This window comes from Hesperophylax consimilis, chromosome 13 (assembly GCF_061612785.1).
Source record: "Hesperophylax consimilis isolate HC1 chromosome 13, BYU_Hcon_1.0, whole genome shotgun sequence".
Lineage (NCBI taxonomy): Eukaryota > Metazoa > Arthropoda > Insecta > Trichoptera > Limnephilidae > Hesperophylax > Hesperophylax consimilis.
This window is the reverse complement of record NC_142848.1, coordinates 16,354,024-17,401,828: the sequence shown is the minus strand read 5'-3', so window position 1 is coordinate 17,401,828 and position 1,047,805 is coordinate 16,354,024. Positions and strand designations below refer to the sequence as shown.

Here is a 1,047,805-nt window from a genome sequence, read left to right as displayed (position 1 = left end):
ATGCCGATTAAAAGTTCACGCCGTTAACTATAGGGGAAACTTTATACATACGTTTGTCGACAGAGGACAAAACAGGGATGCAATGTTGTGGTCTTGTAGAAGACAATATATTTGTATAATATATGATGCAACAAAAAATGTGAATAAATTAAATAGAGTCAACGTCAACATTCCAACGGGATTGTTGAACCTTTTTGAACATCCTTTCATACCAAAAAGGTGATTCAAATAATAATTCAGGGTTTTAAATTTGAATGTGAAATATTGCGTATTAAGAGTGAAGCGGAATAAGAGAAAAATAATGGTTTTTTATTTGAAGATAGCCTAATCCAACCTTACCTAACCTATCCTATAATAATCCAACCTAACCTAACCTAATCTATAATGACCTAACCTAACCTAATCTAACATATATATTAATCCAACCTAACCTAACATATAATAATCCAACCTAATCTAACCTAACCTATCCTAATCTAACATATAATAATCCAACCTAACCTAACCTATTCTAATCTAACATATAATAATCCAACATAACCTAATCTAACCTATAATAACCCAACCTTAACTAAAATGAAAACGTTTTATTTAAAAAAAATCGTAGTAAACCTTTAAATATTAAGAAACCAAATTCATCTGATGTTTGGTATCAAAGTTGTCTAGTGTATAGCGATCTCGAAAAATTGTCTATTATCCTGATTATGCCTTTCATGCATACTTTCATGTTTCCTACACTGCCACTACACAAACAAACGCGAACTATGCGAGAACTCGGTTTGTGTCGAGAGTGGTTTATTTATGCCCCATATTATGCCCCGGGTGCCCCGGAGAGTGGTTTATTTATGATGCCCCTGTCGGTTTGTCAAAATGGTGTGTCAAAATTTTCTCGTAAATTATTATTTACGTAAATAATATTAAATATCAATATTTTTCAAAATCCTAAATGCAAAAAGTTGTTGTTTATTGTCATTAAGATGAATCAAATGATTGTTTATTTCTAAATGCGTGTTAAAAACGGTAGTCGTAGGTAAATAATTACTAAAGGGTGAAATGAAAACAACATCGTGGACCTCTGTTGGCTTTAAAGTGGTGCGATAAAAGAGAAGTTCACATGGTAACAACCTTACATGACGACTCCATGAACATGACGGGAAAAGTTGATTGGAAAACTCGTCAACCAATTATGAAACCCAAGTGCGTTCTAGACTATAATAAGTGTATGGGTTCTGTTGACAAAGTGGATTTGATGTTAAGTAGTATTAATTGCCTGCGAATAACAATTAAGTGGTATAAAAAGTGGCCTTCCATATTATTGATCTATATTTATTGAACTCTCATATAGCTTTTAAATCAATTACAAATAAAAATATTAGTTTAGCAGATTTCCAACTAGCCGTAATACGACAATTGTTGCAAAAATATCGTCACCTTAAAGCAATAGTGGGATATCTTGAAAAATGCTGTTCTGAGATAATAGGACTTTTAGGTTTGCGTGAGCTCTAGCAGCATCAAATTAACTAATCTTGCAGATTAATGATTTAGTATAAGAGAGGTAAATTATTTAACATCAACACAAAATTGTAATAATAGAAAAATAATTAATTTTTTCATACTAATTTTGACAAAGTATACGTGAATCTGGAAATATCTCACTGTTGCGTGGAGTGTTTGGTAATCATCTCAAATTATCTCAGTGTAGCATAGTAATAATATTACGAGTTTAGATGGATAAATGAATTCATAATTGTTCCTCGGGAGATTTTTTCAATGTGTACGACTGTTTCAGGCTAATAATTGCTTTAAATAATTAATAATTGCTTAAAATAATTAATAATTGCTTAAAATAATGAATAATTCTTATTTCTGCATGTTTTTCCATGATGTTTATAATCATAAATACATTTTCAACAGTACACACCCACTCACTCAAAAATAACAGAAAACCTTTAGAATAAAAAGTATGTAATTTTTTTTACAGAAAACTTTAAGAACAAAAAAATAAAACAAATATGTGTTGATTCCCTGGAAACCTACAATGAACCTTCATCGTTATTTTCTTCTTGTACATCGCAGTCTGTATTAGCAGTAATAATTAATTCAAAACAAATTATGAGGTTTTTTTGGTATAACACCACTTTGGCAAACAAATAAGAAATCACGATTTTTATTCGGTGGAATTGTAGGTGGAACTGTATAGTGTATAAGCTGGTCCTAGAATTATACTATTCTCATTCCGAACATTCTTTAGTCGCTCTCTCACATTAATGCTCTGATTAAATGGATCCTCGGTGTAGGTGCTTTTGTATTTGATAACTAACGATTCGTCTTTAGTGATCTGTAAAATCTTAACTTTATTCCAAATACATTTATTTTTGTCCATGTTTACTGAGAAATTTTTTCCAGTCTTCTCACATACCTTCTTCCAGTCAATGAAGTCCGTTGTTTCCATTACTGTTAACTTATAACGAGGTTCATTCTTCTTGGAACACTTTATGATCATCGCTAACTCCGTTGGAATAAATATTAGGCCTTGTTTTAAAACCCTGACCTTTTCTCTGTCGATGCAATAATGAATGGAGTCTCCTTTGTTCTCTGAGTGCCCAACAATTAGGTATATATGGGTAATGATTTGAATATCAAGTGTTCATAGTGCATGCATGTACATAGAAAATAAATATGCCACACAGTTATCAGCCTGTGCCACACAGTTATCAGAATAAAAGATCACTTCCCGTTTCCCTTGGCAAAGGTCTTTTAAAAATGTGTACACGCAGGTAGATATTTCAATTGTGCATCTTTTAGCTACACCCTCATGCCGCATGTAACAATGGCCCTGTCGTGTTTGGTATTGTAAATACAGAAGTTATAACGTTTAACTTGCTCTTATAAAAAAATAAATATATTGCCATTTGGCAACGGCATAACAGCTTGAAAGTCATAAATGGCAACTACAGTATCATCAGTGGTCTTGGTAATGTTTTTATCTTTTTCTTGTCGAGATAGCTTTACATTCTGAATGTGTTCAGAGTATTATTATTTTTTCTAATATCTCATTTGCAGTACTATAATTGTATTATACACAAAATCCACAAAGGTTTTTTTTTGGTTAAAAAAAATATATATTGAATTTGGTATTGAATTGTATGTAGAGTGTGTAACATAGAGATTACATACCGAGACACACTTCTATTTGTACAAATTGTACATCTTATGGATATTTGGAGATCCGAGATGATCCTGCACGATAATAGTGCGATTCCACTCTACTAAAGCTGTTGATGTGATTCATAACACCATCAACTAAATCATCCTTTTGCAGGAAGCTGTCTGTTTTATTTTTTAATGCAGTGCTTATGGTATTATTGCTTATATAAAAGGTTGCCATAAAAAAATCTTACACATACGTATGTTATGTCCATCTCTCTCAAAATAATAACCACTGTTAGCTAGCATTCATGGAATCATAAATATTAAAATATTTTAATCGATCAACTTCCAAAACAGATTCAGAACATTTGTATTTACAATTAGTACACAGTACAGGCTTAATTTGTTTTGCTCTGCGTATTTTCCTGACTTTGCTACATACTCTTGACCAGTATTCACCTTCAGATTATTTATGTTTCTCTTCCAAGATCACCCAACTTGTTGAAAACTATAGAGCTACAATGAGACAATAAATTTATTTCAGTATTTTAAACGACCTTTTGAAAGCAACAGTGGGACAACATCAATATCTCAGTGTTTCTCTGAGTGACCGAACATTTCAATACTGAGATTTTACTTGTAACACTGGCAATTTTTTTTTTACAAAATATCCCAGTAATGCATCATGTAGAGCTCAAAATTTTACATCGAACTGCATACTTATCTCAAAAGTGTATTTTTGGAAGATATCCCACTATTGCTTTAAGGTGACGATATCATGAAACTTCCCGATCTGAGCCTCATTCTCGCTCTTCACACGATTTACCTCTGAGACTAACTGCTAAGGCATTAGCAAAACATATGCCCCACCCAATAAAGGGAAATAATTCTCAAAAACTTCACAGAGCCTGCCGAGTATGCGCCATTTCTAATAAAAGGAAAATGTCCCAGTATAAATGCCCAGAGTGTGATGTGATCACAGACATAGGAATTAAGATGTGATGTTATTTTTACCATATACCTTACTTTTAATTTGATGTAATTTTACACAAAGGAATCAATATTTTTTTCTCTTTTCTTTTCTTTGTTGTACCTACTAGTATAACCAAAGATATTTTGAGTATTACATTGATTATATTTGTTCCCGTCTTGTTTTTAATATTCTATTTTTCTATAGTGTCAATATGGATAAATTGAATTGCATATCCCATTGATGTAACTGGGAATTAAATAATAATAATAATGTTAATTAATGCCCTAATGTAATTTATTGAGGTTTGTTTTATGTAAAAGTCAGGACATCAAATAAATGTCAGGCTTTATTACTTTTCTTACCTTGTTTTCTTTACAACACCTACTCCAAATTTAATATTACTCAGATTATTGGTGGCACCAAACTGTGTAGGGCCATAGTGGATGCAGTCATAATATTTATTACTCTTGTATAAGTAATTGGTATTTCTATTTTTAGGAAAAAAGACAATTATACAGCCTAAAACCTAACAAATTAAAACAGAGATGTTGTTTTTCGTCCACCTGTGTGGAAGGAAGACGGCATAACATTTCCCTCATAAAATTTGCTTCTGGAAAAAACAATTTTTTAAATTATTTATTGTTTTGGTGTTTAATTCGTAGAACTCCATTTAATTTTTTAAATAAATTTAAAATAAATCAAATGTGATAATGTAACTGTGACAGTTTGATAATGGCCTCAAAAGCCGAAACAACTGTCACATTTAAAACTGTAAAAATAACAGAAATACTTGCAGAACTTAATAATTATTATAACATTATTAAATTTGATTTATTTTAAATTTATTAAATTTTTTTTTAAATTATTGAAAGGGGAAGACAAGACGACCTTTCAACCGGAATCCAACATGGGATCTAGGGAATTTTTGGGGTAGTAAAACTCAATTAAGGATTGATGCAGTAACAGCTTGACAAGGATAATTTTGAAGGCAACAAAAGGAGGATCTAACGATTAAATGCATAGATTTTTTGTATCCACAGAATCTACACTAGCAACACCACCAACTGCAAAGTTATCAATGTCAAGCTGTAGGTACTTGTATTTTGCATTTTATTATTTTTAAACTTTTATGATTCAACCATCATATTATATTATATTACATTGTGGTTATGGCTTATCATCAATCATACTAATTTCGGTTGTGGGTCAGTCCGTGAGTTCTCTGAACTCTGGTTCAATGAACTCGGATTTGTTTTGAATTTAAGTATCATTTTTTAAATTCAAACTGATTGTGTTAAGAATTCAGAAAAGCGATAAAGTACCTACCTATAATAAAAAATTTTAATAGAAAATTATTTTAATTGTCATTTTCAATGGATTAAAATTTTTTTATCAGAAAATTATTTTAATTCTTTATTTGAAATGTGTTCTTCTTTTTTTTAAATTTCTTAGGGTTTCTGATTTTTTAGCTAACATGCACTAATTATCAATCCAACAATAAATTGTGATGTTTGATGATTTTTCAGAGGTCTGCGCTAGTACCTAGATAAAAATGGTTTTATTTCGAAGAAATTAAATATGTACCTACAAAAGAATTAAAAAAAAAGTAGTGGTTGATAATTACAAAACAGGTTGCCTTAGAAATTTAAAGTTTACAAAATGGAGGTTATTAAATATCCTGGAGAATTGGTTTCTGGCTTAAGAATTTAGTCCAAATTTTCTTATTCTTGAAGTATGGGCTTGATCTCCCGGCCACAAGAGCTAAGTGAAAGGTCTCCCTGTACAACTGCGGGAGTTCCTTGTTAGAGCGACTATGGTGGAGCCATTCTAGTATCTGGAATTAAAAAAAAAAAAAACAAAACATAACATAAGAGGCCATAAAACAAAATTAAAATTTATGAAGTAAAGTGGGACTGCAATGAAAGAGGTACCCATAAATGAACCACTCACTAGATCAATATCTTCGGGTTTTTAGTACTGAGCCCATGGGTTTGTTTGCCATAGATAAAAGTCTGTAACTGAAAAATATACGTCACTACTACACATACTCACCATCGACTAGGATAGAAACTATAAAAAAGGCGTAACCATGGACATTATAATTCTCATTCGAAGCCAATCCCATTCACTAGCCTAAAATTTTGTTCTGAGATGAACAATCAACCTGTCGTAAAAATAAACTAAAATGACTTAAAATCCTTTAAATAAAGGAAGAACATTTATAAGATTATCAAATTTGAAATGTTTTTTTACGACAGTAACGAATTTTGATATTTCTCTGCTTTTAACAGAAAAATGAAAAACACAGAAGATTTTTGTATTTCGTAATAAATTCTAATCTATCAATCCGTATTGACCATTTGCGAAAAAGACTAGGGTACTCCTTAAAACTCGGAAACCGGTGTCGAATCGATGTATTGTCCGTACATCCTTTCACATCGCACTTAACATTTTTTGACATTTTCATGTTTTGACAGCGGCCTATAAACATGCATGAAGTTCGCACTGGTTTGTGGAAAATATACGTCACAGATACACAGCCATAGAGATTTACCGTGTCTTTTTTTCTGACCCACTCTTTTCTCGGAGTTATACCCCCCTGGAGGTACCGGTAAACAAGTTGGATTCCACTACATGCAAAGGCTCTTTAAAAAAAAACACTCTTTAGTTTGGGTTACTTTAATAATTTATGCGGATTTCCTAACCTTCAAACATAACTTTGATTAAGAAAAAATGGAACTTGCATCTTTTATTTCCCCCCCCAAAAAAGAAGTTATTTCTGTAGTAATTAAGTTGAAACCAAGTGCTATTTATAATTTATTTGCATACTAAGCTTGCAGCGGAATTCGACAAGTTTGGCGGCTTAAAGAATTTAAAAATGTATTTTATGACAGAGCTGAGGTTATGGTATTCAATTTATAAAACAACTACACAAGATAAATAATACAGATATTTTAAAAATATCGACAGTACAATTATTGAGCATGTACGCTTTCATATTGACAGAATAACATAATTTCATACAATATTTTAATCCAAACCTACATTTTTTGTACTGGTTTGAGATAAAATGATGAATATATTTTCTATGATTATAAATGTGCCATTTTTGATTTTCCGCCAAAATTACATGTTCGTTTTTGTTTGTGAATATGGCGTTGTTGACGTCACACCGGCCAACGTCGCTGACAGCCATCTCACCAGTAGCGTTTTTTACATTATAATGACGTTATAGCATGCTTGAAGTGAAACAGCAAAAAACTGTGCTATACAAGTGTTATCAAAAAAATAATAATTAAATCTTTCGTACACTTTTAATGGTATTCATAGTTTGTGAAAATACCCCATTATTTTAAATAAATTAAAGATAATCTGCATACCTGACCACCGACATTGGCCCATTGCTTGTGTTTGGAGTTGACAAATAGGAAACACAGGGCCTGTGGGAACATGCTGAGTCTCATAGCCCTCGAGGTCACAAGCGCCCTGGTGTCCCTCCAGCCAAACACATAGTAGCTGGAAAACAAGACCACACTGAGGATCACCGCATCGCAGAGGAAGGTCACTGATGATTCCGTAGATGATTGACTAAAAAAATAAATAAAGTTGTTAACATTACTGAAAATGAATTATTACAATTGCTATCTACGTAGTAGATACGTGGTCCATTTGAGATCCATAGTGGTAAATTGTCTATGGGTCCTTAGGGGTAAAATAACTAAATATGTTTGCAAGTCACCAAATGAATAAATGCTCATTTTTTTAAATATCATAGTTTTTAGTTGTTTTCAAAATATCTACAGTGAAATCGTTCTCATCTGCAAAATGAAGTGTCTATCTGTACTTTTTAAGTGAAAAGCCCCATATTATGCTACGTATCCATACGCGAACCGAACTGCCAAACTGAACCTCAACTTATGGTAAAGGAAATAAGAAGGAACCGCAAATAGCGTGAAACGCCGCTTGCTGTTGTTTCGTTCCTTTCCCATAATTCGTGGATCGGTTCGCAAATGTAGATAATATCTTTTGTTAAAATATTCTTCTTTTCACGGGGCATGCACAGCTTTATAGACTCTGTTACCTGTACAGCTCAGGTAATAAAGATGTTTATTATTAACCTCTTCCCGCAAAATGTCAGAATTATATTTTGACTACTGCTCCTTATTTTTCGCCGAAAAAAAAAGATCTTAAAAGTCTCAAGCAATCCTTCACAATTTTTGGATTTGATGTCGAAAACAGTAAATCCAATTTATAAAACCATGCATATTTAGATGCATGCTGTTTTGCTAAATGAATAAATTAAAATTTTCAATGAAAAACACTGTTATTATAAATTTTTTCAAACACTTATGAGACTTTTGTTATTTTATTTTAAATGTTTTTTTAATGACATTAATAACATTTTGCATAAGGTTCGAAACACGAGGCATCACATGATGTCTTTATGCATCTTAAGAAAGTCAATGACGACTCTCATGGGACTGATTGATCAAAAATGATTGTTAATTAGTGATTATACTTGTTGATAGAAAGTATTGATCTTACTCAGCCATGTGCACTTGTGTTCTAGCCATGAGTTGTAAAAGCCAGTCCTTGACAGAAGATTCGTCACATTTTGCCTTCATCAGGGCTGGACAAATGTTTTGTAAAATGTAAACATGCTCCCTAGAACAAATAATATAATATGTGTACAATAGGGAATTCTCGTGCATTTTGTAAATAATTTATTTCAATAAAGATAATTATTTTATTATGTGCCTCTTTTTTTTCTTTTTTTTTTAAATGCATTTTCAATTTTTTGTAGTAGTTTTAAAAATTGCGTGCTATTTCGGCTCTGAAAACGGTCATGCGCCATTTTGACCGCTACGTCACAAGTGCTAGGTCACACCTTTGCCGCTGCCGCCGCCATCAGTTTGCAGGATCTACTCGGGCCGGTCAACAGTGATGTCATCGTTCGTCCTTGAACGCTTGATCAATCACCGGGCGTTTTTAGCTGCATTGAAATATTTCGTTCGCGCCTGTTTTTAAAGTCATTATAACTTTAATAAATGATTTTTGAAAATTATAAAAACTATGTATTCTTGTGTCTGAAGTGTTTCTACATGTGAATAATTAATAATAAGTGATTTTTTGGTGTGAAGAAATTCACTATTTTTAACAAACAGAGAAAAGAAAATTGTGATTGATTTGGGCCTTTTCTGCTCATGTATAATAGTTGCTGGATTTACCTCTGAAATGCTGTGCGTAATCAGATGAGTTACGATAAATAAATAAAAAATATTTTGTAATATAAAATTCATTAAATTTAATAGAAAATAAATAAAACACAGTTTGTCATACCTTGGCAGGTTGATGCTCGCATCAATAATTTCATTTAGCCAAACAATGGGACACTCCTGGCTACTAGTACAAGCCATATGCACCCTTACGCAGCAGGCCTTACGGAGCAATTCCCCGGGCACTTCCCACCAGCTACTGGGTGAAGTCAGCCTCTCCAGGTACTCTGAAGAGAGTTCTCCACACACCTCCACTAGAGCTGGCCAATACTGGGAGACAAAAAAGTGTAGGTGTTATTATTGATGATTGTCTATGGATATAGGTGCCTACTTACTACTTCCCGAGTTGAAATAATTTTTCGTACCAAATTGTATGTACATAAATAATTAGGTACAGTGGTGCCTCACACAACGAACTTAATTCGTTCCAGGAGCAAGTTCGTTATGCGAAAAGTTCGTTATGTGAAACGCGTTTTCCCATAACAATACATGTTAAAAAAAATAATTCGTTCTGTAGCATAAAATATGGTAAGATGACATAAAAAAAAGATAAATTTTTTGTTATTATTTTTATTTAGATACATCTAAAAACATAATGAAAAAAACACACATTTTTTAATTTTAAGAAATAATCGAATCTTGCACATCTTCATCCATTTTCCGCCGATGGTGCAGTGAAAAACCTGTCCAAAGTCGTTTGTTTCTCTCTTTTCTTCAACATCTGCCGGAAATAACGGACAAGAGTATCGGAGTACAGGTCGTTGATCCTGTTTGCTTCAGCGGAATCCGGATAGTGGGCATTGGTAAACTCCTGAACTGCTTTCCATTTGACCAGGATGTTCTTGATGTCAGCAGTTGGAATTGGTTGATTGTTTGATTGTTGCTCCTCGTTATCAGATGACGCTTCCCTTTGAGCATTGTCCTGTTGTTGGGCCAGAAGTGTTTGGAGCTCTTCAGTTGTCAGCTCTTCTTTGTGTTCCTAAATAAGCTCCTCTACATCCTCTTCCTCTACCTCTAATTCCAACCTTTGGGCCACTGTGATGATGTCCTTCACCACTTCTGTGTCATCAACTACTGCTTCTTCCTGAATCCACGAAGGCACAAGCATCTTCCAAGCAGAAATGAGGGTCCTTTGTGACACTTCTTCCCAGGCCTTCTGTATAAGTCGTATTGCCAAAAGGATATCAAATTTCTCCTTCCAAAACATTCGGATAGTCATATTGTCTCCACCAAACTCGCATTCTTCAAACACCTTATTAAAGAGGGCTCTAGTGTAGAGTTTTTTAAAGTTCGCAATAACTTGCTGATCCATTGGCTGGAGAATGGATGTGGTGTTTGGTGGCAAATACTGCACCTTGATAAAAGGATAATTTTCCTGCAATATTTCTTCTAGGTCTTTTGGGTGAGAAGGGGCATTGTCAAGTATCAGAAGGGCTTTGAGCGGCAGTTCTTTTTCCAACAAGAATTTCTTCACGGCAGGAGCAAAGGTTTCCAGAATCCATTCGTTGAAGATAACTTGGGTCACCCAGGCTTTTTGATTGGACTTCCAATGGACGGGCAATTTGGACTTAATAACGTTATTTTTCTTAAAAATTCTTGGATTTTCAGAGTGATAAACCAATAGAGGTTTGATCTTGAGGTCTCCGCTGGCATTAGACGAAATCATAAGGGTAAGTCTGTCCTTCATGGCTTTGTGTCCTGGCAATTTCTTCTCTTCTTTTGTAATGAATGTTCTGCTCGGCATTCTTTTCCAGAAAAGACCCGTTTCATCGGCATTGAACACTTGTTGTGGGCAGTATCCTTCATCCATAATAAATTTTTGAAAATTAATAGAGAACTTTTCTGCTTCTTTTTTATCAGCACTGCCAGCCTCACCATGCATATTAACGCTGTGGATTCCATACCTTTTCTTAAATCTAAAAAACCACCCCCTGCTGGCTTTGAAATCTTCTTTATTATCTTGATTGCTGCTACTTCCAGGGATGTTTTTCTTTAGATCTTCATAAATTATCTTGGCCTTGTAACAGATAATATCTTGGGTTGTTACGTCACCTTTCACCTGCCTGTCCTTAATCCAAATCGCTAATAGCCTCTCCATTTCCTCGTGGATTGAAGATCTATGTTTTTCATTAAATAGTTTTGATACTCCTTTGGCTACTTTGGCTGATTTTATTGCATCCTTGTTTTTCAAAATGGTGAAAATGGTGGTCTTGTTGAGGCCAAACTCTTTGACGAGGTCACACTGTTTTACCCCACATTCACTCCTTCTAATTATTTCCTGTTTCATTTCAAGAGAAATCACCTTCCTGCTTTTTTTAGAACCCATCATATAAAAAAAATGTTGAGTTTATCTTAAAAGGACGACTGCCGTGATACGTGTGCGATTTAATTCGTAATGAAGAACGATTGCTGCGATACGTGCGTAAGTTAAGCGTACTTGCAGTGACTAGCGAGTCTAACGACTGCCTGCGCGGGAGGATGCAATTAATCGGCAGTGATCGTAGAAGGTCGGGCGACTTCGTTGTGTGAAGCGAAGTTCGTTGTATGAATCGTGAAATGAACGAAAAGGAAGTTCGTTGTGTGCAGCATTCGCTGTGCGAGGCGTTCGTTGTGTGAGGCACCACTGTATTTTAAAATTATTATTTTGAGAAAGGAAAGAGCAAGAAACAATTATTACAAATAAATTATTTAATTAATAACTAACCTTATGTTCGCTATCCAGTTTTTCAAAATAACTTTCAATTAAACCGGATAACATATTTCTATTGTCTTCAGTAATACTGTCTGTTTTGAGGCAATCCTTTATGGATAACAGCAATGAGTTCATGTCAAATTTTATTTCACCTTCGTCCTCTGAATCCTCTCGCTGGAAGGTGTATTCCAGCATCTTCCACAAAGTGTCTCGGAGGAAGTTGCTTTGAACATTCTTACATAGTACCGGGAGGGCTTCCATTACTTTGCATAGCTCTTCTTCCTGCAAAATAAGAGAGAACAAACTGTGATCATATGGACCTACAATTTTTTTTGTACAACATATACCACTGCCAGTGTAAATTGAAAGTCATAAATTAATAAAAGTATTTCAATACAACGTCAATACAAGAAAATGTAGAAAATAAATAAAATCTTGAAATAATTTTTTTACCTACAATGGCAACACCGAGTAACATCGGCTCTGTTAAACGAGTAAATTTTTAGTTATTTTATTCATTTCAGTTTTGTCCGGCAAGATTCTTTTGTATTGATTATTTTTTCAATATATTTAATCTATTTCCTCATCGCTTTGTTATATAATATGTATGTCTTATAATAAAACATTTTATAATATCCCGTGATTTTTCACGGGTCTGTGCTAGTGTTACAGTAAAATTAATGCTAAATTTCTGTACTGTTTGTGTTTACTGATACAATAATTTCAAGGACGTTTTACATTTGTTATTGTAGGGGTTAAGATCACAAACTTCGTTTGCTATAAATTTTTGAAACGGCGTAAATATTTACATTTGCGACACTACTGTAAAACATTTCATTGTTATTAAGCTGCTATCATTAAAATTAGAAAAAAAAAGATTTATGTTAATATGTAAACCTGTTTTTGTTATTATTAAAACATGCAATTGGTTTTATTGGTTTTAGGGGATAATAAAAAAAAATGTAATGTTTATAGCGGCATCTACAAAAGAATCTCCAACCGCTTGTTTATAAATTTGACAATCATAAATTTTTTTAGATGTAATATTTGATGTCAAGAAGTATGTACATTGTACAAGCTAATCCTGCAATTGCAGGGCTTAATACCGTAGGCACGATTCTTCAACCCTGCTTATTTCTGTTTAAAAAAAGGTGCAATCATAATCAATGACATTACAAACTATAGACATCTCAAAAGTGGCAAGCGAAAGAAATGCTAATAGGGAATTCTCGTGCATTTTGTAAATAATTTATTTCAATAAAGATAATTATTTTATTATGTGCCTCTTTTCTCCACTCCTCCTCGGTTCCCTGTAGGCCCCACGACGGAGGAATCTACTCCTCCTAGGTTCCCTGAAGGCCCCATGTCGGAAGAGTCTACTCCCCCTCGGTTTCCTGAAGGCCCCACGAGGGGAGAGGGTCTCGTCGCTCTTCTCCACTCCTCCTTGGTTCCCTGAAGGCCCCACGAGAGAAGAGGGAGTTTTTGAATGGTCCAATTTTCGTCCCACAGGTATCCAGGGAAATAGAAAATCTACTCCAGCAGAGCCCCGAGTGCTGGGGTAAGGTCTAAATATTCCGAAATGCGACCCTGTTTCTCGGAGGCACCGTTCGTGACACTGTTCCCCAGGTCATTCAGCCTGAGCACGGTAGCTCACACTTTAGCTTGGGATGCATATCGTGTTTCCACTCCCTGAGCGATGGGTTCGCCACACTCCCGACGCTTGTGTATTATCTTTAATTAAATTGCATAAAAAGTGCCAAAATGCCCTTTGCTGCGATGAGAAAGTGTTTGCATTACACGGCAAAGACTAGAAAAAGCCAAAGAATAGTATTTCATTTGTAAATGCGTGCAAATAAAAACTATTATTATAAAAAATACAATTATTTCAATTGTTTCCCGCCAAGATTTTCAGCGCCATTAGAGAAAGGGAGATAGCAAACATAGCAACACATAAGTATAAGAAGGACAGCCTATTAGCAATAGATCGTCTCATACAGCGATCTATATTCGTCTTAGAATTGTGGAAGCAAGTAAACATAACTTATGATCGGTGACCAGATAACTTATAAAAATGACCCTTAAAAAGTGAAAAACTAGCTTAAATAAGTTAGGTTTATAGGTTACGTTTTTCATTTTTTATATGTCAGGTTTTTTTCTTTTAATTAATTTATATCACTTTTAACCCTTACCACTCATTTGTCGGGTGCCAGCCGACATCACTATTTGTACGCTACAACTCAGTTGTCGGCTGGCGGCCAACAAGATAAGACGTGCGCGCGCGGTGTGTTTTTGTGCGCAAAATTTGACTAGTGACGTTGTTTCTTGTGGTTATTCGATAAAAAAACATTTAAATTCAAGTTTTCATAAGATTTTGACTGTTTTCCGTTTTTATTTTACTATAAAATAACCTTTGCAAATTGACATAACCTAAAATGGCAGGAACTTGGCGTGATATGGCATCTGAATACCAAGTGTTTTCGGAAGATAAATCTTATGAAAGTGACAGTGAGTACGAGCCTGTTGCTAGTGATTTTGAAGATCCTGATGATGATAGTGTTAACAGCACAGAAAATAACAATGATAATGATGACAGTATGTACAACAAATGTCGAAAGTCATATTGAGCAAAATATTTGGAATGAAATGACTGAAACTTTCATGATTCCCGAGTTTCCATATTCTCCTACGACTTCCGGAATTAGAATTCCAGACTCTTAGATATTTGTGTAATAAACAGTTTCATTATATACAACCGAGACCGCGTGACAAAATAGTTGCAGCCAATTTCACACAAAAGGTTTAGAAAAGAGCTTATTACTCAATTAGTAGGAGATAAAAGGGTTGGTTGGGAATCCAGAAAAAGGGGACGCCCAAGTACGTTAGATGCAGAGGAGCGATTAGAAAACAAGCAACACTTCATTGCCAAACCGGACAAAGGTTCTAAAGGCTGTACTGTGTGCAGTAACAGAAAGATTCCAGGGGGAAGACGCGAAACAGTGTGGTTTTGTGAGACCTGTTCCAGAAAACCAGGTCTCCATCCTGGAGAATGTTTTAAAAAGTACCATACTATGCAAAAATATAAGTAGTCCATAATGTTTTTATTTTATTTCTTTTTATTTAGGAAGCAAACAGTCGTACGGTAAAAAAATTATAACAATAAGCATTCATATGTTCTAGACCAATTAAGTTCCATTGAGTTAAATGTTGATTTAGTATTTTTTACCTATACAACATATTAAATGGCAAAAAATAAACATAATAAAGAAATACATAAAATTAAAAACAAAAAGAAAAAATACAACTTTTCGCATAGCTATACTATTCACTACGGGTGATAATAATGTAATTTTCACAACAAAAAACTCGAATAAAATAAAAGTATTTTAATTTATTAATTTATTAAGCTGAATTTTATATGATATCAAGTTATGGTTGAAAATGTCTACATCTCTAGAGGCATTGTGAGTTTCACAGATACGTACTATTACAGAGTTTTGCGCGTATTTGGATTTACAATGTGGTATTCTAAATAAATCGTTCGATCTATTTAGAATTTTCTGTAAACTGTTTTTTATTTGAAGAATAACGATTCATAACGAATGAATTTTTAACGATTTTTTTTGTAACTGCCTATCAATAAATTAATATTTTGCCATTATGTATTTAAATTAGAGTTGGCTGACAAAAAATATTAAAAAATAGTGATAGAGTGGTAAGGGTTAAAGGTGTGTTGAGTTATCATGGAAACCTTGTGATCACACCCTAGATGTAGAATGTAGTATTCGCCACAACTTTGAAGTATGTAATTGCTGCCTGTTATTTTCAATTCAAACACACATATTCTTTTGAACAACGTTAGAATTAAACTGGAAACACAAGAGTATTTCTTACTTGCCATATTTTGTCTTAATTTTGTGAGACAATAACCTATCTAGTTGTATTGTAATGTCATTGAGTTTAATACACAAAATCTCACCTTTGATTTGATGACCAGCAGCGCAGGTATATAGTTCTGCAGAAAGCGCAGCGAGGTGCCGGAGATGGCAGCTTGGCGGGCGGCGAGGGCCAGGGCGGCACTGCAGAAGTGCTGGCCCCGGCCCACCAACTCTGGCAGGAAGTTCCACTGCAGCGGGGGCAGCGGGCGCGCCAGGGGCCGGCCCAGGCACATCAGGCAGTCCAAAAACGAAGTTGGGGGGCAGTCGAAGGTGGGGTTGATTGACTGGAAACACCACACAAACATCTCATCTCACAAGTTTATTTAATTTGACAGACAGTCCCGATACAAACCAGAACATAACAACACAAAAAAAAACCTATCCTAATCAATATTAATTTTATCATGTTTTGTTTTGTTAGTGGTCTGTTTTATCTGGTTACCTTGACATATACTACCTTGGAAAGTCAGATTGAAAGTATTACTTTAAAAACTTATAAAAAAAAACTATTGCTGACTGAGTTTGGGTGTTTCAAATCACATCACAATTGAGCCGTTATGCGGAAAAACAGTGTTTTCGAAATAACGCTGTTTTTGTACAGATTCATTAAAATTACGCGCCATATGTCCAACTATATTTATTGCAAAAAAATTTTCAAATCTCAACCACACATGAAATTACAAATAATGTACCTACCAATGTAATCAAGCACATACAGATTTCCATAATAAAAATAATCCTTTCTTATTTTCTATTTGCCATATGTTAATGTAGAAAATCGACCACCATAACACGGGCATGTGCCTAGCATGGTGGTCGAAAAATCCTTGATGCATGTAACAAATAATTTCAATGAATAAAGAAACTTAAAAAAAAAAAAAAAATGGTGACAGCCGGTGCACTTTCGATACTAGTCGATCATTACGTAATTGAAACTGATGGTTTGTGCGATCAGACTTGACACATTTGTCATTATTATTGTTATAAAGTTTTATTTCTGCATTGCGTTTGTTAATATGTAAAATCTCTGAAAATCAAACTTTTAAAATTTTATGGAAATTTTTATTAGTAAAATGAAAAAATATTAATTTGTGGAAAAAAAGGTGTAATTTTTTTTTGAAGACAAAATAGTCGAGGTTACCCCACTATTTTCGCAACGGCGTTTTAAGGAAACATTGTTTATCCCAACTCTACTTTTTTAAAAAGACCTCAACTGTTCCTGCATAGCAGTCACTTAGAGTGTTAGTAACAGTTGCTTTCAGGTTGGATTAGTACCAACACAATAAAAAATGAGAGAGGCCACTGTTATTTATTGCACCACTTCTTCTTCTTCTTATAATCATAATAATTACAATTTTTCTATTTGGGGGTTGGCGATCCATATCATATGATGGTAATATGGAGAAACCAAACCCAAAGTACAGGAGTAACCAACTGAAAGATAAAGAAAAATAATAAATAGTATCCAGGATAGAAACAGCCATCCTATCGCAAGGCAGTCTCATCTTGGCGGGATGGTGCGTGGTTTCCAGCATCCGACACTCTTCCAGAGGAAAAGGTGCACTGAAAGCCCGGATTTTTCCTAAAAGAATTATGTAACTGGGAAAAGGGAGAGAAAATTTTACAGAAGACGCTAGGGATGAGAAAGAATTCCAGGGCCCTCAGAAGTAGTCTGCCCCGGTCAAGGAGACGGTAAAGCAAGTCGCCAGAGCCCGCCCCTCCATCTAGGGAGGCACAGGACAGATGGATATTCTGGGTGGTTGTCATAAATCTCATATTACACAATACTTTAACAAGCATTTGGTGGTTAAACAGATTTTGACAAACCTCCTTTCTGACGAACTCTAGCAGGCCCCTGACGACGCTGGCTGGGGGCAGGTAGGTGGCGCTCTGGGGCTCGCTGCGCACACCCTGTCCGTCTGTGGTGGAGTACACGCTGCTGCGGTATTCTCGTACCTCACGATCCATCAGCGCCCAGCACAGGTCCGACACGCCTTCCAGGGCTGACACATTGCTGTAGCGGAACAGATTGCTCCAGCATTCACCTAATGGGAGATGATTGTTTTATTTTTTATAATATAAATATCTGACCTATACAACCTGATTTAACCTACACAAAAAAAACCAAATAATTCTGTAAAATTAACATTTAAATAACCTTGGAATTTAACATTTACATGGAAGACCACCCATGTTATTTATTATCATTATAAACAACTTTTATAGATCTTTTAAAGATGATGATTTTACTTATCCCTTCATAATCGAGATATATGAGTGTGTTTAAAAAATTCTGACAGAAAATAAATCTGGGATAAAACTGGGAATTTACTTTCACCAAGTTTTGTTAACGAATACAATGGTAACTTTAAAAATTCCCACGGCAACAGCACAGTGACGGCACCAAAAATAGCATACAGACGTACATTCTTTATCACAACATTGCTGCAGCATTTTCTTACACACTAATAATAGAGAGACAAATGAAGTACATGATATATAAAGATGTTGAAACTTTTGCTGAGATTACTTCAAACTTTAAAATTCGAAATGATCATTACATACTTGGAATGTAGTCGAGAACATCTTCTGGCCGCCTGGCGGCATCTGAAGGAGTTTTGCAATAAGCCGGAGGAAGCTGTATTCCCCTCCTGTAGATCTCGGGGATTTGTCTGAGTGTCATGCTCTCCGTCTTGAAGTGGGACAGCGCCCGCAGCGCCGCGATACTGACCTCGGGGTAATGCGAGTCCACCACGTAGCTCCACAGTTTAATGATCACATCAGACATGAACACCTCATACTCGGGCGTCTCGTTGTTCAGCTCGGGCACCTGGGAGAGGAGCTTGCATACACTGGAAGTAAATAATATTTAAGAAATGTAGTTAAAGGGATACAAAGTGTAGAGCTTACATTATGGCATCTAAGGAATGTGTATAGTAAAAAGATTTACCCTAATATAGTAGATGGTTTATTATAGGTACGAGTGTATACTTAATATAAATTAAATTTAACAATTAAGGTCAAGATAATAGGTTCAAACTTGGGTGGAAGGATGATGCTGAGATCAACACCGCGTATTTGGGTAAAAATGAATTGGAGAGAGATAGCAGAAGACTGGCAGGATTGGATAAGAGGTGGCCAGGAATCCTAAATAGTTATAGCACCGTTGATGATTATGAGGCCTCACAGATATTTTAGAGATAGTAAAAAATAAATTATTGAATATCTACAATGAAACCCTCTTATGAAGTTCCTGCTTAAGAAGTTTTCATGCTTAAGATGTTTTTTCTGGTCTCTTCAAAAACTATATGTGAGTTTCACTGTACCTTTCTTGAACGGCCGGCCTCTTATCCTTCCCGATTCTGGGGGCCAAGGCCCTCCATGTACTGGCAGGAGCTACAACGCGGGCCTGCCACAGTGCTGCTAGGGCTTCCAGTGCCAGGCAGTAGGCCCCCGAGGAGCTAGTGTCGGTGCAGCGATTCAGGAGATTAGATATTATGGGAACCATTTCTGCACCGTAGTTTGCAGCCCTGATGAAAAAAAATTTATATAACAACAATTTTCGAATTGAAAATAAATGTTTGGTTCATACCGTCATGTTATTTATTCACAGTAAGTACCTACCTTCCTTACTATCACTTACATAAAAAAGAAGAAAATAAAAAATCGACTTCTATTGTTTTGGGACAGAAAAAAGAAAAGGAATGTTTTGGAAGCTGGTTGATTTTTCACTATGAAGAAAATGTAGTTAAATTTAGTGCTCTGAATTATTGTTGGACTTGTAAAGTATTAAAAACAGTTAATGATAAAAGTGTATTGTAGTAGTGTTTTGCATGCCTGAATTCCTCCATAAGATATTCACGTGGTAAGCGTTTTGGTTATCCTTTTCCTCTCATTCCTTTTTTGTATACTACATTCACTTTCACTCAATTAGATCACAAATTAATGTAATAAATTATTATTAGAGTCCATTTTAAATTCATCAGAAGCTAAATTTTTGATGTTTTGCATGCATTTTCGGATCTAAGAATAATATCATAAATCGAAAAAAAAATAGCAAAACTATGAATAGTGACAGTTGATCATCAATTTTAAATTTGGTAAGTATATATGTATGTAAATAAACTGACCTCTCTTTACAAATGAGTTTAACTGCTGCAGATTTAGCGGTAAGTACCTCCCATTCTGAATCATTGTTGGAAGATTTGCTGTCTACTAACAGTTCTTGCAGATAGGGATAACACCTGGTCTGGTTCTCAACCAGCAGTGAGTATAAATCAATTAGTATTGATTTCGGGAACACCTTTTCGTTATTGAATGCCACCAATATCTGGATTATTACCGGTACATTTTCCTTAAACAAAAGTATAAAGTATTAGTTTTACAACTGAATAATAAAATCTTTCTGTAAGATGCAAGAGATTTAAGTATAAGAATTGAAATATTAAAGATTTGTAAAATTAATAATTATGTTTTTTTTACTTCCCCAATGAAAGCTATAATAATTATAATAGTGAAATTCTTTTATAAGGTTTTTGAAAGGACTGAAAATAAAAATTTTGTTAAAAAAATCCATATGTGGGTTTCAAATTAGCTTAGGCTACTTAAAAATTCAAAATTTGAAGAGACCGAAAACCAAACTTTTCACCTTTCACTGTTTTTAATCTAGTAATAAAGTGCAGTGAAATAATATTTAATATTTGGCTAATTTATATAGCGCCGTTTTCGTGAGAAATCACCTCAAAACCCACATAATATAAACTTATATAATAAATTTTAAACATCAGAACCTTTCATGCTAGAAGTTTTGTTTTTTTGGTCCATTGAAGACTGACATAAAAGAATTATCTCATGATTTTACCACACAAGAATTTTTTTTTCCTATCCTTTGGCAGAAAACCTTATAAGAGAGTTTTACTGTGGTAAAAAGTTTTCAGTGAAATTATTGAGACAACACTTTTTATATCATATTAAAATTAGTCATACCTTGGTTATTGAGAGATGAATAATCTCTCGAAGGAATTCAACTATTTCCCCAGGATCTTTTAAATGTTTAAAACTGTGCAAGACGACAGGGAGCATCCCAGCTGCAATTTCTTTTTTAAATTCTACAACTTCTCTCAACGCTTTGAGGATTTCCAGCTTATTTGTGTAGTTATCCTTAGAAAAATTCTTTTGTGAAAGAAGTGCAAACAAATAGAAGACCGTTTGGCATTTCATTTCCACGTTTGAACTTTCATTCAACTGTTTGATCCATGTTTGAAATATTTCTCTGTCAGACACCAACTTGCTGTGACTCGTCACTAGTTCAGCGGCTTTATAAATTCTACCGTGTGTTGCTTTCACAAAATTGAAAACATTGCTTAAATTTAATTTTAGCGTATAATTAGATGGAGGGGTCATCGATGGTCTTATAAAAATAGAGTCTAGCACTTCTTTGGCAATGTCGGTCGAGCTGCAGGCCAATGTGGTCGGGTAGTAGAGCCATTGCAATACCGCCGAAGAAAATATGTATTCTGATATTGAAGGTCCACTAAGTTTCTGCACGCTTCTGCCTAAAATTAATAATAAGCAACATCCATTAGTATACCGACATCTACAGACCTGTGTGCGAGACATTGCGCAGCATTACATGCAATTTTGCTGCACCCTGTTTATATCAATTAGAATCTGGTTACACATTCCTTTCTTCGAGATGTGTGCAGAAGATGGAAACATGTCTGCGAACAATAGCGGTCGTACATCCGCACACTTTAGATGCCACATATCGGATGCCATAATGTTAGTTAAAAAATTTCAATCAAATCCCACAGGCAAAACCGGGTCGATACTTAGCTACAAAATAATTATAATAAGTATTTTACTCCAGGATAGATAATAATGATAACTTTACTAAACTTACATAAAATAAAAAGTTCAGTCAGGTACGCAATAGGGCAAACCAAAATGGCCTCCGACAGAACAGTGAGTAAAACTTCAGAGCAAATTTCAGCTCCGGGATAACAAAGCGCTTTCTGAATGACACCGAAACAGGGCCTTGGGTCTTCCCCGGAGAGGATTATGTCAATGGCGATGCTTCCCAGGACCAGTACAACTGAGCAAACAAAATCGTGTTTTTTGTTGGATATAGCCCAGTCTAGAATTGAGGTATATAAGCAGTATGTTCGTTTCGACCAGCAGTTTGTCTGTAAGTATATACAATCAATCAAATATTAAATATAATTGATGAAAATTCATTTTATATAACAACTTTATGCTCAGTTAAAATACTAATTGCTATAAATTAATAATGCGTTGAATAATATTTTTACTAATTCATATAATATCATATTTCAAATGAATAAAATTCATGATGAAATAATTTAAAAATATTATTAGTTTATTATTGGAGCTGGCTGTGACTCAGTCTGTCTGTGCAGATAGAGAAACAATAGCGGTTGTGCTTTTATGTCCAACAGATGGCACTGTTTAAAAAAAAAACATGTTTTTAACTGTCACAGGTAACATCTATATAATATAGGTATAAAAAAACACACGCGCATTTGATTGCAACGTGAAGAACTTTTGGAGATTTAAGATTTTGAAGAAATGAACATTTAAATTTTTATTTATATAGATAAATAGATTATCTGCAGAAATCAACTGAAATATAAAGGACTGCCTTTAAAATTATATGCCTCACACTTTGACAGACAGAAATAGATTTGATATTGAGTACAAATTAGAAAAAAATTAGTTAGGGTAAACTGGAAATCTGGTGATTCATACCTGCTGCCAACCTAAGCACTCCAATATCAACGATACTTGTCCAGAACTGGTCTCCAGACCGAGGAGAATGTTGATGGCCCTATGGTAGGTTTGCATGGTCTGATTTTCATTTGGATCACAGATAATCCACAGGAAAACTGGTCTCATCAACTCTATACTGTGTGATGACAACCTGAAATCAATTTTAATAAAAGCTCTTGATTATTAGATTTAGGACTTGATTTTTGGAATCCGTATTATATTTGAAATAGTTCACAATATGACGATCAGAATGACCCCTGTCAACCACCAACATCAGAGCTCATGTCAGTGTTTGATAAGATTTATTTTATTTTATTTTTTTATTTATTTAGTTAGTTCAATTAACTAATTATAAACAAGATAATATTTCATTTTGTAACATAAAATTTCTTTTTAAATACATTAATTCTTCCTTCATTCTTCAGACTTTCAGGCATTTCATCATACATCTTTATTCCTTTGTACATTAGGCAGTTCTGTGATTTAGATTTCTTCATATGTGGCAATATAATTCTATTTACATTTCTGGTTTCGTAATTATGAACAGATCTATTTAAAACAGTTTCATCCTTAAAATATTTTGGCATTTGGTTGTTCATGACTTTATGCACAAAAATTAACATATTAAATAACAGTCTCTTTTTTATTGGAATCCAATTTAGCTGCTCTCTCATTTGATTAATGCTTGCGTATTTGCCTTTTCCCAGTATACATCTCATAGCTCTATTCTGTATAAAATCTAGTTTGTTCAAATTTCCTTCATTGGCCAAATATAACATAGTAGAATAATAATCTAAATGTGGAGCAACTATAGTTTTATAAATGAGCTCTGTGGTGTTTCCATTTAGTTTATTTCTTATGCACAAGATGCACAAAAGTGTCGCTAAAATTGTTCAACCATATTATGTACTGCAAATTGCATCAACGCACAGTGGTGCCCCGCTTTTGTTTCCTCCTACACACCAAACTTCTATTGGCCTCGCCACTTTGATAGCTAGTGAATGCAGTTTGGTTGCAGCTCGGCGACAGTCGGCACTCTTCCATGCCATATCTCCATTTGTTTCTATTATTTATTACAAACACTTAAAGACTGCTCTCCAGAAGTATCTATACGTAACCCAAGTGTACTGAAAAATATTAAGTATGTTAATAGATAATTATTTTACTTGGCATTGTAAAGGCAAATAGATTCCACTTCGCTGAGGATATTGTCTATGGCCACCGGGTGCTGCTGCAGAACCATCACTAGGGGGTGTTGTGGAGATACGAGGGACCAGTGACACACATAGTCTGATTCTGCAGATATCTTCTGTTCTGCTATGAGCGCCAAGATTCCTGATATTATTGAGGTGATAGCCGAATAATTCCTAGAAAATAATTCCATTTCTAGAAATTTGAACATAAGCACCCCTGAGGTGATAACTCACAAAAGTGGGGCTATGAAAATTGACCAATATTATTATTATTATTATATGCAAGACATCACATGTAACATTAACAAGAAAATTACTCCATAACTTGGAATTTAACTTTAAAATTAAAATATGGTACAGGGAAACACCATTAACAATGCATTGTAATTCTTACCAAAAAAGCTAATTAGATAAATTGTCTTTTATAACACATGCACGGCGGGCGAAAAACACACCAAAAATGAAGTAAAGATTTTGTAAAAAAATCATTGGATGAGAACAAATATTTTAATTGGCTTCGCTGACCCAGCGGCCTTCAACCTATGCTCATTATTTGCAGTCAAACATTTAAACTTAAAAATAAGTGCATATAAAGTACTCTCTTAGTAATCAGCCGTTATATTTACTACTTCAATAAAAATCCATTGTAACAAATTTGGCCAATATTTGTATTTCAAATTCAGTAGTACTCCTCGTGCCTATACTGGACGAATTGGGTTATCTAAAGCTGCGTACTCACCTGCGAGCTGTACCCATAACCGTTTTTTTTTTTTTATAGTGAATACCTCACAAGAGTCCCAACTGCTCCCGTCTGGAGCCAGTGAGACTATGGCATCCCCAATTGGGGGATGTTGTGAGGCTGAAGGTAAGTGGGGAAGGGAAAGAGGAAGGTGGGGAAGTACCTGGCTATTCAGATCTAGTCACTAAACACGGCTAAAGCCATTTGGAGCAACGTTTCAATTCTGAATGGTGGTCTTACACCAGGGCGATACTGGTAGTATCTTCCACTCTGGAACGTGCCGGTAAATGGTTGAACCACGCTTTTTGGTAACAGTTACAGTTCGCAGATGAGTACACGGTTTTAATCTTACACCCTCAATTACTATATGTACATACTGCCATCTAGCTTCCTAAAGCTGACTATTTTACCAGGCCCTAGGCTCCAATATTGTTGTTTTTGGACGTTTCGGTTAGTCCATAGTTAGTCTTCTGTGTATTCTAGCAACTGTCGCATGTGTTTCTGTTCTGCCATGTTTTTTGTTTGAATAAGATTACAAAATGGAGTTTTTTTACAAGCATAAATATGACAACTTAAGTGTAAACCAAATATGGAAAATTTACGAAAGATCGATAGTGGTGTTTTTTGTTTTTAGCATATTTTGTATGTAAGTACTAATATAATTCGCAGCTTTTACTAATTGGACACTTGCTCGGTTTTTGGGAGAGAGTGGTGCATTGTTTAATGTAATAAGGGTTAATTAATTGATAGCATCAAATAGAAGCTTACTTGGCGGATGGTAGCATGGACATGGCAACAGACATGGCTGGAGAGGCATCCAGAATACCTCCCGCGATGAGGCTGAGGAAACCCTTGCTGGCCGTCAGACTCACGACGGGGTCTTCTGAAGTGCACTTATCCTTGAGGAATGTCAATGGATAGACTGTCTCTTCCATCTCCAGGCTGTCTCCAGATGCTTGTATTATCAAGTCGATTAATCTCTCAACCGCCTCCGTCACAAGAATGACATTCCTCGACTTGAGCTTGTATTCTATTTCTTCCATTGCAAATCTTTTATTTTATTTTTCGTAGAACAATTGAATTGTACAAACAAAAAGGGAGCTGGATTCAATATAAGTCAACTAACCTCACAATTGATCTAGATGGTATAAAACATTGTATTATTCAACTGACACATAGAAAATAACCTAATAATATTATTTATTTATTGTGATAGAGTAAACGTATTGGTTTTATTAATAAATGCAAAATGCAATATATTTATCGATATGCACCAACCGGTGACATATGAAAGTGACAGCTGACAGCTGTAGTGATGGTCGATATTCATGTCACGTTGTCCCGGCGACTTGGCGGCATCTTGGCGGTAACTGGATTTTTTAATATTTTTTTGAGGAACCGGTTCCTCATCAAACTGGGTTGCAACGCTGCGTGTGTTTCTAAAGCATCTATTTCCATAAAAAATGTATGGATTGAAATTATTCCAGATACGATATCTGCGTTGCTTATGTAGCGTCGACCCAATATTAACCTACCTTTAAACTATTGTTAAAAATGTTCACCATAATATGGGCCAACGCCTTCTTTCATATTTCGAAAACATTGATATATTAAAACTACGAAAAAATGAATAAAATAATAAAATGCTTTGAAATTATGAAAGTGTGAAATTATATCATTGACAAAATTTCGAAAGGAATTTTTTTAAAGCCGCTCTCTCACGGATCGGTAAAGTAACATAAACCGGTCAATAAATAAATAAATAATTAAATTAATAAATAATAGTCAACATAAACCGTGTGCAGTAAGAATGCGTGATACCGAGAGCACTTCGTTCCATGTATTTGTTTTATATTTTTTTAAATTAAAAAACGCCATAATATTCTTACGAATTTATTTAGGCACCAAGAAGCATTGTGAATAAATAATGTAAAATTGACGACATGCTTCGATGACAACATTCAGTGATGTATGCGGGACGGTAAAACAGAAGTCATCCATACTGACAGTTTACTGGCTACATTGACATCTGCAGACCCGCCTCATCGTGTAACAGGCGATGTTGATTTCATACCGACCCGTGATTGATAAAAGCGTGATTTTTTTACATTAGCTCCACACAGGAGGCCATCAGGAAGATAATTTCCCTTAGAGCCTGTCATCTTTGGAAATGCTGTGTGGAGGTTTTTTTTATAAGGAAGGGAAGGAGAAGAAGATCTGGGAGGGAAAAAGATATGACCGGTGTGTATCAGTATCTGGGAGTAACGGACGTTTTGATTTTGGCGCTCTGATAAAAAATTGTAATAATTGTATTTCCTGTAATTAAAATAAATTACTAATGAGTGTTGTGGTAAAACGGAAAGGCAACCCCGGGAAAGTATTATAAGTTGAGAAGTAGGGAATTATTCGTATGTAGGTATGAATATAGATTTATATTCATACAAAATTCTGGGGTTTTAAATTTGACCAGGCGCTTCGAATGTCGAATGCATTAGAGACGGCTAATAACTGCAATAATATGCAATGATGGTGTCATACAATTAATTCGATCAAAAATGTTTGATGCTACCTACCAAAGCCGAAAAAAGTGTTTGTCATTTCCTGCCGAAATTATCGCCATCAAAAGTTATATACAGTTCGAAGTAGTGATGGTAATTTTCGAAACAATTTTAAAACCGATGAAATGTTTCGGTATATTTATATATATATATATATATATATTCAAACGAAACATTTCTATATATTATATATTTACACATCTAAAATATCGGAGTATAAATATACTGGGTTGTCCCAAAAATAGTGTCAAGCGGAAGTCCAGAGGTAGAGCACCCCTGGGGATACCCAAATTACCCCCATGTATGTTCCACATTTTTTTTGTAGTTTTCGTGAAACCTTGACTTATTCACATTTGGTCACAGAGACATGAATTATTAGGATAAATGCTTTATTTTTTTTGTAATTAGTTGAATAGTATGTCTTGTAGACACTAAATAATTATGGGCAGATCTGATACCATTGCACCATAAAAAATGTGGTTTCCTAAAGGTAGTTGAAATTCTAAACATTTAATATTTTCGAGGACGATTTAAAAGATCACTAAAACAATTCCGCCAAAATCTTTATTAAATACTTGTCGATTTCATCATCTTCCTGTAAATTTAAGTGAGCTCTACGGCGTCATACTAAAAAATTGTACGAGAGCATAATAAGTAAAAACAAAATTTAAAAGGTTGAGCTAAATAAAACTAAACAATAATTGTCATTATTTTTTTATTATTGAATCGCAAAAAGTTTTCAAAATGTAGACCTTCATTCTCAATACAAACCCTACATCTTCTTGTTTCACTCGCATGAACGTCACCCTGTTGGTGTTTATTGTTTCTTCTTCCTGACTCAATTTTGTTCGTAATTTTGCTAAGTTACTAATTTATTTGGTGTAAACTAACTGTTTGTAATAACCCCAGACGAAAAAAATGCCCCCACGCCCCGCATAGCTTTGTGCTCCGATTTGTTCAAAAGCATAATACGTCCAAAAAACACTGTAAAGGGTGAGCTAAACAAGCTTATTTGCTTCGAAAAACTTGCGTCATTGGTTTTTTCGTGTCACAGATGTACACCCGGGAGATACGGCAAATGCCAAACTCATGCTCGACATTTGTACCAATTTGTACGTAGTTGATATTATGAGAACGGATCGTTTTTACGGCTCGTTCTCGTGTTAAAATCTTTCGTTGCAAGACGAAAACTTCAATCGATTATTAAAATTTTATTTAAGCGATTGATCATTTCGAAATGTTTAGTCGACTATACCCATCATTAATGTATAGTATTTTGTAGTCATAAAAGCACATAACCTCGGCTATTCAGCACTGTTTAACCTCGCGGTTATGCCCTTGATATTTTGTGGTTGTCGCATCTGTCATCTGTCAAATAGCAGACCATAGATTCAGTAGACCATGAGGTGCCTTCCTGCCGAAACCAGGGTTCAACCATAGAAATGGACCAGCCAGGGTTCCGAATTCAAATTAGTTCGGGGAATGACACCACTGAACTCTAGCAATTGGACCATGGGAATTCGCGTTTTCCAAATTAATAAAGACAATGCCAATTTATGTAGAACAATGTGCCATTTCACATAAATCATTAAATCTCATCATTGACACTAGCTTCTTTGTTGATTTTTTAATGTTGAGTGCGTATGTCAGTCACGCGAACAACTTTATTAGGTACTCAGAGGAAAATGAACCAATTTTGAGGACATTGGTAGTGCCAGATAATTTCAGTATCGCTGTGGTGAAAGACCATAAATCAGAATCTAATCGTTGCTTGAAATGGATTTTGCCGGGTTTGACGACCAGATTTGAATGTATAGGAATATCCCAACCTTCCTCTACCACATTTCCTTCTCCTCTCTAGTTCCTTCTTCTTCACAGCATATAATCTCACTGGCTAGGGAGGGTTGGGAGCAGATGTGACTCCTGATGTATTTCTCTGAATGACAGAGGTTTTAAAGTGGTATAATATTATTTTTTATTTTGCTGTTGTTAATTACGAGTTTTTATGTCTTTTACATCTTAAAGTTATGTTAAAAAAATTGGATGACGACAATTTGGTATTTTTTCTGTTTTGCGGGATAGCCTTTACCGCCTTTATTCCCTTTAAAGACTTTATGAAAGTCGTACAGCCACATAAGTCAAAAACTGTAAAACAATGGTCTTCAGGGTGTAAATAGTAAGTGGAGAGTTACGGGAAAACTAGAAGAAATATTCCCCAAAAATTCACAAAAACATATCTAATTCAGACATAAAAATATATGCCTGCCTATTAAAAATATATACCTACCTATTACAAATATACACCTACCTATTATAAATATATACCTACCTGTTACAAATAGAATTTTTGGCAAATTTCTGTCAAGAGTTTTTATAATGCATTATTTGAATACATTTTAATGAGTTTTACCCATTTATTTAAATTTATTAATTATTGGAATAAATTTGTATGATGATTTTAAAACATTTAATTACCGAATAAAAAGGTTCGACTTCGTAGCTTCACGGCCATGGTTTGTTTGACGAGTCAGTTACCTTTTTGCCCTCCTGGCCTCCTGCGACATACCGATGGTCGGGCTGACCAATGTGGTCGGCGTGAGAAAATTATGGAAATTTTTGAGGCTTTTTGAGGTTATCCACCAAAACTTTTTTGTCAGTGGAGTACCAGAAATTTTGTCGTAAATAAGGAAAACGTAATTTAATTGTTCATTGCAATGTTCTTAAGGCGACATACGACTCTAATATCGGGGGTTTGCTCGACGCTCACGTTCTAATTATTTCGGATGAACGTGTTACTAAAATCTCAAATGTTTGTAGACGGATCCCTACGGATGTAAGTTATTTATATTCAAGATTCATAAAAACGGGATCTTACTGTTAAAATATTTTATTTAAAATGGTTTGAAAATTTTATTAAACGTTCTCAACTATAAAATTAGCGGTAAGCACCAGATTTTATTTTTCTAGACGATGAATTAGTAACTTCCCGAGGGATCTCTCTACAAACATTTCACATTTTAGTAAAACGTTCATCAGAAATAATTTAAATAAACTCCACGGAAAGATCGGGTTTCTAAGCCTGCTAGGGCAAATGCGATCGTAGGTCCGTCCATTGTCGTCCGTCATATGTCGTTAAGATTCCTACTTTATTTTAGAGATTTGATAGGGCAAATTCAACCGCAGATCTGTCTAATACACCAAGGACGCGCGTCGCATATTTTACCCCAAAGCTGCTTCACTTACGTCGTTAAGATTCTGGCTTTATTTTAGGGTATTATCGTATTATCTCATCTTAACCCTAGAAGGGTACTAATGAGTAAAATTTACTCACATATTTAAATAAGATGCGGGTGCAGCCACGCCACACAGTGGGCTGAAAATCGCCTTTCATAGACATAGAGACTTGAATTTTCAAGGGTATTTTTTTTGGCTAGAAATGGATTCTGCTGATCATTACTATTAAATTGTTGATTAAACTGTTTTGACTTGCAGTGTAAATAAAATATTGTAAACTAGAAAGAATACTCATATGTAAAGCATTTAAGCATGAAAATTAATGATCAACATAAAAAGTCTTTTTTTCAACTTTGAGGATTTAAAAAAAATCGCAAGTTGCGCCACAATACGAAGTATGTCAAAAAATACAAATAAATAGTAGTATATCTGTGAGTAAGGATATAATGGCCAATCTTATGATTCCAGAGATAGCCTCACTTATAATGTCAGTGCCATACAATTTTTTCTTAAAAAAATGAATTCTCCTTAATTTGTACACTCAATTGCTTCATATGAAATTTTATAGCATAGTAATGAACAGCAGAATCCATTTCTAGCCAGAAAAAGACCCTTGAAAATTCATGTCTCTAGGTCTATGATAGGATATTTTCAGCCCACTGTGCGCCACCCCCATTCGTGCTGTTTCCTTTACACGGTTGTGACCTAACCAATGGCAGACAGATTAACATCTTGCTTGAAGACCGCTGAACAGTATCAGGGTGACTCGCAAAACTCTATGGGCATTTCTTACTCACTAAAACCTTTGAACTTATACAAATACTAATTCAAAACGATGGTACAGCACACCTACTTTAGAAAATGCAATAAATCTATTTGTGGGGAAAATTGCAATGACTGTGATAAACTGTAAGTCAATAATGCTATTTTATGTATCTTTTATCAGGAGATTTTTCAATGTAGATGAGTGTTTCAGGCTAATAATTATGGCTTATAAAATAATTGTTACCCTTTGTGCTATGCATAAAAAATCTTGTCTTAAAAACATTAGTTTACCAAAAATATTAATAATTATTATTTGACAAGTTCTAGTATCTTCACCAAAAATGTAGACAATTTGTCTTGACGCCATCTAGTGAGAGAGTTAGCACTTACAATGCCTTTCTCATATAAAATAAAGTTGGTTGTTTCAGGTGAAAAAATGTAACAAGCAGTAATTGTTGAATGAAACACTAGTATATATTGAATTATTTCGCGGATAAGAGATAAGCTGCCATAGCTCAGTGGTCAGAGCTGTCGACCGGAAATCGAAAGGACACGGGTTCACGTCCCGTTGGCGTCATGTATGTTTTATCAGGAGATTTTTCAATGTGGATGAGTGTTTCAGGCTAATAATTATTGCTTATAAAATAATTGTTACCCTTTGTGCTATGCATAAAAAATCTTGTCTTAAAAACATTAGTTTACCAAAAAAATAATAATAAATATATAATTGTTCTTCTTCTTCTTAAAAAGGGTTTAGTAAATTCTTTAGTAAAAAAGTTTTTTTCCGTATTCGTTTAAAAAACACTGCAATGTTAGTAAAATTTACTCATACCACCTTTCACTTACCTGCGAGAAGATAATACTCTTCAAGGGAATACTCTCAAAACCCTGGGATAACTATGACCCTAACCGAATTAAAAAAATTTTATACTGCTTTCAATAAATTTCGTCGAAAATATATACCATCAAGTTTGCTGCATTGCTCAACATTCACCATATTATTATTTAAAAGTGCTCGAAAAAATGGCGTCCAATTACTTTATTTAAATATTATTTAATCGTAATACGACCAGTAAGATGATAAATAAAAAGGACATGAAACAAATCGATTGTGCTTTATGTTATTCACGTATTGAATATGGAATTATAGGACGGGGATCTGCTGTATCTAAGTATAATATACACAACCTGAACTCAATTCAAAAAGGAATCATAAAAACATAATGAAAGTACCCATAAGAACGTTTTTGACTGAAATTTTCAATAGTTTTGATGTACCAAAAACAACAAATATATGTTTTCAAATATAATATTGAAACTATTCAATAATACTGAATCCTCTCCGATACATAAAAAATATTCCAGTTAATAAAACCACATTCGAGCAAAGAAATTACATTTATTTTGCCACAAAACTCCACAACATCCTTCCCCCAGATATAAAGCGAATAGAAAATTTGAATGGTTACAAATCAATAGTAAAAATTTGGCCGAAAGAGATTAATGACAAATCTCAGAAAAAAACATAAAAAACTTTTTATTCCCTTAACCTAGCACCTTCAGATTATTATCTCTTTACCTTCCTGAAGCTGTACATGGGTGGAAAAAGGTTTTTAACCGACGAGGAGGTAAAGGAGGAGGTGGAAAAGTGGACGAAGGTGTTGGCGGGAAACTACTTCGAGGAAGGCATCAAAAAGTTGATCCCCCTCTTCACCACCTGCATTGAGAGGAATGGCGACTATGTCGAAAAATAGCTTACATATGTACTACGGTAACCATGTAATTTTTTTGTTTCAACAAAAAGATTTGTAACCTACAAAAATTCAGTACACTTACTTTCTGGATACGCCTCGTAGATCTTATTAAAAATCCATCACCCACTTACAACTTGTGAAGATGAGAAAAACTCAAAACTAATGTTAATTTATTAATCTTAAAAAAAACTTCAACTTGTATTTACATATTTACAGATGTCCCGGTCAGTGAAGTTGTACAAACTATACCAGTGATAATGAACCTTTTTAGCCGTAGGAGCAATTTATCCATTTTTAAAATGTTCACGGGCCGCAGGAGGCATGGTACATACATCTTGAAATGGTTAACTTAGCAGTTGGTTGTGCCTTAACCCGTTTTTATATTGTAATTTTTTTTAATAAAGCATTGGTTTTAATTGCATTTTTTTGCCAGGTTCAAGATCAAACAAATTTTTATTGTTCCGAAAGTTATCCAAAATATTATCAAGAATAATTTTCGTATTTTATAAAACGGAAACCATGCAGAAACCACAAAAAGCTCGCTGTTGCGAAGGCGAAAATTTTTCTATAATCAGGATCAAACCAGGAAATTCTGAATTTTTTAGAAAATGAAAAAAACTTATTATACCGTTGATTCAAAATATTCAAGAGAGACTAAAATTTTTCGTTAAACTACTTTGGAAAACAGAACAGAAACCGGAAATATTTCTAACCGCAATTTTTGAAGCATTTTATTTAGCCGACCGTACGAAAAGGTTCGCGGCCCGTATTAAATGGGCTCGCGGGCCACGTGTTGCTCATCACTACACTATGCAGAAGGCAAAGTAATCAAAACGTACTACAGTCCAGATCATTAAACTTATGGGTCTCTAAATTATTATTTATTTTTTAATAATAAACAAACATAAAACCAACAATAAAATAACAACATCATTTGTGACAATTTTGATATCATTTTTTTTTAAATACCCAAAGATAATTTTTTTATTCATCTCTGAAAATAAAATAAAATCGTAAAAATATTTACCGATTGCAAATAAATCGTGACCACTGACCACCACTGCTTTCCCTTCGATGGACGTGTTTTAGATGGTGACAGATAAGAGATGCGACACATGCTCGGCGCAGTCACCGTGACAGTCGAGCCGCAAGGGTAGGTAGGGGAATAGGAGTTAGAAAACAGTGCTTATTTTGATAGACCAATAAACTCCATGTATACAAAAGTACCTACTTACTAAATTGTTTCATTATGACCCGTGTAATGTACCTATCTATATAATTTGGGTAGGCACCCTAGCTCAATATATAAACCACTTGTTGAATTTGATACAGTTCCAAACGTGTTTTGCCAATGATTGGCACTATGGTAGCTAAACAACAAAGGAACCAGAATAAGAATAATGTATCGCGTTTGATGTTTTCGGGGCATGGTCTTATAGTATTGAGGAATGGAGGCTCTTTTTATGTGTACAAACTGCTCCTAACCGCCTGTTGCCAGTGGGGCTATGGTAACCCCGATTGGGGCACGCTATGAGGCTAAAGGTAGTGGCGGGAGAAAGGAGATGAAGAGAGGAAGGTGGATAAGAACCTGGATTTTCAGATCTGGTCACCAATACAACATAAGCTATTTCAAGCAACATTTCAATTCTGAATTGTGGACTTCGACTATGGCGATCCTGAGAGTAATTACTACTCTGGAACTTGCCGCAAATATGTTGTCGATTATTTAAAATGAGAAAATTGTGAAATAATACAAATCAGTCAAATACAATTTACTTGCGCACGCTGTCCGTGACTTCCAAATTCGTAGCGAAGGATCGTAACTACACAATCACTTAGGAAGTCAAAACATGTTATTAAATGTATAATCATTAATTTGTGAAAATACAGAGTCAAAACATATACAGAGGTAAAGTGCACTAACTTCGTGGGGTGATTCTACATGATTTTAGAAGTAGAAAAGATGAATAACTTTTTTAGAAATTCCAACGTTTTAAGGTAATTTCTAGGTTAAAAAGTTGAATTGTTTGTTTGGGAAAATAAATATTCTTCTATGGAAAAATATTTTAGTATGGCAAAAAAAGTTAAAATTTCGAAATAAGTTATTTTTCTTTTTTACTTCTACATTTAAGTAGAATCACCTCCCGAAGTTAGAGCACTTTACCCCCGGACACCCTGTATATATTTTGGGAATACCTGATATTTTGATTTTAAGGATAGTGATGCGGCTATAAGGTTACGGGGATTAAAAATATCGGGTAGTTAGTCAAGCGTCGAACGGTTCAAGTTTTCATTCCAATATTTTCCTTATGATGGTAGTGGGAGAATTAAAAAATAAGTAATTTATGAAGTTATTTGTACATGTACATGTAACCTGGATTCGTTATTTTTCTTTTAAAAAGCCAGGTAAGTTGCTATCATGAGTCATGGGTCACAGGGGAACTAATGTGTCAGCGCTTGCATATAGCAATAATTATAGTATCTGCGGGCATTGTGCATTTTGCCTAACCGAGCAATTTGGTATCTTGAATCCAGACGAAAAAAAATCGGATAACACGCCACCAATACAACGTAATCGAAAATCCACTCTTCTTCAGTCGTTGTTTCATTATTGAGAATCGTGACATCCAATCCGATTTCCCTGATGAAAAAGTCTCCTCCACTCACGGAGATTTAAGAACAATGACGTTAAAACAGTAATAAAATTGTGATCACTCCAACGAATATCCAACCAATAACCAACATCTCTGTCATAGATCACCCCAAGTGTTACGTTACGTAATTACGCTACGTTTGGTAAATTAGCAGGTGGGGTGCCCGAGTTCAGTCAAGTTCTTGTCCAGGACTTGGCGGTGGATGCGTCTACACGGATCGGGTGAGGCTAGTTGAGGGAGGCCTTATGACCTCTCCAGCTAGTCACCACTCGAACCAACCACAACCGAAGTGGTAGAGATGGATGGACACATGTTGTTTCCTGGCCAGAACATCCTCTCCTTCTTTCCAGAGAACAACTTCAAGGATGACAAGGCCCTAAGAAAAATTATTTTTCTCTAAGCCTCCTGTGTGAAGTAAATGTAAAAAAAGTTAAAAGTTTTTTTACTAAAATTTAATCTATTTTCATTAATAGAGTAGAAAATTAAATATTTTTGGTTTGACTGAGGACTGAACTGTCCTCCCAAGGACTGGGGTTAACCGCGCTAACAATTGAGCCAAATACCAATTGGATAGGACCGACATTTATTTCGTATATGTCTGTAATGTCATCCAATTTCAGAAAAATGCATATATGTTCACGTGCGTATTTGTGATTGCTGGCAAAAATTGATAGATTGAATTGTCATAGACAACGAGTCTATCTACCAAGTTTAAGCTGGATCGGAGTTTGGCAAGTGAGTTCATTTAATCTTCCAAGATTCCATTTCATTAATACATCCTTTCAAGAAAACAACAGCGAAAATCAAATCGATGTAACATTTTTTAGCATATGCTTTAGGTAGATAATTGATAACCTTTTGTGGATGCCTACTTATTTCTTCCAGAATGGATATATTGGTGCGCCTGGCTATCAATGGAAGTCATGCATCCTATAAAACGTCATTTCCCACAGATCGCATTATGGACGTGTCATGGGAAGTAAGAGCGGGGTTTATGATCGCTCCGTCCTATTCGGCTCAGTGCCACTGCCCAGTGCCAGTGCTCAGTGCCACTGTCCAGTGCTAGTGCCCGTGCCCAGTGACCCTTGGCGGAACCGCGTCCACAGTAATCATATCCATTCTTCTACGGCAGGTATTATTCTATATCTATAGCATGCACTAATTATAACATATTCGTTGAGGATACAGCTAGTTTGAACATTATTTTAAATATAGATAAACGTTCCTGGGTATCTAAGAACCTGACAACATTTAAAGATATATAAACGTTCCCGGGTATCTAATAACCTGACAATATTTAAAGATAAATAAACGTTCCCATGTATCTCCAATAATCTGACAATATTTAAAAAAAAATCGACTACCATCATCATAGGCAGAAGATGATTCTTTTACGCAATGACTTAGCTAGCAGGGGAATTGAACCCACAACGCCTGGGTGGGAACCCGATGCATTATCAACTTAGTTATTAACTGGTCAAATCGGTGTCCCGTTTAAGACGTTTTTAATTTGTTCAGAGAAATAATAAATTGTCGATACAATATTGACATTTTAAAAATATTTTTTCCTTTAATTACCAACAAGACTCGGGCGTTTTCAGCAATTTGGGCTCCTTTGCGTTATTTTTTTTATTTTTATTTTTTTTTATAATTTTTTATTTTTATTTTTATTTTATTATTTTTTTGTTTGTTATAAGTGAACTTACGGGATACAGTAGTAAGCATTCAGATTCATATGTCAGGTTCAGGTAACATCACTTTGTAGCCTGCTTACTCAATAAATGCTACAAATGATGTATTATTTATTTATTAATTAACGCCCTTTTTAGGGTCTTTTAAAAGTGAGTATTAATACAGTACATATTTATTATACATAAATAAACTGCCTGAGTAACAATCTTTTGTATTTGTTAAGTGATAAATTAAAGATGTCCACTGACATTTTATACATTATAAAATTGTAAATTCTATACGGGTAGCTAGGAAGACGTGTAAGGTTTCCAGCGACAAAAATTCTCAAACTGTAATCTTTTAAATTCTACGAAATACATATCTGTTAGAGGTGCAGTTTGAAAAGCAGCGAACGTTTTACATAAAATTCATTTTAAAAGCTTAAAGTCTAAGAACTTTTTTTTACTGTAAATCTTAATTATACGTTTTCCTAACTACCCGTATAGAATTTCTAGATAAATTTGCAGCGGTTGACTGAAGACCTGCTGGTGGGGGTGCAATTGGAGTGGTCCGCTCCTGTCAAGGGGGCACGTAACCAAGAAGCCAAGGCGCTGATAACACGTAACTTGGACCAAACAACAAGGCCTTGGTGTTTCCTACGAAACTTTCACTACGAAGTGTGAAATTTTGAGTGCAGACCGTTAAACGATAAAAACAATAAAAAACAACGTAACCTCAATATTTGTATAGTCATTAGTAAGTGGGTGGGCACGTACCCAATACCGACAGGTATGCACTTGCCCATGCTTCACATATTTTAAACCTGAGTACCTACCCAGGACCCTCCCTCCCCAGTCCTCTGTTTCCCCTTTCCACCCTGTCCACGGTCCCGCGCAGCGTCCATATCGTACCTCCGAGCCGGTAGCCTCCGGTGCAGGCGGAGAGGGGGGATAGCTTCCGGTCTGGGGAGACCACGCTTCCGGACACTTCCGCGGGACTGCCGGTGACCGTTAGGGCGAAACCGGTCATTGACACGAGAAAAAAAATGACAGGCCATGGAGGACTAGAATACGAGTTTTTTCATAAAAAAAATCTCGTTTTATATTTAGATTATTAACGATATTGGGAGCTTGAGTATTTTTTTTAAAGTTGCGTTGACCGAGACAAAACAGAAAAAAACTGCGCAGATTTCTTTAGGAGTTTTGACTGCCTCAAACATCTGACCAACAAATGAATTTTCTCCTTGATAGTTTCGATTTGCAGATAAGCAGGTAAAGAGTAAAAATGGTACCTTATGTACATCATAAATTAAAATGACAGGGAGTAACAAAAACAAGAAAAACAGATACAAAATAATAACAGTTACCAATATATTTAAAGTGGAAAAACTTATCTAGTAAAAGCTCAAATTGTGATATTTTATCATCGAAGTTATGGTTAAAAACTCTCAAACGAAAAATGTGGAACAGAAAAATCGAAAAAAACATTTGGTCGCATCTAGGAACTGAACCCAGGACCTCAGCCTTGCCGGGCTTAGATCAATTTTCTTGTTTAAAATTTTTCGCTTGACATTTGTTAATATTATCTTCTATAATTAAATAATAATTATATTGATGTTATGTTGAATTGAGTAAAACACTGTGGACGAATTGTTGTTTTTTTCGAAAGTGGTTAAAATTTTAAATTGCTGTGTGTTTGAATACATAGAAATTGAAATTCAGATCTGTAGTAGCTACCTAGAACAGATGTTTGGAACAGATATCTCAAAAATTCTTTTTGGCATACGGCATGGAAGAAAGTACAAATGCGAAATACTAGAGAACAGGTATTTGTAATTAGCCTTTATTCTCACTTGTACCAGTTGTTCCAAATATCAAGACTAGCTAATACCTCTACTACCTACCACCATTCTTCAGTCCATTTAGTGGTTACTTTCAATCGAAGATAATGAATAAAAAAATATATATATTTAAATGTAGAAACAAAGTATAAAGAATCAATTGTACATTCTGTGGTGGTAGGTAGGTACTATTACAATGTCAGTTTTGGGAAATGTCGTGCCATAAGATTGTTGAGGGGTATATTTGAATTTGGAAGGCAGGTATTATGGGTACCGCCGCCCAGGGAAATATTTGTAAGATACAAACCATTTGCCAAAACTTCCCCTCCTTTCTTAACTTAGAGAAACTCTCCACACAGCATCCCCAAATAAATTACTTTCCTCACTGCCTCAAGTGTGAAGTTGATGAAAAAAAAGTGGTTCAGTGGTCCAAAGCGACGGGTTCAAACACAGGCGTTTCGGTTTCAATCTTGTGATAGCAGCATCATTTCAGCTTTTAATGATTGCAGTAGCAGTATAATATCAGATTATTAATGACCTGAGATTTTTTAAAATGTGTTTTCATCTTCATTTTAGATTTTTTTTAAACATTTATTAACCCGATAAAGTTATAACATTCCACGATGAATATAAAATAATAATTTTTTTTTTGAATTACTTTACTGAGTAAAACCTCAAATTGTAATATTTATTTATTGAAGACAATATTATCGATATCTAGACGAATATCTGAAATAGAAAAATCAGGCATACATAAAGATAGTTTGACGCTGTCTAGATTGCATTTAGTTCGGGTTGAATCTTGCGATCATACATGAAGATAGTTGCCAGTAAAAATGTGCGATGAAAAAATGAAGACAATACTTCTTATTCGAAGTATGATACAGTTAAATATGACCGAAGGAGATAGGGTCCCATTAGCTCAGTGGTAGAGCAGTGCCCCGGCAAGGCAAGGGTTCTGGGCTCGAGTCCTAGATGTAACCGAATCCTTTTCTGATTTTTATGTTTCAGACATTTGTTTAGATATCGCTAATATTGTGTTCAATAAATAAATAATATAAATAAAGTGTCGATACACTTTTAATGGCCGGCATAGTCCAGTGGTAACGCATTGGACTGCCATTCTGAAGGTCGAGGGTTCGAACCCGGCGTGCGCAAATAAATTTTATTTGATTAATTTGTGTTATTTCACAATTAATTAATTAAAATAATATATAGTATATTTGCGGCACGTTCCAGAGTGGAAGATACTACCAGTATCGCCCTGGTGTAAGACCACCATTCAGAATTGAAACGTTGCTCCAAATGGCTTTAGCCGTGTTTAGTGACTAGATCTGAATAGCCAGGTACTTCCCCACCTTCCTCTTTCCCTTCCCCACTTACCTTCAGCCTCACAACATCCCCCAATTGGGGATGCCATAGTCTCACTGGCTCCAGACGGGAGCAGTTGGGACTCTTGTGAGGTATTCACTATAAAAAAAAATATTCATTCAAAACTGAATTAGCATCCATTCAGGTAGGATTCTCTAATTACTTTCTTATTTATTTTAATTTTTCAGTTAAGTACTTGATTTTACCAATGTGATGTGACCTGTTATAACTAAAACCGGAAAATGTAATTTAAGGTGATGCTACTGATAGATGACCTTTGAAATGTTGTATAAGATGGGATTAAGAAATGAATACTGCTGGAAACTTAAAAAAGCTCGAAGCTTGCATCGTTTGGTTACGATAAGTACCTCGCGTCTGTTCATAGCCGTTTGATATTTGTTCATTTTGTAGTTTATTTTATTGTTTTAAATAGTATAACTATACCAAAACTGTATTTCTTTACTTGCTTATAATATTATGTATTTCTTTTTAATATATCTTTATTTGTCATTTGTAGTGTATTGTGAATTGTGAAGGTACAAATACTAAACAATGAAACTTCATTGGTCTAGAATATGCGAATGTTTATTGTTTACACTTTAATGCACAACTGTTTTTTTTTAAATAAATAAATATGATTCTAAGGAAAGTATATAACTAGAACCTGGCTTTTTCATCATTGAAATATCTAGAAAAGGTTAATAGCCGGAAATCAGTTTACATATAACCAACTGTCCAAAATAATAACATGTATTTCATAAGAATCAATCACTTTTTTAATTAATACTCTGGCGACAATTTTACGGTTTGTTGAATTATACAAAATAAAAAATGCGGGTTCATATATGGTCACACTGTCGCGTCTGTAATTAATTGTTGACCGGACAGGAGGCGAATCTGTGATGGGAAATGTATTTCAGAATATCAGTCAGTTCACGGATTCACCTCGAATGTGGTAGCCGTTTTAACGTAGATTTATTACCGATCGTGTGACAGTTCTGTTGTTTCCCGCCTCTGTGAAGTTTGAATTCAGAACAGTGGATCGTTCGCTTTCCATCGGAGTTGCAACCGTGTTGGATTGAGCTTTTAAGTAAGAACTTATTGTGTTACTTTATACCTTTATTTTATGTTGTATCTGCTTGCAATGGTTTTTTAATAAATGTAATTTTATTTTAAATACATTGTACCTAATAAATATTTCTCATTCCTATTTTTTTAAACTTATACTGATTTGCAGGTATGTAGCATCAAAGTTTTTTTTGTTATGGGATGGTATTTTTATACACTAGGTAAATCATGTTAAAGAGATCATGAACATTACTTAAGTTATTAATAATTTAGTTTTTGTTAGGATGCTGAGGAAAAAAACAATAAAGCAAATAAAAATAACAAATTTAAAATAAAAATTCATCTTCTCTCTCTTCATAATTTGAAATGATTACCTAGATTACAATTGAAAGGTAAAAGTCAAAATATAAAAAAAAAACACAATAATACATTAATAAACATCACTACGCATATTTGAGCATTTTTGGGGTAAGAGGGGACTACTGGTGGGTGATTCAAACGTGTTCTTTTTAAAATTATTTTCCTGTGTTATCAGGTAAAAAAGGGCAATGTCATCTTTGGGGATGCTGTGTGGTGGGTCTTTTTAGGGAAAAAAAAGGTCATCTTCAACCAGTCTCTTCCGATCTGGCCCGCTACGCATTAGGCGGGAAAATACATCCGCCGCCAAGACCTAGATAAACCTCCACCCATGAATCCGGGCAACCCTGCTTTGGGTGACTTATGGCAGAGGTGTTGGTTATCCAATAAATATTTCCCTGGACGGCGGTACCCATACTTGAGTATTTAATTAGTAGATTACCCAGTCCAGAGTATAGAAAAACTATATGGCTTGACTATGGTAACTTTGAAGCGCGGTCGCGGTATGGGGTTGCCAGTTCTTAATATATCCCCAGATGCAAGATTCATTTGGCATAATTAATTATTGAATATTCATATTAAGTAATAAAAATAATTAATAGAATAAATAGATCTTTATCTCTAATAAAAAACATAGAATAAATAGATCAAATCTTAATCTCTAGTAACAAATGAATAGAATAAATAGATTAAAACTTAATATTTGATAACAAATTAATATAATAAATAGATAAAATCTTAATCTCTAATAACAACATTCATTGGATAAGTATCGTGGACAAAAAATACAATAACCAATTAAAAATACCCGAAAGCTAAAATAGGATTTTTTTTTCACAAATTTCTGGTTTGAGGATATATGTGAACTTTGTCCACATGTGGTACTAATTCGTCGTAGTACTGGAATTATCGAGAGTTTAAATGTTTTCAAAGTTAGTTCACAAAAATGTTTCCTACATTAATTTTCTAAAAATTTTCCTGCTTTTGTCGCTTTGAATTTTTTTTATACTATAAAACAAAATAAAAACTTTAAAGAAACCAAATCGAAAAAAACATTGACCATCGAATAAATAAAACATGTTCTCTTTGGTATATCTTTTGTCCGTCTGCAAAGGCGTCGCTCTAAAACCATATAAGAAAATAGTTTTCTTAAAATTCTTGCCAAATCATGAGAATTTACTAGTAGTAGGTTATCTAGCCCCCCGGAAAGACAAATTATATAATGTCATCAAATATCAACGTTCAATTAAAAATAAATTCGCTGTTTTTGAACGTATTACTAAAAGAATTACTGATTTTTAACATACCACGAAAAGAAATACTGTTTTTGAAAGTAGATGAATGGCTTTTTCAGATTTTGATTTAAAATCGGACTTTTTTATGCAATAAAAAACATTAAAATAGCAGTAGTATTTAAAATTGCTTACCAATGTGTTTTTTTTTGAGGGGGGGAAGATAGTTTTCTTAAAATTCTTGCGAAATCATGAGTATTTACTAGTAGTATCTAGCCCCTCGGACAGACAAATTATATGATGTCATCAAATATCCACGTTCATTTAAAATAAATTCTCTGTTTTTGAACGTATCACTAAAAGAAATACTGTTTTTGAACATATAACAAATTATACGGTACCGTGCGAGGTAATCTTTTAAACACCCGTACAGTGAGAAATCTGGGTGTTATCTCTTTTTAAATCTGTTTATATTATGATATGTCTGATGGTAATAGAAAATGAGACAGTTTTATGAAGACGGGTAATTTAGTGACTATGTGACCCGAGTGGCTACTTAGAAAATGTGAAAAAATGTTTCCAAAGATAAAAAATAAACATTTGAACTTCGTAAAAAATACAACTGCATGCACGGAGAGACATCTAAATTTACCCTGACGGTAAATTAACAAGACTTATTAATAAAACATCAATTTAAGAATATTTTATCGATTTGCCTTGATAATAAAGATATCATGACGATACAAAGAATTTTCGTTGTAATGCAAAAGTTTTCATGAACACGTGTTCCTACATCACCTATTCGTACATCACTAAAATTTAATGTAAGCTCGTTAATTTATTCATAAGACCTAAAATTCCACTTATAACTGAAGTAACCAATAATTTGAAGAGATTTTTAATAAATTAGTAATATTAATTTGTCTCCGTGCGGTTATGTAGTTATAATAAAGATGGATAGTTATAGAGTTATGTAAAAAATTAGATGTAGGCCAAAATAAGAAAGAAATAAATTACATCCAAGAATATACAATACATTCTAATTTTTTAATTTTAGTGATTGTATCGAAACAGAATATGGGACCCAAACATTGAATTTATTATAATTTTCAAATTATTCAAAGTTTTGTTTTCTTTCGTTGATGTCTCAAAACGCTTTCACCACATTTTTCTTGCATAAAAATGATGTAGTCTAAAATGTGTTTGTTTAAATTGAATACACTTTTTTGTGCAAATTTATCAAATCATAGTTGTGTTAATAGTTGTGAAAGATAAATCACTTTTGAAAGCATTGAAACGAAAGTAATAATAATCAAAAAGTAGCACTTTGCACAAATGTGCATTTTAGACGAATTTTCATTAAAAAAATATATAGAAAAACACATTTTAAGAGCATATTTATAGTGTTCATATTTGAGGAAGAGTAATTAATTTTACTGAAACATAAATAAAATATATTATTTGAGGAAGAGTAATTAATTTTACTTAAACATACATAAAATATATTATTTGAGGAAGAGTAATTAATTTTACTCAAACATAAATAAAATATATTATTATGTACTTGCATCTGTATTTAAAAAACCCGCCTATTGAATTATTATTATATACCCCTTAAGAAAATCGGCGGCGATGCCTTTTTTGTTACAAACTTAAATTTATATTGGAGGTCAAAGTACACAATTAAACTACAAAATTATATTTTTAATCAAAAGGTATAGCAAATTTGTACCGATATGTGCAACTTTATTTAGTTGTGTTTTAAAATTAAAAATATAGGCCATTAAAGAATTAAAAATTTTCATGATTTTAGGGGCAACTTTGGCAATTATTTATGAGTAAATGATAATTATTAAAGAAAATAACTTATAACCTGATATGAAAATATGATGAAATATAAAATAAATGATTTAAAAAAGCATTGTGATGGGCGTAAATTCAAATTACAAAGGACCGATTTACATCGGAACAAAACAAAATACGTATATAAAATAAAATTTCTACACAAGAAACATTTTTTTCATCATGTTTTATTATTTATTTTATTTTTCATTGTGTTTATAATATAGGTAGGTCAAAATAATTTGTTTTTTAATAATTACAATTAACTCACAATAAATGTCTCTAAAATCATGCAAAATTTAATTTTTTCATGGTTTTTATGTATCATAATTCCGCGCTAGACATTTGCTGTAACTTTTGGCTACAAAATAATTACGTTAGTTGGTTAGGTATTTTGGCCTCAAATCTAAATTTAAATTTTGTATAGAAAAGGCCATCTTCTTACGAAAAGACAAACATTCCCAGTAATGTAGAGCCTGATAATATTAAAAAAATATTTTTTTCACCGACTTTCCACCGACCTGTTATTTTTAAAATGTATAAATAATTTATCTCTCAACATTTGTATATAATGTCGAAGACTTAAAATACAATTTCTTATTAAATACTCTAAAAATACATACATTAGAAGATAGACGTGAAATAAACAATTTAACGTTCTTATTCAAAACTCTAAATTCGACTGTTGTGAACTCCTGCAACTTATAAACATACATACACCCACAGTAACAACACGACAAAATACAATATTCTACAGCAGCACACATAAGCGTAACTACATTGCCCACTCTCCGATACAACGACTTCACACCATGGAAAATCATTACTTGGGTGATGTTGACATATACAATACCAACTTGGCAAGCTTTGTGGATCATTTAAAACATTTATTTCAACAATACTCCTAAATACATCATGTAAACCTACAAATAGCTGTAATTTTCTGTTTTTGTTTCTTGTGTTTGTATGACTTGTTGCATAGCTTTTATCAAATGTAATTTTATTCTTATTTTTTATATTTCAAAGTATCTGTCAAATTAAAATTATACTACCAACCATGTAAAAGCCCACTGGGCGTTAAATAAAAAAATAAAAAAAAAAACGATCAAATTTAAAATGTGTAACGAAACACGTGAGCTGTAAGTAATGTAAATGTATGTTCGACTAGCAATCTGGAGGTAATGGATTCAAATGTCGACGTGCGCACGTAAATTTGAATGACTTAATTTGTGTATTTCACATTTTACTCATTTGAAAAAATATAGTGTATACTTGCTTAACGTCCCAGAGTAGAAGATAATCTCAGTATCGCCCTGGTGTAAGACCACCATTGAGAATTGAAACGTTGCCTGAAATAGCTTTGGCCATGTTTGGTGACCAGATCTGAAAGCCAGGTACCCCATCTACTTCCTCTCCCTGCTACCCTTCAGCCTCACAACATACCCCACTTGAGGAATCCATAGTCTCACTGGCTCCAGACGGTTCGGAGCAGTTGAGACTTTTCCATACCTTACATGATATGTTAGATAACTAAAAAAATTATTAAAATGTCTATTCAATAATTTTAGGAGAATACTTTGCAATTTTTTTTTCTATCGAGGGAATTTTATATAATTACCGTGTCGGCTCCAAAAATGTATAGATAGTATATTAAAAAACAACATATATTTAAAGAAATATGATGTACATCGGTGTTTAAGTGTCATTTTCAAAATTGAATCTGATTTTTCAGACAAGTGATAAAGTATGTATACTATCGGTGACCGGATAAATCATCAAAGTGATAATTCATCACATCTTTAAAAAGTTATATCATCGTTTTTGATGACTTTATATCACTTTTTAAAGGTGTGTTGAAAAGTCACTGTGTTGAGTTAGCACGGAATCATATAATCATATCTCCCTATTATCAGAAAATTATCATTTTTATTATTAGTAATTCCATAATTGAATATGTATATATTTTTTATTAATAATTCCATAATAAAATTTATTTATTTATTAATACTTCCATAATTGAATTTGTTTAATGGCGTTCGTAATTTTTTCAGTTTACTGACGAAATTTATTCGAAAAGGTAATTTACGAAAGTCTCTCTATTTTTGTCTTAAAATTATTTTAAAATTAAAAATAACAACAAAAAATTATACGATTTTCCGTGGTATTTTGTAGGTTACAAACCAATTTCACTAGAAGTTTTGATTCCATTTAAAAAGTTAGATGCTAAAAATATGGTAAGCAAGATGATATTATTGATTCTGAATTTGAAATATGATATCGACAAATATAACGCTTAATAAATAGGTCATAATGGTCGAGTGGTTTAAGACGCTTGTCCCGGTAAGACAAGAGATTCTGGGTTCGATTCCTATCTTTTTATTTTTTTGTGTCTTGTTCTGTTTCATGTTTCGTTTAGATTTATTAGTATTATCTTGTTCTTCAATAACAATATGTATTTGTTTTTGAAAAATAATGATTCTGACTTGAACATTTTATATATACTTTCAGCTTCACAAATCGTACGATTATATAATACCGTGATTTTTCACGGGTCTGATTATTATTATAATCATTTAAAAAGTACGACTTATTGTCATAGTACATCAGTGTAAACGAAATCATTCTACTAATCCGTTAGCTCCCTGTTAAGAAATGCCCCAAGACGGTGCTGTTGTATTTGCCTACAATTAGGAGCCAAGAATATGAGAACGCCAGAACTTGAGTTATTTATTTATTAATGAATTTACGGACAACAGCCATTAACATATAATATTTTTACACGAACAAGAAAAAAAGATGGCAGTGAAAGGAGAACATATACAAATGATACATTTAATACAAACAAAGTACAGATGGAAGACAATTACACGTGTTACAAGACAATTACAACTGAGGGAGGTTAAAGGGATTTTAAAAATTACACATTACGTATCGATTGTCGAAATTCATTCAGGCTTACACCAAAAAATTCAATGCTTTGACTTGACGTTGAGTTGATAAGTCTCGCTACTCTGGAAATAGGAGAATGGAAACCATAATTATTGGAATGCTGATTGAGGAACAAAAAAATGTGTATGTAAGATATCTTAATTTACAGACGGTATAATTAATTTGTGACTGCCAATTTAATTTTGAATCAATAATAATACCTAAATATTTGATCTTTTCAAAATTTTTGATTTCAAAGCAAGATGAGCATATTTCTTGATTACAGTTAGCATTATGTATTCTAATTTTAAGGTTATTGGGGGGTTTATTTTTACTATTTTTATAAAAGGTTAGGTAAAATGTTTTATTATAGGTACTAGTAGTTACAGAAGATTCTATTACTTTTTAGCCATAATGAGACATAATACATTTTGTTGTCTTCAAAAAAGTTTCAGGCCAGGATTTTCCATTCACTATTATTGCTGTATCATCAGCGTAAGTTACAATTTTACCAGGGATCATAACATCACATAAATCCTTTATGTATATTAGAGATAGAATTGGGCCAAGTACTGGCCAAGTACTTGGCGCAGTACTGGCCAAGTACTTGGCCCTGTGGTACTCCATTTTTTATTCCTGTTTCAGTACTATAAAAATTCCCTATTTTTGATCTTTGTTTTCTGTCTTTGAGATAGCTAGTACGAATTTTTAGTGTATCATTTATGTTAAATTGCCACTGTTCAGAGTTGCCCAGTTCCATATCTATCAAGTATAATACTGATTACAGCGTCATTAAATTTTAATATAATTTTATTTTTTTGGATAAAACATGCTTTTCCTACGAGTTGTATTTTGGGATTTTTCTCGTGTAGTGATTTTATCCAACCAACTCAAATACAATTTTTTTCTGCATTCCGCCTTTAAGTTGATAAGGGAAAGGATTAGCAAAGGGAAGGGATTAACTAAAGAAAGTATAACTAATTTAGTACTGGAATAAATGAATAGTAGAGATTTAATGATATTCTCTTATTCACCACATAGGGGAATAGAGAACAGTTATGATCTGACCAATTTTATCTTCAGATAGATTGAATTAGATTGTAACGTCATCCATTTTAATAATTCCTCTATGAAAACAAGGATAAAAAATAATAATTTTTTTGACTGGAGTTCTCATTTGGACTGATTATTTGCTGTTAATCCCTCAGACTAATTTGTTCGCTTTTGGGAAAAGCCCATTTGGTCTCGTAGAAAACATTGTGTCTCCCTTACTAAAATTGTAAAAAATATGAACTAAATGGTGTTAGAAAGGGAAAACACCACGCTTTATATTCAAATCCAGAAGTTAACCTCAGAATAATTAAAATTTACACTTACATGAAACCAAAGCTTCCAACCGCAATTGAGGAAGAAAAAGAATCCAAGAAGAATCAAAAGAAGAAAAGTGTATTTATTACTAATTATTTTTTTATGAATCGACAAAAAGTGACGACGCAGCAATGTTTATATTACAATTGTCTAAAAAAACAGTAATTTTATTTCAGTAAAACGTGAGGTGGGCCATTTAAAAAAAAATTTTGCTTTAAAAATGATTATTTTGAATGATTAACTAATTAAATAAACTAAATTCATTGCTTATTATATATATATTAGTATTTTTTGATTGAGGTACTAGTACATACTGAATTATTTGGCGGGTTGGAAATAAGCCGACATAGCTCAGTGGTTCAGAGCACCTGACAGGACATCAGAAGGTACGGGTTCAATTCCCGTTGGCGACATTTTTTTTTACTCGGGAGATATTTTCAATTGATATTTCACTCGACTAATTATTGCTTATAATTATTTTTTGAAAATTATTATATTTTTATTTCTAGTAATACAATTTGAAAGTGATTTAATTGAAAAAAAGAAATACTCGACATATACCAGAGTACACATTTGTCAGTCAGTCATAAATTCAATTTTGTATCATTTTAATCGGTGGTATATTTTTAACATTTCATATTTTCAGCATACACGTAATAAATATTTGGACGCAACTCTATTAGATTCAGGCAGAGAGGATGTTGAACGGGAACAACACTATTACATATTATGTGGCAATGCTCCGAAATGAAAATGCAATATCAAAATGGTTAATAATGGTTTAACTAATTATTTAACCATAGGCTCGCTATGGCCGAAATGCGCCCACAATGGCCGTGGGACAACCCACTTTTATTTAGAGATTCTTCGGTGGACCGCGACTGTTTTGTCATTCATGTGTGACGCTTTGTTTTCTTTTCTATTGGTGCGACATTTTTTTGTTTTGATAAATAACCTCTCCTTTAAGCATTTCTAAACAGGTAAGTATTTACTTTAGAATATTCTACCGTGAGAACTAAAACATGTCAAATGATGGAAGCAGGTAATTTTAAATTCAAACACTAATCAATATTAGTTGCATTAAAATGCATTTGCCATCTAAGACGGGAATGCCCCGACAGAGGCACTTCCAATTCTTCCTCTTCCCTATCTCTTTTCTCTTTCCAATCATTTTTTTTAATATGACAATAAAACATATGGCATCCCATTACATACATAATATAAGGTGGGGATTGGGAAGGAGATGGGAAAGATGAAGGTGGGGATTTTTTTGTTTTGTTTTTAAATTTATTTTATAACATACAATACAATTATTTAAATTTACATAATAAGAACATATTTCCAATTATAATTTAACATATTTACCTTTACGATAGTCTAACACTCCTATGTTAGTATCTCGTAAAAGTACATGGCTATTCTCAGGAACGTGCCGAAAATATACTTTAATTAATTGATTAAATTGTGAATTAACACGAATCAACAGAATAAAATTTGATTATTTAAGATAATATTAGCAATTCTTAAACGAATATTTGAAACAGAAAAAGGTACGGTCATATCTAGGACTCGAACCCATGACCCTTGCCTTGCCGGAGCACCATTCTACCAACTGAGTTAATGGGACCCTATCTCCTTCGGTCATATTTAACTGTATCACACATCGAATAAGAACTACCAACATTGCCTTCATTTTTCATCTTCTTTTTATTGGCTGCTATCGGCCTTGAGGGAATAAATTTCTCTGTCGTCTTTTGAAATGCCGTGTGGAAGGTTATATTGAGGAAATGAAGGATTGAAGCTTAGTCTTTGAGAAAATCATGTTGTAAGAGTAAGAAAACACAGAATCGGGCAAATCATTTCACATCCGAGATGTTCAACTTAATCGTAAAAATTACTCGTTTTCATATGGAAAATATCAAACTTGTTTTAATTTTGGATGAACATTTGTCGAGTTTCTTTATGTGTTACTCAAAGAGAAATGTGTAGACTAGACTTTGACGGTTTAGATTTTGAACTATGCTACGGAACGAGTGACTGTTGAAGAGTGAAGTGATGGCAATAGCGAGCTCTTCGGCGCATCTCCTTTTCAGGGAGTTTAATTTCCGGCTATCTCGGAAAGCCGAATAAATTAAGGTGTTCATTATAAGGTATTTATCGAAAATAAATAAGATAATAAAAATGGGAATCGATAGATGACTTTTACAAGCATTTTTTGGTCGCGCCGCTAGTGAAATGGGCTCATAACGGCTGCTGTATCCATTTTTTCCTTAGCGGTGGCTAAGTTAGGTAAAATATGGCATCTGCAGTGAAGTGGCATAATATTTATTATTATTTTTTACTAACTAATTAATCTTTTTAACATTTGAAGATACGTGAGATACAAATATTAAAACAGATACAGAATATTTTCTTAGTCCATCTCACTGTGTTGAGGCGATGTAAGTTTTGTATAGAGACTTTTCAGCAACTTCTATGGTTTAACTACAAGGTTTGGTTAGATGTTTTTTCAATATTAGTCACTTTATTTTCCGATAATTCCCGAAGCCACGATTTGTTGTTATACATTTATTAAAATTGTTTGATTCTAGGTGAGAGTTTATAAAGTTTTCAAAATTTTCAGCTATAAATACAGAACTTCTATGTCCAAAGTTAGTGTTGTACTTAAGTTTATTTAGCTTGTCTAATTGTTTTGCTTTAATTTTATGATTGTGTTAGGTATTTAACTTTTTTAATATTATGAAACAGAATATTTTTGGCATATGTTTTTTGAACTGTTTAAAGATTTCTTTTGTTGACGTCGGGGACCTTTAAAACGGTCTACAATAATATATAATGCATCATTTCTGAGTTACATTTCGTGATTTCTTTTCTCTGATTTTAACATTCTATTTTCCGACTATTCCATTTTACAAATGAAAATAGCATAAAGCATAAAAATCAATAATTAAATGAGATTAGATTACCCCCTGAATAAAAAAAAGAATATCTGGACTCCATTGAAGAATCTTATAACATCTTGTTCTGTTAGTCAAGTTTAATAAAATGTTAAAAATTAAATAATTCACTAGATTGTACAAAAATAATATCGATTGGAGGGAAACTTAGTTGGTTTTCACATGCAGAGCGGGTGGTTTTTGAAAGGAGTGTCTGAAAAATGTATAGTGAAAGTTATCACAAGAAGATATAAGGGACTGCCGAGGGAGATTCGTGGAACATGTCAAAAGTTAATAACATTCATTTGAATAATTCAAAGAAAAATTATATAATCATTTAGGAGACATAAAAACGACCAATTGTTCATAGTTACAGGCAAATCATTTTAACGAGAACTCGTTTGAATGAGTTGGTGCAAGCCGTTAATATCAAAAATTTCAGAAAATTTTTCTAAGTTACGCCCGTCCTCGCCGATGTCCAAAGATACTGGGTGCATCGACATTGACAAATTTCGTTTAAATTTAAGCTCCCGAATCAATTTTGAAAATTTTATATTTATATTTTTTGTTTGTTTCATTCTTCAGTTTCCTCACAAAACCAAATTATTATTCAATTAGGGTCTCTTGAAATGATTTATATGTACATTTGTAATTGCACATGTTTGCCGTATCTGACAAATATTCTTTTGTCAATGTTCGATCCATTTTCACACACCATTTTGGTTGCCATGCTAAAAACATTGATGTGTTATATTTAGATGAGACATGAAGCGAAAAAATGGTTTTCCATTTTTTTACCTCCAACTGACCTCCAACTCTCCCAATGCACTAACTAAAACTACCTAATGCGGTCTACGCGCACCGCTTATTGCGTTCTAATAGTGGAACGTGTCGATAAGATATTAGTGCGCAGTAGCGCCTCTAAATTGTTGCTCTAGGACAAATAAAAGTTTTATCAAATAAACACGGTAGAACTGTTGCATTCCATTCCACTTGGTGCACTGTTTTCTGTCATTGTTTCCCGCGCTTTCCCTCCTCCCTCCCCTACCGGCATCAGTCACAAACTAACTAAAATGGCGAACATACCTACAGTTTACAGTTCAAAACTAGGCCTGAATTTTCTCACACATAACGGTTGAAAAGCTAACACAATCGATTACGACGAATCAATCGACATTTAGGGATGGTTCGTTTCACAGTTATGTCGATTGTTCAACGATACAACGGTTTATTTTCCCACACGCATGAAAAGAATTTTCCTAGACCCGGACATCACCAAAACAAAATGGCTGACATTTGCGTGTAACCCTGTATAAAATATTGATCATAACACGATATGCATTCAATAGATATAATTGCATTATCACAATATAACGGTGTGAATGTTGAGTAAGCTTCGTCATTAATATTTTTTATTACGACCAATAATTCATTTTGCAGTTGTGAAGCTCACAATTGTCAAGCTAAAGTTCAAACTGTAACAAATCCCGTTTAACAGCAATAAAAGGCCAATGCACTTTGTCAGTTATTAGTTATTATAATGTGCATTAGGTATGTGTAACAATATTCATTGTAACAATAGCGTAACCATAACTTTATTGTTATTGAACGACCTTATTTTAATAGACTCTTGTAGGTATGCATTAACCTATTTGATAGTTATTTCAATTGATACAGAAGAATAATTATTCATCACAAGATCGATCCTTTTTAGGACTACTCATTTCTCATATTAAGATATCAACATTAGCTTTTTTTATTAGGCAGAAGACACTACGGTGATCAATCCAATATTGTGTTTGCATGCTTTTCTTGAAAGAATTGAGTTTGTATACAGACAAAACCATTATTCATATACATATTACGTAAGTACGGACGCAAATAAATAATTTATCTTCATATTTTAAAGCAGAGGTTCCCAAACTTTTTGCCCCGTAGACCACTTGCCAATTTTTTTTCCGTAGACTCCCTGCCTGCCGAATATTGAATTTTCCTAAAACTATTAACGTCCCATGTGATAATCGTTTATTTTTGTAGTAAAAAGATTCCCTTCCCTTGCCTGCCCAACAACCGTGTGGCGGTATAGTTGCTCTATCTTTTCATTGTGAGGACAGGGGCACCCTTGTGAGGTATTGAACCAAATGAAAATGAAGCAGGATAAGCAACGGGAATTTCTTTCTGTAGTTAGCCCTACAGAACTGCCCATTAAGTTCTTTGTCAGTGCTTATTCCAGTCACTTCTTCTTGTCACATGTTTTCCAATTCTTTAACGTTCCATTTCGATAGTCAAAATGTCCTTAAATTTAGTTTTGAAGTCTGTGTAAAGTACATTTAAATGTTGAACTTCATTACCTATTACCCTGGAAGTTTTTCAAAAACAAGTTGGGGAACTAGGAAAATTCACGGCTTCCAATTTGCAATGTTTAGCTTGAATATATTAATTCTGACGAGAAAAGGAACGTAGACTCTATTTATATACCTCAATTAACATATTTACGAAATATAAAAATGTAAATATCAAATAAGTAATTTCTCAGTCTATTATATTTGTGTATTATTTTGTGTCTATTGTGTCATTTACTGAACTTCTAAATGTTGACTTGAGGTTAATGGGGGTCCGCTCGTATGTACCCTTATTTGAATCTCGTTAACCTCCAAATTTTTTTCTCCCTGACATAGACCCCCAGCAAGCTGATATGGACCCCTGGGGGTCCATATAGACCACTTTGGGAACCTCTTTTTTAAAGCATAACCAAAAAGTATTATTTCATAAAATAATTAAATTGCTGTCATCTATGAAAGAGCAAATTATGAATTCCTTTTAGTATACCCTTAAGCCTTAATTTCAGTCTGTGATACTGATTTGTCAATTTAAAGTATTTATTTTATCGTTAAGTCTGTGAAATCGACTTGGCTCCTAAACATATGCAATATTCATAGCACCGCCTCGTATCATTTTCTTAAAATATTTATGTTTCATTCGCCTCTACCGAAATATTAGTAATGTACACACTCTACGGAATTTTCCCTTCAAAATGAATGTAGGTTTTTCTTCAGACTTATAATTTTTTACCAGATGATATTAAAAAAAGGATCAAATAATAATATGGTGTCTAGTATTTTTAAATTACTTGCTTTCAGATGAAAAAAAACTGAGCGCTTGACTTTTGTATCTTCAGAAAACAGCCGTTTGCTTGTAACAATAATTTTTATTCCAGGATGTGCGGAGGTAAATGCATTCCTACATGTCTCATATAGATGTACATAGTGATTGTATAATATATATATGTGAATATAACGATATAATTTATTGAAATGCATGTAAGTTTGAAAAGTCAATCAATAGCCTTATGTGAATATAGCAATTTTTTAAGACATATTACTTTAAAAGATACAAGAAAATCAATCATAATAAGTAACCAAGGATAACTATGCAGTGCGTGGTCTTGAGTGAGCTTGCGCCCAGCGCTCACTCAGGAGTAGCGCTTGGTGCTGGTAGGCTTCGGTCATCACCGTGATGCCGGATGCCATTCGCCGCATCCTGGCTCCAGTGACCGGGTGTCTCATCAGGCCGGCAAATTCATTCAGTCCTAGGTCTGTGAACATTGTCGATGCGCTGCTGTATCTTCTGTCTCCAAAAATGATTCTGCAGGCGTCATTATAATATAAAATGCGGCTAACAATATTTTTGTAATAGCGTAATTGTTTTTTTGCAAAATAATGTTTGCGTAATTTTTACCGTGTTACCCGATAACGTGTTTATATTTTTATAAAAAAGTTATATACGAATTCAATGCAATTTTCTCAGGGTAAATACTTATATTTAGAGAAAAAAAGTATTCCTCTAATATAAAAAAAGAAACACAAAAAAGACAAACGAAATTATTCTTGAGTTTGTTATATTTTACATCAAAATAAACGGTCTTCCTGTAAATAAAAAAAAAAAATTAACTAACTAACCAAAGCACCGTTTTCCCTCAGGGGTAAGAAGAGAGGACGGACCGCCAAACAACTCGGTCTTGGCACACACTTCTTACCTCATTCACATTCATACATTGTCTCATACAAACACTTCTATTATTCTGACTCTTGACATGGCCCGTCTCAAGTATCTGATTCACATTAATGCTATGTCTTCCTTGGGCGTCCCATACTTCTGCTACCATTCGCATTTGCATCATAATATATTCTCCGTATAACAATACTTTGATTTTTGAAAATCGGAATTATGACATTCGACATGGATTTTTGCCAGCTTTTTCGAAAATATAATAAACATGTTTGCAAGTGACGAAACGGCAAGCTAGAATATTTTTAAGATACACTGTTTCCTTTCCAAGCGAATGAAATATATCTTAATATGCTATGAGCATTTTTTAAGGTTCAAAATTCCATAAAATCGAGGCAAGCGCGGTGAGCTACCAGCATATCCACGATTGATTTCTTGGTACACCAGGGGTTATATACAAGTATTATATCTGTTTATAGTTTAAGGTTTTTAGGAATGAAAATGAGGGATTTTTTTATTTTTTTTATTGTTATTAAGTTTAATTTGTAGAACTCCATTTTATTTTTTTATTTTTTATATATTCAATAATATTGTTATTGGGTTTATAAAAACAGTTTACTTTTTAAACAAGTTCTGTTGTGTAATTATTATTACGCGTGACAGCTGTTTAAATTGTTGTTGTTTCAATATTATTGAATATATTAAAAAAAAAAAGAAAAAAAGAAAAAAAAAAAAAAAAAAAAAAAAAATGAGGGATTTTTTCAAAAATTGTATCATTACACCGTGCTACTCATTTTCTACCATCATTGCGTTTTAACACATGTTGGAACTTGTAACATATCACGCACCAAACTGAGAACTCTAACTTGGGGAAACTCATGTTGGTGCGTTGAAATGGTCAAATATCACAGGCATCCGTAACGTCTTATCGTCAGTAATGAGAAAATGATTAATAAGACAGTGAGGAAAGGAAGAAGAAGAATAAAGGAGAAGAGAACTTTGAAGTTGCCGTTGGTCACAGAAATTAATTTTGCAATTATATAATTTAAACTTATTTATACTTGGGTATGATTTGAGATTTTCACGGCCAAAAGTATTATAGTGATTTGTTTTTGGGGTATTATACCGTGTTGCGCTACCTCCTTCTTTAGCCAACGTTTTAGACAGCATTGCAGTGTCCATCATCTGGGCAAATGTGTAATTTCAAAAATTAAACAAATCACTATAATTATTTATACTTTTCTGTGGAGGAAAAATATATTTTTACTGTCTCATGCACCTTACAATAATCATTTTCGGGGACGTCCGAGGAAGACGAGAGTGAATCAACAATCTAAATAACCTAAAAGTCAAACAAAATGCCGTGGAAATAAGATCCCCGAGGCGAATATTTCTTAAAACCATATGATAGTGTGAGAAATGTTTAGTTTTCCAAATAATGCAAGGCAAATGAGTAAGGTTACGAAAGGACGCTGCTGTAGATGGTTTGGGCATATAAAGCGAATGAACGAAGTAAGAAGAATATAAGATGCGAATGTGGATGGTGGAAGAAGTCAGGAATGACCGAGGAAGACATACGATGAAGTGAACCAATTGCTTGAGTCGGACGAAAAATCACGGGATGGTCTGAATGAAGCCATCTCGTATTTTTTGTTGATAAAAATGTATTATGTTTAAAAAGAAGTTAAATTGGTTTTTTGATATCTCAAAAAATGACCAAGTTTTGCATTGTTTCATATTGCTTTCACTCAATGAAGTTTCGATTTCCGTCTAAACTTTAGTTTCGAGCTTTCAAAGATAACTTGGTTAAAAACGAAGTATGAAGAATGTCACTAAAAGTGTCATCCATACAAATTTCAGTGTAAACAAATGTTATATTTAGCCCAATAGCCCAGCGCTATGTCGCATTTACACTCGCCCAACCCATTTTAATTTCGTAAACACAGTTTTGCATTCGAAATATAAGTTTCCATTAGGCAAATATTTGGAACACGAGACATGCCCAAAAATGGGTCCATAATACAGGTTCTCAAACTTATTCCGACCACCACCCACTTAAATAGGATAGATAGGGTGTCCCATATCTATCCCATATATAATGTGTCAATGAGAGGAAATAAACCCATACTTTATCATATTTACAACTATTATTATTTACATTAAAAGAAGGTTTTGAATTTAAAACTTCTCGAATTTAATGCTATTCGAGGAGTTTTTTTAATATCCGGCTCGAATCCACTTAAAATCAGCCTAAGTAGCCGCATTCAGTAACTTGAAGCCAATTTCACTATTACAGAAAATTAGTTGTAAATATCCGATACAGTTTTCCTTACAAACTTTGAGGAACCAATGGCGGTGATAGAAAAGATATAATTCCATTATTGGTGTTTTCCTTAATTTAAAAACTAACTAACAAATTGGCGAATACCCAGTTTTGTTATAATGAAGTAAAACAAACTATTATTATTTAATTCAGTGAGATTCCGTAGGTCTTTTATAATAATAATTTGTCTGCCATCGCTAACTTTCCTTTATGCCCCCCTGAAAGCCACTTGAGAAATAATGGTCTAAATGAATTTGATAACCGGAATTTGTGATTTTTCTTAAAGCAACTCTTTTGGATAACAAAACATCTTTTGCGTTTACAGAATTAACCCAAATTATGATTTCTTATTTTTGAATAAATGTTTCTATAATATGCAGAGATTATTGAATCCAAATTTATGATTTTTCTAGGTGTACCAAGAACAAAAGAGAAGCTACTGATTTTTGTCACTATTTTTGAGATATGTTCTTTCCAGCTTACATTTGCATCTTGTTATATTCTTAGCAGTTAAAGTTTAAATTTATGTTTATAGGTGTAGCTTGTACTGGACATAATTTAAGACATTGTGTTTTGTTTGTCTTGAGTGATAGATTTTGTGATAACAGCCAGTTTTCTATTGATTGACATGTCTAGTATTAGTCGTCAACGTCTCCAGTACTTTCAAATAACAAAACTGTAATCAGCAAACATTATGTGTTAGCAATAATCGGAACCTATGTATTTATAGGTCACTGACTTCAAACGAAAATTTTTAGAGATTATGTACGGCAGCTGTTAATAATTATTTAATATGTAGGAACGTAATACCCTCATAATACCCACAAACATTTGCAATGATTTTCCTACTGTGCGGTGTAATTTCAAATCAAAGCCCCATCATTACTAAAAAATACAGGCGATACAAATAATTATTGCACAGTTTGCCGTTACAATAATGGCGCGAATGAACTAGATAAAATAATTCTTTTATCATTTTTACAATCTCTAGTCTAGTGGCGCAGCGAGAAATATTCTAAACCTAGGCAATTATTTAAAACAGCATTCACGATGGTTACTATGTTCCTTTTTTCAAATCACTTCTAGAAAAAAATGAGGATTCTTTTCTTGGATCAAGAAATATTTTTGCAAAAAAAGTCAAACTTATTGATTTCGAAAGATCCTCCAAGATTTTATTTATTTATTCACGCCATGAAGGCTATTACATGAATACGTTGAGGTAAGTTGTTCAGGAGTACAATAATAAGTGTATATTACATAACATAATAAGCCAAGTATGAACAATATAAGCAGGTACAATACAAGTTATCAGACTGACGGAACCTAAGCGCAAGCCAAATACTAAGATTGGCGATCGCGCTTTCGGAGCATCTGCGCCGAAGGTTTGGAATAAATTCCCTCCGGAATTAAAACAAGTCCAACAGAATTTAGGTCTAAACTAAAAACTTACCTTTTTAAGCTGTCCCTTAAATTTAATATACCATTCCTGAGAGAAAGTCAGGTTACATCCAATTTTCGAATTATGTCCTAAATCCTGTATCTAAATTTGGCTAACAAACGATTAGTTAATTTTAATTAAGTGTTAATCTCAAGTGACCTAATAGATAAGTATTGTACTGTATATTATCTCCATATACAGTTAGTAATAACATAGATCATCCAAATATTATTATTATTATTTTACCAAAGAAAGCTCTATTAACAAAGGAGTTACCATTATGGTTATTATTATGAAATAAATGAATTAATTTTAAAATATTATGTGGTTATGTATTTAAAAGGTTTAATTAGATAATGATATAAATATAAAAAAATTGCAATGAAAAATTTGAAATTAAAACAAAATGATTTTTTTAAAACTATGTACACAAAGTAAAACATCATCTTAGTTGCTGAAAACGTATACTAACATATATAGTCCCCCTCAGCACAGGATCTCCTAGTGAGGAGGACTTCAATGATCTGTTTTAATTTTATATATATATTTTATTTCATGTGCCATACAAAAATGTACCTAATTATTTTAAAAAGTAACTAAATAAAAAAAAAGTAGTTATACAAATGAGTTATACTTTTAAAATATTCAGAAAAAAAAATCTGCGAAAAAATCGCGATTTTGAAAATGATATATTAAATATATTTATTGTTAATATATTCTTTGCAAAATTAGTAACTAACATTTTAATCTAAACGCTCCGGACGGCATGTGACGTCAAAATGACAACCCTGGGCGTCATGGACTGACGATGCGTCATGTATTGGCGATTTGTGATGATATGCAATGTCATGTAACGCTTAACTCCTATGCATCATTTACCACCTCGAATTGGGCCGTTTGATTGTATTTAAAAATTGTAACGAGAGACATTTTTATACGTGCAAGCCGTGTCTTCCACCATTGCAATTTTTCCGCTTATAATTAAGAAAGTATGAGGAATTTAAATATTGTTAAGTTGTTCTTAACTTGCTTATCCTTTTGAAGATGTTTGTCTTAAAATAATTATGAAATTCAAAAAAATAACTGCTGTTTGGACATTCGCAGGCATTGCCAATCAGTTTTCAAGTCACTGACAGACGATCTATTTGTATTACCTATAATGCGAAGATTAAAAAAACATTTTTATATCTTCTTCCATTATTTACATTTTCGATTAAATTGTCGGATAACGGTTTATCGTTTGGGGGCCTGAACCAAAATTGATACGCCACTGGTATTTACACTTGCGAATCCGATGTTTTGGTTGCACGATAGAAAAATAGAAAAAATCTCACAGGCCGCGTGGAAGCTTGTTTCAACTTTTTAGCGTGGCGCTAGCATCGTTGGTGTCGTTTCCTCCCACCGGAAATGCCACTTCCGCTTTATTGTCCCGCGCAAATTATTCATGGCCTGGCCGCTTTTGAATATGGAATACCGTCGACGACCGACCATTTTTAGAACACGAAATCGATTTATTTATTTCACTATTTCATTGTCTATGATGCGCGGCGATTCGCGCATGCGCGGCGGCTGCCCATGTTGTGCGCGAGGCTATCATTTATCGATGAGGTTGTTGAACTAAACTTTTCTTATATGAGTTGCGTGCATCGTGCGCACTGTATAATAGGATCAGAAAATGCATTCTTTTTTATAGCTGCATATATTATGATATATACCTACAAGGTGTCCAGGGGTAAAGTGCACTAATTTAGGGAGGTGATTCTTCATGTTGGTATAAGTAAAAAAGATTGATAAAAACATTTTTTCGTAGCGAATCTTTTTACCTGAAAGCTACCCTAAAATGTTGGAGTTTCGAAAAAAATTAACAATCTTTTTTACTAATACTATCATATAGAATCACCACCCGTAGTTAGTGCACTTTATCCCGGGAAAACTTGTATACCGCACAAGGCGGCCTGCGCGGTAGAGTGGTTACAATCCATCGCTACGAATTAGCAGTTTGCAGGTACAAATCCCGTCATGTGCAAGTAAATTTTATTTGAATAGTTCGTTTTATTTCTCAATTTATTATTTTCAAACATTATAATATATAATATTCGGCACGTTCCAGAGTGGCTAATACCACTATGAAGAATAAAAATTCGCTCTAAATGGCTTAAGCCGTGTTTGGTGACCAGATATGAATAGCTAGGTACTTCCTTACCATCATCTACCCCATCTCCTTCGCCATTTCCAAAGTTATTTCAAGCAATGTTTCAATTCTTAATTGTGTTTTTACATCAGGGCCAAAGATATTAGAAGAACGAGATGTGCTATGAGCAGTTCAAACTGTGTGGAAATGTTTTGCCCAGTGTCGCCGGTTTTGTTCACCAATACTACTGCACACCTTCGCTTACGCTAAGGTATCCGCACTAATACATAGAACAGATTTCTGTGCGTACCGTACACGTCCCGATAGTATTCAAAGTACCCTAATTAGGTAGTACTCCGCCTACGGTCCGGCGGCCAACATAGCATATCTCGTTCTTCTAATATCTTTGATCAGGGCGGTACTGAGAGTATCACTAAGGAACGTGCCGCAAATAAATAAGTAAATTGTGAAATAATACAAATGAATGAAATAAATTTTACATGCGCATACCGGGATTTGAACCAGTGACCTCCCGCTTGCTAGTTGAGAGCCTTACCCCTAGACCACGGAGTCTAGACTTAATTAATTTTCATAATTAGTTTTTTATAATTTTAAAATTAAAGAACAAAGCTCTCGTATACTCCAGGACTTCAAGCCACTTTTCTTCTTCTTGAAAAGAGTTGGTATTGCCGAAGATGCAGATGGGATTTTGTTTCACACATTTCTCGCGTTACCTCAATAAAAAAAAAATTCTTTGTTGATAATCGTGCAGGCATTCCGCCATTACGATACATCGGTTCAGCATCTTCAATGATTGCATCACTCTGAGTAATAATAATAATCATTGTGTAGGTTCGTAGGTATATTTATGTAACAATATGTTGCATCCGTAATTTATTTGATGTTTTTAAATTAATTTTAACGGAAGACCTGTTTACCTTTCGTTCCAGTCTCGAAAATGTTTGCTGTGGTGTTATTTTGAATACACCATTTACCTACGTATCAGCGCAATATCCGGACAGTGTAGTACAGGTATATCGTTGATGGCTCCATTATAAATCTATCTTCTTTCTTAATGGCGATGCATGTAACATTTGTTAAAAAGAGGTCACGGCAGAGCTCTCAGCGGTAAAACCATAAACCATATTAACGAGTCACCCGAATGCATTTTTAAATTACTTTGATGTAAATACATATTTTGTTACTAAAAAAATATGTTTTTGTCATTGGCGTTGGGTCGGCTTTTGAAATCTAAGCATTTTATTTATTTATACACCAGCACCAGTGTATGAAAATAGAGCGGAATGGCAATATACGAAGTTAGGAAAGTGCAATAGAGACAAAGCAAATGCTAAATGGGCTAGAACCAAAAGGCATTAAGTCAGTGGCATATTTGTTTCCATTCAAATCGATTTGGAATACATTTCTTGTATTATTCTTTTAAGGGAGTGAATGGACCCTGACCCTGCAATCAGTCAGGCTGAGCCAATCGGGAATAGTCACCCCAAAACCCACTGGAACATCCCTAACTTTAAATTTATGAGCGTGCGTGAAGTATGCTAGCACAAGTCTAATGCTCACTTCTAGTAAATAGAGAATCACTATATTCCTTAGTCTTCAGGAGTTTCTCTCCCCTTCTTCAATTCAGATTTTTTTATGAAAACTTTCAATGAATTGGTTTTAGGGGGTAAACGTTTGATTTTTTTGCCACCAGGACAATTATAACGCCCTGTGATAGATAGTGAGTTGAAATATTATTTTCAACTTTAAAATTTCTTGTTTCTCTTTATTTTTTAAATATGTATCCTAACAAAAGCTTTATGCAGGAACACTGGAGGGTTTAAAGTCATTAAAAATTAAAAGTACCTACGTTTTATTAAAAAAAAATAAGATAGCGAAATGGCGTGTGACGAAGAAGGTAAACAATCAGTGTACTTGTACCATCGTTGGGAAAGCGGTGGGACTATCGATATATGACCACAATAGATTAGCCCTTTCATACATAATTTTAATCTAAAAATAAATCTATCTAGAAATAATTGCATGATACAACTCCATGATGCCTCGCTTCGAAAGCCTAGATATAAATGCAAGCTCCCTATAATATAAAACAGCACTATCGCTAAAATCCCAAGATGAAATTTGTCCATTTTTCGGCGAATAGCAAGCCTGAAAAGTATCGCGACACAAGATACAGAGATGAATTCATAAACCCAACAAGATGTAAACTTTTGGTACAAGCACAGATACGTTCGTTTTGTGGCAAAAATGTTGTGGTAATTTGTTGCGTGACGTAATTCTTTAGCTAGAAAGAAAAGTAATTTTTTAATTCATTTTTACTTTTATCGACACAAAGCTATCTGTAAGGAATATATTATATTTGAATTATTAACATACCTGATAAAATTGTTAAAGTTAAAGTCCGTGACAGCTCTTAGCAAAAATATTACTAACTGCTTCAAATTCGTGCTTGATAAATGTTTCCTTAAAGCAATATTTTTTGTATTGGTAATTTTAAGATTCATATCCCTGTCTAGATGCGTCTCTGTCCCGGTGACCGGATAAATCATCACAATGATAATTCATCACATCTTTAAAAAGTTATATAATGTCATGGAAAGTGATGAAACAAAAACTTTATTAACTGGGTTAAGTAGGTTAGGTTAGGTTAATTTATTTTTCATCGTTTCCAATGACTTTATATCACTTTTAAAAAGTGCGCTGAATTGTCACTGTTATCATGGAACCCTCTGTCCCTATTGGTCGATAGGTGGGAGGGCCAACGTTCTTCTTTATTCTGTGGCTCCGGTCTATATGGTCCATGGACAGGAGACTGTCTTCAAAACACTATTAAAAAGTTTAAAAATTGCTGACTACATTAGAAACCCTACTTGAACGAATAAAATAAATTTGCTCATTGAAATTAACCCACGACCTTTAATAGCGTGAAATTCCATCAGCATTTGTTTTTTTAATCGTCATTTTGTTACACGTAAAACATCCTTTGTCCCATGTCTGATGACTGCCGCTAGCTAATGGACTCCGGCCTATGTGGTCCATGGTCAGATGCGGCAGTGGACTGGTACACTCCTCGGAGCATAGGCACAAATGACCGGAAGCTATCAGAGAGCACGTATGATTATCATCGCTGGTTATTATTATTATTGGTTTAAACGCTGGGGTTATTGCTACATAATATACGAGACTGATTGCGGGATCTGTATTTGATGTAATGCATTTAATGACTACTATGCGACATCAAAATTGGAAATATGCAAATATAACAGGAGTAAAACACTAGGTTTAGCCAAGGTGTATACTCCAACAAGTAGAACTCAAATCGATTTGCATAAACATATAAAAAAATGGTACATCTAACGCACATCATAAGATATTAACATAATCCCCTAGTGATTCTTACTTCAAATTTGGGTTTCCTCGAAATGATAGTGGTTTATTAGAGATACGATTGGGGAGGGGACTGCGGGCGGTCATTCTTCTTACCCCTCTAAAATAATTACAGATATCTTACCGCTCGGCAATAATAAAACACTCGCTATTTTTCAGCCACATATCGATTTCTTACTTCTCAATATTTATTACCGCTCTGCAATATTTAAACACTTGCCATTTTTCGGCCACATACCGATTTCTTACTGCTCTGCACTAATTAAACACTGGTTATTTTTCAGCCACATACCGATTTCTTACTATTGATTGCTCTGCAATAATTAAACACTTACTCCTCTTTAGCTACATACCGATTTCATACCGCTATGCAATAATTAAACACCCGCTTTTCTTCAGCCACACACCGAAATCTCACCGCTCTGCACAATTAAACACTTGTTCTTCTTCAGCCACATACCGATTTCCTACTATTGATTGCTCTGCAATAATTAAACACCCACTCCTCTTTAGCTACATACCGATTTCTTACCGCTATGCAATAATTAAACACCCGCTTTTCTTCAGCCACACACCGATATCTCACCGCTCTGCATAATTAAACACTTGCTCTTCTTCAGCTACATACCGATATCTCACTGCTCTGCAATAATGAAACATCTGCTCTTCTTCAGGTATAGAATAAAATATAGTAGAATAGTCTTATACGAGTACTTGAAAATTTAAAGAGAATTTTTAAGAGAATTATTATTTCCGACAGCAAATATCAAAATAACTGCTTTATGTTATTTTTTTTAGTAAATATTTATTTATTTTTTATTATATAAGTACATTTTTGTTTATTTGTTACAATATATGATCAAATATTTCAAGACCCCTCTTCCATAGAAGCATTAGCTTGTGGCTGGAAGAGGAGTGTATATTGTTTTATTACAGTAAGTAAGTAATTAAAAATAAAATGATTTTAAACTTATTTGAATAATGGAATGTTACTTAAGTAAACTAATTGGGATGAGTTATTCTTAAGATTAATTCAATTGGAAACATTTTTATTTTTTATAAGTTTGTCTTTAAAATATTTTTTCACAGTGTTTATTATTTGGATGTTATCATTAATGTTTCTAATTTCTTCAGGTAGTCGATTGAAAAAAAATCTTGCCCGGTGAGTGTAATAATTTTAATACATAACTTAAAAAACCGGAAATAAAGAAATTAAATTTTTTTTTTTTTGGTTTGTTACGTATTTTTTCGAACCAGTGATATAAATTGTCACTTATATAAAACATACTCTTTAACTGTACATAATTATACAAAAAAACTTCTAAACGTTGCAATACTAAAAAAAAACTGATTTACCTTCAGAATGAGATAGGCATGCAAATAGGACAAAATTATTTTTGTCACGAAGCAGAACAGATTGGGTTTTATTGTAGCTCCTAATTGTTTACTTAATTACAACTTCATTCCATAGAAGTAGCTAATTTGCCACTTTTCACACAATTATTTTGCACATACGATTTATTAACCCATTGTTGTACCTGTTTTTAATTGAAATTTTCACGCAGTGGATTCTGGGGTCGCACTGGACAAATCCCCAAACTATAACTACTAACCACGATGACGTGCTGATTCTTGTTCTGATTATGAATGCGATTTTCTAAAGTAAAAAAAGTTTTTTTTAAATAATTTAATTCCTGATTATCCTACTAGGCGTTATAATACTTGGAGAGTCGTGTCCTCCTCTAGGAAACCTCTCGACAGCTGCCAGTCTCCTGCTATCTCCTGTAACTTTTTATTTAGTTTTTATTATAAAATACAAAGACTTCCTGTTTATTTGTTCTGTTTATTGTTGAGATACTCTTCACTAGAGATTATTGTTCCGAGGCGAACTGTTGGTTGTTGTGTTGGTATCATATCTACTATATCCTCATCTTCATGTTTACTTAGGACCAGTTGTTTCAATGAATTTGATCAATTCATCAAATACGAAAGTTAATTTTCTAGTTTTGTGAAGGTTCGATGCATTTTTTATTATCATATTATTATTCTCCAGTTATTTCACATTGAAATTAATTTTAACTTTGAAAATGTATGAATTATTCAATTTATTAAGCTACACTTAAATGTTGTTATTTAAAATTGTTTCATCTTCATGGTATTTTTGTACATATCCTGTCTTCATAACTTTCATAATTTCTCTATTTTCATGTTTACTTACCCATATTTTAATTTTGTTTTTAAAATCTTCATGGTATTTTTAATTTCATTTGAAAGGGCCTATTATAGTTTTGTTGTTTCTGGCCAAAAGATGTATTTCTTTTTTGTTTTTGTCCTTGTAATATAGGTGCGTTGTTCAGTAAGATATTTGATATTTTTCCTTTGAAGTTGATTAGAGCATTTTTTATTAGAATTTTATGGTGCCTTCTCAGTTTCTCTGCTAGCAACTTGATATTTTATTAATTTTCTTCGACTTAACCTAATTTCTTTTCCTGGCACTAGAAAACGTGTATTCATAGACGGGTAACTGGGATATTTAAAATATCTCAACTCAAAGTTCCTCCACTTCTTCTCTTCTGGTCGGGGATCCATCGCTTCGTCAAGGGGCCCCTTTCCAGCGCTACTTCAGCGTCCTCTGCAGCATTCATTTCAGCCTCTCCTCCGCGTACTCTGGAGTTACACGAAGAAAAATGAGTATTGCTAATTTATCAAGAATCTCTTCCAATTGTTGATAATCCAGTTAAAAACGGAATTGCAGGTCGTTTCCTGATAAACTCTTAGTAAATTCGTAATAATATCGGAACACGTGTTCATGCACATGCGTTTGTCTTCTCAATTCTCAATTAATTAGCAACATATTTGGTACATAAAATTACTAAATAATCAATTGGAGTGGAAGACAGAAGTAGCAGAGGAAAATGACTGAAGAATTGGGCTGATCAAATATCACAAGCTTTCGTGTCTGCAGCTCTCTATGCTTCCGTGTCTTCAGCTCTCCATGCTTCTGTGTCTGCAGCTCTCTATGCTTCCGTGTCTGCAGCTCTCCATGCTTCTGTGTCTGCAGCTCTCTATGCTCCCGTGTCTGCAGCTCTCCATGCAGTGGAGAAGCCTTGTCCACGTGGAAATTGAAGTGCGAGTCACGATACTTAGCAACGAGGAAGTGACGTAAGAAGTATTAGTTCTAATGAGAGTATTTGTTAATGTTTAGGAAAGAAATGCTGCAGCAGTTATAGCGCCCATCCCGAGTATTGATAAGGATCCCTCCGCCTGCTAAGATGAAACGAAGACGGCAGCTCCTGTCTGCAGTCATGCAGGCCTTCAGCGTTCTCACAGTCCTCAATATAGCCAATGGTCAGTCACCATTATACTTCATTCAATAATTATAATTTTGGTGGTGTTTCTCTGTGTATGTATCTGTAACTCTGGTTCAATGAACCCTAGAACTTGAATTTGCTTTGTTTATCAACATTGGAACTGATTATGGGAACAATTCAGACAAACAATAAAGTAGGTACCAAAATAATTTTATTTTATATTTTGGTAGAAAGCACTCACTTTGTGGTTTGACATATTAATGGAAATGAAATAATAACTTTGTTTGTAACCACGATTTTTTTTTGTTAATACCGACCGGTTTCGCTTTACACAAGCATCTTCAGGGTATAAAATTAAAAACTGAGTTTTGTAAAATAAAAATTAAAATTTATAAATCGTGGTTACAAACAAAGTTATTATTTTATTTTAATTAATGAATTTAAAATTCCGTATTTAAAATATGTATTAATTATAACTCTGTCACATTGCCATCTACCATCACGCCATAGCAGTCATATTGTCAATCGCAATTTGATCAAAAACATGCAGAGAATCTGCATTTATCGGGGATAATTCAAAATGGCACTGATCGTCTATTTGATGGTCAAAGAATAATATAACAGAGTTTCAAACACCTCGACCTAGAAGGTCTATGGAATTTGAACCGCCCGAAAACAGAAATATCTACTGTTTTGTTATTTTTTATGCACATAAATGTTCACTTAGAAAATATTATTTTACAATATTGCCTACTTTAGAAGTTCACCTATTTTATGGAGGGTATAGGTACTTATTCGTAGTATGTAAAATAAAACTTAATTATGTGGAATATTGAGGCACATTGGATTCTTGAAAGAAATCTTGTAAAGTATTGACTATTTTGACTGAGCATATATTTTTGGAGATATATTATAGCATGCCGTTTAATTTTCAATTACATAAGTTGACATTACGATAACGCAGACATATACTATTAGTTTTCCTAAAGTTTAAATAAAAACAGAGTTACTCAATGAATCTAGTAAAAACAGTATTTTTTTACAGGACAAACAACGTGCAATCAAGGATCAGGAAGAGTAATGTATGAAAGACTTCCCAATCAGCAACTACAAGGATTTGATGATGATGTGGTAAGTTTAATTTCTTTAAAAAACACATATGAAAAAGTGAAAAATCACTTTTTAATATTTCTATTTTTAACACTTAAAATTCTTGGTGGAATTCCATTATTATGATATAATTATTAAAAAAAAGCTTTTTTAATAATTATATTATTTTATTATTTTCTTATTTTATTTTTATCTTCAGACTGTTTAACCATAGACAATTGTTTCAATATTTTATCGAAAATTACTGTTCAAATACCACACGCAAAACAATTGTGCTAATCTAAACCTTATTATTCACAATTTCCTACTAATAATAAAAAAATCCTGACTAACCGATGATTGGATAACAACTGTAGATATATGTTTTCTACAAAACATTAATACTCTTTAAAATAACTTCCAATCCCTTGAATGAAGCAAGGAATTCTTTAGGAATTTGAAGTTAACCTTGTAGTACCTATTAAATACAACGTACTACGAGTATCTTCGGAACTCTTTAACACCCCTTGTAATGAATTCAATAATACCTACCCCACATATTTGAAATTAGCTCTCCGTACCAAATATGCGATATCATAATTAACTTCCTTTGGATTTCCTTCTCATTCTAATTAAAAATAATTAAAGAGAAAAATACCCAAAGTATTTGAGTTCAAATTTACTGTGTAATCTTACTTTCAAAACAAAACATCTTACTTCCAGGTGAGAGATACAGCACCTCCATTCCGGGTGCTCGAAAAATGCCAAGACTTGTGTTTGAGAGATCGCACTGCCACCAACAATTTGGTGAGGGCCTGCTCCTCATTCGACTTCCAGCCAGGGTCCAGGATAGCTTCCTTCTCAGGAGCTCCAGAGTACGAGGAGTCTACCTGTTACTTGACAAGGGAACAGGCGGCTCCAGAGGGAATTGGTAGTCTCATGCTGGTGCCGAACAGTGTACATTTCTCGGAGATTTGCTTGAAGTGTAAGAATTGGTTTTTGGTTTTTTTATGCAGTTATAGTACCCAATTACACCAATAGTAATATCTAATAGTGGCGTTACTAAGTTCTCAAACAGTTAGATCTAAATATATCATTATTCTACTTCTTCGTAGGACTTCTGATTCTCCAGCTTTTGTCGAAATTTGTCCTACAATCCGATGAGATTTGGTATCATTCTGCTACATGCCTAGCAAAAGCCTAGCATAAGCGTAGCATGGACCCCTAGGTGGAAAATTTTGACGGTTCCTAATCCAAGTTGATTAATGAGTCTTTCTATCTTGCAAGGAGATATGGCAGCACGGTGCCGTTGAGTGAGTGTTGTTGTTACAGCGGTCTGGCAAAAGTTCATGAATGCGTTTCAAATGGTAAAATCAATTTATTGAATATACGATATTCTGTTTTTGAGGAACCTGTTTTTTGTTGTTGTTTTTAACATCACCAGAGCCCCCTGTTCGTACTGCAAGCATATTACAAGCAGGAGAACTAGACACCCCACACTATTAGGTGAATTTTTGTTTTGAGGTGGGCTTAAGTAGGGACTATTGCATTGACATATTAATGAATTATATGATAAGATTTTCGGGTCTTGAAAAGACACAGTTCCAAATAAGAGAAATGATTATCAAAGGGACTATTGATGCATAAAAACTACTTGACCAACAGATAAATAGGCCTGTCAAAGACAAGCAGGTAAATAAAGAAAATTGAAAAATGTGGTCTTACAACTTACTTTTTCACTGTATTCTAGCGGACCGTCCAGAGCGCCAGTGCCCCAGCCGGCGCTATGTCTTCGAGCGCCACCCGCGGAAGAAGTTGAAGCTGCCTTCGTCAGACCTGAAGGAGATGGTGGCGGCCAACCGGAGCGACTGCCAGGACAAGTGCCTCGAGGAGTTCAGCTTCGTGTGCCGGTCAGCCTCGTACGATTCCTCGCTGAGGTCCTGCTCGCTCAGCAGGTTCACGAGGAGGACGCACCCCGAGCTGTTGATGGACGAACCGAATTCGGATTACTTGGAGAATACATGTTTGACAGGTAATTAATCCAATATTTAAAGGGGCCCAGCATGGCCATATCGACAATTAAGCAGACTCAAACCGACAAACTAAGCCGTAGTGCATTCGCAAATTGCAAATGTGCTAGCGGTAGTCGATTACTTATACCTACTGTTGTTAAAAGGCCATTTTCCTATCGATGCTGACAATTTTAAGGCGTTCACGTTATGCCCCCAGTCGAGGTCGGTTCTTACAAGCATTTAAAAGCACTATTTATCTACCGCCTTCGATAAACGCTGTCTTTTACGGGAATTACCAATCTATTTTATTCATTTGCACATTTTTAGAAATTTTTCATTCCAGAACTTAATTTCATAGTTTTGTAGTACTATTTCAAGACAGCAATATTTTTTCGTAATCTTCTTCTAAAATTGTTGTGTTTGTAGAAAATAGGTTAATTTTATATTAAAATTATCTCTATATTGATTAACAACACAGCCTATTATAAATTAGTTTAAAGAATTTTGGTAAATTTCACATACAATTTCAATTTCACGCAATCATCACAATAAGTGACGATTGCTCAAACCGTGTATTAAATACCTTTCTAAAACAGACAATAACCTACCCTTCCTTTCGATCATTTTCAAATGTGCTTGCCTAAAGTTCAAAAGCTCACCGCCTAAATTTCTCGGCCGCCTAACCGCCTAATTGATTTTAGGAATTTTTTTAAAGAATTTGTCTTTTTAAAGTTTATAAATACACGAAATTCCCACGATATTGCAAGCAGTGTGTTATATCGGTGATGAAAATTTACACCAGGATAACTAACTTCCGGTCCGTGTATGCTGGACCATTACAGATTTGGCCTCGCTTTGTTCAGTGGAAGGTTATTTGACTTTGTGATGAGTTGCTATACCATGAATCGCGATTGTTCTATGTTCATTTTGGGTGAACTATGGTTTAAAGTGAAACAAAAAATGGATAATTAAAATTTTGACTTACCAAAATCGCAAAAAAATAATCTATTTAAATGGTTTTTCCTTAGTACATTTTGACCATAAATAAACCACTCATTAAATCTATATCTTCGGGATTTTTGTATGAAACAAATTGGTACTAAAAAACTATAGATATGCCAATATATAGACATTACAATTCTTATTCGTAGCCTACTTATCATACTATACACCAATGAAAAACTTTTATTCCACAGATTTTCAGAGTTTTTCATTGGTAGATATAGTTAGGCAACAATATGACTTCACTATATTCACGGTTCCAATTTTCGAACGGAGTTATACTCCCTGATTCTGACCTGAATTACTCGAGTTTCCTGAATTTACTCTCCTGTCATTGCCACCTTCAGCTGTCTGGTCTTTCGCAAACGGTTCCATGATAACTCAACACACTTTTATATAGTGATACAAAGTCATTAAAAGCAGCTAAAAAAACAAACCTATAAACCTAACATAACCTAGTTTTTGTTTCACCACTTTTCTTGACTTTATATCACCTGTTAAAGGTGTGTTGTACTGTCATTTTGATGAATTATTCGGTCACCTTCGCAAAAGTTCTTCTTGGGCTCTCAAACTCATTCACCATCCCTACAGATTCACTGCTCACAATAAGGAAGTTGAGTGAAAAATATTTTGACTTATAAAAAATGTGTTCATGTAGATCAAAAAATATCGATTCTAAATATATAAATATATTTCTATATTATTATTCTTAGCATTAGTTAAACGTTCTTGAAAAAGCATTCAATAGCAATATACTGTATACGCTCCACGATTGGTCGAAAGAATTCTGACGTCACATGTGTCGTGACTTGTACGTACAACGGATCACCTATGGTGCATCTCTTTCTATTACATGAGAGATGGTCGGTTTAGATGAGAGAGGTGTATAGGCCATACGTTTATTTGGGTTTGTCAAATATATGTACGTATTTGTTGTTATTATTATATGAAATGGATTTCTAAAGATACATATTCGTATAGTGCTTTATAATAATATGTTGTTTATTGCATAACTTAGAAGTTTTTATTATTATACATGTCACATAACATGTGATCCACTTCAGGCCGCCGGCCGCCCAGAAAAGTCTCACAGTGAACTGGGCTGTAAACCGTTATTTTACTTTTGGTCTTTACTTTTCTGCGCGGTGGTCCTGAATTCGCGCGGGGCACGTCAACAAATATCGACGGCAATACCGTACAAGTACCGTACCGGGCGGGAAAAGCAAATATTCTAACTTAAAATATTAATTTAACTATGAAATCTTAATAAATTTTCTTTTTTTAATAACATCAATTCTAATAGACGGTTAACATTGGTAAAAAAATTACTGGAATTCCTTGTTGAAGAATTAAATTTTTTTCCATACAAAATGCTTAAGCGACGTGGTTTTCACAGTTAGAATGACGTCACACCCACACCCCGCCTCTTACCGCTCGGATTCCGCTCGTTTTGGCGGGCTTAGTAAAATTTAAACTTTGAGAATTAATTTAATTATGAAAACAAACTTAAAAAAAAAAAAATACCAGTATTTAAGTTTGAATGCGAACATTGATAAAAAAAAATTAAAAAAATGGACTCAACTTCCTTATTATATTATTCGATGTTTTTGTGTCATATCTTCCAAATACCATTACTTTTGTTTTACTCTCTTCGTCCTAGAAACGAGATCTTAAGAATAAAATCAATTCTTTTGTAGAAGCTTTTTAACAGGTTTGAAATATTATTAATATGTTACTAATTCATGAATTTTGTCAATATAGCTGAGAGGAGATGTGACGGTCTGGCTGTTTTCGTGAAGGAAGAGAATAAGCGGCTTGGTGGACCATTCGAAGTAGACATCTTTTCCAATCTTACCCTAGAGGAATGTCAAGACATGTGTCTGCGAGCTGAAAAGTAAGCTATTTTTTTAAATTGTATCATAGTCAGCGGCATTTATATTTTCTTGGAAGATTTTTTCATTTTATATGGGTGTTTTAAATGTTTTAATTAAGATAAATGGTGTACATTTTTGCGTTTTTAAGTATTCTGGCATATTCAGCAGAGTCACAGTAAAACTCGTATACCGTTTTGTTACGAAAGTCCTAAAAATATTATGTTAATACTTGTAAAGATCAGTCTGCCATTTAACTTGCACATTTGCAAGACTTTAAATCGAGTCACATTAACAGTTAATGTGATTTTGTTTATTTTTTTAGATATTTCTGTCGTTCTGTGGAGTTTGATGAGGCAAGCCGAATGTGCATCCTTTCCGAAGAAGATTCCGTCTCTCAAAAGGATGACATCACCGTCAGTAGCAGCCCGACCCATCATTTCTATGATCTTGTCTGTCTGGATAATCGTAAGGAATAGAAATACTTTATTATATAATTACTAATCAACACAAAACAAACAAACCAACCATCAATCCGCTTTCCCACATGGATGAACAAAAAGAATAAAACCACACTATGATTTGTCCTGGTTACTGAACAGAAAAAACCCATTCTGGTTCAAAAACCTTGTTTTTTCCATGTTCATAATTCTCCTTCAATACGGGTTTCAGCTCAATCAACTAGATAAGGTTTATTTATTAAAGAAGATATTTAATTTATATGGGGATGTTTAGCATGACTTCCATTAGTACTCAGATCAGAGATATAAATTGTGCTTCGATGTTTCATCTCATTACCTCGACATTAACCCATTCGCTTTACCTAACAAAGTTTGTTAGGGTCGTTTTTGGGTGTTAAACGATGTCTCTTGATCTTAAAATGTGACCAGGGCTATGTGAGTCATCTTACCATTAAAGCAATGAATGGCAGCTTAGATGAACTGGTGTTCCTTCACATTTCTTACAGCTATTGGTGTTCTCCACTTCCCTCATCCACACATATCTCCGATCCTAGTAATAACAGTCATATTATCCTCGTCAGTGGATTTCGATCCATATTGAGTAGTTGACTGTAAACACAAAATATATTTTAAACTAGATACAGAAGTATTCATTGAACAATTTGGCCTAAGATAGCTCGGTCTTCATTGTCTACGGGCATTTGATTGAAAACATTTGAAATTCTGATATTCTCTGTCATTCTGATATTTTTTGTTTTCATGCAAGTTATGGGGTGAGGGTTTGTCTAGATCTTGGCGATGGATGCGTCTGCCCACGTATTGCGTAGTGGGCAGGATCGGGAGATACTGACCTCTCCAACAGGACTATATTGACCCACCGCCTTCCACCGCAGTAGGAGAAATAGATTCATACGTTCGTCACTCCTGGACACACTAACCCCAAGATTCCTACCCACCCATCATACGTCGTTTCCTTACCAGAACTTCCTCTCCCATATTTCCCGAAAAATACCCTGTATACAGCTTCCCCAAAGATGACACGGGCCATAATTTTTCTTAGGGCATACTGTGTGGTGTCGTGCAACAAGGAGGAAACATATTAAAGAATCCAAGAAATACTCGACGATCCTCTGCTGGTGTTGACTACAACCAATTTAATTTTATTCTAGCCCGAGGTTCAGAATACCCTGACAACTCCGTAACATCTCACCTATTCTCCAATGGCCGCCGGCCTGACACGGCCTTCCAGCGCTACCGCAACAGCCGGCTGGGCGGCGAGTTCCACTCGGAGATCACCGGGCGCTCCCTGAGCGAGTGCCTGGACGAGTGTCTGCGGCAAACCAGCTTCCAGTGCCGCTCGGCCGTCTACAGCGACCGCTTCCGCACCTGCCGACTCAGTCGATACAACCAGAGGGACGGCATGAGGATCATCTATGATGCCGACTATGATTATTATGAGAACTTGATGCGTAAGTACTGACACTATCGGAGAGCGATTAAAGACGCTCAGGATGTTTTAAACTCAATCAATTTGGCGGTCAGCTCCATTTCGATTTTTTAGCATTTGAATTGTAGTTTTAGAACTATTCTCCATTTCAGCGTTAGATGAAATTGCCACAAGCTGACAATCATCACAGTTGAGTTTCTATACTGATAGATCATCAACAAAAAACATCGTGATTTTTAAATCAATTAAAATATTTTTTTAAATAATGGAGAGTATGTTTTTTATGAAAGATAGAAGTAAAGTAAGGTAAATGGAAAATTATGTAAACGTCTTTTTAATCATTCTGACAGAAATCATTATTTTTTCATGTTATGCATGTGGCAAACCATGACTAATCATTTGGTTTTCAACAATCAGCTAATACTCTCATTCCATTGGTCATTCCATGAAGGGTACATAATACAATACTAACGCTGTTATCATTAATGATTATTATTGTCACCTTCATTGGCTTATTCAGTTTTTGTCATAATCAGAATGTATCTAATCCTAAACAATCATGTTTTTGGTTTGAATGGTGAGCGTTAGTGTGTCCAAAAAAATACCCGTACAAGGTGCATGAGGACGTACCTGATGGTAGGCGGTTTCTCGGATTTTTTTGTTGTTGTCACTGATGTCAAAATGTCACCGGACACAAAACATTACATCCACATTTACTTCAAGTAAGCTCTGGATTCGCTGGTCAATGTTTATCGGGTACGTCCTGATATATCTTGTTCATTCCAGTATTTGCAACATGAAACTGGGTCTTTCGTAAAAGCGATTGCTTATTTTGGACACGCTAGAGCCTGATTTCTGCACCTCGTGTTCATCGCTAGTGTGTATCAGCACTTTCCTCATAGCCGGCTGTGCCCTTTACTAGATCATATGCTGATGGGCGGGGAGGGCGAGCAGCCAGGGGGACCAGGGGGCGGGGGCCGCCCGGACATGGGCGGAAACAACGGTGACTGGGGAAGACCTGGAGGTAGGCGGGGATCTAGCCCACTTTACACCATACTCCATGACATGTAGCTTGTATCATGTCACCGTGTCTGACATGGCCATGATTGATCTTGTCACATCATCTAATATGATCTTGGTTGACCATTTTACCTCATCTGACATGGTCATGATTGACAGTGCAACCTAATCTAAGATGGTGGTGATTGGTTGTGTCCCAAAATATAATCATATCATATTAATCTTGTCGTCTTTTCAAACATGATCGTGATTGATCAATGACCATGTCATCTAATCTAACGAGATAATTATTAATTTTGGCAGTCGACCGATTATGATTATTACTGACCGTGTCACATTATCAATCATGATAGTGTTTGAAAAAAATCACTTAACCTAACACTAACCTAAACTAATATGGTCAGGTTTGATCATGTTACCTTTTCTAATTTGATCAATATTGACCTTCTCGCTTCATTTAACAAAATCTTCTTTGATCATGTCACCTCTAACATGACGGTGCAACCTAATCTAGGATGGTGATGATTGACCGTGTTGACTAATACAGCATGGCCATTATTGAATATGTCACCAGAGCAGAACATTTTAATAATGTGTGTCAATGATGAGTTCAAATTATAACAAGAATTTTCAAACATTTTTAAAAGCGCACTTTTAAGCATTTTGATGAAGATAAGAAAAACTGTCATACATTTGAGCGTTTTGCAATGATTTGAACTCAATTATCGACATTTTTTTTTTTTTTTTAAAAGAAAGACAAACATTCCCGGGTTACGAATAACCTGACAATATTTGAAAATCTCCTACTACCATCTCAGTAAGCTGAAAATGTTGCTTGTGTTGTGTGATGGAGGACTTAGCCAGCCGAGGAATTGACCACACTACGCCCGAGTGGGACCCAAGCGCGATGTCAACTCGGCCACCGACCTTCATCATCTTGTCATCTTAGCTTGCATAACGTTTACACTTAATATTATTTAACCACCATTTCACTTTATTTAACACGATCAACGACCATTTCACTCAAAGCTTAACCTAACCCCATTCATGTAAATATTAAAATAGTATTTTAATTCATATTCTTAGCGTTGTTTTGTTGGTACCAAACCACCAACATTTTTGTGACACTCAACTTATAAAAAATAGTAAAAGGTAAGTTTAAACTGCAACGTCAAATAAAATATAACAAACACCAAACGGTTATAAATTAATATCTAATAGCACATTCTTATTAAATCACCGCTTTTCTTTTAGCACCTAGATGTTAATTAAGTGACTTTTAACATCTAAAATTGGAAATTTGACAATCCAATGACTCTAATAGCACTTTTTTATGATTTGTAAGGCAACGGCGGCGGAGGATACGATGACAGATATCCAGGAGGAGGAGACAGAGATAGAGACAGGGATCGGTATCCTGGAGGCAATGGAGATAACGATAGAGATAAATACCCTGGGGGAAGTGGCGACAGGTATCCTGGCGGAGACGATAAATATCCAGATGATAGGAATCCAGGAGCGGACAGAGACAGGCCAGGCCCAGGAAGTAATGATAGGTACCCTGGAGGTAATGATGACAGGTATCCAGGAGGTGATAGAGATAAGTACCCTGACGGTGACAGATACCCCGGAGGTGGTGACAGAGATAGATATCCTGGAGGCGATAGATATCCTGGAGGTGGAGATAGGTACCCAGCAGGAGGAGATGACAGATACCCTGGAGGTGACAGATATCCAATCGGAGACAGATATCCAATAGATGGAGACAGATATCCTGGAGGTAGATTCCCACCAAGAGACAGATACCCAGGAGGCGACAGAGACAGATACCCTGATGATCGTTACCCTGTAAGACCACCTCTTGTACCTTTTGATAGATACCCGCCGGGGGGAGACCGCTATCCCATTGACAGACCTGATCCATATCCAGACCCATACGCAAATGAAATTGATAGATACCCTATTGGGCCCGATAAAGGAAAGTATCCACCAAGATATCCCCCCAGTGACAGGGATAGAATTCCAATCTATGGAGATAGGCAACCAATCGATAGATATCCGATAGGAAATAGGGACAGATATCCAATCGACAGAGAAAGATATCCAATTGACAGAGAAAGATATCCAATTGACAGAGAAAGATATCCAATTGACAGAGAAAGGTATCCTGCTGATAGAGAAAGGTATCCTATTAATAGAGAAAGATATCCAATCGACAGAGAGAGATATCCAATGAACAGGGAGAGATACCCAAATGACAGAAACCCAGGTTACGATAGGTACCCCAATGGTGACAGGCATCAAATTGGAAGTGGAGGTGTTGGAAGATATCCGTACGATAGGCCACCAGGTATGTTACGGTTATATTATTTGCTTCTAACGGGCTCGGTGTACATGAGTGTTTAAAATAACAAATATAATATGATCTGCTTTATGTGGTTCGAAAAATCTGAATGAATTTTTACTGTGTATGTTTTAGGAACGCCGGGAGGAAGCTACTGGGGAACTGATCGTTACGGAGGAGATAGATACGGAGGAGGCAGTCAGTATGACAGAGATAGGGATCGCTTTGGAGATAGAGACAGCTTTGGAATTGGAGGGTGAGTTGAGCACGGTCTGAACGAAGTCTGAAATACCCAAATGTGTTAAACAGAAATATTATTGACATGGTTCCTTTCTATTTTTCACATCGTAACATATAACTTATTACAAATTACGATAATAGGGTGTGAACACATCATTTTAACATAGAAATTCGAAAATCTCAATAAAAAAATATTTACACGCTTATCTCAAACTCCGCAAAAATGCAAACGACTATTTTCTCTTCTATTGTTTTGTAGAAAGCTGTGTTGAATGTTTTTAGAATATTATATTATTATCTTCGGCAAAGATTCTTACAGTGAAACGTTGACGAAACATAATTAATTTAATCATTGAAGAAGAAGATAATACTAATACATCCAAATAGAACATGAAACAGAACACGACACAGAAAATAAAAACGTAACGGTCGCGACTAGGAATAGAACTCAGGATCTATGTCTTACCTTGACAATGCCTCTAACCACTCGGTATTGTGACCCAACTTTTTAAAATAATTTTTGTCGATTTCCTATTTTAACCCCAGAATCAATTTTGGTATTATCTATTTTTTTATCCCCGACTAGTTAACACAACTCAGCGTATATATAAATAATTAATTACGTTTACACGCTTAACTCAAACTCCGTAACATAAATGTATAAATTAATTCTAGGTACGGAGGCGAGAGACCTGGAGGCGACCGATATGGTGGAGGCGATCGCTATGGAGGCGATAGATTCGCAGGCAGTGGCGGTGGATATGGGGGAGGCACTGGCGGAGGGTACGGTGGTACCAGCGGAGTGTACGGCGGTAGCAGCGGAGGGTACGGTGGTTCAAGCGGAGGGTACAGCGGTTCCAGCGGAGGGTATGGCGGTTCCAGCGGAGGGTACGGAGGAAGCGGCGGAGGATATGGAGGAGTTGGAAGACCAGCTTATGGCGGAAGCAGGAGACCTGCAGGACCAGGAGGATATAGGGGAAGTTATGGCGGGACAGAACCTGGATATAGACCATCAGGTATGTCAACGTTATGATCACATGTCATTTCTAGAAATTGAAAACTTTACATAATTGGATTACTCACGGTGGTAAAAGCTGTTAAAATTAATTTAACCCGAAGAATTAAAGAGTAGCAAAAAATGTCCTGTTTCTTTAGTCAGGAAAATATTTGCAGAAATTTTCATTACAGAGAAGATACCCATATTGGAAAGCAGTCCAGAATCAATTAGTGGATTGAAAAGTTTGTTTTAGTCGGAATTTCTATTTGGACACAATTCTGTTCAGCAATTTATTTACAATAGGTATATTCGATGCAAGAAATACCACATTGCTGTGGCTATAATCAATATATAAAATCCATTTCTTGAATGAGGGTTAATATTTATTTATACTGAGTTACAGATGATCTCACTTAGGTGAGAACAATCCAGTTATAAAACCCAGTTAATAGATTTATAAAATTATGTAAAAAGCTCACACAAATGACGAATAGTACAAAGACAGGAAGGAGACATAAGAGACACAAATTGAGACACAAGAGACATAAATAGCTATGATAGTAACATATAATTGTTTTGTCGTTTTGTTACATTCAATTTTAATTTGGGAGGCGGGTTTGGGTACCGCCGCCTCGGCAGCCATTTATTGGATAACCAACACCTCTGTTCGCTAGGTTTGGGGATTTAGTAGTGGTGCTCGGGTTCTTCGTGTGAGGTGTGTTCAGGATCCGCCTGCCCACTAACTGCGTAGCATACCAGATCGAGAGAGGCTGGTTTGAGGAGAGCCTTTGTCCCCTCCAAATGGTCTCTCGGCCCATCGGCTTGCACCACACTGGGAGGAATATATTCATATGTCCGTCACTTCTATGCACACTGATCAAAATTTTCTACCCAACCCTCATACCATTTACCTTCTCATAACTTCCTTTCCTAACAAAAAACCCTCCATCAGGTGTGTCCAGGATGCTGTATCCTAAAAGATGACATAGATAGTGGGGTTACTAAAAAAAAAATAAGTTTGTGATTACTGATGGTGGGTAACAAGTTTTCTTGCTACCAGATAAATCGTGTATTATGTTAAATATAATTGAAATTTTGAATAGTAATTTTAGAAAATTTGCCTGAATTCTGTGTTTTAATCAAGTTCCGCTACTAATACAACTGACCCAGAGGTCGGAGTCAGTTGTACCAGTAGTTTAGAAGTTTAGTTTAGTAGTTTCCCCGAACTGTTTACGCTCTTATATTTAGAATAATAATATGACAAGAATTTGGTAAACAACTAAATTATCTATCTTTGAGCGTGAATATTTTTTTCATAAACCTTATACCTAAGACGTAGAAAATAGTAAAAGTCAATTTGGTACAGCTGTCCCCGGTCTCGCATATATCATTTCGATTGTCTTCTAGGTGCAGGCCCGGGTTACGACCCCAGCGCTCCAAGCTACGTAGGCGGTGTAGGCGGCGTGGGAGGCGGGGGTTCGGGATACGGTTCAATCTCCCCAATAGGCCCGGATAGCCCACCCAGCGGCGGAGGGGGACCTTCAGGTCCTGGAGGCCTCCTGAGGCCCGGCGGATCTCGCTGTGATAGTGCGGACTCTTACAGACAGGTGGGGGCCCGCCAGCGCATGCGGAGGCAGTACATCAGGCGCTTCATCACCGTACATTCTCTATTACAGTGCCAGAGAGAGTGTGCAGAGGCAAGAGACTTCATTTGCAGATCTTTTAACTACCGGTAAGATATTATGGTTTTGATCTTTTAAGAATTTCAAGACCAGAATAAACAATTTGTTCTGTATTTAGGATCTACTTTTATGAGGGAAATTAAAAAATATATATTTATGTAAAGCCAGGGGTTCAAATGACCAAGTACATATTTCCAACATTGTCAATCCACTTGGTCCCGCGGTCCACAAGTTTGTGTATTCCCTCCGAGAATAAGGCTTTCGGTTGGTCGCACAATCACTTTTGTAAGCCTCAAACTGTCGGAAATCGAACGGATGAAAGTCGGAAGGAGCAAGATCTGGAATGTAGGGAGGGTGTTCCAGTACCTCAAAATTCAATTTGTTGTTCAAAGAAAACGTCACCTAACCGATGGTAACTCGCGGATTCGATAGAAACATTAGACTTAGTAGGTATTTAAGAATGTTTTCAATATTTCTGCATTATAAACTCAAAAATGCAAATTTGGTATTCTGAGATAATTAGATTCAAAATTTCAATTCTGTAAAAGGCATCAAATAATATGAGACGTGATAGTTTTTTACAAAGTTTTAAATAAATATTTCTATATTATTAACTAAAAATGCAATTTTTTTATCGTGTAAGACTAGGGGTGCGACATGTCCAATTGTCCAATATAGATCTGCAACGCTCCCATAAAGTAGCAGGGTTTGATGTCAAGCGCCTCTCGGATCGTCAAGCTTCTCACTCGATCTCATATTGTAACTTCTCTCAAAAATCTAATTTTGGCAGTTTGGACCATATTTTTGTGTTTCAAAAATGATAGACCATCAATCAATTCATTGGGTAACTAATATCCCCTCGTATTTTTCGCTGTGCAACTATCCGGTGTGATTTCATGCTAAAACCTATCAATTTGTACTTGTTTAGCGATAAACTGGTATCCAATGGAGGTGGAGAGAGAGACAACTGTGAACTGAGTGACAGAGACACGAGAGACATGGACGTTGCAGATCCAGCTTACTTTGATACCACAGGAAACTATGACTTCTATGAGAGGTCCACATCGGCAAGTGGCGAGGAATGTCTTGATGGTAAGCCATAATACCAGTATTTTACCAAGATCGATGTAATGAACGAAAGAGATCAACAAGAAACTGTAAACGGAGTTTAGTTTTCCACATTCAATTTTATCCTCTGCACAAATTTTAATTACAGCATTAACGAACCTTATCATTTTTTTTAGTGAGCCAAGTGTGTAACGAAGACGGGATGGAGTTCACGTTACGGACTCCCGAAGGATTCATAGGACGAATTTACACGTACGGATTCTACGACCGCTGCTTCTTCAGAGGAAGTGGGGGAACAGCCAATGTTTTGAGGATCAGTGGAGCTCATGGCTATCCAGAATGCGGAACGCAGCGGGTAAGCTAGATTTTTTTGCAAATGAAGCATTTATAAAAAAAGAATAACGCCTGTCTTAGTTACTCCTAGGGGCGCAGATACTGCCGCCTTTGTACAAAATCAGAAAAAAACAGATCGTGTCGTATCATCTGACAATTAAATTTTGCAGCAACTTTGGGCTCGAGTCCCAAAATACTAGTATGTAGCTTTTTTATGTGAATACCACACAAGAGGCTCAACTCCTCCCAACCAAGCGCCTGGAGCCAGTAGGATTATGGCATTCCCAGTTGGGATATGAAGTGAGACTGAACGTTCTGGGGATGTGAATCGCGTGTTGATGAAAATGATTATTTGGTCCTAGTACGGTGACACCATGACCAACATCGTGGTGGTCCAGTTCAGCGACAACGTGCAGACCGGCAAGGATAAGCGCTTCAACCTGACCTGCCTGTTCCGCGGGCCCGGAGAGGCGGTGGTCACTTCTAACTACATCGGAGCAGGGTAAGAGCGAACCTGCAGTGCCTGGTGCTATGCGGCGATAACTTATTAACAGCGTACAGCATGCGAATTAGCATGCCAGCGAATCTGAAGACTCCTGTCTATTATTTAGTTGAAAATCAAACCTTTGAAGTAGAAGTGTTTGGAGACGCGGAGTGTGCTAAAAGATTCCTAGCTTCGTGATGAATAATAGGGGCTATATAATCAATATATTATAATATATGGATTAAAACCATGTTCAGTATGCGAATAAGCACAGCAGTGAATCGGTTTGTAATTACTTCCGTTCAAAATTGGTGGTAAATTTGACATTTGAGATAGTAGTAGATAAAAGATGCTAAAGTTATGAATACACTGTAATATTGCATACGAAACGGAAGATAATTACCGCTGTTTAATATTTGGTGGTAAATTAAGAGGGAACATTTCGAATTCTTTCAAGAAGGAAAATTCCGAGCTGTCATGTATAAAGACAAGATATTAATGTAGTTTACTATAATTTTTACTATTTTTCTTTCATATATTCTATGAATTATATGGAACTCGTGGAATTGCACCTCCCTTTCCCACATGAAAAAAAATTTAACATTGCTGTGTAATTAGAAAGAGATGCCATGTATTAATGTAATGAAGAAAAGCACATCCCTCAAATTAATTTACGCGTTAAGCAATCAACATTTTTATGGTTTCTATTCTTCTGTAGCTTTAATTTTTTTGTTCAACTCAATATTTTACAATAAATCAGAGAAGGTATGAAAAAAGTCAATTCGAAACAATTTCAATCGTGATAAATGGAACAAAATTTACAATTTTTAATATCTATTGCACGTTTAAAAAGGCAGATGAGGCAAATTTGGTGAAGCACGTTTCAAAATTAGTGGAATGCATGAATTTCTCTACGATTGTAGATTTTTTTTTGCATGCCATGCATTTTATATTCCATTTGATAATAGGTAGTACGTACATAAGAGCATGTCAAAATTTTTAATAAATTAATTGAGATTATAATAATTCTAGACACATTTGAAATAGTTTTGTTTTCTTTGTAAAAATATGTTCTCTTTCTGTAGATGTTAGCAATCATATATTAATTTGTTTTACTATATATACATTTGTGAGTTTGATAATCATTCTTAGTTTATGTAATTATTTACAATCTAATAGAATGTGATATCCGCATGTGTTGAACTAATGAGAATACTAACGATCAACTTCAAATATTGTCGTGACTTTAAACTTTCGAAATTTCAGTAATTAAAACATAAATATAAAACAATAAAACATTTTGGGAGGCGGGTGTGGGTACCGCCACCCGGAAACCATTCACTGTATAACCAAAACCTCTGCCACAGGTCACCTTAAGTAATTGTGACTTATCAAGGGTTCCCGGGTTCAAGCGTTGAGGATTATCCAGGTGTTGGTGGCGGATGCATTTGCCTACCAACAACGTGGCGGACCAACTGAGCTAATGGAAAAAAATAGTAAAAAACCCAGGCGGTTTCGCGATAGTGTGGTATAAATATAAAAAAATATTGCAAGAGCAGCGTAAAAACGGCCCCGGAACTTCTTTTTCTAATCTTTTTCCATAATTGTTTAAGATTCTATGAAGTTACTCAAATGCAGAGATGTGCTTTATTTCAAATAAATCCATTTCAAATAGAAATGCAAAATGGGTATTTTCCATTTTGCATTTTAAATGCTTTTCTCAATGCATTTTCCATTTTAAATGCTTTTTTGCAACATTCTTCCTACTATCTCCACTCATCTTTTTTTCATAAGCCCCAAATATCAGTCGGTCCTCAACCTCGCTATGAGAGATAATTTACATTTGTCAAGTTGCTCCCTGGTAGAAGCCCTGGCAATTGAGTGATACCATTACAAAAAATACTGAACATGGGGCCATGACGCTGTAATATTAAATGTTAGATAGCAGTTTCTATGTTTTTACGTTGGCAACATTAGTCCCGCGCAATTTTTTTGTGGTTTCATAATCTGTAGTTGTGGTGTTTTTGGATTTACCATCATATAATATGTTTGTTCTACATTGATGTCCATTATTAAATGACAAAATTGTTTAAAAATTCTATAATTATTTTGATTGTTTGACCTGAGAAACCATTTTGCATTTTCAATGCATTTTGAAAATAGGTATTTTGAATTTTGCATTTGAAATGCTTTTCTAAAAACCATTTTGCATTTTGCATTTTCAAATGGAAAAGTTTTGACGAATTTACATTTTGCATTTCAAATGGTTTTGGGTACCCATTTTGCACATCTCTGCTCAAATGCTTACATAGATTTAAAAGATCAAACATTCTGTTTTTTAATATCACGACCGTATTTGAAGTACCATCGTTCCTCATAGAACTCGACCCTAGTGATTAACCCAGTTGGGAATGGGGCGATTCCTTCGACAGGTCCGGCAGTCCCATCCCCATAGAGTACCTGCCAGCCGAGAATTCCCTCAGCTCGAGGGTTCGTCTCATGATCCTGTACCAGGGCAGACCCACCACTACCATCGCAGTTGGAGACCCGCTCACCTTCAGGCTGGAATCTCAGGACGGATACAACTATGTAACGGATATCTTTGCCACGAACGTCATCGCGAGAGACCCGTACTCTGGAAGATCTGTGCAGCTTATTGACAGATACGGGTAAGAATTTTGTAAATTAGTTCTTTCGTCATCGACTCGGTCAGATCGTTAATCCGGAACTTGATCCTGTACCAGGACAGACCGACTAGCACCATCGCAGCCGAGAAGCCACTTCCCTTCAGGCAAGTCTCAGGATGGATACAACTATATCTGATATCTTTGCACGAACATTATCGCAAGATATCCAAATCAAAGAAGATCAGTGCAACTTATTGACTATCTAATATTGATAGACAAGGGTAAAGGCTTGTACATCTTTCATTATCTGCTCCGTTCCTACACCGCGAAGCATGTGATCTAGACGAGTGCCAAGTGCCAAGCAGTAGTGCGAAGGAACCATTTAACATTTTGAAAGTTGTACGATAAATCCATGTTTTTAATTAAATAAGAAGAAATATAGTTTACGTAATGGGTCCAATAAGTTTAGTACTGAAGTGTTCATTAGTGCCTCACCCGTCTGGTAATAGTCTCCTTAGTTTACGCGTTTGACTTTTCAATTTTGCTTTCTCCTTCTTCACAATTTCCACGAAGTCAACGAATTTGACTTGCGGTGCAAAACAGTATACGCTCTATTTGTTACAGTAAAATAATGCAACTAATGATGTTTTCAGATGTCCTGTGGACAGTTACGTCTTCCCAGAATTGGACAAAGGCCGAAGCGGGGACAGCTTGGAGGCTCGATTCAATGCTTTCAAAATACCAGAATCTAACTTCTTAGTTTTTGAAGCAACCGTCAGAACTTGTCGAGAAGGCTGTCATCCAGTAAGTGAAGAATCTAATAATACAGCATTGGAACTGATATGACAACATTTCTATTTAAAACAATTTATTAAAAAGATGAATAATAGTAAAATTGCCTAATCTAATTAATGTTAATTTGATGCATTTCAGGCGATCTGTACACATGGCTCAGGAAGATCTGAGCCATCGTTTGGTAGAAGAAGAAGGAGAGACCTGAATGGAACAGTCATAGAGACTGAACTGATAAATGGAACGTCATTGGCTATCAATACCAATGGCACAGATTATGGAGAAGACGATTCTGAAACGGGCACTGAAGGACCACCCGAATTGCCGGAGCATGTCAGGGAGATGATTGAGGTAAATAACCAAAACGTTTATTTTAAATGTAAAGCAGAAATTTTCATGTAAATGAACCTCTTGTCAAAATGAGATTATTTGAATGAAAACTGTACCAACGTAGGATGAAATATTTACAAAAACTAATAACATTCCTACGATCATTGTGGTATAGGTGTTCGAGTCCCGTGACGAGATGTTCCAGGGGCTGCGCCACGTGGGCCCCGCGCCCCCCTCCGTGTGTCTGAGTCCCGGGGAGTACCACTCACTGCTTACGGCCGTGGTGCTGCTGGTCTGCCTGCTCTTCACTGTCATTCTCATCGTCATGTTTGCGTACAGGTCTGAAACCGATTCCATTAAATACTACTAGTTTTTCTTTACATCGTTCTGATAATTGATAATTTCTTTTTTTAATTTAATTAATCAATTTTTTGTTTTTTTTTAATGAGTTTTATTATTCACAATGTACATTTGTTACTTATAAATTTTATTAATTAGCGACCGGTTTCGACACGTTCGTGTATTTTTTTTTATTATTATTATTTTTTTTTTTTTCGTTTCCTTCTCAACCCCCTCCCCCTCCCTCAAATCTCCTCCCACCAAAGAATCAAACTAAATAAAACCCCATATATCTGCACTTAAAAATTTAGTTTTAAAATAGCTAGTTAATGACACGAACTTGTCGAAACCGGTCGCTAATTAATAAAATTTATAAGTAACAAATGTACATTGTGAATAATAAAACTCATTAAAAAAACAAAAAATGTCTAGAAATTGTTACATAGTGAATGCCAAAGAAATACAAAAAATTAATTAATCTACGCAATTTTCTCAGTCACAGAGTTACCATTATTAAAAAAAAACTTTTCCGGTGTCCCACAAGGTTTCGAACCGGTTCTTTAATATATTAATTTATTTTTTATGGTAACAGGAGATACTGGGGGGTGATGCGTAAGAATCAAACCGTGGATAGAGAACGCCCACCTTCGTCCGTCAGCCGACCTCCTTCATCTCGCCCCACGAATTCAAGAGCATCTCTGTTCGGAGCTGGACTCCATAAGCCTTTCGCGACTGGGTAAGTTCAATATTTATAGACAAAAATGAGGGAACTGGAAGCGGATTCGCCGGCAGAATCGTAAACGTAAGAATCCCTTACCTCCAAATAAAGGAAACATGGATCATTATCAATCCTCGCACCTAGAAAATAGACCAATTCTTAGTATACATTTATTAATTATATTCTTCTTGAGACGTTGTTTCATTGCTGAAGATCATGATTTCCTCTTCAATTGCCCCCGATGAACCAGCCTCCTCCACCTTATCCCTGCGCTGATCTTACCCTGTTTTCTTTGTCTTCCACTGTGCCAGTAACAGTAACTTCTCCAGTAACAATAAGTTCGAAAGTTTCATAAATGAAAGAGAAGTTGATGAGTTGGATCGAAAGACGTAAGATACGGCCATCGGTAGGTTTCTCGATATTTTTTAGATACTCCTTAAATACAAGTTAAGGATTAATGAAGAAGAGGTTAATGGATAGAATAGATATGATTAGAAAAATATATATTTTATAGTTATACTTATGCTTTCAGAAATCTCGCGCGTGTTTGTGACTTCGGTATCCCAACCCGCAGCCCTTTTGAAGACCCCAGTGAGCCCATATACACGGACCCTTCCCTTTTCGAGAGGTCCCGCTCTCTACGCTCTCTGGACCTCAAGCAACAGCAACAACAACAACAACAGCAGGGTCTGGGACACCGCCATCACCGCCAGGGGGTCGACGCCTGATGTGGTAGCCACGAACAATAGACAATAGACCGGGTTGCCATGGGGGCTAAGTGTCGATTCTTTCTGATGGATTTCAGTTGTCTTTGTGGTTTTAATATTAGCTATAAATATTACAGCTTATTTAGGTTAGGTCAGAGTTGGACGATGGGTTACAATAGTTTGTCTTAGTAGTTAAATGTTAGCTAGGATTAAAAGAGTTTAGTTAGGTTAGGATAAAATATCATTTTCAATATTAATTCAGTGAAATTATTATTACGCGTGACAGCTGTTTCGCCTTCTGAAGGCATTATCAAACTGTGGGTAGCCCACTTACAGACGATAAATTTATATTATTTCTAGGTAGGTATTTTAATTTCATTTACTGATTGATGACACAGCAGAACTTGTTTAAAAATAAACTGTTTTTATAAACCCAATAATAATATTATTGTATATATAAAAAATAAAAAAAATAAAATGGAGTTCTACAAATTAAACTTAATAACAATAAATTAATTCAGTGAACTTAACATGATTTTTTCAAGTAGTCATAACATCGACAATCTTTTCATACTTGTAAGAGCTCTTTCACAGGAAAGTTTTAAAAAATAGCAATACCATCTTGTCGGAAATATATTTCTCTAGGGTTGTGGTCTTGAAAATAAATCCGCTGTAATCAAGAAAAATATAGAAAGATCTTATTTGAACAGTCCATAGGAATGATTATTACGTTTGTTTATTGATCTGGAAAACGTTTAATGTTTGTTGAAATGAGTTTCGGTCCATTAATGAAAATTTTAGCAGACTAAATTTAATAAAATAAATTTGCTCTGAGCCTTCTACTGTTGCCCCTGAAGTCCCCACTGCCTACTTGATGTCTGTATCGCCCCCAGGCGGGGTTATCGCCACTTTGGCAATCACTGGGTTGGCTATATAGTCAAGTAAGTTGGATGTCTTAAAACCAATTCATAATGGAAAATTTTACTTGAAAGACGTCTTTTCACATCTCTTTTTTGTGATAACCAGTACATTAAAAAATATGCAGGAAAATCAAAAAGGCAAGTAAGTTTCATTGACAGAAGAATATTATTAACATTTTAGTTCTAGCATACCTATATAATATATAAGTATATTTTAAAATTATTTAACACTTATGTTATTTTTAAGTACCTAAGTATAAAAGGGCTCGTAAAGATATTTGTGATTTTTTCTGCACCTTGATCTCTGCGCCTCGCATTCACTTATCTTTTATGTTTGCTGCTATTTTTTGTTGCCGTCTTAAGCAAAACGCTCTTTTGTTTCGCTTGGAATATAAAAACAAGCATTTTTATCATCCTTTCAGAAAATGAAGTGGATTTTTCATTAGCCGGGGTCAAAACACAAACAAAAAAAAGAAATTTCTTGTGCTTTTAAGAATTTTTTTAAACAAATAATAATTCACAACATCTGTAACAGATCATTCAAACAAAACGATAAGTGACATGCGAAGGTCTTATTTTTGATGGATTCAAATAAACCAACAAACCTAAAAATGCCTAACTCCAATTTGAAAACAAAAAACATGAATAACAATTTTTCCTTTAAACCCCAAAATAATGTTATGAACACAATTTTCTGCAAGGATGATAATATATTTTAATACGGGGTTATGGTAACGGGTAATTTTTAGAAATATTTTATTGATTATATACTTTCATCTTTTGTGATATACATAGGTATATTATAAATGTTTTCTTTTCATTTCCTCGCCCAAGAAAACTGGTCAAAAGTGTGTGGCAATCTGTTATTTTGTATATTTTCTCAATGTTTGTCTAAAATTTAAATATTTTAAATATTAGTTAGGTTATTGTGAATTTATATTTTAAGTTTTCATAAGCATGATTTTTATAATATTAAAAATCATTTTATATTAGTAATTTTATGTAAAAATTTAAAACAATTATGTGGCGCTAAAGGCGTTTCTAAACAAACATATTGTAATTGATTTTATTTGCTTTATTATCCTTTTGAATGTCTTTATATCATAATATTATTTGTTTAATTTGTTCGGATACCATTGCAATAATTTCGATAATAATAGTATGTAATTTTTTATTATTACTTATAATATCTTTTTGATAGGAACATTTAGTAATTCCCTGGCTAATATATTTTTATATACCAATATTGTACTAATCAATACTTATATAAATAAATAAAATATTATATTATTACTTTTTTTATTATAAAAAAAATTGTAATAAATTAGTCACTCCATGACAATGTATGACCTGATTTATGAGATAAGCGGACAGCTTGTAGCTTCGTCGTTCCTTTTTTCAGTTTCTCATCGCGAAAGAGCTCTCAGTGGCAGGACCACTATCGACTACTTGGTGGGAAACAGTGAAAAAATTATGACCGGTCATTGGCCGAATAGGGATCGCGTTTGGGTCCCAACCAGGCATAGTGTGTTCAATTCCTCGGCTGGCTAAGTCATCTATCACAACACAAGGAGATCATCAAATATTGTCAGGTTATTCGTAACCCGGGAATGTTTTGTCTTTCTTAAAAAAAATATGTATTCATTTTTTCGTTGCTTCTGTACCTCTCGGGAAGCGGATTTGGGTGCCGCCGAAACGAGAAACAATTTATTGGATAACCAACACCTCTGCCATAGGTTGGTGGTTCAATACTTTTGGTGATCAGGTTTGATCAGAATGCGCCTGCCCACCAACTGCGTGGTGTGCCAGATCGAGAGAGACTGGTTTGAGGATACCCTTTGACCTCTCCAAATGGTCTATCGGCCCATCGCCTTGCGCCACACTGCAGTGTACTGGGGAGATATATTCATATGTCCGTCACTCCTGGACACACTGATCCCTGTTTTCCTACCCAACCCACATACCTTTTACCTTCCCAGAACTTCCTCTCCTTCCTTTCCTTAAAAAGAATCTCCAGACAGCATCCTAAAAGGTAACATATGCCCTGAGGGAAATAATTTTTCTCAGAGTGGGTGTGATTTTTTTTTATTCATAACAAGTGCAAAACATACAAGCACCGAAATTCCCAATCATTTCGATCTCTCAATTGATCTGATCCTTGGTCCATAGATAGTCTACACCCAAAAACAGAGCTAGGAATAAATTCAATTTCTTCAGTTTGGTAAACTCCCATCGAACAGCAAGAACCTTTCAATTAAACATAGAGGAGGAAAAGCCGAGGGCGGAAGACACCTACGCAGCCAACCACGCATACAAAACCTTTCTTAAAAGTTTATGAAAAAATTGGAAGCACGCAGCATTACAGTAAATATTATGCGCAAGATTACGAAAAAAAATCCACCGTAAATTACTAAATTACAAACATAAAATATTATTTAAAAAACACGACGCACGCACACACACATTTCCGCATTCCCTATGCTATCGGTTACGCATTATAGCATGTATTGACATAATAGTTGCCAAATCATCGCAGAAAAGCACGTCCTAAGATAGATTACAAGTTATAATCGAAAATACGTGAAATGTTCCGAGACAAAATGGCATGTAAATGTGGTTTTTGCCATTATTTTGTTTGATATACCTAATCAGTTAACTGGTGATGGTGAAATGGTGGAGGTCTAGTTTGAAATAGCGCTGATAGTCAGTCGACACCATGAGACCAAAGCTGATGTGTTTTGTGGTCATTTTTTTTGGAGTGACAGCCTCGTGTGAAAATATTGAAGCAATCGAAAATACTGTAAGCGCCCATTTAATTTTCACATTTTTACATGGTCCTTTTTTAATTATCATGTTACATTGATTGTCCTTAATCTTTGTCCCCAACTCCATCTACGTCCTACTGTTCCTTTTTCCCTTTATTTATATTTACCTTCCTTCCAACAACTTCCCTCCTTCGTCCCTTTAAAAAGACCCTTCGCACAGCATCCCCAAAGATGACATAGGCCTGAGAGAAATTATTTACCCCAGGGCTTCCTGTGTGGAGTCTCTCCTGTATTGGTCTGCCGGCCAATATTATTTGTTCAATTTCATCTGCCATAACACAGGAACATCTCTAGCAACGCGCGTCAAATATACCCCAAAAATGTACTTCGGCAATCTAAGTTTTCTATTAAAAAGTGTTCTTCTGCAATCTCATATCCGGGATCGGACTGATTCCATTCTACATCTTCAAGCGTGATGGTTGGATGGACCATGTATTAAAACAAAGTGTTGAACCGTCCACTGAAACCATCCACGGAATAATTTTTTTTTTTTGCTCCAGAATCCTTCCCCATCATTCAGACAAAAGAGACAATGCTGCAGATACGGTCCGGAGACCATCTCATCCCCTTGTTCTCGGGAGTTCCACACGAGACCCGGCAGAAACTTCAGGAGCTTCGAAAGATGCATCAAGGTCAACGGAACCCTCCAAGCAAAAGCCTTTAACTGTCCCTGCGGTCACTACTTCGACAGCAAACTGAGCAAGTGTGTAGCCATCCCAGGAGGAGGGGAAGTAGTCCACGTAGACTATCAAGGACAATGCAAGGACAACTACGAAGGAATCCTCAGTCACCCGACACAGAAACAGTTCTACTACATTTGTAAAGACTGCGCGGTCCTCGTTGTAAAATGCCCAAGATTAAAAATCTACGATCCAGTGTTAAAATACTGCGTCGACGTACAAAACCAATGCTCGATTACAATTTACGATGAATCCAATGGAGAAGTCGAAGCGCCGAGATGCAAAGGGCCAGGAAGATACGCTGTGCCAGAAAACCCAGAGTTTTATTTCATGTGCACAGAGGACGGTGATAAGTTCTACAGGTCGATTTTCAAATGCCCATTAGGAATGCAGTATGATACAAAAATTCAAAGCTGTTCGGAGTTTTACGATGCTTCAACGCCTAGAAGCGTGACGATGGGCTGGTATTTGGAGAGTGATCCATATCCCCCTTGCGTTCGAGCTGGAAGGTTCAGGAGCAATAGGAATTGTTCCATGTATTACGTGTGCAGTGCCAAGACTGACGGCTGCTTCTACCAACACAGATTCTGCTGTCCTTCTGGACATTTATTCTGTACGGAGACCCTCAAGTGTCGACCAGCCGCTGAGGTCGACTGCCACATTGAGAATAACTGTACCGGAGTGACCAATAGATGCAGGTGCCAAGATGTGACGGAGGGTAAGAAAGCAATACTTAGAATTATATAGATACCTAGATAGTTTACCAGAGACGCATACGCACAGTCCACAGATACAGTAAAGCTATGCGTACGTCGATGTATTACTTAGTTAAGATCCGCCGTAATATATCATAACAAAATAAATAAGAGTAAAAGAAAACAAATATTAGTTTATAAAAATCGTAAATAGTATCAAACCAATTACAAATGTTCGCACATCGCCATCTGCACCTTCACCAGCTAGACAATTCACGTAAATAGTATCAAACCAATTACAAATCTCCGCAAATCGGCTTTCCGCACCAGCTAGACAATTCACTTAAATTGAACCAAACCAGTTACAAATCTTCGCATATCAGCCCTCTACACAAGCTAGACAAATCACGTAAATAGCAAACCAAATAATTATAAGCAATAATTAGTCTCCTGAAATATCAATACAAATTGAAAATATCTCCCGAGTAAAAATAAATGCCGCCAACGGGAATTGAACCCGTGCCTTCTGATGTCCGGTCAGGTGCTCTGAAACCACTGAGCTATGTCCGCTTATTTCCAACCCGCCAAATGATTCAATATGTACTAGTACCTCAATCAACAATTACTGCTAATTATATTTTTTCCATCTGTAAACAGCCAACTTTATTTTAGTAGGAAAGGCTTTGTTAGTGTTAAATTTCTCACTAGATGGCGTCGAGACATATAGTATCTTCATTTATTGGTGAAATACTTTTGACTTGCCAAATATTATTATTATTATTATTATTTTTTAATGATAAACTAATGTTTCTTAGACAATAATTGTAAGCAATAATTAGTATCCTAAAATAATTATTTGTAATCCTTTATGCTATGGATAAAACCTTGTCTTATAAACATTAGTTTATCAAAAATAAGAATCAAACCAATTAAAAATCTTCGCGAATCGGCCCTCTATACCAGCTAGACAAATCACGTAAATTTATTTATTATTTTTTTCTTTAAAAAGAAATACAAACATTTCCGGGTTACGAATAACCTGACAATATTTGAAAATCTCCTACTACCACCACAGTAAGCTGAAAATGTTGCTTGTGTTGTGATGGAGGACTTAGCCAGCCGAGGAATTGAACACACTACGTCTGGGTGGGACCCAAGCGCGATGTCAACTCGGCCACCGACCGGTCAAACAGAATCAAACCAATTACAAATCTTCGCAAATTGGCCCTCTCTTTACACCAGCTAGACAAATCGCGTAAAAAGTATTAACTAACTACCTTTTGCGAAATCCATGTGCCTATCGTCTTCATTATTTTGAAGAAATAATGTCGAAGTTTGAAAATGTTTTAATTCGTGTCATCGGAAGTAAGTTACAATTGACCTTACTTGGGACACTTCCATGTCCCCAGTGATTGCAAGGTATTTGGCACATATACATCGGTAGAAAATTTGACGAAGTATAGCTATTAAAAGCATCATCGTTTGAGTCACAGATTTCAGAAAACTGGGAAAATTTGGTCGCTAGTGCCTTACACCAAAAACTTCCTAGATCACAAGGCCGGGAAACTGAATCGAATCAGCCTCCTAAGGTTATTGAGTGTCCCGGCCTTGTGATATCGGTGGTTTTGCTTCCACTCAGCGATGGCTACCCAAATTTAGGTAGGTGAATTTTATAGAATGAATTATAAATTTAACGATTAATGAAAATATAACAATACATAAACCATAAGAATATGGGAAGAGGGCAAAATCTAGGTGGATTCATTTTTCTTTAAGCCGCAGTAAGCAGTTCATGTGTTTCCGTATTTATATTTAGAGATATGATATTAATTAAATCGAATGGCTAAATCGAAAACCGAACACCATCGTGGCGAAATAGGAATGTAGGCAGGCAAACGATGTAGATTATTTTTCCAAATAATAAGTAATAAGTGATAGGTTAGGTACAGAAAGCTTATACACGCAGGTTGTGCAATTTTAATGAGAGACAATTTTGAAACATACGAAAGAAATAGTAAAAATAAAATTGCATTAAAAATACATGCCAGAAGCAAAAATAATAAAAAAAAAAACAAGAAAAAGAACAAGAACATAAATTAAAAAATACAGCGATTTGACTGGTTTAAAAAGGTACAACTTCTATTTAGGAATAGTGTTGGAATAAATCTTTTACGTGATCCACAAAATTCGCAAAGTTAATATTAAATATGTCACCTAAGTATTGGTTTCCCATAGGGAAACCCAATATAACCCGATTGCGCTTATGTGTGCTGCAGTGCAATAGTGTATTTTGTCGTGTTGTTATTGCAGGTATTTGTAAGAAGTAATCCATTATTGTTATTAATATTAATCGTATCATTGAGATTCATTATTACCTATAAATAAAAACAAAACCCGTTGCGGAAAGTAATTATTAATACTTGAAATGGATTTAGACGTGCTTGGTGTAGCGATGGGTCATGATTCATTTTATTAAGAGCGGAGCCACGGTACCAGCTAAATATTTTCGTACGGCTTAAAGAGTCGACTCTATTGAACGACGGCTCAATCGAACGGGAGCCATGAGCTCATAGCGTATGAGCAATGAGAATGCTGTTGTGAAAAAAACCAAAGTAGTTAATGATAATAATAATATTGTTTATATGCGTGAGGATGCGTCATATGGGTGTATGTATACATGTGCTGTTATATGTATATAGGTATGTCTGCTGCTATATACACATGTGTGCTTGCATGCACACATTTTAAAAATTATATATATAATTATGTACATTTTTACAATCTAATGCTAATTTACTTCTTTCTCCTTTCTAATTTCTATCTTCTACTTTTGATTACAATTTTTCCAAAATTGTAGCTTCATCTATAGTTACTAATTTCATATGTTTACACTAGATTTCATATTTCATACAAATTAATTACACTCAATTGGTCACCATGAAACAGGCAGCCGCCTAGTATGGTGATTCATTATATCTACTTTATGTAAATTTCATAATAATGTAACATGTATTAAATAAATAAATAATAATAACCCAAGAACAACAAAAAAGGTAATTCTCGTGTAAGTTTTAGTTAGCATTACGTCAATATCCATAACCCCAATAGGGATAAATGTAACAACAACTAATGTTTATGTTATAGAGACCACGGAGCCATTCGCATCAAATGTAACAGAAAGTATTATAAATGCAAACACAAGTGAACATGATGGGCCGACCTCTGAAGATACGCTACCCACGACCAAAGCTTCTGAGAAAGAAACCACTACTATAAATTTGTTAAATGCGTCGACCACTGAAAGACCAGGATGGGCCGCAACCCAAATAAATGTGAACGTGACCCAACTTCCTGAGAATGAAACTACTAATATGTTAAACGAGTCCACCACTGAAGATTCCATAGCCACAACTCTAATAAATGTGAACGTGACCCAACCTCCTCAGAATGAAACCACCGAGAATGCGGCCACCACTGAAGAGTCAATAACCGCAACTCTAATAAATGTGAACGTGACTCAACTTCCTGAGAATGAAAGTACTAATATATCAAACGAGTCCACTACTGAAAATTCCATGGCAACAACTCTAATAAATGAGACAGTGACCCAACCTCCTGATAATGAAACCACCGAAAATGCGTCCACCACTGAAGAGTCAATAGCAGCAACTCTAATAAATGTAAACGTGACCCAACCTCCTGAGAATGAATTTACTAATATGTCAAACGAGTCCACCACTGAAGATTTCATAGCATCAACTCTACTAAATGTGACAGTGACCCAACCTCCTGATAATGAAACCACCGAGAATGCGTCCACCACTGAAGAGTCAATAGCCGCAACTCTAATAAATGTGAACGTGACCCAACTTCCTGAGAATGAAACTACTAAAATGTTCAACGAGTTCACCACTGAAGATTCCATAGCAACAACTCCAAAAAATGTGACAGTGACCCAACTTCCTGAGAACGAAATTACTAATATGTCAAACGAGTCCACCACTGAAGATTCCATAGCAACAACTCTAACTAATGTGACAGTGACCCAACCTCCTGAGAATGAAACCACCGAGAATGCGTCCACCACTGAAGAGTCAATAGCCGCAACTGTAATAAATGTGAATGTGACCCAACTTCCTGAGAATGAAACTACTAATATGTCAAACGAGTCCACTACTGAAAATTCCATGGCAGCAACTCTACAAAATGTGACAGTGACCCAACCTCCTGAGAATGAAACCACCGAGAATGCGTTCACCACTGAAGAGTCAATAGCCACAACTCTAATAAATGTGAATGTGACCCAACTTCCTGAGAATGAAACTACTAATATGTCAAACGAGTCCACTACTGAAAATTCCATGGCAGCAACTCTACAAAATGTGACAGTGACCCAACCTCCTGAGAATGAAACCACCGAGAATGCGTTCACCACTGAAGAGTCAATAGCCACAACTCTAATAAATGTGAATGTGACCCAACTTCCTGAGAATGAAACTACTAATATGTCAAACGAGTCCACCACTGAAGATTCCATAGCAACAACTCTAATAAATGTGACAGTGACCCAACCTCCTGATAATGAAACCACCGAAAATGCGTCCACCACTGAAGAGTCAATAGCAGCAACTCTAATAAATGTAAACGTGACCCAACCTCCTGAGAATGAATCTACTAATATGTCAAACGAGTCCACCACTGAAGATTCCATAGCAACAACTCTAACTAATGTGACAGTGACCCAACCTCCTGAGAATGAAACCACCGAGAATGCGTCCACCACTGAAGAGTCAATAGCTGCAACTCTAATAAATGTGAACGTGACCCAACTTCCTGAGAGTGAAACTACAAATATGTTCAACGAGTTCACCACTGAAGATTCCATAGCCACAACTCTAATAAATGTGAACGTGACCCAACCTCCTGATAATGAAACCACCGAAAATGCGTCCACCACTGAAGAGTCAATAGCAGCAACTCTAATAAATGTAAACGTGACCCAACCTCCTGAGAATGAATCTACTAATATGTCAAACGAGTCCACCACTGAAGATTCCATAGCAACAACTCTAACTAATGTGACAGTGACCCAACCTCCTGAGAATGAAACCACCGAGAATGCGTCCACCACTGAAGAGTCAATAGCTGCAACTCTAATAAATGTGAACGTGACCCAACTTCCTGAGAGTGAAACTACAAATATGTTCAACGAGTTCACCACTGAAGATTCCATAGCCACAACTCTAATAAATGTGAACGTGACCCAACTTCCTGAGAATGAAACTACTAATATGTCAAATGAGTCCACCACTGAAGATTCCATAGCAACAACTCTAACTAATGTGACAGTGACCCAACCTCCTGAGAATGAAACCACCGAGAATGCGTCCACCACTGAAGAGTCAATAGCTGCAACTCTAATAAATGTGAACGTGACCCAACTTCCTGAGAGTGAACCTACAAATATGTTCAACGAGTTCACCACTGAAGATTATATAGCCACAACTCTAATAAATGTGAACGTGACCCAACTTCCTGAGAATGAAACTACTAATATGTCAAACGAGTCCACCACTGAAGATTCCATGGCAACAACTCTACTAAATGTGACAGTGACCCAACCTCCTGAGAATGAAACCACCGAGAATGCGTCCACCACTGAAGAGTCAATAGCCGCAACTGTAATAAATGTGAATATGACCCAACTTCCTGAGAATGAAACTACTAATATGTCAAACGAGTCCACCACTGAAGATTCCATAGCAACAACTCTAACTAATGTGACAGTGACCCAACCTCCTGAGAATGAAACCACCGAGAATGCGTCCACCACTGAAGAGTCAATAGCCGCAACTCTAATAAATGTGAACGTGACCCAACTTCCTGAGAATGAAACTACTAATATGTTCAACGAGTTCACCACTGAAGATTCCATAGCCACAACTCTAATAATTGTGAACGTGACCCAACTTCCTGAGAATGAAACTACTTATATGTTCAACGAGTTCACCACTGAAGATTCCATAGCCACAACTCTAATAAATGTGAACGTGACCCAACTTCCTGAGAATGAAACTACTAATATGTTCAACGAGTTCACCACTGAAGATTCCATAGCCACAACTCTAATAAATGTGAACGTGACCCAACTTCCTGAGAATGAAACTACTAATATGTCAAACGAGTCCACCACTGAAGATTCCATGGCAATAACTCTGCTAAATGTGACAGTGACCCAACCTCCTGAGAATGAAACCACCGAGAATGCGTCCACCACTGAAGACTCAATAGCCGCAACTCTAATAAATGTAAACGTCACTCAACTTCCTGAGAATGAAACTACTAATATGTTCAACGAGTTCACCACTGAAGATTCCATAGCCGCAACTCTAATAAATGTGAACGTGACCCAACTTCCTGAGAATGAAACTACTAATATGTCAAACGAGTCCACCACTGAAGATTCCATGGCAATAACTCTACTAAATGTGACAGTGACCCAACCTCCTGAGAATGAAACCACCGAGAATGCGTCCACCACTGAAGAGTCAATAGCTGCAACTCTAATAAATGTGAACGTGACCCAACTTCCTGAGAATGAAACTACTAATATGTCAAACGAGTCCACCACTGAAGATTCCATAGCAACAACTCTAACTAATGTGACAGTGACCCAACCTCCTGAGAATGAAACCACCGAGAAGGCGTCCACCACTGAAGAGTCAATAGCTGCAACTCTAATAAATTTGAATGTGACCCAACTTCCTGAGAATGAAACTACTAATATGTCAAACGAGTCCACCACTGAAGATTCCATAGCAATAACTCTAATAAATGTGACAGTGACCACTGAAGACTCAATTGTAACAAATTCAATCAATGGGTCGACTACTGAAAAATTAAATTCAGAAACCAATACTAATGACTCAAACACTGAAAATACAAAAGCCACAATTCCAATCCATGGTAATGTCACCAAAGCTCCAAAAGATTTTGAAACAACCTATAAGTTTGAGGAGTCAACAACGGAAGATCCGTCTGCCACTACAGAAATGAAGCCGAATGAAATCAAAGTTTCTGAGAATGAAACCACAAATATCTTTAACGACTCAACTACTGAAGATTTAATTGTTTCTACAAATAACAATCCTTCAACCATTAAAGGTACGAAAACCACGACTGCAATCGATGGAAATGTAACCAAAGCTCCGGAAGATGAAACCACTGAATACCCAATAGCCACAACTCCGGTGAATGTAGAATTTACCAAAACCACTGAGATTGAAATCACTAATGCGTACAATGAGGATAAAAGAATTACTGAAAATCAAACTGTTGATGTGAACAGTATTATGGCAACTGACTCAAGTAATCTAGACGAGTTCCGATTTGTAGATGAAATATTCACTACACCAGCTATAATAACAGCAACTACTGTTTCATCTAATGCCACAAAACAAACAACTGAAAATATTATTTCAAACAATTCTTCGTACAATATGATAGCTGAATCATTGGCGCAATTAGAATTCATTAATGACAAAAATGATCTTTCAATAACTGAATTGACAATTGGAACATCACGAGATCCAATAGACATTTTGCTAGAAAAAATTGATTTGTGGGACTCGTACACCAACACACCCTCATCAACCACAGAAGTATTAGAATTTCTCCAGAATGTGACAGAGCTCACAAACAATATGACAGACAAAACAACTCTCGCTTATGGTGAGTAAATTTTTTAAACATAGGAATTAATACAACTTTTATGTTCAATATCAAGATTAATGAAAATAATTTTATTTTCAGATCTTTCCACAATGGAATGTACAACAATGCCACCAATTTCTGCAGATAATCGTGAGTGTACTACGTTTATGTGCAGTTTAAAATAGATTACCATTATGCAATGTAGAATCTATCATTGTTTTTTAATAATAGCCATGTAATTTCCACCTTTTCCCAATCCCTCCCCCCTCATACATCTGGTTTGAGATACATCATATCGTTTGAGGATACCAGAGCTACTGATACTGGCTCCGAGCAGTTGGGACTTGCATGCAGTATTAGAAAAATAATAATCTTAAAATGTTGCATTTGACTAGTACCTAAAATTATTAAAGCAAAGGTATGATTAAAAAGTTGCTGATTAATAAAGATCGTTGTCCCATGGTCTGGTAAGAAATTGACATACACCAAGAGCTGTAGAACCTTCGCAGAAACGAAAAGTTCGCTACAGTTTGCAGCGCAGCCATTGTGCAAATTTTCTGCACAGGTTCTTTATTTGTTCTTATGTTTATGTCAATTCCTTACCTTTTCCTTACCCTTACCGACCCGATAGGACGACGGGCTTAGTCAAATGCGATTTAATTTTTATTTTTCAGTGCCAAAATGTACTCAACAAGGTGCCTTCAGTGTCAACGGTTCGTGCCACCAGTATTATGAATGTGTATTAAAAGAAAATGGAGAATTCGAGCAGATTCTTTTGGAGTGCCCGAAATGTTTGAGATTCAATGAAGAAACTGGAATTTGTGACCTGCCACAAAATGTTCCAAGATGTTCACCATTCCATCAAACTGAAGGAGCCAAATGTGAGCTGGAAGGCTTATTCCCAATCAGAGGGGAGTGTCGCAAATACAAAGAGTGCATTTTGAAGAGTGATGGCACATTCAAAATGACAATTCGTACTTGCCCTGAAGGTCAAAACTTCAATAATAAAACTTCGATGTGCGACAGTTCGGTGATTTGTGAATCAAGACCAGGTCCAATCTGTAGTAAACCTGGCTTATTTCCCGATGATGAGGAATGCGAAATGTACTATTCTTGTGTACAAGTCAAGAGTAATTCTTCTAAACCAGCATTCAAACACGAGACATTGAGATGTCCGTCAGGATTGGTGTTTAATGAAAAGATTGGAGCTTGCGACTTGCCTAAAAAAGTCCCTGGATGTGCCAATATTTACAAGTGATCAATCATTTTTTGAATTTCACTAATAAAATGTATAACATGTAAATTAAAATGTGTATAATATCTAGTGACTAGTATATTGTATTTATTATTTAAATTCCTGTTGAATATTTGTTGAGAATTAAAATTGGCTTACTAAATCCATTAGTTGTTTATCTACCATTTTAACAACAAAACCAGCAACACATGTCAGTAAATGCCAGAGTAAATATAACCTTACAGGTCAAATCAACTCATTGGAAGTTGGAAGGCTTTCCACCAACGCCATCTTTCTTTCACAAGTCCCACAGCGCAGATCGACATTACGCGGGAAGCGTAGGATTGGGTTGGATGTGACAAGTATGTTTCTGAAGTATCCATTTCATAGAAATATGTGGATTGTAAGTTGTCCAGATATCTTAATATGTTGTGCACATGGGCCTCATGTGTCCTTACCTTTAGTAACAGAGCAAGGCCCCATGACCAAACCTAAAACTTTACAGCTTCTATGCTATGGAAAATTACCAGTATAGCCGAAAAGGTATAAGAACCAGCAAATGGCCATGCGAGTTACAAGAACAAGGGTTAATAATTATTCAATAGTAATAAATAAGAAAATTTCATGTAGGTACTTCATTCTGTAAATGTATTTCATTTACAATATTATCTTTGCATTACTTATTATGTATAATATATTAAGAATAATTAACAATGGATATAAAACAGAGTTAAATGTGATAAGGCGCGGGGGTGGGAACGCTCATGAGGGGAGATTCCAAATAATCCATGTCGATGGGAACTTGCGGAATTTCTTGCTGGGTACCAATCTTCTCTTGCAATTCTTCATACAGCTTATGGACCGGTTCTTTGTGCTGCGTACCTGGCTGTAGAACCTTGATCAGAGTCTGGACTCTCTGAAGGGGAAGCTTCGGATGAATATACCAGAGAAGTTTAAGCAAGTGCTTAGTTACATTGTCTCTTGTAAGACCGGCGAAGAAGAATTCATCGAATAGCACAGTGCAAAAGTCTTCACCTTGGAACTCGTCAGGGATTTGTATGAGTAAGGCGATAAGAGAATGTAGGAAGGGATCCTCATAGGCTCGGCCGTCCTTGCAACTTCCCAGGATGGAGAGGACTCGTAGTAGAGCAGTGCGGTCTCTCGTCCGTGCAGCGTGTAGAGTGTAGTACATAGCCAGCACTCCGCACACCGAACTGTCCCTCATGTAGGCTTCACACGCATCTGGAGGTGGACCAGAATGCTCGATAGTTGTGATGGCGGCCTCGCGCTCATCGGGAGGTAGTTTATTGTGCAGTTGGCGCACTTGGTCATCCACCATTAACGACATCAGTGCAGGAAGATACTTGGTAACCACCTGGCTGTCCAGCTTGGGTTCCTTGAACTCCTGAGTCTCGATCATGACCCAGGCACTGAGTCCTAGAGCCAACATTCGCAACAGGAGAATAAGGATTGTGTTGTCACGAGGCATTGCCTCGGTGTTAATGAGATGCTGAAGAATTTTAACAGCCGAGGTAGCTAGAAAGTTTATGGCATAAGGATCGCACAGAGTCATGGAAAGATCTCCTAGTACCTGTTCTTGTCCCCTCTTAATACTATCTAAGAAGCCTTGCAGTTCTCTCGATCTCTTGATGTCTACATTCTTCTCCCTGATGCAAGCGTCCAGGCACCAAGTGAACTTGTGGCAGGGGTCTACGGAGATGATGTCTTGCACTTCCAGGTCGTGCAGAGCCATGAGAAGCTCTGCCCTAAGGGTGCAGTAATGTATGTTCTTCGTTCTAAGGAAAAGTGTCCTCAGGAACTGTAGCACCATGTCGTATAATCTGATGCTGGAGCCGATCATGTGCGCCAGCTTCTGTACTACGGCTCCTTGCCTTCGTACTTTTGGAGAAGGCGAGAAGAAAAGATTAGTCAAGTTGAGATGGTCATAAATAATATTTTCTTTTTCTTTGATATACTGAGTCAGGAGTGGAGATACTTCGTCTCCAAAAAGAGATTGATTATCTTGCCATATTTGTCTTTTCACCTCGGTATCCGTGTCATTATAAAGTTCTCGGTCTCTAACTAAAACTTTTAAATACTTATCGTCAATATGGGGAGTATTCCTCAAGATGCACATGACAACGGGCCTCAGGGCTTTGACCCTCACAACGGGAAAACTTTTCGATAAGAGCTCTTTTAATTTTTTGTCTCGATCTCTTCCTTCTTTCGCGCCTATTTCGTTGATGTGAGCGATCAGTTTTTCTCGCAATTCTTCTAGCACCGATGTGTGGAAATCTAATCTTCTAACTCCGTGAAGATCGAGCAAGGGAAGCATAGGCCTCAGAGAAGGAAGTAATACGCCGTTAGCTAGTTGGAACTCTTCAATAGCTTTCAAAGGATCTGTGCAACTGGTGAGAGCATCCCGAAGGTAAGTTTGTCCAGGGACGCCTACGTCTTCTAGGCCCGTTCCCGGTAGTTTACCTCCAGTGGCCATTGTATTAGATTTATTAAGGGTTTAAATATGCTCAACGTCGTTAAAAAATACCTTGTTATAATCTCATTTTAGATTATATTGGAAGCGGAAGATTCAAACAATCTGACAACACAAACACTTCTTTTGACATACGCGAAAACCATAGAAACAATTAAACAATAAACCATAAATATACCACTCTCAATAATAGTGCTGCCACACGCAAAGCTCACATCAAAAGTTAATGTACAGCGCATCATCTTTTCTACCGACACACGACGCTATCAAATATTTCTTCCTATGGTAGGAGAGGGGGTCAGTTGAATTCGAGAGCGGCCGAGGAATATAATTTCATCTGTCAAAGTGACAACTTTACTTACTGACAGCTTGAGCACGTTTTCGAAATGGATGATACTTGTCGCCTATTGCTGGATCTGTTGGACAGCTCATCCTCAGATGATGATGCCGCCAACTATATAATTATAAATGCTATTTATAAACTGTTTAGATTTTAAACAATCTGCGCGTAAATAGCGCATTTTCACATAACCTGACATAACCTCTCCGTCGAATCAGGAAATTCGCAGTTCGCATGCCGATCGACGAAAGCGACATATAATAAATTATTGTAAAATAAGCTCACGTCGATTTCTAAAAATGTCGAAGGCAAAGGCGGCAAGGACCAACACCAGGGCAGGGAACGAGAAGAGAGCACGAGAGCTGACGAGAGCAAACCAGATTACCCAGTAAAACAATTGAAAACAATCAACAAACGAACAAACTAGAAGCTTCTCTATGTAGGTATCGGGCCGTCTAACTTTATCAAAAAACCGAATGATATTACCAAATAAACATACTGAGTTAAAAATATGATTAATTTTGAAAGGGCGAAAATTTGTTTACTTCAAATTCAAATATTGATTATATTTATATTTTAAATATATGTTAAGTATGTTTGCCAAATAAAGTTTTTTTAAGTTTCTAAATTTACTAGCACACATGACGATATGAGCTAACATAATAAATAAGAAATGCATTATTAGGCTGCTTATGTCATGGCTGTCAAAGGGAACACGGAACTTAGTTGGTAGCTCCGCAATTAAAATGACCCCCTCTCCTTTTTACGGCGGAGAGGGGGACGCATAACTTTTCAAATATCGCGTCGGGAGCGGTTACGTAAAATAAATTCGGTTAGCGAAGTTCAGAACCACACTTATAGCGCGTTATCTTTTTACGTGTGTCGGGTCTATATGGGATTGTATGGCGAGCGCTATTGTGCTTTATATTATCTGTTGATGTGAGCTTTGCGTGTGGCTGCACCATAAACAATAATTCCCAGAGTCGTCGCATAACGAACCTAAAAGGCCCGCAGAGAGTGCAGAGGCGCAAACGAAAAATAGATGTGTGCGCGACCATAAATAATAAAATAACATTGTAGCAAAAAATTGAACTGTCAGAATCACTAACCTCCAATTTGTAAACAATCAGTAAAAATGGTATTTTGAGTTGTTTTGTGTTTTTCTATTTTAAAATGTCGGATAAACAAAAACTGTAAGTTTTTAGTGGTTTTAAATAAGATGCCTCCGTTGAAAAACATGGTACAGCTTTGTTTAATAATAATATTTTTTGTAGGTTAGTTGTTGGAGATGTTGATGGAAAATTTAATAGCCTCTTCTCCAAAGTCAATTCAATAAACCAAAAATCGGGCCCTTTTGATTTGTTGTTATGTGTTGGATCATTTTATGGCAATTCAAATGTGGAATTGGAGGCATACAAAAATCGCGGTAAAACAGGTAAACAATAAAAACAACTACAAATTATTCTAGTTATTCTAATCGCATTTCATACTATCGCTTTCTCATTTAGGGAGCAGCGGAATGTGTATGTAATAAATTTCACCATCATTTTTTAATCTCAAAATATTATTTATGTTAATTTTAGATTATCTCTTTTTTTTTTTTATCAAATTATAAACCATTGTAAATGTCGTTGTAAAAAGTTCTGTTATTATTTCAGTTCTGTGAAATAACTGGCCCATAATGTAATAATAACAGAACTTGAATAGAACTTTCAAAGAACTTGAAAATTAACTATAAAATTTTATGAATCGTTTAAATTTTGTGAAACAACTGGCCCTAACACTTGTATAAAAAATTGTAACCATTTCATGTGTAACCAATTTAAAATCCTTATGGGCATATAAAATAAAATAATCCAAATTAAAAAAAAAAATGTTTTTTTTTTAGTTACTGTACCTACATATATTTTGGGTCCTTGTAAAGATGAACACCAACTTCTTTATCCTGATGAAGGAGCTGAAATATGTCCAAACGTTACTTATTTGGGTAAGCTTAAAATATTTTTATTACAATGAATATACTATATTATATCCAGAGGTTTAGCATTGGTTTGTGCATTTGTGCATTGCATCTGTGCCCTGGCATCGATATACGAAAGTACGCTCCAGTCATTCCCGCCAGGTTATTATTTAAGCTGTCCTCTAGAACAAGACTCCCGCCCAAGCACAAACGAATTGTGCATATTTCGTAGGTCACTAAACTTTGTTTTACTGTACTACACAGGGACATCATCGGGCAGTATAGAGAAAGCTCGGTCCACCGAAACGGTGACACGAGCGATTCAGATTACGCTCATAATGCCAAATCAAGTGTTGGAACAGTGCAGATGTGTCATCAGAAATACTCATCCCATGCGCACAGCGCCCTTGAGGTTATTATTATTAATATTGATGCATGCGTAAAACGCCTTCAAGGAAACTGAATTTTGCATCACTTTGATCATGCCTTATCCTATACGTCTGGAAAGAATTCGTTTAGGAATACTAATTTACAATGTTAGCACTATAAAATTCACACACTGGCACTCGTACGCTGTGAATTTTAACGGTTCGCTAGATTTTCTGTGATGAATTGCGTAGCTGTATTATTTATTCAATTATTTTACAAATATAACCCAGTGGAGCGAATGAATTGCAGTAATTCGTTAATTAATTAATTTGCTACATCCATATCAGTTGGCAATTTCAGTTACAAGCCGCCTCTGATTATATATTCTTTTGTATATAATGTCACGGGACATTTCTACCTCATCCTGTATTAACTGTGGGTAGAAAAGCTTAAGTGAGAGGATCTTTATTTTCTACCTGTCTGTTGCTCAATGACATTACATTACAAATACACACATTATTGTCTTACAAAATTAATCCAAAATGTGTCCCAAAAATAGCAGTAAAGTTCCTGTAAATTCTTAATTCAAATGTTGTTCATGTGTGAAAAATACTCCATTGGAGAATATGTGTGTATGAACGAAATTGACATAGCAATGTTTACGTGCTTAAAAGTTGCAGCGAATACTATATTCTACGTCACAGGTGTGACTGAGATACCAAGATGCGCTTACTCGCTATAATAACACACTTCGGCCGGGAAAGGTTGTTCTACCCTATTCGGTCGATTGATGCTTGATGGCGGAAAGGGTAATTCTACCTTTTGCACCGGCCTCATTTCAATGGCAGAAAAGACGTCATTATTCAATGTTTTTATATGAATATTAAATACCATCTCTTTGAATGCAAGTCTTCTTTTTATATTTATCTTCGTGCCTTTCTTTTACATCGGTATTTAAATAAAAGGTTATTATATTATTTCTTATTGTAATAATTTAATTCCTGGAATGAGGGTTTTTATGACCGTGAAACCCGATTCGAATCTCTATATCTGTTACGCCCCACTCAACTCCTATGTGCAAGCGAGCGAGAGATGTCGGGCCTATTTAAAGAAAGCAGGTATGGGCAAAAACCGATAGATGGACCGTAATAAACATATTACAAGTTTAATTGAGTTGCATTTCAAATAATATTCGATTTTTGTTTAGTACTTTTATAGCTTGGGTATGCTGAGTTACTGCATAGAAATTTTTATTATTTTCAAAGAAAAAAAAAATTTAAAAAATTCACGCGGGACCTTTATTTTTACCCGAAGACAGCGTAGCGCCAGTGCAAAAAATACCTGCCAGAAATGTGTTAAGACGAATGCGGAACGCTGTATGAGATGACCTACCGCCATTATGTTGTCCTTCTTATACATATGTTGCTATATATTCGCTATCTCACTTTATTTTATTTTGAAATTTACCATTTTCGGGTAGCTAAGCCTTGTGAATAATCATTTTTATTGAAACAGTTATTATTATAATATTAATTTTCAAGTTCTGTGAAAGTCCTATTCAATTTCTGTTATTATATCATTACTGGCCAGTTGCTTCACATAACTGAAATAAGACCAGAACTTTCACAGAACTTGTTAATTAACGTTGAAATTTGATGAATTGTTCAATTTCTCTGTCACAATCTGTCCTAAGTGACTTGTATATATTTCTGAATTTAAATAATCTCCATGAGGTCTGGTTTTTGCTCACCAATGATTTTTGCACCTCTCAAAAGCATAGGTTGGCATTTTTGCCCAAAAAAAAAGCCTAGGACGACATGTTTGTCGCAGCTTGTGACGGCTTGTCTGATGAACAAAGTTATTTGCGATACTAAATGGAGTAAATCTCAAAAACGTCCACTGGACCTAGTTTAGTGAAACCACGCGCGTTGTCTCTATAACCTATCTTCACTTTTTAATTCACCTAAACTATTGCTGCTACAATCTTTGGAAACTTTTGTGATGGTTTGATGGTTGGTTACTTAGTTTTATGTAAATTTTGTTATCATTCCAGGAAAGCGAGGAGTGTACACCACCAGCAGTGGGCTGAAGATTGGCTACCTCAGTGGCCATGAGACCCCGGAGGGTGGGGCTTCTGAGTCCATGTCCAGCTTCTGTGCCGCAGACTGCTCAGCCGTGCGGGACGCCTGTCTCCGGGGGCAGCCCGAGTACCGGGGCCTGGATATCCTCATCACCACGCAGTGGCCTAATGATGTGCAGAACTTGGACGAGAAAAAGGTCTTAATAAATAAAATAGAATTTCCCTACAACTGCATGACCATGACTGTGGTACATCTTTTTTCTCAAGTCATTTCTTGGATATTGATGGCCTCCGTGATCGAGTATGAACTCAGAAGTTACGGGTTTAAATCCCGGCGCATGCATATCACAATTAATCAATTTTAGGTGAAACGGAAGTGACAATTCTCATACAATCTGTTTGCATGCCCCACTTGAAAAAAAACAGTATTATTTTATTTATTTTGGTACTGAAAAATAATGCTAAAAATGAGACTGGTCCAAATACTTAATTCATTGTTGTGATGTCTGTACAAATGTGGATGAGTGCAAGCGAGATGGAATGCTTGCAAGATCTTATAAAAGGCAATGCACGTTAGTTGTGTGCCTCTTTTGTTACAAGCAGCTCCACAATAAATATCAGTACAAGATCAAGTATCATTATTGAGTACGACCTTCACCTTCTACAATAATACTCAGCCTCTACACCACATTGGCACCAGCTACATTTGGCATACATTACAATTGTTGTATCACTTATGATAAATAATCAACATTAGCAAAAGTATTTATTTTTCATCCCATTTATGTAGGTGTTAGTGATACTAGTAGCTGAAATATGCACACTACAATATATATATATATATACCCTGCTTAGACACGAGCTATTATTTCTGTATCTGTTTAGACCATGGAACTAGGATCAATGGAAGCGGCATAATTTGTCGAGATGTATTAAATAATGCGCAAAACCAATGAAGCTCCCATAATTGTTAACGCCCTTGTGGGGGGGGATAGAGACGGGGAAGAGCGGTAAGCGAGCGCGGAGGGGGCCGTTAAAAAAACAGTTAAAAAAACATCCTTAATTTTTTATCACATTTTGGGCATACAGCGCATTACGCATTATTTGCCAAACAAAGAATGGTGGTAAAAATAAAAATTAACTAGTGCAGAAAGGGAAGTAAAAAAGACATACATATTGTTTATTTATTTATTGTACCATACATGTTATTATTAATTACCTAAATCTGATTTCACGTAACTCTTTTTTTGCCAAATCAAGATTATGATCGAATCGTGTAGTGCGCGTCCAAATAAATCGGTATCAATCTTCAGGGAATGTATAGCAAGTGCAATTGGGTGAAAAACTAATGTTATGAACTTGCTGAAACTCGCAGCGCCATTCCTTGGTGCTAATATTGCGCAATTCATCAGTTTGAATAGATTTTTTTTTTGTATTAGGTAGAATTATTTTAAATAATCAACAGATTTGCAGAGTACAATTTTGTGCATTATTATATTCTTTTCTAATGTAAACTGGTGCTTGACTTTTAGGAAAGGAGTTGTCGTTAATACTATAAGAAAAAACTTAAAACTTATCCATCACACTAGACGAATCAAAAAGACAGAAAACATTGCAAGTTATAAACCCATATTGCGATGAAGAAACTTAATTTATTTTGTAACAAAAATTGACAACATACTTCCTCTAGATAAAAAAAAAATATTGGAAAAGTTTCATGAATACAAATCAAAAATAAAAATCTGGCTGAAAGAGTTCGATGAAAAAACTCTAATAAAAACACTAAAAACGACATAAAAGTCAAATTAAATAACTTTACAGTGTTACAGTGTATCAACTATATATACTAGCTGACCCGGAGGGACACATAATCACCTATTGGTAAGAAATATACTTTACGACCTATTCTCATACCTAAAAAATATACATACAAAATTTCATAAAAATCGGTCGAGCCGTTTCGGAGGAGTGCGACCACAAACACCATGACACGAGATTTCTTATATATTCATATATAAAGATTTATTTTCAAAGAAAGACAAAAATTTCCGGATTACGAATAACTTGATAATATAGAGTTAGGTAGTATTATTTTATTTAATCAACAGATTTGCATAGTACAATTTTGTGCATTATTATTTCCCTATTGAAGCTGGTGCTTGACTTTAAGAAAAGGAGTGGTCGTAAATAATATAAGAAAAAAACTCTACAGGTTTACAGTGATAACAAAAAAAAGAAGAAAAAAATCAAATTAAAGATAAGTACAGGAGACATGAATAACAATTTTAAATAATTAATAAAATATTAGGTTATAAACACAATTTATAGGCATGATACAAAATGAATAAATATAAACATCAAGCCATGGTTCCAAAAATACGATAAAAAAACACGGAATATCTTAGAATATTTATCTACACCGGAAAAAAATAAAATGCGATACAAGTGAACTTTTAAGAGTTATTTATCGAAAACCTAAAATAGTGACACACATCTCGTCGTACCGACGCGCGCACATGCGCGATTGTTCACAAAACTAGGATTTAAAGTACGACCTAGGTATATATATATATTCAGACGGTTTCCTGATCAACACATCGACAATTCAACACACATTTTAAAAGTACATTATAAAGTCATTAAAAACGAAGGAAAAAAAACCTAACCTAACCTACTTAACCCAGTTAATAAAGTTTTTGTTTCATCACTTTCCATGACTTTATACCACTTTTAAAATTCGTGTTGAATCGTCGATGTGTTGATTTATCAGGTCACCATACAAGACAAATCATTATAAACGTGTGTTATAATTAATAAAAAATAAAGGTTTGTTGGTAATTTTTAATTATTATAAAATAAGTTGACTGATTAGGCCCATTGACATTCGTCCGCCGCGTGATTCCGAGATGGCGTGCTGGCGGTTGAAATGAACTCGTCAAAAAATTAACTATAAAATGTCTAATTGAGCGGTGTTTAAATACTTATATGTGAAAGGTAAGGCCGTCTTTCTTCTTAATTTTCTTCACAGAATTGCTTTTACACAATTTTACGGCGCAGTTGACCATTTTTCTATGTTTTATCAACGTTTTACTAGGAGCTCGATACGCGACCGAGGTGTAAAAGCTAATGTCAGCCGTCTCCGTAAAATTCCACAAAATTCACACTTGGAGCGCGCGGGCACACTTCACATGCTGTCTCTCTAGTATCCATACTCTTTGGTTTAGACAGACTGAGCCACAGCCTTGGTAATAAATTATTATTATATAATTTTTTAAATAATTAGCACTCGTGTTTTGAAAATATATTATACATCCGCAAATATAGAGGTAGGTAGGATGATTCAAAAAATGCCCTTTTTCTGATGTAACGAGTAATGGCTATGAGAAGCAAATTTAGTAGGTTCTGTTGTGCTCTTTATAACCAAGTTTGACTGTATAATTTAGCTATATTTATCATTTGCTTGATTATCTTTCTAGTTGGACCTGGAAGTGAGCACTAGCTCCCTCCTAGTGGCTTGGCTGGCCATGCATGTACGACCCAGATACCATTTCGTCACATCGCCTAAACTTTATTACGAGAGACCTCCTTACAGGTAAATTCTCTTAAATCACACACGAAGCACTTCCTGTCGTAGGTAACAGACAGGACAAAGTTGTATGATGTTCCATCATCTCTGCCTATCCCTGTGATTATTGGTGTGTTGGTTAGTCATTTAACCCAACTGGCTCATGGAAGCATTGCCCTATATAAAAGCGGTAAACTGGTGAATCTACATCACATTTGGAGTAGATTTTGTGGCATAACTTTTTTGATTTGAGAATTTGTTTTCGAGTAAATCAAGTTCAAAGTTGGAATTTTAGAGAGTAATTTGAAAAAAAAATCGGTAATGTACCAGAGGTTTGATTAATTAGCCAAAAAATGGATAAGAGTAAAAAAAAAATTGAAATACTCAGATCGAAAGAAAAAGTTTTTTGGGATCTCTATGTGATGTAAATTCATTAGTTTCCCGATAAGGTTTGTACTACGAGTCTCCGGACACCATGTATACTGAAACTATCTTATTGAGTTTTTTTTTCAATTTGGCAGGCGGGTTTGTGTACCGCCGTCCTGGGAACCATTTTTTGAATAACCTACATTTGGTGATTTAGCAGAGGTGCCCGGGTTCATCGGGGATGTGTGTTCAGGATGTGCCTGCCCACCACCTGCGTGGCGTGCCAGATCGGGAGAGGCTGGTTCGGGGAAACCCTTCAACTGGTCTCTCGACCCATCGCTTTGTGGCGCAGCGGTTGGGATATATTTAACTCTCCTGGACACACTGATCCCTAGATTCCTAATCATCCTTCATACCTTTTTCCTTCCCAAAACTTCCTAACCTTCCTCTCCTTCTTCTCCTTAAAAATACCCTCCACGCAGCATCCTCAAAGATGACAATGGAAAATAATTTCTCTCAGGGCCTCCTGGGAAAAATACTGTTTATGTGGAAAAACCTTACATTGTCAATTTACAATGAAAAGAATGCAAGGCTGATGTAAGTGTAATGAGTAAAATTAAGAAATGGACGCTTTGATGATTTGGGCATGTAGAGCTAATGGTAGAAAAGTCAGGGACGCCCGATGAAGACATGGCACGGTCTACTTGAGTCAAGCCATTGGTCAGAATAACAGAAGGGTTTGTATGAGAAGATGTATGAATGTTTCACTGTTTTCATTAAGAAATATTTTCTGTCCAACAGAAACATCAACACGTACCACAACAGTCGCGAGTTGGCCACCAGGTTCATAGCCCTGGCTCCCGTGGCCAACACCACCAAGCAGAAGTGGCTGTACGCCTGTTCGCTGCAGCCCATACAGAAGATGCGCATGATGGAGCTGCTGCAGGGCACTACTGACGAAACCCCCTGCCCTTATCCCGAGGAACTTCTGCAGCAGAATAAGCCCGGTCTTCTGGAAAAGGTCTGTTTATTCTATCCAACAGAAACATCAATGCTACCACTAGGTTATTTTTCCATACAGTCACACATCTTTTTTACTTGTACTTATAGTTTGTGCACTTTACCCTCTAACACCTTGTATATTCTGTAATATGGGGTGACTTTTGAATCGGAGGGAGACTTTCATCATAGTGGATGTCTGCATAATTCTCACTACCACTCAGAAATTTCTCTCTTCTTTTTAATGATATTTTTTCGGGCAACATGGATTGCAATGAAATTTCAAAAATAAGTATCAAATTTGTTGGTTTCTAGTTATTTATAAATTCTAGTATATTCAAACTCATTAGATATTTCAGACAGAAAAACGTTAGTACATTTTATAAATTCCTAAACAATTATTTTGTGTCATTGTAAAGTATATCAATATTATCGATATTAAATATAAGTATGTACTTGAATATTCGAACTCGTATTTTTGTTTTTACAATTTTTTTTGGGATTTGTGTATCATGTATTGTGATCATATAAAAAATGATGTATCAAAGTCTATGTTTTAAAATTATTTTTTGACTCCCCAACTACAATTATTTTAACACATATTTCGATAGTTTTAAACATGCGCAAAAAATATGACATAATATCACAAATGATTTTATGTAGAAGTTATTTAATTTCAATGTTGAAAATTGATCAAAATCACCCCATTTTATGGTATTTTTTGATTTTTTTTTCAGTACAGCGGCAATGGACAGTATTTCTACGATATGGACTCGCAAGACCAGGGCCATGGGTACAAGAGAAAACACAAGGGAGATCAGAAGGAAAGGAAGAAGCCGGAGTTTGACCAAGGTAAATTATAAACCGCTGAACAGAATTCAATGAGATTTTATTAATTGTGTGCTCAAATATCTGAAGTGCCACCCTGTCTAACCAAAACCTCCTAGATCATAAGTCATACTGAATCAAATCAGTATGACTTATGTGAGAACTTGTGTGAGAACCCCAAAAAAACATATTTTTATTTATTTTTTAAAATTGACTAAAACATTTCAAGATGGTGACCAGGTATATCATCAAAAGCTAAAAAACGGTTCCTTGATATTTCATCAAAATGAAAATTCAACACACCTTGTAGAGGTTTTCAAAGTAATACATACAGAGTCGTGAAAAGTGATGAAACAAAAACTAGGAAATAGGTTACATATCGTCGCATTAATTCGTAGACTGCGTAACTCCAAATTTTTCGAAAATACGTTTTTAATGCCATCTGGTGTTAAAATTAGACCCGCATCGACTAGTAAAACTCGAAAATTTAAAAAAAAATTATCCTTTTAGATAAACACAAATTAGGAAACTGCGTAAAATTATGGTGCCATTTTTACTCGCGAATACTTCGTAACTCCTTAATTCAGTATTGGCCGGTGAGCCGTGCACGCTTGTTGTGTTTTTGACTGAGGAAATTTATTTACGGTGTAATAGTTTTACCGTGAAATTAACTGAAATAAGTTGATTAATCAATTTTGAACATTTTATAACCTTAATTTTAATTGTGAAGTCACGAATAGTGTTTTGTATCTGTAGTCTAAACTGACGTCTTCTGCACCGTGTGACGCTCTGCCGTAGCTCTCTTGTTTTATGTGCCTCTGCGGTTTCGTAAATACCTAATAGGTCCTTGTTCTGTGATTATCTCTTCTTCAAGGTCACCATCTCTTTGCAAGTGGATCTCCTCCTGATGCATATCCGGATCCGGTTCTTCACTGTCCTCTTCAAACAAACCCAAAATATTGACGGTGGAACGTGCGGCAATTCCATCTCGTCTCTCCTCAGACACAGTCCGTTCTCTGTCAGGCATCTTCCGCGGGTCAAGCACTTGTCTTGGTATGCCATCTACTTCGATGTAGTTGACTGAAGTAAGTCCTGTCACCCTTCCATGCACGATGTGCATCTCCCATCTACTGGTTTAACCGCAAGAAGATCGCCCACTTAGAGCTCAGTCAATACTTCCTCTTCTATATTCACTTGCGCAGAAGGGTGTCTCCACGAGTGTGAAGTGTGAACTATACTAGACAGCGCAATACCTCGATCATCCTGACTTTTTGCAACCAAAGATTGTACCGAAACACTGCCTGCAGGGGATCGCTTCCACTTCTGGCTGCAGTTCTCTTTATTGTTTGATGATGTCGTTCAACTATACCGTTTCCAGCTGGTCGGTATGCATCGCAAAATCTTTGACGAACATTCCATCTCTTACACTTATCTGTAACACTGTAGGAACAAAATGCAGTACCATTGTCCATGAGAACTACTTTGGGCGGGCCTCTTTCCCGAAACACTTCTTCCAAATGTCTGATAATCGAAGCTGCATTATCTGACTCGATTTCCCGCCACACGGCAAATCTACTTGGACCGCAATCGATAAATGTGAGTAAACATTTCCTACCGAAATGAGTAACATCAACTGCCAAGCGACTCCAGGTTGTCACAACATTAAGATTACCCGCTTCATGGGATGATGGTGGAGGGTCAATTGTCCTGCATTGTACGCAGGAACGCACGCATCTATCGACGTCCTTTCTTCTCGCCTCGGGATCGACCAGCTGGGCAAGATGAAGCGTTCACTTTACTCCAAAGTGATGCTGAGCATGAAGAGTTTCTACGCTTAAAGCACATGTTTGCTCACCAGTTCCACTTTCAAGTCTCTCCCACCTATCTTCACACTCTGAGGAGTCTCTTTCACAACGTTTCCTGTCATGGCTACTCTTTGCCCGGGTCTTGCAAACCCTAGTAAGTACATCAGTTTTATTTCTACAGGACAACAAGGGTGATCGACAATGTCAGATCAAATTCTTCTACAATCTCCTTCATCAACTCCAAGCGTCACTTAACGATCATCTCTGACACGACTACTCCCGGTCAGTGTAGATCTCACCCAGCACAAAACCGTCGCCGAATCTGTAATGATTTCCAGAGTTTGAAGATTTCACTTGAGAGTCAGATTTAATCCCTTAAGGAAGGAAAAGTACCAGCATTTACAAGACTTAAAACAGACATTAGAAAAGGATTACCACTCCTTTAACGATAACCTTCCGTATCATTAAAATCATTAAAATGCATCTAAATAGACTGCCTCGACATACACATACATTGTTGTGTTTTATTTTGTAAATGTAAAATTCCTATCTCCCAAATTTTCCGCTAGGTTGTTCATAATAAAACTGTTTGCAGAAAAGTATGTATCTTTTGTAAAATGCGTATCTCCATTCTCGGTTTTTACGTAAACTTCCTAACTCCGATTTGAAATAGAAAGCCTTAACTTACAAAAGTTTAATGATTGAAAATAAATTTCCAAATATATTATATGTTCGAAACATAAATAAAAAGAATAAGCCGTCTTTCATTTTTTTTCACTACGAGGTTTTTTGTGCCTCCTGTAAAATTTTACATTTGGGAGTTACGCATTCTACGAATTAATGCGACGATATGTAACTATTAAGCCAAGTTTTTGGTTCATCATTTTTAATGACTCTGTATTACTTTGAAAACCTCTACAAGGTGTGTTGAATTTTCATTTTGATGAAATATCAAGGAACCGTTTTTTGTAAATAAGAATAAATTGAAAAAAAAAAGTAAAACAATTTTTTTTTTGTAAAATCCCATACATGTTAGGAGGCTGCTTTAAATGAGTGTCCCGGCCTTGTGATCTAGGAGGTTTTGGTCCAACCAGGAGACATGATGTAAATTATAAACAATTGATCAGATTCAATGAGATTTTGTTCATTGTGTGCTCAGATATGTGAGGAGCAATGCTGTCCTAATAATTTCTGATGTAAATTATAAACAATTGATCAGATTCAATGAGATTTTATTCATTGTGTGCTCAGATATGTGGGGAGCCTTCTTGTCCAACCAGGAGACGTTATGTAAATTATAAACAACTGATCAGAATTAGAGCTGGGTCAATCAATCTTTTTACACAATCCGGGTCTCCTCAAAATTGTAATGTATTGTTTTAACTTTGCAGGCACTTGCTGGTTCTGCCTCTCTTCGCCGACGGTGGAGAAGCACCTGGTGATCAGTGTGGGAGACAGCTGCTATCTGGCGCTGGCCAAGGGTCCCCTCGGCCCTTACCACTGCCTCATACTGCCCGTGGCGCATCACCAGTCTACTAGTCAGGTAAACAAATACACTAATTTAATAATGAATAATAACTACATACCTGTGTTTTCGTGTAAAGGTTAAAGTTAGTAAGGGTAAGAAGATAGTCTCCGCCAGCCCAATTGTACTTAATATAAAACAGAAAATCTGAATTAAATGGCTTCATGACATATGCACTGCTTTTACTACATGCTGCATTTGATTCATTGTAATTGTTGAGTAACATTTCTGTGATGAAATATCTAAAATAAGGGAAGACGCCACTTTGTTTTGTGTACAGTACTTTCAATAATCCGCTGTTCGATTCTCCAACAACTATTATGTATCTAGTATTTAACACATGTGTAGCAAATTAATTAATGGGGGTACCTCAATTAATTTATTCCACTTATACGGGGATCACATGAGGATAGTAGGACTTGCCTTGTCCCCGCTCCGGACCCATTGTCCTAGTGTGAACAATAGTGTGGTGGGCATGACAATGAATCAAGAAATTGTCCCAGAGATAGACAGGCAAGCTATCTCTGCAGGATAGTGTCTTATCCCCACCACCGTACCCTATCACCTTGTCTGCATGTAAACACGTATCTTGGCTCTTGGCACTCGAATCTCTTATTTCGGCTTAAAAATGTCGAGTAAATGAAACATTAAAATACATCTTGGTATAAAAGACCAAATATTTTTCACAAACTCGCTCGTAACCAGCATCCCACATTTGAACTATGGTTGAGTTGTTGTATTGATCCTTGTTAAGTCTGTTCACAGAGTAGGGACAGGACAATATTCTATTAGTCTAAGATCCCTTAAAGAACGACCGTCACCGAGATGTTTATTTGATGAAACGTATTTTATATTTAATTTAATATGTCAATAAATATATTGCATATCGGTTGCCTAGCAAATTTTAGTCCAGGGTATGATTAATTAATAATTAAAAAAAAAAAAATTTTTAAACATTTCACCGGTTTGATTATTATGTATACAAATTCTATACCAATCGAAAGTATGAAACCCATAGAATATGCAAACGTTAGGTTGCCTACTCTTTTCTGGTCACAACTCTCAGGTTGCCATGTATAAACAGGTAAATCGAAAAAGCATTTTGCACCGGTCTGATTATTGAATAAAAATTATATGAAATTAAAGATTATTTCATTATGAACACAATGGTATAAGGTTGCCTGCTAAAAATCAGTCCCGAATTCCGGTTGTCGAATTTTGAAAACTAAAACTTTTTCAAAACTTGCCGCGAATTCTCGTGTGCGACGGAGAGGTCCCAACCAACCATCCCATGCGATAGAAGAGGACAAAGCATAGCAGCTGTCCGTCTTATTTTAGGGGATTTAGGGGATCTTACCGCACAGTCGGTCGCGGAGGTAATAATAATTTATCAAACAAGTTTGATCGAAATCTGATGAGAATCATAAAATCATAAGCTCCTTCTGCAATAGGTAATGTTTCTATCTAAATTTACCCCATTTAAAACATTTCATGTTCAAATCTTACTCAAGGGTACCATCTAGTCTGCTCGTGCACAGAGTGCATGAGCAGATATATATCTGAACTGCGGTGATTTGCCATTGTAAGTGTAATCTGTCTCGCTCGTGTCACCGTTTCGGCAGCTGTCTCGATACCGCCTGATGCGGTTCCCGCAGTTTGGTAAAACAAAGTTTTGTGTTATGAAATATGCAAGACTCGTTTGCGCTAGGGCAAGAGTATAAAATTGTGACCTGGCGGGAATTATGACTGGAGCGTACTTTCAAATATTGATGAGTGGGGTACAGATATCATTGTAAGTTATGTGAAGCCTGAAGACAAGCAGTGCAATGTAAAACCTAGGAACCGCCTCTGATTATACCCATCTTCTGCCTATCCAATTTTTCTATATATCTTGTTTTACGTAATAGACGTGTTGTTCTGTTTCTCCAGGCACCAGAAGAAGTGAACAAAGAAATAAAGCGCTTTAAGGAGGCCTTGGTGGAGTTATTTAAGTCGACCAACCAACTTGCCGTGTTCTTTGAGAGGAACTTCAAGACCTCGCATCTCCAGGTGCAGTGTGTTCCGGTGCCCACGGACTGTGAATCTCAGCTCGTAGAGGTCTTTCATGTGAGCGAAATGCAACGATAATATATTTAAACATATTAAACACAAATTTTACCCAGTGTTTCTGAGGGACCGCCGCAGTAAATAAATATTTTCCCCAGAAAAATAAACATGAGCATGAAAGAAAACAATACTCAATTCTGCTTTAAAATTTCTGGTCCATCTATGGAAACCTTTTGCTTTGGAGTTGTTAAACCACCGATATTTATACTTCTATATCTATACTATATCTTATACCTAATTCCAATCTAAAAATAACACCACCTAAGAGTAATTTCATAATACAACTCTCTATCAAATTCTGATGCCTCACTTCAAAAGCCTAGATATAAATGCAAGTTTCATCCTATGTAAAACAGAGCACAAAGTTACTGTTCATTTTCATGTTGTAATTTGTTAATTTTATTGGTCAACAGCGGGCCTGAAAGGCATCGCGTCACAAGAAATAGAAATGAACTTAAGAACCCAACTTGATGTAAACTTGTTGTAAAGATCGCTTTCATTTTGTGGCAAAAGTGGTGTAATTTGTTGCACAACATAGTTATTTTGCTACAAAGAAAGGTACTAAGGTTTTTTATCAATTGTTTCTTTAAACAATACGCCGACTCGAAGCTATCTATAAGGTATATATTTTTTTAAATATTCAAATAGCTGATTAAATTGTTAATGATAAAGTCTGCGAGAGCACCCACCTAAAATATTGCTAACTGCCTCAAATACGTGTTTGAAAAATGATCTTCACAACTTTCATGGAACAAACTTGCCGGTAGACAAATTGCTCCGTGCAGACCAACAAAAGGTTAAAAGCTATCCTTCCGATCTTCCGATTGCGAGATAATGCATTTTTTTCTTATGAATGTTTTCTTGAACCAATATTTTTGGTTTCGCTGTCAATTTTAATGTTCTAAACTCATGTCAGATGTGGAATTGCAAAACCTGATCTGCAATTTTTGTAAATCTGGAGATAAGAAAGCCTTGACTAAAAAAGAATTAACATTTCTAAATGTATAATTTTAGATTTAAAGTGTACTTAATCGATACTAACAAACATAAAAATATCCAATTTTTTCAGTTTTGATTTATTAAATAAGAGAAAATTTATAAGAAACCTATTTTTTTGTAAGTGAGGTCTACTTTACACAGAACTTCTAGTTATTCCTTAACAATTCCAGGACGAGGCCGGTATCCAGGGTTTTCAGCTGGAGCCGATTCCCCCCCGGACAGAGCTGAAGCAGGTGGCGCACCCCGGCACCCCCTACTTCCACCTCCAGCTGCCCAACGGAGACCAGTTCTACACCAGGACTAAACACAACTTTCCTCTGCAGTTTGGAAGGTGAAATCTACTTGCTTAGAATAATCGTATTTACCATTTTACTGTAATATCATAGAATCCCGTTAATTAAAAATCCACGTGATATCAAAACCCAAATTTCAAATTAACCAATTCCCACATAATTTGAAATTTTGAGAAAAAAATAAAAACGAAGATAGAGTTCCTCAGCCACCCCTTAAAATTGGGATACGTTCTTCAGAGTAAATTCGTAATAGTATGATTTATTCCCGTTTAAATCGAATTTTGGTGGCCGATTTACGTTGCCGCTGGCCCTTCAAATTTAGATATTCGAAAAAATACGACGTATTCCAGTGTAAATCCATGCAGATTTACAATATAAAAATACGAATTAGTAAGATGTATACCCGCTTAGATCGACTTTTTACGGCGTTTTACCGCCACGACTGTCCGTCAAATTCAGATTTCCGAGATTATATGAAATATTTTTGAAAAAATCAAATTTTATTAATTACACTAACAAATTTTTGTGCGCGGAAATATATTTTTTTGGTTATTTGTGTACCTGAGATTTGTGTACCAATGCATACTCTCCCGAGGCAAAAATCGTCAGTCTTTAGTTTGTTTGCTCTACCCCGCTCCCTTATGAGCCAGTAAGGAATCCACATAAACCAAAATAAATAAATTATATATTATATGACAGTAGCTACCAAACTGATACCAATGTATCACCAATTGTTAACCTATTGGACTCCACAATAATGAAAATTGTCGAGTAAGAAAATAGTTTTTTAAAACCTACATATTTAAAAAATGTAATTTATTATTTTGTGATGCATTAACTTGATTGCTTAATTTTATCAACGCATGAATATGCACACTCTCCTCTTTCTTCCCATATATCTTGCACAGATAAGTAAATAATATAATTATAAGCACACAAAGTAAAAATTACAGGGAACATACTGACGTAAAAATGTAAGCAAAAAACGATTGACATGATGGTATTTATAAATACCATCAAGATCAGTCTGCCTGAAAATAATTTCTTTCAGGGCCAATGTCATCTTTGAAGATTCTGCGTGGAGGGTCTTTTTTAGGAGAGGAAGTTCTGGGAAGGAAAAAGGTATGAGGGATGGGTAGGAATCTACGGAGAGTGTGTCCAGGAGTGACTTATAAATATATCCCTCCCGCTGCGGCGGAAGGCGATGGGTCGGGAGTCCAGTTGTAGAGGTCAAAGGGTCTCCCCAAACCAGCCTCTCCCGATCTGGCACGCCATGCAGGTGGTGGGCAGGCACTTCCTGAACACACCTCACCCTATGAACCCGGGCACCTCTGCTAACTCACCAAACGTAGAGAACCACTTGCGGTGACCTATGTCAGAGGTGTTGGTTATCTAATAAATGCTTCCCGGGGTGGCGGTAGCCAAACGTACGTTAAACCCGCCTCCCAAATCGATAGTCTTAATAGTTGATTTTTTTTCTTTGTCATGACAGGGATGTATTGGCCAGCTCCCCCATCTTGAACTGTGAAGACAAAGCCGACTGGCGAGCCTGCCAGTTGTCCAAGGAAGAGGAAATAGAATACGTCTCCCAGTTCCGGAAAAAGTTTGAGCCTTTTGACTTCACCGTGGAGGCAGAGGAAGATTGAAGAAAAGCAATGAGGGTTTTCACCAACTTTCCTTGAGTAAAAAAATGACTGAGGGAATGTTGGTGAAAACTGCTCTGAGTGGATGAGATCATGTCAATAAGTGATGCATGTATGTACATAAATAAATGTTAACATAATGTTGATCAAATGAATTGTGTAAAAATAAATGTTTTTTTAAACAAATTTCCTTGTAATTATTTCATATGATGCAGTGACGTGTCGATTTTTCATTATAAAGCAAATTTTATTAGTATGTGAGTTTTATGGACAATTTTAATATAAAAATATTTCTATGGTCACATCTTAAGAAGCGACAAATATTGCTATGGTCATATCTTAATGAGCGACAAATGCAATAAATATTGCTATGGTCATATCTTAATGAGCGACAAATGCAATAAATATTGCTATGGTCACATCTTAAGGAGCGACAAATGCAACAAATATTGCTATGGTCACATCTTAAGGAGCGACAAATGCAACAAATATTGCTATGGTCACATCTTAAGAAGCGACAAATGCAATAAATATTGCTATGGTCATATCTTAATGAGCGACAAATGCAATAAATATTGCTATGGTCACATCTTAAGGAGCGACAAATGCAACAAATATTGCTATGGTCACATCTTAAGGAGCGACAAATGCAACAAATATTGCTATGGTCACATCTTAAGAAGCGACAAATGCAATAAATATTGCTATGGTCATATCTTAATGAGCGACAAATGCAATAAATTTGCTATGGTCACATCTTAAGGAGCGACAAATGCAACAAATATTGCTATGGTCACATCTTAAGAAGCGACAAATGCAACAAATATTGCTGTGGTCATATCTTAAGGAGTTACAAATGCAACAAATATTGCCATGGTCACATCTTAAGGAGCGACAAATACAAAAAATATTGCTATTGTCACAACTTAAGTAGCCACAAATGCAACAAATGTTTCTATGGTCACATCTTAAGGAGCGACAAATGCAACAAATATTGCTATGGTCACATCTTAAGGAGTGACAAATGCAATAAATGATAATCTTGATAGCTTTGAAATTTATGTCACTGTTACGAGTACAGTTCCGCTTAGTTGTTCTGGGCTGAAAACTAATACAGGGTGAAGATTGCCTTGATGGCAGTAACTTCTAAAATGATAGGGCACCGGAAGACTTAAACTCTAAACTATTCTTCCCTTCTTGTTCTCTTTTGGGAACAGTTATGGTCTCACTGAAATATTTGTCTCCCTTACTGTCATGGTGGGAAATATGATCTAAGCGGCATTAGAAATAGAAAACACCACACTTTATGTTCAAATTTATAAGTTAACCACAGAAGAATTAAATGTAGACCTTTGTGAAAGCAAGGTTCCAACCAAAATTTGAAAAAAAAAAGTGATATTTTGCGAATTTTTTATTATTTATTTTTATATGAAAAAAATGAGGTGAAAATAATGTTTATAATACTAAATTCTAAAAAAATGTCTGTTTTTCATTATATGAAATTTCAGTTCAATGTTTAGATGAAAAAACGTAAATTGAGCCATTTTTAAAGCAACTATGTTTGCATTAAAAAAATTTATATTTAAAAAATTTTATGTTTATTTCAAATGATAAAATTTGAAAGCGTATTTCATCACCTTTTAAAAACAGCTTTTAGTTTTTGTTCACTCCGACCTTCTGACACAATATGCCAGAGACCCGAGGGGAAGGAAATATTGGTCCCATGGTATACAATTTTATGGGTCAAGGGGTAAGAAAAAAATGAAATATATTTTGTTATTTTTATTGTCAAGTAACAAATAATATTGTTATATAAGAACATTGTTTTATTTTTTCAAATTCTATCGATAACCATTTTTAAATATCAAATATTTTATATAAGCTTATTTTAGGCATCCATCCTTTGCATACCTTATAGAATAATAATATGATATTCGTACAGATTTTCAGTTTTAACTGATTTGGGTTCTTCAAACTAATTTTATTTTACACAGTTTTATTAAATTTTATAAAACATTATTTTCTGTAAAAAAATTAAAACATTCACTGCTAGATTTTTTTGTTTAATTTTCTATTTAATTTAAATAATATTAACAAGGAGCTATCATTGAGCGATTGAACATAATATTTTTTACATGATAACTTTGAAACAATTACCATAAAAATATTGCATTAAAATAAAAAATAAAAAAAACATTTTTAAAATGTGTAAAAGGATTGTTTTGAATCAAATTATAACCTTCATTTTATTGATAGTAACTGAGCAACTTATTCCTATTTTTATAAATTCATATCTTTGATTTGAGCAAATTCTTTAATTAATAATGCTAAATTAAAACTACTTGTAGTTTTTGATTGAAGCAAACTAATTAATAAAACTGATGTTACTGGTGCTATTATTTCAGGTAGTTTTAGGCATGTGACATGGAATTTATATTTTCGGTTTTTCAAATACAGCATAAAAAATGCATGTAAAATCCGATTTCATATGTCAATGCAGAACTGTAGCAATATCATTTCAGGAAGACGTACTGTTATGAAATAAGGAGCGATAAACACATGTATTACCTTATTAATCTGTATATATAAGTATATGGTTGATGTATTTATTCAGTGAATGTTTATAATGAAAAAAAATATAAACAAAAAATGTTTAGACAAATTTTAAAAAATATATCCAAATCAGTGTGAGATTCAAATGCTTTGCGTGGTATTATTTAATTTGTGACACTTATCATAAAACACTTATTAAAATATTATGTAAAAATATCCCCCAGACGCTTGCGATCTGAGAAAGTGTATTTCAATAAAATTTTATAACACTTCTTTAAAATTCACATTCGTCGTCAACATATAGTTTAATTTCTCTCAGTTTTGTATGATAATTCATTAAACGTGTATTGTCATTCTACTTTCCTTTCCACTTCGTCTCTAACATTGCTATATTCAATACGACCCATATATTATTACATTACGTATTTGAAATTCATACACACTTGGTTAAAATTCGCTTACATAAGATTATAACTATCATATTCATAACTTATAATATTAGAGCTTTAAGCTCTAACTGTCGAACATTGTAACAAACTAGATGTGTAGGTTGCTACAGGCAAATCATTTCAAAGAGCGCACATTTTAATGTAATTATGCACACTGTGGTTCTAACCGGTTGGAACACCCTCCTTCCCCTCTTACCCCGCAGTAGTCCTACTATACAGTACACTACTACAGAAGCAAGAATCTCTTTATTCCGATTTATCTGTACGTTCTCACCGACACCCTCATTAAAAAGTTTTAACAACAAGTAAACAGTCGCGTATCAAGTTGTTTATAAATCGAATCATCATTTTCACATTTAAATTAGATTAGTGATTAGAGCTTGATACAATTAAAACGGTTTTTACATTTTAAATATGTACATAATATATATATTACTATCCCTGTTCTGGCAGAATTATAGTTTTTATGCAGAATGTAAACTTGGTAGCATATAAAGACGATAAAATAACTTTCTGCCAAAACTAGGACAGTATGTATACATTTTCTTAAAACTTAAACAAGTGACTCTCGAAGCCCGTAATCTCATACATATACAATCATATTTTCCTAAGTTTTTTTGTTAGTATATTTAATTATTTACATATTTGATTTCATCAAGATATATTTGAAGAATAATAATATACACATTATTATGTTTATATTAGTAACAAGAGTCAGATTAAAATGACAATTACATTATTTATTTATAACAGCTTTAAAGTGTTCCAAGTCAGAAATGATTCTATTTTATTGATATTCAAATGCTATTGTGATACAAAAGTGTTCATTTACCTAACAGTCATTTAATATTGTCTAAAAAAGTAAAATACAAAAGTAGTTAAGTACATCAGTCATAGAATATGTCGTTTAATGAACTAAAACTAATGGTTTATATAAAGTTCAACTATGTTATAATTCGTTATGTCTTCCACTTCTGTGAAATAATCTTCATTCTTTGGGCGAAATTAACTAAAGTCTTAAATGGACAGTGGTTCCGCATATCAGTGTTGTGATGTTATTTCCTTTTTTGCATTGCTTTAACCAAAGAAAAAGCTTTGTTGTTGGTATTTTTAAGCTTAAAAAATAGTGTCAAATTATGTATTTTATTATGAAATAGCTATATCTATAGTGTACTTTCTAATCTTCTTCTTTCCTAAGATGTGATTCCCATTTCCATCGCTTCTGCCTTACAACATTCCTTAAATTAAGGATGGCATAGTTCCAGTGGTACCGGGATATTGGAACTTTACGGAGTGTACATAAAAAAGGTTTTACTAAAACCAACATAAAACTTTTTCTTCAAAAAAATCGCAACAATCAAGAAAAATTCAGCACCCCACAGTTTATTGTTTCTTTTTTACGTTAGAATTTTTAACATCACTAGGACAAGCCTGTACTTATGTCACAACATATTTATGTCACTTTTGTGACATAAGTATGTATGTAAATTTCTGTGTACAAATGTGAGCACTTGTTTTATCCTTTCATGCTTATGTAACATAGTTGAAGATAAACTTAATATAGTTTATAATTTAATTCATAGATGTCACAAGTGGGCAGATAAGACAGACGGACAGCCTTTGTATGGAAAACCATCCACTTAAGCTTTTTGTGCACTAAATATTTAAGATGACTGAGAATATAAGAACTACACATAATAATATAATATTACACAATTTTTGGTACATTTTTTGACAAAGTAACAACTGAAATTAAAATATGATTCTGATTATGATATTGTCTGATTCTTTCGACCGCCAAGGCACAAGATCATATTCATAGTTCAATAATCATTTATTACCCATTTCTAGATTAGAGACGATTGATAATATATACTTTCACATCATCGATTTATTTGAGTTTTTATAAACAATTTACCTAGATTTTATGATGGTTGATTAATACGCTATATAACAAAGAAAACACTATTATTCTATGAACAACCCCAAAAAAAAATCATATTTGAATACCGTCAAACTCTGACATTGTATTTTACAATCAGTCTGCGATGGAAATAATGATGGAACCATGAAAAAGAGATTACACAAAGACATATGCAGTTTTAATTTTTTTCCAATGTTATCAGAATTTTAATATTTGGTTGCTATAATACATATTATTATTAGTGATATACCAAATTTCCAAATGATACTCAAAGTAGCTGATTAACAGGGTTTGACTGTATCAATTATCCACTGTGCAACACTAGATATAGGCTTACTGCGGATAGTTATTACGTTGTAACCTTTCTCCTTTCCATAAACGAAGCGTACAACATAAAGAGAGATTAAAACATTGCTCGCAGTAGCATTGTTTTGAAAATTCCATCTGGTCAGTTAAAAAATTCTTTAATCAGGTTTAGGTAGAAGTTCACTCAGGGCACCTGGCACGGCCATATCGACAACTAAGCAGACTCGATATGACATACTAAGTTAACGACGCTAGTTTATCAATATCGCTAGTCCATTCAGCGCTCGATAATTTTATCATTGTCAAAAATTCACCATATGATGGCAACACTGACACATTATATCTGTGGCATAGTCAGTTGTTTGTCGTCTCGAAACCTCAAAGTCAAATGAGCTTGTTTTGAAAAACGGAATTTTATGAATTATTTATTATTCACCGTTGAAACTTCTTTTCCTCAAGTAATTTTTTTTTAAAACAAATGACATATCGACAGCTTTATCTAGGGTACGGAAAGCCTCGATAAACTAAGCAGCTTTTAGTCAATGTCAACTGTCAAACGACATTACCGACTGCGGGCGTACTATAGTCGACAAATCACCGATAATGTTGTTAAAAGCCTTTATCGTGATAATATTGACAATTTTAGGGCGGTCATACAGGATCGCGTTCAGACGTTGATTTGGAAGGTTTCTCGGGAAATCTTCCCGGGCAGGCCAGCCCGCTTGCGGCGCGGCTGACTGACGTTGGTTTCGCACTCCGTGTCGTCAGAGAACCGCGTGGGCGGGTGGATGTGCTCGTTGAAAGACGGGTAGTTGGAGATACTGCAACAACAGAACAATATCATACTTGTAACATGGTCGCCCTAAGCCATAATGTATTAATTAAATGTTTACCTACTGACCTATTTATTCGTGTGGGAAAAAATGTTTTCTCTGCTTGGTATTGTTTGAGTATGTCGCTAAAGGTCTCAACCTGCAAAGTTTGCGATGTTTTCATGGTTAAATAATTCTCATTGGAAGCGGAATCAGAAGAAGTGCGTAGCTGCATATCTCAAGAGACTCTAGTCAGTCACTATTTTCAATTTATAAACCAATGTGCTATACAGATAGTATGTCTTGTAAAACATATAATCACATACTTTAACAACAACAATATTAACCGCTGTTTAGAAAAATAGCGTAGCTACATTATTTAAGTTGGTGAATAATAAATATTTTGTGCCGGGTCTATAAGTGTTAAGAGTGTGAGTGCAGTGTGCAGTCCATTATTTTATATTTAGAATACTTTATAAATACAGTGCATTGTTATAATAATGATTCTAAACAAATTTAACTACGAATCTAAACCTAAAAATCTATTTTCTATGCAAAAATAATATAATTTTAAAAATAAAATTGCTAGGCAAAGCGGTGAGATTCAAAATTAAAATACATTAATCCCTTATTACCCACGAGATTACGGATAGCATTAGCGTAAATAGAATAAAATACATTAATCCCTTACTACCCACGAGATTACGGATAGCATTAGCGCAAATATAATAAAATACATTAATCCCTTATTGCCCAGCGAGATTACGGATAGCATGGTGTAAATAGAATAAAATATATTAATCCCTTATTGCCCACGAGATTCCGGATAGCATTAGCGCAAATAGAATAAAATACATTAATCCCTTATTACCCACGAGATTACGGATAGCATTAGCGCAAATAGAATAAAATACATTAATCCCTTATTACTCAGGAGATTACGGATAGCATTAGCGTAAATAGAATAAAATACATTAATCCCTTATTACCCACGAGATTACGGATAGCATTAGCGCAAATAGAATAAAATACATTAATCCCTTATTACCCACGAGATTACGGATAGCATTAGCGCAAATAGAATAAAATACATTAATCCCTTATTACCCACGAGATTGCGGATAGCATAAGCGCAAATAGAATAAAATACATTAATTCCTTATTACTCATGAGATTACGAATAGCATTAGTGTAAATAGAATAAAATACATTAATCCCTTATTACTCATGAGATTACGGATAGCATTAGCATAAATAGAATAAAATACATTAATCCCTTATTACCCACGAGATTACGGATAGCATTAGCGTAAATAGAATAAAATACATTAATCCCTTACTACCCACGAGATTACGGATAGCATTAGCGCAAATATAATAAAATACATTAATCCCTTATTGCCCAGCGAGATTACGGATAGCATGGTGTAAATAGAATAAAATATATTAATCCCTTATTGCCCACGAGATTCCGGATAGCATTAGCGCAAATAGAATAAAATACATTAATCCCTTATTACCCACGAGATTACGGATAGCATTAGCGCAAATAGAATAAAATACATTAATCCCTTATTACTCAGGAGATTACGGATAGCATTAGCGTAAATAGAATAAAATACATTAATCCCTTATTACCCACGAGATTACGGATAGCATTAGCGCAAATAGAATAAAATACATTAATCCCTTATTACCCACGAGATTACGGATAGCATTAGCGCAAATAGAATAAAATACATTAATCCCTTATTACCCACGAGATTGCGGATAGCATAAGCGCAAATAGAATAAAATACATTAATTCCTTATTACTCATGAGATTACGAATAGCATTAGTGTAAATAGAATAAAATACATTAATCCCTTATTACTCATGAGATTACGGATAGCATTAGCATAAATAGAATAAAATACATTAATCCCTTATTACCCACGAGATTACGGATAGCATTAGCGTAAATAGAATAAAATACATTAATCCCTTACTACCCACGAGATTACGGATAGCATTAGCGCAAATATAATAAAATACATTAATCCCTTATTGCCCAGCGAGATTACGGATAGCATGGTGTAAATAGAATAAAATATATTAATCCCTTATTGCCCACGAGATTCCGGATAGCATTAGCGCAAATAGAATAAAATACATTAATCCCTTATTACCCACGAGATTACGGATAGCATTAGCGCAAATAGAATAAAATACATTAATCCCTTATTACTCAGGAGATTACGGATAGCATTAGCGTAAATAGAATAAAATACATTAATCCCTTATTACCCACGAGATTACGGATAGCATTAGCGCAAATAGAATAAAATACATTAATCCCTTATTACCCACGAGATTGCGGATAGCATAAGCGCAAATAGAATAAAATACATTAATTCCTTATTACTCATGAGATTACGAATAGCATTAGTGTAAATAGAATAAAATACATTAATCCCTTATTACTCATGAGATTACGGATAGCATTAGCATAAATAGAATAAAATACATTAATCCCTTATTACCCACGAGATTACGGATAGCATTAGTGCAAATAGAATAAAATACATTAATCCCTTATTCCCCACGAGAATTTTAGTCAAATTTTATGCCTTTTACCTAAAAACCAATATTTTATTTTATTTACGGACCGACCCTTAAGGCTACAGTTCTGTCTGAGCCCGTCGACCAATCACAGGGCGTTCTCTCTTATGCATTTAATCGTTTTTATATATCGATTTATTAATTCTACGCATATTTATATTTAATCAAATTTATATATCGTGGTTGCGCTTGCAAGACCGGCTATGTGAGTTTTACCAAATTTTGAAGGGGAAGAAAAAGCTTTCAATTTTTTTATTCAAATGCGTCAACAAACAACGTTTGAATGAGTATTCTGCGATAACCCTTAAGCTTATGCACATAAGCATAACATAACATAGCCTAGATTTGGAGTGATTTCTTGTTTTTTTTTTAGAAATTTTTTAGTGTAAAACAACATTTTGCTGACATCTGGCACAAAGCCGATTTTTCAAGCGCAAAGACGATATCCCGAAACAGCATTTGTTGATCTATATCAGAGATCCCCAAACTTTTTTGCCCCGTATACCAAATACCGATGTTTTTCAGTTTTGTGAATGCCCAAAATTTTTATTTCCCTAAATTTCGGGTCAAAGAATAAGTTTGTATGAGGTATTCTCGATTGCTCAGTACTGGATTACCCACAATATTTTTTCGAATCCATTTGAGTGAGAAGAATAATTGCCCACAATATTTTTTCGAATCCATGTGGGTGAGAAGAATAAATCCCCACAATATTTTTTCGAATCCATGTGGGTGAGAAAAATAATTCCTTACAATATTTTGGTATCCTCTTAATGAATTTCGGGCAAAAATTTCCCAATGAAATTTCCTTATACATCACATCACAGTGTTTGTCTCTGACATTCATATTTATAAATACAGAATTATACAAGTCGTACACGTTTTGGTCAAACGTTCACATTGAGGGCATAGGGGCAACATGTTGCTATTGGTATTTAAATGTGCAAGTTCCACTCTCGTGGACCCCCATTTACATCTCACGCACCCCCAATTTTTTTTCAATGACATGAATCCCTCCCAGGTCGAAATCGACCACTTTGGGAATGATTGATGTATATGAATATATATATTTGTTAATGTGTAATAATTTTCAATGCAGTTCCTTTCTACACAATATTTAAAATTACTTATTATAAAGACAGGCAAACTTTGGATCCTTCTGTAATTCCTCTTTCAATGAGAGGGTATGTTAGTTAGCAGACTGCTGACTTGCCAAATAATGAGGGATTATTGTATCTATGTATATCCAAGCGCACACAAGCAACTTTAGTTGTGGGCAACAAAAATGTTGCTTTGGAGCATCAACACCCATTATGGAATACGGAAGTGCGCCCACGAGGCGACAGAGGCGATTGTTGAAATTGTTTTGATTTTCAGCCACCAACAACTGTCACTGCAACTAAAGTTACTTGTGTGTTCCTGGAAAAAAAATAAGAAATACGAAATACATGAAATCTTACTAGTACATACAATGACATACTTTTATAATGTGAACATAACACTTATTTTCTTATGTATGTATGTATGTTTTATAAATTATAAATATTATGAAACAACTTAGATATTTTCAGAAAGTTAAACATTTCTTTAACAGTTACTGATTGATTGAAAAAAAGAGCAATCGAGAAAGAGGAAAGAGCAATCGGAACAAATTTGATTTTAACACTTTGGATATCATGAAAACTTTAACTTAAACATGCAGAAACCTTGCTTAAGGCATACCGCTGATAGCTCCATTGTAACATTTTTCTCATGACGTAAAGCAGGTAACAAAAACCGTAACCGGATGAAACAGAAAATAATAAAATAATTGGTTGGGTTATGCAGGGCCGGCCCTATGTGGGTGCAATTGGAACAGTCCGCTCCGGGCGCCGATTTTCCTTAAACGCTGACAATACCTAATCCAACACATCGATTAGGTATTGTCAGCGTTTTGGGAAAATTGGCGCCCGGAGCGGACTGCTCCAATTGCACCCACATAGGGCCGGCCCTGCATAATCCAACCCATTATTTTATTATTTTCTGTTTCATCCTAATCCAACACATCGCCCCTAGGATTATTTTTCATGAAAACCGCGCTACACAAAAATACAAATAATCTAAATATTATTGATTACAGTAATCACCCCTACTACCTACTACCTAGGCCCTAAGCCCTAGGAGTCTACTGGTTTTGACAAGGTAAGCGCCGTTTGGCTCAGGGCCGGCCCTATGGTTAATATGTTCTGTTTTGTTTTTCCATGGAATCAATGCTTACAACGGAGCTCTCAGCGCCAGGAAAACATTGCAATTATACAAATTTTAACCAGTAGTAACTCACCTAAAAGTGGTTTCATCATTGTGGCTGCTGTAGCCGGAGCTGGAGCGCACGTGGCGCCGCGCTCCCCCGGGCCCCCCACTGCCCCCCGGAGCTCCCTTGGCTCCTCCCCCGCCCCGGCGCGAGGGAAAGCCCCGCCTTCCGCCGGCGCCACCGCCTGCACCTAGGGACGTCTCTGACGAACTGCTCGACACGTCAACGCTCGCCCCTATAACTGACATGCGTTAAATATCTCTTAAAGTGAGTTGAAATGAAAATGATGTTTGGTTGAAAGTTTTAAAATCGATGAAAAGTCTCCCTAATGTCACGTCTCTATGTGTGCACACCTCTATAATATACTGTAATGGATTTTGAAACATTGACAAAACTGTTGCCAGGATAAAAGTCAACCGTGCGCGCCTGTCCTAAGATTTGGGTGTTTCACAGAAATTCAAATGAAACATTGTCATCAAAATTGCCAATCAGTGCCATTTTGTACATTTAAAAAAGTTCCCTTTTTATAAAAAGAAGAAAATTGTGCTTTTCTGCGGTTCAAAAACTGAAACAGACCTTGAATATGGCTTAAATCGGTTTTATGGGGACCTTTCAAATGTCAAAAATGCCATTGGACGACAATGTTATATTTAAAATACACTTAATGAAGTTGAATTTAAAATAGGCTAGCTATGATGTCGTCCAATTTCCACAACAATTGATTTCCAGAATTACATTTAGGTACACTGATCACTTTAAAGCAACTAGTCAAAAATGAAAGCTTTTCAATCCCAAAACTCTTTATCATCCTCGAACATACATTCACAAATCTACACTGGCAAGATATGCTGTGGTGTCAGTCAATTTCATTCACACTGTAGTTATCAGACCTCAAACATGTCAACATCTATTGTGCATTTCAAAGTTAAATTTTAGAAAAACTCGAAACGGTTCTATCTTCTTAGTTAACAATGATACATTGCTTCCTTCCTCTTACAGTAAAATTAGTTTTTCGACATCTTAAAAAAATGACAAAGATATGAGAATTCAAAGTGAACATTGGTAGAATGTATGCAATTGTGTCTCGTGACATCACGCGCAGTACAATTATTCATAATTTGAACGGCAGAGCTCCAGTACTGCCGTACCGTGTACTGCATGTACCGTGATGTCATATACTTTTCCACGGCTTTTGACGGCTTATATCTTTAGTACTATTCGGTATTTTCCAATAATTAAATAATTCTTTCATCAGCATACTCCAATTAATATGATACATTTGAAAATAACATAAAATTTCGTTGTAGCGGACAACTTCATTATGTAATTCGACATTTGGAGTATTGAGCATTGCGTACTGTAAGTGCTTTAATTTTAAGGGGTAATTTTGCAGCAACAAAGTTTTCGGTTTTAAAATACTGTGTTATTGAAAGAGCAGAAAAAAATATCACTAATACAAGAGTGATAAACAAATCACAGGCGTCCGGAACATTGGTGGTCGTGGCTATCTGCGATAATTGAAGTAGCCTGATTCATCAGAGCAATTAGAGTGGGGGTCACGATTATCACCCATGAGGCAATGATTAATGAAGAATATATGGTCTTTGTATAATATATCCAAAATTTAAAAAAAATAAATTGGTAGAAACATTAAATATTTTTGTCTTGTATGCATAAATCTGTCGGTCCTCTGTTGCACAAATAGCTCAATGATAATGCTTGAAAACAAAGTGCGGCGTACAGTGTGAGGAGACGGAGGTGGCGTCCCCAGGGCGGCGTTGCCTGACCCGGCCCTGGTACCCGCTTTCGCCGGTGGCCGAGGCATCGCTGCCCTCCTCCTCAGACATGTCGTCGCCCTCGTCCCGCGTGTCGTACTCTGAAATGGGCAGGTGCAGAGTTAGAATCTTCTTCACCTCCGAGTCCGTGGAGCCGAGGTTGTCCGACTCTGCAAACAGAAAGCGACATGGCAGCAAGCGGTGATACGCAATAAGCGACATGATTGATGGTGTGACTGGACAACACAACAGGCTGAAAAGTTCTCAATAAGTACCTAAACATACACAACCTAGTTCAGTCAACTGGGTCTTTTGTAATTTTCGAAAACAAATTAAATTTCCCAACACACGCTTTGAGCTTTGAGATGCAAGACATCTATTGAGATTGTTAACACTCAAACACACGCTTTTTAGACGGATCTCTAGTAACTCCAACAGAGCGTTTTTGTGAAGGGTGGACACCAGACATGCTGTTATGCATTGAACATGGAACACAAACATTTTGATAAGTAGGTACCGGATTATTTATCGACGAAGTTTAAAAGAGACCCACTGCAGATGAAGAAATTTTGGAAAAATAAATTTTAATACCAACTTTAAATCAATAGATAGTTGTTTTCAATTTTCCGACGAATGAAACAATCCTACTCCAGTGCCTATAACGTATTTTGGACATGAAAATATAAATTTTCAAAACAAGTTTTGAAGTTTGGAAGAATTAATCTTATTTCATCACATTTCAAAGAAACATATCTCTTCCTAGAAAAAAATATTTATCTCTTCCACTATTCTTTGAGAATGTGATTTTTCCTGATCGAAAGACAGGTACAAAATTAATTACATAATTTTTAACTTGATGAAGATTGACTGCTGGTGACTTTTTCGCGCTAGAGATTGAAAATTCATAAATTATTATTATTGAAGCTGAAAAAACTATGTTTTGTGACACTTCAAGCTATTTGAATAGCTCCCTCAGAAAGATGAAAGATGTGAAAAAATATACCCAAAGTTTTTGTCTTGTCTTAAAAAAAGTCACCAGCTGCCTGTTTATTATGAATGCAACACATAGAAAACTGTGAAGCAACATAATTTACTAACTAAAAGCTGAAGCATGCAAGCAATGGGGGAGTTATATAACTGAATAGTCAAATTAAACTATCAGAGTTTCATTGTAAAATAATACACAAGGAATATTGATGGAGGCTTAAGAATTTTTTTTTGCTTTTTTCAGTTCTAAATTAACCACCTCACCATAGGGGTTAAGAATTTCTGCCTTTTGTAAGAATTTAAATTGTTATTTCTCTCTTGGTATCTAATGTTTACTTATATGTAGTTGTATTTACTTATATGTAGTTTTATTTACTTATGTGTAGTTGTATTTACTTATATGTAGTTGTATTTAATTACCTTGACTCTCAGAGTGTGGATCCCTTAGCTTGCTGCCTTTTCTTCTAACTTTGGTGTACTCGGGCTCTTTGCTCTGAAATAGTAAAAGCATTATTTTAATCTGAACAAAGAAAAGATTACTGGAACTACGCATTAGGATAGAAGGACTTACTACTCTAAAATAAATACAAGAATATTCTTATTATAAACAAGCTAACTAACCATCACACCGCCCATCAACTCAGTCTCAGCACACTCAACTTGTTCCATTCACATTAATACATTGTCTGATACATACCCTTCTGTTATTTTGACTCTTACCATGGCCCGACTCAATTATTTGATTCACTTGATTGCGGCATGTCTTCCTAGGGCATCGCCAACTTCTTTTGCCTTTACATTTGCCTCATACAATCTTTATCTTACTCATTACACTGACTTGCATTCTTTCTGGATCTCCACATTTTTTATAAGGTCAATGTCAAAAAATTAAATAATTAAGGTATGTAAAGAAAATAATTCATAGCTTCAACTTACATGTCCCATTTTGAATTTATCGCTCTGTCCTGGTTTGACATCGTGGTAGACAAAGGAGCCGCGCACTGAGTGATAGGGCCCGCTATATACATTCCCGCTATAGCTGCTCTCGCTGTATGCAGGCTTGTTCAGCTGGAAGGTGGCGTAAGGGCAGATGTCCTCCATGTATTCTGCAACCATTGTTATACAATGCAACATGAGAATATAGCTTACACCCAATGGGATAAGCTTGTCAGCGGATCCGCGGATTCGACACTTGCATCACTGTCAGTGTACTTTTAAATCATAATGTATTGTAATTACTCTTTCATATAACTGTAGCCATCCCTGGTCAGAGACAAAAACATCCAACAACTTAAAATACACTAGCTCCCTTTAACTCTCGGTGTGTTGCCGAAAAACTTTTGCCATGTTCCATCTGATTCTATTTTCAGCATAACTTACTTGTTTTTTGCAAATCTATGTTTTTGTAAATTGTACCGTCGTACCAGATAGTGTGTTTATATATTTACAAAGATAGTATAATAATCCACCATATATAGTTTCCCCAGAAAAGCTAGTTACCTATGTTCAGAGAAATGATTTTTAATGTTGTATCCTTAAGGATACGTTGGCGTTCAAGAGGTTGCTTCCTCATTACTTTCAATAAACATTGAAAAATTATTACCGATCAGTTTTTTAAAAGAAAGATCAACGAACATTTCCGCGTAATGAAAAATCTGACAATACTTGAATTCCTCCTACTATCATCATTAAATGCGTATGTTGCTAGTGTAATTTCATTGACTGGGACTAGGACTGAACCAACGATGCCAGGGTGGCAACACGACATATGTGTTCACTCAGCTATTAACCTGTCAAATATTAAATATACCGTCATTGGTATGGTATAAAATCAGAGTAAGACCTGTTTAATTATACCCAAGGCCATGGTAATAAGCCACACTATTCCGAACTTATGCCATGTTTAATGTTTACACCACATTTATAAGGGAAATGAGTTGTATGGCCTAACCAACTGTCAGACCTTGAATTGTCTGACATAAAAAAATATCCAATAGCTCCGCATTGGTTGCCAAATATAAATAATTTGAATAAGTATAGCTCACCATTCCCCTCCCCCTTGTAGTGCTGGGGTGGGGCTGGCTGCCTGCCTCTGTTGGCCACCCCTCCCACCACCACCCCCTGCTGCACCTCCCTGTTCTGCTTGTTCTGCAGGCGGGCCAGTGAGGGTGAGTCTCCAATGGCGGCCTGAGAGCCGCAGGAGCCACTGCTCAGTTCTTCTGGAAGTTGGGAGAATTATATCAAACAATGTGTTGCCAGTGGAAGCAAAAGAAGGCGCAGACGCAAGTCCCTTGCAATGTGCTGAATGGGCGTGATTTATGAGTAAATCTCTAGATTTCGTTGGTTGCTTGCCACGCCACACTCGTCTCGAAAAGAGAAAGTAAATAGGCACTTGGGGATTAGGTCATGAAATCCCACACAGACAAACAGTTACAATAAACCATCCTCATAAGATTTAAAGGTCTGGAAAAGAAAAAAACCTTATAAGTGCACATGTTTTTTTCTATATTTGTGTATTTTTATTAAGTGCAGCTTTACTATGAAAACCTAACTGATACAAGAGACAATGTATTGTGTGCCCACTTTCTAAAAAAGGGACATTTTGCTTCATAAAGCTTTCTGTTGGGACAACTGGACAGAGTTCCGTAAAACGGGACGGATTAATACATATGATCACATTATACATGCTCGTATTACAGCAGTTGAGTTGATTATATCGAGTTTCCACAATGTATTCATCAGCAATGTTTCCATTTGTATTGTTACGTGAACTTCAAATGCTTTAAAGTAGAACAGTCTTAGTCTTAGAGTAGTAAGTGAAATATAATGACTTACTGCTTCTCCGGATCAAGAGGACAAGCGCCACCAGAGCAGTCAGAACAAGGAGTGACAGTGTGACAGGGAGGATGACACGGAGGTTTGCGTAGAATGGTTTATCACTCGAGTGGGAGACAGGAGGCGCCAGGTTTGGTACTAAACCCACTAGAAAAAGAGTAAATAACATCCTTAACTCTTGGAGCACCGCTCCAAAATTGTCACTGTGTGCCATTTGATTCAATTTCCATCATAACTTGCTTGTTTTTTGTAAAACCATTTTTAGTATAAATAGTATATAATCTACCCTATGGTAGTTACCTTAGAATAGCTAGTTATATAAACAGAAATGATTTTTAAATATATATATATACATAATATGGATGTGCTGGTATTTAATAGGTCAGTAGTCAATAATATAGCTCTTGCTGTATGGTTGTTGAAATGGTTATTTAAAACTACAGTATGTGTACATAGTTGAAAATGACGGAGATTTAGAGCACTATGAGGACGATATAAAGTTGATTTTACCGCCAGCTGCACTGTGCGTGGTGAAATTGTAGAGTGCCACGGCAAAGCCGGCGTTGTTGTGAGCCGTTATCTTCAGGTGGTATTGTGTGGTAGGAGAAAGTCCGGGAACACTGAACACCCTCTCGGTTGCTTGGACCGTGTTAGACACCATGCGCCACTGGAAACAACAAACAACATACAGATGATTGACTGATGATATCTGCTGGCAAAAGATCACCGTCATTGGTGTGATTGATGTCATTGAGTCATTTTTTTATTTTTTTTATTTTTTATTTATTTATTAAATTTAATATAATTACATTTAATACAATATAAGATATGGGTAGTCCCACAAAGCTGTGACAATCAGCTTGTCTGTAGGTTCTACCATTTAATGTTATAACATAATACACATTAGCTTAAGTTTAAATATTAATACCAAATATAATGTTTAGGATAGGTAAACGTTTTGTTCATTTATTAACCACTTTTTTGTCAGTTTAGGGCAAGGTTCCTCATTATTTTTCAAGTTAAAGTTTTCGTTAAATTTGTTATAAATCACAGGTATCAAATAGTCAAGTGTTCTGCTACCATACTTATTTGATATTAGTGGAATTTTTAGGCCTTTTTTTTCAGTAAATCTTGTTTTGTGACTATGCACCAATGGCTTTTTGTACGCATTTTCTCCCGCATTATCCATAATTATAATAAACCAGAGAAGCCCTTTAATTGGGAGTAGGCCCTCAGAACCATACAGTAATTTTAAGTTGTTTCTTTGTTTGTAAATGCTAGGTTTAACAATTTTTTTAATTATAGCAGTTTGTAGATTTTGAATGTATTTAATATTAATATTACTCGAGTGTCCCCAAGTTCGAATTCCATATCTAAGTATTGATTCGACCATAGAATGATATATAAGTTTGAGAGTACATCGAGGCAATACAAATATTAATTTATAAAAATTACTCGCCAAACATCGGAGCTGGTTACAAATTTTGATCACACTTTTGTCCCATTTAAAGTTATTGTCTACGATTATGCCAAGGTAAGTATATTCGTTTGCAAAATCAATTTTTTCACAGCAGCAAATATTATCCATTTTTTTATGTATACAATCAAAATTATGTGCAGTTATTTTAGGTAAGTTCCATATTTTCAAGCTCGGTGATCTTATATACATGCATTTAGTTTTTTTGACATTAATAATTAATCCTACATCATGAGACCATTTAAGTAGCTCGTTAAAGTCAATTTGTAATTCTTGAATAGCTATTTCAGGGTTTTCATTAGAGACAACTAGTGCAGTATCATCAGCAAAAATAAATCTACGGGCTATTTTAAAAAGTTTAGACATGGCAATTACATATATAATGTATAATTTTGGTCCTAAAATTGACCCTTGTGGCACCCCTGATTTAATAAATCTAAAATTACTCATTACATTCAAAATCTTTACATACATTTTTCTATTTGTTAAATAGTTTTTTAATTGATGTCATTACCGATGTGACCTTTGCCTGATCTGGACTATATACTGCAGAAAGTCCACTTTAAGTTAACAATAATCAGAAACATAGCAAAAATCTAGGCCAATAAGAGAGCCACATAAAAAATCCGTCATGGCACCAAAGAAGCTTGGCTCTCCAACTCCATTCCTGGCTTGTGTACCAACAAAAGTGTTAAATGTAATCATTTTTAATTCTTGTGTAACTAACGATTATTGTAAGAACATATTATGTAGTTTACAAACAATTGTGGAAAGGATATAGAAATAATTAAAGTTTTGGAAAATATCCATATACGTTCTTCATCCTATGCACAAATTATAAAAAAACAACATTTGTATCAGTTAAATTACAACGAGGAATAACTATTTTAGTCACCGGAGAAGAAAAATAATGCCTTATAAAATATTTTGTTAAAATTCAAATTTGACAAATTCATTGTGTTCACTTTGCGGCCATCGTGAATATTCACAGAATATTATTACTATCGATGTGACATATGAAAATAGGTACTTAGGTTCTTAGTTTAGGTTTCATTAAAATTGAAAACAAATCTAGCCTAACTACCTATTTTCATATCTTACAAACATGGCGTGAACAAAAGATGTGAAGTTATCCGTACATTGATTTGGATGAAATAGCTTGATTAGATTTAAATTATTTATTTATCTTCTTCGGTGATTGAAATAGTGTTGTTCCTCGCTGTAATTAAACAGATACAAAGTGTTTTTAAAATAGTTTGTGCTCTTAAGAGCGTTTCTTGATATTTAATGTAATAAGTTTTTACCTGAGATTGAGAATGTTCCCGATATTCTATAACAAAATATAGTATACCACAGCCGCCGTCTCCCCAAGAATCGAGCCAGACCGTCACTACAGTAGCATTCACTGTTATCATCTGCGAGTGTTTCGGCTTCACTGGAACTGCAAAGAGAAATTATTAAACATTTACTATTGATTAATTATGAAATACATAGTTGAAACATTTAGTGCCAACCATTTAACAACAACTTCTTCGTTTTGTCTAAGGGGGTATTTCACTATCTCTGATTATGTTCTGACTAAGCACTAATCCGCGGATTAGTCATTTTTTCGTTTTCACTATATCTGAATAACGCTAACGCTCGGGTTAAAGTTCGATTTGACTAATCAGTGCTCGAACCTCACGTTAGGCGCTATTCCTCGAATCAAAGATGGCGTCAAAACATTCCGAGTTTGACAGCGGAGAAGTGAGTCGAATTTTGTAGAATGAATTTGAATGCTTGTATGATCCATCCTGAATTATTTGATTGTGTTCAAAATAAGAAACAATGTATTAATTCGACACGAATCTATCTAAAATGACCTGATAATCAACATAACATAACCAAAAAAATGCACACTTTGCGGTGTGCTGACTGTGACGCATGACAGCCGTGGCAGTAGATGGAGTAACTGCAAACATTTTGCGATGTTGCCAGACTATTTCGAGTGTTATCTATCCGGAAGCTCGGAAACAATGGTGAAACGGTCGCCGTTGAATAACGAAGTTATTCTGATCTTTAAAGCCAGCCAACGGATAACTAGTCAGATATTTAGCCCGACATAGTGAAATACCCCCTAATAATGCTAACTAATCCCCTCTAACCTCCCGTATACCGATTATCAACCAAATCGTTGGAGATCTCTAGAATTTCAAGAAGGGTGTCGAAAAATTTTGCATTTTCGCAGGTTCAAGTTCAGCTCCTCCTAACCTCCTCCCCCATATCAATTTACAACCAAATCTAAAATATTCAGATTTCACAGAGGAAAAACATGCCTACATGGACAGCAAAACTTAAACCGCTTTTATAAAAATTATAGATGGCAGCACTTCGTTTTGTAGCTAGCATGTGAAACATTAGCATATTGATATTATCGATTTTAACATTTTCTTACCAGTTCCTTTGGTGTAAGCATTGACAATGTCACACGGGAGGCCAGTGCCGATGATGTTATAAGCGGTGATGTAGAGTTGGTAACGGGTTCCACACCACAGTCCTCCCAGAACCCTCTCCGTAGTTCCAGCTTCCGTCTGCAGCTCCTCCCAGTCACCAGAATCACGTTTGTAATTGATAACATAACCTAAAACAGGAAAAACATATCATTTTTGTGAGTTCTTCACGAATACTGATAATCAAAGTGGTGTAAAATAAATACAAACGAAACCAACGATTAAATTGAAGGTTTAAGCTATACATTGCAAAAAAATCGACAATATGGCTCTGCAACACAAATATTGGGTTACCGTACCTAAGGTTGGCCGAATCTAGCTCCGTTTCAGCTTTCAAACAATTTTGATAGATAGAAAAGTACAAATGGCATGTTTTTGTGCTTGTCAACTGCTTACAATTTGATAGAAGGCTGAAACGGTCCATAATCGGCATTAAATGGGAATCTTACAAATGTCAAACAAATGACAATATTACATTTGAATTTCTTAACCTTATAACCCCAACCTAAGCGCGAAGATACATGCATACTAATTTTGCCAGTCGGTTTTCATCGGCCGGTGCTATTTGCATGGCAATATGCACGAGATAGCAAACAGACACCTGCCCCGGCCACGGCCCGGGACACTCCCAAACAAATTTGCAACGCGAATGAAAACTAGTACGCTAATACAAATACATTTTTCAATCGATTTCCATGTTTTAATTTCTAATTTATACTTGTTAAATACGATATGTATATTGAATGCAGGTACCTAAAACAGGGCTGCCACCATCCCCTTGATCAGCCCACTGCAGGTGGATTGAGTCAGCGTGAGAGTCCACCACGGTGAGCGTTGGGGGCTGTGGGGGAACCTTCACTTGCACTCTGTAGGTTATCTCATCCCTGCCGTGACTGTTTTCCACGGTACACGTGTAGTTGCCAGTGTCTGTGTGCTGAGTTACGCTGCAATCAAGAAAAAAAACAATATGAATATTATATATTTATTTATTTATTCAAACGCCATATAATGGCTTTTACAATACAGTGATAATCGAATTACAAGCATACAATGGTAAATAGGATGATAATAGCAATAAATTAAAGAACAATTAATGTGTAAACAAAAACACCATTGCAAGTGATGCAGTTATTAATATAAGTGCAGTAAGACAACGCATAATTCAAAAGAAATATATACCAGTGGAACAATAGTTGAACTACTTTATACTAGGTTTGTATAAGACCTCTCAAGTCGAAGCATGAGGTGTCTATGATAATAGTCAGTAGTGAGTTTATTGTTACGCACAAATTTAATTGTACTTGGAATAGCTGACTAGGCATCGCAACTTTGCATATATTTTTTTCTCCTGATAATAATGTCGCCTTGGTTGAATGGCCTCAAAAATCGGTAAAATTGGAGTAATGTTTGACTTAAGTATAATGTCAAAAATCTGGATACAAGAGAGCTCCATAAGAAGAGGTGGGTGGTGAGATATTTGCCAAAATTGCTCAAAGCCTGATTCGAGGAATGTTGTAAGACCGAACTAAATGTGGAGAGGAAGGAAATAAGCAAACAAAAACGGGCATTTTACCCGAGACACCAGCTGAATTTTCTATTTATTTTGGATTGAATTTTTGCTTACAAGCAAAACAATGGATGTGTCGCAATTTTTTTGATATGGCCTTACCTTATAATCAGTGTCCCATCAGCAGTGACATTTTTCCTTGTACTAGGTTCCATGGGGTTTCCCTGCTGCCTCCAAATTGTTGAAGGCTGTGGAATGCCCACCTTGTGACACGGCAAAGAAATGTTCTCTTTCCAAGGAGTTATCACTTTCCTCCCGAAGGATGTTATCTTTGCAGGAACTAGAAAAAAAGAAAAGTTGGGTAAATGATTTCCAAATGAGTGCTGTCATCAGAAACCCTGTTTGAATTCTGACAAATTCTTGTGAATGTACTACTTATTTTTATTAATAATTAGGTTTAATAGATGATCTAAGCTAGAACTGTTACATATACTAAAAAAAGTGGGTGTGTCAAGCCTACGCAAGACAGAAGTGAAACTTCTAGTTTCAGCTGATGCTTGGCGTGGCGCAGTTCGCTGGTGTCTGAGAGAGAGGAAAGAAGAGAAGAGAGAGAACGTTCGTGAGCGGCTCCCCCACCTCAACAAGGTTTCACTTCAAAAATGCCACAGCCGAGAATCGAACCTCGCTTAACTGATTGAAAGCCAACCACGCTGAGCACCAACTGTAAGCAAAGCCGCATAAATTGATTATATTATGTAGGTTCTGAAAATATGAGAGCTTGTTATGTTTTATAATGTTACCTACATCACACCCAAAATATAATATATTTTTAAAAATAATGTACAATGTACAGAAATAGAATCCCACACAAGATCGCGTAGTGCGCTCTAGCGAACGGATATTTTATCAGAGGGAGATAGTTTTAATTTTTTTTTCTGTAAATTATTACATATTATCAAAATAAATAAATTAATTAAATAAATGTAATACAATTATCATAATATACGGATTAGATAATAATTTTAATCCAACACAATAACGCAAAGCGCGCTCTAGCGGAGTAATGTTTTATCACAGTGAGATAAGTGTTTTTATTATTTTGCAATATTATTTTCTTTTAAAAAATGTTCTGACCTACTAAAAAATAAGATATTGAATGAAAAAGGCGTTAAAAACAAAAAAATAATGTGCGATGGCCGAGAATCGAACTCGGATCAACTGCTTGGAAGGCAACTATGCTGACCATTACACCACCAACGCCAGTTGTCGGGATGAGCTAAGAAGCATTTATATGTTACTTCAAAACTTTGACTAGATCAAATGAACTTTAATCGGTGGTGGGGGTACCCGCATTTTCGTTTCGGTCATGAGTCGGTTTTACTCCGGTCCTCGAAATTGCATGACGCGCGTAAAGAAGTTTCACTTCAATATTTTTCTATACATGTCCATATTTTCCATGCCTTAATTTCAATTTGTTAGACCTGTTGTAGGAGGGATGCAAATAAAGAGGCCGACAAATCGTTCCACACTCGCGCTCTTGAACTCAAGAACGAGGCAAAGAAACGTCTAGAAACGGTTGTTGTTATGCAGAAAAGACTCTCATGTGACAAATGTCAACTGTGTACAAATGTTGGGTGCGCTTTTGCCGTGTTTCGCAACTATGTACTGGTGATGAAGGGGACAATGGCATTAGTTCCTCGGAGCACTTTCCATTGAAATACCTGTAGAACAAGGACAGCGTGTCCACCTGAATTGCAAAATATTGCAATTGCCTGTTGCTCTTGAGGTAACCGTGGAAAATGAAATCAAAATGGAACTGATTGGCCATTTGACTACAATGTTACATTAAAACTTTTGTAAAATACCCTAACCTCATTCATTAAATGAAGTGTGATTTTACGAACCCTTTTCTCCTGGTAGAATGGTGACGACCCTCGTGCTCTCACCTTCCCCGACCTTGGTGGAGGCTGTCAACCAGAACTGGTGGGTGGCAGCTTCCTGAAGACGCACCGTCTCGTGGGCCTCCGTATTCGGTGATAATATTCGCTTGTGGGTTCCCTCCTTCAAACCAAAACGTTTATTAGTTATTTATGCATTAAAAATTCTCCCACAATCTAGAGTATATTATACATTGAATACGGCACCTTAGCTTTTCTTTTAAATGGTTCTTACACAACCATTTCAGTAAGTGCCAGAATTTTCTGGTCTTAACCTTAAAACCTTAGGTCTTCGATTTTTAGGACTTTTACAGTCACCTATATAATATTATTAAGTACGGAACTATCAAAATTTTTTGTAGGTTTAGGTCTAGGAAATATACATTAATATATTCTTATATTTATTTATTTATTTATTGTTTGTTTGTAAATATTACATAATACAATTAATGAACTTAAAATGTCCAACTAGGCGATTGCCCGTTTTAGGACATTCCAATATGATAATGTTTTTACATGTAAATTATGGTACATTATAGTGTTGACTATTCTGTTGTTAAAAAAAAATACATATGTATATTTATATTCTAGAATACTTCCAGTTATATCACGACATATTTTACTATTGTTTAGCTGACATAATAACTGAATTAACATAACATATGCTGAATTAATAGATAAAAACAAGAAAATGAATTTGAAAATGAAACTGAATTGAAGAAATTCTGTTGGTAAAGTAATACAAATGTATATTCATTTTTTTTTACTATTGTTTAGCTGATATAATAAACTAAAGAAATATTAATATATAAAACAAGGAAATGAAAAATAACAAAAAATAAAAAATGAAAGTAAAGAAGGAACTTTTCCTTTAAGGAAAAATATCACGAAGAATTGAACAATTTTCGAACTTTCTTTATGTAAAAATACAGTTCCTGTAATGCTAATATAATACCAATATAAGTTAAAATGTAAAGAAGAATGTAAAGAAAAACAAAATTTACAATTTAATTACTGTTTTTTAGCATATTCTCGCATTCAACTCTCCCCAAGACCAGAAGCCAATTGTTTACCTGCATACGCAGAATATTAGTACTCTTTGCCTTCCATGCATCAGGTATGAGATTGAGCAGTTTAGGGCCTAAGTATGAGAATTGTCTCTGTGCTAAAGATGAGGAAGTGGTGGGCGGAACTGTTTTATGACAGTGGTTTACGGAAGCTAAGTAGTGCCTCTGTTTTTGAGTATGTAAAATGATTTTCCTCATGTATAATTGTCTTACATCAAGAACACGAAACTCTGCGAACAATGAATCGCTGGGGTACCTGAAAGGTTTTTTCAGTATGACTCTTATAAGCGATTTCTGGGATTTAGCTAAGGGATCGAGTATGGTTTTAGCACAACCTCCCCAACCTAAGGAAGCATAGTCTAGTATGGAATTGCACATTGCAAAGTAAATTCGTTTCAAATCATTTAGACATAGAATATTTCTTATTGCTATAAACATATTATATATATTATAATATGTTTATAATATATATAATATGTATATTGTATAATTCTTCTAAAAAGAACTTGGTAGGATAGGGTTATCTATGATGCAGACAATCTCAGTGTAAAGTAGTAAAAACAATCAAACCGTGGGTTCTGAGGTCATGAAATTTGTAGTCAAAACACACATACAAATTTCTTACATATATTTCGATAGATTATGCATGTGCAGTAAAATTTAACTTTTTTTATGATTTTATAAAAAAAATTGTTTAGTTTCAAAGTTGAAAATTGATCATAGTAACCCCATTTTACGGTACTGTATTATCGCCTTTGACTTACCTCTCTCCCATCTTCTATGATGCTCATGTAGAAAGTATATCCGACTAGTATACCATTGGCATTAGAAGGAGGTAACCATGAGACCAGGATCTTGTTTGCTGAACTGACAACTGCTTTTATATCTGCCGGGGCCGATGGAACTGTAAACGAATAAAATCACTTGCATCTCATTAAGAAAATAGAATATTGAATTTGACAGCCACCTCTGGTCTGGAGCCCCAAAATAATATCTTAACCAACGGATAGTAATCTTTAGAGCACAGGCATCAGGTGGGAATGCTGTCCCTGTTCTACCAGTATTTTGTGTCGAAGTGTCGAAGAGATCAGTTACGTTCTTCGGAGCATCTTCAACTGAAATACCGGTAAAACAAGGACGGCATTCTTACCTGACTCCTGTGCTCGAAAGGTTGTAATCCCTTTGCTAAGGAAGGGTAATCTATAAAATGACTGCCTGTTGCTGCACAGAGTCAAGGGTTTTTTAAGAAGTATTTTGGGACTCCTGATCAGAAGTTTCTGCCAAATTCAACAGTGGGGCGCCTTTGCCATTTGTGCAAGGGTCAGCAGTTGTGTTCTATTGCTATTGCTTTTGGGAAGCATTTTGGGAAAATTGTCTTTTCAATAATGATAGGGAAATCTTACCGTCTTCTTGTGTATGACAGTACACCGGGTGACTCTTGGCTCCATCACCAGCTCCTGTGAAGCCAGCAACAGAGATAGAGTAGTTGGTGAACCGTTTCAGACCGTTCAAGGTGGTTCTTAACTGGGATGTCTGCTTTGTGGCGTGGTCTTCTTTATCTATAAAGAAAGTATACACATGTAGTTAGTATTAGGTTGGTGCAAAAGTTTGTATAAATTTTTAAAAACTATATCTGCACTTAGAGGCTTTCACGGGCCTAATAAACAAGGTTTATGTAGGCCACAAGAATATGAAGAAAAAAAAATGTTTGTGTGGGCCACAAGAATACAAAAAAAAAACAATAGGTTCACTTCAAAAAGTACAGTAACTCACAGTATAAAAGTTCAGTAGACTTTGACTAAAAAACCTGAGCTAATTCAGAGTAAAAAATGGAGTCATCATTTGATCTCTAGTGACGTTTAAAAAAAATTCAATTCGTCTCCGTAAATTTGTTTGTACGTCCCGTTTCCGTTTCAGATGGTGGCCATTTAACGGTTCAGTAAAGATTCTTTTTTTTCAAATGTTAAATCATTTTATTTATTGGACTTTCTCGTTCACATTTTTTCAATATTATGGTTCCTACTTTCCTGAAGAAAGTTTGGAATGAGAATTGTCATTGGATAGTGTTAGGAAGTAAGAGCTTCATAGATGCACGCACAGATGGCAGTGCATAGAGCTTGCGTGGAAGTCCGCAAGATGGAGCCAGTGGCCAGTAGTCGCCAGGGCCAGTGGTAAGGCTCTCATAGAAACTTATTGTTTCAGATTCCAATTAGTAAGCTTCTAGTTAGGTCGACTATCGAGTCACCATTATAATACGTGGAGTATTAATAAATCCCCGATTAATCTAAAAGAACCATTTAATTATAAACTCCTTCCAAGACGAGTTGGAGACCTGTTTGTACGAACACAATAGATAGTGTCGTTTTTTTGGAAAAATTATATAATTCCTTAACTTGTTAACCGGGGAATTCAGTTTTGAATTACACACCATATAATGGGCGCGAACTCTTTTACGAGGAAGTATCAGTACGTCACGCCCGAAGGACGTAATTTGATATTTTTTTATTTATGCATTATTAAAATGGAAACATTGAATTAAAAATTTTACAAACAATTATAGAGATTCCAAAAAATATAAAAAACGTAATAATTATAGAACAATAAACGAAAGCACACAAATAAAGTAGAAACATTGAGTTAAAAAAATAAAACATTTAAACATTCAAAACTCAATTTCCATGTGATATTTGACGTATTTATACGTCTCGCCCGGTTAACAGGTTAATTGAAATAAAAAATATATTACATAAAATTTTGGTTTTATAAAAGTAGATAGGCATTCATGTACCTACTTACAAATCTTATGAATTTCGTAGGAAATTTCGGTTTTGATTTATTAATAATAAATAAAATTAGAAAATACTTTTTTGGACCAGAGATCTACTGTTCGCAGAACTACTAACTTATTTCACATGTCTTTCTTTACCAGCTAGAACTTTAAGCCAGTTCGCTTATACGGTTCATGTGGTTCGCCCCATTGGGTGAATGGGCGGTTCTTAGTCTGAAGTAATGGGTTACAGTTAAAAGTGATACTTACCATACCATTCCTGGATAGGAGTGTAGAAGACTTTGTATCCCTGAATGATCCCATTTCTCCCGGAGAGTGGAGGGGCTTCCCAGTTGACCCGGATGCTCTGAGAGTTCTCCACGGCGCAATGAATGATATCTGGTGGAAGGCTTGGTACTAGAAATATAAAATTAGATAATTAGTTTAATCAAATTCGTAATTATTTCAGCCCATATAAGTTTCTACCCTTCAGGATTTAAACATCTCTCTACCAATGATTCATGTTTAATAAAATTAAAAAAGGGACGCTTAGATGGTTTGGGCATGTAGAGTGGATGAACGAAGAAAGGAGTGTTAAGAAAATGTATGAAGCGGAAGTTAATGAAAGGTAGAAGAAGTTGGGAACACCCGAGGAATATATGGCACGATCAAGTGAAGCAAATGCTTGAGACAGGGTCATGTCAAGAGTCAGAATAACAGAAGAGTGTGCATAAGACGATAAATGATTGTGAATGAAGCAAGGAGTGTGTGCTGAAACAGAGATGTACGACTGTCGATCCTCTCTGCTTATCCTTGCGGAAAACGGCGTGATGGTAAGTTCGTTGTTACTTTATTTTTTACATTACATGTCACAAGAGCGCTACTGTATGTACAGTGTAAAGACAGAGGAACTATATCGCCATCTATTTGGGCAGTGTAGTGAGGAGGGTTATGGTAGGGGCTGTGGGAAGGGATTTATTAATCCGGTCTTGAAGACGCCAGGATCATAATATGAAGGAGGAAAAACAGATGCCGGATGAGGTTAGCTTAGTCTGGCTTACCATCTTCCATAGTGACAGCGGTGACTGGATGCGACGCCGGGCCAGGGCCTCTGGTGTTGTAGGCCTGGACGATGATGGAGTAAGTGCTGAACCTCTCCAGCCCCACCAGGATAGTCTGCCCACCCCCGTGCTGGCCCATCTCCACGGTCTTGAAGTTGTACGCCTGCTGGGGGCTCATTGACACGGTGTTCGTTACGTTTGGGTCGACCTGGTCATATAAATATTTCATGTTACAGAAAGATAATTATTGCCCCACTTTGGGCGCCAATGTGAATTTTAGATTAAGTAAAAACAATTATTCTAAGGACCTTATAAATACTCGGTAAATACATATTTACAATATGATTTTAAAATATTAATATGGAAACATGTGAACACTGCTTATTGCGGTTTAAAGCCAATGTATAAATTAAAATGTATAAATTAAATAAATCCCATATTTTTAGGTTCTATAAATTTGCAATATTATAGCAAGTGATCGCTCAATACGTTTTTGTAAACTTGACATAATATGCCAAAAATTATAAGAAAGGAATTTAATATGTTTTTTAAATCTGTCAACAAGTTGTATCATCAGAGTTTTAAAAAATAAATTTTACAATTTGAGGACAGTGATGATAAAATAGCAAGTAAAGTATTTTATTTTCTGAGGGTTGGAAATAGCTGGAAATAATTCCACTTTAAATAAATTATACAGAAAAATAACGAAGAGCAGATACAGCAGATATTTTGTAACAACAGGATTTGAGCAATTTTTCAATGATAATAATCATTGCGAATCTTTCTCGCAGATTATATACATACATACATATAATATTATGGAAAGTGTCCCAAAAAAACAAAAATCAACTATAAAAAAAACAAAGTTCTTTTTACTACATCTTCTACATAATTTTTTTTTTTTGGTTTGACTGAGGATTTAACCTTCCTCTCCAGGGACTGGAGTCAAACGCGCTAACAACTGAACTAAATCCCATTTGGATAGGACTGACATTTATTTTGTACATTAACCGCTGTAATGTCATCCAAATTCAGAAAAATGCATATATGTACGCGTGATTGCCACCACAAATTGACAGAATGCATTATCATCGACAAGTCTATCTGCCAAATTTCAGGATGTCGGAAAGTGGGTTAATTTTCACTTCCAAGATTACATTTCATTAAAAGATTCATTCAAAATCTAAATTTAGATACATGTATTTAAAATGGATGATTAGATGTATTTAATAGATGTATTGACATTGTTGGTAATGAGCACTCTAACCCATTTGATATGAAATAGATCGTACCTGCTGATATCCAACATAGTACCCTAGAAGATTGCCATTCCACATGTCTCTCTGTGGAGGTTCCCAGGTCACCACCAGTTCTGTTGAACTTTTCGCTTCTGCTCTAATGTCCAGGGGAGCACCGCTGGGAACTAAATATAAAACATGGTTGGTGAAACTTTATAATTTCGAGACTTCATAAAATGAATGTGTCCATTTACTAAGTTAACCAATTACAGGACTTTGGAAATGTTATACTTTGTGGTCTTGAAGGGTTAAAATTCAACACTTATTTTGGTTCTCGAAGGATGTTACCATAAAATTTTAAAATGTGAGGTTTGAGAAGGTAAAACAAATCTGTGTAATACAGGGTTTTCCAATAAGAGGTGTTATTTTGAATAGTCCACTATTTCGGTAGATGTTACTTTAGAAGCTGTCATTTTTTGACATTTGACAAGTAGAAACTATGCCATTAATAAAAATGGAACGATACATGCTTCAACAACGCATTGAAATTATTAAAATTCACTTGAGTGAATCAAATGCAAATAATCTTGAGTGATGAGGCCCATTTCCAGCTCGGTGGCTTCGTCAACAAGCAAAATTGTCGCATCTGGAGCTCGGAAAACCCAAGAGTTATTATTGAAAAGCCTCTCTATCCTCAACGTGCGACTGTTTGGTGCGGTTTATGGTCCGGCGGAGTCATTGGACCTTACTTTTTCGAAAATGAGGCTGGAGCAACAGTTACGGTGAATGGGTTGCGCTATCGAGAGATGATTAATGATTTTTTATGGTTGGAATTGGATGGTATTAATCTGGACAACGTTTACTTTCAGCAAAATGGCGCTACGTGCCACACAAGCAACAAAACCATTGATCTTTTACGATTGAATATCAAAAAACACCTCTTATTGGAAAACCCTGTATTTATAATGAAATATTATAACTTCTGGTGTTAACGATAGGTAAAAAGAAACATCGTCAGTTTGAGAATCACCCAATAAAATCAATATAACTGCCCCCATAGAAAACAGGTAGGTAAAATAACACTGTAGAATGTACCTATGTAATGTATGGTCAAATACCTTCTTCCAGTGTGGTGACTTGAATGACTTGACTGGGCTCACTCATGCCGAGTCTATTCTCCCCGATGATCCTCAGGTGGTAGGACTTGGCCGGTCTCAGATTTTGAACAGTGGCTGTTGTAGAGCTTCCAGGGACCACTACCTTCTGCGGCTGAGAGAGCCAAGGATCTGGAAAAGGCATAAATTATATTGAATTCAATTTTTTCACCAGTTGTTCCACGCATGTATACGGTCTTAGCTTCTTGGCAGTTTCACAGATGCTCTCACGACAACCATCTTGTTATTAATTTATCAAAAGGATTGAGTGGTGGATAGACTGCGTGGAAAAGGATTGGAGCAAAACGGAAAGGACTGGAAGAACATTTGTGGAGGAGGAAAAATACCACCCTGTGATGCAGTGTAATGATGATGAAGCGAAAAGCTGAAAAATAATAACTAAAAATAAACATTGTTACCTGTTCCAGGCTTGTACTGCACCACATAGTTGATGATTGGACTATTGCCAGCATAAGGCTGACTCCAGGAGAGTTGAATACTTCTGGATTGCTGATCATTTATTCTTATATTCTTTGGCATCTCAGGGACCTGGAAAATTTATTTAAACAATTTTATAACAACAAAATATTGAAATCATAGCAACATATATGGGAACTGCAAACGAGCATAGTTCCTGTTTATTAAATTTTTATGCAAAGTAATAATATTTTTTTACTGATTTTTAATTTTACCTCTTGAACGATCAGTTGAATAATCATCTCATCCTGTCCGAAAGCATTGCTTGCAAAGCAGGTCAAAGTTCCCGTATCCTGGCGATAAGTGTGGAGGATGCCCAGTTCTGATACCATTCCGTCATCTAGGATTTGCTCACGGATGGAATATCTGGAAAGATTCAACGAAATATATAATATTCTACCATGTCCGCTCTCCTTTACCGATTATTTAATTCCCTCTATGTACCAAATGGTGTTGGTTTACCAATAATTGTGAGACCCTTATAACCCATTTCGATAAAGTCATAGAACGCAAAATACTTTTATGACAAAAAATGGATCCAACAGATTTAAAAATGAATGATGAACTTATAAACAAAATTGACAAATAACAACCATTGTAAGATTTTTACGTCACAAATATTGTGATGATCTGGAGATGGGTAAGAAATGCCAGATATTAAAACACTAAAAAACATAAAATCATGGTTTACTCGTTAGAAAAGACCGGAATTTTTTTTTCCATTAACTCCAAACAGGAGGCCCTAAGGAATATAATTTCCCTCAGAGCCTGTATCATCTTTGCGGATAGTGGGTTTTTGGAGGAAAGCCAGGAGTGAATCTAGGTCTTAAAGAGATTCATGAAATCTTTGCTCTGAGCAAACCGTTGGTTAAGATAGGAGAATTTATCAAACGGACCACCCTTTACTGGATACAGTCAAGGGACAGGCAGACCGAGGAAGAAGTGAACTGACTACACAAAACAACTTGAGAAATTGAGAAGAATGTCTAGGGGCGGGAGGGTGTAATCTTTGGGTGTACATGAGATAGCTCGGTTTTTGCCTACATTGAAATTATCCATGACTATGAGAAAGCCCCTAGTGAGACTTGATTTTATAGTAGGTTAGTTAACTCCCTTGTAGAAAGTGTAGTTTTTTCCTACTATGTTGATTAACTATTTGTTTTGCTTTTTGTGATCGCTTTTACAATGTTTTGGTTGGTTGTTAATAGTTTATGTAAAATAAATATCTTTGGTTTATTGGTCTACCTCTGGTCCACTTGGTGTGTGATGGTGTGGTGGTGTTGGTTCCTCCAGCTGATGTGCAGCGGGGTGTCCCCCATGGCGGTGCACTGCAGGTGGGCCTGCTCTCCAGCTACCACCTGCACCTGTTTGTTCTTGGAAGGGAAGTATGCCGGAGCTGTAACAGTCACAAAACCGACATGTTACCATCTAGAACAACAAAATCGCTTTGTAGAAATTCATTCTACCAAGGAAACTTGGTAGATAAGTTGATAACGGCCCACAAAACTACCTATAAGTTGTTTGTACCAAACAACTACAACCAGTAGAGGCACCACGAACTGCTAATCATATCACATGGCAGCGTGTTGGCTCAGTACATCGTGACAGGGCTATGGTGCTGCTAAATAACATCTTTCTTGATATTTTAAACATACATCTTAGATTTATTATCTTTTTCTTCAATGATAAATCTTAAAGGTTTATGTATGATTTGTGGCAGTTTTTAGAATATTTTGTTGGAATGGTAGTAAGATTGAAAGAAGGATTTTGTATTTATTTTTTTATTGAATATTTGATACATACGTACATAATGAACAGTTGTACTATGTAGTAATGCGTAGTGAAAAATCTTACGAAATGCAAAGCGTGAGCGTGGGTTTTATTGTCATTATTATCACAATACTAAGGCAAATGAATGTGTACATTTTCTTTGAAGATAAATAACATATGATTTGAATTTAACAGTGGAAGTTTTATAAATTTTGTGCAATCAGAAACATATTTTTCACTATTTTGTTCTTATTCCATTCACTATGTATTTTCGTAACAATATTATAACGTTTTTATACGTAACGTATTGTATACTTTTTCGGAAAAAAATTATCAATGAATTCAAAGAATGAATTAAAAAAACTTATCGATGTATGGGGATGGTAAGGTGATATGAATTAAAGGTGTGTATGTAGAATCACGGTGTATATTGAAGCCAGTCTTGTCGTATTGAAGACTCCGGACCGACGCGTGGAAGTGGCGAATTCCTCAGGCCGAATCTTGAGACCAGACTGTGTAGCCAAATTCATCACTGGTGGTGAAGACTATGGATCTTCCAGGTGCTCCAGTGCGAAGAAAGCCGAAGGTGTGATGGACCTGGTCTGCAGATGATGCGAGTGGAGAGCTCACAGGGCGGGCAACGCCGGGTACGCTCGTACGGCCCAGCCAAAGATATTAGAAGAACGAGATATGCTATGTTGTCCGCCGAACCGTAGGCGGAGTACTACCTAATTAGGATACTTTGAATACTATCGGGACGTGTACGCACAGAAATCTGTTCTATGTATTAGTGCGGATTCCTTAGCGGAAGCGAAGGTGTGCAGTAGTATTGGTGAACAAAACCGGCGACACTGGGCAAAACAATTCCACACAGTATGAACTGCTCGTAGCACATCTCGTTCTTCTAATATCTTTGGGCCCAGCACAGGAGCGGGGTGAACGGTGGCCAGTAACAGCTGGACGCTTGCAAGGGGCTAACCCAATGACTCTGTAGTTACCGCGATGAGGCAGCGTTTATGGTTCCATGATAAATCAACACAACGACAATTCAACACACCTTAAAAAGTGATATAAAGTCATTAGAAATGATGAAATTTTTTTAACCGAACCTAACCTACTTAACCCAATTAATAAAGTTTTTGTTTCATCACTTTCCATGACTTTATATAACTTTTTAAAGATGTGATGAATTATCATTTTGATGATTTATCCGGTCACCGATAAAATTACACTGATTATGGCAGAAGAAATTTTTATTTATTTAAATACAAACGGCACGACATGGGCCATTAACATAAATATAAAAATATAGGAAAAACTTACAAGGTATAAAGTATACTGCATGTAAGTATAATATACGGTGTAAAATGTAAGGTTAAATATAAAGTAAATTATAAAAAATAAATTATAAAAAAACAAGTACAAAAGGTAAAAAAATGAGTTAGTCTACTAATAATTTATCAGCGAGACTAATTCAATATCTATTTATCTATTGAGTTCAATATCATCGAACAATTAGATCATTTTTTTTCTACCCTTGAAATGCCAAGAAACTAAATCTAGTTGTTCGTGGCAGTGAACTCTTTAGAAATTCACTATTCAATTAATGGTCGCATAAAACCATCAATGTCAATTATGTATATCAGAAAATCCAAAAGCAACGAAAAGAAAATAACTTGTCAAGTTTATTTTTCTACAAAAGTTAGGCGCAAATAAGAACTAAGTATCACATGAAAATAAATCGTTGAATATCTCTCTTTCGAGCATTTCTGCTTGTAAGCACCCGCCGCCAGTGAATTTCAGGACATTTTGGGTCATTAAGACTGGTCGCAGGTGGGAACAACCCCTAACTTAACTCCACCCGCTTTCACAACCCCTAGAATCACAGACTTAACCTACCCCATTCTATACGGATATAGATCTGCTGAAATAACTAGAATACCACCAAAAGTAAGAGTTTTCCGAAACCTTGTGAACGTTTGGTTTCCTTTATTTAAGTTTTATAAACTTCGGCGTTCAAGACCTTTTATCAAACTATATGGTTTTGCTAAATTGAGACGACTTATTTTTAAGATTTTATTTGTATGATGTTTTCGGTAAAAAAAACAATTTACTGAATGAAAATAAATTGTTTGAGGCTCAAGATTAACTTTGCTCCCTTTATTGAATTTTATACAGAGTGTCCCAAAAATAGTGTCAAGTGGAAATCCAGGAGTAGAGCATCCCCAGGGCTACCCATACCACCCCCTGTATGTTCCGCGAATTTTTTGTAGTTTTCGAGTTATGATAACTTTTCTTAATATTTTTTTGATGACTTATAAGAGATTATTGGTCACAGAGAGATGAAATATCGAGATACATTCTTGATTTTTTTTCTTCTAATTAGTGAATAGTACGTCTTGTAGAAACAAACATAATTGTGGACAAATCTGATACCATTGCGCTATAAAAATATGTTGAATCCCAAAATTAGTTGATATTAAATTTTTTTGAGGAGGATTTAAATAAAGTCACTGAAAAACTTCCTCCCAAACCTTTTTTAAAAACTTGCAAATTTCATGATCTGTTTACCCTGTAAATATCATTGAACTATCTCTACGGCGTCACTTTTAAAATTTGTTCGAGAGCATAACAAGTCCTTAAAAACCTGTCGAAAATTATAAACTTAGTGAAATTACGAAATTGAGACAAGCAGAAGAAACAAGAATAAACCAAAAGGGCGTTGATGCGACTGAAACAAAACTTTTCTAGAAGATGTAGGATTTGTTTATATTTTGTGATTTAATAGTAAACAATTATTATTTACTTTTATTTAGCTCACCCATTTCCACAGGTTTTTTTTAAATCTATTTATCTAGGTGGAAAATAAAACGTTCTCGAACATTCCAGTTGCTACAGAAACAAATATTTAAAAAATAAAAGAAAATCCAAGAAGCTTGTTTGGAAACTTCTAGTTTTCACCTAAGACAACTCAAGTCTGTCCGAAGAAACCTTCCTTCAGAAGCAACAAAACTACTTATCAACTCTTACGTAGTCTCGCGTCTCGATTACTGCAACGGCATTTATGCCAGCCTTCCAAAATATCAAATTGACAAACTTCAATCAGTGTTTAATGCAGCAGCACGGCTCATAACCGGGGTTTCAAAATATTCGCACATTTCAGAACACCTTCGTAACCTTCACTGGCTCAAGTGCCCTGAAAGAATCCAGTACAAACTGTGCTGGATGGTGTTTAAATCCATCAATGAAATGGCCCCACCCTACATCTCTGAACTATGCTTCCCGGAAAACACTGGTCTGAGGCAGTCAACGCTTAGATCAGCAACATCAGCAGCTGTAGGCAGACTGATAGAACCTATGCGCAAGCCAAATACTAAGTTTGGTGATCGCGCTTTCGGAGTATCTGGGCCGAAGGCTTGGAATAAACTCCCTCCGGAACTAAGATCCATAACAAGTCCAACAGAATTCAGGTCTAAACTAAAAACTTACCTTTTTAAGTTGTCGTACCCTTAAATTAAATATACCAATCCTAAGAGAAAGTCCAGTTATATTAAATTTTTCAATTAAGTCCTAAACCCTGTATCTAAATTTCGCCAATAAACAATTAGATAATGTTAATTAAGTGTTAATCTCAAGTGACCTACCAGGTAAGTATTGTACTGTATATTTTCTCCATAAATAGTTAAGTAATAACACTGTAGAAATGTATTATAAGTTTGTACAGCGTCCTTGAGGTGTTTTTGCACAAAAACGGCGCTATAAAAGTCATCCAGGTATTATTATTATTTTATTATTAACGTTCGAGTCAAGTAGTGGCATACCACTACAGCCCTATGGGTGCTTTACATCTGTACATCAGTTTCACACTATTTTTTGGGATAGCCTGTATATTTTATTCAATTAATACATTTTTGATACACACCAACCTTCGTGAATTTATGGCAAGTTTGTCTTAATTGTTTTAAATTTTTGCATAGATAGACAATATTAATATACTTTTATAAAACTTTTTCTTTAAAAAAAACATTATTAAAAGTGTTTGGTTAATCTCCGAATTATTAAGGAAATATATAAGTAAATAGTGGAGACCTAGGCATATGGGGGGGGGGGTTCGAACCTACCCCATCGGCCTCAGTATTTCTTAGAAAAAAAGAGGATAGTACTCGTGGAACAATATTATTTGCACCATCTATTTTTCTAGTAAATCTTCCAACCTCTCCCCCTTCCCCCTAGCTCCGTAAGGTTTCAACCCCCCACCCTTAGGATGAAACCCCTCCCCTTATGAATGCTATAGCTAAGCCGCTGAGTAAAGAAGAAGAGGCTCTTGGTTGTGTTTTAAAACCATAGTTTTTTTGTATTGAAAACATCTACACCAGCGACACCACTGACTGAAAATTTATCGGTGTCATACTATAATTATGTAGTAAATACGTTAACTAATAAACCATACACTCCAATAAAAATTAACTAATTGCAAATACTGTTGAAAATTATCGTAAAGTGTGATTTTTCCACGAAATTTAAACCATGCAATAAATTTGGACTCACCCTCGAGAGTTTGGGCTGTTTGCCACCGGCAAACTAATAGCCCCGCTAATGAGTAATGCACGCATGACCACGTGTAGTTCACGTGTAATGGACACGGAGCACCCACCGTAACAAGCGGTAGGGAGAGAAGGGGGTAGAGGGAAATGGCCACGGGGCAGACTGGAAATCGGAATAAAACTAGTTTGTGAAAGCTGTTGCCCTGATGTGTGGCAGTGAGGCGTGAAACTGGGAGATGGAGGACAACTGTGTGGCAGAAGGACGATCTTTTCGGAGAATAATAGCAATTTTTACGAGTTTTACGAGTTCCAAGAGTTCCACGAGTTCCACGATTTCCACGAGTTCTTCGAGTTCTACGAGTTTCGCAAGAGTCTTAGCGATGGTCGTATTCCACTTCTCACTCAATAAAGTGATCCATCTCAATCTCCTAGCTTGATATAGGTGGTAGACGGTTAAAGGAGGGCTAGAATCACGCTCAAGTAGACGGAAAAGTCCACGAAATAAAAAGAATCGAATACTTAAAACAGGTCATGTCAAGAGCAAAATATATAACAGAAGAGCATCTAGTCGAGATGAGACGAGACGACGTGTATGATTTTGAAAGAGGTATTGGAAATGTTCCAAGACTTTGTGGTTTGGGTTAATATAGTAAAATAGAATAATTAAGAAATAGAAAATATACTGACACCAAATACCAACTGAAACCGAAATCAATCAACTATATTAAAAAAACACAAAGAAATAATTTATTAATATTTATAATTATTACTGAAAAAAATACTTCATATCATCCGTACTACTAAATTTTAATAATACAGGGTTTTACAATAAGAGGTGTTATTTTAATATTCATTCGTAAAAGATCAATGGTTTCGTTGCTTGTGTGGCACGTAGCGCCGTTTTGTTGAAAGTAAACGTTGTCCAGATCAATACCATCCAATTACGGCCACAAAAAATCCTTAATCATCTCTCTATAGCGCAATCTATTAACCGTAACTATTGCTCCAGCCTCATTTTCGAAAAAGTAAGGTCCAATGACTCCGCCGGACCATAAACTGCACCAAACAATCACAAATTAAGAATAGAGAGGCTTTTAAACAATAACTGTTGGGTTTTCCGAGCCACCGAGGTGGAAATGGGCCTCATCACTCAAGATGATTTGCATTTGATTCACTCAAGTGAATTTTAATAATTTCAATGCGTTGTTGAAGCGTGTATTGTTCCATTTTTAATAATGACGTTGTTTTTACTTGTCAAATGTTAAAAAATGACAGCTTCAAAGTAACATCTACCGAAATAACGGGCTTTTGAAAATAACACCTCTTATTGGAAAACCCTATATGTAAATGACATCCTAAGCACGGCAGATCCCAGTGAGGATATCATTATTACAGAGCCCTTGTGGTGATTTTGAACAAAAACGGCTCTATACAAATTATCCAAATATTATAATCTATTTGTAAAAAAGGAGAATAATAAAACATTTATTATTATTATTATTATGTCTCTCTTTCTGTCATCTTTTGGGGAGAAAATAGTTAGAGTTATATAGACGTAACCTTTCTTTGGCAAAATTGATCACGGTCAGAAAAAGGGGTCTGTTCCCTTCACACGGATTGTTAGCGTTTTGAAGGGGTATGGAAGGGTATCTCTGAAAGATATAGCAGATATAAAGAGCGTCAGTAATCACATTAGCGATAACACATTATTTGTCGTTACATCCACAATCACATGATTTGTCAGTTGATTAATTTAACTTAAAATTTAAATGTTGTAGTTCAATCGGGCAACAGTTAGACATACGACCAGCTAATTTATGGAACATGCCATACCTGACCAACGGTTGGGGCGGTCAACCGTATGATTTACAAAACTATCTATTTCTAGAGCTCCATCATTCCATACGAAGTTTCTTCTGAGACAACACGCCAGTACAGCTCGACACGGATACTTTTACTGGTGGCTAGAGGAGTAACTTAATAACTATTATTAGATAGCATATTTTATTTCGGCTGTCAAATTATTATCAAACTTTTTTAATTTAAAGTTTTATAATATAAAGCGATACATTTATTCACAAGGTTTTGGCATATATGAACTTTGAAAACGTATAAAAATCGCAATAATTCCAGCTGATACCTGTTTATGTTGTGATTTCGAGTATGCCAGATATTGACGGCCGGCATAGTCCAGTGGTAACGCATTGGACTGCCATTCCGAAGGTCGAGGGTTCGAACCCGGCGTGCGCAAATAAATTTTATTTGATTTATTTGTGTTATTTCACAATTAATTAATTAAAATAATATATAGTATATTTGCGGCACGTTCCAGAGTGGAAGATACTACCAGTATCGCCCTGGTGTAAGACCACCATTCAGAATTGAAACGTTGCTCCAAATGGCTTTAGCCGTGTTTAGTGACTAGATCTGAATAGCCAGGTACTTCCCCACCTTCCTTTTTCCCTTCCCCACTTACCTTCAGCCTGTAATGATCTGCCCTTTCTACTTCAAACTTTTCCTTCTCTTCTTTCTACGATAATTTTCCTTAAGTCCCGTAGGTAACTTTTCCATAAGGCTTTGGTTATATATATATCCGGGGAGGGAAGGTCCTCCCTGCCGTCTTTTCTTTATTACACACCCCTTCAAGAGTGTACATCCTAGTTTGTCTACTACGACCTTGAACGTACTCATTTCACGTGACGGTTCAGTATAAAAAGGCTTCACCGAACGTTGTGTTGGTTTTTTGTTTCTCGGTTTAGAAACCTAGTTATTTATGTATGTGTGGTATCCCTTGGTTCTTTTGAGATAGAGTGAGTTGAATCCATTACCGCTGTGTTTTAAAACCATTTCATAAACCTTATCTTCTAAGTCGCCTGCTCCCCCCCCCCCCACTAGCTACTCGATTCTATCTATCGTAGGGTAATGTGAATATAATAAAGTGTTAGATTTTATATATGTGATATACATACGATAAGTTTATGGTGTTAGTTGTCGGCGCCATCCATGTATATATTTTGGGAGGGGAAGGAGAGGAAAGGAAATGAATTTTTTTTCAAGCTAAGATTGACTCCTCCTCTTACCAAACAAAACTGATGGATGATAATTTGAGCAAGGCGATCGATATCTGCGTGTCTGGATATCACAACCGGCCGGGTCTCCCCTTGTTCCAAATCGGCAACCTTCACGCCAGAATAAAGAAAACCAGGTCTCATCACCAATTTCAGAATTGCCCCAATCTCAAACACCTCCAGGATAAACTACTTTACTGAGTGTAGAAGGGGAAAACCATAACATCCCTTTATCACGAATCTAGTCGCGAAAATGTGACACGTAAGGTCCTAAGTTACGTGCCACCTCTAGAAAACGTTGTAACTCCCACGTCGTCGGGGATTTACATCCCTTTCTAGGTCAATACATAGATAACACACGACGATCTTGTCGACATTTTGCCTGCTTATTAACGATAGGTTGTGTGCCTACCCATTCAGCCAATTATCATGTGAGATATATGTAAGGTCTACTCGATATGCCAAATTTAGGATGAGGACTGTCTGTATTTTAATATTCGGTTCTAGTAATTATTTTATGAGGTTACTAGCATCCTCGTGTATTAGGTATGGGTAACTCCTACTGAATACCTATCCTCTCAGGTAAGGTATAAACGGATAATTGGTTTGATTTTTGCATTTAATTTAAAGAGGCTGCCTACCTCTCGAAAGGTACCTGTTGAGAAAAGTTGTTCGGTTGGTAGTTTTATTTCGGAGATGACCATCTCCCTCTTTCGACTTTAGATTTGTTTTTGTGCATCCCAATTCGTAACTTAGAAAGTCAAACAATAGATGAAAAGTATTTAATTAGAAAGTCAAATAACAGAAGAAAAGTTTTCATTTTGTTCCGTCTGGTTGCATCCGATCGCTTTCAATTCGGGACGGCATACGCTAGCAAAACTTCCCCCTTTGACTGACTGTACCTGCGTCTTGTCCTATATATGAAAAGGTCGTTGACTCGTCTCTCGCTCACAGCTGATTGACGGTTCGCCTAGCACATCCCTGTTAATGATAACATTATTTGGGCGGCAGGTGTCGTAAACTTAGTTCCTGTACCTCGGTTGTATCCGTCTTTTAAAAAGGTCCTCTGAAATTTAATAAATAATCTAAAAACTCACCCAGTTAATCACCTCTCATTCTCAGCGTGGAGCTTACCTGGTTACACTATATAGCTAAATCACTTTAATTTTCGACCTCCTCCCTACGCTTATAAAAGGGTAATTAAATATTCCTGTAAATAAAATTGTACCTCCCTAATCTGTTAGGATTCGAACCCACAGTTAATAATCTATTTGATTCTCTGGTTTTCGGTCTCCGTGGATAGAATGCCATCTCGCCAAATCAATAACTTAGCCCGATTAAACACTTCCTGCCTTTAAGTACATTCACTCTGTTTTAAAAACGCGATCATTATTTTTATTATTTTCATGTTTTTAAGACAAGCAATCTAGTTCGAACTGTATACGAAATCACGTTTAAATCAACACAACTTTATAACACAATCGCGATTGCACAACACCTGGCGCCCCTGAGGTGGGTTTTTACAAAACGGCGCTCTACAAATTATCCAATTATTATTATTGTCATTATTATTAATTGTTTTCTCACTGAGTCGAACCACTTTCACTTCACACAAACACCGGATCAATAATCTTTCACTTTAATTCAATATTCCACAATATTCTCTAATACCATTTGAATTCAATAATTAACTGCAATTTCAAACAACACTTCTGATTTGTATCCATTTCTCGGGGCTGTCAATGCACCCAAGTTCAAGCCTCGACTGCCCGTCCCTGCGCCCTGTCCCGTGTGAATCTGTTTACTCAAGGCCTGTCTGTCAATAAATCTTCCGTCGTTGTCTAAACAAAAAAATTTTTTTGAGCACGTTCGTTTATTATTTATCGTTTATTTTTGTGGATATTCAAAACATCACAAGCCTCACAACATCCCCCAATTGGGGATGCCATAGTCTCACTGGCTCCAGACGGGAGCAGTTGGGACTCTTGTGAGGTATTCACTATAAAAAAAAAATTAAAAAAAAATGCAAAGAATCACTACCCATGGAACTGAACTTTTAAGATCTAGAACTCAAAGTGATACCTAATCGAGAAAGCGCTAGTGATTTTCCTTTTAAATTGGGATTTATCTTTTCTCAAAGAAATTTCTATTTTTAAAAACGTATATCTGGCAAGTAAGAGTTGATTTGTGGACATATTGGAACGATACGTTGACGGTCATTATGTATATTGGAACATATGTAAGTGCGATTGAGAGAGAATTATTTTTTTTATTTTTGAGATTAATTTTTTTCGTATTTAGGGATTTGTATATAATATAAAATCGTTTTTGTTAATTAACCCTTTAGGTGCGGTATGCTAATATATAGTTATGATACCTAGCCCCTTGAGTGCGACGTGCTGAAATATAGGCTGGGCCAAAGAAAACGTCTCGCATTATCTACTTATATGAAACTTGATTCCGGCATGTGGAACACGTGTATTGGAGACTATTTTATTTTTATTTATTTAGCATATTTTTGTAAAAAATTTCAGAAAAATAATATAATAAAATTTCAGAAAAAAATTTCCAACGAATATTGACACTTCTCACGGAACTAATTTCCCTAAAAAGTTAAAGCGTTTTTTACAGCCCACCAAAAATTCTCGTTAGCAGCAATTCGGGAATTCTAGATTCTAGAGAGCCCTCAAACAGTTCGTAGGCACTTTAGCATTAGCAAACTACTGGTTGGCGATCACTGGACTGTAGTATACATTGTATATATAGCATAAATGTGATAAAATTGACCGATTAGTCGTTCGAGTGGTCCAAAGCATCGGGCACCCGTCGCGAATCATTTGTAAGCTATCGTTGTAAGTATTTTTTGTTTGTTATATTGGTAAAAGGAGGAATTCAAAACTTTTTGGAATGAATCATCTTTTTAAAAAAAAAATTTACGTGATTCAAAATATCATTTTTGTATGACTGTGTATTGTGGTAAAGCAGTAATTTTTTGTAATCTAAACAATAAAAAAAATAAATATATATATATTTATAAAATTGTTAATGGTATTATAGACAGCCCTGATTTATTAAAATCTTTCTAATTACCTTCTATACACCTATAAAAACTAGTCGATCCAAAACTCTTTTTAATTGCAATAAAAATATCAGGACTGAGTCACATAGATACTCGCTTGTACCTAGATTGCATTCAATGTTTTCTCAGAAATTGTAAATGTGTTCAACTGCACGGAATATAGTTACAAGAAGGCTATAATAACATACCTCAGTAATAAAAACAATTAATTTTAGCATAATACCATTCTTCTGTGTGGGCTCTGTATAATTTTAAATGCAAATTTTAATGTTGATTACTGTTTCACTGAATTGTTATGTTCATATTATCAAATGTTTGTAAAAGCTCTTATGGGCGTATAATAAATAAATAAATATTTTTGGCTTGGTGACTGTTAAGGAACGTTCAGTGCATAGTACTGTGGAGGAGAGAATGGAATATGATGAAGGTCCTTAACTTATTGAAAAGCGAAAAAAAATACGAAACGTTTCTGAAAACTTCGCTGTAACAAGGTGTTATGAGAAAGCGATTCATTTAATCTAAAGAAATGTTTCTTTCTTGTATATTATCGCATGAGGTGTGAGATTGATGTGATGTAATATAACACGAATTTTGCCTCAATTTCATTAAACACACTTTCGTTTTACTGACACCGTAAAACCAAACGGAGGAATATTTTAACGCTTCAGCAAAAAAAATATAAATAATTCGAAGGTGTTCGTTAAATTGCCTATAATTAGGCGCCATAAGTCGTTAGGGTTTGGACTTTTATTGGCTCGCCCCCCGCGGAAAACACGTGACAATAAAAGCATCGTGGGTCCGCTCGGTTCCGCCGGGTTCCGCCGGGTTCCAACGGGTCCCGCTTAATTCCGCTCGAGAAGTGGCCATAAATGTGCCATAAAAACGGAACCCCGCTCCGGTGGCAGATGGCAAATACGGAATAGGACTCACCAAAGTGAACGGAATAATAGGTATGCCGTTTTGCCCATCATAGAATCAACCTTTTTTATTGCCTGAAATAATGGAAACTGTGTCAGCTGGGAAACGTATTATTTTAAATGCTGCAAAACATTTACATTCATACTTGTTCCAGTCCAACGTCATAAATATTCATCATGTTTTGAAGAACTCTAAAACAAGAGATACAAAAATATTAATTTGTCCATTTTCACAAACTATGAATACCGTTAAAAATATGTGGAAGATTTAAAATTTATTTTTCCGATTATGAATATCGCACTGAAAATATGTAATTTTTTTTATATTTTCATTCATAATTATTGATTTCAAAACGATCTAAAAACGCACATTCCTAAACGGTTCCAACTAGGAAATACCGATGACCTGACAATGTTTGAAAAACGTCCATCATTACGAGGGAAAGATAGTGCTTGTGCAATGATGGAGGACTTATCAAGCGGAGGGATTGAGCTCACGACATCTTAGCAGAATCCCTACGCATTTGTCAAATTAGCCACTAATTGGTCAACCAGTTTCATGTAATTACGTTTGGAGGCCGTGAGAAGAATATTTTCCCTCATGGCCTATGTCATCTTTGGGAGTGCTGTGTTGATGATCTATTGAAGGAAAGAAAGGAACTGTAGTTTTTGGAAGGAAAATGGAATGGGGCGTGAGTAGAAATCTAGGAGACAGTGTGTCCAGGAGTGACGGACGTAAGAATCATCCCTCCCACTGCGGTGCAAGGCGATACATCGAAAGAGTCCCTCAATGGGTCTCTCCCGATCCGGCCCGCCACGCAATTGGTGGACAGACGCATTTGTCGTCAACCTCTGAAGTCACAAAACACGGTCACCAATGGCAGAGGTGATGGTTATCCTATGAAAAGTTCCCATGAGTACAAATTTATAATTACTTCCTTAAAAGATACAAAGATTACGAAGGAAATTTTAAAACGTTCAATAAGACTCCTTACTGTTGTTTCGAAGAATTTGAACAATTCTTCAAATTCCGAAGTTAATTTTCAAGTTCTGCGAAAGATTTTTTTTAAGGTCTGTTATTATTTCAGTTCTGTCAAGCAACTAGTCTAGAATGTTATAATAACAGAACTTGCATTGGACTTTCACAGAACCCGAAAATGAACGTTGAAATTAGATGAATTGTTCAAATTCTCCAAAACAACCCGTCCTAAGATGAAACTGGGAATAAGAATGCTTATATTAATCAGCAGTTATTACTCGGTATAAAACTAAACGTTACATTTGAAAAATTTCTCCATTAGTAAAGTTTAGAAAGTGGCTTATAGTTCTGGGTGGGAATGTTTCATTTCAGTTATGAAAAGTGGTCCATGATTCTGTATTATTACTAGGGTGATCAATCTTTTCTTTGTCAGGAGCGAGATGAACACTGCTGAGAAAGGGAAAGATACATAAACAGAAAGGAGAGGAACTTGGAGAAAAGTTCACAAGTTTTTGGTAACTCAAAGTGATTATGATGAATGATGGTGCAAAAAGAAAAATAAACTGCTTAACAAGGTTTTACAAATTTTTATGTTCTTTAAAAAATTGGCATCTACGAATATTTCTTTAATAGCTTTATCTTATTCTTTTATTACGTGAAAACACGTGGTAGTAAGAATAAAACAAATTATACGGCATCATCGCATTACAGATACGAGTATATGGGCAACATTCAACAGAAAGTCAAATTTTTTAATTTATTTATTTATTGGAATAACTTAGTGAGTAAAACCTCAAATTGTAATATTTAATTATTGAAGACAATATGAGCGATTCTTAAACGAAAATTTGAAACAGAAAAATAATAAAAAAAATCATACATCGATCAGCGATCATACATAAAAAAAAGATAGTTGCCAATGAAAATGTGCGGTAAGAAAAATAAAGGCAATGTTGGTAGTTCTTATTCGAAGTATGATACAGTTAAATATGACCGAAGGAGATAGGGTCCCATTAGCACTGAGGTAGAGCAGTTCCTCGGCAAAGCAAGGGTCCTGGGTTTGAGTCCTAGATGTGACCGTATCTTTTTCTGATTTTTCCGTTTCAGATTTAAGAATCGCTTATATTGTCTTGAATAACTAAATTTTTCTGTTTACCTCGAGATAATTTGGGATAGGATTTAAGCGCTGGCTTAACTTATATTTTTTTAGGTAGGAATGTTCTCCTTGTTCTACTAGTATTTCAATGGAAGATGCTCCGATGAACAAGCGTCATTGATTCCTTCGGCACCGGTGCATAATCGGGAAAAACGCCAAACGAACGCCCAACATTTGTCCACGGTTGATATTTTTATTTGTGTTCTGAGAACGGGTCGTTATTGAGTTTAACAGATTTTCATATTCACTCCTTCTTCTACCGAAAAGACTGCCACACAGCATTCCCAAAGATGGTATAGGCCCATAGGGAAATTATTTTCCTCAAGGCGTCCTGAGTAGAGTTAATGTAAAAAAAACTCAATTATTTTGGTAGGTAGGTAGGAGCTTTCCTTCCATTTTAAATAAGCACTGTTATTTTATAACTCCTTTGTACCAATCCGTTGGCTTAAATGCTAACGTTTCCGTACAGTGCAGAAATAAAGGGAATATCGACTATTGACTCCTAGATAAGTTTCATATTTGCAGTTTTCGCTTTGCGCCTCCGGCCATTGTTCAACATTTATACCTATATTTTGCCCATAGTCATAGTCATACTATTCTGAAATTCTTCTTTCTGACTCTGCTCCGCAACCTCTTTTGTAACTTGCGCTTTAATAGAAAGTTTATAAGGTTTGAAACAACCAATTGTTGACAGCTAGGAACACAATGGTTGATATGTGAAATTTTCTTTACATGTTTTTGTGAATTATTGAAATAAGTTGGAGTCGTATAATCTGAACAGCACACGCACAAAAAGTATGGAAACAACACTGCATTTTCGACCAGGCATGGAGTTATCAAATTTGTATTTTAAGCCATCGATATCATTACAAATTCTAATTTCGGTTGTGTAACTGTAACTCAAGAGCAATGAACGCTATAAATTTTCATTTCCTTTTAAATATTGGAACAATTCAGACAAGCGTTAAAATAAGTACACTGGTTCCTACCAAAATGATTGATTTTGATTAATTAATTTAATTAAATTAAAATGTATTTTAAATGTGTGTTTTTTTTTGTTTAAATATTTGACAGATGTCATAATTTTTCAAATTTGCTTACGGTTCATTCAAAAGCTAAATTTCTGATAGCCTTTAAAATTGACAATATTTGTTTTTGAAATATAATAATAAATACATATATACATACCTATATGTGAAATGTATATGTATAGCATCTATATAAACTGCTTGTTTCAGATGTCCTATAGTGTTGGCTAACGGATGTATTATTTTAATGAAAAATGTTATTTTTAATTGTCAAGTCTCTGACAGCCCTGAATTGTTGAAGCTACTTTACCATACCCGCCGGCCATAGTGGCCAAGTGGAGATAAATTTGATTGTAACAATAAACTAACTACTATTTGCGCTATTATAATACTTTGCTAGATTATATCTGTTGGCAAGTCACCTTTTCTGTATATTTTATCCTGTTTAAATGAAGTGCTTTCTATTATTGTAGCATTCTATGCCTTAAGAAAATTTCAGCTGTATCACATTCAATGTCGTTTTGTATACATATTGTTGTGTTCTTAAATGTAATACTAATATTCGCCTATGTACCACTGTGAACTTATAATCTCATGTATCACATTATTGTAAAAGCCTTTTATGGCGTTTAATAAATAAATAAAAAAAGGTAATGATACAAAGGCAAATAGTTTCAGCTTCACAAATCCTACAATTGTAATTGTGGTTTTTCATTGTAATATACTGTGGTTGGTAAGCAGCAAATAAACTGTAGAACGGTAAGTTCTTGGCTTACGTAGTTTCAGTTTTCAAAACTTCACTGTCTGGAATACATAGCAAGTAATGGGAAATTCCTTCAGCTCTCTTTGTGATTTCCGTCATGAGCTATGGATTTCTCAAATATCCAATAAACAATAAAGTCTGTGACAGACCACGCTATAGACGCAGCGCGCAAGCCTGTGACAGAGCACGCTATAAATATAGCATATTTACGTGGCTTGGCCTATTTCAGCACTACCAATGGGAATGTATGGCGAACGATATGCTAAAATAGGCCAGATAAGAAAAGGCGCCATTTCGATAATTTTTGTCAAACAAGTAACGGAGGTGTACTTTTTCAGAAACTAATTTTGTCATAAGCTGGTGAAAAAAATCCTTACCTCTCTGTAGATTATGAAAAAAAACTACAAACAATGCTAAATAATAAGATTTATTTCAGGTGAAAAAAAGAAAAAAATATATAATAAGCAATAATTGTTGATTGAGGTACTAGTACATATTGAATTATTTGGCGGGTTGGAAATAGGCCGACATAGCTCAGTGGTTCAGAGCACCTGACCGGACATCAGAAGGCACGGGTTCAGTTCCCGTTGGCGGCATTTATTTTTACTAGGGAGATATTTTAATTTGTATTGATATTTCAGGCGACTAATTATTGCTTATAATTATTTATTTAATAAGATTTATATTATTCTGGCTACGTACCGTCTTAAGCGAGTGACACACGAGAAAAAAACGCAAGCCGAACCACGAAATACGGGAAAGGAACGAAACAAACGCCGCTTGCGGTTGCTTCGATCCTTGCCCATCATTCGTAGTTAACCCCGATTCAATGAACCCTAGAACTTTTGCTTTGAATTTAAGTGTAAATTTAAAAATTGGAAGTGTATGTTAGGAGAATTCAGGTATGCGATTAAGTATATACCAATATCATAATATTTTTAACAGAAAATTATTTTAATTGCTATTGCCACTGATTTTTTGAGAATTTCACGTTTCCCGTGATTTTTCGCGTCTAAATACCTTCAGCATTTAATATTTCAGCAGGAAAGAGAGCCCGAGGCGTCTTAGGGGCGTTAAAAATAGAACGCGTGACAAAAATAAGAATAAGAAATTATTCTGTAACAGGTTACCTTGCCCAATGGTTCAGGGTCCGCCAACTGGGCGCGATGAATAAGCAAGTGTTATAACGGGGTGATAAAGTCAACGTGGTAAATGTTTTATTGCCCATTGGTTGTCGATCATTTATGTGTTATTTTAAAATAATTTGAGAATATTAAATCGGTGATTGTGGTAAACAGGGTTAAAAACATCATTTGGCTTAATGTAGGTAGGCATATTTGTATTTTAGTGTATTAGCTGGAATGTATTGCACATTGGCTGTCGATCATTTACGTGCTATTTTAAAATCATTTGAGAGTATTGAATCGGTGATTGAGGTAAAAGGGTTAAAAACATCATTTGACTTAATGTAGGTAGGCATATTTGGTTTATTAGTGTATTCGCTGGAATTTCATGTTTCATCTAAATGTAATACACCAATGAGGATGTTTTCACAGAATTTGAACAATTCATAGAATTTCAAAGTTAAAATTCGAGCTCTGTGAAAGTTTTATTCAAGTTCTGTTATTATTTTATCACTGGCCCGTTGTTTCACAGTATTTGCATATAACATACCTTGGATGGGACTTTCACAGAACTTTAATTTTAACTTTGAAATTTGATGAATTTTTCAAATTCTATCAAAACCCCGTCCTAGTGTTATGAATATAAAATAAAAAATTCGTTAAATAAATCTCAACCGCCCGGATTTAGTAGGTACCTAACTGTTGGGAGCATGATACAGGTTCGAACCCGATGGTGAAAGTGGAAGGTAGAACAAGTACGTGTCACATGATTTAACATCGCCTACCAAGGTTTCCATTATAATTGAATGTCAGTGACATCTGTGGACCTTTGTTTGTACCTACGTGTGAAATAAATATCCCGAAACGCTTTACTGACAGAATTGTTTTCATCTCGAAAATATTTCGATTTAAACAGCGGAATTTTGAATGTGCGTATTCAAGGATCAAGGATATAAAAGATTTTAAACACTTTTCAAAATGGTTAATACTCGTAGTGACATTTATCCCGATTGGAATCCTAAGTTCATTTATCAAAAAGGTATCCTGAAATAAGATTATATAAATAAATATGATATAATTAAAATACAGTATACACCCCACAGTGATGGTAACTTTTTACAAGCTAGAGTTACTACGAATACTTGCAAGTTGCAAGCAGGGCTCCGTTCTAACGAGAGGCCTTAAAAACTGTTTATAATAATATTCAAGTTCCTTTTCTCTACACAGTTAGAAAAAAAAATCACCAAAAAAGTTTAAAAACAACGATGTGAGGATTACAACTTCATTACCTTTGGACATCATTTAGAAACATCATTAGATGGGTACATAACACTTCCATCCATGTAAAAACATAACTACATTACCTTTGGACGTCATTTAGAAACATCATTAGATGGGTACATAACACTTCCATCCATGTAAAAACATAACTACATCACCTTTGGACGTCATTTAGAAACATAATTAGATGGGTACATAACACTTTCATCCATGTAAAAACATAACTACATTTTATTTTATTTTTTTTTATTTTTTTTTTTTTTAAAGAAAGACAAACATTTCCAGGTTACGAATAACCCAACAATGTTTGAAAATCTCCTACTACCACCACAGAAAGCCGAAAATGTTGCTTGTGTTGTGATGGAGGACTTAGCCAGTCGAGGAATCAGGAAGGTCAAAACTATTTATTCAAATTTATATTGCTCGTCTTAATATTTTAAAGCGTAACCTGCAAAAGGTATATTTTAATAATATATTTAAATTAACGCCATCTATGAAAGCGTAGATTATAACGTACATTACGTTTACCCGGCCTAATAAGATATATTCATCAAGCGGTATTCTGCCGGGTATTTGTATGAGCTTTCGCGGCTAGCGCGAAACTAGAATCCCGTCAATTCCGCAATACCGCCCGATTAGGCGGATTATATTTTCGCTTGAGCGAAACAGACACTATCGCTATCGGTTCAATAATAAGATGCGTTTTTTCACTGGTCACGCACGATTGTGTATGTGTTTATTCACGTAAGGCACGAAAGTGATTGACTAGATAGGCGAAATAGACAACGTTTCGCTACACATAGAATAAACGAAATCCGCATAGATTTAAACACCGAGAATACCGCATAAATAGAAAAGACAGAAAAATATTCAAAATAAAAATAATGCCACCGTCAAAAATGACAGGAATTGATACGGTCGAATTAGCTCAATGGTCAGAGCAATACCTTAGCAAGGCAAAACTCTTAAACCCAGATCCTGGGTTTAATTCCGACATTCGACCGAAACTTTTTCTGTTAAATTTTATTTATTTGTTAAACAATTAATTCAATGGTAAGATTATAGTAATTTTTTATGGTTTGTAAAAATAGTTATAATGTTTTTGCATTGTTATAATTTTTATATTGAACAATTATATTTTTGACACAGGGAACATAATGGTAACATGGGAAGATGCAAAACTGAAGTGCCATAATTATAGTCTTGACGATTCATGTCCTAAATGATGCTTACGTAACGGTACGTGAAAAGCTGAAAAGCTCTATTAAGGTTCTGAAAATAACGAGGATGATCTGTTAGGCACCTGTTTTTCTTTTTGTTTTTATAGATTATTATTGTTTCCTAGCATTTCGTAATAGTCTAAATAATTTTATATGTCACCGTTTCTTGTATAACGCAGCTTGTTGAAAACGTGTATTTTTAGATGGTTCTTAAACGCTTGAATGACAATACTTTATATAGAGGGTTTTCCAATACGACGTGTTATTTTGAATAGCACGCTATTTTGGTAGATGTTACTTTTGAAGCTGTCATTTTTTGACATTTGACAAGTAGAAACTACGTAATTAAAAAAAATGGAACGATACACGCTTCAAAAACGCATTGAAATTATTAAAATTCACTGAGTGAATCAAATGCAAATCATCTTGAGTGATGAGGCCCATTTCCACCTCAGTGGCTTCGTCAACAAGCAAAATTGTCGCATCTGGGGCTCGGAAAACCCAAGAGTTATTATTGAAAAGCCTCTATATCTTCAACGTGTGACTGTTTGGTACGGTTTATGGTCTGGCGGAGTCATTGGACCTTACTTTTTCAAAAATGAGGCTGGAGCAACAAATACGGTCGAGAATAGGCAGTTTATGAATAATTTAAAGTTTACTACTAAGCGTTAATAATAACTCAGAAACGTTTAACTTTGCTTTATTAAGAGAAAGTGATCAAATCACGGCTCTCGTTGGTAAGTTTGTAGATTAATGAAAACCTCCAACCCTCTTAAAACCGCCCTTAGCTCAACCTCGGTGAAATGCAACCAGGTATTTGGTACCGGGGAGGTCTCATGGGGGCAGCGGGTAGAGGAGACAAGGGGATGAATTAAACATTACGCATAATCAGGCGGCGGAGCCTCTTACGGGAAAAAGGAATAAGATAAAATGGGGAATTGGGGAGAGGCTAAAACACGATAAAGGCGAAGTAATGTGTTGTGTAGGGGGGGAAAATACACGTGATTTTAAACTTGGTAACGTCACGATTATAAAACCTTTTTATACCATTATTTTGAATGATTCATTATTTTTTAGTATACAGTTGCTTGGTTATTGCTTCGTCTTCGCCTGAGATTTCAAAAATCTTTTTAAATACTAAGCAAATGATAAATAAAGAACAAATTTGTTATTTTATGACAGTAAAAAGCATAGCTTAGCATTGCGAGGGAGTAATTATTACAGGTCTCTTTTTTCTTCGTGAACATTTGACAATAGCGAAACCAAGAATAATATAACGAGTAGTTCTGTGAACAGTAGACCTCGCGTCCAAAAAGATATGTGTCCAATTTTCTTTTATATAATAAATTAAAACGAAAATATTTACTCTAAAATGATAAGATTTTTAAGCAGGTACTTAGGTTACCTATATATCATGTAACATTTTTTTCATTTCAAATAATGAATTATACAATTTGTCCAAAGAAATGTCACTATCTCGATGATAATTAGTTTTTCTTACTTTCTTCAGGCAGGTAGGTACTTAGCATAATACTGAAAAAATATGAATAAACGCAACGATTTCGTAGTTGGAAAATTAAACTTTAATGAACCATTAAACGAAAACGGAATGTAAATACAAATTTAGAGACAAGATGGAAAACGGTCGAGTTAAAACAGGACTTCAGCCAGTACCTAATGATGGCGTTTTTATTATTTTTGATAGATAGTTTATTTTTCATTATTTATAGTTAATAGTGGAAATTAAGTTTTGATCTGAACATAATGGCCCCGACCTACAAACTAACTAACAAACCATCACGCCGTTTCCCCGCAGGGGTAGGCAGAGATGACGGTCTCAAAACAACTCGGTCTTGACACACATTCCTTGCCTCATTCACATTCATACATCGTCTCATACATACTCTTCTATTATTCTGACTGTTGACATGGCCCGACTCAAGTATCTGATTTGTTCGTGCCATGTCTTCCTCGGGCGTCCCCGACTTCTGCTATCATTCACATTTGCAACAAACTATAAAGATTAAAAGTATGTAGAAATAAGACTTCATTTAATACTTTAATTTTCGAAGGTTCACGATTGTAGGTTCAAGTATGTAGGTAACATACCACATTCATGTACCTATATAGATTATTGCAATACGCCTTTAAGCCTTAGACACATTACGCTATTTTATGCGCGCATAATTTGAGTGTGGCATATACGTATTATATGTTGGAGTGACACACCGTAATCTTACTCAGGAGAGGCTGTCAGATCAATTGCGGAACTGCCGTCGAATATCATTTTTTTGTATGGGATCTGTCACTTTGACAGACGACAGTCGCGTAATTACGGCACTCCGTAATTGCTTTGACCCCTTCTCATGTCGTAGGTAGGAGCGGCAGGACAATAAATTGTATAATTTTATTTTATTTTTTAATTTGTTACAACATCTGTTTTTATTCACATTATTTGATAATTTGAGCCCCACATCCGTGCTGCGGGGATAGATTGAAAAATACGAATTCCAAAAGTGATTTTCAGACTAATTTGATTTTATAAATGAACACCTACGTCGCACGTCTGTTTCAACCATAGAAATCCAAATTGACTGACTTGCGATTTGGGTATCATTTCGACGAGCTAGACCACGTGACCATATTTTTGACACCATAACGGTTCGAGAATGTTTGAATAATCTACGACATCAGTCGTATATTGAAAGCTGAAGAGCGTACATTGAAATAAACAGAACCTGCACAGAAAAGTAAAATTCGCTAAAGTAAGGCAACGGTTTGCAGCGCAGTCCATTGTGGGACTTTTCAGCGCACGATCTTATATTTTCGCATTTCGTCATTGTATTTTATCAGGAAAAATGCAGCTGCATGAACACCTGTTCTGATATATTATGAATGAACTAAAAGTTTATTAGGAAACGGTCTCCGATCCCATTTCTAACACAATTTTTAAAAACCGGCAAATACTCATTTTTCACCGTGTAAAATGCGAGTTGCTTGTATACTATCAGATTCATGCATTGACAAATTACATAAAGGGAGACAATCACGCCTCCTCCGCGCTCCGCGCAACTAACTTTGTTCCATTTTTCCTGATGGGCTAGTTCATTCATTTAGATGTGTCCTAACAAGTAATGATAAAATAAGAGAAAAAAAATTGTGCTTCAACTTCCAGGAAAAGTTTTTCTGGAATTTTTCACGTTAAATAAAGTAAATTAAAAAGAACAACAAATACAATTTTGGAACGGCTTGATAAAAAGGCCGAGATATTTTATTTCTAAGAAACACTTATTTTTCAACCATGTAAACAGTGTCAGATGTTTTAATATATTTTCACACGTTTCCTATGAAACTCTAAAGAGAAAATAAAAAGAAAAATATTTTTATCATAAACCACGTCGATGCGTTAGTAAAGAACGGGCGTAAAGAAAAATATGCTACCACCTACTTGAATTCCACCCGAGAAATGCCATTTGTTTCACATAATTTTAACAATTCATCAAATTTTAAGTTATACACGGTGTCCGGAAACTCGTAGTACAAGCGGGAAACTGGAGAATCTACACCACATGCGGAACCCAAATAAACATAAAGTTTTTTGATTTGAGCATTTTCACAAAAAAAAAAAAAACCAAAAAAATATATTTTTCGGCTATTTTAGGGTTAAAGTTTTTTCTGGTGTTTAGGGTTGAACAACAGATGTTTTAACCCTGCAGAGCAGAAATATTTTATGATTACACCGGATTAAATGAAGGGTGATTTCAAAATAATGCTTCAAATCCGAGTTTCTTCATTTGTTTTACTTTCAAATAGTTTTAATTAGTTGGGTACTTTGATCTTCAGTAATAATTTATAAGAATTTGATTAAAAAAAAAAAAAAAAATCAACTTCTAACTCGATTTACTCGATAGCGAAAGCTCAAATAAAAAAAAAATATACTACAAAATTGACTCCAAATGTGATGTAGATTCACCAGTTTCTCGCTTGTACTACGAGTTTCCGGATACCCTGTATATAGGTTTTATTCAAGTTCTGTTATTATATCATCATAGGTCAGCTGTTTCACAAAACTGAAATGATTACAAAACTTTCACAGAACTTGAATTTCAACATTTAAATTTGATAAATTTTTCAAATTTTGTGTAACAACCCGTCCGAACGTGTCTTGTGAAAAAACTACAAATTTATAGGCGTCTACGAATTTGTTTGAATTCTAATTTTCAACAGACTACATACTGTTGCAGAAAAAAATCTATGATTATGAAAATATAATACAAATACATATAAAATATATTTTTGTAAGGAGGTACAATGTATTTTTATATGTACACGGTTTTCCAATAAGAGGTGTTATTTTGATATTCAATCGTAAAAGATCAATGGTATCGTTGCTTGTGTGGCACGTAGCGCCGTCTTGTTGAAAGTAAACGTTGTCCAGACCAATACCATTCAATTCCGGCCATAACAAATCATTAATCATCTCTCGATAGCGCAATCCATTCACCGTAACTGTTGCTCCAGCCTCATTTTCGAAAAATTAAGGTCCAATGACTCCGCCGGACCATAAACCGCACCAAACAGTCACAAGTTGAGGATAGAGAGGCTTTTCTTATTGGAAAACCCGGTACATTATGTATAATGTATCGAATGTTTTAATTGATGAATTTTTTATCTACAATGTATTTTTATATGTATAGTGAATTTTTATATGTTTAAATATAAAGATTATGTAGAAAAAAATTTCTGTTATTGCCGAATGTCACACATTACACAATTTTCGTCATTTTAAAGTTATTTTTGTATTCCAGCGAGTGTTCATATCCCCATTTTTTTAAAAAACAAACGATACAATAAAATTCAATTAATAAATTTTGTAAATCATCTTGAATTTTTTTTCTGCTATTTATAATTTATTTCATCACTATACAGGGATTCCGGGTGGTGCACTTTATATAAATATAATTTGCACGTATTATCAGGGCCGGCCTTGGGCCAAATGGCGCCTGGCGCGTGTAAAATTGATCAAAATCAGTACACGTCTATGTAGGTAATCACTTTAATCAATGTGACTCTAAATGATAGTAGAATTAAAGAAGATAAATATTTTTTTTTGAAATTCAACCTATTCTTTTCTATGCAAAAATATTTTTCCATAGGAGAATATTTATTTTCCAAAGGTAATGGTTAGAATTTCAAAAAAGTTATTTATCTTTTCTACTTCTAAAATCATGTAGTATCACCCCCCAAAGTAGGTGCACTTTACCCCCGGGCACCCTGTACATATTTCCTGAAAATATGATTTTTATGAAAAATTAAAGCAATTGGGATTTTTAAAATTATTTTTATTTTCATCTGAGCCCACAAATTAAATATAAAAAAAAACTTATTTTTTCAAATCTAAAGATTTGTGCGTTTGATAGTTTTAAAGAGACAATATTAATCATGCTCATTGTATTGCGCAAAAATACTTGTTATTATCGCATGTTTTCGCAACCAGGCATCAAATATTATATTGTAAATTTAAATTTATTCTGCTATAAATTTCTACACTATGGTTGCGTTGATTTGGCTCCCGTTAATTAAATTTATACATGTGGAAAAAGTGGGCGAGTTTTCTCAATTTTTTTTGTATAAACATGTGTAGTTTTTTATGGACAATCCCCCTAGTTTTTTCCCGGCATCTTACTGGTGTTCAATTTTTTTACACCATGGATATCATTGTCACTGACTGAGACAATTAAAAAAAGGACTCGTCCAATTGTTTTATTTGAATTCGAGATACAAAATTTACCAAACTGACTCAGGAGGAATTAAAAAATTCATAAAAATGGACTCGACCAAGCGTGTTTTCATTTGAGATGTCTACAAAATTCACCAAAATGATAATCCAGGGGAGGAATAATGGAAACATTATAAAATAAGCAGCTGACAAGAGACTGACATACAAGAGACCAGTGCATTACAGATAGACATTGTCCTGAAATTTAACTTAACTTACAAACAAAGTGATAATGTGATATGCTTATTAGCACAGAATGACTATTTTTTTGTTATTAAATGATTTTAAATAAAAGCAATAATTAAATAATGTTTAATACCACGATATTATGTAGATCAGCGTCACATATCAATGATATTTATAATTCAACAGGTATCTTTGTTTTTACGGGATATTCATATCTAATTTACTTTAATTCCCGGGCACTTTCAAGTTGGATTGTTTTTTGTATTTTTGGAAGTCATTTTCAAAATACATTGTCTTTTTTTATGGTAGAAATCTCTGAACTTGTTGAAAAATGCTGTTCATTAGAAAAAAAATCTTTCCACTCGTGAGTAATTATTAGAGACACCCATTCATAGCTTTAATTTTTCGTTTTCATAGCGTTTAAAGCTAAATAGGATAACGTCAAAGAATGGAAGTCGGCGAGAGGGGAAAAACAATTAAATTAGCAAAATCACTTGAAACATGTCAATTGTATTATTGATTGAAACTCAACATGGCAGATGTTTCTACGGTAGAGTGTGTCATGTTCGTTCTACGATCTGTCAATACAAAATTAAAGCGACTATTCACAGGGGCCCACACAGTCATCAGAGCTGCCTCAGAAAATTCTCTGTGAACAACAGAGCTTTACAGCTTAGAGTAGCTGAATTATTTCTACAGTGACTCCATCCCTCACTTGCTCTACAAGCTGTCTTTGAAAATAGCTTTTACCTTCCAGGAATTTACTGTCATCAACAGTGTTCCGTAACGCCGATAGCTTTTGACAGGCTGTGTAATGACCAATCATATTGTCAGAATTTAAACTGTATAGTTTAAGTTCGCACAAGTCAGCTAAAACGACGGATAGCCGTGAGCCGAGCCAGTTGCACAAAAACGGTTCGTCCTGTCAACTCTCGATCGCCGGTTGTCTAATCGGAATAATCATAAGACGTATTTTTATCGCAATTTAATCTAAAATAACGAGTGCTAACAACCACGCTAAACGTCCCAGTGCTGACAGATGATGCTCACTATGCAGATTTCACCATCTCCTCCCGGTAAGTTGATTGTGAATTAACGTTATGTATTGTGTTTTTGCATCGCCTGTCACAAGCCATATAATTCATTTATACTTTATCTGTGTGGAATAGCCCTTTAAAGTGCGGCTATTCCAACCCCTGTTCGTTCTTCGAACAAACAGATTTGAAAGTTGGTGCAAGCCTACTTTTACTTGCTAAAAGAATAGTGTCTGATCGCTGGACATTCTGAAACATTATACCTGCGTACTCAAAATATAGATTGGTGCTGTTGTCTTGACGGTTCAGCATAGAGGCCAGTTTCACAGAACTCTTCTGACAACTATCTTTTATTTGGGTTAACCTGGTTTTTTTACTTCCTGCACAGTCTTTAAGGTTAGCTAAAAACAACATTTATCGCTTTAATTCGCGAAAATATCGTAAATGCTATGAATGGGTGTCTCTAGAACCTAATTATTAATATTAACTACTCAAGCATCAATGGCAACTTTAAGCAGAGATTCTCAATATTTACTTAAGCTCTCACACCTCCAATTACACCAGAGTAAGGTTCATAATATAAATACGGCAATCGTTTTTTAATATTTAAAAAAAATACATATTTTTTAATTTTTTTTATTATGTTGTCGTATTAGAAGTACAGTCAAAAGAAGGATATGCATAATTTGTTTATTTTTTTGCAACACTACACATTTACAAACTGATAAAATATAAATTATCGATATCCCGGAAATAAATAAATGAAAAGTTAACTGTATATTAAACGTCTATTTCCCTAGAAAATTAATATCACTTTTTGATATACACAGCGTCCGGAAACTCGTAGTGCAAGCTGGAAATTGGTGAATCCACTTCACATATAATATATAACCTTTTTCGATAAGAGCAATTAAATTTTTTCTTACTTTTTTGGGTATTATTATAGGGCATTTATAGGGTTAAAAAATGGTAGATGGTAAGATTTATGGAGATGGTAAGCGTAAACACGCTTCGATGAATTTTAAAAATGTTAAACACCTGAAACTAACTTCCTAGCTTCAAATCCCGGTGTGCGCAAGTAAATTTTATTTATTCACATAAAACAATCTATACATATATATAGTGTATTTGCGGCACGTTCCAGAGTATCGCCGGTATCTCTCAGTATCTTAGTATACTCTCAGTATCGCCGTAGTGTAAGACCACCATTCAGAAACGAAACGTTACTTGAAATGGCCTTAGTCGTGTTTTGTGACTAGATATGAATAACCAGTTACTTCCCCACCTTCCTCTTCCCTATATACTTCCCCTCCCCAATATCCTCATTCTCACAACATACTCCAGTCGGGGATACCATAGTCTCACTGGCTCACTGAGTTGGGTCTCTTATGCGGTTTTTTCTTAGAAAAAGAAAACGAAAGCTCGAACCATAAAAAGTTATACCGAAAAATGTACCTCAAATGTGATTTAGATTAATCATATAGTATATAGTCTCCCGCTTATACTACGAGTTTCCAGAAATCATGTATATATTATTATTTCGAATATTTTAATAATAACGTAAATATCATTACCTATAATATTATCAAACCTTGCGTTTTGCTTTAGAATAACAGTTTGCGCAATTTTGGTGGTGTGGTTATTCATATTCTGTTCATAGCTGTGAGTAAATAGATCAGAATTAATAAATAGCACTACATTAATATACAAAATCTTAATTAAGCACTACACTATTCATTGGACCAAAAACTTTGTTGATAGGTACACCAAAAATAAATATATTTTAATGAATAAGCATTAGGAAAATTGCGGTAAAATTCGAAAACATTTGAAAAAATAATAAACTATTCAACTATGAGAAACACAGAAAATTATTTATTTACCTTTCCCGATCCACCGCCACTCTCGGTCAACCGACCTAGAGACGAAGCGATACCGAACACTGAATAATTCATACACTCCTAGTCTGTCTTTTTGAGGCAAGTACAAGTAGAAGCATTGCGACACTTTGTCAAAATGTGGATAACAATCCTATGGAGCAATTAACCTTTTTGCTAAGTCACCTGATCGTAAGCGGATGTAAAATAAAAAAGGGTTATTTTTTATGTGATACATCCTTTGGCCTATGTGGTTAAAATCAATACCACCAAGATTGAAAGGCTGGGATACTTTGTGAAATCGGCCTCCTAACTTGTGCATAACTGATTTTATTCAGTGTACCGGCCTTGTAATCTGGGTGGTTTTGTTAACACTGACTAACTACGGCGTGGCAAGCGTGGCCAGACGGAACGACGCTTCATTCAGCCAGCCTCGTGACTCTTCGGCTCTTTCCGCTTTGAACGGTATATTTGCTTCTATTCTCTCTAAATTGGCTATTTACATATTCTAAATAATGATGATTTTTTAATATATATACAGGGTGTATCAGTACGTACCCGACAAACTTTAACCAGCGATTCCTGTGCATATATGGAGTGAAAAATGTTATTACCACTTTGCTGTCTGGTGACTTTTTTATTTTCATATTTTCACCACATGTCACCACAGTTTTATCCTTTCTCAAAGTTTGAAAGCAACGTCGCATCGCAACTCAACACGCGTACGTACGTACCTACATTGGCGCGCTTTTACAATCAAAACGAAATGGCAAGGCATCGTTCGTCTCATTTTGAACTACTATTATTTAGTGTGTAGGAAAAAACGAAGACGCTTTTCGACACACTTGCTAATAACAGCTGTTGAACACGAGAAATAATGCCGACGGGCATTGGGTATATTGAACATAACACACTTCGCACGGGCAAACATAAGGGTCCCTTTCGAGAAAATGTTTTTTTTAACAGCTGTATCTTTGAAAATAATTGGAATGATGTTTTTTATACAGTATTCGCAAGGATTATTACTCATTCTACGGATTTGATTCTATCTAGTTTGATATTTGATTCGAGTTAGATTATTTTTGAAAAAATATTCTTTCACACAAAAAACAAGAATATAAAAAGATGGTTAAGACTTGAATAATAGTTTTTTTACACAATACACATTGGAGCCTTCCAAAGAGATGGATGTATACTATTCATATAAAATTATAGGATAGCAATGCCTTTCCCGCAATTCAATTAGGACCGGCGTAAAGGGTAGAAATACTCTTCACGCACAAAGTGTGATAATATCAATATTATGAGTAAATTGTGAGAATTTTACCAATAAATGATAAATGAAAATGCGGAAATGTAGGTTATGTGATAATGTTTTTTATTATAGCATTTGTTCGAAAAGACTGACATTTTTATCAATGCAAGCGTGTAGTCTTTTGAACGTTTAAGTTCGCTGCATTTGCTTTCATTACTACAGCAGCTCCCATCAGGCATGATGACAGGCGAACTGCCAAAACAACACTGACCACTGACACTAGACACGAGACTTGAGACAGAATATGTGTGAATGAGGTGACATTTGCGAGGAGGGGGTAGCGTTGTCGCTTATTTCACCCATTTACTGTGTACAGTTATGGAGTGTGGAATTTTTTTACCGGTACAGCAAAGTGCCAATAACATTTTTTACCCCAAATGTGCTAAGGAATAGCTGGTTAAAGTTTGTCGGGTACGTGCCGATACATCCTGTAAACTTAGTGTTTTCGGGTTGATTTTTCTATTAGTTACTATTTAAGTATAGTAGTTCATTCACAGTACTCCTCACTGAGGATTCCTGTTCGGAGGCAGACAGTAAGTAGTTGTGTTGGTGTTATATCGTGATTTCCTCACCTTCATGTTAGTTGACTTCTTCCTCTCTATGTTTGTTAATTTACTCAACTTCATGTTTGTTGACTTCACCATCTTTATGTTTGTAGATTTCCCCACCTACATGTTAGTTGACTTCTTCATCTTCATGTTTGTTAATTTCCCCATTTCCATGTTGGTTGACTTCTTGTTCTTCAAGTTTTTTGATTTCATCATCTCAATGAAAGTTTACATCTTCATCTTTCTTTTTCTCATTTCCTCGTCTTCATTTTAGTTGACTTCTTCATCTTCATGTTTGTCGATTTTCTCATCTTCATGTTAATTGACTTCTTCATCTTTATGTTTGTTGATTCTCTCATCTTCGCGTTTCTTGATTTCCATAACTTTATGTTTGATGTAGGTTGTGTTGGAGTAACTTCATTTTTTTTAGATTTTCTTATCTTCACGTTTACTCAACAACATTTTGGTGTCGTTTTAAAACTCGTTTATCTCCGTGGTATTTTTAATTAAATTTGAAAAGGAATATTATAGTTTTTGTTGCAAAAAAATGTATTTAATTTAAGTTATCATTCATCATTGAAATTTCTTCTTCGATCAACGGTTGACAAAAAAGCAAACGAGGCGAATAAAAAAATAGTCTCGGTCAACTAACCACTTCAACTATTTGTTTGTTAGAAAAAGATGAACCCAAGCGTCATATTACAAACCAAAAGTGTTAGTATCAACTTGAAAAATATTGACTGCTAAAAAGCGCCCAGCGTTTTGATTGGCCGAAAGCCAACTCCTTCGCCAAAAAGTTTAGCCTCCACAAAGAAGATTTTACATCTGAATGAACAGGACTTACACACAAGTTAGCAGTGTTTAAAGATACAATTACAGATTCATAGCCTTACTAAAAAAGTGGTCAAAATGTTATTCAATTGATAAATAATAACATGTGACACGGAAAGACAAAGGTCCTGGGTTCGGGTCCTAGATGTGACCGTATCCTTTTCTGATTTTTCTGTTTCAGATTTTCGTTTAGAATTCGCTTATATTGTCTTCAATAAATAAAATAATTTTCAATGAGATAGTGTAATTTTTTAGGCAAATTGCATAATTCATTTTTTTGACACATTTTTTTTCACATAAAATAATAAATGAAGTAGGTAGGAACTTAAGTACCTAACTCTTCAAATTTTTTATGATTTCATAGGAAATTTTGGTTTTGATTTATTAAATAAGAGAGAATTAACAACATATATAAGTTTAATATGCCCAAAAAGGGACTTACCATTAACTTTGAGGAAGATCAGCTTGCTGACCCCGCTACCGATGTTGTTCCTGGCCTCACAGAGGTAATGGCTCTCGCTGTCCTTACTGATCCTGGTGAACACCAGCGAGCCGTTGGGGTACAGCGACACGTTGGGCTCGAACAGGAACTCCTTGTATTCGCCGGGGGTGTCGCCTAAAGATGAAAGACATTGAATAAAGATATTACTTTTTTTATAACAATAGATAATGCTGGTATTTTTATTTGAAAATTCGACCCGTATATTTTTTAAAGCAGTGCTAATTTAAAATATTATTCTTCTATCCAATATTCATTAGTGAGTGATTTACATCAGAGTATTAAATTTGGGAGGCGGGTGTGGGTACCACCGAAGACTGATACTTGAAATTTGAATAAATAATATAAAAAATGATCTATATCTGGCATATACACATTTCTCTGAAATTGGATTATATTTATAGCAGTTAATATACGAAATAATGTTAAATAAATTAGCTGATTTGTTAGCGCATTTGTTGTCTCCGATCGTGTATTCTATACAGATATTTTAAAAGCTAACATCAGTTAATAGCCATTCTCTGGGGAGGAAGGTTCAATCCTCAAATTTTTTTTTAAAAATATACAAAAAAATATATGTATAGTAAAAAAACTTCGATTTTTACTGGTTGATTTAATTTTCAAATGTGTAATCGCCGTGTTTATTTGCAGTTTTGCCCACCTGAAGAAAGTTAGAAAATATAATTTTGAGTTAACGACGTTTCTTTGGATTTTTTTTGTGGGCATACACATATTTTTTTTTGTATTACAATGTATTTTTATATACTGTTCCAATATGTACGTATGTATCAAAACTTGTAATAAAAAAATAAATCTGCACGTTTTTTATAAATACGCATAATTCACCAATCTGAACATACGTTAGCTACACTCATCGCGTAACAGAGTTATAGGTTATGTATTATAAAAAAAGCGAAAATAGTTCTCGTATTGACGACCACAAATTATGATTTGTAAATACAGTCTTTAGAAATATACCCATGGTTAACATTCAAACAAATTACATATTGAGAATATACATTTATTTTATATTCAAATTTTTGACGTCATTATAGACCCGTCCGGCTAATGCTTAGCGCTAGGTCGATCGTGAATGACCCACTCATTGAAGACCGTTTACGAGCTACCAAAGAGCGAGTGGGTTATTTGTTTGTCAGCACCAGGGTCTCGAGACTCACTCTCGTGACCCACTATCGCGACCCATTCTCGCGACTCACTCTCGCGACCCACTCTCGCGATCTGGGTGCCGGGTGCCGGAGTAGCAAGGCACACATAGATTGTAAGCACCTGGGTTTCGTGAACCGTTCTCATGACCCGGGTGCCGGTTGCCGGTGTGGAGAGGCAAACGCCCTTATATTAACAGCACTCGGGTGTTGTGACCCACATTCGCAACCTGGGTGCCAGCTGCCAGCTACCGGTGTGGCGTGGCGAGCGACCATAGAAGATGAGTGAGTATACATTTTGTAGACCTGACATCACGTCTCGAATGACTTTCTCACAATAGGCAAAAAAATTATATTTAATAGAGATGGTAGATTAATGAAACCTAAAATAGGCTACCGGAGACAGAACACGGAACCGCTTCTTTTTCCAGATACTTTTGGAACCGGTTCCCTATGACGGAAATTTCAATCGGTAATAGATTTGATAAAAAAATTCACACTTTGAATGTGTTACCTACCGATCAAATAAAAGTGAAAGTTGCCGGGTGACGGGTAAGCGGGTTTCGGGTTTCGGGTTTCGGGTCGTGTATGACCTGGTACGGTAGCAAGGGGCGCACCCATAAAATCCGCTTTCTCAAACCAAGCTTTATCTTGGGGTTAAATCTGCACCTGTGGTCGAATAGACTCCATCCAGGGATGAATATTTTTTGTTTTTTCAGTATTATTCAAGGCTGTCGATATTTAATGAAAGAAATAGTTTGACCCCTATTGACGTTGTTTTTTAGGAGATTTTAACTGTTTGTCTCATTAAAAGAGATACTTTATGTAATCATTACTATCATTAATGCCGAGGTTCGACGATTTCAAAGGTGAATAATTACATAGAGTTAAGTAGAAACTTTCTCTTGTCGGACTCGAGCTTTCTCGTCTAAAGAAAACGGAGGACCGAATGGCTATAAATTGTCTCTAAGAAGTAAATGGTACTTATTCTGATAGATGGCTTCCGATTTAATTCGCTCCAGGAATACGTTACTTGATACCTCATTATTCAAAGTAAAATACAGATGCTACATGAATTGAATATTAATGCCTAATTTGACTAAATTAACGAATTTATTTGAATTTCGCGTAATATATTGCTGGTGTGGGAGAAAAAACGTAATAAATATAAAATTTCGACGTTTGAGTTATTGATACCATGATATTTTTTGCTTCTACAAAAAAGATAAGAATCTAGTTACGTTGCTGTTGGCAGAGAGTGTAGTTCTGTTTTGACGAGAATATTTGACTTTCATGTTAAGAATAACGTCACAACTTGCAACGGAATTAAAAAAAATACAAAAAACACCAATTTATATAAAATTATGACATTTTTATTTGCAAAAAAAAACTAACAAGTTAAAGTTTTCTCATTTATATGAGTTACTCACCATTTTTTTGCTAAAGTCAATGCATAAATGATCTTAAGAAATATTTTAATTTTTGATACTGACGATTCGTGGTGGAATTTCATTATAATCATTTATTAAAAACTGTAATCCACATTTATTTTTGACCGTTACCGGATTCAGCATATCGCTGCCATCTTCAAACTGGTTCAACTTTATAAAATCAGAATATGAAAATACTGATTACAATTTAAATAAGATCATTATTTACTACCCTTATGTTTACAAAAAACAAAAATGCATACATCCAACAGTTGGAAAAAATGTACCAGCCGGAAGATTTTTTTTTTTTTTTTTTGTTATTTGTTTTTGGGGTATTATGCCGTGTTGCGCTAACTCCTTCTTTAGCCAACGTTTCGGACAGCATTGCAGTGTCCATCATCAGGGCAGATGTCTTATTGATAAGACATCTCTTCTTCTCTTAATAAGACATCTGCCCTGATGATGGACACTGCAATGCTGTCCGAAACGTTGGCTAAAGAAGGAGTTAGCGCAACACGGCATAATACCCCAAAAACAAATAACAAAAATACTTTTGGCCGTGAAAATCTTAAATCATATCAGCCGGAAGATGGCCGTGATTGGCTGAAATTAGTAGCGGTCAAAAATAAAAAAAGTATAATATTTTAAAATCATTATCCGTAGTAGCTGAATTTCATTTTTTGTATTTAATTTCAATGCATGTTTTTATTAAATAATAACAAATCATAATGAAAAAAGAAAATAAATTCATACTGTTTCACAGAATTTTAGCAATTCATAAAACTTTAAGGTAATGTGAAAGTCCTATTTAATGGGACTATGATTTGCCTTATATTGTTTTAATTACTTCTGATGATCGTATTACTATAATCTCAAACGTTTCTAGAGGTATCCCCACAGATGTAAGTTATTTTTATTTTAGATTAATAAAAACAGGACCGTACCATTAAAATGCTTTATGTAAACCGGTTTGAAAGTTGTAAAAAATACTTTTAAAATTAGCGGTAAGCACCAGATTTTATTTTAGAAGGAACCCCATGGAAATGTCAATTTTCTAGGCCTGCTAGATCGGCCGAGCACCGTTTATTATTTTTACATGACTTTTATCACTTATGACTTTAAGATTCCAACTTTATTTTATGGATTTGATAGTCCAAATTCAACCGTCCAATACCGAGTCTGTCCAATACACCAGAGTTAATTAATTGTGCTAAATTTAAAGTAAGTGAGATGTCCATCTATCACAACATACCCACAGCCTTCCTCCAAGTGATGGTGGGTTCCGGGTGACCGCTGGCCCCGCAGTGAAGAGATAGATCCTGCCCTGCTGCAGCACTGGCGTCCGCTGGCTCCACCGTCCATTTTGGAGCAACTGGTAGAAGAAGAAATGAAAATATGATATTGCGGAATAACAATGTGAAGATCTCTGAAAATAGGTAACTTGACAAAACAGAACGTCGAAGAAAAGTGATGAAAAGTATTAATGAAAGAAAAAAAAAACAAACAAAAAATTTAACGTAACGTAAACTAACCAAACCTTTACCATATTCTGTTTGTTTCATTGAGTTGTATTTAGTCAATGGTTTGTTCAATATTTAGAATTACTTAGTTCCGAGGGCAAGGTAACGGGGATAAGACTGGGAAACTGGTCATTTTTTAATTTTTTAAATTTTTATTCCAGATCTCGGGGATGGTGGTGCAATCCCACGAGCTCCATATTATACATAGAATATATATAACATTTACTATTTACTTGCTGTTATAATATGTCAAATGGATATGGTTATATGTATTTTTACTGTTACTATTGTGAACTTACAATCTTCAGAATATTATTTTTTTATGAACTATGTATGTAAAAGCCCAATGGGCGTATAAATAAATAAATAAATATTATTTTGATGTTCTTCGTTTTTTTTATTAAATAATTATCTTATATTAAACAGAAAATATGAATGATTACTTTTTTGTGCGATGCAATACATCACTACACAAGCAAGATTTTTTAAAAATGATTATATTGTACTGCCTCTAATGCATTTTATATGGCACACTTTTGAAGGCTATTTTTAAGGCTGGAAATAGAGCGACGAGTACGTCATTCGCTTACAGCAATGCGTAGTGTAAATGAATGAAGAACAGTTGCGTACTGGAATAATCGGTCCAGCTCGTCACCGCCACGTCGTCGGTCGACTGATGGTACGCGTGGCACTATTTACAGCCTAAGAGTGGAATTAAGTAAGTCAAGTTACATTCCGTGTTTGTAAGAACTAGTAAAAATAATATTAATTTACCGTTAACGGTGAGCGGAACCGTGAACTTCTCCACTCCAGCTGCATTGCTAGCCACACATGTATAGTTCCCCGTATGGGAAGAAGTAATCAGCTCGATGACCAGCCTGGTGGAGAACTCGTCCAGGCGGTTGGCGATAGCCAGCGGTTGCTGCAAGGTCGAGACTGGATGCTGCGGGTTGTCCGTGTTGAGCGGGACTCCATCCTTCTCCCAGATGAAGGTCACAGGGAGGTCGCCCTCCAGGATCTGGCAGGAGATGGCAGCGCGCATGCCCTCGCGGAGGAGGTTAGTCATCGCTTGGATAGGCATTATTTTCGGCGGTACTGGAAAAAATGAAATTATTAACCTTAAGGTTAATTGGTAGGTTATTCGACTAAGAACTAAGTGGAGGTTAAATTTTCTGCGCAACGATCTACTAGTACCACCGTATTGGCAATATTTATATTTAGAAGTCTCTAGAAGAATCTATTTTATCAATATATTCAGGATTTATTAAGTTAGGTGGGTACAGTACTAGATTGCTAGAAAATCTTGATACAAAAACCTAAATTAAAAAAAAAAAACGTTTTCGACTTCGACAACATCAACAATAGAGATAGCAACAATATTCCCACCCACGCATCGTGAGTTCAATTCCTTGGGTTAAGCATCACTTTACAAGTAGCAATTCCGCTTACACGGAGAAAAATGATAATTTCTAATTTTTTAATCATAAAATTATTGCTAATCCTGTTAAAAACGGGATTTCGGGCCGTTTCCTAATATTTTTTAGTAAACTCGTTATATATCGAAACACGTTTTCATTCACCTGCATTTGTCCTGATAATATACAATGACTAAATGAGAAAATATTAGAATTTTTATGAACACGTTTCCGACATCGTGAAAACACATTCAATAGCAAACTTATCAATTAATTCGTTTAAGTCCTGCAATCCCGTTTTTAACCGGATTACGAAGAGATTCGTAATCAATTACCAATATTCGATTTCAGTAAGTTTTTTCCGTATGGGCGACTTCGTCATGGGCCGGTAAGGAATCGACATGTAAACTGAGTGCTGTACGACCAAATAGTTTACAATGGATTACACTGCAAACCGTTATCTTATTCAAGCGAATTTTATTTTTCTTTGCAGGATCTTAAAGAATTCGGTATAATATGTTGATTCCTTACCGGCCCATGGGGGAACCCCCTTAGTGTGACGCAGAAGGAGATTTTCAAATATTGGCAAGTTCGTCTCTTTTTAAAATGAATAAATGTAGAATGCAGAATAATTCATACTCTAAATAATATTTGTCTTAACTCTAACATTGACATTTTTTCGGATTCACTGCCCAAATTCAAACGTGGCATCATGTCAATAATTTAAACTATTCAATGCGCATACATACAGACACACACAAGCACTCACACATACATTACACAGTCACACACACACACCTATAAACTACACAAGTCACCTGGTAATCAAGGAATAAACATACCACTTAGCAGACATTACAAGGAAACATATCATAGGTACACAACATGAAGTATCTTACTCCTGTATATTGTTTCAACTCTGTAAATCATGTACTGTTTGTTTCTATAATATAAAAAAATAAAAATAATATCATCTCTCTAGTTATGTTACTCACCGATGACCTGTACTTCGATATCCCTCCTGGCAGACAACTTCTGCCTGCTAGTAGCTTGGCACGTGTAGGTCCCGGCGTCCTCAGCCCTCTGCGCTTGCTCCACTACCAAGGTACCATTCGGGTAAACCCTTTGTCGCCTGGTCAGGGGAAGTACTTGACCATCTGAGAAAGAACGAAGAAAGTATGTTAATTTTTATAATTGTCACAAATAGCTGAGAAGATAAATGCCTCGGGTTACCACCCAAGCGACGTCTTCCGCTACCAAAGTTTTACATCACTGCGCAACCAATAATTCACTACTATAATTATGGAATAAGGAGGAATTCAAATATTGTCAGGTTATTCGTAACTGGAAATATTTTAGTGAGACTATGGCATCCTCAATTGGGGTATGTTGTGAGGTTTAAGTAAATGTGGAGGGGAAGTAGTAGATGGGGAGGAGGAAGGGGTAAGTACCTGGCTATTCAGATCTGGTCACCGGCTACAGTCAATTGAGCAACGTTTCTAAATGGTCGTCTTACACCAGGGCTAAATTATTATTTTTAATAAGTTAATTGAGAAATGACACAAATTAATCAAATAAAATTAACTTGCGCACGCCTTGATTTAAACCCGCGACTCCCAGATAGATAGTCCACGTAAATACCCCTCGACCAAATAAATAAATTATTCGAATTAAGTTTTACAAGGTTATTTAAAAAAAAATGATTTAATAATTCAAAATCAAAATCATGTGTTTTTGGTTTGAAAATTTGGTCGCCTAGGAATGTTTCAGATGCTTTAATTAAATACTGCGAGTAGAACACATCTTGACCTTTAAAATAATCGAGTATTTTTTAGATTAGTTTTTTTATAAGCCCAGAAAAAAATAATGTATAAGGTCTATGAAAACTGCTTTAAAGTTCAAAATCTCCTACTTACGAAGCCATTTTAGGTTATGATTTTATTGTATAATGTGGCAAATTAAATTATTTATATAATGATCGGAAAAAATAAATTTTTATGCCTGAACATCCACAAAATAAAATAAAAGGCACTTTTTGTCTTTTTTCTTGCATAAATCAAAACAGGCGGATGGTGTTAAGCTGGAATTTAAACCTTATCGACATCTACGTAATTGATAGCGGCTCAATTTAAAATATTACACTACGTAGTGCATCGCCTTAACGGATTTTTTTTTTGAATTCGTTTAAGTAGTTTGAAACATGATGTATGCGAGCAATACATCTCAATTAAAACTGTTAACAACTAAACTCTGTTTGCTTATACCTATTTATGCTGTTGGATAAGCTTACAACATTTCTTCTACCCTCTTTTAGCGTCGGGAGGGTTTACAGTTGGCCATAAAACGAGCATAACAACAAAATTGTTTCCTGATCAGTGGAATGGCAGAAATAAGCCGGGGAGTATGAAATAAAAATCAGCTTCCGACTTCAGCTGCCTGCATCGCTTTGGTATCTTTTAAACCGACCCGAACGAGAGCTTGGATATCTTTTATTTGCCACTTCAAACTTAATTTAATGAGAAGGGGGTTAGAAGTTACAGTTATTCGCTAAATCGACTGGTTTCAGAGAGAAATATTTTTGACAGTGGCGTAGAGACCGCCTAGGGTTACTGACGGGGTACGACAGTGGTTGTTGGTTGTTCTCAACCCGTGAATTTTTCTTTCAAATTGAAAATAGTTGATATGAATCGAATTCAATCTAATCGAATCGAAACGAAACTATTTTTGTACAATCAAATAGAATTGAATCAATTAAAATGGAGTCGAATTGAATCAGATTAAGCATTCCGAATATCTACCGAAATAATGTTACATACTTCTTTTAAACTCAAAAAAAAATGTTATTTTTGAGATAATCTCGTTGGATTTGCCAAGTTGAAAAAGTAATTATCTATAATTCCCTCGATAGAAAAATCTCAAATTATGCTCAGAAAATTATAAAAACACATCTATCTGGTTCTTTTATTTGTCATGTTATGAAAATAATATGATATTTGTAGAGAGATTTTTGCTCTATTTTAAGAAAGTCATGATTTATTCAACATTTTCGCAAATGCTTATTCATTAAAGTCTGTAAATCTAATGATATCCTCTCAGCTAATCAATACGGCTTTAGAACCAAACTGTGCACCGATGACGCTATCTTTAGCTTAACCAAAAGCATATACTCTAACCTTGACTCTAACACTAAAACGCTAACCATTTTCTTGGATTTAAAGAAAGCGTTTGACACAGTCAACCACAAAATTTTATTAAAAAAAATCTCTAAAGTCGGTATTAAAAACAAAAGTTTCATGTTATTAAAAAGCTATATATTGAATCGCCAACAACGCACAAAAATAGGAACAAGCTTAAGTACCTATGACTTGACAAAACATGGTATTCCTCAAGGAACTGTCTTAGGGCCACTACTCTTTCTAATCTACATCAATGACCTATGCAATATTGCAATACCAGGTAAAATTCTCTCTTTTGCCGATGATACTGCAATAACAGTACAAGGTAAAACGTGGGAAGAAACAACCAGGAAAGCCAACAAATGTATTGCAACAGTCAAAGATTGGCTTGATAGAAATCTCCTCAGTCTAAATTTGAATAAAACTATCTTTATTCCCTTTTACAATTCCCAAAAGTCATCCCCTAAAAATAATCTTAATCTGAAGTTCCACAACCCTAATTGTAACTTTGCGACATGCTTAAACTGCGAAGACGTGAAATTCGGACAATATATCAAGTATTTAGGAGTTACTATAGACTGCCAACTCAAATGAACTTACCATATAGAAAAGACGGTCAATAAACTGAGATACCTAAGTTACATTTTCAAACGAATGAGCAACATTGTCAATATAAGAACCATGAAACTTGTTTATGACGCGTTAGTGCTTTCATCTATTTCCTATGGAATAATTGCCTGGGGAGGAACTTACAATAATCACGTAAAACCCTTAGAAATCGCTCAGAAATCCATCATTAAAATAATGTACCAAAGGACCAAGACATATCCCACCAACCAGTTATTTCAAGAAACAGAAATCATGGAACTAAGACGGATCTATTGTATTCAATGTCTCAAATTTATATTTACGCGTCCTATCAATTTCACCAAAAACACAAATCGCTCGAGCCAGAGACATACCACATGCGTGTTCACAGTCCCTCACTGCAAAACTAGGCTGGGCCAAAGGCACATCAACTATATTGCCCCAAAATTGTTCAATTCTTTACCCAATTCCATCAACATGTCTCAAAACCTGAACTTATATAAGAAAAATGTTAAAAGTTGGATAAGAAATAATTTCGAAGCGAGTAACTTTTTTCTATAATTTAAGCCATCTGTTTCTAAATAACTAAACTACCACATGTCTCTCTGTAAATTAAAGATTAATTTCTTTAAATCAAAGAAATATATACATGCATCTATGTTTTATGTGTGTGTGTGGGTGTGTGTGTGTGTGCGTGAGTGTGTGTGCGTGTGTCTGTGTGTGCGTGTATCTGTGTGTGTATGTGTGTGTGTGTGTGTGTGTGTGTGTGTGTGTGTGTATATGTTTGTAAATTAAAAAAAAAAAAAAGAAAAAATAGAAACTTCTCTAAAAAAAAAAACCAATCACATTGATCTCTATAGATACATTTAACAAGTTTAAAAAAAACTATATTTTAAACACCACTGTTTTATCCTTACACTATAATACCCACGCTCAGGCTTCGCCTTTGTGGGATTTTTTTGTTACTCTTTCATTCTATATCACTATGTATGTACCTGAATTGTATATGTATCAAAAATTTTGTTAATAAAAAAAAAAAAAAAAAAAAAAAAGTTGTTTTAGCATGCTCAATAGAACATTCGTTTTTAAATTTCTCCTTTCAAAACTTTTTCTTCTTTTTGAACGCTTAATATGAAGCCATAAATCAAAATTAATCAAATTGAACCGAATTAAAAACCAATACCATAAAATGGGCAGTAAAAATAAGTAATTGGTATAGATTTAAACATCGCAAGGATCCGATGTCAACACGCCCGCAGTGTTGTAGAAAAAAACGAGATGTATTTTAAAAGATCTCTGGATGCTGGTACACAATATCCGGATACAAATTGATATTTGTTCTTCCGTTTGTTCAAACCATTCCGATAAGACGGCAAACGCCGTCACTAGGCTTGTTTGTAAATACTTGAATACAAACGGTAAACACAGACACAGGTAAACAAACATTCCTGTGGGTGAACACACTAGATCTACTTATACATTCCGAAAGATTGGTACATGAATTTTTCATATTGTAAATTATTTTACTATAAAAAATATGGAATATGGAATCAATATTCAGCATTGCTTTTCGGTTTATTGTTTAATAAGATGTCTCGATCCATGATTGAAATGACGATGAATTTGAGGTGCTGGTCTGAAAAATCTGCGTAAATTTAACAACGGCAGAACACTCATTCCAGATTTATTGTTTCCAGAAAACAAAGATTTCTGTTAAGTGGTATGGTTTGTAGGTATAGGAAAATTAACTGAGATTTTTGATTTAAAAAAATGTTAAAATGCTTTATAAAGAAGGAAATAAATAATAAATATTAGCAAAAAAAAAACAGTGCCAATATTGTAAAGGTCTCATTCAATATTTTGGGAAGGTATCACAGTATAAATTCTGATGTTTTAAACGTAGGATGTTGTAGTTAGACTACTAATGTTGTTAGGAGTGATTTAACATGTTCGGAAAGTTGCTTAATGAAAATGCAAGGAGAAACAAAGAGAAGAAATGAAACAAAATGTTTTAAAAAAGATAATTTTTAATAAGATTTTAATGTCCTTTTGTAATTAAAACAAAAAAAATATTTGTTGTAGTATTAAATATTTATGGAAAACAATTTCATAAAGTAAAGTTAGGTAAGTAGGATTCAAGAAAAAAGGAAGCTTGAAATAAACATTGTTTTTAAATTTATTGATATCTACCTACCATCGCTACGTACGTACTGAAATTATTAATGAAACACTCGGATTTTATATCAATAAAACGAAAAGCTTTCATTTCGTCGACTTGATTTTCATGTTATTTTTTGGACAAGCATATTATTACGTCGTCAGCGTAATTGCAATGTTGGAGCCGTGTTATATTTTGGAATACGTTAGTCGTCATTTGTATTTTAATCATGTTTCGAGAAACATTTTTCTTGAATTTTTTCCCAATTTTTCAATACCCACTTTTTAATGGAATAAATCGTAAATAATAAATCGTAAATAATCGTCCCTTTAGTAAATGTTCAAATATAAATGTAGGTACCTACCTAAATACAAATTATGTAATGAATTAGGAAAGTTATATAGCACCTACCTAAATACACATTATGTAATGTATAAGGAAAGTTAATAGGTACCTACCTAAATACACATTACGTAATGAATAAGGAAAGTTACACAGTACCTTTGTAGGTAACTACCTAAATACACATTAGGTAATGAATAAGGAAAGTTACACAGTACCTATGTAGGTAACTACCTAAATACACATTATGTAATGAATAAGGAAAGTTACACAGTACCAATGTAGGTACCTACCAAAATACATATTATGTAATGAATAAGGAAAGTTACATAGTATCTATGTGGGTACCTACCTAAGTAATATTGATTATTTTATAAGACGGTAAAATTAACAGCTCCACGCAGTTAAAACAAAATACCCTCATTGATCTAAAAACATTAAAATATATTTTCTAGATTTAAATAGTATTTTTAAGTGTAAATTGGCATCGAAGAAAATACATGTTTAAAAATAATCGTGATTAATCGCCATTACAAGCATAAATTTATACCTATCTATATAATAAAAAAAATAGGACAATATCATTTCTTTATTTAGTTACACAAGACGTTCTTCATATATTGTTTATGGTATAGAAATCAAGAATTAGGGAGAGTGAGAGCGAACTAATACTTTCCCAAAGTTACTAAAATATAAAGTAATGATTAGTGCACACTACAGGCAATCAAACTTCTTACAACTCACAAATACTCCATTATATTAATAATACGTCCAACTCCAGTCAAATATTGGCAGTATCAACAACGCAAGAGGCGCTAATCTAGCAGATTGACGTCGACATTCCTTCCAATCAGTGTTGCCAAGTTAGCATATTATATTCTAAATTTGGCATAATTACTCCATGTTTAGCATAACTTTTATGCTTTTAGCATATAGCATATTTATTTGGCTTATTTTTACAGAAACATAAAAATAATAAAAACCAATTTTTTAACTAACAAAAATGATATCGATAACTTTGTCGGTCTCCCCACCTCACTTGCACTATGGACAAAACTTTTTCGGGCGATAAAGATAAAGATACTTTAAAGGTGAGAACCCCGAATGCCATTTTGTACGTGAGATTTGGCCTAAAGAGAGCAGGAAAGTGCTGTTATTCTTACACTGTTCTTGACGAAGTACTACGCTGCATTGGGACCAAAGAAAGTTACGACTCCGTCTCTCAGCCTTCCACATCAGCTGCTGTTAATGAAGAAGAAGAAGATGAAGATATTGATATTTTATTTCACTGATTTTATTTCTAGGTTAAATTTATGTTAGCTTTTTTTGGCATTTTTTAAGTAATTTAGCATTTTTCTGGCAAATTTTTCCCATCACTCTATTTCTCAATAAATACTGAGTTAAATTTATGTTGGCTTTTTTTTGGCATTTTTTAAGGGAATTTAGCATATTTCTGGCATATTTTTTCCATCACTCTAGCATACTTTGAAGTAGTTGAGTTGGCAACACTGCTTCCAATGGCGGAAAATTGAAATTATTTAGTACTCGGTGGCGGTGCTTCGAGCTTTCTAATTTGTAGTTTGATCAATTTGATTGAAAATATATAAAAAAATGTCCCTAAAAGTAGGTTCGACTCAAGTATCTGATTCACTTGGTCGTACCATATCTTCCTCGGGCGTCCCCGACTTCTGCTACCTTTCGCATTTGCATCATATATCCTCCTTACACTCCTTTCTTCGCTCATTTGCTCTACATGGCCAAATAATTTAAGCGTCCCTTTCTTAATCTTACTCATAACGCTTACATCAGCCTTGCACTATTTGCGGGACTCCACATTCCTCACATGATCATACATGGTTTTACCATACATAGGTCTCAGGGATCTCATTTCAACAGCATTCAATCTACTTTCATCCTTTCTCTGCCAGTTCCATGCCTCACTTCCATACATCAGGTTAGGTACCAGAACTCCATTGTGGACTGCTAAAATGTTAAAATGTTCTTAATTAGGTAAAGAGTGGATTATAATAATTACACTATGAAAAAATAATTCTTAAATTTATTAGGTTATTAATTCATTAATTGTAGTATATCATATAGGCGTTCATGCTCACCGGAGATAGCCGAGGGTTGTCGAACGTTTCCGACTCTGCTGGACAGCGGGCGGTCGGGCAACGCGGGAGCGCATTCTCGTAAATTCCTTCCTAGCAGTTAGACTGCACTGTACTTTATAAACAACTGAATTATTAATAAACTTAACGTCGTATAAAAGAAACTTATTTATTTTATACAGTAATGAACATTACATTAATGTAAAATAAAGAATCGATATTTTATACACATTCCGTTAAAATGTATGAAAAAAACAAGGCGCACAACTAATAAAGGCATTATTAATATTAAAGGGTCTCTAAGTAGTATAAAACAAAGTCGCTATCGGCGTCTGTCTGTTCGTGCGCATAATTCTTCTAAACTACGCAACGGATTTTGGTAGGGTTTTCAATATCATTTAGAGAATTTCTTTCGAAATTTTTATATTTATATATTACTTATAAAATTCGATGTTTTGTAATATTTTCAGGCGCTTACATTGCTAAGACTGGCTAACCATTTATAGTCTCTACTTTTATAAGTCCCCGAGCAGTACTAATATAAAATTATTATCTACATATTACAGACAATTTAATTGATATATGTAAGCGTATAATATTTGAGTGTAGATATGAAGAATTATTCTAAAACAAAACATATAACTTTACTTTTCAAGTAACCAAAAATTTACATTAATTTTATTTTTGTAATATGATACGATAGCAATAATTATAATAGTGCAATGGCATATTTTTTTAATTACTCGGCTATTTTAGATGTTTTCTTTTATCTATTTTTTTTATATCTTTTTTATTTTATTTTATTTGCCCTCTATTATTAATATTATTATCATTTCAAAACCCACATAGGCATCAACTTCTTATAAATTATACGAACATTTTTAAATGAAAATTATTCTGGACAATGAAAGAATTTTATTAAATTTGTCAAATATGATTTCCGTACTAAATATTTTTTTATGTATATAAGAAAAATTAAATTCCGAAAAAAAAAATTAATTTCTTAACAAAAATAAAAAAAAACTTTAAAATACTGTATTGCTGCATCAATATAAATAGGACGAAGAAATTATGTAAAAAAATAACGTAATATTAATTAAATTCCGTTAAAAAAATCAATTACGTCACAAAAATAAAAAGCTTTAAAAAATATAAAAAATAAATTAATAAGGCGGAGAAATTACAAAAAAAATATTATGAAGTGTTTCCGCCCGGGATCGAACCGGGGGCCTTGTGCGTGTGAAGCACACGTGATAACCGCTACACTACGGAAACTGTTGACCAAGGCGACAATAAGGAACTATATCTTAGCAAAGACTCTAATTAGACCGCTGCGTCGATTGATATATTATATTCAAAGATATCTACTAATATGATCAAATGAAAAATAGATATGATTTAAAAACAAATTTAATGCCGTAAATTGATATCACAAACGAACGATTTACGTTGGAACACACATTTCTTGGAAATAAATTTAAATTTCTACCCAAACAATTTTTTTTGTGTAATTATTAAATAAATCATTACATTAATTCTTTAAGTAGGATGAGATTATTAAATAATCACAAATAACTCTAAAGTTGTCTCTAAAATCACGCAAAATTGAATTCTTCAATGGAATTGCATGATTTATGAATTTCAATATTTAAATCACAAATAAATAAAATAGCACATATTCGTACTATTTTTTTGTTATTAAATGATAATTTTTTTGTTAGTAGAATATTACTGTTGCCAACTTTAAACGTACTGCTCAGCTGTAATAAATGTACTGTTTATAATTGTATTACTTTTGTAGGTATATATTTACAATATTATACTAAGTTCACATTTTTTTTATTATGAATTATAGTTGTGTTGCTGCATATCTCGACACAAGAATTCCCTAGTGAGATAAGTGACTTATTTACCATACGCATTGTCGTATAGTAAATAAGATTCGTGAAGAATTAACAAAATAAAATTCTCAACCACAAAATCTTAACTATATATTGTAAAATCTCTTAACTATATTGCCTACACACTCTATAACTCTCTTCCAGATATGTATAGCCAGCATAATCCAAAAATTCAAAGTAAGGCTTTAAAAGAATATTTTTTTTAAACTTTACTTTGTTTTATTTATTTCTCTCTCCTTTTCTATCCCATATGTAATTGAGCATAAACTATTTTTACCAATGTATTAGTGGGTAAGTAACTTCTAAATTCCTACCTTGGCTCTGTACTTTTGTGTATATCCCTGTCTGTTTCATTTATGGTTTCTTCTTGTTTGTTCTACCCAACCTCCCATTTTCCATTTGTGTACTTTTCTAATGCGACACTTATAATGGTGACATTTTTCTATTTATTTTACTGTTTCATATGTAAAACTTATAATTTTTATATCAAAATACTGATGTCAAATTGAACCTATTAACTCCCACATATGTATTGTAAGTTCCTGTCGTCCAAAAATGAGTTTTGTAACTCGTCAGGATTGCTCTAGCAAGAAATAAAAATAATATATTTTTTTAAATAATGCAAGAGCTACGGAACTCAAACTCAGTTCCAAATAAACGAAAAAATGCTCGAAAAAAGATATGCGTTTTATATTTTTAATGAAATGTTACATTTACGTAATTCATGTATCCATATTAAGATATTTATTTTTCTAGCTCTAAAGCCGGATTCAGACGGAAGAAAGAGATTTGGCGTCGAGACTTTGACATGTGAGTTGCCGCTCGTTTATTCAGATTAGCGCTCGGCGTTATTCGCTAAAAGTACTCTGTCAGTTTGACGTTTTCATTTTAGGATATACGTCGCTTACATTTTTATCATGGACTTTCAAGCAGACAGAAATAGACGGAGAGAGTGTCAAGATTATTGTACATCATAATTTTTTGTTTTCTTCCAAACATTAATACGTATAAAATTGACTTTCGATCACATTATATGAATATTTTAATAATGTCTGTAGCTCGCTTTAGTCCTAAACTTTTAGTATCCACCTATGTAAAAGACTTCGGCTCCTAAGAGGAAATACCCCTTTTTTATTTATATTAACTCCACACAGGAGGCCCTGAAGAAAATAATTTCACTCAGGGCCTATGTCATCTTTGGGGATGCTGTGTGGAGGGTCTTTTTGTGGAGAGGAAGGAGTGAACATGGGTCTTGAAGAGTCCCATGTTGTAGAAGGGAGGAAACACAGAGGCCGGCAGTTCGTTCCACAGCTGAGCTGTTGAACTTAAGAACGAATCGTAGAAGCGACCCGTTCTCATGTGACAAATTTCAACCGTGTAAAAATGTTGGGCGCGCGTTTGGCGTGTATCCCGACTACGCACCGGTGCCGAAGAGATCAATGACGCTAGTTCCTCAGAGCATCTTCCATTGTAATACCGATAGAACAAGGACAGCATACCTATCTGACGCCTGTGCTCTAAAGATTGCAGTCCGTTTGTTAAGATTGGGGAATCTATCAAACGGACCGCCCGTTTTTGCACAGAGTCAAGGGTTTTTTTCAGGTATTTAGGGGCTCCGGACCAGAGATGGCTGCCAAATTCGACAGTAGGGCGCTGAATGATACATACAAAATTTCAAAGTTCATAACATTTTGGCATTAGTTCATAATAATGTGTTGATGGTAAAGTAAAGTAATACAGTAATATCTACAACTTTTCAAATTCACCGGAGATTAAAATAAATATTACAATAATAAGTAAAATGAACGGCTTGAGGGTAAAGAAATTGAATGTTTTCATAATTTACAGTTTCTGCAGCGTGCCAAAATCTTCTAGCGCTGGGAAAAAAAGGTACGTACATGTTATATGCACATTTATTTTAATATCTAATAAAACCCTCTACAAGAAGTATGGGGAGGGATTTCCACGAAAATACTGAATTTACGGTCAATTCTCCAAACCATTCATGCGCTCCTCACGTCGTAACAAGACGCAATACTGTTTTCAGTGCCAAATTTGCATCATCGACTTCGAGACAATTCGAGGGGCTCAAATAGATTCGCGATTAGCTGCGGGCTATTATTTGAACGAATTTAGAATTGTAATGAAGATTTGAGGTGGGAGAAGTAGAACGGAAAGGGGAAGAAGAAGGAGGAAGAGGAAGAGGAAAGGATGTGATAAGGGGAGGATAAGCTTCCTGAAATATTCAACGTACCGGAAAGAAAAGATTTTAAGGGATTTGATTCAATTCAAATAAGGATTTTCGTGTTTACGGGTGTAAATCATGGAAACACTTTATTTTTATTTGCAGGGCATTTTATTACTAGGGGAAGTGAAACGATGTGAGTAATAGTTTTTTTTCGAAAACGCTCTAACTTATGTAGAGTTCTTATGGGTTTTATTTGCATTGGGGAGAGTGCAAATCGGTTATTTATAAAATGAAATAGGAAAAGTGGTGGTGAGCGAGATGAATTCTTTATTTTATTTTGTGAATACCAGAGGCGGTACGTGCAGTCCATAGAGGCCATAAAGCTATGCATGCCCCATAAAATAAGAAAATAATTTACATAAACATTAAAAAAAGATTTTCATTTGATGTTTAATGATTGTGAAAGTTCGTAATTTAATCACGATCCAATACTTCTTACATTATAACTTTGAATGAATTAGTACCTGCACTGATTGTCATTTTTTGTAGAACTTTGTATAGGGTTAGTAAAATTGCGGCGAGTTACCGACACTCATAGTAAGTCCCTGGTGTAAGACCACCATTCAGAACTGGGGATGCCATAGTCTCACTGGCTCCAGACGGTTAGGAGCAGTTGAGACTATTGTGTGGAATTCATAGTACTATTGACTCCGAGTAGTTGGCACTTTTGTGCAGTATTAAGGTTTAAAAGTGCTCTTTTTAGGGTAGGTATAAAGTATAAGCATAAGCATAAAGTATTAAGGCGATGCACTACGTCGTGTAATATTTTAAATTGAGCCGCTATCAATAACAACCCTTACGTAGATGGCGATAAGGTTTAAGTTCCGCTTAACAACATCCACCTGTTTTGATTTATGCAAGAAAAAAACATGGCCAAAAAGTGGCTTTTATTTTATTTTGTGGATGTTCAGGCATAAATATATTTTTTTTTTTCGATCATTTTATAAATAACTTATTTTGCCACATTATACAATAAAATCATAACCGAAAATGGGTTTGCAAGTAGGAGATTTTGAACTTTAAAGCAGTTTTCATAGGCTTTTACATTATTTTTTTCTGGGCTTATAAAAAGACTTATCTAAAAAATACTCGATTATTTCAAAGGCCAAGATGTATTCTACTCGCAGTATTTAATTAAAGCATCTGAAACATTTCTAGGCGACCAAATTTTCAAACCAAAAACACATGGTTTTGTATCACTACTTATGGCATCGCCTTAGGTATAATGTTTAAATTATAAAGTATTGGAATGGTTAGTATAAAGGTATTGAAAGGTTAATGTAAATATAAAGTTTAGTTAAGTTGTTACGGAATGCCGTTTTGCATGAATTTTCTTATTTGGTTCGTGAAACTATTTCAATTTGATATTGCATTCCGGTTGGTGGTTTTCGAAGACTAAATGTAAGTACATATTTAGTTTTAACGCAGTTTTGAATCGTGGTTTCGCGATATTCAATGGATTTCACGTTATTTAAATATTACACTTCGTAACGTCTTACGGAACCTATCCTTTGTTTACATCCCATTTTAAGAAGAAAACGAGCAAAGAATGTCAGTAAATGCCAAACACCAAAACAAACATAACCTTCACCGTCAAATCAATTCATTGGAAGGTCTTCCACGAACGCCATCTTTCTTTCACACGACCCACGACGATCTGTACACCGCAGAATAAATGGATAAGCACTGTCATTATTATTATTATTTTTTAAATTTAATTAAAATAAAATTTAATAATATAATTATTAGGTTTCTAATTGTAATTCTGCAAGTATTTTTTGGTTTTTGTTATTGTTACAGCTGTTTCGGTTTTCAAGGCCATTTTCAAACTGTGGTTTTAGCCACGTTTAGACGACTTATTTATATGAGTCTATTTTACCCCCTCCTAATTTAAAATGATTTATTGCCGGTTAAACCGATTTACTAATAAAATCATTGTCACAATAGATTTCATATTCTGTGGGGGTATTTTGAAGTCTGTTTACCCCACATAAATGTTATCTTAATTTTATAATAATGATGTGGTTGCTATTAAATTATTTAAATGTGTTATATTGTTTAGGTTTTGTGAACATACTTAGAAGTGGGGAATAAATATTTTTTCTTCCTTTATTAATTAATGTAATATTAGGGTCATTGTTTCTTTTATTGATATCTAATTGTTCAAGTAAATTTAATGAAAGGCCCTTTCTTTCTATATGTATGGGTTTAAGTTCATTGTTGTCAAACGGGACGTGATTATTCACGAGATTCAAGAGATTTTCCACTAATTTTCAAAAAGTGCGTTTTATTATTACAATATTATATTTTCTTTGTATCTAGTTTAGAAAGCCCCTCCTGTCTGTCCGATATAAGTACCCTGATTTTGTTAAGTATTTTGAGGATGATTATGGAGAACACGCTTGACTGTTATAATACGACTTTATTGATCAAGACGACATTTGACATGTTCCTTAGACAGATCACCGGACAATAATAACATCTTAGCTACCTACCACCCAGATTTATTTATGCTACCACCTACAGTAATAGTGATGTGACACACTTGGTGACAATGTTGATGTGAAGTCCCCCTTCTTAAGGTGACACAATACCCTGATAGCGATGATTGCCCCGATGCTCACATTTTAATTATTTCTGATGTACGTATTACTAAAATCTTAAATGTTTTTAGAGGGATTCCCAGAGATGCTAGTTATTTATATTTAACATTAATACAAATAGGACCTTACCATTAAATATCTCATGTAAAACGGTTTGCCAATTTTATAAGGAGTTTTTCAACGATAAGATGAGCGGGAAATACCAGATTTTATTTTTGTAGGCGATGAATTATTAACTTCGCGAGGAATCCCTCTAAAACAAATGAGATTCTATTAATGTATTCATAAAAATTAATTAAAATAACGCACGTAACTGTATTCGTGTGCAGGTGTTGAAGTACTTGCACCTTTATAGTTCAGTCACGGCCACAGCTTTAGCCGGAAAGGTCGTGTCTCTCCCGGCCCGACTGTACGGTGATTTCTTTTATGTATTTATTAATTTATTCAAACGATTACTTTACTTTACTATTAGTGAAATTTTCTTTTTTTTTTCTAATTTGACTTCTTCCACAATTAATTAAAAGTTTTTTTGTATGTTTCACCAATATAAAAGAATACATTATTTTTTAGAAATGATTAATACTTTAAATTTGTAGAGTGGTAAAGTTTCAGAGAAAATTGGACATTGATAAAAAAATATGAAAACAGTTTATTTTGTAGAAATTTTTAAATTCTTAAGTTTCTTTATTTCGATAGTTAAATATTAACTTAAATTTTATTTTCAATATAAAGTTTCGCTGTTATGTGTGATTGTTATTTGTAATTGTCATGCCTAAAAATGATTATAAAGTAGATTTTTTTCATATAAAAAGTATTTCAAATATAATTACTATAAATAATGTAAATATTTTCTTTTTACATAAAATTATACTATTTGGCTTTTAGTCATGCCAATTTTTGGGCACTGAGAAAGTGTAAGTGATTGTGAAGAATTCACACATGTCATAAATACACATCTATACCTGATATAATATTTTAACAAAAATATGCATTACTTAAAATTGCAAGCTGATTTTTTCAAGAATTAACAGGTTCTGCCCAAGTATAAGATATTACACAAGGTGATAGGAATAAAATTTTAGATATTCGAAAGTTTTTTTTCGTACATATAAGTACGTTTCAGTAAAATATGGGAAAGCAGAACACAAAAGGAGTTTTATCCCTGGCAAAATTAAGGCACCAAGGAAAATGCTTGACGGATCGGAGAAGGTACTACTGAAATACACACATTAAATTAGATTTTTGGAATAAGTTTTCTACAGTACATAATTGTACAATGTAAGTTTAAATAATTTTATATATTTACATATATATGTAGGTATATACATATATGCGCACTCGAAAATCTTGAATTGAGCAAATTGAATTTGGAGTATAAGAAGTAGATTAATTTTGATATCAAAATACCAATGTAAATTTTTACCTATTAACTTCCACCTATGTATTGTAAGTTCTTCCCTCCCCACAGTGAGTTTTGTAACTCATCGGGATTGCTTTAGGAAGAAAATAAATCATTAATAATTAAAAACATGAGATTTTTTTTTGAACTTTCATTGGCTCCTATCAAAAGTGAATCCTATCAAGTTGTATTTTAAAATTAATATACATTTATTAACCAAAAAAGGATTTGTTATTTAAGGTTATTTGGGATCTTTTACATATTTTTCCACTGTACGTAGACACCATGCAAATTATGCAATTCATTAACTAATGCTAACAATAATAATTATTATTATTATCGTACAGAAAAATATATTTTGAAACTTGTCCGTGTGAAATCAAACCATGTCTCACTGTGCAAAGCAACTGAAACTTGATACACAAAATACGAAATGCTTCGGTATCTAGCTCCGCCCACGCAAAGCGTGTTCACGCTCATAACTGATATATTTTTGGAGTCTTATTTCGCCTTAAGTGAAACACTATATATAATATAGATAAAAAATCTTATTATCTATCCGGTTGATATATAGAGTTACAATCATGTGGAACACTTTTTTAATGTTATATTATATTCAAAATAAAATTGCACCCTTTAAAAATAACAGAAATCTTAGACAAACGTCAATACTTCCTACTCCTAAATGTAAAAAAACAATAGGACAGTTCAACCATGAATATCTCGGAGTTAAATTTTTTAACTCATTACCAGAAAAAATTAGAAACATGAATGCAAATATAAACGAATTCAAAAGCCACCTTAAAAAGTATTCCGAACAGTTGAACTGAATCGTACCAAATATAAACAAATATAACAACACCCCCATACACACAAGCCCTGCTTATTTATGGGGGTACATCGAATACTTATATTATGTAATTAATAACCTACTATATTGTGTAATTATATTATGTAATTGTTATATTATGTAATTCGTGTATCTTTTTTTTACTAATAAAAAAAACTAAAAAAAAAAAAAAAAAAGTGTTTTAATAATAAGAAGTTATTTATTCGTTGGAAGACTTAAGGCAGTTTGACATTATAGAATGTTAGTGAAAAATAATTTTAAGTTAAATAACTAACTTGTAGATACATTTAAATAACATAAATATATCTTTAAAAAGTTGTATAAAGTCATGGAAAGTGATGAAACAAAAACTTTATTAACTGGGTTATGTAGGTTAGGTTAGGTTAACGTTTTTAATGACTTTATATCACTTTTTAAAAGTGTGTTGAATAGTCACTGTGTTGAGTTAGAATGGAACCAAATCGCAGTGACCAATACTCGCTTTATTATTAGATCCAAAACCTGAAGCTTTGACAAAATCTAAAAAAATATATATTTAATATACTTTTTAAAGTTTCAAAGAAAAATGACGATTATGTCTCCGGTATCCAAAATACAGTCTAATATTTTATTGTCAATTATAAAATGTAAGTGCCATGCTTGACTTGAAAAAAATGGTTCATTACAACATCCACTCCTGAAGTGATTAAAATAAATCGTATGTCACGGAAATAATTCCTACTGTGAAAAATAATTTTTTTCCTGAAAATTTTTTGGTGAATTTGGATTGGCACCGTTTCCGGCTAGAAAACGGCACTTCTTGGATGGACGCCGGAGAAAAAAACGACGTAGATTCGATTATGTCTGATTATCAAAGGGATTGGTCTGTGATTCGCTATTGACTACGGTTCGGCTTGTTGTTTATCATTACTCCGTATCGCTGTAAGTACGGAGTGCGTTTCCACGATAGTTTATGTGAACACTTCAAGAAGCAAGTAATGTTGTAATCATGTCAGATCAATCATACAATCCTTACTCCATTTTGAACTGGCCCATGGCTTCATTACTGCCGCCGAGGGATTGCTACACCCCATTCCGAGTGATGCCCGCTTCTCCGCACCACAGCATCCTGACGAACGTGACCGCTGACAAGGATAAATACCAAATTTCAATGGACATCCATCACCTCGCTTCTCACGAGGTCCCCTTCAAGACATTTGGGGATTGGATCATTGTTGAAAGGAAGTACGAAGAACGAAGAAAAGCAGGTTGTTAGTTTACCTCAAATTTCATAGGTCCACAGGTATGTTGTTTGCTTAACTTTTGTCTTGCAATTGTTACCTGCAAAGTCATGGTTTGTTTTTAATTAAATTTATTGTATGATTGCTTTTGGCCGATTTTTCATTTCACAGCAAAAAATGGAACCTTTGTTTTCTACAATGACGGCGCCAGCCTTGACCCACTATAACCTGGGAAGATCTCATATGCCCCGGCAATAGTTTTTTTACTTAAGATTTGATACCCCGTGTCTCATACGTTATACGTAATGAATGGTCAACTTTACCTATTTAAGTTTAGTAATTACTAATCACCTCGGGGTTGCTTAACATTTGTTATTAATTTCACTAACTAAACGCTGACCGGCAAAAGGCCGAGAATTTACATTTTATTAAATACAATTAACGTCTATAAACCCGTCCATCAAAAAACAAGTTTTTTTAAACTTTTTAATTCATATATTTCAAAATGTCTTTTACAATTAAAAAAAATATATTGGTTTGGCTGAGGATTGAACCTTCTTTCCTAACGATGCTAAATTGCTAGATGTCGATCGTTTAGGATCGACATTTATTTCTTATGATGATACACTAATATAATATATAATTGGAGGTAACTATGAAGAACTAATATATATTAAATAATGAACTAGATAATGTATCAAGATGTCTAAAAATAAATAATCTTAAATTAAATACAAAAAAAAAACCCAAAATGTATGATAATTGGATATAATAAGACATCCAGTGAAAGCAAAATTAAAATTGATGATGAAATTATTGAAAATGTTTAAAATACTTAAATTATTACTATCAAGATTCCAAACTCAACTTTAACAAACATGCTGAATATACCCAAAAGAAAATTAGAAAAAAGATTGAAAAAAAGTCTATTTTCCAAAAAAGGATACCTTTTTTGGAAAAATAGACGCCTCTGGTTGGTTCGCTCAGTGCTATCTTTTCTACCCAATACTCTGATCTTTTGGAATATCTATCTCTTGTATATATTTTATCTATCTCTTGTATATATTTTAACAATCTCTTATCTATCTCTTATATATCTCATATCTATTTCTTATCTCATGTTCTCTCTTCTCATAAATCGATTATCTTGTATATATTTTTAATCTATCTCTTGTATATTTTTTTACTATCTCTTATCTATGTCTAGTCTATCTCTTATTTAACGCTTATATTAATATCTAATTCAATCAATCCAATATGGTATATTAGGATGGAGGGAGCGCCTATAAAACTCACACACAACCTCTTTACATTGCGCAAAAACTAATAATTAAAATAATATTAAAGAACTCATTTTCAAAGAATTTAAAGTCAGAAAATTAAATACTCTTTTCCTGTCACTCAACAAAGATGATATCCTAAACAAAAACGTACCATTTTTGTTATTTGTTTTTGGGGTGTTATGCCGTGTTGCGCTACTCCTTTAGCCAACGTTTAGGACAGCATTGCAGTGTCCATCATCAGGGCAGATGTGTTATTTGAGGTTGTGGTGAAATGTGAGCTTATGTATGAGGTTGTGATACCGTGTTGCCAGCTCCAACCCTCTGAGCTAACATTAACGTTTCATTTTTTATTTTAAGTGGTTTTCTTCGTTTAGCTCTGGTGTATCCGTCAATTACCGGATACCAACTATTGAGCTTAGCTCCATCGTCTCTATTAATATTTACGGGATTTTTATGGATTTCAATGGCCTCCGTAATCAGCCGTGCTCTATAAGTTTTGGGTCTCCCAAGGAACAAATCCAAAGAAATGCCCGGTTTCAATCAAATGCTCGGCAATTGCCGAAAATCATACAAAACCGTACCATTCAGGCAGTTGCTGACGGTTTCACCTCATCCTCACACTCTGTAAATGCTGGCGTCCCACAGGGATCGGTTCTATCTCCGACTTTGTTTTTGTTGCACATCAATGACCTTTTGACATGTGTACCGATTCGTTGTTACGCGGATGACAGTACAGTTCATGATAGCTTTTTGTTTGACAAGCCCCCAAAGGGCACACAAACTCCAACGGCTCGGAGGGCTTTGAAGCAGAGAATGGACGGTTATCTCGAGAGTATTTCCTCCTGGGGTAAAAATAATCTCGTCGAATTTAATGTTTCAAAGACCCAATCCTGTCTGATTACGTCTAAAAAGGATCTAAATGATAATCTAGTCTCCTTCAACGGAAGCAATCTTCCGAACAGGCCTTCCATTGATATGCTTGGTGTAACTATAAGTGACCAGCTCAGGTATGTGGGCTCAATCGAAGCCAGAGTAAAGCTGGCCTCTCAGAAGCTGGGCGTACTGTACAGGGCCCGCAGATACTTTAATAGTACACAACTGCTGACACTGTACAAATCGCAAGTGCGCCCTACTGTCGAATTTGGCAGCCATCTCTGGTCCGGAGCCCCTAAATACCTGAAAAAAACCCTTGACTCTGTGCAAAAACGGGCGGTCCGTTTGATAGATTCCCCAATCTTAACAAACGGACTGCAATCTTTAGAGCACAGGCGTCAGATAGGTATGCTGTCCTTGTTCTATCGGTATTATAATGGAAGATGCTCTGAGGAACTAGCGTCATTGATCCCTTCGGCACCGGTGCGTAGTAGGGATACACGCCAAACGCGCGCCCAACATTTGTACACGGTTGACATTTGTCACATGAGAACGGGTCGCTTCTACGATTCGTTCTTAAGTTCAACAGCTCGGCTATGGAACGAACTGCCGGCCTCTGTGTTTCCTCCCTCCTACAACATGGGACTATTCAAGACCCATGTTCACACCTTCCTCTCCACAAAAAGACCCTCCACACAGAATCCCCAAAGATGAGCTAGGCCCTGAGGGATATTATTTTCTTCAGGGCCTCCTGTGTGGAGTTAATATAAAAAAAATTCATAAACAGCAAATCTTAGGCAAAAATACATGTTATCAATTCCGATTTGTAAAAAAACTTTCGGTCAGCAAAATTAAAAATACTTAGGAACAAATTTCCTCAATAAATTGCAAGAAAATATAATATCACTACATGATAGTTTCAAAGAATTTAAACCACAATTAAAAAAATTTACTGAAAACCTAAACTAAATTAAAAAAAAAAAAATAAAGAAAGAAAAAAAAAAAACAAAAAAAAAAATTTAAAAAATAAAATAAATCTAAGAAACTGAACAAATAAAACCTCATTCCATACACACAAGCAATTGCTTATTATGGGAGAACATAGAAAAATAATAAATATTAATCATATCATAATAACTTTTATCTTATTACTAGTGAAATATATATGTATATCACACATTGTAATTTTTTTTTCTTGAAAAAATGTAATTTGAAAAAAAAAAAATTCTCTTAACTATCTCATATTTATATTTTATCCATCTCTTATTTTTTTCATATCTGTCCCGGTATATATTTAATCTATCTCTTATCTATTATCTCTGTATATATTTTATCTATCTCTTATCTATCTCATATATCTCTTATTTATCCCTTATCTATATTTTATATATTGCTTATATATTTTTAACTTTCTCTTATAAATATCCTTTATAACTTATCTCTTATCTACCGCTTATCTATCTTTTATCTACCGCTTATCTGTCTCTTATCTATCCCGTGTCTATCTCTTATCTATCTCTTTCTAAATTTTATTTCTTATCTATCGCTCATTTATCAATTATCTATCTCATTTATCTCTCATCTATCCCTAATCTTTCTCTTAGCTATCTCTCATCTATCTCATTTATAACTTATCTATCTCTTATAAATCTCTTATATATCTCATTTATAATTTATCTTTCTCTTTTCTATCTCGTATCTTTATCTTATCTACCACTTATCTAGCGCTTATCTATCTCTTATATATTGCTTATCTATCTCTTATTTATCACTTATCTATCTCTTATCTACAGCTTATCTTTCCCGTATCTATCTTTTAAAAATCCCTTATCTATCGCTTATCTATCACTTATTTTAATCTTATCTTTCTCTTTATATATTTTTATAAATCTCATATACTCTTATCTATCTCTTATACAAATCTCTGTATATATTTTTATCTTTCTCTTATCAATATCATTTATAACTTATCTATATCTTATCTATCACTTATCTATCGCTTATCAATCTCATTTGTCTCTTATCTTTCACTTATCTATCTCTTATCTATATCTTATCTTTCTCATTTATCTCTTATGTATCCCATATCTATCTCTTATCTTTCCCTTATCTATCGCTTATCTTTCGCTTTTCTATCGCTTATCTATCTCATTTATCAATATCTATCACTTATATATCTTATATCTATCCCTTATAGATATCTTATCTATCTCCTATCTTCCGCTTATAATCTTAAAAATCGCTTCTGTGTCTTTTTCGCTTATCTTTCCCTTATGTTTCTCTTATCTATCTCTTTTATATCACTTATCTTTCTCATATCTATCCCTTATATATTTCTTATCTATCGCTTATCTATCTCTTATCTATCCCGTATCTATCTCTTATCTGTCACTTATCTATCTTTAATCTATAGCTTATCTATCTCTAATCCATCCCTTATCTAGCTTTTATCTATCACATATCTATCGCTTATCTATCTCTTATCTATCTCTTATCTATCCCGTATCTATATCTTATCTATCTCTTTTATATCCCTTATCTATATCTTTTATTTATAACTTATCCATCTCATATCAATCCCTCATCTATCTCTTATTTACTACTTATCTATCGTTTATCTATTTCATTTTCTCTTATCTATCTCATATTTATCTCTTATCTTTCCCATATCTTTATATTATTTATATCTTATCAATCTTTTATCAATCGCTTATTTATCGCTTATCTATCTCATTTCTCTCTTATCTATCACTTATCTATCCCTTATCTATATCTTATCTTTCTCTTATCTACCCCTTATCTTTAATTTAAATATCGCTTTTCTGTCTCTTTTTCGCTTATCTTTCCCTTATCTATCTCATATCTATCCCTTATCTATCTCTTATCTATCGCTTATCTATCCCGTATCTATATCTTATCTTTCCCGTATCTTTCTTATATATATCACTTATATAACGCTTTTCTATCTCATTTATCTCTTATCTTTCACTTATCTATCTCTTATCTATCCCTTATCTATTTCTTATCTTTTTCATTTATCTCTTATTTATCCCATATCTATCTTTTATCTTTCCCTTATCTTTCGCTTATTTATCGCTTATCTATCGCTTATCTATCCTTTGTCTATATCATTTATCTTTTATCTATCACTTATATATATCTCTTATCTATCCCGTATCTTTCTTTTATATATCACTTATATATCGCTTATCTATCTCATTTATCTCTTATATTTCTCATATCTATATTTAATCTATCCCTTATCTATCGCTTATCAATCTAATTTGTCTCTTATCTTTCACTTATCTATCTCTTATCTATCCCTTATCTATATCTTATCTTTCTTATTTATCTCTTATGTATCCCATATCTATCTCTTATCTTTCCCTTATCTTTCGATTATCTATCGCTTATCTATCGCTTATCTATCTCATTTATCTCTTATCTATCACTAATGTATCTCTTTTCTTTCCCTTATCTATATCTTATCTATCTCCTATCTTTAGCTTATCTTTATCTTAGATATCGCTTATCTGTCTCTTTTTCGCTTATTTTTCTCCTATCTATCTCTTATCTATCTCTTTTATATCCCTTATATATCTCTTATCTATCTCTTATCTATCGCTTATCTTTCTCTTATCTATCGCTTATCTATCTCTTATCTATCGCTTATCTATCTTTTATCTTATCACTACATATCTATCTCTTATCTTTCCCTTATCTTTATCTTATCTTTTTTATCTACCGCTTATCTTTATCTTAGATATCGCTTACCCGTCACTTTTCCCCTTATCTATCACTTATCTTTCTCATTTATCACTTATCTATCGCTTATATATCTTAAGCTATCTATGTTTTTATATATTTTTATTAACTCATTTATAACTTATCTATCCCTCATCTATCTCTTATCTTTCCCTTATCAATCGCTTATCTATCGCTTATCTATATCTTATCTCTCCCGGATCTATATCTTATCTATTGCTTATCTATCTCTTATCTATCCCGTATCTATCTTTTATCTATCACTTGTCTATCGCTTATCTGTTGCATTTATCTCTTATCTATCTTTATCTTATCTATCACTTATCTATCGCTTATCTATCTCTTATCTATCCCTTATATATATCTTTTTTTTATAACTTATGTATCTCATATTTTTCCCTTATCTATCTCTTATATATCGCTTATCTATCTCCTATCTATTCCGTATCTATCTCTTATCTATCACTTATCTATAGCTTATCTATCTCATTTATCTCTTATCTATCGCATATCTATATCTTATCCCTCACTTATCTATCGCTTATCTATCTCATTTATCTCTTATCAATCACTAAAAAAAATAATACTATCTCTTGTCCTTCTCTCATATATATCTTTTTTATCTCCAAGCTAACCCTTTTCTTTACATGACCTTTCTCCTATCTCATCTGTATCTTATCCATCTCATACCTCTTATATCTTACCTCTTATCTCTTACCTCTTACCTCTTATCTCTTACCTCTTATCTCTTATCTCTTACCTCTTATCTCTTACCTCTTATCTCTTACCTCTTATCTCTTACCTCTTACCTCTTATCTCTTACCTCTTATCTTTAGCTCTTATCTCTTACCTCTTATCTCTTACCTCTTACCTCTTATCTCTTACCTCTTATCTCTTTCCTCTTATCTCTTACCTCTTATCTCTTACCTCGTATCTATCTCTTATGTCAGGAAGTGGGTTTCCGCTTCCAAGATTTGCATTCATTCATTGTCGAAAACAAAATTAAAATTCATATAGATGTGTTTAGAAGAGCTACGCATTTTCAACTTCATAATTTTGACTGCGACCGTACTTTGTTGTACGTAGTTGACAGATAAAATAATAAAAAAACGGCAATATATTTTATTATAGGACAATCATATAAAGGTCCCATGACCAGTTCAGGCACGAAGGCTCCATCCAAGGCAGAGTCAAGTAAGCCTCTCAGAAGCTGAAATACTTATTAAATTATTCTGTCTGAAAATTTTAATTAGATTTTCTCTTAGATAAGCGTGTCGAGTATTATAAATCACTGCCTGATGTTTAAAGGTGTGAACGTGAAACACTGTGTACATAAATACATGTTTACGGCAGCTAAAGTGCTTATTCCGGCACTGGTATAGGTAGGTACCGTTAATGGCGTTTATCTAGACATCCCATATTAGGGTCGATCTTTCATGCACCCAGAATTGGGGCACCCAGTTGTGAGCGGGTAGCTGTTACACATTGCGTCACGTGCCACGTGAATAAACGCTGTGACGTTATACGTAATATTATCATTGAGACGAGAGAGTAATGAATATTCTCCGAAGAGAAAAGCAACTATTTCTATAATTTAGAAAATTGGGCGAAAAAAACAAAAATTAGGAAAATCAAAAATAGTTGTTAAAGGAAACGGCTGCGCATCCTTGTATTGTAACACTTGTATTTGAAATTGAGACCAAAATACTCAACCAAACTGAATAATAATTTTTTAACTAAAACGTGCAGTAAATATCGATACGTACAATTATAAAATCCGCAATGCTTCGCTTCGCAATTGCTATTGTCTTTTTTGGGCGTCTCTGACTTCTTCCACCATTCACTACTGTAAACTCAATGCTATTGTTAAAAAACTACATTACATCGACATCAATTCAACTCCGTATCTCATTCCGGTGCAGAGATATTGCGTTAAGTATTCATTGAGCGTCCCCGACTACTTTTACCATTAAAATCACTCTCTAAACACTGATGTTACTAATAAGAACAAAGTTTGAAATTTTCAGCGATATCGGTTGACTACTTTTCGAATATTTATATATTAATAGTGGACTGGGGCAGATGTTGTCCTGCCACAGACCGCCATCTTTTTTTTCTTTAGATCTCGACAACAGCGCCACCTATCGGGTCCAAAACTATCCTATATTTCAAGCTGGAACCAACCATACCACATTTACAAAATTTCATTGACATTAGTTGGGCAGTTTCGGAGATTAGCGTGTTTGAACACAGTGACACGTGATTTTTATATATTAAGATAGGCCATTAAAGAATTGATTTTTCATGATTTTAGATACAATTTCTGCAATTATTTGTGATGTAATAAAAATTACGTAAAATGGATCTACCCTATTGTTGTTTGTTTTTGGGGTGTTATGCCGTGTTGCGCTAACTCCTTCTTTAGCCGACATTTCGGCGTTGCAATGTCCATCATCAGGGCAGATCCGGTAGATCCGAAGATGTGTAATTGTTGGTTGTCGAGTTTGTGCTTATTTACTTGGAAGCGATACCGTGCCGCCAGCTTCAATCCACGACGAGCTTGTAGGTATTACAGTACAAGGGACAACACGGCATAACACCCCAAAAACAAACAACCATAATGCTTTTGGCCGTGAAAATCTAAAAACTTACAGGATCTACCCTATTTACTATAATAATATAATGAAATATAAAATTAAAAATTAAAATGATAAGTACAGTTTGATGGGCATAAATTTAAATTACAAATTTTGTAATATAGTTAAAATTACAACCCAAAACAAGATGTTTTATTTTATTTTTCATTGTGTTGATAACTTTAAAACAACATAAATGAATCACATAAATTTTTCTTGCGCTCGCCGGAATTTGAACCCGTTCACTTCAAGCTCGAAGAAAATGTTCTATTAATGATAAGTATACATAAATAAAGACGCTAAAATAATTCAAATTGTTTGACAAAAGTGTTCCGTCAAAGAAATCCCTCATTAAAACAATCTACATAAAGTTATTTTTTATTCATATTTCCTTGACTTTATTAACATCGAGTCTAACATATCATTGAAATCTTCGTCTTCATTAAAAAACATTTTTCTGAGCACAAAATATATTATTTGATTCAATTTAAGCAACGAATGAAATCTTTTGAAGGATGTAATTCCTTGATCTTCTTAATATGCCGGAAATACTACCTTCAGGATGTTTCGCTAATGATGTAAAAAAGTAGCAATTTGAATTTAGGGAAACGTGGTTCGTTTGTAATACAGTATCTACCCATTTATTTATTATTTCGTGATGTTCAACGTACCTATATTTTAGGGAAATGCGAATTAATGGGGATTTTTTAACCTATGTAGGTTATTTTTTTAAACACCCTGTTTATAATGTTTCCGATGATATAATGCGTATGCTTCAGAGACAGTTTATTTATTATTTTATTTTTATAACGTTTTTCTTTCATGTATTGAATAATATCAATTTAAAAAAAAATCTATTTAATAAAAATCTAATTAACAATTTCGCTGTACACGGAGAAAAATGATCCTGTCAAAAAAGTGATAGCATGCCTATTTGCATGAGAACACGTGATCTTTTGCTAAATATCATGACGGCATGCAACAATATTAGTATTTGTGTGAACACGTGTTCCGCCGCACAATGGGCTGAAAATCGCCTTTCATAGACATAGAGACTTGAATTTTCAAGGGTATATTTTTTGCTAGAAATGGATTCTGCCGATCATTACTATGCTATAAAATTTCGTACGAAGCAATTGCGTGTTGGAAGGAGTTATCATTTTTTTATGAAAAAATTGAATGGCACTGACATTAAAAATGAGGCTATCTCTGGAATCATAAGGTTGGCCATTCTATCCTTACACAGATATACTACTATTTATTTGTATTTTTTTGACATACTTCGTATTGTGGCGCAACTTGCGTTTTTTTTTAAATCCTCAAGTTGAAAAAAAAACTTTTTTATGTTGATGATTCATTTTAATGCTTAAATGCTTTACATATGAGTATGCTTTGTCTAGTTTACAATATTTTATTTACACTGCAAGCCTAAAAGCATTTAAGCATTAAAATGAATCATCAACATTAAAAAGTGTTTTTTTCAACTTTGAGGATATAAAAAAAAAATCGCAAGTTGCGCCACAATACGAAGTATGTCAAAAAATACAAATAAATAGTAGTATATCTGTGTGTAAGGATAGAATGGCCAACCTTATGATTCTAGAGATAGCCTCATTTTTAATGTCAGTGCCTTACAATTTTTTCTTTAAAAAATGATAACTCCTTCATTTGTACACGCAATTGCTTCGCACGAAATTTTATAGCATAGTAACGATCAGCAGAATCCATTTCTAGCCAAAAAAATACCCTTGAAAATTCAAGTCTCTATGTCTATGAAAGGCGATTTTCAGCCCACTGTGCGCCGCCCTCACAAAACACTTTATTTTAACTGATACTTTGTTGGAAACTCTGTCAATTCATTCGCAAAAGGCCTGCAGTCTCGTGTTTAACAGGACAACGAATAATTATACTAGATTTTTAATAAATTAACAGTATTTTATGTCACTAAGTTTTGTACGTGTAAACTTATTACCATGCGTGACGGCTGTATCGCCTTCTGATGGTTTTATTAAATTGACAGTTTGATAATGTTTGATAACGGTCAGTTTGATGTTTTTACAAGGCGAAACAGCTTTCAAGCGTAATAATAAGTACACAGCAGAATTTGTTTAAAAATAAACTGTTTTTTGAAAATTGAATAATAATATAAGAAATTAAAAATTAAAATGGAGTTCTACGAATTAAACTTGATAATGAAAATATCTGTTTTTTTTGGAAATCATCGTTTGATTTTAACATACTAACGTTCTGACGTAGATTGAAAAGTAATGCAGTACATCACAGATTTAGCTAATTATATGATAGTAATGCCGACGGAAGATTATTATAATAATAAACGTTTAATTATCTCCCGTTTTTGGTAATAAATAAAAAAATAATGATATCCTCACTGGGATCTCCCGTGCCGAGGATTTCATTTACATATTATTGAAATTCAATAGTACAAATATTATGAAGTAATTGTGAATATATTATGTAGTGCTTTTTCCTGAAATAATAATAAATACTTATTATGATGTTTTTAGTGCAGTTCAGTGGTTTTAGTCTGTATTTGGTGTCAGTATATTTTATATTTCTGATCTCCCTATGTTTTATATCCAGCTTTTATTTGAGTTCTTAATGTTATATATATATTGATGTTAGTTTTATTTTAGTGTATTGGGTACACAAATAGTTTTACAATTTTACATAAATAATTTAATTTTACATGTTGCATTTTAACCAGTGAAGTTTCCACATAAAATTAATTTTACATACAGAAAAAACATAAACAGAAAAACATAAAAACACCTTAGTGAAAATAACTGAGATATCTTAGATATCTTACACACAGCAGAAGGAGAGGGTACGTAATTAAAAAATTGATTTCATTTTCTCTAATATGAATTTAGTAAACTGAACTAAAGACAAATGGAAAATATCGGCGTCTCAAAATATATAATTGTATTTTATGCATGTCCTTCTGAAAAATGAATGTTTTGTGTAGTTAGTTTTTGAGAGTGGGGTAGTTTGTTTGATCGTTTGTTCCAACTGGACAGTGGAAATGAATATGAAAAAGAGTTGAATTTGGTTGTAGTGTTTTGTACCGTAGGATAGGAAGTCTTATTTTAAACTTTCATCTGTGCTACGATCTACGTGCCCAGTATAGTTACAAATGAGTGCGGAGAATGTGAAGATTTTTTTTAAAATACTTATGTGTTGTTTCTAATTCAGCTTGTCTTCTAGTTTTTGGTAAAACAAACTTACAATAACGTTATGGCTCTGCCGTAAAACTGTGTGTAAACCTTTTATATTACAATTTTGTTGATGTGAATAGTTTGTTTCGAATCATGAATAGGTAAGGGCAGAACGCATCTGATTCGAATAGAATACATGTGAATTGAAGTGGAGGGGCATCTTCAGGATTACTTGATGAAAGCCGTCCATCCAATAAGGTATTATCACATTTTTTTCTCGAAAAAATACGATAATAAGGGTATTTTGCATTTTATTTTTTTGTTGACAAATAAATTTTCTACAATGATTTACCGCCTAAAAGACGTGTTCGTTTTATATTCGTGAATTCTGCGGCGTTGACATCACACCGAGAGACGTTTGTGATATTTTTAGTACGATAATTAAAGTCAGAAAATTAATTATTTAATTAAATCTTCCACACGTTTTTAACGGTACTAAAAATTTGTGAAAATACCCTATTCTTTCGCTTTTTATAATTTGTCACGTGAAGAAAACTAATTTTTCCAAGAAATGTGTGATTTCCCCTCATTAATTGACGGGTATAATCAACAAGACAACTTTTCTTGCAAAATTTAACCAAGTGACCTGTAAGCAACTGTAGCCAAATTTCATTAGTATCATTTAGTTTCTGTTTTCTCCGAAAGCAAAAAAAGCTAGGTAAGTACTTAATCTAATAATCCGATTTTGCTCTCGCTTAAAATCAGGTAGGTACTCAGCAGTGGTTCGGAACTTGGCTAATTTAAATACTTGAGACTCCAATTATATTGTAGAATTAGGTGGAATGAAGCTCGTCATAAATATTCATTATTTTATTCCCGAGAGTTTATCCGCGGTAGGTACTTTGTCCCGGCTAATTCCGCCCCAAATAAAAGTCCCTGAAATTCGCCAAGATTTTGGGGTTACCACAACTTAAACACCACGGGAATACATAAATTATCCCGGTTATCTTGCTTAATAAACATATATTTAGAAGTGTTCGCAGAAGTTATTTCAAGATGGTGGCCCAACCAAAGTTAGTTAAACAACCTAAAAATCAGACTTTAGAAATCAACCGTAGCTTAAAATATACGTATACGAGTAAATGGAGCCATTATGCACCCGCAAGTACCTACCTCTGGTAAATCCATTATATCGCTGTACTATTGAGGATTGATTGATTGAAGAAAAAAAATGACGTAAAAATCAACACAAGTAATTTTCCGGAACATTTCTAGAATAATAGGATATTTTCAGTGTTTTTTTTAATTGTCTAAAAAACAAAGAAAAAAATTGCGATAATGACGGTATTTTTAAGTTGACGAATACATTTTGTATAGCAATTTAAAATGTGCCCTTATCCGTTTGCCTCCATGACGGAATGTTCGTTTTTAGTTTTGAATTCGGCGACACTGACGTCATGCAGTTGATGCTGGTGACAACCGGTGGCGGTTTTTATGTCATAATATACGGTTTTAGATTGTTTTTGATATCAAAATTATGAATGAAAATATCAAAATAATATATTCTTGGCACGATATCATAATCAAAAAATATTATTTATGTATTACATACATTTTAACACTATTCGTAATTTGTGCAAATACCCCATTATTAAGAAAGGTAATTTCACGCATCTTAAGTTAATCATAGTATAACTGAAATACCAATCAAAACCAAAAAAAATTTTATGACAGTTCAAAAATTCCTTTCGAAAAAGGGAGGCAAAACATCGTATCAGTTCTAGGAAATTGCTTTTCAGTGGAATATTGTATGTTCCCATAAGCTTTAGAGCTTTATGAAACAAAGTTTGGATCGACCGCATACAGCTTTTAGTAAAGCACTTTTAATGAACTGAGAAGCTTTTTGATTTATATTAGTGCAGCAGTTAGCAGCAACAATGCGTTGAAAAGCTGCTTTTAGATTCATTATATGAATGTTTCTGGATTAGTTACATTAAATATAAACTGATAGTAGAGTATTTAAATGCCCTTTATATCTCGAAATAGTATAAAATAAAGTCTAAATATTGAAGACAATATTAGTGATTTCTAAACGAAAATCTGAAACAGAAAAATCAGAAAAGGAAACGGTCACATCTGGGACTCGAACCCAGGAGACGCTGTCTGGATTGCATTTAGTTCGGGTTGAATCTTGCGATCATACATAAAGATAGTTGCCAATAAAAATGTGCGGTGAAAAAATGAAGACAATGTTGGTGGTTCTTATTCGAAGTTTGATACAGTTAAAAGTGACCGAGGGGAATAGGGTCCCATTAGCTCAGTCGGTAGAGCACTGTCCCGGAAAGACAAGGGTCCTGGGTTCGAGTCCCAGATGTGACCGTTTCCTTTTTTGATTTTTTGTTTCAGATTTTCGTTTAGAAATCACTAATATTGTCTTCAATATTTAAATATTACAATTTGAGGTTTTACTCAAAAAGTTATTCCGAAAAAAAAAAAAAAAAAATAAATAAAGTCGCTATCCACGTTTGTGCGCTTAGTTCTTCTAAACTACGCAACAGATTTTCATACGGTTTTCACTACAATTTACAGAATTTCTTCCGAAAGTATATATACACGCGAATTATATTTAAGAAAGTACAGAAAAGTCGAAGCTTATCCGAAAATGTTAAAACTTTACTTCAAATCAATAATTATAAATCAATCATAACCACAACCCTGTGCAACGCCGGGTACACGTCAGCTAGTATCCAACTACAAAGTAATATTTTTATTTATTTAAATAGCGCACAAGAGTCCCAGCTACTCTCAATCGCTTGGAGCCCGTGAGACTATGGCATTCCCGATTGAGGTATGTTGTAAGGCTGAAGGTAGTGCGGAGGGGATGGAGATGCGAAGAGGAAGGCGGGGGAGTACCTGGCTATTCAGATCTCGTCATTTCAAGCAAAGTTTCAATTCTGAATGATGGCATTACACCAGGGCGATACTGGGAGTATCTTCCACTCTGAAACGTGCTGCAAGTATACTGTTTATTATTTTTTATGAATAAATTGTGAAATAACATAAAATAATCAAATAAAATTTACTTGCCTACGCAGAGATTTGAACCTGCGACCTTTGGCTTGCTAGTCGAGAGTCCGTCTTAGTTCTTCTAAAGATTCTTTCTTTATGATGATTTAATCAATGAATAAAATAATTGACTCATTATGAAGAAAAGAAACACTGTTCTCGAAACATGTAGATTTTGTACCTAATAAAGTGGTGTAAAAAATATAAAGTTATGGTAAATTATTGGCACAAAACGAATAGGTATAATATACAAAGAAACTACCAAGTTTTAACAGTAGGTAAGCGCAATATACGAGTATCTTTTGCTTGTATCGGAGGCCTCTAAAAACAATTTTTTATACAAAATTTTACAGATCTCTATATTTTTGTCTCTACAAGTCTCAACCAACAGTGTACAAGGAATCAAATGAAAAAAATAAACAATGTGTGTATATGTTTGTAAATTTAAAAAAAAAGAAAAAAAATAGAAACTTCTCTAAAAAAAAAAAACAATCACATTGATCTCTATAGATACATTTAACAAGTTTAAAAAATATATATTTTAAACACCACTGTTTTATCCTTACACTATAATACCCACGCTCAGGCTTCGCCTTTGTGGGATTTTTTTGTTACTCTTTCATTCTATATTACTATGTATGTACCTGAATTGTATATGTATCAAAAATTTTGTTAATAAAAAAAAAATAAAAAATAAAAATCTTCTCTACCAATAATTGCCAACGAATTTCTTCCGACATGGAATCCTTAAATAATAAGAAATCAATAGATGTCGCACATTAAAATAAAATGGATATATTTATCCAAGACACTACCTAAATTGCATTTAGTTTTGGTAGAATCTCGCAATCGTAAATAAAGATAGCATCATAACAAAATGCGTTAAGAGAATGAAGATAATGTTGAAGTACAATACAGTTAATAATGACGTAAGTTGATATGGCTGAAAAAACTCAGTGGTCTGAGCACTTTTCCAGCAAGAAATAGATTCTGGGTTCAATTCCTTGACGCGAATCTTTTTCTGTTTCACATTTTTTATTTGAGAGACGTTAAAATTGTTTTCAATGATTAAAGAGAATATAATGGGTTAACTTTTGCACACATATCTAAGGGCCCGTTTCCACTTCCGTTTTCAAATCGGAGGCGGGTCCCGTTTTAAAATCGGATGTCCTATGGCCCTGTTCGAAAACGAAAAAAAAATTGTCGATTCAACCAAAACATTTTATTTGCTCATCTTCAGTAGACGAACGTCAATGGACGACGATTATACTCTTGTTGTCATGTGGTACTTATTAAAAAGAAGGAAAAAAGTGAAAAGAATATTTTGGGTTCACTCAATCATAGCTGAAAGATTTTCTGTCGGAACTTTCCAAGTGTTAATTGGTGAGTTGAGAAGTGATGAACTAAAGCTCTTTAATTATTTTAGAATGTCTATCACTTCCTTTAACCATCTACTGGAACGAGTTTCAGAGAGCTTAATATATTAAAATACAAAATTGAGGGAGTGCATTTGTCCTGCAGAAAGGCTATCGATATTTTTAAGGTAAGAAAACAACTCTAATATTTTTTATTATGTGTTTACTAAACTAATACGCTCTTCCGTGGATCGTGCATCTCATTTAAACGTTAAAAAATAAAAAAATATATATTTTGAAACAAACAAGTTGATAATTTATCAAAATATTTTCTTTGTTTTTCTTCTAATTTCTCAAAATCCGGCATGAATAAACAGCAAACTTCTCGCCAAGCCGATAATTTTAATGGATTATTTTTATACCCTTCTGTCGTTTTATCACACAGCACAACTCTTTCTTCGACCAATAGGATTAAATTTTCGGGATTTATTTCATTATCCATTATTATAGTTTTAATTTATTTACTTAACAAAATAACCAAATACAATCACGCAGCGTGCCTGCTTCCTTGCGACTGGGAGCGGGCGGGTAGGTGTCGGGGTGTGGCGGGGACTCTGCCGGAATGACTAGGCGGCAAGTGTGAACAGCTTCATACAAAACTATGAGCGAGCGAGTTCCAACACGATTTTAAAACGGACGCGCTGCGCTGGCGATCTATCCGACAAAAAAATGCCGGATCCGTTTTAAAATCGTGTCGGACAAGTGTGAACAGCTCCATACATCCACTACAGCCGCAAGGGCATACGATTTTAAAACGGGACCCACCTCCGTTTTTAAAACGGAAGTGGGAACGGGCCCTAAGGGTTTTTTGATGAACAAAACAAATTAAAAATTTCAAGATAAACTCTGCTATCGTAGGCATTGAACCAACCCAACCCAATTATTTGAATTGTTTTTATTACATTCAAAATGTCACTATTTGTCATAATTTGTACAAAATGCGAACATTTTTAACGTTTGCAAACCCAATATTCGACCAACACATGCCTTGATGATGGACGTTGCAAGACTGTCAAAAAACAGATTGCGTTTGAATAGTGGGCACGCTTTATTCGCTAGACTCACTCAAGTAAATATACTTAAAAAAAAATATTGGAGATAAAGGCAGTGGGTACCAATTTTTTTTTAAGCCCCGAACCGTTATTTAGAACCAGAAGGAAAAGTTGTGCGACTAAGAAAGGAGCACAAGTGCAATGCAAAAGAATTAAAACAATTTTTCGCCAATTTCTAGTATATTTTCTTGCAAAAATCTCAACACTTCTAAACGAGATAAACAAAAACGAAGCTGGTACGTACATATTACAGTTAAATGTGTTGGGCGTGATACGCCGTATCCGTACCAATCTTATGTATAAACTTAACATTCGAAGTTACATTTGGAGGTCTAGACGATTGATAAAGCCCTATATCAATACGATATTGACGAAATCCGTCATCTATGGTCAGATAGCAATATTTGCGAGCACGGTCAGAATATGATTCCGACAGTCGGTAGACGAAATCCGCTACTTTTTGAGTGGGGAGATCATCCAGAGTGTCGGATGAGCTCTAAATATGTACAGCTTTTTGGATATTGTCGTTTGTTATGCAAAATAACAGGCTTATCAATAAATGTGGTGGAACTCACTAAGCTCAAAAAGACTTCGTATACACGATCCATGGACTTTACACAACAAATCGCAAGTGCGCCCTACTGTCGAATTTGGCAGCCATCTCTGGTCCGGAGCCCCTAAATACCTGAAAAAAACCCTAGACTCTGTGCAAAAACGGGCGGTCCGTTTGATAGATTCCCCAATCTTAAAAACGGACTGCAATCTTTAGAGCACAGGCGTCAGGTAGGTATGCTGTCCTTGTTCTATCGGTATTACAATGGAAGATGCTCTGAGGAACTAGCGTCATTGATCCCTTCGGCACCGGTGCGTAGTCGGGATACACGCCAAACGCGCGCCCAACATTTGTACACAGTTGACACTTGTCACATGAGAACGGGTCGCTTCTACGATTCGTTCTTAAGTTCAACAGCTCGGCTGTGGAACGAACTGCCGGCCTCTGTGTTTCCTCCCTCCTACAACATGGGACTCTTCGAGACCCATGTTCACTCCTTCCTCTCCACAAAAAGACCCTCCACACAGCATCCCCAAAGATGACATAGGCCCTGAGGGAAATTATTTTCCTCAGGAGTGTGGAGTTAATATAAAAAAAAGTTAATTCATCTAAGACGCTATCTATTGATTCCACTCAAGCTTTGAGGAATTAAAGTTTTTTTTATTTAAAAATAAATAAAATAATGCTTAGCCTTTTAAGAGACTGCTGCCCGCCCCCCGGTCGCTGATCGCTAACCCCCGTCTCTATCCCCTCCACTCACCGGCTACTGGGGGTTAGGTTAGGTTAGGTTAGGTTAGGGTTACGGTAGTTTTTTTTTAGTTTTGTACGTACCGACATATGAACACCGTTTTCAACCAATCATAGATCTATGGTTGGAAGCAAAGCTGACAGCATCACCATATATAGGTATATGTTTTATGAAAAATGCTAGGAACGAAAAATGCAATATTATTCAATTGATAATTTACGGCAAGATGATAGTGGAAGTGTCAGAAAAAGACCTAAGAAGTAGCTTGCAGGGTGAATGGAGATTGAAGATATCCAACCTAAGATGGAAGAGGGCATCAGGATTAAGAAGAAAAAAAAGTGGGTGTGTCAAGCCTACGCAAGACAGAAGTGAAACTTCTAGTATTCCTCTCTCTCTATTTTCATTTCATCATCTCTATTTTCTCTCTTAGGTTAGTTTGAAAATTAGAGGTTAAATAATTCAACGACGAAGCATGGATTTGCTTTTTCTAATATTTTCTTATAGATGAATGACGTTCGATTAATGTATAGTTCCAAAAATTTTCAATTTATTCACAAGTATACAATATTACATAAATAACAATATTACAATTAAAAATTACAAAGAAATTACAATGACAATTTACCAATCATGTGCCATTTTCATTGTCAATTTCATGAATATCATTTCCTAATGTCGTGATAATTGGGTTATGGTAACTAAAGTGCGAGATATATACATGAGCACTTAAATCCTTAATGAATCGTGCAAAAACTGCATCGATTGTTGTCCCGTGTCGGGAGAGAACGTTCGTGAGCGGCTCCCCCACCTCAACAAGCGCATATGGTGAGAGAGGGACAGTGAACGGTGAGCGGTGGTGGGGGTACCCGCATTTTCGTGTCGATCCTGACTCGGTTTTACTCCGTCCCCGAATTACGCGCCTAAAGAAGTTTCACTTCAAAAAGCTCAAGATGTCCCTGGCGGTCGTGACTGTGCAAAATGATTGAGGAATCTTGCAAATCAGAAAGGTTTGTAATTCTCATTTCATGTTAATATTCATTGTGATCTTCCGGCAATAATGACTTCAAACATGAGAATCAGATACAATAGTTGTAATTTGGTGCAGTGTTTAGCTCACGATTTGCACAATGTGTCTCGCTTGCCTTATTAACTTAAGAATTAACGTCAAGTAGCATGGGATGTTTGCTTGCACTGCCGTATTGTAGCTTATATCAGGGTGCTAATATTAACCCCGGGAACACAAGCAATATCTCTGGGATTAGCACAGAATTCTCCATGTGGGGGTACCGCAGGATAATACGATAGTAGACTAATTACTAGAGCGAGGGTTGGGTTGGAAGTCCTGTTTGAACGCAATTAATTGTGATTATTGTTTATCAATTTAATGTTGATTTTGATTCGTAACACTCTACAGATGAATAAGTCTTCTGATTGCCGGTCAGGTGCTCTACCAATTGCGCTCAGTCTGATTAGGCCCTTTATATGTGATTAGGTACCTTACAAGAGTTCCAACTGCTTTCTACTAACCGGAGCCAGTGAGACTGAAGCGGAAAGAGAAAGGAGATCGAAAGAACCTGGAAAGAAAACTCGGAAAGAGCCTGGCTGTTCAGATCTGGTCACTAAATACACCTAGTGACATTTCAAGCAACTTTACTGGGGCTATTTTGCTAGTATTGTGTGTTTATCACATTGGAAACTGATATCTAATACTTACACACAATATATTATGTAGATACCTACGTAATAATGTATTCGGAAAAGAATTGATTAAAACGTAAACGAAGATGATAGAAATTTAGAACATTTTTAAACACAGTGAATCCTACTTGAAAGCCGTAGTGGGGTTACGTTTTAGTTCAAATCTCTCCTTTCTTTGGTCTGTGATTGTCCCTGACGGATATTTCTTACGAGATTAAATCTGAGAGAAAATAATATGTCTGTCTTTTGTTTGCGGAGGGGTAATAAAGTGGAAAAAATACCATGTGTGGTATTAATTTAAGACAACATAAGACTCTAATGACGGGGGTTTGCTCGACGCCCACATTTAAATTATTTCTGATGAACGTATTACTAAATTCTTAAATGTCTTTAGAGGAATCTCTACGGAAGTAAGTTATTTATATTTAAAATTAATAAAAACAGGACCTTACCTTTGAAATATTTTATGTAAAACGATTTGAAAATTTTATAAAACTTTTTTCGACTATAAAATTAACTAGACGATGAATTTGTAATTTTAAGAGGGGTCCCTTTAGAAACATTTGAGATTTTACGATGAAATACATTAGTCAAAAATAATTCAAATAAATACTTTAAAGGTCTGCCAGGGCAAAGTCGACCGTAGGTCCGTCCATTACGCCGGGCTACGTGCCAAATATTGTTTTTACACGACTTCGTAACTTATGTCGTTAAGATTCCTAATTTATTTTAGATTATTGTTAGGGAAAATTCAACCGCAGGTCAGTCAAATCAAGGGACGCTTGCCGCATATTTTTGTGCATGGCTGCTTCACTTACTCGTCTCGTCTTAATCATTATTTTTAAAGAGTACTCGAGTATACAGTAACAATAGAAAATGAATACCAGTGGCGTAATGGGAAACTCTTTGATATCGCCCTCTATCACTGAATATGGAAAAAATATTAAGGCGATGCACTACGTAGTAATGCAAAATCATGTGTTTTTGGTTTGAAAATTTGGTCGCCTAGAAATTTTTCAGATGCTTTAATTAAATACTGCGAGTAGAATACATCTTAGCCTTTGAAATAATCAAGTAATTTTTAGATAAATCTTTTTATAAGCCCAGAAAAAATAATGTATAAGCCCAATGAAAACTGTTTTAAAGTTCAAAATCTCTCACTTACGAACCCATTTTCGGTTATGATTTTATTGTATAATGTGGCAAATTAAGTTATTTATAAAATGATTGGAAAAAAAATATTTATGCCTGAACATCCACAAAATAAAATAAAAGGCACTTTTTGCCATATTTTTTTTCTTGCATAAATCAAAACAGGCGGATGGTGTTAAGCGGGAATTTAAACCTTATCGCTATCTACGTAAGGGGTGTTATTGATAACGGCTCAATTTAAAATATTACACGACGTAGTGCATCGTCTTAAGCTTATACATATACATACGCATGTTATTATTTATAATACCTATTAGCAAAAATTTGATGGTAACAACTAATTTGACAATATTTGAATTCACTCACTCTACTGCCATCGTTCTAAGCGACAAAAGTTTCTTGTGCAATGGCATAGGAAAGGCAGCGCCGACATTTTTATTTACAATTAAAATTGAATTTGAGGCCTAAATAACCAACCTAACTAAATAGTTATTTTTTTAATCAAAAGCTATAGCAAATATGGTATTAATTTGGTAAAGACCATTTGCTATTTCATTTACTTGTATTTAAAACTATGAAGTATAGGTAGAGATGGCAAAATTTAGCATCAATTTTCAGATTTTTTAGCATTAATAATTGGAAATTTAGCGTTTTATAGCATTTTGAGGCATAATTTAGCGTTTTGTAGCAAAATAGAAAAAAAATATATTTCCTGAATGTTTTTAGCGCATATTTTAAGTATTTTTGGTAAAATATATGTTTAACATTCATTTGCAAGTATTTCCATGTGAAAGATTATAAATAATTCATTTTAATATTAAATTAATAAGGAAGGAAACTCTATGTACGGGTCGAACACAAACACAACAAATGCAGATTGCGATTAACATCAATAGGCGTCATTTATTTCGCACAAATTTGTAATGTCAAAAAGCAATTTTAGCCTACAGTACAAAAATATTAAATATTTACACATAAAAAAGTAACAAAATTATAAAAAATCGTAATGTAAATATCGTTTTTTTGAAATTCTCACATATTATTTTAATACCCGGTATTTTCGGGAAATTCGCGCCTATTTTGCTAATTAGAATAATTTAGCTGAAATACGGCCAAAATCACGTTTTTTGCGTTAATTCGCGAAATAGAAATCACTGGAAACACTTTCAAATGCCTTGAAACGCAAAGAAAACTTATAAATGCCCTATTTTCGAACCATAAATATTTTTTCGCGTTTTTAGTTAAAACGAAATTTTGCCATCTCTAAGTATAGGCCATTAAAGAATTTGATTTTTCATAATTTTAAAGGTAACTTTGCCATTTTTTTTCGAAGTAAAGAAGTCTGCCCACATACCTGGGGCATACTATGACCGTGCTATGAACGTATCAGGCACACACAGAAGAAAAAAAACACTGCAAAAGATCGACAGCGTTCTATGCCCGTATGCATTAATGCACGGGGATTTGTTGACGGCCCGGTCATGGCACGCTACGGTGTTGGTCGGTGACAAAACGGTCTGGTGGATCATTCATAGAAATAATATTTTTTTGGATGTGTTGATACGGTTACGGTCATGGTATGATACGCGGCCTTTAATAATAAGTCGCGAGTCCTTAAATAATAATTACAAAAAAAACATTACAATCCACTATGTATAATGAGATATAAAAAAAATAAAAAAATAACGTATCATAAATCCGTACTAGATATTTCCTATACCTTTTGATTAAAATAATAATTTTTCGGTTTGGATGGGATTTTGTCGTCAAATCCTAAGTTTTAACTTATGAATAAGGCTGCGCAGACATTTCTCTTTGAAGTGATTGCATCACTAAACAGCGATATTTTATTTTGACCGTTTATTAATATTATTATTTTTGGCTAGCATAGGATTGAACCCGCGACGTCTGGGTGGAATCCTGACGATTTGGACCGGTCGACCAACTAACTGTCTTTAATTAATCATAATTGTATATATATTTTATGATTTTATTTTGTTCTTCATTTGCATGGATGTTGGTAATATTATACCATGTACACTGGATACATGAGATTAAACAAACCTCCCCACATCCTGAAATAAAAAAAATATTTTTATTAATAGCAACATTGCAAAATTTTAACTTATTTTCAGAGAATAACATTTCTTGGAAACAAAAAAGGTTATGCAACAACAACAGTCGATTATTATATTATTCCCTGTTCCAAACGTTGGACCCCTGAGCAGTAGATACGCCACTGTCCTCGTAAGCGGATTTACTACTAAGCTGACTGTATAGAAATATAGGACATAAAGATATTTTTAAAGCTCACCATTGTGAGCGTTATGAAACTACTTTATTACAAAATAAGCAAAGTTAAAAAAATTTATTCGCTACTGGCCTAAAATTCCTCTAATAAATTAACGAAAAAATTATTAGAAAGATTTCTCCGTGTGGTTGATCTACGTATTGGCACTATTAAAATTGGAGCTGGATCTATTCTAAGTTATGATGAATTTTTAATACAGGTAAAATAATTGTTTTATTACAAAAATATTTGTTTACTATAATTTACTCTTCCAAAAAAATCAATTTCGATGTTTCATATCTGCCAGGCGTCCAGTGACGACTAGGTTTTTTTAAACCTTTCGATTTTTAAGAAAATTATTTATAAAAAAATAAAAATTTAAAAAAAAAATTAAGCGAGCAAAATTAAAAATTTCAGCAAGGGAAACCCCTTGCTTATTTTTTTGCTTTTCAATAAAATTGTTTACAAAATAAATAAAAACTGCGTTTGCGCGTTTCTAGACTCCGTTTGCCAAGCGATTTTAATGCCTTTTACCTATATTCGTGACAATATAAGGTATTCCAAGAATTTACACATTTTTGGCATGTAACTTCCTCTTAATACCGAGTATGGAATGTATCGGGAGCATCTCCTTACCTTGCCCTATATACTTCTTCCTCCACCCTTTACCTATCAATTAGTTTTGACATGGTAAGGGCCTGTTCCCACTTCCGTTTTAAAAACGGAGACGGGTCCCGTTTTAGAAACGGATGCCCTAGTGGCTGTATGGAGCTGTTCACACTTGTCCGGCACGATTTGAAAACGGATCCGACATTTTTTGTCGGATGGATCGTCCGTCGTGTCGTCCGTTTTCAAATCGTGTCGGAACACGCTCGCTCAAAGTGTTGTATGGAACTGTTCACACTTGTCGTCCAGAGTCCCCGCCAAACCCCGACCCCTCCCCACCCGCTCCCTGTCGCAAGGAAGCAGGCACGCTGCGTACTTGTATTTGGTTATTTTGTTAAGTAAATAAATCAAAACTACAATAATGGATATGGAAATAAATCCCGAAAATTTAATACCACTGGTGGAAGAAAGAGTATGGTAATATTTTATCTTTAACTAAATAAAAACAAAACACTTGGTGTACACAACTTTTGTATATCTAAATTTTTATTTTTATTTTTTAAAGTTCATTTTTTTTTTTAAATTTTAAAGCTTTAAGTAGATGCACGGAAGAGCGTATTAGTTTAATAAACACATAATAAAAAATATTCGAGTTGTTATTGTTTTCTTACTTTAAAATATCGATAGCCTTTCTTCAGGACAAATGCACTTTCTCAATTTTGTATTTTGATATTTTAAGCTCTCTGAAACTCATTCCAGTAGATGGTTAAAGGAAGTGATAGACATTATCTTAAGCCATTAAGCGCCCTTGAGGTGTTTTTTCATGGTGAAAACGGCGCTATATAAATAATCCAATCATTATTATTCTAAAATAATTAAAGAACTTTAGTTCATCACTTCTCAACTCACCAATTAATACTTGGAAAATTCCTACAGAAAATCATTCGGCTATGATTGGGTGTACCCAAAATTTTCTTTTCACTTTTTTCCTTCTTTTTAATAAGTACAACATGACAACAAGAGCTTCATCGTCGTCCATTGCGCACCATTACTGAAAAATGAGCAAATAACATGTTTTTGTTGAATCGAAAATATTTTTTTTTCGTAGAGTATGGTCCGTTTTTAAAACGGATCCGTTTTTAAAACGGAAGTGTGAACAGGGCCATTGGCCATCCGTTTTTAAAACGGGACCCGCCTCCGATTTGAAAACGGAAGTGGGAACGGGCCCTAAATCTCCCTTCTCTAACCAACTTTAGCACAAGATTTTTTTTTGGTTTAACCTTAATTAACCTCATACCTTGTTACATAGAGGATTGGTAACATGGTGTTTGACGATATATACATATCTATTGTTTCGGTGTGTGGCACCTCCAGTACTTATTCATTTGACAATTGTGAATGTCCATATTGTCGACACTTGATTTTTAACACTCTGCGGTTGTCAAAACTGCGAACTATGAACCGGGGAAGGCGAATATTAGCTCTGAGGAAGAGCTCAGATTCGCGAGAGGTTTGGTCCAGCTCTGGACTGACGAACGACAAATCCGTAATTCGCAAATACCTCGCAAATAACGCCATCATTACCTGAATATTGGAGACTGGATTCTGGAGAAATTGTTATCGGAAATCATCTTCTTATCCTGGACACTCGCGGGATTTTTGGCATGTAGCCATGGATAAATTGGCCGCTCTCGAGCTGGATGTCACTCTCTCACTTGAAAAAATAAGCCGAATTTCAATGCTGCCTGCCATGCTACTAATCAACTATTCTTCAGCCGTTATCACACCCTAAATAAGCCCCTTTTGCTAGAAAGTTTAATCTTAGGATGCTTTTGATCTATTTCAATACATATATTTTCTAAAAACTTTCTGTTGTAAAAAAAACCCCATCCATTTTCAGATCACTAGTGAAGGATTTTTCATTTCATTATATTGTATTTGTTTCCAAACTAATCTCGTGGTAACAACCTATCTGTACTATATGAGCTGTTTGTTTCTTTATTATCCGCTTGTAATGATGGTTTTTCCACAAAAAGCTACTTTATGCATATTTTGTCATCGATTCCACTTCAGACTTCAAACCATAATTCTAAGTACGCATGTTCCGTCACGCCGATTGCTTTTGACAGGCCGTGTGCTAACCAATAGTATCGTTAGAATTTAAACTGTACAGTTTAAATTTCGCACACGTCAGCTATAACCACGGAGTGCCGTGAGCCGTTCAGTCGCACAAAAACCGTTCGTCCTGTCAAACACCATCGCCGGTTCTTTATCGGAATAATCACCTTACGTATTAGATCGCGATTTAATTTAAAATAACGAGTGCTAACAAACCACGCTAAACGTTCCAGTGCTGACAGATGAGTCTCACCATGCAGATTTCATTCGCCAATCGGTAAGTTGATTGTGAATTAACCTTACGAATTGTGTTTTCGCATTCGCCTGTCACAAGCCATAGACTTCATTTATGCTTTATCTGTGTGGAATAGCCCTTTAACGTACGGCTATTCCAACCCTTGTTCGTTCCTCGAACAACGTAAGTACATAAATTTCAGTTCGTTCGACGCCATAGAGCCCTAGAAAACGGCTTTCAAAGTTCAACTTGCATTGCATTTATGTTCGTTAAAATTATTATTTTTCAATAAATGTCAATTTACTGAGATTTTGTGATTAATTCCACTTCAGACCACAATTCTTAGTACGCATTTCAACATTTCAATCAGTTCTGCGCCATAGAGCCCGAAAAAACGATGGTTCGACCCGAAGCCTAGCATTTACGCCCGTAAGAATGATTTTGTCTGGCTATTCGTAATCTTGATTTTTTTTTAAAGATGCAATGAAACGGTTATTTGGTTTCAGTCCCCGACTATCTACAATTAGCAGGTGTTATTTATTGTGTTTACTCAACAATGTATTTTCAGAACATGTATATCAAAGGGAAGATTTCCTAAAAGAATGCCTCCGTATGTAGATCATACCTATTTTATATACTAAGTAAACGCTATAATTATTTTCTTTTACTTAAAATAAATCATACTAGGTACAATAATAGCATATTTGGATAATTTGTAAAGCGCTCTTGTTGTGAAAAATCTCCTCATGGTCGCTTGATTTGTTCAACTTTGATGTTCTTTTTAGGACAGTAAATAACTATTTTAATAATGCCTTCAGCTATTGTCAGCCAACAAGAGAAAAATAATCTAAGATATTGACTTTTTTTCTTTTTACAGTCATTGAAGGCAATATTTAGTCGTAAATATTGTCTTCAATGAATAAATATTACAATTTTAGATTTTGCTCACTATGTTATTCCACTATAAAAAATATTCATTTTAGAAAAGATTTATTATTAATATTTATTCAAGACACTATCTAGATTGCTTTTTGGTTCAGGCAGAAACTTGCAAGCATACATAAATATAGCAGCCAAAAATATGCGTTAAGGAAATGAAGAAAATAATAATAACATTTGAATGATTTGTATAGTGCCGTTTTGTGCAAAATCAACCTCAAGGGCGCTGTATAATAAACGATACATTTCTATAATTATCTAACTTGTTACCAACTATAGACTAGTAAAACTATTATCAATTTATGGATAACAGATACAATGCATTTGATAGTTTTTTTTTTTTTTCAAAAAGAAAGACAAACATTCCCGGGTTACGAATAACCTGACAATATTTGAAAATCTCCTACTACCACCACAGTAAGCTGATGTTGCTTGTGTTGTGATGGAGGACTTAGCCACACTACGCCTGGGTGGTACCCAAACGTGATGTCAACTCGGCCACCGACCGAGATGAACAATGAACGATGAACGTAATACTAGAATGTACATGTTATTATTATTATTTATTTACATTTTATATAGGCAGATAATATACAGTACCATATTTAACTGGTAGGTCACTTGAGATTAACACTGTTTATCGTTTATTAGAGAAATCTAGATAAGGTTCGAACGCAAAAGACATAATTAGAGAATTGGACTTTCCGGTATTTCGTATTAATAATATGTGTTCTTTAATGAGAGTGTTTAGGAAAGGAAAAGCAAATTTACGTAGTTCTCAACAAAGGTTGGTAGCTCTCAGTCGAAGAATGATACAGTTGTTAATTGATAATACGCGGTCGAATTAGCTCAGTGGTCAGAGAACTTTTCCGGCAAGGAAGGGGTTGTGGTTTCAGTTCCGACTTAATCTTTTTCTGTCTTTTCGTTAATACTATCTTCATTGAAAATTATTTTTATTTTTTCCCTCAAATTACTGCGTCACCAAAGTTGAAATAGGATGCCTTAAATAAGCATAATTAAAAAAATATTTATACTTATGTCTATGCAGATAATTTAAAATGTTATTTTTGCTACAAAAACTGTACCATATCGATGGTATTAATATAAACTTGTGACCATTGAATTTATAAGAATTTAGTTTTTTCCATCTCAAAGAATATCAATATTGTTTTGGCCGAACGAATTGGTTTTAAGAAGACTGTAATCCCCCCAAATACTATTTACAAACTTTTCGGAACATTAAATATACTAGGAAATAAATATTTGTCAAAGTAACAATTTAATCACAAATAAATAAGTCACTCTGCCATCAAAAATGAAATAGAAGTTACTACTAATATATCTCTCAGAATTCTTTGTGAATATTTTATATTTGTTGGCGATTTATAAATAATACCCAATCAATTACCTTTGACATGAAAAATTCATATTGAAAACAGAATGTTTTAAGATACATTTATTTTAATTTCACATTATTTTTCGTTAAATCTTGGAAGCAGAAATTAACCCACTTCCCGACAACCGATCAAGCTGAAACTTGGTAGATAGATTTGTTGTCGACGACAATGCATTCTAAAAAAATTCTAAAATTCTTTGGTGGTAATAAAGTTCACGCACGTGGATATCTACGCATTTTTCTAAAATCGGATTTATTTTTTATATTTTTTTATATTATCAATATAAAGTTTTTTTACAGGTTTTTTTTTCTATGTCTGTCTCACTAGGATAAACCTGTGTCGAGACAGACGTATTTGATACATAAATTATCGTTTACATATTTTTTGATACATTAAATATTTCATTACATTAAATTACATTGTGAAAAAGATAAAAATATAATAAATAATAATAATAAATGATAAATTTGTTAATCAGCATCTAGTTGGAGTATATACTTATGAAGGGATTTTCATAAAATTTTTGATCATGGATCTGTCTTGTCTGATGATCCAAGACTTGATGTCTTTTTTTATTTAAAAAAAAAATCGTTCAGTCTAATGGCTAGTGGGAGAGCATTATATAGCCTTGTTGCAAAATATCTAAAATTTCTCTGGCCAAAATTTGTTTTAGCGAAAGGGATTTGTAAGAAATTTTGTCCTTTGGTTCTAGTATCATGAGCAGTTTGGATATTGTCAAAAGTAGTTTTGTGTTTGAAGAGGTATGTTAGTTTTTGGCATAAAGTTGCCTAATGTCCATAACACAGATTTTCCTAAAGATTTCATCCGAACTGCTTGTGATTGGTAGTTTAGGTAGTTTAGATTACATTACAGTAGTTAATATACGAAATAAATGTCGGTCCTACCCGATCGGTATTTGGCGAGTTTGGTAGAGTTGTTTACTCCAGTTTCAAGGTAAAAAGGTTCATTGCTCAGTCAAACTAAACTTTTGTTTTTTAAGTTTTTTAAAGACATTTTAAAATAGATATACCATAGTAAAAGAAGTTTTTGTACTGGTTGGTTTTTTTCTAAATGATGTAGGTACACTGTAACTGAGTTTTCAATTTAACCCCCTAGAGCAGAGCAGAGAGAATATAACGAGGCGCGTAAATTCGGAATACTGGAAACTTGAATTATTATTACGGCGTGCGAATGGTAAAGTTATAACGGCATTAAACCAGGCTTATCGCTGGTTTTACAATACCAAAGTTGAACCGACGCACAATAACCTAATAAGTAAGACGTTGAACGGCGCACAATAGAAAAATATCGTTAGGTAATGCATTATCAATACAACCAAGAAGATTTTATGTCAGCAGGCGCACTTGAAGTATCTGTTATTGTAAAATAAAAATATACCTATAATTTGTGTTCCCAGGGGCTATATTGTAAAAATAATTTTCAAAATGCTGACACCGTTTTTTACACAGACACATTTTAAATTAGGGTAACACAAAGCGAAATTTTCAAAATCGTTTGTTTTCTGTTCGAATATTATTGATCGCGTAGATTAATATGTTTTCTTTAGATTTTTTAGGACAGGGTTTTCCAATAAGAGGTGTTATTTTGAATAGTCCGCTATTTCAGTAGATGTTACTTTTGAAGCTGTCATTTTCTAACATTTGACAAGTAGAAACTACGCCATTAATAAAAATGGAACGATACACGTTTCAACAACGAATTGAAATTATTAAAATTCACTTGAGTGAATCAAATGCAAATCATCTTGAGTGATGAGGCCCATTTCCACCTCGGTGGCTTCGTCAACAAGCAAAATTGTCGCATCTTGGGCTCGGAAAACCCAAGAGTTTATTGTTGTAAAGCTTCTCTATCCTCAACGTGTGACTGTTTGGTGCGGTTTATGGTCCGGCGGAGTCATTTGACCTTACTTTTTTGAAAATGAGGCTGGAGCAACAGTTACGGTGAATGAAGATTAATGATTTTTTATGGCCGGAATCGGATGGTATTGATCTGGACAACGTTTACTTTCAACAAGACGACGCTACGTGCCACACAGGCAACAAAACCATTGATCTTTTACGATTTAATATCAAAATAACACCTCTTATTGTATCTTTTAACTAAGTAAAAGTCAATACACTAAACATGAATTGTTTTTAATAAATATGCTTATTTCTGACTGTCCTAAAACAGGTAATCTCCTAGTTAGACAGCCAAAGATCACTGTAATATATAATAAGTCTTGTTTTTTTTAAAAATTAATAAATAAATAAAAAAAATAATAATAAATAAATATTGGAAAACCCTGTATAATCTTATTCTTCAATGACACATTAAATTGATATTATATAACCTTCAAAAGTTGTCCCAATAAAAATTGTACCTACATCTTATATCTTCATTTTATAATATTATCTAAGAATAATAGGTCAGTTAGATTGATTTAGGTCAGGTGAATTTGGCTTAGGAAAAATTAGGTTAGTTTTTTCTCTCTTTTTTGCATCACTTTTCATGACTTTATATAACTTTTCACTTTCAGTGTTCTGTTGTTTAACTGATGTGTTTTGACGCGGAACCTATAATATAGTACGTTTCAAGAGAATATACAGATCTGAATCCTGATGGCAATGAAATACCTATTAGCGTAGTGCGATGCTCCGGACTTATTGAGCGGAAATTCAATACGAAGTGCTTCGTTTCAATTAGCCTGGAATTTGGTTACACAGAGGCTGTAGTGTGATTGTGAGTAGCTACTAGCAGTCTCCTGGGAGGTTGCGAGACGCAATCTGAGCTTAGTGGTAATTTATTTCAGATTAAACACGCCGCTACATTCGTAAGCACGTTTCTGCAGATGCCTCCATATGATCTTATTATATGGGAAGCATCAAATTATAGGTACATAAATACATATTAGAATTCGGAGATCAGTTTTGTGAGTTTATTAAGTGTTGTAAGACTAATATGAAAATGCCTACTCTGATTTGTCAGAATTGTGAGCCATTGATATACCGTTTACACGAGGAGGTCGATAAATACCTACTCCGATTTGTGAGAATTGTGAGCCATTGAGATACCGTTTACACGAGGAGGTCAATAAATACCTACTCCGATTTGTGAGAATTGTGAGCCATTGATATACCGTTTACACGAGGAGGTCGATAAATACCTACTCCGATTTGTGAGAATTGTGAGCCATTGAGATACCGTTTACACGAGGAGGTCAATAAATACCTACTCCGATTTGTGAGAATTGTGAGCCATTGATATACCGTTTACACGAGGAGGTCGATAAATACCTACTCCGATTTGTGAGAATTGTTAGCCATTGAGAAACCGTTTCCACGAGGAGGTCAATAAATACCTACTCCGATTTGTGAGAATTGTTAGCCATTGAGATACCGTTTACACGAGGAGGTCAATAAATACCTACTCCGATTTGTGAGAATTGTTAGCCATTGAGATACCGTTTACACGAGGGGGTCAATAAATACCTACTCCGATTTGTGAGAATTGTGAGCCATTGAGATACCGTTTACACGAGGAGGTCAATAAATAGATTCTCTGATTTGTGAGAAATGTGAACCATTAAGATACCGTTTGCACGAGGAGGTCAATAAATATAACTCTGATTCATGAGAATTGTGAGACATTGAGATACCATTTACACGACGAGGTCAATAAATACTTAGCCTGATTTGTGAGAATTGTGGGCCATTGATATACCGTTTACACGAGGAGGTCAATAAATACTTAACCCGATTTGTGAAAATTGTTAGACATTGATATACCGTTTACACAAGGAAGTCAATAAAAACCTACCCTGATTTGTGAGAATTGTGAGCCATTAAGATACCGTTTACACGAGGAGGTCAATAAATATAACTCTGATTTGTGAGAATTGTGAGCCATTGAGATACCGTTTACACGAGGAGGTCAATAAATATATTCTCTGATTTGTGAGAAATTTGAACCATTGAGATACCGTTTACACGAGGAGGTCAATAAATATATTCTCTGATTTGTGAGAAATGTGAACCATTGAGATACCGTTTACACGAGAAGGTCAATAAATATATTTTTATTAGTTTTTTGTATACATACATATGTAACATAATCATGAGTAATTAAGCCTGCAACATTGATTAAAAAACTGTAAAAACATATATATGTGGGTCATTCCGCCGTTTCGTTCAAATCGCATGTTCTTGCAAAAAAGTCATATGAAAAATAATGTTTTTCAAGAAAGTTTTATTGGAAAATGTAGTTATTTAAAAAAGGAAAAAGTAGTATTTACCGGATTAGGCATTTGTTACTTAATAACTTTATGGTATACAAAAAACATGCTAAAATCTCATTACCTTCCCCGTGTAAATGAGGGACCGGTAAATTGATCAATAAATGAGAACATTTTACACTAGTAAAATCACTACATTCATTAATCGACCTGAATGTACAACTAATTTTGCATATTTATTGGTGTTTAATTTATTTTTAAAGTTACTGTATCATAGAAAGAATTGAGATTTTGTTTTTGTCCAGAAAAAATCGCTGTTGTCTTCCGCCAAAGCGGTAATTAAAATTGTGACCGTGTTTGTCACTGTTCGTCAGCTGTACCCCACCCCGCGCCTCCGTTACTAATCAGTGTACCGCTATATCTGGACGGGGGAGGACATGCGTCGCTGAATAAAGAAATATCTGCGATCTCCGTGCTCGAAAACGACTTTGTCACCGACCAGGCATCATTACCTTCCAGCATTTTTTAAAGTAAGTACATGTTTTAAAAATTCGAATCATGAACCTATAAACTATAATTAGTCGGACTATTTTTTATTGAAACATAAAGATTTGTAATGTCATTATTAAGCGAGTTATTAAGGAAAGATTGTCAAAACCTCATTACCCTCCGTCTCATTACCTTCCGTATCGTAAAATTTTTTGCCGGATGGTAATTTAGAGGTGTGGAGGGTAATGATAAATTTGTAAGGGTTATTTTTACGTGCATCTGGGACCATGTTTGGGGGTTCATAAAAGTTAATATTATCAATAAAAGCAGTTTCTTGCGTTCTAGCGTCGGACAATTTCAGTTTTGGTGAAATACATATTTTCGTTTTATCTATTTACTGATATGGAAAAACAATCTGTTAAAATTTACCCTGCGAATTTTTATTTGAAAATCGATTTTTTTATTCAATGATATAATTACGGAGAATTTAATAACAGCACAAACATTAACTACTATGAGTGGACAATAGAAAAACAAACCTACAGGGGAAAGGATGGAATCCAGAAAATGAAAACCATAACAACTAAAAAGAAGCTCGAGGACAACCCTCGTAAAATAATCGAAAAGTTAGATGCCACCATGGATGTTTTCTTAAAACACACACGAAACATCGTAATGCAGTACTCCGCTATCAAAGAATTGAAAGATAATCTGACAGACACGGAGGTTCTCATACATGTTGATTTTAGCGAGAACTATTGGTTGAAATACCATGAAGAAATTCAGTCCTTTCATTTTGGTGGCAGCCGAGGACAAGTCTCTCTTCATACAGGAGTACTTTACTATGTAGACAGCCAGACGGGTAGATGTCACAGTTGACATGAATATTGAAAACTTAAGCCTACAAATTGACTCGCCTACTATTTTCAATAATATTGATGACAATATGCTATTGAGCGAATTCGACGGCTCCATGTTTTTGGACGATACTATTGCTTCAACGCCAGAGCCTGCTAAAACTATAGAAAATAAATGTAAAGTGAAAATACTCTCAAACGTCCCGTTCGACTATCAGCATTATTCCATTTATAAAAATAGTACGCAAGAATTCAATCCTTTCGATCAATGTGAGTTCGAGAAGTTCATGCGATCCCTAAGAGTAGAATATCCTGATTTCGATGAATCAAAACAGCAGTCCCCCAAAACTGTGGAACTCCCACACATGGACATTGACGAGGAAACCAACAAAGAGGATAAGGAGGCGCCATTCAAATACTACTTAGATGACTGGATAATGGTTCAATATAAAATAACTAACACGACACATCATTTCATTGGGAAAATTATTGGAAAACATGAGTACACACTAGAGTACAAAGTAATTTTTTTGAAAAAAGCTCAAGGGAATTCCAAAAAAATTGTCTGGCCAACAATTAGTGTGGACGATTTCATTTTGGAATCACAAATTCTTCAGCGCTTGCAAGATCCAGATGAGAATGAAAGAGGACAATTCACTTTCAAAAATTTGCCGAACTTTGATTTGAAATAGTTTTCCAGCAAAAACTTTCACAAGAATGATCTCAAGTTCCTTAAATATTATGTTCCTATTTAGATGTTAGACCTTTATCTTGTACTTATTAGTTACATATGTTGTGTTTGTTTTAAGTATCTCTGATTTTATTTTAAACTGCATTTCAATTGACTTCTGATTTTTTCTTATTTTTAATTATTATTTTTATTATTTCTATTTTTCAAATATTACAATGTTTGCTTAGGAATGTGAAAATTTTGTATTTCTTGTGTACAAACCTACTTATAAAACGTAATTATAAAGAATTTGACTATTCCTTATAATTTCTGGGTAAGTAGTATAATAGGAAAATTTTAGTTGTGTTGGGTTTGATGTTCCAGCTGCCTTTTCTTAATTTGTATTTTGATATTTTTTTTCCATTATTTTTTAACAATTCATACACATATTGCAAAAGCATAAGTAAGCAGAACTGATTACGTATGAAAAAATGTATTTCTTGTCTCCAATGTTCAAAAGTCTGAATAAAGCATTTAGTTTTTCACTATAATAGGTTTTTCTTCTTTTTCCTAATCCGCTCACCACGTCAAATGATACTTAGCATGATTTGAAATCTATTTTATTATTCAATTTCTATTCAAATTTCATTATTCACAGACATTTTAAGAACCTTAAACATGTTCACTACCATCTATTAATATTTCATTACCAAACTTCATTACCATCCAAATTTTTAAATTACCATCCAACAGTTTTTCATTACCATCCACACCTTCATTACCTTCCATCAATTTTCTTCGAATCCAAGTGTCGCACAAAGGTGCCCTTTTCACTTTTATACATCTGATAGGTACGGGAACCCATTTCTATAAAAATATATAGTAAAAAGGCAAAAAAAAAAAAATCCGCGGAAACAGGCAAATTTGAACGAAACGGCGGAATGACCCATGTATACAATATATAACCTTTACGAGAGTTAAATTACTCGTGTGTAAAGGCGGGAACATAGAGAAGTTTATTAAAAATTAAAATTAAAAGTTAAAAAATTATAACACAATATATACGTGCATAGATAAAAAATAATAATATTTATAAATATATATAATAAAAAATATAACTCTGATTCATAAGAATTGTGAGACATTGAGATACCATTTACACGACGAGGTCAATAAATACTTAGCCTGATTTGTGAGAATTGTGGGCCATCGATATACCGTTTACACAAGGAAGTCAATAAAAACCTACCCTGATTTGTGAGAATTGTGAGCCATTAAGATACCGTTTACACGAGGAGGTCAATAAATATAACTCTGATTTGTGAGAATTATGAGCCATTGAGATACCATTTACACGACGAGGTCAATAAATACCTAGATTAATTTGTGAGAATTGTGGGCCATTGATATACCATTTACACGAGGAGGTCAATGAATGAGTATCAGTAAACATGCGCTAATGTTACACTTTTAAGTATCTATACCGAACACATCTAACTCATGAACCCAACGTCCAGTAATATGCTGATTTATAGAATTTACGGGTTACGACTGGTGATTGTCCATCATGTAGATGGAGGAATTTCCAAAATATGGCTGTCGAAGCAGTTGAGTTCAACAGAGAGCGATGGAGTTTGGACTACATTCTTTGACACACTATTGCAGTTCAACGGAAGACAAAACTCATCGGTATCTTAGTTCATGTAATTCAGTAGGTAAGTAGTTGATTTTATTCAATCTATAAATATCTAAATCGACGCGTTGTCATTTTTCTACGCTCTGTAAGGACTGACGCGGTAGCCAGGCGGTTAATGACGTCAGCATAATTCTTCAGTAAAGTTACGACCATAGTCTGCTTCTTACAACCTAAATCTCTTTATCTTAAGACGGGACAAAATAAAATTACTTAAAATTAAAGTCGGAATCTTAACGACGTAAGTGAAGAAGTCATGCACAAAAAAATGCGACGTGCGGCTCTAGTGTAAAGGACGGACTACGGTCGAATTTGCTTTAGCAAGCCTAGAAAATTCTAGGAATGTTTATATACGTCAATCAACAATGAAAAATGGCAAAACCAAGATACAGATATCCCATTACAATCCAATGATAATATACTATTTAGCTTGTTTTTTGTAAACCTGGAAGGAAATTTAAAGAAAATTGAGTTGAGAAAGACGTCGAGCTTAATGGCGTCAAATTAAAGTGACTGTACGAGTGCAGTTCCGCAAAATTATTCTGGGCTGCAGTCTGCAGATTGAAGATTTTCCCAATGATAGCTTAATTCCGATAGGTGAGGGTATCAAACACAGAAGAGGTTGTAATAATGTCAAGCTTCCAGGAACTTAGTGCAGTTTTAGAAACCATTCCAATGTTTTTCAGTCATTATGTAAGTCATTTAGTAACGTTTACACAAATTTAAACTTTAGGGCGCATAGCTTACAAACGCGCAGGGCGTGTTCCCTTCGCAGTGTCGGATCAACCCTAAGAATGATCACCTTACTAATTTTACAAAGAATTTCTGAAACCTCACTTTAATATTTTTAAATTACATGACACGTGTACACCGGAAGAATCAGTGAAGTTATTAAAATAAATAAATTTTAAATATTCCTTAAGATCTGAGACGTAAAATATACCACATTTGGAAAACCGGAAACCGAGATAGATAAATCAAATACATCGAATTGATTTACGATCCATACCTTTTTCATTGGCTAGCCTATCGATAAAGGTAAATAAACAGGAATATTGTCATCGCTCTACAGAAAAAAGCCAACCATTTCAAAATTCAAACAGAAATTATAAGATATATACCTAAACGAAAAATGTGAAACATTAAAAAATTCGTTGGCGGGAATTGAACTCATGTCCTCCGCCTTGCCTGGGCATTGAACTGAACACTGATCTAATTAGCTAGGGTTGAATTCCCAGATGCGACGGAATCTGTTTATGTCTTTTACTGTTTCATGTTTTCCGTTTGAAAGTGATAAATATTGTCCTCAATGTTTAAATAATAAAATATTAACATGCATGTGATCACTTTAGTATTAATGTTTCATAAATCTATCCAATACTTTGAAATGTCTTTTTCGATAATACGATAGTGTCGGCAGTCTAAAATGGCGCTAAACACCACTTAAATATTGTAAAAATAATTATTTACTTGTGAATTTATACGAGCATCTAGGAAAATGTATAAGATTTGCAGTAAATAAAAATTTGAACTGAATTCTTTTAGATTCTGTGAAATACATATTTCAAAACAAAAAATTAAAAATAAAATAAAAAATTGCTGTTACGATGGTGCAACGGCAGATCATCCGTCCGGCAAGGGGATGGTTCCAAACCGTAGAAATCCAAATTGACACACTTGCCCTAACAGGATTTTGTTTTTGTTTATTTCTTAACAGGTTCACTGCCAACTCCGCCATTTGGCGGGGTTCGAGTATCTCGAGAAACTCCGCACCCGCCAATTGGCCTGTGCGTCAATACAACTTTCAATGCTCAGCGTAGATCCGACAACTGTCGCGAAATATGGTTTTTATTCTGGCCCAGTGCTTATAAGAATAAACAAAAAATTTGCGAACGCGGTTTTTGATTACTTACTCAAGTTTTAAAGTTATAAAGTGTTGAATATGGGTGACAGAGCTTTCCAAGTTTACATGTCGAATTTTTCTAAGCCATCACTGTCTAATGCTGGCAGTGAACGTGTTAAAAGATGTACCTGTTTTCTTATATATTTGGAGTCGAACATGTGGAATGATTTTTTTTTATTTAAGTATTGTTTTCAAGTATATCAAGTCTAAATCAGGAATTTTTTAGGTCAAATTTAAAAAAAAAATTAACCCTCTAGTTTCCGAAAAAGGTGGACTTTTTTTTAAGTTCTCTATGTGATGGAGATTCACCGATTTCTCCCTTTTACTACGAATTTACGGAACTTTGTACCAATAAAATAAAATTTTAATGTAATATGAAAGACTTGCACCATTCTCCTAGTCATACTGAATTAAATAAATAAATAATTTTGAAAAAAAATAGTACTAACGATATTGTTTCAATCATAGAATAAAGAAGAAAACGTGCCGTACAAATAAATTGAATGGAAAAAGATGTGCCACCGACTTAACACCTTTTAGTTCTAGGCCATTTAGTTCACGGTCTGTCTCTCTTACACTTGCCCGATTGTATTTTGCCATCCCATTTAAATTTCGTAGTCATGAAATATACGCCCCGTTCATGCCTATAATTAGATCACAAAACACGTCCACAAGGCACTTCTTGTGTTATTCTTTATTCAACGGTTTCAATAAACAAAAAATACATTTTTATCATGTTGTTGACTGGTTTCATTCTGCAGAATAAAAGCAGACTCAATTTCAGGGGTTATATATTTGAGAATTGTACCTCGGAGATTTTTAGATTTATTTGCGAGTCCCAGAGGACGTATGTACACGAAGCGTGAAAAGCACTAACAGGAAAACCCAACTCTCCGTGAAGACCTGCAGAATATTTCAGGTTTCATTTGTATAATGAAGGTACACATTTACACATAACGAGTTTTTCCAGAAACAGTTGCAATTTCAAGTCGTCGTACTTTTTTATGTGAATACCGCAAAAGAGTCCCGACTGCCTTGAGCCAGTGAGACTATGGCATACCTAATTGGGGTATGTTGTCAGGCTGAAGGGTATTGGGGAGGGGAAAGAGATGGGTAGAAGGAATTATAAGGTCATTATAAACGATGAAAAAAAATAATTTAAACCTAACCTAATCTAACCTACTTAACCCAGTTAGTAAAGTTTTTGTTTCATCACTTTCCATGACTTTATATAACTTTTTAAAGATGTGATGATTTATCCGGTCACCAAAGCAAATACAGCATCTGATTTGCCAATTAACCGAGCTCTTCATACTCTAAATAATATTTGTCTTAACTCTAACATTGACATTTTTTCGGATTCACTGCCCAAATTCAAACGTAGCATCATATCAATAATTTAAACTGTTACTAACAATACGCATACATACAGACACACACAAACACACAAACACTCACACATACATTACACGCACACACACACCTATATACTACACACGTCACCTAGTAATCAAGGAATAAACATACCACTTAGCAGACATTACAAGGAAACATATCATAGGTACCCAACATGAAGTACCTTATTCCTGTATATTGTTTCATCTCATCATGTACTGTTTGTTTCTATAATATATATTAAAAAAATCTGTATTGGTGCTTGCGAACGGTGACAAATTACCGTCACTGTTTATAAATCCTTTATCGATTGACCACGCTGGAACCAGGTGGTTCAATTTGAAAGATGGGAAGTAAGGCTGGTATGATTTATAAAAAAAATATATTATAAATGAAAATTTGAACGAATTACTAACACGAGAAAGTAGTTTTTTAAACTTTTACTCGGTCAAATTAACTATTGTAAGTAGGTAGGTTCCCAATATCAATAAGTCTATTATTGATTCTGATATGTTAAGGTCACATACGAAATAAAGGACAAAAACCAACAAAGAAAATCTTCCGTCCCGTTTCGCCCGACTTGTGTCGTGTCAAACGGATTGCGTCAAGTAGGGTTATGGTTGAAAACGTGTTAAAAATAATGGGGGACAGTCTTATCTCGACTCACAGCTAGTAATTAAGAATTAGGAAATCCTTTAACAATCATTACGGTATATATTAACAGTAATGGATTAAAATTGACGCGTTGCCTATAGTATCTACCAACACGAAATTAAAACATTGTTTCTACCTTGCATCAAATGGGGTAGATCTGATTTTTGGCTATGTTGTACACGAAGAAAACTTACTGATATAAAATATTGCCAATTTATTAAAAATCATTCGTATTCCTGTTAAAAACGGGACTGCAGGCCATCGCCGAAAGAATTGACAGATTTCCTAATAAACTATCAGTAAAACACAAATGTGTTATAGGCACTCGTGTTCATAAAAATTTTAATATTGTCGCAATTCGTCATTATACAATAACAACAGGATAAATGTAGCTGTAAGGACACGTGTTCTGATATATTTTGAAAGCACTAATAGTTTATTAGGAAATGGCCTGCTATCATCTTTGTAACAGAATTTTAATAAATCTGAAAACTAATTTTTCTTCGTGTACATGACGGAGCCAAATGGAAACAAAAAAATTCTCGACCTCACGGACTCCCCGTTTTATTGGGGTTATGAGTTACTATCAGACTCCCCGGTAGGGCCTTCATCAAAGGCTAAGCTTCGGAGTCTACAGATCCAAAATAAGTTACACTATTGTCGTTTGTATCAAAAAGGAGGGAAGTCAAGTTACTAATTAATTATATTTTGGTACGTATATAAACTCACCCCTCTCCCAAGTGATGGTATCCAGCGGGTAGCCCGCCGCCGGGCACTTGACGACCAGGTCGGACCCCGCCACGGCGGTCAAGCGCGGCATCTCGCGTATGTAGGGCGGCCCGTAGATGTTGACGCGCGCACCGTGGCTGCTACGGCCGGCAGAGTTCTGCGCGGTGCACGCGTATTCGCCGCCATCCTGCTCGCTGGCGTGTGTGATGTTCACGTGCGAAACGACGTCGTCGTGAATCGTTACATACTGCCCGACGAGGAACCTGGAAAAATAAGGATTTTAGAATTTTGTTGTAGGTACCTCAATAGAACCCATACCGACTATACCTATTTTTCATATTAGAGTTTGGGGAACTTCAGAATACACTATTATAAACAGGAAACCCCCATTCATTTTAATGATTTTTTTATGCCACTCTCATTTTGAGTATGAAATAGCAGGATGTGAATCAGCAGCAACAAATTATGTAAACAGACTGAATATAACACGGAAATGCATCATAAAGATTATATTAAAGGTTCCCACAAGAACGTCAACCACAAAAATCTTTAAACGACGTTCTAAGAATACAAAAAATATAATATACCCAAAATATTCTACTCATCTTAGAAATGACAAAAAGGTAAGCACCTCACGTAATCATAAAACCAGCAAAGAAAATGGAGAAGCTAACTATACGCAAGGACAGTCTTTTCACAGAATTTTAACAATTAGGAACGGCGTTGAAAAATATGATTGCTTAAAAAAACATATAGATCAACAAACGTTGATTCTGAATATAAACGTTTTATTATACATCGTCATCCGGTCGGTGGCCGAGTTGACATCGCGCTTGGGTCCCACTCAGGCGTAGTGTGTTCAATTCCTCGGCTGGCTAAGTCCTCCATCACAACACAAGCAACATTTTCAGCTTACTGTGGTGGTAGTTGGACATTTTCAAATATTGTCAGGTTATTCGTAACCCGGGAATGTATGCCTTTCTTTTTAAAAAAAATTAAAATAATAATAAAACACCACGTCGTTAAAAAAACTGTTGGTATCAAAGATATTAGAAGAACGAGATATGCTATGTTGGCCGCCGGACCGTAGGCGGAGTACTACCTAATTAGGGTACTTTGAATACTATCGGGACGTGTACGCACAGAAATCTGTTCTATGTATTAGTGCGGATACCTTAGCGTAAGGGAAGGTGTGCAGTAGTATTGGTGAACAAAACCGGCGACACTGGGCAAAACAATTCCACACAGTATGAACTGCTCATAGCACATCTCGTTCTTCTAATATCTTTGGTTGGTACCATCTCCAGATTAATAATTATAACCAGTAATATATCTATGGTTTAAAACATCCACATCAGAGTTGCTACTTCATGGAGTATTCCCCAAATTGATGGTGATTTTGTGTGGAATTTGAAAATCTCTTCATATCTTGTGGGTATTTTAAAACATTATGCATTGACAAATATGATCTAAATTCACATTTGAAACGATGAAAATATGTAAATGCAGGTTTTTAAATACCGATAAATTGTTAAACGCACCGGTAAGGTGCGTTCATAGATACTTTTTTGCACTTCAATACGATAACATAAGTGATGAGATGTTTTCATTTACCTAGTGTTTTTCGATGTTAAAAGCGGGTAATCTTAAGAATATAAAACGTCTGACTCCCGTACAAAATACAGTGCCTGTTGAAAAAATAATGTAGAGTTTTTGATACGGGTGACAGATGACGTCACTGGTTACCTCCACAGATTAGAAATTATTTTAACTTTTAAAACTAACTATAACAATAAAAAATATACAGGTATTTATGTTAGAAAATATATACAGGGATTTATAAATAAAACGTACCTACGTTCCTCATTCTTTAAATTTTGAAGTTTAAATTTTAGTTCTGTGGAAGTTCTATTATTATTTCAACGTGGGCCGGTTGTGTCACAGTACTTGGAAAATAACTTGAGAATTTGTTCAAATTCTGTGAAACAGTCCGTCCTAAGTGTAATACCTACAACTTTCAAAGAAGCAAGAACAAAGAAGCTAAGACATTTAGGTTGTTAAGTTATATAACAAACTACCTCCCAGCATCAAACAAATTTAAACAAAAAATAACTAATTAGTCATAGACATATGAATATTTAAATGTCTATGTAATTAGTCTATCAAATTTTGGCTTAACGAATTATCGGAAATATCATTATGGAAGTTACTGATAAAACTCTACCCAAACCATGAAGTTGAACCGTAAAAGTAGCTTAAAGCCCTCTATCCAAAAACTATTTATTGTTAGCACAGGATTTCCTAGTGAGGAGGATTAAGATGATATTATGCATCTCTTTTATTTTTATATTTCATAAATAGGTATCTTTAAAATGTCAAAATTATAATGTAGCAAAAAAATTATATAAGTATGCCTAATTTAAATTTACTGTTAAGATTTAGCAGCAAAATATCATTTAAAACATAGTTTGTTAAACACCTGTTTGTTTGTGTAAAATACTCAATCAATGAATAAATATTACGTCAGTCCACTAATCTCTTAGCACTGAATATTTAAGTTAGATTGATCCTTTGTATCCTTTAGTTAGATTAAAATAGAACAAAAAGACCCGAGAATAGAGCGCTCCATCCCCACGACTATATTCTCATAATAAAAGGGAGCTGAAACCATCAACAACGGTAAATGAAATAAAGAAATGATTTAAACATATCAACAGGTAGTTCGAAACAATAAATAATCTGGATTAGGACAGTACTCAGCCGAGCTGTTAGTGATAAGACGATAATAAAACTAAGGATTCCGCAACAAAGCCAATAACAACAGCTTTTTGATATAGATGCTATCTCTTGTGAAACTTTTAAAGTATGTAGGTAAAAAGCTGATGTATTTAAATATTAATTAGATATAGGGATTGTAAATCTTAGGGAATTAAGTTGTCATCTTTAAAGTATGAATTTAACTATTCTGTGCATAGAATATGTACATACTAAGAAATTCGATGTGGGCGTGTTTCGTGATCTAAAAGCGTGATCATTCTTTGTTTAAATTTCAAATACTGAGCTGCGTTTCATCTTCATTATGAAATTTTCATGTGGATCGAATGGGATGGCGTTATGCGATGTCAGGCAATAATAACAATATTTGTCTGAAAATCACCTCAAGGGCGCTGTACGAATATATTTATTGAATAATAAATATAACTGGCTTACAATTAGGATTCATAATAATTAGTGACTGCAACTTAGATTTATATCTAGTGACTTACGACTAATGTTTATAACTACTGAATTAAAACTGGTGACTTATGTCTGTAAGATGTGCAAGTATAAGCTAGACAAAGCTCGTGGGGCCAAGGCCAGTCGTGGGAAGTCCGTCTATGGGGTATATGCGATGTGCGTCAGGTTTTAAAAGAAAATTAATCGATTTGTGATGGTGTGTGACATGACGATATACTAGATGGCTCTGTGCGCACCAACATTCTGGTAATCTTTTTATTTTCACGGTTTATTTATTTTTCATTTGATTTTTATCGGCGAAATAGTAAAATGGTACGTATTTGCTTGTTTTTGATAATATCGCGAAACTGTAAGAGCTGACATATAAAGTTCATCTCCATTTAACTTTTTTTAGTAAATTAATATAATTTCTGTGTTTATCATAAATATATATAACAGATTTCATGGGGTACTATTTTACCTGCGAGTGCTCTCATACTCAATAGTCATAAGGGAACAGATATTTAAAAATGTGTAAAATCGAAGAGAGGTTTTTTGTGAGTGAATTCTGCTGTCATTCATTTACACTGCCAAGAATATACGAGTAAAGTTTCACAAATGCACGAATTTTGTCATTTATTTTGTGCATTTTAGTACTGTTTTACCTGTATTATTTACGACGTGGTATAAGAATTTACCTGGTGTTTTCTGGTAGCGGGAAGCCGTCCAAGGCCCATGTGAACCGGGGCGGTGGACTGCCAGCCGCCACGCACTTCAGGGACACCGTGGGGCCTGGCTGCAGGGTCTGCTCCGAGAACCAATATAGCAGCTCTGGACTGGCATCTGGAACACAAATTATCTGGTTAGAACACATGTAATTGTCACGTACGTACCTTGCAAAAAAAAATTTCTAGAAGGCTAATTTTTAAGGCTCTTTTTTCCTCATGCGAACCGTTTCTACTACTTGTTCTTGTTTTCAGCAGCTTGGTTGTGAGGTGATTTAACGGCCTCTATGTTGCTTCTGTCCTGCAACTTGTATCTGGAAGATCCACCTTAAAAGGTGACATTGATGGTGAAGTTAACATATAAAAAAATTAATACAACAGTTAGAAATATACATCAACTATCTTGGGATACGTGTAATAGACAGAATAAAAAAAAACAATTTCGGTTGTGATTCTGTGTGAAACTCCGGTTCAATGAAGTCTAGAACTTTTGAATTAGATATAATCATTTTCATAAATTGGAACTGATAGTGGGAACAATTCAGACAAGTGATAAATTGGATAATAAAATTATTTTATTTATATTAATTAATTAATAATTTTATATTTGAATTGTGAATTTCTCTTGTTAATATTTTTGATAGATGTCGTAATTCTTCAAGTTTACTAACGGTGTTCATTTGAAAGGTAAATTTCTGATCGTCTCTAAAATCGTGAATGTTTTTTTTTGAAATCTGTAAGTAAATATTTTTTATGAATGCTTTTAGCTTCATAAATCCAACAATTATAATACACCGTCGTTTAGTATCCCCATAAACTCGAATACCTACCAATATTTAATTCACAAAAGGTCATTTTGTAAATAATGCAATAATCAATGAACTCCAATACTAAATCAATTCTTAATTATGTCTTTCATCAACATATATCACGATCACATTTGATCTGGCCAACAACAAAATCGGCTAAAGGCATTTCAAGGAACGTTGTCTTTTATTGATGACCTCTTGTTTAAAAGTCGAGAGACTTATCCTTCGACCACAGAGATCGTCTAAATATATTAAATGATGAAAGAAAATGTAACCTAGAAGGACATGAGCTCACTTTTTTCAATTTCCAGTGCTTTAGTTATTAAAAGGACATCGGATTGTAAATAATAAACCAAATTTAAAATGTACAATGTAAAACGGAAATGTCGTCACTAAAAGCAATTATTTTGGCTGAAATTGGAAGCTTGTTTTTTTTAGACGAAATACATACTTTTTATTTACTCAAAAGCCTTCTCCGTTTTATGAATAGCTGAATGGTCGTTACTAATAAGGCTTCCCTGAAAGGAAAATTTCGTTTTGTCCTCCAATAGCAAAGCATTATTTTTGTAGGCTTTTATTTCCAATCTTACTTTTTAAGAGTTGCCTTGACGTACGAATTCGAGAGAGGTCCTAAAAGTTCACTTTTATTAGAATAACTGAAATACTTTGTTCTTTTCAAAGTAACATCCTATAGAACTAACCAATCTACTCGAAGTATTTGGCAAAGCCCGTTAGTTAGTTTGTTTGTCTTGTTGCTTCGAAGGATATCTTTGCGGTAGTAAGAATATTTTTTAGCAGATGATTTTGTACTTTTTTATCATAGATTTTGTACTTTTTTATCATAGATTTTGTACTTTTTTAACATAGATTCGATTATTTTATTAGCTTGCATTTTCGATATATTTTGTTTGTTCCGTTATTACCATAGCTGAGTGATTAAGATCCTTGACTACGATTGCGGTGGACGTAATTTGTGTGTTATTTCAAATTATGCATGGTGTCCGTTAACTGGTAGTAAAACCTAAAATAACTTTTTTTTCGATTTGCACTTTTCTTGCTTTTTTTTTAAAGGGATTAAAAACTTTTGGAGCCGGGTCTATGCTTCGATGCATTTTAAAATACAATCAAACAGCTGATATTAACTCTTAACCTCGTCTTAGTGACCGATTATTTAAAATTCTAACTTCCGATACGATTTACTCAAAAACGAAATCATAAATCAAAAAAATTATACTACTCGAAAAGTATTCATAGAATCAAAATAATTAAGATTCAAATTCACCAGTTCTCGCTTGTATTACGAGTTTCCGCAAACCGTGTTATATTATGCTACGTATACGTACGCTAGACGAACTACCGAACGGAGCCTCAACTTATGGGAAAGGAACGAAGAGGTTGCTTCGTTCGTTTTCCGTAATTTGTGGCTAAAGTTCGCGTTTCGGTTCGCAAATGCATACGTACCATTACAAATCCTTACCTTGAAGTAGCTACCTATACATTTTTATTATTATCATTGTGTAAAGGTCCGTCTCTACGCTCAATCTTACTTGCACAACCTCTAATTTGTACAAATAAGCATATACGTTAAGGCGGAAGCTTAATGCTAAATCACTATTTTGATCAATCTTAATAACAAATTGGTATACATAATGAATACAAAAAAATATGTTTTGGATAAATTGAAGGTTTTCCACCCGTTTCCCTTTAGTAGAATACAAATAAATGAAAAAGTACTCAATAAAAAATATAAATGTAAACTACTACTAAAAATGTTTTTTCAATAGAAATGTATGAACGGGTAAAGGAAACAAATTAACAAAATACAGTATTATAGCTTAGATTATCTGTGTCAGTTTCACTTGATTAACTTTTTTGCTTTCTTATAAAATTATTTACGAAATCGAACGTTTGTCAAGCGATTTCAATGCCTATTTCCTACATTCGTGACAATAAGGTATACCAAGAATATACACATTTTTGGCTTGTAGCTTCCTCTTAAGATGTTGAATTAAAATTACGAGTAATTAGATCTGTAGCGTCGAGAAAAATCTATATTAACTAATTAATAATAAACCGCTCGACCTACTTAGTACCTACTCCCGAATTATGTACCTGCATCGCATCGTAAACAAAGCAACCTACGTACTTCAAGTACCTACCTGTCTATCGACGACAATAATACTGCAGTCCGTCTGGGATACTACGAGAACTCGCCAGAAGGTTCGAGTCTACGGCCTATGCATAATCGCCGCAATGTCGAAGGTTCCCGAAACACACAGTCCGAGCGAGTGGTCTCGATTTAATTGCAATTTACTACCTACTGTCGCCATCGGCCGTGTAGTATAAATAAGCCCGACGCAGCGAGTCAGTCAGTCAGTCATCATTTCGCCGTCAGTCTACAAGGATCAACGAGTGTTAACCCGCGCTACTCTAACTAGCGCAAAGGACGATATTCCCGGCTTCGCCCGTACCATCATGGACTCTATCGGGACATCATCTTAGTGCCTTGTCCAGATCGCCGTTCCTGGCAAGCACTACTCGGATTACAAGCGCCCTGGTTCCAGTGTCTCTGACCAGCGCTTCTTCCACGCTACCATGACCACCACGAGGACACGCAGCATCCTCACTGGTCTACATCGTTCCCGCTCAACCGCCTATAAGGTCCACTGCACCTTCGGCCGTCTCGTCAGCACTGGAGTGCCTGAAGACCTACGTTCTTCGCCAGTGCCTGACCTTCATCGAGTCCCGGTCACCAGCGCCCGGCGTCGACTCACTGACCCGCGCTTGACCTGCCATCACAGCCAGCATCCGGTGTATTCTTCTGTCCAGCGTCAACTCTCGTTACGGCTACACTGACTCACCAATAAACACATGTGACCTTCACAACTTTCTTTCATTTCGTGCCTCACCACTGATCACCAAAGATCTATTTGTATTCCTGTCTGAACGCAGCAATGTTTCTTTTCCTAGTCCACGGTAGCTAAACAAAGGGTCCACGGTGATTTTGAATCTCATCTAAATGCAGCTTGAGTATTTTTTCTATCACATTACGACTAATAAATTAATGTTACTCCAGTCTACTTTTCTTCGCAAGATAATCCATAAAGCCTATGACATTTCGCAATGTACTTCTCTTAGGAGAGCTACAGATTACAGATTCAGCAGAAAATATTTTCGCATTACATTTGATTCCAGATAAATTCTATGTTTTTTAAGGTATTTGAAAATAAAATATCGTTCTTAGATGAAAGACTCGACATAGGCAATTCAAAATATTAAAATGGTGAACGCAAACAAAAATAAAGTTTTTTAAGTAGGTTACGCATGATTTTTGTCCTGTTAACTAGGAATTAAAAATACATATTTAATAACGAAACAAAGAATTAATAAAAGTTATAGTCATTTGGCTTTTTTACATATAAAATTTTTTATTTTTATTTTCCAAATTATATATTTGTTAACTAGAATTATTTCAAAATTTTCTTAATGCAAACTTAAAGTTTGCATTACAATTTTTTTTTAATGCAAACTTTAACTGCGATATTCTCTCTTTCTAAAATTGTTTAAATAATATTTCTCAACGTAATACAAAATGATTTAGCATACCTTTTATGAGACCGTGTCAGGGTAGAAGATATATCTCCCAAAATACTCTACGGTTGTTTGTTGTCTTTGAAGTATATCTCCCAAAATTGGGATTAGACATGTCATTCAGAAACGCGTGAGCGGAGACGACAATGAGCTTATAAAGGATTACTAGCGGTTCATACCGCTTTGGAGGCATTAGCTACAAGAACTTTGCCCATGTTGGTGAGATGGTATTATGGATGATAATGATATACAGCTTTATAAAAAAGTGGTGCAAATATAACGCGGCGCGTAAGGTCAGAACAGTGAAAAACTTGACTCATAACCATAGCGTTTGTTTGGTTAAGATGGTCTTAAACCAGGCTCGAAGCCGGCTTTACCACACCAACGTTGAACGGGCGCGTAAGAATCTAATTAGTTAATCAGATTGTTTTTATTTTTTTTTTAAATTTTTCAGATATACGTTTTCATTTTCTAAATAGCTAACAATGCAAAATTAATTTATTTAAACCTCCACAAAATTTCTCCTTACCATTATTCGTAAGTCACTATTACGTTAATTATGGTTCCATGATAACTCAACACAGTGACAATTCAACACACTTTTAAAAAGTGATATAAAGTCTTTAGAAACGATGAAAAAACCTAAAAAAAAACGAAACCATGAAAAAAAATTTTTTTTAACCCAACCTAACCTAACCTACATAACCCAGTTAGTAAAATTTTTGTTTCATCACTTTCCATGATTTTTTAAAGATGTGATGATTTATCCGGTTACCGTTAATTATTATGTAAAATAATACTCTTAATCCTTGGAATCAGTGGCGACTCGTGAATTTGAATGAACTAGAGTGCTAATATACAAAAATGGCATAATTAATGTTGTTGTAGATGAAAACGATTTTTTATTTTCATAAAAAAAATTTTTTTTGCAAGAATATTTTCAGGAAATCCGTGCGGCGCTTAGCCAAACTGAAATATCCTGAAAATCTTCATAGAAAAAATCTAATTTTCGAAAAAAAATATCGTTTTCAGCTACAACAACACCAATAATGCCCGTTTTGTAATATTGGCACTCTAGTACACCCAAAAGTCACGAGCCGCCACTCGTTGGAATACCGGTTAAAATATCAATCGTTCGCGGTACGCCGGCTGACACTATTTTTATAATACTTAATTTTTTTTTGTAAAATAATTTTTTTGTTAATTGTGCTGAATTATTAGATAAACGTGTAAAAATTGAATCTTTAAAAAAATATATATATATATCTCTTCTTCAGTTTCTCCAGGATAGCTATGCACTTATAACTAACTAAGCATCAGGCCGTTTCCCCGCAGGGGTAGGCAAAGAGGACGGACCGCCAAACAACTCAGTCTTGGCACACACTTCTTGCCTCATTCACATTCATACATCGTATCTTACATACTCTTCTATTATTCCGACTCTTGACATGGCCCGACTTAAGTATCTGATTCACTTGATCGTGCCAGTTCGTCCTCGGGCGTCCCCAACATCTGCTAGATATTCTCCCTACACTCCTTTCTTCGCTTTACATGCCCAAACCATCGAATCGTACTTATATTTTTAGAGATATTTAGATTCTTATATTTTAAGATAAATGTTTTTTCTCTCTCTATTGTCATAAAAAAGTAAAATATAATAAAAAAATATTCTTGTGTTTTATTACATCTTTCAGATAAATATACGTTCTTCACAATAAAACAAGTTATTATTACTATGATAATAATTATAAAAATAGTAAGCGTTTTATTATCTCTTTTTTGTAACAAATGGATATAGTGATATTCTTACTGGGATCTCCCGTGTCGAGGATTTCATTTACACATGGTTAAAATTTAGTAGTATGGATAATTAATTATAAACATATTGAATAGTTTTTCAAAAATAATTATAAATATATAACAGCGCATTTTTATGTCTTTTATTTTTATTTTTTATTATTGATACATTATTTTACAGTATTTCATATCTTAATTCAGTAATGTTGGCCTCACTGGGTTATTTACCCGTGCTGAGGCCCCCATTTTAAAATATACAAATTTATACATTTAAACAAAAAACAAGTTTAGTTGAGTGGTTTCGGTTTCAGTCTGTATTTGGTGTCAGTTTAAAACATATGAAAACAAAAATACTTAATCTTGTCGGGTTGTATTTTGTTTTGTATCTTTTTCTCTCCTATCCTATCTCCTGTAATTGTAATCGAGCACAATCTATTTTTACCAATGTATTGGTGGGTACCTTTTTATAAATTCCTACCTTTGATTTGTGCTTATGTGTATATCCCAGTCTGTTTCCTTTTTTGTTTCTTCTTGTTTGTTCTAATTAACCTCCTTTTTTCTATTTTTGTACTGTTTCGTATGTGAAACTTATAATTTTTATATTAAAATACCAATGTAAAATTGTACCTTATTGTAAGTTCCTCTCGTCCTACAATGATTTTTGCAACTCATCGGGATTGCTCTGGCAAGAAATAAAATAATAATAATAATAAAATAATGTTATCTATTTCTGACATTCTTATGTTATCTATGGGTTTTGAATAGAGTGGGATTTTGTTAGTAGAGTTTAGTACCATAGTATGGAAAGCTTTTTCTCCCAAATGTTGTGTTTCTATTTGTTTCTGTTAGTATTTCTAGTATATATATATATATTTTTTTAATTTATTTATTTATTTATTCAAAAAAAAGTTTTTACATAAAAAACATACTCTGCACATCTCACTAGGGCATTCCTGTATCAAGATGTGCAGCTTTACAATAATATCATTTAAAAAAATACATATATGTAAACTTAAAATAATAACAACATTAAATTTAAACCAAAAAAAGAAAAGTTTATGACACGGTCGTTTCGAGACCGGTAGACAAATATAAACAAAAATTTAGTAAAAAATGTATGAAAAATAAAAACAAAAATGTCAACATAAGAAGCATTGGTGTGTTGGTTGTTATTTCTTGTGTTTAGTATCTAAGAATGTAAAGGAGTATTGTTTTAGAATAGAGTTGTTTAAGTGAAATGATGTTAAGTTTCTTGAAGATTTCGTCATTGATTGCTAGTTCTTTCAGAATAATTTTCATTATGACTTTTGACATGGAATTGTTCGACGCGCTTTTTCACTGATAAATTATATATATTTTTAAGAAACGAAACCACGAGCTAGAATAATATTAATTTACACTGATTCCTTGCCAAGCGAATAAAACATATTTTAGTATGCTAGAAGCATTTTTTAAGGTTCAAAATACGATAAAATAGATATATTTGCTAGGTGAACTACTAGCAAATCCACGGTGGATATTTTGGCACACCAGGGGTTAAGCTGGTCACGTACGAGAGATAGTATAACAGCAATATATATATATATATATATATATATATATATATATATATATATATATATATATATATATATATATATATATATATATATATATATATATATATATATATTGCTGTAAACTATATCGCTCGCCACATATTCCAAATGACTGTAGAACCATTTTTGATTGTTATTAAAAAGAAATTCGATTATTCCCGTGTTACGAATAACCTGAAAATCTCCTATTACCACCACAATAAGCGTAAAATGTTCCTTGTTTCGTGATTGACGACTTAGCCAGCTGAGGAACTGAACTCACGAAGCCTGGGCGGGAGTCAAACGCGATGCTGACTCAGCGACTAACCGGCTTCTGTTTTCTGTCCCTCCTACAATATGGGTCTTTTCTTCACGCCTTTTTCGACTCAAAAATACCCACTACACAGCATCCCCAAAGATGACATAAGAACTAAGAAAAAATAATGTATTTGTTAATAATGCAAAAAAGTCAAAAAGTCTGTCACTAGCTTTAACACTAATCACAAGTTGTGCAAAAATCCGGGTAGTGATCGTTTGAAAGATCACTTAATTCGATAATCACTAAAGCTCAAAGTCTGAAGTTCTGGGGTAGTTCGGGAAGGTTATATTTTCTTTTCGTGGGTGAACTAATCAAAGGAAGGGATCTTTCTCTAAAAGTGATGAACTCTTAAATAATTATGTTGCCTCGTGGAAAAAAATATTAAAGATTTCGTGTAATGATACTTTGTTAAATACTAGCGTATTCCTAGTTGAAACACCTTGTTATTTTTAAACTTTTGTACATTTTATTTAAGTTCTCTCGACTACATACTAGACGCATACCCGTATCGTAGTAGTCGTAAATCTATATAAATAAAAATGTAAATGCAACGTTGCATTCGAATACCCGTGTGTTTTTATGTACCTATATTATATAGATGTCACATGTGACAGGTAAAAAAAGATTTAAAAAAAAAACAGCGCCATCTGTTGGACGTAAAAGCAACACGCGCTATTGTTTATCTATCTGCACAGACAGAATGAGCCATAGCAACCCGTGGCGGGGTACAGATAGTAAGTTATAAATGCAAAACCTATAAGTGGAAAAATAAATAATTATTATAATAAAAATTAAACAGAGAATAATATAGTGAAATGAATTGAAAATAAATATTATGCAGAAAAAAATCAGGCCTACTAATAAAAGCAAAATAAGAAATTACTACGTATTGTGTAGATTTTTATGAAGAAAAAGGGAAATCGAACTAAATTGCAAAATAATAAAAACCGGTTAATCATGGCACTTACCTAAATATGTAAATTTGTAAACCTTTGAAGAGGGTCGAGCCTTATTGTGTTAAAAGGATAATAAAACGAGGAATGTCAAACATGTAGCCCATAATAATATTATCAAAAATAAAATACGCCAGTTAGGTTAGAAATCCAGTAATTTATAACCGGAAACAAACCATTAGAAAACATGCATCAGTAGGTATTCGTAGGTAATAAAAATAATTGCCCTCCTTTCTCAACAGTTCCGTGAAATATATACATACGTTTTTGAATATTATATTGTACCGAGTACAAATATACAGTGAAAATATATTGCATAGAATATAAAAAAAATTACAATGTTACCATAGACATCGAAATTAATAGGCTTGCCCTCATGTGAAATCTGGTATAATTGGGACGAGCTGGAGACAAACCACATGATCATATTTTCGGCACTAGGAGGGTTTCATGCTTTGAATAAACTATGATATCAGTCAAATTTTGACCGCCGAAAAGCGCACATTGAAATAACCAGACCATGCGCGGGAATGTAAAGTTCGCTAAAGTAATGCAAAAGTTTGCACTGCTGTCCATTGTGGAACTTAAGGCGATGCACTACGTCGTGTAATATTTTAAATCGAGCCGCTATCAATAACACCCCTTACGTAGATGGCGATAAGGTTTAAATTCCCGCTTAACACCATCCGCCTGTTTTGATTTATGCAAGAAAAAAACATGGCCAAAAAGCGCCTTTTATTTTATTTTGTGGATGTTCAGGCATAAATATTTTTTTTTCCGATCATTTTATAAATAAATTAATTTGCCACATTATACAATAAAATCATAACCGAAAATGGATTTGTAAGTAGAAGATTTTGAACTTTAAAGCAGTTTTCATAGGCCTTATACATTATTTCTGGGCTTATAAAAAGACTTATCTAAAAAATACTCGATTATTTCAAAGGCCAGGATGTATTCTACTCGCAATTTTTAATTAAAGTATCTGAAACATTTCTAGGCGACCAAATTTTCAAACCAAAAACACATTATTTTACATTACTATTTATGGCATCGCCTTAACTAAATAGTGTAAAAAATAATCGATTTTGGACACAATTCCGAAATTTTGTTTACTCAATGATGTGTAGTCAAGTTTTTTTACGCAGCCGGCAAATTTGCGCGCCATTGTGAAAAGGACCAGTAATTCGTAAGCAGATTTTATTTTCGAGGACCGAATTGTGATATTATAATCAGTGGCGGTTCGTGACTTTTGGGTTAATATGGTGCTAATATTACAAAAAATTACATAATTGATGTTGTTGTTTTTGGGTATGATAATTTCAATTATGCAATTTTTTGTAATGTTAGCACTCTAGTAAAACAAAAAGCACGAGTGGCCACTGATTACAATGCGAGTTGCCTGTATACTGTCAGAATCATTTATTGATAGATCACTGAAAATTGTACCTATTAACCAGCTATGTATTGTATGTTCCTCTCGTCCTACAATGAGTTTTCTCCTCATCTCATCGGGATTGCTCTAACAAGAAATAAACAATAATAATAATTAAAGTATATTATCTATTTCTGACCTACGTATGTTATGTATGGGTTTTGAATAAGAGTGGGATTTTGTTGTAGAGTTTAGTACCATAGCACGGGAAGCTTTTTCGAATGTTTTTCAACATTCCAAATGTTGTGTTTCTATTTGTTTCTGTTAGTATTTCTAATATATGTGTTGGTTGTTATTTCTTGTGTTTAGTATCTAAAAATGTAAAGGAGTCTTCTTTTAAAATAGAGTTGTTTAAGTGACATTATGTTAAGTTTGTTGAAGATTTTGTCATTGATTGCTAGTTCTTTCAGAATAATTTTCACTATGACTTTTGACTTGTTGAATTGTTCGACGCGCTTTTTCACAGATAAATTATATATATATTTTCAAATAACGAAACCACAAACCACGAATAATATTAATTTACACTAATTCCTTGCCAAGCAAATAAAATATATTTTAGTATGCTAGGAGCATTTTATAAGGTTCAAATTAAATAATTATGTTGTTGTTTTGTGTATGATAATTTCAATTATGATTTTTTTTGTAATATTAGCACTCTAGTAAAACAAAAGGCACGAGTGGCCACTGATTACAATGCGAGTTGCCTGTATACTGTCAGAATCATTTATTGATAAATCACCGAAAGAGGGACAGTAACGCCGCCGTCCACAGTCCGCGCAAGTTGGTTTGTTCCTACTAAATTATTTGAATGTCTATGTATGTCACTTATTTGTTTTGGGTATGATGGCCGACTATTCAATGTTGACTGCTTACACTAGAAACGTTCAATAAAAATAACAATGCGACGCTATAAAAATAAATACATACTTCACTCGTCGCTTATTGGTAAACATCTTATACCTGTAGATTCTCAGATTGGTGACAGTTAGAATAATTGAATTTAGTCCTTACATTGAGTCGTCAAAACGTTCCGTGGTTAAATTTTCAAACTATAATTTGAATATCATACTACTATCTACACCCTATCTTAGGGTAGAGGTGCCCATAAAGGACGTAATATTATTTACAGCCGTTAGCGTGTCATTTTGCCATAATGGCAGACACTTAAGTGCCGCAAACTGGCACTTTTCATCTTCGTAATGGGAACACTGATGGAGGAATACCCGAATTTTGCGAATGGTTTTATAATAAATAATAACCCCTTTTTTACAACAAAATATTTTTTTTCTATTTAGATAAGGATCTCTTACAAGATATCTTTGATTATGCTCTCAAGATATCTTTGATGCTAGAAACGTAACAGCTGGACCTACTCGGTTCTGAACATGGAAGGGCAAATATATGTACTACCGACATCTGTCGGATAAGTCCGTAACCTCTAAGATCTACCTACACCAGAGCCATCTATATCTTATAGCTTGAACTATCACACAAATCTTAAGAAAAGTAGAATGCTTTGAAAAGAGAAACTTTTAACGCTCTTATTAATGTTGAAATTAAGATTATAATATCATTTTTTATTGTTCTTCCCGCATCCCATAAAATAGAACGTCTTCTAAATTGCAAGCTTTAGCCCATGTTACACGTCTAATAATATGAACTAGTACATAAAAACGAGCTGTCGCGGTTTGAAAATTTCAACGGTTCTTTTTGAAAATAACAGAGGGCGCCACTTCCGTTTACAACAATCCTAAACTGTATAGTCATTAACATAATAATAATATCAGATTATACCCATTTTTTGATTTTCTAAGATATATAGTACCTATGCCATATAAGCCCTCATAGGTGGCTGGTTAGTATACTTTCCACTTTTCTACGAAATTTAGTTTAGTTAAGCGAATTACGATACATACTTTTACCAAATAAACGAGAACGCATTTATTCAATATTTAATCAAATTATTATTCCAATTTAAAAAAAGCAATTAAAATAATGTTCCGTTAAAACATTGTATTATGGGTAGTGATATTATTTTAAGGCTTGCTTCGATAAAATTATTCTCCACACAACTAACTAACTAACTAACTAACTAACCATCACGCCGTTTCCCCGCAGGGGTAGGCAGAGAGGACGGACCGCCAAACAACTCGGTCTTGGCACACACTCCTTGCCTCATTCACATTCATACATCGTCTCATACATACTCTTCTATTATTCTGACTCTTGACATGGCCCGACTCGAGTATCTGATTCACTTGATCGTGCCATGTCTTCCTCGGGCGTCCCCGACTTCTGCTACCATTCACATTTGCATCATATATCCTCCTTACACTCCTATCTTCGCTCATTCGCTCTACATGCCCAAACCATCTAAGCGTCCCTTTCTTAATCTGAAAATGACACTTAATTTAAAATGAACTTGAGTTAATTTCACACTAGCATGGCGTACACCACAGATAACCAAAATCAGTATGTTTTATGAATAATGATATCGTTCAAATTGTTAAAAAAGGAACCGTAATAAAATATTCGAAAAATGTTAAACTTTTGCCAATAAGGCGCCTGCATCTCCTCTGGTATTGCCAGCACAATAAATAATAATTTCCCAGCAAATAGTGTATTCCCCATAACTCAGTACAGTACCTACCTGCCTGCTTTCAGAATTCCCCATATCGGGATAAAGCGGTCGCGGGGCAATTTCGAGTCCATACGACACGGGAATGAGAACGAAAAATGGGAAATATACACACACGACTCGCAAGAATGAGATATTCTTCTCACGGCAGACTGTAGCCCGTAGGTAACTAACTGAATAATTGAGTGTCGGCGCTGCGGCTGCGAATGTACGGAGATCGTGACAATTTCAGCCGAGACGCCTAGAGCTTATTTTTATATGGCAACAATATAAAATTTATTGATGGATTAGGAACATAAACGCCGTTTCATTAATATATCAGCAAAACAACGGTGGTCGAATATCTCTTCGAAATGACAACTAGCACATCTTTAAAAAGTGGTATAAGGTCATAAACAGTGATGACACAAAAACTCAGTTACGTAGGTTAGTTTTTTTATCGCTTTTAATGACTTTGTGTCTCTTTTTAAGGCGATGCACTACATCGTGTAATATTTTAAATTGAGCCACTATCAATAACAACCCTTAGTAGATGGCGATAAAGTTTAAATTCCTGCTTAACACCATCTGCCTGTTTTGATTTATGCAAGAAAAAAACATGGCCAAAAAGTGCTTTTAATTTTATTTTGTGGATGTTCAGGCATAAATGTATATTTTTTTTCGATCATTTTATAAATAAATTAATTTGTCACATTATACAATCAATCAAAAACATAACCGAAAATGGGTTCGTAAGTAGGAGATTTTCAACTTTAAAGCAGTTTTCATTATTTTTTTGTGGCTTATAAAAAGACTTATTTAAAAAATACTCGATTATTGCAAAGGTCAAGATGTATTCTACTCGCAGTATTTAATTAAAGCATCTGAAAAATTTCTAGGCGACCAAATTTTCAAACCAAAAACACGTGATTTTGCATTACTACGTATGGCATCGTCTTAAATGTGTGTAGAATTTTCATTGTGTTGAGTCATAATAAATATTAATCATATCATAAAATCTAATCTTATTACTCGTGAAATATATATATATGTATATCACACATTGTAAATTTGTTTATTGAATAAATTAAATATGTTTTAAAAAAAAAAATAATAATAATGTAATCAAAAAACGTCTTCAAAATTATGCTGAAAAATAGTAATTCTAGAGTTCGTCAGGGTTTTTCTTTAATTGTATTTTATTTAGTTATAAATGTTATACCTTGTATACGTCTATTCTAAAACTACTATAGAACATTATACTAACTACGCACTAATATTTGGATTAGTAACCTATGAAAAACTGCAAGACTTTTGGCTTTCTGAACATTTAAAGGGAGTTCATTGAACATTTTGAAACCATTAAAATAAATATTGTTTTGTGTTGCCGATTAATTTGTCTTAGGAAGCTTTAAATCGTTGCAGCTTATCGTAGGATAGCAATGGACTGTACTATTAATACTAACACGTTTTATAATCTGGTAACATTTTATTTTTTAACTTGTATATAAATACTGGGAATACGACCAAACGTTGCCAAACACCAGAATATTGAGTTGGCGTTGCATTGTTTAGTGATCGTAATAATCGTCATATTTCCATTTATATTTAATTTACAGTCGACGATCACAGCTAATAGCAAAAGCCAAAAAATTACTTTTCTAAAACTTTAAAAATATCACGAAAATTTGACCCGTTTTTTAATGAACCAAAAACAAACTTGAAAGTTTATCATTTTTAGCCTTACTAAAAACATGGTGTAAATATTACATGGTGCGTATAGTCAGCACAGTGATAAACTTAACTTATTACCATGGCGTTTGTTTGTTTAAAACAGTCGCAAACCAGGCTCGAATGAATGTGTTTTATGTAAAGCTAGTTCCCTGAAAATCACTAAATATACAGGGTTTTCCAATAAGAGGTGTTATTTTGATATTCAATCGTAAAAAATCAATGATTTCGTTGCTTTTGTGGCACGTAGCGCCGTTTTGTTGAAAGTAAACGCTGTCCAGATCAATACCATCTAATTTCAGCCTTAAAAAATCATTAATCAACTCTTGATAGCGCAATCCATTCACCGTAACTGTTGCTCCAGCCTCATTTTCAAAAAAGTAAGGTCCAATGACTCCGCCGGACCACAAACCGCACCAAACAGTCACACATTGAGGATAAAAAGGCTTTTCAACAATAACTGTTGGGTTTTCCGAGCCCCAGATGCGACAATTTTGCTTGTAGACGAAGCCGCCGAGGTGGAAATGGGCCTCATCACTCAAGATGATTTGCATTTGATTCACTCAAGTGAATTTTAATAATTTGAATGCGTTGTCGAGGCGTGTATCGTTCCATTTTTATTAATAACGTAGTTTTTAATTGATAAATGTCAAAAAATGACAGCTTCAAAAGTAACATCTACCGAAATAGCGGGCTATTCAAAATAACACCTCTTATTGGAAAACGCTGTATAATTCCTAGATGTGTTTCTGTATCGATTTGAAAGAATACTTATAGAATACCTCAGGCCATAAAAATTGATTGTCTGGTAAAGAAAAATAATCGGCATTTGATAAGTTTGATCAGTTTCATCAGAAATATGTAAAGAATATTTTATTGTTTTTATGGTTGAATAATTTAATGAGTAAAACCTCAGAATGTAATGATTTATCATTGAAGAGAATATCAACGACTCTCAAATGAAAATGTTAAGGAGAAAAGATAGAATAAAATTTGGTCACATCTAGGAATTGAACCTTAGGCCGCTTCCTTGCCGTGCAAGTGCTCTGAACACTGAGCTAATTCGTCCATATAAACTTAAGTATTTTTTTACTATATTGTACATCGAATGAGAGCTACGAAAATTATCTTCATTTTCTTAGTTCGGTACCTCTAACGGCCGTTGTTTCCAACTTTTTGAATGATCAATCTCAGGCTCCAATGAGCCAAGTGTTTTTTTCAGTAACATTCGATTCGCCTGTTTCCAACTATCTTTACCGTTGATTAGCTTAAAATGACACTAAAGGAAAAACTTTCGATGTTTAATTAATATTGACGAAATAATTTTTGCACTTATTATTGATGATTTAATTTTTTTAATACTTTAATATATAGACCCGTATTTTATATATATATTTAAACAAACGTACGTAATATTTTAAAAATAAAGTGATAGCTTGACTTTAATGCCACCGTGTCTTGGCGTAGCGAATATTTTTCACTCTGTCAACCCTTTTTATAACTAGTAATTTACTGAGGCAAGCTTAATTCAGTAGTTTGGCTTCCTTATATTGGTTGATCTCTCAGTCGTTACCATTCCGTTGCAAATAGCGAAGTTGTGCGTTTGGGCAGGGTTGAGCCAAAATTTCGGCTCAACAGTTGATCAGTAAGATTGGGAACAACGGGCGTTAGTCGAATTAGCTCAGTGATCAGAGCACTGTTTTTCTGTTTAAAATGATCGTTTGAGAGTCTTTAATATTGACTTAAACGAATAAATATATATTTTTAATAATTTACTTCACATTAGAAGTGGCCACGGCACACTTCTATCGAGTTATATCTTCAGTGGTAATAATAAATAATATCTGACACTTTTCATCTCTGTCGCTTAATGTGGAGTATATAAACTTTTTTATGGTTTTGGAATAGATGCTTTTGTAATGTACCTTTTTACAGAAGTAGCGCTGAGGGAGTCATTTCGGTGAATATTATGTTAAACTGTTCTTGCATTGCTATTTCCTCTGCAGTAAAATACATTTTTTTAAAAGCATTTACCATAATATAATCCCAGTAAAAGTAGATTAATTACTTTCAAATTTAAATAAAATCCCTTAATTTCCACTCAAAACACTGTTACAACATTCGAAGTATGTACCAAACGTAGAAGATACGCAAAAACGTCATTGATTTACTATAATATAATAGCATTATTATTTTTTGTTTTTCTATGTTAATTAATAAAAATCAATTATATACACATCACCACAATAATGACTTATTTTACAATGATTTTATTTATTTCATGTAATTGGTTTTTATAATTTATTTTATTATTTTTTAGCAATTTTTACATTAATTACATACAATATTATATAAATCAATACGAATAATTGGAACCCACTAAGGCGCAGCTTGAGCGTGGGTAATATATATATATATATGGTATTATATTATTGTACCTAAACATAAACAAACTAATTAAACATAATTAATTAATCACAGCTCATTGTAGTGCTGTTGTCTATATGTATTTTTATGTTTATAATTATTTGCCTATTCTTAAAGTTATTAATTTTCATTATACGTTACATGTCGATCGTTTTGGTAAAATACTGGTATGTACAGAATTATTTATTTTCATTAAATTAAAATGACGCAAATCAAATTTTAACGAATATCTGAATATCTTATAAGTAGTAACAATATTATGTATATTTATAATTGGCAATAACTATGTATACATATTTACACTGTAATTAAACATGCACATACTGTTGAAAAACTGATAGTTGTAATTTAACGGGATAAAACTTAAGACGAAGCGTGCTATAGACGAAGTGCCATGTCACTATTTTGATTAATATTTATAACGAATCTGTGTACATTATGAATACCAAAAAATATGCTTGATAAATTGAAGGTTTTCCTATCGTTTCGCTTGAGTAGAATAAAAATAAAAAAAAATTACTCAGCAAAAAAATATAAATGTAAGCTGCTAAAAAAACATTTTTTCAATAGAAATGTATGAACGCTTAAATAAAACAACTTTAAAAAATACAGTATTATACCTAAAATTATCTGTGACAGTTTCATTTGATTAACATTTTTGCTTTCTTATAAAATTATTTACAAAATAAATAAAAACTAGTTTTTTGCTTGAAATCTCCAACATTGTAATCTCAGTCAGCTTGGTAACATAATTGGCGACTTTCTTCCCAAAAACCTTTGTTAAAACGTCACGAACAATTTAGGCTTCTCTGCGTCAAAAGTGAACGCACAGAGCTACAGAAGTAATAATTCAGATTAATATTTACGGTTCGGTACTAAAAGATGACCCTAAACATACTTTGTAATTTGCTAATACAAACAATACTATAAAATTCTTCACGGTTACTTAGAAAAATGTCTTACGGTTCCAGCGAAAAAAATCTGAAATTGTTATCTTTATCTTTCAAATACCATTAAATACATACATGGTAAAACGTCTGTATTAGTTAGTAGTTTTGCGAACAATTGAACCTGCTCCTAAAAAAGTATGATTCTAAGGACGGGTTGTTTCACAGAATTTGAACAATTCATCAAATTTTCAAGTTCTGTGGAGTTTAAATTCAAGTTCTGTTATTATTTCAGTTCTGCGAAACATCTGGCTAATAACAGAACTCGAATAGAACCATCACAGAACTTCAAAATCAGCTTTGAAATATGATGAATTGTTCAAATTCTGTGAAACAACCCGTCCCAATTTTATCTTATTTAATAAATGAAAAACAAAATTTCCTCTGAAATCATTTGTTACTAGGGACATAAATACCTACCTACTTAATTATAAGCCGTAAGTTTAAAACAATTTCAATTTAAGGTTTGATAAGTAATTTGTCCAAAAAAACGTTGCTATCTTGATGAAAATTCTTTTCTTTCTTCTGTTGAGTAGGTACCATAATATTTTAAAAAATGAGGCTAGCGAAGTACAAATAAACACAACGATTTCACTTTGAATAAATTATCTTTACTGAACTGTGGTCAAAATTAGCCATTTATTAAAGGAAATATCCTATAATAAATAATTTGTCCAACTCCAGTGAAGTAATGGCAATATCAACAACTCAAGCCGCTAGAGGCGCTAGTGTAGCATATTGAATTTGACATTCCTTTCAATGGCGGCAAAATAAATTTATTTATTACTTGGTGGCGGTGTTCTCGCATTCTAATTTGTATTTTGATCAAAATTGATAAAAGCATTTTTAAAAATGTCCCAAAAGTATGTTCTAAGTTTGCAGTATACGGATTTAATAATTACAAACAACAAAATTACTCCAAATTGTTTTCAGAAGGTCAAAAAAAGTTAGTTGGCGAAATACAGGGTTTTCCAATAAGAGGTGTTATTTTGAATATTAATTAAGGAATTAATGATTATGGCCGGAATTGGATGGTATTGATCTGGACAACGTTTACTTTTAACAAGACGGCGCTACGTGCCACACAAGTAACGAAACCATTGATCTTTTACGGGAAAAGTTTCCGGACCGTGTTATTTCTCGAAGAGGTGATCACAATTGGCCACCGAGATCTTGTGATTTAACACCTTGCAACTTCTTCCTTTGGGTCCACGTGAAAGAGAAGGTCTACGCCAACAGCCAAGCGTCGATTCAAGACCTCAAAGATGGAATTCGTGAGGCTATCGAGGACATAAGGCAGCCACTTTGCGATTTGGTCATGGAAAATTTCATGAAAAGGATATGGTCCCGTAGGCGTAGTCATGGTGGTCATTTGACTGATGTTATTTTTCACTAACGGCATACTTTCCTCTTTATAATGACATAAACATTCGATCATTTATATTAAAAAATGGCATTTTTCTTTGAATATCAAAGTAACACCTCTTATTGGAAAACCCTGTATAATATGAGTCCATTACATTCTAGCAAATAAAATTTTCTGTATTACGTAAAAAGTGAATAATACCATTAATAATGTAATTATAACAATCTTAAGCTTAATTCAGCAAAGCTGTGTTAGTTCCTCGTAGCATTCTGGGTTCATGTTAAAAATCAACGTCAATATTGATGTTCAAACACATCTCTGTAAGATGTGTGTTTGAAGTATTGAATAAATAAAATATATTGATACATAATATGTTTTTAGGTAATCATATTATTAAATACTATATTGTAAAATTTTAAAAATTTCTCACAATTATATAAGTATTTTATTATCAAATCATCAAAGACAGAGTTAATAGCCGCTTTAATATTTTTTATGTATGAGAAAAAAAGAAGTAAAGTCACATGTAGGTTACGAAATATTTTTTTTTTAGATTCCATTAATTTATTTATATAAATTTTACGTAAAATAAATAATATTATATTTCACATAAAATCCAAAGAACATCAAGGTGCAGAGCTCTTGCCGCTAGGAGGCGTTAGTGTAGCATGTTGACATCAGAATGTATAGAAAATGTCAGTAGTTGGAGGTATTATTAATATTATTGGGTATTTAATTAAAATAAATATTGCTTGAATAATTAGTGGGGGCAGCAGATTTTGGAACACATGATAGGAACGCACGACACAATTTACAGACAGACGAAATGCAAAATGGTCGTGGTAAAACAAATAGGTGTGGTCCAGTTTGAAAATCACTGAAGGTATTTTCGAACATTTTACCTAAAATTCCAGTGCGTATTTCATATTGAACTGAAAAGCTAAGGACGGGTTGTTTCGGAGAATTTGAACAATTCATCAAATTTCAACGTTCATTTCTGGGTACTGTAAAAGTCTTATTCAAGTTATGTTATTATATCATCATAGGCTAGTTGCATGACAGAACTGAAATAATAACAGAACATGAAAAAATCTTTCACAGAACTGGAAAATTAACTTCGAAATTTGAAGAATTGTTCAAATTCTCCGAAACAACCCGTCCTTAGTGTAATAACTTTTTTCACTGGAAGTCTTATACGTTATTTACATAACAACCCTTATAGAATTTAAAGATAAATCATTTGTAGTATATCTGTAAGTGACCGGATAAATCATCAAAATGATAATTCATCCCATCTTTAAAAAGTTATATAAAGTCATGGAAAGTGATGAAATAAAAACTTTATTAACTGGGTTAAGTAGGTTAGGTTAAGTTATAAAAATATTTTTTCATCTTTTTTAATGTCTTTATATCAATTTTAAAAGTGTGTTGAATAGTCACTGTGTTGAGTTAGCATGGAACCATATCTGTGTTAGCAGCCTACAAAGTGTGTATTCTTCAGAGCTAACCTTATGCCTCATAGTTCTCCCCGAGACGTGATTAAGTCGAAGTGCTTTTGCATATTAGAGATTCCGGTGTTGGTAGTTCCGGTGGGGCGCCCCGGGGTACTTCCGGTCATGATAAATCTAATAATTGCCCGTCACTTCCGGACATCTCCCGGAGATCGGTGAAGCGGGAAGCTGCGCGAGATAAATGTAGCGGACTTCTATTCATGCAACTTTTACAGGGTGTTAAAGAAAGATTAGACTATTTATTTATTTTATTTTACTGTCTATTGTTTTAAAATAATACATAAATAATTCAAAATTAATTAAAGGAATTTATTTTCTGATCTCTTCGACCAGAATATGTAAATATGGGCTATCCTCAGCTACGAATACAAAAGTATTTACACTAATCATTATTTTTAATTTTATTTTCTTAATCTATTTAAATAAAGAAAAGTGTTTGTAGCAGCCAGGCGGTAAGGCTTTGATTTCGGGATTTAAGTTCAGAACAAGAGAGAGGTCAATGACTTCATTAGATTTCGAAAAACCCTACGCAATGCCCGGGCGACGCCGGGAACTTCGGGTAGTAAATATAAAAAAGAACACAATATACTTTGCATTATTTAAATATTGAAGACAAGTCCCCCTCTTTTAGTCCCCCTCAGCACAGGATCTCCTAGTGAGGAGGACTTCAATGATCTGTTTTAATTTTATATATATATTTTATTTCATGTGCCATACAAAAATGTGCCTAATTATTTAATTTGGTAACTAAATAAAAAAAATATATATATATTAGCGATTCTCACAGGAAAATTTGAAACAAAAAAATCAGGAAAAGATACGGTCGCATCTAGGGACTGAACCCACCCAAGATTCATAGTTTTCTGATTTTTACTGTTCAAATTATAGTTGAGAGTAGCTTATATTGTCTTCAATGATTAAATACTTGTGGTACGTCCTAGACTGTTTGATACTCTCACTATCATTAAATACTGCAATCTATATTATTTGTTGTATGTTCTAGACTGTTTGATACTCTCACTATCATTAAATACTACAGTATATATTATTTGTTGTACGTTCTAGACTGTTTGGTACTCTCACTATCATTAAATACTACAATTTATATTATTTGTTGTACGTTCTAGACTGTTTAATACTCTCACTATCATTAAATACTACAATATATATTATTTGTTGTACGTTCCAGACTGTTTGATACTGTCATCACCACCCTTGTGAAATACAACCATTTAAAATCGAAAATTGCTTGAATAGCTTCAGCAGTTTTAAGAGACCAGGTCTGAATAGCCAGATACTCGTCAATCTTTCCCATCGCATTTTCCTCCTTTCAGCATCACAGCAATTGGAGATGCCAGGGACTGGCTTCGAGCAGCTGCGACTTTCATGCTGTTTTCACATAATGTAAAATGTAAATATACCTACCATTTATTAAAAGCATATTTAACGACGGGTTTTTTGCTGTCACCCTGTGAAATGGATATATATGAGTTGGGTACATGTCTTGAAATATACTATATTACATAAAATGTACTTTTATGGACCAAGTAAAAAGCGTGTCTTTTGATGACATTGAGTAATGATATAATATGGATTCAACGGTGAAAGTTGTCAAAACCAAGGTCCTTTTATATTTTCATAGATTTTATAAACTTTTGATATAAAAATATCGTCGGAATTTATTTATACTGGACACAAAATACAAAAGTTAGTCCATTGAAACGTGAACGTCCTGGCATACTTTAAAAGATTTTTATTTGTGTCGATATTTTCTTTACATACAATTTCAATATTCTTGTTTTGTATTATAGACAAGGTTGTTTCAAGCCAGAGAATCTATGGAAGAGGCCTTTATAAACGATTTTGGCCTAAAAAAAAGATACAGCGAATTTTTCGAGTATGTAGGGTACTACTTAACTCCCGTTTTAAACCAGAGTTTTTAGATCCGGTTAAAAACGGGATTGCAGGCCAATTCCTAATAAACTTTTACTAAATTCCTAATAATTGGAATACGTGTTCATTGGAGTGGACTGATTTTTTTTGACTATTTAGTTTGGTGCTAGTCATGAAAAGTTGTCCTTGTATCTGAATCATCAAAATAATACAGTTTAAAAAAAACAAAAAAATATTCTCAGGCCCCTAGAGGTGTCTGAAGTTTGAAAATTAATTAGTTAGTTAAAATTAATTAGTCATTTGAAAACTTAAATGTACAAATTACTAAAATAAAATTAATAAATAAATAAAACATATGCCAAATATTCGATGTTTTCAGCCTCTTTATAAAATATTCTGGTACAGTATATTTATGTTGATATATCAGCCTTTGTTCAAAAAAATCTATCGCTTTGATAGATACAACTACCATTTATTATTTTTGTGTTACTGTCAAATAAATATATGACACTAAAACACGTCCACCCACAGTCCAGAACCCCGACCTCGCCTTGGCCGCATGCCCTTATGTATTTGCGTTAATCGATAAGGTACTAAGACTATGTCTCTTGGACTATCAGCAAAAATTGAAAAACGAGTCTTTTGCAGTTCTCTTCAAGATCTGTGACAGGTATTGGGTCAAGCTTATGTAGCAATGTGCCAGATCTAAATGCATGAAATCAAAGACTTTGGATAAAGTAAGTGGATTATTTTTGATGGCCGATAGTACAAGACCATAGTTAATATAAAAAAGGACACAAATATTATAAGAGCACTATAGTTGAAGAACACGTATCGTTAATCATGGAACCAGGCTCTCATTTCTTGCCGCTTGTTACTCCTAGGTCCAAGCCCAAGTCCTAAGTCCATAACCAAGGTAATAATAAAATATTTTTCTTGTCTAAAGATTTCACTTGACCATTTCATTTGAGGCCCATTTTTAACGGGGGAGCAACTGGTGTTGTGGAGAAACACTTGAATCGCTCAGTACCCTGGCTAATTTGTCTTCTTCATTGCAACTAGCTGCTTCTAGGCCATTTGATTATGAAATTGGATGGTGCAACCACTGGACCTCGTGCTTATTCCATCCCCGTAGGTTCAACTCTTCATAATTGCCATAGTTTTCAGTTACAATCTTTTTAAAAATTGATCTGGAGTACTTGACCGACGTCGTGCATTCTGATCCAAGCGCCGATTAAAAATACTTGCTTGATATTTTCAAAACAGTATCCAGCGGACGTTGTTATCCTGATATTTCCAGAAAAAGGAAGGAGTGATGTCACAAGCACGGTGGCTTACTACAGCTAGTCTTATTCTACGTTTATGTATTGGAAGCGCAAGGACATCAGAAAATTTGTATCTGATAGTATTAATACGCTTGCGTCTGGACGATGTAGGCCCTCTGATTGGTCAAATTTAAATTGTTTGTTTCGGTTAAATTCCGCTAACTTGAAAATTAAGACACAATTTCATACTAAAATAGGATTGCCTCATAATAATACGAGATTTCTTCAAAACCATCGTTTCTGCTCATATAATTTTTGGATAATATCAAAGAAAATATGTTTTAGAAAGTTCATAATCCATTGGATTAATTACATTACAGTGAAAATTATCCACAGTTACGTGATTATGTTTGACGTTTATAAAAAAATTACGCGTTCCTTCGATACGCACGGCTATAGATTAGTTCGCCGACAGAGCGCACCTATGGCGGTCTAAAAACGAACCAAATGAATGCCGCGAATATTTAAATATGCAGCTCACAATATTTGACCTCTTACGATTAACAAGCGTTTAATAAGAAGATTTCTTCTAGACGCTTATCACTTTGTAATGGCATTTTTCATTATTATTTATATTTTTTTTGTTTATTAATTATATCTGATTTTATATTGACATGTTTTCTAATTTCTAAAATTTCAAAATTATTTATTTGCGATGCTTTATATCCTGAGTGAAGTATTTTAAGACCTGAATTTTTATTCGAAAGTGTGATCATTATTCAAAAGATGATTTGCAAACTCAGATTCACTATTTCCATTTGGAGCCCTGCGATATTCTTTAATTCTGACTTCAAAATTTCTATTGGTTCTACCTTTGTAAAATAAATTACAATCATCCCAGTTGAGTTTTTAAACTCCTGATTTCTTTATTATTAAGAATATATTTCTTCATTGTTATTAGTGTAAAACGCCAGTTGAATAGTATCAGGATTGTTTTATATATAATTTTAGAAGTATCGTTATCCACAAACAGAAATCTACGCCATTGTTTATTTCTATCTTTAAAAAGACCGTTTGAAGAGAATATGTTTAATTTTTTTATTTAGTATTTCAACTATCAATTTATTAGAATAACCGTTATTAAATGCTATTTGTCTTATGGATATATTGTTTTATGGTTGTATGCTATTTGTTTTTTTCAGGTCTTAAAATACTTCACTATAAATAATTTTGAAATTTAAGAAACGAGGAAACATTTTAATATAAAAGCAGATATAATTAACAAGAATTTTTTTATAAACTCTCTTTTAAATATTTTCCCACTCAACTGGTCTTTCCCGTCTAACGATATTGTAATTCCTAATTATTATAAACCCAGCCTACTCTTACCCCTCCCCCCTCCTTCCACTTCTTCTTTCCCAATTGCAATCTATATTTAATTTTTGACTTCGGTGTATACACAATAAAATGTAAACATTATATTTATTTATTTATTGGACAATTTGCATAGCGCCGCTTTTGTGAGATATCACCTCAGGGGCGCTATATTGTAATAATCTACCTTTATATACAGATTTTTACTCTCCTGATGATGTTGTATATATAATCTAACTTTAAACTTTATTAGATACAGTAACAGTTGTAGGTAAAGAATTACCACCAGTTGGAGTAAAATTAACACCTTTTAATTAAACCGACTGCTAATCTCATCGCACAATTACCCTCCTTTTATTCATAAACACGGGTACAATTAATCAATATGTAATAATCTATTATTTAAGTCAACTTTGTTATAACTATCTTTAATTGTGACAAACTAAACGATATTGATTCAACTTATAGACATTGACGGTTGTAACACATATTTAAGCACTGCAAGTCTCCTATGAGCTAATTATATTAGGTACCTAAGATAACAGTTAATATCAGTTGTAGACATGTAGTCAATAATAGTGTTTCATTTGAAATAATCCATCACAAATACGTAAAATTTCATTTATTCAAACAACTGTCATTCTTAAACCAGCCTCTCCCGATCTGGCACCCCACACAGCTAGTGGGCAGGCGCATCCTGAATACTCCTCACCCGATGAACCCGGGCACCCCTGCTAAATCAGCAAGCGTAGCGACCCACCTGGGGTGACCTACGGCAGAGGTGTTGGTGTTGGTTTCCAATAAACGGTTCCTGGGGCGGCGGTACCCAAACCCACCTCCCAAATGTTCAATGATAACCGATGAATCGTCTACCATCAAAGAACTTGAGTTAAGGCGTTTATTGAAAGCCAGATAGTTATCCCGCACAGAACACCAAACATTTTAAGAACCGATATTGAATTTTGATGAATAATTCTACATTTATTACATGTCTTGACAAGATACGCCAACCACATATCCTTCAATTTTGGAAGATATAACAAAAGAAGAACTAGAGAAATACCTCACATTAGATGTCGGTTCCATTTTCATCAAATTTGACGATTTCCCTGTCATACACAATCAGTAGAACGTTTTGTGAAGGTTGTGACTGAAGCGTCTTCGAAAGTGTGTGGTAAGAAGAACAAGAAAGGTTCTATTAATACCAGCATAAAAAAAGCCGAAAATTGAAACAAAACGTGATTTCACACCGGAATGAATGATCACATTTCTTTATTTATGATTTCTTTAATAATTATGAGTGTATTATTAATGATGTAAATTCTTTTACTTTCAATTGAACCGTTATACTACCGAATACTAAAAATTGTATTTGTAACTCTTTCCTCACATATAACTTTCATAAAATGACTTCAAAAATTCACAAAAATGGTTTTGTAACTTATTTTCAGATTGCGGGAACATAACCTTAACTCTTTTTTTAGTTAACATCAAACAAAAAGACAACTATTTATCAGTATTTCAATAAAACGTTCGTCATACTGTAGCGGCCCCCACTGGTGCATAAAATGACGAAATGCGAAAATATTATGTTTTTATGAACATGTGTTCCAACAACACGATAATACATTCCTCTTTTACTAATAGTTTAACAGCAAACCTATCAATTCACTCGTTAAGCATTTGAAGAGATTCTTAATAGTTAGCAGTATTTTACATCAGTAAGTATTCTCCGTGCAGAATTCCATACAGATGGGTAAATGCATATAACTAAGGATAGTGCCTGACGGAATAAAATATAGGGAGTATATAAACTACTTTTGTTATTCTCAATAATTAAACAGAGTGCAAAATCCCCTAGTCCCCACATTATTGAGCCACTTTGCTCCTCTGGAATTGTCATATGAATGATATGAATGTACTGAATGCAATCGAATGGAATTTTCCTGGGCCTATGTAGGTAAATACTGTAGGTATGTTGGTATGTTACCGAAATACTAATAAGTCATATTTTTAACAATATGCTAGTACCAAATAAAGAATTTATACTAATTAATTTTCCCAAACTATTGTTTATCTCAATTCACCTAAAATTTTAGGTGATGTTACCCACACGGAAAAAACTTACTGATATGAAAATTCTGGTCCAATTATTCGTTTTTCCCGTTAAAAACGGGACTAGCGGGACTGAAACGAAAAATTTGACAAGTTTCATAACAAACTCTCAGTTAAGTAAGCACGAATATGTTATGAGGAATTCGGAACACGTGTTCTTCAAAACAATAATATTTTCGAATCTGGTTCATTATATTTATTCCGACAAGGCCACCTGCGTTGAATACGTGTTCAGATATATTTTGAATGACTAATATTTTACTAGGAAATGGTCATGTAGTCACATTTTTAACAGTATCTTGATAAAAAAAGCCGTACTCATTTTTCTCCGTGCATGAACCTAAAAAGCCCCGGAGAGAGTATAAATACAAATTTGTGTGAATGACATTGAAGCCAAATCTATAGAGAGGGGAAATTGCCGGGCAGCCATCTTGCATGACAAACTTTTGAAATCAGTGTATGGAAACTGTTGTAAAATTAAAGATTTTTATTATATTTTTTTATTATTAATACGATTATAACGGATTATATTTTTTGTGGTTGAGGATGAGACAGGGAGTGGGAAATATCATTAAAAAAATGAAGTTTTAAATAATCAAGTTTTTCATGCATCTTCCCCTAGCCCCGAGGTTTCAAATTTTTCTCGAATATCTCTATCCCTGGCTTTTTAGGTTAATCTCATTACCATATTTTTGGTGCTTCTTTTTAACTTTACTACACTAATGCGAATACCGCTGTTACGAACATGTGACTGGTAATATTTTTTCGAAGGAATTTTCATACTTTCACGTACCTATTGAGGCATTGATATTAGTCGATGTACAGGGGGATTATTTTATTCAGAAATATATTGAAACACTAATGGAAAAACAAATGATGTGAATCTAATGAAATCCTTGCAACCTATTATGAAACACGAAACCTTTGAAACACCTAATAGTCAATACTACTGAATTCAATGAACTGACAACGCTGCACCAATCAAAGACATTGGCTACACGTTTAGTGTTTAAAAGTACCTATACTACTTTAGGTAAAGAAAGGTAAGTATTTTTGAGGTTTTTACAGATAACGGTTCATCTTCGTATTTTGTATGGGTAAAATCATTATGGCAGTCGTATCTTCAATACTTAAATAAAAAAATGATACTTATTTTTGAAAATTAGGTCACCTTACTAGAAGATTTGGAGGTGGCCGCAATTTGATATGATAATTTAGCAGTATATATATTTTGACATACCGCTAGAATGCCTTGGTTAGTATTTCCAGTAGAGATATTTGTATCCAGAAGGTAATTACATTTTTTTTTAAATACTGACTACTAATAAAAATGAAATTTTTTTATAGAAATAAATTGTGGCATCCCAAAAGAATCTAAAACCATGGAAATTATTTATATGACATAGAACCATATCAAATAATTATTACATTATTAAGAAAACCGATGTTCAAGATCACTACTTTATCCAAACCGCATATCCTCATTTTTGCTTAGAATAAGCGCCCTCTACTGACATACTCCCGAGTGTAATTTAATAATATGTTAAAATCGAAAGAATTTTATGTTGGATTCATTCCGGTGTGTCATTTACCCAAAGTGTTTAGTCCCTTTATGTTGTGGCCAGGTGGAATACAAAGTGTCTAGTCCCTTTATGTTGTGGCTAGGTGGAATACAAAGTGTTTAGTCCCTTTATGTTGTGGCCAGGTGGAATACAAAGTGTTTAGTCCCTTTATGTTGTGGCCAGGTGGAATACAAAGTATCTAGTCCCTTTATATTGTGGCCAGGTGGAATACAAAGTGTTTAGTCCCTTTATGTTGTGGCCAGGTGGAATACAAAGTATCTAGTCCCTTTATGTTGTGGCCAGGTGGAATACAAAGTGTTTTGTCCCTTTATGTAGTGGCCAGGTGGAATACAAAGTGTCTAGTCCCTTTATGTTGTGGCCAGGTGGAATACAAAGTGTCTAGTCCCTTTATGTTGTGGCCAGGTGGAATACAAAGTGTCTAGTCCCTTTATGTTGTGGCCAGGTGGAATACAAAGTGTCTAGTCCCTTTATGTTGTGGCCAGGTGGAATACAAAGTGTCTAGTCCCTTTATGTTGTGGCCAGGTGGAATACAAAGTGTCTAGTCCCTTCATGTTGTGGCCAGGTGGAATACAAAGTGTTTAGTCCCTTTATGTTGTGGCCAGGTGGAATACAAAGTATCTAGTCCCTTTATGTTGTGGCCAGGTGGAATACAAAGTGTTTTGTCCCTTTATGTAGTGGCCAGGTGGAATACAAAGTGTCTAGTCCCTTTATGTTGTGGCCAGGTGGAATACAAAGTGTCTAGTCCCTTTATGTTGTGGCCAGGTGGAATACAAAGTGTCTAGTCCCTTTATGTTGTGGCCAGGTGGAATACAAAGTGTCTAGTCCCTTTATGTTGTGGCCAGGTGGAATACAAAGTGTCTAGTCCCTTTATGTTGTGGCCAGGTGGAATACAAAGTGTCTAGTCCCTTCATGTTGTGGCCAGGTGGAATACAAAGTGTTTAGTCCCTTTATGTTGTGGCCAGGTGGAATGCAAAGTATTTAGTCCCTTTATGTTGTGGCCAAGTGGAATACAAAAAAAGAAAAGCATACTTGCTAAAAATTGTGCTTGTTTAAATATTTGGTATATTCTTCATATACAAATCTAATTGCATCCACACAGTCATCTTCATTATCGTTGCATCCAAACAGTAGCCTTCGTTATCCTTGCATCCAAACAGTCACTTTTGTTATCTTTGCATTCAAACAGTCACCTTCGTTATAGTTGCATACAAACAGTCACATTCATTATCGTTGCATCCAAACAGTAGCCTTCATTATCGTTGCATCCAAACAATAGCCTTCGTTATCGTTGCATCCAAACAGTAGCCTTTGTTATCGTTGCATCCAAACAGTCACCTTCGTTATCGTTGCATCCAAACAGTAGCCTTCGTTATCGTTGCATCCAAACAGTAGCCTTCGTTATCGTTGCATCCAAACAGTAGCCTTCGTTATCGTTGCATCCAAACAGTCACCTTCGTTATCGTTGCATCCAAACAGTAGCCTTCGTTATCGTTGCATCCAAACAGTCACCTTCGTTATCGTTGCATCCAAACAGTAGCTTTCGTTATCGTTGCATCCAAACAGTAGCCTTCGTTATCGTTGCATCCAAGCAGTCACCCTCGTTATCGTTGCATCAAAACAGTAGCCTTCGTTATCGTTTCATCTAAACAGTAGCCTTCGTTATCGTTTCATCCAAACAGTAGCTTTCGTTATCGTTGCATCCAAACACTCACCTCCGTTATCGTTGCATCCAAACACTCACCTTCGTTATCGTTGCATTCAAACACTCACTTTCGTTATCGTTGCATTCAAAAAGTAGCCTTCGTTATCGTTGCATCCAAAAAGTAGCCTTCGTTATCGTTGCATCCAAACAGTAGCCTTCGTTATCGTTGCATCCAAACAGTCACCTTCGTTATCGTTGCATCCAAGCAGTCATCCTCGTTATCGTTGCATCCAAACAGTAGCCTTCGTTATCGTTGCATCCAAACAGTCACCTTCGTTATCGTTGCATCCAAGCAGTCACCCTCGTTATCGTTGCATCCAAACAGTAGCCTTCGTTATCGTTTCATCTAAACAGTAGCCTTCGTTATCGTTTCATCCAAACAGTAGCCTTCGTTATCGTTGCATCCAAACACTCACCTCCGTTATCGTTGCATCCAAACACTCACCTTCGTTATCGTTGCATTCAAACAGTAGCCTTCGTTATCGTTGCATCCAAACACTCACCTTCGTTATCGTTGCATCCAAACACTCACTTTCGTTATCGTTGCATTCAAAAAGTAGCCTTCGTTATCGTTGCCTCCAAAAAGTAGCCTTCGTTATCGTTGCATCCAAACAGTAGCCTTCGTTATCGTTGCATCCAAACAGTCACCTTCGTTATCGTTGTAAGCACACCCACAGTCCATTTAAAGCCGTGTATTTCAGTGTTGGTCCACAGTACTTTTCTAGAGCAAATTTTTTATAAAATTTATGGAATATCGTACTTAAATTTTTACGTATCTAATAGAAACACAGACAATGGATCTAACCGCACGCCCCTGAAGTATTGTTAATGAAAAAATATAATATAGTGCAAGATGAGCAAAGAAACCCACGTTATAAAAGAGACACGAAAGTTATTGTTATTAATTTCGTTAGTTTTACAAGGTAGCAATTTTTTCCCCCGAAGCAATTTGAAATACAATACAAATTCGTTACAAGAGAGGCAGTCTAAGGTTAAAAATGTAAACATAAATTTAAAGAAGAAAAGTTAGTTGGAAAAAGCGTGTTGTTTTCTTAACTTTTAAAGTAGGGGAGAGGCTATCCTAAAGTAAGCAGGTCCAAAAGGGATGATTTATAAAGGGAACTTATTTAACAGTTCAGAAACAAACTAAGGGATGATGCGAGCCCCGTGGCCTAGGGGGACAAGTGATACCTAATACCTGCTCTCCTTTTCTAACTTTTGAACTGATGTGAATCATTTACTGCTATCTTTTTCAAGTTTTGTACTGATGTAATTAATAAACTGTTATCTTTTTAATTTTATTTTACTACTGTAATTTATTTACTACCATCTTTTCCAACTCTTTTGCTGACGTAATTCACTAACCGTCACCCTTTTTGTAACTTTTGTATTGATGTGATTAATTTACTACTATTCTTTTTTAACTTTTGTACTGATGTGATTCATTTACTGCTATCCTTTTTTAACTTTTGTACTGAAGTGATTAATTTATTGCTATCTTTTACCAACTTTTGTACTGAAGTGAATCATTTACTACTAATATATTTTAATTTTTTTTAAGAATGTCGCTGATAGAGGGGATTAATTATGAACAACCACATGTATTAATATTTAATATGACGATGTAATATATACATGTATTTAAAAATATAATATTTTAATTAACCGACTCAAAACAGTGGCCTCCGGCCTTCGTGCACGAGGGGTAAGGCTCTCAATTAACAAGCCAAAGGTTGCGGGTTTAAAACCTGATTAATTTGTTATTTTACAATTTATTAAAAATAATGGATAGTATACTTGTGACACGTTCCAAAGTGAAAGATACTCTAATTATCGCCCGCCCATACTCTGTATAAGACCACCATTCAGAGTTGAAACATTGTTTGAAATGGGTGACTAGATCTGAATAGCAAGGTAATCCCCCACCCTCCCCATCTTTAGCCCCTCCCTTCTACCGTCAGCCTCACAACATACCTCAATTGGGGATGCTATAGTCTCACTGGCTCGAGACGGTTGGGAGCAGTTGAAACTATTGTGCGGTATTCATTTAAAAAAAGGCAAGTGAGGCGGGTAAGGAAAACTATATAATAAAAAATTACAATAAAATAAACGCCCGGGTTGCCGGCACTAATACTGAAATGATTGATATGTGGTATTCCTTTTGATTGCTTCCAGAGACCCTCAATATAGACACTAATACAGTCTTCACGATTCCAGGTAATACATCAATTTTACTGTATATAAGTTATTTATTAATTTTTCAATACATTATACTTGAACTCGACCATTTTACATTTCATCTGTCTGTAAAATTACATTTCATCTGTCTGTTAAAAGAAATGATGGTCCAGTTGGTGATGGTCCAGTAAAGATTTGTTTTTCAAATGTGAAATCATCGTTTTTATTTGATCTTTCTTATTAGCATTTTGTCAATATTACCCGCGTGTAGAAAGATTTGCCAAAGAATTGTCATTGAAATAGTGACGTTTCATTGAACAAATTGTTTAAATCCTTATTTGAAATTTTTGAAAATATTACATTAAATGTACGGTATAAAATTAAACAGGTAGGTATTTTACCTGTTACCAAAGAATTTGAACAATTCATCAAGTTTAAACGTTCATTTTCGGATTTTGTGAAAGTCTTATGTAAGTTCTGTTATAATATCATTATGGGCTAGTTGGATTAAAAATTTGAAGAATTGTTCAAATTCTCTGAAACAACCCGTTCTTATTAAGAGAGAATTAAGATCTCGAATAAAGGTCGAGGCTGTTCACAGAATCGCTAGTAATATTTATTTATTAACGCCCTAATGGGCTTTTACAAAAATAGGTAACAAGTAATACAGTTACGTTAGGTACATAGTTTACAATAAGTAATGATTTATGATTAAATTAAGGTAAATTAAAATTAATAATGTGGATTATGGAAAGCAAAATAGGTATTAAGAAAAAGAGAAATTTAAAAATATAAATATATTCACTACGGAATCGAAATCTAAATCTAAATCTGAATCTACCATGTTCCTAAGTATATTCTGTCGGTATAGCTCTGATGAAAGTGTACCAAGTACAAGTACAAGTGTTCAAGTACATTTCTGGGTACCACACCAACGTTGAACGGGCGTGTAAGAATCAAATTAGTAAGATAGATAATGTTATAATTAGTATAATGAGGAAATGAAGTTAGTTAGTTTAGTAAATTGCACATTTTCCAAAAATAAATTAATAATAATTATCCCTTCAAGTTGGGATGCCATAAACCTACAGACTTAGAGTAGTTGTTCCGCGGAGTCATAGAGAGAACATGAGAAACACGAGACCGGATTTATGTGTAAATTCTTCCCTTCAGTGAAGTCAAAAGATTGGATTGCTGACCACCAACAATCCAGAACTATATTTATTGCGGTTCTTTAATGAAAACGCTGAAACTTTTCATATAAATAACATGGTTATTCAATTTTCAGGACAATCAAACTTTTGTTACGGCCAGCGTCCTGTCGCGAAACCTCCCCGTGGTTAATGTGTTTCTGTTTCGTTCTAAAACTTCTGTGGGTAATGAACCTACGTAGTTCGGTAACAGTCCGCAGTTACAATGGTTAACTACTACAGTTACTATGGAAGTAGTGTGGGATAGTGAGAACAGACACAGAATGTGTGTATTTTGTAGTTTATTGTGAGGTTGCTTACCGGGACCCAGGTGAGTACTAAATTCACTATCTGTACAGTTAAATGTGTCAGAGAGTCTATGCGGGATGCATTCAATTACTCTACTACTGGAATTCAAATAAATTGTGCGACACTCCGGATACATAATATGACCAGTTATGTATACAATTTGCACAACAAAATTTTTATGACTTTAATCTTCGCGCAATTAAACATGATATGAAACAATACGATTCCTATATGAATTATTGTACAACATTCTGCATACACATATACATAATATAACTTTCAGAAAATCATTTCGGTTTTCAAAGAGAAAGATAATATTGCTACTGCAGTTGAATTCTTAAGCTGCTAAGCAATTTATTGGAAGCACAATTACTGGAATTCGAATGCATTATGGAATAAAAATTATTTCTGTGTACATGATAACAATAATAATAATAACGGTCTTGTGATGGCAGCACTGCACTTCTGGCAGGGACCTATTTACAAGCGATGGAGCCAAATCCTGATGTCATAGATAAAAAAAAAAATATATATATTTATATATATAAATATATATATATATATATATATAAAAATATATATATATATATATTTTTTTTAAAAGATTTTTTCTTTTAAAAAAAAAAAAAACCTTTAATCTCATTATGTTTATTTTTTTTTGCATTATTATTATGGTCTTTTGTTTTCGTTTATTGTGTATGTATTATCTTACAATATTTATTTATATTTACTTTATATATATACTATGTATAATATGGAGCTCGTGGGATTGCACCACCCTCCCCGAGATCTGGAATAAAAATTTAAAAAAAAAATAAATAAATAAAGCGAATAAACGCGTGAAATAAAGAATATAAAATGAAGCTTGCGTAATAAATATTGGGCAATGTTGTGTACTTTGAAGCAAGCCTGTGAATAATTTAATAACATTTATGTGGTAATTTTATTTTTGACACACATTCTGTAAACTTAAAACTTTATTCACTATTATTCATATACAGAGTTTTCCAATAAGAGGTGTTATTTTAAATAGCCCGCTATTTCGGTAGATGTTACATTTAAAGATAACATTTTTTAACATTTGACAAGTAAAAACTACGTTTTTAATACAAATGGAACGATACACGCTTCAACAATGCAATAAAATTATTAAAATTGACTTGAGTGCATCAAATGCAAATCATCTTGAGTGATGAGGCCCATTTCCACCTCAGTGGCTTCGTCAACAAGCAAAATTGTCGCATCTGGGGCTCGGAAAACCCAAGAGTTATTGTTGAAAAGCCTCTCTATTCTCAACATGTCATTTTTTGGTGCGGTTTATGGTCCGGCGGAGTCATTGGACCTTACTTTTTTGAAAATGAGGCTGGAGCAACAGTAACGGTGAATGGATTGCGCTATCGAGAGATGATTAACGATTTTTTATGGCCGGAATTGGATGGTATTGATCTGAACAACGTTTAATTTCAACAAAACGGTGCTACGTGCCACACAAGCAACCAAACCATTGATATTTTACGATTGAATATCAAAATAACACCTCTTATTGGAAAACCCTGAACATTTCAGCTTATTTTAAGTTTATTTAGCTCCTTATAACAGCATGGATCAATAGTATGGAGTACATTGGGATGCGGGGCGTCTCTTCATCTGGGGTTATTACAAACAGTTAGCTTACGCCAAAGAAATCAGAAACTTAGCGCTTACGAACGAAATTGAGACAGGCAGAAGATACAATAAAAATTAACAGATTGGCGTTCACGCGATTGAAACTAAACATTTGAAGAAGATGTATTGTTTGTATCAAACACGAAGGATGATATTTTGAAAACTTTTTGTGATTCAATAATAAAAACAATTATTATTTAATTTTATTTAGCCCACCCCTTTCAACAGGTTTATTTGGACTTATTATGCTTTTGAACAAATTTTAAGTATGATGCCGTGGAGATAGGTCAATAAAATTTACAGGGTAAGCATATGAAAATATTGTTTTATCATTATCATTATATAAAAAGTTCATAAAAAAGGTTGGGGCGGAATATTTATGGTATTCGATAATTTAAAAGTTTAGAATTTGAACTAACTTCGGGTTCTAACCTTTTTTTATAGTGCAATGGTATCAGATCTGCCCACAATTGTTTTTGTGTCTATAAGACATACTAGTCACCCAATTACTGTGACCAATAACCTATTGTAAGTTATGGTTTCACAACAAAAATACGAAAAAAAATTAAAAAACTCGAAAATTACAAAAAATCGCGGAAGATGGGTGGGGGAGAGCCCTAGGGGTGCTGTACCTCTGGACTTCCACTTGACACTGTCTTTTGGGACACCCTGTATATGCTGTTTGTTTCTTACAAAAATAAATATGATATTTTCTTTTACCTAGGTAGATACTTACTATTACTATTGAATAAGAAAATATTACATTACTCATAAGTAACAATTTATTACTACTAAAAGAATGCATTAGCTCTAAGAGTGTGCTAAGTTTGCAATATACCTTAAAACTCTTTTTTCTTTTTCTTAGAAATAGTATTATTGAAATAACATTATAATAATTTTTACCAAACTTGGCGTTTTTGATGCAAATATATCAGTTCAATTGCCTTCTCAATCCTACCCGTACCCGACATTACGCTGACAAACATATACGGTAATGCCGCGCCAAAACAAGTCCAAACTTTTAAGTACTTCGTATAAAATATGTGTTTTGCAGTACAGATATTATACCAAGCTTTAAGCTAACAAATGGTACAACAACATCCGAGTGAAAGTTCATTTTGTAAATAAAACTTTTTTGCTTACTAAGCAGATGAATTCAAAAGGCTTACAACATTGAGATGCTATACCCTAGCCGGTGCATGAACCCATTTTTACATTATGTGACTTAGTTTTTTTAATCAAATTCAGCACTTTTTTCCGAAATCATTTTTATTACGATATAAAATTTCAAACAAACATTTATTATTGAAGAAGAAAATACTGTCTCGGATAAATATTTCAGATTTTTATTTACAAATACTTTTGATATTAGAAGAACGAGATGTGCTATGAACAGTTCATACTGTGTGGAATTGTTTTGCCCAGTGTCGCCGGTTTTGTTCACCAATACTACTGCACACCTTCCCTTACGCTAAGGTATCCGCACTAATACATAGAACAGATTTCTGTGCGTACACGTCCCGATAGTATTCAAAGTACCCTAATTAGGTAGTACTCCGCCTACGGTCCGGCGGCCAACATAGCATATCTCGTTCTTCTAATATCTTTGAAGTTACCAATCAATTCATTGGAAATTTGAAATGATTCATTTTCAAAAAAATTGGGAATAATAGTTGCAAGATAATATTGTTTATTCTGAATTTGAAATATAGAATCGACAAATATGATGATAAATAATTAGCTTCCAATGGTCGAGTGGTTAAGAAGCTGTCCTGGTAATAAAAGAGGTCCTGAGTTCGATTCCTAGTTGTGACTATAACTTTTTAATTTTCTGTGTATGGTTCTGTTTATGTTTTGTTTAGATTTGTTAGTATTATGTTTTTCTTAAAGAAAGCCGCAAGTCTTGGGACTTTTCGTAGAGTATGTGCTATATATGTAAGAAAAAGTTTATGATTATATCTGAAGGTATTTATTTTATTTTTTATCTTATTTTGTAAACCAATGTAATTCTTGAACTGTATATAATTTTTATTGTGTTTTTATATTTTTACTTGAATTTTATATATTTACCTACTAGTGTATGAAAAAATTTGCAGACATCTAAATAAATATTTAAAAAATATATATATAATGCACGCAGGTTGTCTGCTCTTTACAAAGTTAGGGTTTAGAATACATAACTATATGAATTAAAAATATATATACTGTATTAAATATATATTTTTCAATATATTCAGTAATAATATACTCTGGGCATCAACAGATGTGCACATTTCAAGGCGTCACTGTGTTTACTGCGTCAGAAAATATTTTCTGCTCTTTAGATTAAATTTGTAACTTTTGGCTGAAAAAAATTAAATTTACACCTATTTGTTTTATTTTTTCCGCAACCGTGCTAGCCTAAGAGTGATACCCGAACTAAATTACCACTAATGGCTTTTAAAATGTAGTGCTTTATTTTATCAAATTGATGATGCGACCTGACTTCCCACTAACTAGACTTTTCCGATTAAGAGCATTTTTGTATCGCAAAGTACAGTCTTGAGTGTACTAAAACTGTCACTTACAAATTTCTCACGTATGTAATGCATGAAATGCCGTAGGGTCCACTATTTAATACTTTGTTTTAAACGGAATGTTGAGTTCGAAAAGTTTTGAAAGCACAAAACAGGTCGTGCTTTTTCCACTGAAATTTACCCAAATGCAATATTTCACGTTACTTTGTTAACGTGTACAATTGTTATGAAAATTTTTTTTAACCACATGGGAAAGGAATTTTAAAAGCGGCAGCATAGTTCCAGGCCTTTAGGCAAACCAATACAACGATTTAGTCCACACGGAGAGACCCGGAGAGACCCGGAGAGACGCCGAGCGACCCAGAGAGACCCGGAGCGACCCGGAGAGACTTGGAGAGACTGCGACAGACTTGAAAAGACCAGGAGAAAAGGATTTATAAAAGTGGACTGCGATATATCACTTGAAGCAACATGGAATGGTAGAGAAGTTGGATCCATGAGATATATGATATGACATCTAACATCGACATTTTTTCGGATTCACTCCCCAAATTTAAATGTAGCGTCATGTCAATAATATTATAAACTATTCAATGCGCATACATATACACACATACACTCACACATACACACACACACCTATATACACTACATACTTAACCCAGTAATTGCTGAATTTACATTATACATACCAAATATGAGACTTTACAAGGAAACATATCACAGGTTGAAATATTTATTGTATGTAAATTGTTTCATCACTGCAACTAATGTACTTTTTCTTTCTACAATATAAAATATATAAATTAATAACCACAAGACGCAAGAAATTTAAAAAAATCAGTAACTTAATAAATTATAAGATTACGAATACTTGTGAAATCCAATCACATGAAATTGTAGAAATGTGAAAAAACCAATGGGGTATTTTCACTAACTATGAATACCGTTAAAAATGTGTGGAAGATTAAGGACGGGTTGTTTCACAGAATTTGAACAGTTTATCAAAATGCAATGCTGATTTTCATGTTTTGGAAGGTTTTATTAAAGTTCTGTTGTTATTATTGTTGGCGAATAATGATGTAAGAACGGAACTTGAATAAAACTGAAAAAAATTGTTCAAATTTGATGAATTGTTCAAATTCTGTGAAACAACTCTTGTACTTGAAGTTTATTTTTCTGTGTGATAAAATGTATAATATTAATACCTTATTTGTATTTTTTAATTTAAGAAAATCGCACATTCCGAAACGGTTACAAACTCTCTTAATGACATAGAAACCACCACTGGTTAGTAAGACTGTTAAAGACCACATTCACGAATAAAAAAGTGCAATCGTTTTAGCTGCAAACACGTAAATGGCACATTTTAAATCCTCATAGAAAATGTACAGCTGAAATAAAAATAAAATTAACTTAATTTTTGTATTTTTTTTGTTTTGAAAATAAAAAAAAAACAGTGAAAATTATAAAATTTGTGGAGTAACGACTCGAGCCGTGTATCGACTCTCCCATCTTTTTTAACTAGTACTTGGGGTGACAGGGCAGACGTAAGATCTAAAAACTCTCCTGATAATGGAACGTCCAAACCGCTCGATAAATCGCCTCAAGAAAGAAGAAACGAAACCCGGTTTATTAGATTACCACAAAAATCAATCAATATCCAGACGTGTGTTTCGTTTATACCGAGTGACCCAATTCTCTGGTCAGGTGTGTCGAGATATATTGCGAGATGCTGTAGGAGTGTACGGTGTACGTATCGAAAATGGTGAGAACACCTCAAAAGGGGGCAAAAAATGGCGGACTTCCGCCCAGAGCTAAGGACGGAAAGCTACCTGCGCGGCAAAAGTTGGAGGGAAATTTGAATATGGAATACATCACGGAATATGGAGTTTTGCTTTTGCCTATTTTTACGCGCGGGTTTACCGGGTACATTTTGCATAATGGAGGGCAAACTACGGCGGGAAGTTGGACTGGCGGGAAAAATACTTTATTTTTGTTGAATAACTAATGAAACGAACTCCGTGTGTTGTGGGCTACAATTGCTCGGCTCTGAAGATAAACTAAACTCGTAACAGTTTGTTAAGTTGCACATTTTCTTGATGGAAAACCCCAGCGGAATATGTACGCGCAACTTTTTAGATTATGGTGCTGTTATTATTTACGGGTGAATTATGTTAGTTTTTGATAGTTTGTTCGCAATGTTTGCTATTACTTACAAGTTAAAGTTGAGTTTGTTGCGTTTTAAGGCATATTATTTATGTAATTTGAAAGTAACATTCAACTAGCCTGAGCATAAAAATTATCGCGAACCGGTTCCCAGCGCAGGTCTTGTTTGTTCATGCAATTTCATGATTTTTTAAAACTTTTTACTCTCTCTAACTCTACCTCAACGTAGGCACGGTTGCACCGAAACGGGTTGGCGTGATCTAGGTTTCATAAAAATAAAATGTTTTTACAAAGAAACAGGGTATCATTGAAAGTATGCTCTGGTCAATGGTTGTCATGTCGCGGCGGCCGCTGAGGAATTATTTGTTTTTTTTTAACGAATGAATTGATAGATTTCATGATAAACTTTTAGTAAAATACCAATGAATTGTCACGATGTCAGAACACGTGTTAATGAAAATTCTTTGTTTGCGGTTAAAAAGATGATAAGTGTAGATAGATCATTGTAGGAATATATTTTATATTTGTATAGCGCCCTTGGAGTGATTTAAAAAAAAACGGTGCTATACAAATCATCCAAATATTATTATTAATATAAAAAATCCTTATATATAATGGAAGTAGTGTGTAATAAACAGTACCTGTATGTCAATTGTAAAGTAATAATGTTTTGTTAATAACTCACTGGGATAACCATTGCTGAGGTTTTCGCAATCGGGGCCTGTTAAAACTGTAGGAACTGAAGTAATACGAGGAACAATTTTTTTTTAATGTAATTGTCTTAATTTATTCTTTCTCGAAGTTAAAGTTACAAGCATAGTTAGAACGTTAGAAAAAAATGGTAGTGGAGTGTAATAATCAGTAACTGTATATCAATTGTAAAGTAATACAATTTTGTATTACTCACCTCACTGGGATAACCTGTATGGGTAATGGGTATGTTTGTATAAATTACATATTATACGAGTTCAATGCTACCAGGAGTACAGAAAAGAGAAACAAGTAAGGTTAAATAATAACTGTACCGTAATTTGCAGCCGCGGGATAAGAGATGATGTGGCATTGGTGGTGAAAAAGCAGTGCATTATTTCATCAAGAATTACCATGTCAGAACTTTATTATCTTTTTCGCCGTGTGGAGACTAATTTATGTGCAAAAGTGATATATATAAATATATATCCTTTTTTATTTCTCGAGTAACGAATTCACTAGACCGCAGTTGAGGAAGAATTCCATTTGTGAAAGTCAGCGTGGTATGGGAGGAATGTTAAGGAAAATGGAAAATTTGAGCCACCTGGGAAATGTGTCTTTTTTATTCTAAGCATTTCCACCGGGTCTGATCAAAGGTTTTTTCTCGGCATAACAGCAGAAAAATCTTTTTGTCGAAGTCGTTATTAAGGTTTTTAAAAGAGAAGCTTTGATATAGACATGATCTGGCAGATGAAATATTAAAGTAAACCTGTTGTTTTTTGAATGATTTGATTAAAAAATTATGCAAGGCCAAGGAAAACGTAATAGGTAAAGATTAAGGTGACACAATAATTTAATAAAGTGGGTTTTTTTGACACTTAATTAATTACCATGAATTCGTACCTATAATGTCTTTTTTCCCCAAGATATCCACGGATGTATTATATTACTTATTAATGAAAACAGTACCTGACCATCAAGATATTAAAACTTCATTTCCAATGAACTTTAGCATAAGAAACTTCTGTAGCTTGACTTCAGTTAACTTGTATATTAGGTAAAAGCTGTTTGTTTTTTTACAAATAAATAAATATTTTATATAAATCGGTTTGAAAATTTTATTTAACGATGTTCAACTTTAAAATTAGCCGTAAACACCAGATTTTATTTTTACTATATGATGAATTAGTAACTTCCCGGGGTGTTCAGATAGGATTCCCTCTGGAAACACCTGAGATTTTATTAACACGTTTATCAGAATGAATTAAAATAATTTAAATACTGAAGACAATATTAGTGATTTTTTCAAACGAAAATCTGAAACAGAAAAATCAGAAAAGGAAACGGTCACATCTGGGACTCGAACCCAGGACCCTTGTCTTTCCGGGACAATGCTCTAATGGGACCCTATCCTATTCGGTCACTTTTAACTGTATCATACTTCGAATAAGAACTACCAACGTTGTCTTCATTTTTTCACCGCACATTTTTATTGGCAACTATCTTTATGTATGATCGCAAGATTCAACCCGAACTAAATGCAATCCTAGACAGCGTCTTATAGATAAACCTATCTTATTGTTTTTATTTTTAATGTGCGACATCTATTGACTTTTTCTGCAAGTCTAGAAAATGAATTATTATTTTTCGGAATAACTTATTGAGTAAAACCTCAAATTATAATATTTAAATACTGAAGACAATATTAGTGATTTTTTAAAACGAAAATCTGAAACAGAAAAATCAGAAAAGGAAACGGTCACATCTGGGACTCGAACCCAGGACCCTTGTCTTTCCGGACAATGCTCCGAGCTAGAGCATTGTCCCGGAAAGACAAGGGTCCTGGGTTCGAGTCCCAGATGTGACCGTTTCCTTTTCTGATTTTTCTGTTTCAGATTTTCGTTTGAAAAAATCACTAATATTGTCTTCAGTATTTAAATATTATAATTTGAGGTTTTACTCAATAAGTTATTCCGAAAAATAAGAATTAAAATAAACCCCGTGGAGAGATTAATTTTCTAGGACTGCTAGGACAAATTCGACCGTAGGTCCGCCTAATGCGCTGGGCCGCCTGCCGAGTATTTTTGTACACGCCATTTTCATTTATGTTGTTAAGGTTTCCACTTTATTTTAAAGTAATGGTTATTGCAAATTCAATCGCAGGTCCGTCCAATACACATGTTTTAAGCATACGCCTTCTTCACTCACGTCGTTAACCTTTCCATATCTGTGGTGTGGATTTACTACACATTGCTTCTAATAACTTTAATAAATCTATAAATATAATAAATTTTGGCTTCAGATTGTAGTTATTCCTCCGTTATACATTTATTCACTGAATTAAAAAATAATATTTTACATAGTTTTCAAATTCAATTAAAAATCATAGATTTTTGTTAAAAATCGGGATCAAATACACCAATACACACAACCGTGTGACACTGCTACGCGAAGAGTGTGCAAGGAAATGACACGCTATTGATGTCCCGCTTTAGTTTGCTATGCGGGAACATGAGAAATCCAGACGTCCGCAGTTGTATTCAATTTAGACCATCGATACCTATGATTGCATAGCATCTAGCATCCAGTGCCAGTCGGTCGCGGGCCGTCGTTAGATATGGACTCCTCGCACGTTTTTTTAGCATTTGTTGATGGTTTTTTCATGTTTTCAGCAATTAAATTACAACTTTTATCACTTTATATAAAATATATTAAACATGAGCGACTAGCTATGAATATTCATATTTTTACGATATTTAATCGCTTATTTTGAGATGTGTATTGACTACACAGTACCGAAACGCGTGGATTTTTTTAGCACAATAAGGGAAAGGTTAAAATTACAACTTTATTTAAGGGTATTGCGTTGTCTTAAGAAATGGACGCTCAGGTGGTCTCAAGTGATCGGATCGACACAAACAGGGTTATTAGGAATTCAAGGGAGAGAAGTCATAAAATGAAACACATACTTTAGTTAAAAATTATTAGTTCATACTGATGGAGTAGATTTGTGAATGAAGGTACGGCAAGAAATATATAAAAAATATATTTTGTTGTGTGACACCATGGGCACCATGCGAAGAAATGTTGAGGTGTCAAGGTCATAGATAATTGAAATAAATGGAGTTATAGTGTGGACTTCCGCCGAGCTACGACCAAACTGCACGGGCTATTAATTCGGCAGAGCCAATGAAACAATGCGTTTATTGGGTAGTTTCTGTAAAAAGAGAACAAAACGGGTGTCGCTGTTTGTAAAGAGATGCGATTTGCAGTTGTATGGATAAAGGATGTTGGCGACAATTTCGTGCGCGCGTTTTCATATTAAAATATTGTCGCAGTTTTGTCCGTAACTACAATTTGTTGTTTTTTAAACTCAAATTACACTTATATACACTAAATAAGTGTTAAAAAATATATATTTTCAATGTTTTATCAAAGTTCATCAAAGTTGATAATGTTCAAATATCACATTTTCAACTTCACAGTCAATTTCCGATTTTTCGAAAAGAGTAGTAAATAAATCTGTTTCTCGATTTGTTCCGTACAAAATCATCGTTCGTGCGAAACTTTGATTCAGAAAATACAAAAAATCCTGAGATTTATGAAAAAATATCGGGCTGACTAAATCACAATTTTTTATCCAAATCATATTACGTTTACTGTTTCGAAGACATAGTAGGCAGGTGATAATATACAGCCTCCCGCAGGTGACACGTTGAAGGATTCAATCCTCCTATGAACTCAGCGGATACAGATAAAATGTATTTTATTGCCGCCACAAACTACGAGCAACGAAGGTAACACAGTGAGACCAAAAATCAAATAAATTTTTAGAATAAATCCAAAAAATTATTTTTATAATATTTACTTATAAAAAATACTTAATTTGATTATACTTAAAAAAACATTAGTTTACGTAGAATAAACCACTTTGATACGAGAAATTATGAAAATTCGATATAATAAATAATTTAAATAACTTTCTTGATATTATTGAATACAACATTTTTTCACCCGGGACAATCTAATTTATTATCAAATATAAAACCATATTTGCTGGGGTAACCACGAGTTACATGAAAAACAGAGAAAGTCAACAATCAATTTATATAAATGGATTTGCTAAATTAGATTTAGGATATAACATTCAACACACCCTGTGATATCAACTACTCCCCATTCGCTTTATAAATTTGAAATATTTTACAGGTCGCGAATTTTTCATCTTGCTGACAAGTTGGATATTGGATCTATCGACAAATTAATTCCACGTTCGCAGGAATGTTGGACGATTCTACAAACTCGGAGCCGGAAAATTTCAACATTTTCCTCTGTGCTTTTTTGAAAACTCTAATAAATTTTTGAAAAAATCGAACATACCACCACGATGAAAAATAATTGACACATACTTTCCACTCGTACAGAAATACATGCATATAATAATAACTCAAGTAATTTAAAAACGGTTACTGCGATAATTAAGTTTTATTACAAACAAAAAACAAATTCAAGTCACTGTTCGCCATAAAATATGCAATAAGTATGTAATTAACACAATATTAATATAAAGTAACTGTTTTTTATCCTTCGTATAATCCGGGCCTCTTCAAATCCCTTCTCACAGTCCTTACCTTAACCCGTTAGTGACGATATAGTCCCGCTACCTTAAAAATGATAATAAGAAGTACTATTTATGTATTTTATTTGGGATAACTGAAAGATTAAAACCTCAAATTATAATATTTAATCATTGACAATATTCAAACTTTATGGCGAAGCTTACATAATGCTAAATCACTATTTTCGATTAATCTTAATAACAAATTGGTTTAAATTATGAATACCAAAAAATAAGCTTTAGAAAAATTAAGGCTTTCTTATTATTTCCTTTGAGTAGAATTCAAACAAAATTTTTGACTACTTTATAAAAGCAAATAAAAAAATAAAATTTTGAATAGAATTGAATGAAAACATAAAAGAAACAACTTTAAAAAATACAATATTATAGCTAAGATTATCTGTGACAGTTTCCCTACGTTAATTTTTTTGTTTCATATAAATTTAATGTGAAACAGAAAAATCTTAGTCGCATTTATGAAATGACGAAAGCCCCGGCAATTTCTATATGCGAAAGAAATTTTCCTATTTTTTTTTTCAAATTTCAGTTTGAGAGTCGCTAATATTGTCTTCAATGATTATAAACTTATAGTTTTAATGTTGACCTGGTTTCATTTTATCCCACGTTTCAGCAATCATTCGTGATTATCAGCAAAAAAAGTACCTGCACTATATAAAAGTTTCTCACTCGAGGAAAAAAACTTCATCTGTACTTTATTAACGGACAATAGTGGAGTTATTTTTTGAGCCAGATAATAAAAAATACACACATATCAAGCACGTTTTCTGTTGTGTCCATCTTAAAAGTTAGATATTATATTTGAAAATTTCTTAGAAATAGCAAATAAAACTTGAGTTTAGCACGCAATTCAAATGCCATGTTGGAGCAAACTTAATTCTAGGTGGATAAGTTTTAAATGAGATCCTTTGTTTATGCAATAACTTGGAAATTGATAATCCAGAACACGCTAACTGAGTTAGTAAAGTATTATTGATATTCAAAACTCACTTAGGATACGTCAAGTTGGGTTAAATTAGGTAAGGAACAAGTTGCGTGACATTATTGCCTTGTTATAAGACGGTTTGGTAAAAGGTGAGGAATTGTTGCGTTTAAATTCAAATACCACCCCCCGTAGGTATACGTTTGCCAGGAAAGCATTATAGAAGGCAAGTAGCCAAATTTCTAGAGATTTTTCACTTACAAGGAAACATCGCCTTTAACCCCAGACATGTGTGTTTGTTCACTGACACGCAAAACCTGAATTCTCCACCGAGAGACGGGACATCAATCTTGCGTACAAAGACTCCTTTTCAGCTATTCCAAGAGTTTCACGACAATGTGACGTCACTTCAATGGTGACGCAGGCGTGACGTTTTCCCGGGACCGTAAAAACGTTATTTAAGAGATGTTACTCGTAATGGAAAACGTATTATTTTGCTATGGGAAAGTTTTTTTTAATGGAATACGCTTTTCATATGAGTTATTTTATTAGGTTTTTTGAATGGAGGCTTTATGTTTGCAAGGACATAATTAAGCTTGCGTACGTTTGTTTGTAACGTTGTTGCTTTTATTTGAAGGGTTTGTAATCGTAATAAATGTATTTATTTATCAAAGCTGCAATTTTTCTAGTGCCGTATTATTTTGTTATGTATATTTGTATTGTTACGGAACGCAAATAAGCTATAGTTGTGGACTCCCAAAATGCCGGATAAAACCCTACAAGTTTTTAGATCGCGGCACAAAGCTGGGCCGCGGCCATGACCAGTGACCAGCAGAACAAAGCTAACGCTCCTAGGGCTAGAGCACGCCAATTGTTGTGCCGAGGCCTCCCGCTTCGCGGCCGCGCCATTCCAATAAGATGGGCATCCATCAGTCAACACTCAACAACGCAATACTCAAGATCCACGTGAGTCCGTTATTAACCTGTATTTTCCCTGCTGTGTTGTGTCTTGCCATAACATTAACTTTAATACCCTGGAGCCGCCCAGAGAGAAATTAGATAGGATAATGCTTAGATGTTTATCACACATGTTTTGTGTTGTACTATTAATGTCTGTCTAATATTGTGACGCCCTGTATTGCCAATGTATTAAACCCGTTGTATCATAATACTTATTTCATTTGGTAACTGAAGGCGACGTAAACCCTTTCTAGCAAAAAGGTAGGTCCAGAAACATAAGTCCGATTGACGATCCACGCCTGAAGTTGATCTTGCCGACCACAAAGCTAGTCGCCGGCACTTTACAACCCCCCCCCTCGCTGAGGGCACTCAAATCTACGAACTTAACAGTATGTACAATACATTTCTATACAAAACATGAGTTTTAACACCATTTTGAGAAAAAAAACTAGCAAATGCATCAAACAATATGGCGCTTTGACTATTTTTTTTTAACATTATAAAAGATATTTAAAACTTGTGAGATTATAACAAAACTCACATTGCAAGGTTACAAACTAAAAAAAGAATAAATTTTATTATTTACTAGTGCTCACCGTTCAATAGATTTTGTATCAAACAATTAATATTTAGCTCAATTTGTAAAATTATATACTAATCTAGTAATATCTTCACATTCTTTTCAATTTAGGTGATACATTTTATAATAAAAAATTGCCTTAAAAATAGAGTTAAAATCATGTAATTTAATTTTAAATTCGTTAATGTTAATAATAAAGAACATTATGTTAAACAGAACAGTTTTTAAAAGTTCTGACAGTAAAACTTATTTTTGTCGATGACAACTGTCAACTTTGAAAAAAATCGAATTTATATTTTTTATTATAAAGTTTTGATAGTGTTTACTTTATTATAGCATATTATTTATGCTAGCAGAACCAAATAATAATATTTTTGAATTTGATTATTTCAATTTTTTATGGAATCCTACGCATCGAACACAACACAATAAATAATTATATATTGTACGTCTGTAGTCTTCCAAAGGCATTATAAGAGGGTTCAAAATAAAAATTAATTATCAACAATCTAATTACACTCGTTAATATAAAAGTGGAGTTCCACGAAATATATTCAAAACACAATGAACAAAATAAATACGTAAACACCTAAACAAAAACATTGAATAAATAAAATAAAATATAAATGCCGTCACAAAAAAAAACAAAATTCAATACATAGAAAAGTTGTAATGTTTGAGGGAAGTTTTTGGGGTATTAAAGCCTCCAGGCACGCTCATTCAAATCACGTGGAAAGGAATAAAATGTGAATGGAACAGAATATAGGATCAAACGGCTATTAGGCTGCGCCGGGCCTTAATGATGGCGTTGATCTCATACTTGGCTAATGAAAACAAAGCAGTCTTAGACGTTTTTCTCGTTGAAGTTTTCATCTCTTTCATCTGCCGTCTATGGGATTAGCGAAACGTGTAAAGGATGCAGTGAAATAACTCACAATTTAAATAAAATGCAAGTTAAGGTATAAGAGTTGGTATATTTCTCAATTTTCATTTAGCTTATTGGTTCTGGACCAAAACGTAGCCAGTAAAAATACGTAGAGCAGCTTTGCGAAAGTAAGATGACATAAAGTGACAGAACCAATACCTGGCAGAGCTCCAATAACTGGTAGGGCATCAATAAAAATCGTCTAATAGACTACCACTTTAGGATATGTTTTAAACCCTATCTTAATTTGTAAAACGAACCTACCGGCACCATCGACCCACAACAAGCTATCATAATCCAATCAAGAATTCCAATATTGCAGCAGAATTTTTTCTGACTTTGTTGTTGTTATTTTGTTAAATCTTCTCCAAATTTGGGAGGCGTGTATGGGTATCGCCAAAGATATTAGAAGAACGAGATGTGCTATGCGCAGTTCGTACTGAGTGGAATTGTTTTGCCGAGTGTCGCCGGTTTTGTTCACCAATACTACTGCACACCTTCGCTTGCGCTAAGGTATCCGCACTAATACATAGAACAGATTTCTGTGCGTACACGTCCCGATACCATTCAAAGTACCCTAATTAGGTAGTACTCCGGCTACGGTCCGGCGGCCAACATAACATATCTCGTTCTTCTAATATCTTTGGGTATCGCCGCCTCGGAAACCATTTATTGGATAACCAACACCCCTGCCATAGTTCATCCCAAGTGATCCGCAATGGATCTTTTAACAACCGATTGTTAATCAGACGGACCGCTCGTCGATGCACAGAATCAAGTGTATTAAGTATTTTGACACTCCAGCCAAGAGGCGGCTCCCAATACAAAAACTGGGGACATATTAGGGAGGCAGGTATGGGTACTGCTGCCCCGAGAAACATTTATTGGATCACCAACTTCTATAATACAGGAACTTCGCTATGTTTGGCGACTTATCAAGGGTGTCCGGTTTCATATGCTGAGGTTTGTGTAGGACTCGGTGGCAGATGCGTTTGCCCACCTACTGCGTGGTGGGTAGGATCAGGAGAGATTGGTTGAAGGAGTCCTTTTGACCACTCTATCTCGACCCATCGCCTTGAACCGTGGAGGGAGTGATGGATTCATAGGTCCGTCACTCCTGGACATGTTGACCCAGATTCCTAACCCAACACTCATCCATTTATCTTCCTAGAACTTTCTTTAATTTTTTCACTAAAAAAACCCTCCATACAGCATCCCCAAAGAATTTTTTTCAAGAAGATAAGCCCTGAGGGACTTTTTTTCCTCAGGGCTGTGATGATTTGAACAATCACTTAAATAAACGAAACGAATGCACTCCAAAAATTTTTTGTTTAGACTAACGACATAAGATTTATTGACAGGCGGGCCTTGAAGTAAACACGTTCCCACAGGAAGGGAGAAAAAAAGAGATCGCAGGAGGGGCAGTCGGTTTTTGAACTTGGATACGTTGACAGCTCCGAGAAATCAATACAAATCAGAAGTGATGTGTGAAATTACAGTTAATTAGTGAATTCAAATGGTCTTAGAAAGTATTGTTGAATATTGAATTAAAGTGAAATATTATTGGACCGGTGTTTGTGTGAAGTGAAAGTGGTTGTACTCAGTGAGGATAGAAATGATACTAATAACAGTGATAATGATTGGATAATTTGTAGAGCGCCGTTTTGTGAAAAATCACCTCAGGGGCGCTAGGTGTTGTGCGATCGCGATTGTGTTATAAAATTGTGTTGATTTAAGCGTGATTTCGTATACGGTTCGAACTAAATTACTTGTCTTAAAAAAATGGAAATAATAATGATAATGATTGCGTTTAAAACAGAGTGAACGTATTTAAAGGCAGGAAGTGTTTGATCGGATTAGGGAGGAATTAAAGATTGGCGAGATGGCGTTCTATCCACGGAGACCGTAAACCAGAGAATCAAACAAATCATAAACTGCGGGTTCAAATCCTGACAGAGATTAGGGAGGTACAATTTTATTTACAGAATTATTTAATCACCCTTTTATAGGCATAGGGAGGGGAGCCAAATTTAACAAATTGCAAGGTTTTCGCTAAAAGGAGAAAATGATTAATGTAATGGAATGCCGGTAGGGAGGAGACCGTAAAACTAAACTGATTTAGCTATTTAGTGTGTAACCAGGTAAGCTTCACGCTGAGATTGGGAGATGACTAACTGGGTGAGTTTTTATATTATTTATTAAATTCCAGAGGACCCTTTGAAGGACGGATGCATCCGAACAACAGAAACCAAGTTTACAACTCCTGCCGCCCAAATTAATGTTTCAAAAAGGAATGTGCCAGACAATATTATCTATCAGCTGTGAGCGGGGGACGGGCCAACGACTTTTTCATATGTAGGCCGATAATATTTGTTTTAGGGGAACGCCTTGGACCGAGGGTCATATTGAGAATTTACCTACTGCCGATCTGTTATTCTTTTAAAAACTTTACGAATCAAATCGTGGCGTTGTCCCTGCGATAAGTATTGAATAGCCGACGAAAACATTAAATAGGTACTTATTACAAATTAGGCCAACCAATATAAATTCGCAGTAAAAAAAACACCTATCTACAAAGTACCTACCAAAACACTGGCTTACCATTTAAAACTGCGATCACCACCAGCCGGGACAAGACGCAGGTACAGTCAGTCGAAGGGGAAGTTTTGCTAGCGTATGACCGCCCGAATAGAAAGCGATCGGATGCATCCAAACAGAACAAGAATTAATACTTTTCATCTGTTATTTGACTTTCTAATTTAATACTTTTCATCTATTATTTGACTTTATAATTTACAAATTGGGATACACAGAAACAAATCTAGAGTCAAAAGGTGGAGATGGTAACCTCCGAAATAAAACTACCAACCGAACAACTTTTCTCAACAGGTCCCTTTCGAGAGGTAGGCAGCCTCTTTAAATTAAATGCAAAAAATCAAACCAATTATCCGTTTATTTCTACCTGAGAGGATAGGTATTCAATATAAATTACCCATACCTAATACACGAAGATGCTAGTAACCTCATAAAATAATTACTGGAACCAAATATTAAAATACAAACAGTCCTCATCCTAAATTTGGCATTTCGAGTAAACCTTACATATATCTCACATGATAATTGGCTGAATGGATAGGCACACAACCTATCGATAGAAGCAGACTAAATGTCGAAAAGATCGTCGTGTGTTATCTATGTTATTGACCTAGAAAGGGATGTAAGTTCCCGACGACGAGGAATTTACAGCGTTTTCTGGAGTTGGCATGTAACTTAGGACCTTACGTGTCACATTTTCGCGACTAGATTAGTGTCAAGGGATGTCATGGTTTTTCCCTTCTACATTCAGTAAAGTAGATTTTCCTGGGTGCAATGAGGTTGGGGCATTTCTGAAATTGGTGAGGAGACCTGGTCTTCTTTATTCTGGCGTGACGGTTGCCAATTTGTAACAAGGGGAGGCCATGCGAAAGCTCGCCAGATCCGGCCGGTTTGGATATCCTGACACGCAGATATCGATTGCCTTGTTCAAATTATCACCCATCAGATCTGTTTGGTAAAGAGGAGGAGCCAACTTAGCTTGAACAAATTCATTTCCGTTCCTCTCCCTTCCCTCCCAAAATATATACATGGATGGCGCCAACAATTGACACCATAAATTTATCGTATGTATATCACATATATAAAATCTAACACCTTATTATACTCACATTACCCTACGACAGGTAGAATCACGTAGCTAGTCGGTGAGCAGGCGAGTCAGAGAATGAGGTTTATGAAATGGCTTTAAAACACAGCGGTAATGGATTCAACTCACTCTATCTCAAAAGAACCGAGAGATACCACACATACATAGATAACTAGGTTTCTATACCGAGAAACAAAAAAACAACACAACGTTCGGTGAAACCTTTTTATACTGAACCGTCACGTGAAATGATTACGTTCAAGGTCGTAAAACACGTAGACAAACTAGGATGCGCACACTTGAAGGGATGTTTAATAAAGAGAGGAGCAAAGGCTTGTACAGACGACAGGGAGGATATTCCTACCCTGGGTATATACATAATCAAAGCTTTATGGAGAAGTTACCTATGGGACTTAAAGAAAATTTATCGTAGAAGGAAGAGAAGGAAGAGTTTGAAAAGTAAAGATCATTACAGGGCCTTCTGTGTGGAGCTAATGTAAAAAAATGCAAAAATAGAAAGGCCTCAAGTCAGGTAGTACAATGATCATCTTCATCACGATCAACAACTTGAAACAATCTTCATCTGGGATAACATCTGTTTTTTTTTGTTAAATTTCAGTTAGAAACTTTTAGATAGGATTCTTGCTGCTCCAGTCTCCATCTTCTATCTTCGTGTCACTTGTTTCTGTACTTCATTTTACTTAACTTAACTTCAATTTCTTTTTGTAATATTTATATTTTTTGTAATACCTGTATCAACTGTAAAGCGCCCCTGAGGTGATATCTCACAAAAGCGGCGCTATACAAATTGTCCAAAAATAAATAAAAAATACTCCACGAAAAAGGATTGCGAAAAGGTACAAAATCCTCTTTGTACAAAGCTTTAGAGCTGCGCACACAGGATATTAATGCTATTCGTGCAAGGAATCGGACGAATATGCATTTACTTTAAAACACCCTTTTCAGCTGGACTATGTCATGTACGTCATAATTAATCTATACATACATTTAGTGACCAAATCTGAAGAGAAACCTTTCTCTTTCACTTATTATTTTTCTGCCTTTGCTTCCTTCACAACATTTATTATATTATAAGAATGCTTTAGTTACACTGGCTTGAATTCTTCTTCGGTATTATATAAAAAAATACAATAAAGTTATTTTGCAGTCTGTCGTACGTTTTAACGTACAAAGCTTACAAAATTGCTTTTGACTGTCACAGAGTTGATGAATTACAACGTTCAAAAGAAATATCGCGTCTGGCAATAAACTCCTTGGCCATAATATGCACTAACATTATATTTATGATGTAAAAGGGTAGAATTACGTCACACATGTTTCTCCCGCTGTACAATTTTTTTAAGAAATACAGTCTTTGAGCACCATGTACTAAATCTGTACTCGCACGTGGGAAGAGCTACCTGCTACCTGAACACGGTGAACGTAAAATTTTATAAATTCTTTGAAACCAAAAATGAGTTTGTAAAGTTTTTAGCACCGCATACTCAATGAATAAACGGTAATTTTACAATGTATTAGATAAAATATCTGAAATACTATAACTTATTATGTAGACAAATAAAAAATAAAATACCATTAAGAGAACATGAGAGAAAGTTACCGACCCAAAACTAGATATGATTTGTGATTTTCTAGGGTATAACTAATAAAGTGATTTATTCCTCTACCTTAGCCAATGTTTCGAATAGCATTACAGTGGAAATCATCAGGGCAGATGTATAGTGCTGTCCAAAATAAAGGAGGTATCTCAAAACGGCATAATGAGCCCTAAATAAATTTCGATAAACTTAAGACAAGTTACGACAAGATTTTGACAACGCGTAAAACGGATTTTTCAACTTACATCCTTTGTTTCATACACAATAATTGTAGTTATTGTGTTTTGTTTCCTCATTTGACAATATTGTTTACAATTCAATATTTGACCTAACCGGGATTAGCTTTTGTTGAGGTTATTTATTAAATAAAATAATATACAAAACAATATAATGAAATAATAATATTGTCAAATTAATGTTTCTTACAAATAATGTGCAGTAGGAAAATAATTAATTATAATGTGGTAAACTCTACGGTAACTATGTGTTGTAATTTAATTTGAAACAATATATTATATTTTTCATTTAAAAAAGGTAATAATGAAGAAAAAGTTGGAAATCCTCGGATAACACAATTATTTTAACCCCACAAGCGTTTGAGGGTCATATATGACCGGGCGTTCATATTTTATAAAAGTATTTTTATCTTTTGTTGTATCTTTCGAAAATACATATTTTTTGACGTTAGAAAGAAAAATAGTAGTTCTTTCCATTTTGCCTCAAATATTAATACTGGAATCCTTTAATAAAATCCTAAAAATAGCCAAAATGAATAATTTATATTTCGCGCCACTATCGTAACAATCGGTTTATCTTTAACAAACATATTTTTTATTATATTGACGAGATAAAAGTGAAGGTACAGTTTTCTGACAAATTCCCCAAACAAAACGAATATATTTTCGAAATATCGAGTTCTCTCAATTTTTCTATGATTGGAGTTAAGTAAAAATGTGGTTAGCGTTATCGACAACATTTTTCAAGTTTGATATTAAAATTTTATTATTTTGAAATAGCAATGTTTATTTTAAATGCATATACTAGAGTGATAATTTTATTTTGTTTCTAAAACAGTATTTGTTTTTAGAGAAAAATAAAATATAAGATGGATAAAGCGCATTTCAAATACACAGAAAACACTTCAAACTGAACAAATTTTATGAATGTACTGAAGGGTTAACAATCTTTTTAAAAGTATACAAACTGTTTCGTGATGGCCTATCTATGATATTGGTTCCCAATGAGCTTGATTTGTTCTGCAGCAATGAGATCTAGGATTTGACACCTGTCAACTCTTGAGCACTTAAAGTGGTTTTCCGCCGCCCGCGTTTAGTTTAATTACCTTTGACTCTAGCAAGTTGCTCAATACCTTCGTTGTGAAAATAAATTTGTTCTGTAATGACACTAATGATCTTGCTCGGTTGTGCAGTTCGACGTAACCGCTGGGGAATTATGGAACACGTTAAGAACTCCCTATTATCTTTATCAACTGTGTTATTGAGCAAGTTTGACCACAGGATTATTTTTTTTTTGCTTTTATGAAAATGATTTCCCTAAGGCCTAAGTTATTGTAAAGGAAGCTGTGTGGAGGGTCTTTTTTAAGTAATGGAGAGTGGGGACGTTTTGAGAAGGAAAAATAAGAGAATTGAGGGTCAGTGTATTCAGGACTGACGGATGTATGAATTCATCCCTCCCGATGTGCCGAGAGAGGTCAAAGGATCTTCTTCACCTGGCCTCTCCCGATCCGGCCCGCCACGCAGAAGGCGTGCAGACGCCTGTTATCTAATAATTGATTCCCCGGGCAGTGCCTCTATTCCTTCTCCGCCTGCCAAATTAAGGAAATTGTTTTTATTATTCGCTGATTGCTGGATTTTGAAACCGTGACCTTTTGTACGGAGCAAAAACTAATTTTCTGCCACGTGGCTCGTAGATTTGAAAACATATTATGTTTCTGCTGACCTTAGCTAAAAGCATCCACCAGCCGCCTGCGTAATGTTATTATTTAGTAAAATACCTTACTATACGTTGAGCAGGTGCCAGGAGCGCATAAGAGAGTCCGGGTAATAAATAATCCTTCCACATCTTTACACTTCTCCTCCAACTACCCTTCTGGGATCGCTTCACTACTTTATGGAGGATAACACCTTTCCTTAGACCTTGTAGAGTAAGTTTCTCTCCAAAATATTCTCGGTTTTCCAGAGAAAATTCATACTATTTTCTTTTAGACCAAAACAAGTAGTTCTGTGAACAGTAGACCACGCGTCCAAAAGAGTGTATTTCTATATTTTCCTTTTCAATAAATCAATATGAATTTTTATTCTCAAATGACAAGATTTGTAAGTAGATTGTTAAAATACTTATCTCTTTAATTATTAACCATATATTTTATGTAATAGTTAAAAAATAAAATAAAAAAAAAGGTTTTACACAATTTGACTAAAGAAACGTCTCTCTCTCAATGACGATTATTTTTTCTAACTTTATTCAGGTAGGTTATTTTCACGTTATATATATACCAACAAATTTATAGACAGAAGAATTGCAAAAGAGTCGAATTAAAACAGTAATTCGTGACGCTCAGTAAAAAAACGCACAAAATAAAAATAACTAAATCGGATTATTTTTTTTTAACTAATGTTTTTAAGACAAGGTTTTTTTTATGTGTGGCACAAAGGATAAAAAATAATTACAAGCAATGAAATATGCATACAAATTGTAAATATCTCCCGAGTAAAAATTCAATAATAAGCAATAACTGTAGATTGAAATACTAGTACATATTGAAATATTTGGCGGGTTGGAATAAGCCGACGTAGCTTAGTGGTTCAGAGCACCCGACCGGCAATCAGAAGGTGCTGGTTCAATTCCCGTTGGCAGCATTTATTTTTACTTTGGAGATACTTTTTTTAATGGATATTTTAGGCGAGTAATTATTGCTTAAAATAACTAAACTGGAGCTTAGATTTTAATTTGTGCAATGAAATTTTATTTTCCATGAAATGAACATCTTAAATATGAACGGCGATTAAGTTGACCAGCACGAAAGAGTGGAAAAGAGCGATATACATTTTTACAGTTGATGTGTGCGAGATTGGAACGAACCTTTGTAAGATTATTTAATTTAGAAAAAAAAAACAACAGCAAAAACCACTGTACAAAAAATTGCTATTTTATATATAGAAAAATGGCAAAATCAGATATAACGATGAACGTCGACAAATTAATACACTATTTTTTTTTCAAATTTAGAAAGGTTTTATTGTCACGTGTTCTAAAATCATAAACTTTATCAAAGAAGATTGATATCGATTCATACCTACATTTTGCATTAAGAATTGTTAACAATTGGAAACAAAATAAAGAGGTTGTATTATTTCTTATACTGATGAAATTACGGTAAATGGTTTAGTATGAACCACCCGCAATATCCCCCATCATGATGACAGTAACAAACACCAGGCGGCTAAGTGATGCGGGTTGTTCAGGTACCTAATTCACTTTTCAACGTTTCCAGCATTCATCCCCTAGAAGGCAAAATCACAACTTAAGAGTATCTAACACCCCCAGAGGTTCCATTGTTTGCCGAAAGTATACACAAACTCAGTACTGAAAGGAAGTATTAATCACTAAACAAATACGCACGAAACTCTATTATAGCTATTTTCCTTATTTAGACTTCTAATCAGATGTGAACTGGGAATTCGTCTGTACTACAAACACATTACACCTGATATAATTTGAGACTTTCACGACCAAAAGTATTTTAGTCATTTATTTGTGGGGTATTATGCCGTGTTGCGTTACCTCCTTCTTTAGCCAATGTTGCGGACATCATTACAGTGTACATTATCTGCCCTGTTGATGGACATTAGCATTACAAACGGCATAATACCCCAAAAATAAATCACTTTAACATAACGCCCGGTGTCCTCTGGGAATGCCTTATTTTTTATTCCAGAATACAGGTCTTACATAATAAACGAGTAGGTATACCTAGGATGAGTTGTTTCGCAGAATTTGAACAATTCATCAAATTTCAACGTTCATTTTCGGGTTCTGTGAAAGTGCTATTCAAGCTCTGTTATTATATCATTATAGGCTAGTTACTTTATAGAACTGAAATAATAACAGAACTTGAATAGGAATTTCACAGAACCCGAAAATTAACTTTGAAATTTGAAGAATTGTTCTAATTCTCCGGAACAACCCGTCCTTGATATTCTATATTTTACTTCGTTTTTTGTTTCAAATTTTACTCTTGATTATCGTCCCAGACAGAGACAGTAGAGAGACAACCATTTATAATTAAAACGAATATTTTAATCGTGTTTGGTCAACAGATCTGGATAGTCAAGTCATTCCTAATCTTCCTAGTTGAGAGCAACAAAAAATATTTTTGGACAATGTTCATTGCGCGGTTTAGAAATAAGGACCAACTTTCTGGTTTACGTTTTAAAAGTTTTAATTTTATCGATTTAATAAAGACAATATTGGTGTTTTTTAGCACTGACATCTAACAAGCAACAAATTAACACAGTTATAATTACACAAAGTCAATGAACACTGTTCCTTTGGTTAGAGCTAATAAAAAAAATATATATTTGGTTTTATTGATTACAAGGAGGCTTATGATTTAATTAATTTTCTTGGGTTTTTTTATCTATCGTTTCGTTCCTCTCTTTTGGGCTAAACATTACTGAAGTTTGTTTTTTAACTTGTTATTAGAGATGTATTTTGGTTGAAATTTCTGCCCCTGGGACATTGGAACAAAATGATCGCAGACGGTCTAAAGAAATTTATATATAATCTGCCTCTTGAATGTTGAATTTGTGAGAAATGAAAACTAATAATAAAGTATTGGCGGGTTCGTATTTTTTCCGAATCAATTTACAAAGACTGGTTTATTGACGGGAATTATTTTACACTGGATTAAAATCATTGGTAAACGAAAATATTTCCAAAGGAATCTCAATTTTTAGAAACTGTTATCGGATTTTCTTGTGGTAAGCAAACTTGACCTTGGTTTTGGTCGAAGTAAGTTTACAAAAAAACCTTTCTTCATCATAAATAAGTACAGATTATGATTTAAAATTATTTTTAACTTCTTCAACAATATTATTTAAAATTTCCTCAGGGCCTCCTATGTGGAGCCAAGATAAAATAATATTTACATTTAGAAAATGGAGCGAATGCAGATTTGTAATGTTTTTTTTGGTTTTAGAATATTTAGTAACTATTTTGCAATTTATCAAATAATAAACAATTCCACTATTTTGGTTTGTATCTTCTCAATGCAAAACGAACTCTAAACCGAATTCTTGCCTGAACAGACTATGCAATAATTACAATATCGTATTATCCAAGGTTGATATTTTCAGTTGCGAACTTATCAAATACAAGAGGTCCATAAAATAATATTTATCTGATGGTTTGTGAATAATGTTTATCTCTCTATTATGATATGATTTATATCTACAACCTCTCTCCATGGCTATAAATGTATTGTTTTGTAAATTTTTCGTTTTATATAATCTTTTGTTTGGTATGAATGTTTTAATTCTTATTCCTTTCTAACAAATTTAATTGGCTTATTCCATATTATGCTGTCTCAGTAGAGATAAAATCACAAGGAGAAAATTCATAATTGGTTTTATTTTGGCTATATAATACTTATGTACAAACTGATTAAATCTAAACTGTCCATTTCCCGAAAATTAAAAAATAAAAAAATAATATCAAATATAATTGTAATTTTAAAATAATATTTTTTTTCTACTGGAGATAATTAAATCAAGTCGTTTGTTACAGAATAATTAACATGGTGTTTCTATTCAAAAGTAAATTTGGGAGGCGGGTATGAGTACCGCTGCACCAGGAACCGTTTATTGAATAACCAACACCCCTGTCATAGGTCACCCCAAGTTGTGACCTAGTTCATGGGGTGAGGTGTATCTAGTCTTTAGCAGCGGTTGCATTTGAGCACCTTCTGCGTGGTGGGTCGGATCGGTAATCATAAGTCGATCGGCCTTTTCAAGATATAAAATTCTGTAGAACATTATTATTATTTTTTTTTTTTAAAGAAAGACAAACATTCCCGGGTTACGAATAACCCAACAATGTTTGAAAATCTCCTACTACCACCACAGAAAGCCGAAAATGTTGCTTGTGTTGTGATGGAGGACTTAGCCAGCCGAGGAATCGAACACGCGACGCTCGGGTGAGACCCAAGCGCTATGCCCACTCAACCACTGACCGGTTATTTTGATGTATCTCATAAGGTTTAGCTTTAGCAATAGAAAACATCGACTTTCTCTACTTTCTATAAGTATAGTGTGCATGTATTGTGTATATTAACCTTTCGGAAGAAATTCTCTAAATGATAGTAAAAAATCTATCGAAATCCGTCACGTAGTTTAGAAGAACTAAGCACATAAACAGACAGACGCGGATATTGACTTTATTTTTTATACTATTTATATATTTAGAGTCAATTAAAATATTAGATATTTAGAGTAAATTAACAATAAAATGTAACATACGTATTTGCCAGATATTTTGCTGTGAAATATTTAGATAAAATACCTTATAGTCGATATGTAAGTTTCGTCAAAATCCCGTTCACGTATTTAACAAATATTTATAAAGTATTTTACAGGACTCTGGCTCATAAAATTAAAATTGTTTACCGTTAGTCCAACCACGAGGGTATAAATAATCACAATATACTCTGCCTAAATCAGGATGGCATGGCGGGCCAAAAAGGGTTGACTGAGGAAATGAAGAAAACCTTATCTCCCTGCAAAAGGTTCATAAATATGTGGCCTTGTTACGTTTCAGCCCTAATGGAGCTTCTTGCCCTAAAACCGAATTTATTTTCTTTTCTGATGATTGGGTATCGTAGTCAAAGCGGATTTAAAAACTGAAAAGGCTATTCAAATGAAAATGTCTACGAATTATATTTGTATTTTTGAACAATTAAGGAGGAAACACATTATTAAAACGCGACGCGAAGCCACGTCTCGACACCCGATGTGCACCGTGCACATTACCAACACGCGACGCCATGACATACTAGCAATTTCTGAATACAGTTAGCTAACAGCAGTGGAAGTGAATGGTTTTGTACTATGGATTAAATAAATAACGAGTCAGATGAAGACTTAGAAGAAGATTTGATGCAAATTATGGGTACATATATGATACTTAAACGACTCGAGAAAAAGAGAATAACTAGGCGTTACTGGGTTCATGAAATAAATCAAAAGAGAAGTATGTGTGGTGAATATCATACTCTGTATCCAGACTTACTTCAAGATAGTGAAAGATTTCATATGTATTTTCGGGTTATTAAAACACAATTTGAAGAAATACACGAATTTATTCAAAGTGACATGCACAAGATTATTTCTCACAGTATGATCCTTGTATATAGCTAAACTCATGTCATATAGAACAGGATATTCTCACAGTATGATCCCTGTATATAGCTAAACTTATGTCATATAGAACAGGATATCGTTTTACCAACTCAATTAATTGTTCGTCGGTGATTTCGCTAAATAAATGCAAAAATAATATTAAATTGGCATAAATTCCGTATATGCTCTGTGACAGTTCTCGAACGACTGACGCGTGGCGTCGGGTGTTGTCTAGAAACATACTGCGCAGGCCGCGTCGGGTGGCGTGTTTACCCCCACCATGGGCAACACACCGACCTGGCACGTCTGGATCGGGTGGCGTGTGCGCGCATGGCGTCGCGTCGGATGTTCATAGTGTGATTCTGGTCTATAGAAAACAATACATTTGATTCGACTCAACACGCATCGCGTTTCATCGGGTCGCGTCGGGTTTTAATAATGTGTTTCCACCTTTAACAACTTCGTTAAGTAATTCGGTTGACAGACAGATAATTAAGAAACTTCATCAAATTGTAAAAAGTTTTTGCATAGAGTATATCGTATTAATTAAATTAAGAAATATATAGCTTTTTTATGCAGATGTAATACCACCATACACACAAGCCTAGTTTTATTATTTTAATTTTAGTTTATTGGGGATACACACATTTTTACAAATTTATATGAGTGAACCAGTGAAGTCTCCACATAAAATTCATGTTACATACAGAAAAAACATAAATAAACAGAAAAATGTAAAAACACCTTAGAAAAATTAACTGAGATAGTATCTTAGATATCTTACACGGTGACCGGATAAATCATCACAATGATAATTCATCACATCTTTAAAAAGTTATATAAAGTCATGGAAAGTGATGATAAAACAGAAAACATAAAAACACATGAATAAAAATAACTGAGATATCTTAGATATCTTACACACCTTAATGAAAATAACTGAGATATCTTAAACATCTTAATAAAAATAACTGAGACATCTTAGATATCTTACACACCTTAATGAAAATAACTGAGATATCGTAGATTTCTTACACACCTCAGTGAATATAACTGAGATATCTTAGATTTCTTACACACCTCAGTGAATATAACTGAGATATCTTAGATTCTTACACACCTCAGTGAATATAACTGAGATATCTTAGATATCTTACACATAGCGGAGAGAGAGGATACGTAATTAACAATTTGATTTAATTTTCTCCAACATGCATTTAGTAAACTGAACTAAGGAAAAATGGAAAATATCGGCGTCTAAAAATATATTATTGTGTTTTGTGCATGTTCTTCAGAAAAATGAATATTGTATGTAGTTAGTCTTTGGGTGTGGGATAGATCGTTTAACCGTGTGTTTTAATATATTATGGTAATACATCTGATATATAACATTTTGTGTTATTGTTATGTATCAGTGATATTACTTGCGCGCTAGAAGACGACTTAAAGAAAATGTAATTTTTCTTGGATTGTCATTTTATAAACGATTATTTCATTAATTCTTTCGAATAGCTCTGTTGAAATCACCTCCTATTCTTCAATAGATAAACGCAACAGAAATAGACCATTAAACAGAACTTTCAGTAGCTAAAATTGCAGAGAAGTGATAGGGAACTTTTTTGAATTTGGTAACAATTAATACGATAGGCCACAGAAATAATTGAGTACCCGAGGCAAACCACGAAGAAGTTGACTAACTGCGTTGAAGAGGATTGAGGACTGGAAAGTAATGGATGGAGATCGAAGCCAGTGTAGACTATTTATGGATAGTTCAAAGTCATACCCTTGGACGTTACTCCATAATGATGATGATGACTAAATCCCGCCTAAAATAGACCAACTCATTATTTTCGAAAAGCCAATTAGAGCTCAGTACTCGCAACAAAAGTTCTGTCGGCTTCACTCAGTGGTTACGAATAAAAGTAGAATTTAAATTAAGAACAAACTTCTATAAATTTGGAATGCGAAGTTTTCCACGCGGAAGGTAGGTACTAATCAGCGGTGTATTGTCGTACTCCGAGAACCGAGAGCATTTCATTGCGCCATAATATAGAATTCCGTTTCACATAAAATCTACGAGTTTTAAAGCCATTATATTTGTTCTGTAGATTTCAAAAGTTTAACGGCACATATTATGTGACTTAATTATACTAATTTATACCCTCGTAGATATTTTATTTTATTGAGATTGAAAAATGCAATTCTGAAAGCGATAGATAAATAATATAGTATCTATTTGATTTTGGTTTTTTAAAGCATAGATGGACAGTGAAAAATGCATGGCATTGTATAATCTAGACATGTGCCAACAATATTTTCAATCTCATAGGAGATGCTTAGCGAAATTGTTCAATAAAACGTATTATTTTCATAATGAAAGCACTTCCAGCTCACTAGGTGGAGTACTATGAAAGCAAATATTTGTAGTTCAGTAATTGTATTTTAAAATGCAGATCTTTCCATGATTTATTTTACATTTTTGATCAAAATTGCATCTACTGCAGACACCGACCCTGGGATGAAAATGACCCCTTCGCAGCGACAAAAGTGAAACATTCCACGATCTAGCCGATTCCGATATAATTTTAGTTAATCTCCGCAAGGCTGAAAATAGTGCCACGCATACGTTCGGTCGGCCGACGATGTAGTTTTGACGAGCTGGACCGATGGTTTTCGTATGTAGCGCATAGCGAATCGCATACTACAGCTTCTTATTCATTCGTCTACGTATTACCGTATGCAACCAACGTACGCGACCGACGTAGGTACTTGTGGCACTAGTTTTAGCCTAATGTTTATGAATTGACGTTCTACAATATCCATGTCAGTACCAGTAACCTCATTAAAGAATAACATGTTTCTTTCATCGCTGATCACCTGCGAATTCCGCCGAGTTTTGTCTAAATTTTAACCCTTTTCTGGCCATACCATCAGCAAGTTGGACTAGTACTTGTTTGCTACCTCGCTATGGCATTATTCTTCGGAGCTATACGGGTGATTTTATTCACAATTGAACGAAAATAAAAACACTTGTAAATTCACTTTCTGGCATCGTTAATTAAATGAAAATAATAAAATTTATTTTCACCTATAATTCCTCAATAATCACACATACTATTTTTTGGGTGTCTATGCCTCGCGTTAATCCCGCGTTAAATCTGGTAAAATGAAATCAAATTTCCTTTGAATTTTTGAGTTATTTTCAAAATTTAGACAAATCCTTCACACAATTCATCAATCGTTTTTCATCACATTCTATATGACAGAATTTTTTTTATTTAAAAAAAAGTTTTTTACTTTTCAATTACGGTCAGTGGCTGAGTTGGCATCACGTTTGGGTCCCACCCAGGCGTAGTGTGTTCAATTCCTCGGCTGGCTAAGTACTTAATTCTAACACAACTAACATTTTCCGCTTACTGTGGTGGTAGTAGGAGATTTTCAAATATTATCAGGTTATTCGTAACCCGGAAACGTATGCATTTATTTAAAAAAAGTGTGCTTTTATTGTTTTAATTTTGTAACTGTTTTAATTTCATAACAGTCTACGCTTTTTCAAATTTGATCAAAGCGGTATTCACTAGTTAACTAAGTAGGATTTACTAAATATACGAAAGGTTAATAATTCTGAATATCTCACTTAACTTTCTATTTGTAAAATTATAATTATATGATAAAAAATTTACAATATTTGTTTTTGAATGACTTGTATCCTGAGGATAATTTAATTTACATTTATATAGAACAATGTCTGTGGCGGGCAGGTAGCGTTAGCTTGATTTGTATAAAAATCTACAGTTTTATTCCAAGATGACGAAATCTTCACACTTGACCCACAACAAAAGCAAGGTTCCTGTCTATATCTGATTTAAAAAACTTTAGAGACTTCGGCTAGATATTTATAAGTATCTATCTTCAGCTTTGCAAATCCTATTTTTTTACGGGTCTGTGCTAGCTAATAATAATATTAAAATCACATTAATACCTCCATAATATTTTTTGTTATTCAGGAATCTCGGTTACTCCTTTGATTCTGTTGCTTGAATTTATAAAAGTGTTTGTAATAAATACCTAAATACATTAGGTAATTATTTTCTCATTTAAAATAGTACAATTAAATGATATTTATGATGTGTTTGTATATATTGTGCGATTTGAATATTTCTCTTCCATCGAAGCGTTAGATTGTGGTTAGAAGACGAGTGTACAGTACATAATTGTAGTTATTTATATGTAATTAATAATATGTTAGGTAGGTACATGTAATTTGAGATGTAGTAAGTACATTGTAGTTATAAAGTAAAAATAATCATATTACATGTTTTTTTATTGTTTGTTTTTGGGGTATTATGCCGTGTTGCGCTAACTCCTTCTTTAGCCGACGTTTCGGACAGAGTTGCAGTGTCCATCATCAGGGCAGATCCGGTAGATCCGGAGATGTAAATTTTGGTTATCGAGTTTGTGCTTATTTGTTTGTGGCCCACATGTCTAAGTATACTCCAATACCATATAATAATACAATATAAAACCATTGTATTTATACCTTGATACTGGGTACATCTACTTTAACCGCTGTCAATCGGTTTTCTAATTCTAGAATTCGCCACAAGATGTCGCCACTTCCGTTGGCATTTCGCACTTGGACGGGCCCAGGCCACAAAAAAATAAGCACAAACTCGATAACCAAAATTTACATCTTCGGATCTACCGGATCTGCCCTGATGATGGACACTGCAACGCTGTCCGAAACGTCGGCTAAAGAAGGAGTTAGCGCAACACGGCATAACACCCCAAAAGCAAACAATAAAAATGCTTTTGGCCGTGAGAATCTAAAAACTTACATATTACATGTTTATTACATTATAATAACTAATACATTATCTACTCCCACAGTCTATGGTTATATTTTTGCCTTTACCTATAATACTTATTTATCTATTCTTACATGTCTTAATTTTCAGAAAATTTTGTTGATATTATCTGATAGTATTATTACGCCAGCGTCTGGACGGAACTCTGATTGGTCGAATTCAAATCGTATGTTTCGGGTAAATTCCGCATAAGTTCATCGAAGGTTCTTTAAAACTGTCAATCCCTCCTTTACCGGCCGCTGTTGTAGTTTCCCTATTGGCCGACAGAGCGCACCTCTGGGGTTATAATAGCGAATAATATGATTTGAAATAATCCATAAAAAATACGTACAATTTCATCTATTCAAACTACCATTTTAATACACATTTAAAAATAAAACAAACATTTCGTTTAACTTAATGACAATAAACAACAACTCTTTGCATTTACAATTTTTAAAAATATTGATATTTAATATTATTTACGTAAATAATTATTTCGCACAATTTTGACAGAACAACGATATGAATTTCGCGTATAATACGCTTTTGTTTGTAGGAAGTGTAGGCACTGCCAACCCAATAAAAAAAAACATGAAACACAATCGGAAGCTAGAAAACGCTTCGTTGAGTGTAAAATTAGCCAACAAATCTCTAAATCTGACATGTACTTATATGTATAATAAAATGATAGATTAGGTTTGGTTAGGTTGGATTATTATAAGTTAACTGTTGGTAGTATCACTTAAACTGGGCGAAGAACAACTAAGTGCCGCCCGCAGTCTAACTAATAGTGGCGTAGAAAAAATGTATTATTTTCATTTAATTGGAAAAGAAAACGTTATTTTTAACGTTACTTACCCCCTAGTCGCAGTTCCGCCGAAGCTTGTGCTTGCTCCCACTCCGTGCTAGCCACGCACTGGTACATGCCCCGGTCCGCCTTGCTGACCGGGCGGACAGCCAGCCGGCCCTGGTGCGCGGAGGCGGGCGGCACGGCGCGCCCGTCGTGAAGCCAGCTGACTCGCGCGCCGCTGTGCTCGGGCACGGAGCACGTAAATACGGCCTCGCGACCCACGTCCACGGTCTGCGTCGCGGGCTTCAGGTGCACGGTGAGTGGAGCTAAAATAAACGACATAAGATATATTAACCGTTATTAGATTCTTGAACGCAGGTTCAACTTTGGTATTCACGGAGAAAAATGAATAGGCTGATTTATTGAAACAAACCCTGTTAAAAATGTGATTAAAATCCATTTTCTAATAAAATGTTAACCCATTAAGTGTGTACGTGTTTACGCAGGTGTCCTTTTCCTGATAAATATAATGAGGAAATGCTTCAAGATTAGAATTTTTATGAACACGTGTTAGTTTATAAGTAAGCCAGTCACTCCGCTGAGTCGGTACCGATAAGCATTCATACATTGAAGAATAAACTGTGCATAAAAGTAAAGTTCGCCAAGGCTTGCAGCGTAGCCATTGTGGTAATTTTATGCACAGGGTCTTCGGTTTATGTCGGTTGCTTACCGATACCGTGTATAATTACTTTATTTATATAACTTTATTGAAATACTGCGAGAAGAAAACATCTTGGCCATTATTTTAACTATGCCCTTTTCGGTTAAAAAAGGCTAGAAAGAATAATATGTCAAATAAATAAAAATTTAAAAAACGAAGTGCTCCAAGAAAATTTCGAAAACTTGCTTGTTTGCAAAAGCCTTCAGATACTCTTTTTATCACTTTTTTTCAAAATGTGAATACGGCACAAGAGTCCCAACTGCTCCTAACCATCTGGAGCCGGTGAGACTATAGCATCCCCAATGAGGGTACCTTGTGAGCCTGAAGGGAGTGGGGAGGGGAAGGAGATTGAAAAGAAGATGTTTGGGAAGTATCTGGCTATTCAGAACTGGCCACCAAACACTTGTATCAGTAAGATCATATCAGTACACCAAACAAGAGTATCTTCCTCCCGGTACGTACCGCATTTATACATTATATTATGAAATAACACAAATGAATCAAATAAAATTTATTTGCGCACGCCGGGTTTTGAACTAGCGACCTTGGAATTGCAGGTTTAGCGCCTTACCCTTCGACCACAGAGGCCTTAGAATAGAATTATGTTGAAAGGTATGGCCTGGGCTTGTTTGTGGTGGTTTTGAAGTAACACGGCTAAAAGTCAAACAACATAAATATTTTGAGTGTTAAATTGTTAAATTTTATCCAATTTGTTTCCCTTACCAGCCACAGCCAGCGTAACCTGCACCGTCTCCTCTCCCGCAGAATTGTTCACCCAGCAAAGGTACTTGCCCCGGTCGTCCAGCCGCACTTGTGAAATACGGAGCAGCCCCTCCGAGACCGTCACGCGGTCTGATGTCTCCAACGCTGTCAGCTGATCGTGCTTCTCCTTGAACCATCTGGGAAGGACGTAAGTACTTATTAGAAAGATGTATATATTTATTTTATCGAATTAATCAGATTTGGTTGGAATCCTTGCGGCTGCGCCAGTGCAATATCATTGATATATAATGGCGAATTAATTATAAGTCCAGCTTTACTTAATAAAACATATAACATATAACAGATCACAATTTACAATGTAATGCTTAACTTGAAATACGACAGACTCCTGACCTGTCGCTCGAAAAACTCAAAGTAGCTATGACCATTCATTCAAAATCGCGCCCACATTTTTGCCACTCTATCTCACTGTTCCAAACTCACATAAAACCACATGAACTTAAAATAATACATACATAATAAGTGTTCGTTATTACTATGCGCCAATGTAATATAATAAAGAACATAACATTATACTGTATTTAAGTTTCAAACTAAGTACAGTAGGTATTTAAATATATTACAAATTACAAAAATAAAAAATTCGCATACTACTTCGTCACTTTTTTTTTTTTAATTTGAAGACATGTTACCCTCCTTCCGTATTGGTGGTTGTTTCTTGGAAGATCTATGAAATATAGTAATTTGTTCTGTGATTTGACTTCTTTCGAAAAGGAAGACTTATTTCAGTTTTCTTCGTGTAGAGTGATTATTTTTTAGTCAAATTCAAAAACAAAATTTTATTAAAAACTTAATTATAATGATAACAAATCAGCATTACTAAAAATCATGGTGAAAAATGTATTCAATTGATAAACGACCGTGTATATGAAAACTTTACCAATTGAAATGTAAAATATAAACTTATAAATAGTTCAGATACATACAGTCTGCCAATATGCTACGTTGCCAGATTTTTCTTCAGCCAGTTAAATATTGTTTTAGTAGTATTAATTCGAAATAGAAATTTTACAGCCTTTGTACAATTCGTAACAAAAACACGGTTTAGCGGTTTCGAAGTTTAAAACTCAACACATTTAAATTTTTTTAATATTTGTTTCATCTTAAAATATTTAATTTCGGATACTAAAAAATTTCTTCATCAATCATTATTAAAGGAGTCTCTAAAATAATTTTATTTATGATGCACGTTAATTTGGTTTTGTTTAGATTTAACTTTCATTAATTATTTCGTGGAAGAAAAAACTTTACTGTCGTTTCAAGTCATTTTCTGTGATGCAAGATATTTCATGTTTATCAACCGAATAATTATAATAGTATAAAATAAACTTATTTCGAAGAATGTTACGAATATTGTTTCTTAAATTTTAATTTCAATTTTTTTATAACTAAAAACCAATATTGAACCTTAACATTGATAAATAGATATAGACACTTATTTTTTTATAATCAAGAACACAATAGGTATTATGTGTCTTTGCGTATGAAATTATTATTTTTTTAAATATTCGGTTTAACAATTTACTTCCTAGCGTTAAATAATATTTGTTTTTTTTAATTGTAATTTTTTTCACATAAATATTTTCACAAAAATATTATTTCTTTATACCTGTAAATATTTTTATTACCTATACAAATATTTATTTTAACATTGCTTCTCCCTGAAAGCAGCTTATTTTACTGTTTTAAAAAACACAGTAAATTTTTCGAATATCAAACACAGTATAAATACATGCCTCACCCTTACTGTATTTTTGCTTATGAAATTATAACTGCCTTTTTGGTGAAAAAATTAAAAAATACTATGTCGTTTTTAAAATTTCTTTACTACAGGGGGTTCACAATACAGAGAACATTCCCTCATATTTAGTTCAATTTTTGATTTACCATATAATTGCATTTTTGCTTATGACGGCAGAATTACTACCAAAATGCTTACATTTGATAAGAATCTGTGATTATATTCCAGTTATCGGATTCCAATTATTCTCGGACATTGCCAAATGTAGAAAAAAGAAAAAAGTTTGAACAACTCTAAAATGCTCTAGTTAATTTGGAAGTATAATGAAATGTTAAGTAAAACAATCGTATAAAGCGTTGTTTTCAGTCGAAAAGAAATTGGAGTACCATCGCAAATTTGTTTTATCGTTTGAACCTACTACGTACAAAATAAAATTAGGTGTCTCTCTCGGAAAAATGAAAAAATTAACTGATTTAAAAAAATAATATTCTGTGGTGAAAATCGATCCTATTGACATAACGTTCGTCCGGCAATAAATTCTAAAATGTTTTGTTTTTTAATTATGTCTGTGTTTTTATTACTCGTACTTTGATGATTAAAACGAAACAGCTCTTGGATTCCACTACATAAAACAATCTCTTTTATTTGATTATAATTAAACAAACACTAAATTCAAGCTACTTTACTATCAAGACATTCACAGCCACAATACTCGGAATAGTAAAATCTCATAACTATATTGCCTACACACTCTATAACTCTCATCCAGATATGAATAAAAATAGCCAGCATAATCCAAAAATTCAAAGTAAGGCCTTAAAAGAATATTTTTTAATAACATATCAAAATGAAAATAAGTAATTCTTGTCATGTTGTACTTTGTTCTGTTTCTTTCTCTCTCCTTTTCTATCTCCTGTATTTGTAATCGAGCATATTCTATTTTTACCAATGTATCAGTGGGTAAGTACCTTTTTCCAATATCTTACCTTGGCTCTGTGCTTATGTGTATATCCTCTGTCTGTTTCTTTTTTGTTTCTTTTTGTCTGTTCTACTTCACCTCTTTGTTTCTATTTGTATACTGTTTTTTTTCATGTGAAACTTATAATTTTGATATCAAAATACCAATGTAAAATTACACCTATTACCTCCCACCCGTAAGTTAAGTTCCTCTCGTCCTACAACGAGTTTTGTAAATCATCGGGATTGAATTGCATAATCTAGAAAACAATAAAAATTATAAAAAAATAAAATTATAAAAAATGAAAGAGGAAAAAAGTTTAATTTTCATTTTATTATAATATATATTAAAAAAGACTATACAATTAATATATGTATGATGTAATTCATACTTTTTTGACAGAGATATCTCGATATTTTATATATTATTACGTAAACCGTTTTAACTCTTCCTTAGATTCTTAATTGCTTTAAATTCTGCTAAAAGCTCCTGTCACAGTTTACTTGCTACGTCGACTCATCGGATCAAATATTATTATAACAAGCAGCTAAAATTTAACAAAGAAATACTTGAATTCAACTAATAACACTTGTTCCAAAGTTCATGATTCTCCTAACCTTTCAAATGGTATAAAATTCACAATTCCACTAAAATACAAGAAAGGGCTTGGTTACCCTCAACTTAACGTTTTTGGAACCTGGATTGAAACCACAGATAACACAAAAAATGGGAGATGTGGCATGGAATCGTGCTGACTGTCGAAGAGTTACGACCAAACTGCAAACTCTTGGAATTGCGTGCCTGAAAAGTTGGCCATAGCCGTCGCTACGACTTTTTCAAGATACCACACGGAAAAATAGATGTTCTAGTACAGCATAGAATGAGTAGATACTATTAAGTGATGTATTTAATTACTCTTTAAATTGTTTGAGCTTTTTCATATAATTATCACCCCAAGTGTTAAGGGTATTAGATTTAGAAGACTTGTACTGTAAATGTATGAATAATTTGTAGTATAACAAAAAAACAAATAAAGTTATGTGTTTGGCATGAAGGTAGAAACAAAGGAGGGGCGCATCTGTACGTAGAAGAGTTTTAAAGTAGTGTGGGTAAACGATTTAAGCGACACTTAAAATATGTTTCTTGGCTAATCTCTTTGTCTCTTTTATCTATAAATGAAATATTAATGTAATGTGCAAAGGATGGGCAAAGGTTGAATCAAAATCTTTCACGTGTCGTCACTGGTCACTCAGTCAAATAACCGCCCAATCCCTACCACGACACTATTGCCTGTACAATACCGACTGATTTAAAAAATGTTTTTGATGGAATAGAGGTCACCGGAGACCAAAATAACATCTACATTTTTAACTCCAATAAGCCCAGGAATCACTGGTCAAAGTAACTCAGGTACATCTCCAACACCCTGTATATTACGACTTGAGATCTTCGATTCTGGTTAGAAGATCCTCGGTGTCATGGCTCCATTAATTCGAAGACTGGCAAAGCTCAGACAATAGACGGGGGAATCCTTTCTCAACTTCTGCTCATTGTTCTAACAGGAATAGGAAACCTTGCGTGAAAATATGTTAAACCCATTGAAAAACTACTGAAAAATAGTTTGTTTGAACATTTATTCTACTCATTGTTACATTGTAGTTAAATAAAATAGTTAGAATATATATTTTTTTTGATATTCAAACACGTACAAAAACGAGTGTAAATAACCATAAGAAGAATATATGATTTCCGTTTCTAAAATTATTTCGTTTTTATTTCTAACTATTTGACTTAAATCATGCACGCAATCAAAACCCTGCTTTCACTTTTTTTATATACATTTTTTTCAATATTTAACTTCACATTATATTAAGTTACTGACATGTTTTTATCATTCTTTCTATTGTTACCCATTAAGTCTTATTATGGTATGTTGCTTCGATAATTTATATTGTTATTCATTTCGGGATACAAATGTATCAAGCAATTTAAAATTTTATGCGCCGCAAGCGAATTCTCGGGTAGTGGTGTATTTTATGCAAAGAAAAACCTGCACTGAAAAATTACTATGACAACAGGATAAAGGACAATTTGAAGGAACGTGTCCGATGACTTGATGGCATCTGTGAATTTAAAAAAATCGTAAGTAGCCAAACTGGTGATTCGTAAGCTGTGGTTTCAAGAAATTAAAAAAAAATACCTACTTCTATCTGAATTTTATTTATTTATTTATTATTTGCTATAATAATGGCTTTAACAATACAGTGGTAATAGAATTACAAGCGTACAGTGATAAACAAGATAATAATAGCAATAAATTAAAGAACAAATAATGTGTAAACAAAAACACCACTGCAAATGATGCAGTTATTAATATAAGTGCTGTAAGACAATGCATAATTCAAAAGGAATATATACCAGTGTAACAAGAGTTGAAAAACTTCATACTAGGTTTGTATAAGACCTGTCATAAGTCAAAATGTATACTATGATAATAGTCAGTAGTGAGTTTATTGTTACCCACAAAATTAATTGTACTTGGAATAGCTGAGTAGGCATCGCAACTTGGCATTAATAATTGAGGGCTGTCAACGATTCAATGATACTTATGAATAAGAAATAATTTTTTAATAAAGTAAAAGACATGTTAGCTAACACTATAAGATTTCAAGGAGCCATGCAGAAGAATATTATTTATTTATTTATTCATTCTTCGGGAAATCGACAGTTTACATTTATTCAGTTTGTACATAAGTATTATATAGTAAAATAAAACCAATTATGGATTTCCTCCTTGTGTCTTTAACTGAGACAGCATAATAAGAATAAGTTATTTAAATAAATTATTCAAAACAAAGATTATATAAAACGAAAAATATACAAAACAATACATTTATAACCATGGAGAGAGGTTGTAGATATAAATCAAATCATAATAGAGATATAAACAATAGGACATAAACATTATTCACATACCATCAGAGAAATATTATTTTATTCTTGTATTTGGTAAGTTTGGAACAGAAAATATCAACCTTGGATAATACGCTATTGTAATTATTGCATAGTCTGTTCAGGCAACAATTCTGCTTAAAGTTCGTTTTGCTTTGATCAACCCTGAACAGAACACAAGAGCGTATTGAACGCGCAGGTACATTAAATGGAATCTTGTTTAGCAACTCTTTCTTTATCATTCCTTACATTGATTATTGTGTTTTTTTCATGTGTGAAAACTAATTTCTATCCGAAATATCGTTTTATCGTGAATAGTGTAATTTAAATAAAAATCAAACCAGATGCCAAATTAAATTCTATATTATTTTCAATGGCCGAAAAAGATAAATTTTAAATACGCCTACCATATTATAATAGACTTATTTTATACTATAGCCGGCATTCAGTGCTCTTATGTGTTCTGAACCAAGGAATACACTTTTCACCTTATAGATCTGGTACTAGAGTACGTGTACCATAGTTAGCGCGCCGCTGTATTAATAATTCCTCTTCATTCTACACCGGGTCAACTTTTCCTTTGTCTGCTAAAGTTCCTTTTTTAAAAGGGTCTTCTTCATCTATCAGTAGATGAAGAAATAAATTAAAATCCTTCAAGAGCTTTTGTTTCATCGAACGAGCCCCTTTAAGGAATTTAAACTGGTAGGTACCCTCAACACAAAACAACTTAGTTTGATTTAATATCTTACTGTACTGAGAAATTGTTTTAGAGAGTTTTAAGTACCTAAGCTTTTTCGCATTTAAAATTGATATTCTTAGGACAGGTTGTTTCATAGAATTTGAAAAATTCATCAAATTTGGAAGTTAATTTTTTAGTTCTATTAATGTTTTGTTATTATTTCATTACTGTGAAGCAAGTGACCCATAGTGATATCATAACAGAACTTGAATAGTACATCCACAGAACTTAAAAATTAACTTTGAAATTTTATGAATTGTTTAAATTTGTACTAGTACCTCAATCAACAATTACTGCTTATTATATTTTTTCCACCTGTAAACAACCAACTTTATTTTGTTAGTACTAAATTTCTCACTTGATGGCGTCGAGACATATAATACCTTCATTTATTGGTGAAATATTTTTGACTTGTCAAATATTATTATTTACTTTTTAGCGACATAGCCCAGTGGTTTCAGATCACCTGACCGGACATCAGAAGGCACGGATTCAATTCCCGTTATCGGCATTTATTTTTACTCGGGAGATATTTTCAATTTTTATTGATAATTCTGGCGACAAATTATTGCCTCCTTTGTTGATGAATAAAGAGGTTTTTTTTCATAAAATTGAATAAGCAGGTATATTTTTTACACACTTAACACACAATGTTTAAGACATAAGAATAATTTGACGAAAAAAAACGAATGGAAAAAATGACATTAAAATGATAAAAGGCGGGGGGTAACAGTGTCACCCCTCGTAGGCAACCAAAGTTTTGTTTTGGATCTTGATATTCCAAAGACTACTGAAACTTTGCCATTATGTTGGTTTTATTATTTTCAATAACCTTTCTTTCTTTCCGTTACCATTGAGACCGGAAAGTTGTTGCACAACCGAGCTATTGAAACCAAAAACAAAAATACGGGCACGCGTTTGATGCGTATATACTCGTATATGACAGCTGTGCAGGAATCAATGACTCTAATTATTTGGAGCACCATCCATTGAAAAACCGATAAAACAGGCGATCATGAGCTACGGTGCTTTAAAATACCCACAAGGATCTCAAAAATAGGATAATACGCCTTGGTAGGTACTACAAAATATGTTTTCAAACGTTTAACAATAAATAAATTTACTTGTTGTTTGTTTTAATAAAACCATTTAGTTTTACTGCTTCAGAACTTAATCAATAAATTAAGATGGAAATATCAACTATTTTGTGTTCAATAATAATAGCTGTTGGTTTATTTCATAAACTATTTGAAAGTTATTCATTCTTAGCGAATATAATAAAAATTGATAAGTTGTTATATGGTTTCAGTTAGATATGTAGACATGAAAAATAAATTTATTTTGTAACCCACATACACCTTTTGTTACCCAAATACGGTATGGTTATAACTGGACTGATAACTGTAACTTAAAAACCAGGTGAAAATATTAAAATAAAACATTAAAATTTTGGTCTGGTTTTCTCTATGACCCTCTAACAACTTGACATCTTCTCAGCAGAGAGATATATTATATATAAACAGATCATACAGGATGTAACCTGAAGTACCCGATAATTGATTAGTGATCCCTGAGCTTCTTTAAAGTTAAAAATGTAGATGGAATTTTAGTCTCCGGCGATTTTTTTGGTCACTAATACGAAAATGGTAATACAAATAATATTGAAAGTTTTTTTCACACATTTTTCAAATTCAAACAAAAGTAATTTTACGTGTCGTCCTTGGTCACTAAGCCGAAAATGGTAATACACTAATTTTGTTTCACACATTTTTCAAATTCAAAAAAAAAGTAATTTCACGTGTCGTCATTGGTCACTAAGCCGAAAATGGTAATACACTAGTTTTGTTTCACACATTTTTCAAAATCGAACAAAAGTAATTTCACGTGTCGTCATTGGTCACTAAGCCGAAAATGGTAATACACTAGTTTTGATTCACATATTTTTCAAATTCAAACAAAAGTAATTTCACGTTTCGTAATTGGTCACTAAGCCGAAAATGCTAATACAAATAGTATTGAAAGTTTTGTTTCACACATTTTTTGGACTTCCTCATATTAAAATCCGTTATATATTTTAGTCTTGTAAAAGTGTCCAATCATCTCCATATAACATAAAATAACGCGAAACCATGCTAGAAAATATTAATTTTAAAACAAACAAATTTATCGGTTTTATAAATATATTTTCTCACAATTAAAAAGTGCTATAATAAAATTAAGAGTGAAAACATGCAAAATATGATAGAAAAAGATTTTCTAATAATATTTTTTTTTGAAGTTGGAACATTAAAAAAAGAATTAACACTTTGTCCAAGTTTACCCTTCTAAAAGTTAACTCCAAGAGAATTGTCTAATAAACATCATTTGGGCCGTAAAAACAGTGAAAAATGGAAATACCATTTGTAAGAAAACTCATTAAAAGAGTCCAGACTTGAAAAAGTATTATCAACTTAAGTTTTATTCCTCTAAAAATATACAACGGGTAACACAAAGTAAAACTAAAATAGCACATTTTTAAATTAATTTAAATTAACTAAGCTAATATTGATTTGAGATTTTTAAGACCAAAATATTATAGTGATTTATTTTTGGGGTATTATGCCGTGTTGCAGCATTTCGTTCTTTAGCTAACGTTTCGGAAAGCACCATTAAGATAGATGTGTAAAGATTGTGGTGAAGTGTGTTTTTATGTATGATACCTTATCGTAAACTCCAATCATCTAATATCTGGTAATACATTATATTTTACACATAAAATTAAAAAAAAAAAAAATCACCATAATAAATAATATTGCTTCTAAATGAAGGGGGGGTTATGCGTGATAACCTGCAAGGGTCCCAAACGTCCGAAAACACACAATTTTTTAATACTTACTAGTAGACCGATGCAAGTTAATTAGCAACAAATAATATTGCTTCTAAATTAATGAGTTAACCGACACCCCTGCCATAGGTCACCTCATGTGACTCGCTTTTTTTGCGATTTGGCAGGTTTGTCCGGGATTATGAAGTGAAATTTGTCTATGGGTCTTGGCAGCCGATGCGTTTGCCTATCTACTGCGTGGCGGGCCGGACCCTAAAGTTTAAGTTTAGACTTACGGAATTCAATACTTCGTTTGTGTGAAAGCACTATGAAACAATACATGATTGGGAGAGACTGTTTGAGGGAGACCTTTTGATTTCTCGTCGGACTCTGTCAACCTATCACCTTGCACCACAATAGCTGGGATGGATTCATACGGCCGTCACTCTCAGACACATTTACCCCCATGTTCCTACCCACCCCTCGTACCTTTTTTTAAAAAAATATTTCACCAAAAAAAATGTAGATTCAATTTCAGTTTCATTTTTTTTGTATTTTTTCACGCGCTGTGCTATGGATACTCCTGTGTTATGGCGGGTGAGGTTTACAGATTGAAGTTTTATCTTCTTAGAATTTCCTCTCCTTCCTTTCTCTAAAAAGATTGTTCAAATATAATCCCAAAGATGACATAGGCCTTGAGCGAATTTATTTCTTCAGGGCCTCTTCTGCTGTGAAACTGACGTAAAAAAATAAGATCTCAGTCACCCAACACGGCTTAAGCCATTTCAAGCAAAGTTTCGATTCATGGAGATACTGAAACGTCTATCTAAATCTCTGGAATGAGTTGCAAATACACTACATATAATTAATAATTTGTGAAATAATAAAAAATAATTAAATTAAATTTACTTGCGCACGCAGGGATTCAACACGACGACATTTCGATTCATAGCCGAGGATCAGACATAAATAATAATATAAGTTTAAAAAAATGGGTGAACGGCTATTGTAGAAAGGGTTAACCAAAAACAGCGGAAGAAAATAAAAGAAATGCTCCTATTTTAGGATTCCTTCTTTGTGGAAGGAATTATTGTTATCGTGTTGGATTCTCATCACGTCTCGGTGGGCAGAAGAAGGATAATGCAATGGGCAATGAAGAAAGGCGATTATTTGGATGGTAGGTGTGTTGAAAACGAAGAACGGCGATGAGAATAGTTAAAAAAAATAATGTACTTTTCTTACTGGTTGAAAAAGCATTTCGCAGCAAATTATTTTGATGTAGACTTGTAAAGTCCATTAAAAAGTATAAAAAGGCCAGCGTTTTTTTAAATACAAAATACTTTTTAAAATGTACGTTACCATTGAAGAGGTCAATGAATAAATCTTTTGAAGGAATTCCACATAAAGACAGAAATGTATAAAATTACTCAGGACGGTTTGTTTCACAGAATTTAAACAATTCCTCAAATGTCAAAGTTAATATTTACGTATTGTCAAAGTCGGATTCAAGCTATTTTATTATCCAAGTATAAACAAGCCGCACATGATGAAATAATATTATAACATGAATAGAACTTTCACAGAACTTTAATTTTAACATTGAATATTGTTCAAATTCTGTGAAACAACCCATCCAAATAATTCAAAAGAGTATAATTATTAAAATTTACCCAAATAATAAGCCAGGGGAGGAATATTGGAAGCATGAAAAAGAAAGCAGCTACAATCAGAAGTAGATAACAGTGTATTACAGATAGACATCGCGAGAAATTAAGTTTAGCTAAATTTACCAACGAAATAATTATATTGTGTTGTTTATTAAATTAAATAAAAATGGTAAAACCTGCAGCAAGGCGCAAAATTGTAGTAATATCAATGTTTAAAAATAATAAAAAATACATCTTACAATAAAAATAACAATTCTGATTGAAAATATGAAAATAGAATAGGGACTCAAACTCAGATCATCGAGTCTTACCGGAACCAACATTATATTGTATGCGTGTAGTGTATGTTGCAACATGTAGTCATTATTTAATGGGTTACACCAAATTGAGGTTTAAAAACCTTTATTTTTTTGCTTGTTAAATTGTTTATACTTTTAAGAATATTTTAAACTTTTAACCATTTCAAAATTCGAAGTTAATGCAATTAGAAAAGAGGATCCTAATTTATGGCTCATATATCCGTTATTTTAATTCGTTATTATTTCAAATTATTCATAAAACTACTATGTATATGAGTTAAATGATAATTATTTTATATACGTCAAAAATTATTTTTTCGAGCGCTAAGGTGGTGTAACCCCTTTAATAAATTATGTATAACTGTTCGTTTCCCAATAAACAAAAATAAATTCTACCAATGTCACATCCCTCGTATTGGTCCAGTCCCAGTTTTGACCGTTATCTTTTATTTTATATGTTTTATTCTATTTTCATTGATAGTTTTAACAATTATAAAATATATTACCGAGGTTTTAATAAGTTAATACAAATAATTTCATATAAAATTACAATAAATTATTGCATAACGTAATTGTTCAGATTGCTTAAAAATGTACTACTTACTACCCGCAAAATGTTTAAGAAATGTTGTTGTTCCTAATCTATGTTAATGACACAATAAAGCGGGGTACTAAAGGAACTCTACAGCTTTATGCGAACGACACAGTATTATTTTATAACAAACTGAATCTAGCAGAGCTTGAAACGGAAATGAATGTTGCTATTTCCCATCTCATAAACTGGTTAAGAATAAACAAACTGATCCTTTACGTAAAAAAAACACATAACATACTTTTCGGCAACGGGAAAAATTGCAGCTTCACTATCAAAATTGGTGACAACTATCTCGAAAAGAAAACGAATTCAATATACATTTGTTCCTGATTGTAGATTCCCAGTAAATCATGCGAAGGCGAAAATTACTCCCCATAACTGGTGTGTGTGTACTATATAGACTTCAAGGATTACTACCCATTAATTTACTTACTTCGGTGTATTATGCCACGGTACATTCACACCTATCCTATCTCTACTGTATCTGGGGCTTTGTCTCAGAGAAACTGATAGCTGACCTGCAGGTGGTCCAAAACTTTCCTCTCAGAAATGTTCTTGGTCTGCCATGGGACACACATGTCAAGGAAATCTATTTTCGGGATCTTTCCAATCACAGTCCTTACCAAACATGGAATCAAGAGCGCCATTATACAAATTACTCATCAATTAACCCACACTAACATCAAGTTACTTTGCATCTGCGACCGAATGCGACGGAATAACAATAAAATCCGCATTCCTCTAACACACACTACGAAATATGGGATGAAATCTCTTAAATAAATTGCCTACACACTCTATAACTCTATTCCAGATATGTATTACATAAAACAGCCAGCACATAAAAATTCAAAGTAATACTTTAAAAGAATATATTATTTTAAAGATATTTATTAATTCTTAATTCATGTCGTGTTGTATTTTATTTTGTTTCTTTCTCTTTCTTTTTCTATCACCTGTATTTGTAATCGAGCATCATCTATTTTTACCGATGTATTTGTGGGTAAGTACCTTTTTGTAAATTCCTACCTTGCATTTGTGCTTGTCTGTTTTGTTTTTTATTTATTTTTTTCTTCTACTTAACTTCCCTTTTCCTATTTTTGTACTGTTTTGTATATGAAACATATAATTTTGTACTGTTTCGTATGTGAAACTCACAATATCAAAATACCAATGTAAAATTGTACCTATCAACTCCCACCTATGTATTGTAAGTTCCTCCCCAATAAAGAGTTTTGTAACTCATTGGGTTTGCTCTAGAAAAAAATATCTATGTTTATTTTTTTTTTAGGTTTTTTCTCATTTCTGTGGTTTCAAAACAAATACAATTAGGCGGAAGTTTTCCTCCGCCAGTTAATAAAAAATACTTTTTTCGTATGTGGGTGTATCTGTGATTGTAACTTTGGTTCAATTAACTCAAATTTGTTTTGAAGTTAAGCATTCAGATAAGATTTTTTGGGGAGTGTGGTTTGTGGAAACCCTTTGACCTTTCCAACTGGTCACTCACTTCGTCCATGAACACTCAACAAAATGTCAATTCGAAAAACCTTTAAAAAGTGAAATACAATCTTTAAAAGCAATGAAAAAACTAACCAATAAACCTAACCTACGTAACCTATTTAACTTAGTTTTTGTTTCATCACTTTTAATGATTAAATAACTAATTTTTAATGGTGTGTGTATTGTCTTTTTGAAGATTTATCCGGTCACCAAAATAATTATAAACGCGGCACAAAAATTGTGACACGAATAAAAAAATATAATGACAACAATTTACTCTCGGCCGGTTTTCTAATTGAATAAAAAAGTGATTGATAAAACAATATTTAAAATTGGTTTTTAGGGGTTTGTTTGGTAGTTTTTATATTTGTAAGAAATAAATTTGCCAAAAATAAATAGAACAAATGCTTTCAACTTATTAAAATAGTGATTTTCAAATAATAAGTGGTTGATAAAAGCATTTAAAAGTTTTCAGTGCAGAAATATAAGGATCTGATTTCGATTCTCATTGTACACAATTTAGGTTAGGTTAGGTTTAGTTTCAATAAAAATCACATTATTTGTACAAGAAAATCCTCCATTGCTCTTACTCCATCGAGTAGCAATATCTCCTTGTTTATGTTGATCAAGGGAGCAGTTTTATGACCGAGCTCGGGGTGTTTAAGGCCGAGCTCAGGGTGTTTAAGGCCGAGCTCGGGGTGTTTAAGGTCGGACACTAAACTCAAATGTAACGCGCCTCTGCAAATCTCACACTCATTTCTAAAAGTAAAATGACGGCCTTTAAGTCCTGACAAGAGATGTAGGGGCTGATGAGGGGAAAAGTATACTTACTTACATAGATAAACCATAGATCTAAGGCACTTAGACCGGTAATTATGTACAGGAATGTAGATAAGATTAAGGCGATGCACTACGTCATGTAATATTTTAAATTGAGCCGCTATCAATAACAACCCTTACGTAGATGGCGATAAGGTTTAAATTCCCGCTTAACACCATCCGCCTGTTTTGATTTATGCAAGAAAAAAACATGGCCATAAAGTGCCTTTTATTTTATTTTGTGGATGTTCAGGCATAAATATTTAATTTTTTTTCGACCATTTTATAGATAAATTAATTTGCCACATTATACAATAAAATCATAACCGAAAATTGGTTTGTAAGTAGGAAATTTTGAACTTTAAAGCAGTTTTCATAGGCCTTATACATTATTTTTTTCTGGGATTATAAAAAGACTTATCTAAAAAATACTCGATTATTTAAAAGGCCAAGATGTTTTATACTCGCGGTATTTATTTAAAGCATCCGAAACATTTCTAGGCGACCAAATTTTCAAACCAAAAACAAATGATTTTGCATTACTACGTATGGCAACGCCTTAATAAGATTTTTTTAAATTTATGGCAAAATATGAACGTACGATTTGGAACCAGTGGCGTGAGATCGTATTGAGTGTAATATGAAACGCCGCCAAATGAAACGAAAAGCGTGGGAAGACAGTGAGAAGCAGATATTTGTTGTTAACTGCCAGCACACTTATTAAGCGGAACCTACTTCATTTAGAAAGTCTGCGTGGTCGAGTATTAAGGATTATGACTAGCAATCAGGATCTCCCATCACCTGTATATTTAGCCTCGCAACATACCTTCTTCAATTGGGGATGGCATAATCAGTGAGACTACAGTCTATAACCTCACTGGCTTCAGACGTTTGGGAGCAGTTGGGACTCTTTTTGCTTTTAATCTACTGTTGGGAAGCAAGAACTTCACAGATGAACTCATAGAGCTTGATTGGAAGTCAGTAGTCGCCAGGGCCAGTGGGAATGCTCCCATACAAACTTACTGATTCAGATCTCAATTAGCCAGCTTCTAGTTAGGTCGACTATCGAGTCACTATTGTAATACGCGAAGTATTAATGAATCCCTGATTTATCACAAAGAACCATTTATTTATAATCTCCTTCCACGACGAGTTGGAGAACTGTTTGTGGGAACACAACAATCTACTAAATACGTACTGAGGTTTACACCAGATTCAATCAAATCAGTTTGTCCAGCATCGCGCCTTTCAACCATTTCACCCATCATTTATTCAAGCAGTTTTTTTATAAATTTATATGAAAGAGTTCAGAGAAAAACCTAATAATTGTACATCGATAAATGATTACTCTTTAATAAGCACCTTTGAAAAGAAATGAAAATATTTCGTTTTCAGAATAATTTTGCGTTGCGATGACCATTACGCGACCAAAGCAATATAGTATAATTTTTTTATCAAATTGACTTATTTAAAATATTTTAATTAATAGATGCTTTCTTCGTAATAGGATTATTTTATCTTCTTAGAACCTTCCCTGGAAACTTATTTTGGAATCTTAATAAAACTTCTTCAAATTGATCGTCCGAAATTCACAAAATTATTTCCATACCTTTAAATTTATTTCAAGAGTAAATTCAACTTCGATCCACCAAACTTGAATATTCCGCCTTTCAAAATAATATTCGACTGGCGAAACCTAGAATTTATGTAAAGAGCTTGATACATCCAGAAAACAAGAAGAACTTATAAGATTGCAATATTTTATAAAAATTATTATTGTCATTTTAAATATAATATAAAAATAGGAATTTTGTATGCCTATTAGTCACTACACACGGAGAAAACTTATTGATAAAAAAATACTCCTAATTTATTAAAAATCCGGTCAAATTATTCGTTTTCCTGTTAAAAACGGGAATGCAGGCCTTCAATAAATGAATTGATAGAATTTCCAACAAAGTGTAAGTTTAAAACGAATGTTTTATGAGGAGGGCGGAACATGTGTTCATACAAATACTGATATTAATATTGTCATTCTGATACTGTAGTATTCCGTCACGATGTTTATTAGGAAAATAACACGTGTTCTAGATATATTCTGAATGACTAATATTTTATCGGGAAATTGACAAGCTATCACTTTATTAACAAGATCGTTTTTCTCCGTGCACTATTTTTTAAAAATACATTGTTCAAGGCAAGTACTGTTAATATAAGCATCGTACTATATAATGTTGATGATAAATGTGTGTATTTCTGAAGGATTGATATTAACACTTACCCATAAAGTAATAGTAGGTTATAATATGTGATAACAGACAAATCATACGCTTTAAAGGTGAGAGTTACAATATCTCGCCTTTGGGATTAATTCATAAAGGAAATGACGTTGCAAGCTGAAAATAATTTACTCGCAATCTTTCCAACTGTCGAAAATTTCGAATCCTCAAACTTTTGGGGAAGTGATTAACGTCTAATGGAAGTAAGAAAAATATTCAATTGTTTCAATAGAGACAATCATAGTACGTGGTTAAAAGACAAAAATATGTTCGAATAACGTATTTTCGAGTTACTACCTTATTAAATTTGCCAAGCTGACATCTATATAAAACCATTCTATAAACCTTTTACACTTGAACTACTTTATATGGCATACGTAAGATCTCATCTCGAATTTGCATCTGTCATTTGGAATCCACAATACCAAACTTATATTAACCGAATTGAAAATATTCAAACAAAATTCCCGAAACACCTGTCGTACCGTTTTGAAAATCATCAATGTAATCCTTTTACTCTTTACAAATGAAGAAAAATTTTTGACGTACTGTTTCTGTACAAAATTGTGAACTGCCTTTTTTTGACTCCCCAGCCCTGTTAGAAAGGATTGCATTTCATTGTCCTGAACGCAATACCAGATCAAATACCTTATTTCTTTGATGGGCGGACATAACAGTATAACTGCATTTTTGACCATTTAACGATTTATATGAGAAAATGTGTCTTGTGTATGCCGGCATCAATGGTATTAACAGTATAGTTACACCAGTACTCAAAATATAATATGTTTTGAGTACTGGTGTAACTATACTGGTAATACCATTGATGCCGGCATACACAAGACACATTTTCTGATATAAATCGTTAAATGGTCAAAAATTCAGTTATACTGTTATGTCCGCCCATCAAAGATTTTATATAAAACATTTCAATTCGAAATACGCACAAAACTCCTTGCACGGGCGTATCTGCAAATCGTATAATGCCTTAAGCGATATTGAAATTTTCAACTGTACCCTTAAATCGTTTAAAATCAAATTAACCTTACTATGTACCTAAGTTAAAAATATTACTTCTGTATTGTTTAGTATTCTCTTTTTAATCATTTTTCACACACACTATGTACTTTTAATTAATTTATAGCTTTTATAAATATTATAAATGGAACTTAACTGGTTTAAATCATGTTCTTTATTTTATGTTCAATTTCAATTCAAGTTTTTTGTAAAACTGTATGCTTCCTAAATAAACTAAAATAAAAATAAAATAAAATGTACATATCTTTTAACTTCTAATGTTTCAATAGATAAATTACTTCTACTCAATACTGTCGTCAAGATATCGCAGACATTTCTTTACTGAATTATAACCTTTCAATGACGATGGTTAAAAAAGTGAACATGTCAGTTGTTCGTTTTTTGAAGTCGTCTGCCAGTAGTACAACATTTAATTGTTAAGAATACAATGAATAAAGAAGTGAACAAGTTAGTTGTTCCTTTTTTAAGTCGTCTGCCAGATGTACAACATTTAATTGTTAATAAGACGATAGATAAAGAAGGTAACAAGTAAGTTGTTCCTTTTTTAAGTCGTCTGCTAGATGTACAACATTTATTTGCTAATAAGACAATTGATAAAGAAGGGAACAAGTTAGTTGTTCCTTTCTTGAAGGAGTCTGCCAGATTTACAACATTTAGGACGGGTTGTTTCGGAGAATCTGAACAATTCATCAAATTTCAACGTTCATTTTCAAGTTCTGTTGAAGACTTTTTCAAGTTCTGTTTTTATTTCAGTTTTCTCAAGCAACAAGCCTACAATGATATAAAAACAGAACTTGAATAAATCTTTCACAGAACCCGAAAATGAACGTTGAAATTTGATGAATTGTTCAAACTCTCCGAAACAACCCGTCCTTAATTGCTTATAATTATAAATTTTTATATTTGATGTTACATACGAATACGTGTTCTAATTTCTTTAAAAAACTTTAGGATATGAATATGTCGATATCACGTATTTGAACCTTTTGTTTTAAAATCACGTATTTATTTGTGGTATTTTAAATAGGTACGTAGTTATCTATGTTACATTGCAATCTTTTAACATATATTATTTAGTAAAACATGTTTTAGAAAACATCAATCACATATTTAAGTTCATATTTTCTTCTGGTGATTCTTCAAATATATTAATTGCTTCATACATAAACCATTCTTTTTTAATGACTAGGATTCTAATTTTATTGATTTTCTTCGACTCATGTGTTTATTTGTGCTGCAGGTTTTCATTTTTTCTTAGTTCAATGAAAATAAAGTATTGAAGTTGATAATATGTTTAAATGACACGATATTTAACTTTTTCAACATTTCCTTGATTTTTATATATTTATATCAATGTATATCATTACAATAAGACCGATTTGTTTGACGGTCCATCCTCTTTGCCTGCTCCTGCGGAAACGGTGTGACAGTAAGCTTGTTATACAGGATTTTCCAATAAGAGGTGTTATTTTGATATTCATTCGTAAAAGATCAATGGTTTCGTTGCGTATGTGGCACGTAGCGCCGTCTTGTTAAAAGTAAACGTTGTCCAAATCAATACCATCCAATTCTTGTCATAAAAAATCATTAATCATCTCTCGATAGCGCAATCCATTCACCGTAACTGTTGCTCCAGCCTCATTTTCGAAAAAGTAAGGTCCAATGACTCCGCCGGACCATAAACCGCACCAAACAGTCACACGTTGAGGATAAAGAGGCTTTTCAACAATAATTCTTGGGTTTTCCGAGCCTTAGATGTGACAATTTTGCTTGTTGACGAAGCCACCTCGGTGGAAATGGGCCTCATCACTCAAGATGATTTGCATTTGATTCACTCGAGTCAATTCTAATAATTTCAATGCGTTGTTGAAGTATGTATCGTTCCATTTTTAATAATAACGTAGTTTTTACTTGTCAAATGTCAAAAAATGACAGCTTCAAAAGTAACATCTACCGAAATAGCCGGCTATTCAAAATAACACCTCTTATTGGATACCCTGTACTATGTAGTTGATTTAACTCTTGCAATGGGTAATAGGCGTAAACGGTTTTCTAGCAGGAACACATTTTAAAAACATTTAAACTGAAAATGAGTTTTATAACTTACCGGGATTGAAGCAAAAAATAAAATAATAAAAAAATGAGCAGCGGAGCATTAAAAGCAACATAGTGCAATCCAATAAATGCTAACTCAAGTACAAGGACGCAGTTAACGGAGAGCACTTTAGCTGAATTAAATAACGTTTACTTCTCCACCGTTTTCTCCGGGGAAAAAGAGCATTCGGACAAACTGACCCTGTATTTATAGCTAAGACCCTACCAACGATGAAAAAACTTATGAGAATGTAAAAAATGTATTCCTTTGGCTCGTATAGAAATTAATAATATTTAAAATAATATGAAATAAATGTTGGTTCTGGACGTGTTTTGCTTTTAAGGCATGAAAAGTTTAGCACATTAAATGGGTTTTCCAATAAGAGGTGTTATTTTGAATAGCCCGCTATTTCGATAGATGTTACTTTTGAAGCTGTCATTTTTTGACATTTGACAGGTAAAAACTACGCCATTAATAAAAATGGAACAATACACGCTTCAACGTGAATTAACGTGAATCAAATGCAAATTATCTTGAGTGATGAGGCCCATTTCCACCTCGGTGGTTTCGTCAACTAGCAAAATTGTTGCATCTGGGGCTCGGAAAATCCAAGAATTATTGTTGAAAAGCCTTTCAATCTTTTATTGTTATTTTTCTATGGATTTTATTGTCAACAACGTGTCGAAAATGGCGTATTGTATTTTGTTCTGCATCGAAAATTTTTAAGTCGTGTATTTCAGTTTATATTGCTTGCCCCAACCTAATTCTTTCGGATTCGGATTTCCCGTCCCAAAGTTAGTATAAAGATGTATAAAGATAACTAGTTTTATTGTCAGAAAGCGTTCAAAATGGCCAGTTAAATTCTTTGTGCGTCGAAATTTTAAAGTCGTGTAATTCAGTTAATATTGCTTGCCGCAACCTAATTCTTCCAGATTCGGATTCCCCGGCCCAAAGTTAGTATAAAAATAACTAGTTTTATTTTTTAGGAATTTCGCCCATAAACCGAAGTTTACCCGATAGGGCAGCGGTACCCAAAACCACCTCCCAAATCGTGATTTTACTAATAATTGTTTGAAATCTAAATTAAATAATACGACGTCCATTAATTTTATTTTAAATCCCGTATAAAATCTAATTGTGAGATTTGGACAGAATTTATGAAAAAAAAATAATCTCAGGATCATGGCTTTCAAAAGAAGAAATTTATCTACTGAATGTGAAAACTTGAAACTTCAATATATTAATTCACCTAATTATCTGTCAAGTATTTGAACAAAACAAAACGCATTTTGAATAAAGAATTATTAATTCATAAATTAATTTTGTTATTTACTTTATCGCTATTATAAGTAGTGCCAATAAGTAGCTCCAATGAAAAAAAAAAGATCATTGAACTTGAATAATGGTATGCATTACGCAGGAATATATCACATTATTTACTTAACCATGCACCAACTACCGAATTTGTATGTTTAATTTCATTTGATATTATGTAGTATTTTTTGTTTCTACAGAAAGTTTTGTTTTTTTCTAGGGTGTTCTAGGACATCATTTCAATTCATAGAGAGAGAAGCTGAATTTATATATTAATTTTGTTTAAATTGGCAAATTTAAGCGTAGTTTTTATGTTGCATTCGGTGATTTTTTCCTGGACGTAAAATTGACCTTTAACTAGTTTAAATATATGTTCAGCGTAGCACAGTTCGAAAAGGGTAATTTTATACAAAAGATCAATACGAATATATATTTCCAGCATAAAGTTTTTAATTTTTTTATAATATATTTATGTGATTTGTAATGTATTTTTATTGATAAATGTATGTTAATGGTAACATTCAAATAATACATCCCGTGTTTCTATTATTGAGCTTAGTCATTTTAACCACTAAAGCAATCCAAACAGAATTTTTGCTAGTACAGAAACATCTTTATTATAGTTATAAAAATTTGTATTTCATAATTTTAAAGAAAAGTACTTAATTTCCACTTTAATATTACCTTAAAGAAACAAATTCAAAATTTTAATCAAAATCTTCAAATACTTTTGATCATTTAATTTATTGAATTAATTATGAACTCTCGAGGGATTTCGGATTTCTTCCATTGTGGTGAGAAATATCTATCAGATTAAATTTATATGATTACCCCAGAAGAGTCCCAACTGCTCCGGACAGCCGGAGTCAGTAAGATAATGGCATCCCCAATTTAAGTATGATTTGGCCTGAATGACAGGAAAAAGACAAGAGCAAACACAGCTAACAAAACGGTCAAAGCCATTTCAATCAATGTTTCAATTCTAAATGGTGATCTATCACCAAAGTATCTACCATTATGAAACATGTCACAAACTCACTATAGGTATGTTATTTTGACATGAAATAACACAATTATCTAATTATAAAATTTAGTCATTTAATTTTGGCAATCCACAAAAGAACTGCTTTTTTGGCAAAAATATTTCTTTGCTGGGCCGGAATCGAACTCAAAAACGAATGGCACCACTTATCACTTCCAGTTTCCTTAATTTTTTTTCTTCCACAATTACAACATCTAACTTGTATCTTAATCCCCAAGAAACACCAGCTGCGGAAGAAGCCCAAACGGACGATTATTTAATTTGCTCAGAGCGGTTCTGGGACATCCTTGGGGTACGCCACGCGCTAATAAATCTTCCCCAGCCTCCATCCAAGATGTCGCAACAGATGGGACTGACTTGCACTCCTGAGCTTTGAACACAGCTAAACAAATAAACTTTTAAGGATAAATCTTCTATTATGTAATAGTAGGTGCTTATTCGACAATACGACTGAATAACAGTTTTTCGATTTTAAACATTTTTTGTTCTTGAAAATCTGTCCTTCTATTGCGATGAGTTATTATTTCATTTACATCAACGGTTGTTGCCAGTGAATAATTTATTTTACACATATATATCAAATAAAATTAAAAAAAAAAAAAAATATATATTATATATATATATATATATATAGGTATATTTTTTTTTTTTTTTTTAAAGAAAGACAAACATTCCCGGGTTACGAATAACCCAACAATGTTTGAAAATCTCCTACTACCACCACAGAAAGCCGAAAATGTTGCTTGTGTTGTGATGGAGGACTTAGCCAGCCGAGGAATCGAACACGCGACGCTCGGGTGAGACCCAAGCGCTATGCCCACTCAACCACTGACCGGTCGCTCTAATAATATAATAATTAATATAATAATAATACAATATCTCTGCTATATACCTATATAGCAGATATATTGGTTTATATCTTAAATTTTTTTATATTACCGTGACGTGAATCGGGGTCTTCTCACGTACTTTATATATGTTTGAGGAATAATCTAATACTTTTAGTTTTCCTACCCGTCTTCGCCCGAGATTAAAACACTTTTCGCGAAATATTTTTTCCATATCAATTATTTGATAAAAGGGTGGCAGGAAATGGTGTTTAATTTTAAAACTTTTGATACTTCAAAGTGCCATTGCTCGTAAGTAAGATGAGATTTTAATATTAAAAGAAATACCGAAAGAAATATTAAAATACAATTACAAGTAATTAAACATGGGCAAACCAGTGGCGTTACAATATATCTGGATTTGTTATTTTCTCACAAAATTAAGATAAAATAAGGCAAGTAAGAAACATTCGTATGATTCTAGTTAATTTTTAATTAAAACGTTGCATCACAAATATGTATATGAATGATAATACCGGGCGGCGTTTTCGTGTTCAAAAGTTGTCTCGAATACTACCTCAAGGCCGACTAGAGTTACAAGCCTGGGAGCCTGACAAATTTCGATGTATCAAGTGATAAGTGACGTGCCATAAGGGCTTGGCTTTTACAGGTGTTTACCGAGTAATTTAAACACTTTCTCATCATATTTAGGCACTTTTTAAAGGCAATATAATTAGAGGTTGCACACGACCTTACACGACGCTTGATAGTTTAGTACTAAAACTACGAAATTGAAAGCACTACACTGACGTACTTTTTGCTTGCCACTTTGAAATTTCTCTAGCGCTTCTATATATATTGTAACATTAAGACAAACTTAAAAAAACATACTTACTGAGTAGGTACTGTGATGTATCTATGAGGAAATTATAAAGTTGTTATTATGTGTGTTATTTCCAGACAGCACAAACTTGAATTATTATACCATTATATATTATTCATTAGGCATTTCAGATCGGTTTCTCTCCCACAGATTTGAGTTTCGAACACTTTAAAATCACGAAAGCTTTTAAAGTTTCCATAACCTCGACCTCTTTCAAACTCAACAAAAATATTCTCAAAATACATTTAAAATTTGTATAAAATTCGTATTTGCTAGCCAAAGTAACGACCAAAAATGTTGATTACTCAATCAACTCCATTATTATTCAACGTCGGATTTCCTGTAAAATACCCCTAAAAACACAAACGAATAACCTAATTTAAAAGAAATTATGCTTTTGGAGTAATATTGAATACCATTCGTCTACTTGAGTTCCCCGTCAGTCATTTGATTAATTATAAGCCGTAACGCTAACTTCGAAACACTTCATTGGATTATTTGACAAATTGCCTTTGCAAGACTTGCGTATTACTTAAGTTCCCGGCAAAGTCAGTGTAAGATAGTTTTAGTTTAGCATATGAATTGTTGTATTATGTTATTTCGCTTGAAACTCAAATAATAATAATTTTGATTCCAGAGATTTTGTCGTAGACAGAGCCGTATTCAGACAATGACAACCTGAACAGCTGCCTTGGGCGGTACAAGTCATTTATTTATTTATTTATTTATTTATTTATATTTTACATGTATATTTACAGAATAAAAATATCCATTAACAAACATACATTATACAATCATAATTGCCTAATTAGCAATTTAAATTTAGTGATGCGCAGGTGGAAAATGTCGATGTCAGAGGCTAGTGAGTTAAGAAGGCCTATCATTCTTCCGAGAGGCATTGCTGATGGTAAGTTAGTCCTACATCTCGGAAGAATGAATGGTTTGTGTCTACGCGCTCTTGCGAAGTTATCAGGGACGTAAAATAAAATTTTATTCAAAATTTCTGGATTGTTGATGTGACCGTTCAACAAGTTATAGGCCATCATCAGCAACGCAGCTTTCCGCCTGTTGACAAGACTATCGATACCTAGCATTCCGGAAAGGAAGGCTGATGGGTATAAATAGGGATAGTACCCGAAGTCTCTAAGATAAAGATAACGTAGAAACTTCTTTTGTACTTTCTCTACCATAGAAGTGTACGTTGCATCCCCTGGTCCCCATATTATTGAGCCACTTTCCAAAATACTACGTACTAGGCTAAAATATAGCAAGCGAACCACGGTAGAGCTGCAGAAATGCCTGGAGTTACATAGCACAAATCCAAGCATTTTCAAAGCCCTGCTGCATATCGTTTCAATATGAACGTGAAATGTTAAGTGTGGGTCAAAGGTTATTCCCAAATCTTTCGGTTCAGAAATATGTTTAAGAGAACATTGGGACATCCTATAGTTGTAATAAATCACAGTGTTTGCTCTAGTATAGCACATTATGGCGCATTTCTTAAAATTAAAACCTAATTTGTTAATTTCACTCCATACCACGATAGCATTTATGTCTCTCTGGAGCTGTGCGCAGTTTTCTAAGGTCCGGATTCTTAAAAATAGCTTCAAGTCATCTGCAAATAACAAAAATTTCGCAAACTTTATAGCATGATGAATGTCATTAATAAAAAGGGAAAAAAGTAAAGGACCAAGATTAGACCCTTGAGGAACCCCAGAGTTTGTGGGAAAGTACGACGAGTTAGAAATACCATACGTTACGTATTGCTGTCTACTTGATAAATAGCTTACAAATAAATTTAAAATTTTTACCGAGAATCCAAAACGGTCTAATTTATTTAAGAGTATCAGCGGGTCTACGGTATCAAAAGCCTTTGCGAAGTCGTTGTATGAGACGTCAACTTGGTTGTTACCGTCAAGAGATTGAGATACATATTCCGTAAAGACCATCAGATTTGACACAGTCGATCTGCCAGATCTAAAACCATGTTGTTCGTCTATTAAATAAGGTTCTACTTGGGCGTAGATATATTTATGAATTATTAGTTCGAACAATTTTGCCGGAGAGGAGAGGATCGCTACTGGTCTGTAGTTAGAGACCAAATATTTATCCCCATCCTTATACAGTGGTGTAACTTTAGAGATCTTCCATAAATTAGGAAATGTTCCCGTGCTAAGTGAAAAATTAAAAATGTAAAGTAGGGGTATTAATAAAGGCTCTATACAACCCTTTAATAAAAATGACGGAATAAAATCAGGTCCAAATTACGTTTTCGCTTTGAGTTTTTTAACTGCAGCTAACATATCAGATTTTGTGATGTTAGGAATATCAACATTCTGCGCTGCTGATGATGTATAATTCCCCGGTTTAAATGAACTTAAATCCGTAACTTGCTGACTGTAAACCGATTTAAAATAGTCCGCAAATGCTTCGGGAATATCAATTCCCGAGTGTGATTGTCCATTCCAAGTGACATGGTCGACAAACCCACCATCACTTCTTTTGGATGAGACATATTTCCAGAACGACTTGGGATCAGATTTGATGTTTTTTTCAATGATATTAATGTAATTTTTATGGGCCAATTGCATACTGCGTTTAACTTTAGCTCTAAGACAACAAAACATTTCACGTTCTCTTACTAGTCCAGTTTTCTTCCATTTTCTAAAATGTCTGAACTTTCGCTTTATATCACTAATAATTTCATTGGAAAACCATTGAGGATACTTTCTTTCATTCTTCGGAATGCGTTTCCTTTTGAAGCACATATCGAAGTAATTATAAATAGTAGAATAGAAATAGTCTACGGCTAAATTAACGTTATCAAAATTCATCAAAAGTTGCCAATCGTGCGATTGTAAGTGATTATAAATCTGTTTAAAATTGCCATTTTCGAATTTCCACCCGCGCATTTTACTCATAAATTTATTATTATCATTAACTGGTTCATTTTTACATTTTTTTTTCAAATAAAGAAACTCTACGTCCAGTGATGGATGGTAAGGATCTTCGCTAACTAGCGAAGAAATAGACTTGCATACATTCAAATCAAAGTTACTCACAATTAAGTCTAATGAACGTCCTTTCGAATTTAATACAAAGTTTTTGTTTGACATTTGAAACAAATCCAATACATACGAAAATTCAGAAGTAGTGTTTTTGAAATTTAAACACGAGTAGAAATTAAAATCACCTATTAGCAGTATTTTTTTGTTATTTAGTAATTTGTGATTTGAGATAATATTTTCAAATAGGCTAGTATACCTTTCAACAGGTGATGCCGGTGGAATGTAAACAATACATGTGTATATTTTCAATCCATTTAAATTAATTTTCAGCCACATATTTTCTCCGTCAGTCTCGAGATGTTGAAGTCTCTCGGCACGAGGTCCATCGTTATTCCGCCGCAAGGCGACCAGTACTCCTCCTCCTCTTGTCTGTCCTGTGTGACGGTCTCTTCTGTGTATTTCATAGCGCTCATCAAACAGCTGTGCATTATATACACTACTGTTCAGCCAGGTTTCTGTAATTACAATGATGTCGGTCTCTTGCCCTAGCACGCTCATTAGGAAGTCCTGCGATTTCGACCTGAGTCCACGGGCATTCTGGTAGTAGAGAGACGAATGAGTGACATCATCATCGCCATCTAGTCACTTCCGGGCGCTCGGTTCCTTATCTTGGTGAGATGCAGTTTGCGGCGTCGCAGTAGTTTCTCGCGGTTTATAGTACCTGTAGTGTCGTACCGGCACTCCTCGTGGCCACAGGTCTTCCTGCAGGAGCTTTTCATACAATTTCTCCTTTATTCCGATTCGGAATGCAGCGTATTCCTGAGAGTGTGCGACGAATTTTTGAATTTCACAACCCGTAATTTTATTCACCTCTAAATGCTCACGTATGTGATCCACTGTAGTATCCTTTTCAATCCTAGATATAATTATATTCTTGATCCTTGGAACTACTTTCACATTGGAGGTGATCTGAGAGTTACCGACGATCAGGTTCCTCGCTGTCTGTTGACGTTTTTTGCGTTTGATAACCACCCATTCTTTTTTATTAGAAAGAGCTGATTCCGATTCGAGCTCTGTAGCTGGATTCAATTCTAATTCCGATAATTCCGTTTCCTTTGCGAGGGCGCCACTTGCAGAGGTAGCCGCGAGTTGGCTTTGAATTATTTTGGTAGCCGCTCTAGTCCGTATACGTTCTTTGGTCACTGCGTCGGTCGGCGGGTCAGCGGGAGCATTGCGGGGGGCTACGTGCGGCGGGGAGGCCGTGGCGTTGGCTGTAGCGCCCGCTCTGTGGCGGACGGTAGACTCAGGTGTTGTAGGTAGTTTTGTATCTTCGCCGTTGTTCACAGAATTCACGTTTGACACTTGCCGATTCAAAATTGCCTCCACGCATTTCACACGAGTCAATAGTTCATTAATCATTTTACTTTGCTGAAGCACAATGCTCCTTAATTCATAGAGCAAGGAATCACTCATATTTAAGCTCTAAAACGCGTAGTAATTTTAAAAAATTTGGCGCGATGTAGAGACGTGTACGTTCCGTGCGATGTGCGACTGCGTCATGGATACAGAGAGATCATTTGGAAAGAACAAAGGGTCTCCCCAAACCAACATCTCCCGATCCGGTACGCCACGTAGCTGTTGGTTAGGCGCATCCTGAACATACCTCACCCTATGAAACCAGGCACGCCTGCTAAGTCACCAAACGTAGCTAACCACTTGTACTGACCTATGGCAGAAGTGTTGGATATCCAATAATTGGTCCCCGGGGCGGCGTTACCCAAACCAGCCTCCCATATTGTGAGTAATCTATTAATATTTTATTGCAAGTAATCTATGACTTCATTATGAATAGGATAAAAATTAAAATTAAACATACATATAATTAAAATTATAATTAATACGGGAATAATTTTTAATAAATGAAAAAAATGAAGAGAAAAAGTTATTTTACACATTTTATTATATTTATTGATTTTAAATAAATAATTGAATACAATTAGGAAAATAAAAGTTTAATACAAATAATATCTTGAATAAATAATGACTTGAAAACATAGTTAATAAATAGATACAACCATTGTTAATCGTAAATAGATACAACTATTGTAAATCATAAAAAAATAAAACCATTGTAAATCATAAATAGATACAACCATTGTAAATCATAAATAGATACAACCATTGTAATCATAAATAGATACAACCATAGTAAATCATAAATAGATACAACCATTGTAAATCATAAATAGATACAACCATTCTAAATTGTAAATAGATACAACCATTGTAAATCATAAATAGATACAACCATTCTAAATCGTAAATAGATACAACCATTGTCAATCATATATTATTCGTCTTAGTGTTGGTACTAACCAAACAATTGGAAATTCACTTGTGAAACACGACATAGCATTTAAAGATGGGAAAACCCTAGAGTTAGCTTAATAAATTTTTGCTTTTCATTGTATGCACGCATTAAAAAATCATCTTAATAAAAACACAACGTAACCCGTGTTTAACAATATGGGTATATAAATTTACTATGTTAATCTCTACAATATGTAAAAACGTCAAAATAAACAATGCTGATTAAAATAATAAAATTTAAAAAAATCGTTGTTATTACCCCTGATACAGCAAATTTTATATGTATTCCAGAATTTAAGGATAATTTGTACCAGTCTGAATATGGCCGTAATAGACTGAAACCGGAAACGACATTAAACGATAAAAAGTGTTTTAAAGTTTTAAATTATTTTAGTAAATTATCGTGATGGAATTGCAACCACAAATAATAGTCAATATAAAAATAAATTAATTAGATTTTAAATCCATAAGCAATCAAATAATTTCAATTTGTGAGGTGAATTTGGGTATCGCCGCCCCAGGAACCATTTATTGAATAACCAACACCTCTGCCATAGGTAACCTTGAGTTCGCAACTTTTGGTGATTTAGCAGGGGTTTCCGGGTTTATCAGGTGAGATGTCTTCAGAATGCCCACAAGCTGCATGGCGCGCCAGATCGTGAGAGACTGGTTTAGGGAGCCCTTTGACCTCTCCAATTGGTCTCTCGACCCATCGCCTTGCGCTGCAGTGGGAGGGATATATTCATTTGTCCGTAACTCCTGATGGAAACACTGATCGCCAAATTCCTACTCAAGCCTACTGTCTTCGAAGAACTTCCTCTCCTTTCTTTCCTTAAAAACGACCCTCTACACAGCATCCCAAAATCGAAATTATTTTCCACGGAGTCTCCTGCATAGGGTTGATGTTAAAAAAAAACTATTTAGGTAGTGCAAAAGCAGTACAAATGAGGGGTGGGGATTTAAAATTTAACTTGTAGGGGCGGATTAAAATCTAAACACTAAACACGGCCCTGATAGTGGAGCGAAAATATTTACTTTTGAATACTAAACAAATCTCTAAGTGGTTTGAATGGGCTCTGATTAGCACGAAGTTAGGCGCATTTGATAACCTCGTCACGTTCCTGTATATCTTTCAATTTTGTGTAAAGCTGAAATTAATTGCGTTCGCTTTTTAGTCCACGGATGCGTATCTCCTATTGATTGTGAATACGTTTAAAATTACCAAATACCAATCACCTGGTAAATCCAGAGTAAGCCCATCGAAATGTCTTGTGTATGAAATTTGCACAGTTCGTCCTTTCTGGAAATCCTAGATTATCTTTTTATCGACTTTTAGCGTCATTTTAATTATGATGTAAATAGTCTTGAAACATTCAAACCAGTAAAACAAGTCGCCATAAAGCATGTTCCATATTATACTTTAATTATTTTATGAGAGAAAAGAAATTTGAAACACGGACCAGTTGTGTAATAATTCGTCGACTGAGAACTGGAGTGATACATCTATTATGACTTATTTTCATTTAAAATTTGTAATTTTTGTAGTGGATTTGAAATTTTTTTCTTTATATCTAAATTAACCACTAAAGCATTCATACCATGCACGAATGAGGCATCATACATGTCTTATTGAAATGTTAAAATATTTAAATACATATTAATTAATTTGACTGACGCCAGTACAAAAGTGAATAAAAATATCTATCGATATAATCTCTCATTTCGCGGATAATCTGACATTGTTTCGTCATATTGCGATATTTTTAAACACATTTGGAAACGTCATCGAAAAAAATATGTGATTTGAAATTTGGTTACCTTATTTTCATTTAAATATTGTTAGTTATTAAGTTTATTTTAAAATTGTTAACAAACATCTTAAATCTCCCATTTCGAATGAATTTAGCGAAAATAATAATGACGTGTATAAAATGCATGTAAGTATTAAAAAAAAATTAAAATGTTATAAAATATGCTTATAAATATTGTCTTCATAAAATATAAGAGATTTTTAACGTTTTATTATGCAATGAATTAAAACAAATATATTTAAAACCTCAATATCTAAAAACATTTCGTGAGATGTCCCACTACAGAACTCAGGCGAAGAATTCGTGTTTTAAATACCTGAGTACAAAAATAAGTGATGTGCCAATTTGAGTCTCATTAAAGAAACATAACAAATGCCGCAGTTAAATATTTCATTACGTTAGTGTGTATTGTGGGGTGTTGAGCCCAGTTTTGATTACCCGTATAGTGGTATATTCATAAGACGGGCGAAAGATTGTGTGCAGAAGAACAAAGAAAGCTCAGGACTGAAAAATTGATGAAAACAACTGTGAGATACAAGAATGATTTTTGACTTTATATATTGAGCCAAGATTTATTTCAGTTCGTAGAAAACATAATTCAAATAAATATTTGATGGATTCATAACACAATCGCGAAATACTCGTATTTCGTGTATACATAATGTAATAATGTACTTAGGTATAATTTATCCAGCCGGGAGGAAACTCGCTAAATAACAAAACAAACAACCTACCGTAATATAGGGAGACATTTGTATCGAGGAGCGACAGTCAACTTCACTGAGATGCACTGAGGACCGTGCAGAACAAGCTAGCTCGACAAAAGTCAAACACGATATTAACAAATCGATCATTGGAATACTTAAGAGATTGGTCGATAGTGTTACAAAATGAGTCACAACTCAGAAGGAACAGTGAGTCGCCAAAATTGAAGTAATGAGACGTTTCAATTTAATTCAAATTTTACAGCTACTTGCGCTTGAATGCCCCCCCCCCCCCCAGTACTACATCTTACATTTTTCGGAGACCAGTGTTGTAAAGGTTATTTAATGTTTTAAGTATTTGATATATTTGTGTCCCCCTCTTTTATGTCGTAAGTACTTCCAAAGAATGTGAAATAATGGAATTTGGAAATCTATTGTGAATATTTGCATTTTTAAGTACAGTTTATATACAAGTGTAATTGATTTATTTATATTGGGTTTACAAACGATTTCACTTACATGGGAACAATCCAGTTGTAAAAACTCAGTTAATAAACAAATTCGTACAAAAATTACAACAATCTACTCAAAAACTTACCGATAATAATTTAATATATTATTTCAGTTGGATATCATTCCAAATGAAGTAAAGTAGTGCGAATGCATGTTAAATCAGAAATACCTTTTTTTTCATTTAATAAATTTTTAGCGAGAGCTTTTAAAATTGTGCCAAAATAAATTAAAACAGTATACATTTATTTATTTTTCTAAATATCGATCTCTGCCTACTCGTATAGGAACAATCATGGAGATGATTAATTTACAGCTTTGATTCATTTCAACTAAGTATGTAATAATAATAATTCCTCATTCAAAGGGACTTGGAAATCTATTCTACTATTTATTTTGATACCAAAAAAACATAAATAATGCTATATTTCATTAAAAAAAACTAGCTTAAATGTAAATACTTTTTATTGATGAAACTTCATAAATGACCACACAATAGGCTATAAAAGACAATAAAATAATTTTGTCAAGCTGGCTTGTTCTAGACGGTCCACTGTGGGGAGATTAGATCCTTGTTCCTGCTTTAACACAGGTGATTTTTGATCATCGTTATGTTTTCCTTCAAATTTGTAGAATCGCTAATCCCTTGTTAAATATTTTGTTAAGTTCTGATATCCCAATAGTTCTCGCTACTATTCAGAAATGTTGAAAAAAATATTTTTTTGGGCAACACTGACGCCTCAAAATGAAGTGTCAATTTTTTATTATTTCTGATAGGATTAGATTTCTAGTTATTTTAAAACGCATTTTCGGTTGAATTGTAAAGCTGTTTTTTTATTGGATATTTTCAGATGGTAAGAAATGTCAATTCATAAATTGCTCGACGGTTAAAACTGGTTCGTGTCGTTTGTATTGTAAAGTATAATATCAGTAGCTATAATTTCTTGAATATTCTAACTCGCAAAATATTTTTAACATTTTATTTTAGATTTGCGTATCATTGTAATAAGTTTATAAAAAATGGTAGGTACCCGTATGAGACGCCGCATTCCGATAGTGACTTTGATCACCATGTTTTTTTCATTGTTTGACTCACCAAATGGATACACTTTGTTAATTATGATTGTAGAGTTCCGAAAGTAAAATTATCCAACACAAATGTTTTTATAAAAATTTGTTTAAGTTTCGGAGCTTAAAGTTGATCAAAGTCAACACATTTTGCGGTAATTAATAACTTCCATAAGTGTATGTTTCTTGAATACATATTACGCTTGGATAACTTTATGATGTTCAGGTAATTATATTATTAACAAATCGTAGGTACCTACCTTCATAAGCTTAACAATAAATTAAATGTTTTCATGAGCTGAAAGTGGAACAAAACACGCAAAGTTTTTTTTTTGATTCTGACTGTAAAAAGATTTCCTAAAGGATTTATCTCAAACTAGATTGTTTTTGTTGTTAAAACACATAACGATACAAACAGGAAAACCTGACAAAAATGATTAAAAATGTTTGCATTGTATTTTAAATACCTATAGTAAGCGAAGTTAATTCACCGGATTTAGGCACGTAATCACAAACTGCCAGAACTTGGAGTCAATTGTAACTAATGCGGAGTATGATAAAAAATATATACAAAAACGCTACGAATGTATCAATTGTATACCTTCATACACATACACCAACAGTGTACAGGGTTTTCCAATAAGAGGTGTTATTTTGATATTATTTGATCAATGGTTTCGTTGTTTGTGTGGCACGTAACGCGGTCTTGTTGAAAATAAACGTTGTCCAAATCAATACCATCCAATTCCGGCCATAAAAAATCATTAATCATCTCTCGATATCGCAATCCATTCACCGTAACTGTTGCTCCAGCCTCATTTTCAAAAGAGTAAGGTCCAATGACTCCACCGGACCATAAACCACACCAAACAGTCACACGTTGAGAATAGAGAGGCTTTTCAACAATAACTCTTGGGTTTTCCGAGCCCCAGATGCGACAATTTTGCTTGTTGACGAAGCCACCGAGGTGGAAATGGGCCTCATCACTCAAGATGATTTGCATTTGATTCACTCAAGTGAATTTTAATAATTTCGATGTGTTGTTGAAGCGTGTATCGTTACATTTTTTATTAATGGCGTAATTTTTACTTGTCCAATGTCAAAAAATGACAGCTTTAAAAGTAACATCTACCGAAATAGCGGGCTATTCAAAATAAAAAAAATGAGTAACTCGGTGTTGCCATAGTATTAGAGAATTTTTTAATTGATTTTTATTAAATTAGTTTTTTTATAAAAATTAAATAAATCTCTATAATATTGTGCCAAGCTGTACTAACCATCAATATTACGACAGTATCTCAATTAATAAAACTTTTGTTATTGTACCGTCGAAGTTGTACTACTTGTAACCTCTGAAGATTGTACTTTACCCCTGGACACCCTGTATTGTGTTTCCTAGAACATTTTCTATTTTTTTAAGAAAATGAAGCAATAGTCGAGCTGTTGTTCTAACATATGGATTATTGGAAAGAAAACAAATGTTTGGGAAGGCAAAACGGTAGGGAAACAAAATCTAAGAAAAGGTCCGTTGTTCTGAGAATTATGTCAAATTCAAGCAAAGATACTTTTTTAATGTGAAACCGCACAAGAGTCTCAACCGTCTGTAGCCAATGAGACTATGGCATCATCAATCGGGTTATTTTATGAGGCTGACGGTAGTGGGGAGGGAAAGGAGATCACCAAACACGGCCACAGCCATTTCAAGCAACGTTTCAATACTGAATCAACTCACTATATAATATTTTAAATTTTATTTTATTTATTTATTTATTTAACGCCCAGAGGACTTTTACATGGTTGTAAGTATAATTTTAATTTGAAAGATACTTTGAAACATAAAAAATAAGAATAAAATTACATTTGATAAAAGCTATGCAACAAGTCATATAAACACAAGAAACAAAAACAGAAAATTACAGCTATTTGTAGGTTTACATGATGTGTTTAGGAGAATTGTTGAAATAAATGTTTTGAATGATCCACAAAACTTGCCAAGTTGGTATTGAATATGTCAACATCACCCAAGTAATGATTTCCCATGGTGTGAAGTCGTTGTATCGGAGAGTGGGCAATGTAGTTACGCTTATGTGTGCTGTTGTAGAATATTGTATTTTGTCGTGTTGTTACTGTGGGTGTATGTATGTTTATAAGTTGCAGGAGTTCACAACAGTCGAATTTAGAGTTAAGTATTTTGAATAAGAACGTTAAATCGTTTATTTTACTTCTATCTTCTAATGTATGTATGTTTATAGTATTTAATAAGAAAATGTATTTTAAGTCTTCGACAGGGATATTTAATTTAAATTTTATAAAACGTAGAAATTTTTTTTGTATTCGCTCAATGTTGTTAATGTGAATTTTGTAAGATGGAGACCAAACTACTGAGTTATATTCAATTAGACTTCTTACTGGAGATACGTATAGTAGTTTAAATGGCTTGTAAAGAATTAAAGTTTTTAGTTGTTCTTAATACGAAGCCTAGTGTTTTCATACCTTTGTTCACAATTTGATGGATATGATTGGTGAAACTTAGTTCTTCGTCGTAAATAATTCCAAGATCTCTCATTTCCGTGACTCTGTCTAAAGCTATGTTATTGATGGAATATTCGAATAAAACAGGATTTTTGTTTCTCAAGAAAATCAAGGTTTTTGCATTTTACTACATTTAAAAATAAATTATTTTGAACGCACCAATCTCTAAACTTATTAATATTTGACTGTAGTATATGGCAATGATTTCTATCAGTTATTTTCTTGTATAGTTTGATGTCATCTGCAAAGAGCAATACCTAGACATCGTTGAAGCAATTGGTTATATCAATAATGAAAATGAGGAACAAAACCGGGCCAAGGTGACTACCTTGCGGTAGGCCACTGGTAGCCCGGAAAGCTTTGGACATCCAAGATTTTATTTTAACGAACAGTTTACGATTTGACAAATAGCTACTAAACCATTTTAGCATGTTAATCCTTATTCCTAGAGCAAATAGTTTTTGGATTAGTAGTTTATGGGATACCTTGTCGAATGCCTTCGAAAAGTCTGTGTATATACAGTCGACTTGTATTTTCTGCAAATGATTGTATAGTGAAGTTTTGAAATACCGTTAAGTTAGTTGCGGTGGATCTTCCTTTGATAAAACCGTGCTGTTTTTGATTAATTAATTTTATTAATTTGGTATAGATTTCATCAAGGACCAATGATTCAAAAAGCTTTGGCAGTATTGACTGTATACAAATGGGGCGATAATTAGCTATGTCAGTATCGTCTCCTTTTTTGTAGATCGGTGTAATGAAGCTAGATTTCCAGCGGTCTGGAAAATGTCCAAGGGACAAGAGACGGTTAAATAGTAATGTTAGTGGTTTAGATAATGTATTAGAGCATTTTTTGAGGAATATTGGCGGAAATGAATAGATTGTGAAATGACACAAATTAATCAAATGAAATTTATCCACGAACACTGAGATTTGAAATATCTTTGTATTCTTAAATTATATAAACAAACATAGAAATCGTTTGATAATTTTTTTTTGTAGATACAGTTCTAATATTTTATGAAATAAATAACTTCCCCAGCTTCCAATTTCCCTTCCCCACTTACCTTCAGCCTCACAACATCCCCCAATTGGGGATGCCATAGTCTCACTGGCTCCAGACGGGAGCAGTTGGGACTCTTGTGAGGTATTCACTATAAAAAAAAAAATTTAAAAAAAATGACGTTTCTACAAATTGTAAATCTCATATTTATTTTTGCACATAAGTCAACACATTTGACCGGATTGTTAAATTTCGACGAAGTCTAACAATATTTACAATAGAAATAAGATTTTTAAATTTAAAATTTCATAATCAAAATAACTTAACATACTTAAAATATTTCGTCTTGCCTGTTTTAGGCTTAAAATTTGAACAGTTCAGGTTTTCTAACAGTTTTGTAAATATTGATTTCAATCTCTTGGCCAATCAACGTCTTCTAAGAAACCCCGAAACTTTCCATATTCCTTTCCAAAAACCCAACTTCTCACAACCACTTGTGATAATATTTCGACTATTGTAACATCCACAGTAGTGGCAAGATTCCGGACATATATAGCAATAGCTCTCAAGTTTTTTAAATCTCTGGTTCTAATGAGCGAACACCCGTTCTCAGTCGTTGATGTTAGCTTCGTAAGAACGGGTAGTTTCTTCGACAAATTTTGTGTCGGCTCGCATGTGGAACGAGCTACCGGCATCTGTTTTTCATCGTCTGTGCTTCTTCAAAACTCGCATTATTAAATTTATTCATACATCCCCTACCTTAACCCGGCTCACAACGCTGCCCAACCGGATTGCGACATAGTTTCCTGTCTTTACACTATATATAAAGGTGGTTTTGTGAGGTGTCACATGTATTTTTTTTTAAACTCGAGTGAAACTTTATTGTTTCGTTTTTGGTTTACATCTATTTTATTGTTGGTGTAACAAAAATTGTGTACTCTTATTAGACGATTGGTATTATTCTTTGTATTTTTTCCTTATGTAAAACCCTCTGTTGTGTACATTAATAAACTAAAATAAAATAAAATAAGGTTATTAAGAAAGATGAATATTTTGACGTAGAAAATTATTTTACCATATTTTAATAACACGCAACAATATCATCAAACGCTGTTAATTCGACGCCTGTTTTTCCTTATACGGTACGCTTTAGAGTTTGGAGCAAAGTCGAAAGCCATTATATTCTTATGAACAATAGTAAATGATCACCTAATTAAGGGGTGCTCGCACGACACATAACGCGGCATGCGGTACGGCGCCGCATGGCGTCGTTAAGGATATGTATATTATATATTCTTGAACAATGTACATTGTTGTAAGGCAGAGGTGCGCAAACTTTTCAATTATGGAACATTAAAATAAAAAAACACCCTTTTAAGAAACAACAAACTCGTCGGCGTCGAGTGATATGGCTTTGTAAAACTAATGATTTTTTTTAATAGAAATACGAGCGTTCCCGGGTTAGAAAAAACTTGAAATTCTTCGTAAAACTCTTACAAACATCATTAAAAGCTTAAACTCAAAAATACGCTGGAGTAACAACGTACTAATTATCTATTATACTACCAGTAGGTAGTTCTGTGAACAGTTAACCTCGTGTTTTTCTTCACATCAGTTTTATTTTTATAAAATATAAACCCAATATTACTAACTATCAGCCGCAGCTGAAATTTACTAATAGGTAGCAGATTGAGGGTCTAATTTCCCTTCATCAGTATTGGTACTACCTACCACTTCTGACAGACTACTGACACAGACTACTCTCCGAGACTGACCGTCCAAGACTGCCTCTCCCCGTACAAGGGGTATCTGCCTTTTAAATTAAAAATACAAAAACACATTAAAAAAGTTAACCTAACTAAGGCTTTTTTCTCCCACACCTTGGTTGCTTAGAGTAACAAAAATTTCAAAGGGACATGACACGGACAGTGGAAATATATTTACAGTTTCTTATGAATGCATTTTGTAATTTGCAAGCTCTTATTTTATTATGGGTTTACAGTAATAGCGTTTCTGTAGTATTTGCTAATTAAAAGGTTTGGGTAAGTTCGGGTTTCACCGAACTTAACCGAACGCGACCAACCGTCAACTGTTACATTGTCGGGTTCGCGAAGAGAGCTCTATTCTTTCGCTAGACGGCCTTTGGGCAACTTCTTACTTGTATTGTCATATAATTATATTCCGAATAAAACAGCGTCCGTGAATTAAGAATCTACGTGTATTCAATATTCGTACCAGATCCTTTCCTCATGGAATACTGGAGATAAAGGGCCCAGTATTATATCCTAAGAAGATATCAACAACAACGATACGTTACATTTTCCTTGGTCAGAAGCATCCTTGCAATTATTACACCCTAATGGGAAATAATGCAATAAAATTTGAGAGATTTTAAACAAAACAAAATATATCTAAGGGCTTCGGAAAGTATGTAATTAAAAGTATTGGACAATGCAAACGAACCGACGCTTAAACATACATTTCACAGAGAAATAATTTTTAATCCTAGGACACTGTGATTATAAAATACCAGGCTGTTAAATTATTTTATTTGGGATTTTAAATTGCAGATGAGAGAAAGAAATTTTGTGTCGTGATAATGTTAATATAAAAAAATGGTGGAAAAATTAATCTCATGTATAAATTATTTGCAATGGGTATTGTCGCATTCATTCTAGAATGCGTACCAAATTACAAACCATAATTTTTTTTAATGTCAAATAAGAACTATACAAGTTTTTTTTTTGTTGTTTGTTTTTGGGGTGTTATGCCGTGTTGCGCTAACTCCTTCTTTAGCCGACGTTTCGGACAGCGTTGCAGTGTCCATCATCAGGGCAGATCCGGTAGATCCGAAGATGTTCGGATCTACACATCTTCGGATCTACCGGATCTGCCCTGATGATGGACACTGCAACGCTGTCCGAAACGTCGGCTAAAGAAGGAGTTAGCGCAACACGGCATAACACCCCAAAAACAAACAACAAAAATGCTTTTGGCCGTGAGAATCTAAAAACTTACTATACAAGTTGTCTAAAGAAACTTCTCTTTACAAACTTTCTTCAGGCAATTAGGTACCATAATATTGAAAAAAATGCAAATAAGAAAATCCAAATAAGCACAACGATTTCATGTTTAAAAAAATTATCTTTACTGAAAAACTTTGCTGTTAAACGGCTACCTTCTTGAAATAGATGCAGAAAGTACAAACAAATTCACATACAGACGAAACACAAAATAGTCGAGTTTATACAGGACTTTATTATTATATAATAAAAATGTTTATTAATTGCCAATAGTTAATTTATTATTTAGTTTGTCACCCATCATAAAATTTTACTTGGCAATATTTAAAAAAAGGTGTCAGATGTACATTCCGGACCCGGAATGCAACTGGTTTTCAGTAGTCCATCTAATATGAAAATATGTACCTGTATATCTACATAAATAATTCTAATTAAATAAAGTACTTAAACAATAAATGAAATTCAATAAAATCACTGACAAAAAAAGGGATGTATTCCTTTCAACAGGCGTTTATAAATGTTATCAATAATATAGTTAGAATTAAATGATTGTAAATGTAACTTGTAAATAATTTTAATTCGCTACTTTCAGTCAATATTTTTTTATTCGCGCACCACCATTTTTCTACCACTAGTTAATACCACATTGAACGAGTGAGCATAAGCTACAGTACGTGTACATGTACATACTGAATGTGGACAAGTGTACACTGTACACAGATTGTAAATACGCAAGCAGTCGAAGGAAGTGGCAGTTACAGTTACGTGCACACACGTGCAGAGTAGACGAACGGAGATTGTGGGAATTATGGTGGGAGATTGGATTGGGCACTGCATCCCATTTACTACATTCTGACAGTTGTGAACACAAAGGAGGTGTTTCAGAGAATTTGAAGTTGATTTTCAAGTTCTGTGAAGGTTCTATTCAAGTTCTGTTACTATATCATTATTGGCCAGTTGTTTCTTTAAACTGAAACAAAAAAAAACTTTAATAGAACCTTCACAGAACTTGAAAATCAACATCAAAATTGGAAGATTATTCAAGTTCTCAGAAACAACCCATCCTAAGTAGATCATTCAATGGTTGAAATGAAAGATTAATTTCAGTTTTAAAATTAATAATGAAAGACTAGTTTCAGTTTTCATGGGATAATAATCAATATTGTAACACTACTTTAATAATTGCACTTTCGCTTTGTGACCTCATTTTAATTTATATAATATTATTGTCTAAATGTACTTATTTGTCTATTTTTTAATTTGTTAATTTTCACTATACGTTTATCCTGACGAAAGATTTACTGGTTTAGTGTGATGTCTGTATGAATGTGTGTAGTGCAAGCGAGACAGCATGCTAGCGAGATGCTATAAAAGGCGATGCATACTAGGATTGTGTATCTTTTGTTACAAGCAGCTCCCCAATAAATACCAGTACATAGATCACCTAAGAGTATCATTATTGTGAACGACCTTCACCCGCTATAATATTCCATACATTACATTTGGCGCAGCCGGTAGGATGTGTCAAACTTGTCGATCCTTTTTGATTAAAAAGTGGTGTTTACAAAGCTATTTATTTTATTTGAATTGAAAAAAATTAATAAGAGTTTATTAATATGGCGCAGTACACTACTTTAATAAACAGGTGTTGTGTGAATTGATTAATCAAAATCAAAACCTAAAGGATGCCGAAGTATACGTTGATACATGCAGTATTTTTGGTAGAAAATTTGACTTTTCTTCAATGTTCTGTTTTGTCATGAAACTCCATATAATAACGTATAAAGCTGTAACTTACCTGTATGTGGGCACAGGCCAACCCTGCGCTGCGCAGGACAGCAGCACGTGGTCGCCGAGCACGACGCGCCGCGTGCTGTGCTTTTCCACCGTGATGCGCGGCTGCACGCTTCCCTTCGGCTCCGTGATGATAACGTGACCTGGGGAATCACGTCACTATGAGTTCAGATTTTTATATAGAAGTCCACAAAACTAATGCAGAAAATTACTACACAGAATTTGAACAATTCATCAAATTTAAAAGTTAATACTCAAGTTTAGTGACAGTCTTATTCAAGTTCTGTTACTATCCAAGTACCGCGAAACAACCGGACCGCGATAAAATAAAAACAGAACTTCAATAGAACTTCATAGAAACAGAATTTTAACTTTGAAGTTTGATGAATCGTTTAAACTATCTGGAACAACCTGTTTTTGACATTTTTCATGATTTTTTTCTAACATATAAAGTTATTTTTTTTAGCTTGATAAACATTATTTTAAAACTGCTTACATAATGTTTCATTAAATTTTTAGTTTTACAGGGTTTTCCAATAAGAGGTGTTATTTTGATATTCAATCGTAAAAGATCAATGGTTTCGTTGCTTGTGTGGCACGTAGCGCCGTCTTGTTGAAAGTAAACGTTGTCCAGATCAATAACACCCAATTCCGGCCATAAAAATTACTAATCATCTCGATAGCGCAATCCATTCACCGTAACTGTTGCTCCAGCCTCATTTCCGAAAAAGTAAGGTCCAATGACTCCGCCGGACCATAAACCGTACCAAAGAGTCACAAATTGAGGATAGAGAGACTTTTCAACAATAACTCTTGGGTTTTACGAGCCTCAGATGCGACAATTTTGCTTGATGACGAAGCCACCGAGGTGGAAATGGGCCACATCCCTCAAGATGATTTGCATTTGATTCACTCAAGTGAATTTTAATAATTTCAATGCATTGTTGAAGCGTGTATCGTTCCATTTTTATTAAAAACGTAGTTTCTACTTGACAAATATTAAAAAATGACAGCTTCAAAAGTAACATCTACCGAAATAGCCTGCTATTCAAAATAACACCTCTTATTGGAAAACCCTATAGTTAAATATATTTTGTGATAAGGTAATTCTTGATTTCAAAATTTTTCTCCACTGACTTTAGGTAGGTTCTTTAACCATCTAAAATTTTATATACCTACCTTCACTTGTAAAATGAATTATGTATGTCTAAACAAATAAATAAATAAAATCATTAAAAACTGAGGAAAGGAAATGTACATGTACAAGTGTCGGTGGGTACAGTGCACTAACTTTCAAGATAATTCTACATTAAAGTACTCGTAAAAAAGATCGATACATTTTTCGGAATTCTATCGATTTAAGCTACTTTTATGTAAAACAATAAATTGTTTGTAGAAAAAAAATGTAAGCAAAAAAAATATTTTTGAAAAAAAAAACACAATTTTTTTAATAAAATAAATTAGAAGTGTGGTGACTTAGCAGGGGTACCCGGGTTCTTGGGTTAAGTCTTTTATCGGCGGATACGTCTGCTCACAAACTATGTGGCGGGCCGGATAAGGAGGGGCCGGTTAATGGAGACCCTTTGACCTCTCACGATATCCCCAGATTCCTACCTACCTATCATACATTTTCTTTCCCAAAACTTCCTCGCCTTTGTTGATGTTATTTGAAATAAATACTCCTTTCTCACAACAAAACACTTATCTTTATTGAGACAAAACTCTTATAATTGGGAAAGAGTGTGGGATACTAATTTTTGTTCCGTAACGCTCTCTCCGTTGGTAAAAAAACTACATATCTTCTGAACTGGAGGGGCGAACCCATATACTAAAGTCATATCTTGGATGATTGCACTAATAAGTGTGATCTTATGCTACGAAGCTCGAAACATTACACTTTCCTTAAGAATATCCCGATGGAATTTATTTTCCTCATGATTCTTGTATCAAAAATAGTATATATTGACCATCCCCGAAGTACCTAGAACAGTTCTAATTGCTTGAATAACGAGTAAGCAGGCCATTCGCAGAATGGGCAATGATGCATTTGTAGTGAACAAACCCATAGAATATTTACCAGGATACGCGCTGGAGTAAGACTCTCCCGTCAGTTTGTGTAGTGTCCTGCAGGTGTAGGAATGGAAGCTTTCGGAAGGTTCTGCCGAACTGATGTGGAGTTCTCCACTACTTAGGATCACGTACTTTCCGTCTGGGGAGAAAATAAATAGAAAGCGATTAGTTCAATTCATTCATTCCAAATACGCACTTAAGTTATAAGCGATCAAAAAGAAAAAGAAAATTACTGAAGATGGTTTGAAATGGAGATATACAGAGTGTCCGGGGGTAAAGTGAGCTTACTGATGATATAAGTTAAAAAAATTAAGTTTTTTCGAATTTCAAAATACTAAAATATTTTTCCATTCAAAAAATTCATACCTAAAAACTTTCTAAAACGTTGGAATTTAGACAAACATTGTTTATTTTCTTACTCCTACAATCATGTAGCATTCCCCGAAGTTTATCACCCCGCACTTTGCCCCCGGACGCCCTGTATTAATACGAATGGTAGAGGGAGAGAGCTAATATAATAAAGAGTTTGTCATTAAAGGGCGTAAACGACTGAAAATATTTAATGAAACACGACTGATTTCAAAAAGAGCAAAATTCTCTTGACATCTGAGACGTAAGTGGCATTTAAAGTAATTCTGTGAATTTCTTCATACCTATGGCATGTTAAATAACACACCCAGATCTGTTTTTTATAATTTCAGGAGCACACTTTGCGATTTTTTTTCTGTCGAAGGAATTTCATGTAATTACTTTTTCAATTTGGCGTCTGAATAGAGACTATTTAAAAACATAACGTATCTTTTTTAAGAGCTTAAAAACTAATGAAAAAGAGAAGTAACATGTGGGATTAAATAATTAAAATTATACTAAACATAGCATATGATTGACATTATTCCATGAGAACAACAGGTCGTTTCTACGACTCGTTCTTGTGTTTAGTAACTCGGCTTTGGAAAGATTTACCGACCTCTGGCCTCTCCCTTCTACAAGATGGGTCTCTTTAACACCCAGGTTAACTCCTTTTTTCCTCAGCGAGACCCTCCACACAGCCACCCAAATGATTATATAGATCTCGAGGGAAATAATTTATTTCAAAGTCTTCTTTGTGGAGTTAATATAACACAAAAATAACATAAATAATTTTTATGTCGTGGGTAAAAAAAAAACTCTTCGCCTTTTTCGGACACTATGTAATATTAATCGTACAGACAGTGGGCGTTTGCTAAAGACAATAAAAACACTTACATCTTGCGTATTGTTTGATTTCGATCTAGTCGAATAGCTTTGTCGTAAACAGTAAACAATTAGGTGGCGAAGCGACGTGGTAGGCGCTTTATTTTTATCCCTTTGAGACAAAAAATTTTTCATGCTTTCATGCTTTCGTTTAATGTTTGTACTGTAAAAAAAAATACCAGATGTCTTTTTCTAGCCAATTACAACTGTCACGGAAACAGTGGCGAGCAGTGGTGGTGTTAATAGAATCCTTCGAAAAAAAATTATATTATTTTTTGTAGAAATTAAATTTTGTTATGTTTGGCATATTTTTCATGAAAAATTTCCGGATTGCGTACTTATATCTCGTCGAAACTTATTCTACTGTTATCATGTGAGTAACAGTACGTGGGGACCGGATTCGGTAGATTCCGGTCGTTCGGCGTTAGAGCGTTGGAGGTCAAATTATACTAATTGGAGGTAAAACATGTGGAACTAATTATTTCATTTCACATTTAAACATACAAATTTTTAAATTAGCAATTAAAATAATTTTATGTTAAAAATATAATATTATTATTTCAGATAGAAACAAACACTTCCAATTTTGAAAGTGAAGCTCAGATTCAAAGCAAAAGTTCTAGAGTTCATTGAACCGGAGTTACAAATAGATTCACAGATAAAATTAGCATTTTTCATAATGTTATGTCAAAAAACGTAAAAAATAATATTATAATTAGAAACTGTAAACAAAAAAATATAATTTGCCAGTTCGAGTTCATTTTACATTTCATTAGATTTTATGTATTCCGCATCTTTAATTCTTCCAATATACATATTTTGTATAAAATAATAATGTGCGTACAAATTGTGGCATTTAGCCGACCCGTGATATTGTTGTTTTCGCACTTAACGTTGAGCATGAAGTTGGGGGTGTTGGATTCCAGCGAACAATAATATTATGGCGTAGATAAAACAAGTTATTTTAGAACAGGCATATCACCCACTTCCAATTCAAAGAAATCTAATTTAAATAGTCCGTACTTGTACACATCTCAAAAGCAGCTATGCAAAAACCAACAAATACGTACAAAATATTTAATAAAGCAAAATACCTCCTTACCTGCTGATTCGTTAATAGATCTTTAAAGCGATTAGTAGGTTAACCCTTTTTTCTCACAGACTAGTAGACACGTAGGCAGATCAACTTACTTATATCAGAGCTGGGGTAGATGTTGATGGAGCTATCCTGGATCCAAGAAGTGACCATAACGAACTCGCTGACGTAAGAGGGAAGCTGACACCTCAGGAGAGCGGAGTTACCGCTGATCACATATTCGTCGTAGACTTTCACCTCGTAACCTTCCTTGATCACTGTAAATACCAAAAAATGCTTACATGAATTAAAGTTTATTTTAAAATTCATCATAAAATTCAATAATGTTTTTGGTCATCGAAGCGTATTGTGGAGAAAGGGGAGTCAAAGTTACATTATAGTGATGGAACTTTGCTTTTGAATTGGGGTAAAGTTGAGTCCTTTATTTTGAATAATTTTACGCTGATATTTAGTCCATTATTGATCAAAAACATCATTTAGTGTTGAGAGTCGTTGGGAAGAAAAAAATGTTAAAGTTACGATCGGGTTGGGCGTATGTAGGTAGGCTTTGTTGCTAGAGAGTTGCATAAATTGAAATGGTTTATTTCTCCCAAGTGTGTATTTTAATCATACGACTTCCGAAAATGAAACGATAAAAATAGCGTTAGGTAGATGATGCCCCTAGAGAGGACATCGCTCAACCCCTCACGGAAACGCTCCAACTAGTGATAGGCACTGGTGAGGCAACCACGAAATTCTCGAACTGTTTGACAAATTTTCTATAGTTTATAGGTCTATTTTTTAGTATTTTCTCACCGAGAGCTCTGATTGTTCTTAGAACAAATAGTAGAAAAGGAAAAAAAATCCATGGCAGTTCCAATCACGCTACCGTTGTAGCGTATAACATTCAGTTTCAATCAACCCATTACACTACATTCAGTTTCAATCAACCCATATTCATTTCACATAAAACAGTGCACAGATGTAACCAGATGAAGGCGGTGTAATGATAGAGAACTAATTTATAAAGAACCTTAAAGACTAAGGAAGGTTTTTTTCACAGAATTCGAACAGTTCATCAAAGTCAATATTCAAGGTCTGTGAAAGTAATGTGAAACAACCCATAGTGAAATAATAACACAACTTGAATAGAACTTTCACGGAACTAGAGTTTTAATTTAAAAAATCATGATTTTTTTCGAATTCTGTTTAACTATACGTCCTAAATAATTTACTCCAGCCGACAGGGATACCGGATATATCAGGGTCGATGAGAACTATCCTTTCATGGAATGTGTAGGAAGCTATAAAGGGTATCAAATAAATATACCATAACGGTACCAAGATAAACACAATGGCCATTTACAATAAAAAGATAAAAACATGATTAGTGCCTTGCAGGGACAAAGGACTATCCCACCCTCCCATAGGGAGGATGAAGACAGTACATTTGAAGGGTCCAACTACTTCCCCAACGGCGTTATAATAAGCAAACGTATTGTCTACCTCTTTCGCCTCACACATCATGACACTATTTAAAACAAATAAAAAACAAGAAAACACAACCCTCGAAAGAATCATTTAAAAAAAAAAACTTACAATTTAATTGTAAGTTGAGATAAATGAAAAGTGAAAATATCCACTTTTAAGGACGAGCAGAGCAGACGTCCTGCTCCTGCAAAATGGCGCGGCTATCTGCCTGACCGACATCGATGCTCGGCTTTCGCTCGATTGGCCCTTAAAAACAGTACAGATGAAATGCTGGTGATAGGCAGTGTAATGAGAGAAACGGAACTCACCAGCCCGGACGTGCACCTCCCTTGACAGCACCGTACCCAGCTGGCTGCTCAGGCGACACCTGTAGCCGGCGTGGTGGATGTCCCTGCGCAGCCGGTCCGCAGGAAAGGGCGCGAAGTAGAGCGTGCCGTTAGGAAGGACGTCGCGCAACCCTCGGACGGGGGTCACGGCAGAACCGTCGGCCATTACCCACTCCACCTGTGGAAATAAAATATTATTTTGATTTGAGTTTCAAATATAATCTCTATTACAGAATGAACATTTGAAAACGCATTCATTAACTCTATACATGTGAAATTACCAAAAAAATCATCAGTTGTTACCAGTTTTTTTTTTTTTTAAGTGGATATTCACCCCGAAAGAGTGTTCTAGCCAGTATCAAGTTGAAGTGATTGTGGAATGTTTGTAAGTGTAGGTTAAAGTTTAGAACTATTTACAAGTACATACATTACATGATACATTTAAAATACGCTAAAACACACATCACAGATGTCATTTTTTTATCAAATTCACAGGTAAAATTAAATTTGTTAGTGTAATTTTACATTATGTAAATAAGTTGATATAAGTCATTGTACATATAAACAATACAAAAAAAAATTCATGAAATTTAACATACTACGTTAATATCTGATATAAAATGAATATCTATGCAATAATACGATTACGATTTAAAAGATTTCATAGTTAGGAAATTTGATTTTCAAATTCTGTGAATTTTATGTTCAGGTTAAATTATTATATCATTACTAACTAGTTGCTTCACAAAACTGAAATAGTAACAGAACTTTCACAAAACTTGAAAATACTTTGAAATTTTAAAAATTGTTAAAATTCTGTAAAACTACCCGTTGTCCTATTTTAAACAATTTTTATACTTAAAGATTTTTTTTAACATCATTTCCAATTTTATAAAATTTATTGCTACCTATCCAATATCTTTTTTATTCGGATCGATTAAATTTACAATATTCATTTTCTTACGCGCTGAATTCTTAAGAGTCAAGAAACTAATTAAGGGATTATTTGCTGTACAGTATTAACATTTTGATTTACTTGATATTGTATGTATTTTAGTAATTTTTTTAAAAATTAAAAGTAGAATTTATTTCTAACAATTATTTGCTACGTTATATACTAGTTATGCATATAAAAATATGCTTCTCTATGTCTAGTAGGTTAGTTTTAAGCAAATTCAATGGAAATGTTTCGTCGTAAATATATGTACCTACACAATATAAACAAGTTCATTAATAATATTCACAAATGTCTCTAATGTCTGCAAATTCGTACATACTGCTAATAAATTTATTTTGAATAGAAATTGATACAGCTGATTTACATCTCTAAATATTGCAAGATGCTTGGAAAAGCATTTACAGCATGTTTTCAGATAAACATATGCTAATATAAGATATATAAATGTTAGTCCAAAAATGAAATGATCGTTTCCTTAAAAACTAAGTCCCGAAAAAAAGCTTTGGATAATAATATATCATATTCTAAAATTTCAAGCATTTTGGTTTGCACTTTTATAAGCCAAAAAAGGTGATTGTATTTTTCCCTCTCGTTAGTGGTGCAATGTGAGACTTTTAATGGACTATGGACAGAATTAGAGCAAACTTTTCCATTAGGTTTGTTCCACTTAGCGCCGGATAAAACTGTAGTTTTTTTTTTTAAACCTGAGTGAGCGCAAACAATATATTTTTACCGAACTCGTTAAAACTTTAGTTATACGAGAGCATCATTGAATATAAATGGGGATAAACCTTAACTAATTAACGAAGTAGCTACTGCACAGAAATGTTATAAATGTATTTTAATATGGTGAATAAAACTGGAAAATTAAATGTTTTGAAAACATTAATTTTTCACAATCAATGCCATCAGTTAACTATTAAACTCTCGAGATAATATAGAACTAAACAGAGGGACTATAAACCTTTTAAATTAAGTATATACGACAGGTTACTGAGCCATTATGACGACGACGACGATAATATGGAACTAAACGGAGTGACTATAAGCTTTTTAAATTAAGTATATACGACGGGTTACTGAGCCATTATGACGACGACGATAATATGGAACTAAACGGAGTGACTATAAGCTTTTTAAATTAAGTATATACGACAGGTTACTGAGCCATTATGACGACGACGATAATATGGAACTAAACGGAGTGACTATAAACTTTTTAAATTAAGTATAAACGACGGGTTACTGAGCCATTATGACGACGACGATAATATGGAACTAAACGGAGTGACTTTAAGCTTTTTAAATTAAGTATATACGACGGGTTACTGAGCCATTATGACGACGACGATAATATGGAACTAAACGGAGTGACTATAAGCTTTTTAAATTAAGTATATACGACAGGTTACTGAGCCATTATGACGACGACGATAATATGGAACTAAACGGAGTGACTTTAAGCTTTTTAAATTAAGTATATACGACTGGTTACTGAGCCAGTATGATGACGGGCTAAGTATCATTGAAGAAGAAGATTTTTTTTATTTTGTTTATTTAGAATACCAACAGATTTTTTACATTATTAAATAATCAACTTATAAAAAATACATATAATATCTAATGATAGGTTTTCACTTAAAAATTTAATTATAATAACAAACTAAGGGTCCAGTACCCGTGGGCAAAAAATATTTACAGAAAATACTAAATAAAGTAAAAATAACATCGGATATAAGAACACAAGTAAATTACAATATATCAATTTTATCCTCACACAACACTAATATATGTATATACCTACAACCAAACTGAACAGATGTTTATAAAATGAATCACTTGTAACTGGACAGGGTTCATATCAACAACATGATAACTTGCAGTATGTTATTAATTATTATTTAATAATAGCTAAGGTATCTTTTTTAAATGTTCCTAAACTACACGAAAATATGTCGATATAATAAAAAAAAAATTATAGGGTACAAGCTCTGAATATAAAATCGTTTTGTCTGAGATTTGAAGAACATTTTTGAAGATGAAAAAGTGATTTATCTCTAGTTCTAAAGCTCGGGACTCTAAAATTAATCTCAGACAAAAGGGGCGAACAATCAATAAGGCCATTGATAATTTTATAGAGATATATTATATCTGCGGAGTCTCTTCTAGTTTTTAATGGCTTTAGTCCATAATATTCCATCGAGCTGTTAATCCCGTGGTTACCAATATTCATCTTAAAATTATATTAAGATAATATTAATAAATGGCCATGAAACAGAACAAGACACAGAAGAATAAATATTTAACTTTCTCAACTGAGAATCAAACCCAGGGATCTCTGAGTTACTTGGACGACGACTCTAACTAATAATATTGATAATTCATATTCAAGACTCTCAAGGAACGCAGAAGAAGGGATCGATTCATACCTTCGTCACTCCTGGACACACTGATCACAGAGCAATGCCACACCGCAGTGTTCTGCTAATTTAAACAAATTCAATAAAATATCTAACTAATGACTTAAAGCATAAGCTTGCAAATAATAACATAATATACAATTATTCAAAATTGATACAATAGTTTACTTAAATTAGTCCCCCTTTGTCTCATGAAGTAGAAACATATTCCAGGTGCTCAGGTCTTCTACTTAATATACTTAAATTTAAAGTATCGATGTAATATTACAATCATGTTATTTGAGAAACCATGTTAGTTGTATTTACATGGAAGACCAATACCGGCACGAGGATTTAATCTCTCAGGCAAATTTAAATTACGCCTGATAACAATAATACGAATACCGTATGAAGCCACCAATATCAAAATTTATCGGGATATAAATATCTGAAGGTAGTAAATTTGCAAACCCAATAGCCTGCGAATTTCGGAGGGATGTTCTGACACGCGATCTGGAATCGAACATCTGAATAGAATACAGCGAGAAGGGTAGAGATATTGTGGGGAGGTTTTCAGCATTGTAGACATAGACGGTAGCTGATCTAGTGGTTTTGGGTTGACGCTTGCCTTTGTGTTACAAAAACAGCGGAAGCCAATATTTAACCAGGAAATGGCAAACATTTTGAAACTTTTATATTAATTTATTTATTTTTGGGTAAGTTGACAGCAAATCTTAAACTAACACACATTTTTACATTAAACCTGGCGTCATGAAGTCAGTCAGAGGAAGATTTCATCTTTGGGGATGCTTTGTGGAGGATCTTGGATGAATGAGAGGAATAGGTATGACGGGTGTGTAGGAATCTGGGGCTTAGTGAGTCCGAAGTGACAAACGTATGAATCCATCCCTCCCACTGCATTGCAATGCGAGGCGTCCAAAGAGTCTGGCTGCAGATGTCGAAGGTCTCGCTCAACTGCCTTCTGCCGATGCGGCCTGCCACGCAGCTGGTACAAACCTCACCCCATAAAACCGGGCGCCCCTGCCAAGTCACCAAACGTAGCGAACCACTTGGGTTGACCTAGGCATTGGTTATCCAATGAATGGTTTCCGGGGGCGGCAGTACCCATTTCCACTCCCCAAATTATAATAATAATATTATAAATATCGAAATATAAAGATAAAAGTGATACAAAATAAGTGTTATTTTTAGATAGAAGATATATGTTTTAGGAGGAGGGTGGGGGTATGCAGGAATGGAATAAAGGGACAAAGGATAGGAGTAAATGGAAAGATAAATTGAGTGATCCAGTTCAAGTCCTGTTGAATAGTGAATTTTCGTTTTATGTCGCGTATAGTCGTACTAAATATGTCAATGTGGTAATAACTTATGTTAAATGAATTTGTCGATCTGTAGATAAAAGTTCTGTTTAGAATTTGTCTTGCGAAGAGTGAATTGAAAATCAAACTCTTATTTGCTGTTGCGATTTGGAATATGGAATGATAAGCATTGAAGGTCGATAAGTGCTATTCTAAATAGCCTTACTCAGACCGATGTTTCTTCGGCAAATTAATGTCGATTATTAAAGAATTTCTGAATGTCTCTATATTGAGAGTCTGCATTGCTAATATCAGATCGAAAAGAGCGGAACTGAAATTAAAATAAAAGATATTTTAACATGAAAGAAAACCGAAATATATAGATTTTATGAAAGCGAAATATTGATTATTGCCATTACAGGTTTCTTACAAAGAAATACTTTGTTCAAAATTGCAAAAAAAAAACGTTGTGTAATCTAAATTAGCCAGACTGTTCTCATAATTTTGTTAAAATCTCACTATCACAGCCAGAGTTGACTTGAACAAAAAACTCGCTCAGATACATTGCTTCTATAAATCATGTTTCTAATTTATTATTCATATTCAGAAAAGAAAATTCCAATTAAAATAAAAAAAAATTCTTTCAAAAATAGTAATCATCAACTTCTTGTCTCTTTTTCACTAAAACAATAAGCAGATGTAAACAAGACAAAACGGTGTCTCAGTTACGTTTTGCAATAACATCACTGTGGGAAGTGAAAACCTACATATGCACCAATACACACAATCCTAAGTTTAGTTATAGCGTTTGGGCAACCTGAAGATACACGTCAATTATTAAAGTTTTGCAATAAATGGTGTGAAAGTCGATTCGAATAATATTATAAGGTAAACTTAATTAGTTTCAAAATCAGAAAAAAAAAAAATTAAAAAACATTTGTAATCATCCATATTTTATTTTTACTTATGTGTAACTGGATAAGCACCTTTCTGTAAATTTCTTCCTCCGGTTTGTGCTTATATGTATATTGCACATCACTTTTTTTTTTATTTTCCCTTGTTTTATGTTCCACTTAGCCGCTATTTTTTACTATTTTGGACTGTGTTATATATGAAACACCTAAATTAAATTGTACCTACTACCTTCCACTATAAATTATATGTATTGTAAAATTCCACCAGTTCTAAAATGAGGTTATAACTCATCGGAATTGCTCTAGTGAGAAATAAAATCAAAAAAGGTGACCATTTATATATTTTTCACGGACCACAGTTTTAGAAATCTGCTCCACGATATTGAATATTATTATTTGATATTCGGCAGATGAAAGACACACAAGAAGTGCGTTATTTGTCTTCAGACGAATTCAGAAAAAAAACACACTTTAGACACGGAAACATCGTTCGCAGATCAGTGACAGAATTTTGTGGAAAATCCCATATCTGACAAACAAGATGCTTCCTGTTTTCCATATGAATGTAACAAGATTGTCGCATTGAATGAGAGCGTTGTTTATGTGCTTTGAACTGTTATGCCGCGTGTGTTTTATTTGTTTTTGCCTCTTGACTATTCCGCTGAAAACATAAACGGATAAAAAATTTAACCTTAACTAGATCAATATTATTCATTAAAATTTTAAATTATATTGTAACTTATTATTTTTCGGAATAACTTATTGAGTAAAACCTCAAATTATAATATTTAAATACTGAAGACAATATTAGTGATTTTTTCAAACGAAAATCTGAAACAGAAAAATCAGAAAAGGAAACGGTCACATCTGGGACTCGAACCCAGGACCCTTGTCTTTCCGGGACAATGCTCTACCAATCTTATCTTTTCTGATTTTTCTGTTTCAGATTTTCGTTTGAAAAAATCACTTATATTGTCTTCAGTATTTAAATATATTGTAACTCTTTCATTATTTATGATTGCAGTCGAATTTAATATTTTAAAGGCAGTTAGGCAATAAAAATTCCTTATTTAAATTTTATTTACTACACTTATAAAATAGATCTACTCATGTGGTCTAAAGCGCGTCTCCAGCGATAAATATTAACGTAAACATTGAACCAAATGTTTGTGTAAACGTGAAACATTAAGGCATAGTCACAATGTTTTTGTTTTCCGTAACCGATGGAAAATAAAAACGTTGTGGCCTCCACCCAATGTTTTTTTCGGATTTTTTAAAAAATTTGGTCACTGGAGACTCGGCGTTATTATATAAACGTATATCCCAGTCAATCTAGATAAAAAAATCAACCTTTAACTGGAACAGATAAGGGGAAAACTGATTTTTTTAGGTGTATAGTATCTACTGTTGAGTATTTTCATAAAAGTCCCCAGTACTGTCCCCCTTGCTCCCTCAGCTGTGCCCCCCGTTTACGTTCACGTGCATTTCATGAACACGTGTTCCGATATCGTGATAATATATTCGTAATTTACTACAAATTTATCAGGAAACCTGTTAATTCATTCATCAAGACCTCCAATCCAGTTTTTAACCGGATTAATAAAAAATTTAAGAGATTTTTAATAAATTTGCGATACCTATTTTTCTACGTGCACACACACGTAAATTTCTGAAATTGGATGACATTGTAAAAATTTACAGCGGTTAATTTACGAAATAAATCTCAGTACCATCCAATTGGGATTTGGCTTAAGTGATAGCGCGGTCCCTTCATTTTAGTAAGTCCTTGGGGAGGAAGGTTCAATCGTCAGTAATATATATTTTTTAAATACATATTTATAAAAATAGACAATATTTGTAGAAAAACTTTGTTTTTTACGTAACTATTGTTTTTTATTTGAATATAATGTTATTAATCTATTAAACCGTATTTCACAAAAAATAAACAAAAAGATACCCCGTTTCGTAAGATATAAAACAATTTTGTTCCTATTTTAAAAACTTATTTCCTGTTTTATTTGTGGGAATTCAATTTTGTATACCGGAATGCATCCCAATAAAATACCATAAATTCAGATGTCTGCCCAGGAACAGGAACCTGAGTCCGCCTAGAAGTGGCAGCTACTTTAACTACAGTCGGGGCGGGAAATTCAATTTATGTTCTCCTTGAGCTGCAGAAGATTCGGGTTTGTTTCGTCTCACCGCAGACATCGTGTTGGGGCGTGTAGCGAACATAGGCAGAGATAGGCGAAGATAATAGTACAGAGTAAGAAGAACGAGCGAACTTCGAGAAACACCAGAAGTTGCGCATTGAAAACTCAGTATTTTTGAACACTAAATTTAAATGTTCTTTATTCGAATGGGGTTAAAAATGTACTGAGTAAAAATGACTTTGATGTAAAATGATACCTACAAAGCTAGATTTGAACTCTTGTGGTAATTTTTTTTACTATCTTGAGTTTGCTTAGAACCTCAATCAGGAACCATCAATTTCAGGGTTATTATGCCGTGTTGCACTTCCTCTTTCTTTAGCCGACGTTTCGGACAGTGTTCGAAAAAAATATAGCAAGCACATTAAGAGAATAACTATATAATAAAAATATGCAATATTTTTTAATTATGTTGTTTTTCATCTGAATACTGCACAAGAGTCCCAATTGCTCTCCACCGTCTGGAGCCAGTGAGACTGCGGCAATCGGTGTATGGGAATTGGTAGTGAGACAATGAAATATGATGTTGTTGTCACAGTGTTTATTGAGAGTCAGGATAATACACTAGTTGAGTTGCGCAGTTGGGAGATGGCTCTGGGTCGATGATGATGATGACACCAGGCGTAGTCGGCGATGACTGCGGTAGAATGGTTGAGATGCGGGTCAGTGGGTCGACACCGCATTGATGGAGATCGGGCTCGTAGACTTGTTCAGCACTGATGAAGGCGAGGAGTCTTCTGGGTACTTCAGCGTGAACGAGGTAGCCGAAGGTGCGATGGACCTGGTCGGCAGATGAGCGGGAGTTACAGGCTAGCGACGATGGTCGCGGAGCCGAGGCGCAGACGACGATGAGCTGGTCGCCGGGTCTATGCGCGTGAGGTTAGCGCTGGCCAGGAATGATAGCCTGGGCCAGGGCGTTGAGGTTTAGAAGGATCGAAGCGTGATGCGGGGGGAACCGGCCATGATGGCCGATTCCACCACTACGCCGAGTCGGAGATCTCGAGTAGGATGATGTCGCGTCGAACTTGTTGACTGGAGTGATGTAGAATGATGACTGACTGATGTACTTAGGTCCTCCACCGCTTATATAGCTGTTGATTCCTTTGTTATCGTCTGCCACGGGTTGGAGTAGCGTCTGGACTTCAAACCCGCAGGACCGCTGACTCGGTTTATTGTATCAGCGTTTGCATCACCCTGTATGCAAATCAGCAGTTTACGTATTGTGGTAACGATATTTTTATTCAATGTTTCGTAAGACTGATTGCTGTCTTAGCTGTTTAACTCGTGCAGTCTGGTTATGAATTGATGACCCTAGGAGCGGTGACGTAACCGCTACAGGTGTATGTGGTGATGCTGAATGTAGTAAGGGGAATAGATGAAGAAGAGGAACGTGGAAAAGTACCTGGCTGTTCGGATCTGATCACCAAATATGGCTATAACCATTTCAAGCATCTGTGGTTAGGCTCTCGACTAGCAATTCGAAGGTCGCGGGTTCAAATTTCGTAAATTATATTTGATTTGTTGAATTTATGTTATTTCGCAATTATATCAATTAAAATAATATATAGTTTACTTGCGTCATGTTCCAGAGTGGAAAATACTCTCAGTATAGCCCTGGTGTGAGCCCACTATTTATAATTGAAACACTGCTTGAAATTGATTAAGCCGTATTTGGTGATAAGCTGTGAATAGCCAAGTACTCCCCTACGTCACTCTGTCTTATCTTCACGCCCTCCTCACTACAGCCTCACAAAATACCTTAATTGGGTATGCCAATGTATCACTGGCTCCAGACGGTTGGGAGTAGTTGGGACTCTTTTGCGGTATTCACATAAAAAAAAACGCAAATGAATTCAATGAATAAAATTAAAAGATTTGAACCCACGACATAAAAAAGAAGATGTAGGCTGTCAAAAATGTGGCCATGAGTTTCATCTATATTTTTTTTACAATACAAACGATTTCTTATCAGGCCACTGGCACAAATACGTCACCAGCCTGCCCACTGTAAATAAGATATGGACACAATCACGGTATCAAGGGCAAGGAGTCTTGTAAGTCTCGAATCAAATGGACCCAGAAGATATCACGTGATTTCTCCATCCCTTATTCCAATGAGGGAGAAGTGATTGATGAACCCACCCTTTGTGACTCGGAGTCAAACTAATCCGGGCTGCCGGCCCTATTGTTGGGAATAAGGCTGGCGTTTGGTTACCTATTTTACTACCTCGATCGGGAGTTACATGATCAAGGTACAAAACAGCCCATTCTGGCTTTTGTTGGACGTCTCCAGAGATGATTTTATGGGTACTACAAGTCGATTTCATGTAACTGTTGATAATAATATAAGGTCCAGTCATTTTTTATACAAATTTATACCATTATCATGAATCTAAACGATCTCAAGAATCGTATATGAATGTGAATAATCTAATATGTATGTTTTTTTTATTTATTAAACGAAATACAAGTGTTTCGAGTAATACAAATTTTGGGTTATTTTTATTGACAAGGAATAAAGAAGAAAACTAGAAGTGTCTTTTGGTTCCTGACCATTTGCACGTGGTCTGTCTCTCCTCACATTTGCCTGAAATTGTATAACACCATCCCATTTGAATTTACATTTGGATCATAAGACACGCCCTCAAGATACTTCTTGTGTTATTATTTATTCTTCAGATTATGCGAAATTCAAACAGCATGCACTAGAAAAAAAATAAATTTTTTATCCATTTTGAAATCCGCTGTATTTCTTTATTGTTCATTAACACAAGACAAAATGAAACATTACTCTACATCACGTACAGAACCAACTATCAGACACACTTAGTTACCAATAGGATGAACGATCTAGCCAACAAGTTTGGGGAGTACTATTGTCATATTTACTGACTACATTAATTTATAGAATTAAAGCAATCTAAATCAGCGCTCTGTTAAATCCTACAAATAGTAGTAATAATAATTGGACAATTTTTATAGCGCTGCTTTTGTGAGTTATCACCTCAGGGGCGCTTTACAGTTGATGCAGATATTACAAAAAATATAAATATTACCAAAATAAAGTGAAGTTAAGTAAAGTAAAATGAAGAACATTAACAGGTGACATGAAGATAGAAGATGGAGACTCTGCAGCAAGAATCCTAGGTGGTGAAGAAACTGGATCAACTGCTGCAGTGAGAGTGTTCACCAACAGTGCCAACACGAGGTTCGTCATAGCGTAAATAATGTAGTTTTTGTGATTTGTCTTTTAGTACTATTTTTATTTCTATTTTATTTTTTATTACTGTTATATATACGAGTATATATATTAGATACTTCAATAATATTGTTTCATAATTATTATAAAATTTTTACACTTTATTCTTAAAACTCACTGGCGTTAAATAATACTAGACAAAAATATTATTTGACACTAAAAATTAGTTGGTTCACAATTTTATATATCTTGAGTGACTTACATACGAATAGGCATTATAGCGTAAAAATCAAAGACATTTATGTGTTTTTCCTAATAGCTAACTCAAATTACCAGAATCTGTCAAATGCAGAGCAAAAAAACCATATTCAGCCCACACATTCTCGCAAAACATATTCGGCCCACACATTCTCGCAAACCATATTCGGTCCACACATTCTCGCAAACCATATTCGGTCCAAACATTCTCGCAAACAGTGTTAGTGTCTTAAATATCTACTAGATCCTTCATCGTTTGAAAAGCAGAATTCTGATAAATTACCAGATTTATTATTTTTGTAATGATAAACTAATGTTTGTAAGATAAGGTTTTTTATGCATAGCACAAAAATATTGTTTTTTGTGCTATGCATAAAAAACAATATTGCTTATATTGTTTTTTATGCATAGCACAAAAAAAAAATATAAGCAATATCCATACAGATGAAAAAATATAAAGTCGATTTTTACAGGTGAAAAAAATATAATAAGCAGTAATTGTTGATTGAAGTACTAGTACATATTGAATTATTTGGTATGTTGGGAATAAGCCGACTAAGCTCAGTAGTTCAAAGACGCGGGAGGTGCGGGTTCAATTCCCGTCGGCGGCATTTATTTTTACTCAGGAGATATTTTCATATGTATGGATATTTCAGGCGACTAATTATTGCTTATAATAATTTGTTTTACAAGATTTACAATTCACTTTGCTGTAATAGTTGAACATGGTAGATATTATGAATTGTTTATTAAAGAGATTTCGTAAATATGTTGCATCAAACGGGGCCAATTAACAGGTGAAATGTAGTATTTTGTTAAGTATTCCGGATTGTAGCGCATTGTGTATTTTCTATTCTAATATTCTTTGCAAAAGCCCAGCTGGGAGTAAAATAAAATTAAATAAAGTTATGCCTTATTATTAAAACCTATATTTTTTATGGAAATCAATAATACCTACCTACTGTAAATTATTGAACTATTTAACTGCCAGGGTTTTCTCTCCCTCGGCAGACGTGAACATCACTGTACAAGTTATTAGCTAAGTGCACAACCATTTTATTTTACAGGGCGCTGCCTAGCACCTAGCGGTCAGTAGTAAAGCTAGGGCCTATTGTTAAAACAGGTGTTTTAATTACCATTGGCTTCGATGACAGTATTTGTTTGGATAATTAGATTGTCAATGTGTGTTATTTTGATTAGGTTATAAAAAGCCTCGCAGAGTGGATTTTTTCACTTCTTCTCTCCAAAAAATAGTAACAGGCAGGAATTATGGTCAACTGACCACCTGTAAAAGTGTTTTGCCCGGGTCGGGAATAAATTTTAACTCGTAACATTAAATAAAGTACAAATGCAGTTTTGTGCAACGAAAACCATGCGTCTGTTATTTTGAAGACTCCATCAAGCCCCAAACTATTCTCAACAATCACCAAACCGCATCCATTGTAGTCACACCCGTTGTGCTTATAGAATGAACGAATAGGGCTTAAAGGATTCTGAATTGTGTGAATCTGGACATATTCACACAACAGAACACATCTTAGAAGAATATCCCCTTCACAGTTCCCCAGAGGCAAATCTGTACTAAACAAAGTGATTCCCGATAGCTTCAACTGGCTGAATAATCTCAGTTCCCCACCTTGACCTCCACCAACCATCCTAACCATACGAAGAAGAAGACTGGAAAATAATAAAACATCTGAGTTTTGATCGTCTTATCAAATAAAAAAAATACAGTGTGTGGCAAGCCTACGCACGACGGAAGTCTACCGGCTCGATTTGTAAGCTATATTTCGACCAAAATATCATATATGTAGGTACCGACCGTTACTTCTAGCCAATTACTCGAGTGAACACCTGCCGGTCTAGAGTCTCACTAAATGGATTTAGACATTTCGGGAGACTCTCGGTTAAAATTACCAAATTTATGTAATTTTTTACGACATTATTACAAATCATGTAGATATCTTCTTATATGTATGCCTGAAAAAGTCGCAGCGCGAGAGCATTTTATCACTTTTCCTCGTATTAAAAAAATCACAAAAAGAAAAAAAAAATAGTTAAGCGGGGGATCGAATCTCGGTTCTTCACGACGACAGTCGGGCGCTCTGCCTCTAGACCGCGAAGCTGAGTTTGGAGAGTGACGTAAACTAGGTATATAATATTAGCTAGGCTCCTATAGCGAAATGATCACGGTTTTTCGTGACGGTCATGAGTCGGTTTTACTCCGGTCCTCGAAAATGCATAACGCGCGTAAAGAAGTTTCACTTCAAAATGTTAATTTTCGTTTGTTCAATATCTTATATCTCCGATAGTTCTTCAACGATTGCTTTGAAATTTTTACACAATTTTGCATTTGAATGCATGCTTTTTTTAAATGTAAAAACATGCTTTTTGAAAAAACGCGCCATCTGTTGGACGTAAAGTCAACACGCGCTTTTGTTTCTTTATCTGCACAGACAGAACGAGTCACAACAACGAACGTGGCGGGGTACAGCTAGTTATTTAAATAAACCTAGTAGCTGGGTTGCGACTATCTTGATGTAAGTGTATTTTTTAATATTATGTAACTAATTTATTGTGATTTCTCAAAAACTTAATTAATATTGCACTATTAACCCCTCAATCGTCGAAAGGACATTACTAGCCACAAACATCGTATTCCATTAGAGCCACTAAAGGTCAAATCTGACCAGGGCGTCCATTCATCATAAAAGTTTATTTTTCTGCAATGCGAAGATATTATTTGATTTGTACGTCGTTTGGAAAGAGATATAATTATTCTTCTCCATTTGTCTCAAATTTTTATACTCAATTCCATGGAAAAAATCCAAAAAAAATCAAAGCGTATGATTACAAATTGGCGGAATGTTTTTTAATAGCAGTATTTGAAAGTTAAAAAAATATATATTTATTTTAATAACGGAATGAAAAGTGAAGTGACAGTTTTCTTATTAATTCTCAAAGTAAAAGGAATGTATTTTCTAATTATCGAGTTTTTAAAAATCATGAAGGTTTCAAGTCAAAATGCTTTGAAAAGTTTTTTGTCAACATTTTCATGTTTGATATTAAATATTATTAATTAGAAATATCAACGTTTATTTAAAATACTCATTTTATCTTAAATGCAATTTTATATAGTTTCAAAAACGGTATTTTTTACACAAAACTTAAAAATAATAAATCTTTAGCACCTTTAAAATACCTCGGAAGCGTTCTGAAATTCCACGAAATTATCGTGTTGTAGGGACTAAAAGATAAAATTATTTTAAAGGAGCGTAGTCACTCTCCCCAATGACATGATCCATATTATCATCTGTAGGTTAGTCCTGCCTCTTGAAAAAATTAAAAGCCGGTGCTGAAGTTATCAAGGACATAAAGTAAACACATCAGGATTACAAATGAGCTAATCAGCTTTTTATGTATACAATAATCGCATAAAATTCTGGTTTGAAAAATATCAAAATAGAGATCGATTTTGAACATTTGTAAAGAAATAAAATAAAACCTTCAAGAGGTCTTTGACATTTTACAAATGAACAAGGGATCGAACGAAAGAAAATCCTGGAAGAAGTTATCAGTGATTTGCACAGGTAAAATAACTGAATTATAACAGAACTCTTCTGGGAACAAGGATGGAACTTATGGAACAGGTATCCGAAAAGATATTATCTGTATCTTTGAAGTGGTTTTGAGAGGTTTTTGGAATAGGTATATCTATGTATAGTAAATTTGTATAAATATAAATATATAACAATATGTATTTTAAATGATAGAAGTCGTGGACGCCCTAAAAAAACTGAAAAAATTACATGACAATTGAAGAGATTCAAATACTGAATGGTTAGTATGAGACGATGTATGAATATGAATGAAACAAGAAGTATGTGCCAAGACCGAGTTGTTTGAGGGAACACCCTCTCTGTCTAACCCTGCGGAAAGTTGTTAAAGTTAGTAGTTTTAATTTATTTAAGTTAGCTAGATTTTGCACATGCATTTAATATTTTTGGTTAAAATATTGAAATTTGTTATTTATTTTTGCTTTAATAAAAATAATTCAACAGTTGTGTATTTCAAAAATCAAACAACTCTCTACGCAGTATCATCATCATCCCTTAAGATGAGATAGACATCGAGGAAAATGATCTCCATCAGATCCTACTTTGTATAGTTAATATATTAGTAATATATAATTACTAATATATTAACTATACAAAATAAAGCCCAGCTGGGCGTAAACTCAATTAAAAAAATATATATATTCTTTAAGATGATGCACTACGTAGTAATGCAAAATCATGTGTTTTTGGTTTGAAAATTTGGTTGCCTACAAATGTTTCAGATGCTTTAAATAAATACCGCGAGTAACAATAACATAATATAATAACACCTTGGTCTTTGAAATTATCGAGTATTTTTTACGTAAGTCTTTTTATAAGCCCAGAAAAAAATAATTTATAAGGCCTATGAAAACTGCTATAAAGTTCAAAATTTCCTACTTACGAACCCATTTTCGGTTATGGTTTTATTGTATAATGTGGCAAATTAAGTTATTTATAAAATGATCTGATAACATTTAAATATTTATGCCTGAACATCTACAAAATAAAATAAAAGGCACTTTTTGGCCATGTTTTTTTCTTGCCTAAATCAAAACAGCTGGATCACCATTCAGCGGGAATTTAAGCCTTATCGCCATCTACGTAAGGAGTGTTATTGATGGCGGCTCGGTTCAAAATATTACACGACGTAGTGCATCGCCTTAAAAAAAACGCGATAGTCCACACCACATTTCAGAAAAAGATTTTTTTGATTAATAATAGAAAATAATTTCATGAATTTTGGCTGGGAAATGTTTTGGAATTAAAGTTCTTAATTAAACCATCCTGTTTAATATATTGTGTACAATATTTACAACCATCCACGTTAAAATATTATGTTCTCATATAACAACATCACAAGATCCTGCCGCAAATTCCCTCTACGCCTTGTATACGTCTTAACCACGGCTTCACGGAGCATGCTATATATTATGCAGAGATTGCCAACTGGTTAATCGCGGATGTATTTATTGTAATGTTGGGGTTATATGAAATTTTTACAGTAACCACGTTTTTATCAATACAGTGTTGCCTTTAGCATATTAATTGTTGAACTAAAATTTTCTTATAAAAATCTATCAATTTTGATTACAATTATTTTTTCATAATTTTTCTTTTCACAATGACTTATAAAACTATATGTCACTTCTTGGTTCGAAACCCACATGATCGGTTCGAACGCGGTTCCATTTATTTTGTTGTCGAGAAATATTAAGACAGTTCGAACTGTTTAGGAATACGTGGTTTTCGATATATTTTTTAAAATCGATATTTTTGATTTAAAAGATTAAAATTGCGAATTATTTTTTAGCAAAATGATCACATATCTGAAAAATAAACTTAAAATCCTAATCAGATTTTTAACGGTATCCATGCTTTATGATTTATTTTTCCAGATTATGGCCAAACAAGTTGAAGATTGCATAGAAGTAAATACATCTAATTTACAATTAATTTGATGGGCAACATGAAATTTTTTAAATTAAAAATGTCAATCCCAACCTAGGGCATACATAAGGGGGAAAAGCACTCGTAGATTACATTCCTGGAAAATGCAACAATATAATTTGCACTATCAATACCCCCTCCTATCTGTCCCCCCTCTGGGGTCGATGTAAATGCGATGTGATCCAAACAATAATCATGTTGGCCACCCCTGCATTAGCATGGCAGAGTGGAGAGCAAAGCGCACAGAACGGCCATGACACACACAATTTACTTCTTCCACATCCATGAATCTTATAAACCACATCCGTCGGCCACAATATATTATATAAGTTCACAAGTTGAACATACACGTATTACCTAACTATACACTATGGTAAATGTGTGCTTTTGAAAGGCTTTAAGATGAAGGTTAAAGCAGTTTGTTACATGGATAAGTTGCCAGAATCTTACTTGGAAGGTACACAAAATTTAGATGTTACTAAAATTATTGACAAAGACTTAAGTTATCGAAGTATGAAGATAGTTTTGATTTTATAAACCTACTTCCATATTTAACCCTCCCGCTCCGAAGGGGGGAAAATACTTCCCCCAAACGTAACGCACTTTTTTTACATCAAATACTCTATAATTTAGGTAGTCCTTGAAAAGTATTTCGTAATCGATGTGCATTAAAATAAATTATAATGTGAATATAGAGAAAACTGCCACTGATTATAACCTAAGCTATCTGTAGAAAAGCGCTTTTGAAGTGGAAGATAATTTGGACTACACACTTGTAACGGTATTTTTATAGCTATTGTTGGATAAATAACGGCAAAAATCATTTAAGAGGAAGCTACAAGCCAAAAATGTGTATGTTCTTGGTATACCTTACATTGCAGGTAATATGCATTAAAATCGCTTGACAAACGGAGTCTAGAAACATTCGATTATTTCAAGCACAAAACTGGTTTTTATTTGTTTTTTAAATAATTTTATAAGAAATCAAAAAAGTTAATCAAGTGAAACTATCGAAGATAATCTTAGCTTTAATATTGTATTTTTAAAAAGTTGTTTCCTTAACGCGTTCATACATTTCTGTTGAAAATATATTTTTTTTAGTAGTTTACATTTATATTTTTTATTGAGTAATTTATTATTTTATTTTTATTCTACTCAAGCGAAACGATGGGAAAATCTTCAATTTATCTAAAGCATATTTTTTGGTATTCATAATGTACACCGATTCGTCATAAAGATTAATCAAAATAGTTATTTTGAATTAAGCCTCGCCTTAAAGCAACGTTTCAATACTAATCCCGCGATCTCCGTATTGCGAGTCGAGTGCCTTACCCCTCGACCACGGAGGCAGTCAAATTTATGAGACGATTCATGAATGTAAATGAAACAAGGAGTGATGCTTTGATCTACAAGTTGTAAATGATGTACCAAACACTGACAAATAATGAAATTCAGTTCACTAGCACGTGTGCAAATTGCACATTACAGTAAACCTACGCTTTATACACAGAGTGTCTGAGTGGACTTGTGGGAATGTGTGTTTTTGGCAGAGCTCATGGCTAAGGGATGAGGTCGCCAGACGGATCAGGGAGGGAGGGGTGTTGGTAGAATGGGGTAGAAATGGGGGGAATAAGGGGGGGATGGGGAGACGTGTTCCAACCAATTAGCGGCGAGGCATTATTGTCACGTGACTGTTAGCGAACGGATCGACGCCTTTTCAGGACAGGTCTGAAAAATAACGTAAATGGAACATTTGGTTCGAATTTGAAAAAGAAAATCATTATGGAGTTTTCGTGCGCTACTGGGTTTATTGTGCCATACTTTCATTCAAAAACTTTCGGTAAACTATTTTAATGGAGATAAAACCATTGATGTCCCATTTCGCAAAGTATTCGCAAAGTTTTATTTTATACCGCATACAAAAATTTACATTGTTCGGAGTTGAACTGCACTTGGGTCTATTGTTTTCACATCTGGGAAATGAGAGGTTTAGAAGTATTCGATTGTTCAGATCTAGTCAAATAGACCAAAAATCTTTAATTTTATATGTTAGTAGGTCGTATGACTTTGTTAAAAATAATATAATTACAGTTTTAATAGAATTTATTAAATTCATTATTCATATATTTTTTAACCTCTTTTGTAAGTTGTATAGGCTGAATAGAGAGATAATGAATAGGAAAGAGCATATGTATATAACAAAGTTAAAGCCATTGCAGGCAAAGGTGGTCTCTCACCAGCTTAGGCAGGTGTGTAAAAAAAGATTTATTTTTGCAAACGTTTGGTTTGAACTCACGACGTCCGGGTCAATAGCTAGTGAGCCCACCACTCTGCTATGTAAAATGCCGTCAGTACCTCTACATAGAAATAAATAATGCTTTATCTTTAATAAGCCCAGAATTATTTTGTGGCACCATTTTATAAGACACCCAGTGATCAATCATTATGATCAATAATAATTATTAATTTTAACCACAATAATAATAAACTAAAATACAAGCATATGTATATTGTATTATATGTTTCTGAAGAAAATTCTCTCAGTATGGCCGTAATGAAAGACCCCAGTTCAGAATGGGAAAAATTGTTTTTTTTGTGAATACCACATCAGAGTCCCAACTGCTCCCAACCGTTTGGAGCCAGTGAGAGTATGGCATCCCCAATCGGAGTACGTTGTGAGGTTGTAAAAAATGTAGAGGGGAAGTAGATGGGGAAGAGGAAAGTGGGGTTTGGAAATATAGTCACCAAACACGGCCAAAGCCATTTCAGGCGACGTTTCTATTCTGAATGGTGGTCTTAGACCAGGGCGATACTGAGAGTATATTCTGCAAGTATACTATATATTATTTTAAACTAATAAATTGTGATTTAACACAAATTAATCAAATACAATTCACTTGCACACGCCAGGATTTGAACCCACGATCTGGGCTTGAATAGCTTTGTTTGGTGTTTGTGGTCGGATCTAAAAAACTAGTAACTCCACCTTCTCCTTCCTTTCCCCACTACCTTCAGCCTCACAAATACATACCACAATTGAGGATGCCATAATCGCACTGGCTCTGGACGGTTGAGAGCACAAACATAGTGAACAAACATTAGGTTTTCCAAATGTTTTCCATAGTTCTATTTATAACCACCAATTGGTAATCAAATGGGGTGATCAAACGAGGAACAAAAAAAATTGGCTTCTGCATAGGAAAAAAAAAACTATTGAAAACATTTTACGTTTTCATTATTCGGATGAGCAACTTTTGACCTATCAAAATTATAAAACCTATCAAAATTATAAAAAGTAGGCTTTGACGGCCTACCCTACAGGACATCCACTATTTACAACTAAGCAATGTAGTCAGATTGCCTTAGCTACAAACCAACAAGCAAGAAAAATCCGGAAAAGAGAAGACACAGCTTTTAAAGTGCTGATGCTTTTCCAAAAACTTATTTGCGTACAGAAATATTTTAATCCTCTTGTGAAGGAAATACTTTGTGATGTGACTTGACACCTAACACAGCACCTTTGAGGTTTTTACAAACGCCAGGCGATGTTTCAGTTTTCAGTTTAATGTTCCAGAGTTTATCAAATAAAAAAACACACTTTGTACTACATCACTTAATTAACAAAGATCGCAAACCGGGTTTCGCTTTTCTCAAGCTTCGTTAGGGTTTATTATTAACTGCTATGAGTTGGCGATCATTCTTAATTCAAAAATTAAAGTGGTGTATTACAAAGTGTGTTTTTTATTTGATAAACTCTGGAACATTAAACTGAAAACTGAAACATCGCCTGGCGTTCGTAAAAACCTCAAAGGTGCTGTGTTAGGTGTCAAGTTTTATCAGCGTCTTGTCTCTTTGGCGCCTTGGAAGTCGGAGCCCGGAGCTGACTGCTCCAATTGCGCCCGCAATAAGACTGGCCCGGCACAGAACCGACTGCATGAGGAAGTGGATGGTGGAATTAATCTTCGAACCATCGATCCCGAAACATTATTATACTCTAGTTGTAAAAGGTACCTAATGGAAAGGTTTTGTACTTACCTTCAAACTTTCTTCATTTATAAAACTTAATCTACATCTGATTCTAATGAAACTTTCGAAAAACCCAGTTTTACTTGAGAGTTTTCTGACAAATTTTGACCTTTGAATATACCAAATGAATAAATCTGATTGAAAATTTACTATGTTAAAATCAATAAAAAAAAATTCCTTTTTATTTTTTTTAAATAAATTTAAAATAAATCAAATTTAATAATGTTATAATAATTATTAAGTTCTGCAAGTATTTCTGTTATTTTTACAGTTTGAGGCTGTAAAAATAACAGAAATACTTGCAGAACTTAATAATTATTATAACATTATTAAATTTGATTTATTTTAAATTTATTTCAAAAAATTAAATGGAGTTCTACGAATTAAACACCAAAACAATAAATAAAAAAAATTGATTTGGCACTTTTACCAAAGTTTCACTAAAAAAATGCAAAGGGTTGATAAATATCAGCGGAATATCTTTAATATAATTTTACAATTATACATAAAACAACGTGTTAAGTAAATGAAGATATCTCAGTCAAAATATGATGCAGTTATAATTGAAGGAAGTTGATATGGTCGTAATAGCTCAGTGGTCAGAGCACTACCCCGGCAAGAAAGAGGTCTTGGGTTCAATTTCTAGATGCGACTATGCGACTGAAACTACTCTGTCTTTTCTGTTTCACATGTGTCGTTTACATGCTTTTACATGCTGAGTCCGTTCTACGGGTATTTCTCTGGAGCTTGCTCGAAACAAGCGGAACACCGTTCACAGTTTATGTCGGCTTCACGACTTCTTCGACTTTAGTGTAAGTCAGCTCGCATTTGAAACGAACTAAAATATTAATGATAGTAGTAAAATTGTTTATAGTATACATACAAGATCTGTAATACTCCGTAAGTAATATTACAGCAAAACCTGAGTTGAATTTTCTTCAAAGTTTGCTTGCTTAAGTAGGAGCCACCGTAAACTTATGTCTTTAACGCTAAGTAACGCAAAGTTTCACGTTGTAATCACAAACAAGGTAGGTAACTAGTAACTATAATATTCCAGAGAAGATAATGTATCGATAGAACTAACGGGCGCACAGTGAATGAACATAGTTTCACAGACATTTATCTTGTTTTTGCTCCCTAGTTGATAACTCTTTGACAGGGGATAAACTTCTTAAAGATGAACCAAAATCTAGTAATGTACCAAGTTTCGTACAGAAACTGACAAAAAAGATAACGGTACCATCAAAAGTCACTCAGTAAAAGAGCCAGACCAAATGTAAGCACAAAATCATCACGTGTTTATAAGGATTATACATTTTTATTAAGTAGTCTTTTTTACTAGCAAGCTTGTAAGTATCTTGTTTGGTGAACATCTTAAGTTGTGCCCCAAATAGTAGACAACTATTTTCTTCCATGAATGAATTTCTCTCATGGTTTCTATTATACGATTTAACGGCCAAAAACTGATTTTATTGTGAAAGAGGCGAAGAAAATGGCGGTTAATGCGAGTTATTTATTTACAAAAAGTAAAAAGATCCGAATAAAAATCCGTTGAATAGAAAATCTGAACTTAGCGAGGGAATGATCAAGTTATTTTCATGGAAAACGGCTCGTTATTTGATCAAAGTTTTCCTTTCAAACACAACATGAAAATTCTTAGCTAAGTGGGTGCAAGTGTTTCTCAATTTCTAAAGGTTACTCAATACTCTGAAACTCCAATAGCGATTTTTCTCTACTATTCGCTTTTTGCCTTGGTCTATATACTAGAGGTGATTAAAATAACGTGAAACAGTTTTTTCGTAAGCGTTTAGTGAAATGGTTGCAACAATTTTGTGGATTTTGGGATAATCGTTTTAAAAAAACATGTAAACAGGCCTGCAATAAGCCCGCGCGAAATGATTCCAATGGAGAACAATGCGATTGCAAAGAAACGCTTAATCGTTAAACGCTTCCACCTTAAACGCTTATTCACCCGTACGCAATACTCTACCCGTAATCCAATGTAAAGAAACGCTTTCTCATTAAACGTTTTCTCACAAAACCGTTATCCGTTCGTCCTCTATTGACCGCCCGTAAAACGTTAAAAAAACGCCGATTGGCTGCCCGTAAGTCGATGCAAAGAAACGCTTATTTATTAAACGCTTTCTCGTCAAACATTTACCCATACCCACTCGTCCACGACTGGCCGACCGTGAACCATTGCAAAAATTCCTTGTCGAAGAATCTAGAGGCTTTGGTCTAGAAAAAACCAAATAAGTGTTATGTATACAAATGGTAGGCCCATCAGTGATTACAAAAAATACTAAATCATCTCTGAAATAAAATATAATGCACCTAATTTTTGAAACGTAGAAAAAAGGGTGAACCTTTTACCGTCGTGAATTATAACTCGTAAAACAACAAGTTCTGATTTTTACTTTAGTTCGTGTTTTTACACTGTTAATTCAAAACCGAATGTTTGCAATAAAGCTGGTAGATTTGTTATATGACTTGTCTCAAGCCTCAAGTAAAATAATAATAATAAAATGTCACCATTAATCATTAGCTCTTTAAAAAGGGTTCAATAGGTCATAAAAAATTATCAGAATGTAAGCAAAAAAACTTTTAGTTTGTTCAGCGCCAACTTGAGAATAATGGAAATAATAACAAGAACAATAATTGCTTTTAGAATTATTATTGGCAAGTGGGATCATTCTGGAAGATTTGTTTTTAATATGTAACTACTACTTGCAGTCATAAAAAATATTATTGTTTGAAGGGATACAATATTTCAGTGTTTTTTGAACATCTTGATAGTTTTGTAATGTTTATAAATTTTCAATGTATCTAAAATTATATGAATGTGCATCCTTATAGTTTACTCTGTTTGTTGCTTTTAAGTTAATATTTTTATACTTGGTACATATTTTAATTTTTATATATCTTTTACTCTCTGATTATTTCAAATGTATTTTTAATTGTATCATATGTAAAAGCCCTAATTGGGCATGTACAAATAAATAAATAAATATATCTTTTTCTTAGCGCGAACTTTAGCCATTTGTCGCCGTTACGTAATATAACGTTGTTGTTATTCTTATTTGTAAAAACCTCAAGATTCCAATATTAGCTCCTTGGCTCCTTGGCGCCTTGGATATTCAGAGTAAGCTGATCCAATTGCGCCTTATAATTACCTCATTGCAAATTTAAATTTGTTGATATTTTAACTTTGTTCATAGATTTTCCTCTGGCAAGTCAAGCCATGCAAACTGTTGATTAATAAGTTATTTTTTTATAATGTGAATACCGCACAAAAGTTCCTGGGGCTAATGGGAGTAAGCCATCCCAATTTTGTTTATATTAGCTCCACACAAGAGACCCTGAAGTCATCTTTGGGTATGCCGTGTGGGAGGGGGGTGGTTTTAGGGAAAGAAAGTAGAGGAAGTTCTGGGAAGGAAAAAGAATTGACGGTGGGTAGGAATATGGGGGTCAATGTTTCCAGTGAGTGATGAACGTATGAATCCATCCAAGTTCAGTGACATAGAAAAAAATAATTTTGCAATCCCACAAAGAACTGTGTTGGGCCCAATACTATTCATATTATATATAAATGTACTTTTGGAACACCCAATTTAAAAAAATCTCCCAATAAAAGGATCTCGGAAAGATAATAGCTTATGCGGATGATACATTATTAACGATTGAAGAAAATTCTTGGCAAGAGGCTGAAATATCGGCAAATAATGCAAAAAATATCACTAAACAATGGTTTGACAAAATCTTACTCTCTTTAAATGTTGAAAAAACTCATTTTCTACCTCTGAGTCTAACAGAGAATATTTCAAATATAAATGTTAACATTAAAGTTCACGACAGAAATTGTCTATTTACAATCACAAATTGTATACATATCAGTAGTAAAGAACAAATAAAATATCTCGGAATAATTATCAACAATAAAATCAAATGGAAAAATCAAATAAACTCCACAGTAAACAGAATGAGGAAACTAACATATATTTATTCTTTAAATACTATCTCATTAAAATATTAAAATAAATTTACTTTGCACTTGCGCACTCTGTAAATCACCCCTTCTCCCACTCGAAACAATTCTAAAAATTCTTATAAAAATTATCCTAAAAAAACCGTATTATCGTTACTAACCGTTACTACCCAACAATAAAAGTATTCCAAGAATTCACTGTTCCCCCACGGAAAATAATACCCCACTGCTAAATATTAGCACAAGGAATACTTCTGTTGGTGGACTAACGGTACCACCCGTACGAACCACACGCGAACGAAAAAAAACGACAAATATAAAAAAAATTAAATCATATTTTTGTGGTACCACCATATAATTTTAACTTTCTCTTAGATATATTCTTGTTTTTGTTTTGTTATTCCCAATGTTTTATGTAAATCCTATATACTTTTTGGTTTGGTTTACCGGTAACCTTACCAGGCCTGGTAAGGTTACCGGTTAGGACGGAGTTCCTTCTATAGTAATTTCTAATATATCCATAATCCTATCTATAGTAGCCTTCCGATGAGATATTACTAAAATCATTACGACAGCAAATTGTTCCTTCTTACAAGCAGTTCTTTTAATAGTACCTTGCGTCCAAAAAGCATGTTTCTAACTGTCTCAAAATTCATTTAATAATAAATCAAATCCAAAATTTCTGTAAGTAGGCTCTTAAATACCTACCTATTTAAGAATAAACCATTTTTATTTAGCTTTTTGGTTTCATATAAGGAATAATGCAGTTTGTCTAAAGACACGTCATTATGTAAATGACTTTATTTTTTTTAATTTCTAGCAGGTAGGTACCATTATTAAAAAGAATTGTCATATGAAAGTTCACATAAAAACGACAATTTCATATTTGAAAAAAGAGCCAATGCTGAAGCTTTAGACGACCACCACTGTGAACCTAAAACGGAATGTTTAAACAAAATTACAGACAGATGAAATGCATAGCGGTCGATTTAAAACATGGTGCTCAGTGAATGAAGCTCATACTGCCTTTTCGTTTTTTTGGCATTAACTATAATCACTTTTGATTCATATTTTTTAACTTGACTTTTAAGCGCTACTTTAAGCGAAATTTTCTTGTTAGACGAGGAATTACTTATTAAAATGTAACTCAAAAAAATGTTCAGGGTTTGATTAATACAGGGTGTCCGGGGGTAAAGTGGGCTGAAAGTACCTAAAAACTACATTAAAAACTTATTACTTTTTTTACTTCTACAATTATGTATTATCACCTCACAAAGTTAGCGCACTTTACCCCTGGATACCCTGAAGAGATTTATGCAAACCTTTGATCAACCCTATTTCAACCTCCACCATTTTAGAATATTAATATGTAGTTTTGATGGCCTGTTTCCGAAACAGAAATTTAATCAAATATATCAAGCCGTTTTCACTTTATTAGCTATTGAGAGGGATTATGCCGATGTATTCAACGTCTATAACAATATACCCATAACATAATTCTCGTCTATGGTTACATTACATACGTAGAATGAATACTAGTCCAGAAATTTCAAATCAAGGTTGGATTGAATAATAATTATTAAAGTTTGTTAATTATTTTATTACTAGGCAACTAATATCTCATAATTTCTCCACATTGGATTAAAATTGGTGACGTTCTTATGTCCGATATTATTACCAAAAGATGAGATGGATTGGTGTCCTTATATAATGACCAGTTTTGATAAAGGGGTGCCGTCAAGAGGTTTGTAAAGACATTTGAAGGAAACTCAAGTCCAAAGATGAAGAATAACTCATACAAGCACCTAATGCTGTTGCATTCCGATAGATGGTGCTGGTTCGGTTGACGGAGATAGCCGAATGCTACAAAGTGCCTTCGAACGCTAGGTTGCCATTCACTCTGTCAGTCGGGAGCGCGCAAACTCTTTCTAGAACTTCAACAGATTGGTCGTCTCTGGCTTTGTAGATAATCACTCTTGTATCGTTAGAAAGGGGGTCATATCAATTGGGGGACAGCCGCGGAATATCATTTATTTGTATAGGATCTGTCACTTTGACAGATGACAGCCGCGTAATTACGGCGCTCCACAAATTGTACTTACCCCTTATCGATGAGATGGAATGTTAAATTGAAAAAGGGTATGAAATAAATAAAAATGGTCAAACCTTAAGTTTGAACTTCTTCATACACAGTCCACAGTAACCATAATTATTAAGGTAGTCAAGCTTATACATTTTGATAAGATGAGAAGGAACGGAGTTAATATGCAATTTTCGTACTAAAAAATTGTAAAACTCAATTATTTTTAGATGTATTGTGACATTTTTCCTGTCACCCGATCAGTTACTCATTTTAAAATATATTTTAAATAAATGCCACACCGTTGTAAATTTCATTTTTCCATTTAAATAAAGCATTTTGGGTCATAAAGTGTGTCAGCTCGCCCGCGTTTCCCACACATTTGGTAATTTTCCCTCCCCGCACGTTTGTGGGGAAACTCTGTAACAGAAATGTAATATGCGGCAACATTACACTCAGCAGAATGATATGAAATTCCCACAGCGGCAATCGTCTCGGACTTTTATAACACTACTTTATATGTAAATGAGGTACATCGCGTAAAAACAAATTGCAACATCTTCTAAGTGTATGAAATAAAAAGATCCCGCAAAAACTTTCCTTGTTTATTGCTTTGTCTTGCCTGTGGAAGTTATTCAAATATGTTTTCTTAATTTTAACTGTGAATAAAGTGAGTTTTCAAAGTTAGGAGAGCTATAAATTCTCCGCTATAACGACGATAAAATATGAGTATCTAACATTGTTTTCATTTTTACGTACACATTTTGTAGTTAAAATATTTAAAAAAAATTAACTAAGTCTTCTAACAGAAATAGCTACGTGAACGGTCGCTGTCGACATTCAAAGCTAACTATACTAGGGTAACGAGATTTTTTTCTTTAATGTGAAGATTTTGATTTTTTTGTCAAGAATTGCTTAAATTTAATTTCTTTAACATTTTCTGACAGGCCAATCATGAAGTAAAATTACTAAAAGTAGGGTATTTTCACTGTTTTTTTGTATTATATAGAAAAAAATGATAATGAGGGCAAACTTTTATTCATTTTTTTGTGCTGACGAATACATTTTCTATGACATGTTCATTTTTATTCGTGAATTTGGCGGCGTTGACATCACGCCTGGCGACATTGGTGACAGCCGTCTGACCAGAAATTTGAGTTTTCTACGCGTTTCGTTGGAACCGTTTCGAAATGTGCGATTTTTCAAATCGATTTTTGAAAATTAAAAGATTACACATTTTCAGTATAGTGATCAGAAACAGAAAATACAGTTAATATCTTACCGCATTTTAACAGTATTCGAAGTTTGTGAAAATATCCCATTGAATTTTTTGAATATATTTTTTAAGAAAAACGCATTCCCGTGTTACGAATAACCTTTTAATATTTGAAAATCTCTCACTACCATCACAGTATACGGAAAATTTTGTTTGTGTCGTAATGTAGCTCTGTAGCCAGAAATAAATTGAACTAATGAAGCGACGTCTGAGTGGAAAACCAGACGAGATGAAAATTCAATTCTTTACCGGTCAGAATAAATTATTGTAAATACAGGGTTTTCCAATAAGAGGCGTTATTTTGATATTCAATCGTAAAAGATTAATGATTTCGTTGCTTGTATAGCACATAGCGCTATCTTGTTGAAAGTAAACGTTGTCCAGATCAATACCATCCAATTTCGGCCATGAAAAATCATTAATCATCTCTCGATAGCGCAATCCATTCACCGTAACTGTTGCTCCAGCCTCATTTTCAAAAAAGCAAGGTGTTGTTTTCTACTTGCTAAATGTTAAAAAATAACAGCTTCAAAAGTAACATATACCGAAATAGCGGACTATTCAAAATAACACCTCTTATTGGAAAAACCTGTATATGATAGGAATGTGTTTTCGCATATAGGATTTTTTTAAAATTTACTATACTGGGTTCTTATAGAGGTTCTCGTTTATATGAACGATTTAATTATAAAAACTAAGTTATTATACAAATAGGTGCATACAATCACAATAACCTGCCCAGTCAAAAGATAATAATACCAATATAAAATTATAAATTTGTGTAAAAACTCACTCAAATGAGAAATAATTATAAAAGAAGCAAGAGATACAAAAAGAAACAAAGTGATACACAATGTTATTGGCTCAACAATTGTTATGTAGTTATGAGCAATAGCAGGATATTTTTTCTAAATTTGTTTACTTGACGAAAATGTCTACTTCAACACACTCTATTTTACTATCTAGGAGACACGTCTGAGTAAGAGGACTAAAATATGCAATATTATTGTTTAATGTCAATTATTGAACATGATGGCGTCTTAAGGCGAAGCTTAATGCTAAATCACTATTTTGATTAATCTTTAAAGAATCCCAAAAATCCTTTGCTTTAGATAAATTGAAAGTTTTCCTATCGTTTCGCTTGAGTAGAATACAAAAAAAAACTCAATAAAAAATATAAATGTAAGCTACTAAAAAATATATTTTTTCAATAAAAATGTATGAACGCGTAAAGAAAACAACTTTTTAAAAATACATTTTTATAGCTAAGATTATCTTTGACAGGTTCACTTGATTAACTTTTTTGCTTTCTTATTAAATTATTTACAAAATAAATAAAAACCAGTTTTGTGCTTGAAATCGAACGTTTCTATACTCCGTTTGTCAAGCGATAATGCCTATTACCTACAATATAAGGTAAACCAAGAATATACACATTTTTGGCTTGTAGCTTCCTTCTAAAAGTAATTGATAAAAAAATTTTCTTTACTGCTAAGAAACAATGTCTAGATATCCGAGAAATATTTTATGTAAACATATCAGATCAATCAATTATTGGTTGAAACTATTCAGATGTTTATATTTTATTTTTAGTATTATTTAATGACCAGGCAGCGTTCTGCTGATGTGCTCATATCTGATTGCGGAATATGTCTACCAGTAATTGAGTTGTTCTACATTTTAAAATAATTCAATCCTTTCTTCTCTCCAAGTAAAAATCCAATCAAGTTTTAAATTGGTTTATAGTAGTAGCATCATTTTGCATCCATCATGGGATTGGATGCAAAAGGTGTTGTGTTCATTTATCTGAGGTGCCATAGAGATTTACATTTTTGTTGTTGGTGTAGATTTTTTGGATGCCAGGGCAGCTTTAATGTCCAGAAACATCGAAAGTCTCAATCAAGTCAACCGTATCACTTCTTTCTTTTAATGTTGGTAATATTAGTCTATCTTGAGTCTATATTCATATTGACTATCTTTCGAAGCTCTTGGTTTCATTTCTGCCCTCTATTAGATTTCGTAAAATGGAGAGGTTGCACACGCGTTTTTTAAATATTTTTAACACCATGTCCAATGTTAGATCATGTTAGTAGTTCAATAAATTATGAGTTTAACACCATGTCCGATGTAGAGTAGAGTTAGGAGTTCAACACATATCTGAGCTTAATACAAATAGTGAAAATAAAGCGTAGTGATATCGATATTGTGCATTTGGGGAAAATAACTGATAGGTCACTTCCAAATGAGAATTAAGCCAGAAGGAGAATTCTGGTGGGTATTTATTTTTGCGTCCGGCTTAAGAACCGTTCTTTGTTGATAAAAAAAACCATGTTATCAATTTTATTTATATAATTTATTTTCCGATAAATTCTTACATTTGGGAAGACAGTCAAAAAAAGTTTTAATGAGTTTCAAAAAGCGTAATTAAATATATCTACTAATTAAAAGAATCATTCAACAGCTCCATTTATTTTTTCATGCTTGCTGTGTAAGAACATCGGTTCTGCCATGTTGTATCTTGAAACAAGTGGTGACGACTACGGCTGACGTTTTTAGGAACTTATAAGCCATAGCATTCCAAGTGCTTCCTCAACCAATCACCTTGGTTGAGGAAGGGAGGGATATATATTTATATGTCCGTCACCCCTGGACACACTGGTCTTTAGCAAACCCTTATACCCTTTACCTTCCCAGAACTTCTTCTCCTTCCTTTCCTTTGAAAACGACCTTCCACACAGCATCCCAAAAAATGATATATGTCCTGAGGTAAATGATTTTCCTGAAGGCCTCCTGTGTGAGGTAAATGTAAAACAATAAGGACCGGTTGTTTCAGAAAATTTTAACAATTCATCAAATTTCAACGTCCATTTTCAAGTTCTGCGAAAGATTTTTTCAAGTTCTGTTTTTATTTCAGTTTTGTCAAGCAACTAGCCTATAATGATATAATAACAGAACTTGAATAGGACATTCACAGAACTCGCAAATGAACGTTGAATTTTGATGAATTGTTCAAATTCTCCGAAACAACCCGTCCTAAGTGATTCTGGTTAAGAATATTTATATTTCTTCTCTTTTGTAGTGTTAAAAAATCCAAAATAAAATAAATTATTTTTTTCCTCGGTTTTTAGTCTTTTCTAAAATTCTCAAAGTTTTCTGAGGAAATATTATATGATTTAGATAGTTCTTGTGGTAATTCCACCCGACATAGTAATACTAAATATTAAGTTTGAAATCGTTGTTTTCGTGAATTATATTTTAAAGTTTACCGAGATTTTAGATTATGCGTAAATTAATCTTCAAATAACATAAAATATTACGTAGTTTATGTGTATTTATACCCATTTCAGAACTGGTTGGTGCTTACGCAGGGATTATTGCCGCTGGTTCCTACCTATTTCACAAGTACTATTTAAGGGCTTTCACCAAAATACAGTAGTATTATGTAAGGATAAAATTCTATTTGGAAAATTAGTATTTTCATGGTGGAACATTATCCTTAATTTAGTTTCCAAAACACATCAGTGTTTTCTATTGTTTTCCTTTTACTCCTAACTATCCTAAATACACAATTTTGTGTAACACCTGTAGAAGAGTCTACTTGAAATAATAAAACAAACAAATTCCTTGCGTAATGTGATATTTTCCTGCGTAACGAAGTCAAATTTGTTTTCATAATTTTCAAAATTGGAACTGATGATTGAGTGATCGCAAAAATATTTAATTTAAATTTCATCAATAATTCGATATTCGGAATCAGTATTTCTTTTGTTTAAAATTATGTCAGCTGATTTTTCAAGTTCAGAAACGATTTTAATTCGATAGGTAAATTACAAACCTAAAAATATTATTTTGTTATTTAGAAGATAGGGAACATTTGTTTTGAAAGTTAATGTGTAAATATTTTCAGCTTCCCAAATCCTAAAATTACAATATTCCGTGATTTTTCATAGGTCTGCGCTGGTTACGTTGAAAATTATTTTATAACGTAAATTTTTTATAAAAAATGTTTTCACTACCCGATTTGATAACTAAAAAATTGAATTTCGTTTTTTTTTTCATAATTTTCATCTCTCATTGAAGTTTTCTTGACACAGCATTGTTATGCGATAGTGAACTCTAAATCAGGTCTCCCCAAGCACATTATTGGATGAAAGTGTTATTCTAGAGCAAGGCTGCCCAACCTTTTTAACAGTTGGGCGAAATTGACGATTTAAAAATCACTGGCGGGCCACTGAATACTGACGTTTCCTATTTTTGTTACCTAAGCTTTTTAAAGTCTTGTTTTATACAAAAAACAAGTAAACATATTAAAATTTTACTGCCGTTTATCAAAATAATAAAATAAATAGCATCTACTGCCAAATAACGAAACAACATTTTATGTAGCAAAAATCTAAATTCATGTAATTGGTACAATCAATGTGATTTCTGACATTGTTTTTTTTTTTATAATTCTCCTATGTTATTAGTCAGTTCAGATGTTGTCAGTAGCAACAACTCAGACATAAGTTGCTCAGTTACAGATGTGCGGTATTTATTTTTTACAAAATTAAGATTAGAAAAAAACTTTTCACTAACATACGTTGATCCAAAACTACTTATAAATTGAAAGGCCAGGTCAGTTATAGGGGAAAGTCTTCCTTTGCCACCAATTTCCAGAAATCTCCAAATTCTTATGAAGAACTTTGTGACTTTGAAAATATTTTTTCTGCAAAAAGGTTTTTTAGTGCAGAATGATTGTGCAGTTCAGTGAGTTCCAACTGGATACTGGCAGAATAACTAATTATTTCAGTCAAACTGATTGTGAAAGGTTGATTGGTGTGATTAACAAAAAAGTCCTGGAATTTGCTTTCAAACAACTGTAATAAACATCTACTTTTAGTCTCTCTCTGTCTGTCATATAATATGTTCTGATTTCTGATATCTATGGTCTGTCACTTTACGAGCGGAAAAGCTAAACACGTAACCGCGCGTAAGCTGCATTGTTTGTTTTAGCGCGGGCGCGCGACACTTTTTCAAATTGGCGTTTTTTTTTTAAATGGTTCACGCGGGCCACTTATAATTCGTTCACGGGCCACAATGTGGCCCGCGGGCCTGGGGTTGGGCAGCCTTGTTCTAGAGCGTTAATGGTTGGTTGTTAAAATGACATTTCTAAGATGGCATAAAGAAAGATAGATGAAACACAAATCTAAAAAAAAATTGTTTTGAAATTTTAACTTTTAACTAAAGTTGGTGCAGCCTAAAATTGTTGTGACTCATTTATATTTGTGAAATTTCTTTTTTGTGTTTTTTAGAAAGAAGAAATATAGAATTAAGGGCACCTCTGGTGAAGGGCTGCCGTGTCCCGCGCAGTGCACCCTCGCCCCCGTATTGTTAGCGAAGTCCAGCTTATGAGGTGGCTCCACCGCGAACTGTGGGCCCTGCAGCTCTCCACGCGCCAGGGACACTGTAAAAAATGATCACACATATTAGACTAAGAAAAAAATTTAATTTTGTTATTTTTAAATTAAAATATTGAGAAAACACAGATACAGTAAAAAAAGGTTATTTTTTTTACATTTACTGACCACAGGAGGCACTGAAGAAATCAATTTTTGCCTGTGTCATCTTTGAGAATGTTGTGTAGGGGTTAAATTTTAAAAATAATCAGGATGGAACATGGGTCTTGCAGATGCCCATGTTGTAGGAGGAAGGAAATACAGAGGCCAGCAAATCGCTCCACATCCGAGCTATTGAGCTTGACAATAATTTGTAGAACGACCTGTTCTCATCCGACATATATTAAGTTCTTGATATAAAACAAGTATATGCAAATGCACACAAAAACCATATAACTCCACACAAACAAATAAAACAACCAGAAATATGTACTCGCTTCTAGCAATGAATACTACTTTTCACAAAGCACACAGTAGGTACTACCCATGACCAAAACTGCAATAAAATCAAAATCAAAACTGTAAATTAATATTATTCTGGTCGTAATTAAGACACATAATAATTAATCCAGCTTCCAAAACCAATAAAATAACTGGATCAAGTAAACAGGAAGAGATTTCATAAAAACCAATCTGGAAAATAAATAAATATTCACAAAAACCATAGAAGAATAATTTAATCAGTAATATTGTAATATTGTAAAGGATCAATGATGTTCGGAACACCATTCATTGAAATACTGGTATAACAAGAATACCTTTCATACCTGACGCCTGTGCTCTAAAGATTGAAATCTGTTTGTGGGAGCGGAATCTATCAAACAGACCTTCCGTTTTTGCACATAGTCTAGAATTTTTTTCAAAACCATCAAGTACAGATAATTTGCCTGCATCCTGAACTACCATTTCTCATAGATTAAGGACTAATGGGAACTGAAATACATTGAACGTAAAAGTTCCAACTATTCGGTGACAGTGGTATTATTTCATCCTCATTTCGTGAGACTGAAGTGGAGAGGAGAAGTATATGGTGTAGAGGAAGGTAGGAAAGTTCCTGACTATTGAGATCTGGTCACCAAATATGGCTAAAGCCAATTCGATATATGTTTCGATTCTTATTGGTGATCTGTCACCAGGGCTAAATGGAGCGTATCGAAAATATGTATACCATATATTTTTTTCAAGCGAGTTGTGAAATTTTTTTTTTTTGAAAACATTTTCACCAAGCAATAGATAGCTACTTAAAAGAACACATCGATCAACAGGAATTTGAAAACGTTATGATAAGTTATATTAAAATTATACACCAGATAACACATATATTAACACCATCGGGAATATTTGTATGTATTTTAATATCAGGACTGAGTCATTTAAATATTCGCTTGTAGGTATCTAGTTTGTATTCAGTTGGCAACACTTTTATTTCAAGTTTTATTGTAGATATATTCAACTGCACGTAATATAGTTACAAGAAGGCTATAATAAAATATCTATAATAATTAGAGTTAAGGTTAGTATGATACTTTTCTTCTGTGTGGGTTCTGTATAATTTGTATTTAAAGGAAAAATTTACTTTTTATTCCTGTTCCACTGAACTGCACATGTTTTAAAAGCCCATATGGTCGTATAATTTATATAAAAAATAAATAAGGTATTTTTTTGGTGCCCGAATTTTTCTCGATAGGTTTAAAAAACGTTATTTGTTTCGATGTATTTCGCTTTGCAACCAAAGACGTTCTTAGCCATCGACTAAAGGTTCTGCAGAAAATGAGGACTTTTAAAAATATTTATATTAAAACAAAACACAAATTTTAACATTTTTGGAGAGGTAAAAGTATTAATAACTTAAATAAACTTTACAGTAGTCGTTACAAATGGTGATCATCTGCACAAATAATCTGGATACGAAGAAAAGTTACATTGAAATAGTATGTACCGAAGTGGTAATAGCATTTTTAAAATTCCGTGTTAACAGACCTCTTGAATCAATTTTGATTCTTGAATCAAATTCCAATTTTTTTCGAGGGCACTCAAATCAATTGCTCTACCATTGAATTGAGGGTTAAAAATTTAATTGGTCAATCAAGTAGCTTGTTTAAATTTATTTTTATATTTCACGCTTCAAATCTTATTTCCAATATGTTTATATCAAACAACATAGTGCCATGACAAATTTTTTTACAGCTTTACGCTTAGATTTTTCTAATTAAAGCTGTTCAAATTTAATATCGCCAAAGCTTACTGTATGAGAGAATTTTTTGCTTTTACATTCAGATTTATACTTTATGTTCGTGGAAAAAATACAATAGGGAAAATTGACGATAAAATTTGATGTTTTTTTTTTTTTGGAATTCAAAAAATTCGCTGAAAACAAAAATATTTGCGATGGCTCAAAAAAATTTCACACAACAAAAACTTCGTGAACCAAATTCTATTATTTGCTGCTTTAGAAAAAAAAATTTCGTAGATACAATTTTTTTTTTCCATGGTTCTACTGAATGACTACGATGACGTAATGATTTTACCAGTTTTCTTTCTCCAGACAACGATTAGATACTTCAAAAATGAATTTTAAATATCTACTTACGTGCATGTACTTTGCAATGAATCATTCATTCCTTCTAACGTTCATAACTTTCCAACTATCTTTCCATTTATTGAATGGGAAATTTCAGTTCCCCAACAGGGCCCATTCACCTAAGTCCGCAAACAGTTTTGGAGCACATTCAGAATCTGAAGAAACATATTATTTACTTAATTAAAATAGGTAATCTATTCATCTTTCATTAGCTTATGAATTGTGAAAGCTCTCTAAAGACACGTGTTTTAGTCAATTTCCCATTCAATTTTCCCTGACATCTTGACAGTTATTATTAAAAGACGAACTGACAGTTGTTGCTATCTCTTGAGTCTTCCGAACTGGAGATATTTCAGTGGAGTTGTCAGGTGATACAAGAAATGAATGCGAAGTGATTTGTGATGCTGTCGCAATGACAACACTGCTTTTGTGTACCTTAGGAATACCCTATACATATTTGCCAGTGAAGAGGTATTGTGCTTAAGATGATATATTTTTTGTTTGGATGCAAATATTTGGTTATTGAAAGGTGATTCAAAATAAACCTAAGGGTACATATTAAAAACGTTTATTTACGAAGCATAATTAGCATTATCTTGACGCTAAAAAAATTATAAAATTAAAATTAAATTTAAAAAACACCGACCATGTCCAAGTGGGTAAGTTGATACACATCAGTTTAAGTTGACATACCTATTTATCGGTGCATAATTCACATTTGAACAGCTTAGTTCTTACTGCAACGCCAGCACATAGAGTGTGGCACCATCGTTTACATAACTGGCAAGATACCCAATGCTCTCCTGGCTTCGATTTGCTATATAATTGTCATGTCATCTTAAGCCGACGGTTGCTATGTCATCTTACCCTGCGAGGTAATATTTATATTTTCCGCCTTTTGTGACTATAAACTTTGAGGATACTTAAATCATTCCTCGATATTCATAGCATATAATAATCACAGTTTATAACAAAGTAGTCAATACGATAAAAAAACGTACGTAATACAAATTTATCGGCGGAAACACTTTCATAACAAATATATTTTTGAGTCACGAAATCACAAAATTGCGCACCACATCCAAACAACGCGATCGAGCGGTCACTAAAGTTTTGAGCGGTGATGCCATCTATGAGCCGGCATGTAAACGACATCTTGGGACTTGTGGCGCGTATAATATCACAGATGTAAACACTGTGTCATCTTACCTGACTATGTCATCTTAAGCACAATTCCCCTCTTCAATTGCTTTGTACACAATTTTTAATTCTGTCCACTTATTAACATAATGCTTGTTTCTAGGATACGAAAGTAAGATTGTTTTAAGTTTATTTTGCTGGAATCTTGTTTTCAATGTTATGAAAAGCTTTATAAATGGAACCAAACACAATAGTTAAATTTTAAAAATTTATTTTATTAAAGAAGAAGATAACACTAATAAATCTAAACGTAACATGAAACAGAATAAGACACAGAAAAAATATACAGTGTGTGGCAAGCCTACGCACGACGGAAGTGAAACTTTTAGTATTCTTCTCTCTCTCTTTTCATTTCATTCTCTCTTTTTTTCTGTCTATTGACATATTTATAAGTAGCATGTGATAAAAAAATTAAAAGTTATAAAAATATGGGATTCGAACCCATGTCCTGCATAACGAATGTCGAACGCTCTGCCTCTAGACCGCGAGGAGAGGTATCTCGCGCGACGAGAACCGCGTATACAACGTGTACTCCTCAATTGACTTGTCTAGCGCAAATTTTCGTTTTCAAACACGGCAAATGAATAATATCACATAACGTCTCGTTAACGCATATAGGATCGAATCGAAGATATATCAGCAGTTTGAAGTCATATCTGTCGTTTTTCAAAATATTTCCGTATATTTGTCCGTTTTGGAAAAGATCTATCGTGTTTTAACAGTCTCATACCCGTATGGAGTCTGAATTTGAAAAACATTTCTAAATTTTGAAAAACTCACTTACAGCTGTGTTTTTTACTAAAAAATTTGTCACGCACGTCTGCGAGGGTAATTAGTCGCGTTATCGGCCTTGATTAGTAATTTTAATGATTCAAAATAAAAATAATTAATCAAAATACCGAGCGACTCTACCGGCTTGTCATGATCTGCCCTTTCTACTTCAAACTTTTCCTTAAGGCTTTGGTTATATATATATCCGGGGTAGGAAGGTCCTCCCTGCCGTCTTTTCTTTATTTCACACCCCTTCAAGTGTGTACATCCTAGTTTGTCTACGTGACGTACGACCTTGAACGCACTCATTTCACGTGACGGTTCAGTATAAAAAGGCTTCACCGAACGTTGTGTTGGGTTTTTGTTTCTCGGTTTAGAAACCTAGTTATTTATGTATGTGTGGTATCCCTTGGTTCTTTTGAGATAGAGTGAGTTGAATCCATTACCGCTGTGTTTTAAAACCATTTTATAAACCTTATCTTCTAAGTCGCCTGCTCCCCCCCACTAGCTACTCGATTCTACCTATCGTAGGGTAATGTGAATATAATAAAGTGTTAGATTTTATATATGTGATATACATACGATAAGTTTATAGTGTTAGTTGTCGGCGCCATCCATGTATATATTTTGGGAGGGGGAGGAGAGGAAAGGAAATGAATTTTTTTTCAAGCTAAGATTGACTCCTCCTCTTACCAAACAAAACTGATGGATGATAATTTGAGCAAGGCGATCGATATCTGCGTGTCTGGATATCACAACCGGCCGGGTCTCCCCTTGTTCCAAATCGGCAACCTTCACGCCAGAATAAAGAAAACCAGGTCTCTTCACCAGTTTCAGAATTGCCCCAATCTCAAACACCTCCAGGATAAACTACTTTACTGAGTGTAGAAGGGGAAAACCATAACATCCCTTTATCACGAATCTAGTCGCGAAAATGTGACACGTAAGGTCCTAAGTTACGTGCCACCTCTAGAAAACGTTGTAACTCCCACGTCGTCGGGGATTTACATCCCTTTCTAGGTCAATACATAGATAACACACGACGATCTTGTCGACATTTTGCCCGCTTATTAACGATAGGTTGTGTGCCTACCCATTCAGCCAATTATCATGTGAGATATATGTAAGGTCTACTCGATATGCCAAATTTGGGATGAGGACTGTCTGTATTTTAATATTTGGTTCCAGTATTTATTTTATGAGGTTACTAGCATCCTCGTGTATTAGGTATGGGTAACTCCTACTGAATACCTATCCTCTCAGGTAAGGTATAAACGGATAATTGGTTTGATTTTTTGCATTTAATTTAAAGAGGCTGCCTACCTCTCGAAAGGTACCTGTTGAGAAAAGTTGTTCGGTTGGTAGTTTTATTTCGGAGATTACCATCTCCCTCTTTCGACTTTAGATTTGTTTTTGTGCATCCCAATTCGTAACTTAGAAAGTCAAATAATAGATGAAAAGTATTAAATTAGAAAGTCAAATAACAGAAGAAAAGTTTTCATTTTGTTCCGTCTGGTTGCATCCGATCGCTTTCAATTCGGGACGGCATACGCTAGCAAAACTTCCCCTTTGACTGACTGTACCTGCGTCTTGTCCTATATATGAAAAGGTCGTTGACTCGTCTCTCGCTCACAGCTGATCGATGGTTCGCCTAGCACATCCCTGTTAATGATAACATTATTTGGGCGGCAGGTGTCGTAAACTTAGTTCCTGTACCTCGGTTGTATCCGTCTTTTAAAAAGGTCCTCTGAAATTTAATAAATAATATAAAAACTCACCCAGTTAGCCACCTCTCATTCTCAGCGTGAAGCTTACCTGGTTACACTATATAGCTAAATCACTTTAATTTTCGACCTCCTCCCTACGCTTATAAAAGGGTAATTAAATATTCCTGTAAATAAAATTGTACCTCCCTAATCTGTTAGGATTCGAACCCACAGTTAATAATCTATTTGATTCTCTGGTTTTTCGGTCTCCGTGGATAGAATGCCATCTCGCCAAATCAATAACCTAGCCCGATTAAAACTTGCTGCCTTTATATACGGTCACTCTGTTTTAAAAACGCGATCATTATTATTATTATTTTCATGTTTTTAAGACAAGTAATTTAGTTTGAACTACACATTTAAATCAACACAACTTTATAACACAATCGCGATTGCACAACACCGGGCGCCCCTGAGGTGGGTTTTTACAAAACGGCGCTCTACAAATTATCCAATTATTATTATTGTCATTATTATTAATTGTTTTCTCACTGAGTCGAACCACTTTCACTTCACACAAGCACCGGATCAATAATCTTTCACTTTAGTTCAAAATTCCACAATACTATTAACACCATCTGGATCCACTAATTCACTGCAATTTCACACAACACTTCTCATTTGTATCGATTTCATGGAGCTGTCAACGCACTCAAGTTCCAAACCTGACTGCCCGTCCCTGCGCCCTGTCCCGTGTGAATGTGTTTACTCCAGGCCTGTCTGTCCATAAATCTCCCGTCGTTGTCTAAACAAAAATTTTTTTTGAGCACGTTCGTTTCGTTTATTTTATGTGAGTGTCCAAAACATCACAGGCTCGATTTGTAAGCTATATTTTGACCAAAATATCATATAGGTACCGACCGTTAATTCTAGCCAATTACTCGAGTGAACACCTGCCGGTCTAGAGTCTCACTAAATGGATTTAGACATTTCGGGAGACTGTCGGTTAAAATTAACAAATTTATGTAATTTTTTACTACATTATTACAAATCATGTAGATATCTTCTTATATGTATGCCTGACAAAGTCGCAGCACGAGAGCATTTTATCACTTTTCCTCGTATTAAAAAAATCACAAAAAGAAAAAAAATATAGTTTAAGCGGGGATCGAACCTCGGATCTTCACGACGACAGCCGGGCGCTTTGCCTCTAGACCGCGAAGCTGAGTTTGGAGAGTGACCTAAACTAGGTATACAATATAAGCTAGGCTCCTATAGCGAAATGATCACGGTTTTTCGTGACGGTCATGAGTCTGTTTTAATCCGGTCCTCGAAAATGCATAACGCGCGTAAAGAAGTTTCACTTCAACTATAGCAGTCACAACTAAGAATCTAACTCAGGATATCTTATCTTCCCGGGACAGCGTCTTAACCACTCGAGCAATGGGACAAATACAAAATTAACAATATAAACTTGCAACTATTTTTTCCCATATTTTTGGCAGCTACCTTTTTAAATGATCACAACGTTCTAATGAATTGGTTTATAACCTAGATTGTGTCTCGAATAAACAAGATTTTTAGAAGAATCCCGTTTTTCTGCAAAATAAGTCGGCTAAATTAAGTAATTTAATTGAATTTACATAATTAATGTAATCGATGTAATTTACATAATAAATGTAATCGATGTAATTTACTTAATTAATGTAATCGATGTAATTTACATAATTAATGTAGTCGATGTAATTTACATAATTAATGTAGTAGATGTAATTTACATAATAAATGAATAGTTTGAAATTGATGAACCATAACAAAAATGTAGCAAAATCTGCAAATGTAAGCCTTATTAGCCATTGAGGTGATTTTCTTACGAAAACGGCGCTATAGAAATAATTCAAACATTATTATTATTACTGTTGATGTGCTTTATATTATGGAAACCAAATTGCTGAAAAGAATTTTAAATTTCTTGATACTAAGGAAGTATCAAGAGAAACTCTAAATAATAATAGATCGACGTAAAATCTTCTACTGAAATCTCAAAATAAATTCCAAACATTTCATAGCCTTATTTGTTACTTCTGTGTAGGAAAAACGGGGCGAATATTAATTTTTCATCAAATAAGATACCTAAATCACGCGACATCTTTTTAAGAGGAATATTGTTGTGATAGGTACTATAATTAGATACAATTCGATTTATGTTTTTAAAGAACGATATAAATAAATTGCTAATCAATATTTTAAAACTTTTTATTGTAATTGTAACTCTGCTTGCTATTGAAAGCGATCAAGATTATATTGAAGAATATTACAGTCATTGATGAAGGTAATCTGAAAATCTTAAGTTCATTCTCCAACAAACGTATTTGATTCTAGAGCCCTCAGTTAATGTTACGCGTGGCAGCTGATACACCTTCCATGGATATTGTTAAACTATTTGGCAAAGTTTGAACCGTCTAGCAATGCTTTCGGAAAGGTGAAAATCTATACAGTCTAAACCAAGCACCTAATTTTAAATACACATTACAAACACAGCAGCAGTTGTAAATTTCGATTTAGATAATATTCCCCAATTTGGGGAGTAGAAAAAAACATTCTTTAGCGGAAGCTTTTTCCTTTTATCTGGGATTTATTGCAAAAATTTACACGCCTTAACTTGCTCTTTTGTAAGCAAACATTATCTTGAAAAAACACTCTCGTAAGTGTTGTATTTATAAAACCAAACAATGCTCTATTTACAAAGATTTTGTATACAACCTAATTTCGCATCACAGAAATGTTTAAAATTATTTTTTTGTGTTATTTATGTTGTTGTAGGTAAGTTCTGTTTATCTCCTTACTAAATCATTGTCTTTTTAATATATTATTAATTTTATAAACTGATCAGCCCGCCATACATATTTTAACCTGAACACCTCCGCGACCGAGAGGTTAGAATTCCTAGAGCATTCCAGCGGATCCGCAAGTGGAATTGTCGGTGGATGGGTGCGTGTGTGAAGTGATTGCGTATTCCTGTGTAATGCGTAAAATTATTCAAGTTTCTTAACTTTAATTTTGAAAATATAAGTATAAACGTATCGGGAGCACAAACAATATTTTCTTTATTAATTATAAAGGTTTTAAAATATTCAATGGATTTCCTTTATGTAAAAAAATCTAAGGGCAGGTTGTTTCACCGAATTTAAACATTTCATCGAATTTCGAAGTTTATTTTCAAGTTCTGAGAAAGTTCTGTAGGCAGCTTGCCAGCAATAATGTAAAAACAGAAATTGAATATAACTTCACACAACTTGAAAATCAGCCGAAAATCGAAATTTGATGAATCGTTCAAATTCTGAGAAACAACTGACCCTAAAAATTTTGTATGTTATGTCTCAAAGTCCAAAAGTTAGGACGAAGGACATAGAATATTATTACAATAGTTTTAGTTTTAGAATAGATACGCACTAGATATAAAATTAAAAAATAAATAAAATTTAAATTTCAGACAAAATATACTATTTTCAGTAAATACAATAAAAGTTGTTAACATAAAATAAAAATCCGATAAAAATATATGCAGGAATAAAAATCCAACCACTTTTTTGTTTTGCATAAATGATGGACACCGCATTTAAATTTACATATAAAATCCATTAAGAGGTTTTTCATACTTTGGAAATGCTCCGTTTCGGTTGAAAAAGCGGCCAAAGGAGGAGAGGAAACTCCCTCTAAGATGGAGAAGGAGACTACTATGATGGTCCATATGTAATAAAAACAAAATAATAATCAAGTGGAGATAGTGGGAACAATTTCTGCTCGTCCATGCCTGACTTAACCGATAAATATATTAAGTGATTTTTCTACGAAAGCACTTATATTATTATTATGTCGACAACAAATCTTAAGAATAAATAGAATAGCGAGAACAAGCAACCGAGCAAATAATATTACAATGTTGGCTGTGTATTATTATTAAGAAACTAATTTTTTGGTATATCAATGCATCAAGCTAAAAGCTCAAAGCCTCGAAGTTAAAACTCAAAACTCAACTTTCAAACGGAAACTCAAAGCTCCTAAGCTCAAGTTCAAAATCAAACGATAAACTTCCATGGAACTAAGCTTTAAGCTTCAATCTTAAGGTTGAAGCTTAAAGCTCAAAGCTTATATTTTAAAGTTCAAACATAAAAACTGAAAGCTACAAAGCAGAAAGCTAAAATCCCAAAATATAAAATTCAAAGTTTTGAAGCTCCAAAAACAATGCTTAAATTTCAAATCTCAAACTCAAAATTTAAATTTTCAAAGCCCAAAACTGAAAACTTAAAATTCAAAGATATAATTAAATTTCTTTTCAACTGTGTTGGAATAATTTATACGTCCCTAAAAACGGATATTCACTGAAAATCACACGCCCGGAATCTATGCAGATCACAACTATTCTAAAAAAATACTCCAATTTTGATATAAAACTACGAAAACTGCAACTTTTTGCGTGAAAACTCGCCACTCGCCATGGGCTGTAGAGCATTTTTTTATTTCAATTTATGAAAAATCGATCAAATATATATTTTCAAACGGCTTAGAGATAAAAGTAGTTACTGTAGTAGCGTTTAGTGCTGAGCTAACTGCCTGTCAAACGATGTAAGACGTTGATAACTAACCCACAAAAACACTATCGGTCCCATTATCGCACCGCTGAAGTGGTTATGGCTTTAGAAAAATATTTTTTTATGTCTACTGTAGATAAGCAGAATCTACTATGAAAATATCTATTTTTTTTTGTAATAAAGAAAAGTTTATTACACATTATAGATATTTTATAGTGGATATCTGGCAAGCGATCATGAACACGTTCGATTTCACCTGTTTACGATCGCTTGCTATCTAATAGATACTTTTAAAAGAACCATTCTCGTTCAATGGCGAGTCTATCATTTCAGGGTGGAATATACTCTAAGCATCGCCCAACAGCTGTGTTTGGTGACCAGATCTGAACAACTAGGTACATTTAATAATAATATCTTTATTCCAGGATGTGGAGAGTTGATTGCAATCCCACACATCCCATGGAGAGTATAAGTTTATAACTGAAAGTAACTGGTAAATATGAAACTAAAAAAATAAGAAAATAGAAAAAAAAATTAAAAAAAAAATTAAAATAGATTTAAGCGAAGAAGCACAGGAATCCATCGGATCTAAGATTGTGGGAACAAGTATCTTTCTCCAATGATCTTCAATGCTCGATCCTGAAGTCAGACGGGATTCTACGATAAGAATATTTCTGGAATGGTTTATCCTTTCCCTCAGTCCTGCAATCCTGGTTATTAATAGAGCTGTAAATCCTGGAACTCGCCCTTCTGTAAACATTGAGGAGGCACTGCAGTGCCTGGGAAGTCCGAACACCAATCGATATGCGTTATTGTACTGCACCCGAAGCCTTTCCATTACATTTCAAACTTCAAATTTTTCATTATCTCACATATACCCCGTTTGGGGATGCCAAAGACCTGATGGTTTTGGATAGTTGGGAGCAGTAAGAACTCTTGTTTGATATTCAAATTTAAAGGTATACCTATATAGATACGTCAGTAACTTTGGGTAGTTTTGAACATGCAAACTTAATCACTTTCCCTTTAACATAAATTACATTTTCAACGTCGTAATTGTTAGCATAAAATAATGCAACTACGTCAATCCATGTGCCCCAAAAAATGACAGAAGTAACTGAAGAATTAGAAATTAGTATTTTAAAAAAAGAATGCAAGTTTTATCTTTAAGAAGCATTTTTTTAATACATTTAATAGGGTCATCAACGGTTGGAAACAACCGTTTAGCGTAAAATGCAAAAGTTGCACTAAACTTGTAAAAAATGCATGTTTTACGAAACACGGTTAGAAAATGCAAAAATTGCCCATTGCTTTTGTTTGTTCTCCAGTGATAACAATAATAAAAACTTAAACGAATCAAAAAGTTAAGTCTTGTCAAAAGTTGTAATAACAGAAGAGGACGTATGTTACGATACGTCAATATGAATAAAGCAAGATATATGTGGTCTATACTCTTCCCTACCCCTGCGGCGAATGGTGCTGAGTGATAGTTAGATACTTAGTTTTATAGTAATACATTGTTTGCAGGGAGAACATGAAATATGAAATACTTTTAAATAACGTGGCATTTTGTTGTTTTTATGCGGTTAGAAGTAAAATGAAATAAAAAAACGTTAATGATTTTTATTTCATAATGTTATCTTAATTCTAGAATAAATCACTAAACCTTACTTATTTATGCTAAATAAACATTTTTACTAGCTTCCGGACGACGACAACAAACTGCTGACTTCAAATCTTCAGCTTCCGGAAATAGCTTTCTATTGTTGTACACTTCCGGTTAACCTATCGATACGGATACGGAAATCAGATAAAACAGATTTTGCTGAATATCACATTTTTATCGAATGTGTCGTCAGTAAGTAATAGATTTTGAAATGTGTGCCAAAAATTTGAGATATAATATCAAGATGAAAGGTAGCAGCAGGGACGGGAGGAAAATGTGTTTGTGTTTTAAAAAAAATGTACGGCTGATTATTTCATACGTTTTACAAAACATTATTCACGGCATTTTTTATATTTATGTAGGTTAATAAATTTATCAACATCTGAGGGCCTAGCACAGTGAAATCGATAACTTTATATCACATCGATAATCGGAACTACTGATGATTTTAGACCAGTTATCTATGGTCGGTTAGCGATGTACGCAAGCACAGTCAAAATATGATTCCAATATTCGGTAGACAAAAGCCGCTGCTTTTAGCAAAGCCTTCAAGGAGTCGGATAAGCTGTCAATATGCACGACTTTTTGGATAATGTCGTTCGTTATGCAAAATAACTGGCCAATTAATGAATGGAAGTGAACTAACTAAGCCTTTTAGTTGAAAGAAATTATCAACACGATCCATGGACGATCGAAAAGCAATCAATCGATTCTGTTCGAACGGTCCGAACGTCATTATACTAATTAACTCCCAGCGAATATCGATTTGCATTACAATTTACAATATCGGTTGGCGTATCAATAGTTCGACCTTGCTAGCTAAATCGCTTCAAATTCGTCGGTAGTTCAGCCTGTCGATCCGATGTTCCAATTACTTTTAAATTATCTTCAAATTTCCCTAGCTGGTTTAACAAGGACCTCATTAACCTATCAATTGGAAAGAAAAAAGGTAATAAAAATTTACATTAAGATACCAAACATCTTTTTGATTATACAATTATCAGCAAGTTACAAAAATATTGTAATAGATTGTCGAACACTTGTTATAATACTTATATTAAGATTGTTGAGTTTTCAATTTTTAATAATGTAAAACTTTTTTTCAACTATTACAAATCACAAAAGAATGATAATAAATCAAGCTCGATTCCCAGGAAAAGCACCTACCCAGTCTGAAAAAAAATTGCCAGGAACCTAAAAAAAACATAATATTAGCATTCCTAAAAATACAAGTTTTGTTTGACTTTCGGAAAAAAATTGATGAATATTCATTTTAATTTAATTTTAATTGGTGAAATTTCATTTCGCGTAGATTAAGAAGTAAAAAATAAAAAGTTTATTAAAACGGTGGTTTAAACAAAGTTAATTATTTTCATTTAATTGAAATAATACCATAAGAAGTGAATTTACAATAATTAAAAAAACTTTTTCAATCATCTAATAAATGTAGCTTGCATAATTTTTCACGAATCAACCGTAATAATTATTCAACAGTAAATAAACCCCTCGTCGGCCTATTTCCCTCGTATAACATTTCCCGCAATTCCTTCAGTGAGATCTCAATACAAATAAAGTTCTACAAGTAGAGTAACACGGTGTTCAGATTTTCTGCATCGCTTGCAATTATATCCTCAGCTCTGAGACGGTTGAATAAATATTTATTCCCAGCCACGTCTCGCTCGCTGGGCTACATAGATAAGAGAGATTTCTTCTCCTTTTCGCTGACCACGGTTGAGATGAGTTAGTACCATTCTCTGGGATATTACAAATCCCGAGTAAGCCGGGTTGAAAGAGGTTTATTTTAAATCTGTATGATTGATGTTTCACGAATGCGTGCGCTTAAACAAAAATTAGGATTTTACTTTTTACTCCAACACCAAACTCAAGAGCTAGTTCTTTTTATTTGTGTAAAAATAATAAAAAAAAAACATATTTCAAAAACAAATATGTAATAATGGTCACCAAATAAAGAGGCGTAGAAATAGCCATGTTAGATAGTAACATAGTCCATCAAATCAAGTTAAACGCCAGGCCCAAATTCACTAGAAACCTTAACATATTTTGGACCGAAATTTTCGCCAATAACACTGAATATTTTAATCCTATGTCTAGAATGTCTCGATCATACAAAGATCTTGCTAAAACACATACTAGCATGGATATTTTCGAAAATAATATAACTTTTTTCAAGATTTCTCCGATTTCTGGAACTAAAAAAAAAACAAGTATTGTTTGTTGATTTCTGATGGTTTGATATTTTCTATTATTTATCTAATTTAAACATATCTTTAAAATTATTTTGTCCTTTAATTTTTGTAATTTTAAGCTTTTTATAAAACATACTGATGTTGTTGTGTTTGCTTCTGTTAATGTGCAAATGTGATTGCTGCAGACACATTAGTTTAGGGACATTTATATTTGCATGTAAATTTATTTTATACTATCCACAATGAAGGTACTTTAAATGTCCTGTAGGCCTCTCAAATAAAAATAAAAATAAATAAATATAAAAAAGATAGTGAAACTAAAGTCATGTGCTACCAAATACGTATAGAGCCGTTACAGTATATATAATATTTAATATAGAGTAACGATCTAGAATAAGGTGAATAAGTCCAATTTAATTGAGAGACGAAAGATATATGAATGACTGAGGAGGTTGGGAAGTAACTTGACACTTAATATGGGTAAAGTTATTTCACGCAATGTTTCGATAATGAATGGTGGTCTGTGACAAGGGCTACTGAGAGAATCAGCCACATTGAAACTCGGGTTAACCCTTTCGTCCCGGAAAGAAAAAAATCACATTGGATCCGAAGCGGGGTCACTCAGTCCCCCAATTTGTTTTGCTTATTAAAAGGTGTTAATGACATAATTCGATGAAATTTGTTTTGGTTATAATTAGAGGGAAGTATATATTACATATTTCAGTAGTCATTATCAAAATCGTTTCATAAATAAAGTCATAATTAATGTTCTAATGAATTTAGACCATAACGCATATGTTTTCAAAGAAAACGGAGAAGGCGGGTACGTAGCAAGCATCGCGCCTCGTTTCCGAATCTCGACTGCCGATTGGCGATTAAGCGTCGACGTGGGTGGCTAGTTTCTTGCATAGGGTGGTCTGTAAATGATGGATATGTATTTTTTACTTTTATAGTTTATGAAAACTACTACGTACTACTAAACTAGGTACGGATGTTAAATATTTTGAAACAAATGTTGTATGTTGATATTTAATGTAGGTATTAAATTATTTTATTTCTACAATTATTCTTATTATTATTATGTATCTTTTCTCGGGAGATTTTTCAATGTGGATGAGTGTTTCAAGCTAATAATTATTGCTTATAAATAAATGTTACCCTTTGTGCTATGAAAAAAAATTCTTGTCTTAAACATTAGTTTACAAAAAAAAAAATAATTAATATCTTATTTCTGATTGTTTTTATTATAATTTCATTTAGAGTATCATCTAGCATCGTGCCGCAGTTAACCTGTAATCATAAATGATGCGTTTGCTTGAATAGGTATATATTGAGTTTATAGTTTTTCACTGATCCATTTATGTAGGTATGTTTTACATTTTTAACGGTGAATGGTTTTGTTTTGTAATGTTTTATCAAATAAAATTGTAAAAAATAAGGTATTTTTAATAACTTCAAATTGTTAAAAATAAGGTATTTTTAAAGTATTGAAATCCAATCTTGAAATAAATATTTTTTTATTGTAGCCTGAGAATTCCCCGTTTTTGATAAACAATATTTATGAGAGATCTGGAAACGGTATTTATAAACTCGTAATAGGATACATATGAGAAACCGGAGAATTTCTCTCTTTTTCTTAGTAATGACGGCCCCCATGGTCAAATGGTTGAGATTCTGGGTCGCGGGTTCAAAATCCCAGCAAGCGCAAATTAATTCAATAATTATGTGATATTTCATAAATAATTCATAAAATATAATGCATTTAATATAATATATTTTCCGCACGGCCAAGGATGGGAAATGCGTTCAGTATTGCCCTGAACAAAAACCACCATTTAGAATAGAAACGTCATCATACTAGGAGGCTATCTCTTTTATGGTGACCATTTATAGGGATTGATTAAATAAACTGAAAATTGCAAAATTATAATAGAAAATAGAAAAAGACATTCGTAATATAAAACATAATTTTAATATAATTTTAAAATATCTTACACACATAATATCGTAGTAAAATGAAGAAATTTACAAAAAGACAAAAAACACACCTCAAAATATTATATTTTTACAAAAATACACCTCAACATTTTGGAAACACATAAGGTAGGTACCTACTTTATAATAAATGAGTTTTATGAAACAAACATTAGATATTAGCAAAAATTATTACACATATAGTATAATGAACATACCTATTACTGGTAAACAAGACATGTCGATCATCCAGTTGATTAGTCAGACATCTCTAAATACAAAGTTTTGAGATAATGAGGAAAGCAATGTTCGAATGCTCGCCATAAACCAAATATTATTTACATGTGTCTGTATTTTATAAATTAAATATGCTATAAAAAAATAACACCGGGAAGTATAACGGTTCGGTACATTAGTACGACATTTTTAAATTTTCTACAAATAACCCAGAAAACATATATTTTGTTTGTTTTTTCATTTTACATATAACTGTATACTCAACTCAAATTCCGATTCTTCGGAGATGTCTGACTAATCAACTGGACGATCGTTATATTTACATATTATACACAAATCGCGTGATGAAAATCACAACTTGAAATGTAAGATATTTACTCTTTATCGTATTATTACAAAGAATTTTTTTTCTTGAGCAAGTGGAATGTAACATATACACACGGCACGAGTTCCCAAAATTGAAGATGAAATAAACGAAAATTATAACCTAGCTAGAAGACAATAACTTTTTAAATAAAAATTCACAATTTAGAAAAACACACACAACACGATGAAAGTTAAACCCAAACAACATGGAATAAAATCAGCATTATTAAATAGCGAATAATTCTGTCAGCTATTAATTTTGGTACATACATATCCCAAACTTTAATTTATTGGTAAATCGAATAAATATACTCCAGAATAAATTGTATGAAAAAATGAAATGCAAAGTGATTACCAAGAAATAATCTAATCTAAAATTGGGATCATATTTATAAAAGAAGACAAAACAAAAACAAGCTGACGTTAACAACACAATTTTTGCGTAATTTGATGGAAAAACATAAAATATAATGTTATAAGAAGGTACAGTAACTATTGGATATTATGTCCGGTTTTTGACAACATTTCACTTGTAAGATATTATAGCGTAATGACTCCTGGATATATACTTATTGCACAAGACTGCAAAAGTGAACTAGATGTTCTGGAAAACATTGTAAAATTGATATCAAGTTATCAATAAACAATCGCATAAATTAACAATTTCCAAATGACCACTATGCTTTGAGCAATTGAAACCTTTATACATAAATTTAAATGGAAAATGAGAAAAGTGCACCACGTCTAAAACAGTAGAGGGACTTCTTATAAAAAAGTGATAAACAGAGAAATGATTAAAAGCACAAAAGATATGGTCGAAAAATGTTTGTTTTCTTATAGAAAAATATGTTGTTCATTTACCAAATGTTAGTAAGTGACTACATGCACTATCATGAATGCTTTAATTATTTAAAATACACGTAATTTATTATTAAAAACTATAATATTAATATGAAATAAACAAAACGGATTTTTATGCAAAATATTTTCCAACGTGATCATTTTAAAAATGAAACAATTCGACTGAGAATACACCAAGATAACACAAACAACCAGTACACTAATTGAGTTTGTGTAATCAAATGAACGTGAACAAATTCTAAAATACTAGACAAACCTAAAATTGCAGATCATGGCACCATTAGTATAGTGATGACTTGAAAAGAAACAGCAAAAATACTAGAAAAAGTGAATAATAGAAGAAATTTCTAAAGGTCGGATATGCTTATTACAAAAATGACAGATTGTTTGTTAATTTTAAAGTTCTATGAAATTTCTATTCAAGTTCTGTTATGATATCAGTATAGGCCAGGTACTTCACAGAACTGAAATAATATCGGAACTTGAATAGAACTTTCGCAGAACCTGAAAATTAACATCAAAATTTGATGAATTGTTTAAAATCTGTCAAAAGATCCGTCCTAAGCAACTTTTATTATTTTAACAACATTCATTATTGGCATTGTCCTTGATAGTTTTACAGTTAGTACAAAAATTTTCTTGGACCCTGTGCAGAACACAAATAGATTTCCTGCAAGTATAACAACACAGCTTAGTTTTTCTATCAATGTTGCGCGGGCAAAGATAACACCGTCTTCGTATTGCCTTGGTAGGTAAAACTTGTACTTCATTTAATACAATATCGTCGCTTGTGCTCGGCATAACTTTTTCAAATAATTCGAAGCCGTATTGCTGCGCTTTGTGAAATTTTACACCGCTTTCTTTTCTACTTTTAATGTTGTTTTTCACTAAGTCCATGGCCAACTCCCTGATAAAGATTTTTCGTCTGCTTCGGTCATTTGAATGCCATTCTGGATATTTAGTGATCCAAATAACATAAGCATTCAAGGCAGCCATATCTAAAATCTCCATGAAAATACGAAATGGCCACCTTCTTGTCGACCTAACGCAGGAATATTCCCTTGTCATTTTGTCCCCGGTGTCTACAGCCCCCTTTGTTGAGTTGTAATGTAATATTATATCTGGCTTTTTTGACTCTGACGCTGATGAAATTTTGTCGTCGTGGAATTCGGTTGAAAGAAGAGCCACTGCACTCTTCTTTTTCGGCACATAAGAAACAATTGTAAGTGCATCGGTAAAACCAAAAAGGCTTGTATGTAATTCCCTTTGCGGAGAAGGTAAAAATTCTTTTGGAATTTCTCTTTTATTCGACCTCAATGTACCAGTCAGCGTCAAATTATTATCCAATAATTTATTGGCAAGAGGTATTGACGTGAAAAAGTTGTCTGTCGTAACACCTCTTCCAGAACCGTAATATGGTGCTACTAAGTCAGTTACGACTCGTAACCCCTGATTTACTTCTCGGGCATTGCCAATTTTGCCCGTGTATACTTGAGTATTTAAAATATAGGCTGTTTTGGCATCAGCTGCCACCCATATTTTAATTCCGTATCGTCCAGGTTTGCTTTTCATGTATACACGGAAAGGACATGATCCCCGGTACGTCGCCAAACGTTCGTCTACGGTGATGTGGGAATCCGGGGAGTAATTTCTAGTGCAAGCTGCGTTAAAATTTTCATAAATTGATTTTATCGCCTCCAGTTTTGTCCCACTTTGTGCGATTCTTTCGTGCCTAGTCACTCTATCATCAAATCGTAGAGTACTAAATAAGAATGCAAATCTATCTCTAGACATAGCTGCTGTATAAAAAAATTGCCTAAATAGATCATTCGTTGTCCACAACTCTTTCAACTGCATCTTTCTGCAACGGTTTCTCCCAGCAGCAAGCAATATGCCGATAAAGGATTTAATTTCATCCGTAGAAATTGATGCATCATCGGCTGTGCCCTTGTTTTCCCTCACACAAAAACGTTGGGTTTCAGTAACTATTTCTTTGAGAATATCGTCAGTAATAAACAATGAAAATGCGTCTCCAATAGATGAAATATTTTTGCTTTCATTTGTCAGGCCAGGACGAGAGTAAACAATATTGTGTTGCCTACTACGGGATTGTGTCGGAGGAACGGAACTCCACTTAAATCCAGATTTGGAAGTAAAAGATTTTTCTTCCGTTTCATCAGTAATCTTTTCGGCATCTTCGTCAGAGGTGTCGGATTCACTTTCAGAAGAACTTTCAAAAGAAACATGATCTTCAATGTCCGATGTGTTTTGAATGTTTTCAAATTCAAAATCACTGTTTGACTCATCACTACCAGAGTCTTTCTCTAATAACGCTCGCACCTGCTCAGCGTTTAAAAATTTTTTGGGCATTTTTTTAGAATTGTGTAAATTTAAAAAGTAAGTAGGTAAACTTGATATCGTAACTGAATCTGCAATCAGAGCCTGCAATCTGTAATCAGAAAAAAGTAATTATGTAGCATCAACCCACTTACTTTTCAATAATAACTAACTAAATATCTAATCATCACGTCGTTTCCCGCAGGGGTACCTAGGCAGAGAGGACAGACCGCCAAAAACTCGGTCTTGGTACACACTCTTTGCCTCATTCACATTCATATATCGTCTCATATATATATATATATATGAGACGATATATGAATATATATATACAGTCAAACTTGGTTATAGCGAGCACAAAAAACTAAATTTTCTCCTTAGAGCGATTACTCGTTTTATCCAAAATAGGTTTTCTAAAAGTCGTAAGTACCTACCTACCTGCCCCTACTATTAATATATGTGTAGTGTATTAGAAAACAACACTTTTATTCATAAAATTTATAATCAATGATTGTTTTTAATTTTTCGTTTTCCCGCTCCACAATTCCTTTCTCAAAACAATCAACACATTATAACTACCTTCACCTGGTTCGAGGCTTCCAAGAAAAATAACATTAAATTGCCAGTCGTAATATAATCAATAGCATGGGCATATTGTAATTTTACTCATTGCACTTACATCAGCCTTGCATTCTTTGCAGATTTCCACATTTCTCATACGATCAAATATGGTTTTACCACACATACTCCTCAGGGATCTCATATCAACAGCATTCAGTCTACTTTCATCATCATCATCTGCCAGTTCCATGCCTCACTGCCATACATCAGGGTAGGTACAAGCATTCCACTGTGGACTACTAGCTTCGCTTCTTTAGACAGCTTTTTGTTGGCGCCAACGGAATTCAGTCCTCCATTAATGGAGTTACCTGCATTTACCCATCTTTCAATATCTCTATCAGCCTTCCCATCTGAGATTGATATTCTCAAAATATCTCAAATCGAAAATTTATGCATCCAAAAAATAACCATGGGTGCCTTCCGTTGATTATGTGTTTACATTTTTATGTTTTTAATGATCTATCAAATAACGAAGATAAAATAAAATAAATAACAAAAACATCTTGAAATTATTATTTCACATAAAGAAAAGAATTAAATGATACCTTTTTGTTAATTATAATTAATGTAAGACTAAATTTAACGCTTCTTGAGGTGAATTTTCACAAAAACGGCGCTATTTAAATCATATGGTCATATTCTAATGCGTGAAAAACTAGTAGGTACTATTAGTACTACTAGTAGTACGATTATTCTATAAATTGTATGGTTTGAGCAATGGAATACATAATGTTTACATGAAAATAAATTTAGAATTAATATAATAATTTTTATCATAAAATAAAAGAATATGGGAACCAAATGAACATTTTGAGTAAAAGCGCAAAAACAAGCTGCAATAATATGCAGTTATAATAATAATACACCGAGAAATTTTGACACTGATACCATCAATAAAAGCAAACTATTAAAATGCAATATTTTAATATTGTGGAGAATAAATAATGTTTATGAATGTAAGTAAGTCCAAAGTCATGGTATTTGAAAGAGAGAGTATGAAAACAGTGTGCAATATAGTTGTGAATGATGAATACTTGGAGCAAGTGGATGAGTTTGTGTATTTGGGAAGTATGTTTACGAGAGATGGGAAGGCTGATAGGGATATTGAAAGAAGGGTGAATGCAGGTAACTCCATAAATGGTGGGTTAAATGCCGTAGGCGCCAACAAAAAGCTGTCCAAAGAAGCAAAGCTGGCAGTCCACAATGGAGTGCTGGTACCTACCCTGATGTATGGCAGTGAAGCATGGAACTGGCAGAGGAAGGATGAAAGTAGGCTGAATGCTGTAGAGATGAGATCCCTGAGGCGTACGTGTGGTAAAACCATGTATGATCGTGTGAGTAATGTGGATATCCGCAAAGAATGCAAGGCTGATGTGAGCGTAATGAGTAAAATTAAGAAAGGGACCCTCAGATGGTTTGGGCATGTAGAGCGAATGAATGAAGAAAGGAGCGTAAGGAGAATATATGACGCAAGTGTGAATGGTGTAAGAAGTAGGGGACGCCCGAGGAAGACATGGCACGATCAAGTGAATCAGATACTTGAGTCGGGTCATGTCAAGAGTCAGAAAAATAGAAGAGTATGTATGAGACGATGTATGAATGTGAATGAGGCAAAGAGTGTGTGCCAAGACCGAGTTGTTTGGCGGTCCGTCCTCTCTGCCTACCCCTGCGGGGAAACGGCGTGATGGTTAGTTAGTTAGTTAACACCCCTGAAACATATACTTTTATACGCCATTGCATAAGATAAATGTACTTACCAATCTGAAGACGCCCGTAGCACTGTGAAACTGGTCCGTTCCCAAAGAGAATTATTTAACACCAAAACACAAGTTAGCAATAACCGAAAACACTATTTATTCGCTGCAGTCTTCAATCATACTGTACTTTAAACTTTTGAGCAAGTTCTATCTTCCAAATTCCAACAAATTTAAAAAAATAATTGTCTCTTTCTGGTCTATTTGTATTTCATACGACAAACAGAGACGGATGCAATTTTAATTGTGTTCCTAAAATGTGTTGCTCATAGAATGTATAAGGACACCTGCGCCGGATGTTACCCAGACGAAATGGTCTGGGACCGCCAAGTGAATATCTTAGTATTTCAAAAGGACATATGAGAAGCGCTGTGTCACCGATTCGGATTAAGTCCTTTTCATTAATAACTAAGAAATTACTTACTATCCCTTAAAAATTGTCCAGTTACCGCCTCTCCCATTTCAATTCCGGTCAATCATTAGGTAAAGCAAAATGGTAAAGTGATAATAAGAATACTAGCGTGACTCAATTATAACGGTGTAGCCCTTTTTATTACAATGCAAAATTTATCTTTCGGCTACCGGCTTCGGCAGGATCTTCGTCCAGTTCGTGGAAACGTTTATAAAGTCCCGCCCCGTAAAAAATATTCTATCAGATTTAGATGTAATTTATTTAATATCTTAAAAAGTAGTAATGCGATATAAATTTTTTAAATGCAGATCGATAGCTGAATAGTTTTTCTAAGATTACCTAAATTATTTGTTATATGGTGTAAAAAACCATCTAGATACAGCTTAAAACTCTAGTTAGTGTAGAATTATAACCCCGGTCCGGGGTGGAAGTGTTAAAGAAACTAAATACATTTGTGATCGATCAAAAGTGTTAAGATTTATCTTACCACTTGAACAATAAAATTTTGTCTAAAATGAATCAAAATAGCGTTTGATTAAGTTTCGAATAAACTACCTTAAAACTAGGTCAGAAAACATAAATTCTCATCAAGAAAAACCTAACAAAGCAAATGTATCGTACCTTCTTTATCTCCCCCGTGTCCTCGAAGTGGAATTTCGAAGTATGAGAATAATTTTGAATACCTTGTCCTTGTGTAAAGTTCTAGCAACCCTCACTTTATCTCCGAGAGGAACAAAAGGGTGTAAATATCTCTCAGCAGATGATACTTCTCACAGAAGTTCAGTTCCCATATCATAAATATCAAATTATTCTTGTTATATTACATAAATGGATATATTATATAATATTATATTTCCTCACAACATGGGAAGATTTTCTCAAGTCATGTTCCGATGCTCAAGAAAACCTTGGCTATTCATACAAATTATTAAAGCTTTCATAGAAATGAAGCTCATCTTTTGAATTCCGTCAGCACGCCTACATAAAACTCACTGTGCACTGTTTACGTGTGCTTTATCAGTGTGTTTAGAACGGTTTTTTTACATGATTCCGAATAAATATTTCGTCTTTACAGAATCCCATACTTCAGAGAATCCCATAATTCAGAGAATCCCATAATTCGAAGAATGTTGTGAGACTGAAGGACATGGAAGAGTACCGGAAGAGAACTGGAAGCAGAACGTTGGAAAGCACCTGGTTATTCTGATTTGGTCATATTATGCTACGTATACATACGCGAGCCTAACTGACGAACTGAATCTCAACTTATGGGAAAGGAAAAAAGTTACTGCAAACGGCGCGAAATGCAGTGTCTTGGTTCCTTTCTCGTAATTCGTGGCTCGGTTCGCAAATGTATACGTACCATTACAACTGAAGAAATTATTATAAACAACGCTTCGATTCTGAATACTACTGTGGTACCACGGCTATTTTAAAAATTATTTCACTTTAAAACGAGGATCAAAATGAATAAAATGAGTTGCACATAAAAACTTGACATGCGCAAATTTTAACACTGTTAACTCGTAACCTCAAGGGTTCATATACAAGGGTCTTATCGCTGAATGAAACTCAATTCAAAATTATTTTTTTCCATATTTCGGTAGATAAGCTGAAGATTCACATCACATAACACTTCATACCGATGTAAAGCAGACAGAGATTGTCTAGGGAGGCGGGTAATTTTAATGAAATATTTTTTTTAGTTAGACTCTTGCCGGAAATTAGAGCTGCTCTTTGATACTAATGCTAAAAAAAATGTTGTTATAACTACAGATATTATGGTGTAGGTAAGTTTCACAAAATACAAGTCAGGAGTCAGAATACTATTTCACGGGACATTAAATAATAACAGCAAGGCAATTTATTTCCATTCGCAGCTAATCAAGCAACCTGCCCTTTGCTCCGTTATTGACCTGTTATCGATCTTGGAACTTTTCTGGAGAGGCCGAGAAAAGTTGTTGGTTTTCGTTACTGGTTTCGGTTCAGTAAACTTGTAGGTTCCACTACCCGTGCGTATTGAAGTGAAAGTAAATGATACATACATATACAGATTCAATGCTTTCTTTAAATAGTCATGACATTATTTATTACTATTTTTTAACCTGTTATTGACATTTATTTTATTTTAGGAAAATCAAAAATTTACAACATTTCTGACAGGAGATACTCCATAATATTTAAATATCTTTACACTTTATAAAGTTTGGTTTTATCGGGATATGGATACATTTTTAACGGTGCCCGGATAAAACATCAAAATGATAATTAATCACATCTTTAAAAAATTATATAAAGTCATGGAAAGTGATGAAACAAAAACTTTATTAACTGGGTTAAGTAGGTTAGGTTAGGTTAGGTTTAAATTTTTTTTCATCGTTTCTAATGACTTTATATCACTTTTTAAAAGTGTGTTGAATTGTCACTGTGTTGAGTTATCATGAAACCATTTTTAACTATCCCGCAGCCAAGTGGGGGAGTAGGTAGTACCGAAAATTACTACCCTCCTTACATTAGCTTAAATACTTTAACATATCATTTTAGTATTTTATGTATTCCTGCGCGAACACATAAGTTACCATTAATAATTGAGATTTCTATAGTTTAAAATCCCATAAGACAGAAAAATGCATGGGGTCATCGGAAGACCCACATGGTTAAAGACGTTTTATTTGGCATCTTGGCCTGTCTAGAGTTAATAGGGATTTTATATTTATTGATTAATATATGTTCGTTACCATTTACGATATCTACACCAGAAATAATATTATTATATGTGAAATACAATATTACAAGGCAAGCGCTTTAATTTGAGATAGTTGCATGAACGTGTGTGCCATTCAATTCAATTCTGTTCAATAATTCAGGACATTCAGCAATGTTGTTTATGATTTTATATAGCATCATTGTATTTGCACATCAAAGGAGATTAGAATATGAATTTACTATTAAGGCAGGTCTAGTAAATTCTAATCTCTTTTCTATGTGACCAAGACAAGTATGTTACATCACCTCTCTTCTTTTCTTTCTTGAAAAAAAAGAAAAAAAATAGAGTAACACCTCTCAGTGTGGAATCAAAACGCATCGCTTGAAATTTCTATGGCCGTGTTAGGTAACCTGATCAAAAAGCAAAGCACTTCATAACTTGGCTTTCACCATCTCCATTTTTCATCCGTTATTCACTCCCTTCACCTTCATAAAATAATTTGATTTGGTTGATAGTGGCAGATTATCTATTTTAATTTCACCCATTTATGTTTTATAGCGTATTGTGTTAACTTTAAAGTTTTATTTATTAATACATTCTACGCCCATACAGACATTTACAAGCATTTGAAATGCATAATCGTTTAGTGGAACAGTAATCAAGAAGCAAAATTTGCTGTTATTTATATAGAAATTCAACACAGGAGAATAATATATATGTATGTTACTATAGCCTTCTTAATCTAAGTACAAGCGAGTATATAATTGATTCATTCTTGATATTGTTGATGCAATTGAAAATAATTTTCGATCGAGTATTTGAAGTTGGTATGTTGAAGGTTAAATGAATAACTAACTATTTTTTTTTAATAACTAATGAATAACTAACATAAAGACCTTCAGTCAACTTTAAACATTACAGTAATTGGGATAACTTTACTGGGGTAATAACCATTCATAATTTCTTACATTTTACTCAGAAATCAATTAGGAAATCAGTAAAATTAAAATACCGATTTAGAAATAATATAAATGTATCGTCTGTAAGTGGTCTACCCACAGATTGATAATGCCTTCTGAAGGCGAAACAGCTGTCACGCGTAATAATAACTAAACAGCAGAACTTGTATAAAAATAAACTGTTTTTATATATAAGAAATAAAAATAATTTGTAAAACTCCATTTTAATTTTTTTTTTATTTATTCAATAATAATATTATTGAATATTCCCAGTAAGGGATTGTATAATTCAACTGGCTCTAGACTGTTGGAAGGAGTTGGGACTTCTGAATGGAATTCACATTTAAAAAAAAATAAGTCCGTAGGTATATTAATTTCGTATTTCATTATATTATCATATATAGGTAACTCATCATTCGAAAAATAGCAATATTATATTACTAGTCTTTAATATCACAGCCAATAATTGAAATAACTCATCTTTATGTTACAAATAATATTTTTATTAGATAACTAGTAATGAAAATATAAACGATACTGCGAAACACAATGGAAAAAGAAATCATAGGAAAAGAATTCAATCAAAATCAATGTATTCTTGCTCAAGTGCTCGTCAGACTTCCTTTCCAATAATTGAACACAGATATAAGTTTTTGTTACGCGACACCGAAGAAGATTTTCACTGCTCAGTGCTAGTGGGGCTTTACAACTAAATTGGATTGAATTGAGAGGCCAGTGGAAATAAAGAAAATGAAAGAGAAAAATTAGCGGAAGGTTGTAATCCGGTTATCACCTATCACGCAATATCATTTATTAAATTTTTAACTAAACGGTTCTATTTTGAGAGAATATTGTGTTCCACAACAATGTTGACATATTATGGCAATCAATATCAGCGCTACAACAATCACAGAAAACCAACCACCTCTAAGAAAGACCTACCCTTCTTACATTATTCTGACGGCCTCCGTGGTCGAGGGTCTTTCGACTAGCAAGCTTGATGTCGCGGGTTCAAATCCCGGCAAACGCAAGTAAGTTTTATTTGATTATTTTTTGTGTTATTTCACAAATTACTCATTAAAAATAATGCATAGTATATTTGCGACACAGTGGAAGATACTCTCATTACCACCCTGGCGCAAGACCACCATTCAGAATTGAAATGTTGCTTAAAATGGCTTTGGCCTTGTTTGGTGACCAGATCTGAATAGCCAGGTACTCCCTCACCTTTCTCTTCCCTATCTCCTTCCCCTCCCTATTACCACCTCACCCTCACAACATACTCCAATTGAGGATTCCATAGTCTCACTGGCTTCAAACGGTTGGGAGCAGTTGGGACTTTTGTGCGGTTTCATATTTAAAAAAAAAAACAGTTTTAGAATCGGTAAAACACTACTACGCTGAAAAAACGTTGCTAGTCACCCGATCTACAGTTTAATTTAGCGACTTCCCAACATTTCTCTTTCAATCTCCTTCCTCTCCGCACTCTCTTTAGCCTCAAAACATACCACTATTAGAGATACGTGATCTCTCTGACTCCAGACTCAGCCACTGACGACCGGGCAGTAACTGGGTTGGCAACGCGTCCGGGTCCTACCTCTGCGTCGCGCGTCGTTAGTTCTCCATAACGACACAAGCAACATTTTCCTTTCATTTTACTGTGGTAGTAGTAGAAGATTTTCAAATTATTATCAGGTTTTATTGGTTATTTTTGTGTAGTCGATTGACAAATCAATAAAAATCAATTTTTTGATATTCTGAAACGGAAATCTCCAAAACCTAGTATGTTTCAAATAAAATAATGAATAAAACTCATTTTACATAATTAAGAACTTTAGAAGTAATATTAAGTCTTTATGGATTATTATAGAAACAATAACATACCTACACCCTTCCTTTAATAATTAAAGTGTTTTAATTTTTACGTAACATATGAACAACCACTTACCCTATTTAATAATTGTTCAGTTGTTAAAAATTTAAAACACGTTTATAAGTAAGTGGGGCTTGTCAATAAAAAATTAAAAAAAGTATCAACCGATATACTGGAGTGAAAATAAAAATAGATACTTCTTTGGAGATTTGGTAAGAAGACGAATGAAAGAGGGTCGCAACGTTTATTGAGTTAGGGTAGTAGCGAGAGATGATTTTGGACCGATGCTCGACAATGAATTTCCCGGGCCGAAGATCGAACCGCGTCGGTGGATGTAGTACCCGATTCATTTAGGCTCGCACCGAGTACTCACTTGTGAGACTGACTGACCTTCACATTCGCTTTATATAGGCGCAAAGGCTTTCGAGAACAAACCAGCAAACCGCTAGTAGGTAGATGCACCGTACATACGATGTTTCACTAGTAGGTTCTAAGGCGTTGCGGGTTGCATGTATGAATGTTCCCGAACTTTCTAGTAGCTACCGCTACACTTCAATATCTTCATTTTGACCATATAAAATAACTGAAAAATTTAACATTTGCATTAACATGATTAGCATAAAAAGTCCCTCATCTCAGTACCATTAAAAAATATGTTATATATATAACTAAAGGTGCAATATAATATGAACCCATTATATAATACGAAATTACTTTAAAAAAAAAGTTAAAGTTAAAGTTAAGTGTTTTAGTAAAATATCGGTGAAAAGCTTTTCAATTATAATATTTTAATATTTGAAACTGTTATTTCGTGGTGGAATTCCATTATAAATATATATAAAGAAAACAATTTTAAACTTTTTTCCACTTGTTTTTATTTGACCGTGACCGGTTTCAGCCTGTTAGGGCCATCTTCAGACTGGTACAATTTTTGTCTGAAACTAGGGTTTATATACATAGGCAAATTACATGGAGGGGAGCGGTTTTACATAATAGGTTGGTTTGAATTATGAGGGGTTTTTCGTGAAATGTGATATTTCCCAAATAAGTATTATACTATCAATTTAATTTAAATTGATTGAATTTAATTTAAATTGATAATACCTATTTGGAAAATATCATATTTCACAAAAAACCCCTCATAATTCAAACCAACCTATTATGTTAACCCCTCCCCTCAATGTAATTTGCCTATGTATATAAACCCTAGTTTAAGAAAAAAATTGTACCAGTCTGAAGATGGCCCTAACAGGCTGAAACCGGTCACGGTCAAATAAAAACAAGTGGATAAAGTTTAAAATTGTTTTCTTCATATATATTTTCAATTATACTTTAATTTTGTTGTAAGTATTGTTTTTTTGTTTTATGATTTTATTCGATGGGACGCACTGAGTTACCACATTTTCGACGCACTTAACTGAGTTTTAAACAAGCAATGAATGGACTTTTACCATCCTGCCACACAACTCGTCAAATAATAACGTTATTCAGACACATTATGAAAGTAAATCTGACGATGATGAATAGTCTCGGTAATCCGCCACAAAGTCTCTGAGCCAATAATCCAGTTTCCTTGCCGAGATTACCAGATTGACACGCAATAAATAAGGGATGAAGGAACATTCTTTTCTATGACGCCTCATCCATGTAGTGTATCCTTATTGAACAAAGGCTATAAATTAATGTGTCAGACGTAATCTATCCCACACGCCGCGAGGGTGGTTCTAAAAACTCGCCCTATCGCCGGATGGGAAAGTTTCAACAGAAAGTTGATTGATTTATTATGCGAAAGCCTTTTTTTCTGTGACGGTACTGTCGATAAAAGTCGAATAAAAGCACCTGAAGCAGGTCTCTCCTTTATACTCTCATTTTTTCCCAATAAAGATAAGGCCTAGATAGTTAAGTTTGTTTAATGAGAGTTGGCAAAAGTTTATTGGGAAGCCGAAAAAAAGCAGCAAAAAAATGATCACACAAAAAAGAAGAAAACAGTTTAGCCATGAGATATCTTTTGATAGTAAACTGTACAATCTGACTTCGTTCGTGGTTTCAACACTAGTCTAAAATGACTGAATCATTGAGCAAATAAAAATATGGGTTATGTCAGTGGCCAAGTATTAAACGGAAATATGTCCGAAAAACATAAATCACGATATGGGTATCGAAAGATTTGCTAAAAGGAGCTACTCCCAGTTTTAAACAGCAAGAAAATCAATTAAAATGTTCTCCATATGAGTCGAAAAACATGTTTAAAAATATCTATAAATTTGGATGTACTCAGTTTTATACAAATATATTTCGATTTTTTTCCATTTAAAACTGAAGATTGTGTCCACGCATTTCATTAAAATGTACAAATTTCAGAACAAAAATTTTTGCATACATATTTAAACACGCACAAAAACACAATATTGATTATCTCAAAACAACAGATTTGGACTTGTTGCAGTTTAACACTAGGCTATCGACATGTGAACGGTCAGTGTTTGAGTTAGGAGAAGGCACTAAAAATAAGGAGACGTTGAATACTTAGAGTTTTAAGAGCTGTAAAGCATAATATCAATTTGCAAATAAATATTCGAATAGTAATCTAGTAAGATTCAATTATCGTGGCTTCTTCTGTTATGTTTTGAAATTATTGGGTGAAGCCTTTTTACTACTACGAGTTTTCAATTGCAAAGACGTAATTTTCTTTTGAAAATTTAAGTTAGTTTATCAATGTATCTGTAATGTTTGGAGTATTGTAGCGGGTGAAGATCTTACACAATAATGATTCTTGATCTATGTACTGATATTTATTAGGGAAATGCTTGTAACAAAAGAGGACAACCCTTGTATGCATCGCCTTTTATAGCATCTCGCAAGCATGCTATCTCGCTCGCACTTACACACATTAATACAGACATCACAGTATTTTTTATATGTATATATCCAGTGTGTTTTGTATTGTTTTCGTAAATTCTTTCGCTAGAAGCCCACTCAAAAATAATACGTTTAGTCCATCCACGCATATCATAAAAAGGATAAAGCTATTAGGGCTAATCCTAGAATATCCCGGGATTCTCTATACGCGATATGCGCTGTATAAAATCACCATATGCGAACATATGCGTAATTTTCAATATACCCAAGACCCGAAAATATTCACCGCAGAAAATTGGTAGGGAACCTTAAGCAATAATTTTCCCTGCGAGGTATGCGAAGGAATTTCTCCTCTATCTAATATCCACAGGGTTGGAAAATTTATAAAGCCTCGGGTTATTTGCAATTGAGGCATTTAAACTGGTCTAAAATATCCTACCAACAATCTTCCTTGAGGGAGATATAATGCCTCAAAAAATAATGTTTTTTTACAGAGGGATTGTTTTGGTTATTTTGCATAAATGTTTTATTGAATTAAGCTCTGCCTGTAGGCTTGATTTCAACACCTTATTTCCGTTATGAATAAAACAATTAAATTATAATGACTTAGTTTTTGGGGTATTATGCCGTGTTGCGTTATACCCTTTAGTCAACGTTTCGGAGAGCATTACAGTGTCTATCATCAGAGTAGATGTTTAATCGAAGATTATGATGAAGTTTGTGCTTATGTATATAGATGCGATACCGCGTTACCAACTGCAATCCTCTGAAAGCTGATATTACAGTATAATTTAAAATTATCGGGAGAGACTGGTTGAGGGTTCAGTTCAATTCAGTTTATCCATTTTAAAAACATTTAAAAATTGTTCATTTTAACGCGTTTTGAAAATACATTTGGTCATAACAATTCTTAAATTAATATATCAATAATGGTGACCGAATGAATTATCAAAATGATAATTCATCACATCTTTAAAAAGTTATATAAAGTCATGGAAAGTGATGAAACAAAAACTTTTTTAAGTAGGTTAGGTTAGGTTTAAATTTTCTTTTTTTCATCCTTTTTAATCACTTTATATCACTTTTTAAATGTGTGTTGAACAGTCACTGTGTAGAGTTATTATGGAACCATCAATAATAGTGGGTATATCAATTTTACTTGTAATAATAGAGCTCGCATTTTAAAGGAAGCTTCATTGATACTAAAAATGTCGATATCGGAATATTCTGTTCAACAGCAAGATTGCTCTCTCCACAGGCATGACCATTGTCAAGTTAGTCGTGCAAGCCGGGAGACAGAATAGTCTATGTTGTCGATGACGGAGGTAACCATCGGGAATATAGAAATTAATGCTCTCCATGATTAACTAGTTTTCAAACCATCTATGAATCAGTCTGAAGAAATGTGTAGCAATGCGCACATCCATCCTGACGTCTTGACCCGTAGATAGTTCATTCCGAGCATACCCGAAAGAAAGTCTGCAGTAAGATAGAGCCACGGGTATTAGCCATACTCCCTCGTGTAGAGAAATCTCAAGAATTTCTTCTGATCTCTCTCCAACATGAGAGAATACTTTACTTGGTGTGGACTCCAAATTACCGACCCACTTCCATGTTTACTCCTTACTGATAATTAAATAAAACTATGAGATCCCGGGTATCTTTCAAATTCCTTACAAAGCCCAGCATTCTCGGTGAAGTACTACAAGCCGTCTCAATTATGATCATGAAATGTCAGCCTACTATCAAACATGATTCCAAGATCCAAGATGATTTTTTTTAAAGAAAAACAAACATTCTCAGGTTACGAATAACCTGACAATATTTTAAAATCTCCCACTACCGCCACAGTAAGCGGAAAATGTTGTTTGTGTTGTGATGGAGCACTTAGCCAACCGAGGAATTGAACACACTACGCCTGGGTGGGACCCAAACGCGATGTCAACTCAGCCACTGACCGGTCTTCAATTCAAATACATGTATCTAAAAATAACATTTTAATATTAATGAGCATTCCCATTTAACTCGGAGATAAGCTTATTGCGTTACCGCTATAAATACCCGTAGGTTTTAACTGAGTTGTTTATTTTTTTTCTCTACCACTATGTTTCAATCTTGTGTGAAAGCTTGTTTGTTTTCTTCAAGATTTTTCAGGCGGCTTAACGTGGTGCCATCTTTTGGCAAAACATCGAAGCTGCCGTGTGTTTATTTGTCCAAGAGCGGTTCGAGTGACAGTGTTACGTGTGTGTCAACACGCCGGCCATGTCAAATATTTGGCTTGGCATCGAAAGCCTTTAGCAAAGCCAGTGGAAACTCCCGCAGCCGGCGGCGACACCTTAGCGGTCGAAAATCGAAACTACTCAGCACTGAAAACCCCACAATATACGAGTGGCGGAGAAAAACATGGTGAGGACTGAACAAATACCTGACCTATATGAGTTTTTTTAAGGTTATTGTAAAAACGTTCGATTAAAAACTTTAGAGAAAGTGTATCAGTATCCCCAAAAGTCACACAGTAAAACATAATATAAATTTTCTACCAATATACCACAATGCTGATTACTTATTATTCTTTTGCAACAAAGTATTATCGGACCCGACAAACACGAAGTGTTCATTAATATTTGTTTTGTAATGTTTTCTATTAATGCCTACAATAACAATAAATAAGGACAAGTGAAAACAATTTGTACATAAAATCTAGGTTTAAGTTCATTAGCGATAATGCTTTCGAAAAATCAAAATAAACTGTCTTCAAGTGAGATGTTGAAAGAATATGAATTGGTCAGAAGTTAAGAGGAGCTGGAAGCATAGAATGAAGAAGAAAACTATAAGAAGTGCCATCCATACAAATTTTAATGGAAAACATTATGCCACTGACTTAGTACCTTTTGGTTAGTTACTATTTAGCATGCACCTTGTCTTTCACTTTAACACTTGCCTGACATTGTATATCGCATAACCGTTTGAATTTTGTAATGATGGTAAAAAAACATTTGGGTATTAGAAATTTAAATTTGAATATTTGGACCACGAAACACGTCCACAATATTACATTTCTTATGTCCCTATATATTTTATGGCTAAAAACATAGAATAAAAAAAACAACATAAGAAAGGTGATGGGGCGTGTATCGTTATTCAAAAAACTGGGTGTTTCTTCTATTTTATTTAATTACAAAATAAAACCCCTTTCGTCATTATGAAATTTTATTTTAGATCAAACGGCAAAGCGATATATGCTATCAGGCAAATATAATGATAGAGCGCGTGTTAAATGGGATACAATGTTTAATCTATGGTTGATAACTTAGTGGCCAATGTACCTACCTTATCCAACATAATCCTCCCATTCACAGGAAAAGAAGAATTAACGTAAAATTTTAACGATTTATTGTTAAAACTGTATTAGAAAATCAATGCAAGTTTCTTCTAATTTTGAGTAATGAAACTTACCCCGTGCCATATCTCAAAGTAATCCATCTTTTAATACGGGTACAATTCATTATAATTAAACTAAGAAATATGTTTTAATCTACATTGGCAGAAAAAGCTCCTGTAATGGTTTGGTGAACTCAATAACTTTCTGATGAATTTCTGATATAAACTCCTTCCTCTGTAAAGATCTGCTAATAAAATAATTCGAAATTGGATCAATAACAAACTTGAGCGCAAATGAGAACACAAAAGTTTAATACTGAATAAGTTCGTGGAATTCCGGTAAAAGTTCTATAATTTTCAACAAAATTGTGGGGAAGCGGGAACACAACGATTAAATAGTTAGTTAGTTGTTCTGAGAACTGGGATGCTATTTGATTTAAACCGTAATCTAATGAATTGACTTATCAAGCTTCATGGTAATTTCCGAAGAGTGAAAATACTTTTAAATTACGATTCATTTATTATTTAAGTGAAAAGCGAATTATATTAGCAGAATGATGGGAATGCAAAACGCTTTTATGTTCATAATTTATATCTCTAAAAGGAACTTAAAAGTACTGAAGCTATTTAGATATTTACTGTCAAAAATTAAAAGTATCACCATAAGAGGAAGCTTCAAGCCAAAAATATGTATATTCTTGGTATACCTTATATTGTAGGTAATAGGCATTCAAATTGCTTGAAAAACGGAGTCTAGAAACGTTCGATTTCAAGTACGAGTACAAAACAGGTTTTTATTTATTTTGTAAATATTTTTATAAGCAAGCAAAAAAGTAATCAAATGAAACTGTCACAGATAATTTTAGCTGTAATACTGCATTTTTTTAAAGTTGTTTCATTTATGCATTCATACATTTCTATTGAAAAAAAACATTTTTTAGTAGTTTACATTTATATTTTTTATTGAGTAATTAATTATTTTATTTGTATTCTACTTAAGCGAAACGATAGGAAAACCTTCAATTTATCTAAAGCATATTTCTGGTATTTATAATGTACATTCCTTATAAAGATTAATCAAAAATTCCTTCGCTTCTAAATATAGATGCTTTAATTAAATACAAGTAGAACACATTTTATTTGTGTATTTATGACAGCAGAATATGATTTTTCAATGAATTTTTTTTTTAAATTTTTTTTTCAAAATTTTTTTCAATTTTTCTGCTGACAAACTGCTTGAGCAGTTTAGCGGGTATAAATAATTTAAAAAAATAAAAAATAAATATTTTTGTAGATATATTTTTATATACAAACATTGTTTGGCATGTGAAACTTGATGGTTTTAGAGAAATGTGTACCAAAAACTTTTTGACAAAAAGAACTAAATATGTAATATTCACCACATATATTACTTTTTTTGCGAATTGCCAAATATTATGTATTATTTTTAATATTATGGGGTATTCGTATTCAACATTAAAATAGTATTTAGAAATTAAATATAGCAATTCAGGAGTATTCGTATTCAACATTGAATTAGTAATTTCAAAAAATACAATCACAAATAGTTTCACGTTCGGAGAATTTTTGAAAATAAATTTATTAAATATCTCTTGATTTTTTTTTAAATTTTTTCTTTATTTGTTTTTTTAATAACTTAGTGAGTAAACCTCAAATTGTAATATTTTACTATGGGAGACAATATTAGCGATTCTTGAACGAAAATCTGATACAGAAAAATCAGAAAAAGATACGCTCACATCTAGGACTCGAACCCAGGACCCTTACCTTTCCGGGTCACACGGGGTTTAAGAATCGCTAATATTCTCTTCACTAATTAAATTTTAGGTTTTTTCAATCGTATGTGAATGAGCTTCCTAATTTATAGATAATTGTAGGTAATGTTTTATGGTAGTAGATTCTTTCACATCGGTTTAGCTTTTTAAGATTTTATGTGAATATCGCAACTGCTCCCAACCGTCTGAAGCTAATGAAACTCTGACTTTCCCAAGTGGGGTATATTGTGAGGTTGAAGGTATTAGGAAGGGGAAGGAAATGGGGAAGATGAAGGTTGGGGAGTACCTGGCTATTCAGATCTAGTATCAAACACGGTTAAAGCCATTTCAAGAAACGTTTCAATTCTGAATGGTGGTCTTACACCAAGGTGATACTGAGAGTATTTTCCACTCTGGTACTCTGGTAATATCAGTAATTAATCAAATAAAATTTAAATGCCACGCCGAGATCTGAACCCGCGACCTTCAGTTTTCCAGTCGAGAGCGTTACCCCTCGACCACGGAGGCGAGACAATGAACAAAGTTGTTCATTTTCTGAATCCTTTTGTGACTTTTCCAAAACGCTACCGCCACCAAGGCGCTAAGATGTGACGTAATATTGATAAGATATTATACAATAAAAGTTTAGTAACTGAGTAAAGTTCCGCAGTCGAGCTGGCTCCAGTGCAGAGTTTACCTGCCACATGTTGTAAGTTGTGACAGCCCATCTGACTTGGTGACAGTTATAATAAAGGGATGTATTTTCGGTTAAAACTTGCAGATGAAATGTTTATCTGATCAGAAATGGAACTACCAATGAAATTTGTTGGTAGGCTCTCGGCATGATGGTAATTTGTTCAGCTAAATAGCTCGGTTGTGAAGCCATCAATAATTTGTGCAGTGTTTTTTTTTACTTAGTAGTCTTTCTGCATGATAATAATTTGTGACAGCTCGGTTGTGAAGCCATCAATAATTTGTGCAGTGTTTTTTTACTTAGTAGTCTCTCTGCATGACAATAATTTGTAACAGCTCGGCTGTTTCTTTTTGTTTTTATTTCCTTTTTGCCTATCAATTTTTCGTTTCATTTATCTGTTTACCATTTCGTAGTTTTTCATGTAGATTCTTACAGGTTACTCACGGTCGACGCAGTTTTAGATTGTTGAAACTGAACTTTTTATGTAATGTTTTGTCCCAGCCCTTCGAGGGATTGGATCACAGACCGTCGTCCCTTTAGAAAATCTGGCTTCTCTTTTATCCTCTGGAGATGGTGTATGGATCACGAGTCGCGCCTCCCCCTTACTAAGTGCTCTTGGTTGTCATGAGGTCTGCAAGAGCTGGAACCACCTTCCTTACGCTCCTCTCCCGTGTGACATTCGATTTCTTCTTTAGGGTTTCCTGCATAGTGCTAACTAACCCCTCATGCAGGGACATTTGAGGTCTAGAATCGTTATATATCTATAGTCTTTTATCAATATAAAAAATTAGAGTCCTGTTGTGTACCCTGAGATTTCGGGGTGGGAAAGTGGTGGGAGCCTCAAAGCTCGATTGTGAAGCCATCAATAATTTGTGCAGCTTTTTTACTTGATTTATGTATTTTCTAGGCTCTCTGCATAATATATTTTTTTTTGTCTTTATTAATTTTATTTTAGTAATTTGTACATTTAAGTTTAAAAATTACTAATCAATTTGTTACATATAAATAAACTATATTTTTTCTTGCTTGATGTGGCTCCTACACAACATCTTGAACTTTTCAATTGGGGCAGACTTAAGGTTTTCCGGCATAGTATTTCATCCCTTTAGAGTTGTCTATGGTTGTCAATGACAGTTGTCATCTTTTATACTGCTCCATTAAAAATAGTGAAATATTTGCTAAAAAACAGATTTATGCGACATAAAACGCTATTAACAGTGACAGTGCAAAGCTGTAGTAAGCTGAATAAATATAAAAATAAATATACAAGTGAAAAAAAAAACAGGACATTACAATAAATACAATACAACTCTTAGTGACATGTAAACATTAAAATAAACTTTAAATGGCAGATCCCCCGTGTACCCCCCCAGGGGCTAAAGATCCATTTAAAAAATCGGGAACCACGCCGAGGTCACCGATAATCCGGAGCATTAGCAGTCCAGAACTAGTTAAGTCCCCAAGACAAACCCGCGCCGAAAGCAGAAAAGTTATGGACAAACGACAAAAGAAGGAAATTAAGACTAATAAACAAGCGTCAATCCCCACTAACACCAACTCTGCTCTTTCTACCACCACCGCAACAACATTCTCCTCTACTACAAGATCCTCACCAATAACACACGAGTCCAGTCCAGCGCTTCCATCTATCAACGAAGACAAAATTCCTCCTCTCAAAACCAAACCGATTCTGCCTTCTGTTAAAATCCCCCAATATATTTCTCTCCAGAAAACGAAACAGTCCGAGACAGCCATGAATATTGTTCAAATTGCCACTCTGGCACTGAAAGCAGCCGAACCTCTCAAAAATAACATAACCAAAGAAGTCCGCGACACAATAATCTCATCTTTGCTGGAGATAATTGAGAAAGGAGCCACACTGGGAAAACAACTTCATGCTCTGGAAGTCGAATTACTTGAAACCAAGGTGCAGAATGCAGAATGTCAACTGAAGATGGAAGAAAGACACTGTAGGGAAATGTCAGCTTTCTGCGCCAACTCTCAAAAAGAGCCCGTACTCAGTTACGCCTCGGCAGTAGGGAATCGAGGAGATCGCACCAGACATGCCGTAATAGTGTCGTCATCAGACCAAGAAGCGACGTCAGAATCCATCACCTCAACAATAAAGGATACTATCAAGCCAGCCGACCTCAGAGTGGGTGTCAGTGGTATGTCAAAGGCCAAAAATAACAAGGTCATAATTACCTGCCCTAAAAAGTCAGATGCACAGAAGATCCTAACAGCAATTCCAGGGCTGACCAATGGTAACTTGGTTGCTCATGAGGGCAAACGTCTTAGACCTAATGTTATCTTGAAGGGGATCGAAAAAGAAACACAAGATTCCGAAATATTAGACATGATTGTGCAACAAAATGATACTATCTACGAAGCCACTGGAAATGATAAGGAAGCTATTAAAATTCTAAGATTCACAAACAACAGGAAAAATGATAGGCTACGAAACGTTATTCTGATCGTCAAAAAAGAAGTACACTCAGCTATGTTAAAACAAGAAAGAATAAATATAGGTTTCCAACGAGTCCGAGTCGAAGACAGCTGCCCAATCATGCAGTGCTATAAATGCATGGGATACGGTCACTCCGCCGCGAGATGTACTGAATCAAAAGATCGTTGTCTACACTGTGCTGGTGAACACAAATCATCTGAATGCTCAAAAAAGGAACAAAAAGAAGAATTCCGTTGCTGGAACTGCTTTAAAATGGCCAAAGGCAAAATTGAGGCACCAAAACACAGATCAAACGATAGGGACTGCCCCTACCGTGCCATAATGATGTCACGCACAATGGAGAGAGTTGACTATGGCTAACTCAACTGTAACTACAGCATCCGGGACCCAGGCCAGTATAAATGAATACAAATATGAGAAAATTGAAGACTATAAGCCAATAAAAAATAGCCTTCGAATAATGTATCTTAACGCGAGAAGTATCAGAAATAAAATTGACGAGATTGAAGAAACTTTAAAGAGCATCAAACCCACTGTACACGTACTTGCAATATCCGAAATACTTCTTCTCTCACCATCTTCCAACAATACCTGGTTGGAAGATGGTGAGGAGTGCTTCTTCAACATCGACGGCTACCAAAGTACATTCGCGTCTCGCACCAATGAAAGAGGAGGAGGGGTGATTCTCTACACACACCATTCACTAAATGCTACAACTATCGAAAAACATTGTAGTGAAAATTCTTTCTTAGGAATTAATATCCGTAATAGAAATTTTAAACCGTTAAATATTTATGTTATATACAGAAAGCCTACCTCAAACATTAACGAATTCTTAATGTATCTTGAATCTATTTTAAATAACTGTAGAAATGATACCCTTATCTTTGGTGACTTCAACATTGACATTCTTCAAAAAAATAATACATCTCTTAAGTACATCAACACGCTAGACTCATACAACTGTTTCATATGTAACACATCCTATCCTACACGAGTAACAGATACCTCTACTTCTCTAATAGACCATATCATCTCAAACAGACAAAATATTTCCTCAACTACTGCAAATATAGATGCCTACCTAAGTGATCATAACATTTTGATATTAGATTACCAAAACAGCTTGAAACATCACACTAATAATAGAATACATTCTTTTTCAAACAACACCAAAACCGATAAAAACATGTTAAAAACATATTTAGAATCCCACAACTTTCCACACGAAACCACCAGTAATGCCAATGAAAACTATAATAATTTTAATGAATACATCAAAACAGCAATAAAATCATCCCAACATAAATCTGAGTTACGCATAGGAGACCAACGGAGGGGTAATACTCCATGGTTTGATGCAAAATTAAATGCACTTATCAAACAGCGCAACAATGCGTTTAAACTCTGGAAAAAAAATCAGCAAAGTGATATATTCACAGCACTGAGAAATAAAACAAGAAATCAAGTTACCAACTATAGAAGATATGCTAAAACCAAATACTACACGACTATATTTAAAGAAAACCTGCGTAATCCGCGACAGACATGGAAAATAATAAATGCAATTCTAACAAATAGCTCGACACCCCAGAAAGATGAAATTGAATGTCTTCTCATTAAGAATGAAGAAATAACATGCCCAACACAGATAGCTTCAACTTTTAACAACTTCTTTATATCAGTTGGGGAAAACTTAGCAGCCACAATTGCATCATATCCAGATGATTCTATCACTATAAACACGGATCAAAAAGCAATCCAGTCCTTATACATGGCCAAAACAAATAAAACAGAAGTTCTCAGTATCATCTCTCAACTAAAGTCTAATGCATCTCCAGGTTTAGATGGAATTACACCAGTGTACCTGAACTTTTGCAAAGATATATTAGCTGACCACCTTGTTTTTCTTATTAATCAATCCCTGGATAGTGGAATCTTCCCAGATCAACTAAAGATAGCAAAAATAATTCCGATTTACAAAGATGATTGCAAAAAAAATCCTTCTAATTATCGTCCTATATCCATCCTATCTGTCGTCTCTAAAGTTTTTGAAAAGGTTATTAAGCTTAGGCTCACTAAATATCTCTTATCAAACAATTTACTCGCATCCCAACAGTATGGATACAGAAACCAATCTAACACAAAATGTGCTGCCTTCGATTTTGTATACGCCCTCCAAAAGCATATAGACCAGGGTAAGCATGCTGCAGGCTTATTTATAGATTTAAAAAAGGCATTCGATACGGTTGACCATGGGATACTACTAAAGAAGCTAGAACACCTAGGCATAGTAGGCACTCCCCTGAAGTTACTGTGTAGCTACCTCTCTAATCGACACTGTCAGACCTTTGTTGGAAAAGGGACAAGCAACATGGGAACGATAAAATGTGGCGTGCCTCAGGGCTCCGTACTTGGACCATTGCTATTTTTAATATACATTAATGATATTGCTAAATGGGGACTTAAGGGTACAATACAACTCTATGCAGATGACACAGTGATTCTTTATCACAATAATGATTTAAACGAACTTGAAAAGGAAATGGAAAGGGATATAGCTTGCCTGGCAAACTGGCTGCGATTAAACAAACTTAGCCTAAACATAAAAAAAACACATTACATACTGTTTGCAAATAAAAAAAATGTAAGTCTTAATATAAGTCTTGATAATAACCGCCTTGAAAGGGTTGATGTTACAAAATATCTTGGCCTTTTCATTGATTCACAACTCACATGGAATCACCAATTTAAACATGTTCTATCCAAAATTACTCCTATAACTGGTGTTTTATATAGACTTCGCGGGTTACTTCCTCCCTCTCTATTAAAATCGATTTACCATGCTATGATTCACTCACATCTAATATATCTCGCCGGAATCTGGGGATTTGCTACAAAAAAAATGATTTCAGAAATCCAAGTCGTCCAAAATAGAGCCCTGCGAAATATTTTCAGTCTACCTTGGGACACACATGTCAAAGACATCTACAGAAACACCCAAATACTTCCTTTTAATACCATTCCCACTTTTGAAATAACGAAAACTATATTACAAGTAATTCAACACTCGGCACATTCCAACACTACACTCTATTACAATTGCGACGTACACCAACACAACACAAGAAATCACAACAAACTTCATATACCAAAAATCAAATCAACAAAATATGGACTAAGATCCCTAGAATACATAGCTCACACAAAATATAATCAACTACCCAACGAGATCAAATGTGCAAGTCAATGTAAAAAGATCCAAACTAACATGCTCAAACTTCAACTTATTAATGACTATCTGAAATAATAATGTTGTGTATGTCCCATCATATGTCCATTTAATACATACAACTATATGTTTCATGTAATGCGTATCATTCCCGCAATGAGTTTATTAACTCCTGGGAGTACGATGCTTTATATAATATACTATATTCTGTATTGTATACTTTTAATAAATAAAAAAAAAATAAAAATAAAAATATAGAATACTATTCTGAGTATTTGCCTTGTCCTTTTTGGGTAGCATGATTTCATTGCACGTCCTTGTTTTATGTTTATGTATGTACTTGTTGTACACAATTTTATTTGAAAAATATTTGGGTAGCAGGTTGTTTACTATTTTGTGTACAAATATCATCGTGTTCAAGGTCAACATCTGTTTCACCGTTAGCCAATTTACTTCCTTTAACATTTTATTTACTTTTGAATATCTATTTTGTCTGAGTATTGTTCTCATTGACCTATTTTGGAGAATTTGAAATTTATTTTGTTCTCGGTCGTTACACAGGAAAAGGATAGTTGAGCAGTAGTTAAAATGTGGAACAATAATGAAGTTATAAATGGTAATTGCAGTTTTTTCGGACAGTTTTTGGCGAATTCTTCCCAAAAAGATATCTTTTTTCCAATTTTCTTTTGGGTATATTCAGCATGTTTGTTAAAATTGAGTTTGGAATCGTTTATAGCTTATAATTTATATCGGTAACATTTTTAATGATTTCACCATCAATTTTGATTTTGTTTTCACTGGATATCTTCTTATAACCAATTACCATACATTTTGTTTTTTTTTTGTATTTAATTTAAGCTTATTTATTTTTAGCCATGTTGATACATTATCTCGTTCATTATTTAAAATATGTATTAGTTTTTCGTAGTTTTCTCCAATTATAAATATTAGTGAATCATCGGCATGATCATGATAATAATTTGTAACAGCTCGGCTGTGAAGCCATCAACAATTTATGCAGTGTTTTAAAAGATGAATTTGGTAGGTTATCTGCATGATGAAGAATTGACGTGGAAGGCGGTTAAAATTATCGGAAACATTGTCGTTAATTCAAAGATGTTTGCCTTTGTATGAGCCAGATAGCTACGAATTCGGAAGGTTTCCTATCAACAGGACAAAGTATAATTTATTGGAAATTCAGTGTGTGGTGGCTGCTCCTCTACTGAACAAAATAGTCTTGGCTTTTAACGCAATGTATGTGCGTATGTACTGTTAATCATTGGACGAGAAATTCTAAGCAAATTAGATTGCCAACAAGAAAAAAAACAAGCACCCAAAAATCTCTGATGTACCAGGCCGTTCAACTCTATAACAAAATCCCGAAGGAAATTGCTGTGATAGAAAATATTAATAAGTTCAAAAATGAATAAACAAATATGTCTATCTCAATTATTAATGTTTCTTTTTTTGTGACTTTATTGAAATATTTAAAGAAAGATTATGTTTGCCAAACAATGAACATGTTTATATGTTTATAAAACTATTAGCACACACGAAGATGTGAGCTAACTTAAGATTAATAAATAAAATAAATTCATAGGAGTTAAAATTACTGTATTTTCTATTATTAGTTAGTGTTCTTAACACGAATACACGAGACGGTTTATAAAACTATATAATTAGTACATCGCAAAATACAGGATTTTCTAATAAGAGGTGTTATTTTGAATAGCTCACTATTTCGGTAGATGTTAAAAACTACGTTATTTATAAAAATGGAACAATACACGCTTCAACAACGCATTGAAATGATTAAATTTCACTTGAGTGAATCAAATGCAAATCATCTTGAGTGATGAGGCCCATTTCAACCTCGGTGGCTTCGTCAACAAGCAAAATTGTCGCATCTGAGGTCCAGAAAACCCAAGAGTTATTGTTAAACACCTCTCTGTCCTCAACGTGTAACTGTTTTGTGCGATTTATGGTCATTGGACCTTACTTTTTCGAAAATGAGGCTGGAGCAACAGTTACGGTGAATAGATTGCGCTATCGAGAGATGATTAATGAATTTTTATGGCCGGAATTGGATGGTATTAATCTGGACAACGTTTACTTTCAATAAGACGGCGCTACGTGCCTCACAAACAACGAAACCATTGATCTTTTACGATTGAATATCAAAATAACACCTCTTATTGGAAAACCCTGTATATGTATTTCTTATGCGTTGCGTATTACGCATTATTCGGTATGTTCGCAGTTTTAAACCAAAAACTTTATTTCATTCAAAAATACAAAACTTCACGTTATTAATAAAACATGATTATAGAAATATAAATTTCTGAGTTTAAAATTTCACGGTATTAATGAAACAAGGTTATGAATAAATACGGACCGGTTGTTTCATGGAATTTAAAGAATTCATCAAATTTCAATGTTGATGTTCAAGTTCTGTGAAAGTTCTATTATTTTATCATTATTAACCGTTTCCATGCTAACTCAACACAGTGACTATTCAACACACTTTTAAAAAGTGATATAAAGTCATTAAAAACGATGAAATTTTTTTTAATCTAACTTAACCTAAGCTAACCTAACCTACTTAACCCAGTTAATAAAGTTTTTGTTTCATCACTTTCCATGACTTTATATAACTTTTTAAAGATGTCATGAATTATCATTTTGATGATTCATCTGGTCACCTTATTAACCAATTGCTTCACAAAACTGAAATAGTAACAGAACTTGAATAGAACCTTCATAGAACATGAAAATCAACTTTGAAATTGGATGAATTGTTCAATTTTTGTGAGACAATCCGTTCTTAGTATTTTAACTTAATAAATATTGAGATTTTAATAAGGAAAATTGCTTCTGATGAAACACAATTTGTTGAAAGTTTTTCAATTGATTTTGATGAGATAAGACAGAAGAAAGGATTTTCAAAGGTCGAGAGTTCAAAAGACGACTGAAATGTTGATCAAATTATTCAACCCTTAAAAATCCGATACATCTTACTTGACATTGTTACAAATTGATATGAATTTGCAAATAACCTCCAAGAGAAATGAAAATTTGAAAAAAATTCAATTTAAACGAAATAAATTTTTTATCATTTGAAAATTTGTTTAACATAATAATATCTACCAGAGCAAAGAATTCGTGATAGAAAACGATGCAAATAATCATTTCGAAAAACTATTGATCATTTGACAGGTCAGTGGCTGAGTTGGCTTCGGGTTTGGGTCCCTCCCAAGCGTCTAGCGTTCAATTCCTGCCTGGTCTAGTCCACTTGGTCGAGGCATTGTTATGAGTCGTCCATACTCGTCCGAAGATTTTAAAATATTTTCAAGTTATTCGTAACCGTTAATGTTTGTCTTTCTTAAAAAAAAGTTTTATAATTGATAATTAATTTAGTTCGTTTTTAAAAAATTGGGAGGCCAGAACAGGTGCCAATTATTAAATAACCAACACCCGTGCCATAAGTAATTCCAAGTGGTTTGCTTCATTTGTTGACTTAGCAGGGGTGCCCGGGTTTGTGGGGGGAGGTTTTTTAAGGTCTTAGGGGCGGATTCATTTGCCCACCTGCTGCGTGGTGGGGCGGATGGAGAGAGATTGGTTGATGGAGACCTTTTGACCTAGCCAGCCGGACTCTCTCGACCTTGCATTGTGCCATCTCCGGAAATCAGAAGTCTGCGGGTTCAATTACCGTCGGCAGCATTTATTTATTTATTTTGCTTTTTCCTTATAATAATTAATTGACTGTTATTCCTATAAATCAAAAATTTTCCCAACCTAAAATTAGGCTCGGAATAATCGTAGTTTCTTAGGTGATTAACTACAAATTTAGTTTATTTTGAAGATTACTAAAGCGCCATTGAAGTTAGAAATTTCTTAAAGGCTGTTAGATTATAAATTATATGGATAATGAAACAGCTACTTAAATAAGGTGAAAAAATATGTAATATAATGTCTTTAATTCCCATCTTAATGTACTTTGTAAGATTGTTAACATGAGAGCGTGTCATTACCATACATTTTGACAACGGAGAGGTTATTTTATTTAAGAGCTTACCTATGTAACTTTCGCTAAACCATTTTCCAGTTATCAAAGGAACCAGCTCGTACGTATCGCAATAATGCTAAGAAATACTGAAATAACGAAAATCGCTGAAGCTTAACAATTTGCATACTTTAAAATAACCTGATAAAATAAGTTATTCATGAAATTTATGAGCTTTGATATATTCATAATTTATAAAGCCTATATAAAATATGTTTTGAGAGATACTTGGAAACGTTATATCGAAAAGTTATGTAAACTTTTACCGAGATTAAGTTTCAGGAGAATTCACACTCTCTTGGACATCTGAAATTCAGGCTTTCAGGTTCAAAAGTATTAACTTGACTTATTCTCCCGAAATAAAGTTTTATAAGAATCACAGAAGAAAGAAATGGGTTATTTTTGATATATTTTTGGCGAAAGGCACCCGGAGCGGTAAATCAGAGGAGATTAGTGAATCTGCTGAACATTTTCGATATGAAATATTGATACCTTAATACAAATAAATTACGTATTTATCTTCAGGATTTCGAACGGTAAAACGTTGAACTGAAGAGTGTTTTAAGACCTGACTTGAGCTAATCACAAAATTTACCCTTTTTGAATAGGTGTGTTTTAAATTTTGTAGGCGGATAACCAACCACGGCTACTAATAAAATAACCCACGGGTACTGGACCCTTAGTTTTTTGTTATAATTTGATGTTTTTGTGAAAATGTATCGTTAGATTTTATTTATATTGTTTATTATTTATAGACGTAAAAAACTGTTGGTTTTACTAAATAAATAAACCCCTGCCATAGGTCACCTCAAGTTTCTCGCTACGTTTGGTGACTTAAGCATGGATCGGGATGGCGAATGCGTTTGCCCACCTAGTGCGTGGCGGCTCGGATAGGGAGAAACTGGTTCAGGAAGACCATGGGGTGCCAGAGTTCACGGGGTGAGGTTTGTCTCTAGGTCTGGGCGGCAGATGGGCCGCATCGAGAGAGACTGGTTAAGGGGGGCCTTTTGGCCTCTCCGGCTGAACTCTCTCAACCAATTGCCTTGTAACGAAGTTGGAGGGATGGATTCAAACGTCCGTCATTCCTGAGCACGGACCCTAGATTTTTATCCACCTATCATACCTATTTCCTTTCAAAAACTCTCATTCGTTTCCTTAAAAAGACACTCCACACAGGATGCCTAATGATATCATAGACCTTTAAGGAAATTATTTTCCTCAGGGTCTCTTGTATGGAGCTTTAAAAAAGCTTTTATAAATGAAGGAAAGCTTCAATAATTTATTTAAAAATCACACCTTAAAAAATCGCGTTATATTAATATTATTTTCCACTTTTGCTAATCATTAGCGAATCAGTTTTGGTTGAAAATCCAAGAATATTTTCAAAAACGGCTAGGTTACACCACATTGAGAATATTTTCCAAGTGTAACCATTTCGAAATTCTAATTATTTCCGAAGTTATATCAATTAGAAGTGAGTGCGGCAGAGTCGGCACGAAACTCGGGTAGCAATCGGAAGAATATCTGTAGCCAACATGAGAGCCCAACAAGAGACTTAAGAGACTAATATTTGGCTTTGAGACGCTGACGCCGTACTGTTTTTCTTTAACGTTTTATTCGAAACTTTTTTCAAACTAGTGTACAAGATATCTCAAGATCTACTTAACCGATTTTTTTTAAATTTACAACTCACACTTTTTATAATATTACCTAGTAGAGTAGATTTGTTTGATTGGATGCCACATTAATAAATTATACACTATTTAAACTTTTGAGTTTTTTTACAGCTGTCATGGCTACTATTTTTTTTAATTTGCCGTAGCAGAATCTTAGCTAACAGATCGGTTCAAAGCATTCGTTCCTAAACCTGTTGTCGACTGTGCAAACTGTACTGCAACAAGGAACGATTCCATCACAAATCAAATCGATTGATTGAAATTTAAAAAATAAAAATATGCAATTATTTTAATTTCAAAATTATCAATTAAATTGAAAAATTAAAACAATTTTTTTTATTTTTCTTATCAGACCGACTTTATCCCTCAATTTCGAAACTTATTTTTTCTAAGAAATAATGTTCTACTTGAAGAAAATTTTACAATACACTGTTAGTAACGCTTCGTTTAAAAATGCTAAACCGTTTTAGCACAAACATTCTTCTCAGGGTAGATATGGAGCTTACGGGCAGAATAATGGTTTTATCGAAACCAGTTAAATTTCGCCAAGTTACAATATTTTAAGTCTGATAGAGATATTGAAAAAATGGTAAATGCAGGAAACTGTATTAATCGAGGACTTAGCGGTAACAAAACATGTCACATGAAGCTATTAGTCCAAAATGGAGTGCTGGTACCTACCTTGATGTATGTCAGTGAGAAATGGAACTGGCAGGGGAAGGAAGAAAGTAGATTGAATTTTATATAAATAAGATCCCTGAGGCGTATGTGTTGTAAAACCATGTACGAACTTGTAATAAATGTGATGTGGAGTTACGCAAAGAATGCACGACCGATTTAATTTAAGTAGCGAAATGAATAAGATTAAGAAAGGGAGGCTTAGATGGTTTGGGCATATATAGCAAATTTTCAAAGAAATTTTTAAGGAAAATATATGACACGAATGTGAATGATAGAAGAAGTCAGGGACGCCCGAGGAAGATAGCACAATCATGTGAACTAGATACTTAAGTCAAGCCATGATGACAACTGTGGAAATAACAGAATAGTATTTATGAGACGATGTATGAATGTGAATGAGGTAAGAAGTGTGTGCCAAGACCGAGTTGTTTGGCAGCCCGACTTCTCCGAATATCCCTTCGGGGAAACGACGGGATGGTTAATTAGTTAGTTAGTTACGGTGTTTCGTTCAAATTACGTTTACGATTATTATTTTATTTTAATGCGTTTTGGTATTCAGTGAAAAAATTTTCTAAGATATTATAGTATTAAGAATGTGACAAAAATCTTAGTAAAATTAAGAAAATGATTCCTTAAGAAGCAATCTTTGGCACGCGGCAAGCAATTTAAAACGTAAAAACAACCCGCGAACGTTCAAAAGCTCGATCGTGTTTGTAATAATTTATCTCGGCTCGCCTAATTACATCGTTGTTGATGGAGTCATTACTGATTCTCTCAACGTCCTTTAAGCTCTTCCTCGAGTTATTCCGGGAAGGATTTATAAAACAGAATAGGGAACACCTGTTTCGTGATATTTCACTGTGTGTATCTGACGTATCTGATACTGTTAAGATTTATCTTGGATATTTAGGAAGGTTTCATCAATTTGATTTGTTGAGAAGACGGGAGATGTTAAAATGTCGAATGTTTATTGATTAACTAGCAAATGAGAAACAAGCAATTATATATATAATTTTATATATACATTAGAAACACACAAATCAAAACTTTATTTAAAAATAAAATCATTGATTACCTCTAATAAAAATATACATTGAACTATTTCATAACATACTAAAAATTGTGCCTACTGTGTATATATATGTATAATACGCCTTTTGGTCAAACTGAAACTTTATTAATTAATTACTTTAAATTATTATTGCTTCGCCTCCACCTTCTACATTCATTCTTGAATTGTATGATTTAAAAATAAAAATAAAAAAAAACAAAAAAATACTGATTTTATCTGGCATTTTCACAATATTGTATTAGCTAAAACCTAGTTAACAACCACTATGTAAATTGCCATCTCAACACAGGCGTTCCACACCTAGTGAGATGGGCAATACGTCACTATCGTAACTAAATGTAATATTAAAATAAAATAAATAAATATGATTGACAAATTTTTTTTTTTTTTTTTTTTTTTTTTTTTTTCTTTATTCATGAAATATTAATGTGTACAGTTTTTACATGCTTTTCGACTACCACACTAGACACACGCCCGTATTATGGTAGTCGAAATTTATATACATAGGTTTATATAATTATATAAATGTAATATTTGATAACTTGTTAATCTAAGTATTTTTTTTTTACATGCAATGTATGTGTATAATAGGTGACACTTTTACTGGTTCCCAGTTCAGTAGATTGCTCAAGTGTACATCAACCGCATTTTAAACTGTTGATATTAATGAGATAAAATGAACACAATCAGCAAATAAATAGGTTACTTTACTTGTTAAAATAATGAAAATAAAGTAGAAATTATGAAAATGAACTTGTTGAAATAATGAAAATAAAGATTAATTAATTAATTATTAAACTTTTTTCTTTACAGAATTGAATGAAAAAACAAAAATGACTAATAAAGAAAATGAGCTTAATTTAATGATGGCAGGCATTCCTTGAAAAAGTTCCTTCCCTTTATAAATAACCAATTTTGAACACTTATGACATATAAATTGTGAGTTTTTGATTTTCTGATATCAATACTCAGCGAGTTGAATATTTTGGGAGCAATATAAGAAAACTGCCGCTGGGCGAAAGCTGTTTTCGTTTGGGGAATTTTACAATTTAGGTGTGACGAGTAACGGGTGTTAATTTTTTGTTGTGTTTTATTCACCAAGTCATTTTTCCGTATGTATATGAGAATGGTCTTAACATATAATTGTCGAATATCTAATATTCTGAGTTTTCTAAAAAGTGGTTCTGATGGGTTTGTTGGCTTACATTTGAATATTATCCTTAGTAACAGTTTTTGAATTAAAACCATGGGATGAAGAATCGTTTTTGCACAACCTCCCCATCCCACTATACCATATGTAGTAATTGATTGAAAAAGTGCAAAGTATACACATCTTAGTGTTTGTAGGTTAAGGATAGATCTGAGAGAGTAGAAAATGTAGCATAATTTGCGAAGCCTTTTTGTTGTAGAATTTATATGGGCCTCCCATCGCAGTTGATTGTCTATAATGACCCCCAAGTACTTAATTTCGTTTGATATTATAAGGTTATCGCATGAACAATTTTTGTGAGGTGATGTAGCCATGTTGAATTTCTGTGAACATGAATGTATGGTAAGTTTATGATAGTTTTGAGGGAGATTAGGTTTGCGTATGGAAAAAAGTAAGTATTTATTTTTCTCAATATTTAGAGTGAGGAGGTTGGAATCTAACCAGTGTTTTATTTCATTTATACCATGATTTGCTTTTTCAAATGTTGAATTCAAATTTTCATCTGCAAATATTATAACCGTATCATCGGCAAAAGATATTATAGTGCCACCAGTATCCAAATTGCATAACGAGTTAATGTATATTAGAAACAGAAGTGGGCCCAACACACTGCCTTGGGGCACGCCATATGTGATTGGCAAACTTGTACTTCTATACTCTTTAGCGGAGTTAATAATAGTTGACTGGGACCTATTTGTTAGATAGCTCTCAAACCATTTAAGAGGAACACCTTTTATTCCTATCTGTGAGAGTTTTTTCAAAAGTATGTGGTGAGATACAGTGTCAAAGGCTTTAGCCAGATCCAAGAATACAGCGAGGGGCTTGCGACTTTTATCGAGGTTATCAGAAATTAATTTAGTAAAAGCTGCAATTGCATCTGATGCACTAAGACCTTTGCGGAAGCCGTATTGGTTTTTTGACAGGATTTTATTTTCTTCGAGAAACTTGTAGAGCCTTTTTTTTACTGTTTTTTCGATTATTTTAGAGATTGGACTCAGTAGAGATATTGGTCTATAGTTATTGACGATTGATCTGTCCCCTGATTTAAAGATAGGAATAATTGTTGAATGTTTTAGAGTGTTTGGGAAAAGGCCAGTTCGAAAACTTAGATTTGTGATGTATACAAGGGGCTTAGCAATGATTGGTTTAAGGTGTTTAATTAGTTTAGTGGATATATTGTCAACTCCCGTGGAGTGTGTATTTTTGAGTGAATTGATGATTTCAGTGATTTCTTGTTCTGTTGTTAGTGTGAGATTGAAAGGGTCATAGCTCAGATTATCGAGAAAGATAGTATTTGCAAGATTATTTTCAGACTTGCTATTTCTTTTTAAAATATTATTTGCTAGATCCGATCCGATTGTAGAGAAGAATTGGTTGAAGTGATTTGCGATTGTTTCTGAATTTTCGGTTGCATTTAGTGTTTTATTTGTGATGGTTATTTTATTTATGGGTGTGGTAATTTTGTCGGTGTAGCATATTTCTTTGACAATGTTCCAGATTTTTTTATTATCATTCGCAGCTTCCTCTATCTGTTTCCTATAATAATCTTCTCTGGCCGTACAGGTTATTTTTTTACAGGCATTTCTGTATCTTTTATAAAATAAGAGAGATTCGTAATCAGTGGGGTTATTTTTACAATATTTATGAAGTTTATCACGTTTGCGGATACAGTGTAAAATACCAGTAGTTATCCAAGGTTTTAGTTTAATTGTACGACTACTTTGATTGTTGTGTGTGTGGGATGTGGCATTTTTCAGATGCTTATGTAGGATGTTGATGAGAGATTCACACGCTAAGTTTGGATCGCTAATTTTGTAGAAATTTGACCAGTTTTCATTGGAAACCAGTTTGAAGAGAGTGTCATAAGAAATTTTCTTTAGTTGTATAGTGGATGCTGGTAATTTTTGAATTTTATGAGAAATGGAGGTGATAGTAGCGTAGTGATCTGTCACAGTGCACTGATATATGAGAGATTTGATATTTAGCTTACATTTGACAAAGACGTGGTCTATGCAACTGGCGGATAACTCTGAGACACGAGTAGGGGCTGTAATAGCTGGGATAAATCCTTGAAGAGTTAATAAATTTATGTAGTCGTTTGCTTGGGGATGCATTGTATTTATAATATTAATATTTAGGTCACCAATAATTAGAACATTTTCATGATCTCTAATACATGCCAGAAACTGATTAAGCGAGTTTAAAAATGGTGTTATATTGGAAGTGCTCGGTGATCGGTATATAGTTAGAACAGTAACGCTATTTTCTATTTCAAGTTTAAGACAATTTGAGTGAGTTATTGTGATTTCCTTTATAGAGTATTGTATATGATTTTTTATGTATATAATAACGCCATCATTTTGTAATTGGTTATTCTGAGTACTGTATTGATTATAGTTTTTTATGTTTTTAGGAATATAGTTATCTCTGATCCAGCATTCGCTCAGAATAATCAAGTCAAAGTCTGAGTCAAGTTCTGTAAGTAGTATCATTAGTTCATTGAAATTTTTGTTCATGCTTCTGATATTCATGGAAAATATTTTTAGGTTGGATTTATTTAGGGTTTTTTGAACTTCTACAGAACTACTTGTTTCGATACATGGAATCTGCGACAAATTGTCTAAAATATTATTTATATTATCTTCCATTTTTTAAATTGGTGTAGGGTGTTGGTAGCTAAACTTTGGATGAAGACTAGAAGCTGAACAAAACTTGGCGAGCAATTTAGAAAACAAGTTGTATGTAGAGTTTTTACTGTTGGCAATGTTAGAAAATAATGTTGATGTTTCAAAGCAATAGAAATAGGAATAGTATCTTTTACCGGATTCTTGATTCTGACACTAGTACAATATATGTGATACCTCAAAACAAGTACAATAAAAAAATAATAATACGATACAATAAAAGTTTTACACATGATAATTTTAGAACTATAATTGTGATGAATTTGGTGAGAGTAGTGCCAGTGTCTCCGCATTAGAAACACGAATTGCAGGTGTTCCGATATCTCTACGTACGTAGATCTGCCCTGATTTGATCCACGAATACTTAAAAAAATTTTCCTTTGTAGCTTTGCGGGCCAGGTACCACAAGTGGTTAGCACGAAATGTCAGGTGTTCCGCAACGTAGACTGGTGAGCTTGGTCCGGCAATCCCTAAGTTCAGAGTGTTGAGCTTCTCCTCGGGACTGGATGCTTGTTTGTGGAAGGCTTTTATATCCGATAGTAATTGTTCTCGATCGCGATTCGAGGTCAGTTTAAAAACAATAGGTCCATTTTTGTGTTTTTGTGTCCTGTAGGACGCTTCAATGTTTGAAGTATTTACTTTTGATTGAATGGTTTGGCATATATTGTGAAATATATTTTTCAAACTTTCTCCCTTTATTTCGGGTATTCCCCTCACCTCTATATTTTTGGCTCTTGCCGACCTTTCGACATTTTCAAGCTGGCCTTCTAGTAGGTCAATTCGGGATTCTAAAGAGGAATTTTGTTTTGTTAACACCATATTTTTATCTTCTAACTCCCGCACGCGGAGGAGAATATCTTCATACTGTTTGCTCATGAAGGTTATTGTATCCAGTATTTTATTATTTTGTAAGATGATTGCATTTTGACTTTTCAGGATTTCGCTGTTCTCCGATCCAATGGGTTTATCACAACTGATATCGTAAACCGGTGACTGCGCCTGGGAAGAAGTGCCAACCGCTACGGTTGCGCACTTCTTGCATTTAATTTGAGTGCGCCGTTCCATTGTCAGTCGTCGATAAGCGGTTTCTGTGATTCCACCGCAGAGAAGATGGTATGCTCCTTTACACACTAGGCATACAAATGTAGTTCCCGTCGATTCGGGACATGCTAAGCAGTTAGGCATAGTTAGAAGATTTTTAATATTTTTAATTTATTCAATTTTCGATGGATTCTCTGGGCCTTGAACGCGCCCCGCAACTTAACAGTCGTGCGTTAGAGATTAAATAAAATAAAAATAAAATATAAAATTTTTAGTTGGTTTGGTTGGGGCTCGAACGTACGCCGTTGATATAACTTTCAGCGTGACCGATTTATCCACTGAACCACTTCCGAGTTATGAGTAGGCGAGATAATAGATCTTCATATATTGTAATTCAGCTTGAGAGATGACAGTGCTGTTTTTGCTAAATCTTTCACTTTCAATATTTGATAGTTTTACTTTTATATTAATAGAATTGGATTTAAAACTTTTAAAAAAAGAAAAAACTAGGTGATTTAACACTGTTACACTTAGCAAAAAACAAAATTGAGCACTTTTGATGTAGTTTGAACGTAATCTTGAAAACAATTAATTTTGACAGTTCCGTATTATTTAAATTCGTACACTTTTAATGGAATGCAATGCAGAATTTAACATATTAATCACGTAGATTGTGGATTTTTAAAGTCTAAATATTTGGATGTTAACGTATAATGTCACCGGTTTCAGGTTATTGCGGCCATCTTCAGTCTGAAGTTTAAAATTGTTTCAATATATCAAAACACATTATTTTTCATTGAGGTAGGTAGGTTCAACACGATGGGATTTTTTTTTTAAAAAAAGAAAGTCAAATATTCTCGGGTTACGAATAACCTGACAATATTTTAAAATCTTCTACTACCACCACAATAAGCTGAAAAATGTTGCTTGTGTTGTGATGGAGGACTTAGCCAGCCGAGGAATTGAACACACTACGCCTGAGTGGGACCCAAGCGCGATGTCAACTCGGCCACCGACCGGTCATTATGAGATTATTTATTTTCAGTACGATGCGCGATGTTTAATTAATTTAAAGCTTCTATGGACCCCCTCGGCGGTCACGAGACTCCCTGGGGTCCACTTTGGGAACCATTGAGCTAGGCCAAGGTAAGCTGGTTCTAGCTGTTTTTAAATATTTCATACACAATTTTACTAAAATAATAGTTGTGGGGAGATGAAAACATGTATTTTACATATGTTTGTGACCACTAAATAAGACAGAAAAATAATTTAACATTTCATTCGATAAACCAAACTATTGTGATACTTTTGTGTCTGAACACTTTGAGTTCAAAAATGATACCTAGTTAAATAATTTAATGTTTAAAGGCAGCCAATGCAAAATAAGCACACAGATATGCAGAAGATCATTGAAAAATCAGGTTTTTATTTCATTACAAATATTTTTTATGTGAATACAAGTGTCTCATCTGCTCCCAACCATCTGGAATACAAGTGTCTGTAAATACAAGTGTCTCATCTGCTCCCAACCATCTGGAATACAAGTGTCTGTGAATACAAGTGTCTCATCTGCTCCCAACCATCTGGAATACAAGTGTCTGTGAATACAAGTGTCTCATCTGCTCCCAACCATCTGGAATACAAGTGTCTGTGAATACAAGTGTCTCATCTGCTCCCAACCATCTGGAGCCAGTTAGACTATGGCATCCCCAATCGGAGTATGTTGTGATGCTGATGATAGCGGAAAGAAGAACTAGATGGGAAGGAGAAAGGTGAAGAAGTACCAGTATATTCAGATCTGGTTACTTAACACGTCTAAAACCATTTGAATCGAAGTTTCAATTCTCTCTTACACCAGGGCGTTACCAAAAATATCTTTCTCTCTGAAACGTGCAGCAGAATATATATTTGAAATAACACGTCTTAATCACATATTTAATCTTAATCATACATAACACATCTTAATCATATATAACACATATTAATCACATATTACACATCTCAATTATATATAACGCTTCTTTATCATTTTGACGGCCTCTGTGATCGATGGGTAAGGCTCACGACCAGTGGCGGCCGGTGGTCAAAATATGTGGGGGTTCACCGGATTACAACATTAAGTCATAAAATAAATTAAATAAAGGTACATACCTATTTATAAAGAAGTTCTATTCTCTGTTCATTTTGTTTAGCAAAGACCTCTATCAATGCTTAACACTGATAGTGCGTTCAGTCTGTCCTGGCTCAACGTGTTAAAAGATTTTATTCTTTTTAACGTTGAGAAACATCTTTAGCTTTCAACTGAGGTCATTCCAAAGGTCACGAATGGTGCACAAAAGTTTTAGTAATTTCACAGTCTCGGGAAAGTCTTCTAATAAACAAGTACTATAAAAAAGTTGTAAAATTGATAAAGCGCCGTTAGCTTTTGAAAAATCGTCGCGGGCGTAAATTGCACAGAGTTTACCTTTTAGGTACTGAACTTTATTTAGGAAGTCATACGTTTTAAGCGTCACATTGAAATCATGTTCTGGGAAATTTGACCTGTATCGATTTTTATTAAATAGCTCATTATGGTGTTTACCTTAGGCACGGTAGCCTGAATCCAATTGCATTCTGATGTCAACTTTTCGTAAAACCTTTAAGCTCAAAACTTTTTGTAAATGTAAATGATAAGAATTATGTTTTTTGATTTTTTCAGAAAGGTGAGTTACATCAGTAACACCGCTGATTGTCCAAACTGAATCAACATCGTAAATTAAACACGTAAAACAAAATAAACTATTCAATTGATCACATGCACAGAGCTACAAGCTTTGTTATACATTGTTTTGTTAAATGATCGAGTAAACTTCTTCGATCCAGATTTGCACTCTTATTTTATTATCAGTTCAGGTTTTAGGTGGACCGGCATTTTTTATTATCACTTTGTTTTCAAAACTCGACCTATTATTCTTAATGTATTCCACATTCAAACTCATTCTTAATTTATACGTTGAACAAACACAAAAGTAATCATAAATTAGTATAACATGCAATTGATATGCCTTATTAATAATTGATATACAAGATCGATAAAACCTGCAATTAAACTTCAAAACTTTCTCAGAGTAAGAAAAGTTTTAAATTCAAGAGACAATGCCTGGCAACGGCGAGTACTGACTGAACTGATAATAAGTAATCTGACCATCACTCATCTCTTAATGACAAGTTTTATCCTGTATGCTTGTATCGAAGAAGCGTAACATTCGCTGAAAAATAGCAGATGGTAAATTGAAACAACGATATCGACAATAATATCAAACATACGCGTTTTAGTTTAACTTTCTACTGAATAAACCGTTCCTTCTGATGTGGTGGTAAAACTCCGAACGCCGTTCTTGATATGGTATTATTTGCAAAGAATAGTATGTAATGGTATGGACCCACGCTTTCGACTGTTCCACAGAATATGCGACAAAGCAGTTAAATTTTGGATCGCAATCGAAAACGAACTGCTACGAACATAGTCACAAGTCAAAGTCGGTCTGCAAGTTAAGCGCGCTTAATAAGTAGGTACCTTTTGAATGAGATATTATAACCGAACCGAGTTTCGTATTGTGATTAGCCATGTCGGAAATCTTGTTGGTTGTTCGGCGCTCGGGAGCACATATTAGCTGGCCGCCACTGCTCACGACTATCAAGCCAAAGGTCGCGCGTTCAAATCCCGACGTGCGTAAAATAATTTTTATTATATAAAATATACAACATTAATTTCCTTACTTTTATTACGTACAAGAGATAAGAATATTGTATTTCATAATATTTATGCATTAGAATCCATAACCTTTTTGATTTCGTGATATTATATTAAGCGTCTATGGCGAGCTCGAACAAATAATCCTAGTTCCATAATATGACCGAGGCAGTTTCACAAACAAATAACTCCATCTCTGCCAAAACTTTAAGCCTGGCCACCAAATATTAACCAAGAAATTATATCCCGGCAAATAAAAGTTTCTCAATGAATTTTAATTTAATATGATCAGTGCCCAACAATATTCATGGCGATAATGCCTAACGACGATCATTTATCTCAATTTTCGCGTTATCTCGCCAGAAATGAGGAATCGGATAAGTAATTAAATTCTAATCGTTAATGTTTTACGATTTGTTTTTACTTTGATTTATTACTTATTCCTTCTGGGAATATTTTTGTACGTGATTATACTTGAATAAACCATAACCAACCGTGACATTTGCGCAAATATTTTTAAACTACTCCAAAACCCGAGTGCCATAAATTTTCCAGTAGAATAGTTTTTCTCCAATATTTCGCAATATTTAAAAAAAAAGTTTAAAAAAAGTAATGTTGAAACCTGGCAAAAGCAATTTACGTGAAAGAAAACCAGTATAAAGTCCATATGCCTAGATAAAAGTTTTCCACCTGGGTGAAAAGGAATTGAAGGCCTACATGGAGAAAATTGTATACTGCTGATATATTAAAATACTGTTAAAAAGGTGACAGCATGTTATTTCTCAATAAACTATCAGTACTTTCATAGTACATCGAAACATGTGTTCTCGCAGCTGCGCTTATCTCGTTATTACGTAAGCAACGTATTTTAATGAACATATTTATTTTACATATATTCCGACGTGGCCAAATTTTACTGATATTTTGCTGGAAAATACGTCAATTCATTCGTTAAAGGCCTGCAGTCCCGTTTTCAACAGGAATATGATTGATATGAAGAGATTTTCAATAAATTAGCAATATTTTATAACAGAAATCATAATTTTCTTGGTATATCTTTAGGATGGCGAGTTCGTACTTTTCAAGATTTGTTGTGCCGGTGATTTATTTAATTTTGGAATGCCAACATTTATAATATATTATAATGTATTGTAAAATATATATGTATATTAAACATAAATATATATTATTCAACCGTTAAAAAGTTTTCACTGATGTATTTTAATTTATTGAACATAAAAGAGAAAATTGGACGAATATAGTCTTTATTGAGTAAAATGTATTGTGCGAATGTTATTTATTTATTTTATGTTTGAAAATGTATGGTGTTATGTTAAATAAGTCGAGTTTCCTGTATGAAGTGTTATTCAACCATTTAAAAGTTTTCATTGATGTATTTTAATCTAGTCTTTATTGAGTAATATGTATAGTGCGAATGTTATATAATTTATTTTAGTAAGAGATATAATTTTACTATAAAATTTAGTATATATTAAAAACTTAATAAAGAAAGGATGCTTCCGAAACCGGTAGAGTGCAATTAAAATTAAAGTGGTCTTAAACAAATGTATATCTTTTATTGTAAATTATGACGTGCCACAAATTAAATGCTTATTACAAATATGTATTTATTATAGGTTTGAAAATGTGTGGTGCTATGTTAAATAAGTCGAATTTCCTGTATGAAGTATTATACATGCACGAAGCGCGGCGAATGAACGTTTTTTTGAGTTAGTGTTGGATTGAAGGATGTTCAATGTGTGGTTCTATCTGGTTTGTCTGATGGACATTCTTAATTGAACGATGATGATAATGATGATGATTAATATGGTCACTCTAGTTAGATAAATTAAAACCGGAGGTTGCTGTCGTAATAATCATACCGAGACCTACACAAAAATGTATTCACCCTTGCTTTGTGAGTAAAAAAGTGCTTTTAATATTTAATAATACATTTTGAGCTTCATAAGACAAAACAAAATAGACAAAAATAGGTATACAAAATGAAAAACAGAATAAAAAAAAATTACAACATTTTAAGTACGTCGTCTGGGACCTATAAATACTCGTACTTTAATCTTGAGATGAACATCAGTTGAAACTTGAAAGAAAAAAATTAACAGCATAATATCGACATCAAAGTTGGTTGCTAACAGAACACGTAAAGGTTAAGTTCTAGTAAGGTGACACTAAGGGCTTGAAGAAAACTGAATAAAACGAAATAATACATACTTATAAATTTGACGGTAATGTAAAACATTCATGTGACAGTATAAGCGACGTTTCGGAGCTTTTACAGAGAATCTAACACGCCCAAATAAAAAAGAAAATACGTTAGCAAAAATACCATTGAGTTAATGCGATTTTAATGGTTCTATGGAAAAGAATTAAGGCTAATGAACGCCTTTTTCGACGAATCTTTTAATAGGATTAAGAATTTTCGTGTTTTAAGGTAGAATTTAATTATAAGAGAACACACCGTTTTTTTTGAGATTCTTAAAAATATTTTTTTGACAAATAATTTAATTGGTCGCCATATAATAAATGTTTTCATTTTAACTTACATAATAACAACTATAATATGCTATAGCTCACCAACCCGATAGGTTTTAGTGGGACTTGCGAACAAATTATCTATTTTATTTGATATCCTTTTACTGAATAAAATTCTTAATTCAAGATTTGACTGCCCTGGCCCTAAAAGTTTTTTGTCACTACATACACCTCTGAAACATACTAGAAAGAATATTATTATTTCACAACAATAAATTCGAGTTCAATTTTGTTTTGAAAAGAATTCATAGACTGAACAATGAGCTTATAGATTTCGTATTTTCAAAGCCAAATTAGTTCAGCACTTTTAATTTAATGAAAACAACTAGTATTCAAAATGTATGCATAATATGCTTAAGTATTCGTTTTATTTTTTTTATTACTCGTATATAATTTTCAAGGGTTCATTAAAGTTAGTATGATAATAATTTAAAAAGTTTATTGTATTTTATACTTTTATTTAATTTATAATGGTTATACAAATGCCCAATAGGGCGTGAATAAATAAATAAAACATAATTTTAGAATTTTTAGGTAACTTTTTTTCGTTCTAAATGTTCTTTCCACTATAAGCAAACTACGAAATTTACTTAACAACTGTCAAAACATAAAACAAAGTAAAAAAATTTAGTTCCATTTTAGGAATCCAAAACTCGGATGAAACCAGATGGCAAAGCCGAATATTGATTGATACAACATTAATTTGACTTGCTAGGTTTATTTACGATGAAATTACAATGGTAATCGGACACTGCGAAGTAAATCAACAATGAACGAAGCCTTGGAACTAGTAAGGAGCCGGTATACGTTACGACCAACAGGAGGAGTTATAGGAAGTTTTTTTGATCCTTGTTTTGTTTGAAAATGAATCTGAACCAAAAATACTTCCATTGCACACTCTGTAAAATAGATATTTAAACACAATGCTAACCACAGCTCGTGGGCGTGCTGAGGCTGTAAAAGTTGTTCACGCTCAAAAGTAAAATGAAAATATTTTTTGAGGATTTTTTTCCATTCATGTATTTATGGTTTTATGCACATCTCTAAAGCTTATTTTGACTCAAAATTCTTGTGTAGGGTCTTTTTGAGGAGATAAAGCAGATAAATCGGTGTCTGAAGAAACTCATATTTTCGGAGAAAACAAGGTGGCCGGTAAAACATTCAACAAGTTTTTTTTTAACAAAAGAATTAATCGAAAATTAACCGTTCTAATATTATAAAAAAATGTGTATTTTTAACCATTCGATAGTATAATTTGTTCAATAGGGTGAATCGAAAGAAACTTGTTTTGGAAATTCAAAATTCCAGATTGATAAAAAGTCTCCTTTTTCGGACCCTCATAATATTATACGACAAAAAATGAATTAATTCAACTCTATAACAAAATCCCGAAGGAAATTGCTGTGATAGAAAATATTAATAAGTTCAAAAATGAATTAAGAAAATATGTCTATGTCAATTATTAATGTTTCTTTTTTTGTGACTTTATTGAAATATTTAAAGAAAGATTATGTTTGCCAAACAATGTACATGTTTATTTGTTTATAAAACTATTAGCACACACGAAGATGTGAGCTAACTTAAGATTAATAAATAAATAAATAAAAAGTTTCAAAAAACGATACTACTATCGCAAGAGGTCTACGCCTGATAATTAGCTAAAAAATGAATTTTTATAAAATGCCATTTGTAATAGTGGATGAATTTGGAAATTTTTAACAAAACAGTATAAAATAAAATTACTTTTTCAAATTTTGCAAATTTACTTTGTGGTACCATTTTATTAATGAAATAAATTAAAACACTTTGTTGATCTTCTAAGCTCCTCCTCTTTCCACCTCTCTTCCCCACCCCCCCCCCTTACTTTCATTTGTACCCACGCCTTTTTCTATACTTGATAATGACTTTTAGTACAATTTATGTCCTGATGAAGAGAACGTCGTTTTCGAAACATGTCGATTTAAAAAAAATAAAGATTATCGTGGTAAAAACAAAGTGTTTTAATTTATTTCATTAATAAAATATAATTATTCAATAAATATTTTGAATTTATTTTTTGTATTATTTATATAATAATATTATTATTTTTATAATTTATTATTAATATTTTATGCTTATTACATTAATATATTGCTCTAACGCAACATTTATGTATCTTCAGTTAAAATACTATTTTTAATTTCTAAAAAAAGTTTCTTTCGATACACCCAATATTCCATCATAATCTAAAATGATAAATAGCTTTTGAATATCAGCTGTTGTAGGTAAATAGTGTGGTAGACACAATAATGCAGGATTTTAAAGGAAAATTAATTCCCTTTTCCATTAAAGCCATATTAAAGCATATATTCTTCAATTTAAAATTAGCATCTCATCGGCACCGTGCTCCATATTCTTACTCTCTCGTACCTACTCTCTCATTGCTATCAGCTACTTGCGCCTAGGGGTCCGTTTACGTGAACAATTCCCAGCAGACCTCTTATTGCCATTCCTTTGCTTACCCTTCGTCTTCCCTCATTCCCTCATTCCCTCATTCCCGCTTTCCCTAGTTTCCCTCGTTCTTCCCCTTTCTCATCTGCGCTCGTGAAGCGTGACCTAGCCACTATCGATTTCTTCTCCTTCTGTATTTAAACTAAATTCTTGAAAGTTTTATATTTCAAAGAACAAATAAATTTGAAAAAAGCTTCTGTCTCATGTGATAATATTGAAATTTGTGTTATTTTATCTAGTTAATACAAAAACAATATAGTTTATGAAAGTTTTCGTTACCTAATAGAAATACATGAGTAAAACTGTGCGCACTTACAATGTTTTGTTTTTTGATTATTTCATAACCCTGGAGCTGTGGAGGTTATCTCAACATCATAGTAAATATCAGTTTTTTAAATTCTTACACAAATGTGATACGTAGATGTGCACAAAATGACACATTTTAAAACAAGGGTTCCCAATCTATGGGTCCCGAGGTCACGAAGAGTTTTCTTTGGCGTGGCAGCCCGAAACAATAACTTTAAAAAAAGGTTTTTGGGTGTAAGCTCTACAATGAATTAATAGAATATGTTAAATTTAAATTATTTTATCATATTATATTGAAAACCTATTTCTGAAATGTTTTTTGCCCTAATGAAAAAGTTTTGGTAAAATAAATCATCGTTGCAGATCGCTTGACTTCTAAAAAAATGAAGGTGACCATTAGAACTGCTTTTTCGCACTTAGGTATAATAAATTGTCCGTAACCTTAATATTGACGACTTTTTTGTTCTCATCTGAGAGAATTGGAGGCGGATTCGGGTTCTTTATCTTTGGTTGAGGATATGTCCTTAGTGAACCTATCTCCCTCATTTTGGCTCTGCCATAGACTAACATATCTTGAGAATTAAGTAAAAGTCGTTAGTAATTTTATGGTTAGTGACAATAAATCTTTTCCCTTCAGTAAAACCGGAATCTCCACATAGTTTAGTCGGTATACCAAAACAGTAAACAAAAATTCTAGTTCTTGTAAATTGTCTTCTAATTCCAAAAATTACCACACCCTTTTAAAAATCGGTAAGAAGAATCGGTTAAAATCCCCAAATACCATGAAAACTGGAAAAAATTTGAGCAGGTTATGAAATTCAAAACTCGCTAAGCCTTCCCTTCCTCTGAGTGGCTTAGCTTCTGTAAAATAGAGTCGCGACCTTAAATGGGTTGAGAAACACTGCTTTAACTAATTAGTACCCAAATAGATAAAAGTAGAAAAAAATGTTTTTTACTCATTATTGTTTTTGTAGCTTTGAAATTCTAGTAACCCTTTCTTATATTTTTTTACATTAGCTCCAAACATGAGGCCTCGAAAAAAACAATTTCCGTTTGGGAATGCTGTGTATGAGGTCTTTTCAAGCAAATGAAGTAGAAACTTCACCCCTGATGAACACGGGTGCCCTTGCTAAGTCAACAAACGTAGCTAACTACTTAGTTTTCGGGGCAGCGGTTCCTATACCCGCCTCCCAAATCGAGTTAAAAGCCTACTATTGTTCGACATTATACCATTAAACCACCCTTAAAATTAGTATCCTGAAAGGATATACTATTAGGTTTTGAGGGGAAGATATGAGAGAATGTATTCTAAAGTTGGAAAGTTCTAAGTTCGTAGAAGATAAAAAACATCATTGAAGATAGCATCATGACTACTTTCGTTACTTGTTATCTCATGCAGAGCTTTCAGAGCCTCCGTTCACACTACTCATCAGTCGGGTGATGGGCCTATTTGATAACTTGCGAAACTGTATAGAAATCGTGAAAACGAGTCCAAAGGTTGGAGATAAGGTTCCGACTTACACAATAAACTAGAAGAGATGACATTTCGATACTAAAGGCTGGAGACACGTTTGGGATGAAGTAATACGTGGCATATTGTTTCGTGAATTTTCGCACATATTGTGGAAAAGGAAAAATGTGTTTATTACAAGACCGTTTTTATTGTGAAATATAAATATTAGCCTCAAAGGCACTGAACAACCAGAAAAAAACCACGATCTGTTACTAAATACAAATAACTTTTTTTTAAAGTCTGATATATGGTAATAAAGTTGAGTATTTAAGCGACAGATGGCGCTTGTCGTAAAGCTTACTGCAGAGTCCGACAGATGTCGCTAGAGTGTAATAATTACTTGTGAGATGAGATTGACAGGGAACAAGCTTCTCGAACCAGAGAATTACCAACCCTCGGGTAATGAACAGTGTAGCTAAATCCAGACCTATTATTTTTAACGTAAATAAACACAATTATACGTAGAACCTTTTACTTTTTACAAAGAGTTCCCAACAATTATATGTAGAACCTTTTACTTTTTACAAAGAGTTCTCAACACAAAGTAAGGCAGATATAACAAAAAGCAATGGAATAAATCTTAAAATAAAAGATATAAATTTGTTTAAGACCACTTTAATTTTAATTGCACTCTACCGGTTTCGGAAGCACCCTTCCTTCGTCAGGAGAATATTAAAACAACCTATGATACAAAATATTGACAGAAATATACACAAAAATTTAATTTAGGTGTTTGATTGAGAGGTTAATAAAGGGGACGGGTATTTATTGTAAATTATGACGAGCCACAAAGTAAATGCTTAATACAAATATGGATTAATCTTAGTTTTGTCGGCTTTCCAAGGTTCGAGGAAATATTATTTAAAAGTACACTTTAATAGATTTAACAAAAATATATTAGAATAACGTCTAAATAGCCACCGCGGCACGCTTGCAGATGTGAAACATCGACATCCATTTTTATTGAAGGAAGTGAAAATGCAAGTAAACAAGTCTGTTTTTATGTGAAATGTCGGGAGGCAGTGAGACTATGCCATCCCTAATTGTGGTATGTTGTGAGGCTTAAGTTAACGACAATAGGAAGGAGATGGGCAGAGGAAGATAAAGAAGTAGTTGGCTATTCAGATCTGGTAACCAAACAAGGCTAAAGCCATTTAAAGCAACACAACCAAGGCGATACTGAGAGTATCTTCCACACTGGAACGTGCGAAAATATGCTAAATATTATTTCAAATGAGTAATTTGTTAAATAACACAAATTAATCAAATAAAATTTAATTCTTGCAGACAATATTAGCGATTCCTGAACGAAAATCTGAAACAGAAAAATCAGAAAAAGATACGGTAACATCTAGGACTCGAACCCAGAACCCTTGCCTTGCCGGGGCACTGCTCTACCAACTGAGCTAATGGGACCCTATCTCCTTCGGTTATATTTAACTGCATCATACTTCGAATAAATCGGAATCGCTTATATTGTCTTCAATAATTAAATATTACTATTTGAGGTTTTACTCATTAAGTTATACCAAAACATAAACAGATAAAATTTATTTGTGTATGTCGAGATTTGAACCCGCCATCTCCCGCTTGCTAGTGGAGAGCCTTACCCTCCGACCACGGAGGCCGTTAGTAAAACAACTATTTTATGATCAATAAAATGTTTTTTTTTGTTGATGGATTTTTCAATTCATATTATTACTCTGTAATAACTATTCCAGTATAATAAACATATTCAATAAAATGAAAATTAAAAACATACATTTATATATTGTTTGATTTTTATTTGAATAATAGATATCATTTTTATGATTTAATATTTTCACGGCCAAAAGTATTTTTGTTATTTGTTTTTGGGGTGTTATGCCGTGTTGTGCTAACTCCTTCTTTAGCCAACGTTTCGAACCAAAGATATTAGAAGAACGAGATATGCTATGTTGTCCGCCGGATCGTAGGCGGAGTACTACCTAATTAGGGTACTTTGAATACTATCGGGACGTGTACGCACAGAAATCTGTTCTCTGTATTAGTGCGGATACCTTAGCGTAAGCGAAGGTTTTTTTTTTTACATTGTCAGTAGGAATATTATGAAAAATTGTATGGATCCACAAACTCAACATATTATCGTTTTTTACCTTAAAATCAAATTGTTCCGTCAGCAGCACAACCTAAGATGGGTTTCACTAGTTTACATATGCTAAGCAGTACAAATGAACTACACAAAAAGATGGATAGAATAAGAAACTTCAGAACAGGAAAGAATCCAAATGTGATTGAATATATTTGAATATTTCTCCGAGGCAAACGAAAAATTGAATGTCGTAGGTACTGGTAATAATTCTATATAAGAATGAGAAATGTCTTCTTAATTTAGCAAATTTAACGACGCTGCTCTGTCATATTCGTCTTTATGGCTTTCAAATTTAACAATGGTAATCGCGAGATATCATTCGTTAAAGCTGTTTTTTACGTCGATAAAATTATAAACATTTTTTAAGAAAAAAAAATTATTGAAACAGTTTTTTGTGCGGATATCGACTTAACTTTTTTGTTCAAAATTTAGTGCTCTTCGGCATGTTGAAATTAGTATATTTACTAAAAGTAGTATACATTTATTTACAATGACGTCTCTCGACTTTTGGGTGTGTTAGACTGATAATATTACACAAATGGTATTATCGATGTTGTTGAAGGTGAAAAATTTCAAGTTTGGTCGTATTTTAATTAATTTAAAAATATAAAAAATATAATTTTTTTAAATTTTATCGCCACTTTTTATCTGATGCCATTAACAATCCCTAGATTTTACACTGTTTTCCGAAATAAAGCCTCCTTTTTTAATGGAATAATCATTGTAGTGTCTTATCTTTATAACGATTGTTTTTCATTACAATCCGTAGTAAAATTGTTTATATGCAGCTAACCAGAAATAATAAAAAATAATTGTAGCTTACCACATTTTATAACGCTAGAACACATCGCTTGCAAATTTTACTTAATACAAACTTTACACGACAAAAAAATTCGTGTTTATGTTTAAGATAATTTATTTAACCACATCAATTATAAAAAGTTATACTTTTTTTTTTTTATAGTGAATACCTCACAAGAGTCCCAACTGCTCCCGTCTGGAGCCAGTGAGACTATGGCATCCCCAATTGGGGGATTTTGTGAGGCTGAAGGTAAGTGGGGAAGGGAAAGAGGAAGGTGGGGAAGTACCTGGCTATTCAGATCTAGTCACTAAACACGGCTAAAGCCATTTGGAGCAACGTTTCAATTCTGAATGGTGGTCTTACAACAGGGCGATACTGGTAGTATCTTCCACTCTGGAACGTGCCGCAAATATACTATATATTATTTTAATTAATTAATTGTGAATATAATGCTGGTTTTTTTTATCCAATTATCATTTTTCAAATCTCAAAAATATTAAAAATGAAAACCGATACAAGAAAAAAATATAAAATTTAATACAAATTAACATTTTGCAAGAATAATTCTAAAAAACACCAAAGAGTTTCAAAACAGAGCCTAAAAGCAAAAAAACCATCGTACTTTCTCAAGTATATTAGGGTTAGACATATCCCTTTTACCTCAGGGGTTCAACTGCTGAAAGTTTTGTGGAAAATGAAGTTTGTCAATAACTAGTTGGGTCACGTAAGTATATTCCAATAAACAGCTCTGTAAGAAAACGTGGTAAGTTCGTCGAAAAACAGTAAAAATTCTCTCATTGCCATATTATGATGTAAGGAACTGGCTTTTTGTGCGAATATTCTTCGATTATTACAAATACAATCTATGTAGAGAAAACAAATATTTCTTTGCGTCGGGTTTGTGGAAAGTTATTTATACTATGTATGTACGAGTGTAGCACTGAACAAAAAATACCTAGCCGTGTAATAAGGGTAAGGCTCTCGAGTAGCAATTCGAAATTCGCGGTTTCAAATCCCGACGTACGCAAGTAAATTGCGTCACGTTCTAGAGTGGAAGATATTATCTGTATCGCCCTGGTGTAAGACCACCATTCAGAATTGAAACTTTGCTTTAAATGGTTTTAGCCGTGTTTGGTGATCAGATCTGAATAGCAAGGCTTCCCTACCTTTGTCTTCCACATTTTCTTCCCCTCCCCAGTGCCTTCAGCGTCACAGCATACCCAAATTGGAAATGTCATAGTCTAAACGGCTCTGGATCCAGTAAGACTGAACCGCTTGGACGGTTGGTAGCAGTTGGGACTTTTATTCGGTATTCACATAAAATTAAAAATCAAAACCGATGTGAAATAATCAACTATTAAGATGGGTTGTTTAACAGAATTTGAGCAATTCATCAAATCTCGACGTCAATATTCAAGTTTTGTGAAAAATTTATTCACGTCCTATTATTATATAATTATGGGCCAGTTGTTTCACAGAAATGAAATAATACCAGAACTTGAATAATACTCTCGCGGAACATGAAAATTAACTTTGAAATTTGATAAATTGTCCAAATTATGTGAAACGACCCATCCAAACACATTACCTACAAATTATCTACATGTTATGAAGTTCATTCACACACGATTGAAAAAATCTAACATAACTTCTTGAGATACGTAATATAGGCATTGCTAGGGAATGCTTACATTACGACTTCAATAATTACATCAATTAAAATTCTCCGAATAAAAAACTGTTTGTGATTGTATTTGTTTAAAATTACTACTTCAATGTTGAATACGAATACGCTTGAATTGTTATATTTAATTACTAATTCAATATTGAATACGAATACCCTGAATTGCTATATTTAATTTCGTTCTGGCAACAAGACAATACCTACCATACTATTGTAACAATAAATTCGACTTCATCGTCGCAATACTCCTATGAGACGGATTCTAATTTTGGGAATCAAATACATTATACATCAATACATTAACGGCCTCCTTAGTTAAGGGCCTCCTTAGGGGTAAGGTTCTCGATTACGAATCCGGATATCGCCGGTCCAAATCCCGACGAATGACTATATTTTTAAAGTTTTTTTTTTTGCTTGAAAATTAATTGACAATAAATTATCTATTTAATTTTCACTAAAATACTTTGTTGGTATAAATCTTCGCACTCGCCATTTTTTAATGTTAATTCTTAATTAATCACATAGTTGGTTAATCGTAATTAATCACATGAAATACATTAATGTATTTGATCAATATTGAAATATAAGCATTTAATAAAACGTTTTTTTTTTCATCTAGTAGTGCTGATATGTTTATTTATTTATTATACTTCTATTCTCGTGTATATACATTTTATAGATAATTGCATTTCAAGTAGATAATAAGTTCCAATAATACAAAAATGCTAATAACCAGTAAATGTGTGTAAAAAGGTAAGTAGTTGTGTTTTATCACCTCACTAAAAGGACCGCAGATGAAGTATTCGAATGTTTTAGTGTTATTCTGGCATCGTAAGTGAAAAAACAGTATATTCCTTAAAAGTTTCAAGGAAGACACTGTGGTTCCAACCATGGCAGCACTATTGTATATTAGATTAGTATCTTATATAAATTAAATATCAAAAAAATTAGATATGTGAAACCTTTTATAGTCTCTAGTGAGGGCAGTGAAAATTATTGGTCAATTTCAGAAGAAGTAAGGAAAAAATGAGCTTACTTTGGGCAAGCGGCCAAAGTACTTCAATGGATTTAAATTTTCAGTATATGCTATGCCAACAAAACATGGCTGATTTTAATAATATACATTATGTGAAATCTTACAAAGACTACCCATATTTGTATATATTTGTGTATAACGAAGGTTAATTCACATATTGCCACCCAGAAGGGTGTCGTCATGAAAAGTATTGGAAGGAGATGTAGGAAAGGATTCGAGGGGTCACAGAAGTTGTTCATCAGTACATTATTACAGCTTCTCGTTTTAACATATAATTATTTCATTAGGGTTACACTAAGGATGGTTTATTTCACAGAATCAAATTTTCAAATAAAATTTTCATCAAATTTCAACGTTCATTTTCGGGTTCTGTGAAGGTCCTATAGAAGTTCTGTAATTATATCATTATAGGCTAGTTGCTTGATAGAACTTATATAATACCAGGGCTTGAAAAACTCTTTCACATAACTTGAAAATTAACTTTGATTTTTGAAGAATTGTTCAAATTCTCTGAAAGAATCCGTCCTTTGTATGGTTTTTCACCACGGCAATACTGAGAATACCTTTCGTAAACAAAATTTACACTCTTATTTGTTTACAAGACAAGGTTTGATGCAAATCACGAAGGATAACAATAAATATATATATTTTTTTAATGATAAACTAATGTTTATAAGACAAGGTTTTTTAGCGCAGCACAAATGATAACAAATTATTATAAGCAATAATTAGTCGCTTGAAACATCCAAACAAATTGAAAATATCTTGAATTGAATACGCGCCTTCTGATGTCTGGTCAGGTGCTCTGAGACCACTGAGCTACGTCGGCTTATTTCCAACACGCTTAGTAATTAAATTGTAGTAGTACTTCAATCAACAATTACTGCTTATTATTTTTTTTTCACCTGTAAACAACCAACTTTATTTTGTAGGAAAGGCTTTGTTAGTGCTAAATTTCCCACTAGATGGCGTTGAGACATATTAGATCTACATTTGTTGGTGAAATATTTTGACTTGTGAAACACATATTTTGACTTCCCCACCTTTTGTGAGGCTGAAGGTCACCAGCCTCACAACATACTCTGGGGATGCCATAGACTCACTTTATCCAATTGGGAACAGTTGGGACTCTTGTGGGATTTCACACATTACAAAAAATCCCCTTTATTGACAAACAGGTATTAAATTTTGGTAAACAACCATTTAGTATACATTAATGATTGTTTGTCAGATAACTACAATTTGAAACACATTCATTATTAAGGCCCTAGTAATGTAATTTATCTGCTGTCGGAACATTTTTTATTAAGGCCCTAGTATTGTAATTTATCTGTTCTCATAACATTCACTATTAAGGCCCTAGGAATGCAATTTATCTGTTCTCGAAACATTCATTATTTAGGCTCTAGGAATGTAATTTATCTGTTCTCGGATCATTATTAAAGCCCTAGGAATTTAATTTATCTGTTCTCCGAATATTATTAAGGCCCTAGAAATGTAATTTATCTGTTCTCGGAACATTATTAAGACTCTTAAAATGTAATTTATCTGTTCTCGGAATATTTTTCAAATTTTATTACGCGTCTGGATTTATTGAAGACTGTTTAAATTATTGTTTTCACCAAACACAGTGTCTTGTTTCTTGTGAATACTAAATCTGTTATTGATTATACATAGTATTAAGGGGCGTACTTGATATACTTTAACCAGTGATTTCTATTATCATTTAAAGTAAAAAATGTAAATAAAATTTGACGTTTTTTTTTTTTTAATTTTTCAAATTTTTTTTTTTTTAAATCGTTCACATGTCGTCAATGGTCACTCAGTTAAGTAACCGCCCAATCTCTCACATCAACACTAGCTGTCCAATACTTACTGATTTTCTATGTTTTTTGTCAAAAAAAAACGTCAAAGTTGTCTCGGGAGACCAAAATATTATTTTCTTTTTTAAATCATACAATGTAAGGAATAACTGGATAAGGTTTTTGGTGTCCATAAATGTTTTAATTTGACACTCTTTTTCAATATATATTGTTCTCATTATTGATCAATTGAAAAATATGAAAACAAAACTGTTTTCACGTTTCCTTTAATTTAACATTTAAATATATTTTTTTAAATCTACACATCTAATCTTGAAGATTATTATAGAGTTTTCATAGAAATCTCAGGCAGGTTTCATTATTTTCGAGAGTTATAAAGTATTTGTTTTATAATAGAAATCATGCCCTTTCTTCTGATCATTATCCGTATTCAGCACATTCTCCTTGAATAATTTTCGGAATACGGCGAGCCTTCCATTTGAAGCTTTTTGAACTTTCAAGGTATATTTCCATTAAAAGTTGTGAAAGGTTCGCAGACGAAGACTTTAAAGAAGATTATAATTTGAATATTCTTCAAAACATCCCTAGAAAATACCGGTCTTCACATTATTCAAAATAGTCGATATTTATTTTTTCTTTGTTTACCGATATTGTTCAACTACAAAATATATTTAACAACAATAATTGGAAAATAAGACACGATAGACATATCATTTCAAACAGCCACATATGAATCACCGCAATGAGAAATAGACCAAAAATATACATTATAAAGATAATTACAAGTGAAAGTCTAAACAAAGATCATAATAATAAAATATCACTGAAAAATTTTACTTACGAAATGGCTGACAATTGGACTAACATAAAAATTTTCAACTTTAGAATTAGTTGAAATATCCTGTGGGAATATTTTTGAAAATATGTTAACGAGAGATGGATAGGCTGAAAAAGGAATTGAAAGAAAAATAAATGCAGTAAAATCTTTTAATGGAGGAATGAACGCGTCAATAAAACATACTAACAAAACATGTCTAAAGAAACGAAACTAGAAGACCATAATGAAGTGCTGGTACACCCTGATGTATGGCAGTGACACATGGAACAGATAAAAGAAGGATGAAAGTATATTTTACAAATTAGATCTCTGAGGCGTGTGTGGTAACATAATTTATAATTATGTGAGAAATATGGATATTTGCAAAAAGATGCAAGGCTGATGTAAGAGTAATGAGTAAGGGACGCTTTTATGATTTGGGCATGAAAGGAGACGCTATGAAGTTAATACGAATGATAGAAGAAGTTGGAGACGCCCGAAGAAGACACGATCAAGTCAACCAAATATTTGAGTAGGGCCATGTCAAAGTAACAGAAGGGTATGTATGAATCTGAATGAGGCAAAGAGTGTGTTATTAGATCAATTTGTTTGGCAGTCTGTTTTATCTGTCTACGCCTGCGGAGAAATGCATGATGGTTAGTTAGTTATATTCTGAACGATGTACAATAAATCCACACGAGACACCGATAACTCATACACCTCTCTTCGTAAGGAGTACTATTTGTTCTCGTACTATATTTCAATGTTTAACTTTTCATAAAACAATAAAATAACAATGAGTACCTAAAAATTACAGTTGATGATTTGAATATAAAAAAAAACTTTCCATTGCGCAAGACGCAAAATTTAAGTTTTCACTTGACAAAATAAGTGACAACCTTATCAATTCAGCAAACGATTCAAATGTCTTGCTAATCCATTGTAATCGTGTAATGAGGAATAATAGGTTCTCCTAATGATGACCATATAAAACTCCTCCCAACAAAGCGCATGAACGACGATCTCTCTAAATTGAATTCCTCTTTAAGGTTTATCCTCGGTCGTTAGTCGTAACGGGCTCCGTTACCCGCCCGCTATCCGTTACCGACGCCGACGCCCAGTGAAGGAGCGTCGTTAGACGTGACGCGCTTCGAGCGCCATCGATGCATAATTGAAGAACTGTGCACCTGACAAGCAAGAATTTACTGGAAAGTAAGAAGACAGTTTATTTTCAAATATATTGTTTAGGAGATACGTTCCACTTTCCAAATAGTTTTCTGACATTTAATGCAACCGCATTCCGAGTTAGTAATTTTAAAACTTATTTATAAAGATGCTGTATATTCAACAAACTTGCTGCTTTTGACAACGAAATTTGAAAGTCATTGTGTTGAAATTATGATCCGACAAAAATGCAAGGCTGATATGTGATCGTAATGGATAAATTTAAGTTCCGGAAAGAATGTATGGCATTAGCCTAATGGATAAGTTTAACATTCAGAAATAATGTAAGGCGTTAGCGTAATAGATAAGTTTAACATGTGGAAAGAATGCAAGGCTGATTTTAGGGTAATAAATAATTTAACATCCAGAACGAATACAAGGCTGATTTTAGAGTAATGAATAAATTTTACACCGAGAAAGAATATAATGCGTTAGCGTAATAGATAAGTTTAAGATCTGTAAAGAATGCAAGGCTGATTTTAGCCTATTGAATGAGTTTAAGATCTGGAAAGAATGCAAGGCTGATGTAAGTGTAATGAATATTTTTAAGATCTGGAAAGAATGTAAGGCTAATGTAGAGGCTATAAATAATTTTAAGGGTCAAATACTTTAATCGGGCCATGTTAAGGGTCAGAATAACGGTAAATTATGTGCAAGTATATGAATGAATGTGAATTATACCAGGGGTGTATGCCAAGATAGAGTTGTATGGCAGTCTGTTTTCTCTGTTAAAGGTTAGGTTAGGTTAGGCTAGGTTAGATTAGGTTATGTTTATGGTTCAAAAAAATTTGCTTCGAAATTAAATAGAATATCAATCAGCCAATGATCTCTACTATCACGGGCAGTTGGGGCACGTGACTTTTGGTTGTTCTAGAGGGCTAATATTACAAAAATTACATTATTAATGTTTTTGTAGCCGAAAAAGACTTTTTTGCGTGTGAAGATTTTGTGATGGACTCGCCCTGGGATAAATTTTTTTTTATTATTGATTTATTATGGTGGGAAAGAAATTTTCAGTTGGTCTCACGACATAGGGAATTACCAGATGTTGGACAACTGATTTTAAAACAAGTGCTTAGATTTATTATGGTGGGGAAAAGAAACTTGGAACATGCACTGTATCGTCAGAGACCTCCGGGGTGGTTTAAATTTTTAGATTTTATTCAGTGGAGTAGCGACGCATTTAGTTTGGGGCGGATAGAAAAAAAACCCTAACAAGATCAATAAGAAACAATTCAACTAGGTTGAGCATTGCTACTAAGTGACTTTCCAAGTATGAAATACGCCGTTAAATATAGTTACGTAATTTTTTAAGGATTTAGACGAATTATAATTATGAATAGCGAGGTAAATAACATTTTAACAGGACGAGTTTGGAATTTACCTAATTAAATTAAAATCTCGCAAGAAGATTTAAAAATAAAACTATTACATCATAATTATTAAATACATCCTAGACCGTGTTGATAATTGTAAGCCGAGCTAAAATGCTGGTGGGCCAACACGCCACTGGACTGGAAGTGTCAAGTTTCATCCTTTGAACAAAGAATTGGACAGTTTACTCGAGAAGTAACAATTTATTGGTTTTGAAACGATTTAAATTAATGTGACGGGTTCTAGAGCTCATAATTGATGGGGTCTTTTAGTGCGTTTCTGTCCTTGGATACACGAAATTTCGAAAATTCAGGAGACATAAATTAGAAATCGCATATGGCGAAAGGCGGGGTTGGTTTGGGAAGAGGGTCTGAATTTGAAAGCGCGGGGAGACGGTCGAGACAGTCAGCGTGAAAGAACGGGAGAAGGAAGTCGATAGTCGTGGTTAAGGAGCGCGGGCGGATAGTCAGTTTTGATAGTCTAGATTGGTGAGAGCTAAGGGGCGGTCGAGGGTGAAAAAAGCGGTTCAAGATAGTCAGGTTTTGAAAACGTTGGGAGGCGGTCAAATAGAGTCAAGGGGGTCAGAGTTTCAAGGTTTGGGAGACGGTCAGGAATAATCAGGATCGGTCAGCGTTTTAAGATAGTCGAGTCAGTAAAAACTAGGAAGCGCGTCAACAAGAATTAATCGTCGGGACACGAACACGGCTAAAGTCATTTAGTGTAGAAGGAGTGATTTTTCTAACAGCATGAGTATTTTACTGCATGTGACTGTGTTTGTTTTTTTTATAATTATTTGGATTGTTGACACTAAGATGTATCGGTAAGTCTATTATAATCTAATTATTAACACTTATTTCCCTAATGTAAACCAAATAATTCAATTGTATTTTGAAGTAAGGGTATTTAACTTGAGTACTATAGGTAATTATGTTAAAACCTTGCACGGAAGAACTTGCGACAATAGTCCGGACCCGTTAGCAAAGGAGGCCATAAATCACCTATTGCATTGAAGCCGACCGGGTCTTGGCTATTACAAAAAGGACGAAGAGTGGTTACTCAAAAAAAAACGCTTTAGATCATTCAACAATAGACATTATTTATGAGTTAGACAATTTTTTCTGCAATTTAAAATGATTTAATAATTCTCCAGTAGTTATATTTAGCGTCAAAATTTATAAAATATAAACCATTGTAATTATGCGATGTTTTTATAATTCGGCGAACGGTTATTAGTCGAAACAATCAGATACCTATAGGCGGAGTGGTAACGAATGGAACGGTTAATTATATGCTTCAATGCCTGTTATTTGACAATGAGTTATCGTATCCTCTTTGGGATTTCAACTTATTCTTCACGGAATTAACACAGCGGATTGAAGTTAGTCGCCGAGAGAATGCATCTGTCTGGCATTCCTATTCTGTCAAGTGAGATTTTCATTTTTCATAAGTTTGGCGGGGACGAAGTGTACGAATTTTCCGTAGGCTGTCCTATCTTACCAAAGCGACAAAAGCGAAGGGAACGAAATTTGTAATTGGCTTGCCTAATAGGGACTTTTGTGTTAGCAAAGTCGATAACCCTGGATACCGAGATAAAGTCTATTTCAGTAGAGCAGCGCCGGCTTTTCCCCTGCTCAGGTGTGGTTGAGTTATTCCCGTAAAAGCATCGGTTTCTGTCGAAGGTGTTGGGGGACCAGCCTTAGATAGTCACCCTGAATAGACCCCCGTTTTGAGTATTTTCAGCTAGTGAGAGGACGCTTTCACAGAGTTCAAATCGAAGGGAACGAAGATTGCTAATGGGCTTTCCTATTTGAGTTGGCTTGGTGGACGAAGGAACAAAGCGGATAAGGGCTATGCTATTCTTGTCTGGCGTATGAGGAGGATTTTCTCGCTGACAGAACGAAAGGATCGTGACGAATATGAAGTTTTTTCGGCGATTTCTGACGTCTTTCCCGTCAAATTCAATAAATACTTACCCCACTATAGGAAGAAAAGTCATCCAGAATTAGGTTGGAAATTGACTCCGACTGAAACCGTTTGAGCTGACGGAGAGCGGATGATTTCAGATTCACGACCTGATGATTCCAGTATCCCTGATCCTTAGCGCCGGAAGTCGAGGATATCATTTTCTACCATTCTTTGATATTTGAAGCGAACGGAGGGTAACAAACGATAGAGCGAATGACCATGACTTTGAAGTGGGGAACAATCTCCCGTCTCGGAAACATTCGTTATGTCGGATGGACGCCCTCATTCAAATTAAATATTGACATGACTATTTTGAGTGTGGACGAAAGACTTGAAGTATGTTCTGTATTGTACATATGATAAATATGTGTCATTACCTCTACTGGAACGAGAAGCTGTATAGACTGGAGCCAGGAGCTATTTGGAGTAGCGCGACTGCAGAGGCGAAGTCGAACAAACTGAAGCTGAATTCATCATTATTCTTACGAGCGTAAACCAGAGGGGTGTTCACGGGACTCCCGAACTCCTGACGTTGCTGATGCAAACCACTTCAGTATATGTTTATGTTTGAGGTTAGTAGAGTGGACTCCTAACTTTCGGCATACTGGCGAAGCTTAACTCATCATTGATTTGGGGGAGGTTGACGCGACCTAAACCTCGCGCTACCCACGTGACCCAAATGGTTCCTGACACCAGGCTATCATGCCACCGGACCGGAGCAGCTCCTTATACCTAACGGTATAAGATGAATCTTCTTCAATCATCATCATCATCAACATCATCATTTACCACCAAGGACCCACATACCACCTTCATCACCCTCCGGCAGGAGGCAAAACATGTCATTATTTCATCTGTCGCTGAGCGATATTCAATTAATTTCTGGAGGTGTTGGGATTGGACCATCAATTTGGCTGCTTTCGAGCTGGTCACGTTGATGGATGGGATTTGGACGGAGACCAATCGAAAGCAACACATGTTTTGTCTCTAGCTATTCCAGAAAATACCTACTCATAGAAATAACTCACAAAACTAACAATCCATAGTCAAATCATTAACTTAGAATTTTGTGCATCTTGAATTGAATTGTCTATAGCGAATTTCATGTACTTGTAATTAATTGTCTCATTATATTAGCACATTATCGACTGCAGCAACCGGAAACGTTTGGGCGAGCAAACAAGGTGGGAAAAGGTAGTTAAAATCAGGGTAGTCGGTCATTGTCTTATTTTCAAACCATACAGAATGTAACACGCCTCATCTAAAAAGAACCAAAGTTACCACAACCAATTAAAAGGATCCTTCAATGAATTAATATTAATTCGTTAAGATTGAAGGGTTGATAAACCGCGAGAAGTTGCAAATCAAACGTAACAAAATATTAGTTCGTTAAGAAGTTAGTGTAGACGTTTAAAAACATTACAATTTTCAGGAAATTTCAGTTTGGCCGTGCGCTGCAAGTTTTCCTGAAAAGCTTCATACAAAAAATCTAAAAAAATTAAAAAAACGTTTTCAGTTTAAACAACATCAATAATGCAATTTTTTGTAATATTAGCTCTCTAGAACCCCTAAAAGGGGTCCACTGATCACTGGCATTTCACCAGAGTTCTCAAACGAAAGTATTAAGTTATGAGTACGATGGTGATTGCAAAGATAGTAAAGAATTTTCCATACCACTGGAAGTTATGGGCTAGAAACTTCACTTATGGATAAATTAATCAAGTTTACAAATAACAAAAACCAAAAGCAACAACTTAACAGTATGTAGTACATACTGACATGCTGTTTTAACGAATTGAACCAAAATAATGGAAACACATTTAATTATTTTGTTTAATCTATTCAAATGTGGGTGGGTTGAAATTGTAAATAAATGTATGAAAATTTTGTAAAAAATTGGTAATTTTAATGACTCCAGAGCTCACAGTTCAATAGATTTTGCTGCATCAAAAAATAATATGTTTTTTTAAAATTATAAGTAAATTATTTAACATTACAAATGGTAACAATATGCAGACTTATATAGGTATATATTTTCGATATTATTCTACTACTCCATAAGTTGAGCTCCAGGAGCTCGTGTTTATGGGAAGGAATCTGTTTTGTAGTAGAAGAGTACATGTGAGACAACGTATGAATGTAATTGAACCAATTAGTATGTTCAGACAAAGTGGTGTGGCGGTATATCCTCTCTGCATCCCCCTGAAAAAACGTGATGTTTAATTAGTTAGGACAGCTAATATTTTATTGAAAGGTCTAATTTTGTACCTGTACAATGTATGTACAAGTTGTCGGTAAATTCTTTGAAAATGGAATGGAAAAGCTTAAAGCAAATATTTGATTATACAGGCCGAAATCTGCTAGAAATTTGAAAATCTGGCTTCCCGTACTCTTATGTTTTCATAATACAAAAGGTTATCAAGTTATTCAGGCTGGGAAAAATCTCGTCTACCCACACAAATTGCTTGAACGATTTCTAAAAATGCCGTTACGTACCTTAAATAGAGCCTTTTGAATTTTGTTTTAACACACAAATATAACCTTCAAGTCACATTCTTTCAGGTTTTACAGATAACAAAAATAAAACAGCTTAAATTCAGAAGGACGTCTTAAATTAAATTCAGAATGACGTGGATATATAAAAAATAACACTTCAAAGGAGGTTAACACAGAAAAAAGGTAAGAAAAGTATTGATACTTAAGTGAAATCGGTTAGTTAAATCTTCTTATGAATTACTAGTCCTTTTCACAATGGCGCGCAAATTGTTGGCTGCAAAACTTAGCTTCAAATCCTTTGGGATTTAGGGTAAAAAAAAATTCGAGCTTGTTTTGCCAAAGTTCTTTCACTATTTCGTAAGATCTTTTCACAAATGTGTTATAATTAACTCACCTCACTCATTTTAACGCTAGGCGGTTTGTTTAAAAGCCAACATTCAGATTCTGCGTACTATGTACTATATACTATATTTGACGGGCTTCGTAGTCAAGTGGTAAACGCCCGACTAAAAACTCTCGACTAGTAATCCGGAGGTCACGGGTTCAAATCCCGGAACGCGTGACTTAAGACTCTAGACTAGTAATTCGGAGGTCGCGGTTTCAAATACCGGCGCACGTGACTAATTTTTATTTGATGAATTTGTGTTATTTCATAATGTATTCATTTAAAATAAGTTAAGTCTACTTGCGGGACGTTTCAGAGTAGAAGATACTCTCAGTATCACCCTGGTGTAAGACAACTATTCATAATGAAAAGTTTTTTCAAATGGATTTAGCTATGTTTGGTGACCAGGTCTGAATAGCCAGGTAACCCCCCACCTTCCTCTTCCCCTTTTTTTCCCCTCCTCACTAATTTCAGCCTTATAACATACCCCAATGGGATGCCATAGTCTCACTGGCTCCAGATGGTTGGGAGCAGTTGAGACTCTTATGTGGTATTCAAATAAAATAAAATCAACAAAATACTTACAATGTACTACGTTGCAAACCTTTGAATTACTTTAGCGAACTTTACTTTTCTGTGCAGGGCCTGGTTATTTCAATGTGCGCTCTTCGGTGGTCAATGTACGACTGATATCGTAGTTTATTTAAAGCATTCTCAAATCGTACGAACTCGTGCCAAAAATACGAACACGTGGTTTTCCTTCAGCTCGACAAAATGGTATCCAGATTTCGTGTATTTATTTAATTTCGTGTTTTAGGGTAAGTCTATCAATTTGTGTGTATTCTAAATCTTCTAAATCTAGATTTTTAAAAGGATAATCTTGTGGGATTAAAACCAATGACCAATGATAAAGACACTATAAAAAAATTTTATTTCGTTTTCTTTGCTTCACGAAATATAAACCAAGGTTTGAATAAAATCACCTTTAAAAACAAGATCTAATAAAACTACGTAAATAAACACAATTAGTCGACAAAAAATAATTCTATTAGTTTCAGAGTTAAGAATAAGGAACCTTTTCGAAAATATACGTGTGTAACAATAACTAAGATTCACAGATGTTTTCAAGTGTTTTTTTACGTTTAAATTATTCCGTTCGGAAAGAAGCCTTAATTCATGCCACAACTGTATTTAAAAGCAAATATAAAACAGCGCAAGGCGTGGCATAATTATCCCTTACAAGCGATCAAGTAATCGGTTTATCTTCTACTTAATGGCATAATCTGCTTAAGCCTCCTTTTCAGCAATTATTCCGTCCCTCTTAACAAGGGCGGGACCAAAATCCATTTGAATACGCAGAAACATGGTCGAAAAGGACATAATCCATTTTGCCATATCTTTTATCTTATTGAGACGCTAAAATCTTCCCATATAACTCGATTACCTCTCATTTTATCTCTCTCAACGAGAATAATCGAGATTTTTTAGTTTTTATACGAGAAATTTTTTGCAAGCAAAAACTTTTGTGTTTTATGTTTTATAATTTCTTACGAACAACTAGAAAGCAAAATTACCGGTAAGGCCTTCCATGCACGCTCTATGATATTTTCACTATTATGTGAACCTATAATTATCAATAATAAATAACATGTCAATAATAAATATAATGTCAATAATAAATTTATTTAATTAATTTAATAAATTTATTTATTTAATTAACTCGAACCCAGGACCCTTGTCTTGCCGGGTCCTAGATGTGACCGTATCTTTTTCTGATTTTTCTGTTTCAGATTTTTGTTTAGAAATCGCTAATATTGTCTTCAATAATTAAATATTACAATTTGAGGTTTTACTCAATAAAGTTATTCCGAAAAATAAATAAATTTATTACCTAGCTCTATCATTAAAAATTTAGGCGTATTAGATCTATCAAAAAAATTATATTTAAAAATGCAAAAATCAGTCATTTTAAATACATGTAGGATTACGAAAGATTTTTTAAATATTTATAGGCCCTGTTAGGAGTTCTACCGAGCCCAACCCTCTGATATGAAAATATCTGGAGTGGGTGAATTATTTTCCCATTTGATCGCTGGTGAGTTCACGTGTTGTTCTTGTATTTTTTTGTATTTATGTTGCTTATATAATACACTTGCATAATGTGGATTGACTAGATGATCATTTGTGGAAAAGTGTGTGGAAGGGTTTAGTTTTTCCTGTGGGGAAGATTTAACCCGGAAATAAAGTCGAAAAATAAAATTATAGTGAAATGTAATATAAATAATGAAATATAATATAATTAGTAAAGGCTTATAAAATATCAACTGTTAAATCATACAATGCGCTGTGTATGTAATATTGTGTCATTGGCGTGCAAAGCTTTTCTAATGAAATTGTGTTTATCTGAAGTGACCTGCCAGGTAAGCATTTCTCTGTATCTGTTTGAGAAGATTCTAGGAAGCAATATTTGCGCCTAAAGCGCCCTTGAGGTAATTTTTTACAAATCACTTTTTTAAAGATAAACTGATGTTTAAGATGCTAGGTTTTTTTATCCAAAGCACAAGGGATAACATGTAATTTTTAATATCTATAAAATTTGTAAAAATCTTCCTAGAAATATTTCACGATAAACAAAGATATAATATGTCTCAACGCCATTAAGTGGGAGATTTAGCATTATCAATACGTTTCCTGTGAAAAAAGTAAAGTTGGTCGTTTTCTAGTGAAAAAATCTAATAATAATAAGCAATAATTGTTGAATGAAAAATACCAGTACATATCGAACAATTTGACGGGTTTTGAATAAGCTGACGTAGCGCAATTGGGAAAGCAACTGACGGGCAATCGGAAGGCTGCGGGTTCAATTTCCGTCGGCGGCATTTATTTTTTCCCAGAAGATTTTTTCTGTTGGTGTTTGTTGAAAATAATTATTGGTTTAAAATAAATTTTTTTTTTTCAATTATTTATAATAAAACTTTGATAAAAAATCAAAGGTATGTAGTGTCATTTTCATGAAATATAACTTTAAGGACCCTTTAAAAAATCTAGAAACATTAAATATAATAATATAACTTGGTACTTATATTGCAGACAAGCGCAAATGCTTGAGGAGGTTGATTTTCTAAAATTTCAGGATGTTTAAAAACCCACTTTTTTACCTATGTTTTAAAGGGAATACTGCACAAAAGTCCCTACTGTCTGATTATGACTAGACTATGGCATCTCCAATTGGGGTATGTTGTGAGATTGTGTGTAGCGGGGAGGTATGGAGATGGGGAAAATGATCCAGCTATTCAGATCTGGTCACCAAACATGGTTAAAGCCATTTCAAACAACGTTTTAATTCTGAATGTTGATCTTACACCAGGGCGATACTGTGAGTAAAAGTAAAGGAATGCTAGTCGAGAGACTAACCTCTCGACAAAGAAGGGTGTGAAACGCGTAGTATTTTTTATCGAATATACACAGACAAAGTAATTAAAATAGATGTACGAGTGTACACAAATTGATTACCTACTCCACATCAGTTCTATGCATTATTTGAACTATTCAACATTTTCAAAGTACCCGAAGGTTATTAGTTCTACTACAAACTATTATCAAAGTTAAATTATTAAAATAGACTGATAGCAGAAGCTTTGAAGTCACAGTAGCTTATGTTTGGTAAAATCATGAACAGTTATATTGTTATTTATTTATTTATCTTGTTAAAAAAAATTACAAATGAATTTTTAATAAATATAGGTGTATAGCATAGACATACAAATTGATAGACTAGCTTATATCAGGGAAAGCGGAACAAACCAAGTTTCGCGGACCGTAGAGGGAATGTGACCTTCTCCCCTTATATAATTTGTCAAGAAATAAATATGAAAATAAACAGGCAACTCGCATTGTAATATCACTATTTAGTCCGCGAAACTGTAATCTGCTTATTATGCGAATTACTGGTCATACATATATGCGAATTACTGGTCCATTTTACAATAGCGCTGAATTGCTGGCTGCGTAAACAACTTAACTGCATGGTTTTCCAATAAGAGGTGTTATTTTGATATTCAATCGTAAAAAGATCAATGGTTTCGTTTCTTGTGTGGCACGTAGCGCCGTCTTGTTGAAAGTAAACGTTGTACAGATCAATACCATCCAATTCCGGCCATAAAAAAATCATTAATCATCTCTGGGTAGCGATCCATTCACCGTAACTGTTGCTCCAGCCTCATTTTAGAAAAAGTAAGATCAAATGACTCCGCCGGACCATAAAGCGCACCAAACAGTCACATGTTGAGTCACTCATCACTCAAGATGATTTGCATTTGATTCACTCAAGTGAATTTTAATAATTTTAATGCGTTTTTGAAGCGTGTATCGTTCCATGTTTATTAATGGCGTAGTTTCTACTTGTCCAATGTTAAAAAATGACAGCTTCAAAAGTAACATCTACCGAAATAGCGGGCTATTCAAAATAACACCTCTTATTGGCACCTGTATAAATCCCAAATCGTGTATTTGTTTCCAAAACTAAATGTTTAGTTACACTATTTAGTTCGAAAAAACAAAAATTATTTGAACTTGATTAATTTGACTGATTAGGTGGGAATATTTCACATTACTTACCCACGCACCAACAATCGAAATTAGTAAGATTATAAAATAGAGTAATAAACTGAAATCTAGAACACGATTACTCTCTTAGAACAAGCACTGCCTGTTAGATTACATGTAATTATATTCAGTACCGATAAATAATTATCTTATACATATAACTAATAACTAGTTATTTATCAAATTTTTTAATGAACAAAAAATGAAATATCAAGAAACACGAAATATAAAATGATTTTTATGAAATCTGACGAAGTTATAATGATATAAAATTTATGAAAACACAAACTTGAAACCCGCTCAGTCCCTATGTCTCTTAATGAGACAATTTAAACATGTATGATAGATGTGTATTTATAATTAAACGTTTGTAGATATTTAGCTCTTCTAAAGGTTAGGTACACCCAGAGCAAAAAAACCCACTCTTGAAACTACACAAAGTTTAGATGGCCTATTAAAGTTGGAATTGAATTCCCCGAGGGAGAAGGATCTTTGTTTTCTTCTGTATCCTCTGGGCCTCTATTAAAATTCAAACTTAGTAAAACAAAACAAATTTTCTGTCTTCTCATTAAAATGTTACGTTATTCTACTCCCAATAAGCAAACACGGCAAAACACAATTTTCTTGAAAATGAAACCGTCAAAAGAAAAGGTATCCAATCTTCTGAATTATGGAGACTTTCAATTTATGCCTTATAGGTAATTTGATTGAAATGAGAGTTTAATAATTGATTGAATAATAAGATATCAAACGGAGATCGCAAAGAAGCTGTAGCAATGTTTTGCTTTCAGACATGGATACTTTTTATTCCGTTTTCTTTCTGGTTAGCGAAGTTAATTTTTTTACAGAAAGGAAAAAGCTAAGACACACAAATGTTTTAACACTATCCACGAATACAAAGATAATCAGCAAATATATTTCACGATTTGTTTTTTAAAGATAACTAAACAAACATCACGCCGTTTTCCTGTTTTGTGCAGAGATGATAGATCACCAGACAGTTTTGGGCAGAGATAATAGATCACCACACAGTTTTGTGCAGAGATGATAGACCACTACACAGTTTTGGGCAGAGATGATAGATCACCACACAGTTTTGGGCAGAGATGATAGATCATCACACAGTTTTGAGCAGAGATGATAGATCATCACATAGTTTTGGGCAGAGCTGATAGATCACCACACAGCTTTGTCTTGGAACACACTCCTTGCTTCATTCACATTCATAGATCAACTATGATATCTTATATCACACAGTGGCTTTCAAATCTTTCCACAACCAAGCTATTGACTTCGATAACAGTCGAAGAAACGACCCGTTCTCGTGTGACAAGTATCTGTATAACTGTTTACAAATGTTGGGCGCGCGTTTGGCACGTTTCCCAACTGTGCACCGGTGCCGAAGGGATCACGCTAGTTCTTTGAAGCATTTTCCATTTGGACCCATTGGCGTTTTGTACAGGGTTGGCAATTGTGTAGGTACTCAGGGCCGGCTAGTAAAAACCCAAAGGGCGGTGTGTTGGTACCAAAGATATTAGAAGAACGAGATGTGCTATGAGCAGTTCGTACTGAGTGGAATTGTTTTGCCGAGTGTCGCCGGTTTTGTTCACCAATACTACTGCACACCTTCGCTTGCGCTAAGGTATCCGCACTAATACATAGAACAGATTTCTGTGCGTACACGTCCCGATACCGTTCAAAGTACCCTAATTAGGTAGTACTCCGGCTACGGTCCGGCGGCCAACATAGCATATCTCGTTCTTCTAATATCTTTGGTTGGTACTATCAGCGCCTTTGCTCCTTGGATTGGTGCTTTGGCGAGTCGGCGCCCGGAGCGGACTTCTCCAATAGCGCCTGCATAGGGCCAGCCCTGTAGGTACTATTAATAACTGTGTAAAATTTATGGGCATTGGCATTTTGATACTAAAACAACCTCATTGAATGTCATCCACAAATGACTGAGCACAAAAATAATATTAACTATCACCACAAACCTGATTGGGTACCGAACGAATATTTCGTGACACAAATAATAGCATTATTATGCCCGGTTAGTTATTTAACTAACAGAAATTTTGCAATGGAAAACTTTAACAAGGCAACTAACATTTTTTTGAATGCCAAGTAGTATAATAAATACATACTTCTAACTGATTATAATGCGTTTGAAAAGGTTTTTAGTTACATTACGCAACGGTGTAGAATGCCGTCTAACTTTTCTAGTGTTCGATACATATCAGGGCTTTTCAATGCTTACTTATGTTTTATGTTTGTGCTCGGATAAACACGTATAAGTTAAGGTACAATATCTAGGTACTTAAATTTCCACTCGTATTTTTTAAGACTTGTGACCCTCAGCTGTGGACAAATTAATAATGACATAATTTTTAAGTTTGTTTTTTCTCTTCGCAAACGCATCAATTACCTGCTTCTAACTAAGCAAAATTTATGAAGACACTCGTGATAATATCACGGAATAAATGAGTAGTCTATTTGATAGGATATCTTATCTTATCCGAAGGGTTGACAGTGTTTAGATCAAGCAGGTGGGAATGCTGTGTTTGCTTTACCAGTATTTCAACGGAAGGTGTTCTATAAAACCAACGTCATTGATTCATTAGGTGTCAGCGCATAGCAAGGCTACACTAAAAACGCCTGCTCTACATTGGAGCATGTTTGACATTTCCAGAAAAATAGTAGTTTTAACGATTCGTTAAACACATCAGAATGATTAACTGATTATTAGTGCTTTCTCTCTCCATCGATGGGCATTTCCCAATGATCCAGGTTTACTCCTAAATTACCTTGGTAAAACTCTGCAAATTCAATCAATAAAAATAACACTAAGGACGGGTTGTTTGGGAGAATTTGAACAATTTATCAAATTTCAACGTTCATTTTCAAGTTCTGCTAAAGATTTTTTCAAGTTCTGTTTTTATTTTAGTTTTGTCAAGCAACTAGCCTATAATGATATAATAACACAACTTGAATAGGACTTTCACAGAACCCGAACACTGTTTTGAACACAGAATTTGAACAATTCATCAAATTTCAACGGGTTTTTCAATTTCGGGTTCTGTGCTATTAAGTAATATCCGAGTTCTGTTATTATATCATTATAGACTAGTTGCTTGAAACAACTGAAATAATAACAGAACTTGAAAAAAACTTTCAGAGAACATGAAAATTATGTTAGAAATTTGAAGAATTGTTCAAATTTTCTGAAACAACCGGTCCTTACAAAATAAAAATAAATTACGCCAAAAGTAAGTAAAAGCAAGAATGAAAATATTTCCTCATATAACTAAGCAACAACAGCAAAACACGAGGCTATGGCTTCTGTTGTGGCAAATGTATACAATGCTTTTCCTTGCCGTTAAATTATTTCAAAGAAATAAATCGTTTAAAGGCGAAACAAAGCAACACCTTTGGCAACAATCGAGAAACCTTTTATTATCGTTACAAGACATTCCCAGAAGAAGGTTTCCTCTCAGTGTTACCAGCTACTTGTGTGTTCCGGATAAACCGTACAAAGGTTGCTTAAGTACCCGCTGTCAGGCAGAGCCGGTGGGGGAATTTCCTCCTTCATCGAACGTATTAAAAAATGAGCAACTAAACCAAACGTAGAACAGTTAAAACACAAAATAAAACACAATATAAATAAAGCTCAACAAGGATAATTGCAGGCGGCAAAGTTATATAAAAATATTAAACCCACAATATGTTGCGTTGCTTCAAAATATATTGCTTTTTTTGATACAATGCAATACAATATTGAAAAACCTCTCAAAAGTGATGCATTATTGGGATATTTTCAAAAACTATGAATATCGCTAAAAATTATGTGGAAGATTTAAAATTATTGTTTTTTCCTAGTATGATTGTTTTACTAAAAATATTTTATTTTAATTAATAATTATTATAAAACCGCACCTTTCTAAATGGTTCCAACTGGCTACAACGTCATTACGACATAGAAACGCTAATGTCTCGTAAGACGGGTGTTACCAACGTCGCCCGGTGGCACATCAACGCCACCGAATTCACGAATCAGATTGAACATGTCTATTTGGCGGCAAACCGAAAATGATACATTTTAATTTTGTTTTGAAAATGTATTCGTCGATATGAAAATAATATAAAAATAGCTTCAATATCGTAATTTTATGTATATAAAAAAACAATGAAAATACCCTATTATACTTTAATGGTTTTTATAGGAGGAATGATTTTTTCTGATTCGGATGTTATAATAATAATATTATTTAGCGATTTATATAGCGTCGTTTTCGTGAAAAGTCACCTCAATTATATAAATGTTTTTCAAACTCTCTGCAATTTTATATTTTCCGGCGACCAATTATTGCCCTGTCTATTTTCTGGTGGGCAAATTAGGTACCTATCTTAAATACATTTTACAATACTAATTTAGTAATTCTAGAGTGTTTTAAAATTATGTTAGCTGTCTATGTTATAATATGCGCAATCAATACTGTCTCGACTACATAGCTTAGATAGAACTAACTGAATTCTCAAAAATGCTACATTTATTTTCCAGGTCTATACTTAGTATGTCCACAAGTCCACCCCTATCTACTCCAGGTTTTATTTACCACTGTTTATAAGGCATTACCCATGGGTGTAATCCTTCTTCCAGAACAGTAGACCGTAGGTGTGCGGGTACTGCGAAGTGTCGGTTTGTTTCTACATATCCTACATTCTACAGAGTTCTTCTCTCTACCCGCACAAGCACAGTATCGCGGTTTGTTTTCGCAAAGATGTATCGCAAACATTATAGAAACGAAGCGTTTCATTACTCGTCTTTGTATCATTATAAATAACACGAAAATACGAAGTTCCTTGAGAAGGAACCAAGAACTGTATGACACTCTTACAAAGAATAATATTTTGTATTGATTCCACAAAACAAAGTAGTTTCAAATATTTTTACTTTTTATAGTGACCACAACTAAGTCAAGAATTGTCCAGACCTCGAGAGGCATGCGACGCATGAACTAAATATGTGCGAACAAGTATCAAAGGAAAATCTAATCATCTAGGAAATTTCCAAATATATATTATTATAGCTATAAATAATTTTAAACACTTTATTATTCCATTTTAACTTTTTCATTGTTAAGTTACTAGTTGGGAATGAATGTTATTCATTGTGTGAGCTGTCAGAAAGAAGCTAATAAAGAATTCCTGTAAAAAATGTACCAGCATTTTTAAAAGCACTTTTTCATGGTAAAATAACATTTTATTTACTTGAATAAACGAGTCATTTTTGAAATTTTAAGGGAAATACACAAGCCAAAAAATGTTTATTCTTGTTCATGTTCAGAAACGGTCAATTTTTATTTAATTTGTTTCTTATAAACTTTCATATCTTTCTAATTAAAACATGCATTATTTAGTAGTTTACGCGTGTATTTTTATAATTTTATTGTAGTTCTACTCAAGTGAAACGGTAGAAAAGGCTTAAATTTATCCAAAAGCTTATTTTTGGTATTCATGATGTAAACCGATTCGTGGAAGATCAATAGAAAATAGTGATTTCGCCGAAGAACGGCCGGTCGTCATTTTTGTAATAAAATGTTGTTTCTGGATTTGTTAAAGCTAAAAGGTTCAAGTAAATTGAATAATCTTTTCTTAAAGGTTTGCCAAATTCAAATATAACCATTTTATATCAAACTTTCTTTTGATTGTAAATTATTATGATCATTAATTATTTTTTTTGTTTTGGTAATTTTCTTTTTTCTAAAAACTTACAAATAATTTAATTTTTGAAGATGCCATTTAAAAAACATATTAAATTTAAAAAATAGCTAATCCATAAAAATAACAAATTTATAAGATAACAAATTTATAAAATTACAAATTTATTAAATAACAAATTTATAAAATAACAAATTTATAAAATAACAAATTTTTAAAATAACAAATATATAAAAAAAAAAAAAAAAATATAAAATAACAAATTTATAAAACAACAAATTTATAAAATAACAAATTTATAAAAGAACAAATGTATTAAATAACAAATTTATAAATTGCAAATTAAAAAAATACCAAATAGGTAAATAACATATTTAAAGAATAACGAATTTAGAAAATTACAAATATAAAAAATAACAAATTTAGAAAATAACAAATTTAGAAAATAACAAATTTAGAAAATAAAAAAAATAAGAAATAAACTCGTCGAATGTTTTGAAATCTTATGTTTCTACTGCAATACCTATCGGAATATAGTTCAGCTTGTTACCCAGACAAGTGAGTGAGTGATAGGTACATGATTTTTTCTACAGAATCTTAAACTTTTTATGATTTTCTTGTCGCGTGTCCACTGTCCAAACAACTTTAACTTTTCTATACAATTCCTTTGACATCATGTCATTGTCATTGTACGTAAACAATATTATTTTCAAATAATATAGTATTGTACTACATAATGGACATAGGTGTTCGGGACAGCTTAATGCTTTTAGCGGTTATACTGTAAAAAGAAAACTGTGTTCTTACCTAATATCTTCAGGTTCTCAAATGACTGGTTAGAAGACCACACCTCGAAATTTGAAACAATCTCTTACCTGTAAAAAAAGAAAAACACACATAAAAATGGATTGACTGTAAACAAGGCACTTCATTGTTTCGTACAAAGGTAAACGAACGATAGAAAAATTAGGGCAGTGAACTCAGGTACGATATTTCGAGAACATATTTATTCATTCGTAGGCAGGCGAGAAAAACTAAATTAACTCTTTGGGGACGATAAATATTCTTCATGTTTTGTTAGTTTGGTCTTAATATTTTTCCACAACCTAAAAATTTTTAATAATACACGTTAACTTACACATTTCCTGTAATATATTTTTGTTCACCGTGTAGGTCATTAAGCTTTTGGGTTGACCACATTACACTGTATGTAAAAATAGAATGGTTTTTTCTGCGAGCTCAAAAATAAAGGGGTAATAAAAAAATCTATTAATATGCATCAGTTACTTAGAATATATTAGAAATTAAAAAACGTTGCATATTTAACTTAAGCGCCATTATTTTCCTTAGGCGTATAGTACAGAAAAACACAAGAAGTGTCTTGTGGGTGTGTTTCTTAATCCAAAGGTAAGCCCAATTCAGGCTTATATTTCCATATAAAACTGTATTTCACCATGATTACGAAATTCATCTGCGATAGGGATAAACAATTTCGGACAAAAGTAAGAGAGACAGACTGTGTGCTAAATGGTCTAGAATCAAAAGATCAGTAGCACATTAATTTTCATTCAAATTTGTAGTGTTCTTTGTAATTCTTTGTCCTTATGTCGTTAATTTGATTGGCCAATTTCAACCGCAGATCTGTTCAATACGCCAGGGTAGCGCGTCGCATATTTTTGTGCATGGTTGCTTCACTTACGCCGTTAAGATTCTGGATTTATTTTAGGGTATTGTCTCGCCTTAAGGCAAAAATACCAAAGAGGGGAAGATTTCTTAGAAACGTTAAAAACACGTAGAATAAATAATCATTATATATCTTTCAAGTAATATACAAATAATTTTAGCGCAAAATAAGATGAATTCTTACAAATTCAATAACATTTATCAACCCAGATATCCATTAGCGGCTTTCAAAACTACAATAATAATAATTTTAAATCCTTCGTTCAATAAATAAAGTGATTCATTTAGGAAACATTATTTCTCCGGCACTTGGCTCGGATTGATGAGTATTGTTGTTGATGAAATCAATATACCAAGATAACAAAGGGTTGTTGTGCGACTGGGGCTGAACGAATTTTAGGTAATTAACCTCCCCACTTACAAACACCCCCCTATACCAGTGGCGTACTGTAGAAATACAGCGAACCACAAATACACACTAAAAAATAATAGAAACACTGCAAAAAATTCTCAGAAATATGATATAACTTGTACTTAACCACACGATGGAGATGATACTTAATTTTTTGTATTATTTAGGTAAGAAATGTATTTTTATAACCAAATACATAAATAATACAAGTTCACAGTATATAAATGTATAAAAATAATAGCTTCTCCTCACTATAAAGAGAGAAGGCCTTTGTATTTGGTGAGGAAATTCATGCTTCAATCATAAAATCATATACAGGGTATCCGGGGGTAAAGAACACAAACTTCGGGAGGTTATGAGGTTAAGAGGCTCACTGGTGTAGATTTTATTATGAGGTTAAATGATTTTGCGTAATAGTAAAAGTAAAAAAGAATAAAAACTTTTTTCAAAATAAAAACGTTTTAAGGTAATTTTCAGGTACAAAGTAGAATATATATTTTGTTATATTTTGACACGCTTACAAAAATTGGTTTGAAAAAATTAGCATAAGAAAACTTGACCAAATTTATAATTCATACAAATTACCATATAAAATGTTACCTTTGATAGGGGTATCCCAGTAAGTTCACATTCTTTTCAATAGTTGTAAAACATTAATTTAAAAAAAATTAATAAAATAAAATACTTTTTTGTTTTAAAACCACGATATTTATTAATTTAAGAACCGACCGGTCTCGCTTTACTTAAGCATCATCATATTTACTTAAGATGATGCTTAAGTAAAGCGAAACCGGTCGGTTCTTAAATTAATAAATATCGTGGTTTTAAAACAAAAAGTATTTTATTTTATTAAATATGTCAAACCACAAAGTGATTGCTTTCTACAATAATAAAAAAATTGTTTTAATGGGAAAAAAAATTCTTCCATGGAAAAATATATTTATATGGGAAAAAAAACCATGTAACAATAAAATAATACAAATAATAATAACAAGAAAAAGCGCAAGATTTATCGAAAACACAAAAAGGACACTAAAAATCATATGACAATCGTATTCACCGGAGGTCTGGATGGCGTGTTTTCCAGTGGCGGGGTTTTGGTTTGTGATGACCTCGTATCAGCATGAACACGTGTTCCGCCGTCCTAATAATACAATTTATTTCAACTGATATTCTGAGGAACTCTGTCAATACATCCATCAAAGGCCTGTAGTTCCGTTTTTAACCTGAAAACGAATCATTTAACCAGATTTTTAATAAATGGTATTTACATAAACAATTGTGCCATGAAAATTTGACTTTCATTAATAACACGAGTAACTACCGTTAATACCTATATACACTATGAAGCCGAAAATTTCATTGCTGACAAAACAAAAAATCTCTAACGTTAAGTTTTGCGGTCATGAAATTAAACGCATATTTCTGTTAGAATTTGTAGCTCAATATCAACTTGCAAAATCACTCCTGTCAAGCAATATAGTGGTTTTAAATATCAATTTTGCCGTGAAAAATTCAAGATATTTTTATTTCAAATACTATCACGAAAAAACTTTTGATATTCGGTTGAAGCCGAGAATATTTTCCCAGTACTATTTTCGATGAATTATAAATCCAATACTTTTCATTGCAAACTCGGAATGAATTCTAGGTGATAATAGTCCCGGTAATTCTAGAATTTAATTTAATTAATTTCTTACAATTTTGTAATTTTGTATAAATTTTATATTAAATTAGTCGCCAATATCGCGACTAGTACAATTATCAGACAAAAATAGCAGATACCAAATTGATTTTCCAATTTAAATCGAAAGGCTTGGAGAATACACAGAGAGGGGGTCGTTATTTACCTAGCATTGGTATACAAGGGTTGAATACTTCATCTGGTACATGATTAGTAATGTCAAATATAATAATTTTTTTCAATGTGAAATTATGGAATAAATTATACAAGCGAGCAACATATTTATTTATAACTTTACACGATAAGTACAATGTTGCTTCAATAGAAATATAAGTATTTCTATTAAATTTTGGTAATTTTTTTTTTTGAATTTAAATGTAAAATATATCGGTACATTTTTTAAATATCCTTTCAGGTAAACTTTATACTCAACTACAATACTTGTCTTGGCCTTCAATCTAGTCTATTATTTGTCTCCCGTCAAGATTACCATAGGGCACGAAATATTATTTACAAGTCAAATTTACAACACAAAAAAAATTATATACTGCGATAACTTCATAAAACTAGCGTAATCTTTTTAATTTTTTTTAAAGCATCGCATTCGAAATTATGACCATTTTGTAACATAATATGTAACAAAGCAAGAAGGAAAGAGATTTGGATTTGGCCTGGAAATATTGTCATAATATCGGCAGCTGAGTGTAATGAACGTATGTCTACATGTGTGAAAGAGATATTCGTGTATGAATGAGATAGCATGATTATACCGAACTATAAATGGGTTTGTCTATTTTTGTATTGTTTTTTGATAGTAACCTTCTTTCAAATAACGTGTACAGTTAATACAACAATAAATAGTGTACCTACACTCTGTTTTTATTACGTCTATCCATCCTAAATATTACTCAAAGATCATGTACTAAATCTTTACTAGAAGTACCACACTTATGTACTATAAACTGAAGCCAGTCCACCACAAATTGGCACAGTCCATATCACCACACCGAGTGAACTCTCGGTCAAGACAGGGCAATACGTTGACAAGAATAGGCAACGAAAATTTATTTTTTGATTTCATCTCACTGTACATAAATTAGGTTTTTTTTCATAAAAATCAACCTCTCTAGGACTAAGCCTGTATTGAGGTTTACAATTTCCATTTGAGCGAAGCAAACATAAGGCTATCACAAAAATAAAGTAATACTACATACAGCCACAAAATATTTCAAAAAGAAATAAAAAATTGTCACATGAGTGGCTAGATGGGTAATTTAACGCAATATTGTAACAATATTGGAACCATAACTAATCATAAATCAGTACAATCTTACGCCATCTTAGCTGACCTAACGGGAATACCTTGCCGGCAAGAAATTGTCGTGAAAATTGCTCGTTTGCCAGAGCCTTAAGAAACAAATGGTTGCTAACCCTTTCTCCTTTCACGCACTTCCTAAAACTTGACAATCACAACATTCGCAAAAGGTGTTACCATGTTCTACTACACAGTGGTGGATTTTGATGATTTGGCCCAAACCGCTTTCAGCGTTCAAACATTCTGTTGTTCATTCTTGTTTTAAGTGTTAATAAGGAATGCTACCTTATTTTCTTCAATTCTTTATTAATTGTAACTGTAGCAATAATTTTAAATAGTTTTTGAAAAAATAGCACCTAGTTTGTGCGCTAGGTATTGCAAATTATTTATTATAATAATACAAAAAACACTTGTGTACTCATGACCTTCGGATTGCTAGTCCAGGGTTTTAACAACGGAGGCCGTCGATAACAATTTTTGTAACTTGAATTATGTAATAACACATACAAAAAACACTCTCGTGCAGACTTATCAACATCGAAAGTATCCGCAATTATCATTCTGTACTTTCAGTTTATTTCCCACATTCGAATTTCATCCACTTACATCTTAAATCAATTATATATTCTATTTAAATGAGACATGAAACTAAAACCACAGATTCCGGTCTGAGCGCACCGTTTATCGCGTTTTAATAGTTGATCACTTTACGACGAGATACTAGTACGTAATAGCGCCTCTAATTGTGTCGTTCTATGCGAGTATATCTTCTATAAAATAATAATAATAGTAAAAATGTTTCTTTGTTCGTTCCCTGGACAATTACTACTCAGTCCCTGAGACCATTTGGACCGATCCACACTGGACCGATTTCACTGAAAATTTCAAAGTTTATTCTTATTAGTACCACAAAAGTTGACATAATGTTTTTTATTAGTACCGATGTGGTATACGGTAGTTAATTGTAGAAAATTTGGGTACTTAAAAAAAACGCTTTTTCTCTGTAATGGATTGATTATGCGATTAGTTCCACTTAAACAGGTTTTTCCATTCGTAACCCCGAACAACGCCGGGTACACGTCAGGTGGTGTCAAATAAATGCCAAAGACTAAATTATTTTCTTTACAAAATCAGTACAAAATGCTATTCCTCGAGTAAGGATTTTCACAAAACAAAAACGCTACGTAGAAGTTAATAAGAAACTGAAATTTTTTTCTAATACCTGATTCTGAGTGATACGTTCTACATTAGATAATTATATTTTGTATCTGTGGAGTGACCGCACCCTTGTACATTTCCCTTAAATTATACGACACACCTTGTATTATTAATAACTGATAGGGCGTGGGGGTAGATTAAAAAAATATAATTTAAAATGCTAATTACATTACTCAATTATGGTATTCGTTTTACCTTTCATTCCCCCTTCACTCTTTAGCAAATATCAATTATGCTTAAATGAATATTCTAATGGATGCGTACTATGTCATCTATAATATTATGTGTATATTTTATCCGGTATGAGACGGGTGAGAAATATTGTTAGCCGGTTAAAAAATATTATGACAATGTTTTCCATAATAAACTCTTAATAATTAAATCCGTGGTCGAGGGGTAAGGCTATAGACTCGCGGTTTCAAATCCATAATAATAATTACACAGCAGAACTTTTTTTATAAATTATCTGATTTTTTTTTAATTGAATAATAATATTATTGAAATACAGAGTGTCGGAAGTTGAGAGATAGAGCACCCCTAGGACTATCCAAATCACCCCCTACGAGTATGTATGCGATCTCTGCAATTTTTTGTAGTTTTTATGATTTATTTCGTACTTTTTGGGAATCCTTGACTTACGAGAAATTATTGGTCACAGAGACATGAATACATGCTTGATTTTTTTCTAATTAGGTAAATTCTGCCAATCCTTTTTTAAAAACCTGCCGATTTTATCATTTGTTTAATCTATAAATTTCACTGGGCTATCTCAATTTAATACTTAACTACGCTAAGATTCTAATTTTTTTTGCGTACACCAACCGTCCGTAATAAAATTTAACCCAAATCTTATTTTTCAGAGAACTTATATTTTATTCATTCCTTGATTTGATTATGTGGCCTTCATATATGATTCATTTTTTTGTGGGAAAGGCTAACAAAAAGCAACTATAAGTAAGCTGTTTTTTTAGTGACTAGATTTGACTAAATTGAGTCTTCAGTCACGTTACAAGTAGCATTCAGCATCCATGATTCTTAAACTTTGTGACGAAGCTGCTAATTTATTGATTTGGATAACATCATCCCAGTAGCAAATAGAGACTCATAACTTTATTTAATTTCATGATGTTTTTTACGGTCACTGAAATAACGGATTATATGTAATGTAAAGTTGAAACAGAAGCACAGAACGAACCCAAAACAAGTGAAAAGTACAAAACTGAGTAAAGTTGCAAACACAGAACGTAATGAAAAAACGTACCGAGAGAAGGTTTTAGTAAAAGGAAGGATTACGGTACATGCGGTATTCTCTTAAAACTTTCATTTGAAACCCGTTAGCCCATTATATTCACCAAACTACAGAAATACGAAGAGATTTTTTAATCAAATAAGTCTAGAAAGTTCGAAGGGTTTCTGTAATTTTTCTAAACAAGCCCTATTTGATTATTTGAACATTTTTAAAGCTTTCCATTTAATTGGAGTTAGGAAGATTTTAGAACCCGAATTTCGTGAACCCTCTTGAGGCTCTGAAGAAAAATAATTTACCCCAGGGTATTTTTAATGAATATCTTATTTATTTATATATTTGGGGATGCTGTGTGGGGGTATTAATGTGGAGGTATATAAATGAAAGGAGGGAGGAGGAGTCCTGAGAAAAAGTATATTGAGGGTGGGTTGGTACATGCGGGTCAGTGTGCAAAGTAGTGACATATTTTTTAAATTTATTTTATTAATACAAGACTTAGAGGGTACATATGGTTTTTGTGATATTTCACCCTCCATGCTAGGGATGACCCTGTGTTATGAAGGGTGAATTGTACAGTTCTTGAGAGAATAAAATTAATTAAACAAGTAAGTATACATAGAAGATCTACAATCGGAATGGTTATTAAATGCAATGAAAGTATGAGATTTATTAGTTTGATTATAACTATGTAGATAATTATAATGGTGGAATGGATTACATGTATAATTAGAGTTACGCAAGTAAGGAACGTAAGCGTTGGTGTTGAGGGTAAGTGGTGTACATATGACTTGTTGTGGTTATGAGCACTGATGTGTGAGGGGTTAGTTTCACTTGTGGTTATAGCTATAATGTTTTTGTATTTATGGATGAACCTCGTAAAATGATAGGAATTGTTTGAGTAAGTGGTGCCATAGGTGTTTAAAGATGATAATCGTAGTGAGAAATTTTTACAGTATCTATACATAGTTCTGTCATAACAGAGTTCAATGACATTTTTATTGGTGTAGGTGGTGACTTTCTGGTACTTAGGGTCAAATATGGATCCATTCCTCGCACTGCGGTGTAAGACGATGGATTGATAGAGTTCGGCTGGAGAGGTCAAAGGTCTTCCTCAACGGCCTCATCCCCTGCAGTTGGTGAGCAGAATCACCGGCCGCAAAGACCAGGACTCAGTATGAATGACTGGGCACCCCTGCTAGGTCACAAATCGTAACGAACAACTTGGGGCAACCTATGGCAGAAGTGTTGATTATCCCATGAATGGTTCCTGGGACAGCGGTACCCATTCCCGCATACACTTGCAAATAATTACTTTAGCCACTATAATCAATGTCAGGTCAACACGCAAATTGTAGATTACGCTTCATAATTGGTTAACGTAAAAAAAGCTTTTTTCATTTTTTATAAACTAGGGTCACCTATCTCGTCGGAATTAAACGGCTTTATATTACCAATACAGTTGGCGTGAATTTGGAAGTGAATTTTTACAGTGTTTTCTGATCATAGAGTTTTAATTTAATTTGTTGACCAAAAAGGGTAAAAGTTTTTAATTTAGTTGTTTTAATAGTAACATGTGAGTCCTTTTTCTTACACAGTGATTCGCTAAATATCCTAATTGCTCCGTACATCGAGGACTTTTTGTATCTGAGTTTAAGGGTAGTCTTATTTCATTTATTTTCCACGTCTTGAGTGTGTGCCTGTGCTGCAGGTTTTGGAATGTTTTTTTGAAATTCAATTGATATATGGCCATTTATTATTTTGTAGATTAAAATTATAGTATAATATAATTTAATAAAAATATAATTAATAAGATATAATTTGTTCAAATGATAAGATATTTAACAACTTCCACATTCCCTTGATTTACGCGTATAAATTGATTTGTAAGGTATAAATGATTCTCATAGTTCTAATTTGTAGTATTTTTTCATTTGTTTAGAGTACGAAAACGGTGTGCAATATAGCTGTGAATGAGGAATACTTGGAGCAGGTGGATGAGTTTGTATATTTAGGAAAAAATTGATATCCAAAAAAATATGATTACATATATACACTAGCTAACCATGGTTTTAAAAGCCTGGTTGATGAACCTACACGAGTATGCAATGAAATAAAATCATGCATAGATCATATTTTTAGTAAAACTGATAAATTAACTCAAACCATTATTTACCTTTCTACACTGGCTGATCACTACACAAAACTTCTATTTATTAATAATAAAAATACATCTATAAATAAAAAAAAGAAATCTGTCATAGCAAAGTCTGAAACAAATTGGGAAAACGTTAAAATCGAGCTACAAATTGCTGACTATTGGAACTGGAACTATTTTATTGACTTTACTCAGAACATTATTCTATCAAACACCATAACGACAAAAAAAATATATCATAAAAATATTCACATTAAACCCTGGATTAGTCAGAACATTATCAACTCAATCAGGAAAAGAGACGAATTCCACAGAAACGCAAGAAACTACCCCTATGATATCTATTTACATTGCTTCTACGAAAGATATCGTAAAATTTGTGGAAATGTAATCCGTTATGCTAAAGAAGCATTCTATAAAAAGAAAATCGAGGAATGTAATAATGATTCCCGGAAATTTTGGAAGATCATAAACGAAATAACAAACGCTAAAGCCTCGCACAATGTTAAAAACATTAAATAATTAAACATTGACAGGATACCAACATCTTTTGCAGAATATCCAGAAACAATTCTCGATTTTGCAAACAACTATTTTTGCAATATAGGCTCGAACTTAGCAAATAAAATCAAACAATCTTCATTTACTGCCGAAAAAACAGTGTGGAATGAAAATGTCAATCAAGAAAACTACTCCCTTAACAGAGTCAAGATAACAAGTGAAGATATAAGAAATACCATAGCCTCCCTAAACACAAATACCTCATCGGGAAATGAACTGATATCAAACAGAGCAATTAAATATCTACTAAATGAGCTAATCTACCCACTGATGTACCTTGTAAATCTTTCAAAAAGAAAACGTATTTTTCCTACACGTTATTCCCATCAAACAGATATTTTTAATCTGTTTGATGTTTCAAGTTTACAAAAAATCTATGTTAAAAATATTCTAGTTCATCACCTAATAAATAAACCAGATGCAAACCCCTCTCACGATCATAAAACCAGAGCCAAGCAAACAGACATACTAAATATTCCTAAATGTAATTCTACCTTTGGACAAAGAAGCTCTGAATTTTTAACAATAAAATTATATAATAAACTCCTTCTCAACATCAAACAAAGGAAAACGAAAAATAACTACATTAAGGACATCAAATCTTGGCTTAGGGAAATATCGAAATAAGAACTAGCTAATATATTAAAAACATCATCTTAGTCGCTGAAAACGTATACTAACATATATAGTCCCCCCTCAGCACAGGATCTCCTAGTGAGGACGACTTCAATGATCTGTTTTAATTTAATATATATTTTTTTGTCATGTGCCATACAAAAATGTACCTAATTATTTAAAAAAGGAACTAAATAAAAAATATTTACGAGAGATGGGAAGGCTGACAGAGATATTGAAAGAAGAGTAAATGCAGGTAACTCCATTAGAGTACAAAACACTGTACAATATAGTTGTGAATGAGGAATACTTGGAGCAGATGGATGAGTTTGTTTATTTAGGAAGCATGTTTACGAGAGATGGGAAGGCTGACAGAGATATTGAAAGAAGAGTAAATGCAGGTAACTCCATTAATGGAAGACTGAACGCAGTTGGCGCTAACAAAAAAATGTCTAAAGAAGCGAAGTTAGCAGTCCACAATGGAGTGCTGGTACCTACCCTGATGTATGGAAGTGAGGCATGGAACTGGCAAAGAAAGGATGAAAATAGATTGAATGCTGTTGAAATGAGATCCCTGAGGCGTGTGTGTGGTAAAACCATGTATGATCGTGTGAGGAATGTGGAAATCCTCAAAGATTGGAAGGCTGATGTAAGCGTAGTGAGTAAGATCAAGAATGAGACGCTTAGATGGTTTGGGCATGTAAATGGTAGCAGAAGTCGGGGACGCCCGAGGAAGAGATGGCACGACCAAGTAAACCAGATACTTGAGTCGGGCCATGTCAAGAGTCAGAACAATAGAAGAGTATGTATGAGACGATGTATAAATGTGAATAAGGCAAGGAGTGTGTGCACAAGACCGAGTTGTTTGGCGGTCCGTCCTCTCTGCCTACACCGCGGGGAAACGGCGTAATGGTTAGTTAGTTAGTCATTTGTTTTGTTAATCTATGCGGGTTTGGATAACTAACACCCTGCTATATGTCACCCCAAGTGGTTTGCTACGTTTACTGACTTAGCAAGGGTGCATGGGTATCATGGGGTGAGGTTTGTCTAGGTCGGATCAGGGAAGACTTTTGACCTCTCCAGCCGGACTCTCTTTCGACTCATCGAGGGATGGATTTATACGTCCGTCACTCCCGGACACATTGACCCCACAAATTCCTACCCACCCTTCATACCTTTTTCCTTCCCAGAACTCTATCTCCTTCCTTTCCCTAGAATCCTGTTTTCAGAATAACTATTTAAATTAATCAAAATAAACAAAAAATTCATAAATTAATACATAAAACCGAATACCATTAGCTTTTTTGCAACAATTGTTAATTTGCTTTATTATATATTTTTATACCATATATAAATAAAAATTGCATAGGTTTATCTGAGACACTATCTAGGTTACAGAAAAATTATTTTGAACTTTTTAATCAATCAAAAAGATAACAGCTAAAATATCTATGGGAGAAATTAGTAATATTAGGATACTAATGTTCATTCTTAATTTGAAATATGAGATTGATTAAAATGACGTAAAATAATTTGGTCACAATGGCCGAGTGATTAAAGGAGTTGTTCTTATAAGACAGAGATCCTTGGTTCGATTCCCAGTTGAGACCATTCCCTTTTTATTTTTCTGTTTTATGTTTCGCTTAGAATCGTTAGCACTATTGTATTCTTAAATGCAAATTGCGCCTTTTGAAAAACCATCCTCAATATTATTTCTTTGTTTTATTTTGATCTTGAGAGATCGACATGGAGTTTCTGAAAATGTACTTAAGGCGATGTACTACGTCGTGTAATATTTTAAATTGAGCCACTATCAAAAACAACCCTTAAGTAGATGGCGATAAGGTTTAAATTCCCGCTTAACACCATCCGCCTGTTTTGATTTATGCAAGAAAAAAACATGGCTAAAAAGCGCCTTTTATTTTATTTTGTGGATGTTCAGGAAAAAATATTTAATTTTTTTCCGATCATTTTATAAATAATTTAATTTTCCACATTATATAAAAAATTAAAATCATAACCGAAAATAGGTTTGTAAGAAGGAGAATTTGAACTTTAAAGCTGTTTTCATAGGCCTTATACATTATTTTTTTCTGGGCTTATAAAAAGACTTATCTAAAAACTACTCGATTATTTTAAAGGCCAAGATGTATTCTACTCGCAGTATTTAATTAAAGCATCTGAAACATTTCTAGGCGACCAAATTTTCAAACCAAAAACATATGATTTTGAATTACTACGTATGGCATTTCCTTAAACGAAAAGTTTTACAAGTAAGTTACAGAGTTTGAAGTCTGGATATAGATCAAGAGCAGATGCACTAAAGTATCTAAATAAACATGGCAAAATGTTCGTGGGCTTCGGAGCTTTTAGCAAGTTAACAATCTTCCATTGGATGCTTACCTCTGTCCAACCAAATTAAATATTCATCCTGAAAAAAGGCATATTTTTTAGCCCACGTCCATTAAATAAATGAATATATCTAGAAAGCGTGAGTAGTATATTACAGTTGCCCTACCAGGCCCAAAACAACACGATGAACAATGAAAACATTTTTTTTATGAAATAAGAAAATTTATCATACGCACGAGAGTTTCTTTTTGTTTGGTAATTGAAGTTGAATTGAAACTTAGCGTATTATCTTTTCTTAAGGAGGTGATACGACACGAGTAGAAGTAAAAAAGCTAAATAACCTTTTTCGAAATTTCTCTGTTTTCCTATACAACTCAATTTTTCAATTGATTTTTTTCCATCAAGCAACATTTTTTATACCTAAAACAACCTTAAAAAGTTGAAATTTCTAAAAAATTTTACTTGCATCTACTCTCATGTGGAATCAATCACCCCCCTAAGTGAGTCCATTTACCCCGTGGATTTAAGGAAGTGCCTTCTGAAAAATAACTATACTTTTTTTTTTTAATTATTGATCAAAAAAAAAAAATATTAGTGTTCTGAATTTTTACCTACTTAGTTATCAACTATTAGATAAATAGATATAAAATACATTTACTGAAAATTTCTGTTAGAATTAAGGATTTTTTTTAATGTACATATTATAGTTCTGGTTAAATATATATATTTTTAGTAAACTGTTTTTTTATAATTCCAATATTCTACGCTTACATAAACGGGATCTCATTGATTTCTTTGTTATTTACATAAATGTTCTTAACCTTTTATTTCCGTGCACCCGACCGGCAATCGGAATGCTGCGGTTTTAATGCCCGTCGTCAGAAGTATTTATTTTTTCTCGGAAGATTTTTTCAATTTATTTAGGTGTTTCAGGCGAATAATTATTTTTTATAATAAATTACCATTCTTTGTGCTTTGCATAAAAACCTTGTCTTGTAAACGTAAGTTTATCTATTAAAAATAATGATAAATAAAAATTTTAACTCATTTTTGAGTGATAATTGCTTATAGGAGAGGAAAGGAGTTATTGCCTCCAAAAGTAAAGGTACCTATGGGTGGGGGAGTTAGTGGAGGGTAGGAGAAGGGTGGAGTAAAATTACCCTCGCGTACACGATGGTTGAAGTTTCGTCAATTTGCTAATTGCGAATTTTTAGCGAATGTCTGATTAATGTATAAATTAGAGTAATTCGTCAGTGATCACCATGCTGCCGCTGTTTTATGCGCTCAGTAGACGCGGTTTTAATAGAATTAAAAATAATTTAATTAACGTGTAACCGGAAACCTTTAAAACCTTTCTAAAAGATTTTAATATATTTTTTTTACATTCCCCAGTACTAATTAATTACGCTTATTTACTTAGGTAGCGTAATTTTTGTTTGCGATGTTTTTTTTAATTAGTTAATTTTTCATTAGATTTTATTAAACGAAAATATCATCTCGGCTGAGTATATTATCTAACAGTAACTTTTTGGTTGTGTAAAAAATAAATTAAATGGTAGTATATTATTTTTCTCCTGGGGGGGAAGAAACGTTTGAGAAATATAATCGTCTTGATGATAGGTTATTATTTAGATTTTTAATTAAAATACTAATTTCGTCTGAGCCTCTCTCTGTAACTCTATTAAAATAATAATAATGTTTGTTTATCTTATCTGAACAGGTCGGTGAGTGCAATACTCTGTCTGCCATATAAAAGCATAAATATTAGTAAATTACATGCTACGAAATTGAATATTAAATAAAATAATCATATTTAGTTCTTGTACTACAGTGGCTTGGAGGAAATTCTCCATTTACTTCTCCACTGGGCGACGGCCTGGACAAGAGTGTTTTCCGATCTCCAGTAGGGCTGACACGTCCCGACTACTCTGTCGCAATTCACCTTGCCCTCTGCGAACATCTGCGTGGCGCTGCATCGCCAAGGGAGGCCGAACAGCGCCCTGTATGCGTAGTCAAACTCTACCCGGAGTGTGTTCGTGACGCCTTGTGTGTACCTTGTCCATAGTTAGCTAGTTTAAAGAGCATACAGTATGTCTGAAATCGTTACTTCTTCAACAGAGGAAAATTAACACTTTAACTTTTGTTTTCATATAATTATATATATAAGCAAAATACAATAAATTACCTACCTGTTGTGTAGTATATTTAATTAAACATTGTTTTAATTGCATTTTCAATTCGAAAATTACCGAATCCTCTCCCTGTGCACTATGATTTTTCGATTCCATGATAACTCAACACAGTGAAAATTCAACACACTTTCAAAAAGTGATATAAAGTCATTAGAAACGATGTAAATTTTTTTTTTTTAACTTAACCTAACCTAACCTACTAAACACAGTTAATAAAGTTTTTGTTTCATCACTTTATATAACTTTTTAAAGATGTGATGAATTATCATTGTGATGATTTATCCGGTCACCGATTTTTCATGGGTCTGCGGTAGTGTTACCGTATATAGCCTTGCCTGTATTTAAGCAAAATTACGTAGTCAGTTACTTTCTCCTCCAACTCCCCCACAAGCTTTAACCTCATTTTCTGACTATTTGTGAAGCCATGGTTCAACGGAAGTTGGGAGAAAAACACCGGTTAAATGCAAGCATGACTTGTTTTAATTAATAATATACGTGCATCATATAATACATTTTGTGTTAGCAAATACTCGTACATATCAGAAATTGTTTCTTTCCAGCCTAAAAATGCATTTTTCACTGTTTACGCATGGTTTATACTCGTACATTTAAGCGGCTAAAATCGACTACTCGCTCCTAAATTGTCGTATTGGAAAGCAAAATAGGTATGGCATTCTGAAAAAATGGACTAAAATACCTTAAAAAGCATATTTGTCGCTGTTTAAATTCTGCAAAACTGTCGTATAATAGTGCGCATTTTTCGCACAAAACATATGTTTGCGCAATTTTTAATAATAGTCTCGTCTATTGATTGAGAGGATAAGAAAGAAGACAAGGGATAAAATATGGGGTTTGCAAGGTGCTTTTGTGAGTGGAAGGGGGTGCGTGAACCAGATCTTCTCATTGCGTATGCTCATTAAAAAGTTTCTCGCAAAAAACCAGAAATTTTTCTGTGCCTTTATAGATCTACAAAAAGCATACCACTGAATCGACATGAAAAAGCTATGGAAGGTGTTGTCCAAGTATGGAGTGAATGCGAATCTGACTCAGGCAATTGTGTCTCCGTATGAAGGAAGCGTTGCATGTGTTAGGGTGAACGGTGATTTTACGGGATGGTTTGATGTCACAAAGGGTGTTAAACAAGGCTGCGTAATGTCACCGTTGTTATCAATCAAAACATGGATAATTGTATGCAAGAATTAAAGGAGGAATTGGGCGCGAATTTGAGTAATCTGAAAGTATGCTGCCTGTTGTATGCTGATGATGCGGTGCTGATTGCTAAAAGTATGGATGATCTACAGTCTCTCGTTTCTAGGATGAACGAAGTATGCAAGAAAAATGAGTTGAATGATGAATATAAGTCTAAAGTAATGGTGTTTGAAAGAGAGAGTACGAAACACTGTACAATATAGTTGTGAATGAGAAATACTCGGAGCAGGTGGATGAATTTGTGTATTTAGGAAGTATGTTTATGAAAGATGGGAAGGCTGATAGAGATATTGAAAGAAGGGTAAATGCAGGTAAATCTATTAATGGAGGACTGAACGAAGTTGGCGCTAGCAAAAAAATGTCTAAAGAAGCGAAGTTAGCAGTCCACAATGGAGTGCTGTCACCTACCCTGATGTATGGAAGTGATGCATGGAACTGGCAAAGAAAAAATGAAAGTAGATTGAATGCTGTTGAAATAAGATCCCTGGGGCGTATATGTGGTAAAACCATGTATGATTGTGTAAGGAATGTGAAATGAAAGAGTGCAAGGCTGATGTAAGCGTAATGAGTAAGATTAAGAAAGTGACGCTTAGATGTTTTGGGCATTTAGAGCGAATGAGCGAATAAAGGAGTGTAAGGAGGATATATGATGCAAATGCGAATGGTAGAAGAAGTGGGGAATGCCCGAGGAAGACTGCCACAATCAAGTGAATCAGATACTCGAGTCAGGTCATGTCAAGAGTCAGAATAATAGAAGAGGATGTATGAATGTGAATGAGGCAAGAAGTGTGTGCCAAGACCGATTTGTTCGCGGTCCGTCCTCTTTGCCACTCCTGCGGGGAAGCGGCGTGATGGTGAGTTAGTTAGTTAGTTAGGTAGGTAGGTAGGAGTGCATTCGCATACTTTTCAATTGTCTTACCTATCTAATGTAACCATCCTAAAATGTCACCGACACCGGAATAATTGTTGCTAGATGTCAAACCTTACTAAATTGACAGTATGCACAGTGCAACTCATTGTACAAATAATACCTCATAATATAATATTTTAAATTTTATATTTAAACATTCATATTACTAGTGAAGTATCCAGAGGCTAGCATACTTTGTAGCCCCAACTGCGATGAGTGAGTCCCTTTCTCATATAATGCAATCTGGGCTTATCTTATGTTCAAGAAGCCCAGATTCAAAATATTGAGGAATGTCCACCGAGTTCAGCGGATGCATACAAATGAATTATCGCAAATAACATAATTGCGTTTGACATAGTTTTGGAACTGGTCCTTCAAGTGTGTTGCATAGAATGCATAGGACTTTTCTCAGCAGCACCATCTCCTAAAGTGGAGTCGCAGTTATATAATATGGACCTCTCAATAGAGAATAACAATTCTTTTAATTTTTTTAAACTGTAATCCAAACACATAGAATTTAATATTACAAAAATTACAATAATATAGAAGAAGAACTTTTAATTGTATTATCCCAGTGTGTTTGACTTACGGCAGCTTAGAAGCGGGAGAGCTCAATAACGGTTTGTTAATTAGTGGTAATATGAGTCAGACGCCATTTTTTGTTTTTCGGAAACGCGCTACAACAGGAAGCGGAAAGCCGATAAATAAAATTCCCATTATGAACAAAACGCGGCGAGAATGCGGGGAGGCGGATATTGGCCGTCTTTCAAATTGTCTATGGCGCTCTATTTCTCCGGCCGGAAGTCCATTTTATCCAAACTAAGATTGGAAAATATGGCCTCCTGCGGAAGTTATCAAAACCTGATTCAGCCATAATAAATTCTTGGAAAAATGATAGGTTATGTTCGGTGTAACCCAGTTACGGAGGTTGCGCCTCAGGAAATCATATAATTTGCGGTTTGCTGCGAGCACATTGCTTTATGCATTGAAAACCTTTTTCATTTTAAAAGCATTATAATGTGTGTTCTGTTGCTTAGTTTTTCTAACAAAAATGTCGATTTTAAAATAAACTAAATTATCAATTTTAAAGTAATGCCAAACTTTATAAGTTTTTTAGATTTTATATATATATTTTTTTTATTTTTTTATTACTTTATTTATTTTCTTTTCTTTACACATATTATACATATTAATAGATAGTATATAATAACACAATATATAATACCAAATAGTATACACAAGAAATGAAAACCCACTAAGGCACTGCCTGAGTGTGGGTAATATAAAACGATTACTATATTTAATAATTATATCATATAACTTTTAGGACGGGTTGTTTCGGAGGATTTGAACAATTCATCAAATTTCAATGTTGATTTCCGGGTTCTGTGAAAGTCCTATTTAAGTTCTGTTGTTATATCAGCATAGGGTAGTTGCTTGACAGAACTGAAATAAAAACAAAACTTGAAAAAATATTTCACAGAACCTGAAAATTAAATTTGAAATTTGAAGAATTGTTCAAATTCTCCGAAACAACCCGTCCTTAATCTTCTTATATTGATGTAACGTATGGCTGGTCCGGCTTACCCCAAGCAGCTCATTTGATGTCGTTTCTTTTATACTTATTCACTATAGATATTACTAAAGTATTTTCCTACACACGCTTTTAGCATTTTGCTGACGATAATAAGATCTTCGAGATAATTAATTCCTGCCTTTTACTTTTTCAACTTGACATTGATTCATTTTAAGATTGGTGTAAAATTAACAAATGTAAAAATAAATAAATATTGATAAATGCAAAATTTATTCCTGTATAGATCTAAAAACCGATTCTGTTTGCTTAAAAACTACATAGTGTTTGTCTGTCTACTGTCATGTTTAGAACATCGGGGTAACTTTAATTACATCGTTAATCAATCGCTTTAACAGTTCTTCATTCATAGAATTACCCCTGACATTAATAATATAAACCCTCAAAACTAATGTTAGTTGATTCACCATCATCTTGAATGATATGCAAGTATCATTTGGTGTCCTTTCTATGCTGTCCATATTCATGATCCAACATCGTAGGAGGATATTCATCTTCCAACATCAGCGAGGACTCATAAACATAATGAAATTGAACAAATTTAAAACCTTTATTATTTAGAAAAATGTAGAAATAACTTTGATCTCTTTTGCGCGTTCAAAATTATCAACAATCGTATTGACTTTTAAATAATTAATTGAAAATTTAATATTACTTAAAATAATATCACTCACCTTTTCCCGTGTGATAAATCTAACCAGAGCAATGATAAATTAAACTCTGGATTCGTGGGAGAACACAATACTGTTTTTCGTCAGAAGGATTATTTATAAAATAAGAACAAAATTCTTCTTATAATCAATATAATTGGTATATTAATCCAGGGGGAGAGAAAAAGAGAGAAATTTTACGAACGAGAGTTCTTCAGGATTGCACGTAGCGCTCTCTTCCAAGCATGCTTTTACAGGACCTTTTCAGGAAGCATGGCAATGAGATCCATCCCTCATGTCCGGGATCCAAGCGGCAAACCGTCTCCGATCTCCTCTCAGCCAACTACGTACAGATGAGCGGTACGATGACAGCGTGGCTCTCGGCACAATTCCTGGACTTGTTTTCAACACTGGTCGCCCACCCAACAAATGAAACGCTCGCACCAACCATGGCAGCCATGTAATTTCAGTAGACTACGAGCGTAGGAGAACACGCTGTCAATTGGAAGAACGACGAACTCATTTGAAAACTCTTTTAAATTCCATCACTAGGTAGAAATAAAAAAAAAACTTCTATTAAAACTGCCGATATTCCAGGCAAAATCCGGCTTCAGTCACGCCAAAACCCAAGTTCACGTCCATCGCCATTTTCTTCGACTCCCGCTGTCCCCACTTTCAACGGTAAACTTGCCATAGCACAAAAACAAGGTGTATCAACATTTCTTGAAGAAACTACGTTACACCAGTTCAACTCCCTTTCCTTAGACTCCGAAATAAGCGAATGCACCATGCACCTTTCCATCTGCGAATATCTGCGAGGCCCTGCATCTCCTAGGAAAGCCGAACAGCGCCCTGTGTGCGTGGTTATACTGTACTCGGAGAGTGTTCATGACGCCTTGTGTGTATCTTGTGTAAAAGGTCATGCAGTAGTCTATAATAGTTGCTTCTTCACCGGAAGACTGCACCTGTTGAATCTCCCGACTATCACGTTAGCACCATTCTTTAAAAGGTTCTATAAAAAAGATCCGTCTCAACAATACCCCAGTTGGTATCAGTATAAAACTCAGGTTATAAAGAGTTAAAATATAAAGTGAACAAACTAATAAGGCCTGATACTACAAAAGTGTTTTGTACTGCAGAAGCCCAACCTTGTCCACCTGCTGATGAAAGACAAACATCCCAAAAGACACCACTCACATTTTTTACTTTTTCATTACAAATTCTTCGGAATCGTGCTTATAATTTAATATTGCTGAAAACGAAAATGTAAATAGAATACTCGGTATAGCCTCCGATTTCAGGTGAGAATTGAAAAGCACTTTGTGGATTTAATTAAAGGGATTGTTCTGTTTAGTCGAACCCCGCTTTGAAGTTTATCAAGAAGTTAATTAAGAATTAACTGCCAACTAAAAGTTAGCGGAACTTGCATCCGCCGTGCTTCATATTAAAACGAGCTGTCTAAATTCTAAGGTGAGATTGTCATATCGTATAATCTCTCGCCGCGCTAGGTGCTAAGGTCCCGGGAGATTATAATTATACATTGTACATTAATTATTATTTGATTTTAATAAAGCTAGAAAAAAAATACTGAAGATTGTTTGAAATGGAGATATTATGTAAAGCTATTATGATGGAAGGAGTGCTTTCACATAAAAAAAGATTATAATTAATAAGTCTTATGTTATGAAAATTAATAAATCACAACAATCTCTTGACATCTGAATTAAGTAGCATTTATAGAAATACTGCAATTTTTATTAATGGCTGTAGCATGTTAAATAACAGAACCAAGTGTGTTTTTTTGTAATTTTCTGAGCATACTTTGCAATTTTTTTATAATTACTTATCAACTCGGCTTCTGAATGAAAATGATCTTGGAAAATAAATGATTTTTAAATTAACTTTGTGGCAAAGGTAAACGAATGGTATACCTATTTCCCCAAATACATCTTAAATTAAAATTCAATACCGAACTCATTAATTTATAATACAAAACAGATTTTTATAAAATAAACATCCACGTCATTTTAAAATCTGTCCCCACTACGACCAGCATGAAAAACAATTTTAAAATCCGTCCCCATTACGATCAGCATGAAAAACAATTTTAAAATCCGTCCCCATTACGATCAGCATGAAAAACAATTTTAAAATCCGTCCCCATTACGACCAGCATAAAAAACAATTTTAAAATCCGTCCCCATTACGAACAGCATGAAAAACAAATTTACCGTTCAGTGGCTGAGTTGGCATCGTGTTTGGGTCCGACCCAGACACGATGTGTTTCTGCATTCCTCCGTTCACTAAGTCCTCCATCACAGCACAAGCAATATTTCCGTTTACAGTGGTGGTAACGGCAGATTTTCAATTTTTGTCAGGTTGTTGGAACCCGGAAATGTTCATTTTTCTTTAAAAATTAGTTGTTTATTAAAATCTACGAATGAATAAAGGACTACGAACTACCATAAGTCTACGAACTGCCATCTCTTAAAAATCGACAGAATCCGAAAAAGCTATCGAACGTCTTAGCACAATTTGAAAGGCGGGTTAGGGTATCGTTCCCGGGGAATCATTTATTGGATTATTAAAACCTCTGCCATAGGTCACCAAGTAGTTCGCTACGTTTGGTGATTTAAAAGGGGTGCCCGGGTTCATCGGGTGAGGTGTGTTTAGGATGCACCTGCCCACCACCTGCATGGCGTATCAGATTGTGAGAGGCTGGCTTGAGAATACCTTTTAACCTCTCCAATTGGTCTCTCAACCCATCGCTTTGCGCCGCAATGGAAGGGATAGACTTACATTATGTCCATCACTCCTGGATACACTGATCACTAGGTTCCTACCCAAAACTCATACTTTTTACCTTCCCAAAACTAACTTTATTTCCCCAAAAAAGGCCCGCCACAAAAGATGACGTGTGGAGTTAATAAAAAATAAAAAAGCTGTTTTCGAAATAATATTTTAAAAATCTTCTACCACTTTAACAATCTCACGTAAAATAATCAGACACATTTTGGGATGACTTATTAATATTATTGGTTCGAAGACTGCCTGTAAGCTTTTGTAATCAAGACTTACTCTCTCCAAGTTTCACCACATTCATATTTTATGACAGTCGACAAGTCTCTTGAATAAAGTTCACCTGGGTTGTTAATTTGTATTTGGCGATGTTACCTGGTTTCCCCACAAGGCCACCTATGCTTCTAAGACTTTCCCATCAAAACAGGATATTTGACATAATGTATGAATCGGTATTATTTTGTCTTCTTCTCATTTCCAACAACTATTTGGCGCTTTCTATTTGGGGGCTTAGCCGCTTAGGATCACAGGGGCTTAGCTACAAAAACTGGTGTTTTGAGTTAAGCTTGTAATGCTATAATCGTACTTATTAGTGATACGATGCTCTATCTCGCACATACAGCCGTTTCGAGATATAGTCGATACATACAGGTGGGCATATGAGCAATGTGTGCATTCCAATCTTTATTTACGTTTATCTCAAAACTAAGTTTTCGTAGATAAGAACTCATAAGCATTTTTTTAACGAATGGCTACGTCTGTACTAACCCGCACGACGCACAGATCCGCTTCCAACAATCAAATAAATAATTAAATTAAGCGGTAAAAATGACAAAATAAAAGATATGAAATTAATAACTGTGACTACAATAGTATATTCGAGTTTTACTATCGAAGAATTTGCAGTTTTACGCGGATCCGCCCTCTCTGGGCTCATAAGTATTAGTAATAATTTTACAGCGAAAAGTCACACGAATATGTCAAATGATGGACCGATAGTTTATTCGTTTCTCTTTTATATAAATGCGCAAGTACTTGCTTGGCGCATGGAATATTTTGTTATTATTGAAGTAACTGGTGCATTTCAAACAGAAATATTAATAATAATATCGTCATTGGAAACTGATTGATCCCGTTAAAAGGAATACTCAATAAATAGGAAGGCCTGAGTGCAATATTACAGTTATAATAACTGATTTCATACACTGTATTTTACACTTCTCTCTTCTGGGAACCATTTATTGGATCACCAACACCTCTTCCATAGGTCACCCCAAGTGGTTCGCTACGTTTGGTGATGGTTTGGGGAGACCCTTTGACCTCTCCATCTGGTATCTCGACCTATTGCCTTGCGCCGTAGTGGGAGGGTTATATTAATATGTCCGTCACTCTGGGACACATTGACCCCTAGTTTCTTACCTAACCCTCATTCCTTTTATTTTATAAGTAAGTTTTTGTAACTAATAGATATAATAATAATAATAATAATAATGTTTATTTCAGCTGGACAGAGCGGTGTGTGCAATGCTCTGCCTGCCATAAAAGTTTACATTTAAGTTAATACATAAAAATAAAATGAATAAAGATATAAATAAAAATAATAAATAAAAAATCAATACATTGATGTGCACATTAGGACTTTATGTTGGCTTGAGTGAAATTCTCCATCTCCGGTGTAGAGGCGCTCCCTGCCACTGGGCAACGGCCTGGACAAGAGTGTTGTTCGATCTCTGGTAGCGCTGACTCGTCCCGGCTATTCTGTGGCGCATCAAAGCAGCGAACCCATGCACCCTTCCTTCGGTGAACATCTGTGAAGCGCTGCATCGCCAGGGGAGGCCAAATAGGGCTCTGTATGCGTGGTTGTACTGTACTCGGAGTGTGTTCATGACGCCTTGTGTGTATGTCGTCCATAGCTCGCTAGTGTAGAAGCTCATACAATATGTTTGGAAAAGTTGCTTCTTCACCGGAGGACTGCATTTGTTGAATCTCCTGGCAAGCATGTTAGCTCTCACACTCAGTACTCTTCTTTGACGTTCTATGTCTTTTTTATCATTTAGGTCATCGGTGATGACATGCCCCAAATATTTGATTTCGCTGCAAATTGTCAGGTTGGCCCCGCCGAGACGTATGGGTGGAATGACAGTGGGACCAGTATTTGCTTTAAATATCAGCAGGGATGACTTTTTAGCATTGTACATCAGCCCATGACTGTCAACGTAAGCTTCGCATATTGCCAGAAGTTTTCTCATCGCTCTTATCGATGGAGCTAGTATGACCATGTCGTCTGCATAGCTAATATTGTTCATACATACCCCGGCAATATGGCATCCGATTCTTGTCGTATTTAGTGTTTTACTAAGTTCATCCATATACACGTTGAAAAGCACTGGGGACATTGAGCCTCCTTGTCTAACGCCGCACTTTAATTTGGCTGCTTCTGATAGGCTTTCATTCCATCTGACAAAGTTTTCCTGTTGGTTGTACCATGTTCTCAATATATTAACAATTTGTGGTGGAACTTGTCGTTCGGTCAGTTTTTTCCACAACGCATTATGACAAACCCTGTCAAAGGCTTTGCTTAAGTCTAGGAAGCATGCGTACACCGTTGTTTTTCTGGCTTTATAGTATTCGATTGTTTGTTTCATGCTATATATGGCCGTATCAGTAGAACATCCAGCTTTGAAGCCCATTTGAGAGTCCTCTGTATTGAGCTTGTCTTCCGTTAAATTTAAGATGACCTTTTCGAAGATTCTTGCAATTATTGTCGCAAGAGATATGGGTCTGTAATTAACAGATGATGTCAAGTTCAACTGGCGGCTTTTTGGTATCGGTATTATTATTGTTTTGGACAGCTCTTTCGGAATGTGTCCGAGGCCGATCATGGCAGTGAAGAGAGAGGCAAGCAGTATTGTTAAATACTCCCCCGCATGCTTTACATGTTCTATCACTAGTCCATCGTGACCTGCAGATTTACCTCCTGCCATGTTGCGTATTGCTCGCTGGATCATCTCAGGTAATATGACGATGGACGGCTGTTGTTTTGGTTGATGCGTTTTTGTCTCAATCTCTTTAACCATTATTTGCGGTTGATCTGGTGCGGAGCAGAATGTATTTCTGAAAACTTCAGCAATATCTTTATTTACAGATTTTCCATCAATCTGGCTCGGTGCGGTGTATTTCGCTTTCAATACGGCATTGGTTTTATTCCAAAAAGATGAAAAATTCTTGCATTCAAAGCTGTTCGCTATTTTGTCCATTTTGTTCTGCTCAAAGCTTCTTTGACAATTCTTATATTTTTTCTTAAAAAGCAATCTGGTTTCTTTTCTAGCTTCCATGATGGGACCTTCAGTAGGTCGTCCATTCTGCAGCCAATTTATGTGTGCATTTCTAGACGCTTCATAATATAAGGCAACCTGCTCATTCCAACCCGCTGTAGCCTTCCATTTTCTCCCATTTTTTGGCCTTCTCCCTGTGTTAAACGCAGATATAGCTGAGTTACTCAATGCTTGTACAATTTTTTTGTATAGGTCATCGATTTGGGCTACATTCATCGTGGTGCTGTCATAAGTTTCTGTGTTGGTTCCATAAATTATTTGAAGTTGACCTATTGCAAATTGGGCATACCTGGAGTAGGACTGCACTTCTACATGACTTTTGGGCCGCCATCGACACGGATCCTCTACTTTTGTGTGACTTGCGGTATATGTGGGTAACCCATTAGTTCTTAGAGTGGTGTGCATTGGTCTATGATCAGACCAGTCGGACTTGTAGTCAATATACATATTTTCTATTGTATTGAGTACTGCCTGAGTCACTAGACAGTGGTCGAGCCACTTCGTGGTATTATGTGCATCGCTTACGTATGTGTAGGAGTCGAGCGGGAGTATGTCAACATCCGCAATTTGTAGGTTATATTCGGAGCAGAATGATTTAAGCTCACGTCTAAATGGCGAATTCATGTCGGCATTAAAGTCTCCCAGAATAATACAATTAGGGTTGTCTCTTTCCTCAATTATCGTGTGCATTTTCGATAGACAGGATAAATATTCCGGTAAATTATCAGTGTTGTCCACTGGCATGTATACACTCATGACAAGTAATGTTCCAGTGTTGAGTGTGATATCAATCGCTATTATCCTGGGAGTTTCACAGTCGATTGTCACTGCCTTGAATGATTTCCTCCATAGTATAGCTAGTCCGCCATATGGTCGTCCTCGTAGTGGGCCATTAGAGACGTCTACCGCTGAGGTACCATAGCTCATGAATTCAGGGTGAATTTCGCTAAGAAAATCTAAATCAGTTGGTATAAGCCATGTCTCTTGCAACAGAATGATATCGTTTGTAATACACAGATCAGAAATAATTTTTTCTACTCTTTTTACAGATCGGCAATTGATCGAAGTGATGTTTAACTTATTCATTTTGTTTTGTTCCTTTCGTGGTTCGCTCGATAGCTTCTCTGTATCTTCTAAATACGATGCCTTGGGGCCAGAAATCGTGATTCATCACAGTTTTAATGTCGCTTTGCTGGATCATGATTTTAAATGTCCTGAATGGAGTTTCTTTGAAAGGTTTTAGGATTTCAACATTAATTACTTTTAAACCTTTATTTTCGCAAAATAATTTTACATCTTCTGTGTTTGTTTCAAGTGCGAAACGAGATACATACAGCCCTATTGAAAGGTTTGCTATTTTTAAATTTCCTTCATTACTTCCTGTTCCACGATTATTTAAGAATCGTTTCTTGCGATGTTTATTCATAACAACCGTAAAACCATTGTTTACGTTTGATGCGTTTGACAGTGAACTGCTTCGGGCTGCTTCGGTTTTTTCCGGCTCTCTTCGGGCTTTCTCACTAACACTAGCATAAGTACGAGCATTTCGTTTAGATTTGCCGTCGTGAGCGGCTGTAGGTTGCGACAATATTTGCGTATTCTCGTGATTCGCATTGTTTTCGTTTGAAATGTCAAGAGAGTTTATGGAAGGACTCACAATTTTTGGTTGTGCATTAGAATTTGAGCGTTCATGTGTGATATGGCTGACGGTTTCTTTGATTTGACTAAGTTCCTGCTTCAAGGCATTCATATCTAATATTGTTGCCTTTGCGGCAATTTCGGTTTTCAGTAATATTAAATCTTTAAGAAGTCTTGTAACGTCGACGTGGTCAAAAGTAACTGGTGGTAACTTGTTGAGATCACGGGCGACAAACGTAGGAAGTTGGTCTGGATCGGTTTCCTTCATGATCTTTATGATATCTTGCAATGTTTTCGTTATTTTGCCATCGCCTTTTCTCGTGATACGACGGCCAGGGACGGATTCTAACAGGAGGCATTTAGCACTTTCAATTTCTTCCTCTTGGAAGCTTGTGGAACATATTTGTAAAATGCTCACTTCATCAAGAACATCCACTTTATTTTGTACGAATGTTGGATATAATTAACATATTATTAAAATTTAGAAGTTTTGTGTTTTTCCAAATTAATTATAAATGTATTACGTGGTGTTTTTTGTTCAGTTGAGTGGTTTCAGTTTCAGTTTGTATTTATACAGTGTATCTTTTAGATCTCCCTATGTTTTGTATCCACTTCACCTTGCCAGTACTTCTTTTTCTTCCTTTTCTTAAAAAAGACCCTCCAAACAGCATCTGAAAAGATGACATAGGCCATGAGGGAAATTATCTTCCTAAATATTCTCCCATCGCATTTCAAAAAATGAGCGCACGCTCAATGAAGAATTATTCCCTCCGTTCAGTTCTTTCCATCCATTTCGATATTGATTTCTACGGAAGCGGGTTATTCGGAACCTAATGGCTTCCACTAATATCGTCTGACAGGGATGTCACTTATCCACAGGAATAAATTCTGACGACATTCATCACACCTTAACGGCCGTTCACATTAGTGAACAATTTCTTGTATGGTTTTACAATATCTAAGGTTTAATCTGAGAAATGATATCCCGACGTTTGAGCGTGTTAAAAATGTGTAGATCTGGAATAATAGCCAGGCTGAAGATGGCGTATTGAACAATATTTAAAAAGGAGACAGTTTATTCAATGGCGAACTTCTGAAAGTAGTAGAAGAAACAAATATGTATCTGGTGCACATCATTATCAACAATTCATGGACGACAGGAAAAAACGAACATGCTCAGTAGAATTCAAATCCTACCATATTTCTGTCCAATTTTTGTACACGTCTTCGTGACATTTTAGAGTATTGTGTCGTCTTAAGAAGAGCAGCTTGGAAAATATACAATATACCGCTTGATGTTCGGCCTTCCCAGATATTGCAGTGCTTCCAACATACTCATGGAGGGGCAAGTTCCTGGTTTTGCAGCCCTCAAAAGAACCCAGGTGGCAGGCTTAAGGGAAATGATAAAAGCCTCAGGAAATGTCCTTATCACGGAATCCCAGATCCAGTCCAGATTCCAACATCGAAACCCACTGAAGAAAGTTATTGGCCCCATCAATCTCAAATTTTGCAGATCACTAACGTATATTTTGCTTGTATTTTCTTACATTGTTGGGGGTATATGTATGTACTTTATGGGATGTTTATGATTGCACTAACCTCCTCACATTCCGGAATAAATAAATAATAATTATTTTTTTACGTAAATTCCGCGTAGGACTCCTAACTGCTTCGAGCTGTTTGGAACCAGAGGGAACAAGGCAACCCTAATTGGGGTTTGTTGTGAGGATGAAGGAAGTAAGTAAGGAAAGGATATGGGGAAGAGGTAGGTTGTAAAGTATCTGTTGCATAGTTTCGATTCTGAATGGTACTTTTTCACCGGGGCTTGAATATTAATAACCTTAAAAATATATTTTTTTTTTAAATATGCAGTCTTCATTAATTTATTACTTGTATTATTTATACAAAGCATGACATGATAATATAAAAACCCGAAATAAAAGAGGCGATAAAAATGTTCTCCACAAATACAGTCAGTACCTAACGAGCTGTTAGCGAATCGCTTAATCATACCGCTCCCTTTGTATTACGACATTAAAAATCATCATCTGTCCGTCATCAACTCGAATAAATTCCCCGTGTTTTATTTCTTCGTGACAAAAGACGCCAGAACAACTGAGGCGCGAATTAGAACAAAGAAATTATTTTACGTGCGAAATTTGAATACCGGTGTATGCCTAATGGAGGAATTTTGTTCATTTCCTTCTCAATGGGAATAATAGACCACTTTCAAAATTTAAGTGTGGCAATATAATTCACAAAAGATGAAATTATCTGGTTAGTGGTTGGTAGATAAAAGAAATCACGCTTTAAAGTAGCTTTTTATGTATGGACTAGAGCAGACCTGTGAAAAATCACGGGATTTTTGAAAATTAATTCCAATTATGACTTGTTTAAGGATGGGTTGTTGCACAGAATTTGAACAATTCATCACATTTCAACGTTCATTTTCGGGTTCTATGAATGTTCTATTCAAGTTCTGTTATTATATTATTATAGGCTAGTTTCTTGTCAGAACTGAAATAATAACAAAATTTGAAAAAATCTTTCACTGAACTAGAAAATTAACTTTGAAATTTGAAGAATTGTTCAAATTCTCTAAAAACAACTCGTCCTATGAATAACTTTATTTGGGTTTCTAACTAAGCGGGACTGTTTTAAGTTCTGTTAAATTCCCAATTTAGGTTCTAGAGATCAATAAACCAAAGTTACGCATGACAGACTCACAATCAGTCCCAACTATTTCCAACCGTTTGGAGATAGTGTGTTGTGAGGCTGAAATGAATGGGGAGGAGAAGAAGAAGCTGAAGAGGAATGTTGACAAGCACCCGGACATCCATATCCGGTCATCAATAATGGCTTGTTGGTCTTTCAACTCAGAGATAATGATATTAATTACCACTCTGGGATGTACCGAAAATATAAGACGTATTTTTTTTTTATTTTAATCTGAAAAAATCGAAAAGTTTTAGTATCTTAAAGCATGAACATTTTTGAATTTTGTAGACAGAAGTGGTCTCTTCTGTTATTTTCAAAAAGAACTGTTGAAGTTTTCAAACAGCATACCCGATGAGAAAAAGTCATAAAAAATGTATTACACTTTGATTTTCTTTCTTTTCCTTCAAAAACTTTTACACTATTTTCCAACAACTTTCCAAGAAGAATTTTTTCAGAAAAATAAAAATTTGCCAACCAAATTACCAAAAAGATATGATGTTATAAAAATTTGCCAACATGGATAGTTACCAAACTACCAAAAAGATATGTTGTTATAAAAATTTGCCAACATGGATAGTTACCAAACTACTGTTATGAAACGAACTTTCTTAAAATTAAAACATTCAACCCCGTAATATTTTCTTAAAATCAAGTACTTTGTATTTTTAAATTCTTTCATATGGTAACCCCTTGGGGGCGTTGACCATTATCGGGAGAGGCGGGGACAACGAGCGGTCCTCAGCTCGGTTGGAAGAGACACCGAGCTCTTTGGATTCCAGCGCTGTTTGCGAGAGGTTGTTACGTGCTCCACTTTGAATTCGAGACTTGCTTTGCTAAAACAGTGTTTGTCAATTAATTACTAGTACATTTCGATTCATTCTTTCTACAGTGTTTGTCAATTCATTACTAGTATATTTCGATTCATTTTTTCTACTGCCTGCTCCCTGGACGTCTACAAAACTACAAAAACTGCGGTATCGTTCCTTTATTTTTTTATTAATTTCTGTCTCTGCTTTCTGCCCACTAATTTAACATCATTCTTTTAACCGTCCACAAAGAGATTTAAGCTTTTCCTACGCGTAGATTCCTGTGCTGTAATTATATAGTCTTTTTGAAGGCATTTAAAGGCACCACAATAATAGTGTTTTATTTCCAAGATACCCTTTGTTCTACCCACTTCTAGAAGGCGTATGTTCTCTCTTAATACCAACGAACTGAAAACACGGTACCTGCTCGAGCTAGCCAGGTATTCTTGAAGATATAATACATTTCTATACGCGGTTCGATTCCGTAGAAACTCTTTATCTAACACGCGGTTCGATTCCGTGGAAACGCATTATCTAACACTGGAACCCAGAAACGTGAGGCTTTATTTGAGAGAATCGCTTTCCTGTTGTAACTTTTTATTGTTGTCGTGATGTGCATATATGTGTGTAAATAATTGTTTTTCCTACATCTAGGTACCCCTGTGTTTAAAGGCCACGTGTTTTCCGTAATAACCGCCATTTAATATAAACGTTCGCGAACTGGTGTTTAAATTCAACGCGTGTTTTGCATTCTTCGCCATTTTTTACTCATTGCGTCAGTGTTTTTAAAGGCCACGTGTGTTCCGTAATAACCGCCATTTAATAAACGTTCGTGAACTGGTTTTTAAATTCGACACGTGTTTTGCATTCTTCGCCATTTTTTTAGTCACAGCGTCAATGTGTTTAAAGCCCACATGTGGTTGGCAGTCACCATTTTGTAAACGCTTGCGCCGTTTCGTTTAGCCCACACGTGTTCGGCACGCATCGCCATAGAATCATAGTGTCCTTTAAAAAAAAAAATAAGAAGAGTTTCGACAAATACTTAAATCTTGCGACAGTTTGCGTTCAAAAAAAATAAAATAAATTTCGCGTGTTTTCCTAACAATTTATAATTTCCTTCCTACACTTCTGTGTATATTTTGTCGCGGATTCATTCGAGTAATATAAAGTTAGGTTATAGAATAAACTCAAAGCGTAATAATACAGATACCTACTTGTGCGGTTATATTCGTGTAATATTTAAAGACAAAAGATTTTAAAGGTTTCTTTCTCATTTCAATATTGCTAAATTGGGTTTTGGAAGTATAATTACTTCCCAGAAATACGTCCAAGGTGGGCCGGTAGCCTTTTGTGATACCTGGGAAAAACCTAAAATACGTTAGTAACAGATTTTATAGGTCGTGTTCATTTTAATATTGCAAAATTGGGTTTTGGTAAAAATAATTACTTCCCAGAAATACGTCTTGAGCCGGTAGCCTTTTATTATAACTAGAAAAACCGCGGACAATAATAAAGGGAAAGGGCGTACCTGGAATCTATTCACTACTTAGTTTTGTCTCAATAGTACACAAGTAATTTTAAGAAATCAAGTCGGCTAATTTAAATAAAATTAATAAAATGGACGCCTTAATTCGCTTTAAGGAAGGCACTATCGTCCACGTTGATTCTTCAAGCGTTCCGCAACTAAAGAAGGCATTGAGAAAACGTGGTATTGTCGGGAGTAAAGATTTGCCAGCTTTACAAAAACAAGCCCGCCAGTTTAACAAGGCTTTCGTTCGGCGAATAAAACCCGCAAACGACAAGGTTGATCCTATGCCGGGCGCTGATACGGAAGTCCGGGAACGGCCAGTAGAGATAAGGTATATTTTGAAGGAAACAAAGGTGACGAATTTCGCTTCATGGAACCTTAAATTTAACGGAACGACAGATGTTCGAGAATTCGTAAGCCGGGTGGAATTATTAACCATATCCCGGGGTGTTAATTCTGAGGAAGTTGCTAAATGTTTCAACGAACTTTTAACGGGAATGGCGCTGCTATAGTTTCTCTCCTTACCGAGAGAGAGTTTATCCTGGTCCGATCTTAAAAAGCTCCTTCTCAGCAAATTTGAACCGCCTAATTCTAAATGGGAACGTAAACTCGAAGTTTACGTATCCAAACAAGCGCATGGGAAGACGGCTAGAGATTTTTTTATCGAAACGCGTCATAAAAATCACATGTTAGAATCGCCCATGTCGGAAGAGGAGCTGGTGGAAACTCTCAAACGTGGCCTCCTCCCCCAATACGCTAGTATGTTGACCATGCATAGCAGTAGCTCTATCGAAGATTTAGAAACCGCGTGCACGATATTCGAGAGCTACCAGAAACAAGCATCGCGCCCGCCCCGTGAGGCGAGATCGGGAGGAAATAGTTACCTCAATAGCGTGGCTTCATCAAGCCCTGCAGCTCTACCGGCAGACCCTGGGAAAAATAGCTCAGACAGCGGTTTCCGCAATACTCGCGAACAATATAAACATATGAGGGCGGGCGGTGGCCGCCGTTACGAAAATAAGCGTAATAACATATCCGACCATCCGTCACCTCAGTCAAGTTTTCTCCCCGCGGGAATAGATTTAACCCGACCACCGCCCAGAATACCGAATTCAAAAAACTAATTTCCAGCCACTCAAATAGCCCCCTTCCACGACAAGGTGACGCTGGCCGTGGACGTATTGAGTGGCTAGATGACCAAAAATTCTTAGAAGAAACGGCACATCTTATGGAAATTGAATGCATTGAAGCCGTAGACGGTCGCCCTTACGCGCAGTTTACTATAAATAATGTGCCCTTTACGGGATTATTAGACTCGGGGGCAAACGTTAGTTGCCTAGGAGGAAATTCGTACGCGTCATTCATTAGTATGGGAGTACCAATGAAACCGTATAGGTCTCCGGTGATCACGGCTGATGCAAGTCACCAAACCGTGTTAGGTGTGTTATCTCTGCCCGTCACCTGCAGTGGATACACCGCTACTATAGATTTTTTAGTCAAACCGTCATTATCACCTAAATTTATCCTTGGTACCGATTTTTGGAGATCCTTCAACGTGGCCCCGAAGATCATCACTCCGACGGCGAGAAGAGTTCTTTTATCGCCTCCGAAAAAAGACGAGATCAGAACCCTTATCCCGGTTGAAAATCTTACTGCCTCGCAGGCCGATAGCTTACAAAATATCACGAATAAATTTGAAGATATCTCCTTTGAAAAATGCGGCCTCGGGCTGACTCACCTTGTCGAACATAGCATTGAAACCACGGGACCGCCAATCAAACAAAGGTACTATCCTCTTTCACCGATCAGGCAGCAGCAATTGGAGCGAGAATTAGACGAAATGTTAGCACTAGGCGTCGTGCGTCCGAGTCGTAGCCCCTGGACGAACCCTACTCTGATTGTGACCAAAAAGAACGGCTCGGCCCGCTTTTGCCTCGACAGCCGCAAGCTCAACTCGGTGACCAAGGCTGACGCTTATCCTCTGCCATTCATTCACCGCATTTTAGACCGATTGAGAAATGCGCGGTACATCTCCTCAGTAGATTTAAGTAAGGCTTTTTGGCAGATACCGTTGGCTAAAGCCTCGTGCGAAAAGACAGCGTTCGTGATACCAAACCGCGGAATGTTTGAATTTACCCGCCTACCCTTCGGGTTGCGTAACGCGCCGGCCGAGCTTCAGAGATTAGCCGACAAACTTTTTGGACCCGAGTTAGACGAGCAACTTTTTTGCTACTTGGACGACCTTATAATAGTGAGCGATACCTTTGAAAAGCATATAGCCACTCTCCACTTGGTGCAGGAACGATTAAAGTCGGCCGGGTTAACGATAAATTACGAAAAATCTGAATTTTGTAAGTCTCGCCTCTGCTACTTAGGGTTTGTCATAGACAACGCAGGGCTCCGCACCGACCCAGCCAAAGTAGAAGCAATAGAGAATTTTCCCCGTCCTGTAAATTCCAAGCAAATCAAATCATTCATTGGGTTGGCTGGATATTACCGGCGCTTCATAAAAGGTTTCTCTGACATAGCCGAACCACTGACTAAACTCACCGGTTGTAGAAAAGGCATAAGCAACTTTAAGTGGTCCGATGAAGCCGAGCGGGCCTTTGTAACTCTCAAAGCCGCCTTAGTATCAGCACCGGTGCTAAACTGTCCGGATTTCAATCTCGATTTCTGTGTACACACAGACGCTTCAAATGTAGGCATTGGGGGAGTACTTACGCAAAAATTTTCCGATGGCGAACACCCCGTTGCATATTTTTCTCGTTGCTTAAATAAAAATGAACGAAACTATGGTGTCACGGAAAAAGAACTTTTGGCGGTACTGGAGTCGGTACGTTATTTCCGCGGATACATAGAAGGCGGAAAATTTACTATAATAACGGACCACTCGAGCTTAAAATGGTAACACTCTCTAGATAACCCTTCTGGAAGACTGGCCCGCTGGGCCACACGTCTTTCGCAATACTCTTTCGATATTGTTCACCGACGAGGAGCACTTAACGTGGTACCGGACGTTCTTTCCCGCGTAGAACACGGCAAAATATCAGCTGTCAGCACGCCACCGGCTACCTCCGATACCTGGTACCTAAGCACTTATAACAACTGCCTAGAATCCCCGCAGAAATACGCGAACTACACTATCCGCGAAGGGCAGCTATTTCGACACTGCCCTGCCGCGCTCTCTGTACGGGAGGATTATTCGTGGAAACTCGTTGTACCATCCGAACAGCGGCAAGCTCGAATAGTAGAAAATCACAATTCTGATAAAGCTATTCACCCCGGCATATATCGCACTTATAAAAGGCTTAGCCTAAGACACTTTTGGCCGGGACTGTATCGCCAGGTGAGCGCATACATATCGAAGTGCGGGATATGCAAAGCATACAAGCATAGCACGTCCGCCCCTCTGGGACATATGAGCACCCAGAAACGTGTGGACAGACCTCTACAGGTGTTATCCATGGATTTGATAGGCCCTTTTCCGAAAAGCTTCGCCGGGAATATGCATATTCTTAGTGTCGTAGATACGTTCACCAAATTTTGTTGGATATTTCCGTTAAAAGTCGCCAAGGCCACAGTTATAATCAAACTTTTAGAAACACGTATTTTTTTACTGCATGGTGTGCCTCGTACCGTGATATTAGATAACGGGAAAGTATTTATTTCACGAATATTTAAGAACTTTTTGAGTAGTTACGGAGTGCCCGACATATTTTACAACAGCTATTATACCCCGATGAATAACGTTGTGGAACGGTATAACCAAACGATTGGCACGGCCCTGGCCATAGTGGTAGAGAAAAATCAACGGACATGGTGTAAACATCTGGATAAAATTCAGGCGGCTTTAAATAATTCCGTAAATCTAACCACTGGATACACGCCGTTTTTCTTGGATCACGGCTATGAGCAGGTACCCCTCGGTGGCCTTCATAAAACTCCATTCCCCAGAACCACGCTAACAACGAACGAATACGCCGACCGGCTAGAAGAACTATCCGCCGTTTACGGCGATGTCGGTGACGCTTTGTTCCTGGCGTATCAAAAGAGCTCCGAAAGATACAATCTTAGAAAAAAACGCGTGACGTATTCCGTCGGTGATACGGTTTGGAGGAAAAATTTCGCTCAGTCAAATTCCGCTGCTTACTTTTCTACCAAACTCGCCCCGCGCTTTGTGAAGACTAAGGTGATTAAAAAGGTTTCCGACGTCATATATGTGTTGGCAGATGAGTCAGGAAAAATTTTGGGTAGATACCATATAAAAGATATGGTTAAATTAGGTAGCTCCGCGGAGAACCAGACCGATTCTCCTATACCCTAACTGTGACCCCTTAGGAATTTAAAAAACAACAATTGGCAACCTACCCCAATTGGATTCTTGGAAAAATCTGTTTGAAATCTGGTTAATGCGATGAATATTGGAAAGCCAGTTTTGTTGACTGCCTGGATGGGAAAATATTCTATTTTAAAGGGAAAATATTCTATTTTAAAATTCGCAAGGAAAGATAAATAAGGTACAAGTACTCATTGAACATGCACATCCACACAATACACGGCACTGTCTTCGAGGGGGCCCCTTCGAAGGCAGTGTATACAGACTCTAACATTACAGTCACTCCGGAGTAATTAACCGGAGGCGGCTAAATACACGACACTATCTTTGAACATTCCTACACGCAGTACGACATTCACATTGTGTCTGATTCGTACCCAGTTCCTACTTGCTATTAATTTGGTGCAAACTTCACCAACTTTATTAAAACACTGAAAAAATTATAAAATAATTATTTGTGACTTCGATCCTATGGTTGCTTGTTAGCCATAAACAAGATGGCGCCCATATCGGTATATATATTATTATGTAATAAATTCTAACCCATTATAATCCATTGTAAACGAAAACTTCAAAGTGCAATGACTTGCGACAAAATATTTTTAATTTGTTTTCTTGTTCTTGTGTTGTTCATTTTGGGAGGTTTTTTTTGTATGGATGCAATGATTTTGCACACAAATAAATAAGGTCCACAGCACTTGAAAGTATTTGAAAGATACGTCTTGTATTATACCTATGTCAGCAATTCTTACAAGATTTCTGGCGATATGTAGGTCACTAAAGGAGGACGATTTTGATTTTACTCGTATGTTGTGCTATCTTCAAAAAGCTATCTGGACCATTAAAAGGTAGATATGCTGATTACAAAAAAAAAAAAACTAAAACGTTGAAGCCGATTGCACCGAAACAAATCCGTACCATTAAAAGGTGGATATTGATTTTCGTGTGTGTTTTTCAACTTATATTGTTTGTTTTGTGTTATTTCTTTTCAGCCATTCTTCAAACAGCTATCTGGACCATTAAAAGGTAGATATGCTGATTAAAAAAAAAAAACTAAAACGTTGAAGCCGATTGCACCGAAACAAATCCGTACCATTAAAAGGTGGATATTGATTTTCGTGTGTGTGTTTTCAACTTATATTGTTTGTTTTGTGTTATTTCTTTTCAGCTTGTCTTCAAAAAGCTATCTGGACCATTAAAAGGTAGATATGCTGATTAAAAAAAAAAAAAAAAAAACCACTAAATGGTAGACGCCGATTGCACCGAAACAAATCCGTACCATTACAAGGTGGATATTGATTCTCGTGTGTGTTTTTCAATGTATATTGTTCATTTTGTTTTTATTTCTTTTCAGCAATGACCATACGGAAGCATATTCGAACCGTTAAAAGGTGGATACTGATTCTCGTGTGTGTTTTTCAGCATATATTGATTATTTAGTGCTAATTAATGATTTTAGTATGTTTTTTGCCTTATGTATAAAATATAAACATATGTGTGTGCGTCACGATATACAATGGGAAGTTCTGCCTGTATACTGCTCCCCTGTGCAACTATATTTACTATTCAATATTAGTTTCTCACTCCTTATGTGAACGCGATTTTTTATTTTTTATTTTTTTTTTGGTTCATTGCCCACTGCTTATTTGCATTTTTTTAAATATTTTCTTATGTTTCGCTTTCATGTTAACGCTTCTCCTTGAATCGTTCCCGCCGGGGATCGAGACATCTACGCCATGACGAACGAGTTTACGCTACTGCTTGCGGCCCTTTGCAGAGAGAACCGATGCCATCACTTGAGAGCCGATGCCATCACTTGCTGCTGTTGCTCTTACGATTGTCCCCATCACTTGCTGCTGTTGCTCTTAAGATTATCACCATCACTTGCTGCTGTTGCTCTTACGATTATGTGCACCGTATTACAAAAAAAAAAAGTGGGTGTGTCAAGCCTACGCAAGACAGAAGTGAAACTTCTAGTATTCCTCTCTCTCTATTTTCATTTCATCATCTCTATTTTCTCTCTTAGGTTAGTTTGAAAATTAGAGGTTAAATAATTCAACGACGAAGCATGGATTTGATAGGATATTTCCTCTTGTGCCACTGATGTGTTCATCACCTCTATCTCGTCACTACTCATTTTTAACACTGAAATTCTGTACCAAACCGTATGAACCACAATCAATTACGTATTTCACTCGTATTACACTCACGACGCAGTATACTAACCAAGCAGCTGATGCTTGGCGTGGCGCAGTTCGCTGGTGTCTGAGAGAGAGGAAAGAAGAGAAGAGAGAGAACGTTCGTGAGCGGCTCCCCCACCTCAACAAGCGCATATGGTGAGAGAGGGACAGTGAACGGTGAGCGGTGGTGGGGGTACCCGCATTTTCGTGTCGATCCTGACTCGGTTTTACTCCGTCCCCGAAAATCCATTACGCGCCTAAAGAAGTTTCACTTAAAAAAAAAATGTATATATATAAATAATAATTTGAAATAATAATATGTAAATTTTGGGCGTAGGTTTTTAATGCTGAATCTCTATGTGGATGACTCCTTTGTAGCTTTTGTCAAAGGGATTTTAAGCGATTTAGAGTCAAAAACTTTCATTCCCACGGCAGTTTTTTCGTTGTGTTTTCGGGGAAGTGTTATGAAACGAACTTTCTTAAAATTAAAACATTCAACCCCGTAATATTTTCTTAAAATCAAGTACTTTGTATTTTTAAATTCTTTCATATGGTAACCCCTTGGGGGCGTTGACCATTATCGGGAGAGGCGGGGACAACGAGCGGTCCTCAGCTCGGTTGGAAGAGACACCGAGCTCTTTGGATTCCAGCGCTGTTTGCGAGAGGTTGTTACGTGCTCCACTTTGAATTCGAGACTTGCTTTGCTAAAGCAGTGTTTGTCAATTAATTACTAGTACATTTCGATTCATTCTTTCTACAGTGTTTGTCAATTCATTACTAGTATATTCCGATTCATTTTTTCTACTGCCTGCTCCCTGGACGTCTACAAAACTACAAAAACTGCGGTATCGTTCCTTTATTTTTTTATTAATTTCTGTCTCTGCTTTCTGCCCACTAATTTAACATCATTCTTTTAACCGTCCACAAAAAGATTTAAGCTTTTCCTACGCGTAGATTCCTGTGCTGTAATTATATAGTCTTTTTGAAGGCATTTAAAGGCACCACAATAATAGTGTTTTATTTCCAAGATACCCTTTGTTCTACCCACTTCTAGAAGGCGTATGTTCTCTCTTAATACCAACGAACTGAAAACACGGTACCTGCTCGAGCTAGCCAGGTATTCTTGAAGATATAATACATTTCTATACGCGGTTCGATTCCGTAGAAACTCTTTATCTAACACGCGGTTCGATTCCGTGGAAACGCATTATCTAACACTACCAAAAAGATATGTTGTTATAAAAATTTGCCAACATGGATAGTTACCAAACTACCAAAAAGATATGTTGTTATAAAAATTTCCCCACCCTTTTTCCAGTTTTATTATTTTCGCGGGCCTGGATTCAAACTAGCGACATCTGGATTTTCGGTCGAAAGATCTTGACTACTTGACCACGGAATCACCAAGTTACTTTATATCAAAGAAAGTAAGATTTATTACGTTCGAGAATCTATTTTCACGCACACTCAAATACAGCGATGTAATATTTAATGTACTACGTCCAATCTTCCAATAATGCTTAGTACTAATTACTTATTAATTTCTGGAAATCTAGCATCTGATATTAACGTCTTATAAGCAATTCAGTATTCTACCTAATAATAAATAGAATCGTTAATCAATTAAGGTTATTATTATTAACAACGATAATTATATCTATTATAGGTAACAAAATAAGAGCTAAGACGATCAATATGAGCTTGTGCAGGGTTTTCCAATAAAAGGTGTTATTTTGATATTCAATCGTAAAAGATCAATGGTTTCGTTGCTTGTGTGGCACGTGGCGCCGTTTTGTTGAATATCATATCTTTTTGATCAATACCATCCAATTCCGGCCATAAAAAATCATTAATCATCTCTCGATAGCGCAATCCATTCACCGTAACTGTTGCTCCAGCCTCATTTTCGAAAAAGTATGGTCCAATGACTCCGCTGGACCATAAAGCGCATCAAAAAGTCACACGTTGAGAATAGAGAGGCTTTTCAACAATAATGCCACGACGAAGCCACCGATGTGGAGATGGGCCTCATCACTCAAGATGATTTGCATTTGATTCACTCAAGTGAATTTTAATTATTTTTAATTCGTTGTTGAAGCGTGTATCGTTCAATTTTTATTAATGGCATAGTTTCTACTTGTCAAATGTCAAAAGATGACAGCTTCAAAAGTAACATCTACCGAAATAGCAAGCTATTCAAAATAACACCTCTTATTGGAAAACCCTGTATAATGTGGGATTGTGTATTTTGGTGCACTTGAATACTTCCAACAGCGATTTCCTTTCAACAGGTGGTGTATTAACGTTGGTTGTATTTTAAAATATTTTCGAAAAAATTTCACAGTTATTTAAAAAGTTCAACAGAATTTTTTTGTTATAATACCATGTGAAAAATGTGAAAAACTACGTATATTATTCGATGCCGAAATTAACATGGAATGAAATTGATTAAAATGGACTGTAAATGCAAATAGAAGTTTCATCCAATTGGATTAAAATCTCTGGGAAAACGAGGAGACATGAAGGAAGCCTTAAATTATGATGCTGTTTATTTTTTTTGATGTTGTTGGTTTCTTGAAAATGTCATCGTATAGATCACTTAAAGTTAATAGGTGTACACCTCATATAATCACAATTAATATTTTACGTGGGTATGATTTGAGATTTTCACTGCCAAAATTATTATAGTCATTTGTTTTTTGGGGTATTATGCCGTGTAGCGCTACCACCATCTTTAGCCAACGTTTTGGACAGCATTGCAGTGTCTATCATCAGGAAAGATGTGTTATCAGATTACAATTCACACGATTCACTGGCCTTCTCACGAGAACAATTTCATACATAAGTAACATTTGTTTTTCTTTCGTAACATTGCTGTCATTAATAGTGCACTTTATCAAATAACAATTGAATATCACTAAGAAAGGTAGGGAGTTTTGTCTTCTTATTTCCCAGGTAAGACCTTAAGGAAGGTTTGGACGAACAAGGGAGACAATAATATTTTAAATAGGACCTTGGGAGATGAAATTGTTACAAATTTTATAAATATCAAACAATTATTTGTGGGTTTGTGAAGATGAAAGTATTCAAAACAAATTTATTTGCCTCCCAGAAGACAATCAGAAATTTACGTTTCGAATGAAAACCGTTAGTAAACCTGAAAAAATTACGTCTGACGTTTATCAAAAATTTGAACAAAAGAAATACACATTTGAAATATACAGTTATTAATTAATAAAATATTTTTGGTACCTATTTTATTGCTCCTCTGTATCGTTCCGACAGTCGGTTTCAATTTTTTAAATCCAAAAAAATCCCAGTTCTAGAGGTCAGTTGTACCGGAATTATACAGCGACACAGCACTAAAATAACTATTTAAAAAAAAACAGTTTCTCTGGAATGACCTCTTAAGGTCAAACAAAAAGCCGTGGTTGGTGACCAGATCTAATTAGCCAGGTACTTCCCAACCTTTTTCTACCCCATCTCCGTCCTTTCCCCACTACTTTCAGCCTCTCGACATACCCAGTAGGATGCCATAGTATCACTGTCTCCGGACGATTGGGAGAACATATATTTACGGGGGATCATATATATCTTACCAAGTTAGAAAATGACACCAACCTAGACTTCCTATACAGAGTAAAGAAGTAGAATTACAATTATTATTATAAGACAGATATACATGTTCAGGTATTTAATATCGGCGAACGTGGAATATTGGAAATTCAGCGTTCATAGAAGAGCGGGCGTCCAATAGCCCATAAATTGGTTCTTCAGCGCCGCTAAAGGAGCCGGAGTACCTACCTAATGGTGACGACATCTCAAAACTAGGGCAATAATTCCTGCCAACCAATTCCTTATTAAATATCGCAGATGCTCCAAGGCGAATCAGGGCTGGACGACATCAAATTAGGCCTTGATACTTTTTTTTTTCAATACATTTAAAAAAAAATTATTTCATTCTTCCAATAAAACATTTATATAGTATGTATATCTATATTTATATAGTATACGGGATGTTAAAGGACGTACTTAACTTACATTTAACAGTGTTTCTCGACATTATTTGGAGTAAAATGTTTTTTTACCATATTTTTATTTAAAACCAAAAATAAATCTTTCACGTATCTTCATTGGTCACAGCCAAAGATATTAGAAGAACGAGATATGCTATGTTGGCCGCCGGACCGTAGCCGGAGTACTACCTAATTAGGGTACTTTGAACGGTATCGGGACGTGTACGCACAGAAATCTGTTCTATGTATTAGTGCGGATACCTTAGCGCAAGCGAAGGTGTGCAGTAGTATTGGTGAACAAAACCGGCGACACTCGGCAAAACAATTCCACTCAGTACGAACTGCGCATAGCACATCTCGTTCTTCTAATATCTTTGGTCACAGCCGAGTAAAAGCCCAACCCCTCATCCCGACCCTAACTGTCCAAATATCAACTGATTTTTTAAAGGTTTTAGTTGAAAAAAGCATAGCAGTCTGGTTAAAGTAAGTCAAGTATGTCAAGTACATTTCTTGACACTATGTATATGGTTCTTCCCTTAGGTAAATTGGTGTTTGACCCCCCAAAAATTATAAGACAACAATAATAATCAATGATGTGCATCAAAATAACTGGCCATATTCTTAATTTATTTAAAATATAACGCGAAACAGAGGCAGCGGTGAGTGACGAGTAGTGACATCTGTTGTCTCTAATAGAAGCTTTCATTCACAAGTCCACACGATTCGCTGGGTCAATTTAAACTTTGGCATATTCTGTCACTATGCACGCCCTAGAATAAACGAGATGGCACTATATTTTTCGTCGAAGTAATAATTAGATACCGAGGAAAGCTTAGGGACGCTTAGGTCATGACCGTGAGAGAGACAACACGATAAATATTATATGTTTTACAGAGATAGTGACATTAACATATGGGGGTTTTTCATTTTACACGCTTGTAGCGTGAGGAACGATGGTTGTTTTTCAATTGAATAATTAAGGAAAGGTTTGGAATAATTTTTTTATATTGTTATCGATATAGAATGAAGCTGAAGAATGAAACAAAACAAAAAACTTAAGAGATCACTCTTAAATAGAATCAAAATGTTATTTTATTTACTTTAATGCTGTGCACAACCACATTAACACTTAATATCTTAAAAATAATTTGCCGTAGGTAAATGGATTGTGTATTTATTTCCAATTTACTATATTTACATAATATGAGATAGAGAATAATATATGGGCATTTTTCACAAAATCAAATAAAGATAGTCGCACTTTTTTTCATATGACCTACCACGACTGGATCCCTAGAATCGCCTCTGTATATGTGTATTTATTATTCTAAGCTTTCGTCTTGTTGACAATATAATTTATTTAGTGAATAAACATCGGTTGTTGTATATATATTTTCTCTAACCCTACTTCGCCGGTGATTTCAATAATATTTTTAAAACCCTTTTTTTCCGTTTTAAAGAATTGAACCATGCGGTTACCTTACTTGTAACAGTTTGACGGATGTTTCTATTGTTGAGGTTTCAAGCTACTAGATATTGCGGAAAGAAAAATCTTCACCAAGATGTTCCGCAGTTTTTAAGATTTATGCTTTACAGTTATCATGATGGTTTAATATGAAAAAAGTATTTTTTTCTAATTATTACTTTACAGGTGAGATTTTTATTGGAACTAAGCCGGTTTCGGCCCAAGGGGAGTTCCCAGTCTGGCCCTGCGTTTAGCTTGGGACGGAAGCCGAGTGCAAATAGCGGCAATTATTGAGAGGAAAGTCCTGCTTGATGGCATATAGGAATATTATATAACTTTGTTCTTCAGTCGGAAGGTCCCTGAGAGCGTGGAAATTTGATAGCGACATAAAAATTAATGTTCCAATAGAAGCAGTTCCTGTAAGTTTATACATAACTATTTAACAAAAAATTACGTGCATTTTGCATTTCCTTTCGTTTTTGCAAAGAAACAAAATATTAATTAAAAGTTTTTGTAAACGAAATATTATATGAATCATATTTTTTTTAATATGCAATTTTTGAATTTCGTTTTTATTTTCTTGATTGAACGAATAAATAGATAAATTAATGAATTAGAATCTTGGAAGTGAAAATTAACTCACATCTTGATATTCGATCGAGTTGAAATTAGGCAGATAGACTCTCACTGTCGATGACAATGCATTCTATCAACTTTGTGGCAATCACACATACAGACGCGGACAAATATGCAAACTGCCTGCTGTTTTATATTTTGTTTTATTTTTAATTTTCTTGTTTTGTCCTGTCATACTGTTATTGTTATAATTTGTTTTGTCATCGCCTTTTATAAACTGTATATTTAGTGTCATATTATTAAATCTCTATTGTATAAGGCACACTGTAGTAATAATTTTTAGAACATGACCACTAATACTAAATTACCGTTTTTAAGTTTGTTATAGTAAAGCGCACTTGAAGTAAAATGACACTAAACTGCGCTATATAAATGCTATGTTATTATTATTGTTCTGAAATCGAATTACATTACGTTTAAAAAATTATATTAGTTAATATACAAAATGAATCTCGGTCCTATCCAAGTGGCAAAATCCATCCAAAGTGTATATAATGTGGCTCAAAGTATGCGTTACACATTTTATTTTTTTTTTATAATAAAGAAAGACAAACATTCCCGGGTTACGAATAACCTGACAATATTTGAAAATCTCCTACAACCACCGCAGTAAGCAGAAAATGTTGCTTGTGTTGTGATGGAGGACTTAGCCAGCCGAGGAATTGAACACACTACGTCTGGGTGGGACCCAAGCCCGATGTCAACTCGGCCACCGACCGGTCATATATATAACATATTTAAAAAAAACTAACGCACTGCATATAGAAAATAAAGGAAAAGATTTTATTATGGCAAAGGCTTTGCTTGGAGTTTATATATTTTGTAATTCTTTAAAAATTAAAGAAGTTTATGCGTAAATTGGATTCTTTGAGATATTATTTTGTTTTTTTTTTTTTACTGTGTTCAACATGTTGCATCCGCACCCATAGATAAGCTGTGGAAAGCTCCAGTGCAACCTCTTCTCATAATTCCGTGTATCTATCATAAATAGGGGATACAAAATAGCTTTTAGTGGCAGGATATCCGGCAGCAAGCAAAAGCAAGTAAATAATCATTCTGTTGATTTTCTCACAATATTTGCACTAACTGGAAATACCTTATGATTTCAGAGAGATTTTAATTGCCGTTGGTGTGCCCTACCCTTGTCAGGTGGGGGGTGGGGTGGTACGCGAATAGAGACGGGAAGACACTCATATTATGAGAGTGGAGATGAGAGATGAAAAATGCCAGCAGTTCTCAGAATTCCTATCAAATCTGAGAACTGTGAAATAAAACACACTAGATATGCCTGAACGAATACTGCTATAATAATAAAAAATCTCGATAATTGGTACATCGCTTTTCGGAATAAAATAATAATTATTAAACATAGTGTCGGTGACAAAAACCGTACATACGATATGGGTATCAAACTATGCGTCTTAATCTACCCAACCCGAATGGCTTGGTGAAAAAATGATCAGTAAGCTCCTTGGCACCTTTTTTTCTGCAAATATTCATTTCTTTTTTTATATTTTGCTGTCCCACACTCCTTGCTTCATTTACATTCAAACATCAAATTTCGCTTTGCACTTTTACCCATTAGTTGCTTGCAACGGGCAAAGAGATAGTTATTATTAAATTGTGGTTTGAATAATAAAAAATCATGCACAAAATATTATACTATTAAAGCTGTCTTTGATAGATAAAAAAATATTAGATTCGAGAAACAGATGTTGTTTAAAAGTCTAAAATGGAAGCGTTCGCAAGCTTTTCGGGAAAATAGCTCAATGTTTCAGGAAATCCGGAACAAAATTTGGTCGAGTGTTTGTAAATTTCAATCACGGACACGCTTACAAATGGTTCGTAAATAATGCCGTCTTCTTTAATTAAAAGTCAAATGTTGACAAAAACAGACTGCAAACTAAAGTCAACGTACTAACACCACTAAACGCTATAAAGCAGCACCATACTAAACAGTTGATATCAAAAAAATCATTAAACTGCATTAAAACATAAGTATATCTAGATCTATTGGCGAAAAGTTCGTGTTTCACGTGGGTTCCTTACACGAAATTTCATGGTTTGATATTTTATAGAAAATCGTCTTTTAAACCACTATTTCATTCCCGCTAAAGTTATTAAAGTTATAAACGTCAGATGTATTATCACGTGTTCAAATATACCCCGTGGGAGGTGGAGGCCCACATATTCACACTAGAAAATATGTTGTTGATATATTTAAAAAAATCAATCTAAGCATACTCTATTACGGTTTTTTACATATAGTAGAGCTAATTTTTTTCATGAAACTATTTAACTCTGGATGTGTAAAAAAATGTTACATTGATATTTTTTTTATTACTACGTACCTATAGGAATATATTAAATTTTGTTTTTCGTTCTTGTACAATAATTTAAAATAAATTTACATTAATATATATAAATTATGTAAAAGCCTTTAACAGTAGTTAAAAAAAATATATTTATACATCGCAAGTTTCGTAAATAATCAACGTCTGACATTTCATGGCATGAGCGTGAAAAATCGTGCATATTTGATATGTATTTTATGGGAATTCCGCACTGACCGGACCTATGACATCCTCAACAAGGGTATGTTGTGGAGCAAAAGGGAGTGGAAAAAGAAAGGAGATTCGAAAGAGAAAGCTTGCAAATTTCAGATCTATCACCAGGTCTAGGAGGGTATAAAGGAGGTCTAGAACGATTAATCGATAAAGCCGATATTGATTAAATTGGTATGTTAGCGATGTTTGTGAAGGCGGCCAAGAATTGATAAGAATGTTCCAATCAGATAAGCTCGGGTAAACTGTCAATATACACATCTTTTAAATGTTATGCTTATTAACGAACTTAGTTAAACTAACGAAGCTCTTAGAATTGAAAGAAGTCATATGCTCGGTGAGTTTAATCCGTTCGGGCAAATGATGTTGGACATTGGTTGGGGCTTGGATAATCGAGTGATTCATGTAAAAAGGTGAATGTGGACTGGCATAGTAACATTCTAGGATTACAATTCAACATTGTCATTTTATTAATATTTTTACGTAGCTGTTTGTCGTTAGAAGTTTGGGAATGTCAATTCATAGACAATACCACGAGTGTTGCCAGGGCACAATGTTTTCTGATTTATTAAATCATCAATATCGGTCTGGTTATCAACAGCGCGACCGTGCATGGTAAATCAGTATAAAATCTTCTCTAGTTCGATTTCATTGTGCTAGACCCACTGGACAATACTGAGATTATCTTTTACTCTAAAGATGGTGTGAGCGTGTATTTTGTCGGCATCTTGTTTTTACACAAGTAAATACAATAGTTTTAATTTTACGTTCGTGCTGCATCGGTGAACTTCGTGTATTTTATTCCAACGCGAGGATATTCAGCAGTGATGACATTCCCGCGAACTTCTCAAGAGAGACAAATTGATATTGTTGAAATCTCAAAAGAATGGACGGAATCCTTCCTCCATTGACACACGCATTCCAAATATGTGGGGAGGCATGTCAGCCCACGGCGTGCCTTCAAATAGATTGGCAATTTCGGGAGGAAAAAATAGATAATAAACAAATAACTGAACACAATATAGTAAACACCTGTTACGAGTATATTTGAAGAAAGAATTGAATAAAATGGAACGGAGAATGGAGAATGGAGTAATGTCACTACAGCTTTTAGTAAAATGATTCTCTTTTTACGAAAGTAACTGAGTAGGTATAACTTTGAAGTTATAATATAAAAAGGAACCAACTACATAATTTGTAGGTTAGTGGGTTCTTAATCAAGTTTATTTGGACACTCTCGATGACTTTTTTAAACATGCTAATTATAGTAGATTCCTTATCATGTAATGTTTTTTGTTATGTAAGTTCCACACAGTGAACTCTGAAGTCTGAAGTCTGAAGCCCAGTGAATCCAGTCAATTTGGAATGCCAGATTAGATATGGGATTCCCAATTGGGGTATGTTGTTGAGGCTGAAGGTAGTGAGGAGGGGAAGCAGATAGGGAAGAGGAAGTTCGCAAAGTACCTGGTTATGTAGATTTGGTACCATAAAACTGTTAAAGCCAATTAAAGCAACTTTTAAATTCTGATTGGTGGTCTTTCACAAGAGTCATACTGAAAGTATTTACTACTTTGGAACGAGCCAAAAATATATTCTACAAACACTCGGTGTCAGGAAACTCGTAAAATATCACAAAGAGAACCCAAAAGAGATATTTCGATCTGAGAATTTGAAAACAGGTGTACCTATGATCACCGATCTACGATTTGTGACACTGGCCACATTTATTATTTAGCACTTAGCGCAGTTTTGTTCAAACGGTCATTGAAGGAAGGCGGGAAATGTTTCCCGAGTGGAATAGTATCAAAATTAACTTTTTTCTCTTCTCGCGTGGTATGGAATCCCCAGTGCATTAAATAAGATAGTTCGGTTTTGAAATACAAAACTGCAGTGCCGCATGGCAGTGCTTTCACGGAATTTCCTAAACCCATTGTTCCAATTTTTGTAACATCCCGAAACCTCAGAAATGATTTGAGATTTTCACGGCCATTTATTTTTGGAGTATGCCTTGTTGTGCTGCCTCCTTCTGTAGCCAACGTTTCGGACAGCATTATAGTGTCCATCATCACGGCAGATGTTTCATCTATCAGATGAGTCATGTGTCAGATATCGCATCTGCCTTAATGCTGTGATGTTGTGAACATAAGATATTTAAAAAAATCAACAAGTGGTATTAACCCTCCAGCCACCGATTTTTTTCAAAATTATTTTTTTTTGAAAAATTCCAACTAGGACTATTTTTTAATAATTAATTATTTTGTGTAATAACGCTACCTCCGGAAAACAGAGGAACTAAAAAAAATTGAATAATAATATTACAGTACAACGAATAACTGTTTCAAATGTTTGATATTTATTTGTATAATATTTGTGTTTTTTACAACAAATATACAATGTTTACAAGTCATACTGTTTTAATTTATACTACACTTCCATTAAAAGCATTTGCTTGTGAATGGAAGAGGAGTGTACATTTGCGAAAAAATAATAAAACTAGGTTATTAAAAATCCACATATTATTATAATTTTTAAAATAATCACCAAATTACATTTTCTGACAGTTCTGCTGCATCCTTCTGACATTTGTAAACGGTATAAAAAAATGATATAAAATTCAGACTTTTAGTAATTTTTCGACTAAGTGCGCTGAAGCTCCGGATATAAGCTATTCGCCGCACCGTCTCTCCGACATCCGCTCAATTATCGTGCTGAAGTGCATGGCCGACTATTCCATTGACTAATTTCATAAAGCAGTGGCTAAGTACAGCGAAGAACCATCCGCGCTGAAAGGTTGCGAAACTGCATTAGAGTGCGATCACAATTTCCATCTTTTTAAAGTATTTCCTATTAAATTACGCAACCACTCTAGGGAAATGTTTATTATGAACTATAAAGAAAAAATCTGTTTGAATGAAGCACTAAATGTGCGCAACTTTTCACTTCTTTTGAGTGAATGCCTAAAAAATCAACTCGTACAAACAAAGTTTTTTTTACTTTTCCATTTTATCCATCCATTTTAAAATGTCTTTAAACTTAATAAATAATAATCGGATTGACTGACGATTAAACCTTCCTACGCAGGAACTTCCAAACGTCAATAGGATAGGACCGACATTTTTTGCTTGTATCAACTGCTGTAATGCCATCCATTTTCAGAGAAATGCGTATATGTCTGCACATGTATGCATGAATAACACCAAAATTTGATAGAATGCATTATCACTAGGGAATGCAATCCCGCAAGAAAATGTCAATCCAGGTATTTGCGGGACTGAACAATCTTTGTCCCGCTGGATCCAGGTATTTGCGGGATCCAGCAGAGTGGACTTAAGATATCTAATCAATCGTATAATAAGGACCTCGATCTACCAACCTTGTTGTTAGAGTTTTAAATTTATACCTATAATAAAACAAGTTCTTTAGGACATTTTAAATGATTTATTAATAGGTATACCTTTAGTTAGACATAGGTAAAGTTTAAGTCATAAATTGGCAAAGAATAAGATAAGACATAAATTTACATAACATACCCGCCTCGGAACAGACTTTGTCTAGTGAAGTGGGTAAAAAAAATCTATGTACACAAATGAAAATAAAATAAACGCCCGGATTGCCGGCACTGAAACTGAAACTAAACTGAAACTTAAATTTAAATAATAACGTTCACACGATAAACAATATTCTTGTACAATGAGCATCATAAGTTTCATTAAACATTATTTTGGAAATAGCTTCGTAAAAAAGTTAAATTATCAATTGTGTCTGATATTGAATCTGATAAACGGCTTCTGATATTGGACATAAAGTAGCCAGCGGCTGAAAAAGCACCTTCAGCTTCCACGCTGGTTGGCACAATAGTCATTAGCGCATTGTAAGTGAATTGAAGGTATGTGCCTTTTAATCCACCGGAATCGAAATAATTCATTTCCTTCTTTATCAAAACCTCAAGGTTGCTCATATTGCCAGATCTAGGTTGTCGATGGGCTGTTGGTCTCGAACTCTTCATACTAATCAAAGTAAGTTCGAGTTCGTCTTGAAATGACAATGCTGCGCTTCTCTGTAATCCCGCCAGTCCACCGGGATCCCGCAAAATTTTCGACCGAGATTAGTCCCGCAAAATGTCTGCGGGATCTCCGTATTTCGAAATCCCGGTATACCGGGATTGCATTCCCTAATTGTCACCTATCACGAGTCTACCTGCCGAATTTCAGCTCGATCGGATGTCAGGAAGTGGGTTGATTTCCGCTTCCAAAATTTGCTTCATTCACTGCCGAAAACAAAAGCGAGATTCAAACAGATGTATTTAAATAGTCAATGCAGTTAATTTTAACTCACTATGGTATTTTCAGCATGATTTACGATGTGTTACTAACTAATCATAACATATTTTCTCCGCAGCGTTAAAAGTGCTGTAGACTGTAGGTATAGAGAATGAACCGTCAAACAACTAAGTCTTCAAAGACACTCATTGCTTAATTCACATTGTCCCTTCATCTTCGTACATATACGATTTAAGTGATAAAATATATTAACTATGCAAAATAATCATACTCAAATGAACTTTTGACAGTGTAAAAATTCCAGCAAAATATGCAAATATGAATAAAATAATACTACTCGTTAGTACTAACTAATTTTTAAGGGTTGTATTTATACATGCTTAATGACCGGTCAGTGGTTGAGTGGGCATAGCGCTTGGGTCTCACCCGAGCGTCGCGTGTTCGATTCCCCGGCTGGCTAAGTCCTCCATCACAACACAAGCAACATTTTCGGCTTTCTGTGGTGGTAGTAGGAGATTTTCAAACATTGTTGGGTTATTCGTAACCTGGGAATGTTTGTCTTTCTTTTAAAAAAAAAAAATATATATATATATAGGTTGTAGGTGTGTACTTTTAAAAATAATTAAATAAATAATCCGGAAGCGACAGTTATTTCGATAAGTTTGTAAAATATGTTTTATTTATTTTATGATAAATAAGTTTTTTAGAATAACTTTTGAAGGTTATACCCATCAATGTACCTAATATGTATTTGAAGATTATACACATCAATGTACCTAATATTTATTTGAAGGTTATACACATCAATGTAACTAATATTATTTGAAGGTTATACCCATCAATGTACCTAATATGTATTTGAAGATTATACACATCAATGTACCTAATATTTATTTGAAGGTTATACCCATCAATGTACCTAGTATGTATTTGAAGGTTATACCCATCAATGTACCCAATATGTATTTGAAGGTTATACCCATCAATGTATCTAATATGTATTTGAAGGTTATACCCATCAATGTATCCAATATGTATTTGAAGGTTATACCCATCAATGTATCCAATATGTATTTGAAGGTTATACCCATCAATGTACCCAATATGTATTTGAAGGTTATACCCATCAATGAACCTCGTATGTATTTGAAGGTTATACCCATCAATGAACCCAATATGTATTTGAAGGTTATACCCATCAATGTATCCAATATGTATTTGAAGGTTATACCCATCAATGTACCTCGTATGTATTTGAAGGTTATACCCATCAATGTACCCAATATGTATTTGAAGGTTATACCCATCAATGTACCCAATATGTATTTGAAGGTTATACCCATCAATGTACCCAATATGTATTTGAAGGTTATACCCATCAATGTACCCAATATGTATTTGAAGGTTATACCCATCAATGTACCCAATATGTATTTGAAGGTTATATCCATCAATGTATCCAATATGTATTTGAAGGTTATACTCATCAATGTATCCAATATGTATTTGAAGGTTATACTCATCAATGTATCCAATATGTATTTGAAGGTTATACTCATCAATGTATCCAATATGTATTTGAAGGTTATACTCATCAATGTATCCAATATGTATTTGAAGGTTATACTCATCAATGTATCCAATATGTATTTGAAGGTTATACTCATCAATGTATCCAATATGTATTTGAAGGTTATACCCATCAATGTACCCAATATGTATTTGAAGGTTATATCCATCAATGTATCCAATATGTATTTGAAGGTTATACTCATCAATGTATCCAATATGTATTTGAAGGTTATACTCATCAATGTATCCAATATGTATTTGAAGGTTATACCCATCAATGTACCCAATATGTATTTGAAGGTTATATCCATCAATGTATCCAATATGTATTTGAAGGTTATACTCATCAATGTATCCAATATGTATTTGAAGGTTATACTCATCAATGTATCCAATATGTATTTGAAGGTTATACTCATCAATGTATCCAATATGTATTTGAAGGTTATACTCATCAATGTATCCAATATGTATTTGAAGGTTATACCCATCAATGTACCCAATATGTATTTGAAGGTTATACCCATCAATGTACCCAATATGTATTTGAAGGTTATACCCATTAATGTACCCAATATGTATTTGAAGGTTATACCCATCAATGTACCCAATATGTATTTGAAGGTTATACCCATCAATGTACCCAATATGTATTTGAAGGTTATACCCATCAATGTACCCAATATGTATTTGAAGGTTATACCCATCAATGTACCCAATATGTATTTGAAAGTTATACCCATCAATGTACCCAATATGTATTTGAAGGTTATACCCATCAATGTACCCAATATGTATTTGAAGGTTATACCCATCAATGTACCCAATATGTATTTGAAGGTTATACCCATCAATGTACCCAATATGTATTTGAAGGTTATACCCATCAATGTACCCAATATGTATTTGAAGGTTATACCCATCAATGTACCCAATATGTATTTGAAGGTTATACCCATCAATGTACCCAATATGTATTTGAAGGTTATACCCATCAATGTACCCAATATGTATTTGAAGGTTATACCCATCAATGTACCTAGTAAGTATTTGAAGGTTATACCCATCAATGTACCCAATATGTATTTGAAGGTTATACCCATCAATGTACCCAATATGTATTTGAAGGTTATACTCATCAATGTATCCAATATGTATTTGAAGGTTATACTCATCAATGTATCCAATATGTATTTGAAGGTTATACTCATCAATGTATCCAATATGTATTTGAAGGTTATACTCATCAATGTATCCAATATGTATTTGAAGGTTATACTCATCAATGTATCCAATATGTATTTGAAGGTTATACTCATCAATGTATCCAATATGTATTTGAAGGTTATACTCATCAATGTATCCAATATGTATTTGAAGGTTATACTCATCAATGTATCCAATATGTATTTGAAGGTTATACTCATCAATGTATCCAATATGTATTTGAAGGTTATACTCATCAATGTATCCAATATGTATTTGAAGGTTATACTCATCAATGTATCCAATATGTATTTGAAGGTTATACTCATCAATGTATCCAATATGTATTTGAAGGTTATACTCATCAATGTATCCAATATGTATTTGAAGGTTATACTCATCAATGTATCCAATATGTATTTGAAGGTTATACTCATCAATGTATCCAATATGTATTTGAAGGTAATACTCATCAATGTATCCAATATGTATTTGAAGGTTATACTCATCAATGTATCCAATATGTATTTGAAGGTTATACTCATCAATGTATCCAATATGTATTTGAAGGTTATACTCATCAATGTATCCAATATGTATTTGAAGGTTATACTCATCAATGTATCCAATATGTATTTGAAGGTTATACTCATCAATGTATCCAATATGTATTTGAAGGTTATACTCATCAATGTATCCAATATGTATTTGAAGGTTATACTCATCAATGTATCCAATATGTATTTGAAGGTTATACTCATCAATGTATCCAATATGTATTTGAAGGTTATACTCATCAATGTATCCAATATGTATTTGAAGGTTATACTCATCAATGTATCCAATATGTATTTGAAGGTTATACTCATCAATGTATCCAATATGTATTTGAAGGTTATACTCATCAATGTATCCAATATGTATTTGAAGGTTATACTCATCAATGTATCCAATATGTATTTGAAGGTTATACTCATCAATGTATCCAATATGTATTTGAAGGTTATACTCATCAATGTATCCAATATGTATTTGAAGGTTATACTCATCAATGTATCCAATATGTATTTGAAGGTTATACTCATCAATGTATCCAATATGTATTTGAAGGTTATACTCATCAATGTATCCAATATGTATTTGAAGGTTATACTCATCAATGTATCCAATATGTATTTGAAGGTTATACTCATCAATGTATCCAATATGTATTTGAAGGTTATACTCATCAATGTATCCAATATGTATTTGAAGGTTATACTCATCAATGTATCCAATATGTATTTGAAGGTTATACTCATCAATGTGTCCAATATGTATTTGAAGGTTATACTCATCAATGTGTCCAATATGTATTTGAAGGTTATACTCATCAATGTATCCAATATGTATTTGAAGGTTATACTCATCAATGTATCCAATATGTATTTGAAGGTTATACTCATCAATGTATCCAATATGTATTTGAAGGTTATACTCATCAATGTATCCAATATGTATTTGAAGGTTATACTCATCAATGTATCCAATATGTATTTGAAGGTTATACTCATCAATGTATCCAATATGTATTTGAAGGTTATACCCATCAATGTACCCAATATGTATTTGAAGGTTATACCCATCAATGTACCCAATATGTATTTGAAGGTTATATCCATCAATGTATCCAATATGTATTTGAAGGTTATACTCATCAATGTATCCAATATGTATTTGAAGGTTATACTCATCAATGTATCCAATATGTATTTGAAGGTTATACTCATCAATGTATCCAATATGTATTTGAAGGTTATACTCATCAATGTATCCAATATTTATTTGAAGGTTATACTCATCAATGTATCCAATATGTATTTGAAGGTTATACCCATCAATGTACCCAATATGTATTTGAAGGTTATATCCATCAATGTATCCAATATGTATTTGAAGGTTATACTCATCAATGTATCCAATATGTATTTGAAGGTTATACTCATCAATGTATCCAATATGTATTTGAAGGTTATACTCATCAATGTATCCAATATGTGTTTGAAGGTTATACTCATCAATGTATCCAATATGTATTTGAAGGTTATACTCATCAATGTATCCAATATGTATTTGAAGGTTATACTCATCAATGTATCCAATATGTATTTGAAGGTTATACTCATCAATGTATCCAATATGTATTTGAAGGTTATACTCATCAATGTATCCAATATGTATTTGAAGGTTATACTCATCAATGTATCCAATATGTATTTGAAGGTTATACCCATCAATGTATCCAATATGTATTTGAAGGTTATACTCATCAATGTATCCAATATGTATTTGAAGGTTATACTCATCAATGTATCCAATATGTATTTGAAGGTTATACTCATCAATGTATCCAATATGTATTTGAAGGTTATACTCATCAATGTATCCAATATGTATTTGAAGGTTATACTCATCAATGTATCCAATATGTATTTGAAGGTTATACTCATCAATGTATCCAATATGTATTTGAAGGTTATACTCATCAATGTATCCAATATGTATTTGAAGGTTATACTCATCAATGTATCCAATATGTATTTGAAGGTTATACTCATCAATGTATCCAATATGTATTTGAAGGTTATACTCATCAATGTATCCAATATGTATTTGAAGGTTATACTCATCAATGTATCCAATATGTATTTGAAGGTTATACTCATCAATGTATCCAATATGTATTTGAAGGTTATACTCATCAATGTATCCAATATGTATTTGAAGGTTATACTCATCAATGTATCCAATATGTATTTGAAGGTTATACTCATCAATGTATCCAATATGTATTTGAAGGTTATACTCATCAATGTATCCAATATGTATTTGAAGGTTATACTCATCAATGTATCCAATATGTATTTGAAGGTTATACCCATCAATGTACCTTATATGTATTTGAAGGTTATACCCATCAATGTACCCAATATGTATTTGAAGGTTATATCCATCAATGTATCCAATATGTATTTGAAGGTTATACTCATCAATGTATCCAATATGTATTTGAAGGTAATACTCATCAATGTATCCAATATGTATTTGAAGGTTATACTCATCAATGTATCCAATATGTATTTGAAGGTTATACTCATCAATGTATCCAATATGTATTTGAAGGTTATACTCATCAATGTATCCAATATGTATTTGAAGGTTATACTCATCAATGTATCCAATATGTATTTGAAGGTTATACTCATCAATGTATCCAATATGTATTTGAAGGTTATACTCATCAATGTATCCAATATGTATTTGAAGGTTATACTCATCAATGTATCCAATATGTATTTGAAGGTTATACTCATCAATGTATCCAATATGTATTTGAAGGTTATACTCATCAATGTATCCAATATGTATTTGAAGGTTATACTCATCAATGTATCCAATATGTATTTGAAGGTTATACTCATCAATGTATCCAATATGTATTTGAAGGTTATACTCATCAATGTATCCAATATGTATTTGAAGGTTATACTCATCAATGTATCCAATATGTATTTGAAGGTTATACTCATCAATGTATCCAATATGTATTTGAAGGTTATACTCATCAATGTATCCAATATGTATTTGAAGGTTATACTCATCAATGTGTCCAATATGTATTTGAAGGTTATACTCATCAATGTATCCAATATGTATTTGAAGGTTATACTCATCAATGTATCCAATATGTATTTGAAGGTTATACTCATCAATGTATCCAATATGTATTTGAAGGTTATACTCATCAATGTATCCAATATGTATTTGAAGGTTATACTCATCAATGTATCCAATATGTATTTGAAGGTTATACTCATCAATGTATCCAATATGTATTTGAAGGTTATACTCATCAATGTATCCAATATGTATTTGAAGGTTATACTCATCAATGTATCCAATATGTATTTGAAGGTTATACTCATCAATGTATCCAATATGTATTTGAAGGTTATACTCATCAATGTATCCAATATGTATTTGAAGGTTATACTCATCAATGTATCCAATATGTATTTGAAGGTTATACTCATCAATGTATCCAATATGTATTTGAAGGTTATACTCATCAATGTATCCAATATGTATTTGAAGGTTATACTCATCAATGTATCCAATATGTATTTGAAGGTTATACTCATCAATGTATCCAATATGTATTTGAAGGTTATACTCATCAATGTATCCAATATGTATTTGAAGGTTATACTCATCAATGTATCCAATATGTATTTGAAGGTTATACCCATCAATGTACCCAATATGTATTTGAAGGTTATATCCATCAATGTATCCAATATGTATTTGAAGGTTATACTCATCAATGTATCCAATATGTATTTGAAGGTTATACTCATCAATGTATCCAATATGTATTTGAAGGTTATACTCATCAATGTATCCAATATGTATTTGAAGGTTATACCCATCAATGTTCCCAATATGTATTTGAAGGTTATATCCATCAATGTATCCAATATGTATTTGAAGGTTATACTCATCAATGTATCCAATATGTATTTGAAGGTTATACCCATCAATGTACCCAATATGTATTTGAAGGTTATACCCATCATTGTACCCAATATGTATTTGAAGGTTATACCCATCAATGTACCCAATATGTATTTGAAGGTTATACCCATCAATGTACCCAATATGTATTTGAAGGTTATACCCATCAATGTACCCAATATGTATTTGAAGGTTATACCCATCAATGTACCCAATATGTATTTGAAGGTTATACCCATCAATGTACCCAATATGTATTTGAAGGTTATACCCATCAATGTACCTAGTAAGTATTTGAAGGTTATACCCATCAATGTACCCAATATGTATTTGAAGGTTATACCCATCAATGTACCCAATATGTATTTGAAGGTTATACTCATCAATGTATCCAATATGTATTTGAAGGTTATACTCATCAATGTATCCAATATGTATTTGAAGGTTATACTCATCAATGTATCCAATATGTATTTGAAGGTTATACTCATCAATGTATCCAATATGTATTTGAAGGTTATACTCATCAATGTATCCAATATGTATTTGAAGGTTATACTCATCAATGTATCCAATATGTATTTGAAGGTTATACTCATCAATGTATCCAATATGTATTTGAAGGTTATACTCATCAATGTATCCAATATGTATTTGAAGGTTATACTCATCAATGTATCCAATATGTATTTGAAGGTTATACTCATCAATGTATCCAATATGTATTTGAAGGTTATACTCATCAATGTATCCAATATGTATTTGAAGGTTATACTCATCAATGTATCCAATATGTATTTGAAGGTTATACTCATCAATGTATCCAATATGTATTTGAAGGTTATACTCATCAATGTATCCAATATGTATTTGAAGGTTATACTCATCAATGTATCCAATATGTATTTGAAGGTTATACTCATCAATGTATCCAATATGTATTTGAAGGTTATACTCATCAATGTATCCAATATGTATTTGAAGGTTATACTCATCAATGTATCCAATATGTATTTGAAGGTTATACTCATCAATGTATCCAATATGTATTTGAAGGTTATACTCATCAATGTATCCAATATGTATTTGAAGGTTATACTCATCAATGTATCCAATATGTATTTGAAGGTTATACTCATCAATGTATCCAATATGTATTTGAAGGTTATACTCATCAATGTATCCAATATGTATTTGAAGGTTATACTCATCAATGTATCCAATATGTATTTGAAGGTTATACTCATCAATGTATCCAATATGTATTTGAAGGTTATACTCATCAATGTATCCAATATGTATTTGAAGGTTATACTCATCAATGTATCCAATATGTATTTGAAGGTTATACTCATCAATGTATCCAATATGTATTTGAAGGTTATACTCATCAATGTATCCAATATGTATTTGAAGGTTATACTCATCAATGTATCCAATATGTATTTGAAGGTTATACTCATCAATGTATCCAATATGTATTTGAAGGTTATACTCATCAATGTATCCAATATTTATTTGAAGGTTATACTCATCAATGTATCCAATATGTATTTGAAGGTTATACTCATCAATGTATCCAATATGTATTTGAAGGTTATACTCATCAATGTATCCAATATGTATTTGAAGGTTATACTCATCAATGTATCCAATATGTATTTGAAGGTTATACTCATCAATGTATCCAATATGTATTTGAAGGTTATACTCATCAATGTATCCAATATGTATTTGAAGGTTATACTCATCAATGTATCCAATATGTATTTGAAGGTTATACTCATCAATGTATCCAATATGTATTTGAAGGTTATACTCATCAATGTATCCAATATGTATTTGAAGGTTATACTCATCAATGTATCCAATATGTATTTGAAGGTTATACTCATCAATGTATCCAATATGTATTTGAAGGTTATACTCATCAATGTATCCAATATGTATTTGAAGGTTATACTCATCAATGTATCCAATATGTATTTGAAGGTTATACTCATCAATGTATCCAATATGTATTTGAAGGTTATACTCATCAATGTATCCAATATGTATTTGAAGGTTATACTCATCAATGTATCCAATATGTATTTGAAGGTTATACTCATCAATGTATCCAATATGTATTTGAAGGTTATACTCATCAATGTATCCAATATGTATTTGAAGGTTATACTCATCAATGTATCCAATATGTATTTGAAGGTTATACTCATCAATGTATCCAATATGTATTTGAAGGTTATACTCATCAATGTATCCAATATGTATTTGAAGGTTATACTCATCAATGTATCCAATATGTATTTGAAGGTTATACCCATCAATGTAACGAATCATGAAACCGAACAAGACATAGAAGAATAAAAGGTAACGGGCAAAACTGGGGATCGAACACAAATAATCGGTAAGTCAGAGATCATGGACTGTCAAAATAATATTAAATATTCATTTAGACTTTTAGAAAAAATCAACAGTGTCCAATAAGAATAAAAGATCGTATAAGTATCCGAGACACTATCTAGGTTTGAACTTTGTAATTATTCAAAAAGATAGCAGCCAAAATATGGGAAAATTAGTTGACTATTGATTAGTTTTGTTGATCCCTATTTGATAGATGAGTTCAACAAAAATGAAGTAAAAATAATAAGGTCCCAATGGCCGAGTTGGTTGAGGCGTTGTCCTGGAAAGACAAAGATCCTGGGTTCGATTCCCAATTGAGACCGTTACTTTGTTCTGTTTCATGTTTCGTTGATCTATTAGTATTTTGTTCTTCAACGGATATATACCTATTACATTTATACATAATTCTAAATTACTGTCAGAAATAACAAAACCTTTTTTAAATGGATCTATTTGAATTTTGATTTTGTTTTCTAATAAATAAATAAATAAATGATTGAATGAATGAAACGGAAACTTGGAAGTTGAAATTAACCTACTTCTCGACATCCGATCGAGATGAAACTCAACATCAACTTTTTATAGCTCTCATACATATACCTACGCGTGCGGTATCTAGGGAAGAAGACAATACAATTAGATAATAGTAATACTTTTCAGTAGAGGCTAAATATTATAAAAAAATATTTTACATAACTTCTTCTCTGTAATATTATAAATAAAGAGAAGAAAAAAAACATCTCGACAAAACCGACTCGACAAAAATCTCTTGCGATAGCGCCATATAAAATTTTATAGTTAGCTCATCAAGCCAGTGAAAATTTACTTAATAATTTATCTAAATAAACTACAAACAAAACACGTTAATTGAATACTTTTCTGATAAAAGTAAAATAAAGTTAGGAAACTAACCACATCTCTGTTACTTCTCTGTGCAAACTTTTATACTAGCTACAACAGCTGGGTTTTATCTGACAAGTTAGTTTTCAACATTTTCTACCGATTACATTTTCAATATTATTATAGTATTCCAAAAATACGTAAGGCTTTACTAAGATTTTTTCATATTAATTTGTTTGCAAATACCCTAGAATATCAATAATCCTCATAAGTCCATTAAAATATTGGCATTATTTTACTTCTATTGGGTGGCAACTCTGGCCGCTCGAGGCGGTAGTGTAGCATGTTGCATCACTTCAAGACGATGCATGGCAGAAAATAATTGAATTTATAAAGTACTCGGTGGCATTGATAAGCTTGGTATGCTTAAAAGAATTCATAATTTGCTCTATCATATAGGGTCTTTATTTTATTATTTTAGGAAAATACACTTTTGCAAGTTATGCTTTAAATTATTAAGACGAATTATTTGTGAATTATTATCCGTAGATGTGTCATATGAAAATTAATATGAATATAAAAATGTCCATATACAAATTACATTCTTCCAAGAAAGGCAAACAAATACAATATTATATCGGAGATTCAATCCAATATTGTATTCGTATGCCTCTATTTAAAGAATTAGGTTTTTATGCGGACAAAACTATTTATTCTTATTCATATTACGTAATTACATGCAAACAAACAATTGATATGTTACCGCGAAATATGGCGTCAACAATTAATGAACTTGATTAGAAAAAATACTAACTATTGCCCTGCAAAGGATGGGATTTTTTGATCTGAAAGAAATATTTATGTATTTAAAAATTATACTGAATAAAAATTACATCTGGTACTGGTAAAAAGAGGCATGGAATATTGCACATTCTTCAACTACAATTGAAGACAGCTTGTGTCAGGAACTTATATCGGCTTGAAATGCTACAAATAATCTTCTTGTCAGTTCTATAATTGTCTTGTCAATGTTGTTTCCAAGACGAAAACCCGTGATAGTGCAGGATTTGAAGATGCTTTTTGATTACTCATCGTTGCTCACCGTCCAGGATGAAGATTCCAGTTTGTCAAAAGTAATGCCAACTCCTCTGGGCTGTTAAGCAAGGATCAATGCTCCTTTAATTTGAACTTTTCTGGTTTTGTGATCCAATCGCAGGTTTAGCAACTGATATGTCTCAAAAGATTCTAGGGTTGGCACACTAACCAATTTACAATGGTTAATAAGTAAATACTGGAGGTGCCACACACCAAAACGGTAGATATAAAGTAGAAGGATCTACACATCTTGTTACAAATCCTTTATGTAACCCTTATTAATATTTTAAAACGTAACTTGCTGTGTTTTTTTTCCTGAAATTATTAGATTGAAATTATTGAAATTATTAGCTATCTACGAACGTGTAGATTATAACATATGTTCCGTTGACCCTACAAACCAACAGTCGTTTTAGTATTTTACAATGATGAGTTAAAAATAAGAGATGTCATGTAGATAACCCAACATTTATTTTTTAAATTTCGTTTTCTATAATTTATGAACTTTGAATAAATAAAAAGTTTCACATAAAATTGATTAATATCTATGAAAGAAAACCAACACATAGAACTTGTTTAACATAGTTTGCTAGCCTTGCATATCCTCGCTAGTGTAGCGACCTGCCATTCGAAATGTTCAGGGAAATGTTAGAAGATGGAGGTATTTGGTTTATAAGATAAAAGTATAATGTATATAATACAGAAAAAGGGTATTTAATTAGAATACTGTAATATGAGGCGGGTAGATTCTAACCAATAAATCTCCAGTTCAAGAAGGGTATAGTTTGCAATAACTTGAAAATACAGGTACTCTGACCTCCGTCACAGAGGTGAGAAGTGGGTCCAGCAACCAAAGGTCACGAGCTTAGAACCTATCGCAAGACATTGAAACCAAAACCACCTCAAGCCCGTAGCAAGTGTTTCAATTTTAAAACAATTTTTCATAAATAAAATTTAGAATACATTCAGATTTTCTCGATTGGAAACGTTCCAGTGCGCTTCTAGTGAAATACCACCATTCAAAATTTACTTGAAATGGCTTAAGCTACACTTAGCTTGCAGATCTGATAACCTCGCCCATTTCTTTCAATCTCAAAATATTACTTGAAAGATTGAATTCTCGACAAATCAGTTAGAATTTTAGAAATAGCATATCAAAACAATTTTCAGTTACAAATATTATATTCGATGGCGCCTGTTTTCCTCATACAATTAGTGCCAAATTTTAAAAATAATACTTAGATACGAAGCAAATCCATTAAACCAGATTTCACACAGGAATAACTAACGCATATTACAGACAACTGAAATTAGTATGTATTTACTTTATGGGATAAATTGGATTGCATCAACCGCCCCACATTTCGGAAAACAATAATTGTCGATAGATTTGTGGCACAGACTTCAAACGATTAAACGTTTAAAATTTTCTCGGTTGAACACTAATCGATTATTTTTTAATCAAATCGTTCAAATGAATTTTTATCAACTATTTTCAAGAGGTAAATATTTAATTAGGTACAAAAATACATGAAACATTTGAAATAATCTCACGATGTTGTAATGTTAACGGAACTCATCAAAATATATATTTTTTTATTTACAAAAAATCTAATTCAAGCATGTAATCTATCGTTTCGTGATTAATGCTTTTTGTATCAATTTGTGCCACTAGAGAACATATACAGGGTGTCCGGGGGTAAAGTGTGCTAACTTCGGGAGGTGATTCTAATGACGGCAGAAGTAAAAAATCTCGGATACCCTACACAGTCCCAAATAAAAGATAAAAGAAAAAGACAAATTTAAAAACATCGCTGAAATGCTTGAAGTATATAAATTGGGTAGGTTTTTTTAAATGAATACCGTACAATAGTCTCGAATGTTCCCAACAATCTGGAGCCAGTGAGACTGTGGCATTCCCAATAATTGGGGTATTTCGTGATGGTGAAGGTAGTGGGGAGGAGAAGGATATAGGGAAGAGGAAGGTGGGGGAAGACCTGGATATTCAGATCTGGTTACCAAACACAACTGAAGCCATTTCAAGCAACGGTTCAATTCTGAATGGTGTTCCTACACCAGGGCGATACTGAGAGTATCTTCCACTCTAGAAGTGTAAGTATACTATATGTATTTTTAAATTAATGAATTGCGATATTACAAAAATCAAAAAATAAAATTTTACTTGCGCACTCCGATGTTTGAGTTATGATGTTAGAGCCTTAACCCTTGACCACGGAGGCCGTCAATCACAGATTATATATCACAGAACAGATCAAGTATCGGGGCTCCATAGAACCCCGAATAAATCTGGATTCTAAGAAACTGGGCGTCTAGTATAGGGCTGGCAGGTATTTGCAATAGTGACTAGCTGCTAACACAGTACATTCCAGTCAGTCTAACAATTTAATTTAAGAGCCACCTTTGGGCTAGAGCCCCAAAATACTTTATAAAGTCCTTGACTTCTTCTACTATTCACTTCCACGTTACATATTCACTTAAACTCCTGTCTTCGTTCATCTGCTACGCACGCGCAAACCATTTACGCGATCCTTTCCTAATGTTGTGCATCACTCAGCCTTGCAAAAATTGCCCAAATCTTTACATTTTTAAACGATCGCACAAGGTTTTACCACACACGCGCCTCAGTGATATAATTTCTACAGCATTTAGTCTATTTTTATCCGTCCTCTGCCAATTGTATGCCTCACTGTTCACGAAAAAACAAAATGAATTGTTTCTCTTCAGAAGCAAGATTGTCAGTGGATTTTACGGGTGTGGGAAGAAATAAGTAGGAGTGTAATTACTCTTTTCATTAATTTAGAGAAACTTTAGTAAGAAAGTATCTCTAATAGTTTATTAGATATGTTTGATAAATTATTAGCATGTTACGTCTATTTTTGTGTAAAATAACTGTACAAACACGGAGCGGTGAATTTGTGATGTATTTTGAAATTCTGTTCTCAAAATGTAGTATTTAGAGGTATTTCCCCATAGAACTATGGTATAGAAATATCAGCATCTATTTGGAAGATTACAATGCATGTTTTTTTAATGAAATCTGGAACACAATCAATAGATTAAAAATCGCAACGTAAATTAGAGACAATTACTGGAAAGGGCTAAACCTAGTTGGCTAGTGACGTAATGTAACGTGTTGGCCCAAGAGACCCCGTAATGTAATCGCAGTGGGTTGTGGAGCCACGGTTAACCTCTTCCAATTACTGGATAATTCATATTGACATCTCAAGACTGCTAGTATCTCTGGTGGGTAGAATTGGTCAGTGGCGTAACTCATTTTTTTTAAATAATGAATCATGAAAATGTTTCCTGGTTGGTTCCGTACAGACAAACCACTAACAATTACATTAACGTCAAAGTTTTGTGAAATCAGTGATTTAATTAAGAAAATTAACTTCTGCTACCTTAATGGTGCGTATACATCTGCAAGCCGATTGCGATTCGATCACGAGCCTATTGCGAGCTAAACCGATCACGAGCCGCTGCACTGGTTTGCTGATTGGGACGGGGTTTTGAGTGCCGAACGAGCTCGTGGTTATCCGCTTCCTGTTGGTTTTTTTGAGGAACACAAAAGAATTCGCGGCTCCCATTGGTCATACGTAGTTTTTTTGATTGCGGACTTCCAGACTCCATCATCATCTCCATTTGATTTTGATGGTTGACTTTTTTTTTACTGTGGTCATAGAGGAAAATATAATGAAACAAAAGACACATGTGTTCTGGGTTCCTATGCTATACCTAAATTCCTTTTTAAATTTTAAATAGATGTTAGTAAGTAAATTTAAATAAAAATATTTAATACAATAAAGATTTAATAATATCATAATAAAACGTAAATAACATCAATACTACAAACTTTAAAACTGATTTCTCGACAATTAATATTTATATATTTAAGTCGTACACACTTTTTGTAAATATTATTAAATAAAGTGTCATTAATTCACTCACTAACGTCTAAGTAACTTGCCTCGTGGTTATTATTGAGAATGGATACAAATATAATAGTCAGTTAATGTGGAATTGTTATTCAACTTTGACCGCTGGGGGTTCACGCGTATCGTCCGCGGCTGGTTCGTTCTGTTGACAGATGCATGCGCAGCTTCAAACGAAGCTTAATGCCAAATCACTATTTTGATTAATCTTTATAACGAATTGGTTTACATTATGAAAACCAAAAAATATTCTTTAGTTAAATTTAAGGTTTTTCTATCGCTTCGCTTGAGTAAAATACAAATAAAAAAATTAATTACTCAATAAAAAATATAAATGCAAACCACTATAAAAAATATTTTTTCTAAAGAATGTATGAATGCATAAAGGAAACAACTTTTAAAAAATACAGTTTTATAGCTTATCATCGGATTATCTGTGACAGTTTCACTTGAAAATTAACTTTTTTGCTTTCTTATAAAATTATTTACAAAATAAGTAAAAACCAGTTTTTTGCTTGAAATCGAACATTTCTTGACTCCGTTTGCCAAGCGATTTTAATGCCTATTACCTACAATATAAAGTATACCAAAAATATACACATTTTTGGCTTGTAGCTTCCTCTTAAGGTAAATATCTATTAAGGTAAATTTCTATCATTGAAACACAGTTTTTCTGTTTGCATTACATATCACATATTAAAAGGTTTCCTGAACTTAGTTAGTTATAGTTAGAACGATTACATTACCTTCTCTTCCCGGATGGGTGAGGTTGTAAGCCAGTTTCAGGAGAAGGTTTATTAAATACAGTTGCAAAATACTGAAAACTGATCGGGAAGAATTCTGAAATAAATAAAACTAATATAATCAGTTTGTTTCACATATGTTAAAATATTCTCAAATAACTAAATATTACCGAAATTTATCTTATTTCAAATCGGCAGGTCACCCTGTAAAATTTGTTAAAAGAAACACTTCATAAAAATATTAACTGCAGAGTTTCCCGTTTGAGCAAATCCCTTTTTACGCCGCCACTGCGCTCCATCCAACGTTGACACTTGACACCGGTGATTTTAGTTATTTATCGCCCCTCCACGGGCGCCACTGTCGCCAATGTCGCCGAACTCAAGTGACAACAGCCGCAACCAGCCGAAAGGAAAATGAGAAAAGACGTCTGCGCTGATGTCATCTTCCCAACACGAAACGGACACTGATGAAAACAGAATAATATATAAACTGACATACTGGATTAAGTAATTAAGAAAAGTACGATGTTAGATTTATTTTGCAGGCCATAAAACGCAAACCTTTTGCTTTGTACAAGGGCAAAAATTTACGAAAAGTGAGAAAAAAGGTGGATTAAATTGCAAAATTTCGTCTTTGAATTTTCTAAGGTTAACGCAACTTTTTTACGGTTAATGGGACTATGGCATCCTAAATCGGAGTGCATTGTGAGGGAGTTAGGAAAAAGCAAAAAGAGTTGTGAAATAGGAAGGTTGAAGAGTGCGGTGGTTATATTACACGGCAAGTCATTTCAAGGAACATTTCGATTCTGAATAGTGGTGTTCGATCACGTGTATCGTGTTGGACATGTGGATATCGTTGAGTAGGACAAGATGAGACAAGTTGAATGCGTTTGTATGAATTTGTATTAAATTAATTTATTAAAAAAAATACTGTGGCATAATTAATATTTGTATTAATATAAAAAGAGTTGGGACAAATATATTTTGTGTGGTGGCGGGGTATACATTTGTAGCGCATCACATGATGAGGTTCTCTACATTATATATGGAGAGTATCTTTGATTCTAAAACATGCCGCAAATATACATTCTAATTTTTATTATTTGTAATCGAGAAGCACATGTAAATTAAACTTTAAATTATCTATACAAACCGAGTTAAACCTTTGAAACCGAAACCAACTATGTTAACCGCTCGGATACTGATGTCAAGTCCTTATTATCAATGTATTTTTAGTTCGAAGTATCATTTCTCAATGTACTTTCGTAGGTTGGCTGAATTTAACATATAGGAAAGTTATATTAGATAAGTACTAGAATTTATTGACATTTTTGTACCAAAAAAACTTGAATTAGAATACTTAACCAATAGATCAATTCGAAATAACATTCGCTTCTACGAAGACGATGTTTACGTGTGTTTTTTGTCAATAAATCTGAACTGTTAAACACGAGTACAATTTTAAATTGGAAAACTTCAGCAATAATAATATTTATCGGCAAAGATTTCTCTTAAAACTAATAGGTTATATAATAAATATTCCTTCGTTTATACGACCATACTTATCACGCTGTTTTCTTTAAATATTCAAGTGACGAAGAATTTTTCAGGGTAATTCCGAAGATAAACGGCCCAATACGTTAAGTTTACGGGACATTTTGTTTGAAAACGCTTTGGGAAAATGATTTTCTTCGATTTTATGTGATGTATGAATGAACCTTGTCCAATTCCGCTTCCATTATCCCAAAACTTGCTACCCTTATGAAATACTTTTTGTCGGGGTACTTTTAGACCTTTGAAACATTAAATAATGTTGAACTCCCTCTATTATTATTATTTATTTGTTTCAAAAGAATATGAGAGACAATTTTATATTTCAATTTAAGTAAAACACCTAACTAACACGCCATTTTTTTCGCAGAGCTTAACAGAGAGGGTAAAACGGTTAAAACTCTTTTGACACGCATTCATTGCTTCTTTGAAATTCATTATGTCGTTTCATACTTATGTTACTTCTATTCCTCCGACGGTTTACTAGTCAGTCTTAAGTGTATAAGTCAGTATTTTTTTGTTATATAGGTAAAACTTCTAGAAATTTTAATTCTATTGTTAAGGATCACCTAAGGTTTTTGAATAATAATAATAATTCTGAATTTGCCAACCACACTTTGCAAACAATCTTTTGATACAAGATTAATCATCTTTCGATAGCGCAATCCATTCACCGTAACTGTTGCTCCAGCCTCATTTTCGATAAAGTAAGGTCCAATAACTTCGCCGGATCATAAACCGCACCAAACAGTTACACGTTGAGGATAGAGAGGCTTTTTAACAATAACTCTTTGGTTTTCCGAGCCCCAGATGCCACAATTTTGCTTGTTGACGAAGCCACTGAGGTGGAAATGGGACTCATCACTCAAGATGATTTTCATTTGATTCACTCAAGTGAATTTTAATCATTTCAATGCGTTGTTGAAGCGTGTATCGTTCCATTTTTATTAATGGCGTAGTTTCTACTTGTCAAATGTCAAAAAATGACAGCTTCAAAAGTAACATCTACTGAAATAGCGGGCTAGCTATTCAAAATAACACCTCTCATTGGAAAACCCTGTATTATTAATGACCAAATATATATTTTTACATGGCTCTTCTCTTCAATTTATTTTCACATTAATACCTATAATCATAATAATTTATTTTTTGTTATTTAGACATCTTTACTTTATCAACTGATATAAAATATGACTAATTTATTTAAAATTTTGTCAAATTATTCGTATTCCTGTTAAAAATGGGACTGCAGGCCTTTAAAGAAAGAATAAACAGATTTCATAACATACTATCAGTAAAACACGAATGTTTCATGAGGATGCCGGAACACGTGTTTATAAAAATTCTAATATTGTTGTATTATCTCATTCCATTTATCAGGAAAAGGTGTTCCGATATATTCTGAACGGACCAATATTTTACTAGGAAATGGTTTACCATCACATTTTTAACGGGATTTTAATAAATCTGCCCTACTCATTTTCATCCGTGCATCCTTAATTCTTGCGTGTTAATTTATAAAAGTTTTTTAATATAAATACAATAAACACATATTCAAAAATAATTTTGTTTTTCTATCTATAGCAATACTAATTAAATACCGTTCATTGTGATATTTTTTGTATAAAGTAATTAATTGGCTGTACTTAATTGAATATTCTCCTCAATTTTCATTATACTATGTTTATCCTGACAAAGAAAGCATTAGTTTTGAAACGTATATATGTAATCTCGATTACTTTGATTTAGTTGTGGTGTATACAAAATGATTTATTGTCTTTAAACTTAGTAATACATTGTTTTCCAAAGGTGTATTCAAATTCTTCTCCAGTATGTACAATAAATTATTACTTACACCTCATTATCTAGCGTGTGCGCTCGCAAAAGCATTGTCTAGAATCTCTAGAAGGAAAGAATTACGTTTGTTTCTTTAGTAGCTGCATTCGTTTGCGGCAAAGGGTTAAAGGAATGTATGATATGATTCGTGACCGACAATATATTGGTTTTGCTTTTTTTATAAATTCGCACGTTTTTTTAATAATGCAGCTCGAGTAACTAAGCGCAAATTATAATAAAATAATTAAAGGCAACTATGAGATGACATCAAAACGGATGATTCTTCAATGAGAGTTCCCAATACACGATTTTAGTCACAATAATTGATTGCATACACTTTATGATGCCATTTATCAAGTGAATTCGAAACTTTTTTCACAATCATTGAACAATATAATATCTAAGTGAGTATGAGAAATAAGAGTACGGCCTTTTCAAAATAAAATATTAGTCATTCAGAATATATCTGAACACGTGTACACGCAGGTGTCCTTGTCCAAATAAATGTAATGGACGAGATGCGAAAAAAGTATTATATTGAAGAACACGGGATCCGACTTATAACATATTCGTGAGTTACCGAAAGATTTTTTATGAAATTTGTCAAATCATTCGTTATAGGCTTCTAGTACCGTTTTTAACGGGGTAACGAATAATTGTATTAGATTTTTAATAAATAAACAACACTTCATATCAGTACGTTTTCTCCGTGCACTCGCCGTACCGGAAAACTCGCGACAAGTGTGTACACGCCGTTACAGCGATGTTCGCGTATTCTCACATTTGAAGAGCATGGTTGAACCAAACGTGGTTGCGTAGATTTACAAAAGATGAAAACTGAAGTGGTAACCCAATAAATACTTATACTTACTACCGAACTTCTCCAGCGATCAGTGGCGGTTTTCTCTAAAGTGCGTTTGTGCGGCGAACCCCCATTAAAAAGATGAGGGAATAAAACAAAATTGTTTTATGATAATATAAGCACATTATAGATAGCACGCTATTAAAATTTTGCCTTCAAAACCCGCGCCACCGAAAAATACGATACCTATTCCAAGTTTGTGCGAGTTGAAATCCGCGCCAAACTCTTCATACAAAAGAATCTTAGCCGGTACAGACCCTATGACGGTGACATATACAAAATTTGGTCTTTCTTTGCAAAATTAAGACAAAGTGTGTGCGTCGAACACGCGTTATGATATCACGTGACCTCCGAACATTGACGAATGTAACCGAAGAAACCCGAGAACCTCGCGGGCTGACCGGCCGACGTTTGACCTTTGAACCATAGGGATGCAAGTTAAGTGTTATTTTTTATGTTATATTATGGTATTTAACTTTGTAGTCATTTTTGTACATATTTTTGTTTTCTTGTTTCTGCATTTCTCCAACCGTTTGCTTATGGCATTTGTAAATCTACTACCTATTGAAGTAGACCGATTTTGATTTCTGTTTTCGTATTTTTTTTTTAGATAAGTCGTTATATTCCTTAATTATATTTGCGAAAGTTTCGGCAAACGCCCCATTGTCGTCGCTAGTTATGCAATTTTATGTTTTGTCTTCTCCAGTTCTCCATCTCCAGTATTCTTTCGGATTTCAAATTGAAAGCGTTTGCTTATATGTTTATTTATGCGTTTGCGTTTATTGATTGTCGCGAATATTTTGTCATAATTTTTTTTATACAATGGCGGAATACAGTGTTGTCTATATAAAAAATAATGCCAATACTTATGAAAAAAGGTTGGAAATTAAAAATAAAGGGCCTCCGCGTACTGACCTCTCATTAAACCAGGTTTGTGCCACGAAAACCGAGGTACGTCCACAACAGTAAGATTTATGAACGTTTCTGGAAGCTAGTGACACCAAAAGATCACACTGCAAAAGCCATCGCTGCCGAAATATTAAGCAAACTAAACATTTTAAAAATAAGTGCCAATAAATTGGTTGGACAAAGTTATGATGGCGCTGCCGCATGAGTGGAAAAGTGGGAGGGTAGTGTAAAGTGATTTAAAAACAATAATATGTAGGTACCCCTCTCACTAACTTTATTTAAGTTGTGTGACTGCTGCCGTATTCGACTATTTGACGAAGGACAACAGTAAGTAAATTTTAATTAGATATGTTTATCTTCTCTTGAATTTCTGAACCCCCTGTTAAAAAGACCACGAACCGCCACTGCCAGCGATATCGATTATTGTGTATTATATTTCTTGTGTATAAGTACGTAGTGATTTTGTCTAATACTCATAAGAATACGGTTTAGTACGTTGTGATTTTGTCTAATGCTCAAGGTTTTCCAGAGCAAAATGTTTCGGTTTGTGTTTTTGAACTTTTTATCATATTTACAACATTATTTACAGAACTAAAAAACTTTTAACTTTATTTAATCTTAATTTTAGTTAGATAAAAGGTAGACCACTCTAAAACCATCTGAAATATTACGCTGTTAATCAGGGAAGTCAGTTTTCTTGTTATTGTATTGAAATAATGTGGGTATCATAGTTTAAATTCATCTGCAAATTTATCTGTCGATGATGTAAAAAAATCATAAATAATATCTTTGGTATAGTAAATCAGAAATTATAACTTAAAATTCACGTTTAACATGATTTACAGTGATTTATAAATAATATAATATATAAAAGTAGGTATAAAATAATTTATTAATTTTCAACAGTTTTAGCTAATTATTTTATAATACACGGAGAAAAATGATCTTGAGACAGCAAAAGTGTCAGTGTGCCTGATAAAATATTAGTAATTCAGAAAATATCGAGAACATGTGTTCATTTCCTAAGAGATATTATGACAATATCAGTATGTCAATATCAATATCAGCATTTGTATGAACACGTGTTCCGCCATCTTCATAAAACATTCGCCTTTGACTGATAATTTGTTAGGAACTCTGTCAATTCATTGGTTGAAGGTCTGCAGCCCGTTCTTAACAGGAAAATGAATAAATTGGTTTAAGCCAGCTTTAGAAATGTAGTACCCGAAAATATATTTTTACGACATGATTATAAAACATCGAATTTTCTCTACTTTCTGTAAATATAATATGCATGTATTGTATATATAAGCCTTACGGAAGAAATTCTCTAAATGATAGTGAAAAACTTGGTAAGAGAGACGTTTTTAAGCACCACCCCAGCCAAAAATCCGTATTGCAATACACATTGAATTAGGGAAAAATAAATGGTTCTTAGTAGTATAAAATTTAAAAATAATGTATTATAATATAAATTTACAATAATTTTCAAAACCTTTCTTGTATTGCATTGATTTGTTATCTCCACATTATGTTATCAAATTCATCCAATTTCAAAGTTGATTTTCAAGTCCTGTGAAGGTTCTTTTCAAATTCTGTTACTATGTCAGTTTTATGAAAAAACTGGCGAATTATGATTTGAACAGAACTTGAATCATAATTGGCCAGTTGTTTCATACATCTGACATAATAAGAGAACTTGAATAGAACCTTCACAGAACTTGAAAATCAACTTTAAAATGTGATTAATTGTTCAAATTTTGCGAAACAAACCGTCCTAATTACAGAGCATTCAGGTCGACATAGATTGTAATTTATATAAAAATTATATGAATGCGTACATAAATTTAAATCCTCATGGATAGCATTTTTATTAAGAACAAAAATTATTACAAATGCTCTGTCTAGATTTAATATTCCGATTATCAGATTCCGGCATAGTCCAGTGGTAACGCATTGGACTGCCATTCCGAAGGTCGCGGGTTCGAACCCGGCGTGCGCAAATAAATTTTATTTGTGTTATTTCACAATTAATTAATTAAAATAATATATAGTATATTTGCGGCACGTTCCAGAGTGGAAGATACTACCAGTATCGCCCTGGTGTAAGACCACCATTCAGAATTGAAACGTTGCTCCAAATGGCTTTAGCCGTGTTTAGTGACTAGATCTGAATAGCCAGGTACTTCCCCACCTTCCTCTTTCCCTTCCCCACTTACCTTCAGCCTCACAACATCCCCCAATTGGGGATGTCATAGTCTCACTGGCTCCAGACGGGAGCAGTTGGGACTCTTGTGAGGTATTCACTATAAAAATAAAAAAAATAATAGTAAATTTTGATCAAACCAATTTTTGATCAGGTTTTTGTCTAATTCAGTCATTCTCTGAGTTTCTTTCCAGGTTAAGCCCTGAGTTGATTTTGCTGTTTCATTAGCGGGTGAGATTAGTTCAGTTTTAATAGGGATTTTTAAAACATCGTTGACGTAAGTACTAAAATAATATTATTTTTTACATAAATTCAGTAAAAGTTTTTCTGTGTATAGCATAATATTTGTTTTAAATTTAAAGTTAATCAAATTTGATAAGGTTATTTACAAAGTTTAGCTAGTATGTAGTTGTCATAACCACAATCAAACTGTGCTCTTAGCAAAATAATGGCTTTAAGAAGTATATAAAACATTAATAATTTAATTAATTTAATTTAATTTAATTAATTTTTTAATTAATTGTTATTTACCAAAAATTTATAAAAAATTAGATTTTTTGGAGTTTTACGAACTAAACTCAATAATAATAAGTTAAGCTATGTAGATAGTTTTTTATTAATTTCGTATCGATGCTGTATATTTTTTATTTTCCTACCTTCTCAAGAAGGTCAAAAAATATATTACCTCTTGAAAGTAAGGAAGCACGGTGGTGACAGTATTGACAGGATGTCATCTTCAGGCCAGACTTAAAACTGTTTACATTCTCGCCTGAAACTACGTACTCGATTTGAAATACGTAAAGTGAATGTAAATAGGTACTCCACAAAAATAGTGACGGCCTCCGTGGTTGAGGGATAAGGCTTTCGTCTAGCAATACTGAGGTCGTGGGTTCAAATCCCGACGCGCGTAAGTAAATTTTATAAGGTAGATATGTTTGCGACACATTTCATAGTGGAAGATGCTCTCAATATTGCCCGGTGTAAGACCACCATTCAAAATTGAAAAGTTGATTGAAAAAAAAACGTTACATAGTCATAGGTGACAAGATTTTTCAAGACATTTGGCGATGCCATAGTCCCACTGGCTCGGGAGGGTTGATAGCAGTTGGGACTCTTTTGCGGTATTCAGATTAAAAAGACATGAAACAAGGACATATATCTATGTCTATTTTTTGTTGGAATTATAAAGGATTTTTCCAATAAGAGGTGTTATTCTGAACAGCCCGCTTTTTCCGTAGATGTTACTTTCAAAGCTGTTATTTTTTGACATTTGACCAGTAAAAATTATGTCATTAATAAAAATGTTACGATATACGCTTCAACAATGCATTGAAATTATTAAAATTCACTTGAGTGAATCAAATGCAAATCATCTTGACTGATGAGGCCCATTTCCACCTCGGTAGCTTCGTCAACAAGCAAAATTGTCGCATCTGGGGCTCGGAAAACCAAGGAGTTATTGTTTAAAAGCCTGTTTATCTTCAATGTGTGACTGTTTGGTGCGGTTTATGGTCGGCGGAGTCATCGGACCTTACTTTTTCGAAAATGAGGCTGGAGCAACAGTTACGGTGAATGGATTGCGCTATCGAGAGATGATTAATGATTTTTTATGGCCGGAATTGGATGGTATTGATTTGGACAACATTTACTTTCAACAAAACTGCGCTGCGTGCCACACAAGCAACGAAACCATTGATCTTTTACGATTAAATATCAAAATAACACCTCTTATTGGAAAACCCTGTATGACTTCATTCTCTCGGTAAGACACAAATCCTGAGTTCGATTCTCAATTGAAACAGTTACCTTTTTGTTTTTTCACTGTCTTGTTTTGTTTTATGTTTCGTTTAGGTTTATTAGTATTTTCTTCAATAAAAAATATATGTACGTTTTTCTTCTACTTTTGGAACAAGAAACGTTTCTTGAAATGGGTTTGCTACTATTGTGATTAATTTTGAGGTAATTATGCGGTTTAATGCTTCCTCCTTTAGCCAACTATTTGGAAAACGTTATAACATCCATCATCACCTGGCTTTGGGTACTTTGCTTTTTTGTGAAAAAATAATAAAAAGGTATTATTGTTGTTCCCTGTTTGCAGGTTCATACAAACTAGCTTATTTAAGGCTGTTATGTTAAGATCCAAGGGGTTATTTTGTTCCGGAAAATAGATAACATTAACCAAATATATCTATTTTTTTATGAGTGTGAAAAGCATTATTTTACGTATATTTTTTTCACTAATATTGTGAAAAAATTATAAAAATAATAATATTTAGCTAATTTAACATTGAAAATTCACCTCGAAGGATATGTACAAATATATTTATTTAATAATGCTTTCTAAGAAAACAAAAAAAGACGCTCGCATTTTTCGACAACTAAAAAAGAATGACGATGAACGAATGACAGAAAACTCAATTAATGTCTTTCATCCGAGGGGTGAAAGTGTATTTTTTTATTTTCCATTTCCGCCTAATTTCGTGGACTTCCTGGAACGATCACAATCTTCTATCCCGTCTTGTAATAAAAACGTCAAACACTCATCCAAAGTACACCGCAGCTGTCAGCGTAATCCATTAGCTCACCGAGCCGCGGCGCTAGTGTCGCGGCTGCCGGCGGAAGCGGAAACCGCCGTCGCCATTTTGTTTTTCTCCGCCATTAGGGGGGCGCGGGAAAGGAAATTCCAGCCGTGACGATGGCGGGAATGGCCGTAAATCAATTTCGCAAACCGCTCCTTCTAATCTCCTTAACCGTTATTTCTCAGAACGGGTTTCCGTATCGCCTTGTTTATTTTTTGCGCGGAAATGTACCGTCGGCCGTCGAGAAAAATCCGAGAAAAATCCCGGCTAATTTCAAGATATCTCATATAACTGAGGCACTTATATCAATCTCAACAGTTGACATAGAAGATGAGAACTCTTTAATGTTTAAAAAATCTAGAGATAAAAAAATATTCCAGAAATAAAAATAACTTGTGAAAAAAAAATTATGGATGTAATATTACCAGGGTAATCCCAAAAGTGAGGTTAACTATTTTCTTTTAAATTTATATTTTGTATCCTGTAAAAGCATTTATTAGTTTCTTGGTCTTGTATACTGGAGAAGTTAATAAACGTGATAACAATTCGAGCGTTCAGTGTCATTTACCATATAAAGTCATGGAAAGTGATGGAACAAAAACTTTATTAACTGGGTTAAGTAGGTTAGTTTAGGTTAGGACAGGTTAAAAATTTTTTTTTTTCATCGTTTCTAATGACTTTATATCACTTTTTAAAAGTGTGTTGAATTGTCACTGTGTTGAGTTATCATGGAACCTTTGGTGACCGGATAAATCATCACAATGATAATTCATCACATCTTTAAAAGGTTATATAAAGTCATGGAAAGTGATGGAACAAAAACTTTACTAACTGGGTTAAGTAGGTTAGGTTAGGTTAGGACAGGTTAAAATTTTATTTTTTTCATCGTTTCTAATGATTTTATATCACTTTTTAAAAGTGTGTTGAATTGTCACTGTGTTGAGTTATCGTGGAACCCTACGTAGTATTTCCATACTATTTAATAATACCATTCCTCTAAATATTATTATTGAAAAATTTATAACTAATTAATTCGGTTTACATCCAATGAATTCACCTAGGTTTAGCCGCTTATACCATATTTTTAGGTACTATAAATTTGGAAAATTATTGCAAGCTATCGTTCAAAACGTTTTCCACACTTGGCATAATATGCCAAAAATTTCTCATGTGGTTAACGAGACATGTCAATTAGAAAATTGGTTGTTATCACCAAATCTAAACACATACTAAATTCTGTCCAGTACAAGCTACACCTATAAACATAAACCTTAATAATAATAATATCTCACCTTCCCAAACGGGTTCACTGCGGAGAATACAATTGTTAGGAAGCTTTGAAGATGCACGCACAGATGGCAGTGCATAGAGCTTGCGGGAAAGTCCGCAAGATGGAGCCAGTGGCCAGTTGTCACTATGGACAGTGCAAAGGCTCTCAGACAATCTCACTGGCCCAGATTCCAATTAGCCAGCTTCTAGCTAGATCGACTATCGAGTCACCAATATAATACGCGGAGTATTAATAGTGATTAATATAAAGAACCAATTATTTATAAAACTCCTTCCACGTCGAGTTGGAGAACTGTTTGTGCAAACACAACAGCTGGCGCAGCCGAAGGATTAATCTGTGGATTTTTTTTGCTGTCACACGACAGCAGAAAGTTAAACCAGGAGCGAGTGGACTAAAGTCACGGGCGTGACATGCAATATTTTTTTCTCTTCGTGGAGAAGAGAGAAAGTGCATTGGATCTCCAGGCCAAGGATCGGCGTGGTAATTTTCTGTTCCAGAGGCAAATTACTAAACCAGGATAAAACAAGGAAAGAACCAGAACACAACATCAATAAAATGCAAATATAAATTGTAAAAAACAAGTATCAAAATAGAAGCGAAATTCAAATCATCATTATAATCTATTTGATTTCTTCTTGGGAATAATGACTAATGATTAGGCAGGGTTCAAATATTGCTACAATATACTGTCAAATTTTCCTGATAACTCATCTTATACATATTTTTCTTTTTGAAATATTTTGTGTTTGTATGTAGGAGGATGTTTTATTTGTGGTATGTAGTATTACTTGATGTTTGTGATTACTCCACGTTTGCTTCAAATATAAATTGTTAACCTCGATACAGGCTTAGTCCTAGTAAGGTTGAATTTTATGAGAAAAAAACATAATTTATGTATAGTGAGATGGGATAAATAAATAAATATCAATTCAGTAATCTCCGTATGCGGATATTATAGTATGGATACGCATATTCACTGATTGAACACGGAATAGATTTTTTAATGTTTTCATTATCCAAAAAAGGTGAAAAAGAAAATTATCAATTTTAATAAATTTTTTTTTAAACTTCCGATTTAGTTGTCCGGGTTAAGTCTTCCCCAAAGGAAAAACTTAACCCTTCCACTCACTTTTCCACAAATGATCAGCTAGTCAATCAACACTATGTAAGTGCATTATATAAGTAAAATAAATACAAAACAATACAAGAACAACAACACGTCAAATCACCAGATATCAAATGGGAAAAAAAATTCACCGTCTCCAGATATTTTCATATCAGAGGGTTCGGCTCGGTAGAACTTCTAACAGGGCCTATAAATCCTACTGATCCCTCAACATAAATATTTAAAAAATCTTTTGTTATCCTACATGTATTCAAAATGACCGACTTTTGCATCTTTATATATAAATTTTTTGATAGATCTAATACGCCTAAATTTTTAATTAGAGAGCTAGGTATAATGCCAGTAGCCGAAATAACGAATGGTAATATTTTTATAGTCTGAGAATGCCAAATTCTTTTTATTTCATTTCCTAAATCTGTATTATTATAATTATTATTACGGTATATTATCTATCTTATTATAATTATTATTACGGTATATTATAATTAATTAAATTTTAAATTAATTATAATATACCGGGTTACTCGTACTATGCAACAAAATATAAAATTAACAGAAATAGCGGCGTCGCCATATTTGTATCAAATATTTACGCTGTCACAAGTGTAAATGAAATAATGGTGAATAATGTCAATTTATTAAACTTGGAGATAAATTTTATGAATTATTCATTTAATATCATTGCTATTTATCGGACACACTCTTCTGCTATAACCACATACATAGAAGAATTAAAAAAAAATATTACAACATCATAGAAACAAAAAAACAATACTCATCGGAGATATTAACTTAAATATCGCTAATGACTACTCCTCTAACGATAAAGATAACTATTTAAATATGTTAGCAGAATTAAATTACATTTCATGTATAAATTCATACACCAGAAACATTATCGGACAACGACCATCTTGTATCGATCACATATTCACAAACACCAAAGATATACAAAATATATCATCTGCGGTAATTAAAACATCTGTAACGGATCATTTTGCATGTATATTTAAATATGACTACAAACATCAAAACCTCTCATTACCAACCACAACGGCCGTTAATAATACTGATAAATACAACTATAGTATTAATATAAATTCTCTCACTAAAATATTAAGTAACGAAAAAGAATGGCAAGAAATATATCAATGTAACGATGTAGAAGAATGCTGCAAAATATTTGATAAAAAACTGAGTTTTCACATAAATGCTTGTAGAAATATTAAATCTAACAAAACATCTTCAAAACTAAAGCCAATCAAACCATGGATAACTCACGGATTAATCATCTCAATTAGACACAAAGAAACACTCTACAAACAATATACAAAACAACCGGAAAATATAACATTACAAAAACATTTCAAAGCTTATAAAAAAAAACTTACATATCTAATAAAAAACACAAAGGATGACTACTACAAACAAAAACTTGAATTATCTGGAAATGACAGTAAAAGGATTTGGTCCATCATAAATGAAATTGTCGATAAAAAACATTTAAAAAATAAAACAATCAACAATGTAAATCATAATGATTCAAAAATCTGCTGTAAAGATAAACCTCTAGAAGCCGCAAATGTATTTAACAATTTTTTTGCTAATGTAGGAAAAAACCTCGCTAAAAAAATCCAACAAGGCCTTACCCCAAATGACCCAAATACTACAGTAAATAATGAGCATAAATTTGAATTAATTCAACCAACAACACCAGAAGAAATTGAACAAATTATTACAGGTATGAAAGGAGGTTCTGCCCCTGGTTTTGATGGGGTCACAATACAAACACTGAAATGTATAAAATCACAAGTATCAAAACCATTAACTCATATAATCAATACAAGTTTTCAAAGCGGAGTTTTTCCATCCATGTACAAACAATCTGTAATTATACCAATATTTAAAACCGGCAATCCGGAAGAACCAACCAATTACCGCCCTATTTCTTTACTATCAAACATTGCAAAAATATTTGAAAAAATTGCCAAAAAAAGAATAACTCAGTTCATAAAGATTAATAATATAATTCACGAAAATCAGTTTGGATTCATGGAAAACAAAAGCACAAAAGACGCCATTGCTAAATTATCTAGTACCATACAAGACGCTTTAGACAAATCATTAAAATGTGTTGGTATTTTTGTTGATCTCCAAAAAGCCTTCGACAGCATATCTCATGTCAAACTAATACAAAAATTAAAGATCGTAGGTTTTAATGACACAGCATTAAGTTGGCTAAAAAGTTATCTTCACCAAAGAACACAAGTTGTAAAAATTAATCACGCATCTAGTCTACCACTCACAAGTGATTTTGGGATACCACAAGGTACTGTTTTGGGTCCTTTACTTTTTATCATGTACGTAGACGATATTTTCAAACAAAACCTCAGTGGAACAGTTATATCTTACGCAGATGATACAATTATCATAATTAAGGGTAATGACTGGAAAATTGTAAATGAAAATGCAAATAATGACATCCAAATCCTAAAAAACTGGTTCGATACAAATCTACTTACAATTAACGCAAAAAAAACAGTTTATATACCATTCAGAATAAATAAATTCAAAACTAACCCCAACATTCATATAATAATACACAACAAAAAATGTAACAAAGATGTTTGTAATGAATCATGTACCATACTAAACCAAACAACTGAAATAAAATACCTCGGTGTAATTGTAGACCAACATATGAAATGGAACAGACACATATGTGAACTTGTTAAACGCATTAGAAAATGTATCTATATATTCATTAGATTAAGAAATGTTCTCAAGATAAACAACCTGAAAAAAGTCTATTACGCACTAGTCCAATCATTACTTCAGTATGGAATCATTGGGTGGGGAGGTGCATATGAAAAATTTTTAAGCTCTGTTAAAGTGGTACAAAAACTAATTATCAAAGTAATTTTGAAAAAAAAACCAACTTTCTCTTCAGCATCATTGTTCAAAATTTTCGAAGTACCAAAAATTGAAGACCTCTATAAAAAAGATGCAATATTACAAATATATAAAGAAACTGTAGTAAAAAAACTTAAATTTAACTCATCCTTAAGGCATAATTTTAACATCCAAATTCCTCTATTTTCAACACAACAAATGCACAATAACTACATTTACAAAGGCATAATATATTTTAATAGTCTTCCCGAAGAAGTGAAAAAAATACCAGATTTTATTTTATTCAAAAAGAAGGTCAAATTTATCTTTAAAAAAAATTAATATCACCTATCAAATGTTATAACTTCAATTCATGTTTCAACCAAAATTAACGTCACAATCCTCTTTTAAGTTTATATTTATTGTACTGTAATAATGTTAATTACTGATATAAACATGAACTAATTGTCAAATAACTCCTACGCCAAGCTCAAGAGCTAGCACTCTTCATTGGAGTAGAAATTCAACAACATATGTTTTACACTATTACTTATTTTTAACTTATTTTATGTACAATGTAACAATGTTATAAGTTAAACAATAAAAAAATAAAATAAAAAAAAATAAAAAATGGGTGTGTCAAGCCTACGCAAGACAGAAGTGAAACTTCTAGTATTCCTCTCTCTCTATTTTCATTTCATCATCTCTATTTTCTCTCTTAGGTTAGTTTGAAAATTAGAGGTTAAATAATTCAACGACGAAGCATGGATTTGCTTTTTCTAATATTTTCTTATAGATGAATGACGTTCGATTAATGTATAGTTCCAAAAATTTTCAATTTATTCACAAGTATACAATATTACATAAATAACAATATTACAATTAAATATCTCGTCACTACTCATTTTTAACACTGAAATTCTGTACCAAACCGTATGAACCACAATTTATGAATGTGGGTTCTGTTGGTTTGTCGGTTTCTTACCTTTGTCGTCTGCGCCTCGAGCCGGTACAGCCGAGATGTTCCTGGTCTCGAGGAACTGTCTCACCTTACTGCAATTGCTTTCCTCGAAGGTTCTATCGGAATTATCCACATTTTTGGAGGCAGCACTACTCACTAAAACCAGCAGCAGCAAGCTGAACGCACAACACGTATATTTACACGGCATTTTAAACATATTTTTTAAAGTTTATAACAACTTCCTCGACAGTAAACAATATTTATATACTGGAATACGAATGGAACGGCAAAGCGCGCGACGCGAGCGCTCTCGACGGACGACTAAACCAGACTGAACGGCGGACGGACGGTACAGGAAAGCCCTGTCCACGTCTGTACCACAGCTAAGGCATGCGCCAAACAAAATTATACTACCGAGTAAAAAAGTACTTAAATAAAACACATAAAAACTTTTATGCGCATGCTAATGATTTGTTGCTTTTACTGAAAACAGTGAACGGTGAACGGTGAGCGGTGGTGGGGGTACCCGCATTTTCGTGTCGATCCTGACTCGGTTTTACTCCGTCCACGAAAATCCATTACGCGCCTAAAGAAGTTTCACTTCAAAAAATTATTTGGATTCATGTAGACCCCTTTTTAAATAATAAAAACAATAAATAGAAATTCGGTCGATCACAGATATGAATATAATGAAGTTACACCTATATATACGATCATCTCACGACAATTTCCAATAAAACATTCGAAACATAAACACGCGACAAGATTTGCAGAAAACCTATTAATACCACAATCAAAAGAAACATTATGTAAAAAAGAAATATATAACAACCCTCCACGTAACATTAAACAAATACACGAAATACACTCCTACGAAAAATACATCACAAAAAATTTTCCTTTTAAACAAATTTCACTACCCCTTGAACAAATACTTTGCATGAATTGATTTCCTTTATTTCTGTGTGTATACAGGCTCTGTGGTCTTCAACTAACAAGCCAAAAGTCAAGAGTTAAAATCTCAGCATAATCAAATTTTTATTGATTAATTTTGTGTGTTTTCACAATATTAATCTATCTAAAATAATATATAGTATATCTATAGTAGAAAATGCTCTCAGTATCGCCCTAGTGTAAGACCACGGTTCAGAATTGAAACGTTGCTTGAAATGGCTTTAGCAGTGTTTGATGACAGATAGAGTAGTCAGATACTCCCCCCCCCGTCCTCCTCCCCATCAAGTCCCCCTTCCCAATACCTTCAGCCTCACAACATACCCCAATTTGATGCCACAGTCTTACTGGCTGCAGACTCGTGTACTGCGTAAAACTGAGAAAATCAAAGATATTTTTTTCCATGTGTACTTAAATTTTGTTAGCTGTAAGAAATAGTTTGTACGTATAAGCTATAACGTTCTACATACTTGAATAATAATAGCCATACAAAAAAATTCCAACACAAATGTTAAACGGTGTTTTTGTTACTCGTTGTATAAAGACTGTAAAAGTTTAGATTCAAGTTGGTACTAATAAAAAATATCTACTGCTGGGCTCCGAAAGAACTTGAAACGTGGTATTTCAGCAGATTTTGAAATTCCCGTCTTGAAAAGTTGAGCTTTTTTCTGACATATTTTTTTAATTGACTGTTACCGCGTTGATAAGTGAAGTTTTTTAATAAAATAAATGTTTTATGTAGGTAAATAAAAATCTTAGAAATCATCTGTCATATCAAAGATAAATAGTTAGGTGACCGTTTCTAAGAGATTCTCTAAATAACAGGAATTTGTTTTCAAAATTTCTCTCAAATTTTTCGACGTTTGGAGTAAAACACATTTGTGTGTGTTTTTTTTATTCCTCATCTTTCACCTTGTCTTCTGTGAGCAATCGGAGGACCCATCTTGCGCACACCTTCCAATATTGTCGAAAAATATCGGAATATGGGTCCCTCGAGCGCTCACAGGAGATCATAAAAGCGCTTCACCAACGACGACAACGTGAAAGATGAGGTTCAACGCTTTCTCGGTGACATTTCGGCGAGCTGGTATGACGTGGGAATACAAAAACTGCTACAGCGCTTATAAAAATGCATCAACCGAAAAGGAGATTATTTAGAAAAAAAGATAAATTATCAATCTTTCAAAAGATATTTGTTTCTTTTTAATTCTAAAAAATAGGAGACCTTTCTTTTGGGATTACTGTACCCATTAATCCGTTGAAAAAAGTCTCCATTAATCTTTCTCGTTTTTTGTGATTTATTGTTTTATTTGATTTTCATAAAATTTCATCATTTATCACGATTAAATTGATTCAGAAACAAACAAAAATATGGAAAAAAGTTATTTCACTAAACAAATAGCAAAAAAATCTATTGCGAGGCTGGATAAATTAACAAGGGAAAGAAGAAGTGGAAGAAGAAAGGTTGGGAAGCACCTGGTTACTCAGATCTAGTCACTAACAAGCAATGTTTACAGTGTCTTTACCTCAGAAATTTGCTACAAGCACACTAATAACCTTTAGATTAGGCACCAAGGATCACAACTGCTTGGCCACAGAGGTCGTAAAATACCCAGCACTGCAGTTAATATGTAAAATAGCTTGACAAATTCGAAATTGGACAAAATCGTAAATTGGACATTCGTCCACCATCGATAGAATGTATCATATATCATCGAATGTCCACCATGGTAGAATTACCATGATTCTCTTGGCAACTCATCTATTATCATTACTGTGATGTTTGTTTTTGGATGGTTTTTCGACAATTCAAAAGGCTACTTAATTGAAACAAATAAATGAAAACGCTTATGTGGAAGATTTAATGATGACATAAATATAGGTATTTTTTATGATTCGTAAAAGACTACTTTCATCGACACTTACTAGAAGCTAAGGGGTTTCCTGAGCGTTTTATTTAACTCTTCCATTTTTTGGCTAGCAATAAGAAATTGAGTTTCGCCGAGTGTTCACCCAAATTGATTTAGCGTTTTTCCGAAGAAACGGTAAAAGAACATATTATTCAGACACAGTGTTAGAATTTAACGCAGTAATTCGTAATTTCACGCTTTTCCACGTATAACCATTTATCTTGGTAATTTTATGTGCGTATTGTGGGGATTCAGAAGATAGTTTAATGGTTTCTTAACCCTTTAAGCTAATTTGTTCAATTTTGAGAACAGCTCACATGCTTTCTCAGAAATCTCGTGTCTCCCTTACCGTTGTGGTGAGAAATATAATCTAAACGATGTTAGAAAGAGAAAACACCACCCTTTATATACTAATTTAGAAGATAACCAAAGAATAATTAAAATGTGCACCTTTATGAAAATATAGTTCCGACTGCAATTTGAAAAAATATGAAACGACAATAAAGTGAGGTGATATTAACGTTTGCAATACATTTGTCTAATTAACTTATATAATCTAGTATAAGGACAAGTTTATTCAGAGAATTTGAAAAATTCATCAAATTTCAAAGTTAATTTCCAAGTTATGTAAAAGTCCCATTGAAGTTCTGTTATTATATCAACATGGGCCAGTTGCTTCACAGAACTGAAATAATAATAGAACTTGAATAGTATTTTCACAGTCCTTGAAAATTAATTGTGAAATTTGATGAACTGTTCAAATTCTCTGAAACAACCCGTCTTTAGTATTTTAGTTAGAAAACGTTTAAGGCGATGCCATACAATTAAAATGAAAATTTGGTCGCCTAGAAATGTTTCAGATGCTTTAATTAAATAGTGCGAGTAGAATACATCTTGGCCTTTGAAATAATCGAGTATTTTTTAGAAAAGTCTTTTAGACAAAGAAAACAATAATGTAAAGGCTTATGAAAACTGCTTTAAAGTTCAAAATCTCCTACTTACGAACCCATTTTCGGTTATGATTTTATTGTATAATGTGGCGAATCAAGTTATTTATAAAATGATCGAAAAAAAATTTAATATTTATGCCTGAACATCCACAAATTAAAGTAAAAGGCACTTTTTGGCCATGTTTTTTCTTGCATAAATCAAAACAGGCGAATGGTGTTAAGCGGGAATTTTAACCTTATCGCCAACTACGTAAGGGTTATTATTGATAGCGGCTCAGTTTAAAATATTGCACGACGTAGTGCATCTCCTTAAAATGAGACATTTTATTTATTATTTTATATTTCCATTCAAAAATTTTAATATTTCATTAATAATAATAAAATTTGAAAGTGCATTTCATTACCTTTCAAAAACAGTTTTCAGTTTTCTGATACATTCAGAAATATTCAATTTATTTGAATTTTACTGCACAGCGGAAATACTTCAATCTTCTGACAGAATATGGCTGAGACCTGAGGCGTTAAAGACCGAATAACATTTCGTTATTAAAAATATAATTAAGAAATCTTCTTATCTTGGAACTTAGCCGGGTCCCCTTCGACGTTGAGGCCCTATTGAAAATTTGACATTTTATTTTCCCGAGTCCCGTGTTCTTAATGTATATAATTTTTACAGCATCACAAAGATGATATTTTTTCCTTAATTTTTTTTCTCCAATTTGGGGCAGCCCCCCCTGGCCCCCCCTAGCCAACGCCCATGTTGCACGTCCTTGTTTTGTCTGTGAATGTCCCTGTTGGATATAAATTTTGTTTGAATTTTTTTTTGTAACAGGTTATTTTTTATTTTATGTATAAATATCATCGCGTTTAAGGTCAGCATTTATTTCATTGTTACCCAATTTAGTAACTCTAACATTTTAGCTACGTTAAATAGTATTCATGTGTATTATTTATGTGTGTACAACAACATTTGATCACAATTACAGGAAACTTGCACTTTGAAAAGCTCTAAAATATCCATGAATTTCAACTATTCATGAAGGTATCTTTAAAGTGCCCTTGAGGTGATTTTGACAAATCATCTAAATATTATAATTAAAATAAAATATTCTTAACATAATAAAAAGTAATGGGTACCAACTAATATTCAATAGGCAACAATTTGGGATTTCTTCAACACCCGCTATTCTTTTTTATGTGAAACCGTACAAGAGTCCCAACTGCTCCCAACCGTCCGGAGCCAGTGAGTCCATTTAATTTTAATTTTAATTTTAGTGTAATTTTCAAAATTTGAACTGATTTGCACAAAGCAATAAATTTATAAAATGCCCACAAAAAAATATACAAGATTTCTATGCATATTTTTCGTGACCTACCTATAATAATATAATAATTTTTTACCAGAAAATTATTTTAATAAGAAATTCTTAATTTGAAATGTTTTTTTCTTTTGTTTAAAATTCTTATGGTTTATCCTTGGTAAAGTAAACTCGGATTTTGTGACTTTTCCAGAGTGTGCACTTTAAAGCTTACCAGATATTATAATATTCTGTGATTTTCACTTGTCTAAACAAGTATTTTAAAATTTAAGAACGAACAAAATGGGTGAAAATCTTCAACGAAAAACTGACTCGGCAAGCAATAATTCTTAAAAATATCATAATAATATAGGTAAATTACGTTTTCAAAAGAATACAAAATGAGAAATTATCCTATACCATATAAAAAGGGCAAAACATGGTTTAAAACTGACTCAGCTTAAGCAATTGATCAAAATAAAACGATCTCCAACCGCATAGTATCAAGATATCCCCCGGTAAACAACACCACCCGCCCGGAGCCCCGAGGTCCAAACCGAACCTTTTGAATATTTGAGCACCCTGAGGTCAAACGCCGATACACCTCTGGTAAAACGGCCTAAATTAACTGGCGCTTCGCCCCATAAATCCTAACAAAGGGGCCCGACAGGCCCGGCGCGATTAGGGCCGATGGGCCGCGTTCATAGCGGGGCTCAATGGATTGAATAGGTCTAATAAATGGGGTGTTTTGATCATCTAGCCCTGTCTTTTGACCAAATATTCAAAGGTGTTACCTATTTTTATACACATTATAATAATATAACCCTTTAACCTAAGAAATAAATAATTTTACCATTTTAAAAAGAATATGCTTACTATTATCATCAATAAGTTATTTTTCAAACTTAGGCAGTTTTAAAATATCTACGGGGTGTTGAGGAACGTATTTGACTTATTTTAACCAGTGATTACCGAAATTATTTGGAGTAAAAAATGTAAGTGAAATTTCGGAATCCGATGACATGTTTTGAGTTTTTTTTTCAACTTAAAACATCAAAAAAATCAGTAGGCATTAGACAGATAAGATCGGGGTGAGGGATTGGTCGATTGGTTCTTGGTTTTGAAAAAAAAGCATAAAAAATACATCGGTCGTCAAAATGTAATTTACATGTTTACTTCAAATAATGTCAGGAACAACTGGTTAAAGTGTGTCAAGTATGTTCCTTAACACCCTGTATAAGTCGAAACACTCATCGGCACAAGCATATCTTTACTTAGAAATACTTTTTATCTCAAAATAAGTGTATAAATATCTTATTAGGGAAAGGATAAATAAAAAAATTTTGATGATAATATTAGTGATTTCTAAACGAAAATCTGAAACAGAAAAAACAGAAAATCTGAAACAGAAAGATTTTTCTGTTTCAGATTTTCGTTTAGAAATAACTAATATTGTATTCAATATTTAAATATTACAATTTGAGGTTTTACTCAATAAAGTTATTCCGAAAAATAAAGATAAATAAAAAGTTGATTTCAATTTGTTGTGACTGTTAAAAAATATATGAAATCTATAATTACTTTATAAACATGCGAGTTTTTTTTTTATAATACCCCTTCTGCTCAGCCAAATTCAGAAAATTTTGCTAGACTAAACTAAACCTGCAGCTAGATGAGTAGGTATCCAAGTGAAATCACAATATAATATATAATTCCGAATACCTACGCCGTACATAAATAACGGCTCTTTACAAAGGCTATCAAAGCCTAATAAAACATAAATATGTAGACCTTAAGTAGTCCTATTATTAATGCATTCGGGAGGACCTAAACTGGCCCTGGATTTATGGCTTTTTGCTGCCGGTCAGTTATCTAACCGGCCACTGCTCGGTGTTGGGCGGCCTTTTTGCTGGGCGTTCATTGGTCATTTGCTGTTCGCCTGGCTTGCCCCAAGGATCACTTTTTGTCCTGGTCAAAGTTAAACTTGATCAAATTTTGAAAGTTAGTGGATACACTAGTCGCGCATACCCATTATAACATCTTACATTAACATTTAATTTGAATTAGGATAGTGCCATTATTAGATTTGGACAGAGTATTTAGGGTCACAGGCGTAATGAATAAAAGACAGCAAACAAACACACTTTTACAGTAATTTCTACACCGCTGTCGTCGTCTCTTTGATATAATAATTATGACCGTCGCATTTTCCAATAAGCCACTTTAAGTTTAACAAAGTACTAAAGCTAAATACAAATTTTATATTTCTGTATCAATTATTGTTCACACACAACAACTCTCTGGGTTAATTCGCACGCAATCACCCTGTCATGAGTCAAAATAAATCACAATGATATTATAAGAATTTATGACAGTATTAAATAGTGTTTAGACCTCTCGATTACCGTGCAGTAGTTTATCAGAATTGCAACAACAACGAAAGAACGTCCGAATGTACTATCCGAGCTTGACATAATAGTAAAAATGTTGATTTACCACTATATCAAAATCGTAGTTGCGGGAATGCGAATTAGTAACATCATTCTCTCATATCAACTTACTGAAAAAACGCCCGAAGCAATTGTGTAAGCAGCTCGATAATAATACCGCTCTCAATTTTTAAAACAGGAATCTTCATACTTCATAGTTGTTGTTTAAAATTTGCACTTGGCTGTAATGTTACAATTTGGGGTGTTATTCTATTGATTTCATTTGCTCATTAACGACATCCCCGGTTACCTAGCTCCGCGGTTAGACCACAGGCTTGTATTATTATCCTCGGTCCATTAGCCGCGAGGAAGTTCATTCTGCTCGACGGAATACAAATAGCAAAGTGTTTTGTCGTGTTGCGTCGTGCGGCAAAAAGTGTGAAATGCCCCTAATTTAACGTTAACGTGTGTCCTCGCGCGCTTTTGAGGTGTTCTAAAGGAGAATTTCTCAATGTTTGAGGAGAGTGGCGCGTGAAGCAAGGTTTTGGTTCGATGATATTTTTGCTAAATCGGTTATGTTTTTACTACCATAAATATATATTTTGGTTGAGCATTTAAAACAATTGATTATGAGCAAATGATTTGCATAAATAAATTGGGTATTTTACAACCTTTTTCAATCAGTTTCAGTAGAATTTTTGTATTTTTACAAAGTTAAAAAAATAATGTAATTAAAATTGTCATAGCCCTCTTCATTTAGTGATCCTGTAGTGTGGTAGATTTGGTTTGGATATAATAGAGCCCGTTTTGCGACTTCTTTAATATTTTTAATCCAGATTTATATTTGTATTAGTTATTTTCACTGTTTATTTTCTCTTTTGTTGCTTTTTTACATTAACCCCACACAGTAGGTCCTGAGGAAAATAATTTCCCTCAAAGCCTATCTCATCTTCGAGGATGCTGTCTGAGGGATCTTTTGAGGAGAAGAAAAAAAGAGGGAGAAAACACAGAGGCTGACAAAACGTTCCACAGCCAAACTGTTGAACTCAAAAACGAGTCATAGAAACGACAGTGTCAACCATGTACATAAGTTTAATATTCATAGCATGTGCTTAGAATATTCATAGCCAGAATTTTTAAACGTAAAATATTTGAGACTGCAAAATATTCGAATGTTTTTATTTAGTCATACTATAAAACACAACAGACAAAAATTGAGATAGTTCAACACCAGTTTTTAAGGTTCATCAATTTCAAACTATCCATATCCATTGACCATATTAATTAGTTTTGTTAATTAATTAAGTTTATTTAATGAGATTATTTGATTTAACTGATCTATCTTGCAGAAGAACCATGAGCGATTTGGTACGTTTATACAAATTAGTGAATTAATGATGCGCCTGACTTGACTTAGCTAATAACCTTCCACTTACCATATCGTAATACGAGAATTCCTGAGTTGTTCTTTGTTTATTCATCTTAAACAAACTATTTTATTGATTACCCGGTCCAAAGGCTACATAGCCTTAGAAAAAATATCAATCAGAATTTTTTTCCCTAACGTCATCATATATAATCTGCAACTTACTTTTTATGTAAATATTTACCTGATACCTTTTTTTTCTTTTAATGTTGATTTTTGCTGTTCAGACCGGTATTAATATCTTTTTTCCCTCTTCTTTGTATTTGTCCTTATCAAGAGTATTGCATTTATTCATTTCGTTCCTAAATTATTTTTTAAATATTTTATTGTTGTCATACTGCCAATATGGATACATTAAATTCCAAATCATATTCATGCAGCTGGGAATAAAAACATTGTTATTTATTTTGTTATTATTTTTTTTTGAATGCACAATGTAATGTAAGTAATTTATTCTGGTTTTATGTAAAAGTCTGAAGGGCGTAGATAAATAAATATACAATTATATACGGAGGTTGAATAAGTTATAAAAGGGAGAAATATAAAAAGGTGTTACTTTCCATCAGCAATCCATTCGCCTTAACTGTTGCTCCAGCCTCATTTTCAAAAAAGTATGGTCCAATGACTTCGCCGGACCATAAACTGCACCAAACAGTCACACTTTGAAGATACAGAGACTTTTCAATAATAACTCTTGGGTTTTCCGAGCCCCAGATGCGACAATTTTGCTTGTTGACGAAGCCGCCGAGGTGGAAATGGGCCTCATCACTCAAGATGATTTGCATTTGATTCACTCAAGTGAATTTTAATAGTTTCAATGCGTTATTGAAGCGTTTATCGTTCCATTTTTATTAATGGCGTAGTTTTTACTTGTCAAATGTTAAAAAATGACAGTTTCAAAAGAAAAATCTACCGAAATAGCGGGCTATTCAAAATAACACCTCGTATTGGAAAACCCTGTATATAACACTTTTTGTTAGAATTAAGATAATGTTTCAAAGAGGGGAAACAAGAAAGAGGTAAATCTAGGACATGGAAAAGCCAAATTTGAATTGAGTCCGCAAGAAGTTGGCACGTTCATTATTTTCACGACTAGCAAGCTGGAGGTAGTGGATTCAAATAATTTTATTTGATTAATTTGTGTTATTTTACAATTTTCCCATTTAAAATCATATATATGTATAGTATATTTGCGGCACGTTCCAAGTGGAAGGTACTCTCAGTATCACCCTGGTATTAGACCACCATTCAGAATTAAAACATTGCTTGAAATGGCTTTAGCCGTGTTTGGTGACCCGATTTGATTATTCAAGTACTCTCCCGCCTTCCAATTACCCATCTACCCCTTCTCTCCTACCTACAGCCTCACAAGATACCCCAATTGAGGATGCCATAGGTTCACTGGCTCCAGACGGAGAAGTGCGGACTTTAATGCTGTTTGACATAAATAAATTAAAAATATGGTTTTTCCAGAGCTGTCGCTTAGAAACGGGTTTCAAAGTGTCCATTATTTGGTAGTCGATCAGCTATCTCCTTTGACTGATCGTTTTTTGGTTACTGTTCGAAGCTGTTGACATCGACTCTTTGCAGCAATCCGTATCTTCCAGCCTTACACAAACAAAACATCACGTAGATGAGCAAAGTTCATTAGCTTTCGAATGAAAAACGATTGCAATCAAACATCTGAACGTAAGAAATACGCAAGTCATTTATGCTAGTAATAATACACCCTTCGGAAACAATGATTCCGGACTGTTTATATTTCAGTCCGAGAAAGGAACCTTTCCAATTTATCATCGGACGTCTCGGAAATCGAACGAACCTTTGTTTTAGTACCTACGCGTAAAAGAGGGCCTTTTCTCATGTTTAAATATTACGGTGGGTAAATATAAAAATTCGTTCGGAAGGTCTTTGCTCTGTCCTAATGGAATAAAGTTTTCTGTGTACCGAATATTAGCGTTAGCTTCAAAAAAGGTTTACTTTTCGTAGAAGTTCGTTGACGAACTCATCAAAAATAGACGACCCTTATTTACACACCTAATAATGCACCTGTGATAGAAAGCACCACACTTAATATTTTATTTTATATCTTACCAAATTAAAAGAAGTATTTGTATTTTTTTACGGGAAATATCTCAGTCAATGTATTTATTTTAAATTCTATAACGATATTTCCATCATGAGCTACGGAGCTCCATAAGATCCCTCTCACTTGTAAGAGTGTTAAACAATTTTTCAATAATATAAGTTATCTTACTTTGTGTACATCACAATTGAATACAAAATATCAACGTGTTTCAAAACAATCGATTTTTTCATCAATTAGTACAATGTAAAAAAAGTCAGTAATAGTGGTTTTTAAATACAACAAGGAGCCAATAAATATTCCTCCAATCTGTTTAGACAAAAAAGAACTACTTGTAGCCTCGCAGGTTGAATATCTGGGACATATATATCCTAACCGAAGATATGAAGGATATAGAAAACATGTAACGACAAAGAAGAGCAATCAATATACGGGCCGGAATGCTCTCAAGGCGGTTCTACCACTGTAGCGATGATGTCAGAAAATTACTTTTCAAAGCATTCTGCACTGCACTGTGGTGACACATCTGAGCTGTGGACACAATACCCAGCAGCGCAATGGGACAAGCTGAGGGTGTGCAACAATAATGCATACAGGCAGCTCATGCAACTACCGAGGTTCTGCAGTGCCTCCACAATGTTTACTGAAGGGAGGGTGCACTCATTCCCCGCCTTACTTCGCCACCGACTAGCCAGCTTCTGGGGTAGGACTCGGAAGTCAACCAACATCATCGTTGTGGCTGCATCCGAGTGGCTCAGTTCCCCACTCAATGAGCGATGGATGCAGATGATGCGGCTTCATTTAATTTAATCTAATTGTTTTTATTGTATTACCTATTTATATGACTATTTTATTTTTGATTTATAATTTAATTTTATGTTTAGGTACCTGCCTAATATGTTTTTTTTCTCTTTGTTTTATCTTATTTCCATTTTTTTTTTATTGTTTCCCTGTTTTACTCCATTTCATGTAATATGGCAGACTGGGATTGCACTATCCTCCCAGTCCTGCTGGATTAAAACTTAAATAAATAAAAATATATAAAAAGATGTACATATATGTTTTTGGCTTTGCCTGTCTCAATAGGAAATGTCTGGAGAGGTCTGTGCCGAGATAGACTAGTTTACAAATATTATATAATATTAAAATGAAGTACACTTTTCAAAAAGCAAAAATATTTGACAAAAATGTTCAGGTTGGTAGGTAGTGGTAGCAATAATGATATAGATGATTATATTTGGGTGAGGTGAATAATTATTGCACGACCTTTTTTGATGATCCATTGTTTGGGATCAGGATTTTGTATTTGTTAACATTACTTGATTTTATTGTATTTTAGGTAGGTTATTGTATATTTTAGACACAATGTATTTGAAATTTCTTTGATCGAATGTTGTGTTTGTTTTAGGTATTTGTATGAACGGCTGAGTTCACTTTCCCACACTCAACCCTTAAAAATAGTGTTCTAACGGGCGAGTTCACTTTCCATCCACTCAACCCGTAAAAATAGTGTTCTAACGGGCGAGTTCACTTTCCATCCACTCAACCCGTAAAAATAGTGTTCTAACGGGCGAGTTCACTTTCCATCCACTCAACCCGTAAAAATAGTGTTCTAACGGGCGAGTTCACTTTCCATCCACTCAACCCGTAAAAATAGTGTTCTAACGGGCGAGTTCACTTTCCATCCACTCAACCCGTAAAAATAGTGTTCTAACGGGCGAGTTCACTTTCCATCCACTCAACCCGTAAAAATAGTGTTCTAACGGGCGAGTTCACTTTCCATCCACTCAACCCGTAAAAATAGTGTTCTAACGGGCGAGTTCACTTTCCATCCACTCAACCCGTAAAAATAGTGTTCTAACGGGCGAGTTCACTTTCCATCCACTCAACCCGTAAAAATAGTGTTCTAACGGGCGAGTTCACTTTCCATCCACTCAACCCGTAAAAATAGTGTTCTAACGGGCGAGTTCACTTTCCATCCACTCAACCCGTAAAAATAGTGTTCTAACGGGCGAGTTCACTTTCCATCCACTCAACCCGTAAAAATAGTGTTCTAACGGGCGAGTTCACTTTCCATCCACTCAACCCGTAAAAATAGTGTTCTAACGGGCGAGTTCACTTTCCACCCACTCAACCCGTAAAAATAGTGTTCTAACGTGCGAGTTCACTTTCCACCCACTCAACCCGTAAATTTTTTTTTCCTGGTTTGACTGAGGATTGAAACTTCCTCCCCGGGGGCTGGCTCTTAACTGCTGTGTTTAAAACATTTCAATATTAAACATTCACTTTAAAAATTTACACAAAAATTCTCCCCAGAGAATAGAGTCAACCTTACTAACAACTTAAACAAATCGCAATTGGGTAGGACCTACATTTATTTCACTGCTGTAATGTCAATTTCAAAGAACTGCATATGTTTCTGAGTGTGTGTTTTCATTCAAGAAAACAAATTGAAATTCTATTAAATATATTTATAAATACGTTTTTTAACAAACTATTGAAATTATCGATGTACGTTATTGTACTCGTTATATAGAAATACATTATTTTATCATTAGGATTGCACTATTCCTCTATTGCTTACATAATCTCGATGGCCTAGCGCACATGTGTGTTAAGTGCAGTTTTAAGAAAAACAATTAAGTGTTTTGAAAAGCGTTTATCAAGATTACTTACTTTGTAAATAGATGTTTTGTGGGATGTGTACACACCTTTTTCATCTAGAATGGATAAAAAGCGGATATGTACATCAATTTTATCGATTTACATTTAATAATCAACCTGAATTATACTTATTGGGTGTTAAGGGACATACTTGATTTAGTGTAGCCAGTAAATTCTGATATTATTTGGAGTAAAAATGAAAAATGAAGTTTTGGTCAATGACATTCTTGATGTTTTTTCTCAACTAAAAAAACATTTAAAAAATCTGTAGGTATTGGACAGTTAGATTTGGGTTAAGGGGTCGAGCAGTTTCTCAGCTGAGTGACCTGTGAAAAACTGTAAAAAATAATAATTTGAATTTTTGATAAACTTAATGACTAAAACCCCAAATCGTAATATTTATTTATTGAAGACAATAATAATGATTTTTAAACGAAAATTTGAAAAAGAAAATTAGTTAAAGATACCGTCTCATCTAGGACATGAACCTATGACCTCCGCGCTGCTCGACCGACTGAGCTAATGAGATTATATTTTCTTAGAACTACCAACATTATCATCATTTTCTCATTGCACATTTTTATTGGCTGCTACCTTTATGTATGATCACAAGATTCATCTCTTAACTAAATGCAATCTAGATAGTGTCTTGGATAAATATATCCAATTTTTTAATGTTCCACATTTTTTAACTTTTCGGCAAATCAAGGTGCAATAACTTAATGAGTAAAACCTCAAATTGTAATATTTAATTGTTGAAAACAATATCTATATTTCTATATTATTATTCTATATATATCTATATTTATATATATGTATATATATATTTCTGAATTTTTTATTTCAAATTTTCGACCAAATTTCATTCACATTTTTACTTGAAATAATGTCAGGAATCACTGATTAAAGAACGTCAAGTACATCCCTTAACACCCTGCATAATAATGTCAGGAATCACTGGTTAAAGTAATTCACGTACATCCTTTAACATCCTGTATAAAAATATCAGGAATCATTGGTTAAAGTACGTCCTTTAACACTATGCATGTTGAGTTTTCACAATGCACTTAACACGTGTGTGCGCTAGGTCATCGTATCTTTGATGTTATAAACAATTTTACTCTTGCATGTCTTCTGTATTGACCGTTCAGTTTGTTAAATTAGCCAACCAATATATTATATTGAAAACATAAGATTGTAATGACCCTTGGTCACGTACTAGACACACATTAATTCCGTAGAACTGTACAATTTATCCTATCCTGAATCGTACGGAGGTATTGTTTAGACTTCAAGATAAAAATCTTGCCACGTGTTTCGTTTATTTAATGGAAATCATTTGTTTCTGAACAGGCTTTGGTATAAATTAATATTGGATAGGTATAAAAAAATTACTGGAAGGTAACCTCTCTCCCTTTAACCCTTTTAATTTACAGGTGAACATTGCAGATAAACATCTCCTGATGTTGCGTTATTTACGAGACGCCTGAGAAAGGCAATAAACGCTAAACCGTAAAAGATAAACCTAAATAAGGCTTACTTAAACACTCTTTCAATGGCGCTTTGAAAAGTTAAAAAGCACACAATGCTTAATGAGTATTTTAAGGCTGTTTTTGTAGATGGGAGTAAAGAAAGAAACAAATTATTTATTGCATAAGGGTTTTTTTATGTCTATCGTTCAACAATGTTTATTTATCTTCTTTCATCAAACAAAATTGAATATCAAACCCAAGCACAAATTAAGAGGAAACTATAAGCAAAAATGTGTATATTCTTGGTATACCTTATATTGTAGGTAATAGGCATTCAAATCGCTTAACAAACGGAGTATAAAAACCTTCGATTTCAAGCAAAAAACTGGTTTTTATTTATTTTGTAAATAATTTTATAAGAGAGAAATAAAGTTAATCAAGTGAAACTGTCACATATAATCTTAGCTATAATACTGTATTTTTTAAAGTTGTTTCCTTTAGGCTTTCATACATTTCCATTGAAAAAATATTTTGTTTAGTAGTTTACATTTATATTTTTTACTGAGTAATTTTTATTTATTTGTATTCTACTCAAGCGAAACGATAGGAAAACTTTCAATTTATCTTAAGCATATTTTTGTTATGCATAATATACACCAAATCATTATAAAGTTTATTCAAAATAGTGATTTAGCATTAAGTTTCGCCTTAAGGCGGTTTTTGCAGATGGGAGTGAAGAAAAAGAAAACTATTTATTGCATAAGTGTATTTTTTTAGTGTCTATCGTTCAACAATATTTATTTTTCTTCTTTCATCAAACAAAATTTAATATCAAACCCAGTCACAAATTAATATAAATAGTCGATGAAATCACCATTAAGAGGCTGCTTTGTAGTAATCCGGTAGAACAGAAACGTCTAAACTAAGATGGTCTTTATTTTAATCCTTTGTCACGCTTCTAAACTATTATTTTATATAGGGTTATGTAGAGTTTACACATATGTTTTACTCCGCTCGTCTCACTGGGGATATCGTTTGTCGTGACTTTACAAATAGTTTATTTGAACAATATATTTAAGGTTTATTTCGACAGGCACATTTTTGGATAGGTCGGTAGCAGAAATTAATTTAATTCAGGTTCGTAATGGTATTTGGTAAAAGTAATGGAATTAAAGATTTTGTCTTTTATTTAAATGTCGATTTAAAAGTTTTTCTGTGTTTTACGGTTAAAGTCATTTTTCTAATCATTTACATCGTGTGTCCGAGAAAAAATAAAATGATCATTATAAATAAATGCCCGGATGGTGGCTGAGTTGGCATCCCGTTTGGGTCCCACCCAGGCGTAGTATGTCCTCGGATGGCTATATCCTCCATCACAATACAGGCAACTTTTTCCGCTTACTGTGGTGGTAGTATGAGGTTTTCAAATATAGTCAGTTTATTCGTAACCTGGTAACATTTATCTTTCTTAAAAAAAAGGTATAGTAAAAAAACGGGCTTACATTATTTGGGTTGGCATATATATACTCTTTTGGGTTGATACTTTCAGAAATAAAACCCAAGTTAAACCCAACAGGGAAATGTATTATCCACCAACTTCGGTTCTAAACTAGTAATGTAAACTTACACACTGTAAACCCAAGTAACAACAAGGCAGTGTATTATCGACCAACTTCAGTTCTAAACTAGTAATGTATACTTACACAATATAAACCCAAACTTCAAAAGGGCAGTTTATTATCTACCAACTTCAGTTCTAAACTAGTAATGTAAACTTGCACACTGTAAACCCAAGTAACAACAAGGCAGTGTATTATCGACCAACTTCAGTCCTAAACTAGTAATACACCATAATTACACACTGTAAACCCAAGTATCAACAGGGCAGTGTATTATCGACCAACTTCAGTCCTAAACTAGTAATGTATACTTACACACTGTAAACCCAAGTATCAACAGGTCAGTGTATTATCGACCAACTTCAGTCCTAAACTAGTAATGTATACTTACACACTGTAAACCCAAGTATCAACAGGGCAGTGTATTATCTACCAACTTCAGTCCTAAACTAGTAATGTATATATACTTACACACTGTAAACCCAAGTATCAACAGGGCAGTGTATTATCTACCAACTTCAGTCCTAAACTAGTAATGTATAGATACTTACACACTGTAAACCCAAGTATCAACAGGGCAGTGTATTATCGACCAACTTCAGTCCTAAACTAGTAATGTATACTTACACACTGTAAACCCAAGTATCAACAGGGCAGTGTATTATCTACCAACTTCAGTCCTAAACTAGTAATGTATATATACTTACACACTGTAAACCCAAGTATCAACAGGGCAGTGTATTATCTACCAACTTCAGTCCTAAACTAGTAATGTATAGATACTTACACACTGTAAACCCAAGTATCAACAGGGCAGTGTATTATCGACCAACTTCAGTCCTAAACTAGTAATGTATACTTACACACTGTAAACCCAAGTATCAACAGGGCAGTGTATTATCTACCAACTTCAGTCCTAAACTAGTAATGTATAGATACTTACACACTGTAAACCCAAGTATCAACAGGGCAGTGTATTATCTACCAACTTCAGTCCTAAACTAGTAATGTATAGATACTTACACACTGTAAACCCAAGTATCAACAGGGCAGTGTATTATCTACCAACTTCAGTCCTAAACTAGTAATGTATAGATACTTACACACTGTAAACCCAAGTATCAACAGGGCAGTTTATTATCTACCAACTTCAGTTCTAAAATAAATCGTTCAAAGAGATTTTCTATTATCCAACAACTTTTCTAACGTTCGATCGTAAATCCCCCGTTAAGTCATTTGAAAAAATAAATGTGAACACATAGATTTATTTGAAATGGTCTGACTTCCTTTCGGTAGATAATTTTTTTGGTAGTATTGGTTTTTCGAATTTTTTTTTACCGATGAAAATTGTATAGGAAGAAAGAAACTGTTGGAAAATAAATAATTTGCTATATTTTTTTGATGTCATTCAGCAATAAATTAGTTACTTTGAAGGATGTCGATTACCTTTCAGATTCTTGTATAATAAATGAGTTGACTAAAGTACTCACCGGTCATGATTTAGTAATGAACCATTATTTCAGAAGAGAGAATATCTGAATAATCATTAATAATATGTAGCACGATGCTATAAATGATGTTTTATTCGGTAGGGAAATTATTTATTGCATAATTACCTTCAAACGTCTTTGTACCCTTCTGCCGTACCTACATTAAATAGAAGTGCCTTTGAGGTGATTAAACACTAGACGGGCTGTATAAAAATGAACAGTAAAATTGATTATACATAGAATCTGACAACCTGACATACAAGGGTATGGATACCGCCGCCCTGGGAACCATTTATTGATTACCAACACCTCTGCCACAGGTCCCGCCAAGTGGTTTGCTACGTTTGTAGGGATACCTGGGTTCATGTGGTGAGGTTTTTCCGGATCTTGGTCTGGGTCCGGGTCTTGGTTTTTCCGGGTCTTGCGGATGCGTCTGCCCACCACTGCGTGGCAGGCCAGATCGTGAGAGACTGGTTTAGGGAGACATTATTACCTCTCTGGCAGGATTCTCTCGGTAGATCGCCTTGCACTGCATTGGGAGGGATGGATTAACTCGACCGTCACTTCTGGTCACACTGACCCCCAGATTTCTAGCAACCCCTTATGTATTTTAACATCCCAGAACTTCCTCACCTTCCTTCTCTAAAAATACCTTCCACGCAGCATCCCCACAGATGACACAGGCTCCGGGTGGAATAATATTCCTCAAAGCCTCCTGTGTCAAGCATATTTAAAAAAAAAATTAAACAATTTCATTGGTGTATCTCGAATCGAAGAACGATAGTCACTTTGAATATTTCCAGTACCCACCGACTTTTGCAGTTCAAATGGGAGAAGGGATATTGATTCCGATCTGACTCCTAGCGGAAATCATCAGCCATGACAATTGCCGTCTTCTGATAAGGGTTTTTCATTTTCCGTTTTCCTATCATAATTAATAAATGAATAAATTTTCGTTCCATGGAATGGCCAAAGCCTACAGAGTTTTTAATAGCAGTGACAACAAGTCCCTTTTCATGGTGCATTTGAACTGATAATTCCCGTTGACCATGACATGCTCCATTTTTTATACAATATACACATTCCAAGTTCCTCCAAACTTGATACTGACGTATTTTTCCAATTTCTGCAAGTTTTCAACCATCGACTGTCCTGTACGCCAAAAATTGGACTTTGCGAACAAATTTTACATGTTTAACAAATTGCAAGTTCTAGAGGTTTGAAAAATTTACAAAAAACCGTTCATTCATCGCTTTAAAAACAAAAACAAGTCAATTTAACTTAAATACACAAAACACACGAAACACGCGTTTTAAAATATTTAAAAGCTGTGACGTACTTGATATACGCCAATTATATGTTAAAACACTACTAAACTACATTTTCGACCAAAAAAACAAACCCCAACAAACACAAAATATCACTAATAGACCGGTCAGACAAGCGTACAAAGAAAACATAAAAACTCCGACGGTAAACACTACCTTTGGACAAAGACACCATAAATACCACGCTATTAAAGCATTCAACAAATCAACAGTCTTCCACTTGAAACAAAAATTAAGGAAAATACAAATAAATTCAAACACAAAATAAAAAAAAAATGGATTTAGAACAAAAATACAATATTACCAAAATTCTATAACATAAAAGAATAAAACATATACACGCAACACAAAAAAATATATAAAACACGCAACACGCACAAACACATAAATCTTTATAAATGCCGATTTACATTCTCTTTTAATATTTTTCTTTTAGTGTGATAATTATATTTTAATTTTTAATCTTTATTTTTAGTTTAAATTAATCTTTATTTTAATGTTGTTTTTCTTTTTTTTTAAATGTATAAATTCTTATATTAGAAAATGGGGGCACGGGTAAACAACCCAGTGAGGCCAACATTACTGAATTAAAATATGAAATATTGTAAAATAATGTATCAACAATAAAAAAAAAAATCAACTAACTCTTACAAATACAACATTTGAACAAATTTTCAGCAAACCCTTTGTGGATTTACATAATTATAATAATTAGAATAAAATAACTTTTTTTAATACTTACTAATTGTACATGTATTAATATTTAAAATCAACCGGTTTATATTATAGCCTTCTTTTAACTATATTCCGTAAGGTTGAACACATATACTATTTCTGAGAAATCAAACTGCATGCAATCCAGGTACGAGTACAAGCGAGTATCTACTAAAATAAAATAATATAAAAAATTATGTTTTTATAAATTTCATTTCATAGTTGGTACTTTTAAATCAAAATTATTTTTCAGATGATTGTTTGCTTTTGCTAATAAATACTTTTAACGAAAACACTCAGAGGCAGTATATCGGTGGAACTTTATTCATTAATAATGCATATTTTTCAAACAATCCAACAATCCATTTAACTTATCCGTCCTTTTAAATGTGAAAACGTGTTCTCCAAAACACCCCCTAATTGCAATGTTTATAATGGGTTCTATGAAATCTCATTTCAAGGTGAAGTTATTTCGTTAGCCAAAAAATTAAAAAATAAATTCTTCTCACAACTCAGTGTTAGAGAGATTTTTTTCTTCTATGTAGCAATAAACTTACCAACACATTATTTAGATCAGAGGTTCCCAAACTTTTTTGCGCCGTAGACCACTTGCCAATTTTTTTTTCCGTGTACCCCCTGCCTGCCGAATATTGAATTTTCCTAAAACTATTAACGTCCCATGTGATAATCATTTATTTTTTTAGTAAAAATATTCCCTTCCCTTGCCTTCCCAACAACCGGGTGGCGGTATAGTTGCTCTGTCTTTACATTGTGCAGACAGGGGCACACTTGTGAGGTATTACACCAAATGAAAATGAAGCAGGATAAGCAATGGGAATTTCTTTCTGTAGCTAGCCCTACAGAACTGCCCCCTTAGTTTTTTGTCAGTGCTTATTCCGGTCAGTTCTTCTCGTCACTGCGATTTCAAAGTCAAAATGTCCTCAAACTTTTTTTTAAAGTCTGTGTAAAGTGCATTTAAATGTTGAACGTCATTATTACCCTGGACGTTTTTCAAAAACTAATTGGGGAACTAAGAAAATTCGCGGCTTCCAATGTGCAATGTTTTGCTTGAATATATTAATTATGACAAGTAAAGGAACGTAGACTCTATTTATATACCTCAATTAACAACTTTACGAAATATAAAAATACAAATATCAAATAAGTAATTTCTCAATCTATTATATTTTTGTTAGGTCTATTGTGTCATTTAAGGAACTCCTAAATGTTGACTTGAGGTAAATGAGGGTTTGCTCGTATGTACCCCCATTTGAATCTCATGGACCCCCAAATTTTTTTCTCGTTAACAGACTCAGAATCAGCATGCGCATATCGACCCCTGGGGGTCCATATACACCACTTTGGGAACATCTGATTTAGATCATCTGTTCACAGATAAGAACATTCAATTTCAATCCCTTTTCTACTTCATTCTAATATTTCGCCACGTAAATTTTGAAAATAACAGATATGGTATATAGTTATTAAGTACATTTCTCAAGTGAATAAAAAATCTTATTTTCCGTCCACACCGTTGGTACCGACATACATTTAAATCTACCTCAAGGTAGCATTATTCGCATTTTAACATAACAAAACGTGAACCGAGCGTCGAATTATGGGAAAGGAACGAAGCAACAAATGACACGATACGCCGTTTCCAGTTGCTTCATTGCTTTCCTGTAATTCGTGGGTTGGCTAGCGTTTCAGTTCCCAATTTAATGTATATGCAGCATAAGGTACCGTTAATAAAAAATACCACCTTATAGATATATAAATACCTCCCCAGATACTGCAGCGCTTCCCGTCTGTTCACGGAGGGGCGAGTTCCCGGGTATGCAGACCTTATTAGATACAGGGTGGTAGGAATGAGGGAGAGGATAAGCAGCTCTGGAAATATTCTCACCATGGAAGCCCGCCTCACTCCATCCTCTAACACTGACGTACACTGGAGAAAAATACTAGCCCACATACCGGAATAAACACTTATTATTAATATACGTACATAATTCACCGTGTTGTCAATTTCGCAAAAGTTTGTACATTGTACTTTTGTCATGTCCCGAAATGATTGACTTTCTCATAGTTACGTAAGTATTGTGGAATATTGGAAACTTATGTATTTTTATCGTGCAAATATATTAATTTACTTTATATAGGCAATTATATACAACTGTCCAACTTTTGTATATTTTAATTTAATTAGTTAGATTAAAATATGGTGTGTTTTTACCATTTTTTCATAATTTAATTTTAGGTGCGTAAAATTATTTGGTGGTTTCAAGGCCCCGTAGTAAACGTTCAAAGATGGTTTAAAAGGGAGATATAAAGGGAGATTGTGAAATAACGAATCTTAGAGGGATCCCGCTAATGTTAAAAAAAATGATAATAATGAAGAGAAAATGGTGAAAATATTTAATAAAAGATGACTCGTTTGAAATAGAGCAAAAATCTCTCGACAAATTATTTAGTTGTATTTAAAGATTTACTGTGAATATTTTCATGCCTGTAACATAATAACTGAAGAAAACGTGTTTCTAATCATTTTTAGAGCTTATTTCTATCGAGGAAATTTCATATAGTTAAAGTTTTGGCATAACAAATGTATGGATATTATCTTCAAAATATACAGTTTTTACATAAATTTTGACCAACTTTGAAAAAATAACATTTATCTTTTCTGCTAAAGAATCAGTTAGTTCCATTCCGTGACCATGTATACATTTTTAACATTAGAATGGTTAATAAAATCACTAACAATAATATTATATTCCACAGTTTTTTTCTTTTTTTTTGTACATCACTGAACTGCCTCAGCAATCTTTTATGTTCAGTATTAAATTAAAAATGTTCTCCAAAGATTCCACATATTAACATTTATTAATATGGGCAATGAGACGTACGTATTATGGTAGTTAGTCCCACAATTTTTGCACTGAAAATATAATCCCGACTTCTAGTAATCTGGTATTTGCTGAAACTTAAAAGTAACGGAATAGAAAACATAAAAAAATGATAAAACGTGTACAAACTTTGGCGAAAATGTGCTCGTATCAGAACAAGATCTCATCAATATCGTGTAATGATATGTAAATCTACCGGTCCGGTCACCTTGAATTATTTGACATTGAACTTTTTCCAACAGAACACTCTTTTATCCTTTTGGAGTTTTCAACCCTTAGCTAGGGAGGGTCTATACTTCTTGTATCCCGTTCGTTCCCCAAGGCACAGTACGTCCCTATCCGATCTCCCGTCTTGTGAATAAACAAATGAATCGAGCCCCTGGGAAGGATGGAAGGACGGACCGAACCAATATTTACCAAACAGCGAATAACTTTCATGTTTATTGTAACGTTTGGATACATCCATCATCCCCTAAATAAATCTACCCTCCAAGGAACGGAGGAGATATTATTTGCATACACTTACGGCTAAGGTTCAAAAGGCATCTTTAATGCTTGTTTGGGGTAGTAACTAAATAAGATACATTTTGAAAGTAATATTACCTGGTATCATAATCTAAATCCCTTTATTTATTATTTATCTATTATCAATCTATGTTCATTTTGGGATATCCTGACTAACGATTATTTTAAAGAACCTTTTCTGTTGTTGCAATTTAAGTTTCTTGTATTTAAGAAACAAACAGTACATTGGTTTGATATTTTCGTGGCCAAATTAATTTATTGGCTTTTCCTTCTTTTAGCCAACGTTTTAGAAAGCCTTGCATCGAATAATCAAAATGCGGTAAAGATCAACGATCATTTTCATTCATTCACTCGTTCATTTAAGATATACATGTATACTTTTCTATAAATCCAGCTAACTCATTGCGCGCATTTTGCACCCGTCTTATAAAATTAATTATGAAACACCCTAATATTATAGAACTTCCTTCTTCTTCTGGCGCTAATAAAATTAGAAAGAGTATTTATCGGTTTATTTTCAAATGTAAGTATGTTAGTTGTAAGTTTCTACATATGTAAATATATATGTCATTAAGTTATAGGCCAATAGTTGTAAATCTCAAGTTGTAAGTCACTAGTTTTGAGCCAGTAGTTTTAGTATTTATTATTTAATAAATATATTTATACAGCGCGTTATATTGAGATGTTTTTTAACGAAAACGGCGGAAATAAATTTGCTAAATATTATTATTATTATTATCCAGACAGTCCATCCTCGGGGCAGAATACGTGACTAGTGACTTCACTGTGTATTCGTGTTTGTGTGTGTGTGTGTGTGTGAGGGTGAGTGTTTGTGTGTGTGAGTGTGTGTGTGTGTGTGTGTGTGTGAGAGGGTGAGGGTGTGTGTGTGGGTGTGAGGGTGTGTGTGTGTGTGTGTATGTGAGGGTGTGTTAGTGTGTGTTTGTGGTGTGAGAAGTGTTGATCTGTAGTAAAGCACGTGCGCATTACACCAGGGAATTGGTAAGTATCAATATTGGAAATTATGCATAGATTATTAGATTATTATTAGAAGCTATGAAGATTAACACTAGCAAATATACAAAGTTTACTGATAGGTTCTGATACTAAAATGAATATTGTGGTTCTAAGTATGTTTACGCCTCATTAAATTAAATGGAACCCAGAAGTTACTCGCCCTCTTACAAAATTCACATTTACAACCTTAAGCGAATACAAAAAAAATTCCACGTTTTATAAATTTTAAATTGAATATCCCACTAGAAGAATTACAATATCATTTATACAAAACCATTATATTTACCAAGCCATAAAAAACTACAATAATCTCCCTTCCGAATTGCGCTGTATTACGAACCAACAAGAACAAATCAATAAAATCAAACTTTTTTTCAAAAAAAACTTATATTAAAAAAATATACGGATATATTATATTTATATTTTACACATAACATTGAATCACTGAAGTAAGAATCGTGGCTCCCTTATCAGGCACAAGAGCTCCTCTTTTCTTATAAGGTATACATGACCAATTATGTACCTAAATATTGTATTTTGCAAAAAAATGTATGTATTAATGTAACTATGATCTATATTAAAATAATAAAATAAATAAAAATTCTTATTAAATTACACATATTTCGAGGCACGCGTAAAATAAACGACTTTACTTTTTTATTCAAAATTCTAAACTCTAAATTCGACTGTTGCGAACTTCTGCAACTCATAAACTTACCTAAAATAACAACACGACAAAATACACTATTCCACTGCAGCACACATAAGCGCAATTACATTGCGAACTCCCCAATACAATGGTTTCACACTATGGGAAACCAATAATTAGGTAATGTCGACATATTTAATATTAACTTTGCGAATTTTGTGGATCACGTAAAAGATTTATTCCTAAATAGAAGTGGTATTTTTGTAAGCCAGTCAAATCGCTGTATTTTTTTAATTTATGTTTTCTTGTTTTTTTTTATTTTTGTTTCTTTCATATATTTTTAGTGTAATGTAATTTTTATTATTTATTTCTTATGTTTTAAAATTATCTGTCATCAAAATGGGACCACCTACGTCCTACAAGTAAAAGCCCTCTGGGAGTTGAATAAATAAATGCACGATGTTTCCATTTGCATCAATGGAGTCAAAACGTGTTATCAGTTAAATTTCCTGTGATTGAAACATTGATCATGGAAAAAATTATCATCACATTTTATCTTGCACGCGAGCTCCATGAATCAAAAAGTAGTCTAGATCCGTTGTTAATTATTAAATGAATGATTAATTTATTTTGGGAGCTGGTATTACTCAAACATTCAGACTTCCACGTAATTTGCACTGGTTTTCAAAAGTAAAGTCTAGTTTCGTTGTTAATTAAGTGTAGGTACGAGAAATAATACTGAGAAGACACACGAATTTTTTTTCTTACGCATATTTTACACCCATCACCATCGCAAGTGAAAATTGAAAAATATATTTTGTGTATAAAATAGAATACTGAAGATTTAAAAATGTATGTAGCATGCATGATAGTTATTGATAGTAATAGAATGAAGAAATATAAGATTACATAAGTAAATAAGAGAAAATAAAAAAGAATATTGGTATCGGGAAACTGCAATTACACTCTATTAGTTGGTGTTACTGGAATAAGCCCTACGCAACACGCACAAAGGACCAGTCCCAGAACGATGCTAATTGCAATGGGACAATTTATTTTTAATACATCCTCTAAGCTTGATAGACAGTATTCTTCAATTTAAAACTGGTCTTCTGGAACATAAAAAAGCCCAGATTGGATTATAGGATCAAAAGGAACTCACCCCTCGCAGTTCGGGCCAGTCTGCCAGATTATCGATGCATTCGAAATATGAATATTAAGTTATATTCACAATAATTTATTCCACGGTTGTGGTTATGTCATAGATCAATCCTTCCTGTTTGAGATACTGTTTTACTCTGAGCTTTGCAGAGCTCTAAATGAGCATCATGTCAGTTTATTGAAATTTTGCAAAACAACTGGTCATGGTGACATTTTTGAGATGGGTACATTGGGTAGGTAGGACGATTGCAGGATTTGAGATATCCTATCCAACAAGTCTTTTCAAATGTATATCTAACAATTCCATATATATTACCGGAACAAATATGTTTTAGTAAAACTTAATGAAAGAAATGAAGAATAAACAAAAACAAAAAAAAACTTGTTATAACATTACCTCTACTACATATTCTATAATATTCTAAATGGCTTCTACTTGCATCAAAATGAATTGTTAATGCCAAGTTGTGATGCCTACTCAGCTATTCCGAGTGCAATTAATTTTGTGGGTAACAATAACTCACCTCATCTCACATCATACTTCGACTTATGGCAGGTCTTATATAAACCTAGCATAAAGAAGTTCAACTATTGTTACAATGGTATATATTTCTTTTGAATTATGCATTGTCTTACTGCACTTATATTAATAACTGCATCACTTGCAATAGTGTTTTTGTTTAAACATAATTGTTTTTATTAATGTATTGCTATTGTTATCCTGTATCCCACTGTACACTTGTAATTCGATTATCACTTATTGTAAAAGCCATTATTTGGCGTTTGAATAAATAAATAAAAAAAGTATATTAAATTATAATATATGTGCAGATATGGATAACAAAATATTATTTCTGGAATTTTCCGTTTGTATGAAAGTTTATTTATGTGGCGTACTTATAATTTCCATTAGTGAAAAGTTTGAAACTAGTTTTATATTTAATCAAATGTAGGTACACTTAATATTAATGGTAATATATATTTATTCAAGTTTTCTACTCAGCGTTTGATTCTATGTGTACCAAAATATAGTAACACAGCAACGTTTTAAGCTAAAAAGTTCATCTCTCATGTATGATGGATTTTTTTGTTGCGTTATATTTCATAAATTTTATTTCATAACTCGTGCTCTGTGTGCACCAGAATTTAATTAACAAAATATGAGGTATTTACAAAAGGTTGTGTTAAAATTACAGAATATTTTGCAAGCTTTTGTGAAATACCTATGCACCAAAGATTTTCATTGGAGAACAAAGTTACCTACATAACTCTTTTAAATACTTTGCAACATATTGAAAATGCTCGCACTGTGAAAATTTTCTAACAATTGAATATTCGCATGAAATTCTTAGTGGGATATTCTTTTTTTAAAATTTTATTACGTAATTACTAACTAATAATAAAAATTAACCCACACGTCGTTTCCTATATTTTAAAATACGTACATCAATATTTGTAATAATATTTGGTGAATACGACAACGATATACATAAATAAAACAAACTACAGGGTACGGCAGAGAGGACGGACGTTTTTGAGATGGGTAGTACTCTCCCCCTCCGTCTACGAGAGAGGTGAGGGGGGTGCCGCTTAACTCGTTAGTTCCTAGCATTGTTTTACCAGTTGTCGTCATGGAGCCGTGAACGATGGAGCACCGCGTTTTCGCCTATGATTGTTTCGTCCGAAATAATGAGTCAGTCACCGTCGTACAGCGTGAGTTTCGTCGCCACTTCAACATTCATCGAAATAGAGATGTTCCCTCTCCAAACACCATCCTTAGTTGGGTTGAATCACTTTGCAGGCGTGGTGAACTGATCAACAGAAGACCAAGAGGAGCTCCGCGAACAGTTCGAACTCCTGAAAATGTTGAACGCGTTCGACAAGCCTTTCTTCGCAGTCCGACTCGATCTGCCCGGAAACATGCTGCTGCACTTTGCCTCAGTGATCGTTCGGTAAGGCGAATTTTGCATATGGATCTCCGCTTTCACCCCTATGATATAGAGCGATGTTGGAAAGAGTCTACGCGAACTTCCAAGAACGCCTCCAGCACTGCATCAACTATTTCGGCCACCACATGTCTGATGTGATTTTCCATACTTGACTGTCTCAAATGCCATTTCCTCGCGAACCTGATTCCATCAATAAATTTGTTTTTGAGTAAAAATTATCTATTTTATGATTTTTTTTTAAATCGTCCGTCCTCTCTGCCGCACCCTGTATTATTATTTAACTCAGCTAGATTCCGTCGGATTTTAAAGGTACAATTTTGCCGTTGCCCGTCTAGATTTCCTTAACGCTCCCTAATTTTTTGAGTCTTCTTTTATTTATTTTGAACTTTAAAATATTTTCAAATATGTTCAAATTAATATTTTCTCTCTCATATTGCAAATATCCAAAATAACATAACTGCAGTTCTTAAAAATAATTCAATGCAATGTGAGAAGTAATGATATACCTAGAGACAGGCAATGATGGTGCTAATTCCTCCCTACCAGGCGCGGTCCGTCCATACATGCTGTGGATGCTCCGCATCCCTTGCATTTTAGAGTAAAAAGATTTGGACTTCTAGCCGAAAACTGCTCTTTACTGTAATTGCTGTACTTCAATTTAAATATTTTAATATTTCTACAGGGACCTTAATGTGATGTTTTTTTTACAAAAACGGAGTTGTAAAAAAACAAACAAATATTATTATTAAAAGTTTCTGTGTACTCACAACGAACGACACGATACAAACAGCACGGGCGAGTCTAAATACCTACACATACATTCTCAAATTCTGTGATACGCGTAAAACACACTGTACTGTGGAACCGATCTGTAAACCGTATCAACCATAAAACGTACGTTCTTTCCGCGCATGCGCACTGATACCCGCAAGCCAATATCTTCGTCAACTTTAAACGATATTAATGACAGGGTCCAACGTACAAAAACCGTCTGTAATGCTCATATGTATAATGCACAGAATTACTAATCCATTGGATCGTTTGCGCGAGATGCTTTGACAGTTTGATTTGTGCTCGAATACTGAAGTCGGATGAATATTATTAACCTGCGATTTACTTTTTAATCATAATTTAAATAAATAAAAATAAGATGGATACCTCGCCAATGTCTTCTAAATGATAATAGTGAATTGTGTGGTTGTATAATTTAATCATTAATGCAAAAAAGTTTTGTGTCTCGGCCAAAACTTATTTTGGATACTGGAAATATTGAGTTGTGGAGCTTAATGGATTTATGGAGATAATTTTAGATGGTACCTAATTGTATCTAGTTCGTGGGCTAGCGTCTAGATTTGATATCAAGTACGTAGTAAGTACGAGTTGATGTCCAGCATCCCCTCTACAAAAAGTCACCGACCGCCACTGCTCTCTTCAGTTTCAGTGCCGGCAACCCGGGCGTTTATTTAAGGTTGGTTCTGTACAGATGTTTTTTTTTCATTACCGTCCTCACTAGACATAGTCTGTTCCGAGGCTGGTAATTAACAATTTATATATAAACTAAATGTTTAGTAAAAAATATTTAAAAATAATAAGAAAAAATAGAAGTAAAAAAATGAGTAATATAAAAATAGAAAAATAAGTGTAGTACTATATGTGTTGAAGAATTATGTATAAAAATATGAAATGAGTATTTCGTATTATAATAAATTGTAAAATTTTGTAATTTTGTAATTTTGTTAGAATTTGTGTGCAGTATGGTTTGTAAAATGCATTAGATGTTTAGAATATTTCTAATATCTGTTCTTTGTTTTATCATCAACCAGTTTACAAATCTTTTGAACACCCAATTCAAATTATTTGGTAAGACGTAAGTTTTAGTTTGGGTTAGGAACATGTTGAATATGTGAGGAGCCAGGTAAGATTCATTCATTCATTCATTCATTCTCTACCCCCACATTTCTTCTATATTCCTCCTCTTGTTTCTACCCCGCCTCTTACAAAATCTTTTATCTTCTCGCTGGATGTAGGCACTTTTAGAAACCCTTTATGACACCGCTAAGCCGAGTTTAAAACATTTAAATTTCCTGAAACGGTGGATATCGCGAATTTAAAGTTTTTTATATTAACCCCACACAAGAGGCCTTGAGGAAAATAAATACCTCGAGGGCCTATGCCATCTTTGAGGATGCTGTATGGGGGTATTTTTAAAAGAAAGGAATCAGAAGAAGTTCTGGGAAGGAAAACGGTATGAGGGGTGGGTAGGAATCTTAGGATCAGTGTGTCCAGGAGTGACGGACGTATGAATATATCCCTCCAGCTGCGGCGAAAGGCAATGGATCGAGAGACCATTTTTTTATCTCTTTCACCTCAACCACTGAGTAATCAATCTATGTAATCTGTATCTGCGTGAGTGAATTAGTGTGATTTAATCATTACGTCAGTCACATTAATGTAAGTACTGATCTATGTAGGGTTAAATAATTAATCCGATTTATTTGATACTTGTCATTAGCAGTGTCGGCTCTTAACTTTTGTCTAGAGTGTTAATATTATTAAAAATGGCATTTCTGATATTTTTGTAGCTATTCGACTAGTATAAACAAACATAAGTGCGAGAAAATGAACTCAGATTTACCAAAAAATAAAACTATATATCTATCTAGTGAAAAGTGAAAGAGATCGTTCCGTTCGGACTCCAACTGGACTTCAATCTACGTCACGACCTTGCGAGCGACACAATTTTTTTCCGAAAAGTTCCATTACGAGCCAATCTCATTAAATACATTTTCTACGAACCTTGGTATATCATAAATATTGTACAGTCAAAACAAAAACAAGGGCATGAATAAATGGCATTTCACAAATAAATATCACCGATGGCTGTTGATTTTTAAGAAAAATATATCTAGTTCAGTGTATTTTAGCCAAGATTTTATATTTACTATAATAGGTAGTAAATTTTTCGATGAAACGTGGCCTATTTAAATGATGTAAGTAGTGAATTGAACAGTGTACATTTTAGCGGCAGTAAAATTTATATGTCTTTGGGCTAATCTGGTTTTGCACTGGGGTGAGTACCCCAGTGCAAAACACAACCCCCTTATACACGAATGCCATGTCTTTGAATAGAACGGCTTGATTTTTTATGATTTTTTTTGACACGCTTCTATTTGAACGATTATTGGCATACTATGATAAGTTTTTAAAACGTCTTAAACGATTACTTGCCATAATGTGCCAAATTTATAACACCTAAAAATATTGAATGAACGGTAAAATCTAGGTGGATTCATTGGCTTTACACCGCAGCAAGCAGTTTATACGTTTTCAAATGAATATTTTAAGGAATAATATTAATTACATAGAATGGCCAAACCGAAAACCAAACACCCATCGCTCGAGTAGTCAAATAAATTTTAGACATTGAATCCTATAGGTTTGTGTTATTTCCAAAATATCACTTTTTTAGATCAATTGTTTGGAGGGGTGGGTTTTGATTTTAATTGTACACAATCTTGATAATTGATTTTTGTGTAATTTCTAGGAATGAAGGTATTTTGCTACCGTAGGTTCAACCAAACCATCTAAATTTGATGAATGAACAAGTGCATCGTAAATAAGTTTCATAATAAAATTTTAAAGATGATTTTCAAGTTCTGTAGAGGTTCTAATCGAGTTCTGTTACTATATAATTATTGGTCGATTGTTTCACACAACTGAAATAGCAACAGAAATCAAAGAGAACGTTCGCATAACTTAAAAAGTAGCTTTGAAATGATTTTGTTTTATATATTTACTGTGTTGCTCATTCGTTTAAATATATACATTAAGTAACTCTGTTTATTCACCGCTTTTCTATATGGTTGGTCCATTTACGTTGGCAATGATTTTGCGACGCATATCACATCATGAAGATATTTTATATAGAAATAATTTAAAAATATGCTGATTTATGAACATAGTAAAAAACTCTATTAAAAGGTAATTGACGCGACCACAATTTGAGCCATGCATAATTAATCGTGTAAACAATATATAACTTTTACAGAATGTTATAATTCGCTCGATTCATACCATACCACATTATTTGATAATAAGAATTTTTTAAACTATGTGTATTGTAAAAACACGAGTCAGAACGTTACCGCCATACATAAGTTCCATACCGTAGTACCTAACTTTTTTATGCTTTCACCTAATTCAACTATTGTTCTGTGTAGTTGAGAATAAGAGAAAATAAAAGATATAACTAGGAAAAATTAATATAGATTTCACAGAATTTGAAAATTCATCAAATTTCAAAGCTACTTTTCAAGTTATGTGAATGTTCTATTCGAGTTCTATTGCTATTTCAGTTGTGTGAAACTATCTACCAGTAATGATATAATAATAGAACTTTAATGGAACCTCTTCAGAACTCTAAAATTATCTTTGAAATTTGATTACTTATTAAAAAATAAAATCTTATGCATACAAACCATTTTCCGCCACTAGTGGCTTACCGCACGGTGGTCATCTTAGCCCTGTTTTATTTCTCTTTTTTATAAACGACATAGTTAACGACTATAAATATATAAATGTATTGTTATTTTTCGATAATATTAAATTATATAAATAAATAACCGTTTTAAAATTTTGTCAAGTTCTTCAATGGTGCTAACAAAACAATTAAAATATTTCTAAATGCAAAATTTTGATCTTGAAAAAAATTAACTTAATTTTTCCGGTATTCAACAAATGAAAAATTAAGAAATCTTAACAGAAATTCCAGATCTTGACATAATAAATGACAAGAAACAAACGGCCCACGTTCAACAAATTGGGGATAAGGGTATGATCATGCAAAATTCATATCCACAAAGTAGAAAGAATTTTTAAAAATCTTAGCTAAGAATTTTAAAACTTAACATCCCTTTAAAGCACACAAATTACCTGGTTTTAAAGAATATTTTAAATATTCCCACTTTTGAACACCGACGACAAATAAACGATCTAATCTCAAATTAACCTAAAAATTATTAAACTCTAAATTCGATTGTTGTGAAATTAGGCATTTCATAAATCTACTTTTTTAAATATTTTTTAAACATCTCATTCCAACCATAGTTTGCATTCCTCAAAACAACGTTTTCATAGTCTTGGTAACAAATTTTGAAATGGATAGATGAATGTATTTGACAATAATTTGAACTAAGCAAACTAAACGTATTTTTTTTATTTATTTAATATTTGTATGTTTTTTACAATAAAAATACATATTATACAGTGTTATAAATGTAAATAATAACAGCTTTTCCTCACCATAAAGAGACGAGGCTCTTGTGTTTGGTGAGTGAATCCTAGCTCAATTATATGGAATTTATAATAACGCGAACAATTTTTACCTATATCATTGAAGAAGATAATACAAATAAATCTAAAACAAAACATGAAACAGGACAAGACACCGAAAATAAATAGATTACAATCTCAGCGAGGAATTTAACCCATGATCTCTATCCGGGAGAATGCCTTTAACCACTCGACCATTGGAACACAATTACTAGACATCATTTTTGTCGATCTAATATTTCAAATTCAGAATTGACAGTATAATCTTTCAGCTATTTTTTGCTGTATTTTTGGCATTTATCTTTTTTAATGGTTACAAATTTCTAAAGATTTGTTTTTTTTACTTGTCTGCAACCTTGATGAGTATAACCTTATAAAGTTATTAAAGATAAGTGGTTATGGAAAAAAGCATTCACTTTCTGTAAAAGTTTTTATCAAGTTCTGTTATTATTTCAGTTATGTCAAGCAGCTAGCCTATAATGAAATGATATAATAACATAACTTGAATGAGACTTTCAAAGAACCCGAAAAACAACGTTAAATTTGAAGAACTGTTCAAATTCTCCGAAATAACTCGGCCTTTTAGGACGGGTTGTTTCGGAGAATCTGAACACTTCATCAAATTTCAACGTTCATTTTCGGGTTCTGTGAAAGACTTATTCAAGTTCTGTTTTTATATCATTGTAGGCTAGTTGCTTGACAAAACTGAAATAAAAAAATAACTTGAAAAAATCTTTCACAGAACTTGAAAATGAATGTTGAAATTTGATGAATTGTTCAGATTCTCCGAAACAACCCGTCCTATTTCTCAGTTCTCCTAATCACCGAGTCAGTTGATGCTTTGTCGCTTTTGATATACTATTACAATCCATCGGTCTACATAATTGTCTGTCGGTTGCTCCTATTTCTTTGTATTTAATATAAATGTATTATATTGCTTCTATATTATGTCTTATATGTTAGTCTAGTTATCTCCCTCTTTATGTATATGTAAGCACACACTACGTATTTCTTGTTTAGTATTAATTTGTACCGTGATGATGATTTATCTAAGCGTAACCGGTCGGTAAATAAATTAATTTAAAACTCGCGGTTTTAAACAAATTAAGGGTTTTATTTTTATCAAAGAAAAAATTAATTTCTACCCATACATTTTTAATGATATTATCGTTGATTTAAAGGATATTTGCAGATGTTCTATTATCATATTACGTACTTATAAAAAAGATGTACTGCATTATATCTAAAATCCCTTCGGGCTAAATAAATAGGTTACCCTCTATCCTTTCACAAATCTCTCGTTTCATCATTCATTAATTATATACGTTAAACGCTGTACTTTTCGCAAGTATAACCCTTGACGATGAATTCCAGATAAAGCCTTAGCGGCAGAATTTAGTGACTCAAAACCTCGTAACATAAACAACTCCTTGTTCCTGCCATGTTCAAAGCTATTGCAAGAAAAAATGTTCTGGTTACAGCTACTCTCGGACAAAGAGAACAATTCATAGTTTAATCAGTCCGGACTTTTTAGGGAAGGGTTATGATCAAAAAGTTAGTGTGTGGTTTTATCCTCAACCTCTCTAGACCACAATTTGGTACGCCCTACGCAGAACGTATTACAAAACTTTCCCTTAACACAGCGTGCGTGTTTTATAATTAAAAAAAAAAAAAAAAACAAAAAAATTGTAGGATCAAGTAAATTTGTTAGGATTTTAATGATAAAAAAAGACAGTAAGTCATTACTACGAAATTCGAAACTTTGATTTTTTTACACACTTAAGTAACTAACTAACCGCCAAACAACTCGGTCTTGGCACACACTTCTTGCCTCATTCACATTCATACATCGTCTCATACATACTCTTCTACTTGTACGTAAACAAATTTATATTGTTTGCAACTTTGTGATTAGATTGAATGCTGTTGAAATGAGATCCCTGAGTTGTATGTGGTAAAACCATGTATGATCGTGTGAGGAATGTGTAGATCTGCAAAAAGTGCAAGGCTGATGTAAGTGTAATGAGTAAGATTAAGAAAGGGACGCTTAGATGGTTTGGGTATGTAGAGGGAATGAGCGAAAAAAGGAGTGTAAGGAGGATATATGATGCAAATGCGAATGGTAGCAGAAGTCGGGGACGCCCGAAGAAGACATGGCATAATCAAGCGAATCAGATACTCGAGTCGGGCCATGTCGAGAGTCGTTTGAGTTGCTTGGCGGTCCGTCAGAGGACGGATAAGAGATAAGAAATAAGATGCCATAAATATGATGATTACGTATTTTTTAAAGTTAATAATTTTGAAAATAAATCTGACAAAGCTATTATAAAAATATTTTTAGTAAATATAATGTAATAATAAAGAAAATAGTGTTGAAATGTGGGATTCCACAAAAAGAAAATAGTTTTGAAAAGTGGGATTCGATTAAAAAAAATAGTGTTAAAATGTGGAATTCCACAAAAGGAAAATAGTGTTGAAATGTGGAATTTCACTAAAAGAAAATATTGTTGTAATGTGGGATTCCACTAAAAGAAAATAGTGTTAAAATGTGGGATTCCACTAAAAGAAAATAGTGTTGAAATGTGGGATTCCATTAAAATAAAATAGTGTTGAAATGTGGGATTCCAATAAAAGAAAATTAATCGTGGAAAGCATTTTACGATTTCCGACAAATTTACGACTTAAAAGCATCAAGTTAAGTTTGGCGAACACGCACTGTATTGCACACAGCCACATATTGAATAAGCGGGCGCTCAAATTGATGGCCGTATTAGTAACTCACGTTTTTCACTAGAAACGAATTAAAACTATTTATGGCTTTTCGAGTAACTTACACCAAAATATCGTTCTCTTTTCACAAAGTTTCATTTCTTAAGATGTTTCAATTCTGCCAAACACCGATGACATTACCCTACTCGAAAAGTATGAGATTATAAAATCAGTTTTATAAAAGCTAATTTCTACCACTTAATTTGTCAAAAAGAAAAAAATACAAAATCTGACATCTCTCCGAAGTTTAATTAATTTTTTATGGGATACTAAATTGGGTACCTACCAAATCTTACTAAGAAAGATAAATTAAAATACTTGAAAATTCACTTACGCTTCGCCGGTACTTACAAAATATACTGTTAATTTCGTAATAATTTATCTTTTCCAAAACGAGATATTTTAATTAATCTTTTTCATCACGGAGATTTCATATTTTTTACTTGTAATTAGCCGATGTTTTATGTCACTCAAAAAGCGATAAAAATCTACAAAATTTTAAAAAACCTTTCCCATTCCGTTAAAGGCTTTTTCGGTTGATAAAACAAAAATGATTTAATCAAGAATTAATGCGATCTTGAATTAAACCGTGAAATCTGTCTGTAGCAGTAAAACTCTCGAACGGTGTGTTCTTGCATCATCAAATTTGAATAGCATCATCTGTTTGCATTGGCTATGAAATCAAACAGTTCTCGGTTTGCATCGTGATATCTACTGGGGCACCCGCTTTGGTCATGATGTTTTCTGTCAATTTATTTAACATTTTCCATAGACATCCAACTCACCGCAGTTTTTGAGACCTACAGTCTTGTAATACTCTATTTTTTATTAGATTTTCGAGTCCATGGGTCGTTTCAAAGGCAACAACGCAAACTAAATATCCGATTATACTTTGGAATGTATTTTTTAATCTTGTTATCTCCTTGTAATGGTCTTACGCTTAAACAGATTTTCGAGCCTTCAAATCTTTTCACAAGGCAACAACGTAAATTAAGTATCTCAATATGGGTCGGGATGTATTTTTTTAATCTCGTTGTCTTCTCATACTAAGCAACAATAATTAACAAAGTATCCCACTTAAGGGGAACGTCTGCGCGGCCTTTTTAATACAAAATATACTTTTGGATTTGAGGCAGAATTGCACTGTCAAACTGAATATTCCATTATTAAAAAAAAAAACAAATAAAAAAACCGACTACATATTTACTACGCCTTTTGAATTTAAAAAAATATTCAGTTTTGTTGGGTATTTTGGGCTCAAATCCATAATTAAGTTTACTTCGAAAAAATCTAAAAATATTATTAGTAGATCATTTCGGTGTCGCCCTGGTGAAAAATTATCATACAGTAACGGCACTTTGCTTGAAATTTCTTTAGCTATGTTTGGAGACCAGATTTGAATAACCAAATACTTCCCAGAGCCTTCATTCCTTACCTCCTTTCCCTTTCTACTTCATTTAGCCTAAAAAAATACTGCGTCGAGGCAGTTGAGACTTTTCTGCGGTATAAAAAGCAGAGCATTCTTTAAAAAAATGCTGTTATATTGTTTAAAATATATTTATTGGGCTTACGAGTCACGGCTCGTCATTAAAATCTCTTTTTTACCTTCATGCCTTTTTTAATTCACGCTGTTTAGACAGTCAATGTTTCGTGAAATATATTTATCTCCGGCATTCCAGCGTAACTTCCAAACCATACGCAGGATAAAGGAAAAGAACGGGTTCTACCTGCGAATTTAATGGCACTTTAAAAATGTGGTGGAAACCCTAATTTAAAAACGTATTTTGGAACCCCTAATGGCTTTGACATAAGGTAAGGACAAGGGCTTTTAGGGCTAATGGCTGCGGGTACAACTGTACCAGGATTCAAATAACTAAGTAGAAAAATACGGAAACCAGAAAAGGTTTACCCCAATCTAACCCGTTAGATTACTTGGTTGAATTGATTTCATTAAGTTATCTCCCTATCTCAATGGGACACCCAGCGATAACGGGTAAAAACGGAATGTTTTAAGCCTACATTTAATGTGGTTTTTATATTGAACAGTTCAAATATCTGCATACCCATGAATATATATACCCGATAAGATGTAATAATGGACAGTAAATTAGTGTAAGAAGCGTGACATTCAAGATTTTCTTAAAATTATTTTGCTTATATTACGCTGTGCTGTAAAACTTTTATTAATAAATCAGGATGGCAGGAATCTAGACTATGCGCATTAAAAAAATTGGTAAGGAAAAAATCATTTCTTCTTCTAAGAAGCTTTTGATACTGTTTCACCGAATACTTCTAAAGATAGGCCGATATGAATAAAGGGCATTTCCTTTAAATTTTATGCTTTTATCAAATACGCCAAAGAATATACATTCTTACCTATCACCTATGGTGAGCCTCAAGGCAGTGCATTAGGCCCACTTCTCTTTTTGATCTACATTCAGACGTGCAAATATTAATTGATTTCTAAATAAGACATATAATTATATTTATATTTTGATATTGACAGTTGATATTTTTGATACCAGTCTGAAGATGGTTATAATAAGCTGAAACCTGCCATAGTCAAAAAAATAAAATAACTAATTTTTTTTATTTGTTTCAATGTTACACAAATTACGACTACCATAATATGGGCATGTGCCTAGTGTGGCATATTACAAACTAAGAAAAAAAACATTTTTTTTACTACTTTTGGCTCTCTTAAAGCCCAAAATATTATGATTTTTTTAAACTTTTATGCATTATGCTCTATTAATATTATTTCTGAACCAAACTGCGTTTAAAACACATTTAATATCTACGGCAACCAGCATATAAATACTTAAATTAATTAATCCATCCCTTTTTTGCGTCAGCACATTATAGGGGATACAAACAAATGGTAAGCTTTTTTTATTAAAATAGTAGTCAAAGTATAATAATACAGTTACGCAATCTATGTTTTATAATCGAAAGAAAATATCAATTTCATTATAGATATTTTTAGCGTTTTCAGTTTAATTTTGTAAAGTGTATTTGTCAAGAATTTTAGTGTGGGTGAATAAATTTATTTTTATGCTTTCGTCGATATAAATAAATCCGTCGTCAAAGTTATTTTTAATGATCATAAGCACAGACAAATATCAGTTTGAAAACATTCGGGAAAAACTGGATTTTTCCAACAGCCCTTTAATTTATTATAAGGTTCGCTTTCCCACGCAGATTGTTCCGGAAGAGTTTACATTTAAAAAAATATGTCGGTATAATAACGGTAGTACAACAGGATGTGAAAATGTACACAATATTGATGTAAACCCATTATAATTATACATTATATGATCTGGAGCCACCGAATTCCTTGAAATAAACCATTGTCTGTGCAGAAACAAAAGTATCCAGGGCAGCTTCTTCACGCATCCATTGTCTGGTCTCTAGTTGAGAGATCAGAGCCTAAAAACGCATTAATAATCTCATTAATTTCTCTACTTACCTCGAGTTTTCTAAAAAACCTTTGAACTTCTCGTTTAAAGCCTCTAGACAAATTTTAGGCTCATTTTTAGACTTAGGCTGAAATTTCTGTTCCATTACAAATTTGTCACTGATCTGATTTGTCCAGCTACCAAATTTATGCACTTTTGCCCTTCTTTTGTGCCCACGGTTCATTTCCGTTTTTAAAATCGCAACCTACAAACTATCAATTAATAATTATAAAACTGAATTTAAAATGACAGCACGCGCTTTATGTTATATCATAGAGATGACGGCATTGTAATGTTTAAACACTAAGCGATTATTATGTGATTTAGTTTTTATCTTGCAACATTTACCAAAAGCTCGCCGGATAAGAACCAAAAATTTAAAAATTGTATCCACCAATTCCAGTTCTGAAAATGAGGATTTGTTTTATTATCTTGCATGAATAAAGATTGGTTCGTGCTAATCTTCTTTCCGAATAAAATTTTGCTCTAATGTCTTCCGCAGTGAAATTACGTACTTAGTACAGTGCCAGTGGTCCGTATCTAAAAGTCTTCACCTATCTTTCTTCTTTTTTAATATTAAGTCCTACTCTAAAAGTCAGATGATTGCCCACTCTATCTGAAGTGCTCCATTTGAACTAAGCGACTTGACTCTACGAGCACGTACGCTGGAATAATAATTAAGAATAATTCTTTTTACTTATCCTAATAATTTCAATACCTTTAAATCGTGGTTGAATTAATTTTTATTGTAAGTTTTTTGATGGAATAAAACATCATATTATATATCATCCACTTTGTAAGATATTTTTTTCCTAAAATAATTAAGTTAGCTTCATCTACGAACGCATAAATTACAACGTACGTTTCGTTTACCTTTAAGCCCCAGCATTCCGAATTTGGATTTATAAAGTGTTTCTCTTGAACACTAAGTTTATAAGTTTCTAAAATTAAATATTGATTTTAAAGATAAAATCTATTCAGTTGTGGAGACATAACAATGTAATTAATTTTTTTTTTTTTGGTTTGTCAACAGTGATTCATATCAAAATCTCTCGCACATACAGTTACATCTAACGTGGTTGATATTATCACCAATTACAGACAAACACAACATGCTTAATAATATGCTTCACAGTTATTACAACATATTACAATAAGAACACTGTAAGTCAAGAATAATAGAACACTGTAAGGTGCATACATGTATACACACGTACATACATACACATATACATATACCAATTGAAATTTAGACAAAATACGGTAGGAATCAGGCAAGCGAAGCTAAGTCCTGGTTGCGGATCACCGCTACATGCGCAGAGTGTTCATCTTTGCGAACAAGAATTTTACCATTACGAATCCACACGAATTTATAATTAGCTTCTTTCGCTTTAATCCTCGTGGCTGCATGCAAGGCCTTGTTTGCTTGCGTGAGGTGTTCGCTGACGTATACCGGTGATTTGATGCCGTCGATGCCTAGATGTGTTGAGTTTAGCTTGGAGTTCATGTTTTTCTCGTTGTTGACGACTGCAGAAAAGCTTTCATCCCTTGACCTCACGCTCGCTTCACGACTATTGACTTGGGCCTTCTGGAATCTGGTTTGATCTTGGCGACCCGGTGAATTTTAACTATTTCCGACTCTGCAATGGGGCGGGAAATCACGGTTCCAAGTTGTTTTACGATCGATATCAGGTTCTCAGATTTATGATCAGGTACGCACTGGATCTCGACATTGGTTTCCCTGGCTGTCTGTTCCATGTGGGACATGCGCGCGTTAAGATTGCGCACTTCTGTGTTCAGCTTAACATTCTCAGCTGTAGACTTTTTATTGTGCTCAAAGAATCGGATAACATTTTTTTCAGGTTTTCGTACTCGGCGGAAATGAAGCCGATGGAGTATTTTATGTCTGGCAGAATGTTTAGTTTGGTATTAATTGTTTCGCACATTTCTCGAAAGTTTTTGTCGATATAAGTAATGATTTTACTGTCATCTTCCTCAGCGTCGATAGATGTCGTTGATTTCTTTTATGCATTTCTCTGTCGACTCATTTTTAGAGTAATTTAAATATTTATTTTGAATTTGAATGTACCTGGAATTCCACAGTATCGCGTCTGATGCACAGAAGGACGATAAATACAAAAAAATCAGATTTTTTTTTAAAAAGAAAGACAAACATTTCCGGGTTTCGAATAACCTGACAATATTTGAAAATCTCCTACTACCACCACAGTAAGCTGCAAATGTTGCTTGCGTTGTGATGGAGGACTTAGCCAGCGTTAACCTACGGCCTGGTTGAAAGATATTGTCAATTTCGATCTTTATAATGTATGTAATTCAGTTTGTGACAGTGATAAGGCTATTTTGAAAATAACTTTGATTTTACTGCACTTAACTCACCGTCAAGTTACTGATTGTTTTAAATTTTATAATTATTGTATGACAGAGTATGATTGTTAAGTAATTTGGCGATATGTTACATTAAACATAAAATCACTAATCATTTTTGATATAGTTTAGGCACTTAGCACACTTTGCTTTGACAGCTTCTGATTATTTTTATTTCGTACACTTTTAATGGAATTTAATGCAGAGTTTTGCTATTATTAACTAGCAGGTTGTTGATGTTTAAAGTCTGAACCATTTGATCACTTTTTATATTGTAGTTTGTTTACTTTTGTCTGCGATTTACTATTTTTTGCGGAGCTAAGTACGTAAATTATTACGGAGCAAATTGTAACATAAGTATTCTCCGAAAATCATTAAAAACACATGTTGATCAGTTATTTAACATGTTATATGTGTGAACAAATTCACAGTATATAGAACTTTTCGTCATATTTTTGCTGTATTTTGAATGAGTCATGTTTTATTTAATATTTTCAAAATGTATGCTTAATTACAGTAATATCGCTATTTAATATTATCGTGCTCCCTTCAACATTCGCATTTAAATATCTCCCTTTCAAACAATCTTATTCTTCTCTTTGAATGGTTACTACCTAGTCTTCGGAGCAGTTTCACCTTATGCGGGTATCTTCCATAAATTTTAAAACACCGGTTATAAAAGTCCTAATAATTATTATTTTTAGCCGAATCTCAGGTTGGATGATCAAGTATTTGGAATTAAGAGATTCTACTTTCTACCCTTGTCTTCTTTGGGACGTTTTTTTTATTTTGCAATGCGTGATAGTCGGCTGTGTCACGATAATATAGCCCCAGGCTTTGCGGTCTCCTGATCGTTCCATATCTTATTCGAGTAATACGAGACTTAGATGCCCATGAATAAATTTAGGATGGGTAGGCAGCTTTTGTAAGATCACCGACCCTCAGTGGGTGTTCGGTAAAAAACTGGGTCAAAAAAAGTAAATGTCATTTCTAGTACGTATGTAATTATAAAAAAGGTAAAAAATTGCCAGGCTACCTTTCTGTCCTACACTTAGAAAAATAATTGTTGCTAAATTATTAAAAAATATTTTCATAATATTCTCCTAAATGTATAAAAACAATAGGACAGTTCAACCATGAATATCTCGGAGTTAAATTTTTTAACTCATTACCAGAAAAAATTAGAAACATGAATGCAAATATAAACGAATTCAAAAGCCACCTTAAAAAGTATTCCGAACAGTTATACAGAACTGATTCGTATCAAATATAAACCAATTTAACAACACCCCCATACACACAAGCCCTGCTTATTTATGGGGGTACATCAAATACTTCTTCTTCTTCTTCTTCCTAGCACTATCCCAACTCATTGCCTAGGTAGGCTGTTGGGGTCGGCTCTTCTCGTTCTCAGGTTATAGCTTCTTCGGTTCTGAGTGTCGCTTTCATCTAGGCCGTTTCTTTGTAGGATTTTATCAAATACTAATATTATGTAATTAATAACTGTACTATATTGTGTAATTATATTATGTAATTGTTATATTATGTAATTCGTGTATTTTTTTTTTACTAATAAAAAAAAAATATATATATATTATTGGTAATCCGGTTAAAAACGAGATTGCAGGCGTTACGAATGAATCAACAGGTTTCCTGGTAAACTGTTAGTAGATCATGAAAAGATTTGATTTAAAGAGATTCTTAATGTACTAGCATTCTGATTTGTTTCTATGTACCCACTGAGCTATAAAGATTGGACACATTGGGCCCATGTACGCAACGTAAGCAACGCGACATCTGTAAAACTAGATGCTTTAGAAACACTTCTGTCACACGCAACCAATCCTACGCTCCCTTGGAATAAAGAAGAACACAAGACGTGCCCTGTGATTCAAATATTTGTCTAATCGAATCTTACATTTCCGATACAAATCTGTGTTTATGAAATTCATATGGGATAAAGATCAAGGTAGAGCGCTGGGCTATTGGGCTAAATGGAAAATGTATTTCCATTCAATTATGTATGGAAAATACTTCTAGTTTCAGGTCCACTGAAATGTGCAGTGTGTAGAGCTGGTTTTAGAAATTTTTAATGCATTTCAGTACTAACCATGAAAATTCCCAAGTAAAACGTAGACATTGTAGATGTCTGTCAATTATTTCAAATATAATTTTCAATATTATATTTGCTTTTGAGATATTTACAAAATCTATATCTTCTAAGGGTTAAGGTAATGTTTGTTTTGGCATTTGGCGATGATCGGCATTAATTGTTCGACGCTTTGTTAAATGGGAAAAGAACTATTACATTTATTCTTCTTCTTCTTCTTTCGTATGGTGGGGGGTCAGAGGGGGACATCTAGATCTGCGAGCCATTTTAGGGCCTCAGGCGTCGCCATGTGGACCTCATCAATCCCGCCGGGGAATGAATGGAGCGGGCATTCGTTGACCACATGTTCGGTAGTCTGCACCGCACCACATTCACACATCGCCGACTCTTTAAGGCCCCATCTGTGCATCATGTGGGCACAACGGCTATGGGAGCACCTTAACCTATTGATGGCGGACCAGGTTTTGCGAGGCAGTGAGAACCCAGGCTGTCTCGCGGTGGGGTCCTGTATGAGATGGGCATTTCCCACGTTGGCCGTTTGCCACTCAAGTTTCCACCTATCTTCTGGGGTGAGAGGTAGTCGGAGGAGCCTCTCTCCTTCCGCCCAGAAGGGCTTTCGGGACTTCAAGCGGCATGCCGGGTGGGAGACGACATCTTCGTGTAGAGGTATTGCGCTTTTTTGCAGCGCCTTCTTGTATTCCCTCAGTGTTGCAATTTCTCGCCTGATGTTTGGCGGGGTTATGTTTGCAAGTACGGGGAGCCAAGGGAGAGGAGTAGATTTTAAAGTCCCGCTGATGGTTCGCATTGTGGCATTAAGCTGAACGTCTACCATGGAAGTGTGGGCGCTTCTAGCCCATACTGGAGCACAGTATTCAGCCGTTGAGAAAACCAGGGCAATGGATGCTGTTCTGAGCGTGTTGGCGTCGCATCCCCAGCTAGTTCCAGCTAGCTTATTAACTAAGTTAAGCCTTGTCCTGGTTTTTTTACCCACTGTTTCCATGTGTTGCCGGTAGTTCAAGCTCCTGTCCAAAGTAACTCCGAGATAGCGGGGGTGGGGGTCATGGTAAATATTTTTTCCATCAAACTGAACACAGAGTTTGGCATCCGCTTGTGAATTGCTAAGATGAAAAACTGTCGCAACTGTTTTCGACCCATTTGGTTTTAGTCGCCAATTGAGGAAATATTCTTCCAAAGCCCTTAGGTCAGAATTGAGGATATCTTCTGCTGCTTTAAGGGTTTTGGCTTGAGCTGTGACGGCGATGTCATCTGCGTAAGCAAATTTTCTGCCTTCAGTGTGAGGGAGGTCTCGAGTGTAGATGTTAAATAGCGATGGGGCCAGCACTGAGCCCTGGGCAAGGCCATTATTGAGGGGTATTTTTTTGCTTTTTCGCCCTCCTAGAAAAACCCTGAAGGTACGGCCAGTTAGCAGTTGCTCAATGAGTCGTACTGTGTTGCCATCCTCTATGGTGTCGTACAGTTTAACAAGGAGGCCTTTGTGCCACACCGTGTCGTAGGCCGCAGAGAGATCAATGAACGCTGCCGCAGTCTTCAGCCGTTTCTGGAAACCAGATTCAATGTGTGTTGTCAGTGCTAACACCTGATCGCAGCAGTTACGGCCTGGTCTGAAGCCAGCTTGCTCTTGTGGGACCACTTTCTCCAAAATTGGAGTAAGTCTGCGGAGCACAACTCGCTCAAGAAGTTTGTACATGGTACTTAAAAGTGAAATTGGCCGGTAGCTGTTCGGATCCTCTGCTGGCTTGTTGGGTTTGAGGATCGCAATAACTTTAGACTTTCTCCAGTTATTTGGTATTTCTCCAGTTTTGAAAATTTCAGTAAATAGTTTTGCGATCCATATTTTTGTCCGTGGTCCAGCATGTTTCAGAAAGTCTGGGAGAACTCCATCACATCCAGCTGCTTTCCCAGCTTTTGTTGAAGTGAGGGCGATATCTACATCGTCAGCTGTAACGGCGACCACAGTGTTGGGGTTCACCGGCCATTTTAGCCACGCCGCCTTCAGAGATTTTTGGACCTGGTGGTTTATGTTAGACCTTGTTGTCGTTTTTGAACTACGGAGTAGTTGCTGAGCAACAGCATTTGGTGACACTTTGGGCATTGTTTTAGTTGGCTGATCTGCAGCTCCAAGTCGCCTTAGTGTTTGCCATGCTTTTCTGCTCGAGTGCTCGAAATTCATTTCCTCCATTAATTCATTCCACCGTTTCATACGCCCGTCGTCCAGAGACTGGTGAAGGTCAGAGGCAGTGTCTGGGTCATTCGTCCTCTCGAATTCGGCTAGAAGCTGTTCACTTTCTGAGCTCCATGTTGGAATATACACTTTTCTGTAGCCTCTAGGTATAAATTTCTTTGCGGCTATAAATAAAAGGTTTGAAAAACGGTCGTAGGAATTCGGCTTTGGTGGTATGTTATCCACAACCCTGTCAACATATTCCGAGAAGTCTCGCCATTCTGCCTTTCTTAGATTCCATCGCGGCAACGGATTGCTGGAAATACACGGAATCTGTATGCCTATGCTTAGCATGACTGGCCTGTGTTGGCTATGTGGGAAACTGTTCAATATAGTTCTCGAAGCCCTCATAGGTTTTCCGTCCGGCGCTGTAGAGACAAAACACAAGTCTGGCGTATATTCACGTCGCCATCGCGCAGAGAAAAATGTTCCCTTTTGCTTAGCATCGTAAATAAGTTGGCAATCCTGTGCTGACGCCCAATCCGTGATCTGCTCTCCAGCTTTATCGGTCGTCGAGTAGCCCCATAGGAAGTGGTGGCTGTTGAAATCTCCCACATACACCGCCGGGTGATTGTATGCAGGAAGAGCTGGCGACTGCCATAGTTCATTGGGAGGTTTGTAGATATTAAATACAGCGAGTTTTCCAACCTGAATTCCGATCGCGTGATATCCATCAGTGATTTTTCGGGTGATATTCTGCAACTCCGGCTTGATGTAGGTTGCAAGCCCATGTTTTGGGTGTCCCCGCACTGCCGCTAGAAGGTAGCCGGGAATATCCAAGCGTGGTGAGTCGGTTTCTACGATATGAGTTTCCTGGAGTAGCAAAATATCGATATTTCTGTCAGTGAGTATTTTTAATAAAAAATCCACCTTTGATCGAGAGGTTCCCTCAATATTCAGGGACAATATTTTTAATTGTTCCCCGATATTTTTTGACTCCCCTTGGCCGGGAGACCTATCGGTCTTTGGCCCCTTAAATAGCGGCATAGTTTGTAGTTGGAGGCCCACTTAATTTGGTATCCGCTTCACTCACTGCACTACCTGCACGCGCGGTAACAATAACGAGCCGGTGGCATCGCGAACATCGCGGCGGACACAACCGTTGCGTGCGGTAGTTGGCACACTACTTATTACACATTACATTTATTAAGACTTTACGAAGTGATGTATAACGTAAAATCAACAAAATTCGAAGAATTCAGATATTTGAAGAATTGCATAATCGAAGAATAAGAAGAATTGATTTTGAAGAAAACGTAAAATATTTTTTAATCTATATGTCCTTCAGTTTATAAATTATTATATTATTTAGGTCGTTTCTTCATTGAATATATTTGTGGTACCGAATTTAAATTCACCGGTCACATAAATATACCCGAGGACAATAATAACCCCCCACCATCCACCGCTTGGGACAATCAGGACACGTCGGACAATGGAACACCAATACGGGACAAAGGGCCGCACTAATACGGGACAATGGGCCATACGGGAGGACAAAGTGGACAGTAACAAGCTCAAAGGGCCGGTGATCGTAAATAATAATGAAAACACGATGACATTATTCAGGCGCCATCAAGAAAGATTGTAATAAAGGATTCTCTGTGCTTTAACGGCCGCTTTCACCAATCAAATCTAAGCGTGTCCACATTTAAGGTAGATTTGTTCACTTATCGAAATACTTAGCAAATGACTCAATATGGCATACACACTGCATAGTCTACATGTCTACACAACCCTAAAATACACCCATAGAAAAATTGGAATTGCTAATTTTCCTAAAATCTTTTAAAATTATTGATAATCCGGTTAAAACCGGGATTGCCGGCGTTTACCTGATAAACCTTCAGTAAATTCTCAATATGTCGGAACACGGGTTTATGCACCTATCTTTGCTTTGATAATATACAATGACGAAATGCCAAATATAAAGATCTTTATAATTCGTATTTTACCAAAATTCTATTAGGAAACCTATAAATTCATTCGGTAAGGGCCGGCAATCCGGTTTTTAACCGGATTACGAATAATTTGAAGAGTAATAATTATAATTTTCTCTGTGCATTATTTATTAATTTTCGGGAAATCAACAGTTAACATTTAATCAGTTTGTACATAAGTATTGTATGGCGAAAATAAAACCAACTATGGTTTTCTTCCTTGTGACTTAACCCCTACTGAGACAGCATAATATGGAATAAGTAAATTAAATTTGTGAGAAAAGAATATGAATTAAAAAAATTATACAAAACAATAGATTATATGAAATAAAAAAATTACAAAACAATACATTTATAGTCATGGAGAGAGGTTCTAGATGTAAATCAAATCATAATAGAAGATATAAATAATTGAGACATAAACATACTCACAAACCATCAGAGAAATATTCTTTTATGGACCTCTTGTATTTGGTAAGTTCGCACCTGAAAATATCAACCGTGGATAATACGCTATTGTAATTATTGCATAATCTGTTCATGCAAGAATTCTACTTAGAGTTTGTTTTGCTTTGATAAACCCTGAACAGGACACAAGAGCGTGTTGAACGTGCAGGTACATTGAATGGAATCTTGTTTAGCAAAATGGTTAATTATTAAGTCTTAATTATACCTATATTATTTGTGTGTGAATACTAAGTACTTGCATACTGCTTCCTAACACTGTATGCAAGTACGTTGGAGGGTCTAGATTCATTTCATTTTAAATGTAGTTCGTTTATACCAAAAAATTAGAGTCCTTGTGAGAGCCTTGAAGGAGTAACCATCTTTTCTCTAGTTACTTACACCAGGCGGGAAAGTGATTGGACACCTCCAATGTGCATTATTTTACATTGTACTTTCAGATGATTTTTTCCAAAACGGCGCTATACAAATAAACCACTTACTATATTTTATTATATCTACTTTTATATGAGAGCATTAGCACGGTAGCCTTAGCAAGGGAAATGGAGCTTATTATGACGTAAGAATAAAGATGCAAATTTACTGTGATTTATTTTACGAGCGTAATAACTCTGACTATGGGTATAATACTTCATTTGATCTGAATAAAAAACATTTTTTCTCAATCGCACTTGATTCCAATAAGCAAAGTCTAACACAGTGGCCAAATTTTTTTTTCGAATCGAAACGCCCTTGCCAATTACAAATTTTCCCTTTTTCAATTTTTTTGAGCACGCAGGGATCGTTAGGTAAAATAAATAAATATCAACATAGATTTTGTTGTTAAAGTTTTACACTAAATAAGTCTGTCCACGAAACCGGAGCATACCATGACCGTGATATGAACGAGCCGCGAATTATGGGAAAAGGACGAAGCAACCGCAAACTGCGCCAAAAGCCGCTTGCGGTTGCTTTGTTCCTTTCCCGTAATTCGTGGATCGGTTATAGCACGGTCATGGTATTCTCCGGTTATGTAGGCAGACTCCTTTCTGTCATATCACATTCATGTGTAAAACGAAATGAAAATAAGCGATTCAACTAAATAAATTGTAACGCTGCGCTGAGAACACATGTTTAACAAACAAATACAGAAAACACCAACGTGTCAGAAGTGGTACATCCAAAACACAAGCAGTGTACATTTATATGTGCTACGGATTAAAATATTTCCATATAAAACTTCCTAGTACAAAACGCGTGTACAAAAGCTTATATTCTTTAATTCGGTAATTTAAGCAAATCAGAAAGCAAACCTCGGTGGAATTAATTAAATTTCGGATTAAAATATAGGTACAGGCAAATCATCTTAAAAAGGACACTTTATGCACACCGGTAGAATCGAAAGTTTCAAAAAAGTTTTTCGATATAGTTTGGAATACCCCACTTAACCCACAAATGCCTAAAGATGACGGGTTCGTGGCTCAGGCGACGTTTTTTAAAAAAAATTGTATTATTCAAAAATATAGATAATAATAAAACTTTAAATACTTATTTTCACCTAGCACCAACACTCAAGTGGGTAGGTACTTACAGACAAAAAACCGTTTAAATTAGGATGGGTTGTTTCGGAGAATTTGAACAATTCTTCAAATTTCAAAGTTAATTTTCAAGTTCTGTGAATGATTTTTTCAAGTACTGTTATTATTTCAGTTCTGTCCAGCAACTAGCCTATAATGATATAATAACAGAAATTGAATAGAACTTTGACAGAACCCGAAAATGAACGTTGAAATTTGATGAATTGTTCAAATTCTCTAAAACAACCCGTCCAATAAGACTCGCATTTTAGGTATAGACATTTGTATTTTATAATATCCACATTAATACATACTTTTTTCTTGTACTGTAATCTAAAAGTATTTCATCTGAACAATAACGCGTTTAAAAGCGTTAAAAAGGTAAATAATCTTTTTTCAATAGGTTTATTGAATTTAACTTTTGTTTTCGGTAATGAATGAATGAATTAATGAGAATCTTGGAATGAGAAACTTTTGGTGGTGAACACACGCGGGCATATACTCATTTCTCTGAAATCAGTCTACATTACAGCAGTTAATATACGAAATATATGTCAGTCCTACCCGATCGGCATTTGGCGAGTTTGGTAGAGTTGTCGATGTCAGTTGCTGGGTAGCTAGATTCAATCGTCAGTTAAAACCAAAAAAAAAATCGAGTTTTAAAAGACACTTTAAAATAGATGTTGTACACAATATTGTTTGAAAAAACTTGATTACTTGTTTGTAAAGGTTGATTTTTATCCATTCAGCACAACAAACTATGTAAGAATCTCTTTAAAATGATTTACCTATACACGATTCGATCAACCATTCAAATAACGTTGATTTTACTAATATACAGGGGGTTGGGTTAAGCCCTAAGCAAACATCATTAGTTAAATCAACCCTTGGAAGTGATTCAATTAATGAAGTCTAATAGGAAGATTACTATTCAACAAAAACAATGATTACTTTGAGCAAACAATATAACGTCAAAAGTTTATAGAGTTGAGATAATATTCTCTAGATGAACTCACTATGATTGAACTTTGTTTCTTCAACATTTATTTCGATAATCTCAATTTTTGGATTTGGTAAAAATCATTAAAAAATATTGTGATTTTTTAATCAATATTGAGAACTCTCAAACGAAAAATTTGTAATAGAAGAGTCATTAAAAAAAATTCGGTCGCATCTGGGAATTGAACACAGAACTTGCCTTGCCGGGGTAATGCTCTAATCACTAATTAATTCGACCATACGTAGAAAAATGAGTATTGCCGATGTATATGATGGCAGGCCATTTCCTAGTAAAATATTAGTACATTCAAAATTTATCGGATCACGTGTTGATGCAGCTGCGTTTATCCTGAAATATATAATGACGAAATACGAAAATATTAGAAATTTTATAAACACGTGTTTCGACATCCCCATAACCCAATCGTCATCATAATTTTATTAGGAAATCTGTCAATTCATTCGTTAAAGGCCTGCAGTCCCAATTTTAACAGATGACAATACTAATTATTTTACCGGATTTATAATAAATTAGCATTACTAAGTTTTCTCAGTGCATATAAACTTCCGTCATTTTAAACTGTATTCTCTTGGTGGAAGTATGTTCATTATGTAGTATGTGGCATTATCTTCATTTTCTAGACACAATTTTTTAAATATTTATCATACAAAAAGATAGCAGCCAAAAAACATGTGATACGCAAATGAACATAATGTTGGTTGCATCGGTTTCGTCGGTTGCTTAGTTTATTAAAATATATTTTTTTTATATTAGCGCGCTCCCTCTATCATCCATATTTACATATCTCCATTTCAAACCATCTTCAGTAATCTTCTTATTTTTTAACGCTTACAACGGAGTCCTAATGAATGTTTAGGTGCATAAGTTTTAGTACATAGTATATAGTGGAAGTATGATACAGTTAAAAATGACGGAATTTGGCTTGCATTGTAACATTCAAGTCTAGGTGAATACGGGACCTAAAGTAGGTGTACTGTTATTCTGATAAATAAAAATGCGGGTAACCTCTGGTATGCCAAAAAATCCACCGTGAATTTGCGAGTAGCTCACACCACTTGCCTCGTTTTATGGTATTTTGAATATTAAAAATACGCCTAGCATAGTGAAATATATCATACAATACATATATATGCTCGAAAAACTGTTCTCATTCCGTGCTTTCCATATATATATATACAGGGTTTCCCAATAAGAGGTGTTATTTTGAATAGCTCGCTATTTCAGTATATTTTACTTTTGAAGGTGTCATTTTTTGACATTTGACAAGTAGAAACTACGCCATTGATAAAAGTGGAACGATACACGCTTCAACAACGTATTGAAATTATTAAAATTCACTTGAGAGAATCAAATGAAAATCATCTTGAGTGATGAGGCCCATTTCCACCTCGGTGGCTTAGTCAACAAGCAAAATTGTCGCATCTGGGGCTCGAAAAACCCAAGAGTTATTGTTTAAAAAGCCTCTTTATCCTAAACGTGTTACTGTTTGGTGCGGTTTATGGTCGGGCGGAGTCATTGGATCTTACTTTTTCGAAAATGAGGCTGGAGCAACAGTTACGGTGAATGGATTGCGCTATCGAGAGATGATTAATGATTTTTTATAGCCGTAATTGGATGGTATTGATCTGGACAACGTTTACTTTCAACAAGACGGCGTTACGTGCCACACAAGCAACGAAACCATTGATCTTTTACGATTGAATATCAAAACAACACCTCTTATTGGAAAACCCTGTACTTGGCGAGGAAATAGTGAATTTTAATATTAGGTTAGCTTGTCATTTCGTTACTTGCAAACAAAGATTTGTTATCATTATTGTTCATTCCAAATAGTCATAGTACTTACTTGATTGTGAAAAAAGGTCATTTATCTGTAAAATATAATAAAACTTACGAATATTTTCTTATTTCTTCATCATATCATATTTTTTATAACATTAGAGATAAAATTTAAAAAAAAAACATTTTTCTGTATAGAAGTAACTATCTTGGGGAAACTACGTAGTTAGATATAAACGATTTTTATAAACACATTATCTGATTAGACGTTAAAATTTACAAAAATATCATTATGCAAAAAAAGTGAGTTATTGTTATTATTATTGGCGCAATAAGAGTTAAAATATTATTACCCAACTTTCGGTACCACTGAATCGATATCTCAAAAAACTTATTTGGGTTTTCAGAAAGAACGTCCTTTTCGATGTTATATCAATGGACTGAAATGATTTGACGTTAAGTTTATAACTCCGTGTCATTAAAACGTCATGAGAAGGACATTTAGTTCTCCATTGTCCTTGGAGTTTCCCATTGTTAGTCCTTTTATTTGCCGACCCTCGCATTGTGCGGGCTCCATGGGAATTTATACAGGACATTTATTACAAGATTAGCCCTTAAGATATTTCCTCAGGTTCCAGCAGGGAAATTAGCAGGAAAGGATTCATTCAAACTCTCAGGATATTTCATTCATTTTTCAAATACATAATTTCATAATCGTCAAATGACGTGCGGGAAATCATATATTTGACGATACTAATTATAATAACTTACTCTGGATATAAAACCTGTACCATACATTTACTTAGGACGAGTGGTTTCGGAGAATTTAAACAATTCATCAAAATACAACGTTCATTTTCGGGTTCTGTGAAAATCCTATTCAAGTTCTGTTACTATATAATTATTGGCTAGTTGCTTGACAGAACTGAAATAATAGCAGATCTTAAAAAATCTTTCACAGAACTTGAAAATTAACTTTTGAATTTGAAGAATTGTTCAATTTCTCCGAAAAAATATATACTTTTTTTGTGTTTATTTTGTTTAATTTTTTTTCTTTCATTTATATTATTTACTAGCTGCATCCCACCACGCGTGTGACTCTTTATATCTGTGCAAATAGAGAACCAACAGCTCGTGTTGCATTTTACGTCCAACAGATGGCGCTTTTTTTCAAAATTTCAAAGCAATCGGTGCAGAACTTTCGAAGATTTAAGATTTTGAACAAAGAAACAATTAGGTCGGGTTGTTTCATAGAATTTGAAAAGTTCATCAAATTTCAACGTTAATTTGCAAGTTTTGTGAATTCCCTATTCAATTTCTGTTATTATATCATTAAAGACCAGTTACTCTAGAGATATGAAATAATAACAGAACTTGAAAAGAACTTGAAAATTAACTTTGAAATTTGAAGAATTTTTCAAATTCTCCGAAACAACTCGTCCTTACATTTTAATTTATAAACATAAATATATATACATATATAGATATAAAATAATATTTTAGTTAAGTTGACTTTAAATTTAATTTAAAACAAACATTTTGTTTTCTATAAACTTCCTGTTCATTCAACATCTCATCTCTCAAGTCAGTATTTGACTTGAAAATTTACTAACAAAACACTTTACTAACAAAATTGATATATAAATTCACCTACCCTTTCTCCATAATTTGAAACGATGGACTAAAACACCCTTAAAGGGTGAAAACCATAAACAATTGAAAAAAAAAACTTCAAGGTTTAAAATTATTACAGTATTTTCAATGTTCTAACAGCGCACTCAAAAATCATAAATTCAAATAAAAGTTGTTTCGCCTTCCGATGGCATTGTATTATTAATCTGTTGACTGTTAAAATGTGTACATTTAGGCTACAGTTATGAGTTGTTTTACAATGAATTTAAAACATTTTATTTATCACTTATTTTGGTTTTGCATCCATTGAACAATATTTGGCATCCTTAAAAGTCGATGTCATTTCAATAAGTTGGTTCGAAAAATAATTTACACAGTACATTGTATTTTTTAATACGGCGTGGATTTGTGAAATTTTTCCTTAACAAATTATACAGTTTAACTATTAAGCTGTTCATTTTCTTTGTGGATACAATACTTTATACAATCCATGATATCATACCTTATAATACACATGTAAAGGTGAGATTTCGCTTATTTTTTCTCAATATTATCTATGGTACTTTCTGTGAAAGTTCTGTCCAAGTTCTGTTATTAATTTTTCATGGGCCGGTTGCTTTGATAAAAACAGAACTTTCATGGAATTTGAATTTTAACTTGGGAATTTGTTGAATTGTTCAAATCCTATGAAACAATATTAGAAAATATTCTTGATTAAAGAAAAAGAAGGCTCCTCCTCATCCACTCCAAATTGAAAATATTAATAGTTTGTACTCCATGAGATTGGGATATTCCTAGTATGGAGGACGAAATATACATAAAAATTAAAATAACTGATATAAAAAAAATTCCCAACCACAGGTTTGAAAAACTTTCCCTTATCCTTTACCCTGCTTTGTTTTATTTGTAGGAACCTAATGCAGATAAAAAAGTTTAAAAAACATATATCAATAAGTTGTGAACAAAATGAACTGTCATCAGAATTAATGGAGCTTATAAACATTTATTTTGAAGCTCTCACTAAGCTGTAAGAATCTCTCCTCACTGTATACAAACTTCTAGAGCGATCTATTCGGAAACAACTGAACGATTCCCCACCTGCAGAATCATCTGCAGATTGGTTCTACGGGAAGGAAGATAAAACAATCTATGTTGTGGCTGTCTTACATAGTCATTGGGAACATAAAATATAGCGACTTGTGTTCTCCAAAATGACAGAATTCTCAAAACAACCCCTTGACAGCCTGAAGAAGCGGGTGGCGGCATATCCCTCCCTTCTAAGCTGCAGAGTGAAATCCAAGCATGCCCACTATAAAGTTAGAGGGTAGAACCAAGAAACCTTACAATACCTTACAACGTAAATAAAACTCAGTCACAAACATAATTAATATGCCATGAATGGAATAAACGGAAATAAATGTTTAACCAACAATAATAACAATATTTTAAGAATTTGGCATTCTCAGACTATAAAAATATTACCATTCGTTATTTCGGTACTGGCTACATAGCTCCCTCATTCAAAATTTAGGCGTATTAGATCTGTCAAAGATTTTATACATAAAAATTAAAAAAACAGTCATTTTAAATACACATAGGATAACGAAAGATTTTTTAAATATTTATATTGAGGGATCAGTAGGATTTATAGGTCTACTAATCCAGATTGGTAGATACTACCAGTATCGCCCTGGTGTAAGACCACTATTCAGAATTGAAACGTTGCTCTAAATGGCTTTAGCCGTGTTTAGTGACTAGATCTGAATAGCCAGGTACTTCCCCACCTTCCTCTTTCCCTTCCCCACTTACCTTCAGCCTCACAACATCCCCCAATTGGGGATGCCATAGTCTCACTGGCTCCAGACGGGAGCAGTTGGGACTCTTGTGAGTATTCACTATAAAAAAAATAAAAATAAATTAGAATTTTTACCGAGCCCAACCCTCTGATATGAAAATATCTGGAGTCGGTGAATTATTTTCCCATTTGATCTCTGGTGTTGTTTTGTAATTATTATGCTTATATAATGCACTTGCATAATGTGGATTGACTAGATGATCATTTGTGGAAAAGTGTCTGGAAGAGTTTAGTTTTTTTTCCGGTGGGGAAGATTTAACCCGGACATAATTATTTTCTTATTTGATCTCTGGTGAGTTGACGTGTTGTTCTTGTATTGGTTTGTATTTATTATGCTTATATAATTTACTTGAATAATGTGGATTGACTAGATGATTATTTGTGGAAAAATTTGTGAAAGGGTTCAGTTTTTCCCGTGGAGAAGATTTAACCCGGACATAAAGTCGGAAAAAAGAAAAAAACCACCAATTTATTACTACTGACCAGTTTATTTTCATCATCAGAGCACAAATCAAACAAAAACTAACTAAATAACCCGTCACGTACACATGCATATCAGTCTCGTTCTCTCAGTAAGTATGTGTTCAAATAACGTCGCGGTCCACATTTTATGGAGGTGTTAAAGATGGGATGCTATATCAAATAAGAACGCTATCAAAGTTGCTAACAGGTATATATACAATAATTTAACACTTATAATGTTACATTGAAATTCAAACGAGAGGGTGGTGAGCGAACACGGAAGCACCTCGCGGGATATAGTAGCCTTGGCAGTCAGGAAAGAATGAATCGATTCGGGTAGTTTGGCCCGTCGCGTCGTGGTGTTGGAGACTGGCGTCAGTCATCACGTCCGCTATTGGTGGATGTGTTAATAAATGTGCTAATATCAAAATACATTGTTATTATTGTTATATTTCATTAATACAGGGTTTTCCAATAAGAGGTGTTATTTTGATATTTAATCGTAAAAGATCAATGGTTTCGTTGCTTGTATGGCACGTAGCGCCGTCTTGTTGAAAGTAAACGCTGTCCAGATCAATACTATCCAATTCCGACCATAAAAAATCATTAATCATCTCTCGATAGCGCAATCCATTCACCGTAACTGTTGCTCCAGCCTCATTTTCAAAAAAGTAAGGTCCAATGACTCCGCTGGACCATAAACCGTACGCAAACAGTCACACGTTGAGGATAAAGAGGTTTTTCAACAATAACTCTTGGTTTTTCCGAGCCCCAGTTGCGACTATTTTGCTTGTTGACGAAGCCAGCGAGGTGGAAATGGGCCTCATCACTCGAGATGATTTGCATTTGATTCAATTTGAATTTTAATAATTTTAATGCGTTGTTGAAGGGTGTATCGTTCCATTTTTATTAATGGCGTAGTTTTTACTTGTCAAATGTTAAAAAATGACAGCTTCAAAAGTAACATCTACCGAAATAGCGGGTTATTCAAAATAACAACTCTTATTGGAAAACACTGTACTTCAAACCACAAAACACTTTACTAACTTTTCTTCTTCTTTCTTCTACTTTTTTTGGCTTCTTTTTACCTTAAAATAAATATTTAACATATCTATGAACTTACCCATTTAGTTGCTTTATAATGATGAGCTTAAGATATGAATTATTTTCTTACCTGAAACAGAAAAATAAAACAAAAATATTACTATGAGTACACATTTACTTTGAAATACCACAATATTAAATTAAATTCATTGATTTTAATATCAAACAAAGCCACTGTTACCAACAACATAAATATAAAATTGCTAATATTATCTACGTTATTTTTACGCAAAAAACTTTACTGGAAATTCGTTTGAAAATTTAAAAGCTTCTTTACTTAGAAGTTCTTATTTTCCTTTGTTCATTCAAAAAAACATTTCAAATAATTATTGAAAGCAATATTCTACTCACTACTAATGAGTCCCACCCAGTATAACCCAAACAATAGTTTTAAATTATCAAACAGATTACCAGCAAGAAACTTGTATAAAAAATATACTTTGGTACATTTCATTTTTGTAATAAATACTAATAGCAATATATACGACTCTTACAAAATGTTTGAAACCGTTTGTCACGATTGTTAACGTAAACAACAAAAAAATTCTACATTATACTTCTCCCTTTGTAATTTCGAGTAACGAAGGCTTTGTAAATTAATATACTCTTTGATGAAATTTCATCGTTTTCAGTACAGTTTGTTTCATGACATTCGAGAAAAATAGAACGGGGAAAAGGTAACAGAACGGAACAGTTTATCACTCGAAGAAAATGGGTACTTTCATGAAAAACATGGATCGTTTGTTAAACTTTTAAATTTTATCGCAAGTTGAATATAAGAACTTCAAGAATAAAAAATAATGAGCATATGAAGGAGAAAATCACAGTGAAATATTTACGACACACAGGTAGCGAGTTTTAATTCAGCGAAGAACAAAGTAATACTAAAGTTTAATCTTTGAAGACAGTATAAGCGACCCTCAAACGAAAATTTGAAACAGAAAAATCCGACAAAGATTTGTTCGCATCTGGGAATTGATCCCAAGACCTCCATCTTGCCGGGGTTGTGCTCTGATCACTGAGCTAATGCGACCATACATTTTCAGTCATTTTTATCTGGAAGAGAGCTACCAAAATTATCTTCATTTTCTCAACCCCGAGGAGGCTGAGGTCCTGGGTTCAATGATTAAATATTATTACAAATTGAGATTTGAAAATAATAATGTTTTTCAAATTTTAAATACGTGACTTTTTACATTCCAAAGTAGTTACTTTGTGATTACTGATTTTAAATTTAAACGCAATTATTTTATGCTTAATACACATGCCATCTTTTATACTTTACTACTGAACCAAACAATGCTTCACTATTGCCAATGTCTTTCTTGGGTGCCTCCGACTTCTTCCACCATTCACGACTGTAAAGCAGAATTTTACTCTGAAAAAACTCCATTACATCGACTTTAATTATGTCTCAGACATTTCAGTGCAGAGATATAGCGTCAAGTATTCCATAGTCTCCGACATTTCAGTGCAGAGATATAGCGTCAAGTATTCCATAGTCTCCGACATTTCAGTGCAGAGATATAGCGTCAAGTATTCCATAGTCTCCGACATTTCAGTGCAGAGATATAGCGTCAAGTATTCCATAGTCTCCGACATTTCAGTGCAGAGATATAGCGTCAAGTATTCCATAGTCTCCGACATTTCAGTGCAGAGATATAGCGTCAAGTATTCCATAGTCTCCGACATTTCAGTGCAGAGATATAGCGTCAAGTATTCCATAGTCTCCGACATTTCAGTGCAGAGATATAGCGTCAAGTATTCCATAGTCTCCGACATTTTTTCATCATTCAAACTACTCTCTTAACATTTTTGGCACTAATAAGAACAAATTTTGAATTTTTTAAAGATATCGGTCGACTACTCTTCAAGTTTTGCGAGCAAAAATATACACTGGCTGAATTTTTGTATATTACTAGCTGACGTGTACCCGGCGGTGCTGTAGGTTATCCTTAATAGATAGATATATACCACTTAAGATTTTTCTGTAGGCCTTCTTAAGATACATAATTCCGTATCTCATAAGGTTTAGCCAGCGTTAGCAATTTAAGTGCCGGAAAATATTTTTTTTACGAATTTATTACAAAACATCGATTGATGAAAAACAGCGTACAAACAGACAAACGCCGATAGTGACTTTATTTTATACTAAAGGGTTTTCCAATAAGGGGTGTTATTTTGAATAGCCTGCTATTTTGGTAGATGTTACTTTTGAAGCTGTCATTTTTAGACATTTGACAAGTAGAAACTACCATTAATAAAAATGTAACGATACACGCTTCAAAAACGCATTGAAATTTTTAAAATTCACTATAAAAATGGTGAAAATTTGGCAGAGACGGTTTGTAAAACTCGAACATTTTTGGGTCGTCGTGAAGCACCTTGTCGGACCGCAATACAGAAATTGGTGGAAAAATTCGAGCTGTTGCGACAATTTAGTGCAGCTGTAGCCGAAAATGTTGAAGAAAACTCAGGTTTGTCCATTCCTCGTCGTTCTTTGGAATTAGGCATTCCACAAACGTCGTTACACCGTATTTTGCATAAAGATTTGTGTCTTAAGGCTTATAAAGTTCAGTTAACACAAGAACTCAAGGCGGCCAATCATCAAAAGTCGTGTCTTTGCTGATTGGGTCCTTCAAATGCGTGAAAATGATCCGGAATTCCATTGAAAAATCATCTTGAGTGGCTTCGTCAACAAGCAAAATTGTCGCATCATCGACTGTTTGGTGCGGAGGAGTTATTGGACCTTATTTTTTCGAAAATGAGGCTGGAGCAACAGTTACGGTGAATGGATTGCGCTATCGAGAGATGATTAATGATTTTTTATGGCCGGAATTGGATGGTATTGATCTGGACAACCTTTACTTTCAACAAAACGGCGCTACGTGCCATACAAGCAACGAAACCATTGATCTTTTACAATTGAATTTCAAAATAACACCTCTTATTGGAGAATCCTTTATTTGAAGATTGATATTAAAATTACGATTAAGATTAGTTATCGGTCTCAATTACCTACAACCGATAAAAAATAAAAGTTTCTAGTGTTTATTACGGCGGATAAAAAGAAACAATATTAAATATTACAAGTTGAAACACCATACATTGGAAGAACACGGTGGCTCTCAATTGTGAGTACAATTTCCAGAATGTTGAATGATCACGTTCGAATCCCGATTCCGACAGTAACCATTTTCTCGTGTGTTTTTCATTTGCAAATTAAGTTTTTACTGGCGTCATAAATATAATCTGTTTCAGAGTGAAAATTTTCGTCTTATTTCCTCATCTCTACTTTATTTTTAGCATAGTCCAAAAGAACCTTACGTAAGTATGCTTCACGAAAAATGTATTTTTCAGAACAAGTTGGGGAATTAACTTGTTAATATTTTATGATTCTGCAACATTTTCACAACAACTTCTTTATTAGTTATTTTCAGATGAGAAAACTTTCATGGGAAACTTAGAAGGATGTTGCAGATTAAAATGAAAATATTAAAAGGCTTTATTTATCCAAGAACAAATAATAATAATTCAAGTATTCAATAATCGAAGTCTAAAATAATTTCAATCTTTTGGATTCACGCATTTGGTCCAAATCATTTGAACAAGATTTCATAGAAATATGTCGTTTGCTTAGCACCGTACCAGTAGATTTAATATTTATGTGTTTTAGTATGTTATAATTTAAAATCTATACTTTTAATACCAACAAGTATTCTTTTTCCCACTCTTAACTGGCTAAAAAAGAGTTTTAAAAACAACTTCAAAATCTGTAACTTATATTATAGGATCTCTCATTTCAGATTCTCATTTCTGAGCACAAACTGCCTCTTGTTTTAGTTTTAATGTTCTTGTTTTATCCTGTCCGTTGTTATTTTTATTCTTAGTTTTGTCTTCACTTTGTATAATAAGCAGTATATTTAGTGTTAAAATATTAGATCTGTATTGGTTATAGAACACTGTAGATATAATTTTTAGAACGTGACCATTAATACTAAATTACCGTTTTTAAGTTTGTTATAGTAAAGCGTACTTTAAGTGACACCCATGCAACAATTTAAAGTTAGAAAAAGTAAGATTTATGAGGAAATCAACAAACATGAAATTCAAGTCCACAAACATGAAGATGAGGAATTCATAATGTAACACTAACACAAAAACCCACAGTCCGCCTTAGAACAGGAAGAGTACTGTGAATATTTTGTTTTGATTTAATAGACCAAATATTTTTTAAGTTCTGCTATTTTGCGGAAGGTGTGTTTGCGTAACGGCGGTTTTGGCGTTCAAATAGTGGTCTGGCCACGCACAGTGTACTTATTTTTTATACAAAATAGTAGTTCTGTAAACAGTAGACCTCGCGTCGGTAGGGTTGGTAGGTACTTAAATAATCTTCTAGTTTATAGACCCCCAAGCCCCAAGGCCGCAGCAGTCTATGGAGACGGCTGCCCCTCAAGATGGAGGTTGGACGAAGCCGTCTAACCCCATCAAAAGGCCCCAGCTCCCCAAGGCCCCCAACCGATCACAGACTGACGATATTACAAATTACTTAGGCTTTATCTTTCTTAGACTACAGATTCAGACGTGGACGAATAAATAATCAGCGAGCAGTAGGTATTTCATAATCTCCCGACTTTACCTTTAGGTATATACATAAAATACCCAAACATATCCTGATCGACCATGACCATATCTGGTCTGACCCAGATTCAGCCGCGGGTGAATAAGCAACGAGCAGTAGGTATTTCCTAATCTTCCGACTTCCTTCCCAAATATATAACGTTTATATATCTATTTATAATTTTCAATAAAAAAAAGCAGACATACACCCTCACACACCTCACAACGCAGGACATCATATGCTGAAGTTACTGAAGGCCATCTCTGTTTCAAGTTGACAGACGGCCATTTTCTCCTGAATAAGGTTTTCTGTGATTTTCCTTACTCCACAGGCGAATGCAGAGAAATTCCCAAAAATAAGGAGCAGTTGAATTTCCCTCCCGATCACAACATAACACAAACAGACACGTTTGTAGTATATGGCCGCGGTTGGCTGCTGGTGAGCTTATGATGAAGTATATGATGAGTACAAACATGCAATTTTAGTAGGGTTTTTAGGTAACAAAATGATTCCCTACCGAGAAAATACAAGCCCTATAAGTCAATAGACAGTTAAAATTTTAAACCCGTATGAGGTAAAAGTTGTATGGCGCAATGACTCCGTTGTATTTGTATAAAGAACATTCACTTTAAATTCAGTACATTTAAATGATTTACAACTTCATGGCAAATACGAATGTTGGATATGGATGCATGATCGTGGTTCCTACTTAAAGCTGTCAAATCGGAATGATAAATATTATGGTACCGACCTACCGGCCTGAAAAGAAAGAAAGAATTGTTATTGAAATGGTGACATTTCTTTGGACAAATCGAATAATTCCTTATTTGAAATTTTTTTAAATTCTTAAAAAATTGTCGTTTATTATAAAGTAGGAAGGTATTTAAGTTCCTACAAATCCTTGCCAATCTTTAAATATTTATTTAGAAACAGGTTGAATATTCTCTCAATATCGCCCTGGAGTAAGAAAAATTATTCAGAAATAAAACTTTGCTTGTAATTGCCATGTTTGGTGAATTAGATTATAATAGCCAAGTACTAATCTTCCCATCTCCTTCCCCTCCCCACTAATTCCAGCCTCACAACATACCCCAATTGCTGATGCCATAGTCTCACTGGCTCCAGACGGTTGGGAGCAGTTAGGACTTTTGTGCGTCATTCACCCAAAACAAAAGCACGTGAAGTGGAAATATTTTCAATTTAATAATTTTTTTATTTAAATAATTGGTTTGCAATTTTGGTATAATGTAAAAAATTAAAACACTTAACTGTTGATTGTGGAAGAATTAGTTAATTATATAATATTTATTTAATTGCCTATTTGAAAATGGTACATGGAGTGCGCAATGTATTAACTTTCAATAAAGTTATTCCAAAAAATAAATATTAATCCTAGACTTGCAAAACAGTCAATAGATGTCGCACATTAAAATAAAAATAATAAGATAGGTTTATCTAAAAAGACGCTCTATAGATTGCATTTATTTCGGGTTAAATCTTTCGATCATACATAAAGATAGTTGCCAATAAAAAATGTGCGGTAAAAAAAGAAGACAATGTTGGTAGTTCTTATTCGAAGTATGATTAAGTTAAATGTGACCGAAGAGGATAGGGTCCCATTAGCTCAGTCGTAGAGCGGTGCTCCGGCAAGCCAAGGCTCCTGGGTTCGAGTCCTAGATGTAACCGTATCCTTTTCTAATTTTTCTGTTTCATATTTTCGTTTAGTTTAATATTGTCTTCAATAATTAAAAATTAACGTTCATTTAACTTGATATTATAAGTTTATCAGAGTAAAATTCTCTAACCGTCCAGAAGCAAAAGGGAAAATACACAAAGAATGAACAACATTGCAAAACCTGTAGTAAAATATGAGAAATATTTACTCTGTTTTATGAAAGCAGTGAAATACAAAGATACTCATGCGTTGTCTATACTCATTTTCGTCCGTAAACATTCTGTTCTCTTGGACGTGGAAACAAATGTGTAATACCTACATACGTAGATACTTCACTCAAGTCATATATGTTGGCAGTTTATACGTCATTCAGTCATCCATCCATTCTAAGGGCTGTCAGTTGAAAATCTGTATTTTAATTTTTCATATTCAAGACTTTTTCATTTGCGTGAAGGAATTTCTGTGTTGTCATCTGTGATATCATAGATTGTAGAGGATACCCATAGATGGGACATAGCTGTCAATATTGCAAGGATTGTGACTTAAATAATAACGATTGCAACCTCAAGGTCAGGGTACCTCCTGCTGATAAAGCAATCCGAACTTATTGCAATTAATTTACAAATAAAAGTTCAAGTGTTTTGTTTACTCCGGAGTTTTATCAAAGAGTTTATAAGAAAAACTCAGATTTCTAACAACAATTTCTTTTTTTCACATTTGGAAAAAAAAATGTTGTGTTGTCTGCCAAAATTTTAATCAATCCACGTGGCCAATCTAACACGTTGTTTAAGGTTTTTGTAATGTTTATTTTTTATTAATACTTGATGATTTAATGATTATTAACACATTTAAAAGATACAGCAACATTTTTTAAAAAATATGTTAAATTTAGTCTTGAGATAAAATTTTAAGGTTTTCATTGTTTTTCGTAATTTTAAAACAATGACGATCGCCTTTTTTTAAAATGTTACTAAAACTGCTCGTAATAATAATAATAATAACATGGCATTTAAATAGTGCAATTTAGTGTCATTACACTTCAAGTGCGCTTAACTATAACCAACTTAAAAACGGTAATTTAGTATAAGTGGTCAGGTTCTTAAAATTATTTCTATAGTGTGCCTTACCCAATGCAGATCTTATATTATAACACTAAATATACTGTTTATACAAAGTGATGACAAAACTTAGAATAACAATAACAGCAAGACAAGATAAAACAAGAATATTAAAACTAAAAACATAATATAAAACAGGAGGCAGTGTGTGCTCAGAAATGGAATCTAATTAACTCATATATAGGTATAATTAATAATTAACTCATAGGCATAATTTACTCAAACACAGGTCTAATTGTTATCATACAGTGCCGCCTTACGCAATAAAAACAAAATTTTAGTCGTAGGAAACAATGACTCGAGTAAGATTAAAGTAATACCCAAACAAAAATTTATTATCGTTTCACGCTTAGATCCCGACACGACGACGGAGGAAGTCATTTCCCATGTCAAAACGAATACAGCTCTCAGCTGTAATGCTGAAAAGTTTATGGCGTTTTCTAAAGAATACTCATCCTTTAAAATAGGAGTCGACGAGCAGAACATAGATTTACTACTAAAAGAAGAACTATGGCCCCGAGGAGTGGTTGTCCGTCATTTTAGATATTATAATAAACGCATTTCAGGTCAAGAAAACGCGAAAAAGCCGACCGAATCAAAATGACTGCTACTATACCAGAACGTGCGAGGACTCAGGTCTAAGATGAATCAATTTCTAGAAAATGTTCTTAACCAAGAACATAAATTCATCGTGATTACGGAGTCTTGGCTAAACGATTCGATATTTAACGCGCAAATTTTCGACAGCAGATACACAGTTTTCCGAAAAGACAGAAGCACTCAACAAACACGAGGTGGTGGACTACTGCTCGCTTTACTAAACGAAGAAAACATGCGAGCCGAACGACTTTCCCATCTGGAAACGGGAGACGAAAATTTATGGGTCAAAGTCACAATTCAAGGCTTATGTTTATTTATTTGTTCTGTTTATATCCCACCCAGTTCAAAAACGCATATTTACACGACTTTTTTCGAAACTTTAATTAGTAACTTAACTTACCTTGTTGATAAAAAAATCTTAGTGATTGGTGATTTTAACATTAATTCTTCACAAAATCCACGTGCAGTGAACACTGAGCTTTTATATGTTATGGAACTTTTTCAATTGAAGCAGTTTAATACAGTACTTAACTCATGTAATCGTACTTTGGATCTAGTATTAAGTAACTTTAGTATGTTTACAAAAAAATCCGATTTCTGTCTTGTTCAAGAAGATAATTATCACCCGACACTTGTGTCAGAAATTAGTCTTGATCATGACAGACCGTTGAAAAGTCGTTGTTTACATTCAGAAAATAACTTTCGTGGTTGGAATTTCCGCAAAGGAGACTTTGAGAAGCTGTACAGCCAATTGCGTGACCACAATTGGCTGGCTATCTTGGAGATCTCCGATGTTGACGAAGCAGTTAAGTACTTCTACGATACCCTATACGCGTATTTTGACAAATGTTTTCTAAGAAAAAAGCGCCGCGAAATGAAAACTATCCTAGATGGTTTTCGCGTGAGATTATCGGGGACATAAAGACGAAGCTTGTATACCATCGACGGTGGAAACGATCAGGTTTGGATAGTGAACACGAGTTATTCAAATCCTATCGTACAAAAATTAAACATAGCATTTCAATAGCACACAAAAAATATATTGTGGAGGTAGAGAATAATGTTAAACACGATCCAAAGTCATTTTGGAAATATGTTTCTGACAAAAAAAAATGACAGAGGCCTCTTAAATCATATTATTCTGAATGATTGTACTTACAAAGGAACTGACGTACTGGAAGCTTTCGCAAAATATTTCCAATCTGTCTATAATCCAGAAAAAGCTGATTTTGATTCTTACGTACCAGGACAGATTGGATTGACAAAAGCTCAAAACATATCTATAGAAAACGTTAATAACATGGATTTCAGTTTAGCAATAAGAAAATTGAAACCAAAAACATCATTTGGCCCTGATTTCATTCCACCCTTCGTCATTAAGGGTTGTTCTGAACCACTGTCTAATCCACTTCTACATATATTTAATCTTACGATTAAAAACGGAATTTTTCCTAAACTGTGGAAGCTGTCAAAAGTTACCCCTCTACATAAAGATGGTGACAAGTGTCAGGCAACCAATTACCGTCCTATAGCAATTCTTTCCGCACCTGCCAAGTTATTCGAAATAATTATTCATAAATATGTATATGCCAAGGTTGAACCATTCTTGATCGAACAACAACACGGATTTCGACGTGGCCGATCAACCACTACAAACTTGATGGCATATACTGATTACGTGGCGAGAGCGCTCGATAATAATGAGCAAGTTGACACGTCATACCATGACTTTGCGAAAGCTTTCGATAAGGTTGATCACTTAGTGCTCTTAAGTAGGCTTGAAGAAATTGGTTTTTCCGAAAACTTAATTAAACTCGTTGCTAACTATTTAAAAGAAAGGGAACAATTCGTTTCCTATGGTGGTTTTAACTCTAACGCGTATCCTACAAACTCTGGTGTGCCGCAGGGTTCCAATTTAGGACCCTTATTGTTTCTAATTTTTATAAATAATATTCGGGGAAAAATCAAATTCGTCCGTTTTTTACTTTTTGCAGATGATATTAAACTGTTCTTAAGAATAAGATCATTAGAAGACTGTAAAAAGCTCCAGGAAGATATAAATGCAATTATTGACTGGAGTATTGACAGCAAACTCGGTTTCAACTTCCAAAAATGCTCAGTTATGTGTTTTACGAGGTCACAAAAGATCGTATATTTTAATTACAAAATGAAAGATACATCACTAAAGCATACGGTGACTTATAAGGACTTAGGAATTGTGTATGACGCTCGCTTAACATTTCACGCTCACATTGAAAAGATCTGTAAATCAGCTACAAGAATGTTAGGTTTTGTCATACACAATTCAAAGGAACTGACAAACCTTGCAGTCATTAGGCTGCTTTACTTTAGCTTAGTGCGTAGCATTCTCGAGAGTGGATCTCAGGTATGGGGGCCAGAGGACACTGTCTATGTACTAATGGTCGAGAAAATTCAAAAGAAATTTTTACGATACCTCTATATGAGAGAGTTTGGTTTTTACCCATGGCTGTTTCCAACAGCATTTATCTCGGGAATGCTGAATATCTGCAGCCTTAGTTCCAGACGGGACGTCGCATTATTGATGATGGCTTACAAGCTTCTGAATGGTTTAGTATCAATTCCAGACATTCTGTCAAAAATAGGACTTTATGTCCCGGATAATTTCACGAGAGGCCGCCAACACAGGCTTTTAATTCTTCCCAGGTCCAGAACTAACTTACCAATGGTGATGCCCCTGGGAAGACTCACTAGGTTAATTAACTCCCTTCCAGCTAACTTGGATATTTTCCATATGTCCTACAACGACTTTAAGCGCGAAATATTGTATTTGTTTTAACTGTATACTTATGTATAATTTTTTTTCCATATTTTGTTTACCGCTTTTGCATATGTTTTAACTGTATACTTATGTATAAAATTTTCTTCAATAATTTGTTTACCGCTTTTGCAATGTATTGGTTTTTGTACTGTTTTTGCAAATAAATAAAATAAATAAATAAAAAAAAAATAAATAAACTCAAACAACATAAAAGGGTCGCAAACGATGGAAAAATTAAATAATATTTTTCAAAATTCGATGTGTTTTTATGCTTATGACATATTTTGCTTATGACTTATGTTCGAAGACTGAGAAAGTTTGTGCAAATAATTCTCATTTAATTATCTCGAATTCGATTGGAAATTGATTGTTATTTTCAAAATTGGAACCACTTTTTTGAAGAATAATTCAGACAAGCGATAAAAGAAATATCTATGTGTGTATATAGGTACATTCCCTTTTTAAAGAAAGACAAACATTTCCGGGTTACAAATAACCTGACAATATTTGAATATCTCCTACTACCACCACAGTAAGAGGAAAATGTTGCTTATGTTGTGATGGAGGAGTTAGCCAGCCTATGAATTGAATACACTACGCTTGGGTGGGACCCAAACGCGATTTCAACTCAGCCACCGACCGGTCCAATGTAAAATAATATTATGCATATGTATTAACGGTTCCATGATAACTCAAAACAGTGACAATTCAACACACTTTTAAAAAGTGATGTAAAGTCATTAGAAACGAAGAAAAAAAAATAAACCTAACCTTACCTACTTAACCCATTTAATAAAGTTCTTGTTTCATCACTTTCCATGACATATAACTTTTTAAAGATGTGATGAATTATCACATTGATGATTTATCCGGTCACCTTATTAACATATCACATTTAAGGTCATTATTGCTCATGTGTGTACCAATAAATATCAGTAAAAAGGAACTGTGCCTTTAAAAGGAAAATTCTGATAAGGGAGCCACGATTTTACTTTGGTCGTATATTATAATATGTTTTGCATAAAAAATATTTTTTTTACTATAAATTTTTAAGAAAAATTTATATTCCCCGAATTTACATTTTTTAGAAAAAATTACGGTACAATAATTCAGCACCATTCAGAAGGGAGATTATTGTTACTAGAAAGTTAATTGATATATTGTTATAAAAATATTTTTAATAAATGAAACAATGGTGGTCGAAAAATCCTCAATGCACCTAACAAACAATTCAATGAATAAAGAAAATGTTACTTCGTTTGAACCACAATATTTTTTACGCTGACTGGTTTAGGAACAACCGTTCCTTCCTTAGGGCAAAATATACTAAATAGACATTACAAAACAGTCGGTCAACATAGTGATAATAAAAGTCGGTCAATAAAGTGTTAAAGTGGGGGTGGGGACATGACTAAAGATTAGTGAAGAGTGGGGGATGAGATAGGACGGACGCTGAAAGAGAACGTGTCTAAGATGGGACTTAATGATAATGTTTTTTGTTTAATACATAACCAACTTTGTATACACCTTCATCAAACGGATCAAATATTTTACCCTGACGAACAAACCATTGGTTTTGAAACATGTCGATCGTTTCTGATTAAATAGTGAGGCGGTTATGGGTACCGCCACCCCGAAAACCATTTATTGGATAACCAACACCCCAGCCATAGGTAACCCCAAGTGGTTCGCTACGTTTGGTGACTTAGCAGGGGTGTCCGGGTTCATGGGGTGTAAGTTTATCCAGGTTTTGGCGGCGGATGCATTTGCCCACCTGCTGCGTGGCGGGTCGGATCGGGAGAGACTAGTTGACATTTTAAACTCTCCAGCTGGATTATACCTTTTTCTAACCCAGAACTTTCTCTACTTCCTTTCCCTAAAAAGACCCTCCACACAGCATCCCCAAAGATGGCATAGGCTCTGAGAGATTTTATTTCTACAGGGCCTCCTGTGTGGAGCTAATGTAAACAAAAAAAATTAAAAGTCATGTATTTTATATTAATAATTTATGGTTAATGTAAAGTAGTGGGTGGCCATTACCGTTTGGGTGCAAAAGAAAGCAGCGAAACTCCCTGCCAACTTGCTTTGCAGAACTGAGCAATTGAGAACTTCCCATACCCCTTACGAGTTACGAGTGTACGCAACACAATACCTTTTTGTACGAAGCTCTCTGAGAGACGAGCACGAGCTTCGCGGAATGTTTGAAAGCTTTTAGCCTGATGTCACAATGTGACTGTCTCTTAGCTTACATATTCTATGCGCGAATAGATTTTTTTTTCATTTGATGTATTAAGTTTTAATATTATGAGTACCCACAAGTACAGCATTTAACAAAAATTCTGGTTTTGAGCTTGAGCTACATGTACGCGATATCTGCAAACTTGTCATATAAATAGTAATTTCGATAATCTACATTACACGAAGAACCCAAAAAAAAACAATTTTGTATATTTTCGAGTATGTATATAAATATTTATTTTTTATACTTTTTTGGGAAACTTGACGGTCAAGAAATTGTTGGTTCTGGGTCTACGTTTTTGCGCATTCGACATTTTAGAGAGAAATAAATGTATGCAACTCAAGACGCCAGAGCTCACTGTTAGAAATGTTGTTCTGCTTCAGAACTTTCAAACGAGCTAAATGTGTTTTTAGTTTGAAAGTGTTATCGCTTAGAAATATTTTAAATGATTTAATTAAATACTGCGAGTCGAACACATTTTGGACTTTGAAATAATCAAGCATCATCATGTCTTTTATATAAGCTCAGAAAAAAATAATTTATCAAGCCAATAAAAACGGTTTTAAAGTTCAAAATCTCATATTTTCGAAACAATTTTCGGGGTTTTATGGTTTAATGTGGCAAATTATGTTGTTTGGAAAATGATCGTTAAAGATTTCAATATTTTTGCCTGAACTTCGCAAAAAAAAAAAAACTTTGGCGGTGCTTTTTTCTTGCATAAAACAATACAGGCGGCTGGTGTTAAATGGCAATTTAAACCTTATCACCATCTACATAAGAAGTGTTATTGTAAGCTGCTCGACTCCAAATACTTCTAGACGTGGTGCATAGCCTTTAGTAAACATAACGTGAAAGCTAGTAATGTCAACGCAGAAATTTCCTTTGAATGGAATAAGGTGTCAAGTTAACCAGCGTGGAACAGTGGGTATTACTAGTTAATAACCAGAGGTATTATTATTAACAGGAGAATTGGGCCATGATGTATTATGCAAAACGCTCAGGACTCTAGCCTAAAGCATTATAAGGGAAGTAACCAACTGGGATGGCTTCGTGGAAAGCGCGCAGAGGGAATTAAATCCTACTGAGCCTGTTGGGAAGGCCTCGGTTTTCTAAACTAGCTTAAATATATAGGACATAAATTTCTAATATTTTGTATCAAAATTATTCGAAAATTCTAGGCTGGTGACTTTGTCGTGACATGGGCAAATATTTAATTAAAATCAATTTATTTCAAGTTGTGATATTAATTTTGTTGTACGAGAGATAACGAGGTGTAATTGGGAACACGTTCGTTGTACAATCGGTGGACCGGATGGAATTTGACGATTTTCGTGGTCTAGCAATTCGAAGGTTAGTGGTTCAAATCCAAGGTTATCTTATTTAATTAATTTGTGTTGTTTCACAATTATTTCACCAATGCACCAAGAAGAGTATCCCGGTGCGGATTTGTTGTTTTAAAATAAATCTACAGTGTATTCGAAGATTGATGAAATTTTGCACCATTAATTGACAGAACGCATTGTCATAGATAACGAGTTTATCTTACGAGTTTTAGCTCGATTGAATGCCGGGAAGTAGCTCAATTTTCGCTACCAAGATTTGCACTAATTCATTGCCAAAAACAAAAGTTAAATTTAAATACCTAGATTATTTAAAAATAGGTTTTACTTTTGTCCGTCCAATTAGTTTGATTTGGCCTCCAACGCTCTCAACGTTGCATCGTCGACCACTCGCCGTCCGACAGCAATCTACAAAATTTAACCTACGCGCATCGCGCACCGATTATCGCTAGTTAAACACGTTTCGACAAAATATTAGTTCACAATAGCACCTCTAATTGTATAGCTCTATGGATAGACGAAAATATTCGGGATCAGTAGTCACAAAAACACTGTGATTGTACAAATCACAGAACACTTTTTAGATTCAACATTTTTTATAAAATTATCTTTTTGTTTGTAAACATCCGTCATCATTAACTCTTAGAATTTTCGCCGTTTATCGTCACTTGGTTTTTGTAAAAACATATTTTTCAAAATTTTAGAGTCTTACCAGAGAATGTATTTGTATTTTTAAAATGTTGTATTTACATCCTAAGTAATTTCCTCAGAATAGCTCAGAGAAATTAATATTTTATTTGTGATTATCGGCAACGGCGGCGCACAAGAGGTTAAATCTATTGGAGATTTCGAGCCTGCTAAGTGGTATTAGGTTTCCATGTTTGAATAATAAGTTAATATTTATACTAGGTTTCAGTTGTTTAAACCTTATAGGAATATGTATATTTTTCCTCCAAGGTTTAAACAGAACATTTTTCGGGTTTGCGGAAACTCACAATTCAAAACGCGGTGTGTTCGCGTTCACAATATTGTGTGAAAATTCGTTCTCTGTTCATAAAATCATTGAAACCTTGCAAGGTTCTTTTAAAAATGTTGAGTCAGCACTTCGAATACAACGTTCTGCTATTGAGATACCTATAAGTGAAACGCAGTATCAGCAAAGAATTTTAAAAAACCTACTTAAAGCTCTTTGAATAGTTGGTAGACTTACTTGTAATGTTAAAGTCCAAGTTAATGCCCTCTGGCGGAAAAAAGGTATTATAAAACACGGTCACCATCTTGAAGAGGTTAACCGGACACGGAACGCACTGCCAAATTTACAGACAGACAAAAACAAAGTGGTCCAGTCAAATCAGGACTTCGCTACGCTCAGTTTATTATATGACCACCGCATATACCCGTATACACTTGTATACTGATGATGAGGTGTTAATCTATAAAAGTATGGGAGATTTACACTCTAAAGTCGCTCATGTTTAAGAAGAACGTATATATGATGCGGTGCTGATTTATGACGATAGGGGAAATCTACACTCTAAAGTCTCCCGTGTCTAAGATGAACGTATATATGATGCGGTGCTGATTTATAACAGTAAGGGAAATCTACAATCTAAAGTTTCTCGTGTCTAAGATGAACGTATATGTGATGCGGTGCTGATTTATTACAGTAAGAGAGATCTACAATCTAAAGTTTCTCGTGTCTAAGATGAACGTATATATGATGCGGTGCTGATTTATGACAGTAAGGGAGATCTTAACTCTAAAGTCTCTCTTGTCTAAGATGTACATATATATGATGCGGTGCTGATTTATGACAGTAAGGGAGATCTACACTCTAAAGTCTCTCGTGTCTCAGATGAACGTATATATGATGCGGTGCTGATTTATGACAGTAAGGGAGATCTACACTCTAAAGTTTCTCGTGTCTAAGATGAACGTATATATCTATGTCTTAGACTTCTAAATTTTTTGTTTTTATTTTATTTTTATTTCTTCTTTATTCTTTTTATTTTTCTTTTTGTCTTCTGCTTTCTACTTTAACATTTTTATATTTTCTATTTCCATTATAATTCATTCTAATATAATCTTTCATACTTTAAACATGTATAAATATTTAATTCATATGTTAACACTAGACCTCACATACTAACTATATACCATTGGTCGCCACGAGACAGGCAGTCGCCTAGTGTGGTGATTTAATGTATCACATGTAAGAAAATGTATTATTGTATTATCATGTATTCTATAAAAAAAATATATATGATGCGGTGCTGATTTATAACAGTAAGGGAAATCTACAATCTAAAGTTTCTCGTGTCTAAGATGAACGTATATATGATGCGGTGCTGATTTATAACAGTAAGGGAAATCTACAATCTAAAGTTTCTCGTGTCTAAGATGAACGTATATATGATGCGGTGCTGATTTATGACAGTAAGGGAGATCTTCACTCTAAAGTCTCTCGTGTCTAAGATGAACGTATATATGATGCGGTGCTGATTTATGACAGTAAGGGAGATCTACACTCTAAAGTCTCTCGTGTCTAAGATGAACGTATATATGACGCGGTGCTGATTTATGACAGTAAGGGAGATCTACACTCTAAAGTCTCTCGTGTCTAAGATGAACGTATATATGATGCGGTGCTGATTTATGACAGTAGGAGAAATCTACACTCTAATGTCTCTCGTGTCTAAGATGAACGTATATATGATGCGGTGCTGATTTATGACAGAGGGGAAATCTACACTCTAATGTCTTTCGTTTCTAAGATGAACGTATATATGATGCAGTGCTGATTTATGACAGTAGGGGAAATCTACACTCTTAATTTTCTCGTGTCTAAGATGAACGTATATACGATGCGGTGCTGATTTATGACAGTAGGGGAAATCTACACTCTAAATTCTCTCGTGTCTAAGATGAACGTATATATGATGCGGTGCTGATTTATGACAGTAAGGAAGATCTACACCCTGAAGTCTCGTGTCAAAGATGAATGTTTATACGAAGTGGTGCTGATTTATGAAGATTTGAAGATTATTAAAGATTTGAAGATTATTGAAGATTTGAAAATCATTTTCATTGTCTTACCTGTCAGTACAATTTAAGAAAATGATTTTTTTTTTGTTTTTTTAATTCCTTTATTTTTCCCAATTTTTACATTAATTACATACAATATTATATAAATCAATAAGAATAATGGGAACCCACTAAGGCGCAGCCTGTGCGTGGGTAATATATTTAAGTTATTATTTTATTGTACCTAGAAATAAACAAATTGTGGGCATATAAAATAAAAACAAGATTACATTTTGTATAAGCGTTTTGTATAAAAAGTGTTTATAATAGTGTATAGTGAAGTTATAAGTGTTTATTGTAATATATGGTGAATATTTTATGAGAAACATAAATTGATACAAATTAAATAAAAAAAGTTTCAACTGCTGTGTCGAAAAGCCATAATTTTAATTCTTTTAAATATTGAGGAAGTTTAGTTATTACTTGAATATTTTTCGGTAAAAGATTGAAAGTACGAGGTCCAATGAAACTGCAGTGTGTTTGCATTTGTTTTGTGTTCGTTCGGGGAGTATAAAATACATTATTATTTCTAATGTTGGTTCTGTTTTCATTTATTTCGAATTTATTTTTGTTTTTAAAGATGTATTTCATAGTTTGCAAAATAAATAGTTTACGGAGACAGAATAGTTTAGATTCTTTGTATAACTCATACGTTGAAAATGTTCTTTTCCGACTATACATAACTTTGATGATATAATTTTGAATTATTTGTAAAGGTTTGATATGTGCATTTAGCGCACCGCCCCATCCTATTATTCCGTATATGAGTGAAGATTGCACCAAAGAAAAATAAATAATTTTCAGTTTTTCAACATTGAGCACTTCTTTTAGTCTGTAAAATGTGTATGTAAGATATCTTAATTTACAGACGGTATTATTAATTTGATTGCGGTGCAACTATCGAAGAATTTTTAAAAAATCACAATCAAATATGGATTCTTTACCGATAGTAGAAGCAACATAATCAACTTTGATCTTCTGAAACGACCACATAGTAAGGTATTTTTAGCGATACATAAAAGACAAAATAAATTGTTTCTAGCTGTACATACGTGTTAGGAGTGAACATTTTCCACGAAACTATATTTTTACCAGTTCTAAAAATAATAATTGTTTTTATAAACAAATACTAAATAAAATATTAAAACAAATAAATTACAGAAGAATTGGTACTTTTTATAAAAAATAAAAATTTCATAAATAAATCTCAAAATTTCTATTCAGCTTCCTTTGAAAACTACATTCATCTGTGCCAAATAAAATATCTAAAAGTATATCGTAAGCGTACGACGCATTGACATGGAACTCTAGAAGGGACACGACAAAAGATAGTAAGAGCCGAAAGTACTTGAATTTAAGACAATTATCATGTTTTCATCAAATCATATTTGACGTTCTAAATAGTACACATAGGTTTTTTATTTTAAAATAATTTTTAAAACCGAACCTTATATAATTGGATAAAACCTCCTTCTGTAAAATACTTTTTTTTCGCTTACCATCTTATGCCGGGAAGGATCGATATTAGTAAGTATTTAGAATGTTATTGAAGATATAATTAAGTCTGAAATCATGAAGCTAATCCCCTTAAGCCCTCGACATTTTAGGATAAATTCCGCGGAAAACATTTTCGCACTATATTTGATTCCAGAAAAAAAAAGCTATTTTTGAACGCTTTTCGAAATAAAATACTGTTCTTTAAAAAGATGAAAGACTCTTTCAGATTTTGTTACATTTTCAAACAGAAATATTGAAACTTTGAAAGAAAACAAATATGAAGTTTTTAAAGTCACTTACCGATGGTTTTTACTGTGTAAACTGTAATAACTACTTTACACGTAATTAAACAAATATATTTATTTAGACGAAGGTATATTTTTTTTTTCATTTTATACTAAAAATATATTTATTCAAAACATTACAAACCCTAACAAATATTTTATGCTAAATATTGTTTCAAAGAATCGGTTAAATTTTTTTGGGACCGTTCATTGTAATTTTTTTGGGAGCGTTCATTGTAATTATTTTATGCAAACTGAAAGCGCGGTATTATCTCTTTACTACACAGGTAAAATTATATTTCTCACCATAATACAAAATAAGCATATCTTTTACAACTCCGTGTTAGGTTGGAATACCTATCTCCTAAAAAGACTACGGTTGATCGTTGTTCGAATATCTCCCATTGCCCAAGGGGGTTAAAAGAGAGAGTACAAAAACAGTGCGCTAATAGAATGATGAATTAATACGAATGGAGTAGATGGATGAGTTTGTATATTTTGGAAGTATGTTTACTAAAGAAGGAAAGAAGAGCATGAGAAAGTTTCGTAATTCAAAAGTCTTGCCATTCGGGCATTAAATTTCAAATTAAGAAATTTAGTCTTTCGGTACAATTCCAAAAACAAATGCAATGGAATAATAGATGTCTGACGGTGTATTATTCACTTATTACCTTTACTTTCAGTGGCTAAATCGGTTTGCATTCAAATCTACGTAAAAGGCACTTCTGTTTGAAGTAGTGTGTGTATATATTATATATATACATACACCCAACTTACTACTTACTTACTTTTGTATAATGATTAACGATTAGTTATGGTTCAAATATTGTTACAATATACTGTCGAATTACCCATCTGGTAACACATCTAATACTTATTTTTACTTTTATTTTGAAATATTTTGTGTTTGTATGTAGAATTACTTTATGTTTGTGATTACTATTATGTTTTCTTCACTCAAATGTAAATTGTTAATCTCGATACAGGCTTAGTCCTAGTGAGGTTGATTTTTATGTGAAAAGGGGTGTTTTCTGTACAGTGAGATGCAATCAATAAATAAATGAAATACAGGGGTTTTCAAAGAAGGGTAAATGTAGGGAACGCGATTGGTAATTCACACACGGGTCTGTCCGTCGAGCAAACCGCCGAAGACATTGGGGCGGCGAGCATCTCATATTACAGTGATGGTACCTATTTGTAAGGAAATTTTCCTAGATTTTGAGAAAAAACCATCGTAGTGAAAAAGCACAAAAACTAGGGAAATAGAAAAAAATGGTTTAGTAGTCTAATTTATGGAAATATATCTCTGAAATCCAGGGAAAAAGAATAGTACATGCCATCTAAATAACGTCATGCACAGCTGCTACAAATGCGGTCATGCTCCGTTACGTACATTCTCACGGGTTCGGCTCGTGACGGACAGACGAACAGCGGATCGATGTACCGAGCCGATTTGTTCGTCGCAGGAATGTACGGGCGGATTCGTGCGTGAATTCTGCGCATTATAAAAAAGAACTGCCCACAGAAGCGAAACCAGCAGTCCATAGTGGAGTGCTGTTACCAACACCGATGTACGGAACACGCATGGAAATGGCAGAGGAAGCGTGAAAATAGATTGAATGCTATCGAAATGAGATCTCTGAGGCGTTTTTGATGTTCAGTGGTAAAAATGAAGAAATCCGGAAAGATTCCAAGGCAATGAATTATTATAGTCTTAAACATTGGGTTAAGACTAAAAGGGGAAACTTAGGTGGTTTGGGAATTTAACGAAGAAAGGATTGTAAGGATAATATATGACGCGGAAGTTGTTAAAAGAAGTCGGAGACGCCTGAGGAAGACATGGCACGGTCAATAGAATCAGATACTTTAGTAAGATCATGTCAAGAGTGAGGTATGTATGAGACGATAGTATATAAATGTGAATGAAGCAAGGAATGCGTGCCGAGACAGATTTGTGTGGCGGTCTATTCATATTATGCCTACTCCTGTTAAGAAAGAAAGAAACGGCGTGATGGTTAGTTAGTCTCACCAGGTCAATACAATTTTTTCTAGTATCCGTTATATCTTTCGATCTCATATTTATTTCATCTTAAGAATTTAAATATCATTATTATCTTCAATGAACTGCCATACTTCGATTGGTTAATTTTTTAATTACATAAAAGCATTTTTTCACTATTTCTGGTACAAACCACTAATACCTTAAGATAATTTTTATCATAACAATATTGTATAATTGAACCTTAAGATCTTTTGAATAGATTTATCAAATTTCAGAAAATATCACATTTAAAAAAAATGATATTTCGACCAAGATTTAGGACATCACCTGGGATAGGGTAAAATAGCCATTCGCGACCCAGATTGGTAAAAGGCAAAAAATGCTTATTTACGGCTTCGGATTTTCATTTTTTATCGCGCAGAAGGGAAAATAAATCATTGACCTTTTCAATTCCAGAACCAGTTTGGTAATTTAACCGCCTCATTTTAGTGACTCGATGACTTATACCCGGAACGGTTCCTGGTTCCGAGTTTGGCCCCGGAACGGTCACCTGATGTATGGGATAAGAACGGAGATTTAGTACCTTGAAAAATATTTATTACTAATAATCATTTCTTCAGCAAGAGATACTTCTATCATTTTACATAAAAGATAAAATATTGTACACGTTATTAAAATACTAAACCTTTATTAGTAGCTTATTCCCGGAGATCTCGTTTTAAAAAAAAACTGTTTAATAAATTGGACTTCACAGTAGTTGTGTTCGAAGCGTACCGTAGTTCTGTCTTCGTCCCTACTGCAGTAAACTATGAATTGCACAGCGAGGAATTGAACCCAGGATCTATTGTCTTACCGAGATAGGCGTCTCAAACCACTCGACCATTGGAACCTATTTGTTAAGCATCATATTTCAAATTCAGAAGTAACAATATCATCTTGCAACTAATTTTAGTTTTTTTTTTATTTTTTTATTTTTTTTTATTTATTTGGGAAAATCAACAGATTATTTACATATATAAGAATAAACTAAATAATAAAGATAAAATCCAATAACAGATTTTCACTTAAAATTATAATAATAATAAAAAATATTAAAACAAGAAACTAAGGGTTCTGTACCCGTGGCCTGAGAAATTTACAAAAAATACAAAATTGTAAATAATAAATAAAAAAATAATAACAGATCTAGGAACACAAATAATATACTAATAACCAGCTAAATTTCAAAAATTTAAATTTAACTGATATACTAATAACCAACTAAAATTCAAAACAAAATGTATTGTAAAATTTCAACACAGCAGCAATCAATAACACTACACAATAGCAATAATAACAATATAATAAATGTATACCTACAAATAAATTGAACACATGAGTATAAATTGGAAGGTAAGTAACTGGAAAGGATTCAAAGCAATAACATGATAACTTCAAGTAGAATATTTAAAATTATTTAATGTTAGTTATTACATATCTTTTAAAGGTTCCTAAATTACTTGAGAATATGTCCATATCATTAAAATTCTTATTAAATATACTACAGGCTCTGAATATAAACGCATTTTGTCTTATATTAGTAGAACATTTATGGAGATGAAAAAGTGATTTTTCTCTAGTTCTAACGCTCGGAACTCTAAAATTAATTTCAGACAGAAGGGGAGAACAATCAATAAAGCCATTGATAATTTTATGGAGATATATTATATCTGCGGAGTCTCTTCTAGTTTTTAATGGCTTAAGTCCATAAAGGTCCATCGAGCTGTTTACGTCAAGGTTTGAATTTAGTTTGAAATTTAAATGATGGACAAATTTTCTTTGGATGGCTTCAATGCGATTTATGTAAATATTATATTGAGGATTCCATATGGGAGAAGCGAATTCAAGATGACTGCGAACATAAGAAAAATACAATATTTTAAGTGTTATGATATTATTAAATTCTTTTCCAATACGGAATAAGAATCCTAGCATTCTAAGGGCTTTCTTAACAATCATATCAATATGAGCCTCAAATGTAAGTTTACTGTCAAGTATAACACCTAGATCACGAATTTGTGTAACTTTTTTGAGTAGTTGGCCAGCTATATGATAATTATGGTCAAACTTAATTTTATTTCTAGTGAAGGTAATTACATAACATTTAGAAGTGTTCATGTTGAGACGATTGCGGATACAATAATCATTAAGCCTATACAGATCTTCTTGTAGTTTAAAGCAGTCAATTATAGAATTAATAGGCAGGAATATTTTCATATCATCAGCGAAAAGTAGAACATTTGCATAATTAAAGCATTTTATAATGTCGTTGATGAAAATTGTAAACAGTAACGGTCCCAGGTGAGATCCTTGGGGCACACCTGAGGGTATATTTACAATCTCAGAGATGAAGCCATTTATTGTTACTCCCTGAGTGCGCCCATTAAGATAGGAGACTAACCATCTATATAAATCCCCATGAATTCCCAAAGCTAGTAATTTGGACAAAAGAAGACTGTGGTCAATTTTATCAAACGCTTTTGAGAAGTCTGTATAGATTACGTCAACTTGGATTTGATCATCCATTGATTTAGTAATATTTTCAATGAAAATGGCAAGATTAGATACAACCGATCTTTTTTTCATAAAGCCATGTTGGTTCACGAGTATTACAGACTCGATGCAGTTATATAGTTGTTCATGAACAATTTTTTCAAAAATTTTACTAAAGATTGGTAATTTAGATATCGGTCGATAGTTCTGGACATCATTTTTAGCCCCAGACTTAAAAACAGGTGTGATGAGAGCACTCTTCCAACGATCAGGAAAGATACCTTCTTTCAATGAGGATTGAAAGAGCAATAATAGGGGCTTCGAGATTACCTTGCTACACATTTTGATAAAGAAAGCCGGAATTTTATCACTACCCGCACCCAGTGAGCTAGAAATAGTATCGATTATTTTTTCTATTTTTTGTTTTGAAACTGATACCGAGGAGATATTAACTTGATTGTCAAAATGATAGTTGGTAGAGTGTACATCGGAAATAGTGTTGTAATTAAAGGTGGAGACGAAATGCTGTGAGAACAGGTTACATATTGCGAAAGGATTTTCAGCAGTCACTTCGCCCAGTTTCATAACATGAGGCAAACCAGAATTATTTCTTTTTCCTTTAACATAAGACCAAAAGTTTTTAGGGTCACGAGATATATTAAGTTCAGCGTTTGTTATAAATTGTTTAAGACATTCTCTAGACAATTTCTTTTGCCTTGATCTAAGGATACAGAATTCATGGTAGTCTAAAGGATTGGACCACCTTTTCCACATTTTAAACACTTTATATTTTTCCTTAGTCAGTTTTATTAGGGCTGGACTAAACCAATAGGGATAAGAATTATTAATATGAACTTCCTTTGACGGGACGTTTAATCGAATGATTTCATATAAAATTGTATAAAAGCGGTCAATAGCAGTATTGGTTGATAGGTTTAAAAATTCTGCATCCCAATCAATACTACTAAGGACGTTATTTATTGTTTCATAGTTAGCTTTCCTAAAAAGATTGATTGTTCGTTTGTTGTCCACCATAGGAGTTTCCAGAGATATGTTAATGTCAACAAGAATGCTTTTATGATGTTTACATTCAGGGATGAGATACTGGTCAGTATTTGATACAATTACAGGGATCGAGCTAAAAACAAGGTCTAGGTATGTATGATTATTATTTGGAAAGGTGCAGTACTGTGATAGATCAGTAAATGAAAGGGTGTCAGATAGTTTGGAAATAATTTCAGATTTAGAGCCATTCGTAATTTGCATACTATTACCATTACTTAAAGACCAGTTAATTTGAGGTAAGTTGAAATCACCTGATATGACAAAATGATCATCGTGATGTAGTCCTCGAAGTTCACATAATTTATCCATGAAATCATTTATATTTTGTGAGTGATTGACTCCTGGAGGTATGTAAACACAGCATAAATGAATTTTTATGAAATTATTAATCGTAACAGTCACCCAGATGTCTTCAGCATTCGTGTTAAAATCCTTACGTTCATGAGCTATGAGGTGCTTCTTCAACGCAATCATTACTCCACCTCCTCTTTTTTGCTCATTGCGATCGCGCCTAAATACCAGGTAACGGTTGTCAAATAGCTCTTCACTAGCAATACTGTCTACAAGCCAAGTTTCAGTTATCATAATAATATCATAGTTGTTATTGGTAACATTAAAATAAAATCTATCAGTCTTAGAACGCAGTCCAGTCACATTTTGATAATATACATTCAACATTTTAGTACATTTAGTTGATAAAATATATAAAATATAAGATTGATAAAATAGTTGTAAGCATGTTCTAGTAAATTATAAATATTAGAGTGGTGTTGTAGTAACGCAAGCAGAGTAATTGTAGGATAAATTGGATTAAAGTTGGTAGTATTAAAAGAGTTAGGAGTTGTTAATATTATACAAATAAAGAAAAACCAGTACAAAGGATGATATTTTAAAGTAGGAAAAAAGATAAGGTAGATAGGAAAAATAAATTGATAATAGCTTATAGTCACACGAGACGATGCTAAATCTAAGAAGATTATCAGCAAAAAACCTGAGTCACGTCAGATTCCAATGTCACCTGAATAATGGGACTAGTTTCATTTTTGCGTATAAATATTTTTCCGTATTTGATCCATCTGAATTTAAAGTTTTTATCCTTGCTTAAGTCTCTCACTGTCTTGAAGAGCGCACGGGTTGCAGCAGTCAGATGCTCGTTGACATAAATTTTGGAGTCCCCGGGAAGCTTCAAATCACTTGAGTTGAGACTGCCTTTCTTCCTTATAGCAGCAAGAAAGTTATCTCTACTGCGGCTGGCTGTGAACTTTACTACAATTGGACGAGTAAATTTAGGATTTTCTCTGGGTAATTCCTTGACCCTTGTACGAGAGATTCCTTCAATATCATTTGGGAGAACATCAACACCTGCCTTGACTCCTAGCAATTTTATGATATCTATTAAATTTTCATTTCTTTTTTCCGGTATGCCAATAATTTCCACGTTATTTTTTAATGAGGTTTGCTCAAGACGGTTTAATTTGGACAATACCAGATTATAATTAGTTTGAAGTTCATTGTTTTTGACTTCGAGGTTATTAATTTTGGAGTGACACTCTCTTAGCGCATCATTCATTGTTTTTAATTGCATAAACACTTTATTAATTTCTTCTTTAATTTCGTCCTTAAACAAAATTAGTAAATTACCAAAGTCTGGCTCTGAACCAGCCTCAGCAGCGGGGCTCTCTACGGCAACATTACGTTTTGACTTAGTACCCGCTTTAGTAGGTAGAACAGACATTATGAATAGGTACTGAACTGTCAAGGTTATGAAACAATGAATTGTAGCACTCTGTAGAGTCAACGAAATCACACGATCACTTACGATGTACAATATACAAGTGAAATAATTAATTACGCAACAACTTTTTGTGGAATTGATCACTTTTATAAGCCCAAATAAACATTAAATTAACAACGATTTTACAGTCGACCACTTGGTTCAAGAGTATTGTTAAGAGTAAATAAGGCAAGAGATCCCGGGTTCAATTCCTAGTTGTGACCGTTATCTTTTTATTTGTCTGCGTCTTGTTCTGTTTCATGTTTCGTTTAGATTTATTGGTATCATCTTCTTCTTCGATGATTTTTTTTTATTGCACAACAGAACATTTATTCCAGTAACAGTACAATTTTACATCATATCAGCATTTAGCTAAGCGACTCTTCAATCATTGTTTTAGGTCATTTACAGAACAGTCACTTACATCCAAATTCTTTGCTAGTTCGTTCAAGAGCACCACTCTCCTTATCATGCTATGCTTTTCCAGGACGTAGGTTTTGCCTTTTGGTACTCTGAATAGGTCATGTTATCAACTTTGGCTGTAGTGGTCTGGTACATATAAATCATAGCATCCCAAGAGGAATGGGCTATCGATAAAATTGTTACAAATTTTGAACGACATAATAGCTAGATTTGCTTTCCGCCTAGTTTCCAGACACACAGAATTAGTTTCCTCGAGTAAGTCGATATGGTGCATGAACCTAGGATAGGTTCCATGCGTCCGCATATAGACATACCTGAGGAATTTCTTCTGGATTTGCTCTAACATATCAATGTACTTCTGGTGATACGGTGCCCAAACATCGCTCGCATACTACTCCAGCTAGCTTCTCAGTATGCCATCAAACAATGCTCACATAGCATTTTGGTTATTGAACTGCTTGCATATCCTAATGACAAACCCAATAAGTTTGTAGCAAGACTGAGTGAGCTGCGATATATGGTCAGAAAATTTCAGTTCGGGATCACAGACGACACCGAAATCCTTTACGGAATTTACACGTGATAGTGTAATGATATATTACATTGATGGGTATAACCTTCAGAATAAGTTAAAAAGAAAAGTTGTTCCTGAATAGTTGATCCAACTAATACTTTCCCACATAATGTTGACTATTTTTAGTATTTTGGGGCTCTAGACTAGAGGTAGTTGCCAAATTCAAGAGTAGAGCACAATTTATACAGGGTCAGCAGTTGTGTACTATTAGTATCTACGGGTCCTGTACACTTGTACAGTACCCCCAGCTTCTGAGAGGTTATCTTGACTCCCGCTCCGACGCTATTAGTCATTGCGCTGTAACTACGTATGTTGTAACTAGGTACTTATTTAATACTATTTTTATTGTGTTATGTACTAAACAATTATAATTCTCCTTTGTACAATGTACTATCATAATTTAAATACATGTAAAAGCCTTCGAGGCTTCGATAAAGAAACTATTAAAAAAACTATTAAACTAAATACTATTAAACCTGATGTGAACAGTAGGCTTCACGTCCAACAAATATTTTTTAAATTTTCTATTATTTTATAAATCAATCAAAATTTCATCTTAAATCATACCTACCTACATAATTAAAAACAATATTTATTTTACTTTTTAATAATTATTTCAAATACGGAATTATACAATTTGTCAAAAGAAATGTTATCATTTCAATGAAAAATTTTTTTCAAATGCATTTATTTGAATTTGACTTTTTTCGTGGAAGCGAAAATCAGTCCACTTTTCAATACCCAATCAAGCTGAAACTCGACATGTAGACTTGTCGATAACGATACATATTGGTGGTAATCACGTTCACACACCAGGATTGGATGATATTACAGAAGTTAATATATGAAATAAATGTTGTTCCTACCCTATTGGCATTTGTCGATGTCTGTTCCCAGTTCCTGGGAAAAAAGGTACAATCCTCATTCAAAGCAAAAAAAAACTTTGAAATTGGCTACTAGCCGTCCAAAAAATGCCCCAACTAAGTCAAAAGTTGAAAATAGATGTATTAAATTTTAAAAAGCTTTCTTTGGGCCGGTAGGTATCATAATATTGATTTTTCCGATTTGTCAGCTTGTGGTAGGAACCACGATCATGCGATCTCTGGCGGGATAAAAAGGTATGGCCACATGGCCACATCTTGAATCGAAACCGGAAATAAAATAAACCAATTTATTTATAGACAGATGAAATGTCAAATGATCGTATTAATGTAGAACTTCGCTATGCTCAGGCATTAAAAGAAAGGTAAACCGGACTTGCCTACTCAAAACATATTCGATAATAAAAACCCAAATCTGGTTGTAGTTAAATGCGTGAAAAATTACTCCACAGCCTTTGTTGTGTTATCACACTGAAATACAATGATGTAAATAAATATGGCTAGTTAATTTCTTGATTTCTAAAACTTTTTTTCTTTCTTATTAAGTGTTCATGAAGTTCTGACACAAACTGTGAAAAATATTAAATTTATAAATACCCGACACACAGCAATAATCAATTCATTGATTTTCTGATTAAAAAAATCAAGAAATTCTCACTCAAAGTCTGCAATTGATTACATTTCTTGTTAAAATGAGTCGCCATTTATCGCAGAAACTATTAAATAAATATATTTTTGCTGCCATAAGATTTACGCTTACCTAGAGTATCCAGAAAGAATATATTGCAAATTTTACTAAAACATGCACATTCTCCGTTAGATCTTACCGTCTGCGCCAATGTTATATTATGATTAATCTAAGCAGAATTCTCGCCTGAACAGACTATGCAATAATTTCAATACCGTATTATCTAAGGTTGATATTTTTAGTTGCGAACTTACAAAATACAAGAGGTCCATAAAAGAATATTTCTCTGTTGGTTTGTGAATAATGTTTATGTCTCTATTGTTTATATCTCTATTATGATTTGATTTATATCTACAACATCTCTCCGTGGCTATAAATGTATTGTTTTGTAAATTTTTCGTTTTATATAATCTTTTGTTCTGTATAAATTTTTTAATTCATATTCCTTTCTCACAAATTTAAATAACTTATTCCATATTATGCTGTCGCAGTTAATGTCACAAGGAGGAAATCCATAATTGGTCTTATTTTACTATATAATACTTTTGTACAAACTGATTAAATATAAACTGTCGATTACTCAAAAATAAATAAATAAATAGTATAATGATTACTCTTAGGTTCTCAATAACTAATTTATTCTACGCAATACAAAAGACAATGGTTTAACTAATAAATTAGACTGGCGTTTATACTATGTGAGATTTGGTATGAGAGAAGGAAGCTTGAGCAAGTCCGACCGCACATAAACATTTAAATATTTCTGTCCCATTCTAACACTGCTCAAGTCAAATTAGTACATTATTAATGCCACATTATTCACAATAATTATTAGCGGTAATTGCATCGAAATAATGTTTGAATAAAACCTCAGCTTTAAATGGCCATTATTTAATTTCCATTTATAACGTCAAACTGGGAACCATAATACCAAACCAAGTGGTAAATAGTCTCGGTATTGCCCTGATGAAAGACCATTTAGAATCAAAACGTTGAATTTTTTTATTTTTTTTATTTATTTAACGCCCAGAGGGCTTTTACATGGTTGGTAGTATAATTTTAATTTGACAAATACTTTCAAACATAAAAAATAAGAATAAAATTACATTTGATAAAAGCTATGCAACAAGTCATACAAACACAAGAAACAAAAACAGAAAATTACAACTATTTGTTGGTTTACATGATGTGTTTAGGAGTATTGTTGAAATAAAGGTTTTAAATGATCCACAAAACTTTGCTTGAAATGGCTTTCGCCTTGTTTAGATCTGAAAACCCAGGCGCTTCCTGTGATGACTACTGACCGAGTCACTTTGTAATGGACTAGTTTATGCTCATTGTGATTCTTCTTGTAGAGTTTCAGTGGACTATCTTGTGTATTAAAATGATGGATAGAATAATATTACTGGAGTATAGGTACACTATTTACACGTTTACTGTCGCACTACTGGAGGATGTTACGTAGAAGGAAGCTACTGGTAAAAAGACAAGAAACAACAGAAAACATACCCATTTAAACCAGTCGGCTTAATCATGCTATCTCTTTTATACACACATGTCTCTTTCATGCATTTAGGCATACGTTCAGTATACTTCCGATACTTCCTCGTCCCATCTCCTTCCACTTTCAATCTCTCCAGTCTCACAATATATCTCAATAATTTTGGGCATGACGTAGTTGGTTCCGGGCTACGGGACGCGGTACTCATCTAAAGAAAACAAATAAAGTGATTGGTTTCTGCGAAAATATTATATTTTTATTATCAAAACGATTACGATACGATTTTTACCAAAGCAAAACAAACAAATTTAGCAGGTTACCGCCCCATTAGGCAGCCTGTTCTTGGATGGTATGAAAGTTTACAAATGTGATTGATCATCGAGGGAGGCAAAACTGCTTTAGATTATTCGGTGGTAGGACGTTGTGTGTTTTCCATAGTAGGGACTGATTCAGTTTGTAACTATTTTCAAAACATGTACGTTACGTTTTAATTTAGTTTATGAATTTGTTTAAGGATAAGTAACACCTCGATAGAGAACATCTGAAATCATGCACTTCTTACGCAGATTGCGATAAGGTTGAATTTCCCGCTTAACACAGGCCGCTTGTTTTGATTTGTACACAAAGAGTATCGCCAAAATGCATGCTTTATTTTATTTTCTCAGGTTCAAACACAAAATTAAAATGTTTTCAATCATAATAAAAAAAACTTAATTTTTCACAATATACGAGTACAATAACACTATATCCGGAAAGAGGTTGTTTAGGATATTTTGCATTTCAAAGCTTTATATAGTTCTGATACATTATTTTTATTTATTTATTTTATATTATAAAATCTAACAGTACATTAGTTACAGTGATGAAACAATTTACATATAATAAATATTCCAAAGTACTGATATGTTTCCTTGTAATGTCTCATATATGTAATGTATATTCAGTAATTACCGGGTGAAATGTGAAATGTATAGTATATTGGTGTGTGTGTATGTGTCAGTATGTGTGTATATGTATGCGCATTGAACAGGTTATAATATCATTGACAAGATGCTATTTTTAAATTTGGGCAGTGAATCCGAAAAAAATATCGATGTTAGAGTTTCGACAAAAAACTTATGTTAAAAAAAATGCTCGATTACAGCAATGCCAAGATGTATTCTACTAGTGGTCTTTAACTCTTAAACCCTACCTGGGGTACTGGAGTACCCCTCTGGTGTTTAAAATATCAACAATTTTGACAATATTGCACTGTTGCAAAAATCGCTCTAGCTAATCTACTCTCGATAAATGGCGCGTAAGTACGTCGGTAAGCCGTGACCTCCCGGCAAGTGCAGTCGCGTCTACAGGTGTTCCGGGGTACCCCAGTACCCCGTGGTAGGAATAGTGTTAGTTCTTCATTCCAGTTATACTTGAATTACTGAAGTTGTTTTTCGACACCTCTCTGGTAAGTTTACACATTATTTATGATTTACTTTATTTTGTGATAATGGCTAGAGTACAGTGTTGATAGAGAGGGCCTGCGCCCAGTAACGAGACATTCATGGACTAATAATGTGTTATGAATGTAATGACAGTGTATGCAGTGTAATGAGGTGTTGTATTGTTTTCAGATATGGAATCCCAGACTCGAAATCTTGGGGGGGGGGTAAAATTGCAGCTGCTTTGTTGGTTTCTGATGACGAAGAGCTAAACCTAAAGGAGAAGATTCAGAAGATGAGCCCGACGGTGTTATCGAGGATTTCTGGGACCATTCTGAAGTTCCATCTCATGAAGGCGGTGATCAAGTGGAAGGAGATGAAGAGTATTTAGTGCCTGACAATGATGGGGCTGGTATAAATGAAGAAGATATGCGCTTGGTTCGTGTGCTAGATTCTCCATTAGTTCTGTACAGAAAATGTCATAATAATGTTATGGAACTGACTGCTCCCGTACAAGGTCTTAACAGAAAACTGACATGTAACAATTGGTTCACTTCTATACCCACGGCCAAGAAGTTAAAAAAAGTTGGAAAAAGGGATAACATTAGTTGGAACTGTAAAGAAGAATAAACGAGAAATTCCTCGTGTATACTTGGACACTAAAAATTGAGAAAGATGCACCTCAATGTTTGCCTACGACGGATCTCTCACACTTTTGTCGTATTTTCCTCTGAAGTCAGCTAAGAAGAAAGCTGTAATCATGCTGTCCACCATGCATGACAGCCCTGACAAAGATAATGAAGTGTACCTTCCAGAAATAATATATTTCTATAATAAAACCAAATGCGAGGTGGATGTGTTCGACCAACTTTGTAAGAAGTACTCAACGTCCAGGAAGACCACAAGGTGGCCCATGTGTCTCTTCTACGGGTTGCTAAATGCCGTTGTTGTCAACTTTTGGGTCTTATTCAAGCTGTCAACTAACATTGATAATGAGAAAATAACCAAGCGGCATGAATTTCTTAAGAGTTTGTCAATGGCACTCATGTACTCTCATATGAGAGCAAAATTACAATGGCCAAGTTTACCCCGGGATATGAGAGAAACTATACGTGCAGTCTTGAATATTCACAGTGAAGATCATAGGCCGGTCCCTGATAATCCCAAACCTGGTCGCTGCTGCTTTTGTCCGCGCACAAAGGACAGAAAATCTCGATCTGTCTGTAACACTTGTCGCCGCCATATTTGTGTTGACCATCAATACAAAATCTGTCCTTCAAGTGACGACAAAAATGTCTATTAGTTTTTATTAATAAATTTTATTGTCTTTTCTTATTACTTTGCCATAATACAAATAATATTTTTTTAAATATCAAATACTTTTATTTTATTAATTTTTTCTGCCCGGGGTACTCCAGTACCCCGTGGTAGGAATAATTACATTCCCAGAGTGGTAGGGTTTAAGAGTTAATTAAAACATCGTAAGAATATCAAATTATCAAACCAAATTTCGTACGGTTTTTTCCTTTAAGAGGTAAGGAGTTCAGCCGTAGTAAGGTCGCAACCCTAAGATCAATGAATTGTTACTACCTCAAAATCCTTATTAAGAGGATAAATGACGGTTGTAAGAAATTACCTTTTATTGTAAATTATAACTACCTGTGTTTAGTATTATCATGAACATCTCTACCCAAAACGAATAAAGTTATTTGTTACATTTCTCCAAACAGGAAGCCCTTAGAAAAATAATTACCCTCACGGCCTATGTCATATTTAGGAATGCCGTGAGGAGGGCCCTTTTTAATGAAAGAAAAAATAGGATGTTTTGGGAAGGAAAAGGGTGTGAGGGGAGTGTCCAAGAGTGACGGACGTATGAATCTACCCCTCCTACTGTGGTGCAAGGCGATAGGTCAAAGTGTCACCCTCAATCGGCTTCTCCCGATCACGTCCACCAAACAGCTGGCGGGCAGACTCATCCACCACCCAGCCTCCCTTGAGGTGACTAGAGCAGTAGCAGAGGTGTTGGTTATGCATGGTTCCCGGGGCGGTGGTATGTATTCCAGTCAAACAAATTGATACGTAATTAAAGAGGGCAATTAAAATTTTCCAATCATAAATAATAATGTTAATTTATAAAATAAATACTAATTTGCATACACAAATTTGTTTTTGACAATTTTATTTTAATTACATTCGCTCAAACCTTTTCAGAAGTACCCTTCCTTCATCATGATATCTTACATCTTCCTTCATATTAATACTGTAATTAAAATAAACTTGGCAAATACAAATGTGTTTGGGTGTAATGTTAATTATGGTGAGCCACAAAGTTATTGCTTTTTACAAATAAGAAACATTAATTTATTTTCCACCGTTTCCGTAAAACAAACATCCTTTATTGTAAGGGGCCCTTTGGTGAGAATATACACAAAACATCACATATTTTTCCTTTGATTTTTTAAAAGTCCTTTGAGCAAATCAGCGATCGATAAACCGTGTTGCCTATCCTTATAAAAGTCAAAAAAGATCTTCTGCGAAAGTCTTTTGATACAAACACACCCTTCCGTCAATTTATTTTCCCCGATATGAAACGAGGCATCAAGAAAAACATCAGAAGAGGAATGGAAACTTGTATTTCTTCGTTCATTTGATACAAAGGGAGGCCCTATAGATTAGGCGCCATTGTGAAATGCTAACTCGGGACATTAATCATAAACATTGAAGAGGTCCTCGAATAAAAAAGGCGCCTCTGATAATTTCCCAACCCCTTGGACAAGGTAAGGGATGAATAATGATTCTACCCTGTTAAGGTTATTTAAAGAATTTCTAGAGCTATAATTCCCAAAGGAACGCGTCGTTTAAAAAATGAATTATTATGTTAATATTTTCCTTCGCTCGGAAGAATTGGTATTTAAGATAGGAAATTTTCTCAATTTGGGGTATTTAAAGTCCTAACATGATTTATGTGATTCACCTGTGTTTAGGGTAAATTCAATGGATATAATAAAAGCCTATGAGTTAGGTGGTATTTTAAAGGAAGCTGGAATACATTGTGCTAGGCTACGTAGTTTAAATATAATGATATTAATTACCAGATTAAATTGAGAAAACCTGAGAGGAAAGGGTTTTATTCGGGACATGGATTTGAACACTGGGACATTTCATTGACACGGTGACTGCTCTACCCATTGAGCTGTAGCTGCAATTGTGAAACCTGCCATGGTTTGCCAACACAAACCTTAACATTTCCTAATAGTGGTCTCCAGGATTATTATATCAACTAAAATCTGGTATTGTTTTAAGATCCACAAATGGTAACTACCCGACTTTGCTCGACTTAGATCACTTCTTCGTAATACAATTTTTACTGACCAATTAAATAAATCAAAAAAAAGAAAACATTTCTATTTTTGAAACTGACAATTCATGGTGGAATTCCATTATAATATATATTATAATAAAACAAATATGAAATATGAAAGTGGAAAAAAGTTTCATATTTGTTTTATTATAAATAAAATATTGTCATGTTTTAGCCGTTAACAGTTATGTGGATGTTTCAAAGCTCCGTAGTTTATAATGCAAATGATATAACAAGTTAAAATGAGTTTTTAAATTTCAATAAAATTATGTTAATTTTTTACCCGACGTAGGAATTTATCCGTTTTTTATAGAATCAATTTTATGTTCTGTTACCTTCGTACATACCTACAACAATTATTTTAACGATTGGCCGCTGCTTCGTCCATTGAAGGATAGAGAAGAATACAAGGGCAAAGCATCAATCATACATTAAAAAAAACTAATGCTGTCATTTGTCAAAATAACCACATCGATGTCAAGATATTTAAAATACTTTGGGTTCTGCAAGAACTCTTATAATATAATTAAAGTAACCTGTTTTAAAATTTCACTGCTTTCAAAACTTAGGACGGGTTGTTTCGGAGAATCTGAACAATTCATCAAATTTCAACGTTCATTTTCAAGTTCTGTGAAAGATTTTTTCATGTTCTGTTTTTATTTCAGTTTTGTCAAGCAACTAACCTACAATGATATAAAAACAGAACTTGAACAAGTCTTTCACAGAACCCGAAAATGAACGTTGAAATTTGATGAATTGTTCAGATTCTCCGAAACAACCCGTCCTTAATCAATGTAAGACGTTTAGTAAAAGATTATTTCAAAAATGTTTCGATTTTAATTATTTCGAAATTTGCAAGCCCTTAGAGTTCACCCCTCCAGCGGGCTCTGACCTCAGCCTTTTGTAAAGTTGAAAGGATTGGCGGGGCCCACTCGAGACGACTTTTCCACGCTGTTGGCAAAAATAGAGAAATTCACAACACGGGAGAAATCAGAACCTACATCATTTGGGAATAAAAATTCCCAACCTGATATTGGATACTTTTGAAAACCGAACGATTTTGGAATAATTGACTGAAATCAATTATTTCCAGTTTAGTTTGATGACAATGTTAACAGAATTAGTGAATGTTCTGATTAACTATGCAAATTGGACGGGAGAAATTAGTACTTTCCGCGTTTGGAAATATTAATTTGCTTGTTCAATGATGTAGGATCGAAAATTTTTTCAGAGGGATTGAAGTTTTTAACTAACTTTGTTAGTACTAGGGATAATAGATTTTGGGAACATCGGTTACATGATACCTCCTCAAAATGACTATTCAAGACACCTTAAAAGGGTGATATAAAGTGATGAACCAAAAATTAAATATGATTTAAGATTTTCACATGCCGTGTTGCAAAAACAAATAAATAAAAAAATAGGTAAAATAGTTACATATGTAACCTATTTAACCTAGTTTTTGTTTCATCACTTTTCATAACTTTATAACTCTTTTTATATGCGTGTTGAATTGTCATTTTGATGAGTTATCCGATAGCCGGAAATAATACAAGTGCAAAGTAAATCACTGAAGTAGGGTTTATTTGGGACAATTTTAATAATTATAATCGGAACATTTTCATGCAGTTACTAAGCGCACCGTGCCATTTGGATCGTAATCTATTGAGCGATGAAATATCCTCTTACCGGTCAAGAAATGGAATAATGCCGCTTTTTTTCATTAACTCACCAAAGGAGGAACTAATATCCTGGAAATAGAAGGTTTACAAACGAAGTTTATGCGTAACCTGTACAATATATACACTACCCATTGTTGTATCCATCCTTTTTCAACATGAATTCTTGATTTCAACACCTCAGAAGCCCGCCGAAAAATGTTTTTAGGTAAAAAAAAGTAATGTTAACTACCGGAACTAACTTAATTCGACTAGTTTAAAAGAGGTTAATTTATATCATTATTATTAAGTACACTTGTGGAAGATCCCTTGCGCTTTTTTATGCTCCGAAATTGAGGACTTCTGCATCAGAACGCGCCATCCAACTGTGCAACAGTGCTTAACGATTTTGCATTGACCATCGACATTTTTAACTCCGCTTATAGAGAGTTAAGCAATTATAAATTATAAATAACTTATGTCACAACATACTAAAACTACCTCATGACCTTTTTATGCTTCCACGTCTTTCAAATGTGTGATCTTCTCCTAGATATATTTGTGTATAACCTTTTTTATGGATAAATAAATATTTTCCTTTAGGGCCTAATACATGTTTAGGGATACCATCCGCAGTATTTTGGAGGGTTTTTTTAGGGAAAAAAGGAGTAAATTTGGATTTTGAAGAGGCTTTTGTTTTAGGAAGTGGAAACACAAAGTCCGGCAAATCATTCCTCTGCTTTTTGATTGTTTGATTGCACCTATAATAATAATAATATTTTATTCCAGGATGTGGGGAGGTTAGTGCAATCCCACACGTCCCATATAGATATACATTTTTTTCGTACAATAGATATAATAAATTATCAAATAAGGAAAACTATGCAGGGTGTGGTCTTGAGTGCGCTTGGGCCCAGCGCTCACTCAGGAGTGGCGCTTGGTGCTGGTAGGCTGCGGTCACCAACGTGTTGGCGGAGGCCATTAGCCGCATCCTGGCTCCAGTGACCCGGTGTCTCATCAGGCCGGCAAATCCATTCAGTCCTAGTTCCGTGAACATTGTCAACGCGCTGCTGTATCTTCGGTATCCTAATATTATTCTACAGGCGTCATTATATTGAATTCGGAGTCGTTCCATCGAGCAAGTTCGGTAGTGACACCATGTCTCAAACGTATACAGGCCAGTACAGAATGCGTTGAACAGTATTTTTTAACGGTATTGCTGCATTTGCAAAATCTGCGGGCAATCATGTTAGACACTATGCTCAGGCTTCTCCTTTGTCGTTCGATATCGCCATCGTCCGATAGGTCTTCATTAATAATGTGCCCCAAGTATTTCACGTTCGAACATGTATTTATGTTTGCCTCGTTAAGGTATACGGGGAGCATCTTACGTGTATCTTGACTTTTTCCGTGGTGGAACTCAATCAATTCCGTCTTCTTCGGGTTGAACATCATATTATGCTGTTTTCCATATTCTTCACAAATGTTTAGGAGTAATCTTAATCCCTTGATCGACGGAGCTAGGAGGATCATGTCGTCCACTTAGCTTATATGATTCATACATATAAGCTAAGTGGACGCTCTGATGTCCAGGCGACTTGACAACTCGTCCAAGAAGAGAGAGACTGAAGAGTTCCGTGGGTTGGTAGTAATAGGAAGTGGAATATGGATAAATAAACGCTTAGAAGTTTCTGGATATTCAAATCTGGTGTCTATCACTGTAAAGTGTTCTATTATACGGAAATGAACTGTAAATCAAATCTACAAAAAACGACAATGTAAAGCTCATTCAATTGATTTTGAAAAATCACAAGAAAAGTGGAATGAAGGAACAGCCTACATTGAATTCCCAAGAATCCCGGCAATAGGGCTCTCGACGAACTTGCACTGTTCACAGGTGAAATTTTCTCCAAAACGAGATAATCTTTTATATGATTTTGATATTTGCAAACAGAGCACAAAGCATGTGAATAATACGTCGAGGACACGACGATTGCACCTTCTTGCTACACGACACGAATTCGAATGTTGTACTTGTGACAATTTACGGTTAAATAGATAACTTAACAATATCGGATCGATAGGTTTAACTGACGACGATTTAATATGGATTTCCGAAACATGTTTGCGCTCATTAGGCATGTCGATAGCCACGTCGATACTGACAACGAAATAAATAAGAAATTGCCCTACGATGGCAAAACTGCCGGGTATTGTATATAGAGCGAGATTTTTGAACATCAAGATAAATTGCCAATGTTGAATTAAAAACATATTAATTATACATCGACAGTCCGCATATTATATTTTTTTACAATCAAAGATAGTTAATTGGTAAATGAGGTCCTTAGCCATAACTCGTGATATTCTGAACAACTTTGTGAATTCCACTATTCCAAGCTAGGATTTAATTGATCGCGTATATGACGTCTTTCAATTCTACGAGCTTCGTTAATCTGCTTTCGTTCACTAATAACCAGTATTTTTGCGTAACGAACGACATTATTCCAAAAGTTGTGTATATTGACCGTCTACTAGCTGTCGATTGACCATGCTGGGGCCCCTTCAGTCAGCAAAACCAAAGCAAAGTTCTGAATTTCCTCATTGGTGTCCCATCAATCTATCAATGGGGTTTGAACATAGCCAAGTTATTAGCTAAATATAAAATATTGCAATTTTTTTAAATCTGATCAAATTATTCGTAGTCCTGTTAAAAATGAGACTGCAGGTATTTAACGAATGAATCATTAAAACACGCATGTTGTGGGGACGTTTCGTCATTTTATTTATCAGTATAAGTGCAGTTGCATGAACACATGTTCCGATTTATTCTGAATGTACTAATATTTTATTAGGAAATAGCCTGCCATCACGCTTTTAACATTATTTTAATATATCAGCAATACTCATTTTTATACATGTAGAAAATTAAATATAATAAAAAAATATCACATTAATTTTTAATCTGATAAATAAAGGGTATTAAAATATTTAGTATTTCCAAGAATTTTCATAAATTTTGATAATAATTTTAAAAGATAAAACTGACATATTTCCAATAAACGCAAGATCATAATACTTTATTCATTAAATGGAAAACCTTTTGAACTCTTAACAAGAAGAATAATAGAAATATTTAATTTTAAATTAATATTCACCGGTGGTTTCGATTACAAGGACTTTAATCCTATGAACCTGTTCCCAATTAGAAATAAGTATAATACGGAATACATTTTCTATCTAACAACTAACAATAACAGCTTTTCAGCTGATTCTATTGTGTAACAATTCTTGATATGACTGGACTTAAATATTCATTTCACTTGATCGTGCCACGTATGATCGTGTGAGAAATATGATGAAATCTGATGTGAGTTTAATGAGTAAGATCAAGAAACGGACGCTTAGATGGTTTGGGCATGTAGAGCGAATGAGAGAAGAAATGAGTGTAAGGAGAATATACAACGCAAATGTGAATGGTAGCAGAAGTGAATCAGAACTTGAGTCGGGCCATGTCAGAATAATAGAAGAGTATGTATGAGACGATGTATGAATGTGAATGAGGCAAGGAGTGTGTGCCAAGACCGATTTGTTTGGCGGTTTGTCCTCTCTGCCTAAACCTGCGGGGAAACGGCGTGATGGTTAGTTAGTTAGTTAGTTGGGGATCGGGCCATTTCCCTAGAGAGTAGGTCAATGAAGGTGTAATGCCACACAACTCGATCTTGGCATAGGCTCATGGCTTCATTCGCATATATACATCGTCTCACGCATATTTGTCTGTTCGTTTGAAAACGTTCGTTAGACGATTCGTTTGAAATAGAACGAAATTTCCTCGACAAATGCTTTAGTTGTATTTAAAGATACACTTTGAATTTTATAAGAATAAATAACATGTTTTTTTTTTACTTAAAAATTTAAAGAATTAACGAGAAACTTGTTATAAATCGGTAGAAATTAGGTAAACGGGGGCTTAAGGGTAAACATAGAATCATTTATAAACTAATCGTTCATAGATGGCTATATCTTTGGCGCTAATTTAATCATTTTTGGTCAAGTTATTTTCGCAAGTTATGCCTTAAAATATCAAGATGAATTGTTTGTTTGCGGATAAACATACAGAATATGAGTTTGAATATATTTTTTTGCCGTATAAAAACTTATTCTTCCAAGAAATGCATATAAAAACAATATTGGATAGAATCACCAATGAAATATTGTATTTGTATGCATTTTTTGGAAAATTTCAGTTTTCATATGGACAAAACTATGTATTCGTATTCATATTCAACAAACAATTGTCTTTATATTTTAAAGCATAGTTTGCAAACTGTTATTTATTATAAAATAATAAAATTATCGCCATCTAGTTCAGTGTTATGAATAATTTTAAGTTTACCCTTAAACTAACACTTGACATGACAAATAGGTATTTCATTCAATCAACGGTAATTTTTTTACTGAAGCGGCCCCAACTTGAAACAACCAAATTTTCTTATTAGAGTAATGAGAATAATACTTACATTAGAATACTTAATAGTCTCAATTACAATACTTAGTATTATACAATACTTAATAGTCTCAAGATCCGTATAACTGAATGTCTAGAAGCAATAACTCGTTGGATGTTTTCAAACAAGCTGAAGCTCAATCCATCTAAGACTGAGTTTCTCTGGGCAGCCACAAACAAACGTCAACATTTCATAGACGATTCACCTATTACTATTTCTGACAGCGATATCATCCCAAAAACAACAGCCAAACTTCTCGGTGTCAATTTAGATTCAGACTTTTTGTTTAAAAGTCAAATAAATAGGACTGTAAGCACCGGTTTTTTTCACCTAAGACAACTCAAATCTGTCCGAAGAAACCTTCCTACAGAAGCAACAAAACTACTTATCAACTCTTACGTAGTCTCACGTCTCGATTACTGCAACGGCATTTATGCTAGCCTTCCAAAATATCAAATTGACAAACTTCAATCAGTGTTTAATGCAGCAGCAAGGCTCATAACCGGGGTTTCAAAATATTCGCACATTTCAGAACACCTTCGTAACCTTCACTGGCTCAAGTGCCCTGAAATAATCCAGTACAAACTGTGCTGGATGGTGTTTAAATCCATTAATGAAAGGCCCCACCCTACATCTCTGAACTATGCGTCCCGGAAAACACTGGTCTGAGGCAGTCAACTCTTAGATCAGCAACATCATCAGCTGCAGACTGATAGAACCTATGCGCAAGCCAAATACTAAGTTTGGTGATCACGCTTTCGGAGTATCTGGGCCGAAGGCTTGGAATAAACTCCCTCCGGAACTAAAATCCATAACAAGTCCAACAGAATTCAGGTCTAAACTAAAAACTTACCTTTTAAAGCTGTCGTACCCTTAAATTAAATATACCATTCCTTAGAGAAAGTCCAGTTATATTCAATTTTCCAATTATGTCCTAAATCCTAAATTTCGCTTATAAACAATTAGATAATGTTAATTAAGTGTTAATCTCAATTGACCTACCAGGTAAGTATTGTACTGTATATTATCTCCATAAAAAGTTAAGTAATAACATAGATCACTGTAGAAATGTATTATAAGTTTGTACAGCGCCCTTGAGGTGATTTTGCACAAAAACGGCGCTATGCAAGTCATCCAATTATTATTATTATTATTGGAAATTAACAGTGAAATAGATGATGCTGTCTTTGAAAGCGATGATATTTTTACATAAAATAATAAACAAACTGTTACAAAAATAAGTGAAGAAAAGATAACAAAGAGAATAGTTTTCTATACTAAAATAAATATTAAAATTTCATATTTAAATATTGGCGCTAAAGTCGTTTGGTTCACTCTTATGCCGCCAGAGGTGCGCTCTGTCGGCCAACAGGGAAACTACTCTAACTGCCGTGCGTATCGGCCGGTAAAGAAGGGATTGACTGAACCTGCTGGACACCCGGGAAGAGGCAGCCCCCGTCACAACTTCCAATAAATATTGGATGTTATTATTGTCATAGACTGTGAAGACAATATTATATTTCATCATAGCCATTTTTTTATTGCAAACAATAAAAAGGGATGAAGTATTTAATGCTCCGTTAACTTCAAAGTCTGCACCAATTGGTAGAATCAGAAGTATTGTAGGAGCCACGTTAAGCAAGAGAAAATGTAGTTTATAAGTTATAATTAATTAGTAATTTACAAAATTAAAAATATTCAAACTTATTTTTCTGTTCACTTCTTCGTAAGGATAGGTCGTTCAAATTATGTTTCCATTACAATTGCGTACATCACAGCTATTAAGAATTCTAGCAGAACACCATCTTGGACTACTAGCTTCGCTGTCTTTGACAAGCTTTTAGTACCGACTACAGTATTCATTTCTCCATTAACTCGGTTCTAGTATCTAAATATTCAAAAGGCGCTCATATTTCCCGATCCGCCTCGTGACAGAGGTATTAAATTAGGAGACATTTAAGTTACCTGGTTATGTGACGAACGTGTCGTACATAACTTATCTCTGACTTAGGTACGAGCTCGTTGGCCGTGACGCTGACGTGCCTTGTGCTTTCCCACCTTTCTGAAAGTTTTAGATTAAAAGCACGAAAAGTTCCCAAATTCTTGCTGAAACGCAGACAGCATCGAATTTCGTCAGAATTCCCTCTGAATTTTCATTTACTCCGCGAAAAATTGTTATAGAGCTTCCCGAATGGACGCGAAAGATGATATTGCTAAAGTTCCCAACTATTGAAAAAGGAGTAAATTCTTCAAATTGGAACATAAAGAAACTTGTAAAATACCTTTCGATATTATTTTCTCGCGTAACAAAGGTTTATTATCAGAAACATTCAATTTATCGACCGTAATAAACAACTTCAGTTTATTCCTCTCTCTCTCTCAATGTTTACTGATTTTGGTAAGTTTATGACAAAGAGAAAGAAACCATATTAGGTTTGAGAAAATGGAACATTCAATTTAGGTTGCCAAAGTAGTTGTTGTAGAAAGATACAACTTCATTACAAATCACTTCGCCGATTGAGACGAGACAGAAAATGTGTCTTCATAACGTAATTCCCCAAAACAGTTTTCCCAGTTTTTTACGAACTCAAAAGCCCTTGCTTGGCGTACGAATATTTTAGTTAATTTATGGAACATTATTTATGGCTAACATTAGTATCCATGGTATAACCGTAAATGATTCCATTACAAATGAGGAGAACCAAAAATAATCCAAGGTCGATGGAAATTTTATGAACAAGTTTCTTGCTACATTGCAAATCCGAGATGTTATAAATCTCATTTTGGAACATAAACACTCTCATTCAACGAGGCTCATTAACGTGAAGCGTGCATATGAGAAAGAGACTATATGTAAAAGTAAATGAGGAAAAGAAATTGCGGAATTTCAAAAAAAAAAATGTGAATATTGTAGGTACCTACCGCAATGAACCCCAACTGCTCCCAAACCATCTGGAGACAGCGAGATTATAGCATCCCATATTGGGATATGTTGTGAGGCTGAAGGTAGTGGGGAGAGGAAAGAGATGGGGCAGAGTAATGTCGGGAAGTACCCGACATGGGTAAAGCTATTTCAAGCTAATTTTTAATTGTGAATTGTGGTCTTTCACCTGGGCGTTACTAGGATATCTTTCATTCTGGATGGTGGAACGCTGGAAATATCGTGAAGATGAATCCTTATTATGCTTAGTTATATTAATAAATATTTATGTGATCAAATATTAAAAGTAGGCAAGAATATATTTATTTATAGTCGATAAACATAATTAGTAAAACCTAAAATAAATATGATATTAAAAAATTTCAAATTGCAATCATAAATAAATATGTCAGTAAATAAAATACGTTAAGTAAATGAAAATAATATTGGTAGCTCTCAGTCGAAGAACGATGCAGATAAAGATGGCGTACGATATAAAGCCAAATTAGCTTACTGGTCAGAGCACTTCTTTCAGTTTTGGTGGCAGGTTTGCTAACCGCCGCCCCGGGAACCATGTATTGGATATCCAAAACCTATGTCAAAAATCACACCAAGTGGTTCGCTACGTTTGGTGATTTAGCAGGGGTGTCCGGGTTCATCAGGTGAGGTGTGTTCAGGATTCGCCTGCCCTCTAGCTACCAGATGCCAGATGGCTGGTTTGATGAAACTCTTTGACCTCTCCAACTGATCTCTCGATGCATACCCATTAAAATCGCAGTGGAAGGGATATATTCATATGTCTGTCACTCCTGGATACGCTGATCCCTAGATTCCTACCCACCCCTCATACCCTTTACCTTCCCAGAACTTTTCGTACTTATTTCTCTTACAAAAGGCTTTCCACACAGTATCAAAATGAAGCAAGAGATCCTGGATTCAATTCCTAGATGCAACTAAATCTTTTTTCTGTCTTTTCCGTTTCCCCATATTTCTTTTGAAAGTAGTTAAGACTGAAAGATTTTGCTATTCTTGCAATTACACCATTTGGAAGCTTGTTATAAAAACAATTACCCGAGTTTGTTTGTTTTATTTCAGTAAAAAGTAAACACAAGTTTCAGTAACTAGATCGTAGAAATGACTACCAGTATAAAACTTCAAACAGCGGGAAACTACAAACGGTAGAAAATAACAGACGGTCTGCCGTAAATAATATGTTATATTACTTTACGTAAGTAATATTTTTTTGTTCAGCGCCCTCGAATCAGAACTTTTTTGTCTTACATATACATTGATATTTCCTTCAGTGGAATACAACATATGAAATAGTGTTTAGTGTTCATTTTGGTGATTTGTTTCTTTCGTATAATCTGATGAAGGAAATATGAATTGTAATAATACTAAAAACATTTATTTTACAATAGATTGGTATATATACATATAATTTTGATTATATTGACAAAGGGAAGATTGATCAGGTGTACATTCCTCTTAGAATTTTGATTAGAATTGAAATATTTTTCTCAGTTACGTGGCCCGGTCAGCAAAATAATGCAGAGCGGTGTTCCGGTCACAGAACCAAGCAGGTTTAGGAATCTTTTTTTTCATATTGACATGTTGTAACAAACTATCACTTTAAATAATAGTCATTCAAGGTAATATGTGAGAAACAAAAAACCGACAAAGCAAAAAAAGTATTAATATCATTATTCCATGATTTAAAAATGTAACTTATTTCTATGATTTTAATGTTATTCCTGGAAGATAAATTATGCAAAATGATAAATATAAATAACAAAAATAACAGTATGTGAAAAAATAAAAATAACAATATTTTAAAAAATATAAATAAAATAACTACTGCTACCCTCTGAAGATGAAAGTCTTGAACTTGACAAAATCACCGCATTTTTTGGTAAATGATATGGCGTAAACTCACAGGTAAAAATCATTTTCTGTTATTATTTTAAAATGTATGGTCGTCTTTGAAAAATTACTACGTGCTTCCTAGAATCTTCGTTCTTTCATTACCAACCGCAGAGCAAGCAGAATCCTTCCTCAGTGTTCCTTATTATAAATATTTAAAATTATCATGTATTGTTTCATTGTAAATTAAAACTCAGTGAAGTTATTGGAGTATTTTTGTTGAAGAGACCTTAAAACTTAACAATGACATTTTCAGTGGTTGTTTTAAACAAAACATAAAAATGGTTCCATGATAAATTAACAATTCAACACACTTTTAAAAAGTGATATAAAGTCATGAAAAAAATTTTTTTTTGACCTAACCTTACCTAACCTAACCTAACCTACATAACCCAGTTAATAAAGTTTTTGTTTCATCACTTTCCATGACTTTATATAACTTTTTAAAGATGTGATGAATTATCATTGTGATGATTTATCCGGTTACCTAATAAATACCTACTGTTCAGATTATTAGGAAACTTTCTATTTCATTATATTTTAGATAATTTGTTTGTTTGTTTGTTTTTTTTTTTTTTATTTAAAGAAAGCAAGACGAAAATATATATTACAGTAAAAAATAAAATAAAATACAGAAAAAAAACAGAAAAGTTCCAATAAACTACTTTTCAGTAGTTTGTCGATGTCATATTTTATGATTTTTATTTATGATTTTTATATTTTTTAATAAAAGTTAATGTTTTGATGCAACATGTTCTTCTAAAATCTTAGAATAAATATTCATATTAATTTTAAAATAGTGCAGAAAATATGACACTATGAGCGGTAGATCAGATTTTCTGCGAAAACTTTCCATTTATTGTCATAGGATTCTTCTCCGGTACATTTGAATATTCTGCCATTAGCACATTGTTGTATTTAGAAGGTGGAAGGTAAAAGGCAAAATAAAGTCATCAGAATTAGAAGGCAGCTGTAGAAAATAATATAGCGCTATGACATGGCAAGACGAGGAATGACAATAATTCCAGGCGAGAATCTCCCTCAAAGGATTTTGAAGCTCTCTTGTATTCCTAGAGCAATATCTTCAAAGGACCTGAGTTCAAAATAAAACGAAAGATGATATTTAAAATGAGATATAGAAAAGGGTGTTTGGTATAGGAGTGGCAGCGGAGAAATGACAAACGCGGCTTTAAAATAATTTATAAAAATATTAGCTTCTTTTATACACTCGTGTACATGGGGTCTATAGGGAAATTTTTGGTGAACCCAGATAAATGTTTTGATGTTATGTCGTCATGATTATGGGTGTCTTATTTTCCTTTATCAATTTGCATGCAGCAAATATCTAACCACATTTTTTAATTTGTAATATTAAATATTTTTGGTAGTTTTCAATCAATCTCTTTGTAGAAATTCGTACCCGACACTACATTTTCGTTCCAGTATTATATTATCCGATATTTTATGTATTTTTTTCTTTTGATTGTTTATATTATATTATACTGTTTGAACAAATTTTGTTTATTCTTAAAAACTCTTAAACATATCAGATTTCGCTAATACAGAAACAATGTTGACTAGCACTTCAGGTGGAAAGTACTTTATTATGATCACGCATATACGTTAAACCATGCTTCTTTATTCAGTAACCTGTAATTGATTCCGATAGTGGGAACAGATACAGTACGTATGTACAATAAAAAAATTTGTCAATTTTTTCAGATGGTAAAATTTCCAAACAAGGTGTATTTGATTATTGAAGACAATATTAGCGATTTCTAAACAAAAAACTTAAACAGAAAAATCATAAAAGGATACGGTCACATCTAGGACTCAAACCCAGGACCCTCGCCTTGCCGGGGCACCGCTCTACCACTGAGCTAATGCGACTCTATCCCCTTCGGTCACATTTAACTGTATCATACTTCGAATAAAAACTACCAACATTGTCTTCATTTTTTCACCGCACATTTTTTACTGGCAACTATCTTTATATATGATCGCAAGATTCAACCCGAACTAAATGCAATCTAGACAGCATCTTTTAGGTAAATATATCTTATTTTTTTTATTTATGTGCGACATCTATAGTCTTTTTTGCAAGTCTAGGATGAATATTTATTTTTGAATATTTATTTATTCATTTAAAAATCGCTAATATTGTCTTCAATAATTAAATATTACAATTTGAGGTTTTACTCAATAAATTAATTCCAAAAAATAAATAAGGTGTATTTGGTATATTGCATATATTTTCACCTGTTGAAATTGACATATTTCATAAAACCTAAAATAAAAGCAATGGCATGCAGTCCATAAAGCATGAAAAGCTGTCCCTACCATTAGAAAAACTAACCATCAAATAATACAAGATATTTTCAATGAAAGCAACAAATCCTTATTTAAACAAAAATTTTTCTTCAATTTTCTGAGGAAATCTTACGTTCATTTATTTATTTGACCGCTACCGTCCAAATGGAAGATGATAATAAATGGCCATTTTCATATATTCAATGCAAAATTCATTCACAGCCTAACTATCGTTATAGAGCAATGTACGTCACTGAATATAGGTGTGTATAACATATTTTGTACGGGTATACTTTTCTATGAATTATGTTTTTTTGTATATTGAGAAAGTTCGTATGAAGTAATATTTACATGCTGACATTTCATTATTTAAAATAAAAAAACAATATTTTTTCAGTAAGCAAAACTATTTTTTTTAAATAAATTCACTTTTCAGACTTTCATGCATTTCATTATACATCTTTAATCCTTTATACATTAAGCAATTCTGTGATTCTGTTTTTCTCATATGCGGTAATCTTTTGAATAAAAATATGCATAATTATGTATATTTTAGTAAAAACTACAAACGAGGTATCTTTCCGTACCTCCAATGCCAAGGAATTAAAAAATAATCACTTTCCATAAATCCACATTAATTAAACTGCAGTGTCATCCAATTACATTATGTGTACATAATAAATACTTATTTTGTCGGTTTTCATTCAATTTTAAAGTTAAAGTTTATATTCACTGAATAAGGACCTTTTGATGAACAAATTAACATAACTCTGCAATCTTTCACAGACGATGTTCATTTACCGAATATGAAATATAAATAAAAACATGGAAAATGCATTTGTCGAATTCTAAGTCCTCCGATATCAAAAGCTGCGGTCATAGTTTTTAATGGTGGCTACGCAGAGCGAATAAACGAAGAAAGGAATGCAAAGAGAATATATGACCCATGAATAGTGTAAGTCGGGGACGCCCGAGGAAGATATCAAGGATCATCACTTGCACTATCAAGTGAATCAGATACTTGAGTTGGGCCATGCCAAGAGTCAAAATAATAGAAGAGTATGTACGAGACGATGTATGAATATGAAAAAGGCAAGGAGCATGTGCCAAGACCGAGTCGTTCGGCGGTCGGTTCTCTCTGCCTACCTGCGAGGATGGTTAGTGAGTTAGTTAGTAGAAGTAATATCTGGGTACATTTAAAAAACATCCATAAAGTATTTATACATTTGTTTTTTCTTAATTTTATGTTTAAAAATTAACACACCAAATAGCAGTCTCTTTTTGTAATCCAATTTTACTCTTTCTCGTTTGATTACTATGCTCATTACTCCTTATTAATTGAGAAAGAAGTAATTAAGTTAGAACCTCCAGACGAACAGCCGTGTGGCAGCTTTTCAAAAATACATTTTACGATGTTTGTATTAATTACATTTTAAATATAATAAATAAAACACAGTACAAAAAATGTGGGAGTAATTAATTAAAGATGAACTGTTTACAGCGCCAGATTAACTTTGATTAAAAATTTCATCGGATTGCTTATACTCAGTTACCTTAAATACTAGATCATTCATATGTATTTGTAGTACCCACGAAACATCATCAGCCCCTACAATGAATTCATTCTATTTCAGATAACCATACCTCCGTTTTTCTATCCCTATATCATTTCCAGATTACCATACCTCTATTTCTCCATCCCTATATCATTTCCAGATGATTTTTCCAATTACCATACCTTCATTTTTCTATTTTTATATCATTTCCAGATGACTATACCTCCATTTCTCCATCCCTATATCATTTCCACATGATCATACCTCCATTTTTCCATCTCCATATCATTTCCAGATTACTATAACTCCATTTTTTTATTCCTTTATCATTTTCAGATGACCATACCTCCATTTTTCTAACCCTATATCGTCGGTTTTCATGTTTTACTAGTGTTAGTAGAAGGCGATGAATGATTAAAAGTTTTCATCAAAGCATTAAAATGGCAGTCATCACTGTTATAAAGCGTTTGGAATCACATGTCAAAAGAACGGTGTTATATTTTCATAAAAGTAAATTAATGTTTTAATTTCATTAAAAACTTACAGCAGTAAAGAATTTTCCATCAAAATTTTTGGTCGTTTCCAGGGAATGAAATGGAGATGTTTCAAAGAGGGTGCGTTTCATTCAAAAGCATATCTGTTAATTAAAACTTGTTTTTTCTTCACTTCCAGTTGTCGGGTCTCGAGTACTAACTGCGCTACGCTACTGAAAAACTTTGGTATGATAGCGAAAAAAACACTGCGAAACATCTCTTGACTAATTATCAATTACGAGTTTTCAAAGTTAAGCTATACTTATAAAGTGGTCTTATTAATCGTTGTTAAAAAATAAACCGAGGCAATTAATTTTTTAATACTTGGTCATATGAGACGTTTTCCTCATACCTGACTTATTTTATCCAGTGATTCCAGACTTTAGGGATGGTCCAATGTTGTGTAGGAAACGCGTTTGCAACGCTGGTGTAAACTGTGCGAATGAAAACACTATGAAACAATTATTTGTAGTACAAAATGAAAGTAAGTGAAATTTTGTCTCCGGTGACATTTAGTTTTTTTTTTTTTAGAACTAAAAACATGTATTAGTTGGTTATGGATAGTTCGTGTTGGTCGGTCAGGCGGTTAATCGACTAAGTAACCTGTGACGACATGTGAATTTATTTTCTTTTTATTTGAAAAAAAAAATTATGAAAACAACTTTGGCGGATTGTGATTATCGCTAATTTAAATGGGTTGCTGGCTGAATGATTCTGTGATTCTCCAATCCGCAGAATCCAAGGTTGCGTGATTACTCTCGGTGTGTAAAAATAAGAATTCGGATATTTTTAATTAAGTTTTTATTTTAACAAAACTCACGTAACAATAATTTTATGAACAAAACAGATCGCGTACATTAGAAGAGATTTAGGGCTAAACCGGCGGCTAGACCGCTGGAGAGAGAATGAAATGAGTTTATTAACTCCTGGGAGTACAATGCTTTATATAATATACTATATTCTGTATTGTATACTTTTAATAAAAAAAAATTTAAAAAAAAAAGAAATATTTGCCGCGCGAGGTATCGCGCGCAGGCTTACAGTGATACCAGTCTCACATGAATGTAGGTAAAAGTAATGTTGTTATTATTTTCGGGAGATGTAAACTCCTTATAATATACCCAACACAACCAAAAAATTTTTACTCCAAATTACGTCAGGCATCACTGGAGAATGTAAATCCCTAAACGCCCTGTATAAAAGCTGTCGTTATTATACCCAGTGTCCGAAAACTCTCAGTACAAGCAAAAAACTGATTAATTTACTTCACATCTGTAGTCGATTTTTTAGGGTATTTTTTTCTGATTTGGGTTTTTGTTTTAAATCAAGTCTGAAGTTTAATTTTTTAGAGTAAAATTTTACAATAATCGGTCTACAGGGGTTTAATTCAATTCATTTTAAAATGCTTCGAAACATATACTCGACTCCAAAAGATTTTTTAAAGATTTAGTTTAAACTTCTTAAAAACGGACTCAGATCGGTTCTCTATTTTATTTATTTATTTGTACTCCACATAGGAGGCAGTAAAGAAAATAATTATACGTCAAAGATGTCCTATGTCATCTTTGAGAATACTGTGTATTAATTCAGAGAATTAGTTCGATGTAGATTCACCAGTTTCCCGCTTTTACTACGAGTTTCAGGAAACCGTGTTTATTCGATAAGAAATGTGTTCAAAATGCAATTCAGTTTGATGGTTCAGGTTATTAAAGCTTTTTACAAAATAAAACCCTCTCTCAAATTAATTTAAGTTATGGTGCATACATGGTGCTTGTTTTCTTTGTATGCTTTATAAATCTACAATGTGAAAATAATAAATCTGGTGAGCTTTTACGTCGTGAAAAGAGCAAAGCTTTTAGAGCGTATCATTTTTTCTCAACTCGTAACGCGATTCTTCTTTTTTTTACTTTATTCTTTTTTTTTGTAAAAAAGCGGCGCGTGAAATTTTTTTACAAAAAAAGAATAAAGTAACAATTACACAGTATAAAAATACTAAAATAATGACTAAATTGCACAGATAAAATTTACAAGCGAAAACAGAATGTTAACAAACAAATATTTTCATTAAATATTTGAAATGTGTTTTTGTAAGTTCTTTCGCAAGTAAACTACTGCTACTGCTCCATATTATAAAGGGAGTTTATAAACGAATTTTTATTGAAGCTTTTGTTTCATTGAAATATATATTTAGTTCGTGTGACTCAATTAGGAACACGACATGAAATCAATTGCAATAATATTGTACTCTCGATAAGGTTTATAAATAGGTGAGTTAGTTGTATTTTAGGTGATTTCGTTACCAAAAAGGCAGTATTGAAATGAAACACTGACTTTGTCTGAAAACTTGTTATGCATTTAAATTGTATTTGATTGTAGAAGATTTGCGTTTTCAAAATCAAAGAGGAAAAAACAATTTTCAGACAAAACGAAGTTACTTTTCGCAGTTTTATTAGAAATAAAGTGATATATAATTTCAATGGAATTCAACATTAATCTGATAAATAATAACACACGGTGACACGGTGTTCAGAAATAATTGAAAACGCGTACATTTCATTCATCCTTGCGCACATTACGACAAAGAAAGCGTAGAGTGAAGATGTAATTCACGCCATTTTTTCCATTCCCCTTCAACAATACCGCGTTAATAATTTCCCATTTCTATCTCCCTTCAAACATGATTTCCTCCGTTGCCTGGAGATGACAGTGGAAACAGCGTCGATAGAAAATTAACTGTGCCATGTTTTCCAGGCCATTTCATCGCCATTTCTCCCAGAGATAAAATTGACCACGATTCACTAAACAAAATTGGACGATTTGAGAAAGCTTTCACACTGAGAATGGTATCTAAACGAAAAGCGGATAAAGCTCTGAGGCTTAGATTCAATAAAGATTCTGTATCGTAATGTTCACTACCAATGTCCTCATAAATGTGATGAAATTCAAGCTTCAAATTTTGAAAGGTTGAGATTTGCCATTTTAGATTTTTTATATGGTTGACATGGAAGAGTTCATACCTATATACTCGTAACTCGTAATATCCATAAACGTATCTTTATTTTATTTGTGCTAGAAGAACAACCGTTATTTTTTACTAGATACGAACCATCCCTTTTCTTTTGTTTGTTATGCGAACATGACATTCATATCATAACTTGCAAGTCAATACATCAGCAAGATACCAGAAAACTATTACAATCCCAAAATTTAACACTAAGCTCATTCAAAATACCTATCTTTATCTAGGCATAATTTATTTTAATAACCTTCCATTAAATTTAAAAAAAAACGAAAATATTCAAGAATTTCACCTTAAATTAAAAAATTACCTTAAACTATTATAAGTCCAAAATACGTTCACTACTTACATCTAGAAGTAATATTGTTTAAATCTTGTGTTGTTTCTTAATAATTTATTTACCTTAATACTAACATATATATAATTGAACTATAATTCCCTCACCAAACACAAGAGCATTGTCTCTTTATGGTGAGGAAAGGCTACTTTAATTTTTATTGTTTTATATCTTGTTTATATCCTGTACACTTATCTATGCAAAAATATATATTTTTTTCAAATATTAAATAAATAAAAAAAAATATATATATATATATATATATATATATTTACCCATAACAAATTGTGAATACGTTAGACGTACGTGAACTTAGTAAGTAAAAAGAAGATTACGATTAATATTTTCGAATAGTTAAAAATTATATCTTCAATGATTTTTAAATCACTTTGATAAAAAAGATGTAATTATCTTTGTTTCAACTGCATTTTTTATATATTTGGGGAAACGAATCTCGAAGGATAATAGTGTCGGTAATAAAGATAGTAAAAATTATTATGATTATGAAAATGTTTAAAAAACCCAAATTTTGGGCCAGAGAGTGAAAAATATCCTGGCTATGAAATGGTAAAGCAAAAATTATGACATTGTAGTTTTAGATCCGAGCTCCCAAGTATTATGCTGCCTGTGTATACTCTGTAATACCTTGTTTAGATTGAACCATTGCCACGTCTTCTTGCGTTGCTGTTTTATTCTACAAAATACTTCTGTCGGAGGCAGTGTGGGTTTATATTAAGCCTTGAACTTACTTTGCATTCGAACGCGGGCAATGGAGGATTTTTTGTTTGATTTTAAAGATTCTTTCGCAATGCTCTAACTAGCTAGGGCTTATAACAATACCCTTTCATGTTTCTAACTAACTAGTACTGCGGTTCATTTGGCCTTATTTCTATTACCATCTGATTTTTGTATTTATTTGCAATGGAGGACGTTGCATTAGTTGCAGATTAAGCGCTCTGCCTCCTGCGTTTATATACATAAGTGTGTTCAGATCCTCGGATGGCTAAGTTTTCCATCACAACATAAGCATCATTTTCCGCTTACTGTGATGGTAGTAGAAGATTTTAAAATATTTTTAGGCTATTTCTAACCCGAAAATGTTTGTCATTTTAAAATGTTATTGTTTTCAAAAGAAATAATACAAAAAAGAGATGCAAGCGTCGCAAGAGGAGATGGTGGATGACATCAATTCATCGTAATTTAATTAATTTCATCATTAATTTTGTTAAGGTTAACAGCCGCCCTCTGTTTTTATATTTATTTGGTTATTTTTTGCAAGATTTTAAAGTTAATTAAACCTGTGTACATATATTAATTGCTTAGCCCTTAAAGAAATACAGGTCTGTTCAACTTACAGAGTAAAATCATTTCCCTTTATTATATGAACATACCAAGTCATTTTTTTATAAAACAATATTTATACTGAGAATCTTTTTTCTTGAATTATTACCGCTTGATTTTTTAGACTACCAAGTCATCGCGTCTTTTTCTTGTAGACATTAAAATCATCAAGTGATTGTTCAACTTAAAACAAAACTCTGCGATCGGATTGTTATTTATTGTAGAGCTATTGAAAACTTAACAATTTTTTTGAATTCATCGCTCGACGACAACTGAGCGAAAAAACAGAATGTAAAAGCAAAAAGAGAAGAAAAAAACCTAATGCAAATAGGTTATCATAAAATATCGGCAAAGTTATGGAAAACACTATTACAGATAAACCGAGTATCCAGGTACGTCGTTCCTACCCTACCCTACCATACAACTGACATAATATCTATGGATTGCTCCTACAGTGTTTAGAGTATAGAGTCAGAATATCACGGCCCACGCCTCATAGAGATCCTTCCGCTATTATTTCAGAATCTATTTTGTCCAATAATATGCAAATTTCGGCATCGGAAGCTAACCCTACTAAGCCATAGTTCTATGTCACTGCTTCTCTTTAGTATTCGAGGGACACACTTGTGCGGACCAAAATATACTGTCACTGATGCATTAAACTGTTCAAATAGGGTTATCGCAAAATTTTGCCAAATTATTTTTTTTTGAAAAATGTTTTTTGAATAAGTTTTTTTAACTTTCAAAATAGGAATTGATGTGTCAAGAATTCAGACATAATTCGATAACCTACGTAGTTACGTAGGTTATCGAATTATCAGTTGATCAGTTGAATTGTAGAACTACTGCTGTAAATATTTTTTCTTGATCTTTTTGCAGGGACAATATATTGCGATTTTTCACGTGTCTGCGCTAGTAAAAATAAATTTTAAAATGTAGCATTTTTGGCAACACAGCCTTTTTTATCTTGAAAATCATACCAGCCCTTGAGTACATAACTACATAACGTAAATTCGCCAAGACTCTCCCCATTCCCAGGAATAAAGTGAGGGTTATTTAGGCCAGTAAACCCTTTTGCTTTCCGCTTCCCTGGTAATTCAGTTAACCTAGAAATAGAGATAATTGTGCGCCATTAGAGGACGATCATTAACATCTCTGTTGTTCGTTTCTCTCTGCGCTAGAGGCCGGAATATCTTAAGTCTTATTATGCTTTATGCTAAAAGCTAGGTGTAAAAACTGAATTTTAATAATCATCAACTTCCATTATGATAGTGTATTATCGTTATAATTATTTTTTAAATAAAGAAAACTTTATGATGTAAAATTTTGTTAACATATTAAAAATGTACTCTATCTCTTGTTAAAAACCAGACTGCAGAACTTTGACGGTTGAATTATGTAAAAGAGTTCCTAACAAAGTTTCAGGTAAAAGCCAATGTTTTATGAGGACGTGTTAATACAAATATTGATATTGACATCCTGATATTGTCGCATTCCGTCATTATAATTATTAGGAAAAGAAAACATGTTCTCTTTATTCGGAATAACTAATATTTTATCAGGAAATTGGTGTGCTTTCACTTTTCTAACAGAATCATTTTTCTCCGTGTAAGGCAAATCACAAGGTTTTGGGTTCGATTTAGGCAGGATTAAATTGAGATGACTGAATAACTGGCACTTCATTATTCTGCAGATTTTTTGTTGTTTCTTTCCGATTCCGGTTCAAGATGGTAGATCTTTTAACCTCTCGTGTAGTCGTCAGTAGCCGATAGGCACGATCAAAATGATCATTTCTCTGAACGTAAGTAAAAAATAAGTAATAGTAAGAGAAAATACTAACAAATATAAATACCCATCCAAAAAATGACAGAGTATATTCTTTTTTGTAAAAAATATGTACACATATCATCATAAAACATAGTTATTACTAAAACAGAATCGGCTGTTGAGATGGCGAAAATTTTGCATCGGCATACCACGGGTTAAAAACAACACGAGACAATACCCTAAAATAAAACCAGAATTTGCACTGTAAAATCTTTAAAATAAACTTGGAATCTCAACGACATAAGATATGAGTTCGTGTAAAAACAATATTCGGCACGCGGCCCGGCGTAATTGATGGACCTACGGTCGACATTGCCCTAGCAGGCCTAAAAAATCGATCTTTCCGTGGTGTTTATTTGAATTATTTTTGATGAACGTATTAATAAAATCTCAAATGTTTCTAAAGGGATTTTTCCGAAAGTTAGTAATTCATCGTCCAAAAAATAAAATCTGGTACTTACAGCTAACTTTATAGTTGAAAAACGTTTTATAAAATTTTCAAAACGTTTTACATAAAATATTTTAATTGTAAGGTCCCATTTGTATTGACTTTAATTATAAATCACTTATATCCGGAGGGATTCCTCTAGAAACATTTAAGATTTTAGTAACAAGTTAATTAGAAATAATTGGAATGTGAGCGTTGAGCAAACCCCCGTTATTAGAGTCTGTTGTCGCTTTAATAGTTTAAAAAACATTATTTTTTCAAATGTAAAATCGTCATGTTTATTAATTAAATAGGAAAGTACCTACTTACAAATCATATGATTTGCGAGGAAATTTAGGTTTTGATAAGGAAATAAAATAATAGTTTATATTATTTGTCTACTGTTTACAGAACTACTAGTATATAAGTAAAACGTGCCCTTACATAAACCAAATATTAAACTCATAACACAAATCTTTGTTATTAAAACATCATACAAAAGATTGAAAGATAAAATTTCTCATTCGTAACGATTTACCTTCCTAAAAGCAGTTTGATAAATTTAAATAACAGGCTAACTTATTCCAAACATTTTGTCACGACTTTTATCCCCTAGAACCGAGAGATCTCGCGAATAAACATTTTTATTATGAAGATATTGTTTAGTACCGTGAAAAAATGTAGGCCTTTTTAAAGCACACAAATTCATGGAACGCTCAAATAAATAATGCTTAAATTTTGAGTAAATAAGAACGTAACGCGAAAGGTTCACAATTACTTGTTGATTTTGCTTGTTTTTAATTGTGTGAATGTCAGTTCGTATCTATACATTAAATTTAGATTCCTGTCAACACTCAAATGATACCATTCTGTAGAGCGATTTTTGGCGTACCATGCCAAGTGTGCAAAAACGTTTTGTTCGATCTCTTGTCATAGTGTGCCATATGTTATGTATAAAACCTAAAAATATGGGATAGGCAGCGAAATCTACGTGGATTCGTTGGCATTAGCAGTAAGCAGTTTTATATGTTTCCATATTAATATTTTGAAGAATGGTATTAATTTAATAGGAGTGTAAATCTATACAGGGAGTCCGGGGGTAAAGTGCGCTAACTTCGGGAGGTCATTCTTCATGACGATATAATCGAAAAACAAATAGAACAAAAATATTTTTCTACAGTAGAATATTTATTTCCCATAGGTAAAAACTTTTTAAGTTATTTTCATTTTATACTTCTACACCAATCGCTCGAGTGGATACCATGGACCGGACAGTTCAATGTACTGTTCTCGATAACGCTTGTCAACGATACGATACGATTGTACCACTCCAGCCAGGTGCACTCCTATCCCGGTGCGACCGGTACGCCAAAGGGCACTGATTTGTTGAGACTTGGAACACGTGGTCTTAGGATTGGAAGGAGGTTGGAGTTTAATCGACTGGTATACAGGCAATCAAATAAGTCGATATCGGAATTTAGGATAAGCAGGAATAAAGGAATTGACTGAGGGTTATTTTTTTCTTCTTTAATTCTTCCTTTTTGGCTCTTCCTGGTTCATCTTGGCTCTTATTGTTTCTTCATGTCTTTTCTTGTTTTTTCTAGCCTCTTCTGATCTCTTCTTGTCTCTTCTTACCTCTTCTTGCCTCTTATAGCAACTTCTAACTTCGTCTTGGCTAGTCTTATCTCTTTTCGGCTATTTTTGAATCTTCTTACTTCTCACTGCCGTTTTTCGCCTTTTCTAGTCTCTTATTCCATTTTCTCGATACTTCTTGGCTCGACTTGTTTCGTCTTGTCTTTTCTTGGCGCTTCATGCCTCTTGATACATCGTATCAATCCTTCTAGGCTCCTCTTGTCGCTTCTAGTTTCTTCTTGTCTCTTCTCTGTGTTTCCTCCCCCCCTACAACATGGGTATCTTAAAGACCCATGTTTACTCCTTCCTCTCCTCAAAAAAACCCTGCACACAGCATCTTCAAAGATGACATAAGCCCAGAGGGAAATTATTTTCCTCAGGGCCTCTTGTGTGGAATTACACAAAGTAAAAAAAAATAAGAACGATTTTTGTTTGTCTTTTGATAGCTATGGGTTATTAGACATTTTAAGCAGAGTTGTGGAAAATATGTAGAGTGGCCTCCTGTTTTGTTGGACTCAAGTCATAAAATTGCTAAACACGAGCATTATGTTGTGAAAGAAATCTTAAACCGTACCAAATTCCATCCTCGAAACCTATAAGGTCAAAAGTGGGTACATTTAAATTTCTAAATTAAATATGAGGTTTTAATCTTTGGTGAGAGAACTACATCTTCTTAAAACATCCTCCACACATTGCACAATCAAAACTACCACTTAATTATAACAATAATTGGATAACTTGTATGGCGCCGTTTTTGTGAAAAATCATCTACAATTTTAAAAACTTTTTACCATCTATCCTGAAATTTTATAATGTGTTCGTATTTAGTATTATACTGTAGACTGTGGGTGTATATGTAAGCCGCTGCAACGATTCGCGGGATGCGGTTGAGAAACTCCCATTTTTCCCCAGCTCCGGATGTTTAATTAAAAACCATTCCCATTAAGTGAAATAATTCGTAAGCACTTCCATTTAGCTCGTCACGGCAAACGATGATACCAGCGGTTCCACCATTCTAATCTGCATTTTAATTTGCGAGCATTAAACTTAATGCGCAATTATTAATCTTAGTGAGAAAAATTCAACAATTTTCAAGGAAATATGTGTTGACTATAATCAAATGATGTTGGCACGGTTCTCATAACAAATACTGATGAGAAAAAATAAATGCCGCCGACGGAAATTGAACCCGCGGCGGCGACATTTATTTTTTCTCTGAAGATTTTTCAATTTATGTTTGTCTCTCAGGCTAATAATTATTGCTTTTAATAATTTTTAATCCTTTTTGCTTACTTAAAACTCATAATTTTACCTCTAATAAAAAACACTGCCTCACACATTTCCAAGTCATTTCTTGCGTAGACCACTCAAAAATTTGTTTGAAAAAATTTTGATGTGAATTTGATTCGCTTTAGATGAACATCTTAAAATTTCCCCATGTACTAGTCATAGCGAGAGATCGTATGTACGTCATCAACGATCGTCATCTTCCTTCTCACGCGTCTTGTATGAAAACGAAAAAGACAGAAGGTATTAGAACTAGACTAGTATACCTACGATGCAGAGCGGGCTAAATTAGATGTTAATTATTATCTTTAATTGAAGCAAAAGTTTGTCAAATTTTTACTGGCTCAAAAACTAAATTGTTGTGAAATAAGATTTAAACTTACGACTTTCGACTTACGACTAAATTAAAGAATATTAATGTAGGTAGGTACCTACTATCGAGGATTTTGATTATCATGTCATTATTTTGGACTCATTACAATATTTTACAATAGACAGGGGTTAAGATTAAAAAATCAAAGAATTTGTACCAACCGTTCAATAAAAATATGTAAGAATCTATTAGTAAGTGTGTAAAATAACCAAAAACCAACAACAAAAAGAGACAATAAGGTTTGGTTCAAGTGAAGTAAAGTGAAACCAAGAAATAAAGTGAAGACAACTTTTGGGGGCTATCACTAAATATATCCGCTTGCTTACCTCTACAGTGGATGTATATTATAGTCAGACAAATTGGCACAAGATATTGTACTTAATGTTTTTATAGACTCTTCCATTTAAAATATTTTCTAATTTGCGTAATTAAATTTAGCACTGAAGTCATAAACATTGTAAAACTCTGCAATTCAAATTTAATGCACCTTGTTGAATCCGTCGGTCCTCGGTCGAGGGTCAACTTCTACTTAGCGAAGTCCTCCATCATCGCACAATTGACATTTTCCACTTATAATGATGGTAGTCGAAGGAATAAAAATGATTTCTTATTACATTAGGTAACCTAGGAATGTATATCTTTTTTAAATAACGATAGAGAAATGTGTATAAATATATTGAAACCAAATGCGTCTCATAAGTCAAAATTTCTAAAGAAAGAATAAATATTATTCTATTTTTAAATATCATGAAATAGGTCACCAACAAGTTGACGTATTTTACAAACAGCAATCATTATTTGAGGGATCACTGAGGACAGAACAGTTTCCCTCAATAAGCAATATTTTCCAGAATTCCTAGAACAAAGGTTGAGAAAACTCATCACATTCTGTTAAGTCTCAGATTTCAACGCCCCCGCAACAGTCGTCAATCGAAACTGGGTCTAACAGAGACAATAAACCGCAGAACAAACAACCCCGTTTCAACGAGTTCCGCTCTCTTCACGCGTTTTGTTATCCTGGTACCGCTGCCCTAATCTCTAGAACTACGGATCTGACATGTTTTTCCTCTCTGTCTGAATTTTCAGGAGAATATTGTTATAATGCTAAACTTTAAACGGTAAATTTTGAAAATTCGCTTATTGTTCCGTAACGCCAATTGCTTTTGACAGGCCGTGTACTAACCAATCGTATCGTCAGAATTTGAACTGTGTAGTTTAAGTTCGCACAAGTCAGCTAAAACGACGGATAGCCGTGAGCCGAGCCAGTTGAAAAAACACCGTTCGTCCCGCCAAATCTCGATCGCCGGTTGTCTAATCGGAATAATCCTAAGACGTATTTTTATCGCAATTTACTTTAAAACAACAAGTGCTAAAGAACCACCAGTTCAGTTCCAGTGCTGACAGATGAGGCTGATGCAGATTTCACCATCATTTCACCGGTAAGTTGCTTGTGAAGTAACGTTACGCATTGTGTTTCCGCATTCGCCTGTCAAAAACCATATAATTAATTTATTTGTTATCTGTGTGGAATAGCCCTTGAGTCGGCTATTCCAACCCCTGTTCATTTTTGGAACATTTTGGTGCCGAAACTAGGGAACTTTAAGATTATAATCTATCTATGCCAAAACGGATAGTGCTGTGAAATGTTTCTTAAATTTTTAATAATAATCAATTCGAACAGTAATTAGGTAGGTACCTAGCTCTTGAGTATTTACGACCTACCGCGCATATAATTATAATAGATTAAATTATTATCATTAATTTCGTTTTGTTTTTGGGTACGTTTCCAATCGCGTTTATTCAACATGGCCCCAGCCATTCAAACATTGCGCCGGAAACGGACATTAGCGAATAATAGGTTAGTCAAGATACATGAAATAGCAAAAAGCGCTTTGCACGATGCAACTAAGTGCAACTTACTGTTAGCGCATTATACTACTCTGGAAAAGATAGTTCTTGAATTTGAAACGTCTCACGCGGAAATATTAGCTTTAGATGACACAAACGAAATTGATGAGGATAAAATTCGCGAAACCTTTGACGAGATGTATTATCAAATTGTCGAAATTTACCAGGAGTTAACCAGTCAGCCTCTCGATTGTAAGACCGCGAATGCGTGCACAAACGTTAAATTACCAAAAATAAACATTCCAATATTTTCTGGAAATGTCAAGCAATGGCCCGAATTTTACGACATGTTTAACGCTCTGATTCATGAAAACAAATCTTTATCCAACATCGAACGCATGCAGTATTTGTTCTCATGTTTATCTGGAGAAGCTTTAGGGTTAATTCGGACATTTCCAGTACAAGGAGCTCACTACGTTGAAGCATATCAAAGATTAATCGCGCGCTATCGTAACGCTCGTGAACTCGCCTTTACGTGTTGGCGGGAAATGCTAAATTTAAATTTTCCGCCCAACGATCCTTTTGAATTCCGTCGCGTGTTCGATATATTTAACGAGGATTTAACAATTTTAAAGGAATTGGATCTCCCAACGGACAATTGGGACTTCGTGCTTTGTTATTTAATTCTATCGAAATTAGATTCACCTACAAGATGCGCATTCGAACAACTGCAATCTCCTACCGAGCTGCCTTCATATTTGAAACTCAAAGAGTTTCTTTACAACAAATGCGAAGCTCTTGTACGAGACTTACATTTTTCGACTCGCGATAGCAGTACTATTGACAAACCTCTTGCACGGAACTTTAATCAGGCTGCCAAAAAACGCACTTCAGCGCTTCTTTGCGATCTTAAGAAAGGACAGTCTGAAACAAATAGGTCCTCGACCTCCACCACTTACCTGAAGTGCTCCTATTGCGGGGAAGACCACTCCATTTCCAAGTGCAAGGTATTTGCACTCAAGTCAGTTCAGGATCGCCTACAGTTTGCTCAATCACACCGTTGGTGTTTCAATTGTCTTCATTCTTCTCATTATCTCAAAGATTGTAAATCTTTGTTTACATGTCAAAAATGTCAGCAAAAACACCATACTTTGCTCCATCGAGACGAAAATGCTTCTTTGGAAGATCAGCATCAACACCCCACGACGTCTACGGACCCGGAGACTTCTTCTTCCGACTCTAAAATTCAGGTCCTCACCAATTTAGGAGACAAGTCCATAGTACTATTGTCAACAGCCAATGTTGGCATTCGCGATTCATCCGGCCGTTTCCAAACCTTTCGCGCATTGATCGATTTGGGCAGTCAAGCTCACTTCATCACCGATCGCGCTGCGGAGCTCGTAGGCATCCCTCGTCAAGCCAGTTCTCAGAGAGTTAGCGGCTTAGGCCAATCTTCCGCAACCACGTCGGGAGTCATTCAATTAGAGATCGGTGTTAAGGGACGGGTTCTCTTCAACATCAAGGCACTTACGCTGCCTAGTATCTGCGGCAACATGCCAACTGTTCGTCTAGATAAGTCATCGTGGCATCAGTTGAGAAACTTGCCTCTTGCCGATCCTGACTGTCACAAACCGGGACCGATTGATCTTCTTCTGGGTGCTGAGGTTTTCTCTTCTCTTCTGAGACCTGGTAATGTGAATGGTGGTCCACGTCAGCCATCAGCTTTCAATTCTGCATTTGGTTGGCTTCTTCTAGGTTCAGTTGGTTCGGACACTGCTCATGAAACGAAATCTTTCATCGTTACTAACGAGGACCGGCTTCACGAAGAGGTCCAGCGACTGTGGGAGTTAGACACCATTCCCCAGTCTTCACACCTTACTCCTGAGGAACAACTTTGTGAACAAATGTACTGCACTGACCACTCACGGGACGGATCTTCGGGAAGATACATCGTATCCTTGCCTTTCCGAGAAAGGGGAAGGGATATCTCTTTCCCAGGGTCGCGTGAGATCGCTTTACGCAGATTCCATTCACTCGAGCGCAAACTCATAGCAAATCCAACCTTACGTGAACAATATTCTGCTTTCATGACTGATTATTTACACAGTGGTCACATGACTCGTGTTCCTGGAAAAGATTTGCACAAGGGAAAGTATCACATACCTCATCATTGCATTCTTCGTCCAGGCAGCGCTAGCACTAAGTTAAGAGTGGTTTTCGACGCCTCAGCGACAGATGTGAACGGATCCTCGTTAAATGATACCTTGCTTATCGGTCTAAAGCTTCAAAAGAACCTGCTGGAGCTTTTGCTGAAATTCCGTATACCATCGGTAGTGTTTACTGCTGATGTACGACAAATGTATCGCCAAATATTGGTTCAAGAACCAGATCGCGCTTTCCAAAGAATATTTTGGCGTTTTCATTCTTCGGAACCCATCCAAGAGTACCAACTAAACACTGTAACCTATGGTGTCTCCTCTGCCCCATTTTTGGCTTGTCGTACTGTCAAACAGTTGACCAAAGATGAAGGTTATGATTTACCGCTAGCGCGTCGTGTGCTAACTCCAGATATTTACATAGATGACATCGTCACCGGTTGTAACAGCTTAGAACAAGCTCAACAAACGAAAACCGAAGTTATCGAGCTGTTCAAACAAGGTCAATTCGAATTGCGGAAGTGGGCTAGTAACAAACCAGAATTACTCGCCGATCTGCCTCCGGAATACTGCCTCAATGACTTGGTGTCCATGGATGTTGATAACTCTCACATTCTCAAGGTATTGGGATTAAAGTGGGAGCCACGACATGATACATTTTCATTCGAAGTCCTGTGCCTCGATCGCGAGTGTACTAAACGCACTATCCTCAGTGAAGTCGCTCGGGTTTTTGACCCACTCGGTTTTCTATGCCCTTTGACGTTTTTCGCCAAATCCCTAGTACAAAAGTTGTGGGTTCTAAAGGTTGGGTGGGATGACACCCCCCCTGTTGACATTTTTCGTCAATGGGATCGTTATACTAAACAATTACCGCTCTTGAAGTCGTTCAAAATCCCTCGATGGGTGTCATTCCCTCACATGGAGTCCTGTCAACTTCATGGCTTCTCAGATAGTTCGGAACTTGGATATGGCGCGGTAGTTTACTTGCGAATCACGGATGTTGACGATAAAGTCCAAATATATTTGGTTTGCGCCAAATCTCGAGTCGCCCCAACAAAAAAGATTTCGTTGCCTCGCCTTGAACTGTGTGCGGCAGTTCTTCTAGCAGATCTATTAAAATTCGTCAAAAATTTATACGTACCATTGCTTCCGATCTCCAATACCTTTGCGTGGTCGGATTCAACCATCGTGCTCGCTTGGTTACGTTCTCCTTCGTGTCGCTGGAAGACTTTCGTAGCTAACCGTGTCAGTCACATTCAAGATACCCTCGAAGGGACTTCTTGGCATCACGTGTCATCTGGAGATAATCCAGCGGATGTCGCTTCTCGTGGTCAATCTCCAGCCGATCTGATCGATAACACGTTATGGTGGGCAGGGCCTTCGTGGCTGATCCAGTCATCCGATTCTTGGCCGTCTTTCGATGGCAATGTCGACGAAATTGAACTTCACTCTGAGGAACGAGTTCGATCGTTATTTGTCCAACAGGACGAAAATCTGGTGGACCTATTACTAGTTAAATTTTCTTCGATTCGGAAAATCCAACGCATTCTCGGTTACTGTCTTAGATTCATCTACAACCTACAGAATAAAGAATCTCGTCGTTTGTATCTTCCATTAAACCGTGCCGAAATTCACACTTCACTTTTGACAGTAGTTAAACGCACTCAACATGTACATTTTAATGATGATATCACGCGCTTGAAAAAGGGCAACCTTATGTCGAAACAAATGCGGAAGCTTAATCCCTTCATTGACGACCACGGTGTGCTCAGGGTGGGTGGCAGGTTATCACGATCTGGGCTTGAATTCGAGCATAAACATCCTGCCCTACTTCCTCGCGAATCTAAGCTTACTTCTCTTGTGATAGACGCTGTACATCGAGAACATTGTCACCCAGGCATTAACACAATGCAATATTTCTTGACACAGCAGTTCTGGATTCTGTCCCCCAAGCGCGCCATCAGACATTGTCTGTCAAGGTGTATACAATGTTATCGCATAAATCCAGCACCTCTATAACCTTTCATGAGTGACCTACCCGCCGCTCGCGTTAATCATGTCAAACCATTCTCGATTGTGGGCATTGATTACGGTGGTCCGTTTCGTATAAAGGCCGGCAACCATCGCGGCGCTAAGATAAACAAGGCTTATCTTTGCTTATTCGTCTGTTTTACCACCAAGGCTCTACATCTTGAAGTCGCTTCTGACCTGTCTTCCGAAGCTTTTATTGCAGCGCTACATCGATTTGTAGGTCGACGAGGTCGTGTAAACGTCATACACTCAGATTGCGGCACGAATTTCGTTGGAGCTAAGACTCAGCTCAATTCTTTTATGCAGACTGCTTCACAGTCAGAACAAATTGAGTTCCGTTTCAATCCACCATCGAGTCCCCATTTCGGTGGCGTATGGGAGATTCAGGTTAAATCGGTTAAAACTCATCTCTATCGCTTAATCGGTAACCAAACGTTAACTTTCGAGGAGCTGACGACACTATTCGTGCAGATTGAGGCCATGCTAAACTCTCGGCCTCTTTACCCGATGAGTTCTGACCCAAACGATTTACGCGTGTTGACTCCAGGTCATTTTTTGACTTTGGAACCCTTGACTTCCGTGCCGGACGAGGATTATACTAATCTAAAAATCAACCGTCTGAGTCGCTGGCAACTCATTCAACGTTTCCAATGGGATTTTTGGAAACGTTGGAAGTTTGAATATCTCCAATCGCTAACTCAGCGCGCCAAGTGGACCAAAGATTGCAACTCACTGTCTGTGAATGATGTAGTGATAATCCGACTCGAAAATACTGTCCCTTTGCACTGGCCTCTCGCGCGAGTCGACAAATTGCACCCAGGTCCCGACGGCGTTGTGCGTATCGCTACGGTTCGTACATCGAATGGTTCTCTTCTCACGAGACCATTAACCAAATTATGTCCATTGCCTAGTCAATGTGACTAATCATCTTCGCTTCCGCGGCGCATTCTCTCTTATCGATTTTCGTTAGTCTTATTTTCATTATTTTCTTTTCTTATCATTTTCATTATTATTATTAATACATATATTTTTTTTCTTTTTCTTCTCTCTTTTCACTGTTCTTCATTCACGCAACGTTTCACAGCATTGCCCGTTTTTGGTTTCTACATTTTCTTTAAAATACACGTTGTTGTATTTTGGTGGGCGGAATGTTCCGTAACGCCAATTGCTTTTGACAGGCCGTGTACTAACCAATCGTATCGTCAAAATTTTAACTGTGTAGTTTAAGTTCGCACAAGTCAGCTAAAACGACGGATAGCCGTGAGCCGAGCCAGTTGAAAAAACACCGTTCGTCCCGCCAAATCTCGATCGCCGGTTGTCTAATCGGAATAATCCTAAGACGTATTTTTATCGCAATTTACTTTAAAACAACAAGTGCTAAAGAACCACCAGTTCAGTTCCAGTGCTGACAGATGAGGCTGATGCAGATTTCACCATCATTTCACCGGTAAGTTGCTTGTGAAGTAACGTTACGCATTGTGTTTCCGCATTCGCCTCTCAAAAACCATATAATTAATTTATTTGTTATCTGTGTGGAATAACCCTTGAGTCGGCTATTCCAACCCCTGTTCGTTTTTCGAACACTTATCATTAAAGACCTTTTTTAGGCGAGCGGAGAAAATTAGCAACTTTGGGAAGTGCGACATAATTAAAATAAAAATGTAAAAACTTTATTTACATTTCATTGATTTGAACTTAAAAAATTATTTTTTCTGAATTAGCAGCTAATCTTACACGTCAAAAATGGTATCACGCAATTTGTACAGCTTTATTTGAATGTAGGTATTTTATGGGTAAACGCAACAGTTTTTAGCTCTCATATTTAAATCCAACTTTAGTTTTACACACATTATGATACGTTTTTGCCTTTTTCTGATTTTTCAAATATGATTTTTTTATCAGTGAAACATTAAATATATATATATATATATATATATATATATATGTTCTGTTTCATGTTTCGTTAAAAAGTGTAAGTATAATCTTCTTCTTCAATGATAATTAATAGAAATTGATAGAAATTTATGATCATTCAAAACGTAGCTTTAAAAAAAAGGTTGATTCTGAATTTGAAATATGACGTTTAATAACTAGGTCCCAATGGTCGAGTGGTTAAGACGCTGTCCCGGTAAAACAAAAGATCCTGGGTTCGATTCCTAGTTGTGACAGTTATCTTTTTATACAGGGTTTTCCAATAAGAGGTGTTATTTTGAATAGCCCGTGATTTCGGTAGATGTTACTTTTGAAGCTTGACATTTGACGAGTAGAAACTACGTCATTAATAAAAATGGAACGATACACGCTTCAACATCGCATTGAAATTATTAAAATTCACTTGAGTGAATCAAATGCAAATCATCTTGAGTGATGAGGCCCATTTCCACCTCGGTGGCTTCGTCAACAAGCAAAATTGTCGCATCTGGGGCTCGGAAAACCCAAGAGTCATTGTTGAAAAGCCACTCTTTCCTCAACGTGTGACTGTTTGGTGCGGTTTATGGTTCGGCGGAGTCATTGGACCTTACTTTTTCGAAAATGAGGCTGGAGCAACAGTTACGGTGAATGGATAGCGCTATCTAGAGATGATTAATGATTTTTTATGGACGAAATTGGATGGTTTTGATCTGGACAGCGTTTACTTTCAATAAAACGGCGCTACGTGCCACACAAGATACGAAACCATTAATCTTTTACGATTGAATATCAAAATAACACCTCTTATTGGAAAACCCTGTATTATATATTATTTTATGTAACCCGGCTTAATCCAAATCACGGATGAAGCCGGGTATTAAAACCAGTAGGTAGGTAAATAAGTATTATTAAAATATCTCCAACAAATAATAGAAATATTAACCGTGAAATAAAGTTACTTCATTGAACTATAACTTGTAATAGAAATAATGAAAATACCATATAGTCAGAATAGAATGTTTTTTCCACTTGGGTTTTGAACTAATTACCTTATTAAAGTTCCGTACCTATATCACTTTCACCCAACATGAAGCCAAGGGATTTACTCCGAAAAAGCGCTTCATTCGAATAAATATTAAATTAGCATTTCGTTCCTAATAAATTCGTCCTGTTTGTTTAAGGTTGTTTGTATTTATCTTTCGATCCACCCTCTGGGTCCCTCGAAGGGTAACTGAGCGGAAAATGGCATGACAGGAATCTTCAAATTCACTTAAAATTTCTGCCGAAAAGGTCAGAAAATGTTTGCGAAACAAGACCTAAGAAATTTTCGAAACCATTCCTGATTAATTTAATGTTTTGCAATTTATTTCATAAGCTTCGGAAGGACGGCTGCTGCTCGTAATTTTTTAGCGTTCTAATTGAATGAAGGCATTAAAAGGTCTAAAAAAATAGATAAATTCATTTATTCACTTTTTTATATTTTAAAAGTTTAATTGATCATTAAATTAAACCATTTTAAATTACAATTCCAAATTCCTACGTAAATATTTAATTTTTCTAGAGTATTAATGAACATTCTCCTATATACAGAAATAATGTCATTGTAATGCAGTGGAGTCCACTCAAGGCTGAACAGATGGGGCAACTCAAAAAAAATAATGAACCATTAAGAGGAAGCTACAAGCCAAAAATGTGTAATGTTCTCGGTATACCTTATATTGTAGGTAATAATCATTAAAATCGCTTGACAAACGGATTCTAGAAACGTTCGATTTGAAGCAAAAATTGTTTTTTATTTATTTTTTAAATAATTTTACAAGAAAGTAAATCAAGTGAAACTGTCACAGATAATCTTATCTATAATACTGTATTTTTTTTAAATTGTTTCCTTTACGCGTTCATACATTTCTATTGAAAAAATGTTTTTTTTTTAGTTTATATTTATATTTTTTTTTATTTGTATTCTACTCAAGCGAAGCGATAGTATAATCTTCAATTTATCTGAAGCATATTTTTTGGTATTCATAATTTACACCAATATGTTATAAATATTAATCAAAATAGTGATTTAGCATTAAGCTTCGCCTTAAGAGAAAAACTAATGATAATAATCCACAATTTAAAAAAATTACAAATTTCTATGAAATTATATTACATTGAAGAGGAAGATAATACTAACAAAACAAAATAATGAAACAGAACAAGAATCTCTTGTCTAACAGGGACAGCGTCTTAACCACTTGACCATTGGGACCTAGTTATTAAACGTCATATTTCAAATTCAGAATTAACAATATTATCTTGCAAATATTTTTTCCCATATTTTTGACAACTACCTTTTGAATGATCACAATTGTTTATTGATGTCTATTAATTATCATTGAAGAAGAAGATAATACTTATAAATTTAAACGAATCATGAAACAGAACAAGAATAAAAAATAAAAATAAAAGATAACGGTCACAATTTGAAATATGAGATCGACAAATATGACGTTTGACAACTAGGTTCCGATGGTCGAGTGGTTAAGACGCTGTCCCAGTGAGACAAGAGATCCTGGGTTCGATTCATCGTTGTTACCGTTATATTTTTTTCTGTGTCTTGTTCGGTTTCATGTTTCGTTTAGATCTGTTATTATTCAATGATATATTACATAATTTTTTCCTTAACTTTTGACTTTCAAAAATTAAAGAAAAATTGTTCCCATAAAGGTTTAATTAAAATATTACACTCATTTATTCAGTAGGCCACAACATTCAGCGGAGACTGATAATGTAATGAATAATATCCGTATGCGCATTCTTCCTTGATTTAAGCATTTCCTTGGTTAATGGTTAGTCATGACAAGTTGTGGAAAATACTGACCGATCGACAAGTATCAATTTTAAATATATTACTACATGGTTCAGCCAACAGGGAAACTGTCAGATAGAAGTATAGCCTATCAGAAGCAGCTAAATCAAAGTGCGGCGTTCCACAAGGAGGCTTAACGTCCCCAGTACTGTTATACGTATATATGTATGGACTTGAAAACACTGAAAAAAACAAGAATTTTATGTCATATTGCTAGAGTATGTATGAACAATATTAGCTAAGTAGACGATATGAATATCAGCGAGAGCAATGAGAATACCTCTGGCCATATGCGAAGCAAACTTTGATAGTCACGGGTTAATGTACAATGCTAAAAAGTCATAGCTGCTGATTTTTAAAGCAAACACTGGCTCTGCATCTGAATACCTCGATTTAGAGCTACTTCTAAGAGAGCTGAGTCGGCTGTTAATAAATATTATCAATTTATTTTGCCTTTTTGTTAATATCTCGCTTACATCGTTTTGCTCAGTGCTGTTCCCATCAATTTGACTGTTTGAATGTTCCTCTCAGTTTCTAGGAAACTTATTATTGAGTATATAATTACCACATTTTTTGACAAGGGCAGATACAAACATATATATTTGACGCATACTTTTACAAATTTAAAACAAATCGTCCACCATCCATGATCGTATAAACAATGGACCTACATAAGTACTCGAGCTCCTTCAAACTTCCAAAACGCAATTAAAAATAAAATATCACATTTAGTTAACAACACACACAGGAGGGTAAATTCGTATAGGAAACAATTCGTATTATTTTCTGACTCATCCCCTCCCCTGTCAAATAAGATAATTTCGCAAAAGCCTTCCGGTCTTTTGAGATTACTCTCATTTAAGGTTCCGTCCCAAAGCTCACGTTTAAAAGGGGTCCTATTGGTAACACTAAATTTTAACACTCGTTAACAGTTTTACTGTTTGAGCATTTATTTGTACTATACGAGTATGAGAACAAACCATTGATGTAAGATAAAATAAGTTGGCCATTCCCTGGAGAGAAGCTGACAGAAATTGAACCCACTGATAGGTGTAATATATTGGAGCCATTTCTAAGATTGCATTAACCCGGCTGGTTATCGGGAATATCCCGTAGAATGATTTCCGAAGGTATTTACTGAAATTCAAGCCTTACAAGTTGTGAATTGGGTTCGTCTTCGGAATGTTTAGTGGCTAGCTATGGTTTATCATGGCCATGCTTCAAGTTGATATTTTATTTATCTTCTCTCGAGCGATAGCGTAATTATAAAAGAATCGTCACTTCTGCTTTGATGTTCACATATTTTTAAGCCCACAATAAATGGTAACTTTCATGCCATTTTTACAAAAAATTGTTTTGGGTCTAGAGTCTTGGAAGGCTGAGAATAATGGTGGATAGTTCAATATTACTCGCACGACAAGTTTGAGTTTGGATATTGGTAGTATACACTAATAAGTTGAATCCTTTGACCACACTCGCGATATGACTTTGAATATGCCCAACCTGACATGGTAGCAGAGACAGCGAGTGTGACCTATTATAATATCAAAATGCACAAAATTCTGACATGTGCACCGATTCATTGTTACGCGGATGACAGTACAGTTCATGATAGCTTTTTGTTTGACAAGCCCCCAAAGGGCACACAAACTCCAACGGCTCGGAGGGCTTTGAAGCAGAGAATGGACGGTTATCTCGAGAGTATTTCCTCCTGGGGTAAAAGTAATCTCGTCGAATTTAATGTTTCAAAGACCCAATCCTGTCTGATTACGTCTAAAAGGGATCTAAATGATAATCTAGTCTCCTTCAACGGAAGCAATCTTCCGAACAGGCTTTCCATTGATATGCTTGGTGTAACTATAAGTGACCAGCTCAGGTATGGGGGCTCCATCGAAGCCAGAGTAAAGCTGGCCTCTCAGAAGCTGGGCGTACTGTACAGGGCCCGCAGATACTTTAATAGTACACAACTGCTGACCCTGTACAAATCGCAAGTGCGCCCTACTGTCGAATTTGGCAGCCATCTCTGGTCCGGAGCCCCTAAATACCTGAAAAAAAACCCTTGACTCTGGGCAAAAACGGGCGGTCCGTTTGATAGATTCCCCAATCTTAACAAACGGACTGCAATCTTTAGAGCACAGGCGTCAGGTAGGTATGCTGTCCTTGTTCTATCGGTATTACAATGGAAGATGCTCTGAGGAACTAGCGTCATTGATCCCTTCGGCACCGGTGCGTAGTCGGGATACACGCCAAACGCGTGCCCAACATTTGTACACGGTTGACACTTGTCACATGAGAACGGGTCGCTTCTACGATTCGTTCTTAAGTTCAACAGCTCGGCTGTAGAACGAACTGCCGGCCTCTGTGTTTCCTCCCTCCTACAACATGGGACTCTTCAAGACCCATGTTCACTCCTTCCTCTCCACAAAAAGACCCTCCACACAGCATCCCCAAAGATGACATAGGCCCTGAGGGAAATTATTTTCTTCAGGGCCTCCTGTGTGGAGTTAATATAAAAAAAAAAAAAAAAATAAAAATAAAATAAATGACAAAATTCGTAAAACTTTGGTCTTACACTCATCTTGGCATTAAACGTGAAGATCTGCAGAGTCTGCGTAAAACAAAGGGATGGAACACCCCCCCCCCCTATCTATCTCATCAAATATTGAGTTCATCGATTTGTGACTGGTATCATTCGATTCAGCACATTATTAAAACGTAATAAACAATACCTCACTCGACCTAGTTTACATAAATTCAAAAAAATTGTAATAATTAAATCACAAAAATTTTATTTGTTCGTTTCGTAAAGAATAACAAAAGTGAATATTTGTATAATTTCTTCCTTACGTGAGATGTTTGCAACGCACGGAACTATCATAAATTCTATGCATACCAAATCAATAAATATTTTTTAATATCTTTCACAGTCGTAAAATATAAGGTATGGTAGGGTGAACATATTATCTTTATAGCTTGGCTACGATCACGCCATTCGTGCATTGGGAAAAAAAATTTAAACTATCAGTGAAAGTCCACCAATTAGAACCGATTTTTTGCTTGAAATGGCATTGGTATGTTTAGTGTCCCGATCGGAATTTCCAGATTCTTCCTAACGTTTCCAGTAATCTTGTTCTCTTTTCCACTACCTTCAGCCTTACAATATGCACCAATCGGGGGTAGCATAGTTAGTGTCCTACATCCTGTAATGTTTGTGCTCTATTGTACGACTCTCAACATGACCCTTGTTGAAGGTTTGAGTCACTTGATCATGCCGTATCTTCTTTTTTCTTCATTAAACCGTATAAGATTTTTCGATCTCTTTTACAAAAATCGGTCTACATATCGGGTACAAATCTTCCAGCTGAAACGGTAACCGTTTCAGACACGGTAACGGTTTCGGTTACGGTTATAGTTCGCAGATGAGTACGCAACCTTACTGCACCTACGGATCTCCGCATTTATACATGACTATTTAACATGGTGTTACCACACATACCAACAATCTTCGGGTACGTATCCAATAACTGCTTTCATCCTTCCTTCGTCAGTGTCATGCCTCACTGTGATTGGTTTCATTACTCCACTGTAGACTATTAGCTTCACTCTTCACTTCAACTGCTAGGCTCGCTTTCAAAAACAATCAAATATGATTTAGGTCAACGTCACATTAATAGAAACCGAATGAAGTTTCGGTTTCGGCCAGTTTTAGCCAATAAACGAGTTTCGGCCGCGGTTTCGGTTAAGGTCAAAAAATTGCCAAAAATTCGGCATTATTACATTCGGGCACGTGTTTGCATGCCTCTAGAATATTATTTTAAAAGAAGCCGATAAAAGTTGTCTTAAAGCTCAAAATTAGAGTTTGTCAAAGTATGTCTTTTGAATAGTTATTAGTTATTTTATTGCCATTGTCTAACTTAAGACTATTAAACACTAAAATGATTTATTTACTAACGTCAATGGTTATAAGATTTTTTGTATTTCTAAAGCACATTGAAGAACTGTTACCATAACAACTAACCAAAAAGCGTTAAGACTTTTATTTAACTTTAAAGTATGAACTCGTGCAAGTTTCACAATAAAAACGGCTGGGTGTAGGTGTTTTTAATTTATATAATTAGATTCCGGTTTCGGTTTGAGCCGAAACAAAAGCCGAAATTCTGTTTCGGCTGATGAAATCTACTTTCCCTAAGTCACTCCACATTATTATTGTATTCATCTACATGGCTACAATTATCCTACAAGAACGTGAAATCTCAAAACAAGCATCTTTTCCGAGAATTTGGTACGAAATGCGTATTATATATATGAAACACTAGCTGTACCCCGCTACGCGTTGCTGTGGCTCAGTTTATCTGTGCAGATAGATAAACAATAGCGCCTTTTACTTTTACTTTGAACAGATAGCGCTGTAAATAGCATGTTGTTCCTGTCACAGTTGACAAAAATCATGTTTTTACCTATCACAGGTGACATCTATATAATATATATATAAAAAACACGTAGGCGAATGCAACTTTGTGTCAAAATTTCTAAGCAATCAGTGAAGAACTTTCCGAGATTTAAGATTTTGAAAAAAAACGAACATAAAGATTTATTATAAAATACCCGATCGGGCGTAATAAGGGTTGGCTAAATACAAACATGCTTTACAACAAACATTTCATGTTTATTTTTACTACGTTACGATCAAAAAAATTACTACATATTGCTCTGTAAGAACTTCAATAGTACCTTCAGTACTTATCTTGTACTCTTGTTATTATATATAATTATTGAACTCCTATGTACAACAGAACCCTCTACGATAACTTGTTTTGTATCTGCTTATTTTGTTCATACACTTGTATTGTACACTTACTATTGTACTCCTGAACAACTAACATTTAACAATGTATACATGTAAAAGCCTTGATGGCGTGAATAAATAAATAAATATATCTCAATTGTGCAATTTGATCGAAGCACCCTTCAGTGAAATGCTTGAAGTAAGAATATCAGACCGGCTCGAGTATCGGGGCTCACAGGTCCAGCAGATTCTTCAAAACTGATCACCTACTAACTCCGTACAAATCTCAATTACGTCCAACTATTGAATTTAGGGGCCACCTCTGGACTGGAGCCCCACTATGCATGATAAACTTAATTGATTATGGGCAAAGGAGGGCGGTCCGTCTGATTCACAATCCATTGTTAACAGGCCTATTGCCTTATCAAATTCACAGACGCAATGTGGGCATGCTGAGTCTGTTCTACAGGTATTTTAATGGAGCCTGCTCTTATGAGCTATCAGCATTGATCTCCGATGCACCAGTGCACGTGCACCTGAATCTTGACATAAACAAGCAGGAACACAAAATGGTAGTTCCTTTTTTTTGTGTAGGTCGGCTATTGTGTGTAACGAGCTACCGGCATCTCTTTTTCTTCATTCATTTAATCCGGACCACTTCGAGACCCTTACCAATAAATCCCTTTCTACAGTCCCTTCCTTAACCCGCTTCACAACGCTGCCCAACCGGGTCGCGACATTGTTCACCTGGCTTTACACGGTACAAACAGGGGCGCTCTTATGGGGTTTCACATAAAATATGAAAGTAATAAAATAGCGAGACATGAAAACTAACTAACCCGAATAGTCGGTATGTTTACCTCTTCAAATTATTCGTAACCCGGTTAAAAACGGGATTGCAGGCCCTTAACGAATGAATTGATAGGATTCCTAATACACTTTTAGTTAAATGCTAATATATTGTCGCGATGTCTGAACACAGGTTACATATTATCACGACAAATGCACGTGCATGAGCACTTATTCCGATATGTAAGGAATTTAATAATAGTTTATCAATCTTGCCTGTAATCTCGTTTGTAACCTGATTACCAATAATTTTAAGAGATTCTTAATAAATTAGCAATAGGTACTAATTTTACTCTCAGATAATAGAATTTCTCACCCATCAGAATGCTCAAGAATTTTTTTAAGAACTTGACAATATTTGAAAATCTCCTACTACCACTACATTAAGCGGAAAATGTTTCTTGTGTTGTGATGGAGGACTGCCGAGAAATTGAACACACAACGCCTGTATCCAACCCAATCACGATATCAATGACCTATGGAGTAGAATCAAGTAACGTAGACAATTTTTTTAAACGTTGCTTTTTTAAATCAGCGTTCATCAAATCCGTGTTGACTGAGAGACTGAATGAACAAATTTCCACGCTTCGTGAAAAATTAAATTATGTTTTTATTGTTTTGAAAACTAGTAGATAACGTTATACTTCTACAATCGCAAAACCCTGAAAGTAATGCATTATTTTTACGATCCGTTATCAGCGCTATGTGCAATGCTATGTGCAATGCATTGTGTAGCGCTATGTCAATATAGAAATCATGATTCGGAAATAAAAAATGTTTAAACCATAAAAAATATGAGCTGCAATATACTCATTATTAAGTTGGTTTTCGCAGAGTTTGGTTCTTTGCAAAGTTGCATAACTCTTTTGACTATAATACTTAATTTTCCGTAATATTGGTAATAGGAACTGTGCCATAATGAAAGGAAATCGGATAGTGGCGTGTGTTACTGCTGTCTTGTGTTTAATTTTGAATTTTGGACAACTCTTCGGCATTCCTTTGAATCGTGAGGAACTTATTTTAATAATAATTTTGATTAAATATCACCTCAACGGTATATCTATAGTGTTAACAATAATCTAACTTATAAAATCTGGAAACTTGGTGTAGTTAAATTATCATTGAATTTAATTAGATTTCAGGAGTAAAATAGGAGGATCACTTACTGTGTAGGTAAAAACACGCTTCGCTGGTTTTGACAAGGTTCAGATTTGTAAAAATCTCTCAGCACTGATTATATATAAAAGTTCTATATTTTTTTAGATCAAAATAATGTTAATATCATTGTTACGTACTTTGAGAAAATTAATATGTTTGGCAGTTTGTTTGTGAAACATTGCATCGTTTATTTGTTGTCGTACTACGCATCTAAAATTTTGGTTAAAATACATGGAGTTTGATAGATAAAAGCTAATAAATATATCTAATATACATTCTGACTTTGGTCACGTCGAAATAAATCATTTGAAGTACTAAGATAAACTGATATTTCTTCAAATTTTTAAATAGCATAAAACAAAGTTGATATCCGCGTCTGTCGGTTTGTGCGCCTAGTTCTTCAAAACTACGCAACAAATTTCTATAGAATTTTTACTATCATTTGGAAAATTTCTTCCGGAAAGTTCAAATATAAAATACATTTATATTATATTTATAGAAAGTAGAGAAAAGTCGGTGTTTTATTATCGAGTCGTCAAAAAATATTTTCGGGCGCTTACATTGCTAATGCTGGCTTAACCTTATGAGATATATAAAAATAATTTACTACGGAATTGTATATCTTAAAAAGGTCTTCAAAAAAGTCTTTGATGATATATAATATCTGTTTATCACTTAAGGATAACCCCCAGTAACGCCGGGTACCCGTCAGCAAGTTGAAGATGTAACAGATAGGAGAATTAATCATAATTTTGTTTATGCAAACATATTCTTGGGTGACAAAACTGACGAATAAGATTTAAATTTTGAATAAAATTTCCATCATTCTGACGGGTTGTTTCGGAGAATTTGAACAATTCATCAAATTTCAACGTTCATTTTCGGGTTCTGTGAAAGACATATTCAAGTTCTGTTTTTATTTATTGTAGGCTAGTTGCTTGACAAAACTGAAATAAAAACAGAACTTGAAAAAATCTTTCACAGAACTTGAAAATGAACGTTGAAATTTGATGAATTGTTCACATTCTCCGAAACAACCCGTCCTAAGCTGAGAATTTTTTTTATAAAATGATGGAGGTCTTAGCTAGCAGAAAACATTAACCCAAGACGCCTGAATGGAAACTCGACGCTTTCGTCAACTCAGCCACTACCCGGTTAGTGACTAATTAATCAAATGGTTTATTTATTTTTTTGAAAGCCTTACCTGTGCTTCTCTCTGTTCACAGCTCAAGAATTGGCACAACTAGGTGAATCATCAGACCCGAAGCCTTTAGGTTCAGAAAACGTCGAAGATGTAGCTACAAATGTATGGCATTGGCCAGAAACAGCTCCAGTATTAAAACGAGAAACATCCCCACAAAATCCTGGACCTAATGTACCACAATCAAGTTCAGAAATTCGTGCAGAAACTGGATCTAATAAATCTAATAATGGAACTGGTCCAATACAAAACGAATACGAATTACAACCAATAAAAAAGGAATTTCCAAAACTACCAAATGACGTATCAAACTCAGGAACACAACAAGACAAAGAAAAGCCAACTGAATCACAAACACATCTAAGCAATCATGCAGTGGAGAATGGTAATCAACCAGTTGAGCAAGTGCCAATAAATCCAGCAAATGTTCCGCAAGCAGGTCAACCGACAGTTCCACCAGCAATGAAATCATCTCAAGCAGTGGTTGAAGGATCAGTTAACGCCTCAGAAGCATCAGATCGTAATCAAAATTCTAATTTACCACCATCAACCATTACGCCATGGTATGAGGTCTCAGGAAAAAATCCTGATTTGCAACAAACAAGTACCAGCAACGTTTCAAGTTCAGCAATTGTTCAACCAACAGTATATTTATCACTTTCTTGTTACTTAATTTCTCAATTCTTACTTTGATAATGTATATTTAATTTGATTCAACAAAAAAATAATTAATTTTGCAAATTAATGTCGTTGAATGTATTATATTAATTATAGAAATTACGATTTTTGTTGAAATTGGATTTTTGCTTGTAATAAATATCAATTCTTGTTTTCTGTATAAAACGACAAGGAGGTCGAAGGGGAATGCCCTCACCTACGAATCCGGAGGTCGCGGGTTCAAAATCTGGCTTTTAAAGCAAGTAAATATTATTTAATTAATTTGACTTGTTTCACAATTAATTATTTTAAAATAATGCTTTTTTATATTAAAATTATAATTATAATCTAGATACTTTTAATATCGCCCTGGTGAAAGAACGCAATTCAAAATTGAAACGTTGCTTAAAATGGCTCTAGCCGTGTTTGGTGACCAGATCTGAAAAGCCAAATATTTCTCCACCTTCCATCTCCCCATCTCCTTCCCTTCACATTACTTTCATTCTCACAACATACCCCAGTCGGCGGTGCCATAGTCTCACTAGCTCCAGAAGGATTAAGTCAGTTGGGGCTCTTGTCCGATATTCACATAAAAATTTAAAAATTATTATCAACTAGCCATTTGGACATTTCACCTGCAACTCTTTCTTGACACAAAATCTTTTCTTCATCCATATTATTGCTTAAAAAATCATTATACCACATTATCTGATTATTATTATATCTTTGCTTTCTTGTCTGTGCTTAATTTAGGTACCTCTTTTCCTTTGGATATTATGTTTTTTTTTTATTAATTTATGTTCTCCTAATTATTCTATTATTATATTTTTTATTCTTTTCATCAACTATGTACTACTTTTGTTATGTATGTTCAATCGATCTGTCTATTTCGTCCACCATAACGCAGGGACATCCTTAGCTTGGCGGTATAAAAATTGCTTTTGCTTGAATAAAATAAAAATAAAAATAAATTATATAGTTATAAAAAAGAAAATGAATATTCATGCATACTCTTTTTTATTCCGACACTTGAGAGGAGCCCAAGGAGAAAAAATGATTATCTTGAATGTGTTACGCCTTCCTGAGTCGTCATCGACTTCTTCTTCGATACTCTTGCGGGACGTGATCCTTTCACCGATCATTCGACCAGCATTTCTAAACTATCGAAGAGTCAATTTATTAATATTTTTTATAATACTTACGACTTGCATTACGAGAATCTTTCGATTTCGTCATTAGGTAACACATGTCTTTCTGGTTATCTCTAGAACGTGGATTTCATTTCTATTACATTCCTAGTTCTTCCAATGCAAACCAAACCTTAGCGACATAAATCATACATTCAATTCATAAATAATCCGTTTTTTGTATATAATATTGTTGAATATGTAAAAGAAACACTTTAAATTAAATTGAAGCTCTACAAATTTGATAACAATAAATAAATCATGCAGATGATTGTTTTATGTACCACGCAATGGGTATAAATACTTCAGACTTTATCATAAAACTGATTTTATTATGTTCCTTTCAAAACAAACTTAAATTTAAATATGAACATTAAATACTACAAACCAAAATACAAAGTTCTAAACTATTAAGAGCTTTCATTTTAAATATTAATGCACACATTTTACATGATCCTTGAACGAAAGGTGAAGTTTTTTCTTTTGATAGTGGTTGGCTCTGGCATTTCCAGCTGCGAACCCTATCAACATAATGTGGAGGTAAACTAATTAGTAGAACTTTTACAGCGAGTTTTGCCGTGTATAGTGTATGCCCGTATTTACTTCCACAGGCTGCACCGGGAGTTTGTTCAGGGCTTGTTTTAAATAAACCAAAACAGGATGGATCTCTCGTTATTTTACTAACTTTTAAACCCACCCCTTAATAAATTGTTATCCTTCATGCGCACACTGAACTAAACCGATCATTTTGAGGTGATTTTAACATATCAACAATAATTCCGATTGATTTGCTTGTTGATTTTAATGTTTCTCTTTAAGTTGGACCTCTTGGTATATGAAAAACCGTCGATGAAAGAAAACATGCAATCCGACTAATTGATTCCTCTGTCTCAATCGACTAAGTGTGATAAACACTAGACACAGTAGAAATTGGTATATTGTACTTGTTTTACTACTATAACGGATTGTATATTCTCTGAGGATTATTGTAACGTCAATATGGTAACGATTTCTCTATATTCGTTGCACCGTAGTACAGGAGGCATGGTAAGTACACGATGTATAAGAAATAATTACACGTAAGGATACACTCTCAAAGCATGCTGAAAAGACCTGCGGGCTTGAGAGTTTTCTAAAAAAAACAATATATAGAGCATCTCTAAAGATAACACTCACTTAGAGCAAAGTGTTATATTTAAGGGGTACCTCAGGGCTTCCTCTATAGTCTTGATTTAAAAGACATTTTTAAAAGCCTCAAGCTATTTGATCAGTACTGAAAGTTCAAAATATGAATAATTATTTATAAAGTAGATACATAGTAAAAGTCTGCTTCAACATGCCCTTTATGCAACTTTGAAGTAATATTATCTGCTCATACATACTCTTTTTCTGTTTTAAAGATGAATTTGGATTTTTAGACCGATTTATTAACTTTGCAGGTTTTGCTTTGATGTTTAAATGAACATCAGCTTAGCTAAAAAAGGGTAACCAACTCGTTTGTATAGGACCGGGAAGCACACAAAATCCTGAGTTAAGTTATTGCTGCAAGTACATCCTAACTTTTCAATAGACACGTCGTCTGATTGTACGAATAAACACGAGAGTCGAACTGCCAAACTGGAACCATGACTTACGGGAAAGTTAAAAAGCAACCGTAATTACGCCCGTGTATACGCAGCACAATAAAGCTACAAAAATGATTTTAATTTTCTGAAACAATGGATTTCCAATGAAAAAATTTTCTAATACAAACTAAAGGTACTTAAAAAAACCCATCGCAAGCCATTTAAAGACATTTAAAGGACCATATAAAGACATTTTCACATATTTTTCAAAACAATTTTTTTCAATTAAAAAGAACCAAATTAATAAAAACGATGGAAACATAGTAAGAGGTTTTTTTAAACTTGTTTTACTGTTATGTCTTAAGTCATAGGTAAATACAAATTTTGTTATCAAAGAAAATTTTCCGCAATCATTTTAATGTTAAACTGGTGTATTACTATTTGAAACGGCGCGGAAAATTCCTAGAATTTACGTGGAATTTTAGAGTGGTTTTTTACAGCATGATGTACTCGTATTATAGCTTTGTAGCAATACTATTCCTAGATTTAATAATGATTATAAATTAATAAAATATTCAACGACTTTTAAAAAATGTTGTATGCTTTATGCAAGACCTATCTTAAGTAATATTTTTCCAAAGGTAATGCTTAGTAAAATTGAACATTTTATCAAGTGCCTTCCTGGTAAAAATTCTGAAATATTACATTTTCTTTGATTCTCCGGTTCCTATTTTTCTAAAAATGGTGTTGTTAAAAATATTCTGCTGGTGACTAAATCTAATTGATAATCATCATCATCATCATCACTTTTGGCTCTACAACCCCAGGTGTGTCTTGGCCTCCTCAAGAGTCTTCCTCCACTCATCTCGGTCCCGCGCCAACTCTCTCCAGTTTCGAAGCTCCAAGGCAGACCACTCTTTGAGGACGTTGTCGCTCCATCTTAACCTTGGCCTTCCCAGGCTCCTTCTCTCTATCGGTCTTGAGCTCAGCAGGGACTTTGGTTCTTGATGCTCGGTCATTCTTTCCACATGACCTAGCCACCGAAGTCTTCCCAGTTTTATGAACTTTGTGACGTTTAGCTCCACCGAAACCAAGCGTTTTATTATCTACAAGTGACTCCTGCCCACCATCTGCCTCACTTCGCCAAGTCTTCTGCTCCAAACCTTCTGGCGTTACCTCCTCAAGATCAGCCGGCCCTACTCTGGAAAACCGCCAACGCCAGGAGCGAGCAGAGACGAAAGCACACCCAGTGCCCAACATTCACCAAGCACTGGATGCGGAAGGCAGATTTTTATCATAAAATTGTCAACTATCATCATCATCGGCCGTAAAGGAGCATTCTCATCGGTTGAAGACACGGTTTGGAACCGGCGCCCAAATCTAATGGATAATATTGTGGTCTTTTCGAATGGGAAAAATGCGATCAATCTTAGATGAGGGGGCTAAAAAGAACTGCAGACTATAGAGTGATTGCCTGGCAACCTACGCCTTCTCTATTTCCTGGCCCTCATTCCTACTTTCAGCCTCACAACATACCTCAACTGGGGATGTCGTAGTTCCACTGAACTCAGACGGTTGTGACAGTTGGGTCTCTTGTGCGGTATTCACAATAAAAAAATAATAAAAATAATTAATAAAAAATAAAAATGAGTACGCAAAAAGCTGGGCAAAACCAAAAATGGATTCAATAAGATGAAAAATAAAATCTGTTTTCGTAGTATTCTACCTAGGTAGTACAATTATGCGTAACTCGTTTAAATATAATAATAAACAAGCTTTCAAAAATATTATATATATAGGATTATATAACATGGGTATTATTTGGAAGAATAATTATTACATTTGTATATTGAAAATAGCTATCCTGAAAACATCTGGCCACATTCATAGAAGTGGGTTTGTTAACTTAGCATTTTTGATAATTAATTTAAGTAGTCTCGTATACAACTAAGCGCATCGATTCAAGTTTTATCGACAAAACGTCTGACATACAATTTTTTTGTAATTTAATTTCTATTTAATATACATTCAATTTATATTTAATATACATTCTATTTATATTTAGTATACATTCAATTTATATTTAATAAACATTCAATTTATATTTAATATACATTCAATTTTTTCAATTGCTATACCTTTGCAACTACATTTTTATTCAATTTCTATTCAATATATATTCAGTATCTATTAAATAATTTTGAATTTCTATTTAACTTCTATTCAATTTGCATTCAATTTCCCTTTTCTTACCGTTTTGCGTGTACTTACTCGACAAGGTTAACAACCATTGACTTGAAACATGACTTTCTACGTGCCCAAGATAGTTCGCAGAAGTTGTCAGTTTGATGGGATGAATTTATTTATTCGTTCTTTTTGAAATAAGGCAAAAAGAGACGTGCGTGGATCAAACTAAATTCGGCTGTATTCTTCTCAGATTGCCAAGATTTCCCGAAATGATAATAATATATACGTTTTGGGTTTATGATATTTTACAAAATATACAACTTATAATGCACGTATCCACTTGAATGCTGAATTGAATGAACAAAATTAATATCACGACGAATCTTGTCTACGTGATGATACTACGTTCTGAGAAATTTCGGAAAACTCTCATAATTCTTTCACGTTTTAATCTTTAATACTATCACGGAAGGGTCCATAAACATATTTTAGCTATTGCACCGTTTCTTTGGTGGGCTAGCCAGAGATTTCACATCTACAAGAGATAATCTTCTGTTATTTTAACTCTTTATTAAAAATAAAAATATTTAAAAAAGAAATAACTAACTTACAAAAAAAAAAATTTTAAAATGGGAAACAAAGAATAGCAAGTACAATATTACATGAACCATAAACAATTCGCAGAAGTAACATCCTATTTTTTAAGTTTACTTTTTTGTTAATATTTATGTAAGGGGATCAAATCACCATAGAGAAGAATAAATACAAATAATAATTGCTGTATGCAGACCTCAGAACAGGTTCAATCTCAATTGAGGTCCATATATAAGTTATATTTTTTAATGTTTGTATTGTATTGTACAGGAGTTCACCTGATTTGATTCACTCGATCTTCCTCGGGCGTTACCGACTTTTATATCATTTACTTTCGCGTCAATATATTCTGCTTACGTTCATCCGCTCTAAACCATCTAAGCGTTCTCTACTTAATGTTGTCCGCTATGCTTTCTTCATTCTTGCATTCTTTCCCAATCTCCACATTTTTGACATGTAAAATGTTGTAACAATAACACAGAATGAAGCAAAATTATATAAATCAGAAGTATAAGACAACACAGAATAATAATAATAATTTATTTTATTCCCTAATTTGGGAAGGTAAGTGCGACGCCACACATTCCATAAAATATGTACATATAAGTTAGAAAGTACAAAAAAAAAGAAAAAAGAGTTAAAAATAATAAAAAAGAAGAATGGTCTGTAGCATTTTTTGATGGGGCCTGTAACTTTCTACAGTGTAAGCCAGGATCTAGACTCTATAACGACTATGGACTCTATTCACTTCCGATCTTGTGTAGCCTAGCCCTTAATCCTGCCATCCAGGCTCTTATTCTGCGTAAACAGATGAGAAAATTTGCGCGATTTTTTGCCCCTTAAAATTAAAATTTTCTTTCCCATAATTCCCGGCCTCTAGAAACATTTTCACACGTGTATACGCAACATTCGGAGTGCTGCAAAACCTGGAATACGTTGAAAGCACCGCAGTATCCGGGAAGGCCGAACATAATCCACGGGGGAACACTAAATCTTCCAGGCGAAGTATTGTCAATACAAGAAAACTATGACAGATTCTAAAACGTTCTGAAGAAAAGTTCTGGTATTATATTCTTTGAAAAATCAGAAAAAAAGCTTTAAAACTGAATCCATAGTGGAATCAAGTCTGAAAGAAAGTTAAAATTGGAGCGCGAGGAGTCTAGCACTATCAGTACAAAATAAGCAAACTAAAAAGCTTCGAAACTTAATATACAAGCAGCAACCAGCATCACTGATGCTAAATATGTCGATACCCGAACTGATTCTGTTCAACAGCAATATTGCTCTCCCCACCGAAATCACCGTAGTAAGCTAGTCCTACAGGTTGGGACATACAACAGTATATATGCTGACGGTGACGGAGAAACCAACGGAACTCTCAACGATAACTGAGTGTACAAACCATCCATAAATTTTAAGAAATTTGAAGCGATGTGCACATCACTCCTGATACGTAAATGGGTTATTCCTAGTACATACAAGAGAAATTTAGTAGGACAAGGAAAGTCAGTAGGATAGAGCCAAGTATAGTAGCCACATACTTCCGCAGAAGTTTCGAAAATATCGAGACAGAGAATCTCAGAAATTTCTCCATAATGGGGGAATACTTGGTTCCATGATAAATCAACACAGTGACAATTCAATTCACCTTAAAAAAATGATATAAAGTCATTAGAAACGATGAAAAAAAAATTAAACTTAACTTAACCAAACTGCTTAACCTAGTTAATAAAGTTTTAGTTTCATCACTTTCCATGACTTAACTTTTTAAAGATGTGATGAATTATCATTTTGATGATTTATCCGGTCACCGCCTGGCAGATGTGTAAGATTACACATCTGCCCTGATGATGGACACTGCAATGCTGTCCGAAACGTTTGCTAAAGAAGGAGGAAGCGCAACACGGCATAATACCCCCAAAACAAATCACTATAACTGCTAGCCTCGCTTCTTTGAACAATGATTAGGTGCATAAAACGGGAATACGATTAAAAATAGGTTAACTCAAGTTAGGTTAGGCAAGGCTAGGTTAGGTTAGGTTAGGAAGATTTTTTTTATTTTGTCATCTTTTCTTCAGTGCTCTGTTGATTATTCTTGAAACTGTAAAATCTTTACAACTTCTGACCTCGTAAATGGTCGAAAACCAAATAACGTTAAGCTCTGACGTCTTCGTAATACGAGTACGTTAGTGGCCACATGAATCTTTCCACAGCGCCGCGCGGGACAAGCACGTTAACTCTCGTCTTACATGGTGTTTCCTTGCTTGTAACGAGGCCTTATTGAACTCCCCTGTCCCGCCACACGTATTTGTTCCTCCGCATTACACGTGTAAGAGAGTGTGAACCAGCCAGGGGTCCCGGGAAGACTATAACTGTGAACCCGCCGTGAAGACCTCGGAATAAAGGATTAGATCAGGGGAACTGAACACATGACACGCCGACAAAGTTAGAAATTTATACTAGGACAAAAATGTGTATTGCTAATTTATTAAAAAACTCTTAAAATTTTCGGTAATCCGGTTGAAAACGGGATTTCACGCCGTTTCCTCATAAACTTTTTGTAAATATCCAATATATCAGAATAAGTCTTCATTCACGTTCTTTTGACTTGATAATATACAATGACGAAATGCAAGATTTTTTATTAACACGTGTTATTCTTTTTTATTTAAAAATATATTTCTTTTATATAAAAACATAAATATGTTAAACAAAAAAAAACTAATTACAATTAAAATGTTTTCTTTTTAACGTAACTACCCAATTCAATAGAAAAAAACATCGACATTATACATCGACATCGTGATAATACATTCATATATTTTTTTAAGTTTATCAGGAAACCTATCAATTCATTCGTTAAGGGCCTGCAATCCCGTTTTTAACGGAATAATTAATAATTAAAGAGATTTTTAATAAATTATCCATATTCAATGTTAGTATTTTTTTTTCGTGTGTAATTCTAGAGCAGACAGTTAAAATCACGGGATATTAAAATTGTAGGATTTGTGAACCTGAATGTATTCATTAAAAAAATCCTTACGATTGCTTTGAAATTAACCTTCAGAGTGAACACTATTAGTTATTACGACATTTGTCAAAAATTCATCTTCTCGCAAACTTTATTATATTAACGTACAATAGAGTGTAAAACCAAAGGTTTTTTCTCCCCTGAAATAGACGGTTGAGCCAAGTATACATATAGGTGAATACGGAAAACCTTGCGGTACACCTGCTTAATATTTTAGTAGCCTTGATAGAACAAGATAAGACAATGGAGATAGAACAATGTAGGTAAACGAGACCTGGGAGTCTGAAAAGATTTTTTTTTCATATCAGGTACAAATTTTATTTTCGATTGTAAGATAGAAGTTTCTATACGAAACGAAGATAGGTTCAATACTCCTCACGCAATAAACGCATCTATTTGAGCAGGATTATCAGTTCATTGTAAAATGTTGATGGAATTCACCTCAAAATATCTGGTGGCACCAATTTCGTTTTGATGATGATCATCATAGAATAAAGAAGAAGACGAGAAAGGGGCGTGTTAAGTATCCCAAAATTTTAGCAAATCAGGCCTAAAATTTAAAAAAAATAAAACTATGATATCATTATGAAATTTGACAAATATTTATTTAAGGTGAAGTTTAATGCCAAATCACTATTTTGATTAATCTTTATAACGAATTGGTGAAAATTATGAATATCAAAAACATGCTTTAGATAAATTGAAGGTTTTCCTATCGCTTCGCTTGAGTAGAATACAAATATAAAAATAAATTACTCAATAAAAATATAAATGAAAACTACTAAAAAAAAAATTTTCTCAATAGAAATGTATGAACACATAAAGGAAACAAATTTTTAAAATACAGTATTAAAGCTTAAATTATCTGTGACAGTTTCACTTGATTAACTTTTTTGCTTTCTTATAAAATTATTTACAAAATAAATAAAAACCAGTTTTGTGCTTGAAACGTTGAACGTTTCTAGACTCCGTTTGTCAAGCGATTTTAATGCCTATTACCTACAATATAAGCTATACCAATAATGTACACATTTTTGGCTTGTAGCTTCCTCTTAATCGCTGCACCATTAATAGGCGCCGATTATGTAAATTACATTTCGTTTTAACTTTATTACCGTAAGACACGACGGTTTAAGTCCGGGGACAACGGAAAAATAATCATTTATGTTTATATTTCACAAAAAATGTTAATGTGCATAATTTCTCGTTTAGAGATGACATCATTCTTTTGTACTCCACGTTGAACACATTCAATGATAACAATGGTAAGAATTTTAAAAACCTTTATGAAATCACCATGAGTTCGTTCTGATATCTGAAAAATGTTTTTCTAGAAAACAAGTTCATTCCTAGTAACCCTACCATTTTAGTTACATGTTATATTCTTTCGTTTTCAGAGTAGAATTTGCTACAAAAACAAGTTCATTTTCTTAACTCGACTTCATTTTGACGAAAATTGAAAGAAAACACCCAGTTTTACGGCTATGAAAAATGTATGAGGGTATAATGCGATGGTATCTAGACAGAAAACTGGATAACTCCGTGTTTTCGGGATACAATCTGGACGTGGTCCACAGACCCAGACATCTGCTAACCCGAAAATAAGATCGGAAGGTTTCTCCAGCCGAGAGCGTGTCCGGAATTCGAGAACCGATAAGGATATAATAGTAAGCAAATGGCTTTCAAGAGGCTTGGGACAAAATTTGTGCTGAAAATGCGACTTTTCACGAATTTCGCAAAATGTGCTTAATTTATGAAATCGTTAATATGAAAGCTTGGTTATAATATCACACTAGGAATATTAATGATAGTTTACAAATTTATTGTCCTGACGAAATTTGCTGAAAGTTATTTATACTGTAGGGGGTAAGTCGGGATCGTCCATGCGTAGCCCTGGGATATAATATAATAAAATTCAGTTCATGCTTGAAAGTATTTACATACAGTAAAAATCAGCTTCATAAACAAAAAGTAACAAAATGATAACATCAGAAACAACATGAAAAATAAGGTTTTTTGATGTCAGCTTAATTAGGAAATTGTGTTCGTCGTTCAACCAATTTATATACTTATTGTTTGTTTATTGAACATTAGATACCCCGAGATACCAAGCAATAATTTACTCGTAGTAGTATTAAATTTAATTAGTAGGTAGGGCCCTTAGTCAAGATGCCCTTTTTACGACAATTTCGTCACGGAGAAAATTTACTGGTAAAATTATTCGTTTTCCTGTTAAAAATGGGACTGCAGGCCTATAACGTATGAATTTAAAGAGTTCCTTACAAAGTATCACTCAAAAGCGAATGTTTTATGATGATGACGAAACACGTGTTCATACAAATACAGATATTGAAATTGACATACTGATTTAGTGGCATTCTGTCATGATATGTACTAGGAAAAGAACACGTGTTCTCGATATATTCTGAATGACTAATATTTTATCAGGAAGTTGGCATGCTGTCACTTTTTTAACAAGATCATTTTTTTCGTTGAATTTCTGTCAATGTTTTCGCATTGTCGGTCAAGATGCTCAAGATTATCATGTATTGCCTATTCTTGTCGACATTTTGCCCCATCTTGACGGTCCGATATTACGATAATATTATCGGGCCAGATCAATTCCCTTCTCGGTCACTTAATTATTTGTGTGCGTCTCGTTTCGCTACCAAAACTGGCATAATTTTGAAAAGATATTTTTTCAAAGTTTATACAGCTTTAGTGGAGTTATCGGAAGAGATCTTTTTTTGTGTTATGATTTTTTCTTTTCCATATATATTATATATTATGGCAATCTTAACCTGATCAGTACCAATCACTCCCATGGGCGGACCAATCGTATGTAAATTTAATGGCAATAAAATTTTCTGGCTCCGAATATATAAACGGGAAACCACAATATCAAAGACCAACACCCATCTAACTAACCAGCCAACCTACCCATTAAGAGGAAGCTACAAGCCAAAAATGTGTATATTCTTGGAATACCTTATATCGTAGGTAATAGGCATTAAAATCGCTTGACGAACTTGGTTTAGAAACGTTCGATTTCAAGCACAAAACTGGTTTTTATTTATTTTGTAAATAATTTTATAAGAAAGCAAAAAAGTTAATCAAGTGAAACTGTCACAGATAATCTTAGAAATACTACTGTATTTTTAAAAAGTTGTTTTTTTTATGCGTTCATACATTTCTATTGAAAAAATATTTTTTTTTGTAACTTACATTTATATTTTTTATATTGTAATTTATTTTTTATTTGAATTCTACTCAAGGGAAACTATTGGAAAACCTTCAATTTATCGGAAGCATATTTTTTGGTATTCATAATGTACACCAATTCGTTATAAATATTAATCAAAGTAGTAATTTGGCATTAAGCTTCGCCTTAAGCTAATTTATTAATATTAAGATAATTTCTTCTAAATTTTTATTAATGTGTATTTATATTTCTTATTTATTATTGCATTATTTAAGTTGATTATTTCAAGTTTATAATGATCTTTCCGTTTTGTATAATTTAGTAACTGTTATGATATTAAATTTATTATAGTTTATTATGGGCAATTTATCTCGATCGTTTTTTAACAAATTTAGGTACAGTAATATTTAATACCTATCTAATTAATCCGAATGTGCTTTGCTCTTGTAAACTCATTAAGTACCTACTAGGAGAGGGTTATGGTTTCTTTGATCTGTTTATTTTACACGTTATAATCGATATCACAAATTGGAGGTTGTGTGTAAAAAACATTATCTTAATCACCATTTACTAATAATGCTTAATCCTAAATCGCTTAAGAAAATAAAATGAAAAACGTTTTGTTAATTGATTTTAACTGTTATTTTAGCACGGTCTGATTCTATAACAATCTAATAATTTGATCATTTTCCAGAATTTTATTCGTGTACTCTAGATTCTAAAATTCTCCCTTATTAAACAAAATTAATGGATTACTGTTTGGATTTACGACTTCGATAGTAATTCTACGTTAATTAAATAATAAATCATCATTCATTCACATGAAAACCAGAATGATAATGTTATTTTAATTGAATTGAATTATTCTGGATGGAAATCGTAAGGGTTAGGTATTATTGTGTATCAGATTGAGGATGTAATCCTATTTCAATGTTATTATTGGTATTTTAATCAATTTTTAGAATTTTAATCAAATGCCACGGTGTTCAACGTCCGGAATTCGAATTAACCCCATTGATTACAAGTACTCATACGATAATTCCATAATATTTGATTTGTATATAGAGAGTTGAAGTATTTATTAAGACTTATTAACGTAGAAGTGAGTTCAGAAAATCATTTATCACCAAATTATGAATGTTTTATTTTGGAAGTATGTTCGTGAAAGGCTGATTAGGATATTTACAGAAAGGTGAATGCTAGAAATTCAGCTAAAGGACTGAACAAAGTAAGTTCTAATAAAAAGCTGCCAATTTAGTGTACAATGAAGTTCTGAGAGCAACCCTGGTGTATTTCATTGATGTAGCCAAGCATTATCTGGCCAAAAAATATAGTTTTATTTTATTTATTTTCTATTCTTTTTCGGTTTATTTATTTATTTATTTTATCAGTTTGTACACGTGTAGTAAAAAGCCAAAATAAAACCAATCATAAGTTTCCATCCACCTTGTGTTTTGCCTCTTCTAAGACAATTAAAACATTTTATAAATAATAAAATTTTAGAGAAATTTATAATTTACTTAGAACAAAAATTTGCTCATGGCAAGCTTAGAAAAACATTTATTTCAGTGGGCTTATTTTGGTGTTAAATAAAAAGGTCGTATTAAGGCAAGATGTCAAGTTATAAAAATAAGAAAGTTAAAAAAAAATATATTTTTATTAAAAACAGTTGAATAAATATATATTTTTATTAAAAAGAGTTAAATAACTTTCAATCTGATATATCAGAAAGATATCAGACTAATATTAAAATCCCAAAACTGACTACCAACCACATTCAAAATTCCTTTCTCTATCTAGGAATAATTTATTATAACAACCTTCTTTTTAATCTAAGAATTGTCGAAAATATTCATAAATTTCAACTTAATTTGAAAAATTACCTCAAACGACTTTAAGAGTCTATTTTTGTTGTTACTTTTTGGAATAACTTAGTGATTGAAACCTCAATTTTTTTATCGAAAATTTGAAACAGATAATCGGAAAAGATACAGTTACATCTAGGACTTCGCCTTGCCGGGGCCCCGCTCTACCAACTGAGCTAATGGGACCTTATTTTCTTCGGTTATATTTAGCTGTATCATACTTCTGAGTTGAATCTTGCGATCATACATAAATATAGCAGTCAATAAAAATGTGCGGTAATAAACTGAAGATAATGTTGGTAGTTCTTATTCGAAGTACGATATCAAGTCCTCGATGTGACTGTAAGAATCGCTAATACTGTCTTCAATAATCAAACTTTTATAATATCTTATATATTATCTTGTTACGCTTATTGAAAATCTTGCGTTTTTCTCATGTATTTTGTTATATTTATTTTCAATATTTACTTACATGATTTCGTAAAACTGAGATTATACTTCCTTCACACAATACAAGAGCCTTGTATACTTGTGGTGAGTAAATGCTATTTTTGTTTTCCTACAACACTTTATAACATGTAAAAATTGTATATCTGTTGTAAAAAAAAAACCATTATTAAATAATAATAAAATATGTATTTCTTGAACATTTGCATGCAATTTTTTTTCCCCAACCGTTGTAGGGATATCCCTACTATGACAGGAGTTATGGAGAACATAAACTGAATTCGTAGAAAATGAAATCATTATAACGTATGTTTGAATAGCCAAGTATATTATACAAGTATGTTATAGCGTATGTTTGAATAACCAAGTATATTATACAAGTATGTTTGAATAGCCAAGTATATTATATAAGTATGTTATAGCGTATGTTTGAATAGCCAAGTATATTCGAATTACAAACGAGGACATCCGAAAATAATGCATGATTGATGTAACCAAGATTGTGAAAGGAGTGATGCGCATAGGTGGATAGAAGAAGCTTGAAGATATGACACTCTCACATCAGTCAAACACTTAGTCGGGGATTGTAGAATTGTAGAGTCTGAATAAGTGAGCATGAGACGATTTATGAATTTGAATGAAGCGAAAGGTATATGTCAGAATGTATAGAGCTAAATTCGCTTTGGCTGTCACTACGGGAAAATGGCATTAGTTGATTGCTTCAAAGATTTTTATTAACAATTGATTAAAGTGTGTTGAATTACATGACGGTTTTATTCTCCAAACTACCCAGATTTACAGTGGGAGTAAAACCAAGTGCTTTCACTAAAGAGTGTGGGTGTTCATTTTTTCAACTCATTGTAGGGAAGCTGTGGGAAAAGCGATAAAAAGGAGCAAACGTGGGTGGAGACTAGAGGTGAGCAAAATAACGTAAAACAGTTTAAACGTTTAATTACCACAGGTTTAGCATTTTCAGTTTTCGCGGATGTTGGGATAACCGTTTAAAAAAAACGTATAACTTTGCTCGCAGTAAACTCGCACGAAATGATTCCAATAGAACACAATTAGTTTGAGAATTTCAAACGAAACGTTTACAACAGGTACCCATAACACTTAACTACTATACCCGCTAAATTACTATACCTGTCGTAAACCGCAGCAAAAAAGTGTTTTCTCGGAAAGTGCTGCAAAAAAATTAAATATTCGCTGACCGTTGTGTCAAATCGCCTAATAAAGTTTATTACGTTACTTTTAAGAAATTTCGTGTAACCGTTTTCTTTGAGAAACTAAAACGCAATAAGCAATAATTAGTCGTCTGAAATATCAATACAAATTGAAAATGTCTCCCGAGTAAAAATAAATACCGCCGACGGGAATTGAACTCGCACCTTCTGATGCCCGGTCAGGTGCTCTGGACTACTGAGCTACGTCGGCTTATTTCCAACACGCCAAATAATTCAATATGTACTAGTTCTTCAATCAACAATTACTGCTTATTATAAAAGACGTAGATTTTCAATTTGTATTGATATTTCAGGCAATTAATTATTGCTTATAATTTATTGGTATCCTTTGTGCTATGTCTAAAACACTGTCTTATAAACATTAGTTTATCATTAAAAAATAAAACGGTTTCGATTATTTTTTAAAATGAACTGAAACGCCCAGCTCTAGTGGAAATGGAGCGTTTTGCTAAGAGAGTTTTGACGATTGAAAATAATTTGTTGTGTCTGAGTTTATTTTTGGAACCCGATTGACTTATTTATTTAACGTTCAGACTTGTTAAATTTATAATTGTAACTTTTCGTACCAAATTTATATTTTTCCACAGTGAATATTAAAGTACGCGCAATCATTGATTTGATTGTGTGATGTGTGGTTTGTACATTACCCAACCTGGTTTTTATGTCAGCGTACAAAATATTACAATAATTTATTCATTATCAGTGATTGGTGTTCACACATTCGATATTAATACGAACATAGCCAATCCTAATTAAATGATAATTTCATGTTAAATATGCGTAATTTTGACTCGTTTATTACTAGTAGTTAGTTATGTGAACAGTGCACGGATAAAAATGAGTATTGCTAATTTCATCAAATTTTTGATAATTCGGTTAAAAACAGGATTGCAGGCCGTTTCCTGATTTTCGCGAATTACTAATATATCGGAACACGTGTTCACGCACCTGCTTTTGCCTTGATAATATTTAATGACGAAATGCGAAAATTTTAGGAATATGAAAACATGTTCGATAATTTTTATCAGGAAACCTATCAATTCATTCTTTAAGGGCTTTCAATCCCATTTTTAACCGTATTAAGAATAATTTGAAGAGATTCTTAATAAATTAGCAACACTCATTTTTCTCCATTTTGACTCTTTTTGATTACTTCAACTTGATAGCTCTCAACAATAGTAACGTTAATGTACTTAGGCGAGAAATTGCAACACTGAGGGAATACAAGAAGGCGCTGCAAAAAAGCGCAATACCTTTGCACGGAGATGTCGTCTCCCACCCGGCATGCCGCTTGAAGTCCCGAAAGCCGTTCTGGGTGGAGGGAGAGAGGATCCTCCGATTACCTCTCACCCAGAAGATAGGTGGAAACTTGTGTGGCAAATGGCCAACGTGGGAAATGCCCATCTCATACAGGACCCCACCGAGAGACAGTCTGGGTTCTCATTGCCTCGCAAAACCTGGTCCGCCATCAATAGGTTAAGGTGCTCCCATAGCCGCTGTGCCCACATGATTCACAGATGGGGCCTTAAAGAGTCGGCGATGTGTGAATGTGGTTCGGTGCAGACCACCGAACATGTGGTCGACGAATGCCCGCTCCATTAATTCCCCGGCGGGATAGAATGGAACCCCCCCCCCCCCGCCCCCCCACCATAAGAAAGAAGAAGAAGATTCTGGCGGAATAAAAATATTCTACCAGACACGGAACATACACAAAAAATGTATAGACAGACGAAGTGCAAAATGGTAGAGTCAAAACAGGACTTCGCTATGCTCTGTCAATTTGCACTAGATGAGTGAAATACAGTGAATATAATTTTTCAGTGTTTCATTTAGGTACTGTTTTTATTGAAAATGGTTCATTCAAGTATTTATACCGACTAGTTGATTCTTTTGCACGACGTAGAAACACGCGCGGTTGTCCTCTTTTTCCGAAACAGCCACAGTTTCACAATTTTTTATCATAAAAGGGTAACTTCGCAGATCACTTTGTGCGGTAAGTTGAAACTAGAAATAGTGATACCATTTTAATCTGGTCCAATGTGGTTCGCCAGTATTCGGTAGATGTTGCCAACAGTTTAAATTCATTTTGAGTTTTGACAAAAAAGTTAAGTCTTTGGAAAAACTTGATTTCTTGCATGTATTATCCTTCCCCGCAGTTAATACAACCAAATAACTGTCATTCTAGTTTTACAATATACAAATAAAAATATACAGTACGGTCGGGGGTAAAGTGCGCTATCTTGGGGAGATGATTCTACATGATGGTAGAAGTAAATAGAAAAATAACCTTTTTAGAAATACAAACTTTTTTTCCGATACTAAAATATTTTTCCATAGAAGAATATTTATTTTCACACAAAAACAATTCAACTTTTTTGCCTAAAAACTACCCTAAAAAGTTGGAATTTAAAAAAATATATATCTTTATAAAATCGTGTAGAATCACCTTCCGAAGTTAGTGCACTTTACCCCCGGACATCCTGTATGTAAGACTTAATGTTATATCAAGATGACATTTCTGAAAAAAATATATGGAAGGCTCGTGTGTAACTATTATTTTTTTGTTATATGAAGTAATGAGTAATATAAGTGCATGTTATTAGGAGATGCAGTTTTAGACTTGCAATATGCATATATAGAATTCTAGCAGCACTCTACCCAATGATGGGAAAAAAGTCGTCTATCAACGGACAATAAGTTACTGTTATACAAAACCACCATAAGGCCAGGCTTCACCTACGCTTGCCCCGTTTGGAGGCATGCTACTCCAAGTCATATAAATATAATTCAAAACTTTCAAAACAAAGGTATTAGACTTGCGTTAAATGCGCCTAAAGTAGAATTTCAACTATCCATAATGACTCCAACATTCCGTTGATAAAAGATTTATTTTTCTCCCAAGCAATCAAATTTTATGCCGGCCTTCTCAGCCACACTAATACTACACTTGCAAAATATGGGGAAAATGAAAATTTTAAATTTTAAAAACCAAAGATAATCCTCCGGAAGGAATAAAAACCTGCACAAAGCAGCAGTATAGTTTTAGTTCTCTTTTAAACCAATCCATAATAATAAAAATATAAAAGTAAAGTGTCTATAGATAATCCAACAAAATTATGCTAGAGTCAGCAAACTCACCTTTGGGAACTCAGTAAATAAATTTAATCAAAAGTCAAAAAGCGTATATAGAATCACAAATATATAATAGTATGAGCAAGGATGGCCAGTGTTATAGTGCATTAATAGTTCTTCAAATCCCCAAATTTTATAATTCTATTTCCCAATCGCACAGGATCATAACTACATTCTATTATAATTTAGTAAGCCCAGACTCAAAAGTGGTGTAGTTCGCGCAGCCAACTTTCGTATTTTATATAGGAATAGATAAAGACATAAGAAACAAACTGAACGGTGAGGTAGGATATAGTAAATATTTTTTTAATGCAAATTTTATGTCACTTTGGGCATTTCATTCAGTCATTATTTAGTTACACCATCTACGAATGCGTAGATTATAACGTACGTTATATTTACTCTTAAAGACTTTGAGGACCTTATAATAGATTTATTTTTAAATTCCAAGGATTTTGTCTGAATAAATAGGTAACTACGATTTTCTTTTACTGTACTGAAAAGTAGGTCACCGGCCACCACTGAGTGTGAGTATAATTATTGTTGTAATACTACAATGATTATACCTAATGTTATTTGCAAAACCCAATGTGTTAATTGCAATTATAAGTATCCATAAAATGTGTTATTTCCGTAATAAATTGCCCTTTCTAGAAATTCTCCACAGGTTTTTATTTATTAAAAAAGCCATCAAAATAATACATCGTGCTTTTCGCATTGTGCTTTATTTATTTACAACACTCTTAACATATTTCTATGCAGCGGTTATTGCAAGGGTTGCGTATCATAAATAACCCTTATAATTCCCATAAACACACCGTACATTTTTATAAGGATGGATATAAAGAGGAAACCAACGAGACTTGGTGCATTTTATATTCAACACTCTCTCATAAAACTCACACTTACCAAGACACCAAGACAAGTAAATACGAACGTATTTTACATCATATATTTTCATATATCAATGTCTACTGCTATAAATTATATTTGTTTCAAATGTAAACAGAAATGATCATCTACAGTAAAAAAATCATTATTTTATCTCTTATAAATATATTTGGAACCCTAAGAAACATATTGAAAGCAATGTCTGTAATTTATATTATTATAAAGTTATTTATCTTAAAATTACAGAACAAGTCTGAGAAATAACTTTTCAGCTTACTCTAACAATAACTGACTACATATCTACAATACTTCTTTTTAAATAAATCAACAGTTTTATTCCGAGGTTGATGAAATTTTGCACACTTGTCCTTTACAACACGAGATATGTCCCTGTCTACACGAGAATTATAATAACCAACCCCATCCATTTTTCCCATCCGTTAAAGCAGAATTTTGATACTTCTTGATGAAATTCTGCGCACTTGAAATTACTGTCTACATCTGATTCTCGAAAAACTATGTTTAAAGACTGGGCAATGCCGATGACTTCAGCCAGTATAGCATAAACACAAAAAAAATATTTATACAAAACCTATGAAAACAAACAAAAAACCTTCCAAGAGGGACTTGATTACATGAAAAGAAATTTTTAAATAAATAACTAAACACACAACATTTGTGACATTTTGTAAAACAAATAAATTTAAGATATTATGAATTAGAATTTGAAAGTTTATTTTTTCGAATTGTTAAGCCGAATTCATAAACTATAACAACATTATTGTTGTATCACTTGATTAATGATCTATCTACCTAACTTAACCTAACCGAGAGTTGAAATGTTAGAGGTTTGTTTCGTTTGTAAAGAGCTTTCTTATTACGAACATAGTCATGGCAATAAAGATTAATAAAACTCATTGTTCAAAAATCTCGTCCCTTTTAGAGATGAGCACAATTTTGGTGTAGGTATCTAATTTGATAATATGCAATTTTTGGGTTCGTGATATATTTTTTTTTTTTTTAATATTTACTCCACACAGGAGGCCCTGAAGAAAATAATTTCCCTCAGGGCCTATGTCATCTTTGGGGATGCTGTGTGGAGGGTCTTTTTGTGGAGAGGAAGGAGTGAACATGGGTCTTGAAGAGTCCCATGTTGTAGGAGGGAGGAAACACAGAGGCCGGCAGTTCGTTCCACAGCCGAGCTGTTGAACTTAAAAACGAATCGTAGAAGCGACCCGTTCTCATGTGACAAGTGTCAACTGTGTACAAGTGTTGGGCGCGCGTTTGGCGTGTATCCCGACTACGCACCGGTGCCGGAGGGATCAATGACGCTAGTTCCTCAGAGCATCTTCCATTGTAATACCGATAGAACAAGGACAGCATACCTACCTGACGCCTGTGCTCTAAAGATTGCAGTCCGTTTGTTAAGATTGGGGAATCTATCAAACGGACCGCCCGTTTCTGCACAGAGTCAAGGGTTTTTTTCAGGTATTTTGGGGCTCCAGACCAGAGATGGCTGCCAAATTCGACAGTAGGGCGCACTTGCGATTTGTACAGGGTGAGCAGTTGTGTACTATTAAAGTATCTGCGGGCCCTGTACAGTACGCCCAGCTTCTGAGAGGCCAACTTTACTCTGGCTTCGATGGAGCCCCCGTACCTGAGCTGGTCACTTATAGTTACACCAAGCATATCAATGGAAGGCCTGTTCGGAAGATTGCTTCCGTTGAAGGAGACTAGATTATCATTTGGATCCCTTTTAGACGTAATCAGACAGGATTGGGTCTTTGAAACATTAAATTCGACGAGATTATTTTTACCCCAGGAGGAAATACTCTCGAGATAACCGTCCATTCTCTGCTTCAAAGCCCTCCGAGCCGTTGGAGTTTGTTTGCCCTTTGGGGGCTTGTCAAACAAAAAGCTATCATGAACTGTACTGTCATCCGCGTAACAATGAATCGGTGCACATGTCAAAAGGTCATTGATGTGCAACAAAAACAAAGTCGGAGACAGAACCGATCCCTGTGGGAATCCAGCATTTATGGAGTGCGAGGAAGAGGTGAAACCGTCAGCAACCGCCTGAATCGACCTATCCCTTAAAAAGTCAGCAATCCACGTACACAGGGATGCGGGAAGTCCGTAAGAATGCAATTTGTTGACAAGTCCTCGGTGCCAGACCCGGATAACTTTTTTTAGTATGAGCTGGTATTCAAAATAACGTCCGAAGCATATAAATTCATTTCGTTTAGTGTGTGGAAATTGTGTTGCTCTTATTAACATGTAAATATTTTAAATTGTTTTCTTATTACTATCATAAAGTCTTCCACTGCTTTATTAAATCAATATACCCTTCTTAATGTCTTAGCGTAGAGGATAATAATATACAATCTCTCTATATCATATATGTAGGTATATATTTCTTTATCTATCCATCTATGAATTTATATAAAGAAGAATGTCTGTGGCGAACTCCGGGCGGGCGGCATTTGTTTGATTTTCATGCAAACCTACAGTTTTATTTCGAGGATGGCAAAATTATGCACACTTGAGGAAACTGTTTTAGTTCAATTTCCAAAAACTCTGTGTAAGTCCCGGGCCACGCCACTAGTCTTTTATAACAATGAACATGTTGTATCGATGAAATAAAATAAACAATTATGTTATTGATGCGACAGACTTAGTTTCGAAATCAAAGAAAATTTCGGCTGTCCTTCATTCAGAGGGGGGGAGATTTTGTTTGATTAATTCGAAAATAATCAGATTGCATTGTTTTGATTTTCGACATGGTTATCGATTGCGCAACAATTTAATACTGGGTTTTCCAATAAGAGGTGTTATTTTGATATTCAAAGAGCTACCGAGAGATGACTAATGTTTGTTTATGGCCGGAATTGGATGGTATTGATTTGGACAACGTTTTATTTCAACAAGACGGCGCTACGTACCACATAAGCAACGAAACCATTGATCTTTTACGGGAAAAGTTTCCGGACTGTGTTATCTCTCGAAGAGGTTATCACAATTGGCCACCGAGATCTTGTGATTTAACACCTCGCGACTTCTTCCTTTGAGGCCACGTGAAAGAGAAGGTCTACGCCAACAGCCCGGCATCGATTCAAGACCTCAAAGATGGAATTCGTGAGGCTATCGAGGACATAAGGCAGCCACTTTGCGATTTGGTTATGGAAAATTTCATGAAAAGGATATGGTCCTGTAGGCGTGCTCGTGGTGATCATTTGACTGATGTTATTTTTCACTATTAACGGCATACCTTACTTTATAATGAAATAAACATTTGATCATTTATATTGAAAAATGGCATTTTTCTTTGAATATCAAAATAACACCTCTTATTGGAAAACCCTGTAGAATCAGCCAAATCCTTCGTACGTTAATGACCAGAAAAAAATATTAATTGTCCAATTCGTGATAAAATGTAGGTCTCACTAGCTTATTTAGAGAAGTGATGGCTTTTTTTAAGTAAGTTAAATATTTCTAATTAACAATGATTCCAGAACATAGCATGAAAAATTCGTATTGATTTCGCAAATAAGAATCTTATAAAAGACCATATTGTGGTCATTCCTGGAATACATTAATTCGGGATAGCCTTACTTATAATTGTTGTTTGTTAACAAACTTATAATTGTTTCCTGCGAAGGACATTAAGGAGGATCAGACGATAAATTCGACCCAGTTTATCTATTTAGCATGTCCTGGAACGATGATTTATTATTTATAATTAAAATGTGAACAGAATTTATTTCGCGATAACAATAATTTATCAGCTATGAAGCTCTAATTAGAATCTTTTCAGAGCGAGTGTATTGATTTACTTAGTTTCAGGGTTCAAAGGAAATCAAAGCCTATTGAAAAGTTTTCCATGAAGGTGAATGTCTAGTGGAATTGGAAAATAAATTCCACAAAATTTTCTAAAGCTGCTTTAATTAAAACGAATTTTTTCAGGGCTTTAAATTAGCGCTGGTTCCAGAGAAGTCTTTTGTGATTAACGCTTTTCTAAGAACACTGATATTATAAAGCCAAACATATTTTGAGTTCAAAATCGATAGTGATCCATAGCCAAACAAAATAGGAGATTTTTATTTTTTAATCACTTGTTTTAAGTACGTACATTTTCATCGTGCAATGTTTTTTCGGGATTTTCTGCTTTCTTACAGATGTTAGCTTTTGTCCAGTTTCTGTTTTGTTAAAATGTGGTTCATTCTTATCGTGCCAATGTTTTAGACAACCTTGGAGAATGGACTATGTTCAATAACATCCACAAAAATTCCCGCTCTAATGATGAATAGAGCAAAACACTGTGAAACTTTAGCTCAGAAAGGAGAAAAAATAGTTTGTTTTAAAAGAAAGTTATTAAACATTCCCGGGTAGCAAACAACCTGACAATAATTTTAACATCTCCTACTATCGCCACAGTAACCGGAATGTTTCTTGTGTCGTGATGGAGACTTTAACTAAGAAATTAAACTCCTGAAGCCTAGTGGGGACCCAAACTGATCGTTCAAACCCTTTTTTTTATTTATCAAGCAGCATCGTATAACCAAAAAAAAGATAGTACTATCCTATACTTCGAATGCTTTGGGTCAACTGGAATCATGTTGTGTACACAGTAAACATTGAATCCTGCATTGAAAACATAAATTGTAAGGTAAATTATCTTTTTTCATAGTTTTCTTGTTTGTAACCGGTTGGTACTATTGTGTAGTGTAACCAATTAGTTAAGATAACCAAAGTAATGTTAGATGCACAGGTGCAGAGGCAATCCTCGTATAGATAATCAATATTCTGCTTAAGTTTATTTTTTTGTGTAATGGGGTTAAGTGAGCAAATACACGCGATTATTTCATTATTTTTTTCATCTCCTGTTTACTTTTTACATTGAAATATTCCACGTGTATAATATCTACGTGAGCATCCGGATAGGTCGTTTTGAACCCAAGAGAAGATTTTTTTGTTTTTTATATTTTTGAAATTAGAGTGCGTTTACTTACACTACGATATGCATATACTTACCCCGCATATGGGTTAAGTGTACTTAATAGACATGCACGAGAATTTTTTATTTTATAATAATGTTTTGGTACCAAAATCAATCTATGAATGAACTAAATACCTATGGCGTTATTTTATAAAAATCCTAATATTAAAATGTTGTGTGCTTACCCCAAATGACTCAACATAACTAACAATACCTTTTCGGCAGATAAAAGAAAATTTCAAAGCATCATACCATCAGCTTATGGTATTTCGAGTTGAAAATATTTCCATTGATCCTCAAGTTTGCGAACAGATAACCATAAGCAAATATCAAGTCGCAGTTTACCGTTTTTTGTGCTTCCCCACAGATTTGTTGCTTTATGACTTATCATTTTAAAACATCGAGTAAAAAATATTTGCCGTAAATAGTTATTAAAATGTGTAGAACATGAAATTATTTACCACTTTTCTGGGTGTACAATCGCATTGTCTACCCTTTTTAACTTTATTTGTTCTGTAGCAAAAACCGTGTTCAGTAACGAGAAAAAAAGGACCGAAAATATGAAAATCTTTTTTTGAAGCACCCATTTTATCGTGCTGACTGTCAATAAATAAAAAGTACCTTTTTCGAGTAAGACATAAAATAACGAAACACCTTACTGGCAAGGGTACTACTTCCACATCTACACCCTTAAGGAAGACATGCCTTGTCTCGATTTGGCGCCCCTTTGGGGAGATCCGTGAAGCTGCATAATTCCTCCCTTTAATCAACCCTCCTCCTCCTTTCACTTCAAACCTTTCATCCCCGTGGAGAAAGGAGCTTTTTCATCCTCTTTTAACGGTCATTTGAATCGCTACGGAAGGTATTAGTGCTAAGAGAATTCCAGCTTTTTTAATCATTATTTTTGTTCATTTAGGATTTACGTTGATTAGAATTAGTACAACAGTCTGTGGAGGGAAAACCATCGATAGAAATAATTCTACAGCCGTGCTCAAAAATATGACTTCAATGTTTCGAACACACACGTTGGCTATGGCAGAGAAAGTCACATGATTTTATTTCAAATTTTTATCTAATTACTAGTGTAGTGGTTCCTAGATTCAACATATTTCTGCACTGGCTTCACCAAGGCATTGCACCTCGGCCGGCTCACCGGTTGCAGACCCGTGCTCTGTACATTTGTTTCCTGCCACCGCGGCAGCTCCGGTTAACATTCAGTGTTATAGTATCGCATCATTCTGATATTTAATCTATCAAGAAATTCGATTCGTTCATTCGACTCATACTGTGATAACTTTTCAATACCTCCCTTCACAGAAAAAATACAATGTGTGGCAAGCCTACGCACGACGGAAGTGAAACTTTTAGTTTTCTTCTCTCTCTCTTTTCATTACATATTATTATTATTCAGAATGCTGTACATTATAGTTTTAAAAAGCATAAATTTATTTATAGGCGTGTTGTTAACAAATGAACGTTTAACTAGATTCCTAATATTGACATATTTATAAGTAGCATGTGATAAAAAAAATTAAAAGTATTAAAAATATGGGATTCGAACCCGGGTCCTGCATAACGAGTGTCGAACGCTCTGCCTCTAGACCGCAAGGAGAGGTATCTCGCGCGACGAGAACCGCGTATACAACGTGTACTCCTCAATTGATTTGTCCGGCGAAAATTTTCGTTTTCAAACACGACAAATGAATAATATCACATAACGTCTCGTTAACGCTTTATATAGGGTCGAATCGAAGATATATCGGCAGTGTGAAGTCATATCTGTCGTTTTTCAAAATATTACCGTATATTTGTCCGTTTTGGAAAAGATCTATCGTGTTTTAACAGTCTCATACCCGTATGGAGTCTGAATTTGAAAAAAATTTCTAAATTTTGAAAAACTTACTTACGGCTGTGTTTTTTACTAAAAAAACTTGTCACGCACGTTTTCGAAGGTAATTAGTCGCGTTATCGGCATTGATTAGTAATTTTAATGATTCAAAATAAAAATAATTAATCAAAATACCGAGCGACTCTATAGCGGCTATATTTCGACCAAAATATCATATAGGTACCGACCGTTCTAGCCAATTACTCGAGTGAACACCTGCCGGTCTAGAGTCTCACTAAATGGATTTAGACATTTCGGGAGACTCTCGGTTAAAATTAACAAATTTATGTAATTTTTTACTACATTATTACAAATCATGTAGATATCTTCTTATATGTATGCCTGATAAAGTCGCAGCACGAGAGCATTTTATCACTTTTCCTTGTATTAAAAAAATCACAAAAAGAAAAAAATCACTAAAAGAAAAAGAAAAATAGTTGAAGCGGGGATCGAACCTCGGTTCTTCACGACGACACTCGGGCGCTCTGCCTCTAGTCCGCGAAGCTGAGTTTGGAGAGTGACCTAAACTAGGTATATAATATTAGCTAGGCTCCTATAGCGAAATGATCACGGTTTTTCGTGACGGTCATGAGTCGGTTTTACTCCGGTCCTAGAAAATGCATAACGCGCGTAAAGAAGTTTCACTTCAAAAACTGAGTCATTTGGGCAGAATTCACTCGCGCATATATCCGTACCGATCTGCCCGTGTATTCCTAGATTGGCTCGCTGAGCATGACATCATTTGGACTCGGTTGCGTTAATTTTTTAAACAAATACCTTAGATTTCAGAATGAGATACCTATCAAGTACTGAATTTCCCTGAATATTTATTTATGTTCTAGGCGGGGGTTAATTTTAGGTTGTAGTCGTAGATTTTCAAAGTTTCCATAAATTTCTTTAGAATATTTTGAATTCTTTCCAAATTTGGTTGGAAATTTTGACTGCAAAACCAGACGATCGAAGATTTCCCTAGATTTTGAGTTTTTTTTTCCCTGTTTTTTTCACTGAGTGAGATCCTCGCTGCTCGAATATCCGAATGTCTCTGTGTGTGTGTGTGTTTGTTTGTGTGTGTGTGTGTATGTGTATGTGTATTGCGATTGGCTCGGCGGACAGATCAAATCAATGCCGAGCAAATCTGTGTGTGAATAATGCGCCGAAACGGAAATTCTGCGCCGAAATGGGCGGATCTGCTGGGACAGATCCGCCGAGCAGATCGGTGTGTGAATTCTGCGTTATTCGCTCCATATGGGTACATATCATTCTTTATACTTCAAAACTGTGGACACATTAACCAAGCCACATTAAGAAATAGAGGTAGGTACGCTCAAATTTTTCATAATGCCTATGCTTAACCTTATAGAAACCCTTTTCCTAAGTGAACACTAAATTATTACGGTGAATGAAGAAATTAACAATCTTGCCTTATTGTTTTGCAACAAAAAAATGAATACTTAAAAACCTCGTATTTCATGACAAAAAATATATTGCGAGCTAAAAATAGTTGCGTTGACTGACAAGAAAGGCCCCCGTGGTTGAGGGAAGACTTTCGAGGTCGAAGTTCAAATCCCTGTGAGCGCAAATAAGTTTTATTTGATTAAATTATGTTATTATATAATTTATTAAATTAAAATAATATGTTATATGTTTGCGGCACGTTCCAGAGTAAAATATACTCTCAGTGAAAAAACTAAGTACACGCAGAAAAAAACGTGCTAAAATCATTGATAATTTTAGATCTATGGCTAAAACTCACGAGACCATAGATGATCACATACAATACTGTTAGTAATATCAACGTTTGTGCTGCAAAATTATTTCCATTCGTTAATTTAAATAGAATGTAATTACGTATCTACCCGACCGTGAATTTAATTATTGTCAATCAATAATAACTCATTGCTGATTGTTATCAGTGAAATGAGAACATATGTTGAACAGATTATTTTTGTTCGATTTTTAAAACATTACAATTGTTGTTCGCACTCTAACATCGACTCCGTGGCGCAACGGTAGCGCGTCTGACTCCAGATCAGAAGGTTGCGTGTTCAAATCACGTCGGGGTCAGAGTTTTTATTATTTTTTTATTACTGTTTGTTAATAAATGGTTAATTTTTATAGTGTAAGATTGTATTTTTTTCCGTAAAACATCTACCAATTGTGTGTAGCTATATTAATAATACCCATAGCAAATGCAAGAGACTATTATGTAATGATAACATTAGTATAGGGCTGCTTTGTGCTAATTCACTCCAAGTGCACAGTTATTGATTATAATCTTTTAAAAAAACGATTTTTAAACGTTAAAAATACAGTTTCCATTTTTTTTTAACTTTTTTTTCATTTATTTATTTGTACGAGGTTAAATAACGTTGAGCCAAAAAGTTTTCTATAGCAAAGTTGGTTAGAATAGGTGTATTATGTTGCCTTAAAACTAAGAAGAAGGTAAAGTGGAGAGTAAGAGGAATATAGGATAAGGATAGGAGATGCTTCCGATACATTCTATACTTGTTCATTAATTTATGATCTATACGAAATCTTTGTCAACTGTACGCACTTACTTTTAAATTATAATTACATTACAAGTTACAATTATCACAAGTCTGACGTTTGTCATTTCGCTCCCTAATAATCTTATATTTTCTTCTAAAAACATCGACCCTTATCCTACAATTTTAATACCAGCTGATAATATTCGTAGAAGTGCATTAAAATACGAAAGTGAGTGCTTGTCTGGAGTGTAAAAAGTACTAAATCTAGAGTTTTAGTTATTCTTCAAAAATCTTCAAGCTACCCACAGTATTGTAACCTATTGCAGCCACAAGCCAAACATAAGATGGATACAACCTGCAAATATTGCGTTAAGCAGCTGAAAGTGGCTGAGTGTATAAAGTGTTCAACTTGCAAATGCACCATCCATTTCGAATGCGCTGATATTCCGGCAAGTGTTTTTAAACGTATGTCGCAAGGTAAAAAGGATGCGTGGGAGTGCAATAATTGTATCCAAACCCTGGACAATTTAGATACACAATCCTGCTCCTCAGATCAAAGCAACGTACTCCTAACTGTTGAGATTAGAAAAATGGCGCTACAAATAGAAAAAATGAGCAGTAAAATGGCGGAATTCGAAAAAGTCATCATTTATAATAATAATGTCATGGAAGATTTTTCAAGTAATATGAAATCTATAAACGAAAAATTAGCTAAAGTTGATAAGCTAGAAATGGAGGTCTCAGAATTAAAACAAACAGTTTCTCTCTAACATGAGAGGGGAAACAACGAAAGGGACCAGGAACTACTATCCAACAATATAGAAATACATGGAATGCCTGAGACCACCAACGAGAATCTACCTACCATGATGTCGAATATCGCAACAGTTATTGGATGCCCTCTCCATCAAAGTGACATTGAATACGTTAGCAGAATCAGTAAGCGCCATCGTACACAAGCCACGACAGATGGACGTCCGGGTAACATAATCGCCAAATTCACCTCCCGCAAGAAGAAGGACGAATTTGTCGCAGCCATCAAAAAATGAAAAGGAATCACTACCAAGGCCATCGGGATGGTTGGAGCTGACCAGAGGATCTTCGTCAACGACCATCTCACGCGGAAGAATAAATCAATATTGAGGTGCGCTAAAGCCTTCAAAAACGAAAACAACTATCAGTTTTTATGGATAAGAAGTGCAAAAATCTACCTACGGAAAAACGAAACATCACCACCCATACACGTCTCATGCGAATTACAGCTAAAAAACCTTACCTAACTACCACTGCAATGTTAAACCACCCATCCTCTCGTAACTACTATTATTTTCGTATTTTTTTTCATAATTTTTTCAATTTCACCCTTTTTACATTAACCCCACATGCTAATAATTACACTAACTGCTCACTACTACATTCTATAATATACTCACTCACTTTAATTGATATTAATAGTATGTTGTGCTTTGCTAAGCCCAGTGGACTCATGACTAATAACATAACTCTAGAATATAATATTCTTCAAATATATTCTACAGAAACCGAACATAATAATGTAATTACCGAAAATTCTCAATGTATGATTCATTAATAATTTTTTATCAAAATTCAAGAGGTTTGCGCTCGAAAACACAGGAATTTCATCAAAATATACTGCTCAATAATTATGATTTGATCTTCATTACCGAAAGTTGGTTAATTGATAGTATCCGAGATGAGGAATTATTTGATAATCGCTATTATGTTTACAGAAATGATAGGGATATACACCGAACTAGTAAATCAACTGGCGGAGGCGTACTCATAGGAATTAAAAAAGAATTTTTTGTTACCCCTCGCTCTTGGAAATCAGACGCTGAGGATATCTGGATAACTGTCAATACATCAAAATCGAATCGTCATTGTTATAATATTCATATGTGCTGCGTGTATTTACCTAGCGTCGGTCCAAAATTAACATCATCAGAAAGATTAGCATTATTTACCAGTCATACCAATACTATTTCTGACTTAACAATCTGTTTTCCCAATGACAAGTTTTTAATCATTGGCGACTATAACATGCCCAATATCGAATGGAATAATCAACAAATGCCAAGTAATAGAGATCAATGCGCACTCGCGTTACTTAACTGCTTATCTTTTGCAAATTTAACCCAATTTAACCATTTACCTAACAAATACGCAGTGGCGTAGCTACCTAGGGGCTACGCGGGGCAGTGCCCCGGGGCCCTCAAGCTCAGGGGGCCCTCGAATCCTTACCAGAAATCTCGATCGAACTGAACTTTTGGAAATTTCTCCAATTTTCAAATTCAAAATAAAAATGACAGGTTGCAACTTGCAACTCCACTTTAATCATGACAACTCAGTTGAGAGAAATTCAAAAGTTATGCCTAGGGAATTCCCCTAAATTCTTTCTGTAGGTTGGCAGTGTTGTCAATTTGACGGATAGTTATATGTGCCTCATTCCCCAACGACACTTGTAGCGTATTGAAATATAGATAAAAAGAAGAAACCCAGTGTTGCATTTAAACGCAAACAACGCCAAGAAAGAGAAGATAGTAAACAAAAATTGACAAGATTTTTAGTCAGCCTTCTGCAAGTACATCTGGCCAAAATATTTCTATTGATAGTGACTCAAAAAATGTGGTAACTGGAGTGTTGGTTGAGAAGCCTACTGAAGAAGATTAGACAATTATTGCAGTTGGAGATACCTCCGCCGCCGATCATGTGAACGTGGATGATGTTTGCATGACACACATAGGAGCGGAGGGTTTGGAGGAACCACATTTCATATTTTTATTTGATAATACCTAATCAGTTTACATAGCAGTGGGGCCCCATTTTTTAATTTGCCCCAGGGCCCTTGGTTACCTAGCTACGCCACTGCAAATACGGTCGAATTTTGGACCTCGTCTTTTGTAACACTTCAGTTAATGTGTCGCTTGCCGACCACCCATTAGTTAAAGAAGATGCTCATCATAAATCATTGATTGTAGAACTAGAATTTCCATCCACTATTGCAACCCTCTCAATTCCTCGAACAATAAAATTATTCCATAAAGCAGATTATGCAGAGATCAATGAGAGACTGAAAGAAACCGACTGGTCAACCGTTATAAATGCACCGGATGTAAATACAGCGTTAAATTCGTTTTATGTTATAATTGAACAGATTATCGAAGCGTTTATTCCTAAGAAAGTTGTGAAATCTGGAAAATACCCTGTAACGTTTTTGAATTATCTTCTTACCTCTGCAAACCTTACTGGCTTACCTTTGGTTTGTGTTACAATCTTTTCCCCGCGGCGGCTGACTTTAGTCATTTCTTCAAATCGTTCGCACCACGCGGCGGCTGACTTTAGTCATTTTCAAGTTTCGACTTCGTTTTCCAAGCACATGTATACCGTATTCGTTCGAAATTTATTTTAAAAATAAGAATATTCATTTGTGTTGCGACATCTCTGAGAATTTGTATATACTACTTCATTGTTTATCTTATAAAATTAATAAAACCGAGAGCCCGGCGATTGCCGTCAGTCACAGTTTTGAAACACGCGCGAAAAGAAGCTAGTGTCTCTGGCGTGAACCCCGTACCAATCGTAATAAGACTTGTGCGTCGATATCCACTTTGAATTTTTTTATTTTGTTGTGTACATAATTATTTTAAAGTGACTAATTCCATTTAAAAATATTTTGTTTTGTATTACGTTCCTGTTGCGTATGAATTTAAAAAAACTTTTTTTAACAACCCTCAAAATGTCGAAACGTGGCCTATCTGATATTGAAATATATGAAACAATGTTAGATGCGGATAGTGATTTTGAAATAAATGATGACGACACAGATATTGTTATTGATGAGCAATATGAAAGTGATACCTCAATGCCGTCAGTTCAGCCATCAACTTCTTCTGCTGAACCTTTGACTTTGCCATCTCACCCCAGTACTTCATCAGAACAGACATCAAATGTTATTCCTGAAGAAATAGTTAACAATTGGAGTACAGGTCCTTTTATACCAATTGTTTATGAATTTGATGACTTCTTGTCTGGAGTTAATCCGTCTACATTACTTTCAGATAATTCAGAAGAAGTTGCATATTTTGAATATTTTTTAAATAATGAGATAATGGAGAAAATTGTTGAAGAGACTAATAAATTTTATCTGGCTGTTCTTGAAAAGGGACCACCATCCAAACATTCTCGCCTCAACAGATGGGTGGAGACATCGGTTAAAGAAATGTATATTTACTTTGCTTTGACTATGTTAATGACCAGAAATCGTCATCTGACGATAGAAGAGCATTGGTATACCGATCCTTTGATGTCAAATAACATATTTGGAAAAACCATGCCAAGGGATCGGTACGAGATTTTACATAGAATGTTACACTTCTGTGATTCTAGAACACAAATCCCTGGTGACAAATTGCATAAAATTAAAATATTAGTTGATCACACCAGAAAAATCTTCAAAGAGACATTGGTACCCGAAGAAAACTTGTGCATCGACGAAAGCATGATTCTTTTTAAGGGTAGGTTAGCTTTTAAACAATATTTACCTTCTAAACGTCACCGTTTCGAAATAAAAATGTTTGTCATGTGCGATTGTAAGACTGGTTTTGTTTTAGACTTTATTATTTACGTTGGTGAAGGTACGGACATAACAGACAATCAGTGCCTTGGCGTTTCGGGAGCTGTCGTAACGACATTGCTCGAAAATTATTTAGGTAAAGGACATAATCTTTGGGTCGACAACTGGTATAGCAGCCCAAAACTATTTGATTTTCTTCATAGCAAGAAAACTAATGCTTGTGGAACAGTGCGCAAAAATAGAAAGACCATGCCAAGTTTAGAAAAATTAAAAAAGGGGGAAATAGAGGCAAAACACCGTGGACCACTGTTAGCTTTAAAATGGCAAGATAAGCGTGAAATTCATATGATCACAACTATACACGACAGCTCTTCATCTCCAATAGGAAGAGTTAACAGGGAAACAAATGAACCAATATTTAAACCAAAATGTATCTTGGATTACAATTTACATATGGGCGCAGTCGACAAAACCGACATGATGTTGAGCAGTTTGAAATGCATGAGGAAGTCAATAAAATGGTACAAAAAAGTGGTTTTCCATATAATAGATCTTTATTTATTAAATTCGCACACGCTCTTCAACAAGGTTACTGGAAAAAATACTACATTAGCAGATTTTCAATTGAAAGTTATAAGACAATTAATAGAAAAATACAGTGAACCATCTCAATTTAAGTCACGTTTTTCTGATGATCCACTCCGTTTGTCAGCCAAAGGATTAGCAAAACACATGCCAGACATAATACCCTCAACGGCAAAACGTGCAAAACCATGTCGGCTGTGTCGTGTATGTACCAACTCCAAACTGAAAACTAAAGTAAAAAAATATTCAAGATACATGTGCTCAGAGTGTAATGTGACATTATGCGTTTACCCATGTTTCCGTATTTACCACGAAAAAAAAAACTACTAACCTTTTTAAAAATTATAAGTGTATTTTTGTATATATTTTTTACTATTGTCGTGAGTGTACCTTCATATTATTGCAAATTTATCGCAGTGAAAACAATATATAATAATTTCACAGCATAAACGTCAATAAAATGTCAACTAAAGAAAAACTAAGTGAAGTCAGTGAAAAAAGAAATATAAACTAAAACCAGAGCGTCGGCGCAGTGGCCATCCTAAGGACTCATATTTCTCTACACAAGTAGGTAGGTACCTATATGTTACATCGTACGTCGCTACAGTCGGCCATGAGAGGGATTCTTTGTTTCGGTTGAAATCACTTAGTGTGTTTATATTAACACAATTATGGCATTATCTTTATTTCAGTTTATCTCAAGTGAATGTTTATTGATACTTCGATGTTGGAGGAAGATTTTATGTTAGTTAATAATTCAGATTATGATTTTGTTTACATAAAATGGTCGATATGAAAATAACATTCGACAAAAAATTCATAAACAAAAAATGTGCCGCGTGGGGGAAACCGCTTAGGTATAATTTTTTAGCGGGTAAAAGGGTCCCGCGGCTATGCTCGATTTCTCAGGCGTGCAGTCCTCAACCCAAGCATCATTGTATTGACAGGTTTTTTTTAAAAGAAACAAGTTATTTTTAGACATTGAAGTATACATATATATTGTTGATTTTTATGGACAGGTTATACAAGTATAGTCCCTACCTATATTGGCTCTATTATCGTTCGAGGATGTCAACGACTTAAAGGGGGATTCCGTAGTACGTTACTTGGTGATTGTAGTGGTTTGGTGTTGAACCCGCGGTGTGGTGGACGACGCCGTGGTGACGCCTAGGGCTACCTTAGCCCAGTGTGGGAGCCGCTGGCTGGGGTGTCTCGCACTGTGTCCGGGAAGTCCGAGTAGATAGGTATTTGTAAAATGTTCATCACTGCACAAGCTTGTTACTATGGTACCGTTCAAGCACTGTGTCCGAGAGGTCCGATTAGATAGGTATTTGTAAAATGTTCATCACTGCACACGTTGTTGGCAAGCCGTACCGGTCTATCGTTATTTGCGCGGGAGCTTGTGTTGTAAGTATATCGTATGATCTAGAAATCGCGCGCTAGTCGGGATATCGCTGCGGCTCCGCGTGACCTACTTCCTTGGGCTTTCGTACCTAACTGTCGTTAACGGGTGCATTTCTTTGTTTTTATAGTCTCGATGGCCTACGTGCGTATGGCTCCCTAGCGACGGTCCGGAAGAGAGCGGTGTGTGAGGGGTTTCCTGTCCGAATCGTGTTGTTATGCCATTGAATATTTGGTGGGCACGTGTTGCGGGGTCCGGGAGAGAGCGGGGGTGAGGGGTTTCCTGTCTTCCGTTGGCCGTTGAATTTAATACATTACAACCCACTATGGTACACGGCAGCCTTAATAAAAATAACAAACGAAAAATTAAAATTCTTTAGAAAATGGAAGCGTTATCGGAACCCCCTCGATTATCTCTCATTTTCATTGCTTCGCAAAAGGCAAAAAACAGTCGCTTCAGCAGCTTACAAAACCTACATTTCTACAATAGAATCCGGTATACAGCATAATGTTAAAAAAATATGGTCCTACGTCAATTCTCAAAGAAAATCTCCTGCCATCCCTGATCATATGATTTACGGTGAAAAAACTGCTAATGACAGTAGAGGAGTAGCCAACTTATTTTCTGAGTATTTTGGATCTGTATTTTCGAATGCTCAACCTGCACATACAAGCAATGCCAGCCTTTGCTCTAATTCAAATAGCATAATCAACTCAATCGAGATCAATGAAGACATCACATTCAAATACCTTAAGTCCATTGATATCAAAAAGGGGCCAGGGGATGATCAACTTCCAGGGATCTTCATAAATTATTGTAGTAAACAATTGACACCCCCCATTTCTGTTATTTTCAAACTATCGCTATCTGAAGGAACATTTCCCGACAAGTGGAAAACAGCCTTGATTACCCCAATATATAAAAATGGCAGTAAAAATGATGTCTCGAACTATCGACCTATATCCAAATTACCGATACTAAGTAAAGTATTGGAAAAAATTGTTTACGATCAATTATATTCTACTATCTCACCCTCACTCTTAAATAATCAACACGGCTTTATGAAAAATCGCTCCACAACTTCAAATCTTGCATTTTTTACAAATTTTCTTCATGCTCAAATGGATATGCGATGCCAGGTAGATGCCATTTATACGGATTATTCTAAAGCATTTGACCGCGTTAATCATTATATTCTTTTACAAAAGTTATTAGGTCTAGGAATTCACGGTGACCTCTATAGATGGATCGCATCATACGTCAATAATCGGCATCAAATCACGGTTGTCAATGGTTTTGCATCTTGCTTAACGGAAATCGTCTCAGGTGTGCCCCAGGGATCGCATCTTGGACCACTCTTATTTAATATTTATATAAATGACATTTACGTATGCTTTAAAAATAGTTACTTTGTTTTATACGCGGATGACATGAAAATTTATAAAGCTATACAGAGTTTACCCGATTGTATGGAATTGCAAAGCGATCTTGATAATTTGTGCGTATATTGTGAATCAAATTTATTGTCCTTAAACATATCTAAGTGTCACTCGATTACATTTACTAGAAATAAAAACAAAATCATATATCCATACAACTTGAATAACAAACCTTTACAACCTATGTCTACGTGTAAAGATCTAGGTGTTTACTTAGATAGCAAATTAATTTTTGACAAGCACATTGAACACATTATTTCAAAATCCTACAGAATGCTAGGTTTCTTATTACGAATATGCAAAGTTTTCAAAAGTGCTAAGACTCTGAAAATTTTGTTTTGTTCATTGGTCAGAAGTCCACTGGAGTATGCTTCCACAATATGGAATCCTCAATATAAGGTATACATAGATTTAGTAGAAAGTATACAGAATAAATTTTCGAAACATTTGCTCAAGAAATACAACAAAACTACAAATAATATGTTAACTTTACAAAAAAGACGCACATTGTCAGACCTGTTGTTTCTACATAATCTGCTAAATAATAAAATAGATAGTCCCGAATTGCTATCCGTCATTGGTTTAAATGTTCCAACAAGGCGTACCAGGCACACTACACTTTTTCATATTGAAGCCAACAATACCAATGCAGCAAACAACTCAGTAATTACTCGCGCAATCACAACATACACCCATTACGAAAAATTACTACATTTAGACATCTTTCATGATTCCTTTCTAACATACAAAACTAACTTATTAAATTTCTTAGCATGACATATTTCAAAAATATTTTCACATCATTTTTCAAAACTCCTATGTACATATTAACAGTCAATTACAATTCGTGAGCTTATTATAATTATTAAATTTCTTGGCATGACATATTTCAAAAATATTTTCACATCATTTTTCAAAACTCCTATGTACATATTAACAGTCAATTACAATTCGTGAGCTTATTATAATTCTTGTTTTCAATTCATTTATTACTATTATTATTTATCATTTTTATTATTATCCACACACTTCCTTCCTTTTATAACAATCTCAGGCGAAATTACGTAATGATATTTTATGGACATACGTAATAGGTACTACAACTATGTAATAACTAAATTTATCTAACTGTATCTTATTGTACTGTGTATGTCTTAAAAAATAAATAAATAAATAAAAAGCATTTCATTTTTTTGTATCGGCTCACACAAATGTATAATAATTTATTGAAGATTTAGGCCTTGTTTTTTTAATACACCTATTCGAATTTCGATTTTGTTTTCGTAAATAAATTAACGAAAATCTGGAAGCGGAAATAAACCTACTTCCCGACATCCGAACTGAAACTATTGAAAATGTTGGTGACAATCACGCACATACACACGGGAATATACGCATTTCTCGGAAAACGGATTACAATACAGCAGTTAATATACGAAATAAATGTCGGTCCTACCCAATCCAAGACTCCACACCATGGGGAGGAAGGTTCAATCATCAGTCAAACCAAAAAAATAATTATTATATCTTAGAAGTTGGCTAATAGCCGGGCCAAGAGACTAAATTATTTATAATCGCCCTTTTTAGGGACTTTTACAGATAAATAGTAAAAATTATATATTATTACGGTACATATTTTCTATACATAATTCTTCCTCGGTAACAATCTTTAGAATTAAGTGATTAATTAAAAATGTCCACTGACTTTGTATAGTTATTTCCCTCAATAAGTATTCTGAGCAATTTATTTATTTATTTATTTATTAAACGCCATAAAAAGCTTTTACAATAATGTGATACATGAGATTATAAGTACACAGTGGTACATAGGCGAATATTAGTATTACATTTAAGAACACAACAATATGTATACAAAATGACATTCAATGTGATACAGCTGAAATTTTCTTAAGGCATAGAATGCTACAATAATAGAAAGCACTTCATTTAAACAGGATAAAATATACAAAAAGGTGACTTGCCAACAGATATAATCTAACAAAATATTATAATAGCGCAAATAGTAGTGAGTTTATTGTTACAATCAAATTTATCTCCACTTGGCCACTATGGCCGGCTTGTGTGGCAAAGTAGCTTCAACAATTCAGGGCTGTCAAAGACTTATTAAAAATAACATTTTTCATTAAAATAATACATCCGTTAGCCAACACTATAAGATATCTGAAGCAAGCAGTTTATATAGATGCTATACATATACATTTCACATTTATGTATATATGTGGAACGTATATGTATAAGAACACCATACATATGTTACACATAAAGAAGAACAAGTATGATGCAGTACAAACAGACATTTAACATTTCACAAACATATCAGTTAAATTCACAACCAAGTATTTTTGCCTTGATGCAAGACGGTGAGGTTTTGAAAATATCAAAAAGGTCTGTATACGTGTTGGCAGTGCGGTGAAAACGCGCCATAAGCACACAGCAATAAGGAATACATGTGGTAGTTAGTACTAGAATTTCTGCACTAAAATAAATAGATGGTGCAACTAGGTCGAAAACATATGTATTATAATAAAAAAGCTTCGTTTTTTACGTAATGATTTTCTTAGTTTAACTATTGTATTATTTTTATACAATATAAATTAGTAGCCACTAAGCTACTGCAACTACTGAATAGAGCGGGTTCAAAAAAATTTTATGTACCACCTAGCTTATTGTGAGCTCGATCACTTCCTCACTACACCGATAGAATAAATTTCTATAATGTACGCACAGAGAACAGAGAAGACTAAATATTGATTTAAATGTTCTTTTCAAAATTGTTAATGATTTAATAAACTTCCCTTTTCTACTCCATCAAATTATGTTCAACGTTCCTAGAATCGGTTCCCGTCTTATACACTATATTCCGTTACATATTAAAAAATATCAAACTTAGCTGGGGTATGACTCACCTTTATCGAGATTTTGCCGTAATTTTAACGAGACATATAAAAGTAATTCCATTGATTTGACAATGTCATCATTGGCCACCCTCAAATCAAATGTTAACAAGACTTAAAGTTCCCTATCGTGTTGTTCTAAAAATTAATTACTGTTACTGTCGAAATGTCTATGTAAATGTATGTATGAATGTAATGCATATGTGAGTATGTGTATGTATGTGTTTATGTGTATGTATGTATTGGCCACCTTCAAATCAAATGTTAACAAAACTTAAAGTTCCCTATCGTGTTGTTCTAAAAATTAATTACTGTTACTGTTATGAAATGTATATGTAAATGTATGTATGAATGTAATGCATATGTGAGTATGTGTATGTATCTGTATATGTGTATGTATGTATTGGCCACCTTCAAATCAAATGTTAACAAGACTTAAAGCTCCCTATCGTCTTGTTCTAAAAACAAATTACTGTTACTGTTATGAAATATATATGTATGTTTATGTATGAATGTAATGCATATGTGAGTATGTATGTGTATATGTGTGTGTATTAATGTGTGTATACATTTATGCATGTAAATGCATACATGTACATTATTCTTTACTTACAGTGTTCTTTTTGTATTATGATGTGAAGCATGTGATAATATCAACCATGTTAAATGTAATTGTATTTGTGAGTGCTTTGATATGAATCAATGTTGACACATCTAAAAAACAAACGAAAGCAAAACAAAAACAAAAACAAAAAATAAAAAGCAGTTCGTCAGCAATTTGATTTACTTTAAATTTAAAAATAAATTGAATTCTACCACTGCCATCTTTATTAATACAGGCCATGCTGTAGAAATCCAACTGAAAATATTTTCGAGTTTAGTACTAAGCTTTGCTTAACGCGGCGCAATGAGTCCGAAAACTGGTATCTTTAACTGTCAGTTCTTTTTCTACATCATGGCTTGTATTAATAAAGATGGCGGTGGTTCTGCCAATAACATAATAACAATAATTATCTAGCTTTTCAACGGCTCGTAAACTATTATGCAATGATCATGTCGAGTTTTTTCTTTGAAACCAGATGCTAATGACATCCATAGTGTGTGTATTGCAGCCGGTAATGACATTCTGAGTACCCATGTCATTACATAATCCCGTATTCTAGTTCTGAGACTGGCGGGTCATGTTTGGCATGCGGGCTTCTGTATTGCAGGGGTGTGCAAATAATGGAATGCATGAATAAAAACCAGAGGGATGACTTGCTTAGCGGCAAACGGACGAAGAATCTGGCGAATGATTGAAATAATAATAGCATTAAAAAAATTTAAAAAAATATGAAAAAAAATTATATATAAATGCAAAAATCAGTCATTTTAAATACATGTAGGATAACGAAAGATTTTTTAAATATTTATATTGAGGGATCAGTAGGATTTATAGGATCTGTTAGGAGTTCTACCGAGCCGAACCCTCTGATATGAAAATATCTGGAGTCGGTGAATTATTTTCCCATTTGATATCTGGTGAGTTGACGTGTTGTTCTTGTATTGTTTTGTATTTATTTTGCTTATATAATGCACTTGCATAATGTTAATTGACTATATGATCATTTTTGGAAAAGTGTGTGGAAGGGTTTAGTTTTTCCTATTGGGAAGATTTAACCCGGACATAAAATCGGAAAAGGTATAAAATAAAAAAAAATAAAATCACTGTCCGAAATAAATAAGTAGGTACCTACCTAAAATAATTAATCCAATTTGAAGTGTTATCTGGCGTCATAGAATTTGCATCAGATAACGTCACCTTCTCTCGGCAAATCTGGATCGGTTTCTGACGTCATAACCAAGACTGACGCATTAGATCTGTTTAAAAATCATGATTTGTGACATACATTTTTTTTACAACATCCTTTTTCTTTCAACCATCTTAATGTTGCCATTTAAAGCAAGCGATTGGAGCTGCTTCCTTTAAATACAGCTATTCGAATTTTACTTTTGTTTACGGGAATGAATAAATGAATGAATTGAATGGTTGAAAATTAACTCACTTCCCGTCATACAATCGAGTTGAAACTCGGCCAATAGAATTGTTGTTGGTGATAATGCATTCTATCAACTTTTAGTGTCAATCACGTACACACACAGTGAACACTTACTGATACAAAATATTGCTAATTTATTTAAAATATGGTCTAAGTTTTTGTATTCCTGTTGAAAACGGGACTGCAGTACTTCAACGAATGAATTGCATGTGTTATGAGGATTTCGGAACACGTGTTCATAAAAATTATTATATTTTTGCATTTCGTCATTATATTTATTAGAATATGCGCAGCTGCAAGTACACGCACATATTTTGTAAATTTAACAATATTTTATTAGGAAATGAGATGCCATCACGTTTTATAGATATACTCACTGTCGATAACAATGCATTCTATCACGGTGGCAATCACCCAGTTAGACACACGAAAATATACCAATTTGTCTGAAATTAAATTAAATAAATGTTATTCCTACCCAATCTGGGGAGGAAGGTCAATCCTCAGTCAAATAAAATTAAAAATTAGAAGATATTTTTAAAGTTAGCAGTTAAGATCCAGTCCTTGGGAACGATGGTTCAATCCTCAGTAAAACAAAAAATACATTGTGTGTAAAGCCTACGCACGACGGAAGTGAAACTATTATTATTCTTCTCTCTCTCTTTTCATTTCATTCTCTCCTTTTTTCTGTCTATTGACATATTTATAAGTAGCATATGATAAAAAAAATTAAAAGTTATAAAAATATGAGATTCGAACCCGGGTCCTGCATAACGAGTGTCGAACGCTCTGCCTCTAGACCGCGGTTATTACGTATTCGACCAAAATATCATATAGTCAAAATATCTAAGAGTCGCAGCACGAGAACATTTTATCACTTTTAAAAAAATTATTATTCAAATAATCACAAAAAGAAAAAAAAATTAGTTCAAGCGGGGAGCGAACCTCGGTTCTTCACGACGACAATCGGGCGCTCTGCCTCTAGACCGCGAAGTTGAGTTTGGAGAGTGACCTAAAGTAGGTATATAATATTGGCTAGGCTCCTATAGCGAAATGATCACGGTTTTTCATGACGGTCATGAGCTGGTTTTACTCCGGTCCTCAAAATTGCATAACGCGTGTAAAGAAGTTTCACTTCAAAAAAGTTCACATGTATTTAAGGAAGGTTCAATATTCAGTCAAACAAAAAAAGTTTGTATGTAAATGTTTATAATTAAATTCTAATAAAAAATAATATATTATACTAAAAAAAAAACTATTTTGTTTTTTACGTGTTAATTTTTTCCACAAACTATGCAATCAAACAATTTTATTGTTTAATTTATTAAGTGTCACAATATAGTTACAAAATTAAATCATTTAAAAAATAATGCCCGACAGATCTGAGCGCAAATAACATACATACAACTGTCAAAGAAACGTCCAGCAGTACTGAAATGATTTTGGCAATACTCGAGAATATGGCGGGTAGGTACCTACGTATTCGTTTCAAAGCGTGCAGACTCCTGCAATATTGAAACATCCACGTACATATTTGCATGGGACTAGCGTGGCGTGTACGGTACACGAGATATTCAGTATATTACGTCATGTATGGTATACGTCATAGACGGCAGAGGATCGCATAATACTCTGTTTGTACTCGAGCGTATTCGTCACGTGACACTACTGTCTGTTGAATATTTTAATATGCGGGTCCCGTCGCATTATGCAAGTGCGCATTTTTTGCTCAAATCTGAAGGGTGCATTAGGCGAGAGGCATAGCAGTTCTTATGCAGCTCGTCGCGTCGTCTCAAAGGAGATCTCAGAAGGGGAAATAATAAAGACTTGAATAATAATGCGTGTATCGTGCCGAGATGTCTATGTATAGGTCTACTATCTACTGCAGACTTTAATCAGTTGAGAGAATATGCATCTGCTACATTGTATTGATACAGATATTCGATTCCGTGAATGTTTTTACCGATGAGAAGCTTTTTTCTTTCTGGTTATATAATAATACGTCTAGGCAAATGGGAAGGGTTTTAAATCTCTGGTGGTTTAAAATAGATTTTTTTAAGCTCTCGTTTTTCATTTACTTAATTGAAATTCTATTTTGGTATGCATTTTGTAATGTTTAGGTACTATTTTATGAGTGTACTACAGTAGGGCGTTTAGAATATCTAAATATTAGCATAGATTGAAAAAATATTATAGTCCTGACGAGCAAACTTGTAGGGATCTATCTGGTCGGAGTTTGGGAAAGTGGCCGGTGTCCTTGACTGATAAGCTGTAATTTTAAGATTTGGACGAACCGTTTTTGTTTCCTATTGCTAGCTATATATGAGGAGCCGACGGAGGCTTTGATTATCGTTTTGAATATTAAGATATAGTTATATCATATATGTACATAATCAATCTCGTCTTGGTGGAATTTCATCATAGGTACAAACTAAGTCTCGTCTTGGTTGAATGCCATCATAGGTACACACTCAGTCTAGAAAGTGGTAGAACGAAATCGGAAAGCTTCTTAAATGAAATTATTGTATGACCCAATGAAGAAAGACCCTTAAGTGTAATCATTTCAACTTTATCCGTACTGTCGTATATATATATTTGAAACACTTCACTTGAGTCACTTCCGATATTTTAAACCACAGGAGTTCCCCAGGGATCCTATCTTGGCCTAATGCTTTTTTAAATATTAATTGTAATATATATTCAACAATGACCTTGGCCCACTAGTTAACCAATGGTTTTGTGTTATTTGCTGATTATCTCAATATTCACCGTAAATTTCACACTGTTTTTGATCATGTTATGCTTCATGATGACCTTTATACAGTATATAACTAGTATATTCAAAATTACATGTTTTTAAATGTTGAAAAATGTTACATTTTAACCTTCACTCGCAGCAGAAGACGATAGGATTATGCGTATTTCATTAATTAATTGTAGTTACCAGTATAAGAGATCTAGAAATTACACATGATTCAAAATTTACGTTTGATGTATACGTCAATGATATCACGATACAATCCTTTGGAATGATGGAATTCATATCTGGAAAATCAAAACCGTTCAAAAACCACCAATCCATTTTAATCTTGATCAAATCATCAGTCAGAAATATATTGGAATACGGGAGTGTTATCTGGAACCCACACTCCTTAAAAACAAATAAAGACTTTTATCATTCAAACTTGGGCTAAGTGAAGAACGATTCCATACGTTAATTTTACTTCTTTGGAAAATTAATAAAATTTTCTGCCTTAATGTGTTTACTAACAATCATTAAAGATAAGCTTGGCACCACTCATTGTCTGAGCAATATTCACATTAATGATCCTAATCATTAACAATACTGTTTACTTCTTTCCACTGTCTCGAAAGGATCGTTTATACAATACTATTGAACTATTTAGACATCTATAAAACAGTATAGGTTATTTAAAAAATCAAATTAGCAGTTAACTAACTTTATATATCATGACGAATAATAGTGGTATTATTTTAATGTGAATGGATGTAATTTACTTTTTTATTCTCTTTTTGTATCTTTTTTCTTATTCATCTTTACTGTTTTAAAATGTTATTTCCAATATTGTTGTTTTGCATCATAGTGAAAGATAAATCGCATTCTGTGAACAATTAACTGGATTATTAACAGCTTATTACAAGCAATAATTAGTCGCTTGAAATATTCATAAAAATTGAAAATATCTCCCGAGGAAAAATAAAAGCCGCCGACGGGAATTGAACCCGCATCTTGTGATGTCCTGTCAGGTGCTCTGAAACCACTGAGCTACGTCAGCTAATTTCCAACACGCCAAATAATTCAATGTGTAGTAGTACTTTAATCAACAATTACTGCTTATTATATTTTTTTCACCAGTAAACAACCAACTTTATTTTGTAGGAAAGGCTTTGTTAGTGCTAAATTTCCCACTAGATGGCGTCGAGACATAATATTATATAGATAAGATTACATAGATAACAAATTATTGTAAATATTAGTCGCTTGAAATATTTATTCAAATTAATAATATCTCCCGAGTAAAAGTTGATTATAATAATTTGTTATCCTTTGTGCTATACATAAAAAACCTTGTTTTATAAACATTAGTTTATTATAAAAAAATAGTATTAACAAGTACTCACTTACTCAGATATTTTTGTCGATAATTTGTAAGGATTCAGAAAAAAAAACTTCTATTGTTAAATAATATGTTGCACTGATTATATTATGTATTACTTGCGTCTCTTAATTTTCTGTGATATTTGTAATTCATATTAATTTTTAATTTTATTTGTTTTATATTTTAATCTTTATTTAGGTATATGAGAATTAATGTCTTTTTGTTTGTGTATTTGTATGTTAACTGAGTTTTTATAACAGGATTGTTCGCACGTAAGTGAGATCGTGTGTAAAAACCCAGTATAAATAAATAAACTTCCCAATGCTACTGTTATAACTATGTCATGTGAATACTTTGTAAATGTTCAAAAACAGTAAATAAAATTCAAATCATCAGTTCTTCTTACCTGCTCCTGTCAAAAAAAGTCCTACTTACTCTAATGGGCTTGTTTCTGCGTTTCATTCACGACGAAAAAATCAGAAAGTACGATTGTATGAAACTTATTTGGTGACTTACATTTCGAGTTTAATTTAACAAAATACTTAATGGAATTCGTGAATTTTCGTCGCGAATTTATTTACAGTGTAACCTGTGTATACAGTGATAGTTAAAATTCCACTAAACACTTAGGATGATCCCGTGAAACAATAGCTAAGGTTTTCCTGGAAACTATCTACGTTCTACGTATATCATTGTCAACAACGATGTTGGTGACTTTACCAACAAATGTAAAAGGATTAACTTAGACCAGGATATTACAAACAATGAGCCAGCATTTTTCAAACTCCAATTATAAAATATGTAAAGTGTGGAACCCGTTGTCAAGTACTGAACAAAGGCTGGTATTTGCTTATACTAATAAGCTTAGAGTGGTGATACTGAAAATAGTTTAATAATTACGAGATATCCGAAATTTGTCTTTATTATTTTTACTCAAAATTTCCAGCTTCGTGACTAATTTCCATATTGCTCACGCTTATAGTATTGAGCTTTGTTTTAATATAAAAATAAAATTAGCCTGATGATTTAAATTTCTATAAAATATTCACCATCAAATAAAACAAGAAGTTTTTGAACGGACAACAATTATACAGCGGTATCTTCCGCTAACCGGCGAAGATATATGATCTGCCAATACCTGCGATAATTTTTTTCGGGCGAACGCTATTCTCTGCCAATACCTACGTTTATTTTTTACAGCGGTCTCTTCCACTAATCGGGCGAACGCTATTCTCTGCCAATACCTACGTTTATTTTTTACAGCGGTCTCTTCCACTAACCGGGCGAACGCTATTCTCTGCCAATACCAATGTTTATTTTTTACAGCGGTCTCTTCCACTAACCGGGCGAACGCTATTCTCTGCCAATACCTACGTTTATTTATTACAGCGGTCTTTTCCACTAACCGGGCGAACGCTATTCTCTGCCAATACCAATGTTTATTTTTTACAGCGGTCTCTTCCACTAACCGGGCGAACGCTATTCTCTGCCAATACCTACGTTTATTTATTACAGCGGTCTTTTCCACTAACCGGGCGAACGCTATTCTCTGCCAATACCTACGTTTATTTTTTACAGCGGTCTTTTCCACTAACCAGGAATATGCTATAATCTGCCAATACCTATGTTTATTTTAAAAATATACTAACTCTGCTTTAAGAACTGCATGCTGCATTTATTTATTTCAAACTAACATTATTTTAAAACAAAATCGCGGCTAAACATGATTGGGAATATTTTTAGAAAAAAATTAATCATTCACTTGACTGCCAATATTCAATATTACGTATTTTTGCTCGATTGAGTGGATCTGTCCGTCTTTTGAGTAAATGCTTTATTTTCCCAAGTGAAGTGAACTGGCGCGACGTTTCAATATCCTTAGAAAATCATCGAATTGTACCTAAGCCTATTGATTTATGCTTTATGCACACTGTAAAAAATGTTGTTTAATGTGCGTATACCATACAAATTATTAAATTATTTATACATAATATCTGTGAAAATATATGGCAGTGCATTAAAAAGCACATGACCCTAACATACGCAATATATACATATATTCCATTATACTGACCGGTTTTAACCCCTAAAGCAGGGGTTGGGAACCTGCGGCCCGCGAGCACTTTCGGTGTGGCCTGCTGATTACAAAAAAGAGTATTAAAAAAAATTTAACTCAAGAACGGTTTTCTTTAACTGTATTTTAGAAATATTTTTAAGACATTATTTCAAAACCCAGAGAAAGGTATAGCAGACAAGTAACATAGCTAACAGGTACTTATGTATGCACCTACGTTACTAAAAAGCAGTTTAGACACTAAATAGGCGATACAACATCCCTTTTCTATTTCATTTTAATTACTAATAAGAAATTACAAGTGTAATTCTAATTAAACTGGGGACTCGCTAACAGATGAAATGGAATTTCTTTTTTAAGTCCTTTTTTATATCTGAAATTTAGATAATCTACACAAATTTAAAAACCACTCGTTCAATTTTTTTTACCATTCCAAATACTAAAGAATATTTAAGGCTTGTTCACGGCTTAAAACGGCCCTTTTCATAATCCCGAGCAACGCCGGAACATAAATTACTACCTTCTTGTTCCACAGCTGTCTGTGGCCCGCCTTATCTTTTCAGGGAAGTAACGAACGAACAAATGCAATATTTTAAAATCATAGTTTTTCTTATCCACCAATGCGATGCCACCTTCTATGAAGCTCATGTCGATCTGTGCCTACAAAAATATAATTATTTAATGGAACAATCTAAATCCTATGTTTCGAATGATTTGTAAATGTCCCTACCTTTGGGTTGTCAACAAACAAAAATCGTTCCTTTTTACAAGTGGAGAAGGGTTAATTTTTATTGAGTTAGGTGGACAAGGGACAGTCTAGTACAACAACCAAACACAGCCGTAGTAGAACGCACTTACAAACATCAAATATGTATTTGATAATTAATATTTATTAATGACGAAAATTTGAAACAGAAAATCAGAAAAAGATACGGTCACACCTAGGACCTAGGACCACATCTATTAAATCTAATAAATCTGATGCCAAATAAAGTACAATATGTATTGTAATACTATCATCATCATTATTTAAATGTATAAAATGTTTTAATTTTTTGTTTTATTTGTCGGCAGACAGATAAAATAAAATAATTTATTTATTAAAGTAGTGGGTCTGAATGTGTTAACGCTCGTCCTTGTAGAAGTGGGGAGAAGGGGCGGAGATATGCGCGTCCACGGGTTGTTCTAATGTTGGACCGAGAATAAATGGTAGAGCGGTCCCCCGTCAAGACAAGGGTCCTGGGTTCACGTCATAGATTGTTGAACTACCACACTCATTTTACTATATAAAATTCTAAATGATTTAGTTGATAGTTCGGATTTGCTAGAATTGATAAGATTTCGGATTCCACAATAATACTAGAAGTCAGGATTTATTTCAGTGCAAGAATTCTGGGACTAACTACCATATGTATTCCTCTTTACCCAGAATACTAATGCAGGGAAACAATTATACCAAGTCAGTAAACATCTTCAATTTATCTTTAAACAAATATAAAATATTGTTAATGAAGCAATTCAGTTATGTACAATAAATAATGTATATTTCTTAATATTCTCATTTAAAAGTCTCGAAAAAGGGCGTTAATAAATAAATAAATAAATTGATGTGACCATATCTTTTTCTTATTTTTCGCTATGAATCGCTAATATTATCTTCAATTATTAAATATTACAAATTTGCGGTTTTACTCATTAATTTATTCTAAAAATAAAATTTAAACAAAACTGACTTGTTAGTGTGCCGAGAGATAAAAAAAAGCATCGCGTCCCAATCCAGACATTCCATAGACTTTCTAATTAATATAATTGTACTAGCATAACATCTGGGTGTTAATTCGACGTACTGGATGCAAACCATATTTTTAGCTGAAGAATGTTTGAATAAACTATGAAATATGATGTTCGCTGTAGTAAGACAAAGGTTCGCAGAGCTGTCCATTGTGGGACTTTTCTGTGCAGGATCTGAATTTTCATTCTCAAACCAACCGCCTGGCGTACGGACGCTAAAATCATAACAAACAAATCATCGAAAATGATTTGTTTTTTCCCATTTCCTCGATTGGCTAGTCTATTTATTTTGATTTTTATGGATATCTTCTTCTGTGATCTTCATAACTAGAAACTTGCATTAAGGCGAAGCTTAATGCTAAATCACTATTTTGATTCATCTTTATAACGAATTGGTGTTATTTGGGGTTATTGGGGTTATTTCAATGGAAATGTATGAACGCGTAAAGCAAAAAACTTTTAAAAAATAGAGTATCAAAGCTAAGATGACAGTTTTACTTGATTAAATTTTTTGTTTTCTTATAAAATTATTTTAAAATTAATCAAAACCAGTTTTGTGCTTGATATCGAACGTTTCTAGACTCCGTTTGTCAAGCTATTTTAATGCCTATTACCTACAATATAAGGTATACCAATAATATACACACTTTTGGCTTGTAGCTTCCTCTTAAATGAACAAATCTATTTTGCATTGAGCACTGCGGTTTTCGTCAAGAAGCATTGTATGCTAAAGTCTTGATCAGAGTGATCATGTAACGAAAATCGTTATTACAAATTACAACATTGTTAATGGGAATGGCTAAATCATCGGGAGTTCGCCAAATTATGAAATAAGTTGGAAGCGTGTGATGAAAGGCTTTAAATCACAGTGAAAAAAAAACAGATAAACCATAGCTGCAAAAAAATATGCAAATTATTTATGAAAACGGACATGCTAACGACATCTGGCGGAGAAAGAATTGATCCAGCTTGCTTGCAGTAGACACCTGTAATAGTTGAAATTAAATCTAGGTTCCGGGACGAAAGCAGAGAGGTCGTAAAATCGTCTAGGACGACTGGTACTTCCCCTTTCCCAGGCCTATAAATAAAAATTGAATTTTGTCAACCAATAGATCTGAACAAAGAGCTATAAAATTTTGAGTAACCAATCAGTGAACGAAGGGGGGTGTGTCTACGAAAGACAAAGGATTGAACCTTGGACCCGACATTAAAAAAGATAATTAATGGCTTCTTCTTTCCCACAGAAATTAGAGGTGAACGCACTTTAGGGTCAACATCGACTTTCAAGGTGACAAACTCCTGGAAATGTTTACAATAACTGAGACGTTTATGGGGTATCGAACCATTGAAATCGGGTGCTTGGAAGTCTTACAAGTTGTAAAGCGCACACACAAAAATGCAATGAAAAAAATTATAAACGTGATAGTATAAAAAAAGGACGGGAAAAGCGAAGGAAAATCACTGGCAGGATTTTCAACTGTAGTACAATTATTTATGATAGGAGGAGGGTGTCATGTTCGATAAAAATCGTACTAAAGAGAGGTGAGAGTTTTGGAAACAATGGAAATTAATCGTTATCAATTTAAGATGAAACGGACATATTGGTAAATCAATTTTGAATGAAAATCTCGCAAAAAAAATAGACATTTTAGAAAAGTGCGGCGACCGAATGGAAGGATAATACAGAGATTTTGGACTGCTACGAAGGTTCTAGGGACGTGAAAATCGAGTAGCAGAAGAAGACAGTAAAACTAAACATAATAGCGATAGATTAGATTCAGGAAAAGTAGACATTTTACATAATTATTAGGTTAGATATATATTAGAGTTACCCAATATTACGGAGGGATCGAAACAAGATAAAAGGTTGGCGGTCTCATGTATATTTTGAAGGATAAACAATCAAAATCCGAACATGATTTTTATTTACGTTAAGGTAATAAACGATTAGAAAAGCGATTAACTTTAACGTGGACCTTATGGAAGTATTTAGATTAGACAAAAGAGATTAAAATTAATAGGTTTGAAATTAAACTAAATTTACGAGTCTAGTACCAAAATTTTAAACATAAACAGATGTCAATGCATATGTTTTATGTGAATCCTGGTATGAGAAAGATAGAAAATTGGGCGGAGATTGGGTCAGGCAATAAAAATGACAGATATCCCAGAGTCTAATTAGGTATATCTCCCATGGAAGTGTGGAAAACTATATATTAATTAATAATAAATGAAGTATGAAATTTCCCAGCAGACTACACACATCGGGAAAAGTGGAGAAAAGATAAAAGGAAGGGTAAAGAACGGAGATAAAGAATAATCCAAGTGGAAAAAAGTGATACAATTCGAATTTATCCGTGAAATTAATAAATACGACTTGGAAAATGAGTAATTATAAGAGTTATGAGAAATGACATAAGAATCAAGAAGAATTTGTGCAAGAAAACGTCGCGGATAAAAATAAAATTCAAAGATAAAGGAAAAACTCAAATCTGCGTCATGGAGATAGAAAGTACGAGTGGAAATGGAAAAGCTCATATAAGTAACAATAAAATTAAGTAGAATTTAAACAAATCGAAATTCAAAAATGCGTAGTAAAGATTTCGACATGGATTTAAACAATTTTCGCACGAGATGCATAAAATTGAGATCTGTATATATATTATTGAGGACGGACCTATCGCGAATTGAGAAAAAAAAGGAACGCAAAATCATGAGATTCTAACTACATTTTTGTATGAACAGAGGACAAAGGGAGCTTGGGCGATTAACACAGACTTACCTGATTCGGACCCTATCGACTTAGATTTGTGAGATGGAAACTGAACACCGCCTTGAGCCGGAAAGCAGAACATCTTATGGAACCACAATCGATATTGATGGGAGGGATGTTCGGATTTGCGAGTTGGTAAAAGATAGAATTGATTACCAAAGGAAATTCAGATACGTCTTTTGGAACCTGAGAGGGGTATAAAAGATGGAACTCATCAGTCAGGAGGCAGTCGCGCCGAGGGTTTGAAAAGTTGTTACATGGCAGTACTACGTCTATTGGTAAAATTCTAGTGAAATAATCTAAGTGTTAAATTCTGAACAAGTCCCTGGACTTAGAAAGTTTTGTAAAAAGTCTTAAATTCAGTTTCTAAATTCTGAAAACCCCACCAGTGAAGTTTTGTTAAATCAGTTTAATTTGGTTAAACAGTGAAAATAAATATAATTTAAACTCAGTGCTTAAAAGTGTTAAGTGAAGTGCAAAAAGTGAATTGTGAATTAATTAAAAATTTAAAAATAATTATTTCATTCAAAGTGAAAACATTCAAATTAAATTTAAGAGTTTGTTATCGTTAATCTAAAGTGAACGTGATCGCGTATTGATATTTAAAAATAGATTATAATTTAACGTCAATTTGGTTAAAAAATAATAATAATAGTAATAAATACTTCATCTTAGGTTAAAAGAAACACAAAAACAAAAAAAAAGGATTCGATAATAATAAACGTTTAAATTTTTGTTCTAAAATTAACAGTTAGAAAAAAAAATTTAATTTATTAATAGTCGAGTAAATTAAAAGTTTGCACAATTTGGAATAAATTTTCTTATCAATTTATATAAAAAGAAATTTAGAATTAATAAATTGTTCAATTAAAATCCATCGTGCGTAAAGCGACAGTGTTAAAAGTGTTTGTCATTTTAACCGGAATTCTAAACATCAATCTACCATTTCGAAAAAAGTATTTTAACAGCTATCATTCAAAAGCCTAAACTAGAAAAGTGTTATTGAATCAACGGGTTTTCTGAATTAGGATTTCGTTCGGAAGAAAAATTAAATATCAGCTAATTTATACGATTCAAGCGAGAATAAAATATTAAATAGGAATAAATAGTCGAAAAGATTTATTTTGAAATTAGTTGAAAAATACAATTAATTAGGTAGGATTTCTTCATCAAGGTTGTTGTGTACTACCCGACCGGAAATACCTTGACGTGGGTGAGTTTTCCTTTTATAAATAATTTTCAGGTCCCAGGAGACACAGAAGGGCTGTGAAGTGGAAGTATATCAATTGAATATTAAATTAAAACAACAAAACAAAGAATTACACATTAATATATGCATATTGTATATTTGTATATATATTTATCTATATAAAAGTAAAGTAAAATAGTGTATATAAAGAATATATATATGAGTAATGTAATTATATATATGTATTTTATTTATTAATCGAAGCATCGAAATGGTAGCGATTTTTAATACCTACCCAAGGATATATCTATATTATTGAAAAGGAAAATATGTATTTATTAATATTCCAGACTATGTAGAATCATATATTTTATATTTATTTATTAATATATGTACTCTTAGTTAACATATTTTGATAATCGAGATATGTGTACTTATATATGTATATTTACTCTTCAATTAAACCTAGTAAATTTATTAAATTCGGAAAATGAAAAATAGTTTAACTTCTATAAAGGATTTAAAAATATTTTAATAAATAGTGCGCAATAAAAGTAAAGAGGCACAAATGACTTCTAAGGAATTTTAAAATAAACAAATCTCACATTTAGGTTAGTGGGTCAGGAGATGTTTATATTATTTGTTTACAAAACAAAGGATCACTGGAGAATTGGGTCAACCGCATAGTTTGAAAACGACCTTGGCCATAATTAGTTAGTCACAAAGGATTTTATTAATTACCCGAAACAGCTGGAAGATGCGTGTTCTCAAATACTTATCAATCACAAACGACAATTGAAAAATCACGGGTTAGCCAGATTTATATCGAAATATTACATGAAACATTTAAATATCATTGATTAGATAGTCGCATAGATTTTTATTAGTTATCCGAACCAGCTGGAAGCTGCGTGCACTCAAATACCTATCAATCACAAACGACAATTGAAAAATCACGGGTTAGGAAGATTTATATCGAATAATTATACGAAACATTTGAATATTATTGATTGGGTGCTCATACAAAACCCCATCAGTTGCCTGAGATATTTGAGGGTCGAGTACTCTCTAATGTGGCAATCAACTACTTGAAACAATTGGAAAATCACGGGATAGGATGAACAAAAATTAATGTTGAACCCTGGAGGTAAAATTTAAAACAAATACAGTTCATCAATAGGAGGCAGTGGTCGCTCCTATAACAAGACCATTAACCAAATCCAATAGAGATGGCGATTCTCTTAAATAAAAACGTCAAAACCAAACAAACAAAAGCCTGGAGTTCGATAGCTCTCCAAAACAAACTATCAAATATGATCTTATTTTACTAGTATTTATTAGTATCACCTTATTAGTACGTATATATTCGGTTACCAGACCTAGAGCTTCGCAGAGTTCTTGGCGCGAGATCCGAGCTCGGGATGCGAGGTAGATAGCCTCGTATTGCGAGTTATAAGCCTTTCCCAAACTGTATGTATACATATATTTATTCGTATGTACTGTTTACTGGAGGATGCGGACCTGCATACAGCTTGCATTTTAGGTCTAATAGACCACTATCGCATCTTCTCTTAAACGTGGAATGAGGATTCACGACCCGTAAGTCCACACCAACCGTGAGTATATGATTGTATATAGGACGAAACCGGTTCGCCCTAAGTAAATTGTAGTCCAAGGAGGTGTCGGAATTTGGGGGTATCGGGACCCGGGGGGAAACTTGAATGCAGTACATGATGACGTGGAAGGCTTCTTGGGACACGATAACTTAGGTATCAATCAAGGAGCCGTGTCAAAGGATTGTGCAAATTTCTAGTCCACTCCCGATCATCTCGTTTACTTGATGGGGGATTGGAGCCAAATTATGCCAGCAAATGGGCTATTCCGAGTTCGTCAAATATGCAATTAACTAATTACATTAACCTACTAAATCAATCTTTACATGTACCTTATAGCAGCAGAATCATAAAGGAGTGGTGCCACACAGACACAAAAGTTCACCAAAATCAAATTTACTAACAATTAACCATTTGAGTTATATTAAATTACCTGTCCAAATAAACATGTATAATATCTTTTATCAGCATTTAACTACGATTTTGTTAGGGTGCAGGGAATCAGAATAATTACAATAGGAAAGTTAGCTCATCCGGAGAATTCATTTAAGTCTAGGTTTGCAATGGAAAGACCAATTAAATTGTGAAACTCAACACCTCGATCAGAACCAAGGGGGTTACCACAAAAATGAAAGTAATTAAAATCCTATATCATAAATCAAAAAAATTACACAACGTTTGATGGAATTTAATTACAATATAAATACGGGTATATTTGCGTTCAAGATCGTAAATAACGTATTAATTAGTTAAGTACATATGTCTATAAAGATATATAGTACAAGAGAGCTTTAAGTAGCTTTCTGTAGATATCAAAGAAGAGGGTCCAATTTTCATGGAGGCTTATGTGTTGTAGGGGAGGAATTTTCCATCCCTGCGAACACATATGCAAAGCCTTAGAAAAAAAAAATTAAACATCGGTCATAGCCAAGAGAGAAGAAAATTCTATATTGTTTGAAACAAAATAAAAGAATGGCGAAAAGGCGAAAACATTACAAGCGAGAACAAACAACGTATTTATAACAGTAATATAAGACAACCCAGTAAAACATTTGTCTGTGTTGGCTTTAACAAGCTTGTGTCTATTTGTTTTGTAACAAAGCGATTGACGAATTAAGTGAAGCTCTAAGGATAAGTGATTGAGTGATTTATTGTTTCCCGTCGATATAATTGCCTTAGCGAAAGAAACAAGAGTTTTTAACGAGTAATTAGTACGTGCGCTTGCGTACAGCTCACTGGGAAGGAAGGAAGAAAATAATTGCTTGGCAATCTGCTTTGTTTAGGATTGAAGATTATTCTTACAAAATATCTATTCAAAGAATGTTTTAAAGAAAGACTTGATTCATATGAAAGATATTAGTTTCTAATAAATCTCATAACGTTTGGTTGATGCTGACATTCCTCATATGTTAACGGTTTTTCCGCATTTTAATATATGTTTCCTGCTCGTACATTATATCAGCGAGTCTAATATTAAACAAGGACCAGGGCATCGATTCTCATTTTACTCGAGCAACGAGTGATTCGGCCCACTCGTTGTTCGAGTGGAATGACTTTTGACGTTTTGCGAATGTAAGTATGTAACGAGACGCAAGAATAAGATGTCGATCAATTTATGTACTTTCGACGGTGATTGCAAGCGGCCTGAATTGAAGAATCGATACCCAGGTTATAAAGCGTTTTTCTGCGACGTATATTCGTATGCTCATGTTTTTAATATACAATGCGTAAACGTTATACTATCATTAATTTCCTGTTACCGCTTGTGCTTAAAATATTTCAGACTCTTTTTATTCCAGAAAAAGGATAATTATTATATTTTTCACTTATTTAAATAGATTTGACTATTACTGAATTACCATACACTCTGAGTGTCAGATAAGTTTCGCCCTGGTGAATGGGCGCAAATCAGAATCGAAACGTTGCTTAAAATAGCATTAACCATGTTTTGTTTAGTCAGCTACTTATCAACCTTCGTCTTTTCCATCTCCTTCCCCTACCCACATCCTTCGATCGCACAACGTACCATAATTTGGGATGCCGTAGTCCCACTGGCTCCGGGAAGCTGAGAGCAGTTGGGACTCTTGTGCGGTATTCTTTAGCGTAGCCATTGGCTTAATTTTCAGATTTTAATAAGCTAACAAGAATCTTGATGCGTATTTCTACGCCAACGAAGAGAACTAGCTATTAAGTTGTAGGAGTTAAGTATAACATTATAGAATCAACAAAATTGTGTCAATATTAAAAAATTTAACTGTGGATTGAATTAACAACGTTACTGCTTTTGTTGAATATGTAACATGTCCATTGATGTCCATATCCATGTCCATAAATATATATGAAACATGAAGCGACAAAATAGGTTTCGGTTTTTTACCTCCAACTTACCTCCAACTAGGGCTGCCACCTTTCAAAAACAGTAGACCCGGAGATTTTAAAAATATTTATATTTTTGTTAAAATAGTACTTTTTTAGTATGAATCATTTAACTAAGGCAAAATTTCATGGTAAATTAATATTGGTAAGGTTTTAAATATAAATGACCTAACTAGTGCAAAGCTAACTTGGACCAGCTTGACACTTAAAACAATATTTTTCGTTCTGAAGGGATTGTTTAAGCATCTTTTCTTGCTCAGATTTCTTCAAAAACCTCAAAAATTATTGGCAATTCATATTTTAATTAATCTTCACAATTAAGTCGGCCTTTACCATATCCACTGACGAGCTTTTTCCGCTCGTCTGTCCACAATTTTCACATTAAGGAAAAAACGCGTTCAACAAAAGCATTGCTAATAGGATTGAAAAAATTTTTACAATTATTTTTGGCAGTTTGGTGAAGGTTGAGGTGACTTTGAATAACTGAACCCATCGCACTTAAATCAACAAGCAATGTTGAATTTACGAACTGAGGAAAGATTTGGTTTAATTTTCGGGTCATAAAGTTTATCTTCGTCGACATTTTTCAAACCAAGTGATTCGACAGCTTCCACAGTATCTTCGTAACTTACTGCACTTGTTAGATCGAATTTGGAAAAGATTTTGAATACAGAATCCTCAAAATCATAATATTTCTGTATGTATTCGAGAGTTCTCCTGTAAATCTCATTGGCTGTTTTTTTTGTTAATTGATTCTGATCAGAAGGCCTAAAAACTTTATGTTTCTCATTATTTTGGCACCATAAAATTCATCATGCATTCACTCAGTCAAACAGTTCCGCGCCGTTATGGTCGTCTGTCGCTTCGCTGCCACCGCCCGGTCTGACCCAGAGATATCGATATTAAACCCGTAGCCCGGACATGCACCATGCAAACCCGTAGACTCCGGGTTAAACCCGGACAGGTGGCAGCCCTACCTCCAACTCTACCAACGCTCTAACTAAAACTGCCTAATCCGATCTACCCGCACTGATTATCGTGTTCTAATAGTAGCTCTTTGAACACTCTTTTTTCCTTTCCTCTCGCCTACGTCCATCTTTTTTTTCTTTTGGCTGATATGGTTGCAAGTTAAAAAAATGGATTGTAGTCAGGATGAAGATATAAATTGAATTGTAATCAGGATGAACATATAAACTGTTTTGTAGTCAGAATGAACATATAAACGAATTTATTGTTTGACAGAGCGGCAATACTGAATTTAGACCGCTTTTTTATATCCGAGGCATCAACGAAATCACCCATGAATAAATTATTCGCGACGATGACAGAACTTCGAGCCCTAACTGTCAAATAGAGTCGGGAATTGACAAGATTGGCATATCTATGTTGTGTTGAGACGGTTTTCGCGCCATTTTTATCCCTCTTAGATAGACCAAAATGTAAAGTTACCTACATAAATACGAAACATCGAAATAGTTAAATGATAATTTAAGCAGGTTTATTTGCTTTGTAGGTAGGTACTGAAAAATAATTTGTTTATTGGTGTGATATTTCAATAGCAGTTATTCAAAAAAACAATAACTAATTACTTATAAACAGCATGGCCACTGTGGTTGATTGATTACTTGTGATGGTCACGAATCCTAATCCAAAGTAAATTATAATTGATTTATTTGTGTTACTTCGCAATTTATTTACTTAAGGCGGTGCACTACGTCGTGTGATATTTTGAATCGAGCCGCTATCAATAACACAACTTACGTAAATGGCGATAAGGCTTAAATTCCCGCTTCACACCATCCACCTGTTTTGATTTATGCAAGAATAAAACATGGCCAAAAAGTGCCTTTTATTTCATTTTATGGATGTTCAGGCACAAATAATTAAATATTTTTCGTTTAAATTAAATTAAAATTTTATAAATAACTAAATTTGCCACATTATACAATAAAACCATAAGTAGGAGATTTTAACCTTTAAAGCAGTTTTCATAGGCCTATACATTATTTTTTGCTGGGCTGATAAAAAGATTTATCTAAAAAATACTCGATTATTTCAAAGGCCAAGATGTATTCTACTCGCAGTATTTAATTAAATCATCTGAAACATTTCTAGGCGAACAAATTTTCAAACCAAAAACACATGATTTTAAATTCTTACGTAGTGCATCGCCTTAAAATAATGTGTATTGTATTTGAGGCACGTTTCAGAGTTCCATGTTGTAGTGTCGCCCTTGTGAAAGACCACAATCCAGAATAAAAATGTTGCTTGGAATGGCTTTAGCTATGTTTGGTAACCAGATCTGAGTAACCAAGTACTTCCCCTCACAGTACTTTCAGCTTTACAACATACCCCATTTCGAGTATGTTGCCATAGCCTCACTGGTTCCAGATGGTTGGAAGAAGACTCACATAAAAATAATAACAAAAAAAGCATTATAATTTCCTCGTAATTTAAACGATTTTATTTAAAGCAATTAAAAATGGGGAATATAATTTCCCTCGCGGCCTTTGTCATCTTTGGGTTTGATGGGTGTAGGCTATTTTTAAATACATCTATAAAAAATTTACTTTTTTTCGGAAATGAATTAATACAAATCTTCAAAGCGGAAATTAATCTACTTTCTGACATCCAATCGAGCAGAATCTCCGTCGTTTGAAGAAATTTCAAGAATACGAAATAAATGTCAGTCCTGCCCGATCGAAATTAGGCGAGGCTGGTAGAGGTGTCAACTACAGTTCCTGTGTAAAAATGTTCAATCCCTGAGGATTGAACTGATTTTTGATTGATTTGATTGACTGATCAAATGAAAAAAAAAAAAAAAGTTGAAAAAAAATTGTTTAAATGTTTCTTTTTTTGAGTAAATGAACTTGAGTCATAAAGAAAACTATGTTTTTAGAGGAGAGAAATGTAATATTATTATAACACACTGTTTGAAATATTACGTATATTGGTAAGTTATATAGAAGTTAAGGGACGTACTTAACTTACTTTAACCAATTATTTCGACATTATTTGCGGTGAAAAACGGAAAATTTATTGTCGTCTCTCGTGACATTTCAAAATAAATTTATAAAATTTTTAAAAAAAGTCACCGGAGACCAAAATTTACTCCGGGTTTTTTAATCACTGGTTGAAGTAAGTCATGTATGTTCCTTAACACCCAGTATAATAATGTCAGGAATCACTGGATAACGTAAGTCCGTTAGTACATTCCTTAACACCCTGTATATTGCAAAGTATAATATAATTTTTTTTATCGGGTCGCTTTATGTAATTTACTTGTATGAAACAAACAGCTTTGAAAATTTAATGATATATTTCTAGATAGAGGTTAAACAAGTTTAAGCCAAAGCGGCTATTTTAATAATCAACTTATTGTGTTATTATTTTATTAGAACTAAGTTTTTTAAAAGGTGTTTATAAAAATCTCTATGAATCACGATCGTTAATTAACTTATATCTTTTACTATCTTATGAGTTTATCTTTAATATAAAATTAGCACAAAAATAATATGACTTTTTCCTAACCTGTAACCATAAAATAGATTGTAAATTGAACTTGTTTAACTTTAACTTGTTTATTTTATATTTAACATCTTAAATGTAAAATTAATTCACATGTACAACTGTATGTTTCCTAAATAAACTCAAATAAAAATACTCTAACTGTAAAACTTATTAGTAATAATAAGTAATAAGTTATTACCAACAAAATATAAATAATAATTTCAATGGCTGATTTGATATCGCATTTTCATCGGAAAGTCCTCCATCACAACACAAGCAACATTTTCAGCTTACTGGTCCTCCATAACAACACATGCAACATTTTTTGATTACTGTCGTAGTAGTTGGAGATTTTAAAATATTGTCAAGTTATAACTTAGGAATGTTTTTCTTTCTTTAAAAAAATAACCTCGTAGATGCAATGGCGTATTATGTATACATTAGGGTGTCCCAGGACATAAGGGAGAATTTTTTTTTCGTGAATTTAAATATGCATACCCTCTTATTTTATTCCATTTGATCCCAATAACTCATATAGTAAATATTATTTTGATTAAACACCGGCAACCCGTGCCGACTTGATGCCGAACATATGGTACAGAGTTAATATGGAAGAATTTTCAACTTTCATTTTTGTCGGATAAATAAAATTTAAAAATGCACAAATGTTCAATTATGTAGTATTTTATATTTAAAAATGGTTTATTGATTAATTTTTTTTTTCATCGTTTGTTTTTTACAGTCAGGATAAATCTTCCGGTGTTCCTGAACGCATCGTAACAAAAATTATTTTTGTTCCTCTTCGACCGTGAGATTAAGCCATGAAAATCTTGCATAAACTTAACAGTTCTTTCAGCTGTATCATTCACTACCCTCAGCGGCGACACCCTCTTTCTGACTTCTTGATACGAAGCATTATTTGACCACATCGTAGGGAATTCGTTAAGAAAACTGGCATCTGTTTTCAGACGATCAAACAAATACTTGCTCTTGACTGAAATGAAGTCGTAAATATTTTTCTCTGAAACAAAAGTCACTAAATTATGATATGAACAAAAACCTCAATACAAAACATAATTTAAACTACTTAATAAACTTACCATACAATTTACCATCAAGATCTTCCTTCGATGGGATGTAACGTTTGTCATGGGTTGATAAATTATTTTTTTTTGATATTTCGAGCATTTTTATTTTAGTTGTTGAATCCACAGCGTCGTCAAACAGCAATAAAATAGATCCTTCATCGGTCAAATACCATAACTGCTTACTGAACAGAAATAAAGCTGCCATTGAGATGTTTTCATCAATTTTTTCTTAAGCCTTCATCGATTTCAAAAAGCAAAAGTCCTGGTAAGGTGCTTTAACTACTATAATACATTGTAACTATGGTTTGACATAGGATGTTACTATGAACAGGCAAACGTCTAAAAGTGCCGCCTTATCCTTACCGGTAATTTTAAAATGCGCACAAATTAATGATATTTTCAAGGAATAAAGCGCTTTTGCCATCCATCGAGCACCTGGAGGCCGAATCTTAAATTTTCTCGCTGTATCTCCTCCTAAAACTATCACACAGAGCTCTAAAAACTCTCAATAGTCATCTCCAAGTATTTTTGTTATCAGTGCAGTATGGTAAAAGTCAAGCAAATCATCGATTTCGGAAGCGGTTAGGTGCAATGTGAGATTTTCTCTGTAGCACTGAATTTTATCGGGATCAACATTTTTACAGTTATCTCGAAACTTTTTGAAGAGTGGTAGGTATGTCAGGGCTTGTAGTCACTTGACTGATTTTTACTTCAAACACAGCTTTTAATACCAACTATAGCTATATTTGGTATATATTGACAGTTAAATTCACTTTCCGGATATTGTACAACAAAACTTCAAGAACTTGTCCATTAGATGGCAGTTTAGAACCCGATATTTGGTGTTTTACGACTCCTATTAACAATATAATTTTTTAAGAAGTGGGTAAATCTAACAACATCTTGCCTGAACGAGTGATTTTCGTTTACTAACAAAATAGCAAGTTACTACAAGCTCATCAACACGTTTGCTCGCTGGCGTCTTAATGTACAAGTACTGACATCTTTCGATGCAAGTCGGCACGGGTTGCAGTTGTCCAAAGTAAACGAAAAAAAAATTATAAGTGTTTTGTCATTATTAAAACAAAATTAGAGGGTATGCGTTCAAAAATAACAACTTTAATTTTTTTGGGACACTCTAGTATACATGTATATTTTTGTTGTAATTGAAAATATTTCTGAATGTTTACAACATAAAATAATATCACAGCAAGCTTTTCTAAAGCTTTCAAAGGGTGAAATGCTTGATTAAAATTCTAACGGGTTGGCATTTGCAAAAATGTTGGTAAAAATATAATAAATCTAAGTTTTTTTTCATTCTCAATCGAATAGCGGTTAAAAGGGTTGATAGAAAAAGGACTTTTTCAATTAAATTGCATGAAGTAACGGCATCTTTAAAAATAGCAACACTTAATGGAACCGTTCAGAAATTAAATGTAGTTTGAAATGGCTTAAATAAATAAGTCATACAAAGAATAGAAGAGAACTGCCAACGACAATCGTTGTTTGAGCAAAGCTTTTTCCATTAATAATGTTTTCGTATGAATCTCAAATGTTCAAGAAGGCTAGCAAAAAAATCTATTGTAAGAGTGCTCGTTTATGTTTTCTTTCATAAAATTATTAATGTTTTTAAATATGAAGCACATAATTTGTGATGTTACATTATAATTTAAAATAATACAATAACTTAGTAAACACCATTTTATACTTAATGCCGACTAAGAGTGCAAGGCTGATGTAAGCGGAATGAGTAAGATTAAGAAAGGGATGCTTAGATGGTTTAAGTATGTAGAGCGAATGCGCCGAGAAAGTAGTCCAAGGAGTATATATGACGCAAATGTGAGTGGTAGCAGAAATTGGGGACGCAGAATAATAGAATAGTATGTATGAGACGACGTATGAATGTGAATGAGGGATGAAGTGTGTGCCAAGACCGAGTTGTTTAGCGTTCCGTCCACTCTGCCTACCCCTGCAGCGAAACGGTGTGATGGTTAGTTACACCGACAAGTTTTCGCTATAACCGTAGTTTCGTCGGGGCTATATAATACTGCATTCAAATCTAAAATCTACAAGTAACATGTCTTATCGATATATTAACAAACAAACTCGGCTATCAATTGCATAGAAATCGCACAGAAAACGATCTTAAAGGTAATACTAAAAAACGTAGACTGACTGACACAGACCATATATTCAACAATTGTGACGTACTAGATATACTAAACTTCATTTTTGACAAAAAAAACAAATTTCAACACACACAAAATATCACTAACAGACCGGTAAAAAAATATCGCAAAATATCACTAACAGACGAGCGTACAAATAAAACATAAAAACTCCGAAAGTAAATACAAGCTATGGACAAAGACAATACCAATACTATGCTTTAAAAGCATTCAACAGTCTAATACTTGAAAATAAAATTGTGGAAAACAAAAATAAATTTAGACATAAAATTAGAAAATGGATTAAAGAACAAAAAAGACAATATTACCAAAATTTCAAAATAACATAAAATAAATAACCTAGACGTACCACACAAAACCAATATAAAACGCACATCACTCACAAACACACAAGATTATATTTCAAATGTATTATGTAAATTATATTTTTATATTATAAAATGAAGGCCTCAGCACGGGTAAGCCACCCAGTGAGGCCAACATTACTGGATAACTCTGAAATATAAAAAATGGTGACCGGATAAATCATCAAAATGATAATTCATCACATCTTTAAAAAGTTATATATGAAGTAATGGAAAGTTATGAAACAATTTTTTTTTAAATGGGCTATGTAGGTTAGGTTAGGTTAGGTTTCTAATGATTTTATATCACTTTTTAAAGGTTTGTTGAATTATTATTATTTAAGTTTTAATCCAGCAGGACTGGGAGGATAGTGCAATCCCAGTCTGCCATATTACATGAAATGCAGTAAAACAGGGAAACAATAAAATAAAGTAAAAAATTATAAAAATGGAAATAAGATAAAACAAAGAGAAAAAATATATATATAATAGGCAGGTACCTAAACATAAAATAAAAATATAAATCAAAAATAAAATAGTCATATAAATAAGTAATACCACGATGATGTTGGTTGACTTCCGAGTCCTACCCCAGAAGCTGGCTAGTCGGTGGCGAAGTAAGACGGGGAATGAGTGCATTGTCAATTGTCACTCTGTTGATTTATCATGGAACCTTAAAAAATGTATACTACCAAAATAAAAATGTATTAAAAAATTACGCTTACACATAGTGTTGCAAAACATTGAGCTGAGATCTAGTGGATTAAAGCGATGCACTACGTCGTGTAATATTTTAAATTGAGTCGCTGTCAATAACAACCCTTACGTAGATGGCGATACGATTTAAATTCCCGCTTAACACAATCCGCCTGTTTTGATTTATGCAAGAAAAAAACATGGCCAAAAAGTGCCTTTTATTTTATTTTGTGGATTTTCAGGCATAAATATTTTTTTTTTCGATCATTTTATAAATAACTTAATTTGCCACATTATACAATAAAATCATAATCGAAAATGGGTTCGTAAGTTGGTAATTTCGAACTTTAAAGCAATTTTCATAGGCCTTATACATTATTTATTTCTGGGGTTATAAAAAGACTTATCTAAAAATTCTCGATTATTTCAAAGGCCAAGATGTATTCTACTCGCAGTATTTAATTAAAGCATCTGAAACATTTTTAAGCGACAAAATTTTCAAACCAAAAACACATGATTTTGCATTACTACGTATGGCATCGCCTTAAAGGAATTACTTCATTTTAGGAAAATAGTGTGTAATTTTTTTAACCAAGAGACTAAGAATTTAAATATTCATTAGGTGAAATCACCGGCTTTCTGTAATTAATTGCGGAATGTGTAAAATAACAGTTCTTAACAAATATTATCTTTACATCTTCGCACGATATGGCGTGTCTGACCCTTAGCTATTTAAATTAATGAACTTTGAGAATAATCGTCAGAGTTGAAGCCCTGCGAATTGGCAAGAAAACCCTTGGGGCTAGAAACTAATTTGAATACAATGTCGAAATTCCTGGTACGCCATACAATGCTATATTAACTTGACGAAATTTCCAAGTCCGGCTCAACAGCGGGACACTGCCAGGCTAAATAATCGGACTTATTAAGAGTTTCGAAGAAAATTCGACACGAAAATTGTGTCTATTAGCACGGCCATATTATATTACAAAATCTTAAAAATTCGTCTAGATAATAAAACACAATTTGTTCCAGATTGGTAACACGTATTCGAGATTCGGGCTAATTAATGGTAAGTGTACTTTGCACTACGAAGATAAAATTATTTATCGTATAAGCAAACCCCTTTACGAGTATATAAAACAAAATTATTTTTCATAGACAAGATTTTCGAAGCGCCTCCTACCAATTAATTAATTTTAAAAGAAAAATGTATGATAATTCCGTATAAAGGGAGTAACTTTCCTGTCACGGTTTTCACACCAAATATGCAGTGGTGATATATATCTGGTGTGAAAACTTTGCAAGCAAACAAATCGAAATTCAATAACCAGTTTATTGTAAATAAATCGTCAAGATTGGTCGGATAGTTCACGTGGTGAAATTTTCTGAGATTGTTCCGTTGAGATTAAGTACCAACAACCTATTTTTCTATGTTTTTTTTATAACTTCATCTACCAAACAGCATCCTCAAAGACAACATAAGCCCAGTTGAAAATTATTTTTCTCGTATTTCATTATTCTCATTATTTGCTTCTTGTGTGGAGTTAGTATAAAAAGCATGATCTAATTTATAAATACTTTTCTCTATTTTTAATGACAGTCAATATTATTCCTGTATTACGAAAAACGTCTCAACATTTTAAGATATCTTTACACCAATTTCAAAACGCTGCATCTCATTGTTGCATATGCAATTATGGAGGATTTAGCTTGCAATCTATATATATATAAAATGAATGTTTGATTATTCCCTATATACTCAAAACTACTGAACCGATTTTCCTGAATATTTCAAAGTTTGTTCTTATTAGTTTCGGGAGTGTTTAGGGAGTATTTGGTAGAAGTAGTCGGGGACCCCCGTGGAAGACAATTTAAAACGCATTATTTCTGCACTGGAATAAGATACGCAGTCGATTTAAAGTCGAAATAATATCCTCGGTGAAAACATAAAAAACTATAGGTTCGTTGAATCTTTTCAATGAAATGCTAAAAAGTTTCATACTGGCTGAGAGTGTTGATTTTGGATTGTCCATGTCGTGGCTTCTGTCACGAATCACCTTAGGAGCCCCATATTCGATATGATCCATCTGTGTATGTGTTATGTGATAAAAATGATGTAAAGTTGTTCATCTCGACACGGGAATTCCTTAGTGAGATGAGCAGCGGAGGAAAAAGTAAAAATGAAATAAATAAATAATGTAGTTTTTAACAGTAACAATATGGTATACAGAGTGAACGATAGAAAGAGTCGGGGGCGCCTGAAGAAGATATGAATCATATAATTCTTTTCGACACGTAAGTAATGAACAAAGAAAGAGGTATTAGGAGAATATATGACATGGAAGTAATGCTAGAAGAAATCGGGAACGCCCAAAAGACATGGCACGATCAAATAAATCAAATACTTATGTGTAGTAAAATGTGTCGTTCGTGATGAACAATGAAAGGGGTGTAAAGAGAATGTATTATGTGGAAGTGAATAGCAGGAGAAGTTGAGGATGCCTGAGAAAGATATCGCATGTTCAAGTAAAACAAGTACTTATTAAAATACAATAATGTTATTTCCACTACTATTTACACTAGAATTCAGAACAACAAAACCCTATTCCTAATATAACCCTACTCCTCATAACTACAAACAACGCCGGGTACACGAAAGTTAGATTTTATAAAATTATATTAATTATAAGAAGATTTCCTTCGTGCTTCCATGCCTTGTATCCTAAATGTAAATCCCCTGGAAACTATGATCATTAAAGTTCAAATACCTCATGTGTTTGCCTAAGTAAACTTCGTAGTTTAGTAGCAAACTTTTTGAATCCTGGTTTCATCTCAATTTCATGACCTGACGTAGGTTTGCAATATTCAACTTAGATCTTAATTAGTAAACTCGAGTTACTATGGAGGAACGTCAAACATCTATGTCAAGTTTCAGTTCTACTCCAGAAGTCTTCGCACAAGATCTCGGACTATGGAAGCTCATAAGAAGTTCATCGATAATATTTGTGTTATTCCACAGACATGAACAGATGGAAAATTCTTTGAAGAACTTTGGTTTATAGTGATTTTTTCATTTGTTGTGTAGAATCAGCTTAATTTTTTAGACTTTTACGAGAATGTATTAAATTAACATAAGAAGTGATTAACATAAAAATAAAACAGCAGTAATAAAAATGGAATGAAAAGGAAAAAAGTATCCCAAAATATATATAGAATAGAATAACAATTTCACCCACACCTCAAGGAATTCAAGTAATTGTGGGTGGTATTTGTTTTTGTGTTCTCTTGCTTTTCTATATATTGTATATATTATTGATACACCATTTCAAGGTGGAAACAAGGCCAAATAAGCGATATTAAGATATTCACGTTTTAAAGTTTTTTCAAAAACAGTAAACCTTTTTTTTCTAATAAAACAAATAATATAAGTGTTTTATTGTCTTCATTGTTTGTTACAATTAGAGATAATTATATCCTCACTGCAATCTCCCGTGTTGGGGATTTCATTTACGTACACAGAGAATGAGTACGGTTTTTTTTATCAAGATTCTGTTAAAAATGAGATTTTCCGAATAAAATATGAGTCATTCAGAATATATGTGAACACGTGTTCACGCATGTGCCCTTGTCCGAATAAGTATAATGGAAAAGATGCGAAACTATTATTATTTAGAAGAATACGTGTTGCGACTGCCTCATAACATATTTATCTCATTTTTAACGGGAAAGCGAATTATTCGACCAGATTTTTAATAAATTAACAATATTTCATGTAAGTAAGTTTTCTCCGTCATTATTATAAGTTAGTAGTAAAGAAAATATCAAGTAATTATAAATATCTTATGAAGTGTTTTTTTCTGAAATAATTATAAATATAACAAGGTGATTTTTAGCGCAATCGAGTTATTTTTGTTTCGGACTGCATTTGATGTCAAGAAACTTTCTATTTCTGATCTACCTTTGTTATGTATCCAGCATTTTATTTGAGATTTACAAGTAATAATATTGTTGTGAATAATTGTGATTCGAATAAATATGGTCTGGCTAGTATATACATCGAAGAAAAAACATCTGACTTGGTCCCTTCTTAAAATAACCACTTAGAGAAAAGTCAGACTAGTAATTCAAAAAAAAATTAGAGCGATTTATCGGCGACAGAAAACAAAACATTAACTTTTGTGAAAATTCAAAAATTATCTGTAATTAGAAAATCTTCGATTCATTGCGGAATTTCTTTGTGTAAAAATGTATGGAAGAAATTATCCATATAAACATCATATCAAATCTAATAATGGTAAAAACTCAAAAAGTTGTTCTTGTAACTTTTTACTGTCGTGGTGTATTGTTATATTGACACAGAAAATTATTGATCGGTAAGCTCTAGTGTCATGAAATGGCAGTAAGCGTTTTTTGAAATTCCAGGCTAACGTAACTACTTGCATATTTAGGTCTTGGGTTTTTAAATATTCATAAGTGAGAAAAAATAACAAAACGCCTATTTTTTTTTTCATTAAGAACAAATATTTCAACTTTGTATTAAAATGCTAGCAAAATTGGATAGCAACTACAAGATAATAATACATTAAAGAATAAAGTTTAATGCTTTTCATTATTTGTGGGTATAATTTTATAATTCGCCGTGAAATTGTCAACAGTATTAATTTGTTGACATAATACACAGTGAGTTGGCATTTCTTGACGACGCGCGACGGTCGGTCAATTTCAACAAGTCAGGGGTGTTAACGGATGTAATTAATTAAAACGTTAAGTTAATAGAACACATTTGTATATTATAAAGGCGAAACACAAAACAAAATGATGTAATTTTACTCGCCCAGTAAAACTTCGGCTCGCTGAGCGCCAGAAAGCGAAACATTGAAAGCTGTAAAAATAAATTACTCAACGATTTACTGTATAAAGAAACCATGTAACACCTCCGAGATTTCAGTATGTAATGGTGGCGGATTTACTTTTAACGGTCAATTTCGAAGTTAGGGGTGTCAACGATCGTAATAAATTTAAATATTAAGGTTAATTGCACAAGTCTGCACAGATGTAAGTTTTTATGTAAATACCGCACAGTTTAATTATTGCATCCCCAATTTGGAGTAGGTTATTAAGCTCAAGGACGTGGGAAGAAGAGGAGATGGTAAAAGAGAGGTCGGTAAGTTCCTGAATATTTCAAGAAACCTTGTTCTAAATGGTGATCTTTCACCGTGGCGATACTGAGTAAATCCACTACTCTGTAACATGGAATACTTTAGAGGAGTTTCAACTACCAAAGTTTCAGACTCAATTTATTATTATTAATAATAATAATAATATTTGATGATTTGTTCAAAATCACCTCAAGGACACTGTCTAAATATATAATACACTTCTACAATGATCTATTAACTATATATGGAGATAATATACAGTACCATACTTACCTGGTAGGTCACTAGAGAAATATCCCAGTTTTAGACACTCCATCCGTTTCATAAAAGACGCACGAAAAATAAGTTCAATTTGTACTTGCTTTTGTTAAAAGTTTCGTTGAAGGCACCAGAAAATGAAACTGTAAAAATGAATTACCCAGCGATTTAGTTTAAAGTAACCGTAAAATACCTCTGAAATTTGCTTTATGAAGTAACCACTATAATAACAGAGTAGGTGGGTGTTGTTACCAATGTTTGTAGGTACACATAATGGAGTAATTCAGCACTAAGGCTGTATCCAGAATCCTAGAGTGGGGTGGTAGGTGGTGTGTTTCCAATTTGAAGCCTCCATAGAGCACGGAGGCTTTGGGCGCCAAAAACTTTTCATTTAAACGTAAAACATAACTCGCGCACGCAAGCCTCCAATGGAGCGAGGCATTGGTACAATGCTCACTAGGGTTAGTTGAGTTTTGGCACCGAAAATGACAACAGACACAGACGGTCGGGTAATGAAAACCTTATTGCGGCTTTGTTTCACTGCCAACTTTAAATTAGTGTAATTAATAACATTGCAATTCTCGGGTTTTATTTGCGATTTAATTTCGATTATTTTTGCGTAAGAATTTTTAACTTTTGAGAGAGCATATATTTTAAAAAAGATTTTTTAAATGCTGTTTGGATTTCGGTCTCTGGTTTCAAAAATATTATAAAATATAGAGAAACTAAGCAATTTAAAACTGCATTTTTGAATACATGTATTTGAATTTCGCTTTTTTTAATAAAGAATTAATGCAAATATTAGAAGCAAAAATTAACCTCCTTCCCGGCATCCGATCGAGTTGAAACTCGGCAGATGACAAATGACAATGCATTCTATCAACTTTTGTTTTCAATTATGTACACATACGCGGAGATAAACAGATTTATCTGAAATCGTACGACATTACTCTAATTAGTTTTTAAGAAATTTTAAAATGGATATATTGCACATAAAATGTTTTTTTAAAACTAAAATAATTTAAAATCATTTTAATTTTCCATAACAGTGGGTTCAATGTATCAATTTTCCGTGAGGAAAAATGCAGATTTTTGTTCAAATTTTTCCGTAAATTTTCTATATAATCAGGTGCAGCACTTCAAATACCTGAAATCTTTATATGAAACCAACTACAGGGTTTTCCAATAAGAAGTGATATTTTGAATAGCCCGCTATTTCGGTAGATATTACTTTTAAAGCTGTCATTTTTTTAACATTTGACAAGTAGAAACTACGTCATTAATAAAAATGGAACGATATACGCTTCAACAATGCATTGAAATTATTAAAATTCACTTGAGTGAATCAAATGCAAGTCATCTTGAGTGATGAGGCCCATTTCCACCTCGGTGGCTTCGTCAACAAGCAAAATTGTCGCATCTGGGGCTCGAAAAACCAAAGAGTTATTGTTGAAAAGCCTTTTTATCTTCAACGTGTGACTTTTTGGTGCGGTTTATGGTCCGTCGGAGTCATTGGACCTTACTTTTTCGAAAATGAGGCTGGAGCAACAGTTACGGTGAATGGATTGCGCTATCGAGAGATAATTAATATTTTTTTATGGCAGGCATTGGATGTTATTTATTTAGACAACGTTTACTTTCAACAAAACGGCGCTACGTGCCACACAAGCAACGAAACTATTGATCTTTTACGATTGAATATCAAAATAACACCTCTTATTGGAAAACCCTGTACTATAAAAAAAATTAAAAGCATTTTACTCTGCTATTCCGAAATAAACTTCAGTAATCCCAAGTTATATAGGCGCTAGTTATATTGAGCGCTGGTTCCTCCGCGGTGTTTTAAATCAATGGAACTAGTACTCCGGTACACTTGGTACTCCAGAGTATGAGATCACGTACGCTTAATCTCAGAGCTTGGGTCAAATTTTATTACTCTTCGCAACGTGCCAAGCGGTGTCATATCTCTGCCTACTCTGATGCGACAATGAAGGAGAGGATCACGTCTCCAGTCGTGGGATTCATAATCTTATATAATTATTATACTTATAATATAAAATTATTATATTATCAGACTTCTCACAAAGTTTATCTTGGGTAAAGCAATTTTGTAACTCGGATAATAATATTACGTAGGTATGTAAACAGAGCCGGGACAAGTCTTGGGCAATTGAGGCGCTGGTCACGGACGTAACGACTAAATAATAAATGAGTTAAGAAGATAACCAAAAATCGAAGCTCATTTCAAGCAGAAAATGCTAAGAACAAAAAAAAGGTGCAGGGAACTCCGAAAAATTACAAGAAACATAAAACATATCTCAAACGCACGGTAAAGAGTAACAGGTACTATGTATACATATATCAAAATTCTTCCTACCTCAAACGCATGCTACGGAGCAATAAGTGCTATGTATAAATATATCAAAATTCTTCCTACCTCAAACGCATGCTACGGATCAATAAGTGCTATTTATAAATATATCAAAATTGTTCATACCTCAAACGCGTACTACGGAGCAACAAGCGCTATTTACAAATATATCAAAAAAATTCATATCCCAAACGCATGCTACAGAGCAACAAATGGCATGTATAAATATATCAAAATTGTTCATACCTCAAAAGCATGCTACAGGACAACAAGTTCAATGTATAAATATTGTTCATACCTCCAACGCATACTACGGAGCAATAAGTGCTATGTATTAATATATAAAAATTCTTTATACCTCAAACGCATGCTATAGAGCAACAAGTGCTATGTATAAAAAGTAGGAGGTTTAATTTTCTGTTTGAAAAAAACTAGAGAATGATGATGGGGTGGTACAGCTAAAAGGCTAATCAAAATAGCTGATACTGACAAACCATCACGCCATTTCCTGCAAGGGTAAGCAGAGAGGAAGTACCGCCAAACAACTCGGTATTGTCATACAATCCTTGCCTCATTCAAATCGTTAAAACTCTTCTGTTATTCCGACTCTTGACATGGCCTCGACTCAAGTTTCTGTTTCATTTGGTCGTGCCATGTCTTCCTTGGGCGTCCACGGCCTCTTCAACCATTCATATTTACGGCATATATTCTCATTACACTGTTTTCTTAGTTCATTTGCTGTACATGCCCAAACCATCTAAGCGTCTTTTCATTAATCTTACTCATTACGCTTACATCAGCCTTGCATTCATCACAAATCTCCACATTTCTCTCACGATCATACGTGGTTTTTATTCACATACGTCTCAGGGATCTCATTTCTACAGCATTCAGTCTGCTTTTATACTTCCTCTGCCATTTCCATGCCTTACCTCTATACGTCAGGGTAAGTACCAGCCCTACACTGTGGACTGAAAATTCGCTTCTTTGAACATTTTTGTTAGGGCCAACGAGTTTAGTCCTCATCTAATTTAACCCATTTCAAAACGAGAGGAGAATATTATATTTCAGAATTTTGTAGCTCAAAACTTTTCCCAAAATATTATTATTATTATACTATGTTTGCCAACGTTATGATTTTTAATTAGTGAGCTGTTAATGCGTTATTAGTTTCAATGTAAACATAAGAACATTACAGATTAAACCGAACGTAGTGTAAGTAATTAGCGGATATAGTTCAGAAAATTTTACTATAAAACTTTGAAGAAAAATTATTTTTTGACTGCATTTTCGACTTTTCTGCGATTTGTAGTTCAGATCTTCGGTGGAATCTCAAAGCTCATAGTTAAGGATTTGGTTGCTAGTGTGAAGGGTTGTTAAGTAAAAACTAGAAATCCTAAAGGGGGTGAGAATGCCAAACAATAACACATCACAATTGTTAGTGTGTTAAGATAACGAAACTCGTGTAAATAAATTATTCTTGTAATCTATGTAGGTGACGCAATTTGCTGGCCTTAAATCTTATAGCCAACTTATATGCGGTCACGATCTTTGGTTGGAAAACTGCTGAGTTTCCCAAAGAAAATAGCCTCACTAACGTAACAAAGGTACGTGTATTTTCACCCAAGCCGAACTGATTTTAGCTGTGGACGCAGCCTTGTCTGGTTTGAACGGAAAATTGTGACCATTTCAGGCTTCGCTTCGTTTTAGAAACAAACAATATATATTGGATTACAAACAGCAGTGCGGATAAATAATTGAATCCAGTGAGTTAAATAAATTTCATTGGTTGTAAGCTTGTGAAAGTTTGTGTAAAGAATTTTTCTGTTTACTTTTATTCTCGCAGAACATACGAGTAAAGAAATCGTGTAACCTTATTCTGAACCAAAAAAGCATACTTTTGTTACTAAAGTTAAAAGGTTGGTATTTAATGACCGGGAGAATTTCCAGAATTTTGTATGGTTGAGTTCACACTTTTGAAAAAGATTTCAATTTGCTTTGGAGGAAGTACGTAGGTCAATTTTGTTTTTAAATTATGTCGGAACTTTAAAATACCTATATATTATGTGTTATGCTTCTTGGTAAGTAAAGACACAGCATTCTTGTTTATGTAAATAAATACACAGTTCCTATGCTGAAAATACTGCGTGTATACTTACATGTGCGGACACAGTGTTATACGGACACACATCTACTAATTTGAAATACACATTGATGCAGCATTATCTTTTATTCTTCTGCTTAAATAATTTGGGTTTTTCCGCATTATTTATTAATTATGAATACTAGATTTTTGAGCTTATAACCACCAAACCTCCAAAACAACCACCGCAACAACCACCACAATAAACACCACCACTACCACCACAACAACCACCATACAACTACCAACAGAACAACCAAACAAATACCAACACAATAACCATCATCATAACCACCACCACAACCACCACAACAAACAACTACCACCACAACAACCATCATACAACTACCACTACAACAACCAAAAAAATACCAACACAACACCACTATAATAACCATCACCACAAAAACCAAACAAATACCAACACAACAACCACCATAATAACCACCACCACAACTACAACCACAACCACCAAATAAATACCACCACAAAAACCATAAAAACCACCACCACGACCACCAAACTAATACCAACACAACAACTACCACACACAACCACTACCATAACCACCACAACAATCACCGCAACTACCACCACCACAACCACCGCAACAACCACAACCACCACCAGAACCACCAAACCAACAACCACCACAAAAGAGCACAACAACCACCACAATAATAAAATAATATAAAATGTATTAGCGGCACGCTGGTAGATTAAATAGACATGATTGAAACATTACTTAAATTGACTTGAGAGGTGTTTGGTGGCTAGATCTGAATAATCAGGTACTTCCCATTCTCAGAGATCTCGTCCCATTCTCTTCCCCTCCCCACTCCTTTTGCCACACAATATACCTCAATCGAGGATGTCATAGTGTTACTGGCTCGGAGTAGTTGCGACGTATTCTCTTTATATTGCTTCTTCACTTATTTACAGACACTACCGTTGGTAAGTAAAAACAGAAAATCGCATATTTTCAACAAATATTATTATATTTTAGAAAATTTTTAAAATAAATAAAATATAGAACAACTTTCTATAAGTGTTTTGAAAAAAAAAACAGTATCTTAGGCCAAGTATAAATATGCTAAAAGGTTGAACAAAACTGCAAAACTTTTTCCCCTGATTCTGGAGAATGACTCCCACGTGAATTATTGTATATTTACTTACCAAGGGAGAATTGCTATTCCGCTCTGCTCATATCAGTAGTCTTGTCACATACACTCAATGCTTTATCCACATTCATATTTTTCGTCTGATAATCTGAAGGTTTTATTTCAATAACTCTACACATCTCACTATTTCATTTTTGGGTGATGCTGTGTGGTGGAATTGTTGAGGAAAGGAAAGAGTAAACATGGGTCTTGAAGAGACCTAGATTATATGAGTGAGGAAGCACGGATGCAGGCATATCGTTCCATAGCCGACCTGTTGAACTCAAGAACAAATCCCAGATGGGCGCGAGTTCGACGTGTTTTCCGGTGCCGAAAGGACCAATGACGTTTATTCCTTTGAGCATCGTCTATTGAAATACCGGAAGATTAAGGACATCATTCCCACCTGACCTGACATCTATGTTCTAAAGATTTGTTAAGATAGGGGAGTCTATCAAACGGACAACCCATTTCTGCATAGGGTCAAGGGTTTTTTCAAATATTTTGCGAGTAAGACCAGAATCCAATAGTGGGCAATTTGCAATTTGTACAGGCTCAAAAGCTGTTTGCTGTTATATTATCTACTTTTATGACACCATAAAGTGGAGGGCCGACTTAATAATGTGATTTTTCTATATATTTAAATTTCAAATCGAACATGTATTTATGTAAAGAAGTTTGTGATAAATTTAGTTGCGGGCGGGCGGCGGGAATTTTTTTTTTCTATAGAAATCTACAGTATTATTCCGAGGTTGATGAAATGTTGTACACGTAAATAAAAAAACAAGAAAAGATTACGAATTTTTTTCCAAAAACTGAACTAAGCCCGGGCAATGCTAATCTATATATATGAGAAAAAGTGCAGATAAAGACCATTGTAAATGAAAAAATACATAAACAAGGAAAAAAATGAATCAACACAAATCTTAAGAATCTTAAATATACACTTCAATTTGACTGTAGCATTTACGGGAAATCCACAGGTGAAAATAGCAAAAAACAACAGATGTTTGGGAAATACGTAAAAATTATTATCATCTAAATGCATTAAAACTTAAATATCATAAAAGGTGAACTTAAAGATCGCTAGGACGGTACTGAAAATAAACTGTCTCAGATATAAAGAAGAACGTGATGGTTGTTATTATAAAGCGTATAATGTTTATAGTTACGATTATAATCTTTTTTTACCCATCCAAACTCGTTGTCCGAACATTTTCATGAAGACAATATTTCATCCCAAACTTTAAAACAGTGATCTTAGAAGAAAAAGAAAAACAAAGAATTTCCTCATTAAAACGAGGAAAGGAACGTAAAAAACATTTAAATTCAACACTTCATTTGTTCTGACAAGAGTTTGAATTATTCACTTCATTTATTTGCGAAGTTTTTTTAAAACATTTACGCTCTGGACAACAATACGACATTAAATTGTGTTATATTATGTTTATTTAATTACATTTAGCATATTAAAAGACATTTTAGACGACATTTCTTGAAATAAAAATCGTGTTTTTTTTAACATAAAAAGCGATAGTAGGATATTCCGTTTTTTTTCTTTTACAGGGTGAATGGTACTTGATACGAAATATTGTAGGACATGATACAGACGTTCAGTATGTTCATTGTGTCAATTATCAACAGCTGTTATTCCAAACAAGTAAAAATGAAAATTTTGTAACAGAATTTCAAGCGCAGATCTGTGAAAAATCACGGGATATATATTATTTTTTTAAATCTAGTTTTTAAATAAAGCTTTCTTGAAAAGAGAAATCCCTCCACTACCTTCAGCCTCACAACATACCCCGATTGGGGATGCTATAGTCTCACTGGCTTCAGATGGTTGGAAGCATTTGGGACTCTTGTGCGGTCTTAGATTTAAAATAAAAAATAATTTTTAAAAAGTGCAGATCACTTTATCAATTTATCGCTTTTTTACAATTAATTCCAATATTGAAAATGAGTTAAATTCAAATTAAATCCGAGTTCTAGAGTTCATTGAACCATAGTGACAGACAGACACACAACCGAATGTTAAATTTCAAACTATCAGTGTTCATAAAGGTTCGAACGTATTTAATTAGATTTTAGATTAGATTTTGTCAAAATTTCACATTTTTGTCAATTTTATTATTAATGCTGAATAAAAGTTGAGTCAAAAACTTATCTTGTTCAATATTATTATTGAGTAAGTCTAATTTTTTTCTTAAGATAAATCTGGAATAGCCATTTATTGCAATTTATTACGGTTCTAAAAAAATTTTCACACAAAATTGTTTAAAATAAACTAAGAAAAAAAATGTTGTACTAAATTATTAATACTTGTCAACTGTTACTTGTCATACTAAATTAAACCTATAATTTTTTTTATATGAAAATGTAAAATGAGTATAGTAGTAGGTGTATATATATGAAATTTAACATTTTCTATCTCGTGAAGGTGTAGTAAGTGGCTGGTGTAATACCTTCAATGTGGAACTCTCCCCGAGGATGATACGTGATATCGTTTTCGAAACGTCGCATGTCGTCAATACATTCCCCGGGGAGTCTGTCTCGAACGACGACAAAACTTGAAAACGTAGACGTCTTTCAAATCAGAGGTATCGTAACGACGCGACGTTGGTGAAGGTACAACGTACTTTCAGAGGAAATTTTACACAATATTCCTATTTGAATTTATTAACTCAACGAATATAAGTGAGTCCATTTTATATCCCGTGTCGCGACAGACTACACAAATATTTAATTCTGAAAATGGTTACATTTTTCGACACTTGTAAGTTTGATGAGGGTACGTTCTTCGGTAAGTTAGTTGTAAGCAAAAATATTTGACAGATTTCTATCAGGTTATTGGTATTGGTCTCAAAAATGGGATTAGAGAACTTCTCTTCTAGATTTGGTGAGTTGACTAATTATTGCAGGTCTTTTATTTATGAACCATTGCTTTGTCAAGATTTTAAAATTGTTTAGTTTTTTTTAAATTATTGTATTTTTCTAAGGCAGGTTATTGCCTATTTTAGTCGTAATGTATTTGTTAATTATTGTTTTGTTATCAGGCAGATTATTGCACATTTTAGTCGCAATTTATTTGAATTTTTTTGACCAAATGTTGTATTTCATTTGGATGTTTGACAGAAATTAATTGTTTTCGTGCCGAGTACTTGTTTCGTTTTCCAAGAAACGAATAACTGTATTTTTGTGTAAATTTTTAGAATTCTTCCAATTTGTTGAATATATCTGCAACGCCTGTTACTGTAGGGATATAGAGGATAACTTCATTTAGTAAAATTTTAACTTAACACAAATACTGTGTTTCTAATATACCATATTATCATCGTTGAAAATTCTATGTTGAACGAAGGAAGGACTGAACTTGGGTGTTAAAATTCACACGTTTGTAAAAGATGAAAAATAACTCCACAGTTCTTTTGTTAGGAACGTGAACTCGTCGTAAAAGCAACCCATAACTATATTACACCAGATATTCAAGGGTTTTAGTTTATGATGAGGATTTATAATCACTATGCATCTAACACAAAATACTAGGATACCGAATAAATCACAAGGATTAACAATTGTAGGCTCCGATCCAGAGAAAATTAAGTAGAAATATCTTACCTGCTAAGAAGAAGGGCCACCAGGCCCATAGAACTTTCATAGCTCGACCATTGCTGTGACTTCTGAAAAGAAAGAAGAAACTAAAATTAAAACAATAGTAGGGGTAAATTATGCAAGCAAACCATGTTGATGAAACATATTTCTCTTTTTTTTTATTCAAATAGTGCACATATCTTTACTCTTTTTTTCCTGGATTACATTCTGTGCTCCACCTGTATTGTGATTGTAAATTTATTGACGTTAATAATTATGTCACAACAATTTTTACTATTTATTTCCACATTTTTTTCAGTTTAACCATTTGAAATATGAAACACCAATACTGCAAAAATACGTCAATTAATAATTTATTATTTCAAAAATGATTACGTTTAGTAAGTAGTTGGTTTGATCCGTAAACTCAAATTTCACGACGACAGTCGACGACAACGACAACGACGACAATCTGTGTGTTTTTGTAAAACACACAGATTTTGCTACATGGCTAGCTTTTCAAGTTTTGTTCTAGAACAGAAGGTTGCGTGTTTAAATCACGCCGGGGTCAGAGATCAAACATGATTTTTACTATTTTTTAATGATCAACTAATGTTTAGGGGACAAGGTTTTTATGCATAGCACAAAAGATAACAAATTATTTGAAGCATTAATTACTCCCACGGGAATTGAACCCGCACTTTCTGATGTCCGGTTAGGTGCTCTGTACCACTGAGCTACGTCGGCTTATTCCCAAATTCGGTTGTTTACAGATGAAAAAAAATATATATATAAATAATATTTGGCGGGTTAATAAGCCGACGTAGATCAGTGGTTCAGAGCACCTGACCGGACATCAGAAGGTGGGGGGTTCAATTCTCGTCAGCGGCATTTATTTTTACACGGAAGAAATTTTCAATTTGTGTGGATATTTCAGGCGAGTAATTATTGCTTATAATACTCGTAACTTGTTATCTTTTATGATTTGTACTTGTTTCCTGATTAAGAATTCTTCATTAACAAGTTAAACATATAAAAAAATATTCTAAATAGTTGTTTTTTTATCAATTTCAACTGGGTTTTTTGAAAATGTAAGTAAAAAATTTAAATATGGTATTGGTCTTTTGGGTACTCAACCCACGATATAATGTTTGTTAAGTTAGTTTTTTCAGGTTATATAGATTCCGTAGTAACATGTAATGTTTGTTAAGTTAGTTTTTTCAGGTTATGTAGATTACGTAGTAACATGTCATGTTTGTTAAGTTAGTTTTTTTCAGGTTATGTAGATTACGTAGTAACATGTTATGTTTTCGTTAAGTTAGTTTTTTCAGGTTATGTGGGTTACGTAGGTAGATTTTCTGTAATGTGGAAATTAGAGAACTTTCTCAGGCATCTATTTTCCTTATCAGCTTAAGAGTATTATTTTGGTGTTATTGTGTACCATGTATTTTATATTATGTATTATGTATTACGTATTGCGTATTATGTATTATTTATTATGTACTATGGTTTTATGTTTTACGGATTATGTTGTATGTTTTGTGTATTACGTATTAAATATTATATGTTATGTTATATATTGTTTAGTATGTATTATTTAATGCGAATCATGTACTATGTGTCTATTGTTTATTGTTTAATATTTATCGTGTGTCATGTATTTATTATGCGTTATGTAATTTAAATAATTTGTTACGTATTATTTATTATGTATTATGTTTCATTTGAGTGAATTTTCGTAAATTTATGGAACTACACAATTTATGTATTCTTTGACTGAGTTTTTGTAACTCTATCTGAGTTTTGAAACTGTTTTGTTATCACGTAAGTTAGAACATCTGTAAAAACCACTATCAAAAATACTTACTTCAGCTGTATTTATCGTGCATAGCTCTGGTTCAATTTATTCAAATTTGCTTTGAATTAAAATGTAATTTTCTAAATTGGAACTTATCCTGTGAAGAATTGAGACGAGCGATAATGTGGATACCTACATACTTATGATGTAATATATTTACAGAAAATAATTATAATTTTCTTTTTCTTTCTGAAAAAGAAAATTATAATATTAATATTCCATGATTATTCACGCGTCTGCGCCAGTAAATAAATAAATTAGAAGAAAATTAATAACTTTCATTCTAATTATTCTAGGAAATTTTTGATGAAACCGGAAAAACTTCAAATCGTGCTTCAGTTAACTTCCAGGTTCACAGGTAATATTTTTTTAAGTAGAGCACGTAGATTATAATATTAAACCCACAGCCCACTTCGTAAAGTATTTGAAAACTTTGTCGTTAAAAATAACAACTTGGTGCCAGTAATAACATTTAATTAAAACCAGTATAAATTTCGACTCCGTCCGGCTTTTAAACTTACTTGTGATATATGGAAATAGTTTTTCAATACATTAATTTCTGCTGTCGCTAGCTTCTAGCGAAGTATTCCTCGGAGAATTCTCTTAGCCTACAAAAGCAGCAGAACGATGCTCTTAGATTTGTTTCATATTTTAAAATGTTTTTTTTGTTTGTTAAAGAAATATTAATTAAGATTATTATAAGTTTTGAAACATAAAATCATTTTTCAACCACAAAAAGCGTGCAAAAAATACTAACATTTTTTCTTTAACTAACACGTATCTTTTCCTTTCTTGATGATTGCATAGGAATAATTAATAACACTTTTGTGATGTATGGTAAAAAGTTGGGTATTCAAGCGATAGATGGCACTAGTCAGAAAGCTTACTCCAGAGTCCGACAGATGGCGCTAGAGTGTATCAATTGCCTGTGGGGTATCATCGTCAGATTTTAAGCTTCTAGAAACAGAGAATTACCAACCCTCGGGTAATGAACAGTGTAGCTAAATCCAGACTTATTTATTGTAACGTAAATAAACGTAATTATAGTGAAAGACTTTTTACTTTTCACAAGAGTTCCCAACACTAAATCTGCAAGTAAAGCAGAGATATAACAACTATGATGTACAGCAAACCCCTTGTGCATGACACCCTTTTACTATTGAAGTGTATATATATTTATTTATTTTTTAAATGCAAGACGTTGAGATTCCGACTTTATTTTAGAGTATTGTTTACTGTCATCTTTCCCATGTTCTTCCGCTTCAACATCCTTCAATCTTGCAAAGATAATGCCATAGTCCCACTGTAACTTTATTTCCCCGTAATGTTAAATATTTTGTGAGTAATTAAATAAGACGTAAAACATTTTGTTATTTCGTCATAAACGTCAGTTTCGTCCTAATCTCATCAAATTCACAAACACTTATCTTGTAAACACGTTAATTTTATTATATCTGCTAATCGAATTATTTGTCCCAAATCCCGATTCTTAATAATTATTTGTGTGGATCTAGCTCGCTCTCTTCAGTGGGTTATCTGCCGTGCTTAATTTCTTATGTCTCCCACAGGAAGAGCCTGTTTGCGAACAACTTGGCTGAAAAACTTCCCAACTCAACTTCTTTAGGAAGCTATTTAACTTCGATCACGATTTACTCCAGCAGCCAGGGACGGACAAGGCATTGGGCACTCTCCGAATTCAAACAACATTCCGGACTGAATAGAAAATATTAATATAATTATATATATATTATACATACCTAAGTCACAGATGTAAAGATATTATCTGTATCTTTAAACTGTAACAGGGAAACTGTCACAGATAAACTTAGCCTTAATATTGTTTATTATGTGGGTTCATACATTTCTAACGATAAAATATATTTTAGTCGTTATTTTATTTTAGTCATAGAAAAATCTTCAATTTTTCAAACCATATTAGTGGTATTCACACGGAGAAAACTGCTGATATAAAATTTTGCTAATTTATTACAAATCTATTCAATTTATTTGTATTCCGGTTGAAAACGGGACTGCAGGCCTTTAACGGATGCTTTGATAGGTTAACTAGCAAACTATCAGTAAAACACGAATGTGTTATTGGAATATCGGAACACGTGTTCATAAAAATTATTATATATTCGTATTTCATCGTTATATTTATCAACGCAGCTACATGATACATGTACTAATAGTTTGTTAGGAAATGGAAATTTTATTAAATCAGTATTAATCATTTTTGTCCGTGCACAATGTGAGCCGATTCCTAGTGAAGATAAATCTAAATAATGATTTCACGTTAGACCACAGCTTAGTCGCATTGTGGTAGTAAAATCAGGATCAGTCAAGAAATACGTATCTTAACTCATCGTCCCTTTATAAGCCGCTGCATGAGGGTCAGTCGACTAGCATGAAATTCATAATTCATGACGAGCGGGAAGTCATTCGTTGTAGGCGTGCGGGGACTTAAAAAGTCTACTTGCGCTAGCCAGTCAGTAGTTTTAATTGTAAATAGCGCTTAATAGCTTATAGAGGGCACTCTCCTAGATTATCTAGGTCTTTTCTACAATGCGGACGACCATTGCGCCCCTGTGGTCTGCCCATATAAAGTTGCGCTAAGCGCGGGCACATGGTTTTGTGTTCTACGTAAAACTTTTTTAATACAGATGGTTCCAATTGAAGCTTTTTTCTGTTTCAGGAGTCCCTTTCAATTAGGGCGCCTTTGAATATTGATCGAGCACTCTGTATCAAAAGAACTTATTTTCTTAATAATTCAGTGAAGCTTTTAGGTTCCCGGTGCGTGTTTTTCTTAATATAGATATATTTTTGGGTGGATAATTAAAGTTAACATTCAAGTGTCAACATCAAACAAAAGTATCTACTAATTACTGATAAAATATATTCATATTTATTAAGAATCTCTTTAAATTGTTCTTATCCGGATAAAAACGGGATTGCAGGCCCTGAACGAATTGGTGAGTTTCCTGATAAATTTTTAGTAAAATACCAATGAACTGTTACAATGTCGAAACACGTATACAGAAAAATAATTTTCGCATTTCGTCATTGTATAATATTAAGATAAATGCAGGTGCATGAACACGTGTTCCGATATTATAATGAATTTAATAAAAACTTCCCATGAAGCGGCTTGCAGTCCTGTTTTTAATTGGATTACCAAAAATTTTATGAGATTTTTTTATAAATCAGCAGTACTATTTTTTCTCCGTACGTTAGTTTTTTGGTGAATAAAAAAATGTGCATTTAAATACGTACACATTTTTTTTTAAATCGTATGCAAATAAAATGTTTTTTTAATTAAACTCTATGTGTCGTAAAATTTAAAATGTTTTCTTTTTTTAAGAACTTAAAAATGACGAGATTAAAACATATATGATGTGTGTACTTTTCATCAATTTACAAAAATACTAAGTGAGTATTTTAATGTAATACATTTTAGTCCAACTAAAAAGTTCTTAGAGCAATATAATTTTATTAAATTAATGCATACCCAATTTCTACCAATTTTTTTAGTTTTTAAGTTCAAAAAAAAATATCTGTACATTTGTATGCCTAAACGTTAATTTTATGAAATTTACTCGATTGAAAAAAATCGCAAAGTATGCTCCGAAAATTATTAAAAACACGTTATGTTCTGTTATTTAATATGTTAGAGGCATGAAAAAATTCACAGTGTATCTTTAAATGCAACAAAAGCATTCGTCGAGCAACATTTTCGCTTAATTATTATCGTTTTTTAATATTAGCGCGCTCCCTCTAACATTCGTATTATCATATCTCCCTTTCAAACCATCTTAGAACGCTTACTACGGGGCCTTAATATTAAATATAAATGTTGTGTGTTGCTAGGCAATAGTGAGTTTTATCTCGTGCTCAGAATATGTCGGGTATAATAATTCAAATATTTTGCATACGCATTTCAAAATCGCAAAGACTTTTAGCACAATTAATACTCACTTCAATTTCTCTAGAATATTTCCATCTTCGTAAAACATTTTTATTCCCAAAAGAAATACTCTGCAAAACGCTTATACTTTATCTTCTGTTCCACTCATTTCAGTTCTCTTTCCTTCCTTTTGTCTTCCGTCAAACAATATTTGCAGGAAAAACGAAGAAAATGATGGAGAACTTTTAATATTGGAGGCGCCAGCACAATTTTAATAGAGAAACTAAAATAATGTTTTGCACATTTTGTAGCATTTCCTTGTTTCACCAACAATTCTAAAAGCACGTATTTCTCAGAACTAATGCACTCTTTCCTGCGTCATACTTTCGTGAAAATAAAAGCATTATATCGAAATGAAAAGCTTGCGTAAAGTGAAGCCAAATATTTTGCTAATTTTATTTACTGGGAAGTATGTTGCAACAGATAAGAGGATGAGGTTACAACGGAATCATCAATAGTATCCGATCTGAACAAACGCTTAAATGGACTGAGAATCAGCGTATTGAGTGTAAAATATCTAAATGGCACTAATCGTTGATTCGATTTTCAAATGTAACAGATGTCGAGACAATTCAGCCTAAATATTAAATAATGCTCTCGTTATCTTAGATAAGTTAGTAATCGTTTCCATTGAAAACGATACTCACAGCGGGCACCGACTTACTCTTTTATCAGACAGTAACTCAATTTCACATAACGTGTTTACATTATTTTGGCGATTTTAGAAATCAAAACCATTTCAAGACCATCAATCATCCTGGAACGCCTTGTGCGTGTAAAAGACTAATTTTCAGTGACGTAGCAGATGTCCGGGCAACATGGGCAGTGGGCAGCTGCGAGGGGACTGATCCCTTCGGGAACCCATGCGGGTGAGCAAAATATAACTCGAATTCCAAAATGATAATTTCTTGTATAATATTATTTAAATTGTAGGAGGCGGAGAAAAAAAATAGGAAACCAAGGATACAAGAAGCAAATTGAGAACGCAACGACCAATTTATTTGAATTAGAAACATTAATGGGACTGAAAAAAAACTGCTTAATATTTAAACCATTTTTTTAAGACCACGGTCTTATGAATGTTCCGCTTACGACTTTATACAAATCTACAGTTTTATTCCGACTATAACAAAATTTTGCACACTTTACCTTCAAAACAAGAGGAAGGTTTACATAAGATTTTGAAAAACTCTTCGTAAATCCTGGGCAATTCCGGGGGGTTCAGGTAGTTCCGATTTGAAAGTAGTTATAAGATTCGAAATTCCAATCACGGATTTCTAGGTTTTCGTTTCCACATTCACAATATTTATTTTGCCAAAAATTATCACTAAAATTATTAGTTAACTAGCTTTTATCAGTGGCTTCGCTCACGTGGTATTAGGTAGAAATTACAGTACAAGTAATTATTAGTAACTAGCTTTTACCAGTGGCTTCGCTCGCGTGATATTAGGGAGAAATTACTGTTTAAGGCGATGAACTACGTCGTATAATATTTTAAATTGAGCCGCTATCAATAACAACCGTTACGTATATGGCGATAAGGTTAAAATTCACGCTTAACACCATCCGCCTTTTTTGATTTATGCAAGAAAAAAACATGGCCAAAAAGTGCCTTTTATTTTATTTTGTGGATGTTCAGGCATAAATATTTAATTTTTTTCCGATAATTTTATAAATAACTTAATTTGCCACATCATACAATAAAATCATAACCGAAAATGGGTTCGTAAGTAGGAGATTTTGATCTTTAAGGCAGTTTTCATAGGCCATATACATTATTTTTTTCTGGGCTTATAAAAAGATTTATCTAAAAAATACTCGATTATTTCAAAGGTGTTTCAAAAGTGTTCTACTCGCAGAATTTAATTAAAGCATCTGAAACATTTCTAGGCGACCAAATTCTTAAACCAAAAACACATGATTTTGCATTACTACGTATGGCATCTCTTTAAGGAATGAAATGTTTTTCCAGGTGAAAATTAGTCATTTTTTAGTCCACCAAATATCCCTAAGTAAAAAATAAATTGATCAGTCGCTTCGTTTCGGCGGGAAAGAAGGACAAACAAACTCACACTCACATTTATAATGTTAGTTATGATGAGATTAGGATTATTATTTTTTTACATTAATCCCATACAGGAGGCCCTGAGGAAAATATTTTCCCTCTGGGCCTATGTCATCTTTGGGGATGCTGTGTGTAGGGTTTTTTTAAAGGAAAGGGAGGAGAGGAAGTTCTCATAATAAAAACGGTATAAGGAGTGTGCAGGAATATTGGAAACAGTGCGTCCAGGAGTAACGGACATGTGAATCTATACCTTCCGCTGCTGAGCAAGGCGATGAGTCAAGAGAGACCAATTAGAGAGGTCAAAGGGTTGGCAGGCGCATCCAGAACTCACATTCCCGATGAACCCGGGCACCCCTGCTAAGTCACCGAACATAGCGAACCACTAGGGGTGACCTATGGCAGAGGTCATATCCATTAAATTGTTCTCGGGACAGCGGTACCCAAACCCGCCTCCCAAAATGTTAATTATTATTGTTCAAGAATTTACTGAACTACTCAAATAACAATTTAAAATGGAAATAATATTTTTAATTTAAAAATGTTATCTAAACAAGTACTCGTACATTATACGAATACGTTTCGGTTTAAAAATATTCATTAGTGTTGTCAATCAAAAGTCAAAAGTGATTCGCATTGTGATTCTACTGTTATTCCAATTTCATCAATTTACTTCATGGCACAGGGCCCTTCCGTTAAACACAAAATCAACGGCGATAACGCAATAATATATTCTCAAATTCCATTCCCAAATGATCCTTTATCTCCGGAATAATCGGAAACCATTCCTGATTTGTCCGAAAAATAAATATTTCACTTTTGTCGAATTGTAAAGCCGGGTCCGCACAGCCGTCCAAAAATAAAGGCACGTTCGCAGAGCAATCAATTCAGAGTTTATGTTTTAATTAAAATCTTCAGCTTGAGTGATCGAGCGGGTACAGACGCGATTATTAAAAACCCTATCGCTTAATTTCTGAAAAATTACGGCCATTGTGAAGCAATGATTGCCGAGTTTGCGTGACGACTCGGGATCGAGGATAATTCAGAGGCTCTCCGGCGGTTTTCAGTTTTAATTGATGTACAGAGTGCTGCTGAAATTCTTATTAATTTAATTGATGTACAGGGTGCTTCTGGAATTATTCATCATCTAATTGATTCCCAGGTTGTTGCTGGAATTCTTATCTATTTGGCAGTTGGTATTCCTTTAAGAGAGTGACTTACGGCTGCTTGTTGGGGAAAATCAAGGATTACAATTCACTTGGGTTTAAACGTTGGCTAACAAGAACTTATGGTGAACTCTAAAAACAGGGTTGAACCGAAGCAAAAAGCAAACTTTAATATTAAATCAAGCATTTACCAAAAACAATAAGATATTTATTTATTGCCTTAAGGTGACACAATACCCTGATAACGGGGATTTGCCCCGACGCTCACATTTTAATTATTTGTGATGAGCTTATTACTAAAATCTTTATTTTTTCTAGATGGATTCTCAGGGATGCAAGTTATTTATATTTAAGATTAATAAAAATAGGAGCTTACCATCAAATATATTATGTAAAACGTTTTTCAACTATAAGATGAGCGGCAAACGCCAGATTTTATTTTTCTAGACGATGAATTAGTAACTTCCCGAGGAATCCCGTTTTTCAACTATAAGATGAGCGGCAAACACCAGATTTTATTTTTCTGGACGATGAATTAGTAACTTCCCGAGGAATCCCTCTAGAAACATTAGAGATTTTATTAATGTATTCATAAGGATTAATTAAAATAAACCACTCGGAAATATTCAATTTCTGGCCAGATAAAGCAAACTAGGCCGCAAGTTACTTCAATTCTCTGCGCGTACATATTGTATTTGTGTGCACGTCGGCAAGGACTTACTGCGTATTGCTCAGTCGCCGATCAAGCTTTGGCCGATAAGATTGTCTGTCACCCGGCCTAGTTATTTCTTTTACGTATTTTTTTATTTAATGAAACGATTACTTTTAAATCTATTAGTGAAATTTTCTGTTTTTTATAATTTGACTTCTTCCTCAAATAAGTAAAGGTTTTTTGTATGTTTCACCAATATAAAACAATACATTATTTGTTTTAAATGATTTGTACTTTAAGTGTGCACAGTGGTAAAGTTTCAGAAAAAATTGGACATTGATAAAAAAATAAAAAAACAGTTTATTTTTTAAAAATTTTTTGATTCGTAAGTTTCTTTATTTCAATAGTTAAATATTACCTTAAATATTTTTTTCAATAAAAAGTTTCACTGTTATGTGTGATTGTTATTTGTAATTGTCACGCCTAAAAATGATTATAAAGTAGAACTTTTTTTTCATATACAAATATTTCAAATATAATACACATATTTTCTTTTTACATATAACTTATATTTTTTGGCTTTCAGTCACGCCAATTTTTTGGCACTGAAAAATTGGAACTGATTATGAAGAATTCAGAGATGCCATAAATACCTATCTAAACCTGATATAATATTTTAGCAAAAAATTTCGCAAAACATCATCCAGATAATATTGCATATAATAAAGAAAATACGAGTATTGTGTCAAACGCTATACCGACACTCAACTTTGTATTTTTTTCACAAGTTCTGTAAATTTATTTATTTCCTCATAAATTGCTTATCTACTTGTCCGGTGTTTAAAAATAGAGGTCTTGGAGTTATATACTCTTGAGATACGACAGTGAAGTTAGTAATCGTACGTTTTATCATAGTGTAACCGGTGAAGTATCGACCAAAACGCTAGTTAGGGAAGTCACTCGTGGTTGCATCAGGTCATGTACATAAAATAATTATTATGTCAAGTAAAATATTATTTTGCCAAACCTGCGGCGCTTAAACTCTCCGTTTCTTAATTTTGTAGATTACCTAATCAAAAATTCAGCGACTCGATTGAAGCAATTTGCATCGTTATTGAACGTATTTATACAGCACTGTTAAGTAATAAAATTTCCCCGAAGCGCTCATTTCTATTTTGCTCCGCCATTGTTATCGTGCATAAATGATATATTTGTTGTATAATTTGGAAATGAGTTTGTTTAAATACGCATTTGAAACCTTTATTTCCACAATGCTTCGTTGCGATAAGTTGTAAAAATATATTTTAATTCCGATTATTTTTGTGTCAAGAACTCTTAGCATTAAATTTTGCGTGACTGGTAAGAGTGTAGTTCCACTGAGTTATTCCGTGTTGCAATCTGAAGGGTTCGATAATTCAATTTATAAAAAAAAAATATATATATATAAATAAAACAATACGATATTTAAGAGCAAAATCAATTTTAGATTTTCACATGTTGTAGAATGTACAGAAGAACTACAATTTTAACCCTTAGAGCATTTTAGGGGTAATTTTTTTCGTTGTAAGAAATAAAAATTATAATTCTTCTCGGTTTGGCTCAAATTTATATGCTGGATGCGACGAAAAAAATCCTTAATATAGCCGAAGTTAATAATTCACATTTTTTCGCAAAATTCTGTTTTAAAAATTATTTATTTTTTTATTGTATGATAAGCTAAAAAGTGAAGTAAGAGTTAGATTACTAAGAAATTCGGTATGTAAAAAGGACATGAAAAATTACTACGCTTTCTGTCATTCTCGTATTTAATATGGAATTATAAGATGTGGATCTGTTGTATTTAAGTATATACCCTGAACACAATTCAAAGAGATATCATAAAGACAATACTGAAAGTACACATAAGAACGTCTTCGATTGAAATGTTCAATAGTTTTGATGTACCAAATATACAACAAATAAATGCGAAAAATAAACTATTGAAATTATTCAAAAATACTGAATTCTTTACAATACCGCGTATTAATCACACTAGAACAAATCACAATGACAAAAAATATTCCAGGTCATAAAACCACATTCGGACAAAGGAATTACATTTATTTTGCGAAGAAACTCCACAACATCCTCCCCCCAAATATAAAGTGAATGGAAAATTTGAATGCTTACAAATCAAGAATAAAAATCGGTCTGAAAGAGATTACTGAAATCACTCTGAAAAAAAACATTAAAAATGACATACAAAACTAATTTAACAGAAATTAATAACTTTAGTTCACCTGAGCATAGGTCACCCTAGTGAGGAGGACTAAGAATTAAAATGTAGTAAAAATTAAAATATAAAACTTACAAATCCCTAAACAAACGCAAAGTGTTTGCGAAATATTTTTACTGTCAATTATTTAAATTATTCGTGTAAATATGAAGTCGGTAAGCGTTTTTGACAACATTTTTCAAGTTTGATATATAAATTTTATGTATTAGAAATAGTAATGTTTATTTTAAATACATATACCCGAAAGATAATTACATCTAACTTTTAAAGAAGTGTTTGTTTTTACGGAAACCTAAAATGTAAGATGTATAGCACGTTTAAAATACATCGGAAACATTGCAAGCAAGCCAAAAATATTAAAAAGCTTGAAGGGTTAACAACGCCAGAAGAAGAAGTGATGAAAGGGAGAAGGGCTACCCGGAATAGGTATTGGGTGTTAAAGTAGGTATTGCAAGGGTATTTTAATAACCGTCACACCTGTTTCACCTTTCTTGGCCCTTAACCATAATTCTGTCACTTTTTGATGGAGACCTCCCCAATCTGTTTCCACTCCCCTCCTTGTTTCGTTTTTCCGAGTAACTTGATTATTTGTCGATCCAGTGGATTTTAGTAAGTCTTGAGCTCTCTTGATTTTCACTAATTGAAGAGATTTGTCCACCGTTTTCCATTATTTATCTATTTGTTTCCGAGCGACGTTTCCTGCCCAATTGTCCATGGAGTAATGCGTTCATCATTTTTGGTTTAATTCGTGTATTTAAGTAATTTGGCATACTTTATAATTCACTCATTATTTTCCTTATGTACCTATATACCATTCAACATTCTATACGCTACTGCACATTATATTACATTTTATACTTTAAGAGAACTAGCCGTTATGTCGTACTTGGTTTACCGAGTTTCAGCACTGTATTATCGTTAATCGTATTAAAAATAAAAACGAAATATGGAAAAAACATAACTAATAATCTTTTTCTACTTTTTCTCAGTTACTTGGATATTTTGATACTCTATGATTTAAATGATTTTACGGTCGGGAATGGTTTAATTCTAATTTAGAATCTAGAACTTTTAAGCTCGCTGAAGTTTTTGCTGCATCAGAAGAGAGAGATTTTTAGCTTTATAGTAACCTAAAAATAAAACTCACTAACACGTACGTAATATATTGACGGTTAAATTTTCAATGGCGATTTAAAATATGCCATTTTCGACTTTCTGCCAAAACGACATGTTCATTTTTATTCGTGAATTCAGCGGCGTTGACGTAACGCCGGTCGTCGCTGGTAAGAGCCATTAGAAATAATTATGAATGACAGCATTCAAATTACACTTTTTTAGTACAATGATAGAATCAGAAAAATAAATTTTAAATCTTCCACACATTTTTAACTTTATTCATATTTTGTGAAAAAACTCCATTATCCGTCTATTTATTCTAACATTTGTTATTTGATTTTGATTGGTTTTTAGCAATACCATTTTTTTCGTTTGTATTATTTCCATTGGATTGAATCATCCATACAATATTGTATTTGTATGCCTTTCTTGAAAGAATTGTGGCTTTTTACGGACAAAACTATTTATTCATATTGCGTATGTACGGGCACAAACAAATAATTTTCTCAATATTGTAAAGCAATACCTTACAAAAGCATATTTTAATAAAATAAATTAATTAACGCCACATATGAACTTATACTTCACTTATTACTTCACGTTTAACCTTAATACATTTCGTTTCGTGTTTATTTATTATTTTATCAGCCCTCTTATTATTTACAATGTATATATTAAATCTTAACTGCGGGTGTAATTTTCAGTACGAATAGCTCCCCTAAAAGATAATGTACGTAAATAAATTGTATTTATAGTTCAAGGTATTGGAGTAAAGCTCACGAGGGGATAAATTTGACTAAATTTTGCTTCTTAAATATACTGTTATTATTATATGAAACATTAGTTTCATGTAAGAGTTATTTTGTAGGTACAAAGGTAATATTGTGTGGAGGTTATTATATCTTCTCTTGGCGTAGGTACTGATTCTACTGTGTCTATTTATCTCGTACCGCATTTATCAAATTTATTTGATAAATGCGGCACGGTAAATAAACTATTTTGCTTAATTTACACATCACAAATTCTTGCTCATTTCACTTAAACCTTTACATAAAAAAAAACTTTGCATAAAAAAACCTTTACGTTAAACCTAAAGCAGTGTGTTATTCATAATACAATCATGGTCGCTTTCGCCAGTCGAACTGAGCAATCGCCAGTTCCAATGTGGCAATCGTACAATATCAGTGTCAACATTGGAACTGTTCGCAATTTCCGCTCAGCTATGTGCTATGTTTTGGTTAAGATATGTTTTCATGTGGATTAACTTCACTACGTATTACGAACAAGTTAGTGATAATAAACTAGTGTTTTTTTAATACACTTCTGGAAGTGGAATTTAATAATACTAAGAGAGGATAGGCTAACTAGTTTTATTATTATTATTATTCCATTCAATTACGGTCAAAGAACTTTAGGATACCTCGATCCAATAATTTACAACATGTTACCAAACTCAATTAAAAAGCTGTAAATTGACTCACAGAAGGAAATGTATGTTAAAAAATGGTTATGTGAAAGAATTTTTTTGTACTAATGTAATTATGTGTATATTTTATGTACTTGTTAAAATTGTATATGTATTTTAAAAGAAATTGTTAAAAGAACCCGTTGGCAAACTGATATCAATCAGTTTATCGGTACTTAATAGTAAAAAACTGCAGTATTGAAAGTTAATAAATAAAAAAATAAAAACTTACAGCGTTCGGCGTTCGCTGAGTTTAGATCGGCAATTTAAGATTTCCGCGGCCAACGTATATGCTAATGCTTTTTAGCCGTATTGCTCTTCCTTGAGTCATTTTGGACCACATTACGTGTTTCAGAGATAAACAAAGGATATCATTTACGGACAAACTCGTTCATCCGGACAAATCCACAATATCGAAGCATTTCCGAAATATTTGAAATTCTCTCAAAATGACTTGGTATTGTTTAAAACCAATCCATCCCTAAAAACTGAGTTGCATTCGAGTATGCTGAGGAACATCGATATCCCCAGGAACTTCCCCTCCTCCGTTCCCCCAGATCTACCAATTTCTTTGTAAATCGCTTTGCTTTATGGTCTGCGCAAAACACAGGCATTTCAAAATTCCTTCAATGTTTTTCCTACAAATTTCTGTTTCTTTTTAATAAACATGTTAAGAGCACAAGAGTAAAAAGGTTTACATACACTTTCGCAAAATCGAACCACAAATGCTATATTTTTGAAATCATGCGAACCTGTATCCATTTACAAAAAAAATATAAACAGATCACGAGCATTGTAAAAGCGTTATAAAAAAATCTTATAAAATACGGTTTACCTAAGAACAGGAAATACATTCGCTGTTTTAGTTAAAAAAATAAAACTTTTAAAATTGATTTAATATACAAGGAAGAAAAATGGATCAAAGAATAAATATTACGATTTTTGAGAAATTTCGTTTTGTCTGGATTTTTCTCTTTTATTTTATTTTTTTTAAATTTCTGATAAGAAGATTTTCTAGAATCAATTTATTACAAAAAATTAATAGCAGATAATTAATATGTTTTTTTATTTCTACACATAATTCCGATTTTCAAAAAATCATGCATCCGACAGCTAGTATTTTTACAAGAAAGATAAGTTTTATATTATTTACTCGTCATGTCGACCGTAATCTTTTAATGTATTTAACATTGTTTTCTACAACAACGACAATACAATAGTATTTGGTAAGCTTGTAAATGAATTACTGTAATTATCAATTTGTTTATTAAATATTTCACGTGGTTCTAGAAGAGCCTCTATTGACCCTTTGAAATGTAAATGTTAAAATCATGCGTGTTATAGTATTTTTATTAAATCACCAACAGCTTAACTGAAGTTAATACAGGATTTTCCAATAAGATGTGTTATTTTTATATTTAATCGTAAAATATCAATGGTTTTGTTGCTTGTGTGGTACGTAGCGTCGTTTTGTTAAAAGTAAACATTGTCTAGATTAATACCATCCAATTCCGGTCATAATATATCATTAATTATCTCTCAATAGCGCAGTCCATTCACCGTAACTGATGCTCCAGCCCTATTTTCGAAAAAGTAAGGTCCAATGACTCCGCCGGACCATGAACCGCACCAAACAGTCACACGTTGAGGATAGAGAGGATTTTCAATACTAACTCAAAGGGTTTTCTGAGCCCCAAATGCGACAATTTTGCTTGTTGACGAAGCCACCGAGGTGGAAATGGGCCTCATCACTCAAGATGATTTGCATTTGATTCACTCAAGTGAATTTTAATAATTTTAATGCGATGTTGAAGCATGTATCGTTCCATTTTTATTAATGAAGTAGTTTTTACTTGTCAAATGTTAAAAAATGACAGCTTTAAAAGTAACATCTACCGAAATAGCGGGCTATTTAAAATAACACCTCTTATTGGAAAACCCTGTATAATAGCCCCGATGAAGCTTGAGATAAAGGAAACCTGGTTGGCTGTCACTTCAATAAAAAGATGGTGTATTAAAAAGTATTTTTTCATTAAATATAATGTCTCACCCCTAAGTATTTGCTTCTTTCGAAAAAAATATATTCAAAGATATATGTATATCTTAAGTTACAGGCAACGGCAAGAAAAATATTTATAATTAAATATTATTAATATATAAATATTTTATTGACAGTTCACTTGTTGAATGATAGTGTGTAATGGGCTCCATAGCGTAAAGGTTTATACATTTGACTATCATATTTCATTAATGTCTGAGCACTGCGAACTGCCAGGTCAGGGTGTGAAGATGATTAATAATTTGTATGAACGGTAGAAAAATAGCTTTACAGTTGTCGCAAGGATCATTATGCATGCTTATAATGACCAAACACTTAATAAAAGTAAGTTCAGCTGTGAAACACCTCATGCATTGAAACAAAGATGGTAAAATCTAAAAGATGGTAATAAAATCCTTGCCGTAAGGATCATTATGCCTGCTGATCATAATCAAAAACTTTCAAATTGAGAAGTGAAACAACACACAGTTGCATAGCAACGAATATGGAAAAATCCGTAAAATTGTAATAAAATCCCTGCGTATCATCCCTGTTAACCCCCACTCACTTCCCCAAATTATATTTATATAAACCGTATCTTAAGGAATAATTGTACCAATCTCAAATTAGCTATAATAAATAATCTGAAACAGGTTACGGTCAAAACTAAAATTAGTAAAAAAATATTAAAACTGTTAAAAATATTAAATATGTCATTAAACATTTAGTGAAAATATTAAAAGTGGAGCCAAAGTTTCGTTACGTTTAAATATGTGTGTAATTATTTTCGCTATCAGCATATTTATTTTACTCTTTCAGCGCCACAATTATTCAACTATTTGCATCGTTAATCCAACCATAAAACTCAGCTTCGTCATCATTAGATTATTCATGATTTTTTTATCCCTTACAATTAAAAAAATTACATAACCTGAAATCCGAGGTTTAATTTTTACGTTTCGTTTCAAAAGCTGTGAAGAATATTTATGGGACGCAAACAGATGTGCGATCTTTTAATCTCCCCATTAGGTTGTCTTTTAATGGAACTTTGATCGGACAAATTTACTCTGTTATAGAATCAGCAATATGGAAATTATTTCGATGTCCTTGGGCGTTATTCAGCGTCGGCGAAGCCTTTTTCAAACACATTGCTTTGTTCAATTTTATAATTAAGAGCAAACACTTCGTTCATAATAAATATAAAATACACATTCTGTTCGTTAAATATTGTTTGATCGTGTAATTCATGTGGTATGTACTTTTGTGGAAATATTCGGGCTAACGATGGTTCATGAATAACTTCCAAATACTCAAAGTAGGTTTTTTGAAGGTTAAAAACTTACTTAAACTTATTTTACGTATATTTTATTATTATCTTATTTACATACACTTATTATATTTTATGTGCCAAAAAAATAAATTTTATAAACTCTTCACTTGCTCATATTTGTGAAACGAAATTACGAAAATGTACATTATAATAATAATAATTTGATCATTTGCATAGCGCCGTATTATAAAAAATCACCTCATGGTCGCTCTATTTACAAAAAATATGCAATTGAGTATAGACTCATAGGTAATTAGTATAATATAAATAAATTTGATTCTCAAACAAATTTCAAAAGGAACATTATAATTTAGGGCCATATTTGCTCTCACCCAAATTCGAAATTATTGATCAAACAAAAATATTGAGCAGCGATTTTATTATAATATGTAGGAATATTCATACGTACTTAAATTAACTTTTAAAATGATCGTTTCAATACAGTCTAGCCTAGTGAAGCAGGTTATGAGAAACCAATTTTTTTCTATTTGTTGCGTAATACCTATTATTTATATTATTATTTTCTGCTGTTAATTCTATTTACTACCAAATTTGTAAACAAATGTAAACTATGGACCCTTAACACGTATTTTTAGTTGCAGTTGGAAATTTCTTGAATAGAGATGTTTTTTTTATTATTATTCTCAAAAAAAAAACCTCGAAAACTCAATTACTTTGTGTACAACTACCATAATACGGATATGTGTCTAGTGTGGTAGTCGAAAAGCATGTAAAAAACTGTATTAAAATATATTTTATGAATAAAGAAAAAAGAAAAAAATATCACTTTTATGTTTTTTTATTTGAAGATAAACAAAATTTTCTATCCATACTTCTACTAATTTTGACACATCAAAGTGATACAAAGTATAAAAACAATTTGAAATTTAAAATATATTTTATAAACTGTATATATCACATTTATACGAGTAAAAAGGTAAGCTTTGGAGAACGGAACATCAAATTATCAAATCATCAAATCGTCAAATCATCAAAGCATTAAATCATCAAATTAACACATCATCAAATCATCAAATTATCACATCATCAAATCATCATATCATATAATCATCAAAGCATTAAATCATCAAATCATTAAATTCTCAGTGCATTATGGAATCATTGACGGCCTCTGTGGTCAAGGGTAAGGCTCTCGAATAGCAAACCGAAGGTCGCGGGTTCCAATGGCGACACTGTTGACAAAGCAAATTTTATTTGATTGCTTTGTTTAATTCACAATTTATTCAATTAAAATAATATATAGTGTACTTGCGGCACGTTCCAGTGTGGAAGATACTCTCAGTATCGGAGTAAGACCACCATTCAGAATTATAGCCAGGTACTCTTCCACATTCGTCCTCCCCATTTCCTTTCCCTCCTCACTACCTTCATCCTCACAACAAACCTCAATTGGGGATGACTGGCTCCAGACGGTTGGAAACGGTTGGGACTCTTGTGCGGTAATCACATAAAAAATAAAAAAAATCATACCATATCAAATCAACAAATCATCATCAAATCATGAAAGCTCCAAAGCTCCAAAAAAGCTGTCATTATCATCTGAACATTAGTACGAGTGTGTTGGTAAATTACATTGTACCTATCTGCTATTTTTTGTTTAAAATGATGAAAGGGTAATTGTTTGTTAACAGTATGATCCTATTTATGTATTTAAAAACACCTTATTTATAATGACTACCAATTTTCGAGATCCAACTCTGAGACATGAAATCTCTCACATCTCTAGTACGTGCCACATATTATGCTATGATTCACTCCCACCTGAGTTATATAGTTAGTATCTGGGGCACCATTACCAAAAAAAAAGTTCCGAAATACCTACAAGTCATACAAAATAGAGCCGTACGGAATATATATAATCTACCATGGGATACACATGTCAAAGATATATACTCACAGACAAAAATACTTCCTTTTACGATTCTGCCAAATTATAACATCACAACTGCCATTCTACAAATAATTCACTCCTCACACACTAACACTAAACCAGTATTTAATTCCGACATACACCAGCACAAAACACGATCATAAAATCAAATACACTTATCGTCATCTACTTACACGACCAAATTTGGAATTATCTACAGCAAAAAAACATTGGCAAAAGCTCATAAAAGCTATTTCCTCAGCAGTTTTTCACATTTTTTCACTTTTTTTCTTTGGATCTTCAAAACAACTTCTGCGTTTATTTATTTTATAAGTTGTCTTTCCCGAAATGAGTTTTGTTAACTCATTGGTAATAAAACATTATATATTTGTTATCATTTTGTAATGTATTATCTTTGATGAAAAATTAAAAAATAATAATAATGTCATCAGTATAGGAAGGTTGGAGGAACCATGACGCAATCCAGATACTAAGTGCGGAAATCGCGTTTTCTGAGTATCATGCCATAAAGCTGGAATAAAGTACCACATGAACTTACTAAGGCTGATAAAATGCTCTAAAAGATTCATTATATATTCAGAGCGAAACCCAAAATTCATTTTTCAGAAATTCGTGCCCATAAACAGATAGTAGAATTGAAATTCTTATTTCAGAGCGAGCCAGTAGCAAATACAATTTAAAAAATGCGCATTATTAATTTCTATTTTCTCCAAATTTTTTTTCACAGCTTATTCCACATGTGTGTACCATTTCAGTTAGGCCGTATGTTTTAATATTATGCAAATAAAAATCTTTTTTATATGAATACCGCACAAGAGCCCCAACTGCTCCCAGCCATCTGAAGCCAGTGAAACTATGGCATCCTCAATTGGGGTATTTTGTGAGGTTATAGCTTGTGGGGAAGAAGATGGAGAAGACGAAGGTGGGGGAGTACCTAGATATTCTTATCTGGTCACCAAATACGGCTTTATTAACTTTTCAATTCTTAATGGTGATCTTACATAACGAGATCATCTTCTACTTTGGAACGTGCCACAAATATACTGTATATTAGTGTATATAACACAAATTATTCAAATGAAATTTACTTACGCACGCCGGGATTCGAACTCGCGTCCTTCGCAAGTAAAAAGCTTTCAAGCCTTAAAGCTCATTTATTTTAATATAAGTAAAACTTTGTTATGTGAATTCTGCACATTAGTCCCAACCATCTGGAGCCAGGGGTATGTTGTGAGGCAGAAGGTGGTGGGGAGAGGAAGGAGATAAGGGTGAGAAAGGTGGATAGTACCTAGCTATTTAGATCAGGTCACCGAACACGGCTAAAACCATTTCCGGCAACGTTTCAACTCTGAATTCTAAGTGGAACTGCCATCGACCAATAAATAGTATTATCACACTCGTATATCTAATAGTTTTTTTATTTATTTTAAACCATAGTTGTGTGAGAGAAGTAAAATCGCTTAGAATCGTGTTAAAACTATGTGCTACCGAGTGAAAATAGTGGAGATTCAGAAAGAATGCAAGGTTGATGTAAGTATAATAAGTAAGGTTAAGAAAGGTATGCTTAGATGGTTTGAGCGTATAGAATGGATGAACGCAGAAAGGACTGCTAGGAGAATAAGTGATTCGAACATGAATAGTAGAATAAGTCGAAGACACCTGAGGAATGAGAAATGCATGAATCATTGATTGAAGCAATGACCTATTTGTATGGTGGTCCATCCACTCTGCCATTCCCTCATATCTAAAATAATATGAATATGTAATATTCAACTATTATTAACAAACCAATGCTTTCGTAATAAACCCATCATTTTCTTTCTGGAATACAAACACATAAATTCTTAATCCTTTCTCTCTAAAGTCCTACACGAAGCCTGTTACCACTACAGACATTCCTCGTCCACTCCCGCACTTCTGTTTCCTTAATCCTAAAAGGATTCGGACAGTTAGTGGAATTAATTTTATTACCACGAAAATACGATCCGGGTTCTTTGCTTACTAACTAAACCTTCCAAGAATTAATTTACTATTTAAAATGTTTCACGGGTAAATAATGTCCCATTAAAATTCGAAATTCCATGTGAAAGCAAACTCTAGCTCTTCACTTAAAATATAATAAATTTTCTCTACATTTGAAATTTTATTAATTTTCTGATAGTGACAAAGAGAATTAAACCTGGCGAATCTATTGCATACATCGTTTGGTTTTCTAAAATATAGGATTGATGTAGGTACGTACAAGTTCATATAGTTTTTGGGTTCCATGGTAACAGTACTTCTATTCAGAGAGATGTTATTTTTAGGAAAAATAAATTGGAGTGTCAAGTACGACATAAAATAAATTTCAGACACTTTTTTCCTTTTGAGTTTGTCTTAGGATTTAAGGACAGTTAAAACCATCCGTGACATATTACGGGTAAAATCATCATACTGCCAACATGACCAACATTATAAAACCAAATGTTCGGACTATTGGCGATTTGTGGGGTTTAACAGTGGGGATACACACACATATTTTTAGAATATTATGTTTACCTACACCTCTCTTTATCTAAAAAAACACAATTCAAGCTAGGTCAAACTGCAATAAAATTCATGTTTAAACATGATTAAGTTAATTATTACACAAACACGAGATAGCAACTACAAATTCGACGTACTATATTAAGTTAAACATAGACATACTCTGTAGGTACCGCCGCGTACATCCCAAAACCAAAAAAAAATTGTCACTAGGTTCTACTTCGGAAGTATTCGTTATTTGAGGCGCGCCTCAACCTCTCGCGGCCATGTCAGCTACCGTTCAATGGGTTCCATGTGATTTCCCACCCCCTCCGCCTACATGAAAGCAGCGGCTCTTGGAGGCGGACCCTATCTTTGCCTCAAAAGCGTATTATTATACTGCGTTGTGTAGTGTGTAACAGGTGGGCGAGCGAAAAACCACGTGTGGTCGGCAGATTTTCGTAATTTACTAAGACAACCAGTCTTAGTAAATTACGAAAATATCAATAGGTCACATTAAAATTGAAGCAACTTTAAGACTTATTTAATATTTAAATATATTGATAATTATTAAAGTTATTATAGTATTTTTTTAAACAGCTGATAATAACCCCCTACCAACCGATTTTAAAAAAAAAGTTACCAAAAAATATAGATGTTCATTTACCGTTTTCCTGCTAGCATTACGAATAAATCCCGAGTTTCCGAACACCGTGTATTAACATTTCTTTTTGATATTCAATAATCCTGATGCAAATATTTATCACAAATCCACAATTTTACCTATTTTATTATAAATCCTATCACAATTTTACCTATTTTATTACAAATCCTATAACAATTTTACCTAATTTATCACAAATCCTTTCACAATTTTACCCATTTTATCACAAATCCTACAAATATAAGAAACATCCCACTATATTTCAGGGGTCCGCGCTAGTATATAATAATACATATTTGATGGGTATTTTTTTTCAGTGTGTTATTTTCAGAGGTATGGTCAAAAAGAAGAAGTCTATAATTGTTTCTTTGTTGTGTATAATCTACCTACATGTGTGAGCTGATTCAAAAGATTTCAAAATTTTATACGAACGCTGCGAACCGCTGTCAACCCAATATGCCGCAAATACTCGTAACGTTAAATAGTTAATCGTGTTTAACACTACAAGCCTAAAAAGGACATTACTAGCCACAAACATCACATTCCATTAGAACCTCCGAAAGACAGATCCGACCGAGGCGTTCATACATTTTAAGGGTATTTTTTAAAATCTTCTTTTCTATAGTACGTGTGATAAATAATTATTCTTCTCAGTTTGACTCAAATATTTCAATTTGATTCCATAGATAAAATTTTAAAAATTGTCAAAATGTATGATTAAAAATTAGCGGAATTTTTTTGTTGAAAGTTATAGCCTTATTTTTTATTGTATAAACGGCATAAAAATTCACAATGTTTTTACTAATGCTCTACACAAAAAAATAAATATTTACTAAATTTCGATGACATTCAAAATTATGGACGTTTCAAGTCAAGATATTTGGTAAAGTTTATTTGTTAACATTTTCAAGTTTGATAGTAAAATTTTATTATTTATTAATATCAAATACACACGTCTGAAGCATAATTTCATTTAGTTTCTAAAATAGTATTTGTTTTTAATAAAACTTCAAAACAAATTAATGCATGGCACATTTAAAATACCTTCGCATTATTCCGTGAAAAGCATTAAATGAAATATTTCTCCGACGTTACAACTCATAGGTAGAATTTTTAAAAGCCTGAAGGGTTAAAAAGAAAGATTGTCTCCTTTAATTTCGTACAAACGCAAGTTAATGAATTCACAATAAACAGGCTGGCGCTACTAGACAAAGGTAAAAGCTAGGTTAAGGATATATTATCCGTTTCATTATTATTATTTAACTGAATACTTAAAATCCCCACGCGATAATGCAGGTAGCTACAGATTGTGTTCCATTTAACCCCGGGCTTATTCCGTAAGTACTTTGAGATAAAAAGGATAGCGGAGTGGAAATATTAAATTATAATTAGGATTCATAATATTATGTTCTTAAAATGGGCTTTATTATTTTCAAACCGTTATAATGTGCTTGAGATACTTTGAAAGCTACACAGGTATTATATGGGTATATTATTATTTTGTAAATAATAAATCTCCGGTTACCGAGAATACCATAATTCGAGTAGAATAAGCTTTATAACAGAGAGTAATAAACATGTGTTAGTCTATTCATGTCTTTTAACTAGAGCCGTATCTCTTTAATTTTTTTTTGTACCTTCCGTTTCCAGTTCAAGAATATACATTATATATATGTTCATTGTTATGGTACCAACCTCCCCGCAAAAAGTATGAAAAAAGAATTGTCATTGAGATAGCAACGTTTTTTTGGACAAATTGTGAATTCTTTAATTGAAGTAAAATATATGGGTACGGTTTGTAAGTTCCCATTTCAAAATAAATTGTGTTTTTGATTTATTAAATAAGAGAAAACTAGGAACATACTTTTTGGACGCCAGGTCTACTGCAGAACGAATAGTACTGGGTGACTGGCATTCGATCGTGCGAAATATTTACAGGTTTAATTTTGCATGATTTTTCGCGTGAAGTTCTTTGTTTGTTAGCTTTTTTAGTAAAAATAATAATGTAACTAAAAAAACTTACCATCAATCACGCAGTTTTCCACCAGGGGTAAGCAGATGCAGGGGTATGCATTCAATTCAAATTCTTATGTCAACCCATAAGAATTTTTTGGTTTGGTTAGTTTATATCATAGTTTGCTCATATAAACTAATATGTACATGGTTACATTTCATTATATTTTTGCAGTAAGCCTAATAACTTTTTTTTAAATACATTCATTCTTCAGACTTTCAGGCATTTCATCATACATGTTTAGTCCTTTATAAGCATTGTCCTTTCATATTGTCTTAGTCCTTTATCCTTTTACTGTTACATTGCGTTTCTCATGTTCGGATCTAATTATATTTACATTTCGTTTTCAAAAATGCATATTTTTGTTAAAAACTATCTCACTATTTAGGCTTTTGGTTATTCATATAGCAGTCTCTTTTTCAGTCTCTTTTTTATTGGAATCCAATTAACTCTCATTTGATAAATTTTGCAAGTTTTGTAGCAGAAGACATTTCGAATCACAATAGTTTATGTATTGTTTTATGGGACAAAGTTCATGAATTCGTAAAAAAGACTATCTTAGTAAATACTGAAACCTCAAATGTAATTAGTAACTGTAGTGAAATATATTATGGCTTAGAAAATATATTCATATGCATCAATAAACGCTGATACTGAATATTTTAGTTTTATTATTTATTATTATACGTGGAATTGATAAATTGTCATTTAAAAACGAATAAAATACCATCCCATAAAAACATGTTCGTACGACTGAACCTGCAGTTTCAACACTACCAGTCTACGGGAGTAATATATCTATGGCATACATTGTCTGCAATATCCACATCAGGTTTGCCAATTCGTGGAGACTTCCCCAAATTGCGGGGAGTTTTGAAGACTTTCAAGAATTGGGTTTTTTGCGGGGAGAATCTTTTTTGTGGGAAAGTTCAAGGATTCTGGGCATTTTTTGATTATCCAACCATATCAAACAAATAATATTTACAATGATTGCGAAAACGCACTGTATTTCATTTTCGTTCACATCAAATTTACAAAAAAGGCAGATAATAAAAAGATGCTAATTTCAATAGAATTTTGTTTCATTTTGGATATAAAGAAACTTGTGGGGCATTCGAAAATCTCTTTTTCTCTTGTGGGTATTTTACAATACATGAATTGGTAACTATAGTCCACATTCCTATTTGAACCGATGAAAAAATTTAAAGGAGGTTTTTAAAAATTGTTTATCTGGTGCGGTCATGGATGCAATTTACACTTTGATGCAAATACGATAACATTAGTGACGAGATTTTACCTGGTGATCTTCGATGTTAAAAGAGGATAATCTTAAGAATAAAAACATCTCGACTCGCATACAAAATACAAAAATACTCTGGTTGAAAAAGAAGTTTGAGACTGCTTTTTTTTTCGACTTTTTGAAACTGGTCATCGGTGATGATCATTTTTGGAGATCCGAAAAATTAAAACTTCTAAAATTATTTTAACCACTAAAACAAAGATTTAAAACTTTACGCAAAAAAACAAATTGAAAATATAAACTTAATACTTTGGTATATTACATAAAAAAACAACGAACCAAATGACATATCCCCCATACACCCAAGAGCTTGATTATGGTGGTATATCTTATGTATAAAATAAGGTGAAATAAATACAATCTTTCTGTAAATTATGAAACATTAGTTTTTCGTAATTGATAAAAAAAAATTAGATTGCATTTCCTCATAAAACTATTATATTCAAGCTAAGAAAATCAAGTTATTAAATCTCTCCTATGGTACACTTATATCTTTAACCAATTAAGTAGCTGTTGTTTAGTAAGCCAATTAGTAACTCCAAAAAACAACTAATACTGTGTCCGAATTCGGTTAAATACGTAACAAATACTCGTATAGCTGCAGAAGTTAACTCCTAAAGTAAGGAGAAATTAGACCTTACAACAAGGAAATTGGTCTAAAACACCACTATAGCATCCCACCTGAACTACTGCATAAGTGTCATTTTTTAGCAATAAAATGCAAGTTAAAATAATGGAATTATTTATTTTTTGGAATAACTTAGTGAGTAAAACCTCAAATTGTAATATTTAATTATTGTAGACAATATTAGCGATTCCGAAACGAAAATCTGAAACAAAAATATCAGAAAAGGACACGGTCACATCTAGGACTCGAACCCAGGACGCTTGCCTTACTGAGGCAACGCTATACCACTGAGCTAATGGGACCCTATCTCCTTCGGTCATATTTAACTGTATTTAACTTCGAATAAGAACTGCCAAAATTGTCTTCATTTTTCTCACCGCACAGAATGGAATTAATTCAGCACAGAGGTATCAGGTCTATATTTCGCTGTAGCAGATAATATTCTAAGTGTATGGCAACATTTGATCTATAATACCCTAGTATTTATATACAAGTTAAAAAATAAAATGTTACCAGATTATATGTTAAGGTATTAATAGTACAGTCCATGGCTATCCTACGAGAAGCTGCAACGATTTTAGGCTTCTTAAACAAATTTATCGTCAATACAAAACAATATTTATTATAAAGGTTTCAAAATGTTCAATGAACTCCTTTTAAATGTTAACGTTAAATTTATAAGAAGTTTCTCGTTAACTCGTTACGTTACGTTATTTAGTTACAATAAAATATATATGCTATTTTTGTAGATAATATCCATACCTTTGTTATACTGAAACGTTAATTTTATGAAATTCCCTCGATACAAAATATCGCATAGTAGGTAAGCTCTGAAAATTATTAAAAACACGTTTTGTTCTGTTATATATGTTATAGGAGTGAAAAAATTAACAGTGTATCTTTAAATACAACTAAAGCATTTCTCAAGAGATTTTTGCTCTATTTCAAACGAGTCGTGCTTTATTAAATATTTTCACTTCCCCTTGCCCTTCCTCTAACATTTGTATTTATATACCTCCTTTTTAAACCATTTTTAACGCTTACCACGGGGCCTTAACGAGTGATTCCTGAATATATTTGGAGTAAAAAAGGTAGATTCATTTTGCTGTTCAGTGATATTTTGTTTTCTATTAAAATAAAATATATATATCCATCTTCACACGTCTACACTGGGCACATCTTAGCGGGTCACGTGATATTCAGTCCATCTCGTTCCAGCAGCACAGTACAGACGAGATAGAGCGCATACCATTGCGACGTGTGGTAGTGTGATCAGTGGCGACGTGTGATAGAAAAAAATATCATTTGGATAGCAAAATGACATTTACATTTTTAACTTCAAATTCACTCAGGAATAGATCACAGGCAGATTAAAATTATATCTAAATCCTTTGGAGTTTAAAAACTAAATCTTTAATACTGCTTCTGTTTTGTTTAAAACAAATAGTTTATAGAATCTATTCTGAGAATAAACAAAATTAATCAAGAATAAATAAAAAATGTTAGACGGGGAGATATTATGCCACGGAGGGTGCTAGTTTTTAATGACAAAAGGTTGAACACCTTGATTTTTTTTTTGCAGATACTATCATGATCATGATTCTATTTTATACTTCCCAAGTTTAATAAATGTTTTTTATTTGTTTTTTCTTATCTCCTAGTCACAAAACTGGCATACTGTTTTTTTTATGTTTTTGTATTTTTATAAAGATTTATTTAGTTCTTCTAGCGTCTGTATAATTATTAAATATTGTCCATTTATTATTTTTGCATGATGTGAACGTTAGATGGATATTGGGGTATAACCTAATTATCATAAATGTTTCTTTTAAAGTCACCGGACCCCCTCAATTTTTTTACTCCAAATAATGTCAGGAATCACTGGTTTAAGTAAGTCAAGTAGGTCACTCAACACCCTGTCTATATATAATTTGTATTGAAGCAATCCATTCCTCTTTTGATCCGCGATTACGAATTATAAGAAATCCTTATTATCTACTCTCGTGGGATTTGCTCTACTCTCAAGGCTTTCATATTTACCCCAGAATGTGAAGCCTGTGCCGTAATAAAGGTCGCTTTTAATTAAACCAACATTTATTTAGCTGGAACCTGAAATGTTTTAAATAAATTTTATCTGGTTTGCCCATCTCCTCCCCTTGCTCCCAACCAAGTGGAGTCTGTATACCAGACCGTTTAGCGGAGATTAGCTAGATACCGGGCATGTCTTTTTGCTGTGACTTTTCACATTACTTTAATCCTAAGGTTTTTTAAACGTCCAGTATTATACACAATTTAATGTAATTAAATTAGAGGGTATATTACAAGGAATACAGGAGTAAAATTGAATTGGATAGCAATCATTGTGAAGGAAAACACCACACGTCATGGCTACGAAACCAGCGTTAGTGATACGAGTGTAGTTATGACGGGATTTAATCCCTCAATAGGAAACATGATGATGTAAATGTAGGAATAAAAAGAGATATGAATTACAACATTTTATTTATTTCTACAGCGTACAAAACCAGAGCAAACTAGAGATCTCTAAAATTTTCATAATTGAATTTAATCTCAGGGCATGTGCGTCAGATCGAAGATCTTGCGCATCGGACTTTTTAATAATAGGTAGCAATGATAAATGGTGTGACTAAAAAAGTGATCAAGAATAAGTAACATAAGGAAACGTGTGTGACATAAGTATTCTAACCTGTTATAAAGAGAAGAGGGCGCCAAACATCACTTTACATGATGTTAAATTTAGTTGAGAAAAGCAACGACCAGCAAAACGATTATAACATGTTGCGTCATTCTTCACCAAAAGATCGATGTCTCGAAATGTTCGTCCAATGTCGTTTGTAGCGTTCGCTGTGTCTTCCTGAGATGCGCCTGTCCCCGGCGGTGGTTGATTTGGTACTCCCAGACCGGGCCCGCTCGAGTTGCCGTCTCCTATCTTCTTGCCGGAGTTCAGTGTTTACATACTCCGAATAATCTTGAAATATAGCGGGTAGTAAGGAACTGCTACATAGTTCTACTGATTTTTTTATGAATAGCCAAACTCCGATAGAAGAGGAACTAGCAGAAGAAGAATTCAAAACGATAATAATGTTTAGAGCATTAAACATTAAATCTCACCACGAATATCGTGACATTTATATGCTGCATAAAGAAGAAAAAATAGAGCATACGTATTTTTATTTTCTTATTTGAATACCGCACACCTTAAAGCTGCTTTTTTTTCAAAACTTTAACTGATTTGAAGTTCTTAGATTGTATGAGAACCCTTTATATTTCATTACTCAGAAGTCAAGTGGAATATAAATCACCTATTTGGCCCCCTGCATATAAATGTCAATCAAATAATATGGAAAGAGTTCGGCACAAGTTTCTTAGGTACGTAATTTTAAGCTCAAAATTCCAATTGATTACATTAATTATGTGAGTTTGATAAATCAATTGCATCTAATAACACTGTTTGACAGTAGAGTAATGTCAGATCTGGTCGTGTTACATAGAATCATTAACAACTTAATTGACAGTCCTGCTATCGTTTCCAATATTAAATTCCATGTGCTAGGAATGCAAGACAAAATATAACATTCTTCAGCAATACATACACAATCAACTATAAGACACACTCTCTGACCATGATAGGATGCATGATCTGGGCAACAAGTATAGGGGTAATATTGATATATTTATGGACTTCATTTATAGAATTAAATGTAATCTATACCGGCCCTTTTTTTGAATCCTACAAATTAGTTAAAAATAATTCACACTATAATTTAAATACTCACCAAATCGTAAAAAACGTGAAACAATATTATTCATTTTATTAAAAAGAAAGATATTATTTTTTAATACTTATAGAACTGCGCTGCATATTATGCTTTCTAAGCTGCATAAAATATGTTTTATGATTTTTTTTTTAAATTCCTACTTTGGGTTTATGCTACCGTTGAATATATTGCTTCAATGAATACCGTTCAAAATGTGTGGAGGGTTTTAGGTTTATTGTTCTGTCATTCGATAATTTTGAAGTTCTTATTCTTAATAATTGATTTTAAAATTTATCTAAAACCGCACCATCTGAAACGGTTCCAACTGGATACAACGTCTATATAATATCTGGTAAGACAACGGTCACCGACGTCGCCCGGCGTGACGTCACCGCCATCGGATACACGAATAAAAACGTTGTATAAATTCCTCGCGACTCAAACCACTGCTCCCAAAGATACTTTAAGATAAATAATAAAAAAAATTTAAAAAAATCTTTATGAAAATGATTTCTATTTTCTTGGTTAAAATTTTTTAGGTAAAAATTATGTCAAATTTGTATACATTGTTAACTCACTATACTTGTTGTATACTCATTTGACTCCATTGACGTGGTTGGCCTTTGTACAACATATTGATTGAACAAAGCGGTAGGTACTCGTAATTAAACCTTTTGAAAGAATCCTCCCCATAAAAGCCTTTTAAAACAAAGACCTTTTTCTACCCTCTACAAATTAGTATTCATGAAACCAATCAGTAAAGAGCATTCGAGACGTACAAAGGACCATAGATTGTGGAGGATTTTACTCGAATGGACTGAGCGAGGGAGGTAAAAGTATCGTGTAATTATAATATTTATATATTCTAATATATATATAACCATTAATGGAAAAGGGTAACTTGGTTCATGAAAGAAAAAAAAGTTTGCAAAACTTAAAGCTCCGAAGTACGCCTTCAAAACGAAGAAGAAGATTACTGAAGATGCCAGAACCACCTTTGTAGAGCTAACGTAAAAAAATAATAATTAGTTTTTTGCAAAAATATATTTTCTTACATTTTAGATTATAAGAATACTTAACGAATTTTTGACGTACTTAAAAAATCAAAACTAATCAAGTTGACAAGTATTCTCATCGTTAGAAACGGTTAGTAGTTTTCCTAATTATAAGTAAAGTTGATGGTTAATGAAAGCAAAAGCAAATCATTAATTCTTCATATAAGAGGTGTTGAACTTAAAGATTAATTTAAGGTGCAAAGTGAATATATTATGTAACTTACATAGTAAGCAAGTCAAATTAAAATTCATTGACAGCAGTGCTAAGAAATAAAGCTTTACAAACTTATGCATTAACCCAACACTTTTGGAGTAACTTTTGAATGTATTTTCAAGATTTAAAAGGGTAAGAAAGGTTTGTTTACACCCTTACAGATCATCTCTTCTTTATAAAATAGCCTAAAGTCTGGAAAAGTATTTTCTTTGTTTTTTCAAACGAAAATTGGAATTAAACTAATTACACCGAGTAAATTTACGGGTATATAATGTTGCAAATATATTAAGAATCTCTTCAAATTGTTCGTAATCCTGATTTCAGGCTCTTAAGGCTACGTAGTAAGCGTTCAAAGATGCATTGAATGGGAGATATGTAAATACGAATGTTAGAGGGAGCGCGCTAATATTAAAAGACGATAACAATTGAGCGAAAATATTTTATAAAACACGTCTCGTTTGAAGTAGAGCAAAAACCTCTCAACAAATGCTTCAGTTGAATTTAAAGATACACTGTGATTTTTTTACATGCCTATAAAATATTAAATAACACAACAATACGTGTTCTTAATAATTTTCGGACCTTACTTTGCGCATTTTTTTTCTATTAAAGGAATTTCAAATCAATAACGTTTCGGCATGACAACTGTATAGATATTATCTTCAAAAATAACATAATTTTTTATAACTTAAAAACTTTAATAATTAAAAAGTAACTTGCTATAATTCGATTAACATTGGGAAGGCGGGAGTTTAACGAATAAATTGATAGATTTCCTGTAAAACTTTTAGTAAAAATGAAATGTATTATCGCGATATCGGAACAAGTCAAAAACAAGTAAAAATCATAATATTTTAGCATTTTGTTATTTAGTATTATCAATACATGGTGCAGTGAACACGTGTTCCAATATATTAGAAGTTTTAAATCGGATTACGAATAATTTCAAAAGATTTTTAATAAATCGGCAATACTAATCTTTCTCTGTCTAGTTTACTTCATTAAACTTATTCATGGCGGTATATAGTGCTGTGATCAAACTTGTGCCCTCGGTTAAATCAGGATTCAAAATTTGAAATACATCGAACAAAGTTGTTTCGCTTAGTTTTAGCTTAGGTTTACTGCCAAACCACAAAGTGATTGGTCCATATGATAGATAGAATAACTCATTCTGATATGTTACTCGTATGTTTCTTATGAGGTGGTCGTGAAACCACAATTAATCCACACGCTTTCCTCAAACTCCGCATCCATGAACATAATTTATTTAACTATTTTTAGTATGCAGTTCTAAGTGCATTTGTTTTGTATTATGTTCACTGTTGCAATTTCATTAATTTATTTTATAAATTATTAACGCCATAAAGAGCTTTTACATTGTTTTACATTTTACTCGATGACAGCAAGAGTTTTTGATGTTTACTTAACAAAAATTAAAAACTTTGGAAACTTACTGATAAAAAATATTGCTAATTTATTAAGGCGATGCACTACGTCATGTAATATTTTAAATTGAGCCGCTATCAATAACAACCCTTACGTAGATAGCGATAAGGTTTAAATTTCCGCTTAACACCATCCGCCTGTTTTGATTTATGCAGGAAAAAAACGTGGCCAAAAAGTGCCTTTTATTTTATTTTGTGGATGTTCAGGCATAAAAATTTTTTTTTCCAATCATTTTATAAATAACTTTATTTGCCACATTATTCAATAAAATCATAACCGAAAATGGGTTCGTAAGTAGGAGATTTTGAACTTTAAAGCAGTTTTCATAGGCCTTTACACTATTTTTTTCTGTGCTTATAAAAAGACTTATCTAAAAAATACTCGATTATTTCAAATGTCAAGATGTATTCTACTCGCAGTATTTAATTAAAGCATCTGAAACATTTCTAGGCGACCAAATTTTCAAACCAAAAACACATGATTTTGCATTACTACGTATGGCATCACCTTAAGAATCTCTTCAATTTTTTCAATTATCCGGGAAAAATGGGATAACAGGCCTTTGAGGCCCCGTAGTAAACGTTCAAATATTGTTTGAAAGGTATTAATGTAAATATGAATGTTAGAGAAAGCGCGCTAATATTAAAAAAAACAATAATAATTGAGCGAAAATGCTGAAAATATTAAAGAAAACACAACACGTTTAAAGTAAAACAAAAATCTCTCGGCAAATGCCTTTTTTCAAGCCTATAAATGTGTATTTAATCGTTTTCGGAGATTACTTTGTGATTTTTTTCTGCCGAAGGAGTTTCATATAATTAACGTTTCGGCATAACAAATGAATAGATATTATCTTAAAAAATAACCTATTTGACTTTAAGAGGAAGCTACAAGCCAAACATGTGTATAATCTTGTCATACCTCATATTGAAGGTAATAAGCATTAAAATCGCTTGACAAACAGAGTCTAGGAACGTTCGATTTCAGGCACAAAACTGGTTTTTATTTATTTTGTGAATGATTTTATAGGAAAGCAAAAAAGTTAATGAATTGAAACTGTCACAGATAATCTTAGCTTTAATACTGTATTTTTTTAAAAGTTGTTCCCTTTATGCGTTCATACATTTCTATTGAAAAAAAAAAATTTTTAGTAGTTTGCATTTATATTTTTAATTGAGTAATTTATATATTTATTTGAATTCTACTCAAGCAAAACGATAGCAAAACCTTCATTTATCTAAAGTATATTTTTTGTATTCGTAATGTACACCAACTTGTTATAAAGATTAATTAAAATCGTGATTTGACATTAAGCTTCGCCTTAAAACTTAAAGAGTTAGCGAGAAACTTGTTATAAATCGGTAAAACTTGTGTATGAATATGTAATAATTAATATATAGGCTTTGTGATAAACATTTAGTAAAATACCAATTAATTGTCACGATGTTGGAACACGTGTTCATAAAAATCTTAATATTATTGTATTTCATCATTTTATATTCTTCTTCTTCTTTATGTGCCGTATCAGGTCCCCCCGACGTTGGCGATCACTCTTGAAAATGTCTCTTTGTCTTGCGCTGCCCGGAATAGCTCCTCCACACTTCTAATGCCGGTCCACTCTCGTATGTTTCGCAGCCAAGACATTTGTCTCCTACCAGGCCCTCTGCGACCCTCTATCTTGCCTTTCAAAATTAACTGGAGCAAGTGATACTTCTCCCCTCGAAGTACATGACCCAGATATGAAATTTTCCTGATTTTTATTAATCTAAGCAGTTCTCTCTCTGCTCTAGCCCGCCTGAGAATTTCTGTGTTGGTGATCATGTCGGTCCATGGTACTTTGAGTATTCTCCGGTGAAGCCACATTTCAAAAGCCTCTAACCTGTTCATGGTATTTACTTTCAAGGTCCATGTTTCACATCCATACAACAAGACCGACCACACATAACATTTTAGCATTCGCTGCCTTAGTTTTAAGCTGATATTATCATTGCAGAAGAGGGATTTCATTTTAATGAACGCAGTTCTTGCTGCTTCAATTCTGCACCTAACCTCTACATCTGGGTCAAGAGTCTCCGTGAGAATACTGCCGAGGTATCTAAATCTTTCGACCTTTTCGACATTGCAACCATTTAACTGTATCACTGATTCAGAGTGATCTAGTCGTCCAAAAGTCATCCATTTTGTTTTATTGACGTTGATTATTAGGCCCAGTTGCTCACCAGCATTATTAACAAGATTTAATAGGTCTTGGAGGTCATCGATACAGTCAGCTAGTAATACAGTATCATCTGCGTATCTTATGTTATTAATGACAACTCCGTTGATCTTAAGGCCCTTCTCAGTATTACTTAGGGCTCTTTTAAAGACATAGTTGGAATAGAGATTAAACAATAGTGGCGACAGGATACAGCCTTGTCGTACTCCACGCTGAATGGCAATTGCATTAGATCTCTCATTCCCATGTCTTATTTCTGCTGTTTGGAACCAAAACAGGTTTTTTATGAAATTCTGGTCTTTGGTGTCAACGTTACAATCCGCAAGCATTTTCATTAGGTCAGCATGTTTTACCCTGTCAAATGCCTTTTCGTAGTCAATAAAACAGGCAAAAACTTCCTTTCTTTGGTCACGACACTTTTGCAATAGTACATCGATAGACAATAATGCCTCACGCGTCCCAAACGCATTTCTGAAGCCAAACTGGGTGTCATCCAAGTCCTGCTCGCACTTATTGCGTATCCTGGCATGTATTATTTTGAGGAATAATTTAAGGACATGACTCATCAGGCTTATTAATCGATAGTCACTGCACTTTTTTTTTTTTTTTTTTTAAAAAGAAAGACAAACATTCCCGGGTTACGAATAACCCAACAATGTTTGAAAATCTCCTACTACCACCACAGAAAGCCGAAAATGTTGCTTGTGTTGTGATGGAGGACTTAGCCAGCCGAGGAATCGAACACTGGGTATTGTTAGGGTATTGTTTTTTAGGCAATGTCACGAAGGTGGATTTTAGCCAATCTTGGGGTATATTCCCTGTGTCGTATATAGAATTAAATAACCTCAACAGGTAGTCAACATTTTCATCATTAAAGAGCTTCAACACCTCAACTGGAATATCGTCTGGTCCGCACGCTTTTCTATTGTCTGAAGTCTTTATCGCATGAAGAATTTCTGATTTTAAAATCGATGGTCCATGCAATTGATCATTGGGAATATTAATGTCAGGTCTAATATCTTTGAATGTATCATGAATATATTTTTCCCATGTTTGTAAAATATCTTTTTCATCCAATATTAATTTATTGGAATCGTCAACTAAACATGATGGAGTAATTCTTCTAGAAGTGCCTGTAATTTCCTTTAATTTTTTGTGAAGTTTGAATGCATTGTGACTACGACTGTACGATTCTAGTTCTTCACACTGTGACTTCATCCATTCTTCTTTGGCTTTTTTAATTTCACGTCTAATCGTTCTTTGTAAGTTTTTATATTGTGTCTCATTATGTTTGTGTTTACGTCTCTCATCCATTAAGTTCAAAATGTGGTCAGTCATCCAATTCTTATAATTTATATTATTAAAACAAAACGCAGATGAATGAACACGTGGTCCGATATTATTACGAAATCACTAAAAGTTTTTCCGAAAGCGGCCGGTTTTCACGTTTTTAACCGGAAAACCAATAATTCAAATAGATATTTAATAAACCCAAATACTCATTTTTATCCGTGTCATTGGTAGGTATAAAGTTGAATTTTAATGTATTTTATATTATAAAAAGACAGAAAAGAAAAAGAAAAAAAATTGAAAGCCATTTTTTTTTATTGTAGACGGCATAAAAATAATAAGTGAATAATAACAAGAATGTAAAAATATATGCAGTCGTTCAATGCTATGCGATGCTCCTAAATAGTAATATAACGCTACATAAAAATATAATTCAAGTATCTCTTGAATACGTGTAAACTTATATTAAAGGTGCATGTGTGTGGTAGTTAGTCCCGAAATTATTGTTGCAGAATAATACATTTTCCTGGTTGCTCGATTTTTTGCTCGAGTAATTCACAACAGTTTAGTTCGGAGTGAATAAATTTAAACAAAAAAAGTATCTAACCAATGCATAGATACTGAAATAAACCTATGTAAAAAACCGTTAAATTTGGTTAAATCAAGACTAAAATATTCCTTTAGACGGAGAAAATATATAATAACGTTTACGGGAATACAGTTCACGGCCTCGACCTCCACGGGTAAACTTAAAAATGCAAACTACGGACACCCCGCAAAGAAAACAATGCCGTGAATATCAAATCCTTCCCTTGCAGCATTCATTTGTGATTTTTCATGAATATTTAACAGATGTAGGCTGTTAATTTATGAAAAGCAGATGGTGGCGAGCATGTGAACCAGAATGGACAAGGGCTTGCCCGCATCCACCCTTCAACCCCTACAAATCCTTTAAAATCCGGATTATCCGAAAAATCCAGATTTTCGGATTTTTCGCAGTCACAATCTGTCAAAATCTATGTTTGTTTTTAATATAAAATCTCTAGAGCTCTCTTCATCTCTCGCACACTAGAGATTGCAATCCGGGTTATTTGAAAATTTATATTTTTTTCATTTTTCGCAAACAAAATTCGTGAAATCATGCGGATTTTTTAATTTCGCGTAGAGCTCTCTCCATCACTCGCATTACCCTTACTAGAGATGGCAATCCGGGTTATCCGAAAATTTCTATTTTTGAATTTTTCAGAATTCAAAAAAATTTCGAAATTCGTAAAATCATCCTGATTTTTTAATTTGCCATCCGAATTATCCGGATTTTCAAATTTAAATAAAATAAACTTAAATAGCAATTTCATAAGAAATAAACGCGTCTAACTGGCTAATAGGTTTACTATACCGTAACCTCATACAACTAGGTTATATTTGAAACACGAGTCTCATTTAGTGAACAGTTTATATACTAAATGCTAGAATATTGATTTGACTATACAGAGTGTCCGGCGGTAAAGCGTTCCAACTTCGGAGGTGATTCTACATGAAATATTATTTTTTCAACATTCTAATGTTTTAAGGTAGTTTAAGTAAACAAGTTTAATATTTGTACGGGAAAATTAATATTCTTCTATGAACATTTTTTTATATAAAAAAATGAACAGGAATTTCTAAAAAAAGTCATTTTTATCTTTTTACTTCTACCATCATATAGAATCACCTCACAAAGTTAGCGCACTTTTCCCCGGACACCCTGTATTGCTATAGTTTCGGAGTAGCCTTTTTCCGCCATATTTGTTTACTTATCAGCAGTTGGCGTTGGTGACGTATTGCACGTAATCTCATTAGCTGCTCACGTTAACATTCTCTACATGTTTCAGAAGCTATAATAAAATATCTAAAAATGGATTGATTTTGGACTATGTTTTATGCATTACGGCACTTATATGTAGACATTTCCAAGATGTGTGTAAGTAAATTTGAACCTAATTTTAAAGTTGTAAACCCAATAACCAAAACTTTACATAACCTATAGATACAAGATTAAGTTATTAAAAATAAGTTTGCTTGTTATTCAGACGGAACAAATTTAAACATAAGAATAAAAATAATATCAATAAACGAATGTAACAAAATTTTATTGCGTTTGAAACAAAATATCTAAGAATCTACACCTACATTTTATAAATGTTGTAAATTATATTATCATGTTTACGAAATGGATAATGCAACATAAATAGAGTATCAGATAAGTGGCACTTGGTTTTTAAATTTCGATTTAACTTTTCCTTAAAATCCGGATTTATTTAATCCGGATTTGATTTTGGCTAAATCCGACAATGCAGCTCTTCCGAAACGGCTCCGGATGTTCAAATCCGACCACTTATACATCCCTCTCTGCCCCTATCACGTACACCACTTAAAACATTTAAAGGCGTGACTTTTACCATATTTTACACGAGTTTTTTAACCCTCGTATTTTGTGATTAAAATTTGTGCACACCCGTTTAAACGTGACATATGGAAGGGAAATCATTCTCACGGCTATCTTGGCCGTGAGTTATTCAATTAGATTTATCAGTTTCTATTTGCACGTACATTATTAGTTTTTAATAGGGTTGTAGCAGAACTTAAAGTGGAGATTGGAATACCTAATCGTAACATGTTAGTTCCTTATAAGAAACTCTTGTGTGATAATTTTTTTCAGCCATTTTTATTAGAGTTGTTGGGCCAATCCATCTTTATTTAGCCTGCAACGTAATTTCCACCCTAGCCATAAAGGTTTGAAACATATGTCAATCCACATCTCTCCAGTAACAGGATACGTTGCCATGTTATGACCGGTTTTTCAGTGTACTCAGAAATATTATCAGTCGGATTGGGTTTTCAGGATTTCTGCAAGGTGACGACCATAAATATATCTTAAGCCGAATTAAATGGCAGTTGAAATACCGGCCATTATTATATTGTTTAATAAAAAAAATATGTTTTTGAAATAAGCTGACAGACAACAAGGTTTTTCTAGTATGTTTGATAATCTATATGACGAAAATGTAGTTGCATATGTCTAGACTTGAAGACTTGAAAACTGATCTCCGTATGAATAAAGAATTTCAGATGACTTCATTATTTCGGCTTTTTTTCTTTATTGTGATATTATTTTTTTAGCGACCTTTTGTAATCTAAAATCTTATTTGCGCTCTCGGAAGCGTCGCTGTAGATATTTTGGTTGCAAAGTAATCAATTGATGAAAAGTCATTCGCTCGTTCTGTAGCTCCTATTTTGGTTAATTAACTTACTTATTTACAACTTTACTAACCCATCTGTGCAGGAGGTCAAAAGAGGGAGTATCGAACAACTATAGATATTTTTTTATATCCACAATGTCTACCAGTGGCGTGCACATAGTTTTTAATCATAGTAGGCAGTATAAAATACAGCGAATTAATTGATGTTAAAATAACCTTACCGCAGAATTTTTTTTTTCTAAGAATGGCTAAGGTGCTGGCTTTGTCCGATGTTGGTTGGGATGACAGCTATATCAAATATCCAAATAACCGATTAATGTTTGCCTATTACAAGTCAATTCTAATTTGTACCGAGAGGCACGGCCTTTTTCGACGCAAACAAGTCTTCCCTTGAATGCGCATTACGCTCTAAGTATTTTTTTAATAGAATAGGTCAATGTTTGAAAATAACATGTGCGTCATTTTGCATACTTAGTTCCTGCTTTTGACACGATGTAATAGGGCGCGCACGCAATTCAACTTGCATGCCTATATGGTATGCACGCTTCTGATATTTACTGTAATGACGCCCCCTACCCCACAAATTTATCATACACATATGAATCGAGATAGTTAGGTTAGGTTAACAAATATAACAAGTCAAGTATAATAGATATATTGTATTGCATAAACTTAAACATTTGGAGCGACCATCGGTAGGCAATCTTCACAAAAGTATACTAGAATAATACATTACATTGGGGGAATTTGATACGTTCTATAACTCAAACTCTGTGAGTTATGGCACCATTTGATTTGAGAGCTGTGGCAGTGCAGGCGCGGAGGTGCCATTTAACACTTTGCGGAACATCTCCAAAGATTATTGGAATATTTGAGCCAGCTATTGGAAAAGCGGAATTGCTTTTGGCGAAATTGGCACCATTCAATTATTAGAATCGGAAAAAGATTTATCTCTGTAATGCGAATATAAAATACATGAGTCATTGGCTATTGATTTTAAATATTACGGAGATACGCAGCGTATTGGGGTAAATTCTAGCTTGCCTTTTACGCGATAAAATTAGATATTAAATTTATTTAACATTTGAAAGATAATCGTTTTTTCAGCTATTGGGCAATGTATTGGTTTTCTTTCAATAATATATTATATTCAAATTTTTTGTATGAGAATTTTGAGATTTATTTTGCTCGTTTCTATATCATTATGATAAGACACAAAGTTATTTTATATACAGGGTGTTAAGAGACGAACCTGATTTACTTTAATCGGTGATTCCTGTGGTTATTTGGAGTAAGAAGTGTAAATGATATTGAATTTTTTTAATCCATTGGTATTGGACAGTTACGACTTTTGAAAGAATTTTTATGTTTTTTTGAAAAAAATGTCACAGGAAAACAAAATTTCACCAACATTTTTTGCTCCAAAATATGTCAGGAATCACTTCATATTACTGATATTTTGCTTGTCGTTTATCTGTCGTTGCTCTTTCATGTTTGATTTTTTATATGTACCTACTATTTATAGTTAATATAATTTTATCTTTTTTCTCTGCATTAATTGATGTTACATCCAAATAATTGCGTAAATTCATAAGTTTAGTTATTTACATGATGAATTCATCTGTCTATCTATCTAACCGTATATAAAGAAAGGGTTCCATGATAACTTAACACAGTGACAATTCAACACACTTTTATAAAGTGATATAAAGTCATTAGAAACGATGAAAAAAAAAATAACCTAACCTATTTAACCCAGTGAATTTCATCACTTTCCATGACTTTATATAACTTTTTAAAGATGTGATGAATTATCATTTTGATGATTTATCCGGTCACCATGTATTGTATTGGTTAAATTCAAATGGTTTGCAGGTGAAAAACTCAAACCGGGTGCTTTTTTGGGTGATCGTCAGACTGTGCAATCATCAAACAAGTTTCCATGGGTTTCCGGAAAATACTTTGTTAAAAATTGCGATGATTTATCCGGCCACCAAAGAAAGGTCTGTGGCGGGCGTCGTGGCTTTGTTTTTTATACAAATCTAAAGATTTATTCCTAGATTGATTCAACTTTGCACCTTTGACCTTCAAAAGAAGAGGAAGATGATTGTCAACACGAGATTTTTGAAAATCATCACATCCATATTTCCAACCCTTAAAGCTGAATTTTGACACTTTTTGCTGTAATTTGCACACTTGACGTTCAAAATAAGGGGAAAATTAACATTTTATTTTTCTTTTTATAAGCAATAATTATTAGCCTGAAACACTCATCCACATTGAAAAATCTCCTGATAAAAGATACATGACGCCAACGGGACTCGAACCCGTGTCCCTTCGATTTCCGGTCGACAGCTCTGACCACTGAGCTATGGCGGCTTATCTCTTATCCGCGAAATAATTCAATATATACTAGTGTTTCATTCAACAATTACTGCTCGTTACATTTTTTTCACCTCAAACAACCAACTTTATTTTTATATGAGAAAGGCATTGTAAGTGCTAACTCTCTCACTAGATGGCGTCGAGACAAATTGTCTACATTTTTTGGTGAAGATACTAGAACTTGTCAAATATTAATTGTTATTTTTTTGGTAAACTAATGTTTAAGACAAGATTTTAATGCATAGCACAAAGGGTATCCATGTGGATGAGTGTTTCAGGCTAATAATTATTGCTTATAAAAATAATTGTTACCCTTTGTGCTATGCATAAAAAATCTTGTCTTAAACATTAGTTTACCAAAAAGCCGCAATGAGTTTATTAACTCCTGGGAGTACAATGCTTTATATAATATACTATATTCTGTATTGTATACTTTTAATTAAAAAAAAATTTAAAAAAAATAATTATTATTATTTTATTTTTCTTTTAAACCGCAAAAGAGTCCTATCTGCTTCCAACCGCCTAGAGCCAGTGAGGCTATGTTATTCCCAATTGGGGTATGTTGTGAGGCTGAAGGTAGTGGAGAGGGAAAGAAGATGGAGAGAGGAAAATAGGAAAGTACCTGGGTATTCAGATCTGGTTACCAAACACTGCCAAAGCCATTTCAACTAACGTTTTAATTATGAATGGTGGTCTTACACCAGGGCTATACTGTAAGTACCTTCCACTCTGAAATGTCCTGCAAATATACTTTATATTATTTTTAAATTAGTAACTTGTGAAATAGCAAAAATTAATCAAATTAAATTTACTTGCACTTGTTCTCTAAATTTGATTTTGAATAAACTCTGCATAAAGCCCGGGAAAGATGTTTTGAGTAGTCGAAATTTTTATCTAATCTTGTCGATCCATTGATTTTCGGTTTGTCTTTAGCTTTCTTGATTTATCTTTGACGTTACAGAATGCTTTGTCCATCGGCTGTCCATCTTCCGATGTGACCCACCCATTGCCATTTGTCTGTTTGGTCTAATTCAATTCCGTCAGTTTTCTTACTTCCTTATCCATCTGTTCTCTTTACGAGCCCTTTGGGATATCTAGCAATGAAATTTCTATATCACACTGCTTTGCTTTCAGTTTATAGACCTGTATTATGCGTCAATAGTTTCATATCTCGTTTTAATTTGAAAGATATTGCGATATTGATTTGATAGATATAATAAATCTCAGGCAAATTTTACGACAGTTTAAGGCGAAATTTATCGTAAGATTGAAATTATATTTTTAACTACAATTCATGCACATATATTCTAGGGATCTTCTCACACGGAGAAAACTTACTGATTAAAAATATTGCTAAATTATTAAAAATCTCTCCTAATTATTCGTATTCCTGTTAGAAACGGGACTGAAGGCCTGTAAATTGAAAGATTTCCTAATAAATTATCAGAAAACACGAATGTGTTATGGCGATGTCGGAACACGTGGTCATAAAAAATTCTAATATTTTTGCATTTCGTCATTATATAATTAATTGAAAAACGCAGCTGCATGAACACGTGTTCCGATATATTATGAATGTAATAAAAGTTTATAAAGAAATGGTTATTATCTTTCAAATCTAAGAATTATTATAAATTCAGTTACGTTATCTCAAAAGTGATTAGGTAGATACTGTAAATCATAAATATAAACTGGGACAATCTTAAACTAATTAATTAGTATTATTAACTATCCAAGGGCACGGTATTTAAAACGGCGTTTCGCATTTTTTAAATTCCAAACATGAATTTTCTGAGAGCCTTCAAAACCCGCGGGATTGCAGTACTCCTGCATGGGTAGGAGTTCTCCTAGATTATAAAACATCAAACTTTTCATCGCGCCGTTGCAGTTGCACAGGAATCTTTAATATTGCTGCACCGCACTCGCTGGAAATTTCTAGCAATTACCAATGGGCCCTGAGGATTCATTATTCATTTGCCGCGTTTATTAAAAAGCATAACGGATAGCGCCGTCGCTCCGTGCGGCGAGGTGTCTAACTAAAAATAATATATCGCTTCCATAAATCACCGCCAGGCGCTGCGGCCCAATGGCCGCCACCTGACAGCTGTATTATCTTTTATCTTACGACAATTTCTCTTCATGAAAATATAGTTCAATGTAGGTCATAATACAAGGATGTTCCGTACCATAGATAGGATCTATAGGAAGATATAAAAAAATTGCGGTTTTATAAAATATATAAAAATTTATCGGTGAAACTGAGAGGAAGTGGTGTCATCCATTTTCCGTAACAATGGGTATCCAACATTTTTTGTTTTTTGTTTTATACCGCACAAAAGTCCTAATTGCTTCCAACCATCTGGAGCCAGTGAGACTATGGCATCTCCAATTGGGGTATGTTGTGAGGCTGAAGGTAGTGAGTTGGGGAAAGAGATGGGGGAGAGGAAGGTGGGGGGAGCGTTGAACGTTTCAATTCTGAATGGTGGTCTTACTTCAGGGCGATACTGAGAGTATCTTCCACCCTCGAACGTGCCGCAAATACACTTTATATTATTTTAAATGAGTAAATCGTGAAATAATACAAATTAATTAAGTAAAATTTACTTGCGCACGCCAGGATTTGAACCTGCGACATCCAGCTTGTTAGTCGAGAGCCTTACCCCTCGACCACGGAGACCGTCTATACTTAAAACTGCGATGAGTAGTAGACCTCATGTCAAAAAATATATGTTTCAATTTTCTTTTGTTTTGTAAATAAAACCATGAATTTGCTCTGAAATCGAAGATTTGTACGTAGTTACTTAAATATCTACCTACTTAACTATTAACCGTATATATTGTTTAACTTTTTTTTTCAAATAAATAATTATACATTTTATCCAAAGTAACGTCACTAACTCAGTGACAATTCCAAATAAACACGACGATTTCTTGTTTCTTAAAATATTTTTTCCTAAGTCATTAAAACGACCACCATCCTTAATCGGAAACGGAAAAGACAAACAAATTTACTGACAGTCAAAAATTATTTTTAAACCATGCAACTAACGCCATACACTATGCGAATGAATTAAAAATCATTTCAATAAATAATTTTAGTTCATTTTTCAATTTCAACAACAGTTTTCCAGATATTTTAAACTTTGAACAAAGTATTTTCCGGAAAGCCATGGAAACTTGCTTGATGAAAGCACAGTTTGACGATACACCCAAAAAAGCACCTGGTGTTGAGTTTTTCACCTGCAAACCATTTGAATTTAACCCTAGAAGCCTTATCTAAGCTTGCGAGGCGTACACACAATCGTAAATTCTATTTCTCTGTCTAACGGTTGAAGTTAGCGCCTCGTGCTCTTTAACCAACCCAGTGGCCGACGGGAGCTCGCCGATGGTACCTGTATCACTAAGGTAAGTCCAGCCATTTTTGGGTTTTTGAGGTATAGTACGCCTGCGAGACGTATGTTTAGGCTTTGTGTAACTTTTAATTAAGATTATGTGTTTTTACTTTCGTTAATTTATGTTTATTTTGGCATTATTTCAGATACCAATATGTCATGGTCTAATATATTAAAAAGAAACGATATTTTGAAAATCTTAGACCAAGAAGATAGTCTTTCTCTGAGAGAATCAGCTCCTGAAGACGAGGACAGCCAGTTTGGACGACATTCAAAGCGAAGATGAGAATTACTATGTAACTGAAGAGGCTTTCCCTTTACAAGAATCTGCTCCCACTGACGAAGCCGACTCAAAATTTCAAAAGCTGACCTAGCATCTGATTCTTCTCATGCTTCGCAATCTGCCAACTCAGGGCGAATTTATCGTGTTCCTGGAAATACTCGTCGCTGTTAGAATGGACGCGGGATTTTTGGTCAACAAATAAAGGTCAATCATCTCACAGAATTTCTTACAGACCAGCTCAAATTACAAATTAAATCTTGTGGGCACTATTCGATCAAATAAGCGGGAAATGCACGAAAAATTGAAAGACTCGAGATCTCGACCTGTTGGCAGTTCTACGTTTTGTTTTGATGGCCCTCTGACACTTCTATTGTACAACCCAAAACCTGCAAATATGGTTTAACTTTTATCTTGTTGTGATGAAAATGCAATAATTAATAATTCAAGTGGCAAACCAGACATGTTTCATTTCTAGAACCAAACAAAAGGAGGAGTAGATTCATTTGATCAAATGTGCGCCTCAATGTCGTGCAGCCGCAAAACTAATAGATGGTAAATGGCTGTTTTCTTTGGCATCTAATCCACTGTTATATTTTATAGGATTTTATTTTTGTACAATACAGTAAAGTACAGTATTTATTAATCGAGGTAAATTGCACGAATTGATGGTACGCGAAAACTTAAAACAAAACTTAAAAGGATTTACATACATATAATTTTTTTTAACAAAAGATCCGTTTCTGCTGTAATTTATGGCCATAATATGATCAAATAAACTCTCGAACAAAAGAGAATTCACTAAACAACTCAGCACAGATTCGGTCAAACCTTGGATTCAGACTTGAAGCTCCGACTTAAAAATATAAGCCAAATTTTCGCAAAACCTACTAATTCAGGTAATAAACTTCCGGCAGGAGAACCAGAGCCCAAAAAACGTGAATACTGCGCTTTTTGTTGCTAAAAAAAAGAAAATGTCAAAATTAGTGTGCTGTAAGTGCAAAAAGTCAGTATTTTCTGAACACAAAGTTGATGTCTGTGTAGATTGCTCTAAAATTATATCTAGTAATTAAAAGCATGATTACTTTTAATGTTTGCCTTAAGAATAAGAAATTAACCTTAAAAAAATAAATGATTATTTAAAAAGTTTATTTTTAAGAAGATGATTTTTTTGTTTGAATATAAGCATAATGTTTTTATTCGTTGTAATAAATACCTGTGATAGTAGTTTTCACTAAAAAAACTGTGTTTTATTATTAATTTACATACCAACCTTAACTTTCCATCGAAAAATAGAGCACAAGTAGGTATATTTTGGCCTACTGGCTGTCATTTACATGTGTACGCCTCTGAGACGTATTTTAAGGCTTTATGTTCCTATAAAATAGATTAGGCTTCTAGGGTTAACCAATACAATACATGGTGACCGGATAAATCATCAAAATGATAATTCATCACATTTTTAAAAAGTTATATAAAGTCATGGAAAGTGATGAAACAAAAACTTTATTAATTGGGTTAAGTAGTTTAGGTTTAATTTTTTTCATCGTTTCTAATGACTTTATATCACATTTTAAAGGTGTGTTGAATTGTCACTGTGTTGAGTTATCATGGAACCATAATTTATTCGTCAACATAAAAGTTCCTCTGTTTTCATAATTCTTACTTTAATTTAATTTCGAGAAAAAAACTTTTAAAACACTCTGTAATAACAAAAACAAGGCTTCTAACCTTGTATAATATATAATATACGAGTATATCACTCAATCAAAAAAAATACCAACATTTAATCTTAATTTTAATATTCCAAAATGCGTTAAAAAATGCTCTTGGCATATGCTCGGAATTGCTCACTGGACTTCGCAATTATCATTTGACTAATAATTATTACGATTTCACCATTTAGATTACCGTCATCCTTTAAACCCCAAAAGCCGTTCTAAGGGACTATAAATTTATGATCCCTTTTCTTAATCGAGTCGGAAGACCATTGCTTCGGCAAGGCTCCTTCATGCGTCCCTATCTTGCGGCGCTTCGTTGGGCTCGCTCCATTACAGGATCATCTCTCATCGCATCTGTTTTATCCAGCATTATCTGGGGTACCTACCTAACCAATTTGATGACCTTTCTATGGAATCTCCAGAAATCTTTCTCTTAATAATAGCAGGAAACTAATAGATTTCGAAAGTTAATGCATGACAGTTATTATAAAAATACTTAGTTCAATGGACTTTTAATTTACAAAATTGGAACTTTATTATGAATCATATCACACATACTATAAAGTAGGTACAAAAATGTGTATTTACTATATTTTTTAAAGTTTCTCAGATGCAGAAATATGTCATAAATTTTCAAATTTATTAACATTCGAACGGTTAACAAAGAATATAATTTAATTATTGAAGACAATATAAGCGATTCCTAAACGAAAATTTGAAACCGAAAACTCAGAAAAAGATACAGTCATATCTAGGACTCCAACCTAGGACCCTTGCCTTGCCGGGGCACCGCTCTACCAACTGAGCTAATGGGACTCTATCTCCTTCAATCATATTTAACTGTATCATACTTCGAATAAGAACTAGCAACATTTTCTTCATTTTTTCTCACAGCACATTTTTTTATTGGCAGTTATCTTTAAGGCGCTGCTCTACGTCGCGTAATATTTTTAATTGAGCCGCTAACAATAACAACCCTTACGTAGATGGCGATAAGGTTTAAATTTCCGCTTAACATTATCCGCCTGTTTTGATTTATGCATGAAAAAAACATGGCCAAAAAGTGCCTTTTATTTTATTTTGTGGATGTTCAGGCATAATTTTTTTTTTTTTTCGATCATTTTATATATAACTTAATTTTCTACATTATACAATAAAATCATAACCGAAAATGGGTTCGTAAGTAGGAGATTTTGAACTTTAAAGCAGTTTTCATAGGCCTATACATTATTTTTTTCTGGGCTTATAAAAAGACTAAAAAATACTCGATTATTTCAAAGGCCAAGATGTATTCTATTCGCAGTATTTAATTAAAGCATCTGAAACATTTCTAGACGACCAAATTTTCAAACCAAAAACACATGATTTTGCATTACTACGTATGGCATCGCCTTAAATATGATCGCAAGGTTCAACCTGAACTAAATGCAATCTAGACAGTGTCTTTAAATAAATAAAATTTGTTTATTTTTTCGGAATAACTTTATTGAGTAAAACCGCAAATTGTAATATTTAATTATTGAAAACCACATTAGCGATTTCTAAACGAAAATCTGAAACGGAAAAATCAGAAAAGGATACGGTCACATCTAGTCCTAGATGTGACCGTATCCTTTTCTGTTTCAGATTTTCGTTTAGAAATCGCTAATATTGTTTTCAATAATTAAATATATCTTGTTTTTATTTTAATGTGCGAAATCTATTGACTTTTTCTGCAAGTCTAGGATGAATATTTTATTTTTGGAATAACTTAGGACGGGTTGTTTCGAAGAATTTGAACAATTCATCAAATTTCAACATTCATTTTCAAGTTCTGTGAAAGATTTTTCAAGTTCTGTTTTTATTTCAGTTTTGTCAAGCAACTAGCCTACAATGATATAGTAACAGAACTTGAATAAGACTTTCACAGAACCCGAAAATGAACGTTGAAATTTGATGAATTGTTCAAATTCTCCGAAACAACCCGTCCTTAGTAAAACCTCAAATCCTAATATTTACAATAAAAAATTTTAATATTTTCTTAATTAACATTATTCTTTTTGAAAAGCATTGATCCAGAGGCAATTTTTATATAAATACTTCATCAGCTTCATAAATCCTGGAATTATATCATCATTTTTCATAATAATAAATGTCGAAAGAAAAATTTATGATAGTGTCAGAAATTCTTAAATTATTGAAATACGAGATCGATAAATAATTTTAATGTAGTTTTTATTCAGAAAATGTACTTACGTACTTGCGCACGTCGGGATTTGAACCCACGGATTTTTAATTGAATAAATTTTAATTAAATTTGTTAATTGTTTCCTTTTTAAATATTATTCTTAGTGTATTTACAGCAGTTCGATTAGAATAAATAATTAATTCATAGAATAAATACACCCGGCGAATCAGCAGAGAATGCGGCAAAATGATAACTATTCTCTTGTCAAATCGTCAATCATAAACGCCCCTATATAATCCCGGACCAGGTGAGGAAAAACCAGCTCAACTTTAATGAGGAAAGTTTCCTTTAAATAATTGGCCGCCATAGGTAGGTACTACACTTTATTTTATATTAGAAAACTATTTGGCAACACTCGCGATGATGTAAGCCGGTGGATTAATACTTGGCTGGATTAACGATAAGTTATATAAATCCGAAAAAGGAAGATAAAATAAGTTTCTGTGCAGAAGTTGTACAGATTCATAAACCTTTATGTACAGGCGGCCAAAATATAAATTAATGAACCTTTTTTGCACGTTTCGCCCTAATATATGATATGCAGTATAATGTTATGGACATGCTGTACTCAGTGACGTGTTATATATCGTGACCAGAGATAGGCTGTGTATAGATTTTCAATACTGAATTGTGAATTAAATATTTGAAATGACCTATTTTTCTTATTAAGAATCGATTACTTTTTTATTAGACCATGTATTAAATCATTTGTATTAACGAACTTTTTTATTAGTAACTTCAAACAGTTTTGCTTGGGCCAAGCTTAACCAGGAGAATTTTAATGACTGAATAATAAGCTAGAGAAAGGCAGTCATACTATAAAAACAGATTCGTATTAAAAACACAAAATTATTAAAAAGAAACGACAATTTAGGGGTAATATCATGTTTGGGAGTGAGACAATACTCCATAAAATGTAATCACAAGAAAATAGTACCTACCTATATTCGGCTCCATGATAACTCAAAACAATGACAATTCAGCACACCTTTAAAAAGTGATATAAAGTAATTAAAAACCTAACCTAAACTACGTTAACAACCCACACTGTTAATCCAGTTTTTGTTTCATCAGTTTTCATGACTTTACATCACTTTTTAAAAGTGTGTTGAATTGTCATTTGGATGAGTTGTCCGGTCACCCCCTGAATACGATATATATATATTTTTTATACCAATTGCATAAAAGTTAAAGAGCGTACAAGATCCTTGCCAAATCTATTGAAAAAATACATGTTTTTTGGTAAGCACAGCTTTTATGGAATGCACACCGCTGGCTATACTAGTATGTACATTTCACATAGCAATCTTTTTAGGGTGAATTGCCTAATACAAAAAAAAAATTACAGATTGTTCCTCCAATATACACTCGCTTACGTGTAATTTAAGCGACCTCGCTTAGCAACTCATTTATTTAATAAATATTTGTAAGTGACAGTCAGTCAACCTTTGGTCAACCTACAAATCAATCATTTTCTTTAAAAAAAATTAATAGCCGTTAGATTTATGGCTCAACTTCCTTTAATCTAAGCACAAGTCTTTAATAAGTGGTTTATCCAATGTGAACATCAAACTCGACCACCGAGCTATTAACCACCCCACACTATCTCAGGTTATTTACTACAACCCTCAAGCCTCGGAAAGGACATTACTAGCCCAAACATCGTATTCCATTAGAACCTCTGAAAGACAGATCTGACCGGCGTGTCCACAGATTACAAAAGTATTTTTTTATCTATCTTTATTATTTGTATAATGTTAATGTTGAAAAGAGACACAAACATTCTTATCAATTTGTCTCAAAATATTTAGACGTACTTGATAGCATGAAAGAAAATTGCTAAATTCAAAGTTTTTAACGTTGATGATGAAAATTAAAAAAAATTTATGTTTTTTTATTGAATAAGGCATGAAAATTGAAGTGACAGTTTTCTTATTAATTTTCTGCACAAAGGGAATGTGTTCTCTAAATATGGAATTTTTTCAAAATTATGTTTCGAGTCAAAATGCTTTCTAAACATTTTCATGTTTTATATCAAAATAAAATTATTTAGAAATATCAATGTTTATTTCAAACACAAATCTCATAGATAATTTTATCTTGTTTCTAAAATGGCATTTCTTTTTACGACAACCTTAAAAATAAGAAATACAGAGGGCTTTTAAAATACCTCGGAAGCATTCCAAAATTCCTTGCAATTTCAGCGTGTCGTTGGGATTTGAAGGTAAAAATATTTTAAAGCCTGAAGGGTTAACTACCCGGTTTTTCCAGAGTTCAACAATTTTCAATAAATTTTCAGAAAGTTTTAATTAATTTTATTTTTTTGAATTTCAGGCAAGTTAATGAAAAAATATGGAGCCAACAATGTGATGTTTAATGTTAAGGACGGGTTGTTTCGCGGAATTTGAACTATTCATAAAATTACTAAAAACAACTAAGTTGTTTTATAATATCATTACTAGCCAGTTGTTTCACAACACTGAAAAGATGAAATAACTTGAAAAGAACCTTCACAAAACTTGAAAATCAACTTTGAAATTTGATGAATTGTTAAAATTCTGTGAAACAACCCGTTCTAAGTGTATCTTAGGAGTTAATTGAAATGATCTAACGAGCAGGAAGTAGTTACAGTAAAGAAGCTCAGATTTAGCGCTTCAAATTTTCTATGATATTTTTTCTTTGATTCTTTGATTTATATCTGTCACATGAGAACAGGTCGTTTTTACGACTCGTTCTGGAGTTCGAACAATTAGCTGGCTTCTGTGTTTCCTTCCTCCTGTAACATGAGTCTCTTCAAGACCCATGTTCACTCCCTCCTCTCCTCATATTTACCCTCCACACAACATTCCCACATAAGACGATGACACAAGCCTCGAGGTAAATTATTTTCCTCAAGGGCCTCCTGTGTGGACTTAATATTAAAAAATAAATAAAAATGTAGTCACTAGATTTTTTATCCGATCGGAAAAAACGACGTCATTCTCGTCTCACCTTGAATTTATTTTTAACTGTGAATCAATAATAAAAATTGCCGAATTTTAATTAGTGAAGTTTGACTTGCTAATTAAAATTTAATACTATTGTAAATGTTGTTCGCACTTTAACATCGACTCCGTGGCGCAACGGTAGCGCGTCTGACTCCAGATCAGAAGGTTGCGTGTTCAAATCACGTCGGGGTCAGGGATCATTTTTTTTTTCACGAAACGTATAATTTTTTTCATTTTTTCCTTTGTTTGTATCGTGATTGAGTGAAGATGGGTAGTGACCCTGCCGTTACAAATATTATTTTATTTAATTTAATCTGCCCTGATTATGGACACCAATGCTGTCCTAAACGTGTTTTTTTTAATTTTATATGCTCAGTAATATTATTATATTAATTTATATCATGTATCAGCTGTTTCGCCTTCTGATGGCGTGATAAAACTGTCCATTCTGAAGTTCGAACAGTTTTTTGAATAATTTATTAGTAATTATGTTTATTAATTACAAAGCAGAACTTGTTTTATAAATAAATTGTTTTTTTATAAGTTAAATAATAATACTATTTATGTTAAAAATGGAGTTGTACAAATTAAACTAGACAACAAAGCATAAACAAGTAAAAAAATGACAAGCCAGAATAATATTAAGAAACATTATTTCTTTGCCAAGTGAATGCTATTGTGTTTGTAAAACTATTGAATTGGCCATGGTATATATTATTCGGTGACCGAATAAATCATCACATCTTTAAAAAGTTATATAAGTCATGGAAAGTGATGAAACAAAATTTTATTAACTGGGTTAAGTAGGTTACGTTAGGTTAAGTTGGGTAAAAAAAGATCATCCTTTCTAATGACTTTATATCACTTTTTAAAAGTGTTTTGAATTGTCACTGTGTTGAGTTATCATGGAACCATATTATTCTCCTAAAATATATTCATCTGCCTCAAGTGTGTGTATTTTGAAGAGTTAATTACAGTAAAACTTATTTTAATTAAACTAAACACAAAATGAGACATTCCTAACTCATACTGTCATAAATCCCAAAGTTGCCAGGGTTAAATTATAATTCCTTGGAACGGGTCCTTTTGAGCCGATTCCATTCTTATTTAAGAAAACAGGCCTCGTGTATTTCGTTTTTATGAAAGTTTAACTGAAAAAGTTACAAGTTCGTTTAACGGAAGTGCTTCCCAAGGAAGAGCAACTGAAAGAAAAACAGGAATTGAGTAACAAAAATAACTACCCAAAGGTTGACGTAAATTGCGAAGCCTTTTGACTTGAGAAATAAACAAATGTTTTAACTCACATAAAAGAGGTGATTAAATTAAATGTATCAACTCGAAAGAAGGAAGAGATTAATTAATTGGACGTTCCCTAAATTAAATTACTTGCCTTCAATCTAAATCTCTTGAATTATATGCTTAGCTTTTCCAGAAGTATCGTTTTCCAGAAACTAAATTTGTTTCAAATTCAAAGTTTTGTCTTTATACCTTTACCTATTTGTTGAGAAATAATTTGATGATAATTGTTTTTGTTTTTCAAACAAAAGGTGATTGATTCTCTGCAATTTGTTTAATTTGGGAAATTTTAATTCGTTCGAAAGCTTTAACATAAAACGGCTCGTTTAGATACAAAGCATTTTTTTCTTATCTTATTGCATGGAATCCAGAATACATAAGTAAAACATTTCTTCAAAAAAATACCAGAAGAAATTCGAAGCATTAATGATAAAAAAACAAATATTGAACTCTATTAAAAAATATTTTAGGAAAATCATTAGCAAAAAAACGGTTTCCCTTAGTTTCACTTGAAAATCTCACAAATTATCCAACAATACTCTATTTACCCCACAGACATAGGAATTAATAGAAGAGAAGATAATGGCGAGGGGTAAAATCAACTGTTGAAGAACGAAGGGGGTAAAGCTGACAGTGATTCGTTAATAAATCAATCTGACAGTAAATAGGCATCTCGCATTATAATATCACCATTTACTTCTTAAAAGTAAAATCTGCTTTTGAATGAATAGACATTTTTACATGGGAGCGCAAATTACTCGCCACGTTATGAACAAATTTGTCCAAATTCGGCAAAAAATTTCTTCTATTTTCAGAGTCGAATATTTCGTTTTAAGTATTTAGTTAAGACACTTTTATAAATGTTCATAATTTACTTCCCAGCAACCAACCAGCTTTGTGTTTCGCGTCCAGACGTTTCTCGATGTGATAGTATATGTTTCTACAGCTGATCCATATTATACGATGTGAATGTGCTTAAAATAAAGTAAAATAATGCTTATATATGGAATGTAATACGACAATTGGGTTTATTCTCTTTTTCACATCTATTTTTACAAGTTTTCATAGCACAAGTCAACATTTTGCCGTGTTAGTTCGTAAAATGAACCGATGATGCCTCGACCATAGTTCGCACACGAATGATGACGTCACGTTTTCTGGAATACGAGTGCTGAAGACATCTGGGTGACTATTTCGATTGAGAATTTCAAAAATATTCATTTATGTTGTGTTTATATACCACCAGGAGTCAATCACTCTCAAAGCATAAATGAATTCATGGATAAATTATGTGCACTTCGAGAACTTTACCACGACGATCACTTCGTCATATAGGGTGATTTCAATTTACCACTAATTAACTGGTCTATTGGTAACGGTAACAGTATGCAAATTATGAATGGTTATCAATCTGAAATTATTTCCAAACTATCAGACACCCTTTCTTTTACTGATCTCTCTCAATACTGCACCTTCCCGAATAATAATCGTAGATTCCTAGACCTTGTTTTTAGTTCGTTCCCTGTTAATGTGTCTAATACTGATGATTATCTCATACCTGGATGTAAACATCATAAAACCATTATTTTCGACATCAATATAGCTCTGGAAACCCCTATGGTGGACAACAAAAGGACAATCTATCTCTTCAGGAATACTAATTTTGAAACGATCAATAACATCCTCAATAATATTGATTGGGATGCAGAATTTTTAAACCTATCAACTAATAATGCCATTGACCGTTTTTATGTTATTTTAAATGAAATTATTCGTTTGAACGTCCCATCAAAGGAAGTTCATATTAACAACTCTTATCCTTATTGGTTTAATCCAGCCCTGATAAAACTCACTAAAGAAAAATATAAAGTGTTCAAAATGTGGAAAAAGTGGTCAAATCCTTTGGACTACCGTGAATTTTGTGTTCTTCGATCAAGGCAAAAGAAAATGTCTAGGGAATGTCTTAAACAATTTATAATAAACGCCGAACTTAATATATCCCGTGACCCGAAACATTTCTGGACCTATATTAAAGGAAAGAGAAATAATTCTGGTTTACCGCATATTATGAAATTGGGTGACATAACTGCCGTGAATCCTTTCGCAATATGCAACCTGTTCTCACAAAACTTCGTCTCAACTTTTAATCACAAAACTGTTTCCGATGTTCATTCTACCAATTATCACGTAGACAATCAAGTTAACATATCTTCGGTATCAGTTTCCAAAGAAAAAATAGAAAAAATAATTGATACTATCTCTTGCTCATTGGGTGCAGGTAGCGATAAAATTCCGGCATTCTTTATCAAAATGTGTAGCAAGGTAATCTCGAAGCCCCTATTATTGCTCTTTCAATCCTCATTGAAAGAAGGTGTCTTTCCGGATCGCTGGAAGTATGCTCATATTACACCAGTATTTAAGTCTGGGGCGAAAAATGAAGTCCGTAACTGTCGTCCTATATCTAAATTACCGATATTCAGTAAGATATTTGAAAAAATTGTTCATGAACAACTGTATGACTGTGTCCAGTCTGTAATAATTGCTAACCAACATGGATTCATGAAAAAAAGATCAGTTGTCTCTAATCTTGCAATTTTCACTGAAAATACTTCAAAATATATGGATGATCAAATCCAAGTTGACGTAATCTATACAGACTTCTCCAAAGCATTTGATAAAATTGATCACAGTCTTCTTTTATCTAAACTACTAGCTCTGGGAATTCACGGGGATTTGTACCGATGGCTGGTCTCCTATCTTAATGGGCACATTCAAGGAGTAACTATTAATGGCTTCATATCTGAGATTGTAAATATACCTTCAGGTGTGCCCCAAGGATCTCACCTGGGACCGTTGCTGTTCACAATTTTCATCAACGACATTATAAAATGCTTTAATTATGCAAATATTCTACTCTTCGCTGACGATATGAAAATATTCTTTCCTATTAATTCTATTATTGACTGTTATAAATTACAAGAAGATCTATATAGACTTGATGACTACTGCATTATCAATTATCTCAACATGAACACCTCAAAATGTTATGTGATTACCTTCACTAGAAACAAAATAAAATTTGAACATAACTACTACATAGCCAGTCAAGTACTTAAAAAGGTTACACAAATTCGTGACCTAGGTGTTCTGCTTGACAGTAAACTTACATTCGAGGCGCATGTTGATATGATTGTGAAGAAAGCCCTTAGAATGTTAGGATTCTTATTCCGTATTGGAAAAGAATTCAATAATATTCAAACACTTAAAATATTGTATTTTTCTTATGTTCGTAGTCATCTTGAATTTGCTTCTCAGATATGAAATCCTCAATATAAAATTTATGTAAAGCGCATTGAAGCCATCCAAAAAAATTTGTCAGTCATTTAAATTTTAAGATGCATATTGGTAACCACGGGATTAACAGCTCGATGGAATATTATGGACTAATACCATTAAAAACTAGAAGAGACTCCGCAGATATAATATATCTCTATAAAATTATCAGTGGCCTTATTGATTGTTCGCCCCTTTTGTCTGAGATTAATTTTAGAGTCCCTAGCTTTAGAACTAGAGATAAGTCACTTTTTCATCTTCAAAAATGCTCTACTAATCTCAGACAAAACGCTTTTATTTTCAGAGCTTGTACCCTATACAATAAGAATTTTAATTATATTGACATATTTTTGTGTAGCTTAGGAACATTTAAAAAAGATACCTTAGCTATTATTAAATAATAATTAATAACATACTGCAAGTTATCATGTTGTTGATATGAACCCTGTCCAGTTACAAGTGACTCATTTTATAAACATCTGTTCAGTTTAGTTGTAGGTATATACATATATTGGTGATAATTGGTGTTGTGTGAGGATAAAATTGTTATTTTGTAATTTACTTGTGTTCTTATATCCGATGTTATGTTTACTTTATTTAGTATTTTGTATTTTCTGTGAATATTTTTTGCCCACGGGTACTGGACCCTTAGTTTGTTATTGTAATTATTTTTTTAAGTGAAAACCTATCATTAGATATTATTTGTATTTTTTATAAGTTAATTATTTAAAGATGTAAAAAATCTGTTGGTTTTCCTAAATAAACAAAATAAAATAAATAAACAAAATAAAATAAAACGTTTTCAAATTTCACTTGAGGCCATACGCGAGCACAGCCGGCTCCAATGGAACCGGTATGGGGAGTGGGGATAATACGCTTTTAATCACTTAGGGCAGGTCTACTAATATTCATATGTCTATGATTTACGCTCTATAATATTATTTTCTTCTTTCCAAATACAACAATTTGTATGGATTTTAATTTCATAATTATTTTTTACTTTGTAACCATAACCTCAATGTAACCTTTATCTTTAATTTAAAAATTGCTAATCATTTCACCAAATAATGCATTATATTACTATACCATTATTTTTTCGCAAATGTACACTCCTCTTTCATCCACAAGCAAATGCTTTTAATTGAAGAGTAGTATAAATAGAAAACTAGAGTACGTTAAATTTAAAAACAACTCGAGTTTCCTCAATATCAAATATACATTGATCGTATTGAAAATATGCAATCCAAATTTATTTAATACCTATCGTATCGCTTTAGCGATCATCGGTTTGATCAGAAATTTTTCTACTTTATGTAAACGTAGAAATATTTCTGATGCCCTATTCTTATATAAAATTGTAAAGAGTCTTGTTGATTCATCATATCTGTTAAAAAAGATTGCATTTGGTTGCCCTGAACACAACACCAGATCGAACGACTTATTTAAAACACCACACTGTAAAGCCAAATATGCGCAAAACTCTTTAATAGGACGTATCTGTAAAACTCACAATGCCTTACGAGATGTAGACATTTTCAAGTGTAACTTGAAAACATAAAATGCAACTTACTAAACTGATTTTTATTTTGTTAAATAATCCTATCATCTTTGTTTATTTCATTGTTTTTATTATAATTATGCGAAAACTGTATTACTACTAACTGTCTTTAATTGTTTTTATAACATTTTGTAATTCCATTTAATGTTTATTCTTTATATTTCTTTGTCATTTATAAATATATTGTAGGTGCAAATATTGAATCAACGACTGAAATCAATGGAACATTATTGGTCTAATATTGTAAATAATTGCTGTTTATGCTAAATATATAAATGACTGTTTGTTTCTTAAATAAAATAAAAAATAAAAAAAATAAAAATTAAAATAAAAAAAAATAAAATAAAATATATATATGTGTGTGTATGTCTGTCGAGAAAACATTCTGAATTTTAATTTTTTTTCTATTGTCCTTATAAAAACATTTGATCTTCATAATGTATACAATTCGATTTCAGTTTAATTTATGTACCATTCGAACGATTTTTGGCATATTATGGCAAATTTGCAAAAACGTCTTGAGCGATCGCTTGCCATAATGTGTTAAATTTATATAACCTAAAAATATGTGATAAACGGTTAAATCTAGGAGGAGCAATTGGCTTTAAACCGCAGTGAGCAGTTCTTACAATGTTTTGAGGAATGGTATGAATTAAATCGAATGACCAAATCGAAAACCTAATTCTCATCTTTCGAGTGAATAAAGAATTATATCAATACTATTCTTAAATTTAGAGAAAAGCTACTTTGTAATAATCGGACTTAACACAATTGTTGGGATACTTACAAAATAGAAATATTTTTTTTATTGACACCTCGCGTTTATACTTTAGTATTACTAACTCCCAGACACGATACGATAACCTGAGTTTTAGACCAATTTTTAATATTATAAAACGATTTTTTTCAGGGAACTTTCATTATTAATTATAAACTAATTAGAATCATATCACGCAGAACTTTAAAACTAGCTATTCATGACTAATTAATCATTAAGTAGTTTCCCCACAGGGGTAGGCAGAGTAGATGGAACGCTACAAACATGGAATAGGTACATTCTCACATCTTCGTCTTCTAGTATTATGACTCCTTATGTGATCCGATACAATTATTTTAGTATAATGGCTATGTTTTTTTCTTAATCATAATTTGATCAAAAACTTAAATGGGCCAATAATCGACCGTTCAAATGTCAGTATTTTTAAATGGCATAGTTCTCGATTTGATCATCAATCACATGGTTTAAAAACACTAGGTAAGAAAGTACCAAGCCTAATTCTGTGTAAAGAAACGCAAAAAGCAGAATAATATTTGAATAAATTCAGCATCTACTAATTCGTTTATATTCTCGTCCATGTTAGTGAAACGATTAACGAATCTGTGAATTAATAGTGACATTAAGGCGATGAAAACCCTTAACGAGCTGGTAACTGCTAATTGTAACTGCTAACCCGCTAACCTATTTAACACTGGAGAAAGTTCATAATTGGGAACAAACAAGTTGACACTAACTTTGGTGATTTTTTTTCTGTTCAACTTCAAAGTAATCTGCTAGATAAGTAATTCATGTTTTTTTCTGTTTAACTTCAAAGTAATCTGCTAGATAAATAATTCGTGTTTTTTTCTGGTCAACTTCAAAGTAATCTGCTAGATAAGTAATTCATGTTTTTTTCTGTTCAACTTCAAAGTAATCTGCTTGATAAATTATTCATGTTTTTTTCTGGCCAACTTCAAAGTAATCTGCTAGATAAGTAATTCATGTATATTTCTGTTCAACTTCAAAGTAATCTGCTAGATAAGTAATTCATGTTTGCAATAAAGAACAAAAAATAGACAGACTAGTATTAGACAAATTATAGATTCGTGATTTATTTATTTATTTAACGCCCAGAGGGCTTTTACATGGTTGGTAGTATAATTTTAATTTGACAGATACTTTGAAACATAAAAAATAAGAATAAAATTACATTTGATAAAAGCTTTGCAACAAGTCATACAAACACAAGAAACAAAAACAGAAAATTACAGCTATTTGTAGGTTTTACATGATGTGTTTAGGAGTATTGTTGAAATAAATGTTTTAAATGATCCACAAAACTTGCCAAGTTGGTATTGAATATGTCAACATCACCCAAGTAATGATTTCCCATGGTATGAAGTCGTTGTATCGGAGAGTGGGCAATGTAGTTACGCTTATGTGTGCTGCTGTAGAATATTGTATTTTGTCGTGTGTTACTGTGGGTGTATGTATGTTTATAAGTTGCAGGAGTTCACAACAGTCGAATGTAGAGTTAAGTATTTTGAATAAGAACGTTAAATTGTTTATTTTACATCTATCTTCTAATTTTGTATTTTTAGAATATTTAATAAGAAATTGTATTTTAAGTCTTCGACTGGGATATTTAATATGATGAATAAGCAATTTATTATAAGAATACAATGCGAAATCCCCGCTAATTTAAAAGTTATTAATTTATTACTATTTCAAATATCTCTCTACGGAACATAATCTACACGTTTATATTAACGGTGATTTAAAATTTGATGAATTTAAACAATTCAACAAATTTTAAATTATTGTTCAATTATTTGTTTGCCCATTAACATACGGAATATGAATATGAATAAACGGTTTTGTACGTATAAAAACTCAATTCTTTCAAGAATGGCATAAAAATGCAAAAATGGATTGAATCACCGTTACAGTATTGTATATCTCGAAAGAATTGAGTTTTTATATTTACAAAAGTATTGATAATGTATGTGCACATACATGTGCATATAAATAATAATTTTAAGAACGTCAACAGCCGCACTGGATAATTTGTTTTAAAATTTATTGATAACACGCCCAAGTGGGCTTTTACATAATAATTTACAAGCTATATGTATCAATGTAAATACCTAAAAATTAAAACTATAAAGCAAATATAAAATAGGTAAAAATTTTAACCGAAAATAAGAATCCTCACTTGGAGCGCCCTTGAGGTGATTTTGCACAAAATCGGCGCTATACAAATTGTTCAAATATTTTTATTACTATTGAATTTAAAAGATTCAAAATAAAAATAGAAAAAGGTAGAAGATATGTAACTACATAGGTCTATTTTTGTCTAGAAAAATAAAAGTATACCGAAACCTCCTAGATCGCAAGGCTGGGACAATGAATCAAATCAGTCTCCTAACTTGTATGGGAACCTCCAAAAAAAATATATTTTTTTAAATTAACTAAATCATTTTATCTCATTATTTATGATTAAATAAAAGAAAATTTAAAAAAAAAAATAAAAAAATAACTTAATCCTCTACAAGTTGGGAGGCTGCTTTGAATCTAGGAGGTTTTGGTTATACTTAGCATTACATAATACGGAATCCATGGAACTAAATGCGTGACGACGAAACGGTCAAGGTCCATAGTGAGCATTAGATAATTCCTATTCCGTTAGTTTTCAAATTTCTGTACAACAAGGTATTTTGGCATCAAATAAAAAATTAAATTTTATATGAAAAATGAGACGCTGCCGATCCTCTTAAGGCGATGCACTACGTCGTGTAATATTTTCAATCGAGCCGCTATCAATAACACTACTTACGTAGATGGCGATAAGGCTTAAATTCCCGCTTCACACCATCCACCTGTTTTGATTTATGCAAGAAAAAAGCATGGCCAAAAAGTGCCTTTTATTTTATTTTATAGATGTTCAGGCACAAATATTTAAATGTTTTCCGATCATTTTATTAATAACTTAATTTGTCACATTATACAATAAAACCATAACCGAAAATGGGTTCGTAAGTAGGAGATTTTGAACTTTAAAGCAGTTTTCATAAGCCTATACATTATTTTTTTCTGGGCTCATAAAAAGACTTATCTAAAAAATACTCGATTGTTTCAAAGGCCAGGATGTATTCTTCTCGCAGTATTTAATAAAAGCATCTGAAACATTTTTAGGCGACCAAATTTTCAAACCAAAAAACACATGATTTTAAATTACTACGTAATGCATCACCTTAAAAAGTTTTTTTCATAAAAATCTAATTCAAAATTGAATTTTTCCCCCTCCTGGATACGTTTGCTGACTGAATCCGCTTAACCCACTGAAGTCTTCCTCGGGCGTTAAAGACTTGTTCTACCATTCAATGTCTAAGCACTCCTGGCACTAATTAGAAAATTATTTGAAATATTCAGAGAAATCCGTCCAATCGTTTTAGAGTCAATATGGGACAAACAACAAACATTCATTTTGATTTATATCGAAAGATTTTGTTAGACAGTATGTAATCGAAGAATCCTTTTTTTAATACAGTTGTTTGTATCTTAATTTATTATTTACATTGAATTATGTTGTTTTTTCTTTTTTGTTTTATAAAAAATAACAGGTATGATTTATACCTACAATGAAGTAGTCAGTGGTAAATATTCCACGAAGTGTTTTTCATCGCAACAGTAGTGAGAATTATTAAGAAGATTGCTGAAAATGGACATGTTCCCAAATTACTTAAATCAGTAATAATATATCTTAAATCAGTTTTGGAGTAACATCGTTTTAAAGATTAACTATTATCTGTTTGTGTGATATCTGATCAACAAAAATATCAATGAAAATTGGTGTTATAAAATTTTCACAATTGAAAAAAGAGCTTTGAAATATTAATTAAACGCCAAACAATAAGACAACTAGCCTTCTTTAGTCCATATTTTACAAATACAACAAAGTCTTTTTATCGGTCTGTTGAAGTTTGCTGAGATAAAAAATAAATTTTGAAGCATTTAATCTACTTTTCCGGGAAAATAAAACCTTTTTTTGCAGACCTCATTTCCTTGGGAGTTCGCGCCTCACCTTAATAACAGCAATAAATCCTTTTTACCTCTTTTCAATCACCCTTAGCGTTATTATTCATTTTCATCCAGAGATGATCACAAGGCACTTTAAAAAAAGGACCTACCTAGATCCTTTAGGTAACCCGCATCATCCCAAAGAAAGTCTAAATCAGTATTCTTAAAACGTTCCCTTGATTGCTTCGGGGTGATCTTTTAATTACACGACTAAAGGGGCAGGAGAGATGGTATGTACACTGTGTACCGTCCCTACTGTAATTCACATCATGAAAGTGGAGTATTTTTGCCCGGGTCTAGTTTCAGCAGCTTGTTTTTTTGTATTCACTTAAGTATTTGAGTGATGTTTACTTTTGGTTTCTTATCATGTTCATTAGTATTTTTTTCACTTTATTAATGCCCCAACTAATTATTTGCTTGATTTGCTCGAATTTTGGAATTATTCTTCAATTTTGTAATACAAATCGGCGTGATCGATCGAATGATAACCATTTTATGTATAAATATCGCTATCGGTGCTGACTATTGACTTCTAACTGGGTGTGAAACGCCTATGTTGAAGTGGCAATTTAAAGAAGTAGTTTTTCGGATAGATTTATGTTACACGAAAAGACCAAAATATTAATATTAAGAGTTAAAAAAAATTGAATCATTTCATTATAAGCTAGACAAAAAGGAATTATTACCAATACAAACAAATAAAATTTAAAAATAATATGCCGATATAAATATAAACATTCAATAATATAATACAGGTATATATAAATACACATACAAACACAGATATTTGTAAAATATGTAACACTAATGATGGTCAGGTTACAATTATTTTTCAACGCTTAAACAAAATCAAAATCTTATTGCAAGGCTTATTTATGACAATATACTAACTTTTCACCAACACATCAACGATTTAGTTAGCAAAGCATTAAAGCTTCTTGGCTTTTGTAATTAAAAATTCGTATTCGTTTTACAACCCACAAACGCTATATTAATAGGCTTGGAATATATTGTGCGAACAACCAACAACTATTCCTTAATCTAGAAACATGTAACACAATATCTTTCAGCATTAGCCTTCTAATATTCCCGTACAAAATCAATGACATAGAACAAAAAAATTGTGGTGAAGTTAGGGACTTAGGTACAATAATGGACTCAGGAATGTCTTTCCGATCACATATAAGTTTCATCTTTGACAGGGCCTACAACATTCTAGGATTCATCATAAGATTGACGAAACCATTCAGATTACCTCATGTGTTGAAAATACTATATGTCTCTTTTGTTTGATCAATATTAGAATCCCCAATATAATTTTAATATTGAAAGGTTAGAAAAAAATTAGTTCTGAAACACTTTTCATGGTTCGACCACTTCAACATTTAAAAGACTCATTAGCATTCCACAAATTATCAACACTAGAAGACAGAATTATTCAAAATTATCGGACCAAAAATTTTTATTCAAATTTATCCACAACACTGTTGACAACAACTACCTTCTGGAAAATGTTAATTTCCACTGTCCAGTTCGAAACACACGGTCAAACAAACTATTCCACATCCCACACTCAAAAACTAACTACAAACAACACTAATTTTTAAAAAGAAGATGCACAAAATACAATAATATATTTTCAGACCCCGATATTTTCCGTTTTTCTTTGGTTAAGTTTACTAAATGCGTATTGGAGAAAATTATATCAAATTGTTAATTGCTTACCCTCTACCCCCTCTGTAAGATATCTAAGATATCTCAGTTATTTTCGTCGAGGTGTGTTAGATATCTGAGATATCTCAGTTATTTTCGTCGAGGTGTGTTAGATATCTGAGATATCTCAGTTATTTTCGTCGAGGTGTGTTAGATATCTGAGATATCTAAGTTATTTTCGTCGAGGTGTGTTAGATATCTGAGATATCTCAGTTATTTTCGTCGAGGTGTGTTAGATATCTGAGATATCTCAGTTATTTTCACTGAGGTCTTTTCATTAACGTGTGCAAGATATCTAAGATATCTCAGCTATTTTCATTGTGTTGATCAAGGTGTTTGTTTCTCCAATGTACTCAAATAAAAATAAATTTCCAAAAACGTGCGGCTATTATATATAACATACTTGTCTTAAGTGTATTGGAGTTAAATATAACGTACATTCTGTGAATTGAAAGAGTTCACAAGAAATTTAGTAACTACGAACATTAGTCCTAGCTACACCCATCTATTTATATGGTGGGCATGACCAATTACTACTCCTTACTCATTACTACTCCTTAGAGACACGTAAATAGGGTAAACATGGTTTTAAATAAATATTTCTCTGATTAAATATTTGCATCTTTTACTAAACGATTTAATATCTAACATTGAGATTCTGGCTCAAATATTTTTTTCGAGGTTTTTCGTCTCATTTTCGAGGACGTCGTCAATATCTCCTATATTGTAGAGCGAGTCGCACCAATTTGTTTGTGAACTCACCCGTGGGGAGAACCACATATATCGATATTTTGTATATGTCCTACAATTTCCATACAAGGTTTTCGTCTCTGCAAATACATTATATAATGTGTACAATTATAATGAACTGCTTTTAATAATATAAGACCCGCACTTCACAACAATCTTCGTTTACACATCTGCCCTGTTGATGGACACCGTAATGCTTTCCGAAATGTTGGCTAAAGAAGGAGTTAGCACAACAAGGCGTTATACCCCAAAAAACCACTATAAAACTGAATTAGTAGTAGACGGTATATTTTCCTCTTTTTCTAAATGTCTAAATTTTATTTTAACTGTGGTGAATTGTCGTTGATGTACTCGTACTTTGATATTAATTTCAACACTGGTGGTTGGGAAGATAAAGTAGGCATTTATTTATATTTTTAATTAGGTCTAAATTAGGCCGACAATAGAAACATTTAAATATCTTACGAGTAATAACTGATCGGTTAACTCGTCAACAAAAATTTTTTTTAATAAAAATATTAATTAAAAAATAATACTGTATATTATAATATAATACAGGCATAACACTGAAAATCTTTCAAGTGACCAAACTAGAAATATGTCCGATTTCAGCATATAATAGTCGTCAAAATTTGTTAAAAAAGAACCCAAAAAATAATAATGTTGGGTTATGTTTCGTCTATATATTTATAAAGCAAAAAATTATCATTTAAATAGTAAAAATACCGATTATCTAATAAGTTGGAATATAACTTAAAATTGCAGCCACAAGAATGAGTGCAGATAAATTTTAAATCAATGGTGTTAATTTGTTCACGAACGTTATTTTAAATACTTTCAAAAATTTCTTCGACAGCGTAATAATATTTACAATGCATTGTAGATGTTTAGAAAATTATCTTACCCTTATCAAAACAGTAAACACCTCGATCCAAACCAATTGTCTACGCACTGTTTCACGGCATCCAATAACAATGTAAATAAATCGATCACTTAAATATTACAAAATAATCAACAAACGTTGGGTTGCTATCAACAAAAGTTTCCGCTAGATTTTTAAACTAACTAAAGCTCACCCAACTTTGATTTAAATGAAAACACATCGGGAGTAAAAGTATTAGATAGTTATGCACGTATTGTTTCATTCATAGAGCACCGGCAAGCGTAGGTACATATCTACTATCGTACTAGGAAATGCATTTTCCGCTGCACTCACGCGTGGCCGAAAACATCACAGAAAATCACCAAAAACCTGGTAAAACCGCTACCAATTATTGTCTATGGTTTTGAAGTATTTTAGAATATTTGTTATGTGTTTTTTGTGTAAGTTTACGTTGCTCAATTGAATAGTAAAACACGAGTGGTGTAACAGTCAGATCTTGACTCAACTGACGCCAGGTCCTGCCTCCTCGCGGTCGGAAGGCGCACTAATCAGTAATCGTTGCCTAGCGTTCGGAGGCTGTATTCCCACCCGTCCCCGCGTTCCGCCCTCTCGACGTCCCCCTAGTATGGGAGGTTTTCTCCCCTAAAAATACAGACACGAGGTACTACAGAATTAGGGCTGCGAAATAAATACTTTTTTTAGTATTATGCCGCAAAAAGAATATCCGAAGAATAGGTTTATAATTAGAGCTTGAGACGTAGACATTGTTAGTACTTTTTTAGTGTAACTTTTATTCATTTTTAAGTTACAGAAAAATTTAATAAGTGAAAAGGTAATTCACACAAGAAAACAAACCTAATTTATTTACGAAAAGAGCACCTACAGCTAAAAAATTAACTCGAATATGATTTTTCTTTGATTTTATGAATACTGGTAATGGTTGATACGTTTGATTTGTGGTGCTAATTAGATATGGATATTATCTAATATAAATTATTTTTAATTTTTTCGTAAACTAAAAAAACTTAGCGTAAACACAGTGCGAAATAAACGCTTGAAACGTATTTATTTTTTACATAAATTAATTTCAAATAATATTTTTTTTAAACTTGGTGAGAATATTTAGATTAAAGAAGAACGAGCTTTTTGTTTGCATTTTACAATATCTTTAGCAGCGGCTCTCTCAATTGCTAAATAATAAATGAGATTAACTGATAAGTTTGAAATCTGTAAATTACAGTTTACAAAATTTTAACAGGTAAACAAAAATACATTAAAAACATAATTTTATAAAAAAAAAACTTATTTGAGAAGGGTCCTGCATAATCCAATGTGACTTTTATTCCGGAACATATCCACAAAAAATATCGGAGAAGTAATTCCAATCGCCATAAATTGTCATAAAAAACATTAATTTTCATAATGCGAATTTACTGGCGTTTCAGCTTATTTTCCACTTGATTGATTAAAATTCACTAATGTTGCCTACGGGACAATTAAATTCAATTAGAATGTATTCGTTGTCACCCTGAAGCGCGTAGTGCGCATGCGTCCACACATACAATACTACCCTTCCTCCTCCCACTTGTAAGGGAGATAGGGAGGAAGTGGGAGTAAAAAGGATAGAGCTATTCAAGCATCCCTTTACTGAACAAATTCAAAAAACAAAAATTTCTTGTAGTAACTATGCCCTGAACAAAAAATTCTTAAACACTGTTCGTTTGAAAATAAACGCAGTCCTTTTAAGGTAAGCTCTTTCTGCGAACGGTCGAGAATCATTGTCGGAGGAATTTAATATTCGTTTTTCAGTTAAGAGGTAAAGTTGATGTACGTACATAAAAGGAGATAAAACTTTGAAGCATTAGTAAAAAGGGATGATGGTCATTAAAATAGTACGAACTTCAAAGGTTCATTAAGTACGAATATCTCTTTTCGTAATAAATTGTATTTTTTTACATAGGTAATGATTCCCGTTTTCAGGAGCCACTGGTTCTTTGGCACTCCCAAATATGGAATGCTGAACGAAAATTAGGGAGTAGAATGAGAAAGGTAACTCAAAAGCTTAAATATGATGACCTAACAAAGTTTAAAACGTTATTACTCTAATAAGCGATCTCTCAGTGGGGCGATACCAAAGACGGGTCGTTTGACAGAATTTGAACAGTTCAAAATATTTCAAAGTTAAAATTCAAATTTTGTGAAAGTTCTATTTGAATTATTTTATTATTTAATCATGGGCCGGTTATTTTTCAGTACTTGCGTAGTAACAAAATTGAATATTAACTTTCAAATTTGATGAATTGTTCTATCTCTGTGAAACTACCCATCCTAGGAGTTCTTTTCGCTCTCCAATAAAATGCAAAAATTATTTTCTACTATCGCTTTTATCAAGCATGTCCTTTCAAATTCCCTTGTAAATAAAATATTATTAAATAACACCAATAGCTTATTTTTTTAACCTTTATTAATGCGTGGGGACTTGAATAGCTAGAGCGTCAAAGGATATAAAGATGTAAGCGTAATAAGTAAGATTAAGAATGGGACGCATAGATATTTTGGGCGTGTATAGCAAATGAACGAAGAAAGAAGTATAAGTATGACCCGAATGTGAATAGTAGAAGCACATCATGAGCCAGAATAACAGGCATGAAGCAAGAAATGTGTGCAAAAACCGAGCTGTTTGGCAGTCTGTCCTCTCTACCAACCCCTGTGGGGAAATGGCTTTATGGTTAATTGGTGAGTTAGTAAGACAGGGACTTGAAAGTCTCGCACTTCTTTTCGGGGAAATTCGGATTATTTTAGAGAAATTCGCGTTCGTTTATCGAATTTTTGAGAAACGCAATTACTTTCCTTTGAATGCAGCGGTATTTGAGTTTCACATGACAAAAAAAAAACTTAATACGCATTTGTTGTTATCGTATTGAGTAGAGTCTTTTTTTGAGTGCGTTCCATTTTAAGTCCATAGAATAGTATACAAGCTTGTGAAAATCATAGACAAATAAATATTTAGAATGTGTTATACATCTTTCTTATTTTAAAATATTAAATATCGAATGAAAAATGTGTAAAATTCACGATATTTGCCCAAAAATTGCGATTTTCGTGTTATAAATTCGGATAAAAAATTAAAAATTTCGCTTAAAAAATTGCGTTATCGCAAACGCGAAATTTCACAAAAATATATTGTTCCATGTTTTTGTACTACTTATTTTTTTATATTTTTATTCCTTTGTTAACTGAAAATGTTTCACCCGCTTTTTATTACATAATTTAATCACTTGTTTTTACATTTTTTATTTTGTTTTCCTAAAACATCATTAATTTATAAAAAAATTGCGGACTAGGATTTAAAAACTACGCAAAAACTAGACTTTCTCCATTAAAATTTATGTTTTCCTTGAAAAGTTAATCTCTTGCTTGTTCGTGAAAACTCAAACTTTCAAATTAAACTTTGCCTTATCTTTCAGCAATCATGTACAGTGTATATTTCTAAGAAAAAAATTATGAAGTCGAATTTAAACTAAAGTTTCTTTACGTTTACTTATGTACATCTCAGCTTCAAAAGTTTCGTAAGCTTCGGCAAGTTCTTTAATATGATTATCCGAGACTAAACGAAAGAAATTAATGAAGAGATGAGTTTTCAAAGAAAATTCAGAGGTGAAGACAAAGTTTGGTGAAAAACATAAATGACGTCAAAATAAGGCATTTAGATAGAATTAGGATACATTTCTTGAGAATGTTTTAAAATAGTAGTTTTCTTAATTTCTAGTAAGAGAAATAGCATATATGAACCTACAAATGGAAACAAAACAATTTTTTAGAGAAATACCATACTCTGTAAAACAAAAGACACCTCCAAGCATACAGTGTACTACAATTGCATAATATCAGGATGCAAACATAGACTCTCATCAGGAACGTTGTCACATAGACGTTCATGAAATAAATAACATAGAAAGAGCTATGCTAAAACAGTATCCATCTCCTTTTGAGTGGATTAAATAAGTGAACTAGGGTAAAGATGGAACAGCCAACATTAGCATTACAATTTAGGTACTCAGTCGAGCGGGTCAATGCTTGGCAAGTAGTACGACCAATGGATTACAGTTTTATTAATAAATATTGTAATCGTACAGTTCCTTGATTAGGAAAAAATTGTAATACATCGATGAAAAGGGCTGTTCTAGAATGATGGGTTAAAACGCAAAGAAAGAATCAGTATAACTGCAGATTTTTGAAGTAGGCACCTTTTTTTTCGAAAAATTATTTTCAAAATTTGTTCTTTTAAAATGCATAATAGGTATGTATAAATTATATTGTAAAAAATATATATATAGCGAATGGTGTAAAATCAAAATAGTGAAAACATATATTTTTTAATATTTCTACACCAATGAAAAGAACTAGCTCTTGAGTTTGGTGTAGGAGTAAAAAGTAATATCATAGAGTGTAAGATAGTAGAGGATGTGATAACATTATTAAATATAAATATGGTTCGAAATGAAGTTACTGCATTTTGTTAATGATGTTACGCGTGTTTAGTTTTTTTTAATATAATTTTTTTTTCTTGAATAATATCGAAACTGTTATTTTTTAAATTCTTCTCGAAGACTATTAAAATATTTGATCCCTTTGTAAATACAATTATTGTACATTTGTTGTGTAGAAAATAGAGGAATTTGGATGTTATATTTATGTCTTAATGATGAATTAAGTTTTAATTCTTTCTACGTATTGTCTTTGAATACTTGTAATATTCAGTCTTTTTTTTCAATTTTTGGTACTTGGAAATTTTGAACAATGTTGCTGAAGGGAATTGAGGTTTTTTTTCGAAATAACTTAATATGCACAATCTTGATAAGGCTCTTCACACATCATCCCCAAAGATGGCGTAGGCCTTGAGGGAAATTGTTTTTTATCATGCCCTCCTGTTGGAGTCAATGTAAAAAAACGATAAATTCGTTCCTACAGATTCATAATCAAAGTAAAACCTTCATTGCATCGACTTGTTCGTTTCGAGTTCAGCTAATTGGTACATTATTTGTATTCTTCAATAGATGAACTGAAAATATTATGTATTATTATAAAGTATCTACATATTTCCATTCAAATTCAACATTTATTCAGGCGGACTTAGTGCTTTTACAATTTTTCCAACTTCACAAATTAACACTGGAAATAAAATTTTAATGTTTATTTTACCAGAATAACGTGAGTTTAAAAGAAAAATGTGTGGGTATGTATTTTATCTTCAATTTGAGTAAGAACAAAATAGGTAAGCGAGATCAATTAAAGAAGGTGGTGGCTGAGAATGAAGCCAGTGGGAACAGAAACAATTCCTTAATAATTTTGTTTTGAAGATGTTAAAAATAGCACCCTGGTCTTATACGTAACATAGGGTAGCTTCTTCCAAAACAAAAGAGAGAGCGGGTTGAGAGACCCGGGTGCTGACAACCTGCTTGCTCACTCGTATATCTATCTATGGCCGCTCGCCTAACCACACCGGCACAAGAGTCACGCACGAAGGAAGGAAAGGAGAGGAGATGGTTATACGATAATTTCCTACGAGTTTTTTTGTCGCTAACTTCGGGAACAAAAGCCTGGGGTGCAGGGGGGAATTTCAAATTGACACGCGCATTCATCGCCCTTTTTATTTAAATTAGCAATAGATGGTGCTAATTAATACATGAATCTATTTTAACCTTGAAAAAAACTGGCTGTGAAGTGCAACAAATATCTCATTTACAAACTAATTACACGAGATTATTTAAACGTGCACTAAATAATAAATTGTGCTTTAATGTTTATTTGGTTTATTTATGTAATTATGACGAGAGGCATCTAGTCGAATTAAAAGAAATCATCATCGCGTACCTACCCTTTGCAATAACAATGTTCCATCTGAAAAGCCAAAACTATGCGATTGTGACTTCTAAAATAACTTTCTTCAAAACCCATTATCGCATAAAATTGCTGTGCAAAGGAGTCTGCTTTTTAATAATAAAAAAGCAACACTAAAAAATACTTGAAAAATAGTGTAATCCCTAGTTTTCAAGTTTCTTCCTTATGATTTTTACAGAATTTCATAATGCATTATATCGTTTATATCTAACATAGCACTTTATAGCTTGTGAAAGAGCAGTCGGTGAAATCATACTGGCCTAGTAAGCCATGCCCAATTGCGCCCGGTACAATTTGTTTGATATGATGTGCCCAGTTCTTCTAGTGCCATCTCCTTTCCATTCTTCCCTCCATGGGTACAAGGTTCGCATGAGCGGATCGCGAGACCCGAGTGCTGACGAAAAAAATAGCCCGCTCGCTTCTCGGTGGCTCGTGAGCGTGTTTAAATGAGCGGGTCATTAACGATCAATGCAGAACTATTTCAGCTGAAGACTACAATATTGTCGTATTGAGAATAATTTATCAGCCGCACAGGCTATAATGTTTTGCATAAAAAATATAAACGACACTAAATCTAGCTCAAGTTTCTTTTCTGTAAAAAAAACAAAGTAATTACTTAATAGAAAGAAAACTGAGACGAAATGTTCAATTTTTTTATTAGACAGTAGATTCTTCAGTACTACTTATCCTAAGGTTTATCTTGTCCAAAGCGCTTCAGAACCAAAAGGTTTCATGGTAATAATTCGAATTTCAAGAGAAAATAAGGCATTGCTTCCTTGTAACATATCAAATTCCTTCTAAATATGTTTTATTGGAAAATTGAGATGCCTTTTTGTTCGTAAATATGTATTTATTGTAAATTGTAATGTATGAAATATGTATAATTTCGGTTGTCGGTGCATGTTATTTCTGCGTAATGTGTAAAATTATTTCTGCTTAATGTGTAAGTTCAACTTCAAAAGAGGAAACGATAAGTTTATTCAAGTCGGTACCAAATTTATATTAATTAATAATTATTTAATTGAATTTAGTTTTTCTTTTGTTAAAAATTTTGGCAGACGCTTAGATGAACTTATATGGTGAAAATACGTTACTGAGACAACGCACATGGTGTCACTGTACTTGGTCCAGTTAAGCAGGCCGTACACACATATGATTTTAATGGCATATCCTTGTCATAAGCAGTGCACCATATTTTGTTCGATTAGTAGGTATGAATATAACATGTCTTGTATTTTTGTAATTTAACTGGATAGATGTTGTAATTTTTTAAGTTTACTTTACATTGGAAAAGTAAATTTCTTCATTTGAAAGGCAAACGATCCTGATGCAAAAATAGTTTTTGTATAAATAGTAACAGCTTAACAAATCCTTTAATTAGAATTTCCCGGGTCTGCGCTAGAATAAATTTAACATATCTGTTATTTGTCATGTATCAAATATCAAATGGGAACATATATTAAGTATTTCATAGAAAACGACGTTACTGTTTTTGTTCCTGAAGAATATAATCAATATGAATTAATTTAAAAGCTCAAAACGAGTCGGAACTAATAAAATAATTTCTCGTTTTATAGAACAGGTTTTTTTGGCGAAACATTGAAGTTTTATTTTAATATCCGTTGATATGTCTAAACATTTGGCAATTCTATGAACCCCTTAAGGAAAAACGCGACGCTCGTTATATTCTACGTGTTCATAGATGGCGTTAATTAATTTATTTTATTAAAATACTCTGTTTTCAAGGTATTGCTTTACAATATTAAAACAAATAATTACGTATGCAATATAAATATGAATAAATATTTTTTTTGTTAAAAACCTCAATTCTATCGAGAAAGAGATACAAATACTTTACGAAACCGATGATTCAATCCAATATTGTATAGTGTGCCTTTTTTTAAATAACTATTGGTTCATATTCATGTAGCATATTTACGGGCGCAAACAAATAATTTGTGTCAATATTGTAAAGCAATACTTTGCAAAAAGCGTATTTTAATAAAATATATTAATTAACGCCATCTATGAACACGGAGAATATAATGAACGGAGCGTTTAATCTTAAATTAATTATAGGATATTTCGAGAATGCTCTTATATTCGCAGATAATAAAACTTTTTATTTCATTTTAATGCTAGGTTTATTTCCAGGGTTTTTCATGCTCTACAGAAATACAGAAACCTAACCTAACCTGACCAAACCTAACCCGACCAAACCTAACCTAACCTTACCTAACCCAATCTAACCTAACCCAACCATTTAGGGTTTTTTGAGAAAAAAATCAATTTCCTCCATTTCAACGCCCAGTTTAATTTTCCAGTTTTCATAATGAAAATACATAAAACGTAACAATGATGCATGTCATTCAACACGTTTTTAAATTAAATTCATACCAGTGTATGACTTATATCGATTATCCTAACAAAGGACCCTCGCCCTTTCACCGTGAGATGGAATTCGTTGTCCGTTAAAACGGTCGTAGCACATCCGACGTAGTGACCCGTAGAGGCGTAGCGACTATCCGTAGCACGTAGACGCTCCCGTAGCCCTCCGTAGTCCGTAGTAGCCAAACTATACATATATGATATTGGACATAACTAGGCAGTGGCTACTGTAGATGCAACTAAACGGAACAGAGTCGAACGCTGACTGAATAACTATTGGCTAACCAAACACAGAAATAAACGGTTGATGTTAACATTTTCATAATGAATTTTTGGAGGTTTTTCAAGCATTTCAAACTGTTAAAATGTTAAAGACTCAATCCACTAGAATTTAATTTAATTTTTTCCATTAGCAGACTGTAATAATCAATTGCAAGTAAAAGAATGTTTCATATGAAATCATTAATTCATAAATAACCGTCTGGAGCCAGTGGGACTATGGCATCCCCGATTGGGGTGTTTTTTGAGGCTGAAGGGAGTGGAGAAGGAAATAAGATGAAGAAAAAGAAGATGGGAAATGCTTGGCTATTCAGATCTGGTAACCGAAAACAGCTAAAGCCATTTCAAGCAACGTTTCAATTCTGAATGGTGGTCTTGCACCAGAGCGATACTGAGAGTATCTTCCATTCTGAGACGTGTATGCTATATATTGTTTTTAATGAGCGAATTGTTACATTACACATATTCTTCTAACAAAATTTACTTGCGCTCGCCGAGATTTGGACCAGCGTCATTCGAAATTTTAGACGAGAGCCTTGTCCCTCGACCACCGAGGCCGTCATCACCTCGTTCTCAAAAATTATTTCATTTATTAATTATCTAAACCCTGGTGGGTTTTGAGTCCTGCTAGTTCGGTGTTCTCCGGACAGTAATAAAGAAAGAGATTCAAATATTAAAAAAAGAAGTTTTTTGGATGGATATGAATTTCTTTTACATTAAATATAATTATAAAAAAATACTTTAATGTGTAGGTCCAATAATTTATTATTGCTAATTTACATAAATTGAGACTCTCGAGGATGACGTGGCACCATCAAGCGAATCATATATTTGAGTCAGGCCATATCAGGTAAGCAGGTATCTATGATCCGATGTAAGGATATGAATAAAGCATTGAATATGTGCAAAGACTGAGATTTTTGGAGGTTCTTCCTCTCTGCCCACCCCTGTGGAAAAATGACGTGATGGTTAGTTAGTTAATTTGCATAAATTACGTTTTTTGATGTACGTATCACAATTTACTATCTTAGAATGAATGGTGATTATTTTGAAAAAATGTTATTGTCTACAGTAAAAACGATTAAAATATGTATACGTAGATGTATTATGACAATTTTGTATTATCGAGTAGAACGTTATACAAGGTGGGGCAAAAGTAATATCATAATGTGAATAGGCTGCCATTTTGTTAGAAATGAAAGAAATTGGGCTCTGTTTTCATGAAAACTATATTTCAATATGATAACATACTAGGTGAGACAAAAGTAACATTAATTTTTATTTATTTATTTTATTTAAACGCCCATAAGGCTTTTACATATAATAATGTGAATCTTTATTTTTTTAGTTATTCAGAATTAGCAAAATATAGGTAACATAAAATATAAGAGTTTAAAAATATAGGTATGATAGAGCTCAAATAAGTAAGACACAAATATAGGTATGATAGAGCTCAAATAAGTAAGACACAAATATAGGTATGATAGAGCTCAAATAAGTAAGACACAAATATAGGTATGATAGAGCTCAAATAAGTAAGACACAAAAATAGGTATGATAGAGCTCAAATAAGTAAGACACAAATATAGGTATGATAGAGCTCAAATAAGTAAGACACAAAAATAGGTATGATAGAGCTCAAATAAGTAAGACACAAAAATAGAAAATCTGCCAAAATCCTCAAAATCATCGATAATGATAATAAAAAGGTATAAAATTAGTTGATAACAATAGTTTACAAAGTAGGTAGAAATAGTTCGCACATACTCCGTTTAAAGTTTGCCAAGTTCAAATTATTGTCAAATACATTTATATTGTTTAAGAAGTTGTTACCAAGACTGTGTAAACGTTGTATTGGAGAGTGAAAACTATAGTTGGAATGAGATGTATGTATGTAAAATGTTGATATTCGCCTAATTGTTCGTGTAGGTATGTGTAGATTTATTAAATGCAGGAGTTCACAACAATCGAATTTAGAGTTCAATAATTTTAATAAGGAGGTTAGGTCATTTATTTTTCTTCTGTTTTCTAATGTTGGAATATTTAAAAGATTCATTAACGATAGGTAATTTATGAATTCTAAAGAGATATTAAGTTTCAAATTTATGAAGGGTAGAAATTTTCTCTGAATTCTTTCAATATTATGAATATGTACATTGTAGAAGGGCTCGCTCGCAAACTCGCAATAATGTGAATGTGCCATAATTGTTCTTTGATATTTATCTTATAGACAGATAAAGAATCATACACCTGAAGAACAAAGCCCATTTTTTTCATTTCTAATAAAATTGCAGCCAATTCATATTATGATATTACTTTTGCCCCACCTTATAGTTCCGATAAATGCTATTGTAACCAGTAAGTAGTAAATTAGATTTGAAAAATTATCGTCATAGTTAATATTTTGTCAGGATGGATTGAAATTCATAGGCTTTTGTAAAGGAGAAGGGCAGAAAAGGGGGGAGAGAGTAATCACACAGATCCCGGAAGCGGATGTTAAAGCCTGGCTTGGGTGCAACGGCGGGAAGCTGCGAATTCAAGATTAATCTGCTAATGGAAGATAATGGGTCATCTGAAAAATATGGTATCAGAAAATAAAATACTGCTAAAATTGCTGCTTTTTAATTTTGATTCGGTAATAAACATAATGCATTCAATTTTGATTGGAATAACTTTTCCTTTTATAACTTTTGATGGTTATCCCCGTCAATTTTATGTATATATAAATATATATATATATATATATATATATGTTATGGTTAAGGTTTTCACGGGTGTAAGATGTAGAATAATGTTCTCGGTTTACCCGCGTAAAGTAGTCCTTAAAAGGACTTTTTAATTTCTGACGTTTCGGACAGATCTCACTGTCCATCTTCAGAGGCCTTATGTCCTGAATTTCGTCTCAAACTGAACGCTTTCGCGTGTCTGTTCGGTCCGGAAGTCAAGATACAAGTGGGTGCTTATCAATTCTTATGTCTAGGACGAAGTATGCGTGTTGATTGTGATTTGACTGTAGAGGGGGTGGGGGCGGGGTGGGGGCTTGATATTGCCAACCCCGCCCCCACATATATATACATAAACATTGAATAAGAAGATAATACTAATATAACTAAAAGAAACAAGAAACGGAACAATATACAGAAAAGTAATAAAGTAAAGTTCTCAACTGGGAATCGAACGCAACTGAATCGAACTAGGAGGGTTACCTGACCTTGACCTTATTATTTTTTATTATTTTTTACGATCTCATATTTCAAATTCAGAATCAACAATATTATCTTTCAACTATTTACATAATTATCTATGCAATATTAAAAAAACAGAAAAATTGTTAGTTTTACTAATTAAATCTCAATATTGAATTAGGAATAATGCAATTGAAAACGTGGTTAGACACAAACTTACTTCCACTAAAAATATCGGAAACAAAATTCACAACGTAAAAAAAACTAAACAAAAGAACATATGAATGTATAGACTCCAACATCTGCGATTGCCATATCCTAAAAAAACTGTACAAATAAAATATATAGGATTTATAATAGACCATAACCTTAAATAGACACATCATTTCAAACAAATCATAAATAAACTCCTCAAAAGAATACAATTTTTCCTGAACATAGGAAACAAATTTAAACTAAAACAATACATTATGCACGTTTCCAATCCATTACAGAATACGATATAATTGCATAGGGAGGAGCAACAAACTCAGCTATCGGTCATATGGAAATTACACAGAAAAATATCATAAAAATAATTCTTTAAAATCAAAGAATGACTGACAGTGACCAAATATTCAACATGGTTAACGTACTAGACAAACACGAAATACACATTTAAAAAAAACTACTGAAGTACATTTTGGACCAAAAAACTTAATTTCAACAAACAAACTAACAAATAAAAAATACAAAAAACTCCGTCGATTTATACAAGCTTTGCACAAAGACAACAAAAATAACATTCAGTAAAAGCATTCAACAATATAACACTCGACACAAAAAGTCAGGGACACAAAAAACATTTCTCAAACAAAATAAACATCTAGATTAAAGAACAATGGCTATACTACAAATAGTAATCTAATGTTTACTACACAGATAGAAACAGAGACAGTCGGAATACTTTCAGATTGGAGCAAATTGCTCATGCAACTGCTGCAACAGTGGCCAGTTCAGTCGGTAGACAGCAGAAATTTGCCAGCTTTTAGGTTTTCGGCATCAGTGGCTAGTTCAGTCGGTAGCCAGGAGGAATATGCCAGCTTTTAGGTGATCGACAGCGGTGGCCAGCTGGGGAATTGGCCAGCCTTAACGTTGTCAGTATCAGTGGCTAATTCAGTCGGTAGCAAGCAGGAATTGGTCAGCCTCTAGGTTGTCAGCATCGGTGGCTAGTTCAGTAGGAAGCCAGGAGGAATTGGAAGCCTCTAGATTGTCAGCATCAGTGACCAGCAATCGGCAGCAGCAGAAATTGGCCAGTCTTCAAATGATCAACAGCGGTGACCAGTAGCAGGAATTGGCCAGCCTTGAGGTTGTCAGCGTGAGTGGCTAGTTCAGTGGGTAGCCAGAAGGAATTGGACAGCCTTAAGGTGATAAAAATCAGAGGCTATAGTTCGGACACAAGTTGGAATTCAGTGCCCAAGGAATGATGATTTTTCCAGAAATACAACTTAATGCAGAATTTGTGACTGACTTCGTTTTGGACTATGATTGTTATCGCTTCTCAAAAATATCAGCCCGTTTGGTACCATAGAGCCTGAAAAAAAGGCTTCTTTAGTTCGAAACAAAGTCTGAAATCAGTGTCCACAGGAATGATGATTTTTCCAGAAAAACAATGTAACGCAGATATTTAACTGACTTATGATTTATATCACAATTCCAAAATTTCATCCCGTTTGGTACAGTAGAACCTGAAAATATGACTTTTAAAGTCCGAACCCAAGTCTGAAATCAGTGCCCACAGGAATGATTATTTTTTCCAGAAATGATATTTACGAAGATTTTGTGACTGATTAGGTTTCGGACCATGTTTCTAATGACGATTTCAGCTCAATTGGTACCATAGAGCTGGAAATAATGGCTTTTTAATTTCAAACCCAAGTTTGAAATCAGTGCCCACAAGAGTGATGATTTTTCAAGAAACGCAACTTTAAGCAGATTTTGTGATAGATTTAGTTTTGGACCATGATTTTTATGACGATTGCAAAAATTCAGCCCGTTTGCTACCATAGAGCTGGAAATAATGGCTTTTTAATTTCGAACCCAAGTCCGAAATCCGGAATAATGATTTTTCCAAAAACGAAACTTAACGGGGCTTTTGTAACTGATTTAGTTTTGGAACATGTTTCTTATGACGATTCCAAAATTTCAGCCCGTTTGGAACCATAGAGCCGGAAATAAGTGCTTTTTAATTTCGAACCCAAGTCTGAAATCAGTGCCTCCAGGAATGGTGATTTTTCTCAAATTCAACAAAACGCAAATTTTGTGATTGATTTAGTTTTGGACCACTTTTTTTATGACGATTCCAAAAATTCAGCTCGTTTGGAACCATAGAGCCTGAAAAAATGGCTTTTCATGTTCGAACCCAAGTCTCAAGTCAGTGCCCACAGGAGTGATGATATTTTAAGAACCGCAACTTTAAGAACATTTTGTGATCGATTTGGCTTTGAACAATGATTTTTATGACGATTCCAAAAATTCAACCCGTTTGCTACCATAAAGCCTGAAACAATGGCTTTTAAAGTTCGAACCCAAGTCTCAAATCAGTGCCTCCAAGAATGATGATTTTTCTGAAAATTCAACATTACGCAAATTTTGCGATTGATTTTGTTTTGGACCACTTTTCTTATGACGATTCCCAAAATTCAGCCCGTATGGAACCATAGAGTCTGAAACAATGGCTTTTAAAGTTCGAACCCAAGTCTGAAATCAGTGCCCACAGGAATGATTATTTTTCCAGAAATGATTTTTACGGATTCTCATGACGATTGCAAAATTTCAGCCCAATTTGTACTATAGAGCTGGAAATAATGGCTTTTTAATTTCAAACCCAAGTCTGAAATCAGTGCCCTCAGGAATGATGATTTTTCCAAAAACGAAACTTAACGGGGCTTTTGTAACTGATTTAGTTTTGGAACATGTTTCTTATGACGATTCCCAAAATTCAGCCCGTTTGGAACCATAGAGCCTGAAAAAATGGCTTTTAAATTTTGAACCCATGTCTCAAATCAGTTGCCACAGGAGTGATGATATTTTAAGAAACGCAACTTTAAGTAGATTTTGTGATCGATTTGGTTTTTGACAATGATTTTTATGACGATTCCGAAATTTCAGCCCGTTTACTACCATAGAGTCGGAAATAATGGCTTTTTAATTTCGAACCCAAGTCACAACCCATCTCTATCGAACATGAATCATGATGTTGTTGCTTTAATAAATTGCATTATTTGTAGTATCAAAAAGATGATACTTGCAGCTAAATGAACACCTGTGAGTTCGATGACCCTATTTTCTAAAACGAAATCGTTATATTGAAAAAGGCGAAATATTATTGGCGCTATTGCTTGCATTAAAAATAAAAAACATGTTTTCGCAAGCTAAAGCTGAGTAATTTGAACACATGTAGAAAAAATTATAAAAAGCCCATTAAAAATACTCAAAATTCAAGAATTACAACTAGTGGATGCAACACCCCCGGTGACAAATCAATCTGTTGTATAACTTGAAATAACTATTCCTGAGTCTCATCTGAAAGCTGTATTTGCTTTTGTTCGTCCATCACGGCACAAACATTTTAAAGATTACAACAATGTGCAACGAGATGTTTACTGCTAGCACTCCATCAACTGAGCGAGACGCGTCTATCATCATTTTAATAGTAAGGCGTCTCCGTGTGCGGGCCCTTATAATCAAACGACCATGCCGCCGCTGAATTGTGATAATAATCATAGTCCAAAACCAAATCAGTCACAAAATCTCCGTAAAAATCAATTCTGGAAAAATAATCATTCCTGTGGGCACTGATTTCAGACTTGGGTTCGAACTTTAAAAGCCATTTTTTCAGGATCTATAGTTCCCAACGGGCTGAAATTTGGGAATCGTAATAAGAAACGTGTTCCAAAACCAAATGGATCAAGAAATCTGCTTAAAGTTGCGTTTCTTGAAAAATCAACACTCTTGTGGGCACTGATTTCAGACTTGGGTTCGAAATTAAAAAGCCATTATTTCCGACTCTATGGTAGTAAACGGGCTGAAATTTAGGAATCGTCATAAAAATCATTGTCAAAAACCAAATCGATCACAAAATCTACTTAAAGTTTCGTTTCTTGAAAAATCATCACTCCTGTGGGCACTGATTTGAGACTTGGGTTCGAACTTTAAAAGCCATTTTTTCAGGCTCTATGGTTCCATACGGGCTGAATTTTGGGAATCGTCATAAGAAACATGTTCCAAAACTAAATCAGTTACAAAAGCCCCGTTAAGTTTCGTTTTTGGAAAAATCATTATTCCGGATTTCGGACTTGGGTTCGAAATTAAAAAGCCATTATTTCCGACTCTATGGTAGTAAACGGGCTGAAATTTAGGAATCGTCATAAAAATCATTGTCAAAAACCAAATCGATCACAAAATCTACTTAAAGTTTCGTTTCTTGAAAAATCATCACTCCTGTGGGCACTGATTTGAGACTTGGGTTCGAACTTTAAAAGCCATTTTTTCAGGCTCTATGGTTCCATACGGGCTGAATTTTGGGAATCGTCATAAGAAAAGTGGTCCAAAACTAAATCAATCGCAAAATTTGCGTAATGTTGAATTTCTAGAAAAATCATCATTCTTGGAGGCACTGATTTGAGACTTGGGTTCGAACTTTAAAAGCCATTATTTCCGGCTCTATGGTAACAAACGGGCTGAATTTTTAAAATCGTCATATAAATCATGGTCCAAAACCAAATCGATCACAAAATCTACTTAAAGTTTCGTTTCTTGAAAAATCATCACTTCTGTGGGCACTAATTTGAGACTTTGGTTCGAACTTTAAAAGCCATTTTTTCAGGCTTTATGGTAGCAAACGGGTTGAATTTTTGGAATCGTCATAAAAATCATTGTTCAAAGCCAAATCGATCACAAAATGTTCTTAAAGTTGCGGTTCTTAAAATATCATCACTCCTGTGGGCACTGACTTGAGACTTGGCTTCGAACTTGAAAAGCCATTTTTTCAGGCTCTATGGTTCCAAACGAGCTGAATTTTGGGAATCGTCATAAGAAAAGTGGTCCAAAACTAAATCAATCGCAAAATTTGCGTAATGTTGAATTTCTAGAAAAATCATCATTCTTGGAGGCACTTATTTGCGACTTGGGTTCGAACTTTAAAAGCCATTATTTCAGGCTCTATGGTAGCAGACGGGTTGAATTTTTGAAAACATGTTTTTTTATTTCTTCATATGAAGCGGTTACTTTGTGATGTGACATTAAGTTTTAATGCAAACAATAGCGCCAATAATATTTCGCCTTTTCAATATAACGATTTCGTTTTAGAAAATTGGGTCATCGAACTCACAGGTGTTCATTTAGCTGCAAGTATCATCTATTTGATATTTCAAATAATGCAATTTATTAATTTAAGGGGCCCGCGCCCCTCACATTAGCTGCCCCACCTGTCATGCACTCTCCTCAATCATGGAATAAAGTAGCGGCGTCTAGCTCTCTCACACAACAGCAACAAGTCATAATTCAGACATCACAGGTACATCAACCGGGTATGGATGAATCAGCCAAAGTTGCACGCACACTATCTCACAAAAATACATTTATACCAGAGACAACTAATTTTAATACGGATGGTTATAAAACCGTTACAAGAAAACTAAGGAGGTCGAGAAATATTATTGCAACTGGAATAGCGATGGAGAACTCCCTAAAAATAGCCGAGTTAAAAACAACGCTATATGTGTCGAGGTTCGACAATAGTGTAACTGAGGACAATATTCGAAACTTTATCAATTGTAAAATAAAAGGAAGTAATATCCAAATAGAAAAAATAATACAACGAAATCCCACGCAGTTTGGATCTTTCAAGTTGACTATACCGAATACGGATTTCAAAACCTACATGAACAAAGAATTTTGGCCGACTGGTACTGTTTTCCGAAAATTTATTGAAAAAAAATACAATGGAAAAGAACAAAATTAAGATAATCTCAATAAACTGCAAAAGTTTTAAACGAAACGTCAACTTCGTTATAGATATGTGCGATATCTACGATGTAATACTTTTGCAAGAAACGTGGCTATTACAAAACGAAACATCGAATCTATCCAAAATTCATCCGAACTTCCAGGGATGGGGTACCTCTGCTGTAGATTTATCAAACGGACCGCTACGAGGCCGACCCTACGGAGGAGTCGCAGTACTTTGGAGGAACGAGCTGCAAGCTTCAATAATACCGTGTGGAGATGACCGCATCGCTGGTATTCAGATAACCACCAACGGAGGGACGATAAGCATACTGACTGTCTACATGCCGGTATGTCACGCGGACAACCTTACCGACTTCACCAACTACCTTTCCAAAATACATACGATCATTCAAGACAACGAACACTCTGAAATCATTGTTATGGGAGATTTCAACGCTCACCCATCCTCCATATTCGGGAAAGAACTCTCTCATTTCTACACCGAAAATAACTACAATTGTATCGATATTGAAAGACTACCGAATGACACATATACATATATAAGCGATGCACACAATACCACTTCCTGGCTCGATCACTGTATATGCACCAATAATCTTAAGAACAAAATAGATAGTCTAAAAATACATTATGATACCGACTGGTCCGATCACAGGCCGACATCTTGCGTAATCGCTGCTGAAAAATTACCTGCAACTATTTTTAATATTCCACAACAGCCTAATAACATAATATGGAGAAGGAATAATAATAAGAAAATCAGTGAATATACGTCTGTAGCAGAAGCATTACTTAGTGTAATCTATCAAAGACACTCCAAATCCATTTGTAATTCGGATTCTATATGTGACAGATGTGACCATATACAAAGCATGGAAAATATATACACAGACATCGTTGAAGCTCTAAGTAAGGCTGCCAATACCGTATTTCATCGGGAGAGCGATCAAAACAAACCAAAAACACATCGTGACATTGCTGGGTGGAATCAACAAGTTAAGGAACACTACAAAAATTCCAGATCGGCGTTGATGGAGTGGATTAAAAATGGCAGACCATTACATGGTCCCATTGCGGATGAAAGAAAACGAAAAAGAAAGGAGTTCAAAATAGCTCTTAAACACTGCCAAAGCTCCTCTGAACAAACAAAAATGGATGATATCGTAAAATCACTTGACACGAAGCAGTTTGCCCAGTTCTGGAAGAAAAGCAATAACCTGATCAAACCAAAAAATCGAATCGCCAGCCAAATTGATGGATCTACAAACTCGGAGGAAATTGCTAATACTTTTAGAAGAACCTTTGCAGATATTTCTGGAAATGAAATACCGTCTGTCCCTGATATTATGGAATTTGATGGAAAAAACGTTTACCTCTCTGAAAGCAGTATAATGAAGGCCATAACAGGCACTAAGGCTGGTAAGTCTCCGGGACATGATAACTTAAGTATTGAACACATAAAATACGGAGGTAGATACATACCCAAACTACTACACATACTGCTCAACGCAATACTTAAACACAACCATATACCGGGTGCAATGACGAAAACGATTATAACTCCAATCCTGAAATCGGGACAGCCTGACATGACTAACTCCAGCAATTACCGGCCAATATCTTTAGCAACTATAACTGCAAGATTATTTGAAAGGGTAATATTAAATGAAATAAATGATAAACTAATGTCTAAAGATAACCAAATGGGATTTAAATGTAGACTATCCACTAATATGGCAATATATACTGCAAAGCAAATAATAGAATTCTACAAGAAACGAAAAACTACCGTATACGGGTGCTTCTTAGATCTAAGTAAAGCCTTCGACAGGGTCTGTCATAAAACATTATGGGATAAATTGAAAGCTAGGAATATACCTACCTCATTTATAAACATACTATCCCGATGGCACTCCCAGCAAGAAAATGTTGTACGGTGGGCAAGTACATACTCCCAGCCGATATATTTGCGGTCAGGAGTAAGGCAAGGAGGGTGTATGTCCCCCATTCTATTTAATGTATACATGGACGAGTTGTCAAGTCGCCTGGACATCAGAACGGGCTGTCGTGTTAACAGTATATGTATGAATCATATAAGCTACGCGGACGACATGATCCTCCTAGCTCCGTCGATCAAGGGATTAAGATTACTCCTAAACATTTGTGAAGAATATGGAAAACAGCATAATATGATGTACAATCCGAAGAAGACGGAATTGATTGCGTTCCACCACGGAAAAAGTCAAGATACAAGTAATATGCTCCCCGTATACCTTAACGAGGCAAAAATAAATACATGTTCGAACGTGAAATACTTGGGGCACATTATTAATGAAAACCTATCGGACGATGGCGATATCGAACGACAAAGGAGAAGCCTTAGCATAGTTTCTAACATGATTGCCCGCAGATTTTGCAAATGCAGCAATACCGTTAAAAAAATACTGTTCAACGCTTTCTGTACTGGCCTGTATACGTGTGAGACATGGTGTCACTACCGAACTTGCTCGATGGAACGACTCCGAATTCAATATAATGACGCCTGTAGAATAATATTTGGATACCGAAGATACAGCAGCGCATCGACAATGTTCACGGAACTAGGACTGAATGGATTTGCCGGCCTGATGAGACACCGGGTCACTGGAGCCAGGATGCGGCTAATGGCCTCCGCCAACACGTTGGTGACCGCAGCCTACCAGCACCAAGCGCCACTCCTGAGTGAGCGCTGGGCCCAAGCGCACTCAAGAACACACCCTGCATAGTTTTCCTTATTTGATAATTTATTATATCTATTGTACAAAAAAAAATGTATATCTATATGGGACGTGTGGGATTGCACAAACCTCCCCACATCCTGGAATAAAATATATTATTATTATTATATTATTATTATTAAAGCAACAACATCATGATTCATGTTCGATAGAGATGGATTGTGTAACAGAAATTAAAATGTAACATTAATTACTTTTGAAAGGTTCTAAGAACGTTTCGGCTTTATATCAAATTGTGATTAGCTGACAAGCGTAACAACATGACATTTATACCTTTCTGTTTTACTATAGTATTAATTGTTTTTGTGTTTAGTCCGTAGAATTCCATTCAATTTGAATGTAAATCAAATTTAATAATTTTATGTTAAAGTTTTGCATATATTTTAGTATTTTTATTATTGTAACAGCTGTTTCGGCTTTCAAGTCCATTTTCAAGCTGTGGTCAGGCCTCGTTGTGACGACTTATTTATATAATTCTATTTACCTCCGCCCAATTTAAATTTTTTATGATATCTAAACTTTCTATTACCAGTTATTTCGGTTTTACAATCGCAATTTGTTCAAAACCTGAAACGGACCTTAAATCGGCGTTTAACGGGGACCTTTCAAATTTCAAATTTTTAAAAAAAATGACGGCTATTGATTGGCTATTTTATAACAGTGTTACATTTGAATTTCTGTGAAACACACTATTCTCAGTTATTATTATTATTATTTATTGGATAATTTGTATAGCGCCACTTTTGTGAGATATCACCTCAAGGGCGCTTTACAGTTGATGCAGGTATTACAGAAAATATAAATATTACTAAAGTAGAGTGAAGTTAAGTTAAGTAAAATGAATTATAGGAACAGGTGACACGAAGATAGAAGATGGAGACTCTGCAGCAAGAATCCTAGGTGGTGAAGGAACTGGACCAGCTGCTGCAGTAAGAGAGTCCACCGCGTCCAACAACAGCGTCCAGATATGTATGTGCTGCTAATTAAACGCTGACACCTCACATAGACAAGAGACCCTGGCAGCGCCGCTGTGACGTTCGGCTTGTCCATCTTTTATCTCCATGTAATCCTGTTCCTGGTAATTGTTGAAGTGGTGCATTCTGCCCGCAATAAAAAGCAACGGTCGGGATAATAAATTACCCTGGGCTTAGTAAAAAACTTGCCACGGTCCAAACTTGCCCATTTTCTGAGAATTTTGTTGAAAACATCTGGGGTGCATTTACCGATCGCCGTTCGTTTCGAATGTCCAATATTTTTGAGCAAATTCCGAATATTCACTTTTCAAACACTGCACTCAAATCACATAATATAAAGTTCTAATAATTATTAAGTTTATTTTTATTTAAGTTCAAATGTTGATTGATTGATTTTAAAAATAATTTCAAAGGGATGTTGCCTCATTTCCCTTGAAGATACTAAAAAAAACACAAAGCGGTTGGAGGAAGCGTTAGAACGCGTCCTGTTGCCACGAAGGGCGCTATACTAGAGGTTGTTGACGTCTTGCTTTCAAAACTTTTAACTAACTGTCAAAATATATTCACACATTAAAATTTGTTAAACTTCTTAAGGCACAAAGCGATATTATTGTTTATCTCATGTAGGTTTTTCTTTTGCTACTACGCAATAATGCCGAGTAATTCATAAACTAACATTAAATATTATGTGCAGAGCTTTCAAGAAATATTTCAATTTCAGTCTTCCTGACGGCCGCCTGTTTTCACAGTTAACTTTACTTTCAAATATGATAAAATTGCAAACAAGATTATTTTTTTAAAGTACAATGAAGTAATGAAAATTCATGGGTTTTTAGTTCGAAAATTTAAATGCTTTGAAATATTTTAAATTCTTTAGCGGGGTATTTCCACTCATAATGAATACCTTTAAAAATGTTTAGAAAACCTTGAGTTTATTTTTCTGATTCTAATCATTGTACTGAAAATATGTAATTTTAATATTTTCATGCAGAATTTGAGTTAAAAATATATATTTAAGTAGATCAAAAAACACCGATTCTGAATATACTTATGTATTTTTATATTTTTAATGTCAGAATTAATAAAACGTTCTTTTAAAATTATTTAAAATCTCTATTGTATAAACGCTCCATGATTGGTCGAACTAAATCTGATGTCAAATTTGCTCTGTGTTAAGTAAGTACAACGTAATAATTAAATATCTCTTTCTGTTACATGCGTATTTTAATAATAAGAGGGAGAGGTCGCTATACAAATTTTATATTGTTTAGTTAGTTATGTTGATCTGAGTTTTTATGATGGTTTGTGGTTGTGTTTTTAGTTTTACCGATTGTTAAAACAAATTAAAACCTAGTGTGATTGGTGGTCTTTAGCCAGGGCAATACTGACAGTATTTACAACTCTGGATTGTGAAGCAATTAAACTAGGTATTTATATTTTAATGTTAACTAAATGTGAAATAACACATAAATAATTAAATTAATTTTATTTGCGCACGCGGGCGTTTGAACTCACTACCTCCGGATTCGTTATCGAGGATCAACCCAAGCTAGACATTAACTTAAACAATACTCAAACTTAAGTTGTTCGCTTAACCCAAATATTGATTGCTAAACCAATCAAATCATATTCAAGTACTGTTAGGTTTCTCAAGTACTGTTTCATTAAATTATCGCCACTTCGTCGGAGTACATACGCAGCAAGCGGGAGAAATTTGTAGTCACAGGTAACTATCGAGTAACTAACTAATTCCGGTTCCAGAATAGGTAGGTGCCGACCTACCGACGGTACAAAAACAGGTAGGCACTTACTACCCTAACACCGTACCGGTGCGAGAATTTGCGCGCGAACTGTGTCTATGGAGTTAGCAGTTAGTCTATGGTCTATGGCCACATAATTGTAGTATAATTTAATATTCCCGCCACGTCTCGCATAAACTTGGCAGGAAAATGGCGTATTGAATTAATATATATTGCCGGCCTTAATGACTCGAGAAATACGTAGTAGTATTATAATAGTATCGAGGTAGACGACTTGACGGTTATACGATTCGACATCGAAAACAGGTTGTTTCCAAAACCAACTTCAAATCAAATTCGGCTTCAATTCTAAATTCAAATTTGATTTAATTCAATTGAATAAGTACTTGCTTTGCCATACCACTTAATAATAGATATCTATTTACCGTACCGTCTTATTAACAATGCAAAATAACCACCCTCTTGTTTTTCCCAGTTTGTAAGCTCTGGAATCATTGAAGAAGTACTCAGCTTTTTATCTCTGAACTTTAGACGTCAACACAATTATTTTCAACTTCCACTTAACTTGTAGCATGAATTGCGAAGCTATAATTTATCAATTTAACTCTCCAATAATAATAAAAAAATACCACACTGTTCTTTTCTTGAAAGACTTTTAATCTCGGACTGAGCCGAGTGGTACCTAAATAGAATTTCATTTATTCTATTTCACTATTCATTTTACAATATAAACACTTACCTTTTACTTTTAAACGCGGTGTAAATATAACACGACGCGTAAGGTGAACAGTGCAAAACTTTAAATATTATTACTTATTTATTTATTAACGCCGATTATAGCGGCTTTTACAAAAGAATAACAATTGTTTTACTTATTATAAATACAGAATATACATTAGGGTGTCCCAAAAAAATTAAAGTTGTTATTTTTGAACGCATACCCTCTAATTTTGTTTTAATAATGACAAAACACTTATGAAAAAAATTTCGTTTACTTTGGACAACTGCAACCCGTGCCGACTTCCATCGAAAGATGTCAGTACTTGTACATTAAGACACCAGCGAGCAAATGTGTTGATGAGCTTGTAGTAACTTGCTATTTTGTTAGTAAACGAAAATCACTCGTTCAGGGAAGATGTTGTTAGATTTACGCACTTCTAAAAAGAGTATATTTTTAATAGGAGTCGTAAAACACCAAATATCGGGTTCTAAACTGCCATCTAATGGACAAGTTCTTGAAGTTTTGTTCTACAATATCCGGAAAGTGAATTTAACTGTCAATATATACAAAATATAGCCATAGTTGGTATTAAAAGCTGTATTCGAAGTAAAAATCAGTCAAGTGACTACAAGGCCTGACATACCACTTTTCAAAAAGTTTCGAGATAACTGTAAAAATGTTGATCCCGATAAAATTCAGTGCTACAGAGAAAATCTCACATTGCACCTAACCGCTTCCGAAATCGATGATTTGCTTGACTTTTACCATACTTCACTGACAACAAAAATACTTGGAGATGACTATTGAGAGTTTTAAGAGCTCTGTGTGATAGTTTTAGGAGAAGATACAGCGAGAAAATTTAAGATTTGGCCCCCAGGTGCTCGATGGATGGCAAAGGCGCTTTATTCCTCGAAAATATCATTAATTTGTGCGCAATTTAAAATTACCGGTAAGGATAAGGCGGCACTTTTAGACGTTTGCCTGTTCATAGTAACATCCTATGTCAAGCCATGGTTACAATGTATTATAGCTGTTAAAGTACCTTACCAGGACTTGTGCTTTTTGAAATCGATGAAGGCTTAAGAAAAAATTGATGAAAACATCTCAATGACAGCTTTATTTCTGTTCAGTAAGCAGCTATGGTATTTGACTGATGAAGGATCTATTTTATCGCTGTTTGACGACGCTGTGGATCAAACAACTAAAATAAAAATGCTAGAAATATCAAAAAAATAATTTATCAACCCATGACAAACGTTACATCCCATCGAAGGAAGATCTTGATGGTAAATTGTATGGTAAGTTTAGTAGTTTAAATTATGTTTTGTATTGAGGTTTTTGTTCATATCATAATTTAGTGACTTTTGTTTCAGAGAAAAATATTTACGACTTCATTTCAGTCAAGAACAAGTATTTGTTTGATCGTCTGAAAACAAATGCCAGTTTTCTTAACGAATTCCCTACGATGTGGTCAAATATTGCTTCGTATCAAGAAGTCAGAAAGAAGGTGTCGCCGCTGAGGGTAGTGAATTATACAGCTGAAAGAACTGTTAAATTAATGCAAGATTTTCATGGCTTAATCTCACGGTCGAAGAGGAACAGAAATAATTTTTGTTACGATGCGTTTAGGAACACCGGAAGATTTATCCTTACTGTAAAAAACAAACTATGAAGAAAAAATTTAATCAATAAACCATTTTTAAATATAAAATACTACATAATTGAACATTTGTGCATTTTTAAATTTTATTTATCCGACAAAAATGAAAGTTGAAAATCCTTCCATATTAACTCTGTACCATATGTTTGGCATCAAGTCGGCACGGGTTGCCGGTGTTTAATCAAAATAATATTTATTATATGAGTTATTGGGATCAAATGGAATAAAATAAGAGGGTATGCATATTTAAATTCATGAAAAAAAAATTCTTCCTTATGTCCTGGGACACCCTAATATACATAGATAAAAAAAATATAAATATAAAATACATAAAAGAGAACAATAGAAATAGTTATTATAAATACAATACAACAATATGTATATATAAATATATAAACAATTAATTTACAATAAATCCCGGATAAACTAATACTTTAAAACTGTATTTGGTTATAGTCAATCAGAGAAGCGCTGACATACAGTTTTAATTAAGTGGTGTTTGTATGAGGATAAACTAGCAATGTTTATAGATTCATCCAAAACATATTTATTACCAAGTACATGTAGGCGATTCATTATGGAATTGAGTTCAGCGTTAGATCCTGTATTGTTGCAATGATAGGGTAATTTGAAACGAACTGATCGACTAGGTACACGGAAACATATTAGCGAAAGAAGTTCAGGGGAGTTCAACAGGTTGGTAACGATTTTAAAAATTCTTCTTTCTTTTAATGTATCGAGTCCCAATAATTGTAACAGAGAGGGGTAATTAATGTTTTCGATGAATATTCCCAATTTAAAATTAATATAACGTAAAAATTTATGTTGGACTCGCTCAAGGGAATTCTCATGTACACTGTAGTAAGGACTCCAAATGGTGGTGTTAAATTCTAGTTGACTTCTAACAAGTGAAGTGTAAAGTAATTTGACAGTTTTAAAATTTTTAAAATCCTTTGAAATCCGTAAGACAAATCCTAACATTTGCATTGCTTTACTGGTTATATTATTAATATGTTTAATGAATGTTAATTTAGTGTCAAAGGTTATACCAAGGTCTCTTATTTCATCAACAGATAATAAGGTGTGATTATTGAGAAAGTAGGTGAACAACAATGGGTTTTTTTTTCTGTGGAATCTCATAAGTTGACATTTTTTTACATTAAGTGTTAATTTGTTTTTAAGACACCAATCGTTAAAGCTATTAATATTAGATTGAAGTGTTAGACAGTCCTCGATATTGTCAATAATTCTATATATCTTCATATCATCAGCGAACATTAGAATGAGAACACGGGTGAATATGTTTGTTACGTCGTTAATGAATAAATTAAAATTAATGAATTAATAATTACGGCGTGTATATGGTTAAAACGGCCTTAAACCAGACTTAAGGCCGGCTTTACCATAAAACCAAAGTTGAACCGGCGTATAAGAATGAAATTAGTAAGACAGATAAAAGATGTACATGTATATATTTTACTTAGTATACATTATCAATCATTAAACTTTTAATCTGTGAAAACTTGTAACTTTTAATATTTTCTTTTCTGTCAACAACACTTTATGTTATTAATTCATTATTTATGTTTTCCTGAATAATAATATGAATTTTATGTGAAAACTGGTTCATGCAACCATCTAACATGTAATTATTTAATAAAATATGATTGTTTGTTTCCCTAATAAACTAAAATTAAAATAAAGTAACAGTCTCAAACCACAGATAAATACTTTTTACGAATAATAAACATCAAAAAGTTTGACGCTTGGAAGATACTCTGAGTATCGCCCGCTGTAAGACCATACACCGTTCAGAATTGAAACATTTCTTGAAATGAATTTAGCCCTGTTTTATGACCAGATCTGAATAGCCAGGTACTCCCCCACCTTCAAACTATGTAACGACAGATAATTATGAAACGTTATGAATAATGACACCATAAAAATGTGTTTTTAAACATTTTCTGTTGCTCAATAGTAAAGTTAAAATTTAAAATATTCTTAAAAAATATTATGTAGGCAGTAAATAAGGAAGGTACTTACATAATTAGATAAGAACCTAAAATGCGGAACGCGGCACCGGTTAATCACCCACCCGGTTGGGGATACATTTTTTTAGAAATTCAATTTGTAAAAAAGTGATGGATTAAAATAATAATTGATGAGCTTGAATATATTTTTTAATCTTCATCAGATTTTACAGGGAATTAATTCAATATTTCTTCATTCTACGGGACAGTGGTTTTATTTTGAAAATTTCTGGTAAAAACCATTTGGCAGGGAATTTTTCACATAATAAACAAATATGAAAAAAAGTTTTAATAAAATATGATTGATATTTTTCAAATATTTTTTAAAAGCGTATGGAAAACGCTCATCTACAAATACGAAAGTATTATTTAATGTATCTAATTATTATATTATCTTCAAAAAAATCCTATACTATTTTTTTTTCTAATTCTAAATTAGGCGGAGGTTCTGTCTTCTTATAAACGGAGAATAAAACAAAAGAAACAAAATATTTAAAAAAAGCTATTACTTTTTAATGATAAACTAACGTTTATAAGACAAGGTTTTATGCATAGCATAAAGGATAACAAATAATTATAAGCTTTAATTAGTCGCCCCAAATAAAATAAAACAAATTAAAAATATCTCCCGAGTAAAAATAAATGCTGCCAACGGGAATTAAACCCATGCCTTCTTATAAATATTAATTTATCATTAAAAAATAATAATATTTGACTAGTCAAAAATATTTCACCAATAAATGAAGATATCATATGTCTCGACGCCATCTAGTGAGAAATTTAGCACTAACAAAGCCTTTCCTACAACAATAAAGTTGGTTGTTTACAGGTGGAAAAAATATAATAAGCAGTAATTGTTGATTAAGGGACTAGTACATATTGAATCATTTGGCGGGTTGGAAATAAGCCGTCATAGCTCAGTGAATACAGAGCACCTGACCGGACATCAGAAAGCACGGGTTCAATTCGCGTTGGCCGCATTTATTTTTAGTCGGGAGATATTTTCAATTTGTATTAATTATTTGTTAAAAAAGCTAGTTTTAACGGAACATCAGCCTTATTTAGTATATTGGCGCATAGTTGATAAGAACAATGGGAATTGATTTTGGTAGATAAGTGGGTTTAATCTTTTCTAGTTAGTTATGTGCGAATTTTTTTTTAATAGACTTTGGTAATTTGTGCAAATATTGCGATTTTTTACTTATCTAAAACAACGTTAAAATTTAATTTTTATTTTATACACGTGTTCCTTGGACGGTGGACTAATCAAAGAACGTGGAATGTTTAATAAGAGATTATTAACGATATTTTTAATGATTATTATGATTGTTCAAATGATTGATAATTTGAAGATAATTTAAACACAAAAAAAGATTTTTTGACATGATGAAACTGACCAACTGAAAACCTTCTTCTTACTAAATAAAAACCATTGCACATTTGTTGAACGGTGTTTTTGTTAAAAATTGTATAAAGACTGGAAAAGTTTACATTCAAGTTGGTACTAATAAAAAATATCTTTAACTGGACTTTGAAAAAAATGGCAACGTTGTATTTCCAGCAGACTGACTGTGAATTTGCGGTTTTTAAAAATGTAGATTATTTCGGATTACATTATTCTTTAATTGACTCTTACTGCGTGAATTTGATAAGAATCATATATGAAAGTAATGATTTTTAAAAACACAAATGTATGTGTAGGTAAATATAAAGCATAGAAATCAACGTTTATATTGCGCTAACAATGAATTAAAAATCTCATTTTTGTTGTTGTTATTCTCTGGGAATAACTTTTTTTTATTAACGAAATTAAAAGTGAGGTAGCAGTTTTCTTGCGTATTCCCTAAATAAAAGGAATGCGTTTTCAAAATTTAGCAATCTCTGAATTTTCGACGTTTGGAGTAAAAATATTTTTTGTTTATCATCTTTGAAATTTATTCCAATTTATATTTAATATAGTATATTTCAAATACAAAAATCTAAAAGATAATTTTATCTTGTTTCTTAAAATGGTATTTGTTTGTACGACATCTTCAAAAACAATAATTTTTTTTTTTTTTTTTTATTATTTTAATATAACATCATATGGGTTACATTTACATACATATTTTGCAAAATATAATATTAAGGTTCATATATGGTCATGTATACCTTATCAGAAAAGAGGAGCTCTTGTGCCTGATAAGGGAGCCACGATTCTTACTTAGATTCATAATTCATAATGAGATATAATAATAATAATATAATAATATATATTATAATAATAATATATATATATTTTTTTTTTTTTTGTTTAATATAAGTTTTTTTGGAAAAAAAGTTTGATTTTATTTATTTGTTCTTGTTGGTTCGTAATACAGCGCAATTCGGAAGGGAGATTATTGTAGTTTTTTATGGCTTGGTAAATATAATGGTTTTGCATTTGAGTTGTTTTAAAGATTGGCGTAATAAATTGATTTCCATTTCTCATGAGTTTATAAAATTCTTGATATTCTGTGTTATTTTTTTCTTTACACATTTTTATAATGGAAGTTTGCTTAAATATATCATCAATATTTGGTACTGGAAACAATTTAAAAAGCAATTTTGTTGGGAAAGTAGAGTTTTTTTTAAGTATTACTTTTATAATATTTTTTTGCGAGACTTTTACTGAGTTTAGGTTGTTTTTATAAGATCCTCCCCAACCTATGATTCCGTAAATAAGCAGGGAGTGGACAAGAGCATAATATACATTTTTTAGTATTTTCACATTTAAAATATTTCTTAACCTAACAAATATATATATATACATTTCCTTATTCTCTTTACTAACTCCCTAATATGGCTTTTCCATTTCAGATTTTCATCTTTGATCACACCAAGATATTTGATTTCAGAAGAAGAGTTGATTACAGTACACATAGGATTAAGTAGTTCACAGTTGATATTGTCACAATTTTCATCATGGATTATGATATTTACTTCGTGTTTAGGTATTTTTTGTAGTGAAAATAATACATATGTTGTTTTTTTAGCATTAAGTGTGAGTAGGTTATTATCAAACCATGATTTTAAGATATTAATACATTCATTTGCAAGTTTGTTAACTAGTTCCCATGTTTGACCTTTTATTAATAAAACAGTATCATCAGCATAAGAGATTAATTCACCTTTGATTTTCTGTTGGAAAATGTCATTTACATACATTAAAAATAGTAATGGTCCGAGGACCGTGCCTTGAGGAATGCCAAATGTACTTGTTAGTGGTGTACTAAAAGTTTGGTTTAATTTTACAATTTGAGGTCTCTCTGTTAAGTAGCTTTCTATCCATTTAAGGGCTAAGTGGTCAATGCCATTTTCTTTTAATTTTAATATAAGTTTTTCATGGGAAATGCTGTCAAATGCTTTCTTTAAGTCAATAAAAATTCCTATACATTTATTTGATTTGTCCAGGGTACTCTGAATACTAGATGGAATTTTTGCAATGGCATCTTGGGTACTTTTTCCCTCTGTGAAACCGAATTGATTTTCATTTATAATTTTGTTTTTATTTAAGAATGCAGTTAGTCTTTTTTTAGCAATTTTTTCAAAAATTTTCGATATATTAGATAAGAGTGAAATGGGTCTATAATTAGAAATGTCCTCCGGGCTACCGGACTTAAATATTGGAGAGATTATGGTTTTCTTATACGTGCTCGGGAAAACTCCTGTCTTAAAGCTATTGTTTATAATATGAGAGATTGGTGTAGAAACATAATTTTTAATGATTTTTAGTGTTTTTACGGTGAGACCGTCAAATCCCGGAGCAGAACCACCTCGCATTTTTTATATAATTTGTACAATTTCAGACGGATTGATTGGTTCGAAGAGTTCAAGTTTAGTTTCTATATTCGGAATATTTTCAATATACATATTATTTATTTTTTTCACGGTAATTTTTTCTGCTAGACTCTTTCCTATATTTGCAAAGAAATCATTAAAAGCGTTTGCTCCTTTTTTAGGTTCTTCAATACAGTTAATTATGTTATTATAAATTATAAATATATAGCCCATTTAAAATAAATTGAGAATTTTTAAGTATACAACAGATAAACAACCCCCTTTTTTAACTGTGTTAGCAATGTATATATTTTTCCATGAACTATTTTATGCCACTTTCCATATTAGTAATGTTTTCACATACACGATCGTTTATTTAAGACTAATGTATATACAGAAGAAAAGCTCATAAAATAAATCTATAAGAGAAATTTATATAAACGCACGGAAAAAATGAGTTTTGCTAATTTATTAAGAATCTCTTCAAATTATTGTTAATCCGGTTAAAAACTTTTATCAATAATGTTTTATTCAGTATTTTTTCCTTGGGCAGGGTAAAGGAGGTGATGATTACATACCGCCATGGTAGTCTTCGATTATCGCCATCCATCTGGAATGCGAAATAAGGAACTATGCCGGGTTATGGCGTAGGAATTTCGAGAATAAAAGCGTAGTGCAGCTGTGGGTGGTACTTACCCTGCCCCAGTGCCACTACCCTCTACCCTCTATCCACATGTCGTAAAGGGTGAAACGCTCGTATAGGTAGTTAGATGGGCAATAATCCGGAATATGTGCTGGGCCTTAATGAACGTGCGGTTCGTGGCGGCTGGCAGATATTGCGGGGCCTTTGTGTGTGCACAGACCGAATTATCGACCCCCAAATCATAACTCTACATTATGATAAAGTTTAATGTAGGTGATTATGCCGTTTACTAGGCGAAAGCCGTGATACTCGTACTGACTCGTGTGCCTCGCAGGGGGCACTAAGAACTAGGTACCTGCTAAATTGATCATGACCTGATTTATACCAACCTGGTACAAATGCCTTAAACTGCTTAGAATAAAGATTATAACCTTTAGAAAAGTATCACATTCTCATGTGAAATGAAATTTTTTTGTTGAAAGACACGTTTTGTTCTTTAAAAATCTTCACAGACTGGTACCTCTTCTAGATGTAATATACAGGGTGTATCGGCACTAACCCGACAAACTTTAACCAGCTATTCCTTAGCACATTTGGAGTAAAAAATGTTATGGGTACTTTGCTGTCCGGTAGCATTTTTTTTTCAATTAAAAACAAAAAAACAAAAAAATTTCCACACTACATCACTGTCATTGGCAATATTGGCATTGCGTTTCGTGTTCAACAGCTGTTATAAGCAAGTATGTCAAAAAACGTCTTCGCTCTTTCGCACACACTAAATAATAATAGGTGAAAATGAGACGAATGGTGCCGTGCCATTTCGCTGTGATTGTAAAAGTGCGCCAATATAGGTACACACGTGCATTATTCAACGGAATTCGAATAAAATATTTGCCAGATGGGTTTTCAAACTTTGACAAAGGATAAAACAGTGGTTATAATTTTTTTATTAAATAAAACGTTACCGGACAGCAAAGTGCACATAAGATTTTTTACTCCAAATATGCTAAGGAATAGCTGGTTAAAGTTTGTCGGGTACGTGCCGATACACCATGTTTGTCAGGAGATTTTTTAAACTTTTGCAAGTATATTTATTTTCTAGTGAAAAATCACGGGATATTATAATTATAGAATGTTCGAAGCTAAAAATATTTGCCTCTCAAAAGACAATCAGAAATTTGCCTTTCGAATTAACACCCACAGTAAACAAAAAAAAATTACAAAATACACATTGAAATATTAATTAATAAATTAATGTTGTTACTTTCTTTATCGCTTCTCATAATCGTTCAAATAAACAATTCCGATTTTGAAAATCAAAGCAAACCCTAGTTCTAGAGTTCATTAAACCTGAGTTATACATAGATACATAATACACAGACACATCACCGATATTATTATTTTTAATTACTGGATTCTATTTTTCATATTACATAGTTATTTTTTAATTTTGAAAGAAGTGAAATAGCTCATTGACTGTAGTAACAGTCTCCACAGGTTTGGAAGTTGGCAAAAATATAACATTAGATAAGTATGAATATGTATGAATGAATACTATACGTAATTTTTAATTATATTTAGTGTGGGTATTTGTGATGCAGAGTGATATAAAATAAAATGCTAAAGTTCTATTGTATCCTTGGTTGTATCATACAATTTATTGAAAACACGAAAACAGAAACACCATGTTAAATAAATATAATACTGTGTTATATAAATACCTTCTGTAATAGTATTACGGTTTATGTTATTCGGGGAATGCTTTTTCAACATGGATTTAATTTCTGAATAAATAGCCGGACGTTTGTATCAAATGTAATTCATGAACTAAATTTATTCCGATTTTAATCCCGTGTTTATGTATTTTTAAGGTAGATTATTTTATGCAGCAGGTAGGTATTTTTTTGTGAATTTAAATATAATAATATTTGGATGATTTGCATGGCACCGTTTTTGTGAAAAATCACCTCAAGGGCGCTGTACAAATATATAATACATTTCTACAATGATCTATCCCATTACTAACCATAGACGACAGACTAATGTCAACTTATGGCTTACAGATTCGTCGATCACTAATACAAAACTAAATGTACAATGTATTTGACCAATTAAAGTGATGCTGAGTTAGATTGTACATGGTATTATTTATTTATGTTCTGTACGGACAGATAATATAGAGGACCATACTTACCTGGGATGTTGAGTCACTTGAGATTAATGCTGTTTATTGTGTGTTAAAGATATTTAGATACAGTTCTCACGCAGAGGACAAAATTGAATTTATAATATCTTGTGCACGTGTTTCGTGATCTTTCACCTTTCGCGCCATTGCAAAATTGGTCATAAGTCACTGTCTGACAGGAGAATTATGTCAGACAGTAATAATAATAATAATAAATATCTTTATTGTGACAAATTTTCAAACAATAACTATAGAAATACATGTAAGACTGTTTAGTGTACATTGGTTTATAAATTAGAAGAGTATATAATTTTATCAATGGAAATTAATATATAAACAGTAGGTAAAATAAATGTAAATAATAGAAATGTTAATGTAGTTATGTGTTGAGGTTTATCATAGCCCGCCTCACTAGGCTTAGCCTGTGTTGAGGCAGCTATCTACCAAGTTTATTTATAGTACTATAACGTACCTACAATTATATAAAAATACGAACACTCAATAGTTAGGTAGCATCAATATCAATACATCATATACCAAGTTCGTTTCTAGTCCTAATAATATACCTACAATTATATGAAAATACATACAATAATTAGGTTGCATCAATGACTGCGAATTTGGATGAGTGCACCGGTAAAGGCCCTATCATTACTTTTAATCCAAATTTTTACGCTATCTTTGAAATTTTTTTGTGAATGACATGTTTTTATTTTATCAGGAAGAATGTTATAAAGTCTAGTCGCAAGATATCTAAAATTTCGTTGTCCAAAAGTAGTGTGCGTTACAGGAATTTTAAGTAAGTCTTTGTTAATGCTTCGAGTACAGCGAGTATTAGATCTTTTTTCGTAGTATGTATGTATATTTGTGTATAGGTGAGTGAGTATTGTTTTTGCGTATGTCTGCCGAACATCAAACACAGTCTTACAGAGAGTCATTAACAACTTAATTGACAGACCTGCTATCGTTGCCACTATTAAATTCCATCGTTGCCATTGTTCAATTCCTCGGCTGGCTAAGTCCTCCATCACAACACAAGCAATATTTTCAGATTACTGTTGTGGTAGTAGGAGATTTTCAAATATTGTCAGGTTTTTCGTAACCCGGGAATGTTTGTAATTCTTTTAAAATAAAAACACAAGGCATAATGTAACATTCTTCTGGAATACATTCACAGCCAACTATTATACACGCTCGCTAACCAATAGGATTCATGATCTTGGCAACAAGTTTGGGGGTAGCCAAGCCCAATTTAGACCTATTTTTCCATACAAAACTGTGTTTCACCATCGTTAGGAAATTCAAATGGAATGACGATGTACAATTTCCAGTGTCAGAGAGAGAGACCGAGTCCAAAAAAGATCTAGAACCAAAAGGTACAAAGTCATTAGCACATTGGTTTCCATTCATATGGAAGGCACTTCTACTTCTCTTCTTCATTGTACGTATCAAACGATAAAAAATCTGTTATAGATTTAAATTTCTTTTACTTTTTGGGATTTTTTGTTAATTTATAATCATTATCACAAGGATACGATGTTTTCGTAGTATAAGTTAGTATATATTTATTTTTAAATTCTAAAATATGGCGTTCATATCGTTCATTTCCCACCTCAAGTTTTAAAGTCGCGATCTCCATTTCGAGGACCTTATAGCTCTACTGCGGAGGTTTACAAAATAAATCAAACATACGTAACATACGGTAGGTACTACAAATATTCCACTCTGTTCAATACTGCGACAGCAATACTGTTAACACCGTCACTGCTCCCAACCGTTTGGAGCCAGTGAGATTATGGCATCCTTTATGGCATATGGTATGTTGTGAGGCTGAAGGAGATGAGGAGGGGAAGGAGATGGGAAGTGCCTCGTTCATCAGATCTTGCGTACGCGGGATTTGACATTAATTAATATATCTTGTTTTGGGCTGGTTATGACGTTATTTGGGCGTTGTTAAAGGTGCGAAACATTCACGTTAATAATTTATTCGTGATTCCGTTGATATCAACTGTCAAAATCGTTCAAAAGGATTAAAACGTTAAATTGTCTGAAAAGTACCTACATCTTTCACAGTTAAAAGAGACATTTTCATTCCGCAAGTTTCACATTTCCTGGTCTTTTATCTACTGCGGAAAGTTTCTCCTCGTGGCTTATCCTTCTTTTGTGTCTTTGGACCGTCCCACATTATTTGTTTTCTTGTTCCATCTCCCCCTGGCCAACTACTCCGTACAACTGAACTGGGATGTAGAAATTGTGGAATGTGGATCCCGCATCGGTCAGTGTGCCACCCTTTGTTCATGGAGACTGAAGAATGTAGATTGGACTTGCAATTACCAACTGAACTTTGCAGTAAGATCTGCACACACTTGTAATAAATTCATTGCTAGAGATCGTAATACCTTAATTCTATTCCTAATTACAGATTTTATATTTGTGCTTTTCAGCGAGTTTTTCATTTGAATGCTGTCAGTTTTGGAAGTATATTAAGAGTATATATTTAATATTCTTACTGTCCTGGTGACAAATTTAATTTGCACATTTTTTAATCCGATTTGACAAAATTGATTGTTGTGTTGTGTTCTCGTATGTTTATGTCAGTTATGAATATGGAAAATATTTTAAAGAATTTGAAAGATATTTTCAGCTGCTTTCAAATTTGGTGGGTTGCATTTTAAGGTGATTTTAAAAGTAAACGCAACGAACAGAGAATTATGCTTTACCAACTATTTACGAATTGTAAAAATATCAAAAACCCCCGTGGTTTTGAGGCTTTTATGGTTTTGGATTTGATTCCCAAAAACATAGAATATATTAACATACATATATTTTTTTTATGTGAATACCGCACAAGATTCCCAACTGCTCCTAACCGTTTGGAGCCAGTGAGACTATGGCATTCCCAATTGGGGTATGTTGTGAGGCTGGAGGTAACGGGGAAGGGAAGGAGATGGAGAAGAAGAAGGTGATGGAGTATCTGGCTATTCAGATCTGGTCACCAAACACGGCTAAAGTCATTTCAAGCAACGCTTCAATTCTGTATGGTGGTCTTACACCTGGGCGATACTGAGAGTATCTTCCACTATGGATACTATATAATGTATTTAACGAATATTAATTTAAATAACACCAAATAATCAAATAACATTTACTTGCACACGCCGGGATTCGAACTCGCGACCTTCGACTTGCTAGTCGAGAGCCTTACCACTTGAACACGGAGGCCGTCGTATATATATGCTTCTCAATATTAATAAAAGTGCATCCAAATGTATGGTGTATTTTATTTCATTTCATTATTTTTTTAATTATTATAATTACGCCCAGTTGTGCTTTGACGTGGATTTTAAGCAGAATATACCTTACCTAATATACCTTTTAACAGAATATACCTATTGAGCTATCGAAAAATAAACCAAAAAAATTAAAGCATGATATAACAGTAAAATGATAAACTGAATATGAAACAATATTAGTAAAACATGTAACAGTAACATAAAATAATAAAGAAACTAGAACAATATTACAAATAAGACAAATCACTAGAACAACATTACTATAATAATTAACGCTACTATAATTTGTAGGATTCAGTGCTGGTATAGATTAGATCTATAAATGGAGTCAATAAATATATCAATAGTACCCCCAAACTTGTTGCCCAGATCATACATCCTATTGGTTAGTGAGTGTGTCTGATAGTTTTTTGTGGATGTATCGCAGAAGAATGTTACTTATTGTCTTGTGTTCCTGGTTGACACATGGAATTTAATACTGACAACGATGGCAGAACTGTCAATTAAGTTGTTAATGACTCTGTGTGAGACACTGTCCAACATAATTCTCCTGTTAGGCAGCGACTTGTGACCAATTCAGCAATAACGGGAAAATTAAAAGAAGCCTAAGAAGTTATTCCAGCGGTGAATTGAGAATTTGCTATTAATCAAAATCAAAAATATTTTTTAAGTGTGATAGTTATCTAAAGTGTTTATAACCGCCCTCAAGTGCCAGTTTATTGTTTAAACGTACACTTATTGTACGTCAGCGAAGACAAGCTGTTAAATCCTATTTTATGATAAAATGTCGCCTCCTAAGGGGCAAAATATAATACCTACCTAATATATATAGTCTCCTCGCTACGGAAGACTTCGAGGCGTTCGTTTAAGTTTCAGAATGCTGTGAAGTGGAACCATAGACATGATGTTTATGAGTAGAACTTTATTTCACCATTTCACCTGTCTGTAATTTATTTTGTACCTTGCTGCGTCCACTAGATGGATAACTTTGACTGAGCTTTTCAATACTATGTTAGAATGTGTTAGAAACCTTCCGAATATTCGAGCGAAGCTCTCTTAGAGGAATTTAATGTACTAGATGTCCTACAGTGTTATATAAAAAAAAAGTAATCCACGTTCATAAAAATAAAAACAAAATGAAAACAGCCGAACACAAACATCAAACCAGAAGTAAGGAAAGAAATGACCTTTCCTTTCCAAAAAGCAACAGAGTGGCTTATCAAAAACTATTCTCATGTCTCGGAACTACAATATATAATAAAATCCCTTCACAGCTGAAACTGTGTGAATTGTCATCCTTCGGTCCAAAAATAACAAATTGGTTATTAGATCTAGGCAGGACTGATTCCGAAATATTACTAAAAATGTAATCTGATAATTATTTATCATGAACGCCTAGTTGTATCTTCGCTTTTACATACTTATTTTGTCTCAAATTTAATATTTTACCCAATTTTTTACCCACTCAATGTGCTTGTCATATTATTCAACAAGGTTGTGTTACTATTATGTAATTGTGTTACTATTATGAATTTTGTAATGTTACTGTTTTGTAATTGTAATTATGTACATGTATAATTATTTGAAACCTCTTAATTTGACTATGTTAAAACGGGAAACCTTCCTTGTTGGACAGTCGAAAGCTTCCTTCCATATAATGTAAAGCTTCCTTCCATATGACAATCCTTATTTACTTACTGCGCATGTACTTATTTACTTCTAATTTTATTATTTTCTTATTGTATTATTATTATTATGTACTTATCATTATTATTATTATGTACTTATTACTATCTACTTCATTCTCGTATAATTATTTACTTTAATTATTATAATTTACTTACTTACTGTTTATTATTTTTATTTACTTACCGATCGGTAATTATTTACCTATTTTTATTTAGTTATTTTATTTTTTCTTATAATTTATTATTCATACTATCTATGTTGTAATTGTTAGTATGGTTACCCTATGCTTGTGTCTGATAAGCCAGCACAGGTACCTTGTTCTTTAGTTAACAGAAGAATATTATTGTTGCCAACTTACTATAAACTTACTGCCCAATGCTTCTTTTGTTGACATTTTTGGTTTATTTTTCGTACATTTGCTACTAAAATTTTGTTTATTTTTGTCTACCGGTCTCGAAACAACCGTGTCATTGACTTTTCTTTTTTGGGTTTACATTTAATGTTATTATTATATTCAGTTTACATATATGTATTTTTTTAATGATGTAATTGTAAAGCTGCACATCTTGATACAGGAATTCCCTAGTGAGATGTGCAGAGCATGTTTTTTTTTATGTTAAAAACTGTTTTTTGAATAAATAAAAAAATGAAATAAATAAATGTGATATATCTTTTCAAAAAAAAAAGTTACTTAAAACATTATGTGGTTTATAAGTAGGTAGGTAGTTAAGTAGGTATCTACTTAAAAACCTTATAATTTCATTGGAAATTTAAAATATGATTTATTAGTAAGATGAAATTAGAAACTTTATTTTTGGACGCGAGGTCTACTGTTCCCAAAACTACTAGTTATATTATATAGAACGTTAATCACGAAATAAAGACATTTTTCCTAACCGTTTAGAATGCAACAATCAGATCTTTGAATATTCTGTCTGAGACACAAAGTTTTTCGCTCGATTAAGTTTCCATAGTTCCCTTCATCATGTATTTGTCAAATACGAAGAAATTTCGTAAAAGAGCGAAGCTAATGAACACTCACATTCTCATACCGTACAAAGTTTTAATAAATAAACCGATTAATATTATCCAACTCTATTTTTTTTAAACGGCTTCTTCCTTGTCCTTAAAAAGCAAAGCGATTATTATAAGCGTTGCCAATATGAAGATAATTTTGAAGTGTGAAAAAGTTAAAAATGAAAAGTTGGTATGGCCAAATTAGCTCAGTGGTCAAAGCACCTCCCCGGCAAGGAAGAGATAACGGGTTCAATTCCCTAATGCGACTGAACCTTTTTCTGTATTTTTTGTTTCGAGTTTCGAGTCGATAGTCATCAATGATTAAATTTTAAAATTTGAGGTTTTACTCATTAAGTTATTCCACTATTAAAAAAATTATATAAATTTTTAATCATATACTTTTTTTTCAATAAAACAGCCATTTTATTCAAATTTACTAATAATACTTTACGTACCTACAAGGGGATAACGCTTCTAGGAAGGAAAGAAACGTTTCACCGTGTTGCTAATTTGTAAGTACAGTGAATTAAAGCCAGTCGTTTCAATGCCGATTATGGAAAATAATCCCGGGATCCCGGTGGTTTTCTGGTCAAGATTATATCCGTTTTTCCAATAAAGAATTAGCAATACGGATACGTTTAAGTAGGTATATCATATTTTTCAATTTTGTCAGTTGAGGTACAAAAATTTTAAAATATACATATTTTTCTAAAATCTTCTTTTGGTTAGCGTGGTGTGCTCTAAACTAGATATTGTGTTACAGCCGTTAACTTTTATGTTTTCAAAATCACGGGATATTATAATTTATTGTGGGATTAATAATCGCAGACCCTTGAAAAATCACGAAATCTGACTGCTTTTAACAGTAAGAAATTTAAAAAAAAGATATACACATTTAAAATAAAATGTTTTAAATTTAAATGATTTTCCGTTAAATAAATATTATTACATAGGTATCGCTTTTTCATCGCTTTCTGAACTCTTGCCACATCAGTTCCAATATTGAAATGACAATTAAATCCGACTTTATTAAACTAGAGTTATTACTGACCTACAACCGAAATTAATATTCTTACTAGACTCACCTCTGTCTCGAGTCTGGAGTCTGAAGTTTTATTATAAAAATCTAATGATCTATTTTAACAAGGTTGAATGGCAGTCAAACCTTTTGAACTCTAAGGACGGGTTGTTTCGGAGAATTTGAACAATTCATCAAATTTCAACGTTCATTTTCGGGTTCTGTGAAAGACTTATTCAAGTTCTGTTTTTATATCATTGTAGGCTAGTTGCTTGACAAAACTGAAATAAAAACAGAACTTGAAAAAATCTTTCACAGAACTTGAAAATGAACGTTGAAATTTGATGAATTGTTCAGATTCTCCGAAACAACCCGTCCTTAGACTAGTTTGTTCGGTTTTAGGAACAGCTCATACCGTCTAATAGAAACCGTTATATTTCCCTTACTGGTGGAGAAATGTGATATAAACGGTGTTAGAAAGAAAAAATAACACGCTTAATATTTAAATCTAGAAGTTAACCACAAAATTATTAAAATGAACACTTTTTTTAAACCAAAGGTCTAAACCCCATTTTGAGAAAAATTTATTAATTTTTTATTTATTATTTTTACACTAGCTGACGTGTACCCGGTGTTGCTGGGGATTACCCTTAGGAGATAGATATATACCAACACAGCTTTTTCTGTAGGCTTTTTTAAGATATACATTATTCCGTAGTACATTATTTTTTATGTATCTCATAAGGTTTAGCCAGCGTTAACAATGTTGTGCCCGAAAATATATTTTTACGACTTGATTATAAAATATCGACTTTTCTTTACTTTCTTTAAATATAATATGCAAATATTATATATGTAAAACTTTCGAAAGAAATTCTCTAAATGACATTGAAACTCCTATCAAAATCCGTTGGGTAGTTTAGAAGAACTAAGCTCACAAATAGACAGACTTTATTTTATACTATTTAGAGATTAGAGATGAAACGACAAAAAGTGAGGTGCCATGTTAGTCTAATGAAATGTGTATTATCTTTTTTATCAGTAATTTACTTTCAGTATTTGGACAAAAATACGTAAGGCGAGCCATTTACTGAGGCTTTTGTAAAATGTTATTTTTCTCCAAAATATTAACCTCTTCATGTTTTTTTCAGTACAACTTCTTAGTAAGTATGTAATTATAAATTAATTCTATACGAGACTCTTCTTTTTAATCTAGTCTTACCTAAGAGGGTTGAACCCTGATTCTGAGTAAAAATAAAAGACAAATAAAACAATACGCAGAATGAACTCAGTCGGCAGTTTATTCGCCTGAGGAGAGGTAATACGATCATCGAGAAGAAGCACTTAGTTTCATATTGCTAGAGCTTTCAAAAAATAATGTTCTTGCGCTTTTAAGAAAAGAATATCATCTAATAATTCTATTAACGATGAAATTAAAAAAAAAAAACAAAACATATATTTTCTCTTTTAATAGCCATTACATGGCAGGGAGAGTCGAGGTAAGCTGTACGTATTGAGGTTTTTAGCAAAATAATTAAACAAAAATTGTGTAAACAATAATTACACTTGTAATATAGATCTATGAATACTAATACATAGTTGAGCCACACCACCAAGCAAATACAGGGTTTTCCAATAAGATGTGTTATTTTGAATAGCCCGCTATTTCGGTACATGTTACTTTTAAAGCTGTCATTTTTTTACATTTGACAAGTAGAAACTATGCCATTAATAAAAATGGAACGATACACGCTTCAACAACGCATAGAAATTATTAAAATCATCTTGAGTGAATCAAATTCAAATCATCTTGAGTGATGAAGCCCATTTCCACCTCGGTGGCTTCGTCAACAAGCAAAATTGTCGCATCTGGGGCTCAGAAAACCCAAGAGTTATTGTTTAAAAGCCTCTTTATTCTCAACGTGTGACTGTTTTGTGCGGTTTATGGTCCAGCGGAGTCATTGGACCTTACTTTTTCGAAAATAAGGCTGGAGCAACAGTTACGTTGAATGTATCGCTATCGAGAGATGATTAATGATTTTTTATGGCCGGAATTGGATGGTATTGATCTGGAAAACGTTTACTTTCAACAAGATGGCGCTACGTGCCACACAAGCAACGAAACCATTCATTACGATTTAATATCAAAATAACAGCTCTTATTGGAAAACCCTGTATATACCACTGCCATGGGAAACATTATACATACTTATTATTTTTATTGGTAAATTATTACAGTAACGTTTCCATGAATTATCACATTTAGGCCCTGTAGTATGAGTTCAATGATTGTTTGTGAGGGAGATATCTAATACGAATGTTAGAAGGAGCGCGCTAATATTAAAAAACGATAATAATTAAGAAAAAATGGTGAAAATATTTAATAAAACACCACTCGTTTGAAAAAGTGCAAAAATCTCTCGACAAACACTTTAGTGTAATTTAAAGATTCAATTTGAATTTGTTCACACCTATTACATATTAAATAACAGAACAACATTTTTTTAGTAATTTTCGAAGCTCATTTGCCATTTCTTTGTATCGAGGGAATTTCATAAAATTACATAACAAATAAATAGATATTATCTTTAAAAAATTGGAATGCGGGGGCTTAAAGGCGTTCTACAAAGCACGTATGTAACTTAAGCCTATGGTTAAATTATTTAAAATATTCCTAACTTTATCACATATATAAACAAATAACTGTGATTAATATTTGTAGACGTAAAATGATTCAAATTTGTGAGTTAAACAGTAAAAATATATATTAGTTAGGCACAGAAACACAATTTTGCAAATTTTAGGATACTGGAATATATTTACTGTATTTTAATATTGGGTATGAAACTGTGATAGTCGGAAAAAATCCGTCTGCCAATACACACGACTTTGGTCGAGTTTTGACTAAATTAAGGTACATAAACCGATAAAATTAATATTTTTTATTAATTGGTGAATATGTATCGAACCTGTCAGTAAGAATATGTATTTAACTAACGCAGTGTAACTAATAACTTACTCAGTGTAACTAATAACTTACTCAGTGTAACTAATGACTTACTCAGTGTAACTAATCACTTACTCAGTGTAACTAATAAATTACTCAGTGTAACTAATAACTTACTCAGTGTAACTAATAACTAACTCAGTGTAACTAATAACATACTCAGTGCAACTAATCCAAAGATGATAATAACTCAGAAATTATTTTTTCGTACTTTTTACTGTCATGAACAGGTGTATCGATTTGAAAAACAAGTGTATTTTTCTCTTCACCCAGTATTAATCTAAGAGAACTAATAAAATGTGTTCCTAGAACTTGTTATGCAACTAATAGGGAGCGTGACAAATTCAATTATTTATATTATTGCCGGTAACCCGGGCGTTTATTGACATCAATATTTGTTTACAAATTATGTGCGCTACCCGACTCACTAGACAATTTCTGTTCTGAGCCGGGTAGCAGTATCTACTATTACATATATCAATAATAATAAAAGTGAATAAAAATACAAAGTAAATAAATAAAAATACAAAATACAGGAAAAAGAAACGTAATTAAAAAATAAAAGATTACCTAGATAAAATAATCTAAATATAAATTATTACATTCATATGTAACAGTAATTGAACATTTTAATATGTCATATAAAAATTAGCATGGAAGGTTTGCGAGTAACTTGTTAATGCAATTTCTTTTTTTGTTCATTAGCCACGTATTAAAGTATTTATATGTACATTTTCTGTTGATTTGAGTTGTATGTTGTGTTTCTTTTAAGAAAATTTGAATATGGAAGGTGCGAGGTAAGATTCATGTTTTTTAGCAAGAGGGGATTTAATTATTGGCACTTGTAAATGATTGTTAGATTTAGCTCTAGTGTTCTGGGAGTGAGATATGTGTGAAGGTGACGATTTTATGCAATTTGTATGGATAATTTTTTTTATGAATAGCTCCCTGATATCAAGTATTTTATTTTTAATTAAAAGATTTTCAGTGGGATAAAGATATGTTTTTTTGAACATAGTTCTAATAAGTGCTTTATGAGCTGTATTAAGTAGCTTGATGTATGTGTCTGCGGCACCACCCCACCATTATGGTAATAACTATGAAATTTATTTTTCGTATTTTTTACTGTCTTGATCTGAAGTAACGATTTGAAAAAGAAGTGTATTTTCCCCTCACCCTGTACTGACAAGATACGTTTATATGCTCTTAGGACTTGTTGTACATCTACTACAGAGCGCGACAAATCCAATGATGGTAATAACTCGGAAAGCATATTTTTGACTTGTTACTGTCTGGAACCTGTAAACCGATTTTTTAAAGTATATTTTTCTCCTCACCCATTACTACAAGATTATTAATATCGTAAAATGTGCTCCTAGGACTTGTCGTACATCTAGTAGAGATCGTTGCATATCCAATTGTGTTAATAACTCAGAGAGTAGTTTTTCGGACTAGAACTGGTATATCGGTTTTTGATTTCATAACAAGATAATTAATATTATATTCTTCTACTACATGTTGTACGACTAGTAGAGAGCAAACAGCAAAATAACGTCAGTGTAACAAACGCAATAAGGAAGATAACACAGAAATTCGTTTTCCGGACTTGTTTGCGTCTTGCATCGATTTAAAAAATAAGTGTATTTTTTCTTCACCCAGTACTAAAAACAAGAGAAGTAATATAATATGCTCCCAGGACTTGTTGTACAACTAGAGAGCAAACAACAATAGGCCAGACAGTCTGCAGACTGCTAGGGTGGGTGGTAGTAAGTGGGAGTGGGTGGTAGTGGGTGGTACACAAAAACATGAATGGCTGTATAATGTACAACTATTATTATCGCTGCCCATGTACAGTGCCGTATTTCTGATGAAAATTGTAACGGAATGAACATACTTGTTGGTTATTGTTTTCAGTTGCGTTTATTACGAGTTTTTTGCGAATGCCACATTATTATCCCTGCAGGCGAAATGAAAAAATGTTATGACCATATTACGAAAAGCACTAACTCCGATTAAAATGTAGAAATGCAACACGATCTGGGAATATACTACTTTATATTCTTCCTTATACTACTTTATTGTATATTATTACATATAATTTCTTACTTTGACTTATTACTATAACTACAGATTGCTACTTATATTATATTTATATTTCTTTGTTTTTTCATACTTTTAACCTTACTTAGGTACTATTTACTGATTATACCATTTTACTTACATTTATATTGTTGCATTCCTTATGTTGCTGTACTATTCTCTGTAAATTATTATGTGAATGGCACATGTTGTGCCGTATATGTGAAATAAATAAATAAATAAAAAACCGTCGATCGATAAAGGATTTATCGATAATGTCGATAACTTTAATCGTTCCCGACCACGACTGCAGATCGCTAACGTACAAACAACAGTTCATATCGAATAAATGAAAAACATTTAGTCATTGTGAACTATTGTTTGTTCGTTGACGATCTACAGTCATGCTCGTGAATTATGACAAATTATTGTCATCTTTTTAATATATAAAAATTATGCCTACATATGTTTGTACTCGCAAAACTCGTAAAGTAGTCGACCGATATTGCTAAAATATTCAAATCACGTTCTTATTAATGCTAGGAGTGTTTACAGAGTGGTTTGAATGTTAGAAGAAGTCGGGGACGCCTGGATCTCTGCACCGGAATGAGATACCGAGTCGAATTGAAATCGATGTAATGTAGTTTTTTAAGGCGATGCACTACGTCGTGTAATATTTTAAATTGAGCCGCTATCAATAACAACCCTTACGCAGATGGCGATAAGGTTTAAATTCCCGCTCAACACCATCCGCCTGTTTTGATTTATGCAAGAAAAAAAACGTGGCCAAAAAGTGCCTTTTATTTTATTTTGTGGATGTTCAGGCATAAATATTTATTTTTTTTCCATCATTTTATAAATAACTTAATTTGCCACATTATACAATAAAATCATAACCGAAAATGGGTTCGTAAGTAGGAGATTTCGAACTTTAAAGCTGTTTTAATAGGCCTTATAAATTATTATTTTCTGGGCTTATAAAAAGACTTATCTAAAAAATACTCGATTATTTCAAAGGCCAAGATGTATTCTACTCGCAGTATTTAAAGAATGCATCTGAAACATTTCTAGGCGACCAAATTTTCAAACCAAAAACACATGATTTTGAATTACTACGTATGGCATCGCCTTAACAGTAACATTTTGGTATATAGTAGTGAATGATAGCAAAGAAAGACATTAGCAATATTGAATCATTGCGGGGTCCACTATTACTGATAAAACTTTTATCAATCGTTTCCTGACTAACAAACTAACCATCACGCCGTTTCCTCGCAAGGATAGCCAGAGAGGATGGACTACAAAACAACTCGGTCTTGGCACAAAATTTTTACTTCATTCACGTTCATACACACCCTTCCGTTATTCTGACTCTTGAAATGGCCTGACTCATGCATGTCTTCATGAGTCATGTCTTCCTCGGGCGTCGGGACGCCTTCTATCATTCGTATTAGCGTCATATATTATCTTTACGCTCCTTTCTTCGTTCGTTCACTCTACAACTCCGCATGCCCAAACCGGTAACCGGATAAATCATCACAATGATAATTCATCACATCTTTAAAAAGTTATATAAATTCATGGAAAGTGATGAAACAAGAACTTTATTAACTGGGTTAGGTTAGGTTAGGTTAAAAAAAAATTTCATCGTTTATAATGACTTTATCACTTTTTAAAAGTGTGTTGAATTGTCACTGTGTTGATTTATCATGGAACCTCCGAAACCATCTAAGTGTCCCTTTCTTGTATCTTATTCATTGCGCTTACATCAGCTTTGCATTCTTTGTAAATCTCACCTTTTTCACACTATACACACATACGCCTCGGGAATCTCATTTTAACAGCCTTTAGTCTACTTTCATCCTTCTTCTGCCAGTTCCACGCCTCACTGCCGTACATACCTTGGTTTGGTACTAGTCCTTATATTAGGTACTTTCATTATTTACAATGGTGGTCGAAAATATTATTTTATATTATGAATTTATTTAATTTAAAAATATACATTTGTAGCAGTTCACTTTTGCCCCGCTACCGTTTTAAGACAAACATAAACAAACTTTAACAAACTCCATCCAAGACCGCCTTCGTCTATGGGACTCGTGTTCTATGGGCTTTTTTAGAAGGAAGCAGAAGAGATAATTTCCTAAAGCGAGTACCAATCAGACAGCCTTGCAGAGAGGGCGCGCCAACTGATGTGATACGGGCAACTGCTCCAGTCGACATGTTTCACGGGAGACGCTGATGGCGGACATAACTAGTTATATTTAAACGCTGGTCATCATGTCAATCTCTCACTTATTTACAATTTTTCCTAAGAGTTGTATGGCGCCCATTTCATGCGAATCAGGTCAGATATTTATATTATACACAATGTCACACTTTATACTAATTTATTGCTACTTTCCTTCCGTCCTATCAATTCTTCGAATTGTTGCACACCCCTTGAGTTCATGCTAATTTTGTTATTTGAGAGTCTCTAGCTCTATTTGTTATTTGAATAAATATAATATTAATCATCGTACCTCTTTTATTCAATTACAAAGCAATCCTCATTGTCTTTTACTAATCATATTACAATGGCCCTAGAGTGGTTGAATTTGTACGTGAGATTATTGCATTACACTGGCGACCAATGGCGTCTAAATTATTATTAGCCCAATTGTCACAGTTACACATGTATGATGACTTTAGTGATGGAAAGATAAGCCTCTTGGATCCCCAGGATCCTTAGTCAGCGTGGCAAGTATGTGGGCCTCTTGGCTCTGGACTCAGAAACCGTAGGTTCCGAAATCAGCGTTGTATTAAGATGTTTTCCCAATATATATACTAACAATTCTTTGGAACCAAACCTTACAATGAATGGTTGGGTTAGTATTAAGTTTCATTAAATGCATATTTTTGATTATTATATGGTGCAAATATGGTGCAAGATAACCATGCATATTTTTTAATGTGTCATCTTGGTATATTTAAAATCTCTTTTACCCTGTGGTAGCTTTGATAAAAACAGTAAAACGAGATAATAAATTTTTGGCATTGTTTCTGGCACATTTACTCATTTGTGTTAATTATTGTGTACCGTACCAGACCACCATATCATATCAATGTTCCGGGAATTTCAGGAAAAAAAATTGTTCCTGATAATTATACAAGATAATGTTTCATTGTTCCGAATACGAATACAACTGAATAGCCATGTTCCTGTTGGACTATCAAAATTACGTTGGAACATTGCAAAATTTAAAAATTTAGCAATGTGTATTAAATTAATCATACATCGCCAACTGAGCTTCGGACACTCTTTGTTCAAAATTTTGATAAATTGTTAATCAATTGAAAATTTTCAAACAAACAAAATGACTTCTAATTCTGAGTGGATATCTTAAAAGACATAATGGAAATTATGTCGTGTAAACTTCTAAATTCACGACTTTAGAGGTCATTCAATTATAATACAATATACAGAGTGTCCCGGGGTAAAGTGCTCTAACTTCGGCAGGTGATTCCACATGATGGTAGAAGTAAAAAAGATAAGTTACTCCTTTTCGAAATTCCATTTTTTTCCATTTTCCCATTCAAAAACATTTTTTACATAGAAGCATATTTATTTTTCCATACAAACAATACTCTTTACCAACAAACTACCTTAAAATGTTGGAATTTCGAAAAAAGTTATTCATCTTTTTTACTTGTACTATCATGTAGAATCACCCCCTGAAGTTAGCCCATTTATAATTAGCCAGCAGCCAAAGCTAGCAGTCATGTTTGGCAGTGAGGCATAAGAAATATTGAAGTAGAATTGTGATCCCTGAAACGTACACGGTGAAAAATGATCCTGTTAAAAAAGTAATATTACGCCAATTTCCTGATGAAATATTGTCGTTCAGAAGTACCGTGCTCTTTCCTAATAAATATCATGACAGACATATGACGTATCAGTATTTGTATGAACACGTGTTCCTCCGTATTTATAAAACATTTGTTTTAACTGGTGCTTTATTAGGAACTCTGTCAATTCATTCGTTAAAAGCCTGCAGTCCTGTTTTTAACAAGAAGAAGAATAATTAGATCATTTTTTTAATACATTAATAGTATTTTTTATCAGTAAGTATGAGAAATGTGAGAATCGTTAAAAATGAAAGGCAAATTGAAAGCGTAATATTTGTTTGGGCATCTAGAGCGAATGTGCGAAGAAATAATGTGAACCGTAGTAGAAGTCGTGGACGCCCTAGGACGATCAAGCGAAATTAATACTTCAGTTGGGCCATGAAGAAGAAGAAGAAGAATAATTAGATCAATTTTTTAATACATTAATAGTATTTTTTATCAGTAAGTATGAGAAATGTGAGAATAGTTAAAAATGAAAGGCAAATTGAAAGCGTAATATTTGTTTGGGCATCTAGACCGAATGTGCGAAGAAATAATGTGAACCGTAGTAGAAGTCGTGGACGCCCTAGGACGATCAAGCGAAATTAATACTTCAGTTGGGCCATGTCAAGAGTAATAATTACTGTAATATATTTATGAATGTGATTGAAGCAAGGAGTGTGTGCTAAGATAGAGTTGTTAGATGGTTCGTCATCTCTGCGGGGAAACGGCGAGATTTTTAGTAAGTTATGATGATGTTTAGTTTATAATTATAATTAATAATATAATTATACATCTATGTTTTTCAATTCACGTGTGGAGTGCGGAGAAACCAGAATTAGCGCTGATTAATGTCTGGATGGCCGCCATGTTTAACTCGTAAAGTAACGTCCAACAATGTTGATATAAGAATTAAGCAGATTCAATTATTTTACACCAAATAATGTCAGGAATCACTGGTGGTAAGTCGAATACATCTCTAATACTTAGAATAATAATGTCCAGAATCACTGGTTAAAGTAAGTCAAGTACATCTCTTAAAACTTTGTATAATAATGTCAGAAACACTGGTTAAAGTAAGTCAAGTACATCTCTTAAAACTTTGTATAATAATGTCAGAAACACTGGTTAAAGTAAGTCAAGTACATCTCTTAAAACTCTGTATAATAATGTCAGAAACACTGGTTAAAGTAAGTCAAGTACATCCTTTAACACCCTGCCAATATTATCAGTGAATATTTTTGCAGACATTTATTTATTTATATATATATACGCCTAAAAAGGCTTTTACATAGAAGTGATACATGATGCAGTACAATAAGAGAATATGTATTATACAGGAGATATTGACAGAAAATAGATGTAATCCATTTTAAAGAAGGTAAAAAATAATACACACTTGTAAAATTGTGATTACAAGTATAATGAGAAAATATTAAAAAATATGAAGCAATATTAGTAAAACGTAAGAGTAACATAAAGTAAAAAAGAAATTATAACAACACTTCATATAAAACAAATCATTAAAACTAATTTACCAGAGCTACTCTAATTTGTAGGATTCAACAAAGTGTTGGTGTAGTATGCTTAATTCTATGTATGGAGTCAATAAATAAATCAATAACACCCCCATACTTGTTGCCCAGATCATGCATCCTATTGGTCAGTGAGTGTGTCTGATAGTTGGTCGAGTATGTATTACAGAAGAATGTTATATTTTGTCTTGTATTCCTAGTCGGCACATGTAGTTTAATAGTGGCAAGGATGGCAGGACTATCAATTAAGTTGTTAATGACTCTGTGTAACACAACCAGGTCTGAAATAATTCTCCTGTCAGACAGTGTTATTAGATGCAATTGATTCATCAAACTGACATAATTAATGTAATCAATAGGAATTCCGAGCTTAAAATTTACGTACTTAAGAAATTTGTGCTGAACTCTTTCTATATTATTGGAGTGAACTTTATATAAAGGGGACCAAATAGGTGAATTATACTCCAATTGACTTCTGACTAATGAAATATAGAGGGTTCTCATACAATCTATGGACTTAAAATCGGTTAAAGTTCTGCAAAGGAAGCCAAGCATCTTTAAAGCCTTATTAGTTATATAGTTGACGTGTTCAATGAATGACAAGTTTTCAACGAATATTACACCCAAGTCACGAATATGTGATACTGGTATTAATTTAATATTATTTAATGTATATTCATGTAATATATTATAACGAGTTTTAGAAAATCGTATTACTTGACATTTCTGAATGTTCAAAAATAAAGCATTTTGTTCAAACCATTGATGAAGTTGTTCTAAATTACTCTGTAAAATTTGACAATCGTATACATTTCGTATTCTTTTATATATTTTTAAGTCGTCAGCAAATAGCAGAACTTCTAAATCATTAAATTGGTCAACAATGTCATTGATGAATAATAAGAAAAATATTGGGCCGAGGTGGGACCCTTGAGGAACCCCACTTGTGGCCTCGAATATATAAGATTGTACAAAATTAATCTTTACACTAAGCACCCTATGGCTAAGATAACTAACAATCCAACTCAATAATTTACCTTTGATGCCCAACAATCGAAGTTTATAAATAAGTATGTGATGTCGAACCTTATCAAAAGCTTTACTAAAGTCAGTGTATAAGCTGTCCACTTGTTGTTTGAGACCCAGAGATTCAGATATGTAATTTTCATAAATCATTAAATTACTTAAGGTAGAGCGACCTGTGATGAAGCCATGTTTGTTAGGAATAATAATGTTGTTGATAGGTTTTACAATGATATCTAGGACTAATTTCTCGAAAACTTTCGGTAAAGCAGACATTATACAAATTGGTCTATAGTTTGATATATCGCTTTTATCTCCTTTTTTATGAATAGGGGTTAAATAACTCTTTTTCCACTGAGCTGGAAAAGAACCAGAACTTAAAGAATTGTTAAAGAGTTTATAAAGAGGATATATCAGACTACTAACACAGGTTTTGAAAAATATTGGAGGAATACCATCCGGTCCAGCAGATTTATTGCTATCTAATTCTTTTATGACTTTTTCTATAGATTCTTTTTTGATGAAACATTGGCTTAGATTTAATACCTCTTCCACTGAAATATCGGGAATCGTATTGACACGAATATCTGTGTCGTAAACACTTTTAAATGAATCAGCAAATAGATTAACTATACCTTCGATACTGTCGGCACATTTTCTTTTAAGTACATGTTATTGGGAAATCCACAATCATTTTTTTGTTGACTTTTAGAAAAACTCCATAATTTTTTAACATTTTGGTGTACCTCTTTTTCAATTAGGCTTACATAATCACTGTAGCATTTTATTAATAATTCTTTACACTCCTTACGTAATTTAGTAAAAGTTATGTAATCATTAGGATATCTGGTATGTTTATATATTCTATGGATATGTTTTTTATAATTAATATGTTTTTTTAATTCCCTCGTAAACCATTTGGGATAGTTAGATGGTGTGAAGTTGACCCTGGGAACAAAGCGTTCTATCGAGGTATTTAAAATTGAGTAAAATTTTTCTAATTGATTATTTAAATTATTTTCGTTGTCTAAAAATGACCAATCTACCGAGGTAAGGTACTCAATAATATTATGGTATTCGGCTTTGGAGAAATTATACGATGTGGCAGTTAGGTTTGGAGATCTTCCAGACATATTTGTTATGATAATATCTAATGGTGGATGGTGTTTATCTAGAGGCAATAATAATTCGTCAGATTTCTCAACCACTATTTTTGAATCACTTGAAAACACTAAATCTAACATTCGATTATTAGAATTAGACCCATTGTTTGATTGAGTTAGTCCTAGGAATATGGACATATCACGAATTTCACTGGATTTAGCGCACTGTAATTCAACTTCGTTTGTGGCAGATCCGATGTCATCTTGGCTGGTCCAGTTCGGCAGATTATAATCACCAGCAATTATGAATTTGCTTTCGGATATTTGAATTTCAGCATTTCTATGTCCTCATTGTGGTTTTTATATATTTGCAAATCCGATGCAGGTGGGATGTAGACACAACCTATAATAATTTTACTATAAGGTATGTTGAGCATTACAAAAATGTGTTCAACATTTGTGTGCTTGACCGGTAGTCTACAGGATGAGATATTTTTAGACACACATAACATCACGCCTCCTCCGTTAGACTTATTGCTCGAATTAGGACTTCGATCAAGGCGATAGATAGTATATTGATTTAGGCCTAATTCTGACGAGCCGATATCTGCATTTAACCATGTTTTGTTTTGTTTTGTTTTGTTTATTTAGGAAAACCAACAGATTTTTTACATCTTTAAATAATTAACTTATAAAAAATACAAATAATATCTAATGATAGGTTTTCACTTAAAAAATTAATTATAATAACAAACTAAGGGTCCATGTTTCAGTTAATAATATAATGTCATTTGAGAAGGTGGGTGAATTCCTTTTAAGTTGTTGCAATTTCGTACGGATTCCTCGAAAATTTTGATAATATCCATTGATTCTTAAGAGTGTTCTTAATAATTTTAGGAATTCCATTAAAATGTTTGATTCGCAAATCAATTTCACCCTTTTCTTTTCTCTCCTCCATTTCCTTCCAGAGGTCAGTCAAATGTTCTCATTGTTGGAGGGTCCTATCCGGTTTCATTTTTATTCCACTAGGCAAAGTATTTTTACTAAAAAGAATAAGTTTCTTCAGTTCAGACATGGTCTTAGCTTTGAATTATGTAATTAATCCAAAAAATCTTATCTGTAAGTCAACAATACCTTTCATCATATTACTTTATATTTATACAATAAGTGCAAAAATGTTATTATTTTGATAAGTATGTAATTAAAATCAGTTTTATCATTTTAATTGATTAATTTACATATTTTAAATTAACATTTTAATTACTTTGTACGTGAAGTATTATGGAAGTTAATTAATCAAAATCACAATTAAATTAAATAATCAACCAAACGGAACAAACCAGTGAAACTTAGAAAAATGGAAAATAAGTTTCAAACAGTCTGAAAAACGTCAAGTTAGAACTCAGACCACAGATTATGATTATCTGAACATTAAATGTACAGTGCAAATATTATGTTTATTCTAGATTTTAAATCTTCTTGAAAACCTCTCCCGTAAAAAGAAGTAAGTAAGTAGAGGCACCTAAGTAAGAAGAGGCAGTAAGTAAGTAGGGGGTGTAAGCAGAGGCAGTAAGTAACGGAGGAATAGTAAGGATAAGGTAAAGGACGCGCCATCATAAATAACTGAGTCTGGGCTAAATTTTCCTTTCTGTGTGCTGACAATACGGACTCAAGTGTCGCCCGAGGATATTTCCGGTAAACGGCCCACAATGAACCGAGGGATAGGTACCCACAGGTAATAATTCTGCTCGCAGCATCCTCAAGGCGAAATAGATCCTTCTAGGCGTGGACTTCGGAGAAAACGTGTGTACAGAAATTAATTACATAACAAGCTTTTTAAACTATTTAAGACACATATTACAGAAGCATTAGTATAAGCATTCGTAACATTGTATTACTTATTCGCAATTAGTTGATTCAGTTGTTCAGGGAGAAGAATATCATCAAATTTTAATTTCAAATAAAATACCAAGAATCCCAAACTATATCTATACCAACTATCAACCAATTTTTGTGTTTCGCACCTTTATTGAAAATTAAATTAAAATTAAAATTAAATATAAATTAAAATTAAAATTAAAATTAAAATTAAAATTAAAATTAAAATTAAAATTAAAATTAAAATTAAAATTAAAATTAAAATTAAAATTAAAATTAAAATTAAAATTAAAATTAAAATTAAAATTAAAATTAAAATTAAAATTAAAATTAAAATTAAAATTAAAATTAAAATTAAAATTAAAATTAAAATTAAAATTAAAATTAAAATTAAAATTAAAATTAAAATTAAAATTAAAATTAAAATTAAAATTAAAATTAAAATTAAAATTAAAATTAAAATTAAAATTAAAATTAAAATTAAAATTCCGAATTCCTGTAATATTCAAAAATCTGTTATGAAAAAATAAGAAAATACACTGATTTAGGAAATGAAATAAAAAGAATTTTGCATTCTCAGACTATAAAAATATTAACATTCGTTATTTCGGCTACTGGCATTATAACTCATTAATCTCATTAAAAATTTAGGCGTATTAGATCTATCAAAAAATTTATATGTAAAGATGCAAAAGTCGGTCATTTTGAATACATGTAGGATAACAAAAGATTTTTTAAATATTTATGTTGAGTGATCAGTAGGATTTTTAGGCCCTGTTAGAAGTTCTACCAAGCCGAACCCTCTGATATGAAAATATCTGGAGTCGGTGAATTATTTTCCCATTTGATCTCTGGTGAGTTGACGTGTTGTTCTTGTATTGTTTTGTATTTCTTTTGCTTATAGGTATAATGCACTTACATAATGTTGATTGTCTAGATAATCATTTGTGGAAAAGTGTGTGGAAGGGTTTAGTTTTTCCTATGGGGAAGATTTAACCCGGACAACATAATCGGAAGCATAAAAAAAAATTATAATTAATTATCCTTATAACCAGTACACTGCTCCGTGATAATTTCCACTTTTACTCCAAGTTTATAACGGTAGCCTACATAAAGTATTTATCTACGAATAATTATCTTTGTCCATTATTCCAATACGAACCGTAATATAATATTTGCATGTCTATTTTGGGTCTTTTAAAATATTCCGCAAACCCGAAGAGAACCTGCCCGCTAATAGTTCAACGCAGTCAGGGTACTTGTAGAACAGTATGCGGTCTGGTGTTGGTTACCTTTGTAGTGGATAGGCACTAGAGTGGATGCGGTACTCTATCCCTCAACTCATTATCGCCTATTATTTGTCTCATGGCTGAGGCACGAACCAGCCAACCTCCCCTCCGCTGTTGTCCCCATCTCCCCGTTCTCCTGCTGTCCGGGCCCACCCTCTCTCGGCGTATCATCATCCCCTCAACGCTGTCTTATCCATATATCCCGTTTTAGAGTGAGAACATGGTGGTGGGAAATACAAGCGATCATCTACTATGTTAAAAATACAGCACCAAGTACAGGCAAATCATTTCAAAGAGTGCACTTTTTATGTGAAACCGCATAAGTGTCCCAATTGCGCCCAACCGTCTGGAACCGTCTGGAGCCTGTTCCTCATCTTCTAGGCAGAAGATGAGGAACAGGAAGGCAGGGAAGTATCTGGCTTTTCCGATCTGGTCACCATTTCACACCACCGTCATTTCAAGCAACGTTTCAACTCTGAATGATGGTCTTACACCAGGGAAATACTGAAAGAATCTTCCACTGCGGTTTGAATGTATTTGTGCACACCAATATTTGTTCAAATTGGTTTCGAAATGTTTGGAACATCCGTCAGCAGTCCCCTCTTAAACCCCTCAATAGAAAGATATCCTATGATAGATCCATAGATAGATCCATCACTACACAAGCAAGAACGTCTTTGAAATGATTTTCCTGTACCTACTGCAAAAATCAATTCCGGTAAAACTTTTCAACTATTTTTTAAAACCCCTTCCAGAAAGTTTGTACATATATATAACATTATTTTTTGGTAGGTTTATTTAATTTTACACACGACAATTTGTTCGCCTTAGGATGGCATTTTAATATTGTTAAGTTGAATCATCCACAAACTAAGACTTTTAATGAAGGAATATCATAAAATCTGAGATTTTAAGTTTTTCTTTCACAAATTCAATTTCTAAAAAAAGATTTATTTTTAAAGAAGTTCTGCTATGTAATTATTATCACACCTACTAGCTGTTTCGCCTTTTAAAGGCATTGTTAAACTGTTTAATTACTACGCAGGGAACTAGTTTTGTAAATCAACCATTTTTTAGTAAATTTAGGACGGGTTGTTTCGGAGGATTTGAACAATTCATAAAATTTCAATGTTGATTTCCGGGTTCTGTGAAAGTCCTATTCAAGTTCTGTTATTATATCAGCATAGGGTAGTTGCTTGACAGAACTGAAATTAAAACAGAACTTGAAAAAATCTTTCACCGAACCTGAAAATTAACTTTGAAATTTGAAGAATTGTTCAAATTCTCCGAAACAACCCGTCCTTAATAATAATGTTATTGAATATGAAAATGAAAAACTCAAATTTGAAATTGACTTCCATTAATTAAACTTGGCAACAATAAATAAAATTTAAAAAACTAAGATGTAAAAAAAAATGTATTGTAAAACCTAATCGATTTTGAATAGTGATATTTTATCAGAGCGATACTGAAAGTATCTACTGCTTGAAATATTTTAGTCCGTAATCACATATACAAATTAAATATTATTTTTACTAATAAATATTCTCTTTAATATGTGGGTTTTACCATTTATTCTGCCTTTATGTTATTCGGTTCGTGAAAATTCAACCAATACGATAATATTCGTGGTGTATTTTTGTCGTTATGGCATCATTTTCCGCAGGCCATCTGCTTAGATACCATTTAAATAAAAGATGTTATTAATTACTACACAAAATACTAACTTCTTTTCCACACTTAGTTCAACTACCTTATATTGAAAAGAACAACTCCAGGGACCTTTTCATACAAAATTTGAGTCCAAAATAGTTAACCAAACTTAATAAATAAAGTAGCACATATCCGTACTATATTATATATTTTGTATGCCTTTTCATTAAAAACACATATTTTATAACATAGATTTAATAATCTAAGACCGAAAAAGCACAAAAATAAAAACAAATTCCTAAATTATTTTCTTAGCAACAAAATACATTAAAAAACCCACCACCGTCCCAAATATTGATCTTAACATCCATAAAAAGGAGCACATCTCGGCCAAAATGGATTGGCATTAAAATACTGCGTTCTTTTTTCGAAACACCCCCCCACGTGCTCGCGAGTTGCCATTGTGTCGTGTGCGCTTTGTGATCTAAAAAATAAAAGCGTGTAAGTACTTACCCAGCTGGGTACCTACCGGCCCCGGCTGGCAGAGTACTAAGTACCAACATACGAAAAATCCCCTCCCTCCTCCAACTAAATGAGAAGAAGGGGTACTTCCATAGCGGTAAGAACCTACGTGTGTCGAACACATCAACTGCGATGTGGTTGCCAATAGCCATTTGATTATAGAAAACATTTTTAAAAAAACATATCTGTAAAATGCGTAACACTACAGAAATCAACCGGCAATGTAGATAATAGCGCAAGAATTTATTATTCCAATATAGTGTACTCAATGCTGCCAACGATAAATCCCGGATGAGATATCCAAGATGGCCGCCGGTATTATAAATATTGATAGATATCCACAAATATCCATAAATCGACAAACAACAAAAAATCCGTATTTTTTATTAAAGGTAAAATTATGTTTTTACAATACAAGGTTTTTAACACAAACGATAACAAATTAATATAATACATAATTATTAGGCTGAAACACAAATATAAATTGATTGCCGGTCAGGCGCACCTGAGTGCACTCAGAACAATCAGAATCAGAACACAATCAGAAGGTTTGGGTTCAATTCGTGTCGGCGGCATTTATTTTTTTCAATTTATTATTATTTATTATAAGAGATTTTTTCAATTTATATTTGTGTTCCAGGCTAATAATTATTTCTTATATTAATTTGCTATCAAAAAAATCCATTTAATATTCACTAAATTCACATTCCACAAATGTCGATGTTTGTCCATGAATGTCCATAAATATCCATTTATATCCATAAGTATCCATTTGATATATATCCTTAAATAGTCATAATTATCCATTAACCTGTTAACCGGGCGGGACGTATAAATACGTCAAACGTAAACAGTATCGGGTACGGGTACGACGTATAAATACGTCCTTGAAATATATGTTGCGCCCTGGAACGAGCGGGACGTATATTTCCGAACATATCACACGGAAATTGAGTTTTCAATTTTTACATATTTTAATTTTTTAAACTCAATGTTTCTCTTTTATCTGTGCGCTTTTATTTATTGTTCTGTAATTATAACCTTTTTATATATTTTTTTCATCTTTATAATTGTTTGTAAATATTCTATTTTTTTAATTCGATGTGTTCACTTTTTTTGATGCATAAATAAAAAAAAAAATTAAAAAATTAACGTCCACCGGGCGTGACGTATTGATACGTCCTAGTGAAGGAGTTCGCGCCCGTTATATGCTGCGTAATTCAAAACTGAACTCCCCGGTTAACAGGTTAATATCCATGAGTACATATTTGATATAATTAAATACCCATAAATATTCATAAAAAAATTGTGAAATATCCATATCATAAAATATTCATAACGAGCCATATTAAATATTAATAATAATATTTGGATGATTTTTATAGTGCCGTTTTTGTGTAAAATCACCTCAAGGGCACTGTACAAGTATATAATACATTTCTACTATGTTATTACTAACTATATATGGAGATAATATACAGTACAATACTTACCTGGTAGGTCATTAGAGGTTAACACTTAATTAACATTAACTAATTGTTTATTAGCGAAATTTAGATACAGGATTTAGGACAATTGGATATAACTGGACTTTCTCTCAGGAATAGTATATTTAATTTAATGGTATAACAGCTTAAAAAGGTAAGTTTTTAGTTTAGACCTGAATTCTGTTGGACTTGTCATGGATCTTAGTTCCGGAGGGAGTTTATTCCAAGCCTTCGGCCCAGATGCTCCGAAAGCGCGATCACCAAACTTAGTATTTAGCTTGCGCTTAGGTTTCATCAGTCTGCCTACAGCTGATGATGTTGCCGATCTAAGAGTTGACTGCCTCAGACCAGTGTTCATCCAGCACAATTTGTACTGGATTCTTTCAGGGCACTTGAGCCAGTGAAGGTTACGAAGGTGTTCTGAAATGTGCGAATATTTTGAAACCGCGGTTATGAGCCAGCGATTGAAGCTTGTCAATTTGATATTTTGGAAGGCTAGCATAAATCCCGTTGCAGTAACCAAGCTTAATTGCTTAATGCTTAATTCTCAATTGCTTAATGCAATGAATGCTTATCTATATTATAAAATATCCATGCCTAGCCATATTATAAAATTTTCATACTATATGTCATATTTTAAATTTCTAAGACATGTTTTTTTACTATTTTATGGTGTGCACAATTTCATTAAAACGTATCCTCTTTAAAATAATGTGATTGTGTATTTATTTACAATTTAATATATTAATACAGTGTGTATTTTGAGTCGTGGACTCATGACGTACCTACCTACAAATTGATATAGGTAATAATAGATGTACATTTTTCACAATATCAAATAAAGATTAGTCATACATTTTTCAAATGACCTACCACACCTGTATCCCTACAGCCGCTTCTAGGTTGACGAATATTCTTAAGTTTTACGGGATAATTTTAGCCTAGTGTTCTAGAGTTTTGGAGCAGACTGTATGACCCGCTATCAGGATCTATTTTTCTGAAGGCCTCGATGTTTTCCAAGTTCTCCAATCAGATTTAGTCTTTGTGACCTTTGATTTCCAGATATAAATAGGTTTACAAAGTTTTCAAACCAATACTGTGTTGTGTTGCCATAAAGGCCTAAATTATTCTATAAAGCCTATTCAACGAGGCTTGAAAGAACAGATGTAATATGAATGGATTACTTAAACCTTTTGATTTTCCAAGGAACTTATGAACAGAAACGTCGTGGTCATTAGCAAATATAATTGACTGAGCGTAGCGAAGTTCTGTTTTAACTCAACCATTCGGCATTTCAACTTTATGTCAATTTGTTTGTTAAAAGTTTATTAGTTTGTTAAATACGTTTCGATTCCGGTTAAATAATTAACTTGTTGAATGCTACATTTTTATCCTGCCAAAGTTCGTATGATTGTGGCTCCTACTACATGCTGTCACATCGGAATAATCAATATTATGGTACCTCCTAGCCTGAAGAAAGTTTGAAAAAAAAAATTTCATTGATATTGTGACCTTACTTTGATCTTATTGAATAGTTCCTTATTTGAAATGTTCAAAGAGTTACTTAGGTAACATATTTATAGTTTAAAATTAAGTAGGTAGGTATTTAAGTAGATACCTAATTACAAATCTTGTATTTTGAAAAAAAATATATTTCGATTTATTAAATAAGAGAAAATAAGAAAAATTCAATAACAGAAACCTCTTTGTGTCGCGATATCTCCAATAAGATCACGATATTGCCAACTTATTACGACATTACTCATCTGATTAAGTTGTCTGTATGAAATCTCGTTGAGTAATATGTGCAAATTTATTCATTAATTGGCTCAAAGTTCTAGGTAGGTACTACTAATATTTCTATGAATTTCGGATAATTATATTTCTCTATGATTATTAGTAATTACGATTATCACACACACACACCAATTCACCCAAGTGGCACGTTACGCAATGGCAAGAAAGATGGAAGAACTTTGAAGAAAAACTTAGAGAGTTATACATACATTTGCTATTTATTTTATTAATGGTGTAAATCCATAGACATATGAATATTAGTAGACCTGCCCTAAGTGATTAAAAGCGTATTATCCCCACTCCCCATACCGGTTCCATTGAGCCGGCTGGGCTCGCGTACGGCCTCAAGTGATATTTGAAAACGTGACGTCATCATTCTTGTGCGAACTATGGTCGAGGCATCATCGGTTCATTTTACGAAATAACACGGCAAAATGTTTACTTGTACTATGAAAACTGGTAAAAATAGATACGAAAAAAGAGAATAAACCCAATTGTCGTATTACATTCCATATATAAGCATTATTTTATTTTATTTTAAGCATATTCACATCGTATAATATGAATCAGTTGTTACTATCACATCGAGAAACGTCTGGATGCGAAACACAAAGCTGGTTGGTTGCTGGGAAGTAAATTATGAACATTTATAAAAGTGTCTTAACTAAATACTCTGAAACTAACTACGAATCTGAATATAGAAGCTGCGTTACTTTGCCGAATTTGGACTTCGCAAATTTGTTCATAACGTGGCGAGTAATTTGCGCTCCCATGTAAAAATGTCTATTCATTCAAAGCAGATTTTACTTTTAAGAAGTAAATGGTGATATTATAATGCGAGATGCCTATTTACTGTCAGATTGATTTATTGACGAATCACAGTCATCTTCACTCACTTCGTTCTTCAACAGTTGATTTTACCCCTCGCCTTTATCTTCTCGTCTATTAATTCCTATGTCTGTGTGTAAATCTTATCAAGTTTCATTGTTTCGTTTTACAAACAAGATTTTCGACATAACTTCAAAATAAAATATCCTAAAAATATATTTTAAAGAGCTTTGTTTGCATCAATACATCACAATTTGTTAATAATTCGACATGTTTCGGAGACTAGATTCTCTTCATCGGGATACGATCTATACAAGTGGCGTTTCGTGACTTCTCAGTGAGCTAGAGGGGTTAGATTGAAAAATACGACTGAAAAAACACATTTTCAGCTACAACAATATCAATGATGTCGTATTTTTAAGACATCTACCTGAATTTCGATTTTGTTTTCTTGAATAACTGAATGAATAAATTAATGATATGAAATGTTGGAAGTTGAAATTAACCCACCCGATATTCGATCAAGCTGAAACCCGGCAGATATACTCGTTGTCGACGATTTTGCATTCTATCAACTTTTGATGACACTCAACGTGCGTATACACGTGTACACATACGCCTTTCTTTGAAATTCGATGACATTATAAAAGTTTACAGCAGATATTATTCGAAATAAATCTCGTACCTTCCTATTAGGATTTGGCTTAAGTGATTAACTCATTCACTCAATTTATTCAGTTCTTTGGGGAGGAGAATCAATCCTCAGTGAAACTAAATATATACAGGGTTTTCCAATAAGAGGTGTTATTTTGAATAGCCCGCTATTTCGGTAGATGTTACTTTTGAAGCTGTCATTTTTTGACATTTGATAAGTAGAAACTACGCCATTAATAAAAATGGAACGACACACGCTTCAACAACGCATTGAAATTATTAAAATTCACTAGAGTGAGTCAAATGCAAATCATCTTGAGTGATGAGGCCCATTTCCACCTTGGTGGCTTCGTCAACAAGCAAAATTGTCGCATCTGGGGCTCGGAAAACCCAAGAGTTATTGTTGAAAAGCCTCTCTATCCTCAACGTGTAACTGGTGCGGTTTATGGTCCGGCTGAGTCATTGGACCTTACTTTTTCGAAAATGAGGCTGGAGCAACAGTTACGGTAAATGGATTGCGCTATCGAGAGATGATTAATGATTTTTTATGGCCGGAATTGGATGGTATTGATCTGTACAACCTTTACTTTCAACAAGACGGTGATACGTGCCACACAAGCAACGGAACCATTGATCTTTTACGATTGAATATCAAAATAACACCCCTTATTGGCAAACCCTGTATATATCCATCCAATTATTTAAAAAAAAATAATTAATCTAATAATAAAAATAGATGTATTTATAGTAAAAAAAAATTTCGTTTTTTACGTGCGGATTTTTCAATCTTACCACTCTAGCTCCTGATGTACACCTACTAATATAAAAATGTCCTAATTAAACGATTTATCATTTTGACACACGGACATTCTCACGAAGAAGTCTCCATCATTGAATAGCGCATCGTTTGGATGCATCGAATTGCAAACCGGAATACGTAAGTCAAGTAAATATTTAAATCTAGATATTTCAGGATCAGCGGCACCTTCCATACATATTTCATTTGAAAATCGACAAACTTTTCGCTTTGTCTATCCATGCCACTGAGAGACTCCATTAATTATTTATTACAAACTCTGAAAGTTGTTAGTGAGAACTGAAGTATTAAAATTAATTAGAAGAGTTTAAAACATAAATAAATAGAAGGAGATTAATCGATAGCATTGTGTTTTGGGCGTGTCCGTGTGTCCGAATAAAGCTCAATTTCTCCTTACTTCTAGTGAATTACGAACATTTTATTTTATTTGGTTTTACGCCCAGCTAGGCTTTTTTACGTGGATTTTACCTACCCTGATATATGGAACTGGCAGAGATAGAATTAAAGTAGACTAAATGCTGTAGAAATGAGATCCCAGAGGCGTATGTGTGGTAAAACCATGTATGATCGTGTGAGAAATGTGGAGATCCGTAAAGAGTGCAAGGCTGATGTAAGCATAATGAATAAGATCAAGAAAGGCACGCTTAGATGGTTTGGGCATGTAGAGCGAATGAGCGAAGAAAGGAGTGTAAGGAGAATAATATATGATGCAAATGTGAGTGGTAGCAGAAGTTGTGGACGCCCGAGGAAGACATGGCACGACCAAGTGAATCAGATACTTGAGTCGGGCCATGTCAAGAGTCAGAATAATAGAAGATTAAGTATGAGACGATGTGTGAATGTGAATGAGGCAAGGAGTGTGTGCCAAGACCGAGTTATTTGGCGGTTCGTCCTAATGGACGAAACGGCGCGATGGTTAGGTAGTTTGTTTTATAAAAACAGAAAATACCTATTGAGCTATCGAAATATAATATTAACAACATTTAGTTGATAAACTAAATAAAAACAATATTAGTAAAATATGTAACAGTAACATAGAAACTAGAACAATACTACATATAAGACAAATCACTAAAACTACATTACCAACGCTACTATAATTTGTAAGATTCAACAAATTGCTGGTTTTTTTTTTATAGTGAATACCTCACAAGAGTCCCAACTGCTCCCGTCTGGAGCCAGTGAGACTATGGCATCCCCAATTGGGGGATTTTGTGAGGCTGAAGGTAAGTGGGGAAGGGAAAGAGGAAGGTGGGGAAGTAACTGGCTATTCAGATCTAGTCACTAAACACGGTTAAAGCCATTTGGAGCAACGTTTCAATTCTGAATGGTGGTCTTACACCAGGGCGATACTGGTAGTATCTTCCACTCTGGAACGTGCCGCAAATATACTATGTATTATTTTATTTAATTAATTGTGAAATAACACAAATCAATCAAATAAAATTTATTTGCGCACGCCGGGTTCGAACCCGCGACCTTCGGAATGGCAGTCCAATGCGTTACCACTGGACTATGCCGGCCGTCTACATTACTCCACTCTTACTCTGGTATACATTACTCTTAATAATTATCATTATTCGAGATCATTTATAGAATTATTCTATAAATTAATGATCTCGGTAAATATATCAATAGTCGGTACCTAGATCATGCAACCTATTGGTTAGTGAATGTGTCTGATGGATGCTTGTGTATGTATTGCAGAAGAAGGTTGCATATTGTCTTATTTTACAAACTAGCTGACGTGCAGAGATGTGCAAAATGGGTACCCAAAACCATTTGAAATGCAAAATGGAAATGGGTCAAAACTTTTCCATTTGAAAATGCAAAATGCAAAATGGGTTTTAGAAAAGCATTTCAAATGCAAAATGCAAAATACCTATTTTCGAAATGCATTGAAAATGCAAAATGGTTTCTCAGGTCAAACAATCAAAATAATTATAGAATTTTTAAACAATTTTGTCATTTAATAATGGACATCAATGTAGAACAAACATATTACATGATGGTAAATCCAAAAACACCACGACTAGATTATGAAACCACAAAAAATTTGCCCGGGACTAATGTTGCCAACGTAAAAACATAGAAACTGCTATCTAACATTTAATATTACAGCGTCATGGCCCCATGTTCAGTATTTGAATCAGTATTTTTTGTAATGGTATCACTCAATTGCCATTTGACAAATGTAAATTATCTCTCATAGCGAGGTTGAGGACCGACTGATATTTGGGGCTTATGAAAAACAGATGAGTGGAGATAGTAGGAAGAATGTTGCAAAAAGCATTTAAAATGGAAAATGCATTGAGAAAAGCATTTAAAATGCGAAATGGTTTTTAGAAAAGCATTTAAAATGCAAAATGGAAAATACCCATTTTGCATTTCCATTTGAAATGGATTTATTTGAAATAAAGCACATCTCTGCTGACGTGTACCCGGCGTTGCTTGGCATTTCTCTACTTTCAATAAACATAATTTTCATGGATTATTTATGTAAACCTTCCGGAAGAAATAATAGTTAAACCCCTATATCTATAACCTCGTTGCATAGTTTAGAAGAACTAAGTGCACAAACAGACGCGAATAGTGACATTGTTTTAAGCTATTTATAGATTTAAAATTATTAAAATTTATTCTTGCTTGAGGACAAAATCAATTTCATTGGCTGGTCTGGGGCGTAATGTGGAGAGGTCTTGTGTAAATTGGTGACATCAGTTTTATTTCATATCGGCGTAGATCACAATTCTAGGCAGGGTCGGCCCTGTGCAGGTGCAATTGGAGCAGACCGCTCCGGGCGACCACTTGCCAAGGCGCCAAGGAGCCAAGGCGCTGATAATACACGGAGAAAAATGAGTAATGCAAATTAATGAAGAATCTCTTCATTTTATTCGTAATCCGTTTACGAATGAAGTAATAGATTTTCTGCAGTCGGAACGCGTGTTCATAAAAATCCTAATATTTTCACATTTCGTCCTTTTATATTATTAAAGGATGAACACGTGTTCCGATATATTAGGAATTTACTAAAAGTTTAACTGAAAACGGCCTGCAATCCCGTTTTTTACCGGATTACCAATAATTTTGAAGAGATTTTGTACATCATAACTAATACAACGCCCTTGATGTTTTTACTAGCTGATGTTTTTTTTTACTTCTTAGGGATTATAGTCCAGTCAGTGGGGGATAAAAAAGGGCTCCACCTTGCAAAAGGTTAGGTAGTAGCGACTTTACATATGTTGTTAAGATTGGGACTCTAAAGAAAAAAAAAGTTTTCGACCTTGGGGGGGTCGAGCTCGACCCGCCATCTTGGATTGAAGGTGCCAAAATTTGGTTTTTTCAAAATAATTATGAAGTGGTCATTTTTACAACCAAATTGTTCAAAACAAACTTAAAGACAACTAAATTACCTACATTTTTTGTAGAAAGTTTTTTTTTTAAGTCTAATAGGTAAAGAGTTACAGCGGTTGAAAGAAGAAAATTTTGACAAAAAATTGTAAAACTCCAGTTTTCTTGATAAATTTTGTTGATAAAAAGCTGTTGGATTGGTTTTCTCAGCATTGTCCCTTCCCCGAAATCAATTCACTTCTTTCTATCAGTACTAGAATTGTCGGGGATGAAAAGATTAATTGTCATTTATCCAGAGAAATAGGTACCGAGAGGATGTCGAACATGGTTACCACGTCTGAAAATTTTGAATCTATAAAATTTAAACGTAAGGACAAAGTTATTCCATTAGTAGCAGACAACAGCAGCAAAGGTCGGCGAAACAACTATTTCCATCAACCCGCTAATGTTGTTCCAGAGAATGTGTATTGTGAAGAAATCCGACGAAGAATTGAAGGATTTCCTTAAATTCGAACTCTCCCACAGACATATGAATCATATGTCTATGAACTCGCCCCATTTCCTTTGTCGCTTTTCACTGAAGAAGGAATGCGCAAAGGTACGAAATCATCATTTTATGATGTTTTCGAACAACTTCCAGAAGGCGTGCAACTTGAAGGTAGCAAAATTAATGTTGTGGATGGAGGATATCTTTTACATAAAGTTGTATGGAATCGGAATGATCAGTTATATCGAAGGATCGAAGATCGAAGGATCAGTTATAGTGGAATTAAAAAACACAGAGGCAACAAAAAAGATCCGAAAAGAAGTTATCACTAAGCTTGGGGATAGGTATGATGTTGATATTCCTAAACCCAAGAATCCAACAGTAAAAGTGATAGGAATGACGGATAAATATACCGCTGAAGAAATAGAAAATAAAATAAGGATGCAAAATGATTATATAGACAAGGAAAACTCAAAAATATCGGTAAAATTTATAAAAGAAAATAAAAAAAGTAGTGAAAACAATAACTTTACTGTATTCATAGAAGTAGATGGAAAAACACACTTAAAAATGTTAGAGGAAACGAAGATAAATATTGGATGGAATAGATGTGCTGTCTTCGATCATCTCTCAGTTTTGAGATGTTTCAATTGCAACGGATACAGACATAAAGCAGGCGTTTGTAAAAATAAAAAATCATGCGGAAGATGCTCAAATGAACATGATACGTCAGACTGTCAGGAAAATAGTGACAAAATCAAATGTGTAAATTGCAAACTGACAAATGAAAAACTTTCATTAAATTTGAATGATAATCACCATGCATGGAGCAAAGAGTGTCCTATTTACAAAAGAAACATAGAATCGGAGAAGAGAAAAATTGATTTTTTAGGATTAAAAAAAAGACAAACGTATACTATTTAAATATTTCAAGTCTTTTGGCCCACGTAAATGAAATTGAAGTTTTATTACAAGAATTGAAACCAGAAATTTTAATGTTAAGTGAAACATGTATAACTAGTGATATTTACGATTCTGAAGTATCATTTATTGGGTATTCAACTGTAAGATGCAATTCATTTAGTCGGCATACGGGAGGAGTTCTAATGATTATTAAAAATAGTATATATTTTAAAATAATATCAAATGAAGTGTTTGATGAAAAAAATACATGGATACTGGCAGTACAAATAAGAAAAAACTTTATTAAAGGAACATACGCTGTATTATATCCCTCACCAAACCAAAGCCATTCAAAATTCTTAGATTTTTTCAAAAGTTGGTGTAGTAAAAACATGAAAAATCAAGATATGTTTTATGTAACCGGTGACTTTAACATTGACATGAAAGTCAAGAATACCTACAGTAATAGACTTCAGAGTTTAGTGAATTATCTAGGAATGAAACAACTTGTGACCAAACCAACTAGAATCTCAAATACATCAGCAAGCATTATTGATTTAGTCATAACAAATCATTTTTACTTGAATGTTAATGTTATGGATACTCCAAAAATATCTGACCACGAAAACATATTAACAATATTTGAAACGACCACAAGTCCGAAGCCACAGGGAATACGAAATATAACGTATAGAAAAAAAATAACTATAATAAGGATACATTGTGTACAGCATTACAAAACAAAAAATGGATCTGCGATACCCAAGGAAATTTAGACGGAAAAGCCGATGAACTAGTAGGACATCTGAAAACAGTAGTAAATGAGCTAATGCCTTTAACTAATATTATATTAAAAGATACAAATAAATGGTATACGAAATCCCTACATATTCTACAAAAACAAAGGGATACAGCATATAAAGCCTGTAAAATACAATTCACTGAAGAAAGGTGGGAAACTTATAAGAAACTTAGAAACATGTACAGTACAGAAATAAAACATACCAAAAATTCGTATATCAGGCAAAAAATAATTACCTCTCAAAGTGACTCAAGAAAAATGTGGACTACACTTAAAGAAATTATAAGCGGCAAACAGAGGGAAAACATTAAGGAAGTTCGGTTTCCAGATGGAGTTGAAGATGATACACTTAAAATAGCCCAAAAATTTAACACAAATTTTGTACTTAGTGTCGAAAACATAAATAAGAGTATTCCATTAGTCGCAGATACCTCTTCTCAATCATCGGAAAAAAGAGAGAATAAAAATATTTTCAGGTTTAATAAAATTGACAATGAGTATTTAATGAAAATCATTAAAACAATGAAACCAAAATCATCGCCGGATGGAATTACTATAAGCATAATCAAAGATGCACTACCAGCTATAGGAGACAGATTAGTTGCACTAATAAATGAATCTCTGACTAAGGGAATTTTAACCATGGAAAATTAGTCATGGAAAACCTCCATAATAACACCAGTGCCCAAAATAATAAATGCTAAAAATTTCGAAGACTTCAGACCAATAAATGGATTGCCTAAATATGAACAATTACTAGAATGCATTGTGAAAGAACATATGAGTAAATTTATAGAAAAAAATAACATCCTAGTAAAAGAACAATCTGGGTTTAGAAATAAATATTCCTGTGAAACAGCAATAAATTATGTGATAAATGAATGGAAAACAGCTATGGATCAGAAGAAAATCACAATAGCAGTGTTCTTGGATTTTAGACGTGCTTTTGAAACGATAGACAGAGAAAGACTAATAATGAAATTGAAGGACATAGGAATCCGTGCTAATGAATTGCAGTGGTTTATTGATTACTTAAAAAATAGAAAACAAAAAACCAAAATTGGAGATACTATCTCTGAAGAACAAGAAATCAACATTGGAGTTCCTCAAGGATCTGTTTTGGGACCGCTCCTATTTATTTTATATATTAATGATATAGTGAAGTGCTTAAAGTACTGTTCCATCAAACTTTTTGCAGATGACACACTTTTATATATTATAGCAAATAATATTGAAGATGCGTTGTCAAAAATACAAAATGAACTTAATGAATTATCTAAGTGGTTAAACATAAATAAATTGAAATTAAATATAACTAAAAGTAAATTCATGGTATTAGGGAAAAAACTAAACGTACATACTGTCCTAAATATAGACAATCAAAATATGGAAGAAGTAAAAGAAATTAAATACCTGGGAATCGTAATAGATAACAAGTTAAAATTTAACACTAACTTTGAAATTTTAAATAAAAAAATGGCGAAAAAGGTTAATTTCTTAAGTAGGATAAAAGGAAAATTGGACATTAAAACAAGGATATTGGTCTACAATACCACTGTAGCATCCCATCTAAATTATTGTACAAGTGTAATATTTCTAAGTAACAAAACCCAAATTAAGAGAATGGAAGTAATCCAGAACAGAAGCATGAGGTCAATACTGTGTTGTAGCAGGTACACCAGAATAAAAACCATGCAACGTCAACTCAATATTTTAAGTGTGTGGCAACGATTAGTTTATAATACCTTAGTGTTTATTTATAAGCTAAAAAATAAAATGTTACCTGACTATATGTCAAAGAATGTTAGAATTAATAGTGCAGTTCATTTATATCCTACGAGAAACTGCAACGATTTTAGGCTTCCTAAAACACACTTATCAGAAACACAAAACAATATTTATTATAAAGGTTTTAAAATGTTCAATGAACTCCCGGTAATTGTTAAGGAAGCTAAAAGTCTTGCAGTTTTTCGTGGATTATGTCTCAATGTTGTGAAATCTAAATTTTAGTATGTAAGAAGTAAATAATATTGTAGTAGTCATAGAAAATAATATATTAGGTATAAGATGTAAACTCTTATAACTAAATAAAATATACATTAAAAAAAAAAATTGAAAAAAATGATTATTTTGGGTCAATTTGCGAGAAGTACGTTCACTATGTAAGAAATCACTATGGATCACATGCAGTCATTGTTTTCGATGGATATCCGCTTGATGATGGTGAAAAAAATACGAAAACCGCAGAAAGACTTCGCCGATCGAAGAAGCACATGTCTGCAGATGTTCTTTTCGATGAAACAATGCCAGTTCAAGTTTCACAAGAACGATTTTTAGCCAATGAAAATAACAAAGTCTGTCTGATTTCGATGCTTATAAAGCAATTTATACAGGATGATTTTACAGCTAAGCAGGCTGAAGAAGATGCTGATGAGTTGATTGTCAATACTGCGATTTCCTTGTGTTCATCATATGACGCTGTTTTCATTATTGGCGAAGACGTTGATCTTCTAGTTCTGCTGACAGCATTAGCACCACCCAAAAGTAATATATATCTTCGTAAACCCGGGAGAGGCAAAACTTTTGAAAGACTGTATTCCGCCAATAGTGTGAAATAAAAGAGGCGGCTGAGAATATTCTGTTTCTTCATGCCTTTAGCGGCTGCGATACAACATCGTCCTTCTTCAACCAAGGAAAAACAAAATTTTGTTCGCTTGTTGCAAAACGACACAAGACTCAATGCCATGATAGGAATCTTCAAACAACATGATGCAACACCAGAAGACATAGCAGTTGCAGAAACACGCTTTCTTGTTGCTTTTTACGGGGGTGTCATGTATAAGGAAACCTTGGAAGAAGTCCGCTACAAACGTTTCGCAAAGTCGACAACAAAAAGCAAATTCAATCTTACCTCTTTGCTACCAACGAACGACGCTGCATGGTACCATGCATTTAGAACTTACCATCAAGTTCAAAAATGGTATGGAATCCAAAAAAATCCAGTAAACTGGGGCTGGAAACGTGACACCAACGGGCTTGTTTCAGTAAGAATGACAAAGAAACCAGTACCCGAGACTTATTTTTTTCATGCAATTGTAAAAAAGGATGCGGCGTTGCATGTAGCTGCAGGAAAGCTGGATTGAAGTGTTCTATTGTATGTGGGTGCTGTAATGGTCAAACATGCCGAAATTCGCCAAAAGTTCACATCGATGTCGAGGACGAAGAAGAAGAGATTTTGTCAATGGAAGCCCAGAATCTCAGTATCACAGGCAATGAGTTAGATGATGACATTGATGACGAAGACTGTTATTAAGTAACATAATTTATAGTAACATAATTCATAGTAATGTAACATAATTTCGAAATCTACCATCGCTGGTATATCTGTGGAGTAGACTTACTGAAGATACCACAATAAAAAAAATGCGCCATGTTCTCTACCTCATGGTGGTGTGGAAATGAGTTGAGTTGAATGAGCAAAATTATTATAATTATGTAATGAATAACCCGAAAAAATTACAAAGTTGGGAATTTCATCATTTTTTAGAAAAATATTCACATTTCCGCCACTGTAACTAATTACCTATTAGACTCACAAAAAAAACTCTCACCAAAAAATGTAGGTAATTTAGTTTTCTTTAAGTTTGCCTTAAACAATTTGGTTGTAAAAACGACCACTTCACAATTATTTTGAAAAAAACAAATTTTGGCACCTTCAATCCAAGATGGTGGGTCGAGCTCGACCCTCCCAAGGTCGAAAACTTTTTTTTTTCCTTAGAGTCCCAATCTTAACAACATATATCAAAATCGCTACTACTTAACCTTTTGCAAGGTAAAACTCCCCACTGACTGGACTAATATCAGTTCGGTATATGTATTTAATTAAAATTTTATTTGTATTTGAGGCCAAAATAACCAACCAAAACGAAAAAAAAAATCCCAAAACTTATTTCAAATATCTAGTACGGATATGTGTTTATTTGTTTATGTTTTGAATTGCGAAATACAGTCAATTAAACAAATCGATTTTTCTTGATTTTAGAGACATCTTTGGCAATTATTAAAAAAGTAATCTTACCTAATCTACCATAAAATAAATAGTAAAACAGTCTAAAAAAATTCGAAATTTTAAATTCGAATTTTAAAAAAATACCCATTGATTCGAATGAGAATTGAAAATTGTTCCTAAAAACTCTACCTACTATGTTTTTATAAATTATTAAAACATGAATTATTAAAAAGGCAATTTGATAGCCTTAAATTAAAATTACAAACGACCTATTTACATCGGAACACAAATTTTAGAAAACAAATTTTAAAAAGATGCTTTTTTAAACATTGTAAATTTCATCATATTTTAATAGTAAATTGGGTAAGATTTTTTTTGTAATTTGCTATAAATTATCAAAAAAAGTTTCCTCTGAAATCATGAAAAATTAATTCTTCAATGCCGTATATTTCATCATTTAAAACACACATAAATAAAGTAGCACATATTCGTACTAGGTATTTGCTATACCGTTTGATTAAAAAAGATTTTTTTCTTTTTGGTTAACCATTTTAGCTTTAAATCCTAATTAATCATAGGATTTATAAACAAATGACAACAATAAATTAAAACTTATCACTGTTGTCATTAATATTATGTATAAATGTGTTATATAAGAAAAATGTTTTCCCGCCACAAAAACAGACATTTTAAATTAAAATATAAAGTGCCTACGCCAATGTTCTCAGTAAAATAATACGCAGTCAAAACCGCCATATCATCCAGCTTGCGGTAAAACAAGAGATCTTAAAAACCACCCAACAATAATGCTGTAATAGTTCTTCGGTTGCTTCCATAAGGGCTTGTTTAGAATATTAAAGAATTGGATTTGATGGATGAAGACTGGGATTTCGTTTATCTTACATATACATTACCCTATGGTTTTTCTTAATATCAGGAGAGTGTGTTTGTATTATACTCGAAATGCAGGAAAATGCTCATCAACTGCTTACTGTATACTGTTATGTAATGTATATGTATGTATGTATGTATGAAAGTAATGCATATGTGAGTGAATATATGTATGTGTATGTATGTATGTGTATAGATCAATGTTGTGTTTGTCTGTAATTAGTGATAGTCTCAACCATGTTAAATGTAATTGCATTTGCGAGTGCTTTGATATGAATCACTGTTGACAGATATAAAAAAAATTAAATAAAAACCACAGCAATTCAGATATGTATATTTCTTAATATTCTCATGTAAAATCCCCGAAAAAGGGTGTTAATACATAAATAAATAAAGTAGAAATCTGATAATATGGAGCAGCGAAAACTCTCGTACGGTGAGAGTGGTGTTACGAAATTTAAACATATTTATATTATAAAGGGTTTGCTTTGTCCGTTACATTTCTTTAAATTCGTCTATTTAAATTTCGATTTTGTTTTCTCGATTGAATGAATATTTTAATGGAATCTTGGAAGTGTAAATTAACCCACTTCTCAACAACGATCGAGATGAAATTCGGCAGATTGGCTTCTTGTCGATGACAATGCAATGGTAGCACTCGTACAAAAACACACGTGCGTACACACACATTTTTTTCAGTAATTGGCTGACATTATATTTAAACATTTAATATACAAAATGATTGTCGGTACAATCCAATTAGGTTTTGGCTTAGGTGTGTTCGGTATTGACTCCAGTCTCTGGGGAGGAAGGTTCAATCCTCAGTGAAATGAATTTATTTATTTATTTATTTATCGTTTCTTTACATTGTATCTTTTTTTTAAGTTATAATTTTTAACCTCACTAGGACAAGCCTGTGTTGAGGTTAATAATTTTACAAAATATTAAAAAAAAATAGTACAAAGATTATATGAGATTTAAAATAGTACAAATATTAAAAAAAATAATTCAAATATTAAGATAACAATATTGTTACATTGACGTTTCTGCGAATTGGATACCTACATGGTACCTAACGGCCTATTCATTACAATATAATGCTGTAAACATGTAGGGTGACCATGATATTTAATTGCAATAAAAATGTAACAAACTATTATTATTTTTTTTTTAAACAGAGAAGAAAGAAAGAGAGAAAAAAATTTACATTAAAAAAAGAAAAGGATGAAAAAATTAACTTATTCAAAATATTATGCCACAATTTAAAAGGACAAAGATGAAAGAATATGTTGGAAATCCTCGGATGGCAGAAATAATTTAACATTATTTTTAAATGTACACAAGGAATTTGACGATTTAATGTGATCTGGAAGGCTATTAAATAAAAGTGGAGCCTGGTACAAATAATGTCTCTGCCCAAATGAGGATTTAGGGTGAATTGCCATAAAGTTCAGACCAGAGCCAATTCTTGTAGTACGAATTTGTTGCGTTCTTTTCGCAGAACTAATATTGTTAAAAAATCTGCATAACGTTTGTAGGATAAATAGTTGTTTTAAATTCATGATATTACATTCCTTATAAAGTAACTGTGTAGGATATGTAAATTTTTTCTTGTACATAACTTTGATAATCAGTTTTTGGGCAATATTAAGTGGTTCTATTACAGTCTTCAGGCAGGAACCCCAGCACACTATATTATATGAAAGTAGGCACTGAATTATAGCAAAATACACTGTTTTTAATTTTTCCTTGTCTAGTACATGTCTGAGATCTTTAAAAATATAGATAAGTCTCCTAACTTTATTTACTAACATTTCGACATGATCATTCCACTTCAAAAATTTATCAATTTTTACCCCCAGGTATTTGAGGCTGTCTACACTTTCCAAGGGGTTGCAGTTACACGTTTGCACACAATTGTGAATAATCAAATTATGAGAGGTAGATGGCTGACTTTTATAAGAAATGCTAAAAGTGATGTATTTGGTTTTTTGTGTATTTAAAGTTAAAATATTATTACTCAGATAATTATTAACTACTCCTAAACCTGTATCACATTTTTCAAAAGTTTCACTCCAATTTTTACCCTCAAATATTAAGGCAGTATCATCTGCAAAACTAACAATGTTACCTGGAATTTTTATACTGCATAAATCGTTTATATAAATAAGAAATAATATTGGCCCGAGTACACTACCTTGTTGTACTCCAAATGAGATAGATTTACTATCGCTTAACATTTTATTTATTTCTACTTGCTGTGTTCTATCACTAAGGTAAGATCTGAACCAACCCATAGCTGTATTATTAATGCCTAAAGATAATAATTTCTTAAGAAGCAACTCGTGGGAAACCGTATCGAATGCCTTTGATAAGTCTAAAAATACCGCTATAGCTTTGTTGCCATATTCCAGTGCGTTTATAACTTTGGTCAATACCTTTAATATAGTATCACTCGTACTTCTGTTCTCTCTGAAACCAAATTGGCTGTCGGAGAGTATTTTGTATTTTTCTAAAAATGATACTAATCTTGACTTAGCCAGTCTTTCTATTATTTTTGAGAGAGTATTGAGCAAAGATATTGGTCTGTAATTATTAACATTTTCGTGATCTCCTCCTTTGAAAAGAGGTATAATCTTGGCATTTTTACAATGGGAAGGAAATATGCCATTCTTAAAACTAAGATTAACAATATGAGTTATAGGACCAGCTAATTCATAAACATGCTGTTTATACACCATTATACTTAAGCCATCGATACCACAGGAAAAAGACATTTTTAATTCATTTATAACTTTAGTAACTTCAAAAATGCTAGTAGTTTTAAATTCAAAACTATCTCCTGTAACTTGAGTACCAGGTTTAAAATTGTTAACAAGATACATTTCGTTGGTTTTATTAGCACTGCACAAGTTTTTTGCGTATGTAGGACCAATATCACTGAAGAAGTTATTAACATGGTTGGTAATTATATGTGGATCCTCCTCCAATGAGATAGTTTTGTTATTGATTACTAATTTTTTTATGGACACTTGCTCCTTTTGAATATTTATGGCTTCCTTTATAATCTTCCACTGTTGCTTGTTATTACCGTTGACTTTATCCAGTTTCCTTCTGTAATACGTTTGCTTTGTATATTTTATAATTTTTGTACACCAGTTTCTGTATCTCTTATAATAAGCCAGCAGTTGAATATTATTAAACTCTCCTCGACATTTGTTGTGCAGTTTGTCGCTGGTTCTAAGGCATTTGATAATTCCATCATTTATCCAAGGTTTTAAGTATTTGATGTTATGTTTTACACTTTGTACCGACGAGCAACTTTCCACGTGCATTTTTAAACATTTTACGAAGTTTTCAGTAGCTGAATTAACATCTTGCGATGACAGGACTGACTGCCATGATTCTTCTTTTAATTTAGCCTTCAAAAGATTGTTATTTATGACGGTTTTGATTTTTTCATTTTCCTTTGCTATTTTCTTTTGTATAAAAACATTCTTTGAAATTGACTAATAGCCGGCGCAGGAATTGGTGCAACTAGGTCAAAAATTTAAAATAGATATTAGGTGTAAAATAACTTCGCTTTTTTCGGGTAAATTTTTTAGATAGTGCCATGAAGTTTTTCAAATGAGTAAGTTTTCCAAACGAAAAAACTAAAATAGTTCAAAATAATCAACACCTTAATTTTAATTATTATTTTTGGGTAAACTAATGTTTAAGACAAGATTTTTTATGCATAGCACAAAGGGTAACTAGGTTTATAGTTTACCAAAAAATAATAATTAGTATTTGACAAGTTCTAGTATTTCACCTAAAAATGTAGATAATTTGTCTCGACGCCATCTAGTGAGAGAGTTAGCACTTACAATGCCTTTCTCATATAAAATAAAGTTGGTTGTTTTCAGGTGAAAAAATGTAACAAGCAGTAATTGTTGAATGAAACACTAGTATATATTGAATTATTTCGCGGATAAGAGATAAGCCGCCATAGCTCAGTGGTCACAGCTGTCGATCGGAAATCGAAGGGACACGGGTTCGAGTCCCGTTGGCGTCATGTATCTTTTATCAGGAGATTTTTCAATGTGGATGAGTGTTTCAGGCGGATAATTGCTTGTAAAATAATTGTTACCTTAATTTTACATAACCACTTTTATGGTTTAAAAACAATGTTCTAAACAAACTTTCCAGGACGGCTGTAGATTACTTTTTTCTTGTAATTCTCTTTTTGTAATTAAATGCAACTATAATGTCTTGACATATTTGACAACTTTTATATTTTAATCGTTAGTTATACCGTTTTATTTTAAAACAAAGGAAAGTAAGGTGTTAAAACATAAAGTTGATTTGTCCGATACCATCCGTCGCTGTCCGATAATATACGAAAATTTAGTTATTTTGAAATCTAATTTTTGGGAAACAGTGATAATTATACACTTTCCAAATTAGCATACCATTTATATTGGTGGAATAACAGCAAAATACAAATGAAAAACACTACTATGTTGATGGTCCGAAGCTCGGTAAGGAACTCGCTTGCACAGCGCAAACTGTGCGCCTTAAAGTTTAAGTTTGGACGGAATTCAATACTTCGTTTGTGTGAAAGCACTATGAAACAATACATGATTATTACAATAACTAAAATGATCAAACTTGAAAAAAAAATATCAAATGTAATAATTAAACGTTTCTAATCTTTTACTGAAATACAAATAGCTGAAAAGTTTGCGAATCGCCTCTACAAGTTGCCTTTTTTTTGCCGCAAATGAAAATAATCAGGATGTTAATTAGGGTTCAGACCCAAGCGACAAGCAGGGGTTAAGCAAGAACCGCGAGGGGTTACCTCTTTATCTCTTTTTACATTAGCTTCGAACAAAGGCCTCCCTAATGCAGCAGGGAAATAGTTGCCAGGGGGAAATAATAATGCACGTTTTAAACTATATTGTATGGCTGGCTAGTAAATAATTAGTCTCCCGTGTTTTTAACGAAAGTTGCAATTAATTTCAAGTAGGTACCTACTTCCTGCTATGTGATAATGTATATTGCTCTTGGTGGGTAGGTACCTACTGATCAAGCATTTTTTATATTAAGGCGACATTAGACTCTAATAACTAGGGTTTGCTCGACGTTCACATTTTAATTATTTCTGATGAAATATTTAATTATTTTTACTAAAATTTCCATTTTTTCCAGAGGGATTCTTATGGATGTAAGTTATTCATATTTAAGATGAATAAAAAAGGCCTTACCATTTAAATACTTTATGTAAAATGGTAAGCACCAGATTTTATTTTTCTCGACGATAAATTAGTATCTTCCCGAGGGATCCCTCTAGAAACATTTTAGACTTTAGTAATACGTTCATCAGAAATAATTCAAATAAAACCCACGGAAAGATCGATTTTCTAGGCCTGCCAGAGCAAAGTCGACTGTAGGTCCGTCCAATACACCAGGGCCGCGCGTCGCATACAAAATATTTTGATAAACAATCACATTTTATGAAAGTAAATAGGATGGAGGAAGTGTTGTGTTTAGAATGTGGTATATTTTGTATATACAACTCTTTTGTTTGAAAATGGAAGACATTAGTATCGTTAGTCTGTGATAACACTTAACAGTGCTAACACATCGCCTTTGAGATTATTTTTCATGAGAACGGCGCTACACAAAAATACAAATCATCCGAATATTAGTACCGAATATACCCACACCTACCCTAATAATTGCATTGCAGTACAATTCTTTGTTTTTACAGGAAAAAACTACTTTTAGGAGTTTTGTCTTAAACTACCCTGGAAATTTTATTTTTAAGCCATTTTTTAAATATCTGAAGAGTGGAATATAAACAACTGTACCATGCAAAAATTTACTGAATACCAATGACATTTCAGATGTATTCTGCCGCGGTAACTAAAAACACAGTGTCTTCCTTGAGAGTCTTAGGGAAGACAGTGTGTTTTCAGTTACAGCAGCAATATTTTAATGTCATTGTTGAATACATCTGTAATTTCATTGGTATTGAACAATAAATTACTGAATACCAATGATTATATGAGCAAGAAATTACTGAATACCAATGACATTACAGATGTATTGTAATGTCATTACATAATACTTTTTTTTAATTTTAAAAAAAATTTGAAAAATTGTGTTTTACAGATTTTGCAGGCTGTGAAAAGTTTCAAATTTGTTAAATATACTGTAAAAATTTGAGGGCTAGCAGCTTCATACGACTTGAACGATTCACCGAATTTCAAAGTTAATTCAAAGAATTTGAATAATTCTGTGAAAGTTCTATTCAAATACTGTTGAACAACTGGCCCATAATGGAATAATAACAGAACTTGAATAGAGCTTTCACAGAATTTGAATATTAACTTTGTTCTGTTCAACTGTTCAAGTTCTACACCCATACATTTTTTGTTTCATTTGATGCAATAACTTTACATACCTATTTTAAACATTATTTGATAATGTGGGCATCATTCAGTGTCTGTCTACCCATCAATTATGATATGCCCAAAATTATTATTTCCCTAAATTTAACACCAACATTTCTCTAGATTTTAGAATTATTTAGATATTACTAGCTTGCTTTGAAATGAGGCAAGGAGTACAAGGACTGCTACAAGCAGTTCATATCAACTGCATAGTTCTTATTAAAAAAAACAGCAGTTCATGCATTTCAAATATTGACAGCTTGTAACAGTTCATATATTCCCAGCCTAAATTTCTCAACTCTATTATTAATTTACAGATATCACTTTCTGAAGAAATGGTTCTTGATTGTGGCCATGAATTCTGTTCTTTTATCAGTCTTAGTTAATGCGGTTATGCAAGGCCGGCCCCACGCAAGCGCTATTGAAGCAGTCCTCTCCAGATGCCGAACTGCCAAGGCGCCAATGCGCTGATAATACCTCAAATCATCAACCCACGAAAACCCAAATAATCCAAATATTGATCAGTGATTTCCTATCTAGGGCCTAGGGCCTAGTGCCTGGGCGCCTACAGGCTTTGACAAGGGGCGCCATTCGGCTCAGGGCCGGCCCTGGGGTTGTCATCTAGTTGTTGTATAGGGTAGTTCAACTGTAGTTATTTGTGTTTTATCTAATGGTGAAGGGTAGTTCATGTGGTTATTTGTTTTATGTAATCATGTGGAGTAGTTCATGTGTTTATTCGTGTTATTGTGTAATCATGTAGGGAAATTCATGTAGTTATTTCAAGCCAATAGGACTTTGGACTGGCCTTTCAACGTTCTGATAGTTGAGAGTTTTACTAATCTAAGCCCATCGTTCCACGGGTCGGTAAGCACATAAACCAAATGCTTTAAGACCTGCAGACTTTACTATAGCGAACTTAATTTTCTGCCCAGAGTCTTACAGCACTCGGTTTATTTTGATTGCTTACCGACTTGTAGGATGTCGGGCTAAGAACTAATTTGTAATGGGTTGATATTTTCAGGAATGCACAGTTGGGATAAGTTGGGCGGATGTCATGTAAAGCAATTTGTTAATTGCTTTACATAACATCCGGCAAAGCTTGAATTAACACAAAGGACATGAAATTACGAAACAATTCTTAGCATAATATTTTTTATTATTGTTTATTATTTTACACTATTCACTTTCATTCTTATAAAAAAAATATGATTACAATCTTACAATGTGATTACAAAGATCAATTATTGCAATAATTGAAAGACAAATCAAATGAATTAATAATAACTAAAACATTATAATATTAGAGTATTTCTAAAGTTTATTCTAAAAAGAAACTCAAAGAAAATAAATACACAGATAAGTAATTAAATATCAGAATACAAATGTTTGCAGTATTTTACGAAAATATGCTGCAAACTGAATTCAATGGAGATTTTTACCCCTAAAATAAATAAACAATTTCAAAAAAGTATAAATCTTGCATTATTATTTGTCAAAATTAAGTGAAACATGAAATTTATAAAAATTATTATTGAGCGTAAACGATGGCAAAGAAGCATTTAAATAAATTTTATTCAATCAGTTGATTTTTTGTAATCTATGAAACAATTTGTTGATTTTTAAATGATAATATTAAGAATAATTATAACATTATCTATGAACTGTACACATAATGAATGTACTTCAAAAATTTGCGTTCATTCACGATTTCTAGTCATTATTAATTTGGTGATCATTTTACAAATAATTTACTTAAAATGAAAATAATATGTAAACTAAATCTCTCTTGTAAAATCAAAAGTATTCGTGTATGTTAGTTTGCACAACCAATCAGGGGAATGAATTTTATTTTAATAATAAATAATGATGAAATTAAATTTAACAAACATACATACCAACATGCTCATCGAAGCTGTATAAAAAACACTTAAGCACAGTAAGGTTCAAAAAAATAATAATATTTATGAATGTGAATAAATTCAGCCTTGATTGAAATTACAGGAAAATTATTGTATTGTTTTCCGCAATCTTCACTTAAAAAGGATTTGTAAATCCAAACGTTGAGTAATGATACAATGATACCTTGAGAATAGTTACTGCTCAGTACATAGGTAAGAATATAAGCTACTGCTCAGTACATAGGTAAGTGTCTAAGTTACAGCTCAGTAAATAGGTAAGTACCTAAGAAGTGTATTATTTTAATTACCAGCATTTCCCCGCATTGGTGAATGAATGTTTTCAAGAAAGTATTAGAAAAACCTTCTACATTTATAAATGTGTTTTAAATTTTACACAACTGACAAACAACCATTATTGTAGGGTATTAAAACACGTTTTTACGGTAAAAACACTATCCAAGATGTCTTTATGACTTAACGCTCAGTACATGGGTAAGAATCTAAGGTACTGCTCAATACACAGGTAAGTGTCTAAGAAATGTATTATTTTAATTACCAGCATTTCCCCGCATTGGTGAATTATTAGTAAGATACACCATACATCACTATCCAAAATGTTTTCACACTTAAGAAGTTTTGTGTTACGGTCCCTTGAAAACTGAAATAACAAAATTGTCTAATTTGGAACCCCTAAAACAGTTTTTTTCGAGTTTCACTGTACTAGTTAACTTATGAAAATATATGTGATTATGGAAAATAAATGACAGCATTAATTCTTCATGAAATAATTTTAATTTGGTGCTGACATGAAACTTAGGTTTGTTTTAAAACGCAAAGTGATATCGAAGCTGCAGTGCAGATATTTTCCAAATGAAAAAAAGTCTAGCGTCTATATTATTTCCTAGCCTATTAAACAAATAATACTCCCTTTGGATGCATAAGTCAACTAAAATCCCCAATATCATTTCACCTTTTGACGAAAAAATTTACTATTTTAATAATAAACCATCACCGTTGAAAGCGTAAAGCTTGAAATGGCTTGACGCTTAAGACAACCCGCAGATGCGCAGATGTTTTCTTTGTAGTTTTGGTGTTGCATAAGGGATAAGAAAGGGGATGTGAGAAAGTGGCGTGATGAAAAAAAATTGACTTGTAAAAAAACCTATGTGAGCGAGCTGTCTATTCTCCGGCATAATCTCAGTCAGAATGTAGGAAGAGCTGAGACGCATGGGGCCCAGCAGTGAATAGAATGTGAGAAAGAGGAAATTTTAATGCGGGTCCCGGAATCCTGCGACGCTACTTAAGGGTTAAACGATAGGGGTATTTGCAGCTACATGATGAAAACGAAACAATTCTCCGCACATGCACCGTCTTGTGATAAGGCAATTATTGGAAATGCTTGGCGCGAGAGTCTCCAGTTATACCAAATATGATTTTATGTACAAAGTCCTTTGGAGACGGCTAGGGCTTTCCTCACCACATGCTGTAGTCGTTGTCGTCCGTGTCGAAGGTCATGAAGAAACCGAGCATCGTCAGGTAAACCACCACATTGCCAGCCAGGGTGAGGTAGCAGGAGCCCCATTGGATCTAAATTAAATTACAAAACATACGTTAGAAAGGCAAACATTGAAATTACGAATGACCTAACAATGATGGAGGACTTAGACAAAAGAGGAAATTAAAATGCGAAGTTTTGGTGGGAACCTGACACATTTATCAACTCAGCCACTGATATTACATAATGTTGCCACCCCTGACAAAACTGAGAGTAACTTCCACTCTGTAACATGCCACAAATATATTATTATTAATGAATAATTTGTGAAAATAACATGAATTAATCAACTAAAATTTACTTGTGCACGCTGAGATTTGAACAGGGGACAGACGGATTGCTCCTCAAGATCCATACCCATCGACCACGGAAGCCAATGAGTATACCTTAATGAACACAGAAATTTGCAGAAATTTGTCAAATATTTCACCCAAATATCTCACTCAAAAGCAGAATTTTCATTAAAAATACACACCAAATATTATGATAAAAAACTTATTATGTATTTCAACTAAACTAAAACATTCAACATCCATTTGTAGTTTGAAAATGACTGTTTTGATAGAAGACATCTGAATAACAAGTCTCTTTCCTTTTTCATACATTTTCCATTGGAGAGAAAGGAACGAAAATAACATTGTTTATATACATATCTACATAATATGATAAACAGATCAAAATTCATATTTTCATTGGTGAGCTGCAGCTCACAAGTCGAGTGAAGTATTTTTGGCACAGAAAGGGCAAAAAGGAAATGAGATTATTTTAGCAAGATTGATTTTAGCCTTTTCATTAAAACTCAACTTGATATGTCATAGTTGTATCACAGTGGTGACCATTATAATACTACTGCGGAAAAATTGTTACATTTTTTAAATAATTTTTTTATTTCATTTTGGACAATTCTTTAATACTTGATGTTTCATTTCATAAAAAAATACAATTGATCGCATAACCTCCAGACTGAAAAGCCGATATATTTTTATGACCAAAAAGGGTTATTTGGGTAGTGAAAACTAATTTTGCTAAAAATAGTAGTGTAGCTCTCGTGATTTACATTATGCAGCTGCAGAACTACACAGTGATTAAAATTAATTTAACCCATCAAATAATGATAATTTAATTGTTTTGCCTTCAATGAGTGGCTCTGGAATTCTTCATTTTGCCACAGCGTTTTCGTATCCTACTTATAACGGTCCGATTCACTAGTCTTATAAATTTATTCCTTTTACTCCTCAGTCTAATTTGTTCAGTTTTGGGAAAAAATGTAGTACCCGTAGAGTCAATTTGTTCCCCTTTTGAACAACTCTGGTCTCATAGAAATCGTTGTCTCCCTTACAGTCATAGAAATATGAACTAAACGGTGTTAAAAAGAGAAAACACCAAGCTTTATATTCAAATATGGAAGTTAACCACAAAATAATTACAATGTACACCTCTATCAAACCAAAGGTTCCGACCACAGTTTGAGAAAAATTTATGAAATATTGTGATTGTTTTTACTAATTATTTTTTATATGAAATGACATAAAAGTGACATGGCTATATGTTTAGAATATATTTGTCTGTTCAAATATGTGTTTTTTTTTTGTTATCAGTAATTTTAGATCAGTGTTTAGATGAAAAAATAAGGCGAGTGCAAATCTTTCATAAAGCAATATGTTTATGTTTACTTTAAAAATTATATGTTTATTTCTAATAACAAAATTTGAAAGTGTATTTCATCACCTTTCAAAACAGTTTTTTAGTTTTCGGATACATTCAAAAATATCCCATTTACTGGGATTTTATTGAGAAGCGGAAATATACACAAATTCTCCGACTTTCCGACAGCTTCTTTAAGAAATATAACGGTCAATACGTCAAAGGCTAATTCAAAAAAAATAATTTCACATTGAGAAATACTCTAGCGTTGAAAATAGCATATTTAAAAAAAAAACACTAAAATAACAATCTTACTCCACTAGATAAAAAATAATACAAAAATATTATATACACCTCAATGTGGCAAATAATGGTTTCGTAAGACAATTTTACGCACCGTATAGAAACTGACTAAAAGTGAGCGATGTTCAACCACAGAAAATAAAGGAAGAAATCACTATAATTCATACATTCATTCAATTTTGCCCACGTCTACTTTAAATAACTTTTCAAAAGTATTCTGTTCCGTCACAGTTGGGTTTTGTCATAGAACCTTTGAGAAAAGGGACTTACAACAGGCTCCACGTTGGGAGCCCTGGCCAGCACTATGGGTAGCGCGAAGGAGCTGATGACGATGCCCATGGTGAGGAAGATGGCAAACTCCAGAGCGGAGCTGGAGCCCGAGGAGTCGGCGTTGTAGCGGCGCGCCAGCAGTGTGGGCAGTGGAGCCAGGAAGTAAAACAACACCACGAAGAAGGGCCACCATAATCTAGAAACAGGCCACAATTATAATACTAGACCAGATATTCAAGTGAGAAGACCCAAACTGTCAAGGAAACAGGATAACAAATGTATTAGAGAGCTGTATAATCCAACATATTGGAGTTGATGTCTAGAGAACCGCAAACACCTATGCAAAGAGCTGCAGTCTGCTGACCGCTGTATTGCTAATAAGGCTAATATTGTACTTTCTTTGTCATTTTTGTAAATATAAAAGGATCCCAAGAGTGCTTCATAAAATTTAAAAATAATAAATACATTTACCATTACCTTAAAAACGTATAAAATCATGTCATTTCACTACAGAAGTAGGCAGAGAGTTGGACCACCACACACAATCATTGCTTCGTAAGCGTGGTTGTCTACCTCATTCATCGCACACCACGCTTACGAAGCAATGATTGTGTGTGGTGGTCCAACTCTCTGCCTACTTCTGTAGTGAAATGACATGATGGTTAGTTGGTGAGTCAGTTAGGTTAAAAATATTACTCACTTATATTGAGGTAATGCACACGCCAGGATAACCAGGGTCATCCCAATGGAACCCGCAAACGCCAAAGATACCAGACTGAAATCGTTCAAAAACATATATTATCATAATGTCTATAAGTATCAAATTTATTTAAGGCAAAAAATTATCATTCATCTACAGTGAAGCTGATAGTGTTGTGTATATTACCAATGAGGAAAACAAAGTAGATTTATTGAATGTTTATATTATTGAAGCGTGAAACAAGTGAATAGTTTGAGATATCCGCTACTTAAGTAGTGATATCAGGCTAAAAGATGTAGGTATATTTGCGCAAGATAAACTCTTAAAGGTCGTGTGATTTTATAACATAGTAAAGGAAAAGACTTACGCTGTTTACAGTTGATGAGCACACCACATGAAAAAGAAGTACCAAAGTTAATAGAGCATTCTTTAAAAACTGTGGATATAATTATTATTAAAATGATACAATACAAGTTGTCAATATCAACATACACAAAGCTGGCAGAAAAGAAAAGTTTTCAAAATATTTTACTCGTTCCAATGTGATAGTGCCAAAGAAATAATGAAATATTTAATCAAAATAAGGACATTTGGTAATTACAAAATAGATTTTTATGGAAATAATGATAAAATACAACACCTTTAATTCCGGCCATTGTCAAATTTCGTTGGTCATAGATGATGCAGAGGAATGACTCAGGTGGAGTGGCTATAAACCGACCAATTAAATTATTAATTCTTCAAAGCTTATATGAAAATAAGATTTATTTTGCTTTACATAAGGAGTATTATCAAATGCATGTTTTTAGTTGGCTCATAACGGTTAACGTTGGGTGTTGCTGCAGTAATAATTATATATCTACAATGGTAAGTTTGCGATAATTTTTACGAAGTTAATAATGTGTCGAATTGTTTATAATCTAGTTGTTTTTCTTTCAAACAATTTTTCCCCATTTTTTAAATATTTGCATTTTCTACAAAGTAATTAAAATTATGTTTTATAGAAATAATGCACTCTTAAATCATCGTTAAAATAAATGGCGAGTATTTGTACGAAGATTGCAACACTCAGTACAGCTGATGGGTATTTACAGCTAGTGATCATCTGTCAAACTATACTACTTGTGCAAATCTATTGTGGCATAATAATATAATTTTTGAAAACGAATGGTATACATTTAAAAAATAATATAAACTCTACGCGATGCCGAGTCGATCTTGGACGGACGATTTGCCCAAATGTCAGTCTACTGGCGTTGCATTCTGTCAACCAACCAGAGAGTTACAACTTTCAGAAGAATATTTGGAATCCAACGATTTTAGATGTTTTTACTGCCAACTGGAGGATGATACGTAAGCCTTTAGTAACTTTTAAGTTTAAAATACCCTTTGAGATTGTAAACTTATTAATAATTTATTATTTCTAGTTGTTTATACGGTGTATTTGACGCACACAATGGAAATGAGACTGCTCACTTTGTTCTGCAACGAATGGCTGCAGAAATACTTCTGGGGCAGCTCAGTGATAAATTTTCAGATGAAGAAATTAAGGAAGTTTTGAGGTAGCTACAACTATGGTCCTTAAACAATATTTTCTTCCTAGTAAACAAAAATTACTAACCAACTAAACTTACTCCCACATTGTTTGATGACTCATGTATTGTATTGATAATGATTTTCCTTTTTATAAAAACAGTTTTCTTTTTAAACAAGTTCTGCTGTGTAATTATTATTATTACGCGTGACAGCTGTTTCGCCCTCTTAAGGCATTATCAAACTGACAATATTATTGAATATATAAAAAAATAATGATTTTCCTTGTTTCAGAAACGCTTTTCTTTCCGTAGAAAAGGCGTATATAGAGTCAATCGATGGATTAGTAGCGGAAAGAACCAGTTTACAGTTTGAATTACCTGATGGCATTAGTACCGATAAGGTTTATCATAAATTCCTATGTTCAATTACAACTTTACTGTAAAACACTTGGTTCTTATTTTTTGTTTTCTCTTTCAGCTGTCGCAAAATTATGGAGATATATTTGAACGCCTCAAATGTATTGATGAAAGACTCTCAATTGGTGCCACATCCGTGGTCGCCCTCATACACTCTGGGAAACTCTACGTGGCTAATGTCGGTGCGTATATACCTCACTAACACTTAAACACTTATTCCACATCTGTGGTCGCCCTCATCCACTCTAGGAAACTCTACGTGGCTAATGTCAGTGCGTATATACCTTACTAAGACTTAATCCATTTCTTAGACATGAATTCTGTTCAAAACAGTTGTGTAATTTTACCGTCAGGAAATTTTAATGTTAGGCACAAAAGCTAGATTTCAATTATTATTTATAATATTATCAGCACAATGCATTCTTAACGTAATTCTCTGACTGGCTTCTTCTCTTGTTTAACCACTTGTTCGCTTATGGTTATGAAAAATGTATATTCGTTGAATGCCGACGTATCTGTAAGGATCGTTCAAAACATGCTTTCTTTTCATGAGATTTTGCTTCTTAAAAAAATATTTGTGGCTTACTAAAATAAATCTTATTCGATTGGCAACATAATAAACAATGAGATAAGAGTTTATGCTTTTCATTTCGTAGTTATTACTACGTCATTCTTCAATGCGCCCACCGAATCAAAACCTCCTAGATCACAAGGCCTGGACACTCATTCAGAGCAGCGTCCTAACTTGTATGAGATTCTACAAATATTATCGTTTTGTTTTTTTTTTTCAAATTATTCTTTGTTTTTCTAGATCAACGCAAATGTTTTCAGCTCAGAATGTCATTTTCATAATGAACTGAGTATAAATCTTTGAAATATCCATTCAACTTATCAAAAAACAAAACAAGAGCATATTTTTCAGCAAGAAAACAAGCGGCTGGGTAGTAACTACTAGTAAATTATAAGTGTAAATAAATGTATGTTTAATAATAAATCATATTATTATATTACTTTTAAGGTAACAGCAGGGCATTGCTGTGCAAAACGGATGACAACTATGTGCTACGAGTGGTGCAGCTGTCTGTGGACCACAGCCTGACTAATGAAGATGAACTGCTGAGACTAACACAGCTTGGACTGGACATCAACAAACTCCGCGAGGGTGAGACAAACATCACCTATTTTATGTCCCCGTCCCCGGGGCGGGTCAAGAGTGTTGTCAGCATTCGGAAACATATTAATATGGCTAATGAATCTATTAATTACTAGCTTACGTGTACCCGGAATTGCTCGACTTTTCTCTACTTTCACTAATTATAATATCCATGTATTATATATATATATAAACCTACCGGAAGAAATTCTCTAAATGATTGAAATGAGTGAAAACCTTATCAAACTCCGTTGCATAGTTTAGAAGAACTAAGAGCACAAATAAACAGATGCGGATAGTGACTTTGTTTTATAATATTTTGAGATTTTTTTTTCCCACTTTATGTCCGGGTTAAATCTTCCCCACAAGAAAAACTAAACCCTTCCACACACTTTTCCACAAATGATCATCTAGTCAATCCACATTATGCAAGTGCATTATATAAGCATTATAAATACAAAACAATGCAAGAACAATTCGTCAAATCACAAGAGATCAAATGGGAAAATAATTCACTGACTCCAGATATTTTTATATCAGAGGGTTCGGCTCGGTAGAACTTCTAATTGGACCTATAAATCCTACTGATCCCTCAATATAAATATTAAAAAAATATTTCGTAATCCTACTTGTATTTAAAATGACTGATTTTTGCATTTTTATATATAAATTCTTTCCAGATCTAATACGCGTAAATTTTGAATGAGAGAGCTAGGTATAAAGCCAGTAGCCGAAATAACAAATGGTAATATTTTTATAGTCTGAGAATGCCAAATTCTTTTAATGTAATTAGATATTTGTTATAGAATCTTATTTTTATTAGCATGGCACCTCGTGAATATTGCAACTGAAAAAGTGTGACAAGAAGTTGAAAGTTGTCAACGCATGGGATCGACCCAAATCGGTGTAACTGGATTTAGATTTTTTAAAGAATTGAATGTTTAGACTCTTTTACATTCCTTCACCTAATGAATGTGTACATACCACAAGGATCTGTTCTGTCACCCTCCCTGGAAGCACCTTCCATAACCACTAGAACGATTTTTGGCATACTATGGCAAGTTTGCAAAAATATCTTGAGTGATCGCATCCCATAATGTACCAAATTTATAGAACCTAAAATTATGGGATAAATGGTGAAATCTCGTTGTAAGCGGTTCATATGAAAATTTTGGGGAGTGATATTTACTAAATCGAATGGCCAAATTCAAAACTGAACACCCATCGCTTGAGTGGCTAAAAGACTAGATTGAACTGTTGAATGCGTAATTTTTGAGACAAAGATGTTACAATACTAATGACGGGTTGTTTTAAGTTCTGTGAAAGTCCTATTCTAGTTTTGTTACTATTCAAGTACTGTGAAACAACTGGCCCATACTGAAATAATAACAGAACTTGAATTTTAACTTTGAATTTCATGAATTTTTCAAATTCTGTGAAACAATAATAATTCAATGTTTTTTTAATAATTCAATAATTCAATGTTTTTTTACAGCGGAGTGCCTAGGAAACCAATCAAGCACTCGCTGCCTGGGTAACTACCTGGTGAAGGGGCTTTATCGAGCCTTTCCTGATATGAGGACCGCCCTCAGCGAACCTGTCATCGCCCTACCCGAAGTGCACGGACCCATCTTACTGGACGAGTCTTGCAGGTTATATTAATGCCCACTTTTTCATCGGCAACTTAATTCTGTTTTTATAATGTTAGCTGCTGAAAAACCTAACATAACTATTGTTGGTTAATCATCCCGAATTATTAATTAAGAAACTGAGGAATGCAATCTTTACAACTTCAGAAGTACTGTTACACATAATATGTATATCTACGCCGTTGAATTTACCTTGGGAATCGGTTGTTTTTACGACTCAAAAAACTATTTGGTCGTTTGTGGAATGATTTACCAACTTTTGTGTTTCTTCCTTCCTCTCCTTTCTTTTTTTTATTAGCTTCTGCTAGCAGTATTTTTTTTTTAAATATGGATAAATATTGTTTTTTCCAGGTTTCTGGTATTAGTGAGCGATGGATTGTACAAGAGCCTGCAGGAGTCTACCGAGACGGAGCAAGTGAACAAGAGATTTGCTCAGATGATTGTGGAGCAGTTCCGCACCCAGGCCTCATTGAAGGCTGTCTGTCAAGCCGTGGTGGACCAGACCATGAGCATCTACCAAGAGTACTGCTCCCAGTCCTCCATCAGCCCAAGAAGAAACAACCGCAATACTCTCTTAATAAGGAATTTCAATTTCCAACTCCCTAATGGACCAACTCACAGATCTCCTTTACTCTCGCGCCAGAACTTTGCCGTAAAAACTAACACTGCACCAAACAAACCAAAATCTCCAGCGAACGATAGAAACCAAAATTCTTCTTTAACCGTACCAACCGAAACTCTGTTACCAGCTGCACAAGCGGAGAATCAATTGCTTTGTGTACCAAATGACAGATCTCAAGTTAAAGAAAACAGTCACTCACCAGAAGGTTCAATGAGATCTCAGAACAATGCAACAGTTAGGTTTAACCCTATCATTCAAAGTCTCTCTCACAGTTCCATAAATGATGGATCTGAATTTGAAACATTCACAAATGGAAGTTCTGACCAGGCGTCTATATTTCCCAGTTCAATCGAAGAACCCAAAGAAGTATCTCCCAACCAGAGTGGGGAGCATTTCCTTTCTACAATCACATCGCAGTTTACTCAGGAATCTAACTTTCCTGACAGTTCTTCAAACACGGACTCCAGTTCAGATTTGTATCCTAATAACAATAGGCTGCTGTATGACAAAAACAGAAAGATAGAGGCCTACGTTGACTTCACCCAATATTATGAGAATATAGAAAAGGCGAGACAAAACGGGACATTACACACAAGTTTAACAGACTTGTGAAAATGTGTTTCCTAAAATAATCTTGTTTGTATATTTGTGATTGTTTTGCTGTGTTTGTGTAAATAATTGTGTATTTATTTTTTTACATCTAAGTAACTCTTCTATTAACCTTTATGCCGCTGTGCGAATGAAGAGGCGCTAAAAACATACACGCATTTTTGTTTTCACTTTCATAGAAAATGCATAAACGCTATAAAAAGTATCGCAATCTCTATTATCCTATATATGTACATCGGGAATGCGGTGAAAAGGTTAAGATTGGTGTTAACACTAATTTATATTTATTTTCAGAACTTTAACAAAAGCCACCAAACATAACAAACTAAATAAGAGTAGACTGACTATGTAATGTTTAATTCTGTTTTTAAAAAACTCACTTTTATTTGTTCAACTAATATATTTTTTGTATATAACAAGTTTATTGTACATAATATAAACCTATTTGAATTTAATGTCACTTTATTCTCTCTGCCTACTCTTAAGATTACGATCACATGAATCGATAAGTACTAAAAAACATTAAGTACCATACTTACTTTTATAAACTTCTCAAAATTTAAATATGGAAGTATGTTACATGGGAAATCACAAACAAACAAGAAATCATTAGTAAATAACATTTTGCATAGCTTTTTTGTTTATTCGGATATTAAGATTAGTAAAAATGTGGTTTCATATTTCAAATACAAAAATAATAAGATCATAAGAGGTTACACGGGCTTATAATCCAGTTTGCTTTCTAATTTCTTGTTGTCCGCCACTTTACGCACTGCCTTCATCAAATCCTCCTGTAAAATTATCAAAAAAAACATTGCCTTAGTATAAAAAATAAGGACACTGAAAAAATTTAATACACTCAAATTAGCCAGATAATCCAAATCCAGGGACCACAAGAGGCAACTGGAAGACAATATAAATGTCCGTAGCAAAGGCCAACTGGGGGAAGCAGTAATGAGCGATGAGCTTCAAAGGGTAATTGAGATAATATATAAGAAACTAGGATTGATACTAGTCACTGGTAGCCAGGATCCAACAAAACCGATTCATCAACGGTGCCATTGACACATATTATTTAGGTTATTGAATATCTATTCAAGTTTGTATGTGTTACCTGAATGATGTATTCCCTCTCTGCTCGAATGGCAAAGAGTCCGGCCTCAGTGCAAACGTTTCTTAAGTCAGCTCCGTTGAAAGCATCGGATAGCTTCACAACAGCTTCGTAGTCAATCTCTCCGTGCTTGGCAATGGGGCCAGCGTGGATTTTCAAAATTTCCAGTCTGCAAAATAAAGATACAATATTAATTTCTAAACTGATTACAAAATGTTGTTAAATTTGTACTGGCTGTACAAAAACTACCTCCATAGCTTAGCCCAGACTCCGAGAGGCGTGCAACCCATGCGCTGAACAAGTGCGAGCAGGAACATACAAGCTATATGTATTTGAATATGAATAGAAATATCTGAATATATTACACTGCATGTCTATAGGTATAAGGACAGGAGACTAGCAGGAATGGAGGCTTTTCAAGTGTCAAAAACAAAACGGCACTGATTGGCCATTTGATGACGAAATAATTACAATTTGAATTCCTGTGACACACCCCAACCTTGGTATCGTTGTGAATGGAGTATTTCAACAAATAATGCTAAAGGTAGTTAGTTACACCATGTCATAGTATCTTGGCTTATTAACATGGATCTCTGTAGAAAGGATTGTTTGTTTACCTGGCTTGTTCATTGGGCAGAGGAATTTCAATCTTCCTGTCGAGACGGCCGGGCCTAAGCAGGGCGGGATCCAGGGTGTCGGGACGATTGGTAGCCATAATGATCTTCACTTGACCCAAGGAGTCGAAGCCATCCATCTGAGAACAATAACAATCGTAATGTGTCAATTAAGAAGAATTTCCAACCACTCTATATGTACAGTAGAACCTCGTTAATTCGAATTAACGAATAGCCACGTAATTTGATATTTTAGGAATAAAAAAATGAAAAAAGACGCCGAAAATTGAGTTTCTCAGTCGCCCCTTCAAATTTGGGTAGTTTTTTAGAAGTAAATTTGTATTAATAGAAATTTTTCCATTATTTTCGCGGCCGATTACCGTGGCGGCCAGCTGTTTAAATTCAGATATTTGAAATAAATTCGTAAAAATGCGATATATTTACACATAAATGGAGATTTCACAGCCGATTTTGGTCGCGGCCTACCCTTTAAATTAAAATATTCGTAAAAATACTATATATTTCTGCGTAAATCGAGATTTCGCATGTAAATTTACTACAAAAATCGAATTACACAAACAAATTTTCGTTTGCGGAAAAAATGAATTACGAATTTCTAATTAAAAAACCATTTTGTATGAAAAAAAATTTCTGTGGATGTTATTTTGACGAAAAATTCGAATTACGCATTTTTTCGAATTAACAGGGTTCTACTGTATGTGCTTACAAAAACTATATTGTTATTCAATTATAATAATAGTATAGTAGTCCCAGAGAGAGAGAGAGTATGTACGTCATCAATGAAAAATCTTCATTCTCACACTTTTTGTATGAAAATGACAAGATATTAGAACGATGACGTCAAATCTCTCTGGGACTACTACAGCATGTATTCCACAACCCACCTGATTAAGGAGTTCCATAAGGGTACGTTGGATTTCACGATCAGCTGATGTTCCTTCGGAGAATCTTCTCCCTCCTGTAAATAAAGAATGGAAAATTAGAGCCTTGATATCGACTGATTTAACTATCTATAAATATTTAAGTATTAATATTTGATTATTGACAAAATAAATTTCTGTAATAAATTGGCTTATATTATGAAACATAGAATTGCAAGTAAATTGGTATGGGAGTGTTTAGCAAACAGTAAAAAATTTTAATCTTTATACTCCGTTGTCGCTGCCACGGCGACATAAAAAACATTCTAGCGCGGCAGCGGCGACATAAACATTGGGTATACATTTTATTGTTTAAAAAATAAAAGGGTCCACATGATTCTATTCAGTTGTATACAGTACCCATTTACGATTGGTTGTGCTTTTTGCTCTGTTTTTCATACATTACAATAACTATGCATTCATTCACAGTGTCACCTACTCAAACCTACCTCACACTCGGAATAAAAAATAAAATAAAAACACCATATTAACAACAGTTCTAAATTTATGTATTATATACAAATGTAAATATTTGGTAGACACTGTAATGTATGTATAGAAATAAATAAATAAATAAATTTTATTTTAATATTTTTTACTGGTCAATAAATATTCTCACTCCATCAGAGACAAAATCCATAAGAAAAAAGTCCCAATCGGGACTGTGTGGTCTGCTCGAAAAGGACAGTAAAAGGTGGCAGACGGGAAACCAGAGTGAGTACTGCGACAACTGTCCTAACAAGCCACATATGCATTTGGGCAACTGCTTTCCAAAATACCAATTTTTCTTTTATTGACAATCTTGATAATGATAATAATTATATATATTTTTTAACATTAAAATATTTTATTTACTGCCTTACCAAAAAATATTGTTTTCTAATTTTCTAAAAATATTGTGATTTTTCCTCATATTTTTACATTACACTCTATGGAGTAGCTGGTATATACTAAATAAAAATATTAAAATAATTTGGAGTACAAAGGGTTAAAATTAATTTTAACTTATTAACCCCTCAGGCTTATTGGTTCAGTTTTGCGAACAAACAGCTATTACGCGTAGGATCAATTTGCTCGCTTTTGGAAACAGTTCATATGGTTTCATAAAAATCATTGTGTCTCCTTTGCTAATATGGTGAGAAATATGATCTAAACATTCTACACGGTGTTAGAAAGAGAAAAAACTACGCTTTGTTTTCAAATGTAGGAGTTAACCAAATAAGAATTAAAATGTACACCTCTAAGAAACCAAAGATTCCGACCGCAATTTGAGAAGAAATTATGAAACTTTGTGAACTCTTTATTAATTACTTTGAATGAAACGTCAAAAAAATGTGTTGATTATAATACATTTATCTAATAAAATGTGTTTTTTTTTTTTCATTATAAATAGTTTTAGTTCAGTGTTTAGACGAAAAACGTAAGGCAAGCCATTCTTAAAACTTTTTTATGTTTGCCTTCAAAATTTTAATATTTCAAAAATTAAATGTTTATTTCTAATAATAAAATTTGAAAATGTATTTCATCACTCTCAAACATAGGTTTTTTTATTTTTCGGAAACATACAGAAATATTCAATTTATTTTGATTTTATTGCAAAGCGGAAATATACAAAAATTCGCTGACCTTCTGATAGCGTCTTTAAGAAATTTAACTGTCAATATGCCAGAGGCCTGAGTGGTTAAAAGGGCAGTTTAGTGCAATCAGAGCAATTTATCTGTAAAATGTGGGAAACAGTAGAAAAGCACCACCAACGACGATGTAATGTCACATTTCCTCAAAATGAAGAAGGCAAAAGTGGTCCCACAAGTGAATAAGAAATAAAATCGACTACATGTACGCCTTTTACATTGAATTTAGACAATATAAAATATTAAAAAGTAGATGATATATTTTGTACAAATTCTTTTGGAATGAATCCTCCTAGTTTTCATTAATTCTTATGGGAAAATTTGCTTTAACTTCTTGATTGCGGGTGCTAAATTTTCGCCTTGCGCTAGCTAGCTGATACTATTTTCTTAATAACTTGTTTTTTTGCAAAATAATATTTTTGTAAATTGTACCGTCTTACTAGATAATGTGTTAATATATTTATATAAATAGTATGTAATAATTTCCCCAGAATAGCTAGTTATATTCGGAGAAATGATTTACAAGTGTTTTGGATTCTCACTCTATTGTGCTATATCATTATGTAATAGGAAAGTCAGATATAATGTGAGATATAAAGATTACATACCAATAGCATCAATTTCATCCATGAAGATGATGCAGGGTTGGTGATCTCGGGCATAGTTGAACATCTCCCTGATGAGACGGGCACTCTCGCCAATGTATTTGTCTACGATTGCACTGGAGACAACCTAAAAACAATATGATAATGATTCTTCCCTATAACAATAACCAGAAAATAGACTTCACCCACCTACATCTTGCGCGAGCTACATTATCTGTGATACTGTGATCTAAGGATTTTGATTTAGGAGATTGCGGGTTCGTTCGGGTTCCCAGTCGATTAAGTCTCAAAGTCTCATAAGTTGTTATCCCACCATTGTAAGTGGGCTGGAGCTATATATCATCGCTATTTTTTAAGATATTAAATAATGTCTACCCAATTCCGACGTAATCTCTCTCCCCCCAGATCCCCGTTACTTCCAATAAAATCCTTGCCGCAAACAAGCCGCGAGTGAGGATGTAAAAAGTGCATTTTACTGGAAATGGCTTCATTTGAGTTTCGCTTGATTCTGTATTATCTCTTTTTACCGTTTTGCATCACTTAAGCAATTAACGAGAACCTCTCAAGAGTAAAAAAAAAAAAAAACAAAATGGCGCTGATTGGCCATTTGATGAGAATGTTAGATTTGAATTTCTGTGTAAAACCCGTTCTTAACAATGGATAGTTTATTTATTTATTGATATTAAGTTAGCTCACATCGTCGTGTGTGCTAATAATTTTAGAAAGATATATTTATATAAATATCATATAATATATCTTTAAATATTTTAAATGTAAACATATTAAACCACAAACAAATCATAAATATTAGAGGTCGACATACTTTCTTAATTCCTTTTTAAAATTAATCATATTATTTTTTTTTTTGTAATTATTTTTTTTATTTTTAATAATATGTTTACATGGTACATAATTCATTTTACATCTTAGGTCTTTTTACTACTCTTCCATTGAAAGCATTTGCTTGTGTATGGAAGGGGAGTGTACATAAATGTTGTTGTTAGTTAGTACTTAAATAATTCATTGTACATAAATGTATGTTTACTGTAGTATTTTTTTTGATAGTAGTGAAGGATAATATATTAATATAATAAATTTTAAAAAAGAAAGGAAGTTATGGAAAACAAAGGATATTTGTGAGATTAATTAAGTGACAGTAGTTTTTTTTTTTCAGAATATTTTTAAAGTGTCTCTTGACAGAGAGCAGTATTCGAATTTTATTAATAAAATTTTAATTTAAAATTAAACAATAACTTTGTAAACATCACTTATAGGTAAATACTTAATGTCGACCGGGTTTCGCTACAACCGTAGCTTCATCAGAACAGTATAATACTAAACTTAAACATCTAAAATATAAATTAACATGTGTTGATATCACGGTAAGTAGACGGTCTGAGCTACAGTGGAAGAGGTAGGGATAGGTGGGAGATTGTTTAATTTTAAATTATAACGTCACATCACAAAGTAACCGCTTCATATGAAGAAATAAAATTTTATTTTATCAATCTCAATAATTCAATTCGGGATTTTGTTGTAAAGACGGACGGCCTGATTTGCCAGATTTCTGGGTGCTTTATTTCTTCCTTGTGAGCAATCTAATATGTTTTGCATTTGTCGTCCCGTGTCCGTGTATCTCGTGATTATAATTTATTTTGCCAAATGTTGGGCGAAGACGAGTGATGTCTGGTTAAAATGGTAGGTATAAAAAGAGTAACTAATATTAATAAAGAGTAACTAATACTAGAAAGGGCAAAAGCATATTAAAAGGCACGATCGCTCCACGATACAAGGAGGACCTAAGTGAACCCACTTCGGGTGAAAAGTTATTTTTACCTTTAGTTATGCAAAGTCCACAATTGAACTTTCAATAGATTAGGTTAGCCTAGAGCGAGTTCAACAGCTTCGTCCAGATACTCCATACATCGCACGTGAGCCATACCCAACAAATAAAGTACCGTATGAAATTATTGGTGACTAATAATATTTATATTCAGGCATTAATGTTCAACTATTACTCAATATTCTTTTGCACTTGTCTAGCTCATCCTCTCGGAGTCAGGACAAAGGTATTAATTAATGTCCTGAAATTACAAACCTTGAGGAAGTTGGCATCGAGCTGGCTGGCCACAGCCCTGGCGAGGAGGGTCTTACCCGTGCCCGGGGGCCCGTACAGCAGGCAGCCCTTGGGTGGGGTGATGCCCACGCGGATGAACAGCTCGGGATTCATCAGGGGGAGCTCAATCACCTGAACAGGAAAGAATGGAATCAAATTAATTAAGTTCATCATATTCAAAGGCATAAATCTTCTTCCACTTTGAATTCAATGTTGCCACTTATCGGTGGCCCTCTCCTATCCAAAGCCGGCAGTTCACTAATTTGCAGTCTCGTTTCTCTTCTTAATCCAAGAAAACAATCCGCTGATGTTTGAGTTCTAATATATTTCAATAGTTATCATTTAGTTGAGTTACTTGCCCACCATACTTCCATTTAAGGCGAAGCTTAATTTGAAATCACTGTTTTCGATTAATCTTTACTACAAATTGGTGTACATTATGAATGCCAAAAAATATGCTTTGGATAATTTGAAGCTTTTCCTATCGTTTCGCTTGTGCAGAATTAAAACAAAATTGTCAATTGATTTATAAAAATGAAACGTTAACTATGAAAAAAAAAAATTTACAATTTACTCTGTAAAAACCCGATAGGGCGTTAAAGAATAATAAATAAATAAATAAATAGGACTCTTCAAAACCTTGACCAAGACTTCACTCCATCCTTTCCTCAAAAAGACCCAGTGGAATGAATATAAAATGAAAATGTTACCTCTCTTAGCTCCCTGATCTGTTCCTGGAGACCCCCGATGGCAGCGTAGGTGACATCTCCAGGGTCTTCGTGACTCATGTTGTACACCAGAGGGTCCACCTCGCGCGGGAGGTGTCTCATCACAGTCAGAGTGGTCATGTCCAGTGCCACACGAGTGCCCCCGCGCAGCTTGGACTTGTCCAGCTGACGACGGCAGCCCACAACGTAACGGGGCCCATTCGTAGCCTTCACAATAACTGGAAAACAAAATAATGGACTTCATGAGTTGTATTTCAAATACATAACTTTATCTAGATTTTTAATTTGTCAGTACAATACAGCAATTACAATATTGCATGACAAATGAAACTGATAATTACTTTTTATTAAGTTATCTTTTTTTCACATATCAAGCTTAACCGGTTCGCTGCCACCATCTCCGATCGTGGACATTAAACTTTTAGAATCGCTGACCACGCTCAATACAAATATGTCAAACAAGAAAAAAAACATGGCCAAAACGTCAAATCGCATGAAATTTTAAATCTTTTATTGATAAAAATGTAACTTTAGTGCTCAGTATTTTCCATTCCCGGGATGTAAATAGTCGGCTTTTACAGTGTTAAGTTAAATGAAGTTATGAAGTGTTATTTCAAAAAAATAATGGTTAAAAAATTACCAAAAATCTTGATAAACTTGTCCGATTCCGCTGCACGCTTAATATGCAAAAAATATATAAATAGCACTTGATTTCAACTTAATTACTACAAGAAATGACTATTTATGTGGTGGGAGATGGTAAAAGATGCATTAAAGTTCCATTTTTCTCATTCAAAGTTAAGTTTGAAGGTTAGGCAATACGATGATTAAAATAACCCCAACTAAACCCTAATAACCTATTTTGGGCATATTTACTTAAACCCCTGACTTAAATAGTTGTCTCCATTAGATATTTAAGTTAAAATCAAGTGTTGTTTTTTTAAAAAGCCTTTGCATGCAGTAGAATTCAACAAGTTTACCAAAATCTTTTATTACCGTTGGTGCTCAATTTGAGCAATTGTTTTGTGATGATTGCAACTTACTTCTAATCACTAACAATAAAGTATGGTACTATTAATATGCATTATGAAGATGTCATGTATAGTAGTACCAACTAAAGATATTGAAAACTAAATAAATAAAAATATGAAGTCTTACATTTCTCTTCAGTTAGCTGCTTTAGGACCTCTCCCACAATTTGTCCAACACTCTGAAGAGCTTTTAGATCATTTTCACTCTTGTCATACTGCTTTGTTAGATCTTTGAGCTGTTCTCTCACTAAAAAATAAAGATATTTATGTATCTAAAGATCCAAACTATACAAAATTTAAGATAATCTGTATTTGTGCAGTTATTTTCGCAAAATGAACTAACATTTTTGACATACACCGATAATGTTAGGTTGTGTTCGGATGATATGGCATTATTTACTAAAAGATTTTCTTACTGTCTTTTAGCCTCGATTCGACTTCTTTGTGTTCCATTAATTTTTTTCTGTAATCTTGGAAGGATTTTTCCCTTGCGGAGTCTACAGCCGCGGTCGCCATCTCCAATATTAATTTATTACCAGTTTATTACAGAAAGTTTGATGCAGAATGACATCCGTAACTTAAAGCAAAACCACAGACAATAGATTGCAATAGATTCAGCAGCCGATCCAGCCATAGATATAGATAATATAGCGATGAGCACAATGGATGATTTACTCGATTTTTTCGACCATCGATATATTTCGATTCATTGTCATGGACAAATCGATTCAGTTAAAAATCATTCGAAATCACAGTTCGAGACTCTGTCAAAAACCATTCGAAACCAAACCCGAGACAATGGTAAAACGTCATCGAACAATCAATCGATTCTGTCAGAATTCATAGATTTCCGAGCAGTCAAGTCATAGTTAATCGTTATCGAAGCAGTCACGTCATTTCTCAAAATTCATTCGAAAACGTAAATCAATTCCCAATTCAGAGAAACGTCAAAAATATCTCGGATTTCTTGAAAAACGAGATATTATGCCCGTGGGCACATTGTGTTACGTACTACATATTTTTTTGTTTTTCCGATTTTATGTTTTATTTTATAATATTTATTTTTATTTAGGATTATTATTAAACATTTATTCTTTGCTAATTGTCAAATGTTGGAATGTTAGGTATTAGATATTAGCTTATTAATTGCGATATTATCTAGCAACCAAAGAAGCTACTACTATGCGAACAATTCATTAATATTTTAGGTAGGGATTTACGACACCCGTATATTTAGTATGAGTAAAAATGGCATTACTACTTAGAGCAAGTTGTGAAGTTTGTTAATAATAATAAAATGATAATTTTATGTCGCCGTTTTTGAGGAAAATCACCTCGAGGGCGCTCTACAAAGAACCTAATATTGAATTATTTTAGGTTTTGTATATATTTGATGTGAAAGACGCAATCGGCCCGATATTTAAATTCAGTATTATATTCGGTATTGTTTTAGTGTCAAGGTTTTTATAACCGTGGGTTGAAATATTTTCATTATTATGAAATATTATCTTCTATTGAAGAACGACTTCACGGAAATTTGAAAAATGTTAGAAGATTCCTTACCTCTAGTAGCAATATTGAAATATAATATTTCCTTACAATTGGAAATAGGTACGAAATTTATTTGTATTATTTATTCAATTTAAATTTAGATATTACAAATTTGACGTCTGAAACGCATTCAAACTCATAGTCATTCAAATCATTATAATAATATTGTGTTGTTATCTGCAATTAAACGATAAACATCATTGCCCGCTTCACTGTCCAGCTACTGCTCCCGCTGAACTCTGATTAAATCGATTAATCATTCGATTATTTTGATGTTTCGATTAAAATATTTCGATCTTGTAATGTGTCGCGTGATTTTTCAACACGTTCATTTTCATCATATGATAATAAATCACGGTAATAAATAAAAACGATTATGATTAAGAACGATCGTAACTAAGAATAGTGATTTTTAAGAACATGACATATTCAGCACAAATTGGCAATAATTCTACGCGAGTGGTACCAACTACCAATATGCCAAAAAATACCAAGCCAACTGTTTCCGACATGCGTCCGACCACGTCCGATTAAAGCTTTTTCCCCAAGTTTTATGTTACGATTTGCCATTTTTGGCGCGATATCGAGGTAAGTCAAAATTTCTCGCTTCAAATTCAACATGTTATTATAGCTTATTTATTATTTAAAATTGAATGAAACAAAGTTAGTTGACATGTCCAGTGAAAGAAATAATTTGATAGTCGTGCATAAATAAACCACTCATTAAATCGATATTATCGGGCTTTTAAAAAAAGTTTGTATTTTACTTAACCATGGATATATCCGACGGTGCGGTGATAATAGGACAAGGCATAAATAAACCACTTTGAAGAAGGTAGAGAAACTGAAGGCCATTTAAAAAATGTGCGACCATAGACATTCATATGATGAATTCTCATATTTTGAGCCCATAATACTACCTACCCAAGGGTGAACCTTGGTTATAGACTCAGCAACACCATTTGATTGTGATTTTTTCAAATTACAACACTGAACTGGCCATTGACGAGAGGCTACAAAAAGAAGAATTTAATAACCTTGTCTCATAAAATTTTTCAATATTTTGTAGATGATAAAAATAGATGTTAAATGCTTTCGCAGCAAATAATATTGATTGTAAAATAATTTTTGTTTGAATATAATACGCACAATTCATTATCATTATACAGAAAATATTTCTTACATAAAAATAATATTATAAGGGTCATTTTGATGGGTGTTTTTATTAAGCGACCTGGTAAGCTCCTAGCCCTGCATTTGTAATGGCGTACAGTCATTCGAGTTAGTTTTTTCGTGAAGTGTCAAGTCATAAATGTCAACAGTCGTATAAGCATTATTAAAACAATGTCTGAAAACAGAGAAGAAGCCTTAGCGACTTTTCAGGTATTTTTTTAAAATTGATAACTGTATTTAAAAAATATGAGACGATTAGTAGGCATGGTCAGCTATAAAAGGTTAGGATTTGATAGTGGATTCTCTTGTTCGCGAACAAAAACTGTTGAAGGTCCACCTTTGTTTTGAAATATGCATCTTTCGAGAGTTCTTTTAAGTCCATTTAAGTTTTTTTCCTGAGCAATAAAACCACTATTAAATATATTTGTTGTGAAGTCAAATAAATTATTTTCTCGAAAGTATTGGAACTTGTTTTTATAATAACCAATACCACTGTTTCTTATACTATGATTCATTTGTTTTTTTAATGTCTTTTATAAATATATTTCAGTTTTCGAAATGTTTTCTTTGTCCTAAACAATCACATGTGATTTTAAGGAGATATGTTTAAAATTTAATTATTATTAGTTGCATGCAATCATTAAAACTTTGGAGTGAACCATATTTTAGGGGGTGATGTTTCTTTTTTGTATAAAATAATAAGAATCAACTTCCACCCCTGTGCCTTGCATAAAATTTTGTTTTTATAGATGCATATTTATTTTTAGGGAATTACGGGCATTGAAGATGTGGCGGATGCTATATTCCACTTGGAGGAAACAAACTGGGATTTGTTGGTAAGACTCATTAATTTATTAATTATTTTATTTTTATTGAATTCCTTCTGCGTGAAACCCATTATTTTGTTTTCAATATTATCATCTTCTGAATTTTTCTGTGTGTCATGGTACTTTTTAAATACATCTATTTGAATTTCACTTTTGTTTTCTTAAATCAATGTATGAATGAAGTGGAATTTAGAATATAATGGAAACTAACCCACTTCCCGACATCCAATCAAGCTGAAACTCAGCATGACTCTTTGCCGATGACAATGCATTCCATCAATTTTTGGTGGCAATCACGCATACACAGACAGACATAAGAATTTCTCTGAAATTGGATGAGTAAGAAGTCGGGGACGCCCGAGGAAGACATGGCACGACCAAGTGATTCTGATACTTGAGTTGGGCCATGTCAAGAGTCAGAATAATAGAAGAGTATGTATGAGACGATGTATGAATGTGAATGAGGCAAGGAGTGTGTGCCAAGACCGAGTTGTTTGGCTGTCCGTCCTCTATGCCTACCCCTGCGGGAAACGGCATTATGGTTAGTTAGTTGGATGACATTAGAGCAGTTGATATATGAAATAAATGTTGGACCTACCCAATCGGGATTTGGCTCAATTGTTAGCGGGTTGACTCCAGTCCCTGGGGAGGAAGTATCAATTCTAAGTCAAACCAAAAAAAAAGTTGTTATGAATAACTAGCACTTTAATAACCGGTCGGTGGCCGAGTTGACATCGCGTTTGGGTCCCACCCAGGCGTAGTGTGTTCAATTCCTCGGCTGGCTAAGTCCTCCATCACAACACAAGCAACATTTTCCGCTTACTGTGGTGGTAGTAAGAGATTTTCAAATATTGTAAAGCTTAATATGAATCCGTCAAACTGGAAAAAAACTTGGCTGAAATTGTCAAATCACATGAAATTTAGAAACTTTGACTTTCAAAAATGGAACTTTTACCATCTCTTCCAATGAAATAGTTGTCTTAATGCAATTAAGGCGATGCACTACGTCGTGTAATATTTTAAATCGAGCCGCTATAAATAACACCCCTTACATAGATGGCGATAAGGTTTAAATTCCCGTTTAACACCATCCGCCTGTTTTGATTTATGCAAGAAAAAAACTTGGCCAAAAACTGCCTTTTATTTTATTTTGTGGATGTTCAGGCATAAATATTTAATTTTTTTCCGATCATTTTACAAATAACTTAATTTGCAACATTATAAAATAAAATCATAACCGAAAATGGGTTTGTAAGTAGGAGATTTTGAACTTTAAAGCAGTTTTCATAGGCCTCATTCATTTTTTTTTTCTGGGCTTATAAAAAGACTTATCTAAAAAATACTCGATTATTTCAAAGGCCAAGATGTATTCTACTCGCAGTATTTAATTAAAGCATCTGAAACATTTCTAGGCGACCAAATTTTCAAAACAAAACACATGATTTTGCATTACTAAGTAGTGCATCGCCTTAAGTTAAATTAAATTATTAATTTTTTTGTATTTCTTTGGCATTCACTATTTAACAATTTCTAGACATTTTTTGTTTTTAATGAGTTTTTATTATTCACAATGTACATTTGTTACGTATAAATTTTTTATAAAATTAGCGACCGGTTTTGACACTTCCGTGTCATTAACTAGCTATTTTAAAACTAAATTTTTAAGTGCAGAAATATGGGGTTTTATTTAGTTTGGTTCTTTGGTGGGAGGGATTTGAGGGAGGGGGAGGGGGTTGAGAGGGAAACGGAGGGAGGAGTCAACATAACGGGGAACATTGTCAATAGAGGTGATTTGCAAGGTGCTATTATTTTATTTACTATATTAATGCTTGAATTAATTTTTTTTTTGATTTCTAATGTTTCTAATGCGCACAAATTAAAATATTTATTAATGTTAGAATGTTTAAACTTAGTTTTATCCCGGTTGAAGCTATGGCCTGTCTCTATCAAATGATTATATCAACTATATATCAACTAATCATTTGATAGAGACAGGCCATAGCTTCAACCGGGATAAAACTAAGTTTAAACATTCTAACATTAATAAATATTTTAATTTGTGCGCATTAAGTGCGCATGCGCTCCTTTTAATGAAATTTACTAATAGAATGAATTTTTTTAGCTGGCCATTAATCGGGTTATGCCCCAGGACCTCACGGCGTCCATGAGCAACTCCCACTCGTCCAGGAATGACGCAGATGTCGACGTGGAGATGATCGATGAGGACATTTCCATAATAAGGCCTAAACCTAAGAAAACTACTGCAGGTAAAGCATAAATTTGAACTGAATTTATTAATGAAAATCCTGCAAACCCATTGAATTTTATTATTCATTATTAACCACAAGCCGATAGAATGTGTTTCTTAATATATAAATATAGGAACTTAAGTAACAAAAATTTTCAAAAATGGAATCCATTTTAAGAAGTAAGGGATTGTATGGGGATTTGTCATTGGCGCCATACTGTTCGGAATACCATAAAATAAAAATTTTTAATCCTTCAATAATTTGACTCTATGGGTAATAACAGTTATTACCCATAGAGTCAATTTGTTCATTTTTGCAAACAACCCATGTTATGGTCTCATAGAAATCGTTGTCTCCCTTACAGTCATGGTGAGAAATATGATCTAAACAGTGTTAGAAAACAAAAACACTTTATTTATTTTTTATTTTTATTTTTATTTATTTACGGACAAATAGTCCATTAACAACATATTAATTACACGAATAAGTTTTATAAACAGAGATGACAGTGAAAGTTTATATTCAAATCTAAATGTTAACCACAAGAATATTCCATTTATTTGAATTTTATTGCAAAGCGGAAATATGTACACATTCCCCTACCTTCTGGTGGCGTCTTTAAAATATAATGGTCAATATGCCAGAGGCCTGAGGGATTAATATGAAGAAGAAAAAAATTTGGAACCACTAGTAATATTATGTAAAACATGTTTATGCATTATGAACAGTAAAGTGTATATTTCAAATTAAAAATGTTGCTTTTAGCATAAAAAATATAGGTACTTAACTCTTTGAAAATCATGAAAAAAAATTCTGCTTTCGTGGCAAGAAGAGAAACATCCAAATATGTAGCTATTTAATGTTTTTTTACCCACTTTGTATATTTATACTGCAGTTGTTTAAAAAATGTAGGTATTTGAAATAATTGATGATATGACCCATATATTTCCAATCTGGGTTAGGGTCGGTCAGATAGTGAAATGACTATGGTGCTTTATCGTATCTCCAACAAACTAATAATGTTGATTTCATTTATAAATAATATGTATTCATCACAATATCACAATATGCATTCATCGACATTTGGATAATTATATGATTTTTATGAGAATTTTAAATTTTATAAAATTATGTCGAGTATTGCAATTCTATACCTACTTAATTACGAGAGGTTTTGGGTTTGACATATTACAACTGTTTTTTTTTCTTTTTCACCAATCTTTTTTTTCAAACCCCTTAAAAGTAATATTCCTGAAAATTTGAACTTAAAGTGTATCACCCATTTGATTGTTGGTTCAATATAATCTCAGTAAGCTGCTCAATTATACGACAACTACTATAATCTGCACACCATTTATACACTAGTGGGTTGGGTTATCTTACTTTTACACCCTTAGTTACCGTACCGCCATCTACTGTTTTATCAGTCACCAGTGTTCATTTTTGCTGTTTAAGGACATTTAGGTTGTCCTCTTTCTCTGTGTATTCTAGCAACTGTGGCATGTGTTTCTGTTCGCTTCGTTCTGCCACGTTTCTTTGTTTGAATAAAGGTAGAAACATACTGGATCGACGTACGCGATACACGTAAAATACGTTCCCAGGGCAATGTGCACACTGGTTCTACGCACTCAACGCTCGTGACCAAGTGACAAGTGTTTTTTAATTCTTAAGTACGCGGCGCGTTCATTGTTTTGACGTTTATTTAATGGGTTATGTTTATGTGTTTCACTTGTCAGCAGATGCAATTCTTACCTTTGGTCATGTCTTGCAAACCAGAGAGTGAATTTGAAGCCGATTTACTTAGTTTATTATTTTATTAAGCCAACTGTCAAAACAAACAATCATAGATAAACCAAACATAACACTTAAAAAAGAACCTTACTTAAAACATCAACCACAACAAGTTTTGTTATTTAATTCAGCTAACTATATCAAGATTAAGGAGTTTTTAGAGCAATTTGACTGGTCAAATATTTTTAATACAGTGGGTATGGAAGAAGCTACTAATAATTTCTACAAAATTATCTATGAAGCAATTGATCACTATGTTCCATCAAGAACCATAAATCTGTCTCCCAAATATCCCCCGTGGTATACTCCCAGCTTAATCAAAATCATCAAAGAAAAGCTAAAGTTTCACCGAAAGTTCAAAAAGTATTCACACCTCTCAGATTACCATACCTTCTCTTTACTTAGAATTCGACTAAAGAGAACTGAAGTAGAATGTTGTACTAACTATATAAAGAATTCACAAAGAGTCAAATATAAGGAAATGTGTAAAATATTTTCGGACTTTTGTGAAATCAAAACAATCATCTTCTGAAGTACCCAATAACACATATCACAAAATGTTTCCTTAAGTGATGATCAATGAATTTGCAATCTTTTTAATGATTATTTCCAATCTGTCTTTATCCCTGATAAAACTACTAGTAATACTTCCTTTAATAATGTCTAAATAATTAATGATGATACCATGAATACAATTAATTTCAATGCAATTGATATAACCGCACCTTTAGTGTTAAAATACCTCAAAAACGTTGGTTCGAAAAAGAATGCAGTTTGTGATAAATTACACCCAATCTTCATTTTTTGTTAATTGTGCTGAAAAACTAGTTTCTCCCGTAACACTGCTTTTTAAAAAATCTCTTAGAGAAGATGTATTTCCTACAATTTGGAAAAAAGCGTTAGTAACACCTGTTTTATAAAAAAGGGGATAAACACAATATTTAAAATTATTGACCTATCTCTAAACTATGTATCTTAAATATATAGTATCTTATAGATGAATGCCAGTACGGGTTCCAGAAAAAAAAAAGTTGTGATAAATTGCTGGAAAAATTTTCTGATTTTATAAATTCTCAACTTAATTCTAAAAAACATGTACTGGTGCTTTTTATTGACTACTCAAAAGCTTTTGACACTCTCAGCCATATACAATTAATTAAGGTTCTTGAAAACATTGGAATCCGGGGTAAACTTCTCTCATTTTTTAAAAACTACTTAACTAATAGAAAAATGAACGTAAAGATTTTAAATGATATGAGTAAAGGAAGACATATTAAATCAGGAGTACCGCAAGGATCAATTTTAGGTCCAAAATTGTACATTATATATGTTATTGTTATGTCAAAACTCTTTAAAAAGGCCTTTAGATTCATTTTTGCTGACGATACTGCACTTGTAGTATCCAATGAAAATCCTATCATAGCTATTCAACAATTGCAAAGTGACTTTAACGAGCTACTTAAATGGGCTCATGATGTTGGTTTAATTATTATTGTTAAAAAAACAAAATGTATGTATGTAAAATCACCAAGCCTGGGAATATGGAATATACCCAAAATAATTGCTCATAATTCTGAATGTATTCATAGAAAAATTGAAAATATTTGCCACTGTGAAACAATTGACTTTACTAACGAATATACTTATCTGGGACTAATAGTAGACAATAAATTTAAATGGGATAAACAAGTGGCTAAAATCTGTAACCAGCTCCGATCTTTTGCAAGTAATTTTTATAAACTGAAATTTGTTTTGCCTCATTGTACCTACTCTTAAAATAATTTATTTTTCTATGGTCGAATCCATACTCAGATATGGCATACGAACTTGGGGGCACTCAAGCAATATTTATATTAAATATATACAAAACTTACAAATTGCTATAATAAAAAAAATTGTACCACCGAATATCTACAGACAAAGAAGTAATCTAAAACTACTGTATGGTTCTGAGGGCCTACTTCCAATAAAGGGTCTTCTTTGGTACATTATTATAATGGATAATGAGGGAGATAGCAAATATAAAAAGCAACCGGTGCATAATCACACAACAAGATTCACTGAAAATAAGGGCCTCATTGTTCCAAGAGTAACAAATAAGTATGGAAGCCGAACGCTTAAATATTTAATACCAGAGATTTTCAATAAATTTAATAATTCTTTTAAACCTCAGAATAATGAGAGACCCTGCCCCAAAAACACTAAGCGTTGGCTAATAAGCGACGAATCAATGTATCTCTGAACTTTATTATTGATGTATTCCTGAACATCTCAACGTACCTGCCTAAATAATTTGTATATAGGTAGGTACTTTGATATATATTATTTTGTGATATTGTTTATTGTATAATTTTGTGTCATACATGTATTAAAAATTAAAAATGTTTATATATATTATTTGTAGAACCTACAGACAAGCCGTCATGTGTGACAGCTTTGTGGGACTGCATAAAACTTGTATCTTTAAAAATTTATAATAAATAAAATAAAAAATAAAAATAAAAAAAAAAATTATGGAAAAAATCGTATTTGACCAACTTTTTAATTTATGCAAAAATACTATTATTAGCCCCCACCAACATGGTTTTTTTCAAGGTAGATCTGTTGAATCGAACCTAAGACAGTTTACTGATTTTTTTCTCAACTCCATGTATAGTGGGAAACAGGTTGATTCCATTTACCCAGATTTTTCAAAGGCATTTGACAAAGTAAATCATGACACACTGTTAAACAAGCTCTTGACAATCGGTGTATGTGGAAATCTTCTGAGATGGTTCTCTTCTAATGTCAAAAATAGAAGTCAATCTGTTGCCTTGAAAGGTTAAATGTCACAAATGATAACTATTTCTTCAGGGGTACCTCAAGGCTCCCATTTAGGGCCTCTCTTGTTTACTTTATATATAAACGACATAAAACGTGTTATTAGTCATTCTTCTTTCCTATTTTACGCAGGTGACATGAAATTATATAAATTTATTGACTCCACAAAACAATATTGCAATAACAATTAACTTTATCTAAATACAGACAGTGTAATGTTATTACCTTTAAACATAAAAAACAGCCGATTAATTATACTTGCAAATTAAACCATGTACCCCTACGACGAGTAGAATCAATCAGAGATCTTGGAGTACTGCTAGATTCTAAAATGTTATTTAAGGACCATATTGAAAAATATTTTAGAAAAAGCTTATAAACAATTGGGCTTTATTATATGCATTACAAAGCCTTTCACTGTAGCACACACACTAATTTTGTATGTCATATGTAAGGTCACAACTCGAGTTTGCCTCAGTCATTTGGAATCATCAATATCAAACATATATTGATCGAATTGAAAATATCCTATACAAATTTATTAAACACCTATCGTATCGCTTTATTGATCATCAGTTTGACCCTACCGCTTTATATAAATGCAGAAAATTTTCTGATGCCCTATTTTTATACAAAATCGTGTTGTTTTATCATATCTGTTAGAAAAGATTGCATTTCGTTGCCCTGAACACAACACCAGATCGAACAGCTTATTTAGAAAACCACACTGTAAAGCCAAATATGTGCAAACATCTTTAATAGAACGTATCTGTAAAACTCACAATGCCTTACGAGATGTAGACATTTCAACTGTAACTTGAAAACATATAAAATGTAGCTTACTAAACTGAAAACTTAATTTTTTATTTAGTGAAATAATTCTATTATCTTAGTTTATTTTATAGCTTATTTAATGTTTTTAGTATAATCATGCGAAAACTGTATTACTACTAACTTAACTTGTCTTTACTTGTTTTATAACATTTTGTAATTCCTTATAGTGTTTATTTTTTTTAAATTTCTTTATCATTTTTAAATATATTGTGTAGGTACAAATACTAAATCAACAACTAAACTTAATGGAACTTTATTGGTCTAGAACAAGGCTGCCCAACCTTTTTAACAGTTGGGCCAAATTGACGATTTTGAATCACTGGCGGGCCACTGAATACCTGACGGTTCCTATTTCCATGGGGTGGGGGGTTGTTAGAGAATTTCCATAAAACATAATTCCTCACAAAAAAGTTCAAAATGAGTGCTCCCCACCAAATATTTAAAATCCATGGGGGGGGGGGGTTGTTACGGAACTTCACTGAGAAAAAATTCCGCGCACCCAAAAACATCATATGATAGGATATGACGACACTTTTTCAAATTGGCGGATTGGCGGGTTTTTTGAAAATGGTTCACGCGGGCCAATTATAATTCGTTCGCGGGCCACATTATGGCCCGCGGGCCTGGGGTTGGGCAGCCTTGGTCTAGAACAGGGGTGTCCAAACTAGATGGGACCCAGGGCCAATAAAAAAGACTAAATACATTGGTGGGCCGCAAAATATTTATAAAAATAAAATACTGGTAATAATACGTAATATCGTTATTTTATTATCTACTTTTTCATTAATTTGTCTTTTACAATTCTGTCAACATCAACCTCAATACTAGTGGTAGCTAGGCGCAGTGCATGTTTAAGTGAAGTATCTGTCAATGAAGACCTGTATTTCGATTTAATAAACTTCATTGTTGAATATGCACTTTCACAAAGGTAGGTACTGCCCATCATCGAGCCCATTTTTTGCCCGAAATTCGTCAGTTTCGGGAAACGTTCAGCGAGGAGCTTAAAAAAATCAATTCCTGTTTCCGGACTTTTTTTTGAAGTCGGTTAAAAAAAGGTTCAATGGGCCGCAATAATCTAAACCGCGGGCCGCATGCGGCCCGCGGGCCGTGGTTTGGACAGCCCTGGTCTAGAATATATGAATAATTACTGTTTATGCTAAATGTATGAATGACTGTTTGTTTCCTAAATAAAATAATAAAAATAACAGTAGATGCACAGATAATACCACACATAAATGTGAAATCAAATTGTTGGAGGCATGACGCCACCCCTCCCATCTTTACACATAGAAGCGTGGGTTTGCGTTGCGTGTGACAAATGTATTTCTATTTCCATAGAAAATGTATGGATTGTAATTAGTCCAGATATCTTAATGCATTGCTTACACAGCTTACGGCGACTCAGTGGGTTTCTGCCTTTTAGTTCACAAAATAAAGCGTAAACATGACACCTTAACTTTAAATCAAAAAATGGTATTTTTACAAAAGATTGATAGCGGTGTTGGTTTGTTTTTACGAAATACTTTTTTTAAATGTTTAGCAAATTTTGTGTGTGCACTATAATCTGCCGCTTTCACTAATTGGACACTTGCCCGGTTTTGGGGTGGCGGATTACTGAAAGAGTACTGTATTTGTAATTTTTCTTTTCTAGTAGTTACCATACATGATGATCTGCTTGCGCCATCCACATCTAATAGTTCTAGTGTAAAGACATTAAAGTTCCAAGTACATTATCAAGAGACTTCGTTCATCATCGAAATAGCGGAGACCGCAACCGTTCGTAAGTAGAGAGAATTCAGAATATTGTAAATCCAATGGTGACGATAATTGGTGTCATAATTTGCAAGAAAGGCGAGCATTGCTTAAATCTTAGTAAGTTTGCTGATTCCTCATATTATGTCCACTATCTACCACCGATTAACATTTAGTTTGGCCAAAAAATAGCAGAAGCACCTGTGTGTATTAAAAATCTTAATATAGTAAAGTCTTCCGGTAGTTGGGCACATAAAGTGGTAGATATAATCAGTATTGCCCTTCAATGGTGAAGGACCACTATTCAGAATCCAACCGTTGCTTGAAATGACTTTAACCGTTTAAGTTTAATTCGCATAAGTCAATGATATATCATAGGTGACCTGCGGCTACGCGTGACCGACCTGAGCGGCATCGCTCCGTGTCGCCAGCGACTAGATGGCCTGGGGTCGCCGCAGCGCCAGGTGCCGCCCGCTAATGCTCCCCTCGCCTCGCTCAACCTGCCCGACGAGTGTCATCTGTTCCTCTCTGCGCCCGACGAACTTATACCGGACGATGAGTAAGCTATATTCTATTCTTGTTTTAATGTTGACAAAATGCTTTAAAAATGAGAAATCTAAAAGTGGTAAAACTTTCTATAACCACGTTAAAAATGTGGAGATCCGGAACGAAAGCAAGGTATGAGCGTAATTGTTAAGATTAAGAAAGAGACGTTTAGATGGCTTGGGCATGTAGAGTGGATTAACAATGAAAGAAGTGTAACGAGAATATATATATATATTTTTTATTTTTTTTTTTATTGAAACATATAAACAAGGTTACAATTTTTTTAACAATATAAATCCAATATATCAATCACTCTCCTAATAAAGCAGCAGCTTGTGTTTAGGAGAGGACAACAAAAATATTTTTACATTTGTTTAAATTAAACAAAAAATATTAGTAATAAAACAAAAAATAACACAAAAATAACAATAAAAGTAATAAAAATATAGGTTAGTTAATAAATGATTCAAAGAATTTAAAAGGCAAAAACATATTTCTAAACAATAAGTAAAGTTATGAGGTGGTACAAGAGTATTTTAATTTAATTTTTTTTTTATATTTTTCGTAGTTTTCTTCCGATCGTATATCAAGGGGTAATTTATTAAATAATTTTACACCCTTGAATATATAGTGATGTTGTGCTGTTGTGGTTCGTGCTAGTGGCACGGTTAGTCCTCCAACAGATATTATTCTTTTGCTAATATTCAATTGTGGTAAATTATTTTTACTAAAGAAATCTTTATGTATTTGTAGAAGTGCAATTTTGTCATAAATTTTTGTAAGTGGGGGAACCGGGAAATCTTGAAAAACATTTATAGTTGGGTGGTAATATGGCTTTTTTAAGATGATTTTTATTAGTATTTTTTGAATAGTTTCCAGTGGGAGTAGGGATGATTTATATGCACCCCCCCAAGCCACGATTCCATATTGTAGGACAGAGTGCGCCAATGCATAATAAATATCTTTTAGTATTTTTAATGATACAATATTTCTTAGTCTAAAAAATATATAGATTAGTTTTCTCATTCTGTCTACTGTGGAATTTATTTGACTTTTCCATTTAATGTTATTATCAATAATTATTCCAAGATATTTTATTTCTTTTTTACTACTAATGTTTATACAGTTTGAATTACAGGGTGCGAATTTAAGGAGGCAATTTCTTTCGTGAATTTTTATGTTTAGATTTACATTTGAGTTATTCCCTGTTAGGCTATAAGGTATAAAATGGGTTTTTTCGACATTCAGTGTCAATAAATTTTCGTCAAACCATAGTTTAACGATATTTATTGCATTATTAGCTGATACTACGACCTCATTCCATGAATTTCCTTCAATAGTTATAACTGTATCATCTGCGTAAGATATGATGTTTCCAATGATTGGGAGTTGAAAAAGTTCATTAACATATAATATAAAAAGTAAAGGTCCCAAAACAGTTCCTTGTGGAATTCCAAAATCTATATTTTCTATTTCACTTAATTCGTTGTTTACTTTAACCTGTTGAGTTCTTTGATAGAGATAACTTTTTAACCATGTTTTAGCTTTGCCAGTAATTCCTATATTATTTACTTTATTAATTAATTTTGAATGTGAGACACTATCAAAAGCTTTACTGAGGTCAATGAATATACTTAAGCATTTTTTGCCTCTATCTAATGTTTTGTAAATAAGCTTAGTTAATTCTGCAATTGCGTCTTGTGTGCTAAGTTTATCTCTAAAACCGTATTGACTAGGGTTAATACTTTTTTGGTTATCTGTATAATCAGTAATTTGTTTTTTTATTACTTTTTCGTGTATTTTTGCAATGTTGGATAATAAGGATATTGGGCGGTAATTGTTTACTTCTTTTGGATCTCCGGATTTATATACTGGGATTATAATGGCTTTTTTGTAGTTAGACGGGAATATTCCGTATTTATTACTTATATTAATTATATGCGTAATCGGTTTGGTTAGAAAATTGCAGTATTTTTTCAAGATTTCTGTAGTTATACCGTCGTATCCTGGCGCACTACCATTTTTAAGTGATTGTATTATGTTTTCAATATTTTTTTCTGAAGTCGGTTTAAAAATTAAAAGATTGCTATTTGTTATTTTATCTTCATGTATGTCATCAGGTTGATAATTTTGGTCAATTTTTTTTAAGTATAAATGTAGAAGAAGACGTGGATAACCGAGAGAGACATGGCATGATCAAGTGAATCAAATACTTGAGTTGGGTCATGCCAAGAGTCAGATTAACAGAAGAGTATGTATGAGACGATGTACGAGGGTAATTTGAAAAGTTTCCAGTCTCATTGCCATAAAGTAAGTAGAAAAATTTCTCGTCTAAACTATCGTCGTCCAATAGACATGTCGTTCGAGTGTACTGCATCAAAAAAATCTAGCGGAATTCGGTCCAGCATTGGACCAAATGTATCTAGTTGCAGGGAGAATATGTCGGGAAATAAATTTTGTTTTGCTTCGAAATGTGTTTTTTCTTAATAAGGCTGGAAACTTTTCAAATGGCCCTTATATGAATGTGAATGAAGCAAGGTGTCTGGCGCGAGACAGAGTTGTATGGCAGTTTGTCCTATTAACCTACCCTTGCTGAGAAACGGCGTAGTGGTTAGTTAGCTAATTATGTTTCAATGTTTAGGAGGGATTTCGGTATATGTATTGGATCTTAAATGATGTTGTAGTACGTAGTTGGAAATTTGTTGAGACTGGTGTTACAAAGTACTGTTTTAATATAGGGCCTGATAGCCCTAAGTAGAACGATTTCTTAATTCTTGTGGAATAAGAGTAGTTGGAACAGAAGTGGGAAAAATTTGAAGTATCAAGTTCTACATACTTACAGTCTTCACTTCATCAGAAGCTACTACTTTATTTTGAAGTTTGAGGTGTACCATCATAGACATCACCGGCAGTGCTCCTTTATTATCTTTTTCCCTCATGGCTTGGGGTGTGAGTACTCAAAGAAAGTTACAATTTAAGCTTACACTCCCAATATTTTTCGTACAAGAATGAAGTTAAAACTGACGCGATAAATTGCCCTTGTGCCGGCGAACAATGTTTTGCCCACCGGAGGGAAAAGACTGGTAGGAGAGCACCTGGAAGACGACGTAGGAGCGGGATCTGCAAGTCACTGCAGTGAACAAGGAATTCAGATTGCCTTTTGCCCATTTTCATTATGAAGTAATGTTTACTTATTGTGTGTTCTTGGTCACTTTCAGTTCTCTAGCCGAACGCCTAACATGGACCTACACCCTTAACATAGAAAATGAGGACAAGACCTATAAGCTTCCTTTCCCCGGAACCCGGACTGTTCTCCAAGTTAAAACAGATCTATATTCACTTACAGACATTCCAGTCAGACATCAGGTAATGCTATGCTAGTGATATATATTAAACTTCTTGGATTTGTGATAAAAATAAGCAAACAATTCTCCAAGCCCGAAGCAATGACATCGATGTTCAACTGCCTTATACGATCTAAATTAGAATACGCTTCTGCTGTCTGGGCCCCATACCAGCAAAAATACATAGAATTATTAGAACAAATTTGAAGATATCTTTATACGAGAACGCATGGTGAATACCCACGATTTATGCATCACATAGATTTACTCTCCGAAATGCACTACGAAAGTCTCCAATCTAGGAGAAATAGTACCCTTCAAGTAACAGCCTTTAAAATCATGAACTATTACATTAACAGCCCATACCTCTTGGAATGCTATAAATTATTTGTACCGAACAACTACCGTCAGGGTCAACACCACGACTTGCTCTGTATTCCACACGGAAGAACGGACGATATGGCCCAGCATAGCAAAACAAGAGGTATAGTGCTGCTAAATGATACCTCTAGGTCTCTTGACATTTTCAACATTGGCCTTGAAGATTTCAAAAGTCATTTTAGGCAAGAACTCTAAAATATCGGTTATTGTAAAATATTTCATTTAAAGCTTTGTATATTTTTGTTATATTTTGTCTATTTTTGTTATTTCATGTGTATTGTAATAGGATTGCATCAATCTATAATACACAAAAGAAAAATAAACACTTATTATTTACTCTAGTTGCAACACAAGTGTGTTATGAAAGCTAAAACATGCAAACACAACATATTGGAAGGGCTCTGGGTAAAGTAATAACATACATATTATTATTACATATTATTATTATCAAGTATTTATGTATTATGACTTCAGATTTGGACAGGTTGGCCTATGACCATTAATTTGGACGATGTGGTGTTAGCTCTAACTGGAATAACATATCCCGAACATAACCTCAAGGTCCGAAGGGCACCTCAAAAGCCACCTAATAAAGAAAGTAAAAGGGTAAATATTCCAAGTACTTATAAACGGGTAATTATTCCAAATACTTTAACACAATTAATCATTTTATGTTTAAATATATTCCCTCAAAGATCATTCACACAATTAACAATTATTATTTTATAACTCATTCCTCAGTCTGCTGTGCAAAGTTAACAATTTTAAATCAAATTAAACATGCAATAAATAGATATTTTGAAGTCCTGTTTTTTTTTCAGATAATAGATAATTCGGATAGTGAGATCAGTTCCGTGGAAGAGTTCGAAGATGCATCAGAGAGCTTTACAGTGGAAGATGATATATTTGTGGATAATGTACAATCGAGAAGAATAGAACCTTTACGTAAGTACAATCTTTTCCTTTTTATAGGAAGTTGTTTTCAACGAGCTTTCCAATTAAAAAAATTCAGTGAAATTTTGGGTGACAAGTCAGCGTACAGCTTACCGTACACATCTCGCAGATATATATTGTAATAGTACACAACTGCTGACAGAGAAAAGTTTCAGAGGATGATTCTGGCACCATGACTAATGGTAATAATGCTCTGAATTCAGTTCCAGATAATGTGGATGATGAGACATTTGGCTGTATACAGTTTGCAGAGAGATTTCAAGAGAGGTACGGACCCCAGCACCCCATTTTCTTCCAGGGGTCACTAGAGAATGCCATCAAGGAGGCGTGTATGAAGCCTGCCAAGGATGTAAGTATAAATATCCTCTAACTGGTTCGTATTTGTGCCTATTTAAATTCAAAATTGTCTTCATAATAATGTATCTATATATAAATTAATAAATAAATATGTACCTTTATCATTGCACAATGTTCAATTTTCCAACCAAGATGACTTACGGTTCAGCACTAAAAAATAGCATATCACCTCGTAGTCTGCTAACTCAAACAATACCACAAATGATTCTTCTGTAAATTTTATGTGGTTAGGGTAGACCGGCTCCAGACGCTCGGGCAAATCCTTCTGGCATTCCTGTACAAGTGGTCTGTGCAGGTATGCCAGATTCACCTGGTGCACCTACACAATCAGGTGGACCTGAAAATGTTGGTATCAACATAAGTCTTGTTAGCGGTGCTCAGTTTAATACTGGTTTGGAGGATTGGTTATCATCGCCAGTTTAAATGGATTTTTGCCTAAACGATTCTGCGGCTCTCCAAATCCGCAGAATCCGAGGTAGCGTGATTACTTTCAGTGTGAAATAACGAGAATTTGGATAATTCTAATTTAGTTTTTTATTTCAACAAAACTCACTTATAATAATTTTACGAACAAATAAATCGCATACGCTAGAGGAGGTTTAGGGTCAACCCGACGGCTAGACTGCTGGAGACAGAATAATATTATTTGCCGCGTTTAAAATGATACCAGCCTCACAAGAATGTGGGTAAAAATAATATTGTAGTAATAATATTTTCTGGAGATGCAAACTTTATAATTTACCCTACACTGGGAACTAAAAAACAACCTAAAAATCCGACTAAAATTATGGTTGCTAAATAAAACAACATTAGTTGCTAAAAAGGAATAGTAATCATTAAGGACGGGTTGTTTCGAAGAATTTGAACAATTCTTCAAATTTCAAAGTTAATTTTAAAGTTCTGTGAATGATTTTCTCAAGTTCTTAGTTCTGTCAAGCAACTAGCCTATAATGATATAATAATGAACTTGAATAGGACTGTCACAGAACCCGGAAATGAACGTTGAAACATGATGAATTGTACAAATTCTCCGAAACAACACGTCCTAAGTGATGTTTCTACCAAAAGAGTGGCATAGTTATTTAAGAAATTATTATTTGTAGTAAAAGTGAGTGGAAATAATCTGTGATAGTTGACTTTTTCTTTAAATTTAATGGAAAACATCACATATACCAGTATTACCTAGCATGTGAATTATGTATAGTTAAATTAAAGCCGTGTTTATTGGTGATACATAATAAATAGGCTTCAAAGCTGCTTATAAAAAAAAGTACAGCAAAAGTAATAGGTTTATGTCATAGTTCCGATATATATATAGAATTGTAAATACTCGCATTTATTATTATAAGCAATAATTATTAGCCTGGAACACACATACCAATTGAAAAAATCTTCCGTGGAAAAATACATGCCTCCAACGGGAATTAAACCCGCAGCCTTCTGATTGCCGGTCAGCTGCTCTAAGAGAGAGCTGACTTATCGTATTTTTTCTCAGAAGATTTTATTCCTTCTGTATGGGTGTTTCATGCTAGTAATTATTTTTTATAACAATTTGTTATCCTTTGTGCTATGCATAAAAAAACCCTTTCTTATAAACATTAGTTTATCATTAAAGTATTTTCTAAAATCTGGGTTATGTCATTGTCCCATTTCTTAGGGGGTGTTTACTATAAAAGAAAGTACAATACTCATTGTAATGTAATTTTGTGAACTTTGTAGCGACGTCTGTTGGGCGTGTACCTCCATCATGAGGGCAGCGTGCTTTCTAACGTCTTCTGTGCTCAATTGCTTGGCTGTGATTCTGTTTTACAAATCCTCGCTAACAACTTCATTGTCTATGGCTGGGATCTCTCCTTTGAAGCTAACAAAAATATGTAAGTATTGTTTACTTCTTGCTATGCTTCAACTTAATATCATTCATATTTATATACCTTAAGTTGCAAGCAAACTGTGCAAAACATTATATAAGGATAAAGATCGATTGATAAAAATTAAGATCGATCCTGACGGAGCCCATTGGTTTTGAAACATGTAGATTATTATTAATTGAAAGTGGTGAAAACTAAGTGTTTAATTTATATATATATACACTTAATTTTGTTAGTTATATTTTTGTCCCAACCGTTTTAATGACCACAACATGGAGATTATTGTTGATTATAAGTGGTTTAAACAAAGTGTTTCATATATATATATATATATATAATCCAAATGACGACACAGACTAATTTTACAACTATTTAAAAAAAGGTGTTTTTAATCATTATGAAGTAACACTGAAATTCCACCATGAATCAAGAGAATATGATGAAACCCGTGAAATACCGTCACACTCTAACGCAATTATAATAGATAAGAAATTTATGAGAAATAATTGTTGTTCAGGCTCTTGTCGGCAGTATCAAATTCCCTGGGCAGCGTGGCCAGTATGACTGTAAGAAGTATTCCCCTGGAGAAATTGCCCGTCTTAATAATCATCATGAGAATTCGTTCCAACACTGAAATCTTCTCCGTTATCAATGGTAAGTTGATGATTCTTATATTGACTTTTAATCTCACCTGTATTATTGAATTTGTTCATTGATCTCGCAACATTCTTGACCAAGCTTGTAAAATATTGTGAATTGTTCAGTTTAAGATGTTAGAACCAAAAGTATCAATTTATATACAAAACAACCTTTCTCTTTGTTTCTTCGCAAAACTTTTTGTTTTTACAATATCTACATGAATATTTCAAAACTGCATTGCTTATTATGAAAATGTAGAGCTGAAAATAGTTGCATTGACCTGAATATTAAATTTCCTTATAATAAGATTCACTTGAAACATGGTGCTTTTTAAAAGTTGATTTTATGTATTTTCTTTTCATCAATTTTGGTCTTGCCATTTAAATTACTGCAGCGCCCTCCATTTTTGTCTACTTTATTTTGTCAATTTGTAAAAATCTAGTTTAACAAATTTTTCATGTTGCAGGTAATGTGAGCGTGGCTGAGCTGCTGGGTCAGCTGGTGGAGGGGGTGGACCGGTGGCAGGGACGCAGGGAGGAGGAGGTGGCCGAAGAAGAAGAGAGGGCGGACCGCCAGAGGGTTAAGTGGGAACAGGACGAGGCCTACCGTCAGAGCCTGGAAGCCGATAGGTAGCAAACGATTCCATGACAAAACAGAACGTTGAAGAAAAGTGAAGAAGGAAACAAACTTGACCTAAATCAGTCCTGGGTGGATCGATGAGGTCATTTTTGAAAAAAGATTGGATCGATGAGCTGTCAGCTCAGTCAGCATCCGTGATGGGCGTGGCGAGTGACCTAGATGCATTCATTTTTTAAACTGGGCATCTTGAATCTTGATATGAAAGTACCTGATCACTTTGCCATTAGATGATCAGACTAGGTTATGTGGCCTACTATTTTATCATGTTCTGTTGTAAATCCAGTTAGTCTTACAAACACTATCACAAGGTGCACCCTATTCTGGCAGCGCCGCATCTTTTTTATTTATTCTCTTCCTATCGCAATGGATGGAATGCAATTGTTAGAATTTAGACATCAGGCATCAGGAATGGTGTGTTGTTTGTGTGAAGTGTTCTGAAGAACTGGCATCATTGATTCCTTCAGCACCGAGGCAAATTTGGGAGACACCAAAAGCAATAAATTATTTTAACACAATAAATATTTACGTTAAGAGACTCTTTATTGTGCTCAACATCTCGACTTTTGTGTTTACTCGCTCGTTCAGTAGGTTCAATCAAAACCCCCTTTTTAACATTACTATCCTTAAAGCAGTACATATTCTTTTGTCTAAATGTTTTAACATTTCAGAGCTAAAGAAGAGTTCAAGAAGGCACAAGAGATGGCCGAAAACAAAGAAAAACAACGAGTTGAGTCGGAAAAACAAGAAGCAGACGCAAAGAGAGAAGTAACTTTACTTTTTAATTCTTGCAATCTTAACAAAAAAAAATTGCAGTATTTTTCTTTCATAACTCATCATTATTTAAAATCCAGGCAATTCGTCAGACGGCATTATCTAGGCTACCCTTGGAGCCCCCCGTAGACAGCGCTGAAGCCGTAACGAAAATCAGAGTGAAACTGCCGCAGGGACGCTTTTTGGAAAGACGTTTCACAGTTGTGACGCCGCTAAGGGTAACTATATTATAAACTCTATACAGTTATTTATATAATACGCTAAATGAATAAAAGTTTGCTCTTGATATTTGATTGATTGATTCTGCTACCCTAATATAATGAAATTTGATGGCAAATTGTCAATTTTCATATTAATTTTTTTCTTTATAATTGCTAAATAGCTTATAATGGTTTTGATAACCAACCCCAATGATTGTGTATTTTTTGCATACATTCTTGGTTTTCCTGTTACTTTTTTGTTTTAATTATAAAACTTACCTCCTTCCAATAGAAGTAGTGCAGAAAATAATTATTAAAATCATATTAAAAAAACCCTTCGGACTACCCAACAGACCGCTTATTCGAAGAATTTCAAGTACCTCCTTTTAAAGATCTGTACACCAAAAATTCATTAATTCAAATCATAAAAGAAAAACAAAAGTACCAATTTCTAACTGAAAACCGCACTCGACTTAAATACATTTTTCCATGTCCAAAATTAAACACTTCTTTGCACAAAATTACTATACATACCAAGGAAGAACCTTTTTCAATCAACTACCTGAGGAAATCAGAATCATAAACGACAAAAGCCAAGCTTTGAGCATTTTGAAAAAAATATTTTAAAGATAAATTATCAAAAAAATGAATAGTAAATAAGTCTACTTAAGAAGCAACTTCTTCTCCAAATATAGTATACATATTAATAAAAAAATAATAATAATTGTCTTTATCCCAGAAACTAATACATAACATCATGTTTTTATTTATGTATTATATCTGCTAGTAGTACATTTTACTTACAATATATATTTTTTTCCTGCTTCTCTTGATTCTATATGTATATCTACAATAATATAATGTATACTCCTCTTCCAACCACAAGCGAATGCTTCTCTGGAAGAGTGGTATTAAATATTGTCATTGTAAATTGTAAACCTTATTACTTACATGTACTTTTTCCAATAAATAAAAAAAATTATTATGAATTTTGAATATACTTTAATGTTTGTAGGCTTTACTAGACTACCTCACGGTGGAAGGATTCCCCTCTGAGGAATTCAAGGTGATATCCAGTTGGCCGAGAAAAGACGTAAGTACTGCTATGTTCTACTTGTAAAGCGCGATTAGTGGTAAAATTTAAAAATAATGTGACAGGTAATAAAACTAACATATCTAATCGATTCAACTCGACCTTTCACTCATAAATTAAATTTACAGCTTACATAAGTTTTTGAGAAGTTAATACTTTTTTAAGTAGTTGATCTCAGATTTTAGTTCAAAATAACAAAATTAATGGTTTTTATAGGGAAGAAATCTATGAAAACCTACCATTTAATTTTTAGCATCGGTGCGTTTGCAAACTTACTGTAAGTGTCTCAACTTATCAAACTGATTTTATAATCTGTGACAAGGCTATAAGTTCGCGTGGACACGATAAGATCTGTCAAAAACTCAAGTCACTTATGGACTTCTGTAAGTTTATATATATGCTATGGTAAGTAACTTACAATGTCGTTTACGTTGGTTGGTTTTGCCTTAAGCTATCAACATAAATCACTTACAAGAAAAAACGAGACAGCGGCTGCCTAATAGCTGGTTACTGGAAGGTCTAAATATTATTTCAATGTTTGATAAATATAAATATTATTTCAATGTTTGATAAATATTATTGTATGTGAAAATTCAGGGCCGGCCCTCAGACAAAAGGTGCCTGGCGCTGATAATACCTAACACAGGGAAGTGAGAAGTTTGAAATAATATTTGTAAATTCCTGTAACCATCTAAAAGGCGGTCACTAACTGGTAAGTTTTCTCTTGTAAGTGGTTTTATCAGCGCCTTGGCTCCTTGGTTAGCGCCACGCCGTATTCTTTGTACGTCTCTCTTCTTTTCCAAGAATGCCGCTATATTTCCAAATGTTGGCCTAGAGGGGCCCTTGTGAAGCATAATAGCGCTGGTTAGGTACTGGTGGCACCATGCATTATGTGTGCCAAAAGTCGATGAAGTTCCTTAAATAAATTGTCACCAAATGTTATATAATTATTAAATGCTTCTTTAAAAAAAATTATCATTGCTCTTTTTAAGATCATTCTGTTTGGTTTATAAATATTGTACTGTAACATTTTTAAACACTGCCAGGGAACATTTCTCCCTCTTCCTGTGTCAATTGGAGGTAGAGGTACCCGGTGAGCTGGATGCCTGTGGCTAGTATAACTGTGGGGCCTCAATGATGCATGGTTTAGATGTTTAATTTTTGTGTATTATTTTCCAGTTGACTGCCATAGATGACCAGCAAACTCTCCAAGACTTAAAGCTCTGTCCACAGGAAACGGTAATGCTGGAGGAGCGATAGTTGCGCCCATCGCCCCGTGAGGAACTCCGAGGGATTCATCTATTTATTTAATCAATAATTGGTTTATATTCTTTCGTATAATACTACCAAATGCTATTTTCTATCGGATGCTACATTAAAACAATGAAACATTTTCCACTGGACTCTTTCTTTTTATTTAACAATCTAAACCTCATTGTGCAACATTAAGATGCAATTAAACACAAATGATTACCTTTAAATTACAACATAGAAATAGTTGATTATTTAAACATTTTAAAGGGAGCATCATTAACTACATGAACTGAAATCAAAAGTCAATTGGTGGCTATTTTACACTATTAAGAGGAAGCTACAAGCCAAAAATGTGTATATTCTTGGTATACCTTATATCGTAGGTAATAGGCATTAAAATCGCTTGACAAACAGAGTAGTAACATTCGATTTCAAGCAAAAAATTGGTTTTTATCACAGACATAGGAATTAATAGACGAGAAGATAAAGGCGAGGGGTAAAATCAACTGTTGAAGAACGAAGGGAGTGAAGATGACTGTGATTCGTCAATAAATCAATCTGACAGTAAATAGGCATCTCGCATTATAATATCACCATTTACTTCTTAAAAGTAAAATCTGCTTTGAATGAATAGACATTTTTACATGGGAGCGCAAATTACTCGCCACGTTATGAACAAATTTGCGAAGTCCAAATTCGGCAAAGTAAGGCAGCTTCTATATTCAGAGTCGTAGTTAGTTTCAGAGTATTTAGTTAAGACACTTTTATAAATGTTCATAATTTACTTCCCAGCAACCAACCAGCTTTGTGTTTCGCGTCCAGACGTTTCTCGATGTGATAGTAACAACTGATTCATATTATACGATGTGAATATGCTTAAAATAAAATAAAATAATGCTTATATATGGAATGTAATACGACAATTGGGTTTATTCTCTTTTTTCGCATCTATTTTTACCAGTTTTCATAGTACAAGTAAACATTTTGCCGTGTTATTTCGTAAAATGAACCGATGATGCCTCGACCATAGTTCGCACAAGAATGATGACGTCACGTTTTCAAATATCACTTGAGGCCGTACGCGAGCCCAGCCGGCTCAATGGAACCGGTATGGGGAGTGGGGATAATACGCTTTTAATCACTTAGGGCAGGTCTACTAATATTCATATGTCTATGGTTTTTATTTATTTTGTAAATAATTTTATAAGAAAGCAAAAAAGTTAATCAAGTGAAACTGTCACAGGTAATCTTAGCTATATAATACTGTATTTTTTTTAAGTTGTTTCCTTCACGCGTTCATACATTTCTATTGAAAAAATATTTTTTTTAGTAGTTTACATTTATATTTTTTATTGAGTAATTTATTTTTTTATTTGATATCTAAAGCATATTTTTTGGTATTCATAATGTACACAAATTCATTATAAAGATTAATCAAAATACTGATTTGGCATTTAGCTTCGCCTTAACAGTAAAGGTGATTCAATTCCAGTTTCCTATCTTTTATTTATAAAGAAACACACAAAATGTTACATCATCATACACATATTTTATTTTTATTAATTGAATATTTGGTATCATTAATTAATTATGTAAAATGCAAATGCAAAATGCATTTGGCCACAAATGCATTTGGACCAGCAAATGGCCACCTCTGGACCTTCTGCAGCAGTTGATTCATTTGAGGTAATTTTCAATGATTTTTTCAGGGGCTATAACTTGGCAGATGTTAGTTTTTGTTGGCATAGAAGCGTCTTCAGAAAACCCCACCAAAAAATCCAATGGTGTTAAATGGCAAGATCTTCGTCACATATAATAATCTTCCCGTAAACCTTGGTCACACGATCCATTTAGTAAATGTGTCGTATCAAACTAACATTTGATGTGTTAAACACGTGCCAAATGACAACCATAAATCAACTGACAACTATATAATTTACAGTGTTGTCAATATAGAAAACTCAAATTGGATCTTTATATATTACTTTATTGCCACTGTGCCAAAAACGATATGGTAAGTTTATTTATTTAATTAATTAATTATGTACTGAAGTATTTAATAACTTATTAACTAATTAACATTAATTATGTACTGAAGTATTTAATAACTTATTAACTAATCAAATGATTTACTGTGACTAATTGTGCCAGTACTTAAAAAGATGGTGAAATAAAATTAAATAATTCTTTAATGAGTCTTCTGCTAATGGTAAACATAGCGTTTATTCAAAATTAGTGAACATGTTGGAATACTTTACCAAACTTGTGAGAAATTTTTAAGCTTATGTTTAAATCATACCATAAACAAATTACATTTTTTTCAGTGCCTTTACACTAGTTAATTTTTTTATTTTACGCTTTGCTTGCGATTTGGTTTTATTGAACCTAATTTCAAGCAAAAGAATGAGTATAGAAGCCAACATCCCTATTGCTAAAATCTCCAAGGCAGAAGAAAATTGTTTGATGGTCACTTTGCTAGATTCTATACTTTTCAAACAACGAGGTTTAGGTTCATGCCAAATCCTTTTCTGATGATCCATAAGACCGGAAACAGATATTTTGCGCAGTCTAAAACAAGAAATAAAATACAATGAAAATCATTTTGAATGTGACCTCTCTCTTCCTGTGTGTATTGTGTACAAGTAGGGGTACTATCGTTGATTTTGTGAAGTGGTGAAAAATTACACTGTAGGGTGGGATGTTTTTATTAAAGTACATCTATACTGTTAGGGGGCTTAACTATACTTACTGTTTTTTTTTTTTACTAAAAACATATAAAAACAGTAGGTAATGGATAGTTACGGTGGATGTGAGGGATTGGGCGGTTTCTCCACTGAGTGACCAATTTTTGGAAAGAATATAAAAAAAAAAAAATTTAAAAACAAAAAACACACCAAAAGTCACCGGAAACCAAAATTTCATTTATATTTTTTCCTCCAAATAATGTGAGGAATCATTGATTAAAGTAAGTCAGGTACGTCCCTTACCCCATCCCATCTGAAATTATTTTGACTGAAACTGACCACAGCAGCTGAATTCATTTTGCTGCTAACTTGCCCTGAATTTATTAATGCACTAAAAATGTCATAACTTTTTTTTTTGCATCTATTTAAATTTTTTTTACGTTATATTGACATTAACAGCTTCATGCTTTTGAACGAGTTACGCTCGCGCGCTAAATGCGTTCCAATTTCTGCTAGCCCTAGTGACATTCGCCGGTTTCGACTCGCAGCGTTCTATTTTTAGCTAACGCGAGTAAGGCTCGTCAAAGTTAGCGATGTATTTTACGCAGTTTGAATTTGGCCTGCAGTTTGCCTCAAAGATCGGTCGTGTTTTTGAGCTGCTTATTTCGTTTTTACTATATTGTTTTCACATTTTCGTGTATGTATGAATGCATCGTTTTAAAAAATATATTTATTATATCGTATCAATTTGAAGTGAATTCAATTTGAAGTAAGATTCCAAATGGATATGAATATATTGATATTGAACATTCCGAAAGTGATTCCTCTTCGTCAATTTCGAGTTCTCCATCAGAAGAAGCACATCCCAGCCCGCCTCTCGATTTAGATCAATGGACAGAGATCGACATCCAAGCAGACACACCAGGGCCATCAGCCCCATTTGAATTTACACAAATATCATGCATAAATGAGGAAAATTATATATGCTTAAATTGTTATATTTTAATTGAAAAATGTATAAACTTTTTTTATAAAAAAACCCTTGCATTAAGTGGTTAAATCACTCAAGGTATTTATGTAAAAAAACTTCAGTGAAAATGTTATTTATGAGAGTTCTATAAATAAATAGCCATATTTTTTGTTTTTTTTTTAACATATAATAACACAAAAAACATTTTTTTTTTTAAAAGAAAGACAAACATTCCTGGGTTACGAATAACCTGACAACATTTGAAAATCTCCTACTACCACCACAGTAAGCTGAAAATGTTGCTTGTGTTGTGATGGAGGACTTAGCCAGCCGAGGAATTGAACAAACTACGCTTGGGTGGGACCCAAACGCGATGTCAACTCGGCCACCGACCGGTCAAAAATATAACTTGAAATAAAAATTAATTATAATAATGCACTATCTTAGCTAAAATTCTATACATTGTGGTACTCCTTGAAGCACTCTTGGACATGCATTGCTTCTTGGCACTGTTCGCACTCTCAAAGGTCTTGGTGGCAATTCTAGACAATCCTGGTGTTACCGCGAATGGGATCTTTGATATCGCGGGATCACACAAATCTCTCCATTCCCACATTCATCCAGTATCCGTTCGCACTTTAGAAGGGGGAACGTAACTTGTACTCTCAACAACTGACATTTCCACACTCCAGTATCCGTTTGTTCGCACTTTAGAAGGGGGAACATAACTTGTACTCTCAACAACTGACATTTCCACACTCCAGTATCCGTTTGTTCGCACTTTAGAAGGGGGAACATAACTTGTACTCTCAACAACTGACATTTCCACACTCCAGTATCCGTTTGTTCGCACTTTAGAAGGGGGAACATAACTTCTGCTCTCAACAACTGACATTGGCAAATCTGCGTTTCCACTTGTTTCTGACTCCGAATCACTGGTGTCCTTCACAAGGTCGTCAAGGGTACAGTCTTGGATATCTGATTCATCAGATTCTGCCAGAATATCCTCTATTATATTAATGTTCAATCTTCTTCCAGCCATGTATTCTACGTATACAAAGTGAAATGAATCACAGACCGCGGGAATTACCCATAAGTTGAAAAAAATTAAACATCTTTGGTTCTGATCTAGAATAAGAGAACCCTTTATCTTTAAGCTACCTTAGTACTAAAAAAACGCGTAAGATGTCAATGCATACTTCTTTTGACGTAAAAATAAACACACCCTAAATTATAGGGGCTCGGGCGAAAGGCCTTCTAAGAGAGCTGCCTTAAATTATGGTGGCTCGGACGGAATGGGGTAACACCCTATATAAGTTTACACATATTTTTTACCGTGCCTCTCTCACTAGGGATATCCTGTTTAGTTCCGGGCTGGTTTGCAAATATTTTATTTCAATAATAGTACAATTTTTTAAGTATTTTTTTGTTAATAATTTGCCCTGAAGAAGCCCAGATTAAATGAGGGAGGAAATAGCAGATATCGGAAAATTCATTTTCATTTTCATGGGTATTTTTTCACATTCCTATTATTTGTTAAAAATGCATTTCGGATAAAATCATAAACATCATCATCAATAATAATTAAATACCATTAAAAAAAAACTGTAACCAATCAATAACAAGTAATATCCATATTATACCAATTAAGATTGTAATCAATGGACGCATTAGCTTTGTCTTTTAAATACGCTATGATAAAAATATTAATATTTCATATCTGAAGGTATGGAGTATTTTGTGATGTTTATTAATACTAACATAAATGACTGATATCTGATAAAATAAGTGCAGATAATAAGAAATAACGTTGCTCTAAATTTGTGTTTGTGTTTCTATATGAAGAAAATTCATTGCACAGTTTACGTAAATAAGGACAACTCATTCAGTGCCAATCACTACCCTGAGTGGACCAATTTAAATGAATTTTTTCACATAATATATACTCTCCGTAACGTCCCGGTATTCAGAATTGAAACTTTGTTTGAAATGGCTTTGGCTGTGTTTGGTGGCAAGATCTGAATAGCCAGGTACTTCCCCACCTTTCTCTTCCCCATTTCCTTCCCCTCCCCACTACATTCAACCTCGTAACATACCCCAATTGGGGATGCCATAGTCTCACTGGCTTCAGACAGTTGAGAGCAGTTCTTCAAAGAATTGACATCACATAAAATTTTTAGTAAAGGTGGTGACAAAATCAAGAAGTTTGCTTAAAGGTCTTCTTTCCAATCGGTGAAAACTGATGCATCATATTTGCAACAGCCTCTTGTAAAAATGGTTTTAATCTCATATATGATACATGGGACGCGATGCAAAATTCTCGTATTATATACTTCAGCGGCGTAAAGAATAATTATCTAATAATATAATATTTCTCACCCGTAAGTTACCAGTTTTCTGAATGGGGATCCTTTCTGTACAATGGCTACCATTCTTTGTGGTGGAAACAGTTGAATTTCTGTCAGCTCGCATATTTCTTTCTCGGTGAATGTTTCTCGTATTATTTTGTAGGCAGTTGCGATATCCACGTGAAAGGCAAACCCTCCCTTCTTCACCATTGCCAAACCCTTCGCTGGTTGAAAGAAATTGTGCTTCTTGCTATTTGCTATCTTTGTTTTAAAGAGTTTTAAGGCTGTGAGGTCATTGGTTTTCTGAAATACAAGTGTCGCAATCGTAAGGATTAACCAAGATACACAATATGAATTTGCTAAGCCGTGAGATATGAATTTGAATGAATTTTTTATTGATGGCCAGTAAATTACTGAAATGAATAAAATGTAAATCGTTATCAGTAGAGTATGTGTGTTTATTTTCTCAAGGTCGATGAGTAGCAGACTTCCTAAGCAATAATTTAATAGTCATCTGCAAGGCTAACCACATACACTCGGTATAAGAAAAAGGAAATATAAGTATAAGAAAAAGACTTGCACCACGTATACTCCCTATACAGGAGACGAAGTGCCGGAGAATGCAATCCCCACTCCGCAGTTGAGTCTCCTCTGGGGCCTTGGGGTATCTTAGAAAACTTATATGTATAAACCTGTTTGAATATAAATAAACAAGTTAAATTATTCCCCAGTCCCGTCTGGGGCCTAGGAGCTCCTGAGGAAACTTTTTTACAGGTGGCACAGATGGCGGTATTTGCGCTCCCCGGGTGGGGGAGATCCCCACACAGCTTTGATTAGCAAAAAGACAAACCTGTTTGGGGCCCAGGAGTCAAAAAACTAAGACAACAAGATGGTTTGATACTTACGCACCTGTGTTAACATAAACGGAAAAAATTGTTCGGGTTGACTATACCAACACAAACAAACGCTTAATTTAAAGTACCTATGAACTGAGAAGCGTAAAACGAATGTAACACTTTCGACGTCTTGAAAGTTCTAGAATGTTCTAGAACCTTCCAGAATATTTCTCAATAGGAGTAAAATAGGCCCTCCACACTACTGATCAATTTTTATTTGTTTTTAAAAACGGATTACGGCATTAGTTTTTGTAGTATTAAAAAAATTATTTTTGTCTCTGGCGGATGGAGCACCAGATTATCACGCTGAATAGTCTTTGTGGGAGTTATGGTCAATTTGAAATAGTTATCACTTAAAAATTATATTTCACCACATGGTGTTCAAATTTGGGAATTAAGCCCGGACTTAACACCCTTTTTACAGGGCAAAACACTGTTTTTTTATTAAACACACTATCGATAATGGTTATTAAAAGAGAAGCACTATAAGAGAACTTTAGATTTTCCTAGTTTTCACAACGATTTTTTCAAATGCAAATAAATGAAAACCGGCACAGAGCGAAAATTTGCTAGAATTGAACTACTGGTTCATTGACTATCCGAACGTTGAAGAGGAGACACGTGAATAATTAGCGCTAGAAAACAACCCCTTAAAAAGGACTCCACAATTAAGTCACTCAAGTGGTGGCACTACTGCAAACAGGGATGCGACAGTGTGATGTTGCTCTCCAACTAAACTTAAGCTGGTTTGCCTTTCAACGGGTTTTCCAACGGTTTCAAGAGACTGGAGACGTGAATCAGGGCGGCTACGCACATTCGAAAGAGACGATCACTCTATTGACTCATAAGATTATACGATTTTTGTGACGCCGAGTGTAGTTCTCATTCACCCCTGGTGGCTGTTTTTGTAACTAGATTATCTTTTTAGTTTCAAATCACCCTGGTTGTTCTTATTTATGAATACATTTGAAAGAAACTAATGAGGGAATGCTAAAAAAGTGGTTATAAAAGAAAGTTGGTTTAGGAGAGAATTTTACTCTAACAATATGTAATACATATAAATCAAAGAAATATGTAGTCATACATGAAAATAGTCCAATGTGTACAGTATATTTTCTATTCCAACTTTTAAGTCACTTTGTAGAAGGTCTTCAAGTGTTCTTATGGTCTTCAATGGCTCCATTAATAGGGAAGACACAATGCTAGCTGAATAATACTGGTAAAATAAAATGGCGAAAATAAATGTTGCCAATGTTAGAATTTTCCCAGATAGCAAGATTAGATTTGTCTGCAAACCTGAAAATATATTAATAAATCTATATTTTATTTAATCATTACTAATAAATCACATATTTTCTTTCATTTCATTGAATTATTTAAATGAGAATTATAAAGAAGAACCATCTCAAATACATTTAATGGTCATTGAAGATAGTTTTGGAGTCAAATTTTATTAACTAGCTGTACCCCGCCATGCGTTGCTGTGGCTCAGTCTATCTGTGCAGATATAAAAACAATGCGCATGTTGCTTTTACATCCAACAGCGCTGTTTTTCAAAAAAATAATGTTTCTCCAACATAAAAGCATTTTTTTACCTGCCACAGGTGACCTCTATATAATATAGGTAAATAAAAACACACACGCATTCGAATGCAACGTTTTGTCAAAATTTCAAAGCAATAGGTGAAGAACTTTCGCAAATTTAAGATTTTGAACATTTACATTTTTATTTATATAGATGATCACAAGCATCTTGAAAAGGCACAAAATCGTTGGGTTAGGTTAGATTATGAAATGATATACCTAATTCTGTTTTAAATGAATTTCACCTTGTTGGAATACGGCTCCCAATGTGTATATAATTGCATGGCTCCAAGTGGAATCTTCAGAGGTTTTAATCATCCTGTTTTGTAATTTGGTTAGAAAAAAGAAGCAGAATATAACAACCAAAATTAAAGCCATGGCCAAGTACCAAATGCGGTCTTCAAAAGGGCTGGTATACACTCTAAACGCTGTTTTGTTTTGTGATGGATTCCGCAAGATAAAACATGGCCTGAAAATAGATCAATCAAGAATGTCCTCATTAAATAAACACTTAATCAAGATCTACGTAGATCTTTGCCAATCACTGTTAGAATACAGTATAATCGGATGTGTCAGTGCAAATGACAATATCCTAAAATCATTAATAAAAAGCCATCATGAAAATTATTTTGAAAGTCCCTGTAAGAACTAACACTGACGAAATCTTAAACAATCTTAACATTGCGTCAATTAAACAATTCTGTTTTAAAACATTAATAAATGCAAAACACAAGAAATAACCACCAACACATCGCTATATCGCTGAATCGCTAGAGATCTCAGGGTCAAAACACATCCAACAAGCAATTACAAATACAACATTAGGGCAAAAAAGCTCCCTTAAGCTTATGGTACTAAACTCTACAGCAAAATCCCACTCTCATTCGAAACTTACAACAATATTAAAACATTTAAATCTCAAATAAAAAGCTGGATACAAAACATAGGATATAAAAAGCTGGATACAAGACCTGAAATATAAAATATACTCGCACCAAATATAGATTGAAACCGAAATCACCAAACTGCATAAAACAAATACAATATCTAATATATTATATATACTACTAATAATATGTAAATGAAATCCTCAGCATGGGAGATCCCTGTGAGGATATCATTATCTCTATTTGTTACAAAAAAGAAAGATGATAAAACGTGTTGCGTTTTTCTTACTTATCTTTGTGTTATTATTTACAATATTTTATATGATTTTTTTTTTATAATTGAGCAAGAATTCCCTCACCAAATACAAGAGCCTTGTCTGTTTATGGTGAGGAAAGGCTAATATTGTTTTACATTACAATATTGTATGACATGTAAACATTGTATATGTATTTATTGTAAAAAATACAAATATTAAATAATAATTTTAAAAATGTATCATTTTAAAACCACAAGTGAACTTTTATAATAAGTCCTTTATCATTTTACCAACCTGGAAACCCATGTTTGAATAGTGTGATCCACAACCCTTTGCCTTTCAATTCTAAAAAATATGGGCGAACCTCCGATATCAACCAGGCCCTTCTCCAACTGTCCTACCATTCCATCGAAAGTTCCGTTGTTAGAATACCCCCAAGAGTTTGTTCGGGACATGTCGTAACTATTAAAAAAACATTATTTAAAACGAAAATGAACTTCATTTTCATCGTAAGCTTTGTATCATACATTTCAATGGTTACGTCCACATGAAATCCGCACAACGCACTGAGCTGTTCCCAATTAGCAAAAGGGCAAAATAAAGTGTACGGGCCATCCTTACTTACTTACTTAGTATTTATGAACTTACTTGCTAGTTCTCGTGGCTCAGCACGTTGTATGGGTGTCATGTGTGCGGAACCAATTGTTCGATAGAACAAAACATTATGTCTGATGAGGTTGAGTATTAAAAGTAGTTATTTTGCAATTCTAAAATATATTTTAAGCGTACCTGAAGTTGTATATATCCCTTAAATGTAACAACAAGGCATAGTTGAAACGATTCATAGAATCTATATGCGTCTGAACTGGCTTCGATATGTAATCAATGAAGGTTTCGTTAATGAGCTTTTTTGTCACAACTATCATACACCTTAGTAGTACCCCTGTCATATTAGATCTCCTCACATATTTGTACAGTTGTAATGGTGGAAAACCATTACCTTTTCGCCATTTTCCAAACAGGTTTAATATTAGATTCCCACTGTGATATCTTCCCGTGTTGTAGACTTCATAAATATTGTATTCGATATGTGTGACATGAGAAACGGCCAGCCAAATTTCTGCATCAATATTCAAATCTAAATTTGAGAGTGTTTGCCATGTTCCATTATCATTTTTATTGCTCAACATCAACCAATGATAATTGTAACTGTACATTGAGTTTTTCTTGTTGAATGTTGGAATGCCTCTCAAAAATTCATCAGAACTTTCACAATCTAAATCAAGGACAATACCTATCTTTTCGTATTTATCAATGTGGATTATTGACTCAAGCAGATTAATTTGTGACGGGTTAAATATGTTGATTTGGAGATCATTTTGTACAAGCTGTTTGTATGTGTGAACGGTATCTGTTGTAGAGAGACAAGTAACTAATATACCATCCTTGATGTCCTTTTCCTCAAAAAAATCCCTTAAAATATCTATGGATATTACTTCAAATGATTTTACTGTTAAAAAACGGACACATAAACATACAATAAAGATCATCATTGTCAAATTTGATCACTTTCACCAATTTCAATAAATTTTGATAAGTTCTAAAATAATAGCTTTTTTATCTTTTCTTCTGGTTTCCTTCTCCTATCGTAGGTTGCTAAGATAATAATCTAAACAATCTGCCCAGAACAATTTATCAGAACTCACCAAATGATAAAGACTATTTTTCCCCGAGTCAACATTTTTATATATTTTCACTGAACAGGGTTGCACAATCACAAATATTATCAAATATCTTCTTTATGATATTTTCTACTAAAGCTAATAATTGGAAATCACTAATAGATCTTCGGAATTAAGCGCAATTTTATAATTCTTTCTTATTAATTACGTATTATATTTATATGTTTTATGAAAATGACTCAGCTCAGGTATTTGGTAAAGATAACCAAAATATTCAAATTGGATTTGAATTGAGTCATGTATTAATTTCTAGTTAATATACAGGGTGTAGCAAAACAGACAGTGCAGTTTTGAAGGACGGGTACATCCTGTGTGGTGGGGGTAGGAACCTGGGAGGGGTCTCATTGTGTCGGGAGGGTCGTGCCATTTTCAGTCGTTACCATGGCTTGGTCCGGAAAAAAACAAATCAAACACTGGGGCTTCGCCTCTGCACGTTTCTTGAAAATGGCTGTTCTTTCGTCGCCACCTAGTAGACCTTCCGGTGGCAATTTGCGACTTCTTCCTGTGGGGCTGTTTTTCCGCACCCTGTAGTATCTGTCCCTCGGAGATGAAAGGTCAGGAAATTCATTTTACAATGAATTCAAAAAAAAATATAGTCATTTACAGTTCGACTTTGAGATACCCATCTTTAGATTTATCATAGATATTTAATTTGTATGAATATATAGACGGGAAGATAAATTGGCATAAAACTTGTGTGGACATAATTTTTTATCTTTCCATTGGAACTATGGCAACCCCATTTGGGGAATTTTGTGAAAATTTGTTCGCTTTTAGGAACAGATGGTATGGTCTTATATTTGTGGTCTCATAGAATCGTTTTGTCTCCCTTGTTGATCTAAACGGTGTTGGAAAAAGAAAAAATGACACTTCATTTTCAAATCTAGAAGTTAACCACAGAAGAATTAAAATGTACACCTTTGTGAAACCAAAAAATAAATATGAGTTTAATTTCCTCTCATTGAAGCATTCTTTGCTCTCAGAAATAGGATGTGGGTCACACCCTATCTATCCTATTCACATAATAATGCATGTTTAAAAATTATATTTTCAGTAACTGTTTTGACAGATGGTAATGTAAAAAAGTAGGTTAAAAAATACGGGGGCACTAGATTTTTTTGTAATCTCAAAGTGGTGGTTGAAATAAGTTTGAGAACCTGTGCAGTAGAGCGACATTGAGAGTATCTCCCATTCTGAAATGAGGTGCAAATATACTAAGGACGGGTTGTTTCGGAGAATTTGAACAATTCATCAAAATTCAACATTCGTTTACGGGTTCTGTGAAAGTCCTATTCAAATTCTGTTATTATATCATTATAGGCTAGCTGCTTGACAGAACTGAAATAAAAACGGAACTTAAAAATATCTTTCACAGAACTTGAAAATTAACTTCGAAATTTGAAGAATTGTTCAAGTTCTCCGAAACAACCCGTCCTAAGTATTATTTTATGTGCGACAGCGGGTTTCGAACACTCGACTTCTAGGCCTAGAGCCAAGGAGCTTACAGCTTTGCCATGGAGTTATTAACACATAATATATCTTATTTATTATTATATACAATTCATATTATTAATCTTATTTATTAGAAAAGCCCTGGAGTTAGTAGCAAACCAATTAGTCTGTCAAAATAAATATTCAAATGCCTGGTTTTCTAACCATTGAGTTTCCCAATTGTGACAAATTATTCATAAATCATGTCAGTAGAGTTTTATGCTGTCAAACACTGTCAACATGCTGACAGCTGCCGCTACCAGTGGCATTTATGCAATGACCATAAATAGATGGCACTTACTAAATAAAATTCCCTAACATTTATGCTTTCAAGTGAAGAAATGTCTTGTCATTCTTAATTTTTAAATATTCAGCATTTAGGTGGCTACCTACTTATGAACAGAGATGTGCTTTATTTCAAATAAATCCATTTCAAATGGAAATGCAAAATGGGTATTTTCCATTTTAAATGCTTTTCTAAAAACCATTTTGCATTTTAAATGCTTTTCTCAATGCATTTTCCATTTTAAATGATTTTTTGCAACATTCTTCCTACTTTCTCCACTCATCTTTTTTTCATAAGCCCCAAATATCAGTCGGTCCTCAACCTCGCTATGAGAGATAATTTACATTTTTCAAGTTGCTCCCTGGTAGGAGCCCTGGCAATTGAGTGATACCATTACAAAAAAATACTGATTCAAATACTGAACATGGCCATGACGCTGTAATATTAAATGTTAGATAGCAGTTTCTATGTTTTTACGTTGGCAACATTAGTCCCGCGCAAATTTTTTGTAATTTCATAATCTGTAGTCGTGGTGTTTTTGGATTTACCATCATGTGTTTACTTACATATGTTTGTTCTACATTGATGTCCTTTATTAAATGACAGAATTGTTTAAAAATTCTATAATTATTTTAATTGTTTGACCTGAGAAACTATTTTGCATTTTCAATGCATTTTGAAAATAGGTATTTTGCATTTTGCATTTGAAATGCTTTTCTAAAAACCATTTTGCATTTTGCATTTTCAAATGGAAAAGTTTTGACCCATTTCCATTTTGCATTTCAAATGGTTTTGGGTACCCATTTTGCACATCTCTGCTTATGAAGAAATTCTTCTTGATAAAGGCTCTCTTAGCCTCTCGATTATAAGACTTATTTTTTTAGATGTATTTCATTTGTTGTTAACCCATAAATACAGGATGCAGCAAAACAGACAGTGCAGTTTTGAAGGGCTAAAAAAAACAGCGCAACTTATAAAAATGGGATTTATTTTATTCGGGACATCATTCCATTTTATGCATCAAGTCATAAAGATAACACCAGAATGATGATGGCCCCCATCAGTGATACATTAATGAAGCCGATTTCAGTGAAGTGACATATTTTTTCAAATCTCGACGGGTATAGTGGTGATTTCCTCCCATATTCGAACCATGAGTTCTTCCAAGGTGTGAAACTGATGTTTAAAAAAAATTTCAGAAGGAGAAGTCGCAAATTGCAGCTGGAAGGCTCGCTGGGTGACGATGAAAGAATGGCCATTTTCAAGAAACGTGCGGACGGCGAAGCCCAGTGTTGTCTTGACCAAACCATGATAACGACTGAAAGCAGCACGACCCCCCCGACACAATGAGACCCCTCCTAGGTTCCTACCCCTACCACATGGGATGTACCGGCCCTTCAAAACTGCACTGTCTGTTTTGCTGCACCCTGTATTTATATTGAGAAACAAATTCCATAATTATTATTCTATTCTACTTATTGTGTGTGGGACTTTTTGAGGCTACCGACGAAGCTCGGTTTACTATCTTTACACATCTTTTCCCTACCTTTGGCTGCTCCCTTGCGGGTCTGTATGAAATCAACATCGCCTGTGTACATTAAAAATGCGGGCAATGGAAGTATGCAGCACCACTCCCGCAACGCACAGATCTGTGTACAGGAGCCAATATAAATATATGGAACGGAGCGCTCTTGGTGTTACGCAAACTTACTGCACCCGGCTAATGTTGATACTACTTAAATGGAATAATCTTTATTATTATGTATTAATAATTGAAATAATAAATAACAACTATTAACTACTCAACTGCCAAAAGCCACTGGATGTGAAAAAAAAAATTCTGTCGAGTGCCGGTGTAGATACACAGTAATCATAAACATAATCCGAAAACAATAGTTTCCGTTGTGGGATTTTTACCCTTGGGTAATCTTTAATGATCATCTCCTCATTGCGCTTGATAAGTTTGTTGATAATGTATCTTTAATTGTGATTGAGTTTGTTATCACAATATGATGCAGATCACCGAATGTTCTTCTTCATTCTATGATGCAGATGTATTAATTTTGTCATTGTAATTTTAAATTAAAGTTTTCGCCTGCACAAAAGAGTGGTTGGAAAAACCAACCTATTGAACATCTCACCTTTATTTAATGTGACACCTCACAAGAGCGCCCCTATCTGTACAATGTAAAGGCAGGGGAGCATGTCCCGGTTGGACAGCGTTGTGAGGCGGGTTATAGTAGGGGCTGTAGGAATGGATTTATTAATGCAGGTCTTGAAGAGGCCTGGATTATAATAAAGGAGGAAAAACAGATGACACATACGAGCCGTCTTACGCAAAAACGAGTCGAAGAAGCGGCCCGTTCTCATTAAGCCAACATCAACTGTGAACGGATATTCCGCTCGTGGATGTCGAGTTTCCTTATAAAACTGTGCAATTATAATAATCTTATCTATTAAATAAGCATATTTAAATAGATAAAAGTAAAACTAAATAAAATTTGTAGATAAATTCCTTATATTCTATTATCTTTGATAAATACCCAATAAATAAAAGTTTCATAATTTTGGATATAATATTACTTTATTATAAGTTTAATTCCATGGACGCGAAGATTAGAGGTTGACTAAGAATAGGTACATAGTGAACATGCTTGAGTAATTTATTTATACTGAGATAACAATATTATAATTACACTAAAAAGTACTTAATTACTTACAAATAATTACACTAGTAAAAATTATCGACTAAATAAAATATATTTTTATCTTCTTTTGCTTTATATAAATACAGATTTTCGTTTGTCATCAGTGATTTCCCTCTGTTCGGGTATTTCTATGACATCGTCATCTGCTTCTCGCCAGGTTATGAATATGATTGCACAACTTATTATCAAGAGTCCTGCACCAATTATTCCCAAAACCTAAAAAAGAAGAACAAATTATAAAGACCATAAATGACCACCATTCCACCAGTATAATATTACTATAACAGTGAGATTGCATTACGCTATTACCAACTAAGAGGAAATATTATATGTACAAATATATGTTTAATGTCCTTGCAGCTAGCTAATGGTTTTTAAATAATGACGTTACAATATATATAGAGATGCTGCAGAAATCAAATGGCAAGCAAAAAATAGTCAATTGTAGTGCTTTCGATTTCGTAGTTTTAGTACTAAAGTGTTAGTGGAAAGTGTTTTAATTTCTAAGCAAACACAACTAAAAGCCAAGGAACAGCATTTCATTTGTAAATACACGCAAATTATTTATTATTATAAATAATACAATTGTTTCCCGCCTGAAGATTTTATGCATCGTAAAGATTATATCGTTAGAGAAAATGCAAGGCTGAATAGAGTATAGGTCTGGGTGCTCAACTGCCAGTTGACAAAGTCACTGCTAAGTAAACTTCACTGCTTAAATTAGTCTTAATCACTCTGTTTATTTATATGCTTGCAGTAAAACAACATACAAAAAATCAGCAGTAACAACGAGTATCAACAACACTCGCCGCCATATGCTGTCGTTGCTCTATTATGGCATGACACTGACTTGACACCTCACGATCTGTCAGGTGCCTAGTCTTGTACTCTAGTCGACCTTGAGGTAGTATTCGACACAACTTTTGAATATGAAAACACCACCCGATCTTATGGTTTATTTTTCATACACATATATTATTTTAATGTCAAACATTATCATACATGAACAACATTTGAATTAAGAATTTACTGGAAACATGAATGTTTCTTACTTGCCACATTTTTTCTTAATTTTTTGAGAAAATAACAAGTCTAGGTGTATTGTAACGTCATTGGTCAGATTATTTTATTATTTCCATTTCGCTAGACTTCAAAATATTACATTGTTTGAATCTCTTCATGTGGTTTATTTGGCTTTCAGTTAATATTTGAATAATACTTACACCAGGTACAATGGAAATAGTTCCCTGACTCGAGCAGTTTGCCAAAAGTAGGATTGACACAACAATAGTCAATACCGAGATCACAATACAGCAAGATAAATCCTAAAATAATAAAGACAATACTGAGATCACAATAGAGCAAGACAAATCCTAAAGTAATAAAGACAATGTTTAATAATATAAAAATGTATATAAATAGCTAGTTGAAGCTCATAATCTGGTCTTATTGATGTGAAACTAAAATATGCTAAATATGAAACTATATATCGATGCTGTTTCAAGGAACGACGCATCATTCGGCCAGTATCATGCGGGGAAGACTCATCGAAGAGTCAACTTTGTGGAAAATTTTTCATTCCAATGTAAGGTTTGATGTTATGCAGTAAGGCTTTTTTCAATACCAAAATTTTCACTAAAGTCATCAATATTTTCTTGAGTAATCTGTTGTATTTCTTTATTGAAAAATGATTTGTTTATGATAAATGTGAATATTTTTAATTTGTAATACATTTCTTTGTGTATATTTTAATAATAATAAAAGAATTGTTTATCGAAATTTTAAAGACTTGTTTACTTTCATTTTCACTTTCTTCAATAAAAATCAATGTTGATGTTTTACATTTATCAGGCATCCTGTGACGGCTATTTTTTTAAATTATTATGTACTAACTTTTACTTTCACCTTCATATATGTATGATTTTGTACTCATTATCACTCTTTTAAGATACATTTATATTATCGCTATATCTTTGTACAAATATGTACATTAATTTATTATACATAATATACAAACATAAAATTTTGACTACCTTAATACGAGGATCAGCCTAATCGGTTAGTCGAAAATAATGTAAAAACTTTAATACAAAAACATTCATATGAATGAGCATAAAATAATAAAAAAGCAACCCAGCACGAAACATTGAAACAGGTTTTATTGATATTATCTGTAACATAGAATAAAGAATAAAGACTAGAAATGCCTTGTGGGCGTGTTTCGTGATCCAAATATTTGTCCAAATGAGGCTTAAATTTCCAATGCAAAACTGTGTTTACAAAATACAAATGGGATGGAGATCTACAATGTCAGGCGAGTTTAAGTGAGACAGGGCGCTGGGCTATTGGGCTTGTTGACGCAACTATATGTATCTCCCATTAATATATTACGTTCCCTCCCTCCCCCTCCCCACCTATTCCCCAATTACCTGTCCCATTTTGACAGTGTTGAAATACGTGAGTCTGTTACTGAATTTTGTGCAGTGATCAACCCAGTGATCCCTCAGTGAAAAAAAGTGTAAAAAAATTAGGTAGGCCAGATTCCTACCCAATTTCACTATTCACAACACTATTCCCGTAATTGTGTCATTTTTTAGTACAGTCCGCCTTCCCCCTTACTTATAAACACGGTGTAAATATTATGCGGCGCGTAACTTAAGAACAGTGAAGAACTTGACTTTTTACCATGGCATTTGTTTGTTTACAACAGTCTTAAACCAGGCTCAAGGCCGAATTTACCACACCAACGAGCGTGTAAGAATCTAATTAGTAAGACCGCTTATGTATAAAAAAATACGAAACAATTCACTGACAAATATTGCTACTTCAGGGTTAAATGGAACATTTGTTTCCATTCAAAATTGTTTAGAAGGCACGTCTAGTTTTTTTCCTTATTCTATGGTCAGTAACTTGTTCCTAATTTCCAAGTACTACTGCCAAACTTTCACAGCATATTTAGTCGACTTGAATTGTTGTTTGTTCATTTACGATATGCAGTCGTGCTCGGGAATAATGACAGGTTATTTATTACATATAAAACCTTTATCTATATTTTGTGCTAGGAGCCCGGATTATTCCTCCTCATTGTTCTGAATTAAATTTTACGTTGGTAATTTTTGGAATTCTTGGTGTTATGATTTCTCCTCCTTCTTGAGCCAACGTTTCAAACAGCCTTACAATGTCTATCATCAGGGCAGAAGGCATGTGATTTCTGGCATCAAGAAATATGCACATACATTTTTTAAAGTTGTTTTATAAGCATTTCTATGGCATTATAATTAGTGACCGACAGAAATTTAAATAAATCAAAAAACATTAAATACCCTAATATTAGGCGTTTTTATTGTTAAAATTGTAAGTATTGTATCATTAAGTTATTGTTACATAAAATGCACAATGAAACAAAACAGTAAATTGTTTGCTTTCAGCGCTTTTTTGTTCGTTGTTATATAATAGTTCTTCGATGTATGTTTTAGGCAGGTGTTAGATAAAATACAAAAGTATAAAATCTCAGAACTCTTCTAAAGTAAACTAATCAGTCTAGTCTAGTATGGCTATTGTCGTTAAACTAACGTATTATTGTCTTTAAACAATAAACTATGTCAAAAATAAAGATCATGCGACAATTACAAATTCTTTAAAACATAACATTTAACGAATTGCTTCTTTTTAAATAAAATTCAAATTATTCTATAGGCATACACATGCGCTCGAGTAAAGTAGAACAAGATCTTGACACATCATGAACACAGATTTCGGGTGAGCAAAATTTGGGAAAATTTTTGTTTGAAAAAGAAACCGCGGCCGAAACTTGTTTATAGATCGAAACCAAATCTGAAACTTTGTGCGGTCACTAATTATAATATAGGAAAAATGGTTTTGATATTATTTGTTTTTGTTATATGAATGGAAAATGATGGCTTACCACTTTAACCCAAATATTTGGAATCTTCTTGGCCAATCCCAGAATTGAGGAGGCATACAGTATGGCCACCACCACCCCACCAACTGCAGCCACAGTCGGGAATGTTATTTGTAGCCAATTATTGTCTTGGGAACAAACATCCGACGTCAAAGATATAATAGATCCAATTAGTAGCAATATCTGAAAAAAAACACGTAACATTAAGTACTGATTTCTCAATAGTACAGATTTACCTAGGTGACAACCCAATGCTTTGGACCACTCAGCCACTAACCGATCAATGAATTCTTATCAGTACAGATGATAAAATGAGTTTGTAGATTACAATGCCATATTTTTATAAGCATTAGGACAAGACAATACCCTAAAATAAAGCCAGAATCTTAGCGACGTGGGTTAAAAAAATGCGATGCGCGGCTCGGGTGTATTGGAGAGACCTGCGGTTGAATTTGCCCCATCAAATTTTTAAAATCAAGTAGGAATCTTAACGACATAAGTGATGAAGTCGTGTAAAAACAATATTCGGCGCGCGGCCGGTGGAATGGACGGACCTACGGTCGACTTTGCCCTAGCAGGTCTAGAAAATCAATCTTTCCGTGGGGTTTATTTTAATTATTTCTGATAAAAGTATTACTAAAATGTCAAATATTTCTAGAGGGATCCATTGGGAAGTTACTAATTCACCGTCTAGAAAAATAAAATCTGGTGCTTACCCCTAATTTTATAGTGGACTATTTTAATGGTAATGTCCTGTTTTCATTAATTTTAAATATAAATAACTTACATCAGTAGGGATCCCTCTAGAAACATTTGACATTTTAGTAATACGCTCATCAGAAATAATAAAAATGTGAGCATCGAGCAAACCCTCGTTATTAGAGTCTTATGCCGCCTTAATGAAAATCAATCATTACTTTCGGGATTATTGTGTCATGTTTTCACAAGCATTAATGAAAACCAATCTGTGTTTTTTTTATCATCGTGTCATGTTTCTCAAGAATACACAGCTTCATAATTTTAGTAATAAGCGTCCAGCATACCTGATAAAAATATAAAATCACAAATATTTTTTTATTGTTTTACACAAATGACATATATTTTGATTATTATTAATGAATTGAAACTAAGTATTTGAGATTTCCCGTGATACTATTATTATCTTTGAAGAAACAATCCTAACAAATTAGAAACAAAATAAGTATTACACGCGCCTTTGTCATCATCAAATGCCATTTTAGGATGATTCGCGGTGATGAATTTGCAAAAGAAATTATGTTACTTACGAGTAACTCCTAGAGACACTGATCCCTAGATTCCTAATCACCCCTCATACCTTTTCCTATCTAGAACTTCCTTTTCTTAAAAAGAATCTCCACGCAGCATCCCCAAAGATGACATAGGCCCTGAGAGAAATTCTTTTCGTCAGGGCCTCTCCTGTATGAGGTTAATGTAAAAAAAATTGTTTTTGTCAAAGTAACAAACTCTTGAACAGTGAACTCTGGTGTCGTCAAATTTCAGAAATTCCTACGCAATTGCTTACAGCTGAAATGTAATTTAATATTGCCATATTGTTTTATCCATAATTTTTTAAATGATGGAAGCAAGGAAGTGGGCAATAAAAATAAAACTTTTATGACAAAACTGTTTTTTTGTTTATAACCCCAATGCAAAAGGAGGCTTATCTTTTGTTTATGGCCCCAATGCCAAAAGAGACTTATCTTTAACCCTTCCCTTATAGTGCTAGAAAATCGCTCAAATACATATCAAATACTCACTGCACTATTTAGAATTTTGTCATTTTTTAGTTGAATAAAAATGAACAGTTTATATTTATTACTTACGTACTTATGTACTTATTATGGAGATAAGAAAAATATTATGTATTAGTGCTGAAAACGAGGAAAAACATATGATAAGTCCATTACAGCCGACAGACAACCGGAGCTACTACTGACAAAGCACACAGTGGCACAATCGCACCACTTGGCAGGCATATGAAAATATTAACAATTTTTTCCCGATTTTTCGACAACACAATTTTTCCAGTTGCATTCAATATTTTTATTTTTTATCTCAACATAAATGTACTATTGAAGAACACCCTACCAGTCGAATTTTCTCAACCTAGTCGAGTCTGAACATGAAGCTAAGTTAATTTTTTAGGCCTGTGAACTCTGTGGTTGGTATATTTACAAAGATATTGAAATAATTATATAACCAGAAAAGTGTTAAACACACTCATAGTCTTATTAACACATTGTAATCGGATCACGTATTAATACGTTTTTAGCAAATTAATGCTAGAGAGCGGATCACGTATTTATACGTTTTTGATAGATTGTTAGTGGAGCGCGGGTCACGTTAAAATACGGGTTCCAATATACTTGAGTTTTCGCTATATAGCGTCTTTAGGGTTGTAGCCATGCAATAATAATTTTTATTTTATATTTAGAAATAATTTTTGTGTATAATTTGTAAAATAAAGGATGTTATGTAAAAAAATATTATTTTTTTCAAAACTTTCCTACTTTATGTGAAATTCTGCACTAGTTTAACGATGAAGAATACATTTCTAAATATAATAAAATAAAATGAAATAAAATAAATAATTTGCAAAAAGAATTATTGAAATCAAACAAATATTTTTGAAGTTATCGCAATTTTTCTAGAGGTCTACGTTAGCGCGAAATTACGCGAAAAATCACCCGTTACCAGCACTAGTACGCGGCCGAAAACTGCCCGATCAAAATGTGTTAAAAAAACAAAGTGAAAATACTCACAGTTGATAGAAGCATCAATAACCCAACAGCCGACACAACAAACCGATGCCCTGAAAATCTTTGCCTCAGGGCCTCTTCAGGACTTACTGAGAATTGTCGGTTCATTCTAATGTAGCGCCGTTTGCATTGTCTTAAACTTCACTTTTAAATTGTCAATTTCTTGACTAAAATCTGTTAAAATATTCACATTTTCTAGAAAGCATAATGACATGCTTTTACGATCCCTTTCATTCAATTACTAAAATACGTATTGCTTTTTCGAACATAAATTTTGTTATCTTATCAGACCGATAAAGTTTTTATAGCAAAATATTGATTACTTGCTGACAGAAATCAAATTATTGTTTAGGATTTCTTATTTACTTTAGATAATAAAATGTTGGGTTATTACGCACTGTCTAATAATACTACATAGTTATTACATTCAAGAGTTATTACATTCCATATGTTTTTATCTCCGAGATTATCATCAAATCCTTTTGCCTTATTTACTTATGAAGGTTTTCATTAAGAGATATAGATTACACGGTTTTTACGTAACTTTTTTTTATAGCATTGTAAAATTTTGTTTTTATTCATACAGTAGGAGAGTCAATGGTAGTTAACTAGTAGTTCTGTGAACAGTAGACCTTCTGCCGTAAAATTATGTTTCTAATTTTTCTATCTTCTTAATACATAAAAATTCAACCTGCGTATGTTTGCGCTCGCAAAACTCAAAAAATAGTAGACAGATGTCGCTGAAAGTTTCAAAGTTTGTAAGAACAAAACACTTATAAGAAGTACCAGAAGTGTTTAGAAAGTGGTTTGAATGATAGAAGAAGTCGGGGACTCCCGAGGAATACTTAACGCAATATCTTTACACCGGAATGAGATTAATGCATAGAGCTACAATTAGAGGCGCTACTGCATACTAATATCACGTCGAAACTTGTTCCACTATTAGAATGCGATAAGCTGTGCATGTAGACCAGATTCGGTAGTTTTAGTTAGAACATTGGGAGATTCAGAGGTAAAAATGGGAACCTATTTTTTCGCTTCATGTCTCATCTAAATATAATACGTCAATGATGTAATGTAGTTTTTTTTAACAGTAACATTGTGGTATACAGTAGTTAATAGTAAAAGAAGTCGGAGACGCCCGAGATAGACATTAGCAGTAGCGAAGCATTGTCCACTAGTTATTAAATAAATGAGAAACAAAATTTTGTATGAAATCATAAGACTTGTAAGTAGGTATGTACTTAAATACTTCCTGCTTAGTTATAAACCATTTTATATTTCATGTAACATTTTTAAAATCTCAAATAAGGAGTTATACAATTTGTCCAAACAAAGTTCTGGAAACATCGCTCAAAATGATCACTACTCACCGATGATTCTTTTTCAAACTTTCTTCAGGCAGGTAGGTACCATAATATTGAAAAAATGTAAAATGCAAATAAATATGACAATTTCACATTTGAAAAAGAATCTTTACTGAACCATTAAAACGGCCACCATCTTGAAACGGAATGTACAAACAAATTTACAGACAAACGAAAAGCAGAACAGTCAAGTTAAGTCAGGACTTGCTATGGTCAGTCAGTTAAATAGGTTATGACAAAATTATAGTGAACCCCGGTCCTATCATTATTGGCTTTTAATAATATTTATAGTACCTACCTGCCCGAAGAAAGTTTAAAAAAAAAATTGAGATGTTACATTTCTTTCGGCATATTGTATAATTCCTTATTTGAAATAAGATTTATAATCAAGTAGGAAGGTATTAAAGTACTTAACTTAATTATAGAAAAAAGGGCATTAGGCATTCAAGGGGTTAAATAGAAAAATAGTTTTATGGATGCGAGGTCTACTGTTCACAGAACTATTAGAGAAGTTGATACTGATGTTCACTTTCATATTCCCAAAGCATTCTCAGAACTTTAAGATTATTTTTCCTTGTTCTTCGGTACTTGTATTCACCGAATAGCAGCATCCTATGTATTTATTTTGTCATACTTTTTTGTACGTTTGTCCTTTGTGTACATTTTGGATAAAAATAAAGCGTAATTTCATGTTTAAAAAAAAACTTTATTGGTTCTCAATATCAAATTGGATTCATCTTTCAAAATTAAGATTTCAATAAAATAAGCACAAATAATACATTACACTCTATATAATAAAATATTAATTAAGATGATATGGAAAAAATGCTAGAAAATGTATCAATAAATATTTAAAAGCTAAGATAAAAAAAGAACCTATAGATAAAAAGGATAAGTCTATGTACATCGATATAAAACTCTATTTGTAAATGGATACACTTATTCAAATAAACAAATATACAGCCGTTTTAGAACCAAATCTCAAGGGCAGTGGAAAATATACAAACACTGATCAGAACAAAGCGTTTATCGTCAAAAATCTAAAAGAGTTACATTAAATGAGATCATGTCTCTTTGAGAGAGATTAATAAATAATGTAATTCACAAGGAAAATAGATTGTTCATAAAACTGATTAAACTATGTTTTGGCCATTCAAAACAATCATTTTACAGAAGTAATGAAAATGATTCTTATTCAAAACAATCATTTTACAAAAGTAATGTAAATTATTCTTATTCAAAACAATCATTTTACAAAAGTAATGAAAATGACTCTTATTCAAAACAATCATTTTACAGAAGTAATGAAAATGATTCTTAAGTGTTAAATGTGGAAATATGTTATTATGTTGTTTTTCTACAAATCATAAACATTGTGCAAGATAAAAAAGTATGTAAATTAGAAAAGGCTTTATCTAAAAATAAAATAAAGAATGATGGACTTTAAATCTAAGTTACACATGTAAAATAAACTAATGGCCAAGAATTACAAGATATTTTAATTAGTCACTTTTGATAAACTGAGATAATCTTGATACTTATGAAACATGTTAGATTAAAATTTCGAAAACTATTTTTTTTAATTAACATGAATAGATATGTTGTAAGATGCTATCTTTCCATTTACAATCTCAACAATTATAATCCGTATAACATCTAAATATTGTCATCTGACCATTTTTGTATACAAGTTTACCACAAAACAAGGAATTATACACAGCTTATATAGAGATCGGAACACGGAAAGTATAAATGAAATTTAATAATGAAGCAAAAACAGTAAAATTTTACTGTGGTAAATAATGTAAATTAAGTGTAAGGAAATCTTAAATATTGAGCAAGAAATGGCAGGAATTAACCGTTAAATAACATAAAAACCCAAACAAATCTTTACGTTCTTTGTTCTACACATTAGCTAGCCATTCATACATTGGTCAAAGTCATAATTAAGCGAGTGTTAACTACATTCATCGTAAATACTAGTCTGACTAACAAATTATATTCAGAGCAACCTCGCTAATCCAACCAGTCCATTTTAAAGCAATTTGGATTATCAGTTACTGAATTTTATAATGCAATTTAGCATTCAATAATTTATAGAAATTGAAAAAAAAATTCTTAGTTTTACTGGAATGCAGATCTTTATGACTTTTGGTGTTTCAGTTGGTAGCATTTGTAACAAATAATTTTTTTATTTGTGTAAGAGATTTGACTGTTAGCTTACTGCAAAAACCCATGTCACACGCAAAAAATGTGAGCTTTGAATTATTTTGTACACATTTTTACCAATATGGTAAGTCTAGCGAAGGATTTGGCAACATAGTTTCAAATCTACATAACATACATTAACATTACTTGATATTTGTTAAGGTTTATAACGAGGTCAGAATAGTTTGGATTTGCGAGGTTGCGCTTGCTTCAGTTATAACTAGATTTATGAGATACTGATTGTTTGGATCTTTGTTACGACGGGATAATATCAAATAAGAAACAGCTACGGGAGTCTACTTAATATCGAGGGAGGGTTTACTTAGCATCAAGGGAGATGATAGATTGGCATCACGGTTAATAGCTTCTTCACTTCACTATCAGACTCATTTTGTATTACTGAGGTATTTCAAAAAAACTACATAGACAGACAAATATTCAAGGAGACGCTAACAGTCCAAAATGTTACCGTTTCAATGGGTTTTACATTTCCCGAACGGTGCTACCAAAACTTATTAATAATTCTCTTGAATATGATTTTGTATTTATTTAATATCAGCCCAAAAGTAATGACAAACAGTATTACATATTACTTTCGACTTGAATGTATCAGAACTTATGTTGTTTTATATTTTTTTTAAAGTGTTCATTATTATAGTATTCCTAATGTGCAACAAAAGTATAATACAGGCATAGACACCTAAATTAATAGACTTGCCCTAACATGAAATCTGGGTATCATTTAGACGAGCTGAAGGCAAACCACGTGACCATTAGTCTTGGCACCAGGAGGGTTTGAGAATGCTTGGAGTAAACTACGACATCAGTTGTACATTGGCCACCGAAGAGCGCACATTGAAAAAAGTTAAGTTCGCTAAAGTAAATTAAAGGTTTGCAGCGCAGTCCATTGTGGGACTTTTCAGCACAGAATCCGGATGTTCATTGTCAAACGAACAGCTAAAATTGAGAGAGGTGGGTAAATCATAACGCATTTGTAAAAGTGTCTAACTAAATAGTATAACAAGATATTAAATTTTGGAAACAAACCTGAACTTTTGTTCACCCGATCTGGGATTTCCAGTTAAGTATTTTTATGCAGCCAACAATTTGTGCACCATTCTAAAAAGGACTAGTAATTCGTAAGCAATGCGAGTTGCCTGTATGCTTTCAGATTTATTTATTGACAACACAGAAAGGAGAACGGTCACGTCGCCTCCCGCCATCCGCTCATTCGGTTTGTTCCCCTTTCCCTAATGTCTATGTATACAGGCAAGAGATATTCAAGTGAATTACCAAAAAGCGTGGTATAATATCCTACGTGAGAATGATGTTACTAAGTGCAGGCCTAGGTTTTATCAGCACCGTACGGGAAGGGTAAATGAAGCTGAGTTTGTATTACAAAGTGGAAAAATTACTCTAATAATAGAAAAACTAACGGTCACTAGTAAATATGGAAGAATTCGAACACTCATTTGATATTACCCCGTCACCAGAGAACCGGGCATTGGACAGAATACATTTAGACGAGGCTAACATTATACACTATTACCCTTCCTTCAGGATTACCTTTACACTGTAGATTTACACGGTTTTGGAGGTACGAGGTACGGGGGAGATGGGCTCATCTCAATTACATTAACATTGTATCTAAGGAAAACACTGCAACTTATTCCTTCAAATTAACTAAAACAAACTGCAACACGTGCCAAAAATTCCACAAATTGTTTTGGCTTAAATACATTGCTGATGGACATCAAATATTTTATCACCCGATTATAACAAGGATGGATCAATAGCACATTTTTCCTAGTTTTTGCCGTACCAAACTTAAATCGAAACTGAAATGATATTTGATTCAAAATAATTCAAATATATGTACATATATAATATCGTCGCCGTTTGGGCAAGTCACCAAACCACAACACACATTGTTGAGATACTGCAAATTTGAAAGCTAAAATATGATACATTAACCATAGACTAAATAATACATCAATGACATTAACTATAAAATTCAGTTTTAAAGTTTATATAATGGAAATTGCAAAGATTTACCAGCATAATAGAAAAAAATTAAAAGCATTCAAATATGATTATTTCTGTAACGTTTAAATTCAGAATTCTTAAAAATGATGTACGTGGGTTGGTGACTTTTGCCGGAAAGTATATACATATTATACTAATCCTTCAACTGGCAAGACACAACTTACGCAGCGCTACCAAAATAAATTAAATTTAAATTCACCACGAATCGAGTTAACTTCAGTTCAAGTAAACAGATTCACCTTAAAATTATTTTTAAAATGTTACAATGAATGATACATGAAACAGCAATGCCTTGCCCATACAATTGGTACATTCAAATCCAAATATTGTAAACAATATATACAACTGTTTTCGTTTTTAGTTTGTAGAACTACATTTTAATCTATTATTTTTAAGTCAAAACTTTAACATTTCAAAGGCGATACAACTAACACACATTTTTATAATAATAATACATAATGTATTCGATTTAAAAATAATAATAAATTTGTATGGTACATTATTCAACTTGAAACTTTTAAGCAATCTTTATTGATCTTTAATACGCTTAAAATTTAGTTTTTTTCCAGTATTTTTAGGTACATATCTTTCAAATTTCAACTTTTCCTCCATTAAAAGTCAACATTTATGTATATGATTTTGTCTTCTTAAGGGGCCGTTCAAGTATTATAGGGGGGCAGGGGGGTCTTTGCTTTGCTTATTTTTGATGACATGGGGGGGTGGGGGGTCGAGATAGTGATTACGTCAGCACTGCTCCGTAGTAGTTATTTTTTTTTACACATTGGCAACCCACACATTGTCTATGTTTAAAAACCGAATACATATTCGGGGATTCCCACAAATAATTAATACATTTAGGTACTCGCTTAAAAAACAGAATACATTAACAGAAAAATGAATATAGGTACCAATTTTTACGTAAGCATGGGAGGGGGGGGTAAGAGCTTTGCTTACTTTTGGTGACAAGGGGGTAAATAATTGTAATAAATCTGCTTACGTAATACTTGAACGGCCCCTAACTACATAAATATTTAAATGAATATGGAAAGCACATAATTAGTTTATTTGCCTTTGGTGGCATCTTGTGCATGTGTGTCAGAGTGTCAGAGAAGGAATGACGAGTTAGAATCAAAGTCAGAGAACAATAGAAAAGTGTATGAAAAAATAAGGAAAATTCAAGATCATCTAACCACCAAGGCAATGCTGTACCTGTACACATTTCGCAAACAGTCTGAAACAAATAATGAAGTATTTACCAAATTGTTATATTATTTTTTCATCACTAAATCTACAATACATTCTTCACAAAACAACATACACATAATATTATGTATTTAAGTATTAAATTGTGCTGCAAAGTAGATGTTACTCGTAAGATTTCTACTTGAACACGTTAATGAACCATTGGGAATGCAAATAGGCTTTGAATACCCTTAAAATTAATGTTGTTTTATAAAAATATACTTTGAAATCGCTATCAACAAAATGTGACTAGATAAAAACTAGAATGTGATCATTTTAATATCAAATACACCTTTTTGTCGACTACACTTGTAAACTGTGTTAAATAAATTTGGTAAAGCCAGTCACGGAACTAATAATTAGTTACATAAATGTACAATAATGTACTATGCATTATATTAAAGGATAAATTTCAAATGTTCACAAAGACAAGATTAATAGAACACTCAGCACTAGATTGCTTTATTAAAAAATAAAATAAACAATATTCATGTCTTAAATGTGCCATTTTAGTCCAGTCAGTGGGGGATAAAAAAGGGCTCCACCTTGCAAAAGGTTAGGTAGTAGCGATTTTCACATATGTTGTTAAGATTGGGACTCTAAAGAAAAAAAAAAGTTTTCGACCTTGGGGGGGTCGAGCTCGACCAGCCATCTTGGATTGAAGGTGCAAAAATGTGGTTTTTTCAAAATAATTATGAAGTGGTTGATTTTAAAACCAAATTGTTGAACACAAACTTAAAGACAACTAAATTACCTACATTTTTTGTAAAAGTTTTTTTGTTGTAAATCTAATAGGTAACGAGTTACAGCGGTTGAAAGAATAAAATTTTGACAAAAAATTGTAAAACTGCAGTTTTCTTGATAAATTTTGTACGAACATATTACACAATATCATTTCAACGTATTTCTACGTTACAATATACTTATATAGCATCATCCGTGTGCTCGATGACGTTGATTTGTTATAGTGGGATCCTAGTCTACAGCTGACTTGGCAACACTGATTGAGTCCTGGTTACAGGACGTTGCTTGGATGCTCGGTCACTCAGTGTGCTCGTGCGCAAAGGTACGAAATCATCATTTTATGGTGTTTTCTAACAACTTCCAGAAGTCGTGCAACTTGAAGGTAGCAAAATTAATGTTGTGGATGGAGGATATCTTTAACATAAAGTTGTATGGAATCGGAATGATTATTTTGGGTCAATTTGCGAGAAGTACGTTCACTATGTAAGAAATCACTATGGATCACATGCAGTCATTGTTTTCGATGGATATCCGCTTGATGATGGTGAAAAAAATACGAAAACCGCCAGAAGACTTCGCCGATCGAAGAAGCACATGTCTGCAGATGTTCTTTTCGATGAAACAATGCCAGTTCAAGTTTCACAAGAACGATTTTTAGCCAATGAAAATAACAAAGTCCGTCTGATTTCGATGCTTACAAAGCAATTTATACAGGATGATTTTACAGTTAAGCAGGCTAAAGAAGATGCAGATGAGTTGATTGTCAATACTGCGATTTCCTTGTGTTCATCGACGCTGTTTTCATTATTGGCGAAGACGTTGATCTCCTAGTTCTGTTGACAGCATTAGCGCCACCCAAAAGTAGTATATCTTCGCAAACCCGGGAGAGGCAAAACTTTTGAAAGACTGTATTCCGCGAATAGTGTGAAATACAAAGAGGCGGCTGAGAATATTCTGTTTTTTCATGCCTTTAGCGGCTGCGATACAACATCGTCCTTCTTCAACCAAGGAAAAACAAAATTTTGTTCGCTTGTGCAAAACGACACAAGACTCAATGCCATGATAGGAATCTTCAAACAACATGATGCAACACCAGAAGACATAGCAGTTGAAGGAACACGCTTTCTTGTTGCTTTGTACGGGGGTGACATGGATAAGGAAACCTTGGAAGAAGTCCACTACAAACGTTTCGCAAAGTCGACAACAAAAAGCAAATTCAATCTTGCCTCTTTGCCACCAACGAACGACGCTGCACGGTGCCATGCATTTAGAACTTACCATCAAGTCCAAAAATGGTATGGAATCAAAAAAAATCCAGAAAACTGGTGCTGGAAACGTGACACCAACGGGCTTGTTCCAGTAAGAATGACAAAGAAACCAGCACCCGAGACTTTATTAAAATTTATTTCATGCAATTGTAAAAAAGGATGCGGCATTGCATGTAGCTGCAGGAAAGCTGGATTGAAGTGTTCTATTGTATGTGGGTGCTGTAATGGTCAAACATGCCGAAATTCGCCAGAGGTTCACATCGATGTCGAGGACGAAGAAGAAGAGATTTTGTCAATGGAAGCCCAGAATCTCAGTATTACAGGCAATGAGTTAGATGATGACATTGATGACGAAGACTGTTATTAAGTAACATAATTTAAAGTAACATAATTCATAGTAATGTAACATAATTTCGAAATCTACCATCGCTGGTATATCTGTGTGGTAAACCTACTGGGGATACCACAATAAAAAATGCGCCATGTTCTCTACCTCATGGTGGTGTGGAAATGAGTTAGCAAAATTATTATAATTATGTAATGAATTACCCGAAAAAATTACAAAGTTGGGAATTTCATCATTTTTTAGAAAAATATTCACATTTCCGCCACTGTAACTCGTTACCTATTAGACTTACAAAAAAAAACTTTCTACAAAAAATGTAGGTAATTAAATTGTCTTTAAGTTTGCAATCGACAATTTGGTTGTAAAAACGACCACTTCACAATTATTTTGAAAAAAACAAATTTTGGCACCTTCAATCCAAGATGGCGGGTCGAGCTCGACCCTCCCAAGGTCGAAAACTTTTTTTTTTCCTTAGAGTCCCAATCTTAACAACATATATCAAAATCGCTACTACCTAACCTTTTGCAAGGTAAAACTCCCCACTGACTGGACTATTTTGTAGGGAGATAAATTAAACCATGGTTTGCGCGTAACTTGAATTTGAGTTGTAAAAATTTTCTCCTTTGTGTCTGCAAATGTGAAATTGAGTCCTATGTAAGTACTGATGGATTTCATTGATTGGTTGGAAAAGGACTTGTCAAGGAATTGGTTCAAAGATATGGCCTTCTAAATGAAGCATTCTTATTAGCCAATGTGTCTAAATTCATGCCACCGGGGTTAATGAAAATAAAACATTCATTCAGTATTCATTATATAACTCATCGTGAGTGTGTTTACGAAAATGCCAAAAAATTAAGTAAAAAACATTACATTATTACATTATATCTATTCAAATTTTGTGTTTCTGAACTTCAAGAAAAAAAAAAAATTTAAAATAAGTCCAATTTACACGACATCTTTTTTTTTTGATTCTTTATTTTCACCTAGTTATTTCTACATAAAATTTATTGATTTCATGCATGCTTACTTGTATAGTAAATAAGCAATAAGACTTGGCTTGTTTATATCTGTCGTAATATAATAATATAGTTCAGTATAAAAATATTTATCCCGACTGCGACAATAACGACGGGCGCCGCGATAAGTTTGCGCACAAATGGATATTTTTCGGACGGCTGCTCGCCCAAACCATGGGTTAATAAATATTAATAAATAATTATTGTATAAATTTATTTAATAAGAATCAATCATTGTGAAATATGATTAAACGGATACATGACAAAAACATCAGATAAAATAATGTTACTAATAATCAGAAAAATAATTTTAAAAAAGTTAAATTTGCGCCAATCTCTCGGACTTGGAATTTTGGGTTAAAAAAATAACAGACAGGAATATATGTTACAAAGTACTATTTACATATAAAATTCATTACATATTCAATTGAATATGCATCATCATCATTAATCACTCGAACGATAGAGATTTTCAGGTGTTCAGTTTCCGACTTAATTAATATCATACCTCCAAATATTAACATGGAAATATATTAACTGCTTGCTGCAGTTTAAAACCAATTAATCCACCTACATTTTACTGTTTATCTCATATGTTTAGGTTGTGTAAAAAAAAAATATTATCCTTTTAATTCATAAAAATTACCGGGTATATTGTAATTGTAATTCGGGTAGCTATCGCTCGAGTGGTTAAGGAATTGAAATACCAGGCAACAGTTATATCAAAGAATATATTTTTCTACGTATTATGGTACACTAAAAAATAAAAGTTGAATAAATAATTAAAACTGAGAAACGTAAATAATAATTATTGAAAACATACAACAATTTTGAACATCGGGTGTAAATAAAAAGAAAAATAAAATATCACAATGAAAATGAGTACAATACCTTTGGCATCCTATCGGTAAATAATAAATAGTAGAATTATCAAGGGTCTAAAATGATTTGAGATTCCAAAAATAAATCTAGAAGCGACACATTATTAAAAATGCTTACTTGGCCTCTTAGGCACCAAGTGGATCTTACAGATTAATTGTGATTTAGAATGTGACAGCGACTGTATATTGTACGACGCTATATCTCTCTTAATGAGTGACTTTGAAATAGAAAAATAAACATTCTCTACGTAGAAAAGAATTAAGAAAGTTTACAGATAAAAGATAAATCACAATTCATCATGCAAAGTCAGAAGATGACGCCGCAATTAGTCCATAACGGTTGTTGCTTCGGTTACTTCAGACAGTTCATTACCATTACCATTAGTGTTAGTATTAGCATAACCAGTAAACCCAGGCGGAGTCCTAGCAGCCGGCCTGGATTAGCTACCATAAGGTCACAATAGACAGCGGGGGATTATAGCTACCATCTACGACCCCCCACCTAACCGTATCACCAACAGTTCATTATATCACTCACTAGAGAATGGTCGCTAAGGATGCCTTAGCACATTATTACACTTATCAATGTCCTATTGATTAACTAACTTCTAATAAGGTCATCTGCAGCCAACAGTTGAGAAGTCCGCTGCGGTGGTTGCAGATGACGACATTGACTATGGCTCTAACAGCGCAAAGTTACTACTGAACACTCTTTTACCACTTTTAGGTTAACTACAAGAGACACAGATTATATTTCTTTTATTTACATTTACGCGTAAAACATCAACTTTACATAGATATAAATTGAACTTATTACAATTACTATTACTATACTCGATATTTAATTTGATAAGAAAAGTGAAATGAAACAGGTAGACAATGATATTTAACTGAGGTACAAAAATGGTATTAGTTTTAGATTTTACTGTGACATCTAAAAGAATATTAAGTCTTTCTCCTGGGAATACAGCCTTCAACCCAACTGGAATAGTTGAAATATTAATATGAAATTACTAGTTATTATTCATGAAAAATCACGGTGTTTGAAGATTTCATTGAATTTTTTTATTCATTTTAATTACTCCACGCTACATTACATACATATTTGTATGACAGCTATAAAGTCGGAGTCGGAGAGTCACAGCAGAGTCTGGATTCCAACCCTGATATATGGCACTGAGACATGACTGGCAGAAGTAGACTGAATGCAGAAGAAATGAGATCCCTGAGGCGTATGTGTGGTAAAAACCATGTTATGGACGATACGGACAGAGAAAAAGAGTCAAGAGTCGGACAAGCAAGTGAGTAGAAAAAGAAGTCGGGGACGCCACAAGAAGAAAAAATCCTGAAAGATATATCTGATCAAGTGATTACTTGCGTAATGTCATGTCAAGAGAAGAGTATAGCTAAATATAAATGAGGCAAGGAGAGTGTGACAAGACAGGGTAGTGCGGCGGTCCATCCTCTCTGCCTACCACTGCAGAATTAGCATGACGGTTTGTCAGTTGGTTTGGATTTTTTATTAAGTATATAATGGGCGATGTTAGGTCTGGGTCTAGTAACGCTGATTATCAAGGTTCGGTTTGTTTCAAACTCTCAACACATTTTTGACGAACATCATATTGACACACAGTGCCATTGTGAAATTGAACATCTGCATGGTCCCCATTAAATGCCGATTTTCAGTCAGTTTCAGCGTTTGATGAGAAAAATCACCTTTAAAGATGTTTCCTCTGCTTCGCACTGCCTGCAATTGGAATTTTCAGTTTAAAGTTTGTAAAATACCAATGCAAACATAACCCGTCCCAGAACAGACTTCGTCTAGTGTGGCGGATAAAGTATATTTAATGCTGACCTTTTAAATATAATCCATCCCATCATGCGGCACACTTTGACACAGTGCCTGTGTTCTAATGAAACTTCACGGATCACATAAGCGACATCCGCGTATGGGGATAGTCGCGTGGATCGGTTAAAAATTCAATAAAAGCCCGGGTTGCTAGCAATAAAATGAAAATTCGCAATTTAATAACTCAATTCATGATTAATGCAATGTTTCAAAAAGCGATCTGATCTGTGTCTCTCGGTTTGCCGCCGAGCCGCTATTTGGCGGTGGCCTCGCCGTCGCTGTGAGCCGGTCACTATAAAGGTGCCTTGGAGCTGCACGGCAGCGGGTCGGGCTCGAGCGGAACGGGCAAGTAGCGTGTGGCCGGGGGCGGCGAGGGCGAGTGTCCCGGCGATAACGAGCCCGAGGGCGAGGGCGCCAGCAGAGCCGAGTCCAGTGATGGCACCGGCCGTCGGTAGCAGTAAACCAGCGCCGTCACGCCGCTGCACAAACCACCCATCAGCCCAAACGACTATAAAAAACGCAAAAATTATTAATATTGTTGAAATTTCGGTGCATTTTCTTGTGTTTTTTGTATGAGTCTCCATTTCAAGTTTCGATTCTAAAGAGTGGTCTTTCACCAGGACAATTTGGAGTGTGCTGCAAGTAAGTGAAACTTTATTTTAAAATTAATAATTATTGTGAATCATTTTAAAAATATTTTAAATTTGAATTTTTTCATATTTGACTTCACCACTTCACGATTCAAAGTTGAGAAAATAACCTCTCTGGTTTTTAATTTTAATATAAGGAGTTTTGTGGGGTAATTAACCTAGAACCATGTGCGAAATCTTCTCTCAAAGATTCACTGAATTGTAATAATATAGAATGGTAATGCATACTGAAGAAGCGATGAGCATGTTGGTAGTGTGGACGGGCACCCACCAGTAGTCATCGCTCACCACGACCGCCAGGGCTATGGACCCCGCGATGATGTACATGACCCCCACGCAAATATACAGCCAGGCATTCTGTAGGAAAAGGGTTCATACATACACAATATGTAGCAAGTCAGAAAAAAGGGCAAATATAGGGAACAAACAAGCACGAATCGTAAATAAAAAAAGGGCAAAAGAGATGGCTCTCTCATAATGAATTCTAGGCACGAATGGAAACAAAATAACAATGTTATTGGTAGGTTTATTATCGACTGATATTAGCATAAATCGACTTGACCTATAGCCAAATTTGCATACCGTTTCAACGGCCTGGCAGCAACCACGTGACAACCTAATTTGGCAAATTTATTAAATAAAATACGTCATTATTAATATTGGAACATTTTGCAAAATAATTTGCCAATGAGGAACGAGTCAAAAATATTATGGCTTAAAAACATATATGCATATAGATCAGCAAATGCTGAATTTGAATACACATATAAGTTTTATTACACCTAATTATACATCATAAATCGAATTTATAAATCGTCATTTAAAACCGTAAGAGGCATATACGCTCTGTGTTCGGTCGGCGGGTTCTGATAGATCTTATACCGCTACCTCATGGGTCGGACAGTTGCTTGTATTAGAAGGCGGACAATTTTGTGCAAAGTTGCTATGCATAGACTCGTACACTGGTTACCACTGTGGTATACAAGAATTCAAGTTTTTTGACAATCCTGTTAAATATTTAAATTTGGATTTGTTGATTTCATACCCACCCGAGAGGGACTGAAATTACTTTTAACCGACAAAATCGTGGCACGTATGACATCATACATAACACCATTAATTTTAGGATGCCATTGCTTTTGGTTGTAAAAAAACCCCATCTGTTTTCAAAGCAGTAGTACATTTCTACTACATTTCAGTATATTTTATTTGTTGCTAACTAATCCCGTGGTAACAATTCGTAGCAAGAAGAAAGAGATAAAGTTACGACTACCCAAAAAGTGACTTACAAGCTTGGCCCAGTTGAACGGAAACAGATGCACCAGCCTGGAGATGTCCAGGAAGAGGAGTGCGGAACTGGACATGAGCGAGAAGAGCCCGGTGAACAGGAGAAGCCGCAGTCGTCCGGCGCCCGGTAGCAGCCACAGCTCCGCACCCCCCGCCGCATACTCCAAACAAACGCAGCACAGAGAAGCCACCTGGAATTTTAACACACATGTTAAGCTTTTTAACTATGCAGCAGCTATGCGCCTATAAAGACAATGTATGAGATTTAGTGAAATTTAGTGGATCACATCTGCAACATGCGCGTACGGCGATAGCTGCCGATGGATCACATATGCGACAGCTGTGTGGATAAAATTAAGGAAAGAAAAAATTAGGGTTCTCAGTATGATTTTCGAGGCAAACCTTTCAAGTTGAAAGTAAATTCCACATAATATAGATTACATTGTAACAACAACTCACGCCAACGAAATGCTTGGATTTGTTCTCTGTAATGCAAGATTGTTAGCTAATGGAATAAGTAGAAAGATTGAATAACTCATCCTGGAATAACAATTCCTTGGCCCTTCAGAACAGAACCATAATCATAAAAGAGAAATAATATAAAAAATATTTATATCATGTTGAAGTACAACTATAACCCATTTTTTACTGTAATGCTGGATGTAAGCCCATTGAAAAATGTTTTTGGGAAAACCACAAGCTAAAAGTTTTTGGAAGAATTTGTTATTACTGTATATTTGTAAATTTTGGACATGTTTTATGTTATGTAATAGGTTTGTATCGATGCTACTAGAATATTTGGGAATGTTCACCCATGCAAAACGCTAGCTAGAACTCTCTAGATACGATACTAGCATTTTAGGTACGGCACATCTACCTACACGGACGAAGATTCTCGATGCACCAGACACCTATAAAAACAGGACGCATCGAGACATACTTAGTTAGTCCATAATCAGCAGTTACATGTGACCAACCTGCAAGCACAGCAAATGCTCGCTGCTTAAAGAGCGCGCCGCGCCCCGTTTCCTACCTCACCACGCCGTTACAGGCCATAGACCTACTCACTACGCCCGGCGTTACACGGACCTTAAAGGAGAGGTTATGGATTATCAACTCCGCGTGATTACATCAGCCTTGGATAACAACCCTGGCCTTGGATAACATCCCTGGCCTGCGCTCCCCACGCACCTAGACCCTGCGACACCTTCGCCGATCTGCGCGTCGGCCCCGCGACCTTGTCGACGGTCTGCATCTACCGCGCATCTCCGACCAGGTCAATTATACCTTCGGCTATCCTGCTTCACACTGGAGTACCAGGAAGAGTCAGTCTTCGCCAGTGCTGAACACATCCACAAGTTCGGTCTCCAACAACGCGGTGTCGAGCCACCGACTTTATCACCTCACGCACTCCACCACCGTCACCACCACTTACAGCTGGTGTCATTGCCATCGGTCCGGAGTCATCTCACAACTGTACTGACTCAGATAAACGCTGTCACCTTACAACCTAAATCTTTCATCTCCTTACCAAATCCCCAAAGGTTTGTAAAATGACAAGTTTTTATTGTACTGATATGTATTATGTGTGTAATTGTGTATACTGATATAATATTTCTTTATGATTTTTTGTAAATTTTCGACATACATTATGTTTGAAAAAGCCTTATAGGCGTTAAATAAATAAGTACATACATTGTGGAGGTACACGGTCGTCTCTTGTCAAAGCTTGCAGTCAACATCAGCTGCTTTTCAAATATTGTCAGGTAATTCTTAACCCATAAAAGTTTGTGTTACTTTTACATATATTTCCCCAGAGTGGAAAATACTCTCAGTATATCCCTGGTGAAAGGCCACAATTCAGAATCGAAACGCAGTTTGAAATGGCTTTAGCAGGTTTGGTGACCAGATTTGAATGGGCAGGTATTTTTTGTACCTTTCTATTCCCATCTCCTTGCCCTCCACACTACCTTCAGCCTTACAACATATCCCACTTGGGGGATGTCATAGTTTTACTGGATCCAGACGATTTTTAATTTTTTTTTATGTGACATCTCACAAGAGCGCCCATGTCTGCATAGTGTAAAAACAGGGGAACTACGTCGCCACCCGGCTTGGCAGTCATGTGAGGGTTAAGGTAAGGGCTGTAGGAAGAGATTTATTAATGCAGGTCGTGAAGAATCCCAGATTAAATGACGGAGGAAAAACAGTTGGTACTCTCTTGCGGTATTCTCACAAAAAAGTTAAAAAAATAAAGAGAAAATTGTTTGGGAATCAATAGGCACTCACAGCAACAAAGAGTCGAAGCGCTCCTACGCTGGTGGCTAGGTGCCCCGCGTGGCAGTAGAGCGGCGCCACACGCGCAGGTGGCGGCGGGGGCGTGCGCCGGTAGTGCGGGTGGCTGTCCCAGCTATGCACGGAGCCCTGTGGCGCCGTCTGGCTGCCGGCGATCTCAAAGTCCTGTACGTCGGGAGGTGGGCGCTCCAGCCCCCGGAGCTCTTCCAGCAGCAGCTCCACCTCGTCGGCCGCGTACAGCTCGCTCACGGAGCGCGTGCAGCCGCCGGCGCCCTGCATCCCCTCCCCTCACCCCTGCTCTTCCCTCACCTCCCAACCCCCTCACCCCTACGTCTTACCGCTGCCCAACCGACCATCTCATCATCACGTCTGGAACAACAAACACATACACGATCATGTATTGTTTCATAGCGCATTTACATAAACCAACCATTGAATTCCGCTAATCTAAGCTTAAATTTTGTGCAAGCGGGTTCCCTAACAAAATGTCGGACCATCCCTATTCTATTATTATCCCATATTATCACAATCTTAAACAACACGGTACTGGCAGTTATTGCCACCAGTTATCAGACAGTTCGAAGGCTTGGAATCACAGAGGCCTATCTTATATTACGGTGAAGGTCAGTGGCAAGAATTGTTTGACTCCAAAACCCAAACAAATTATTGGTTCTTGACTACAATGTGGAAAGGAATGCGCCAATCACCAACTTCTGGACACTTTTGAATTGTGCCCTGCTTTGAACGAAGTTCTCAACACAAAATGTGCTGATAGACTGCAGTAATTTGATTATAAATCATATGTTAACAAATAACTTTGCCGTAAAAATATTGACTATTGTTCGTATTTTAAGTAATCAATTAGGGATTTCATTCTTCAAAAAAATAAGGTACGGCACATGCCCGAGTGCTCTGGTTAAATAACTAATTTCTGGTGAAGCTCATGGGCACTGGTAAAGTGGAAGGCGGGAGAAACAGGAAAATCAAAACAAATGCTGATAGAGTGAAGGTTTGTGTGGAAACGAATGCTAGGTAATAGATGGCTTCAATATTATTGTATTCATAGCATTGTTTGTCCTCAAACAAATACTATAGGATCTAACAGGAAACGAGATTGAGATATTTTTCAAGATATCAAATGTATAAAAAGCACTTTGGTTTTAAATTACTGACAATTCTTTATAACAAGTATGAGTTACTAATATAAGCAAAAAGATTATGAACATTGTTTATTGGCATGTAGACCCAAAATAATGGTTAATGACAGTTAGTGTCAATATCATACAATAAAAAATGTCAAGCCATGTGAATATCGCAAAATATATATGGTGTTTACTGCTCTAATCATCTGTCTATATAAAGGGAATCTGATGCATTTTTTTGATAACATTGGCACAATATGACTAGAAATTGTAGGCATTGGAGGGCACAATATTGTCAGCACTTTATGAGAAAATGTAATTTAATCTTTAAAAATTGTACATATATTAATAACTGTGAAAGATAGAAACAAAAAAAGCGTATGAATGCTGTAATTATAGTTAATATGACGGAAAAATATTTTAACATTGAATCAAACATTATTAGGTTATTTAAATATTTACAGGCATTCGGTTATAACTTCTTATCTTATGGACTTATATTAAACAGAAATATTTCATTTAACCGCTTATAATAAGGTTTTCTATCAGAAATGCTCTGCAAATACGTCAAAATGTTTATAAAACTAATAACAAAATTGATTGAAACATACGATTTTTTTGGGATTTTAAATGGTTTTTGAATCGGTAATAATGTAAAACATTACAAGAACGGTAATTATTATTTTTTAAATACTCACGATTTTTCAAATACAATGAAATCAGCACAATGAAGCAAATAAACATTTCATAAAACAAATTTTGCAGCAAGACTCCGCCATGTTTACATGCCTTTCATAACATAGATAACAATGAATATTTGACGTTTCTTCGGACTTCCGGAAATTGGCTATGGTAATATTACATTATATCGATTCAGACGTTTCGATTGATGTTGATCAACTCTCCATTGAATAACACTTGAAAGCTTATAGACAAGAAGTGTGATGGTATTAGTTGAGCAACTAGAGTTGAAAGCCCTACTACTTTTGTTGATCAAGTATGAGTCATCGCTCAAGTTTTACACTCAATCGACACGTGTGAACAAAATCTTCAACTCGCTTGCGATTTTTAGTTTCTTGTATCCCTTGTCCCTCGGAAAAAGAAGTCTTTTATATTTATGAACATGGCATCTTCGTGAAAAATGTCTGTAGTGTTCAGATGACATAATTTTCAGGCTACTATTATTACTATTATACGATAATATAATTTTCTACCAAAACGATGTCTATCTTGGGGATCAAAAACAAAAAATATTTAAAAATAAAAATAGAAATGGGTGCTGGATTGATTTCGGTATACATAAAAAAATAAAAATAATCAGAACCATGTACAAGAAAGTTTAGGATTTATTTATTACATTACATTAGATACATGTATATATAGCCCAGTCAATGAAGGGAAAAAAAACACTCAATGTCGGAACTAATTCCCCGTAAGCTGAATTTTTCACAGATGTTAGAAGACCTCTAGACATGATTTGTTACAAAAGTTTCCGACTTTCCCCTTGTGCTTTCTTCCCAACCAGAAACTAAACAAAAAATAAATAATCTGATTTATAAAACCATTAAGGAGATATTAGCGTATTCCGAAAGGATTTGAAAAATATATTCAAGAGAGGGTGGGGAAGGAGGCACAAGGGGGAAAGTAATGTCTAGAGGTCTTCGACGGCTACACCAGAGATAAACGAAGAAAAACCACTTTAAATAAAAAATAATAAAAAATGATACGTTAATGTTAGCTCAGAGGGTTGTAGCTGGCAACACGGTATCACAACCTCATACTTAAGCTCACATTTTAACACAACCTCAAATTACACATCTGCCCTGATGATGGACACTGCAATGCTGTCCGAAATGTTGGCTAAAGAAGGAGTTAGCGCAACACGGCATAACACCCCAAAAACAAATAGCAAAAATACTTTTGGCCGTGAAAATCTTAAATCATCAAATATGATTTAAGATTTTCACGGCCAAAAGTATTTTTGTTATTTGTTTTTGGGGTGTTATGCCGTGTTGCGCTAACTCCTTCTTTAGCCAACGTTTTGGACAACATTGCAGTGTCCATCATCAGGGCAGATGTGTAGGCATAACACCCCAACACGGCATAGCACCCCAAAAACAAATAACAAAAATCTTAAATCATATTTAACCTAGAGACTGGCCAATCCCCCTTGGCAACCGACTGAATTAGCTACTGATGCTGACAACCTGGAGACTGGCCAATCCCCCCTGGCTACCGACTGAATTAGCCACTGATGCTGACAACCTAGAGGCTGGCCAATTCTTCATGGCTACCAATTGAACTGGCCACTGCTGCAGCAGTTGCCTGCGCCATTTGCTGTATCGTATGGCGCGATGATGCACAATGTGCTCCGATCTGAAATTATCGCTGAAAGAATTCCCTCAGTTTCTATCTGTGTATTAAAACCCAGTTGTATTGAAATACATATAACTATTTCTTGTGAATTGGGTTGGCTGTAAGAAATAGGAAGTACCTATAAGCTACACCCATTTGTACATTCTGTATACCAGTACAATACATCTAATTAAAATGTGAATTTTTATTTGAACTGACTTTCTTTTATGTCGGTTAGGATAGAACACCTCATGGTATTTTACTTAAATCATTACCCAGGTTGAGGGCTAATGTGTGCCGGTGCTTATTATTTACAGTATTTTCTTGTACAGGCAAACACGTCCCGTACATAGTTATTTTTAAATAAAGTTTTTCACGATGGTAAACTTGTTGAATTTCGCTGACTTATCCAATTTTTTTAAATAACCCTTGGTTTTAACTTAATTACCTTCTACAACTACTTGTAAATGTATCTACATACATTTATTTATTTTGGGGGAGATGGTAAAGAAGCATTTAAGTTCCATTTTTCTCATTCGCTTTCCGTGTTTTTTATTTTTATTTTTAATTGCCGGCAACCCGTCATTATCATTTACAAACAGGAAGTAACCTACCTCACTGGAAGATTTCTGTTCTGAGGCGGGTACACAGCTAACACATTCACATACATACATACGTATGCATAATTATTACATACATAATCAATTCAAATTGATAAACTAAGCATGTGTAAAACATGGGCAGTTTTAATAAGAAAGAGTAAATCTCTATAAATGTAAATAACACATGTATTTAAATTAGACCAAGAAGGGATTGCTAGTAACTTTCTAATGCATGCCCTTTTTATTTAGTAACCATGTGTTGAAATGTTGTAAACATTTTAGGTTTTTTTGAGTGTTGCAATAAGTGGTTTCTTTTAGGAAGGTGTTGCAAATGAGAAATGCTAGGAAGGTTAGGTTTTTGATTTTGAAGGTTAGGAAATACGCTTAAATTCTTTAAATAACCTAAACCATTAATCTAATGACTGATTTTTTTATGTATTTCCATTTCCCTCGACCTACATGTAAATACGGATTTCTTTAATGATTTCAATACCCTTCTTTATCTTCTAATATTTTAATGCTATCTCTCAAAATAGTATTAGATTCAACCAATTCAATTCTTCTTAGAATTCGTGTTCTAACCCAAATATGACGTTTTTGTGCTGTTTCATTGAAATTTTTTTTTTATGTGACACTTCACAAGAGTGTCCCTGCCTGTGCAGTGTACAGACAGGGGAACTATGTCACCACCCGGTTGGGCGGCGTTGTGAGGCGGAATAAGGTAGGGGCTGTAGGAAGGGATTTGTTAGTGCGGGCCTTGAAGAGGCTCGAATTATAGGAGGGAGGAAAAACAAATGCCGGTAGCTCGTTCCACATACGAGCCGACTTACACAAAAACGAGTCGTAAAAACGGCCCGTTCTCATGAAGCCAACGTCAACCATGAACGGGTGTTCAGTTCGTGTCCGTCGAGTTTCGCGCACGTGCACCGGTGCATCAGGAATCAATGCTGCTAGCTCTTTGGAGCAGGCTCCATTGAAATAC

General features: G+C 33.8%; 12 protein-coding genes and 3 non-coding genes across 19 annotated transcripts; 6 read left to right on the top strand and 9 right to left on the bottom strand.

Annotated features, from left to right (window-relative positions):
* Positions 1–5,094: 5,094 nt before the first annotated feature.
* On the bottom strand, positions 5,095–26,026 carry LOC149418528 (focadhesin). Its single transcript, XM_089638551.1, has 15 exons — positions 25,516–26,026; positions 23,982–24,182; positions 22,795–22,966; positions 21,929–22,211; positions 21,013–21,581; positions 20,157–20,380; positions 19,353–19,556; positions 18,592–18,878; positions 17,854–18,071; positions 16,068–16,310; positions 12,104–12,373; positions 9,464–9,669; positions 8,669–8,788; positions 7,504–7,711; positions 5,095–5,957 (listed from the first exon to the last, which is right to left on the bottom strand). The coding sequence occupies exons 1-15, from the start codon at positions 25,788–25,790 to the stop codon at positions 5,793–5,795; spliced, it is 3,645 nt and encodes a 1,214-aa protein (XP_089494677.1). The 5' UTR covers positions 25,791–26,026; the 3' UTR covers positions 5,095–5,792.
* Positions 26,027–41,542: 15,516 nt separating this feature from the next.
* On the top strand, positions 41,543–90,772 carry nompA (no mechanoreceptor potential A). Of its 2 annotated transcripts, XM_089638549.1 has the most exons (22): positions 41,543–41,684; positions 68,839–68,981; positions 69,990–70,075; positions 70,757–71,018; positions 71,784–72,065; positions 74,809–74,941; positions 75,244–75,386; positions 76,549–76,848; positions 77,749–77,850; positions 79,192–80,196; positions 80,326–80,446; positions 81,106–81,446; positions 82,835–83,159; positions 84,038–84,201; positions 84,354–84,532; positions 84,873–85,012; positions 87,427–87,663; positions 88,275–88,425; positions 88,555–88,764; positions 88,919–89,082; positions 89,675–89,818; positions 90,333–90,772. In XM_089638549.1, exons 2-22 carry the CDS (start codon positions 68,906–68,908, stop codon positions 90,526–90,528), a joined length of 4,761 nt encoding a protein of 1,586 aa, XP_089494675.1. In that variant the 5' UTR covers positions 41,543–41,684; positions 68,839–68,905; the 3' UTR covers positions 90,529–90,772. The 2 variants fall into 2 exon arrangements, with proteins under 2 accessions (XP_089494675.1, XP_089494676.1); XM_089638550.1 differs by lacking the exon at positions 77,749–77,850.
* A 14,441-nt stretch (positions 90,773–105,213) lies between these two features.
* On the bottom strand, positions 105,214–107,190 carry NELF-B (negative elongation factor B). The gene has a single exon (XM_089638546.1). The coding sequence runs from the start codon at positions 107,066–107,068 to the stop codon at positions 105,305–105,307; it is 1,764 nt and encodes a 587-aa protein (XP_089494672.1). The 5' UTR covers positions 107,069–107,190; the 3' UTR covers positions 105,214–105,304.
* Positions 107,191–108,480: 1,290 nt separating this feature from the next.
* On the top strand, positions 108,481–126,079 carry LOC149418525 (pre-mRNA splicing factor CG7741). Its single transcript, XM_089638548.1, has 11 exons — positions 108,481–108,598; positions 108,680–108,840; positions 109,294–109,392; positions 111,788–112,011; positions 115,291–115,406; positions 116,547–116,766; positions 117,482–117,596; positions 120,769–120,920; positions 122,832–123,008; positions 124,178–124,338; positions 125,793–126,079. Exons 1-11 carry the CDS (start codon positions 108,579–108,581, stop codon positions 125,944–125,946), a joined length of 1,599 nt encoding a protein of 532 aa, XP_089494674.1. The 5' UTR covers positions 108,481–108,578; the 3' UTR covers positions 125,947–126,079.
* A 1,970-nt stretch (positions 126,080–128,049) lies between these two features.
* Dscam4 (Down syndrome cell adhesion molecule 4) lies at positions 128,050–875,505 on the bottom strand. The gene is made up of 37 exons (XM_089638828.1): positions 875,068–875,505; positions 807,525–807,586; positions 411,018–411,142; positions 377,509–377,704; positions 375,826–375,987; positions 373,409–373,540; positions 371,336–371,474; positions 329,898–330,073; positions 328,522–328,779; positions 260,313–260,457; positions 256,399–256,661; positions 197,172–197,333; positions 195,536–195,856; positions 194,494–194,613; positions 190,592–190,765; positions 158,896–159,046; positions 157,866–158,016; positions 157,593–157,722; positions 157,138–157,305; positions 156,074–156,204; positions 154,782–154,989; positions 153,991–154,137; positions 152,357–152,512; positions 151,718–151,857; positions 149,854–150,010; positions 148,112–148,289; positions 147,196–147,386; positions 146,388–146,573; positions 145,258–145,394; positions 142,987–143,143; positions 142,477–142,623; positions 141,687–141,860; positions 140,578–140,747; positions 140,062–140,134; positions 138,621–138,824; positions 136,910–137,114; positions 128,050–131,996 (listed from the first exon to the last, which is right to left on the bottom strand). Exons 2-37 carry the CDS (start codon positions 807,562–807,564, stop codon positions 131,843–131,845), a joined length of 5,928 nt encoding a protein of 1,975 aa, XP_089494954.1. The 5' UTR covers positions 807,565–807,586; positions 875,068–875,505; the 3' UTR covers positions 128,050–131,842.
* Positions 205,754–205,826, bottom strand: TRNAV-CAC (transfer RNA valine (anticodon CAC)). The gene has a single exon. It is a non-coding gene; the product is annotated as a tRNA-Val (tRNA).
* Positions 755,578–755,649, top strand: TRNAW-CCA (transfer RNA tryptophan (anticodon CCA)). Its single transcript has one exon. It is a non-coding gene; the product is annotated as a tRNA-Trp (tRNA).
* Positions 860,798–860,869, top strand: TRNAW-CCA (transfer RNA tryptophan (anticodon CCA)). The gene has a single exon. It is a non-coding gene; the product is annotated as a tRNA-Trp (tRNA).
* An 82,512-nt stretch (positions 875,506–958,017) lies between the features above and the next one.
* Positions 958,018–963,701, bottom strand: LOC149418520 (leptin receptor gene-related protein). Its single transcript, XM_089638545.1, has 4 exons — positions 963,533–963,701; positions 963,166–963,240; positions 962,466–962,661; positions 958,018–960,280 (listed from the first exon to the last, which is right to left on the bottom strand). Exons 2-4 carry the CDS (start codon positions 963,204–963,206, stop codon positions 960,167–960,169), a joined length of 351 nt encoding a protein of 116 aa, XP_089494671.1. The 5' UTR covers positions 963,207–963,240; positions 963,533–963,701; the 3' UTR covers positions 958,018–960,166.
* A 556-nt stretch (positions 963,702–964,257) lies between these two features.
* Positions 964,258–969,638, top strand: LOC149418519 (TGF-beta-activated kinase 1 and MAP3K7-binding protein 1-like). The gene is made up of 7 exons (XM_089638826.1): positions 964,258–964,518; positions 964,593–964,727; positions 964,993–965,101; positions 965,179–965,299; positions 966,136–966,279; positions 967,766–967,922; positions 968,271–969,638. The coding sequence occupies exons 1-7, from the start codon at positions 964,370–964,372 to the stop codon at positions 969,151–969,153; spliced, it is 1,698 nt and encodes a 565-aa protein (XP_089494952.1). The 5' UTR covers positions 964,258–964,369; the 3' UTR covers positions 969,154–969,638.
* A 134-nt stretch (positions 969,639–969,772) lies between these two features.
* On the bottom strand, positions 969,773–978,539 carry Rpt4 (Regulatory particle triple-A ATPase 4). The gene is made up of 9 exons (XM_089638827.1): positions 978,344–978,539; positions 978,055–978,174; positions 976,879–977,114; positions 976,151–976,300; positions 974,056–974,179; positions 971,781–971,854; positions 970,879–971,015; positions 970,265–970,430; positions 969,773–969,941 (listed from the first exon to the last, which is right to left on the bottom strand). The coding sequence occupies exons 1-9, from the start codon at positions 978,441–978,443 to the stop codon at positions 969,864–969,866; spliced, it is 1,185 nt and encodes a 394-aa protein (XP_089494953.1). The 5' UTR covers positions 978,444–978,539; the 3' UTR covers positions 969,773–969,863.
* Positions 978,540–980,733: 2,194 nt separating this feature from the next.
* Positions 980,734–1,003,112, top strand: casp (Fas associated factor casp). 3 transcript variants are annotated; one of them, XM_089638824.1, is made up of 16 exons: positions 980,734–980,861; positions 981,419–981,487; positions 983,601–983,745; positions 990,827–990,952; positions 991,303–991,483; positions 994,689–994,836; positions 995,670–995,828; positions 996,017–996,140; positions 996,353–996,498; positions 998,226–998,380; positions 998,892–999,028; positions 999,480–999,642; positions 1,000,321–1,000,417; positions 1,000,504–1,000,641; positions 1,001,639–1,001,716; positions 1,002,896–1,003,112. In XM_089638824.1, the coding sequence occupies exons 1-16, from the start codon at positions 980,823–980,825 to the stop codon at positions 1,002,974–1,002,976; spliced, it is 1,986 nt and encodes a 661-aa protein (XP_089494950.1). In that variant the 5' UTR covers positions 980,734–980,822; the 3' UTR covers positions 1,002,977–1,003,112. The 3 variants fall into 3 exon arrangements, with proteins under 3 accessions (XP_089494950.1, XP_089494951.1, XP_089494949.1); XM_089638825.1 differs by having other exon boundaries at positions 990,824–990,952; positions 995,670–995,801; XM_089638823.1 differs by having other exon boundaries at positions 990,824–990,952.
* Positions 1,003,113–1,005,046: 1,934 nt separating this feature from the next.
* On the bottom strand, positions 1,005,047–1,013,938 carry LOC149418516 (ionotropic receptor 84a-like). 2 transcript variants are annotated; one of them, XM_089638543.1, is made up of 6 exons: positions 1,013,386–1,013,938; positions 1,012,891–1,013,058; positions 1,011,698–1,011,921; positions 1,010,953–1,011,164; positions 1,009,004–1,009,275; positions 1,005,047–1,005,538 (listed from the first exon to the last, which is right to left on the bottom strand). In XM_089638543.1, exons 1-6 carry the CDS (start codon positions 1,013,811–1,013,813, stop codon positions 1,005,280–1,005,282), a joined length of 1,563 nt encoding a protein of 520 aa, XP_089494669.1. In that variant the 5' UTR covers positions 1,013,814–1,013,938; the 3' UTR covers positions 1,005,047–1,005,279. The 2 variants fall into 2 exon arrangements, with proteins under 2 accessions (XP_089494669.1, XP_089494670.1); XM_089638544.1 differs by lacking the exons at positions 1,009,004–1,009,275; positions 1,010,953–1,011,164 and having other exon boundaries at positions 1,005,332–1,005,538.
* Positions 1,013,939–1,018,719: 4,781 nt separating this feature from the next.
* Positions 1,018,720–1,025,751, bottom strand: LOC149418515 (uncharacterized). The gene is made up of 4 exons (XM_089638542.1): positions 1,025,529–1,025,751; positions 1,022,749–1,022,928; positions 1,020,047–1,020,148; positions 1,018,720–1,019,039 (listed from the first exon to the last, which is right to left on the bottom strand). The coding sequence occupies exons 1-4, from the start codon at positions 1,025,631–1,025,633 to the stop codon at positions 1,018,896–1,018,898; spliced, it is 531 nt and encodes a 176-aa protein (XP_089494668.1). The 5' UTR covers positions 1,025,634–1,025,751; the 3' UTR covers positions 1,018,720–1,018,895.
* A 9,554-nt stretch (positions 1,025,752–1,035,305) lies between these two features.
* On the bottom strand, positions 1,035,306–1,043,004 carry LOC149418514 (uncharacterized). The gene is made up of 4 exons (XM_089638541.1): positions 1,042,719–1,043,004; positions 1,040,432–1,040,620; positions 1,039,371–1,039,499; positions 1,035,306–1,039,000 (listed from the first exon to the last, which is right to left on the bottom strand). Exons 1-4 carry the CDS (start codon positions 1,043,001–1,043,003, stop codon positions 1,038,785–1,038,787), a joined length of 819 nt encoding a protein of 272 aa, XP_089494667.1. The 5' UTR covers position 1,043,004; the 3' UTR covers positions 1,035,306–1,038,784.
* Positions 1,043,005–1,047,805: the final 4,801 nt, after the last annotated feature.

Excerpts from the sequence above, each read along its gene's own strand:
- LOC149418528 (XM_089638551.1), bottom strand. The coding sequence starts at position 25,790 with ATGGAAGAAATAGAATACAAGCTCAAGTCGAGGAATGTCATTCTTGTG. Across the intron at positions 20,381-21,012 it reads TTCATCTCTCAATAACCAAG|GAAAATGTACCGGTAATAAT; the intron begins GTATGACTAATT and ends CTTTTGTTTAAG. Across the intron at positions 9,670-12,103 it reads AACTGGATAGCGAACATAAG|TATTGGCCAGCTCTAGTGGA; the intron begins GTTAGTTATTAA and ends TTTGTCTCCCAG.
- nompA (XM_089638549.1), top strand. The coding sequence starts at position 68,906 with ATGAAACGAAGACGGCAGCTCCTGTCTGCAGTCATGCAGGCCTTCAGC. Across the intron at positions 75,387-76,548 it reads TCTTGTCTGTCTGGATAATC|CCCGAGGTTCAGAATACCCT; the intron begins GTAAGGAATAGA and ends ATTTTATTCTAG. Across the intron at positions 88,426-88,554 it reads GTCGAGAAGGCTGTCATCCA|GCGATCTGTACACATGGCTC; the intron begins GTAAGTGAAGAA and ends GATGCATTTCAG.
- NELF-B (XM_089638546.1), bottom strand. The coding sequence starts at position 107,068 with ATGGCCACTGGAGGTAAACTACCGGGAACGGGCCTAGAAGACGTAGGC.
- LOC149418525 (XM_089638548.1), top strand. The coding sequence starts at position 108,579 with ATGTCGGATAAACAAAAACT. Across the intron at positions 108,599-108,679 it reads ATGTCGGATAAACAAAAACT|GTTAGTTGTTGGAGATGTTG; the intron begins GTAAGTTTTTAG and ends TATTTTTTGTAG. Across the intron at positions 108,841-109,293 it reads CAAAAATCGCGGTAAAACAG|TTACTGTACCTACATATATT; the intron begins GTAAACAATAAA and ends TTTTTTTTTTAG.
- Dscam4 (XM_089638828.1), bottom strand. The coding sequence starts at position 807,564 with ATGAAAGTTCTATGGGCCTGGTGGCCCTTCTTCTTAGCAG. Across the intron at positions 377,705-411,017 it reads ACGGCAGCCCTTCACCAGAG|GTGGAGTGGGTAATGGCCGA; the intron begins GTGCCCTTAATT and ends TTATTTCCACAG. Across the intron at positions 145,395-146,387 it reads TGCTTACACCAAAGGAACTG|TTCCAGTGAAGCCGAAACAC; the intron begins GTAAGAAAATGT and ends TTCTCTTTGCAG.
- LOC149418520 (XM_089638545.1), bottom strand. The coding sequence starts at position 963,206 with ATGACCCTGGTTATCCTGGCGTGTGCATTACCTCAATATAA. Across the intron at positions 962,662-963,165 it reads TGTGCATTACCTCAATATAA|ATTATGGTGGCCCTTCTTCG; the intron begins GTGAGTAATATT and ends GCCTGTTTCTAG. Across the intron at positions 960,281-962,465 it reads CTCCCAACGTGGAGCCTGTT|ATCCAATGGGGCTCCTGCTA; the intron begins GTAAGTCCCTTT and ends AATTTAATTTAG.
- LOC149418519 (XM_089638826.1), top strand. The coding sequence starts at position 964,370 with ATGCCGAGTCGATCTTGGACGGACGATTTGCCCAAATGTCAGTCTACT. Across the intron at positions 964,728-964,992 it reads GAAATTAAGGAAGTTTTGAG|AAACGCTTTTCTTTCCGTAG; the intron begins GTAGCTACAACT and ends TCCTTGTTTCAG. Across the intron at positions 965,102-965,178 it reads ATGGCATTAGTACCGATAAG|CTGTCGCAAAATTATGGAGA; the intron begins GTTTATCATAAA and ends TTTCTCTTTCAG.
- Rpt4 (XM_089638827.1), bottom strand. The coding sequence starts at position 978,443 with ATGGCGACCGCGGCTGTAGACTCCGCAAGGGAAAAATCCTTCCAAGAT. Across the intron at positions 976,301-976,878 it reads AGATCAGGGAGCTAAGAGAG|GTGATTGAGCTCCCCCTGAT; the intron begins GTAACATTTTCA and ends TTTCCTGTTCAG. Across the intron at positions 969,942-970,264 it reads AGAGGGAATACATCATTCAG|GAGGATTTGATGAAGGCAGT; the intron begins GTAACACATACA and ends ATAATTTTACAG.
- casp (XM_089638823.1), top strand. The coding sequence starts at position 980,823 with ATGTCTGAAAACAGAGAAGAAGCCTTAGCGACTTTTCAG. Across the intron at positions 980,862-981,418 it reads AAGCCTTAGCGACTTTTCAG|GGAATTACGGGCATTGAAGA; the intron begins GTATTTTTTTAA and ends ATTTATTTTTAG. Across the intron at positions 981,488-983,600 it reads AAACAAACTGGGATTTGTTG|CTGGCCATTAATCGGGTTAT; the intron begins GTAAGACTCATT and ends GAATTTTTTTAG.
- LOC149418516 (XM_089638543.1), bottom strand. The coding sequence starts at position 1,013,813 with ATGTACAGTTACAATTATCATTGGTTGATGTTGAGCAATAAAAATGAT. Across the intron at positions 1,011,165-1,011,697 it reads GGGAGCCGTATTCCAACAAG|GTTTGCAGACAAATCTAATC; the intron begins GTGAAATTCATT and ends ATATATTTTCAG. Across the intron at positions 1,005,539-1,009,003 it reads AGAAAACTGGTAACTTACGG|ACTGCGCAAAATATCTGTTT; the intron begins GTGAGAAATATT and ends TTCTTGTTTTAG.
- LOC149418515 (XM_089638542.1), bottom strand. The coding sequence starts at position 1,025,633 with ATGAACCGACAATTCTCAGTAAGTCCTGAAGAGGCCCTGAGGCAAAGA. Across the intron at positions 1,022,929-1,025,528 it reads TATTGATGCTTCTATCAACT|ATATTGCTACTAATTGGATC; the intron begins GTGAGTATTTTC and ends GTTTTTTTTCAG. Across the intron at positions 1,020,149-1,022,748 it reads CAAATATTTGGGTTAAAGTG|GATTTATCTTGCTGTATTGT; the intron begins GTAAGCCATCAT and ends TTATTATTTTAG.
- LOC149418514 (XM_089638541.1), bottom strand. The coding sequence starts at position 1,043,003 with ATGCAGGGCGCCGGCGGCTGCACGCGCTCCGTGAGCGAGCTGTACGCG. Across the intron at positions 1,040,621-1,042,718 it reads CGCTTCGACTCTTTGTTGCT|GTGGCTTCTCTGTGCTGCGT; the intron begins GTGAGTGCCTAT and ends TTAAAATTCCAG. Across the intron at positions 1,039,500-1,040,431 it reads CGTTCAACTGGGCCAAGCTT|AATGCCTGGCTGTATATTTG; the intron begins GTAAGTCACTTT and ends CTTTTCCTACAG.